The sequence below is a fragment of the Ursus americanus genome, chromosome 7 (genome assembly GCF_024610735.1).
Source record: "Ursus americanus isolate L20-20 chromosome 7, mUrsAme1.1.p, whole genome shotgun sequence".
Classification (NCBI taxonomy): Eukaryota; Metazoa; Chordata; class Mammalia; order Carnivora; family Ursidae; genus Ursus; species Ursus americanus.
In genome coordinates, this window is record NC_142133.1 from 15,090,607 (window position 1) to 16,176,690 (window position 1,086,084).

The window sequence follows — 1,086,084 nt, forward strand, 5'->3', positions numbered from 1 at the left end:
CTCATGTCTTCTCTATTTTATGTCATGTCTAGCAAAGAGATGCTTAATAGTCATTAGTAAATCTTTCCTCTGTGCATTTAGTGGGCAGTCCTTCCCCTAGGAATGCCCTTTCCCTTTTTCTCTGCCTCTGTTATTCTACAGCCATTCCATTTCCAATTTCCATCTCGCTCCCTTCTTGGGGGCTTCTCTTACCACTCCACGCCACAGTGATCTTTCCTTCCCTCAACGTTTACTGCACCTCGGGTCACAGTTTCATAGAGACAACTTTTGCATTAAATGTCTTAGCATTCTGCAGTGTAACTGTAAAATAATGAAGCATTTAAGAGATGGGCAAAAGACCAAGAAAAGGAGAGAAACCGGAAAGGAGAAGTCAAAGAAGGCAGGAAGAAAATTTTGGAGAGCTCATAGTCATGGAAACCAAGGGGAGAGAGCATTTCAAGGAGGGAGAGGAAAACAGCATCAGCTGGTGCCAAAAGTGTGGTTAAGTACACTGGGGACTCCACACACGGGCTTAGCAGGGTGGAGATGATGGGTCCCCTCAATGAGAGGTGTCTCGGTGAGCCCCAGCACCTGGACTCAGGCTTAGACGGGATGGAGAGTAAAAAAGGGAGATAGGGAGCGTGCATAACTCTTAAGGAGTTTACGGGGGAGAAGAGGTTTGAGACATGGCCAGAGAGAAATACGAGGTGAGGCAGGGTGTGAGATGTTTTTTAGGATGGGTGAGTCTGACTGATGGGAAGGAATGACAGAGAGGGGGAGGTTGAGGAAGAGGATGAGAGGCGGCCAACAGCAGAGTCCCTGACAAGTAGGGCTGGGTAACCGATCCAGGGCACAGGTGGGGGCCTGGGCTAGGTGGGGGCCTGGGCTGGGTGTACCCGCTTCCAGGACAACTAGTGGGATCAAGGAAGGACACTCATCCTTTCTTCCTTCCTAAGTGGTTGTGGAGTTAGGTGGCAGAAAGTTAAGTGAGCCCCGGGCTGATGGCTTCGGTGTTTTGTCAGAAAAGGAAACCGAGTGATCTGCTGGAATGAGAGGAGCAACCTCTAGGGGGAGCCCAATTCTCTACCACTCCCAATGTTCCCCATTCTGGGGGTGATGGTAGGGTTCCTCGACAATCTCTCACAGCCCTCACCTCAGCTTCAGGAGCTGACCTGTCGTCTGACATCAGGACAAAGTTGGGGTGGGTCCTTGGGGCCTGTCTGGAGATAACATTCCTTTACCTTCAAGTTCTAGCTTCTCTAAATCCTGGATTCCTTCTTCTTCATTGTTCTTCCTGGACCAGCTTAGATTTAACTGGCAAATGGACGGGCTATTGTTCTGATGCAGTGACAGGAACAGAATTCTTCATTTTGGGAAGCTTAATTGTTAAAAAAAATTTTTTTTTTAAGATTCAGCATAGTTTTTTTCATAAGGCACGTGCTCGCTGACTCCGTTTGTCCCCTGCTCATGATGGGCATGTGGATAAAGCCAGTGGTCCCATGCCACGTGGTCCGCGCCGGGACCTATCTCCACAGCTTTGTCAAGTAATCCTAGTGCTCCCAGCTTTTGGAGCCTGGCTGGGCGCGCTCGCGTCCACCAGAGGGCGCCGTCTGCTCGCAGAGCCGGCCGCGGTGGCCCTGGGCCTGGTGGTGCGGCCGCGATGCTTGCCCATTTGGCCAGTGACTCAATCACTTTATCACTTCATCCCCTGTTGTGGCGAGTGGAGCGAGCCAACCATCGCCAAGGCGCTCATCTGGGCAAGCAAGAGAGAGGCTAACAAGGTTTGTGACACTCTTCTTATTTCAAAGTGTCATCCTTGTGACAAGTATTTATAGAGCACAGGGTTGTACCTACTACCTCCAAGATCCTGGAGAGAAGTGTTGAGATGAGTCATACTGCATCTCCAGACTTAAAGACCTTTCAGGGAAGTGGCAGAATTAAGACAGGTCCCAAATAAAACACTGTAGTTCGGGCAGAGATCAGGGCTATGAGAAGTGAGGGGAGGTGGTGGGATGGTTCAGGGAGGAGGGTCTGTAGTTTCAGCTAGGAGATAAGGTCTGGGACGAGGAGGAGTTGGGCCTTAAAAGAGAGAAGAATTTGCCACCCTGCATCCTAGCTTGGTCTCATCGGAACCTGTGAATTTAACTAGTTCGGGTTGTACATCTGTTCAACCTACATGATTGTTCTTGGTGATGAAAAGGCAATATTCCCTGCCCTGGGGAACTAGCTCTTTAGTTTGGAAAGGTAAATTAGAAGTAGAAATGGATTGACCAAATAACCAGAATGGGTTAGAGATATATAACCTAATCTGAACAGTGAGGTCAAAAAACCCCCAAAATGAAAAGAAAAATGGGGGGGAGGGGCGCCTGGCTGGTTTGGTTGGTCGAGCATGTGATTCTTGATCTCAGGGTCGTGAGTTTGAGCCCCACGTTAAGCATTAAACCTACTTAAAATTTTAAAAAAAGTTTTCACTGAACAGTAGTATCAGTCCTGCTAATTGATAAATTAGCCACAGGAGCCCACAGACACAGCTGTTACACTTGGTACAGGTATCATAAAACCATAACCAAAGATACATCTAATTGGTGTTAGGAGATAAGGAGCAAAAATAGAGAAGTTAAGGAACAGTGAAGTCCTTTTGTTTAAGGACTTTGTTTACATGTATCCCCAAAACCTAAGGAAGAACTCTGTGAATATCATAGTCTCCCGAGAATTATTGCAGTCTATAATATCCTATTGCACTAAGGCCAGTTAAGTTTGGAAGCAATACATAAAAACAAACCTGGACTTTTGATTTACAGAAATTTTGTTTCCAACGTATTAAAGTGCAATTGAAGTTCTTATCATTAAATAGCATTGCATTGGTTCTAGTGTGACAATGTAGGAGAACCAGTGAACTCCAACTAGAAAGCATTAAGAGTTGATTTTAGATGTCTAATTAGTGCTTTCTTTGGTTATTGCTAAAAATTCTCTTGAGGGCACCTGGGTGGCTCAGTTGGTTAAGCTTCTGCCTTCAGCTCAGGTCATGATCCAGGAGTCCCAGGACTGAGCCCCTCATCGGGTGCCCTGCTCAGCGGGAAATCTGCCTCTCTCTCTGCCCCTCACCCTGCTTGTGCTCTCTTTCTCAAGTAAATAGATAAAATCTTAAAAAGAAGGAAAGAAAGAAAGAAAGAAAGAAAGAAAGAAAGAAAGAAAGAAAGAAAGAAAGAAAGAAAGAATAATACCCAAATGCCCACTTAGTGCTGACTTGGTTCTGAAGTCGCTTGAAGGACCTGTAGGTCCTGTGAGGTAAACATACTGAGGGAAGGGGACAGGGGCTTAGGTGGCTGCTAGTTCTGATACAGGTTGGACTCTGTGTCATCTGAAGTCTTCTGCACGCAGTGGCCAAGGGTCGTGGGGGATCAAACAGTTTTCGTCTGATTGTGGTTGTCATTACCTCTACATTCCTGTAGCCCTTTCCGACTGTGCCATTTATGTGTCATTTACCATGTGCTGCCTTGAGTCATCTTTCTGCAGCTGGTATTTGAGGGCAGGGTCTTCACTGTTCTTCACCAAACAGTCCAGACTCCTCACCCCTGCACATGGGGAACTTCCCAGGCCCCTGGTGGTTGGGGAGAGAGGCCACGTGACTGGTTCTAGCTAACAACTAGTGAGCAGAAGTGAGTGTCGTTTAGCACATCCAGTGGACTAGTGAGTTGCTGAGGAAGACCCTCTAGAGGTTCTTTTGCTTGCTGCCCATGACCAGCTAAGTTCCAGATAGTGACTTTTCTGTTGGCTTGGATGCAGGAGCGAGAATGATACTGAGGCAGAGCAGAGCTTCCTGCCAACCCGCCATGGACTTAGAGCAGCATGAGGAGAAACCTGTTACCTTAAGACCGTGGGATTTGGGGACTGTTTATTACAGCAGCATGACCTTGCCCATTCCAACTAATAAAGGGTCACTGTGTATCATCATCTTTGCTTCCCCAGTGCTCCATATGACATGGCACTCAATACCAACTGCTAAATAAGTGACTTCCTGTCTCCCTCACCAGAGTAGGAATCAGCCATATACCTATTTGTCCTCCCTAGAGCACCTGGCCCAGGATTATGAACATAGCAGGTGCTTAGCAAGACCCATGGATTAATTTATACACTTAAAAGTTCCAAGATGCAGGGTGCCTGGGTGGCTCAGTTGCTTAAGTGTTTGACTTCTGGTCAAGTTATGATCTCTGGGTCCTCAGACTGAGCCCCGCACCGGGCTCCCCGCTCAGCGGGGAGTCTGCTTGTCCCACTCACTCTGCCCTTTCCCCTGCTTGTGCTCGCTTGCACACGCTTTCTCTCAAATAAATAAATAAATAAATAAATAAGATCTTTAAGGAAAACAAGTCCTGAGATGCAGCTCAACATCACAGCTAAAGATGTGGTATGTGATGTTACTTTCCATACGGTGCTTGACAGAGTAGGATGCAGGGTCAAAGGAACTGAGGAAGGTGAGGCAGCAGGCCATCTCCTGCCTGCATCTGCCTTTAATAAGCTTTATGGGGTTACCTCTGATCCCTCCATCTCTTTGCAGGGTGTGAGTGAGGCTTGGTCTCTGGGTGACTGCAACAAAGTTCAAAGCAGAGTCAGTGCCAAAATAAGAAGACATGGCAGGCCAGACCTAGGCCAGCAAGGAGAGGGAGGAGATAGCATGGGGTTAGGAGTGGGGCAGGAATGCAGGTGGGGCTAGGCCAGGCAGGGCCAACAGAACTCCAGAAGGTTTTCTGTGTCAGAATATGCTGCTGTCTATTCCATCATATGGCCCAGGTGGTTGAATTCTGGTCTACGGAGCATGTGTGGAATGGATGACAGTTCCTGACCAGGCCGACCTTTGCAGAAGCCATTAACATTCTATAAATGGCAACCACTAGCACAGCAACAAGGACATGAATATTGATATGCTAGTCTAAGGCTCTGGCACGCCCCCCCTGCTTCCTTTAACCCATCACAACAATATCCACAGGCTGTATCTTTTTGATTAGAGTAAATCATCTTCAGAGGTGGATCTTCTATCTCTCTAACATCCTGTTTTGGGGTGAGTCTTCTCACCCCAAATAAATATTTATTTATTTATTTATTTGAGAGAAATTGCATAAGAGAAACCTATCCATCCCTGCAAAATTGCTTTTTTAAGGTATTAACTCTAGTTATGCTGTTCCCCACCTTAGAATGATCAGTGTCTCTCGAGGAAAAAATTCAAACTCATTTACAGGCTCCACAGAGTCTTAATGATCCCATCCAGCCTACTTCACCTCCCCTTCCTGCCTGCCAACATGCCAGGTCCACCTGATAGCTGACTCATCTCACACAGCCACGCTCTTACCTACTTGTGCTCTCTGCATACTCTGTTCCCATTGCCTCCAGTGCCCTTACCTTTCCTCTTTGCCTGTTGGAAAGTCTAGACCTGCTGGGTGATGCCTTCCCAGGCAAACCCAGGCAAGGGGTGAGCCTGCCTTCATGCTCTCACTCGCAGAGAGGCTGGGGCACCCCTACATCTGCTGCAGCACTTAATCATGTGGCCCTGGGTACTCTGGCTCAATCAGTCCTTTTTCCCCATGAGCTTAATTTTTAAAGTGCCCTCTTGGTCATCTTTGTTAAATTCTGAAATCATCATTCCTCCTTTCCCTCTCCCAAAGATCACAAAATAACTAGGCCATAGTTGGAATCCAAAGGGCATCTTACTCAATGTCAATGCCAATCTCTGTCCTATCTTTCAGTACTGCATACAGGGGCCAAGAGAAGGATAAAGTAGGCAAAAATTAGTGATTGGAATTTTACTTTCTAAACTTTCCCAACTGTAAGGGCTTGTTTTTCTTTTCACGTGAATCTGGAGCAAAGGGTTATTTTAGACACCCCCCCCTCCCCAATCCTCCCCTTTTTCTTTTCATGTGAATCTGGAGCAAAGGGATATTTTAGACACTCCCCTCCCCAATTGTGCCCTTCAGGTAAATATAAGGGTTTTCCCTAAACAGGCTTACATCCGGCATCTCCATGGTGATCCTGGAGAATACAGATTTTTGTTTGGCCAAGCTAGAGAGTGAGACGGTGAGAGATTTATTCAGAAATAAGGATGTAAATAAGAGCAGGAATTGCAGTGTAAAGTGTCAGCATTCTCCCTTTTTATTTAAATATTCATTCAGTACAACACAGGCAGTTTGTTTGGCAAGATCTTTTCATCACTCCACCCCTCACCCCTTTTTAGACTTGTAATTAAAAGGCGGGCACTTGTTGTGATGAGCACAGGGTGATGGGTGATGTACGGAAGTGTTGAATCACTATATTGTACACCTGAAACTAAGATTACACTGTGTGTTAACTAACTGGAATTTAAATAAAAACTTAAATAATGGTTAAAACCCACAAAAAAAGAAGGTGAGGTCACACTGGTGTTGGCTGCATCTGAGACTCGCAGCCTGATTATTCACGTGGTATAGCAAGTAGCCTGCTAAGAGGCAGACATACCCGGGTCACAAGGAAGTGGTATTGGAAGTTTATAGGTTATTGATTTTAAGAATGCCTAACCACTGAGATGGCAATAGACCCTATTTATTTATATGTATCTGGGAAGTCTTGTCTGGGGAGGGGTGGAATATGGTGTCATGCAGAAAGTTCAAGTTCAGCATGCCCTTAATTCTAAACTTATTTCTTGTGTAACACATTGAAGAGGAGGGATTTGGGCCAATGTTTTTCATTCCTGTGTACTTCTCTGTTTGCATGGTAATCTCACCCAGAGAAAGAGTACAAGAAGGTATGAAACACTTGTGGATCCCTAAATTTGTGAAATCCTTGCCTTTCTAGATTCCTCAACAGGGCTGGGGCTAGGGTGAGGCAAATGGAGCACTTATCTCAGGTACAGAATTCCAGGGGTGCCAATCAACTCGATAACATAAGTGATATTTTAATGCAACATTTAAAATTATTTAAATTTTGGATATGTTCACCCATTTTTACATTAATTTTGATTTTTTTAAAATATTGCATTAAAGGATTATTCGTTTTGATTACTGCGCTCATTGGTACCCCTTATCTTTGGCCTCTCTGTCAAGTATGTCAGCTCTATTACTGGCTCTGCTTCCCAAATGAATTTTCAGAAGCTCTGGCCCTATTTGCCATTGCCTTCCATCACATACCCCCTGAAGGGGGAAACAAGTTTAAGAAGAATAGAATGGTGGAAAAAATTCTGATGATCAGAGGCATTAAAAATTGAACTGCAGTGACATGTCCCACTTAACGCTTTGTCCAACTGACAGATTTTCAAACACACCTCCAGCGGGTCAGAGTGACCCTGTAAAGCATCACTTTCTACATATCCTGACTTTTTACACTTGAAAGAGCTCAGTTGCCCCCAGGACTGCATTTTAGCACTCTCTATCCAGCTGCCCCATTGAACAGGGCTGGCTGGGAGAAATGACAGTATCAGGGAGAGCAGCGACTGCAGGCCTTAGGAGGATCACCCGGGGACTTTCCGATCCTTTTTGCGACCTGTGTGCGGCGCTTGGTATCCAGTTGTTTCAGGGGATGGCCTCCTTTCCTCGCCTTTAATCCTTTTTAAGCCTTTAAGCCACAGGCAGTGATAACCTTTTCCACTGAGAAAATGTAATCGAGAGGTGGGTTTTAAATTTTGGTCTACACTAACCAAACCCGCCAGATAAATACTCCATTTATCACGATTCTTACAAAGTCCGCGACTTGGCTCGGCACACAGGGGAGGGCCGAGGTTTGCTTTTTCCATGTGCTCAATGTCTTGCTCTCAGGTTGCGGGAGATGACCTCTTCCCAGCCCAGTCTTTTGGCTGTAGCAGCCAGGGCCGCGCCCAGGGCCTCCGCGCTCTCCGCCCCGCCCTCCCAGGTTCGCGTCCCTCGGCTCGGGGCCGTCCCTCGCCGGGCCGCCTACCCCGTCCCCGGCTCCCCGCGGAGGAAATTCTTCCCCAGCAGCCCAAGGCTCGCCTCACGTGATCAGCCGCCGCGGCTTCCAGCGAGAGTTTAAAGGTTATGGAGGAAATTAGCACGGCCACAGTCACTCGCCCCCCAGAGGGAGCGCCCCGTTTCCCCGCAGCTCGGACGGCCGCTGTCAGCACGCTGATCAGAGCCATGTCCCCCAAAAGGGCACAGACGAGGTCCAGAATAAATACGAAGTCACTTTGTAAAAAATAAACAAAGACAAATAGAGCCGAGGTTCTACTAAGCTTTCACTTGTCAACAAGTTCTCGCGGCCCGAGAAGTCCAGGACATATCCCAACGGGGGAGAATGCCCCCAAAGCAAGTGAGGAGAGAATGAGTGTTTAAAAACTCACACACCGAGCCTCGCACGCCCCTCCCGTCCTCCCCTCCCCCACCGCGGCGGAGCAGCGCGTCTCCGGACGGAATGACAGACAGAAGGGCCAGTACTTCCCCAGGCTGCTCTCGCCGGCCTGGGTCCGAGTGGGAGTGGGGCTGGGGGAGGGTCCCGAGTCTCCTCCCGCAGGGCGACCCCCGCCACTCCCCCACCGCCCCGCTCTACGAGACGGTTTGGCCGTGGAGCCCCGGGGAGCTGCGCGGTCCGCCGGTCTCCCGGTGGAGACGAGAGACGAGGTGTCCACAGCCCGCAGCAAACGCACCACCGCCCGCAACGCCGCCACTCCCCGGGGTTCCGTGCCGGTCCCCGCTCGGCTCCCCCGCCCGCCGCCGCGACCCGGCAGGCTCGCCCTCTCTGCGTCGTCCTCTCCTCGGCTCACTTTTCCCGTATTGCTCCCCCAACAGGCAAAACTTTCTATTTCCCCAAACACAGGAGCGCGCGCGCGCGTGCACACACATACACACACGCACACACACATACACACACACACTGACGTCTTTTGCGCATTTCCTGCATTAGAGGGAGGGAGACTCGCTCGCACACCGACGGAGAGAGAAGAGACCGAGGGGCAGAGCGGGCGGGCGGGCGGCGAGCGAGCGGCAGCCGAGAGCGGGGACGCGGGGAGCGCGGCCGGCGGGCGCCGGCGCCCGGGAGGTGGGGCCGCGCCGAGTCGCACTCCCGGCCCCGCCGCCGCCGCGCTGCGCACCGCCCGGTGCCGGCCTGCGCCCCGAGCCCGAGTGGCGGCCACCCCGACTCCCGAGCCCGCGCGGATGTGAGCTTCTGGGCTCCTGGCGCCTCCCGATCGCCGACCGCCGCGCCGCGCGGCTTCGCCCAGGAGGAGGCGGCCGGGCTGGCTGTGTGGCTTGTGGATTTTTAAAAATTTGGCTCCGAGGAGGACCATTTCCTCTCGACATGCATCCCTCCGGATAGACTGAACATCCCTCGATCCATCCCCCGCCCCGCGCGGTCAGAGGCAGGAGCTGGGTGTGCGAAGAGGATCCGGGTTGAAATCTGCGCCCCCGGTTCTCGTCCCCGCCCCGTCCCACATCCCCCTCCCCCTCCCGGAGTCGAAATTTCCCGGGGATTATGTTTCGGAAAGGTAGGTAACCGCCGGGCGCGGCGACCGCGTCCCCGCAGCCCGGACCAGGAGAGCCAGCGAGGCGGCGACACAGCCCCCGCGGCTTGCAGCGAAGCCGACAGCTCGTCTTCTTTCTGGAGGTGCTGCTGGTGGTAGGGGGGGAGAGACTTGTTCCAAACACGGACTTCCCCCAGCTCTCCCCCCCTCCCTGTTTTCCGTTAGGAACCCGGCGAGGAAATACATGCACTCGCTGAGAATCGCCCGCGCCAGGGCGCAACGCTACAAGGTGTAGGGACAGTGTGGGGTGGGGTGAGAGGGGACCCAGGAGTCCCCGTGGCTCAGAGCGCCGGGGCGTCGGTTCTTCATTCCTGCCCTCGGGGCGGACGGAGTGACCCCGGCCCCCACTCCCCGCCCCGACCATGGTAGTGTTCAATGGCCTTCTTAAGATCAAAATCTGCGAGGCCGTGAGCTTGAAGCCCACAGCCTGGTCGCTGCGCCATGCGGTGGGACCCCGGCCGCAGACTTTCCTCCTGGACCCCTACATCGCCCTCAACGTGGACGACTCGCGCATCGGCCAAACGGCCACCAAGCAGAAGACCAACAGCCCGGCCTGGCACGATGAGTTCGTCACCGATGTGTGCAACGGGCGCAAGATCGAGCTGGCCGTCTTCCACGATGCCCCCATCGGCTACGACGACTTCGTGGCCAACTGCACCATCCAGTTTGAGGAGCTGCTGCAGAACGGGAGCCGGCACTTCGAGGACTGGGTGAGTCTGCCGCCTCCCGGTCCAGGAACCCAGCTGTGGGGTCCCGGGGAAGCACTCACGGCCTTGGCATTGGTCATGGGGCGCCGAGACTTATTGCCATCTGGGGTGTGTGTGTGTGTGTGTGTGTCTCAGTTGCCTAGGGGAAGCATACTCCATTTCGTAGTTGAGGAGAAGTAGGCACTGGGGCAACGAAGGAGGAAAGAGGGTAAGGCCCTCTGTCCCTCCGGACGAGGGGTGCGACAGGCAGCTCGGAAGCTGGGAGAGCCCCCAGCCACTGGTGCTGAAGGTTGGCAGAGAAGCCGGCGCCTCCCGCAGGCGCGTGGTGGGCTGGCTGTGTGTGATTGTGTGTGGGTGGGTTCCTCCGTCCTTGGAGAGGCACGTGGAGACCTAGACTGAAGGGTTCTTGCACGTCCTGGCTTTGTCCTGCGTAGCCAAGTGAGGAGCTGCTTTATTTTTCCCTCCGGGAGGAAGCTAGCCTGTTTCTATTCTGTTGCATGGTGGTTAGCTCATCTTCTGACACACGGGGAGAAAAATGTGTTCTCGACGATGTCTCCTCCAGGGTCCCAGAAACATAAGCCAAGCTTGTTTTGCCCCATGCAACGCCTGTGCGTCCAGAATGAGTGTTGAATCTTTAAAAATGGTTCTGCTTGCAAGAAATTGGAAGTCAGTGCTTTGAATCCTACATAAAGTTACATGATTTCCCTGTGTTGATTTTCAAGATACTGTGCAATGAGATACTATTGCTAAGTCTGACATAGAGTTAATTGATTACACTGTCAAAATATTAGGGACTTGGAAATAGGCCGTCCTTGTCCGGGTACTGTAAACCAAATGCATTCAACCTTGGCACCCAAAGAAGCAGGGAGAATGAACCTTCTTTAAGCTCGTTTTGGAAGGAAGGCGTTAAATTAGGAAATGGATTTCGGTGTTTTCTGATTAGCTACATGTTTCCACCAAGAGCAGGTGTGGCTCTGCGTGCATATGTTTTCAGGGTTCTTGGGTCGACACAAAAAGAGGTATCTCATGGAGAAACATAAAGGAATCCCCTTCTAATGATTGAAAACAGACCACTTCATGATTGTCCTTGGGTCAGGAGCTGTATATGAACCATCTTGGCATGTCACCTTACATATTTTTTTTAAAGGAGATGGAGTCTTAGACAAAAATAGGAAAAAGCCTTTTCTTTCTACGCTCATGCTGTGATGTAGTCTGCCCAAAACCATGGTTACGGGGCTTACAGGGAAGCTCCAACAAACCATTCCAGCTACAACCCTGGGAGATTCACGGCTTACACTTTGGGGACCAGGCAAACCTTTATGGAATTCCAGAGAACAGAGCACCGTTCCATTCTGTTTCATTCCCCGATGCCCCTTCCTTCTGCCTGCCTCCCACCACCAGAGTTCCCACTCACTCCTCATTTCCTTTCCACACATGGGTTCTTGGACTCAGGAAAATAGTGTATATCTGAGGGGGAGCTGAAGGGATAACTAATTTCAGGGTCAGACCTTAACACTAAAAACCTGTGGTTTTTGAAGTTGTTGTTTTAGAACAGGAAGAGGACCAAAAAAAATATGAGTATAGTCGTGAGGCCACGGGGCCTTTACTGTGTATGCAGATGAGGGAGGTAGGGTGAGGCAGAGAGCAGGTGGGATGAACAGTAAAGCTGCTTTAGCCACAGAACACATGGCAGTTGGAGGGAGAGATGTCCGAGTGTGTCTGGTGATGCTTTGCTGGGGCGGTTCCGAACCCTGGGTGCATCAGGGCGCCATCCCCACTTTTGAGCACTTTCAGTGAAGCATGCCCTGGGCACCAGCCTTGCCTGGTCATTATTCTCTAAGCTGCTCAAATTCATGTTGGACTTGGCCCTAGACCAGATCACCTAGTGCAGAGGCAGGTTTTAAAGGCAGAGAAGCCAAGTGGGTACCCAAGTTCACATGGCACACCCAGGGGGACTGGAAATAGGGCCCATACTTCCTATTGCCCACGGCTTGCCTGGTGGAGAACAGAGTCCCCCAGCCCTGCCAGTCTGACTCTCCCTGCAGATGCGTGTGCTGTGTTCCTGATGTTTTCACTGTACCCAATAATATAAAGTGCTTTCAAAATCATATCTTCTTTGTCTCATAGCAAGTGTGAATTAGGTACAACAGGTATTGGATAGATTACAACAAAACAAAACAACATCTTGAGCTACAGAAAGGCCAAAGTCACAAAATGAATTAAGTAGTGGAGCTGGTTCTGTTTGCTCACCTAGCATTGCTTTCACTGGAGGATGCTGTGGCCGCTCTGGCTCCTCCGGAAGGGCAGGCAGGTGGGGGTGCATCAGTGGAGGGGGCTGGCCCTTGGAAACAGAGAGGTTCACCTGGGCTGACTGAAGTCCCCATTCCTGTCAGTGAGAGGACACCCACAGAATCACACCTTTGGGCAGCATTTCCCAGGCTCCGGGGCTCTGTGCTCTTTACCTGGCAGTGATGAAGAGATACACCCTTTCTCGGGTGTGGCTGAGAAACCTGGCCTGAAGTCAGGAGATGTGGAGGGCATGGAACAGCTGCTTCCCTCATTGATGTGGCCAGTTTCATTCAACTGCGCGAATGTACTCCCCCAGTTCCTGTTTGTGCTCAGGCCCAACCAGGGAAGTTTAGCCCTCTAGGTAAACCAGAAGTAAAGGAGACTGTGGGTGACCCCCAGGGGGCTTCCATTTCACTAGGGAAGTGACACTAAATAGATATATGCAGATACTTAAGTAGCAGTTAGATTCTAAATGAGTGGGACCAGAAGTAGTTACACGACTTCAAAAAGGAAGTGTGCTGGGAGAGCTGGAAGAATCTGGATGGTTCCTCGAAGGAGGCATGGATTGGGCGTGAGGTGAAGGGTAACATTTAAAGAGGTATTTACAGGAGGAGACAGCGTTCCATGGATACAGACACTGTGGGAATAAAGGCAGAGAAGGCCTGTGGTTAGCAGTGAGGAAACAGAAGCATGGCCAAAAGTGAGGGTGCCTGTAAGCAAGGACCAGGCAGGATAACATTTCCCAAATTTAAAACTTTTATCTGAGCACCACTTCTGCTATTATTTACGTAAAATTTTTAAACATTGATTCTCTTCTTTTCCACGCAATCTCCGGTATGCATGAAGTCACCAGTTGGGATATTGTACTTAAAATTTTTCTTCTTTCACATTAAAATAGACATGTGTCCTCTAAAATAAAAAGGAAGGATGTTCATCTCAGGTGCCTCTTAAAACCATTAGTGATACGGGGGGCCACACTTTGGAAACACTGGAGTAGGAAAAAGTTTAGAAAACTGAGTGGATTCTAGAATGTTTAAAAGCCAGGCTGAGGTAATTATTCTCCAGATAATGAGAGACGTATCAGTTGTGATGACAAAGGGGGTTGTTTTAGAGAAAGCTCATTACGGGGAGATGGGAAGATCTCACTTATACTGAAAGCAGAATCCCATTAAACACTATTGCTGCCACTCGTTTTCCGGGAACAAGATATTAATGCTGCTCTGACTTGAGTGTGCATAAGAATCACTTGGGTGGGGTGTTAAAAATACAGATCTGTCCACCACCTTTTCATTCTGGAGTTTAGGACAAGCGCTAGGAATCCTTATGTGTAACAAGTGCTCCTTGAGAGAATTTGACCATGCTTCGAGAAACATTAGAGTAGAATAGAAATTGTGGGCAGGGGAGGGCTCCAGATTATTAATGTATGAAGACTTTGTACACAGGAATGTCCTGAGATTTTATAGTAGACCTTTGTAATTCCTCCAGCAAGATTTACAAGCCTAGCTGTGTAAAGGAGAGGTATTGGAGTTCATTAGAAGCGGACGCCCCATGAATGCTGGATGGAGCTGCTTTGCCTTTAGGACAGATGGTGGGAGCGTGGTAGATGGCAGGGAGGGTACATGGAGTCCACACGTGACAGCTGGCTGCTCCTGTTCACAGCCTGGAGTTTGCTGTGTGGTCACCTCACTAGCGTGTATGCTGAGCTCTGCTCTCCCCGGTTCCATGACCCCCGCCTCTGAAGACATCTTTGTGCCACTCCCATGCTCCACTCACAATGCAGCAGTCAGGACAAAAATGACATTTTCTGAGAGATGGTTCAGCCCAGAGCTTAAGGGCAGAGCTCTGAAGCCAGGCTCCTTGGGTTTGAATCCTGCCTCTGCCGCCAACCCCACTTGTGACCTTTACAGAGCTATTTAACCTGTGTTCCTGTTTCCTGTTTCTTTCTCTGTAAGAAGTGGGTGATAGTAACCGTATCTACCTCTAACAAAAGAGGTTGTTGAGGGGATGAAAGGACTCACTACGTGGAAAATGCACGGACCAAAACCTGCTCTCAGCGGGAGCTCGGTGAATGTTTAGCTACTACAGTTAGGATTACGTCCTCTAAACCAACCATGGGACTGGCCCTAGAGAGAGTTCTTTATTGACTTGATTATTATACAGGACCTAAAGAAGCCAAGTTTTTCATCATCCTTAAAGTGTTTATTTTCCGTTGGGTAGTCTCATTTGGCAAGGAATGGGATGCTAATGTTTCTGTTTCCTATTTCCCCAATAGCTCATTGACAGACTTTCTCAAAATTATCCCACCCTGCTGACTCTGTGAGATAGGCCTATACTGTTGTTGAAGAGGTAAGGCTCATGGACTGTTATTCTTTGTTGGCCCCAGAATCCCTTGGGGGAGATTGTTACAGGGTCGAGGCCAAGGCCAAGCCCGTGTTGGTTCAGATGCTGATGCTCTGGGAGGAGCCTGAGGCCACGTGCTGTGGTTAAACAGGCCCCTGCTGAGTCTCATCCTGAGGGTGGCTAGAGTACACCTTGATATACACTGCCTGAAGGCATAGGTCTGCCTGTAGGACTTCTGCAGGGAAATCTTAGAAGATCTCAGAAACCTTTTATTATCATTTAAATGGAGTGAGGTGGGAGGGGTCTAGAAAGGGATGTGGAAGGAAGGACTGGGAATGGCCATATCTCCCTTTGTGTGCACCTGTCCCTTGAATTTGTCCACCAGCAGCTGGGATTCCAGGATCTCTCCATACTCGACTCCCCACAGTCTCCAGTAATACTTACCATCTAATTAAATATGGCTCCCCTTGATACATGATTGGTTATTTAACAACTACCCCGAGGCTTAGTTCTTGTCCCAGTGCTATCACGGAAAGCCACTTGGCTCTGCAGTTAAAGAGCCTTGGGTCTCCTGAGCAGTCATACCTTGTCTATCTGTTCTGTTTCCCCTCTCTGTGTCTTTGACCAGCAGCAGATTTAGTGATTATTTGAGACTCTCAGTTCCCTACTTCTTCCAGTGGGCCCCTGTCTCTCAGATCTATGGGTTCTAACTGCATGATGCATCTACCACTCTCGAGGCAGGTGACCTAGGCTCTTGATGCCTGTTTCTTCATCTGTAAAATGGGAATATAATAGTTCTTATAATAGTTCGACAACCTCTTTCGGTTGTTGTGAGAAGTAAGGGAGTCTATGTAAAGTTCTTAGCAAAGGGCCGGGCTACTGTACATTCTAACAATTTTATTAATATTTGAAGAGTTATATGTGTGTATTCATAGTTTGAGAATCTTAAATCAGAACATATGGTCCAGTGATATTTTTCTCTTTGACTTGTGAATGTATTTATAAGAAAAGTCTCACAGTCTAAAAATAAAGTTAATTTAGTTACACTTAACAATTGCCTTTTTGAAAATATTAGAATCTCTTGACATGAGATTGTTTTGAAAAGTCTAGGAGTTGTGTGGCCACTACAGCCAAAGGTTAATTATTTATTGAAGCGTATGACCAATTGAAAATAGGGATATTTGGGAGCTGCTGTTTTGGTTTCACTGTACCAGTTTCATCTAGTTTCATGGATTTAAATGCATTCTCAAATGCTGTTGCCTCTAAATTCCTAATTCCAGCCCATATGGCTATTGCTTCAGAACTCATATATGTGACTGCCTCTGGTCATTGTCATTTGATGGTGCAAGGGCATCTCAAACTCTGTTATGTCAAAAACTGTATATCTTATGTCCCTCCTTCCCAATCTAAGCCTCCCATAGTCTTCCCTATCTCAAGAAATGGCAACTGCATCCTTCTGGTTGCCCAGGCCAGAAACCGTGAGAAGCCATTCTTGATGCCCATCATTCTCACACCCCCATATCCAGTCCAACAGCAGCATCTGTTGATTTCAGAATAATCCGAGATCTGATCATCTTTGCATATTTCTGCTGACATCACTCTGGTCCAAGACCTTATCATCTCATACCTGGATTATTTCAACAGCCTCCTAATTGGTTCCCAACTGCCTCAACTTCGTCAGCTTATGTCACTCAGTTCACATATCTCTTGGTGAAACCCACGTCCTTATAGTCTACAAGGCCAACATGGTCAGGCTCCTCTTATGACCTCTCTGACCCTACATCACCTGCTACTCTTCCCCTTCACTCCTTTCCCCGCCATATTGACCCACCTTCCCCCCTTAACATATTCACCGTGTTCCTACTTCAGTCTTTGCACTGGCCATTCCGTCTTTCTGGAATGCTCCTTTCCTAGATACTCTCATGGTTCAAGTCTTTACGTTCTCAGTAAGGCCTTCTCTGTCAAGCCTATTTAAAATTTCACCCTTGGGGTGCCTAAGTGGCTCAATTGGTTCAGCATCTGCCTTTGGCTCAGGTAATGACCCCAGAGTCCTGGGATCAAGCCCCTCATCGGGCTCCCTGCTGGGTGGAGAGCCTGCTTCTCCCTCTCCCTCTGTTGCTCTCCCTGCTTGTGCTCTCTCTCTCTCTTTGTCAAATAAATAAAATCTTTAAAAATAAACTAAAATAAACTTTCACCCTTTATCTTGATGCTTTATATACTTTCCTGCTTTAGTTTTACTCTTCTCTCTATCTTGTATATTTTTCTTCTTTATCTTTATTATCTGTCTTTAGCGCCAGAACAGAGTTTCTGTAAATGCATAGGTTTTTGTTCACTGTTCTGCTCTTGGCACCCCGAGACAGTTCCTGGTCCGTTGTTGAATGACTGAATGAATTTAAGTAAACAAGCGTGTATTCCCCTATCACCTACTGTGGTAAGACCAGAGTTGTGTGTGGTATCATTCCTGCCTCCAAGGAGTATGAAATCTAGCTGGGAAGACCAGTATGCTAAGCCGTTGAAGGAATTCCCTAACCAGTCTTTCTGTACAGTTGAAAGAAGTGACAAAAAGGCAGAAGAAAGTGGTATTTTATAAAAATCGACAGGATTCCTTGAAAATGTTCTTATGGGAGAATGCCTATTATTTCCGGGTGGCAATTTGCACTAAGCTGAAGCATTTCGGTCACGTCTGGGGTTTCTAAGAGTAGGAATTGTAAACGTTCTGGGTGCCCAGGGCCTGTGCAAGGTGCTGTGGGAAGGGGAGAAGAAAAAAGGCCCGCTTGTCCTCCCTTTGCAGGGCCTTAGATACAAAACCCTTGGTAATTGGCACCAAGGAGAAATGAAATTTTAAATTCCAGTGCCTGGACCGCAGTGCTGGAGCTTGTTGAAGCATATGCAGACAAAGCTTCCATGGCTTTACTTAGACTAAAAGAACTCCAGAGCAGGCCCGCAGTATTTTACATAAATAAAAGCTACACTTGGCAAAACATTATATTTCTCTCCAAGTTCCTCCGGGTATATACGCACTGGTTAAGTAATTACAATCTATTATAATGCTAATCAGCAGGATCGCACCTGTTTGAAATCTAGTTTTCTGGCGGAAACCATGGGAAGTGGCCAAAAGCCTGTACTGTGCTGGGATTGCAGAGGGGACAGGAACACTCTGTCGTCACGTCAGCTTGCCCGCCACTAAACAGAATGGAAACTCCAGAGGGAATATGATTGAGCCCCATAATATCATGCCTGGCAGGAAGGGGAGAAGCACAGTCTCTTACCGAATCCAGGCACAGAAATGAGAACCTCCCCTGCTCACGCCCTCCCCGTCCCCTCTACTTCACCTTGAAGTCTCAGAGAGGTAGTTTTTTAAGCTAGTGAAAAAGTCACCTTTATTTTCCAGCAAGGAGTAAACTCATTGAGCTAATGATCCCAGGAGGTAGATCAGATTCAAGATATGATCAAGTTCAAGAAGGGTTTAGGAAAATCATGGCAGGTGAACCCGTAATTAATTATTGAGGAAAAACATAGACTTTGATCTTGCCTATATGTCCTTCTTGAGTAGATTTGTTTGTTTTCAAACTCTAGGATCTCTTTTTTCTTTTAATATTTTTTTATTATATTATGTTAGTCACAGTACAGTACATCCCTGGTTTCTGATGTAAAGTTTGGTGATTCATTACTTGCATGTAACACCCAGTGCACCATGCAATACGTGCCCTCCTTACTACCCATCACAAGTCTATCCCATTCCCCCCCCTCCCCTCTGAAGCCCTCAGTTTGTATCCCAGAGTCCATAGTCTCTCATGCTTCATTCCCCCTTCTGATTACCCCCCCCTTTCTTTATCCCTTTCTTCCCCTACCTATCTTCCTAGTTCTTATGTTCTATAGATGAGAGAAATCATATGATAATTGTCTTTCTCTGCTTGACTTATTTCACTTAGCATTATCTCCTCCAGTGCCGTCCATGTTTCAGCAAATGTTGAGAACTCGTTCTTTCTGATAGCTGAGTAATATTCCCTTGTATATATGGACCACAACTTCTTAATCCAGTCATCTGTTGAAGGGCATCTCGGTTCCTTCCATGATTTAGCTATCGTGGACAATGCTGCTATGATCATTGGGGTGCATATGGCCCTTCTCTTCACTACGTCTGTATCTTTGGGGTAAATACCCAGTAGTGCAATGCCTGGGTCATAGGGTAGCTCAATTTTTAACTTTTTATGGGACCTCCACACTGTTTTCCAGAGTGGCTGTACCAACTTGCATTCCTACCCACAATGTAGGAGGCATCCCCTTTCTCCACATCCTCTCCAGCAATTGTTGTTTCTTGCCTTGTCAATTTTTGCCATTCTAACTGGCGTAAGGTGGTATCTTAGTGTGGTTTTGATTTGAATTTCCCTGATGGCTAATGATTTTGAACATTTTTTCATGTGTCTGTTAGCCATTTGTATGTCATCATTGGAAAAGTGTCTGTTCATATCTTCTGCTCATTTTATGATTTGTTTATTTGTTTCTCGCGTATTGAGTTTGAGAAGTTCTTTGTAGATCTTGGATTCCAGTCTTTTATCTGTAGCATCATTTGCAAATATATTCTCCCATTCCGTGGGCTGCTTCTTGTTTTTTTTGACTGTTTCCTTGGCTGTGCAGAAGCTTTTTATCTTGATGAAGTCCCATAAGTTCATTTTATCTTTTGTTTCTCTTGCCTTTGGAGATGTGTCATGAAAAAGGTTGCTTTGGCCGATGTCGTAGAGGTTGCTGCCTATGTTCTCCTCTAGGATTTTGATGGATTCCTGTCTCACATCAAGGTCTTTCATCCATTTGGAGTTTATCTTTGTGTATGGTGTGAGAGAGTGGTCAAGTTTCATTCTTTTGCATGTAGCTGTCCAATTTTCCCAGCACCATTTATTTAAGAGACTGTCTTTTTTCCACCGGAGCAATCAGACAACAAAAAAGGGATAAAAGGTATCCAAATTGGCAAAGAAGAAGTCAAAATGTCTCTCTTCGCAGATGACATGATACTCTATATGGAAAACCCAAAAGAATCCACGCCCAAACTATTAGAAGTTATAGAGCAATTCAGTAATGTGGCAGGATACAAAATCAATGCTCAGAAATCAGTTGCATTTCTATACACTAATAATGAGACTGAAGAAAGAGAAATTGGGGAATCCATCCCATTTACAATAGCACCAAAAACCATATGTTACCTTGGAATTAACTTAACCAGAGACGTAAAGGATCTATATTCTAGAAACTATAAATCACTCTTGAAAGGCATTGAGGAAGACACAAAAAGATGGAAAAATATTCCATGCTCATGGATCGGAAGAATTAACATAGTTAAAATGTCCATGCTACCCAGCAATCTACACTTTCAATGCTATCCCGATCAAAATAGCGAGGACATTTTTCAAAGAACTGGAACAAATAGTCCTTAAATTTGTATGGAACCAGAAAAGGCCCCGAATCGCCAAGGAACTGTTGAAAAGGAAAAACAAAGCTGGGGGCATCACGTTGCAGGATTTCGAGCTGTACTACAAAGCTGTGATCACAAAGACAGCATGGTACTGGCACAAAAACAGACACATAGACCAATGGAACAGAATAGAGAACCCAGAAACGGACCCTCGGCTCTTTGGGCAACTAATCATTGATAAAGCAGGAAAAAACATCCGGTGGAAAAAAAGACAGACTCTAGGATCTCTTAATGCCAGGGACATTGCCCCAGACAGATGTCTGCATCTTCTGAGGAGAAGTGTCTTCCTCCCAGTGGCTCACCAAGCGGAGAGTATGAGCCCTCAGGAAGTACGTGTACCAATCACTGATCTGTTGGTTGAATGAAAGTCTGCCTTTGGGATCTGTCTTGGAGAAGTTCACATAGGCAGCACTCTTTAATCAGACTAACTTAGATTCTGCTCTTCTTAGAAGTTCACCATCCCGGGACGCCTGGGTGGCTCAGTTGGTGAAGTGGCTGCCTTTGGCTCAGGTCATGATCCCAGTGTCCTAGGATCGAGCTGCTTCTCCCTCTGCTTGCTCTGCCGGCCGCTCCCCTGGCTTGTGGTCTCTCTTTCTCTGACAAATAATTAAATAAAATCTTTTTAAAAAAAGTTGACCATCCAGTACAGTGCTGAAAAGAAAGATGGTGGAACACACAAAAGATTCTAACCAGTGGACAAAATGGTTTGTTCATTCATTGCTCCAGCCATCCTTTCATCCATTTAGCAAACATTTATTGAATACCTTATATGCCAGGTGCCATGCCAGGAACTGTTCTCGTGGAGCAGATGATCTGGTAGGAGACACAATACTAATCAATAAGTAACATAAATATTCTGGTGTATAAAATTAATTAAGAAGGAGAGCTTGTTACAAGGCTTTCTGAGCCTGGGGACACCTTTTTAGAGTTGGACTGGGTAATCCTCCCCCCCACCCCGGGAAACTTATTGACTAGGGAGTCAGGAACCTCCTATTAATCAGTGGTGTTGGACCTTAGATTCCACATCTGTGAAAGCAGGAGAGGTAGCAGAGGTAGCATAAGATACCCTTAGGTAAGACCTCTGTTAACAATGATTCTGACTGCCTGGGCTGTCTGCATTTTGGGCCTTGACTTCGCTCGACCTAGCACTTGATGATATTTTATCTTTATTGTTTTCCATGAAGCTGAGTCTTGTATCTCTGAAAAGCTGTCAGCTTCTGCTTTTTTCCCTCCTTATCTTTCTTTATTACTGTGATCAAGATCACAAAGCCATTTTTGATAGCTTGCTTCTTTACCTAGTGTTCAAGGCCCACAGAAATACATTTATTTTTTATTTATTTATTTTTTTAGTGGGGGGAGAGGCGGCAGGAGAGGGAGAGAGAGAATTTTAAGCAGGCTTCACACTGGGTGTAGACACGGGGTGAATTCCCCAGTGAATTCCCAGTGTTGGTCTTGCACAGGGCTTGATCTCACAACCCTGAGATCATGACCTATGCTGAAATCAAGAGTCGGGCACTTAACTGACTGAGCCACCCAGGCACCCCTACATTTAGTTTTTAAATGGAGCCCTCTGTCTGTATCATTGAGCCACTCAAAGGATATTCTAGAAACAAACAAGCGAACAGAATTTCTGGAATGCAGAGCCTATGAACCCATCTCCCGACGTTTTAGATGAATGATTATCTAAACCATTTTGGGCAGCTGAGAGAATCATCAATCAGCCACAAAGGATGGAACATGTAATTGACCAGTATTTGCCAGAGTATCTTTCAAAGAGTAGGAGCCTTCTAATATTCTTAGGTTGCTGTGATCAAAGAGGTTGGGAAATATTATGGAGTCAAATGCAGATTGATATATTAAAGACTCCAAGATGGCTGGTAGCAAAGGGATTTGCACACCTGTGTGTGTGTAACCACAAATTTCCCAAACTGATTCATCATAGAATGCTTTTATTTGTGAAATATTATTAGCACCATAGAACTAGTGTTTTGTGGACATATTTTGAAAAACATTATAATTAGAAAAAAAAGGAATGGACCTTCCTCAAGTGGACCATTTGGGAATTTGAGATTAACACACTTTTATGAAATAGTGAAGTTGAAGAACGGTGGAAATTCACTGGAGAGGGAGATTAATGTGGATTCTACTAGTTGGCAAAGGCTTCTTCATAAGATTTTGAGCCAGGCCTTATAGAATATGGAATCTGAATAGACAGGGAAGGGAACCCTTCTAAGTTGGAAGAAGAGTGTAAAAAATGTCGGGCAAGTGGTTTTTAGCATTTTGGGTGATAAGAGCAGTCAGGAAACCAATGAGATTAAAGCAGGAATGCAATCCAAAAATAATTGCTTCATTAAAACACACACACGCATATACACCCCCCCCCAAAAAAAACCAACAAGCTATCCAAAGAAAGGGAAGAGTGGATAGAATGGACATTCAGTCATTAATCCATCCATCCATCTAGCCAGCCAGCCATTCAACAAATATATAATAAACACTTTCTGTGTTCTAGGAATTTTGCCTGGGGCAAGGTGTTAAACAGAATCACTATGATCTACTGAACTCTTTGTTATCAAGGGAATCTATCCTGAGGGCTAACCCCAATCTCCCATGCTTATTTCTAGCTAATTTTCTTCGTTTATTTCTTGATAGGCCTGATAGGAACGAAGAATAGCTTTGTAGCATCCTTTGTGTCACTGAGTGGTGGCTTGTCTGAAAGTAGTGTGGGCTTTGGAGTCAGTTCTGGGTTGAATTCTAGTTTTATCAATTGTGGCTACATGATGTTCTGGGGAAATTCTTTAACTCACCTATACCACTCCCTTCATCAGTAAAATGGGAATAATAGCTATCTTGTAGCGTTATTATAATGACCAATGAAATATGAAAAAGTGCCTGGCTTCTAGCAACTTCTCAGTAAATAGTAATTTATTATTGGTAATTATTTGCATTCAAGATTTTTTTATTTGATAGAGGTAAAATTGTGCTATTGTTGGAAGATTTCATTCAGTAATGGCCAACTGAGGAGTTTCAAGTGAAACCTTTTCCAATCCCTACTTCCCTCCCTCTCTGAAGTGAGCTAGCAACAGGACTTCCAGGTTTGCCAGAGTCCAGGTGTGCAGACCTAGAACCTCACCTTGGCCCGTCTCAGGTGGCCCCTGGGGTGGGAAGCACAGGGAACATAGATTACCTGCCGTGGGGCTGGCTGGCTTTGGTCTGGATGGATGGACCTACCTGATAAACTGCTCCCTCTAGAATTTTTAGAAAAGCAGACTCAGTGTTGCATTTTAACCTGAACATCACCTGCATTTGCTTGTGGGCCTAATGGGGGTAACTGAGGTTCAAGGATTTTTTTACCCTCCATTTTGCTGTGGTCCAGATGTACATCCCATTTCTCCAGGCCAAAGCATCTGATTTCGTTTTCCTACCGTGTGTCTCTTCTCTAAGCCCGCCCTCTAACGGAATGCACACCTATTGCTCTATTCTGGCCTGAGAGTTGGTAGTGCACAAAGGTACTCCACTGAGAGGGCAGGACTTTGCTTTTGACCAGGATATCAGAATTGCTCCGGAGTAACAGGAGTTGAAGGATAGCCAGCCTTGAAAAGATTACTCTATGCTTGTAAGGAATCATACATTCCTTTGTTAATTTTCTGTTAAGATCCTTGGTTTTTAAGCTCAGATTTCATTTTAGATACTTGACATTGAAGTCACAGAACCGCATGTAGCAGAGAGCCCCTCTGACCTTCCTGAGGGATCCGTTCTCAGAACCTGCCTGTTCTTCTCCTCTCCAACTATCTGAGTCCTTTTCTTCCTTCAAAACTTTCTTCAGAATTCACCCAAGAGCAGGGGGTCTGGTTCTTCTATTTTGTAGCTTTGTGACTTTGTGACAGTTCACTTAACCTCCTCAAACTTTTGTTTCGTTGTTTATGAAAAGGGTTAGGAAATGTCACCCTTCTTAGGTTGTAGGGTTGTTGGCAGGAATGAATAAGGTCCATGTAGGTGCAGGTTCTTGGGCTTGTAAGCATTAAGCATTAACTCTGTGTCCTGAGCGTCTGTTGAAGTAGGTACAAAAGTTTGTTGGGCACCCAAGCTCCTTAGTCTGTATCCTTTGCTCCCCCAGGACTCTGTCCTATTTCTGTTAGGTGCCCAGAGTTGCCAGATGAAGTACAGGATGCCCAGTTAAACTGAACTTCAGATAAACAACAAATGCTTTCCTGCTATAGGTATGTCCTAAATATTGCATGGGACATACTTAAACTTATACTTACGTACTTCCACTAACAAAGTATTCATTGTCTGAAATTCAGATTTAACTGGGCATCCTGTCTTTTCATTTGCTAAAGCTGGGCCTCTGTGTTCCCCCAGCCCCAGTGACAAAGCATGCCCAGGAAAGCATACGTTTGGCATTTCTTTGTCCCGCTGAAGGCAGAGGAGGGACATTTGCAATCACTTTAAAATGGAAGCCTTAGCCCCTTGTTAAAATAATTCCAACATTAGCCAGAAGTAGGGAACGTTTTTCTGATGAACAACCCCTTTCAAGAACCCGTAGACTCATGGAGGTGGCCTTCTGCCTTAACACTTGAAGTCTGGTCCACCCCACTGGCCTGTTATGTATGTCAGGACCCCACAGCTTCTCCTTTTCCCACATTGAATCAGAGAGCTCAGTTCACAGGAAGTTCAAGTCCCCGGCCAGGACCACCTGGCTGTTTTAAAAGTTGTTTTTTATTTTTATTTATTTTTTATTTTAGAAACGAATAGCTCACTTAAGTTTCAGGTGCCTGAGTACTAATTCATGATGATAGCTTTAGAGTTCATTTTCATAGCTTTATTAGCCTGGTTCTCTGGAAGCCAGGGGATTTATGTAAGCGTTGTGCAGTGGCCCTGAGTACCCTTTTGGGGTGCTCAGAACCAATTGTCTCCCCCACCCCCACTGACTTATAGGATGGAGTCTAGCCTCATCACCCCACCAGATATTCCGGCCCTGCGTGGCTTGCATACCTCCCCTTTGCCCTCCCCCATTTTTCTGCCATGTGGATCCTGCATCCTCCATGCTGGGAACCTCCTCCGTGGGAGCTTGTTTCTCTCATCCGTGTCCATTTTTTCTGGGTGCTCTAATCCCCGCATGTCCATATTCCTGGAACACTAGGAATACAAACCACCTCTTCAAGTCTCCCTCCTTCTTGGGCCTCTTTCCTAGAACTCTCCAGCCTACGGCTCTTTTGGCCTTTGGAATCCTGGTAACATTTACTATTTGTGTCCTCCATTTACAATTATTGATGTCTAGTGTTGATGGTCAGATACTCTCTGTTCTCTTACGGAGGCAGAAAAGGTCCCAGAGAGGAAGAACTCATGCCAGTTTGTGCTAACACTTGGCATATTGCCTCGCACATGACAGATGCCTGATTGGTTAAATAAATTTTAACATTAAATTATAATAGTATCTACCTAAATAGTAGGTGTTCTGTAGATATTTCTTCTGGACTAGTCTCCTTCCTTCCGTGACAGAGAAGAATGTATTATTTAAAAAATTACACACAGGGGCGCCTGAGTGGTTCAGTCAGTTAAGTGTTCAACTCTTGATTTCAGCTTAGGTCATGATCTCAGGGTCTTGGGATCAAGCCCTGTGTCGGGCTCTGTGCTGCCCATGGCGCCTGCTTGGGATTCTCTCTCTCCCTCTGCCCCTCCCCCTGCTCTCTCTCAAAAAAAAAAAAAATCACACACACATCTGTATGTTATTTTTAAACAGGAAAAGGCAAGGGAGGGTGCTGACATATGGCATGGACTTTTATCTTTTACCTTTATTTCAGCATTATTTAAAAAAATCAATAAACTTTGCTTTTTTTAGAGTAGTTTTGGGTTTATAAAAAATTGAGCAGAAAGTACAGAGAGTTCCCATATACCCCCTCATTCACACACACAGTTTCCCCATTATTGCAGTTGACCCGTGGACAATGAGAGGGGTTGGGGTGCTGACCCCTGTCCAGTTGAAAATCCGAGTATAACTTTTGACTCCCAAAAACTGTACTAGTAGCCTGTTGTTGACTGGAAGCTTTACCAAACACATAAACGTAGATTAAAACATATCTTGTATGTTACATATATATTATATACTGTATTCTTGCAATAAAGAAAGCTAGAGGAAAGAAAATGTTATGAAGAAAATCATGGGTAAGAGAAAATGCATTTATAGTACTGTATTTATCCAAAAAAATCTGTCTATAAGTGGACCTGCACAGTTGAAACCCGTGTCGTTAAAAGGTCAAGTGTATATATATATATTTGACTTTTAAGAAGAGGCGAAAAAGATGCAGCACCAGCTACTGCATATTGAAGCAGGTGGCATCACGGTTAATGCAAAGACTTTGCACTAGAGGGACGGGTTCTAATCCTGGTGGCACCACTGAACCAGCTGTGCCTCCTTTGACAAGTTGTGTAACCTCTCTGAGCCTTCATTTCACCATTTGTGAAACAAGATCAGTAATATCTCGCTAATTGTGTTGTTTGGAATACTTAGAAAAGTGTTTATCACATGATAAGCACACATAAAATGTTAGCTGTTATTATTATTAGAGTTCTATTGTAAAGAATAAATTGTAGATTATCTGGTTTGGGACTTACCGTGTTGTCAGAGTCCATTTGATTTGATTCTGTGTGTTGAGGGGTCGCTTGGGATTGAGGGTTGCTTTCCATCAAGGGATATGACTTGGAAAGACGGTAGTTCTGATTGTAATGAGTTACATAGGGAATCACTACGGTTTGCTAAGTTTTTATTTGCTGCCTGCTTTCAAGCCCTTATTGGCCAGTATACATTCACAAAGGGCTGCATTCACAGTGTGCTTGTTTATTCTTGATTAATTTAGCTCCACCCTGATGAGCTGTGTGACCTTGGGGAAGAAACTTAACCTCTCTGAACTTTAGTTCCCACAACTGTAAAATGCAAATAGTCATATTGGCTCTGCCTACCTCATTGGTTGGGAGACTCATTTAATATCCCTCTGCAAAATGAAACATGTGACACACATGTAAGTAGCAATGATGAATCACTTTCAAATTTGGGGAGGGGCATGGCATTTTTATCCGAAGTTTGCAGATGAGAAAACGGGGGATAGCAGTGTCTCCTGGTAGGGACTAGAATAGAACTTAAGTCTTATCTCCCCAAGTACCTGATAACACTGAACAGCATTTGGGTTTCTTAAGGAGTGTGCCTAGCTCTTTCACATTGTCAGGGCTAATGACTTAAAATTGATCTCTGGGCTTTGTTTCTAGGAAACTGGAGTCTTGGGAGCCCACCCCCATGCGCAAGAGAACACATCTCTTTCACTTTGCTTCCTTACTGTTCTTGGCTCTTTAAATTTTTTTTCTTTATCACTGCTTATCATATGACTGTGCACAGACAACCGTGAAGCCAACTATTTTAAGGGGAAAAGGGAGGAAGACAGATAAGACAGTGATTCAGAAACAAGCAGGAAAATGGAGTCATGTGGTTGTCCCCTTGTGGGTGGGATGTACAGCAGTTTTGTAGACTGAGAAAGCGTCCTGAGTCCCTGGAGAGTAAATGAGACCCATCAGGCGTGTGTTTGAAAGCCCTTTCCTGTGTTCAGAGAAGCTTTAGAGCCCAGCCGGCGCACCCTTCACTCGGTTCACATGTGCATGCCCTCGTTAGAGGCACGCTCCTCAGTGTTCTCCTGTCCCCGAGCTTCAAGCTGGGCTCTGTGCCCGGGGCTGGGCTAGGAGGCGCAGGGGCTCCAAAGGAGAGATCTCCTGCCTACATTCAGGAATATAAAAAGGAGAAATGCCCCCTTGAAAAGACTGATCGCATCAGTTTTAGAGAGGGAAGTGGATCCTGTCCTAACCTATTGGTGGAAGTGTGGTGACGCCCACACACCGAAGGCTGCGCTGTGCCTTCTCTAATGGGATTTGGATTTTAGGCAAGTGAGTGAGCATCATTTGGGGCCTCCCAAATTTAAATCGGTTAAGAACTTTTAGAATTTTTGTCTACTTCTTGTGGAAGATCCATTTTTTTTCCTTTTGGGGGGAGGAAAGAGAGTAAGGGCACATCATGAATAGTTTTTCACACTATGGGTCAGGACCCTTCAACTGAAGTCGTGAAATCTATTAAGTGTAGCTCAAACAGCAATTTTGTTTTGTTTTATTTTATTATTAAAAAATTTTTTAAAAAATTTATTTGACAGAGAGAGTGAGTACAAGCAGGGGGAGTGGCAGGCAGAGGGAGAAGCAGGCTCCCTGCTAAGCAGGGAGCCTGATATGGGGCTTGATCCCAGGACCCTGGGATCATGACCTGAGCTGAAGGCAGATGCTTAACCAACTGAGCCACCCAGGCGCCCCTCAAACAGCAATTTTAAATGTGGAAGTAGAATAGAACAGTATTGAAATTATCAGAAGGCATTGCATGTAGTAAGGGTAAATATGACTTTATAAAACTTGTTTCAGTTTTATTTATATGAGTATTATTTATATGATCTGTGGGTCCCAGTAAAAATTTAAAAAAAATTTTTTTAAGACACATTGGCCTAGAACACACATTTTAATATATCAGAACTTTAATTAGTACCAGTAAGATGGGGAGAAGAAAGTCAAGAAAACAGGGTTCCCTGCACTCAGTAAGCTTCCAGTTTCTTTACCCAAACAATTCCATAAAGGCAGATACGCTATGATCATCCAGGGGAAGATTGAGAAGGGCTTTGTGCAGGAGGTGGCTTTTGAAGGATAGGTAGGATAGACCGGCTCTGAAAAACCTGCCCAACTCCTCCTCCGTGAACAAGTCCGTAACAACATAGGATGCAGAAATGACCCGACGACTGGCATACTTTATGTTCTCCAGGAGCCCCCCCATCTCCTGACACCCCCTGCAAATGGCATTCAGGATCAGATAGTGGTGTCTCCAGGGTCTTGGGTTGAAGTGTCAGAAACTCCAGGTTGGAGAGTTCGGCTCGCGCCTGGTACTGCAAAGCAGGTTCCTACTTCCCTAGTGACGCTTCAGCCTGAACAGGGCAGTTTTGCACTTTTTGATCGGGAATGTGGGGTCTTTGGAAAATAATGTGTTTTGACCTTCACCCTTTATGCTAATATATTTATTCAGACATCTGTACTTGTTCTCTTGATTCTCCTGTCATACTTGTATGGTAGGAAATACATGTTCTCTCTCTTAACTTGACATCTCAGGACAGCAAGACCCAGGGAAGTTAAAGATGACTTGCCAGTTGGGGCAGATGAAGGAGCACCTGGGTTTCTTGGTTTTCAGGATGGGGCTATTTACTGCACATGCATGGAAATATAGTCTCCCAAACACATTGAGTCCAGGAGGCCCAGGACATGGCCCAGAAGCTATTGATATCAATACCATTACACATTTAATACCATTATGTATTTGTACATTTAAGCTCTGTTCAAAAGGCAGTCACCTGAATCAAAGTTCCTTCCTATCTTCGTCTTTCCTTCCCCTTTCTTTTCTTTCTCTTTTCCTCTTAGGGATGATCAAGTATCAGAAAGGTCTATGGAATGTATTCCCTCCAATTCAAAGAATGTAAAAACTGATACCTAGTAACAGAGATTCATTAAATCCTCACGTATAGATGGAAAAATAATAGAGCCTAGGACGTAAGTGATTTGATCAAAGTGAAAAAAATGCAGTAAAGACACAAAAAATATGAGCAAACAGGCTTCCTGATCCTGGCGCTAGCTCTGCCATACCAGACCCAGCCATCATCCACCTGCCACACTCCCATCGCCCACCACCATCCATCCCATCCGGTTTATCGGTCACAGATGAATGCCAATACCATGTGTCTGCAACTTTTAGTAAGGGAGGGTGATTTATTTATTTATGTTTTCAATTTGCTCTTCAGCTTTTGGCTGAGGTTGGAGCACTTTATCAGCCCCCCCCCCCCCCCCCCCCCCCCCCGCCGTTGGGCTGTCAGAAGTTGAAACTTGTCTGTTTGGTTGAGATAACCTTTCACCTGTCTCTTAGGGGTTGATCTTTACCTGTCAAAAGGATAGTAAAAACTGTGACTTGATTTCAGCTCAGGTCATGATCTCAGGGTTGTGAGATTGAGCCCTGCATGAAGTGCCGTTCTCAGCGGGGAGTCTGCTTGAGGATTTCTCTCCCTCTTCCTCTGCCCCTCATCTCTCAAATAAATAAATAAAAATCTTAAAAAATAAGAAATGCTGTAACCAAATGGATTTGGGAAACAAAAGATTAAATAAAGCTGAACATTTATTGCGGTACTTCTCGGAGCCTTTAGTATGCTAATTTCCATTAATCTTGAGGATGACAGTTGAGTGAGTAGTGTTCCCAGGCTCATTTGATCATGCAATACTGTTTTGGGGAGAGAGGCTGAAGTTGGACAGGCATTTTTATATGAATATAGGGTTGCAAATGGAGTCCTCATAAGCAGGATTTTCTAAATGATATTCTACTAGTTTGTCCTTGTTCTGTCTTTAGCCAGTGACATTTATGAAGTAGTAGCAAAGCTAATGTTACGGTTTCGAGATTGTTCATATGGAATTACAGCGACCCTAGCCAGAAGCCCCTGGTTTCTCTTCTTTCCTGAATCAGGTCAGGCTGAATATTATCCAAGTGCAGGTTAACTCTAGCTCCTCCTCCTCAGAAATTATCTGTTACTTGGTTGTTGCTACCACTCAACTCTATTGTGAAGGCCTATTTTACTATTTCATTTCCTTACGTTTATTAGAAAAGATGGTGAAAAAGCTACTTTCAGAGATCTGAGTATGATCACTGGGGCTGACTTGCAGCAAAAAATGTGAAGAAAGGAGGGAGACAAAGATCGATTTCATGTTTTCATGCCCTCGAGAGCCCCTCCTAGCCTGGGGCAAAGTCAAGGTTCCTGGGTTCCTCTTGCTGATAAACTCAAAGTCAAGGTTCCTGGGTTCCTCTTGCTGATAAACTCATTCACACTGATGTGTGAACACATGATAATGAATATTCCAGGCTGGCATTTTAGAAGGGTGTTGTAGAGGATGACATCTGGGTGACAGCCATACGTCTGGAATTTTTAGATGGCAGTGACAGGTGAAGATAAGTTTTTTGGTCAAGAGAAATCTTTCAAAACCAGGCACTCACTTGGACCCAGGCTGTTACTGAGACTATGCTCTATGTCAAGGGCTAGGGTCATCAGGTAAGCCTTCCACAGTGGGTCAGGACCCAGCTCACCTGGGCTGACTGGACATATTTCTAGAGTACCTCCTATTGGAAACACTTGTCTTTCCCTTCTGTGAGGGATGAGTGCTTTTCCACTTGAAAGGAAAAACAGGCCATCAATTACTGAGGAATTTTATGGGACTGTCCAAAGCACAGATTGGAAGCCAAGGAAAAATAAAACTCCAGCTTCTTTATGGAAAGTTGAATGGAAAAGAGAGATTGCTTCCTGAAAAGAGGGAGCCACTGCCTGAGGGAGTGGAGGGGGTGGGGAGACTCCAGTGAGTCTATAGAAACTCCTCTTCTGGTGCCCTTGATGAGTTTATGAGTATTCCGGGCCTCATCCTGATGAACCCGAGGACTCACTTGGCGTCAGTCTAGCAGGTGGTTGAATGGTTTGGGAAGTGGATGGGAAAAGGGATTGCTTTTGTAGCAAGATTTTTGTGTTTGGATTATGTTGCTTATGGATCCAATATCTTAATTGACATTTGCCCCAACAAGGCAAAGAATTCCCCGGGTCATGCATGTACCTGATTCCAGTTGGATACTGGTTAAATGTTGGAGAAGGGAAAGAAGAGATGGAGTGGGAGTTTCTGAGGCTGACTGACCAAGGGAGAAAGCAGACAAATCCTGGAGACTGGACTTCATCATAAATTACAAACAAACAGAACAGTCCAGAAGGTTGTATGTTGGAAAGCAAAATAGGACCAGCATAAGAAAGCACTCTGTAGACACGCGAAGCGGTCTCCTTTCCAGAAAATGTTTCCTCTGACCAGGAAGACCTAGCGAGTCCGTTGTCCTCATCTTAACCCAAGCTTTCAACTCTCCTTAGCTCTTTTCCTAAAGTGGATGAGCACAGAGCTGGTTTGAAGTCTTTGCTTGCGTGCTTTTATCCCACCTTTTGCTCAGGCGTGGTGGGGGTGGCACTGTGACCGGTTTGGGGAAAATAAATCCAGTCTCTGCCCTGTCATCTCTCATTTCGGAATTGGAGTGAATCTAAATGAATCATAACAGTTGCATTTAATAAATTCTTCTGGGTATTGGCTAATTTTAAACCGGTCTGACGAGTTTTAAGGTCCATGTGGTTTGGGGAAATGCAGTGGTGCATTTCCTGGTTTGGTCACCCCTTATTTCCCTCCACTCTGGCTCCTTTCAGCATGCTGGTCTACTGGCCTCCTTATCTTGCTTCATCTTAGGATGGGGTTGGGGGGGAGGAGGTGGGGCTGGGCCTGAGGTCAGGCAAGAAGCCGCCTGGCCTCTGCTTGTTAGTGCACACCGTGCAGAATTCCTAGGGGTCTTCAGGGAGCTGGCCTTCAGCCCACGGAGGGCCCAGGTGGAAGGCCACCATCCACCAGGAGGCTCCATCCCGCTGGCAGGAATGGGGTGAGGGCTGGGGAGGGGGCCAGTTCTGGTCATGGATAAGAAAGTGTTTCAGCATTGTGCTGCTTTTCCTGATGGTGCCTGTCTCCACGCCAGGCTCTGACACGAGAAGCTTTAGCCTGTCCACACTGATGTTCTTTCTGCCTTGATGCTATAGTCATGGTGGTTGATGGATGCCACTTGTTGTTATTTTTGAGAAGTTATTTACTACTGAAGTGGGGAGTTCTTCTGGGGCCTCAGGAACTTCAGGGAGCCCCAAGATGGCTTCACTTGAGGAGATCATTACCAGAATCATTTCCCATCTCAGGATGCCCCTCCCGCCCCTCCTCTGCTGGGTGCGCAGCCCTATGGACGCGCCCTAGCTCCCCTATGCAGGTTGGCCCAGCAGCTTGTGTTTTGATCATTGCCTCACAAGGCAAGCATTGTCATGATTGAAGTATTGCCGTGAAAGAGATTTTTAAAAACCAAAACAAGTACAACAGAACCATTTAAGATATTTTAATAATGTCTTAAATGGTACAGGGCCTTTTCCTCGCTTAACACATGCAGTTCAGAATGACATCAATGAGGGCTGTACTTTCACATGGAGAGGAAAACGAAGTTCAAGGCTGGAGTGTGGACAGAGAGGAGGAAGGTCGGCTTGAAATCAGTTCTGACCCACACACCAAAGCCAGGAAGTGGCGCCAGTGGGTGCAAATACCATGGCCTTCTGAACTCTTTGCAGGACACGCACATGGTTCCACTGTGTTGGAAGGTGGTTGTGATGAAGAGGGTTGTGAGGAGCTCAGCTCAGATTCTGAGGAGGGGTGAGTCAAGGCAGCACACGCCCCTCCTTCTGTGGTCAGTCATCGCTGCTCCTCCAAGGAGGCACGTATCAAGCATCTCCATCCTTTCCCGTTTTCTCCCTGTTTTCTAAGTCATTGATGCAGTGATGCAACAAATCATTAGGAAGCCCCTGCCACGTGCCAGGTGGGCATCAAGCGAGGCCCTCGGGCTATAACTAGGAACGTGATAGATATGGACCCCCACCTGAGAGAGCTTACACTCAAATTGGGGGGGGGCAGATAAGCAAAGAGGCAATTATTATATAGTATGAAAATCACTGTGATGTATGCCGTAGGGGGTACTTGGGAGGGGTGCCGGACTAGATATGTGGGGTTGGGGGAGGCTTTTGAGAAGTGACATTTAAGCAGAGACCTGAAATGGGAAACTGAAAAGAGTTTAGTGTGGCTCCATTGGGAAGTGGGGTGGTGAGTGGGGGTGACTAGGAAGTACGGGAAGAGTGAGATTTGTCAGCTGACTTCCTTTCTTCCTTCCTCCATTCCTTCCTCTCCTCCTTCCCATCTTCCCTCCTTCCCTCCTTCCTTCCTTCCTCCCTGTCTTCCTTCCTCATTTCCTCACTCTCTCTCTCCCTTCCTGTCTTTTAATATTTAATCCTGGAATCACGAGAGGCTGCTTTAAGTGCACTGCAGTTTGTGAGTTTGGGCTCTATTCTGAGGGTAACAGGGGAGCCAGTAAAAAATTGTCAAGCTGAGATACAGCCTGATCAGATTTGAATTTTATCTTCCTGGAGAATGGATCAGAGAGAGATTAAAAAATTAGGGACCTGTTGTTGTGAGCTAATTAGAGATGCTGGTGGCCTGAAGAGGGAAATTGGCAGGGCTGATGATAGAAGGTGGGGCTGGCAGTGGATTGAATGTGGGGCGGCTCTGGGAGCTGTTTACTGAGATGGGCAGTTTAGAGGAGTGGGTGTCTTTCTGGGTGCAAAGACCGCTTTGACCGCTGCTTTAGATCTGCTTTGGGGAATTTTGTTTCAGAATAAATAGGGCTGTGTAAAGTGGGGAGCGATGAGGATAATTGAAAGGTGAATTAAGTGATAGAAACTCTGAAGAGGAAGTAGGAACTGAGATGAGCATATTGGGAACTTTTCCTGCCCTTTTCTCTACTTCTTCCAATGTAAATATCAACCTTCTTTTATGAATCTGAGAAGTCTTTGAGGACCTAATCAGCCAGGCTGGTGGTTCATCCACTGATCTGGGGGAAAGCTTTGTGTTTTTGTTGGATCAAGGGAATTTCTACTCACTTGGCTCCCTCACCTATTTCTTTTTGGTTTTCTTGAGTTGTATGTGTATGTGAATACTTCATAGTGAAATTTGGGCTTTTTATTTTTTGTTTTTTTCTCTTAAAGATTTTATTTATTTATTTATTTATTTGAGAGAGAGCAAGAGTGAGAGAGAGAGAGAGAGCGTGAGTGGGGTGAAGGGCAGAGGGAGAAGCAGCAGGGAGCCCGATGTGGGGCTCAGTCCTGGGACTCCGGAATTATGACCTGAGCCTAAGGCAGACATTTAACCGACTGAGCCATACAGGCACCCCAGAAATTTGGGCTTTAAAAAAATTTTTTTTAATATTCCACCTATGTTCAAATGGGTTCAGAATATACAATATAGTTCTTTTGAATTATGTGTGGCACAATGTTCTTAAAATATTTTTCTTTTAAATTAAAAAAGAAAAACTGAAGTCAAGATTTTTATATTTATTTTGATGTTTGTTACTAGAGTGTTGTACAGTTTTGGTAACGAGTGAGGGATCAGATTTTAAAATGTCTACCATGTGGTTATATTCTGTAGGTTGCAAATGTTTTGCTACAGTTATTGCCAAATAAAAAATGCATGTGCTAGTGAAGGGGACTAGTCATTCTAAACTTCTTTCTGATTGTTAAGGGCACAGAATTGAACTTGAGTAAATCCGAGTGTTAAAACAAGTAACTGGTGAGGCAGTTTAATCAGTGAGAAGTTAGGAGGCAAACAAATCTATATAAAGGGAAATTTGGAGGGAACTCTTCTTTCAAAATAACTGAATTATTTACTGTCCAGAAATTTATCCTGGATTATCTGAAAACTTTTTTGTACCTCACAGCTGAACCTCAGCCTCAGTGGATGCTGAAATGTTACAAATACAATGTGTTTTTTAAATTTCAGAAGTCATGGGAGGTGGACTGCATGTGTAGGCATTTGTGAAATTTAATGCAAGTAAAATGAAGAGATACGTAGTTCAGTTGTTTCTGTTCTATTCTTATTGCACTATCTCATTATCAACAAGGTTCATCCTTGATGAGGCCTAGACAAGTGGAAAGTTTTTCATTTTGAAGTTTAGTTGTTTTTTAATTGGTCACGCAAAAGAAAGGCTTACATTGATTTTGAAAGACAAAACATGTCATTGTTTTTTTCACTAATGCCCAACTTCTACACGGCTGACTGGATATTGTTCAAATTTTCCAAAAGAAAAAAAGGAGAGAGAGAGAAAAAGAGAGAGAGGAGAAACACCCTTATTTTGGATCAGAAACCAGTCATGGAAAATTTCATCCCGAAAGGATAATTTTTCATAAATATGCAAGCAGCAAATGGCAGTGTGGCCACAATACAGTCTGCCCCTGGACTTCCACAGACGATCTCTTGCTGTAACAGTAAACTACAGGCCCACATCTTAGGTGCAAAAGAAAAACACAGCATTGGAAGCCTAATTAGGCATTTCTACTGGAATTGAGACTTTTTCCTCCCCATGCTGGGGAAGGCAGAAGCTCCTACTTCATCCTTATTCCACATGAACTCACATATTTTTACAGCATGTCTACTGTACAAAAGGTGGTTTTGCTAGGGAGAATTCTGCCCTCTGAGTTTGCAATTCAATTAGGAAAATAAAATGCACATATATTAAAATCTAAGTCTGTTTGTAATAAATGCCAAGTACATGATGCAGGCAGGAAGCACTGCAGATCGAAGAAGGTCAAGCTCGGGTGTACGGGCTGTGATAGTTGGGAAGTCCTGCTGGGAGAAGTGGACTGTGAGTGATGGGTTCAAAGATGGGGAGGGTTGGGGCTCATGCGGGATACTTAGAAGAAGGGGCGTGAGGGCTGGGGACTGCCAAGAGCTGGTGAACGTGGGCCCTGCTGTGGGTTTGTCGATTGACTTCTGTGGGCACTGTGACCTTCCTTTATCTGGGTGCCTGCCAGCTAGGACAGAGGGCTGGCTCGGCTCAGCTCTTCCAGGTTTGACCAGAGGACCATGCCACACAAAGGTGAAGTCCTCCTAGAGGGAAGGGTGGGAGAAGTCTGTTTTCCAAATCTAGGCTGTGCCTATTTCCCACACTTTTATTCCAAGCTGTTAGTTTGGGGAAGAAGTTTAGCATCTCTTTGCGTAACAGAGGATTTTGAGAGAGATTATAGTAACTATTGAGAGACAGAAAGAATCAAAGATTAACAGGAATGTGTTGGGATGGAGGGTGAGGGGACAGGTTTGAAGCTACCACTGACGGACTCAACGCTGGCTGTTCTAGAAACAAGAAAAGTCACTAGACAAATCATAAGGGAGTGGTTCGGTATTAGGGCTATAAAATTCTAGAGGTTGCCAACTTTATTGAGTTTGGATGGTGAGTGCTAGTAATCTTAGGAGGCCTAGCAGCATGATTTGTTCCATCCAAATTAGGAGATTCTGGTGTGTTCAGGCTTATGGGGTGGGCTCTGTGGGCCTCTCTCTCTCTGCTCCACCAGAAAGGAGAATGGAGAAGACCATGCTCCTAATATCTCGAATATGTGCTAATATATGGTAGGGATGCTGTTTCTTTGACTGATGGTTTTACGATGCCCAGAGTTAAACATTAAAATTGGGCTGTTGACATGCTCAGGACATGGAGAGCCAGATTGGGAAAGTGAAAGATAAAGGCAAGCCGATAAACACAGCCCACTTTTGCCATTAGACGGGAACTCAGTCACTCTGAGATATACGCATACACACATACCTAAGGCATCCTCCTGTTGAGTGATTTTCAGGAGAGAAGAAAAGCTTTTTAAGAAATGTACATATTACAGAGACTTTCCAACACCTTATATATTTTGACTTGTGAAAATAAATAAGAAGATGTGGTTGTCTTCAGGTGTTTATAATGGAAAGCAGGCTAATCCACATGAAACAGAGTGTTGTCTTAGACACTTTTGTTCTTCATGCAACGGATATTTATTGACTGGCTACTGTGTTTCAGGCACTGTGTTAAGAGGTTAGAAATTGTAACACTTTAGGAACTTAGGTATTCCAGTCTATAATGTTTTCTTCCTATACTTATTATAGACTCTCTTCATTTGTCTCCTGATAAGAACGAATTATGATTGAGTGTCTGGGGCCCTGTATTTCTCCTAAATTTTAGGCAGGTGGGTTTTAAATTGCTGTTTGGAAATGGGTCCTATTACATTTATCTATAAACCGAGTCATAAAGTTTTCAGAGTGCCCATGTAGGAATTTACACACCAAAATAGAGGCCAATCTAGTTTTGGTTTTAGTGTTTATACCTGTGATTAATGCCACCTTTGACTCCTTGGGCCATTTCTATTACTGTGTTCCAAAGTGTATCTAGTTCTTTTGGCTCTCCCTCCCGTGGCCTGTGGGCGAGGCCAGAGAGACCAGAAGCGAGGGTTATTTCTTGGCGGCACAACTGTGGTGCCCCTGCGAATGGACATGCGCGGGTGATGCCTTTGGGGCTGGGAGAGAGGCACATAGCCTGCATTCGCGACAGCGGAGTGGCTTGGTCCCCTGGAGCAAAATCAGCCAGCAGTCACAGCTCCTGGAGCATGTATTGTCTGAGTCAGTTAGTTGGCACCTGTTACATCCTGTGTTAGGTTATTAGTAACCTTTGCGTGTACTTGTTTCTAGTCCGCAGCTTTTACTGCCCCACGGTGTGGACACACGGTTTCCTTCCCATTCAGATCCTTTCCCAGTGGGTTTTACGGGAGCAAACTTGATTTGTGTTTTACATGGGGGTGCTTGAGTTATGAAAATACAAGTATTGTTTCTTCACACAATTATGAATGGACTACCTGCACTTTTTAAAAACCAGATTTAGGGAGGCATCATTGACATATAGTAAACGACATGTATGGAAAGTGTACAATTTGATAAATTTGGACTTGATAACTTGATTTCTTTTTTTTTTTTTAAACATTCAGTGAGCACTGATTTTATGTAAGTTGCCTTTGAGTGTAAGGTAGGAAGTTTGACAGTGACATGCGTGTGGTGGTCAGGGAGTAATTTGGCACCCAGATGACTTTCACATTGTAGCTGTCTGCCCGGGGAATTGAGCTGCTCCTGGCACGCAATAGGCATGTGATAAATCCTGGTCACTGAAGGTCGTGTGTGTGTGTGTGTGTGTGTGTGTGTGTGTGTGTGGTTGTCAAGTTATCATTTGTGTGCTCTTTAAAAAAGGAATGCTTTACATTTTTAGTTTATTTTTTGATGGATAGTTTTTTTACACGTAATTTTTTCCAGCTTTATTGAGGTATAATTGACAAAAACGTATATATTTAAAGTCCACAACATGATATGAGATATATATATATCTGTATATAGAGAGATACAGATATATATGTATACATACACACACATAGTGAAATGATCCCCACAATTAAATTCATTGACTGATCCATCACTTTATTATAAACTATAATGCCCTCGGCAACATCAGGCATTTTATCCTCTTGACAAATCCAGTAACAATTTTACTCCCTGGGTGGAGGGATGCTGGCTGGCTAAGTCTTGGTTAGAATCTCTGCAGAATCTCTTTCTCTCTGGATCCCTCTTTGATTTTCATAAGGGCTGAGGAAGTCCTGGAAGGTAATTCAGTGCCAGGGCAAGCCAGCTGGGGTTTAACTGATTCTAAGTAGCACCCCCATAGGCTGTGACAGCCCCCCCCCCCAAGCAGTCAGCCAAGTAGCATCAGGAAAGGTGAGACATCTTTCTTTGGCATCATCAAAAAGGAAAGACTATTTTCAGGCTCAGTCTCTGCAAGTCCTGCCTTTCTCAGAAATAGGGAGGAAGTGAGATAAGGAAGAGAAATACCTGAGGGGCAAAGTGCTGGGAAGTATTCCTTCTAAACCGGACTGCAGGCTTTGAGCAGCAGGAAGATGCTGAAGGTCTTTGCTCTCGAGTCCTTGCAGCTCTGGATGGACAGAGTGAGATGGTATGTAACCAAGCCTTCCTGTTTCACAGGAGCCGGGGAAATGTTTCTTGGGAGCAATATTTATGGCCATTTCAGAAGGCATCTTCTTACCTTGAACAAATCATTAGAGCTAGAACGGCGTACTGATGCCCAAAGAATAAAGTCTGAGAAAGCAAACAGCCCACAGACAGTCTTGAGTACTCCCTCCCCTCTAGCCACAGCAGGGACTCCATGTCTGTCTTCAGTGGTTAGTGGATGCTCCTGTTTTTTCCTGCCTTGCCTAGACATATGCTTTCCATTGATGGACAGCTAAATTTGCAGCCAATTCTCCATCATTTTCAGTGTTTGGGGGACAGAAATCATGTGGGAAGCTCCGTCCACAAATCGACCCATGTCCTTATGAGTCAGAAGTTTCAGTTGTCCCTGCTGTCCAACATCATAAATGATTTCAGAGTACAACTGGCTTGGTGTTGGGGAGGGGGGCAGGGGGTGAGGGAGTGAGAAATTATGCCAGAGCTGGACAAAGTGGTGAAGTTCAGTGAAGATAACGTCTTTTGCATCCTCTCCATTCAGTAAGGCGATGGTCTTTTCCCACCTTGTTGAAACTTGCTCTCAGGAACATCTGCAATCAGCCATTTGGACCCCAGTGTGACTTAAGTCAGGGGTTTCCCCTTTCCAGGAAATTTGGCTTTTGAATCTGGGTCTCCTTGGTGAGCTGAAAGGCCTGGTGAAGGACACACAAGGAGATGAATAGGCAAGTGTGATTCTGGAACTGTGCTCAAAAGAGCACCATGGGCCAGCTTCAGGCGGGGTTTTCAACGTCTAGAGTTGAAATTAGTTCAACTAGACCCCTGGTAGGAAATACATTCTGCCTTGTGACACAGGTACACACATGGGGAGTGATGGAGTAATGCTCACCTTACTACCTGAGAGGCACCTGATCCATTTTAGTACCCTGTTATTTAATTTAAAAAATGTTGATTGGACCTCCTCAACTGATTTTACCACTTTGAGCTAGAGGGCCAGGCCCAGCTGCTGTTCTGGGTTTCCAGGGGCCTGACGCCTAGTCAGGGGGCAAGTGGGGCTGAATCTTGGATCTCGTTTCTCTTGCAAAGCAGGCTTCCAGACTCGGGCTGGATCTGTCAGAGGAAGGGGTGCCTTTCAGAACATGCACATGGCGCAGTTCATGTGTCTAAGGCATGTATGCATGGGACTTGTGTGCCCCCACCCAACACCATCTGTAATTTACAAATAGGATCTGTGTGGCTGGCAGTGTCCTGTCAGTAGGCACCTTGTGGAAGAGAGAGAAGGAAGAAAGTCACAGGTGTGGAGAGTCTCGATCCAGAGAAAGGACAGCCACCATGGTACTGGTTAGTGTTTTGGTTTCTGGCTTTTTCCTCGTGCCCCCCCACCCTTTTAAATAGATTTTATTTATTTATTTGAGAGAGTGAGAGAGGGAGAGCATGAGCACAAGTTGAGGGAGGGGCAGAGGGAGACAGAAAGGGAGAAGCAGGCTCCTGGCTGAGCAGGGAGCCCGACTCAGGGCTTGATCCCAGGACCCCGGGATCATGACCCGAGGCGAAGGCAGTCACTTAACTGACTGAGCCATCTAGGCACCCCTTTTACGTCCCTTTTGTGGTCAGAAGATCAGGAAGGTGCTGAACCAAGGCAAGGGAGAAACGAGCCTGTCTCACCTGAACATTGGCCACTGCCTCTTAGAGAACCAAGGCTTGTCTGAAGAGAAGAGCTGATTTTTTTTTTTTTGTCTGTGTAGGAAAATTAGGAAAGAGAAATGAGGGGGGAAAATAAATGCAGTAAAAAATGAAAATAAATCATAAACTCAAAAAATATTTGTTGAGAACATTCTCTGGACTCGAGACTGAATCAGATGCTGCATTGTGTAAATGGCTTCATTTAGTCACCATGGATTATAATAAATTATCTAAAAAAAAAAGATATTTGCCCATCTGCATGAATGCCCTCATTTGAATTCTATGAATTTTCTTCACTTTTAGCTAGTCACTGAGCATAAATTTCCTGACCATAAAAGAGACTCAACTGTTATTCAAATAATGACCATTGTGCCAGGAGGGAGTGTCAGAGAATTAATTAAAGTTAACAAAACATTTGCCAGGTTTCCTAGGGTAAGAGAAAGTTTTCTTTTCCGCTTGTGTTCTTGATAACACCATGGAAAGCATAGACGTCTAACTGGCGTTTCTTTCATGTCAGAGTTCCTCACTCAGCAAATATTTACTGAATGTCTATTGTGTCCCCTGACACGGAGTAAGCACCTGACCTGAAGCAGAACTGAGAAGGACAGGGGCCCTCAGGGAGCAGGCTGGAGGGGAAGGTAAGGCTGACTCCTGATCAAGCATGAGAAAGTGCCCTGAGCCCCCCTGCAATGGTGATCAGTAAAAGTTCCACTTGGTCGGTATGTACCAGTTAGGATTAAGTGGGTCTGCATGTGACAGTGACTTAAAGACACAAAGTTTTATTTTCTCATGGACAAGAAATCTTGATCAGAGCTGATATGTATTTCACAAAGCTGGAAGCTGTAGGAGACCCAGGCTCCACCCAAATTTCTACTTTATCATTGCTAGAGTGTGGTCCTCCTTCGCCTGGTCCAGTATGGCTACCAGACCTCAGCCATCACATATTCATTCCAGAAGAAAGGGGAAGAGGGCATACTTTCTCCCTTTTAAGAAAGGTTGGGGAAATAGAGGCTTTTTTCTTGGCAGTCATGTGCACAGCTAAAATTCAGGAGGTTTGTTACTAAGAAAGAAGGGGAGAATGGGTATTGTGGTAGGCAACTAGATTTCCAAGGATTGGGTACAGTGGTGGAGGAAAGCTTTGTAAAGGGGGAGGGATGTGATTGAGGCTTTCATGGACTGGGCAGTATTTGGATTAGACTGGCTGACACCTGTATACTGGAGACCAGACTCCTCTGCTGTGGCAAATACACTAGAGCTTGTGAAGGTCCCGCTCTAGCAGTTTCGTTGCTCCCTATCCATTCATTGATCCCCGACTTCCCAGTAGCTCAAAGAGGCAAGTTATAGCTTAGTGGGTTTTAGTTATTACTGTTATTGAAAACTTTAAGTATGGGAAATTTTGTAGGTATAAGGTAGGAAATCACTCATGGAAGTTCTTAGGATGGGTATTAGTTCCTTGTTTTGTATTTGTCATCCACAAAACACCCACCTGGCCCTATAAAGTGTGGCACATAAAGGGGAGGGGGAGGCAAGCAGAATCCGGGGGCCCTAGCAGTGGGGGGTAGGGAGGAGCAGTGGGAGTGTCCTAGAGAAAAGCATTTCCTTCTTCATCACTTCCCTGCTTCTGTTTCACCCAGATCCCAGAGTAGAAACCACCAGTTTGATTTTCTCTTTTTTTTCGTTTCTTCTAAGGGTTTGAATACAGAGCTAGCAGGATTACATGGGTTGTTAGGGGTCATGCTGCCATCAAAGTGAAGATGTCCACTGCATTTATTAAATGCTGTTGTGTAGGCACTAGCTGATGCTCTTGGACAAGAGAAACAAAGAAGGAAAGGACACATGTAGAAAGCAAAAGGTGGAGTCCTTATGCACATATGATATGTGATAGCTGAATGGTACGCTATTTACTGTAAACAATGAGAGACTGGCTTGGCATGAAATTAATATAGAAAAATAGCTTTAGAGAAAAACATTCAGGTAGGAAATGGAATGGAAGCATAGGCTCTATTCATGGTAAGGATAAATGAGGATAATTAGGAGAAACTAGCCCTGCCAGATATTATCTGTTTTAAATGACATTATATATATGTAGTATGGTACTGACTCCTGAATAGAAGAAAGATCAATAGTACAGAATAGAATCTGGAATTGGGTGCTGATATATAGAGAAATTTTGTCATCAGATCAAGGTGGCATTTTGTATCAATAAGGAAATGATAGGTTATCCAATACATCGTTTGTGACAACTGGGTTGCCATCTGGGAAAACAAAAATTAGATCCGTACCCCACTTCTTACGGCAACATCAATGCCAAATGGATCAAAAATTTGAATATTAAAAGTAGTAGAAGAAAACAGAAGTTTTAAAAACCTGTGATAGCGCAGTCTTGCTAGGTATAACACAAACCCTAGGAACCATAAATAAAGAGATTAATATGTTGAATTTCAGAGAACTACCCCAGGCCTCATCTGTGACAGCTTCATGGACCATCATAAGTAAAGTAAAAAAACAGTGAACCCGGAATCACATATAAAACCCAAAAAACAATAGGTCCACAATGTGATGGAAAAATGGGGAAAGATAAGAACAGGTGATTGACAGAAAGAAGAAATAAAGTGAGTCTTAAATATATAAAAAGATATTCAACCTACAATAAGCTATTTTTTTAAGTACCAGAATGGTAAATATATTTTAAAAATTATCGAGGGTAGAGGGAAGCAGACATTCATGCATAATGGGAGCTTAAATTGGAATGACTTCCACAGTGGGTGTTTTGATCATCTTTATTCAAATGGGTATCATTAACTCAATAATTTCACCTCCAGAAATGTTATCCTTAGGAGATATTTATGTGTAAAGATATGTAGGAGAATATTCGTAGCAGTGTCTGGAGGTCTTCATTACCCTGGGTTTCATTTTGCTCAACCGTGAGGGAGAAATAATGATTCGAGTTTTCTGACACTTGAAATGGCTGGTATAAGGGTATCTCAGAAACAAGTGAAGCTGCCTGAGAGAAGAAGACAGGTATTTTCTAAATTTAGGATATTATTCTGGTGTTTCAGAAAAAGGAAGAGCCTTAATTATAAGGTAATTGCCCTTAGGTAATTGAAATGCTGGGGCAAAGTCATCCTAGTCATGCTAGGTTTCTGCTTGCTTCTCTACTCTGGCATCAAATGCTCAGGGGGAAAAAAAAAGATCAGGGAAGAACTGATGATTGGGAAGCACTTGGAAGGAATTTGGAGGCCAATGATGGGGGTGGCTGGTGGCCTTTTGGGCACTGGGCCCCAAGAGAGGAAGCCCCTGGTGGATGGGCCCCTCACCCCTCACCACGTGGGGGCACCCAGCCTGGTCTTCTGGCATGCCTCAGGGAGGAAGCTCCCCTGGGGCCATCTTCTTGGGTTCCAGAGCATGGGGAGCCCTCAGATTTGACATTACATTTGATACCAACAGTAATTTAACTCAGATAATGATGCAACCTGTTACACAGGCCATCAGCATCATCATAGGCAAGGAAATTGCTAAGGGAGGTCCCTGAGCAGTTGGAGGCCAGAAGGAAATATTTTCAAGTAATTAATGGATGGGCAGGTAAAAAAAAAATTAATATTAAAGAAAAAAACCCAAAATAGCCCTAGAATAAGACATCATAGCTACTATTTGTCCAGAAAACAGTATATAATAGAAGATTAGCTGAGATTCATGGAAGTTAAAGCTTTGGCTTTAAGCTCGTTTCTTTTTTAAAATGTCGTTATAAAAAACACCATGTTAGAGTTCCTTGTTTTTTTTTTTTTCCCTCAACCCCTAAATAAAGCCTAATAAAATAACCATTCTGGGAGTTTATAAACAGCAGTGGCTACAATTTAGCAAAATGAAGGGAATTTAACTTGGATGAATACATTATGCATAAGAAACAGAGCATCAGTCTGGGCTTTGTTAATGGCAAGAGCCTAAACCACCAAATGATTGTGTTGATTTTGTGGGTTTCTTGAAAGAGCCCAAGCATTGAGAATCTCCCTGACTTATGTAACATTTCAGCTTGCATTGGTTAAGTCAAGAAAAAAGGCATGGGGAACAAGATTTCAAATAAAGCTTCCTATCTGAGTTGGAGGAATGTACTCTGATTATTTGTTAGGCTAATTTTATACATTGCACCTATAGCAGATGTATCTTGGGCCTTGTGTCAAGTGCATTAGCTAAAGAGGCTGTCATATCAGAAGGCTTCTGAAGTGACTGTACGAGGCATAATTCATTAGTCGCACATCAACGATGTAAGAGAATCAGTGTCAACCTTTTGGGGAGCTCACGTTTCAAAGCAGACAGCACTGGTGTGGCAGAACATCAGAGCACGAGGAAAAATGGACAAAATATTGCAGGCAGGAATGAGCAGAGGTGTTCTCTGTTTACAGTAAATCCCATAAAACAAAAGCAGGGTTAAAGAAACCTAATAAGCTGGGGGATCATTTCTTTGATTTTCATGAAGGGAGTGATTTGAGCACAACTCTTGTAGCAAATTGAGAATAGAATTTGATTAAAAAAAATCTAGATCACGGATTCCTTGTTTTAAGCATGTAATATAAATGAAATGAATAACAGTGACGCATCATGGAACTGGGGAGTCAATTTCAGGTAACCTTGGGCAACCAGAACATGACCATGAATAAGGAGGCACTGTGGAAGGGCAGAAAGAACAGAACTGAAGGGCCAGAGGGCCAGAGGGCCAGTCTCCAGCCGCCCTCAGGTCATTCTTTGGACAGTGCTTTCCTCATTGGGAAAATGAGGGCATTAGACAGTTTCAAGGTCTTCTTGTTGAAAATTGAACATGTGTAATCTATGCTTTATTTGTGTTTATATGTTTATTTATAATATATTTTTTAAAAGATTGAATACATAGACCTTGAGAGGAATTCAAACAGTAAAAAGGCAGATGATGAAAGGTTAGCCTTCCTCTTACCCCAGACCCCCAGCTCCCTCCCCAGAGGCACCACTATATTAATTCCTTGAATATCCTTCCAGAAGTATTCTGTAGGCATATTATGTGGATATCTTTTGAAAACGAATGAGATAATCGGCATACACATCGTCCTACTTCTTGCTTCTTTTACTTAACAATTTTGGGAATTGTTATTATAGGCTCATACTGATCTACTTTCGTCTTCTGAAAGACTCTGCACTGTAGTAATCCACAGTTCAATAATTAGTTTAACCAGTGTCTTGATTAATAGTCACTTTATTTTCATAGACCTTCCATTCCCTGCAGCTCTGAATTTCTATGACTTTAACATCTTGGCTGATAAGATGTCTGAGCAGGGAAAAAAATCGTTGTTACAAATCACATGTGCTGCTCCTCGTGAGAGATAAAGATGCACCTGTTGTCAGCCCTTGACCGCAGTCATGCGTGGGTTGACGAAGGTGAGCGGTGAGCCGCCGGTCCTTCTGTCTGTGGAGGCAGGAGATGGGGTAGCACATCGATTCACTGCAGGGTTGGGCCTCTTGCACTGTCGTTTGTACCCTTGAGAACCACTGTTCCTGTTGATGGCTGGGTCACTGGTAAGAGGTTAAATCAGATTTGAGATAAAAAACCTCACTGCCTTTCAAAATGATAGATGCGGGGGCGCCTGAGTGGCTCAGTGGGTTAAGCCTCTGCCTTTGGCTCAAGTCATGATTTTGGGGGTCCTCCGATGGAGCCCGGGTGGGGCTCCCTGCTCAGCGGGGAGTCTGCTTCTCCCTCTGCCCCTCCCTAAGCTCCAAGTTCGTGCAGTCTGTATCTCAAATAAATAAATTTAAAAAATCTTAAAAAAGTAAAATGATAGCGACAAAAACTAATGAAATAAAATGCTAGATACATATGTATTAGAGATTTTTCATTTAAAAAATTTTTTAAAAACTGGGGCTGTAGAAGAACCCCTTAAACAGATGGTTAATCACATATATGGGAGCTGGCAGTAAGGGAGTTAAGAGAATCAGGGAGGTGAGGGCAGGAGTGATTTTCCCTCTGTGTGTAGTGATCAAGTGACAAGACTAACACACTCTCGGGGGTGTGGAGTGGGGATGAAGGACAGGCAATCATAGACCGCCCCCCCCCCTCCCAGAGCTCTCACCACTGAGGAACGACTGAGTAGCAGCATGGGCCATGCTCGGCCACCCGAGGCCGACGAAGCACCCGCAAAGCAGGGACCCTGCACATTTATTTTGGGAAGAATTTTATGTTTCTTATTTACCAAACAGCTTCAAAGTCATCCTCATGAACTTTATTAGACTTCTTTCCCTTATGGCTTAGTATTCATTTTATTTAAAATCACACACATAGACAGCACCAAGTTTTTAGGATTCCTCAATCCTAATCTAAAGGCTGGAATCAGGCCGGAGCCCGAGCCTCTGGAAACCAGTGAGCCGTGTCCGGCAGTGGCCAGACTACACAGTTCTCCTTTCCAACCCATTCAGGGAAGAACAGACCATTTGCATTTTTGTGGCAGGGATAGTAGTTTTGCTACCCCCAAGATGTGATTTCCTCACAGGAACGGGGCTAGGCGCACCTGCTTCTGCTCTGCTGTGTCTCCAGAGAGATGGTGGATTTTCACTGTGACTCACAAGTAGTATTTCTGGCCACCGTGCTGGTAGCGACAGACAGACTGAGTGACACAGGCTTGGAGAGTGTTTCCCCTCTTTCCATTCAGAGGTTTTTCTGGAATGCCCCCAATGTGTTGGTTTTCAGTGTCTGTTCAAGAAAAAGAAAAGAGAACAACTCGCTGTCTGGTTGATTTTGCCACCTTCCTCCTCCCCCCGCCCCCCGCCTGCCCTGTTCGTTCCTAAAAGGCGTTTGGTCTGAGTGTCCACTTGGTTGAATTGAAAGCATTTCGGTGTCAGCATTGACATCGTGATAATTATGCTCTGCTTCACTTTGCGTGTGAAGAGAGATACTGTCTTTATCAGCCTCTTCTCCCCACTCCCTTTTAGCGAATCTAATTTCTGCTGGCTGCTATTTGAGGTCATTAGCTTAGTGGAACAGAGCCCCGTGTTAATGAGTACAAGGTCACAGCTTTGCACAGAGGAAGGCCTCACTTTCCTGTGGAGGACACCTGCAGGCCTGGCCAGCTGCTTTGCCAATGTTTCCATGAGGTGTAGGGAGGCTGGGTGAAGAGGGTGCAGGTGGCTTACACTCAGCCCATCTCTTTCTCTTTCTGGATACAGAACGCACATCTGAGCTTCTAGTGATTATTGATCAGTACTCCTGTCTAGGGAAATGATGGTTTAAGTATGAATATACATTTAAGTCTAAGACATTTTTTGAAAGTCTGCACTCATGGTAAAAAGTTCCTTGGTGTGCATGGTTCGTTTTTGTTCATGGATTCACCAAGAAGTTAACGAGTTTCGAGAACTCAGCGAATACTGAGGGTCCACGAAGAGGAATCAAGACGTGATGCCCGTCTGTCTTAGTTTCCTAGGGCTGCCATGCAGAAGCACCACAGAGTTTATCCTCTCACAGTTCTGGAAGCTTCAAGTCCCAGATCAGGGTGTGGAGGGGAATCCTTCCTGGTCTCTTCCAGCTTCGGGTAGCCCCAGGCATTCCTTGGCTTGTGTCAGCAGAACTCTAGGCTCAGCTCTGTCTTTACATGGCTGTCTTCCCTCCCACTCTGTCTTCTCTCGTCTAAGGACAACCAGTCACTGGACTGGGGCCCACCCTGATTACCTCATCATAACTTGATTGTAGCCACAAAGGCCCTATTTCCAAATAAGGTCACATGCACAGGGATGTAGGACTTCGACACAGCACTTTGGGAACTGCAGTTCACTCCATAATCCCGCCTGTCCTCGGGAAGCTTCCAGTTCAGTGGGGGAAACTGATAGGAAAGGATGGTGAAATCAGTGCTAAAAGAGGCCTGAGTGCTGGGCTGTAAGAGTCTGGGAGAGGATACACACACATGCGCACACGTGCCCACATATATACATGCACACATACGTGCACACACATGCACATATACACATGTGCACACACATGCACACATACACCCCAGCCAACACCAAACACACATCTATAGTGTGATGCAGAATTGCTAAGTTGTAAAGGCTCTGTGCAGTATTCCCTGGTGTGTCCTTGAAGGACGGGTGGATTTTAGTTACAGAGAAGTGGGGAGTGAAGGGCATCTCAAGCTGAGTGTGAGCAAAGTTATGAAAGCCCACTCGGTCAGACCTGGGAAGAAAGATGCTTCTGGCAGAAACAGGGGGGAAGGATTAGAGGTCTGGAGATTGGAGACCAGTTGAGAGATTTCGTGTGATGCCAGGAGGGCCTGAACTTGGAAATGAGGGTGGGATGGGAAGTCAGGGAGAGATCATGAGGAGAGGTGTAGGGGTGGGGAATTGATGGAAGGTGGCAATGGATGGGTAGGGGGAGATGGTCAGAGGACTTCTGGTGGGGTGGGCTGGGAGGATGGTGATGCCTTTAGACAGGGCAGGGAAATAATACGTTTGCTTGTCAGTGTGTTGAGTTTGAGATAACTGTAGCTCCAGGTGCAGATGTTCGGCACAAATTTAGAACCTTGAGATTGGCATTCCGGAGGAGAGGTCCAGGTTGGAGGCAACAATGCCCATGTGATAGCTGAAACCATGGGAGCAGTTGAAGTGGACCTGAGAGTGGCCAGAGGCCACAGGGAGAAGCAAAGCAAGGCCCAAACCTTGGGGCAAGCCCAGGAGATGGACAGGGATAGGAGACAGGGTAGGCCGTAAAGATAGGGGGGAGAGAGTTGAGACAGTACACCCAGCAGGGCTGCGTCCTGTTTTGAGTTAGTGAGGAGAATGGAAAATAAGGAGACTGTCAGATCTGACAGTTGATGTTCCGTCTGAGAGGCTGATTGCAAAAAACCCTCTCTGAGAAACGACTGGGTGCAGAATCCAAATTGCAAGAGACGAAGGGGATGAGCAGGAACTGCGGAAGTAAGGCAGCAAAGAATAGTCTGTCACTCTTGAAAAGGGGACAAGGGTAGACTGTCACTTCTTGGCAGGGAGAAGAGAAATGGGGGGGGGTCACCTGGGAAAGCAGAGTATAAAAAGAAGGAATAGTTAGTCGGGAAGATAGAAAAGACAGGATAATTACTTGATACAGTAAGTTCTAGAAAAGGTGGCAGGCTGTGGATCGATCGCAGGGAGAGAAGAAATTTAACTGGAACTCTCCAGGGAATTTTGAGAAAAATACGAGTGAGTCATTGTGTGCAAGAAGTCTGAATCTTATGGAGATTTTTAATCTATGAGAATCACTCATGTGGTGGGGTCCACAGCCCTCCCTGAACTGGAGAATGAACTAGTTGACCGGTGGATGCAGAACTTTGTGATTATTGACCTCTGCTATACCCTACTGACATGGATATGCGAGGCTCCCACCCCAGCTCCAGTAGCTTCCCCATTGATCGTCCAGGTTTTTCATTTTATGGCTGTTCCCAAAGCTAAAGAATCACTTTTACATCCCAGATAGGCTTTCTCTGACCCAAGAACTAATGCCAAGTGAAATGTCTCATCTGAGAAACAAAAGTGCCGTAGGAGGCTGACCTGGAAATAACAACTATTTTCTCTCTGTCACCATCCAGAGAAACATCTCTGTTCCTCCCTTCATCCTTACCTCTGTCTAGATCTAAATTCTAGAGAACTGGATCTGGATCTAGAGAACGGGGCAGGAGAGTGAGGACGGGGTCAGGAAGCCTGGAGTGTGTGACCACAGCCCTTTGCCATACTCCTTAAGTACCAAAGGCATCAGTCAGTCTAGCTCCATGCTAAGTGCTAATAGATGCAAGAGGGACAGACTTCCTGCTTTCATGGGACTTACATGGGACTTAGAGCCTATTCCACACTAGTGGAGAACTAAGTTCCCTGGAAAAATGCATGTGTGCTAGTTTTGTGGTTCAGAAAGGCAAGGCAAGGGCAGTATTGGCTAGAGTGGTTGAGAAGGGCTTCATGGGACATAGGAGTGGGTCTCTGAATGATGGGTAGTTTACGTAATAGCTAAGAAATGTGGAAGCATCTCGGGTTGATGGCTAACATGTTGGCATCAATGTAGTGCATCCGTGAGACAATGAGAAGACTGGCCAAGTCTGGAGGGGGTTGTGTCTGGGAGTGGGCTGTGATCAGGTAGGATGAATCTGGACTGTGGAGGGCTTTGAGTATAAGACTGAAGAGTGTAGACTTTCTTTCTGAGAGAGACTGGGAGCTACTGGATATTATAGAAAAGGAGTCATACGAGGAAGCCAGTGTTTTGACAGGAGGGTGGCCTCTCCTTGCTACTTCAGCTTGGCTGTGAAGAGCTAACCGCCTCATGCAAGATGCAGTGGTCATGTTCCCTGCCCTTGCGGAGCTCACATACAGGGAGGGCGGCTCTTCCTTCCCGTTGTTCCTCTCTCTGTCAGGAAACTTCCCCCAGGAGCTTGAGTTTATTCCTCCAAAGCATGCAGAATGCAGATTATTGTACATCTTTGAGAGGAAAGACCTGTTTTTCAGTTTTTTTCTTCTTTTCCTTTTCCCTTGACATTGGTCTCTTCTCCTTAGCCTTGAAGGACCTTGATAATACTCCCCTTCAGATTTTCCCTAAATCCACAATGAGTTTTCTGAAACCATCACCACTCATGGAAGAGAACACAGTCCCAGCTGGAGGTTGAGAGGCTGAATGCCTTCCAGTCCTTCTCTCCTTTCCTGCAGGGAGATGGTGTACGTGTTAGATAAATGCACCGCCACTTAACAAAATAACTGCCCATCACAGAGTCCTTGAAGAAATCCTAAAATAACAATAACGGAACATGTGCCATACTTGTGGGAAGCAAGGGCTTTGTGGGGAAGCGGGTGGGGATCAGAGAAAAGAAACAGATTTTAATGTCAGGCTGACAAGAGTTTATTATACACATCAGTGGTTAAAATAATTACTTTTTTAAATTATGAAAAAGGCTTTCAGGGGCCCTGTTAAATATCAGCTACAGTTGCTCACAATAGATTTGCTGGGGCCACAAGAGACATACCTTGTCGTTGCAGATCCCTGTGGGAATTTTGGCAGGAGGCAGGGGAGCACATGCATGCCCTTCTTGCCCTCGCATTTTGAATTTCACTTGAGATGCTTTGTATGTCCTTGCTCTCCTTTTGGCTTCTCTGATTTCCCCATTTCATGTCTTGGGTGTGCTATTGTCCTTCCCACCGTGTTCTACCTTCTCACGGCTCATAGGGAGAGAAGCCGTGGGGCCACATGGCAGGTGAAGGCTCCACTTGGTATCATCTTGTCATTGTCTTTGAAAAATTGAGGGCTTCCTGAAATAAGCAAAAGGCCTGACTGGGAGCTGCCTAGACGGGGTGGGAGTGAGCAGAGATCTGAGAACCCGGACCTCAGTTTTTCCACCCAGCCAGAATCTTCTTACGGAAAGCTGAGACTGCTGTCAGATGGTTCCACACAGTGAAATCTGGACACCGTGTGGCCTTTTGTTCCAGCATCGAGCATTTTGGTGGATATCTAGGCTCATATCGGAGCTTGAAAAAGCTCTGGTACCCTTGACTGTGCAGGTGAGGACCAGGAAATGGTTGCTCAGGACACCGCTCGGGCCCGTGACCGATCATGTGACCACACCACCCTAAGTCACAGATCCCTTCTTGTTTTGCTGAGACCCCGAACCCTACTTCCTTTTTATTCTGCACCTCCGGTCTGCCTTGGCTTCTTTACCTGCCTAAAAGGGCTATGTTTGGTGCAGAGCTGAAGGCAAACCCTTTTATGACCACTCTTCCATTCATGCCCATGGTGATACCCGGGATGATCGTGAGATCACAGACGGGTTTTTGGTCTAATACTTAGGAAGATGCCTCCACATGAAGTGAGATGCTCTGATATAGCTGACAAGTGATTTCTCATTTCGAAGCCAGAGCCTGGGAGGTGACGAGGGGGTGCTCCTTTCTGGCCTCATCCTACCCTGCTGGCTGCCCACGTTCTGCTTGGCTCTCGTCCTGAAGGGTTTTATTTTGGAGCTCTGGAGAACTGGTCTGGCTGACATTACTGCCTTTGCCCCCCCCCCCCCCCCAATGGTGCTCTGATTCTGTATTGGTGTTGGCCAAAATATGGGTGAAAATCCATTTTCTTCATTATTTAACTAAGACAGATATGGCCTTTGACCATCAAAAATAAAGTAAAACAAAACCAGAGAAGAAGTGGCAAGCAGAACCTCCCAACAAAGCAAAGGAGTGACGGGCTGCTCTTAACTCGGTATGCCCTGGTTGGTACCAGCTCCAGCCCCTCTTTTTCATTCTAGACCTTGTTACCTTACACCTTTGGCGGCCTCCTACAGGGGCCAGCTTCACCTGGAGGCCCAAGGCCCTAACTGCTTACTGAAGTAGCTTGCCGATTCAGAGCCCCACCCTTCCTTTGGGGTCCAACTGAATGGTCAGAACAGCTCAGCTGACAACCCCAGTTCCTGGCAAGCTTTTTCAGATGAGCCAGCACCCAGATACTCCTACCGGTGAGTAGAATTTGTTCCCAGGTTCTTTAATTGTGTGTGCATTTGATTTCTACATTGAAAGAAATCAAGAACATTAAAACTCTTGGAGCACTTTATGCTCAGCCAGGGTGAGTGGAGTGCAGCCTTTTAACAGAAGAAAGAGCCCAGGTTCCAAAGACCTGTTGAGACCATGTCACCTTGTAGGCTTACTTTCATTTCCAGGCAGCGACGATGAGAGCGGACATCAGTCTGAGCCGGCTTTATTTCCCAATAAATGCTCCGCTGGGGGCCACAGGCAAATGTGATGTTTGGCTGCATGTCCATTTTGTGGGCAAGCTTCTGGACCAGTGGTTAGTAGAGGATTTTGTGTATGATTACCTACTGTATAGATTTACGTTCAACTGTCCAGATCACTGGTAGGTGAATTTGATGAAATCTTTTCCGACCAGAATCCTAGATCATATTTAGAATCTTATTGTAGTAGAGTTAATATAATCTGGCTTGATAGAAAACATAAATCTCCAGTGGGGGGAGTGAAAAGGAGGGGCAGTTTGGAGGGAGTGTCCCCAGTTACACGAGGGGCCGTGGTTCCCTGGGAGTGGGGGCGGGGGTGACAGGCTTGCTTTAGCTCAGCATCTCTGCTAATGATGTGGAGCTCAGTAAACAACAAGTTAATGGACTTCCCAGATACGTGAAGTTCTGCAGCTGTTGAGCACAGAAAAAAAAAAAAAAAAAGATTATAAAGGAAGAGAGAAAGGAAGAGGAGAGGAAGAAGAGGGGAGGGAGGTCGGCAATGTAAGCAGGAAACGGGGATGAGGTTCAGTTTTTCAAATCCAAATTCTTGTATCCGGGCATGATTGCAAATGCATGTATCCTAGGAGCCCATCAGAAAAGATAGCCAATCAGAGAGAGCCCCAAGGGTGACCGAGGGCAGGCATGTGGACACGAGTGAGTGGTCTGGGTTTCTTAGGGTCTGGTGTGTGTGTTTGGGGTGAACAGAGAAGGCATTACATAGGGATGTGTATGCACTTACACCCCCTTTGAGAGAATTCACATCCATGAACTGAAAAATTCACCATTAGTGTGAGGGCAAAACTGAACGTACCACCAAGGGAATGGTAACAAATTATGCCTTGTCAGCTCATTACAAGACCCTTTAAAAAGTGGCCCCTGGTTTTTATCTTTTTAGCTTCATCAATTTCTATTTTTACTGGACACCCTGCACCACAGGCAAATGGTGTGGTTTGCTGTTCCCATAACGTATTTTTCTTTTCTTCTGCTTGGGAGCCCTGCCTCATGCCCCGCACCTCTGCCCATCCTCCTCCCTGTCTTCCCAGACTTCACAGGCAGAGGAGGGGCTTTAGCCACTCCCCAGAGATGTCACTCCCCCTGCAGCCCATTTGTACTTACCTCTGCTGGGGCATTTACCCCGCTGCCTTCTCATTTGATTTCTTGGCTGTGTCTCTCTGGAGTTCAGATGCTGGAGTGTAGAAACAAGATGGGCCTCTTTCTTCCCGCTCTGTCAATTCCAGTGTCTTAGATTGTTCTGTTGTCAGTGTAAGAACTCAGTAAAGGTTGGCTAGATGAGGTGGTGAGTGAGTTATCATGAGTTGCAAGGTGAAGGAGTGGCCAGATGGCCTTCCTTGGTGGCGCCATCCAGAGCCCCTTGGTTGGAGGGGCTGCTGGTTTGGGGGTATGGGGTCAGTCCCCATGCTGGGTAGCTGTAGACGTGACTCTGCTGTCCTTATCTATCTGTCATCCTTATCTGTACACAGGCCAAACTTGCTTTAGCTGCAGTGACTGTTTAAAGCTGATCCCAAGGAAGCCTGCCCTGTTTTTTTTTGTGGTCCTGGAGGATTTCAGAAGCAGAGTGGGTGTGTTGTACAGGGTTTGGTAGGGTGTTAAGAATATGAAATTGACTCCTCAGGACATAGTGGCTTCAAGGAGGCTGTGTTGGTGCTGCCAGCTATCGAAGAAGGGGTGAAATGAAAACACCTCTTAGAACCCTGGAAAGCTCTAGTGCGAATGTTGCCTCTTGTGTCTGGTGGGAAGGGAGACACCTGTTTCCCACACTGAAGAGGGCTGGATGTGCGGTAGAGGGAGCAGCGGCAATTTAAGGGGGCACTGGGTGTTGGCTCTCTGGTTCTCAGAGTTGCCATCCACAGACTGGGCTGTAGGGGGACGCAGTGGCTGGGCCCAACCTAGGAAGGTGAAACGTATGGGTCCCAAGGTTAATGATTACACTTAACTAACCAGGATGCTTGGGGCTGAGCATAAAATGGTTACCTCAGTTTTCTTTCCAAGGAAGGAGCCCCACCTGAGAGCCAGGGGCTGTGCTAAGCATTGGGAATACAGCTGTGAGCAAAACAGAGAGGTCCTCGCCATCTGGGGTCTCTCAGGCTGGTGGCCCAGAGAGCCGTCTGTCAAATAATCCTGAAACAAATGGAAAATTTCAACGTTGATGAGGGCAACGAGGGAGAAGTAGATGGTGCAGAGATCCCGAAATGGATTGACCTGGGCTGAGAGCTCAGGGGAGGCTCCTTGGGGTCGGGATGCATGAGCCAAGATGTAAAGGAGGAGAAGGCGTAGTTGGGTAAAGAAGGGAGAGAAGAAGTCTGAAGCAGAGGGAACAGTAGGAAGAGGCATAGCACTGTCAACTTTGATGGGAGACAGTTCTTTAAGATATTCGAGCCGATGCTTGTGCTTGACTGAGAATAATCTAGGAAATGAAACCAAACTTTGCTTTGACCAAGACCTGGTAGGACCTTGAGGTCATCTCATAGGTGGGTGTTATGAGTTGAATTATGTACCCCCTCCCCCACTGTAAGGATGTGTTGCAGTCCTCATTCCCAGAATCTCAGACGATGACCTTATTTGGAAGTAAGGTCTTTGCAGATGTCATGGATTTATACTGAGGTCGTTAAGGGTGGGCTCCAATCCAGTACGATGGGTGTACTTACAAAAAGGGGAAATTTGGACTTGAAGATAGACACAGGGAGGAGGCCACATGAGGATGGAAGCAGGGATTGCAGTTACACAGCCACAAGCCAAGGATCACCTGGGGCTGCCAGAGCTGGGAGAGGCGAGGCAGGATCCTCTCAAAGCCTTTGAAGGAGGCACAGCACTGCTCACACCTTGATTTCAGACTCCCAGCCCCTGGAGCTGCAAAAGAATACGTTTCTGTTGTCTTAAGCCACCCTGTTTGTGGTTGGTTTTTCTGGCGGCCCGAGGGAACCAAGACAGTGAGGAAGGAAGGGTCGTGTTGAAGATTAAAGATGATATATTTACACCTAGAACACAGCCTGGAACATAATAAGTGCTCCACTGTGAATAGTGACTATTGTTAGCTTACAGGGGCAGACTCCATTTTGGTTTTGGGGTGTGTGTGTGTGTATGTGTGTGTGGTGTTTTTGTTTTTAGAAAAACTGGATGTAGTCAGAGGTTAAATTGGGCTGTCTGATATGTATATATAACATTGGTAGCCACGCTAGAGAATCTCTTATGCCCTCATGCTAGGAAAAAAATGCCCCCATCAGTCCACCTATGATGAGACCTCCAGCCCTTTATCAGAGGACAGCTTTAAAGTGCAGGTGCAGGGGTGCCTGAGTGGCTTAGTCGGTTAAGTGTCCAACTCTTGGTTTCGGCTCAGGTCGTGATCTCAGGGTCATGAGCATCGAGCCCTGTCTCAGGCTCCATGCCCTGGGTCAGGCTCCATGCTCAGCGTGGAGTCTGCCTAATTTTCTCTCTCCCTCTCCCTCAGCCCCCCACCCCCTTCTCAAATAAATAAATCTTAAATTAAAAAAAAAAATGCTGGTGTACTGAGAGGTGGGTCACAGTGACCTGCAGATTCATTAACAGGTAAATGACTGACCCCCAGATCTTTTTCAGGGATAGTTTTTATCTAGGGAGGGGAGAGAACAGAGCCTACCAGGGTAATAAAGGCCTGAAGTACAGAAGAGGGTATTCCAGAAGGGCTAAGGCAGTGAAGAAAGCAAGTTTTGCCCACCTAGTGGGTAACCCAGGTATGACCCCAGGTGAAGGCAGGATTTTTTCCTATTGGTCCAGGCTGCTTTCCATCCCCACTTAAATTCCAGGCTAATAAACAACATAAAATACCTATTACATTGGTGTTTTAAAGAAACATCTGGATTCTCAGAGACATTGATGAGTCTAGATTATTTCCTTCCTTTCTCCCTTAGAATTAGAAATTTAGGAATCACCTCGCAGATACAAAACCAGAAACCAAATACGAAGAGTGAACCTGAAATAGGGAGTTACACACCAAAGCAGGGAAGTGGAGAGCAGCCTGGTTCAGTAGCCTGCAAGGATCCTTTGGTGATGAGGGGGCTTTGGTGTTGTGGGCCTGGCATCCTAGTCCCAGCTGTTGGACAAATCCTTTGCCTTTTCTCAGTGTCAGTTTCCTCATCTGTTAACAGTGGGATATAGTGCCTGCCTCTTTAGTGGTGATCACATGAGATAGCTTCTGTGAGTTGCCCAGGCCGTTTGTTGGTTGCGTTTACCTTGAGCTGTGGGATTCATGCCTCCTGAAGGCTGATCTCTGAGATCTAGTTCATTTTTTTCCAGTTCTGTTGAGGTACAGTTGATGAGAAATATAGATATTTAACTGGACAATGTGATTTTTTTAAGGTGTGTGATGTAATGATTTAATATACGTAGACTTTGTGATTACAGTAAATTGATTGTGAGATGATTCCCATAATCAAGGTCATAAACACACCCATCACTTCACATGCTCACCTTTTTTTTTTTTCAGTGAAAACACTTAAGATCTACTCTCTTAGCAAACATCAAGTACAATATTAACTGTAATCACCATGCTGTACATTAGATTCCCAGAACTCATTCATCTTATAACTGGAGGTTTGTATACTTTGACCGACGTAATCCCATATCCCTCATGCCCCTGGTCGCCGTGGCTCTATTCTCTGGTTCTATGAGTGGACTTTTTTCGATTCCACATATGAGTGAGATCGTACAGTATTTGTCATTCTCTGTCTGGCTTAATGCAGTTAGCATAATTTTGCCAGGTTCCTCCAAGTCATCACAAATGGCAGGATTTAATGTTCTCTGTCTATAGACATTTTAAAAATCCACATCCTTTGACAGATACATAGGTTGTTTCCACATTTTGACTGTTTAAAGCATCTGGACTTGAAGGAGCTTTAGCCAATGTTCTACAACAGTGGTATCCAAATTGATAATATTTTTTAGTAGTAGAAAATCCCTTCCCCTTTTCATTGTACGGAAAGCTATAGGGGAAAGCTAGCACATAAAGTAAATCTAAGGAGCTCCTCTTGTTGAAGGCAGGGCAAGGCCTGCCTCTTCTGTCCCATTCCCTGTCCTCATTGCCCCTTGGATAATACTCTCAAAGGAGCTGTTCAAAAACCTTACACTGAGTGTAGAAGGAGCTAGAAGGGGCTTTTATTTTTTGCTTTTTAAAAAAAATTTTTTTTTAGGAAATTAGTCCTTATCTTTAACCAGAAATCTTACAATTTAGCTGCCCCTAATAAAGATGGAATGTGTTGGGCCTCAGCTTCTGCGTGATTATTTTTTCATTCCTGGTGACTGTTATGTACCCCCCCTACCTGAGTTTGAGACCACGGTGCTATGTCCTTTCCACTTAAGTTTTATTCGCTAGCTCAGAAATACACAACTCGATCAGAAGCTCCTGGAGGGCAGAGGCATTTTATTTGGAATCTCCACAGTACCTTCTACTAGAAGGACAGACAAAGGCCACCCATTCGTAGAACAGATTCCTTTTTGGATTTTCTTTTATCGTCCTAAGTAGAAAGCTCCATTTGTTCTTGTAAAAATTCTTTCCTCGAACATTTATTTTGCTTTGTTTTTAAAAAGACAATAATTGGGCTTCTGTCACATTTTGGGGGAAAACTCTCTTCAACTATGCAGTCTGTTCACTTGCAACAAAACATTCATATTCTTTCATGCATATGCTCACAGAAGATAAAGCTCAAATAGCTTATTTTATATTACAAGTATTAAAATGACAAATATGTCTCCAAATAGGAAATGATTGGAATAGTGCAGATTTGGATTCCATCTAGATTAGGAGGCATTATTACTGAAAACATTATTTTGTCTGTCCATTCATCCATCCATCCATCCATCCATCCATCCATCCATCCATCCATTCAACAATCCACCATTCACTGAGCATTTACTTGGTGCAGGCCCAGAGACCGCTGGGTGATACATACCTGCATAGAAAAAGTCCAGGGAGGTCATGGCAGGGAGCAGTGTATAGTGTTTGAGGTTATGAGCATTTTATCTCCACTTAATTTCTTTCATTGTTTTAGGATTAAACATAGGGGAAAAAAAAATCTCTATGTGCCTCCTCAGAGCAGGATATCTGAAGGTTACTACTGGCTTACTCTGTAGGGGCTGGTTTTCTGGCTCGTAGCTTCTTTACCACATCCCTTGAATAGTCCATTCAATAGTCCAATGTCCTTCCCTTTTCAGAGATGGGCCTTTGCAGAGGGACAGGAAAGGAGGGGTAAGCCTTTACTTTTGCTTTTTGTTAGAAAATCCTAGAATGACTTTCCTGTATAAAATGTGTTTTGCTGAGCCTGGCACTCTGGTGTGGTGACATGGCCTCTGCCAGCTGACCCACTTGATCCCCAGTACTAACCCTGCCAATCTGGGTCTCTCACCTCCCTTCTTGGAAGAAAGGGCATCACCAGAGCACTTCTGTAGCAGTTTTGTGAGAGTGCAGTGCCTGGTGTGGTGTCTGGCATGGGGATGCATGGCAAATGCCAGTGTCTTCCTCGTTCCTGGAATTTGTCAAGATAGCAAACAAGATAATGTTTTAAGAAGTTTTGATCACATAGTTCAGTGCTGTATTTTAAGATTCTGTTATAACTCCTTTTCTTACTATCAAAGACTATAAAATTTGGCCGAAGAAGACCAGCGGTCAGGAGGGTGGTCTTGACCTTACAAACTATCATATAATGTGACCTTAAGGTCTCCTTGGCCCCTCCTTTGCTCCCATTTACCATATGTCAGATGAGAGCATGGAAGGCCCCCTCCTATCCCCGTGGCAGCTATGAGGCACGGATGAGATGTGGGGGTCAAGTATTTTGAGAAGTCTGAAGCGGATAATTTCCTGTAACTCCCTATCATCACTATTTGGATAAAGCAAAATTAAATTTGAATTCCTCATTCAGTATCATTTTTGGAAGCATGACTTCTCATAGCACCCTTTCACGCAGATGTTGCCCCTGGATCTGTGGAGACTCTTTCTGTGGAATCCCAGGGGCCTGAACTATTGTTGTGCTCTTAGGGCATAATTTCATGTGGGGGGAAGCGGCAACCTTGATTTCACCTGCTTAAAACTCTAGTTGCAGAAAAATTTGGCTCAGACTTTCCAAAATAAACTCACCTTTGGGTCGAGTCCAGGAGTGGAAAATTTTAGCTGGAAGCAATGGCTTTCAGAAAACATGGAAGGGACTCCAAACCACAGCATATGTACCCATCAGAAAAGGCTGGGTGGGGCCCCAGCCATACCATCCCCTGCCCTCCTCCCACTATAGGTTATAGGCTCCACGGAAGGAGGGAGGCAGGGTAAATCTTAGGAATTGGCTGGGTTTTTTCCACTGTCACATCAACCTCAAGGCTTTGGCTTCTGGAGTGATTGGTGGGCTTGCTTTCATTTTGTGGGTTTGATAGCATTTGACTCTGTAATTATTCCTCTCAGCTGAATATCCCTGAATATCCTTTGACATGATGGTGGTATAGGTGGTTTTACCAGGCATAATTCCTATAATCCGTGGAGTGTCAAAAGAAGGTACTTATTTTCAGATCAAATGCTGCTGACCTGATTAAGCTTCTGTCTTGCCGTGGAGCTGAGGATAATGAGTTTGTCCGGTGCAGTGGCTGGTGGGACCGGGGAGCTTTTGGAAAATGGTTCTCAGGCTTGGTGCTGAGCAGGGCTTTAGAACACTCAGACATGTCAAGTTAGATGTAGGCTTTGGAGCTTGGTTCCTGGCTTTCTCTCCTCTGTTCACTCTGTCCCACAGGTCATTCTCGCAGATCAAGGGGTCTCTGGTCCTCCTCGAATTTTCCATCGTTCGTGGTCTAGACACTATTTCTCCCAGGGATTTCACCTGAACAGAAATGTGTCCAGGTGACAACTTAGGGGTTGGGTGGGAGGACAAGGAGCGAAGTGGGGAGGACTCTGAGTTGATGCTGGACTAGAAGCACCCCAAGGGCTGACGGGAAGGATAGTGCTTCACAGCTGCTGAGGTAGTTGGCAAGAAAAGGAGGCTGTGCAGTGAAATATTACATGGAGTTGCCCTAGACTGTCCATGGAAAACTTTTTTCCCCTTTCAACAGAGGAACTAAATTCACAGTAATGGTAATGAGAAAATGAGGCTCTGAAAGTGCCCTGTTTCTCGTCATTATTTTCTTTCCCTTCTTTTCTCTGAATCTTGCCTGCCCTGTTTCACTCCTCGTCCTGTGGTTCCGTCAGGTCAGTGGGACTTGAAGCAGGAGCTGCCAAAAAGTCTGCAAAGGTATTTGGAAACCTGGCCTCGGCCCTTGCAGGAGTCGGACTGGAATCCAGAATGATCTTTGCTCTTGCTTCTGCTTTGAATTAATCGTTTGCAGGTGTCGCAAGCTCTGCTGTCTCGTCCCGGCAGTGTCTTCTCTCCTGTTTATCCCACAGTAGAATTTTGTGTTGGCTGCAGGACAGGTTGGCCCCACCACATTGAATTAAATTCCCGCAGAAGGAAAATGGGAAACTCTGTCCTCTGTGTGTGAGAGAATCTGAGAATGCTGCAGGTGATCGATTCATGGGGAAGAAACTTGATCGTCGACAGCAATAAGTACCTTTCACTTGGGCTATGTCTTTTCGTTACCAGAGCCCTTTCCCATTCGGTAGTTCTCTGAGGAGGAAGATACCGGGGTACACGGTGGACAACTGATTTGCTGAAGGTCCCGAACCGAGTCAGTGAGGATAGACACGAACCTGTTTTGCCTTTCACAGGTCAAGTGGGAAACTGAGTTGGTTTTCCACTTTTACTTGGGAACCAGATCATTTCCTCCAAGGCCCGGGGTCCTGGCCAACTATAGAATTCTGTGATTTTTTTTTTTTAACTGTATTCCTCACAGTTCTAACAGATACCACATCTGATTCTGCAAGAGCCAGCTTCCGATGAATGTGGCATAAGTCCCTCGTGGATCACAGTTCTTTGTTTCACATGTAGATATTCCTTGATTAAAGCACGTGTCCCAGAACATACCCGGGCCATGTCTGGCCCAGGCTCGGGCCTTAGTCCCCGTCTCTTAAATGTGGAGGCCACTGCCTTGCTTCCATTCATCAAGACAGAGCCCTAGCCAAGACTGTAATTGTAATCAAACATCCAAATTTGCTGGAGAGGCAGCGGGGCGGGGGGGAGGGGTGCGGAGGGTGAATGGATAATAACACCTTACAGTCCCATGTAAAGTGTTGTACTTTCCAGAGCCATTTAAACATTGATTATCTCATTCGAACTTCAGAACAGCCTTTATTATCTCTATTTGACAGACGGGGGGAAAATAGAGATGCAGGATCTGTCACTTGCTCAAGGTCACAAAGCAAACTGATAGCTGTCCTTGCTTCTTGTTCTTTCCCCTGTCTGTCCCCTGAAGTCACGCGTATTCCCATGGCCACTTTCTTGGGGCTCCTGCTGTTGAGACTGCGTTGGGGGAGGGAGAGCATTTATCCTGTGGCTTCTCATGTCTGTGGGACAGAGTTCGTGATGAAGATGAAATAAAATGGAAACGGCTCCTGCTTTCTTCCCACACAGACAAGCTGAGAGTCTGCTTCTGACGTGGGAGCTGGGTGCAGAGCGGGAGATGGCTCTGGCTATTCCCTTCTCCTCGTGTCCCCTCATCCCCCCTGTAAAGTGGACCTGGGGATCCTAGGCGAGAGGCTCCATGGTGTTCCTGTGTCACGACTCACGCCTGGCACTCCTGCGGCATACTCCTCCCCTCCTCCTCACTCATCGGACAAGCATGGGGCCATTCTGTGCTGAGCCTGGCCGTGTGCAGGGAGCCCTGTGCAGTTCTTGCCCTCAGTGAGTTTCCGGTCTAGTACAATCTGGCCCTGTCACTCTTCCTTGCATGTCACAGCCTGGACACAGAGGGCCATCAGATTCCCTTAAAAATCACCTGGGCAGAGCAGGTTACTGGCTCAAGCTGTAGCTCCAGGCTGGGACCATTAGGGGCCACCCAGCAAAACTGTAAGGTGGATTGGAGCAGAGGGCTTAGGTGTCCACCAAATCCCATTCCAGTTTCTGGGCAAACAGCTAGACTATACCTCTCAGCTTCCTATATGGCCAGGTGTGGCCATGTGGCTAAATCTGGCCAGCGGAGGGTGGATAAAAGGGATAAGCCCATAAAAAGCTCTGGGGGTCATGCCCCATGTGCCTTCCCCTCTGTTGGCTTCAAGCAGCCAACTGTGGTATCTTGGGGGCTATGGGTTGAAGGTGGCAGAGTCACAAGGAGGAAGGAGCCTGGGTACCCAAATCGCTGCTTGGAGGAGAGCACTCCCGTGTGGATGGGAGCACATAGTTTGGACTTGGATTGCACTGAGCCATTGAGATTTGGGCATCTACCTGTTTCTCTAATATACCAGTTTCAGGGACTGTTGTTGGCTCGAGTCAGGAATCTGGACTCAGTCTGGATGAAACAAGAGACACTGTGGGACTTCTTGAGTAGCTTCTTCTGGGCTAGCTCCCCGGCCGGGAGCCACTTCAGGGCGGGAAAGCATAGGAGGTGAGGACCCCCATCCCTGCTTCTGAAAGAAGAAATTGGGCCTGAGGCTTCTAGGGACTGCCAGAGCCTGGTGGCAGGCGCTGGTCAGGAGCACCCTGGGCTGGAGCCAGCGTGGCTGCTGTCTCAACCAGGCGGAGACTGAGAAGGCTCGCCTGGGGGCTCCCAGCCTACCTCGGGTGGGACCGGAAGATGCCTCAGCTCCAACAGCTCTTGGCTCTTGTTCCGTTGCCCACACCGGCCAGCCCTGTGACCTTAGACAAGGCCCTTCTCTGGCCTCTCAGCATGACCCTTTTCCTGCTCAGTGTGTCCAGCGTGCACTACATGATTTCAGATATTTCTGAGTGTGAAGTGTGAAAGCTTTAGTACAGACCACAGTATAGGAGTTTCTAGAGTTCGTGGTCCACCCTGCCCCACCCTGGGTTGCAAGGCCCTGGCACTGCCATGCACAGCTGCTCTAACATGTTGCTGAATAGTCCTTCCACTCTCCCTGGGACCCTAAATCAATAGCTTCCAACTTTTAAAAAATCTAAACTCTTTTAGGGGCACCTGGGTGGCTTAGTTGGTTGAGCATCCAATTCTTGATTTCGGCTGAAGTCATATTTCGGGGTCCTGGGATCGAGCCCCATATCAGGCTCTGTGCTCAGTGGGGAGTCTGCTTAAGACTCTCTCTCTCCATCTCCCTCTGCCACTCACCCCCGCTCCCCAAAATAAATCAATAAATCTTTAAAAAATAAAAAAGTGTAAACTCTTTTTAAAGTAAGAGAAACATCTCATCCCCAGTCCCCACTTCCATGAACCTGGATATTATGGTATCTTATACCATGAGAGAGGAGACATCTCCTATTTCCCTCAGCCCGTTTATTTTATTTAATAAACACACATACAGCTTTCTATATATTGATTCATTTAATTCCTATAACAAGCTGATGAGGTGGGTGCCATCCTTGTCCTCATATGACAGGTGAGGAGGGATGAAAGAATATGCCCAAGGCTCTCACCTAGTCAGTGGTAAGGCTGGGATTTGAACCCAGGGAGTCTGGCTTCAAAGCCCATGCCCTTGACCACTGGGATATGCAGCCTGTCCTTACTGCTCCTTCCAGGTCCACACATCCCCCAGAACCTCTACTATGCCCTCCTGCTTCAGAATCACTGCCTTAGATGGTCTGGTCTCAGCCAAACCCTGGTGAAATCATTTTTTAGCTCTGTTTTCTTCTGTAAAATTTCCTGCATGTTTTCCTCCCTAGGAAGCTTGTCTATAGATGAATGATTCCATGACCAGGCCCCAGGCCAGGACTCCCGGTCCCGAGAGGTGGCAAAAGGCTCTAGACATTGCGGCTCCATCATGGCCCAGAGTGTGCCCAGGGCCTGGGGAGCTGCTGTCACAAGGAATCCCAGCTGTTGATAACTGACATCTTGTTTTTGCCAGGGCCCATCAGCGAAGCCTGGGCCCGACTGAGATACCATTGTTCGCCGTCCCCTGTTCTCAGCACCGAGGCCTGCAGACCCTCACCCCCAAGGGACTGGGGTGTTTTGTTGCCTGGCTGACAGGGCCTGGTTTGTCTGCCAGGCTGAGCAGGGGTGCTGGGATGAGGGTGCTGCTTGGTATTGGGTGGGACACTCTGGCCAGGCAAAAACCTATTCCGTGTGCTTGCCTGCTGCCCTTTGTGGCCGGCCTTCCTTCCAGGTTGCCCCACCCTGTCCCCTCTCCTTATTTCTCATCCTTTTATAAAGAAAAGAGAGGGGAGAGCCCTTAAGAGCCCAGACTTTGCAGTCACACAGACTAAGGTTCATTTGCAACTCCACTGCTTACTCGGTGTGTAACTGTGGGCAAAGTACTTGACCTTGTTGTGTCTCGGTTTCCTTATCTGCAAAACGAGCATCACACGTGCCTACCTCCTTGGACTATTGTGAGAACTCAAGTAACAAGCAATGGCTGTAAGGCTCTTACCACTGGAATAAACAAGAGCCCACAGATGTGAGCAAGGCGGGGACTGGGGCCAGACTTTCTGGATGCAAATCACAGCTCCATTACTTCCTGCCTGTGTGACCTGGTGTAAGTTACTTAACCTCTCTGTGCCTTGATTTCTTCATCTGGACAGTGGGGATAGTAAAAGCTCATAGGATTGCTCCAAGGATGAAATGGACTAGAGTTGGTTAAGTGCTTAGAGCAATGCCTGATACATAGCAAATGCTAAGTAATTGTTTGAGTATACAAGCACTCAGTACTTGTTGGCTATTATTTTTATTATCTTTCCATTATTATTGATAACTTTATCATAGTCCTGCAAAGGAGGTAGGATAAATACTGTTCATTTGCTCTGCGGGTGAAAGGTTAAGTGATGGGGACAGATCCCCTCTTTAGCCCCCACTGTCACTTGCCTTTCCAGTTGTATCTTCTCACTGGGCTCTGTGCTCCCAGGTGCTCCTGGTTACCTCTCACCAACTTGCTGCCTGTCCCGTCCTCCTGACACCCAAATCTGATCATGCTGTTCCTCTCTTTGATGCTCCATGATGGAGGCACATCCTGTTGGTGGCCTCCAGGAAAGTCTGTCCTCCTTGTTAAGGTCTATGAGGCTCTTGGCCAGTTGGCTCTGACTGATCCCACCTGACCTTTGCAGTCCCTTCATGATCTGTCACACCTCCAGGATCTGGGCATGCTGTTCCCTCTGCCTGGAGTGACCCATTTCTTCTCCATCCATCGAAGCCTTTCCTCCAGTTCTAGCTCAAACCATCCTCCAGTCCTTGCTCCTGCACATGGAGTCAGGCTGTCCTCCTCTGGGCTCCTAGCCGCTTGACTCTAGGGTTACCTCTTCTGATACTGATTTGTTTAAGAGAGAGTCAGCCCCTGCAGTACACGTCCCTTTCCTTGATGGGCAGGGACTGTGTGTCACTTACTTTTGTATTCATCCCCACATCTACCTCTTTGAGCCTGGAAGCACATGTGGCACACAGTAAATGCTCCAAGATTTTGAATGGATGAGTAATGATGAGAGCTACAACACTGTGGCCTTGCATCTCCAATGCACATCATGATTTCAGAGCTCTCATGCTTCTCCATTTTTATCCTCATCCTGATCGGGAGCTGACTTGTAGCATTGTCTTCAGTAAGCGAGTTCATCTCCCTGGGCCTCGGTTTGTCCACCTGTAAAAGATCTGCAGTCACAGGCATCCCAAGGATCTTGTAAAGGTGAAATGGATGCTTATTGAAGAATGTCTTGGGAATGGAGCTTTAGACATACAGAGGGCATTGTTGTTTTGCACATCTTGCCCTTGGACTCCAAGCCAATCACTTTGCCAGATGGGAACAGCCACGGGAGAGCGCAAGCCTGAGGGTGGCTGATAATGTGTATTTTTCTGTGCCCTACATAGTTGTACACTGCCTGGTGGAAATGGATAGCTGTAAAGACTCATTATGTCCTGGGTAGCAGCAGGAGTATGCGTCCTCCTCCTGCATTACTAAATCAGGAGGTCAGGCCTCCAGGGAGCCGTCCAGTGCACAGATGAACCCTGCTGTAAGAAAACTCAGTATAGGGACATCCAAACCAACAAAAACAGTGGGCGACTATTAATGAAAACAAAAATCGTACTTCACTTGAAGAAAGGATTCATTGGCATTTCCTCAGTTAGGAACCCATGAATGTTTATGGCTTGGAAAATTTAAACCTGGAACGCCTGGGTGGGTCAGTCGGCTAAGCATCCAACTCCTGATTTTGGCTCAGGTCATGATCTCAGGGTCTTGAGATCGAGCCCCACATTGGGCTCCATGCTCAGTGCAGAATCCCTCTCCCTCTGCTCCTCCCCCTCCATAAATAAATAAATAAAATCTAAAAAGAAGGAAAAGAAAAAAAAAATTTAAACCCACATAATAAAGAACTTGGTGAAGAAAGGGGAAGGCTGAAGAGCTGGAAGCCATGATATTAGTGTCCACTTTTGGTGGAGGACAAATGAAGATAAAACATCTCCAAAAAAGTGAGTCTCTCTGGCAAGATATCTAGATTTGTAGACATTCCATTTATAGGTACCTGTTTAAGGCACCTCTAAAAACCTCTGGTTTTTAACAGAGGGACCCCCCATAATATTCACAAAAGGACCTTTATTCTGAAAAGCATTGGTTTGCAAACTTTCACATTTCTTGAAACAGTAAAATGTTTCCTCTTCCCAGCACCCCCAAAAAGAGGAGGGCACCAAGGTAAAGTTAAGCTTAATGTTTCCAAGTAAGAATTTGAAGAATGAATTTACTACCGTAATGATTTCATAGACAGAGCATTTTAATTCAATGATTGAATAAGCATTTTATTGCAAGCCAGTATGCCCCAAACACTGTGTGAAGTACTGGCTGTTTAATGGCATGGGCTCTGCTCTAAGGGGACTTAGAGTGGGGGAGGGGGTTGGCACGAAATAAACTGACAGATAGGTGGGCTCTAAAGAAAAATGGGGCTGGGAATGAGGTGAGGAGAAGCAGCTTGCCTCCTCCAGTGGCAGATTCAGGAAAAGCCTGTCTGCAAAAGGGACAATTAAACTGAGAGACAGAGGGAAAGAAGGAGCCGGATGTGGAAAGGGAGGTAAGTATTTGAGGCAGAGGAGACTGCGTGCAAAGGCCCTGAGGTGGGCAAGGACCTGGTGCACTCAGGAGAGAAAATAGAAGAAGTAGTGTAGACATAACTCAGAATAAAGGATGGATCTTTAAATTAAACACATTCAGCTGTGTGAAAAACTCACCACAAGGTCTTTCTGTGTTCCTTCCTTCCTCCCTGCCTCCTTCTGCTGTGGCCTCGTGTATGGTTTTCTTGGCCCAGCACTGCTTAGCCTGCTCAAGAGGAAATGTCCTTTCTGTGCACGGAGGGCAGATCAGGTGGGGAGGAGCATGGGGAAGGGGGGGATCATGATTTGACTTAGTGGATGCCTTTCCAGGCGATGTGCCTTGAATCTGTTGAGCCTGTCCTGGAATCTCTTGGTGCTCTTGCAGTCTGATTTCTGTGTTTCTCAGAACCGAGGCCGACCTGAGGCACCGGCCGCTGGCCTGAGAGTATTAATGACTGTCACATATGTGAGTAAGCGGGTTGCAGCCTCGCGGTATGGGTGTTTGGGCCGAGCAGACAGCCACAAGGCGGCTCACCTCTTGGCTTCAGGGTTTCCAGCATTTGTAGGTCCCTCCCCAGGCTTCGTTGTTTTCCCTGGAACAGGCTGGAATTGTTCCCTGGCAGAAAAGGAGACTGAGCTTCGCAGAGCTCTTCCAAAGGCAAGCAACTCAAAAGATATGAATTTAATGAATAACTCATTCACTCACTTCACAAATATTTCTTGAGCACCGACTGTATGCTGGAGTGTGTGTGTGTGTGTGTGTGTGTGTGTGTGTGTGTGTCACCATCAGATGACCTTGGTGGGCACTTCGTCGTCTTTTGCCATGGGCAGTCCCCAGTGTATTGGTTTATGACCTCTGCCAGGCTTAGGCTCCCAGTGGGGGAAGCTTCTCTCCTCCTTAGGTTCTGACCCTCTCAACACCCAGTGCCCCTTGACACCCTCATTAGGTGCTAGTGAATCTTAAACTATTTCACCCGCTTTGGGAACCTTAGGGAAATCAAAGTCCTTAAAGGTACTGATTGGTTCTTTTCTCTGACCAATTTCAGCTCTCTCCCAGAGGGAATTGCTCTCCTCTTGCTTTCATCCATCCATTGTCCCTCATTGTCATAGAGCTTCTGACGAGCAAGGGAATCCTGCCATTGTTCCAAAAGACTTGGCTTCTTCTGGAATTTTCTACAATCGTCAGTCTACTGTTTCCATAGAAACAGACCAGTATATTCTAAGGAGTCAAATACCTTTCAGAAATAAAGTTTGCATGTGGTGAGGGGATAAAGAGGTGAGGGAGGGGAGGACCATGTATGGGTGAATTCTGAGAGCCTCCTGCCTCACGTGCACCACCCTGGGCCTCACGACCCAGGGAGAAAGGCATTGTTGTCACCATCTTGCAGAACAGGAAGCTGAGTCTTGGGAAGTAAATCACCTTGCCCAGGGTCAGTCAGCTTTTCGGTGGTAGAACCAGGTCTTGAGGCCAGGTCTCTTGGCCTCTGGAACCTGTGTGTGTCCCGCCACACCGTGGTGCCATGTTTTCTGTGCTGACCTAAGTGCTCTCACTTGTTTCTAGTGAATAATAATGTTGGGGGGGGGTGTGCTTTTTTCCTGCATGTGGCCCAGGTCCTCTTGTTTCTCCCACTTGGATCTCTTTACTGCTAGTTTGATTTTTTTTTTTTTCCTTCTTGCCCTCTTTCTTCACCACATAAACTGCCTTTCTCTGGTGACTCAGTTATTTCCTCTTCCTCCTATTTTTGGGGCAGGATGGGGTCCCATGGTTTGGGACAGTGTTAGCTGAAGGCAAACTAAAGTCCACGAAGTGTTGGTTGTCCTCTCCTTTCTGCACCTTGCCCTTGAAGCTTGTCACCTCAGAGCACCCCTGTACCCTCCCTTCTGGGTAGAGGCCCAAAGGTCTGTCCTCCCAGTGCCATGCCTCACCTCATATCTTAGCTGAGTGCCACCTGTCAAAATCCTGTTTTCACCTGGAAAGTGCCTTTTGAAGCCTGCAAACACTTGCTTCCCTTCCTTCTCTCTCTGTACTCCTCTCTTAATTCATCTTTCAGTTGTTACTAGGGGCCCAGGCAGAACTTGAATCCTTGGGAAGGGTCATTTCTCCAGCTTTCAAAGGTCAGGGCTAATGCCATGGAGATAGTCTGGCAGCCCCAACCTGTTCAAGGTCCTTGAGTGCACAGTGGGGCTCCCACTGTGTCTGCCGCCAGCAGAGGCCAGGCCCCAATGAGGGTGACGTAACTACCAGGAGGAAGGAGGAGCTTAAGCCTCTCATTTGCTCCCGGAGTGTGGCTTCTCCAGCTTGCAGATTGTTTGTGTGTCTGTCGCTGAAACTCTCCTAGGAAGGAGAGCTGGACTTGTGAGTTAAGGAGCAGCGCTTAGATACCAGCCACTTTGTAATCGCTCAGTCATCTGTGTGCCTATCCGTCATCCATCTGGTTTCCTCTATCTACACATGGGCACACGTACTTAAACAGAGATGTACAAATTTGGGAGAGTTTTGCTTGCACAAGGAAACCTACATCGGGCTCCCCCCTAAAGTATAATACATGGTTTGTGCGTATCTGCTGGTCCCAAGGAGTGGAATGTGTTCCCTCTGAGTTCTTTAATCTGTCTTCGCTTCAGGAGAGGATCCTGAGGCCTCTTTCCTCACGGTTTGTGTGGTTGGTCAATGGTGATGGTGATAGTCGGCCCACTGATATAGACTGTGGCTGACAGTCATACTCTTTGGCTTCTGCCCCTGTGGTGGGGCCTCCTAAGGGGAAGGGGCAACTGAGGAGACCAGGTGTCTACGAGCCCGGCTACTTCCACAAACTGATCACGAGTTTTTGAACAAATGAGAGTGAAACTGTAGCCAGGCCCCAAGCCACAGGTTGTATCTCAGGGACATTAAAGGAAGGTTCTTCGGTCGCCTGGGTGGCTCAGTCGGTTAAGCATCTGCCTACAGTTCAGGTCATGATCCCGGGGTCCTGGGATCAAGTCCCACGTTGGGCTCCTCGCTCAGCGGGGAGCCTGCTACTCCCTTTGCCTGCTGCTCCCCCTTCTTGTGCCCTCTCTCTCTCACAAATAAATAAATAAAATCTTTAAAAGAAATGCTCTTTTTGTACTTGTGAGCAAAGATGGGACCCCAGCAGAAACCCATGGCTATCCAACAGTCCTTTCCAGGAGGTATTCGTTGTTTTGATGAATTTACCAAGATTTTCAACCTTATAGACTGATACCATGAATTCAGAGGTTTTCCAGCCTCAGCACTACTGGCATTTAGGGCCAGATAAATCTGTGGCCAGGGGCTGTCCTGTGCATGATAGGATGCTTAGCGGCATCCTTGGCCCCTGATAGCCCCTCCTTCCCAGATTTATGACAACTAAAAATGTCTCCGGACATTACCAAACATCCCCTCCGAGGGCAAAATGCCCCTAGTTGAGAACCACTAGGTTACAGTGTGAGATGGGCTCCAGCTGTTTGGAGAGAGCTAACAGAAACCAGTTGCTTGCAACTGATGTATGAAGTCAGGGTTCCAGTTCTTGTGAAGTTACAAGGAGAATTGGGTGTTATGCCAACTGGGGTTCTGGCGTCAGTTCGCCCTTCTGATCTGTCTCTGGAGCAGAAGGCCTCACTCTAGTGCTGGAGTCAGAGACTGGAAAATGAGTTTTCAGTGATTGCATGGTTTAATCTGGGGTTCTAAGGAACACTAGGTCTGAGGACGATTAATGGTTATTCCATGAAGCAAGAGTTCTCTGGTCAAGTGAGTTTGGGAAATGAGTTAAAAAGTGAAATAGGGGGCGCCTGGGTGGCACAGCGGTTAAAGCGTCTGCCTTCGGCTCAGGGCATGATCCCGGCGTTATGGGATCGAGCCCCACATCAGGCTCCTCCGCTATGAGCCTGCTTCTTCCTCTCCCACTCCCCCTGCTTGTGTTCCCTCTCTCGCTGGCTGTCTCTAGCTCTATCTCTGTCGAATAAATAAATAAAATCTTTAAAAAAAAAGTGAAATAGGTTTCTTTATTTTAGAGCTTATCAGAACTTTCATATGCTAGTGTGGATTATAATTCTCCTAGAGAGTTGATATTCAGCTTTGCCCAAATTTATTAAAATTTGTGGACATTTGCAGACTATACTTTCAGTCTAAAGTTTAGAAAAATAGTTTGTTAGCAATAGGTAGAGAAGGCCTGAGGCATCCGTCCCCGCCATAGGCTACCCTTGCCTGTGGGCAGTGCTGGGCTGTGCAGTTCATTGTATGTTTTAGGACTTCCCTCTTTCTTGGCTCTCTTTGCTGGTTCCCCTAACCCCACCCCGCTCCAATCCCATTTCAATCTTTGATTTTTTTTTTTGAGATTATGTTCATGTATTTAATCTGAGGTCTAGTCTAAGTAATTGACTTTGCTTGTTTTTGCACTGATTCATTATTGTGTTCTTACAGTTCTATTCTCAGAGGGCAAACTATGTTTCTTATTTTGAAGTTTTTTCTTAAAAAGGATATCAGTGGAGGCCCTTTAGCTCGTATGCCCAGGGTGTCCTGTGGACCATGGGAAGGGCTGTTTGGGCATCTGCCTGTCTTCATTTCATCCAGCTCATTCCTACTCTCGGGAAAGCAGCAGTGGGCACCGGGCACTTGGGAAATGTGTACTGAGTGAGTGGGTGGATGAGCTGATGGTGGATCACATTTGAAAGACAGGGCCAGGCTATTATCTAACAAATATTCCAAGGTGTGGTCCATCTGAAACACATGTGCACAATGCATCATGTGTAGCTGTTAAATGCACACACCATGTGGATATGGCTTGGGAGAAATTTTCTCTCCCTCCTCTGCAATCTAGATCAAACAAAATTGTGACTCCCCAGAAAACAATGAAAATATTCAGATTGCCTGTCCTGAGGTCACACACACAGGGCTTGTTTGCTGGGGTCCCTTCCCAGGGATCACAGTCCAAGGCAGTGGAATCCACATTCACACAGAAAAAGCATTCTTGGCTGCTTCCTGTCTCTCTCTGATGGAGCTGTGGGCTCTCTGCCAGAGAGAGAGAGAGAGAGAGAGAGAGAGAGATCGAGCAAGGGAGAGGGGCTGGAGGGATAGAAGAACTGTGGGAAGGTGCTCTAGGTGAAGGAGATAAGCTCTCAAAGCTGAGAGCAGTCACTTTCCTACCCTTCTGGGGAGCTGAGATGTGGATGCTCTATCATTTCAACCTGTTAGTTACGAAGAGAACTGCCTACCTGCGAGGTTGGAGATGCTGACATCCCTCCTAGGGATTGGGGATACCCTTTGACCCCAGGAATGGCTGGGGAGAGACACTGGGGACCCTCTTCTATGAGCGAGAAGCTTATGATCCTGTGTACTCGATGAAGCCCCAGTATAGGGAGATGGCAAAGTTCGTGTCTGAGATAGAAATCTGTGACACTTGGGTGGGTGGAGACTTAGGTATGTCCCTGCCTCCTAAAGGTCAATAATCCCTGCTTGCTACAAGCCAGTAGCCCTCTGCCCACGCTCATTCCCCAGTGACCCCTTAGGAGGGTGTACTGTACCCTGATAAGACCCAAACTTAGGTATTGATTCTTGCATCACTCACTCACCTAGTGAGTGCATGGGATATTTAAGGTGACCTCTGTCTGTCATGCCAGCGTAGTGGGGAGACTGATCAGCCCCCTGCATGCCAGCACTGTGCTTGGTGCTCAAGATTCTCCTAGCAGTTTGTTCTCAGAAAAGTCCCCAGTTAGGCGATGTTGCAAAAGCAAGCGATTGCCTGTGGTTCACAGGAGTCTGCCTCCTCTGTGTTTTAGAAATAAGGAAACTGAGGCTTTGTAACTTGGCCAAGGTCAGCCTACTAGTCAAGAGGCAGAGCTGAGATTTGGACCCATTTTCGCAGTTCTACATTGCCTTGGGGAAGCAGGACACACCCACGGGAAAAGTTAAATCACAACAGGAGTTACATAACCCAGGAAAATAATGCCCTGGATGTCATAGGGCGGGATTCCATGCAGTGCTAGGTGGTGCAGAGAAACTAGTTGTCGGGGGAGATGAGGGGGCAGAATTTTCAGAGTGCAGGGGGATCAGGAAGATTTAGAGGACCCTGAAGGGTGGGTAGGGTCTGATGGGCAGAAAGGAGCAGAGCTGTTCAGATTTAGTTCCTTAAGAAACACAGATAGGATGCGAGCATCTTTCTTTTTTATGACCTAGTGGTTCTCAAACTTTTGGGTTTCCGGACCAAAATTTAAATTATTTGAATATCTTAAAATTATTGAAGACTGCAGAGAGTTTTTTGTTTATGTGGGCTATACTGATCAATAGTTAACATCTCAAAATTAAAACCAAGACATTTAAAAATGAACTGAAAATAAATTCCATTACATGTTACCATAAGAGCATATTTTTATGAAATATCACTGCACTTTCCAAGACAAAAACCTTAGAAGCATGGCATTGTTTTATAGTTTCACAAATCTCTTTCATGTCTGGCATAGTAGAAGTCAGCTGGATTCTTCTATCTCCTTTTGCTTTCAGTCTGTTGCCAGATCCCATGTAGTCATGTAGCCCCTGGAGACTCTACTGAACACTCCTGATAATATGAGAGTGAGAGACACAATAATGAACTAGTGTTATTATGAAAATGATTCTGACTTTGCAGCCCCACTGAAAAGTTCTCAGGGACCCCCAGGTGTTCTTGGCCTACACTTTGGGAACCACTGCTGCAAACCAGTAGGACTTAAACATAGGCAGAAGAGGGTGCTGAACTTGGGATGTTGGTCTTGGTGGGTCTCCCTCCCTTGGGAAGGGGGTCCTTCCCTTGGGAAGAAGGAAGGCGGATCAGACACTCTCCTCTCACTTCGGGAATGATTGTATCGTTCATCTCTTGAGTCCGAGTGTCCTAACCAGGGCTGATACAGTGGTGGTGACAGACTTGGCCTGTTGCCATTTGGAGATCTCATCTCTCCCTGTGTATGTAAGGAGGGCACCTCATGGCTCCCCTCATAGAAACCCAGGAATGTATTGTAGTAGGTTAGGGGATAATGGCATGGATTTCCCATTGCCTGACTGAGAAATAATAATAATAAGAGCAGCCCCTCTCCTCTCGGAGCACTCAGCCCACATGGCTTACACACGTGGCTGTTCGAGCCCTGGAGACCCTTGGTAGCAAATGCTGTGAATCCCCCTTGTTAAAACATGCAGTTGGGGAAGAGAGGCCCTGTGAGCCCAGGACTCGGTTCCATGCGTTTCCGAGGTAGTACTCGGAGGGTGCCTGCAGCAGAGCCCCGGGAATCTTCCTGCCTGAGGTTTAAATGTTAATTATCCACCCAGTAGTGCTTCTGGGCCTCTTCTGGGCTCCAGTTAAGTGTTTGCTGCTTGTTGCTGCTCACTGGGAAGGTACCATCTTTTCTCCTAACCAGTTGGCCCTGTTGATGGTCATGATTCCCCGTTCCCTTCTGCCCATTTTGGGTTTTCTGTTACTCAGGACAGCTCGCTGGTTTTGAGTGGAACATTCCAGCACAAGCTCTTTCAGATGTCTTCATGCCATGATGACATGGCCCATTCTTGCATTCTTTTAGGAGATCCTGCTTTTAATTCTGGTTTTCGAGTCTAGAATCTCTAGTTATACCCCTGTGTGGCTTTAGCTTCTGGACGGCACGCTGGCGTAGTTTTGATTCCCAGGATATATTTCTCTGAGACAAAATATTGCTAATTTAAGGAACCAGGTGTGTCGTGGGAGCCTTTGGCTTCTGATGGTATGTTCTCGTGCTTCAGCTCTCTGTTCTCTCAGGTGGCAGAAAGCACCTTTCAGGGAAGCTCTATTTGGTTTAAGATTTGGCCTTAGGGTTCTTATTAGGAGACCTGCCATTCACTGAGCAGGTTTTCTAGGTGAAGATGGATGCCTGATGTGTGCCAACACAGTCCCTTCTCTGCCCAAAGTGAAACTGATACTGTACGACTGGGAGTGGTTCATCTTTGTGGGCCAGTGGGGCCATCTACTCCTGAGAAGAAAATTATGTGTGCACTGAGATTGGTTTACTTACCTGTTTAGGGCACAGCTATTTATTCAGTGTGAGCCAAATGCAAGGTGATATGGGAGATACACTCTGGAAGTTCTTTCAGGAGAATGAGACGTGTATTGAGGACAGAAAACAGGCCACAGAATGTTCTGTATGCCCATTGAGTACGTGACAGTAAATGTGAGTGGATATCTCTGATGGGAGCCATCGGTAGGGGTGCAGTATTATCAGTGGGGGCTTCCAGAAGAAGAGGGGTTTGAACTCTGCCTTAAAGGATAAGAGGATTTGGACCGGGAGGGAAGGCATTCCCAGTAGCTTAGAGGATTTGACTAAGCTTTTGTGCAATATCTGTCATCCTGCCCAGATGTGCTGGCTATCATTTGAGCCACTGATGACTCTATTTTCTTGCCATGGTAGTGGTCTCCGCTTCTTGGCTCCACACTTGGGGCACGTGCTTTCACACTGCACCAGAACTCTGGGAAGAGAGGAAGGACACCGACAAAGCTAAAGCCTTGTTGGTCTAAACTAGGCTGAGGGAGGCCGTGTATTGTGTAAACACTGCCTCTCTGTGTAAGTGTATTTTTTAAAGTGTGACTTCACATCCTTTCCAAAAGCCTTTTGTAGCCCATCAAGAGACTAAGGTGATGACTGAGAAGCTATTCTTCATAAATTAAAGGTACGATCAGTTTTGACTTCAAAGGGCAGAGAATCAAGGTTAGAGCAAGGAGAAATCTCTCCCTCCTGATTATAGAGGAAACTTTAAAAATAAGACCCTCATCGCCTGCCTCGTGCCTCGGTGGCCAGAAACTTCTCTGGAGGCTGGTTTAGCAAACAAAAGAATAACAATATAAGCAACGACAGTTGTGGTTAACCACCCCCTTTCCCACCAGCACTCCTCCCCCAGCACTCCCACACCCTAACCCACTCACTCCCTCTTCACAGGAACCTGCTGTGCATGTAGCTTCCTTTGATGGTGGCGAATGTGCTATTGGGTGTCATTTTATATTACAGTTGTAATACCCACGTGACATTTTAGTCTTTAGCTCTAAGTCACAGACTTCTAGAATATCTGAGCTAGAAGGAACCTTAATGATAAGCCCTTCGTTTTCAAAATGGGGAACTGAGAACTCAGGTTGCCCGAGACTCGTCCAAGTTTCTCTTCACCATTTCATGCTTCTCTTCAGTATCAGAGAAAATAACGACATTGCCACTCACGGACACCCCCTGCTATGTGCTTTACAGGCATCACCTGCTTTATTTCTTGCAACAGCTGTAGGAAGGAGGTATGGTAATCCCCCCTCTTTTAAGGTCAGAGAGGTCGAGTGATGTGGTTCCAGTCAGCTGTTAGCAGGTAGCAGAGCAGAGATTTGCACTGAGAATGCAGGTGACTATAGAGCGCTGGGTCTTCACCGCTACTGTGTTTCCCAAGGGAGATTTTTCTCTCTGCTCTTACCTCTTCCCCCATCTCCACCCCTCTCCCCTTTCCCGTGTCCCACTGGGGACCTCCCTCTCTACTATGGCATGAAGGCAGGATTCTGACCCTGGCCACCATGATGACTCACAGCCTGGGCTCCTTCCTTTGCAGCCTTTTGGATGGTTCAGAATCCTTATCCTGGGGACTTAGAGGAGCTGAGATCATATCACTGACCAGGAGTGCTTGGCTTCTCAGTTTGGATAGTTAGGGCAGCAGAGGCCGTAATGCTGCCCCTTCTTAGGTTGGCTTACGAGACATTGATCAAGATAGAGTAGAGAGAAAGCAGATGGAAGGCTCTGTGAAACCCATTCCCAACTCAAGCAGGGGTCGGTTGCATCATCTTTATCGTCAAAGAGTATGTTCCCCAGTGGATGGCCTAGGATATGCCAGTGCAGATGTGCTGGCGAGCTAGCCGAGGGGCTCCTGCCTGCAGCCTCTGCCATCCGTGTCTGCATGTCTGCCTTTCGTTCTCTTTTCTTCCTACAGCAGTAACCGAGAGGACTGCTCAGGTCCCATAAGGCTCTGATCACTGACCTCTGGCTTATGTGAATTAGTACAAAGTATCTAAGGGGTCGGCAGACTCAAGAATACAGCTGTTTTTGAATCTGTCCTAAAGGTTCTGGGCCGTGCCAGAGGCTTCATCCTCCATGGAGGCTTATTTTCAAGTTTGAGCAGAAAATATTCCAAGGGACACTAGTAATCTAAGCGATCAGCCTGCAGGGCGACTCTGATGCAGGCCAGAGTGAGGGCCGAGGGATGCTCTGGGCCTTCTTTCCAAGGGAGAGACTGGTCCCTTCACCTCACCCTAAGGGGAGAGGACTTAGCAACAGCTTAGGCACCCACCAAATGAGAGGCAGGGTTCTAGACCCATCTGGGGTCTTGAGAAAGAAACAGATCACTATGGAGGAGATCTCTGGGTCATGAGCATATTTAGCATTTTTTTTTAAAGGATATAAGGTCATACGTTTATAGTTAACAGCACTGACAAGAATGGGTGCTTTTGAGTCCCTTCATTAGCCTTGCATTGAAAAAGAGGAAGAAAAATGGAAAACCTACACATCAGAAGAGCAGCACTGAGAGAACAGTCATGTTGCTGAGGACTCTGAACCTGAATTGTTATTTGGGTCTTAACGGAGCACAACATTTTTAACTGTCAGGAGTTTTCGTCACTACTAGGTTGGCTTTCTTTTCTTTGTCCTCTCCTCTCCTCTCCTCTCCTCTCCTCTCCTCTCCTCTCCTCTCCTCTCCTCTCCTCTCCCCTCCCCTCCCCTCCCCTCCCCTCCCCTCCCCTCCCTTCCTCTTCTCTTCTCTTCTCTTCTCTTCTCTTCTCTTCTCTTCTCTTCTCTTCTCTTCTCTTCTCTTCTCTTCTCTCTCTTAGGAGACACTTCTCCCAAGAAATAGTTCCCATTAAAAAAAGAAACCAACTTTATGTGCTCTCCAGCATATCATGGGAGACACTGAGCTATTATTTGTAAAATGTTTTAAAAATAAATTTAACATTCGTGGACTATGACAGTGATATTCCCCAGATTTACCTAAAAGGAAACCAAACCCCACTTGGCGTGAAACAACACGTGGAGGCTGTTAATAAACATTTCAAGGGGTAGGAAATAGAAGCATGGAAGACAGTGGAAGCTTGGGTGCTTTTGCACCAGAAAGGAGTCTTACGCAGAAGGTAGCTTCGGGGGACAGTCTGGGGCTGGGTAAGAAGGCGAGTTTTAGGGCCAGTTGATTACCATGATTAGTTAGCACTCTGCTTTTAGGGAAGAGGGTGGTTATTGCTGTGACTGTCAGGGGAGCAAGGTGTGACTTAACTGGGGGACACATGATCTTTGCCTGTGATTGATTGACACATGGTGTTCTGCTGTGGTTTAAGGATGGAGGCCACTTGCTGAAAACATGGCCTGCCTTTTCCAGCTTTCCCTCTTGGGCCCAGCATCTTCATTCACTTAGAGAAGACCCAGTCTCTGTGGTTTTTCAGCTGATATTTAAGGGCCATCAGTTCTATGTCTTATATGGGTTTGATGTAGAAATATGTGGCCTGGAAGCAATGCCCAAAGTGTTGTCTAAAAATGGACTATTTTTAGAGTAATAATCATCTGTCTGGAGATGTTTCATTTACTGAGTCCTTTCCCTTAAGTTTTTTTTTTTTTTTTAAATTATGGTACGAACACTTGACATGAGATCTGCCTGCTTAACAAGTTTTTTAAGTGCACAGTACAGTGTTGTTAACTATGGACACACAGTTGCACAGCGATCTCCTGAACTTATTCCTCTTGCATACTTGAAGCCCTATACCTGTTGAACAGCATCTCCCATCCCTCCCCCCAGCCCCTGGCATCCGCCATTCTGCTGTCTCTATGAGTTTGACTATTTTAGAGACCTCAAACCAATGGAACCATGCAGTATTGGTCCTTCTCTGTCTGGAATATTTCACTCGGTGTAATGATTTCATTCACCGGTTTCATCCATGCTGTCACATTTGGCAGAATTTGCTTCTTTTTAAAGGGCAGATAATAATCCCTTGTGTACGTCCCACTTTCTCTTTATCTGTTCATCTGTTGGTGGCCATGTAAGTTGATCCCACGTCTTGGCTGTTGGAATAATTCAGTTTTTTGGTTCACCTTCATTTTGTGGATGAGAGAAGGAATATACCACAGATCAGGGAGTAAGTGGGAGACTGAAGCCTAAAAACAGAGGGGTCTTCTGAACTGCATTTTTCTCCTGCATCTACAATGCAAACCAAGCATTCGGAATGATCTCCCATTCCACAGTAAGGCCTGTTCTGCCTTCCACCACAGTTCTTGACGTTCTACCTTTAGAAAGCCTTTCCTGTAACTTACACCTTTTTATGACTAGGTTAAAATACAGATGTCCCAGGGAAGGACCATACCGTCTTTTCAGTTATTTGAACATAAGTGTAAATGAAATTTGTAAGCTCTTTACCTGGGCAGACTGTCGTTGGAGGGGACGAGAGAATATAGACCCCTGCACATCCCAGGGCAGACAGGGGCCCCACACAGGGAGGTTGTGGACAGACATGTCTCAGGAATTCAGGTTTTTCCTGTAGGTGGCCCTGAATGCCATTGTAAGTACATTCCACCCAGACTAATAATGCTGAAATCTAGGATGTTTTGAGGTTCTTTGTGTGCTGATATCAATTCACAAAGCAGCTGTATGCTTCAGAGTACCTGCCATACAACCAGGAGATTGCTAAATAATCCGGTAATATTCTTGATCTTTACCCATGTTCTTCAGGCTCGTTGCATCCAGTGATATCTACTACTTTGATAAAAGCTTTCAAGTCAGGCTGTGTGGCTGTATGTTTTACAAATAGCTGATTTGGGGCACAACAATAACATTTCACATGTCGCTTCCTCCAGCAGTCCTTTATGGACCCTCCCGACCAGGCTACGTGCAGCTTTCTGTGTGCCCGCAGTATCTTGTTGCACTTCCCCCCATCAACAATTAACACACTATTTGATATCTTCCTGTCTGTTTGCTTATTTGTCTCTTTCACCATCTTTCTCAGATAGGATTCCTCTAACAGACTGCCGAACAAAAAATGAGATGAATGACTATTTTCTCAATTCTCCCAAGGATGGTACATAACTAGTACAATTGTGGACGAGCAGGAGAGATATTAATTCATTATAATTAATGGGTGCCCTAGATCAGGGGTTGGCAACTTTCTGCCCCAAAGGTCCAGATAGTAAATGTTTTTTTGGCTTTGTCAGCTGTGCAATTTCTGTCAAAACAACTCAACTCTGCTGTTGTAGCACACAAGCAACCAGAGACCATACAGATGAATAAATGAATACATAAATAAATGGCTGTGGTCCAATACAATTTTATTTACAAAAACAGGCAGTGGCTGGGATATGGTCCCAGGGGCTGTAGTTTGCACCCCCCCCCCATGGCTTAGGGCATTAGGGTTTGCTTCTCTTTCAGACCCTGTCTAAGGAAGTGATAGACTGACGGGGGGCTCGGTGAGGGCAGAGAGTCTGGCACACTCCCCACCGTTTCCCTGGTAGCTGGCCTATCTTGGTACATAGTAGGTGCTCAAGAAATGTTCGTGCTTTTCATTCATTCATTCGTCCATCATTCACTCATTCACTCATTCATTCATTCACCCAGTATTTATTAAGTGCCTGCTCTATTCCAGGCATTCTAGGAGCTTGATATGCATCTGTACAGAAAACAAAGATCCCTGTGCTCGTGGGGCTTCCATGTTGGCAAGGGAAGACAGATAATGAACAATGAACATAGTAAATACTAATGATGCGGTATGTGATAAGGTCAGACAGGCTATGGAAAAAGAAATAATAAACAGGGTGAGGGGCATTGGAATGCTCCCTGGTAGAATGGGGGTGGGCAGGTTGCCGTATGATTTAGTCAATACTTTAGATGATGAGTGTTGGCCTCTTTGAGACGGTGGGACTTGAGCTGAGTTGAAGCAAGTCATGGGCTTAGCCAAGTAGCTTCCTGGAATGGCCATTTGTCCTCCCTCTCACATCCCTGTGTGTCCTTCTCCTTTCTCCCCCAAGGCACCGTGGTAGGTGGAGCCTGGGGCTTGGGGGGTCCAGCATGACTGGTGGTCACCCTGTGATCTCTTCCCATTCTGCTGAGTAAGGAGCCACCCTGGGCCTGCCAGTCCCTGCCTTCTGAGAACTCTGATTTCACTTCGAGCCCTTGCCACGTGAGATCCAGCATGTAAAAGATTTATGGGGTGCCCTTAGCTTCTCAGGAAAGTCACCCTGAAGGCAGGGACCATCTCCTACTTTTTTTCTGGGTACCGTATGGCATGTGGCACAACGCGGGATGTGCCTTCGAGGCTAAGGAATTGGGAATTGGTTCAAAGGTGCACAGTTTAGGCTGTTCAGGTTGGAAGTCCTGCCCAGTGGAAATCGTGATACTCGGATATTCAGTTCTGTGTCCATGGTTGAATTCGTTTTGTGTACTGGTTGCATCTAGAAAGGCAGCACGTTCCTCTGTGCAAACATGTGATTGCCTGTATGGAACGGCCTGAGCATTGGATGTGAGCTAATGTCTGTAGGAGAAGACATTCATGGTGCTGCTCGCGAGTCAGGCAAGCCAGAGGGGACATGAGTTGCCCAGGTCTGTGGCAAGAGGACTCTTTGGTCTGGGACTCTAGCACGTCGAGATCATCCCTGAGCCTGGGTATCGTGGTGCATGGTGTGGAGCATGGACTGCCCCCTCCAGGCTTGAGGTGCTCATTCCCCCCAACTGCTGGGACTGTGGAGCCCAGACAGCTCCCAGTCACAGCTGTCACCTCCTGCCCAGCCTGCTGTGCTCAGCCGAAGAGAGCCTTCTTGCTCAAGGTCCCATGCCTCCTTGGGGGTAGCTGCATGGAAAGACTGGCTTATGGGGAGTAAAAGTCCCTGCCCCTCCCCCCAATTTGGGACAAGTCTGTAAGGCCATCCTCGCTGTAGAGGTTCCTGAGACCTTTAGGTCTGCGTGACAATCCACCCTCTCCCCTGCCCCACCCTGCTTCCCTCACTCCTCCCACAGGGGTTGATGCTGAGAGCAGTCCCCAGGAACCCAGCCTGTGACACTGGGCTGGGCCAGCCTCTGGTGAGAACAGTAGCTTGTGAGCTGCAGGGACAGATGTGAGTACATCACTGCGTGTGGCCCATCACCCCTTTGGGATGGTTTAGGTCTCTGGCGAGGCTGTCCACCGTATCTCTCATCACTAGAGATTTGTATCTTTGAGTTACATGTTGTCCTCCTTCCTGCGGGCTCTCCTTTGGCTCTCTGCATCCCTCGGGGACTATCACCTCAGTATGAACAAATATGTCAAAGCGATTTAGTCCTTAAGCGGAGCGATCTGAAGCAGGGGTGAGACGTGAGGCAGTACAGTTTGGGGCTGAGGGCATAAACTTTGGGTCCGGATTGCTGGGGTTTGCATTTCCGCTCCCTCACGTATTCGCTTTGGTGACCATGGGTGAATCACTTAACCTCCCTCCGTCGTCTGCAAAACGGTGCCCACCTCACAGGGTTGCTTTGCAGATGAAGTGAGGTAGTGCCTTCAGAGCAGTTCAGGGGTGCCTGGCGCATAGCTGGGTAAGCGCTGGCTCTTAGAAGATTCCTAAGAAGAGAAAGGAGCCCAGGAGAGATGGGAAGTGGCAGAAAAGTAAAGTGTTGGGGATGGGCACCAAAGAGAAAATAGCTCTTAGAACACGAACACTTTGTGCATTTTGGCCAAAGATGCACATGGGAATGAATAGGGAAGGCAGGCCAGACCCTTATGCTGAGGAGCACGCATGCAAGGACAAGAGATGCTACTCATAAAGGGCAGGGCTTGGATTGTAGAGTTGGGTGGGTGGGGGTGGGGAGGGAACTAACACTAATTGGCCACCTCCTGTGTGCCAGGTGCTGTGCCAAGTCCTACCCTATATCGTCCCATTCATCCTTACCATAGCCACTTGACATACACATTTTCATTCCTGTTTCATGGATGGGAAACTGAGGTTGTGAGAGATTAAGTTGCTCGTGCATGGCCAAAGAGCTGTTATGGGATAAGCAGAGTTGGAAGGTAGGTCTGTGTGTCAACAGGGCCCATATTCTTATGGCTAACTTACACTGCCTCAAGCATTTTGCTTTAGTGCTGTCACGTGCCAGGGCCGGAGGGGCATGGGAAGAAATCAGTTGCTTACAGACAAACCAGTCTATTAGGCAAATCAGACAGAGAAGCCACCTCCTTCAGGAAGCCTTCCCTGAGTTTCCTGGCCCTGGAGTCTGTCCCTTGCTCTGACTCTCTGGCGAAGCTCCTTTCACTTTTTACCAGCTGTCATGGATCCCAGTGGAGCTGTCCTCACTCCTGCTACAGTCGTTTCTAGGAAACAGAAAAGGCTGAACCTCTTCCCTTCCATAGCCCTGCATGTTGCCCTTCCCTGAGTATCGTCCAGTAGGTGTGCAGGAGGCTTTGTGGAAAGAATGAATGAATGGGAACACTAGACAGTGGTAATAAGTCACTAGATCCTGCAGCCTCAGGGACTTAAAAATCCTGTGCAGATAAGGTTCATTTGGTGAAGGGTGGTCAGGGGAGGCTTCACTGAGGAGGTGAGGCCCAAACCCAGATGGTGGAGAATGGGAGCAAAGGGAGGTCGGATAGGGCAGAGGGAAGAGGGGCACGATATGTAAGGGAGCTGATGCCTTCAGGGGGGGCGGACACACCATCGTCGGGTGTGTGTACCTCTCCTCCTGTGTGCTATCAGGCCAAAGCTGGTGGCCAATGTCTCTCTCGCAGCACAGGGGACGGGATGGCTCCCCCAAGGGAGTGTGGATGTGCCAGCCTTGCCAACTTGAGACCAAATGTTCTTCCTACACAGCTGTCTTCAAAATGAAATCCTTATGGGGGGCGGGTGAGCAGGCGAGCATGAATTACCCTTGGCCCACGCCTTGGCTCGCTTACAGGCTGCCTGCTTGCTTGAGCTTTCTCTCATTTTTTTAGATAAATCAGGAACTCCCCAACGCTCCCCATGGAACCATCCCCCCTCCCTGCCTTGCCTTGAGCCTGGAGGAATCAAGGCCTGCCGGGCCTGGAACCCTCCATGCTCTTCCTCGTACACACATTACCTGCCCACTCTTCACACGGGGGGCCAAGAGGCAGAGCACAAAGCAGTGTGTCCGTCCACATGGCTGAAGACTGAGGCCCAAAGCAGAGGCTATGTCATCGAGGCCCGTGACTCCTCCTCTCAGCTGCCCAACAGAGACATAGTGGCTGTCTGACCTCCCGGCTCCTTTTCTGCTTCTTTCCCAGGGTCTCTGCTTTCATCCCTGACATGTAGATGTTTCCCCGCCTTTGCCATTACTGGCCCCCTTTCTTCTCTGGAGCCAGAAAATGTAGAAAGTCAGGGCTGGAAGAGTCAAGTCCAGCCAGGCGCCCTCTTCGGATTCTGCTCACCGTCCTCTTCTGAAGACTGTCCACGCTCTGCTCTGAGACCCTGTCCGTCCCACTGTGCTCCCTCTCCTCACCCTGGGGCTTGAGACTCACCCCACCTGCTAAATTGTTTGTGTTTCCAAAGCTTCTTGGGCATCTCGACTTGGACATTACCCCAGCATCCTGTTTCAGCAGACCCAGGAGTGAACTTGCTATCCTTCCCTCAACCCCAGCTTCCCTTCTTGAAGGTGACCACACAGCTGTGCTTCTGGTCTCACTGGCTTGCATGCTGTGTGACACATTCCTTGCCCTTGTCCTCAGCACTTCCTTTCCAGTCCTGCCTGCTGTTCCCTGACAGCCTCTTGAACCAAGGTCCTGCCTTCCCTCCCTGAGCAGGTGCCTCTGACCGGCTTCCTCCCGACTGGCAGCCCCGAGACCAGTCTCTCTCACCTCCAGGCCCCAGCCTACATACTATTACCAGATGTATGGTTTTAATTATGTTAATGAAACTCATTTATTAACACAGTTTTAATTATGCTATGTTCCTGCTCAAATCTTTCAGGGTTTTCTCTTTGCTTTGAAATTAAATAATGACTTCTTGCATAACAATTAAAGTCTTCTAAGGCATTTACTCAGCCTTTCTGACTTCATTCCTTGACACCTGTAGATAAACTATAAATCAGCCCAAGGGCTGGTTTGCTGTTTTCTGCATAAGCTGAGATTTTCCTTCCTCTGTGCCTACTTCTGCTTCTGCCTTCCCGTCCCCTAAATGCCCATCCTTCTCTTCTCCATTGTTTGAAATCCCACTCATTCTCAAATAACATGTCTTCAAGGATCTTCTGATTTTCCCGGCCAGATGTGTTTTCTCTTTCCTTCGAATTGCCTTTAGTGCAGGCTATATATATCTTATTAACCCTTCTGTAACCACAGATCCTGGCCTTGCACCTTGTTCTCAGTAAGTGTTGGCTCAGCTGCACTGGATGTGAGTGTCTTCGGAAGAGCAAGCATGAGTCTCTAAGAAGACCTCACTGAGACTGCGCTGTCTTGGTGTGTTTGGCTGTCATGTGTGGCATAACAAATGCCTTGCCTTTGGCCTTAGGGTTAATTGCAGATTTAGATGTGCTAGCTCTTAAAGGCACAGGATTGGGAATAGTGTTTCCAGAGCCTGAAATAGATGCATTTGAACATCAGACATCTGTGTAGTTTACATGGCCCTGTCATGGGTGTTATTTTATGAGCCCTCCAACACCTCTGAGCAATGAGGTTGCTCATGTGTTATTTGTATTAAGCAAATAAAGGGACTGTATCGGTTCGTGTACCAGTCCAGGGATAGATGGAACTAAAGTTGGATCAACGTGCTCATGTGATATCATCGTGTTGCTATCTTTGTCCCTCCAGACTGATGTCTTCTGGCTGGTCATGTTCACAGATCCGTTCTTCCCATGCGGTGGTAGAATTGGCCACCAGCAGCTCCACGCTTGAATTCAACTACTAATATTTTAGGAACCCACAGAATCACAAGCAACGATATCTTTCCTGATAGCTTCAGCAGAAGTCACTGGGATGGTCTTTCCTCAAGTTCCTCACTGTGGCCAAGGAGGTGTGGTGTTCAGATTGGCCATGTCTGGGCTTCATTGGACAAAGAAGGAAGTTATGAGTCTCAGCAAGGCTAGGTGACTTACCCAAGGTCACACAGCAGAGTGAACTACATGTCTTCTGACCAAAGTTCATGTTGTTTGGATTACCCTAAGTTGTTCCTGGACAACCAGTGTCTTTTTAGGTCTCTGTGTGAGCCCTTTTTGGTTCAGGGCAACCCTTGGCCCACTTGCAAAGGTAGCAGATTGTATCTTTAGGGCTTCTATTTTCCTTTCTCTGGACCCTTTTGGGTCAGAGGATGCAGATAATGCCCAGTTCCTTTGAATTTTTTCCCCCATCCTTTTAAAAAACCTGATGCTGAGCTCAAAAGCATTATGCTAAGTAAATGAAACCAAACTCAAAAGGCTATATATCGTATGATACCATGTATGTGACATTCTGGAAAAGGCAAAACTGTAGGTTTAGAAAACGGATGCCTGGAATGAGGTAGGGGTAGAGGATCGACTACAAAGGGGCATTGGGGAATTTTTTGAGGCAATAGGTTGTTTTATATCTTGATTGTAATGGTGTTTACAAGACTGCATCTATTTGTCAAAACTCACAGAACAAGTCCACTAACACAGGTGAATTTTACAGGATGTCAGTTATACCTTAATAAAAACAGCAGCAAAAATCCCTGATCTGAGATCCTGTTCAGGCCCGAGTGACAACAGGACTTGTGTCTTCACAAGCATCACAACCTTTCGTTGTGATGGAACTAATCTAGCTTTGAGATCTCACCATAATCTGATACCGAGAATGAGAAATCACCAAGTATTGCTGTCATTCAAGAATAATTACTGTCTTTTCCTGGGAAGTGAACAAGCCCTCCCTGAGCCAAGTGAGTCACGCCCTCCTGCTGCTGTCGCCATCTGACTAGAGCAGTGTAGCTGTGCCCCAGCTGCCCTCCCTTGGGCTGAGTCGGGGTGGAGGCTTCTGGGATTGGTGCAGAGGGCCGAGGGCACGGCATGGGTGACAGAGGCTGATGCGTTGGGAAGACAGTGGGAGAGGAGGACTGCTCCCAGTGTTTAGCACTCATCCCTCTCACCCCCTTGCTCGGCCAGTCTTGCCACCCCATGTGTTCTTTAGGACCCCCTCGGGTGCGCACTGCCCCCTCCTCGCTGCACGTCCTCCTCATACAGCGCTCTCTGTCCTTGGCTCCCGGCGTCTCCATGGGACCATCCTTTCTGGCTTGTCATGCCCGTCTCTGGATTCCCTGTTCCTCCCCAGTCACATCTGGCCCATCCAATTACAATCTGGGCCTTTTGCTTTTTCATTCCTGTCTGATTATTCACGTCTGCACCCACAGATGCTTTGCTTTCACCCAGCCCCACCCTGATTCTACCTGGTCTCATCTCAGACCACAGTTGTTCAAAGGTACATCATGACAGCGAGATACTGTGTGGTAATATACAAATTACATAGCGGTTTCTGAAGTTTCAGCTGTCTTCTGCTCAAAGTCGCTGCTGACAGCGAAGTAATAAGTACTTTCAATTGTAGATATTGCCTTTACTGATTGAAAACATCTGATTACAAATCTACATTAGCTGCAAGAATTTTGATTTTTTTCTGAAATAACTCTTTTACCAAAAAAGAGAAGTTGCTTACCAATTACTAAAATGAGGGAAAGCTCTGGCAGTAGACTTGAGGCATTCGGAAGCTCGTCTCAGCAATCCCAAATGGGGTCTCATCTATCTGTGCCTATTAAGGGGTCACTGAATACGGAAGCATGCTTGTGCTAAGCTATAGTTAAGATCTGGGGTCAAGGTGGACCATTGTATGTTCAGCGACTAGAGGAGCTTTTCGAGGAGTTAGAAAATCAGATTGAACAACATGCCCCGGAAACAAGTGGGAGATGAGAGTCCATTTGTAATAAAGCTCTGGGGAAACATTTCCTGGTGGTTGTTTATACTTGGCCGTCAGCGTGCACAGGTCTGACACTTTCTGGCTTTAAATTGCACAGAAACACTCAATCAGTTGTGTGATCGGAGAGTGAGACAGGGTCTTGAGCCAGTTGGGGAGGAATATCAGGGTCTTGCTGGGGCAGAGAGGGCTTGGCTTTGGCAGAGAGAGAGAGCAAAGGCTCCTCTGGGGGAAGCCAGCACTGCCTGGTGGAATGTGGAACGAGGCCTGTTCTGCTCTGACACAGCCCCCAGCCAGGGGCCACCAATCAGGTTGGAGATCTTGCCAGCCCAGACCAGCAGATGGGCATGTGCACGTTCTGGGCCCATGCCCAGGCTGGACGGCATTGCTGACAGGCTGCGGGCTGTGGTCTCCAATGGCAGGTTCAGGAGGGAGCTCGGTGCTAATATGGCCTGAGCTGGATTACCTGGGCAGGCTGCCAGCCCGACCGCCACTGTGGCCAGAATACACCAGAGCTGTGCTGCTCCAGCACAGTGCTCTCAGTTGGGCTTCAGGGAGGCCAGGGACTCCAGGACCCTGAAGTTAGTCCCCTGTAATGCTCAGACTCTGACAGCACCAGAGTGTGTGCCCTGTAGTGATGGTGGAATGACAGGCTGTAGTCGAGCAGGGGAGGCCTCCTGGGGCCTGCTTCCAGGGGCTCTCTACCTGCTCTCGGGGTTGGGAACTGGCCTTATTCTTGACCAGGTGTGCCCTAAATTACCTATCAGAGCTATGCCACTGATGCACTTGGGCATGCCTCTGGACCTGCCTCCTTGAAGGGAGTATGGAGTCCGCAGCTTGAGGGGTCTGAGGGATGGAGGGGACTGCCAGCTGGCACCTGGGGACAGCCAACACTCTCCTGCTCTCAAAGAGGCAGCTTAAATGATCCATGCAAGGGAGCATGGGACAATAGCTTGAATATAGTTTTTTCCCTTCTTCTTCTTCTTCTTCTTCTTCTTCTTCTTCTTCTTCTTCTTCTTCTTCTTCTTCTTCTTCTTCTTCTTCTTCTTCACATTGGTCAGGTTAAAACTTCAAGAGCTAGGATAAAGAGTCAGCCAAGGGCGACTCGGTGGAGGCCTTTCTCCTCTCCTGCTGTTTCCTATCCTCACGGGCAAGTCCAGGAGCCTTCCAGGCCAGACTGAGGCTTTTCTGCCTTTGAAGCTGCTCCGGAGAAAGGAACCAGGAGAAGCTGATATCGGAAGTTAGCTCAACCCTTCCCACTGAGCCAACTCTGGTCGATCTTTCAGATCCCGCCCTGCCTGGCTACATCTGTGTACATTTACTTATTCCTCACATCCGTACTGTGGGCGTGGGTATTCCCCCTGCCCCCACTGCTGCTTTTCAAAAGCTCGCCCCAAGCACGAGGTTTCTTAGATTCTGTTCAGTCCAGATAGTTTGAGCCAACACACCCACATGAGCAGACGCTACAGAGAGCTTGATTCCGGCCCTGGTCCCTACAGATGTTCTCTCAGCCTCTGGGCCATCAAAATAGGAAGCTGGCCTGGCCAGGGAGGGCCCAAGCGCCAGAATGACCTCATCGCTGGGCCCTGGTGAAGAGTTCGGAGACCTGAATATACAGGAAGGAGCCTGACTCCTAGGAGCCAAGTTGGCTGTGGAGTTGGCTGTTGTTTTTCTTTAGATAGTGCATCTAATAAATGACGTAATGGAAAGAGGCAGATAGCTCTGGGTTCAAATCCTGAGCCACCACAAACTGAGTAACCTTAGGTAGCTTGCTTAATGTTTCTGGGCTTAGTTCCCTCATCCATAAAGTGGGGATGATAATACCAGCCGTATTGTTTGGTATGAGAAATAATAGAGACAGTATGTGTAAGTATACATCTCAGGATCCATAATGAGAGAGCTCTCAGTCAATGGTAGTGATTGTTAATTAGTCCTGTCTATCAAGGAGGGGGTCTGCAATTCTACTTTCCAAAAAATTTCCTCAAGTGGGCTGTTTTTCTCTCAATTCCGGGCACACATTAGAATCCTACGAAGTGGTTTAAAAAACACTTGCCTGATTTTTCAAGTCTGGCAATTCTGATTTGTGAATCTCATGTGGTGCCCTAGGTTCTGTATTTTTCAAAATTCTCCTGGTGATTCTGATGTGCCTTCCGCTTGAACCAGAAGGAATTTATTGCCCTGAGTAGCATTTTAAACGTTGCTGGGGCCGGGGTGGGGGGAGAGGGGGCTGGAGAGGAAAGGTTTACAGGCCAGGAGGGCTGCTTTCTGAGGCCTCTGAGATCCGTCACATCTTACAGTTGTCCTTTTCTGTTATTGGGGGTCCTGGAAACCACAGCATTCTTCCCTCAGTGGGGGACACAGGGAGCCCTGGTACACAGGTGCCCCAGTCTCACGGCGCTCCGACATGCCCACCACGCGTCTCCCTCCAGCAGCCATAGAACTTGTGCCTAGAATCATAGCCTTTGAGGCTTCTGTTCCCGTCTGCTCTGATGTGTCTACCTTTCTCACCCCTTCGCGGAATGCCCCTTCTTCCCCGCTGCCCTGTCTGCTTTGCACACTCTGCCCCCGGGGGTGGGGGATCTGACCTCTGGATTTCAGAGAAAGCTTTCTCAATTAAACCACAAGATGTGAAGGTTTTGCTTCCCTGTGTTTATGGTCTGCACAGATAACCGCCCCCAAATGGAAGTGGGTATGGCATTAAAAAAGTTCCAGCCTCACTTATAATCGCAGGCAGTTTTGTTTCTGGTGGTTAATGGGGTGTGTGGGGAGGACCGTGGGCTCTGATCGGCCTCTCAGCTCGTCTCCCCGGGAGAGCACGGAGGGGCACCATCCCCTTATAGCGTCCCCAGTGTCTGGACAGCGCTGAGCTGTGGAAACCAGAACAGCACCAGGGTTCTTTCTGAGAATCAGAGTTCTAGTTCCTGTATTTTGGTGTGTCCAGCATCTCAATGGTTTTCTGCCTTGTCTTAACTTGGTCCCGAGTCACTGCGTGAACTTCAGTGGGTGGCCTGAGAGGTCACTGTAGGTGAAGTCATGAGCTTATGGACTTTTACCAAACTGGATGGTCTTCTCTTTCCTAAATGCACATGTCGATTGTCGAGTGCCTGCCTGTGATAGAAAAAAGAAATCAGGCAATGGAACCAAAGGAAATTAGGCAGCAATCCTAAGTATGCCTATCTCTCCTCGCTGAGAATTTCTCTTTCCTTCCCCTCCCCTCCTCTCTTTCTTTAGTTCAGCTTTTATTTGTATTTGTAGGGAAAGCTAGCCATGCACCTAGTTCCACGGTTTCACACACTGCTATGTTGCTGCTTCTTAAATTGTTCCTGCCGCCCAAACCTCTCCTCTAAGACTTGTGTACCCACCTGCCTGGTTGTCCAGCAGGCTTCTCACCTTCCAGATGTGCAAACCTGAGCTCCTGGTTTTCGCGCTGAGCTCTGCTCCTTCTGTAGCCTTTCCCATCCTCAGCGTCGGGAAGAGGGAGCACCGGCACATAGTCGGTGCTCAATAAATACGTGTGGAACGAAGAATAAGAAAATGAAGGATTCACCCCTTTATGCTTTGAGTCAGGAGTGGGTGCAGCCCCAACTCTGAGACTACTGAGGTGTGTGTCGCCCCCCTACCTTGGTTTCTACCCCACTGAAATGGGGATGATGTTACTGAATCCTTGGCGGATGGCGCCAGGACATAAGGAGAGGATGGGGCGCTCTAGCTGCGAAAGGCTCTGTGTTGTGAACCTTCCCTGGAGTGTTCAGTGTCCCCCTTCGCCTGCAGCATCGTGTGGACATTTTATGTAGCTTTTATTCAGAACCGCTCTACACATCTCTGTCCTGTCTCAACATGCCCTTTTTCTCTAAGGAGACAGACTTGCTCGTTGTCTTGGGGCCACACACTGGCTCCAGGATCTCCTCTCCCGATCCCAGGCCTGCAGTGCTGTCCTCTATCTCCGCAGCCCTTCCAGACTCTTCCTATCTCTCAAGGCCTCAGTACCCCCGCCCCCAGAGTCCCCTTCGCCCCCTGCCACTCTGCGGCTGCTCTGGTTACTTGCTTTTCCCATTTCTCCTATACTCACTGGTACACTGCCTCCCTCTGCACGGGTTCGTCTCATTGCCTTGGAGATGGTAACCGCTCGAGGCTGGGACATTTGTTTCTCATTCTCTTTCAGCCCTGTAGTACATAGCATGAAACAACTCTGGTTTTCAAATTAAAAAATATTGTGGTGAAATGCACATAACATAAAAGTGACCGTCTTAACCATTTTTAAGTGTGGAGTTCAGGGGTATTAAATACATTCACACTGTTGTGCCGTCATCACCACTATCCGTCCACCTCCATAATTCCTTTCATCTTATGAAATTGAAACTTTGTACCCATCAAACAGTAACTCCCCTTTCTCCCCCACCCCAGCCCCTGGCAACCACCATTCTACTTTCTGTCTCTATGAATTTGACGACACTCGGTACCTCAGATAAAAGAAATCGTACAGTATTTGCCTGTGACTGGCTTCTTTCACTTAGCATAATGTCCTCAAGGTCCACGCATGTTGTCACCTGTGTCAGGCTTCCTTTTGAAGGCTGTTTTAATATTCCATTCTCAGTGTAGGTGTGTGTATATTATATTTAGTTCATCCGTTCCTCCATCGAAGGACACTTGGGCTTCTTCCACCTTTTGGCAATTGTGACTAATGCTGCTCTGAACATAGGTGTACAAATATTTCTTAGAGACCCTGCTTTCAGTTCTTTTGTGTATATTCCTGGAAGCAGAATTGCGGGATCATGTGGTCATTCTGTTGAACATTTTGAGGAACCGCCATCCTGTTTTCCAGAGTGGCTACACCATTTTCCCACCAGCATTGCACAGGGGTTCCAATTTCTCCCCATCTTTGCTACTACTTGCTTTTATTTTTGTTTTTATGTTAGTAGCCTCCATTTGCATTTCCCTAATGGCTGATGATACTGAACATCTTTTCATGCTTACTGGCCATTTGCATGTCTTCTTTGGAGAAATATTTGTTCAAATCCTTTGCCCATTTTTTAGTCAGATGATTTCTTTTTTCGTTGTTGTTGAGTTGTAAGAGTTCTTTGTATAGTCTGGATATTAACCCCTTATCAGATATATGATTTGCAATTACTGGATACTTTTGATAGGGAACTCCTTGCTAACCACTGCCTGGGTATTAGAGGAATCTGCACTTGAAGGTCCTGAAATGCCAGCTGGCAGGTAATCTGAAAGGTTTTCTTTGATCTATGCCTGGTATTTTCCATGCTTCATCTCATGCAAAACTTCCAACAATCCTGGAAGGTGTGAGGGATCGCTTCCATTTTACAGATGAAGAAACTGAGGCTCAGAGAAGTCCAAAAGTTTACTCAAGGTCCTCCAGCCTCAGAAGTGGCAGAACCAGGATGTGAAGCCAAGCCCGCCTGACTCCACTTGCCTCCTGCGCCTTCAGGCTGCGTGTGAGAGCGTGTGAGCAAGCTTCACACATGTGTTGCTCATCACTCGCGTTCTCTGGCTTTCATTAAAGAAACCCCTGTGACAGGCCAGCAGGCCACTGCCAGCACCCCTGACTCTGCAAAATGTGATCCCTTCCTACCTTTGGATCTTGGCGTGACTCAGATACCTGGTGTTTCTTTATCCAGCCTGTGTCGGGAGGGCAGATACTCTGGCTTTTCAAATCTGGCCATCTCTGCTGTCCTGCATCTAGCTTCGGACTCCTCAGAGCCCCTCAGATGCGTTAGTCAATTCGATTCAACAGGAAGTTTGTGCTGGGGTAGTCCCGCCCCGAGGTAGCAGACACTACGGGGGTTAGACCAGGCCACAAACACAACTCTAGAGCAAAGAGAGACATTGTGCCTTTGAAAACGGAGCCAAGGGTGTCGTGCAGGCTGGGAAGGCTGTCAGAACAGAGAGGGAACCGATTTTCCATGTTTCCTGACCCCCATGGATGTGTGCTTAGAAAAGCCCACCTGTTCAGTGTCAGGCTGAACCAGCCATACTCAGGAAGGAAATATGCTTTGAAACAAATGGTACAGTGTGGTCAAAGCTAGGAGATGCCATCTTTGGATTTCATGTTTTTTTCTAGCAGCCTAGCCTGGGTTTAGTTGGGATTGACTGTCTACCCCTGGGTGGTGTTGGCATGGGGCTTGCAGCACATGGGATGTCGTTCTGCTATGGGACACGGACCTGGATGAATGCGTGTCGTAGGTGAAGATAAGTGGTTACAAGAGGGCTGCACTGGCCTCAGAGAGGGAGTGTACAGTGCCAGGTAGAGAATGGTATTCATACGATGTGAATTGCATATTTTAGCACTTACAAAATTATAACCCACATAATGAGCACTTAAGTACTTTATGAATGCGCTCTCATTTATTTTTTGTAAAAATCCCGTGAAGCATAGGTACTATGATCAGTGAGGCAAAGTGAATGCTCCATCGTCTCACAACCGGCAGATGATGGATTCTGCTTTGTTTCTAGAATCTCTGCTTTCAGATGCTGCACTAAACCACTTTTCCCTCACAGACTGGAAGGTGGGACATTCGTTGAAAAAAAGAGGTCAATATAAATGCCTCTTACCCATTTCCACAGTGAGCATTTTTTCCAGAGATATTTGTAAGGGCCAAGAACCAGCTAAAAGGATGAGGACTTTTGGGGGAGAACATCTTTTCTGTACGAAAGGAGACCTTACTTATCTTGCAGCCCTGAATTCTTTCAGCATGGCTGATTTTCTAGACTCTTAAGTCCAAGTAGTGAATAATATGTCACCTTCAACAGTTCCCTTGTCCCCACACCCAAAGTGTTGTTTGGTCCTGTTAGGGTTTTTTTTTTTTTAATTGTGGTAAAATACACACAACATAAAATACACTTTTAGTGACATTTGGTACATTCATAGTTTTGTGCAGCCTTCACCACTGTCTAGCCCTAGAATATTTCCAGCACCCCGGAAGGAAGCCCTGTAGCCATTTGGCAGCTCCTCTCCATTCCTCCCCCTTCCGTCTCCACAGATTTGCCGACTTTGGATAGTTCACATAAACAGAAACAGACAATATATGGCCTTATGTGTGTCCTGTTAATTTTGCCACTCATGGTTTGCCCTTTCCATACGAATGTTCGCAGCCTCACTGCCCCAGTGGAGAGCTGTGTCCCAAGCTGGCTATGACTTTGGGAGCCCAGAGACCACTCTGGGGTAAGTGAGGTGGCCTCTCAGAGCCGGTCAAGGTTGTTAGAGGATTAAGTGAAAATAATATGAAGCTCCTTGTTCTGTTCTTGACCTTGGGCAAGTTGTTCGACATTTCTTTGCCTTGCTTGTCTTTCCCTGTAAAATGGGGATGTAATAGTTTCTCTATCATGGGGCTATCCTGAGGATTAAATGAGGTAATACACAGAACACGGGAATTGCTTTTGATGTGTTAGTAGCACATGCTTGGTTTGGTGGCATGACTTAAACCAGGCCCTACGTCATCCACTGGGATAACCTTAGAGGCCCCTCAGTGGCCCGTCTGCCCTCAGAGCCAGGCTGGGTGTCGTCACCAGGCCACTGCAGACCACGCCTCATCTCAGAAAACTGCCTTGACTCTCTGCTGCCTAGTGCAGAGAGTTCTGAGTTTTTAGCTTTGCATGTAAGGCCCTCTGCATCTCCCTTCTTAACTTTCTGGGTTCTCTCCCCATCCTGTTCTCCGTGAGCCTATTCCTTGCCACCACGCTGGACGACCCTCGGTTCTCAAAGTCGCCTGGGCTGGCCAGCCTCCCCACCTTTGCTCCTACTCTTCCCTCTGTTGGGAATGACCTCGCACTTTTCGTCATCTGGCAAAGCTCTGCTCATTTCTTTCCCTCAGTTTTTTCATCTATCATAGTAGTATGTACCTCACAGGGTTGTTCTGAGGATTATCTGACATAATACATGACTGAGATGATACATAGCACATAATCCTATTAACTGAGATAAAAAGCACGCGTGTGTGGGGGACATCTGGTAATTGTTCGGGATGTATCAGTGATCTTCATGTCACATCATTCTGTGAAAACTTTCTGTACACACCTGCTCTCCCAAGTAGACTGCAAATTCCTTTAGAATAGGGTTATATCTTGTAATGTTTGTATCCCCACTTGGGCCCGGATGGGGCCCTGCACATAGAGAGTTTCTATAGTTATTTATTAAATTGAATGAAAATGAGAGATTTTTTTGGTTATTCCCAGCCCCTGCTTCCATAAGGGAGAGACAGCCCTTGAACTCAGAGCCAGTTGGTGAAATCAGCTGACTTTGTTTCTCAGCCTTGTAGGGTCCCACACCGCTGCCCTGGAGCCAGGGCCCCCTTGTTGCCGCCTGGCGGCCTTCTCACGGGGCTGCCCTGGCCATGCCCCCTTTTGTGTGGTCGGCCTTTCTCCTCCTCCTCCCACACTTCACAACTTCCCCGCTCTGTGCCCCGTCATTCACCTAGGTCTGTGGTAGGTAAAGGTCTAATTAGGCTGACTGATGAATGCCAACGTGCCGAAGAGGGGCAGCAGTGCTGCAAACTAGCCGTGTGAACTTCAGCAAACGCCTTCATCATCCTGACCCCAAACTGCTTTCAGATGCTGTTCCCGGAGCTTGCCTGCCCCTTCCCGGGCCTCCCCACGCCTGTCTGGGCTTTGGTTTACTCCCTTCCAAGTGTGGAACACCTCTTCCGTGGGGACTTGTGGTCTGTTATCACCCTGCCTTTGACTCTATCCTCTTCACGACTGTACACACATGCATGCGCGTGTGCGCGCGCGCACACACACACACACACACACACACACACACACACGTGTCTAGATATACACACTCTTCCCTTAACGTCATGTACTGATTTGGTTCCTAAATAGTTTCCTGCTTTCTCTAATCAGATGAAAGAAGTCAGGTCCCTGAAGTAGGGCCTTTGGCCCCTTCCATCCTCTGAACCTCCACGGCATTTAGCGCCAGGTTGGGCAGGCAGAATAGGATTAATACGTACCTGATGTATTTCATTAACTTAAAAAAGATTACCCAAGCAGCATTAGAAATTTTTGAAAATGCAAACTTGAAAATGAAAATTTCTTGTAATCCTACCTCTGATGTTAGCACTACTAACATTAGAACCAGGTAATAGCATATGTAATCCCTGATATTTATTGATGCTCGTTATGTGCTAAGCCCTTTGCTAAATATCTATCTGATATAACTCATTTATTCCCACCATGATGCAGGTGTTATTAGTATCCCCATTTTATTTTATTGTATTTTAAGGTTTTATTTATTTATTTTGTTGGAGAGAGAGAGAGCACAAGCAGGGGGAGCAGCAGGCAGAGGGGGAAGCAGGCTCCCCTCTGAGGAAGGAGCCAGATGTGGGGCTAGATTCCAGGAGCTCGAGATCGTGACCTGAGCCGAAGGCAGACATATAACTGACTGAGCCACCCAGGCGTCCTAGTGTCCCCATTTTAGACTAGGAAACCAAGGCACAAAGAAGGTGCCTTATGCAAGACCATGAGGCTTGTAAATAGAGGAGATGAGTTTTAAACACAAGCAATCTGGCTTTAGGGTCTATACTTTTAACTCTGTGCTGAACTGCCTTCCCTCCTTCCCACACCCACTGATGTGCGCCTCCTCCTTCCTGCCTCATGTTTAATGGAACAAGTCAGCACTGGGACTCAGGGAAGCTGGATTTTCTTTCCCCTGTGCAGTCACTGGTTGTGAGATACTAGGACAATCACTTCACCTCTTTGAGCCTGGTTCCTTATCTATAAATCTGGGATTTGGTTTCTGCTATCTCTGTAATTCAGCTAGAACATTCTGTGAGTTTTATGAATTAAATACTGAAGCAGAGAGTCGCTCTTCTGCCATGTCCCCCCTTCCCCCCGCCCCACTCCTCATCCCCAGGCCTACAGGCGTATTACCTTCCACCTGCAGGCGAGCAGTCAGGTCACCCTGACCCAGGTACCTCCCTCCATGGACCTCAGTGTGCTTGGAAGAAGCTGCCGACCAGCCCGCCAGCCCGCCGCTGTCCCGCCGCTGTCAGTGGGGTTTGCTGAGCATTTGGGATTTAGTGGGTTATGTAATCCATTTACAATCCGTTTTAATAGAGTGTGCATCCTTTGAACTGCAGATGGGTGCCTGCTGTTTATGGGGTTTCCTGGAGCATGGACGTAGGGGGAGGGTCCTCAAGGTTTATGGGGCTTCTTACAGCGCATGCGTTGAAAAGGGGTGTGTGTGTGTGTGTGTGTGTGTGTGTGTGTGTGTGTGTGTGTGTCATTTTGATTCTTCCCCCTGCCAGCTTTCCGATCAGGGCAGTGGGCGGAGGGCAGGGTCTGAGCACCGTGCGTTTACACCCTTGTTAGAGCACAGCTTGCTGGGGGCGGAGGGGGGCACCCACCCCAGAGTTTCTTTCTTTTTTTTTTTTTTTTAAGATTTTATTTATTTATTTGACAGAGAGAGAGACAGCCAGCGAGAGAGGGAACACAGCAGGGGAGTGGGAGAGGAAGAAGCATGCTCATAGCGGAGGAGCCCAATGTGGGACTCGATCCTGGAACTCCAGGATCACGCCCTGAGCCGAAGGCAGACACTTAAGGACTGCGCTACCCAGGCACCCCCACCCCAGAGTTTCTGATTCAGGAGGTCTGGGGTGGTGCCTGACAATTTGCATTTCTGACAAGTTCCCAGGGGATGCTGAAGCTGCCTTTCCAGGGACCACGCTTTGACAACCACTGTACCAGAGAAATGAAACTTTCCATCCCTTTACAATGAAACTGAAACTAACCACTTTGGGCCATGTTTGTAGGTAAAAATGATTGACTTGTATTCAGGTATACTGCAGAAAGAATTGAATACCTTTTTTTGATATAGATAGTGGTAATTATAACTATTGATTATATTGGTTGGCTGTGATTGGGGGTCTCCGGGACCCCCTTGAGGTTGGCCCAGGCTGTTGGAGTTGTTCGTTTGTGTTTTACATTTTTCAACCCTTCCCTTGAGGTCAGGAGGTCAGCCTCATGCTGGCTGGTGTGCCTGTAGCTTGCTTTCCTGTCTGGAGCTTTTTAAAAAGCTTTCTTCTTAAAATGTTTGCACCTATAACCAGGGATGTACTGTATGGTGACTAACATAATATAATAAAAAATCATTATAAAAAAAATGTTTGCACCTATAAAAGCAGAGAGAGAATTCCCATATACCCATCATCTGGATTTTTAACATTTTTGCTTCATTTTTCTGGTAGAAGTATTCTAAAGCCAAGCCCAGACATCATAACATTCCACTCCCAAATATTTCCGACTGCATCTCTAAAAAATAAAGACATTTCTTGCATAACCACAGGAGCATTATCACAACTAACAAATCTGACAGTAATTCCTCAGTACCATCCAATATGGAAACTGTATTCAGATTTTTCCCCGGTTGTTCCAGAAAGTCTTTCTAGTTGAATCTGGATGCAAAAAAATTTATGTTCGCGTTGCCTTTGATTATTACGTACCTTACCTTCATATATGCTACTTTGGGGCCGGGGAATCTGCCATCCTTTGGGGAGAGGTGGTCACTGCTAGTTACCCAAAGCTGATGATTTGTGTGTTTAAAGTGGGGGTAAGTGGGTTTCGAGTGAGGATCTCTAAGGAGGGTGTAGGTCTGGTGCAGGGGCTTGGAGACATCGCTGTTGTCTGCACGGATATTCTTCTACTTTCTTCTGTTTTCTTTGATCGGCAGAGGCAAGGAGACCAGGCGTGTGACTTCTACATCAGTGAGCTGCTTTCGTGTGGGAGTACGTATCTGTGAGGATACATTTGGAAAGCAGCTTGGTTGCCCAGGGTTGGAAAAGGAGTTCTTGGCCCCGAGGACTCTTGGCTATGGGTGTTCTAGAGTGTCTGGGATGTGTGTTTTATTCTCCTTGCTCCCTCTGTTAACAATCCAACCTCCATCCAGGCTTCCCGGAGGGAGAATATTCCTTAGAGCTCCCAGCTCTGAGTGTTCGCGTGCGCACACCTAGTCCCCTTGGGTGGCCTGGTTTCCTGCCAGAAGTATGATAAATAAATATTGATGTGCTGTGCCCGGCCCCCTCACAGCCCTGCCTCCATGCTCATTCTTCATGTAGGTGTTTCAAACATGTTACAGACTTCTAATTTAGTTTCCCCGTCGAAATCAAAGGTCCCTTGCCTCAGTTTAAATGCCACAGTGTACCCGTGGCTGGGGCTGACGTGGATTGGAGAGCAAAGCTGTCCTGCGTCACGCAGCATCCGCTGTACCGCCATATGGCCCACGACGCGGTGCTAAGAGGGGCTGCCAACTTCAAGCTGGGCTGAGGATGGAATCGTGCGGCTGCCAAGAGGGGAAGACTTTCCTGAACAGGGACCTGATGGTCAGGGAGCTTCTGGGGGCTTTCCACCACTGGCTCAAGGTTGGGGAACAGCACCCTTGAATGACCCAGTGAGGAGGGCCTGGAAGAGAGGGGAGAGTGCTTGGCTCATAGCTACGTGTCAGTCCAGTATAGTCCCCTGGGCTTCTGCCCCAGCCCCCGTCAGCCCTCTCTGTGCATGCAGCTGCTGTGTTCCCGTCAAGGCAGCAACCCCCCTATCATCTTGTCCTTCTTCTCCTCTGTGCTGGAAGATCATCAGGGGCAATGAGGTTGACTCTCTTGCTTTTTGGTACACAGTGGCGCTCAGTAAAAGTGCAGTGAATATGTTACTGCAGCCCAGGAAATAGAGGGTAGGGACATGTCCTGGTGATGAATTAGGTTGAGCCACAGTATGGAAACAAATCAGGGATGGCCCTGAATGTCATAGTCCGCCTAACCTGCCCAGGATATGGGACTTCATCAGAATGTGCCCGCGGGTGGCTGCTGTTTTGCTGAGAAACCCTTGTCAGTGTCCCATTCCTCACCTTTTCTGCCTGGAAAATCCCCACTACATTGAGCTCAAATTTCTTACAGCCATAACCAGGCTGTTTAGAAATATTTCAGTGGTAACCATGTCTTATCCCTGATCTGGACTGTACCGTGTACCAGGGCAGCGTTTATGCATGGTTGCTCTTTCCATCCTCCTGAACCCTCGTACTGTGGTCTACGCATAATAACAGGGATTCAGATCTAGTTGCCCCATGAAACCCAAGGCTGCTGTGTTTTGTGAGTGCTAAAGAAGTGGCCGAGACAGTGCCTCTGTTTGAGTTTAGAGGAGGGAGAACTCCCTGGGCGCTGGAGTTGTCGGGAGTACCCTCCTACAGGAGGCTGGAACTGATCGGCCCAGTGGAGAGAATTGGAGAAGGTGGAGAGGAGGAGGAGAAAGAGGAGGAAGGACAGGTTCGGTGTTGGGAAGATCAGAAGAGACTTTGAATCAGCACTGCTGGCTTAATAAAGAGGTGTGGCTAATTAGTTTGGAACCACTGGCTTCTGGGTGTTTACTAGAGACGCTATGAACTGCCAAGAACTATACAGACTGACCACAGGGAAGGGTGGCTACAAAATTCTTAAAACATACGCTCACTCCAGTTCCTGGTGAGACTGATGGGGATGAGTCAGGTTAAGACAGAGATAAACATTTGCTTATCAGACAGAGATCCACCCTATTTTCTAGCTTCTTGGCCTTTGAAAAAACATGTCCCCAAACACCAGATAATAGGCCAGGAAGGAAGAAGAGGGTTAAGGGGCTCTTGCCTCCAGGCTCTGGCAGGTTAGCTAGCAAAGAAATACTGCCTTAGGTTGGAGAAGATGGAAATGTGCAAAGTTTCAGACCAAAAGAAGTGTCAGTGGTACAGTTGCCTTGGAAAATAGTTCAGCAGTTTCTTTCGAAGTTAAACATACACCCACCATGCGATCCAGCCATTCCACTCATAGGTATTTACCCAAGATAAATGAAAACATATGTCCATACAAAGTCTTGTACGGGAATGTTCACAGCAGCTTTTATCTGTAATAGCCCCAAACTGGAAACAACTCAGACGTCCATCAAGAGATGGGCAGATGAGCAAATTGTGGTGTATTCACACAATGAAATACTATTTGGCAATAAAGAGGAATGAAAGGATGACTCTCAAAATAATTATTCTGCATGAAAAAAGCCAGATTTAAAAAATATATACTATAAGATTCCATTCATATAAAATCCTTGAAAACGCAAACTCATTTATGAGCCAACTTTTGGAGCTGAAGGATGTCTCTTATCTCAATGATAGTGATGGTTTCACAGGTGTCTAAGTCAGAACTTACCAAGTTTACTCTTTAAGTGTGTTCAAATTATTGTCTGTAATTTGCACCTCAACAGATGTTAAAAACCTCAGATTCAGCGCAGTTCAATAGGACAAGCTATTATGGCAAACGTCTTACATTCCCATCCCTGATCTAGAGCGAATTTGTTTCAATGAAAAGGAGAGGAGAAAAAAATGGACAACCTCAGAGATCTTAGGAGGGCAAGGAAGGCCCACTATTTAAACCAAAGGCAGTTAAGGGAAGCCTCGATGGAAGCCAGTACTGGTGAGAAGAAAAGGTACTACCTTTGAGGACTGGCCAGGGAAAACTCCAGGTGAGTGTAGTGTTAGACATGGACTTCACTGAGTGGAGATGATGTGAAAAGCAGAGAGGTGCCAACTGAGCAAGGCCTAAAAAAGATGGAATCAACAAGCTGTGTTGAAGGACAAGAGGGGGGCAAGTGCAGGGAAACCTGAGGGTGAAGTTTGGGAAGGGCTGATATCGGGAACTAAGCCTGGATGCAGACTGGATCGAGACTGCCTGGCTGTGTGTTCTGTCTGTACCACTTAGAAACTAGGCAGCCTTTGGACAAATTACCCTAACATCTCTGTGCCTCAATTTTCTCATCCGTAGAATGGGAATAGTAATAGTCCATACCTCATAGGGTACACTGGACATTCAGTGAGTTAACATACAAAAAGTATTTAGAACCATGCCTGGTATATACTAAATGCTCAGCAAATGTTATTGCTGCCATCACTATCATCATCATCATCATCATCGTCTACTATTGGGCAGGAGGTTGAATGTCAGGATCATCAGGAAACAAGCAGTGAAAGGAAGATCTGCTTCTAGCTTGGCTCTACCACAGGGCATTTGCTCTTGCTGGGACAACTCTGCTTGGAACACTCTTCCTTGAGATGTCCACCTGGTTGCTCCTCTATACCTCTCGCATGTATCAGGTCTCTTCCCCCATCAGAGAGGTCTTCGCTGACCACCACTTTGAAAAATAGCAGTCCCCTCACCTCCTGCTACCTGACTTACATACATGTCTGTTTGCTTGTGCCCTGCCTGCCCCCGACCAGAGCGTAAGCTCCGTAAGCGCTGTGCTTTGTCTACCGCCGTATCCTCTGAGCCTGAACACTTCCTGGAATGTGGCAGATGTTCAGTAAATATTTGTTGGCCGGAGGACTTCTCAGGCTGTGTCCTGCAGTAAATCGTGTAGAATCTTCAGGCCTCAGGCTCCTCACCTGTGAACCTATCCAGTCCTCCCAGCCTGAAGGTGCTGTGCTTCTGGGGAGGGTTGGGTGTGGAGTCTCAGTGAGGGGTGATGTGATGAAGGGGCCACGGGAGAATGTTGGGGCTCACAAGTGAAGGGAGTAAGGAGAGAGGGCTTCCAGGAAGGAGGGCAGGAAGGACGTGGCCTTGGCCCACAAGGGCCACACTGATGTGGTGTAGAAATGTAAATTGCTTCCTTCTGCTTGTTAGTCCTCCATTGGGCAAGGATTTGTACTCAGGCCTGTGCTTGGTATTAGGGATTCTGAGAGGAGAGACTCCTTCCTGCCCACAAAGTACTAGTGGTCTAGGCCAGTGTTGCTTAACCCCTACCTTCACCTTTCTAGAATAGCTTCATTATGCCATACAATTCCCTCATTTAAAACATAAAGTTTGGTGGTTTTTAGTATATTCACAGAGTTGTGCAACCATCACCTCAATTTTTAGATCATTTGATCATCCCCAAAAGAAAGCCCATACCTACGGGGGAGCAATCTCTCCCCTCAGCCCCATGGCAACCACGAATCTACTTTCCTGTTTCTTTAGATTTGCTGATTCTGGATATTTCATGTAAATGGAATCATAAAATAGGTGGCCTTTTGCATCAGGCTTCCTTCCCATTGTGTTTTGTTTCTGAGGTTCATCCGTGTTGTAGTGCCTATCAAGAGAGCTCCGGTCCTTTGTATGGTTGAATAATATTCCATTGTATTGGCTGTGACACTTCTGTGTCTCAGTTCACCAGTCGATGGACGTTTGAGTTGTTTCCACTTCTGACCTATTATGAATCATGCTGCTATGAACATTTATATGGTTTTGTCCCTCTCCTTTAAAAAAAAAAAAAAAAAGACTACTTTATGAGACTTAAGTGTGTTCTGCCCCCAACGCCTTGTTTGAAATTACAGAGTGAATTCAGGGGCGCCTGGGTGGCTCAGTCAGTTAAGCGTCTGCCTTCAGCTCAGGTCATGATCTCAGGGTCCTGGAATCGAGCCCACATCAGGCTCCCTGCCCCAGGCGGAGCCTCCCTCTCCCTCTGCCCCTTCCCCTGCTTGTGTGCGTGCTCTCTCTCTCTCTCTCTCTCTCTGGCAAATAAATAAATAAATAAATAAATAAAATCTAAAAACAAACACACGAAAACAACAGAGTGAATTCAGTCCCTTAAGGTGATTTTGAATATGACGTTCCAGACTCTCTCCTCTCTCCGTTGGGTTCTGTGTTGTCTGTCTCCTGCCAGGGCCCTGCATCGGGCATGCTGCTTGAGAGACACACGGGGCACGAATATGCCAGAACAAGGCAGCGTCACTAAATGCCAGCTGAGTGGTACGTGGGGGTCATCATTTTCATGTCATGAGCTGTTCCATTTTGAAAAGGAGCCGACTGCAGGTTCGGTGCGTAAGGAGCGCATTAGGCTGAGGGGGCGTGGAGGCTGGGAGAGGAGCTGACACATGTGTCAGAAGGCGAGCCAGCCAGATGGCTCTGATTTATCCGGGTCAGCACGGGGCTGGGAAGGAGCGCAGGCCTGCGGGGCGCTGCCACGGGGCTTCCAGGCTGCTTGGCCCCCGGGAGGCTGGGCTTCTGCCCTCACACCTGAGCTCCTTGGGGCGGCAGGGACGACAGTGGCTGGGAGACGCCTGCCATTCCTCAAGTTCAGCAATTCCCATCATCTTTTGAAGGGCAGACCTCTTAGCTGTAATCTGAAATGTCACTTATTACACTCTTTCAATGTAAGTATAGAAGCACCTCGGTTATGCTCTCAGGAGTAAGACAGAAATAGCTAGTCCGTGTGGGTGAGTAATCTTCTGAAAGCATTCCCAGGGATCATCCTTGTGATGGCATTATGTACTGTTTCAAGTTGGAGTGAGTGCTCAGGCTACCCCGCATTTACAGTTGGGGGGAAGGGAGGCGAAGGCCTTAGGGAAACCCTGGGTAAAATTCCTCGCGGTCTCTGTCCCGGGTGACCCACCAAGCATCCGATATTCTTTGGTTCCCACTGTGTGACCGTCGTCAGACTTTACGGTGGTACTAAAAAGCTCAGGACACAGCCCTTGGGTCTTAGCTTAGGTGCCGGTTAGCAGCAATACCTCTGAGCAGGTTAAGGGGATGCATTTGAAAGGGCCACATGAAAGGGGCTGTAAGAGCTGCAGGAATCTGGGGTGTGTGTGGAGGGTGGGATCACTGTGGACTGGGGCAATCAGGGAAGGTTTCCTGGAGGAGGCAGCATGTGTTCAGGTAGAGATATTAGGGATGGAATGTTCGGCTTTTACTTGATTCTCAACCTGCCTTTGTCTACGAAGGATAGAAGCACCATATACAAGAAAGTTAACAAACATAAATAAAAAATCAGAGCCACAAAAAGAGAGAATTGGCTAACCTACTTGCTCTGACTGAGCACTACATTTGTTTTTGACCTTCTTGGCAGCCAGGGCATAGTGAAAACCAGGTTAATGACACAGCTCTCTTGATCAGAAAGGGGAGGCAAAATTCTCCCTGGCACATTTCTCTAAAATTATTTTCTCATGTAGGAGTTTATACAAAGGACACAGGGGCATAATGGGCATTGATCCAGCAGCAACAAAAGCTTCTATAAATGTGAAGGATTGAGCACCAAGGTGTGATGCGATGAAGGTAATTGGGCCAGTGGCTGAGCTGGCAGGATCCAGTTATATGTGGCTTTGGGGGGCTCTGGCTTGATGCAAAATGAACTTAGAATCATTGGCTAGAAGAGTAGGCAGAGGAGAAATCCCTGATGCAGCCTTTCTAGGGGAAATTCAGAGGGGAAATCTCCTTGGCCCCGCTGAGGTTATACCCAGGGAGAGGATGTGGATGCTGCCTCCCTCGGTCCCCACTCTCCATCATATAATTCAGCTGTCTGGGGATCAGATTTGGTGCTGAGTGTCCTGGTGGCCAGGGGCACAGAAGATTCCAGAGTCCAGAGCCGGTCTAGTCTCTGTCAGCAGTCCCCCTTGGTACTTTGTTCCTAGGTTTATGTTAATGGAGGCCTTGAAGCACAGGCTCTCTTGTGCCTGACAAGTTTCGAGCAGTTTGAAGTCTAGAGAGGGTAGTTTTATTTGAAAAAGTAAATCCCAGATAGGCCCAAGTACCGACGAGATGAATGCTAGTCGGTTGGCTTTGCAGCTATCAATAGCTGCGACGAGTGGAACATTACTCTGCCCTCAGCATTCTACCTGTAATGTCATCCTTACAGCTTCTAAAAGAATATGCTGTTATCCTCTCCATTTCCTTGGAGAGACTGGGGCTTATGGAGATTTAGATACACTCTGAAGCCTCCAGTCTAAGGAAGATTCCAGCTGGCCTCACCTTTGGGTCTGGTGGGGTGAGTCTTGGTTCCCTGTCTGTCGCTGGCCATGGATCTCTCCCTCTCCCTTCTCGCACCCCTTCTTTCTGGCTGTCTCAGGCTTGCCCTGGGCCTCTCACAAGACCCTGGCCTTCTGTATGAGATAGGCACTTGCCCATCTGATCTCAAAGGTTATTCTTCTGGGCCACACGCTGCCGTGTTCCATCCCCAGAATCACACCCTTCCTCACCCTTGCCAACTTGAGCCAGTTATGTCTGTGTCCCATCAGTCCCCTCCAAGGATCATAAAAACAGAGTCCAGGTCTCCTTGGTTTTAAAGCTTGTGTTCCCTTTAGGACCACCCAGCAAGTTCCATGGAGGGCACTGCAGGTCAGGGATTGACAAGGGTCCTTTCCATCCTCCCATCTGGGTTCCTCAGGCTGGCACTCCACTCAGCCACTCTCCAGGGGAGTGGCTGCCATGAGCCAAAATGCCATACCATTTTATCCCATCAAAAATATTTTAAAACTATGTCAAGATGATCACTCTCATCAGTGAAGGAGGAAGAAGGCATTTGTCAAGCTGACTTCTGAAGGATTTGGGATGCTTGCTACCTTTGGGCCCCAGGATCAGTGTGCATTTATTCCTGTGGGGAGAGATTGCATATCTGGGGAATGTTGCCAGATTGGTCCCTCTGTGTTGGGAAAGCTGGTGACCAGCTGAGTAACTCTTGGGTTTAGGCCGAAATTCCTGCCTTTGTCCCTGCTCTGTCTGTCTTTTGCTCCCATCTGACCTTTGTTGCTGGGAACAGGATGGGATGAGCTGGGTGGCCTCCGATGCATGTTTTCAGAGGCTCAGAGGGAAGCCCCTTCAAACACTAGGGCTCTTTTTTTATTCTTTGAAGCTTTTGAAGGATAGTATTTCCAATGGGATCAACTTGGCCCCTTGTGTTTGGCTCTCTCTGGAAGGGCTAGCCTGGGAAGGCAAAGAGGGTGATGTTTAAAAGGTACATTGTGGGCAGCTCTGCCTAGGGCGCACACAGGAAGGTGTGTGCTGAGAGCTTCATTTCTGCCATCAACATAAATCACTCCCATCTATCGAGTGGTCATTAAAAGCTGTAAGTGTATTACTTATTTAATCTACACAGCAACCTAGTAGATATCTATTAGCCCATTTTACAGATGAGAAAGTGGTAGGACCAGAATGGGAACCACTGTGCTGTGGGAGATCCTCAGGCTGTAAGGACCCAAGTGGCCAAAGAGCCCTGTGACGTAGTCCTCTCTTTGGCTTCTGGAGATTCTGGATGGGCTTGGGTTTGGGCCTGTGGATGGGAGAGGTGTTTCCCCTCAAGTAAAGAGACTTTGCAGTACAACACAGCAGAGACCTGGCTGGTGAGGATTGAGCCCAAGCTTATGCCAAAGGGCAGGGACTGAAATGGCTTCATATCATTCTTCTTCCCCATCATCTGAAGCCTGACCTAGTGCTGTACGGTCGGTCAAGTGCAGAAAATGTCACGGCTTCGGCCATGTTCCATCTAATCTCCCCTGATGTCCTCTTGAGGCGACCTTGGCCCTCTTTGATTTCTTCTCTTCTCTGAAAGTCTCAGTGCTTGGATTCCATAGTATCCAAATATGGCTCAATTCTCCAGTCTTCCTTTTCTTTCTCATGTTGCTTCAGGTGTTGGGGGTCTGGCTCTCATTCTCTTTTGCCACTGTCTTGCCCAGACTTGGTGAACCCTAGAGTCAGGAAGGGCCTAAGAGATCATGTGGTAAGAAATCATGTAGTTTAATATACTCACTTTATCAGTGAGGGAGAAAGACCAGCTTTACAGTCTCTTTCACAGTGGAGGGGAACGTTATACACCATTGTGGAAAGAATCTCAAGCTGAAGGGAACAGATTGGGAGCTTTGTGTATTGTTTTGGTGGATGCTTTCGTGCATGCCTGGGATTTCTCCACTTAGATCTGAAATCCTTTTACTTAATTAACCCCATCTCTCCCTGCCCCCCTCCCCCATCTTGCTTATGTTTCAGGCTGTTTCCGATTTTTAGGATCAAATCACAGAATCTCTATGTAAGATCGTATCAGCAAATAGCGACAGTTTTACTTCTTCCTTTCCAATTTGGATGCCTTTTATTTATTTGTCTTGCCTAAGGCTTCCAGTAATCTGTTGAATAGGAGTAGAGAGAGTGGGCATCCTTGTCTTGTTCCTGATCTTAGAGGAGATGCTTTTAATTTTTCTCCATTGAGTATAACGTTAGCTATGGGTCTGGCATATATGGTCTTTATTATGTTGAGGTATGTTCCTTCTATATCCAATCTGTTAAGGGTTTTTATCGTGAAAAAATGTATTTTGTCAAATGCTTTTTCTGCATCTATTGAGATGATCATGTGATTTTTATCTTTCATTTTACTGATGTGATTTGTTACATTCATTGATTTGCATATGTTGAACCATCCTTGCCATCCCAGGGATAAATCCCATTTGCTCATGGCATATGACCCTTTTAACATGTTCTCGAATTCGGTTTGCTAATATTTTGTTGAGAATTCTTACATCTATGTTCATCAGGGTTATTGGTCAATAATTTTCTTTTCTTGTGGTATCTTTATCTAGTTTGGTATCAAAGTAAACTGGCTTCATAGAGTGAACTTGGAAGTGTTCCTTTCTTTTTGATATTTTGGAAAGAACTAAAAGGAACTTCGGGGTCATGAAATGCTATTCCTTCAGAGCAAATACCTTAGATTGTCATTTAAATCATTCTCATTATTCTTCAGAAAGGCTTATGGGTGCCCACTATTGGACTGAGGTCAGTGCTCCAATTGCAATCCCCTAGGAGTTCTTATTATTGGTGACTCTTTGGAGGAATCAGGAGTCCTTCCACACCAAGAATAGTTGTCTTTAATTTATCTGTTTTTTTAAAATGCCTGATTCTCTTATTTTGAGTTTTTAAGGCAAAGCCCACTAGTAAGAGTGTTGATAGGTGAAACTATTGGCCTGTGTAAGTTACAGTTGCGGAATACAAGATGGGTGAATTTTTTTTAAAAGACTTTATTTATCAGAGAGAGAGAGCGAGAGCGAGAGCGCAAGTGCGAGCAGGGGGAGTGGCAGGCAGAGGGAGAAGCAGGCTCCCCGCTGAGCAAGGAGCCCATGCAAGACTCCATCCCCAGACCCTGGGACCATGACCTGAGCTGAAGGCAGATGCTTAACTGACTGAGCCACCCAGGCGTCCCAGATGGGTGAAATTCTAATTAACTTGAGGATTTCTAACACGTGTTTTACCAAAAGCCTGTAAATGAAGGCAAAAGATTTTCATTCAAAGAAAGAAGTGATTATGGTCAACAATAAAATCCAAAAGAAGATCCTTATTTAAGGAAATAATTAAATAACTAAATAATCTGCTAACTGGTGTCTCTTGCTACCGGGGTTCAGGCTCAGGCACAATCCATAGGCATAAGTGTGTGTGAAATCTAATTCTGCAGTGTAAATGCCTGTAGTGGGCCAGTCGTGGCCCTGAAACCCAACAAGGAAATCTGAGGCTGAACCATCTGAGATCTGAAGCTGAATGAAAGAGGTGGTTGATGGCAGGTCTCAACTCTCCAAATTTCTCTTTATCCATTTCCTGCACCCTGTGAAAGTTGAGAAAAATGCAGCTGTTCATTTAGGAAGGCCGATTAAAAGTGAATTCACGTGATTATTTCCATGCCAAAAGGTAAAGGTGAGGGTTTACGATGACTTTTGAAGTGGAAAGAAATTGTCATTTGTTGTGTTGGAGATGAATTAGACTGCATTAAAAAAAAAACATTAAAATCGTGATATATCAGTAGTATTTATCTTCCCTGCCTTTATTCTTTGAGATTTTGCTATTATATCTTGCAAAATGGTTTGACTTGGATGCCGTAGAGACAAAGGGAACTCCGGTATCTCTTGGAACTCTCTTTGCCATCAGCAGGAGACATGCTGGAGAATGGGGATCCCACTTGAGCTATAAGCCTTCCTCTCTATGGCCTTGGCCTAGGGCAGTTCTAAATGTCAGACTCTCAGAACCCACCCATTGACACGGAACTTGTTCCCAGCAAATGTTCAAGCCAGTGTAGAGGGGATGCTTTCCCCTCACTATGTGCTTACACCATGTGTAACTTTAAGAGCAGGTGAGCCCTGTGCTTCCAATTAATTTTTACTTAATTCCTCAGTGATTTTTTTTCCCCTTCAAATTTAAAAAAGAAGAGGTCACATGGTGAGGGAGGCTGGAGATTAAGCTTTCTGAAGGGGTTTTATTGACAACAAAAACAATATGTTTATTGAAAGGTGCAGCTAATGGCCAGAGCCTATTGAAGGGCTGGGTTGGGTTCTCAGGTGTGACCTGAACTCGCCGACGCATCAAAGCTGTAGCGTATTGAGCTCCAAACTGACCTCGTTCTCAAACTCGACTTCTTCCCTCCAGGGCTGCCGTGCTGTGTAGCAATACCTTTTGTGGTCTGCTTCCACGGTACCAAATATTTCTCTCCACGATACCAAATATTTGTCTCCACAGTATGGTCATCCGCTTCAACTTCTTTCTTTCTCCCTACCCCACTCTTCATTTTCATTTTGGGGGGGAAAGGGGTTATGAAAAGAGTTCAAGTATCATGGCTGAAGTTTTGATGGTGCTGGAAATAGAACTCTGGACCGTTGACCCCCACCCCCCAAAGATGAGACCACCCAGCAGGATCCTGGGCTGCCCCTAGAACTGCTTCCCAGAACTGAGCTCTTGGCAGAGTTCTTCTAGAACATAGAGCATCACTGCACGGAAGGGGATTTCCCCTTTCTTCTGCCACCCTCCCTGCTACCACTTCCAGCCAGAAGAGCCAGTATTGACCAAGTTTAGGAAAAGGGAATTACATTGGGTGAATGGGGGTGGCAGAAAGAACTAAGAACTTTATTGCGATGAACTTGGAAGTCCAGAAGTTGGTTCCAACCTGACCCCCTGGCCCTTCCCTCTGGGCAGCAGCTAAGAAACTTAAAAGGAATAGTGGAGATGGGAGAGATTCTTTAAGCATTCTGGCAAGCACAGCAAGCAGGTCCCTTGTGTGGCTGGCAGGTACCCAAGTTTATCTGTGTTTATGGGGATTTGCAGCATTGAGCTGTGGTGGGTGTAAGTGTGTAGGTCTGTGGACTCCATGGTCAGTTAAGTTTCCTGCTCATCCAAAAATGTTAGGCCAAAATAATCAACTGGGGGAAGGAAAAGAGGAGGTTGTTTATTAATCTGAAGGACTTAGACAATGTTCTATTCCCTTTTTGGTTCAGGGTGCTGTATAGATCTCGGTCTGTTCCGAAGGAAGAATTGAGAGAGAAACTAATCTAGCACTTTCTCACATTTGTGAGAGAGAGCCCTGTGGCTCAAACTCTCTTCTTTTTCTCCAGCTCACAGACCTTCTATTTTTACTTTGAATAAGATCAGAGAAAGTCCTGGAGGATTAATTGAGATACAGAGAGAGGTGGAGAAGAGCTAGTGAGAGAAGTTTGATAAACAAATCACAGTGAGACAAAACAAGAGCCTGTGGTGCACCTGTTAAAACCCCCAGTAGTAGGGGTGCCTGGGTGGCTCAGTCGTTAAGCATCTGCCTTGGGCCCAGGGCATGATCCTGGGGTCCTGGGATCGAGCCCCACATCGGGCTCCCTGCTCCACTGGGAGCCTGCTTCTTCCTTCTTTCCCACTCCCCGTTTGTGTTCCCTTTCTCTCTGGTTGTCTCTCTGTCAAATAAATAAAATCTAAAAAACAAAAAACAAAACCCAGTAGTAAATCTTAGTGGTGGGATTTTAGACCCTAGCATGGTCTAATGGATGGGGAGTCTTTTTTGGTTCGAGTGAATAGTATTGCCTGAGCCTCTTATGTCACATTTTCTAAGTGTTCCACTTACATCCGAGTTCCTAATGGTGGGACAAAAGAACGAGTCTGGCTTTCTTGAGTATGTCTGGGAAAATGGCATGGCCCTGTTCTACTTTGGTCTTTTTGTTTGCCTCCCACGGAGATGTGCTTTTTTTTTTTTCTTTGAAGGGATCTGCATAAATAATTCCCATAAAAACAAGATGGAGGCAACAGTTTTCTCAAATACTGTCCTCTGGAAAGAGGGTGGAGAGGAATTGCCCCTCTTCCTAACCCAAGACCTTGATGTTCTTTGTGATTGTTAAAAAAAAAAAAAAGAACAAGAAAATAAAAAGCCTACACAACGATGTCCCCTTTTAAACACCCCCCCAATAGGTGATTTCTAAACACTTTCAGAATTCAGCAGTGTTTATATCAGAAATTGGTATTATCTAGGCATCCTTGTGATGCTTACCTAAAAATCTTGGTCTTCTCATTCTAAGGGCATTTAGTTAGAAGGAGGGTGTGTCCTCAGCCAAGTTCAAACTGCAGAAAGCATTGTATAAATACTTCCTGTATAAGGAAGATTCTGGCATAGCCTTGGTAATACTGGAGGCTGAACATAGAGAATATTTTTATGATCCAGCACACTCAAGCTACCTTTTTCTCTAGTTATTGCCCTCAGTTTCTATTATGGATCAAAGAAACAGCCTTAGAGAAAAGGTGCCATCACTCTCAGCAGAACTCCTGTTGACTTGCTCTCTACCCTGGGATGGGTGCTGTCTGCCCTGTGTCCACTGGGCCAGATCCATGAGTTGGATTCCTTACTGGATGGTTTTGCTGGAGGAAGACTTAGGGCTTTATTTCAGGAGTTAAAGACATCTCTTATCCCACCCTTCCTGGTGTCACAGGTGTTGGCTTCCCACGTAGAGCTCGATGAACTAGAAACACTGAGGGATAGAAAACATTTGGGGCAATAGTGGATCCATGCAAAAATACCCAAAGAGCAAAAGTTAGTCTGATACCAAGCAGAGGAGTTCAAGCTCTGAGAGATGAGTCTCCAGAAGCTTTCTGGAGAGGGGCTGTTCCTTGGCAGTAGTGCCCATGCCCTGGTGAGAAGCAAAGCACTGGCCAGGCCTTGGGGATGGTTACCCAAACCCAGGAGACTGAGGTCATGGGGGAGGGACTTTGAGATGGCCCAGCTTTTCACACCTTTTTCACCCAGATGGTTTGCGATGAGTAGACATGACCCTTGAGGAAATTTGACAATTTTGTTGGTAGAAAAAAAAAAAATCAAAACAATGACAGAAACTCACAAAACAGTTCCATTGCTGCATGTACATTTTGGGAGTGCTTTTTCTCTTGGTCCTATCCCAGCCTGACTCTAATTATCTACAGAGACTCTGATTAACTCCAAATGACATGCTCCATGCACGAGTCCCAGGAGGATGGGTTTTGGAAGGAACAGTTGAGAACCATATCACATTTCATTAGTTGGGTCCCTTCCCTCATGGCACTATTCAATTTGATTGAGAAATGAAAACAGTTTAGTTTTTTCCTTCCCTCTCTTCCTTCCCCCAAAGCTTAAGTAAGTGATAGTTGGCTAGAGGGAGAGGAGGATAAGGGAGAGTTAGAAGGGATAGTCAGGGCTGAGAGAGAATACTAGATAGTTCTTTTTCTTCTTTCCTGGAGCCCCACCTGAATAATGGGCCAAAGAGATGGGCAAGAGAATGGATGTGGGCCATGATTGCTGTCTTTCCCTGTCTGTCTGTTCACATTCTGTGTGTCCTTCATGCACCAGGTGAAGGAGAACCCACCTCCACCTCTGATTGTCCTTTCTCCGAACATCTATAGCAATCACGATCTTTCCCACACAGTTTAACACAAATTACTCTTTGAACCACTCTTTCTTGCATTGCAGTGTGTGTCTGCTAAGCAGTAGGCTCCCAGTGGCTGGGAGCTGACTGGGTGTCTTTACACAGCGGCACAGGGCTTAGCCCCAGAGATTTATGGGTCATCTGCCAGGTCCGTCTCATCAAACCCCGCTTCCAGAGGTTGGCAGATCCGTGGCAATTTTGGCAGCAGAGCTGTGGGGCAAGATTTATGTTATTTGTTCCCATTTATTGGTGAACTAGGCACTCCATCCAAATTTAAAATTCTCTAATCAGATTAGCTCATTTTTAATCATCTGGAGTCTGGCCGGGTTTGTTCTGTGTGGGAGCCAGCGAGGCCCAACTGTTGGCCTGACTTCCTCTGTACACTCTTGACGAAGGTCTTTTCTACCCTCGCCCACCTTCGCGCCTTGAAAACTGTGAGTCAGGCTGCGCTTTCAGGAGTTCTCTCCTTCCTCCTCGCACGAACTTGGTAGTTGCTGCTTTATCTGCCTCCCCTTTTGTTCGGTTTTATGGCCTCACAGCTGTGCCGCCTCCCCTTTGGCAGGACTGGAAGAAGTGTGTGTACATCTGCATTTGTATATTTGGTTGCGTGTGTATCCATGCACGCATATGTATGTGTATATGCACACACACACACACACTCACACCCGTGCGTACACACACTCGTGTGGGTCTCTGTGTGTATTTGAGTATTGTGCGTGTGCACGGTCATGCACATTTGCCGGTCAGTAGCCCTAAGTGAGTGATAGAGTGTTGGAATAGGATCTAGGGCCCCAAGAAAGTGAAAAAACAACTTTTTTTTTGCATCCAGAGACTGTAGTTTATTTCTCACTGATGTTAAGTTTGTTTAATCTGTGATACGGAATTGTGGAGGAATTCTGTTTTCTGAGTTTGTAAGTTATTTTCTCTTCAGTGGGCCTTACCCAGTTCACTTTTAGCGTGCAGTTTATATTCTGTGCCCATGTAGTTTGGTGTGTGTGGCTATTTGGGGTCCTACCTAGGGTCGAGGATTGATTAACCTGTGGATATTGAGCCTTCACTGAGTGCATACTTGTTTCCAGACCCTGAAATTCCAGCATCTTGGAGAAGACTGTAGGAGGAGAGGGGAGGAACAGATAGAAGCACAGACACAGCCCCAGTCTCCATGGATCCTTGCTCTCTCCAGGGCGCAGTGGACACGTGCATACCCCATACCCAGTCACTGGGTCACACATATCCACAGCCCTGGATGCCCAGATGAGTGTTGCTGCACGACCACCACAAAGGATTTGCAGTTCTTCAAGTGGTAGGACTATAAAACACTCTCCTTCCCCTGTGCTCACGGGTCTCCCATCCTTTCTCCTGGGTGGTTCCTGTGCAGAGGATGCCAGGCATTGGCTTGGTAGTGAGCTCCAGTCCACTTTCAGGGTCCCAGTGGGCGATGTTCTGCTGCTGCCCTCCCCCTCCATGGAATTGCGTCTGTTCCCTGGGGTCAAGCCCCGAGCAGCCAGGCACGAGCTGGAATTACTACACAGATGCCGCAGGAAGGTGGAAATCCTGCTTCCTCTATCTGGAAAACACAACACTGGCTGTGGCTTTTTATTTTAGGACAATGATACCACTCTTCTGTTTCCAGAGTATGAGTATAACTCAAGCGTTTCACAGGCGCGTAGATTATGGTGTTGGAGTTGTATTCACGTTCACGGAGACTGTAGCATTCGAGATGTCTCCGGAGAGGTAGGATGTAGGGCATCCCTTCCGCAGTGCTGTTGGGGCTTGCCAGGGGGATGATGGACTGCCTTCCCCGCAGGAAGAAGCTCGCTTTAGCTTCCTACCTTCGCCGGAGGACCGGGCTGGCACAGCCATGGGCCCGCCCCCCCAAACCCACAAAAACACCCTGTGATTTAGGCAGGCGGTAGTTATGGTTATCTTTACTTCATAGGTGGATGATGAAACTGAGACAGCGCGAAGTCCAGGGGCCGAGGTACCAGCTCCCTAACCACACCCTCTCTCTGGAACTGGAGGGCATCGGGGCCGGCCCCTGCTCGGCACATTATTTCTTCCTTCCTAAAAATCCAGCCTGCTTCTTGCCATGCAGAGACAAGGAAATCCTCAACCAAGGGTGAAAAAGACCAACCAAATCAAAACAAACAAGGGCTTTTTTTTTTTTTTAACACTTTTCTTAGGAAGTCATTAAGGAATTATTGAGCTGATTAATGTGGGTGGAAAATATTTAAGTTTGGTCATTGTTTAGGCTGGCCAGTTTGGCTGCATTAGGAATTGACTTTTAGAAACCAGCATGCTGCTCTCTCCACGTGTCTTCCTAGCTCTGGAGTGCTCTGGGACTGGACCAGGCACCCCCAAATCCAGCGGTGATGAGGGGTGCCAGTGTTCTGGGAGTGGAGTTGGGGGGGAATCCCGCTGGTGAATAGGGAGTGAGGTGGGAGAGGTGGGTCACCTCACACTTGCCCAGGCTGACATGCTTTCTTGCCCTGTGTTGGCAAAGATGGAGGTGACCTCGGAGAATTGGAAGCTGAAGGGCAAACAAAGAGAAAGGCTCAGGAGGAAGGCACACGAAAAGGAACAAGTGGACCCTGTTTATGTAGGCTTGCATTAAACAGATCCTTTTCCTGGCAGATGCTGCTAGCGGCGGGCTGGGGAAGAGCCTCGCAGACGGCTAATGAGAGGTTCCTTCCCCAGCGAGCGCTGGACATGGGGAACCTGGCGGCCCCAGGTTGACCTCTCCCCACAGCTGCTGTCTCCTCCGAGGCACAGGCACAAAGCAGCGTGTGCTCTGGGGCCCAGGTTTTTCCTCCTCCTGAGAGCCGCCCTTTGTGACGTGGACTAAATCCTGGCCATCTTCCCCTTCCTCCTCCTTTGTCTTTTCTCAGAACTTCTGTTCCGGTTTTGCACTTGCCTAAGACACAGGGGAAGTGGAGTGGCTCTGTTGGGGTGATTCTGTAAGTGTGCGTGTGTTGGGGGGGGGGGAGAGCTGCCCACCCTCAGTGACCGCGGGCTGTGCCCCTTCCTCTCCAGAGGCCCCCAGCCCGTCCCTGCCTCTGCTGGAAACCTCTCTCTGGGCGCCCAGATCTTGCACAGGCTGCTGGGGCAGAGAGAGAGAGTGGAGCTAGAACCGCGTGTAACTCCAGGTCCTGGCTGGCACACTCAGTGATTGCCCTGAGGGCCAAACCAAGGCCCCCTCCCCTCCCAAAGTACACTGCAGAGGGGGGAAGGGGCTGGAAGGGAAGGGCCGCCCCTTGTCACATCATTTCATTCTCTCAGCAGTTCTTGGAATGGGATTGTTTCCATCGGACAGAAGGCGAAACTGAGGCCCAGAGGGATTGAGTGGCTTATTTAACCAAGTTGAGCAGGTAGTGTGATGATTAGAGTCAGAATTAGTGCCCAGACATGCTGATGGCTGGTTTCGCGCTTTTTCGTGAAGCCGGAGAGCAAAGGAAAAGTGAGGGAAGTAAAAGTAAGTGAAGGAGAAGGGGAAACAGAGGGCGGCCCAGGAAAGAGAGTGGGGAGGTGGGTGAACCAGGGGAGATTCAGGCCCTGGCGAGGGCCGTTCTCATATCTGTCTCCACGGGTCACTGCAAGAAGGAAATTCAGTAGCTCCTTCTCCAGTAAATGTGATCTGGCCAACTTGCCCTGTTATTTCTCCGTTGCTTTCAGTAGTCACTGGCTTTTTAAAGCTTGTTGGTCATCTTCTGGTCATGATGCCTGGTCTTGGGCCCTCTGGGGACACTTGAGATGGTGAGTGAAGGGCTCTTCCCTCAGTGAGGTTGCAGCCCATGCTGGACCAACACACTTGGGAGGGCTAAGTGAGGCAGCAGAAGGTTGACTGAAGAAAGGCGTGTTGAGCACCTGCTGTGGGCCCGGCACCATTGAGGGCCGAGCCGTGGTGGGGAAAGCAGTCAGGGAGGGTGTCTCAGAGAAAGAAGAGAGCGCTGGAGAGTGCGGGTCCCCCCACCCTGCTGTGGAAAGGCGCTGGAGACATGTGAAGTGAGCAGTGCTCTCTTGGCCACCTGTGACCCCCAGTGAGTGCCTTCTCGCTGGGTGTTTATAACCCAGCTCTAACAGTGAACTGTGGTGATGGCAGGTGGTGGGTGGGGTGACGCATCTGAGCTGGATATAACCTGAAAGCGGGGAGCATTGTTCCCAGGAAGGCCAGGGTCCCCCCAGTAACTTCCTCTGGCTCCTCTGGCTCTGCCCCTTTGGGTTTGCTTGGGCATTGCCTGCATAGCCCCTGCGAGGGGTTTTCTGAGCAGGAATGCCTTCAGGTTGGGACTTCCAAGGCCGAGTCCGAGAAGATCTGCCTTGGCTCCTACGATCTGCAGCCCGCCATCTCTGCCCTTTGGTGGGAGAGATGGGTGAGCCAGCAGGGAGGCCATGCCACTGCCACCAGAGCTGCCCCCAGGAGAAGGGTGCCCAGGCTGCAGGGGGCAGGGCAGAGAGGGCGTGGTGGGCGGAAGGAGACCTGGATTGTGTTTGCTCCTGGCCGGCTGTGCTCACCTCTCTGGCACCCATTGGTCCCATCCTCCCAGCAGCTTGTGAAGGAGGTGCTGTCGGTACAGCCCTCGTGCTGGTGACAGACCGGGAAGCTCTGGGGACACACGGGTGCTGGGAGGCAGAGCTGGGCTTTGAGTACCTCCTGGCACCCAAAATTTTGCGCTAATGATCAGGGCGCAGCACACCGTCTCCCCAATTACTACCCCTGGGCCTCTCATTTCTTGCCTGTAAGATTAGGACATGAATGCACTGAGTGCTCAGGCCCTTCTGCCACTGTTCCTTCTAGATGTTGAGAGAGGCGGTATCCCCAAGTGGGCAGACCTTGTTAATGGTGGCACTTCAGAAATGATGGGGAGGGGGAGATCCAGACTGCTGGGCCACTGCTTGTCACATGGCAACCTCGGGCCCACCCATCAGCTCCTTTCTCCCCTGGCCTCTTGGAGCACGCGTGCCCCTCTGGGAGCACACTGAGTGCCCCCTGTGGCTGCTGTACCCAGAGCTACCAGGCCCTGGAGAAGGCACGTTGGGTAGAATGCCTGAGCAGCAACCCCCTTTTGGGAGGCTGGGCCCTTAGCACCATCCCCGCCAAGCACAGCTCACTAGTAAGAACTGTCCATTGCTGTCGCCCTGCAGCTGCTGCTAATGGCCACATCAGGTTAGAAATAGAGATTCCCCGCTGGGCCCCAGAGCCCTTCCCCCCCCCCCCCCCGGCTGCCACTCATCTGGGGGACCCACCTGTGCGCCTTGTTGCTGGGGCCTCTGTCGGCCGGGCAGGGGGCTGGAGGAAGCCAAGGGCTTGTCAGCCTGGGAGTTCCAGGACGGCCCTGCTGGGGTGCATTGGGGGACCACCCCTGTGGTCCGGGCCTGTGGCTGGCTCTCAGGCTTCAAGGCCTCCTCTCTGTCAGCAGCTGCCTCACAAGCCCCCCTAAGGGGATTTGACACCGGCCTGGCGGGGAGGCTCCCTGTGCCATCTGTAGCTTCCAGCCTTCCGCTGCGGAGAGGCTCCCTAAATACGTGTTAAACTGAGCCGCACACACAGCATGCAGCAGAATGGAGGCAGGGGCCTGGAGAGTCAGCTTTGGCATTGCTTCAGCATTTGAGTGCTGCTGTTTCCTTCTTTGCACCGAATTCCCTTCCCTCCCCATCTCCCCTGTCTTATTTCCATTGTGCAAAAAACACGCTGGGCCCCCCACCCCCACGGTTGTCTGCCTTGGGGAGAGCTGGGTGCGAGGACTCAAGCGTGGATTGCTGTGACCCTACAGAGCAGGGCAAGGTGAGGAGGCGTTCCACCCCGGGGGGCAGGGTGGGGTTCTGAATGCCCAGGAAGACCCACAGGCCTTGGGCCTCTGGCCCCCATCTGACCTCCAGGCCTGCCTCCTGAGAGATGAAGCAAGCTGGGACACCTGGGCACCCTGACTCTGGCTCCCTCCCAGAGAGGGCCGCCCAGACTGCAGCCGCCTGGAGCCAGCGCCCCCTTTCCCGTGTGCCTCTGAGCACTGGCCCTGCCCCTCCCGTTCCTGAGGCGGGCTCCAAGTCCAGGGTATCACGCTGGCCAGAGGAAGCACAGTGAATTGGTCCCAGCAGGGTGTGGTGAAGGAAGTTGTTTTTCTTAATGGTAAACAGGATAGTAAAACAACAATAGCAGTGCAGACACTTCTCAGTTATTTACAAGTGGGTTCATCTGCATTCTGGATAATGCGCAGCTTTCTCCTCCCCGGGCGGGCGGGCGGGATGGGCTCCCAAGGGGGTTAGAGGTAAGGAAGGAACTGAGATTTATTGAGACTGTATTATATGCCAGACATTGTGACAGGGACCTTGCCCACATTTGTTCATGTCAGTGTCCCCCAAACCTCATCTGTCCATGTTTTTATCCCATTTGCTCATGAGGAACTAAGCCTCATGGTCACATGGTTAGAAAGGGTCCTAGCCAAGCTCCTGACAGGTCTGTGTGTCCTGCCAGGGATGGCTGTTTCTCTTCGTTCTTTCCCTACCCCCACCCCCGTGTGTGTGTGTGTGTGTGTGTGTGTGTGTGAGTGTGTGTGTGCATGTGCACAGGTATGTGAGGGCAGACACATGGACAGACTCCATACTGACCATCCATCCTCACGCTTCATGCAGTGCTCATGGCTTGGAGGCTTCTGAAATTCCTAACCAGCAAGAGTTTATTCATACTGCTATGAGGTTCTAGGGGCATTTTTTTTTTTTTTAAGAGAGAGAGGTGGGGCGTCAGAGAGGCAGAGGGAGAGGGAGAGAATCTCCAGGAGACTTCCCACTGAGCACGGAGCCCTATGGCGGCCAGTCTCACAGCCCATGAGATCGTGACCTGAGTCAAAATCAAGAGTCAGACACTCAACCAACTGAGCAACTCAGATGCCCCACTAGGGGCGTTGTAAATCAAAGTGGCCCCAAACAGTTCCGTATAGTTGTTGTTTCCCACTTCTTTTCCTACTAGCCTGGAATATGGAGGGGTGCAGACACTCTTACAGATTGGGAAATTGAGGGTCCAAGGAGGAAAAGAATCCCGAATCTGATGCCTCCTCTGCATTTCCGCCATCACGGTCTGAGCCTCTTGGTCTCCTCCTGGGGTGATTGCAGGGGCGTCCTGATTGCTCTCCCCGCCTCTGTCCTTGCTGTCTCCCTGCTGCCCGGGCCCACATGTTCTCCGGGTTGTGTTACTCCTCTGCTTACAGTCCCACCCATCGTGAGTGAAAACCAGACTCCTCACGGCAGCCAGCCAGGCCCTGCATGGTCTGCAACCTCACCCCACCTGTCCGATTTCATTTTGTATTTTTCTCTCCCATCTCATTTCGTTGGCCTTGCTGTTCCTAGGACAGACCAGGTGCTTTGGTTTGCACCGGCCATTCTCTCTGCTCGCATCACTTCTGAGAGTGGAAACTTTCCCTTCATGTCTTTGCTGTAATGACCCTGCAAGGAGGGATGCCCCGAATATCCTACCTGAAGCCCCCTCCTCTTCCCCGCCCTGACCCTCCTTACCCTGAGCTCCCTACGCTTTTGTCCAGAGTACTTGTCACATTCTGAAACATCATGTAATTTATTTACTGCCAGCCTGCAAGGACAGGCTCTGCAGGGATGGTGATTTTTTTCCCTCTTTGGCTCACTGACACATCACCTAGAACAGTGCCTGGCATGCAGTAGGCACCTCAGTAAATATTTGATGAATGAATCAAACCTCGTATCAGGTCAACCAGGGACTCATTACTAGAACCTGGTGTTTTACTCCCAAGCTGAAGGTTCCCTCTCACCAAGTGTTTTTGGTTAGAGGAAAACAATTTTGTGTTTGGAAAGAAATCAGAACGTAACATGGGCATAGAATGCCGAGCGCACCCACACGCACTGTGCACGAACTATATGCCAGGTGCTGTGTATGTGTGTGAACTACCCCATGCTGTCTGCACATCTTCTCCAAGAGGACGGTGGGACGCGGAGACGACAGAGAATGTGCCCTTGGCCCCAGCTACTCAGAGACTCAGCTGGGTTTAACCTCAGGAGTGCAAGGCCTCCCTGGAGGGAACAGCACTGATAACCTAGCTGTTTGGCCTTGACTTTCCTGCTGGCTGCGGGGAGACCCAGACCTGCTGCTGAGCTCACCTGGTCTGGGCCCCACTCCTCTCTCCCGTATCATGAGGGCTGGCCCCTGCCTCCTTCTCCTTTCCTGGGAGGCCTTGAGTGGACATGACTGCGTCCATATGGGCAATTGTGAGTCAGATCCTGGTTTGGCTTGCCCAGTTCCAGCCAAAGCAAGCCAGCAAGCTACTCATGGAAGGGCATGTTGGCTGCTGATTTCCAGGGCCGGGGCACCACTGGGGGCCTCCCCTCTCCAGCGAGCTTGGTCATTGGTCCTGTGAAGGGAGCCTTCAGGGGACCATGATCAAGACCCACTTGCTGTTCTCGACGTCCTGCAGGCTCCTCCCCAGTATGTCCTTCACGCTGGTGTTTCACGCTGTTGAGAACCAACCGGAAACCAGGTTGAAAGCCTCCCCCTATGAGCACATGCTCGTACATTTTAGAAGGACTCACTGTCCAGATCATGTTGGGGGCCAAGGAGATACATTGAAAGGTGAACTCATTCTTTTCACTCAAGGAGTTTCTGTTCTACTCAGATTAGATATACTATATAAAATTACTAATATTACAGATACACAAAGCAGGAACACAAATCCAATCCATGAGTCATGTGTTAGGGATGTCTCCTTCATTGTGAGTTGCAGAAGTGAAAGGCACTACCCATATAAGGTGTTCATAGAAATTCAGAGAGTAGTGTGGACAGTATGGTAAATAGGGTCGGTCTCCATGTAGGGCAAGGCGTACCACCTAACTGTAGGCTTTTGGGACTGGGAGTACCATCATCTTTGAATACAAAGGATCAGGATGCACCAAGCAAGGCCCTGGGTTATTATAGGTCACATTCAGTGGAAGGAGATATCCATTTTTGTCCAGATTTGCCAGAACAAGCCCTCCTGTTGGCTAATAAGAGGAGAATAATTAGGAACATTGAGCACACCTTTCAGAACATTGGGTTCCAATGAAGTGAAGATTTTGGGAGTTTCCATGGAGACAGGAAGGCTTCAGTTAGGCTTCCTGTAGTAATTTAAGGGCATTTCTCATCCCTGCCTGCTCTCAGGTACAAAGGGACCCAAGCTGCTTCACTTCTCTCAGCCTTGGGTCCTTGTGGGCTGTGGAGAAAGTTAAAAGGATTTTATAACGGAGCCCAGTTAGGATCGAACTGGTTCCTCTCGAAGCACTTGGATTGCATTTACCACAGGACTGTTATGGGGTTATCATTCCGCCCTCCAATTTATTTATTAGGCTGTAAATCCAGCACCTCACACAGGACGGAATAGTGAAGCTTCGGAGAAGAAACAGTCTGATGGGAACCCGCCCCCCCCCCCGCCCCAGGCCTACTTCCAACTCCCTACCCAACCCCTTCTCCCAGAAGATACTCTTTCTTGACCACCAGGCACACCATGCTAACTCGTTATTTTCTGAGCCGTTGCTTTGGCATTTTCCTTGAGGTCAGGGATCAGACATCATTTGAATCCCCTGCGAGCTTTGGCACTTGTACTCACACATGCTTAGTAATGGCCGCTTGGCTCAACAGGAACAGAAACTGCCGCTGCCCACTGAAGAGAACAAATAACCAGGAGCTTGCAGATTAAAGGACGAAGGATGGCTTTTCTCAGGGCATCCTAATAAATTGACCAGGCCTAGTATCTCAACCTCATACTCTTGCCAGCTTTTCCTCAGGGGACTTGAATCTTAACTCCTGCATCAAGCTCGGTATTTTTCAGTAGGTGGTCTGTTTGCAAACTTACTTGCTTTTACTCAAGGCCTGGCTGTGAGAACTGTTAATTCAGATGATCTAATCAAAACCACATACGAGGCTTTAATGATGCTCCTCTGCCCGCTGCTCCCCACCCATCATTGTACTCTGGTTCTGTTTAAAGAAGCCCAAGTATGGTTCCAGAGCCTTGGAGAAAGCAGCTGGATGAGGCCAGCCTCAGGCGGGTGGACATCCCCCCTCCCCTGCCCAGCCTTTTCTCACAGATGAGTCTGGTTCTTTTCTAGACCAGAACTCTCCAGGCAAGCTCCTCCCAAGAGCCCAGAATGCCAGCCCTTTCTGATGATTGAGTATCTTGTCAATGAGAAAGACCTCAGTCTTAATACGAACATTTGCATTTTATTAGACAGAACTAAGGAGCCTGGCCCAGCGAGAAGAATACTGGATCTCACGACTGCAGAGGGCACCAGGGGCTTGTGGCTGTCGCACGCTGACTCTTTCCCTTGATCTGGGCACTGGTCACAGAGTCGCCATCACTTTGTGCACTTTTCTGGAAACCTATCCCACTACAAAATTAAGAAGACCAGAAAATTAAGCAAGCAAATAATAAACACATATTCAGGGCGGTGCCTCCCCTGGGGGTGAGGGAAGGCGGGAAGATGGCATCAGTGGGAGACAAGGCCCTGGCCGCTTCAAGTTTTCCATTATAGTCTTTAGGTTAGATATTAGATTCATTAGAATTCTTCTTGTTACGCTTCATAATTCACATAAGTCACATATATATTATGTTCATTTATATGTGTCAAATATTAAATAATAAGCTATATAAGATAGATAGATAGATCGATCCTGCAGGTTCTGTGGTCAAATAGACAAGGGTTTGAATCTTGCCCTATTGCTTACTGGCTATATGGGTCGTGGATGAATAACATAAGCTCTCAGAACATCCATTTACTCATCTGGGGGCCGCAATTCACAATAATTGAGTTGACATTTGGGGTGTGTATTTCAAAGCAAAGTATATGGTCTTGTGAGAGCATAAAGCACTGGGCCTGAAGCTAGTTGAAGAGGGATGGGGTGGAGGTGGGGACGTCAGGGAAGACTTCCTTGAGAAGCTGATGTCTGAGCTGTGTGTGGACCGAAGGCTAGTTTTAAGTAGGTGAAGTCAGCACCTGGATTCATCTCCCCTCATACTCAGATCCTAGGTCTTGTGGGGAAGGGGAGAGGTGTGTTCCATAGAAGCATGGATTTTTCAGAGCCTCAGTGGACTTCAGAGAACATTAGATAACCCACTCTCTCCTACCTTCACTCCCCTTAGATTTTGCCAATGAAGAAGTGAAGCCCAAGGGATCATGTGACAGGCTCCTCAGGTGATAAGCAAAAGAACTGGGACTAGAACACATAGCCACATTTGCCCCTGTAGCAGCAGAGCCATGCCTAGTGCCTTACCTGCTTGATATTTAATCTTCACTAGCAACGCTATGCAGTAGGACTGTTATCATTCCTTGTTTACAGATGAGGCAGCTGAGGCCCAGAGAGGTTAAGTAACCCCCTTAAAGTCGCACAGCTCAGGGTCGAGTCAGGATTTGAACCTAGTCTGACTGCAGAGTCCCCACATTCTTAATTACTATTCTGTACTTCCTCCTACCACAACCTCAGTTTCCAGTATTTCTGCTGAACCATGATGTTTTCTCTGCCCTCATGGAGCTGTGGTCTTCCTGGAGAGAAAAGATAGTAATACAACATAACACAACAACAATGAGAAAACTCAGCCGAGCAGAGGTCCGGCTTTGGGAGTGAGTCAGTTCATCTTTTGGGCTTCCGATTCTTCACTGGCAACATGGAGGAAGTGTGAGGGTGGGTTACAGAATGTTCTCTGAAGTCTACTGAGTGGTAGGTGGGGTTCAGACCACTTGCTGATGACTCTGTCACAGGGTAGAATTCATACCTTGTCCCAACGTAGTGGGGCGCCAGTGGGAGGTTGTGGGTAGTAGGACATGAAGAAGAAAGTATTGCTTTAGGAAGGTAGAACCTGAGGCCTTTATCTGCCAACTGTGTTTCTCTGTTGACTGACTTCCTGAGAGGACATCCCTAGCCACTCAGATCCGCAGATTTTGTGCTCTCCAAGTCCCCCACAGGGGAACTTACCTTCCTTTTCAGATGAGGAAGGTTGAATCATGGTTTGGACTTCCAGGAAGTTCTCACTCCTGCCTGGAGTCCCCTCTTTGAAGTGGAACCTCCTCTTGCATCACCATCACCCCCGCTTTTTTCCCCATATCCCTGCCTGTCCCTCGGAGAGAGACAAGGGATCCTTGATGGGATCTCATCATCGGTATTACTGGATGCTCTTCTAAGTTGGTGCGTTATCGCAAGCCAACTTCTATTTCAGTAGTATGGGGAAATTAATATAGACATGTATCGGCCTTAAATGTTTTGTTTTCCTCTTCTGAGGGCCCTCCCCTCTATTTGCATAACGGCAAGAAAACAACACTGCCACCTAGTGGGAGTTCAGAGTGTGACCTTCAGAGCTCCTCCTCCTGACCCCAGTACATCACTTCTATTATAAATACATAAACTAATGAGCAGCTCTGAGTACAGTGTTCTTCTCAGTGTGTGGATCCAAGTGGATTGTAGGTTCTGTTTTCCATTCTCATAAAACTTGCAGTTGCAAGTGTCCCTGAAGCTCAGACAGAACCTTTGAGACAGGTGCGGGAACTCTACCTACTTTCCCTTGACTAATTCTGAGAGCAGTGCAATGAGGCAGGTACGTGTAGCCCCATTTACAAATGAGGAAATCAAGGCTCAGAAAGTTAAGCAACTTGACACTTTATTGAGCCCCTGGCATGCACTCAAGAGGCCTCCTAGGTAGTATGTGGATTATAGCCCGTTTTCCTCTGAGAGTGTGCTATCAAGACACAGTGGCAAAGCACTGTGAGGTCCTGGCTATCTTGCAGAGTGGGAAGATCCTGAGCCCTGAGGTAGACCAGCGGGACTACCTGGATAGAGGAGGTGGGTCTGGGATTTGGAAGGTTGCGTGGGAAGAGAAGAAGTGGTGGATGAAGGCACAGAGATGACACAGGAATGGGATGTCTGTGGGCCAGGAAAGGCTGCCAGTCCAGGGTCAAACCTGGTGTCATGGGTGGAGGTCCAGTATGCAGAGCCTTTGAGAGCTAGGTTGGGGGCTCCAGGGAGTCACCATGTCTTCTCCCATGCTACATTTGTAAGTTGAGAAGGAAGATGTGCTTGATAAAAGAAACTGAAACAATGTAGAAGTACATGAAGTAAAAAAATGAGTATCTTCCTTCCATCCTACCCTCCATCAGAAAAGAGAATTACAGGGCGCCTGGGTGGCTCAGTCGTTAAGTGTCTGCCTTCGACTCAGGGCGTGATCCCGGCGTTCTGGGATCGAGCCCCACGTCAGCCTCCTCCGTTGGAAGCCTGCTTCTTCCTCTCCCACTCCCCCTGCTTGTGTTCCCTCTCTTGCTGGCTGTCTCTATCTCTATCAAATAAATAAATAAAATCTTTAAAAAAAAGAGAAAGAATTAATAGTTAAAAGTTTGGTGTATATGCTTCCAGAAGATTTCCTATGCCTGTAAAATTACATAGACAAATACGTCATCCATTCATATATGCAGAAATACATGCATATATAGTATGAGTTATTTTAATTAGAATTATTTTAACTATACTTTTATAATTTCCTTGTTATAAAAAAACTCAAATATATTACAGCCAGCTTTTGAAACATCTTTTATTGTTACCATTTTAGATATATATTAAAATGGTCTAATAAATCCCTTCCCCCAGCTTCAACATTTGTCAATACATGTGGCCAATCTTGTTTCACCTCTGCCCCTCCCCATTGCTTCCTCCCAGCAGGATTTTCTAAAGAAAGTTCCAGACACCATACACTTTGTCTTAAATATGTCAAAAGAACACTTAAAGAAATACAACCACAATGCTGTTATCACATTAAAAAGCATGAATTCCTTCATATCATCAAGTATGTAGTCAGTGTTCAAATTTTTCCAGTCTTGTAACAGCTGATGTGTTTGAATCATGATTTCAATAAGGCCAATATATTGCATTTGCTTGATGCTTTTTAAAGTCTCTTTTCTTTCACAGATTTCTACACTCTCCTTTTCCTTTTTGTTTTTTTCCCATTCATTTGTTGAAGAAACTAGTCATTTGTCCTGTAAAGTTTTCCACATTCTGGATTTTGCTGATTGTATGGTGTCTTTTAACCTGTTCCTCTGTCCCTATATTTCTTGTAAGCAGGTGGTTAGTTCTAGGGGCTTGAGCAGAATCAGATTTGATTTCTTGGCCAAACGATTGGAGCCACGTAAGCAGGGGAATGAAATGACCAGGAGCAAGAGTGGTAGTGTCAGGAAAGAAAGAGACAATTTCTCTTTCTCAGCCTCCCCAAGCAATCCTTTGGGTTTGCTCTCTGTAGATGCAGGTGGGAGACAAAGGGGAGATTGTCCCCAAACCTCCATAGTGTTGGCTTCAGGGATGCTCAGTTGCTGGGCGGAGGGGTCTCACATTACCAGAACCTTCCATAGGCGCCATATAACTCTACCGACCAGCAAGTGGCTGTCTCACACAGGAGTCCATAGCTTTCTCCTCTCATGGTTTTGCACTGGCTTTCTTCCCTTCTTCCCACAAATCCTATATCTCCACTTACACACACACAAACACCCCATAAAAATGCTTTTCTCTCTCCTTCTCAGCCAGTTTCTCCAGATGACACTGCTGAGCCACCAAGGACAGCTTAACTGTCTCAACTCAGAGCTAGGAAAAACCTGGACAGTGTTTGCAGAAATTGCGAGTGCTCTTGAAATGCTTTATGTGTGGTATCACACACTTCTGCAGAAGAACCACTTAATTTCAAAATTAAATGACTAGCTCTGAATCTTACTTCCTACCCCATTCCTAGAAACTCATCTTCAGCCACATTTTTCTTAAATGATCATTCCCAGTTTTTCAGTAGCTTTGACTGGCTTTCCCTCCCCCAACCATGGGAATAAGTTGCATTTCTGAAAGATAATTTGATTGCTCTTTTCTATTAATCAGAGACCTGGTCCCAAAGCTGCTCATCACCAGCAGCAAATGCAAGGTCTATACACGAACATGATGTGAAAGCAGCTAACCTGATCATTTAACTTGCTGAGTAGACTTATCTCAGTGAAATGTATACTTTTCTTTTGGCCTTCCGAAATACTGAAAGTTGTTCCTTATCATCACTGTCCTGAGCTTCTAGGAGTCTGTGCTACCACGGGTTAACTTGTCGTAGTTGCTGGATTCATCAACCTTCTTGCCGGAGAGAACCACAGAAGATAACCTGGTTCAGGGTTCTGCCTGATCTCTCCCTCCCCAGTCCCTTCACTTAAATATATAATCTGAACCCTAGATGAGTTATATCATTTATCAGAATCAATTGGTAACAAATGGAAGTGAGCTTTGAGCCTAGTCTTTGGTTGCGTCTGTTTGAGCTTTGTCAAAATCATTGTATTTTTGATGATTTATCCACAGAGGTGAAGTCCAAAATAAGGGGCCTCTGTCATAGATGCAGTCTGTGAATCGGGGACCGTTCCTCCTTCAGTCTGCCACATAAATTCCTCTTCACTGAGTCAAGGGGGGAGTACTTCCCTGACTGAGCTACCAATGCTTCATCAAGTCTCTTCTTACTGTCCTTTTGTCCACATCCTTCTTCTGACTCTGGCCTGACAAGTACTCACCGGCTCAGCCGCCTACCTCCTGGGAATCTAGGTTGGTTTTGGAGACTGAATCTACGTCCTTTCATGGAGCCAGTGTAGTGCAGTTAAACAAACCCCAAGCACACACTTAGGTTCAAATCCCGAGTCCCTGCCTGGTAGCAGTGTGGTGTTTGGGCAAGTCACTTAGATAACAATCTTCAGTTTCTTTATCTTTAAAACAGGCCGACAATTCCTATCCCAGAGTCGATGTAGCCGTTCCAGACTGTACATCTCCAGCCTTTGGCGTACACCACATGCTTCATAAATGGTTGCCATTGTAACTGTGGAAAGGGAGAGTTGAATCCAGCCTCTAGGGAAGGGGGCATGAGAGAGATCGAAGATAGAAGGCCAGTGTTTTCAGGATAATGTATGCTTTTGTTTGACCTTCAGATTTGGGAAGGGTGGTTGTTTTTTATGAACTACCCACTTTTCTTCCTCACAAGCTTTAAACTGAGTGGAGATAATCAGTGCTCTGTCATATAATCTTTTGAGTGTTTTTTTGGTTGATTGATTATATATACATATATGCACACACACACACACACACACACACACACACAGCACGGGGTGGGGGAGCTCAGCAAACCTCTGCCCACATTTGGCAGAAGATTTCTGGCAAGTCAGCTGCCATGGTTTCTTCATATCTGAATCCCAAAAGCAAACTGAGTTGGAAGCAGTTCATGAGAAACATCCCCGCCATTGACCTACTCAGGTACTTGCTTCCTCTTGATTATTTCATTACTTTTTGTCCCGGCGAATTTGCTCTTACAGTTTCAAGATAATCAATTTATTTTCATGCGCCTTCCCCATCCAAATTGGATTACAAATATAAATAGCGATGTGCTGGCCCCAGCGGCCAGCGTGCGCTCCCAGGCTGGTGCTTGGCAGCCGGGGTCCTTGGGCAAGCTTGGGCTGTTTGTTTATTTTCAATTGAAGCTCTAAGTGCTGGAATGACTTCCACCTCTTCACACACAGCCATCTCAAAACCCCCTTTGTTCCCGGGTTGCAGAGGACAAATATTCAGGGTTTTCATTCGTTGTGGTAAGAATGCCAGTTCCCTCGGCTTCATCCTGCTGGTAGCTGTTCTGTGGTTAGCCTTTTCATTTATAATTTTTTCTAAATCACTAAGTGCATTTGTGCACACGTACACCCCCACTCACCTCAGGCTGCACCCCAAAGATTGACCTTACTCTTGATAGTTTCCTTCCAGGAATAGGAAAATACCACGATGTAACCTTATAAGGAAAATAGGACAAGGTCCCAGGTCGAGAACCATGGTCTCCTTTGCTGGAGTTCAGCTTTGCCCTCACTGAGAATCTCCACCTCTCTTCATTTTCTTTTTATCTCGCGTTCAGTTTTGGTTTGGAGACTGTGTGGAGGTGATTTTCGTGCCATTTAATCTCACCTCCAATGACAGATGTAGAATTAAGTGGAATACAAGTTAGGCTCCACATGCTGGCTGGGAACACCGTTTTCCTTGGCGTTCTAGATGCGGGGATTCATTATCCCACCTCACCTCTGTCCACAGGTGATGTTTCTCTTGGTGTGGTCCTTGAACCACCAGCATTAGAGCTTCCAGAAAGTGAGGACTCAGGTCGGAATGTATAATGCGAAGTGTTGGTCTGTGTACAAAATGCCATCTCTGAAGATACGACTGCGGCCCCCATTCATTTCTTCCTTTCTCTTCAAGGCTGACTCCGAACCTTGTCAGAATCCAACCTGCAGGCCACTGTCACTTCGGTTTGGTCATAAATACATTCATCCACACGTACCTCTCTATCTTCAATATCTTTTCGTCAATGCCGAGGTAATTCCGTGCTGACCTTCAAGGAGCTAAGGGTCTAGTTGAAGAGATAAGGTGTGCTCACGTTAAAAGATGAGTAACAGTGGAAGGCAAGGAAGGCTAAGTGCCAATGTGGGATGAAGGGTGTTGCCCTTGAGTGGGGTCCTGAGGAGGGACAGTGCAGGGTGGGAGATAGCAGGAGAGCATCTCTCAGAGGCAGCAGCATGGACAGCAGCTTGCAGTGGGAATGAGGGGCTCCTGTGGCTGAGGAGGGGAGGTGAACCGACCCAAGAAGAAGGAAGAATTGGGTTGGTTGTGAAGGAATGTGAGTCTAAGCTGCCTTTTGGGAAGCTTAAAAGATAATCAGATTAGTTGGGATTTCAGGGAGAAAATTTGGCAAATCAATGCTATAATCAGGATCATGTTAGGATTTGCAAAGTCAGAATCCAATTTCCTAATTTGGCGTCTTCCCCTTTCATTAGTTCAGGGTGCCCAAAATTGTAGATGTCATTCTGCTGGAGGGTCTGGAGAAAAACACAGGTGAAGAGTGGACAGGGTGTTCCAAAAAGGAAAAACAAAACAAATTTTTTTATTATGAAAATTTTCAAAAATATACAAAAGTATGACATTATCATAACTTTTCTTTAATCATGAAAAATCCATCCCCATGAGGCAACACCATGAAGTTCAAGATCAAAACAAAGCTAACCTATGAGGATAGAAATAAAAATGGTGGTTGCCTCCAGTGGGGGGTGAGGGGTTGACTAAGAGGGCAAGAGAGAAGTTTCTGGGATTATGATAAAGTTCTTTATTTTTCTGGGGGTATTGGTGACATAAGTGTGTATGTTTGTCAAACTCAGCAAACTGAGCAGAAATGAACACTTCATTGTATACAATCTACCTCAAAAAGTAAAGCTACTCCTCCCTTTTTGCCCCTAATTTTCTTTCAGTCCTTTTGATTATGCCAGGAAGAAACTGGCTGGAGCTAGTGTGTAATAACATCTAATACTTCTCTCCCTCCCTTTCTAAACAAAGCAGGTCTTAGAAGAATATTATTTTGCTTTCATTGCATTAAAAAATAATTATTTATGCCAGTTGATACTAGCTCTCCTAAAAAGTACTAAAATATTTTTTCTTCAAAAATAAAATTATCTAAGGGAAAGAGAAATAAGTGGCAAGCATGCCGAGTAGAAACTGTAAGGTGGTCTGTGGCTGGCAGACATTCAAGAAATACTAGCAAATGGGGAGTTACTACCTCAGGGTGCCTCCGTGAGACAGAGGAGAAGGGTCTTGCCGCAAAATGATCTGTTCTTATTCACTTAGATGTTACTCGTTGAGTTTGGCTCTGTTTTCTGAACTCATGGGGACAATGCCCCTCAGAGCCAGCAGCACTGAGAGGTGGCTGTCAGCATCCAGGCATCTGTGGTGGGCTGGAGACCAGTCCATCTGGGCCGTGGAAACAGCAGATGCGAGGAGTTCAACTGGAAACAAAACTCTGGCCCGCATCTCACAGCAGCACTGGGTAACTGAGAGGCCCGGCCATGCTGTCTGCTGGAGGAAGACAGAGACAGGCCCCAGAACTTGCCTTGAACCCTCTCCCTTACTCACCTGTTACTGTGACCCAGTGCCTTGTGGGTTCCTGCGGTGGGAACAGGTTACAGCCAGGTCCTGTGGGCCATCGTGGGCCCTCCAAGGACCCGTGGCCTTCCATAGATAACATGCCAAGGATCTTTGTTTGAAATAAATAATGTGTAGGAAACATCAGTGCAGCCCTCCAGGGCCGTGCACATGGCCTTGCTGCTCTGGGCCCTCTGGTGTCTAGGGAGTGTGTGTTGCTGTTCAACCACTCATCCACGGGTTTCCTAGAAAAGCATGCCCGCAGTGAAGTTGGTGTTCCTGACCACCTTCTGCTTCGGGACTCCAGCCTTTCCCCAAGCCCCGCTCTCTCGCTCGGGCTGCTCCTGGGACTTCCCTTCAGCCATTTTATCTTTCAGTTCCATCTGCACAGAACCTGATTTACTTGCAGTGAGACAAGGCAGACCCAGGGGGAGGGGGCGGCCTTCAGGGCACAGAGAGGGTCATCTCGGGTCCTGGAGGCTCAGTGGGGAAGGTGGAGTTTATTGTGTGAGAAGTCAGAGATGAGGGTGAGGTGGCAAGTGTCTGAGTGCAGTGTCAAACAGCAGCAAACCTTCTTAGGGGTTTACCACAGGCCGGTGGGCTCTCAGTGCCACCGAGTCCTCCAGGGACCCCGCAGGACAGCCGCTGTCCTAATCCCTGCTTTATAGATGTGGAACCTGTGGGCTCAGGCAGGCAGCTGAAGTCACTTGCATAAAATCACATGGGAATCAGAGAGACAGGATTCAAACCCAAGCAATCTCGTTCCAGAGCCTCACAGTTAACCCTGAAGCCAGTGGTTCTCAACCTCACCCGAGTATAGGAATCACTGGAGGCTTTGGTTCCTGTGTGGATTCCCCAGGTAGTTCCATCACAAACTAGAATCCCAGGGACCTGGGGGGCTCAGTCGGTTAAGCATCTGACTCCTGATTTCAGCTCAGGTCGTGCTCTCAGGGTCATGGGATCGAGCCCCGTGTTGAGCTCTATGCTCAGCAGGGAATCTGCTTGAGATACCCCCTCTCCCTCTGCCTCTGTTCCCCACCCCCACTCACATTCCCTCTCTCTAAAATAAGTAAATAAATCTTAAAAAAAAAATAGAAAGGAAAAGAAATTAGGATCCCATGGGTTTAGGAATCTGAACAATGAAAGAGATCCTAAGGGAATCTTACCTGCTGGTGGCTTTGGGAAGTTCTGCCCCAGGCCATTTGAAAGTGAGGTGCTGCCCCCCACCCCAGGTGGGAGAGCCCGGGCTCTGATTGCAGGCTTTGCTGGGAGCACCGCTGGCCATGGCTTCCTAACTCCAGCGTGTGTCAGCTGGAACATGGCCTTGACTTAGAAGCATGATCAAAATTGGGTTCCAGTTCAATTAGCAGACCTTGGTGGCTTTGGGGATGGGCTTGGGGATAGGAAAGACAGGTAGAATAAAATATAATGGAGGCAGGGTAGGCACTCATGTGAAGGAGGACAGCAGCTAGGGGCTCCACGCTAGTCATCTCCACTGGGTAACACTGGCCACAGAGTCACAGAGGGACCGAGCCTTTGGGTAGGTCTGGGGAGGAGGGGCAGGCATGTCCTTTCCACCTGTTCCAAAACAGGTGTTTTATGGAACTTTGATGGGACTCCAGCTATCAAGAGCCCTTCAACCAGGCGTGTCCCATTTTATTTGTATAATGTATTTGAGTTCCCTATAATATTTCATCGGGAGAAGGGAAAATTTTGAAAACAGCGGCTATACGGTATAAGCAAAGGAGACCTGACAAATTGTTTAAGTGTTCAGGGTTCAAGTATTATCCATCCCAGGGTTTTGCATTTAAAAGGTGTGTCCGGGGAGATTGCACCTGGGGGGCTCAGTCTGTTAAGCTTCCAACTTTTGATTTTGGCTCAGGTCGTGATCTCAGGATCGTGAGATGGAGCCTGGCGTTGGGCTTGTGCTCAGTGTGGAGACTGCTTCTGTCTGTCCCTCTGCCCCCATCCCTCTCTTGCTTTCCCTCTCTCTCTAAAAAAAAAAAGAAAAAGAAAGACATGTCCTGATGGTGGGATGTGCGGCCTCAAGGGATGATATTCTCAGCAAGGAGTTGGGCTTGGAGCCCCTGTGCAGTGGAGATACGTTTAAAAGGAGGCCCACCCAGAGCAATGAGATCCTACCAGCCCAGAGTGATTCCCTGGGGTCTTAGCTGTGCCTGATCCTAGGTTTTCCATGAAAACTCAGAGTACCCTGTCTGTGCCCTGGTACATAGAAACTCTGAGCATCAGGGCCATTCACGACCATTTGCCTCCTTCCAACCTGACCATCTTCTGCCCTTGACAGGGAGGGGGAATTCTTGTTGGTTAAGCTAAAGCTTTTCCCGCTTAAATGTCTCCTGCAGAAGTCTGTGGCTACCTGGGATCCTCAGGAAATGAGTCATTCTGGGTGGCTGCGATTTCCGAATAGCTAAAGATTCATCCTTTTAATAGCTCTTGCTTTTTATTATTACTATTTTTGGTGGAAGTCATCACATGTATTTCAGCTTCCATAACCAGGCTGTAATGAACATAACTTGTTTTAAGGGACCCTGGGCTTTTCTTAGATTATTGGTGATATCCTTGGTGTCCCCAGAGTCCTTTCATTAAAGGACCCTGACTTTGATTCTTGTTCGTGCAGTGCCCGTTCTCAGGTTTTCTGCCCGTTCCCTATTAGCACGCACTCACTGCTCACTGAATCAGGGGACCTGTTTCTGATAGTCTCCCTCCTTTCCACCTGGCCCTTCTATCACTTATAATTTGCTTCATCCTAATCTGCTGTTGCTTTAGAGACCAGATGAATGATCTTGTTTCAGTAGTGTATGAAATGAGGCAAGCGCGGCACGAGGACCCTAGGGATGCTCAGCCTGAAAGGGATGTCCACAGGCATCATGACATCAAATTTAATTGTTCATTCAGATGCCTTTTTTACTTACTTTTTTTTAAGGTAAGCAAAGTAGAGCTGTCCTTTGGATTTTAGAGCTGAAGAAATATACAAAGATAAACTCCCTGAATTCTCCATCTTCACATGTTTAAGGATAAGTCAGTCACAGAAGTGCGTCGACCTAGACCAGTGGTCCTCAACCCTGGCTGAATTTTCAAATAATATTCAAATACCAGGACTCAGTTTCATCCCAGACCACTTAAGTCAGAATCTCTAGGAGTGAGATCCAGGCGTTAATATTTTTAAAATATTCTTGGGATTCTAATACGGAGTTTTGGTTGAGAACCACTGATTAGATCCTTCCCAAAGCACCACGCTGAAAAACTGTGTTTCTTTCAGACAGCGGTTCTCAACCTTGGCTGCCCAGGAGAACTAGCTGGAAGATCGAGGAACAGTTTGAAAATGCCCCTGCCAGGTTTTCCTAATGAGCAACCAGGGTTGAGCACCACTGGTTTAAGATATTTGGGCTGTAATGTTTTTTATAAATCTGCATTTTCTGAGAGGCGTGGAAATCTTTTTTTAATGTATCTGTGTTTGTGGAGATAATGGCAACCTTTGTCTTTGGATGAGCTTTACAAATCTAACACCCACGTGGCAGCATTTGTTCATGTTGGTAAGCTAGGAGGGAAAGGAGAACTTCATCAGACATCTGGGACAACACAGATTTGTCTCTGATCATGAGAGTGGAAATCCCAAGAGCAACTATGGATTATAGATCCAGCAGGAGCTCACGAATGGCTTGTGGCAGGATCAGCTTTTGCGATGGCCGCCCGGATAGACAGCTGTCGTGTAACGAGCTCTTTGGTCCTGTCTGTGGTGAAAATTTATATCTGCAAAAATGGATGAGTACATCAATGAGAGTATCAGCCTTCAGCCTTCAGATTAAATGTGCAGCTGGATCAGGGCTGCTGAAGAGGTACATTAGTGCCACGAAATTCTCCAGTGTTGCATGCAAGCAGTGATTTAAATGAGTGTTGGGGTGGGGCGGGCGTGGGGGGAGCATGAGAATCTGTATCAAGGGGCCCGGAATCTGAGAAAACTTGAGGATGCGTGGAGAGAAACCCATGTGTGTTCCCATCTCTTGGTTTTAGATTCTGAAGTTCACTGTTAGGGACTGTGATATATTTAGCCTTGTCATCAGAGCATAGAGCAAGTTTTCAAGGCTTGTAGGATGTATCTATTAAAATAACCTATGTGGCTGAGTAGCTGCTCACCGTAACATTTTTGTTCCACTGAAGTACAATGAGAGGAAATGGGGCTCCAGGAAGTGGCCATTATATCAGGGGATCCAAAACGGCACAGGGCCACTCCAGTATTTACACACATTCTGGCCATTGTGCTTGCAACCTTGGGTAACCCTCCACTTTTTTCTGCTCCTGTTTAATCTTCTGCAGACTTCGAAGGCTACCACACTGAGGAGGGATGTCCTAAGCTCCAGCACTGGGGAAATTGATTTGTGGACACACTTTGTTTGTCTTTTGGTGCCTTCCTTGAAGGCTTTCAAGGTTGTTGATTCTCTAGCCAAGCATCCAACAGTATAACTTTGTCCTCTGGATGGCTGTGGTGGTGGTCGGAGGAGGGGGTGGGCAGCCACTGCTCTGGGAGACCCCAGGCCTGTACTTTATTCAAGGCCTCTATAAAGGTATCTTGACCTCCTGAAGAGGCCAGGCCAGCATTTCCAAACCTTTTGAATATGCTCCTCACCATCTCCAGACCTTCTGCATATACTCCCCACCAGCCCTAATTTTGTGCTTTGTAGCCCCCTCACTTTGGTGATGACGAGAAGGTTTCTAAATTGGCCTGCAGAGATGCCTGTCTCGTCATGGGGCTGGGGGAATAGGTCAAGGTGTCCTACATTCTGCTGACCCTCCCCCTCCCTATTCCCATCTATCAGCTCCCTGATAGATGGGAATCTATTTTAGATATTAGGCTTTCTGATAAAGAAAATCCTGCTACTGAAAGACTGAAATTTCCTGTTTAGAATAACAGCACACTAAAGCTGGAAAAGACCCCAGCTGCTGTGAGTCCAGCTCTTGGGTTTTTGATGGAGAAACGTCACCATTGGCCAGATGGTGGTCTCAGTCCTGAGCCCTTTGCCCAGTGGGACCCACATAGCAGCCCCTTCAGCCCGGTCCTATGCCCACGGGCTCTTGCTTCCTTCTTTCAGGCACCCCTCTGGGCCAATAGGATCCACATTACTCTGCCTTTTGGTAATTCCCTATTTTCTTCCCATGTCCTTTCTTTTATTTCTTTCTGGAAGAATGGATTGATTGATCTTGAGTAACCAAATAGAAGCCCAAATAAATACCTGCTGGATTAAATCCTAATAGCTTATGCCAAGCAGTTGCACTCTTCTTAAAGACAGCCTTTTCTTAATTTGGGGTACTGTGCTCATGTATGCCCTTGCTGACATTAACGCGGCACTGAAGCTCAGATTCTCAACCCCCAGCTGTAACTCCAGCAGAGCATTCTGGTTAGGAGCCCAGCCTCTGACCCCAGCCGTCTGGCTGGGAATCCTGGCTCTAGTGCATACACACCACAGGACCAATTCTGGATTTCGATTTTCTCATCTGTAAAATGAGGATAATGGTGCCTCTCCCAGAGGGCGTTGCAAATGACCACAGGCTTGCTGCTCCGTTGACACACAGTAAGAGCTCAGTGTGTGTTGAGTGTTATTGTCGCCAGCCACTTCCCCTCACTATCCTAAACACAGAGCTAGAGAAACCACCCCCTCATCTCTATTCAGCTGCTTCTGCTGGCTTTAAGACACAGGAGAGCGTGGTGGCAGAGGGTGGCTTCCATGCCAAACTGCCCAAGTTCATGTCCCACTCCTAACCGCTCACCAACCAAGTAAAGTTGGGGGATTTACTTAGCCTCTCTGTGTCTAGGCTTCTGCACTTGTAAAATGGGGGGCAATAATAATTTCTTCAGGGATTGTTTTTAGGATTAAATGAGCTAATGCTTATAAACATACCCATTCGGTAAACACTGATAAATGATAGGTGGTTATCATTTATTTACCCTTCCTTGTTCCAGAATAGATTTAAACAGGGCACAGAAGAGGTATTCAACACACAAAATGTACCGGAAAGTTCTTTGATGACCATGAGAGAGCAGTGAGAGAGTCTTCCTATTTGTTGAATCCTACCAGTTCTCCGTTGTTTCCTGGGCATCTGCTCTTCCCTCTGGCTTGTTCTCTTTCTTTTGTGAGCCTGTGTTCTTGTGTTTGGTCACACGGTCCGGGGAGGGGTGGGCAGGGGAGCAAGCTGAGAGAGGAAGGAAAAAGAAGAAATTACAGGTAGAGCTTCCCCAGCCCTGCTCCTTGGAGACCCTGGGTGCCCCTGACGTCCTGTCTCCTGTTTCTGTGCAGTGAGAATTACCCAGGAAGCCCGTTCAGGTTGCTTTCCTCCAGCAGTGGTGAGGTTTGTGTCAAAAAGCAGCTCTAACTGGAGGCCTGGGCTTCCTGATTTTCTCTGCGATGCTCTGGCGTTCACGTCTGCGTAAACATTTGCTGGGCACTTAGCCAGTGCCAGCTGTGGGGCTCAGTTTCCGTAGCCCTGATCAGCACCAACCGCTATGCTCAGTTAAGGCCATTGGGGACCATCCAGGACAGCAGTGATTGTTTAAATTTCCCCACAGATGTGTTTGGACCCAAGCTCCGGTCTCAGCCGAAACCTGCGCAGGTGCCTGTGAAGGAAGAGCACAGGTTCTCACACTGACTGGAGCACGGGCTTGTTAAATAGCCAGGGCAAAAAGGACGCTGAGTCATGACCGTGCAAATCATTGGCTTTTTGCTTATTTCAGATCGGTTCCAATTATTGTACATTAAGAGAAAGTAATAGATTTAGATAAAAATCTACAGGGATCTCACATCCCCATGACCAAATCCCAAAGAGCAAGAGATCGTGATCACCCCCAAAACACTGCCTCGTGATTGCAGGGCCGCGGCCCCGGGTCCCCAGCAGGCGACCCAGGGAGACGCAGGTGGTGCAGCTTGCTGCAAATGGGATTGTTGACCAGTCGATGCAGAACGCTTCCTCAGGAGTGTGGCGTCATTGATTTATGAATTATGGCGCTTTTAAACTCTCTGCTTGCCTCCTCAGATATCGATGTTTTAAAAAGTGATTTCTCATGTGGATCCTTTTCAGAAACACATACACACGGCCCGAGATTAGCTCTTATGCCAGAATAAATGGAGTAGAGCACTCTGGGCTGATGTTTCCTTCGAGTAATGAATTATTCAGGGGGAGATTTTTGTTTTTGAAAACGACAAGTGCATTGCCAGGACAGACAGGAAGAAATTGCACTCTGGGTTGGGTTTCTTCTTATCTTTTAGGAAGGGATTAACCCTCCTGAATGAAGCCAGAAGCAGCTTCTCCCCCGCTCGTGCCTTATTCTAGCGCTGAACGCAGTGTAAACCTTTTGTGTGGTTCTAAGTGCCCGAGAATGAAGCGGGAGCATTGCTGTTGCTGGAAATCTCAAGAAAAGCGTGAACAGCGCCCACCAGTGCTATCCCGGGAGGGAGATGTGTGACTGCTCTCCGACCACTCATTGCTCTGTGCTTTTCCTTCTGAGCGTCTGGGCTTCCTGTCTTCCTCACACAGTGCCAGCTTCGGATCGGCACAGGACTGTCTTTCTCTATTTCTCAGTTACTCTAAATATTAACCGTAACTGTAGCTGCCGTGTGTGGCTCACCTGCTATGTGCTTGGTCACTGTGTCCGGTGGTGTGATGTCTCATTCGGTTCTCTGAGAACTCTATACGGGAGCGACTATACTGCCCCTATTTTTTTTTAACAGAGGAAGAAACTGAACTTCAAAGAAAATAGAAATTTTAGGATCACGCAGGTAATGAGAGCAGAGTGATCCAGACTCAGTTTTTGTTGTTGGTTTATTGTTGTTTTCCAGACACTTCGCTTGAATCTCTGTGCCACCCACCCTTCCCTTTGGAGATCACTGCTGCCAGGTGGACTGCTGCCAGGTGGAGGGGCCAGTTTCCACCTTCCTCTTCCTCTCCTCCAGGTCCCATCCCATTGGGGTTTCCAGAGACTGTAGCACCCATGCCGATGAGCCAGCCTGGCCCTCCGGTCTCCTAGTTTCTGGTCCCCCTGGCACACTTCGTGTGTGTGTGTGTTTGCTTGCACCTGGAGTTTCTACTCTTGAGACACCTTGGCACATCCCCGCCACCCCCCCCAAAACCTCAAGCTTCTTACCTCTTGCCTTTGACCTCTTCCCCTCCTGAACATTCATGCTCTTCTCTCCCTCAGACCTTAAACACTCGAACATTTCTGGTGTGCCCAGCCTATTCTCTGCTGCTTGGTCACACTGGATTCCCTGCTTGGCCCAGATATCTCTGTCAGCTCTCTCAGGAGCACACAAACTGGCTCCCAGGCTCTCGTTTCCTCACTTGGGCTTGCTGGGGATCAGCCACTGTGTCTCTCGCTCTTGTCTCTTCATCGTCTGCCAGCCCCACCCAGGTGACCAGCAGCAGAGCAGAGCTGGACAGTGCCACAGGACCCTGTGCATTTGTCCACCTCAGATTCCTGGGGGTTTTGTTTGTTTGTTTTTGAATGACCCCCACTGAGGCACAACAGTGCTTTACAATTTTTTCTTATTACAGAAAATTTGAAGCATTCAGAAACGTTGAAAAGAATAGAGAAGTAAACACAGCTCATTTTCTCTAAGTAATTCTCCCATCCTCCCTCCCCCTTCCTTCTAGCCTTACCTGCGTGTCTTTGGATGGCAGTTATTCTCTACACCTCTGTGCCTTTGCCAGTGCTGTTCCCTTAGGATGGAATGCCCTTCCCTGCTCTACCTGCCTAACTCCAGCCAATTCTTTAATCTTCTGCAGCATCCCCATCCCAGTGTCTGGCTCGGGGTAGTTGTCCCTCTTCGCTGCACAAAATGTGCAGCATAGTTAGTGTGACGCTGTGGCCGATCGTACAGACACTGCAGCCAGGCCTCCTGGATTCAAATCCTCGTACTTACTTACCTACTGAGATCTCGGTCAGTTACTTCTCCCTCTATGCCTCAGTTTCCTCAAATGTTAACAGGTGATAATAATAACTTCTACCTCTTCAAGCATTAAATGAATTAACATATGTGATGCTCTGAGAACAGTGCCTGGGACTTAGTAAGTGTAGGGCTGGCTCTTGTTGATCTCTTCAGATAGCATTTGGTATTTGCCAAACGAAAGTCATCACTAAACTTGAACTTCTCGAGAGGAGGCACTGTCTTACCTTGACTTGGACAGTCTAATTCTAGCAAGGCAGCTTCGCCTTTCTGGCCTCAGTTTCTCCATCTGCTACCTGGGGTCACTACAATATCTTCACTGAGGGCGACAAAATCAGTAAACGGAGGCGAGGTGCTCAGGACAGTGCCTGGCATGTCATGGTCCGTAAGGGAGGGCCATCGTTGTTAGGTATTACATATTTTCCCCAGGGCTCAGGTCCAGAGTTGGAAAGCTAGAAAGGACTTCAGAGGTCATGAGACTTTTGAACTTTACAGGTAAAGACATCAAAGTAGTTAAAATATCATTCAAGGTCACCTAGCTCTCTCTGCTATTTATTTGCGATACAGGAGTACAGGAGGGTTGTGTCTAGAAGGGTGCAGCATGCTTCGGACAAGGCAGGCTTGGGAGGAGGGAGAGTATCCTGCTTTCTGTGTAGTGGGTGGTATTTTCAGACTGCCTGCTACCTGTGTGTGCAACCGGTCGGGTGGGTATTATTAGCCTCTCGTCCACGTGGCAAAATTGCACCCGAACCTATTTTAGCTGACATCACACAGCTAGCCCCTTGAGTTCAGGACCCAGGTCACCTTACTCCTGCTGCTGCATCACTCCATCTTCTTTGAGCCAAACCCATAGCAAAGACAGCTGGGTGGGTGGGGGAGAGGGAGCCATGAACCCCCCATTCCTTACTAGACTTGCCAAAGCGGCCATGTCCAGTTTTGCCCAGGACAGTCCCGGTTTGCACCTGTGCACCCAGGAAAATGATGTATACCACACCTGTTCATTCTCCTGAGTGTCCTTTCTGGAGTTTGGAGGCCACGTCTTATGCTTTCTTTTGTAACCTTCCAGTAGGCTTCTACTGGGCCGGAGGCTGAGGTCATTTATTTATTCACTGTGCAAACCAGTTGAGCCTGCTGGGACTCTGGGAGGAGGCGGAGCCCCTCAGAAAGACAGGGAGCCTTTACGGGTCCTTGCCCTGTCTCCTCAGAGGGTCTTCTGGTGTTTTGGGAAAAGATGGCTGCAGCTTCACATGCTCAGGAAGGACTGTGTTGCCCTTCGTCGTTTAATTTTGTTCTGAACTCCATCCTTTTGAGTTGAGACCACCTTGCCACCTTCAGTGTTTTGCTTTTAGCATCAATGCTGCTAGGCTCTGCCTCGGTAAAGGTTGAGGGTGTGGAGGCATTCTTATGGGGCTCTGGTATTTAGCTAGATTTTAGCTGGAAGGAGAATGCAAGTTACCAATACAGCAAAACCGTGCACTGGCCTTACTGAGCCCCTGGATTTGTAAAACCAGGAATGAAGGCTTGTTCCCATTTTTTCATTTTATATTCCCATGAAGAATTCCTTGGGATGCATAATGTCATAAACCCAGGAGCTGGCTCCTTGGTGTCCTGGGGGAAGGCCATCTTTAATGAGGTTCCCACGACCACATCTTTAGTGGACCTTCTCCCAGCTTGATCATAAGGAGTGTGGTGAAGTCATTTGTTCAAATGAAGCACCCAGCTGAAACCACAGTTCCCTTGGATAAGGCTATGAGATTGTAAAAGGCAGATGGGAAACGTAAAAAAATAAAGAATTATAGAATAAAACAGAGGAATATACCTTCGTGGAGCCTATAATATGGGCTAGATTTTACTCTGTCCATTTTATAGATGTGGAAACTGAGGCTCCCCAAAATTAAGTCATCTAGCCAGTAAGTAGCAAAGCTGTGATTTGAACTTGAAAGGTCAAGCTCTTACTACTGAAACACGCTGCTGTCTGTTTCGGCCCATACACATGCCTGCTCCAACATTTACGGGAGCGGGTGGAGGTGCTAATGAAGATCTGCATATGTGTCTCAATATTAAAAAGTTATAAGTCAAGCAACCAAGTGTTAAATAAAAGATGGTCTAGCATCCTAGTTTGACAAATAGATCTTCCGAATGATAAAATGAAAAAAAATGTGTGAAGGCAGTTTTAGATGATTGAAGGTCAGCAAAATGGCAAGTCCAGGTTGCACATTTGATGGCAATATTTTTCTTGCTAATTTTCATTGTTTTGATCAGTAATCAAATCTTGAATCTTTATTAAGTCAAGATTTTATAGCATTCTCTTTCAGAGAATAGGTAGGTCACACAGAAGTCTCTTTTCTTTCATTGTTTTTAGTTTTTAAAAATGTAAGCATTTTCAGGGGCGCCTAGGTGGCTCAGTTGATTAAGCATCTAACTCTTGATTTTGGCTCCATGATTTTGGCTCAGGTCATGATCTCAGGGTGGTGAGATCAAGCCCTGTGTCGGCCTCCAAACTCAGCAGGGAGTCTGCTTGAGACCCTCTCTCTCCCTCTCCTTCTGTCCCTCCTGTCCCCCTCTCTAAAAATAAATTAATTAATTTTTTAAAAATGTAAGCATTTTCCTTTGTTACTGATTTTCTTTTTTTTTAATACTTTTTTTTCTTTTCTGGGCTCCATTTTCTTTCCTATTTCTTTTTTTTAAAGATTTTATTTATTTCTTTATTTGAGAGAGAGAAAATGAGAGAGCATGAGCGGTGGGGAGGGGCAGAAGCAGAGGGAGAAGCAGGCTTCCCGCTGAGCAGGGAGCCCGATGTGGGGCTTGATCCCAGGACCCTGAGATCATGTCCTGAGCCAAAAGCAGACACTTGAACGACTGAGCCACCCAGGTGCCCCTCTTTTCTATTTCTATTGTGATCTCAACTTATATCCATTCTGTGATTTAAAGCATTACACAATAAAATGTAATTATATTTAAAGTATAGCAAAATTGAAAATAATTGTTATCAAATATGCAAATTGGGGCAAATCATGAAAATTAAGAAACTAAATGATGTTTTCAAAAAATTTATTTTTCTTTAAAAGTATTCAAAATTATCTCATGAAGCTAAAAGGCAAAGTGTTGATATAGTTAAGGAATATCAAATTTTAAATAAAAATCCTTTAAGTAAAGCCAAAACTTTAACTTTGGGAAAAATTAATGAAATCTTACTAAATGTTTCCATCAAAATAATTTTATTTTTATTTTTATTAAAAAATTTTTTTACTTTAAATTCTAGTTAGTTAACATACAGTGCAATATTGGTTTCTGGAGTAGAATTCAGTGATTCCTCAGTTACATACAATACCCAGGGCTCATCACAGCAAGTTCTCTCCTTAATCCCCATCACCCATCTAGCCCATCCCCCCTCCACTTCCCTCTATCAGCCCTCCGTTTGTTCTCTACGTTAAGAGTCTCTTATGGCTTATTTCCCTCTCTTCTTTCTTTTTCCCCCTTCACATATGTTCATCTGTCTTAAATTCCACATATGAGTGAGATCATATGGTATTTATCTTTCTCTGACTGACTTATTTCACTTAGTATAATACACTGTGCTCCATCCATGTCGTTGCAAATGGCAAGACTTCATTCATTTTGATGGCTGAGTAATATTCCGTTGTATATAGTCGCCGCACCTTCTTTAGCCATTTGTCAGTCGATGGACACTAAGTGTTTCAGACTAAAACGATTCCCAGTTTTAGGGTTCTAATCCATCTAGTTGCCAATATCCAGAATCACTGTCACCTTTCTCTTGCTATGTCTACACCTAAGTCTATACACATTTGAGAGTACTATGAATCGATATTGCAAAATGTTCCTCAGCTGCCAGGTGCATCCGCTGATTCGTGTGGACGAATTCATGGGTACCCCTGAACCATGAACCGAAATGCAAAGAGAAGAAAGAAAGTGGTTTCTTGGCACTGCTGAGAAATGTTCTTGATTATGCAAGACTCAATTGCATTTATGCATGTGATCTTTAAAGAATTGCTCAAGTCAATTAATTTGCTTCTCCTCTTACCTCGCTTCTTAAGCATTTAGATCCCTCAGATGTCCCCACACTCCAAAGCAGGGTCTGTCTCCACTGTCTGAAGCACCACAGCGCACACGTCTTCCTGGCATTTGGATGCTGTCATCTTTGGTTTTGAGGACCTCAGATGAGAGAGGTGGAGAAATGTGTCCCTGGGGGCTGAAATATGTTACTAGGACAGCAGATGTTTACGGTAATGGGTTGCCCTGGGTTGGTAGTGCACATTGGCTCCTTAGCAATAGAAGCACCATGTGTTTTTTCAAATAAATTAATCTATTTTGAATGTTGCGTTACACATGGCTCTCTTAGCATGGGCCCAAGGCAGGACTGCTCCAGCCCCGATCTGCCGGTACTGCTCAAGAATCAGTTTCTTCTTGCTGAGGTGGTGGAGGGATTAGTCATCAGAACAAGAGTGTGGTGCAGGGCCAGGGCAGTTCGGTGTAGGCAGGATCAGGAGTCAGAGTCCCGTCACCAGGCGGCAGCTTTGTGAGTTAAGCCCTTAGTGTTGGGATATATAGACTTCTCATCTGCAAGGCCAGAAGAGCCTAAGTTGGGTACTGTCCCCATGGTGTGTCCTGGGGAGGGGGAGGGCAGGTATGTGGGTAGTTCCCTCTAGGCTGGCCAAGCAGGGAGGGGGAGCTGTCTGGGTTGTATAAGGCTGAGTAGATGCAAATATAATTACAGTAGGGAGATGGGGGTGGTGCAGGAGAGGCACGCTGCCCAAGACTGGATGGTGTGTTACAGTAAGGGCAGGAGGCAGTGCTGTAAATCCCCATGGCCTGGCCACAGGCTGCTAGGTAAGGTGGGGGTCAGGTGTTTTCAAGAGACAGGAACAGAACAGACAGACAGGAGTGAATAGTTCCTTTGAGGACAGGGGGAGTCCCTGGCCTGAATCACAATGCACAGGCAGGAGGGCCTCCCTGAAGCCCCTCATTAGGTCACCTACTCCAAGAGCAGCCAGGTCATCTGTTCATCGGCTGTGGTCCCAGGCCAGGCCTGGCATGGCCGGAGTCCCAGCAAACCGCAGCACCTGGCAGGTACCAAGGGAGGTTTGAAGAGGCGGTTGGCTAGTGAGAACTCTGGCAGCAGACAGTGAGAACCTTGACTTGGACTCAGGTTCAAGGGCAGCATCCATTCCCCAGAAGGCCTAAGGACCAGAGAGAAGGACAAGAGACAGCCACAGTCTTGGCAGAATGAGGCTGCTGGTCAGGGGACCAAGTCCATGCCTTAAGCCTCATGGGGAGTTTCACATTATGGAGTTTGAGGCAGAAGAACAAAATAAAACTCCCATTATTAGAATTGGGGAAGAAGTTGGAGCAGAGCAGGTAAAGTTGATTCCCTTCTTCTTTCTACAAATATTCATGGATTGTCTCCCACACACCATGCACTGCGCGGGGCATTCACACACAAGTATGAAGGAGCTATGGTGTCAGCCCCTCCCCACCGGGTGATGAAAATCCACCACAGAGCAGAAGATCATTACAATACACTGAGACCAGGGCAGCCATAGAGAAGAAGACTGGCATCAGGGAAGACTCCTTGGCCAGTCTCAGAAGATGGGTAGAAATGAGCTGGTCAAGGGCATTCCAGGCGAGGGGAACAGTGTGAGCGAAAGCAGGGAGGTGAGCACTGGAGTGTTGTGGGGGTCCCCTGGCAGGAGAGATTAGGAGATGTGATGGGGGAGGGTGTGAGGAGGTACAGCCACACCTGTTTGCTGGGCCTGTTTGCTGGGCTCAGGCCTCCCCTTGGTCTCCTAGGCCAGGAAGGGAGGATCAGAAGCTGAAGAGTAGCCATTTTTAGTGCCTTGTTAGAGCCTGTGTTCTAAAATGAAATTTTCAGGGGTGTGTTTGGAGAGGAGAAGACCAGGAGGGGAACCAGCGAGAGGCGGAAGGTGGACGGAGCAGGAATTGGGACAGAGTTCGTTGGAATGGAGGGGGAGGATTGGAGAAATAATTGGGAGGCAGAGTCCACAGGACTTAGGCGTGAGTGTTGTGGGTGAGGGGGAAGGTGATGAGTTCAGTTCGGGAGCTGGTGGGGGAAGGGTCTGTGGAAGGCCGGTGGGGACACAGTGAGAGTGGAGGTCCCAGGGAGGATGTCCTTCGCTGGTGCCTCCTGACGGTCACCGAGGCAAGTTGCCCCGCCCGAGGGAGGGAGGCCACTCTGGGTCTGAGGGTGGCGACCTGAACTGGTCAGGGAGCTGAGTCAGGGTCCCCCCTCTGCTGCTTGTACTAGCTCTGTGACTGGGGCCGATCTGACTTCTCTGGTCCTTTTCTGCAAAGTACAGCTGATAACACCTCCCATCTAGGTGGAGCTTTAAAAGCAAGATAGTATGCGAGCGAGTCTAAGATGCACAGTTTTGTGCCTTTTAACATCTCCGAATTCCAGATCCTTCTTACGATGGTAGCCTCTTAGATACTTTAATTGGCAGCATTTTTTTTCCTTAGTGATAGATAAAATAATGGTCCGTCGTAAAAGTGATGGCGTCTTAGATTAGCTGAACTGTAATTAATGTATGTTTTGAAAATCTCAACAGAGGAAGACTATTATAAGTCCTTTGACAGCCTACCTCCCACTGAAGCTGAGTCTGTCTTCTGGCTTAATCTTCAAGACAACAAATAAATTAAAATGTATTAAGGCACAATTCTAAACAAATGAAGTAAACCCTCCAGGGAAGCTGCAGCAATTTAGAACTCCCCACGCAGCCCCCTCTCCTGGCAGCAATTTGATAGATCTCTAAAAGCCGAAAGGTCTGTGAATGCTGTACATGGGCTTACCTTTTGTTCTTTCCATAGGTATCCAGTTCAGTGGTTCTCAAACTTCAGTAGGAGTTAAGATCATGGGACACAGAAGCATAAATACACATAACCTATACACTCTATGGTATGGGTGATAGAAGATTCTCTAGGATAATTTTGACTATTGTATCAGCTTTTTTAGTTACTCACTTAAGAGCCCAACTAGCATCTGTACATGAATCTGTTATCATCACCTATTTCCCGAGGAAGGACTCAAGTGTTATGGGAACTATAACCAAAGGACAGTGAGACCAGTGGACTGATTTTATGATTGGTGTTATAAAATGTCACTATGTGGACAGAGGTATCTATTTTTTAAAGTAAAAGTATAAGCACTGGGTGTTATATGCAGCTAATGAATTGTTGAACACTACATCAAAAACTAATGATGTACTCTATGCTGGCTAATTGAACATAACAAGAAAAAAATTTGTAAAAGAAAAAAAAAAGTAAAGTAAAAGTAAAACATGGCTTGAAAGGTGGAACTTTCAAGGAAAAAAAAATAAAATTTAAAATGTCTTAGACAGTGGTTGACCTCAGAGGAATTGTATTAATAACCACGACAGGCCCTGGAGAGAAGGGGCTATGTTTGGGTACGAGAGAACAAGATTTGGTCTATGCCCAGGTGTTTCGACTGTACAAGACGATGTGATCAAATGACCCAATGTGATCAACTGGTCAGCTGTGACCATTTTCACTGCAAAATAAGACATTTGAAATGAAGTCCCAGGATGAGAATGTTGCACAGTGTTTTGGGGTGAGTGTGGAATTGGAGGAGCCCTGAATTGTCCAGTGTCCAGTGTGTCCCTTCCTGGGGCTTCGCCCCCTGGGCACTTTCAGCTGCCCTTGGGCATGGGTTGCCACTGGAAGGTAGCTTGTGACTGTACGCTTTCCCCACTGGCATCGCCAGTGATAGTGGGGATGGTTTGCTAGAATCCCTTTGGTCCTGCTTATCACATTTGACTTAAGAGAGTGGTCACTGAGAGGCTTTTAACTTTAATCCTTCTCTGCCCCCAGCTGTAAGCTGGTCTTTAATATTTGTCCATGGCTTGGGTCTGGATAGTCGTGGCTCGTTACCATCCTCAGTGGTAATGAACGCTGGCTCAGCCACTATGGGCTCTGCTCTATTTAGGCCAATGGAATAAATGTTTAGTAAATTGTTTCTGAAATGTTTTAGTAACAGAGTTCTTCCCCCCCCCAAACATTGTATACTCTGTAAATTTAGTTAATTTTAAACAATGTATTATGCTTTTTGGGGGGGGGGGTTAGTCCCATAAAATAGTCCATCTAAACTTGCAGTGTTTCTACAGAGAAAATGTTACTTAAATGGGCCAAGCTAGGGGTCAGGATTCTTGGGTCCTTATCCTAACCCCATTCTGGGAGACGGACCTTGGGTCACAATTTTGCGCCAAGCCTCACAGTCACTATCTTGTAGGAACACCTTTCTCCCTTACTGGATTGGGTTCTGATGCTACAACCAGTAGGAGCAAACTTAATGCAGTACAGCCAAAGCTGAGAGCTGTTAGGGAAAATAGTAGAACAGGTCTCAACCCTGACTAAGCATTAGCGTTATCTGGAGCAGCTTTACGAAGTGCAGATACTCAGGTCCCATCCCAGACCCAGTGACCCGAAACCCAAGCTGAGGACCTGCCACGTAGAGGTTAGCTGCAGGGAATTGAAATGGTCTTCCAGGGCTGAGAGCTCCTGGCCCAAGTTGGGCAAGGCAACTCTGGAAAGGCTTTGTCCTAAATAGGAATAACTTCTGCCCTGAGTTGCTGAAGGTTGTGGCTAGGGGAAGGACCAAGCTCTGGGCAAACCTCTGCAGGATATTCCAGAAAGCACTGTGGACTTTGGAGTTGGGCAGCTCCTTGCAGAGGCCAACCTCATGGGGAAAGAACATGGTTCCACTCCAGAAGAATTCAGCTGTCTCATTGAGAGAAGAGAGATGGCTCTTCTTCCTACCCTACCACCCGGGGAATATGGAGACCCAGGGACCTAACTCTCTAGCAGGAGGCTGTGCTGTGTTGACGTCTGGATGCCGGAAATCAGAGATTAGGGCACGTTAGCACAGGAAGGTTAACCAGGAATCAAATTTGATTGTCTCAAAAGGCTGCTCTGATTGTTTGCTTCTTTGGGACAGGATATTGTTTTAAGCCTTTTAAACACTCTGTACGGCTAAATTCATCAACTGCTTTTTGAGCACTTACTGTGTGTTCCCAGCTTTGCTGCCGAAATTCTAGAATGAGGTTAGGTATATGGAAGCAAAGGAGAAGAGAATATAAAAGACAAGTCAAAGACCCAGTAAGTTGAATAGTTAAGCCCTAAATATCTCTTTCTCCTTTTCAGGTACTGTTCTGAGCATTAATTTATCCAATCTTTATAGGAACCCTGTAAGTTAACCACTTTCTATGAGCCCTAGTTTACAAATGAGAAAATGGAGGCACAGAGAGGGTAACTTGCCCAAGATCACACAGCGGGATTCCAACCCCGTCTGACTGCATGGTTGTGTGATCTGAACCACTACACATAGGGCCTTTCAAGGGGTCCAGAGCCTGATGAGGGATAGTTATACAATTAGAGATGAATCCTGCCTTCTTTGCTGGGTTCGGGGTCCTCTCTCAGCACTCAGGGCCGCTCACACAGCATTCCTTGGTGGTGTTTATTTATGCCTGCTCCTTCCCTGTTTGCCTCCCTGGGCCATGACCTCTGGAGGACAGGAATGGGTCTTACAAGAACAGACCCTGGCAATTCAAGATCTCCAAAGAACTTCCACGAAGCATTTGCATGCATTACCTCATGTATCCTAGCACAGCTCTCCTGTTTTACCCAGAAAGGAATAATCTTTAGAGAGCCCAAGGGACTTGCCCAAGGTCACACAGCCGTCCAGTGCAACTTTGTTCATGCCCTTAAGCTCCCATGTTTAACTCAGTAAATGTTTGCTCAGTTGAGTTCAGGGGCTAGGGGTTGCAATGCAGGCTTTTAGCAGTAGGAGGTGAAACTGGGGCCCTCATCCCAAGCTTCAAGGGGAAAGTTATTTATTTATTTAGTTTTGGGAGGGGGAGGGGCAGAGGGACAGGGGGAGAGAGAATCCTAAGCAGGCTCCACACCCAGTGCAGACGTGGGGCTTGATCTCAGGACCCTAAAATCATGACCTGAGCTGAAATCAAGAGTCAAATGCTTCACTTACTGAGCCATCCAGGTGCCCCACAAGGGGAAAGTTCTTAACATGTACATCACTGAGAGAGTAAATTCTAGAAGGGTTTTGTTCTCGGGATCCCGGCAGGTACATCAGCCAGAGGAGCCAGTGTGTATGAGAAAGCTTGAGAACTGGAGATCGCCATAGACAGCATTAGTATTCCATGATTTGCATGTGAGAAGCAGACACCAGATACCCCCACTCAACCATTTCCATCCCTCCCTCTGCTCACGTTCACTTTCACTTCTGATTGTACCTCTGTGAGGCGATGCTGGGGACATAGGCTGGCTGGGACAGGCCCCGAGAGCCAGTTCTCTTCTCTCAATTGATTGACTCGTCACTCATTTATTCAATTAGAGTAGAATAGACATCGCATGTAATTTACCATCTTTATCGTATTAGCCGTTGTAAAGTGTATGGTTCAGCGGCAGCAGGTGCACTCACAACGCTGTGCAGCCATCACCACCATCGGTCTCCAGATTCTTTATCTTCCCCAGCCGAAACTCTGTGCCCTTCAGACACAACTCCCTATTCCCCTCTCCCTGCAGCCCCTGGCAGCCACTGTCCGACTTCACGTCTCTCTCTGACTGCTCTAGGGACCGCATGTAACTGGAACCAAACGGTAGTGTCCTTTTGTGACTGGCTTATTTTACTTTAGATCACTTGAGTCTTGCTCCTCAGTGGTTCTCAGGTTGTGTGCAGATGAGGAAGGACCTGAGGTGAGGAAGTGAGTGTGCCAGGAGAGACCATGTGTGTTTTGGGGCCTAAGGAGAGGAGGGTTGGGAAAGCTCCGAATCCCCAAGGGGCTGTGAATGAGGGGTGGGGCTTGCCACTCAAAACCTCTGCGGGGCTTGTTTAGACGCTGGGTCTCTGTGGACATTTTGCCTAGAGAGCAGCTGACAGTCCTCACGGAGGACAAAACCATGCGGAAGAAGCATCTGTGAGCTTTCTGCAGGACTGGGTGGATAGAGCTGCAGGACGCAGGCCTGGCGGGGGCTCAGGAGCAGGTAGACCTTGGTTTTGGATACTGGCTCTGCCTTTATTAGATGTGATCTTGAGCAAGCCATTGAGCAAGTCTCACCCTCAGTTTTTCATCTGTAAAATGAGGATGATAATCCCTACCTTGCAATGTTGTTCTAAAAATGTAACGTACACATAGTGTGAAATGCTGTGTCTACACACATAAGCATTCACAAATAGTACGAATGGAAGGATCCAAGATGGGTTTCTCATACTCACTTGGCATTTTTTTAAAGATTTTATTTGTTTATTTGAGAGAGAGAGAGCATGAGTGGGGGAAGGGGTAGAGGGAGAGGGAGAAGCAGACTCCCTGCTGAGCTGTGAGCCCAACGCGGGGTTCCATCCCAAGACTCTGGATCATGACCTGAGCCCAAGGCAGAGCTCACCTGGGCTGAGCCACCCAGGCGCCCCCTACTTCACATTTTTAAAGAAGATGAAATCTTCAACTGGACAGTGTTTCCTGGTCTTTGCCGTTGGACCTGAATCATGACTGCTAATTTCTCTTAAATGCTTTATGTTTCACACAGAAATGAAAAGTCGAGTATGGATAGAGGTGATTAGTGGTGGTTGATGTCCACTGATCCCATTTATACAGAAACAGAAAACAGTGACAGGCAGAAAAGCTCTTTGTAGAAATGGAAGAGACTATGGTACAAAATAAACAAAGCAAGAGCCCCATGCCCTCTCTTCCTCGGGGAAAGACCTCCTTGGGGAAAGCTCCCACTGCCCAGCGTTCATGACCCTCTGCAGTCTAGCCTAGTGGTTGCCAAAGTATGGTCCCTGGACCAGCAGCAGCAGCACCTGGGAGCTATTAGAAATGCAGAGTCTGAGGCCCCAGCCCAGACCTCCTGAACCAGAGACCCTGGGGGCAGGCTCTGGCACCGATGCTTTGACAAGCTGTCTGGTGCCCACTCAGGCTGGAGAACCACTGCTCCAGCCCCCACCATCATTTCTGCTTTCTCCGCCCCCCCCACTGTTTCACACAAACACTGCTCCAGCCAGATTGATCCCTCTCTTAAAGAGGCAAGGGACATTTCCACCCTCACTCCCTGCACTTGGAATCTTCTCTTCCTTACCTAATTGGGATCTTCTCCATCCTCCAAGGCCCTCGGAACTCAGCTTCCCCAGACCATTCCTGGTCATGCCAGCCCATAGTGGTTGCTTCCTCTCTAGCCATCTGTCACTCTCGGGATCCAGCCCACTCCCTGCTGCTTTTCTCATCAGTTAGCTTCTCTGGAGATTTGTCTTGTCCTCCAGGCTAGAGTTGCAGGTGCCTGGCTGGCAAGGAATGAGCCTTCCAGTTCTTCCTTTCCCGTTCAGCATTCAGTGTGTGTTTTACCATCATAAACACTGATGGTGGACACTCAAAATATACCTATCTGAGACAAAGAACTATAGAAAATGGTCCAGGGAATACTGCTTCTGTCATTTTTGATGGTCACAATCAACATTAACTACCACAAGAAAGTGTTATTCCCCATACGCCCGGCTTTTCACATCATTAGAGGAAACTCAACAGGTGTTGCTGGAGCGCTGATTAAACAATTATCACCCCTCTCTGGCTTCCTGTTTGTGTACAGTCTGGAGAACGCCTAATTCGCCAATCCTGCCAGCCCTTCCTCTACCACGGAGCTGTCTGCCAGGGAACCGCCGGATTGTAGCCCCCAGAGCCAGGGAGTCAGGGTAGGTGGGAAAATCACCCCTGCTCCTGGCCCGGCCGAGCTGAAGAGACTGTCAAGGCTGCCTAGACTGTATTTTGTTCCAGGTAAAAAGAAGTAGATAATTTTGGGCCTGGGAATCATCTAGTCCAGTCTTATTAGGTGGGGAGTCTGAGACCCAGGGAAGGAAAGCGCCTCACTTGGTCACATAGGTCATTAGGAGCAGAGCTAGAAGAGGTGCTGGCTTCCCTGAGTCTAGCCCAGTGCCTGCTCTCAGCTTTACCTGGGATGGGCAAGTGTACAACCAGAGTTTGGGGGTGTCTTCATATATCTTGCCCTTGACCCGCTTCCAGGCCAGTCTTCCCACGTCACTGCTGTAGTCCAACATAGACTGCCCAGAACCCAGCAGCAGGTCGTATTCATCTGTACAGGTGACTTGTCCCCTCTGTGAGTTCCGTGGGTGTGAGACTGTGAGTGAGCTCGTTGAAGGGAAGGACCTTTTGGTGGGTGTCAGGAAACTATGTGAAACTCCACAGGCCTTCACATAGGTCCCTGTCATGTGCTGATTGAAGTCTTCTCAGGAATAAGGTGGGGTATGTAAATCCGTAAGTTTGGGGTTAGAACCTGGGCGAGGGAGAAACTTGTGCTGATTTGTGATCCTAAAGCAGGAGGGCAGTTAAATGTCATTCATGACTCTTTTTGATACTAATGACCACTTAGAATGTGACCTTGAGAAGCATTTTGAGTAAGGGCTCTGGGGGAACGAAGCACCGTGATTGATTAGTGTTGTCCACCCAGAGGAGTTTGAGGGAGAGTGTGCAGCTGTGCAAAGATGAAATCACTACATATTCTATCAGCAATAATTTCTCTTGGAAGTTATTGCTCTGTTAGATTTGACTTTAATAGAAAACTCTCACTAACAGTGACTTACACAAGAGAGACGTGTTTTTCTTGCACATAAAAGTCTGGGGGAAGTCTCAGGTGGGTGTAGTGCCCTAGGGTCTCAGGGATCCGGGCTCCTTCCATCTAGGGTGGTCTCGATCTTACAGTCCAAAGTGGCCTCTTCCATGTCCCAGGCAGCAAGAATGGAAAGCAGGGTTCTTAAAGAATACTTTTTTGAAAAGATAAAAATCATGCCTGTCACACAAATGTTAAATAGACACCTTGGAAATAATGAGGGAACTTGTAAGATGTTACAGCTTGTTCAAATGAGAGCTAAACATACACACATAAAGGCCACCAAGTATACTGAAATGAACTAGAGTTAGAAAATTGATCAGTATTTGCTGCAAACTCAACTTTACCTCCACTGGACCAAGTTTGCACTCCCCCCCCCCAAGATTTTATTTATTTGAGAGAGGGAGAAAGCATGAGTAGGGGGAGGGGCAGGGGGAGAGGGAGAGAGAATCTCAAGCAGACTCCAAGATGAGCTCACAGCCCAATGCGGGGCTCAATTCCAATATCCTGGCATCGTGACCTGGGCTGAAACCAAAAGTCAGATGCTTAACTGACTGAGCCACCCAGGTGCCCCCAAGTTTGCATATTTATCACAGGGCTCATTTCCATCATGAGCAGTATTCTGCCACTCACAGGGTTGTAAGATAGCTCAAAGACAACCGAAGTCTGCTAGAACACAGAAGTGTGTCCTAGACAGGGTACCAGTAATTATTTTGGTCCATTTCACAATTTTTCCTAACAAGTTAAAGATGAAGCAAGTAGGGAGTACATCTGCTTTCTCTTAAGGAAAGTTCCTAGAAGTTGCCACATATGCATTTGCTTACATCCTATGACCAGAATTTAGTCCCATGGCCCCACCTCGTTGTAAGGAGGGTTGGGAAGTGCGGCCTTCATAAACCGCTCTTGTATGGGAGAAGGGGACCACAGGACAAGGAGGAGAACCAGCAGCCCCTGCCTCAGCTGTTACTTGTGGCGTTTGCAGCATTGTTCTCATAGCAAACAGAGGCAAGTAAGGGTCCATCGGATAATCGGTGCTACATCCACACATGGAATATTATATAGCTGTTAAAAGAAGGAGGCAGTCATGGGAGTCCTGACGTAGACATCTCCACGATTGTTCGTTTGGTGAGAAAACACAGGCAGAGGAGTGTGTATAACAGACCATCATTTGAGTTGGGAAAAACATATGAAGAGGCCCAAAGATACATAGATTCTCATTGAAAGGAGCAAGAGAAAGGAGTCAAAATTTCTGTGTGACAGGGGGCAGAAAGGGATGCTGGCTTTTCATTGCTATGATTGTGTTTTGGTACTTTGTGAATCTGTACTATATTCGTGTGTGATCTTTTGTCAATAAAATAAAATAAAAGTCACCATCATGCATGGCTCAAAGGAATACTGGAGTAGGTCTGAGGCTGGGGAGGGGGCAAGGTCTCTAAACTGTTAGCGCAGTTTTCCCAAGTAGCGAAGAAGTGGAAGGCTCCAAGAGGAAAACGATGAAAGCCTAGAATAAAAACACAGGATATTTACTGCGTGTCCTTTTGGGATTCTTGAATTTTGAACTGCTTGGATTTAATATTATTTAAAGCCTTAATACTATTTAGGAATATTACTTTTTTTTTACCTTTTGACCCCCATCAGTACTTATTATAATCAAAATATTAAATGAAAATTAAAATTATGATAGCTATTATGATTCACACCTCTGCACACTCCTACATACCTGTATCTCTCTATCTGTATCCATATCCGTGTCTGTGTCCATATCCGTATATGCCTGTCTGGAGAATTCCACTACAGAGCAAATCTCCTGGTACTATTTATAGTCATCTCTTCTTAAGTTGGGAAGGAAAGTGAACCAAGAGTTAAGAAGCCTGGGTTTTCGCCTCAGACCTGATAAGCTACGTGAATTTGGGTGTCACTCCACCTCTCTAAAAGAGGCTTACGTGCGCTGTTCTACTTACCTTACAGGAACATTGTCAGGATTCGTGATGGGTGGGGAGGCGATCTGTCAGCACCTGGGAAACTGTAAGGCATTATTCAAATGCGAAGGATTGTTATTACCCACTGAGAGAGAAAGCACAGATCTCAGATCTCTCCTATAGGAAATTCTATCCTGGGCAGCAGAAGGGCTGTTTGAAAGCTGCAGGCTGAACTGTGGTGCTGGCTGCCAGGAGAACCAATGTTCCCGGGGTGCCCAGGATGGCAGGGGGAGGCAGTGGAGTATGATGGTGAAGAACCCAAACTCCCTGACTGCTGGGTGACCTCAGGCTGCTGACCTAGCCTCTCTGTGCCTCGGTGACCTCTTCTGTCCTGGGGGAGGGGGTGGGATAATAATATTAGTAGCCATCTCATAGGCTTGTTTTGATGATTAAATGAGTTCACAGATGTAGAGGAGTTCTAAGGACAGTGCCTGGCGTGTGGTACGCGTGGTGATGTGATACCTCGGTAGGCGGTGATAATGAAAAGCAGTGTTGAATTGAGAGGCACCCGGGGCACAGGGCCAGGGGCTCCGGGAGGTGGCCTCACGGTGAGACTTGGGACGGGGGTGGGGGCAGAGGAGAAGCCGAGGTGCAGATCACCCTGTTGGCTGTTCTTTTGTCCTGCCCAGTCTCGTGGCGGAGGGGCAGCCGTGAATGTACACACACCAGCAACATAGTGATGGTATACCCGGTGAATATTTCAGCAATTGAGTGAGCTGATCGCAGTTCCAAAGCCTCGGCAGGTTAACACGTACCTTAAGGAGAGTCTTCAGCTTGGTTGCAAAAAACCACGGAAGGCCATGAGAAGAACACAGCTATTGGAAATTCCATTTCTGGGGTTTCCTGGCCCTGCGAGCAGCCCGGAGCGAGCCTTGTTTGGGATGGAGTTAATAAGCTTTTGGCATCGAGTCCCAGGCTGCAAAACTTCGGGGAATTTGGCATTATCTCATCCAGTGTGCTAATGACCAGCCGGGAAGCCATTGCGCCTTCCTGAGGCACTTATCTAAGGCCATTCGGGAGCCCAGCTGTCTCGTAGGTCCCAGGGCAGGCTCGCAGGCTCCTCCCCGCCTGCCCCTTGCCGGCCAGCCACGGGTCATTTTTTAAAAGAAGTCCTTAAAGTGACCCTTTGGCTGCATTAGCAGGAAGGGGCTCATGGGGTTAATGGCTGGGTGCAGATGGTGTGAAGCAGACGCAGGTGCTCATGACAAGTGGGGGAGGGGGTCTTTTTCCTAAATAGAGAGGAGAGGGAGGGGCAGGCTTGTCCTCCCTTTTCCTTCCAATTGTGTGGCCAGCTCCCTGCTGAACACATGTGAGGACATGAAGGGATCTCAAGAACCAGCCTTACACTTTCGCAAGTGAGAAAATTGGGGCTCAGGGAGGTGCCAGGAGGTCACCTGGAGACGTGGGCCCAGCCAGACCCAGCATTCAGGCCTTCTGAGTTCCAGTCCCGGGGCCACGCAGTACATTACAGGGGAAAAGCAGTAGAGCAGGGCCCAAATCGTACCCATCATGACTTTTCCCCTGTAAAATAAAAATAATCCTGTAGGGTGTATGTCAGGAATTGTTGAGATGACAGAAAGTACCTAATGGGGCCCGTGGAGCACATGTTCCAGAATGTCCGCCTTCGTTCTCCGCTGTTAGGTCATAAATATAGCTGAGCCTAGCTGGATGTTTGTGGAATCTAAACCTTCAGGAGCACGTACAGTAAACCCAAAAATGAGAATAGTCAATGTGAGTCTAACATGAATCATATAAATTGACCCTGATATCAGGGAACTGAGCCCCTAGGGTGGACGGGATGATCAGAAAAGTCTCCTTCACACTCCCTTGCCCCAGGAGATTGATTTTGAGAAAAAATTGAGATTAGGGGAGTTTAGAGTGGTGTCGAGGGTAACCGCCCCCCAGCCATGGTGATGAGGCTTGTGGTGGCTGGGGGCCTGAGCATGACTCCAGGGCTGGGTTGAGAAGAATCTGGAAGCTGAAGCTGGAGATTGGAAGTGGCAAACTTGATGGCTTTGAGCAAATATCACCCACCAGGAATGATGTGGAGCCATTTCCGCACAGGGACCACAGACCTGAGTAACTGTCCCCCAGCCCCGCAGCCGAGGCCTGTCTGATAACTCGCAGAAGTGCTCCCTGAGTGCAAGGCAGAGGTTTCCAGGCTGCAGATGGAGCTCAGAGCCCTGCCTCTGTGCAGATCTCTGCTTTCATTCTGTGCATTGCTGCTGGAGGCCAAGCTCACTCCTCCTCTGGTGGGATTGTAGGAATCTTTTATGCCAAAGACCCAGAAGGCAAATAAAACTCCTGGACAAAACATGGAGTAGTATGTGGAAAAGGAAGGCTGCAGAGTAGTATCCCAAGTCACCACCAGTTTGGAAGGAAAGGGGCAGACCCAGTTCTCCTGGGATCTGAGCTACTCGAGGGTGTGAGCCAGGCATCTTGATTCTTTCAGACTTTGGGCACATTTAGAAGGTGGCTTAGGCACCAAGAATATTTAGTGCAACAGAGTCACCAAAATGTCTTAGCCCTAGACAGTGTCTTACATGGCACGTTATACTCTCTGGAGGGGGCAGGGGGCTGAGCCGTGGGTTGTACTTGTCCGGATGGGCCCTTAGGAAGAGGAGAGATCCAGGAAGGGGTTTTGGGGGCTTGGAGGCTGTGGCAGTGTGACTTCTCCAAAAACGAACCAGCATGGTTTTGGGTTGGGTGCTAAGTTCCTTTCGGCTCTAAAGCTCCTTTGGGATGGCTCCGGCTGTACTTGTTTAGAGCAAGGGGTTAGAGGTCGGTGCTCCTACCCTGTTTCATATCATCAAGCATCCCCCAGCCCCATAGGAGCATTACCCGGTGGTATAATTTAGTTCCCAAGCCAGAACCTCATTACCATTAAGAAGGCACTAATCTCATAAGAGGATTATGCCGGAAATTTGATACAGCCATTTCCCCCCTCTTTCTTTGCTCTCTCTTTGATGGTTCAGGGTCCAGAATACGATCTTATTATTTATTTATTTATTTATTTATTTATTTATTTATTTATTTATCTATTTATCTATTTATTTATTTATTTATTTATTTATTTTACAATCCATAGCAAGAAGTGCATTTGGTGAAATGCTGGTTCTGGAGCCCAAGGAGAGCGGTGTGTTCGTTGAGCTGTGACCATAGCGGGCAGGCCAGAGTTCCGGGTGTTGGGAATCCTCCTTTCTCCGCAGTTCAGGCGGTGCTTTCCTTGACTGCTCCAGCAGATCCTCCCTCTCTCTTGACCCTGTCTTACCCTGTCCTCTGTTGACCCTTTCCAACCCTGGATACCGTGTCTTTTTCTTCCTGGGTTCCCTCCATTAGACCTCTGTAAGGCCTTAGCTGTGGTTAGTGACTTCTTCCTCACTCCCTTCAGGGGAGGTGACCACCTTAGTGAAAATCCCTCTGGTTTTTCTAAATAACCACATGGTTCAGCGGGAGTCCAGGCTCTCCCTGCCAGAGAGAGAGAGAATGTTCCAGCAACGATCTGTATCTTATTTATAAGAAAGAGTGAGGGGTTGTTGGTGAGCAATGGCATAGAGCTGGAGTAGAAATTACCACTACTGGTAGAGTCGCTGGTGTTGGAACTGGTGGGTTCTAGTTCTGCGTCTGCCACTTTCAGGTTAGATGCTCTTCGGTGAATCATCCTGAAGTCTCAATTTCTCATCTGAAAAATGGGAGTGATAGGATCCACCCCAGCAGTCCAGTGACGACGCCGGGAAGATGGGTGTGAATGCCAGCAAGTGGAACGAGCATGCTAGCAGAGCATTTATGAATCTGGCCATTAAAACAAGATACCTTCCAGGTGTACACAGGGCTTTCATCTAACCATTTCCTTTGGTCTGTGAGGAGTACGGGAAAGACACTTCTTGCTTCCTATCTGTCCACTTGTTATCCCAACTCCCAAAAATCCCTGCTACCATTGTTGCCCAGCACTGCGTATATGGAGGTTTGGTGTGTGGCCTTTCCCAGTGAGTGCACGATCTCAGCCCCACTTAGCTCTTCCCTGAGTCTTGGACTAACTTAAAAAAAAAAAAAATGCAAGGACAGTTTGTCCTAAAATAACCAGGCTGAGTGGTATGTGTTCATTATCCCCAGGGCTATACTGAGGTTTACACTTTTGGGGGTATCCTGGCCCTCTTGAACTAAAAAATTGATTAGTCATTTTTCTTGGGGATGAGACCAGGTGCACTTTCTCCGGGATGGAATACACAGGTGGATAACTTGGCACCTCATCATCCCCACCACCAAGGGGTGTACTTCCCTTTCTGTGTCAACTAGACAGAAGCAATCCAGGCTGGCCAGACTCTAAACTTCCTGTGAAACTCCTGGCTTTTGTTTGTTTTGTTTTGTTTTGTTTTGTTTTCAGTGAATCTTTCTTTTCTTATCCTTAAGTTCCTGCCATTTTATTATTATAATATTTTTCAAGTGCCAGGTCTTTGTTTTTGGAATCCTCTTGTTTTTCTTTCTGCCCTGACTTCCATAATCCTGCTTCTGTGCCCTGGTCCCTTGCCATGCCACACTGTGCCCTATACCCCCATACGTCAGATTGTCCCTCCCTGTGAGCTGATTGCCACTCTTACCTCCTTGGTCTTCCTCTTAACCCTCCACTTCCCTTTCCCTCATTGTTAGAGGGTGAACTGGCCCAAGGTATGAATGAGGGGTTAGGTTTAATTCCTTTTAAACGTGTTATGCTTTTAAACAGAATGTTTTTAAGAACTAAGGCCATCATACTACCTAGTGTTGATGAAGATAGAAGAATTTATTCATAGGTGCAAGTGGGGATGTACTGGATGAGATCTTTCTGGAGGGCAGTATGGCAAAAAATATCAAGAACACTAAAAATATGTGTCTTTCAGTGCATATGTCTTGACCCAGTGCTTCTATTTCTAGATGAGGATGATTGTAGATGTATTTTAGAGGATGTTCTTTTTAGTGTTGTTTAAAATATGGAAAAACTGCAAAATAGTTCAAATAGGGGTTTGTTGTAGCTACCCCAAAATAGTCATATTAAACAATTGATTAAAACTTAACTCATCGAGGGGCCCCTGGGTGGCTCAGTCGGTTAAGTATCCAACTCTTGATTTTAGCTCAGGTCATGATCTCAGGGTTGTGGGATGGAGCCCTGCATTGGGCTCCAAGCTGGGTGTGGGGCCTGCTTGAGATTCTCCCTCTCTCTCTTTCTCTCCCCCTCTTCCTCTACTTCTCCCCCACAAAGGAAAATTAATAAAAATAAAAAATAAAATAAAACGCTAAAAAAAAACCCTTAGCCCCTTAGCTCATCAATACTATGGAAGACTGTGCAGTTATGATAATAGAAAAACAAAGTCAATACAATGCGAAGATTTTCAATATATTGACAAAATTTGCAGGTCCTATTATGTTTGCTTTCATGTTGTAATGGTCTCCAGGCTTTGGCATTTTTAAGCTGTGTGACCTTGGACACGTTTCTTAACTTCTCTGTGTTTCAGTTTCCTTACCTGTAAAATGAAGAATGAATGGTATCTACTAAGGGGTTATTGATATGATTAAATGATTAAAAACATGTAAAGTGTTTACACTTGTACTTGGCACATAAAAATATTAAATATAATTAGTTACTATTTTTTAAAAAGATTTTATTTATTTATTTGGGGGGGAGAGCAGAGGGAGAGGAGCAAGCGGACTCCCCACTGAGAGGGGAGCCCTATGCAGGGCTCAATCTCACGACCCCGAGATCATGACCTGAGCAAATCAGGAGTCAGAGCCCAACTTACTGAGCCATCCAGGCACCCGTATAGTTAGCTACAGGTATTGTTAAAATTTATACACACACACAGATACAAAAAATTGGAAGGAATGTATTGTAACTTATCTCTGAATAGTAAGATAGTAAGATTGTGGTGGGTTTTTTGTTTTGTTTTGTTTTGTTTTGTTTTTTTTTTGCTATTTGGTTTCTCTTCTACAATTACTACTATGAACCTTTAAAATAATAGTATTACTAAAAATCCATGGGAGTATAGAAAGTGGTGGTGGTGGGAGATTATTTTAGGAGGAAATTACTCAAATGCCAGAATGTCTGCAGAGTGTCTGTGTGTGTGGTTTGGGGAGGTACCTGCCCCAGGGGGAGGCCCACACCTCTGTCTGGGACCCCTCTACACCACCAGCTGCAACTCCATCCTTTTCAATATGGCAGCGGCTAATTTCTTATGGGTATTGCAGTTTACATGTGATAGGACTTTGAAGTTTGCCAAGTACCATCTTTCAAATATCTTATCTTGTAAAGTCCTCAGGTAACCCTCAGATTCTGCCAACAATGAGGCCCAAGTAGGTTTAGTGTCCTGACAGCACCCTGGAGGCTTGTGTGCTACGGCCAGGGGAGTGCTCTCTTCCTGCCTGCAGAGAGCTGGGGGGGGCGGGTGGTCATCTCACCGCCTGCTCTCAGGGTTCTGGGCAAGCAAGAGGCAGGGTTTTATCCAGCTGTGCTAGGAACCAGACGACGCTCAGCCTCCCTGGAATTTCTCCTTTTTAAGCCTGGAGTCATTCAGGGTTTAAATCAGTTTGGTCTTGGGAGTATGACAGGAGAAAAGAAGGTGACACATTTATGATTCGGTGACCCGCTCCCTTTTGGGGCAGGAGGAATTTCACAATCATTTTGCGTAATCAATCAGCCCAGAAGGTACAATTTAGTATCTGTCACATAGAAATTTAAGTTCTGTTTTTCTTTTTTGGCATTCATAGGACATGTTTTTGTTACATCAAAGTGTTCGTTCCAAATATTTGGGATTAAAGGCGTAAACAAAAATCAATCCTGCGACTTGTAGATTTCTATCTCTTTGCCTTCAGAAGATGGATAGACTGGCTGCCCCAAACCCCCTTTTGGATTTGAAAGTTGACTTTCATCTGAGCCATAAGGATAACATTTATGAGATCGATACCTCACCGGAAGTTTTAGCAAAGAAAGAATAAACTACCCTGGGTCTCAGTCATCATAACAGATGTTTGCTTAGGAAGGACAGGACCCTGGTGGGCAAGTCTAGCCTCAGAAACTATGTTATTAAATGAGAACATCTAAAGGGTTCATCTTACACTCTGGGATTCAGCACTCTACCCTGCTTTCATCCTCAGTTTTTCCCATCTGCCTTATCTCCTTCCCAGGCCAGGCTCTTTGAGCTGACAGTTTGAATTCAGAAGAAGAGAAGACACAAGGAGCCTCTGACTTTGGTGGAGAATGACCACTGCGGTTTTACTGTGTGGAGGGGGAGACCTGTTTTTGATCCTTGCACTGTCTTGCTTTCCCTTTTGCCCTGTTTCAGCACTCACAGTGCTTGTTTCCAAAACATGTGCAGGGATGAAAACCTACATAAACATTCTTGAATTTGCCACCAAGCAGATACAGCAGCTTGCAAGAATCTGGGGTATTTGCTGAGGAGAGAAAGCAAGTGAGAACCATTCATTGTGATGCCCAAACGCTTGAATGGATATTTAACATTTGAGATGTTGGAGGCAAAGAGTATAGTCTTCTGTGACAGGAAGACCCGTGTTGAGGGTGAGGCATTTGCTCTCCTGTCTAAGCAAGACAAAGAGAGGAGGTAATAATAACTGTAATGATGATGATGGTTATAATACGTATTTACTCCGTCAGGCATAATTTCTATGCATTTTACATACATGAACAACAACCGGAGGAGGGAGGTATTGTTGTATCTGCAATTTTCAGGTTGAGACTGAGGCATGAAGGGAGCAGTTGACTTGCCCAGGGTCACATGGCTATGAAGTGGAGCTGGAGCCCAGGAAGCCTGGGTCCTAAGTCCACCCTGTGCACAATGAGGCTTTTCCTCTTGATTTAAGAACTCACCTGGCTCAGAACGGTGCCTTTCCTCTGGGGCAGTCAGGGAGAACACCGCTCTTATGAATCAAGGTCTGTAGTGTGGATCCAAGAGGACACGTTGTCCTCGCTTGTTAAGAGCCGTGGAGCTGAGTGGCTGTTCTCTTCCTCCAGGTCTGTGGTTTCAGGGGCGATTCTTTTCTTCCAGCTTGCTCTCTGCCAGGCTGGCTGGTTTGTTAGCATGTGGTTTTTTATGTTCCCGGGCTGGGGGCGAGAGTCCAGGTGATGGAAAGGCAGCACACACGTAGTCCAGATGGGACTTGGGGGGTTGGAAGATGGGGGCCAGATCTGGATGACACCGTCTGGCAGGCTGGTTCATGAAATTGTTCACCTCAGAGCCACGACAGCCACCAACTTAATGCTTTGAAACCCATGGTGGTGCATTGGGAAGTGTGGAATGTAATGCAAGTCATAATTCATTTTTCCAATAAAGCTTCAGACATTGCTCTCTGGGTAAATGAAGAACAATGGTGAGACTGCCGGGAAGCAGCAACACAAGGAAGTAATTGCATCAAGATGGGCCCGAACCATGCCACTGCGAAGCCCAGGGCATCCGTAATGTATGGATCAGGGCTGGCTGTTTCTTTGCAAAGTATTAGGGAGTTTAGCAGAGGTTGGAAGTGACCACTGGTCTGGAGAATGCCCACGGAACATGTATGCAGTGCTTTTACAGGACCAGGATGAGCTCAGCCAGCAAAAGGCTGGAGGATGTTTTAAGGGGTTTGGACTGAACGAGAGAATCTTCAATGGGATTTTCCAGCTGAATGTAATGGAAACATCATGGAACTCCAGTTTTTCTTGGTGTATTACATCATTTAACAAACAGGAGTCATCGAACTCTTCAAGTGCCCAGCAGTGCTCCAGGTGCTCCTGGTGGGGAAAGGGGCATGGAAAGCATACAGGGAGGTGGGTGCAGACCTGCCTTTGAGGGGTCCTGGTATTGAGAGGAGAGCAGATTCCAGATGGAGGTAGATCTGAAAGTTGACTTAGATTTTATTTGGGGTTTCAGGGTGTGGGGTTGGAAGGAACAGTCTGTGTTGAGGAAGGGAGGGTGGAGTGAGAAAGGCCTGTGGTGGGGCAGGGGAGAGGCGGCAGGGGGGCGGGGAGTGGGGGAGTATGGCTGAAGCGGAAGGGGTGGGAGAAGGAGTTGGGGCTGAGTTTTAAAGAATGTTAAATGCCAGCAAGAGAAGTTTTTTTTTTTTTTTAAGGTTTTATTTATTTATTTGACAGAGAGAGACAGCCAGTGAGAGAGGAAACACAAGCAGGGGGAGTGGGAGAGGAAGAAGCAGGCTTCCCAGCAGAGGAGCCAGATGTGGGGCTCGATCCCAGAACGTGGGGATCACGCCCTGAGCCAAAGGCAGACGCTTAACGACTGCACCACCCAGGCGCCCCCCAGCAAGAGAAGTTTTGACTTGTGGCAACAGCAGTGACCAGACTGCAGATTTTAACTTTGTTCTTCGGCAAATGAGGTACCTGGGGGACCTTTTGTCTTGAAGTCTTGATTCAGGACCCAAATGGCACTGAAGTTCTCAAGCTGAGAGCTTCCTTCTCTTCGTTTGTTGAGTTCTTGACTATTCTGAATGCTCTGCTTTATGCCTGAATGTTGTAGATCTCCACCCTGTCCGTGCGGGAGTTTACAGTGGGGGCGGCCGAGGCTCTGAGTGCTTGCCCTGGGTCCGGCAGGGTGACAGACCTGGCCTTCGAACTCTTCTTCCACAGGACAGCAAGCTGAAGTCCTCTGGCTCCCTCACTTCCAGAGAGCTTGTTTAGGTGTGGTGACGGACAGCTTACATGAGACGGCACCAAGCCAGCATGTCTGAGCCTCGAGGGTTGAGGGAGCCATGCTTGGGATGGTGTGGGGAGAGGCGTGGTGGGAGAGGGGCTCTGTGTTCAGGACTTCCAAGGCTATTCTGGGATCATTCATCCTTCCAAGCCCCCCATGCCCTCTGGCGATCTCATCTACTATAGGCACACTACCCTTTTTAGTAACTGGTTGATTGATGGAAAGAAGGTATAGCATTTCAAAAACATTGTTTATATCCAGAGTCACTTTGCTCAACACCGAACACTTGGAAGTGGAAGTAATTATATCCTGTAAGTTATAGATGCTAAAGGAAGAGATGGAGCATCAGAGCCTGGAACGGAAATGAGTAACAAATGTATTTTTTATTTTTTAAGTAGACTTCATGCCCATGCAGGGTTTGAACTCACAACTCTGAGCTCAAGAGTTGCGTGCTGCACTGACTAAGCCAGCCAGGCACCCCATAACAAGTATTTTTCAAACAGCTCCTATGCGTGGGGCCCTTTACTAGGGCCCAGGGGCTGAAGGACAGAGAAAAAGGAGACTATAGAGTGGGTCATGCCCTGAAAGCGACCTGTGGAGCCTACCCGTGCACCAGCTCAGCGCCAGAGAAGTGGCTCCATGGAGAAGCCTGGAGGCGGCGTGAGGGGTCAGACCGGGCCCCCAGTGCAGTGTGAGGCGCGCAGGTGTGGGAGAGCTCAGGCAGGATGGTGGCTCGGTCAGCCTGCCTGGAGCACTGGGCCTTTGCAGGGGAGAGGAACACAGGGAACCGAATGTCACAGATATTCGTGGACAGAAAGAGGGTTGGGGAAAGAGGCATCATGACAGCAGTGTTGTATGTCAGCCCGTTGGGTTTGCACATGGAGTGTGGAAGAATGCTGGGGAGAATAAGGGGAGTTCTGGGGCCCTGAGGCCCCATTCTGTGAGGGCCGGTGCTGGGGGTGCGAATGCAAAGAGTGGGCCCAGCAGCTTATGAAGAAGGTCCTGAGGGGCTCAGTGACTGACCAGCCGTGAAGGGCCAAGTGTGGGAGGACCCGGAGCTGGCCTTAGTGTCTCGCTCTGTCTTTCTGAATTCTTCATACATATGTTCTTCAGAAGTTCTGTGGAAAGTCAGTGTGTATCGGTCACGGTGTACGTCAGTGGTGTACAAACCACATACAGCGACGGGAAAGCTGTGTTCCCATTGTCTCCTGAGGGGAGAAAAGTAATTTTGTTGTTTGGGGGAGAGCCCGTGGCATTTTAAGAGCACTGCTTTCCAGAGAAGGAAGCCTGAGCCACCCCTGGGGAGTGGCGCTATGGCTCTTGGGAAAATTAGAAAGCAGCCAGAATTGTGCCCCCACTTGCTGCCCCAGGAGATACGGTTAGGGAGAATGTGCAGCGAAGGGTGACTGCCTGAGATCCCCTGTTCTGCAGGTGTTTGCTCCTTTTGCCCGGCTTTGGATGCCCGGGAAGGACTCTGGGCAGTAGAGTAGAAAGGGCCTGGTTCACTCAGGCAGCTTGGCCGTGGAGGTGGTGGAAGGGGAGCATTTGAGGATGCGAGGGGTGAGTCTATGTCACTCACTGAATGTGCTGCATAATCAAGGGTTAACTCCCTCCTAAAACTGACTTCTGTTTTCTCTCTTAGGCGGGTTTGCTTGTTAACCTCTCTCTGTGAGGAGAGTTGCTTCTTAGCTTTTTATTTTGGCAAAGATTCCCTTATGCAAAACATAAGCTCACATTAATAATTACCCTGATTCCTACAGGAGGTCCTATGATTGATATGTAATAGCCCAAACAAAATGTTACAGCAGAGACAGAAGTTTCTCATTAGTCTTCGCGTTGGGATAGTCACTCCCCTGTAACTGACACCTGTTACCCCACCCTCACCCCCATTGCCCATGCCATGCTAGGGTGCCATGCTAGGGTGCCATGCTAGGCCTGGGGAAACAAAGGTGAAGAAGAACCTGTTCTGGAAGCTCCCAGGCTCCCACTGAGTTTGTTCCCCGTTGTCAAGCCCCATGCCCCAGGAAACTTGGCGAAGAGGGAAGGGGGCTCAGCCAGAGCTTTGAGCCCTGGAGTGAATTCCCAGGGCTGTGATTCTGAAGGTTGAGAAGTTGGCCCAGACACCCACATCCTTCCCGCCTCCTCAAACAGCACACCTGGGCCTGCCAGGTTCTTCAACAGGAACTTTGATCCTCTGTTCTTTCTGGATAAAGAGAAATTGGAGTTTGTTGGAAATTATTTCACACGGGGGTTGAGCAATTGAATTCACTTTCTCAGACAGACGATTGCAAGATCTGGATCCCACTGAATGGGGAAGCCTGTCATTCACTGATAGGCTGAAGCAGGAAAGGATCAGAATCACTTGACTTCCGAGGAGAAGCGATGGTGGGTTTGCTCATGTTTGGCTGATGAGGTACCAGGGTCTGTGTCACACTCTAGCAGAATCACCCATAGACGTAAGGGTGTGGGGGCAGGGAGCAGAGAGGAAGCCAGGAGGGGGCCCTGGCAGTCACCCCTCTTCCCCCCTCCCTGCTTGGTTTGAGTGCCACCTGCAAGCTTTCAAGGAGGACACCTTCCATCTGTCTGTGACAGCTTCATGTTTTCCACACCTATTCCTTTGGCTGTGTTTTATTTCCTGGTTGTTCCCTGGGCCTAGTTCTACCTCTGGCAGCCACAGCGGCATCTGAGATGCGTGTGCCCGGGACAGATGCATTCTGTCCCTCGCCGGTGGAATACATGGCCGTTGCCAGCCAGAGGTCACGGCTCCCGGCCTGCGTGAGGGCAGGGTGTCTGGCCTGGCTAACGCAGACCAAGCTTTGCACGCCTGGAGAATGCTCGCCAGCTTGCTGGCTCTTCCTCAGCCCTGCTGGGAGGTTGGCAGCCTTGTTCACACTCTGGAGGCTGCCTCCAGCTCTGTCCTGCCTGGTGCCGACTCTGCACATCTGGCTTTGCACGGCGGCACAGCCAAGCACGGCGGTCGTGTGGAAGTTTACTGGGTTTGGTGGCGGTGAGGTAATCTCGAAGCAATCAAAGGGAATCAGGGATAATTTGCAGGCTTCAGCAGGACAGTCCTATTGTTAACTCAATTAGTTCCATTAATTCTCCCTAATCATCTAAGGTCAACAGACAGCCTTTGAAGTCAGGGAAAACATCTTTACGAAGAAACGAAAGCATGAAGTGATCAACTCATTTTTTTTTCTTCCAAAGCCCTTGGCACTGTGAGTCGTGAAGGAAACACGAAGAGCGGCAGCCGCCTACTGTAGCTGCGTGAGAGGGTCCGGGAAGGGCTCGGGGAGGCTCGCCAGAGGGGCCGTGATGAGGGCCCGGATGGACAGCCGTGGCTTGTGATTACTCGTCCCTTTGTCCCCAGCAAGGTATTGGGTTGAATTGGTTGGGACAGGAGGGGGAAGGGTTTGAGTTAAATTTGGCACCCTGCTCCCCATTGTGGTCTTTAGGCAAACCCAGGCTGAGCCATGGAATGTGGGGTAGTGCAGATGAGTACTTGCTCCCTCCCCCATCCCTCTTTTGCTCCCTTGTCCTTCTCCTGCCCTCGTCTTTTGTCTTATGGAGAATTTCAGACATGTACAGAAGTGGATAGAGTGGAATAATGGACCTATATCTGTCACCCAGTTTCAACACTTCTCTTGACCAATGACCGATTTTCCAGTTGTTGTGTGTTGCTCATCTGTTTTTGAATCAAGGAGCTCCCGGAATTTCTTTTTTTTTCCGTTTTTTTTTTTTTTTTTTAAGATTTATTTATTTATTTATTTATTTATTTATTTATTTATTTTGGGGGGGGAGAGAGAGGCAAGTGGGGGGGAGGGGCAGTGGGAGAGAATCTTTAAGCAGACTCCCCACTGAGCGCAGAGCCTGGCATGGGGCTGGGCTCGGTCTTACCACCCTGAGATCATGACCTGAGCTGAAACCAAAAGTCAGATGCTTAATCGACTGCGCCACCCAGGTGCCTCAACCTGGAATTTCTAATAGAGATTTCTTGTGTCTTCTTTCTTCGAAGTTAAATGGGCCAGCGATTTAGGCTGATACGGAGGTCTTCTGAGCCTAGGAATCCAGGTCATCCAGGTCAGGAGAAGGGGGGATGTTGGGTAGTGGGGCCTGGAAAGGCAGCAGAGCCTGGGTGCATTTGGGGGGCTAGATGGGTTCGTGAGTAAGAGTACTTTTTCATTTTTACTTGTAATTGTTTATAGGGCTACTTATCTTCAGCAAAGCTGCCCGCTCCAGAGCATGTTTACCCCCTGGAGTGGACAGAGGAATAATGGCGTGCCTAACAGCAGCCATGTCAGTGGCCTGGGTTCTAGATTCTCTCACCCCTTCTCTGTCTTGCCTTAGAACACAAGGCTGCGCCTGTGGGGGCCCTGTGGCTCTGCAGCCCCAGGGGGCATCTTGGATCGAGGCTGAGATACCCATCTCTCCCTGCACGGTTTTCCTGCCACAGGCCTGGGACTTGGGGAGCCCCACTGCACCCCCCTGCCCCTGCCTCCTGACAGAATTTTGGAGTTTGGGTGTTTAGTGGTAGAAGGAGGGACACTCAATCTGTTAGAGCAACAGCAGCAGGCAGACAGGCTTCCCAGAAACAGGAAATGCCTTGATCTAACTATAAGCTTTATTTCTGGTTTTCTACATTTTTTTCCCCTCATCACACAAACCCCACCTTACAACAAGTGCAGCGAGTAGTTCAGCAGTGCCTGAAGTCAGTGTTTAACAGGCTTGATAAAAACTGTGTGTGGAGAGGGGGAGAGGGAGGGAGATGTTTTTTTGCCATCTCTTTTGAAGACACAGAGAAAGCTATGAAAACCAAGGCTTTTATAAGCCACGTATCTGTGACGAGTGCTTGGTGTATGCTTGGTGGTGGTGGTTTGGAGGGAAGAAGGAGGGAAGTCAAAGTTGACTCCACCCAGGGTACTGGAGGTCAGACCTCGGCGGGAGGATCTTTTCAGATGTCTGGGCAGGTCCCTCTTCTTCCCAATTTCTCTGTGTTGGAGGGCCCCTGGGATCAATTCTCATCCCTCCAGTGTCATGGCTCAGCTACAGATCCACACCCCTTATCCAAAACTCTTAGGGCCAGATTTGTTTAGAAGTCACGTGTTTTTTTTAGATTCTAGAAGGTTCCTATAGTATATATACTATGTATTACCCAACACCCCCAGCAGACTCTAGGGCAGCCCTTCCTGATCAAACAAATACTTCTTGCACAAATGTATAAACATTCACACTAAATGGAGTAAATATAAACATAAATAGTCTTGTGTTAGCCTGGGTCAGGGTTTGTTAAATGATTTTGGCCCAAACCTCAGAAAAAGCCAAATTGTTGGAGCCTTTTGGATGTCAGGTTGTGGGTCAGGGGCCTGTGGATCTGTACCATCTACCTGCTAGTGACTACCAAATCCAGACCAGAAGCCTGGGCCTTTCCCTGCGTGTATCCAGTTGTCTTTGGCTGTCTCAGACGCGTCTCCCACCAAGCCTGTCCAAACCCTCCTTCCGGCACCCGACTCCCTGCTCCGCTCAGTCTCCCGCTCAGCTGGTGGCAGCTCCATGTTTGGCTCAGGCCAGATATCTCCACACTATCCTTGAGCCCTCTTTTTTCTCCCACCTGACATCCAATCCATCAGCAATCCTCTTGGCTCTATCGTCAGAATATCCCAGAATCTGGCCACTTTCATCACTATTGATACTATCCCTTCTGGCTACCGCTGTCTCCCACTTGGATGATGATGATAGCCCCCTAAGCCATCTTCATGCTTCCTTGTCTGTGCCTACGGTTTACTCTCCACACAGCAGCCAGAGTGACCCTCCCAAGGTGTAAGTCACAGTGTGTCACTGCTTTGCTCAGACTCTCCCCTGGCTCCGCATCTCACTGGGAGCCAAAGCCCATGTACTCAGGGCGCCCCACCTCTCTGACCTCACCTCCAGCTGCCCTGTGGCTCCTTGGAATATCAGGAAGGCCTTCCTCAATGAATTAACAGATACGTTAACATGAAGTCAACAAACCCTAACTTTGAAACAGCCTTTCTGTAACCAAGGCATGAAATGTTCTAAATGAAAACCAACGAAAGCTTCGACCCATTAGAAAGCATCTATTAACCGAAACTAGTTTCCAGTTACACCCACTCTGAGCAATAAACAAAGCATTGACTACTTTGAGGATAGAATTGGATGTTTTAAACTTTGTCTTTGATATCTTCGAAAGGCTGGGAGCTTTCTTTATGCTTGGGTAGTGGTTTATATCTTCTGTTTATTTCAAGGCCTACCCCATTAATTAATTAGTGATTGTAGATGGCCCGAGACTGTCCTTACAAAGTAGATTTGAGTTCATAAAATGTATCTCATCTGGTCTGTAGCATAATATACATGTGATATAACGCTCTTCTGAGGTTGTCCAAAATATATGGAAATCTAATATCCAGGATAGAAAACTGTGAATTAAGGAACTATTCTGACATTTAGAGCTTGAACAGACAATTTTCAGATCCCCTTTGCTGTGTGCTTTAGGAAATATCTTTCCTTCTAGTTCAGATGTTGATGTGGGCTTCAGTACGTGTGTCTAATTTGTGTGTCCAGCTGCATTAACTTGTTCATCTTATAAGGCCTGGGACTTCACTTATGTGTAGAAAATTAGAACAGAATACGCAAAGAGAGTCGTTCTTTTTCAGAGAGGAGATGTCCGTGCTTTCATACATAATTTGTAGGCATAAACTTATATATTCATTTATTTATAGAAAAAATCGAACTTAACATTCACGCACGCTCATTAGAGTACATGTTAAGGCAGGCTCTATCCCAGAAAACTGGAAATTATGCCAAACTTCTTACTTACGTCTTCTTCACCTTTTTGATACAAAATCTAGAAGTTTTAAAAATTCACTGTTTTCCTTCAAAATTCAGTAGAGTCAACTGATGTGTGTCCAATGGAGGGAAATTTTTGGCTGATTCTGACATGCCTAATAAATTCTATTTTTCTTTTTGCTTGATTTTTGTAGCAGCAGCATTATTTTATTTTATTTTATTTTATTTTATTTTATTTTATTTTATTTTATTTTATTTTATTTATTTCTGTTTCCTAGAATGTTGAAGACAAATGGGAGAATATATTCCAAAGAATTCCTGTAGAAACAAGATGGCAACACAACATAGCTAGGTGATAGGCACTGTATGAGCATTTTCTAGCAAAAATGTTTGCTTGTTACATGAATGACAAAGTCTGTGTTGTCATGAAAGTCCGTTATGTGAAAGGTAGTTTGAAGGCAACAGTGTGTAAAGTGTAAAAATGTAGGCCACATCACCCCCCAGAAACAGAGGAACACCATCACATAGAGAAGGAGGTTTGATCAAAGAAAAGGATTTTTAGTCTAGTGTGTTCCACTTGGTTGAGTTATGGAAGGTTTTCCTTAATATGTTCAAATTGTATCTAATTAAGAATATGCCTGGTTGGGGCGCCTGGGTGGCACAGCGGTTAAGCGTCTGCCTTCGGCTCAGGACGTGATCCCGGCGTTATGGGATCGAGTCCCACATCAGGCTCCTCCGCTATGAGCCTGCTTCTTCCTCTCCCACTCCCCCTGCTTGTGTTCCCTCTCTCGCCGGCTGTCTCTCTCTCTGTCAAATAAATAAATAAAATCTTAAAAAAAAAACCAAAACAATATGCCTGGTTGAGGGGCGCCTGGGTGGCTCAGTCGGTTGAGCATCTGACTCTTGATTTCAGCTCAGGTCATGATCTCAGGGTCTTGAGATGGAGCCCTGCATCAGGCTCCGTTCTGGGCATGGAGCCTGCTTGAGATTCTCTTTCTCCCTCTCCTCCGTCTCGCTCCCCTGGCTTGTTCTCTCTCTCTCCCCCCCCACCGAAAAAAAAAAAAAGAATATGCCTAATTGATTAAGATTAGGTAGTGCTATTACTATTTGACCAGAAAACTACACTTTAAAAAATATGTAAATTTAAAATAATGTGTCTCATTTTTAACTTGCACCTTAGCTCTAGACTGAAAATCAAGATAATTGAGTTTCTTTTCTCCCTTCCCTTCCCTTCCCTTCCCTTCCCTTCCCTTCCCTTCCCTTCCCTTCCCTTCCCTTCCCTTCCCTTCCTGTCCCTTCCCTTCCTCTCTTTTTTTGGCTGTGGGTAATTTACTCAGGTGCCTGAATAGATTGCTTAACCTCACTGTGCCTCAGTTTCCTTACCTGTAAATGAGGGGATTGAGCTACATAATGTTCTTTAAGCAGCAACAAATTTACTGTTTGATTTTTTTTTGTCATAAAAGTTATAGTAGGACATGGAAGGAAAATAAGATGCTTAGATAAGTATAGGTATGCACAAAGAAAAAAACTCACACATTATTCCACTCTCTCCTAGGGTTTTTTTTTTCCCCTTTGGGTATGTAACCCAGCCATACACATTTTGTTTTACAAAATTGTACCGTAGAATACATATTCCTTTGTCATCTCATTTTTCCTCTCACTTAATACCATATTTTGCATATCTTTTCATGTCATTAAATATAATTCAGCAAGATCTTTTTTCATGATGGCATGGTATCTAATGATTTGAATATGCCACAATTTATTTAAATAGTTTGCTATTGTTAAACAATTAGTTTCTAATTTTACACTCTTAAAAAATGCTGTAATGATCATCCTTGTTGTTAAATTGTTTTGCACATGTGTGATTTGGGATAAATTCCCAGAAGTGGAATTGCTAGGTCAAAGGATTTTTGTTATATAATTCCAGACCCCTCTCTACAAATTTTGTGCCAGTTTACACTTCCTCAGCAGTGTATAAGAATGTCTATTTCTCCTCTACTCTCACCAGCACTGGATTGTATCATTCAAGATGATATATTTTTTTTAGATTTTCCATTCAAGGTAGTCTTGAAGCAAGTATGTTTGTTTCTTTGCCTGCCCGAGACACTATCTAAATAATAGAAAAAGACAAAAGTGGAGGGATAAAATTCGATAACAACAAAGTAAGCAGAAAGAAGCTTCATCAAACCATTTCAGTGACTTTCTGGGGATGAAAATAGAGGGCAGGGCGGCAATAGATGGAACAGAATAGCGGTACCAAAGGGTCGCCTGGAGCAGATGCAGACGGTACTGGAGCCTCACCTGGTACCAGCTGTCCTGCAGGACCTGAAAGGGGCTCCCAGTCTGGAGACTGTAGTTACCCCAGGGAGAAGACGTGAGATGTGCAGCTGCAAACATGTGACCATCTAACGGTCTGTATGTGGAACTGGGTACTCCCTGCTCTCACTACAGAAGGACCTGGAGCCAGATTCTGATTCCCAGGGTAAAAAACTGGATGGTTCTTTTAAAAGCAAATGGTATAATGCTTTGGGAAGAACTGGCGAAGCTGATGTGGGGAATCCCCTGCTACAATGGCCAACTCCCACTGTCTAACCCTAGGACAGCTGGACTGGTATCCACAGAAATGTGTTGCATCCATAAACCCAACTGAGAAAATAAATCAAATTTTTAAAAAGGATGCTATGAGAAAGGAGAAAATAGGAAGGCATTTCTGGAAACACACCATATTATTGTCAGATATAAAAGTTCAGTGAAGAATTATAAGATAAAGCCAAGGAAATCTCCTAGAATATGGAGTAAGAAGATAAAAGAAAAGGAAATATGGATAACACGTAGAACGAGACATAGGGATCGATCCTACAGGTCTGACATCTGAATACTAGGTGTTTCATAGAGAAAATGAAGAGGCCAATAGCAAAGAACAAAACAGAAGAGCCTCTTCCACAAGTTGAGTTTCAGTGCAATAAATCAGAAAAGGACAGCCTGAGACCTATCATTGTGAGAGTTCACAGCACTAAGATAAAAAAGGCCCTAGAACTTCCAAAGAGTGAAAACAAAACAAAGATACCTACTAAACAACAGTTATCAGGCTGACATGAGATCCATTGGCAATATTTATGTTAGAAAAAGAAAGTTCTGATAATGATTTTTTTTCACCTAGAATTCTATATCCAGCCAAACTATCAATCATGTGTGAGGACAGGCATGTCTTAGCTGGCTTTCTAGGCACTCTTAATCAATATTTCAATCAGAACTTTATTTCAATGAGTACTTTATGATAAAAGCAAGGGAATAACCCAGAACAAAGAAGGTGATGGATTCCAGCGACAGCAGCTGTATCCAGTAGAGCAGTGAAAAGAAGTCACAGCACTACAGCTGTGCAGCAGACCAGAGCAGTCAATCCATTAGGAAGAAGGACAGTGGAAGTTTCTAGAAGGGAAAACCCCAAGAGAAAAGGACCCAGGGAAGAGTTGATCTGAAAAATGCAGTAGGCTATGTGAGGAAAAAAAAATCCATTTAAATTTGATATTAGGATAGTTTCCATTAAGTGGCACATGGGTTGTCACATTGGACCGATGGAAAAGGTAGTATATGTAATGCCATTTAAAAGTTAGAATAAATAAACACTATCAGTTTGTCTTCAGATTTCTGAAACAACATATATGGAAAACGTGGACCTCAATTACAATTAGAGAATGAAACGTCAGTGTTGTCAACATTGATGGTCTAACAGGAAAGACACAGAGGTGGGAATTGGGATGGATGGAAGAGGTGGTAAGAGGATATGGAGGGCTGGAAGCACTAAGGTCCTCTGGTCATAATGAAGAGGGTCAAGGAATATTGTCTATAGTCGATGAAACAAGAAATTGACATTTTGGATTGCTTTTTTGCAGTTGTAGAGCATAAAGGAGGAACTGAGAATTGCAATGTATATTTTGTGGAGGGGGAAAGTGTAGAGCAGTGGTGAGTGCACTAAATCCTCATTGATCATAGCAGCAAGGCAAAAGAGAATGTCTAAAATAAGAAATCAGGAAACTGAGGTACAAGCATTTTATTTAGGGACATGGCAGTGACCACCAGCAAAACCCAAATAGAAATTGTTAAAATTGACTCCCCCTGGGGAATAATGGGGCAGGGGACTGTCACTTCTCGTTATAAGTTCGCATATAGTTTTTTTTATTTTTAAAAACTGAGCATATCATGATACTTAATTTTGTTTATATTTTAATAAACAAATAACACAAAATATATAGCCCCAAAGCAACTTCGGTTCATTTGTCAGGGAAAAGAAATTTTTTAAAAATCTTACCCTTTAATTTGTATTTCTTTGCTTATTTTAACCAAGTGATTTCCAAGTAGACTATGACTCTTAAATTTCTTGCTTCTGGGATTGTTATAAAATGCAATGGGAGCATTGGGTCCAGAGTTGGAGAGCATGCTTTAATCCAGGTTTCTCCTCTTCATGCTGTGAGAATGTGGGCAGGTTTCTTAAATCCGTAAGCCTCAGTTTCTCATCCCTGAAACAGTTAAGAATAAGGATATTGCCTCTCTCACAAAGATAACATGTGAAAAGTGCTCAATGAAGGGTGTATATTAGGATTGTGATTATTATTATGAACAAAACAGTCTATCTTGAGGAGCTCAAAAGTGATGAATTAAAATTATACATCTTGGATTTTGAAGGGAGTCAAGAACTGAACATCTTTGCAAACAGCCATCCATCAGAGGTTCTTCTGGTTTGTCATGTTACAGAGACAGAGAAGTTTGAAGATGAGTTTTCTGGTTGCACCATCTTGAGCTCCTTACTCAGCTTGTCTTTGTTTTACATGGATCCATTCAGTTTCACTTGTAGCCTCTAGTGATTACCTGCCTTGTGCCCAGCCCTGGAGAAAGTACTGCAGAACCCCCCGAGAGGAACACTTGGCTCGCAGTCTGGGCAGGAAGCAACATACTGGCCTGACACCTTAGGTTTATAGGCTGCTAGCTGTGTGCCAGGCACAGCTCCAAGCACTACACTATGTCATTTGATCCTTTGCACACCATGAGGCAGGTGCCACTGAGGTTCTCAATTTATAGATGAGGAAATTGAAGCAAGGGCCACACAGTTTATAACAGGCAGAACTGGGATTTGAACCCGGGTGGGCTAGCTTTAGAGCCTTTTCTCTTAATCCCTATAATGTATTGGCTTAGTGTAACAGATGGGAAATGTGGGATACAACACATACATGTGAATACACCCAAAGAGAGAGGGCACTGCAAAGCAAAATGCAGAATGCAAAGTGCTGATTGGTGGTGGGAGATTTTTCACTTTAGAACACTGGGGGTAGGTGCCTACATTTCCTGCTATTTGCATGCACCATCTCCTCTTGGGATGCACAATCACACACTGCTGTTTCCTGAAGGAAGGTAGAAAATCTATACCGTTCCTGGACGAAGCTTGTAAACCACTCCACACTCCTGATATTAGGTTTGGCACTTTTGGATATTTTCTCAGTGCAGGAGAGCATTTGTGTACACATAGAGGTATTTGTTTTCAGCCACCTCTGTCTTCAGAGGGAGCCAGCTCTCTGGTTCTATTTCTGAGCCTGTTGAAAAGAGGAAGCAGGGGTGTCTGGGTGGCTCAGTCAGTTAAGTGTCTGCCTTCGGCTCAGGTCATGATCCTAGGGTCCTGCAGGGAGTCTGCTTCTCCCTCCCTCTCCCTCTGCCCCCCCCCCCCACATACTCACTCTCTTTCTATCTGTAATAAATAAATAAAATAAAAAGAGGAAGCAGGTACTAACTTGAGTTTACTCCATTTGTGGCCTTGGAGAGCTAGAACCTGTTGCATAAGCCTCCAGTCCAGTCAACAGGACTTCCACATGGAGGTGATGGCTGCTGCTGGGTTGGTCCCCATGACCTACAGGGGATGGGAAAGCAATCTGTTAGCCAGTTTCGAGGCATTTCTTTAAGATGCATCTGGTAACTGAAGCAAGCTGCTCTCTGGGGAATTGGAGGTTAGAAATAGCTAGAGAGGGGCGCCTGGGTGGCTCAGTCATTAAGCCTCTGCCTTCGGCCCAGGGCGTGATCCCAGGGTCCTGGGATCGAGCCCCAAATCGGGCTCCCTGCTGCCCTGGGAGCCTGCTTCTTCCTCTCCCACTCCCCCTGCTTGCTGTCTCTCTCTCTCTCTCAAAATAAATAAATAAATAAATAAATAAATAAATAAATAAATAAATAAATAAATCTTAAAAGAAAAAAAGAAATAGCTAGAGAAAAAGGTATTGACTTCAGCTTTGTAGCAAGTGAACCCAAGAACATGATTTAAAAAATCATAGGGTCCAAAGAGCTTAAGTGATGAATCAGCCTTTTCCCAATTCCTGGTCCCTATAGTTTCAATCCTATAGTTTCCATCTCTTGAGGCCACCCCTGTTTCCTGTTGATTAAAACTTCTTCTGAAGATAATCTGTGGCACAAGTGTGAGAGTGTGAGTGTGAGCCTGTGTCTGGGCGGGGGGTGTATTCACACAGTAGCCTAGCATAATAAACACATCGCACCTTGCTTCCACCCCCCCCCCACTTAATATATCCCAGGATCACTTCATATCTGTCAGTACATTTTGATCTTTCCATTCTTTTTTTAGGGCTTGCCTAGCAATCTACCACGTGATGTACCATATTTAATTTAAGGAGCTCCCTCTCTGCAGATATTTAGGTCCTTAAGGTCATTAAAAGCTCTTCCAGAGCATTTGGTCTAATTGTCTTGAGATACACGCACACACAGACAGATTTAAATCATTTTAAGAGTCAGCAGGCTCTTAAACCTACATTTTGGATGTGTTTTTCTTGCTATTATTGTATTTTGATCACAGAAGACAGAAGAAGGTGGCTGTGCCTGTGAGTGTGTTTTGCACGTGTGGGTGGATGTGTGAATGTGTGTGCCTACACAGGTAGGTGTACATTATGTTGTGTGACAGATGTACTCGAAAAACTCTGAATGAACCCTTTTATTTTTAAAACTGGAATGTGAAATTTTAAATGCCCCGAGGGTGGGAAGATGATTTGTTATTAAAGGAAACTTGTAGAGGAATCCTTCTGTGAAATGAAATGATGGCTTCTTTTTTTCCCTTTTAAAAAACTATTTCATTGAGGTACAATTTACATACAATAAAGTGCATTCATTTGAAGAGTTTGGCTTGATGCAATTTAACAAAGGTACCACTGCCTTTCAATCAAGATTCAGAAAACCTCCCCTAGGCCAGAAAGGGTTCTCCGTGCCTCTTTGCATTCACTTCCCACCTTCACCTCCAGGAGATCACCAGTATGCTTTTTGTCACTCTGGATTGGTTTTGCCTGTTCTAGAACATCACGCAAGTGGAATCACACAGTATATACTCTGTTATGTTTGGCTTCTTTCTCGTAGCATCCGTCTTGTTGCAGACATCAGTAGTTCATTCTTTATGGCCAAGCAACATTCCATCACGGGCAGGCAGCATGGTTTCCTTATTCGTTTACCTATTGTCGGGCATTTGGGTTGTTTCCAACATTTCACCGTTCTGAATGAAGCTTCTAGGAATATTTCTGTACAGGTTGCTGGCTTCCCAAGTGAATCATCTCCATAATTCAGTTGTGCAGGCTCAATTGAAAGCCAGGCCATTCATCCATTGAGCCAACATGTACAATATGTATTAAATCCCTCCCGTGTGCTGGTCAGGCAGGATTCTGCCCTGCGGGGATGTACTCTAAAGCCTGTGTCCTATCTTTGCACTGCCATGGAAAGTGTTTGAGAAAGAAACAATGCTTGTCTTTCCTTATTTTATGGAAAGTAACTGCTATATTTAATTACATGGGCGCCCTCTACTTTCAAACTGCGCCTACCAATAGGGCTAGTAGCAAACTCTTTCTCAAATGAAGTCTTTAATCAGCTGCTAGCTTCAGAATCAGCTTCGAGAGCAAGCAGCTGCTCGAGGCTTGGCCAGCATCGTGCCTCATCGTTCTGGGTTTTCCAAAGCAGGGGTGAGGAGGATGTCTGCTTTGTGAAGGTCTCCTGCTGTGTCTGGCATGCCTTGTCCATGCCTGGCGCCTCTGGGGACTGTAGTGTGACTGTGGTTTCTCCAGGGAACAATGGTCAGCAAAAAGGGGTGTACAGGACTTGAGAAGAGGGACCCCTGCTTTGGAAAGGAACTGTGGAGTTCCTCTCTTGATGATTCCCCTCCTCCTTCACCTTCCTCACTCCCCTCCCCTCCCCTCCTCCAGGTAAAAAAAACCCAGCCTATTATCTAGGGCTTAATTGGTGCAAGACAGGCCGTGCAAGCCTTTCTCCCTCCTCATCCTTTCTGGATTCGTCCTCTGACCTACTCCCTACCTCTAGCTTCTTTCTAGCCCCTAGGCCCCTGACAACAGAGGGAAAAGGAAGCGAAACTCAAATTGGGCATGGGTGACCTTTGCAGGCTGTTCCCAGGAAAGGTTTGCCTAGAGGTCTCTGGTGGAAGTTAAGCTATGGTTAGGAGGAAGCTCGACTGTGAGTTTCTTACCTCCTTTGCCTCGAACTCGATCACTCCCAACACACAGACGTGCAGACACCTTCGGGTCACAGTGACACAGCATCAGTGGGATTTCCCGCTGGACAGGTGAGGTGTGGGGGGAGGACTGTTGGAATGGGAGGCAGGAGTTGATGGTTCGAGCTCGGACTCCAGGCTGTCCGGCTCTAGGGCTCTCATTTCTCAGAGGCTCCCCTGCGAACGGCGCCCTCTGTTCTCCCAGGCTTGTGCTTAACCCCAGCTTTCTCACACAAACGGTGGCGCTCGTCATCCTTACTATCTAAGTAATTGTGAGGAATACGTGAAATGCTGTGTGCAAAGGGTTTGTGAAGTCAGGCACCACCCAAAGAAGTGCCCGTGATACTTTTGTGCTTTTCAGAGAGGGCTTTTTCGTGGGTTTCTCTATGGGTTGGGCTCGTTCCCCATTTCTGTGTTCCTCATTCAAATGAGTAGAGCTCTTGCTTCTGCCCAGGGCTTGTTTTCTGGGAGAGCTCTGGGGGCAGGGGGGCAGGAAAGTGCTGAAGGCATTGCTCTGCCTCAAGCCGGCCAGGGTGGGGAGCCAGTCTCTTGCACCTGAGAGGGAGCAGGAAGGCGCAGAGAGCCGGAGGCCTACAGGAAGGGGAGGCCTGGCATGGGATTGTCGCAGAAGGCTTCCCAAGCTGGGCAGGGCCTGAGACCAGAGCTCTGGCAGAATCATCTGTCCCATGTGACCCAGGGAGCCCTGGGTGGGAATCTGGCTTAAAGCTCTCAGAGCTCCAGTTTTTCCACCCGAAAAGTAGGGAGCATTGCTGGCCTCAGGGGGATGAAAGGAGCTGATGCCGACTAAGCACTGGGCGCAGCGTCTAGGCATAGCAGGCGCTCCATCACCCTGCGGCCACCCTCCCCCTCCCCTTCCCTCATGAGCGCCTCATGACCCTCCGATGACCAGGGCTGTAGCCTGTTTTGCCTGTGGGGAACCTAGGGCATGAAACCCTCAACACAGTGCTTTATTTGATATTGCTAACTCTGTAAAGTCATCAGATCTCCTGGAATAATGTGGAATAATGTGGAATAATAGCAACTTGGAGCAAGAAAACACCTTTTTTGTTGGGGAAAAGCTTGACAGAGTGGAAGGAACATCCGACTAAGTAGCACATTTGAAGACTTGGCTTTTTAAAAACAGTAGCACCAGCGGTTACTGAGGATTTTGTGCTGGGCACCATGCTGAGCTCTTGACATAGATTATCTCATTTAACTTCACCACAGCCCAAAAGTCACAGGGCCTGTTATTAGCTCCATTTCTCGGAGAAGCATTCTGAGGCTCAGAGGAGGTAGTCACTTGCTTCAGGCCACAGAGCCAGTAAGTTCACACATCACCACCATGTACTTATTGTCTCCTGAGTGCCAACTGCTTTGCATGGGAGTCTCATGGAATTTTTTTTAAAGATTTTATTTATTTATTTGACAGAGAGAGACAGCCAGCGAGAGAGGGAACACAAGCAGGGGGAGTGGGAGAGGAAGAAGCAGGTTCTTAGCAGAGGAGCCTGATGTGGGGCTCGATCCCAGAACACTGGGATCACGCCCTGAGCCGAAGGCAGACCCTTAACAACTTCGCCACCCAGGCGCCCCGTCTCATGGAATTTTTACAACAACCCATTTCACAGATGATGAGCCTGAGGCCAAAGCTCAGGGAAGGTAAATGATTGCCCCAGCCAGGATTCAGCCCCGGTCTGACTCCAAAGGCTGTGTTTGTCTTCCCCATTGTTCTGTTGGCTTGCTCCTGGCCTCAGCTGGAGGGGTAGCCAAAGGCACAAGAGGTCTAAAGAAAACATAGTCAGAGGTAATAGAGATAGTAGCTGGGAAGACTCATCAAGTGAAGGTATGAGTTTCAAGGAGATTTGGTAAATAGGGTCGCATCTGGGATAATTTGGAGGAACCCTGAGTGCAGGAGAAAGAGCTTCGACCCAACCCTGGGAATGGCTGGTTGGGGGGAGGAGGCCTGCTTTGATGTAGTGCCAGCTGCCTGGTGGTGATGGCAACGGACAGCTTGCAGGGGCTGTGCAGGGCTGGGCACCTACATTGCTTCCTTATCCGGGCCAGGTAATTGTGAGCCGAACTTGAGATTCAATTAATTTGACCATGAAGTTGCACCACACTCCACCACGTTTTGTGCCTGATAACCCTCCAGTCATCTGCGTTGAAGTCCGACCTCCCTACATGGATTCTCAGCGCCTCCTCCCTATGCCGGCTGGGGCTCCGCCAGCACTCTGTGGCCATCTGCCCAGGCTGCAAAACTCTTTGTTGCTTTTGGCATGTTTAAAAGCTTAATTTCTATTTTTCTGTTTGGAAGTGCAGTTCATCGGCATCGAGGCAGCAGTGGGTGCTAAAATGGTTTCTGATTGCTATCTTGAACGTTAATATCCTAATACATTTTATCGTCAATGACCTGTCCCCTCTTGCCACAAGTTCTCACTCCCCTTTTGCAAAGAGAGGCAGCCCGCTTGCCTTCAAATAGGCCTCCCAGCCCATCTCATGCCTTTGCTGTCTCCCTCCCCGCTTTTCACAGATAGCATTGTACTTTGCCAGTGAAGCCCGTAGTCGTGGGAAATCTCTGAGTTGGAGGATATGAGAAATTGTTTCATTTAGCCGGCGGGGTTTAATAGAGATGATCTAATCTCTAAAAGGCATACATTATTTAAATTCCATGCTCTCGGACAAGAGGACCCCTGATATTTGTGGCAGGGACAGGATTTTGGTTTGGCTGTTCAGTAGAGCTGACTGTTGGTTTTCCTGTTTGTAATTTAGTGCGGGGGCTGGGTTATGCTTGTGGCGGTGGGGGGAGGGATTCCTAGTGGTGAGGGGGCTGGAGAACATTTTCTTTAGACAGAAACCTAAAATCACAGATTCTTGGGGCGGAAAGGATGGGGAGAGTCATTGCATGGCATCACCAGTTTGCTTTTGGGTTCCCATCTGGGTCCCAAGCTCATGATTCCCAACTCAGGTGAGTGGCCCCTGTGGGGCAACCTGAGAACTTTCCCAAGGGCACCTGGGTGGCTCAGTCCATTAAGCAGCTAACTCTTGATTTCGATTCAGGTCATGATCTCAGGGTCGTGAGATCGAGCCCTGTGTCGGGCTCCATGCTGGGCGTGGAGCTTGCTTAGGATTCTCTCTCTCCCTCTTTCTCTGCCCCTCCCTCTCTCTCTGCCCCCCCCCCCAAAGAACTCTGCATTCCCTCACTTCCTGCCCTGACAGACTACCTGCAATATCACCAGGGACCTCCCCTGTGAGGCACTGAAGACCTCTGTTGACAGAACTAAAATTTTGAGAGAAACTTTAAACACTCTCAACCACTAGAGACCGGGTCTAGAAGTAAAGTGGGGCTCACAAATGTCTTGGCGAACCAGGACTGTGAGTGGCATGAGATGCTGGGGGTGCCAACTGGAGAATAGCAGTCCCAAGTGAGTTTTTTTACCTCAGAGGGGGTATGTGGTGATCCTGGGAGTGCCACCTCTTGTTCCCCTCCCTCCTCATTTGAATGTCACATTAGTATAGATCATGTGCCCACCTGCCTTCCTGGGGATGGGGCCTTGGAGGGGCAAGTGACCCCAGCATAGGCTTTCAGAGCTCCGAACATAAAGTCTTTTCTCCTCCCCGAAGGTTTATTGGGTGTCTCCTGACTAATAGACAGTGAGGTGAGCACTAGGTATACAAATGTGATTCTCCTCGTCTCTGCCCAGCAGAGGAGATAGACCTACGGACAACGTATTCCAGTGTAGTAGGAGCCGGGTTCAGATCGCACGGGTACCGTAGGAGCGTAGGAGGAGTGAAGGTGTAATAGTTCTGACTGGGAATATCTGGAACGGCTTCAGAGAAGAGATGACCAGTGACCTCAACTTTGAATGAGAAGGAGGTGTTCACCAGCCTGACCCTCAGTAGTGCTTGCTGAATGTGTGCCTGCTCTTTGCTGGGGCCAATGAAAAGGTTAAGGAGGGGTGGTGGTTCCGGCTCCCCCCCCCCCCAAGAAATTCACATCTTGCCGGGGAGACAAGCCTGGCACGTGTGAGCCAATTAAAGCTCTGCAGAGACAGATGGAACTGTGGAGGCGAGGATAGGCCGCCGGCGGTACTTGGTGATCCAGGGTTTCCAGAGTTACTACTCTCTCGCGGAGCACACAGTTTCTGTAAGGAGAGTTCAGACCTTCAGAGATGTCAAGTGTCAGAGGCCCAGCCATTCTGACTTTTCTGATCAGCCTGGTTGTGTACAGAAGTAGCTGGTTGGATTTGGAGGCGGGCTGGGAACAAGTGACGGTGGGAGGAGAAGGTTGATGGTAAGAATTTAGTGGTGTTGGCTCACTCTTTACAACCCCGGTAGGATCTGTGGTTTGCAAAACGTGCCAGCACACAACCTGAGTGCGGGCGCCCCTCAGTGTCCCACCAGCACCGCGCGCATTCCCAGACTTGGGGGATGTGCTGCTGCTTCCACCTCCACTGACTCCCCTTTCTTATCTTCATGAAGTCTTCCGAGACTGCTCTTCTGCACTGATTTCAAACTCACTGGATGCTTCATCAGTGATCTGCTGCGGCTCATGCTTAAGCTGGGTTCAGCTTTGTTCTCTGTTTTTTAACTTCCCCTTGAGATTGTAAACACCTTCTGAGTGTGAATAGCATCTTATGCTTTTCTTTCCACCCCTGTGAGCAATTTGTGTAGTCTGAGGAACACGGGTTTCTTTCGACAGTCTTAGCATTGAATCTCAGCATTGCCACTTACCCTAAAACTTGGAGCTTAGCTTCCTTATCGGTAACATGGCGTAACCAGGGGTTTCTCGACGTGGACACTGTTGGCATTCTAGGGCTGGATAATTCTTCATTGTGGAGACCGTCCTGTCCACTGTGGGATGCTTAGCAGAATCCCTAGCTTCCACCCATGAGATGCCAGTGGCAGCCCTCCCTTTCTGGTCATGACAATCAAAAACATCTCTAGATACTTTTGTGTCCCAAAGAGGTTCCCTGTGTCAGGCGTCCTCTGTGCCCGGTTTCCCTTGCTGTTGAGAACCACTGGGATGACACCATCTATTGGGTCTGTATCAGACCTCCTAGTGCTGTGTCCGGAACGTAGCAGACATTCCATAAACACCCATTCTCCTGCATTCCTGCTCCCCCCGGCACTGGACACACTACAGGGGGATGAACTGAACGGAGGAACCATGACTCTCGGTTTTAGCCCTTTGGGATGGAGAAGTCGTGGAACCCTTGGGCTGCCCCCACAATGCACTAACAGAGCCGTTGTCATTTTCTTAATTGCAGATTGATCTGGAACCAGAAGGAAGAGTGTATGTGATCATTGATCTGTCGGGGTCATCGGGTGAAGGTAGGAGAATGTGACCTCTCCTCATTGTTCTCTTTCACTGACCCTTTGTCTTCCAGTGTCTCCCTTCACTCCTTGGCTGGGACATATTACAGTGACATTTAATTAATTGGCACCCTTGAAAGGAAGAGGTTATTTTGAAGATGCTTACGCCTGTGTACCAAAAGGGACGAGCCATCTGTTAACTTTGGTGGAGCAGAGGGAAGATTTTTGACTTATCAAGCGAGGCCAATAAAGCAGGCGTTCCTGCCCGCTGGTGCGCAAGGCAGGCTTCAGTGGAACGGCAGCCTCTCCCCGGAGGCTCGCGTGGGGTGTGTGTGAGTGTCGTGGGAAGGAAGTAAAACCAGTTGGTCTAATGGTATTCAGAAATGAAACAAATAAGGTGTCCAATTTCAGAATCGTATTTTTTAGAGCTTTTATAGAAGTGTTACTTCTTTTTACAGTTCCCCACGCAGGCAAAAGCCCTGCTTTTAGAGAGAAATAATGGGGTGAGGGAATGTCTGCTCCCCACTGGCCTATGAGACAGGGTGTAAAATGTTGTCTGATGGTCGGATTGTCCTTCTTTCTTCTCCTTACGTCCTCCTCTCTCTCTTGATCCTGTCTTGGGCACATTTACTACCTTCAAAGGCTTGCCGGGTAGTGAGGACTGAGCAGTCAGGGTGGAAGGGAATTCTGCACAGTAAAAACCTTGTCCACGCAGAACAGGGAGATGGTGACAGACGTGGGCTCTAGGGAGGCTGGGAATTAGGACAGAGATTTAGTGGGGACCATCTTTCTTCTCCTCTCTCTGTGTGTGCAGGAGGAGAGAACAGTTGGCTTCAATGTCATGGCAGAAAGATAGGAAAACCAAGGCTGGTTCCTCTTGGCAATGAGAAAAAAATGGGACTTAGGGGCTGTGGCAGCCTTTAGGGAGAGACAGTCAGCTCCCTTAGCTCCTGGTTGGATGACTGGGGCCTTTTACAGCATCTCTTCAGAAGGCTAGAGATCACAAGGACAGAGTCACAACACCACGTGGATTCCCCTGTGTTAGCGATGAAGCTCTAGTTTGCAGCTCAGTAATGGGAGGAGAGATTATGTCCACAAATTCAGAGGAGTGGTCAAACCACGTGCTTGACTGGGTGCCCGATGATTTTCATTTGGCTAATTTATCACCCAATTTCAACAGGTGTTCAGAATAATTCAATAATTGTGTGTATAATGGGCTTATAATAGAATTCAGTTCTCTTTGAATAGATCTCAATTATTTGGCATAGGTTTAAAACTTTAAACATCCTTCCAAATTGGTCTCGTACATTTTCTTCTCTTTATTGCAATTACATTTTGGCGTTTCCAGCTTTCCTTCTCTACCCTCAGCTCTGAGCAGCCCAGAATAGAATCTGTTGTAGAAGATTTGGGGATTTAGCAATATTTAGTATGAAATATTTAAGATGTGCCAAAGGGCCTAAAGAATAATAAAATGAGCACCGGTATACCCACCACCCTGATTAAGAAATAAAGCAACCATTAAGGTGAAACTTTGCATTGCTTTTAAAACAGCATGCGATCCCAAATTCACCAGGCTTAGAAGTGTTACAGCGGCCTCCTGATTGTAGATATTGGTGAAACATTCAATGAGCAAAATCAGTCCCCCTTTTTCCTTACATAATCTATATGCAACAGGATAATTAATTGAATGTGCATTTCCTGTGCCAAGATGCTGGGCAACCAATAGGAGGCTTGGATGATTTTTTTTTCTTTGAAAAGATTAACAATTTGTGAAATTACAGAGGACATCCTTTTTTACATTAGAGAGAAAGGATGTGGACGAATGAATGAATAAATAAATCAGAAGCAATTGATTTTTTTCCTCCTTGCTTCTACGGCTTATTGCATGTGAATGGCCAAAGCAATTTTCACTGGGCTGAATTCTTAGGTTTTTTTTTTTTTTAATCTCTTTCATCTAAAGAAAATAGAGTTTACTTCAGAAATGCTGACACACGCCAGACTCTGTAAAGTGCTAGCATGTGTTGCTCTGAAGAAAAGGAGAACCTTTTCTGCCCTTTTTCTTTTGCTCTTCCTGTATTTGGGATTCTTTCTCTGGATGGTGAGAAAGACTGCCCAGCAATCTCTTCGTAGGAGCTGATCTTGTTGCGTTCCGTTTGCGTTCTGTACATCCGTTTGCCCCATCCTGCTAGTCAGACTTTGAGGGCTCCTGATCCTGAGGTTTTTGGAAGGGTTGGGAGGGCAAGGAGAGGAGCAGAGGATGAGTGGCCATGCCATTTGTTACCTAGACTGCACGAGAAGGATCGAGGTCAAAACCTGGTTATCCCAGCTAGACTGTGGACATTCACAGATTCTTATCTACGTCCCTTTCTCTAGTGAAAATACCTAACTCTGTATTCTGCAAAAGTGTGCAAAGAGAGTTGGAATGAGGCAGGGCTGATGTGTTCACTCCATTATTCTGCTGTCAGGCATCCCTGCAGCTCGCCTGTCTCAAATGCTCCAGTCCCATCAATGGAAAAAAAGTACATACATTCATAGAAATCGCACACACTTTGCAACACATGCAAACAGTGAGGAGCCCAGAGAAGGGTGCAGGGTAAGGATCTAATTCCAGGATGGGCCGAAGGTTTCTTTTTCTTGCTAACACACTGCAGAACGCCTTGGACGTTTGTGTCTGCTAGAGCTGGGGCTAATGTGATTTCTAGCTGTCTAATAAAATTCCACTGCTTGCTTGTCCTGTGCAGCTCACCATAATGGGATTTGACTGGTGTGTGCTTTAGCTAAACCAGGCAACCTAACCCCAGATGTAAGGGGTCAGGTTCGATGACAGCTAAGGCCGTTTCCGGTCACACAATTTTGATCTCTGGCCTAATTTGAATAGCAATCAGAGCTCAAGGCTGAGGGCTGGCTTATGTCTGTAGCAGGTGGAATGGGTTGAAAGAAAAGGGCTCTTTTGGACAGGTACCACGGCAGGCACCTTACCTACGTTATCTAGCAAACCTTCCCAGAATACTTGCGCGTGATCCTCCATTCTTGGGTGCCTCTTACTGTTTGCTATGATCGTAAGTAATAACCACACGGCTTCCTGGTAAACCTGGCATGACAGGCTCACCAGATACTTAAGTCAGAGCATAATTAGCCCAGGTGACAGACGCATAAACAGCGATGTAATTCTCAAGCGTGTCAACTATTATTTCCTGCTGTGCACATTAGCTAGCATTTCTTCCTTTGTTGTGACGCAACTTGTACATTATTTCTATTCTCTTTAATAACATGACAATGCACTGTTATTTGCAGGCTCCCAGAGGAGGGGCCACCAGGGTCTGACCCGGGGATTTCTAAGCTCTTCTTTTCTTGCCTTCCATCCGGATCTAGTGTTCACCCAGGAGAGTTTTTCAGAGTCTAAACAACACCAGAGAAAACTAGAAGTGGGTCTCACTGATAATGTTTGCATTGCCAAACTGTGTCTCCAATAAAATGCAGAAGCTACAAAGTAATTTGAAAGATTTTTTTTTTTCTTTTGCAACACAGATCATAAAAAATGCAGTGAAATTGGGGTTTGGAGTGATTTGCAGATAGATAAAGAGCAGGGAGCAGGGTCCACGCTGTCCCCTTCTTTCTGCAGCCACATGCTGCGGACACCGCACCATTCAGTCTCCTCCCCGGGCCCCCCCAGCAGATACGGTAGGAAGAGCACAGTCCCAGGAGTCCCTCAGGCCTGCCCTTAAATCCTGGCTCTAGAGCTTGCTAGTTCGGAACTTCCGATTTCTCCCCAGCGATGGGGGGGGGGGGTTGGGTAACTGCATCTCTGATAGGAACTATGGTCAGATTGCTATGAGAATGGTGCCCTCAAATTTAGGTTGATGCTCAGTAAATACCCTAAGGCCCTAGAGACCTGAGAGCAGGGAGGTGGGCAAACCTCTGACCCATTGCCCGTGAAGGAACAGCAGGCAGGGTATTCAGGGAAGCAGTTTGAGGGCAGGTTTCTGACTCTGGGGCATATTAAAAAGGTAGAAGAACAGAGCAAGGTGACGGAGAAGTGATTTATAGAATAATATCTACATCAGGCTGGGGCTATGAGATGGCTTTTTGCAGAGTTCACACCTTGCCATAGTTTTGCCCCATTTTCTGTCTTTCTCTTTCTTCCCCACTCTTCTCCCAATGAACTCTTTTCTAGAAGGACATTCTCTATCTTGTTTGTATCCTGTGGCCCTTAATGCCAGAAACTTCTCTTTCTGGGAGCCTGGGTGTGCTCTCTCTGCTCAGTGCAGACTGAGAACATGTGAGCCCCACACTCTCACTGGCCCTTGGCTAAAAGCCCCTCATATATTTGAAGACAGTTACTATATCTCTCCTTTTCAGGTTTGAATCATTCAAATCCTTTATCCTTTCTGAAGGGGTAGTTTAGAAATTTAACTCAATGTTGCAGCTCTTTTCTGGACTTTTTTTCCAAGTTGCACAGGCAGGCAGACAGACATGATCAAACCTGCTTGGCTTTGATCTGAAATGGTAACATGGGTGGACCAAGTGCCTGAGAGTATTACCTGCATGCGGGAGACAGTCACGTTGACAGGTCAAGTGACGTGCCCAAGGTCAAAAGGTTGATTACCTACCTTTTGAATCAGACCCTGTTGGGCCTAGACCCCCAGGCTGTGATCCAGTGCCCTGCTCTAAATCGTGGCCTCCATAGTGAGTTCGCCAACATGGCAAAGACTTTCCCACTTCTCTGTTTATTTTAGTTCTTTTCTTCAGACAGCTTGCTTTTTTTTTTTTTTAACAACAATATGGAGCTAGAGTTCTTAGTTTTGAATCCAAAAGTGACCCAGAGAGCCCCTTTCATAAACAAGCAGATTTCTTTTCCGCTGTCTTAGAAATGAGAACTCCCTTGGTCCCAGTTCAGGAACCATCAGCTCCCTCTCAGGCTCTCTGTCAGGCAGCTCCCTAAGTAAGTCTTGGTCTGCAACTAGACCTGATTCAGATCCCAGCAGGTTAGTAATCTTTCTTCCCTGTGTCCATGGCAAGCACTGGATTGCTGCCCTCGGTGTTGAAATAAAAGGGGAGGACTTCTGGAACTGCCTCAGCCAATGGCTGCTTTCTGTCTCTTAGATCCCAGTGCCCCACTGAAGCTCCAATTCCTGAGAAGTCTACGTTATTCAATCCAATGCCTTCGGTTACCACGTAGTTAAAAAGAACCATTTGTTCAAGGGAACAGTAGTCACCAGTGCACTTTAACAAATGTGCCCAGCTTAGTTCCGGGTTTGGGGAACGGGAAGTGGGGAGGCAAGCAGAATATGAGAGGTGACCTTCACAAGTACGCATGGCCCTGCCTTCAAGGGAGTATACAGTTCAATTAGGAATCTGAGACTCTCTTGTAGGACGAAAGCACTAGAGAAAAGTGCAAGGCAATATCACATTGAATGCTTAATTGGGTGTTACCAGGAGTTCTACAAATGGGACCAAATTGGGGCTGGAATAACCCAGGACAGCCTCAGGGAAGGGCAGGGCTTGGGCTGAAAAGGAAAAGATGGGTCGCCTGGATTGACAGTGGGGAGGCCGTTCTGAGCAGAGGGGGAACATGTCATCACTATCAAAGGCAGCTTTAAATCTCTTATTTTTAGGTAGGGCTGGATAGATACCATAAATTAAATAGATGCAAATTGTGTTCTCTAAGAGCTTCCAAACAAAGACAATTATCAGTATTATAGACAGAACTTTTCATGCCATGCAAACAAGAAAATGAAATACCTTCAATGATTAAACCGTGTTTGAAGGTAGAAGGCAGTTCTTTCTGGATGTGTCTTCATGGTCAAGGCCTCTTACCCATCTTGGACTCCAAGGAGGAGGAATGTTCTAGGTCAAGTTTGGTCAAGTCTGGGATGTTGAGTAGAGCACATTTTATAAGCATGGGGCTTAGGTGATTGGAAGGTCAAGTCCAGGTATAGCCATCCCTTTGTGTCTTTTCTGCCCTCTCTCTCTTCTCTCCCTCAGCAATCCCATGGAGTCCCCTGGTAAAAACTGTACCACCTCCAGCATCCTCCTCCTTGCCAGCCTATCTAGCTTGTGTCCCCACAACAAGCCCTGACACTCCCTCTTTCTCTTTGCAAGTTCTGCCCAGTCTCTAATAAGAAGCATTGCTTGAGAAGCTAAAGAGAACTCTCACTTTCCCAAACATGGGATTTCAAAGTCAGGCACAAGCTCCAAGATGCTGCAAGGTCTCCCTCCTAGGAGGTGCCTTAGGCAAGAGATCTGGTCTGGCTCACCCCACAGACTTCCCAGACATGCATAGACATGGTGGATTCTCTAGTAGCATACGGGGTACAGAGGCAGCCTCAGTGCTTGATAAGAGTGAAAATAAAATCCAGTTGTTCAAGAACATTGATCTTGCCATGTATACCCCACATCCCCACCCCCAGCATAACTACTTGCCACTGATACTCAGACCCAAGGAGTGGGCCCCTTAGTCTCCAGATTTTTGGCTCTATCTTCTGTCCCAATGGAATAAGTTCCTGTTCCTAGAAGTGACCATATGCACCAGATGAGATAGGGGGAGTCAGCAGTGGACCAAGGGGAGAAAGCGGTGAACTCCAAATCCCCATCAAGGGGTTTATAATATCTCAAAGAGACAGTGCTAAAATGCTTGATGAGAAATAAGCCAAGAAATCCTCATTTCCTTCCAAATAGGCCCTAGATGCCCAGCAGTTCCTATGAAATGAGTCATCCATGGTTAACAACACTAAATGCCAACCATTAGCAGATGAAAAACAGAATTGAATCCTGAGTGGTTAAAGAGCAGAGCTCTTTAGTATCACTACCAAAGCCTCCTTCCCCTGTGCTATTACGGAGCATAGATGTGTATTTCCTATTGACTTTTGTGCCTATTTTACTAATGAAGTAATTGAAGAAGGAACAGTCATGTTGAAGAAAGCAGCTTATAGAAAGGGCGGGTTTATAATAGATCCTTAGTCAAGAAGTGAGCCCTGCATTTCCTGGCATGGCCTCCAATTCCGTCTCTGTTGTCTTGCTATGTATCATTTCTGTGTTTTATAAAGAAGATTGTTTTGGGAAATTCATGTTTGCAGCTCAGATCATACTGGGTCAAAGTGGCCTATAATTTAATCATTTACAGTTGTTGATGTCCTCGTGATTTGGCTTAAAACGAAAGGGTATTTCCATTCATCTAACCTAATTTAGAGAGTTATCTTTCAGGATCAACTACTTTATTCTTTTATCCAGTTGAAATTGGCCACTGCTGACAGTTTTATTGATTTCCCTTATTACCTAGCTTTGTTGAAACATTCACAGTTTCACAGCCAAGTGCGGAATTCACCATCTTATTGGAGCTGCTAACGCAGGATCTTTTATCTTCCTCCTTTGTTATAAACCTTTGGTGTGAGCTATGGGGGCCTGTGAAGGTCTGTTTCTCCACATCCACACAGATGAGAATCAGTGTCTCCAAATCACCTATTCTGTCTCCCCTCGGTCCTCGGTTTCCTGCATTGGTTGGAAACATGGTGTATTTGTTTATCTAAGACGTAGCCTGGGAGTTAGAACTAATGACGTTGGCCCTTGATCTCAGGTGTCTGTACTCCCGCAGAAGGAGGCAGGCAAGACCAGTGGGCACAAAATGCATTTTAGCTGTCGAGGAGCTGCTGGTCAAACACGTGCAGTGGGACGGCTGAGGAGACTTCCTTCAACTGGAGGACTCTCCCTGGAGTAGGCGGCCCATGTATGACAACCACCAACTTGGGCACGGGCTCTCATCAGTGTGTCATGGCAAACCCGAAAGGCACGCTGTCCTCGGTGGAAGAAGTGGAGCCGCTGGCCACTGAAGATGCAGCCAATCAAAGATAAAATAAAGGCGGACGAAGACTTGATTTACCTGAATTTGAACTTTGCAGGAGTGCATCTGATTTATACATTTGTTCATTTGACAGAGAACTATTGGGCACCTATACCAGTTCCTCTTTTCAGTGCCAGGGGGACAGAAGTGAACAGTATAAATGATACAAAGCCTCATGGGCCTTACATTCTAGTGGATAGGCTTGTGTGTGTGTGTGTGTGTGTGTGTGTGTGTGTGTGTGAGTGTGTGTGTGTGTGTAGGCTGTCTCTGCAAAATCTCTGGGGAAGGGAAAGAGTGAATTTAGAAAGGAGGGAAACTTTCCTGTAATCTTGTTTTTCTTTCCCATGTATGTTTATTAACTATTAAGACAATTACTTAGAAATTAAAAAAATAATAATTAGGTGGAAATACAACCATTGCCATACACACAGAGACAGTGACTTGCCCATGGCCAGAGGCTAGGACAGGCTCCGAAAGACCCTGCAGAGAGGAATGGCCTTTCCTATCCACAGAATAATGTACTTAGGACAGGGACACCGAGGATAATGCCCTACTTCATGCTCTGCATTACTCCATAGACACCTTTGATTTATAATGGGATATGCTGAAATGTAGGCTATGTATGGATTTCCCTAGACTGTGCCTGTCATCAAGGACTGAGTGCCCCAACATGGCGAAGCAGGTGGGCCCCGTAGCTGAACTCCCTCCGAGTAGGTGATGAATGAGTGACGCGTGCAGACATTCACTCCATGGAGCCCCTGGCCTCCGGGCGCTTAGCCCTGCTGCTGCTGAGAGGCTCGCCCCTCCCTGGATGCACAATCCCGTAGTGCACCTTCACTAGCACCCCACAGCACTCTCCAGCGTTTAGGGTCAGCTGCTGCTTGTCCCAAGCTTGGTCATGTGCACAGACCAAGTGGCTTATCCAGCAGCAGTGCCTCCTGCCCAGCCACGTAGGGCCAGCTGGCTTCCAGTGGGTTATTCCCACTCTCCAGGCCCTCAGCTTTGCCTGTTTCCTGACATTGAAAATAACGGTCATGTTTAGTTCAAACAGAGATGTTCTCTGCAACAGGAACCCGTGGCCGCTATGATTAGCCAGGTGTGAACTCTTCTGAAATTGCCAGGAGGGGTGAACTCAGAGGAAGTTAAGCTCCCTTCCAGGTCTGTCCAGGTGTTATCGGGACTAGGCTTTCATAGACACCTGCATTTGGGTTCCTGCTGCATATTTAGTTAATTGCTTTACCACTTGATGGAACGGACATGTACTGAGAGCCTTTTGTGTGCCTTGTGCCGGGTAACATGCTGAGAGCTAGAAAAGCAAAGAGCAGAAAGACCAAGACCCTGCCCTGGAGGCGCTCTCAGGCTAGGGCTTGTCAACAGGAAGTCACGGGCTCTCCTTGGCCTCAGGGTCCCCTTGTAAGAGGAGGGTGTGAGGACTAAGGGCACCCTCTCATTCTGTAGTTTGAGTCAAAACTGAGAATTTACATGTAGCTAGGTACCGGAAAGGGGGCAAGTGGGAGAGTACACACTTTTAAGCCAAGTCTCTGTACAGAGATCATTTTATTTAAGCCTTAAATGGATCTGTCAGGTAGGTTTTATCATCCCTGTTTTACATATGAGAAAAATCAGGCTTAAGGAGTTTAAGACTGTTGAGTCACCTGGGAAATGCAGATCCTGACTCTGGGCCTCGGGTGGGGTCTGTGATGCTGCATTTCTCAGCAGCCCCTGGGGGGCGATGCCCTGGCTGCGCGTCCTCAGACGTCACTCTGAGAAGACATCACAAGAGCTCTGGGGTCACCTCTGAAGTGTGCGGAGAAGGCACTGGTTTCTATTTCACTGAAAATTCAGAGGGAACTCTACTGACTTCTCTCATTCCCAAGTCTCAAAGTCAGTCCTTTTGAACCCTTTTCCACCCCCTTCTCCTGTCTTCTGGGAAGGGGGCTGAGAAGGCCCTCGGTATTCTTAGGGAAGGTGGGCAGTTCCCCGGCCTGGGTATTGCAGCACTAGCTTTCATTGTCTACAGAAGGTCAGAATAGATGGCGTCAGTATTCCGCAGCTAGGGGAAAAAGGAACCAATTTATACCAGGAAAACCAAAAGTAACCAGTGAGGATATTGGAGTTTTTGTTTTTGTGTTTGCTTTTCTATAAATACCCTCAAGTCTTGAGTGGTGCTTCAATTTGATCCCACTGTGCTAATTTTCTCCCGGTTTCTGGGGCTTTAATTAAAATAGCTCACCCAGGGCCTTTGCTAGAACTTACCTCTGTGTGTTCCTCCTCTGAGGTGGGCAGGTTGTACCTACCTTTAATGGATGGGGAAACACAGAGGGAGTTCTGGATTAGATGTTGGGTACACAGTAGGGGCATAATTTTTATTTGTTGAATAAATGAATGCATGACTAAATGAAATAACAGGAAAAAGTGTCACTTTCAAAGGCAACTATTGAGATAAACAAGGTGTTGGGACTGGCTTTGCTTTAGATAATCAGTGTTTCATATTCCAGTGTGCAATCACTGGTGAGTTCACGGGTGAGCGTGGGCCTGCATGTTTAAGCTTTCTGTGCCTGGTACTTATTAGGGGCTTTCTGAAGCCACCTCAGCACCTCCATACACACCAGGTCCCTCTTACAATATCCTCTCCCCTCCCTGTTTATTCAACTACTTCTCCATTCTTTCAAAATTTGATTTCAAGTTTGCCTCCTCCCAGGGGCCTTCCCACGTCAGCCCGCCTACCCCCCACCCCGCTGGCTCACCGCACTGTATTCGTTCCCGCACTCCTCTGTGTCTTTCTGTACAACCATGCACTCATACATTTATATTGTATCTGTAACTAGAGTCCTGGCTGTGTCCTCCCACCTGAGGAAGCCACGAGCCATTTGAGGACAGAGGCTTCTGTAAAATGGGCCCAGAGCTAAGAGCCGGCCCGGCGCACATGAGGTTCCTGGGGGGCCTCATGATTTGGCAGCACTGAGCCTGGGGTACGTTTCTACCATTCGACTACACAAAGCTAGGCAGCTTGGGAAGCCAGGGCCATCTCTGTCCTTGGAACCTCTCGGTCCAGCGGGGAACCAGACCACCCAAACGCAGTGTGATACTGGATACCGGAGAGGCACAGACTAAATCCATGGGAGCCTTAATTATTGCTGGGCCTGGCTCATGCTGGGCACAAGACCCCTGACCAGTTACACTGAATTCAGCGTGAAGCAGCTTTGTGGTGACGTGTAGTGGGAGTAACCCCTTTACTGACATCAGAAGCTTGGACTCTGTTCCTGGTCCTACTCCTCACCATTCAATTAAAGGTGAACAAACCAGTGAGTGTTTCTGGCCCTTGACTCGATTGCATCGACAGCCTGAAGATGCTATGATTCAGTGAATGTGCAGGATTCCAGGTTGTCTGATCAGAGGCTTTCTGCATACAGGTATGAATCAGCGAGGTTTCATAATCCTTCTTTATACTTACCACTAGGAAGTCAGATGCCGTTATCCTGGGGGCAAATCATGGGCTCCTTAGCCGTGGGTGAGACATGGAAGAACTTAAAATGTGGCCAAGTAAAGAGGAGAGTTTCTCCTATAGCTCCTTAGGGCAGTTCTGAGACCAGAGGACTAGAGTTATAGGGAGACAGCTTCAAGCTTGGCTTAGTGTACAGAAAAAGCCTCTAGTAGAGGGAGCTCTCCGGGAGTTAACATACATTTGGCCAGTAAGTAGGGAGCTCTCCATCTCCGGAGATATTCAGATACTGAATGAGCATTTTAAAATATTATAGAAAAAAATCTTCTAATGGTCTTTGGTGAGATCTGAATATTTGTGACAGATAATTTCCATAAGTATATACAAAAGGGGAATAATAAGGCAACTTTATTTTATTTAAAAAACAATCTAAGGCCCACATTGTGAAAAGGTAGAGAAAAAGCGTATATGAAATAATGGGGAAAAGGAACAAGTTGAATCTTAGCATCTATTTACAGAATAGTTATGTTTCTTGAAAATTTAGGCAAAAATGGATATGTTAAAATGTGGATCTCGTTTCCAGAGAACTAGGAAAGGTCTCTATTTGAATGGACCCCAAACTATGTCTACCCCTATTGTGAAGACTTTTTGTGAGTGGAAAAATCTCTTATAACATCAGTATTCACTCCTTAGTTCTCTCTCATGTGATATGCGCACAGAGTTCACTTAAAGAGTGGTCCATTGGTGTGCAACTGTAAAGAGACCCACACAGGGGGAGAAGGATAGCAACGAAGATCCCTGATTTAAGGGAAACAACATTGGTCCACGCATGCTGTGAGGTAAGGATTTTCTCCTCAGACTTAGGAAGGTTTTGCATAGGAGCTACGGAAGTAGAAAGAATGGAATGAATTATTTGCCTTTGCCCTGAGAAATGGTTTGATTTTGAATAGACAGTTTCTCATTATGGTGGGTGATATATTGGTATAAAGATTGCAGTAAAGAGGGGCACCTGGGTGGCTCAGTTAGTTAAGTGTCTTACTCTTAATTTCGGGTCAGATCATGTTCTCAGTGTTGTGAGGTCGAGCCCTGCATCAGGCTCTGTGCTGGGTGTAAAGCCTGCTTAAGATTCCCTCTCTCTCTCTTTTTTTAAAAAAAAAATTGCCATAAAGAATTATTGCCTATATGAGGTGGGACACCAGGAAGGCAGTTGACCCATCTCCCTTTAACTTCGGCCTACCTTTTGCCTAATGCTTGAAATTTTACCTTCAGAGCTTTCATGTGTTTGGTGACTTAAACTCTTGATGTTCATTGAATATCTAACTCTTCCTTAAAAAAAAAAAAAAAGGAAAGAAAGAAAGAAAAAAGATTAATCCTTATAGAAAGATGAAATCCTAGGCATTTCTTGAATTTCCTCATGCACAAAGGACCAACAGCTAGGCTTTTAGGTGGGTCCCTAAATTTGCACACACTTCTAAAAAGGTGTCTGAAGGTCAAAGGAGTGAAAGTTTGAATTACTGAGTTAATGTTCTAATGGGAGATTACATTCCAGAGAACTAAAATATTTACAATTGCATCAAAAAGAATGAAATACTTAGGAATAAACTTAACCAAGGAAATGAAAGACCTGTACTCTGAAAACTATAAACACTGATGAAAGAAATTGAACATGACACAAGCAGATGGAAAGATAGTCCATGCTCATGGATTGGAAGAATGAATATTGTTGAAATGTCCATACTACCCAAAGCAATCTGCAGGTTCAGTGCAATCAAAATACCAACAGCATTTTTCACAGAACTAGAACAAATAATCCTAAAATTTGTATGGACCCACAAAAGACCCTGAATAGCCATAGCAATCTTGAGAAAGAACAACAAAGCTGGAGGCACCACAATCCCAGATTTCAAGATACACTACAAAACTGTAGTAATCAAAACAATATGGTACCAGCACAAAAATAGACACGTAGATCAAGGAACGGAATAGAGAGCCCAGAAAAAAACTCACGTTTTTATGGTTAGTTAATCTATGACAAAGGCAAAAACATACAGTGGGGGAAAGACAGTCTCTTCACTACGTGGTGCTGGGAAAACTGGACAGTTACATGGAAAAGAATGAAACTGGATCACTTTCTTACACCATACACAAACATAAACTCAAAATGGATTGAAGGTGTAAATATTGAGACCGAAAACCTTAAAACTCTTAGAAGAAAACATAGGCAGTAATTTTTTGGACATCAGCCCTAGTAACATTTTTCTGGATATGTCAGAGAACGAAAATATATTATAAAATGCTCTCAATGTGTCTCATTGTTTAGACACTGTCTTTGGTCATATTTCTAGCATTCTTCCCCACTTGGTCATGGGGGAAGCCTGTCAACCTGTTTACAGTCCGGGATGGTCCAGCTGAGGCTAAATAGGGGCCTTTGCAGGACCCCCGCCCCCAACCCAAGGACCCTTTGCTGATTTGCTATATTACTACTTTGCTACTCTATTCTCTGACGTAGAAAAGATGTATCTTACCATAGCATCCAATATTTTCATTTTTTCCCCTACTCATTATTATTTTTATTTAACAAAAAAGGGCAGGAAGCAATAAAATATTCAAATAATTGCAAAATCACTTTCTTTAGACTCTAAATTCAATGAAGGCAGAGACTGTGTGTATTTTGGTCTCTACCTTCACGGCCTCATACTGTGCTGAGATATGGCGGTACTTGGGCAATATTTGTTTCATGAATTACTGAGTGACTACCGTCCAGGTAAATATGGTTAAGGTGTGGAGGTGGCACAGTGGCTTGGCAGGCAGAGAGCAGCACTGTGAAATGTCATTGCCCATTGGTGGCCGAGCGTCCATGTGTGCTGTTGAAAGCTACATGTATGAAAGCCATGTGCTGCCTGTTATAGGTGGGTTTGGGGTCACCAGGGTTGTCGGCAGAGAAGCTGGAGTCTGGAAGACAGACTTCACCTGCCTAATTACAGATGTCTGTCTAGCCACTCGACCTCTCCCTGGCTGTAATTATGCCCTGTAGAGCCACTGTACTGCCAGGCCAACGAGAAACACCTAGCTTGGACTGCAGAAGGACCTAGTTTGCTTTTATTTTTAATTTTTTAGGACATAAATCAAACCAGGGTACTTTACATTTAGCATTCACTTTACATACTGCGTGAGGCCTTCACCAGGCTTTCTTGCCTTAGAAGACAAAAAATGACCATTTCTTTGTTTGGCTTGAGGAAAAAAATACCCTCTTATGATCTGTTTCCCTTGAATCAATCTGTCCTTTGAGATTAATTTAAGTCAGCCTTACTCTCTCTCCAGTATTTTTATTCTGAAATTATATTATATTATATATCATGGGTTATCTGTACCTATGCTCCAGATTAAGAAAAAAGAACATTTCCGGGGTGCCTTTGTAGCCCCCTGGGGCCCTTCGTTGATCTTGTGTTCACCCTTTTGTCCCCAAAGGGAACAACTGTCCTGAATTTTGTGTGATTTTCTCGCATTTCTTTATGATTTGACCACCTGTATGTGTGTGTCTTCTTAAGTAATATATTGTTTTGTTTTTACTTACTTTTTAAGGTTTATTTACATAGTATCATCCTATGAAAATTCTTCTGTGGTTCATGCAGTGTTATATTCCTGAGATTCATCCATATTGATGTGGGTGGCTGTAGTTCATTCATTTTTATTCCATTATAGTTATATGTCAAAATTCATTTATCTGTTCTCTTCACAGATATCTGGGTTGTTTTGAAGTTTTTTCCATTAGGGACAAGGCTGTGTTCTGGGGCATAGTAGCTTCTACAGTTTCTTTAGGTTATTTATTTAGGTGTGGAATTGATGGCTCCATACGTATATGTTCGACTTTACTAGATAATCAGTCTTTTCCAAAGTATTGTGCCAATACATGTTCCCACCAGACATGTCTGCAATTTCTAATTGCTCTATATCTTCATGAATACTTGGTATTTTCAGACTTTTAAATTTCTTCCAGTATGGTGTGTGATGTGTCATTAGTGTTTTAATTTGTATTTCTTTGATTACTAATCATATTGAGAATCTTTTCATGTATCTACAGGTTTCTGGTCACTTCTGAAAGGTATCTGTTCATCACTTTTTATGCATCTTTCTATTAGGCTTTTTTTCTATTTCTTATTGCTTCAGAGGCAGTTATATTTGTTGCAAATATCTTCCCCTAATGTTAGTATTAGGCTGATATTTACATTCTCTCTATGGTCATCAGATAAATAGGGCTCCGAAGAATGGAACTTGTGGATCTCGAGCAAGCCATTTCATATGTTTGGGCTTCTGTTTCTGCTCAATCAAGTGAGCATTCCCAACCTACTAACAGTGAGTGATAGCAAAAGGGGGTTTTGTGTATGGAAACACATTTTGAAAGTAAAGCACCACACACATATATGGAAAGTCTAATTTTTTTCTACATTATCATACTGCCTCCATTTTTATACCATAACATATTCCCTGGGAATCTTTTTTGTTGTTGAGCTTTTTAAAAAATTGCACTTGGTGCCTTTTGAAATTATTATTGACATTTTGTTCACTTATTATCTCTTTGTCTTTCTAGACTGTAAGCTCCAGAGGGCAAGAAATTTCTCTTACTGGTTTATCATTGCATTCCTAGCGACGTGGACTAATGCCTGGCACATAGTAGGTGCTCAAAAACATTTGTGCAATGAATGACGGAACCAGTGGTATTCATAGCAGTCATGATATCATTGCTGTGCAACTGTCCAAATGCCGTATTTAGGATTTGCTCCCTGTTCAGATAACTTTCAAACTCTTGTAGAGTATTGTTCAGTGTATCTCTGGCCTTTTCCTTTCCAGGGAGGGTGGGTGGAGCCAGAGGAAGGGAATTGCGCCCTTGGGAGCCGAGAGCTCAGTTTTTAGATTTGTAGCTCGGGCCCCTGGTGGGCTGGCACTCCTTTGAGGGCGGATTTCTAGGGTGAGACCAGAGTTTCCCAGGCTTTTTTTCCTCTGCCCTTCTGCATGGTTGCCATCAAGTTTGCTGCTTTTTCAAACCCGGTTGGCTTTTGCTTTGTTGCTATAGAAACCAGAGCTGGTAGTTTGGGGGAAATGTGTGTGCATGTGAATGCTGGGGGAGGGGTGTTGTGGCAGTGGTGGTGGAGCACCAGAGCTGGGTGAGGACGTGGAGGGAGGACACCACGGAAGTCTCTGTGAAGGCCCTGCCCACTTTGGAGGGTGCTCTCCTCAGCGTTTGATTTCGAATGGTGCACAATTGGGGAACAGGCGTCCCTTTGTAGGTCTGCAGGGCTCCCCTGGCACCGGTCCAGCCCTTCAGTGGAACATCTGGAAAGCTTTGGCCCCTCCTGGTGCCAAAGCCGCTGAGCCCTGGAGACAGAGATCAATGACCCCTTCTTGGCTGCTCCTTAACCCGTGTCCCAGACAAGTGCTTTTCTGGGAACCAGTGAGTAACTCGGATCTTTGATGCCAAGGCTTGTGTGCTGCTGCAGTGACTTTCACTTTTGATAAAAGGGTGGGGGCAGAGAAAGGGTCTGGGGAGGGAGAGCAGTGAGAATTTGGCTTTTCAGGAAATCAGAACCCAAGTGGAGAGCCCTGCTTCCTCCTCACTGGTTTTCTGGCTGGGAAAGCAGCAAGCTGAGCTATTGCCTGATGTTAATGCTCCTTCACGCTGGGGCTGGTATTAGGGGTGGGGATGGGTTTGAGGCTAGAGACGAATTTCGTTCTGACCCCCACAGGCAATCCTTGCAACCCCTAGGAGAGAATTCTAAAGAAGCTCAGGGTGATTTTTTTTTATGCACATAATTTATCACACACTGGGTTGTGCTGAAGACAGTGAAAAGAATTTATGATGTATACTAGATTGGGGTAAATATTCCATGTAATTACCTGTTCTACAGTAATGTTTTATAACTCACGTGTTAGATTGCACATTTAATATTTATCATAAAAATATATGTACAATAGAAAAAAATATATAAAGAGTTAAAATGCCCTTAATTCATTTCTCACTAAATGGCCTCTTCCTACTTGGTGTCAGGTGCTCATGGTCAGTTTACTTTCAGTGTCATTCAAATAAAAGGTGTTTTATTTCACCTCTTTCTCACACATAGTAGGTACTCAGTAAGTGCCATTGAACTGTTGGCGGAAATGTACCTGGAGTTTCCCTTGACCCAGAAATTCTCCTGCAGTTTTATCCCTCCGGCAAAGACAAATCGCTGGATTTGAAACAGGAAAATATTGGAAACAAGTGAAAATCCTATACCTAGAGGCCATTTCCTACCTCCCTATATTGGGATAAGCAACCATTACACGTTTTTAGGCTGATTTTTATATATTAACGGGGAAAGATGTTCAAAACAAATGGTTAAGTGAAATAAGTAAGTTGAAATAGATTATGGCATGATCCCATTCGTGCAAAAAGAAACACACACCCATATACAGGACAGTCTTGTGTATGCACACAAAATTTTACCTCTGAAAAGTTGGAGTGGAAGCAAAGGACTTTTGCTTTCCCCCGTTATCCTTTTAGCTCAGTGACGTTTTTGTCCTGAGCTTATATTTGTAATCTTCATCTGAATTCCTCATCATGTTGTCCCCTAGTATACATGACTACCTCCTCCCTCCCGTTTGCAGGTCTCACCCCTCCGTAGGGCCCTGGGACCCGAAGCAGGTGTGGCTTGTCCTCCCTTCTGAAGCCCCACAGGATTGCCTGGTTGTACAGCTAAGCAGTACATCTCTGCCTTGTTCATGGGATCGACTGCTCTTCAGCCAGACTGTCCGGAGGGAGGATGGCACTGTGTACGAGAAGGCATCAAGCTGCAGCCTGAAGGGCAAGGGTCTCTGTGCGTGGCCCCCTGGGCTGTCTGTGCCCCCGGAGCTGGCCTTGGAGTCACTGACCTCCACGGCACATTAGCAAGGGCTGCAGGGCTGGGAAACCTGATCGCCTCGTCGCCCTACAGGTGTTACGAATAAGGGCGCAATACCCAGGGCTTTGCGTGCTGCTAGGACGCAGGGCAGATAGCTGATTACTAACGTCGACTCATTTCCAGCCCCCTAGGCTGTACCCGTGGGTGCGTGCGCATGCGCACACTCGCATGCACGTGGGAGCACTCTCGCACGCACGCGTGCATTCATAATCACCTGGTGAGCGTACCCCTGGGTTCCAAGCTCTGCAGAAGCTACATCGGATGCTGGAAACGCAGGTACCCTCCTACCCCAGGTCAGAGCATTGTGGCTGAGAACAAAGAGTCTTCCTAGTTCTCTGTTCTACTCCCTGCTGCCTGTGGGCACCGCCGTCCCCGTCCCCGCTTGCTGGGGCTCTGCTGGACGAGAAGGGAGAAGTTGGGGACAGTATTGTTGTGGAAAAGGTCAGTCGGAACTTCAGTTTGTGTTGTTAATGTGTGTTTGGGGTTCCTGAAAGGTGTGCGGAATTCATTTCCTGATACCTCGTTAGCCTTAAGCCTAGACGCTGTGGCTACTTTGTTTGGAAGAACTTGATTGTTCAGGACAGTGGAGGGTCTCGGGGCCACCCGCTGTATATATAATGCCTATATAACCTGGGCCTTGGTACTTCCCACTTAAAGATAGGAAACGCCCCTGCGTCCTCAAGGGGCTTAACGTTCAGCCCTGGAGACCGGCTTGTCTGCAAACACCTACCAGGGCCAACAAACACTTGCAAAGGCCCGAAGGCTCCTCCACTGTAAATCTCTGCAGGGTGGAGTGGCGTCTGGCCTCCCTTCCTCCCCTGTGGAGTGCTCACTGGCCAGCTCTGGGGATGCAGTGATGAGTCACACGGCTCTACTCGCAAGGAGCTCATGCTTTTAGTTGTGGGAATAGGCATTACAACAGCGCGCTACGGATTCGTGATTTAAGATTGCTTGCTGTTCAGGATTCATTGAGACTTAAAGGATGGGCTGGCCAACCCTACCTGGCTTGGAATAGAGGCTTGCAAGCAGAGATGGGCCTTTCCTGGATGGGAGGGGACGGCAGTGGTCACGGATGGCAGGACTTGGCTGTGTAGGAGATGGGGTCTAAAGGGTGGGCAGTCAAGATGAGACCGGTGTGCCTGGCCATCCTGGAACTGTGGGAAAGGCCGCATTCTTGCATCCTAATGTGCAGTAGATGGGCCAATGGAACAGCTGGTGAGGTTTGAAGATTGGACCCTGTCACTGGCCCACCTGGCCTATTGCCTCACTTTCCCAAATACCCATTTGCCTACCTGTAGCACGGCAGCAGTAAATCTGGCCTTCCCACACCCACTTTTTCAGGGGAATATGAATCTCTGTTTGTCCTTTAGCTGGTGAGGGAGTAAGCCAGGATTAGGTATGGGGTCGGAATGATTCTCCCCCCGAGGGAGCTGCATTCTGCTCTGCCTGCTTTCTTGACCAGAATAGGCATCCTCAGCATCAGACCCATTGGCACAGGGGCCTTGACTCCTCTGACGCTGTGTGCAAAACTTTCTATGCATTCTGGATGTGCATTTTAAGGGCAGAAGGTCTTTGCTCCAGTTCTCAGAAGAATCCAGGACCTCAAAAAGCCTAGTGGCAACTGCTCTGGAGAACAGTGTTGGGTCCCACAATGCCACCTTGGAGGTGGCCTTTCTTCTTGTTCCCCTCCCCCACCTCCCCATTTTAGGAATGAAATACTTGACGCGATAGACTATTCTAAGCAATTATATTTGCTTAAAAGAATGTAAAATGCTGTAATAGAATCTCAAATGTAAACTTGGTTGCCTTCTCAAGGAGAATGTACAGAACACAACATGTTGAATGTCTTGGCTGTTCTGATGAACGTCCATCATTGGCCTGTGCTTATCTAAGGATCCCAGGTTGCTTTGTTTTTTAATTCCTCCCTACTACTCCTAGTTTTCCTATGTTATGAGTTATAAAGAGATACCTTAATTTATGTGTAATTGCGCGGGAGCCCAAGGATGGCTTCAGCTTTTCTTTTGAAGTCAGGTGCTGTTCTTATAATCATTACTTGTGGCTTGGGCAATACAGGGTCACGGTCTAGGCTCCAGAGCAGTGGGTCTTTCATCAGTATCACCAGGAGGGCTGGTGAAAGTACAAACACTGCTTGCTGGGCCTCACTGCCAGAGTTTCTGACTCTGTAGGTCTGGGATGAGGCCCCAGAATTTACATTCTTAAGTTCTCAGGCTGAGGCCCCTGATCAGGGGACCACGCTTCGAGAACCACTGTTTTTAGAGTAGTACTTTTCAAACTTCAGTGTGTGTGTAAGCCACCTGGGAAAGCTTGTTAAAATGAAAATTCTGATTTGGGAGGTCTGGGGCGGGCCCCGAGATTCTGCCTTTTTTACCAGCTTCCAGGTGATGGTGGTCTGTGGAATATGCTTTCTGTAGAAAGAATTTTAAGCAGTGCTTCTCAATTCAGACTGCACATTAGAATCACATGAGGAGCTTGTGGAAAAATGAGGAAGGAGCAAGAGGAAAAGAAAAGAGTTATCCATCGCCCCAGACCCAGAGCTCTGGGAGTGGAGTCTGGCCGTAGGTCTAGCTCCCCAGATGATTGGATATGCACTTGAGGCTGAGAACCTGGTTGTCAAGGTTTTTGAAGTTGTTGAAAGTCCGTCCTCAAATGGATTGTTATAGTTTTGAATATTTGATTGACTAGTGATTGGTCTCCAGCTGTGGTTTCACATTTGAATCATCTGGAAATCTTTAAAAGATATTGATACATGGATGAAATAATATGTCTGGGATTTGCTTTAAAATAACGCAGTATGTTAACTGGAACTTAAATAAAAATGTCAAAAAAACCAAATAACATGGTGGTTGGGAGAAATGTGTGAGGGTATTGATCTGGGCTGTCCAATATGTAGCCACCAGCCACCTGTGGCTTTTTGTTTTTGTTTTTTTGTTTTTTTTTTAAGATTTATTTATTTGAGAGAGAGAGCGAGAGTGTGCGCGCGCATGTGTGAGCACAAGCAAGGGGAGCTGCAGAGGCAGAGGGAGAAGCAGGCTCTGTGCTGAGCCGGGAACCCAATGTGGCACTTGATTCCAGGATCCCGGGATAATGACCTGAGCTGAAGACAGACCTTTAACCCACTGAACCACCCAGGTGCCCCTGCCTGTGGCTTTTTGAATCAAAATTAAAAATTTTTAAAAACTGAAAATGCAGTTCTTCCATGACACCAGCCACATTTTAAGCGCTCTTAGTCACACGTAGCTGGCAGCTCCCATATTGGACAGTGCAGATATGGAACATTCCATCACTGCAGGCCGTTCTGTTGGGCAGCAGTGGTATGCGAAATGTGATTGGCCATGAGCTGATAATTGTTGAGGCTGGGTAATTGGGTACCTGGGGTTCACTTTTTCTTGTTTACTTTATACATCCTTAATTTGTTTTCTGTTATGAAGTGTTTTTGAAAGATGCACAGGCATAAGGAGCGGGGCCCAAGCATTAGTGGGCTTTTGGCAGCTCCCCAGGTGATACCAAGTTTCATCCAGGGTGGGAACCCACGGGACTAATTGAACAGGTGGGCTTAGGAATGATGAGAGCCAGCTGTGTTTTTGCCCTGTATGGCCTTTGCTCCATTGCTCGGTGGATGTTTGTCCTCCCTCATCTGGTTAATGAGGGTGGAGATCGTTGTCCTGCTTTCCTCTCAGGTGTGTAGCAAATCCGGAGAGAGAAGAGTTGAAAAGGCTTTAAAAAAATGTCAAGCACTGAATACGCCTAAGAGATTTGCTGCTTTTCCTTGTTCCGCATCTCGCCACACTGAGGCCTTGGAATAGGGTTGCCAGATATCATAAGTACAGATAGAGGAGACCCAGTTAAATTTGAAATTTAGCTAAGCTACAAATAACTTTTTAATTTTTTAGTGTAAATATGTTCCATGCAATGTTCGGGACATACATATACTAAACACTTCTATTTTATGTGGCAACCCTGTTTGGCACCTCTTTCCCCACTGCAGCCCAAAGTGGGTGAAGGACCCGAGCTTTCCACGTATAGCTGCACATCCATGGGGCTACCATTGGTCTGGGGAATTTTTCTGTTAACCGTTGCTATGATTTGAGACCAGGATAACAGAGGGAGTTGGAGAGTTTGCTTTTAAAATTCAATGAAAGAATATCCATTTATTTAGATCTTTGATTTCTTTCATCAGAGGTTTATAATTTTCCTCCTGTAGATCATATACATATTTTGTTAGATTTAGGTCTATTTATACCTGAAGGTTTCTTTTTTTGGGGGTGGGGATGCTAATGTAATTTCAAATTCCAATGGTCCACGGCAAGTGTATTGGAAAGCAGTTGCTTGTATTATGCAACCTTGTTCTACTTGCTTATGAGTTCCAAAGTGTCTTGTCCACTATTTGGGATCAGCAGGCCTCTGAGGGTGGAGTTGGGTGTAGAGGGAGGGATGAACAGCTAGAGCACGGGGGATTTTTAGGGCGGTGAACTATTTTGTGTATAGTAATAATGGGCACGGGTCATTATATATTTGTCAAAACCCATAGAACATAGCAATACAGGGCGCGTGGGTGGCTCAGATGGGTAAAGCATCTGCCTTCAGCTCAGGTCACGATCTCAAGGTCCTGGGATGGAGCCCCATGTCAGGCTTCCAGCTCAGCGGGGAGTCTGCTTCTCCCTCTCCCTTTGCCTCTCCCCCGCTTGTGCATGTACGCGTGCACTCTCTCTCAAATCTTGAAAAAAGAACAAAATAATAGAGTGACTCCTAAAGGAAATGATGGATGCTAATGTATCAATATTGGTTTATCAGTTGTAACAAATGTACCACACTAATACAAGATGTAAATCATAGAGGAAACTGTGTTTCTGGGGGCAGGGGGTATTTCAGAGCTTTCTACTTGCTGTTCAGTTTTTCTGTAATCCTAAAACTGCTCTAAAATCTATTTTAAAAATGGCATAGGGCTTTGGTGAAATGAAGATGCCCAGGGTTGGCACGTTTTGAGTCTAGCCTCAGCTGAAAGGGTGACCTGCCTCATTATATGATCATGTGACAAACCTGGGTTTCTATGGTTTCTTTCTTGGTGTGTAGGCTAAACATGCCATGTTTTTTTGTTTTTTGTTTTTTTTCTCTCCCTCCCTTTCAGGACTTGAGTGGATTTATAAGGTGCTAGCCTGTGTTTCTAGAATAAGAATGAAAGAGATTCCCATAATGGTTACAGAATTCATAAAATACTACCTTAGAATCCATGTCACGAGGACAGTGGCTAGGAAGGGATAGGAGGAGTGGAAGCCTCCCTTTCCTCATCTGGAAATGGGGATGATAATTCTGTCTCTCCTCAGGCTGTGGTAGTTAAATGAGGTCAAGTGCGTCAAGTGCTAGGCACCATGTGAGCGCTCAGTGATTACAAAGACACTGAATCTTTGAAAAGCGTAAACCCAGAAGACCAAGGGCACTTAGGAGGAACAGGCTTCCCAGAAGATGGCAAGTGAATGCCCTTTCCCCAGATGTGTCCGGGCAAACAGTGGAGCCCGTTGTCGGGACATTGGGGAGGGGACTTCCTAGTAGGGTGCGCCTGGGCCTCCCAAATGCTTCTTGTCTTCAGAGATTCTGGGGTGTCCTTTTCCTCTCAGAGGGACCGTCATTGGATGTGGAATGAGAAAGCTGACCTCTCATGAACCACGGAGATGGGGAGAGACCGTCTCTGCCCCACTTCCTGCCCCTAGAGAGCATCTCATTTGCAAATGGCTCTGGCTTTGAGAGTATTTTATGCCCGCCCTGATGGGGACAAATGGAAGGCCCAGCAGGTTCACCTATAAGCCTGCAGCTGGGGCCCAGGATCTTTGTCTAAAGGTGCATTTAAATGGGTAAAACCCTTTAGCTGCTGGAGATTAAACCTGTGAGACCCGTGGTTAGATAATCCAGCACTAAGGAAAAAATATAAATAATTGCTCCGTTGCTGTGTACTTCTCTTGGTAGAAAATGAAGCTTGTTTTCTCAGTAGCAGGATGATTTTAAAAACATTTTCTGAGGAGTAGCTGGGATTTTCCCGAGTCCTTGAGAGCAGGTGATTTAGAGGCAACCCTGTAGGAGATTAAATGGAATTCAGGTAAACAGCTGAAGGGTTTACATCGGATTAAGCTTTTAAAAAAGCCATCCTAGGGGGTATTTTCCTTTGCAGAGAGGAGGGTGTGAAGCAGCAGCTTTGGAAGCTGGGTCAGTGGTGAGGAGTGGACTTCTCTGTAGTCCCCTCCCAAGACAGTGCCCCAAGGATGGGGACAGGCCTGTTTCATGCCTGCTGGCATCCTCCCCTTAGGCACTGAGATGTTCGCTGTCTGGGTCTGGTGATCAAGGGGAGAAGGGGCAGTGGGAGGAGGTTGGACCAGGGAGACCAGTGATCCACAGAACTCCGCAAATGCGTTCAGCACCTACCTGGTGCCCGGCACTGTAGTAGACACCGGGGCTATAATGTGGACAAAGCCTGAAAATCTCTGCCCTTGTGCTGCTTTCATACAAACACAATAAGTGGCAGTTTGTTACCTAATTATAACTGCTAAGGAGGGAAAAAAAAAAGTGAAGAAAGCGGAATAGGACTTTTAGGGGGTGGGAGGGACCCTGGGATGTTAGGGGACCAGGGAGACCTTTGGGTAGAGTTCTGAAGGAAGCAAGGGGATGACCTATGCAGGAATGGAAAAAGAACATTCTGGGCAGAGAGAGCAGCAAGTGAAAGGCCCCGTATGAAAGGAAGCCGGTATGCCTGGAGTGGAGAGAAGGAAAAGGCAAAGGTCACAGGGTCAGAGGCAGTGGGGGGCCAGCTTATACAGGGCTTTGCTCTGAAGTAAGTTGGGGGCCCCTGGAAGGTTCTGAGTGAGGAGAGGTGATCTGGGTTTTAACCTGGCTACCGTGTAATAGTGGACAGCGGAGGAGCCACTGCCGTGAGTCAGGCCAGCAGCAGGACGGTGGGGGCCTGGATCAGGGTGGTGGGGATGTAAGGAGTTGGATTTTGGATGCAATTGAGCAGGTGAGTTGAGAATTCCATTGATCTGTTGGAAGTTATGAGATCAAGGGAGAAATTAAGGATGATCCCAAGAGTTTTGGTCTGGGCAGCTACATGGATGGAGTTGCCGTTAACGGATACAGGAGGGACTGAGAGGGATGGGGGTATTTTGGAGCTCACTTTGGTCCCGTTTAATTTGGGCGGTCTGGGAGATGTTGAGGGTAGATGTCAAGTAGGCCGCAGGGTGTATGTATGGCTCTGGTGTTTGGGGGAGAGGTCCAGGCTGGAGATGTGAAATGGGGAGTCATGAGCAGGTGGGTAGTCTATAGAACTGTACGTCTGGCAGACAGCATGGCACCTGGGAGCTGGAAGGGTCCTTAGTGGCTGCCTGGTTCAAACCTATCCTCTTCTAAGGGGAAACTCCATGACCTAGAAGTAAGGGGTTATACCTTGAGTTAGTTGGAAAATCTGGATTAGAACCCAAGTCAGCTAAGACCTACCACATTGTCAGCCTTTCTGAATCTTAACCCTTCCCTCTGTATAAAACAGGGCAGCAGTCCCCTCGTCGTAGTTCTGTTGGAAGGACTGGGTAAAATAGTGGCGTGGGGTGCCTGGGAGAGGAGCTGGTGCTAAAGAGACTATCAACAAATGTTCTGTCAAATCACGCCGCCCTGTAGGGAGCCTCCTACTTGTGACTCCAGACTTGCCCCAGCCTTCCATCTTTCAAGCTCCTGCTTCTGGGTGGGACCTTTACGGTGGTTCCTTCTCTGTGGGTCTCCCTTCCCTGCCTTTTCTGGGGGTAGGATTATATCATCAAGGGGCTGGATTCCAGGTTGCTGGCTGGGCTACCCTATAGGGCTTTACCTAAGCTGCAGAGGGCTCCGTTCCTGCTGGTGATGAAAAGAGGAGCCTGTGGGGGCTTCTGTGATTACCTTGCCCTTGAACTTGTACCTGTCCTCCCACCTGCCACCCTGCTATCTTCAAGGCTGGATGAGGGAAGAGTCTTCTTGGCCTGCAGTGGGCTGCCGGCTCTCAAGTAGGCCCTCGCTACAGTTAGACAGAACCTCACAGAGCTGTTTATCCAGTGTGTCACTTGCCTCTGAGCCCATTGCCACCCTTTCTGCCCCTGCCCCCTGTCTTCTTACTCTCTGATATGGGTCCTCAGAAGAATCACATGGCCACGAGATGTGTCCACTATCTAGCTAAGGTGTCCACTTGTTTTATCAAAGTATCATTTAAGGAACCCCTGCCACTGGGTTCTAGATTCCTGGTGATGAAATGCAGCTGGTGGCTTGTCGTTCCAACAAGCCACATTCCACTGTGTACACAGAGAGAGGATTCCTGCTTTCTGCTCACTGCTGGCGCTGGACATCCTAGATTTCAGAATATGCCCCTGAACAGATGGCACCTGGGGATATGGGGGAATTAAGTGCCTCATCCTATCTGTCTGGTTCTGGCTTGTTTTAATTTGGGGTATAGCTTACGTCTGTTTGGCCTTGTTGCAAGCAGGTGAGAGTGTCCTGTATTTCTTATTTCGGTAGGAGGAAATATATACATACATAGATCTAGAAATTCGTTATGAAATATGTATGCGCATATGTGTGCGCCTATAAATATAGACTGAAAGCCCCAAACAGGTGCACCTGATCTCCACAGGTCCCCTCAGAAGCTGCAAGATTGAGCACTTGGGTGGTGTGGAAATGAGGGACTCGCGTGCACAGGGCCTTCAGGCAACTCTTCCAGCGGAGACCCAGTGCGGAAATGGTACAGCAGAGTCTGAGAGGAAAGAGCAACCGAATGCAGATTTTCTAGTCCATTCATAGAGAAAGGCATACATTTGAGGCCAACAGTATTTGTGGCAAAAATCTCTCAGTCCACCTAATCTCTCTTGGTTAGCTTCATCTGTCGCCTGGAATCGCGATGATTGAAAGCTTGCTAATTGAATGCTCACAACTGTATTGAAGACTCTTCAAGTTGGACACCAGTTCTGGGGTCACATGCCAAGGAGGATGTTGGCACATCACAGCCCAGCTTTGGAGGGAACCAGGAGAGGCGTCCAGAGGCTCTGAGGAAGGAAGCTTGAGGGAAGAGACACCTGGCATGTAGCAAGGCCTCGAGGCAGCCATCTTCAAGGGAAGGGTGGTCATATAGATGAGGGATTCATTCTGTTCTGCAGAGATTAGGAAAGTAAAGAGCAGTGGGGTTACAGTGCAAGCTCCAGGTGAGATTTGCCCACGGTTAACCTGGCTGCTTTGTGAAATAATGAGCTTGCATCCGCCTAAGTGTTCATATAAATGTCGGCTAACTTCCACCTACAAGGGGTCTAGCAGGGCCTGGGAGCTTGGACTTAATGAGTTTTCAAACTCCTGATGGACATTTTAGAAGTTGAGTGACATAATTTCTCTTCCTAGTTAAAAGTGTTGAGTCTTTTCTATTTCCCACCATGCTAGGCAGATACCCAGTCCTCAGAAAATGCTAAATAAACAACTATTAATTAATAGTCCGGTGGGCTGACTTTATCATTTCAAATTAAGCCAGTTTCCGGAGAGTTTGGTAACCGTGGTGGGAATAATCTCCTGTGGGAGCTTGAAAAGCCACTTTTGCTTTGTAGATTTTGGTTCCTTCATCTGGGGAATGGGAAATAAGCCATGCTTCTCTGTACACCACTGAGTATGAGGGGTGGTTTAAAAAAAAAAAAAAACACATCAGTGGCCCTGAAATCAACAGTGGTCTAACTGGTCTCCCTCCTTTCAATCCCTCTTATTTCATCTTTCACAGTCATGCCTGAATGGTTTTAAATGCATTGTTCATCAAATTACTCTCCAGCTTAAAATCCTTCAGCAGTCTCCTGTCACCTGCAATGTGCAAATCTGCATTCCTTTATCAGAATACAAACCCTCCACCATCCGGCCCCTGTGTTTCTTTACAGGTCACCGTCAGCTTATCCTCACCTCAGAATTCATACTCGAGCCTCATTATTTCCCAGAGGGACTAAGTTGCTCTTAGACACACTAGCTTTTTTATTATTTGTGCATAAGTCTATCTTATTGCAACTTGAGATCCTAGATTGTGTCTTCTGTGCTTCTTCCAATACTTTTCAACCATTTAGGATAAATTCTGTGATTCTTTTCTGGCCTGCCCCTGTGTGGTGTGGTCAGCCCTACCCCTTCAGGCTCAATTTAGGCCATATTTCCTTTTCATCTCTACACCTCACCTCACTGACCTTCTATCATTTCTGCTTTCCTACTGCTGGGCCTTTGCAGATGTCGTTATTTCTACCCAGAAAACTATTCTCTGTCAGGTCAACAGCTTCTGAGTCTTTGTGATACCTTGTCTCTTGTGACTAGCATCCTGCAGGATTTTTAAAAATCTAGTCTCACTATCCTTGTCTTTTAGAATATCTGTATCTACTTACATTTAATGTAATTGCTGATGTATTTGGGTTTAAACCTAACCTTTTATTCTTTCTTCATCTACCCTTGTCTGTGGTTCTTTTTCTCTCCTTTCTTGAATTAGTAATTTTTTATTATTATTTACCATTTTCTCCATTTACTAGTCTGGAACATGTCTGTTCTTTCTGTTCTTTTAGTGATTTACCGTGTAAATATATTGATGCCTACTTTTCAAATTTCAAATTTAATCAAAATTTTACCCTCTTTTCAGATAATACAAGGATCTTAGAATATTTACATTTATTTTCCCCATGCTCACCTTACATGCTGTTGCTGCTCAAAATTTTAATTAAAGGAAACTCTATAAAACATTACGGTTCTTGTTTTATGCACCCAATATTTTTGTTGATAGTGCCACATATTTACCACTTTCTTTGCCCTTTGTTCTTTCTTGTACTTCAAACCTACCATTTAAGATACTTCTGTCTAAATCACATCCTTTATAAATTCCCTTATAATTCACATTTCCGTATGCTGATGGCAAACAGTCTTAGTTTTGCTTAAAAATATTTTTCATCACCTTCATTCTTGAATGATTTTGTTGTGTTGGTATAGAATTCTAGGTAGGGAGTTATTTTCTTTCAGCACATTAAAGGTATCATTCCACTGTCTTGCATTGTTCTCATTGAGAAGTCACCTGTCAGTCAGTCTTTTGAAGGTAGTATGTTTTTTGGCTCTTTTTCAGGATCCCTTTAAGATTTGTCTCCTTATTGTTGGTGATCTACATTTTAATAGTGATGTGTCTAGGTTTGGCTTTTTATTTTTCCTTCTTAGAATCGAATTGGGTTTTAAATTTATATATTGATATCTTTAAAAAGCTCTGGAAAGTTATTTGCCTTTATCTCTTCAGATATTTCCTGTACCTCATTCCCTTTTCTTTTTCTGAAATCTTGATTACAGGACACCTCATTTTTTCTTTTTTCATCTACTGTCCTCTTTTCTGTGTTTTCCATCTTTTTTTTTTTTTTTTTTGTCTTTTCATGGTATACTCTGGATAATTTCATCTGATTTTTTTCAAGTTTTTCTTCAGCTATATCTAATTTGATATTAAACTCTCTATAAATTTTTGGTACTATATTAATTTCTAGAATTTTTGTTTGGTTCTTTTTAAAATCTTCTAGGTCACTAGTTTTCCTATACCTGGCACATATTTTCCAAGTGGTCTTTTTAAGATCTTTTCCCACTGTAAGCATAGTTTATAGTCTGACAGTTCCAGTACTCAAAGTTTTTGTACTTCTGTTCTTACTATGTTTTTTCAGCTAGTTCTTAACGGTGCCTTGTTTCCTTGTGGACTCAGTCATCTTTGGCTCATTGTGCTGATTTGTATTTGGGACCCCTTATGAAGGTACCTTCCTCTAGTGTTTGTTTCTGCTTATTGCCTGGCATCCAGAGCCAACTTAAGCCAAGTTTAGGGTTTGAGTCTCTTGTCTTATTCCATCCAGATCCAGGCTGCTATTTCTTAGTCTGTTTGGGCAGCTATAACAAAATACCATAGACTGAGTGGCTTATAAAAGATAGAGATTTTTGGAAATTGGCAAATACCCTCAGGGCCAAAGTGGCTCCCTGGGTTCCTATTTTTCTTCAGTTTCCCTAGTTCTTGGCTGCTATCTAATCTATACTTTGGTGCTTTAAAGAATAATTTTATCTGGCATTTTTTTATCTGGTTGTTATTTTTAGTGGTACAGTTGGCTCACATAACCTAGTAACCATTACCAGAAACTGGAGCTCTCACTTTGAATGTCACTTCTCCAGCAGAGAATTGGCGAAGTCTAGTCTTAATTAGGTCTCCTCCATATACACTTTCATAGCCCTGTTTTTATCTTTATGACCTTTATCTCCATTAATAATTTTATATTTATTTTTATGATTAAAACACCTGCCTGGATGGCTGTGTGAGGGCAGAGAGTGCATGTGGGTCCGTGACTAGCACAATGGCTGGTTCATAGCAGGCGCACCATAAGTACCTGGTCTCCAGAAAAATGACTGCAGTGGAGTATTCGTTGGTATGTAGGTACTGGCTAGATGCAAAGGACTGTGGTGGTTTGAATCCAGTTCTATCAGGATGCATAACTTGTCACATTTTCATAGATCAGTGAGAATTAGATATTAACAGCTCGGAACGGCTCTTCCAAGATTTCTGGGTGCATTTGCCTTCGGGGACTGCAGCTGGCATCTGAATGTGCCCACCTTGTCCTGCTCTACGCAGTGTCTGCAGAAGAAGCCAAACCACAGAATGAAGGCAACCTGTACGTAGAATATGCTGTGTTTTAGTTTCGTCCTGTGTGTGCTGAACAACAAAGGATGCGGTCCATGTGCAGTCTAGATGTACACATTTTAAATCGACCGAACTTCCAGGCCTCATTGCTCTCTTTTGATAATGTAACACTGATACACTTCTGGCTTGGGCACTTAACGGTTATGAATATAACTGTTATTACTGTAATTTAAGGTTTTGTATTCACAGTTCTTAGTGGGTCCTCAGTCAATGTGCATTAAGTAATTCTAGTCAATAACAGCTGACTCTTACGTAGCGTTTACTACATCCCATGATGGGGAGCCCAACGTGGGGCTCGATCTCACCACCCTGAGATCATGACCTGAACCAAAACCAAGAGTCAGACGTTTAACCGACTGAGCCACCCAGGCGCCCCTTAGGTGGCTTTTCTGAAGCTACCCAGGGCTGTGTGCTACTGTCTGTGCACGTTAGCCAGAGACTGAGAAGCTCGGCGGTAACTTGAGGACCTCTGAAACCCATGCATTATTATGCTGTAGCCTCCATAGAGGCCTTTTCCTGACTTCCATTGGATTTATGAGTTATTCCCCCCCCCAACCCCCCCCACCAAAAAACAACTAATTTGTCAGGTCTGGCTGGCTAAGGGTAAAGGCATTTCTGTGGAAAGAAAAAAAAAAACAAGTAAATTTTTTTTTTTTTTTTTTTTTTTTTTTAAGTTTAAAGATAAAAGTGCTATGTTAGAGCAGTTTCTCCTCTTTGGTGACTTGTCTCACCTACTTCCTCCCCATTTCATGGAGATGTAATTAACCATATATGGAGAGCAGGTGCCAGGTTTCAGGGTGGGGCTGTCCCGTTATACACCTCTGTGTAGAAGCTGTGAAGGGACAATCATGAGGGAATGCGACACCTTTGCCCTGATGGTCTCAGGCACACGGCCATCTGAGGCTGTGTGATGCTTGGCGGTTTCTTCACTGGGTGGGTTACTCTCTGGAGTTGGGTCCCCCTGCGGCTGCTGGGATTGAAGAATACAAAGATGGCTTTCAACAACTTGGGAAGAATGGTGTTTGGGAAATTCTCAGTGCAAGATAAAAAGGCATTGGTTGCCTCCTCCCACGTGCCTTTCCTCACCTTGCTATTTGGTGGGCATTTTGTTTTCCTGAATTACCCCAAAATTGGCCTTGTTCTCAGGGACTCCCTGACCCCTGGGGACCTGTCCCCAAATGGAGGAGCAGGATGAAGAGGCAAGTGAGTAGAAAGAGAAGAGCCTGCCTTGTGAGTTAGAATTCATGAGCCCACCTGCCCCTTTGGGTCTGCACTGAACTTTTCTTTTTCAGTCTTCATGTGGCCCCTCTAAGTTTGCTGCTTCTGGGGTCGCTCTGGCTTCTGTCATCCGCCCTGGCAGGACAGACCTGTGTGGAGGAAGGTGGGCTCCATTCAGCAGCACTTGGAAGTCATTCTTAATGCTGGCCACTACTCGGAAATATAAAGCTTGCCATGTGTTCATCTGGCAGAGCTGGACGGAAACCACATGCCACAGAGTGTGGGGCGATGACCAGTCACTGTGAAACTATTTGGCTATCTGGGCTTTAAATCTTAGGGGGTGGAAAAAAAATAATCCTAATCCTCACATATATTCATATTCATGTCTTAACCCTATATCAGGTATTGGCCCTCACCGCTGCAGCCAGCCCTGGTGCCTCTCATTGTGTTCCCTGCATTTCGACCCTGTCATTTGGGGGCTACCCTCAAAGATTGCTCATGAGTAGAGCCAAGTATGGATTTTGATTTTGTAGAGATTAACTGGACATTGAGTTTGCATCGATCAAAAGCTCCAGAGCAATTGCAGGCCGCTTCAGAGAGGACTCTGAGGGCCCTGTAGGGACGACTCTTGGCTGGCCCCAGGGTGTGGGGGCCTCAGGCCCGTGACCTGCTCCTAAGCTGTGGCCAGTGGCTAATGCACGGGGGGAGCCAGACCTCAAGCATGGAAGGCGCCTAGGGTGAGCTCCCTCTGTGTGAGGGTTGCCGGCAGGGCTAAGGCTGTGTGCATTTGCCTTTCTGGTTGGCTCCTCCCCCTGGCTCCTCTGTACGAGGTTTTGCTTTTCTTGGGCAGGAGGAGTTATGTTCATACTATATTTTTCATGCATTTAGAGCTCTTCTCCTGCATGGACTGCAAGTGAGCCCGTGCAACCGCGGAGCCTCTCTCCCACCCCTGCACGGATGGTGTCAGTCCGTACGTCAGGAAGGAGCAGTTCTCCCTCCCTGTCCTGCTGTGGGAAGGGCAGGCTGGGCTGGCATGTCCATTCCTGCACAGCCACAGTGGGCATGGAAGGTGGGGGCTTAGCACAGGCAGGGGAGTGGCTGGGAGACCGTCCCTTCTCCCTAACTTCTCCCGGAGAGATGCTCAGGCTCCCGCTTTGGGGAAAGGTCCTGGGAATCTCTCCTTGGACGTTGCTTCCCTAATTGTCAGTGTTCTGCAGAGCTGAGGTTTATTTTTTTCCTTCCCGCGGAGCAGCTTGGAATCTGCGAGCCTGTTCGAGGCCTTCTGGGGCACAGAGCCGGTTTTCGGCAAATACCTTGAGAGTGGTTGGCTCTGTGGATGGCTTATAGGCCCTTGTCTCTGCTGTGCACTTTCTAGGACACCTGTTTTTGCAAGTCAAGACTGTTGTGGATATCTGGGGGTCTGAAACCAGCCCAGTTTGGGTGGAGGGGGACAGCCTGGAGAGGTGCCTGGAATAGCAGCCAGGAAGTGGAATGAGAGGGTTTTTGGGTTCAAGTGCTGTCTGCCACTGGGCAAGTGACTTGACCTCTCTGAGTTCAGTTTTCTCTTCAGTAAAATCAGAAACTACTTAGTATTCATTTGTTGAAAGGATGCCTATGATGATGTTTCCATTTTATTAATGGGTGGCCCAAGACCCAGAAGTGACCTGCCTGATTTTCCCAGAGGGAAGACCGGATGGTGGTGAGGAAGGAGGACTGGGTTCAAGTCCAGGTTCCCCCAGTGTGGCCCTGTGGCTTTGGGCAGGACAGTTAGCTTTCAGAACCTCCATTTCTTTATAGGTAAAATAGGAGCAGTCACTGTCTCTGGAGTGTCTTGTCTTGATGCCTGTGGCAGTGTTACAGGAATAAAAGGAGGCCGTGTATGCCCTATAAACGGATGGAATGGTACAGCTGCAGAGCCTTGCACCTTTATGGCTTCTTGGTGACGGAGCAGGGCTGACACTGAGCCTTCCAGGGGTCCTGGCCTGTAGGCTCTTAAAGGGATTCTGAAACATGTGCTCATGGCTGATTTTTCTAATTATAAAGGCATACTCTGGGTAAAAATTCAGCTAGGGCAGAAAGGTATACAGTGGAGAGGGAAAGACACCCCTCCCCCAGTCTGCTCTGTTCTCCAGAGAGGACTTGCGTTTCCTCCTTCTGTAACGTTCCAGAAACTGGGCACATGGACACACACACACACACACACACACACACGAACTTGTGTAAGCTTATAAGCTGCATCTAATCTCTTATAGATGGGCTCTGATCTTTTTTTCACCAAGAGCCCAAATGATGAAAACCCTGGTCATTCCCAGTATTCTGGTTATTAGAAGCAATGCTATAATGAGCAGAGATCTTCTTCTATCTTGGTACCCCTAGATTTAAAAAAAAAATGCTGAAAGCAGTGCTTAGCAGCTCAACACTTTCAGAATTATCTCCTTTGCATTTGGCAGAAAGAATCTCTCCTCAAAGAGAATTATGTTGTTAATACTGTGGTTTTCCACTGCTCCACCCAGTTAAATTTAATCACACCATGTGACTTCCAAATAAAATGATGTGTGTGTCTGGAGGGAAGGACCTGACAAAGCTTCCCTTTTTTTAGATCCGAGAGAATACAGCAAAGCTCTCTTCAGGCAGCCCTGTTTTCAGAGCCCTTCTGCTCGGGACATTTATATTTGCAGCTAACTCTTCAGTGTCCTTGGAGGAAGCTGTTGCCATTCACTGGATTGTCGAAGGTGGCTGTGTGTATTTTAAAACATTGTCTTCCTACACACAAAACAAACCTGGCCAACTTCATTTTAAAAAGCAGTTCAGGGGCGCCTGGGTGGCACAGCGGTTAAAGCGTCTGCCTTTGGCTCAGGGCGTGATCCCGGCGTTATGGGATCGAGCCCCACGTCAGGCTCCTCCGCTATGAGCCTGCTTCTTCCTCTCCCACTCCCCCTGCTTGTGTTCCCTCTCTCGCTGGCTGTCTCTATCTCTGTCGAATAAATAAATAAAATCTTTAAAAAAAAAAAAAAAGGCAGTTCATCTACGAATTCCTTTATCCCTTTGATTGCATTTGGCCTGCGTGGCTCTTTGGCCAGTGCGCAATCATACCTTACCCAGATTTCTTTGCCTGTCATTGACCCAATATGGGGTTTAGCTCTCTGGTTCAAGCAAACACTTCAGACCTAAAGTGAATATTTTAGGGTTAGAGCAACTCCTATGATCTCATTTTGTAGTGTGAAATATTTTCTCCTATGGTTTAAAAAAAAAAAAAAACAACACAGATTTGCAGGGTTTTAGTGCTTTGATTTTGATGTTGATATTTTCCCTTAAGGTTATGTGTAAGACCATTTAAAAAGCTAAATCTTATTTCAAATGCACTAGAGAGCCTTAAAGGAATCCTGTTGAGGTAGGTGTTTTGTTTTGTTTTTTAATGAAGGCTTTTTGGTAATGTAAGTGCAAGAATCCGGTGTGGAGAGAATGCTGGGCCCATCCATCTTTAGGGCCTGAATCCTTTCCTCAGAGCTCTCTCCTCATTGACCTCCCCATCCTCCCCTGCCTCTCTTTCCAGAGGCCTGACTGGGCCTCTTGCTGCCGACCCAGCTCTTGCTGGCGGGTCTAACCCCTCCCTGCGCTGGCCCATGGCTTCTGGGCTCCACATGCTGGCTGACTTCTGTTCTGGGTCCTGGAATGCATGGCGAGTTGATTGCACTGTCCTTAGCCCAGGGCACTCCGGCTGCGTGATTCTCTGTCCCCTCCTGTCGCATGTCCCAGTTCCTGACCCGCTGCCCCTCTACATACTGAGAGCGCTGAGCTCCTTCGCCTTGGTCTGGCCGCTGCCTGGTGTCCTGCCTGTTAGACTGTTGCTTCCTGAGAACCCCTTGCCTGGCTTATGGCTGTGTATTATCTTAGAGCAGCACTTTGAGATTGTGTCAAGAGGATTTGCTGCGAGGGGTCATGGCATTTTAAGGTTAGTGAAACAAACCTGCCATATTGATTTCCTGTTGTGTCAAAACTAAAGAAACAGGAATGATGCTTGCTTAAAAACAAAAACAACAGTAGGCACAACAAAAACCCAGGACCATGAAGGTACAGGAAATATTGCAGCCATCTTGTGGGAGGGCACAAAAAGACAAGGGGCGTGGAAACAGTAACCCTGCAACGGGGTCTTGATAGTACTTTTGAAATGCGCTGATTTAAAACAAAAAACGAAAAACGAAAAACAAAAAAACCAAAAAACAAACAAAAACCTTACCAGGGCTGGCTATAATCTATAGGAAGCATTGTACTTCAGTGGTCTGTTTTTGTTTGTTTGTTTGTTTTTTATGAGGTTTATAAAACTTGGTCTCTAAATGCCAATGTGCTGAAAAGTTAGGAGTATTAAAGATTTAGCGAGTGTATTTAAAAGTATGGAAAAAAAGGTTCTTTTCTTGGTTATGATTTCTGGATCCTAATCCTAATATTAATTAGTAGTAATAAATGCCATCCTTTAATAAGAATACTCTGTCCCCACCCCTTGCCTAAAGACCTTTGAGGTCTGCTCTTCCTTCCTGTCTCCCTATGGGGTGGAGGATGCCCCCTGTCCCCACTGGGCAGAACAGGGGTCTGCAGCTCACTGAGTCTAAATGGCGTGGGTTGCAGTTAGGACCCAGATATATTGCTCCTTCCAATAAACTCTGCTGCCTGGGCTTTACGTGGTGGATCTAACATATAGCTGCTACTCCAAAAGGGGTTTTGGCGTCATTACTTGCTCGGGAGGCAGGCATCTGTGTTGACCTGACCCACGATGCGCGCTTGGTTGCAGAAGGCCAGCTTTGCAGGTTGTCAGCATTTTGCCTCCAGTCAGCCATATGGGAGCCTTCTACCTGGATGGAATGTAGACCGCGAGTATTTAGAATCCCACAGCCATGAAGGTGAGACTGAGAGGTTGGATCGTCCTTGCTGACAGGCAGACTGAGTTGGAGTGTTGATCAAGGTTCAGCTGCAGGAAGTAGAAGCCACTGTAGCAGGATTTATTGCAGGGAATGAAATGGCTAGAATAATGAAGAGTTCTGAAGACCCCGTTCTCTAGGTGGAAGGTTTAGGAATGAGTGTCCCAAAGCCAGGCTAAGGAGCTAGACCACCAAGGAAGCTGCTGCCTCTTCTCTGGTGATGAAGGAGCTTCTCCAGGGCCACAGTGGGGCTGCCATGCTTGAGAAGCTGGCTTCATCCAAACCAGGCCACACTGCTGTGATCTGCACCTGAGTGTGGGTGGGTCCTGCCTCCTTACACCCATAAAGCTGGCACCTGCGTTCTGGAACCTCAGCTAAAACCATTGTAGAAGAATCGAGTGCCTCCTGGACTTTGCTTGCTGAGGAAAGAGCAGCAACAGAGAAGTCTGTCTTCTCTCATTCCAGATTTCCCAAAAGTATGTCCGAATGGCCACAGTGAACTCACATCTGGAGCCTTAGCTGTAAGATATCTGGCAGATGTGGTTCTAGCTTTCCATCCTCTGCTGGACAGGTGGGCACACGAGGAGGAGGGTAGCATGTGAGTTGAAAACCAATCCTTTATATCCCCCATGCCTGATGATCAGTAGGAATGACCTTGATTTTCAGGGTCAGATGACAAGGACAGGACAGAGATTATGGCCATTGTGATCTGGATTATGGAATGGTCGTGACTCTTTCTGGGGTTGTGTGTTGATGACTCCAGATAACCGGCAGCAAAGAGTTAAAAGCGGCAAAGGCCACAAGTCTGTCCTCTAGCTTCTGCTCAGTTTCTTTGGGACCATGAAGCTGTGGCTGCAACATCCCAAGGGGGGTTCTAGAGAACTCTCATCTCCCTGGATGCGGTTAGGGGAGACAGTACATTACGGTCCTAATGGCATTCTTTACTCCTGTGTGTGCACACCTCTCTCCGATGACAATACAGAATGCAAGCGTTCTCCAAATGTGGTCACAGGAAAGCCCCACTTTTAAAAGATGTAGAAATAGTGTTTCCCCACATATGTGAGAAATACTATTTCAAAGAGGAAGCAAGGGAGTACCTTGGAGAAGAGGTTTATTTCCAAGGAGCTGACCTTTTCAGTAGCCTTGATCAGGAACATTTACCATCAAAATGATTTTCCTAAGGGGCGGATGGCCCTCTGCCCTTCACAGCCAGAAAGGAGACCTTCACCTTCTTGTGAAATGAGCCTGTGCGGACAGAGGGGGTTCTCTGAGGCACCCAGATGGCCTGAGAGTCCTCCCTAGGGTCGCCCCGTAATCGCTAGGAGAAGTCACAGTAACAACGCGTTCGTCAGTTGTACGCCTCATCTCCGGTGTGTTGCTCTGTTGCCGAAGCAGGTGGTGCAGGGAGGGAATTGCATTTAGCTCCAGGAAAGTAAGGGCAGCAGGTGAGGGAGCTCAGAGTCTCTGGTGAGTGTCCTGGGTAGAGGAAGGGGTGGTGGGGGTATGAGTGCAGGAGACCTCCGTGAGGGACAGCTGCAGCTGAGGGCAGGGCAAGGCAGCCCCTGCTTGGAAGAATGTGCAGCCCGGGTGGCACAGAGCCCAGAAATGGTGACGAGAATCAGACCAGCAGTAAACGTGATTGGTAAGCACCTTCTAAAAATCCGGTGATGTGGCAGAGGGTACAGTTCATCTTTCATTGGTTTTCATTTTCAGCCTTCACTTTCTCAAGCGAAGTCCTCTTTGAAGTTTCCGTTGAAGCCTTGAAACAGTGCAGCAGCTTTTTGCAATGTCTGAGTGTGCACCTCTGTTTCTGAGCACGAGGTGGGCTCCCATAGGAAGTCAGTCAGACATGCCTTAAGTAGATTTATATGCAGATTGCCCAGGAATGGGGAAATGGGATTTACAGGATTCACTTAGTTCGGTGGAAGGTGGAGTTATGTCTGTACAGTCGTGAGTATGTTTCTGACTCCTCATGTCTTTACGTGTTCTGATTTCTGAACCTGAGGTCATGGGGTGGATACCAGTCTCCTGTGTATACAGAGGAATATCCCAGGTGTCGGACGCTCCTCCGGTCCCCCCAAGGTGCGGAATGGGCCAGGGAGCCACACGAGCTGCACACAGGGGGTGTTATCGCCAGCCCTTCTCTGTTCCGGGCTCTTTGGGCTCAAAACCCTCTGTGCCGATTCCCTTCCTGAAGCACCGCACCCCACACCCCACCCCTGTGCGCTCTTTACTAAATGGAGGTTTTGTGTTTTCACTAAATCCAAGCTTTTTCTAAAAACATGGGGCTCACTGCTTACTATCTGTCCTGAACAGTTATCCCACAGTCACTGGAGATATCCATCCCCTCTCCATTCATGCTTAGTCCGTCAAGGACAGTCATTTAATTTTGGTACCATTTCATCTTTTGAAGTGTGTATTATGGAAAATTTCAGTATTTAAAGAGAAGAGTAGAATACACCCCCATGTGCCTGTTCCTAGCTTGAGTTCTCCACTCATGCATGGCCAGTCTTATCTATATTTGTACCCATTTCTTCTTTGCCCTAGATGATTTTGAAGCAAAAATCATCATTAATTATATTGTTGTTACTCTACTAGCCGCCTTCTTTCTCGACCTTCCCCCCCCCCTCATGTTTTTACAAGATTTTCTCAACATTGCAGCACTAAGGACTTTTAACTCCCATGAGAGGCTTTTCAGATTTTGCCCTGAATGAATAAATGATACTCCGGTCCCTCTGAAGGTATAGCCAGAGTGCCTGCCCTGCCCAGAGTGCTGTGCTAGTGTGGGGGTGTCAGGGTCGGCCGGACAGGGTGGAGGGAGGCAACACATGTGGGCTCTGTTCCAGCTGTGCCTGTAGCCCGGTCAGTCCATGGAACACTGGCTGACAGAAGTGAGTGGGGGGGGGCACCCAGGGAGCATCTGTGTTCACACAAGCTAGAGGGGTTCAGCAGGACAGGAGGCTGTGCTGTCTGGGTGTTTGGGGACTAGAGCTTTGAGAAGGGGCACAGAACATGGATCGGATTTGATATTTTTATCAGTGTGATTCTGACTAAAGGAATTTTTTTTGGGGGGGGGGGCATTGAGTAACTAAAGAATCTCCAGGCTGGAGCATGGCTGGAGAGCCACACTCTGCCAGACCACAGGGCACTCAGCCTGAGTGGAACCACAGGAGCTCTCGGGCTTGGTCACGGCCCCTGGATACTGGCTGTCGCTGCCGGATGCCTCCTCTGGGATTGAATCCTAATCTGTCCCTGTGTCCTTGTCACCCCCTCGAGTTTCAAAGTCCAGTTGAGACCATCTGGGGGAGGTCACGTATCTGAACAGCGGCTGCCAAGGGGAGGGGGAGAGGACAGTTGGGCTCCCGCAGTTTCTCTAGAAGATATGGGCTCTGCCTTCCATCAAGAAGCATGCAGTGGGCAGAGGTTCTTCTCCTGTACAAAAGGGTTTAGATGCTAAGTCTGCAAAAATTGAAGTGCCCATTCTGAACATCACTGTCTTCTTGGGCTGTTTTCTCTCCACTGTTCTCAGCACCATCACAATATCTTTGTTTTTCCTTAAGCCGTTTTCATTCAGTGCTCCTGTTTTTCTGTTCCCATGGCAACTGCCAGAACCCAGGTGCCCCTCACCGGCAGGTGCCTCAGAGTATCTCCCGTGCAGGTTGGTGCTTCTAGTGGCTCCCACCCACAGGCCTCATACCCAGTGCCGCCGCTGCTCCCATCCCCACAGAACAGCATGGGGGTTCGAAAAATCTTTAATCTCTTCCTGTTGCCTGGATGATTGAGACCAACTGCTTACCTCGGCCCTGCCTTCCACAGTTAACGCCTGGCCTCCATTTGCAGCCTTTTCCGTGATTCTGGAAACCCTCCTCCCTGGCAGAGCAGGCCCCCAGATATACCCTGTGCCTTGCTGGCTACATGCTTTGTTCAGTGATTGTTCTGTTGTCCAGGAGGCCTTCCGCACCGCTCCCTGCCCAACAAAATTCCTGTTCCACTCAGGCTCTGTGCACCTCCCCAGAGAGAGGCGACTGCTTGCGTCCAGCTCCTGTGGCCCACGTGTGCATTGCTCACAGGGCTTTCGTGTCTCCCATCTGTTCACGTAGACCGAGGAACTCGTTGGACCGCATGCTCTATGGGTCTTTGTATTTCTCTCACATGCCAGCACCATGCTGAGCACGTGGGAGCTCGCTAGATTTTTGGTGTTATTTTTTCAAAGAAGGAGTAAGACGGGAAACAATTAGAAACAGGGCAGGTCAAATATACAATGCAGAGGTAGAAATGCCTGGTCCTGAGTTGAGGTCGGGCAAGCTGGAATGGGAGGTGAGTGTGGGAAGGTGGGGTGGTTGGGTATTTGCTCTGGCTGTGGTGTACACTTTGGTTGGATACTCCCAAGGGTTCTTTGAGTGCCCACCTGGTGTAAAAAGCTGCTCCAGAGGTGGCCAAGAGTCCAGCAGCAAGGCTTTCTGGAGACTTAGGCATGTTTTTGTATAAATAGAGGCAAGAGTGGCATGTGCATAAGCGACATCGGCTGTTTAATGGCACGCGGATTTACCAGCACATGCTGATGGCAAAACAGTTGTCCTCACGGTTTGCACCAGCCGGGAACTTGGAGATCCATCCTTGTGCTCTCTGCAGCAGGAGAGCTCAGCAATGCCTAAATGTCGCTAATGCACCCTCTAACCCCCCCCCCCCCCCCAGGTGACAGATGACTTCTCAGGAGCAGCATCTCCAGGCATTCAGGAAATCACCATGACTCAGCCCGGGCCTCCTGCCCACTTTCCCATCAGCCTTGTTCAGCTGTTCAGAGAATTGTTGAAAGGGGCCCCCAGTTTGGGCTGACTGTTCGCATCCCTCACAGAACCCTGAGGGCCATGTCCAGAGCAAAGTTCAAGTAGGAGAGAGCGAGAAGAAGAGTTGGGGCACCAAAAGAGGGTTTGGTTGGGCAGTTGGTAGAAACAAAAAAAAGAAGCGACCTGTGCCTCCTGAGGCTTATGGAGAGTGGGCGATGGAAGGGAAGGCCCATGAGCATGACCGCTATCCGGTGGGGTCAATGTGCTGTGGACTCAGAGGAGAGGTCGTCCATCAGGATCAGCCTCTGTTTCCCTCATCACGGCCTGGCTCCTCTCTTTCTGCTCGGGATGTCGCCAAAAGCCCACCACTTCCTGCCCCAGGGGCCACTCCCGTTCGGACACTCATTCATCCCTCTGCAAACACTCACTTGAATTCTGAGTCCTCTTTGTGCTCAAAAGCCAGGCTGGAGCTCTGAGCTCCACGGGAACTGGTTTGTTGTGTGTATGCCCTCGGGCACTGAGCCCTGTGCCCCTCAGCCTGTGGGGGCCTACTGGCGGGGGCTTGGGCTCTAGGGCCACAGTCCTGCCTCCCTGCTTCCGAGCAAAGGACTTCTAACTTCAGTCTGTTCATTTATAGAGGATGCAAATGTATCTCCGATTAAAGAGGTAATGTGCGTGACGCCCCCTGCATACAGTAGGCCCTCAGCATACACCGTCCAAATGAGCACCTGCCCCTCCCATACCCTGCAGCCCAGACATGTTACCACACAGGATCGGTACACTGAGGAAAATAGTTCCGTAAATACGTGGCTGTTGATGGATAGTGACGCGAGTTTTCATGATGGCTGTTTTTGAAGGTTTCTTTTAGAGCTCTGACTTCAGCCTGTCAGCATTCAGATCTAGAACCGCTGGGGGGAGCCTGGAACTTGTCTTACTCAGAGGGATTAAGGAAGTAGGTTGTTTGATAAAGGAAGATTAAGGGAACTAATTACTTTGCTGAGCAATGAATATCTGGTTCATGCCAGGTAGAGACCTCTTAAGAGAGGAAGTTAAACATTGAGTAAAGGGAACAATAAAAATAATAGGGTAAACTTAAGAGGAAAAGACAGATGGAATGCCTGAGTGTTCTGTGGTAACACAGAGGGATCTTCTGAGGCGAGGCGGCCAGGCAGGGTGTCTGGGAGGCCGGCTCTTTGCACCTTCCTCCGTGTGTCAGCCCCTTTCCTTAACCTTGGGATGGGGTGATGCCAGTTCTGAGTACACGTGAGGACAGGATCTGTCCGTGTACGTGAGACATTCTCCAAGTTGCCTGGCTCACCGTGAGGTGATGTGACCACTTCCCTTAAAGGGGAAAAAACCTGACCATTTTCAAAGTGAGCTCAATCCTCTTGTCCTTGCTTCTGTCTCTGTCCCGGTAAACTTAGGAACTTAGGCATAAGGAGGTGCATGTTGAGGGCATTAAATGGTAAGGGTTTGGCCGCATGCAGAGAAGAATGTCTGCCAAGAAATTAAATTGTTGCAGGATCAGTGGCGGAGATTGGGGATCTTTTCACAAATTGATTTCTGTTCTGCTGTTTTCCCTCGCGGTCACGCTACAAGGTATAGGTGTGTCCCTCCGGAAGGCATACAGCTGCAGCAGCCATAGCTCCCCAATGGTGGGGAGCCTGATGCTGGCGATACTCACTTTGGGGAGTTTCTAGAAGAAAGTGGGACCTTCTCCTAGAGCTCCTACTATGCAGTGCAAGGAGGCCCGGCTGTCTCGGGGTGTTCTGATGGCATTCGACTGACCTCAGACTATGTGGGTAAATAGTGCGTGTGACCTGGAAAGACAGCCGTGTGGTGATTTTAAAAAGAATAACTGTAGGAAACGAGGAAAGCCGAATTCATTCTTTACTTCTCCAGTTGGGTTAGGGGAAGAATGCTTTTCTCAGTTTATGCAAAGTGATCATGTTTTATTCATCATTTGGTAGAAGTCACTCGTAAGGCACGCAGGGTGGATGATGTAAACTTTTCCACCTCAGCTGAGTCCGATCTTAGGGAGCCCGGGTGCTCTGTTAGGGGTTGGGGAACCCAAGTGGAGGAGGGCATGCTTACCGTCCCAGTGTGTGAGGAAACTAGAAGTTGTCTTGGCAAGATGAGAATCAGTACAGGGGTACAGAAGTGCTGTGGGGCACAGAGGACGGAGCCATTAAGATAGAAAAGTGGGGGCATGGGCAAGGGGTTCCAGAAGAGCTGGTATTTGGGCCATGGCTCATTGCATGAATGTGTGTCCACAAGGAAGGCCTCAGGTGTAGAAGAGCACTTGGCAGAGAGTCCCAGCACTTCCGGATGGCCATCCTGGACATAGCTGGGGCACTGCGCCATAAGGCACGGATGTTGCCCTTGTCCAGTGCCTGGCTCTGTTCCCTCAGCCACGTCACACTTGCCAGTTGGTTCAGTGGTTGTAGCAGTCCTCCCCACCCTACCTGTAGGTGGTCTGCATGGGCTGCAGGGGAAGGAATTTGAAATCCTGGGCTTTCTGCAGCTGAGAAGGGGCTCAAGAACTTCTCTGCTCCAGCCTGTCTCCTGAAGGGTCTCACCTCCCAGTCCTCCTTCAAGGATGGTGTGACCACCTAAATGTTTGTTTTTTCCCTTTACCTTCTTTTCTGTATTCCTTTTCCTTGGCTGTTGATATATTGGATTTACATATTTGAATCAAGAAATTGGCTTTTTAAAAATGGCGAACAGCATTGTGTATGTATCTTCCTTTTAAGAGGCAAATTTAAGTTGATAAACCCTTATCAAAGGACTGAAGTGCCCACATACATTTATTTGAACAGATTATAGAGAAAATATACACAGCTGGTAAATAATCCTGAGATATTATATACATGTATGTAAATGAGCAGAGGTGACCCACTGGATTGGTGGTATCATTAAATGTAATATTACGTCTTTTGAAATAGCTAAAATTAAACATACACTCAAATGACTTAGCGAACTCTTTAGTTCCATAACTAGTATAGGCATTACGGTCTGTTTTATCCATCCATCCACCCATCCATCTGTGCATTCATTCATCCGTGTACCGTGGGCCCAGACTCTCTCTCCTCCCTTTAGACCTCTTGTAGGACACGGATTGTCCACAGAACACAGCCTGGTAAGTGCTGGTCAAGGCAGTGTGTCCATGGCTCTGATGAACCCGCTCCTCCTTTTGGTCAGCCTGCCCATCTTGGTCCATGCCAACAGAAATAAGTTATTTGATGGTTTTTGTTTTAAATTTTTATTGTAAAAATCAGAGAAAAGTTTGTGTAGGTTAAAGGGTTGAAGGAATAGCTAGTGTGGTAGAATATCGTGCAGTTGAGGACCTTTAAGGAAAAAAGGTACTTTTTGCCCAAGATAACTGACACGTGTCTGGAGGGGCACAGAGATGGTGCCACATTTCCCACAGCTGCATTTGTGCCTTTCATGGCAGGGATTACCTCTTCCTCCTTCCCTGGTCTGTCTTGCCAAAGTAAGAGAAGTCGAGGGGAAGTTTGGAGGGACATAGACCAGAGGGAACATGGCAATGTAGTGTATGATTTGAGAGAAACCCTTTCTCGGCCACCCCGATATCTTTTTGTTGGTCTGCTAGAAATTTCATCACTAGAGATTCAATTCTTTGAGTTAAGAATTGACCTTTAATGACAATGAAAACCACTGCTGTTAGCCAGGGTGTGGTGAGAGGGACCCTCTGATAAACTGCTGGAAGTTTCTACATTTGCCCCATCTTTGATGTAATTGGCAATATGTATGATGACAATCATTTAAGGAAGTATGTGCCTTTTCTTATCCAGCAGTTGTACTTGTATCAATCAATACTAAGGACATAACTTGGGCAAGCACATAAAAGGCACATGGACAGTTGTCTACTGGTAATAACCTAAATCTCCTTAAAAAAAAAGTTAAATATATTTTGTATAGCTGTACAATAAAATACTATGCAACTATTCCACATATTGTAATTTTATCTTTTTTTTTTAAAGATTTGTTTATTAGAGAGCATACATGATGGTTGAGGGAGGAACAGAGGGAAAGGGACAAGTAGACACTGTGCTGAGCACAGATCCTAATGCAAGGTTCGATTTCCATACCCTGAGATCATGAACTAAGCCAAAAAGCAAGAGTCAGACGCTTAACTGACTGAGCCACCCAGGTGCCCTGTGATTTTATCTTTAGTGACTTGAAATAGCATTCAGTATTGTTAAACGATTAAAAAAAAAAAGTTTCCAAGTAATATGAGCTCATTTTTATAAGAAAAATACACACACAGTTAGAAAACATGAAACATTATACATAAAATAAAATTATCTTTGAAGGAGAATATGGGTAATTTTTTAAAATGTGTCTTTTTTCTCGTGTATAGTTAAAATTCTAATATAAGCATACATTAATGGTATAAATATAATTTTTCTTAAAGGCAACCTTTCTTGAAGTATAAATAGTCCTGAGGTGATAGAAAACTATATTAGGTATGTATTGCTGTACAACAAACTATCCCCAAACTTAGCTACTTTACCCAACAAACATTATCTCACAATTTCTGTGGGTCAGGAGTTCTCACTCGGACTCCCACAAAGTAGTCAGTCTTCTGGCTGGTATTGCAGTCATCGGGAGGCTTGGATGGGGCTGTTGGATTGACTTCAGAAAGACACTCTCAAGGCTGCTGGCAGTAGACCTCAGTCCCTTGCCATGTGAACCTGTCCATAGAGCTGCTTGAGTGTCCTCACAGCATGGCTGCTGGCTTCCTCCACTGAGAGTGAGCAAGGAGGAAGCCACAGGGGCGCTCTTATGACTTAGTCTTTGAAATCACACATCATCATTTCACTTTATTTATTCATTAGAGGCAAGTAACTAAGTCCATCCCCCACTCGAAGGGAGGGTAATATGCTCCACCTCTTGAAGAGAGGAGTGTGAAAGAATTTGTGGACATATTTGAAAACAACCACAAACATGTGAGCTCATTTGCCATCATTAGTTAGTATGGTTAGGATCTACCCACTTGGAGCCAGCTTTCCTCTCAGTGGGTAGTTGAGGGCAGTCCTAAAGGATGAGAGTTTGGGTTTTGAGATTAGTATGTGCTTGGGTAGTATTTAAGAACAGGAAGCCACTCACAGAAAAAGGACTGGATTTTTGGAGTCCAGAGACTCTGTTCTACCACATATTCCTCACATACTTTGGTAAATCAAGTTTCCCTTTGGTTTTCCTGTCAGGTTATGACGAGGGTCAAATAAACTAATGCAGTTGAAGGCCCTATGTAAACCATAAAGCAATAAAGGAAGCTGGCTGTTGTTATTATTATTACCACTATCGTCGTTGTTGTTGGAAAGGGGTACCACCGTGGGAGACGAAGGAGCAGGGCATAGAAATGGATCAGGAGTAGAGAGGGAATCGAAAACTATTCTAACCAGATTCCCGAGGGCTGGCTCCAAGGCAGGAATGGAGAAGGCCTGTCTCGACCATAAACTCACATGAGGCTGTGATAGTTATGGGGACTTCTGTGAGGACCGCTGTCTTCGGTCTTTACAGAACACGAAGGTCTAGTTCACGAGAAAGATAGCAGTCAGGGTAGGATGTGCTAAGAAGGCAACATTCTCTCACCTTTGGAACCAGGAAGTCCCTAATCTTCTTAGACTTGTCATCCATTCATTTATTGTTTCAGGAAATATATATTTATTCCCAGCTGGATGTCAAGCTCTGTGCTAAGGGATCGGGCAACACGGTTAGGTAGGCCACAGCCTTTTCTCTCCAGCAGGAAAGACTGATGTGCAATCATTTTGAGTGGAAGACAGAGCCTTGGCTGGCGGCCTCATTCCCCAAGCCTGGTTTTGAGTTTCAGGAAATAGTTTTCTCAGATGGCCATATTCTCTCAGAGGTCACATAGCTCTGAAAATTTTGTGTCTTTGGAAATTAAACCTTTTTCCCTCTGCTGATGTTTATAGGCTCTCAGAGTGTTGGGCAAAGATAAAGCCAGGCAATTGCATCCAGATGGCCATAATTTCCAGGCCTCCTTCCTTCCAAGTCTTGATGGCCAATACCACACAGTTTCCAGAGGCCCCTTTTCACTCTCTCCTGGAGGTGGCAGGCCTGAGGTTAGTGCTAAACCGAGCACTCCTGCCTGAGGTCCCAGTGTTGGTTGGGGCCGTCTGCAGAAAAGGCTGACCTTAGTATGGAGAGAAAGCTACCCAGCAGTTGGTTCTCTTTTCTTTTACTTGCTGATATTTGTAGTGTGAGTCCGCATATTCAGAAGTAATCCCGTGCTATTAGCTCAGGCCAAACTGTGAAAGTTAAATGATTTTTATTTAGCTACTTGTGACTGCTGACTACGCATTAGGTGGTAAACCAAGTCACATTCAAAGGGTTTTCTCATTAGATCCATTAATACACGGCAGATATAAGTGAGAACTGTTGCTTCAGATAAAATGTAATTAACAAAACCAACACAAAAAGCAAAACAAAAAAGCCCCGAGAAAATAACAGATGTTGATGAGGAAAAACCGGAAGTATGTGGAAGATACGGCGTTCCCTCAAAAAGTTAGACCGGGTGATCTCAGGGTCTTGGAATCGAGCCCTGCATTGGGCCCCATGCTGAGCATGGAGTCTGCTCGGGATTCTCTCCCTCCCCCTCCTCCTCTCCCCACTTGCCTGTTCTCCTTCTCTCTCATTCTCTCTCTCTCCCTCTCTCTCAAAAATAAATAGATAAAAGTCTTCAAAAAGTTAGACCTAGAACCCACCAAAAGCTTCAGCAGTTCTGCCGGGTATATGCCCCAGAGAACCTGAAAGCGGGAGATTAAATGGTTATCTGTACGGGAAAGTTCAGAGCAGCATTATTCACAGTAGCCCAAAGGTGAAAGCAATTCCAATGTCCACTGATAGATGAATGAGTTGAAGAGGTGTGTTATATACCTGCAATGAAATTCTCTTCAGCCTTCTAAAGGAAGGAAATTCTGACATGGGCTACCACATGGATGAACCTTGAGGACATTACGCTAAGGGAAAGAAGCCAGACACAGAAGGACAGATCTTCTATCATTCCACTTATATGAGGTAGCTAGAGTAGTCAGATTCATAGAGGTGGAAAGTAGAATGGTGTTTGCCAGGGGTTGGGGGAAGAAGGGAGTGGGAGTCAGTGTTTCAAGGGTACAGAGTTCAGTTGGGGAAGGTGAGAAAGTTCTGGAGATGGGTGGTCGTGATGCTTGCACAATAATGTGAATGTGCTTAATGCTTCTGAATTGGATACTTAAAATCGTTTAAAATAATACACCCTGTGTAATGTATGTTTTGCCACAATAAAATTAAACATTTTTTTTAACATAAGTGACTTACAAATTTATGCTGCTAGGCTCTGATCTCCGCACTGGGGACGCAGAATTGGACTAGGCAGAGGACTTGATTGCAAGATCTTTTAGATTATTTCCTGCTGATGGGAGGTGGGCAGTGTGGGTACTGTAAGGGCTTTGAGAAAGATGGAATCGGGTAATTGAGGTCGTGGAGAAGCACATCACCTGTGTGCATGGCCCAGGGCTGCTTTAGCCAGGGAGGCCTGGGAAGGACTCTGAAGGGTCTGCATTTTGGCTAAGTCCTGAATGATGCACAGCCATCTCATCCACTAAAACTTAATGTATTTGGACTCCATTTTACCTGAAATCTCATTGGTATTTCTGAGATACAGAAATTGCGACAGAATCCAGAACCTATTATGAATTGTGCTTGCAAAACCATGTCTGTGTCAAGTATTCCTAATTGATTGCTTGAGGATTGAGATGAGAACAAGCGAGGCATTCGTGGTTTAGAATACTAAAATATTTCTTACCGAATACCAAACATTCAGACCTGGTGATGTTTTCATCCAGGAAATAATATTAACTCATTCACATATTTTTCATTTACTGTTTTCAGGAACTAAATCCAGGGAAGTTTGCCATGGGCCTTCTTGGAAAGACTTTTAGGCTGTTTAGAAAATAATTGATTTTCAAATATCAGTGATTACTGATATGTTTATCACATTGTCATTCAAGAAGGAGATCAGTGTGTTTTTTTACCTTAGAAACCAAGGCTGTTTATTTAAAGCTTCAAGTGTGGAGTTTGAAGATTTCTTTTTTATAATTGACTCGAGATGGAAAGAAATAGGCTTCTAGGACAATGAAGTGTGTGCACAGTTGATTTGTACCATTATGTATTTTAGAGACTCGCCTGTTTTTCCTCAGATTTTTCTTTTTAAGTCAGAGTCTCCGGGTAGAAGATGAGAGTCCCCTGAGGACCACGGGAATGCAGTTGAATTTTCAGAAGTTTTCATTGCACGGGCCTCGATTCATGATGGAGCTCACAGCACAATGTCGATAAGACCCTGAAGTCCAGCCAGGCACATTAAAGAAAAGAGTACAGTGACTTCAGAGTTTGACACAGGTCATTTTGCAATCTGTGCTTTTTTTTTTTTTTATATGAGTACATGGCTGTCTTTGTATTAGCATAGTGCCGTGGTATTTCCCAGGACAGAAGAATTGGGCTGTGGAGCCCATAATTCTTGGGAATTTTGACTTATAAACTAACTGAGGAATTGTTCCAGCTTCATGAAAATCTCTGGCCCTCTCCAGTCTGTTTCGCCTCCAGGGGTTTGGGTCAGAGTCGGGGTGTCTGCCAGGGTGTAGTGACTGATGTAAGGAGTACATAGTGCGTGGCTCGGGAGACAGCTCTGAGATTCATCTTTGATCTTTCATGGTGCATGAGAGAAACCAGCTCATGACTCTTTTAGAAAAACTATCTCCCCCCCCCCCCCGCCCCTGAAATCTGCAACAATTAGAATACGGGTGCACAAGTAGACATAATTCTGTCAACAAATATTTACCAAAGGCTTAGTGGATGCCCAATCCATCTTGCACTAAGTGGCTATGGTTTAGCGGGAAGAGTCTTGCCCCCAGGTAGTTTCAATCTGGTCGAAGAGCCAAAATATATAGAAATGAAAGAACAGAAAGTAATAGCCGCAGAATAAATTCAGGGAATTTGGATCAGTGTCCTTAAGGCAAGGGATTTGTGCTGGGAGTCAGTGCTGAATGAAAGATAAGGAGGTGGTCCCTGTGGGCTGGAGAGGTATGAGGTCAGGGAGCCTGAGTGGAGCTTGGGGAAGGCCTTGACAGAAGGCCATGACTGAACAGGTCTGGGAGCAGGGCGAGGAAAGACTTCAGAAAAACCCAGAAGAACCCCAGATCCAAGTAGAGGATAGAAAGAGATATTAAAGGTTAGTTGCGTTGTGAAACATTCCTGTGTTTCTAATATCCAAAGTGTTATCTGTAGGATTAATAGGTATTAAATGGGGGACGTGAAGGCCAGCGGGTTCTGTGGTCAAGTAAGTTTGGATAGTGCTGGAATAAGCAGCTGAGGGTTTTCTTCCTGTAAGACTCCTCAGGCCTTTTATATGCTGATGCTCACAGCGGCTTTCCCAGGTGGGCATATATAACATGTAGTTTCCTGCTTATTCGACCACAGAACTATGTCTTTTCTCCGGGAGATTCCTGCAGGAATAGAGTTCCAAAGAGTATAATTGAGTTGGGGGAAGTGCTAGCCTAAATGATTTTATTTCGGTGTGTTTTTTAGTGCAAGTCGCTAGCAATAAAGTCATGTGTTCAGTGGTCTGAAAGCCCAGAGGGATTGATTGGAAGGAATTTAGAGGGACTTTATTTAAAGAAACCAGTGAATAAGTCGTCCTCCCAGGACGCCCAGCCTGGAGTGGAGTACCTACCATCTTAGTTCAGAAGTTACTCCCCAGCATATTAATAGGCCCGTAACATAAGCTTTACAAAATGTTGTTTTTGTTACTGTTATTCCCCTGATTCTCTTAAAACGTGGGGAGGGAGTTTGTATCAACAGCATGGCCTCGCTGGAAGGGCAGAGCCTTGGGTCCCAGCAGCTGGGGTTGTGCGTGAAGGTGAAGCTGAAGGAGCTGGCGTGATGGGGGTTCCAGATAAAGTATAGATGCCCGGTTACGTTAGCATTTCAGGTCAACTCTGCATACGTTTTCAGTATAATTATGTCCCAAATATTAAACAGGACCTTATAGCACACAAAAATTATTCCTTGTTATCTGAAACTGAAATTTAACTGGGCGTCTTGTGTTTTTATTTTCTGTATCTGGCACCCTCGCCCAAGATGCTTGGGGAGCCTAGCCACGCTGGGACCAGAAAGTGACTTAGAGTGTAAAGACAAGGTAAGGTGGCCATATCCCAAGTTCCCAAGAGCCAGGGCCCGCCCTCCTGTGAGGTGCGTGACTACAGCCTCAGGCTCTTCCCCACTGAGGTTCTCCTTGGTTTGGGAGAGTATATATGTGAGGGGTCATAGCCTTTATTTGGCTCATGCACTTTTACAAATAAATGTACGACCCAAAAGTTTACCCCCAAAAGCACAGACTGGAAAATGCAGAAAGCTTAAGAGTTTCATAGAAAGAAACTAGTTGTGTCTGAACCTAGGAGTCTGGAAACCAAAAGAAGTATAAATGGCGGTTGGGCAGGGAGGGCTGTCCTTGGTTGGGTTATGTAGGCTCTGTTGTTCCTTTCCCTGCGGAGAAGCAGAATGCCTCCGTTCCATGTTTAGTGGTGAGATGGTTGTTACTAAAAGGTCGGTCCTTATCCACGGGCTCTGCTCAGGGATATCATCAGGAGGAGAAAGAATCAAACCAGTGTCTCTGGGGGAAAGACCTACAGGTTGGTTGGACTGCCCACCACAGCCTGTACTCCTCTTCCTGATGACTTGCCCCCCACTCCTCTCTGCCCCAGGAGCCCACCTTTCCCCTGGCCTTGCCTGGGACATGCTCCTGACAGCAGGGACTTAGGAGGAGGTTGGGGGCAGCCCCTGTGCTGTGAATGTGTGTTGGTGGCCCTGGGTGAGGAGGCAGGGGATGCTGGAGCCGTATAGGAGGGTCAGGGCATGAAGCTTCTGCTGACCATTGTACAGACACTGGCAGGGACTCCACGTCGCCTCTGTGGGCATTGTGACACACTGGATCACTGGCTGCCACCAGTGTTAATCACACCACTGGCGCTTTCTGTATCCTATGGCAACAGCAGCTGCTTGTTAATTCAGTGAATCTGGGGGCAGGCAGTAGAACAGGCCACTTCACATGGGCTGGGGAAAACCCGGATCATGAGCATTCTTGACTTATGGCCAAGCCCCCGGAACCTCTTTGCTTGTTCTCCAACATCCTTGCTGCCCCCCCTCCCCCTGCACCAGTTTAGGAATTGGGTTAGTGAAAAGAGAGGGGAGCTCCGAAAAAATTTATTCCAGAAGTCAAACCGAATCCTACATAATGAGTCCATTAGATTCCACAATCAATACCCAGCTTCTAAACATTATGTGTATTGATGAGCTGATTGCTAGGAGACTAGTACTGAGGGAATTGGAATCCATTTTTACTCGGGCCAAATTGGTTGTTGATGGGCTGTAGTAGACTGTGACTTTATAATCAGCTAAAACATCCCACAGTCTAGTAAAACACAGCTTCTGCACATCGGAGTCCGTGTGTACTTTCCCGAAAGCCTGGCAGAGCAGGGTTTGCACTGAGCCCTGCATCACAGCCTTGGGAGCTCTTCCGAAGGGCCAGAGGGGCTGGCCAGGGCCCCAGCTGAGGCCTCTGCTGTTTTCTGGGGTGAACAGGAGACAGGGAGGGTGGAGGGCAGGGGACAAAACTCTGCAGTTGTGATGGGAAGGCGGAGCGTGTCCTGAAGGGACCATGGGGACTGGCTCTTGCCCCTTGCAGTCCAGAAGCACACATCCTCACCTGAACTGCTTCCGCAGCTCTGTTCTCTGGATCACAAGCTGGGTGAGACGTGGCTCCCACACTGGGAAATGGTTTCCTTTAAGGTCTTTATTCCGAGAATCTCAGTGGGAGGAGGGCATTTTGTGCACGGCATGATGTGCATGCGTGTGTCTGTGTGTGTGCACACGAGTGTGCATGTGTAGCGGGGAGTCTGGGGAGGGCTGCCTTCAGTGACCTGCTCCAGCCTTCCTCTTCCTCCCACCTGCCCGTCCCAGGTCTGGAGTGTGCCATGCTGTCTGGTAGCACGGTGGAATCTAGTATGGATTCTCCTAATTAGCTGGGCCATGGGTAATTGAAGAGTCTCAGCCTCCTGGACTCTTGGGCATCTCCTGCTCACCTGGGCCACTGCGAGGCACGGGGGTGCTGGGTCTGGGAGTCTAGCATGGTTCACGGTTTTGCCTGGGCCACGGCTGCCGGGCCAGGTCACTGCCAGTGTTCACAGAACAGGTTTCTGGAGGCAGGAAGTTGGAGGTAATTAGGTTAATTAAACCCCTTATATCTCTCCAGCTGCAAAATTGCTCTAAGATACTCTGAAGATTTAAAATCATGCATTTACTAAAACAAAGCCCAAACACCCACAATTAAACCAAGGCGAGCCCTTTCCACCTGTGGTGCTATGCACCACTTGGTTTAACTCAGGTGGGAAGGAGGGTGCGGGATGTCCCCTGTTCTCCCTGAATGTCTTTCACCTGGTTCTGAACACTGGCCTGGCTGGTGTGATCCTGGGGTCACCCCTCGATCTTACCCCCTTGCTGGGAAATGGGAGGCAGCAGCGGCTTCCTTGACAGGGTGATGTGCTCCTCCACATATCTGGTTCAGGGGCAGCAGAAGAAAGGCCATGATGCATTGCTGCTGGCTGACCATCTGTCAGGTGGTGGCTCTGGATGTTAGAGTTCCAGCGGCTTCCGAGGCACCTGGCTGAGCTAGCAAGCCCCTCAGAGGCCCCCGCCCGCACTGACTGAAACTCCTATTGGAGACTATCCCACCCTCCACTTGGCCAGGCCAGGGGTTTGCAGACCATCTGTCTGTTGTCCTCTCTGAGGGCTGCACCAGATTCTGCTTGTCCATCCAGAGCCAGAGAACCTGGTGGGGGGCCCCAGGTGAGTGCAGGGGGCACAGAGGGGGATCTCCCCCTTCAGGCACCATGTGGGGAGGTGTCCTGGGCTCCAGAACAAGCCAGGGGAAGTGTAAGTGTGGCAAGAGGTGGAAGAAAGCAGGCCATCAGGGGCGTCTGGTGCATGCAGTTGCTCAAGAGCAAAGGTTAAATGATGGACTGTAGAAGTGATCGGATCAGCAGTGGAGGAGAAAGCCCGAGAGAGAAGAAAATCAAGGCTTAAGTATCACGGGCTATCAGACTGGGAGTAAAAGGGTTTTAAGTGGATTGGCAGTTGGCGAAGGGAGAAATAAATCAACCCCCGATTGAGCAACTTTCAGGAATTAGAGGCAGACCAATTAGATGCTGAGGAAACATTTAAATGTACTGGATTGTGTTGGGTTCAGAGGTCAAGAACGTCTTTGGGGCCCTTCTGTGTTTTCTGAAAAGCTCCCGGGGATAACTCTCCTGTGGAATTACAAAAACACCAAACTCAACTGGATTTGTCCATGACCAGATGGTAGCCAGGGATGGAGCACATTTTTCTGGGGCTTCATGGTGGAGGTGGCCAAAGAGGGTGTGGCTGACCCAGTCATATACCTTGTGTGTTCCCAGAGAACCAGTCTTGACAACCTTTACTGTTCTGTGGGCTGTCCTACCCCTGGGGAGGCACTAGGGCAAGGTTGAGGGGGGCCCACACCTGCCGCACACCTCCTCTCTGACCCCCGGGGGGACCCAGCCCAGGAGCTCTGCCTGGAGTCACAGCACTCCTCTGCCACTCTCCACCACGGTGACCGTGAGCAAACCACTTAACTCTGGGTCTCCAGGCCCCTTAAAATGGGCATATAGTAGTGCCTGTTTGATGGCCCTGTTGTGCCGGCTCGAGGGTTAGTGTACGTGAGGTGCCGAGAACAGTGCCTGCCGCTTGTGTTAATGCATAAAATACCTTGTCCAAAATGATCTCTCCTGTTTGTCACAGTTGTCACTCCCTGTAATTCTCTTTCATCTTCTACAAACCTCTAAGGTAGGGAGGGATTCTTGCCCCATTTTGGAGACAGGGAAAGCACAAGGGAACTTTGGAGACCTTGCCAGAGTGCCAGTGGCTGGCTAGTGGACGGGCGAGGTGGAAACCAAGAACCCGAGCGCTTGACCATACCACCTTCAGAGGAGAAGGAGTTGTGTTCGAGTCTCTCCATTTCCCCTCAGTTTTCCCATCTTGTCATTGGCCCTAGGGACCCACTTCCCAGGCACAGGATGAAGACAGATGAGCAGATGATAAAACAAGTCCTCCGTGCTGGGAAGAACTATGTGGTGAAGAGGCAGCCAGGCCGCTGGCCACGGGAGGGGACAGTGCCGCATGCCGCACACTGCTCAGCCTGACCTGGGGAGGAGGGAAACAACCCCGGGGTCTGGGCTCCATGGCCCAGCGTGCAGCCTGCTCCCAAGTGCTAAGGAAGTGTGACTGGAAGTGACCACTCCAGCCTCTCAAGTTCTTTGGACAGAGGCCTAGTGAACTGGAAAGGCGAATTTCCCACAGCACTAAAGAGGCCGAGGTCACGGGTTGTCCTGGGTGGAGAGGGGAGGGAAGCAGCGCTGGCCGGTGGGCTTCCTGCTGAAGAGCGCACACCTTGGGGCGTGGTCCTGCTCCATACCAAGTGGTCAGGATCCAGCCAGGTGGGAGAAGTTGACCAGCCACCTGCCAAGGAGTCCTCACCCCACCCCTCACCTCTCGGGTACCAGAGCGGCGCTTCTCAAACCTTAATGGCGCAGGAGGAGCCTGGGCCCCCGTTACAAGGCAGGTTCTGACTCCGTGGTCCACGTGTGGCCACAGGTGCTGCCTGTCTCCCTGGCTGGCAGGCTTGCCGTCGCAGCTGTCTGTGGGCCTGGTCCGAGTGGTGTGCGGGTAGGGGCCACACTGGCACGACTGGATGTCCCTCCCCGTCACCGTGCACCACTTCTGTTTTTCTTCTCACGCTCACAGGTTTCTCAACACCAGCCAGATGGCAGCACGACTCCGTGAGGCTAATGAGGTCCCAGGGGGCAAAGCGGAGGCCCTCTCTGAGAGAGTGTTGCTCTGCTTTCCCTGAGAGGGAAGGGTTACCCTCCCGGGTGGGCGCCGCCCTGGGGAGAGGGGGGCAGGCTGGTTGTGCAGCTGGCAGATTGATACCTCCTTCTTCCTCTGAGCCCTGCGGTCCTCGGTGCAGGCAGCTTTCTACTTAGCACTCTGATTTCTGTGTCCAATCGATTGGCCACTCTTTGTGCCACATAAAAATGCGTGACTGAGTTTTGACCTTGAAGCCAGCCAGCCATGCAGGCTTCTGTCTTTCACTGTCTCTTTGAACTCAGAGAAAGGTTAGGGAGGAAAAACAGCAAGCCGTTTTACTAAAATAATGTTGTCATTAGTAATGGGACTTCTTTGCATTACATCCGGCATTTATTAATAATGCGATAATAGCACTCTCTTCCATTTGTGGATTATATTATGTTCTACGAAGCACTTTCATTGTCATTATCTTATTTGATATTACAGCGGCCATTATGAGATGAAAGGAGATTATCATGTTCAGGAAACTGAGGCTCGGATTGGTTTATGAGCTTGCCAGGATCACAGGGCACTGGGGAACAGAACTGGGATGTGGGTGCATATTCGTCTGTAGTGGAATTAGGTCAACAGCCTTGCTGATGCTCTGGGTCCTCATTCCCCCCCCCCCCCCACCGCATCACAAGGCCATGCCAGGGAAGGCACAGCATGGGCTGCCTGTAACTGGGTGTCAGGACTCTTCCTGACACGATCGTGGCCATATTGTTCGTCAAGTGCATAGCTGAGAATGCTCTGAAGTTTTAAAATGTAGTTAAAAAAAAAACAAATAAACAATTAGCAAAAACAAAACCATGGAGAAATAAGCTAGAAAATGTGTTTTAAGTTACTCGGTTGCGCCCTCACTTTCTCTCAAACTCACGTACACACACACACACACACACACACACACTTTGCCTCATTTTCCTTGCACGGTGTACGTTCCCCCAGCGAAGCTTCTAGAAGAGTCAGGCGGGGGTTACCTGTGTGGTGCTTGCTGGCCTTGTTCCTGAAACATTTCCTCCAGGTCACCATACCTCTCTTTTTCCTCTGGGCAGGCATTTCAAGCCACCGGCAGTGACAGAGGTGGGACAGACACATGGCCAGCCACAACTTAATTTTCCCCCAACCTTCTTTAGGCTCCTATTTCACAGGCTGCTTCCGGTTGCCATGGAGACAGTCTACTGCCTTCTCCCTCAAATAGAACTAGAATCACACTTGTGCTTATGTGCAAGGTAGAAGTGACAGAGCAGCATTTCTGTAAGCGGCCCTTTCCAGTAAACTCACCCCCAGCCGAGTGCCCAGAAATGTGTGAGCAGACCCCCGAAACTCACCCTGCAAGGCATGTACAGCAAAGCAAAGCACCTGAGAACAATCCGTTCTAGGTTCTCACTTGTAGGTAATGATTCCAGGAATGTAACTGCTAAACTGCTGTTTAAAAAAAAAAAATGTCACCGTGCACAAGTAGAGAGACTCGCCATGGAATGGTCTCTGAAGGCCACTGTCACTGGGACCCAGTTGTTCCGGAGTCCCTATGGCTGTGTGCACTGTTCCAGGTGTGTGTGTGGGGGCGGGGGGGGGCTGGGAATGAGACGATCTAGTGGCGGGGAATCCGGAGAGTCCTCAGACAGGGATCCTGTCCCGAAAGGCTTTGCCCTCTGGAGGAACACCGTCATGTACCCGGTATCTAGGGCTCCATCGGGGTTCCTGCTGTGCGGTGGAAAGGAACTTAGAGCGCCTCCCGGAGGCAGGCTGCCGTTCAAATCCGAATTCTTCCACTCATCAGCTCAGGGTCTTTGGGTGGCTTCTCTAGATCTCAGTGCCTCAACTTCTCAGTAAGGTTGCTAGGAGCGCTAGGTGAAGTGCGCGTTGAGGAGCCTAGCCTGGTGTCTTGTTGCATATAGCAGGCCTTCCCTGAATGCTAGTTCCATCCCTCTTTGTCTTCCCACCTATTAAAGGGGGGGGGGGGCGTGGTGGAGGCGGAGGAAGGGTATAAGGGTGGGCGAGAACCCGGCCAAGGTCAGGGGCCCGGCCCGCAGGTGTGGACAGGGAGTGGCCCGTGGTCCCGGAGAGAGGCCGGACAGGGACACACCCTGAATGCCACAGCACAGTGGCTGAGCAGGCAGTGGGGAGGCCCACGGCCAGTGTGTGCTTAGGGGAGCTGGTCAGGGGGTCGTGGATGTGCACAAGAGGCATGGGAAATCAGGCAGGAAGTGACGTCGGCCACAGAGTGGGTGACTGTTTTCCACGTTAGCTGCTCCGATTGCCCCCAGCAGTGCACTGTTGCTCAAAGCTAAGCAGAGGCCTGGGGGTTCTGCCTTCCCCTGAGAGATCCTGACCTCTGGCATTGTCCGCCCAAAGGGGCTTTCCTTACAAATTTCCTCTGACTGGAATCCAGGAAAAATGCTTATCAATCAACCTCAGGAAGTGATGGGTTCTTTTAAAACAAAAAAGCTGTCTTTTTTGCTGTAGGCACCTTCCCCAGCCCAAGGCTGCCTGACCCTTCCCCACCCTTCCCTGACTTTTCTCAAACAGCGAACCCCTGAGGGAACAGGCCGGAGGGTAGCTAGCGCCGGCACAGGGCTAGGTGATGGGTGTGGGGCCTGCTCCGAAGGGCTGCATTATGCATGCAGAGCCTGGCAGCCCCTGGGGACAATGGGTCACCAAATCCCAGATGTGGCTGGGAGCAGCTGTGACTCCATTTGCAGCGAGGCCGTGCTCCTGGAGTGTATGTGGTTTTGGTTCTCCTAAGCCCCGGAGACCAAACGGGAGATTGATTTTAAAGAGTATTCTTTGTAAGTCCAGCCCAAAGACAGAGGATGGCTTGATTAGGTGACCACTCGGCCTCTGTCTGTCCCTTTTCTGAGATTTTTAGGAATCTTTCAGGCCAAAAGACACCTGGTCTGCTAATGTTATCTGGTTTCAGGGACTGAAGGCAGTGTGGTGCAATGGTCACAGGCAGGCGCCCTGACAAAGAAACTAGAGCAAAATAGGGAATTTTTAGTTTGCTGAGGGAGCTGGGAGAATATTGCCTAAGCTTTTCGGTAAATGGATTTAAGGGAGAGCCCCTAGAGTGGCTTCTCACCAGTGGGGCATCCTGGGTGGTGGCAGTAAGACGAATACCGGTGATAAAAGCAAGCATTTTCCAACATACTCTTAATCTCCGTGGATCCTTACCACACTCTGAAAGACAGGCAGGGAAGGTGTTACCCTGTGTGATAGATGAGATGAGAGGGACTTGTTCTGCCTGAAGCCACACAGCTTGTCAGTGACAGATGGAGGCCCGGTGATCGGCGCCTCCCCAGCTGCAGGTCAGTGGCACTGCCCTCTGAGCGCGCGCCAGGTGCAAGGAAGGTCAGAGAGGAAGGAAATCACATGCAGCCATCACCTCCCACCACCTGGGTCTGCTCTGCCTTCAGTCGGTGGAGGAGGGTGCTTTGTCTCAGAGCCCTGGCTTCCTGCGAGGTGGGTGGGGGCCAGGTTCTGCCACACACAGCAGGGCTCTCTGACTGCAGAGGGTCGAGACTTAGAGCCTCGCCTTTGTCAGGGGAGAAGGCGTCTGACAGCTCCTGGCAGGGGTGATAATTCAGCAGGCTGGAAGGAGCCTCCCTGGGGACACTGAGAGACGCTTTGCAGGTGGCCTGGAGTGGCCTCAGAGATGAACCTTAGACACACATCTCTCCAGAAACCACCACTGGAGCAGCCAGGACCCATTCTTGGCCCCTGGCTTCAGCCATGTGGATGCTTCTAATAGTGCAGATTCCAACGGAAAAGCTTTGAAGAGAGTCTATGACGTGGAAGGTCTGGAAATGACAGAACAGACTGACTTAGCTCAGGTATCGGGAAAGGGGCCACCCGTACTTTTGTAGTCCGCTGCCCGGAAGCCGCCTGGGGGCCACCAGCCGACCCCCACCAGAGCCCAGAGTGAAAATCCTGATGACGTTCAAGCCCACGCCTCACAGGCCACTCGGGACACAGCAATAACATGGCAACGTTGCTCTAATGGGCACTCAGGAGCCACTTATCCTCTGTGTATCCCCTAAGCCCCGGATTTATGAGGAAAACAGAGCCCATGTTCACTTTGTATAAGGAGAAGCCATGGTCAGACACGAAGTGGAGCTCTGTGTTCTGCTATTTGTTGGATTGGGTGACTCTCCTCTGGAAGCCGTTTGAAGTCTGAGGCCTGGCCTCATCTCTCCAGCCCATTTTAAGGACTTGAGATGGAGAGACCTCCTTTGGCGGCAGTGGACCAGTTTTTTCTCTGCCTGTCCATCTACTCAGTCGGGCAGCTCTAATACGTTAAGCACAGCCCTGGCCTTCTGGGCTATCATCTGCACACCGCTCCCTGCCACCTACCGAGTATATGGCACATAGTCAGAGTGGGGGGAGCCAGCTGTAGAATCGACGTGTTCTGGCGCAGTAATACAGCGTGGACCTCATCCTGATCATTCTGCCACCAGCCAAAACTTGAGTATTTAGTTCTCAAGTCCTAGATAAACAAGGACCCCCCCCCCTTTTTAATTCTGAGATTTTATTTGTGACCTACAAACTTAACGGAGCCTACTACTTCTCTTCCTAGGTAGAAGCATTAATAAAGCCAAGAGCTGTTAGTGGATGCAGTTTTCTCTGCATGTGTAGCAAAGTGTACCTTCTGGTTTCTGAAATAACTTATTAGAAGTAGGAGTATGGTATAAGTGCTCTGAAGTCATCAAGGAGTTTACTACATAATTGTTAGGGAGATAGTAAATCCATACGTGAATTAAAAAAATAACGATACAGGCCAGGCATAGGGTAAATGCCACAGCCCCTCAGATAGCTAAGGTGGGTGGATGGTAGGTCCAGGGACTGAATATGGGGACAAGGGGGAAGTGGCAAGTTCTGTTTGGCTACGTGAAGTTGGATGTGTCTTGAGGCTGTAGAGCTGGTGACTCTCTGGGTCTGGAGCCTAGAGGAGTGTGCATGCTGTCGATCTAGATTTGGGAACTGCCAACATTTGGAGAATCCCAATGCCAGATGGTCAAGGGAGTATGTGTAGAACAATCTGTCAAAAAGCAAGAGACTGAGGAAACACCAGATGCGTGGAGGGGCAGAGGAAGAACTTACAAAACACCTGGAGGGGGACTGACCAGAGGAGCAGAAAGAAAAGCGGGAGGTGGGGGCTGCTCCCAAACCAAAGAGCCTCTGGAGACAAAGAGGTAGGTAGGTTCAGGTGTCCACGGGTGATCCGGATGCGAGCTGGGCAGCAGCACTTGTCAGAACCTGGTGGCCTTGACGAGAGCCATCTCAAAGGGAAATTGAGGGCAGAGACCAGTGTGCACTGAAGTCACTAGAAGGAGGGGCCAGGCAAGGAATGGGAAGGTGCAGGGAGAGCCCACTTTCAGGACTGCAAGGGGAGGAGAAAGTATGGGTGAGAGCTTTCAATATCCACGCCCCCTCGAGGTGGGGGTGGTTATTTTCTGATTACAGAGGAGACCAAGCTCAGAGAGGTGAACTACTTGGCCCCTTTTTACACTACTATTATAAACAGAAACCCCGCCCCATCCCCATAAAGGATATTCAGTATGGTTTCCAAAGGTATTGCAAACAAAGTGGCAGAGTATGGCTGCACACCCCAGTATGCCTGGCTCCAAAGTTTAGGACCTTGCTACTCAAAGTGTGGTGCGGGGACCCAGAATGTGGTCATCACCTGGGACCCGATGAGAAATGCGGATGCTCAGGCCCCAGCCCAGACTTACTCGGAATCTCCTTAACAAGCGTCAGGTGAGGCACACGCTTGAAGTGTGAGAAGCCCTGCTCCATGCTTTCCCCTGTATCACTTGTTAGTAATCCAAGTGTCGGGTAGCGAGGACCCAAATTTATCAGGTCAACATAAAAGAGAAACAGGTGGGAAAGGCATGCATTCCCCTTCCCTGAACAGCTTGAGAAGCGGCCGGGTCCCGTGTCCTCCGATGGCCTTGAAGAGCTCCCTTCCCTGGGAAGGGCATGCCCTGGTGCTCAGCCCTTCCACGGAGTGAGGGCCACACCGGCCTCCTCCAGCATAGGCTGATGCAGCACAAAAAAGCTCTGGGCAAGTTTTGCTACATTTTTTAATTAACAGCCATTTTCTTCAAATAATAATTCAGATGCAAAGACAGGAAACACCCTTTCAATTGCTAGTGTAATTAAGCTGCGTAGATTATCTGATCTTTGCTGCCTCTTCAAAGCTCTCCAAAGGAAGATAACTCGTGTGCATGAGGTTTGTTCAGATGTTTTGCTTCTGAAAGATTCAGGAACTGCCTACCTGTGAGGTTTTTGAATTATAGCAGCCTCCTCTTTGAGTACTGGTTTTCTCAATGAGTGTGCCCTTCAGGGTTCTGCGGCCTGTCCTCTCATCTCTACCTAAAGCAACCAGACCACATGCAAAAGGCCAAGAGACTCTAACCTCCTGGCTCCTTTTTTTTCTGTGAGCACTCTTTTTCTCACCTTTACTTTCTATTCCTTGCACCCTTGGCGGTTATGTAGTTCAGTATTTTCCAAAGTGAGCCATAGTTGGTTATGAAATAAATTTAGGGAGTCTCGATGAATTTAGAAGAATATATAGACATCATTGAAAATATCAGAGTATATCATATGCAGTGGGGGCAACAGTTTTGTGAAACTTTTCTCTCAGTTATATAAATATGTGTGTATGCCGAGTTTCTGTGCAACAATATTTTCCATACAGTGGGTCATGGTTGAAAAGGATGAGAGCCACTGACCCATTTCATTGGCTCCTTATTTATAGAATCATTGAAATCACAGAAATTTTTTTAAATAATCCTATTTCTAGGCCAATTTCCACCCATTAGTTTCAGTAATCTGTATTTGAAAGCATTCCCAGGGATTCCAGCCATCGGCCATGTTTAAGGTCTCCTGGTCTGGTTCCAACTCCCACCCAAAAGAGGATTCCCTTTTATATTTTTTTTGGCAAGTGATAACCACACCTCTGGGTGCTAGCATTCTCTCCCTGTTCACCACCAGGTGTATGTATGAAGAGCTTACCCTGTGAGCAGCTTCCCCACAGAGCAGCGTGCAGCCCTGTCCTTGGCGGGATGCACCTTCTTGTTAGAAACCTCTCCTGTGGGCTGATCTAAACCTGGCCGGCCTAAAGCTTTCACTCTTGCAGGCTTTTTGTCAATCCCCTGGAGCTCTACAGAGTAAATCTGTCCCGCTTCAAACGGACAGCCCTGCAGAGAATAAAAAAAAGGCAGCTTTTGTTTTCTCTGAAGCTTTCCTTTTGTCCAGTTAAGCAATTCAGGGTCTCGGTAGCAGGAGCCTTCCTGATCCTACCTTAGCATCTCTGAAATACTCTTTTGCCAAAAAGAGAACACACTTCACTAAATACAGCGCAAACGGTGCTCTGAGCATGGAGTCCTGCTTCTGCCTGAGCTGGTGATGTGACTGTGGGTGAGCCATCTCCTCTCTGGGCCTTGGTTTCCTCATCTGTCAAGTGAGGCTGCTTGGCTGAGTGACCCACTTTACGAAGTTCTGGTTTTAACATTAACTGGGAGGAGGGTACATGACTCTCAACAGCAAACACTACTCTCACTTTCATGTTAAAGGCAATGAGCCGTAATCAGATTAGGAATTTTTTTTAAGAGTCCATAGAGCCTTTCATTGATGGCAGATTAATCAGGTGTTGCTTTTATTGGCTTGGCACACATAGGAATGAATGAATTCCATGCGTAGCCGTCCAGGGGCACCTAGCTCTTGGGATTACACATTCAGACCCAGTAGAGAACCCTTTATTGGGCTTCCTTCCTCAGATTTCTCTTTTCGTGCATTATCAGCCACTGGGAAAAAAAGTAGCCTTTTGCTAGGATTTACCATACTGTATTTCAGACTGAAGAGATTTTTGTTCCTTCCCTACACCTGAAGTTTTGTGCAAAATGATTTAAAATAATGGAGTAGGGCATGCTGTTCTTTCAGCCCAATGAGTCTTTTTTTTTTTTTTAAGGAATAGATGTTTTTTAAAAGTTCAGCCAGTGCGTCCATCATTAGCATCTAAACACATTTCTAAGATCCATGATATGAATTAATAAGAAAAAAGGTTTTATTTTTTATTTTTATTTTTTTTAAGATTTTATTTATTTATTTGACAGAGATAGAGACAGCCAGCGAGAGAGGGAACACAAGCAGGGGGAGTGAGAGAGGAAGAAGCAGGCTCCCAGCGGAGGAGCCTGATGTGGGGCTCGATCCCATAATGCCGGGATCACGCCCTGAGCCGAAGGCAGACGCTTAACCGCTGTGCCACCCAGGCGCCCCAAGAAAAAAGGTTTTAAATATTAATAAGGAGAGTTGGCTGTTCTGTATGCATGTTCTAGAATTCACTAAAGCTCCAGTGGACCCTAAAGAACTCAGCCCCTCGTCATTAGAGAGTTAGGCTCCCCAGGAGCCTTTCTAGTAGCAAGTGCTTTCTGCCTGAAGTGTGAACAACCTAAGGGCAAATGAAAGGCATTATAGCCTCCTAGAGACGGATGTAGATTTTCAAGTCCCCCCGAAGTTTTACCAAGCCCACAGTGTTTTCTGCATTTGCCGGTTAGCCCAGCAGAGAATGGTGCTGACAGGGCCGTGTCATGGCCTTGTTTAGGTGTGACTGAGCCGTGGGTGCCCTTGGTCTCAAGGGGGAGGTCTCAAGAGATGTGGTCGGGCTGAAGCAACTTGAGAGAACCTGTCTGCCCCCCCTACCGCCCGTGTTGACTTCTGTAGTGTCTGCATCCTCTCAGAATTATTAGCCAGAAAAGGTAGGACTGTTTTCCTAGTCTAAGGGCACTCACCCATTACTGTGAAAAGATGTCAGAGCTTGGAGAGCTTGTGTTGGATCTGGGGCTCCCGTGAGGAGGGACCACCATGTTGAGAGGGAAGCGTAGACACAGAGAAGGACTGCCCTGGTATCTGGTGGGCTTGTGCTGGTCTTTTCCATCACGACTTACTTTTCCTTTAAAGTTTTCCAGGACGTAGTATTCTTCTGTCAGGAGAGAGTAGTAGGTTACTTCTGTTTGCACTGAGAAAATTTCTTACCTGACAGGCGCATCTGCGGTAATAACATTTTATGGGGGCAATTTCCACATCCTCTCACACTGAGTATTTGTTTAGCCGAATAGAGGATCTGTGATGGTCTGATCTCTCTAGGCTGTACTTTTAAAAGAGCATACTATCCCAACACCGCGAACTCCATAATGGCGTCTTGTCATTCGTCGGTTTCCTTACTGTTGCAGATGAAACCTCTCCCGCTAGCTGTGCAGGGGGCAGGTGGGCACTTCCTCCCTGACCTGCAGGGGGAGTTTGTAAGGAGGGCTCTAGCTTCATCTCTCAGGGTCTACTCTCTGAAAATGCTTCACTCTAACTTTTCTTCTGAATCCTAACTCCTTGGTTTTTAATGAAGCTCTGAGCATTGTACCAAACATGTTGTCAGCGACACACATTGGAGATGAAGCCTCTACTCTTCAGTGACCATTTTGCAAGGACCTTAGAGGATAGCATGACCGGGACCAAGAAGCATCCGGACTGGTTAAAGAGCGGAGGCAGAGGTAGCCGTTGTTCTACGAAACCCTGTGTGCACAGACACGCGTATTTGGATGACGACCTTGTAGACCATGCAGGATTAAGGACCAGAGAGAGGTTCAGACAATAGATGGAATTGCAGGAGGGAAAATCACCGTAGAAATCATTTTTAGGTTTCTATAGCTCCTTTAAAGCCAGATGATTCTAATTCAGCCCAAATCCCTGAAGCTTTCATGGTTGTGTATAGTAAACCAATCTGTCCACCAGCTGGAAAGTAAAGGCACATATAGGAATTATTTGTCATGGGCCAGGTTTATTGCCAGCTTGAGTCCTCTGTGGTGGGGCTGGCGAAGGCTGGGGGTGGGGTGGGGCATAGAGGAGCCTGTGAGGGGGCCGAGGTTGGCAAGGGGGCAATGGGGACAGGAAGAGAAAAGTGCAAGGCCTCAGAGTCCTCCGAGTTTGTCTGTGTTGTGCAGAAGCCCAGAGGACAGACTGTTATGCAGAACATTGTAAAGGTAGGACAGTCTCACAGCTCTTTTCAGGGCCCAAGTTATGTTACCCCCCCCCTTTTTTTTTAAGATTGATTGATTTATTTTAGAGCATGAGAGCCAGAGCTCGAGTGCAAGCAGGCAGAGGGGTGGGGGGAGGGACAGAGGGAGAGAATCTTCCAGCAGACTCCCTGCTCAGTGCAGAGCCCCAGGGGGCTCGATCCCACGACCCATGAGACCATGACCTGAGCCGAAACCAAGAGTCGAAGGCCCAACCAGCTGAGCCACTTAAGCACCCCTATGTTACCCTTCCTGTCGAACAGTCCTTGTCTTCAAAGAGCTTGCCTTTAAAGTAGGACTACAGGAAGGAAAGAACTGAAAAGCTAAACAAGGCAGGATCCTCGATGTGAACACAGACAAACACACACACACACACACACACACACACAGTTCTGAGAGGAAATACTTCAAAATACTAATGGTTTTGTGTTTGGATGGTGGAGTTTTGGATGGCTTTTCTTCCACACCTGTTTAATTTGCCAGATTTTCTTTAATACTTTGTGTAGTGTTTATGATGAAGATAAAAAGGTTGCTATTGGAGAGATGTCACAGGCAGATGAAAATGAATGCCAGAGGGGGTGGTGCGGACATGCGACAGTGACTGCGAGTGGGATGGGGTCACTGTGGGCCACAGCCCCAGAGAAGGCATCTGTGCATTGGCGACATGGACTGGAGAGGGGGGTTGGGGCTGCCTACGCGTGCGGAGGGAGGAGAGTGTAAGCTACCCCAGGGGCCTGGAGACGCTCACCCGGGAAGAGCTGGCAGGATGTGGCAGTGGCCAGGGTGTCCCAGCTGGGATGGACAGCCACCCAGAGAGTGTGTCAGAACAGTTAGGCCAGAAGCCAGCCCACTTGGGCTCGATAAGGCTTATGTAAATCAAGGTTGTTTTACAGAAACAGCTGGTTTCACTTTAGTTTAATTGAAAGCAGCACATCAGGGCGGGGAGGAGGAAGGGAGGTGGGTGGACAAGGGGCAGGAGGCCTGGCTTGAGCCGGCGGGGCTGATGCAGCGCTGAGAGCCCTTCGGGGGCGCGGAAGCAGAAGCAGGCAGACACTTGTCAGCCCCAGTGTCGCTTGGAAGACCAGGTGTGGGCAGACCAAGCTGGCTTGGCCTCAGAGATCCTCTTCCTTTCCAGAGCGTGCGACCTCCAAATTACTTGGCAGGGGAGGCCACAGCAAGGCCCGAGTGTGGGAAGGTGTTTGCCTTCTCCCCTGCAGTTGCGCTCGATTTGCTGCCTTTGCACTGAAGGGTGTGTCTAGCTCTGACGCTTGGCTGGAGTTTGGGGCCCCTCCTCCTGTGGGAGAGAGCCCACGCCTCTCTTCCTGCACCTCTTTCCCGTGGAGAGCCGGCACCCCCGGGTGCTCAGTGCTGTTGGGCTCACGCTTTGGAGAACACTGCGAAAACGTGGGCTGGGAAGGCTACCAGGAGACACAGGCCACGGGAAAGCCGAGGAAGGCAGCCCGAGAGATGGTCGTGAGGAGCTGCCTTTCTTTTTTTAAAGCCAGGCCTCCTGTAGGGTGGGGGCTGGAGAAGAGCACAGTAACCAATTACGGACGTTTGTCGCAGCACGCGCAGGGTCTGTCCTGAGAAACAGAAGAAGGAAATAGATGTAAGAACCTCTCCGAAAGAGGTAAACAGATGTGTGATGAGTCCTCACTGTTCGGGACGATGCTGGCGCCAGTGTGCCTCAGGCAGGGACAGGATTTGGTGCGTGAAGGAAAGACGCTGGTAAGGGGAAGAGGATGGGACCTGGGTACAAGAACTGGCTCGTCTCATCCTGACCCTGCCAGTCACCTAGTGCCCTCGGGCTGGCCAGCGGGTCTCCTCAGGCTTTGTTCCCACATGCCCGCATGGTGGCCCAACCACTGCCCTACACCCCGTCGTCTTAATCTCCTGCAGCCTCAGCAGCCCCACTGGAAGGTGAGGACACGGCTTTGCTCTTCGATGTTCAGGCAGGGTCCAGACAGTCTCACAATCCAGTTTCTTTCTTTGACAAGAGAACAACTTTGGTCCTAAGGTCTCACGGAGGAAGTAGAGTGACATTAGCGTGAGCGTAAAACTTTAGAAGGCGAAGGAGTGTACGCCAGGCTTTGGCTTTAGGCTTTCGAACTGGCCGTTCGATAATGAATCCGATATGGGACTGTAAGTGGTGCAGCTGCTTCGGAAATGGCCTATCAGTCCCTTGGATGTACACACAGACTTACCATATGACCCAGCGGTTCCACTCGTAGGGATGTTCCCAAGAGAAACGAAACCTTCTATGTCCACGCAGCACTAAAACTTCTAATGGTCATAGCGGCATTATTCGTAATAGCTGTAGGCGGAGACAGTGCAGACGTCCATGAGCTGTAGAACGGAAAAATAAAATGTGGCATATTCATACAAGGGAATATTATTGAGTGGTAGGAAGGAATACATGCTACAGCGTAGATGAACCTGAAAACATCCTCTAAGTAAGAGAAGCCATGCGTTGTAGGGTTCCACTCATGTGAAATCCAGAGTAGGAAAATCCATAGAGAGAGCAAGTGCATTAGTGGTTGCCTAGGCCGGGTGGGGGTGACAGTTTAAGAGGTTTCTCTTTGAGGTGATGAAGGTGCTCTAAAATTGACGGTTGCACAACTCGGTGAATATACTAAAAAACGACACTGAATTGTATAGTTTAAAGGGGTGACTTATGGTATGTGACGTGTATCTCAATAAAGTTGTTTTTTTTTTTTTTTAAATCAAATAATTGTCCCCAGCTCCCCCTCCTCCCCTCCCTGCATGCGCAGGCCTGTGGTTAGGCCTTTCCAACAACCAGCCAGGAGCTCACCCATCGCTGCTAAACTGAGTCCCGGAAATGAGAGGCTCGAACACTGTGGGATGGACATGGGACACGAGGAAGGTCTGCAGATGGCTTCTGCCCTAAAACATTTACCTCAAACTTTATCACGAAAAAAGGGAAAAAAATGATTAGAGGTCTTCAGTGAACCAAAGGAGATTGAAGAATATGGGCCAGATAGAGTTGTGTGTGTGTGGGGGGGGGGTGTATCAACATCGCAGAGCCCCTGCTAGACTCCCTGAAGTTTTTGTGAACAGGAGATCTGCTGTGTGGCATGGGAGCTGCTGAAATTCCTATGGCCTCTGAGAGAGACTGTGGCCAAGGGTGATAGAAACGAAAGACGAATTTGGTGCCGTTTCATGAAAAGAGTTAATGGGATCCTCTGAGGAAATGGGGGAAAGGGTGGTTGGTGGCCTTCATGGAGTGCTGACACTGTGCCAGGCACTGGTCTGTATGTATGTGTTTGTTCCTCACAGCAAACCAATGACTTGTTTGCTATTCTCATCCCGCTTTTCTAGACGAGGAAACACAAGTAGTGCAGTCACCTGCCCAAGGTCATGCAGCTGGCAAGTGACAGAGCTAGGGGAAATTGGTGGCCAGAGCCCCCAGGCCTCTTGTCTCCAGCGTGGGCAGTTTCATCCAGTTACCCATATGTGCTGATCAGACGCTGTCATTTCCACACATGCCATTCCATAGCAAAGGGGCAGCTGTATAACACCCCAGGCCCATAGCCCTTCTGTCTGACCTGGGAGGGCAGAGCCAGAGTTGGCTTCATTTTGGTGCCTGCTGGCTTATACAAAGGACTCGCTACACATTTATTGCTTTGGACTGATTTGAATGTATGATAAATAAAGGTGGTTAATGAATTTCTAGATGGTTTTGATATTTGGTTCAGTAGTGGGGATAGAGTTATAAGTAACATATATCCATTTGTGCCCTTATATAGGAAAAATGAACCTAAGATTCAAATGAGCTTACAGGTGGACAGGTGCTCTAAGATCTCAAAAGCGAACCTTTTCTGCATAGGGGGCCGTCTTCCCTTTTGGGACTTTATCTTCTTAAGGAAACCTGGTGGTGTGCGTGTGGGTGCTAATGAGCTGATGTTCCTCTGGGAGGTCATGCTGAAAGATCTGGGGTGGAGATGGCATGAGTGTCTCTCCATTGACATCAGCTTGTGGTTGTCTCTGACTCTGGGGGATTGCAGTCACCTGGATAATTAAAATCCATAGAATTGGTTCAGGACACAGACCAGTTAAGACCTACTTCAAAGGAGCTGTCCCCAAGGATCCCTCTGGATTAGTATAAATTGCTTTTCCTATACTTTTCATTGCCCAGCTCTTAGGCAAGCAGTTAGGAAACTGGGCAGTGGGAAGAAGAGACTCCCGTTTCTTGATTCCCTTTTCCTGCAGCTTTGCCAGGCCCCTGCTCACTAGTTCACGTTGTTTCATACGTTGGTCTCTCTCCAGCTGAGCACCTCTCCGGGCAGGTCTTTTGATCTGTCATAGTATTAATAGTAGAGCTCCACAGACAGGCAAAACTTCCTTCAGAAACCCATTTTCTCATTTGATCTTTCAAAACAATGCTGGGGTGAACGAGGCAAGTATTTATTATCCCTCTTTTTAGAGATGAGGCTTGGAAAGCTCTTTTTTCCCCGGTTCCAGAGTCTGATCTCCAGCCCAGGTATCCTAGGTCCCAAATCACAGCTTGCTTTCTGATCCTGTGTTCTTGTTTCCATCCCGCAGAGCATCTGGAAAAGCTTGAGCTCTATAGCAATCTGTTAAATAATGGTTTCATGAATCCCTGTTAGTTTTACAGTTGGGTTTAGGTGTGGTTCAGTGGAAAAGAGTTGGACTAGAGGTCCCAAAATTCTTTGTACTGGCTGAGCCACTAACTGACTCTTGAGACCTTGCTGAAACCAAGCACCCCCAACCCCACACCCTCAAAGGGTACAATGTCTGTGGAGGGAAACAGAGGAGTAAGAAGTGCAAGACAGTGCTTCAGAAACCCCCTGAGGGGGTTAACCGCCCTCTCTGGAACTGTAACCTGTGCCCCATTTGGAATTCCTCCTTTAATTTCTGGAAAGTCTGCTGCCCCTTCACTTCCCACTGACTCTCTTCACTAAACCCTGCCTCCTGGGCCGCCCTCACTTTGGGCCTGTGTGGCCCCGGCTCTGCCTGGCGGCCGGCTGGCCAGGGTACCTGCAGCGCAGACCGGTGCTTACCAAGAGGCAAGAACTGCTCTTTAATAGAGACACACGAGCTGATCCTCCAGCTTGTGTTGCTAAGCAGCTGGCTTTGGTTGCCTGGAGATTATCATGGAACTGAGGCCACACGGTGGAAATGTGGGTATCTCATCTGGTGCTGGGCTGTGCTTGAGCGCCTAAGAACCGCAAGACCTTTCTCTTGCAGGTCTGATTTTATGTTAAATCCCTGTAACTCGAGGGTACAGCCTTCACATATTAGTCACTGGAAATAATAAGTACATAAAAGATCATGTTCTGATATCTCCGGGTTTACAGGGATCGGGTATTCTTTCTTTAGGATATGGGAGGGAAGAAAATGCCACACACCTATAAAGCAGGATAAAGGAAAGAAACAGAAATTGAGTGTTGTGCTTATAAAGGAGGAGAGGGAAACGGTGCCTTTGAATTTTCCTCAGAGTGACATTTGTTATGGGGTGGGGAATAAGCCTCTTCAGTGGGGAGCATTTCAGGAAGGTCCTGTCAGGGAGAGAGTGGCGCTGAAAGTCTTAGAAAATGCAGACAGTTTAGGTCCCTGGACCACTGGGCTGATATTTGCCTCTCTTTGGGGTTTTGACGGCTTTCAGATCAGGAGATAGGAGTGCTGGATCATTTGGGAGGATTTAACCAGTCACTTAGCTCATAAGTGTGCTTGTGTGCCCGGAGCAGTGCCCCAGTGGGGAAGCTGTGAGCCCAGCTCCCTGAGGCTCACAGAGCAGGGCCTGGGGATCTGGGGAAGAGGTGCCAAGTGAGGGGGTTGGTAGGATCTGTGACTCTGACCTGCAAATTGCCATTTTGACGCTGTTTTAGACACTGCGGAAGGTACAGTAGTATAGGACGCTTGATTTCTATCCCTAGACTAGTTGGGAAGACACATGTGAAGCAATATATGATGGTGTATGATTAATTAAGTGCTGACTTACGTTAGCACGGACTTTGTGAGGTAGGAACCAGGGCAGGGAGCTCTCCCTCAGGCTTCGAGGGTTGGGAAGCCTCCACGGGGGAGATGGGCTGGAGCTGGCCTTGGAGGACAGGTTTCTGTGAGCAGAGGAAGGGGGGGGGGCAGGAAGAGCGTCATAGGCAAAGGCGAAGTGGTTGGAGTGAGCTTGGAATGTACTAGGAATGTATAGGAACCTCACCAGAGTTGAATGTTCTTAGGTACAATGGGCAATGTGGGGAGAGGGAGTTATCATGAGTTTTGAGAAGAGTGGCATGACTAAATCAGCATTTATTTAAACATGAGTTTGTTGTGTCTTAGGCCCCTTGGAGATAGTGAAAAAGAGGGAAGGAGGGAGAAGTCTGAACGTGAACTCTCCCTCCACAGGCCTTCATTCCCAACAAACAAATGGATCCAATTCACCGGACCATATTCTCTCTGGAGGGAGAATCTTCTTTCTCCTGTGACTTAAGTTTGTCAGCAACTTCCACGGAACCTTTCCTTCTGGGTGGGGACGGGCAGCGGTACTGACTGTTCATCTCTGGCCTGGCCGTTTAGTTGCTAAGGAATTTGTTTCTTGATCATTTTAACAAAGGGAAACAAATACACTTTCATTTGGGGAGAGGTAAAACCAATATGTCCACTGCCAGAAGAAAGAAATCCTTATGCCATTTTTAGTCTTTTTTTTTTTTTTTTTTTTTAAACCAGACAAGTTGGGTCTGAATAGGAAGATGAAGGACTGAAGGCAGAGGAAGCCTGAAGAAAACAGTGGTGGTTGGGGGTGGCTGAAAGGAAGCATGCTTCACTGCATACAGGTGCTGTGTGGAGACAGGAGACCAGAGAGGTTGGAAATACAGGCGCCTGCCCAGACTGGACCAGGCTCTGCCACTTCCCAGCGGGGGACGTTGGGCTAGTAATTTAATTCACAGGGAGGATGCTAATACCCCCACGCCCCCACCCCCATCCCGCCTCATGGCATTGTCCTAAATGCTGAAAGGGGAGAGAATGCATAACGGATTTGGAAGAGGGCTCACCAAATAGCATGTGCTCAGTCAATGTTAGAGATGCTCTTGTTTTATTATTGGCTGCAAACACAACGCTGAGAGCAACGAGTGTTTTCATCTGTACTGGTTCCAGGAAATTGAGGGGAGAATGCAGACCTTGGACTGAGGGCAGGTGTATATGGCAGAGGGCACAGGCTGGTTACCAAAGCCAGGCCTGGGCTATGCAGAAGCCAGCAGAGATCTGGAAGCCTCAGGGCTCATCAGCTGGCTGGGATGTGGACAGCTCTGAGAACAGTAGGACAGGGGCCCAGCTTGAGGTCCCATGGCAGCCAGGACTGAGCAGCCAGCGTTCATGGATAGGCTCAGTGAGGGGAAACTGAGGAAAATCAAAGAAGACCGGGGAAGGTGAGACTGGACAGAGTGTTTTACTTTTTTTATTTTATAATTTTTTTAAATAATTTTTTATTATGTTAGTCACCGTTCAGTATATCCTTAGTTTTTGATGTAGTGTTCCATGATTCATTATTTGCGTATAACACCCAGTGCTCCATGCAATAGGTGCCCTCCTTAATACCTGTCACCGGCCTATCCCAACCCCTACCCCCCTCCCCTCTGAAGCCCTCAGTCTGTTTCCCAGAGTCCATAGTCTCTCGTGGTTCATTCCCCTTTCTCTTTACCCCCCACTTCATTCTTCCTTTCTTTCTCCTACCGATCTCCCTGCTATTATGTTCCATATATGAGGGACAGAGTGTTTCAAAGGTATCCAACTCTGCCTCAAGACTTGCGAAAGTCTTTTTTTTTTTTTTTTGAAGTTTAATCACCTGGTGTTCATCACAAGTACGTTCCTTAATCCCTATCACCTTCACCCATCCCCCCCCACCCCCTCCCCTCTGGTAACCATCAGTTCTCTCTAGTTAAGAGTCTGATTCTTGGTTTGTCTCTCCCCCCTCTTTGCTCATTTGTTTCTTAAATTCCACATATGAGTGAAATCAAATGGTATTTGTCTTTCTCTGACTTATTTCACGTAGCATTATACTCTAGTTCCAGCCACGTTTTTGTAAATGGCAAGATTTCATCCTTTTTATGGCTGAGTAATATTCCATTGCATCTCTATACCACATCTTCTCTATCCATCTATTAATGGGCACTTGGGCTGCTTCTATATCCGGGCTATTGTAAAGAATGCTGCTATAAAACTTAGGGGTGCATGTATCCCTTTGAATTAGTGTTTTTGTGTTCTTAGGGTAAATACCCAGTAATGGGATTGCTGGATCATAGGGTAATTTTAACTTTTTGAGGAACCTCCATACTGTTTTCCACAGTGGCTGCACCAATTTGCATTCCCACCAGCAGTGCGTGAGGGTTCCTTCTTCTCCACATCCTCGCCAACGCCTGTTGTTTCTTATGTTGTTAATATTAGCCATTCTCATGGGTGTGAGGTGATATCTTATTGTAGTTTTGATTCGCATTTCCCTAATGTTAAGTGATGATGAGCATCTTTTCATGTGTCTCTTGGCCATCTGGATGTCTTCTTTGGAAAAATGTCTGTTCATGTCTTCTGCCCATTTCTCAATTGAATTGTTTTTTGGGTGTTGAGTTTTTTAAGTTCTTTATGTATTTTAGAAACTAACTCTTTATTGGATATGTCATTTTCAAATATCTTCTTCCATTCCATAGGTTGCCTTTCAGTTTTGTTAATTGTTTCCTTCGCTGTGCAGAAGCTTTTTATTTTGATTAAGTCCTGATAGGTTTTTTTTTTTTGCTTTTATTTCTCTTGCCTCCGGAGACATATCTAGAAAGAAGCTGTTTTTGCTGATGTCAGAGAAATTAGTGCCTGTGTTCTCTTCTAGGATTTTTATGGTTTCCTTTCTCACATTTAGGTCTTTAATCCTTCTTGAGTTTATTTTTGTGTATGGTATAAGGAAGTGGTCCAGTTTCATTCTTTTTCATGTAGCTATCCAGTTTTCCCAGCACCATTTATTGAAGAGACTTTTTTCCCCATTGGGTATTCTTTCCTGCTTTGTCAAAGATTGACCATATAGTTGTGGATTTCTGGGTTTTCTATCCTTTTCCATTGATCTATGTGTCTGGTTTTTTTTTTTTTTTTTTTTTTTTTTGCCAGTACCATATTTGCTTTTTCAAGATTGCTTTGTCTATTTGGGGTCTTTTGTAGTGCCATACAAATTTTAGGATTGTTTATTCTAGTTCTGTGAAAAATGCTGGTGGTATTTTGATAAGGATTGCGTTAAATGTGTGGATTGCTCTGGGTAGTGTAGACATTTTAATAGTATTTGTTCTTGTGATTCATGAGCAGTGGAATGTCTTTCCATTTCTTTGTATCCCCAATTTTTTCATCAGTCTTGTATAGTTTTCAGAGTACAAGCTTTCACCTCTTTGATTAGAGTTTCTTCTAGGTATCTTATTATTTTTGGTGCACTTGTAAATGGGATTGTTTTCTTAATTTCTCTTTCTGCTGCATTATTGGTGTATAGAAATGCAACAGATTTCTGCACATGTAGCCTGTGACTTTACTGAATTCACTTATCAGTTCTAGCAGGTTTTTGGTGGAGTCTTTCAGGTTTTATATATATATATATATATATATATATATATATATATTCTATATATGTTATGTCATCTGCAAATAGTGAAAGTTTTACTTTCTTACTGATTTGGATGCCTTTTCTTTTAAGATTGTATTTTTTTTTTAAGATTTTATTTATTTATTTGAGAGAGAGAGAGAGCATGAGCAGGGGCCGAGGGAGAAGCAGACTCCCCTACTGAGCAGGGAGCCCAATGTGAGACTTGACCTGAGATCATGACTTGAGCTGAAGGCAGATGCTTAACCAACTGAGCCACCCACATGCCCCAAGATTTTATTTATTTGAGCGAGAGAGCGAGAGCGTGCGTGAGCGTGAACATGAGCAGGGGGAGGGGCATAGGGAGAAGCAGGCTCCCTCCTTAGCAGGAAGCCTGATGCAGGGCTCAGTCCCAGAACCCTAGGATCATGACCTGAGCCAAAGGCACATGCTTAACCAGCTGAGCCACCCAGGCACCCTTACCTTTTATTTCTTTTTGTTGTCTGATTGCTATGGCTAGGACTTCCAGTAAAGAGAGAAATATCTGGAACCTGGTGATACCAGGCCACAAGGACTTGAGGACTATCCTTTAAGATGTCCAGTTCCTCCTTTCTGAGACTCATGACTTATACTGAAGGGTGAGGGTTTTCCCCTTTCCTTTTTTACAGGCCCTATAAGCTTGCAAATTGTCCTGATACTTATCTCACTGGACTTCTTAAGCACCCTGCATTTTTATCAATTCTTATCAGCAAGTGTTTACTGTGTACGTAAGATATATCCAGCTCTGCGGTGAGCCCAGTGGAGAATGCTGGAGCTTAAGCTCAGGGAGCTCACTGGCTGGTCAAGGATCACAGCTGAGATCTGTGACGTAGATGAGAGAAGGCTTTTTGTCAATCATTGTGGGGTGGAAAAACCTGGCCCTGGTTCCAGCAATGGGTGCAACTTGGGCAAGAACTTCAAGGTTTTCCATAAGTAGACAGAATGATGGGGTTGCCATTCTGGTCCTGATGCAGAGGTTCCCTGAGAGTGGGGTTCAGTGGGGGAATCACGGCTAATTTAGATTAGGAGAATTCAGTGGGACGGAATATTAGAAGCCTTAGTACCACCTACTTTTGGTTGGGAGTTTCTAGAAGAGCATTGTGCCAGTTTCTCTTACATCCCAGGAAACTGGGGACTTGAATCTCACAGACTTCTGCAGTATAAATAACTCAGAAATTTTGAGAAATGACAAGGTTAGCAGGCAGGAATTTTCAGTCTGCTGCTCAGCAGCTGACTGAGTTTGCTGGGGCTTGCAATGATATTCACAGAAACTTGGCTCACTAATTTTGAATTCTCCTTTCTCCAGCACCCTGGCTGAGGGTGTGTGGTGTAGAAGGGTTATCCATGCCTTGTGTTAGGGCAACTGCCATACATAACCACTTTCCTCAAGGAAAAGTCTAACAGAAATAAGTTTCTATTACACAGCAAGTCAGGAAGCAGCTAGCAAATTCAATGAGTTACATGAGTGCCCACTCCTAAGAACCCTTTTTGTGTTATGGTGATGATAGAGGTGGGGGTGATGGTGATGATGACGATGATGATGGTATATATGATAGTGGTAGTGATGATGGAAGTGGTGATGATGGAGGTGATGGTTGTGATGGTGGTGGTAATCATTATGGAGGTAGTGATCATGGTGATTATTAACAGTGGTGGTGGCCATGGCAATTATGATTATGGAGGTAGTGGTGATAGTGGCAGTAACGGTGATGGTGGTGGTAGAAATGGTGGTGATGGTGGTTAGGTAGAAATGGTGGTGATGATGGTGGTGGGTGATGATGGTGGTGGGTGATGATGGTGGTGGGTGATGATGGTGATGATAATTATGGAGATGGTGATGATAGACATCGAAGTGATGGTGGTAGTGATGGCAGTGGTGATGACAACAGTGGTGATGACGGTGGTGATAATTATGGAGATGGTAATGGTAGACATGGAAGATGGTGGTGGTGATAGTGGTGAAGACGGTGGTGATTATGGAGGTGGTAGTGATGGTGGTGGTAAACATGGTAATGGTAAACATGGTCGTGATGGTGGTGGTGATGACGGGTGGTGATTATGGAGGTGGTGATGATGATTATGGAGGTGGTGGTGACAGTGGTGCTAATGACGATGATGGAGGGGGTGGCAATGATGGTGGGGGTAGTCATGGTGATGAGGGAGGTGAAGAGGAGACCTTGTACTTGTGTAATACTGACAGATTGCCTCACTCTTCCATACAGGTAATCTTACTTGAGCCTAAAGCAAAACTGTGAGGTAGACAGAGAAGGTATTGTTATTTCCAGTTGAGAAATGGAGACTGAGATTCAGAGAATTTGTAAGTCAGGGCTGGTGTGTGTGTGTGTGTGTGTGTTTAAACACCACTGTGTTTCTTGTCTGTGAGTATCCAGTGAGTGGCACAGAAAGCTGTGGCTAGAAGTGTTCAGACAGAAAGGGGTTCCTGTGGACCAGAAGCACCAAAATGGTTACTGGAAATAGAATTTGAGCGTAGAAGTTTGGGCTGGAAAGTAGGACACAGGACAGTCAAAGGTGTGAGAATGTGTGTATGTGCATCTGTGAGTGTGTGTGTTGGGGGCAGAGGTGTTTTCAGAGAAGAGGGAGATTTAAAAGTAAAGACATAATTTGTGAACTCACAAATTTAATTGGATTTTCCTTGAATTGGAACCTAGAGAAGGGAAGGAAATTAATATTTGCTGATTCTTCTTAACATGCCAGGCCCTGTGCTTTTTATACAGACTTGACAAAAATGTGCACTTTTATATACTTCATCCAATTTCATCCTCAAAACCTCCTTTCTTTTCTTTTTTTTTTTTTTAAAGATTTTATTTATTTGAGAGAGTGAGAGAGCATGAGAGAGAGCATGAGCAGGTGGGGGTAGTGGGGAAGAGGCAGAGGGAGAAGCAGACTTCCCACTGAGCAGGGAGCCCAGCATGGGACTCGATCCCGGGACCCTGGGATCGTGACCTGAGCCGAAGGCAGACGCTTAACTGACTGAGCCACCCAGGTGCCCCAATCCTCACAACCTCCTTGTGAAGCAGGTACTGTCTTCATTTTACACAATTGGAAACAGATGCCTGAAAGGAATACATATCTCTCTCAAGGTCACCTAGGAGAGCCACATGAATCCAGACCAGTAAGACCCACAGGCCGTAGCTTTCTGCAGCACCCCAGTGCCTAGCCAGGACCCAGGCAAGCTCAGTGCCAGTCTGTAATGGCTAGTCCAGAGGTATGCAGCCTGGCATAGGTTACTGGAATCTACAGCTCGGGTGCGAGCGCGGGGTTAGTCAGAGAGGGGAATTCATCTCCAGAATTGTAAAGCGGCAGCAGGTCCCACCTAGCCCCTCTATGCTGGTCCCCTCTCCTGCAGTGGATTTGCATATTTGTCTTCCCATTAAACAGGTGAACATAGAATTGCCATCTGCTGGTGCATGCTAAAAAAAAAAAAAAAATACACCTTTATTCCTCTATAGCTCTGGAAAGACTTTCCTGCAGTGACTTTGAGTCATTGGTGACATCGAAGGCTTCACTCAAATGCGTTTCTTCTGTGGTAACTGCTGCCTGACGCATAACCTATAACTTGGGAGGGAGTGGGAGGTGGGCAGGCTGGATGGATCCCAGTGTAAGCGGACTCACCTTCCACGAGCCCAGGACCTGGGGAAGGGTCCTTGGCTTTTGTATGTTCTTTTGGGCTCTGAGGTAGTGCCCCAGCACTAATAAACTCCTTGACTTTTAGGTTTCCTCTCCACTTTCTCTCTAGGCTCTAGGTCTAGAGAACCTTACTCCATGTCGTGACCTCTGAGAGAGAGCTGGCTTGGCCCTGCCCCCCCCCCCCAAGTTTTACTTGGGGTGCGTCGTCGTGGATTACAGTTCAGACTCATAGCAGTAACGCTTTACATCTAAATGTAACTTTATCCCTTTCTGGACACATTCATTCTTTCTAGAATGAACCCTCTGTCTAGAAGCAACGGTAGATATTTTTTAACACAGAGATGCTAATGTTGAGAGAGGTGACGTGTCTGTTCTAGAACAACAGTAGTTGACGGCCATGGGGCTAGGGCCGGGTTTTCTCAATCCTCCTTGATGCTTTTTCTTGCCTTCCACTGACATATCCCGTGAGCATTTTCTTTTCCTAGAAAGGTCCGCAAGTCATACCTACTGCACACATATGACCAGAATTCCGTGATTCTGCAGCTGCCGGAGCTCCTGGAGCATTTTGTCCCCGAGGCCGCCATCCCGGTGCCTGGCTCCGGGGACGTCGGGGGGCCTGCCTGTGGGTGCTCAGCTCCACCTGCCCGCCTTGTGCTGCTTGTCCTCGTGTGCTTGGCGTAGGCGGAGCAGCTCTTCCTAACGTGTTGCAGTTCAGTTTGGAATGGTGCGTTCTTTCTGCCTTCCCCTTTTAGAAGAGATGGATTTAGCGCCGGCATGCCAAATACAAACCCTCACTTCATCTCGAGCGCTCTCTTCCCATCCACCCCTCCGCGGGCAGGCTATTTACAGACCTGTCATCCCACCACGCGGGTCAGTCCACCAGTGAAATGAAAGGAAGGAAAGGCCCCCAGCCAACGATTTTGGGCAGATGAGCCTTATATAACACGTGCTAAAAATATGCAGCTAATTGGAAGGGAAAAGCAAAAAAATGACGGTGTTTAAGCCTTCGTCTGAGACACCAACGAGAGATAGGGAAGCAGCTCCTCCCAGCGGAAGATGCTCATATATACATAATTTTACTCTTGTGCGCACTCTCCATTTTGTGGCTTTTTAACCATATGCAGTTCCCTCTCATCCCCCCCACAGAACTGAATTTGGGCAGCAGAAACCAAGGCTTGAGGGGGTAACAAAGAAAAGGTGCAGAGAGCTGCTTGCCCTCAAGGGCGGAAGGAGGCAGTGTCTAGAAGGGCGGCCAGATGTTACGGTGGTAAATAATGCTGCCACATCTGACATCTTCTGAAACCGAAGACTCACATTTTCAAAAGGTTCTTTCTGCCTTGGAAAGCGTTTGGCACTAGGGACTTTTCTGAAACCGAAGGGCATGCTGTTTTCTTCCAGCGCCATTCCCGTCTGCCACCTCTGACCCCCGGGTCCTCGCTCCATCTGTTTCTTCCTCCTGCATCTGTTGTCACCTCTCCCCTGGCGTCTGCCCCAACATGTGCAGCACTCCGCCCCCATGCCCTATTGTGCGATTAGTGTTTCAGGTCTGCGTTGCCCTCACAGAGCGTGAGCACCCTGAAGGCAGGGCCTTGGTCTAACCCAATGCCCAGCATGGTGGCTGGTCTAAGGTGAGCAACAAATACTTGTTGAATAAATGAATGATTCAGTGAATCACTGAATGGTCAAACCAAAGGGGGCGTGTATGGTTTCTGAAGAATAGAGGCCGAGAGACGAATCCTGCTCTCCTTGCTCAGGTCTGATGCTGGGCTCCTTTGGCAGTCAAATGGCACTGTCGTCCAGCTCACCAGTCACCTGATTACTGTTCCATGTGACACTCCCCAGTGAGGACTGGAGGCCTCCAAAGATAGCTGAACAAGATGTCCCGGGGTGAATTAGAAATCGGGGATGGCTAGCATCAGTGTTTGGAAGGCACAGGGGTTGATAAGAGATGTGGGGATGACCCGGTACGATCGATCAGTTTTAAAACGAGGAAATGAAGGTCTGGGATGCTCAGAAAATTTGACCGAAATGACATGGTTAGTGGATGGCAATTCCAAGACGATGGAAGGTAGGGGCTCATGTGGGATGCTCAGTAAGTCTTCCAAACAAACACAGGGCACATCTTCAGAGCCCAAGTTCAGAGCCCTCCCCAGACACCACCCTGCCCCTTGCTGGGAAGAAAGGGGGCATCTGTTGACCCCTTGACGCAGGGCAGCCGTCCCACACACACGGAGCTCTGAGGAAGCCTCCTGCTGCCTGTCTTCCCAGCGGAAGGCCAGTATTTGGTCTGCGGAGGGCAAGGCAGTTGCAGTTACCTATGCTGAGCTCTGGCTGCCCCGTGGTTGGGAACGCAGCACCGTCACTCATGATTGATTCCACCTACAGTCCACTTCGTGCAGCTGCTGTTTGTTTGCCTTTGTCTGACTCAAAAATTTGTGTCTGTCTAGAGCTGAGTCACGCTGACAGCTCCCTAACCTCCCATTGCTGGGGTGTCCTGAGCGACCCTGCTTCACTCTTTCTGGGGCTCAGGGCTTCCTCAGGGGTCAGTGAGAAGGTCCACAGTCTTCCCACTAAATTCTCCTTCATGCTGAAGCTGCCTCTTTTAGTCTGTGTTACTTGCAAATGAAAGAATTTGATCTGATCTCACGGCAGAGCAGGAAAGGAGCAGAGCATCCAGTCCTCACTTTTCAGATGTGACAACCGAAGTGCAGAGAGGAGAGGCCAGTGGGCCAGCATCTCACAGACAGAGGATGGACTGGCTGTTCATCCCTGGACCACCTCCCCCCCATTGTCCATAATGTCATTTCTGAGAATCAGAGCAGGGCTGTGAGATCCCAACACCTCCAACAATAAGAGGCTCTCGGTGGGTGTTGGACTGGGGACAGGAGAGGGATTCGATGGGAGAGGGGCTGGAGAAGAGGCTTGAAACGGGTAAGTGTGGCAGTGAAGTGCACACTTGTCCTTAGAAATTTGTAGTGCTTTTTAGACCCAACGCCTGCCCTGACCGAGATAATGAAGTTCTTCTTGAGTTGTGGAACTTAAGACTTGAACTGTGAGATTAATAAAGAAGAGGCATCTAGCTCATGAAAAGGAATGTGTGGCTGCAAAAGGGATTCCTGGTGCCAGAAAGCGTGGGTGCCTGATGTGCGATCCCCCCAGGAGCCAGCTTCAGGAAGATGTGAGGAGATGAAGGGTGCAGGAGTATCCAGATTCTTCTGCCTGTCCTTTCTGCTGAGCGTCAGACAGCTACCATGCTTGCCTGTGTGCTGCTGGGCACTTACCTGTGCCCCTGATCCCCCATTTCCTCAGGTTTTCTTCCTATAATTTATCTCCTCATCCTACCAACCCTACCTGTGTGGTCACTGCCACCTTCACTTGGAAGTTGTAAAGCCGAGGCCGAGGATGTTACAGAACTTGACCAAGATCTGCCATGCTTCAAAGCCAGACCTCTTTGCTTATTATAAAGTTGCCCCTGAATAGATATTCTAATATTTCTAAGTCCCTGCATTAGCTGATAACACATTTCATTTATTATGTTGTCACGTATTTTCCAATATTGCGGTTTAGCATTACCAAACAAGTGGCTTTGACTCTTACAATATGGCTGGCCCTGTGCTAGCTTCTGATTTATCCCAGGGAAATAACTGCCACACACTCTGCTTTCAGGGAGCTTATAGTTATGGAGAACATTCGTCAAACACTTAAATAACAAAACAAGGCACCATGTGATTAGATGCCAAGATGAAAGACCTAGGTGGCAAATGCTTTAACAACACCTTCTGGTGTCATCAGCTCATTGACCTAAATTTTCCCCACTCTTAAAGGACTCCCTGGTGGTGAATTACACTCTAGTGGGAGCTGCATGCCTTATCTCCTTTCACCAGTGCTCCATTATGGCTTACCTTCCCCACACTCTTGTGTCCTAAATATTCCATAACTGAATACTTCACTATATGCGGTGCCCCATGTGACTTTGTTTTTTTTGTCAACATTTTTATTAAAGTGACATCTACACACAGAAAAATGCATAGCTCGTAAGGTGTGCAGCACACTGTGTTTTCACGAAGCGATCACCATGTGATCAGCTTTCAGATGAAGAAACACAACATGACCCACCTCCTCCATGCCCCCTTCCTGTCACTATCCCTCTTCATCTGCTGTCCCAACCTCTAAGAGCATAGAATAGTTCTACTTGGTTTTGAATTTTATTTTATTTTTATTTATTTGAGAGAGAGGGAGGGGGAGGAGGGGCAGAGGAAGAGGGGGAGAGAGACTCTTAATCAGGCTCCCGACGTGGGGCTCGATCTCATGACCCTGAGATCATGATCTGAGGTGAAATCAAGAGTCAGACACTTAACCGACTGAGTCACCCAGGCGCCCCACTTGGTTTTGCATTTTGAATAAGTAGATTGGTATGATGTATACTCTTTTGTACCTGATTTTTTCATTCAGTATAACGTCTCTGCCATTCGTCCGTGCTACCGTGTATAGTTTGTTCATTTTCTTTGCTGTAGAATTGCGGGAATATATCCATCCTGTCGATGGACTGTGGTGGTTTCCAGTTTAGGGCTAGTGTAGGTAATGCTGCTGTGAACATTCTATAGTTTGTGGCTTTTGGTGAACAGATGCACACATTGGTGTTGTGTGCATACCTAGGACAGGATTGCTGAGTCATAAGGTAGCAGCTGCTCAGCTTTGGTAGACCCTGCCAGTGTTCCACACTCCCCCCAACAGCGTAGGAGCATTCCAGTTCCTCCACAGCACTGCCAGAACTTGGTATTAGCCATATCTTTCCCACTTTCAGCTCTTTTGGTAGGTGTGTTTCATTGTAATTATTTTTCTTATGGTAAGAAATACGTAACATTCAAATTTCCCACTTAAACTATTTTTAAGTGTACAATTAAGGGGCATTAAGTCCAACCACATTGTTGTGCAAATATCACCACCATCTATGCCCAGAACCTTTTTTTACTTTTCCAAACCATTGTACCTCGTGTCTATGAATTTGACTAGTCTACCTCAAGTAAGAACAGTATTTATCCTTTCATGACTGGCTTATTTCCCCTGCATAATATTTCCCGGGCTCATTCATGTTATAGCCTGAATCAGAATTTCCTTCCTTTTTTAAAGGTGCTACTATTCCATTGTATATACCACATTCTGTTTATCCATTCATCTTTCCATCTCATTCTGATTTTAATTTGCGTTTGAGAACTTTGGATTTCTCTTGAGCACCTTTTGTACGATTATTGGCTTTTTTGGCTGTCTTCTTACAGAAGTGTCCACTTAGGGGCGCCTGGGTGGCACAGTGGTTAAGCGTCTGCCTTCCGCTCAGGGAGTGGTCCCGGCGTTGTGGGATTGAGCCCCACATCAGGCTCCTCCGCTATGAGCCTGCTTCTTCCTCTCCCACTCCCCCTGCTGTGTTCCCTCTCTCGCTGGCTGTCTCTCTCTGTCAAATGAATAAATAAAATCTTTAAAAAAAAAAAAAGTGCTCACTTAAATCTTTTGCCCTTTTTTCTATTGGATTGTCTGCCTTTTTCTTACTGATTTATAGATCTATTCCAGATATGAGTCTTTGTTGAATATACTAACCGCAGCTACCTTCTTCCACTCTTGTCTTGCCTTTTCATTCCTTAAGAATATATTTGATGAATAGAAGTCCTCAACGAACGTAGTATCATTTTTCCTTTTTTTTCCCCCTTTATGATTAGCCCTCTTCTTGCGTTTCATTTCAGAAAGGGCTGCCTACGTGAAGGTCACGATATATTCACTTGTGTTCTTCCAAAAGCTTTATTGTTTTACCTTTCAACTAAGGTGTCTGCCATTTCAATCAGGAGTAGTTTTTAATCCCAGGGAGACGGGTATGCTTGCAGTGCAAACCTAGGATTTGGGCCACACCTTAGTGAAACCTGTGAACTCGGGCCAGTGGGGACCGGCCCGGTGACTGGGGGAGCAACCTGGGTGCAGGTGCTTCTTGCCTTAGGCGTTGTATTTGTTTTTCTCAGGACTTGCATATAAATTAGGGAATTTTGCCATATTATAAGTGCAGAGTGTGTGGCTTGGCAGATATTTCCACCAAAGTTTAGGAGAAGTTAGGTATCCTCTTAACCCACCTCTGCTTTGTCGACTTGTTAACTCAACTCTGCCTCCCGTTCCCTGTGACTGACAGACGCTCCAGGGTGCCCTCGAAGCCCTCAGCTACCGCGTGGCCGCTCGCTCTCTAGAATGTGTGCGCTTGTGTCCTGACTCTTCAGTTTAGAGTTATTGAGAGTCACTTATATTTGTCGTTCTTATAGTAATCACCGGATTTTGACTCCGTCTCCTTTAAACTAGTGAGAAAGGAGTGTGAAAACAAAAAGTTGGTGTGAAAACTAAGTTGAATGTGTCGGAAAGAGTGCATGGAGAGAGGTGGCTAATATTATGGCTGTTGAACTACGTGTGAGAGAGAAGACAGCAAAATGCTGGGGGTGGGGATATGAATATAATAAAGCTTTAATAAGATTCTGAATTCAGATTGCTTCATAAATATCTTGAAGTTTTTGTTCCACTCTAAAGAAACAAATTAGAAATCGCAGATGACCCATTATCTATGAGAGACTGTGCCAAACACAGAACAGGGACATACTTTTAAGAAAAGTCCTTGGCTTAATCTTACTGGCCAGTGGGTGGACATGTTTTCAGATAAATGTTTTAAGTTTGAATGTATGCTGTCAGGAAAAATATTTAAACCATAATATCTTATTTTTGCATGATTCTCTGCTTTAATGGATTCTTTTAAACCAAACATTGTTCTGTTCACGTAGGGAAGAGGGCAGAGAGGAATAAATCCTTCCTCTTTCCTGGCTGACCTCAAGCTAAGAACTTCTCGAAGTACTGTTTTGCCTTAACAACAACAACAATATTGATATTTCAAAATTTGCATTCTAACTCATGTTTAAAAACAAAAGCTTGGTGCTTTTTTGAACAAAAATCTTCAAAGAAAAACCACATATTCTGTGATAGGAATTCCGTGAGTTAGCTGAAGTCTTCTGTAATAGGAGTTTGCTGATTTAAATCCCCTTCTTCTCATTTATCTGCTGGGTCTGTGCCACTGGGACCTGCAGTGACCTTTCAGGCAGACCCACCTATTCCCAGGAGCCTGGAGCACAGGCTTGCCTCTGCCTTGCAGTGCCCGGCGATGCCAGGAGCTTGGGTCACTGGACTGTCCCTTTGGTGTGGTCATGTACATATGTGGTAGCGAAGAAGCTCCAGCCTGTGGGTGTGGGAGAGCCTCTGTTCCAGAAGCTCGGCACTGCCCTGTTTGGGAGCCAGCCTGCTGCCCTGCATCTCAGGCTGGATTCTTTACCCTCTGAGCAGAGCTGGCAGGCACCGAGGGTGAGCATGCCTTTCGTGCCAAGGACACCATGGTGACGACACTGAAGAACAGGCTATGGCTTCACACCCCCACCCCCAGCCTGCTGTCCGTCCTCCAAGGCACTTGGGGGGGGGGGGGGCTGTTCAGTTGCTTCCCAGGCGGCAGGTTAGGTGGTTTTCATTTGTAAACTCTGCTTCTTAGTTCAGCTCTCCTGCAGGCCACCCTCCCCTCCCCTGGCGTCATACAGTAACCAGTGCCCAGGCCGTGGTGCTGGGAAGGTGCTCAGAAAGTGAGGGGAGACCTTTTGGGCCGGCACCCACACGATTTTGAAACATCCCAAGGCAGAGCAGCCTGAGTCACTGGCCTGCTGGCAGTGGGCCAAGCAAGGAATCATCCCCAGTGATTCTCTGCTCCTCCAACAGCGGTCCTTTCTTCGTGGAGCAGAAGCCGGTGGGAGGCCCCAAGTCCAAAGCGTTGACTCGAGTGCCCCCGTGTGGCCACGGTGGACGCGTTTAGAAAATGCAGCCAGGTTTTCCTTACACGTGGGCTGGAGAATGCAGCCGGCACCTGCCAAGCCCGCACCCTCCTTGAAGCAGACATTTTACATAATCTTTGTTGCTATTTCCTTCTTAAAATTTTTATGTCTGTTGCTACTATTTCTTAACAAGTATGCATCCTAGGGCTTTTTTCAGCTTGAGTTGTGAAAGAGTGGTTTTGGGGGTGGGGGGGTCTGAATTTCGGGTAGATGTAAGTAGGGTATGCTCCCTCCCAGTTCTGGGAGACTTCCTCCAGCTCACAGCCTCTTACAGGTGCATGTTTTTATTCAAAGGGGCAGGAACAGAAGCTAGAGCTCTGCCTCCCCCCCCCCCCCCCCCGCCCCCGGCACACTTTCAGTCTATAATCAGTCACAGGCGTTTGCAAATACCCGCTAGGGCTCTGCTCTTCTATCTGTAGCATCAAGACCAGGGCTGGTTCCGACACAAGGCTTCCAGTACTTGTACTTTGAACTCCACAGGGAGTTTGGACCTTCTTTTATGGGTCCTCCCCACAGTGCTCCTGGGGGGTGGGGTGGGGAGATGTGGTCCCCAGGGAATGAGCAAGGTGATCCCCTTTGGAAAGAAAAGATTCCGCGTTCATTCATATTTATTTTTTTAACCTCCTTTAAAAATTTTTTCCTTTGTGTGTAGTTTTATAATTCAATAAAAATACCTGTTTTTTTGCGGGGTGGGGGGGGATCACAGCAGCTATTGTTGGTAGCCCAGCCATAGCTGTATCCCTTGGCGCACCACCAAGGTCACCCTTTTGACTTCCTGTTTCTTTCTGCCTGAAGGTGACCCTAAGCCGGGATGTTCTGGAGGGATTAAAATGTGATGGGCCCCACATTTTGGGTAGTTTGGTTTTAGGAAAATTACTCGTAGGTATATATCATCATTCCAGTAACCGCTACTGTAATTGAGTGCCTACTATGTGCCTGATACTTCATAATGATTATATTCTAAAGGTCACACGAACCCTGGATGGCAGATCTTATTATTCCTTATTTTAGAGATGGAGGAACTGAGGCTCAGCAAATAGTTGTGGGATCTGGGAGAAGAACTCAGGTCCTGCTGCACCCGGGTCCACTCACCCTCCTTGCTGGCTTCTCTGTTGTGAGCGTGTTTTCCGATTTGCCTGCCACTGACCTCCCTCAGAGGGCCCCAGCCCCCAGTCCCAGCTGTATCTCTCCCTTTCCACCTCTTCTCTTCCCTACCCCCATTCCTTGTACGTTCTCAGGAGCCAGTGCGGCCCCAGAAACGAAGGACTATGACCGCACACTAGCAGCATCTTTTCAAGAAGAGATGTGGTCCCCAGGGAGTGGGGACCCCAGGAGCTCTTCCGCCCCAGGGCAGGCTGATGGGGTGGTTTTGAGCCTCTTGGAGAGGTTGCGTAAGTACAGAAGGCAGTGTAGACAGCCTGGCTGAAGGGGGTGCTGTTTGAGGATTCAGTGCATCTTATGGGTTTTTGAGAACTAGGGTGACTGCACAGATGATTCTTCGAGAAAGAGCCCAGCTGACAGTCATTACTATTCATAATGACTCTGGGGAAACAAGCAAAATCTAGGACTCCCCCAGGCAAATCAGAACCTACATTCTCCCTACCCCTCTATCAGTCTCCCTATATTTCCCACCTTACTTCCATGATCCACCCTTTGCTGCCCTTTTAACATTTCTGTCCCCGCCCTCCTCACCCCACCAGTACTTGCAGCACTATCTATTCAGCACCCGTTTTTTGGCCTCCAGTTTGCTTTCTTTACTAATTTATGGGTCCCTTCTCTTTTGCCTGAACATTTCCTCGGTCCTGATTATTTGACCGTAAACTCATTGTGTCTTGCCTTATTCAGCAACTTTTGAAACAGAAGGAACAAATATATAAATTTGCTTAAACTGGGAAAGCATATACTTACAAAATTATGCCAGTTTTCTTTCTCGCTCATTTACATGTCTCAACAGCATTGGCCCACTGCCATCTTTGTGATGTATCCTCTTGTAAGGCCCCAAGGGCAGAAGCCGGTCTTCTCACCCAGTGAGCCATGGTGGGCACCTCATTAGGAACTCACTCTGGCTCTTTAGCTCTCTGCCCTCATGGAGTGCTGTGGCTGAGTCAACAGTCAGGAATCCAGCGCAGTAGGCTAATTCCCCACTGGCTCCGACCTCGTTCAACCCTGCCACCATCCCAGGGAGATCCAGCCCGGAGCCCTGTGCCAGGGTGGAGGTGTCTGGACTGTCGCTCTCGGACTTGTGGCTTCTCCTGGACCTCTCTCTACATGGTGCTCTTCTGAGCCTCATTCATATGGTCGCTGCAGAGTCTTCCATGCAATAATGGATATCTGCATGCTTTGGAAAAGTGAAATTTGATACAAGTGTGAAACATTTCTAAACATCTTTAGTTTATCTTGGTAGCCCTTCAGTAGTGACAGACGAGACAGGCTTGTGTAAGACCAGCACCACCAATTTCTTCAGCGTTCCCCATGTCAGCCCCTAACAAGCCTTACTGTCAGGTGGTTGGGCCTTTGAGCTGGCCTTTTTTTTGCTGCTTTTTTCCCATCATGTTATATCCTATTCTCCTGTGGGGTAGTATCTGGGCACTCTCTTTGGCTGGATTGCTAAGGCTTTCAGAGAGACATTTTCAACTCCAAATGAAATGCAATGTATTAAAAAAAATGTATTTTACTTAAGTGAGTCCAGCAGTAGTTAGCTAATGCACTTTTAGGCATGCTTGCTGTAAATTGTTTTGGGAATCTGCTGTCATTTCTGAGATGTGGGTATAACTCAGCCCCTCACCATGCTGGGCTGGTGGTGAACTGCCAGCAAGTACATGGAAAAACCAAAAAACCAAAACCATGAACACCCACCCCGCCCTGCTGCTCCCATATAACCTCAGAGATCTCCTTGCTTACTTGACTTCATGTTCTAGAAGTCATCTCTGCATCTTTCTGGCTTCCTCCTTTTGCCTCTCACTTATTGGCTTCTAGAAATTGGCATCAACAGTGCAAAGTGGAGGTTGTTCTTATGTGCAGAAGAACACAGACCCCAGGTCCAGTCCATCACTGGACATTTGCTTTAAGTGATCCAGCAGGGAGTGGGGTGTGTCTGTCCGTCCGTCCAGTAGTGGGGTGAGAAACCAGATTAGGGGCAGTTGTGGTTTGGAAGAGTGGCCTCCAAAGTGAAATTTGCATACAGCGCAGGCTAGGCAAGGTGAGCTACTGGCTAGGGGAAACAAACAATAGACCTTGCATTTGCATTTATTTTCTTACCTAAGAAACAAAATGATTGTACTTTAATATTTTGTAAATAGATTGCCAATAGTACATGTTTGTAACTTATGAGAAACATTCAGACCAAAAAGGTTTTGCTGGCATTTGCAGTCAAAACTATGGGGAGACCTCTGGCTTGGTGGATCCACGTAGGTCCAAGGAATGGTAGAAGCTGAGAGCATGCCAGTTGGAACAAGAGCAAAGGTGGCTACTTATGTCCAGGGGCTTGTCCATACACTTGTGCATGCACACTCATGCACTCACGCTATATATGGTATATATTTCTGTACTCATACATAAGCTCATGTGCTTGTACTGACAAATACGCCACATATGCCACACCCACATGCACATGATACCTACACACTCACCTCCACTCATACCCTCAAATGCTCAGTTACGTTCATTCAGAAACACCCCACACCCCTCCCCCACTCTCATGCTCACATACACACACACTCAGACACATACGTGCACCTTCAGCTTAATGACCTACAATGATTGCAAACTTAATAGACACCCATTCCCAAATAAACAAATCACTTGTGTGTTAGCCCAAAGCAGGAACACATGCTCCTGGGAGTGGAAGGGGAAGCAATAGAGCGGTTAGTGCCACTTGCTGACTGATGTAACCCATTCTGATGGCTGGGATCAGACCTGAGCGTCAGAAAATCAGCATATAGCGCGTGCACGCTGAACCTTAGCAGCCAAGGCATTTTTTAGAGATTCAGCAAGTATTGGGTGGATACCGTCAGTGTAGTCACCTACAGATTAGGCGGCAGGAGGACAAATGAGAGGAAAACATATGGTCTCCAGCCTTAAGAAATTTAGCATTTGAACTGGGAGATAATGCAGACCTGCATCAAACTGGGCGCTGACAGGTGTTTATAACACTCCAGACTGCGCAGTTCAGAGGAAGGAGTGTCAGTGGGAGAACTTTGAGGAGGAAGTAGGACTTCAGCTGGGCCTTGAAGGATAGATAGTTGAATTAAGAAGGGAGAGGGAAGGGAAGATTCAGCCAGCACAGTTCCATTTGTTGAGGGACCGAGGACCCACTGCACTAAAGTCACTTGTTCCAGAGTGAGCAGTGACGTGGTCATTGGGCAGTCCAAGCATACACTGGAAAAGCCTAGGGTGGATTTCAAGTGGTGGAAAGTTATTGCCCTAGATAATTGTGAAGGTCCGCTGCAGCCCTGCGGATTTATGATGACATGATTAGCCTTTCCCGGCTGGCTCTAGCTAGGAGGTGATAAACTCACTGATTATGAGGTTGGTCGTTGGGATCAAAGACCCTTGTTGCTAGAGAGGCTCACCTCTCCTACACTGATTAAAACAGGAGACCCAGGCAAGAGGCTGCTGCTGGTGCCTGGAGGTTTTGAGTGGCCTCTGCCTTTCCAAATAACTTTCAAAGCAAACTCTCGGAAACCGAACGTAATTGCTGTTCTGAATTTGCTCCTCCTCCTTGAGGCAAGACCCCTCTGGCATGGTCTGTGGGATGGTAGCACTGTTGCTTAGAGAAGTGTAGGACCCCAGTATTAAAAACAAATATATTTTCACTTCTTGTGTTCATCTGAGGCAGAACAAATAAGACACAGATTCTGTTTCTACCTGCTTAATGTTGACAGAATGAATTGTGTTCCAAAGACACCAATGAAAGAAACATTTCTGGCTAAAGACAGTGCTTATCTTTAGGATAAAAACATGATAACATTTGGTTGATGACTTCTAAATTGTGTAAGTGAGAAAAGAAAGTAACAATGTTAAGTAACATTGCCTTCCCAGAGTCCCTTCAAGGCCCTTGTACATTTCACACATGCAGCTGGCCTGGAGGGAGGGATACGCAGTCAGTCACTGTGATGTGAAAGGTCCTCCTACCTCTGGCGAGGAGAGCAGGGACTGGCACAGGGTGCGCACTGAGTAAATCACGTTGGCCTAATAATGGGCCCTCACGGGAAGGATTAGAACGTGAATGGAATACGAATTCCCCTCTTCCCTGTGCTTTGTTGCATAAGCATGCTGTTTTCTTGTTCTGCAATTAACTCTCAGGCAAGTCATTTAATCTCCTTGAGATTCAGGTTTTTTTTTCGATAATAAAATGCATTATAACGCATTGTATGTATTATAATACACATATAATTAAATGAGTGTGTCATTGTCAAAACTCTGTAAACTCTAGTTTCAATTAAACATGATTTTAAAAATAAAAACCACATATGCTTACAGGAAAACATTACAGAAGAGTGCTGTAAGGAGTAAAATCAAAGTTGTCCGACCTCCCGGACCTCCCATTCCCACTCCCCAGAAGTTAGCTGACTGCAGTTCCTTTCCTTATATACTTCAGAGGGCAGCACAAATATATGTAGTTCGTTTCATCATTAACTCAGATATCCTTTCACCTTGTGTAATGTTTTGTAAGTTGACAGTGTTAGCCAGAGAGATCGGTTGCATCTTGTGGACTAGGACACAGCACTGAAGATTTGGGAGGATTTAGGGGCTCATTTTAGGTAATTTTCTCCTTTTGGAGGTTGTAGGGTGCAAATTCCTCTGTCAGAGCACATTATTCACTTTACCTTAAACCTAACATTCTTTCCTCCATTTTAAAAAAGGATGTTGCAAAAAATTGTTTTAAAAATACATAAATAACATTTAAAAGAATGTTGCACTTACCAGGCACAAAACACTTACCCAGCCTGTGAAAGATTAAAGGGACTGTAACCATCTCATTCGGGAGGTGGGAGATGGACACGGGTAACTACAGTACTGGCGTACGTGTGTAAAGCGGAGTCCAGGTAGAAGCCACAGGAATCCTGCGTGGACCCCTCTGGCCAGGGACTTAGCGGAAGGGCTTCCCCGGGGGAGATAACATTTGAATTGGGACTCACAGATTCATCAGAATTCAGATCTACAAGGTGTAAACTAGTTTTCTTACAAAGACTAAAATCGTTGAGATTACATAGACCAGAATTTCTTCTTTCCAGATCCCCCTTTATTTTTCATAAATGTTCGGAAGTGCCACTGGCCCAAATGCCTTTGAGGAGGACACAGGAATATGAAGTTCTCGCCAGACACCAGGATATGAAAATTATGTCAGCCAAGTCCCACTGTCTTGGCATACACCAAGCCTCCACTCCTGCTTTTTTGTGTCCTCTTTACTGAGAGAGTCCCAGCTTTGCAGAAGGCACCAGACAGCCGTGGGGGTGGCTGTGTTGGTGTTAAGTAAATGAGGAAGAATTTGGGGTCACCATGCAGTGGCATCGTCCAGTCTAGATGTGCAAGTTGCTGCAGCCTGAAAAGATACAAAAGAATGTTCGGGGCACTCCCATTGTCTTCCACGTCTGGCAACCGAGGCACGGAGCTGTGATGTACTCAGAGCCAGATGGCAGGCGATGGCTGAGGCAGGTGTGGAAAGAATCCAGGTGTCACAAGTCAGTTGCAGGGCTCAGCCACCGTGGCCTTCCCTGAAGATTCCTGCCTGAACTCTCTGACCCCCACAGCTGGTGACTCGGTTCTTGGTGTCGCTCTGGTTCTGCTCGTCGCGGATTGCCTCAGGCACTGGCACTTGAGGGGAAGGTCTGTGTCTCTCCGGACATGTGTTTCTGACTCGCAAGCTTGGTGTGGAAGCCTTTGAACCAGTACCTAAGAGGCAGTTTGGGTTGGAGTAGCGGGTACACTGGGAATACATTTGTCGAAGCTCATTGTCAACTTGTACACTTAAGATTTATACATTGCACTTGGACATGAATTCTCAAAACCCCAAACAACCTTTAAATTCTTAAAAAAACAAAAACAAACCCCTCTCACTTGTAAATCCTTGGACATTTAGGTTGGTACATTCCACCCACCCCCAACACCATTTTGCTGTGGATGCGGGGGTTGCCTACAGGAGAGTGAAGACCCTTGCCTTCACACTCCCGGCCATCCTTCTCCGTGCTTTTCCTCTCCAATGATGAGTCTTCCATTTCGTGCACCTCTTCCAATCTCCCCCTTTCCAGAGCCTTCAGCTACCATGAGTTGCCCCCATTAGGCAAGAAAGTGACTGACATAAGCACCAAAGCGCTAAGAGTCGGGCACATGCCGGGCGGGTTTTGGTCTTCGAGGAGGACCTGGAGAGGCCCACACCACACGGCAACCACGGCTGCTCTTCCGTGGGCACCTGCTGTGTGCCGGGCACTGTGTGCCATGCTCTCCACGAGGCAAATACTATTATTACCCCTTTCCTGCAGATCTCTGAAAAGGAGGCAGCATAACTGCCCTGCTGGTAGTTGCTAGAATCCGAATCCAGGCGTGTGACCCCAAAGTCGGGGCTCATTGTCTCTATTTTAATATAGTCTCTGAAGACGAGAGAAGGACTTGCTAAGGGTAGAATGTCAGGCACTGGTGGGGAAGACTGGGGAAGGGCTTCTACATATCCTTCAGCGAGACCACACGAATAAGCCAGTTTTGCCTCAGTGTGAGGCCAGCCCCGGATGGCAGTGATGATGAGCCAAAAAATGGATTGGTTTCAGTGCTCTGCATGTACAAGTTGTTTTATGTTTATTAATGACTAGGGCTGCCATTAATCCCTCATCTGCAAGGCCAGGATTGTTTATGAACCTGACAGAGGCCCTCCCAGGGTTTAGGTTGCTGGCTGAATACCAACCAAGGTGACTGGAGTTTGCAGAACCACTCTGCCAAGGAGCCAGGAGAAACCGTGCATCTCTTAAATCCCTACCCACCACCAGGCGCCAAGCCCATGGGACCCTGGGTACCTGTGAGTCATACCCAATCAATCTGTGACTGACCGTGCAGTGAGGCCACTTGGCCTGTTTGCCTTCCCATGTGTTTTCTGGTCACTTCACCTGAATCTGTTTTCCATTTAAATTTTATGGAAATGAAATGGGTTATAAATGACCCAAGTCAGAGCCTTGGGACATGCTGGCTCAGCTCTTTCCAGGATTTGCAGGGAAAGCAGGTGCAGCTAAAACATCTGTCCATTTGGGGGGAGAGAAGGCCAGGGCCTGGAGGGCAGAGCTGTCCAGTCCCAAAGACATCAGCTCTCAAGTCCTCTTCAAAGAAGGTCAACCGTGGTGAGAGGTGGGAGAGTAACCCCTGAAAGCTTAATCTTCTTGAGATCCATGCTGGTGCCCCGGGAATTAGGCAGTTGTAAGAGGTCCTTGTGGGAGTGCCGTGGGGAGGGAGAAATCATTAAAGGCCAGTGGAAGCAGATTGTGATACAGGTGGCAACAGGTGGACTGTGTTAATCCTGCTCGGGTCGCTCGCCGGCCCACCTGCCTCGAGGCTTGTATGGAAACAAAGTCCAGATAAAGGTGGGTGTCAGCACACTCTTGATCTCTTCAGGATGCTGTTCCGCATAGCTTAGTTGTCACCACCCTGTGACATGCCTCACGCCCTATGCAGGGAATGGAAGGTGGCCTGTCTCCGCTTGCAGCGGCCAGGGGCCCTGAGGACTGCCGCCTGCTGGGGATCCGGCGAGCTGTCGCTGCCGTCCTCACAGCCCCAGACGCAGGCTTCTGAGTCAGACTCGGGTTCACACCTTCTATCGTATCATTGTCTCACCTCTTTAAGTTTTAATTTTCTGATCTGTAAAATTAGGATAACGATGATACCTTCCTCAGAGGTGGTGTGAGGATGAATGGGATAATATACGTTAAGCCGCCTATCACCATGTTTGGTGCACAGCAGATAACCAGTGGGGCCAGTGATGATGATGGTGGTGGTGGTGGTGGTGGTGGTGGCAGCGGTGGCGGCTTCCTTCTTCCCAGCCTTTTGAGTGGCAAGATTTCTGTAACCTTTACCTCCCACGAAAGCTCAGTCTATGGAACGCAGGGACTGTGTCCTCTCAGCCCTGCCACCCGTGGTCCTTTTCTGGCTTCGGACCCCTGGTTGAGTAGCCTGGCCAGGCTTCAGGACCTCACTAGGCTTTCTACAGTTGAGAGCTACTCCGCCCCATAGCAAGATCCACACCGTAGGCTTGTGTCGGTGTCCCTTGGTTTTTCATGCTCGGGGCTCGCTCTTGAGCCCAGGCCTGTGCTTGGGCCCGTGCTCCTGTGGCTGGACCTCCCTGGGCAGCTGGTCACATATAGGGACTTTTGCCTCTCTTATGTCCTGCACTCTCCTTCCCAACTCCCACCTCCTACTTGTGCTAGACAACCTCTCGTTTCCCTTTTTCTCTACCATACTTTTCATGCTCGGGGCCCGCTCTTGAGCCCAGGCCTGTGCTTGGGCCCCTGCTCCTGTGGCTGGACCTCCCTGGGCAGCTGGTCACCTATAAGGACTTTTGCCTCTCTTATGTCCTGCACTCTCCTTCCCAACTCCCACCTCCTACTTGTGCTAGACAACCTCTCGTTTCCCTTTTTCTCTACCATACTGCACCAATAGTCAGTTCAGCCCCTAGGGACTTCCGGTCCCCAGATCCCAGCCCCTTCTGTCTGACCTGTCCTACCCACCAGCCAAGTCTCAGTGATGACCCAGTAGACCTAGACCCTATGGATATTTGTAGCAGCCCTGAGATCACCTTTCAGCCACCAGAAGTAATCCATGTCAGAACAGATAGAACACTCTCTGAACCTCTCTCCATCACAGAGTGTATTTATTGTTACTCTAAGAATAGTACCACATAAATTGTGGTGTATCCAATCGATGGAATATTATTTGACAATACAAAGAAATGCAGTACTGACACTTACTACAATATGCATAGACCAGACCCAGATGGCCACATGTTATATGATTACATTTATATGAAATGTCTAGAATAGACAGAGCCATAGAGACAGTAAATTAGTGATTGCTAGGGCCCAGAGGGAGGCAAATGGGAGAGGCCAGCTAAAGGAGATGGGGGCTTCTTTTTGGGGTGATCAAATGCCCTAAAATTGACCATAGAGATGGTGTCACAACTCTGCATAGACTAAAGACCATTGAGGCTAGGGGTCATTTGTGTGTTATATGATTTATACCTCAATAAAACTGTTGGCAAAAAAGAATGTGTCATGAGAGACTATGGACTCTGGGGAAACAAACTGAGGGCTTCGGGGGTGGGGGTGGGGGAATGGGATAGGCTGGCGATGGGCAGTAAGGAGGGCACGTATTGCATGGTGCCCTGGGTGTTGTACGCAAGTAATGAATCGTCGAACTTTACATCAAAAACCAGGGATGTACTGTATGGTGACTAACATAATAAATAAAAATAAAAAAAATAAAAGAATGTATCAAAATGCTGAAGAAAAGATTAATGTTTATAATAATAAAATGCTGATGTAACTTTTAATGTTCACATGCCTTCTGATCTTCAGCTGCTGGGAGATACCTTTTCACAGAGGTATCGTCATGGTGCACTGTTCTCATTTTTCTTTTCAGCAAGCACTTCTTAATTCTGTTATATAGCCTTTATAGTCATCATTTATATTCTGTCAGTTTGATATTTTGCTTCGTTTCCCAGTTGGTAGGCATTCCGTTTTCCCGATTTGTTGCAGGGGTGGGTATCACTGTAGATGGCAGCTGTATGGAACTATAAAATTTCTTCCAAGTTGTGGTGTTGTTTTGTTTTGTTTTTTTGGAGTGGGACTCTCCGGTCAAATCTCTTGCAGTGAAGTTGATATTTCTTTTCTAGCCTACTTTACCCAACAAAGTTTGGAGGTGTAGAAATGGCTTAGAACTGAGAGGAGTCCGAGAACAATGCCTGTGTAAGGTCAGCAGTGTCCTCCTGGTATAGTAAAAAAACGCGCTGTCTGCCCCTACCCTAGACTGTGCTCCGGCGCTGCTCACGTGTAAGTTGTCTAAACATTCAACGCCAGCTGATAACGACGGCTGTGCGGAACACTCGGTAGTCTACAAAGCAGACTGCCAAACCCTGCTTCAACAGCATCGGTTGTAAAGCCCTGCGGTACAAGACAAGCACTTATGAGTGCTCACGGGCCCCATCTCCAAACTCAGTGCCCTGAAGTTGAGTCCTTGCTGTAGGTTAACGTGGCATATTCAAAACAAACGCTCTCTGGCATGTAGACACACAGAACCTTTAAAAATGTCAGGAATAGGGGCGCCTGGGTGGCTCAGCCGGTTAAGCATCTGCCTTCAGCTCAGGTCATGATCCCAGGGTCCTGGGATTGAGCCCCACATCAGGCTCCTTGCTAACCAGGGAGCCTGCTTCTCCCTCTGCCTGCTGCTCTCCCTGCTGTACTCTCTCCCTCTCTCTCTCTCTCTCTGACAAATAAGTAAATAAAATCTTAGAAAAAAAAATGTTGGGAATATTTTAAACAGGTGAAAAAGCAATAATACTTTAGTGGCAATCGAATTACACCTAGTTAGCAAATATAAAAATTTAACATTTGCTTCCAGTCTTTTTCATTGGCTTTGTTGAAGAAATAAAACGCAAATAGAGTTGAAGTCCCCTGAACGAGGGATTTCCACTCTTCCTCTCCCCGCAGAGGTGAGCACTGGGCTGAAGTTGGTATTTAGCTCATTCATAATGTTTTTATTGTTATTATTATTATTTACACATGTGTGTATCCCTAATGTTTTGTGAATTTGATTTTATCTAAACAGTATAATAGCCATATATATTTTTTTGTAACTTCTTTTAAGGGAGTGTTATGTTTTCACACTGTGTACGTGGTTCTGTAGGATGTCTGGTACATCTGTTTTAACGATTAAATGACCACCTTTTTATGACAGTATCACGGTTTTTATCCATTCACTTGGTGGGCCTTTAAGTTGGTGTCAGTTTTTTGCTGCCACAGACTATTTCTGCGAGCAACTCTGTGTGTGGCTCTCTGGTATATTACAGCAAACAGTATATGCAGTTGATGCAACAGCTACGTTGGAGGATTGCACGTCATCAGCTTAATTATAACTTACTTATATGTTCTTTAACATAGTTCTATTCGTCTACACCCCTGCTGGCAGGCTGTAAGAGTATTTACACTCTTACCAGGATCTAGTAATGCCAGATTTTAATTTCTGCCAACCAGCAAGTATAACGCGGCATGCCATTGTCATTTTAATCTGTATTTCTCTGAATAACTGGAAGGTGGAGGATCCTGCTAGGGTTACTGGCTGACTATGTCCCTGAGGAGAAACTATTCATGTCCTTGGCTTACTCTGCTTCTTGATAGTCGGTCTTCTTCTTATTAATGCTAGAGGTTTTTGATATAAAGTAGACTACCAAACCCGAGTCTGTTACGTGTTGCAAATATCTTCCCACAGTGTCTGAGGCTTGTCATTATAATTTATTTATGGTGTCTTCTGTGCAGTTTCACATTCTAATATGATTATATTTGGTGTGTGCTGTTTGCATTCTGCTTTAATAAATCCTTCCCTGTCTAAATGACAGAGATCGTTTCCTACTTATTTTTAAATGAAAGTTTCAGTGTTTTGCTTTTTACACTTGGGCCTAATTCTGTTTTTCCCCCAGCTTAACAACTTGTGGACTGAGGGTCGCGCTGTGATCAGTCCGTATCCTTACCTGTTGATCCTCCTTTTCCAGATCACTATTCTTTTGGGCCGTCTGTCCATTCCTGAGCCCGTATGCATCGTTCTCATTGTGTTAGCCGTGAAACGAATCTTGGTGTCTGATAGAGCACACTCTCGTTCTTTATTCTCGCTCGTTAACTTTGTTGTTGTGGCAGTTGCTATTTTTAGCCATTTTTCTTCTGTGAATTGTAGAATCAACTTCTCACATTCTGTGAAAAACCTACTGGGATTTAAATTGGAAATGCATTGTTTTTTTTTTTTTGAATTATTGATTTTTTTTCCAAGGTTATAGATCTGTTCAGGTTTTTAAATTTCTTCCTGAGTTAAAATTTATTTTGCCTAAAATAAATACTTAGAAAATTTGTCCCTAATTGGCATCCTGGGGAACAATAACAAAGGTTGTTTTCCACAAAATGAATTTTTGACCAAAGCCTAAAGCTGTCTTCAGCTTAGTTTTTTGTGGCTTTTTTTTTTCTTTCATAAAATCAATACATTTCCCAAAATGTAATGCTGACTTCTAATAGTAGGTGTGAAAACATACCACTGCTTTCTAGATCAGGTAATTTATTACCCAGTAATGGACATCAGCCAGTCTCTGGCCTTGAGATGCGTACATTTCATTTTCTTACTGAAAGCTTTATCTTGAAATTTGTGGGCAGAATTACAGTCACACAGAGTTCATCTTTTCTGTTTCTCACTCTCTGATTTTGAGGGTCGCTCATAAAGATGTCACGGCATATTTGCATGTGTAACTCTGGCTGGGTGAGGAGAAAATAAAGAGCTTTCAAGGTCATTACCAGGGTTCATTCCTGGCACTGTTCCAGTTTCCCCAGGGACTTCCAGATGCCTGGTTTGATGATGCCCCATGTCAAGTGTTGAATAAGAAACGCAGTAAAGAAGATCGCCAACAGGTCCACAGAGAGCAGAGAGAGATGGTACCGCGGGGTGGCTGCCCAGCCTCTGGGGTCATGCTCTTGGTGGCTTATGGGGAAAGGTGTTTCGGGGTGAGGAGTAGCTGTTGGCAGGCGATTGGGAGGACCCGTGTTCCTTGAGCACCTCTGAGATCTTGGCTTCCCAAAGTAAATGTCTTCAGACTTGCCAGCATCAGTCCTTTGGCCTATCTTTGCCCGCCGCGTGGTCCCAGATTTTCTGCCTGGGCCCACGTTCACTCGGCCACCCTGACAGAAGGCCCCACACAGTATCCTTCCATTTCCCCTGGCGTTGTCTCTCCCTGGTCAGGATTGTGATGTATATTCCAACCCTTCCCAGAGCTTACTCGTTACCCAGTGACAGGCGATCACTCCGAGCCAGAGTTCTTTGACATGGTAGTGCTGTTTGGTGCTGCATGGGCTGCCCCGGATTTCGCGGGGAGCGGGCCGAAATGGCAGATATTCCACCCTCCCTCCATAGGACTGGTCTGGTTCAGGGGTGTGTGGTTGCACCAGCTTCCCGGGTGACCGATCAGCAGCCAGGTGCGAGAACCACTGGTCATGGAGGGGACAGCTGCATGTAGAGTGTTAAGTAATGTTTCCACCCCCAGCCATCTCTCCAATACGCCCTTCTACCTTCCAAGTCTTTGGGCTTCCATAATTCCCCCTTAACCCCAACTTCCTCTCTGAAACTAGGTGATATTTATCTGTACCTGATCGCTACCCATGAGCCAAGCCTCCTCTGCGTCCTGAAGGATAACTCTCTTGTCATGGGACCACACTTTGATGTTAACCACAAGATTTGTGCTTTGTTGTCCTTAGGGTTAGAGGTCCTGCTGTCACCACGGCGAGATTGAACCATGCAGCATCTAACACATCAGGGGCCACAGCTGACCTAATGCAGCCCTGTGCTGGGGGCAGATATAGCAGATGTGGAATACTGTTGTGCAGTGCGCAACCTACACAGTCATACACGGTGGGCTTGGTTCTCCCACATCTCATTCTCCAAATTTATGTCAAGCTGGATCAAAGCACTAATAGAATGGTTGTAGGGCTGTAAAATTTGACAACCTCAGACCATCCAGACTCTCCAAGGAACCCTGAATCTTAGGATGCCAGAGCTAGAAAGAACTTCAGAAATCACCTAGTCCAATATTCCTGTCACCCAGATAAACTCGTTGAAGCCCAGAAAAGGAAAGGGACTTCCCCAAAGGCACACAATAAGGCAGTGGTAAGCAGAAGAACCTAGGCTCCCAACTCAGTGATTTTGCTCTTTTCATGACACCATGTGGCTCCTAGGCCTTGTGAAAGTTAACACTGTTCTGTGTATGTAAGTGGCTCAACCGCAGAAACACACTGAAGTTTAAACCAATAAAACACCCCTCCTCTTGCTGAAAGTATTCTAAAGGAGCATGAACTCTAGCAGAATTTGTTATAGCATACCCAGAACCCCTTGTTAAGTGTTCAAATTCAGGGAACAAAAAAAAAAAAAAAACCTATTTTACATTTAAATTGCTATGTTAAAATTTAGATTTACCAAACTTGAATTAAGGTATAATTATTAGCATTACCAAAAAATTTAGTCACTCTTCAAAAGCACTCACCACAGGGCTCCTTTGCACAGCATTTAATGTACATTTAAAATTGCGTTTGATTGATGAGAATTCAGTTGACATGCAGCTTTCCAGGAACACAACTTAATTCTCGGAAAAGTAAGAACACTGAGAGTGCTTTTAAATCATGCCACGCAACACCCAAGTTCTATTAGACACATAGTTTCTACTTTCAAGGAGCTTATAAACTAAACACAAAACACAGTAGCCAAATAAAACTGTAGGTTATAGTATAGGGTAGGCTGAGTTCCCCCCAAAAGCTAATTTCATGGACAGGAAGTTCAGCCAGCTACCTTTTTTGGCATTAGCCAGTGCTGGTTGAGATAACAAACTTCTCAAATAGTTGATAGCTCTGAAAGAACCCTTGACCAGTTGTTCTCAGACTTTAGCAGCTTCGTTAGATTACCTGGAAGAGACTCCACTCTGGGGGTCCTTCCTCTTCCCTGTTATCAGGGGGCCCAGGCTAATGTCCATGTAACACTCAGGTGACCTTGATGGAACATTCCTGGAGAATTTCAGGACCAGAAGGGACTTGCAGATTCATGGCCATCCATGTAATTTTGGGGAAGCTGAGACCAAGGCAAGCAAAAAGGCTTATGTAGGGGTCACATCTAATTAGTGTCAGAGCCAAGATTTTATCCTCTATTAGCGGATTCCCGCTCAAGGGCACTTTCCATACGCCTTTCAATTAGGATAGAACATTGTCTCCCTTCCACTTCCCTCCCTCCCTCCTTCCGACTCCCCAAATACCAATTCCCATTCCTTCTTCTCCCTTATCCTTGGACTACCTCCCCTGGAATACCCAAGGCTGAGTCATGCCCCCAAAACCCCAAAACGTGGAACCCAAACATTCGTTCAGTGTCACGGGCAGCTGCTGAGTCAGAAGCCACTGGCTTGGTCAATGCTGCTGTCCCTCCAGTGCCTCTCCTGGGTTTTCATTACACCGCCACCCACCCTTTCCACCAGTGCTTCTCATACTGGCTGCACATTAGAATCCCCTGGCGAGCTTTAAAGGAATAGCGTGCCAAGTGTTCCCCCCCAGAGACAGTGATTCAGTCTTCTGGGTGGGCCCCAAGCGCTGGCATATTTCAGTACTCTCCAAGTGAGTCTGATGTGCAGCCAGAGTTGAGAGCTCGGGTCATGCAGTATTCTAATTATTTTTGTACCTGCTAACCCTAATTTACCAGTTGATGTGGGTGAAGCACAGGGGGGGTTGAGCTTTCAGGGAGGTGGCTGGATTCACAAAAGCTGTTTTCCTAAGGCAGAGAAGCCATACTGCCTTCCCCTACAGTCTTACCAACTGCCTGTGCCTATTAACGAGAAATAAAGGAGACATATTTAAATGCCATTTTTTTATAGCTCCTTTGGTTTTTGAAATAAAACGAATCTCCTGGCTGTGGGAATGCCCTCATCACCAGTTGAAGGACAGGGAAAGTCAGAACACAGACCTCTTTGGGGCCCAGAGGTTCCCAATTTTGGCTCCAGGTTCAAAGCACCTGGAAAGCTTTAAAAACTTCCCCCAAGGGCATTCCGCCAGCCATTTATATGGGAACCTCTGAGGGTGGGGTTAGGCCTCAGTGTATTTTAAAGCTCCCTTTTTGTCTCAGGGAGAAAGGCCCTAGGATTTCTTACTGGGAGAAGATCTGAAGCAGCAAACCATAAACCAGAGCTTCTTGGCTTCCAAAGTGGTGACCCCAAATGCCCACAGGAGAAATGAGCTGCGGCGGGGAGGGTGAGATGTCCAGCCCCCAGTCCCTTCTCTGCAGCCAAGTGCCATCCGACAGTCCCCCTCCCAGAGCTGGGCTCATTTCTCACATAGCAGGTGCACGGGAGTGCCAGAGAATTTGAGGTTCTCCTGTTAAGAGGTGCTTTTCTCCGATCCCCCCACTGCCAGTCTCTTTCCCTATCACTCGTCCCCTGCTTACTGAGAGGCTCCTGGAAGCTGGTTTCTCAGACTTGAGATGCGGTTGCCCTGGCATGCTCAGGAGCAATGCCTCCGGGGTCTCCCTTCCTGGGACCCTGGGGGCTGCTTTAGGAGGGCGGTTTAGGTGCAGACACATGAAAGAAGTTTCTGTCGCTCTTCTGGGGCTATTTCCTGCCCCTCAGTGTGGAATTCTCCAGGAATTCTGGTGATCCGGGGGACCACGGATATCTGGGGCAGCCAGTGGTGCTTGGAGTGCATGCACTTGTTGGCCCAGGGACAGGAGCATCACCAGGAAATGCAGTCAGGCTCCACTCCAGGCCTCCGGGATGAGGTTGCCTGGGGCCCAGCCACCTGTGCTGGACCAAGCCTCCAGGGATTCTGAGTGGTTTTCTTTTATACTCACTGGTAGAGTGGCATTCTCACGGCTATTTTATTTTGTCTACCTGGAGATAATACTTAAAGTCACACCTGCGAGGTATACCTAGAAACGACTGACCTTTGGCAAAATTATTAGTTGGGACAAGTCCTCTTCAATTTCCAAGCCTTTTTAAGGCTCACCTCGCACTTCGAAGGGGGCCTTGGGCCTTGGGGTGTACAGTCTTTTATTGTGGTCCCCAGGATTCCCAAAACGGTTCCCAAACTCATTCATACACATGTCTCTTTGATGTTATTGGAGGGCGTCTGTGTATCCAAACCAAAGGAGGATTGATAGTTTCCTTATCACTGAAACTTCAACGGAGTCCAGAGTTTAAATACCGCTTAGAAAATTTCTGAAGGAACAATTTCCTTGGGATCAAATAATTCCTTATCACTATTGCACTTTGTATTTATACCTTACCATGGTGCAGCCAAAGAGCAAATAATGAAATGTAACATGCGACCCAGAAGATGATGGCAGTAACCCAGCATGATACTCATTCATTGCTGTTCTGCTGGATTAAAAGACTAATTAAATTGGCCTATCTAATTTAAACATAAGCATGCATGAAAATAGGAAACATCCATAGAGGGTGCATGTGAACTCAAGATGCTTAGTCAAGGACTTCTAAAGGAAAAAGAAATGTGTAGGACTTTTTTTTTTAAAGGAAAATAACCCAACCCTCATTTGCATGTGCTATCATGAAAAGAATCTAATACATGGAAATAATCACATATCAAAAGATGCATTTACTTGCTGCACAATTGTGGGTCCGTTAGGGATTGTGAAATTCTTTATAAACTGGGATGGATTTTATTTCGTGAAAAGACATTTTATTTTTTTTTATTTTTAAAGATTTTATTTGTTTATTTGACAGACAGGCAGTGAGAGAGGGAACACAAGCAGGGGGAGTGGGAGAGGAAGAAGCAGGCTCCTAGCAGAAGAGCCTGATGTGGGGCTCGATCCCAGAACACCAGGATCACGCCCTGAGCCGAAGGCAGACGCTTAACGACTGAGCCACCCAGGTGCCCCATGAAAAGACATTTTAATCACCTTGTACGTGAGGAAGAAATTGACAAATATTTTGTGCTATAAACAGACGAATTGCCATGTGTTTAACACCACATTCTCTCACTATTGTCAATGCTTTAGTATTTCATTCAATTAATGATGGTTGGAAATAAGCAATGGGCATGTTAGAGGTGAGGTTGAGGAAAAGGACACACAGGAAATTTTAAGGGCTTCTTCACTTCCTGAAGTAACCAGCCGAGGAGCTGAGGAGACAATTACGAACACCATGTCAAGCCCTCAGAAGGTGTATAATTAAATGTTTAGTGAATGGATAACAAATTGCATAGCTATGGTAGTTCAGAGGAGATCCCAGTGGACTGCTCCATTAAAGAAAGGTTTTATGAAGATTTAGATCTTAAAGGATGGGAAAGCTTTAGATTGGGAGAGGAGAGAAGGAACCCTGTCCTGGGAAGGAGGACTGACTTGATTGGAAGCTACCTCAGAGGGAGGAAAAACATGACTTCTGTAAAGGGCAGTCGGGATGGACCTTGTTAGGCTGGTGAGAGGAGGAGAAGAGCAGATCTTTCAGGTTCAAAGTGGAACCAGACAGTGAAGGGGACTTGCTTCGTGCCAGGTACCCCAGATCTCTCTAGACTAGAGTTTCCAACTTCTGCCCACCTGAGTTCTCAGTTGGCAAGCTTTTTAAAGTGCTTTAGGCAGATGTTCATTCTAAACTGTCCTCAGGGCAATTTCTCTAGTGACTCTTGACACAGGGCTGAGGATATGGTAGGTCCTCCCAAATTACTTGTTTCTCTTTTTTTAAAAAAAATTTTTAAGGTGATATTTAGAGCCCATAAAATTCACCCGTTTTAGCATACATTTCTGCCAATTTTGACAAATACATGCAGCCCCGTAACCACTACCATGGTCAAAATGTGGAATAGCTCCGTCACCCCCAAATTCTCACATTATCTTTCCCTTTCCTAGTGCACCATAGTAAAGGTGTATGACGCACAGGGCCGGGGCGGGGGGCTGTGGGGAGCAACCACTGACCCCTTTCCAATGCCTACGGCTTCATCTTTTCCAGCACATCACTTGGAGGGAATCATACAGTATATAGCCTTGTGAATTTGGCTTGTTTTGTTTTTTTCTTTTCATTTCACATGGTGCACCTGAGGGTCATCTGTGTTGCTGATTGTATCGGTGATATGTTCCCCCCTCAGTGCTGAGTAGAATTCCATTGTGTGGGTGTCCACCAATTTGTTTATCCCTCCCCCAGATGACGGACCTTTGGCTTGTGTCAAGTGTCTGACAATTACCAATAAAGTTGCTAGAGATATTCACATACAGATTTTTGCGTGTCTCACTTTTTATTTGAGTAAATACCTGGGAATGGGATTGCTAGATTGTGTGTGGTGAGTGTGTGTCTGATTTTGTAAGAAACCATGAACTGTTTCCCAAAGTGGTGAAACTATTTTGTTTTCCAACCAGCAGTGTACGAAAATTCTAGTTACTTTCCATCATCATTAGCACTTGGTGTGAACAAGTTTAGTTTATTACTTTATCGTTAGTCATTCTAACAGGCAGGTAGTGCTTTCAGTGTAGTTTTAATTTTCATCTTCCTAATGTTTGGCATCTTTTCATGTGTTCAGTTGCCATCTATATCTTATTTTGGTGTGGTGTCTTTCAAATCTTAGATTTTTTTTTTAATTGGACTGTTTCTTTATTATCAAGCTTTGAGAGTTCTTTACATATCCTAGCCCTAAGTGCTTTCCCATATATGCAATTTGCAATTATTTTTTTTCCAGATAGGGGACTTGCCTTTTTATTCTCTTAACAATGTTTTTTGAACAGCAGATGTTACTAATTTCGATGAAGTTCAATTTATCAGTCTTCGATGAATTGTGCTTTTGGTGTCCTATCTAATATTTACCTAACCCCAAGGTCTCAAAGATTTTTTCCTCTGGTTTCCTCCAGATATTTAATAATTTTTACATTTTTGCCTATCCTCTATGTGGGGTTTATTTTTGTCTAAGGTACAAGGTACAGATCTGTGTTTATTTTTGCATATGGATATCCAACTGTTCCAGCAGCATTGTTTGTTGAAAAAGACTACACTTTCTCCGTTGAACTGCCCTTCTACCTTTATTGAAAATAATTTGACCATATATGTGTGGACTCCTCTCTGGACTCGATTCTGTTCCCTTGTTTTGTCTAACTTTGGTTGCAATGGTGGGAGTGATGGTTTTTCTAGCTTTCTACATTCTCACCAGGGCCCTAACTACTTCTGAACAAATAAGTGTAGCACTTTTAGGTGATTCAGATAAGGTGGCTACTGTGGTCTAGACAGTTCTCAAAATGTGGTCTCAGCCCAGTGGCATTAGCATCACTTGTGAACTTGTTGGAAATGAAATTCTCAGGGCCTCCCCCACACCTTTTGAATTAGAAACTCTGGGGATGGCGTCTAGCAGTGTGTGTTTCAAGAAGCCCTTCAAAGAATTCTGATGCATGCTGACCTTTGAGAAACAGTTATTTTAGGGAGGTGAAGACCTCAGAATTTAGGTCATTTAGAGGAAAATGATGATGGGATTATGTTAGTGGGCCTGATCTAGGTTCTTCTGTGTTCTAATTCAGATTTGACTGGACACCATGGCCATTGCCTCTCTGAAAGAGATTCTTTTTTCCCCTTCCTTCTGGCCTTTGAAACATTTTTCTGAACTCCTGTGGCCATCACACTCCCAACAGGAAATGAGATTTCCCTTTAAGAAATGAGAGGGCATTTTCTGCTATCTAGAAAGGTTTGCAAGCCAGACGTCAGCTTCAGATAGAGCCAAGTCAGGGATCTAATGGGTGTACATTTCAGGTTAATAGGTTGACAAGGGGAAGTTCTGGTCAGTGAGTGTCAAGTTTCAGGTCTTCTCCATCCCGAAATCCACTGGGGTTTTCCTGACTGCAAATAAGGGGGGGAGAATATTGTGCAAGCTTTTAAAAGGCCTCAAACTTCCCGACTGCAAGAGGAAGATTGTTGCCCTGTTCTTCCCGTGTTCCGGCAGCAGATGCAGAAAGAGCTGTCCTTTCAACAGATGGTTTGGAGCCGGCTGCTCGCCAGGGAGGCCAGGGCAGCCTCAGAATAAAGCAAGGGTGCCTTCTTCAACACTGCAAGCTCCCCCCCACCCCGCCCCCCGCTTAGGAAAATGGTTTAAAAGAGCAAAGGATATAATGTCGTATCTTCATTGTAGTTCCCCTGCCTTAAACACACACACTGTTTTAACCTCTCACTTACGATTTTTCAGTAATAGATTTGAATTGAGCCTGTATTAACTGCTGTGTTTGGAGAGAAAGGATAATTTTTATTTAAACAAACAAAAAACTCCAAAAACCCCAGCAGAATTAAATTTCCATGTTTGTAGCCTCAAGATTGAGGAGGGGACCGCCCTGGGGAAGAGAATAGACTTTGACCAGGTGTTCCTGCTGGACACAAAATGGCTGGGGTCAGGTTTGGGGAACACTTTGAACTGACACTTTCTTCCTTGCTTGGTTTGAGCAAATATAAACCTTTTGTTCCAGAAGGTTGTTGCCTATGTGGTGATTATGTGTGTTCCTGCATCAGACCTCACATCACCTCCTGCTTTTCAAAATTCTGTATGACACAACTGAACTCAGTACAAATGGGCTGAAAGTGGGGCTCTGGTCTTTCTGTCACTCCTTTGTGCTCCCTGCCGTGTGTGTTGTGGTATGAAAGTGAGTTGTCTTTGTGCGTTTGCATTTTCTGTTACTTTGCAAGCAGTCTGGTTTCCAAAACAACGTTCAGAACTTCTCTTCAAATTCCATATTCACTGGAAAGAAATTGGCCTCTCCCTTTCCAGTCTGCTAATAATCTTTCACATAGTTTTTTTTCATTTACAGCATTTGGGAAGGAAAGTTCATTAAAAAAAACAAAAACAAAAAACAAAACTATGAACCACCTGTTAGAGAAAGATGAACAGCATGCTCGAATTGTGTTTTTCCTAGTTTCCATATGAGATGAAAAGCAGGGGTGGTGGTGGGAGATGTCCATTTCATGTTCTTTAACATGCATGGTATGGAGGGGGAACCATGAACTTTGGAGCCAGAGAGACCTGGGTACAAAATCAGGCTCTACCACTTAATAACTACATACCCTTGGGTGAGTTGCTTAGGTTTTCTTTTTTTTTCTTTCTTTTTTTTTTTTTTAAGATTTTATTTATTCGACAGAGATAGAGACAGCCAGCGAGAGAGGGAACACAGGCAGGGGGAGTGGGAGAGGAAGAAGCAGGCTCAGAACGCCGGGATCACTCCCTGAGCCGAAGGCAGACGCTTAACCACTGTGCCACACAGGCGCCCCAGTCGCTTAGGTTTTTTTAGCCCCTCATTTGTAGAGTGTAGAAAATAATACCAATCCTGTAGGATCCTTTTGAGAAGTTATTGTATGGTAAATGGTACCTATTATTATTTTATTTTTTAATTCAAGTATAATTATCATACAGTGTTAAATTAGTTTCAGGTGTGCAATATGATTCAACAATTGTATACATTACACAGTGCTCATCACTATGCTTAATTTTTTTTTTTTAAATAGAGCCCATATTTTGCTTTGGATATGCCAAGCACCCACCAGCCTTGGATGTACACTTTCCAAAATTTACCTCCTGCCGCCGCTCTTTGCAGGTCCTACCACTGTTTGTGCCCCACAATTTCCTACCTTCCCTGCTTGACATCTCCCAATAGGGTCAGAGATTCACATACTAAACTCGTGAGGCCCTCCCAGGGACCTGAGTTTTAATTGGGTTTAAAGCCTCAAGTTTGAAGGATAAAGCTTACACAGTACAGTTGAAAGCCACAAGGACCATTTTGGTTTTTAGGACAGCTAGTAATATCTCTGCATTCCTGGCTTCCCGGAGCCAGGTCCGAGAAACTCACTTCTACACAGACCCTGGGATCCATGTGTTGGTGATCTGATATAATCTGTCCTGTTATCATTTCTTCTTCTCTCTCTCTCTCTCTCTCTCCCCACCGGCAGGCTGAGTGTGTAACACAAAGTTTAGACACAATACCTAGTACCTAGGAGGCAATTGGTAAATACTGAGTGAACGAACAATTCTCATAGGTAAAAAGTATTCCTTCTAATGTTTACCCTACATCGCTCTTGCTTGGCTCATCCTTCCTCTTGATTATCTATTGATGTATAACAGATTACCACAGATTTAGCAGCTTAAGACAATAATGGACACATGTTATCTCATACAGTTTATAGGGGTCAGGGATTCAGGAGCAGCTCTAGCTTGGATGGTTCTGGCCCATGGTCTCTCATGAGGTTGTACAGAATGTTGGCCAGGGCTGTGTTCAGCTGAAGGCCCAACTGAGGCTTGGAGGATCCGCTTCCAACATGGCTGACACACATGGCTCCTATGGGCAGGAGGCCCCAGTTTCCCACCACATGGATCTGGCCATAGGATCTTTTGGATGTCCCATTAACATGGCAGCTGCCTTTCTCCAGAGTGAGTGATCCAAGAGAGAACAAGGTGGGAACTGCAATGTCTTTTATGACCTAGCCTCAGAAGGCACACTCTGCAAGATCTTTTCGGTTACACAAGTCAGCAGGTCGTCTCTGTTCATTGTAGAAGGGGGCTACACAACGGTGTGAATATCAGGAGGCAGGGATCACTGGGGTCCATCTTGGAGATTGCCTACAATACCTCTTATTCAGCCCTTTCTTATTTCTGCCAGAAACTGAAATTTCTTTTTACCTCTTTCTTCTAGATGCATTTCAGTTCTCTTCTGTTAGGCATCTCTTGACCTACTAAGGGATAGCCAGGCTCACGAGCTTCCAGAGATGTGTCAGAGATGTGCTTTGGCCAGGGGTAGTGCTAATCCATCACCAGGGGTTCTTGACTCTTAAAACTGTGATAGACCTTAACCTCAGTTTAACCCTTGCTGCAAGGTCTCAGCTCCTGCTAAGTCAGGACCCACTGTATGCAGGGCCCAGATTTCTGAATAAGGAAAGTGCCACCTTCCACAAGTAAAGATGCAGTTCTTGGGCTGCCCTGAGGTAGTGAGGGATAGGACGGGAGCTCCGTTTGTAGGAGAGGTTGGCTAACGTTGAGCCATAACCACTTCTTCCCCAGCACTCTGGTGACCAAGACTACATACCTGCAAGAAGTTGCTGAGACTCAAGGCAGGGCCTGTGGCCAATAGTATTTGCCTGTGGACACAGATAACTGACTGACTTGGAGAATTCGATCTTTACTTGTACTTCATTAGCACGAAGACCTAAGCTAACTGGACCTCCCATCAGCATCTGTGGCCTCAAAATATTTTCTTATGTTCAGTAAACTGGAAATAAAGAAGATCCCCCTTTCACTTTTCCTCTTGGCAGTTTTTGTTTTCTCTATATGGGAGTTTATAGATAGGAGGCCCAAACCTCAGTGAATGTCTCTGTTGTTTTGCAGAGTTATTAGAAAACCATTTTTTCCCCTCACAATAGTGACTGTTGTTTCCCCAGCATTCCCTTGTCACTAGGGGAGACAGCTCGGGGAGAGACAGGAGTTTCCAGGGCCCTTAAGAAGCAGGAACTGGGAATTTATTATATTTCCTGGACTATGGTGTCCCCTGGTTGGGGAGAGTGCCAGGAACTGGGAGGTGGGCTTGGGACACACTGTGTGTGCATGTGTGTGTGAGTGTGTGTGAGTGTATGTGTGGGAGAGAGAAGGTACGAGCACACACCTCGAAGGAACATGGGTTGGATTATGGGATATTTTCAGTTAATAAAAAGCATTATTGCTTGTGACCTGTTCATCCCTCTCTCTCCATGTGCAGAGGTTTGGTCACAGTGTCAGTGGAACATAAAACTTGTAAGAACAAGTTTAAGCAGGTTTTTATGAAGGCGGGGGAAAACGTCTAAGTTCTGCAAGAGCTAAGGCCATTCCAGCTGTTTCTGTAGAAAGACTTGGGGCTTGTTCACCTGTGTTAAGCTTCCTAAGGATGGTCCATACCCTCAGCATCACCCTGCCATGGGGACAGGGCCTGGCCTGGGCTCCTAGGAAGGACGGTGGAAGGAAGGTGTGAGCTCACTTCTTGGTCAGCATGATCCGAAGGACCGGGGAGGGTAGAAGCTACTAACTACAGATCCGTCTACTTCCTGGGAAGGCATGAGCTTAATTTAGCCCATTATCAGCCTAGACTTTGTGACTTCACAGGCGTCTTGCTTCTTTTTATCTTCTTGCTCCAGCTCCTTTGTCTTATCATTCTTTCACCGCCTTTTCTTGTCTTCTTTTCATCTTGTAGTTCCTGAAACTGTCCTTCTCTCGCAGGTAATGTAATAAGACACAACCCCCTGGCCAGCTTCATGGGAACCCTGTCCGGGACTCCAGATCGCTCTGGGATAGGACGTGGCTTCTCTTGTGAACTGGAACTTTATTAGTGAGCACTTAAAACTGCAGAAGCAGCTGAAGGAAAGCCGAGTTAGTTCATTGTGGTATTTTTGGAAACGCTGCAGGCACCTTTGAGAAGCTAGGCGCCGCTTGGGCACTAGAGCTTATGACTTGTAGCTCACTGTGCTTGAACCTTCCTGAGCTCTGCCTGCTACTGACTGGGTGACGTGGAAGGGCTCATATCAACAGCACTGGATGGGTGCTGGCTTTCCCACAAATGACCCCATAACATTTTTGGCTGGGGTCCCTGTGGCATTAGAAGGCTTGTTATATATTCGAAGGAGGGAATGCCAGCCTTCACTGGCACTGACTCTTCTCCGTCCTCCCCCATGACGACCAACAACCAACTAGCACGTGGGCATGGACAGAAGCCCTGTTGAGACTTCTGCCACTATTCTCCCACAGGCCTTTTTTTCATACAGGATCTTAGAAACATGACCAGTGGACAGCACCCAACCTCATGGACATGAGCTCTGTGAGGGCTCAGGTGCCCAGGAATGCAGCAACAGCTCCGTTTCCTGGGATCTGAATCACAGGACTGTCACTGGCCCCTGAGGGGACTCTCACCCCACCCTTGGTTGGTGACCCACTTGGCTGATTTCCCAGGCTAGGAATGTTCTTTGAGTTTTTAACAGGTCTGCCTGGAGGGTTTTGGTCTGTGGTTTCCTTCTGGCAAGTAGTGACTTTTCCTGGGTACCAGAGGCATGCAGTCAAGTTCCGGTGTAACTCCAATACGTAATTTCGAATGGATGGAGGAGGGAGAGAGGGAGGGAGTGAGTGAATGAATGAGTGAGTTAATTAATACAGGGGGGCAGGAGGCAAGCACATTGCCTGCTTCAGTGAAATCACAGTTGTCCAGTGGCTCTCTGTGTTCACATGTGTGCTTTGCCCCAGAACATGGGCTTGGGGGTTTGCCCTCCGTTTTCTCCCTGGGCCCCTCCCTCAGTGGTCATCCTCCCACCGTCTCCCATGTTCTCCCAACATCACCATATTGCCCCTCACTTCATACACTGCTGCCCTCCCTATCTTAACAGTGTGTGATTCTTTCATGTTTTCGTCCTACAAGGCACGAAGTAGCTTAAGTTTTATTTTTAATAAGTGAACAGAGCACTGGCTCTGCCACGAAGATGGAACAGCTCCTTCCAAAAGTGAAGAGTAAATTTCTAGTAAATTTGAGATGCTAATCTTGAAATGCCCCTCTGACTAGATTCCACACAGAATAAAACATGCAGACAACTGCAGGCCATCGCCCTCAGGCCCTCCTGTTCTCCTTGAGTGACTCTCTGGGAAGATGCAGATAGCACGGAGTAATCTCTCCTGGGGAATTAATTGCTGTTTCCTCTTTCCTGTTTTGAACAGAAGTTTTCTTTATTGTGGGAGTACTGCATGTAGAACATATTCTTTGGCATCACGTAAATATTTACCTCATATTTAAAACCCATGTCCTGAAGCATTTATTCCACTTGAAAATATTAGGGCCTATTTTCCTTATGGCAAGTCAAAATAAAAGGCATCGCTCCTTTGAGTTTCAGTACCTAGTTTTTGTGGGGGGGGGGTTGGTTTTATTTTTCCTTCCATTTATCTTGCATTTTTTTTCACCAGTAAGTCTATAAAGTCAAGCCAGAGAATTATTGAGAGGGAAAATTAACTCCTCAGAGATGGAGTGGCAGAGGTTCTCATCTAGCTTCTGTCAGGAGCTCCCCCCAAGCCATAACCACTGTTGTCTACAGTAGTGCGGTCATATTTCCTTTGTTGGAGGAGGCCTGTCCCGTCAAGGACCAGAGAACAATAATTGAGAGAGTGGCCATGGGCCATCCCTTGTGGTTTGGAGTCTTTGCCCAGAACGGTGCCTGGCATCCAGTATCTACAGAGTAAACATTTTTAGATGGACAGTGTATTTTATATCCTGCAGAAATTTTCATTGTGTATTCTTGCTCATCTGTTGTTTGAGTATATTTATCCTTTTCTCTTTCTCACTGTATATACATACTATACACGCGTTTCTTAGTTTTCCTATTTATCATCTCTTGGTGGACTTAGCATATCTACTTTTTTTTAAACCACAGCATCAAACTCTATTCTGTGGGTGTATCATGAACAAATCAGTCCCCTTTAGCTTCCTTTTCCAAGTCTCTGGATGAGAGCAGAGGTGGATGTGTGAAGAGGTGGGTGGGCAGCAGCAGGAGTTGACTTCCGTACAGTTGGGTCCAGGGGGGCCCAGGCTGTTCTGCCATCCTTGGGAGACAGGACCGGATGGGCCAGGGTGGGAGTTCCTGAATGACATTTACTGTTTGTTAGCTGTTTGACCTTCAACAAATTAGTTAATTTCTTGAAAGCTTGGTTTCTGTGTGAGTCGAGAATAACACCACTCCATGGTATCAGAGGACGTACGTAAGTGGCTTACATATCTCACGTGCATGTGATAATACCTCACGTATTTGAAATAGCACCTCATGGACACGTGATAGTATCTCACGTACATGTAATGGCTCCTCATGGATATGTAATGGTACCTCAGGTGTACGGAATAGTATTTCAGGGTTGGAAGGTGCTTAGAATGGTACCCAGCACGTGGCAGGCAGGGGCCCCAGAAGTTGTAGCTGTTACTTTTCAGCTTCTGAATACCTAAGGTTTGACAGTTTCTTAGACAAAAAATACCCAGGATGGTTGAATAGTTTTCTTTGTGTTGTGAAATTACCTGCCTTGGAGGACTGGATTCATTCTTTGCTTGGATTCTAAGAAAAGCCTTCTGAGAAGGTCCCCAGCCTTTTCTCAGATCAGTTATGTTTCTTACTGCTTTTGTTCTCAGACTGAATCAGTATTCCTTCCTTGCCCAGCCCAGTCTTCCTGGCAGCTTGCCAAGTCTGAAGATGGAGTCGTCTTTCTAAAGCCCCTAATGGATGGGGTGGGGAGAGATAATGCGGAGTCTCTTTTGCTCACAGTAGCAGGTATAGAACATCTGGAAGCAGCTGGGCTCCTGCAGGGTGGGGCAATGAAGGGGTGTTAAGTGCAGGTTTTGCAGGGCAGGGGATGAGGCTGTTTCCCCCCCTCAGTAAGGAGGTATTGTGTTGGCATCAGGAAGAAAGAGAAAGAAGCGTACCAGCCTGGGGTTTAGGCTGAGCCGTTACATTACCCTCTCTTGATAGATAGGAAAGCAGAAACCCAAAGACATTGACTGAATTGGTCTAGAACATAAAGCAGGTTTGGGGTAGAAGCAACCTTTGTCTCATTTCCTAGTGCCTAGTTCAACCATATTGGCAGAAAGAGGTCAAAAGAGGTCAGAAAAAATAAAGAAGACCCCACAGCATAGTTGCTTGTGGAAAAGACCCCTGTATGCCCTGGACATCAAGCGTAGGTGACTGTCCTGTGGTGAGGAATGACAGTGGTACTCAGGCTGCCGATCATGCATATTGGTTAGCCCGGTTCAGGCTTCTGGGTCAAGGGTCTTGGGCAGGGTGGATCCTTGGGTTTGGCTGTCCTTGCTACACATACCCTGACAGGAAGTGCTGGCATAGGTGGGAGTTCATAAGTCGGGCCTATTAGAAATTCCCTGCCAGATATTCTTAAACCTAAAGCTGTCCTGAGAGTGTGAAGGTGAAGGGTGTCTGTCGCCTCAGGTAGGGGATGGTGTTCAGTCCTGTCAGGTCAGCTCCGTTTTTGTGCAAGAGGAGGTGAGGTGGGTGAGGGAGGAAATGGCGGAGCAGGGAGACCTTCAGTGATCAGACTGGCCTGGGTTTGGTGCCAGGAGCTGCCTCTCCCTGTGTCTGCGGGAGTTCCTCTGGCTGAGATGGGGAGGTCTCAGCCCGAGGAAAAGGAGCCAGGTGAGGTTGCTTCAACAGGGTCCTAACTCCAAGGTGTGGGCTCTTTCTGCTGCTTCTGCCGCCTGCCTGCAACCTGGGGGTAGATTGTTCTGAGCATCAGGACTGTTAGATGCTCCTTGCATAAAAGCTCCCAGGAGTTTGAAGTTGATGGACTAATGGAACCACGCAGGAAGCGGCCTGGAATGTTGTTGGGGCTGAGGTAACAGAGTTGCTCCAGAGGACATCTCTGCTTCACTTTAGGCCTTGGTGAACTCCTGTCATTCTATCTGACAAATCTCCATTTCCACAGAAAGTTTCACAAAGGTTATCCAGCTTTTAGTGGGTCTCTCCCTGACTCGAGGTCACCCCTTCTGCATGGCAGATGCACCCATAAAACAAAGGATCTAGAAAGGGCCCGATGGGCTATCTGGGAGGAAAGCCAGCCTGAGTTTTGCCTCCAAGGCTGCTGCAAATGAAGGGTCACAGGATAAGAGCATTAGAGAACATTGTTTTCAGATACTACGGACGGTACATAAACCCATCATCCCGCAGAGCACAGTAATTCTTTTATGTCACCTTCCATCTGCAGGTATGTTGTACACAGGTTTCTGTTCTTGCACGTTCTGTTTTTACCGTATTATGTCACAGTTCCCCATGTGCCTACCTGGTCTTGACTCACCGTTTTTAACTTGCTATAGATGTAATATAATTCATTAGACCATTTTCTTAATGTTAGACGGTCCAGTTACTTCTGTTTGTGGGTCAAAATAGATAACAATGGGGGAACATCTGTAAGTTATACAGGAATTACAGAACCTTTGGGGAAGTTCGGTCAGACAATCAGACCCCACTTAAGGGGAGTTGTTCTTGGCTCTCTGTCTAACCTCCCAGAACCCTCCCCTCACCCCCCACAAGTGGTAAGCAGCTTCTCTCCTCTCCAGGTGTGAGTACACACGACCGAAAGGTCTTTAAAAGTCAGTTAAATTAATGGGTTGCTGTGTTAACATATTAAAGTAAATGGAGTTTAAGCCTTCGATCTGGTTGCTGGTCACTTCTGTAAAAAATTGAGAAATGAGGCCCTCAGGGGCACCTATAATGCCCCCCCCCCCAACCCCGTTCCAGCAGGGCTTACTTGAGAAAACTAGATAGGACTCCTTGGCAGTTTAACTGAAAATACAACTTCCCAGGATCAAATGACTAGTAAATTTGAGGGATTTGCAAAGCAAATTGCACCTTAAATGCAGGAGGGGGCTGACTTACTGTTTAATGTGACCCGTGGTGAATCCAGTAAAGGCAGTTAGTTGAGTGCCCGTCCTCTGGCCTGGGACTGGGGGTCTGCAGTTTTGTAGATCGGGTTTGTAGCAAGGAAGGCTACTGAGCAGATTTATTTTTTAAATTACCATATTTTTTTCTGCTTCTAAAAATGGTAGAATGTTCTGGATGTAGTGAAAAGTCGGCAGCAGAAATGAAAGTCACCTATTATTGCACAGTTAGGTGATGATGGCCAGATTTCTGTGTGTGTGTGTGTACATATCTCTGTATTAAAACAGCTGGGGGGCGCCTGGAGGGCTCAGTCATTAAGTGTCTGCCTTCGGCTCAGGGCGTGATCCCAGGGTCCTGGGATCGAGCCCCACATCGGGCTCCATGCTCTGCTGGGAGCCTGCTTCTTCCTCTCCACCTCCCCACCCCCGCCTGTGTTCCCTCTCTCGCTGGTGCTCTCTCTCTCTGTCAAATAAATAAATAAAATCTTTTAAAAAAAATAAAAATAAAACAGAGCTGGGACGTCCCCATGAGAATTTGGTCAGCTGGGCCTTGGTCCCTAGGTTGTGGCAGGCTCGGAGGTGGGATTTCCATATTCCATCTCTTTCCATGTCAGAGGCATTTTAAAATAATAAGCACCCATTCAAAAGTTGACCCAGGCAGGCTGGGGGCAGGGAAGCAGAGGGGTGGCAGGCAGACCCCCATCTGGGTCATCAGGGTCTGTGCTGGGGGATCAGCAGCTCTGCCTGTCTTCTTGGAGGTTGCTTCCCGCTAAAAGCCCCCACTAGGCATGTGCTCCCTCTTCTTGCCTTTCTCCTCCAGTTCTTTGTCCTTCCACCCCTACCCTGTCTGCACTGACAGACTGCCCTCGGATTCTACAGCTGTTGGGCTCACACAGGTGCCCTCCAGTGCAGGAAGCCTTATTTCCAAAGAGGTCCAGGAGGAACAGTGTTCCTCCCCACCCCAAGACTGACACTGTCATGGTGGCATGTCGGGTGTGGGGAATTTTTGGGGGGCCCAGAGCCTTCCCAGCGCATTTTAAGCTGTGCCATGCGGGTGACCTTGCAGGGCCTGCACTAGTGTTGGGAGCCAGGCAGGAGAGCCAGGGCCTGCCTCTCCTGTCCTCGGAGAAACCAGAGGCGGCTCGACTCTTGCATTATGAGAACCCCTCAGATGAGCACTTTGGGACCTTGCTGTCAGGAGATTGGGCGGTCCCCCAGAGTCGTGTGTGGACAGTGTTAACATTGGCTTCTCCCCTGCTCTCTGGGTTAGAATCTGGGCTCCACCACTTAGTAGCTGTGTTAACATAAACAGGTTATGTAAACGCTCTATTCCTCAGTTTGCACATCTGTGAAGTGGGGATACGATGAGTACCCTTCAAGAAGGGCGGTTGTAAGGATTCAGTGAGCACCTGCCGCAGTAAGCGTTAGGCATGATTCTCACTGTATTAGTCTACTTGGGCTGCCGTAACAAAATAGCATAGACAGGGTGGCTTCAACAGCGGAGACTGACTTCTCACAGCTCTGGAGGCTGAAAGTCAGATCAAGGCGCTGGCATGGTTAGGTGAGGGCCCCCTTCCTGCCTTGTAGACGCCCACCTTCTTGCTGTGCCCTCATAAGATAGTGAGCTCAGGTCACTTCCTCTTTTCATAAAAGCACTAACCCCATCCTGGGAACCCCACTGTCATTCATGACTGTGTCACATTGGCATGTAGAGAATCAGCATGTGAATGGGAGGGGGGGACACACACATTCAGACCATAACAGTCGTTATTATCATTTTTGTTGTCGTTTATTAGTGCCCTTGCAGGACTTTTGGAGGCTTGGGGCAACCTCTGATGTGGACTGAAGGAAGAAGTGAGGACAGTCCTTTTGTCTTCAGTGAGGTCTTAAAGTCTATGGTGGTGGGTCTTGAGTCTTCTAGAAAACTGGCTTTACGCAGTGTTAGGTTTCCCTCTCCTTTTGACCTTCCCGGTTGTCATAGTCTGGAAGAGGGGAAGGAAGAAAAGTCAGGTTTCCCTGAGCCAGGCAGCTGGGTGCAGACTCCACAGTGCCCTGCGGTGTCAGCACTGTTACCCCATTTCCAGAGGGCCAGGCCCTCAGAGGCTCCAGGCAAGGACACACCGGCTGGCTAAGGCCACACTGCTGAGAAGCTGCAATCAAATGTGAACCTTGAGCCTTTCGATCCCACACCCTTGCAACGTGCAGCCGGTACTGGGGGGAATGGGGCAGCCACACCGGGAGCAGGACTGGGATCGGGATGAATTTGGGGGGTGCTGCTGGTACGGGAAATGGCAGCGCAGTCTGGGCCTTCCTGCCTCGCATGGTGTGCCCTCACTGGGGTTGAGCGGTGAGGCTCAGACCCTGGAGTCCCTCAGCCAGTGGATGCTGCCCCCACGCCGCTCCCGCTCCGGGCACTGCAAGTGGGGTGGGCGGTCTCTTTCAAGATGTGCCAACTCACGCTGTGTTTTCTTCTCTGCTCTTGTCCTTCCCCAGCCCCTAAAGACAATGAAGAGCGCGTGTTCAGGGAGCGCATGCGGCCCAGGAAACGACAGGGGGCTGTCAGGCGCAGGGTCCACCAGGTCAACGGCCACAAGTTCATGGCCACCTACCTTCGGCAGCCCACCTACTGCTCCCACTGCAGAGATTTTATCTGGTAAGGCCCTCTCTCCCGGGAACCTCTAGTTAGGCCTTCCCTGAGGTGAGAAGTGGGGGAGGGGCTGTAGGAGAGTAGAAACTTTATTTTTAAAGTGCTGAGGTGCTTTATTTCTTCTTTATTTCATTGCAGAAGACTTTTCTGGAAGGCTAAGTGAGTGTTTAGTGCCTGGGGGGATAAATGGAAAGAATGGTGACTTTATACTTGGGATCATATCATATATCATATTTAATGAGTTAAGATTTTATAACCAATAGTGGTATATTGTGATGTATTTTTTAAAGAATCCTTATCTTTTAGAGACACAAGCTTAATTATTCAGAAATGAAATACTGTGATGTCTGGGATTTGTTTAAAAATGATCTGGAAGGAGGGTAGAAGGGCTAGGGGTAGAGATGAACTACAACCAGCTGTGTATTGATCATCGTTAGAGCTGGGTCATAGCTCCCTTACTTTTATTTCTTTATTTTTGTATACATCTGAATTTTTCCATGATAAAGCTTAAAAAATACTTGGTTGCCAATACCTGTATTTCAAAGCAACTCTTAATAACTGTTACAACAGTGGTGCTACTAGGATGCCCAGATTTCAGAGGAACGAGAGAGCAGCATTGGCTGCAGTGCTCAGGGAAGGCTTCCTGGAGGAGGTACCATTTCTCCTTTCATGAATACTAGGATTTTAATAGGCAAAACAGGTAGGTTGTAGGCCTTTTTTGGGAGGTGGAGAAGGATAAGGAGCACTGGCCTTGGGTATTGGAGGGGGAATTTTAATGAAGGCCTACCACATGCCAGGTTCTTCCTAAGGCACTGAAAATATCTAATTAAACCGTTCTACTGTCCTACAAGCTATGTATTATTAAAGCCATTCCACTAACACCAGTCTTGAGACTCAGAAAGGAAAAGACTAATGTGACATCCTCCAGCTAGGAAGTGTCAGAGACCCAGTTCCACCCCTGGTGAGCCCAACTGAAAGCTTTTCCTGACCTCCCACCAGCCTTTCTGGCAACCTCTCTGAGCTCTTTTTTTTTTTTTTTTTTTTTTTTTATTCGACAGAGATAGAGACAGCCAGTGAGAGAGGGAACACAAGCAGGGGGAGTGGGAGAGGAAGAAGCAGGCTCATAGCGGAGGAGCCTGATGTGGGGCTCGATCCCAGAACGCCGGGATCACGCCCTGAGCCGAAGGCAGACGCTTAACCGCTGTGCCACCCAGGCGCCCCTGAGCTCTTGAACTTTGCCCACACACTTGGATCCTGTGGGGGAGAATGAGTGAGGCCAATGTGCAGCACGAACCAAGCCAGGGAACATTTGAATTAGGGTTTGAATTCCCAAGGTGTCCAGGAGTGGCTTGTCTTGTCCTCGCAGTTTCTAAAGCTAGTCAGTGCCGCTCAGAGCACCCTCAACCTGACTGAAGCAGAAATAATGCCCCACTCCCACCACAGACATATCTCAGCCCCGGGGCTGCTTCTGCACTCTAACCTCCATTTTCTGTATTTCGGTCATGAGTTGTGTGTTTGGTGGCAGTAGGTTGTGAAGGCTGAGATTTATGGATTCGGGTCTCCTCTCAGCCCATGGCAAACATCACTGGGTTCTAGGCTTCCTGAGGCGCAGTCCCTGAGTGACATCTGGCTGCTCCTGCTGGGCTGGAAATTGCAGATTGCCCCCGGCCATTTACTGGTGATGCTAAGGACAGGGCCCCGGCCAGGTTGGTTGGATTGTTCTGTGTCCATGCCAACCCTAATCCTGCCCTAGGGGAGCTTACACCTGTCATGGAAGGAACCTCTAACATTGGCCTTAACCAAACAGTACATTGAACCCCTAGTCCTGGCCACAGACTGACCTAGAACCCTCGACTGCTTCTGGAATGCCTGCAGAATGTGCCTGTAGCTATAGCCCTCCTGCATGATGGCCCACATTCGACTAATCAAGACCTGCCTTGAGCGAGCAGAGTCTCTGTGGCTTTCCAGAACTCTAATGGCCCCAGTGGAATAGCTGTTTGTCTAGGAAACCAAGCCCTGACACTGACCAGAGCTTGTACCCATTCTGAGCACTGGGTCTACCCTCTGATGCCTCTGAAGGAGTCATTTTTTAAGATTTTATTTATTTACTTGAGAGAGAGAGAGCAAGCATGTGCACGTGCACAAGCAGGGGATAGGGCAGAGGGAGAGGGAGAAGCAGACTCTTGGCTGAGCAAGGAGCCTGATGTGGGGCTTGATCCCAGGACCGCAGGATCACGACCTGAGCCGAAGGCAGACGCTTAACCGACTAAGCCACCCAGGCACCCTGAAGAAGTCACTTTAAGGCACTCTGCAAGTGGGAGTGAAATCCCACTGCTAGCTGGATTCCAGTCTACTCGGTGCATCATGGCTGATAGCCAGAATGGGGTGGCTTTGTGTGGTTTTTGACCTAAAATGTATTAAAAGGTTGTATTCTTCTTTTCAGGGGTGTCATAGGAAAACAGGGATACCAATGTCAAGGTAAGAGGCATTGTATGAACTAAATGCTTGGGGGTCCACAGGTCCATCCAGATCAGCGACACTCCTAGGAAGTGTGTGCCGGGTTTGATGACATTTACAGGCTCTGTATGATTTGCACGCTCCTGTTCCCTCTCTGAGAAGCAAGACCCTGCTTTTCTTTGTCCCTGCCTGGACATGGCTCCTGTATCCATATATGGGGGTAAAGGTATGAGAGTACCTTGTGTGTACCTGTCTCCAGCTGTCCCGGGGGTCTCTGCACCTTTCCCAGTGAGATGCAACCATTCGAGACCCTTCGAAGGCCCCGCTCTGCACTGAGCCGGGCTCCATGTATCCTGTCAGCCCCCTCCCTCTCTCGCTCCCCGAAGAAGTTCCCTCACCTGCCTGGTTCACTCCTATCACTCAGTGGTCCTTGCTGATTCTCTCTCTCTTCCTTTTTTTTTTTTTTTGTCTCTACTGTGGAATCATTAGCTCTTCAACATTTAAGACTCACTTGAAATTATTGCAGTTTGTTTGTTTTCAGTTCTTTGGCTAAAATGCAAGGTCAGGTTGTCCGGGATTGGAGGGTGGATGTGTGCTGTGGTCCAGGTTTCTCTGTGGTTAGAGCTGGGAGACCATTCCATCTCCTCACCCAGCCACTGGTTAAGTGGGGGCTCACCCCTGGGGAACTGAGTAGGTTCTGTCGGACATTGCTATGTCCTTGAGGTAGCATGTGTGCAAATTGTCGCTTATCTCTCCCGCCACCACTGCCCACACTGCCCCGGGGACACTGGAGACAGGGCTGCAGGCCACAGTGAAATGAAACAAAAATGTTTGAGAACTCCTTTGCCGTAGTCTCCTGCTGCAGTGCTCGCCGTCAGGCCCACCAGCCCTGACACGATGTGGGCTGGGGCACAGGACTGAGGCGGTGCCTTTAATAGACCCGCTTCACAGAAGGGAAACTGCTCCCTGACCCTGGCGTCTAGAAGCAGAGAAATTGATCGGTCCTTCTAGAACTAGAGAAAACTGCTGATGCCCTCTGGTGTAAGTGGTGCGCTCTTCTCCAGAGCATTTAGGAAACCCTAATGGCTCTGATGGCACAGCGCTCTGAAATGACGAAGCAGGCCAGGCCCCAGCCAGGGTATTTCTTTAAGACTTGGGGACAGGAGGGGCGTGGCTCCCGGCATCCCTCCGCTGAGACCTGAATCTTGGGGTGGAAGCTTCCTACCCCCACTTGTCGCTCAGCCTTCCGGTTTTTGCCGTTTGCAGTTTGCACCTGCGTGGTCCACAAGCGATGCCATGAGCTCATAATTACGAAGTGTGCTGGATTAAAGAAACAAGAAACTCCCGATGAGGTAAATATTTATAACATTGAAATTCGGGGCTTTCTTCACTGCCACTCGCACCCTCCCCTGCCTCCTCCGTGGTTCCTGAGAAACTCCTTATCTCTCTGAGAGCCCCTTGCTTTCTCCGTTGTGTTGATCCAAGTTAAGGGAGCTGTCCCCAGCCTTCCAGCGGGCAGCGCAGTCTGCGGAACAACTGTGGTTCAGAGTCAGTGTCATGTCTGTGGCTATTAGGCCAAGGGCCATACGATCCCAGAGCTAAAGCCCTTGAGGAAGATGTGAATTGCTTTATGTCATTATCTCATTGGAACAGTGATGTCGCTAAGTGACATGTCACTGGCTCCACACCACTCATAAACAGGGAGAGGGACACCACACACAAGCAGGAACCGTGTCTTTATGAGGCGATGGGGGAACGGAGAGGGATTAGCAAACCCAAGACGCCCTTAGGAGGCGGGAATAACCATGCAATAATACCAGCCGACATTCATGGGGTACTTACCGTGTGCTGATTTAAGTACTTCATCATACAGTATTTAATCTCAAAACGGCCTTAACGAGAGCTATGCGATTATCATCTTCATTTTGCAGCCGAGAGAGTGGAAGCACAGAGAGGTCACGTTAGCTTGCCCCAGATCACACAGCTAGTGAAAGAACCACGTTCACACCCAGGTTCCATAGTCTGAGCCCTTGACCACTGGATTTCATTGTCTCTTATTCTTTCGACCTAGTATCGGATTGACTCTTAGGGAAGTCGCTAGGGGTAAGGAAGTGAGACAATTCACCAGTGAGGGTGGGTTTCTCCTAACTGTGTGATTGGGAGGAGAGTGTGAGTGTGAGGGTGGGTGTTATCTGTGTTCACAGTGGTGGATTTCAAAGCCTGCTTTTAATTCTTGGTGAAATAGATAAGTACTGTATAATTATAGGGCATTAGAATTGGGGGTCAGAGAGACGCTAGGTGGGTTTATAATCAGGTGAATTTATAGTTTGGCTTCCAAAAGGAGAAACTTACAGGGCCTCTGCTACTTAAAAATAATTCACCCAGGTGGCATCTTGGCATCTGAAGTATTTCTTATCTTTATCTCCTTTCGCTTTCACACAGTCTCTGGAAAGCACTGAGGGACATGGCCTGGATGGAACCTTCCGTGTCTCTGAGGGGCAGGCAGCCCAGGGCACCAAAGTTGTTTGCAGGGGTTTTGCTGTCCTTGTGGAAACTGCAGGGGCTCACCACCCGGGCCTCCTGGCTCCTGTGCCAGGGTCCAGAACCCAAGTACATTGTTACGCTTGTTACTTAGACAAATGAAGGAAGGGCAGGTGGCTGGCTTGCTATCTGTCTCCATTCCGTCCTGTGGACAATCTCTGAGCCCTTCCTCTGTGCCAGATACTGCCACGTCCCATGGAAACAAAGAGCAACACAGGATTCCTTCCTTCTAGAATCTCACAGGTTTCTTCCACTAGGAGCCCTTACAGGTTTCTAAAGCTCTGCCGTTTATCTCCTTGGAGGGAAAAGTCCCAAACGAGTCTGTGCTCCGCAGGTTAGAGGGTTGAGGTGGGAAATACCCCTAACAGCTGAGTCTGTGACCAACTGCTTTCTGATCGTCTTTCCTGGCCTGTTGGCAGCGAATAGAAGTTCCCAGTGAGGTGTGTGCCCAAACGTGGCATGTGTCCCTAGGGAGAGAAATTGCCAAGGGTTAGGGAACAGGGGCTGTCGGTTTCTCTGCCTTGTGAAGTAATTGCCTATCCCTGGGATTGCAGGGCCAGGCTCCCAGAGCATTGGTGTACCCTCGGGGGAGGGGGGGGGACGAACGAGCCCTCTGTGGGGTCCAGCACTGCTGGGGGGCATGCTTTCTTCCTGTAACTGCCTGCATGTGCACACACGTACGCACACCCCAAATACACAGAGCTCTAAGCACCAGGTGTCTAATGTCTTCCTGTTATAAGATGCTCTGGAGCTTTTGCGCCACGAACACCCAGCTGATGTTCTCTCCCTGCTTTGTGCTGGTGTGTTAGTGCTGAGGACACGTCTCTCCCCGCGCTTCCAAGTGTGGTGACCCCGGAAGGCTGTCCTCTGTGTCACCTTCCTTCCTTCTCTTCTTAACCTTCCAGTTCTGTCTTTTTGCTGTTTTCTTCCTTCCCGTGACCTCTGCACTGGTCTCCCTGGGCGAGTGAGCCCCTGTCGGCTTCGTGACAGAGTGGTGTGTGCACGTGTGTGCCTGCGAGCACACGGCCCCTGTGCTTGTTTTTACAGCCTCGGCTTCTGTGGCTCTTGTGTGTGCCCTGTCATCCTCCCACCATTCTCCCATACCTTGGAGCCCTTGGTGCTCCCAGCTGAGGGTCACACAGCTCTCCCTGCTCCCCGCCCTCCTCAGAGTTCCTGGACACTCCCCCACCTCTTCACCTTTGTCTGGCACCCACATCCCTGTGAGGCTCGTCCTGGGACCCCCAAGTCTGTTCACGGTGTGGGTCCTCCATGTCTTCAGAAATTGAGGGAAATAGGGGCTACGGTGATCCACACCCTTCAGGGTGAGCAAGCGGACATAGAGGAGGAGAGCCCAGGAAGGTGGACCATGCCAACGACCCCTTGCTTCCATGTGTCTCATCTTCCCCACAGCCCTGTGACGTTAGGTGGGATGGGGCTGCCATCTTTGTTTGCCAGATCAGGAATTCGAAGCCCCAAGAAGTAAGGAAACTTCCAAGACCGCACAGGTGGTTGGTGGCAGACCCAGGCCCGCAGATCAGAATACCCGGACTGCCCCCCTTGCCCCCGCTCCCTGGTCCTTCCCCATCCACCTTACTGCCTTCTCTTTACTCCTTTTAAATAATCCCTAAGAGGCAGCACGCTGGTTAAAAGGCCTGGCTCTGATTTCACGCTCGTGGGCTTCAAATTCTGACTCTGCTGCTTACCAGCTTACAGGCGTGCTTCTTAATCTCTTTGCGTCTTAATTTCCCCAGCTGTCAACTCCGGCCCGCAAGGGCACCTGCCCTGCCGGGTGCTGGTGAGGTTTAACTGCGATGGTGGGGCCTGGCCTGCGGGCAGTACCCATGCCTTCATGCCCTCAGTGCTCCCCCCTCTGGATTAGCAGTCTTCACCGCAGTTCTCGCCTGTGCGAACTGATGACCTGCCGTTTGCACAGCTGTGCTGGGTCTTCAGGGCATTTAGAGAATCCATCCGCCATCAAGCTGCCCAAAGAAAGCCTCAGTGCGGCCTCCAGGCACAAAGCAGTGTTGAGAACACGTGGTGACATCTCATGAACAGCCAAAATGTGAGGTGCAAATCGAGTGCCGTGTGCTATGAGAGCTGGAAGCCTGCAGTCCTGGAGGGACCGCACCAGGGAGCAGACCTGACCTCTCAAGGTCCAACAGAGAGGTGGAGAATGAGCTAAGGACATCCGGAGCAAAGGCCCTGGAAGGTTCTCTGCACCTGGTTTCTCAGGGCAGCTTTCAGAGCCAAGCTCCAGCCTGCCCCCTTCAGTGGCCAGGCCTTCTGAGAAAGCCAGCCTGTAGGAGTGCCAGCAGTAAGCAGGCCACGGTGTGAACGAGCTTGGCAGTGACCCTTTGTTTTGCTGTCCCTGCAGGTGGGCTCGCAGCGGTTCAGCGTCAACATGCCCCACAAGTTCGGTATCCACAACTACAAGGTCCCCACCTTCTGCGACCACTGTGGGTCCTTGCTCTGGGGCCTCTTACGGCAGGGGTTGCAGTGCAAAGGTAAGGCGCTCTGGGCCCTGCACTCGTGCCCCCATACTCCCATGACCCTTCCATCTCCTCTTTTTCGAAAACTCTTTGTTCCCAGAGCCTCCCAAGTAAGTTCTGGGTTTGGCCGGAGGACGGAGCCCGAGCCCTTGTTAAGCTCTGGTTAATGGGAGTGGATTTGTTCAGCAATCTCTGTGCAGAGAGTGACCAGGGAAACTCTGTAGAGGGAATGCCAAGAGGAAGGTGTGCTTCCTCTGTCTTTAAGACCATGAGCAAGCTGGAGGAGGGGGGACAAATTGAGTCTATAAAAATGGAGAAATAATTTAAGGGAAAGATACACTGGAGCAGAAGGGAAGGCATAATCCTGGAATGAGGCCCTGAAATAAGTAATGGATATCCTTCTGTCACAATCTGTGCTTCCGGGCTGACTCTGGGAAGGAGCCGTGCTAGGACGCTCTCACAGATGGTATCTTACTGAGCCTGCACAGACCTGTTATGGAGATGATGTTATGCCCATGACCCTGAGGCTCAGAGACCTAAGAGACTTGTTCGTGTCACAGCGCTTAGTAGCAGAAATAATGTTTGAACCTTGACTCTTGAGTCTGAAGTTCCTTCCTGTTTCCTGCTGTCCTGCTCATGAATTGTCTTCTGCTCAAATGAGACGGGTAACAGCACTTGATCATATGGGAAGGCGGGGACATGCTCTGGGGCCCTGAATGGGGTGCTTGGTTCCATGAGCTGGTCCAGCTGGCCCGCAGAGTTGGACGTCCGCAAACTGTTGGGGCAGAATATTTCATGGCTTTGTACTGAATATATGATTAATAAATTCCTATTATGGAAAAATTAGAGAGGTCAAGTATAGAAAGAAATACTGAGGCCACGAACAGATTGGTCATTGAAGGGATCCCAGTGCAAAATTACGACGATTAGAAATAAAGTTTGTAGCTGCAGAGGGAATAAAGAGGGAGAGTAAAGAGACATTGAGGAGTAGTTTATTGGATGTGTGACCAGATCCACCTGGGGGGACAGTGACACCATCCACTGAGAGAGGAGTTTCGAGAGGGAGTGCAGGTTGGAGGCAAAGGTGGTAGAGCTGAGTTAGGGCCATGCCAGCCCCGAGGTGCCCGGGTGAAATCTCCACGGAGCTGTCTGGCTATTGCGTGTTCTCACTGAAGCTCGGGGGGAGGTCTACACTGAGCATTCAGACTTGGGATTTGTCCATGTGGTAGTTAAAGGTATAGTAGGTAGTAGTTGAAGCTGTAAAGTCGATGTCCTCCCTGGAAGTGCCTCGAGTGTGAGGAGAGAAGGTAGCACCGTGGGGTTTGGGGGAGGAAGGTGACCGGCTTCCAAGGACGAGCCTGCACAGGCAGTGGGAGGACCTCAGAGGCGGAGAAAGAGTCTTGAGGGATGGCATCATGGGAGCCAAATGAATAGAGAGTATTTGAAAAAATGTTTAAAGGAAGTGATAAGTGGTGCCAGATGATTCCAAGAGGTCATTGAAGGCAAGAAGTGGAACATGGGGTTGGATTTAACTCTTAGGAGGTGACTAGCGACCTCGACAGGAGTGGTCTTGGTGGGATGGAAGCTGGCTGTGGAGGCTGAAGCCAGAAGGGAAGATGAAGTATTCTCTCAATGTTTTCTACGATGATAGAGAGAGATTAGTGAGCCAGGAGGGAGAGGGGTGGGCCTGGGGGAGAAAGATGGATACCCCTCCTCCTCGCAGCCAGAGGGAAAGCCCCAGGACCAGGCCTGGATGTGGATACGTTCCCTGGGTCAGGGACAGGAGGTGAGGGGACAAGAGGATCCTTTAAGTTCTCAATCTGTTGAGGGCATTGCAAGGAGAGTTCCCTGGTCTTCTGAACTGGGAGATCTCTTTCGGAGTTGAGGTAAGAAGTGGGTGTGGACGGCGTGAGAGGGGGGTGAAGGTTGGAAGTGGCTGTGCGGGGAGCTGAGGGCACCCTGACGTGGGGCAGGAGGAGGTGTCAGCTGGGGACACATCTGCCATCTTGGGCGAGCTGCCCAGACGTTCAGACCTCCCTGTCCGTGTTCTGGTGCAGGACCCTGACAAGAAGAAGCAGGGCCCACCCAAAATCCTTTTGGATGCTTGGCGACATTAAAACAATGGGAGAGGAGGAAATAAGTGGAGCAGGACTCTCGAGTGTTGTTAATGGAGGAGCGATGCATTAGGGGAAGGTTGAGTGGGGCTGCCGGGAAGCACAGAGCCCGCTTTGAATGGGACCCTGATGAGGCCATGTCTGGTTTTCAGTAACTATATTAATGATTGATCTATCTAGGGAATCTAAATGAAGATACTGTCCTCTCATGAATATTGACATTTTAAGAAAGCAGCGCAGACGCCCGGATGTTGCTGCCAGGGCCGTGGGGTCCCTGGATGACCCTGGAAGAAGGCAGGGCCCAGGGATGTATATTCAGCTGTTTTGGCAGGCAACACTCATGTCTGCTCAAGCAAAGGCAAGGAAGAATGAGGCTACCTGTTCCCAGGAGCCCAGGGCAGCGGGAGGGAGGCAGGCCACACAGACTGCGAGGCCAAGGCTGTTTAGAACGCAGGGTCGCCAGCACAGGTTCGCAGATCTCCCTCTCCTGTTCCTCTGTTACCATGATGTGCTCACTTGCCCTTGCTCCCTTCCTGCCCCTGCTACCTCCTCCCCACCCCTCAATTAACAGACTGTTTTTTTAGAGCAGCTTTAAGTCCTACAGCAAAAATGAGAGAAATGTGCAGACATTTCCCATCTACCGCCCATCCCCACGTGCACACAGCCTCCGCACCATGGCATGCCCCCCACCGAGCGGTACGTTTGTTACAGTTGCTGAATCTACATTGATATATCATCACCCAGTGTGCCTAGTGTACATTGGGGTTTACTCTTGGCTTTGGACATTCAGTGGGTTCGGACAGCAATATGATGACAGGAATCCACTCTCATCCTACAGAATGCTTCCCCTGCCCCAGATCCGCCACGTTTACTTCTCTCTTTTGATCCCTTCTCAACCTCAAGTCTTTTTGCCCCTGCAGCCCCTGTACCCTGTGGAGAGGCGGATATCAGAAGAGGCCAACAGGGGCCCCTCTTGCCTGGGTCTGAGTCTGCTTCTGCTGCTCTGATTGCTAAGGAACAGAACCCAAGAATTAGAGAGCTGCCCAGGGTCCTGAAGCATCATGTTCTTGTGAAGCTAGTGCAACTCCCCCCCCCACCCCCCCGACTCTGATCTGTGCTCCATGCCCTCTCCCACTCTAGAACCTTCCGTCAGGTTCCCACCTTTGCGGGGTCATGCTGCCTTGTTCCCCTAGGCTGGGGTCCCTGTCCCTTGGTCCATGGCTTCAGCTTTGTTGCCCAACCCACTCCTGGGAATAGAGTCACATATGGTCAGTGGAACAGTTTTCTTCAGAGCTTGGGTCTACGGGAAAGGATCCATGAGACTTTCTTGGTCACTCCCCCTTTGGCCTTAGCTTGCCTGAGCCTTCTGGGTTTGAAGGTTGTGCATGTACCCTCCTGAGCACAGTCCCTCTGTGGGCCGGGTAGAAGGTACATAATCACCCTGTTGTACTGGAGGGGGATGGAGAGCTGCAGAGACTGGACTGTGTGCACAGGGGCATTCAGCCGGGGACCTGTGGGGACCCACCTGTGTCCTCTGGGCTGCCACCTCCCTGCCCACAGCCCGGAGTTACCAGGCCCTAGGAGGATGCTCACAGACCATCGTTGCGTCACCGAGCTCCTTCATCAAGGGTAGAACTCTGGCACTAAGTGAGCAGACAAAATATATCGTTCCTGTCTTTTTTTGGGGGGGATTCAAGTGCTTGTAGAATCTGAGTCTCTCTCCAGACTCATTCGTGGGTCTGCCTGAGCACCCCAACCACTGTTAGACCAGAGACTGGCTTCAAACCTTCAGGTACCAGCATCCGTCACTAAGCCCCTGAAGCATTTGAATCCTTTCTGTTCTTCACTTTATTTTAACCTCGCCACTTCCCCAAACTGACCTCACCTGCACTGTGAACCTCTCTAGCCCTTTTGCACCTGTGTTTTATTTTTCCATTGACACATGGGGTCTCCCCCTGGGGGAAAGACACCCGAGACCTTATGATTTTTGTTTTATTCTCTAAAGAAGGTGAGCGGTTCTCACTTGCTTTGTAGCCCACCTCCCATTTCTCTTCCACCCACAATCCCACACTCACATCTCCAGCCCAGCTTCCCTGAAGTCCTCAGTACCGAGGGGCAAGTTAGCAGAAAGCCAGAGCTCTCTACACAGCTCACAGTGTGCCCTGTGGGGAGCTGCGGAAGCCCTGCTTTTTCTTGTCCCGTGTGAGGTGGGCCCCCTGCGCCTGCCTGTCTGCTCGGATTGCAGCTCTGTTCCCAGGCAGGGGTGAAGGTACACTGGAGAAAGATCTGGCCCAGAGGTTCCTGAAGAATCCCCTTCCCAGTCCCCTGCCTTTCTTTGAGAGCCCATCTCAGTAACTGCTAGGACCCAAGGCTGCTTTCACGGTCTAAGGGGCCACAGTGTCACTTGCTCTCCAAGAGGGGATGAGGAAGGGGTCATTTCGTTTGAGGACCAATGACTTAGGGAGTTGTGGCCCATCGAGATCACAGGGTAAGAGTCTGGGTAGCTTATCTGGTCCTGGTTGCATTATTGCCTGGCTGGGCAGTGGTAGAGAAGTCATTCTGGCTGGGTGACCCTGGGATTTCTTCTAACCTCCTGTCTTTGAGAACTGTAATGAAAATAATGAACTGAGTGATCTTAGCTGCATACTTCTTGCAGTGGATGTGGGAGGTCAGAAAGACAAGAGAAAGGCAGTCTTCCCTCCCACTTTCCCTCCCTCCCTCCCTTCCTGCCTTCTTCCTCCTCCCTCCCTCCCTTCCTGCCTTCTTCCTCCTCCCTCCCTCCCTTCCTCCTTTTTCCATGCTTCCCTTCTTCCTTCTCTTTCTCCCTTCCTCCCTCCTTCCCTTCCTTCCTCCCTCCCCTCCTTTCCTTTCCTTTCCTTTCCTTTCCTTTCCTTTCCTTTCCTTTCCTTTCCTCCTCCTTCCCACTTCCCTCTTTCCTTCCTCTCTTCCTACTTTCCTGACTTCCTCCTCTCTCCTTCCTCTCTCCTCCCTTCCTTCCTCCCTTCTCTTCCTCCTCCCTCACTCCTTCCTCTTTTCCTCCCTCCCTTCCTCCTCCTTTCCTCCCTTCTTCCTTCCTTCCTCTTTCCTTTCCTCTCCTCTCCTTTCTCTCCTACCCTCCCTTTCCCTCCCTCCCTCCCTCCCTCCTCTCTCTCTCTCTCTCTTTTAAAGTGTTTTGGATATTTAAAAAACCTTAAACACACAAAAAAGGATTTTTATTCTCATCATTTCTGAAAATGTTAGTCCTTTATTATTTTCCTAACAGCTAGGCTCCTTGTCATAACTTCAAGTTTTGTTTGTATTTTTTGAATGAAAAAAAAAAAGAACACAAATAATATGTAAATAATTCTCATCCTAAAGGATTCTAGCATGACCTAAATATCTACATATGAAAGACACTAAAGTCCTTCTTTTTGTTCTCTTTCGACTTCCATCTGTAGACTTAATTCTCAGGGTCCTTGCATAGCTGTCTTGTGTATGTTTGCTTCATGGGTCCCTGAACTCAGTCACTTGCTCATTCGCTCACTCACTTACTCTGGGTTAGGGATCTATTGCTGCATAACAAATTATTCCAAGATCTAGTGGCTTAAAATAACCAGTGCTGTATGAGTTTCTATCTAGATGCAGCCCAGCTGAGTGCTTCTGACTTGGGGTCTCTCCTGACCTTGTCAGCAGGCTGACAGCTGGGGCTCTGGTCTCGTCTGAAGGCCTGACTGGAATAGGATCCCTTCCAATCTTGCTCATGTGGCTGTTGGAGCCCCAGGTCCCTTTTGGCTGTTGGCCAGGCGATACATCTGGTCTTTGCCACATGGGCATCTGCATCGGGCACCTCACAATATGGCAGCTGGCTTCCTTCAGAGCAAGCAAGCAAGAAGTGAGTGAGGATGCCCAGAGCAGAAGCCACGGTCTTTTGTAGCCTAATGTCAAAAATGGCATCCCATCACTTTTGACATTTTCTATTCATGAGAACAGATGACTACATCTGGCACACACTCAGTGGGAAGGAATGACATAAGGCCATGGATGCCAGGAGATGGAGATCACTGGGAGCCATCTCAGAAGCTATCCATGCTCCCCTCGCCCCACACACCCATGCACCCCTACACACACACACACACACACACACACACACACACTCACTCACTCAGTCCCCTTCTGGGGGAGGGCTACTCTGACCACCCTTTTAAAAACTGAAGCTCTCATCTCTTACCTTCTGTCACCTTTGCTTTCTTTTTCTTTATTACGCTTATCACCTTCTAATATTGTAAATTACGTCTATATAAGTAATTTATTTCTCTCCACCCTTCAGAATATAAGGCAGAGAGTTGTTTTCCATCCATTTTGCTGTTTCCCCAGCATCTACAACAGTGCCTGACACATTGACTCTCAATAAATATTTGTTAATTAAATCCTCCATGCATCATTATGTAATTCGCTTTTCTGCCAATATGTCTTAGAGTGTTTCCACGTCAGTATGTATAAGTCTACTTTATTCTTTGTAATGGCTGCTTAATATTCCAATTGTGAATATTCCATTATTTAAACATTGCCCTTTTGAGGGACGCTTACTTGTTTCTGCGTCCTCACTATTTTATGCAGCTGCAAATACACATGCATCTTCCTGCTTATGTATGAATAGTTATGGAACAAAGACCCCAGAAGTCCTTCAATAACTTTAAGCCTTGGTCTTTCTGTGGTTGAATCACAGAAGGAGGTAATTACATAAGGGGACTTTCGTTTGTTTGTTTTTAAATAAACTCACGTTAACTGACTGCTTTCCCTTCTTTTGCCTTGGCACTGGATTTTACATGATTGGAAAATGCTTGCATAGGGAGTTTAGGATTTCAGACACCTTTTCCCTACTGGGGTCTGGTCTCAGAGGTGCCATCATGCTCCTACGCATTCTGCTACTCTCCTCAGAGTTAGTATTCATTTACAAGCTTGGCACCCTGCTTTGTGCAAGGCATGGAGGGCTTGGAGATAGAGCATTACCTCAACGTTTAGAAACTTCCACTTGGGTGGTAAACACGAACAAGTTAAATAATAGCCAGTAAGTCAAGCAGCCAATCAGAAATAAGTCTGAGCAATTCCTGGATAAGAGAGGCCCTCAGGACTCAGGTGGGCAGGCCAGGCTTTGGGAGAGAAGGGGCTTCAGCTACACTGTGAGGGAGGAGAAGGACGTAAACAGGAAGGAGGGCAAAAAGACATTTCAGGTAGGCAACCAGTTGTAAGTGGAGGGCATGGAAGGAGAAGCAGTTCGGTGCTAAGCACTGAACGCCACAGGAGTCTGCTTGGTTGACTTGGATTCCTTTGCAGGAACACCTGGCAGTGCCTGGGGCCATGCTCCCAAGGCTGGTGGAGGGTTTTGTCAGAGTTTTCATCCAAAGAATGCTCAGCAGCAGACAGTTGGCCAGTCTCTGGAAAGCTTTGAGTGACGGTTCCAGTGTAATCAGGACGTCCAGATCTCTGGTGACATTTGGTACCCACCGCGACCCCCAGGCAGTTCCCCTCTACCCTCCCTTCTTCCTCTTCTGCCTGGGACTCTACAGCCTGTCACTCCTGCCCTTGGCAACTTGTATTACCCAGTTACAGAGCTTCCTGTTGACACTTGTTTGTCCTCTGTCTCCCAGCATGGCTTGGCCCACTGGAACCTGTCGTGAAATCAAACCAGTGCCCTGGCTTACGCTCAAGGGCCAAATTGCCCTCGCCGGACACGCAGGCCTGCCTCTCTCCTTCGGCGTGGCTTTGTCATTGTTCTCAGAAGGTCATCTGCTCGATTGGAAAAAATTCCCAACAGCCTGACCCACCTCAGCGCAGTCCTCAATCTTTGCTAAAAGGGCGCAGACATGGCAATAAAATCTCTCCAAAGGCTGGTAGAATGGATGATGGGAAAGTAGGTCGTATCTGCAGTGCTACCCAGAACGGAGTAGGAGCTCCACAAACATGAGTAACTGGGTGCGAGTAGAATCATGATTCTCCTTTTAAAAGAGCCCCAGCAAGCCTGGGCCATTTCTTCCCAGCATGAATTACCTGGGTGAAACCACTGGAAATGAACATTCAGGGCAGCCTGGACAGGGAAGCCTTCAAGGGCCGGGATTGGCAGCCCAGGGCTAATGGCCCTTGGCCTTGGTGTTCACCAGCAGTGGTGGGGTGCGGAGGTGGGGAAGGACAGTTTGGGTGGTTAGTTTGGGCCCCATTAATGTGAGTGAACCTTCAGGGTTTTTTGGTTCCAGGCAGCACATCCACTTTCTTTTACTGGTCTACAGCCTCTGGGGGTCACCCCCGAGCCTCCAGGGGACCCATTAGAGCTGCTGAACTATCTCAAGTTCACCTTCCTCAGCCAGCTTTGTTCTCATGTTTCCAGACTTTTCAAAGCACTTTCAAAGTCACTCTTTTTTTTTTTAATTTAAATTCAATTAGCCAATATATAGTACATCATTAATTTCAGATGTAGTGTTCAGTGATTCATCAGTGTGTATAACACCCAGGGCCCGTCACATCACCCAGTTACCCCCTCTCCCCACCCACCTCCCTTTCCACAACCCTCAGTTTGTTTCCCAGAGTTAAGAGTCTCTCATGGTTTGTCTCCCTCTCTGATTTCTTCCCATTCAGTTTTCACTATGTCGTGGCATCTATTTGAACTGACACATCACTGGGATTTTTTTTTTTACATAATAAGAAAACTGTATGGCTCTCCCGGGGAAATAACAGAGTTTTTACAAATAGAAAGCAAAATTTGAGGAAAAAAACAGAGTTTTAAAAGTAAAAAGTGAAGATGTCCCCAAAGACCATTTCCCTTCTGACCATCAACCCACACTAATTGTTTTGTTAGGACAGACAGGTTTAGCATTTTAACAGCAGAGGGCGCCAGAGCCCAAATTATATAGCTCCATTGCCCTTGCTAAGAAATTCTGTTGATTTGGTTGCTTTGTTCTTGTCCTTTCTGTCACCTCGTGAAGAGGCAGAAGGCATTCATGGGGCTGGTGGGCAGGAGTAGGTAAGGTGAGCTGAGTGTCAAAGGGTAGCTGCTGCTACGGGGAGTGGGACCGGGAACTTAGAGCAGAGTGCTGGGAGTACATGATGGGCCTGGGGATTTCCAGGCATCACTAGCAATAATTCAGTGAATCAGGTGAGTGCCATGGCTAGGCTGTGGTGGAGCTTTCTTATATGTTTATATTGTCTGAGAAAGGCCCCTCCTATCCACACCCCTACCCTGCACCCACATCTTTGGTTCTATGGACGTTTTGAGCTCCGAAGCTCAACTGAGCTCCCACCAGAGCAGTACATTTATTACAGTCGGTGGACTTACACTGACCCATTGTTAATCAGTTTACGTTACGGTTTGCTCTTGAGGTTGTGCATTCCGTGAGTTTGGACAAACGTAAAATAAATACCCTGTATTCACCATTATAATATCACACAGAATAATTTCACTGCCCTAAAAATCCTCTGTGCTCCGCTGCTCCCCCCCCAACCACTGGCAACTACTGAGCCTTTTACAGTCTCCATAGTTTTTCTTTCCCAGATATCATATGGTTGGAATCATACAATATGGAGGCTTTCCCGATTGGCTTCTTTCACTTCGCAATATGCATTTAAGGTTCCTCCGTGTCTCTTCATAGTTCAATAGACCATTTCTGTTGAGTGCTGAATAAGATTCCATTGTCTGGGTGTACCACAGTTTATCCATTAACCTGATCGTCAGCATGGTTGTTTCCAAGTTTCAGTGATTATGAATAGAACTGCTGTAAATATCCATGTGCAGATTTTCATGTGAACGTAAGTTTTCAGCTCATTTGGGTAAATACCAGGAGTATGAGGGCTAGATTGTATGGTAGAGTATGTTTAGTTTTGGAAGAAACTGCCCAACTACCGTCTTCCAAAGTGACTGTACCATTTTGCATTCCCACCAGCAATGAATGAGACTTCCTGTTGCTTCATACATACCTTCACCAGCATTTGGTGTCAGTGTTTTGGATTTGGACCATTCTTAGAAGTTGTAGTGGTATCTTCATTGTTTTAATTTGTACTTCCCTCATGACATATGATGTTGAGCATCTCCTATGCTTGGATGCCATCTGGTAATCTTTGGTGAGGTTTCTGCTCAGGTCTTTTGCCCAATTTTGAATGGATGGTTCATTTTTTTATTGTTTAGTTTTAAGAATTCTTTGTGTATTTTGGATAACAGTCCTTTATCAGATGTGTCTTTTGCAAATATTTACTCCTAGTCTGTGGCTTATCTTCTTATTTCTTGATACTGTCTTTTACAGAGCAGAAGTCTTTAATTTTAATTAAATCCAGCATATCAATTCTTTTTTTCATCGATCATGCTTTTGGGTTGTATTTTTTTTTAAAGATTTTATTTATTTATATGACAGAGAGACAGCCAGCGAGAGAGGGAACTCAAGCAGGGGGAGTGGAAGAGGAAGAAGCAGGCTCATAGCGGAGGAGCCCGATGTGGGGCTCGATCCCAGAACTCTGGGATCATGCCCTGAGCTGAAGGCAGATGCTTAACGACTGAGCCACCCAGGCGCCCCTGGGGTTGTATTTTAAAAGTCATTACCATACCTAAGGTCACCTAGATTTTCTTCTACCTTCTAGGAGTTTCATAGTTTTGAATTTTATTTTTAGGTCTGTGATCCATTAATTTTTGTGAAGGGTGTGAGGTCTGTGTTCAGATTCATTTTTGTGTGTGTGGATGTTAGGTGTTCCAGCACCGTTTGTTGAAAAAAACTGTTTTTGCTCTATTGCCTTTGCTCTTCTGTCAAGGATCAGTTGTATAATTATGGGGATCTGGCTCTCTATTCTGTTCCAGTGATATGTTTGTCTACTCTTTCATGAATACACACTGTCTTAAGTATTATACCTTAAGAGTAAGTCTTGAAGTCAGGTAGTCTCAGTCCTCCAACTTTGCTCTTCTCAATATTGTGTTGGGTCTTCTGGGTCTTTGCCTCTCCATACAAACTTCAGACTCAGTTTATCAATATCCACAAAATAACTTTATGGGATTTTGACTGAGAATGCCTTGAGAAGAGCTGACATCCTAACAACACTGAGACTTCCTACCCATGAACATGAAATATCTCTCCATTTGTTTAGTTTTTTTTTTTTTATTTCTTTCATCACAGTTTCATAGTTTTACTCATATAGACTTTGTACATATTTTGTTAGATTCAGACCTAAGTATTTCAGTTTTTTAGGTGCTAATATAAATATTGTCATGTTTTTAATTTCAAATTCCACTTGATCATTGGTGGTATATATGAACATGATTGAGTTTTGTATATTAGCCTTGTATCCTGCATCCTTGCTATAATTGCTTATTAGTTTCAGAAGATTTTTGACAGTTCTTTGTTTTCTACATAGATAATCATGTCATCTGTGAATAAAGGCAGTTTTATTTCCTTTTATCTCCTTTTCTTGTCTTATTGCAATATCTAGTACTTGTAATACAGTATTGAAAAGGGATAGTGAGAGAGGAGACACCCTTGCCTTGTACTTAAAACAAGAAAGCTTCTAGTTTTTCATCAGTCAAGTATGATATTAGTTGTAGGTTTATTGTGTATTTCTTTATTAAGTTGAGGAAGTTCTTCTGTATTTTTTGGTTGCTAAGAGATTTGATCATGAGTGGGTGTTGGATTTTTGCCAAATGCATTTTCTGCATCTATAGGATTGTGTGATTTTTCTTCTTTAGCCTGTTGATGTAAAGGGTTGCATTAATTGATTTTCAAATGTTTAACTAGTTTTGTATACCTGAGATAAATTCTACTTGTTTATGGTTTATATTTCTTTTTATGCATGATGGATTCAATTTGCTGGTATGTTGTTGAGGATTTCTATGTTTATATTCATTAGAGATGTTGGGCTGCAGTTGTCTTTTCTTGTAATGTCCCTTCTGTTTTCATTTTCTAGAAGATACTATAGAGAATTGGTATAATTTCTAATTTAAATGCTTGGTAAAATTTACCAATCAACCCATCTGGGCCTGGTGCTGTTTGTTTTGGAAAGTTATTAATTATTGACTTGATTGCTTTAATAGATAATGACATTATCTGTTTCTTTTGTGAGTTTTGGTAGATTGTGTCTTTCAAGAATGGTTTTGCTGTATCCTGCTAATTATGAGAAGTTGTGTTTTTATTTTCAATCAGTTCAAAATATTTTAAATTTTCTTTTAGGATTTCTTCTTTTACCCATGTGTTATTTAGCAGTGTAGTATTTAATTTCCAAGCATTTGAGGATTTTCCAACCATTTTTCTGTTTTTGATTTCTGATTTAATTCCACCGTGGTCTGAGAGCAGACATTGTATGGTTTTTTGTTTGTTTAGTTTGTTTTGTTTGTTTGTTTTCTTTTAAATTTGGTAAGGTGTGTTTTATGGCTCAGGATGTGGTCTGTCTTGGTAAATGTTCCATGTGAGCTTGAGAAGTATGTGTCTTCTGCTGTCCTTGGATGAAGTAGTTGCTAGATATAGTAATCAATTTTATTCAGTTGATTGATGGTGCTGTTGACTTCAACTATGTCTTTACTGATTTTCTGCCTTCTGGATTGGTCCATTTCTGATAGAGGAGTGTTGAAGTCTCTAACCATAACAATGGATTCATCTATTTCTCCTTGCAGTTCTGTTTTTGCCTCACGTATTTTGATACTCTGTTGTCAGGTGCATGTACATTAAAGATTTAATGTCTTCTTTGAGAATTGACCCCTTTGGTATCCCTAATAACTTTCCTTACTCTGAAGTCTGCTCTGTCCATATTAATATAGCTACTCCTGCCGCCTTTTTATTAGTGTTGGCACAGTATATCTTTCATGCCTTTAATCTATAGGTGTCTTATATTTAAAGTATGTTTCTTATAGATTAAATGTAATTGAGTCCTGCTTTTTGATCCACTCTGACAATCTCTTTTAACTGGCATATAGTTGACCCTTGAACAACACAGGTTTGAACTGTGTGGGTCCACTTATATGTGGATTTTTTTTTTTTTTTTGCAGACTGTAAATGTGTTTTTCTTATTATTTTCTTCTTAACATTTTCTTCTCTCTAGCTTTGTTGAAAGAATATAGTATAGAGTACGTATTACATACTAAATATGTTTCATCAACTGTTTATATTATCTGTAAGACTTCCAGTCAACAGAAGGCTATTAGTAGTTAATGGGAGTAGTTTTGAGGGAGTCAAAAGTTATATTTGGATTTTCAGCAATGCAGGGGGCCAATAGCCCTAACTGCTGGTGTTGCTCAAGGCTCAACTGTATTTAGACCATCGACATTTAAAGTGATTACTGATATAGTTGGATTCATAACTACCATTTTTGTTCCTGTTTTCCGTTTGATGCCCTTGTTCTTTGTTCTTTTTATTTTCCACTTTTTTCTGCTTTTTTTTCCATGGAATATTTCATATGCTTCCATTTTCTCTCCTTTTTCTTTTTAGCATATCACTCTTTTTTATTTTATTTTATTTTATTTTATTTTTTTTTTACTTGTGTCTGTGGTTGCCCCGAGTTTGCAATCTACATTTACCACAAATCCAAGTCCGCTTTCGGCTAACATTCTCATGCTCCATGGGGAATGCAAGTACATTACAATAACGAAATCATTGTACTTTCTCCCTCCCACTCCTTGTATCAGTGCTGTCATTCATTTTGCTTACACATCCGCACACGTATCTATATACATAGAAGCATACATAATTGGATATATTGTTGCTATTATGGGAAACTTATTCATGAGATCAGGGAAGAATAAGGAAGATAAAAGTTTTTATTCCTTCTCCAATAGTCTTTCTTTCCTTATGTAGATCTGAGTTTCTGACTGATAGTTTTCCTTCTCCCTGAAGAGCTCCTTTTAACATTTCTTGCAAGATAAGTCTACTGTCAATGAATTTCCTCAATTTTTTTCTGCGGGAAGTCTTTATTTCTCCCTCACTTTTGAAGAATAATTTCACAGGGTACAGAATTCTGTGTTGGTGGGGGTTTTCTCAATAGTTTAAATATTTCACTCTTATCTTCTTGCTCGCCTCATTTCTGGGGATGAGTCAGACGCAGTTCTTATCTTTGCTTCTGTGTAGGTCAGGTGTCATTTCCTTCTGGCTTCCTTCAACATTATTTTCCTTTATCTTTAATTTTCTGAAGTTTGTATATGACAGGCCTTGGGTGAAGTTTGTTAATGTGTTTTGTTTTTGTCATGTAGCCTGCTTGGTATTCTCCACGCTTCCTGGATCTGTGGTTTGGTGTCTGACATTAATTTGAGGATATTTACAGTCACTTTTGCTTCAAATATTTCTTCTGCTTATCTCTCTCTGTCTTCTTCGTCTGGTGTTTACATTATACACATTATACCTTGTATGGTCCCGCAGTTCTTAGATAGTCTATTTCTTTTCTTCAGTCTTTTTTTCTCTTTGCTTCTGTTTTGGAAGTTTCTATGGACCTATCCTCAGACTCAGAGATTATTTCCTCACCTGTGTCATACTACCAGTGGGACCAGCCATGGCATTCTTGTTTTCTGTTACAATGTTTTTGATCTCTAGAATTCCCTTTTGATTCTTAGAATTTCCATCTCTTTGCTTCCATGGCCCGTTTGTTCTTACACGCTATCTACTTTATTGATGAGAGCCCGGAGTATATTAATCACAGCTGTTTTAAATTCCTGGACTGAGGGGCGCCTGGGTGGCTCAGTCAGTTGAGTATCTGACTCTTGGTTTCAGCTTAGATCATGATCTCAGGATTGTGAGATGGGGCCCCGCATCAGGCTCTGTGCTCAGGTCAGAGTCTGCCTGTCCCTCTCCCTCCCTCTACCCCCTCTGCTCACTCTCTTTCTCTCTCTAAAATAAATAAATACAATCTTTAAAAATAAATGGAAATAAAAAATAAATTCCTGGTCTGATAATTCCAACATTCCTGCCCTGCTGTGTGCTTGCCTTTTAGAATGCTTTGAACTTTTTCATGCTAGCTGGACATGATGTGCTGGGTAAAAGAAACTACAGTAAATAGGCCTTTAGTAAAGTGGTGGTGAGGGTGTGGGGGAGGGGAAACATTCTCTAGTCCTATGATTAGATCTCAGTCTTTCCATGAACCTGTGCCTCTGAACTATGAGCTTTGTCGGTGTCACTCAAGGGGCTCCCCCCCAACTTAGGTGGGACAGGATGGCTGGAGTGGGCTGGAGTTGGGTATTCTTCTTCTTCCACATGGAAGGCTAGAAGGAGCTGGGTTGGGTATTTCCCTTCTCCCACATGGGAAGCTAAACAGGCTAGAGTAGGGTATTTTCCTACCCCCACGTCAGGTAGGATCTGATAAAACTATAGTAGTTTAGGCTGTGGTAAAATAGTTTCTCCTAAAAGCAGGTCTTGTTAAGAACAGAGTATTCTAGTTTATTTCAAAATGGTTCCTTTTCCCCTTCCCCTGAGAGAAGCATAAGAGAATTTTTTCCCCAGTGTTCACTGTGAGGACCTGGTCAAACTCCTAGAAGCAAAACTGACAAAGGTGTGGGAGGCACCTAAGGACTGGCTCTGCCCGGAGTTTGGAGTCAGCCTCGTCCACTCTGAGACTCCAGCACTCTGGCAATTTCAGTTACCGTGGCCCCGCCCTGGTTCCCACAGAGGCTGCTGCTGGGGGGTTTCCGCCCAGTGAGTTGTGGTTCACAGTAGCTGCCTGTATGTCTCGTTCATTTTGGGGGCAGCAGTGTGCCCTGGAACCTTACTCCTCCAGTAGATCTGAGAAGAGTTGTTGATTTTTCAATTTGTTCAGCTTTGCACTGGTTAGGACCGAGTGACAGTGTCTCGGTGCCTTACGTGTTAGACTGGAAACAGAACAGTTGATGTTTTCACTTTTGATGTCCTACACTGACAACTAAATGATGTGGGCAAAAAAAGACTTTCAGGCATGGCTTTTGTTCCTTTGAAGTTGGATTTTAGATTTGAAGGAGCCTGGGAGGTCACCTCGGTCAATGTCCTCATGCTCCGATGAGCGTCTCGCTAGGCTCTACTGCGGGCACTTCCCTCTTGGTGATATTCCCACACTTCAGTGAAGTACTAGAGCGTGCTGTGTACATGCAACCCATTTGTGCTCAGAAGCCAAACGAATTTTCTCCAAATAAACCAGTTAGTTCTCTTATGGTCCGTGGTCTGCTTCCTAGAAGGAAATAGAATGTGCTTTTTATCCATAAACAGTGGTTATTCCTGTGTGGTGTTTTGATGGACGCTGTTTTAGTTCTGTGTGATGAGATGATGGGTGATTTTTATTTTTCTCTTTTTGTCTTTCTGCATTTTCCAAGTTCTATCAAATGTGAACATGTATTACTTTACAGTCAGAAAAAAAACAAGGTAATGTTTTAGGTCACGAACGTTGGAAGTCTCCTCTCTGTGTCTTCTTACAGTCTGCAAGATGAACGTTCACCGACGCTGTGAGACCAACGTGGCCCCCAACTGTGGAGTGGATGCCCGAGGGATTGCCAAAGTTCTGGCTGACCTAGGCGTCACTCCAGACAAAATCACCAACAGCGGCCAGAGGAGGAAAAAGGTAACTGGCTATTTGGGGGTGTTTCTGGAGCTCTTTGGAGGCCACCCTCTCTGTGCTGGCTTCCTGAGAGCATCCCCCCCAACCCCGGAGTGAGGTTCTAAGATCCGTGGGTTTGAGACGCAGCATATGCTGAAAGGAAAGAAAAAAAAAAGTGGTCGGACAGGTGACATTAAAGTCTCCTTCAGTTCCAGAAGTGGGGGAGAAATGAAGCAAGTCTCAAGTGTTCTGTTCCTCAGGGAAACCTAATCTTTGAGATGAGGACTTTGGAATTCCTTCTAGAAAAAGCACAATTCTAGACGAGGAGGTAGGCTTGTCTGCATCCCTGGTGTCACTGTAATGAGAATACACGGATGAAGAGCTGGGACCACGTTCTTCTCTAGGGAGCAGGCCAAGAATATTCGTGGTAGTGCTGCCTGAGGGGTATTGTTAATGCCCCGCCACGTGAAACATCTGGGCCTTTCTTTGGAGACCAAAGCCCCCTGTCTCTATCCAGGTGACATTCTGAATGTTAGTAGGAAGAGATCCATTTGCGAAGATGTTATTTATGTTATGGTAAGTCAGGGCCCACAGATGTAAATGGAGCTCAGGGCATCTCATAGCATTGCGTTCGAAGGTCCTTCTTGGCCTTGGCTTCCAGCCTAGAAAATGTAAAAGTCTTCAATAAATGAAGTTCTGAGAAAATCAGAGCCATGTTAACTGGGCAAGATATCCTGGTGGGGTTGGGGGTGGGGGACGGGGAGATCCTCATCGCCTGGTATCAGGCATTCTCAAGCACTTACCAGAAAAGCAAGTCTGTCTCCACTTGCTCTACAGTTTTGACTCCTTAATGTCCTCCCTAAATTGTGCCCTGAAATATCTTCTGAAGGGCTCTGTGTTTCCCTTCTCTAGAAACTGCCCACGCCTCTTTCCCTGGTGCCTCTCGCAAGAGCTCTTTCCCTCGAATGGGGAGGTTTGGATTGTTTCCATCTTCTTAAACTCCTCCCTCTCTGCCTTCCCAATAAGCAAAGCTGTTTTGCAAGGGTTGGACAAAAAGAATCCTTTTGTCCCTGGTTGGTTAGCTGTGAGATTTTGTGCTCCTGGTGGCTCTCAGCTCCATAAATTCCACTAGTGGAAACAGGACTTAGGTTATTGACCCAAGACATTGAAATTGCAACCAGAATATCAGCGTCCAAGAATGCTAGGCCCCCACCAAAGAGGCGGGTTAAGCAAACACCCTGTCATGACACTGTTGGACATACACGTTTATGAGCCCTAGGGAGCACCCTTCATGGGAGATATCGCTTTTTACCGTGCTAGAAGTAAACTGAGACAGAATCATTATTAACTGTCATCAAACATTTAAGAGAAAATGTAATACACACCTGCCCTCTCCCCACTATTTTCACGGGCCATAACGCCAATAACCAGGCATCATCTGTCTGAGATTTGGGGGAAGCTCATGGTGAGAAGCCAACATGGAGAAATTTCAGGAAGAGACAGAGTTAAAGACTAGAGGATTCTAATGTTTTTTTTTTTTTTTTTTTGCTGGATTGTTTCTGGTGCAAAAGCTAGAAAATGCCACGGGACCAAGTAGTAGCTCAATTTCATGTGAGAGAAAGGGAGAGAAGTACCCTTGGTCAGAAGCTAAAAGGGCTTCTTTGCAAGAGTGTCAGGCTTGCTGGAGCGCTGCCTGTCTTCACGTTGCCCCTGCAAGTAGTCCATTGTCCAGAGAGGACGTGTGCACCCAGCTGATAGTTTTGTTCTATTTTACTCTTCACCTACGAGTGACCACTTAGTCCAAACCTCTGACTTTAATGGGAACTTAACACGGGTGTGCCCACATCTCTGCCAGCAAATAGACTTCACTGGGGGGTGCTCTATTAAAATTTGCCAACCAATATCCACACATCTAAAAACCTTTATTGAGCTTCTGTTAAAGGTATCATTTTATGCAAGGCGCCAGAAGCAACACAAATACTGGATAGAGTCTTACCTTCCAAGAGCCTGTAGTCTACCTCAGTAGAGAGCCCACCACAACATCCACGTGCAGAGGCCATCGACTCAATACAGCTGAACAAGACGATGGATAAATGCCCAACAGGTGTTAGAGACGAACGTTGAGTGGCTTTGGGTGCGCTAACTTGCGTTGCTCCCATAGGCGAGGGACGTTTCGATGGACCTGGGACAGTTGTGCTTGGATAGAACGAAAATTGATTAATTGCAGTCTCTCTCTTAAGTTTTTATTTTGATTCCAGTTAGTCAATGTATAGTGTAATATTAGATTCCGGTATACAGTGGAGTGACTCAGCACTTCCGTACATGACCCGGTGCAGTCTCTTGCCTTCCCTTTCACTGTCGTCAAATGACACCTGAGTCTGCTTTGAGAATGTCCGTTCAGCAAGCGCTGCTGGGCGCCAGGGACTCCTGCAGGCCCCCTGCTCCGTACCTCGCCTCCATGCTTCCGACCTCGAGGCAGCTCCCACCCTCCCTTCTCACGTGCCCTTCTGTCTCTCCCTCTCTCTAGCTCATTGCTGGCGCTGAGTCCCCGCAGCCCACTTCTGGAAGCTCGCCGTCGGAGGAAGATCGATCGAAGTCAGCACCCACCTCCCCTTGTGACCAGGGTGAGGCCCTCAGATTTGCTTTGTTACCTCTGAGCAGTGTCACCGGAAGGACTGAGGAGCTTGGAGCCTCTGCACCCTGGTCCGACCCTTGTGAGCCGGACCGGGGGTGGCCCAGGAAGGGCTTCAGACGCCCACTCCCTACTGACTGCTTAGCCGCTCTTTCTCTCTGCAAGGCCGCCTTGAGGGACAGGCACTTGAACAGTTGTGCTTGCCTTAAACCCTGTTGAGGCCAGGGTGAGAGAGAGAGAGCAGGTGATGTTGTAGCTCTTTGTTTACCCCCGCCTCCTTCCAGGGTTCCGAGTATAGGCAAGTGCCCCGGGACCTGCTCCCAGACCTCCTGCCGTGGCCTGTGGATGGGCAGGGACAGGAGCACGGAGCCGGAGAACAGACCGAGAGAAGGGAGGAAGCCAGCTCTAGGCTTGACCCCTTCCTAAAGCTCACCTTTGAATGTTTCCTTCTTCCTCATGAGAATATGCTGAATGTAGTCAAAGTTTCTGAATTCTGCAGACATCCCAGAATGCTGAGGGGAGACTAACACATTTAAAACCTTCCCTTCTGGTGACCAGACATCCCTGGAAAGGGATGTATGCTTCTGCAGAACAAGAATAATCATCACCATTGAGTGCCTTGATTGTCTGTAACCTCTTTGTGTTCACTGTCTTAATCTTATGCTCACACCAACTCTGGGTGCTCATCCCTGTCCCCATGTCACAGGGTGGGTAGTGGAAGATCAGAGAGTCGAGAAGTTCTGTCCAGTGCTCTGGAACTAAGTTAGTAGTAAGGGCGAGACCATACCCCTCCTGATTTCGGGACCCCGGTCTCAGAATCTGTGCCAGCAAACCCTCCCTGAGGGTCATCGCTGTGACCCACGTCGGCTTACCCAGGCGGAAACAGAACAGTTGCAGGGTAATGTGTGCCAATCCTGAGGTCACAGAGCAAATTGGTGTGAGTCCTGCTTCTTGCTGCTCTGATTAGCTTTCCGCATCTTTGTACTCTGCTTCATGCCAAAAAAGATTTGACCCATTCATAAGTAATCCAGTGGTGTGCTGGGGCCTCCAAACTAGTCGGTATTATCCTGGAACCCACGTGGGTATTTTCACGTGTCCCTTTCGAGTGCCGAGACCTCCTTCAAGAGCTTCAGGGAGACTGTGTTACGTGGGAGACGCCTCCAGTAAGAGAGAGGTGGAGCGTAGTTTCTAGGCCAGTTTCTAGGCCTGGCCGCTGCCTGGTGTGCTGCCCAGACCTGGCAGGATATGTTGCCTGTGTTTGTCCCTGGTCAGTACAGTGGTGTGGGCACAAGTGGATGCAGGGACCCTCTTAGCACATAGTATTGCTACAGGACAGAGAGAACACACAGTTTCTCTTCCTTCCATTGTATGAAGACACAGAATGACATTTTCTTCAAGTGTTGGAATCCCCAAACACCCAAGTTCTGTTTTCCAAACTCCATTTAATAGCCTGCCTTGGAAACTGAGACGTTAAGCTGTTTGCTGAGACTAGAAGTTACACTTAGTAAGGAAAATTGCTAGGAAATGGCTGAATTGGCAAGGGAGAGCCTTAGACTCAGGAGCCGTCCCCACCCCCCCTCCCCTCCACCCCAGCAGATCTAAGAAAGGTCGGGATTTCTTGAGCAGGCTGTCATGGGCCCCCATCCTTCTGAAAAGAAGCTGAAGATCTCTTTCTGTCAGGCAGCACCTGGTCATGCCTCATTCTGATGCCCAAGTGCTCCCCTTCCATCATCCCAGGTATTCGTGAGCAGCTCTAAAATCGGGTTAGGCTTGTGGTGCCCAGTTCTGCTCTGAGAGGTGTGTGTGTCTAGGTGAATGAATAGCTAACAATAAAGCTTGCTCAAACAGGAAAGGCCAAGGGGTCATCCAGTGTTATCACCGCAGGGTAGTTCAGGTCATGTGCTCTGCAGGGGCACAAGACTGCCCCGTGGTTGTGAAATTGTACGAAGGAATCCCTGCCCCGTCTGAGATAAATTTGCAACATGTCACTCTTGGGCAGCAATTCTTTAGTTAATGAGAAGTGCGTGGCTCGTTTTGTTGAATAACCTTGTGGGAGGTGGGTATGGGAATAAACGCAACAATAAGGCCAGGTAAAGTCCTTTAGAAGTTAAAGGCTTCCCAGTCCTAGCTTCTGATACAGTTATTTTGATACCCGTGATTACCGTGATGACAATTCTCAGTTAGGCATTGTTCTAATTTTCAAAGGGAACTCGAAGGGACCTGTTGTCTTTGCGACTCCGCAGGGTTCCAGAGAAGTTCTTTTATTTGCACTACGCCTAGAGTAACGGGACAGGCCACAGGCCAGAGGGGCTTTCAGAGAGAGGGCCGGGGTTCGGTGTAATCTGAAGGTGTTGGCTGGGCGGAGCCGTGGCCTCCTTTTCTTGGCATCCCTAGACCCTGCTGTACGTTAGTGCCAATGAAAGCGTGGAGAGGAAAGGAAAGGAGGGATGCCGCGCTGGATCGGTTGCTATGAAGAATCTGAAGGCGGGCTGGGACCTCACAGTGGCGGGGGGTCAGGGATGCGGGGGTGCGGTCTGAGTGCTGAGTCCTGATGGGAAGGGATCCTGAGGTATGCACTAATGTGATGTCTTGTCACCCTTGGCCCTAGAAATAAAAGAACTTGAAAACAACATCCGGAAGGCCTTGTCTTTTGACAACCGCGGGGAGGAGCACCGGGCAGCAGGCGGCGACGGCCAGCTGGCAAGCCCCGGCGAGAACGGCGAAGTGCGGCAGGGCCAAGCCAAGCGCCTGGGTCTGGATGAGTTCACCTTCATCAAGGTGCTGGGCAAAGGCAGCTTTGGCAAGGTCTGTGGCGTGCGTGGGTACAACCGCTGACTTTTTCGGGTCCGTGGCGTTGCCTCATCTGTCTGATGTAAATAAGATTAGGCTGTGAACATTTCGGGCTGGTCTTGTTGCGTCTTCCTTCCTTGTTCCGTGGAAACGGCCTGTGGCCAAGCAGCTGGGAGCCCGGGATCTGTGGTTCATGAGCTATGGGACTTCCAGCTAGTCAGTTAACTTCCTTGGGACTCAGTTTTTCTCATTTGTCAAATGGGGACACAGGCATGAAGTGAGGTCGTGGGTAGGAAAAGCACTTGGGAACGTTTAAATCGCTCTACGTGTGCTTGGCATCCCCGTAATCAGTGATAGTAGCACCACATTTCTTCCCTCCTTCACAGAGCCATCTGAAATTCTGGCTGTAATTCATGACAGAGACTTTGAAAATGAACTCTGGAATCTCTGCCCTCCGTGAACTTCAGGCTCCGAGCAAATCTGATCATGTATTATTTGGAAAGTTCAATGCTATTTAACTGACTTTTCTGGCACTTACTAAGGGCTGTTTATCCTGCACATGTGGCAAGAGAAAGAGAATAATCATCTCCTGGCTTGGATCTTGCCCTCGGTGCCGTTCTCCCTGCCCTGCCCCATGCTGAGATGAGCAGAGCCTGGCGGGGGTGCGTGTGCCGAGTGTGCGCCGTGAAGCTTTCCTGGTGATCGGGCCCCATTCTGATGGCACAGTGATGCGGGGAAATAACCCCCGTTCATTTTAGGACGAAAACAGAAGGGCAGAGGGCCCAGGATGCTGGCTAACACTTCAGCTGAGATCCCTGATTATTCCCTTGCACTCTGCAAAGATGGGAGTCCCTGGGAGGTGCCTTTCCATGCCCGGCTGCTGGGCCCAGGCCCTGGGCTTGGTGGCTCCCGAGAGTCACATGCCCTCAGGTGTCCTGGGCTCTTGAAAGCAGCAGCCTAGGGATCAGCCAGCTTACTGAGCTGCAGGGAATGGCTCTGGAAGCCTCTAGGGCATGGGCCTACCTCCCAGCCCCTCACCTGCCCCATCACATCCTGAGATCCCTGTAGCAGGAAGGTAACCCGAGGAGAGTCCTTAAACGCAGATGCTGAGGCAATCACATTCTTCAGAGACTGAGTAAATAAGAAACTGGCCGCAGTGCGCCGGTCCAGGCGTAACTCAGGGATGTGAGCGGCTTTAATTTTGAACAAGAGTCAAGGGAAACGAGCAGGCTCAGAGTTTCCAGGTCTCCGCACTGCGTAGGCAGGATGGGAACTTGGATGACTCTGGAGCATTTAGGTTGTTTCTTAGGAAAAATCGCAGCCAACGTTTGAGCCAGTTTTAAAGATTTCGCGTTACGTGTGGGCGACGGAAGTTCCTCAGGTAGCTCCCTGAATTCCCTCTTGAAGCTTCTGAGTTACTGCTCTTGAGCCCTGGCCGCTCGCCCTGAAATATGGAGCTTAGGAGTTGGTTGTTTAAGAGGGAAAAGACTTGTCACATTGCGGAGAAATGAGTGCAAAAATATCAAAGGATAGGAAAACTTGAAGATCACAGAACTGTGAATTTGCTCTCTGGAGAAGAATCACATTCCCAGCGGTAACGCTATGGAAGAACCATGAAGGCAGACATGACAGATGAGCTACGTCAGGACAAGCGATGCTGTTTGCTAGCGAACAGAAAAGCATAAAACAGGCTTAGACAGACCTTTGCAGAGAGCAAAGTGTTAGTATCGTTATATACCAAACTCATACAAATTCGTAAGAAAATAATATAAGACAGTAGATGGAACTAGACAGTTATCTTGAATATAAAACTGACAGTTCACACAAATACAATTTAAAGGAAAAATTTTTTGAAGTTCCATTGCAAGTTAAAGCAGCCTTGAGGTTATGTTTCACACCTGTTACGTGAACAAAAACACTTTTTAAGTGAAAACACCCAATGTGGGTATATTGCCATGAAACTAAAACATCTCCACATTCCTAGTGGCAGATTATTTTGTACATCCTTTTTGAAACTCAAGAAATGTGCAAAATATTTAACCTTACAACCTATTTCTAAGACTTTCTACCTTAAGTTTATGGTCCCCCAAAAAGAAAAAAAATGACATGTATAAAAATACTCCATCCAATTTATTTCTATGATATTTAATAATTAGGTTTCACTTAAGTATCTAATATGCAGTAAATGGCTAAATAAATTGTAATATATTTCTTTCAATTGAGTATAAGCAACCCTGATAATGATAGTGACAGTGTAGATGATAAATCCTTATTAATGTCAGTTAAAAAATATTTGTGCAATACTATAATTGCAAGTATGGTGAATGTATATGTACATATGGATAATTATTTCACAGATGTGTGTTGAACTTCTTTTTTCTTTGCCTGGGCCCTATGCTAGAATGAAACATAAATAAATAATAGTAGCTATAATAGGATGAGTATTTTTTCTAAACATTTTTTAATGTTATAGTATTTAAAATGAAAGAAAAAAGTTAGTTTTTAAAGCCTTTGATATTGACTTGTGTTTTTTCTTTTGATTCCACGCATGTGTAGATTGACGGGAGTGGTTTGGGTTCATTGCAGGTCATGTTGGCAGAGCTGAAAGGCAAAGATGAAGTATATGCTGTGAAGGTCTTAAAGAAGGATGTCATCCTCCAGGATGATGACGTGGACTGCACGATGACAGAGAAGAGGATTTTGGCGCTGGCACGGAAACACCCGTACCTAACCCAACTCTATTGCTGCTTTCAGACCAAGGTATGGCTAAGAAGAAAATGGTGGCTGCCACCTTGGGGCAGTGCTGTATGATGGGATGGCATCTTGATGTCAGATTTAAAAAAAATCAATTGCCGACCCTCTACGTTCTTTTCTCATAGGCCTTGTAAAGTGGAACGAATGGAAAAGATCAGGGTGTATTTGAACAACATCCTCTTTTTTAAGGGCATGGAATTTTCCATTCAAGGTTCTTGTGGAGGGATGAGAGGGCAGTAGAACTCTTTGCAGAGGTAGCTGGACAAAGCCAAATGGCTAAATCCAGTGTTTGCTCCTTAGAAAAACCAACAGGTGTGGTTAGTCCTTGCTCCGCTCCTCTAACTTTCTATCACTAGCAAATCACTTAAGTTCCCTATTGCCTTCAGGTCAAATGAAAAGGAGCGAAGGCCACCCTAACCACTTTTGTGGTATAATGTCATAGTAGGCAAAGGCTGTGGACGAGTGCTTACAATGCCCTGGCGAAATACAAATGTAAGGTGACGTTTTAAATTTACCATGTAGGAGCCTGGGAACCAGAAGGTGGCAGTAAAGAAACAAAAATAATCTGTAACTGCATTATGGAGTTTGACCTATGAGTATCATAACTGATTTTTTAATTTATTCTTAGTAAAGAAGAGAAATGCCAATATTCTTCATGGAGCTCTTATTTTATTACCCCTTTTGGGGGGGGGGAGAAAGTTAAAGTCTTTGAGGATGCCTTATGGGTCTGTAGCCCTTAGCTTCTTGAGAAGGCACAGGCAACTTCTCCTGAAACTCCTCCCTGTGCCCATCTGGAGCCCAGACAGTGAAGGGCGCCATCTTGGAGAGATGATCCCTTGCCCCTTGGCATCCTCCCACCTCTACGTCACTGCGATGACAGTCTTCTACTTTGAATTCAACAGTTACTCATTTTGTCATTTGGCAAATTTTTATTTTATTATATTTGGTTGAATTCTTCCCATGTGCCAGATGTAAAGCTACAGTGGTAAGCAAGGCCCAATCCCTGATCTCAGGGACTTTACAGTCTCTTTGGTACACTGTTTCTCAAAGGGTATTTCTCTAAGCCTTCATCACTTGAGAAACTCTTAAGCATAAAGGACTCTGTAGCCCATGGTTTGGGAAATTGCAGTCTGAACTCTTTTAAAAGACCGTCTCAACATTCACTTGCTTATTAAAGTCCCTGAGGAGAACTGCAATGGGACAAAAAAAAAAAATCGTCTTTATTTAATCTAGTATTTCCCAATTATTTGTTCTTAAGCTCCACCCATACCACTACCTACCCCACACTGAGAAATGGTGATCTAATGGCATTTTTCTTATCCCTCTGATCTCTCAGGAATAAGAAATACCTTCTGAAAACCTGGAATCCCTTTTCCAAGCAAGTACAGGACCCATTGGCAATCCTTGTTTTGGACATGTTATATGTAATGCCTCATATTTGTAGGTCTATGCATGTATGTGCACATACGCAGAGCCCAACGTGAGAAAAGAGAAACAATCATATGATCGATGTTCTTCTTTTCTCTAGTTTTTGCACCAGTAAGAAAATCAGATTTCTGAGGAGAAGTCTTTTTCCCTTAAGACACTGTGTCTCGGCCAAGACGGACTTGGCATCTGGTCTCTGGAACTCCCAGTCCAGTGGACCTTGCCCTAATATCACCCTGATACTCTCTCTTGCCTGACCCAGCACAGTGTCCCCTCTGTGGGAGGCACTTTCCCTGTCTTTCCCTACCCCTGCTGGGTAGCCATCTCCTTCACTATCCGAGGTGGTTTCCTGGGTAAGGATTTGCACTGATGTTTTTTCTTTGGACACAATGCCAAGAGGTCCAATATCCTTGGGGAGCCACAGTGGAGGGTCAGCTTTCCTACGCCTCTTGGTGAACAACTGAGGGAATGACTATCTTCCATGTCAACAGTGTTCTCCTCTGTGTATTGTAGAACATCAAGGCTAAGGTTCCTCATTGTATGGCAGCTTTTGGAGCACAAAATGGTGTTGAGTAACACCATGGATTTTCTTTATGAAAGAACAATAACCAAACTGACATGGAGATTAGGATCTTGGTGGCTGGAGAGTGGGGTGGGGGAGAGAAGGGACTTTAGTAGTTCAGAGATTTGCTAAGTCTTTTTCTCAGGCCGATATCAGATAGCCACAGTTATAGGAGCGACTTTGCCCCGCCCCCCCTGCCATGCCACCATTGTTCGGGAGAACAATAGCATACCCCGCTGTACACAGCAGATGTATGTTCACCTAACTTGTCAAAAGGGAATTCTGTTTAACCTGAAGGACCTTAGCTTACTAATGAAAGCAATCTTATGAAGAATTGTTTTCTAAATCCCCAACTTCTTATGATAACCAGTAGTCATGGTTTTAAAGAATAGCTATTATTCATTCATCTGACTATGAGGTAGGTGCTGGCTCTGGGCTTATCAGCAAAAAGTTGAAGGGGTTCGATCCCTAAGCAATGCGGAGATTATATTCTTTCTGTAAGCAAATGGCAGCAAAGAGCATGGCGTGGGTTGTTCAAACCAGGAGGACTCAGAGGAGAGGTGCTCTTGGAGTTTGGAGTAGGGTGGGAGCTCAAGCCAGGCTTTGAGGAGGGAAGGATGGGCCACACTTGGGCCGTGGTCGGGGCTGGGAATGGGAGCCAGGCTCCGTCGCCATAGCTCCGTCCCGCTTTAGCTTTGCTTTTCCTGAAAAGAAAGCACAATTCCTCTGAGTTACCCTGAACCTGGTTTCAACTAAGACTCTAATACACAATTAAGGAATGTGAGATCTGATTGAAATCCTATTAGGATTTCTTTCACTCTTGTTTTATTCTGACACACAAAGCAGCAATAACGTTGAGTCATTTTTAGGTGAGCCTTTGTTTTTCTGTGTGTAGGAAGAAGGGGCCCCCATGGAAACAGGCTTTGAGAACTTCCTGATGGTTTGCACATAGCTTCAGGCCACGCGCTACACAGGTGGCCTGACAGGACTTAGGTGTGTGTGAGGTGCGGGTGCCTGTCCAGTGTGGTGACCCCTGGCGATGACTGTGTAAATCTCTTGGCGCCAGTCATGATGTCAAGTCATGAATTAGGTCTGGTCCCCACAGCCCGCTGTGGAGGTGCAGTTCAAGGGTGATTTGGCCTTTTCTGTGCCATGCCTACGTGCCATTGGTTCGTGTACTCTGATCGTTCTCCAAGGGATCTGGAAGGATGAAAAGCAAATGACACTGCCTGCACAAGGAAGGAGAGCAAGAGTGGAGGGTGTTTGGGAGACGACGAGCGAAATGCCTTAACCTGCGAGAGCAGATGATTGGTAGAGAGGGGATGGAAATACAGTTGACCCTGGACCCACATGGCTTCGAACTGGTCCACTTACATGTGGGTTGTTTTCGAGACAGTACAGGGCTGTAAACACATCTTCTCTGCTTCACGGTTTCCTTAATGGCATTTTCTTTTCTCTAGCTTACTCTATTGTAAGAACACAGTATATAATACATGGAGCCTACAAAATACGTTAACCGCCTGTTTATGTTCTCAGTAAGGCTTCTGCTCAACTGTGGGCTACTGGTAAAGGTTTGTGGGAGAGTCAGAAGTTATATGGGGATTTTTGACCATGCAGGGGCCTGGTGCCCCATCTACCGTGTTGCTCAGGGTCTGCCGTGCTGTGAACCTCCTTCGCTGGGCCGGGCACCTGCGCGGCTCTGCGGGTTATGGGCTTGGTCAAAGTCTGGTCTTAGGGTGAGGAGCGACTTCAGGAACTGCCTTTTCAGGCTTCTCCCGCACCCACAGAAAGCGAGGGATGGGCGAGCCACTGAGTGATGGGCTTGTTTTTGCTTTTGTTTTGTTTTTGTAGTTAAAGGAAATAAAATTCTCAGGCATTTTTAGATTCTGTGTCTGATCCCCATTGTGAAATCATCGCTTCTGACTGGATCCCATAAAACTTGTCTTGAGTAATTTCATCCATGATTTTTCCTCTTTAAAAATATTAATCTCTACCTCATCGTCCCCATCCCCCACCCTTTGGCATTTCCCGCCAGGCCTGGGAAGCTAGCTCCTGGAGGGTTCTGCCTCTCTCAGCTGCTACAAAGGAAACAGAGGGTGAACTCCTAGAGAATCTCCCTTGGCCAGCCTCCCTCGCTGCCCTGGGGGAAATGCAGAATGGAAAAATCCTTAAAAAGCAACTGGAGACATTTTTCAAATGAGTTTTAATAAGCTGTGTGAGTGTGGAGTGAGAACTACGGAGAAGGAGCGTTGCCAATGGTAGGGGAGAGGTAGTAGTTGCGAGGGACCCTGGTGCTTATTTTGATCATTAACTCTGTAGGACAGCAAACAGAAGAGCAAAAAACAAAGTAAAAAATTTGGCCACTGGTAGATTTTTTTTTTTGAAAGAGATGACTATGTCAGATTAAGTCAAAAAGAGCCAAGAAACCATTGAATCAAGTATGAAGCCGCCGGATGTGGAAGGGGCTGGAGGGGTTTTGACTGGGTCTGGTGTCTCACAAACGTAGATTGACACGTTCAGCACCATGAGTTGGTCTGTGGGTCAGGCGGCCACCTGGAAATCAAGATGCTATCAAATCAAACTAGTGGGGGGACGGTAAACTCTATGCTCTTGTGGAGGGATGGTCTGAGGCCTGTGGGGTGGGCTTGTGGGGATCAAGAGAGAGGGAGAGAGAGATAGCGAGAGAGGGAGGGAGAGAGAGAGAGAGAGAGAGAAAGAGTGTGTGTGTGTGTGTGTGTGTGTATGTGTATTTGGTAGGTTGTGTCTGTGTGTGGACAGGCCGGGCATGCCCCAGCCAGTCAGAGGAGATAAGAGTTTTCATAATCAAGCAAGGCTTCACAGTATCTGACTCAGGTCTTGAAGCATACCAGGATGCATTCTGCCTGACGAAACAAAAGGTTATAGAGTTAATTAACGTTCACATGCCCCCGGGACGGAGAGGTATGCGTGTTGGCTCTTAGTCTGCGATGCTACTGCCCCTTTGCCTCGAAGGAAACCTTGAATTTGATAGGACAGGACAGTTCCTTTTAAAAATACCTTCACTTTTATCAGCCATTGCACATGTTCCCAAACATCTCTGTGAGGCAAGTATGGTCACTGTCTTTTTCAGATGGGAAACTGAGGCCCTGCGAGGCCTTACCACTTGACTGTAATAGAATTCAGATTGGAATGGAGATTTCCCGACAGCCCTTGCTCACACATTATTCTGTCTGAGCTCCTTCCTGCTGTTCAGATTCTCTGCTTCAGATAGCCTCACCTCCAAATCCCTCTCCCCAGTCTCCATTTGCTGTCACACACAGGAGAAAGGGTCTGAGGATGATAGCTCTGTTTTACTTGAACTCAGCGAGATTGGAATTAAAAAAACAAAAATCAACAACAAAAAAACAATGCCCCTAAGCTGGCAAGTGTAGCAGGATCCATCAGACTCTTTCTGGAAATGTATCTGCTTTCTGGAAGTACAAGAGAGAAGGAAAGAGAAACAGGACATGGGCACAGGAATTACAGATCTTTCTCTACTTAATGGGGTAATATCCCGACATACCCATCATCAGTTGAATATATCCTACATCAAAAATGCATGGAATACACCTGTTCTACCGAACATGAGAGCTTAGCCCAGCCGACCTTTACACATGCTCAGAACACTTACGTGAGCCTGCAGTTGGGCAGAGTCATCTAATACAAAGCCTACTTTACAGTAAACCGGTGAAAATCTCCTGTGATTGACTAAATACTGAAGTGAGAAAACAGAATGGTTGTGTGGATTAAGATTGGTTGTAAGTGCATGGGTTGTTGGCCCTCGCGGTCACGTAACTGACTGGGAACTGGGTGGGGCTCACTGCCATTGCCCAGCTCAAAAGAGACTACTGCCTATCACTAGTGTGGGAAAAGGGCAAAATTTGAAGTACAGTTTCCAGTGAGTGTGTATGGCTTTCATATCATCATAAATTAAAAAAAAAAAATCCTAAATTGAACCATCAGAAGTCAGGGACCGTCTGTATATCCAAAACGGCCTGGAGTAGGATGAGGTCCTCACACTTGTCCACTAGGCCATCACTTTTTGAGCACCCACTGTGTACCACGCCGCGGGCGTCATGGTGCCTTGCTACCTGCCAAGGGAGCTCGTGGTGACCACATTTTGATGTATTTCCTGTTTATACATCTGTATTTATAAACTTGGTATCATGCTGTACACGATGAAGTTTCACCAGGAGATACAGTGTAACTATGCCTGCTGTCACTAAATATCCTTCAATCAAATGATTTCTCAGGTTTCTACATGTGTGAGGGCCTCTTGTAGAAAAACGCTGCGTTGGGGGTTTGCAGGTCGCCAGTCCGTGTTTGGCTTCTTGCGGAGTGAATGTCAGCGATAAGTGAACCGGAAGGCACTGCCCAGAGATGGCTTCTGCCTGTGTGCCACAGAACTGCCTCTTTATGTTTCTGTCTTTCTGTAACATCCACTTGAGTACAAACTGTCAGTCATCTATTTGACATTGACACATGGCAGGAGAGATTTACGGTCCTTTGACATTCTATGCATATGTATACATGTTCATCTAGCAAATACTCTTCACCACCAAGGAATATACTTAGGCATTCTCCTAAACTATTTGCATGTTGTTTTTTTTTTTAAGAGTGGGAGAGAGGGGGTACAGCAGAGGGAGAGAGAATCTTAAGCAGGCTCCACACCCAACAGGGAGCCCAAAGCAGGGCTTGATCTCACGACCCCAAGATTATGACCTGAGCCAAAATCCAGAGTCAGATGCTTAACCCACTGAGCCACCCAGGTGCCCCTATTTGCATATTCCTCTAAGCTGTAGGTTTCAAAGTTGGTTTTATGGAGGTGCTGTGTGTGTGTGTGTGTGTCTGTGTGTCTGTCTGTGGACACACAGACCCTGGGCAAGCTGTGGAAGAGGACCTTCACGCTTCTCCTCCTGCTCCATTGGGAACAGCCCCACTTTTAACTGCTTCACACAGTAGTATTCCAAGTAAGATATCATTTGAAGAAAGAATTTCACCTAAAAAAACCCCCGCGGTTTAAAACCACCGTAAGTTCTGAGAGTCTGGAGGAAATCTTGATGATTTTTACCTCCCTGTATATACTCTGATGTGTATAGACAGCAGCACTGCCTGAAGGCTTCCATTACAAATGGCCTTCCATTGTTACCACGGGCACATTCCTGAGATTTAGGTGGAGATGGAATTGTTGAAGCAGATTGTCTCTCGTATCCTCTGCAAGTGCTGTCTTCTAAATTGTTTGGGTGAGTAATAGACGTGCTTGGAGAAAACAATGCCTCGAAGCGTGTGTATAAACCACTGGCTCACTGAGGAAGGTTTCCCACCAGAGAGAAGGATTGAGAGAGAGAGAGAGAGAGAGGGCGATAGAGAGAGGGCAGTAGATAGAATATGAGGAGGTTATGACGCTGCTCTGATGACGAGGAAGTTGGCCAAGAGGGTCTGCTCTGTCTCAGCAGCATATCAGGTGCCATTGGCAGATAGCAGGCAGCCCAACCCCTCTGTTCAAGGAGAGGAGATCTGATAGACATCGGTCAGTAACTGAGAATAAAGACAGTATGTGAGGAGAAGGGGAGAGGCTTATACTTAATGAGCACCTACTACGTGGCAAGCCTCGTGCAAGAACTAACGTAATCTTAAGTTTCAGGGAGTGTGGTGCCGCTGCCACCTCTTCAGGCAGATGTGTAACAGGTCGGGGTGCTCAGCAGCTGGGCCAGGCTCACGCAGCTCGCTAAGTGCCGGAGCAGGGACTCAGACCAGCGGTCCCCAGCCTGGCCTCCCGTGGGCGAGAAGGGCCGCTGCGGAGGAAGGTGGACGGGCAGGTGCCCTGTGGGGAGTCGCTGAGTGGGGGGTGAGGAGCAGAGCGCAGGGAGCTGCAGGGAAGGAGCGGTTTGCAGGCACAGACCCCCAGTGTAGGGAGAGCAACGACTGTGCTGGAGCGGGAGGCCCGCAGTAGGAGTGCGTGAGAAAGACCCCTTCGTGAGGAGATTCGGGCTGCTCTGTGGAGTCCTTGCAATGCCAGGAAGGCGTTTGGGCTTATTCTGGAGGGAAAGGGTCCCTTGGAGGTCTTACAGGAAGTGAAGATCTGAAAGCACAGCGCGGCAGCTCCGTGGGCCATGGATGAAAGGGAGGAAGGGACAGCAGAGGTACCGGGAACGAGGCTGTTTCAGTAACCCCCATGCATCCAGAGGCAGTAGGAAAAAGCTTCTGAAGGAAGAGTCGCCACAGGCCATTTGATGTCCCCTGTGCGTCTAGAAAGGCCAGCCTGCTTGTGAGGAAAGTAGAGGGCTCCATTTGATACTCTAGAAAATATGGATGGGGTAACCCTGGCCTGATGAGAAACGTGGACTGAGATTGCTGCCAGTCAGGTTCAGTGACCTGCACCCTTCCCAGGTGTCCTTTGCTCACAGTCCGATGGGTACACGAGGATCAAGTTTAAATAAAAAGTTTCATTGGAAAATCTAACACAAGAGGTCCAAGCCCCCAAACCCATTGACCAAACAAAGCCAGTTTCCTCAATGGCTGACGTCAGACCTCCTGCCTCCGTCCAACACCATCTGTTGGGTTTCAGGATCTACTTTTTTATTTTTTTCAGTGTGTCTATTTTTAGATTCATATTGAATTTTGATAGTGGACTGATGTTGTTTTCCACACGGGGCGTTTTGTAGATGCCAATCTGTGGAGATTACTCAGCTTAAGCAATAGGCTTTCCTCACATAACCTGAACTTTTTGTTCCATGATCTCAGATGCTTCAGATGACCCGGCTTGGCCCTTAATGCTTTGACTTTGGGATATTGCCAAGTGGTGGGTATGTTCCATTCAGCTGTGTGTGTGTGTGTGTGTGTGCGCGCGCGCCCTGTTGACTTGTAGGGAAAATGGGATCCAGGAAAGAAGGCACTGTGAGTCTCTGGTTCTCACTGGGTTCTGCCCCTGAAGCTTACGCTGGGATAGTTCTCTGGGCATCGATTTCCTCACTCCTAGTAAAAGCCGGGGGAGGACACACAGATAGAGATAGACAACGTGATCTATAAGATTCTAAAGATCTCTGAAAATGTGACCGACAGGGAACCATATGCAGGACCCTTGCAGACTTGCTTGTTGCTCATGTGAATCAGAGAAAAACAAGGGTGAAATCAGTGAACAGGGCCTCTATTTAGTGTTTCTTTTTCAAAGCTCAATTCAGTAAATGCTTCCTTCTACCTGGATCAAAGCCTTTATGTTCTCAAGACTATCCTTCTACATTAGGGCTCCAAATTCAAACATACTTTCAATGACTAATGGTCACACATCAGACGAACTTCTAGAAGGTATTGTGGTTGTCCCTTTAAAGCATAGCACAGTTTCTAGCACACAGCAGACACAATAAATTTTAGCTTCTGTCTTACCCAGTTGTCAATTTCAATATCCTTTACAAAGACAGACCCGAAACTGGACAGAGAGCTTTGTTGTGCTTCACTTGCCTATAAGGATGACCTCTTCTGACTAGTTGGCCAACTGTTCATGAAACCGAGTTGAAAAACCATTGTTGGTAGATTTGACCCCTGGGCATACTAGCTAGCTACACAGAGAGAAAATGGGTATTCCCTATCCCCTAACCTGAGCCCAGATTGTCCTTGACTATAGCTATGACCCATTTTCTTAATTCATCTAGTCCTCTCACAAGTGCATCAGGAGGGAGGACATCAAGGAAGAGATGACTGAGAGCCATCCTTTTAGAAGTCTGTGCTTGACTAGAAGAGGAATGCTTTGTTTTATCCTTTTTCTTAATTATTAAGTCTTTTCTTTATGGTAAAATCTAATACATTTAGAAGTGTAACTAGTTAATGTGTGACAAACATGCCTTTGGTTGTGTGTCCCTGGGAGTTAGGTAGTTCATCCTTCTGACTGCCCAACCCATAGCTTGAACTGGGTCATCATGACGGTGGCTTCTGCGAATCTCCTCTAGATGCTTTGTTTCATCCACAAGATTCTAGGGAATTCTTGCTGGACCCTTTGTCTCCTTCCTGTCACTAAGGTGGTGGGCAGAGGGGGGCACATACTGGGGCTGGCTCCCCAGTGGGGGAGGAAGAGGTTACTGGTTCCAGTACGGAACATCTTGGACCCAACTGCCCTTCTGACGGTTTGTCTTTGGAGGCTGCTGTTGTGGTTTGAGAGAGGGGGGCGGGGGTCATTTAGGTAGGCTAGTCACCACCTTCCATTTCAGGGTTGTCCTTGGCTCAATAATGATAGTCATAGCAAAAATTTCTATAGGATTCATATTCCAGGTTCAATTTCAAACATTTTACATATATTAATTCATTTAATTTTCAAGTCAACCCTCTGAGGTAGGCCTGTTATCCCAAAGACAGGTCACACAGCTGGAAGTGGCAGAGCCTGAATTCAGACTCACTTGGCTTCTAGAAACTTCATTTTGTCTGAAGGCCCAGGGGGAGATTAGGCTTTTGAGGACGGATGAACACAAACCAAACTCCCAAAGACCCAGGTGTAAACAAGACAGCAGTTGGCTGATTTGTGGTGGGGCGACTGCTCATGTCTGTTGCCCCAGGCACCCTGGAACAACTCTTTGGGGGTAGTATTTTAGGCCATCTGAATTATATCGGGAGAGCAATGGAAGGAAAAACAGACCCTCTTCTTCCTGTTACGAGAACTTCTTTTGTGGAGGCAATAGGAAGTCGAAACATCCACTTGTGACTCATCAGGGCATTTTGTTCTCCCATGATGTTCCAGGGAGAATACTAGCAGGGATCACAGAATTCTCGGTCAACCGTGGTGTGGCAGCAGGTACAAATTTACTCCTTTGTTGGGTCAATATGATATTTATTTGTGATTCATCAGCAGTATGTAATCCACTTTATCGGGAACACTCACAGGTTGCTAGGGAACTGAGCTCATTACCTGGTCCCGGCTCTCAGAACGGAGCTGCGTGCTCTAAGGTTTGATTTGGGCCTGGCTGGCTGATAGTTACATGAGTGGTAATGGGCTTTGAGGCCTTCCCTGGTCCTCCAGAGGGAGCATGGAAGGTGCAGTATGGTAAGAGTCTGGGAAGGGAGTGGTTGGGGAAAATGATGACTTTGTTCTTAGCATTTCTTCCATGATTTTTGCAGCCCACACCCATTTTGTTTTGTTTTTCAGATCATAGGTTAAATCCTACCTCCTTTATCAAGTCCTGATTTATGAAGCTTTTCTAGATTCACAGTGAACACTAGAAACACACAAACGCAACCAAATGAAACATGTTGCTATTAGTGTGGCAATAATTCCCTAGTCTAATTCACTCTGACTTCTTTCCTTTGGAGGAATTTATTAGAGATACGAGGAGCATTTCTTTATGTGCATAGATTGGAAATGAACCACACAAAGAAGTATAAGCAAGTCCACTAGAAGAAAACTTGAAAATAAAATCTGACCCTTAAGAAAAATTATATATATATATATATTCAGGTGTGCACCTTACAAAAGCCAACTCCTTTTATTAAATGTCTACCAGCTGATTCACTAGCAAACACCTTGGGTTGACGAGATCCATTTGTTTTTTTGTTTTTTTTGTTTTGTTTTGTTTTGTTTTGTTTGTTTGTTTATAGAACTTTATTTTTTTTTTAATGATTTTTTATTATATTATGTTAGTCACCATACAGTACATCCCCGGTTTCCGATGTAAGGCTCGATGATTCATTAGTTGTGTATAACACCCAGTGCACCATGCAATACGTGCCCTCCTTACTACCCATCACCAGTCTATCCCATTCCCCCACCCCCCTCCCCTCTGAAGTCCTCAGTTTGTTTCTCATAGTCCATAGTCTCTCATGTTTCATTCCCCCTTCTAATTACCCCCCCTTTCTTTATCCCTTTCTTCCCCTACTGATCATCCTAGTTCTTATGTTCCATAGATGAGAGAAATCATATGATAGTTGTCTTTCTCTGCTTGACTTATTTCACTTAGCATTATCTCCTCCAGTGCTGTCCATGTTGTAGCAAATGTTGAGAACTAGTTCTTTCTGATAGCTGAGTAATATTCCATTGTATATATGGACCACAACTTCTTAATCCAGTCATCTGTAGAAGGGCATCTCGGCTCCTTCCACCATTTAGCTATTGTGGACATTGCTGCTATGAACATTGGGGTGCATATGGCCCTTCTCTTCACTACGTCTGTATCTTTGGGGTAAATACCCAGTAGTGCAATGGCTGGATCATAGGGTAGCTCAATTTTTAACTTTTTAAGGGACCTCCACACTGTTTTCCAGAGTGGCTGTACCAACTTGCATTCCCACCAACAATGTAGGAGGGATCCCCTTTCTCCACATCCTCTCCAACAAATGTTGTTTCTTGCCTTGTCTATTTTTGCCATTCTAACTGGCGTAAGGTGGTATCTCAGTGTGGTTTTGATTTGAATTTCCTTGATGGCTAATGATTTTGAACATTTTTTCATGTGTCTGTTAGCCATTTGTATGTCTTCATTGGAAAAGTGTCTGTTCATATCTTCTGCCCATTTTTTGATTTGTTTATTTGTTTCTCGTGTATTGAGTTTGAGAAGTTCTTTGTAGATCTTGGATACCAGTCCTTTATCTGTAGTGTCATTTGCAAATATATTCTCCCATTCCGTGGGCTGCCTCTTAGTTTTTCTGACTGTTTCCTTGGCTGTGCAGAAACTTTTAATCTTGATGAAGTCCCATAAATTCATTTTATCTTTTGTTTCTCTTGCCTTTGGGGATGTGTCATGAAAAAGGTTGCTTTGGCCGATGTCGTAGAGGTTGTTGCCTATGTTCTCCTCTAGAATTTTGATAGATTCCTGTCTCACATTGAGGTCTTTCATCCATTTGGAGTTTATTTTTGTGTATGGTGTGAGATAGTGGTCAAGTTTCATTCTTTTGCATGTAGCTGTCCAATTTTCCCAGCACCATTTATTGAAGAGACTGTCTTTTTCCCACCGGATGTTTTTTCCTGCTTTATCAAATATTAGTTGCCCAAAGAGCCGAGGGTCCATTTCTGGGCTCTCTATTCTGTTCCATTGGTCTATGTGTCTGTTTTTGTGCCAGTACCATGCTGTCTTTGTGATCACAGCTTTGTAGTACAGCTCGAAATCCGGCATTGTGATGCCCCCAGCTTTGTTTTTCCTTTTCAACAGTTCCTTGGAGATTCGGGGCCTTTTCTGTTTCCATACAAATTTAAGGACTGTTTGTTCCAGTTCTTTGAAAAATGTCCTTGGTATTTTGATCGGGATAGCATTGAAAGTGTAGATTGCTCTGGGTAGCATGGACATTTTAACTATGTTAATTCTTCCGATCCATGAGCATGGAATATCTTTCCATCTTTTTATGTCTTCCTCAATGTCTTTCAAGAGTGATTTATAGTTTCTAGAATATAGGTCCTTTACGTCTCTGGTTAAGTTAATTCCAAGGTAACGTATGGTTTTTGGTGCTATTGTAAATGGGATGGATTCCCTAATTTCTCTTTCTTCGGTCTCGTTATTCGTGTATAGAAATGCAACTGATTTCTGAGCATTTATTTTGTATCCTGCCACGTTACTGAATTGCTCTATAACTTCTAATAATTTGGGAGTGGCTTCTTTTGGGTTTTCCATATAGAGTATCATGTCATCTGCAAAGAGAGACATTTTGACTTCTTCTTTGCCAATTTGAATACCTTTGATCCCTTTTTGTCGTCTGATTGCTGTTGCAAGGACTTCTAGTACTATGTTGAATAATAGTGGCGAGAGTGGGCATCCTTGTCGAGTTCCTGATCTTAAGGGAAAGGCTTCCAGCTTTTCTCCATTGAGAATAATATTTGCAGTAGGCTTTTCATAGATGGCTTTTATGAGATTGAGAAATGTACCTTCTATTCCTACACTCTGAAGGGTTTTAATCAGGAAAGGATGCTGTATTTTGTCAAATGCTTTTTCGGCATCGATTGAGAGGATCATATGGTTCCTGAGTCTTTTCTTGTTGATATGATGTATCACGCTGATTGATTTGCGAATATTGAACCACGCTTGCATCCCAGGTATGAATCCCACTTGATCGTGATGGATAATCCTTTTAATGTACTGTTGGATTCTATTAGCAAGTATCTTGTTGAGGATTTTGGCGTCCATATTCATTAGGGAAATCGGTCTGTAATTCTCCTTTTTGAGGGGGTCTTTGCCTGGTTTGGGGATCAAGGTAATATTGGCCTCATAGAATGAGTTTGGTAGCTTTCCTTCTGTTTCTATTTTTTGAAATAGCTTTAGGAGAATAGGTATTATTTCTTCTTTGAATGTTTGGTAGAATTCCCCAGGAAAACCGTCCGGGCCTGGAGTTTTGTTATTTGGAAGGTTGTTTATCACTGACTCAATTTCTTCATAATTAATTGGCCTGTTTAAAGAATCAATTTCTTCCGGTTTCAATCTTGGTAGTTTATAGGTTTCCAGGAAGGATTCCATCTCTTCCAGATTGCTTAGTTTATTGGCATATAGCTGTTGATAAAAATTTCTAATAATCCTTCCAATTTCAATGGTGCTCGTCGTGACCTCTCCTTTTTCATTCATAATTTTAATAATCTGGGTCCTTTCTCTTTTCTTTTGGATAAGTCTTGCCAGTGGTCTGTCAATTTTATTGATTCTCTCAAAGAACCAGCTTCTAGTCCTGTTGATCTGCTCTACTGTACTTCTGGTTTCTGCTTGATTGATTTCAGCTCTAATTTTGGTCAACTGCTTCCTCGTGCGTGGATTAGGCCTGTCCCTCTGTTGCTGTTCCAGCTTCTTGAGGTGAGAATATAAAAACTGCATTTTAGATTTTTCTATTCTTTTGAGTGAGGCTTGGATGGCTATGTATTTCCTCCTTAGGACTGCCTTTGCAGTATCCCATAGGTTTTGAACTGTTGTATTTTCATTCTCATTGGTCTCCATAAATTGTTTAATTTGATTTTTGATTTCCTGGTTTATCGAGTCATTCCTGAGCAGGATGGTTCTTAGTCTCCAAGTGTTTGAGTTTCTTCCAAATTTTTCCTTGTGGTTGAGTTCCAATTTCAGAGCGTTGTGGTCTGAGAATATGCAGGGGATAATTTCAATCTTTTGGTATCGGTTGAGACCTGTTTTGTGTCCCAGAACATGGTCTATTCTTGAGAATGTTCCATGGGCATTAGAATAGAATGAGTATTCTTTGGTTCTGGGGTGTAGTGTTCTATATATATCTATGAGGTCCAACTCGTCGAGTATGGCATTCAAAGCCTTTGATTCTTTGCTTAGTTTTTGCCAGGGTGTTCTGTCTATTTCTGATAGTGGAGTGTTGAGGTCCCCTACTATTAATGTATTTTCATTTATATGTCTCTTTATTCTGGATAAGAGTTGGCTTGTGTATCTTGCTGCTCCCCTGTTGGGGGCATATATATTTATAATTGTCATATCCACTTGTTGAATACTTCCCTTAAGAATAATATAGTGCCCTTCTGCGTCTCTAACTATAGTCTGTAGTTTAAAATCCAATTTATCTGATATGAGAATTGCTACCCCAGCTTTCTTTTGAGGACCATTTGCGTGAAAGATGGTACTCCATTCCCTTATTCTCAGTCTGAATGCATCTTTGGGTTTGAAATGAGTCTCTTGTAGACAGCAAATGGATGGGTCATTTCTTTTTATCCAATCTGCAACCCTGTGGCGTTTTATGGGATGGTTCAAACCATTTACATTAAGACTGATTACTGATAGATATGATTTTAATGTTGCCATGTTGCCAGTAAAGTCTTTTTTTTGTATTGGCTGTGTCTTTCTGTTCTGTATCACTCTTGGGGCCTTTTTACTTTTATAGAACCCCCCGTAATATCTCCTGTAGGGCTGGTTTCGTAGTTACAAAATTAGTTAGTGACTGGCGATTCTGAAATGTCTTTATTTCTCCATCAATTCTGAATGACAGTCTTGCTGGATAAAGGATCCTTGGCTGCATGTTTTTCTCTGAAAGAGCTTTAAATATGCTCCCCCAACCCTTTCTCTCATTCCAGGTCTGTGTAGACAGGTCTGACGTAATTCTGATGCTTTTGCCTTGGTACGTGAGAAATTTCTTTGCCCTGGCCGCTTTCAATATTGTATCCTTGCATCTAATATTTGCGAAATGCACTATGACGTGACGTGGCGTAGGTTTGTCGTGGTTGAGCTTGGGAGGGGTCCTCTCTGCCTCTTGGACACGAATGTTTGTTTGCCTTGCTAGATTAGGGAAGTTTTCAGCTACAATTTGTTCAAATATCTCTTCTAGACCTCTGTTTTTCTCCACCCCCTCGGGGATGCCGATGATTCTAACATTGGATCGTTTCATTGAGTCAGTAATGTCCCGTAACCTACATTCGTGGGCGTGGATTTTTTTAAGACCATCTTCTATTTTCATTTTTTCCTCTATTAACCCATCCTCCAATTCACTAACCCGTTCCTCTGCTTCTGCGACCCTGGCTGTCAGAGCCTCTAGTTTTGCCTGCATTTGGCTCATAGAATTTTTAATTTCTGTCAGGTTCGCTCTCATTTCTGTCCTTAGGGATTCTATATTCTCAGTAACCTTTTCGTTTATACTTTTTTCAATTCTACTCATCATTTTGACCATCGTTACTCTGAATTCCATTTCTGATAATTTGGTTACATCCATATCCATTATTTCTGTGGCAGAGGCCACAGTCTCACTGTCTTTTCTTTGCTGAGGGGGGCTTCTCCTTCTTGTCATTCTGATGAAGAGAGGTTGCGGGGTTTCCAGAGCCCAAATTATTGACTGGGTCCCAGGCCGTGCCCCTTGTTTTATAGGGATCTTAGGGATGTGGGCTTCTTCTTTAAAGATTTTATTTATTTATTTATGTGGCAGCCAACCAGCGAGAGAGGGAACAGAAGCAGGGGAGTGGGAGAGGAAGAAGCAGGCTCCCAGCGGAGGAGCCCGATGAGGGACTCCTTTCCAGAACGCCGGGATCACGCCCTAAGCCGAAGACAGGCGCTCAATGACTGCGCCACCCAGGCGCCCGGGTTGTGGGCTTCTTGATTTTTCAGCCTGCCTTCTGTGTTCTGGGGGAGGGGCCTGCCGCGCCAATACTCAGGCAGCCCTGTTTGGGTAGAGTCTCCGTGTCCCCTGCGAGGGGGGATGGGGATGGGCACTCCCTGAGCCGGTATTTCCAGGCTTTTGTTCTCTGGCGGCTTTCCCTGGCGGTTTGCTGTGCCTCTTCTGAGAGTCAGAGCAGCAGCGGCCGAATTTCAGCCTCTGTCACAGAACAGAGGGATTGCAGCCCGTTCTCTACTAATGTTCTGGCCACTTTAACTCTGTTACTGTTGGTGCTGCTCAACCCTGCAGCGTCCCGGGATGTGCGCCCCACACCCGGAGTCCCAGCCCTCACTTCCAGGGCCGGCGCATCTCTGTCCTTTGTGTTTCTAACGCCGCCAGCCGCCAGCCGCCCCGCGCGCGCTCCCGGATCTCCCGGTCTCAGTCTGGATCCAGTGAGCGCGCCGGGATTCCGGGGTTCCGCGAGATGCCTGGTGGCGCGTGCACCCGGCTCCCGGTCTCAGTCTGCTGTTTTGCGGGTGCTGTCCGCGAGCCCCGCCCGCTCTCCCGTGCAAGTGGCTACCGCTTCCCGGCGCCCGAACACGGCGGCTCCCTCCCCCTTCCGTTTATCTTCCGATATCTGTGCACAGTTTCATGGCTCCCTGCTTCGTACCTCAATACTCAGCGCTGGAGATGTTCATTTGTAGAGATCCAGATGCGTCTTCCTGCGTCTCCGGCTGGTTCCGTGGTTGTTTAGGCTGGTCTGGTACCTATCCAGCTCGACTCGGGGGACCGGCTGAAAACGGTGTCTCCTACTCCTCCGCCATCTTAACTCCTCTCTTCTGACGAGATCCATTTGGATTTGCCAGATAGAGGGGCTGACGTGTAGAGTTATTAAAACCAGCAGCAGTGGAAGGGCAGTCAGTCTCAGGGAAGGTCAGACACACGGAACACATGCCATCAGCCAGAGAGGAAGTGTCCCGCTTTGGTATGACGGTAGACGACCAGTATCTCTTCAATGCCTGGCATGTCTTCAGCTTAGTAGTAGGTATGCTAGTGCTCTAAATAAAAATTAAAAATTAAAAAAAAAATTTAAAAATGCAATCCTTGTCCAAAGAATTTCTAGTCTGGCTAGGAGGTAAGACTAGCAAAATCTGCAAAAATGAATGGTGCAGAAGAAAGTCAGAGAAAGAAGAGGCATGAGCGGTCTGGGGCAGGAGGCACACTCCTGCACATGGGAGGGTCAGTCCTCTCACATGTGAAGGACTTTGTCATGGGAGGAAGAGCCCTGGGTCCCATTTCCGCCAGGAGTGCAGTGGTGAGGGCCCATCTGCGTCAATGGGATTGGCTCTGTGTGGTCGTGTCATTCTGTGACAACCTTGTCCGAGACCAGTCTGGATGTTGATGTCATTCAGGTCCTCCCGTCCAGCTGCCCACCCCCCCAGTGTTGCTCTCTGCGGGTTTAAACCACATTAATGGGAGGGGAGATCAGCCCCTCGTTGTGGGAACAGGGGGGAGCCCAGTGTGCTGGCACCAGGTCAGCACAGGAAGGCACTGTGTGTGTGTGCCACAGGCAGGAACAAACTGGCTCCTCCCCAAAACTTGAAACATGATAGATGCTTCTAGCTCAAAAACTGTGATTCCTGTGTATCTGTACAACCAGAAGGATAGATTCTGTTCAGCTCCTTGAGCTCCTGGTTAATTCCTGAATCCTGAAGGCACTAAGTTCAGCATAAAATACAGATGTTCTGATGCTCCTCCCTGCTCTGTAGAAAATGGTGTGAACAGTTTGCAGGATTATGTGAATAAAAAGCCCATTCAATCCAAATGGGCATTTTTGCAGGAGGAAAAAAATACAGTTAGAGGGCTTTGTGAAAACCTACACAAATTGTTCAAATGTTATAGGAAAGCCGTGAAACTGAAAATCCTATTCCATAAAAAGGGCCATTTAGACTTCATTGGTAAGGAAGGGCAAGATAAGAGCGTGAACAGTTGGACAAAACCGGAAAGAAACACAGAATGTGCAAAAATATTAAGAATTTGGTACTTGAGGGGAAAGCTTCCTTTTGGAAGAGGGTATATTTGGAAGGTCCAAATGTATTTCTTTGATCTTTAAATCTACCAAAAAATGTCATTTTGATGTAAGGAAATTGTATTTGAATTGAAGAGGTGAGGAACTGGCCACAGCTTATGCAAGTGTGGCAGACATATGCAAGAGAACAGGAATAGAATTAATCGATTGAGTTGCTGTGTCACTGATATTGTATGGAGAATGTTCGAGGGCTGCTTTATAAGGGTGCTTTTAAAAGACAAGAGTGAGCCGCCCTTAAGAATGGACACCCAAGCTAAAAGAGCTGGTGATAAAAAGAGGAGGGCATGCGGACCGAAGGTGCAGGTCCCAGAAAGACACATGTAGCATGCTGCATTTCCAGAAAGTCCCCAAACAGAAAAAGCCAAACAATATATTCTTCAGAGAGACACACACAGTGATGAGGCAGTGGTTACCCTTACCCCTGGAGGGGCGGGCTGCTGCCCGCGAGGTTGGAAGGGGCTGCTGAAGACTGGCGAACATTTTCTGTTTGTCAGGATGTGTCATGGCTAAAAGGGGGTTTGTTTTATTTGGCTGTTCTTTAAAATACATCTATTTTATATATCCTTCTGTAGGTGTATTTTATAATTAAAAGGGGGAAGGGTAGAACAAGATCATGAAAGTATCCAAAGTACCATAGATGTTAGCATTTTAAATGATGATGTCGCCTCCTCCCTCCCAGAAAAATTCTCCCTGTGGTAAGAACTGAGCTTGAGGACGATGTCTGCATATCATTATTTTGCCACCATAGTCTTGATTTTCCTGTTGTCTTTGGCAGGGAGGTCTGTCTCAAGGACAGGAAGTGTGGCAGCTGGTCACATGTCGGTTTAGCTGGAAGGACAAAGCACAGTCACTGTCTCCTTCCCAAGGCCAAGGCCAAGGTGGGGCTGGAACCTCGGGGTTATCCCAGGTGGAATGTGGCCCACCTTTAGCCCAGCCTGGGGATGCACAGGCCGAGAATTCTTAAGGGGTAACCTAGCCACGCCTTGCTCCTTCTGCATGCAGCTCCGATTAAGGGAGAAATCTCTCCTAGTTTCCACAACTTTGGTGTTTCTCAGCATTTTTTTGAAACCATGTTTTATAGCTAAGAAGATGTAGTCAAACATTTCATTTGGCACTTTATATTATGAAAACCAGAGACCTCTTTCCATTTTCCACCTACAAAATTTTGTGATAAATTCATTCTGCTTGGATGCTGTGGATACGCATGTTCTTTCTAGATTCTGACACATCTTCTATAGAGGACATGCCTCTTCCTGGGTCGCCCTCCCCTGTGCCTACCACAGGTTTTCAAGTAGCTTTCCTCACTGCCATCACCAGCAGCAAACATTGACAGAATGTTTTCTAGAAGCCACAAATAATAGCAGCTCACATTTTGACAGCGCTGACTGGGTACCTGTCGTTTTTTACAGCTCTTCACTTATAGCAGTTGGCAGTGCTTGCAGGGGACCTGTGAGGAGATCTCCTGAGATACAGAAAGACCTTTCCCCAATAGCATGCAGTCCAGACGTGGTAGAACTAGGATTTGAACCCAGGCAGTCCCACTGCTTTGTCTGTGTGCTCACCATTCCACCGTGCAGCCTCAGGTCATATGCTGACAACTTGATAGGTGTGATTTACTCTAACCACACCTCTGACAGCTTTCCCGTTTCCCCATTTTACAAATAGGCATACTGAGCTTCAGGATGTCACTTCATGCAGGATTGAACAGCAGAGGGAGCCACGAAAGTGGCTTGGAGATGGGACCTTGGAGGATCTTGTTTGTTCATTGTCCCCCCCATTCCTTCACCCCCCTACTGACACCCCTCTGCCCTCCACTCCTGGGGGAATGAGAGTCCTCCCCACCGCCCTCTCATCCCGGGGCTAGTGGCTCCTGTGACAGGAGGAAAGAGTGGATCCTGGAGCGAGGGCATGAGCAAGCCCGTTCATGTGTTGCTAATTGCTCGAACATCATGGAAAGGAGTTTGTCTTATTATGGGTTTTTTGTGGGAAAGCTTTTCATACAATGCTGGCTGACTCCTGAGCCTCAAAGTAAACAACTACATCATCCTGCACAGAGAGCATCAGGAAAAAGGAAACTGCAAGAAAATATCAGACTCCTGCGACTCACTCTCTTCTTTTTTTAAATATAAGTGGGAGAAATTATGTTTAGGGGGATTTGCTGGGGTCCTTGTCACAGAAGGCTTCCCGAATAATGACCCCCTTCCCAAGCTGCATATTTAAGTAAATGTTTCCCACGCGGTGAGTTCTTCCCAGCTCCCTGGCTGTGATGTCAGGAGGAAAGTCCACCCACAAAGCATGGCTAGGAGATTCTGTAAGCCCATTAGAAAGCAAAGTGCCTTCCCATCAGGGACTAGTGAAAAGTCCTCACTTGCAAAACCTCTGGGTGGTTGAGGGGGGTGACCAAGATGACCACTCTTTGTGGTCCTCGTATCCTGGGCGGGGGCGAGGGGAGGGAGGAAGAGAGGGAAACGGACATGTTCGCTTCTGTCTTCCGTCTAAGAATGTGGACCGTATTCTAGGTAGCCCCCATGTACTTGGAGAGGGTAAGGATGAACCCAAACACAGCCAGCTTGCCAAAAGACGACGACATTTTCTCACCAGTCCCTCCACCATAAATCTCCTGTGAGATGTATAAGGTCCACATCGTTTACACCCACCCCAGGACTCCCCGGAGGGCCTTTCTGGTTGCCTAATCAGACTTCAGCTTTTCCTGTCCTCCCAGAGCCCCTGAGGGACAGTGGTGTTGGGCAGTGGGGGTGGAGGGGGGGAACTAGAAGGTCAGAAGACACATTTGTCAAAATGCCCCATGGGCTTTTCCAGCCCTGTCTCCAACCCGGAGCTTCTCTCCCATTGGTGTTCCTTCTGAAAAGCAATGGTCTCTTCCAGAAGTGACTGGCAGATGTAACAAGATTTGGAGTCGCTGCTACCTTTAGGATCATTGAAGTTGGTGTCTGCTAGGGTTGCTGCTAGGGTGACACTTTCCTGCAGCAGACTGTAACTATGGCCCAGCACAAAGGAATCCTCTCCTGGAGTGACTGTGCCCGCTTCCTGCTTTCTTCTACTCCTGCGTCATGCGAGCTGGTTCCGCTGTAGGCTCCTTGCCATCTTTGTCATCCATGGAATCATTTCTTCTCCCTGAAAATAGTGTTCATTTTGCGTTTCTTCTTCCGATAGGTGGGAACCTCTCTGGGGTGTATATCTTGCATTCATTCTGCATCCATCACTCATTGCGTGTAGGGATGAGTATTTAATTTGGATGTCCCTAAATGCTATTTTGGTTAGTAACAGGAGCAACAGATTATAGTGGGATTAGCTGTTTTGATTTTAATTTGAAAGGAATCACTCATGGAAGGAGTTTGACAAATAGACCAAAGGAGCTTGCCCACTTTGCCAGGTTCTTCTGCGCCTGGCCTGCACAATACAGTGTCCCTCAGCGTGTCCCTCAGCGGCTCACAGCCCACCCTCGTCCAACTCACTGCCCGAGTTCTGAGCACTGCCATGAGATGTCCTGCCTTTCTGCCTGCTCTCTTTGCCTAGGAGGACACAGCCCACCTCTCATCCATATCTGCCTCTTCTGCGAGCCCTCCAATTCATCTGAACCTCATTAGCATTTATTAATTACTCATTGCCACCCAGCGTATACAGCATGACTAGCTAACAGATTTGTGTGCACGAGTGTCTTAGCTCCCCAGACCAACTATAAGCATCCAAAGGCCAACACACTTTTCTGCCTCTTCCTGCTTCTGTCTGTGTGTGTGTGTGTGTGTGTGTGTGTGTGTGTGTGTGTGTGTGTTTAGGAAAAGCCCGAGTAAGTGCTCAGTAAATGCTTCCTGTGGTTGCCACGGCCGTGGTGGTGGTGTGACTGCACCCAACCAGAATGATTTCGTGAACCAAAGCCCCTTGACCTGCCGCTGATGTGCAGCGAACCCGCCCTCCTCCCACTTTCAGCACACGTCTCTGGGCTCCTGAGCACAGCGTCCTGGCCCTCACAGCCCTGCAGACTGACTGCAGGTAGCATGGGAGGGAACCCAAGCTTTGCTTTTACCTCCCCTCTCCTTAGACAAGCCCATCTCACAGTACCTTATGCACAGGAGCCCTCATTTTGCACAGGCATTTAGTTTTCAGAGACCTATCATTTTGTCTGGTATTTACTTCCAGCCAAGCCCTGAGTCTTGGCTTTCTCCTCTGCAAAGTGGAAGTAACGGTGCTCCCCTCCGAGGGCTGCCACGAGAGTTGCTCGGGGACGCGTACGGCCTTTGGCACGGTGCCTGGCCTGTGCATGAGAGCAGCTCCCCAGCTGCTTTGCAGAGCCCTTTGTTGGCTAGGTCACCTCCGATTACCTTCCCCGAACCTCTGAGATAGGCAGGGCGGTGGCATGTTTTCCTTTGAGAGATAAGGAAACTGGCCCAAATCAGTGAGGGGGTCTTCTCAAGGGCTCATCGTTCACGCAGAGCTGGGACTGGAACGGAGATGTTTCCGTGCCCGCGCGCACAGTACTCCTCCTCCTGGCAACATGCATCTTGGGGGCGGTGGGGAGAGAGCGCAGCCTTCGCCTACAGAATGAGCCCCAGCACCTGGCTTCTGCCTGCCACTCTGCTCTTCAAATGGACATGAGTTTGCTGGCAAGACTTGCCCTCTTTATGGTTAAGCTGCCTCCTTACCCCCAGCCTTCTGGAAACTTCCCCTCTGCTGGCCTCCAGCAGTAGGATTCGTTCAAGGTTACCATGTATTTTTCTTGTATCCCAGTTATCCCAGAAAGTTCCAGGATGACTTGGGAGTTTTTATTGGCTGGGCTTGGAAAATACCCAGGCAGTGATGGTGTGTTGATGCTGGAGTCAGATTGGCTACACAGGCAGTGATTTATGAAAAGCCCCTTAACCCTAGAAGCTCCTAATAGGGAGGCCAAGGGCAAGGGATGAAGTGTCTTAATCCCTCTGTGTAATTTCCTCAGTAAGAGCAACTCTAATTAGTCTTGGGTAAAGTTTCTCTTCCAAGGTGTGTGCTTTTGGGAATATTAATGCAATTTCATGTTTTCCGGCTGTGACTTCCAAATCTGCAACCTGCCAGTGTTTTTGGCTGTGAGAAAGGAACTCTGCCAGGAATTCATCATGTACTGGAAACAGGAAAGTATGGAAAATGAAGTATCCTCAGCACTGCTTCTAAAGGTCAAGGTTTCATTTATAGAACTGGAGCCATCCAGCTGGAGGAGAAAGGCCCATTCTCCTCTGTGATCAGTGTGAACGGTGTTGAAGTGTGGATCGGATGGCCCCCACTCCTGAAGCAACAACAAGAAATCCACACGTAGTATTTACAAACGTCGGTCATTTCTGGGAGGGTCAGATAGCAGAAAAGGTGAACCGAACATTTGTGATGGACGCAGGCCTGTCGTTTTCATCTGCGGGCATGGCGCCATATCAGCACATCAACATTTGCGGGGCGAGAGGAGGGTCGGAGGCCACTGCTCTTCCTCTTTTTCACTAGGTGTGGTGGCGGGAGACCCACCTGGTCTCCAGGGCAGAGCCCTGGGATATGGATCTTGCCATCCAAGCTGTTTTTGTACCTCCCTTATGCAGGGTCCTTGAACACTGGCGTGATTGCATCTTCCAGGGAGCTCGTTAAATGGCAAATTATAGGTCCTATCCCTAGGGACTCAGATTCAGCAGGGCTAGGGATTCACATTTTTTTCTAATGCGATGTGGCCTCTGACAGCACTTCGAGAAACACCGCCAGAGTGGCACAGCCACCTACCGTTGGGGAGGGCTGGCCTTAACGTCAGTCGGCAAGGGACTGCCCTAGACACTGTCCGAGGCCCTGCTGGCGTTGGCAAGAGATTCATATGCCATAAGCCTTATTCTTGAGAGGCGTATGGAAGAGAGGGAGTGGGCAGGATTTGGCCGACTCAGATGCTGGACTGCCGCCGGAGGGGCTCCGAGAGGGCTGGAGAGTCAGGGCCTGCTGGGCAGGGGTGGGGGGCTCCAGCTGAGCTCAGAGGACAGCAGCCTCCATTTCTGATGAGGGGCCGCCACTGTGAGGACAGCCTCGAGCTTGATCCTGCACCAGACTGAAAGCACACATCTCGGTTTTGTGCAAGTCATGGGCTCAGTGGGCCACAGCCGAGGCTCCTTGAAATCTGGTGTCCGTGAACCTGAGACGGGCACCAGATTTGGGCAGGGTCATCAGCAGGCAAGGACGTCGCCCAGACCACGCTGCGGATGGCAAACACCACTCTGGGCTGTCAGAGTTGTGCTCTGACCTGAAGGATGTTGTGGGGCACCAGAAACAGTGGCCTCGGAGAATTCAGACCTCAGTATTGATACCTGACATTACATGTAAAGTATGTTCCAGGTTCTCAAAGCTCTCGCTTCTGTTTGATCTTTTGGTACAATTTAGGGGACTGTCACCTCCTTCATGGCACATTCTTGATATCCTCTCAGTGATATGGGGTCACATTGAGTCCCTTGCTTGCAGGGGTCCTCTGACCCCCAGCCGAGATTCTCCCTCTACCCTGAGGCCAGTTTGCATGTGAGGACCAAGGCTCTTGGAGTCATTTTAGGGCTCTGCTTGGAAAAAAAAAAAAAAAAAAAAAGGACAATCTCTGGTTGTCCTTTGAGATCCATCTAAAATGTCTCTCTCTCCAAGAATGCCTGTGTGACTGCACCATCCCCCACACCTCCCCCTCCCCGCCCTCCTAGACAAGGCTACTTTCTTCTTCCTTTTTCCTCTTTTCTTCCTTCCTTCTTCCTCTCTCCCTCCTTCCTTCTTCCTGACACTTGGTCACTCTGGGTACCATGCACCCTGTCCTTCTGTGTATGGTAGTTATGTCTGTGACAGTATTTCCCACCAAACGAGACTGAAAACCTGAAGGTGAGGAATTTGATAGTACTCGTATCTTTTGTCCTTTTTATCTGCTTTGGCTGTGAGGTAACAATACCTGTCTTGCATTTAGTAGCCCTTCAATGTGTACTTAACTAATTGAGTTCAGCCCACCTAATCACAAGAATTACAGTAGTCATGTTGATTGTTTCAGTTATCATGGCTACGCAACAGACCACCTCAAAACTTAGTGGCTTAAAGCAGCGATAAGTTGTTTCTCGGGAAATTTGGCTGGGTGGCTTTTTTCCTCCATGTGGCACTCGGTACGTTCAGCTGGTTGCTGGGCATGACTGGAAGTCACCAGGAGCCTTCACTCCTCCTTCTGGTAGCCTTCACATGGGGTCTCATCCGTTGGTGACCAAGCCTGAGCTTCTTTCCAACATGGTGGCTGACTGCCCCCAGAGAGCACAAAAACAGAAACTTCCAGATCTCTTAAAATTTGGTCCAGAACTGGCACAGTTCTGGTATCACTGCTGTGTATTCTATTACCCAAAGCAAGTCACAGGCCAGCCCAGGTTCAAGGGCATGGCAACAAACTTCACTTTCTGTGGGAGGAGCATACCCATCAGGGAAGGGAGAACTGATGGGGCCATCTTTGGAGACCATCTACCATCATGAAAGCAAGTAATACTGAACTTTCACTGTTGTCGGGTCCTAGTGCTAAGTGTTTCAATGCATTTTATGTTACGATCCTCATAACATAAATCCTCATAACAGCTTTGTGAGGGAAATGCCAGTGTCATTTCCATTTTATAAATGAGGAAGCCGAGGCATGGAAAAATGAAGTAATGCTTCCAAAGTTAATGGCCCTCCTTGGAGAGGAGTGGACTTGAGTCAGGGAAGTCCAGTTTAGAACCCCTTCTTGGGCAACAAGACAACCTTGGTGGAATTTATTGGCAAGCTTGGGGTTCTTTTCTGTGCATACCTTTGTGTTACTCGCTGTGGGGAATCAAAAAGTCTAAACCATGTCTGGGAGAAAAGGATGAAACACGCAAAATGAGTAGAGACACATATGGCAATAATGAGTTAAGCTGTATGCTCCAGCCAGTAAATGATAAAGGAATTTGGGGAAAGAAGGAATGAGGGTATCTTGAAGGAGTTAGGGAGTTGGGACTTTTGCTGGTCCTTGGCTTTCGTCCTTTGGATGATCTGCTGGTCCTTGGGGATGTTGGGTGGGTTTAGGGAGTAGCATGAACCGCAGCAGAGGGGCTGGAAGATGTTGTGCTTACAGATGAATCAGGCCGATGGAGAACAGGCAGGGTCCTAACTCCGGAGAGCTGGGAGAGCCTATGCAGGAGTCGAGACTCCCTGAGGCAGCCTCAGGGGGCTCCTTGAGGTGCAGCCTCTGATTTTATGGCTGGAAAGGATCCCTCCAGACTTCGAGTTCCTTGCCAGCGGAGACCATGACTTGTCTGCTTGTGCTTTCTCCTAGACAAGCTCAGTGCCAGGCAAAGAACTATACTCAGACCACGTGCAGCAAAAGAGTGACCTGAGAGGCCCTCTGTCTAACTTGCACTTTCATGGGTGAGCAGACCCAGACTGACGGACCAAGCGAGGTGGCGGGGCCACAACCACGGCAGAAATTCTCTGACCCCCAGGGTGTCGGGCAGCCTGGTGGAGGTTAGAAGTTTGGACTGTGGAGTCAGACTGCTCTGGTTCTTATGAACTAGAGAGCCTCAGGCAAATTTCTTAGTCTCTCCACAGCACAGTTTCTTCATCTGAAAAATGGGTACATCAGCACCTCCTCCATAGGGGCACCGTGAGGATTCAGTGAGGTAATTCGGGTGAGGCCCTGAGAGCAGCCCAGGCCCTCAGCAAGCATCCCGTAAGTGATGGCAGTTGCTGGGCTTGCCACGTCGCTCTCTGAAGTGGGAGAGGATGCATACTTGGTATCATGCTCTTCCTCGGTCAGAGGACCCTCCCTCCAAACTCAAAATGTAGTAGATTTCTGGCCACCAATCCATCACAATTCAAGAAAGAGCAGAATTGCTGCTTCCTTTGCACAGACCTCCCTTCCATACCCGGAGGGGTTCCGCAATAGCTCAGCCTCTGCAACCTCCCCCCCCACCCCCACCAACCCCTATGGCTTTGGGGGCACTCTGAGGCCATAGGCTGTGTGGGGCAGCCTGGCAGCCTGGACCAGGGATCCCAGGCTGGCTGTGCTGTGTAACCACAGCGGGTCCTTCGACAAGTGAGCCGATCTGACCTACCTCGGAGGGTGGTTGGGAAAATTATTCTAGCATCGTGCCAGGCACATATTGTAGTGTCGTGCCGGGACTAATAAATAGTAGCTTGGCTCGTTATTGACAACATGTTCTGAGATCTGCAACTTTGGGGACTACTTGCCCTTTGGCACGTGCTGCCTATCCATGGGACTGACCACACGATAGCCCCACTATGTGCAGATCTTGGTTCTGGGAAAGGGGCCATGTATCTGGATTTTACCCACAGAGTCCATTCGCAGAAGCAGCTCGTGATCACATGAGTTGTCCTGGAGCTGAAGGTCTTACCTGTCTCTTGCCTCGGACAGGGTCTCCTTTACTCCAGCTCAATAAAATCAGGATGACTCCTGATCTCGGGGCTTATTCACAGAGAATGTTCACAACCCCCATCAGCCACCCATCCCTCCATACACCAGCAGGCCTGTCCACAGCTCAGGCGACCAGACTTCAGGGCGTACTTGGTACTTCTGTGGAAATATCAGAAATAAAGCTGAGCTGAAAGCCCTGCAACCTCCCTGTGGTTGTAAGGATCTGAGCCCCCTTCTACAGAGGGAATGAGGTCCAAATCTCCTATGTGGGCAGCAAGCAGAGAAGGCGAAGGCTTTGTGTGACTAGCCTCTCCTTGAGGCTCCTTTCAGGCAGATGCAGGCTAACTTGACAAATTTCCCCTTGATTTCTCAGGGCCACCAGCCAGGAACTCAACACTGGAACCTAGATGTCAAATGAGCAACTCTTCTCTTGTGAGGATAGACCCAACCTGGCTGGAAGGATGTAATGTTGGTCATAGTGTTACAACGGGATACTTTGTCTGCCCCCCCACCCCGGCCCCTGCCTGTTCTATCCTACCTCACACCTCACCTCTTGAGACCAAGGGATACCCTCCTAACCTTGGGAGCATGGGAAATGAATAGACCAATAGGGGTCTGAGCCCAGAAACAGAGTAATATTGGCATGTATAACAAATATTTGTTGAGCATTTACCATACATGCTGTATACCATGTGTATATTTCTCATACGCATATGTGTATATGGCCTAGCACTGGCTAGGCAGAAGATGTATAATAACATAGAGATATTCCTTCCTTCAAAACCCATTTAACGTGTGTCTGTTACATGTAAGGCACTGTCCTTGGTGTTGCAGATCTAGCAGTGGACAAAACAGCAGGGGATCCCTACCCTCCTAGAGCTTACATTCAAGTAGAGGAAGAAGGGCAATAAACAGATTTAAAAGTCCATGATGATTCGGAGCCTTTTCTGGTTCCACACAAATTTAAGGGCTGTTTGTTCCAGTTCTTTGAAAAATGGCATCGGTATTTTGATCGGGATAGCATTGAAAGTGCAGATTGCTCTGGGTAGCATAGACGTTTGAACTATGTTTATTCTTCCGATCCATGAGCATGGGATGTTTTTCCATCTTTTTGTGTCTTCTTCAGTGTCTTTCAAGAGTGATTTGTAGTTTCTAGAATATAGATCCTTTACGTCTCTAGTTAATTCCAAGATAACATATAATTTTTGGTCCTATTGTAAACGGAATCGATTCCCTAATTTCTCTTTCTTCAGTCTCATTGTTCGTGTATAGAAATGCAGCTGATTTCTGAGCATTGATTTTGTATCCCACCACATTACTGAATTGCTCTATAAGTTCTAGTAGTTTGGGGGTGGAGTCTTTTGGGTTTTCCATATAGAGTATCATGTCATCTGCGAAGCGAGACAGTTTGACTTCTTCTTTGCCGATTTGGACACCTTTTATCCCTTTTTGTTGTCTGATTGCTGTTGCAAGGACTTCTAGTACTATGTTGAATAATAATGGTGAGAGTGGACATCCTTGTCGTGTTCCTGACCTTAAGGGAAAGACTTTCAGCTTTTCCCCATTGAGAATGATATTCGCTGTAGGCTTTTCATAGATGGTTTTAATGAGATTGAGGAATGTACCCTCTATCCCTGCACTCTGAAGTGTTTTAATCAGGAAATGATGCTGTATTTTGTCAAATGCTTTTTCTGCATCAATGGAGAGGATCATATGGTTCTTGACTCTTTTCTTGTTGATATGATCTATCACACTGATCGATTTGCGAGGGTTGAACCACCCTTGCATCCCAGGGATGAATTCCACTTGGTCATGATGGATAATCTTTTAATGTACTGTTGGATCCTATTAGCTAGGATCTTGTTGAGAATTGTGTGGAACCAGAAAAGGCCCCGAATCGCCAAGGAATTGTTGAAAAGGGAAAACAAAGCTGGGGGCATCACATTGCAGGATTTCAAGCTATACTACAAAGCTGTGATTACAAAGACAGCATGGTACTGGCACAAAAACAGACACATAGACCAATGGAACAGAATAGAGAACTCAGAAATGGACCCTCGGCTCTTTGGGCAACTAATCTTTGACAAAGCAGGAAAAAACATCCAGTGGAAAAAAGACAGTTTCTTCAATAAATGGTGCTGGGAAAATTGGACAGCTATATGAAAAAGAATGAAACTAGACCTCTCTCACAGCATACACAAAGATAAACTCCAAATGGATGAAAGACCTCAATGTGAGACAGGAATCCATCAAAATCATAGTGGACAACATAGGCTGCAACCTCTTTGACATTAGCCACAACAACTTTTTTCATGACACATCTCCAAAGGCAAGAGAAACAAAAGAAAAAATGAACTTGTGAGACTTCATCAAGATAAAAAGCTTCTGCACAGCCAAGGAAACAGTCAAAAAAACTAAGAGGCAGCCCATGGAATGGGAGAAGATATTTGCAAATGACACTACAGATAAAAGACTGGTATCCAAGATCTACAAAGAACTTCTCAAACTCAGTACACGAGAAACAAATAATCAAATCAAAAAATGGGCAGAAGATATGAACAGACACTTTTCCAATGAAGACACACAAATGGCTAACAGACACATGAAAAAATGTTCAGAATCATTAGCCATCAGGGAAATTCAAATCCAAACCACCTTGAGATACCACCTTATGCCAGTTAGAATGGCAAAAATGGGACAAGGCAGGAAACAACAAATGTTGGAGAGGATGTGGAGAAAGGGGATCCCTTTTACACTGTTGGTGGGAATGCAAGTTGGTACAGCCACTTTGGAAAACAGTGTGGAGGTCCGTTAAAAATAGAGCTACCCCATGATCCAGCAATTGCACTACTGGGTATTTACCCCAAAGATACAGACGTAGTGAAGAGAAGGGCCATATGCACCCCAATGTTCATAGCAGCATTGTCCATAATAGCTAAATTGTGGAAGGAGCCGAGATGCCCATCAACAGACGAATGGATAAAGAAGATGTGGTCCATATATACAATGGAATATTACTCAGCCATCAGAAAGAATGATTACCCAACATTTGCAGCAACATGGATGGGACTGAAGGAGATTATGCTAAGTGAAATAAGTCAAGAAGAGAAAGACAATTATCAAATGGTTTCACTCATTTATGGAACATAAGAAATAGCAGGAAGATCAGTAGGAGAAGGAAGGGAAGAATGAAGGGGGGGCAAACAGAAGGGGGGATGAACCACGAGAGACTATGGACTCTGGGAAACAAACTGAAGGCTTCAGAGGGGAGGGAGGTGGGGGACTGGGATAGGCCGGTGACGGGTATTAAGGAGGGCACATATTGCATGGTGCACTGCGTGTTATATGCAAATAATGAATCATGGAACACTACATCAAAAATTAAGGATATACTGTATGGTGACTAACATAACATAATAAAAAATTGTTATTTAAAATAAAGTCCATGATGAAGGGCACCTGGGTGGCCCAGTCGTTAAGCGTCTGCCTTTGGCTCAGGTCATGATCCCAGTGTTCTGGGATCGAGCCCCACATCGGGCTCCCTGCTCAGCGGGAAGGCTGCTTGTATTCCCTCTCTCACTGCCTCTCTCTGTCAAATAAATAAAATCTTTAAAAATAAAAATAAAAATCCATGATGAAAGAAACGATACCAACAAAGCAAGGAAAGGTGGAAGTAGAGTTCTGGGAAAGGGTATTTGTTTATTTGTTGCAATCTGGAGTAGTGACAGAAGCCTGATAAATTTTAATAACAGAGCAGAACCATTAAGGAAGGGAAGAGTGAGCCATTTACCTGGAGGAAGAGTGCTCCAGACCAAAGGAACAGCTGATGCAAAGGCCCTGGGGCAGGAGCGTGCCCAGCATTTCTGAGGAACAGTGAAGAGGCCAGCATGGCTGGAGCAGAGTGAGCCAAAAAGAGGGTTGGAGGAGCTGGAGTCATAGAGAGAGCAGGGACTCACCTGGCCGCCCTAGAAAAGAAAGAACGTAGTCACATAACAACTTAGGTGGCTGGGCAAAGCAGGATGTGGTAAGTACATGCAGAGGGACACAGACAGTTTTAAAACACTCAGAGGAGAGCACATCCTCTCTGGGCTAGGGAAGGCCTCCCACAGCAGGTAGGGCTTAAGCTGACAAGAGGAAGGACAGTGTGGCCAGGTCAGGGGCTGAGGATGTTCGTGGCAGAGAAACATGAAGGAAGCTAGCGGATGATAGAGCTGAACCCAGAAGTGGAGGCTGTGTTTAGAGGGCTTCAGATGGCAGATGAAAACGTTGTAAAAGTCCATGGAAACCTGGCTGTACCATGTTCTGTTCCCCCAAACCAGCAGCTTGGCCCAGGCTGGTGGAGATTCCGGCTCCCCAGAGCTTCTCAGACCCAGCCTTGGGTTCAACCCTGCTGTTGCTGACTCAGACTTTCCTGTATCCCTTCCAGTGATGACTATCTCTCTGCCAGGGGCACAAACCAGGTCCCCTTCCAGCCACAGACAGCCTCCCCAGACATAAATCTCTGAGGTCTGCAGGAATGCTCTTTTTGGCTTTCTGGAACCACTGGAATCCCACAGGAAGGGGGTGGGCAGCTATTCTTATGAAAAGTGCTGCTCGGTTTCTGGACTAAAAAGGCATGCGAGCACTAAAGATAAGGACCTCCAGCTCCAAGGCAGGCTCATCTGCCAGCAACCCTGAGACCAGCTCACCTCTTTTCTTCCATCAGCAATTAGCCACAGGTGAAAAATGCAGGGAGGCACTGTTGCCATATGACAGAGCCAAAAGGGATTACCCGCCAATGCCCTTTGGCTTAGAGACGCATTATTACATAAAACACTCGGGAGGAGTTGGAAGGCCCCCCCAGGCTAATGCTGACATCCTTAGGTTGGTAACACTATAGCTGAGTATTGTTTTACTTTGCCACTTTTCAAAAGAGAGAGAAAAATACCCACGCCCTTATTCAGCCTAGTAATACTCCTTTTCAAGGAAACGGCCACAACTTCCAAACCTTACTTCTGTGGGCGGGACGTCGTGGGGCCATTGTTCCTTTGTAGGCCACCCTTCAGCCTACAGAAACTGGTCTCGGTTATGATCAGATTACAGACAGGATTAAGAGGCCTTTGGGGGGTGGAAGGGAAAGTCTTCAACATGGCTGTCTCACTCTAGCAAAAAGGAAATGACCGCAGATGTCAAAGCCAGATGTTTCTGTGACCTCTGGTTTTGGTGCCGGTTGACTTTGGACAAATTACCGAAACTCTTCAAATCTTCATTTTCTCATCTTAAAAAAAAAAAAAATACATGGGAGCAGGTGTTAGCGAACACTATGGTGTCATCGTTCTGCAGCCCGCTAGTGCGTCAGCTCAACGGCCTGCGCACCTTCCACGTACGCAATGTTAGGTGTCAGTTACATCCCGGTAAAGCTGGCGGGAGATGGGGCTAGGGTGATGGTGACCACGTGCTAGAGCTGTTTCAGGGTTCGGGTGGGAAGATGTCCGTGAATGTGCCTAGCACACAATGCCAGTTTCCTTCTAGCGTCAGCTGGGGACTCAAGGGGAGCAGTTGGGTGTGGTACTGACTAGCTGGAGGACCTTCCTCTATATTTATCTTCTTTATAAGCCAATTATACTCTTGGTATAATTTGAGAAAAAAAATTCAAGAGGCTACATAGCATTTAAAATTCTTTTAAAGAAAAAGCCTACTGGTAGCAAATGCCAAATTATTGAAGTTCCCAGACAAGGGAGTGAATGTCGGGTCTTGGCAAAGTGGGGTGGGGAATTTCTGAGTGTGATATTTGAATAAAGAAATCTAAACTAGGGGGAAAAAAAAAAAGCTTCCCCAGATCTTATCATCGTACAGTGAAGAGTTGTATAAAAACTGTTTGTCCCTACCACATGTTTACTTACCAATGGGCAGGATATCTTGCCGGGCAAAAGTTCAAACTCCTGTTACCTCCCAAGTGATGTGTCAACTTAAAATGAACTGACTTCAGAAGAGGCTCGAAAAATGTTTTGACCCACAGATGCTCCTGCCTCCTCCAGTGTTCCCCAATACTTGCCACTGTCCTTGGTGATAGGGTAGAAATGTCTGGAAAGATGAAATGAGGGCATAGTGGTTAACAACCTCCCTCCCAAATACATACACTCTCACATACAAACACACTTTTTCCAGATATTTCCTTGTGAGTAATGTTCTTGTTCCATTACATCAACTTTCCAGGCTTAGCCATACTTTGTAATGATAAACAGAGCTGTTCTACCAACTCCACAAACAGCGAAAGGAGAAATACAATATTTTGATTTTTTTAAATGCTGATTTACTTTGAATTTTCATGCTTTTTGCTGTGGCAGCTATGAACATCTTCAAGTTGGCAACGAGATCTTACTCATGGACGTTTGAAGTGCCAGCACAGTTCCTGGCTTTGAGTGCATATTCAGAAATGACTTTGAGGTGCATTCTGTCCACTTCCTTAGGCGCCGTGTGCTGTTCAAGTGCAGTTTCACGTGGCGTCAGGTCATGACCTTGCCTAAATCCCACCTCTCTTTTAACTGGCTGTATGATTTTGGTCAACCTACTTAACTGCCTGTGCTTCAGTGTCTGATTCATCTGCAAAATGAAAAGAACAGTAACTAATAAGCCAGTTTTGAGGATTAAATGAGTGACTAGAATGTGAAGTCTGTCATGTTAATCTGCTACGATTTTTATGGCTGTTCTCTGCCAGTTTACCGCTTCATGCTGTCCCACCTCCTCCCCGGTCTCTCCGTGCCTCTCCCATTTCCCTTCTGTGAGAGCAGTAGAGCCAGGGAGCTTGGAAACCAGTTGACGGGTCTGCCACTCTGTTTCTTTTCATGTTGCATTTGACTCATCCGAGCTTCAGGTCCCCACACCGATGTTCCAAACAATTGCTGCCACGTAAGCCTCCACCTAGGCTGTCCCCTGGATCACTACTCACCATGTTTTTCTGGCTTCATTATTGGTTCATGTTATTAAAAAACAAGAAACCAGGGGTGGCCGTGTGGCTCTCTGGGTAGAGCACACACTGTTCATCTCGGGGTCGCGAGTTCATGCCCCATCATGGGCATAGAGCTTACTTCAGACAAACAAACAAAACAAAGAACAAAACAAAACAGTACCTTAAAGAGCAAAAAATAAAAACAGTTCTGTTCCCAGGGTCTACATTGGATCTTTGGATCAGCTTCGCCTTTGTCTTCCGGAAGCCTGTTCTAGCTAATATTCTTCAAAGTATCTTTACTGTTATTTATCGTTTGTTCAGGAGCTAGTGAAGGATGAGCGTATCGATGGAGACGAGGCCCTCTGAGACCTGAGGCTGTACTTGCTTGCTCCCTCTGTGGCTCACGTTTGCCGCTGAGCCAGGAGGAGGGTATTTGGGGTCTCACCACCAGCTACTCTCATTGGGTTCTTTACCGGTCTCCACGGCATCCTAGATTTATTCGTCCTCTACCTGAATTGATTGTGGTTATGTTTTGGGGCTGCCGTACCTACGGGCCTGTGCTGTTTCCAGAATTGCCATGTTTACCTCCTGAGCGTGGGACACTTGACTGGGGCTAGTATCTCAGAAAATGTCACTTCTCAGCCAGAGCATGAAGTCCCCCGAAGGCTAGTCCTGTGTCTCGTGTGTCTTTTTGTGTTCTCTGAGTCGACACAGGGTCTGGCTCCCAGTGTGTGGGTGCCCAGGGAGTCTTAACCGAAGGGGGCCTCGGAGGATGGCTAGGATGGTCCCTGGGAGAAGTGGAGAGCTGGGGGCATTCCAGAGAGAGGTTTCCAGGCGAAAGAGGAGCCCCGTAGCAAGCAGGAATTGTGAAGGGGGGGCAGCAGGCAGACTGTGGTTATAGACCGCAGTAAGTGGAGGACAGATGACAGTCGCCGGCCGTGTGTGGTGAGCTGCTCACAACACTGCCGTCTGCCCCGGCTCCCAGGTAGAATCACTTGGCCTACTTGAAAAACATCCCCGCTCCTGGCCTCACCTTACTTAGTTTTGTTAAAACTGAATCCCTGTGGGTGGGGCCTGGAGGGTTCTGGGGATGCAACCACGGACGGTCCAGGGACACTGCAGAATGGCAAGAGTCCCACCCCTGGAGGCTTTTTTTTTTTTTTCTACGTATTGGTAACAATCTTGGGGAAATGGCAGAATCCGCCTCCAAGTCTCCCAAGCTGGAGTTGAGAATTCTAGAGTGAACTCTAGAAAGAGATGGGTAAAAATCAATGTAAGAGATCTTGGCAAAGAATCCACAAGAAGGACTGCTAACAACTGGGGCGGGCAATGCTTTCCCTTAATTGTAACCCTTGCACTCTGAAAATTGCTGACTTCCTGGATGCTTGCAAACTGACTAATCTCAATTTTAAATGTAGTTCAGACTTTACCCTATATCTAGGTCACAGCAGAAGCTCCATATGTACCAGGAATGAGAAGTCTGCAAGCTAATTAGGGTACTGTTTATATTTCCAGTATTCAAAATAAATCATTCACTGTAACTGTCACATCCTGACTTTTTGAAAGTCGTTTCTGTTCATGAGTAAGGGAGACGAGGTATTTGTTTCATACATAGGGCTGCATTTCTCAGGTCTTCAGGTTCATAGTAAGGACTCCATCTTGAGCATTTCTCATATAGGTCCCAGTAATTATGCCATAAGACTTAATCTAACAAATAATTACCTAAGACATATAAGCTTTTCTGTGGTTGACTTTGAGTTTTCAAAATGTCTGACTTCTGTATCACAGGTTACAATGTAATTTAATGTGCAGCCTCCTTTCTAAGAATCTCACTTTTATTTTTGTTTCGTTTTTTTAAAAGATTGATTGATTGATTTTTGGAGAGCTAGAGCACAAGCGTGGGGGGGGGGCTGAGGGAGAGGAGCCTGACCCGGGGCTTGATCTCACGACCCTGAGATCATGACCTGAGCCGAAACCAAGAGTTGGACGCTTAACCAAATGTGAGACCCAGGCACCCCTGTGTTTCATTTTTTAATGTGAGTTATAGCTAAACTCCAAAAGCTGACTACTACAAATACCAGCCGGCTGAAAGAAGTACGTTAATGTGAAAAGGAGAAGTCAGAATTGGTGAATGAGCAGTGTAGTAAGGGCCCATATCTGCGGGTCTTCATAGCATGTGGACCTCATCGAACCCTCTGGCTCAGAGGGGCCATAGCTTCGGTGACTGACCCACATTCTTCTGTCTCTGTAGTTCCCCCTTCCTGTTCACATTTTCCCCCCAACATCCTGGTCCCAAAAGAATAAGATTGCCCCTTTTTAAAAGTTCTTATTAAGGGAAAGAAAACACTTTTTTTGATTGTTTACTGCCTAGATAAGTTGGGCTTTTTCAAAATGAACATTGGTAAGAAGGGAAAACAAACAGAAGTAAACAGGAGAGGTTAGAGTTTGAGATTCTGTTCCAGATCTAAATAAGGTCTAGCCACAGAGTGAAATGGCCAGCGGGGCTTATGAGGTACCCATGCCAGCCTGTAGTTCTTCTCCGTTTGCCTCTGGAGAACCAGGGCCAGAGCCTGCCACCCCCTTCTTCAAAGCCCAGATATCCCCCTCTTGGTCCTTCTATTTAATTCCAACCAGTGTCATGAGCGCCGAGCACTGCACTGTTAAATAACCCAGGAGAGAAGAAGTCTTCTTCTCCACGGGGGACTTCTGTTCATCTTAGACTATGCCAGAGGCAAGGGGTAGGGGTTCACTCCTGGAAGCCCAGCTGCAGAGACCCTCTCCTGCTTCTCCCAGATTAACCAGTGTGGTTACTCCGACCCGACCATGGGCCTCTCCGTGGACACACCTCCACGGATAGGTGTTGCCCTAGTCAACACTTTGATTTTCAGACATCCTATGCCGACACAGCTGTGTTGTGGGTAGCATTTTTAATAGAAGGAAAATGTGGTCATGTTTCAGAAACTGTATTGGCCTCTCTGAGAATCCTGCCTCTTCACCCCCTTCGAAAATTGTGATGGTTTCCTAAGAGACCCTGTTGGTTTTATGGCTTCATTCTAAACTCCCAAGGCAACTTTCCATCCAAATTAAACATGCGAAGTGGGAAAGCTTTGTGGGGACTTCGGAAACACAGTCTTTGAAAGGTGTTCTGTAAATAGGGGATTATTACTGCTCCCTGTGCCAAAATCATGTTAAATAAAACAGTTTCAGATCTGTACTTTTACTGACCCAGAGCCCTCTTTCATCACAATTATGTCCTTAATCTGTTCTAGGATCATTGCCATAATCTTATCACTCTAATTATAGCCCCCAAAAATGTGAAATATGTTATATAACTCAGAGCTTGTTTGGACTTCTTATAGGCATGCTTATATGGCAAGAAAAACAATTTTCAGTCCAACAGTGGAGGGTAAGAGTCATACACGTGGTAATTATTCCAATTTCCTTTTTTTTTTAAAGTAACATTAGAAATGCTCAGTTGATATCTTTTTTGAGATATTACATTTAAATTTTTTAACTCAAAGGGCAGTTACATAGTGCACCCCACTAAAGATATGTGGGTCTGAAAGTCATGGTTGCCTGTAAGGCATTATGCTAAATCATGGAAACATCTGCCAAACTTCAGACCTATCAGTAAGAAAAGAAGAGATCTGGTTGTGTGTATGGGTGCTGGGGATGGGACGTGGGTGGGGGGCACAGGGCAGGGCTCTAGGCAACTGTGATGGCCTATCCGGGAGAGTAAGGTGAAAGAGGGGTTCTGTTATTTCTGATTGTTCCCCTGCATCTTCATCATGGAACTCCAGATGGAAGGAATCAGAAAGGAATTTGTTTCTATGTCCATGAGTCATTACAGCTCTTATCAGTTCGTCTGAAAATGTGGGTGTTTTTACGAGTGAAATAGGAGCCCCTCCTTTATTCTTGCTGTGATCATCTCCTGACAGATGCAGAATTCCAAAGGGGGCAGACCCTCCTGGGTAGACAGGATCGTGAGTGTCTGGGCCCATTGGCTTGAGTGTCCTGAACACAGCAGCCAGGGGTGACATCAGGGCCTCTGTCCTCATTAGGACTTGATGCCAGCTACCTTAGACCTGAGGCCAGAATACACTTCTAAATCCTGGTCACCAGTTATGTGCAATAAATTCTGTCCCATGCAAGAAGTATATAGACTGGACGCTCTGCAAAACTCGGGTCTAGAGGCTAAGAATAGGAGAGAAGGGTAACGTGGTCCTTTGTGGTACGAATCTTCGGTACATCTTTGTTGACCGAATGAGGAAATCTGGGCTTGGTCCTTCAGGCACTGATATTCTTATTTAGCAAGGATGAATCAGCTACCTGAAATAATGAAAGGGCACTTTAAGTCCCAGTCACATAACACAGTTTGTTAGAGAAAGCAGATAGCGATGGAATCTGGCCTACGATAGTCAGGGAGGGTGTTCATCGAGGAGGCGAAATGGCAATGTTTGCATTGTGAGACGGGCACTGGGGAAATGCTACAGGCCAGGGGACCGGCACAAGTCAATGCTCGAAGGAAGATGTAAGCAGAGAGAGAGGACGGTGAGGTAGTTGCAGGGTTAGTGACGAGAGTGAGGATACTCTCCTGGCCAGAGAGTGGGGAAGGAAGGAGGGTTGGGGTCAGTAGGTTGGGACCAGATGACGGAGGGCAGTAGTTCCTGCGGTGAAAAAAGCCAGCCTCGGATGACATGGGGCAAAGCAGCTGCACTGGGCAGTCTTTCTCAGAGAGTGGCCCACAGAACCACCTGTTTCACGTCAAAGTCACCTGCTGAAGCAGAAGCTCCAGACTGAGTCCTGGGTGATTTTAACAAGCCTTCCAGGAGATTCTTCCCAATAAAGTCGGAGACTCTCCACTTTGGCTTTCTTTGATACACATGTCACACTGAAAGATGGAAAAAGTGAAGCACGTCGAGTGTATTCTTTTATAATTAAAAAATTTTAATTCAGCTTCATTTTGGGTTCTTCTTGGTCAGGGCTGTTGCATAGCTGGCTGGAAACTAAAACGAAGTGGTGGAGGGCCAATTGTTCATCTCCCGTGGCAACGGTAGAGCGCTGCCCTGGGGGCTACCCCTTGGCCAGGACCCCTTCGGGAATTCTTTCGAAAATACCATCTTATAAGCAACGACTTGGATGGGATTCAAAAGGTGTTCCACGTTCTCCGTTTATTTCAAGTAATAGGTGAACCTCGTTAGGAGAGTCCTGTTTCCAAGTGCAGATGCCAGCTAACAAGCAGCTCTCCAGAGCTCTCCGTGGGCCTGCCACTGAGCTTGCTGCCTCCTTCCTAGTTCAGCGAGGAAGGGCCATGCTCAGCCTCGTTCTCTGTACCTTCTCCTGAGGTGGATTCTTCCCAGGCAGGAGAGGTGTAGCTGATGTCCACGAACTATCTGAGGGAGAGATCGTGTGGCGTTTGTTTCTCCTGGAGACGCAGCCTTCCTGGCCATATTTACCCCTCGTTAGAGAAGCTTCGGCACAAGAGTTGGTTGAGCCAGATGAGCTGATGGCCAGGGGCTCTCACTTGAGCTGTGAGCTTGTCTGAGAACACTTTGCTGTACCGTTTTCTAAAAATTCATTAGAAAATGAGTACAGAATCTCCAGTTGGCTAAGGAAACCAGACACTTGAACTTGACAAGATTTTGTTAGGGGTTGATAAATACAACAGATATTCTGGTGACGCACGTGCTCTTTTATCAAGTGATGAAGATCCGTGGCTGGAACAAGAATAGGGCAAAACAGGTGTCGCGGAAGACATTTTGGGAGGTCACTGTGCCCTCTCCCCACCTACCAGGTTCCCGAGTTCACAGTGCCATGTAATCTGTGCAAGGTCAATGCAATGCACTTGGCACATCCTGGATAACTTGCTGAGTTAGAGGTCACCACAGAGCTCACGCCATCAAGCACATTTTAGATGTTAAATATTTGAGAAGCTGTACGTTTCAGAACACTGAAGTGGACCGGGTCACACTTGACAATGTTGGTTGTTTTGCTCATTCAGAGCTTTAAATCAAAGTGGTTCCCTTTCTCCCCCTCTTCTTTACTTCATTAACTCATTTATTTTTTAATGAAAGTGCTAAATGACTCAGAAGCAAAACATGGGGAAAAAAATCTTTGAGAAGCTATCTTGGCCCAAAAATCCCATCAAAGTGTTTCCACTTTGATTGCTGACCTTTGACCTGCATACAGAAAGTTTGCTGTCAAGTACCAAGCAAAGCCTGGAAAATTGAACTTGATTTCAAAATGCAATTCTCTCTCTTGGTTTCACCAAGACCAGCTGGGCAGCTCATTAAATGTAAAAAGTGCTTTGAAAATTGGAAGGCCAACATGCATTTTAACTATTATCAACAGTCATAAAACCAGTGACTTTTAATATAACTCCCACTTCTGCACAATGGGCAGGAACTCCACAGACCGACCCATCTGCCCACTGCAGTGAGGTTTAGTGTTTTGCTCAGGGGCACGTGGGAAAATCCAGGACAATTAAGTACGATTTTCTGTTCTTTCTCTGACTGGCTATGGGACTTCAGGGCAGCACCGTGATGATTCCTTTGAGCCTCATTTCCCTCATCTGTGAAATGGGGACATCATTCCTTACCTGCTTCATTCAGTCATTGTCTTCAGGCTTGTTTAAACAAAGTCCTAAGGGTGTTAGTAAGATGGAAAAGTCCCGCCATGTGTTCTTTTTGTATTTTGTATTCCCCCGTCAGTTTCCCACTTCCCGGGATTCCTCACCTCCAGCAGGGACCCACGTGGGATTCACTGCATTCAGCGTGAATCCCACTGCATTCACCAGCACCCCTCTGCCAGCACCTCCCACCAAACAGATGGCTTTCTGAGCAATGGCCTCAACCTCAGCACAGAGGTCGGGGGCGGGGGCAGGCTCACCTGGGGTCGCCATCTGCCTAGTTGTCCTTGACCCTTCTCTTCCCTCACCTTGACCTTTCTCCAGGGAGAGGCAGGTGACAGCTGCAAGTGATATGCTCTGCATGGCGGTTTTGGTGGTGGTGAAGGACCAGCATTGGACAGGGGGACCCTTCCCTTTGGGTAGGAAAAGCATTGGACTTTGAACACAAAAGGGCCTGGTCAGGGAACTCAGAGCCTTTTCCAACTGGGGAAATTGTGCTTCTCCTGCAAGACCCAACTCAAAGTGGCTCTTGCCTTCTTGCGTCTCCTTCCCAGAGAGAATGCACTTTCCCTTTCACACCTCCACAGGGCACAAGGCATAGAGGGTAGTAGTTGAGCCTGTGTCCTCTGACTCTCCAGTGATGCCTGATGTCTGACCTGTATAGGAGGAACACAGTTGAGGTTCTAAAAATGGGTTAGTTGGCTCTTCCTTGCAGTCTAGAGTCCCAAAGACCTTCCTTAGAGTCCCCTGATAGAGAGGACTTGCCTTTCACAGTCAGAGTTGGAAGGGCAGGAAGAGGGGACAAGGCCCTTCTGCACTGAGCTTGGTGCAGGAATGTCTGTCCAGGTCCATCCTTCCTGGGGACTTCTACTCACCCTGTCCCTTGCTCTATTTAGTGTCTCCAGGGGCCTCAGGGTTTCTGCAGAGAAGCTTTCCAACCAGTGACTAGTTGCAGAATGGACTTGGAGTATGATGGAACCGTGGGCCCCTGGTTTAGTGCCACCAGCCTTCTTTCCAGTCACCACAATGCACACAGCCCAGCCCTCACTGAGGCCTGCACAACTTCTAAGCTCTGTTGACTTAAAATGGTCTGAGGTAGGGCAAGATGGGGCAGCATGTACCAGATTGGTGCAAAGCCCTTTACACACACATTTTGCAATTAGAGCTCAGACCAGAGTCCAGGCCTTGAGGAGCCATGCTGGCTTAAGCCTGAACTGTTCCTGAGAAGTACGCTGGCGGTCAGAGCTGGACGGCCAGCTCGGAGGGGGAAGCACCTGCAAGTTTTATACCTGTTACAGGATACTTCTGGTTTGCTTGTAGCCGTGAGAAAGTACTCTCCCTTGATTCCATGTGGGTCACCAAGGGTTGAGGGACCTCACCTCCACTTTTCTGCTGTCAACTCTTCTAAGTCCCACCTGTTCTAGAAAGCCTATCTTGATCTCCCTCATTGGTTTCCCTCCGCCAATTGCTCAGGCTTTGCCTCAGCTTAGCTCTTGAGGACAGACCATTTCACGTTCTGCGATTCATTTCTTGTGATTCCCCCTTCATGACTCTAACGCCCCTGGGGCAAAGACCAGGCCCTTCAGCCCAGTGCTGACTGCGAGTGCCATCATCATGGCCAGTGAAGGCTGCAGGGCGAAACCAGGCCCCGTGACCGATGGGAAACTTGGAACCCCGTAGTCTTGGGAGCTTGGCATTTCCTGCGTTGGCCTCCTGCTGCTCCCTCAGCTGCCGTGTTCACGAGGGTGGTTTAGGTGAGCTCATAGCCTGGGACACACCCCCCCCCCAACTCTGTAAAGTCACTTTTCTTAAGTCGTGTTTACCTTTCACAAGAAAAGGGCTGAAGCAGGAAACCTTGAGAAGTACTGCCACCAAGGCTCTAGCTCTGGTAATTTCTGAGGAGCAGTTTTGTGATTGTTGAGTTTATGCAATTTAAGTCAACAGTCTTCCTTCTAATCCCCGAGCTGTGAGAAGCTGTCTGAGCGCTCCTTGCTGGGCGTCCCTGCATGCCTGTACTGGGGCACACCTACGCCCTGGGTCCTGCTCCTGAAACGGTGTCTCATTTCTGTAATCGCTCCAAGCTTAATGGCTCTCAGCCTTGTGGGTTGCAGTGGAGAGAAAGCATTATTTCTGGTCTTTTGGTCTCCTTTCCTGCCTTCCCGCCTCCTCTCTGTCCTCCCCACTCCCTTGTGAGCTGAATGGATTATAAAAGGCTAGGTGTGACCTTGGGGATTGGGAAGGCACCATTTTAGGGGTTGGTTTTCCCCTCCCTGCCCTCCTTCCCCAGCACTGGCCCCTGGGGGAGGTTCCAAACTGGGGGCAATTTCAGGACACTGCCACTGTGACCTAGAGAGAACATGACTTGGTAGATCTTTGGTGGTTTGTTGTTGTTGTTGTTTTTTAAAGACTTTATTTATTTGAGAGAGAGAGAGAGAGAGATGGAGCATGAGTAGGGGAGTGGGAGAGAGAGAGAAGGAGAAGCTGACTTCCCTGCTGAGCAGGGAGCCCAACGTGGGGCTCGATCCCAGGACCTTGGGATCATGGTCTGAGCTGAAGGCAGATGCTTAACTGACTGAATCACCGAGGCACCCCAGATCTTTGGTTGTTTTTTGTTTTGGTTTGGTTTGGTTTGGTTTTCCACCATGTCCCGGGAGTAATTTGGGGGTAAGCCGGGACATTTTGGATATGCCTTCTTCCATTTCTCTCTCTCTCTGTTTTTAATCAAAGCCTCACCCTTCTTCCTGGAAAAGAAAAACAAAACAAACGAAAACCAAAACAGTGATTTTTCTCAGTGCCCGCCATGGGTAGAAGCACTTCCTGTGCCGTCAACTGAGAAGTCCCCGAGAGGCCCTGATCCGTAATGGTCCTCTTCTCTGCTCACCTCTCTGCACTTCCGTCCTGTGCCGGATGGGAGAGGAAGGGGGGTGACCCATCTGTGTGTCATGTCAGGTTGGATGCTGCTTTCTTAGGCCAGCCCACAAATAAATCCTGGGATTTCATGTCTCTCCTGCAGACACGAAGCTGGTAACGAATTCTCTTTGCTATCACAATCCTCAAAACACCTCCAGCTCCTGTCCTTTGATGCTCAGATGTGACCTTCCCAGCCAGGGTACCAGGAGGGGTAGCAGGCAAGCCGGAACAGGATTCCTGTTCCCAGAGGCCAGGCCTGGGGCAGCCTGGAGTGGTGGGACCTGGGGCCGGTGGTTGCCGGCAGCAAGGAGCTGTCTGGACATCTCAGCGTCCCATACATGCTGTCACTTTCTCTCTGGGCCTCGGCGGTGGAGGTTGGGACGCTGTGAACAGGGCAAGTAGCTTTGTCTCGCTTTTACAGAGGAGGACGCTGAAGGTCAGTTGCGTAGCCCGAGGCTCGGCAGCACCCTGGCTGGTTTCTTCCCAGCTGCACGTTCGAAGGCATCTCTGTCTGCTCTCTTTTGGGGAACCTGGAAGCTGCTTCCTGGATCTGGTACCTGCTTTGAAGTCACACTGCATGTCATTTCTTAGGGACTGCGCCGTCTCTTTGGTGCTTTACCATTTGGCGAGTATTGTTTTATTTCTTTCTTTTTTTTAAGGCTTCACTGAAGTGAGCAACAAGTTCTCAGGGATGATTTCTGGTGCATGGAGGCGAGGAAAAAAGCTATGTAGTCGATGATTGTGTCTCTCCTTCCATGATCCCCTCATCGCTCTTGTAGTTGAGTATACGTAAGGGTTGAACCTCTTTCGAAAGTCACTGTGTATGATCCTGTATAGAGAAAACGTTGACAAATACACACACACATAAAGACCCTACTAGAACTAATGAAAGCATAGAGGAAGGACGCGGGATGCGAGATCTGTCTACAAAAATGAATTGGATCTCTCTGTACCAGGCATGAGGAACCCAAAAGTGAAGTTAGGAAAAACAGTTCCATTTACAATGGCATCTGAAAGAATTAAATGCTCAAGAATAAATTTAATAAAAGAAGCTGAAGACTTACAGACTAAAAAGTACAAAATATTGCTAAGAAAAATCGAGGAGCTAAATACATGAAAAAATAGACCCTGTTGATGGATTAGGAAACTCACTGTTACTAAAAGGGCATGTCTCCGCACGTCGGTCTACACAGTCAGGGCAATTCCTATCAAAATCCCAGCAGGCTTCTTTGCAGATGTCGATAATCGGATCTTTAAATTCTTATGGAAACTCAGAGGACTTGGAATAGCCAGAGGAATCTTGAAAGAAGAACAAAGTTGGAAGATGCACACCTCATGTCACAGCTTTCTGTGAGCTACGGTGAGCTAAACAGCATGGCGCCAGCAGACTGCTGGGCCTGCAGAAAGTGGAACACGGGTGAGTCCAGAAATAAACCCTCACTTTGACGGTGAATTGATTATCGACAAGACCACTCGGTGGGGGAAAGGATCATCTTTTCAGCAAATGGCGCCCGGACACTGGGAGGCTTCTCCCACACCATCCACTAGGATCCAGTCGAGGCGAATTACAGACCTACATGTCTGACCCGCAGCTTCCTGTGGCGTCAGTCAGAGGCTGGGGACAGTGGCCAAAGAGGCACAAGCAGAAACGGAAGGTTATCCTTTTGTTGAGAACTTCAGTGATTCCCCAGAAATCACTGGATGGGAGAGACAAATGGAGGGGAAAACCTGGTGAGAAGTCGTGCTCTGGGGAGGAAGCAGCACCCTCTCGCTGTTTGGACTCCATGGGTCATTTGCAGACTGAGAAATTCGGACCTAATAAGGAACCTTATTACAGTACAAGGAAGCTTCCTTTTTAATGTAAAATAGCTCCTCCTTATTTCAAATGCTTTTTCTGATTTCCTGTGTGTCACTCTTTCCTTTTCTCCCCCCACACTCATAGCCTTCTGGTGAGAGAAGAATGGAATTTCCATGATCTCCGTTTTAGCTAACGCTCACTTCATGCTTGCCTTGTGCCAGGCTCTGCCCGCGGCGCTCGACAGGTTACGAGCTCGCTGGATTCTCATGCCAGCCCGAGGAGGTGGGTGCTGTTCTCACGCCCATTCTACAGATGAGGAGATTGAGGCAGCTGTGGTTTTGTGACTGCAGCTGGGAAGGTGCGGAGCTGGGGTACAGAATCGGGCAGCATGACTACGGGACGGTGACTCCCCACCACGCCTGGCTCTGCCTCTTATCACTGGCACGTACCTGACGAGTCTGCAGTGCAGGGACAGACCGGAATTGGTCAAGGTCATACAGCAAGTTGCTGCCTCATGCACGCATGCAGCCCCTGCTCACCAGGAGCACACATCCCACATATATGGAAGGGAAGGGAAGGTAGAGAAGAATGACAGGAGAACAAAACAATCTTCGGTCCTCAGGGCACCCCCTGTCCAAATTCAGCATCTCTCCAGTTTCACCCATGCACAAAATCCCAGGGTTCAGAACTTCCCTTAGAAATCCCCAGGCTGGGTCTCTCCATCAGCACGAAAAATTTACCAAAAGCTCACACGCCACTTCCACTTATGCATTTTCTGCCCTGGGAAGCTCACTACCTTGTGACTGTTAGTTATTTAAATGATAGCCCTACTAGCTAGAACGTTCTCCTCCTTTTTGAGCCCCAGTTGGCGTTGGCCTTGTTGTGACTTCCATCCTCAGGCCTGAGTCTCTCACCGGGACGACGCTCAGTGAGCCCAGGTTTCGCATGCCTGTCCTATGTAGTTAAAGCAGGGCTCAGGAGTCCAGTTTCCTGGGTTGGAGGCCTGGCTGTGTCACACACAAGCTCTGTCACCTTTGGCCTTAGTTTCCTCATCTGTAAAATGGGAGCAAGGTGTCGGGATTTGTGCATCCGGTCAGCCACATCATTAGGCGCCGTAGAGCCGCCCGCTGTTACCGGATTGGGTAATTCTGTTCTAGCCTCCTCTTCTTCACAGCAGCGTCTCGGGTTCTTTACCCTGTTCTCCACTACCTCTTGCGGCTTGCAGACCCTTCCCTTTCAGATCTCTCTCTTCTAGGTGCGCTCGTCTGCAAATACCTGTCCCAAAAGGCAGATGCCAGAGCCCAGCTCTGTAACCCCAGGCCTGCTTGACCAGGCCCACCTGTGAGCTGAGCACACAGTAGCTTTCAGATGGGATTCATGCGTTGTTATACGGCCTCCTGATAGAGCTGTTCATTCCGTAGGTGTTACCTGGGGGGATCGAATGCTGCTGTCCCCAAACCCTCTCTTCATTGATTAAGATAGAAATTGGGGGGCGCCTGGGTGGCTCAGTCGTTAAGTGTCTGCCTTCAACTCAGGGCATGATCCCAGGGTTCTGGGATCAAGCCCCTCATCGGGCTCCCTGCTTCGCTGGGAGCCTGCTTCTTCCTCTGCCCCTCCCCCTGCTTGTGTTCCCTCTCTTGCTGGCTGTCTCTCTGTCAAATAAATAAATAAAATATTTTTTAAAAAAAAGATAGAAATTGGCACCAATGAGTACATTTAGGTGTTTCTAGATTTAGATTATTTCCTCTTGAATTGCTGTTCATCAAGAGCTTTTTTTTTTTTTAAGATTTTATTTATTTATTTGACAGAGAGAGAGACACCAGCGAGAGAGGGAACACAGGCAGAGGGAGTGGGAGAGGAAGAAGCAGGCTCCCAGCGGAGGAGCCTGATGTGGGGCTCGATCCCAGGACTCTGGGATCACGCCCTGAGCCAAAGGCAGACACTTAATGACTGAGCCACCCAGGCGCCCCCAAGAGCTTTTCACTATGTATTATACGTAACTATGTCCTTATTTAAAAATGATTATTGGAAACCAGACAAGCCTGGAGTTAGATTTTGTCCTCCTCACACCATCATTTCCGTGGGTGGCAGCAGAGCTGACATGACCTTTTCTCATTTCTAAAGATGGCTCTCAAGCCTTTTATGTTAGTGGTAGAATTCATGCTTCTGATGCTAATGAGAAAACCCAAATATATGAAGACACTTCCACTCTGACTGAAAGATGGGGCTTTGGTGCTGTTTTGATTACCCTTGCTGCCAAAGAGGTCACCTTGGCTTGGAGGCCCAGCTGGTTGGTTCTGGCTCAGGGCAGTGGGAGGCTGGTTACCCAAAGGGTTAGGGGGGCTGAAGCAGCTGGCAGCTGGCTAGCATCTCTCCCTCCTCATGGAGTCTCCCAGCCTCTCCGTGTGGTCTCCCTGCATGGATTGACTTGGGCTTCCTTACAGCATTGTGGCCCCAGGACAGGTGTGGCGGCTGAAGATTTCAAGAGAGAACATTTCAGTGAACAGTGTGGGAGCCGCATTGCCATCTATGATTAACCTCAGGAGTCACATTGCGTCCCTTCTGCCACAGAAGCCCACCCAGTTTCAAGGGACACATGGAATGAGAAATTGGCAGCAATCTAGAAAACACAGAACTCCTTACCACCCAACTTCTCCCGATGGAGGGCTCTTTAAAACATAGTTTATAATGTTGGACGGAGAGTGAGGCTGAGGATAAGAAAAGAAAGATTCTCTCTTCAAATTCTTTTTCAAATTGCTGAATGACTCAACTCTGTGACCTTGCGTTTTTGTTTTGTTTGTGTTTTTTACTCAAGCATTCAGAAGTTCAGTGTGTTCCTGCACAAAAATGGAGACTTGAATATAGCTTCCCTGCCTCCCTGGCCAAGCTGTTAGGAGGATCAGAAGAGCAACCACTTGTGAAAAGATCAGAATATAAAAATATCTCTGTTCAGATTATTCACAGTGACTTTTCTTTCACTTGCCGAAACACCGAAGAGGCAAAGGCCCCTTGCCAGCTGATTGACAGATGACATGCGGAAGTTCGATTCAGACCTCCAGAGTTACCTCTAACCCAGTTGCCTCTCCTCGGCCCCCTCTTCACCCTCACTTTTGGGATGAATCCATTTCCTTCTCAGCACTTTGCAGTTGGAGCTGGAGGGGACCTCGGAGACTGTGCAGTTGAATTCCCATGAGGGAAAGTGGCCTGTGACAGCTCACACAGATGTTAGACAAGGCTGGAGGGATGACCAGGGTCTGCAGCTTCTGCAGGGATCAGGTGACTTCAGCGTTCTGTCCTGACGGAGCACAAATGTCCTGGCCTAAGTGGCCTATGGCAGGTCAGGACAAGAGGAGGCCTGCTGGCCATCTCGTCCACCCAGCCTCTGGAAAACCGGAATAGGACTGGCCAGGATCCAAATGCCCATTGTGTGGAGATGGGATGAAATGTTTCCAAAGGAACTGGCTCATTGTTTAGGATGCTAAATATTTATTCGACCAAGCCAGACTTCAACTGAAGAAACCAAAGGGTCTGAATTTTAAATCCCACAAACCAGGCTTGGAGGGAACAGACAGTGGGGAAGGAAAGAGGAGAGTGGTTTTCAATCAGAAATTGTGATCGAGATGTTAATTGAGGACACAGTCTGCATGGAGAGGAAGGTCGGGCTCTCACTGAAGCGGGACAGACCCCAGGGCTTCTCGTTTTCTAGATGTTCCTAAAGGTTCACGAGATGCCACAGGTTAGGTCACATTGAATGACTATTCTGTTACTTTAAACTGACACTTTTAAGTAAAGTAAAATGTTATGAATGCCTGTCTGCCTGCACTTTAACTGTTTTCTTTGGCCAGTAATATTCTCTTCTGCAGCTCCTCGAGGACCGTGGCCACAGCCCATAGAGCACTGCATCGGCCAGGGTGCTCCTTGTCACTCAGACCCTTAAGTAACCAGCGCAGTTGTAGGTGATCCGTTAGTCCTTGCAGAGTGACTGACCCAGAATCTGACTCAGAAAAATTCATCTTGAAGACCATGGGGATTCATCTTGCTTTTGCAGGGATTGGTGGTTTTGCTAATGTTTCCGAGTAGGTGTGAGAGGCGCTCCATCCTTTGGGGTATTCCCTACCAGCCCTGTGCATGTTAACGTTCTCTGAACCCAGCGTCTGGCTTGGGCCATCTGCTCAGTACGTGTAATGTGCTCACTTAAGACAGTATCTGAATTAGTTTTCAAGTAAATGAAAATTCAAGAGATGTTTGAACGTTTCAGAGATGAGCCAACAAGAGTGTTTCTTTTTTTTTTTTTTTAAGATTTTTTATTTTTGTGAGAGAGAGCGCGCACCTGCACGCGCGATCATGAACAGGGAGGGGCACAGGGAACTGAGCAGGGAGCCGGATGCAGGACTCGATCGCAGGACCCTGGGATCATGACCTGAGCCGAAGGCAGACGCTTAACGACTGAGCCACCCAGGAGCCCCCAGCAAGAGTGTTTCGTATTGCTTATTTGACTTTTCCTAACTGCTCTATGTTCCAGGTCACGTGTGTGCGCTAATACCACATATATGGGGAAAATGGAAATCACACAAAAACTTAAAGGCCTAAAGAAAATAATAGGCATTGAGGCAACTGAATGTGAATTATTCTGTATTTTGTGAAAGAGCAGCAGAGCATATTGTTGGCTTTGCGTTGGACACTGTTAAATGTTGACAGTGGTTTTGCTGTATCTCTTCTCTAAGCATAACGTTTCAACTTAGGAATGCATGTTCTGCACCCCCAAAACTGAGGTTGAGAATATGAATGACTGAGGAAGCAAGTTCGCGTATGATCAGGTTCCCTTCCGTGAGCGCCACCTGGACATGGAGAGGAGGCCCTGGCTGAGGTTTCAGGAACCTGTTGTGAGTGAGACTTGGGGTGGGCGAAGCCGTGGAGCATGAAGCCCCAGAGCTCTGCCACTCCGTGGGCAGCCCACATGCACCCCAGGACTGAGCCAGCCTCGAGAGGGGAAGATAAGCAGTGTCCACTCGAGGCAGTAGCCACACGAGGCAGCCTTTCCTTCAGGGCCGCCGAGTTGCCGTGGGCAGCTGGGAGCAGGGCTCCGGAGCGTTCTGTATGCTTCTAGGATGTTCAGCCCTACTCACACTGAAGGCATCTGCGTCTGTGTGTCCATCCCAGTGACCCAAAGAACTCCGTCGAGTCCAATGTTAGAGTCAGGTTTTATTTTTTTTCTTTGTGTCCTAGTCATTGTAATTTTTTCTATAATTTATTTAGCATTGTTCTCTCTGGTTCAGAAAAGCAGTTCTCTTTGGTTCATTGTCATTCCGCTGAGACCGACGTCCTACGGCGGGTGCTTTCAGGCTGATTATAGTAATGGAAACCTTCCTTAAAATGAAACCTGCAGAACAGCTCACTCTATGAAATTATGAAAGGGGACCCCTTTTATTCAGGTGAGCTGGGGAACCTGGCTGGCTGGTGGCTGTCCCCCAAGGCTCCTCCTTGGCATCTGTGATTCCTGGAGTACAATTTTAAATCCCCTCTTTTAGTTGCTGGGGGGAATCAGGACTGGCAGTCAGAGTCCTCCGGAGATTAGCGTTGTGCTGGCTTTCCTGAGCACCTTTTCAGCTTGGTGCTGTCATTCATGCATAAACTATTATATTTCTTGCTCTCTTCCCAGGTTTAAAGCACTGTGTCAGATGCTGGTGACGTGGGAGTGAGTAAGATAGACGTGGCCCCTACCCTCTTGCTGAGGAGAGGGTTTTAGGCTTTCGGGAGCGAAATTCATCCCAGTGCATAGGCTAGTTTGCGGGTTCTGGGGACAGGTCATCCCTGTGGTCGCTCCCCGGGCGGATGTGTCTTACCCAATCTAGTCAGCCTCTTCATGCAAAGTGTTCCCCTTAGGAAGCCATGAGAAGCCCAGCATGCCAGGAAAGTCCCGCTGTGATTCTAAAACTATCCCTGGGAATCAGAGACTGGACACAAACTATGGGGACTGAGAGGAAAATAGGAGAGCTGGGCGGAATGACGGCTGAGGTTCCCCTCAACGTACTTTCTGTTTTATTTTGGATCTGCCCCTCCCCCTCCCCCCTTTACCACCCATATGCTTTTAACCAGGAGGTGAAGAATAAAACCTCAGCTTGCTCGTGTAGGTTTTCCTACATTTAAAACAATGGCGCACAAATATTCAAGCATGTCTCTCCTTTTGCTAAGTGTGTTCTTGGAAACCACAGCAGAAAGTGGAGTGGAGAAGAGCTCATCTTTTTCTGTTCTCTGAGCATCTTGCAGTTAACCGATTTTGCCACTAGAGGGCGATGGTTGTTGGAAAGAAGGGCTGACAGGGTGGCCGTTGAACCCGGGGACGCTAAGGAAATAGCAACTGGTTATTAGTTTGATTGATCCGGGGCCAGAAAGAGCAGACTGGCTTGCTGAAAGGCTTTAGGCTTAGCCAGGTGAGAGGACTGGTGACATTCTAGGAGAAGAAATTTTGGAATTATCCCAGTTTCCAGCAATGCAGTACACTTTTTTTTTTATGAGCAAGATCCTGAAGTTAAACAGGAAAAAAAAAATGGACAAAAAGTCAGGGGCAGAGCTGTGCTTTTCTTTTAAAAATAGATACATAGAAGCATGTGTTTGTTTGTTCCTACTTGGTGTTTTTGTTTTACTTCTAAAATGAGAACAGCTGAAATAATTTCTGAATTGTTCTGGACTTTGGAGCACAGACTCCCAGACGGTCTCTGTGGTCTGGGCCCTCAAAAACCCACCTGATGAGGGCTAAAGCCCATCCTTGGAAAAAGCTATTTGAGGCTGTGTGAAGCAGCCCAAGTTTGTTTTCCCCTGCGTTTGAAAATGAAGGCCTAGCATGCTCCCAGGACAGAGAACTCTGTAACTGTTACCATCTCAGGGCCCGAAGGGATTTGCAGCTTTTTTCAGACAAAGCCTCATCTCCATTCATTCTGCCGTGGTAGTCCTCACTGGCCACTCTTCTGCCTCAGTTAGAGCAGCAAGCATTTTCCGATCAAACTCATTGAAGGTGCAAATTATGAAATAACCCAGAGAGGGGGTGGAGGGTTCATTTCTGATGACCAGACAGAACCCTCCTTCCCCTCAGAGCCCCAGGCGTTGTTGACCACAAGGAGGTTGTGGTCCTCAAGTCTTTCATTTGCTAAGTTGTGCTACACAGAAGAGCAGTTGACTGCCCTTAACAGTAGTCTTCCTCCTCTGACACCCCCACATCATCTATCTGTAAATGGAGTTCACATGAATGCCAATTAATGATGTGTTTCTTAATACTGACTTCTGGGCAGCCCAGATCCAGGGAGACTTCCGTGCACGGAGGGCTCCTTCAGAAAACGGCAGTGGAGGATGATAGGAAGGACATCTTGGCCACAAAGGCTTCAACTGTAGCCTGAGGGATTTAGATTACCATCAGCAGCCTGCCCCAGAAGCGAAGTCTAACGAATGCTATCTCTCTTCTAGATTAGATAGAAAGAAGAATTGGGGAGATACCAGGAAACATTTTCTGCAGTCGGTTGTCCTGCGAGTTGGGGGACCTGCAGGCTGGGGGGAGGGGGTGTTGGGAAGTGCCTCACTGGCCTATAAAGGGGAACACGACCCATCACCGCAGGAGGCACACTTACAGCAACCTCATGTCCTTTCACTCTCTTAGGCTCTCTCTTCGGACTCCTTAGTGTTACAGGGTTTTTCTACTTCATGCTCACGTGTCTCTCTTCGCTTGTGGAAGTCCCAGGCTCGGGGAATTTATGTTCCTTTGCACAGGATTGAGGGGGCGGGAAAGGGGGGGTGCTGTTGTTGACAGTGAGCTTTAGCCTTCTACAGATGTTGCTCTTCATTTTTAACCAGAGTAGGAAGGAGAAAGTGTTGACTTTCTAACTGGCAAGACCATACTCTTAAGCTATTTGACCCTTGCACATTCTTAACCCTTCAGAATATTTTCCTTAAGTTGTTCCACCCTTCAGAGCTAGGATCGTAGAGTATAGGATAATAATTCTCCGGGCTTCTTTTATTCATAAAGGCAGGTAAAGGAGTTGGGGGGGAGGGTTGATGTAATTCCTGGCTTATTTAAACCTAAAAGCCTACTCTCAAGGGAAGAGAAGGGGGGACAGCAACTGCCCAAGACCTGCTCCTTGGCAGAATGCTATGCGTCCAGTATCCAGGGGGCAGGAAATTTGTCTGTGGATGAACTAAGCAAGGCCTCCCTGACTCTCAAGGAGAAACAGTGTTTGGGGTCTGTCATAGTTTCTAGCACACTCTTGAAATAGTTTCTCTCCCGACACGTGAATGCCGGCGTCACTCCTTGCAAAGACTTTTCTCTGATTCCACCAGTCAGTAGGCCTTCCATCTTACAATCTGTCCAGTGAAGCTTCACAGTCAGAAAAAGGACACAGCCATTTGGGGGAAATGACATCTTCTTGTTCTCATCTGAAGAGCCGAAAATTATTTGTGTGTGAGGACCCCAGTTCAGAGAAGATCTGTCGTAACTAAATTTGGAGAAATTACTTTGCAGATTTTAGCAGACTCCCTTTTACCTTCCGATTCTAGAATTGAGATACTTCTGACAGGTCTTTGCTTTATCTTAATGATCAAGATCTAATGTCACTAAGAGGTCAGAAGCATATGCAAAAAAAAAAGAACATTTAAATATTTTCCGTTTGGAAAATTACCCTGAAATACCTTTATTATATTTCCAAGCCATACATGATCACAGGTGCTTTGAGTCATGCTGCTGATTCCAGGAAGGTGTTTGCACAAGTTGAGAAAGCAGAAGGGGCCAGTCGACGCATGCTTTAGCAGATGGCATTGTCTCCTTGGAAGCTGAGGCCCCCTTGCCTTATGCATATGGGGCAACTGGAACGCCGCTCCCAAATTTGTCATAACTATCTCTTCTGAGACTGTATTGCTCCCCTCCCTGGCCCCAACCCTTTTGCAAAGACCCAACAGCAACCCTCCAGAAATTGCTGTTTCACAGACATTCCGAAGGGCTGCATGCGGAGAGCTCAGCCACCATTTTAACCTTGGCATTCCCCTTGAGAGACTAGAGGAGTAGCAGGCTGGGACCTAGAGGAAGGACATGGAAGTGGTAAGGGGCTTCAGGGGTCCTTGGGGAGATGAGCTAGGCCTGTACAAGATCGGGTGAGGGGGAAGCATCTATAAACTCCCTTTCCTGTGTTGTGTTCTTTCCCCTCTGTCTCTGCCTGCACGCCCATTTGAGTGCAGGCTTGGCTAAAGTCACCCCAAAGGAAATGTTGCAGTAATAAGTGTCACCTACCTTTATTTCGATCTCGATTTCCTTCTCTTCCTTTCTTTTCCCAAAAAATTTATGAATGGAAGTAGATTATCAGAGGTTGAATTGGCTAAGGCTGTCGGTTGCCTCTTGATCTTCCAGTCTCTGGGGGTAAGGGGGCAAAAGACTACCTACTCTAAATAGAAATCCTAGACCTGTATTCATTTAACAACTGTATATTAGTACATTGTGTTCGAATAAATTGTGAAAAGAAGTGATTGCTCGTGCTCGGGGCATTGTCTGTGAGCTGATCTGCCTGTGTCTCTCATAAATTTTCCATTTGGATGATCAGAGCAGGGCAGAAGTTTTTGGCTCCAGGCAACTGTTGTCACTGGCTGACCCTGGGTTGTGGGTATGTGGGAACTCTGTCCAGGGCTTCACGGTGTGGAGGAGAAGAGCGAGTTCTGTGGGTGAGGTCTGCCTGGGGTTGGTGGGAGCTCCTGTGAGTTCTGTCAGCGCTCTGTTTTAACCAAGTTGGCAGAGTTTTATCTTATCCAAACAGAGATACACAGCAAAAGAAAACTAATTTGGGCAATTAGAATTGGTGGTAAATCTGAATTATGTGGAGTATGTTCAGAAAAATGACATTATGTTGCATGCATGGAAAAGAATTAGAACTGCTAACACCTTGCTGCCAGGGCAGAACCTTCCATGATAAAAAGATAAGGGTAATTTTAATTAGAGCAGTTGCTAAATAAACCGGTGCTGTCGATGTGCTTAAAAATTTGTGCTCTTAAGTTACACATTTTTCGTGCATTCGAATTGGCCATTAATTGGCCAAGCAAGGCATTTCTTTTTAAAGATAAATGTTCAGTTTATTCCCATTCAAGATACTGCAGTGTCATATTTGAACAAATGCCAAATGGATGAAGCACATACTATAACGAGGCCTTCTCAAGCAAAATGATTTTGGTTCGAACAGTTCGGTCTCATGGAAAAGAATGGTATTCAAGCAGTGGTCTAGAGCCCTGAGGACCAGCCTGAGGTGGCTTCTGAGAGGCAGTTTGGTACCTGGGAGGCGGAGGTGAGGGGGGTACCTGGCAGCTTCAGGCGCAGTGCGTTTTGTGCCCTCTTGCGGTCTCGCTCAGCTCTGCTGCATGTTCAGTGCCCGTGCAGACTGAGGCCCAGCCCACACAGCACAAAATGGAACACTGAGTGTACTCCCAAAGATAGGCGTGTCTTGGAGGTCTCTGAGAACGGAGATGGAGAATGAGCAGTGTACGTGTTGGAGGCACACTGCCTTTGGGTTTCTACAAATGCCCAGAAAATATCTGCTGAAGATGGATTGGCATTTGTGATGTCAAGGTAGCGAACTTGGAGTTAGCCGGGCCCGAAGGCCCAAAGATGCAGGAGTGCCTACCCTTCTGAAGCCAGCGCTCTGAAGGGTAGTCACTAGTTTTCCTCGGGCGGGGCAAACCAAGAATCTGACGCAGAGTGGAAGAATCTGGAAATACACCTCTTTTCCAGGCATTTATTTAGAGTTTCCTGGCATTGGATTATTTGTAGGTCAGTATTGCAAGAGAATGCACATTTTTTACATAATACTGTGGTTGGAAGCAGTGTTTCCTTACCAGTTCACTGATTATTTCACTAAGTAAGGAATTAGTCAGAAGGCAATTGAAAAGTCTTTTGTTTTCATTGTTCATAAGAGACTTTGGTGGTTTGCCTGCACTTTACATCATTGGTGGGTAGACCTGCCTGTGGAATTCTTAAATGAAGTCTCACGAAAGTGTGTGAACTTCAGCTGGTCTGTAAAGAGTGAAGAGAAGTAATGCCCACTCTGCTAGGTCCAGTAAAGGATTCAGAGACCTTGAGAGCCACTCTACGAACCAAGACCATAAAACAGTGTTGAATTGGGTTGTCCAGAGTCATGGTGCTCACCCACCTAGTAATTCAGATCATCTTAGTTGAGCAGAACCAAAATTATATTAAATGCATTGACCAGTAAGTCTAATTAATCAGTCATGGTTTGTTGATGGACTGTTATAGGCAAGGTATAAGTCCTGCTCTCATGGACTGAAAAAGTCCAATTGAAGAATTCGGCTAGGAAAACAACCCTATATATGCCAGTGGTGGAAGTTATAACGCACAGGATATGATTAATCATCCCTTGGGAGGTTTAAGGACTGCCATGAGTTCACCAGAGAAAGAGTTCTCGAAATGCTGTCTTCATTGGAAAAGGCGTTGCCAAGGAGGCGGAGAGCAGGAAGTGTCTGGCACGTGGAGAGGAGGCATGGGAAGCAGAGTTGCCTGGATGGTTCAGGAGTGACCAAGAGCAAGGACTGGTTGTGAGATGAGGAGAAAGCAACTCCAGTAGGAGGCAGTGAGATAGATTGAAATTTAGATTACCACCAGACGGAGAGGCTCTTCCATGAACTCCTCAGAGCGCAGTGCCTAGACTAGCAGGACCGCAGCACATGGGAGCCTGTGAGAAATGCACAATCTCAGGTCCCAACCTGGACCCACAGACTCAGAATTTTGGGGTATGCGGTCCAGGAATCGGTGTTTTTACAAATGTGTCCGTTTGGTTCTTCTGCAGGTGAAAGTTTGAAAAGCACCACTAGGGATAGTTTGGACTTTGTTTCAAAGGACAGTGGAGACCCTTTGAAGGCTCTGGAGTAGAGAAGTGGCACGTTCTTTAGTGAGCTAGCAAACCAGGGCCTTGGGGAAGCGGTCTTCCACATGTAGACTTCATCAGTTCTCACCTCCCATTTTCACTCACCGGCCCGTCACCACCTGCGCAATGAAACCGCTCCAAATTGCCAGTCATGGAACTGTGGGAGCCGAAGTCACCTAACTGCTCTTTGAAGTGGCTTCCGAAGGCTGAGGGTAGGTCTTGTCTGGGTAGTGATGTGGTGTGCATCTATGGTATTTCTGTAAGTAGGGGCTTATTGTAATGTGTGTGCTTTGCAAAACGTGATTTAAATCAGTGACAAGAACAAACACCTACATGGTGCTTTGTAGTTTAAAACACAGTACGATGGACTGATTGGAAATGTGTCCATCACTGAGCCACATGCAGCCACCGAACGAAAGGAGGCTTGTGAATCAAAAATTAGAACTAGTATTGGGGTGCCTGGGTGGCACAGCGGTTAAGCACCTGCCTTTGGCTCAAGGCGTGATCCCGGCGTTATGGGATCGAGCCCCACATCAGGCTCCTCTGCTATGAGCCTGCTTCTTCCTCTCCTGCTCCCCCTGCTTGTGTTCCCTCTCTCGCTGGCTGTCTCTATCTCTGTCAAATAAATAAATAAAATCTTTAAAAAAAAATTAGAAATATTTTCCTAAGCAGTTTTGGTTTTTTTCTGGACCAAGCACCTGCAGTAAGGATAATCTATTTTAATTTTCTGTCAAGTGGCTACTATCGATCTCGATTCAGTAATTGGGGAAGCCGATGCCTGTGTTCGTCCAAGTTCACACAGCCAGGAAGCGGCTGAGCTAGGATTCGAACGCGAGCAGTCTGGGTCCAGAGGCCGAGCTGGGACCGCTATACCACGCAGGTGAGGGTGTGGGCAGAGAAAGCTACCAGAACGTTAAAACAACAACAACAACAACAACAACAACAAAAAACCACTCACTGACAAAGTACCACAAATAGGCCTTGACTTCAGTCAGGTCATGCCCCATTTCATTCGAGGTTCTCAAGCTCTCAAGTTTTTTTTTTTTCGTCCTCATTTGTGGCATTAATTAATCTGTTGAGATAATGGATTTCTACATTGTAAAGAAGCCAGCATCCTCTCCAAATCCAAATTGTTGGCCCTCAGCCCATGTCAGAGCTGCAGCCCATCCTGAAACTCCCCCCTTGCTTTGTCTGTACCGCCCCCTTTCCAGGTCATTAAGAACGAAAGGTTTGTGAACGGATTCAGCACAGGCGGTTTGTGTTCCGCTGTCTGAGCACCTGTGCCTGTTGCATGCGGGCGGCGTGGTGTCGGAGTCCGTGCCCCTAGATTTTTAGAAACAGCACATGCCGGAATGGAGCACGTTCTTACAATAGCATGGCCGTGCTTCGGCAGTTCCTTGGAGAGGACCGTGTGCTATTACACCAAATATTTATAAGTCTGTCTCACCACACTGCCTGGCATTCTGAGTAAACCTGGACAGAAGTATGGAGATCAAAGAATGTAATAATCAAACACCCTCCTTTCACGCTCTATCTGCCATCCAGTGAAAGTATTAGTGAAGTGGTATGGAAATCCTCTTTAGCGGGCCCACAGCCGTCGGCCGTGCCACTTAGGATTTAAAACAATGTGATGGAGTGTTCAGAATCCGCGGGATTGAGTTGTATGCGTACGTTAGTGTATTATTTCCAAGTTGCCAGTTTCCCCCAGATTAGCACATTTTCATTTCGGCTTTATTGAAGGAGTCAGGACGTGAAAGGGGATTTAGCGCAGTGGAGATGGCAAGCACGCTTCCTTGCTGTCGTGCAGCAGCAGCCATGCGTGTGATCCACCAACGTGACTGTGGGACCAGAAGTCAAGCCAAGTGGGATTGATAGAAAGGAAAAGACAGAAGTACAATGATGTAGTGAAACCACAGCTCTCCAGCCCCGGGTGGGAACTTCAGGCTCTTGATTTGATGTCGTATTGGCCCTACGGTTGCAAAAAACACAACGCAGCCGAGAATCAGTGCACAGTAAGTGCTTTCTCATGGTGCTCCTGCAGTGGCATGGATGAGCCCAGCGTGGTGTTAAACGTGGGAGGGACACAGCCAGATGCAGGAGACACAGCCCTGGTCACTCTAGGAGACACCTCCTGTCGTGGAAGGTCATGGTTTTCATGAGAGCACACTCGGCCCGTCAGAGTGCTGGGATGGAAGGAGGCTGGAGACCATTGGTCCAGGAATTTACGTTCTGTTCTAGAATCATTTTTACGTAGGATCAGCTCAGACTGCTACCCGGAGTGAGGAGGTCTGAGGGGAGAAGCTTTTCTTTTGTCCCATTTGGTGTAATCAACCTGAATATTTCCATCTAAGCAGGTTATGTGTTTTTCCCACAATCGAAGTGAAATATTGAGGTGCCTTCTCCACTCAAAGTCAGCTACCTGGTATTTGCTTATCTTTAAAACTGTCGCAAGAACTTTGCATAATCTTTGCAAAGAAAAGAAAGGTAAGAAAAGAGGTACTATGGTGATGTTGATAGCAGGTTGTAAAGTGAACAATTCAGTTTACTGGTGAGTTGTTTTGTATACCCAAGATTGAAGAAAGTTTCCTTGATTGCTTTTCGATGAATGAACTTGGTCACGTGACCACTAATGGGGGTACATTCTAATCCTCTGATTGGTGAGCAAGATTTCTGGCTGCATAGAATTAAGTAAGCAAAGAAACAAAAACGCAGCTAGAGAAACAGCAAACACGGACAACAGCAGCAATAACAAGGTTTGACCTAACCCAGGACCGCAGGCATTATTTACAGTGGTAGTAGGTGCCTGAGCCTCCTGGATATCAGACCTCAAGTATGACCTCTGTAGGTACTTCTTTTTGAGTTGGGTACAGGAAATACTACGATGACAGCTGGTTTCTGGAATCAGGGCAGCAGCTACCTGGGCTGCTTCAGTCCTGTGTGGGGTCCGTCTCTAGCATCTGAGCTGGAGACAGAGAGACTCAGTCCTTCTCCCTGAGCTGCACATGCACTGAGCCTAGACGAGATGGGGATACATAAGAAAGGGATGTCCTGACGGAGACAACCTAATGGAGACACAGGAAGGCTTGTGTGTGGGAAGCAATCCGAGTTTGATGCAGTTACACACTGGATTGGGAGGACCAGCCTGAGCTCATGGGAAGAGCATTGCTAAAGGACAAGATGACGATGTGGGCCTTGGCTGGGTTGGGGAAATGGAATTAGAACAAGAATACTTTTATTCCTATGCTTGAAAACACTTGGAACATTCCATAGGTCCTTAACACTGGCTTCAAACAGCTGACTACTGGTGACAGGAGGCTCCAATGAGCAGATGAAGTCTTCTTCCGATTTAGATTATCTCTTAGTATCGTCAAAGACGGATTTGGCCTGTGTCGCCATCTTGACCAAATTCTGGGTGGGCAACAGGCACAGCACAGAGCCTGAAACCTCTGCTGGGTGACCAGGCCACTAAGTTGGTCAGATGAGTGAGGGTCAGGGTTCCTGATGCCTGCTGCTTTCCTGGAGCCCAGGTCAACAGCCGGGAACAGAGGATGATAGCCAGACACCACACCCCAGGAGGGGCACTTGATAAAGAAAGCAGCTGGGGGGGGAAACCTGGAGGAAGCGGGGTACTGCAAGGTGACACTGAAGTCCCGGACGTTGACCTGCTGATGATGTGATGGACTAAAAGAAAGAGCCTCAGCCAAGCCACACCACTGTCCTTTTCTCTGGCCATGTTCCCCATCGAAACCCTCTTGATTCTGTCATTTTCAAAACGGGAACTAACGATAAGCTTTTACTCCCACTTGACTTCAGACACTGCCCTTGTTCAGGGCGGGTGGTCACTTGGGTGGTCAACATCGTTGACATGTAACCTGTTTGGGAGCTGTTCCTTCCATACTGTCATGTTGTATCAAAGAAACTTCTTCCTCAAAGATGTTGAGGACCCCTGTTAAAAGGAAAGTATCCTCTGATGCGTTGAAGGCCAACTCTTCCCCTCGCCCCTGCCTTTCCCACAGATGGTGGCGTGCGGGGCAGGTGGCTCTCTGAGCAAAGTGCAGTTCTAATCAGGGGCAGGAAATGTTTATTTGAGCTTTATTGGGTGAGTCAGTTTGCTACAGCTTCAGGTCCCTTTAAACCTGGGGCATCCTGTGTACGTCAAATAATCATAATTTTAAGCGATTGGAAACAAATATCAGATGTACATAAACGAAGTTTAGACCTTCCCAACCAGCAGAGTCTTGTGCAGAATTTTTACTGTTTGTTGACCAATTCTGATTAGGTGAAGGCTTTCCCACATGAAAAAGGGTGTCTCCCCTTTTGCCCAAAGCAGGGTGGACTCTACCCTCTATGGCTTCTTTTTTTTTTTTTTTAAGATTTTATTTATTTATTTGACACAGAGACAGCCAGTGAGGGAGACAGCCAGTGAGAGAGACACAAGCAGGCGGAGTGGGAGGGGAAGAAGCAGGCTCCCAGCGAAGGAGCCTGATGTGGGGCTCAATCCCAGAACGCCAGGATCACGCCCTGAGCCAAAGGCAGACACTTAACGACTGAGCCACCCAGGCGCCCCTACCCTCTGTGGCTTCTAGAAGATCATCATAAGACACAGCCCTGTGAAAACCCACTCTGTATTTTTCCGTACTACCATTGGTGTTGGTGGAATTGGTTATTGCTCTAGGAATTTGGCTGAGATAAATCTGAACTTGGGGAAACATCACAATAAGGTCATGACACTGGAGTAAGGCCTCTGAACGGTGGGAGGTGAAAGGAAGGGAAGGCCTATGAGAAGAAGGGCTGACGATGTGTGAAAATGATGTTTTTTAACAACATTATTCAGGTAATAATTGTTTTTTGTTACTGCTTGGGAAAACTTACCCTAATAGTCCTAGTTACTATCCATACAAGACTCTTCTTCTCTATGAACTGAGAGTTAAGTCTTCAGTAAGAAGAAGGATGTTTACTGTGATGAGGGCTTGCTTTCTTTGCGGGGAAATAAAAAGGTTTTGGTTAAGTTTCCCAGAGCGGTTGGATCTTGTCTTTGGTTCTACCAAGGAGGTGTAATAGAGAGGAGGGAGGGTTGCCTGTAGTTTGTTCTTTTTCAGAGTTAATGAAACACTGAAGAGAGTGGAAATAGGGAAGATATGGAATAACTTGAGGCTGCCTTCTTGCACTCCATCTTGAATTCTACTTCCAGGAGAGCTTTGCTTCAGGTCAGCTTTGATCCTGTCACTTTACAACTCAGGAAAATTTCTGGGGTTCTTTGCTTCCTACCTGTGTTTTTAGAAGCACCTCCTCCCTGCCCCCTTCACCCTGCCACCACCAATCTGTCTCCTTCCTACCTACATCCAGAATTTACAAGCTGTTTCCTAGATAGCAAGTTTTTTTCCCCTTCTCACTCCCGCCTTCCCCATCCCCACCCCATGGTGTTCCTTTCCACTTATCTCTTCCGTAAGGGCTGTTCCTTTAACTTGCCAGGACTTCTCTCTCACCCACCTCCTAACCCTAATTCAGATTTGTGTCAGCCAACATCCTATACACCAATGGCCAGTTCCACCAGGACCAGTTCTGTTACGGAAAATAAAATATAGAGAGGATTTTCCCATGACACTTTCCTATCATGATCTTCTGTAATTGCTAAGGCCCGGATGACGGACAATTATTCTCTATGGCAGCTCAGAAAGTAATGACCCAGATACCTAGGTTTCACAGTCTGAGTTGATATAGGAGGGTTTCGCACATAACCATAGGATGTTTTGTGTTGCTTTTTTGTGGTTTCCCGTGTTCAATTCCTACTTCTTAGAAACCAAAGCTCTGGCTTATGTCATCTTTCATATCCCCCAGGGACCCACCCCAGGGCTGGGCACCCAAGAAAGACCTGTTGAATTGATAGATTAAATAATGTGGAGGGGAGCAAGGAGATGTCACAGAGTGTGAAGTGAGGACCCATGATTCCCTTGGATGGCGCATTGGAGAAATTGTTCATCCTGTCACTGGCGCATCAAAGGTGGACCGTTCCAAGTCCCATCTTTTGTTGGGCACTCATGTGAAATTGATTCAAAAGCGATAGAATCTTTGCACATATAAACAGCCAGCAAATGATGGAGGATGTGCATCCGAACAAATCCAGCTGGCGGGACATGTCGTGCTGCTGAGAGGAAGCCTCTGGCTATCCAGCACACCTCGAAAGATGAACAGGGCAGGCCTAGTGTTCCCTTCAAAGGCAGGAAAGGTTAGCGCTCTGGGAAAACAGAGCCCAATGGGAATTTCAAATACACGGTGTGGCCCTTCCGGTTTGTAGGTCATGATTAACTATTCTTACCCTAAATGGCCGTGACATATAATCTCTTTCCTAATTTCATTATTTTACTTACTATCACAAGACCGTAACTTTTTAGACATTCAGGTGAGATTAAGGGAGGAGGAGGTGGAGTAAGGCTTTTAAAATCTTTGATTACCTCAGAAAACATATTTGCTTACTTTACCAGGAAGTTGGGTTTTTGTTTTGTTTTGTTTTCTACTGATGCCAAGAGGGGATTAATGAGTAGCTGCTGGGTCTGCCAGCTTTCTTTTGATTTCAGTTTATGTAATTAAGCAGTTCCCAGAATGACTTGAGGTTCTCACTCTGCATCAAAACATGCTTCTCAGATGTGTTAGGTGTGGAGGTCAGAAAGGATCCAAACTCCCCGAATGAAGGGAGGGGGAGCGAAAAACTGATCTTGCTTTGAACATGGGTCCCTCCTATTTCAAAAGGGTTGATTCTGCTTTGGGGCCGTGCACATTGAGGCATATTGAGTAGAAAGCAGGTTTCAATGGAAGTTCAAAAATGAGCTAACGTTAGAATAAACTCCAGGCGAGGTTAACAACAGGAATAACGCAGGGAAACCAATTCTGGCTCACTCAACTAGAGCTTCGTGCGTGGTGGATATTCAAGAACTCGTGCATTCGACAAAGACATACTGGCAGCCCGCTGTGTGCCAGGCTCAGGTCTAGTTGCTGGAGATCCAGTAAGAAATCCACCCGACAAGAATCCCTCCCTCGGGGCGCTCACACGGAGCGAATGTCGGATGAGCAGAGTTTTTATCGAGGGTCTCCTTAGTTACGGAGCTCAGAGCTAGTGGTGGTAGGGGTTGCTAGGAAGAATAAACTGTGTTCCTCAAGAAACTGACCATCGCACAAGGAGGTGAAGACACTGCCCACAGAAGAAAAGACCTGTTCAGAGCCGTAACTGAATACAGGGTGCTGATCCAGACAGACCCCTGTGGGGGCGGAGTGGTCATTGTGGGTGCTCGTCTCCAGATTCCACAGGCGGGAGGCTCTCTGCAGCAGGCTGACTTGTCTCTCGCTCCTTAAGCAGTAAGAATTTGCAGCTACAAAAATCAGAGAAAGGTTCCCTTACATCCCCCTAGCCTTCTTTCATTCTTCCACCCACACGGTGAATGTTGTTAAAGGGAATTATAGCAGCTTTTCCTTTGGGGTCGGGCTAATTCCCTTTACAAACTAATAGGGCAGAATTTCTAACAGTTCCTGCCCTCATGAAACAGACAGCTGGGGGGAGAAAGACCTGAGTCAGTTACACAAATAAAACCCCCTGAATGCTACAGGGAAGAACACAGCATATAATAAGGAGATTTGACCTTGTCAGAGAAGCTAGGACAGCTTCATAGAAGAAAAGATGGCTGTACTGGAATCTCAAGGATGAGGAGGGATTAGCCAGGGGAAGGGAGAGGGGAAACATGCCAAGCAGAGGGAACAGCATGAGCAAAGGTTCTGTGGCAAGAGGGAATTTGCTCTTGGGACAGAGGGAACCAGGGATGGCTGGAAGGGAGAGGACTCAGAAGAAGGTAGATGGGACAGGTCATAATGGGCCATCAGGCATATTAAGGAGATTCTTATTTATTCCAAGAGTAATAGGAAGCCCCTAAAAGAATAATCAGTAGGCAGAGAGGAGGGGGGGATGGGTTACACTCAGATTTGCATTTCGGCAGGTAACACAGTAGTATGACCCGCATTTGCTAGGGGACTGGTCATTGTGTGGAGCATTAGGAAGAAGGCACTCAGCAAGCATCTAGACAAGAGGCGATAATTACTTGGACCAGAATGGTGGCCATGAGCTAAGGCGGGCAGAGACAGAAAGAAGTAGACAAGCGTAGCAGGTATAACGGGGAGAAGCAGCAGGGCTTGGTGGTGCATGTAAGGGGTGAGGGAGAGGGAGGTACTCAGAGTGACTTTCAGGTCGCTGACTTGTCCACAGGCACCCTGGATGACGACCGGTTTGCTGGGGGGAAATGACTGAGTCCATTTTGAACCTGTTGGGTTGAGTGCTTTTGTGGCATCTGGAGGGAAATGTCAGAAACGCAGTTGGATAGGGGCACCTGGGTGGTTCAGTCTGTTGGGCGTCTGCCTTCAGCTCAGGTCACAATCCCAGGGTCCTGGGATCAAGCCCTACGTTGGCTCTCTGCTCGGCGGGGAGCCTGCTTCTCCCTCTCCCTTTTCCTGCTGCTCCACCTGCTTTTGCGCGCTCTCTCTCTCTCTCTCTCAAATAAATAAATAAATAAATAAAATCTTTGGGGGGGGGGAAGCAAAATGCGGTTGGATAAGTGGGTGCACAGCTTGGAGGGAAAATGTGGCACGGAGGTTGATGTTCATGGGTCCCCTATGCCGAGCGAGGGGCATTAGACATTGTGGGTGTGGATGAGACCGCCCAGTGAGGACAGAGGAAGGTGGGGGGCCTAGGGCCTGGCCTGAGGGCTCCAGCACCTGATGACTGGAGAGGGAAGCCCGCATGAGCAGGCCCGAGACCACCTGCCTGAGACATGGGGAGGAAACCAGCCTGAAAGCCAGGAGAGCCAAGTGTTGCTTGGAAGAGGAAGTGCTCCGAGGAAAATACTGCTTAAAAGGACAGGAAGTGAAGATTCAGTAATGGTTAGCAGTTCTGCTGCCATTGATGACGATCGGATTAGGCCGCCTTCAAAGAGCAGCCTTTGCGAGGCAGGCACTTAACATATAATTTCATCCCCGTAAGACGTCTGCAAGGCAGGTCCTCTATCAGCTGCTCTTTACAGATGAGAAAACCGAGCACAGGGATGAAGTCATTGGCCTGAGCTCACATAGCCAGTGAGTGATGGATTTCGGTGGGAGCTCTTCTTGGTCACTCCATGGACCCTGTTCGTCTTAAGTGCTGTGTGTCTAGGGCTGGCGGAATCAAAAGCAGCCAGGGAGCAGAGAGGGGTGTGGAGAAGCGAGGTTTTCTCCCCTTGAAAGCCTTGGATTCTTTCAAACAGAGCCGAGGAAATAACGGCCTTGTTGCTGAGGCCCAGGTGCGTGCTGGTGCCCACAGGAGGGCATCCCAGGGGTTGGGCAACGCTGCGGTCCGGCCAGATCAGGGCGGTGCTGGGTGCGCGATGCAGCTGTACTTGCCGTGGGCGAGGCCTGCCCCCAGCACTCTGGGGCCCTGGTTCTTAGACTGGGGTCTGCGGTCACCTGGACACTTGTGAGAGGTACAGATTCTCAGATTCACACACACCCCCCCCCGGTCTTCCTAATGGAAAACTCAGGGGTGAGGGGTGGAATCCATGTTCTCACAAGTCATCGTGTGATTCCGATGCACAAGCTTGAGAACCTGTGTTCTTGGGGATCCTTGAAAACAGAAGAAGGAGAATCCAATGACTTCCAATCTTTGTGTCTCTCAGATGCTAAACAGCTTGGCAGAGCCCAGATGGAAGCGTGGTGCTGAGCCCGGGCTGCACACCGCAGTCCCGTGGGGAGCTTTGTACACGACCCATGCCTGAGGCCCGCCCTCAGAAACTCTGGTCTCATGGGGCTGGGGTCCGCCTGAGCATTTGGCTTTTGTAATGAGGATTTGAATGGGGAATGGGTGATTGAGGGAATGGCTGGCACGGCGGCCTGGGTACTTTTGAGTCCAGAATTGTACTCTGGGGAGAAAACGAGGCAGGCCTTGAAGGGGAAGGAAGACAAATGGAAGAGAAGGTAACCCTTTGTGAGCACCAGCATAGCTTGAGTAAATCTGGAGACGGTTGGGACAGAAGTGGTCTGAATTGATAACAACTCTTAATGATGGACTTATTTTCAAAGCAGTGCCAATAATAAATTAAATGTGCTGTCAAAGCTGCTTCACGAGTAAAGAAGGATCATGGTCACCTCTTCCTGGCAGCTTCACGTAGACTCTGTCTAGAGGTTAAGAATGTGCTCGTCCCTCTGGCCTCCCCAGCATCACTGTTTTCCCTTTGCTCCATGAACCTTCCTTCCCCACTGGCCCACTCAGCCCCTGCCCTCCGCATTCTCACCCTGTCCCCAAATCCGGGGATTTGTTCCTGCCCTCCCCCCCCCCCCCCGCCTCCTTGTTGTCTCGGGCCCTAGCTCTGCCCAGAATCCTCCATGGGCTCCAGTTTAGAGAGCCCACCTTTCTCTTGCTCTTTCATCTTTAAGACACCCTGCTCCTGTTTAGTTTTCTTCATTCTGCCCATTTCCCCATCTCCACCCCTGCCTCCTAAGTTCCACAGAGACGGTGCTGGCTTGACATTCTTTCCCTCCCACCCAGCACAGCACCCCACACCTTACAGGCTTAGGGAATAGTAGCCAAGAAACTGCAAAAATTAATTTCCATCCGTCTGCTTCACACATTGTCATGGAGTGCAGATAAAGAAGGCCCCTCCTCTGATGAAGTATGAGCGTGGTTGGGTCATTCGGAGGCCACCTTGAGGAAGGAAGCCATAGGAAATGTGGCAAGATGGGAATCCCAGTAGGAACATCTTCCAGAGTGGAAAGTGACCTCAGAAGAGGCCACAGAAGGGGCACTCATAGCCTCGATAGCCCGTGAGACTTTGTAGTAGTTTCCCAAGGCTACCTTCACACATTACCACCAGTTGGGGGCTTAAAACAATCTGAATCTATTCTTTCAGAGTTCTAGAGACCAGAAGTCCGGACCCAGTGTCACTGGGCTGAAAACAACATGTCCACCAGGCCCTGCTCTCTCCCGAGGCCCTCGGGGAGAGTCCACACTTGCCTCTTCCAGCTTCTAGAGCCGCCATGTTCTTTGGCTTGTGGCCACATTACAGTCTCTGCCTCTGTGGCCACATTGCCTTCTCCCTGCTTCTCAAATCTCCCCCCTGCCTTTCTCTAACAAGGACACCTGTGATTGCATTGAGGGCCACCCTGGTGATCCAGAATAACTTCCCATCTCAAGACTCTTATCGTAGTCACATCTGCAAAGTCCTTTTTCTCTGTCTCAGGTAACAGTCGCACGTGAAGGGATTAGGACATGGATATCTTGTGGGGAGCCATTATCCAGCCTACCACACATATAAAGGTAACTGGAGCCTCCAAAGGGTCAGAGACTTGTCCAAGGACACACTTCAAGGTTGTCATGGAAATCAAAGACCCGGGTCTCCTTTCTGTAGGTTTTGGGCTTCTTCTGCTAAACTAACCTGATGTTCATAAAAGTAAAACAGAGAAAGATTTAAAATAACACCTCATACCTAATATGTGTGCTGCCTGGATTCCCTGTCTTCTGTCTTCCGTCTGGGTTGTGTGCTGCCAGGATTCAGCCACCCCTACGCCTTCTTCCCCCTTGAGTTTGGGCTCAGGGTATGCTCTCTGGCCTGTGTGGGCAGCGACAGTGGAATTACCTAAATGGCATTTTCTGCTCTCCTTTCAGGACCGCCTCTTTTTCGTGATGGAGTATGTAAATGGTGGCGACCTCATGTTCCAGATTCAGCGCTCCCGAAAATTCGACGAGCCTCGTTCCCGGTTCTATGCTGCAGAAGTTACGTCAGCCCTCATGTTCCTCCACCAACATGGAGTCATCTACAGGTAGCTCTTCCCTCCTTCTGCCTTCCCTGGAAGCGAAAAAATACAGAATTCTCCAGACACTTGAACTGACTTTGGCTCCTGCCCAGCTGGTCTCTTAGCAACCCGCTTTAGATTAGTTGTTTGTTCTAATTTGCTCGCAGAGGACTTTTTTGGGGGCTGTTTATCACTGTGAATGTTAATACTTGAATAGCCTCAGGAGATCTGACCCACTGTTTGTGCCAGTTTTGATGGAAAGCCCAAGCACAACATTTTAAAGGCTTGGTGCTGAGCGACCTTGGAGTGACCTTCATTTTTCTCTCTCCCCACCCTCTTCCTTCAACAGCAGGGCATTCTCTTTACTTTTTCCTTCTGTGCCATGAACTTCCTCCCCTTCCCAACCTCTTGCCACTTCCTGAGTTTGTTTGACTTAGCTGTCTCCAGCAGATAGAATCAGAGGACGAGGAGTTGCTTGGGGGTCTCTGGGTTATGATTCTAGAAGGAGGAGGGGAAGGGAGCTAGACAATATCCAACAGGAAGTTACTGCAGATCATCCAGTCCCTTACTGCCGCCCTGTCCCCCTTCCAAGAAAACATAGAAAACACACACACACACACACACACACACACACACACTAATTTTCCAGTAAAGGACCAGGACTATTTACGCAGGCTTTTCTGTGAGGTCAGGAATTCTGGGAGGACTAAATATTTATAATTAGCAACAAGGACACTAAAGTTCCTTAAGGTTTTCTCAATGACTGTCAATTTCTTGACTTGGTTCTTGCTCCCCCCACCTTTATTTCATTGGGTAGAAGAAAAGCTGGCCGGGTTCAACCCAGAACTTTGTCACTGGAACCTTCCTGACCCTCTGCTGGGAGCAGCGCTCTGACTAAATGCTCGTCGAGGGGTTCTGACCAACCCTCACCCCAGACTTCCTTTTTACTGACGGCTCTTAGTTTCCTAAAGTATGCGTCTCTCTGTTCAAAAATAGTTCGTGCCTCCCCCCAGCCTATATAATGAAGCCCGAACTTTTCAGCCTGCCAGTCATGGCCGTCCACATCATGCGTCCCTGTATTTGCTTCCTATTGCTGTGTGACAAAATACCACAGATTTCAGGGCTCCAGACAGCACCCATTTATTATGCCCCCATTTCCATGGTCCCGGAGTTCAGGCATAGTGGACGCTGGCCCTCGGCTTGGGATCTCTCTGCTGTGATCAGCGTGTCAGTCAGGCCACATGCTTGTCTGCAGTTTGGGGTCCTCTTGTAAGCTCACGTGCCGATAGGCAGAACTCAGTTCCTTGCAGCACGTGGCTTGCTTCTTCAAGGCCAGCCAGAGAGAGAGCCTTTCCTGCTTGGAGTCTCTAACTCCAGGGAAGCCTTGGACCCTCTTTTAACAGGATCACCTGATTAGATTAGGCCTACCCAGGATAATCTCCCTTTTGTTTAACTCAAATGATTAGCGAGCTTTATTATATCTGCACAATTCCTTTGCCCTATAATGTCACATTATCTGGGTAGCGACACGACATCGCCTTTTCCACATTCTTTTGGTTAGAGGAAGTCCCGGCTTCCACCATACTCAGGGAGGGATTATGGGATTATACCAGAGTGGGACTCACTGGGGCTCTGCTTAAGTTGTGTCTGCTACATCCCAGTACACCTTTCTCGCCACACTCCCCATAGCACCTTGTTTTGAACCCACCAAGGTTCTCCGCTTTTCTCAAACCCACCTACCAATCCCCAGCTTGCCTGTGCATATGCCCTCCTCAGCCCTCTCTGTCCAGCCCAGAGGCCTCACACAGTACTGCCTGCCTGCACAAAGCCTGGTCCCACCAGCCAGAGCAAGTTTCTCCACCACCCACGCTTCCATTCACAATTGGGAATGAATGGGATTTGAGACTTCGGTTGCCGGGCTTACCACTGTCCTCCTGTATTAGTGTTAGGCATCGCTGTGGATCCTTCACTAAGTTGCAGACTCCCTTAAGGACCATTTGTTGTTGTTGTTGTTGTTATTATTATTATTATTATTATTATTATTATTATTATTTTCTAAACCCCTCAATCATCTTACTCTACACATTCTTCTTGTCTTACACATAGTAAATAGTCCACATGTGACCATTGACTTCAATTAGTTTAAAACCTTAATCTCTGCCCCCAGAGCCGCTCACAAGCCCGTTCAAGATCCAGGTGTTAGGCGTAGGAAGAGCTCACCCATACTACCAGGCGGTGCATTGTTAGGTGCCCGTGACCGGAAGAAGAGCTACCATCCTTTGAGATGCCATCCCCATTCCATCCCTGTAGTAGTGGGTATAATCACCCAGTTGACTGGCAGGGATCCAGAGCCTTCCCTTTAAGTAGCTTACCCGAGGCCCTACTTGGTCAGTGGCAGACCTCGAAGCCTCAGTGACTGATCGGCAAGCTCGTGCTCTACACATGACACCTGTCACCCTGCCTTTTCAAGGCCAAGTCCAAACTCTTTGGCTGGTCATCCCAGGTACTCCAAAACTCACCTCTCCCTTACATGTCTACCTCTCCCCTTTCCACCTCCCTCTCCTCACACTGTGAACACTTTTGCTCTCTTGGCTTCTATGAGCTGCACTACCCGCCCCACCCCCCCCGACCTCAGTCTCTCAGCCTGGCTGCTGCTCCCCTCCAACCTCCATTTTCTAAATGCTGCTTTTCGCCAGGGCCTTCATCCCACCTTCCTCCCCCTCTAAATACTCTGCCTGAGCAAGTCCGATATGTGCATGCTTCCAAATGACTCCTGTGTGCCGGCGACCCTGTGTCACTACATCCAGCCCCCAGTTATCCCCAGAACGCAAACAAGCTCTCTCCCCCAAACCGCTCTCTCAACGCTTGACCTTGGGGCCTTCTGCCTTCTTCTGATGTGAGTTTGCAGTCGTTGACGGACTTGACTCATTCACTGTCCCTCAGGTCCCTGCACTCCTCTCTGTCTTCCCTGTCCACTGCTGCCCACCATTCTTTCAAAGCACGTGGGTGTCACACACTCCCTTTTTAGCCTCCTTCAGACAACCTCGTGCCCCAGGCCTGCCGCACACAGCTGTGTGGTCTGGGCACAATGCAAGAGCGAAGGGCACAGGCAGTGAGTGGTGGTGGCGTCTAGGCCGACTCTGACGGTGTAGCTGGCCTCAGCCCGGGGAAGGGGTGCTTTTTCTACCCAGAGGAGATGGCTTATTGTGTCTCTCACAAAGACGCCATCTGTGCTCACGGGGCACAGGGCTCACAGTGACCCCCAATGATCTTATGACCCTTAGCACTGCTCCCTCCCACCATACACCCCACCCGCTGGGTACTCCGGATTATCTGCCGTTCTGCCCCCAGTGCCGTTTCTTTTCATTTCTTGGAGCCTCTGTACCCCCGTCCCTGGAAATACCTTGCTCCTAATCTGTGTCTTGATCAGTGAGTGGTTCCCAGCTCACATCCATGTTCTGACTGCCTCAGAGTCCCTGGTTCAAAAGGTACAGAAATCCCATAATACTGGAGGAGGGGAAATAGATAAGGATATTAGTGAGAAAAAAAACAGCCCTGAGTTTATGATGGCGGAGGCTGCGTGATGCGCACATGGGGGGGTCGCTATCCTATCTACTGTTGTATGTGTTTGAAGTTTACCGTAATTATAATATCGTTTTTTAGAAGAATAGCAATTCCAGGGTGACTTTCTAGAGTTTTCGATTCAATAGATCTGGAGCGGGGCTCAGAAATTTATATTTTTTAAAGTGTTCCTCAGGGGGGCGCCTGGGTGGCGCAGTCGTTAAAGCGTCTGCCTTCGGCTCAGGGCGTGATCCTGGCGTACCGGGATCGAGTCCCACATCAGGCTCCTCCGCTATGAGCCTGCTTCTTCCTCTCCCACTCCCCCTGCTTGTGTTCCCTCTCTCGCTGGCTGTCTCTCTCTGTCAAATAAATAAATAAAATCTTTAAAAAAAAAAAAATAAATAAAGTGTTCCTCAGGTGACTTGGGGACCAGAGATGGAGAAAAATTCTGTTCTGCCTCTGGACTGTGTCAAGCGCCCCCCACTAATGTGAGGCTCTCCCTGACCACCAGTCTGCCCTGGGGATCATGCCTTCTCTCTCTACTGGGCATTTAGCAGGTTCGCTTTGCAGAGCTGATGTTTTTGTTTAAGATACCTGTTCTGTGATTGAGAACTCCCCACAGGAGTGCTCACCTGGTTGGCCTAGAACAATAGCCTGCTTATAGTAGGTGTTCACTGAATGGTTGTTCTTCTAGTCTCTAATGCTCCAGAGCCTTCCAATCCAGCGCGTTGCTCCCTCCTAGGTGTGTACTTCTTAAAAGTCTGTGTTGGAAGCATTCCTAACTCCTTGACCCTACAAGGCCCAAATTCCTTCCTCTCTCTCATTTTATGGGTTAATGAGGATGCTAGGATCTCTGTTTCCCATGTTGCTTTGTGTTAAGCTGCCGCAGCAGAGGAAAAGGGGCAGCGTGTGTGCAGCGGGCTGGGGAGGTGCTGAGTGTGTCTCCACCGATTTGCCTCTGGCTGTTCTGAAGCCCCGGCAGAGACCACGGTTTGGGTGATACAGCGGCTTATTTGGGAGATTGGCAAGGCCAGGTTTTGGAGGAGGAAGCTGATTGGAGTGGAAATGGAATTTTCGGCCTTCCTGCTGGAATTTATACACACACTAATTAGCAGCTAACTGGCCGGTGTTCAAGAATGAAGGAAAGAAGTCATTTCTCTGGCTGGTGGCTCACACTTCAAGGAGAGCCCACGCTGACGGGCACGGCCCCCTTTCTTCTGGTCCTTGTCTGATTCAGTTTCCAGCACCAGACGGCCCAGGGCAACGTGTCTCTGTCCCCCGTCCAGTGTTCCTGGGACTCCTCTGTGTGCTATGGCAGAAGCTGGTACTGTGTGTCCAGCCATGGCTTAAATAAAAAGACCTCTTTCCTCCTTTGTCCCTCCCCCACCACACACAGTGAGAGGCAGAGGTTTTGAAGGGTAGGCCTTCTTTAAGAGTGGGTTCAGAGAACTTTCTCTTCCTCTACATCAGGCTCGCTGCCCGTCCATTTTCGTCTGAGCGTTCAGTTGGAGCAGCTGAGTCTCCGAGAGCACCCCTGTCTCTGTGCAACGTGAGAGAGAGAGAGGGTGCAATCCACCTCGGAGAGGAGAGCGGGGCCCTTGGGAAGACAACCAGAGGCTTGGCAGTTAGGAATGTATCTTTGTAATCTTCCAGAGTTCAGAAGTCAGGACCCCTCTGGCGGAGGGTGGTGAGAACGTGGCCTCGGTCACACCGGCCAAGCATCCTAACACTCCATGCCTCAGTGTCCTCACTCGTAAGGTGGGAATGATAGGTGTACGTACCCATCTCATGAGGTTGTGGAGATTTCGTGATTTAAGTCCTAAATACTTTTGAACAGTGAATGCCACAGTAGGTCCTCAGTAAAGGTTAACTCTCTTATTATATCTTGATTTTTATTAAGATGGATTGAAAGAACACTGGAAAGCTTTTATCCAGCCCGAGCTCCAAAAGGGATTCCCAGGACCACATGAGAAGAATGAATTCCTTTTTTCCTTCTGATAAAATTTAGTTCCTTTTTTTTTATTATTATAAAAGTAGTAGTCCTAGGAAAAATAAAAATGTCAGCAGCAGAGAAAGGTATAAAGAGTCAGTTTTCCCTTCACCAACCTTAGAGCTACCCAGGGTAAAACAGTGGAACGGTTTCTAGAGAATCCTTCGAGAGCCCTTCTTGAGCAAGTTCCGGAACGTCTTTGTGACTGGCTTCCATTGACCCGGAGCTCAGACAATGCCTGCACTGTCTCCTGCATGCGGGAGCTGTGATCGCTCCACGTCAGACGGTCAGACCGAGGAGGGAGAGGTGAAGGATCTGAAAGCCAGTGGGGAATGACAAGGCATTTTACTCGTGGGAAGTCTCGTTAATGATTAGCATCTCGAGTGGAGCCCTAAAATTTGGTCTTTATCTAACACAGGGGAAGTTATGACTTCTCCCTTACTTCCTCAGAACTTTCCATCTTTGGTGAGTTCTCACCACCACTCCCCAGCAGCCATCCTGCGCTGAGAGCCTGTTGTGCCCCTGGTTGCCCGAACTGGGGGCAGCAGGGAGCCACGAGGAGAGAGGTGTCTCTGCTTTGGCCCACTCCAGATCACCCCGTACTCAAGAGGTGCTTAGGAAAGGCTCTCCTTGTTGATAATCATGTTTCTAAAAAATCAAATAAGAATGAAGAGAATGGAACAACGATTTAGGCAATACCTCTGAGAACCTAATAAACCTGAATCTTTTTTTTTTAAAGGATTTTATTTATTTATTTGACAGAGAGACAGCCAGCGAGAGAGGGAACACAGGCAGGGGGAGTGGGAGAGGGAGAAGCAGGCTCCCAGTGGGGGAGCCCGATGCGGGGCTCGATCCCAGAACGCCGGGATCACGCCCTGAGCCAAAGGCAGACGCTTAATGACTGAGCCACCCAGGTGCCCCTAAACCTGAATCTTAAATGCCTTGTCCTCAGTGGGACAGAAAGACAAAGTCAGGAAGGGGGGGCTTAGAAGAGGTCTCCCTGGACAGAGCGGGAGACATACTGAGGTCTGTAGCTATGCTCTGCAAGCCAGACGTCCCTGGAAAATGCACATGGAGTTGTGATATAAACTGCAGCCTTGTCTACCTGCTAGTCCAAGGGGGAACGTGTGTGCCTAGCTTGGGGAATGATAGCCTGCCTCGAACCCTGGGATCATCTCCTGCCATTGACACAATTCGGCATTTCCTGACTTGGGGAAGGGCTCTAGATAAAGCCCGTGCTAACAAATGGAAGGTCTAATAAATATTAGATTCCTGTCTTCTTTCCCTACATTCTAATTCATCTAATGCTAATAAAAACAGAGGAGGAGAAAGAGGAGGAGGAGGAAATAGGATGATTTCTTCCTTCTTTCTTCCTTCCCAATCTTCTATGACCTGCCTGCAGAAAATCACTCAGGACGCTCTGGGATCTTCTCCCCCACAGAGCGTTATCCTCCGCTGTCAGCATTCCTCCAGCCATTCTCGAAAATGATATTGTGATATAAACCTCCTGAGGATATGAGGGCTGAGTGTGTAATGGGAGGGTGTCGGGAGTCTCCAATGTTAGATCAAGGAGGGCTCCGAGAGATCTAAACCAACTCCGTTTTCTAGATGCGGAACTTGAAACCAAAACTGGGCAGGAACTCACCGAAGTTTACACAGTGAGGTACTATAAAGCTTAGATGTTATTTTAATCAAAGATATACATGGAGATAAAGAGTCAAACCATTCTACAAGGAGCTTAAACAAATAAAAAGCTGTTTTCTGCCCTCCTTCCCACTCCTGCCCAGTTTCCTCTTCCACTGAGACAACTATTTTCAGTTTTTTTCAGCTGATGCTTTTGGGACGGACCTCTGTATTTCTGAATAACATGCTTTTATTGTTACTTTTGTCAAACTTTATTTTAGGCACTATGTAGTGACTGTCCACTGTGGAAGTGAGAGTGTGCTTCTCTGCCCCGCTCCCTGCCTGCTCACTGCCCCACGACATCCGCACTCCCATCCCAACCTCCCATCCTCCCTTCCTCTTAGTAGACTTTACTGTAATTGTGGTTAAATGAATATACATTTGTATACATTATTATGACTGTGAAGTACTATTGGGGGGCGCCTGCGTGACTCAGTCAGTTAAGCATCTGCTTCCGGCTCAGGTCATGATCTCAGGGTCCTGGAAGGGAGCCCTGTGTTGGGCTCCCTGCTCAGCAGAGAGTCTGCTTCTCCCTCTCCCTCTGCGCCCCCCACCCTATCCACGCTCTCTCTCTCAAATAAATAAATAAAACCGTTAAAAAAAAAAAAAGAAAGAAAGACTATTTGGAACTTAGCCATGTGGTAAGCTATAATTACTTTTCCTGTACCTTTTTCTTTGTTTTCCCTGGAGATAATTATCTCTTTGCTTTCCACGTGGTTATTCAACACAAACCCTACAAATTGTCCACATCTCCCTGCAGGATGTTTCAGTGCAATGGGTACTCTGTCAACTTCATGTTCGTGGGTAGCTCTTTCCTGGAGCCCTCCAAACCACTCCAGTCTGAACAGTGCCCCCATGGCTGCTGCCTAGCCATCATCCTGGGCTGTCCCCGTACTGCTGTCCTCATGCTTCCTTTGGTCTCCCTCTTCCGTGAAAGCTCCTGTCTCTTGTACCTCACATCTCTTTCTCAGTATACTCCCTTGATGTAGTGAAGCAGCCCCAGCAGTTTTTTGAGGAGGACGGGCAATACGTTTTTGAGACCTTCCTTTTATATGTAAAATCATCTTTATCTCACTCTCAAACTTGATAAAGGCTTTGGCTGGGTGTAGAATTCTAGACTGAAATCCATTGTCACTCAGAATTTGACGGTATTGTTCCATTGCCCTCTAACTTCCAGTGTGGCTGTTAAGAAGTCTGAAGTTATTTCAATTCTCGATCCCGTTGTATGGATCTTTTTTTCTGGAAGCTTGTTCCTTACCTATTAAGGATGTGGTGTAGGCCATTTCTCATCCATTGCACCGGACTCCCGATAGACTTTTTCAACTTAGAAAAACGTTTCCTGGGGTGCCTGGGTGGCACAGCGGTTAAGCATCTGCCTTCGGCTCAGGGCGTGATCCCGGCGTTATGGGATCGAGCCCCACATCAGGCTCCTCCGCTATGAGCCTGCTTCTTCCTCTCCCACTCCCCCTGCTTGTGTTCCCTCTCTCACTGGCTGTCTCTATCTGTGTTAAATAAATAAATAAAATCTTAAAAAAAAAAAAAAAAGAAAAGAAAAACGTTTCCTTCAGTTCTGGAAAATCTTTCTTTAAGGATTCTTTCTGTTTTCTCTTTCTGGAACTGTCATTTGGGTATTGGATTAGTCTACTTGGCCTTTATTGTAGACTAATATGGCTAGCCACATAGTTGGGAAACTCCTGACTGTCGATACTTTTAGCACTTTCCTCTTCGAGTGTTCACATTACCCTGGGAAGACTCTTCCAGCATCCTACCCAAAGGGAAAAGGCTTAGCAGCCAGTACTGTAGGAGCTACGTGAGGAGGCAGACCTGCAGGGCCCCGCTCCCAGGACACGTTGTCCAGAGAACTTCTCCAGTCCCAGCTCTGTATCCTGGTGCCTGCCCTCTGCCCCATCTCACCCTGTGTCCAGAGACCCTTTGTTTCTCTTCTCCAGAGGGTAAACCTCTGGGAGCAGGGAAGGGGCTGTGCAGAGTAAAGAAGAGGATCTGAGTTTATAATTGCTTTTCAACCAACTGTTTTTCTCTCTCCCCACCTTCATCTCCAGAAGCAACTGGCACTACGAATTCCTGAGCTGTGGGTGGGACAGAGGATAGGAGATTCTAGAGTGTAAATGTAACCATTCTTGACTTTCCCCATTGTGGGTTCTTGATTCAGCGCTTTCTCAAGTCTACTTTTTTTTTTTTTTAAAGATTTTGTTTATTTATTTACTTAGAGTGTGCATGAGCAGTGGAAGGAGCAGAGGGAGAGGGAGAGAATTTCAAGCAGATTCCCCACTGAGTGTGGGGCCCTATGTGGGGCTTGATCTCATGACCCTGAGATCATGACATGAACTGAAATCAATAGTCAGGCACTCAACCAACTGAGCCACCCAGGCGCCCCTCTTTCTCGGGTCTGTTAAGTTATTTACCACTCATCCCTTTGCTTTCCAGCTTCCCAAATTGTGTTGCTGTTGTTTCTTCTCTCCTTCTCCCCATCTTTGTGTAGTTAGGTCTTTGTGTGTAATTTTGGGAAGGAGAGAAAAATAGTTGTGGCTATTCAAGCTACTCTCTTTATCCAGAAGTCAATAATAATAACAAAAACAAGAGCCACAGCACACCACAGCAGCAGTGGCAACAGCAACCGGGGATAATAAGACCCTTATTTAGCCTTTGTTATAAACCCAATTCTGTTCCGCACACTTCACACCTATGAACTCACTTAATCATCCCAGCAGCCCTCTGCAGGAGATTCTGCCATTATCCATTGGCTTCGTGATCTTTCTGAAGAAGGAGATCCTGCCAGATCCCACCCTCTGCCGCCACTGTCAGGTCTCCCTGTCCCATTGCTGCAAGCTGTGATTTCGGGTGGGAGACAAAGCTGTATATTGGGGACAGTGCTGAGTTTGGACTCGGGGAACTGCAGCCGTGTCCTGGCTCTGCCTCATCTTTGTTGTCTTCCTAGGCAGAATACTTAAACTGCCTGGAAGGTAGTTTCCTCATTCCCCCATGGAATTACCCGGGACTGTTTTGAGAATCACATGAGAAAGCGTTTACAGAAGTACTAAGTACAATCCTCGGCTCCTGGGAAGCTCCATACGTCTTGGTTAGATGAATGGGGAGTGGAGGGTTATGGGGTCAGAGGATGGTATGTGCTGAATTGTGTCCCCTCCAAATTTGTGTGTTGATCTCCTAATCCCCCATACCTTAGAATGTGGCTGTGTCTGGAGATAGGGCCTTCAAAGAGGTGAAAGGTAAAATGAGGTCACATGGGCGGGCCCTAATCTGATAGGACTGGTGTCCTTCTAAGAAGAGTTGACGAGGACACAGAAGTGCATAGAGGGGGCCATGTAAAGACACCAGGAGAAGACCCATTTACCAGCTGAAGAGGGAGGCCCCAGAAGAAGCCAGTCCCGCCAGTACCTTAATCTGGGACTTCCAGCCTGGGAGAAATAAATTTCCACTAAGTCATGCAGTCTGTAGTACTTTGTTATGGCAGCCCTAGCAAACCAATAGTGAAGTCCCAGGTTCAAGTCCCAGCATTGCCGCTTACTAACTGTGTCGCCGTGGGCGATGTCCTGATCTCCTTGAGCCCCAGTTTCCTCATCTATAAAATGGAACTGATAATAATAAGTAAAATGTGATGGCCAAGCCCGCAGTCTTGGCGTAAATTGAAAAACTTAAGTCAGCTAATGGACACAGAAAAACCTCTGGAAGTTATTTGGGGCCCAGCAAGTCTTACAGAGGTCCAGGCACACAGCGGCGATGATGGGGCCATAATGCCCTTTTTTGAGGGGCGCAGGGTGGTAGGTATGTGATGACGCATCCCCCCGTGCACGTTAAAGGGCCCACCTAGGGCAAGGCCAGATCTCGGGACCAGGTACTATTCCAGAGAAGGGAGTCTCTTCTTGGCAATATTTCAATACTGTGAGTACTCGGGGACCCTGGGATAGGACAAGCAAGCACATGACAATGACCAGCGGGCTGAAGAGACATGCTTGCGCTGGAAAGCTGCAAAGTCTGACTCTGGTGCCTAAGACTTCTTGCGGGGCTCCCTTTGTATCTGTCCATCTCCAGGAGTTCCTCGTGACACCCCCACCACCCAATCCCTTTCGGGACCTGCTTCAGCAAACACACTGACTTTAGCAATGAGCAGTTTGGTAACGAGAGTCATCCTGTCCCTGTACCATGTTGTGTAATTGAAGGGCTTGTCCTCCTGATGAAGGAATGGTAAATATCATCCAAGAGTTTTTCAGTAGTAGTTACTTTTCTGTGGGGCCGGGTTTACTTAAATGCAAGATCATCTTTACCCCAAACTGTTCCTGTGCAGTGTTACCTGCCAGTAACAGCACAGGGTGGTGTCACTGGAACATGATAAAGGGGAGAGACAAGGAGAGACAGAGACTGAGCTTGTTTGGGCTGAAAAGCCAAATTTACATTCCTCTGAGGAAGCCACATTATTGCTGACCTGATCAGAAGTAGAATTCTGACTCTCACTGACATCAGAGGCTCAGAGCAAACAGGAAGTTTGGAACCAAGGGGAAATTCCTGATTAAATTTGTTTGAGGGTTTCAGCTAATAGTATGTGTTCAAAAAAAAAAAAATCAGGGACCTTGTCATCTATTTTTATATTTCTCGTGACACCTCCCATAGAACTGAGAAGCCAGCATGATGGTAAAGGACTTCTGGGCTCAAACTGTCTTCACTGCTCATTAGGTTTATGATCTTGGGCAAGGAACTTACTTCTCTAACCTCAGTTTCTTAATCTGTGAAGTGGGGACGTCATCTTCCTCGGAGGGATATTGGGAGAAGCAATTACACATTGATACTGGTAAAGTAATTACGATCATGTCTGGTACAAGTAAGTACTCCTTAAGTGTTAGCTGCTGTCATTATTATCGTATTATTCTGTTTGACAAGTGGCTGAGTGAACAGTTGATAAGATTCACTTTGTCTGTCTTGAAAATTTCATGATGAACGTATCGTGGCAGCTGGCACACGCCTGGAAACACCTTGTCACGGTACAGCTTCCAAAGACGAGTCTGAGGAGGTGGGACTTGCCTTAGGAGGAGGCAATTGATAGCTGTTATTTTTATGACTATTATTATTTTATATTAGTATTTTATGACTGTAAAACATGCTCTAGAAAGAAGAAATCTCGGAGCATGTGTTACTGCAGTAGTCGGCTGTCAAGCCTGAATCCTTCCCAGGTGTACTCAGAGGGTTTTGTTTCTTCGGTGCCTTTGGCTAATGACTGAACTACTAAAAATGGGAATTCTTGTAGCAAACAATGGGTGGCTTTGCCCGATGGGAAGCAGAGTGTACGGGAACATCGGAGCTGGTCCTGTGGTCTCTGCGGGGCCCTGGCTGAATCCAGAATGGCTCAGCCTGGGCGGTGGGGGGCAGGGTGCTTCAGCACGTGGAGCCCACAGGGGTCATACTGAATTGTCTTTGCTTCTTTCTTTGGTCATGTGGTAACAGGCTGACCATTCCTGCAGATTAATTATCATAAAACAAGGAGTTGACGCAGTCTCTGGCTCAGAAGTCTGCAATCATGCTCTGTTATCAGGATAATGTCTAGACTACTTCTGCCTCTTACCCAAAGCCATCCCCAAGCTGACCCTCTTAACTAGCTTCATCTCTGAGATTTGCACACATTCTCTCTCTACCCCCCTCCCCCACCCCCCAGCTTCTCAAGTGTTTCCCCTGCCGAGTTCCTCCTTGAATGTTTTCCTGAGCCTGACAGGTATCCTCATCGACAACAGCCACGCACACTGTGCTTGCGGTGCCTAGATCCTGCGCATCGACGGTCACAACAGAACGCCTCCCTTTGCCTTTTCCTGGACTACCGTACCTTCCTTTTCACTTTCTATTTTGTTCTAACTCACATCCTTTGAGATTCAGCTTCAGCTCATCTCCCCTGGCCCTCTTCAAGGCAGTTAGTGCCCTCTTCCTCCTGTTAACATTGCATCTTGTTCCATTATATAATAGCATTTCTCACATTGTACTGTAACCGTTTCTCGGTCGAAAGGTTGTAGAGAGAGAGCTTCCCCCAGTTACGCTAAACTTATGGTTTTGCCCCATGGCCCTTGATTTCTTGGCCAACCCATTCAAATATATCAAGGAAGCACCTCCGGGAAGGTGGGGGAGTTTTCTAAACATATTTGGCCACAGAATGAATTTTCTAATGGACTTCTTGCTGGACCAACATTTCCCTGGGCCCTGTTTCTGTGTGCTGTGCCCCTTCCATGAGTCTTTTTATTCTTCAGTGTCTGGTTGATGGCCCACTGCAGTGGAAGGAACATGGGGCTGGGAATCAGGGCCCAGCACTCTCAGGAACTGGCCCAACCAAGTGGCCTAGGCAGATTCTCCTTTCTGGACCTCCGTTCCCTACATGTAGGCAGGATTGTTGATCTAGCCCTGTGACCCTAAGAGGTGGGTCTGGGAATGCCTTGAACAGAATCTGAAAATGAAACTCTGAAAAGCATCTCCAAAGGATCTCAGTGAGGCTCTGGAAGTAACTGAATCCAAGTAGCAAGAGTACCTGGTGCCCTTTGGAAGGGTTCAGAGGTGTGGCCGTCGATTCCCATGATCCCTTGGAACATGAGACGTCATCAGCAGGTGGTCCCATTTGCTGCTGAGTATCAAATCACCATATGTGAGTTCCCCTCCCTAATGTCTCCAAAGTCCTCCCTCTCTTCAAGGCTCTGATGTAGCCGAGTTAAATGTTTATCCCTGTAGTGAGCAGACTTCCCTTGAGGGCCTGAAACCCACCATGTGGGCAAGAAGTGGCTGAAGAACGGGGCTGCTTGCTTAGAAAGTTGTGGTCCCATTGGGACTGAGAATCTCATGCCCATGGGTCAAAAACCCTCTCAGAAGTGGGGCATCTGTCCGATGAAATTTGCCCCCTTGTTAGAAATCTGCTCATGTAAAAGCATTCATCCGAAGGGGATTTCTATTTGGGTTCGTACCATTTCTTGAGAAGCAACCAAAAAAAAAAACAAAAAACAAAAAGGCTCTTGTTTAGAGAGCACTGTGCTTAAGCAGATGCTCATTTATTCAGTCAATGATTGTCAAGTCCCCTTGGTATGTCAGGTGGAGGACTTCAGGGTGCCATGAAAAGGAAAACACACACATTCTCTGCCCTCTTGGCACTCAAGTTTGGGTGGGGATGCCAGATAATAAAATCAGCAGTAACAATAAAAACTGATAAGAATGATGATAGGGAAAGGCTAGGGTACTAGGGAGCCACATAGCAGAGATGCCTCAGCTACTTGGAGAAAGTCAAAGAAGACTTTCTGAGGGAAGTGACCTCTCCCCTAGAGGCCCAATGGGGTAAGTAGGAGTTGGCCAGAGTGAGAGCATGTGGGAGAGTGAGCCAAGGAGTGGGAATAGGATGTGCCAAGGCTTGGGGTGAGGGAATGCCAAATGGGCCTGTGGGTCTAAAGAATTTCTACATGCCCATATCTCAGACCACAAAGGGAGGCCTGGTGAGCAATGAGGCTTGAGGGAAGGCCAGGGTCACCATCCTAAGGGCCACAGATGAACTGTGAGAAGTAATGTCCCTGCACAGGGACGTGATCTTAGATTGTATGATAAGTGGGGGCTGTGGAAGAGGGGCCTACTATTTAATAGAATTTCAGAGGTGGAAGCAAACTGGGAGGTCAGCTCCCAGTTCCATCCTTCATAGATAAATAAACTGAAAGAGAGGTTGGGTGACTTGTCCAAGGACACTCTGTCTTTTGGCGACACAGGCAAAATTAGGAGTTGGGGTGTATTTTGATGGTGTGTGTTGATAAACTGGCTCCAAACAGAAATACCTAATTTGTAGCTAACTGCCGTGGCGTAAATATTCCCCATGTGGTCTATTTCAACCTACCCGTGTTTAACCATCAGCTCACAAAATTCTTGGAGATTGAGCAGTCTGGTTTGTGAGCCAGTACAAGCCAGCAACAGCGTACCAGAGGGAAAGCTGACTCTGTGCACCTCTTCCCTGCTCTGTGATCTGTGACACTTTGCTGGTGGTTTGAAATCAGCGGTGGAATTCAGCAAATGCTACAGATCAAGGTTTGTTCCCCTGGAGAGCTATTGTTAAACATTGACCAGCACACTGTTATAAAAGGAATCTGTAGTTTAAGTTGGGGAGTGCCGTTCAGGTCACCCACATCCTTACCGATTATCTGCCTGTTTGATCTATCACTGAAAGGGGCCATTTGTCCATTTCTCCCTTCAGTTACAATTATCTTTTTTCCTAACGATTTTTCTGAGATATGATTCACGCAGTGTACTATTCACCCACTGCAGGTATACAAATCAGTGGGTTTTTTTGGTTTGGTTTTGGTTTTTTTGGTGTCTTCACACATCGCTACAGTTGGCTTTAGCACATTTCCGTCACCCCAAAAAGAAGCTTCGTTCCTTCTAACCATCATTGCCTCAGCCTCCCACCCCTCACCCCCAGCCCTGGGCAACCACTTATCTACCTTCTTTCTCTTTAGATATTTCACATAAATGGAACCTTGCAAGACGTGGTTTCTCGTGACTGGCTCTCTGGATGTTTGCAAGGTCCATCCATGTTGTAGCATGCATCAATTCCTTGTTCCTTTTTATGGCTGCATAGCGTCTCTTTGTATGGAGATAGCACATTTTGTGCATTCATTCATCAGTTCGTGGACCCGTGGGTTACCTGCCTGCTGCTGTAAGTATTGCCGTACGCGTCTTCGAGAGGACGTACGTTGCCCTTTAGCGCAGCTGTGTGCCTAGAAGTGAAAGTGCCAGGCCCGGTGGCAACCGTGTTTAACTTTCTGTTTTCCAGAGCGGCTGCGCGCTCTCACCTTCCCACCAGCAGCATGTGGAGGTTCCAACTTCTCCACATCCTGGCCAGCACTTGTTATCGGCTGGCTTTTTGATGACACATCCGAGCGGATGTGATGTATATCCCATTGTGCGTTTGAGTCCTCTCAGTTTTTGCCTCTAGTTTGATCCTCTGTTGTTAGGTCTGTACCTGTTTGGATTTTAGGTCGTTTGGAAGAATTGACCCCCTTGTCATTATGTAATATGCCTTTTTATTCCTGATAATTTTCCATATTGTGAAGTCTGCATTGTCTGAAATTCATATTGGTAATCCAGCTTTCTTTTAGCTAGTGTGAGGACTAGATATTTCTTTATCCATCCCTTTCTGTTTGTTGTTTTTTGATCTCCTCCCACAATCTCTGTCCTTTGTTTGGTATATTCAGATTATCTTTCTTTGGTGTATTCAGAGTATTGATATAATTGAATTGATATCTACCACTTCTGTGACTGTTCATTACATTTGTTCTTTGTTCCCCTCCCCTTTTCTGTTGTCTTTTGACTGAAAAGAACAATTGTTAATTTTAATTCTAAGATGCATCATCAAAATTGTTAAAATGGGGGGAAATGTATGTTCCAGAACCTGTGAAACATGGTCATAATACCCACAAGGAGGTTGTGGGGCTTTATAGGACCATTTATCAAAGTACTTAGCACAGTATTTGGTTTGGCAGTGAGCACTAGATATTAACCATTACCATAATTACTGTGTTAGTACTAGCCAACGACTTTGTGGACCACAGCTGACTTCGACACCCCAGTTCCATGACTGCACCACAGTTGAAAATAATTTCCCTAAATACGTAGGAATATAGATTTGGACGGAGTTTTTTGGCTTTTTGTTTTGAAATCACTTACCGAGAATATGCTCTCTTGCCCTGCTCTGTAGTCCACAGTTAGAACTCTGAGGTCAGACAGCCCTGCGTTTGAATCCCACCAGATTTGTCACTTACAGATGTATGACCCTGGGGAATTTCTAAGCCGCTCTGAGCCTTAGTTTCCATATTTGTCAAATGCTTATATTAATGCTTTCCTCACAGAATGTGTACAGGACCCTCACATCATAGATATCATTGTTATCAGTTGTCATATCTCTTCCTCTAAACCAAATGCTCCCTGTGCCTCAGTCTCCCTTTTTGAGCTGGAAACTCTAGGCAGGACCTGAGGAAGGCAGAGGGTGCATAGAAGGATTTAAACATTAGCAGGAGAAATGCCCTGAACCATAGGGACGGATCTCTCCAGCTAGACGTGGCAGTGGGGAAAGGGAGTGGGGCTGCTTCCTGGCGTGCCTGGTGTAGGAGATTCCCTCTTAGCCCTGGACAGGGGTAGCTGTGGGGCAAGAAAAGATTGCCGGCTGATGCAGGCAACAGGGACGACGGGCCAGTAACCACCCTTCTCACACCCACCATAAAGCAGTGAATCTTGATAGAAGACCAGCTGTGTATTCATCTCAGTCCCGGCGATTGTGAGGATGGGTGATTGTGCTTCATCTCTGCAGTTTTCTCCTCAAGAATATTCTGGATACTTCTGGCTATTCATTTTTATTTTTTTACTTATTTGCTTTTCTTTTTTTTTTTTCTTTTTTTCTTTTCTCCCCTGAATCTGCGGTTTGGGTTTAATGGGAATGAATCACTGCCTCTCTCTTCCTTCCCCAGACACATTTTTAATGTCTGAACAACCAGCAGGCTGGCCTTTAGACCCAGATGAGCAGGGAGATGTACATTCACAGAAAAACCGTATAGTGCTTGGCTCTGTTTCTGCTTGGCCCGGCAGTGACGGGCATGTCAAACAGCATAGAACTAAACATATGCAGACCTAGGCCTGTCCAAGAGGAAATTTCTATGTCGGACCTAGTTTTCTGTGGTCAGGGGGCTTTGTTCAGGATTTTTTCTGAGTTAAGGCTGCAAACTTCTAGAAGCTGGGCATCACCTGGCCAACATAGCTGGAAACTATATTGCCCTTCCAGAGTCCAAGGCTTCTAGAAGAATCTAAAACTCTTTCCCTCAAGAGAGCCTCTTTACTGTTTTATGATTCAGTGAGAATTTTGTGGTATACTGACATGAATTTTAAAAATATAGTGAATTAAAGCAATTATTTGGAATTATATGGGCCTAGAAAAAGGCAGGATTTGAAGAAAAGGGATTTGAGGCATTAATAATGTATATTTAGGGATCCCTTTTCTCAAGATCGTGTGTTCTAGAGGATCCCAGGAAATCCCGTCCCATCGACCTGGGCTGCTGAGATGTAGGGACAGTTTCATGAAGCCTTCTAGCGTGTCCTGAGGGGACCTCCATGTGAGGCACCCTCTGGAGTTTCTCCATCTGTTGTCCCGCCTTGACCACAGTGGAGTGCAAGCCTCAGTCCTAGGCACTGGAAGGTTATACTGGGATAGAGTGGAAGGAAGTATTATTTCACACATTATCAACCGTCCAAAACAGAACAAAGGTTCCAAGCTCAGCTGGTCACTTTAGACTCTCACAGCCTGACCTTGCAAGCTCCCACAGAGAGGGCCTGTTCCCAGACCCTGCTCCCCCATCCTTTCCGTGACCCTGAGAGGTAGTGGAGGTGATTGTTATCAGTGAGAGCCTGAAAACCTAAGTTATTGTTGGCACAAAGAAATGCACATCTCATAAAACCCAAATCCCCAACAAACAACATCCACCCCATCCGTCTCGTCCAGAGTTGAGCCACTGAGCACGTGACTGGAAGAATGCGTGTAAAGAGGTATAAAGAACCCAGAAGCCCCGCTTTCCTGAAGATTCCACAGTATTCTCCAGTGGGCACCCTTTATAGTCTAGGGACACATTTGTGTGCATACAGTAGGTGTCTGGCCATTGACGAGGGACGTACCCTTGCATGCATGAAGCCAGATTTTGGAGCTATTTATATGTGTGTCAGTACTTGCTTCAAAGCTACCCAGTTCTCTGTGTGTGTGTGTGTCTGTCTGTCTGTCTGTCTGAATTATAAATCAGTGTTTTCGATGGAAATAAGATACAGAGCTACAATTAGAACCTGCTTGGAATCAACCACAGGCTCCTTTCTCTCTCTCTGTAATTAGCACCCTTGTCACAGAGGGTATCCTGGAGAGCACAGCTCAGAGTTCTCCCATCATTCGCCTTCTTTTCTGTTACCTTTGTATATGACTCTCTGTTTTTCTTTCCACTGTGAGACAGAATTCCTCACTATCAGGAATCAAAGGCCTCAAGTTACAGGAGGAAGGATCTTACTTCATAATGTTACAGGGGCAGGAGGATTGGGGTGAGATTTCCCCAAAAGGTGAATGAGCATTTGCCCAGTGGCCATGGGATTTCAGAGCGTGGGTAGGGATATAGTGCTTGCTCCGTCTCGACATGCTTCATTTTTGTTGTTTTTCCCAACTGAATTGTGAGCCCTTGGTCGGGGGCCATGACCTCTCCTCGTGCCTGGCCCTCCAAGGGGCCCCGCCTACAGCCGCATAGGAGGTAAGCCACCGACAGGGAGGATATCCCTGTTGACATGGGGGCCCACACCTACAGCTGGAGGAGGTCAAACGCAAGGTACCCTTTAGAACTTCTCACAGACCAGTGTGCACACGTGGGCATGAGCGGCTTTGCAACTACAGTCTGTAAGAGAAGTTTCAGGATTCTAACTTAAACCATCTCCCATCTCCGTGCTGGGTAACAAGCAGTTGGGTAACTGTGACCTAGGTGTTCCGAATAAAATAAGAGGATGAGGGAAAATGCAAAAGGAGATTGGAGAGCTTCTGAGGTAACCCGGTACGGTAACCCTGGACGGTGGACACCTCGGAACGATCGTGGGCTTAGAAGTCTGGGTTGTCCTGAGGACGAGTTCCTATCCCCTCCCCACCTTAACCAAAACCAAGTGGGCCATTTCACTGAGGGGATTTGCTCTGCGCTCTTAGCAGTGCTAAGCACACAGCCTCCGTGTTCTCACTGGCCCGGTGTACATTTGTCTGTCCCCGCTCTCCCCTGTGGTTGGCCGGAGACAGTAATGTAATAATCACAAATAATGCTTTTTCTGAGAAGAATGTCTATTAAAAAAAACACAAACAGGGGCGCCTGGGTGGCACAGAAGTTAAGCGTCTGCCTTCAGCTCAGGGCGTGATCCCGGCGTTCTGGGATCGAGCCCCGCATCAGGCTCCTCCGCTGTGAGCCTGCTTCTTCCTCTCCCGCTGCCCCTGCTTGTGTTCCCTCTCTCGCTGGCTGTCTCTATCTCTGTCGAATGAATAAATAAAATCTTTAAAAAAAAAAAACACAAATGAAAACTCCTTGAAATGCTGGCTAGAGAAACGTGAGGATTAAACACTCCCTGTACTGAAATCAGGGGAAGGAGAAGGTGGCAAAGGAGCGTGTGCTTCAGCGGGAAGGTTTGCAGAGGGGAAAACCGAAGCGTGGAGAGCAGAAACATATTTCACTTGGAGAAGCTGAAGAATTTTTTGGTGGTTTTCTTGCTATTGTCGAAAGGGAAGCCTGCAGTAAAGAAAATTGTGGGTCAAATTTCATATAAGAAGGAACATGAAACAAAGGATCTTATCTTTAATAGCTAAGAACCCAATTTAATGTTTGAAGGAACATGAGGAAAAAAAACACAGGTGACTATCAAACGTGCTATAAAATCCTGTCAGATTAGCTCTTTCAGAAAGCATGCGAGGGCATCGGGAGGCTGGGAGTTTCTCAATTCTGCCATAAGGAAATGGACTGATTTTTTTTTTTTTAGGCAAACATACCAGAGTGTATACATTTGTACAAATGAGTATTGTCATCCCCTTTGAGAGAGTCCTCCTGGATACTTTATTCTTGAGAGAGTCCTCCTGGATACTTTATTCTCAGGGGGAAATACTGCTTTTACTTTGAATATTTTTACACTCCCCTCTGGGTTTTTCTTTTGAATGGTGTCTTTTGCATCTCCTGGGTCCTCCTTTAGGAGTAAACTTGATTTCTGAAAAGCATTTTGCATCAAAAATAGTGTGTGCATATAATGGCAAAATCCTGATTACCTGAGGGGCTTTGAAATGATGCACTCTAAAATAAATTGCACATGAGGTCCGGAAATCGAGGAGGCAGAAGCTGCAGCCCCAGTGCTTTCCGCAGTAACTACCAGGGACCTGACATGCGTCAGCCTGGCTGGGCGGTCACACGCCTGTGAGCCAGACACCTGGACAGGCGGGATCCCGGCTCTGCATGCTAGCCTACTCTGTTCCTTTCTGACCTTCAATTTCCTCCTTTCAAACCTGGGATGGGAATAATACCTACCTCATGTGACTGTTAGGAATATATATATATTTTTAAGTTTAGTAGTAGTAGTAGTAGTGGTAATCTCTATACCCAGTACAGGGCTTGAACTCACCACCCGGAGATCAAGAGTCACATGCTCTTCTGGCTGAGCCAGCCAGGCACCCCCTGACCATTAGAAATATTAAATGAGGTAATGCTTGAAAAAGCCATAGGCAGGGCATAATGATTATGTTGTGCTGTTATTCTCCCCTCATAATATCTTAACTGTGGAACTGGGCACTTGGTAAGTGAACTCTAAAGAGCAGTGGATTTGTTGTGAGGGTGACTCTAAAGATGTCAGGCTTTGACCTGAAAGTATATCCGTAGCTGAAGAGTGGGTTCATCTGAGGTAATTGCAGAAGGGCTAGGAAAACCTGTCTAATCCTCAATCCTGTGAAGCTCTTTTAGAATGGTATTTATTTACCTCAGAGTTCCACCTCAGCTCGCCTAGTCTGGGAAGTTGACTATTACATCGAACAATGGAATTCATATGAACAATGAGAAAAAATGTTAAGTAGCATGGATAATTGAAGAATAAACTGTCAGAGAGTCAAGTAACCCTATATAGAGGAAAATGTCCTTGGGATAGTTTTGTCAACCAGAGAGACTCCTCTGTGGCCTCGTCATTCAAAATCAATGAGGTAATTTGTTTAACTTGAGTATGAGAGGCATCACCAAGAAGAAAACCTACCTCAAAGTCCACAAAGGAGAATGGGTCTGTGGGCAGTCATGGGACAGGGTAGGGAAAGAGAAACTGCCCAAGTTTGGCCAAAGATCTTGTCACCCTTTTATGATGACCTCAAATTGGTAAAGAAGTTTTTCATAGTTTTTCAGGTTCGAAAGGGAGAATAAGCACCACACGAACCGTGTTGACTGTGAAGCCCAGTGCGATGAGGTATATTATAAACCAGATATTAAAAATTAGGGAAAAAGGCAGAAACACAGCGGGGAACACTTTTCATGGGAAACCTTGAAGTAACAAAAAAGAAATAAAAGAGGTGAGGCTATTTGGTCAGCATGGCATCGTTGCTGGCTTCAATAAGGAGGTTTCTGACGCTGTCTTGTAAGCACGGAAGGTGACACGTAAGGATAAAGACCTTCTCGGGGATAAAACATAAGAACAAAGATCCCTCGTGATGGGCAAGAGTAACTATGGGACCTGGAGTCTTAGACGTTGACCTGTCCAAAGGTAGGCCTGGGACATGGACCCAGGGAGCCTGGTGTTTGACCCAAGACCCTTTCATCTGAACAACCAGATTGAATCTCAACCTGAAACACAAGGAGCAAAAGTTTGTTCTTGGAATGTGGAAACTAAGTGGGATGGGAGGTAGGGGGCGTTGAGGGCCTTGGCTCCTGGAGAAGGAGCCAATGGCTTATGAAGATTTTTCTTTCACTGGTTCCTGGGAACCATGGAGTCAACACAAATTAGCAGAGCTAAGTAGGCAGATTTGTGGGTTTGGAGGCATAATTAGTACTGTTTTTCTCTAGTCTTGACCTAACTGGAGTTCACTGGGTATGTAATGGAAAAAAAACAACCAGCTTGATATAAAAATACAGGAAATGCCTGCAATCACTGCTGATTACAGTAGCAGCTTTCCTTCTGTTATTTTTGTGAAGGAGAAAAAAAAAACAGCATTTGTTAGGTTTGTTCTTGTTTTGCTTTTTTCCCCCCTTTCCTAAATGGTAGAAACAACTTGGCCTGTTAGTTCTTTTTAGGGCATTCTTTACTCCAGCTAAATGATGTCACTTAATCTTTATAAATAAGGGGTAGGGCGGAGGCGAGAAGACATTCAAATTCTTATCATAAATAAAATTCCTTTAAGTACCAGATACATTCACGTGGTTCTAAATGTGGCTTATTAACCCTGGGGGCTCATGTTTTCTGAATTCCTCCAATTGTTAGTCCCTCTAGGCTGTTGAGGATGAACTTAGTTTTTAGCATAGTGCCTCATTTTGCAGTGTGGTTTACATTAGGGCTGGGAGAGGTAGTACCGGTTCCAGCAATTTCTTTTCCCAGAAACCATCACCTCCTAGCAAGTGAAGACACTCGTACAAAGAGGTCTTCTGAACCAGCGGGCTAAAAGACACGCGATGTTCAGACCCAGAGAGCCAGATTCTTACCAACCAGGAGCTAGCAAGAAACACCCACCCAGTCTGTTAATGACGTGCATCCAGCATATTTCACTTTTGGCTTGAGGATTCTTGATGCCTGTGGCTGGAATTGGGATAGAAGTTATGTTTATAATGTGTCTTTTAAAATGCCACCTGGGAACTGGTTGGATTCTCCTGGCTTTCGGTTGGTGGGTGCCGTGGGAGTTTGCAGATGGGTGGCCCCTTGGACACCACCCAGGGAGGCCAAGCTCTGCCTATATTGCTGTGAGGCTCTTTGTTCGTAAGGCTTCAGGAAGTGTTGTCATTCTGGACAATAGATTTGGGGAACTCAGCTCCCTAGCGTGGAGCTCAGGAAAAGAAAATAGAATTTGGTTCTCAAGCCACAGCACTGTTTAGGGGGAAAAGCACTGAACTCAGGTTCAGAAGCTATATTTGGCCATAGTTTCTTCAGCCCTGTGAGGAGATTGGACCAGGTGATTCTTGATGTTCCTCTGACGTGGTTCTCAGCTGGGGGTGATTCTGCCGCCAGGGCACAATGGACAATGCCTGGAGGTGTTTCTGCTGGTCACCTCTGGGAGGGGACGGAAGCCACACGTGACACCACACAGCCTGCAGCTCCGAGGACAGCCCCACCACGAACCATCCGGCCTCCACGCCGGTGGTGCCGAGGCCGGATCTCCCTGCCCTGCTCTAGAGTTCTCTGACGACGAAGCTCAGGTGGCGTGGAGAGGCGGTGAGTTAACAGGTCCCTCGCTGCAGCTAGTAAGGTTATGCAGCTGAGGGGGAGCGCAGCCAGAAGAGCAGGGTCCTCAGACCCTGAAGAAATCAGATCGAGACGCTGAAGGCTTTTTGAACCCTTCTGAAGATAAGGGGAAGGCATAAGGGAGACATTTCCATTTGTCATTTCATTTCCTTTTCTCCACTCTCCAAGATTCTATGACCGAACCTCAGAGATCATATTGAACTTTTTGTGAAAGAATTCCACCCATGTTTGAAAAAACCAGAAGAGCTTTTCTTCCCCCTATAAATGTTAAATGAAGAAAGATTTCGTCTACCCATACGATAAAAACTGGACAGGTCTAAGTATGACCCTCTCTTCTTATTCATGTATTAATATCAGTTTCTGCGCCCCAGGGGGCCCTCAGGTTTGGTTAAAATGAGCATGTGGCAGTATTCTTTGGAACTGCTGGCTCCATTCACAAACTAAAACCATGTCTCTCCAGATAAATTTTGCTTCAAACAAAACAAAACAAAATTTTTAAGTCCTTTTACCATCATAACTCGATCTAACTAGAGCACCTTAACATCACCCCACCCTTTAATCTTTTATGGGAAGGGTTATGCCAGTAATGGTTTGGTGTTCTTGGGATTAAAGCGATTAAGAATACACTGGTTGACAATTTTCATTTCCACCTCGGTGCACCCATCGTAAAGTAGACTTTGTATTGTTTATGGCGTCTTGGGACCAGACTGCCTTGAACATTTTATGGCCTGAGATCAGTCTGCAGAGGCTCCGCCCCAGTCCCCTGAGACAGGCTCCACCCTGCACCCTGAGAGCCCTATTGTCCCTGACTCCCGGGTGCCCAGTGCATTCACTGCCTGTCTTTGACACCCAGACTCAGTACTTGCGAATACCTGCCCAGTCTGCAGCACAGTGGGCTCTGAGATGGTAGAGGTGCCCACAGGGTAGTTACAGGACCTAGCATGGTACAGGGCTTATTAGAGGATGGCTAGGAAGTGTTGACCGTCTTGTTGACTGGAAATTCTGGGTTGGTAGTCAGGTTCACCAATTTCAGTATGTCAATAGGTGCATTTGTACTGAAAACAGACCAACAGGCCGTGTCTGAGCACATACTCCCGTGGCTCCGTACACCTAAATATATGCCCAAAATGACACTCGTGAATGTCTCTGTACAGTCAGCTCACTCACTGAGCAATCCCCTCCTGAAACTGGGTTCGTGGGTGATTTACATGGAGCAAGACGGACTAAGGGGAAAATGATTTGTGCCTGCTCCTTGTTTTTTTCTTTTTTTACCCCCTTCTTTCCTCCTCTTTGTCTCTCCCTCCCTCCCTCCCTTCCTCCTTCTTCTTTTTTCCTATTGAGGTCTTATAGGCCTTCAGTGAAGTACACAGTTCTTATACGTGAATAAATCTTTCCATAGCTAGACCGCCAAAAAATGCAGATTGAGGTACAGACTGTTTCTAGCACCCCAGCAGGCTCTCCTACAGCCCTGCAGTCAGTACCACCCCTTGAGAGGTAAGTGTCTTGGCCATGGGGAAGTTTTACATTTGGGTCTCTTTAAAGATGACCTTAGTGGTAAAATACCCTAAATAGCGCTCATTGTCTCCCTCTCACCTTGCCTGGGTCCAGGTTGATACGGGAAGCTCCTCACTTTGAAAATGGTTAATAATAGTTATTGAGGGGTTAAATTGCGCCTGGCAATAAGTGTTTTCCATATGTTCTCTCATTTAACCCTCGGGAACACAGCCTATGTGGTAGATAATACTGTCCTCATTTTACATATGAAGAAACCGAGACTTCAAGCTATAACTTCAAACAAAGAGATCCCATAGGCAGGAAGTGGGGGAGCCACGTGGGAACCTGGCCCCCAGCACCAGAGCCTGTTTTCTTTACCCCTGTGCCAACAGGTGTTTGCCTCCAGTATACGTAGAGGAGTCCGAGCAAAGCCAGATTATTTTTCATATAAAATTTAGTCCTTCCTACTGAAGCTTGAGGAAAGATTCTAGAAACCTTTTCCAGACCACCTTGCCATTGGTCATTGTTTACTGCCTATTGGTCATGTTTCTGAAACTTCTCTCTGGGGTGCTATGTTTAATCTATAAGAGGAAGGTTTACTCAAGTTCACTAGCAAAAATGTGCAAATACAAGGAAAGGAAGAGCCCTACAAAGGAAAATACTTGAGCCCCCACCCCCGCCTTTTTTTTTTTTTTTGTCTACACACTGCTAAGAGGAAACTCAGAGTAAAAAGATAAGCAAGTCACACATATTAATGTCTTAAGCTATTGCCTCCAATTGTAGGACAGTTATTGAGAAGTAGGAGACTGAAATAAGGTTCAGTGAGATCTTGAAGATAAAGGAATTTGGGAGAAGTGTCAAAAGCACTACCCCAAAACAATTACTTGGGGGGAGGGGAGGATGAATGATTTTACCTGTTTACTCTTAGAATCCTTAAGAACTCCATATCACATGGATCAAACGCAAATGTATTGGTTTTAAGGTCATACTGTATCTTGTTCCTCCTTCCACCCTCTTTGGTGTTGGGTGATAAGGTTTAGCACCTTCCCAAGCACAAAGAAATCAAGTGGCCAGCAGTGAATGAAGGAGAGGGGGTGTTAATGAGGCACATACTGATCTGAAGGGGAAGCAACCTCGAGGCACTGCCCAGTTCAAGCCGCTGACAGTGGTCAAGCAATTTCACCAAGTTTGAAAAGTGATTTTAAAATGTTTGCTTGTAAATGAAGGGATGTTAGTGTCAAACAGTGGACACTATTCTCATTTCTAATTATAATGGTGTTTTTCCCTCTTGAGACATTATAAAGAATATGAAGAGACAACCGTCTAGAGAGAATCTCCTTTTAAATACTAAGCTACTAAGCTGATGTTAATATAATCAAGTGTCTCTTCCTCGATGAACCTTACTTGATTGGTACCCTTGACACTGCCCTATGTTCCTTCACCAGTTGGAGAGTCCTGCTTATGTGAAAAATGGCCATAGAAATCCATGGCTCCGTGTTCATGTTAGAGCTTCTGGGTAGAGGAAAGAGATCATACTCTTTGTACCCGAAACATCACTCATTGATCTAATTTTGACATGCTACAAATTCTTTAAGGACTGGGAACCAGTCTTCCAGCTCTCTGATCTTCTGCATCTAGCAAAGATCTTTACACAGTGTCGTGAGTAATAAGGATGGTGTGTTGCACGTTTACATGTCAGGTGGCCCTAAACAATTAAAAATATTTCTCCACTAGCAACCCCCGCCTAATTGGTAAATATGGAGGGTCTTGAAAAGAACCATTTATACACATTCAAATCTTCTCTGAAAAATAAAATAAGGGATATCTCACTTGGACTATCTCACTGGGGCACAAATAAGACATTGTGGTAATTATTTGCAATGGTGTTTTGCCTGCTTCAGCCACTAAATTGCTCAGTGCTCTCTCTCTGTAGGAATTTCTCAAGTTCTTCCTCACTGCCATACTTTAGTCCTCTATTATGTATATAAACTTTAGAAAATTGGAATTTAGTTGATTTCTACTTACAGAAATTTAAATATTAGAATAAATGTCTTTGGAAGAATATTTGGGAAAATGAATTGATGGGCAGTGCCACGGTTCATCCATTCTGGAGAACTCAATAATCCAAATTGTATTAGGAAGGAAAAATAGGCATAGTCCCCATTATGTGGCTGACAAAGAGGATTGTTTGGTTTCTGATAGACTGTGCTCCTCTAGAAAGTTCTTTGAAACCAGGCAGTAAGTGACCACAGAATGACTTTGAGGGGACATTTTTGGTAACACTGAGTTTAAAATAAAAGTTTGAGTTTATGGGAATCAGTTTATCTGGAACAAAGGAATCTTTTCTGAAGTTGGCACATGAGACCTGAGCTTGGCTATTACCAGGCAGGGCTTAAAGGGGGGAAGGGAGAAGAAAAATCAATTTCCTACCTATGGTTAACTCTATATCGTTACAAGGGAAATGAATTAGTCACTGACTTCATCTAGCCAAATACAACTAACTGATGGATTTTTTCCACTTTTTTAGACACTTTTAGTGTCTCTGATAATTCCCTTCTCCTAAGTTCACACATGCTAATAATAAATGAGGACACACACACACACAACATTAACAGTGCAGGGACACTTAGTAGGTGTATAATAGTAGTTATATAATAAGTAGATATATAATAAGTAAGGATCCTTTGAGAAAAACAAATGTTCAGCCTAGGACAGTGAGTCATTCGTAATTCACATTAGGATTAAATAAGCGTGAAAATCAAAGTCCATTCCATACATGATTACCACCAGAACAAAATGGAGTGTGAATCCAAATCAAGTTGTACATGTCTTCATTGTGTCTAAGTGAAGTACCTGCTTAAAATGATTAGAAATTATTTCAGGAAGTTAATCTGTGCGACAGCATGGCAGATGGAAGCCACAGGGTTGAGGCTGCCAAGTGAGGGTACGAATAACCCAGCAGGTTGGTTCTTGTAGAGAGGGTTCAGGCCGTGTTGTTTGATCAGCTTGGCATCCGAGCTGTGACACAGGCAACACTAAGTTTCCAGAAGAAAAATTACTTAATGGATCTTTCTTTAGTAAATATTCCCAAGTGCCTGCTGTCTTGGAATCCGACCACCTTCAGCCCACAGAGATCTCTCCGAGTCTCTTCTGAGTACCTATGTTCATTCTTAGTCAACCCGCAGGTTTTTAACCGCCTGCCGCGTCTCAGGCACCATGCGAGGTCCTGTGGAGATAAAGCGGTGAACTCAGTGTGGGGCTTCATCCCTTCCTCGGGCCTAGTTTGGGAGATAGACAAATAAATAGGCCTTCAGATTGCGTTGTCATGAATACTATGCCAGGGGACATCCAGGTGCCTTGGGACCCCGTACGAGGGGCCCTGAGGCGAAATGGGGGAGCCCATGAGAGCTTCCTGCAGGAACTAAGTGATGAGAGTTGGCTAATAGAGAGTATGTGTTAGAGGCAGAGAGAACAGTTTCTGCAAAAGCCTTAATAGGTACACCTTTTATCTGACGTTTATCGGTAAATATATATTTTCCATTTTAATGCCAGCTTAAAAGCTTTTCCCCCCCCGTAGAAACTCACTTGGTGTGCTTGGGTCTCCCTACAGAACCTGGCATGTGGTAGGAGTTTGACAAATGTGAATTCCCTTTCCTCTTGTCCGCCGCACTCACTCCCAAAGGTAACGCCGCCGTAGCAGCCCTCCAGGATGCTGGCTGGCTGGCAGCAGTGAGGGCGGAGGCCAGCAGGCACGGGCCGGGGAGAGGGCCGCCCCGAGGAAGATGGGGCAAGAGGAGCAGAGGCTCCGGAGAATGAAGATGCCTCTCTGACTTACACTTTCCGTGAGGCCCAGCAGGGATGAGCTCCCTTGAAAAATGGCTAATATGTCTGAGCTTTAACAGCGAGCGGCAGCTTATGCAATTGTAGGCCTCCACACCCTTAGCCTGAGAGTTGAGGGCCAAGGTATGGAAAGAGCAGGGCTTGAGGGCCAGAAAGCCTGCAGACTTGGGCCTTCCCAGTTAGCTCTGTGCTTCAGCTTTGGTTCTTTCTAACAGCGTCCAGGTCCGTTCTGCTCAAAATCATTGACCCGTGCCCTTAAACGATTTGTCATTGATATTTCCTTCTCGCATTGCTAAAACCCTGGACTCTTAGAGTCCTCTTAATACATGTCCCTATAGCAGTGCTTCCTCCAGGTTTTAATAGCTGCTTAGTGTTTTCTCTTATTTTGAAGTTGGTGTAGAAACAGCTGTATAGGCTATTTAAAAAAAGAGCGAGAGATCGAGCCCTACACCAGCATTTTATCCTAACCTCCTGCTTCTGGATGTTCGTGGGTCATGTCAACATACATTATGTGGCTACTCTTCGTTCCAGGCTTCTCTTAGAGCGTGGAGACATACTACATGTCACATTGCTTATTCTGCTACCCCTGACTGCTTTTCACCATGTCGGTCTCTGTTCTCCATCAGTTCTGTGCACAGAGTAGCTGATCTACAAGTATTGTGAGTGTAAGAGGACCAGCACGGTCTCTCCACTCTCAGAGTACGCCGGTCTGGCTCCTGAGATAGTTCCAAGGTTGGAAGCCTTTGAGAGTGAGTGGCTGTCATCACGGGCAGCCTGCTACCGCTGATGAGTGAGGGATTTTTAGACTGGCCTGGGACCTGTGGCTTAGTCAGGGGCCTTAGTGCCAAGCAGAGCTCTGGCTGACTTGCACAGAAAAGGAATTTGCTGGACAGCAATGGGCACAGGTCACAGATACAATGGGCAAGCTAGAAAATCAGTGAGAAATGGGCAGGGACCAAGGAGGCTGGACCCAGCCATGCCTCATAGACACGACCGTGGGAAACCATAGCCTGGTCAGCTCAGTCCCTTTACCTACCTGCCTCTGCCTCAAAAGTCACAGGAGGACCAAACTGGCCAAGCCTTGGTGTCCCGTGTCCTTCCACAACTCACACACGGGGGTATCCCCCCCCCCACATGCCAAGTCAGCTATGGTGGGAAATCAAGTCTAGCAATGAGGGCACAGCCACTATTCTATAACTGCTAGTTCGATTTCTTCATTCTCGTTTCCCCTTCTGGTGGGTGTTTACCATCGTGCTGCTGCCTTCCAGTGTCGCTTGTAATGTGGTCAGTCTGAAAAAAAAGCAGCAAGCATTCAAATCTATTTATGGGGCAGACAGTCATTTTTTGTAGGTGAGGGAGGAGTAAGAAACTAGTGGTTTCAATGATCAAGTTTGGAAATTGCTCACGAAGGGGAATTGGAACTAATATTTGTCAAGCACCCACCCTGTGCCAGGAACTGGAATCAATTTTTACATATTATCTTATTTAAGCATCACAGTAAGCCTTTGAAATGAGTAATTGTTATCCCCATTTTACAGGTGAGACACCTGAGCCTCAGTGACATTAAGTCACTGTATTCACGTATGGTTAAGAAGTCAGAACCCGAGTCATCTCCAAACTCATGTCTGTGAGATGCCACAGTCCCCTGCTCAGTCTCAGGCAGTTTTGCCTTATTAACCTTTCAGGGGCACCATGGAGAGTCCCCGTTTTGGTAAATGTTTCCTAATCCTTATGCCCTTGACCTGTAACCAGTTTTCCAAGGGCCCCAAATCTAGATCTCTGATGGACCATTAAAAATAAGATTGACAGGTCAATGAAATGCAGTTATTGAGAAGTCAGGACTGGACCGCCACACCTTACAACCTTCTGGGCTGGATATTGGGGTGATCCTGAAGTGTGACCCCCAGAGAATGACCCAGCTGTCAATCTGTACTGACCTCCCCTGGTCCTGGAGCAGGCACTGAGGGACCTGGGGAGAATGCAGACAGTATAGCAGATGTGGGCCCTTCTTCAAGGAGCTTCCGGCTGCTTAGGAACTCCTCCTACCTCCGCTGGTCTCCACCACCGGTTTAGACCTACATGAGGGGTGTGGTTATAGGCTGCTCTGCAGGGTACAAATCTGGGGCCCCGCCCCCAAGCTAGCAGTGGGCTTCTGGGCAAGGCATTCACACTCTCCAGGCCTCAGTTTTGTCATCCATAAGATAGGAGTGTTGGCGGTACCCATTCCAGAGAGTTTGGGGGAGACTCAAATGAGATCTCAATGAGAGCTCAAATGCACATGAAGTACGCTAGTAAATACCAAATGCCATCCTTGAGCAGGTGGCTTATGGTTTGCTCCGGGTGTCACCTGCAGGTGACAGAAGCTACAGCTTAGAATTCTGCAGTCTCTTGCAAGTCATCTCACAAAGGCCAGGCATTTAGAAGGTGCTCAGTAAATACTCGTCACTTCAAGGAGGAGAGAGGAGGACGTGGGATAGAGGAGTTCATTCCAGCCTAAATGCTCTTAGCACTTTCATTCTTTAACATACTATTTATTATTATATTAACTGATGTCTCTTTCCACACTAGAGCATAGGCTCCATGAGCACAGGGACTTTGTTTCCTCCGTGCCAAGAACGGTACGTGCCACATAGTAGTTGCTCGGTCAATATCTGAAGACATGAATGAATTTTATATTTTTTCTAAGAAAGGAAAACAAGCTGGCCAGCAACCTGTGGCCAGCCTCTGCCCTGGGACCTCCTGAGCCCTGGGCTGATGATCCCACTGTCCCACAGACTCCAGCCCGCCTTGGGTTCTCACTAGGGGCCACCCACGGAAAGCTGCCCGTGCCTGTCCCTTGCCCCAGCTCCAGCCAGCTCACCTGCAGGGCCCAGGGCACAACTTTTCAGATCAGCAGCTGCTTAGTTGGATGTTGTAAAACTCACTGGGAATTGCTGCCATTTGGATTTATGATTTTAATTGTTTTATAGTTTATACTTGTGCCCTGCAGTGATTTTCCATTAAATCAGAACATTTATGTTTCGAAAAAGAGCAGGTATGGTTGTGGGTATAGATATATCTTAACAGCTAATCTCTGGCAATGAAAACTATTTAACAGTCATCAGCAGATTAGGAAATTAGCATTTGTTTAATTAACCTCCACGTGGGGCTGTTAATGCATGAAAATAGTGAGGTTTTTTTTTTTAGCCTCATAAGATGATGGATTTTGCATTTGCATATTCTTAAGGCTTCAAGAGTAATTGTTAGTATCCATCTCTGTTAGCATAAATGAGCAGGTAAGAAGAAATTGCAAAATTGGAAGGAGACCAACACCACTAAGAAGTCACTTCAACTTACTGATTTTATGTAAAACATACACTGTATACACATGTATTATACTATATATACATATATGAAGTACTTAAATATATATACAAATAATTATACTAAATATTTGTTACATATATTAATACTAGACACTTTATTGCATGTTACATATATGTTTTTGTTACATATCTATTTTGTGTATATATAGGCAATGTATAACTCTCCAAATCTCTCTATATAGCATGTGTATTAATCATACTGTATATTTATTACATATATAATTTATATATATATTATCTATACTGTATTATACACACAATAAAGTACCTAGTATGATTAATACATGAGAGAGAGAGTCACATGTTGCCTGGACTCATTCTCATAGCACGTTCCCTACTTTACTACATACATACTTCATTGTATATACACAGGCGATGCATAACTCCCAGCATCTCTGCATATATCTGTGTCTGTGGATATTGATTTGTCTCTGTGCTAACAGCACTGGATACTTTCCGTGTGTAATAAAGCACATAGATAATGGAGCGTGCGTCACAAAGTGTAGGGTACGATTACCACAGCATAGAGCTGTGGCTGTATAGGGAGATGATGAGAGCACATCCTCACAGCACGTGTTCATCACCTTTTCAGCTTCCTTTGAAGTTTAGTTTTTGCCACAGCACTTGCTAAAATAAATCCCAAGTCATGATTTATTTCCGAATAGGATATGTGGAGAGCTGAACCACCAGCAAGTTGCACATTTTTGTTTTGAATTCGTGCAGGCCACTTGCTTTCTGGCGGAGAACTATGCCTGTCGTAGACCTCCGCACTGTCTCTGGCCAGCTGGCTTCCACCGTGGACTGGCTTCCTTCAGAGCCAGATTAGACTCTGTAGTCTGCCCCGGTAGAAATTGCTACTTGCCATGCGCCCTCACGGTAGCTCCAGAATAGGAGAGCTGTGAGTGCTAAATCTGAGGGCCCTCTCTGCTCCGTGTGTATACTGCATGCCCTTAGTACCCTTCCGTGACCTTGATTATAATGAAAGAGACTGTTGGAAAGCTGGGTATCGTTTTCCCCAACCTTTATTAAGAACCTCCCTCCACTGGACATAACCTACTACTGTTTTCATCCACATCTGTGGCCAAACAGCCTGCTCTAGTGTGAGAATAAATGCAGCCGGTGACTGCCAGCAAAGTCAGGAAAGGAACGGCACGCTGAGTTTCAGCTGAATGACATCAAGAAAATCCAGTCCTGTTCCAGGAATGGTCCTAGGGTTAAGTAAAAGGCAGCGGATGACTCAGGCTGAACTCAGAGATGGAGTAAGCCGGTGACCACCAGAAGGGATGGAGGCCCCTCTAGCCAGGGTCTGAGAAGTGGTACTGAAGCTGTGCCCCCCCATCCCCCCCCCCAACTAACTGGCAGACCTCCCAGTGTCACTGCAGAGTTGTTGCTTTCTTTTCTTTTTTCCCTAAGCGGAATTCTGGAATTCCCTTCCCTTCTTCCTGTCGGTGGATTTGAAGTCTACAGTTCTTTTCTATACTAGAGCTGTTCACCGGCTCAACCCTGGCACATGATACCTCTACTGATCTGGCAAGTGTTTTCTTGAAAACTACAATTTATCATCACCGTCATTATTATTATTTCTAAATCAGAATATCGAAGCATAAAGAGAAAATACCCATAAATATACATAAGGGCAAGTGCCTTTATCTCGCTGAGCCTCAGGTGGACAGTTGGGCTTCCTTGGGCTTCCTGAGTTTCCTCTCTGGTTGTCCCATTAAACACTGGGCTTGCTCACAGACCAGTCTCAGCCCGCTTCTCTGCTCAGACTGTTTCAGCCACGCTCATTATTTCTCCAGCCCAAACCTTCATCTGTCACTACCCGGTTGGCACATCCACGTAGATGTCTCCAAGTCACCGCAGACTCAGCGTGTGCGAGCTGACATAACGGTAGACTCCTGCCCTCGCTCCACAGCCAGGACCTCCCTGGTGCATAGTCGCTGCCCAGGAAATATTCATCAGCTGGAGTGACAGAGGCTGCCTGTTCTACCAACTCCACCAGATTTTGTGCCCCCTGATGAAAAAAAAAAAAAATAGGATCTCCTTCACCTGCCTCCTCCTCGTGGACCTGTGTGTTCTCTTCCTCCGTTGGCTGCAGGCCTGCGCCCACGAGCAGCTGTGTGGGTGCGAGCACAACCCTATAGCTGTCCTTAGCGGCATGTGTGCACGCGCACGCGCATTCACGTTTCTGATTGGCTGAAGAGCACCACACAGTCTTAAAGCAAATACCTTCTATGGCCAAATTAAACAAATACAAATGTAAGCCTTCTTTTTTAAAGAATAATAAAATCTGTTTTCTGTCCCTTCAGAGGTCAGTGCATTTTCAGCTCCCTGGCCTCGCATGAGGCCTCTGATATCCTCCAAGTAACTTGGGTGACCCTCACTTTGCAGGAAGACGTGCTTTCCCTACATCCCCCTCAGCTTGCGGCGGGGCTACATTTGTGTTTCCTCAGCTCTTTATCTGGGCAGAGGTGACCTGCGAGGTGCTGACCACTCTTCTAGCACGCGGCTCCTTGTGCGGCTGGACGAGGAAGGCCTACGCTTACAAGTTCAGGCAGCTTCTCGCCCTGACCTTGAAGAGTGGTGTGCTGGCCTCCCTGTCTGGGAATTCGGGCATGAGGGGCTATAGTCCACTTCTGCAAGGCTCCAGGCACACCCCCAGAAAGGTTACTCTTGGGCCTTTAGCTGGAGTGGCCCTTTTTGCGATGACAGAATGCTGGCTAGATTTTGAGCTGCAAATCACTGGGGCCAAAAAGGCAAGACCGGCAGCTCTTGCCTTCTAAGGGCAGTGGCGGCGTCCTGTTTGTCCCTCCAGTGTAGAACTTATCATCCCAAGGGCTCTGGCCTCGGGTCCACCTCTCCCTCCAGACCCCTCCTTGAGGACAGGAACCATGTCTTCTCTCTCGGTGTCCTCAAGGCCCACCACAAAAAGCAGACCCTGAGCAGCAGCCATAAATATAGTGGAACGTTCCATACTAGGCCCAGCTAGGCAATGGAGGCATTAGGATTTGCAATCATGCCGTTCGCTAGACCATCACTGGAGTGGACTTAATACAGATCCATCTCCTCCGGACACTCAACCAACAGTGAGTGCAGGCACTTTGCAGGGCTCTGGGGACCGCGCTGGGAACACGAAGACGCAGTCCCTGTTCCCATGGAGCTCATGTGGGGGAAACCATATACTCAAGGAAATAAACAAGCAAGGTCCTTGCAGGTTGTGGTCATTGCTGCGAAGGGAATGACCGAGGTGACTGAGATTCAGGGAAGGGTCACTGGGGGGTGAGTGGCAGTGGGTTGCTTTAGACAGGGTGGCCAGTGAGGGGCCTCCCTGAGGAAGAGGGGTCGAGGCATAGACCTTAATGACAAAGGGTCTCTTCTCCAGGGAGAGGGAGCAGCCATGTGGCAAAGGTCTCAAGGCAGGAAAGTGCTCTTGGACACCCCTGACCCTGTGCTAGAAAGACAGGGAGGTGGTGGCAAAAGAAGGGGAGGAGGGCCAGCTCGAGAGCCAGAGCAAAGCTCTTGGGCTCCACTCTGACTGCCATGGAAGCTGCTGGGGTTAGCGGAGGGGTTCTTCCTGAGTGTGACAGAACGGACTGGAAGGTACAAGAGGATGCCAGATTCAGCTGCCTCTGATGGTTTGGCCTTGGTTTGAACAGTGTTCAATAATATGTCTTAATAGTTCCATATGGTGTCTGAAAGCATTTGTTTGGGTCGCCTGGCTGCCCGGGGCCATGATTCACCAACTCCCCTCCCCACCCCCTAGTTCTTTCATCCTGTGACCAGCATGCTAGGAAGGATCGGGCGCTGGGGGGCTTCCAGGCCCCACCTTCCTGGGGCGTCCATTGTGGAAGACAGATCCTCATAGCGGGGCCTGTGCCAGGACCTTGAGGCAGGAGACAGCCTCAGATGCTTGGGAAGCACCCAAGGCCCACAGGCCCAGGTTTGGATTAGGAGGGGGTGCGATGAGGGAGGAAGCTAACAGTCCAGGCTGGTGGAGACCCCAAAGCACCTCGCACACCACACCAGGAAGCATGTTTGTGGGGCGCCCCTGAAGAATGCAAGCAGGAGAGTATCGTCTGATTTACGTTTTGTGTGAAAACGCCTGCTGGCAGAGGCTTGCTGCAGAGCGGAAAGGGGAACATTGGGTGTGCAACAGCCAGCACGGCGAGTTCAGACTTCATGGGCTCCAGCTGCCTTCGCTTCCCAGGATCTCAGACGAGAGGGGTCCTTGGGGACTAGCTCATCCAGCCGTCTTTTCTCATATTTGAGGACAGTGAGCTCACAGAAGTGACTTGCTTGAGGTCATCGCTGTCCTTGGCCCAGTCTGTACACTGACCAGGCCCCAAATAGCCATTGCTAAGTGTAGGTTGATTGACGGCCTGGGGAGGAATGGGGGGCTCGGCATAAATGTCATGGTGGTCAGAGGGGCCCATCCCACTCGCTGGGGACACAAGTCAAGGCCTATTTCCTGTCAGTAGAGGTCAGGATATTATCTGTTATATCAAGCGTAAGAATTTGCTTTCACTACTGTGGATTAAAAAAAAAAAAGTAATTGGATACAACCTCGGTAGTCAGATAAATTATTCTGCAGGGATTCCAAGTCTTAATGTCCAGGTACAGCCCCAGGCTGTTTGTTTTGGCTGTGAAAGGGGTACTGTTTCACACCTGGCTTTCCAGCTGTCGGTGTGGTAGCTGAAGGTCTGCTCTCTCCAGGCCAGGGGTCATCAGTTTGGTCAAGACAGCATTGCCTAGCTTATCAGTTACATCTTCTATCCACCTTGCCATGAGTCCAAAACAGCCATCACCCCAACACCAACAGCTATGCTCTCAATCCCACAGAAGGGCAGGAGCGTAGATACAATCTCCCCCCCACCCCCCCGCCCGCCCCACAAGCAACATAGCAAAGTGATTCAGAGCATGGGAGTTGATGTCGGGCAAACCAACTCTGTCTTTCACCACCCGTGTATCCAGGGCCAGGGGCATAGCCCCTCAGGCCCTTCTTCCTCATCTTTAAAATGAAGGCGGTTAATAGTCCTACCACGTCCCTAGGCTGTTGGTGGGATTAAATGAGATAATGCGTTTAAAGACTTAGACTGAGCCAGCATACAAAAGCATTTGGAAAGAACCAAAATGGTAGTTAACTATTTTGTCCTAAACGATTCAGCTTTTCCCATGAAGACTCTGAGACTTCCCTGCGGACTGGCCCAGAGTGACATGTTGCCCCTGAGTCTCGGGTGTCAGCATAGCGATGGCGAATTGTGAAATCTGTACCTCGGCTCCGAAGCCAATGACGCTTTTCTGTTTGACAGAGGCAGGAGGTGCCCTGTCCTCGGCTTCGTGCTTGTGGCTCTGCCGGGCCCGGGTGGCACTGGAGTGATCTGGCGTTCCGTGGGGTGCTGGGGGGCAGCCACCACAGAGGGAGCCAGGAGGAAGGACAGCAGCCAGTCACCAGCATTTGCCCCAGTGGCAAGGGGAGCGTGCTACATTGAAGGGGAAAATTGTCTTTCTCGCGAACGTATGGTTCAATTTGTGAAGCATCTGCCCGAAGAGCCTGTATTCCCATCTGATTAACCACAATCATGTGCTCGTCTCCACTATTTGTCCAAAAACAAGCCGAGTTTCTTCATAACCTCCCCCGAGGGCCTGCTCTCTGGTGATCCAAATACTTGGCATCCTGAGAAGTAATCTTTCTAATCTCTTATCTTCAAGTAAATGGAAGAATGTGCTGTCGTTTGTGTGGCGTTCGGGCCTGAGCTTTGGGGAATCAGCATGCTAGAGGAATCTACCAGTGAGCGTACCAGGGAAATGAGGGCATTAAAAATGGAGAGCCTGGGTGAAGAAGACAGGGACAGACAGGTCTCTTCCTTTGGGGTGAGTTTTCAAGTCAAGCAAAAAAACTTTTTTCCATTTTTTCTTATGTGTGAAGGGTCTCTGGGGTGCCAACCCTTCGTTAAATGCTCGTGGTTTCCAGATGAGTTTTCTGGCCCTTATTCTTGGGGAAATCTATGAAATTGGGAAAATACAATTTTACAAGTAGGGGAGGAGGATTTTTTTGACCTAAGATGGCTGACGTGCGGTGGGAGGAGCCCAGGACTCCACCCAGCTTCTGCTGTTTGGGTCCCTGCTCACCTCAGGAGGCTTGGGGCACCCCCCCACCCAGTCTCACCCCCTAGTTCTTTACAAGTTGGGGATGATGATACCCCTCCTGCCCAGGGCTGGTGTTGGGAGACAGATAAGGTGTGTGATAGCACCCAGAGAGCCGCAAAGCACAGGGATTCCCGGTGCTGGGACAGCTGCTCCCTGGCTCTGCATACGGGCCTGGGAAGGTTGCTGAGGGTCTGGAAGCTGTCACATCAATTCTGATGGGTGACCCTGTGCTGCCCCACCCCTCCTCCTTAAACCACCCCACCCTTCTTTGCTTTCTCCCCTGGGGCACTGGTGTTCCCCTGGCTGCAAGGTATCATTCCCCAGGCCCAGGGGAAAGGAACCCATGATTTTCTCCCCGGCCTGGACTAGAAGTTTCAGTCTCAAGTATTCTTTGACACTTTTTCCCCTGTGTGATAGTTACATATGCTCCCTGTTCTTCATCCCACAGAGTCTGTCGTTTATACACACTAGGAAGCAGTAAGTGTTTCTCCAATATTAAAGAGTTTTTAGGGACCTACTGACCTGCCCCCACAGGGCATGTGCATTTTAAGAAATGACTGTCAGAGACCCTGGGAGACTGTTAGAGACCATTAGTTACTCGTGGAGTAACTACCATGTATCAGGAACTGATGCTAGAACTTTCACGTGGATTACACCATTCAATCATGGCAATATTATCCCCATTTTACAGATAAGGAAATTGAGTCTCAAACATATTTGGGATTTTCTTGACTATCTTTTGAGTTTCTGGAAGTGATCTGTGCTCCTACCTCAAGGGAGTCTTGGTTATCCCATCGTCCCCTAAATTATTCCTTCCCTGTCAGTGACTATGACCTTTGGGCCTCTATATTCCCCTTCTCACCATGAAGCCCGCCTTTTTTAAGGCAAAGGAATTTGTGTCCCATCAGCAGATAGCGATTTCGAGCTCATGGATCTTACATTTGCTCTGAAACGTGGTCATGGGCACTTGGGTGGAGTTAGCCCAGCACTGCCTCTTACCAGCCATGCAAGCATGGGCGAGCAACTTACCTTTCCTGAGCCTCGATTTCCTAAGATGTTTAAAAAGGGGGGTCGATGGTACCAAATACCAGCAGGGCTGGTGTCTCCCAAGATAAAATGGTAGACGACATTCCAGACAGATGTACCCTTTCCTGACAGCCTTGCTCTCAAATCCCTATTTGGCTTAATGATCTGGACCATCTTGCAGCCTTGATCGCTGTTTAAGACTTAGAAAAGTAGTTGTCCACCAGCGGTCCTGCAGGAGACATTTGACAATGTCTAGAGCCATTTTGGATTGTCACATCTGGGGAGTGGGGGTTGTTGATAATAGCATCTAGTGTATAGGTCACCATTGCTACTAAGCATCCTACAATACACAGCACAGCCCCCCACAACAAAGAATTAGCCAGCTGCAACTGTCAGTCGAGCTCCAAGGTAAAGAAACCCAGAACTAGAGGGGCACTGCATAGCCTGTTCCTTACCATCTTCCCCACTGCTCACTGGGACCTCTGGAAGCTGGGGAGAAAGGGAGTTTCCGTGGAAGTTCTCGTAAGTCCTCAGTCTAGTGGAGAATACACAGTAAGGTAGCCTTCAGTCAGGTTCCAAGTGGCAGGGGCTATGATAAAGGCATTTTGCCTGGGGAAATGCCCTTACCAAAATCAAAGACTACCAAACACAATCATCATTGTTATTTAGCATTGTTCTTAAGGTTCTAACCAACACAATCAGTCATAAATAAGTTAGAAATGTAAACAGTAAAAAAGGAAGTAAAAATGATCACCAGTTACAAATAATTTGGAAAATCCAGGAAAATCAACTGGAAAACTCCTTTACAAAAATAAAGAACATTCATATAGTAGCAGAGCATAAAATGATAAGTAGAAATCAATAACTAGTATATACATATGTAACCAGATAAAGGATATGATAGAAGAAAAGACCCATTTACAATAGGAATTTAAAATATAAAAATAACAATTTGGATTCCTCAGAAGTGGATTTAGCTGTGATTATCATATAAACCCCAGAGTGCTTTAAACAGCAGTGCTTTAAATAAGATGCAAGTTTATTTCTTTTTCATATGAGTATTATCTGGAGATGGGAAGTCCAGTGACCATTTCTGGGGTTTAGTCCTTTTCTTTATGGTTGAAGGTGGCTGTAGGCCTCCAGGCATTATGTCCTCATTCAGGATCTCTGGGAAGAAAATGAGAATGGGTATAGGGACATCCAGTAGGCTGCCATTAAATAACACAAGAAATGCACAAGATCTATAGGAGAGAACTTTAAAATGCCCCTAAAGGACACAGACAAGACTTTCATGAATAGAAAGACAAACAATGTTATTGGATAGGAAGACTCAACATCATAAAAATATCAATTCTCTCTGAGTTAATTTATAACTTTAGACATGTTCCCAATAAAAACATCACCAGGATTTTTTTAAAACAAGACAGATGATTCTAAAGTTCATATGGAAAAATAAACAAGCAAGAGTAGCCAGGAAATTTTGAAAAAGAGGAAGGGAACCAGCCCTACTGGGTATTAAAATGCATCATAAACCTACAGTAATTTCAAAAGTGTGGCATAGATCAGCATCATTGAATGAAGGGTGCAGAAGTAAGTCCAAACACTTACGGGGAGCTGGGACCAGTATTTGAAAAAGGTGATGTTTCAGTCAATGAGGAAAAGATGAACTATCCAACATATGGGGTTGGAAACACAGTTGAATCTCTACTTCACACCTTTTATCAGGCCGAATTCCAAATACATCAAAGCCTTGCATTTGTAAAATGAAGCATCAAAGTACAGGGAAGACCTTGGGAGAATGCTTTTATAACTTTGAAATGGGTAAAGCATTTCGAATTAAGACATATAATCCGAAAACCATAAAACAAACCACCGTAAGCAATGTCAAAAATTAAACTGGGACAAGAATTTGCAATTCTTCTACCACTCCAAGTTCATTTCCTGATACAGAAAAAGCTCTTTAAAAAACAGTAAGAAACAAACACACCGTAAGGGAAAAATGGCAGCAGTACACACACACACACACACCTTTCATATGAGAAAATGCTTAAACTAGAGAGAAACTTAAGAATATACCAAGATAGGGGCGCCTGGGTGGCTCGTCAGTTACGCCTCTGCCTTAGGCTCAGGTCATGATCTCAGGGTCCTGGGCTTGAGCCCCGCATGGGGCTACCGGCTCAGCGGGGAGTCCGCTTGTCCCTCTCCCTTTGCCACTCTGCCTGCTTGTGCTCTCTCATTCTCTCAAATGAATAAATAAAATCTTAAAAAAAAAATCTTAAAAAAAATATATGCATTCACTTTTCAGACTACCAGAAACTCGATAACGTACCATGCTGGCAAGAAGGCATCGTCACATACTGCTGATAGAAGTGTAAATCCTTCAGCTCTAAGGAGGGCAGTTTGCAGCAGCCATCAAAATCCACATTCCTGTCCTGTTGGATTCAGACATTTCTTTTCTAAAAAATCTGTACAATTACCTTCATCTATTTATAAGCTTATTCACAGTAGCGCTGTTCGTAATAGCACAATACTGGAGGCAAGTTAAATGTCCCCTAATAAATATGGCAGAGTGTTGTACAGCCATAAAAAAGAATTAGGAGCCTCTTTATATGCCAAAACAGAAAGATCTGCAATACATATTAAGCAGAAAAGGTAAGGTGCAAAAGATTGCAGGTAGTAAGCGCCCAATTAGTTAAAAGGGGGGACACGAAAAAATAGTCACACGTTCTTATTTATGCAGAAAGTGTGACCGAGACAATACACAAGGAGTGAATAAAATGCAGTTGCTTGTAGGGGGAGATGGTGGTATCTGGAGAAGAGATGCAGGAGGGACAATTTTTACTGTATGTCCTTTTACACTTTGAGTTTTAGAAACATGAAGGTATTACCTATTGAAAAAAATTGAATGAAACTATTAATTGAATAAGTAAAAACTAGTCCTATCTGACTCATATAGAGGGGAAAGGATTTTACTATATTTTTTTCTACTATTAAAAATATGACCCCATTCCTTTAAAAATGTTCCGGTCCTCAAAAGTACCCTGTCTTTGTATTTGAGGACTGATGGGGATTAACATCTAGGCTGAAGTCCCTCTTTGCAAAGCTGTCAGTGCACAGTTCAATGAGTACCTACTACATGAGCCCCGGGGGAGCGCCCAAGAAGGAGAAGAGCCCATACCCCCTGTCCTGCGGACTGGGCCTCGGACCTGGCAAGGCTGAGAAATAAGTGTCCCTGATCTTCCTGGGAGGCTTTAGAGACGACTTGTGAACAGGCAGCACTAAAAGCCAACAGGTGGGGAGATCCTGGGGCAGGAACGGGAAGTTGAAAGTCGGGGGTCCTGGGGCAGCAGTGCCGCTAAGGGAAGAGGGAGGGAAAACCAAGAGGGGCACCCTCAGCTAGCTGTGCAGCAAGCAGAATTTCAAGGACACCACCATCCTTCAGCCCTTGTCCCCTAACCCCCTTGGAGGGAAAGATAGGATGTCCTCTCTCTTTCCCTCTGCCCAAGCAAGCATGGCCCTGGGCGGCCTTGGCTCTCCCCTCCACTGAAACCCCCACTCAGGAGCTCACTGAGAGTCCAGCACCAGACTGGTTTGGTCCCAGCCATGGGGGTATTTTTCTTTTTAATGAGACTGAAGACTCCCAGAGGAATAAAGTTTTAATAATGGCATTTCTGGCCCCCAGGGTCTTTCCAGCTACACTCATCTTCCCCGTCACTGAGGAAAGGAGCATAAGTCACTGTCCCTTCCACGGGACTTGGTTTTGTGTGGGGAGGCTGGGCTTTAGAGAAATACAGACAGAGGGGAAATGGAGGAGGTGAGTAGGGGCAGGATTTCTGGCATCCTCGGCGGGACTGTGTGAAGATGTGCTTTGGCCTGGGGCCTCCCTTCCCACAGCAGAGGGGCAGCTGCCTGTGTGCTACTGGCAGAACATGCTCGGCCCTCATGGGCCCCCTGGACCCCCTGGGGTTTCAGTGGGTTGGGGGGGGGGGACAGCTGCTTCCCTCAGGGGAAGAGGGGGCAGGAAGCAGGGGGACAGTGTGCACCTGGGTCAGAGCAGGGGCAGGCAAAGAGCAGAAGATGGGGAGAAGGAAGACGTTCCACCTTCTCTTGCCCCGAGTGGGAATCCTGAGCAGAAGGAAATGCTGAGTTGAACTTTCAGAAGGGCAAGCCTCAGGCTGACTTGGAATCTTCCGAATCGACTCCATACAATGCAGAATGCGCCCTGACGACAAAGCTTTAAAAGAGACGGCTTTGAGAGGTAGCACGTCGGTCGTTTCTCGAATCAGGGTTGGTGGCCAACATTGGGAGAAGTCCACCAACTCAAAGGGAGGAAGGTGAAGGAGTGGGGTGAACGGAGGCAGGAACACCAGCCTTTTGGAGCAGGGGCCAGGGAGGGGAGAAGGACTTCAGGTCGCAGTGAAGTCAATGTCCTCGTCACCTTTCAGAAGTCACCTACCTGCTTCCGGCTTCCGTCTACTTACTGCTGCCACGGTCATAGCACAGCACACTCTTCTGAACCCTCGCTGTTGTTCAGAGCATGAATGCGGTTTGTAGACCACAGAGGTGCTTTCCACACATTTGTTATTGCTGTTCCTAGTACACGTGTTGCTATGGCAATCATCGTGCGTGCATGTGGGCAAGGCAGCCCTCGATCAGGGAGCATGAAAGGGCTGGAACTCAGCAGGGCACACAGGTTCGCCTCTCAATGACTCCCACGTTTGCAGGTGGGCAGACAGAACCCCCGGTTCCCTCTAGCTCCGTCCTCGTGGAGGATGTGGGTGTAACACTATAAAGGCCTGCTACTTCCACACTATCTCAACCCTTCAGACAAGCAGGGATGTGTCATCCCAATTTGATAGGTGACTTCACCTGGACAGTGCCACCCTAGGGATTAAAACCCAGGCCTCCCGTGCCCAAGTCCATGTTCTTCTCTCTTCCCTCCCACCCCGGCCGGAGCTGAGCCTTGACCACACACAGTGGCCGGCGGGGAGGTCGGGGAGCCCGGTCCCAGGGGCTCGGCTTGGTTGGGCTCACTGTTCTTTCTGTAGTTCACAAGCATCTGCTTAGAACAGCATATTTTATGAGCTTTCTCTTTTCTCAAGAAGTCCCAGCTGTAAGCGGAAACGGGGCCGCGGGTGCAAAGCAGGCAGGCCCTGAAGTGCTTCCTGCCCCACCTTTGCACTCAGGCCTGGATTCCTGATGGTGGCTGGAGCTCAAGTCCAGACGCCAGCAGGCCTGTGGGAAAGGCCCCTCTGGCTCTGTGTGCAGAGCAACGGGCCTTCTTTGCAAAGAACACCCCCCCCCCACCAGCCCAGCCCAGAGTGGCTGCTGAGGGAGGTCCAGGATGGGGACCTCCCTCTGACAATCTGGGTCCTTCTATGGGACAGGTGTGGGGTTTGCAGATTCGGTTGGTAGGGGGATTCTTACCCAGAGCTTCAAATTTTATGCAAGATCTTATGGGGAACCCCAAACTGTAAAGCAAGAGATCTGCTCTGGCTGAGGCCAGCATGGCCCCCCACCATCCCCCGTGGTGCTCACTCATTGTGCAGAACCTCCCGGGTTCTGTAGGGCCTGGTTGTTGCCGCCAGCCTTGTCTTCCCTGCTGTCCCCAGAGCCTTACCCCCTATGCCTGCTTGCCCTGAGAAGACTGATCTTGCACATAGTTCATGCTCCCGCAGGCAGGTCTCCCACTGCCCTCAGCATGAATTTCAAACTCCTCTTGCATTCTAGGCTTTTCAGGGTTGGTTTCAACATGCCTGTCTTGCCCCACCATTCACCAGGGCCCAATTCTCTGGTCCCGTCACTGCCTTTGGCACCCACCCCGTGGGCTTTCCCTTCCCTCCCATCTTTTTCCTTCATGCTCTCTCCAAACCTAACCATCTCTCCAGCTTCTCTTGAGAGTCACTTTGTCCTGATGCCCTCCCAGCCTGCACCAGCCAGAAGTGGCCTTCCCCATGACACGATAGCTCCCATAGTCAGTGTTCCGTAAAGTAGCGTCTGATGCTTACGTGGTTTCGGCCGAATCATTGATGTTAGTCTGCATGAGTCTTGTCCCTCCGCTGATCCCTGTGGTTAACTCAGGAAAGAAGGGGGATGAGTTGCTTCTTCCTCTCATGTCAAGGTCTAAATAATATGGATTTCAGCACACAGTAGGGCTTCAGTAAATAACTACTGATTTTATTAGACCGCAGCAGTCTTGAGATGCTCCTCCCTCACGTTGGGGAGAATGGAGGCACCTTTGGGGGTTGGTCAGTGTGGGCGAGAGCCCTGGACTGAGGTTGGTTGCCAGCAGGTCAAGCCTCCTCAAAGGCTTTCCTTCCTGTAGCAAATTTCCCCGAGATGTGCACATCTCTCCCAACTCAAGAAGACCCTGTTGGGATGGCTGAAGCATTAATCGTGTGGTTCTGGCCCATCTTGCAGGGATTTGAAACTGGACAACATCCTTCTGGATGCAGAAGGTCACTGCAAGCTGGCCGACTTTGGGATGTGCAAGGAAGGCATTCTGAATGGTGTCACAACCACCACATTCTGTGGAACTCCTGACTACATCGCGCCCGAGGTAAGACGGTGCGCGGAGGGCCGCCTTCTTCTGCCAGGGCTGAGGTCCCCTAGTGGTGCTGGGGGCAGACTCTAGAAAACCAGGAGAGATTCTAAGGGAGGAGGGAGAAGAGGAAAGGTAGAAGGCTTACTGATTTCTCCATAAGGCAGTGGCGGTGATGGAGGAGATAATGGGCCAGTTGTGAGCAACAGGTCATTCCCCACACCGGGCCAGAGCCTTGCTGGGCCTTACCCTTCCATCATAGTCCAGAACTACCAATGGACTAGGACCAAGAGAACTTTATAGACTTGTCTCATTGTCTTCGCTTCTTAATAACCAGAACACAGGAGCGCCGTCGATAAAGGCAGCAGGTAGCTTCAGCAGCTGTAATGTACCTGCGGTAAAACCGGGAATCCTCTGCCATTTCTAGCATGGTGGCGATTCTGCATGGCAGGTGCACAGGATCGAGCAGGAGGAGGAAGAGGAAAGCGGGCCTCGTTATAAATCTAGGTCAGAGATGTCCGTTGGGGGCCTGACCCACGGGGCTGCCTTTCGTGAGGTCGTTTGGATATTTTGTTCATCATAAAGTGCTTATCGGCGTCGCGTTTCTCAAGCCAATCTTGCCGAGGCTGAGACATACCTAGTGTGATATGATTCAGATTTAAGACAAAGTGTATCATAGATGCTGAATAAAAATGTCCTTGAGGGTTCTGACCGTGTAAGATGGGAAGGAGATAGCCCCCCATACGCACTGCCCGTGGCGCATAGGTGTTCGTTAGCACAGGACCATTGCATTTCCTTTCGGTGGGCATTGTTTGAGCCCCTGCTGGACACAAAGTGAGGATGAAGAATCGACTGAGCATTCCTCACTCTCCTAAAAGAGCTTCTGGGTATTAAGCAGAATAAATAGATACAAGAGACAAGGTGGTATCCTCAGGGATAACAGAAGGCTTCTTGGAACACCTGGTAGGCGACCAGGTTGTCGAGAATCAGCAGGACTAACTTTGGTGGTAGAGGGTGGGGTTAGGGAGCATTCCTGAAAACAACCAGGGGGATTGGGGTGGGGGCAGGACAGCACACGAGGTTCAGGATTCCTGGGCTCTGAACCCTTTAGGGCAGGGGCTGTGTTTCTGAGTTACTCCCAGGATCCAGCACACAGATCGGGCTCTTAGTAACGGTTTGTTGAATGAATACATGAATTTGAACTCGTGACACTCCAATGTGAGCAAAGATGAAGGGATGAGAATATTCTTGGCCTTCATTCAGGAAAGGGAAATAGTATAGCTAGAACGTAGAGTTCTTAATGCTCATAGTTATGAATAAAATTAGGAAAGAGGACCAAAGGAAGTGACCTTTATCCTAGAGGAGCTGTAGACCCACTAAGAGTTTTCTGGTGGAGGGTGTCCGGGTCTCTCAGACCTGTGCCGGGAAGAAGTTGGGCACCAGCAGTCTGGCCCAGAAGGCAGGGAGTGCAGGAAGCACAGTTCAGAGACTCTTCACAGACCAGACAAGACGTGGGGGGCCCGAGGAGAGGCGTGAGGACGGTAAGTAAAAAGTTGAATTCCATTTCGAACCTTTACCTTCTAAGAGATCTGAAAGCGAGATTTCAGTCAATCTTCCTTAGCAGGAACACTAGGAATTTAATCTTGGAGGAGAAATCAGCAAAAGCCAGGGCCCTCAGTTGGGACCTGCTTTTTTACTGTCTTCCTCATTCATTCCTTCTCAACAGAGTGCCTGGTTTCAGTCCTCTGTAAGCTGATGCCAGAGTCAAAGGGTTAACAGGCCAGCAGAGTAGTTAAGGACCCAGCCCAAGGCAAACAGTCACTTTATGACGAACAAAACATCCACACAGCTCTCACGACAGGCAGTCCGTTGACGCGAGTCACCGTGAACAGTGCCGATCACTCGGCTTATAAGGAGGCGCGGCCGCTCTTCCTTCGCCTTCCGTCCTCGGGCCCAGGATGCGGAGTCACCAGTACCTGCGGCGCGGCGAGCAGTCCTGGTCTTTCTGTGGGCGAATCACAGCTGATAAAATAGTGCTGCTTTCAGCAAGGGCTACTGGGGAGATGAAATGAAATTATGCCTCCAAAGCATTGAGCGCAGAGCCAGGCCCACACGAGCACTGCGTCGCTATCAGCACCGCTGGCTCATGCGGTGGGGTGGGAACAGCACCGTCCTGAGAGTTGAGATTCCAGGCTAGACTGGACCCCTGATGCCCCCATGTGACCTTGCTCAAGTCACAACAGTGTTTTAGACCTTCAGCTTCCTCACCTTTCAAATGGGAAGAGCACTTCCTGCCCTCCCTACCTCATCAAGCTGTTTTGAGAGTCTAATGAGATTAAAGCATGGAAATGCTTAAGAAACCATAAGCCTCTATTCAGCTAGGAGGGGCTGTGAGGCGCCTGGTGAACCCTGAAACCACAGACACCTAATGAAGCCCTAGCTCTTCCCTAATGCTGTTCTTCCCACCACGCACCCTTGGCTAGCCCCCACTGCACCCACTCTCCTTTCCACACACCCGGCGCCTGCTCCCCAGGAAATGGCAGCCAGCCCTGGGTGTGACTGGCACCATTAGGCCCGATGCTTGCCCTTCTAACTCAGCTCTGAGCCGCTCAAGGGGGTAGCCACCGCACCCGTGCCCTCCCATGGCGTGTGAAGCCTTGCCCTTCTCACGGCTCCAGTGCTGACAGGTCAGGTAAGAAGCAGAAGATTAGGGCCAAGCCCCAAAGGAATTTTATGAAAGAGGCCGCCCCAAATGGGAAGGCTCTGGAGTGGGCCTGGGGAAGGGTGGTCAGGGCCGCTCTGTGGTTTCTGCAGAGCCATCCTGTCTGAGCACACATAGGCCACCTGGAGGTCACCTCCCTGCCACCCTGTGGAGGCACGGGACCCAGATCTGCCACCTCCTGGAGGCTGGAGGGTAGCCACCCCAGCATTCCTAGCCCTCTCCACTCAGGAGAGAAGGGCGCGCACCCAGCGAGACACGCACAGTGGGCATAAGTGGCCACTAGTCTCCTGAGTGCTGGAATTGGCCTGGTCCCGGTGGGGGGCCGAGAAGCATGCTAGAGCCCCTACCTTTGCTGGCTCAGAGATGCCCAGGCAAAACAACTGACCATGAAAAAGTGACTAAAATCATGGTAGTATATGGAAAGGGCCTGTAGTCGTTAGGGACGGGAAAGGGTCTTAGGATGTGAGAAGATACGAGAAAAGCTGGGGAAATTCCGGAAAGACTTTCTGGAGCAGACGGTGGTAACCATGCCCTTGAAACGAGCAGTGCCGTGGTGAGCCAGGTGGGGCGCTAGATCTTTCATGATCGAAGGAGCCACTGACTTTGGCTTTGGCTCTGGAGCAGGGCAGCATTACTGGCTTCTCAGGACCGCAGAGCCTATAGCTCTGACCTTACAGATAGCATGTGCTGACCACTGGGCTAAGTAAGAGACCAGAGATTCTCACCAGATTGCCAGCCCCAGATAATTCAAAGTGGGCTGCGTTTGCTTACATTTCTTTTCATTCTAAATTCAAAGGATTCCTAAAACACGTGTGTTTTTACTGTTTTCAAAATGATTCCACTTAATCCCAAGCAGCCTGTAGTCTTAAGTCTCTAGAAGGGTGTTTTGAAGAGACCAGGGAAAGTCCTGGTACTTAGTTCGGTCTCCTCTTCCCTGGCCATCCTGGAGTCTGAGAACTGAGCTGGAGCCTCGTTCTAGACAGGTGATCTGAGAAGTTAGCTGCCTGGGGTAAGCTGGAGTGACCGTGTATGCCCTTTTGCCATTTGGGGGAAGTCCTGAATGGGCAGCCCTTTAGGACATGCACCCCAGCCATGCTGGTCCTCTATCGCCTTGACTTTTTGGAATTCTTCATAGAATTACAGAGCTGAGAGCAACCCAGAGAGGTCATCTCACCCATGTGTTTGTGGGCCTAATCTGGCTCTGATAAAAGGAGAAAATAATTACGGGATGGGGCCTCACTTCACAAGCCCTTCCTTAGCAGTGGAGCCAGTGTGGCATTTATTTCCACGCTGAGCCAAATACGTATCATTGACCTGCTGCCTACTCTCCATACGTGGAGACCAAAGCTAACAGAAGAAACCTTGGATTGCACACCAACTTCCAATTATCCAGAGTTTTGTATTTTGCAACATGCTTTTAAAATCTTCCACCTTAATTAATCTTAGGAGGTTAAGCTGAGAATCTGAGCTTCGAGTGATGAGAAAGTCAAACGAATGGCTCTAGATCACCCAGAAAATGTAGCCCCAAACTTGGAATGGAAGAGAAACACCCCAGTCAGTCTTCTGTCTCTTCCCTTGTAACACATGGCCAGTGCTCCAGAAAAATATAGGATTGGGGGCAATTACTTGCTTTTCAAAAGGTCCTGCAGCTTCTTTAGGGCACATTCCTCCCTGACATTGAAATTATGATTCAGTTTGTAAACCTGCGGTCCCCGCACATCATCGTGCAGGAAGCTGATGGCGCAGGGTATCCCACAGCCACGTGTCATGTGTGCACTTAACATAAATGAATTCAGCTCCGCCTTCGGTCAGAAGAAAGGAAGCGAGAGAGACTGAGAGTGTAGGTCAGAGAAGTGACCCGTGACAAAGACAAAGCACACTGGAGGATCGAGGAGATGATTTGATTGGGGCCGTTGCAGTAGGGAGAAGGTTCTGCTCCTTGGTGAGGAATGTCACAGATAAAGGGAAGGGGCCTGGGCCTTACGCAGGCAGGTATACAAGGGATTCATCAGCCAGTTTTGTGGGAGTCGCGAGGCACATTGGAGGTGGGTCTTTTCCCGGAATATCCAAAAGCATAGGCGTCTTTTGTGGTTAGAACACAAAAGGATGGGGAGATTTACTAAGTATAGTTTCGTTTCAAAAACATAGGGCTCAGGTGAATTCAGCATTGTCACAATTTAAAGAAGACTGAGATTCTGCTCAGTGTGAGATGGTCCTCGTTTGCTCTCAGTCACTTACAGCTTGCTCGTGTCTCTCTTAGCCTGCATCTTGCTCTTCTGACCCGGATTTTAGTGTCAAAAATACACACATATTTTTACGTGGTCCTAAGTGCAAGTCAGGAGCTTCATCTGCTCCGACAAAGAGACGGCGATCTATTCCCACAGGAGGACAGACTGTCAGTGTTGACTTTGGAGAGTTGAGAGTTAGGCCCCAGCATAGTGCCTCCCAAAGTCAGTTTTCCCTGAATTTGCTGATTTCCGAGCCTCAGTTATACGAGCCAGGGCTCCGCTGTGCAGAGGAGCAAGCCAGAAATGAAGGGGCAGTTCCCACGGCACCTGCGGCCTGGGGAGGAGGCTGTGGGCGGGCGTCCTGGGCGGGCCCTGACCTCACCCGCTTCCCCAACAGATCCTGCAGGAGTTGGAGTATGGCCCCTCGGTGGACTGGTGGGCCCTGGGGGTGCTGATGTACGAGATGATGGCTGGGCAGCCCCCCTTCGAGGCTGACAACGAGGACGACCTGTTCGAGTCCATCCTTCACGACGACGTGCTCTACCCGGTCTGGCTCAGCAAGGAGGCCGTCAGCATCCTGAAAGCTGTGAGTCCTCCCCCTCCCCACGCCGCTGCTCCCCTGAGCTCTCTCCCTCTCCTCCCTCTGTCCCCATCACTCCTTCCTGGTCCCTGAGGATGCCTCTCTCCTCCCACCTCTGCTGCAGCTGAACGAGAGGCGGGCAGTGCGGGGAGTTGAGGCATGAATTGCTTTCTTTGGGACTGGGACAAGCTCTGCACGTGTCTGTGTGCCCATGCGTTCCAGAGGGAGCACAACCAACCCAGACCGTGCTGGCATCACCTCTGCCACATACACGCCGCCTCCTCCCCTGCCACCCACGCCTGTCTTCTCCCGCTGGAGCCTCTGATGGGCAAAAGGGAGGCGGGCACCGTGCGCCTGTGCCCATGACTGCATCTCTGTGGCTGAAGGGCTGATCAGAGAAGAAGGGCCCGCTCAAGGCCTGCGCAGCTGTGCTGGATTCAGACACAATAGAGAGACGGTCCCCAGCCCTGCGGATAATCCCGCACGTGTGAAATGCTTAGTACTTGCTCAGAGCGGCTATTTCTGTAGCATAAGCCACTTGGACGAGGCCAAGTAAGTGAAGTGCCCTGTCCGCCTTAGAAAGCTGTGGAAGGCGGGATGCCGGGAAGGCAGGCAGAGCAGTTGACCCGCTGGGTGGAGGGGGGACGTAGATGACAGCCTGAGAACCTTGACTTCCAGTCCTGGCTTCTGTCACCCATCAGACTGCAGCAAAGTTCAGTACCTGGACGTTACATTCACCAGGTTTCCCGTATGCAAGTACCCTCTCAAGTGTGATTTATTTGTTCTTTCAATCATCTACCGATATTTCCCTAATTCCGTGTTTTTTAGCAAGAAATTTTGTATCGCTGTCATAAACGGGAAACCCGTATCATTTACCGTAGCTAAGTAACATAAATCATCGTAGGAAAATGGCAGAAAACCTCCAATCATTCTGTGGGTGTCTGGGAGCACACGTGCCACATTTTGGGAGGTGCCACATCAGAGCCTGCTATTCTCGCCTGCGGCTCTTGCTTTCTTCCCCTTCCTTCTTTCCCTCACCTCAGCCATTTCCCTTTGTCTTCCTCGCCCTCTCCCTCCCTGTCAGTAATGCAATGACCTACTGTCTGTTGAGTGTTTCCAGTGTGGGGGGCATCACGCCTCGTGCTAAGTGAGTATTGGTGAGTATAACAGCCATCGTCCAGCAGGCAGAGGTGGGCAATAAATAAAAAAATACATCCACACATAGTCACAACTGGGATGAGAACAGTGAAGGAAGCAAGTAGAGAATGTGTGTTCACTCATAGTGTATACCAGTGAGCGTCGGCTACGCGCCAGGTGCTGTGTCGGGTGCCGGCTCAGGAGAAGCCTGCGGGCAGCACCCGAAGGAGCCAGAACACCAGCCCAGCAGAGCTGCTCACTTGCCCAGGGCCCTGAACACCAGCCCGACAAACCGGTGGGACCCCTGCCCGCATCCCAGTGAGGCCCTTTCATTTTTGGATGACCCAGAGCAGTGTTTCTCAACAAGGTGTGACTTTACCCTCCCACCCCCACCCCAGGAGATATTTGGCAATGTCCGCAGACGTTTTCGCCATCACAACTTGGAGGGGGGCTGCTGCTGGCATCTCGTGGGTGGAGCCCAGAGACTTGCTAAACATCCTACAATGCACAGGACAATTCCCACAACAAAGACGTATCCCGTGCAAAACGTCATTAGCACAGAGGTTGAGAAACTTTGTCCTACAGAGATTCAGAAGCTAGAGGTTATGCCTGTGTCCGCTGGTGGGTGAGGGCAACGTCTCTGAGAGAAGGCATCTTCCCTGCAAGAAGAGCTTCTGACTCGGGAGCAGCTTCCCGAGATGTTAAAACCTGTGTGTTTATCAGTAGCCCTGACATTTCCTCCCCCAGAAGCGGAAGGGCAGGAAGAGCTAAGGAAGTGAGGAAGAGCTGAGGAAGTGAGGAAGAGTCTTCACTCCCTTGGCCTTGGAACACTTTACTTTCTCACATTGTCCCTTGACTCTGGGGCCAGGCCAGGTTTTCCATGACTCTGGCCACTGAGCTGTGTCTCTGAAGGCTGCTACCTACACATAAGTGGTGCAGAACTCTAGAGAAGACCATTTACATCATTGAGTTACACAGTGCACAACCTATGCAACAGTAAGTGCTGGTCCTAGTGCCTTCCTTCCTCAGCACTGTGCTCTGAGGCCCAGCATTCAGCCCCCTATTTAGTCATTTAAGTGTACTGAGTGCACAATAGAAGCCAGGCCCTGAACCAGGCGCTGGGAAGACAGGACTGATTCCTATCTGCTAGGGGGAAGAGATGTGTAGGCAAATAGTAATTTAAATAAGCAAGAAACATGAGGTCCCAGATACCTACAGAGGAGGGAATCTTGGGAGGCTTCACAGAGGAGGCAGCATTTTGACTGGTTCTTAGAGGATACATAGGGACTGGACAGGGGCATTCAGCCAGGGGAATAAAGGATACTAAAGGCCAGCCACGGTAGACTGGGTTCAGACTGAGAAGTTTCTGTGTGCCATAGTCTATGGACCTTATCCTGTGGGCGGTAGGAATTAAGAGTGCTGAAGCAGGGTAGCCTCTGGAGACTTTTAGATCAGGAAGGTGAAGTGTGTGTTGGTACCGTTCTACCTCGAATCTGCCCACCAGCCCTTCACTCTCTTATCTGTGTCTCTCCCAGCCGCGGGTCATTGCGCTTTGGCTTCAGGGGCACCAGACAGGAGTCAGCAGGAGACTCTCCCTGCCCAAGAAAACCCTTCTTGCTAATGAAGCCTGAAACCGTATCAGCCTAGATTTCTTCCTTTGGATTATGGAAGTAAATTCCTTTATTTGAATGCAGACGCTATGAAATGTAACTGTCTCTAGCGCATGCACATGCGCACACACATGCACGCACACACGCACATGCGCACGCACATGCACGTGCACGCGCGCGCACATATGCACACACACACGCGCGCGCACACACACCCCTAACTTTATTTGGGGGGGCTCTCAGAAATATTTCCACCTACCAGCACGGATTGTTTTCAAGGTTATGTGGTACACATCTACTCAGATTATTTGCCATCAGAACTGACTCACGTAATAGGAATAAGCTTACCTGGGTGTGTGGGGAAATATGAGGGCTGCGGATAAAAATACAGATTTTTACATCTCGAGAAGCTGCCTCCAAGCCAGAGGCTCTTCTCACAAGACGTCAGCCCACAAATATAAAACACATCGATGTGGTTTTTACCAACAAACGTTGAGAAGCCATAATCCTTTCCTTTTCTTGTTTTTTTTTTAATCAGTTGATCTACATGGGTATTGTATGCTGGAGATTACAAATTCAAATTTTAAAGAAAAAGTGAGGGGGCCCTGGGGCCAGGAAAAGGAGAAGTGGAGGAGCCTTTGATAATTTACCTTAGCATGAATAGCTGGTCCTCTTTTCTCACCTCAGCAAGGACTGTTGACCTCTCAGTGTAAGTGAGTGTATCAGACCTCCATCTCCCTGATGAGAAGACTCGAGAACCTGAGGAGAACCGGGGAGTTAGTAACAGCCTGAGTTCCTCCTCCCAGCGTGGTACCTCGTTGGCTGTTTGACGTTGGCCGGGTTAACCTCTCTGTGCCTCAACTACCTCACTTATAAAATAGGGACAATAATAGACCTCAGAGGCTCGCATTTGGACGAAATGAGTTAATAATGTATGCTACGTTGAGAGTGGCGGCTAGCACATAGTAAGTTCTAGACAAGAGTAAAATTGGACTCGGGGGGGGGGGGGGGTAGAGTCCCCCAGAAGTGCAGGAAACAGGCTTGGGAGAGGGTGCTAAAGACGTTGCCCTGGCTGACTTCCATCTTTCCCTCGCAGCCTGTCCCTGCCAGGCCTCTGTCACTAATGATGTCATGTCCTCCTCCCCACAGTTCATGACCAAGAACCCACACAAGCGCCTGGGCTGTGTGGCGGCCCAGAACGGCGAGGACGCCATCAAGCAGCACCCATTCTTCAAGGAGATCGACTGGGTGCTCCTGGAGCAGAAGAAGATCAAGCCACCCTTCAAACCTCGAATTGTAAGTAGGGCCCGGAGCTCATTCCACACTGTGGGTCGGGCCTGAGCGCGTAGAAAGAATGGTTCTGGGGCACTTTCACAGCCCAAACGACAAGCACAGGAAGTAGCCGACACTCTCCCTGAAGGTCTTCCAAGGAAGACTTCCTAAGAGTTTGCTGTCAAAAATATGTAACCTAGAGACATAACCAAGATGGGGATTCTCATGGGACACAGAAGAAGATGTTTTAATTTTAATCGAGATCCATCGATGGCTTTGGATCAAATGCTACGTACTGCATATGGTAAAGAGAGAAGGTTTCTTTAGAAATGAACCGGTTTGCTTTATAACTTAGTCAGTTTAAAGAAACACACTACATCAGAGCCACAGTCACAGTCGTGATGTGGACTTAGCGCAGAGTGCGAAGGTAAGGCCCAGGGCCCGACACCCGGGGGCGGGGGGGGGGGTGCTGCGCCAAGTCTAGGGGCCGAGCCTGTGAGAGGCTGTCTGTGGAGAGCTCCCGCACCTGCTCTCCCGCGCCGTCCCTGCCGAGCCCTCGCCAGCCCCAGCACACGCCTCCGTGCAGCTTCTCAGGCCCGCGGCGGTGATGCCTGTCCCAGGGGCAGCCGCACTGGGTATTGGAGCTCGGCGGCTGGAAAGAGGGATCAGAGAGTGGAGGCTGTGTCCCGGCGGTGACCTTCTGCTGGAGGGGAGACGGCCGGCAGTGCCGTCCTTACAGTGTGTGTGCATGCCTGTGCAGGGGGCGCATCTGAAGTCTCTTGGCGTGTCGCCCGATGAGGCAGTCATTCAGACTGAAAATTGGGATGGCCAGCTGGCTAGTTCACTGGGAGCACCGGGAATCTGTAACATGAGGAAATGGCAGGGTAGGAGCCCCAGAGCGGTGGGGCCGGGGTCCCGGGCGGGGAAAACCCGAAGAAGTCATCCAGTCAACCCTCAGCCACCCCGCGGCCCCTCCTCCCCCACTTACAAGTACAGGAAAGACCCTCCTGTGCTTTGTGAGTCATCCGGGAGGAATTCCATTCTATTCCAGGAGGTTTTCTGGGGAGCTATTACGGATAGTGCTGGGATTCTCAGAAATGTCCCAAGTTAGGAGGCAACTCTGAGCTGAAGGCGTGGTGCACGCCTCGGCCAGACTAGAACGTGGAAGGCTGACTGGCCCCGGACGCTCGGTCGGGTCACCGCTCCTCCTGTGCTTCCTCCTTTGGTTTTGATGAGTTTTGCTGGCCGGCACACAGCGTGCCACAGGCTAGATTTAGGCTCACCTTCTCTCTTTGGTAACATTACCTCCGCCCCTGCCCATCTGTCCCCACCTTGGCTCTGGGGCCTGCTGGGGCTCTGGGCAAGGCAGCTGCACATGCCAGCCTGCTCAGTGGCTGCCCCCACCCCCCCCCACACACCCAGAGGGGCTCTGTGAGTGGTCTGCAAGGACAAGTTTAACTGTGTCCCAAAAAAAGTGAGGGGAAGTAGGAAACCAGAGGTCAAGTGGAGAAGGAGGGGAAAACAAAAGACTCAGATCTGAGGGTACAATGTTAGTGTGGGTTTGGTCTACGGTAATCAACCCAGAGCAAAGTGGGAAGTAGCACTGAGCGATCCAGGCCTGACCAATGGGACCGACCAGCCAGTGGAGGTCTGCAGAATGACTCCCCCAGATCAAAGCTAGGCTTGCAGAGGGCCGGGCCGGGCTAGAGGGGCAGCCCCTCCTGGGGGTGTGGGGCCAGGGCACAGGGCAAGCCCGGGGGACTGTCAGCAGGGGGTGCGAAGGGAAGAGCAGGCCTGGGGTGCGGCAGAGGCAGGCACAGGAGCCTATCCTGAGAAGCCGCAGGAAAGCAGGGAATTAGGAAAGATCTTGACGATCAAAGACCCAGAGAAGTTTTCAAGTGTGGATTCATGGAGAAGAGTCTCCTTTGAGGGAACAGACGGCAGAACAGTGCTCAAATCCAGTGGGCGAGCGTGCTCTGAGATTTTGGAGGCCCCACGAAGCTCCCGTTTCCAGAAGCCCTTCCCCAAGGCCTAGCAATACCAGGGATTCCTCGCAGGGCTTCCACCCTCTGTCTGAACTCTGAGCCAATGAAAGGGCAAACCTAAGAGAAGTAACCCTCTGAGCTGTAGCTGGCTTCCCCCAGAGTGACGGAAGGGCATGAAGAACAGGTGTGAGGTTTCTGTGGGCCTGCGGGTTGAAGAAGGAACCAGACCCGGAGGAAGGGGTAAAGAGAGAAGAGGGACTCAGGAGGCCAGCCCATGACCCAGCCCACTGGAGGTGGGCAGGCCTCAGCTGCTCAGACAGGCAGGGGTGGCTGGCTGGGAGTGCGGGTGCTCCTGTGGGCCAGGGCGGGAGAGGGTCCCCGGGACCGGGCAGAAGCGCATCCCTGCATGAGGGGGTCAAGCTCACCTGGCGGTCAGGTGGGACTCTGTCTCCACCCAAAGCCACACAGGACCCATGCTTCCCTCCCTTGGGCATCTCATGAGCCCCCAACTGGGGACCAGGGGGCAGGACTCTGCTTGCTTGCTTTGTTCAGGGGCTCAAATAGGCTTCCTGGGCCACGAGCGTCCCCTGGGAGGATGGCAAAGAGTAAGGACAGGGGCCGTCCGGGAGCTCCCAGCGAAGTACACTGGAGTCTGCGTTCCCAAAGACTGATTCCATCCTTGCTTTGCACGTCACCTTCTGTCCAAGCTCCTCCTCCCCCTCACAGCCCTCCAGAGTTCCCCTGGACACGGTTGGGAGTTGGGGGAAGGGCATTTATCCGGCTGGTTTGAATTCCGTTCGGAAGAGAGAGAACATCTGAAGGAAGGCTGAGAAAGGAAACTTAGGTCGCGCAAGAGATGTTTCTGGTCACGTTTCGAGCCGAATACTGTTGATCCTCACAGAGTTCCAGCTACAGGTCTTTAAAGATGTGTTCAAGTCATTTAAGTATCTGACTGCGTTTATATTCTAGAGACTTCTCTCTGGAGAAGTATCAAAATGGGAAAGAAAAGAACAGTCTACATCTCATTAGCAAGTTGGAGAGGTGTCCCGAGTGTGTCCCTAAGCTGAAAGCTCTTTTCTGAAGAATGTTGAAGGCACCACCTGAGTCCTCCGTGGGCTTGTATACAGCAGAAACGAATCTTAAGTTGAATTAAAGCCCGCCACAGTGACAAACATAGCGAAAGCCTCACCGAGCCCATGTGGAACTCACACAATGTTTTTATAAACCACCACCCACCTCTTACTAACTCAGGATTAACCCTGGGGGTATGAGTACCCGCTGGCTCAGCTGCCAGCAGTGGGGAAGGCTGGGCTTCGTACGCAGGGCCAGGTACCCACAGGCAGAACAGACCCCACCCACGAGAGGTCCCTGGAGAGATGTGGGGGGCTGAAGTGTGTTTACAGGGCAGGGGTTCCATCACAAGACAGGCTGTCCTCGGGCTGAAGGTGTCCCGTAGCTTCAGGGCACATCCGCTTCCTTTTGAGGAGAGCTGGGAAGGAAAGGTTTTGACAGAGGGAGGAAGGAAAGTGGGTTTGGAGCCTGGCATTGGGAAGACGTGGACAGGATAGTGGGTTGTAAGCCTCCAGGGACGGGGTGAGGTTCTTGGGTCTTAGGGACAGACTCCTTGAGAAAGGAGAGGACAAGTATGTGAGCAACATCACCAGCCTTACAATTCGGTGGTGGCCTCTAGAAGATGCGGGGGTGTGCTTCAGAAGGCAGTGGAACCAGATGCCCAGACCCATCCCCCACCCCCTGCAATCTCCTCATGCCAAAACCGCCAGGGCATTCAGTCAACGACCTGGGGCCCTGAGGGAACTCTGGGGCTCCTTTGTCTGGGGCTAGCTCCATTTGCTCCCTACCCAATGTCCTGTTGACATCACACCAAAATGCCAGCACCCCCAGAAAACAGCTGGAGAGCGACTACCCCGCTGAATTAGCTGGACATACTGAATCCAAGGATCTTGGGCAGGGTCCTGCCTGTCTGGTAGGAGGAAGTTGGTTTTGTCTGGTGGGAGGCGCTGGAGGTGAGGCTGGGTGAAGTCATGTCCTCCAGCCCAGGGCTTAAGAAGAGCCAAGACATCGTGGTATTGTTTTCTGGAGCTCCTGACTCTTCCCACTCCCGCGGCACGGTGGGAGGGAAAGCCCACGCGCACACTGCACAGGCTGGCTCCACAGGGGCTGACCATACGGCAAGTTCCCGGGCCTGGTTTCCATCCTCTCTGCGGGAAGCCTCGCCCCTCTGAAGATCTCAGCAATGAGATTGTGCAGATTTGTAGTTAGCCTCTGGCCTCTGGCCTCTGGTCCGGTTCCCTGGCATACCTTGGGTGGCTGCTGTCCCCTCCAGGCCTTTACCTTCTTGAGATGTTTGCTAAGCTGAGACTTCTGCTCCCTGGCGCCTGAGCCTCCCCGTCTAGCCCCTGCCCTGACTCACCGCTGTCATTAGGCCGACGGGGTTGCCTGCCGTCAGGTTTACGTCCCTCTGCACTCACCCGCACCCCAGGGCATTTTGCAGTGGCCCCTGCTTCAGTGTGGAGATTCCCTGTCGTTCATCCCGCCAGCCTTCTTGTATACTCTCCCTCCGTCCCCTTCCCTTTTATGTTCCTCCTGTCCGCCCTCTTGCCACCCACGGATTCAGACTTTGCACAAGCGATGTGCCATCGACGCCAGACCAAACACTCTGTGCCATCGTGTCCTCACATCCATCTCTGGAGGTGGCCTGCTTCAGAGCAGCGGCCCACAGGGCAGGCAGCAGGCCCCCCACCAGCGGGCAGGTGTGGGGAATGGAGAAGCCAGTGAGGTGGGAGCCCAGGCCTCTGATGCTGGGAAAAATCTCCAAGCGTAGAATCATTCACCGGTCCCACTGGGGATTTCGTGCCAAGGTGGCAGCATCACCCAGCGGCCAGTAAAGTGGCACGGTCTGCTTTTGCGTTACTGGTGGGCTTGCCTTCTCAGGGGACTGTAGCGGGCAGAAGCGACGTGTTGGGTGCGGTCAGACGGCATCATCTGACTGTGCGGGTCTTGGAGGTATTTTCCCACTCCGGGCTTCTCTCCTGTGTGTTCCTCCTTTGCCCAAAAAGCATTAGGCTCTGAGATGATGGCTGCCAGGGCCCCAGCGCTGGAATTGGGGGCAGCCAGCGGAAGGGGGAGCACTCTGCCTCCCCAGAAACCTAGCTCTCCTCAGTGAAAGCCAAGGGCAATGAGGGAAATGCCGGCCAAGTAAACTTCTCTTTGTGTACGTGTTCTCTCTTTTCAAGTTTGCTTCAGTGTGAATGTCCCTCTTTAAGGTAAGGCCTCCAGAATGGGGAGTCTGTCCAGGTAGGTGAGCCCTCAGGCCCGGTGACATGGAGGCCCTTCCAACCTCATGATCCGTTTCCATCCAGCCATCCACACTGCATGACGGGACCCTCAAGGGAGGCCCTTCCTGCATGCTCCTGCATGAGCGGGCTGTGCTGAGAGAAAACTGGGAAGTGGGCTTGAGAACCTCACAACCTCACCAACTTCGCAGCCTGAGGGAGGAGCCCTGCCGAACAGGCAACCCCTTCCCCTAAAGCTCGCCCCCCTGTCCAAGGGACCACCTGATAGTGTGCACCATGAAAAGAGAGCCCCGGGTGCCCGTTAAAGTCTGTCCTCCTCCACCCGTCAGAGCAGGAGCGGGGCCCGGGCAGTTCCTACAGACGGCAGTTAGGACATCCCCCTGGACTGTGTCCGTGCCAGAGTGCCAGGCCTTAGCTTCCAAGAAGCTGCAAGGTCCCACAAAGAGCCAGGACACTGGTCCGGGCCCGGAGGGCATGGGAAATGTCCAGGAACCTGTTTCTGGCCGTTGCCCAGGTAGCGACATGGCACAGTGCACCAGTGCCAGCTCTGACCGCGGAGAGGCTTGGGTTAAAATGAAAGTGCTGTTGCAGGATAGCCATGGAAGCCCGGGAATTCACCCCCAGACCTCTGGCCTCCTTGAGCTCCAGCTCCTTATCCATAACGTGGGGATTAAAAATAGCCACTCATAAAATTATGCACAGGATTTGACAAAGCTGTGGATGTCTGGGAGTTTTTCAGCACCCCCAACCAGCCTGATCAAGGCCCCCTTCTCCCTCCCATCCCAGGAACCAAGAGCTAAGGCTCGCAGGAGGTGGTGCGGTGTGTGAGGGCCAGGCTGTTTAATCAGGTGTAGCCAGGTCCCCGTTGGGGCTGCAGGATCTTGGGAGAGTCGTCTCATCTCTCTGAGCCTCAGGCCGCTGACCCAGAGCTTGGGGATAGTACTGTCCGCTAGGCTGAAGGGCAAGGAGGAGTGCAAAGCAAATTGTGTGACGTGATCAGCACAGTCCTTGGGATGCAGCAAGTGCCGGGACAGTGCTGAGCTGATAGTACTGGAGACCCTGGGGGTCTAAGCCAAGCGGGCCGGACCTGGCACCGTGCCTGGAGAGGCCAGGGGTTCACGTGAGGGATGACACCATGTGGTCAGGGAAGCTGCCATCGCAGAGCAGAAGGGCATCTGAGGCCTGGCAGAGAGCTTCTGGGGTTTAATTCTGGCCCTGCCCCTGGTCTGGGATGGGGGTGGAGAACAGAGAGCCAGGAGCTAGGGCAAGGCAGAGACTCACCCCAGCCATTCTAATGCCCTTTGGGGAATCCCGAGTTTCCCCACAGGGTCTGGCCGCCTTTGACTGTGTGAGCCGGCCAGCACCTTTACTCCCCCTGCCTTCTTTCTCAGCGGGGTTGCTGCCCACACAGCCGTGCCACGCAGCCCTAAAGCGGTGGCAGTCTTTCAAGACCCCGTGGCCGTGGCCCTGTGAGCACAGCACTTTCCCAAGGATTTCTAAGCTAAACAGCCTTGGCGGGGCATCTTCGGACTGAGGGATCTCTCAGTCCCAGAATTGTGTTTGCAAGAGCATTCCTGGCCCTTGAGCTGCACATCACTTTGGTGCCCCCACGCATCACCCCAGGGGAGGAATTCGAGCCCTGGGCTGGGCCCCGGGTTGGGCATTTCTATAAGCTCCCAAGTTTTGGTTTATGACTCTACAGCTGTTAGGTTGGGATTTGCCTTCATGGGTTCATCCCACTAGCCTATATTGAATTTAATCTCGTCACCGTTCCACTAGCTCTGGAGGTAACACACAGACTACCGGGAGCGTGGGACCTACAGGGCTATGTCTGACTAGAGGGGAGAAGGTTCTCCAGAGGAGCTGGATCTTGCCTGAGAAAGCCATTAGGGAAAGACAGCTGCCACCAGGGAAGAGGCATGGGGGGAAGGGAGGGAAAGGCAGGCTTCAAATCTGCAATTTTCAGCAGGAATTTGGTGAGCATGTATCTTGTGCCATCTGTGAAGCCACAGAGGGGAAGGTTGGTTGACATAGGAGAAAAAGAATGCCCACCATCACCTTAATTACCATCTTTAGGAGTTCGGAGAGCAGGAGCAGTCTCTAACATGAGGTCCTTGGGGGAAGACAAGCATAGTGTCAAATCCAGGACTTGACTTGCGGAGGGAGTTTTGGGGTTTGCCCCTTGAGGTTAGAGGACAGGGAGGAGAGATGGTGTGCAAAAAAGAGGGCCCCGCAGACAGCCAGCGGGCAGGGCCTCTGTGGGCCGCGGAAGCCACTTCCCACCTGCGGTCTCATAGAAGGCCCTGCCCAGGCAGGGCCACGTGGCTGCATGAGCAGTGCCCTCCTGCCCCTCTCTTGCAGAGGAGGGTAACGGGTGGTCTGACGGCCCAGAGTGGAGGGCCAGTGGTCAGAGGCTGGATACTGGGCATTGAAGTAAAAGGGGAGAGAACCTCAAACCTTCCCCGTGGAGGGGCTCAGGCCTCCAGGCCTCCAGACAGCATTTACTCCTTGAAGGGTACAGTCACCAAGGGAAACCGTGCAAATGAACAGTGTTCCCCACCCACACCAGTGTCCAAGTCCAGGACCTTGAATCCCCAGGGGCCCAGCTAGCTGTCATGGAGAAAAGAAGCTCTTTGAAACCCAGCTCGGCCTCAGGGAAATTGGTGCCCTGTTTACTCCCCACTGTTTGTGCTGGGGTAGCGGATGGTAATGGAATTGGATTTGGCCTAAACTTGACACTCACACATTATTCTAGAATTCTGGAATTTGACAGACACACATTAGGGATGTGGCATATCAGTATGGTTCCACATCCACGTCAGTCTTTTCAGAGTGAGGAGGCCTTCAGCACTCCGACCCTCCGTGTGATTCTGGCTTCTTTCTGGGACCTCCTCCACCCCCAAAGGGGGTTTCTTAGAGCTCAGAGCTTGAATGTCAGTGGAATATTTCAGGTGTGCGAGCCCTGCTAGCTGTGGAAGAAGGCCGAGAAAGGCTGGGGCAGTGAGATCACGATACTTGCCTGAAGTAGGGAGATGGGAAGATAAGCCTGTGGTGGGGCTTATCATCTGTGAGGACTCGGGAAATAAAGCAGACCTTGACTTGGGGCTTCGGCCAGACTCCCTCCTCCTCCCCTCCTCCCGGCATCTCAGCTGGTATTTGGAAACCACAGGACTGGTCATCCCCCTGTGGGTGGACAGGGCAGATTCAGGCTACAGGTACCTGGGCACCTGGGATGTGGGTGTTTCACTAAATGATTCAGGATACAGTCCCCTCAAAACGTGAGATTCCAGAATTGAGCCCCCACTGTTTACCAGAGGCAGTGAGCTGGGCAGGACTGGCTGCTGGTCCCCGATATTTGTATCTGTGAGACTCGGGGCAAGTCACGGAATTTCTCTGCTCCCTTCTGGTAACATGAAGGACTTCTGTAATCTACCTAAAATGTCTTCCAGTCGCATGAGGGCTGGAATAAATCAACTTCATTGTAATAAAATTTACATAGACTACAATTTACCATGTAAAGCGTGCACTTGGGTGCATTTCCACAAGTAGGTGACCCATGTTGCCGCCAGCACGGTGAATATATAGAACATCTCTACCCCAGACAGTTCCCAGGTGCCCTTTGCCCCAGGCAGTCCCTGATCTGCTTTCTGTCACCGGAGAGTAGATTTGGCTTTTCTGGAGTTTCATGCGCAGATGGAGCCATGTAGTATGGGCTCTTCTGTGTCTGCCGTCTTTCACTCAGCATCATGTGTTTGAGCTTTGAGAATTATAGTTTTAACCTTTTCCCATGGAAAATTTCAAACACGTACAGAAGTAGAGAGAATCCCTATGTGTCCATCACCCAACACCAACAATTAGCACTGGCTAATTTGTTAGGGGAGGGATTTTTGTCTGTTTCGTGCATAGCTGTATCCTCAGCATAACTCCTGGCACAGGGGAGGTATTCAGTGTATATGCGTGGGGTGAATGAATGAATGAATTCTGTCGACCTACTGTGTTTTTCCAGAGAATATGTCTCTCTTAGCTCCAACTCCACATTCTTTTCTCACCTTTTATGGCCCAAGAGCTATTCCCGTTCATGCCTGGGAATTTGGGGTGATAAGATCCTGCATTAGGAAACCTGAAATTGTTGAATGGTAAGAGAGGTGGGTGACCTCATCTTGACTTGAGAGGCATGTATTAGAGTGTTTACAGTCCCCGTTTCAAAGCCAGCAGGCAGAGCAATAATAAATCCCGGCCAAGAGAACTGATTTCTATCTCGAACATTCTCATAAATAAGGAGGGGTGGTGGGATTGGTAAGTGGAGGAACAGGGCTCATGCCAGGACCAGATAGGATAGATTCTTTGGGCACCCAAAAGGTATCCCTCGGATTGGCTAAACCCAACAGCTGTCAGCAGTGACCCTGCTTTGAGAAGCAGATGCTCTGTGAGAAGGGGCCCCATGGTGAGAAGCGGAGTGGGGCCAGCTTTGCCGCTGTGGGCCTGCCTGCTTTGCGCTGGAGGCGCAGTCCTGCTGCTGCACGTCCCGCCGCGTGGGGCCGGCTCGCTGCAGAGCTCGGGCGCTCAGGCCTCGGGCGAGCCACGGCACGCATGGCGCTGTCTCCTACGGCTGTTCATTCCTGGATATCCACACTGCGCTTCCTATGCGTCGTCAGTACCTCGCCCCCATTCTGGGCGCCCCGTTACCCTACTTCAGGGTCTCCCCAGCGGTGGGTTGTAAAAATCCATGTAATGAGTCAGGTGAAGAAAAAAAAATTAACGAAGAACAGGATGGGGTAGGGTGGGGTCAGGTCGGGTCAGGTGGAACAGAACGGAACAGAACAAGGAGAAAGATCTGGCTAGAGCACAGAACGCAGTGCAGGTGAAGTCTAGCTTGCTGAACCTTTTCTGGGGCTGGTGGGATGAAAGCACGTGTGCTGGCTTATATACAAAATGTATTTCTTACTGGGCATAATGAAACATTTCGAAGGGCTCTGCCCCTCTTCACTTCTAATGTCTAAAAAGTGACCCCAGAAAGTATAGTGGGGATGGTGATCTCGTGGACTGTGAGGGATACAGGGAAGAATGCAGGTGGTGGCTGGTTGGTTGGTTACTTGGTTGGTAACGGAACAGGGCTATTGGTGAAAGCCGCTGAACTGGGTGCCTGTGCTGGGCTTCAGGCCGCAGCCCTTTGCACCCACAAACACACTGATGCAGCAGGAGGCAGGATGGCACATGTCTGGGACGTGGGCCTGGAGGCCAGAACCCCTGAATTCAGTCCTGGCTGTGCCTTGGGCTCGCTGTTCGATGATCTCTCTAGTGGGAGCCGTGGCATGGTGTGCCAAGCACTGCGCCAATGCTAGGAATACAAGACAGACGCCCGGTGCGTCCTGAGTTAGCCCTAATTCTGAGAAGTCCCGGGAAAGAGGCCCCGGGGCAGCCCAGGCGTATGAGGGGTCCAGCCTAGGTTAAGGATAGTTCCCCTGGAAGGGGTGTTTCCTTCCCCCACGTAGTAGCACCCAACCCTCTCTTTAGTAGCAGCATGGAGGCCTTGTGGCCTCAGGAACAGTTTCAGAAGTCCTTTACAGCATTCGAGGGGGAATGGGCCCCCTTTACTCTGATCTCTGGTCTGAGAGGGTGGCGGGCTCACCGTCCGAGCAGAGCTCTTGAGCCTTGCAGTCCTCGGAGGACTCGGCAGGGCCCATGTAGTTAACCGGAAGGTGGCAAGTTCAGTCCTGAGCCAGGCACTGCTCGTGCAAGAGGCTGCTGCCTGCCTCCCTGGGGAGCCAAGAGTCACGGGGCGCTGGGAGGCACCTCCAGGCCGTTTATAACCTCCACACTGAGTGTCCTCGAGCACCCGTGGGCACCGCGCTGATGATGAGGACTTAGCCTGAGCACAAAAGGACTCTTGGCTGCGATGTATGCAGTATGCATTTGTGACCCAATTTGCGAGTCGAATAGTCACAGCCAAAGGGGTGCATACGTGTGGAGCTCGGCAGGCCGGGAGGGTGTCGGGCTGGGAGGGTTTGCCCCGATAGAAGCACCCACCCTTCAGAGCTGCACAGAAACACTCCCTTCCCTAAAAGGAGTAAAGAAATGCTGTCTGTGGAGGTAAAGCTTTGATACAGATGGCTTCACCTGGTCTTAAAAGAACCTTCTTGGAAAGAGTTTCAGATACATAGTCTGAGTCCAGGGGACTTCTCGCACTCATTTTCATAGGGTCACTTCAGCCTTCCCGCCGAGCGCTGAATATGCCAGTGGGGACATCCTGTGCTGGGGACCCCCATGGTGCAAGGAACTGAAGCCAAAGGGGACATTTCAGGTCCTGAGAATGCCTCTCAGGGCTTCCTTCCCATGTGGATTCCTTGGAGTTATCATGCCTTGGAGAGACCCAGGCTTTGTACAAGGGGAAGCTTGGAAATCTGTGGTTCTTAGCAGTCAAGAATCCAAGCCCTTCAAGAATCTGATACAGTAAACTCCAGGAAAATGTTTCCATATGCACAGCAGCCTGTACTGTATTTTATGAGGTTCACGGAGGCCCTGAAGTCTGTTCCCTCATGGAGGGCTTGGTGAACTGGCCAACAGGCAAAATCCAGCCCACTGCCTCTTTCTGTACAGCCCTTGAACTAAGTAAGAATGGTTTTTACATTGTTCTTCATATGGCTGAAGAAGAACATTTCATGGCACATGAACATTTTATGAAGTTCAAGTGTCAGTGTGCATGCATAAAGTTTTACTGGAGCACAGCCATATTGGTGCAATTGTGTCTTGTCCAAAGCTGCTTTTGAGCCACTGAACCAGAGTGGAGTGCTGGTAACAGAGACCCTAGGGACCTCAAAATCTAAATATTTACTATATGGCCCTTTGGAACAAACTTGCCACTCCTGCTTTGGCAGTAAGAACCCAGGGCAAGAGGCTTGCTTGAAATACTTCACTTAAACTAATTGAGCTGTAACTGGGTGATGGACATGAAGGAGGGCACGTGATGTAGTGAGCACTGGGTGTTATATAAGACTGATGAGTCACTGACCTCTTCCTCTGAAACCAATAATACATTGTATGTTAATTAATTAAATTTAAATTTTAAAAATTCTAAAAAGTAATCAAGCTGTAGAATTTAGAGGTAGAGCAACTTTGAAAACCACCTTGACAAGTTTCCCCACTTGACCATGTTAAGCAGGGGATGCCGGGTAGTTGTGTCTTGGGTTCTACTTTCAAAGTTCTGGGGGGTTCTCGTTGGCACTGCCTTCCAAATGACCCCAACTTTCGGGTAGTTGCTATGAAGTTTTGTTTAAAAAGCATCGTAACAAGTGTACGAAGTTTGGTAACAACTTCGTAGTAGGGATACTCGCCCTTCCCTGTAATGGACCTCCAGAGAGCCAGGTCTGTGGACCCCTTCTGGACCGCTATTTCACAAACAAATTGTAACTGGCTGAATTTCCTGGATCATTGAAGTATTTGCTGGGCGTGAGGGAGGTGGTTGGTGTTAGCTAGTAAGCGTTTCCAAAGTAACTCTTCAAACGGAATTTGTGAAAATGTGTATTTTTTATAGTCTAGCAAACAATAATGAGGGGACAAGGAGAGAGTGGAAATTGCTGGATTGCGTCAGACAGCTGATTTGACAGAACTCAGCTGTGGTGGTTCATTCAGAATGCCTGGTACTCTGAGGGACTTGGTCCTTTTAAAAAATATATGTATACAGACTTCCTCAGGAGTAAAGCAACTTTCCCTCAGAAGTGGTTTAGACAAAAGGCAGTTGACCACATTTTGGGAAGGAGGCATTCGAGGCCGCCACCTGAGGCTTGGGTGGCTCCTCAGCTCTGCAGGCCAGTGACAGAGGCCACCATGCGCCCATGACCCTCTCCTTTGGACCAGTGAACGGCCGGGAACCAAATGACTCCCCATTTTTAAATCCCCTGAAGTGAATCACTTGGGCTTAAAAAGCAAATGGGTGTTGATGTTCTTTTCCCGTAAAAGATGGAAGCAACTTTACTAGAGTAGAGGTTACCAACTGGAGATTGTGTGACCCTTTCAGCCAAGCTACCATTTTTTTTTTAATTGAATTAGTTGGCAACACTTAAAAATTAGGAGACTTAATGTGAAAATGTATCTGGAGGACATTCAGAAGACCTGGAAACCCTGGGTCTTCTTCCTGAAGGCAGTATCAGCGGGTGAGGCATGCGACGCCCACTGCGCCCCATTCTCTAGTAGCTCCCCATGTTCCCCAGGCCCCCCCTGCACACCCACACACCCTGCTCATTACAGAGGAGCTGTGATGTCACAACCAGCAGCACTAAACGTAAAATGTGTCTTCTTTTTGTTTTTTTTTTTTAATCTTGCTTTATTCTAGAAAGTTTAAAGATGGCCCACCAGGATATACAAAGTACGTATTCTAAATATAATATCCTGGAAAATAGGAAAGAAAAACAGGGGCAGGAAGAAAAAAAAAATCAGGAACGTTCTTTGGGGGGTGTCGTGTCACACATCTGGCTCTTGGCTTTTGAGAGCAGACTGTTCGTTCTAGACTCCGGAGCACATAGGACAAGAAAGCACGCAGGGTGCCCCGATGAAACAGTGACTGTTCTGTGAACTGAGATGAAGTAGAACTCTCTCTCAAGGACCATCCGAAGACAATGCCGTTTGTTCTACTTGTGATAAATGTTGATGAGAAAGCCGAGGCTAATAATTTACTTTTATTTTATGCCATGTGCTATTCTCTCGACTTAAAAGTATTCTTTCATGTATTCCTCATAACCAGTGTATGGGGAGGACTACTAGCACCGCCATGTCACAGATGATGAAACTGTGGCACAGAGAGACTGCATGATTTGCCCAACGCTGCAAAGCTGGGCAGAAGCAGGCGTGGAATGCAGGCAGGTGGCCACAGAGCACACGCGCTAACCCGCCGAGCTACCCTGCCTCTCAGGGGTGGCACCTGGAGAAACCAGTGTGGTGCCCGGTGAGCTCTTGGATGTCCCAAAGTATAAAGGCTAATATCGAATAAGGAAAGGAGGGCATGACATTGAGAAGGAAGGCCAATATGTAGCGTGAACTTGAGAGGAAGCCAAATCCAGAACAACCCAACCATAGGCCCCTAAATAGGCTTTTAAACCACAAAAAGGCCTTTTGAACCTGCTAAGGAAACGAAGGAGGAAAGGGATCCCCTGCGCCTTTACACAGAGAGACTCAACCAGGCTGCTTGTCAGAATCACTTACGAAGCTTTAAAAAAATACAGAGGTCTGGGCCTCACCCCTGGAGGGTCCAGTTCATGAGGTGTGGGGCAAGGCCCAGGTGTCCATGTGGTTGCACTTTGGGGTTTTTATTGTTATTGTTTTTGTTTTTTAAGTTTTTATTTTACTCAACTGGCGCTCATCATGGTATGCGCGCTCCTTAATCCCCATCCGCCGTCCCCACGCCCACCTCCCCTCTGGTAACCATCAGTTTGTTCTCTGTCGTTAAGAGTCTGTGTCTTGATTTCAATCTCTCTCTCTCTCTATTTGCCCTTTGCTTGTTTGTTTTGTTTCCGAAATTCCACATATTAGTGAAATCATATGGTTTTTGTCTTTCTCTGACCCGACTTACTTCACTTAGCATGATACTCCGCAGCTCCATCCACATTGTCGCAAATGGCAAGATGGCATTCTTTTTCATGTCTGGCTAATATTCCATCATAGATATGCACCACTCCTTCCCTATCCATTCGTCAGTCGATAGATACTTGGGCTGCTTCCATATCTTGGACATTGTAGATAACGCTGCTGTAAACATCGGGGTGCACGTATCCCTTAGAATTAGTGTTTTTGTCTTCTTTCAGTAAATTCCTCGTAGTGCGATTGCTGGATCGTAGGGTAGCTCTGTTTCTAGCTTCTTGAGGAGGCTCCATACCGTTCTCCACAGTGGCTGCACCCGTGCGTGTTCCCACCCACGGTGCACGAGGTTTCCTTTTCCAGCTGCACTTTGTTTGCGATGCATAGACAGGACGGAGAACCACTGTGTTAACCAGTGACAAAAAGCAAGGCTGTTATTTTGTCTCTAACTTTTCCCCAAAGGGGAATCTCTTGGAAGTACAAAGATTAGGGCAAAACCCACTAAGAGTGAACTGAAATCCAAGGGAGGTACATTAATGAATCACATTTCATAGAGCTCCCCAGGGGGGCGGGGGCACGCCCGGGGCCAGGTCCCCGAGCAATGGCATTGCGTCTCCGACGTGGGGCCAGCCTCACTGTTCCGTAAGGCTCCTGGTGATCCAGCGTGCAGCCCCCGCTCTAGGCTCAGGTGAAGTACAGGTCGGCTTCCTGAGGACTCTGCTCCGCCCACTACGTGGTAATTTGGATTTGATGGAATAGAGCGGTGATACCAAATGCCGGGAGATAGGCTAACAGCCTCCCTGTATGCAAAAATGCAGAGAATGTGGATTTGGGGTACTTGGAGTTAGATGCCGTAAGAGTGAGATCTGGAAGTTTTTATAAGAAGGTAGCTTGTGGACGCTTGAGGGGCAAATGGTAATCACTTGGAGCCAGTTACGTTCATTTCTAGATCAGCAGACCAGAGAAATGAGGCAGGCATTTTGTGTCCTTGTTCCAGCAAATTAATCGGAAGTCTCTGATATCCTCCTCCTGAACAAGATGGAAAAAGTGACCATGGCTGGTCCGTTCACAGTGGATTTACCAGCAGTGCCCCCCCGAAGTGTGCTGGTGGACCTGTCAGCTCTGCAAGAGGGCTCTGTAGAGGGGAAGGCAGAGGGCTCCGAGCCTGAGCCTCCCTCACGCGGCATCTTCATATGTGTCTTAATGGAGTAACGGGAGGCATGCAGTCATGTTTTAGGATGACACAGAGCCGAAGGATAGAGCAGAGAAGACGGGTGATAGAATTAACGTTATATTCCCATAGTACTTTACGGTTTACATGAGCTTTACTGACATGCTCTTCTAGAACCCTCGGCAAGCGAGGTCTATGTATCGTCCCTCCTTTCTTGGTCACAGACTGAGATCAGAGAAGTAAATTACAGAATCGTTATTTATGGGGCTCTCCAGAAGCCAGAAATAAGTACCAAAATAAGAAGAAATCGAAGTTAAGGGTAAAGGATTACATTTGGATTCAAAGAATCAATTTCAGAAGATTGACATTTGTATTTGTTTCCTGGGGCTCCAGTGACAAAGTACCACCACCCGGGTGCCTTAGAACAGACACCTGTTCTCTCACAGTCGTGGAGATGAGAAGTCTTTAATCAAGCTGTCAGTAGGGCCATGCTCCCTCCATAACCAAGGCTGTGGGGGGTGGGGGGGTCCTTCCTTGCCCCATCAGGTTCTGGTGGTTCCAGACGTTCCTTGCTTGTGGTGGCATCTCCGCTTTCCCAGTGGCGTGCCCCCTATGTCTCTGCACTGGGCTTCCCTCTGTGTAAGTCTGTCTCTGTAGTCAAACTTCCCCTTCGTCTAAGGACACCAGGCACATTGGGTGAGGGCCCACCCTCAGGACTTCATCTCAGTTTGATGACATCTGCACAGATCTTATGTCCAAATAAGGTCACAGTCTGAGGTACTAGAGGTTAGGAATTCAGCATATCTTTTTGGGGAGACATGGTTCAACCATAACGGGGTTCTGTTGGATTGAGAACACTAAAAGCATCAGTGATTCATCACAGCTACTTGAGAAATGATAATACATCGATGCGATCTAAGCGTCAGTTTAACTTGAGGGTTCCCACCAAGTGGAAGGTCATGCCACAGCACTTGGCATGCGCATTGCTCAGACCAGAGTCAGGAGTCGAGAGGTCGGCTGTGGCCACTACTTGCTAACGAGGAGGTAGATTTTAAAAAGGCAGGGAACCACCGAGGGCTCAGAGCAGGGTAGGTGCTAGAAAAGGTCTGTGGACCGCCCAGTGCCAGGTGAACTCTGTACATCTTGCCCTGATTTCTATAAAGAAGATTCAAAAGTCTGACCAGTGCTTGGTTAACAAAATTAAGAGGGGGAGAAAGGGATGGAGGGTTATGTTTGGAGAAATTTCTAGGTAAATGATCATTAGCTTGAAATTCTGTTCCAACCCTCATTTTTGCCAAGCAAGACACTACGCAGTTATACATTCTTTATTTCATCTAACTTCACATGTAGGCATGCGTGTATAAACGTAGACACGTGGACTCTGTTATTTAGAATGTGTGGTCTAATGAATATACGTATGTGTATGCAGCTTTGGTTCATTGATAATGAGCAAGCATTCTAATTATTTAAATTCTTGCTTTTCAAGCTTTTAAAAGAGCAAAGTGGAGCTTAGACAAGACTATTGACATTTCAAAGCTAGGAGGAATTTGGGGTTTGACTGTTACGGTGAATGAAATTCATTCAAGCCAATGGATATTACGTTCTGCTGTGTCCCCTGCTTCGCGGTCGGTACCTTCTGGGATCTGAGAGGAGACTGTGACACACAGGACATATTAGAAAGGGCTGGCCGTATGCGGGACACAGGAAGTGCCGTGGGGGCTGGGAGGGGGTGAGACTGGGTGAAGCTGCTGTCAGAGGGAGTTGGAACCTGACATGGGACCTGGACAAAAAAAGCTGGCCCTTTGGAGACCGTGTGGAGAGAGCCTACCCCTCCCCCACCCTCCCCCTTCTGGTCGCAAGGGGATCACAGTGACCGCTACCTACAGTCCTGTCATGCCAGGCAGAGGTAAAGAGCGCGGCAGGGACCAGCGAAGTGGCCACATGAAAGCCAGCCCCACGCCCCAGCCTGTGAGATTAGGGAGTTTTCTCTGTGCTTGAGAACAAAGCCATCTGTTGATCTCCTCGTAATCAGATGAAGACAGAAGCAGAAGTCGCTGGCTCCTCTGGAAGCTCATGTTTATGACTTCAGTACAGTGAGTGAAGGAGGCGCACCAGCCAGACAGGAAGCCAGCATTCAGGCCGCCTGCCCACGTCCATGCCGACGTCCAAGCGCTACCACAGCCCGCTGAGCCCCAAGCCCTCGGCCGCCTCTGGTGCTTTAGAAGGCAGGCCCAGCGGCTCTGCTTCTCAGATGCAGTTTCTCAGAAGGTTCTGGAGCTACCTGTAACTATTTCCATAAGCTGCCTCACTCCCCCCTCATTGCAGATACCAGAGACATGCCCTTCCCCCACAGTTGGCCCCAGGCCTCTCAACTCCCAGACCTTATCTCTGAAGGGATGCCAGCGGGAATGGGAGTGTCCTTTTCCTCTAACAGCAGCCACAAGGGGTAGTGACATAAACTCCCCTCAGTCCATCCGTCTTGATGGAATTTTCCCAAACCCTGGTTGGACCTGTTTGTGTTTGTCTCCTTCCAGCCGTCAGGGAACCCCAGGGCCCTGAGCTGACCACTGCTCAGAGAGGAAACCCCACGAACTGGGCCTAAGGCTATGTGTTTCTCTGGGCTGCCCCGCTCTAGGCCCCTCATGAGTCAGACGTCAGCCGTCATGCCGTGTCGCCTGCGCCCCCCCAGACGAAGAGCCCCTCTGGAACCACAGCCGCCAGTGGTCCTGAGTCCAGTGCACTTTACTAGCTGTAGATAGCGTAGCAGCAAGAGAAGTACATTCACTCCTTTTTCAGCAGATATCTACTGAGCGCTGACTGTGCGGGGCAAGGCACTAGTCTGGGGACGGAATGTGCGTTCAACCCAGTCCTTGTCCCCAAAGCTCACAGATGAGTCGAAAGGAGGAGGATACATGCGATCCGTGCTGTGCTAAGTTAGGAGAGGTGATGCACCCATAAGAGGCATGGAAGGCCAGGAAGGCTGCTTGAAGGAAGGGCATCTCAGTTGGGAAGGGCAAGGTAAGAAATAGCTGGGTGATGAGGACGTGGGGGCAGAAGGAGGGAACAGGAAGAGGGGGTTCCAGGCCGAGGATTAGCTGTGCAAAGGCTTGGAGTCGAGGGAAGCCAGTGAATCCAGAGAACCTCATGGCACAGCAGGGCCCAGAAGAAGTGGGCAACTAGGTGGGGATGAGATCCTGAAGGGTCTTAGAAGTAGAGGACTATAAGACCCTGGGGCTTTTCCCAAGAGCGTCAGGTGCCATTGGAAGAATCTCAGTCTCTGGAAAAAGCCCTGGGATGTTCGGGCAGACCCTGGCTCTGCACTAGCTCAGCATTTGGAGGCATACAGAGACGCGTAAGGCTCAGTCCCTTCACGAGGCGTGTGGCATCAACAGGCAGATCACACAGACTGTGTTGGGTAACGGCCAAGCTGTACGTGACGTGCCCACGGCACACAGTTGCCAAGACTTGGAGGGCACATTTATTGGGTGCCCATTCTATGTTGGGGTCTGCACTAAGGCACCTAACATCTGACATCTCATTGAGTCCCCAAAGCAACCTATGGAGTGCCTGTTACTACTTCCATTTTACAGATGAAAAGACTAAGTCTCAAAGAGTGGCTTCACACAGTATCATATAATCAGGAAGGGCCAGGCCCAGGACAAGAGGTCAGCTGGTGCTCGCTCTCCTACTCCATAGTTGCCCCCGTGAGTGTGGGACAAGGATGTGGTAAGGGCTTCATGGAGGAGATAAGGTCTGAAGAGGTCCCAGAGTCACCTCTCAGGCTCCACAGTGTGGGCTAAGAGTCTGACATTTAGATTTCAGGGGAGGCGTATGGGATGACCAAGGATCTAGGTAAACAGGAGCGTCTCTGGGGGTTTGCGCATCTGAAACTTGGACTTGAGTCTTGTGCTTGCTGAGAGGAAGGCAGCAGCTTTGCGAAGAGTAAAATCATGAGTCTTATAGGCTATAATCCCCAGTCCTCTTCAAACTGGAGACTCCATGCATGCTGTCTCCATCTATTAATAGGGGTGGTGTTTCCCAGAGATCCCTGCTTTGGAAAACTCCTCAAGCGTCTAAGGTTAACAGGCATTGCACGTAGTGGGGATGTTGGCTTTTGAATTGGAGATGAGTAACTGACATGCACCTAAAATGCTTCCAAGGATTTGGAAGGGCCAGGGCCAGGTTGCATAAGGGGGTGGGTGAGGCAAGTGTATTTTTCTAGAGAGCACTTGAAGAATGGCACAGTCACTCACATGCTACCGAGGATTCTGTGACCCCCTGGAAAGCCAAGAGGTGGGCCAAATGGCTCCCCAGACTAGCATGAAATGGAGCTAGAGATCCTCTGGGAAGGACATGCCTAGTTGTGCTGACTGACCCTGGATCCCTGGTACACAGCGGGTGACAATGCTCAGACATCCTGTGGAATCTCGCTCTGCCACCGTGCTCGGCTGACCTCGGGAACTGAAACCAGTTTCCATGACTAGTGGCCACTCAGGACTGACAGAAGCGCACAAGCAGTAGGTACACAGGGAGAGCCCATGTCAGAGCACTTCCAGCTTGCCCCGGCTTCTCTATACACAGGCTCCCCTCATGCATGCCCGGTGAGGGGGAGCCGGGAAAGAGGGGTCCCTGCTTCCGTAGGTACTGGAGACCCAGGCACGGCCCACCCTTGGCCATGTCACAAAATGAGTTTTCCTCCCACCCTCTTCCTTGCTTCTCTTCTTCACCCCTCTTCTACCACCCCTTCTGCTGCTTTCCAGCTCCTCCTGCCGCCCACCGGGGAGCTCTCTTGGTCACCTCCTGGGATGATGCTCAGTGCTTCCCAAGTCACTCCTCCCCACCCCATTTCTCCTTCTAGACTCATTTTACCCGGCGCAGCAGGCCCATACTCGGCAACCCCTTCCTCCGTCCAAGTGAATCCATCCCTCCTTGGACAGAGATGTTCAGAAGAGGCATCGTGACCCCCTTCCCTCCAGCGCCGGCCCTCTCATGTCACTGTGGGGCTTGGTATTCCTCTCGCGAGTCCCTGTCCTCGCAGGGCCCCCCTTTCCTTTCCTCTTGCGGTGTACATACTGGAGGTGGAGACAGATCGTCGTCCTGGCTAGGAGCCAGCCCTCCTGGTAGACGTGACTAAGCCACCTCTTGGCTTCCCCATCTCAAGGGCAACATGCATGTCCTTCAGCTGCAGGTTCTCTTTCCATCCTTTGGGTTTTCTCTGTCTCCCTTCTGCCTCCCCTCCAAGGTCTCCGGAACCTACTGAGCTATGCGGCTCAAGGCCAGAGAAAAGACACCAAGCAGGACTGATGGGTGCTGAAAGCTTCACTCATCCCTGTTCCATGCCGTCCACCTGATTCTGATCTCAGCCTGGGGTGATCTGCAAACATGCTCCCCCGCCAAGCTCACCCAGAGCAGGTCACCCACTCTTGCCCCAACCACAGCCTCTCCTGCCACGCGTGCCCACTGGCGAGCTCTCCTGCCTCCTCTGTAGCCTAACAGCCTGGCCTAAATGTCTCCTGGTGGGCTCCGATCCTTGCCTTGTCTTTCCATTTCTGCAGGGCGCAGCTCTCCAGACGCTTCACGCACGCAGCATCATGCAGAGACCTGGATTTGACTCTGACTCTGCTCTTAACTAGTCAGGTGACCCTGGTCGAGTCACCAGATCTCTTTGAGCCACACTTTCTTCATCTGTAAAATCAGGATAACAATACCTGCCTGTTCCGAGGATCAAATAAGGAAATGAATGGAAAGGTGCTTCCTAAACTGTAAAGCCGCCCTTCCCAGACCGTGTCCTGCAGAACTCTGCTCCTGAGGGAGGTGTCGAGAAGCTATTCAGGAAGAATAAAAGTTTCATGTCAAGTTTGAGGAAGGCTGCCCTAAACACAGTGAACCCGGTTTCTTGACTCAGGACGTCTCAGAGCCTTTATCCGCCAGTGTACGTGACAAACCTCCAAGAGCCGGGTGCAAAAATAGCTTTGTCGCAAAGCCACTTTCTGCACAGACCACTTATGAACGTCTTTCAGGTCACTAGTTTCCACAGAACAAAGCATATATTAATATTATTCCTCCTACAAATAATAATGCGACTCTTTCCACAAGATCCATTCCATCATCCAGGTCGCTAATCCTGGGTTAACACCAGTCAGTCAGCACCTGGAAGAGTATGGCAGGAGCTCCTTCGAGCCCCTGGCATCCTGCCATGTACTGTGGGGGCGGGGGGCTGGCACTGAAGGCCCCTGCAGTTGGACTCATCCTCCATCCCCAGGCTGGACTCTACCCCAGGCGGCTTGGTGAACCCATCGTCGTGTTCTCCATCTTCCGTGTTCCTGCCCCACCCCCCACCTTTGCCCCCTCTCTCCCCCTGCCAAGGTGACTTCTTCCCATCTCTACCAACACGATTGTAACTCATTCTTCCAGTCCCAGCCAAGTCCCGACTTCTCCATGGAAGGTGTTCTAACTCTTGCAGTGTGTGTTCGAGATGGGAATACTGGCTCCCAAATCAACCGGAAGTCCCAAAAGGCAGAGGGTGTGATTTACACTTCCAGATTTTCTCCCCAAACTAGGATTTGTCTGATTGCTGCCCCCCACCCCCCGACAGACCATAAGCCCTACCTTGGGAACTTGAGCCTCCCAGCCAGGTATGGGTCCTTCTGAGCTGGGGAGTCAGGGGTGACTTTTTTCCCATGTTCATTCATTCAGTATATGCTCCCTGTGGGGAACCCAAAGCTGAAGAAGACAAGGCCCCTGCCTTTAAGGACCTCTTGGTCAAGACAAACACACACAACTCATTGCAAGTCAGCATGTTGAGTGTAGTCATAGAAACAGCGTAGGAGCACAGAGTAGGGTTCTTAGTGGGTACGTGTAGGGATGGAGGCAGGCTTCCCAGAAGACGGTTCCCCCCCACCCTGCGGCCCCCCATTCATTCTCCTATTTAGAGGATGTCCTATGGAGCAGACCTGGCAAGGTTAGGGAGGTCTACCTCTAGAGAAGAAAGACCACTGGAGACTCTGTGGGAGGGAGATTCGAGTGTGTTCCCTGGGTCACAGGGATGGAGGTCTCGATGGAGCCAGAGGGGTAGACTAGGAGGGGAAGTGTGAGGTGAGAACTCTGTATCCCACTCTCCCAAACACACACACTGCACCCCCACACAACAGTCTGTGGGAATCCCACTTCCCTGCTTTTCCATCATCCCCACTCACCCCTTCTTCCCTCTCACCTGGACTCATTCTTCCTCTCTAAGTCCTCTGCCACCTCCTGGTCCTGGGGCCATCCATCGTGACCTCATCGGAGCAGCCCTGGGTCTGCTCGCAGTAGCGAGCGGCCTGCTTTGGTGAGAGGCTGGTCGGTGTGATGCCCACTCTCCGTGGGGGGCCCTGGGGAGCAAGGTCAGCCTGGAGTCAGTGCTTTCTCTTTTCTTCTCGCAGAAAACCAAAAGAGACGTCAATAACTTTGACCAAGACTTTACCCGGGAAGAGCCAGTCCTCACGCTCGTGGACGAAGCAATTGTGAAGCAGATCAACCAGGAGGAGTTCAAAGGCTTCTCCTACTTTGGTGAAGACCTGATGCCCTGAGAAGCTGCTCCAGGGGAGTTTGGTGATGCTGCAGGAAGGGTGCCGAGAAGAGTCCTGTTTCTGGAGGCTCAGAAGGCCTTGAACTGCTTCTCCTGTTCTCCAGAGCCCCAGTCCCTCGTCTGCCCTCTATTTATTGCGTTCCCTTACCCCAGGCCGGCTCCTCCCTCTTCTTCCTGGGGACCAGAAGGCACTCTCGGTCCTTGTCTCACCAGTCGTGCGGTGAGCGGGCAGCTGGACGCACTGAGCGTTCGGTCTGTCAGCAAGCCTGTCTCCCCTCCTCGGGGGCTCCCGGCAGTGACGCAACTTCAGTTCTTTTCCTTCAAAGAGCAACAAGAAAAGCAAACAAGAAGACCCTGGCTCTGCTGTTGGACAGAGGGTCCTGACAACTGTCGCCTCTCTTCCCCCCTCTTCCCCTCACCTGCCACCCTCTGCCCTTCTGTCCTGGAGAGTCGGGTGCTTCTCAGGCCTGGGGGTGGGCGCCCTGGGGGCATGCCGTGAAGGAGACAGCGGGCGAGCTGCACGGGTGGGCTCCCTGTGTCGGTTTGCTCTGGAATGGCTCACTGCCGCTTGCTTTGGTGTTAGCTTTGGGGCATGCCAACGTTGCGAGAGCATGTGTCTCGTGGAAGAAATCCCTCTTTGTAGAAAAAGAAATTTGATTTTTGAACTCGATTAACATTTGAAAAATATATTAGCAAATTGGCTTTCTGATTGGCCAAAAGATATAAATTCCAATATTAATGCAGGTAGCTACTGAAGGGCTAATAGACAATGAGAAACCAGCCGTCCGAGGTCGATGCTGTTCTCGCTTTCGTGGCGCGTGGGGGCTGGACGAATCGAGAGAGAAGGAAACGAGTAGCGCTCCTCAGTCTTCAAGTTCTGCCGGAACACAGAGGCCACCGCGGCCATGGCCCAGACCCTGAGGTTCTAGTCAAGCTCGCTCCCAGATTCTCTTTCCGGTTTCGTTCTAAGTGCCCAGCACACTATTTATTTCCTGCAACCCACGTGTTCTTTTTGCGCACTTCTGCGAAAATGGTAGTACTACTATGTCGTGGTCTTTAGACATTACGCGTGTAAAGTGAAATACGAACTCTCTGCTCTCGAGCCGAGCAGAGGGAGGCTAAGCAGGGGTTATGTGGAGGGTATCCAGAGACGGACGAGCGACTTGTTTGCAAACTGACAACGTGGCCGGCTGTACTTGGAGTTGTTTCTGTGTGCCATGCCGGGGCAACTCGTGCGGACACGATTTCCTGGATGTGATGTTACCTCTGTAGATATTGCTAACGGTGTTCCATTCTTCGATTTCCAAGGGTTCTCTGTGGCTTTGTGTATATGTTTCCCGGAGGTCATTTGATTATCTATTTTACTGAACTGGTTTAGCAGGGAATGGAATCCATTCCAGCTGTTGCACGTGGATTTCCCAGCTGCTCCTAAATATATATACTTGTGAGTGGCAAAGTGGCACTAATGAAGCTTTTTGCCTTTTGTACATTTGAGATTTTTGTATATAGTGTTTGCTGCAAGGCCTGTGGAATTGATTCATTGAATTTAGAGGCATCAACTGCTGCATGTTCAGGCATATTATAAAACTTTAGTCTATGAAAGAATAATTATAATAATGTCCAGGTGCAATACTCTGTAAGCGCATTGGTTCAAGTTACCGAGAGATAAGGTGTGTTTCTTTCTCGAGGGCAGGGAGGAGCCCTTTGTATCGTTTATTTCATTTTGGTTTATTTCAAAAGATGTCAACATATATTAAGCTATATTAAGTCTCTCATATAGTTCTCCTGTGCTCTGTTACGCCCTGATAGAGATGGGGAAGGGAAAGGAATGTTTCCGATGGTGGTTTCAAAGCTTGGCCGGTGACTAGCTCGAGCCCCTAGGCAGTTGGTGTCCATATTTGCATCTGGCCCGTCATAGCCTTTGTTACTAACGATGACCTTCAGTTCTCTTTCGTTTTTAATTTTTAAAAACTCAGGTGTAATTATTATCTGTTCTTACGATAATTTCAAATATTATGCTCTATCAATTTGTGTGTTTGGCGTACCAGTGAAGTGATGAGAAACAGTAGATTAACTTAATTTATCTTCGGTAACTTGACCTACTGGGGAGAGACTGTCTTCTGGAGTTGAGTACAAGCACAGAAACATCTTCATGGTGGCATCATCTCATTTTTTAAGAAGACATGACAATACTGCCCATCCTACCCTTGCGTCACTACTGCTCTGTCTTTCCTCTGCTTCCTTCACCACGATGAACTTGGAACGACCAAGCAAGCTCTAATGCCAAACGGCCTGCACCAGGGCCTCGGTGGTGTTCCCTTCTCAGCAGGGCTTGGGCCCTTCCCACGGGACAACTGGCATTTTTGCTGGAAGGTCAAACAATACATTCCACCTGGCATCTCCAGGCAGTCATTCGCGGGGTGCCTGGCCCAGAGGCGCCCCTTGCAGCACCAGAGCTGGGCTGGCTGGGACGCCCCCTGCTTGGGGCCGGAGCTGACCAAGTTCTCACCGGGCAGGTTCAAATCCCACGTCGTCTATAGAAAAAAAAACTTGTGTGTTCCTTGAGCATTCTTTGTTTCCTTTCAGTTTTCACGAAGCTTAGGAAGCGGACACACGGTTACATTTCTTTCTAATCTATCCAGCTCTTGAGTGCAAAAAAAAAAATGCCAAAAAAAATATCTGAAGGATAGCTGTTCTCCTGTGTTCTCTCATTATGGACTTTGTGAAGTGGAAACATCATTTTTTTTCCTCCAAAGGTGAAAAAAAATGCATTCTTGCTTTAAAAAAAAAGGCTAAAAAATTACCTCTTTTTAAATTATGTGCAAAATAATTCTGGCTAAATATAAAATGTATTCAATTTTAGGGTTTTTTTTGTATTGTGATGCTTTATTTGTACATTTTTTTTCCTTTCTGGATGTAATTTTAATCTCTTGCCATTCATTAGTGTTATTTCATTGTAAACATTGTGCCAAATGTACTGTATTCAAAAGGATGTGAATGTGTATTGTTTCAGAACCTAATAAATACAATGGCGTTAAATCTTATTTCTGGGCTCCAATGAGCATTTTTACCTCCTGTGTGAGGGGCAGGGTGGCACCAATGAAGCTTTGTGCCCTTTGCACGTTAGAGATTCCAAATTCCGAAACCTAGACGTGGTTTCCGCTTTCGCCTTGCCCTTTGGAGGTGCATGAAGGATGCACATGGCCATATTGGCTCACCCCTTGCCTCTAAGCTTCTGGAACTACCACCGTAGGCGTGGAGAGGGCTTGAGTAGATCAGACGTGGCTCTGGACTGGCTGGGCGTGGAGTGAAACTGCCCAGTCTGTTTGGGAGTGCTGGAAGATGGGTGAGCAAAGCAGGCAGCACCCACGTCTTTGTCTTTCTAGAGAAGCAAACGCTGAACCTCTGTGAAGCCAACGTCCATTCAAGCCTCGTCAGGACTCAGGTTCCAACTGGCCATTCAGAGCTTCGGGTCTTTGGAGTCCAGGAAACTCCGCATAGACTGGGAGCCCCTTGCAGGCTGGGCCTGGAGCACGACTGACCGCTGGGGCTCTGAGCGTTAGCCCATGACCGCCTCCGCTGCATGGCCATCATGGTGGCTCCTGGGCTCCCCGATTCCTCCTTCGTTCTGGGCCTCCTTTCTGTCACACTGCTGGTTCTGCAAGGCTCCCCCTCTTCTTTCTCCCACACAGATTTTTCAAGAATATTTGAAACTCAGAAGTACGCCTTTGAGTATACCAGAAATTTCAATTAGCCAAAACTCTGTCTCCCTTAAGAGTTGTGGGGATGATTGCAGTTTTATTATTTGTCATCCTCAGGTGAAGGGATGGTCAGCCCATCACCCTTTCAGCCCTCAAAAGCACTTCCTCATAAGCCCGCCAATGACTGTGGTAGGTCATCCCGAACGTACTCTCCGTCTCCCCCCGGTAACGTCTCGTGCCTGCCTGGAGATGTAGCGTGGACCTCCAGACCCCCTCAGCGGGAAAGCTGTATGTAGCACCTAGTTTCCTCCCTGATTCAGGCAAGTGTCTAGGTAAGTGACCAAGGAAAAGCAAACATCTCACCAGCTTTTCTGTCTGATTAATTTAAATAAAAGAAGAAATAAAAGGACCTGTTTGAGGAAGGTCAGAAGACATCTCCAAGCATTTCACTGAATGAAATCTGCAGCCTACACCTCCATGCCTGGTGGCCCAGAAGGGAGAGCTCCAAAGTCCGGGAGATGAGGGAACTCATCCTCCCAAATCTATGTACTCCACAAATCCCATGGAAGCGATAAGGAAGGTCAGCACCCCTGGTGTGGAACCTCTCTCCCCACCCGCAGCCACGGTCCAGGAGAGAAAGCCAGGCACTGATCGATCTGCCCCAGGAAGCCATGGACAGTGGTTCCTGGCGAGGCTTAGATGGCTCCAGAGCTGCTTCGGGGGAGGCTGTTTGGGTGGCTGTGCCCTTGACTTGAGAACCTGCCAGCCTAACAGATTCCTCGTGGAATGGATGTGCACATTGCCCCTTCTCCATCCCCTTACACCTGAATAGAGTCCAGCGCTTGGGCTAGCAGCCTAAAGATCCCTGTGTGATAAGATGACCGAGCCACCTGACATGTGTTGTCCTAACACTTGCAGTGGCACAGGTGGAGTGGAAAGAAGGCTAGACGCCCCGTGATGAAATCTGTTTCTTACATGAGAGTACTTTAGCCTCGGCGATGATACTAAGGGTACGTCGGTTGTAAGCAATACTTGAAGGATGGAGCAGCTGTGCCAGTCTGGAGTATCTCCTCCAGGGATGGACAGCTGATCGAATAGTGTTTGTTTTTTCCAGAAGCCTGCCACAAGTGCTGCTGCTCCCTCTTATCTCCCATCAACACCTGGAGGTTTTGTCACTAGCATAAAGGATTCCAGGAAAATATTTTCTCAAGGAAAATGGTGGCTTGTTAACCAGCATAAAGAATGTTAGAAAGGTGACGTTGGTGATATTTGAGATAATAGATGGTCAAAGATACTTAAAGACAAATCTCCACATTTAAAAGCAAAAAACAATGGAAGAACTAGCCTTCTACTTCCCTAGTACTCGGGGCAGTGCAAATGTGAATCAGTGCGATCCCACTTCACACCTGCCAGAATGACTACATAAAAAGGCACACATTAAAAAGGAAAAAAAAAGGCAGACATTATCAAGTTTTATTAGGGATGTGGAACAGATGGAACTTCTGCATTTCTGCTTTGAGTATAAAATGCTACAACCACTTTGAAAAAGTTTTGCTACTGAAAAGACGACTAAAAGTCTAACGCCGAACACGAATACCCTTGACTCCACAGAACACTCTATCACCCATAGACTAAGAAATGCATCGTGGCGTATTTGCGGAATAGAACACTGGAGAGCCTCGGGTGATGTACAGCTACGAGCAGCAACATAGCGGAATCTCAACGTACCGTCGAGTTTAAGAAGCCAGGCGCAAAGGAGGGCAGACTGTGTGATTCCATCTGTGTCGAGTCGCAGAACAGATCATCGGTGCTGCTAGAAGTCAGGCTAGCAGTTGCCCTTGTGGGGAGGGGACGTCGTGACTAAGAGGGCCCCCAAAAGCATCTGGGATGTGCGTGAGTGTTGTTTTCTGAGCTGGGAGCTGCGAACAGCTATGTTCTCTGTGTGATCATTCACTGAGCTGTGCCCTTGTGTGGTGGACTTCTGTCTGTGTGTATTGTTTGTCAATAAAAATTGTCACACACACACACAGACAACCCCTAGGATGACTTTTGTCCTTCACCCCTGAGGATGGCACAGGTGGGTCCCGTAAGCTGCCCATGTCCCTCTGCTGTCCTGGTGGAGCCTTGGTTCCCAAACTCCCACAGCAGCCTCGTCTGTGGCTGGCACGGGGTCACATTTGACCTGGATGGACCTTTCCTTCAAGGCACTATTGGAAACACCCAGACTGACAGAGCTGGAACTTAATGGAACTTGTTTAACAGCCACAAGACTCTTCCGTGCCTGCTTGCTGATAAAATGTCCGTGTGTCTCAGAACGTGGCCTGTGAGGTCCTCAGGGAGCAGCTAAGCCTCCCCCTCTGGCAGCCACTGAGATCACCAAAAAGAACCCAGGGAAATGCATCACAAAAATTGGTTCAGGGAGAGTCCGCGACGAGAGGTTTGGCTTTCGCGTTTTCCGCTCAGACAAGCAGCTGTGTCTTTCTCAACCATGTTTCCACATTCATTGAATGGTGATAACAAGACCTACTACCTCCAAGTCCTCTTGTGGAAGGTCAGTGAGATAAAAGGTTCCAAAGCACCGCTTCTAGACTGTGGCCGTTCTTTCTCTTCCCCAAGGCACTCTGTCCCTGACCCGCGCCCGGCCTGCATCGCAGGCAGCGTGGCCTGGTCTACTGATGACTGCTTTGCTCTCCTGTCCTTGCTCTGCTTTCTTTCCCCTCATCCTCCAGACGCCCTGCCCCTCAGCTCTCCGGGGGCATCTACACAGCCCACCCCACCTGTGAAGGAGCCTCTTTGGGGCAGGAAGGGAACACAAGTGTAGACAAGGTCTTGGCACTCAGGGAACTTACAACCAGCAGATGTGACAGGCCCAGGCAGGGGAGCAGCAGAAGGCAGACCAGAGAGACAGAGATAAGCCCTGTACATGATGCCGGCGAAGTCCAGAGGAAAGGGGGTTAGGTGTGTGTGATCCTGGCAGGCTTCCTGGAAGAGGCTGTGGTGAGTGGGCACTGAAGGAGGTCGAGGCTGCGGAGAGGGCAAAGGGCAGGGAAGGGCCTTCCGGGTGGCCGCTCGGCTGGGTCAGGTAGTTTGGCAGTAAGCAACCTTGCCACGAGCCTCTGCACCCCTAACTAGCCGTAAGGCGATTTTGCTGTCAAATGTAAAAATCACGAAAAATAGAAGAGAGACTTCATTGAAAGGGACATAATAAAACATGAGAAATGAATGGCAACCTTAAGAAGGCTTTATTGTGAAATTCAAAATGTTGGGATACGTTCAAACTGTATGGTGCAGGGTGGCCACGCTGCTCGAACAACTGAGTTTGTTCCATGGATTATAGAAAAGCACTTGTCTTCAAAGCCTTTCCATCCTCGAATTACACTCCGTGTGTGTGTGTGTGTGTGTGTGTGTGTGTGCGCTCGTTGAGTTGTCTCCTCATTTGGCATCTCTATTTTTCTTTCTTCGCTGTGATTTCTCCCTCTGTCCACTGAGGGGGGATGTGCTCCCCAGGACGAGGCCGCGTCTTTGCAGCCGAGCTCTGTGTCGCGCGGGGAGGGCTTCCGCTGCGGCGTGTTCCTGGCGCGTGGTCACGTGCCTGTTGCAGAAGCGCCGAGGCTCAGAGGGAAGCGTGGGCTCAACACCCCGAGCTGCTGCGTAACCATCATGAGGGCGAAGATGTACAGAATATAGAAGTGGGCGGATATAAAAATGGGCACACGGTCTCAGTGGAGAAGCAGAACCAAGCCGTCGGTCCGTTTGGGTTGTGTTTTTATCTTTCGGAGCGGAACTGTCTCCCCGCCGGCTAGTGCTGAGCAGAAGCGTCTGCGGCGAGGGCGTCCGTGGCGAGGGTGCTTAGCGCAGTAGCACCAGACCGCGCTCAGCTCGGGGTGGCGCCGGGGGGCTGGGGTGGGGGACCCGACGTCCAGGGCAATGCTGCGACTTCGTCTCTCGACGTGACATTGTCAGGGTCACACGAATCCTGCAGAGTGGCCTGACGGCCTCTGCAGCTGGGACAGTCTCTAGAGAGCCCGGCCCGGCCCTCAGCAGAGCGCTGTCCTTGTGGATGACAGGACAGGCAGGTCTCACGGCCCACTCTGCTTCGGATGGGATCCCGTAGTTGGCTGCCCGAGGACTGAGATCAGGTCAGCGTCAGTTCTAGAACCCAAACGCCAAGTAAACTGTCATAAACCTTACTGCTTCTCAGGCCTTCTGCCCGTGGGAGCAGGCGGCCGTCCACGGCTCTCGAGGCTCCGAGGGGGCCCCTTGCTGGGCACTAACTGCAGAATCTCACCATTATGTTTCCTTCTTCTTTTTTTAACTTTTTTTTTAAGACGTTTATTTATTTGAGAGAGAGACAGAGAAAGCCTGAGTGGGGAAGAGAGGCAGAAGCAGATTCCCCAATGAGCAGGGAGCCCGATGCAGGGCTCGATCCCATCATGACCTGCACCGAAGGCAGACACTTAATGGCTGAGCCACCCAGGTGTCCCTGTGCTTCCTTCTTCGGGCCATTAATTATTTAAGTTTCACCCGTATTATCCTTCTTTGTTTCAGACATTGTGTTAGGCACTTAACCTAAGTAATCCATTTAAGCCTCACAAAAATCACATGATTCAGGTCGTTGGTAGTTTCTATGGTAGTTAATACTCCATTTATCCCTTTTATAGATAAGGAAACCGAAGGTCAGAAATTACATAACTCACTTAGTCCTTACGACTCCGTGAAACTGTTGTGTTCTTAAGCCCATTCTACAGATGGTTGCCCAAATTGTCAGACCCAGTGACAGGTGATGTGTGCTCAGACAGGACAAAGTATTTACACATGGGACAGACAATGCAGAACTCCCGTTCTCTCATTTATCCCACAAATGTTCATAGAGTTCCTGCCATGTGCCAGCCACTCATTGAGACATCAGTAAGCAAAACAGATGAAAATCGGTGTCCTTACAGAACTTCTGTGGGGTTAGGGTCTTGACAGACAATAAACAATAAATATGACCAGTAAGGGAATCATATAATGTGTAAGAAGATCAAGACCACCCCAAACATTGGAAGCAGGAGTGCAAATGGAGGTCCAGATTGTAGGGCTAAACTTTGTTTTTTTTAAATTGTAAGTCAAGGTACCATTAAAGATGTGCTAGCCCGGTCCCTTGACAAAGACACCTGCGTAAGCCCCAGTGACTCCGTGCTTATCACCTCCGGGGATTCTAGCTGCTCTAAGGGGATCCGTTCCTGAGGGCCGCTTCTAGTGGGTTCTGTTCACTAAGAGGTGGCAGTGGTGACACAAGGACGGCAGATGAAATCAGAGCAGGGGCCACTGGATGACCCTTCCCCACCTTCCCTTGCCGCCCTCCCGCTGAGCGAAGGCCGCGCATCCTCTGGAGCTCGGGCCCATGGTGGGGGTCGAATCAGACTTGTCCTGGCCAGCACCTCCTGAAAAGTCGTGGTCCCTGCTGATGTGCTTGCTGAACTGGCCCTGTCTTCCACCGCACCCATCCCGGGTGTGCGTGGGGGTGTGCAATCTGTATCCTGTGCGGACGCTGGGGTGGAGTGGGGGTCCTGGGTGATCCTTGGCAGGGAAAGAGTCTAACCTGGGGAGACTAAATGCAGCCAAAGGCAGGGTGGAAAGTCTGTCCTCCCAAATCATCCCCCCTGCCCCGCCCACTGAGGCAATGAAGAGATCCAGGAGCGGCGTGGGGAGCTGGCAGACCAAGGTGTGCCTGCGGGTGTGGAGAGGAGGGGCCGGGGGCCGGGGGGCATCTGGGAAGGGTCAGCAGCAGCAGCCGGGAGCATTTTGGCTGCAGGGGAGCAAACTGGATTGCTGTGGGAACACACGTGCCTCGTCCTCTTGCCCAAGTACCCCTCTCGCTGCTGTGCTCAGTTGGAGAGAAGGAGGCTGGCTTCCGGTGTGCCTGCCGTGGGCCGGGCGGACACTGTGCCACCGAGGAGATGGTGATTAGGTCCCCAGCTTGAGAAATGAGGGCTCTGAGGCTCAGCGAGGTCAGGAAGTTGTCCAAGCCACACAACCGGCCGCCTGCAGATGCGGGACTCAAGCCTGCCATTTGAATCTGCGTCTAGTTGGGGCCAAAGACCCGGCTGTACCCGTGGGGCTCCTGGTCCCTGCCCTCACACAGGTCCTGCATCCTTTTTGCTTTTCTTTCCCAGAGAAATGTCACGTCCGTGTGAAAAGACACAATTGTTAGATGGAATTAGACTTGCGTCGCTCTCTGGGAGAGCGGTGAATGTGAACGCCGAGGCACAGCCAGGAAACAGGGCAGAGGCCTCTGGGAATTCTTTCTGTCCTGCCCCACCCCTCGCCCCGTGCCACCGCCTCCCAGCAGGGCCCCGAGAGCCGGTCCCTGAGCCCAGCAGAGCCTGCATCCTCACCCGCAGACACCCCTCCCAGCACCAGAAAAAGAACCCCTCCCTATGGACTATTCTAAGCAGGAAGCCAGTTTGCAGTTCACTGGAAAACAGGAAATGCCTCCGAGGGTCTGAAGTCTCTTTAGTCACTGCGCGCCCTTCGCGCAGGGTCTGCGTCCCAGGCCAGCTGCCGAGCACAGCCCCGGACGCAAGGCCACCCCAGCCCCCAGCCTGGACAGCGGGAGCCTCTCGGTGCCACTCCCAAGCGCCTCTGCGCCCGGCGCCAGAGCTAACGTCTCCACCCCCAGCTCAGGACGCGGGTCGTTCCGGACGAGGCCAGAGCCCTCGGGACGCCACGGATGCCACGTGAGGCACCAGAGCGGCTCGTGAGCCTCTCGCCAGAGACGGAGCCCTCACCCCCGCCTCAGGCTCACCTCTCGCCCACCCCCACCCGACGGACTTCTAAACCCCGGCAGAGATTGGTTGGCCCCCAACAAAGCCTGACTTCCTCGTCCTTTCCTATGGTTCTCTTCCTCATCCTGGCTACACACTCACCCTCTAAACTTGACCTTGTCAGGAACTAACCTTTAGTACTAACCACGGCTTCGCTTCCTCGCCCTGGCCACAGACCCAACTCGAATGCTCGCCGGCCTCCTTATCCACTGAGACATTTATTGAGCTTCTACTGAGTGCTAAGTACCGTAAGCCCAGCACGGCCTGCAGAGACCCTACAGCGGGGGGGGGGGGGGGGGAGGCGGTGAGGTAGGCCTCACACATGAAGCTCTAATCAGATTGGGGGTGAGGGGCGGAAGGCAGGGGGAGGGGAGTGGGAGCCTTGTCTGAAACTCCAGTGCTGTCTCCAACTTGCCGGGTGACCTTGGGTTGGTCACATCACCTCCTGGGCCAGGGTCTCCGTGGGTTCCTCTGCAGTGGGACGGAATGCACAGATGGTCCGTGAGATCCCCATCCTCCATGGTGCATGCCCACGGGGAAAGCCTGAGGCGGTCTAGGACAGGAGGCGTCGTCATCATCGGTGTCAGGAGGGTGCAAGAGATCTGGCACTTCTAGTTCCATGTGGTAGATGAGGGTTCAAGGAATCCCTCCTCCATTTGAACCTTGGTTTTTTGGTTCCACCGTAGATGGTGGGTCCCTGATTAGGTACAACTAATATTTCTTCCTGCCTCAGCTTTTCCATCTGTGAAAAGAGCTGTGGTGCCAGCAGTTCAGGACTCTGGCTGTCTGTGTTGACCCCAATGGTAAAGGAAACAGGGTGATTTGGGATGAAGACCACCCAGGGCCCCTCACAGGAGCTTCAAGCTCACAGTTTGATTTCCCAGAGGGCACGGGGATGGCAGTGGGTAGAGTGTAGACTGGCTGTGAGGGGAACAAACCACTCTTTAGAAACTGGCTCCCATTCTCCCATCATTAACTGAATTAAGAAGCTCATCCCTTATTAACTGCACGGTGCCCAGGAGTCCACCATCAGGGAGCAGCAACCTCACATACAGGCAATGCCCTGCACCTCCCTGCACGTTACCTGTCCCTAGGCCCCCACACAGGCCTGCTTCCTTGACCAGCCCTCTTCCCCATATCCGCTGAGAGCAGGACACTGAAGGAAGAGCAGATACTGAAAATCCACTAGGACAGGTGAAGATAGATGGGTCTAGAGGAGGTGAGGTCTGAGGACTCCTGGGGTCTCCAAGATCTTTTCATGAGGTGTAATCTCTGAGTAATCTATTGCTGTGTACTCAGACACCTCAGAACTCAGCTTAAAAACAGACATTACCTCATAGTAACTCACAGAAAGTCAGAAACACGGGCGTGGCTTAGCTAGAAACCTCTCCTCAGGGTCTTCCACCAGCTTCAGTCAAGGTGGCAGCTGGGGCTGCAGTCTCATGTGACGGCTCAACTAGGGGAGGGTCTGCTTCTAACTCACTGCTGTGGTTGTGGGCAGGCCTGCGTTCATCACTCAGGATATCGGCCAGAGGCCCTCTTCAGTTCCTTGCTGGGCAGGCCTCCCCACAGCGCAACTTACATCATGGCAGCTCACTTCCTCCAGAGCGAAAGCAAGAGAGGGCACTCAAGGTGGAAGCCACCATCTTTGTGACGTCATCTTCAAAGTGACATCCCATCGCTTTTGCTTTATGTATTCCTTAGAAGCAAATCGCCAGGTCCATCCCACATGCAAGTGGAGGGGATTCCACAAGGGCATGGAGATCAGGGGGTGGGGGTCATTGGGAGACATGTCAGATGCTGCCTAAGAGGGGATCCATGAGGCTCTCTCTTTTCCGACCTATCTCTGTGATACTGGATTTTCTTCATGTATTTCACCCAAAAGAGACTTCATGCGGAAGCATGTGTGAGAATCCAGCTGTCCTCCATAAAGCTGCACATGAAAGAGATTTCTAGAAACGGAAAAAAATGCCACTACATTAAGAGATGTAACCCACGTTAATAAAAGCTCATTGGGGTCCTCCTAATTTTCAAGAGCATAGAAGGATCTTGAGATCAAGAAGCTTGAGAATGACAGGTCTTGAAGGCTAGAGCTAGGAGACGGTCCAAGGAGGGTTGCCCTGGGGGATGGGGGGTCATGCCAGTGAGAAACCTCTCAGGCCCCAAACACCTCAGAAGCCTGGGTGCCTGCGAGAGAAGTGGCCGAACACAGCAAGTGAGACCAAGAGCCTAGTCTTTCACTTTCTTTCCAGCTTTGCACACTAAGCGTCTCTGAGTGCCTGTCGTTCTGCATCTGGTGCATGAGTAGGTCCACCGTGCACATGCAGTCGTTGGCGTGGGCATATGTGTGCGTGAGCCTGCACCGGCAGATCTGGGCGAGCACGTGGACAAGTTGTCGTGCGTACGCAGATCTGCGTGTATGCGTGCCCGATTAAGGAGCCCCTGGGAGGGGGCAGGGCCCGGCCAGCGGGTCCAGGGGCATCTTGCTGAAGGCCGGGGTGGCACGGACCACCACCTCCACGGCCGTGCGTCCCTGCCATCCCCTCTGCCCTCAGCCTCTGCACTCAGCATGACTCTCAAATATTTTCATCTTCTCTGGGAACTTCCTGTTCAGCTTCCTGTTGTTCTTGGACTTTTCTTTTTCAGAGAGTGTGTGTCTGTGTGTGTGTGTGTGTGTGTGTGTGTGTGTGTGTGTGTGTGTGTATTTAAGGTTGTAATTCTTTAATCTGCCTTTTTATTTTGCCCAGAGGGCACTGTGGTCCCCAGCCACCTCTGAGAGGAAGAAGAGCAGGCCAGGTCCTTGGCTGGAGTTAAAGGCTCTCGGGATTGAACACAGGGAATAACTCCTTCCATCCAGATGGACTGAGACTTAAGAAACCCCGCTTTATTCTGTAGAAATTGTTCCGTGCAAGAGGCAGCGGGAGGGCAAAGAGACCTGACGGGAGCAGAATTTGCCACCCCGAAATATGCTCTCTGGCATAAGGCTCATTCTGAGCTGCCTCTTCTGAGAAGCCACAGAGGAGAAGCTCTGAAAACACCATAGAATTTCCTTACCCTCTCGTAGGGTAAAGGAAAGCACGATTTGTCACCGTGTCTCCCTCTCAGTGCGAAGAAGGGAACCTCTACCAGAGATAAGTTCTTCACTGGAAGATTTATCTGCAAAGCTGGGCAAGCTTCCTTTCCTCACACTTCCTCCTCTGCCCTTCCCCGGAGTTGCCTCCTTCCCCTCCAGAAGCCCCAGGTCCCTGTCCCTTGCTTACTCATGAGGGTATATAAGCCGCAACTGACTGGTCACCTTTTGAGTCGCCTATGTCTGTGGGGCTCCTGACTGTACACACCTATGTAATGAAAACTGGTCTTTTCCTCCTGTTCATCTGATGTCAATTAAATGTATAGACCAGCCACAGACTCTGGAAGAGTAGGAGGGACCATTTTTCCCTGGAGGCTTCAAGGCGGGTTTCTCAGGGTGGGGGGCAGGGGTTGGGGGGGTGGGCAGGGAAGGCCTGGCTAAAGCAGTACCCCAGGTTTGCGGGCTCAGTGACTGTATCAGTCCTGCCCTCCGCCCGCCTCTCCCACTGCTGCTACAGCCGTGGAAGGGAGCACAGCTAACAACGGAGGCGGACTGCAGCCAGAGCCCAGCCCCGGCTTGGCCCAGCAAGCTCCCGGCCTCAGCCCCTGGCCAGCCCCTTCCCCCACATGGAGGGTCCTCCGCACAGACTGGTACCTGAGCCCTCGGCTGTCCCTCTGTGTGTGGCTTTCATTTCCCAGCCACCTTCCACCGGCCCGGATTCTTCCTTCACATTGACATCGAAACTCCTCCCGGAAGCCTTCTCTGGCACTCCTAGGCCAAGGGGAGAGCTTTGTCCAGGATGCCCCCTCCCCAGAGCCACCTCCCCAGGTCTCCCTCCTGGGACTCCCACCTCCTGCCCCTGCAGCTGGTCTAGTGGTGCAGCCGTCCTTGAGCGGCCTGTCCCCCCCCCCCGCCTCAGGCAGAGTCAGCGGCAAGTCACCAAAGCTAGACCAGTCCACTTCTCTGGGCTGCCTAGAAGGGAAACCTGTCTCCTCCGGCTGTTGGTGGCCCACGAGGGCCCCACACAAATGAGAACTAGAATTGTCATTTCTGAATATTTTTCAAGTACAAATGGGGACTCTTGGACTCCACCCCTCAGCTTATGAAGTCAGATCTGAGGGCGGGGGATTTCGGAAGTGATCTGGAACACAACCCGGGCCGTGAAACGATCCTCCTGTGTCTAGGTGTCCTGGGTTTCTCGCTGCCATGGTTGATGCCCCATAAGTACAAGAAGAACCAAATGGGAGACAGGGATGCCATGCGAGGAGCACAGGTTCTGAGGTCTCAAGGATCTGCCCCTTGCTAGGGGACACTGAGCAAGCTGCTTGCACTGGCAACGTAGAGATCCTCACCCCTACCTCGCAGGGTTGTTTGGGTGGGGCAAAGATGCCAACCGTGCCCAGGGTAGCTCCTTATGGGGTTTAGGGTGGTACCCTAGAAGGGTGTGGAAGGAAAAGCTTCTCAGCCCATCTTCAGGACCTGGGGGAGGGCTAGCACCCACCATTGTTTAGGGCCTTCACACCCCAGCCTTGGCCTGAGGGAGCTCCTTGAGACTAGTGTTCATGGGGCCCACCAGGATGGTTCCTCTGAGCCCAGCCCAAGAAAGCAGAACTCCTGAAACCTGTTGTTTATGAGCAGGAGTAAAGGGACAAACACTGCTTCCTGGTTAAACCATCTCCTGTAGATGTCATCTCTGCCCAGATACTCTTGCCCCCTGAGGCTGCGGCTCTCTGAAGCCACTACAGTCTGAAGAGGTGCAGTTTGAGTTGAGCCTGTGACCCACACTCACCTCCAGGGAGTTGTCCTGCCCCCACTGCTGCCTCTTTCTGGAAACTTCCCTCAGGACCCCCTGAGGGAACCTCCCTCAAAACCAGCTCAACTTCCACCATCTGCCTTCATTTGAACTGATAAGGCCCGCTCACCCCAGACCCCCAAACTGCCAACCAAGGATTCAAGATAGTCGTTTAAAATGTCTTCTCTTCTCCCAGCTTTCCCCGGGACACGAGCTAATCCCCATTTACTTCAGCCATCACACATGTCCCCAAAGGTCTTCCTGCTCTCATCACTCTTGGGCCCAGCTTTGTCCAATCCCCTGCTGTTCTTTCCTTCTCAAGCCTTCCCATTGGGCTTTCATCACCTCAGACCCACCCCTGCAACCTCCACTACATCCTTAGCCTGTGTGCCTTAGCCACCCCCCCACCCCCACCCAAGAAGTCTGCCTGTCCCTGTAGCTGTCCCGGGTGCAGGCAGCTTTCCACCAGTCCAGAGTTCAGGTAGCTATTTTCCTTGCCCTCCACTGACATCCCCAAGCCTTCTTATACCTTCCTTCCAAATCCCAGCTCCTGTAACACTGACCCCAACTCACCATAAGGTCTGCACCCACTACCCCTCTTGCATTGAAGATTCCAATTATTGGCTCATGTTTCCCAATGCATGACCTCATTCTAAGAGACTAACATCCATGGAGCCCCCACCTCTAACTCCCTGCTCTCCCAGTTCCCTGCCCTCCCTGCCTCCAACTCCAACTTTCTTCCACCCCCAATCAGCCATCCCCATCCCGATGGTCACCCCATTCCTGTTCAGCCCCAGTAACTGCAGCATCTCTGAAACTCAACCACAAGCCTCAGACTGTCTCACCACAACCTTCTAGTCTTAGCCAACAGCGCACTGAGGTTTCATGTCCCCTCAAGGGAACTGCAACTTCATTGAGACTTACGATCCGTTGAGCCCACCACCTCTTCACCATCTGTCAGCGGGCTTTTGTCTTCGTAGTCCTCTTCACCTGGCTGAGGTCACATCAGCATTATAATGACTGTCTTTCAGACACTCTTAGCTTCCTTGGGGCTTAGCGTTACTTGTCTGGCAAAAATCCTTAACTTGGTTAAATCCAGCAATTTCACTGTGCCTACCCCCGAGCAGCTAAATATTGGTGGAGAAAAATCACAAACCTTAGCTTGAAGGTTCCCCCTTACCTTCATGACCACAAAACACAGTGGCCATTTAGCTGTTCCTGGCAATCCTTGGATGGTTCCCAAATAAGTTTGCTCTCCCATTCTAGATGATTAGCTAATACCTTCCCTTTTGCTGAACTTCTGACAACTTCTTCCCGTCCCATACATTCAGCTGATGACTTTGCCTTATGCTTCATGGGGGAAATAAAAGCCACCAGTCAAAGAATTCCTCATCCTTCCACCTCCAAATCTACTGGGGTGAGGACCACAAGGACAATTTGAATAGAGTCCATTATAGCCAACACTCTTGATTTGCTCTTGGTTTTAACAAGAAGTCTATAGCTTCAACATTGAGTATAATGATTGCTAGAGGTTTGTTCTTTGGGTTTTTGTTTTTTGTTTTCTTTTGCTTTGTTTTTCACACAGTTTTGTAATCTATACTCTTGCTATCGGTTTTTGAAAGCCATCCCTTTTCATGTTATTTTCTAATGTCAGTTTGCTATGAGATCTGGTTTGTTTGTTTTATCATGATTGAGTGTTGGATTTTATTAAATATATTTTCTATATTGACTAACATAATTATATGGCGCACAGTGATCCATAGACAAATGAGCTAGAAATAATTGATGTTTTAAATCATTGAGTTTTAAGGTGTTATTTGTTACATGGTGTTCTCACGGCAAAACCTGACTAATGTACTTTATAAAATAAGCTGGATAGCTTTTCTTCTCTTTCTATTATCTGAAACAATTGGTATGTTTTTCTATTCTCTGAAATGAAGCTTCCCTGTAAAACCACTGGTGCCTGGTATCTCTTGAGAGTAGGAAGCTTTGGTTACTGATTCACCTTCTTTTAGTCTCGTTGGTTGATTTACTTATTTTTAAAATTCTCCACATGAGCCAATTATTATCATTTATGTTGTTCCAGAAATGTATTCATTTCGTTCAAGTTTTCTATTTTTTCCAATATATGCATTTATTACTATACATTATTCTGTAAGCAACACTTTCACTGCATCCTACAAATGTTGCTAGTTATGTTCTCATTTTCATTTAGTTCAAAATATTTTTAAATTTCTTGAGATTTTATTTTTACTTTGTTATTTAGAAGAGTAATGTTTAATCTCTATTTTTGGTGGTAATCTTTTTTTTATCAATTTCTAGTTTAATTCCCTTGTGGTCTGAGAGCATACATGGTATGATTTCTACCCTACCCTTTTAAATGTGTGAAAGTGTGTTTTCTGGTGCAGAACATGGTCTATCCTGGTGAATGTTCCATGCGAGCTTGAGAAGAGTGTGTATTCTGCCATTGGATGAAGTGGTCTATAAATGTCCATTATACTCAGTTGATTGATGGTGTTGTTGAGTTCAACTATGCCCTTGCTGATTTTCTGCCGCTGACTCAGTTCATTTCTGATAGAGGGGTGGCAAAATTTCCAACTATGCTAGTGGATTCCTCCATTTCTCTTTACATTCCTATTAATTTTTGCCTTTCATATTCAATGGTTTGTTGTTAGTTGCATACACATTAAGGATAAAGAAAGACATTACCCCCTTATCATTATGTAATGTACTTCTTTATCCCTGATAACTTTCCTTGAAGTCTGCTCTGTCTGAACTTAATATAGCTATTCCTGCTTTCTTTTGGTTAGTGTTAGCACGGTATGTTTTTCTCCATTCACTTATTTTTAGTCTATATGTATCTTTGCATTTAAATGGGTTTCTTGTAAACAGCATATGCTTGGGTCTTGTTTTTTGATCCACTCTGACAATCTCTGTCTTTTAATTGGTGCATTTAGATCACTGATGTTCAAAGTAGCTATTGATATAGTTGGACTAATATCTATCATATTTGTTACCATTCTTCTATTTGTTGTTTTTGTTCCTTGTCTCCCTTTTTGTCTTCCACTCGCTTTCTGCCTTTTATAGTCTTAACTGAGCATTTTATATCATTGCATTTTGTCTCCTTTCTTAGCATATTTTTTGCCTTTTTTAGCAACTGCCCTAGAGTTTGCAATATATATTTACAACTAATCTAAGTCCACTTTTATTTTTTTTAAAGATTTTATTTATTTATTTGACAGAGAGAGACAGCCAGCGAGAGAGGGAACACAAGCAGGGGGAGTGGGAGAGGAAGAAGCAGGCTCCCAGTGGCAGAGCCTGACATGGGGCTCGATCCCAGAACACCGGGATCACGCCCTGAGCCAAAGGCAGACGCTTAATGACTGAGCCACCCAGGCGCCCCTAAGTCCACTTTTAAATACCAGTCTACTGCTCACAAGCAGTATGAGAAGATATTATAATAAAATAGCCCTATTTCCTCCTTCCTGTTCTTTGTATTATTGCTGTTATTCATTTCACTTACACATAAGCATACACAAGTCTTCTTTCTTCAATAGGTGCAGAAAAATGTTTATAAAAAAATAAACATCCAATTACAGTAAAAACATTTAACAAGTGAGGCAGGAAAGAGGCAGATACTGTTCTGCAAAGAAACAGAGCTCCTTTTTTTTTTTAACAAAAAAAATGTATTGGTTCAAGTAACTGGGAGTTTTGAGGGGTGATATTAACGGTGGTGACGGCTAGATTCCGCCCCTCCAGCAGAGCCTCTCTGCTGGCTCTGCTTTATTCTGTTGACTTCATTCTCAGGAAGGCTCTCTTCACATAGTTTGGGATGACCACCAGCCACTCCAGACTTCTATCTTCTGTGAACGGAATAATAATTCACTATGTGTTGGTTCTAAAAAAGTCCTGTGAGGAGTCTCATTGATCAGGTCTGGCTCATCTTTTGAACTGGGGTCAGGGGAAGGCAAAAGCCCCATCCAACCCACACAGATGATTCCCCAGAGAAGAAGATATATTATTTCACCAGAAGAAGAAACGCTGAACAAGCAAAACAACAGATATCTAGTACTGAGAACCTTCTCAAGCTTTTCTCTCATGAATGAGGATTACATAGTTTATGCAGCCATGAGTTCAGGAGTAATTTAGCTGAATGGTTCTGGCTCTGGGTTTTTCATGAAGTTCAACCAGACGTTGGCCAAGGCTGCAGTTTTCCAAAGGCTTGCCTATAGCTGGAGAATCTGCTTCCATGATGGCTCACCCATACGACTATCAACTTTGTTCTCTTTGTTGGTGGAAGATCTTTGTTTCTAATCATGTGAACCTCTTCACAAGGTGGCTTGAGTGTCTCCTTGAGATGACAGTTGGCTTTCCCCAGAAAGTGATCCAAGAGACCAAGGAAAAGGCTGAAATGTGTCTAATGACTAGCTTTAAATAATACCTATCATCACTACTACAATATATAACTGAACAGAAGGTCTTCCCTTTCAGTGTTGGAGGGGACTGCACAAGCATGGTCACCAGGAGATGAGGGTCACTGGGAAGGGGCGAAGCCAATCAAAGAAATAATAGAAGAAAATGCCCTAGATGAGAAGCTGTTTAGATTCTCGATTAAAAGGCTCTTCAGGTTTCTAGCACAATGGATTAAAATAGACCCTCCCGAACGCATATCATGAAATTTTGGAACACCGAAAGTCAAAGGGAAGATCTCACAAGATTCTGGGAAAGAAAAAAGGATGTCACATACAAACATTTAGAATCAGATTGACTTCATAATTCTCAAAGGCAAGTGTGTAAGACAATGTAATGAAGCAGTATTTTTTTAAATTCTGATGAAAGAAATCACTTTAGATAAAGAATTTTATACCCAAGACAAACCATCAATCAAGTTTTGGTGTAGAATAGAGTCACTTTAGATATTCAAGTTTACAAAAATGTCTCCCACCCACCCTTTCTCAGAAACTTTGGGAAAACAGACGATACAGGAAACAAGAGATTCAATACAAGGAAGAGAAGAAGGAAATCCCCAAAATGATGGAGAAAAAAATTCCAAAGACAGCAGCTATGTGCCAAGTGCAGAGAGCAAAGAGGACAGACACGAACACGTCAGAAGACTCAGAAGATTTTTTCATGAGAAGATTACATTGATAGAACACCTAACATGTTGGAACACAGTGACGGATTTACACAACTGAGAGATTGGAGTTGAACTAGTGATGAGTTTGTCAAAAAGTAAGATAATGAGAACATAAAACAAATATTTATTCCAGAGAAAACAAAACATAGTGGGGAAAGGAAAAACAATCAGAGTTTACTCTACGTCTCAACGGGGACTGTCATTTACAAAGTCATGAAAGATACAAACACAGAATAGCAGTCTAACGAAATTATGATGTAACTGTACTGGAAAGACAGAGGAACGAAGAGCGTGCATAAATGAAATGTGATGGGGCAGGCCGAGGTTAAAAGAGAGCTAAAGCCTTGCTTTCCACAGCAGGAAATCACTAGATCATATCTAGAACCAAAAAAAATCAATAAATAGCAGTATCAGCATGTTACTTAGAGATGTGGCAGTAAATACCAAATGAATGGACTAAGTGGGTGGAACTGACTGACTCTGGGGAGCAATAATTAATGGAGGGTATGAGGGCAGATGTGCCAATATTCATAATAAACCTCATATAGCTACTATAATCTCCCAACTATGTTCATGTGATTTTAATCAAAATAAAGCCAAAGAGAGGATTCCAAGAAGGTGGAAAGTAGGCAACACCAGGAACCGGGAATCCCCACCAGGTGCCTCCCCACCTAGACAACCATTGCATTGGCAGACTCTGTCTCATGTAACTGTTCGGGAACTCTGGAGTCTATGGAAGGCTTGCCACTTCAGGGGAAGGCTTGAACAGCGCATTGCTATTCACGTCAGTCAAGGGCAGCTCTTAGCACTATTGCAACCACCCATCCCCGCTCCAGCCCCATGGCAGGCAGCTGAGCACACATTCCGGGAGTAGCTGGCATGAAGCATGTGGGAGCCAGGGTAGGCAAAAGGGACTGCCCTCTCTCAGGGATCTGTGCTCCACAGCTCACTGTTGCTTCTTTTCACAGAGGTGCAAAGAGGTGTGTGGCCATTGTTGCTGCATCTCCTCCCATTGTTGGGAACCTCTCCCCCTCCAGCTGAAGTCACTTCTGGTGTGTTTGGGGGCGGGGGGATTTAAAGGGCTAACACCCCTTTTTTCCCTCCCTTTTAATTTTCTTTTTCCACTCTTGGGAGCCAGGCATTAAAAATAAAACAAAAACAAAAACAAAAAAACCCAGGGTATTGAAAAGCAGTTACATATGTAAGCAAAGTCAGAAAGTGACTACACGTGCCTGGAGAAAGGTGCAAGTTCAGAAAAGACCCGAGGAGACCTTGGGTTTACACCTCAGGCGGATCCATGGCACAGAGATAGCCTACAGTAATTAATAAACAGGGGCGCCTGGGTGGCTCAGTCGTTAAGCGTCTGCCTTTGGCTCAGGGCCTGATCCCAGGGTCCTGGGATCAAGCCCCGCATTGGGCTCCCTGCTCCGCTGGGAGCCTGCTTCTTCCTCGCACCCTCCCCCTGCTCGTGTTCCCTCTCTCGCTGGCTGTCTCTCTCTGTGTCCAATAAGTAAATAAAATCTTTAAAAATAATAATAATAATTAATAAACAAACAAAATAATAAAAAACAGCAAACCCCAGGGAAGTGGGGAAAATTTGATTTCCAGAGTTATCACATTATTAGATTCAAATGTCCAGTTTTTTTAAAGAAAAATCACAGGACACACAAAAAATAGGAAAGTATGGCCCTTTCAAAGGAAAAAAATTAACAGAAACTGTTTCTGGGAAGGATCTGATGGCAGATCTACCAGACAAAGACTTTAAAACAACCGACTTAAAGATACTTGAAAATCCGAAGGAATATGTGAAGAGAGTCGAGAAAACAGTGTGTGAACAGAATGGAAATATCAGTAAAGAGAAGACCTAAAAAGGGTTTTTTTGTTGGTTTTGGTTGCGACTTAGGTGCTGGTCCCAGATGGGCCTCAGGGCTACTGTGAGGTTACAAGAGGCTTAGAACACTGCTGCTGGGGCAGGGCATCAGTTTCCTCTCGGGGTCTGGGGAGCTTGCCCTATGAGAGGTCTTGGAAGGCTGGTCCTGAGGTACCTGGCCCTGCAGCCCCTCCCATAAAGCTGCCCACACAGGTTCTGGAAGATAGGTTGCAGGTACACGAAGTTGCAGAAACCACCAGGGATGGGTTTCCCCATCTCACGTGGCCAACAGCGTGAGTCCTGGAAGCCGGCGACAGGAGACCGCGTGGCATGCACAGCCGGCCTGTTGAGGCAACAGTTACGGGGGCAGCCGCTGCCCACTCTGCCTCTTCATTGTGCTGGGACTTGATACAGACATTGCCTGTAGGTGGTCCCTTGGGTTTTGTCTAAACTCCTTCGGCTTTTGTTTGTCTGGCTGTGTCTTCATTTTACTTTTGAAGGACAGTTTTGCCAGATCAAAAATTCTTGGTTGATACTGGGGGTGGAAACCCCCTTCATAGATTCCAAGAGATAAATAAATCAGAAAGGGAGAAAAGAGAAAACCAAGAGGAAATGGGCAAGGAATATGGATAGACATTACCCCCAAAAAAAAGGAAAAAAAAGAAAAAGAAATACAATCCCCAGGAGGCACATGAATCAATTCTTCATGTCACTCATAATTCAAGACATGCAAATTAGGTGAGGTCATGCCAAGTTTTTGTAGCACATTGGCACAGAAAAGAGAATTTTATACTCCTCGCTAGCAAAGGTGAGGGCGGATTAACAGGTAGGTAAGGGCTCCGACTGAGGCAGTCTTGGCTGAAGGCCAACCGGGAACAGCTATGATACTGTACGAGGCACCTGCTCCTTGCCTGAAGGGCTCCTCCGCTGGGCTTTCTCCTCTGGGCACGGTCCGCGAGCAGGCCCTCTGTGTTCAAAGGTGCGCATTGGAAAAACCACCCGTGTCTCTCAGGACAGGACTAGCCGAACGAAGAGTGATAACATCCTTTCCATGGGATCTCAGTCTACCCGGGCTGCTGTAACAGTGTGCTGTGGACGGGGTACCATATAGACGACCGAAACGGATTTTCGCAGATCTTAGAGGCAGGAAGTCGAGCAGATTCCGTGCGGGGAGGACCTGCTTCCCGCATCGCAGGTGGTGGCCTTTCGTCTGGGTCCGCCCGTGGCAGAAGGTGTGAGGAAGCTCTCTGCGGTCTGCTTTCTGAGTGCTCATCCCATTCATGGAGGTTCCAGGTTTACGGTCGGTCCAGTCACCTCACAAAGGGCCCACCTCCAAATACCATCGCACTGGGGACTAGGTTTCAGCATATGCATTTGGCAGGGACACAAACACCCAGGCCTTAGCACGCGGAAAACTGCGCCATTAAGAAGAGAAGGCTGATCCATGGGGCGCCTGGGTGGCACAGCGGTTAAGCGTCTGCCTTCGGCTCAGGGCGTGATCCCTGCGTTATGGGATCGAGCCCCACATCAGGCTCCTCCGCTATGAGCCTGCTTCTTCCTCTCCCACTCCCCCTGCTTGTGTTCCCTCTCTCGCTGGCTGTCTCTATCTCTGTCAAGTAAATAAAAACAAAATCTTAAAAAAAAAAAAAAGAAGGCTGATCCATGTGTATTCACATCAAAGAGAGGACAACCTATATTAAGTTTAAAAAAAAAAAGCTTCTAGCAATGTTTATAGCATGAGTCCATTTGTGTGACAAATGGAGAAAAGTGATATTTGTAAATGACCTGGCACCTCCTCGACGGTCATTAGAAAGCACTTAGCTACTTTCTCTAACGTAAGCTGTGAAACTAAACAACAATGATGATTCGAAACAAAATACAGAAATTCAGTTGACAGGCTCACCTGGCTGCGAGGTCAGGAGGAATCTTTACGTGTTTGTGTGATTTACGGCAGCTTTCTTATTCTCGTCTAGCAGCTCAATGCGGATAAAAGTAACACCCTCGAACGTATGAAAGAAATGTACATAACATTCTGCTTTTAGATGTTTTGTAAGTTTTAGTTATGGGGCTTTTTTTTTTTTAATAAGCTTTCTTTAAAAAGTATATAATGCTTTAGCTTCAAGAAGAAAAAGAAAAAAAAAAAAACCCTAGAAACTAATATCCCATCTTTCTTTCTTCGGCTGGCCTGGAGTTTCTTGACCCAGTCAGACCTCAGCGGATTCGTCCTGGACTAGAATTCAGGAGGCCTGGCTGCCAGTCCCGGCTCCACTCTTTGCTGCCGATGACCTTGAGTAAAACCTTTCTCCTCCCTCAGCTCTTTTTCTCAGCCGGCCTGTGGGGGCAGCACCTTTCCTCTCTACCCCATGGGACCACTTTTAGGAGCAAATGAGACCTATCAACTAGTAATCTGCACAGGCTATGCAAACGGAAGGGCTTTTATTCTGGTAACAAGGGGGATCTTCTCAGAGGTTAAACATTTCTGTGTTCTGGTTTCCCCAGAAGGCAGGCAAGCCTGGGTATTTATTTAATAAACCCTGAGTGCCTTTCTGAACCAGGCACTTCGCCAGGGGCTGGTGATCCAGAGTCGAACACGACACAGTGCTTGCTCTCAAAGAATTCAGTTTGGTAGGGGAGGCAACTCACAATTGCAGTAAAATGGAAGAAATGCAATAGAACAGTTATAGACAGAATGACGGGACCCAGAGAAGGAACTCTGGTTGGGAAGGTGTCCCTGAAAAGGTGGCATTCGGGTTGAGTCTTAAAAGACCTGTTGGAATTTGCTGGGGGGGTGGGGAGGTGGAGATTGAGTGGTTTCCTGGTTGAAGCCTGGCAGTGTCCAGGCTTGGATCAACTTCTCACCTGTCTTTGTCAGATTTTACCTGGTCTGTATTAGAGCAAGCCTTCGGAACCTTGCTCTCAGCTGCCTGTCCTATTGGAAAATATTTGTGAAAATGTGTTAACAACAGGTTAGGAGTGTTTCCCTCCCAGGAATATATGCGTTTGGGTCCAAAAAGTAAGATGGGTCCCTACACACAAAGGAATCATAATAATGTTTTGGTTTTACAGCTGATGCTAGAGAAAGTACCTAAGTACCTTCTACTGGCCGCCGACTGGGGCTAGATGATTACAAATAATTACTCCTCTTCATTGTCACAGCAACTTATTTCCGGTGCGATTATCGGCGAGGAAACGAAAGGCCCAATTCACCAGGCTAGTTAGTTGCAGGGCCAGATGCAAAAGCAGGCCGTGAGCTTGCACACCCATTGTTAGCTCGGTTCTCACAGCAACCCTGGGAAATGCAGGAAATGCACATGATCCCCCGGGAGAGCTCTGCGGAGGGACCCCCAGCTAGCGTCCTGACTCCTGGCTGGGCTGAGGCTGCTAACTTGAGGTGGAGGTCAAGGCCCTGACAGGCAATGGGGGCAATATTTTGGGATAAGCCTGTCTCCCTGGCACTTCTCAAATCTGATCTCCAGAAGCATCTGCCCACTGAGCCCAGCGTCAGGCCTAGCATGGCTGGGCCTAGGACCCTGATATTCTGGAAAGCTGTTTGGAAGGAGATATCTCTACTTCTCTGATTGTCCTCACCACGAGGTGGGCTGTCTACCAGGGACCACTCCAGGTTGACCCTTTTCCTGCCCTTGTTCAAGGAAATGATGGGGATGTGGAAGAGGACTGTGTCTCCTTGGCTTGAGGCAACATTTGAGGTCGTAGAGAATAACTTCTTTCATGGATTGCTTGGGTTAGTGCATTGAGAATGGCCTCTCTGTGGGCTCGCAGAGCGGGGTGCGCAGTTGAAAAGCTTGAACGATGGTTAACCAGGAAGAAGTCACATCTGAGCACACATCACCTCACGGCCTCTGCTATGCATTCCTCCAAACCCACTGAATCTTTTCTGTCTCTGTCCATCTGTCTCTCCTCCTCTATCTTTCTCCCGTAGGCCCCCTGGTGTATCTGTACCTTCTTTCTCTTCCCTCTTCCCCCTTCTATCTCTCTCCCTCTGCCGCTCTCCCTCTCCCTTTTGTCCTTTCTGTCCTCTGTCCCTATGGCTCCACCCCTTTGCCAGCCCCAGGGCAGACCTACACACATTTAAGATGCAGTGTTTTTACTGAAGAGATTCTGTAATCACTTCTGTTAAAAAGTAGGCAAGTTGCACTTTTTATGTGCCAAGAAAAAAACCAAGTCATCTTAATTTAACTTTTCTTTTCAGCCATTGGCCTGTGGCTGGAGCAAAAATAGGTCTCCCTGCTTCTGGCACTCATGCCGCCCTTCCCAAGCTGCAAGCCAGCCCAGTTGGCGGATCTGCTGCTGGGGCCAGAATCCCGTTACCCAACTCAGGGCCGCTGCCAGAGCTCTGAGCCCAGCCAGGCCTCTCAGCCAAGGCCTCCCAGCCAAGGCCCTGGATTGCCTGGAGGCCTGGGGGGCAGGGGGAGGCAGACTGGCCAAGGCTCCTACCCACCTGGCCCTGGGGCTGGGGCTGCTCACCTGCCTTCTCCCCTTCCCCGGTGAGGCTGCAGGAGGGAGGGGTCAGCTGGAGCCCAGCCCCTCTCTCTGCCTGTCAGTATTCCCGGTGACAGCCAGCAGCCCGAGCCAAGCCATCGGGTTAGTGCCCAGCCCAGTACTGTTAAATTTATGGGACTAACATTTGAATGGGAATTTAGAGTTACATAATGTTCTTACCTCATAACAAGCTTGGAGGCAGTTTGCCTGAGCCCTGATAGTGACCAGACTGAGGCCCATGGAGGTTAAGTTATTCAGCCAGGGAGGGAGCTGGTACTTAAGACTCTGGAATTCTTTGCCTGATTGTCCTCAAACCAGGTTGCAGAGTCTGCACAGGCCACTTCTCCAGGCCTGTTGTCCTTAGGCAGACTGTACCATGTGTACACATCGTCTCTGGGCTCAAGGGTAGCCACAGGACAGAAGTGGGCTGGACGTAGATGGACCTTGGACATGTAGGCTGGCCTATCCCCACTCAAGCGTGCAGTTTCTGCAGAGAGAGATGTTGGGGGGGGGGGTGTCCGCTCTATCAGAACTACCACTTTCGGGCATGGAACTCCCAGGAATCCAAAACTTCTAAGCTCGAACCTGGCCTGCCAGTCCCTTGTGAGTGTGTACTTGCGGCATTAGGAGGGTAGAATATGTTTTACTTAATAGTTAACTCAATTTATCACTTAAATTTTAAGACTTATGTTCATTGGGATATCACTAGACTTATGGGTTCTGGGGCCATAAATGTGAGAAGGGGGCCTATTGAACACTTGTTCGCGTGTTTACTGGCAGTTTGGACGCCCAAATCCCGTGCCCATTTTCTATTGGGTCATCTCAATCGAGTTTGGATGTCTTTGTGCCTCGACCCTTTGGAATCTCCTTGCCTGGACCCAGGAGGAGGGGCAGAGTTCTCGAGTATCCCTTACCACCTATGGCTTCATCTTGGCCCACCTGAGAAGTCGGTCATACTTTGTGGTTGAAAACTTTCTTGTCATACCTGGCATTTTTCTATGTCCTGACCCAGATCTCCCTCCTGGGCTCAGTGTCTTAGAAGGTCCTCCACGTCAACCCATTTCCCCTCGCAACTGTTCTTCCTCGTGGCTTCTGCACTCACTCCCAATTCCCCACCTACCTGTCACCAGGTCTGATCTGTTTTACCTCCTTGGGGTCTCGGAAGACCATCCATGTGGCTCTGTGCCACAACGACTCCCCAGTTCCATTCAGAGCCTCGCTGCGGGAGCTGGGGAGAGTCTCCTGACGGCCGTCCCTTCCTCCAGTCTTGCTCTTCTCTACCCCACGCTCCACACTGCTGCCAGAGGGTCTTCCCAAACAGCTCAGAAATCTGCCAAGTGCCCCACTGCCCCTAAACCAGAACTCCAGCTCCTCAGCCCGTCCTTCCAGGCACTTGTTTCTTCATGACGTCAGTTGAAAAGATCAGGTTTCCCCCTGGAGCACGTGTGGGGAGTGGGAGACAAGCAGGGCGCACAGGGAAATCAGGCAACGGCAAACTTGAAACATGCGGATAAGCCTTCTGGCAAAAGCCAAGAAACGCCACCGAGAAAGACCAAGGTGGACAGCAGGCTCAGAGTTCCTGAGCTCAGAGCCTGGGCCACCTCATTACGTCTCAGCTCTTGAGCCCCGCTCGCTGCAGAAAGATGTGCCCTCTTTCCCTTCCCTCTCTGCCTTTTTCCTCCTACCCTCACCACCAGCCAGCGGCCTTGTTTTTCCTATCTCTACTTCAACCCTCACAGCGAGAGAATCTCTCGACCCAATTCGTCCCGATCTTCCTTGAGTGGAGAGTTCTCGCCAGACCACCTCAGGGACAGGACTTGGAGCAGGCACCTGGCCTGCTCTAGTCAACTGAGAGCAGGGAGGGGGTTCATAAGGTGACCAGGTGGACTGACCAGGCCCCCACTGACCATCTCCAGAGGTTTAGCGATTTGGGAACCTGCGGTGCTCTTCCCACCTTCCTCATATGTGCTAATGCTGTTCCCTGCACCAGGTACACTCCATCTTTATGGTTCAGACCCATGCTGCCCGCCGCCGTGCTCCCCTCCCAGGAAGCCTCCTTTGACCCCCTCCGGCCAGGATGAACACTCATGCTGGGCCCCTACTGCCAGTTGCACTGATGTCCTGCTTTGTGATTGTGAGTTCTTACCTGTCCGTTCTCCCCAGTTGGGTTGTAAACACTATGAAAGCAGAGACTCTACTATCCATCTTTTTTTTTTGTTTTTAAAGATTTTATTTATTTATTTATTTATTTATTTATTTATTTATTTATTCATTTGGGCAGGGGGGGTGGAGAAGGCCAGAGTGGGAGGGAGAGGAGAAGTGGACTCTTCACTGAGCACAGAGCCTGGTGTGGGGCTTGATCTCACGACCCTGAAATCATGACCTGAACAGAAATCAAGAGTCGGACACTTCACCGACTGCGCCACCCAGACGCCCCAATACTCTCCATCTTAGTATATAGTCCAAGTGTCTCTTACAGAGCTCTGTGCATAGAATAAGCTTCCAGGCAGATACTTTGGGGGATAAGTAAATGAATACATGGTCTGGATAACCTAGCATAGCAGGTGATCTCAAAACTATTTCTGTTCTCTTAGATGCACCATATAAATATTTTTCAACACGAGGAACCGATTCTAAAACCCTGAGAGCTCAAAGACCCCCTCTATCTCACCCTGAACCAACTCCTCCTCAGCCAGATCCGGGGTCCTTCCCTCAGTCCCGGGACACAGCCTGTGATGGGGGTGGTGAGGGCCACATGGGAACTGTGGGGTCGCGGGCTCCGCGTGGAGGGCCTGCAGGGGCAGCCCGGGATGGGCCTGGGCACTGTGGGAGGCGTGGGCAGCTCCGGCGTGCTCTCCCTCACGTCCTTGAAGCTTCCCCTGTCCTCTGACTCAGCTCCAGCATCTCAATTCGTGGATGAATGCCCTGGGCCCAGACAGAGAGTCAATTCAGCCCAGCAGGGTTTCTGGAGGGCTCCCAGGAGGGGGAGGCCCGGAAAATGGCCAGGGGGCAGTAAATTTGGGGCGATGGCCAGTTCACTCCAGCTGCAGCTCAGGGCACATTCTTCTCTGTCCCCACCCCCACCCCCACCCCACATTCTTCTGGTGCCCTCAACAGTGCCCAGCTCTACTGGGCAAACAGGAGACTGGAACCTACCTTGGGAACGCAACTGCTAGTGTCCTACGCTCCCCTGGACTGTGCCCGTCATTTTCCCCACATCTGAGGTTGAGCGTGAACATGTGTGCGTTCGTGTGCGCAAGGGCGTGCACCCCTGACAGCAGATGCAGGTGAAGCCCTCCCCGGGGGTCCCTGCGCTGCCCAGAGCTGCCACAGAGAGCTGAGAGGGAGTTAAGTCCCTTCCTGAGCTCAAAGAGCCCCCGAAGGCAGGCTCAGACTTCTTTTTTTATATAATTTATATAATTATACCTAAACTCGATATCATTTGATAAATTAGCATACCAGAAAATGTACATATCAGTTTGACCACTTTTTACAATTTGGGTGCAGCTGCCATCCGAGTTCTAGAATATTCCCATTTCCCCCAGAAAGTTCCCTCAGGCTCCTTTCCACTGAGCCCCCTCTCCTTTCAACCTCTGTCTGACTTAGATCACCGTAGATCAGCATTTAGGTTTAAAAACGTGTAAATCCGCATCAAAGGAGACATCATCAGACTCTGTGGTGTGTGAGCATCTGGAGACTGCCAGGCAATCCCCGGTTCCGAAGCTAAGGGGCCCCCGCCTCCTCCCCTTCCTCCCGGGTCCCCACTCCGGGCTCCAGACGGGCTGCATGACAGCACAGCGGGTCAACAAACAGTCCAGGGAAGGAGCACAGCACTGGGGGGCCCGAAGGCCTGGGCAAGGGGCTGGGCTCTCCGATGGGAGTAGGGCGAGGCACTTGACCTTTTGGGTCTCAGGTTCCTTAGCTGTACAGTGGGGACAGAGACGGTCGCCCCCCAGGGCTGCAGGGAGGATGAAAGCCAATTTTGCTGTCACCGTTACAGGTAGAGGCAGGGCACCCATCAACTGATGAGTTAATGTAAAGAGCTATTATTTACTGAACTGTCTTGGGTGCCAGAGGTCGCACTAAGAACTTCCCTTAACCTTCAAGTCAGGGGGTGGGTACTCTTACCCCCATTCGACACGTAAGAAAGCTGGGGCTCAGAGCAGTTAAAAGACTGGCCCAAACCAACCAGAATATACTGGAATCTGACTTTGGCAGCCACTCTAGTCTCCCACTCTTGACCCACTACACGCTTCTTCCTCCCAGATGAATATATTCATTGACAAAAATGAACTATAGCTGACGGCAGTTTGTAAACAAAGCTGAGTAATGCCAGTAAGACTTACTGTCAAGTCCATCAACAGGTCTGAGAGCCAGAGAATCAGATGACCTCCCCCACAGGCCTCACCCCCTAAGTTGGTCTATCCTAACAAATTTCAGAATCATGACTGCTGCCTCTTCTCCTTGGGCCTATAGACTATTGCTTTTCAGCTTCAGAGACAGAAAGTCCTTCTTCATATCTAACTTCAGTCTTGCTTGCTGTAGTATAGCCAACTTCCAGCTCACCACCGGCCCTAGGCAAACCATGAAGGTACTAATGAGCATTCTGCCCTACAGGGCACCCCAAAGTGCTGAGGCCTGAGCCGGGGCTGGTCTTCACAGTCCCCACCCACTCCTAAGCGTGTAAGTTCTAGGGCTTCTCTAGGGATAGAAAAATAGGTAGGCAGGATGAAAAGGGTCAAAAAAGTGTGTCTGAGCTGCCTCATCTGTTCTCAGCTTCCACAGTGACCCCTGTGTCTGGCTCCTTCCTCTGGGACTCCTCCACCCACCACAGATGTCACTCCCATGTCCTTGTGACATTTCTGCAAGGCTTGTCAAGGGAGGGTTTGGGGAGACAGGAGGGCAAAGGGTCTGGCAGAGTCTTCTGGAAGAAATGCATTGCTTTAGTGCGGTGAGACAGGCCTGCTAGCTCACCGCTTGACCTTGGTTGGGCCAGGTCCTGGCTTCCTCCCCGGGCCAGTGGAGATAATGTCACTGCTTCTCGGGAGTGCTTAGAGGCTCAGATGATACCAAGGTAGGGCAACGACTTGGCAAAGCGGAAGCTGAAGTTCAGCCCAGGGGATAATTTGAGGCACACTATGATGCAGAGAAGGTCTCAGGCTCACCTAAGGGAGCTCAGGTCCCACGGCCTGGCTTGCTGACCACTGGTGTAAGCTTCCCGTGGATCCCTCTGCGACAAAGTGTGAGATGGAAGGACAGTCAGCTCGCCTGAACCAAAGGGCCTGGCTGGGCTGCATGCGTTGGTCTGTGGGCCTCTGTGCCCACACACGTGTGGCTGTCTGTGCCACGGTGTGCAGGTGGGAGTCTCCCGTGATGGCAGTCCCCTGCAATCCACGGCCTGCTTCTCCGGGGATCTCTGTGCGCATGTCCCACTGCGTGGGCTCTTGTGGATCTCGGTGTCTGTGGATATGCCCATGTTGTGGAGCACCTGTTTTTTATAAAGTGGTCTAGGATTTATTGTGTCCATTAAATGAGAACAGGGTGCCTGAGTCCCTAGGCGTCTCGAGGCACAATGATTGTGTTGGGGAGTGCAGGTGGGTATTTGCAGGCTTCAAAACCACCTGTGGCTCCCCATTCCTCAATGTGAGTGTCTTACCCTAGCGTTCAAGGTCCTCCGTGCCTGGCACACATAGACCCCTCCGGCACGATCGTCACTCTTGCTGGACACAGATAGGAGAGGCTGCCACTTCCTAGTCGTGCAACTCTGGACTTGTCCCTTCCTCTGAGTCTCATTCTCTCAAATGTAAAGGGAGCTGGGGAAGTCCTTTGCAAACCAGAAAGCGTGACACTCAAACAAGAGGGATTTCTCCTGCAGCCTCCCGGACTTTGGGTTCAGAACCCCTCAGTGCCTTTCCTCCTGCTATTCCTACATCCCCACTCCCTGAATGCGCTCCCCTTCTCTGAACAGTCAAACTCAGGCTGGCCCTGGCTTCCCCACCAAGCTCCCCTCTGTCTGCAACCACACCCGCTTCTATGAGGATCCTTGTGTGTATGTCTGTATGTGTGGTGTGTGTGCCTCTGCACAGGCACTCGGGTCTGCCCTCTCAGTGGTCCTTCAATTCACTTCACTAATACTTGTTGAGCACGTACGACGTGCCAGGCCTCGTGCTAGGTGCTGGGGAGCCAGCCAGGAGCAAGGCCATCACTACAAGCCCCCTGGGCAGAGAAGAAAATGTGTCCCATCAGGTGGATGCCAGCTCATGGGTACAGGGCGTGGTCGATAAATTATACCTTTGCACAAAGGAAAAGGAGCCTTTTCCTCCTGGAAGACACAGCCCCAAATTCAGGTCTATAGCTTGGAAAGTGGAGGTGGGGGCTGGGCTGCAGCCCCACTTTCCTACGTTGGCTAAGCCAGGCACCCTTGTGCACTGAACAACACACGCACCTCAAGACAGCAGCCCACAAAGCTCTGACCTCCCTTGAACGGAGCCCTTGAGCTCTGGGTCTGTCTGTGCGTCTCCGCACTGCTTGTGTCCACCCAGCCTGTGTGAGCGTGTGACGTCATCGCGCACCCTGGTGCACGTGTCCCTGCCTCCGGTAGATCTCTCCATACCCTCGTCGGGGAGAGGGGGGCGGACCTCTGCAGGGCCATCATCTTGAACGTGTGTACCCACAGCGCTGACCCCACTTGCTTGCCAGCCTGCACCCTCTGGCCTGGCTTTCTCTGCCTCCTTAATTGTTCATGGTCCCCAACTGGACGGCACGCTCTCTGAGGCTTCCCGCAGCCCGGCAGGGCAGAGCCGAGCCACAGGAGGGAGTGAGCAGTGTGACGCTGGGCCCAGCCTCCTCCTCACCAGCTTCTGCGTTTTTCCTCTCTGAGCCCCTCTGGCAACAGCATGGGACAGGGAAAAGCACGGCCGTGACACAGAGAATCTGGGCTCCCCCTGCTTGGCAATCTCTGGGAGACCGCGGCCAGGTCCCTAGACCATCCGGAAATCTCACGCATGTGGGACACGATGAGCTTGTTTGCCCAGTCTCACTTCTGCACCTTTGCTCGGGCTGCTACTCTCATGGCCTCCGTCAAGACTGAGGGCTGCCGGGAACCGCAGCAGTGGCAGCCACCTGCTAGGGAGTGCTCCCTGAGCACCAGCGTGCCCGAGCCACTGGCCGCACACACCGTCGACCTTGGTGTTTACGTGCAGGCTGTACACGCGGCTCCCACCCCAGGCTCATGGTAAAGTCGTGAAAGAGGCATTGTTCGCAGCACGGTTTTCGAGACGAGGAAACCAAGGTCCAGAAATGTCCAAGACCCCTCACAGGGTCCCACTGCCATAGTCGCCGACTAACACCATTAGGATTAGGCCCCCACGCTCATAACCTCTGGTCATTGTCACCCCCCTGCTCCAAGCTCCTGGCACCCTAGTGAGTGCAGCAGCCGTCTGGACTTATGCCCCCAGCTGTCGTCTTAAAAATATATCCTTTTCAACATCGCACCTCCCTCCTGACTAGACTGTCTGTTTCTGAGGGTAGGGACGGTCTCGTGTCCCTATCTCCGTGTACTTGCAAGATAGTGATGATCGTGACCCCTGCCTGCAACTCTCAGCCGGTCTCTTGGGCAGAAGGTCACAGTGGTGGCTTTGTGTGGTCTCAGAAACACTGTGAGCTGGAAGAACAGTGTCCTTTGTAGGGGAGTATTTGGGTTTGGGAAGAGGAGCCCTGGGCAGACATGGCCCTCTGACCTGGTTGTCCCAGAGCGCTTCCGCAGCCCTGAGGACAGAGGAAGAGAGAGCAGGTCCCTCCCTCCCCCTGGAGCCGGCATCCTGGCCGACCCTCCGCCTCTGAGCCCGCAGGCACAGGGCTCTGTAGGCCTGGGTGGGGAGGACCTGGGGAGGACGTGGGGAGGAGGGCCCCCCCACCTCTGCAGCTGTGACACAAAACTATGCGGTCCTTCCAGTATGTTCAGAAGTCCATTCCCACAGAGGCTGGGACCAGGTGGAGCCGACCCCCTGAGGGCAGCCTGGCCTGATGGTTTGGGTCCGGGAGCCACACTGGAAGTTCCTGACAGGAGCCCCAGGGTCCGGGCTGGGACACCTCAGCTCACCTGAAATCACAGTCCTCACATCTGAGAGGCCCGGAGGCCAGAGCCCTGCGCTCGGCACCGTATGGAAATCTCTGAGATGCATTTCCTGCCCCGTGGATAGAGGACCTAGGTGCGGCCAGTCTGCTCACACAGGAAATGGGTAATAAATTCCGAACGCAGCGCTGGATCCCAGCAGTGCTGTGTTATGCTCAGGAGGGAAGAGCACGGTGGGTCAGAGGGTCTGGGAAGGCGACGGGGACAGAGGAAGTGGGTTTGGCAGTTCACCAAGGAGAGGCTCCGAGGATCGGGAAGGTTATCTTGGGCAGGGAGGAACAACGCGGCCGGGGTGATGGCCATGCACATGCTGTTCCCAGCTCCTGGGTCTGACCTCCCTCAACAGGAGAGGGAGGAGGCACCCTGGTACGGACTTTTTGTGAGCACACCAGCACCCGCTCAAGACAGACCTGACAGCCAGGAGTGACGCTGCCACTTTCCAGACAAGCACACTTGGGATCGTTGTTTCACTTCCCCGAGGCTCCATTTCTTCATCTGTAAAACAGAGAGGAAAACCCTTCCCTATGAAGGTCGTTGGCTTTTGGTGTTATTATTCTTTGGAGTGAGACAGGACTCCCAAGAGAAATGCTACTCTTTCCCCTAATTGAAATGAGGTGGAGAATGGTACTGTTTGGATTCCCTGACCTGTATCTACCAAAAAGTGTTTATTCCCATGAGCTTTGCTGGGGAGTGGCCTTTGGAATCCGTAGGCCTCCCTGGAAGCACAAAGATTGGCTCTGGGGAGATGAGATCGTGCCTTGATACAGTGCAGGGCCGTGTGCACTAAATGCATGGACACGGTATGGCGGGGGTGGGGGAGGGTTCAGCAAGTCATAAAAGGGGAGGCCCAGGAGAGGTCTAGACTGGCTGCAGGCACTCACTATAGAAGCTGACATTTGAATGAAACTTTTGACTTGGTTAGGATGTCCGATCATGTTTCATATGGGTAATTTTTCTGCCTGTCGTTTGACTTTTATGTTAGTATATTAGTTATTGCTTCCTAAAAAACCATGGCCAAACATAGTGGCTTGAAACAATAAGCATTGATTTTCACGACGTTACTCTGGGCTGGGAATTCCGGAATGGCTGAGCTGGGTGGTTCGGGCCTTGGGTCTCTCATGAAGTCACAGTCAGAATTTTGGCTGGGCTGCACTGTAATCTGAAGGCTTGACTGGGCTGGAGGACTCACTTCTACATTCACTGCCATGACTATTGGCAGGAGGACTCAGTTCTGAGCTGGCGGTTAGCCTGAGGCCTCGGTTCCTTGCCATGAGTGCTGCTTGAGTACTCTCACGACAAGGTACTTGGCTGCCCCCAGAGTGAGCCATCCAAGAAGAAAAGAGCAAGGAGGAAGCTGCACCATCGTTTATGACCTAGTTTCTGACATCATGCGCCATTGCTCCCAGTTTCTGTGCATTAGAAATCGGTCCCCAGGTGGAGCACACACACTTAAGGGGGAGGGGGAGGACTTCACCTATGGAACGGAGGAGGATCAAAGAATTTGTGAAAGTATTTTAAAACCATCACCATTGTGGACATTTTTTCCTTTTTAACAGGCAAAATTTCAAACATATGCAAAAGCAGAGAGAATAGTATAATGAACCCTCATATACCCATCATCTAGTTTCCAATGATGAACACAGGCCAGTATCTTTATCTAAGGGATAAACAACACATGATAAATCCCATACATTTCAAGTGGACAATTCATTAAGCTTTGAATATGCTTACACCCATGGAACCATCCCCACAATCGAGGTACTGAGGATATCCATGGCCACCAAAATTGTCTTTGTACCCCTCTGTAATTGATTCCTACCTCCCCGCCCAGCCCACCCCCATCCTCAGGCAACCACTGATCCGTTTCCTATCACTGTAACAGAGTTTACACTAACTACAATATTATATAAATGAAATCGTGTAGTACGTACCCTTTTTTTTGTTGGATTCTGTCACTCGGCCTCATTATTTTGGAATGCGTCTATGTTGTTGTGTGTATCGATAGCCCATTCCTTTTTATTGCCGAGTAGTATTCCGCTGGAGGGATATACTGTGATTTGCTTATCCATCCACCTGTTGATGGATGTCTGCATTGTTTCCAGTTTGGTGCTATGACAAATAATGCTGCCGCGAACATCCACGTACAGGTGTTTACGTGTACGTCTGACTTCATTTCCCTCGGGCAAATACCTAGCAGTGGAATGACTGAGTTATATGGTAGGGTACGTTTAACCTTTTAGGAAACTGTCCAACTCGCTTGCAAAGTGGTTGTACAATTTTACCTTCCCACCAGCAGTAGCCGAGAGTCAGTTGTTCCACATCATCACTGATACTTGATATGATCAGTCTTTTTAATTTTAGGCCTCCTAAAATTAGTAGCGGCATTTCATTGTGGTTTTAATTTGCATTTCACTAAGGACTAATGAAGTTTGACATCTTTTCATGTGCTTGTTTCCCATTTACATATTGTCTTTGGTAAAATGTCAGTTGAAATTTTTTGCCCATTTTTTGTTGGGTTGTTTGTTTACTTCTTACAGATTTGTGAGAGTTCTGCACAGATCCTGGCTAAAAGTTCTGTTTTGGAAATGTGATTTGGAAATATTTTCTGCCGGTCTGTGGCTTGTCTTTTCGTGCTCTCACATGTCTTTTAAAGAGAAGTTCCTGATTTTAATGAGGTCCAATTTATCCGTTTGCCTTTAAAAAAAAAAATCCCTTTTTGTATAAAAGAAATCATGCTTTTGGTGTTGCATCTAAAAAATCTTTGCCTAATTCAAGGTTATAAAGATTTTCTCCTGTGTTTTCTTCTAGAACTTTTATAATAATTTCAGAGTCTGCATTGAGATTACCTAAATTGAGGTAATCCATTTAGAGTTAAATTTTTTATATGGTTCAAGGTAGGGTCAAAGCTCTTTTCTTTTCCTTTTTTTTTTTTTTTTGTGTGTACATATATCCAGTTTCTCAAGCACCATTTATCGTTTGTTGAAAAGACTGTCCCTTCTCCACTTCTGTTGAAGATCAATTGACCACATACCTGTGGATTTATTTCTGGACTCCGCAGTGTTCCATTGATGGATTGTTTATTTTTAAACCGATACACACTGTATTAATTACTGTAGTTTTATAATAAGATTTTTGGGGTTTTTTGGTTGAGTTATAATTCATAGATAATATTCGCTTTTAAAGTATACAATTCAGTGGATTTCGTATATTCGGCAAGTTGTGCAACTATCACCATTATCTAATTCCAGAACATTTTCATCACCCCAAAAAGAAACTCTGCACATATTAGCAGTCCCACTCCGACCCCCGTCAGGCCAGTAACAACAACTGATCTACTTCTGTCTCCATGAATTTACATCTAATGATTTGGTCACTCCTCACCACTAACCTCTCCTCCCTGCCCCTCACATCACATAATAATCCTGAATCCCACATTCCTTGTTTCCTTGTCCTCCTTTTTAAGAGTCGTGCTGTATGTATTTAATTCCTAAAATGTTATTTTTAAAATTTTACCTATCTGTACCTTTATAAAAACGATGTCATGCTATGTGGAAAGGTTGGGGGGGGCTTATTTTTTTCACTTGATATTGATTTGCTGAGTTTTACTCATATTGTTGTGTATTTATTTTAACTCACCCTCGAGAATACACCACACTGTAATTGTTCAGTCTGTCTAGATGGACACTTGGACTGTGTCCAGGTTTTGCTGTTGTGAGCAGTGCTACCCTGAGTACTCTTGCTCATGTTTCCTGAGTACATGTGAGTGAGTGAAAATCTGGGGCATAGGTTGTGTCGGAAACCTAAGGAAATAACGCAAATCTATTTTTTCAAAATCATTCCACCGACGTATACACCCACGGGCAATGTACAAGAGGTCATGTGGCTGTGGGTGTACACACTCCAAAACTGCGTACCGTCAGCCTTTTAAAAATTGTTTGCTACTTGAATGGGTGTGAAATGGTGTTCCAAAATGACCTTGATTTGTGTTTTCCCGATCGCCAGTTATGTTGCACATCTCTTTACATGACTATTGGCCGTACGTGCTTCCTTTCTGTGCAATCCCTGTTCATGTCCACCTTTCTGTTGGCTTTATTGGACCTATCTTATTTAAAATGTTTGTTGTTAGGGGCACCTGGGGAGCTCAGTTGGTTGAGCAACTGACTCTTGACTTCGGCTGGCTCATGGTCTGGGGGTCCTGGGATTCAGCCCTGCCTGGGGCTCCAGGATCAGCAGGGAGTCGGCTTCGGGATTCCCTCTCCCTCTCCCTCTGCCCCTCCTCCCGCTCTCTCTCTCTAGTATAAATGAATAAATCTTAAAAAAATATATGAATATATTCTGATACTAATCCCAGTCAGTTGTGTATATTGCAAATATCTTCTCCTGGTGCATAAATTGTTTTTCAAACCCTGTTCAGGTTGTCTCTTGAAAAACGAAAACTCTTTTATTTTTAATAGAGTCAAATTTGTTCATTTTTTATATTTTAGCCAATGCTTTTTGTGTATTGAGGCATCCTTCTCTACCCCAAGGTATGAAAGATATTCACATATATTTTTTACTAAGCATACTAAAGTTTTGTTTTTGACATTTTAAGTCTTTAATCCACAGTCAGGAAGAAGGGATCTGATTTAACCTAGTCCCTTTGGGTAATCATTTCTTCCAGTTTCATGTAGGAACCAATCCTCTTTCCCCATTGGTTGAATGTATGCTATTTATCATGTGCCCACGTCCCACACTGTATAACTCTGCTTCTGAGCTCTCTGTTGTATTGCATTGGTCAGCCTGTCCATCCCTGAACTGTGTGGTAGCCTGAACCACGAGAGCCTGAACCACGATAGCCACAAAATAAGTCCTAACATCTGTAAGATAATTCTCCTTACTGATCATCTTCTTCAGAAGTGCTCTGGCTATTCTTGGCCCTATACTTTCCCAAATAAATTTTAGAATTATTTTCCCAAGTTCCTAAATAAATAATCTCCTAATGGATTTTCAGTGGAATTACATTTACTTTATAGAAGGGTTTAGAAAGATTTGATATCTCTATGATAATCAGCTCTCCTGGCTGTAAGTATAGTATTTTTTCTATTATTTGTGTTTTAAAAATATCTCTTAATACCATTCCTCCGGTTTTTACTATCTTTTGTTACATTTATTCATGAGTATTTTCTATTCTTTAATGCTGTTGCCTGTGTTACCTTCTCTTCGATTGTATTTTCTCATTATTTGCACTGGTATAGAGAAATGCAATGGACTTTTGAGTATTGATTTCATATACACGCACCTTAATGAACTTTGTAGGTTTCGAGAATTTTTGTCTTTTCTGCAGGTAGGTGCGAGCCTTTCCATGTTCTTCCTCTTCGATACTCTAGAGGTCCTCTCGATCTGAGGCTGTTCAGTTCTCGTTTATTCTTTAATTTCAGGAAACACATCTCTGCTATTTCATAAGATGTTTACTCTTCTCCCTTTTTATTTCTGCCTCTTTGTGGTAACGTCTAATCCAGATACTAGCATTCCTACCTATAAAACCCATATCTCCTTAACTTTCTTTGCCTGGTTCCATTTCTTTCCCTTTTCTATTGGAGAGTTTTTTCCATTTCATCTTTGGGTTTATGAATTCACTTCTCAGTTGTGACCATCTGGCTGTTTAACCATCTCTTGTGTACTTTGTTTGAAACATATGTGTTCATAACTAATATTTCTACTTGGTTCCTTTTTAATGAGCTCTTCAGGTGGCCAGCTATTTTGGCTGGGGGCTAGTTTTCTCCTATGTGTATTAGCTACTGTGTTAGGCAATAATTATGGGGGCTGGGCCAGGAAGATTCCAACAACTCAAGGGATGGCCAGTGAATAAACCTTGAGGTGGAGCCTCAGGCAGCAGAAAACCAGTTCTCTATCCATCTGCCCCAGCAGCATGGTGCCTGGGGTCCATGATTCTTTCAAGGACCCATAAAAAAAATGTGTGATTTCTAATTCATTTTAACATAAGAAGAAAAAAAATGAACATAATAACAACGTATATATAGTAGTGAATCCAGCCTGGATTATATTAATCTTCATATTAACACAGTCATAAAATACAATTTTTAATATATTTTCAAAAGGAAGGTTCCCCAGATCCTTTAAGATGAGCACTGTTCACCCCCCCCCCCAATAAAACATCACTGTGCACTCTCTAAAACAACGCTCAGGTCAGGTCTGGTCCTCACCCCCCCCCCCCACGCCCCCACACAGAAGTGCTTTAGGAGGAAGCGCTCCTTAGAATGTAATTCACCATCCCTGGGGGTTGGAAGGAGACGGGAGAAGCAAAGAAGTCAGTTGGTCCCCACCTGGTTTTGTCAGTTCCTCTTAAGCCCACGGCTCCGGCATTGCCCTAATTTCGCCTCTGAGGCACCGTAAATATGGAGTTTGACTCCCGGAACTGCTGGCGGAGAAGCAATGGCGGATCGCCAACGGCTCTTTCTATTTGATCCTCCCAAGGAGAGCTAGAAGCTGGGGTGCTTGCAGCCCCAGGCCAAAGTCAGCGCCCCCACACAACAAATCAAAATAGCTCCTGTCATCCCTGGGGGTTCCCACGGTTTTCTATCTCACAGATCCTCTGGCTGGATCTTGGAGGAAGAAAGGCAGCACTCGTGTTCCTTAAAGGTGCAAATCTTACTCTGTCACTGGCCTGGCTGAAGAACACTCAGGGGTTTCCCACTGGGCTTCCAGATTCTTAGCTGGACCCCTTTAGGAAAAAGGAGAATTCATGATCACCTCCACTCTTACCCTCTTCCTAGCTCTCCTCCAAGGAGAGTTACTAACTGGAGTGTTCTACGTTGAGAATTGCTGATTTGGCTCCAAAGAGAGGTGGGCGGAAATGCTGTGCACGAACGGGTCACATGCATTCACTTCTCTTTCCCATCCGGCTAGATAGGCAGGTTGACTTAGGAAATTAGGCTGTGTCTGACTCTACAAACCTGGCCCTACGACTCCTGTCTCTCCTTGACTTCCTCCGTATGGCCCAGACAGAAATTGGTGAGCTCACAAACTTTGGAAGTGGGCCTGGGAGGAAGTAGGAAGTCTTATTCAGTTTACAGTCTAAGCTTCGTGCTTCAGCCCGGCTTTTGTTCAAGATCTCTGTGTGTGCCCCATATAAGTATAATTTTGATTCCCTTTTGGCGCCTGCTCCTTCCAATGGGAACTTTCTGGGGCTGAGAGGAAGAGAGAAGAAATGATTCTGGGCAGGATTCTGCCTTTCCAGGATTCCTGACCATGAAGTCAAAAACCAATAGCTCCTCTTTGTTCTGGATGGGAAAGGTTAAGCAGCCCCTATGTTCCTGCCCTATCATGACAGTCTTCTTGCCATTTCACCTCAGCCTGTGGTTTTTCTGACATACTGGTCCTTACTGAGTGTTCCTAACATTTGGCATGGGGCCTGGCACTTGGCGCGCGTGCGTGTGTGTGTGTGTGTGTGTGTGTGTGTGTGTGTGTGTGTGAAACGGTTAAAGTTTAAGTATTGTTCCTCCATTTCCTGGCTATAGCTCAGAGAAGCTAAGTCATTTACCCAGAGTTACACAGATCTGGGGTTGACAACAGATTGGTCTGATTCCCAGCACTTTCTCCTCTCCACAGGGCCAGGCAGAGAGCCGCTTCCCTGGCACGTCGCCATTTGCATCAGGAGAGAGAAATTTGGGCTCATGGAGATTACATGCCCCAGAGCTGACAGCTTGCTCTTCTTGTCCACTTATCTGCTGTCTATCTTCCTTACTAGCCGAGATACTGTGGGCATAGTTCTTATTAAATTAAGCGTGAGATGAAATCATTTATTTAAAGCCTTTTACCTGTCCATTTCCCCAGGGCAGTTCTTTATTAAGTGATTTCTCACATTTTCCAAGTGACTCAGTTTGTTTGATGGGTGGTATGCCAGGGGAAGATCGGGAGAGGAGAGAGACTGGGAGACGGAGAATGCTATAACGAAGGCTGCCTGGCTAGCTGGAAAGAAGGCATGGGGCTAGAGAGAATACCTAAAGCCTCTGCGGCGAAAGGCCTCAGCCCCCAAGAGCCCTTGGAGTTCATAAAGTCTGCCCTTTCTGAGCCATTCCCTTTAAAGTGCTGATTTCCCCCAAAAGAAGAAACACCTGCTCTTTAAAAGGGCAGCAGGAAGGCCTCAGGGCAGAAGGTGGGTCCTATGTTTCCAGAGGCCTGCGAGGAATTTGGAAGGGTCTAGAAACACAGGGAGGTTGGAGGTCATGCCAAAGGCCACACTTCATCCAGAACAGAGTGTGGAGAAGCCTGGGCCCCTGTGAAGGAGAAAGCCTCCCTCAATGGGATTCAAGGCCTGACATAGTGACAGAGTCCAAACAACCTAAAAATGGCGAACGTCTTATCACCACTACTATGAAGACTTTGGGAAACTCCAAAGTATGCGTGGGGAGAATTTCTGAAAAGGAGAAGCAATTGGACTGGGAACTAAGACGCTGAGATGGCTGGCTGTCACTCTGCTCTCCGGACTCGAAGTTCCTTTTATCCAGTGGACGTATTAATCTAATGGCTCTCTCAGGTTCTTTAAGCAAGGTAGTGTCTTCTGCCTGGGTTGAAGCTTCCTGATGATGCTTTCTGGACCGTGACTATCAACTTGACCCCTACAGGCATCCGTCACACCACCGCGAATGGATCACATACAGGGTCCTTGAGCCTCGCACTCTGCCCTGAATCTCAGTGTTTGCAAAACATTTTCTGACATACCTCAGAGCTTAGAGCAGGCTGGCCCCCAGGCAGCCTGATACAATCAAGATCATTGACCTAAGATCAGGACACCTGGACCTTAAGACCGGGTTCCTGTAGGAACAAGGTTCCTAATATCAGGTTCTTAGTCAAGTCTCTGATGTTTCTGGGATTCAACTGTAAATGAGAAAAATAATACCTATCCTTCTGTCCCATGGGGTTGAGCGATCTGAATGGCATGACCATGTAGGCGCTTAGAAGACTACCAAGTTCTCCTACAGGGCACATGGTGTGACCAATACCGACATTGCTATACAACCGTGAAGAGGAGACTCTTCAGAAAAACAAACCCTTAATTGTATGAATGAAAAAGTGCTTTCCTGGGGTTAATTTGAAAAATATATGATTTCCCTTAAAGGAAGGGATCATTCCAAATTGGCCATACAAGGTGCTAGTCAGAAACGCTGTCCCCTACTGGGAAGTCTGGGTGCTGCTATGACTCCCCCTGAGAGAGTCTTGTCTACACGGTCATCCGGCTTGGCGCCCTATGACACCCCTTTTGGGACAAGAGCGAGCAACCCTAGGCAGGCTAGATCGCAGGTAGGAAATCTCCCCCCCTCCACCCGGGAGTGTGCTCCACCGGGTGCTGATGGAGCAATCCACAACGTACGGAGGTCCATCCCCCATCCTCCACACCTTCCTGCCACCCCACAACCTTGTGTGGCCAGGGCCTCATTCTTTTGCTCCACGGTGTTTCACAATTCCTCCAGAGAGTTGTCTACGCTTGCTGTCTCCTGCAAGGAGGAGTTCTTTACCTCGCCTTATTTTTTAAATTCATTCTGGTTGGACTTCTTTTCCCCGAGCCTTCCAGTCTTGAAGGAGCCATCCATGGCCTTCGACTTGCAAAGCTGTTGGCCAATTCTCAGTCCTCATCTCCCTCTACATCTCAGCAGTGCTTTACACGGTTGCTCACTCTTCTCTTCGTTGAGGTGTCTCTTCTTTTGATGTCCAAGGCCACTGCCTCTTGGTTCTCCTCCCCCCGTCGCCAGCAGCTCCTTCTTGGTCTCTTTTGCAGGATCCACTTCATTTTCTTGCTTTGTGAGCACTGAGGGAATGCAGGGCTCAATCCTCTCAGCTCTCGTCTTCACCATCTGCGCTTACCTCTAGTTGAGCTCATGCAGTCCCGGGTTCAACCACGGAATGCAGCCGATGCCAAATGTACACTTCAGTCCAGACCTTTCCTTTAAGTACCACTCGTATATTCCACTCCTATCCAAAATGTCCACTTGGATCTCAAACTAAATGTGTTCAGAACCAAAGTCCGGACACTTCCCAGCCCCCTCCACCCACCCCCAGTGTTTTCCTAGCTCAGCAATGTTATTTTCCACCTACTCAAGCTATCAAGTCATCCTTGACGCTCCCCACTCTCCTTCCGTCTGGCCACTCTGTGCCACCACCCTGGCCCGCGTCACCGTCGCCTCGGTGAGAGAGCTGCCACAGGCTCCCCCCTGCTCCCCCTGCTCCATCACTGTCCCCAGTCCCTATGCTCCACGCATAGCCCCCAGGGTGATCCTTTTATAACACAGAAGTCGGTCCTGTTACACATGTCAAAACCCGAGGATATGCACCAGGAAGGGTGAGCCCTTCCATGACTTATGGACTCTAGTTAATAATGATGTGTCAGTACCAGCTTAGCAATTATAACAGATGTGCCACACTAATGTAAGATGCAAATAATAGAGGAAGCTTGAGGGGAGGAGGTGCGTCGGAACTCTGTCCGGTGCAATCGATTTTTCTATAAACCAAGACTTCTCTAAAGAAAAGCATCTATTAATGTGGGGAGAAAGGTAGATGGCATCACATCTCTATACGCTCCAGGGCTTCCACCTCGCTTTGGGAGAAGGGGAAAGGCCCCATGATGATCCACGAGACCACCTGGTAAGGGGCCTCCCACCTCTTCTCCCAGCCTCTCTTTCCCCCCTTACCGTGTTCCAGCCACAGTGGCCTCTGGCTCTTCCTTCAACACAGCAAGCAAGCTTCTCCGCCTCCCCACTGCCTGAGAAGCTCTTCCCCCGCTGTCTCCTTAGTTCCCCTCCTTGCTGTGTTCAGATCCCACCTTGCAGTTCACCTCTCTGGAAGTCCCCCTTCCCGCTCCGTGAAACCCAGCACCTCCTCTCGCTCCGTCCTCCTTCAGGACGCTCTCTCCGTCTCTGCCTGTGGCACCATCTGGCATTTGACGTGGACGTGTGTGTAACTTTTTCTTGTCTTCCTTCACTAAAATGTAAACATCGTGATCATTACTAAAGATCATTACATTACTAAATGTAAACATCTCCCTGAGATTGGGCTGCTTAGTACATTTAATGTTGTTTCCTGTTAGGTTTTTTGAAAAGCCTAAGCATGCGTGAGGAGGATATAACTCACACAGAGAGTATGGAACCAGCGCCACACTATGCCTAAAAATTCAGTATGATGTTTCAAAGTATTTACCTGCTTATTTTCTCGATCAACCTCAACTTACATCAGGTTTCAGGGAATCAAAAACCACAGGCGATAATACTGTCTCAGAATTTCTGATGTTACAAGTGATATCTTTTTAAATAAGTCTTTCTTTACATCTCAGATCATTTTTCTTTTTTTTCTCTTCCAACTGGCAGAACGATTGAGTCTAGAGCCATGAATCCTGATACGCCCGAGTGTAAGATAAGGTTATCTTTTTTTTCCCCATCCTAGGTTATTCATCAGAAGAGAGGGAATCATTCAGTGTCAGGTGTTATGAATGCTTTTCTTAGCAGCACTCCTTAAATTACGTTATTTTTAACAGCAAAGAACTGTTGGAAGAAAAAGATACATAAACCCAGTGCCTCTAAACGCTGGCTGGAGTCTTAAGGGGATTTAAGAAAATCCTGACTGGGTCCCACCTGAGACTAGTCACATCAGGATCTCTGGGGCTGGTGCTGGGCATTGGTCTTTTTTAAAAGCTTTCCAGCTGTTTCTGTGTGCAGCTAGGGCTGAGAGTCCATGCCCTGAAATGACCTCAATCTTTGTTCATTTTGTATATTTATAAAAGTCACTTCTCAGAGTCAGTATTCAAAGAGCTAAAGAAATTTAACTTGGATTTTGTCATTATTCTTGCGGGTGTAACTTCCCTCCCTTCTTATCAATCCAGGCTCAGGAAACTAACAAGCTCAGTCACACTGAGGTGTCAATGACTGATAACGGTCATGTGTTAGTTAGCCTTTTGATAGGACACCCCTTGCCCTGAATATGAGGAGCCATTGTGGTCTTCTGTATCCACGCCCCTCTAGCCTCCATCTGGGGGGTGAGTGACTGCGTCCCATAGGGCTCATCTGGATTCCCAAGAGGTACTCTTAGGTTCCACCCATAAAAAAATAGGGCATTCCAAGGCCCATAATCAGCTCTGGGCCTGTAAGCAGGGCAGTGTCCCTTTAATTTGCTGCTGGAATTGGGCAGTATCTGAGATCAAGACCTTTTGAAATATTTATCTGCGTGTTATTTATCTGGGCAGGGTGCAGAGGAGAAGAGAGGTCCTGGGAACTATGCCCAGAGCCAGAGAGAGTACAGGGAAAACTTTGCTAAATTTGTTTTAATAACTTTTACTGTATTTTTTATTATAAAAGTAATAACTGCTTACTGGAGAAAACTTGGAGTATGCAAAAGTATAGAGAAGAAAACAGTCACCCGTAATCCCACAAACCAGGGACATCCGATGTTAACAGTCTGGCATATTTCCACATAGACCTTTTTTTTTAAGCACGCACACAAGCACTGTATACAATTATACATAGTGTTGCATCCTGTTCCTTTTCTTTTAACATTATACCATGAACACATTGCTATGAAATTGAAAGTTTGGTTTTTTTTGGATGTGTGGTTTTTTTAGCGTAATTTGGAATGGCTCCATAACGTTCCCTCATTGGCTATCTCGCCGTTTATTTCACTGATTTCCTATTGTTGGATATTTAGGTTATTTCCAAGGTTTCGTTTTCATGAAGAATAATGAGACTGGCATCCATCTGCAGATCTGCTCACATCTGATTCATTTTTAGTGTAATCTGTGACCAGAAGTTGACATGGTATCAAGAAAAAAAAAAAAGAAACTTATTTTTTTCTTCTTACTTTTTTTTTAATCATTGAGGTAAAGTTTATGTAACATAAAATTCACCATTTTAATCCTTTTTAAGTATGTAATTCGGTGGCTTTTAGTATATGTGCAATGTTATGCAATCATTGCTAAGGTCTAAATCCGGAACGTTTTCAAAACCCCAAGAAGAAACCCTGTACCCATTATGCTCTCACTCCCCATTCCCCCCCCTCATCACCCCCTGCAACCACTAATCTGCTTTTCGCCTCTGTGGATTACAGCACACTGTTCTTGTCCTCAGGAATACCGCAATTCAAGTCCTGATTCGCCTACTGGCTAGGCTTGCGACTACAGAAAGTTTACTTAGCCTTCTGCAGCCTCAGAATCTTAGGTAAACAAACGGAGTTCTTGGCAACTTAAATGAGATACAATATGGGGAAACTCATGACACATAGTAGATGCTCGATCATTTCAAAAACAAAAATATGACAGCGGAGGGGCGCCTGAGTGATTCAGTCGGTTTAGCGACCAACTCTTGGTGTTGACCCAAGTCACGATCTCAGGGTTGTGAGATCGAGTTCTGCGCTGAGCGTGGAGCTTGCTTAAGATTCTCTCTCTCCCCCTCTGCCCCTTCCCCTGTGCTCTTTCCCTCTCTAAAAAATAAATAAAAATTAAAAATTAAAAAAATTAAAATATTACAGCTGAGATGGACTTCTGAAAATAATGTAATATAATCTACCGACGAGGAAAGTGAGAGCCTATGGGAGAAAGTAGCTGGGGTACTCCCCACATTGTGCTCGAGCTTCTGCCTACACTAGTTTGCACGTGTATTTTGGGCTGACAATGCTCCACTTTTTGTGAAAAATACAGTCCTCACTTCCAATGGTTGCCCACGGCCCTCGGACCCAGAAGTCAGTGGCTGGTAGAGGCTCCTGGGGTTCCAGGGCAGCTGGCCTCAGATTAGTGTTTAGGAATGCAGATGTCCGGTTGCTGCTGTGCCACTGTCCCCTTTCGTGTTCCCACACACCTGCAAAGGTGTGAAATAAACCACAGGCGACAGTCGCAAAATATCACTCCATAGATGACTTCCTAGTTACAGAGGGGGGAAGGCAGCTCTGCAATGGAGACATGTCCCGGAAACCATTGTAGCTACATGGCGAAGCTTAGCATCACCACTAATGGGACAAGCTGACCTCATGTCCTACGGACACAACATCACCTAGGTAGTATTCTTGCCAAAAATGTTTGTCCTTCCACTCCTGAGGATCCAGAGACAAATCCAGAGACAGTCTCCAAATGACTGGCCTGGGGCTCTTCTAAACTGTCAGTGCCGTGAAAAGCAAAGAAGACAGAGGACCCAGTGAGGAGTAAAGGACGCTGCAGATGTGTGTACATCTGGATTCGGTTGCTGATTGAGGGGAAAAAAAAAGAGTCAGAAAGGAAATTGTTATGATAATTGGGGAAGTTTGAATAGGGACTATGTATGAGATGATATTGTATCATGTTTAGTATGTTTCTTTCTCTTTTTGTTTTATTGATTTATATTTGACATCTAACACTATATTAGTTTCAGGTATATAACATAATAATTCAGTATTTGTATATATTGTGAAATGATCACAATATACCCAGTCAACATTCAGCACCCTACATAGTGACAAAAACTTTTCTTTCTTGTGATGAGGACCTGTTTAGTTTCTTCGACGTGATGATCATACTAGGTTAGGCAGAAATAGATCCCATTCTTAGGAGATACATGCTGAAGTGTTTAGGGGGAAAGGATCACGGTGTATACAACTTATTCTCAAACATTTGGCCAAAAAGAAAGTGTGCGTGTGTGTAACGAGAGAGAAAAAACAAATGTGGTAAAATGCTAACAGCAGGTGGGTTTAGGTGAAGTGGGGACAGAGGGGTTCCTCTTACTCTTCTTTCAACTTTCCTGGATTTGAAGTTTTTCCACATAATAAAGGTAGGGAAAATAAAAATAAAAAATAATGGAATCTTGTCCAAAGAAATATATTACTTGAATAGAAGTTCGAGCATTTAACAAATTTTAAGCCAATATTTAAACATTGAGGAGTTTCACTTAAAAATCTAATTTCCAATTCTTTTTTTTTTAGAAAACAATCTAATTTGGCCACACTAAACCCATATTTTCAACTACCAGCATTGCTGAGTGGTCTCTTTCTCGTTTAAAAGGTTGGCCCCATGCCAAGGATGCATGCTTAGGCTCTTATACTCACTGGCATTGGCCAGGAAAACCTTGATGATGAAAAATTTGCACACTTAAATTTAAATGGGGAAGGAGAGAGTTCTGGACCAGAAGCACTCAGAAACCTACCGAGCAGGTCGGGTTGCCAACAGAGACCACCAAGCCAGGAGGCCCCTAAGAGCATAACCATGGCGCTCCTCCCAGCCAGATGGGAAGTTCACCGAGCCTCACCCAGGATGGGGGCTGAGCCTACTTCACCTGGGGCACCTCAAGGGCCCCATCCTCCCCAAATAAGGGGCTCCTGTGAGAGCAGAGACCTGTAGGCTTCTGCCTTTATGTTCATGCCAGAGAAAGGTGCTTGCTGGGGCACACAGCTTTGACAGCAGGCAACCAACTAACATTTTAGGAATCTCAACCACACCAACATGTACAATGACTACTCCTAACAAAATATTTTTCTTGGAAGCCTGCGAATTTGTTGGTGGCTAACCTGTCACCATGGTGCCCATCATCTTGGCCAACCAATCACAGATCAAAGCAGGCTGGGGCAAGAGCAACAGTTCATGTCCTCACAGAAGATTATGCCACTTAATTGACTAAAATGAATCTAATTAGGAGACACATATACATGCCTCACATGACGTCATCATAATAGCATAATGTCCTTCACACTGGTAGAGGAGAGAGAAAATCCCAATTCTGGTCTCAGCTTCACCACTGACTCACTCTCCAATCTTGGGTGAGGCATTTAACCCATCTGAACCCTGATGCCTCATCAATCAATTGGAGATAATTGTCCCTGCCTTGCCTGCTTCATAGGGATGTTGTCATGGAGAATAAGATAATACATAGGAAGGTTTTAAAAAATATTAAGGACTGAGATGTTATCACTTTACTATCTGGGGAATGTATTGTAATTTTTTCCCCTCAAGACATCTTCCCCACTCCAAATTCATCTAGCTCCCCCCCCCCCCTTAACTCTCCTTACTCCAAACTTTCCTTTACCCTATCCTGGAGTTGCGAAAACTTTCAGGAATGGCTTCCCTTAAAAACTCTGGCCGCAAAACACACACAGACGAGGCATGGATACTTGAGCCTCAAGACTTTTGCAGGAGCAGGGATGGGCCTTACCTGTATTCTGTAGCCCATGACTCTACCCTGGACCTGTCACCAAGTAGAAAGACAGGTCATGTTTGTTGATTGAATGAGTGAGTGCCTCAGAGATGTGGGTGGGCGCTGCCTGAGTTGGGGAAGGAAAGGGGCAGGATGGGAACCAGCAGCCAAATTCTGTACAGCAGGATGATGCCGGAGGGAGAGAGGAAGTGTCTGGGTTTGTGGCCAAAGGAGAGAAAGGTCTTCCACTCTGTGGCATGCAGCCTCCCTCTCTCACACCTTGGGACCCGGGAGTCAGCTGGGCATGTAGAATGGGTTCATAAGGGGCTGTAGTTAGGAAGGGCTGAGAAACCCCACACCTCACCTGAGGCCTGATAGGAAGCCCCCCCAAAGTCACCACTTCGATTCACTAGATGGCATGAAAAAAGCTTCAAAGTAAAGCAGCCCAATTTTCCTCTTTGGGTTTGTTTAAATTTCTTTGGGGTGGGAAGGATGTGGACAGGAAAAGACTCCCAAGCTGTCAAAGCACTCCAATGACAAGAAAAGAGGCAAGAAATGGTTGAGGAAAAATATGGTCAGTGTGGGGCTAAGGGCACGCAGAGGAGGCACTGTGGCCCAGTCCCCACGGGCACGTGGAAGCTTCCAGAGCCAGGAAATGGGGAGAAGAGCATTAGATAATGGTTGTTTGAAATAAGCCTTTTTAAAGGAGCCACATTTTGCTTGTGTATAAGCACACACATGCAATGAGAGCAGTTTACTTTCTTTTTTTTTTAAGTTTATATTTATTTATTTGTTTGAGAGAGCATGAGAGTGAGAGCGCACAAAGCAGGGGGAGAGGCAGACAGAGGGTCAGAGGTAGAGGGAGAAGCAGACTTCCTGCTAAGCAGGGAGCCTGACGTGGGACTCGATCCCAGGAACCCAGGATCATGACCTGAGCCAAAGGCAGATGCTTAACCCACTGAGCCACCCAGGTGCCCCGAGAGCAGTTTACTTTCATGTGGTTACTTCTAAATCCTAATCTGAAATGCTTCAAAACAAGCAAAGAGATGGAAAGATACAGTTGAAAAACGCAAGCTGTGTAAGTACGCATGCAGAATTACCAAATAAGTCCCTTGCTCCTCAAATAATTACAGTTCTCGTCCTCCATCGGACTCCCTCCGATATGGTCACTGCTCTTAGGCAATCCTCTGGCGCCCATTCTGCTCATCCCTTGTGGCATGAATCCCTTTCTTCTTGTGCTGGTTATTCCTTTCACTCAACAAGGGTTCGGTTTTTGAGGACCTGCTACGTGCCGGACCACTGTTCTAGGGGCTGGAGTACATTAGGAACGAAACAGGTAGCCATTGATGTGTCCGAGGGCTTATCTTCTCGTGGGAACAGATGGACGCGTAAATCAAGAAATAAAACATCCTGTATGTATAACAAATGCCAGACAGCGACAGGTACTGTGGAGCAGCAGAAAGCAGGAAAGGGGAGCAGGGAATGTGTGTGTGTGGAGGATGGGGGTGTGGGTCCGGAGCCTCCCTGGGCATGGGTTTGAGAAAGCCCTGGGGAGATTGCGGAGTGAGCCACGTGACAATCTGGAGGAAGCGTGGTCCAGGCAAAGGCAAGTGCGAGTGCAAAGCCCGTGAAGCAAGAGGGTAGGAGCGAGAGCAGCAGGGGCCAGTGTGGCTGGAGTGTCGTGGGGGTTGTGAGTGGAGATGAGGTCAAAGGGCCGCAGGGAACCACATCGTACAGGCCCTCAGGGGCCAATGTAAGAACTTGGTCTTTTGTTTTTTCATAGAGGAAGGACATGATCTGATGCCATTTTAACAGGATCCCTTGTATTGAAGAGAGATTGTAGGGGACACTGGGTGGTGGGGGGGGGGGTTGACAGCAGTTTGGACCAAAGTGGTTTTGTCGTAGCTGGTGAGACGTGGTCAGCTTCTGGATCTGTTCTGAGGTAGAGCCCAGTCTTGCTGATGAATTGAAGGTGAATATAAAAGAAAGCATGAAGTGAAGGATGACTCCAAGAACTTAGGACTGGGCAACTGAAGAGTGGAGTCACCCTTGAGTGAGGGGAAAGGTGAGAAGGGCTAGTGGGGGTTGGGGAAGAGCGGGAGTCTGGCTTTCAACATTTTGAGTTTGAGTTGTCTGTTGGAAAGCCAAGTGGAGATGTCGGGTATGCAGTTGAATATGAGAGCACAATTTGGGGAAGTGGTCCAAGCCAAAGACAGAAGTTTAAGAATTATCAAATGTATATTATTTGTGTTCAGGTAGGTCCGTTGGGACAAAAACTATTTCTTATTCATTGAATCCCCACCTAACTTAGGAGTGATTTGCCTACCCATAGTAGAGACTCACTAAATACTTACAAAATATCTGGATACATCTGTCTGTGAAAATAAAGCCAAGATTAATTGAGATGTGAAAACAGTGGCACCCCCCTTCCATCATACACAGATAAGGGCAAAAGCCCAAGATCTAGAATGAGCTGATCCAGACACGAGTCCTGGTTCTGCTGCTTCTAACAAGGTAGTCTTGGCCAAGTTACTTAACATCTCCAAACCAGGTTCCTCACGTGTAGCATGGGAGCAATTTCAATAGCTACATCAAGACGGCTTGTGAAGATTTAAAGTGTCCATGAGTGTGAAATGTATAAGCACCTTACAGATGGGAATTAGTTAGGAGAACCAGGCAGGGATTGGTAAAGACACACTTCTGCTCCTCTGGCTTATCTCTACCTTCTTGTTCACCTGAAGGACTTTGAGTAGAAACCCCAGAAGCTGGGATTCAGAATGCAGCAGGGTGGTCCCTCCCTGGCTACATACTCCTCACCCCTAAAGGGCCAGTTTAACACCATGACCCCCATCCCACTCCAGCCCACATACTCACTGCCCAGGTAATTTCCTGGACCACCTCAGGCCAGGCTGAGCTCTCCCTCCTTAACTCCTATCACAATGGCCTCCAAAGTACCAGCAATTTATCTCCTACTAGGGTAAAGCTAGAAAATACTGGAGCTTTTATTCAGATTTATTTTTTTACCTAAAAGAATGAATAAATAAAAGATCATCAACATTAGTCATTAAGGAATGCAAATTGAAACCGTGACGAGATACCACCGCACACACACTGGAATAAAAACAAAACAAAACAAAAAACATAAATCCCCGTGACCCTGCTAATACCAAGTGCAGGTAAGGATTTGGAGCAACCAGAAGTCTGATATGCTGCTGGCGGGAATGCAGATGGCACAGACATTTGGAAGATAGTTGGGCCGTCCCATATAAAGTGAAATATACACCCACCATGTGATCCAGCAATCCTTCTTCTTGGAATTTACCGAAGAGAAGCAAAAACTCACGTTCACACAAACACCTGTATGCAAACGCTTATAGTGGCTTTATTCATAATCGTCCTAGACTGAAAGCAACCCAGATGGCCTTCAGCTCGTGAATGAACAAACGATGGTACATCCGTAAAATGGATGGAAAACTGCTTAGCAATAAAAAGGAGCAAAGAATTGATTCAAACAACATGAACGAATCTTAAATATATTCTATAAGTGAGACAAGCCAGAGCCAAGAGGCTCCATATTGTGTGATTCTGTTTACATGACATTCCAGAAGGGCAGAGAATAGATGAGCGGTGGCTAGAGGTTGGGAGGAGTTGGTGACAGAGAGCCAGCATAAAGGGAGTTGGGAGGGAGGGGACGTTCTGCATCACATGTCTGTCACGGTGGTTACACTACTCTATGCATTTTCGAAAACCCGTGGAAGTGAACATAATCAAAACTGAATTTTACAATATGTAAATTAAGAAAAAACCAACCAGGAAATGGGATGAACTCCAAATAGAATACAAATTGTAATAAAAGAACTTCAGTGTATTATAAATGGATAACGTCACTACACTGAAGGGGGTGGAGAAGAAAAGACCTAACCTATGTAATTCTGGAAACCGGTATTTTGGCTGGATGTTGTCAGGCTAAGGGAAAAATAGACTGGCCCCAAATAATGTGGTTCGTAGTTCGTTCCTCACAGGCGTATGCATTAGCAACTCTGAGAATGGATGTACTTATATTGGGCAAAGAAGGAAATATATTATAGATAAGGACAACCCAATTTCTCACGGTCAGAGCAAGAAGTTACAAATAAGGAAAAGCGGAAGGCCAGAATGAACTCTGGTGTTGGGTCGGACTCAGAGGCATCAGCATGAACTCGTGTTTCTTGTCTGTGCAGCACATTATATGTAATATTTCCCATTTTGACCATGTGTAAGTATAAAACTCATTGCCATTAAGTACAACCATTTCTACTATTCATTTCCAGAACTTTTTTCTTCCAAACAGAAACCCTGTAGGCATGAACTAATAATTCTTCATTCCTCTATCCCTCCGGTCCTGTTAAGCTCTGTTGCATTATCTGTCTCTGTAGATATGTCTATTAGAGATACCTCATGTAAGTGGAATCATGCAATACTTGTTCTTCTGTGTCTCGCTTATTTCACTTAGGGTACATACTACTTTCTAGATTCATCCGTATGGTAGCATGTATCAGAATTCCATCCCTTCTTAAGGCTGAATGATACTCCACCATAGACCATAATGTCTACGCCATGTTTTACTTAGCCATTCATTTGTGGATGGACACTCATGATTTTTTAAACTTATATTTACATACAGGTAGAGAGCTACAGAAATAAATACGGAGACACGAATGTCTATGTATTAGTAGACAGACATACTTTCCTGTCTCTCTTCCTGAAAGGGCCAAGATGCAACTCTTCTCCAGCGGTAATGAGCACACCTAGCACCCAAATCTTGGCTTATGAATACCATTCTTCAGTAAAAGGAACCAGAGCTCTTTGGAGAAGTTGGTTGCAGGCCTAGGGCAGGGAAAATGGGAGGTGAGTCTGAAGCATCTCGTGAACCCAGAGAATTAGGAGATAATTTTAAAAGGTCATGAGCGTATAAAAAGGCACAAGAGCCAACGTGAAGGAGCTCCCGGGAGCCAAAGCCAGAACAATTGAAGGAATGAAATAAATAATAACCTTAGATTATAACCACATCCATGAATTCATACCGATATAAATAATTGAATAAATAAATAAATGGAAGTGAAAGAACAACTCCTCCTTTCAGAAGAATTTCAACTAATAAATGTAGAAAGAGTATAGAAATGTGGAAGGAATGAAGGAAATGGGAAAACCACCATTAGAACACCACAATAATCATTGTTACAGGCTAATCCACGCAGATGCTAAGATTAGTGGGCAAAAGTCTGAGGAGAAAGTAGATATTTGCATAATCTCAAAGCACCTCTCCCAAGATATTTCTCATTTACACAGGGCCACACTGTAGCTCGACAGTGGGGAAACCCAGCAGACACCCTCTCAAGTAAGGCTCCAAGTAGACATGACCAGTAGTCTGCAAACGGACATCTTGGAGCCCCTGAGGTGATACGCTGGAAAGAGCACGTGAGCTCTGTGGTATTCTTGCCGAAAATGTAGAACCACAATTTAAGCATCAGAAAACATCAGACAAATCCAGATTGAGGAAAATTCTACAAAATGTCCAAGTCAGGAGAGACATTGAAAGGCAGAAGCTATCACAGAATGGACCAGGGGACGAAGGCAACATGACAAATACATGCAGTGTGGGATTCTGGACTAGCTCCCGGAACAGAAAATGTATATTAGTGGGAAAATTAGTGAAAATCCAAATAAAGTCTGTAGTTTGGTTAATAGTATTGTACCCATGTTACTATCTTTGTTTTGATAATTGTCCGATGATTATGTAAGACATTAACATTGGGAGAAACGGGAGAAGGGTGTGTGGGAACTCTCTGTGCTATTTTTGCAACTTTTCTGGAAGTCTAAACTTGTGTAACTAGTGGGAGTTCACGGTCCAAAAGATCTGGAGACCACTGCCTTTCAGCCTGAGCAGAAAGTCCTGCAGATACCGAGAGAAGTCAAACTCACAGAGACAGAAAGTAGAAGAAGGTGGTTGCCAGGGGCTGGGGGGAGGGGGGAAGAGATGGGGAGTTAGCGTTTAATGGGTACAGTTTCACTTTTGCAAGATAAAAAAGTTCAGAGGTGGACGGTGGTGCGGGCTGCACAGCAGTGTGAATGTTCTTAATGCCACTGAACCGTTCGCTTAAAAATAGTTCTGCTGGTAAATTTTACAGTATGTGTATTTCACCACATTTAAAAACAAAACAAGGACTGCAGGGTTTATGGTTGGCCTTACACTATCTTGCTTCTGCATCTTTCTCACGGGTTAGACGTGTCTTCCCAACAAGGCTGCACGAGAGCTGGGTCTGGAAGCCCACCTGTTCTTCAAGCCCGAGTATCCGTCCAGGCTTAATTCACAGATAGGACTCGACAGGAGATGGGGAGGCTTAGAGAGCGGAAAGGCAAATTCTCGTGGGGGGAGCTAGGAAAAGGTTCCATTGAAGGTTATCTTAATCTCCCAGAGACAAGATGAGCCTTCCCTCAGATCTCGGAGTCCTGGAGACTCGAGGCTCCAGGGGGACCTGGGAAATGCTGCCCGCCTTCTGTCCTCCTTCTCCGCCTCCCCGAGGAGGTGGTGTGTTCCTTGGCTCTGTGGGATCTCCCTTCGGGACTGAAGCACGCTCCATGTGCGTTTACGCACCAGCCCGTCTGTATAGGCAAGGTTCTGTCGTGGTAATAAACAGTCCTCAACCAGGGTTTGGAAACATCAGTTCGTTTCTTGCTCATTCTGCACACCCACCACAGGGTGGCCGGGGCTCTTCTCTGTGTCATGCTCCCTCTGGGCTCCAGGATGATGCCATAGCCATTATCGGGAACACAGTGGTAACTGGGGGTGCTGGCTCCAGCCTTTGCCTGGAAATGACCCCGGTCACTTCTGCTCCCACTGCGTTATTTAAAACATGTCATATGGCCCAGCACGACTTAAAATAGGTGGGAAATGACAATCCACCTGCAGGGAGCTCGCTGACTGTTGGGGGACAGTGGGACAGTGCACTGCACTGACCCAGCTCCCTAGTACCGCCCTCACCCCTGTGGGAAGAGATCTGGGACTGGGGAGAGCGCCATTCCCACCCTACCCACACCCCACACACTCCGCCCCACTGAAAGAAATCTTAAGGCCTCTACCTCCTGCAGTTGAGGACTCAAAGCCCAGTTAGGGGGGTCTGTTGGGCCCCTCCGTGTCTGTTCATTTCCCCTCCCATTCCCGCACTGCAGGCTGGGTCCGCCCAAATGGCCGCGAGGGTCCCACCCTGCTCCTTGTGAGAGAAGATTCCTGGTCATTCTTGAGGAGCACATATGGTCTGCTCACAGGGGCCACTGTGTGACTCATCTTGGTTCCCAGAAGCTAAGCAACCAACTGCTGGTTACTGAGGCACCAGCCTGTTCCCCCTCTGCTCCTACTGGGAATCAGCGACTGCAATCCCGGAAGATTAGGAGAATCCTATCACTTATCTACATTTTTAAGAGCCATGGTGCTAGTGAGTCTCTTCTCTTTTCTCTCTTTGATAATATAATATAATGTAATCTTGATAGAAGATTGGTCCCTTAGCAACAGATAAGGAGGGTGCAGTGAGTGTGTCTCTGTGTGTGTGATTTAGTCAGATTTCACCTTACGCTGATTCAACAAATTACTCACTTTCTATACAAACTCACAGCGTTCTTAAAATAGCCAGTTCCCATTGTGCATTTAAAATACTAAATTGTTTTCACAAAACTCTGATTTGCACCCAACTTTTCGGGAGCATTGTTCCTTTATAAAGCAAAGCCTTTGCTGATGTTTCTCAGCAAATTCCTAGAACTATAGACAATATGGAAATGGAAGGTCCTGGATACAACAATTGTAATATTTGTGACTCACCCAAAACTTGCTTCCCTTTTGGGATGGGGGATTTCTGGCAGGGAGGAAACAGATTTATTCACTTGTTCAACAAATATTTGTTTTGCTGAGTGGCTTCTAAGAGCTGAATGCTCTGATAAGTAGTGCAGAAGATGCGAGAAAAGATTAGCACCCATTACACCCTGCTTAGAGTTCACAGTGTGGCTGTGTGATTGTGTTTCATTTGCATGCCATCCTCCAGATGGGGAAACTGACCCCTGGATTGGTCAGACCTCCGGCCCCATCCCACACAGCCCCTGGCTGAGACCTCCACCCTGCCCTTCTCTCCCTGGCACACATCCCCTCAGTAGTCGTTCTTGGCACACACCACTCCCTCCCCCAACCCGGTGGCCTCCAGGACCCTGCACTGGCCCCAAGGAAGGCAAATCTGACACCCGGAGCTCCACATCTGGGCTTCTCTTTTTGCTTAAGTTAATTCTGGGTTATTGCTGGGCATTAACTTCTTGTTGCGTCAGGGCCGAGCGTGGTTGGCCTGTAGGTGTCGGTCCAGCTAAGGGCTTCTCGGAATGGAGCAGAAGCTGTGTGGGCTCAGAAGCCAGCACCCAGGTTTGCGTGGGGCCGGTGGGGTGGCGCGGCACCTCCGAGCTCTTCCTGTTCGCCAGGACCTGGGAAACCTGGTCGGTCACACCATCAGGCAGATGGGCCTGTGTGACGGAGACAGGCCTCTGGAAAGGGTTGGTCCCTTCTCCAGGGTGAAAGCACTCGTTGCCCCAAAAGGGCAGGTAATTCTAATATTCATGGTGCGGAGGGACACTACTACATTGAGAAACTTCTCCTGACCAGCCGTTCGGTTGCAAGGCCTCAGATGTGGAACAGTGTTCCAAAGGGGTGAGAAAGAAGACCTAGGCTCCCCGGAGGCTGACCTGAGTGAGGCCCCCCAAGCTTCTGTTGACACTTGGAGAGAAGGAGTTCCCAGAAAGCCAGTGAGAGCAGGGCAGGGCAGGGAGCAGCCCTGCAGAGACCCCTGGGGCCCACGCAGAGGCATTGCCTAAAGCAGATGGGCTGACCCAGGGCTGCTGTGGGACTGTTGGTTCTCTCCCAGGGGCGCTGCAACCACAAACTCTCCTGCCTTTAGTACGGTGGGGATTTTCAGAGGTGATCTGACTAGCACCATCTTCTGCCTCTGGACAGGATGTCATTTAAGCTTCCTTCGAGGCTTCCATGCCTTTCCCCTCCTCAGGGCCACCCTCAATCTGCTCACCTTCTTCAGAACGTGCCCCTGTAGGAAATACCAGTCAAAACCGCCATGACATACCGCCTCACACCAGTCAGAAGGGCTAAAGTTAACAACAGGAAACCACAGATGCTGGCGAGGATGCGTGGAAAGGGGAACCCTCCTGCACTGTTGGTGGGAATGCAAGGGGCAGCCAGTCTGGGAAACAGTATGGAGGTTCCTCAGGAAGTTAAAAAGAGAGCTACCCTACGACCCAGCCATTGTGCTACTAGGGATTTACCCCAAAGATACAAATGTAGTGATCCGAAGGGGCACCTGCACCCCAAAGTTTACAGCAGCAATGTCCACAATAGCTACAATAGCCAAACTATGGAAAGAGCCCAGCTGTCCATGGACAGAGGTGGATAAAGAAGATGTGGTTCATATATACAAGGGAATATTACTCGGACATCAGAAAGGATGAATACTTACCATTTACAGTGACGTGGATGGAACTGGAGGGTATTATGCTAAGCAAAACAAATCAATCAGAGAAAGACAATTACCATACAGTTTCACTCATAGGCGGAACATAAGAAACAGTGCAGAGGATCATAGGGGAAGGGAGGAAAAACTGAATGGGAAGAAATCAGAGAGGGACACAAAGCATGAGAGACTCAACTATAGGAAGCAAACTGAGGGTTGCTGGAGGGGAGATGGGTGGGGGTGGGGTAACAGGTGATGGGCTTTAAGGAGCGTATGTGCTGTGATGAGCACTGGGTGTTGTATGCAACTGATGAAGTACTGACCTCTACCTCTGAAAACAACGACGTACTAGATGTTGGCTAATTGGATTAAAAAAAAAAAAAAGAATGTACCCCTGCAGAAACATTGTTTCCCCCTCTTTCTGTCCCATACCGCAGAGTGGGACCCGGCTGTAGGGGGCGATGTAGAAGGCAGGAAGCTGCCATTTTCGGCGTGGGGCCAGACGCGGGCGTCGCAAGTGGACGCTCCCAGTGTTGTGGAATTGAGCTGAAGCCTTCATCCATACTCCACCCAAGAGACTTACTCGCCTCCCTCAGTGACTCCTTTCCAATTTTCCCTGCCAATTCCCAACCAAAATTCTTTACCCCCATCTCAAAATTTTTTCTTTGGAAATAAATTACTAGATAGGAGTTGGCTTCTTCCCCGTCTTGTGGTTTTTATAGGAAGGAATTCTCTGTACCCTCCTGGCCTCCTGCTCCACCCAAGACCCCTCCCCACAGAGGAGAGCGGGTTAACTGAGTGAACAGTTAGGGAGGGGAGCAGTGTCCTGCCAGGAAACAGAGCTGACATTTTTACTTCTATCTTCTGTTTCTGTATTTTGGAAATTTTGTGGGGAAAACATGGGTGTTATATATTGACCTCCTCAAGCCCCAGCAGGCCCAGAAAAAACCACAGAGACATTTTCGAGAGCTGGATTGTGCCGCAGAGGCATATGGTAAGCTGGGTGCCCAAGGCCTGGCACCCCGTGTTACCACGTACCTGTTTGTGTCTCTAAACCCGTTCAATGTTGCTCTATCTCCCTGGAGCCTCCTGACATGAACGGATGCCTGGCTGGGTCCCAGGAGCTGCAGAGTGTTGAATTAGACACTGTGCCCAGCCCTGTGTAATTATCCAGAGTCAAAATGAGTCAGCAGGCAACCCAGATTAAAAACTGTGGCTCCTGACTCAGGGCCACACTCCCAGTGCCCACAGTCGGCTAAAGGAAATCTCTGAAGGAAATCGGGGGGCGGGGGGGTAATGAGGAGCCACGAGGGAGCTAGACTAGATTCTGGGTGAGGCAGGAAGGATGATGAAGTGTCTCAGGAAGGAAGTCAGGACCCTGTAGCACCCATTCTTCCTTTGTAATTGGAACTCTCCACCTCCCCACCCTGCACCCCACTCCCCACAGCTCTCTGCTCCAGCCTGATTCCCTGGAGATCAGAATAACTGGCCAGTACCTCCTGTTCACAAGAAGCATTTGCTGTAGCTAAATTCTGTGCCCAACCCCTGAAATGGTGACATATGGAGGGCCATGTGAACCTAGATAAAACATGTTTTTTAAAGGATTTTAGGCTAAACTACACCATCTAATTTTCTGAATTAACTGTGGAGGATTCCCCAGCCTTCTGTTGCCCTCAGGAGTTGACACTCGACAACTTCCATAGAGCAGTAATTGGATGAATATTCCTGTAAAGAAGTCTTGAAATTTCTGAGCCCAGTGTGAGCCCAAATTAAACACTTTAGAAGACCACTCTATCTTTGGCCAACTCTATGACCCAGCCGACCCGGAAGTAAACAGCTCTGGGTGATTTGATAGCGTGGTGAATCCCAAGCTGTCATGTCCATGGCTAGTAGATTGATCACTTTTCAATCTTCAGGGATTTTCAAGTACTCTTGGGAGCATCACTGACATTGCACAGACCTATTCAATCAGAGAGTAGGCGACCTATGGTTGGAGCCAGGGCATTTAGCCTAAAGAAAGGAATACTCAGTCTACTAATATGGGAAGGGTGCCTTGTGGATACGGGCCAGGCACGTTTAGTACGGCCCAGAGAACAGAACTGTTTTCAGTGGATGGAGGTAGTAAGTTTTCTGACACTGGGGAAGTTAAAGGGAGACTGCACACGCATCAGTCGGAGGGGCTGTTTATGGCACCCATCAGGGCTGGCCCCCAAGATGCTTCCCACCTGTTATGGACTGAATGTTTGTGTCCCCCAAAATTCATCTATTGAAGCCCTAACCCCCAATGTAGTGGTATTAGGAGGTGGGGCCTTTGAGGGTAATTAGATTTAGATGAATCATGAGGGTGGAGCCCCCATGATAGGATTAGTGCCCTTAAAAGAAGAGGAACAGACCCCAGAGCTTCTTCTCTCTGCCATGAAGGGAGAAGGTACTTGTCTACAAGTCAGAAAGCAGGCCCTCACCAACAACTGAATCAGCAAGCACCTTGGTCTTAGACTTCCCAGCCTCTAGAACTGTAAGCCACCCAGTCTATGGTATTGAACATAGCAGCCCAAGCTAAGACACCCACAGAGTCATTGACTTCATGGAAATTCAGGGATGAGGTTGAGTCTACACCAACCTTATTAGAAGCCCAGAACATTGTAAAAAGAAGGAAAGAAAGAAAGAAAGAGAGAGAGAGAGAGAAAGAAAGAAAGAAAGAAAGAAAGAAAGAAAGAAAGAAAGAAAGAAAGAAAGAAAGAAAGAAAGAAAGAGGAGAAAGAAAGAAAGAGAAAGAAAAGATTTCTCCCTTGTTCCCTCACATAAGCAGAAAAAAACCTATGTTTTGTACTTTCACTGGATTGCGGATAAACAGGAATCTGCGAAACTTCCATGTGTGTTCCTGGGACCTGGAGGGTGTTATTTAAAGGTGCTGGGTCTCATTGTATGTATGTCCACGCGCATCCTTATAAATCCCCCACTCACTTGCAGATTGCAATGATAGATACAGACCTGGGTTACCTGGAAGTGACAGAGGCTGGACCCCTCTTGCCAGAGACTACCTCTCAGGTGCCCTTTTCTGTCCTTACACCTCTCCTACCCTCTCATTCATTCAGTGACTATGGAGGTCTAGCTCAGAAGTGGAAAATAAAACTTGCAGGAAACCGAGGAATTAGGATGCTCTTTATGTGGGAAGAGCAGGTGAGACTTGAGAGACCCTTAGAGAGTGTCTCTGCCTCCCACCCCCCTCCCTTCCACACCCGGACACCACCACCCCCACCCCCACCCCCACCCCCCGCAAATCCCTTCTGCCCACAAAACTGTCCTGGCGCCTTGGTCCCCAGAAGGATGAAACAGCAGCGCCAAGGCAGAAATCCAGGACGTTCACTAACAGCCAATCTCCAAGTAGTCATCATGGAAAAGAAAATAGGAATCTGGTTGCTCTTCCTCAAGCTGATTTTATTTTAAATCTTGACGTATTTTAAAGTTACAGAAGAGCAGAAAGAATGATCTAACCAGCACCTGGAGTTTCACCAGCTTAAACTTCAGCTAAGCTTTGTTTCCCCTTTGCTTTCAATCATTAAACATTTGAGGTCGAGCGGAGTGCCCTTGTATTCATGCCCCATCCTCGTCTTACATTTGTTTGCGGAGCTTTCTGTTTATTTAAACAAAAATAATGTAATTCTAAAATTACAAATGGGGACCGGGCCCCCTGATATTTTCCGCGCTGGGGGCCCTGCTCAGGGAATCTCGGGGGGCCGGCCGACCCCAGGTTGGTTCTCTCGGCCCCTCCTCCGGGCGGGCGGGAGCTACCGGCGAGGGGGCTGCTTCCTAGAAAAGCCAGCCCAGGCTTCCGCGGCCTTGGCCTTCCCGCGGCGAGCCATTGTGCGCGCGCCTGGGGACCGCGCCGCCGGCCGGGGGAGGCGTTTCCGGGACGCGCGGCCGGGCAGCCTGGCAGGGCGGCCCCGCCGAGGAAGCGCTCGATTCTCCGAGTGGCACGTTCGCCTCGGGCCCTGCCAGATGCCCCGCTGGGCGGAGGTGAGGGGCGGCGCCACGCTGGGGTCCAAACCGGGCCCTGGGGGTTGCACGGGCAGCCGGGTGCGCTCACTTCTTGGCCGGTCGTTCCTTCCTTCCTTCCCCTAATCGTTATAGCACTTGGTACTGCCAAGCTCTGTATTGGCTGCTGGCATTACAAAGCCACGCTTCTGCTTCATTCATTCATTCGCTCGTGCGTTCGTTCCAGGGGTCCTTACTGAGCTCTGCGTGGGCCAGGCAGTGTTCTAGGCTCTGAGGATACAGTCAGGGTCCTACAGTCAGGGTCCTTGACCCTGAAGCTTTCGTTCTAGCAGACAGACCACCACCAACAGATGTAATAAGTACATATACCATACTGCCCATCGTAAGTGCTGTGGAAGGAAAGAAAGAGGAGGGGGTGGGGAAACCAATAATGGGAGTGGGGGACCTAGTTGCCAAACAGTTCTCCAGAGGAAGAACATTCTAGGTAGAGGAAACAAGCGGTGGAAAGCTCTGAAGTGGGAGCTTGCTGGCAGAGTGTGACTGATACAGAGAGAGCTTTTCCCCTCAGCCACTTGTGCCTCACCTGGACTCCCAGAGCTCGGCTGAAGGAAAAATCTCCCCGAGACAGGGCCCACGGTGAGTGGCCACATCTGTTCCGTGGCTCCCTCGCTTGCTCTGCAGAATCACTCGTATTCACCTCTGGATGCCCAGAGGTATCCTCATTATCTGGGCTTTCTTTCTGTCTCCAGTCCCGTGTCTGACCCCTCTCAATTTGCCACGTGCCCTGCAGCTTGGCCAGTGACTCGTGCTTCCCCAGGGGCACCATGCTGCCTCAGGCCTTGGCACACAGCGTCTCCTGGAATGCCGTGTACATTCCTGAACCCGTGTTCACCTGACAAGCCCTTACTCACCCTTCAAGAGTCTGTTCAACATCACATCCTCCTTGAAGCCTCTTTTTGCTTTCCCTTGAACGTTCCAGACTGTCCTCTGCTTATGTGATGCCTGGCACAGACCTCGACAGGCAAGTGTCTGGCCACCTGGCAGTTATGTGTTGACTTGTCGGTGGCCCCAGTGGGCCACGGCCCTCCTTCCCTTACCTCTGTGACCTCAGCACCCAGCACCTGCCCGGCACGGAGCAGATGCTCAGCAAACGCAACTCGACTGAGTGCGTGAACACTCCTTGGCTGCGTTGGTTCCCTAAGCACTCTGGGGCTGAACCAACCAGTCCATGGCTTGCTCTTGGATATTTAACAGACCGTATTCACAGCTGTGGACTCCCAGGTCACGGATTTCCTGTGGGTGAGGGACTGGTCTGGGGGAGACAAAGGTCTTCAGTTTAACCACAGAAAATGACTGGCTCAAGGGGCATTGTTGTCCGAGAGAATAGGAGAGGTTGCCCCCTCTCCCTGACTCCACCCTAGCCCTGGGTGCCAGTCTGTGGCTGGCCACACAACTCCTGGAAACCCTGGTCAGGAATGGGCTTCCTCTCCCTCCCACCAGGACTCTGAGCCCTCCTAGGGCAGCGGCACTCACAAAGAGTGAAAGTCACTGTCCTTTTCTTCCTATTCTGACATCCACAGTCCTAATCCATCCCCCTGTCCTCACACGTGGATGGCCCAGAAGGTTTTCTGGCTCACCGCCTTGTCTCCCTCCCCTTTCAGTTCCTACCTTCTCCTTCCAATGTCAGAATCATCTTCAGGCATTTCTGTTTTCCAAGTCTCCGAGCAGAGAGGTGACTCTTAGTGTCAAAAGTCAAGTCTGGACACTCAAACCTGGTGTCCTGGGTCCTCTAAAAATTGAACCTTAACTCCCCCCATGTGCACTTTTTGTTTTTACCCTTCCCTGTCACCAACCTCCTTGCGACGGTCTGCCTTACAGCCCCTCAAGTGCTGTCCCAGCTCTGCCCTTCACCTGTCCTGGATGCCTTCCCGGTGCCTCCCACCTACCCAGTCCTTCCAAATGCTTCTGCATGCAAGCCTGTCCAGACAGCCCTGCATCACTCGTCTTGAGCCCTGGATCACATATGTTACTACCTATGACAGTCATTTAATACCTAGACAGTTGACCTTGAGAGCTTTTAAGGTCCCTTCAGTCCTGCAGTTCTATTCTGACCAGGTGTTTTTGCTGTCATTTTTTACAAGTTTACATCTCCATTCACAGAGTAAGAGTCTGAAGGACCAGACCTTGCCTTTGTCAGGGGGCACGTTCTGTGCTATAGCAACGCCCGGTACACGGTGGCAGACTCAGCGTGGCTTTGCTGATGCAAGGTTTCCAGACCCCAGCCCCAGCTATTCCTGTCTTCAGTAGTTCCCTGCTCAGCCGTTATATGCTGCGGACTGCCCCACGCATGCTTCTGAAGGGGAGCTGAGAAATACACGCTGATGGAGAGATCGGAGATTTCATACCCGCGTCCTCCAAAGGGAATCTGCATTGGCCGAGTTACCTGGGAAGCGCATAAGGGAACCACCACTGAGCTTTAACGGTGGGATGCCAGGTATCAGCAAGGGAGGAATGGTTGGCATGGGAACCTTTCTTGGAGCCATTCAGTCATATCCTGCTTTCCCTGACTGCTTTGCCTGGGTGTGCTGCTGGTTCTAGACAGGGCACGGGGGCGGCGGGGTGGTGAGGAACGGGGTAGAAAGAGGAGAACGGAGCTATCCATTTACAAGGAAACACCTCTCACTCCTTTACTCCATGGAAGCCTTACTTGCCTAGATGTCACCACGAGAAGAAACGTTATGGCTGGGTTGTCTGGGAGGAGGGGAACAAGTGGCATTCCCCCCTCCTCTGTCCCCGATCAGCAAGGCTGCCCAGAGCTCCTGCCGGCACCTTGCCCTTTGGAAGAGCTGTGGGAAGGAGCTGACTCAGTCCTCTTGGACCCGCAGACCCGCTGGGGAGATAAGGTTCAGGATGGGAAAAGTGGGTGTGGGGATGCAGAGGGAAGGAGGGATGAGCTGCATTTATTGAGCACCTATGGTGTGCCAGGCACTGCGCTAATCACATTTACATCTGTTACCTCCTCTAATCTTCCCCCAGATCTTGTGAGATAATTGTCATTAGCCGCATTCCCCAACACAGTTTATTTCCTCTCACACCCTTTCTCCATTGTTCTTTTTCCTGTTTTTTTTGTCTTTTCTGATCATAAAGTAGTGTTCATTATAGACATAGTATATGAAAATAATATGAAAGTGCAAGGAAGAGAAGGAAAGTCATCTATAAACTCACAACGAAGATAGAACCATTATTAGCACCTAAATGTGTGTATTCCAGTTTTTTAAACTCATTTTAAATATATGTGATATTACCTTGTACACTACAATTTTCTATTCTTCTTTTTTTTACTGACCTTTATACCAAAAATATTTTCATGGCATTAAAAATTCTAAAACGGCATCTGTAGCATCTTTGCAGGGCCTCATTCTGTGGATACACAACTAATTTTCCTGTTTCCCAACTGCCCGGCATCTGGTTTTCTATCATTTGAAATTTTAAATAACGGTTCAGTAACATCTTGGTACTGACATCTTTCTATGAATTTCTTTTTTTTTTTTTTCTTTTTTTTTTTTTTTTTTTTTGTCTTTTAAGATTTGAAGAACCGTTAGGGGTCAGTGTCATTGTGATTTTAAATGGTAGTTTTATTTTCTAACTTCAAAAGTGAGAGTTGTTTAATGTGAAAAATTTGGAACACTTAAAAAAGAAAACAACATTCCTAACTTTTCAAGTGGCTATTATTAACATTTTGGGGTGTTTATTTCTCAGTTCTTTTTCCTATGACATACAATATGTAAGTATAAATAAATAAAGCTGCAAAAAATGGGTTGACATGGTATAATCCTTACTACAACCTGCTTATCAGCAAGCACTGTATTGTGATCATTATATTATTAATTATCTTTGACAATATTACTTTTAATAGCTGCATAATTCCACTTTAAGGATACACCACACAAGTTAAAGCATTCTTTTACTAGTGGCCATTTAGAGTTTTGTTTCCAAAACTTTCCTATTAGTCACTCTGTTATGAATATCTGAAAATCTTGAACATCTCTGAATATTAATCTCTGACCTCATCTCTGATCATATCCCTTCATACACACTCCTAGAAGTGAAGTTACTAGGTCAAAGTGTACGAGTGTTGTCAGAGCTGTTGGTACATATTGCTTAATTGTGTTCCAAAAAGCATCCTTATAACCAGAGACGGTCTGTCTTACCATTGCAAAACTGATTATTATTCATTTCTTTAATATTCGCTTTTACTATTAATGATCGTGTTTTGAAATGTTCACCAGCTATGTGTACTTCGTTTTTCGGAATGTTCTTGACTCCTCTTCGCCTTACTGTTTTTGTCTTTAGTATATTTCTTGATGTTCTAGATGAGATCTTTATATTTTAAAGATATTAGCCCTATGCTTATCACACTCATTCTTGAAGAATTTTCCAAGTAAAGAAGAAAAGTTCTCCATTTTTATAGAGGACTAAACCGAGACTCCGTGAGGAAGTGAGTTATCCAAGGTCGCCCACCTGGCAAATGGTCTAGCTGGGATTTGAACCCAGGTCCTACTGGCCATAGAACGCTTGATCAGAAAAAAAGAAGAGGAGAGGAAATAAGAGGAGCTGTGGAAGGCTCCGTGGTAAACCGTGAGCCTGCGCTGTAGGATGAGTAGAAGTCAGCAGCTGGAAGGGTGGGGATGTTTATGGAGGAGGAGGAGAGACACAGGGCTGGGGGCTGGGAAGCCAGGAAGGGGCCTGGCCTGGTGCCAGCTGCGCGTCTTTCTGGTCATTGCCCCCGCGCTCAGGGACACGCTTCTGGCAGCCCTGGTACCTTCATGACCCTTCAGAGGACTGCCTCCAGCAATCACCCACATCCTCTCCGAATCTGTGCGCCGCCCCACAACCTTTGGCTTGTCCTCACCTGTATGTTCCCGAGGCTTTGAGAGGCCCCTTGTTACCTCTTGTGCTGACATCCAGGGGTGGGAGAAGCCCAGGAGGCCACACCCTCAGCAGGGTCCACATTCAGAGGTCTTCTTTGATCGTCTTTTCTTACCCAGTTACATTTCTTCTAACCCTCATTTCTATGGACACTTGCTAATTGCCAAGGAAAGAAAGAGGAATAAGGCAGAAGATTGGATTGTTGATTTCCTTAGGTTGGGTGTGCAGGGTCCTAGCTTGGAAGCTCCTTGACATCCCTGCAGCCCTCTCCACCTCCTCCGCCCTTCTTGCCCCTAGCACAGGGCCTGCCCTGGGACTGGGCTCAGTAAATGCCTGCGAATGACTGACAGGGTGGGGGGGGGGCAGGCAGCCTACCCTGGAAAGGCTGTCGGCTGGCTCTCCTCCCTCCTCCAGGAAGGACCGGATGCAAAAACAGCAAATAAATGTAGCAGTTTGATTTTTCATTCTGGGGTCAGGCAGATGCCTTTTAGAGAGAGGGCAGAGGCAGGGAAGGGGGTGGTGGCGTTGGAAGGGGAAAGGGGGGCGGCGCCATGTTACTTGCCCTCTTCTCTTCATGGCTCCAGCTGGACCCATCCTCAGGGAGTTTGGAAATGCCTAACATTTTATCTTGGCAGTTAAGTGCACTCTGGGATTTGGATGGGAACTTGCAGATTTGGAAGCAGGGATGGAAGGAAGAGAGGATACAGTGTCCGTGGAGGTGGGAAGAGAATTGCCATTTTCTGCAGGTTGAAGGGAAATAATAGCACATGGAAGCCTGATCTACAGAGAAGAATAAGGAGCATCAGAAATGGTCATTATATGGGTGACTCGAAGAGAACAATCTCTCCATTCTTAATTTCTTTAAAAGGCGATGGTCTATAGCAATAACAACAACGTGTCCTGGGGCTTATATTCAAGGAATAACATATGTGACAACGGAAAACAGGATGGGGGTGGTGGTAAAGGGTCTAAGTTCTCATATGCAAATTCCAGGTCGACTGTGCTCAATCGAGGGTGCATATTGTAATCCTTAGAACAAAAAGTTAAAAAATCGAACAAAGAGGTTTAGCTGCAAATCCCAGAGAGGAGGTGAAATGGAATACTAAATTATAGTCCACGACTGATCTGAAAGAGCACCAGAAAAATGAGCAGAGAACCAACGAGAAACCAAACAGAAAATAAATGATAGCACCTATTAATTATAATATCACCCATGAAGGGAAGAAATGAGATGATCTCTAAGGTCTTTTCCAGCTTTCGGTGTCTCTGATTTCGGTTCACACCCCGTGTGTTTACTAGTGGCTCGGAGGCCATGTTTGTGAACACGAGGTACGGCAGACTGGGAGGAGAATGGGTCTGCTCGTTCCGGGGTCCATGGTTAGCCCCTTGAGACTGTGACTATGGGTCTGCTGTTGCCATTAGTGTAGCAAGTTGAGGTGATGATTCGGGGCAGGGTTGGAGTCAGAGAAGCTGTCAGTGCTACCCGTCAGGCCCAGGGTGAAGGCCCGAGTTAGAGTCCGTCTGCTTGAAGTTTCCTGCTGGATTTGGCTCACTGGCCAGCTCTGTGGGCTGAAAAGAGCCAGACTCAGGAAGGCAAGGTTGGGTGGGGCCGGGCTGACCCAGCAGAGCTCCTGCGGCCTCTCACAGCAGCTGCTCGAGGAAGGTAGGCATGTGTTTCCCATCGTTAATAACCTCTCTCCCCCAGGACTTTTTCTCTTTCTCTTAACAATGCAGTGCAATAGCCATTCGGTCAGAAACCTTTACTGATGACCTGACGTTACCCGAGTCCCCACCAGGTGCTACTGTAGGTATGGCTGATGCAGCTCGAGCGAGCCAAGGGCGCTGAGCCCCCCCCCCCCCCCGGTGGGAGACAGAAGCAAATGTGTGATTCAGGGGAGCAAAACCAGGTCGGTGGGTGGAAATGGAGAAGACCCTGTGCCTGCTGAGGGCGGTGAAGGGCCAGTGGGGGAGCAGGGGTAGCGCGTGCAGGAGGCCTGGAGCCGGGAAGGTGAGGGCAGCAGGGTGGCCTGGGAAGGGGGGGGCAGGACCGGAGCTCAGAGAAGGAGCTGCCTTTGTGCCAGGAAGGGACTGTCCTCCACTTTGGAGAGAAGCCACGTGAGGCTGTAAGGAAGGGAGTGATATGGTCTCATCTGAGATTTAAAGATGACTCCAGTCACTCTGTGGAGAATAGCCTAGAGCAAAACCAGAGAAAACCGAACAAAAGAGAACAATGGGCAACGAGATAGCAGTCCTGGAACCTGCAGTGTGTTGTGTGTGATCTTGGGTGCGTCACTTAGCCTCTCTCCCGTGTTATCTGTCCGTCAAATGCCAAGAGTAGGATCTAGGCTATTTACGTCACAGAGACATGGTAGCCATCCGTCATTTAAACAGTACCTTTAAAGGACAAAGGGCTGTACAAAACAGGCGGTGGCATCATCTTGCCCCTCGGGATACTGGGCACGCTAAATTCAAGCGATGAAATGGGGTCTGTGTAATAATAACTCGAGTTCCTTTCCTCCATGAACATCATGGCGGCACCTGAGCCTTCCCTCGCACAGGGGCTGGTTAGCTCCTTTGGTTAATGAGGCCAAACTCAACTCCAGTGCCAGCCAGATTCTTTTCCTCCATTCCCAGGCCACAGCCTCATCAGACAGTTCTTAACTGGATGTCACCGGGCACACCGGCCCCACCGAACCAGTGGCTGCCCCACCACCACCACTGAGGCAGCCCCCATGCAAGGGAATGAGCCCACCACCACCCCCTGGGGCTGAAGATCAGCCTCGAACCAGCCCCACTGCTGAGCTGCTTCGCTCCGGCCGAGGCGATGGCCTCTTCAGAATGGGGAGCCTCGTCCGGCCTTCTCACAGGGGCCTGTGGGATCCACAGAAACCCTTGGGGAGGGGCTGGCGTGTTAGCCATGTTGTTGCTGCTGCCAAGGGAACTACCTCTGTTGTCACTGGATTGGGAAAGAAAGCCTGTGACACATCAAGAAAGATTTCTGTGTTCCTCCAGCCCTGCAGGCTGGATTCCAGCGGAAGGCCATTTTGTGAAACACGTGAACCAAGCAAAAAACAAACAAAAAAACCGCAAGAAGCCAGACTCTAGGCACACATACTCTTTGGGGAACATGGAGGTGATTCTTGGACCTCCGCACTGTGCGTGCATTAAAGCTCACTTGGCCCTCCCGGCATCCCTCCGAGTAGATATCATCATCCTCATTTTACAGACTGGGAAACTGGTATTCAGGGAAAGTAATGGATTTGTCCAAGGCTATCAGATGGGCTGCAGAGCTGGGAGTCAGCCCGGGTCAGCCTGATTCCAAAGCCGCGTGCAGCCCAGGCCTTAGGCTTACGGCCCTAGAGCATTCAGAGCACCTCTCCATTGTTCTTTCCGGGAAGGCCAACACTCCAGACATGCTGGGAACCTCTCAGGCCAGAGATGATTGAGGACAAAGTCAGACCCCTTGGGGCTGGTTTGTCATATTACTCCATCAAAAGACAAATACTCAATCAGCCAGCAAAATATCAATTAGAGGGCTGGGCGAGAGGTCTGGCAGGCAGGCAGGCAGGAGGTGTGCAGACCCAAGAACAATTTTGAGAGCAAGATGCAGCCATGTCTATGCCCAGAGGAGAGGCTGTGCTGGCCACGGAGGAAGGAGCTGACCAAGGGCTAGCAGGGAGTCAGGGTCAATGAAATGCAGACAGGTGCAAAAAGCTGATGCTATGGGCTCAGCCTCCACCATGGAAAAGCCAGACCGCCAGACTGCTTCCGTTTCCGGGGCCTAGGACTTGGGTCCTGGATCTCTCTGGAGCACAGCAGGCCAGCCCAGGGCCACTGGGAGTGCCCAGCACAGACTACATGTTCACCCCGGGCTAGCCCCGGTGCCCCAGGCACAGACCCTGGCCCCACCGTCCATTTTCCCTACAGAGCCGTCCTCTCAGCACTTGCCAGCAACTAGCTGATGACTGGCCGAGTGGTTGAGGCTGCGCAGAGCCTGGACGCAGGAACTGAGCTAGGAAAAGGGACTTCTTCCTATGTTGAGGGGAAGCCGCTGGGGAGAAGGGAAAAATCAGTGAGAAAGTCTGTGTGGGGCCAGTGTAGTGCCCTCTAATGTATGCGATTGGGCCCACAGCTCCTCTGGGGTGACAAGGTGACAGGGTGTGGGGCTCAGCTGCTTGGCCTGCTTCAGGACCTCAGGCAAGGAGAGAGGGCAGAAAAACCTGCCCTTCCTGCCATGTGGGCCTCCCTGCCTGCCTCCCTTCCTCCCTCTCTCTCAACACTATTTTAAAAATGTAACTAGAGGCTTACCTGGTCCCCACCCATCTGCTCAGGGAGAAGGGGAGGGAGTTCAGCTAGATAGCTCTACGCTAGTGGGTGGGGAGGGAGAAAAGTAGGTCCTTCCTTCCAGAAGTAGGCTCATTTAGCAATGGCAAAGAGCAGTAGAGAGGGGTCTTTACTAACTCTTAATCTTAAAACAAATTGATTTAAAATTATATGAAATACTAAGCTTTAAACGTATGGAATTTATATTAGCGTGCAAGGTTTAGGGGTTTTTTTTTTTGTCTGTTCTGAGACTATTCCAACTTGCTAATGCTTTCCTTTGGAAACCCATAACAGTATAAGAAACCATGACGTTGATAGGACATTAATCATCACATTTGTATCAGGGTTTCTAAGGTGCTTCTGGGCACAGTGACCCTGTCCCTAAGTCTGTGAAGTAGGAGCCACTAGTAACCCCATCTTGCAGATGAGGGTGCTGGGACTCAGAGATGTTGAATACGTCCGTGACCACCTAAGAAGTGGAGACCAGAATGCGGGCTCAGGCTTGAGACTCCAGGCCCACCAGTGGGCTCTCAGCACCTTCCTGTGCCCAGCCTCTGGGCCCGAAGGAGAAAAGGGCAATGGTGAACCTGCCTGCTCTTTTAGCTCCGCCCCCGCCCAGGGCACGGAGCTCACGCAGACCCGGTTCAGTCAGGTTGGGTCCTCACACTTTATAGGGCTTTAGACTTTCCCCATTCTGCAGCTCATTCATGTTTTCACCTTTCTCTTCACTTGGAAGAAAAATAAATGTAGGAACAAATGGAAATGGGATGTGTTTGTTCCTCGTGCTTTCTCTTGAGCTCTCTGGGCCAAACCTCTCCAGCATGTGTCGTCCGCATGCCCAGCCCAGTGCTGGCTTCCTCAGCACCGGGCTGAACAGTCCAGCGGGCCTGCAGAGAGGGGCCACCTCACCTCTGCTCTCTCTTATGCAGATACTAATGGAAGTGGCCTCCTTATCTCTGTGATCATCATGGCTGGGTGTGGTCATTGAAAGCCTCAAACTCAGTGGAAACTTCTGGAGAAAAAAGGTATATTCACTGGGAGAGAGGACTGGGGAAAGAGAAAGGAAGAAGTGTGGAGAAGAAGAGAAGCAGTAGGCACAGGGAGCAGGTAGGGGGGGCGATTGCCCAGGGCAAGACACACAGTAGAACCTTGCAGGGCCTGGGTCCCTCTGGGTCCACTCGTCACAGCTCTGGGCTTCCTCCATGCTGCTTACACCTAAATATCCCCTGAGCTACGCTGTGGGGAGAGTTTGAGTGGCCTTTGAACCTACTTAACACCCCAAGATGCTAAGGTCTCCACAGCCACCTGTCTGTACTCCCAGGGCCATGCATATAGACCAGTGTCCCCTCAAACTTCAGGGCTGTAATAATTGGCTCCTTGCTGAGAGTGGATGTACCCCAGGAGATTCTAGAACCCACGGAAATTTTGCTCTGATGTTAATAGCTATTATGCAAAAGTCGAGTATAAATTGAGCATGAAGGTTTTCTAAAAACTGGGAGGAACAAGAAAGATAAACTGTTCTTATGAAGGGCTGGGGAAAGCTACCTGGTAACCTGAGCCAAGGGCTGCCCGGGTCAAGGACATCCATGCTCCATTCCACATATGCTCCCAGAGTTTGCAGAGAAATCCTCACCACTGTATAGTGGTGTCGTTCCTGCCACAATGGCCACGTAATTATTGGGGGCAAATTCATGGTGGGAAAGCTAGAATGTCACGGCTAAAAGATGAGAGTCACATTCCATTTCTCATCAGCACAGGGGTCACAGTCATCCTCCAAAGGCCCCATCAGGCATTAGTAATACAGGTGTTCTAAGTGGTCTAGAGCCAGTAAAAGCTGATAATCTCAGATGATGATAATAACTAAACCTCCTCGAAGGGTCTTTGTGCCGCTTCTGTATGCCCTGCCCTTTGCTTCGAGAGTGGTAAGAGAGGATTCAGCCCTTACTCCCAGACCAAAATGCTCTTCAGCCACTTCTCTGACTAGCAAACTCCGGCTCATTCTTCAAGACCCAGCCAAAACGGCACCTTTTCTGCAGACTTTCCCAGACATCCCCCACCCCCAGCCAGCCTGGCAGAATCATTCTCCTTTCTGAACTCCCAGAAAAACAGGGTTTTAAACTTCTTACGTGCAGTATTTTGTCTGTTTGCAAGTTTGTCTGCAATAGTAGACGGTGAGTTTAGAGGGGAGGGCTGTGTCTTATTCATCTTTCTAAGCTGAATTTCAACCCCATTGATGAGTAAGAGCTGGACACTTGATAAATGCTTAAGAGGGGAAGGACGAATGAATAAAATTAATTAAGTAAACAAAGATCAGAATACATACAAAGGGAACGAGGCCTCAAATGCAATGAAATTTGGAGAGATAATTTGGAAAGGTACATTTTTATTTTAATTTTTTTAAGATTTTATTTATTTGGCAGAGAGCGAGCGAGCGAGCGCACAAGCAGGCGGAACAGCAGGCAGAGGGAGAAGCAGGGTCCCCGCTGAGCAGGGAGCCCAACATGGGACCCGATCCCAGGACCCTGGGATCATGACCCGAGCTGAAGGCAGCCGCTTAACCCCCTGAGCCACCCAGGCACCCCAGAAATGTACGTTTTTAAATGCTGTTGTTTTATTACTATTAAAATGTGTTTTCTATTCTTTTTTTTTTTTTAAGATTTTGTATTTATTCATTTGAGAAAGAGACAGAGTGAGTGTAAGCATGAGTGGGGGCAGGGGCACAGAGGGAGAGGAAGAAGCGGACTCCCTGCTGAGCAGGGAGCCCCACTCGGGGCTTGATCGCAGGACCCTGAGATCATGACCTGAGCCGAAGACAGCCACTTAACCAACCGAAACACCCAGACGCCCCTGTGCTTTCTAGTCTTAACAGGTAAAGTTACTGTGGAGTTGTCTGTGGGTCTTTCCAGTGCTCTCCTAAGTGTGGCCTTCCTTATGAACCTTGGGCATTACGAGCTTCACTCTCATACACAGTGAACCCCGGGCTCCCTGCCTTGGCTTTGCCACTGGCATGTTTTTATGTCACAAGGCATCTCTCTACCATAAATTACTGTCTGATGAAGGCCCACTTTAATTTAGCCTAAAATAGAACAATTAGGAGGGCAAATCTGCTATAATGTAAAATGAACGATTAAGGTAAGGCATTGTCTAAAGGCTTCGAAATGTCTGTGCCTCCACTTCCCCTGGGGTAGGTCATTGAGCACACTGGTCCCAGGCGGGCTTGCGACCCCAGCATCCATGCACCACAGACTGCAATCCTGAGACAGACCAAGAGAAAAGCCTCAGAGTTTAAAATCTTAAGTATTTACAGGCACATTCTCAGCATTGCATCCCTGGTTTTCTTCAAAGGGCAAAGACAGAGGTATGCACTCAGAGAAAAATGAAGCATTTTAAATGGGATTTGTGCGGGACCGTATTTCTGGGCTTGGCACCTGGGGAGCTCCATGTGCGTGTATATGTGTGAGCGCCCAGGTGCATTTGGGGCCGTGTTAGCATGTGCCCTGACTCGATGTTTGTATGTGCTCTCCCCTCTAATCTCAGCGCTCCAAAAGGACCCAGCTGTAGTCCCAGAATGACACAGACAGGAAAAGCCTTTACATGGCCATGGAAATCATAAAGGGGCAATGTTCCCTCATTCCTTGTATATTAGTAAGTTTCAAAACCAATTCCTGTAGTATCCAGACACCCTAAATGTCCTGTAACCGTCCTTCTCACTTAACATAGATCCGAAGTCTCAATGGTCTCTTGCTATCTCTGACCATTTCTTGAATCTGCAGGCACTTTGCTGGGGGACAGGACAATGAGTTGCGGGGCAAACCATTTCTGCGGTTGTGAGGCTTTTTCCTCCCATTTTCCTTTGTGCTTCTATCAGCCTAAATCTGAAGTTTAAACCCCGAGAGTGGGCCAGACAACACCGAACTTCTCTCAGCAGCCAAGCTCCCTCGAAGACATTGCTGGATGCTCTGTGGTCTGCCCCAGGGGTGGTTTCAGGATGGCAGGAGAACTGCTCGGAATGAGATCAAGAGAAAGTGAGGTGAGAAGGTGCTGGAAACCAGCTCCTGCCGAGTCAAACTTTAGTCAAGCGCCTGCCTAGATCAGATGCCCAGAGTGATTCGTTTTCCATGTAGGAAATGGAGGTCGTAAGGACGCAGTCATGTCCTGACCCAAGTATTCCACAGATGGCCTCACGTGTCTGCCAGCTGAGGCTTCTGGGGCAAAGACCACCACTTAATTCAGTGATGCATAGCCAATCCAAACATCAGAGCCTAAAGGCTCTAAAGAGCCAGCCCTCTCACTTTAAAGAAAAGGAAACCGAGAGCCAATGATAGAAATTTAGCCAAGGACTTTTTTTTTTTTTTTTTTTTTTTTTTTTTAGAGAGACAGAGAGAGTTGGGGAAGTGAGAGAGCATGAGAAGGGGGAGGGTCAGAGAGAGAAGCAGATTCCTTGCTGAGCAGGGAGCCCGATGCGGGACTGGATCCCGGGACTCTGGGATCATAACCTGAACTGAAGGCAGTTGCTTAGCTGACTGAGCCACCCAGGCGCCCTGTCAAGGACTTCTTATCTGACTGGAAGTGCCTTGAGGAATGGTGCATGTCTCACTGATCTTGGTAGCACCAGTGCCCAGCAGGAGAGCTGGCATATAGGGAGCGCTCACCGGATGCTATTCAAGTAAATAGTGCCTACAAATGAATGAGTGAATGAATGAATGAATATACCAGCCAAGATTCTTAGCCGCAAGTAACAGAAATTATCTCCAGCAATTTGAGAAGAACTGATTTATTAAAAAGGTTCTGGTTATCTCACAACGTCTCTGGGAGGGGGGGTAACTGGAGAGCCAGGCGCAGAGGTTAGGGCAGCCGGGAATTAAGGCCCACACTGGAAGCCCGCTGTAGGTGACTGTAGTTCACATGGCCAAGCCACCAGCTCACTACTCGGGATGCTAGAACTGCTGGCACCAAGATGCTGTCAGTGGGGTGGCAACCGCTTTGCAAGGTGCCTGCTTCCCCGAGACTCAACGAGATTCAAAGTCTGGGTAGATGTGAGTGATTCAAAGAACCCGAGTCACATGTCCACACCAAGCGTTCAAGAGAAGCTGAGATTATCTGGCATTTTTACTTTCTTTAGTGAAAGCCTTTTCTTTAGTGAAGCCGTGCTGCTTAAGGTGAGCGAGGAACTCCCCAAACATCGAAAGGTGCTCAGGTTCGGATGCTGAGGAACTGAGGAGAAAGAAGATGTCCGATGTCACAAGTAAATTAAGGCAGCGGAGGTGCACGATGTAAACACATTGTGCATTTGGCTGACTCTTGCCTCTCTTTGCCCCATTTGGCTGACTCTTGCCTCTCTTTGCCCCATTTGGCTGACTCTTGCTGCAGGATGTCCCTCCCCCTTGCTCCCCAGTCTCCCCATAACTTATTTGTGGGAGTCCCTGGAGCATTTTTCACAAGTTCTGTCTGTAGCTGCCATTTTTTCCCCTAGCCAGCTACAGCACTTCCTGTCATTTCCATAGTTAAGGCCCTCTCCAAAATTAGGTCAGGACATTTGCCACTGCCTCCTGGGCCCAATTTTTTTTTTCTGGTCACTTCTTGAAGACCTTCTAATGCATCGCCAGCACTGTGGCTTCTGACATCAGCCACATGCACAGCCCTGAAAGGGGCCTCAAGACCCTGAGAGAGTTATGTCAAACAAATGGGATTCGTATGATACAATCAGAAGGCAACATTATTATTTTCTTCCATTAAACTTTTAAGTGGTCCATTTGATGGATTATTTAGTTCCCACTTGGAATAAAATCTCAGTGAAGTCCCAAGACTTTTAAAGTCACTCTTGAGTAGTAAAAGTAGAAATTCCTTTGCCCATACTACATAAACGTCTTGCGTCCGGTAGGTAATGAAAATTCTCAGCTTCGCCCCAGCTTAGAGCTCTGTCCTCCCTAACTTAGACTTGCTTCAACCTGGAAGCCTGAGCGGACAGGAGGGAAGATGCTATCTGTTGCTTGCACCCTAAGATCTTGGCTGATACATTAATTTGTTCATTTATATGTCTGCATATTTGTTTGGTCAGCATTTACTGAGTGCCCCAGTTATGGTAGATGCCCTGTTAGGCATTGAGGAGCCTAAGATATTTCCCTACCTAGCACCTCTGTACTTAACCCCTCTACTGGCCTACATTGGCCCCTCGAGGCTAGGAGAGGGGAAAAATAGGATAGGGAAGGTCGTCTTCTTCTTCTTTCTCATCTTCTTCCACTTCTTCTTCTCCTTCTTTTTACTAGCATGGGTGTAATTTCTCTTTGGTTTTCCCTGGCCATGGCAGCTATTTGCCTCTTTGGTATCTTTGTGGATTCCTCGGGTGGTCTCCTCCAACTGCATCCCCTTATGGTTCCAGAAGGGCCCTCCTCCAGCAGGTCACTTGTGGTCTTCCTCAGCTTCTGCCTCTGGTGGTCCCTCCATCTCTTTCTGTTGAGACCTTTTTGAAGAGGTACGCATGGCAGGATCCTCTTAAAAATCTTCAGTGGATATTCCTCCTGTGAATTCCACATCTGGTCTGTAAACATCATGGTCTGTATTGGACCTTCTTGTCATTGCCCAGATACCCTTCAGGAATGAAGGCCTGTTTTCCCCCCCGGGGTGCTGTTGCCTAAGGCCACAGCCTTTGACTGATCAGGGCAGAGGTAGAAAGGCCTGACCTCTTTACTCCACTTTGGGACAACTCTGAAGAGCCATTCCAGCTTCAGACACCCTGAGGGGTTGGATGAGACCCTTGTGGAGGCTCCACTTTGCCCCCTGCCCAGTCCCACTTCTGTCCCTTCTTTCCCACAGGTGCTGATCCCAAGGGCTCTCCCTCATAAACCTGCTGAATGCTAACCTCCCCCTCCTGCTGGCTTCCCCGGGGAATCCGACCTGCAAAATACACCACTGCCGTGACCAGGTGAGTAGGAGTAAGCCTCGAACCCAGCCCTCCACCTGGCTCCAACAGCCGCTCCAGCCAGCCTCTCACCTGGGGGCGCTCTCCTGAGGCCCTCAAGCTGCAGGGGATGAGCCTCAGCCTCTCACATGGTCTCGGGTAAGTCACTGGACTCGGAGATAGCTGAAAGGCAAGCATTAGTCCATGGTGCAGGGAGGGGAAATTCCATGATGTTGACAGCTCCATCCTAGAAATGCCACTTCTAGTCCTTGACTGTATCAGTGCGTTCACTCCCTTGAGGTGGGCATTGACTAAAGCATGCAAAACTTTTCGAAAGCTCTTTTGCTAGTTCTGTATTTCTGTGTTTTGAAACTGAGCTAGAGAAAGTCCCCTTTTAACACCCCATTACAGGCCGAAGCCACGCTATGGGACCAAGGAGGGTGTCTCTGACCCCTACTTTGTGTCATTCTTAGTTACCAGACTTCAGAGCAGTGCTACTTGAGGCCTGATGTCATCATTTCTATTGATAGTAGCACCTTCATTTCTGCTTGTGCCCTTTCTACTCTAAGGTGGGGCTGGCACATCCTTCCTATAGGCCATTCCTCCCACAGAGATTGCAGCCACCAGCCTAGCAGACGGGCCAGTCTGGGCGAGGTGTCTCTAACTCCTAGCAGTGACGATGGCTGGGACTCTAGCTTTATCTTCCTTCTTATTCACTCTCTCCACCCTCCCACCCACCACCACCAAATCCTTACAACACCTATTGTTTAGAGCATGTGATTTCGCTCTCAACTTTTATATTTAAAACGTTTTAAGAATATATAAATTATATATTAATTGAAAAGTAGTTTGGAAGAGGAAGAAAGGAATCATTACTTATTGACACTCACTGATTTCAAAAGCCTTAAAAAGTAAGTCAATGTGCATGTCATAATCTGGGAAATGCAGTGGGTGCACAACTGGATTGGCTTCTCCTGGAGGGAAGGGAACCACTGGCTTTCTCTCCCTCCAGATTGATTCCTTCCATTCTCCCTAAACCAGCATAACACAATGGCCATGAACCAATGACTCCTTCACTATTTGTTGAATGACCAAATGATAAACACATAAGACCTTTCCTGGGCAGACATTAGTCTCTAAGTCACGGATAATCCAGATGTGGGGGTGGGGTGGGGAAACTGTGGTTCTTTAAACCTGGATCCTTCTCAGTAAGCACTAAGAATTCAAGTAGAAAAAATGTTCGACTCTTGCCTCAATAAGAATCCCAGAACTCTTTTAGAAAGATGGCAAAAGCTGAATTTGTAGAATCAAAAGTCATGTTTAACCGTAGATATAGCATACGTTCAGGCTTTGGCCTGAAGCCAAACACAGGAGGTATGGTTTTCTGGTCATGGGATTCATTGATGAGCGTGAGGACAGCCTCCTACAGTCACAATTTAAGAGCTGGTTTTGTTTGGAGAACTAACAGGCAAATGTGAGGGAAGGGGTGACTTCCCTTCCAACCCAATAAATGGTGGGACTGGGGCCCGAAGGGTATTACATGAGATAACACATGTGCAAGACCAGGGCTAGTACCACCCGAGAGTGAATGCCCCCTGAAATTTTGCACCCCAACCCTGACATGTGACAATACATTGAAAGTTGTGAAATGCTAAAGAAATAGCCCAGCCTTCCAAGATCTCCTCTCCTGTTAGATCCCACCCATCCCAACCTAATTTCCAACCACATCCTGGGCCATACTGTTACTTTAACAGGTTTACCGAGGCCCTCTGTCTTCCACCTGCCCACCTTAGCCCAGGTGCCTCCTCTTTACCAAGTCTGTAAGTTAACTTCTGGTCTCCATCTATCCCAACGTCCTAAGGGTATGTGTGCTCTACAGAGGAGAGAAGAGGCTAGAGACCCAATCTTGTTCCACATTAAAACAAGTCAGTATTCTTCTGGGGTCATAGACTTTGCTACAAGCTGTCCAGTCTAGAGTTGGGGGACAGGTAGGGAGATTTGCTGGGAGATGGGCAGTTGCTCCCATTTTAAGCAGCTTGGGAGTTTTGCCTGGTGATGCCCTCTGCTGCCCTCTGTGGCCAAAAGATCATTGTCTCTAGAGACACTCCTCTAAATTCTGGAATCCATCTCTTTCCGCCATCATCTTTTGAAGGTTTTCTCCTGTAGAGCTCCGTGGGAGTTAAAAAGTAAAATGAGACACTCTAGCCACAGGCCTGGGTTGGGTTTATACTCTTAGCTCCTTCCTGCAGAGGTTGTTGAACTGAATCCTGGAAAAAACCTTAAGTGGTCATTGAGCTGCTTAGCTCTGCTCGAAGCAAGGCTGGGTCCAATTCTTCTATATACAGCTTTTGGTGAATCTCTCAGACACTGCCAAAATCCCAGACTCTTAGTTACTCACTGGGATTTTCATAATACCCATCCAGTTGCTTATCAGAGCTTGGGGACCTTTCACTTAGATGGCAAAATCCCAATTAGAAAAATGGGCAGGCTGGCCATGGGGAAGAAGCACTATTACTATGGTAGATTTGTTGAGTGACCCTTTCTTTACCTTTCCTCTTCTTTTTTTAAAAGATACCAAAAAATCTAATTTCATAAGCTCAGCACTGCTGAAATGTTCTGTGTAGTTTGGAGATGTTGTTCTGTGACTTACAAGCATAGCCCAGACTCAAGAATTTTCTGCTTCCTCGAGCAGTGAACCACCTGAGCACCTGGAAGCCACCAAAGCACCTGTTTCTTCTCTCACTCCGGCACCAAGTGGGATAAGTAAGCTTATTGTTGATTAAGGGAGCACTGTGTCTTACCAATATCGTTATTAAGATAAATAAATGTGTCCACTAGGACTGGGGGGCTGGAGAAGCCCAGTAGGAAATCACTCCATTTCTGAAATCCACCAGCCCCAAGAAATGGCTCCCTAGAGAGATTTGCAATCTTTGTTTGAATCCCTTGACTGTCAGGCGTGATGTTTGATTTCAAAGTCTGTGTACACAGTGCCCATGGCTCTAGGAAAATGAGAAAATGTGCCTGGTTCCCCAGTTCTCGGCAAGTTATCTCCTCTCCCTATTCTGCTTTCCAGTGCTTTCCAAAGGCCCCTGAAAAGTAGCCCCACCCCTCCTGGTGTGCAAGGGAAAAATATGTTTACTTTGTATTTTGGTGATAACACAAACCTAAACGAAAAAAAGTTCCGTTTATGATTATTTTTTTCTTGATATTTATTTTTGCATTGCAGTTAAAAAAAAAAAGCTAGCCTTAAATTTACCACCCTAACCACTTTTAAGTGTACAGTGCAATAGAGTTAAATATATTCACATTTCGTACAACAGATTCTAGAATTTTTTTGTCTTGCAGAAGCAAAACTGTATACCCATTGCGCACTAATTCCCATCCCATCCCCCCACCACCTTTCTACTTTGTTCCTATGAATTGCATTCCTTCAGATACATCATAATAGCGGAATCATAAAGTATTTGTCCTTTTGTTGACTGGCTGTTCTCACTTTGCATAAAGTCCTGGACTTCCATTATGTAGATTATTTAATATAAAACATGACCAGGCTTATGGGGAAAACGTACAGCAAGGCTGTCAGTGCGAGGGCTACCACTCCCGTGGCCCTTGCTTTGTCTTCTCTTCTACTCACACCTATGAAGCTTTTCTCAAAGCTTGGAAGACTGAGCCTCCCCTGTCCCATCCTGAGAACTGGATCAACATAATGTTAGTAAATGGGGTGGGATTCTTGGAAGAGCACATAGATCGGGTCGATCAGGTCAGGCCAGAGGCACCTGGCGCATAGATGCCCGGGCCAGCATGGGTTGAAGGCGGCGTTGAAAGCGCAGCTGGAAAATCCCTGCGCTCTAATGGCCTGCCCCTTAGATCTCTGATCTCTCCACACTCAACACCTGCAGACTTCATGTTCCTAGGGCTTCGATAAAACACTGGAGACACATAGGGCAGGTCCGAGATCCTGTGATTTGATGACACGCTGTCAATTCTTATCCCCAAATCACACTAGGAAGCCAGACTGACTTGTCCAATTCTGAATTGGCCCAGGTCCGCGCGGTGGTGGTCGGGTGTTGGGAGCAGGGTGCAGCAGGCCCTCGCTCGAAGCGTGGGCCCTCCTCTCCCGCATCCTCACCAAAGCCACACAGTCCACCACCACCCTGCAAGCAAACAGGTGTACCAGTTGAGGGAAAGGAAGAGCAGGCGAAGCCCTGGCTCTATTTCACTACACCGTTTTCCCCAGACCCTACAGGAGCGGTGATTGCTCTCCCTGCCTCTCCTTTCAGACGGCAAAGTCAGCGGCACTCTGCCGGGAAAAGCGCAACGCCTCGGTTCGGAGCGCCGCGGCTGGGCCCTCGGAATTATCCCCCAGAGGGCCCGGGGGCCAGGCGGCAGAGCGAGGGACGCTGCAGCGGCACTGCGGAGCGGCTGTGCGTGGCGTGGCAGAGCGCGGGACCCTGGGTGCTCGCGGTCTTGCCCTGCTCCCAGAGGTACGGAGGAGGTGAAAGCGCACCGCTGCAAAGGGGCACTCCTGCTGTCCGCGGCACTCCCGGAGTCCCACTTCTCGCTGCCGGTTAGCCCCACTTAGGTCGCGCTTGCCCGGTGCGGAGTCCCACCTTACCACAAGCCACCCCGCCGACCTCATAAACAACTTCTGGAACTGCTGGGGGAGGAGGCGGGGCGGGCGGGCCGCGGCGGAGCAGAGCGCGGGGGCAGGGGGCGGGCCGGGGTCAGGGCAGAGGCTGCGGCCGCGCCTCCCCATTGGCCGGGACGCAGTGGGCTGCCCGGGCGCGCGCCGCGCCGCGGGCGGGGTGGGCGGGGGCGGGGCCTGCCGGCGCACGCCCGCCCCCGCCCCCTGCGCCCGCGCCCCCTGCGCCCTCCCCCGCCCAGCCGCAGGAGTTTTTAAAGTGGGCTGGCGGCCCCGGGAGCCGGACATTTGAGAGCGGTCCGCGGCGCAGCCCCTGCGCCCAACACAGCGCTGTCCTGAGGCGGCTGTACAATCCTCGGCAGTGTCCTGAGACTGTATGGTCATCTCCGCGGTCGTGCCCGCCCGGCCTTGGACTCTTTCAACTCCAGTCGTTGCAGCCACTTCTTTTTTTTTTTTTTGAAAACCCAGAAAGTGACTCCTCTTCGCGGGAAAAAGGAACTAAGGTCCCGCTCTCGCGGCCCTCTTTTTGGGTTTGACAGCCTCCTCCCACTCCTTTCCCCGACCCCGCCTCCCCGTGCAGGTTCCTCCCCGGCACCTTTCTCCACCCTCCTCCCCGCACCTAGCCAGCAGCACTCAAACTTCCACCTGACTGTGCGGGGCGCTCGGGACCTGCGAGCACCTAGGACCTTTAACACCTGCCTGGGCCACAAGGAGTAGGCAAGGGCCAGAGCGAAGGCGGCGACAGCAATCCCCACCGGCAGGGGAGCTCAGGTGTCTGGCGTCTCAGAGCGGCACGGCGACAATGACAGCTGACAAGGAGAAGAAAAGGTAAGCGGGCGTCTGAGTTGGCCAGGGAGCTGGTCTGAGGAGGATGGCCACGCCGCACGGGGTCGGCGCCACCGAGAGCGGCTAGGAGAGGAGTCCGCAGGGGTCCTTGAGGCTTGAGGATCGGTGTGGAGGGCTTTGAGGGGGGAGAGCAGGTGCCCTGTCTGCGGACGCGGCGCTTCGGCTTCGCAGCGGAGGGTTCTGTGGCCCGAAGAAGTCGCGAATCTGCGCGCGCGATGAGGCCAGGAGGCCCAGGGAGATGACCCTGGAGGTCGGAGGGGCTGTGGCGCGCGGAACCTTCCCAGATCGCCACCGCTCCAGCCCCCCGCACTAAACTCATGTGGCCAGCATGTTGAAATATTTCTGGGTTGGCTTGACCCAAGTCAACTTTCAACTTTCTCAGGTTTCGCATGTGGGGCATCATCCACTAGTCTCTTTTCCTTGGGACCCCACGGGTCCTTCCAAATGAGCTGCTGTGCTCGCACTGCGCCCCAAACTGGCCAGGGGCTGGAGGCGGAGCGGCCAGGACGCAGCAAAGGGCCCTACTCAGGGTTTGCAGACCCCACTGAAGCTTGGAGAAACCCCCTTCCTGATCCCGCACCTTGACTCGGGAGGAGAGTTGTGTGGTGGGCCGGTTGCCTCGCGAGGGCAGATGCGTTGGTGTGCGGGGAGGGAATGGAGACACTGGATGCCCCCGGCAGGTCCCAGTGTCTCTCTCTCAAGAGGACAGAGAAGGGCAGCCACGATCTGCCCGTCTGCCCTCGCGGGCCTCGCGGCACTGGGTGAGAGGCAACTCCGGCCAACTCTCACTGCCTTCCCGCCCCCTCCCGGCCGCTCCCCGCCCGGCCCTCTCCCGGCGCGGGTGTGAACACACCGCGCGGGCACGCAAGAGTGGGTACGTCCTCGCCTCCCGCGATCGTGCGAGGCTTCCCGACTGGCCCCCTACTCCCCTGGTCTCCGCTGGGGCTGCCCCTGTGGGCTGGAATTTTCAGCCCCGCCCTCGGCGGCGGCTTGGCGGGGCTGGGTTTCGGGGGGAATGGAATTGAACGTGCGGCCTGAGCCGCGGAGGATCAGCAGGGCTGCGGGGCGGTCGTGCGGGATGGGGGACCGAGCCGCGAAGGGAGGGGGTCACTGGCCCCGAGAGCTCAGTGCCTGGGTTGATTTGCTCTTGTTCTGACTTCCACTGTGGGACCTTCGCCAGAAACCGTGTATCTTCTGGTGGAAAGCGGCGGTTCCCACCTCGGGGCGCCGATAAGGATTTGATAAACCCGAGCGAATCGCGAGCGTTCTGGCCAGGCGCCGGGGCCCTCGCTCCTGGGTCTCTGGGGGACCCGGCTACCCCTTCCCGGCCGCAGCTATCCTTCCCGCGTCACTGTGGCGCCCCCCGGCCAGAGACCGGTGAGGGAGCGTGGGCCCCCGGGGCCTCGGAGCTCCCCCGGGGGCCTGTGTCTTTTGAGGGTGGCAAAGCAAGAAAGAGACCTTAAGATCCCAACACATTTTATAAAACCAACATAGCCTGCATCATGATGCCAATAATAATGACTGAACAACCAAAAAACAAAATTAGAGTCAGCTCTTCTGAGCGCGCTTTGGGCTCTGGAGCCGGCGAGGGAACTTAGGGTGCATTATACAACTGTGATGCCTATCGGTGACTGTCGCAATCGCGGAGGTGGGGCCTGATGGCAATCTTAACAGTTGTGTGAAGTGTTAGCTTCTCCCCGCGGCTCCGCGCCGGGTCCTTGTGTTATGTATATTAATCGTCGCCAGAAACTTGGGAGCGGGGGAAATAATTACTTCGAAGTGCTGTAATGCCTCCTTCGTGAGGGAGGGAGATGGAATAGGAGAAGGAAAGAAATTGGGTAATCAGAGTCTGAATTACTCTCAAGAGCGGCGGGTTTAAGAACCGCCGCGGGGACGGCCGGGTGAGCCGCCTGGAAGGCCGCTGCGGGGCTGCGGCGCAGAGCTGGTGGTCGCGCCAAGCGTGTCCCCTCGCCGACGTGCTTGGCTGTTTGTGTTGCAGACTGGCGGGACAGACAGTGTGCCCCTCGCCTTTCAGAGTCCCGTGAAGGGTTGTCCAGTTCCTGTTGGGCTGTTTTGAAATCTATATTTACTTTTCGCGTCTGGCTATTTGTTCGCTGCAGGCTCCTTGCGGGACCAAGGTGTAATTAGCATGTGAACCGATACATTCAAAGTTAGCGTGTCATCTAAGTGTCTGTCCTTAGCTTTCCAGAAGCTCCTCACAAGGGCAGTGTGATGCCTGCTGGAGGGGCTCTTGTGATGGTGATTCTGCACATTGGTTCTTCAGATTTGTCATTCTACTGGTTCGGCAGAGCCGTTTCTTTCCCCAAAGTCAAGATGCACAGAACATTTGCAGTGTTCCTTCTAACAACAGCCCTCAAGAAGTGGGTAGGATTATTCTAAAACGTTCATGCCTCGATGGATATGTTAATGTTTAATAATAAAGAGTTTGCTTTCTAAGTGTTGGCTGGCTGGCTGGCCTCCACGGTGGGTATCAAAGTGCATTTTGGTGGTAGTGGGCATTCCCATGATCTCAGAGATGCTCAGAAACGGAAGCTTGCTAAGGGTACTGCACACACTTACCTTTCTGTATCCGTCTGTCAGGTGGAAGTGGGGGTTTCATTAATTAAGGTTCCTGATTCCGTGAAGAGCTAGAAAGTGTCTGGTGTGCCTGGTTGGCTCAGTTGGTTAAGCATCCGACTCTTGATTTCAGCTCAGATCTTGATCTCGGGGTCGTGAGTTCAAGCTTAAGCTCGGCAGGCCATTGGGCTCCATGCTGGGTGTGGAGTCTACCTAAAAAGAGCTGGAAAGTGTCTCACTTCCTGATAAAATAATTTCTGAGTTCTTTCCCTGGGAGAGAAGAGTTTGGAAGTCCTTAGGTGTGTGGGGAATGGAGAGTGGTTCAGGTGAATGTAAATGAGATCTTTGGATAATCCAGGAGCAAAGTCCTCTCCAAAACCAGACCCAGCTCAGAGCACCTTTCTGGAATGCTTAGGTCACTTAATGCAGGGCCAGCAGTGGAAGGGGAATTGGAGACATCTGGACCAGTAGTTTTCAAACTACTCTCGCTCCTCCTCCCCTTGCAAACTGGACTTAGTTGTTCCTCTGCTAAAATAAAATCAAAGCCCATCTTTTCCCAATTCTAATGGGAAAACTATTGCTAGGCAGTTTTTCTCAATTTAAATGTATTTTCTATAAATATTCCTTTATCATTTGATATCTCTGTCCACTGCATCACCAGAAATCATCAGAACGCAGGGATGATAAGGCATTGGTTTAACACATTCTAGGTTCAGGCATTTCTCATTTAATTCACACAGCTTTCACAAAGTTCAAAATGAATGCTGTGGTCTCAGGTTTTTATCCGTGTTGCTGATGGGGAGCTTAACAATCATTTTATAAGGGATCATGGAAATCATCTAGTTTGAGGCCCAGAGAGGTTCAGTGACTTTTCCAGGCACAAGGAAAGTTAGTGCTGGTAAGAATCAGAACCCCGGTTCATTGCTTGCAATTAATTATGTATTTCCCAATTGTTGACAAAATAGTATCCTCAGCCCTGAAATGCCTCTAAACAGTGGGAATGATTTCCAAAGGATTACAGTGCCCTCTCCCCCACCCCTGCCAAATCACTGAACCTTGTAGAAAGGAGATTTGCTCTTCTAGATAATTATAAAAGACTTCAAGCTGTAGCAGCACTGGTTCTGTTTGCTTCTTTGCAAAATAGGAAGCAGAATTGGCACAGGTTCCATTGCCTACAAACTTTGGGAAGTTTGAATTGTCTTAGTGCTCTCCCTTTATTTCACTTAGAAAAAAAAGTTTTACTTCTATGTGGACCTCATTAAACAAAACCAACGCAAGGGCTGTGGCACAGCAGAGCAGATTGCTTTCTGCAGTAGAGAACCCCTGTCAGCAGAGACATTCAAGCAGCTGCGAGATTGATTCCTGTGCCGAGTAAGTTGGCATTTTCTCTAGGAGTGAAAACTGTGAGACTCAAACTATTTAATTCACTTTGAATGTAAATCAGCCTGTGTGCGTGCGTGCGTGCGTGTGTGTGTGTGTGTGTGTTTGTATAAGTGTGTGTAGGGTGACCCTCAACTCTCTAGGAATTTATTGTATAAAATGTTTACAGATAGAAGGAACCAATTAGATAATTCTCAGCGCTCCAGGATTTCAGCCCCATACGTTTGAAAATACTTGCTGTCATGACTTATCTCAAGACTTAGGTTTTTCTCCTTTTCAAGAAATCTATCCAGTAGTATTTGCTTTTTATGTACTTTTCATTTTAACCTGATGAAGCTTCCCTTTTGCCTCTGGTAGCGCCCCTCACTGATAGTTCACCACTGATAGTCCACCTGGTAGGGCTTTTGCCAATATTGTGAAGTTAGCAGTGTTGGCTCACAGAGCCCCCAGTCCCATGATGTCCGTTTTCGTGATGAACACCAGCTCTGCTGTTCACACCCTGATGTAAATTAGTAAGACAACAGATGTGTGTTGAACACTTGCTCCTACTCTGGATAAAATGCTAAAGAAGAGACTAAGAAATAGGAGATACGGGGCTTTCAGTTGCTTAGTTTGACTGGTGGGGGGAGGAGGACACGTAAGAAAGCTTACCTAAATATATAGCTAGGTAGCAGCTTACATGTAACTTTTTTGTTGCGATCGAATCTTTTGAAGCTAAAGATGGGAAGCTCTTCGTAGCACGTCAGGCAGTAACCACACATACAAGCACACAGTTTTGAAAAGTATTGTGTGGGTTTGTGGGTGGGAGAGTTGATCCATAGTTTTCCCTGGAATCCGACAGGGCAGACGCTGACCACCAGCATGGAGACTGGCTCTGGTAGGGTCAAATGGGGGTAGTCAGGGTTGGGGGTAATGAGAGCAAAGAAAGGGTGGGGGGCTCAGGAGTGTTCCCTGTTGTGTACTTCCTTATTATGGACAGAAAGGCCCCAAAGATGAATGTTTGCTGTTCTTTAGAACTTTTGGGTGAGGGGCATGGGAGGAAGTGTCCAGTACAATTCAGGGAGTGATAGGGATAGAGGTTGTGGTCCCTCTGAGGAGAACAGTGCAGACAGCTATGACTTCAAGAAGGCCAAGAAGAGAGAGGGAGCTGCTTAACCTGGGCTTTGTGAATAGGCTTCAGGGGGTGGTCTGTGAGCCTCTGAAATTGGGTGCAAAATATTATGTATATAAGCCTTTTTTTTTTCCCTGAGGGAAATCTGCGCAGCTCTCAATAGTCTTTCAAAGGTTCTATGATCTGAAAAAGACAAGTCCTTAAGCGTCTGCCTTCGGCTCAGAGCGTGATCCCGGCGTTATGGGATCGAGCCCCACATCAGGCTCCTCTGCTGGGAGCCTGCTTCTTCTTCTCCCACTCCCCCTGCTTGTGTTCCCTCTCTCGCTGGCTGTCTCTATCTCTGTCAACTAAATAAATCTTAAAAAAAAAAAAAAAAAAAGAGACCTTGTTCTTCAATGTCTGATTTGGTGACTGTCTTACATTTCAAGACGTTTCTGTTCAGGTCCCAGACAGTTCCCACATTTCACTGCCAGTGTCTCTCCCTGTCTTGAGATGGGGGAGGGTTTGGTGTGTGTGTATCTAGGAAAGATTATGTGGTGCACCTTAAGCTTACCTGTACCTGGCTGGCCTGTCTACCCACCTACATGGCTGCCTTCGGGAATAGAAGGAAGGGGAGTGGGTGCAAAGCACAGGGTTAGCGCTGGTGTGATTCATTTCCTTTTTCTTTCTTTCTTTTTTTTTTTTTTTCAGGGGGGAAGGGGCAGAAAGAGAATCTTAAGCAGGCTCCACACCCAGCACGAGCCTGATGTTGGGCTCCATCCCACACCCCACAGATCATGACCCAAGCTGAAATCAAGAGTCAGATGCTTAACCGACTGAGCCCCCAGGCGCCCCATGGTGTGATTCATTTTCTTAATGCTTCTTAAAACAGCCATGAAAATTTGTCCTCACATTTTCCATCATCCTCACACAGTTATTTGGAGGCCCTTTTATGTACTAGGAATGTGTCCTTAAGAGAATCATATATGCAGTAGGACAAAACCATAAAACCTGAACATTTTAGTCTCCTTTGTGCAGGCTCTGCTCTCAGAATTTACCTGGATTAACTCAATTCTCCTAGCAACCTTGTGGCATAAGCCCTGTTATTATCCCCATTTCAGTGACAGGAAAGCTGAAGTATATAGAAAGGTAACTGCCAAAGGTCAGCTCGGTGGGAGTGGGATTTGAATTGGGCAAAGTGTCTCTAGAGTCTGTACATTTACCCGGAGGTCCATTCCCCCTTACGTTTTCTAAGCTGTCTGTGACGTATTTAATGCCATGCCTGACCATGGTAAGTACTCTATAAATGATAACCGCGTCTGCTGTTGTAGTTGTAATTATAGTAATTACTTTTTTGTGACTCATCACTGTATTGAACCTCACACACAGACAGGAGTAGAAGATCTGAAGGGTGGACTTGGCAGTCCTGGAAATTCATCTTTTTCGTGGGTTTCCCTCAACTCTGACAGGAGGCGATTCTCTGCTGCCCCCAAGAAGTTCAAAGCTTTCCACCTCCCACCCTGCACTGGTGGCAAGACTTCAATAATTACTTTAGCCTTCAGACTCCATTGTGCAGAAGGACCTGTTAGAAGTCTTCCTCTGTGGCTTCTGAAGAACCATCTCCAAATCAAGATGCACAAGACTTCCTCTGGCTCTTTTGATCTTTTGAAATTGCAAGGACAGGAAGGAAAGAATGGATGGGGGAATAAAGAATAGCTAAGACTGTGGCAATAATAATATGTCGCATTTTTACGGAGCCCTCTCTCTGAGGGCTCTCTACAGCCATCACAACACTGGCTTCTGCACCGTGAGCCTAGAAGGGTTTTCTGAGTTTTCCCCGTGCTGTAAAACTTAGGTGCACCAACACGTATCATAACCGAGAGAGAAGCAAGTCCTGTTGGCAGTTGCATGTCACCATATGTGTGGAAGTCGTGCATGGGTATGTGCCCCTCACAGCCTCTGTCATTTCCAAGCAGAGTTTGGGTGCAATTTGTTGCCAGTTGTCTGGTCCTGCTCATTGAAAGCCACAGGCTGGCCTGCAAGTATGAAGTCAGAAGAGTGGTGGGGCCCTCTGAGACCTCTGGAGCCAAGGAGACAGGTGCAGAATGGGTTAGAATGTTATCTATTTGTAGGTGGCCTTTTGTTTTCCTAGTTTCTCTAGAAATACTGGTTTGCTCGACGGCCTCAGGCTGTTTCTCGGTGCCACTTGTACATCAGCAAAACTTTTCCAGTATGGCATGACCACCAGAAGTTTCACATGTTCCCAGGAGGCACACGCCTCCCCCTTAATTTGGAAAAAGTCGTCAGTTTTAACGTTATAAGTAACTTCTGTGCAAGATAATGACTCTGGGAATCAGTTTCTTTTCTCACATGGGAAGATATTTCAGAAAGGGTGGTTCGTTAGTAAGGAGAATGACCCATTAAAAAACAGTGTATTTATCTGTCACACACCCAGCTGGCATTTTCCCAATTCTACAAAGCCTTGGAAGTGGATTGTTAGAACTCTCTTCTTATATGCCTCCGGCGACTTCCTGTATCCCCTTTCCATGGCACCCTCCAATAAAAATAAATAACTAAAAATCAAACCTAAGAGGTTAGTTCTAGGAATCTTAGCAGATTAGTGATTTTACTGGGTTAGGCTGTGTAATAAAACCCATGAGTGGGAAAATGACTCCATTATGCCAGACTCATGATGGTGCTGCTGGAAGGTAGCCCCCATCGCTGTGCTGGCTTCTTGCAAATGCTAGGGTACAGCCAATATTCTGGTTTTTGTAGAAGTTAATCAACTCTGTGACTTTAGTTGTTTGGTTGTGACTTTAGTTGACTCTGTCAATCTCATTTTCAGTCTGAGCTCCCTGCTCTTATGGGGTGTCAGTGGTTTGCTCTGAATAAGAGATATGTGGCCTCAATCTGAGACCAATCAGAAGCATTCTATAAATCCTTTAAAATACATCCGTTAAAGTAGATGGATATTGTTGGTGGTAATCTTTTAAGTCACTGTGCTGTGTGTCTAGCCACACAGTGCTCTTTCTCTGTGTCTCGACATTGTATTAACAGATACATGTGTTGTACTCTTGATACAACATTTTCAAAACAAATTTTTTCATATTTTGTCATCACTGTGTATAATATTTGTCCTGACTGCCCCTGGGTTGGGGGCAGGGGGAAGGAAGGGCAAAACATTATCCTAATTTTATACTTGGGAAATTGAGCTGCTGACAGAAGCAAACCACACTGTCTGCAGTGAAACCTACCACTGGACCCAGGTGTCCTTGGTGAGGTTAGGACCCTAGGTATCCCCTGGGGTTCCTGTTACAAGGTAATAAAGAACCAAGAGCACAAAAGGGGTGACTCAAACTTCAGTGGTAACTATTCTCATTACTAATGAGTAATTACAGCAAATATTTACAGGCCTCCTTCCCACCTTTACAACTTCCTGTTGCTGAAGCACTTTGGAGTATTGAGAAAGACTGTCCTGGAAAAAGACGTCATACGGGGTTGCAGGAAAGAGTGGTTTTAAGCACACACCAAAAAATCGGTTGCTTTGCTCTGTTTATGAATTCCACATGGAAACAACAGAAAATTATGCTTGTGAGGGACTGTTGGTGATCCATTCCTAGGAACTTTAAAACAAATTTTAAAAAATCAATTCTGGATGATCGAGTATCTGGGAAAAGGGGACCCAAGATGTTTTTACAGATTATTCTAGAAATAAAAAGACTGCAAAGTAAAATTTTGGAGTTCAAGCACAGGTCGTTTGGTAAACACTCTTTTATGGACATGATCTCTACAATATTTTTCTGAATGAAGACAGTCGTTCATAATAGAGTAAACCAGGATGTATAAAATGTGCCATGTGGGCACTGCAGGGAGCTAGACGACTATCATTCACTTAACAAAGATTCCAGAGTAAATCCTGATAATGCTTATTTCCTATACACTCAGTTTAAAGAGCACTCCAGTGAAACTGCTTTCTTCAGTATCTGAACCACTGCACACTTGTATTTCTCTCCTGGGTTTCCAAGAGTCCTCAGATGCTATTTTCGAATGGCAGTATTCACTCCAGTACTGGCTAAGGTTGAGGAAGCTAATTTTGGTGCCTGGGGTAAAGGGAGAGAGAAGTCCTCTGCAAAGCCAGAAGGGCTTTCTGGTGCCTGGGGTTGGAGCAGCGCGGTGTTAGCAGACACACCACGTTTCACCTTTAGAACCTTTATTTGTGTGCTTGCACAACAAATGTTTACCCAGATATTAAGATAAGAAAAGTATGAAGGTCACATTTCGCTGGTGAGAGGGGAGCTTCTATAAATGTGACCATATCACTATGCAGCAGGAGTCTGTCTTTTATTCTATACCAGGGACTTAGGGGAATTAATGGTGGGTGGGGCATGGGAACCAGGCCCTTCTCAGTCTTTTGGCTTTCTTGCCTGCACCCTGCAGGTCCTGGCTCCGCTGACGTGCCCATCCCATTAGGCGAGGCCCTTTGGGGTAGTCAAGAAGTCAGAGGAAATTGTAGTCCACTGCGTGGCCCCACTCTCTGGAGTCCTGTGGCGCTCCATGGACATTGGTGCCCTGCACTTCCCTGCTATCTGACTGGCTGGGAAGCAGGCTGGCTACTAAAATAGCTTTCCTACCCTCTCCGAAGAGGTTTGCATGGGGCTGATACTGCCCCTATTTTAGGCAGGGTTGTCATGTCCTCAGAGCACAGAGAGTCTTCAGGGTGGGAAAAGGGTTTCTTTTGTTGTGGATTTGAGTGTTTCCCCTAAAGGTCTCCAAGGGTTAGCTTTGCTCAGAGCCTGAACGAAGACATGGATCCTTGGCCCAATTTACTTCCCAAGGGCAGCCTGCATGGCAGGGCAAGTTCCTCACTCTAACAGTAAGGGACCCACCCCAGCTCTCTCCCCACATCCACACTCACCGGACATGCTTCTGAACTCCAGCTATGCAGGCCCCCTCCCTCTGCCCTAACAGCTTGTTTCCCCCCCAGGTCACAGGACTCCTTCCCACCCGGATTCCCTCAACCTAGTCCTTCCAGCTTGGATGCTCCTCTCCTCTCTTTCTTTTTTTTTTTTTTTTAAAGATTTTATTTATCTATTTGACAGAGAGAGAGACAGCCAGTGAGAGAGGGAACACAAGCAGGGGGAGTGGGAGAGGAAGAAGCAGGCTCATAGCAGAGGAGCCTGATGTGGGGCTCGATCCCATAACGCCGGGATCACGCCCTGAGCCGAAGGCAGGCGCTTAACCGCTGTGCCACCCAGGCGCCCCCTCTCCTCTCTTTCTACTCAAATATCTCCCACTTTCCAAGGCGAGTCCAAGTGCTCCCACTCTAGCAAAGCCTTCCACAGTAATTCCCATGCTGGTACATCCCCTCCACCCCTTCGTGGCTCTTCGTTAGGTTTGCCAAAGAGCCTGCCTGATTCTGTTTCCTTGGTATCTAACGACATTTTACCTGTTCTTGTCTTTCCAACTAGATTGCGTATTGCTTAAGGGCTAGGATACCTCATTTTCTGCTGTGCTCCTGTCATACTTTCCATATTTCGAGTCCCTAAAATCATACATCATTTTTAAAAATCATAGAATTGCTTTTTTGCTATCCCTTGGGTTGCTTGGAGAGCCTGCCTCTTGGGTTCTGCTTTTCTCATTCATGTAGATTTGAGCCCTTTACTCATTTTCCTTTAAAAAGAAAGGAAAAGGAAAAGAAAAACTTGGGGGAACCAGTGGCAGGTCTTGTTGATACATGATTTTACATAAAATGCAAACATTAGGCTAGTATTATGTTAAAGCTTGACTTCAGGAATGCCCAACACACCAGGGCGAGTGCCAGCCCAAACAACGAAGTAGTCCAGCTTTAGTCTCAAAGTTTAGAAGGCCAGATGGGAAAGTGTGCAGGGAGTACACAGCTCTCAGCTCAGAAGTCACCTTCCCTGGGGACCCTTCCCTGATCACGCTGGTTACCCCTTATTTACATAGTCTTCAGTCTGTATTTTATTATTTGTATGATGCTTTTATAAATTGCTTTTGAGTGTGTGTGTGTGTGTGTGTGTGTGTCTGTGTCTGTCCCTGAAAATATTTAGGTAGTAAGGCCTTCATGAGCCATGAGCCTGGACCAGTCATCTTTTTCTTTTCTTTTTTCATATTAAACTTATAGTTTTATTCAGCTTTGATTTTAACACATGTTTAACAAAAGAAAGCCCACAGGAAAGGGTGGAGCCCATGGGGGCAGGGCCTCACAGATGCCTCAGGAGAAGACAGGTCTCCTCCCCTCCCCTCTCCTCCTCTTCCCTCCCCAGCTGAAGGGATTTGAGGAGAGACAGAGGCAGGGGAGGGGGCTGGTCCCCAGTCTGTGGGGTGGTGCTTGGGGGTAGAGGGCCATGGGGAACAAGGGACAGTCCTCTTTTTCTGTTCTTTCTTCCCATATACGGCACCCAGAATACAGGCCCACATTTGGGTGTGTAGTAGTTCTCTGTAGACTCAGTAATTATTTTGGGGTGCTTAGTACAGAGGGTTAGAGGCACAGGCAGAAACCTTTGCTCAGATCAGCTTATTCTCCTTGATCACCCAACTCGCCTGTAGTGAGGTCTGTGTGTAAACGTTTATAGGTTACCTGCCACATTCATGTGTCATGCATGCAATGAAGTTACAAAGAACCATTAGATGGATGCTGCCCTCAGGGATTATAGTCTCGTTTTGAGTTAAAGAATTCCTAAAATTGTTTAAAACATTGCGAGATGGTTATGTTGATGGGGACCCTAGGCCCCTCTTTAAGATGCTACCATCTTGTTGGGTAGTTGAAACTAGCTCAGATAAAAGATGGAGCAAACAGAGGCATATTAGTAATCAAGGGAGTGTGAATGAGGGGAAATAGATCTATTGTGTTGCGAATAGTTAGAAAGGGAAGCGGTCAGCATTGATTAGAGGGCCCTTTAACAGAGGAGCTTTAAAGTCTAGGTCCTGAACATTGGGTAGAACTTAGATAGGCATACGGGTATGGGGCATTCCAGTTGGGGTGAACAGCTTAAGTCAAATGAAGAGGCAGGAATAAACAGGTTGGGCATGCCAGGACTGGTGAGCTGGCTCCTTCCACAGCTGAGTCCAGAGCACTGTCAACGGGCAGGAGGTGAGGACCAGGCCTGGGCTGGTATGGGGGAAATAGGAATACTCCTTCTTGAGTCATATTGTGATGGAATCTCCGGACTGCTTTGGGGCAGGGGCCCCGAAAGGAGCAGTGTCTGCCTCTCTTGAGAATCAGACATGGGAGAGCTGCTCAGGACACCTCTGTTACCTGCCAACCAGCAGCCTGGCTCTCGTGTGAACACCACAGGGTGCCTGGAGGAGGCTGTGATCGTTTTTCCATCAGAATGACCTCAAAGACTAGAAATGCCCCCCCCCCCATATTGCTTAGGAAATCAGTCATTGCCAATGTGCTTGAATCACTCTGGAATGTATATATAGATTTATTTGGACTGTACCATCCCTCAGGGCAATAAATGCCTCCCTGTGCATAAAACCTGAGCTGGAAGGGGAAGCTTACCATATGCTAAAATGCCTTCCTTCAGGCTCTGAGGAGGGACGCAATGACCCTTATCTGGCATTCTCATTTTGATGGTAAAGTCTCTAGCCCCTTAATAATTTGATAAACCTGGGATTCTATCCCTGCTTGCTCTTTCTCATTGCAGATTCTAGGGCTTTGAGTCTGATCACTGTAGAAAGATAGAGAAGTCCCTTCCACACACCACTATTTACAGGAAGATAGCCACATCCAAGTCAGTCCACCCCTTTTGCCAGTCTCTACCAATAACTGCTAATAGCATTCCTCGTGCAGAGAGAGCGCGGCAGCCGAGCCGTTCCTTGACCTCTCCTTTCCTGTTATGTGGCAACACCATTCCCTGAAGCCTGGGCTCTGATATTCTTGGGCAGATGCTGGCAAAAGAGAAGGAAAAGGAGTTGTCTTTGTGGAGTCACCTGGCTCCGGCAGCTGGAGCATTTTCCCTCCCCCAGCGGTATAACCTCTCCCCCAGAGGTATTCAGAAGCGTGTGAGGCCACGGATGGACCCTTGTGAGCAGGGCCTTGGCCAGCAATCCCGAATTGCTGGGGAGGACCTTACACCGGGGACCAGCAGAGTCCCTTCAGTGCGTGCTGTCCGATGGTATTTTGAGGGAGGTCATAGCTCCTAAATGTGCTTGGCTTGCGGTTTAACCCCATCGTGCGCGTGCATGTCTCCACCTCTTGTTCCTTTTCCATCCCCTCAGTCATCAGTAAGTGCTTGTTGAACCTGCGAAACTGCTGCCCAGCGCTGGCATGATAGCTTTATTCAGTGATGTGCTCAGTCATCATGTAAATACCTACTCCGTGCAGGCCGCCGAACACTGGGCCTGAACCCAGGGAAGGGCCTCTGGAGGCAGCTGGAAGGAGCCTTCCCTATGTGGGACTGCAGGGGACCGACAGCTGCAGAGCCCAGGGCAGCCCAGACATAGGGCTGTCTGGGCCTTGAGCAATCCCCAGGAAGCGGCCTTAGGGACATCCTAAGAAACCCCATTGGCCAGAAAGTGGTGTTTACTCAAATCTGGCCAGAGCTAGAAGTTTGAGTTTGGCATCTACCTAACCACAGCTCCAGGTAGGCCTCAGGAAGGAAAAGACAGGTGTCCTGACCTGTCATCTGTGCCTACACCATTGGGGTCTGGAGTCTGTGAATATACCATATCTATTCCTTTGTGTTTTTTCCCTTCCCTTCCAAAGTAAAAATTCCTTTGAAAGATTTCGATGTTGCCTCTGCTGAACTCCCAGCAAACTGTTCTCCCCACTTAGGTCAGTGAGGGGAGGGGACTCGGGCACCTTTGGTGGTGGTGTGTCACCATAGCCTCTGGCCAGCTCCGGGCCTTGGGAAATCCTGGTGCCCAGAGAATGCAGGCGGAAAGGAGTCTGAGCCGACTGTGAACGTCGATCCCTTCTTTCCTGAGCCCTTCGTTTGAACACACTTGAAACTATTTGCCACAGTCAGATTAACATAAGCCTTGTGATTCTGCACCACCTGTAGCCCCTTACGTGGATTCAGATATTACAGGGTTAATGACGACAGCTGTAGTTCTCAAGTTAGATATTCTGGGCCACAGCAGGGCACGTGTTTATATTGGAAAGGGACAAATGTTCACCCACCTGAATTTCTTTGCCTCCAAAATTAGTGTCAAAGGATGACCACAAGAGTTCCATATTTCTTAGCCTTTGTTTTGCCAATTGTAAATGCTCCAGGGTACTTATTTGCCAAACAGATTGTAAATCTTCACTTGTTTTGTGTCCCTGGCAAAGCTCGCCTCCACGTGAAGGTCAGAGGAACTCTCAGAAGTCTCTAGGAGTCTGAAAGACTGTTCTAGATCCCTTTCTGACTTGTGTGACCTCACACAGGTAATTTAACCTCTCTGCGTGTTTCACATTCCAAAAGGGGGACTAGACACACTAACTGCTTTCTAAGAGTGCTGTCATGAGGTCGAAATGAGCTGGAGTTTCAGTAAAACCATGCATTTAAAAAGCATATTACACTTTAAAAGTCCTTTTTCCAACCATTATCTCACTACAAAGACCTTTGAAAGGATAAAGTGCAGTCTGTTAAGGCATCATTATTAACAGGCACAGCAGTATAATCGTTCGGCACATCGTTACCTGTTGGAGTGATTGGGCTGTAGTTGGAAGGGAGTCTCAGGAGAAGCTGAAGGGAGATGCTTTTCAGGATTATGCGCTTTTACCAACAGTGATTTCGGGTTATGAGTTATATTTTTCCCATGCTCTGAGACTAGAGGAAATCTGATAACACCAAGAGACCAAGGAAACTTCCAAGACTCCTGAAAAATGGTCTGACTTGGGACATGTCCCTTTCCGTGCCTGGCCTGCTCTCCCCTCCCTGTGGAGATAGAGGGTCCATGCCAGCCGCCATCTTGTTGTAAGTGGGAATTTCCCTTTGACTTAGCACTCCCAGATCTCTTGACCTAAAGGGCTGTATCCACACCACATCTGCTCATGTCCCACCTGCTGCTTTGCATCTTATGAGTAAGACCTAATTGTGGACTCATGAAGGGACAGAGTGCCTGGCCCAAGGTCTTTAAAATAAAGGTCAGGTAACTTACGGCAAGATCCAGAAGTGGGGGGTGTACCAGTGCCATGACAATAACCTGGGCCTCCTGGTGTTACTGGAAGTGAGAAGAGGCTTTGGGTGTGAGGACCCTGGCTCTGCCACACAGGGACCGTGATACTTGGCCTCAGCTCTGCAGCATCCCTGCTGCCTCTTGTACCTGAACCGCCCTTCACATCCCCATGCCCAGGCCAGCCAGCAGACCTGAGCCTGAGCTCTCAGCTTCAGCATCACCTCCTTGGGAAGCCTTTCCCGACCCACTCAGTTAACTTCCATCCCTCCATCCCTGTTCTCCTATTTATTTTTTTAACAAGACTTCCCACATGCTGCTGCTGCTGCTGTTGTTGTTGTTGTTATTATTATTATTATTATTATTATTATTTTGGTCTGCTTATTATCTGTTGCTCCCCTCTAGTTTTAAGATCCTGGAGGGCAGGGACTATGCTGACTTGTTCACCACCACCATATCCATAGTGTTTCGGGAGTGCCAGGCACATATTAGATGCTCCTGAAATAATTGCTAAGTGAAATAATTAATCGAGGATTGCTGGGTCTTTGTCCTCAATTCTGCACTTTTATTTCTTACATTTGTTTGGTGTTTAATTTTTTTCCCCCAAAGCTGATGATGTAGATTAAAGTAGTTGTCATTCTCATCACATAGGTGAAACCAGGGTGACATAACAATGTGATCACAAAGCCAGAAAGTGGTGGAGCCTGTGTTAAAACCCCCCAGGCCCAGCCTCTTTCTACTGTCACCCTGGGCACCTGAGTTTTGTGCTGTGGCGATGTTATTGTTTGTCCTGTTTGGCAATGTTTACACCGGAGGAGTAGGGGCCATTGTGTGTTGGTGGCGTCTGGAAATACACAGCAGAGTCCCAGGAGAACACCACTGTTGGTTCTTACCACAATTAGCAATTGTCAGGCCAGGGGCAGTGACTGGGTGGGTGTCACTCGCTATGTGGCTGGTTCTGCCTGCTCCTGACAGAAGCAAAGGGGAGTGGGAGTCCTCAGACCACAGCCCCATTTCTGTCTGGTCCTGTCTATCCCACCACTCACATCTAGTCCCTTTCTGTAGGGGAATGTCCTGTTCGGGCATCTAGTGGAATTTCTGTGGTCTGGTGGAAAGGAAAGACGAGTGCTAACTGGCTCAGTGACCTCTGAGCCTCAGTTTCTCCACCTTTAAAATGGGCCAGTAGGTGGGAACCAGACACTGAGATCCCTTTTAGGGTTCTAATTCCATTGCGAAGTGAAGTCCAAGTGGAGCCTGGTTTCCAGTGCTTCCTTAGGGAAGGAGGATGAGCTGTTAAAGGTGGTCAGTGGGAGCCTAGAGGAAGCCTCTCCAATTTCCCTGAAACCCACTCCTGCCCCCCACCCCAAGAGGAGGTTCTGTTAAAGTGGACAGGGGCAGAGACATGGCAGTCACTCTGGGGCATGGAGTGATGCCGCAGAGAAGAGCAGCAGGGCCACCCTTAAGAAGGAAGGGGGTTGCAGTGTGACAGAATGCGCACTGCCCAGTGGTTTCTACAAAGGGAACCGCTGTGTTATAAGGAGCAGCAGGGGCTCATCTCCTAATGCCAGAGGAGAGGGAGGCGGGCTGCAGGGGTGAGTGAGAGCACCCTTCACCTGCCACAACCGTGCTGCAGTCCGTCGCGGACTCGCTCCGAGTCCGTGCTGCTGTTACCCCTGCCTGCCGATTCGATTGGGCTGGGAAAATAGAAATTGCTGCTAGAGGTGGCTTATTACTGCCACGACTCATCTATGCAGGAATAGATACTTACATATGTGTGTGTGTGTGTGTGTGTATAAATGAACATATCTGGAGTGCTCAGGCTTGATGCGGACATGAGACGATGGACACGAGCCACCTGGCCTGAGGCAGTGAGCAGCAAGCCTGAGTTAGGCAGCCGGGGCCTTGAGAGGGGCAGGCGCAAACATTACTGAATGGACTCCTGTCATACCAGGGGGAGGGGAGCGCCCTGTGGGACAGAGGTGAGTCACTGTGCATGAGTGTTGGGGAGTCACCTTGAACTTGGGCCAAAAAAAGTGGAAATATTGGGATTTGGGTTTATCTGCCTTTAATCAGGTACATCAAGTTCTGGATGGCCGCCCACTGGCCAGAGACCTGAGGTGGACGGCTCTGCCTTGCTGCCCTGGGAAGGCTTTCTGCTGGCTTCAGCCCCGCTGAGCAAAGTCCGCTTGTTCACTGGAGTTCACACAGACTCCTTGCCAGGCCTGCCCAGAATCCTGTCTCCTCTGACTTCCTGTGCTCTTGCATAATATTTCCTTGCTTCTTGAATGGCTGCCCCAGCGCGGGGGCAGCTCACTGACTGACGTTGCTGGCTGGAGAGCAGGATGTGGAGGGAGGATGGGCACGTGTAAACGTCACCCAGGGGTGCTCTGGGCCCTGTGGGTCGAGGGCAGGAGGGACGGTGCTCCCCATAGTGGTTAGTGGAAGATTTTATCATAAGGGTAGTTAGGGAGACTGTTCAGCTATGTACACACACACATACACACACATACACACACACACACACACACACACCAGTGCCCACACATGTCTCTCCTGTAAAATTATTTTTAAAGTAGCTAAGTTTTTTTATTATTATTATAAAAAGTATACATATTCCCTGTAAAAAGTCCTGGTACAAGAGGGTATCAAGATTAAAAATCAGCAAAATTTTACCACCCAGAGGTAACCACTGTTAACATTTCCTTGAACATACTTCTACATAATAAATATGGATGTGTAATCCAGAATGCTATCATATTATATCTTGTGAAAAATGCATTTTCTATACAGCAATATATCAGAATTATCTCTTAGCTCTCACGGTTCGTGGACTTACTAAATAGCTGTATTAAGTTCCACTTACAGATGGATCATAATGCAACCCCTATTCACTGACGTGTCTAGGCTCAGAAAACAAGCTATAACCAGCCCACAGATTATTCTCAAACCTGAAAAGCAGCATCTCTCCCATATTCCTGACCAGTGTGTGAGCTCTGGTATCCCAGAAATAACTACAAATTAAAAGGGTATTTTTGTTTCTGTTTTTGTTTTTAACCCCATGTAGGGTTGTCTCTGGGCTTAGAATAATTCACATGGTTGTCTTGATGAGACAGGGACCAGAGGGCTGTCAGGGCTGGGCTGGGTCTCACTTTGGATAAGATGATCTCCTGGTGTGGCCCATATATCTGCTTTGAGCAAGGAGCCACTGGCTGGGAGAACAAGTTTTTCTTCAGTGGTGTTCCTGTGCCCAAGACTTCAAATAAGCTCCATCTAAAATTTTAATTGGTTTTGCCCTTCTGAAGTTTTGTGACACAATCCATATCTTGTAAAAGGCACCCTTTCTTCTTTACACAGTAGTGTATTCGTGATATGGGAAACGTTAATATGTATACAGTATCATTCAGATTTGTTACAGTTAGAAGATTTTTAAAAATCAGCTAAAATAAATGGTATCAATACAATGTTTCTATGTCAGCCCTGAAAGCTGAATATTTTCAAGGGTTGTGATGAGCTCTTTCTCTTCCACTGCTGATGGAGGTTGCAAGAGTGGCACTGACTTTAGTTCACTTCAATGTAAAGATGAAAGATGATTCCTATTCTTTTGAGGGCCAGGTATCTACAGCATTTGCTTAATTTTCTTTGTATCATTTTTAAACTGGATTGGATATTTCTTTAATTTAATCGGGAGTTTAAATACGAGGCTGGAGTTCATTGCTTGTGGTTGGAAATTGCATGTTAGGTCTACTCTTGAGTCAAGACAAATTGTTTACTAGAGCTTTCTGTTTCAGACTTTTCTTCTAAATCTAAACCTTCTAAAGCACAATAATGCTAGTCAATTTAAACACATTTATTTAAAATGTCTCAGGCATCATTTAAAAAAATCTTGCAGTCAAAATTAGCACCGATAGAATTCAAGTATCTTACCCCATTTTGTTTATAGTTGCCTGCTGTCTGGGCAATAATCTATTACAACAAATTTGCCTAATTATAGTCTCTCCTTCGATTTATTCATCCTGGACTCCCTTTTCTAGAACTGCTGGTGAGACTGTTATTACATCAAATTCCCTGACTGTACTCCTGAGGAATTAGGAGGGGGGTAAGAGTGAGAGGAAATAATATGTTGCTTGCTCTACAGCGTTTCCAGTATGTAGACATCTAGCAAGTTAATTTTGTCATTGCTTCCTTTCCTGGTCCTTACCTGATTTTGGTGGGGTCTTTGCCATGTGTGCACATTTGGGAAAGGGGGAGGGACGACAAGACTGAATCAGTCCTCAGAACTCTGAAGCAGGACTTTGTTGAAATTGATACCTCTGTACAATGCACATGGAGCCGCTGTTGGCATGGCAACCCCTACGTGGAAAAGTGCACGCTGCTTGCAGATGACTTTTGCAGTACTCAGTGTTAATCTGATAAATGGCTTTTTTAATAGTAGTTTGTGGGCTAATGGAAAGGTCGAAGCAAACCCTCATTAACGGGAAGAAGGATGGGGATTTTGAAGCCACCGAGTGAACACGCTGGAAAGCCACAGCCAAGTCTCCATTTTCAGCTAAATGTCTCTTTTTTACCTCAGATGCGCTTAGAGCTTGGCAAACGGAAGTCAATTGGGAGGACTGTTTGTCTCGAAAAGGTGTAGCTGTCATTATCATTTTAGATTTCAAACATGGAGATGTTTTGAAGTCCTTTTTACTCAAGACATTTACTTTGAGACTGAAGGACTACTGCAGAGTTGACATTGTGGTGGGTGTCTTTTTCCTTTGGTTGTGGTCGTGGGCTGAAGGTGGTTAATGCCTCTTTTTTTGTTTTGTTTTGTTTTGTTTTTTACTGTGGTAAAAAAAAATAGGACATAAAATTTATCATTTAAACCATTTTTAAGTGTACATGTCATTGGCATTAAATACATTCACACTGTTGTGCAGCACTCAGCACCATCCCTCTGGGGCACTTTTTCATCTTTCCAAATTGGAAAGTCCATTAAACAATAACTTCCCATTCCTCCCTCCTCCAAGTCCCCAGTAACCACTCTCCTACCTTCTCTGTGAGTGTGACTACTCCAGGTGCCTCACGTGAGTGGAATCATACAATATTTGTCCTTTTGTGTCTGGCTGATTTCACTTAGCAGAATGTGTTCAAGTTTCATGCATGTTGTAGCACATGTCAGAATTTCATTCCTTTTAAAGGCTGAATAATATTCCATTGTTGCATATACTGCATTCTGTTTGTTCTTCCCTAAATGGGCATTTGGGTTGTGTCCACCTTTGGCTGTTGTGAATAATGCAGCCAGGAACATGGGTGTACAGATATCTGTGTGAGTTCCTGCTTTCAGTTCTTTGGGGCATAAACCTAGGAGTGGATTTGCTGGATCGATGTTTAAATTTTCCCAGTGTGGGCTTTGAATTCCACAACCCCGAGATCAAGACCTGAGCTTAGATCAAGAGTCAGACGCTCAACCAGCTGAGCCACCCAGGCGCCCCCTGTGTTTTTGTTTGTTTCTTTGTTTTTAGACTTTACTTATTCATTTGAGGAACAGAGAGAGCACCACACAAGCAGGGGGAGTGGCAGAGGGAGAGGGAGAAGCAGACTCCCCAATGAGCAGGGAGCCCGATGCGGGACTCTATCAAAGGACCCTGGGATCATGACCTGAGCCGAAGGCAGACGTGTAACAGACTGAGCCACCCAGGCACCCCAGGTGTTTAGATTTTCGAGGAACCACCAAGTCTTTTCCGTAACCTCTGCACGCACCATTGTACCTTCCCGCCAACAGTGCACAAGGATTCCAATTTCCCCACATCCTCACCAACACTTGTTGTTTCCTGTTTTTTTGTTTTTGTTTTTAAAAGCCATCCTAGTGGATGGGAAGTGGTATTTCATGTGGTTCTAATTTGCATTTCCCTAACAATGAACGGTTTATTTGTCCTAATGTATATATTGCCCCATACACGAGGGCCTGTGTGGGAGTGGAAATCGTGCCCCATGGTTTATCCCTGTGAAGCAACTGGGACCTCGGTGCAGTGAGATGTGTTGGCCTAAGAGGTGAAAGGGAGGGAGGCGCGGGCACGTCAGTAGACTCCCTGTTCTCAAAGTTCGTACTGTGGAGCAGGTGAAACTCTGTGAGACTGGAGACCTTTGGGACTGAAATAACGGCTGTTCTTTGGATGAGATTTACCAAAGGCAAGCCCTCTGTGGGCTGGACCTATGGTCTGTAACCCTTCCTGCTTTAGCAGCATGTGTGGGCGTAAGTGTCTCTCTTCCCTGAGAATAAGCACTGTTGGCACTGGATACAGAAGCCTGGGCCCATCTCCTTCCCTCTCCTCGGGGAGGAAATCCCCGAGACATCTGGCCAGGGGGTAGTCGAGGTCTTTGAACCGCTCCGCTATCTAATTTTTCCACCTGGAACTGTATACACACCCCCCTCCTCGTACCCACCCCCTAAGTTCTTGCGTGGGCAGCTTGTGTTTTGGCAGGAAAGGAAAAGAAGTTGGAATGGAGCACCCGGGGTAAGCCTGGCACTTTGCTGGTCACTTTGCAGCAGATGGAAAACATGACTTCTGTCCTTAAAACCAGTACTATAGGACTTATAACTTAATATACAACTCTTTATAACAGGGGTTCCAAACTTTAGCATGCATCAGAACCAGAAGTCACAATCCTGGGCCTCATCCCCAGGGTTTCTAATTCAGGAGGTCCAGGGTGGGGCCCGAGAATTTATCTAACAAGGTCCCAGGTAGACGCTGCTGCTGCTGGTCCCGGGACCACACTTTGAGAACCACTACTTTATATCAACCCTGTGAAGTATATCTTATTTCCATTTATAGATGAGGAGCTGAGTTGTAGAGAGGCAAAATGACTTGCCCCAGGTCATCCAGCCCCAATTTGAAGCTGGGGCCCTCATTCCAAAGCCTCTGTTGTTACCATTGTATCTGGAGTACAGATACACAGCCCTTGACCATCCCTCATGCAATCCACCCCCGGGACAGGCAGTATGAACCAAGCACAGCACCTTTGAGCACACAGGTGGCCTTGGACTCTTTCACACACTGCTCCCAACAACCATACCTACCCAGCAGTGGGGGCTGAAATTAGTTATACCCGTACCAATGGATTTAGCCTCCCTACAATAGAGACATTACCAAAAGCAATCTGTTAACATCTGGAAGGAACCCTAGCCTGAGTGGCAGTCTCCACTGCTTCGGAGGAAAGGGGTTGGTGGGTTTGGAGCTATGAGAAACACAGCCACCCCAAACTGTGCTGGGACCTCATGGGTCACCAACGAGCATCTTCATTCAGCACCCAGGCAAAGGCAAGATCCTTGGCTAGGGGCCCGTACCCTTAAAAAGTTTAAAGCTTAGATGACATTAATAAGGAGATTTTTAAAGGCCACCATAATTTATTTAATTCATTTCTGCTATATTTTACTCAAAAATTAGTTATTCCATTATTTGGCACTGAGTTCACTAAGTTCAGTGACGGCTAGAAAATAGTGCTCGATAAACACTTGGTAAGACTGGTCAAGGTACAAGTAGGTGCCAGAGGCAGTCGTGTCCACACTTGATGAGGTCTTTTAACAAACGGACAGAAGGAATACATGTACTTAAACAGTGATGACACTTTGAATTTACGTAGCATCTCTGAATCCCAAAGCCATCCACAGATTTCTCTCTTGCGCTCTTGTGAAACGAGAGACTGATAGAAAATTGATCTCACTGATAAATCAGGGAGAATAATTGAGAATAATTCATTTTTTTCTCTGAAAATTGTGACTTGTATGAGGCATTGCCACTCTTCTCTTCCTCGGACACTTGCTTAAATGTTTCCCAAAGGGAGTAAATGGAAATAAAAGCAGAGTTTTACAGAGGTCAGGAGTGTTCTAAACTATATTTGTAGATGACCAAGGTACACTGATTGTATCAGGTGTGATTCTCCTGGCTTCTAAAATAACCCACCACCACCTTTTGCACATTTCCGCCAGCCCACACAATGTGTGGCCCTCACCGCCACCACCACCAAGTATTTAATCTTGCTATTACGTGTATAGGGAGATCTCTTGTTTCATTGGCTGTTTGTACTCAGCCTAAAAGGAAGGGCAGGAGGAATTATGACTTTATGTCTCATGTGCCCCATAGTATTTAGTAAGGCTTTCTGTAGTAGATACTCCATAAAAATTCATTATCTGAAAAATACAGACCTTTTTAAATTTGGGGAAAAGAATGTAATTTCCATAAGGATACATGTAAGATAGGCAGATCTGTACGCATCTGCCTCGTATCTCTGACACGAGAGGGCATAAGCATCTGTGGTGTGTTTGCGTGGATGTATTCTTTTCAAGTGATGGGTGACGTTGTATTTCAGATCTGAACTGGACATGTGATGGGGTTGAGGGGAAGATTGGAGTGAGGTCACAAGGACAGGGTTGAAAAGAACATCACTAGGGAAGGTGTATGTGTGTCGGAGGTGGGGAAAATAACCCTGAGAACAGACTGGTGCAGGCCTGTCTGTGGCCAAACCAGGAAGCTGTTACAGGGAGCATTTATATTTTTACCTTCAAGGGCCTTCCTGGGTTCTGCCTTCTGGGTTGTTTTGAGAAGAAAGACTTTCTGGTACTTGACCATCTCCACCTTGGAGATCTCCTTCATAGAGGAAAAAGAAAACTCACATTTCTCTGCACATTTCTAATGCCCATGTTTTATCCGAACATGCTTGCAATCATGCTTTTTTTTTTTTTCTTTTTTAATAAGACCTCCTTTGTAACCTAACCGGCAAAAGGAGAAAGAAAACTTCACCCAATAATATGTCTGGAGACAAGAAAGCTTTCCAAGATGCTGAATGGGTCTTCAATGAAACCAAAGGGGACTGGAAGTCAATTTCATGTAAATAAAGAACGGTGACCACGTTGGCCATTGAAAGCCACTGGGTATGGCCATCTATTTCACAAATGAAATAGATCAACAAGAACAGATCATTTAATGGTTAAAAACTTGAACATCGACCCCAAAGGGGAAAAAAAAAAGAGGTTCCTTCACAACATCGCCTGTCCTGGCTAAATAGTATACGTACTTTGAGCAGTCCATCTTGGTTTGGGAATAGCATGTAGATGTCGGGAGCACAAGAAAAGGAAAGACATCATCTCTGCCCATTTTGGCTGTGATGACGCCCCTTGGTGGGCAAGACTGGAGCTGGTTAGAATGAAAACTGGTCATCTTTGGGCAACTCCTGGATGCCAAGACAGTAAGGTTTAAAGCCATGTATTAAAAGCAGCTATGTAAGTGGGAAGCTGACTGCACCTTATAAAAGGCTTAACAGGAGAGGCAGAGTCCTCTGTTTGGAGCCTGTTTCATTAAATGTCAAGGGTAGGGAAATTCAAAACCAGTGAATGTTCCTGCTCTGCACTGAAAATGGATTTGGCTGGAGCCAGTCTCACAGCCGGCACGAGCCATACTTCTGTCCTGTTCAGTGTGGCTACAGACTTCAGCTATGGTACTGGGCTGGGAAGTTCCCAATCAACAGCGATTGTTTAATATTTAGGTATGGTCTATAGCTCGTTTAACATTGAAAGAGAGGAAAACAGGTCTAGTTTATCTTTTGTGGACCTGAACTTCCCAGGTGGAGCAGAAAAGTCCCCTAAGGACAGGCTCCTGGGAAGAGCCCCCCTCCCTACTCAAGTGCTGAGAAGAAGGCTCCCTGAGGTCTGATGGCCCATTGCTCTCCAGTGGGCAGTGGTTCAGGATGCGTGAGGTCAGAGTCTTGGATGAGAAAAGGTTTTAAAAGGCATTATTGTTATATAAGAATATTTGTGTCTTTTTAAATTTTTCACATAGTTATTTTTTGGAGGGAAAGCAATTTTGCTCCATCCACTGGAGATGGGAGAGGAGCATGAACTCTGCTAATGTGGGTGTTTCCTTGGGGCTGAGAGACTGGGGGAGACACCAGAGGTGTGAACCTTCATGGGAAAACCCCTAGTACTTTCAGTGTAAGAATGACCAGGAAGCCGGTGAAGGGGACCCAGTCTGTGGCAACCTCCTGGCAGTTCAACTGAGAATCGAGGCACATTGGGTCAGTAGAGGTTACTTGTAGGGTAGGTGCCGAGCCTTCACGTTGCTCGGCAGGAGCACGCTGGCCAGTGGGCCAGTGCTATCAGGCAAGCGAGGGAGGCCACATTCACCCCCATTTTCTCTGCGCCTGCCACCGGCTGCAGGCAAACTCCACTGGGATGTGCACCTTCACTTCCAGTAGGTTTTATGTGCATTCATCCATGGCTGCTGCATAGCTGAGAAATTTGGTGAAAAACTTGAAATTCCATTGCCATGATGGTTTGTGGAATTCGTGTTAGGGTTTTTTGCTTTTGGAAACAAGGATACAAAATATAGAAGCAATAGAAAGCTATAAATATGAGGGTAGTGAACACCCCTCACTCCTGCCCCATTTACATTCTGAACAGAGAAAATAACACTGAGCTGTAGTGCTTACTTCCTGCAAAGAAAACTGTAATTATGGGGCCCAGTTAGTCTTCCTAAGCGGCAGCCTCAGAGTGAAGCATGGACGCTGTTTTGAATATTTGAGAAAAAGAGTGGCGTTCGCTGTGAAAGGGAATGACCCTATGCTGCTGGGATTGGGGCAGTTCTCTCCAGCCTCAGTTGCCCCAGGGATAGCCCTGTGCCCTCTCCTGTGTGGGTGTGGGAAACCTCCAAATCCAGCATCAGTACCCACTCTCCCTCCAGTAGGGGACCAATTTATGCTCCTGGAAGACACTTTCACTTAAGCCTCCAGTCTTAGCTGCCTACTTAATATTAAGGGAAATAAGACATCTTGGAGTAGCAAGTAGCTTAAGGATGTGGGCCAGCATGAAGTCTTCTGCACAGAGTGAAAGAATAGGGGAATGAAAACCACGAATAAGCTGCAGAAAGGAGCGGCTGGATCACCTGCCTGGAGGGCGAACCTCCCATAGGACTTCATGGTTGTGCAAGACTTGTGCAATGTTTGGCCAGGGTGGAGAGGCCTTGGCAAAGGCATTTGCACTCCTGATAGATGCCTAGATCCTCCGTGGGGAGAACAAGTATGAGAAGTTCTGCACGGCATTCTAGGAGGAAGAAATTGATCACCTTATCTAGCCTAGCACACTTTATCTGTATTTTGTTGGAGGTTTTTTGGTTTTGGGTTTTTTTCCCCCCATAAACATCCTCTGTAGGGTAAGCAGTGGCCTAGAGACCCTGGAGGGTTAGAGAGGAGACACCTTTGTTCCTGCCCACTCAAGCTCCAGTCCAGTGCAGGTGGTCACAGTCAAGGCAGGAAATGGTAAATGCCATGCTGGGGAGGTAGGGGGAGTGGCTCTAGGACTTCTGGACGGTTCTGGAGTGGCAGTCACGCTTAGGCCCTGGAGCCAGATAGCCTGCGCTTGCGTCCTGGCTTGGCTGCTTATTAGCAAAGGCATCTTGGCTAAGTTGCTTAAGCGCTCCCTACCTCTGTTTCCTCATCGGCAAGATGGGGGTCATTCTAGTAGTACCTGTGTCAGAGGGTGTGTCTTAGTGGCTCATAAAGTTGGTCTTAGCTCCAGTAGGGGTTGTGCCCCTTGAGTCAGTGAATGATGCCCTCCAGGCCTCAATTTCCCCATCTGTACATTGAAGGGACCGGATCGGACTGGATAAATGCTAACTTTGTGTATACTCTAAAATGCTATTGTTCTGTGACTGAGCATATATTCAGTGCCTGCTGTGTGTGATTCCCAGTACGGTGCTGAGTGAGGTGGCAAAGAGCAAAAGTAGAATCTTTGGCCCCGGCCCTCAAGGAGCTATCATCTCAGTGAGGCGAGGACACTAAGATTCAGGAGACTATTAGAGAGTGAGAGAACATTAGAAATTTAAATTTTGGTGCTATGGGCGTTAAGAAAATAGGAGCAGGGAGTATAGAGGGGACCAGAGCAGTCAGGAGATTTGTAGCAGCCATAAATCCAACAGAGAGGACCACAGAAGCTGTAGACAGGAGCTCCGGCTTGTTTACTGAACCCCAGCAGTCTTCAGCTTGGAACATGGCATTCATATTTAAAGCAGAACAGCAGCAAAACCACAGTTCCGGTTCGTATTTAGGATGGAGACGGGACAAAGTCTATAAAACTCCTCGTGCAAAGCACCAGGAGGGACGGAAACTCTATGGAGGCTCACCCTGGTTTTCCAGGTCTTCTTGGACAATCATTCCAGTAGAACGTAGCGCCTGGCCCAAAGCAGGCACAGAACAACCATGTGGGAAAGCCCAGTGCTCTGGCCTCCGCGGCTCAGAGCAGCTCGGGCGTCGTCGTGGTGGTATTCTCAGCCCCTCCACTAGAGGGCGGTGCACAGGGGCTGCCCCGCAGAGCCCTCCAGCCACAGCTTTGCCAGAGCTCAGGGTTGCCTCGGGCCTCCTGAGCCATGCTTATCAGAGATGAGGCTTCCTGGTCCCTGAGAGTTTGCCACCTCAGGGGCTACCTGTCCTCTCTCCCCAGCAGCGTTGGAACTTAGGTTTTGAGAAGACTCGGCAACAGCCTCAAATTTCTCCTGCAGCCTGACTATCCCACAGTTCCTCAAGGTAGAAACACAGATGGGGCCATAAGTGACCCTGGCCTAACACAGGTCACAAGAGACTTAACAATACTTGGCAGAGACTGCCACGTGACAAAAGAGCAGTGTAGACAGTAAGCGAGGTCACCTCGGCCAGGGAATGGGGGACACCTCCTGGAAGGGGTGAGCTGAGGGCTTGATTGGGCCTTGAAGGATGTGTGGAGAGAGACCAGCGGATAAGATGGGTAGAGGCATCGGGTATTTGTATTCCTCCCTCCTCATACCCCCACACTTCCTCCTCACTAACCAAACACGGGAGGTGGCAGGGCCTCCTATGGCAGGTAGCGTTTCATCCTGGGGCCGGGATATGAGTGGAAATTACAGATGAGCTGTAAGGACGAACTCCCTGGCCTCAACCAGTCTCGGAGAATTCCTGCTTATCCCCCAAGTAGTCAGTGATGGCGTGGCTTGATAGGGCAGTTCGTGACATCCTGGCTTCAGAAGAGCAGACCACAAACCCTCACACAGCTTTCTGCTGAATTTCCTTCACAGTAAAAACCCAGAAATCTTGGTAATAACTGTCAGTACAATTTATTTACGTAGCATCCTCTGTGAAGGCACAAGCAGGGGTCATATTTGCCATCAGAACACATGTCCACACAAGCACCCGCAAAGGTAGGGAGGACAGATGGGGTCACGGAGGTTCAGAAGAGGGAAAGGTACAGTGACCTGGCCTTATAACCTTTCAGAGAAAATCAGAGATGAAAAATGTTCAGAACTTGAGCCTGCCCCCCAGGCCCATATGCTAAGCACCTTTCTTCTCTCCCAAATTTTACCCTTGGCTCATCTGCTCCCCCACTTCCTTTCATAAAAAAAAAGTTCTCTTTTCCCAAATAAGCAAAATGGAATCAAACTTTGCAACCCCAAATGTATGAAGTAAACATTATTCCTAATGAGCCTCTGGGAAAGTGCTCACCTTTGAACTTGGCCAAAGATTATGGAGGAAAGAAAAAGTCTTAAGAGCTTGATAGAGTGTTAGAGCTTCCTGGATTTTTTAAGTTAAGTCACATAGTACATTTCTTTTCCTTAATAAGGGCAGCTCCAGAAATCCTTCCTGGATGATTAGACCATGTCCAAAAGTGGAGACCTCTGGTTGGTCCCTAATGCTGGTTTGGGGATCGTCATCTGGGTACTAGGCAACAACAGGACAGGAGGTGCTCTTTCTAGAATGCTCCTACTTTCTGACTCAGCCCCGACTCTCTGGATCCTTGCAAGGCAGGAGAGGAACATGTAGGCTAGCCTGAAGACCAGGAAGATGCTCAAGGGAAGCTGGGACCTCAAAGGCAGTAGGACTGAGGAGCCCTCCCTCTGTGGCAAGCTCCCCCCTCCCTGGAGGTTTGCATGTTGATTGGCCTGTGCTCATCTCTATTTCTATCTCTAAGAAATAGAATAGTAAGATTTTCATTAAAAACAAAAACAAAAACCTTTCCTAAAGATAAAAGCACCACTGGCTATCTGTATAGTCTCTGCCTGCCTTCTGTGGACTGTTACACATTTTGATTTCTCCAACCATCCCCGCCCCCAGCCGAGAAGTTTACGTACAGGCATCAAGATGAATCCTACGCAGAATGACTTAAATCCAACTAAGAATCTGTAACTGCTGACCGTTTTGGTTGAGGTCCCAGGATATGTGTGATGCCCCGTGTTTGTTGTAACACATAGAAAAAGCAGGAATATGTTCCTTGTTTCTGTTTCCTTGAACCTGTTGGTTCAAGTTTGCATCTTAATGCTTTTGCTCGTGAGAGAGTCAGACAAGCTCTGTGCTCCACACTCCTTTGATGTGAACTGCACTGGGCGCTCCCATTCCCACAGAAATCTGGGGTGAGATGCTTCGTGGAATCCAGAAGTGTGGATGGCCATTTCCTGAGCGGTGACTGCCTCGAATCCCCCACACACAAAGCTAGGCCCACAGAGATGTTTAGCGTGCCGCCCTGAACCGACCGGGTCCCACGCACAGGCTGTCTCCTCTCCAACACCTGTGTAGGGCAGCTTGCTTTTTAAATGAGCCGTCCCGCAAAGAGCAGTTCCCTGGTGGCCTTGGGGTTTGTCGGAGGTTCTCTGGAATTGGCAACTTAGCTGTGACCTCAGAAGTCTTGGCTCCGGCAAGGCAAAGTCTTTGCACTAAAACAGGCTCAGTGCCCATGGAGATAATCACCTCTTGTAATATCCACACAATCATCTCATTGTCAAAGCACAAGGAATGCAAAAAATAGAAGAAATGCCACAACAGGGTTGCCCCATGGTCCAGCTAACCCAGGATTCTGCTCTGGCTGAGGGCACCTTGGGACACCTTGGGAGGGACAGTCCCAGCCATCGTTCTCGAAGGCCTGTGCTCCTAAACCTGAGCCAAGTCCCTCTTTATTAGACCCCACCATGCCTAATTCTGCCCCATCTTCTCGGGGCATCTTCTCACCGCTTCTTTGTCGTGGTTAACTCCTGTTTGTCCTTCCAGTCTCCCTGAGAAGGCCCCCCGTAAGGCTCCCTTCTCCCTGCAGAGCACTCGCTGCGGACTTGCGCAGCAAAAGCTTCAGGACCGCCCAGCGCACAGCGTGTGTCAGACACGGTTCTAAGCTACATGGATGTGTGTTAGTCTGCACAAGAGCTCAAGGAGGCTGTGACTTTTAGAGCAACTGTTTGCTGGGACCTGAGGTTTAGAGAAACCTGAGGAGCTCTTGCTGGGTCACAGAGGGGGTGTCTGAGCCCCACAGCCCAGCCAGTCCATCTGGCCCCGCGCCCTGGTTTGCTTGTCTGTCTCCCGCACTAGCCTGTCCAGCTTGTTGAGAGACCTGTCTTTCCTTCTGAATCCCTGGTGCCTGACACAGAGTGGACACTCCGTAAATGTTCAATCAATGAAAGCTAAAGCTCGCCAGATATAAACAGTAGATTACATTTGGAATTTAAATTCCAAAGAGCCACACTTCTTTCAAAAATGCTAAAATGCAAAGGAGCACTTGCCCTTTTAGCTAAGTCCTCTGGTTGCTTTAGAACCTTCTTCTAGGTGCTACAGGGTTGTGGGGTGTGACCGACAGCAGTGGGTATAGGACTAATGGGTTTGTCACAATCTCTAAGGCAATCAGAAGTCACTCCAAGAAAGCAAAGCTGCATCTGGTACTTAAAAAAATAATGAAGAGAAACAAGGAAGCAGGAGGACAGAAAAGAGCATCTCTTGATTCTGGAGAAAGGGGCCTTTTCCTTCTACACACTGGCAGCCCAGTTGAGAGTGTCCCAGGCGTGGCTGGGAGACACTCGTGAGAGCCACTGAGGTCACAAACCTCCACTTGGGTCTCCCCTTACTAGGGCTAATCTTCTAAAGCGTTTAATCGAACACTGTAGGCCTCTGAGGTTCAGGGACTCTAGGGCTGTTTTTTTCCCTGGGCTTAAAGTCTTTCTCTGCTGCTGACTCATATGTTAATTATCGCTTTCCACAAAGTAGAATTAACAGTGCTACCGCACTCGCCCGCCTGGGTGTTATACAACCATTGTATCTGCCCCAGTGGAACGGAGTCTGCAGGACAGCTGCGGTGTGGCCAACGGGCCCTTCTTGAGCATTCAGGGCAACAGGCATCAGAAACACAGAAGGCAGCCTTGGCTTTTTAGAGTCACTGCGGAAGAGGCTGCTGGGGGCTCTGCTCCACCCAGGAAACAGGGGGTTAACTGCCCAGTCTTTTGCCCGAAAGTGTGGCCAAGAGTTTCAGTTCGCTGTCACCTGTCAGCGTTAATGGACAGAACTGGTGTTTCACAGAAAAAATATCAAATTGTTTTCTCTTTGACTGCTGGGCTGGATAATGAAGTACAAATGACATTATCTCTAATAAAAGTGATCTGCAGAAATCACTGATAAAATATCAGTAGCAGAGATTTGCCATTAGCAGGTTAGCCAGATAAGGGAAGCAGCTGGATTCTATTAACCCCCTCCTGGTCTGGTGTGTGTGTGTTGAGGGGGTGGGATTGAGGTTTGGAGACTAGATTTTTAAACACTGAAATTCAGGCTAATGGAGAGTGTTTATTCCAAAGTGTGGGTCATTCTCGAACCCTACTTGCTGACCTTTAGGGTTGTCATTGGGTTTGTAATTTGGTGTTTATCTCTTAGGATTTTTGCCTTTAGAAACTTTGGGGGGGGGGTGCCTGGCCCATTTTCTACTTCCATGTTCTATGACTGAACGGGTGGAACCCTGGCCAAGCCCTGGCATCTTCCTTGTTGGAAATCTGACTCCAAGAAGGGCGTCTGTCCATGTGACATGAAGGCTTTGGGTGATGGGTGGTGCTGGGCAGCAGAGTGCTCTGTTGTGTCAAGGAGCTGGGATCAGAGGCAGAAACCCCGCCAAGTCTCATCTGGTGGGGAGAAGAGGGGGCCACCCCTGTCTGGGCTTGTACACCGTCAGTGAAAGCTGAGCGGCTTCTGGCTCACTGAACACCCCCTGTGATGGGGACCGCAGGCTCAGCCAGCACTTCTGTATGAAAACATCCCTAGGGTATGAGAACCTGTTTCCTGGGACTGAGGAGTCATCGAATGTTAGGTAACCCAGTGAGGAGGACAGCCACGGTCACTCCTCTTGATTAACCTGCTTTCTACTCAGCACCAAATCATCCTAACTCCACAGTCCTAATCCTATAGCTGGAGGACCCAGCTGCTTTGGCCTTCACTCCTGCTCGCCATGCTGTATCTGAAAGAGATGAAACTGTTATTTGGGGGGTAAGGTCCAGTGCCAGGCTCTGTGGACGGAAGAACTTGGACATTTGCCTCTGCCCTCAGAGAAGACCCATACGATAAGGCACAGTAAGCTGATGCTACCTCACGGGTAAGTGGTGTTGATCAGTTCTCCAGGTGTCCCTCCAGGACAGGGCGGGGGATCAGTGTGCACTGTGCAGAGAGATCAGAAAAACCTCTGTGGAAGTGGTGGCTCTGAAAGGACAGGGTTTGGAGCATAGGAGAGGAAAGATCACATTTCAGGTGGAAGAAGCTAACTGGGTGGCAGAGAGGGGGCTGGGTTATGGGGTCGGTGTGAAGTGTGGTCTGGCTGGAGCAGGTAGGGTGCTGCTGGCTTTTGGGAATGAAGAGGCCTTGAGGGACATCTAAAGCTTGGGCTTCATCATGAGGGCAAGAGGGAGCCACTCCCGTTTTTTTTAGGGCAGTGACATGCTGAAATGGTCTGGGGGCAAGAGGGGTGGATTGGTGAGCTGTTCCTTTCCCTGAGGTCTGGCTGGAATTGTAGGCTTCTTGATCAGGGAGCAAGGGGACACAGCTAGAAGATGGGGGCTAAAGTCTGTGAAGATAAACAAGACACCACTGGAGCCAGAGGAGGCGTGTGCCCTTGCTGAAGTTTGCTTTTCGTCCCATGGGGTAGCGTTTATGAGTTACTGTTCAGCGAGAATGCCAAGGCTCCAGCCCGTGGTGGCCCACGAGTTGCTGCCATATTTAGAGCTCCTCATAAAGGGACTCGTTTCCCCTGGCATAACTGCCCAGAAAGACGGGTTCTCATACTTGCTGTCCAGTGCGGCAAAAGCACAGCCAGCAGAAGAGGGATCCAGGCTGGGCTCTGCACTGCCCATCCCCTGGCTCCTCGGACACGAGCTCGTCAGTGGGGTAGGCAGCTATGCCATCATCTTACTTTAGTTACCAGTCCTTTTGTTGTTGAAAGCCCTCCTCTGTGCTTGGCACCTTGTGGATGCTTGACAGTGTGGAATGAATGCATCCCCACCACTCTGACTTTTCCAGCCTTGTGACCTGCTCCAGCCTGTCTCCTGACTCCTGGCCACCAGCCCCCCCCCCCATTTCTTGAGCAGTATCTTTGTCCTTGTCTCTCCTCCTGCCCCCCGATTGCCCACACACACACCCCCGCCCCATACCTGAGCCTCCTTCACACCCCACCTCCAGCACCCAGCTCTCCCTGAATTGTTCAGCCCTGTGGACTTTCTCCTGGCACACTCGCACCGCAGCGGCTGACTGCCAGGCCAGCCCTGCTGCACTTGACTCTGCCCTTAGCCGCAAGCTCCCCAAGGCCAGGAGTCGTCATTCCAATCTGCATGCTACTGCTCCCAGCCTGAGCGCACAGAGAGGGGTTCAGGAATACTTGCTGAGTGAGTGGAGAGGAAAGGCTGTTGCTGGGGAGAACAACCCCATTTCCCAAATTGCTCAAGATCATCATTTGAGAGCTTGATAGTAACTTGGGGAAGACTTTGGCATTTCCCGTGGCTTTTGATGACTTCTCTACAAAGGAATGGAATGTAGCTTCCACAATGTGCAGGAACGTTTCCCTTCTCATCATAGTATGACTAGGACAGGCAGAATGGGAGAAAGCAAGGCCTGGCACTTGGCCATGAATCAGATCCCACAGCTCTGGACACGTGACCATGTAACCGACTGAAAATCGGAGGAAGCCTAGGACAGAAAGGGTCTCTGAGATTTTCTTTGGGTTCCCCTCCCTCTCCTTCCCCTCCCCTTGTCTTTGCTTGCTTTCTTTTAAGTAGGGAAGAGAGAAGGGGTTATGGGTTGGGGGGGGAGAAAGTGAGAGATTCTGTCTCCCCACCATCTCCCCTTGCTGTTTTGAAATACTTTAAATACCAGGCACCAGAAGTCTTGGGTCAAATTGGGATTAGTCCTGGGTCTTTTACTGTTAGCATACGATCAAGCATCAATCCCTATTCAAAGACTAAACAGATGTTCTTTGCTTTGAAATTAATGTGCCTGGAATAAAGAGGAGAGAACTGACCCTTAAAATCCTATTCTATAGATGAAAAGAGTTTGCGATGACGACCATCTCCTCCAGTTAGGGCTTTCTAAATGTTTTCACCCAGTGTGTGTGACGTCACTGCCAGGGGAATTTCTGCCCCCTCCTTCCTGAAGCTACCCAGCGCTGGCCCTGGAGGCGGCCCCGTTCTGTGTTCTCATGACACAGGAATTATTTTTGGCATCGCACGTATTTTCTCTAACGTTCTTGCCCGCCCCCTCCCCTCGGTTGCCTTTTGAGGAGCAGTTGTTTGGGCAATGCCATGCAGATCGGGGGTTAACTTCATTCAGCGTGGCGAAGAGGGGGGAGTGGGAGAGAGGACTGCTGCCTTTGCCTCCTCTGCGGCCCCCAGCCCCTCTCCCTGGCTCATGAAAGAGCCTGCTTTGACTAGGCTCTGTGCTCACCATTCATCCCCTTTGCAGCGAGCTGAGGGGATATCTAGAGGTGACGCTGGGGGCTGCACCTCGGGGATGGCATCTTAATGACTCGATTTGGCGGGCATTAGAACAGTCCCATTCAGAGTGAGTTCACTCCCTGTGCAGTTGGCTCTCTCAGCCCCTGTCCATAGATGTTCTCTTGTTCACACTGCATGAGGAAATGGAGGTTTCCAAGTGGGAAGCAGGCTTCCCGGCGCTTTAACTCTTCAGTGAAGGGAAGAGGAGCTGCCGAGCACTAACTAAAATCTCAGCAGGCCCAGCTGCAGCTCCTAGGAGAGGCAAGGCCCTGGGGCTGGGGGTGGAGGCCAGGGCAGCTGGGATCACTTTTGCTTTTGGCCCCGAGACGGAAAGGAGAGAGGAGTAAAGGGCATGCCTGAATTGTCCTTACAATCAGTTAGCAAATATTTACCCAGTTTGTCTGCCCTGGGCCAAGGTCCCGCGAAGGATGCACAGAAGTCAATGTTGTGTCTGTGCCCCCCTCCCTGCAAAACACCAAGGTACTTATGGTCCAGTTATAGCAGCGGGACGTTGGCTTAGAAAAGCCAGCAAGACAGGGAGGCCTTTAATGAGGGCCAGTGAGTAATGTGGGCAGGAAGTGAGGGTTGCTGGGGAAGCATCTGTGGGTAGCAGGGCTTGGACCGGCCCCGAGGGAAGGAGTTTTAAGAAATAAGAGGGGGTGAGATGATGCGGGTAGGGAGGGCCCAAAGGAGGACAGGGACATCCACATGGGACTAAGTGGAAGAAACCATAAGGAAATAGAAAAAGAGAGGAAGATTCCTCCTGGCAGAAGAGAAGATCTGGCCTGTTAGACTTCAGATAGCTTTGGCTAAGGATGGCATCAGGGTAGCACTGACCCTGTCACCGATGAACTCTCCATTGTGTTCCGGGGTGCAGCCACAGACCGGCGGAATCAGCATCATCTGGGAGGTTATTAGAAATGCAGATTCTCAGGCCCCAGCCCACATCTACCGACTCAGAAACTGTAATCGGATCTTAGCGTGATTTGTGTGCAAAGTCAAGTTTGAGAAGTGCTGGTCTGTGCAGCTCTAGTTCAGACCCCAGATTTCAAAGAGTGGGAAACACGCATACACACACACATACATACACATATCTTTGAGTGTCTCTCTGTGCTATGGCTCTTCCTGGATGGAAACCTTCTATTCTGACTGAGAATTGGATTTGAATTCTTATCAAAGACCTAGAACAGTGAGAGACTTTGAGGAATTCACAGAACAGAAACCATTTAAGTGGTTTTTATCCAATGTCTCCCATCTGTGCCACTTGGAACTATTTATGCTTTGAAGGACACCAAAGAACAGTTAATGGGTCCTTTCCCTCGGGAATGTGTGCTCTCGTCGGGGAGACAAATGCTCCGGAAGGGAAATAAGTAGAGAATAACTAACTGGGCTGGCTCATACAGTGTGGAAATGCTGAAGCAGGATGTGCAGAAGTCTGCAGAAGTGAGGCCTTCCTGGAGAAAAGGGGCTGCGGGAGGCCCTGAAGGATGGGGATCTGTTAGCCAGGCCCGGTGAATGGAGGGCATGGGCTTCAGGTGGGACATGGGATGTGGGAGACCAAGGGCTTTAGAGGCCGGGGGCAGGTAGGCGGAGGCGGCTGGGGTAGGCTGCTCCTACCTTCCTTTCTCTGGATTCGCTGCATGCTGGCGAATCTCTACATCTCGTCTCAAGCACTTTTCTCTTGGTTTTTCTGCTGAGGAATTTCTCCCGTTTTCCTAGCTGAGCAGTGGGACAGGATCAGGGCGGCTGCACGTGCCAAGTGGCTTGAGCCCATACCACAGATCGTGCTGTTGGAGGCCTGCGGGATCCCGGGGGAAGAAGGCTGCAGATGGATAGGAGCTTTAGAGAAAAGCCCTCGAGTGTGGGGAAAGAGCCCCAGACCCAGAGAAGTGGCGGCAAGGAAAATAGCGTGGGAAGCAGACATGTTGTGGTGTATGCAAATAATCATTGTGTGTGTAGAAACAGATATCATTTATATGGTATACCACATTAAAAATTTTTTAATTAAAAAAAATTGGCCTAGTGAGAATGAAACACTTTACCTGTGGCATCGCAGACTCTGAAAGCAAAGGAAGAACTTTTTTTTTTTTTTTTTTTAGACAAACATCTCCAAGCAGAGAAAATCTATCCCACTGGGCCTGTTTCATCAATGGAAGGGCTGACCTAGGGCAAGAGGGTGACCAGGATGTCCCCTTTGCTGCTTCCCAGAGCAAGGATTCATCCAATTAAGTATCCTTAGAGGGATTCACCCCCAATACACCCAGCTCAGCTAAACCTTTTGAACTTACAAGAGGGATCTACTCATGGGCATTTCCCAGAAGGCTGCAGTGTAATCAAGGGTAGAGGACTTATGGTCCAATGACAGGTTTGAGTGCTGGCTCCATCCCTGGGTGATACTGGGCATGTCACTTGACAACCTCGGGCTCTGTTTCCTTCTGTGCAGAATGCCTGCTTTACAGGATTGTTTCAGGATGAAATCGGAGGTCGGATGATGAGAGTCCTGTACAGCGGCAGGTACCATGTGTGGCCCTTTCCTCGCTGTGGCAGCGGGATGTCAGCTTGCTGAGGTCAGTTAGTCTCTTGGCTGGAGTCTGCATGGTGGAAGGGGTCGGGCAGGAGCAGGCATCAGAGGCCAGAGAGAGCAGTGGAGGGCCAGGCAGGTGCTCCCTGCAGCTGCTTGCTTTCCTCCCCTTTTCAGGGGTGCAGATGCCACCAAGCCTTCTCTGTCCCTGCACTGGATGTAGTAAGATTGAAGGAGATGGGTACTTTACTTTCATGGTGGGGAAAGAGTCTTGCTCACCAACAAGGGCCGCTGTCTTTACAGACCTGCAATTTCCAATTCCACCATCTCTCTTTGGGTGTGTTAATATGGATATGGCATGAGGGAAAGAGGAAGCCTAGGAGAACCTAGGTGACTGAGCAGGAAGAGAGGGAAAGTTGCTGAGAAGGTGTGCACATCCTGCTTTCTTTCCCTGCCCATCCCTCCACCCCGTACCTCCCTCTGCAGCCCTGCTCTGTAGTGGTGGTCGTCGACCGTGGTCCTGGAAACATTGTTCAATCCTCAGCTTTCAAGGGGCAGTCAGTGGGAGGCAGCTGTGGGGAGCTGGAAGCCAGCAGCGTCCATGTCATCTTTTATCATAAAAAAAAAATTAGCAACACCTGCCGCACAGACTATAGTGTTGTTTATAACACCTAGGAACCATGAGTGAACAATAGTACACTGGGTTGTGATATGCCCACACGATAGGATATGGCTGGCTGTCGTGAAAATGTTAAAGAATTCTTGAAAATGTGATAAAATATTAAGCCATAAATCCAATGAAATATCAATTTGTTTTATTTATACCTTTCTGTACTTTTAAAATTGCCTACACTAAATGTGTATTACCCTTATCTTCACCAAAGCATTTTTTAAAAAGGAAATGATTTAAGATAAGCAGGGTTTTAGGAGGGTAATGAATAACGAAGATCTGTTTGCAACTGTGTGACATGTCTGGTGCTGGTTGGCAGTGGGCTCTCCGTTCACGGGTCCTTGAAAACGAGCTCGGGGCTTTTGTCCCAGCTCCACACATTCCCATTGCCTTTCTGAGCTTCAGTTTTCCTCATCTCTAAAATGGGGATGATGGTACCTGCTCTTTCCTATCCTGCTGGGTGAGATTTACAGACTGGCTCCTAAGTGCTGTGTCAGCTGTAGTGCTTGGTACAGGTGCAGAGTGGTGTCACTCCAAGAAAGAAAACCCTGCTAAGGCTTGGGCTCGGCGTGGTACCCGTTCCTCACAGTCACTCCTCTCCTCTCCTGGCTTTTCCCAGCGGGGCTGGGGACTGCACCTGTCCTCGGATTATATGAGGAGCTGGGTCATCTGGAGGCCCATGCGGGCTGTACCAGTGGGGCTGCTTGGTAATTAGGTGTGCTGCTCTTCTCTGAGGCTGCCTGGAGCCCAGAAGCCCACTAGATAAGCATCTCCAGTGGGCCCCAAGCAGAACTGACCATTAGAGAGCCATGTCGGGTGGGCCCCAGACATCACTGTCAGTTCTGAATGCAGTCCAGGCCCACTCTCCAGGGGCACAGACCATCCTCATGGGTCAGGGAGGCAGGGGCTCGGTCCCAGTGGAGGGGAGGTGGGGAGGTTGAGGTATGAGACGCTTTCCAGGATTCCTCCTTCCAGGAAGGGATGAGTGGAGACATTCACTCCTATTGTAGCCCTCACCCCTTATTTGTAAGCCCTTGTAAGCCCTTCTTTTAGGATTTTTGATGTATTAGTCTGTAGTATGTCTTATATCCCAGTGGGGCTTAGTCTGCTTCAGAGCAGAGCCCGTGCCCCTCACCAGAGATGTACATGTTGAATCAGATGGATGCTTTTTTCCCCCTCGTGAAGGTCTGTCTGATCTGCCCAGTTCCTCCTGAATTTCTTTTGTGTTGACTGGTTGACGTGGATGCCTTTACTCCCTCTGTAATAGATTCATGTGCTAATCACTACTGCCTTTGGACAAACGTCAGAATTCACCCAGAAAGCTAGCCGCCAGAGTACCACCCGGTTCTACGCATTTTTGCCACTCCTTTGGAATTGCCTGTAGAGCCGAAGACCATTCTTTGGAGTACCTTCAATTGTGGCAAGGCCTTATCTCGGAGGGCACATTTCATTCTTTCAAACAACTAACATCCATCCCCAGCCAAGTCTGGTGACTAAAGGAGGTGGGCAAACACGATAATATTGTTTGGGGTTGAAAACGAAGTGTGTTCTACAGAGTGTTATGACTGATTTTCTTGTGTGGCTCTGAAATTAAGTCTACGAGCCCTCCCAAAATACTTGGAGCAACGGTTAGTTTCAGAAATAGACCTGAGTGTCAGTCCTCTGAAGACATGTGATCCCAGGCATGGAAGCCCGTGGTTTAGAAGCCCTCCAGGTGATTCTGCTGGAGGCCAGAGTTGAGAATCACTGCTCTGCAAAAACAGGACCAATACCGCCAGAGGTTAATTGAGGATCCGATGAGATGGTCCGGGAAATGCACCTCGCTCCAGGGCTACATAAATACCAGTTTCTTTTTCCTTCCACCAAAAACAAAAAAAACAGGAAACAAACCTTTTAACTTTAAGCTGACTGCAGTAGTGGTTCCCAGCCCTGGGTGCACATGGGAATCACATGGCAAGCTTTAAGATCCCCGATGCCCCGGCTGCACCCCAGCCCTATTAAATCAGACTCTGGGGGTAGGGGTACCAGCCAGGTGTCAGTCTGTAGGGTTCCTCTGGTGACTCAAGTGAGCAGCCAGGATTGAGACTCACCCGTGCTAGCTCTGCTCTGATAGCGTCCAGGCAGCTATCAATCCCTGGGTGTGGGGGCCCAGCCGTTCCTCCTGTTCTCTGGGACCCGATGCTGGTGGGTTCCCTCCCTTCGGGCAGCCCTTGTGCAGCGGCCATACAGCCTCACGGAAGAGTCACGAGACCCCCCTCCCGGTGACATTTGACGTTCATTTCCTCTACTCACACCCTCCTGTGAATTGGCACCAGCTTAGAATTTCACCACCAACCCGTAGACTGGTTCAGGCTGGCTTCATTTGCTTCAGTCTCCCCCTGCCTGCTGAAATCCATTCTGCTTGTAGGCCAGTTAACCTTATAGGGTTAACAGGGCTAGTGTCACGGTACCCTGGTGGCCCACAGGCATTAGGCACGGAGTCCCGCTCCTGCTGAAGGTCAGGAGAGAATAGTTAATTAAGGAACCAGCCCCACTGGTGCAGCCAGAGACATCCTGGGGGCCCACACCAGGCTGTGTTCACCTGGAAGTCAGCAACCAGGATCGTCTTGACCAAGAGCTCACAATGGTTTGATTATTGACTTAAGCCAAGCCTGGAGCCATGACCCAGAAGAGAAGGAGACATTTGTAAGATAACAAAGCTCTGGACACAGAGGTCTTTGCTGGCTGAGTTGTGGCCTATACCCACTGGAGTTTGAGATCAGTTTTGCTTTCTCTTCTGACTAGCTGCCTGGTACTTAAGGGGTTGCTTCCCCTTAGTCAGGATCAAATGTTTCAGAGTGTGAGTTTCCACCTTGGGGAGGGTAAGTATAAACTTATAGATATTAACACGTCAAAGAAAAGGACAGAATTGTGTTCCCCACCTGCAGTGTGGAGAGGAACATTCCTACAGGCGGGACCTGCAGCCTTCAGGGAGTCACCTCGAGCACACCCCCTCTCTCCACACCGCAGCCCCACAGTGATGGAGGCTGCTTCCCTCTCAGGCCCGCAGCACTGACCCCTGCTTCCTCCCGCACCCCATGCAAACTCCCATAGTGCCTCTTTATCCTACTGCTGAGTTTCCAGGTCTTTTTCCAAGCTGAGTGGGTACTCACTTAAGGACAGAGAATCTTTATATCGCTGTGGCCTTTTCAAATGTTAACCCTCCCCTTCTCCCCATAGTGTCCGTGAGCATCCCATTCGTGGGCAAGTATCTATCACGGCCTACAGCATGTCAAAGGTGTGCAATGAACAGCAGTTTCCTTGCTGCCAATGGGAAGATCTTTGATCTTGGACCCGGAAGAAGTCAGTTTGAGAAAATGCCCTTGATCAAGTTACTGAATCTCTCTAAATCTCTGCCTCCTCATCTATTAAGTGGGGATAATAGTTCCTATCCCTCGGGGTTGTTACAAGAAACAAATGAGTTAGCACATACAGGGGGGAAACGTGGATTCTGACCCTCAAGCGATGGAAGGGCGTTCTGTGTCCTTCTGGGATCAGCTGAAATCCTGCCTCCCTGGGTAGCTTTCCGTGACCTTGCTCAGACTGACTCGTTTCTTATCTTAACCATGTAGGCTGTTTATTGCCCAAACGTATTTCCGTGGTTAAAGGAGGTGTTTCAGGTTGTTGGCTCTCTATCAAGACTGCATAGCCCTCACAAGCAGGGTGCACTGTATCCGCTGTGCAGTTGCGCGAGGCCCAGCAGGGAGTTCGGTCAATGCTTCTGGGTCTGCAGGAGGACACCGTTAGCCAGGGCCACACTGATGTTGTGTGTTCCATACAAATACTGTGCGGGACCACCCTGTGGTTGCAGGAGAGCCACCAAGAAAGACAGGAGTAGGCATTCTGTAGAAAGAGCAATTTGGAGTAAGAAATAAATTTGAGTCTTCTTCTGATGATTTGGAAAACTTAAACCCCTGTTTTACGAGAAACCAGAGAATTCTAATGTGCCGTGCCTGGAATCGTCATTGAAAAAAATTGCTGGTCTATTGCAGGTAGTTCTAAGACCTATCCAGGGAAAGAAAATCAAGTGCAGGTATTTTAGGAAATGAAGCCTTACTGGCCTAAGAAGGTTCAGCAATTTAACGCAAACTCGTCAAGATAGGCCTGACCCCCAGTTACACCTCCAGTCCTGGGACAGCGTTGATTTGACGATGAGGAACAGCTGTTATGGCCAAACTCTGAGTGTGACTGACATTCAGATTTGCCAGATGTCATGATTGTTTTCATCTGTGGAGAGCTTTCCAGTACGTCCAACCCTTGCACACTCATCTCCTTTGATCCTGACAAATAAGACATGGGTCTCTCCCATTTTACACACCAGGATATCGGGGCACTGAGAATGTATTTTCTTGCCCAAATCAGAAGGTTAGATAGCCCTGTGGCCAGTGTATCAAGCACACCAGTCCTCCTGACTTCTAGCCTCCTTTTCTACTTGCTAAGAGGCCCAACCTGTGGTAAACTGCGTGAGGACGTAGGCTGTGTATGCAGCAATTAGGAAGGTCTTACCTTCACACTTGGCGTTAATTATGCTGCTTCTTCAGTGTTGCTAATTAAATGAGAGCAGTGTTACACATTTTTGTTCTTCCAGGAGTCAACATTAGACAGATATCTCTGGGCTGTGTCAAGGTTAACTAGATAATCTAATTAAAGTCATGCTAGCCCCAGAGTGCAACTGTAAAAACAAGGTAGCTAAAATGGAGCTCATGGCTTTTAAAACAAGAGGCTGCATGAGATTCTCAGTCTTTTTCTAAATGTTAAGATGTTGTGGTTTATTTCTTGCTAACACCGCTATCTCCTGGGGCTAAGCAGTGGAAAAAGTATTGGCCTAGGAAGAAATGGGTTCTAGCCCTCACTCTGCCCCTGATTAGCTGGATTGCCCTAGGTGAGTAACGTCGCCTTGGCTGGCCTCAGTTTCCAGATCTGTGAAATGGGGGCAAGAGCAATGCCTGTCTTGCCCATCCACATGCAGGTTGTGAAGATGGACTTGGACACAGAGCACCCATGTGTCTCAGAACTTCTAAGTGTCTGCTCACTGACTGCATGCTCTCCAAGGCAAGCAGGCATTGACTTTGTGACCTGCGGCAAGTTACACATCACATTTGAGCCTCTGTTTCCACATGTGTAAATTGTGCCCTCAGCACCTGCCATATTGTCATTAGGATTATAATGTCATATATGTAAGGTCCTTGGTGTAGTGTTGAAGCACAAAGGCAGGTGGGAACAAACGTCTGCATGGTGGAGGGAACACAGTAGGACCCAAGTCTCAAACGCCGTTGCCAGACAGAGTATCAACTCCAGACTGCGTTCCCCACCCGCCCTGGCTCTTCCTCTCTGCCTTGTCTGTTCTTGCACTCCAAGGAAGGGGCAGTAGCAAAGGGAAACTGTGTGCCTGTAGACGTTGGCATTCATGTCACAGCCTGTGCTGGGGATCCTTTCTGCCCAGGATCACTTCTCTAGATGCCCTGATGACTAGTCATGTGCTGATGATGCTTTTGTCGGGGAGCACGAGTTGGTGCTAGAGAAAGAATCCAGCATCTCGGGGACGCTGGCTTTCCCTTACCTGCTGTCATGACAGACAGGCATGAAGTGTACAGTTTTAGTGTCCTGTCCCCTCCCAGCCTCCTTTCCTGTGCCAGGACGTCTGCAAGCCTTGAACAACTGTTTTCACTCCCTCCAGGGTCAGAGGTCAAGATTCAAATGCAAATAGGGGGGACTCCTATACAAACTACTGTTAAAGCCTGGGATGTGGGAGCAAGCTGGTCCCTAAGGGCTGACTCTGAGACAGAGTGCAGATGGTGGGGTACAGTTGGTATGGGCCAGGGTTCAGAGAATGGACGTGGGGGGAGCAGAGGAAACAGGAGTTCGGGAAAGGGAACAGCAAAGGAGAGGGGACAGGAGAAAACAGTTTTACCCATTTCACAGGTTTTCTGAAGGTTCTCTCTGCCCATCAACAGCCGCTGGATGTTCTCCCCACAGTCTGAGTGTATGACGTGCAGTCCATCCAGGGAGCTGGACGGTCTGTTCTTTAAACATGTTGTAAAGTGAAGCAGTGCCTCTGCCCCAAATCTTGAGGGGTTCGAGAGGCGCATCAACATTCCGTGAATCCCCAAATACCAATCTTCTGGCCAGATAATAGGCTGCAAAACCAAACAGAAGGGGAAGTCGTGGCTGGCTTTGGAAATCTCAAAAGGGAGGACAGAGAGAGCAAGCTGGAGCTGGTTGGAGGAGGCCTTGAGAGCCGTGAATGGCATTGGACGGTTTATTAAAAAATATATTTAAAAAAAAAACACAAAACTTGTTTATTAAACAAGAAATACAGGTTATTTATAGAAACACAAGAAAATACGACAAGTACTTAAAAAAAAAAAAAGAGTAATAATCCCCCCAGCCTCAGTGATGGATAAAAGCCTGGATTCTGGAACCCACCCGCCTGGTGTAAAGCCACTTCCCCACTAACCTGCGCGAGGGCTGCAGGTGAATTACCTCGCCTCTGTGCGTCTGTTTCTTCATCTGTCAATCAGGGATAACAATAATAGTACTTCCAGGGGCAGTTGTGAGAATTCCAGAAGCTAATGTAGTAGCTCCTGGAATACAGTAAGCACTATGTGTGTGACAGCTGGAAGAATGGTAGTTATTTTTATCTTACTCTATTTCTAGACTTTTTCCTATGTAGTCTATAAGAAGTATTGTGTAGAACACCTATGTTTCTATGAAAATAGGTTACTTTATACTCTTCAGTAACGTTTTTACTCTCATCATTTTTTTCATGGGCAGATTTGTTATTAGTATTAGCTAACATTGATTGCTTACAGTTGGGTAAACCCATGGTCAGGAGTTTACATAAATTATCCTATCCAATCCTCATACTCACTCTGTGGGATGAGTAACTATTATTACCATTCTACAGATGAGAAAACAGAGTCTGTGCAGTTTAAATAGTTGACGTGTACATAGCTGGCAAGCGGAGAAGTTAGAATTTCAATCCAGGCAGGCTGGCTTTTGAACTTGCCTGTGTTAGGACTTAACATAGCCTTTATGAGAAGATTTAGGATTTCTTTAAGATGTCCTGCAAGAGGCAGGTTTGGGTGTGCGTCATCTTTCCTTCTGTCCCGCAGAGAAGAGGAAAATGAGAGTGAGACAGGCTGCTAACTGACGCCAGGACGAGAGAGAAAACGTGTTCGCGCTCGTTCCTTTTTAACCCTTGCTGGCTGGGCTCTGTGGGACACCAGACTGACAGATGTCTGGCTGACTGTTTCTTCTTGGGCTTGGGCTCTAATGGCATTTCCAGTTTTTACTGTGGCGATCACTGTCTGATACAAAATGGGACCTAAAGTCCAGTCCTGGGCTCCATGTTTTCTAAGGGCATTTCATCCAAAAAGAGAGCCTTGAAGCAGTTTTTCAGTGTGTTTTCGAGGGCCTTTGACACAGCCACCCGCGCAAGTGGTCACAGCCTCCTCCCACTTCCCTCGCCGTCCCGGGGTCCCCACCCCAGTCCTCAGATAACCCGGGACCAAGTCCAGGCATTGCCAGTTGGTTCGTCGGCAAGTGTGCTCCAAACCCCCGCATGCGAAGCCCTGGTCTGGGCAGCACAGGAGTGCGAGAGGAGGCAGGCAGTCAGAAGCACAAACACACGCGAACGCAGGGCTGCCGGCGTACAGCAGAGCTGCGTGTGCTCGGACGACAGGTGTGAGCCGCATCAGCTCAGCGGGAGGGTCTGGCTGCACCAAGGGTTGGGGCCCTGGGGATGTCTTGACTAGGGGCATGAGAGGATGACAGTGACATTTCAGGGACTAACCCCTCCTCTCTGAATTCAGGAGTAGCTCGGAGAGGAGGAAGGAGAAGTCCCGGGATGCCGCCAGGTGCCGGCGGAGCAAGGAGACGGAGGTCTTCTACGAGCTGGCCCATGAGCTGCCCCTGCCGCACAGCGTGAGCTCCCACCTGGACAAAGCGTCCATCATGCGGCTGGCCATCAGCTTCCTGCGCACGCACAAGCTCCTGTCCTCAGGTGAGGCCGGCAGTCCCCCCGACCAGCGCGTGCTTACCCACGGGAGGCTCCCGGCAGTGCGGGAGCGGGGAGGCCCCCGGGAAGGCCTCTGCAGAACCTCTGTCTCCACGGAGGCCACCACTGGGGCTTCGTTCCTTCGTACGGAACCCCTCCTTTCCAGCGATGACCTTTACAATGACTACGGCCACAGGGTGGAGAGCAGGGACGGGACCGAGGGAGCGCATGGGCACCCAGAAGCTGAGGAGGGCAGCAAGGGCCGGGGGAGCAGGGGGCGCTTTCGCCAGCTCCCACTTGCCCAGCCGGCCTCCAGATCTGCACTCCCCTCCAGAGCGTATCTTTAGGAAGCACTTTCGTGCTTATCTGCCAGCTACCTTCTCCAGAAGGACAGCAGTGTGCCCGTGCACTCTTTTCCCTCTTTACTAGCCAGCGTGCCAGACACATCGTGTGGTGTCTCTGCTCTTGGTTTCCTCGCCTGTAAAAAGGGGTTAAAAGCACTTACCACACAGGGCATCTGTGAGAAGGAGAGGAGGTGAAGTCTACCGCACGTGACCTGGCCACACTCCTTCACACGGCAGAGTCCTTGAGGGATCACGGCCTCCCCACAGAACCAGTTAATTCTCACCCTCCCTGGTATCACTGCAACTCTCAAGTTCACAAAACTTTTTTTTTTTTTTTCACCTCAGAGTTCACTATCTTCAAAAAACCATTTCCTGTTACTCTTGACCAGAAAGAGGCAGCCTGGGGAGTTTTCCAGTTTCAGATCCTATGTGACAGTCCCGTCTGGTGTGTCAGTTTCACAAGGAAACTGGGCGGCAGGCAGTGCCTCTCCCCACGCGGCCGAGGCACTGCGGGTGGCAGCGTCCCAGTCGGGGAGCCCGAGGGAAGCAGGCAGGCAGGGGAAGGTCCTTTTGTGCTTGGTTCTCAGTTTTCCTGAGTGAGCCTGGTGCCTTGGAGCTGGTTGACTCTGCCATCCTGTTATGAAGCGGCTATTCTGGGAAAGAAAGCCGGAGTGGGGGGAATCCAGTGCGAGGCGGGGAGGTCGGACCAGCGTGTGCTATTCTGGGCCCTGGAGCACAGGAAGGATATGGGGAAAGAAAGACCTTCAGAAAATAGGATGACAGCTCTGGGTCCAAGACTTGGAGGGCTTACCCTGTACTGCAAATCCAAAGACTCTCAGAAAAGAGCAGGCAGGAGGGAGAGAACCAAGGGCAAAGACACACTCTATAAATACGTTCAAAGACACAATGCCAGGGAATGGCAGATTTGTCATAGATGCGACTGAAGGAGGGAACAGTGGCCTGCAGACACCATCAGAGGGCACATGTGTACCTCTTTCCTTAAAGAGGCTTCTCTTTCTGGACAGGTGAGGGCAGTGTCTGGTGGTGTTGGAATCCTCTTTACATGTACAAAGAGCTTGCAGTGGAGGACTGAAGGAATAGACAGAGACCCTCTCCCCACACTCAGAAGGATCTCTTCAACTTCCTTGTTGATACTTGAAATTCTACTCTTAGACATGAATGCCTTTGGGTACATCATTCTTCCTTCCAGCACAAGCCCCATTCCTCCACCAACAGAGATCCCAAAAGGAGTAATTTATGTGTCCTGAGACACCTCTCTGGTTGAATTTGGACTTGTAGAACATTGGAAAATGATGAAAAGTGAGGTACAAAAATGTTAAGGTTGCTCAAAATCGCACACTTAGCACATGGCAAATTTGCACCTGGAATGCAAGTCCTTTTGGATCTGCCTTTGTGAGAAAGACAGGCATGGGAGGGCAGGAGCATTCTGCAGACCCAGTCAGGCAAAAATGTTGATGAGGGCTCAGTGTGGGGGGGAAGTGGGGGTTCTTCCTTGGCAAGAGAATCAAAGTTGAGCAGAGGCACCTGGGGGCCAGCCTGGAGCAGTCGGGTGCAGAGATGTCCTCACACGTTTAGTGGGTTGTCTCTATCCTTTCTCTTGGAGCACGGCATTCATTTCCATGCTCTCTCCCACATAATCATCCTTCTCAGTGGTTCAGAGGCTGGCTTGGAGAGGCCTGTGAATCAGAGGCTGGGTCCCCTGCGCATGTCTGCCTGCCTGTGCCCGCGTGAGCCTCCCCCCCCCCCCCCCCCCGTGCTAGCCCCACCCCGGGAGATAGGACTACAGCGAGACAGCACACATCCCCGCTCGGGAGCTGTTGCAAGTTGCGGGCACAAGCTGCCTGCCCTCTGGCTGGGCTTGGCCCCAGCCTGACCAGAGCCTCAGCATGTCCGCTCTGGTTCTCTCTGTCCGGAAAGAAATGACAGAAAAGGATAAGAAGTACCTATATTTGGCCCTCTGGTTCTGATGTCCTTGACAGAGCCGTTCTCATAAAACGCGCATTATCCAGGGACGAGGAGGAGGTGGACGGCTTCTCAGTGCCCCCTTTCTCTGCCTTCTCTTCCGGTCCTCCGGCATGTTCTTTAGACCAACTGTGGAAATCATTTTCAGGAATTGCATGTGAGGTGGAGTCCTTTTATTTTTTTTTTCTTCAATCACATTTTGCTTTTTCAAAACACGCAATCCAGTGGAAAGGAGTACAGGATTTGTGCGCAGATAGGCCCACACTGGAACCTCAGCTGGACGGCCTTCTTTACAAGTTTGTGAGAATCTCTTCACTACCTTTGAGCTCTACTTTCTCGTCCACACAAGAGCGATACCAGTACTACCCTTGCAGTGCTATTTGAAGTTGGAGAGAAGTGGCTAGAAAAGCCCTTATCCTCTTGCCTGCCACATCTGAGGCTCTCCGTAAGTGAGAGCTTAGAAATAAAAGTTATGATGAACAAGCAAATTGATTTATACTAAGCATAGGCTTCTGGAGAAATGATGTCAGCGGGAACCCAGTGAAAACACACTCTCGCACTGTCTTCTTACCCACCTTTCAGCAGTGCCTATCAAAATGCAGAGTAGCCAAGTTTTTCCAAGTCAAAACAAACCACAGATTCATCACTGAAGCATTTCTAACAAAGGTGAGCACCAGGGTTGGCTGACTTTAAAATAGGAAATAGCTGGTTGCATACCTCAGAGTTCAAAAGGCTAAAAAAGACCAGGTTTTGCTTTAGAAAAGTTTCTTCTTTACTTAGTAACATGCTTGCCTTTGATTTTCACAGTAGGCTGTTCTGTGTGGGAACGTTGGAGAGGAAATCTCAGCGCTGAGAAATTCAGGCTGGGAGTCGGGGCAGCCGATTGAGATTCGTATCACAGGAAGCAAACTGAAACAATAGCTTTATGATATTAGCTTCCACGCTGGGCCGAGAACAGAACACACTCTGACGGGAACATCAGTGGAAATACCGCTTGATTGTCTTAAATCCTCTTTCAAGATGAGCCGCACAAACCCTGACCAAATGAGGGTCACTTCTGCATTCAGAGGGCATTAGGCAGCAGTAAATACGCAAAATTAGTTTTTCACTACAAAATTGATTTTTGGTTTCCCCACACTCAGAGGCGGTGAAATCAAATTGATTTTACACGATTGTTAGAGGTCATTGTGTAGCAAGTTCTCAAAAGAGAAGTGTCAGGTTTATTATTGATGCATTGGCATGAATGAATCGATTCATTCATGCTTTGTCCCACTCACCTTCCAAATCAAGGCCTTTTTTGGTCCTGTTTGGAGAAGAGAAGCAGATTCATGCTAGGATGTTAATGGCTGGAAGCAGCTAATTTACAGTCTCTTCCAGAGATACTGACCTTGTTCAGATCACTTCCTTAACTTAAACCAAAAACGTCTGGTCAGTCAGCAGGTGTTTGCTGACCCCAGCCCTGTGCTTCATCTTATGAAGGGTATACAAAGAGGTAACATAGGATAATAGGTTATGTAAAGAACCAAGGAATGAATCTCTAATGGTGGACTTTCCAGGCCCTATGGGAGGCCAGCAAGATCAGATGAAACACACTGTCTTCTGCCAAAGATGGGAGGGTAGCCCAAGCCTACTGCCAGGTAATGGTAGTGGGGGTCTATGGGCCTCGGAAAGCTGGAGTGAGGAATCGGTTTTCAAAAGAAAGCCTCTGTCACGATGCCTAAATCGTGACTGAACCAGGAAGATCACATCCACGTGGTTTTAAGAATTGTCAGAGCAGTCCTGGAACTTGTCAGAGGGGGAAACAAAGAGGGAAGGTGACCCTCTGCTGGAATAAAGACGGATCCTGACCAGCAGGGCCTTCTCACCGTCTGGTCTCAGAAACCTGGTCTGGAGCGTCTCCCCTGCCACCCTGCCACCCTGCCTGCTCACCCCAGACTCCCGGCTCCCGCTGCCCTTGGGGTCCCGCCCCACATGGGTGGTGCTGCCTGAAGGAAATGAGCGGTGCTCCGGAAAAAGTGCTCCGAAACCTCAGCCCGCGCATATCCTGGCTGTGGGGAGTCGTCATCAAAGCCTGTTTACTGGGGCTATTTTTAGCATTAAAGAATCTTGTTGTGCTCCCCAGGCTGAGCACGCTTGGTCTTAGCACAGTGCCTCTGATTCCGATGGCCCGCCCCTCTTCCGGGGGGTTGGACTCTGAAGGGTCCTGGGAAACAAGTAACTGAGACCTAGAGCCCACGGAGATTTAGGGACCCCACAGGGGGCTTCTCGAGCACCTGCTGTGGGCTCCTCTTTATTTAGCACCAAGGGTTTCTTCTGACTTGCTGTGTAATCTTATTGTGGTCTATCTTTGTCTTCCCCACTGGTCTGTAGATTCCTTGAGTGAAAAGATGGCTCTTACACCCTTCAGTATCCCTGATTCTCCCTAGGACGGGATTGAGCACACAGGGACAGTTGTTGACAGATGGCCTGACTGATTTCCTGCCTTGTGCCCAGCGCAGGGCAGACACACAGTAGGCGTAGCGAATAGGTGACTTTTCTATGTGCCCGACACTGAGTCAGCGATTGATGATGCCGTAGGGAAGACCTGATGCTCTCAAGAAAGAGCAGGAGAAGAGGCAGACCAGCTTTCAGCAGAGGGTGACAGGCATGCGCCCCGGCCCCTAGGGTGAGGGTCTGCCTCCGGCCCTGCCCTTTTCACCCGCAGCCCCAAGCTGACAGCGAGCTGGCCAGGTTCCTTCAGAATTCCCCAGGAGGAAAAGCAGGTGTTGCAGGAGCAAAAGTTCCATAGAGGAAAGAGGCCAGGTTGTCCCAGGGGTCCCTTGGGGCCAGCCCGCTGGCTTCCTGGTCCTCCAGCCATTGGGACTTCAGTTCCAAGATGTTCTGTTTCCATTCATGACCCCTGAGCGCCCCTCTCCCTTCCTCCCACAGGCCGGCTGGCCAGCTGCTCTTGCCAATTCGCCACCTCCTGGAAGCAAGTGTACTGGGCACGAATGGAAACCAGTTTGGCTGGGTTGGAACTGTTAAAAACAGGAAATTTTAAGCAGAACTATTTCCTCTGGGCCTAGTTAACCCAAATAGGGTTGTCTTGGGATTACACCAGATTTTGATGTCAGTGTTGCCACTGAGATCAAAGAAATTGAAGAGAAAAAAAAAATCTTCTCAGTAGGCCAGAGCTCACAGGGCTTTGCTGTCTAGAGAAGGTGGCCACCTATCTGGTGTGATTTAATGGCGCTGGAAACCTCTCCTCACCCATCCCCACAATATGTCACCACCTGCCTAAACAGTTGGATTTTCCCAGCATTAAGGGTCACTCGTAGGACCTTGAGTTATGGCAGTGGTTCTCAACCTGTAGTCCTAGCACCATCCGCATCACCTGGGCACTTGTCAGAAAAGCAGATTCTCGGCCCTCATCTGGAACCTACTGCATCAGGGACTCTGGGGAAGGGCTCGTCCAAGGCCAGCTTCCCGAGCCTGTGACCTATGCAGTCCCACAGGGCTCCGTGCTCAGAGGGGCCCTGGACATGGTTAAAGTTTTCAACAAGAGGTCCCACGTGTCCCACCGGGGCCCACGAGTTATGTAGTAGCCCCCGGCCTCGAAATCCTTGCTTTAGCAAGCCCGGCAGGGGATGCTGGTACACGCTCAACTGTGAAATCACTGAGTCACATCATCATCTCTCCTAAAGCCCCTATTTAAATACGGCCGTTAGCTCGAGCACCAACGTTGGCAGTGGCCACACCCCCACCTAGAACTCGGACTCGTCATCGTCAGTTCAGCTGACTAGTTAGTTGGCAGAAACCCTAAGCAGGAATCAGGTGTGGGTACGTGTGTGGTATAAGGCCATCCCCTGATGGTCTGCCTTCCCAGAAGCTAGCTAGGGTGTGAAGAGGAAAGAATCTCCCTCCTTTGTTCTACCATTTTAGCAAAACAGAAGGGAAGTCACCAGGATACCACTCTCTGTAGCCCAACTCTCGGTTCTAAAGGAGAGCCCATCCCTGGATGGGCCTGCTGTGTTCCTCTGTGACTCCGGCACATTTGCTGATCCGGTGTCCCGAAGGTGGCTGGTCCCCAGTGGTGCCACTGAAGCCCCTTGGTAGAAACATCTCCTAATTTGGATTTGTTCTTCTGGAGGAATAGCAGCAGATAGCCCAGAGCTTAAATTTAGGGGCTCGAGGGAAAAGAGAACCAAATAAACCTGGCGCCCTCGCAGAGAGGCCCTTGGACCTCATCTCACAGTATCCGTGTGCTCTTTGCCAAGTGGCCCAAAGATCTAACTGCGTTTTACATTCCCTAGAACAGTCTCAAGTTGGAAGACGCAGTTTAGTTCAGTAAGTATTAACTTTTATAAAGGACAGATTACTCTCTGATCCCCTTGTTCTATAAATTAAATGAGGTCTACTTGGCGTGACGTTTGTACTGGATGAATGCAAATTTTTGTAAGTAAAGGTATGTTTGGAGTTAAATAATACAGTAGGAAAAGCAGGGCCAAAATAAAGTCTGTAGCCTGGGGACAACAGCCGAGGGCCTGGGGCCTGAGAACTTTGGGACGAGAGCTGAGTCTACATTTTGTCTGCTACTCTGCAGCTAGCAGAAGTGTACTTGAAAGACCAGGGCTACTCACAGTGGTTGGCTGGGGGGGTTGCTTCCCCAGGTTGCCCCCAGCAGCTGCTTCTCCAGCCTGCCATGAGTGCAGGGGTGTCCTCATGCGGTTCTTGCCCCTCTGGTCTTCACTGTCTCTCTCCAAACCATCCGCATGCCATTGCCATGTGATTCTCCCAAAAGCAGTGCTCTGAGATGCCGTTGCTCCAGGACGCCGCACCCACCTCAACGGCCCAATGACTAAGTCTGGGAAATGGAGCCTCCTCTTTGGCCAGATGGGTATCTTCTTAGTTCCCAGGGAGGGAGCTTGCTCCAGGCTCTACCACCTCCATATTTGCCCAGTGTCTGCCCAACCCAACCTGGTCCAGAAAGTTCTTTTGCTTTATAGAATGAGTGCCTGTTTTTCATGAACCTCTTCAAATGCCCTTTTTGTGGAACAGATGTCTCTGACCACCTCAAAGTGACCCCGTCTTCCTCTGAACCCATGAGCACTTACTGTCTACACTCCTCTTTGGTCACCCAGCTCTGTTGCCACTGAGCTTTTACTTAGATTTGCGTCTCTGTGTGCTGCACGTCCCCTGTCTAGACTTTGAGCAACTTTAGGGCAGTAGTAGTATCCTAGAGGGAGCAGAAGGGAAGAAAAAGCACAGTGACTGGTGGTGCTTTTGGGCATTTTAAATGTTTATCTAATCCTTATGACTCAAAAAAATGGAAATTTTTATTTCCATTGGGCTGATGTGGAAACTGATGTTCAAAGAGGTCATTAGCCAAAGTCATAGTCTAATAAGAGGAATAGAACCTATGTCTGTTTGACTCCTAAGCCCATAAATGGTTAGGAGTGTAGCTGTGGATTCAGCTGCCTGAGCCTGCTAATCAGTCTTTACAGCCTCTGGCAAATGACCGACTGCGTCTCTCTAAGCCTCATCTATAAGATGAGACAAAAATAGTACCTACCTCACAGGCATTGTAGATGTTATACGGTACGTTCAGTGCGGTACCTCATGTGCAGTCATTGCTCCATGTACGTTAGCAGTGAAGGTTATGGTTCCTAGTGCTACTGTGACTGCCGTCACATCCATGACACCTGCTGTCACCATTATCCCTAGGCCCAGAAGTATGCTGCCACGACAGCCTCACCACCTGCAGAGCCCCATCAGGGTGTCGTCTGCATAGTGGTGCTAACCAAACACCAGCTGCTTGGGCATGTGGTAGACCCTTAGATGGTTGGCAGTGTGCATTTCCAGAAAAGTCCACATAATGCCCTTGAGGCATCTCTGGCAGATGTTCATCTGAGCCAGTCACTTCTGCCTTAGTACCACATTCGTGTAGGCCATCCGACCCCCCTCTCTTTCCAGTTTGCTCTGAAAATGAGTCTGAAGCCGAAGCTAATCAACAGATGGACAACTTGTACCTGAAAGCATTGGAGGGCTTCATTGCCGTGGTGACCCAAGATGGCGACATGATCTTTCTGTCGGAAAACATCAGCAAGTTCATGGGACTCACACAGGTGACATTCTCGTCTGGCTTTTTGCAAAAGGGGAAAATATTTCCATTTAGGGGTAGAAATGAGTGGAGGGTTCTGGTCACACTTCTCCTGACCTCTCCCTGCCTGTGCCCACCCCGCTCCTTCTGACCTCAGGCTACAAGCCTCAGGAACACAATCCCGGCCCCTGGTGTTGGGGTAGGCCTTGCTGGTGGGCAGCTCTGTTGGCTGATTAACAGACCAAGCCTTGGGAATCGAGTCTCTGCCATCAGTGGCAGTCCTTTGTTACGTCCGCATGTCTGTGGGCAGCACTGCATTGGGATGCAAAGGACCTCCTTCAGTGTGCTCCCCATCCCAGCCTGGAAGGTGACTCAGCTGCCTCTTGGAGCCTTCTTCAGCAGCAGGAATAAAGAAGCCCAACCTTGTTTTTGAAACAGGTGGAGCTAACAGGACACAGTATCTTTGACTTCACTCATCCCTGTGACCATGAGGAGATTCGTGAGAACCTGAGTCTCAAAAGTGGTAAAGTATTCTTCACTGTGTGTTTCCTTCCTTCTTACACCCTGAGAGGGGCTCTGCATTCCCTTTGTCTACAAATGTGGGGGTGATGGATCGGGGTCATCATGATCCAGGAAAAAACTGGCATCCATAAAAGATCCCTCAGAGTTTGCAGCATGAGATGGAGGGCACTGGAAGGACTTGCTACTCAGAACTGTCTCCAGCTGGCCCTTCAGGGTGCCTGATGCCATGCTAGGCAGGCAGTCCTCTGACTTAGGACACTGTCTCCAGCAGGTCTCACCGCCTGAGAGGCCAGCGTCTCTGCCAAATGGCACCACCCAAACCAGTACTCGCCTATGCCCGAATGTTCACGAAACCGATCTCTCTTGTCTACCATTATGGAACAAACCACCCAAAACATGGTGGCTTAAGTGACCATTTTATTACCCATCATGATTCTGTGGGTTTCGTGGGCTCTTCTCTTGCTCCCTGTGCTATCAGCTGGGCTGCTGTCGTCTGGGGGCCGTACTAAGTGGAATGACTAGGATGGCTCCCCCGCACCTCTTGGACCTTATGGCCAGTAGCTGGGAGCTCAGTGGGTGGCAGGGCTGATCGCTCTCTCACTCCATGGAATCCCAGAGCCCCTCCCTCTCCAGACCTCTGACACGTCCGCTCAGGGTTCCCAAAGTGCAGAAGTAGAAGCTGCCAGACTTTCTGAAGGCTGAGTCCGGACACTGGCCCAGTGTCACTCTGCCCATTTCTGTTGTTAGAGGGAGTTACAAGTCAGCCCCTGCTCAGCATGGGAGGCAAGTACACAAGGCCATGCATATCAGAAGGCACGCATGACTCATTGGGGCCACCTTTGGAGCCCAGATACCCTGGGAGCCAAGGAATGAATCTGGTCCCCTGATAATAAGACCCACAGGTCATTTTTGATGGAGAAGAGATGGAGAAGATCTCATATACTGTGCCCTACCTGTGGGGGTATATCCCCCAGATGCCTGTGGTTGGAAGAGCCCACATAAGCAGAAAGCACTTTGCAATGACTGTCAGAGCTCCTTCTTCCATCTCTTGTCACTGGGGCCCTTCAGGCAAAGGCTTGGATGAGGGTATTGTCAAGAGGACTGAAGCTTTGAGAGGCAGCAAGTCTCCGTGACTTTCACAGTCCCTTCTGAACCAGAGATTCCAGCACCATCCTGGGCAGATTGTGCCCATGTCTGTCCATCTCCTTTTACATCTCTCACCTGTCACTACCGTGGGTCGCGTGCTTGTCCAGCCTGAATGACTGAGGCCGAGGCACCAAGCCTGCAAGGCTGGGCTCTTGTTACTGCACACGCAGATGAAGCAGGTGCTCGGCAGGCCTGCTTCCATCCTGGGGACAGACTGAGCCCACGGAGTGCGGCATTACAGCCCCCTCCCCACCCGGAGCTCGCACCCAGCCCCTCTGCTCTCCCACCTCGAGGCCGCAGGCCACCTGGCTCCTAGAGTTCACAGGCTGGAGAGCGTTCCACAGGGCTGGTCAGTGTCTTCCATGTGCTGCTAAGAAATCTCGTCTGCTGCTATGAGGCAGGGGCCATCAGACTTTCTGAATCTCTTTCTAAAGCACATGCTAGAAACCTTCCAAAATCAAAAAGCCTCTTCTTCTCTACTCAGAAACTCTTCGGCCCTTCGGTTCTCAGTCTAAGTTCAGCCACTGACCTGGTCTCAGTCCAACCATGAGACCTGAACCAGGTCACTGCGTTGCCTTGTTCCTCAGAACCTCTCCTTTTAGATGAATGGTATTGGACCAGGCAAAGTCTAGGACCTTACAGCTCTCAAGTACCATGATTCATAGCATGATTCTACTCTATTTATCTGAGTAGAACATTAGGTCTCTTGGTCCATATGTCAAGGACTCGGGATCAAACTCTATGAATCAGCCAATCCTCATTGAAGGCACTGGCCTGAGTGGACTCATGATCTAGAAGCAAAGGGTTAGTGTGAATGCCGAGAGGAAGATAAGACCATGAGGCAGATTGTGGAAGGCTTTGAAGGCCGGGTGGAGGGCCTCGAACTTTATCCTATAGACAGAGAGGAGCTTTTGAAAATTTTTTGAGCCAGAGTGAGATAATCTGACTGGAGCTATGTTTAGAAAGATTAATCAAATGGCAGAATGGGGAGAATCTTGAGGTTGGCAAGTTAGGCCACAACAGTAACCCATGCCATAGCCACAAACGAGTCTCTCCAGCCCACTTACTCCCAGCACCTGAACTGGTCCTGAGGGTAGGTCCAGACCCTGGGATACAAAAATATCTCCTGATATGTAAACCCCACCTGTGAAAATTAAAATTGGAAGGAACATCATTAAGTTTTGGAGAGATGGTTTTATCATCATGATGGAGAAATGTTCTTTCTTAAAAAAAAAAAAAAAGATTCACTTTCTCACTTTCATTCTCTTATTCAGCAGGCTCTCCTCTCGAGATGTTTATGATAGGTTCAGAGATGCCAAAAGTCATTTGACACAGCTTTTTGGGGATACATCTTTCAAATAAATCGTGGCCGTCTAGAGGTTTATGGAGGGGTGTGACGATTTGAAAAAAAAGTCTCTGGCTTGTTCTGTGATGCTGGCCAGGGGGCAGGAGTGTACCTGGGAAGGTCCAGGCTGGAGATGGTGGTGGTGGAGGCAGAATTCGGGTATGGACGAGGGGTCTCCCCCGGCACTTACTGCATTCGTCACTGTTTTTTGGAACGTGGGAAAAGCTCTGCGGGAGCGGGCATCTGGAGACCGTGAGGAAGGAGGCTGTGTCATTCGTCTTGGTGATTTATTTAATTCTGGCTGAGAAAGGATCTCAGCCATGTTGAGTTCATCCTCAAAGCGAACTTGTGCAGCAAACCCAGGAGGCTTGGGCCAGCGGTCTGTCGTGAGCCTTGACACAGGTCACTTTAGGGAGAGAGCGGATGGTGCGGTGTCCCGAGTGCAACTGTGGTGGGTTGAAAATAAGGTTCACGTTCGTGAGGGACAGGACTGCAGACAAAACAGGGGTGTCCGAGAGACCTTTCTAATCTGAGAGGTTTATCCCCTTGAGGAGACGGTGGTCTCAGCCACACTGTCCCTGGGACTTCCTGCTAGGGAACACGGGCCTGCCCCAGGAGAGACGTGCCCGATTACAGCTTCCAGTCCCTCGTTGCCTCGCCACCGCGAAGTGAGCACTGACTATATGCTAGATGCAGGGGAAACAAAACAGGGGAACAGCCCTCAGGACCTTAGACTCCAGCTGGGGAGACAAGCCGGAGATGAGAAAACGTTAGTCCGCAGGCCGAGGTGACGCTCAGCTTTCGTGGCAGGCCGCGGAGCTCAGGGAGCAGATCCTCGGCAAATACACACAACACGTGACCCAGAAAAATGGCACCGGGGCGCCTCTTCTGAACGTAAACGTAAAACCGCAGTCCAGCGGTGCGCTCTACTCTTCCCTGTCCAGGCTCTGGTTTCGGGAAGAAAAGCAAAGACCTGTCCACAGAGCGGGACTTCTTCATGAGGATGAAGTGCACGGTCACCAACAGAGGCCGGACCGTCAACCTCAAGTCAGCCACCTGGAAGGTAGGATGACATCGGGCCTGGGTTGGAGTCCCCTCCCCCGAGACCATGTTCTTTGGCCCCGTGCCTGACCCTCCATGGCTGGTCTCCAGGTCCTGCACTGCACTGGCCAGGTGAAGGTGTACAACAACTGCCCCCCTCACAGTGGCCTCTGCAGCTACAAGGAGCCCTTGCTGTCCTGCCTCATCATCATGTGCGAGCCCATCCAGCACCCGTCACACATGGACATCCCCCTGGACAGCAAGACCTTCCTCAGCCGCCACAGCATGGACATGAAGTTCACCTACTGTGACGACAGGTGGGGGCCCGGGAGTGTGTGTGCCGTAGCTGGGCTGTCTCACGTGTGTGTGTGTGTGTGTGCGGTTGTGCCTATGGGAAAGGTATGGGTCTGGGGCATGGGTATTGCATTGCTGGGTACACGTTTGTGGACGTGTGTCACTGCGTCATCCCATCAGTGTGTCTGAGGGGCTCCTGGTACCATATTTGGTGGTTCCCTGTTGAGGCAGCGTCAGCGGCTGACGGCAGAGCTGTTCTGCTGTGTAGCTCATTACTGATTGCGGTGGTGTGTACCCAGCCCTCCACATATGTGTCAGGCTCCTGAAGAAATTTCCAGGCCAGTCTCCATTCCCAGGAGACCGGAGTCTAGCAATCCGCCTCAGCACTCGCAATTCAGAGGCCAGCTGGGAGCTTCGGGGTCTGGCCTGGAAATGGCCCCACGGCTGCCTGGCTTCCACTGTTCCCTTCCGTGCGTGAGCTCTTCCCTCAGCCTTCGCTCCTTCTCTGTCACCTCCACTCCAGCCACCGCTCAGCCTAATTTTGAAGTCTTTTTGATAAAGGAAGCTAAGCTAGATTCTGACCCCCAAAACCACAATTCTCCTGTGGGAGAGTGATGTGGTTCAAAGTATCAACTCTGGTGAGATGGCCTAAGTTCAAGTTCAATAGGAAATGTTTGGTATGAGTGGTTATTCTCACTACAAGTTGTTGATTATAAAGTTGTAGAAAGAGTACGTAAGAGTGCATATGCCCCTTCTTAGAATTGGCCTCCGCTCGAGGCAAAGTCAAAGGACTTTGGTGAAAGGATCCTTGAGTCATTCCTGTCCCCCCATTTGACCACCATGATGCCAGGACCCAGGCTCTTAGAGGCAGCAGGTCATTCTCTAAGTAGAAAGAAGTGCTCTAACTTCATAGGGAGAAAATGTCACATATGAAGACTTTTGTCCTGGAACTCTCACACAGCATTGATTACAGGGCTTGATAGTGGTGTTACTGGGATCAGGATGAAGACTGGAGATAAAGATTGTCCCAAAGGCAGGCACTGGAGAAATCCACGCTGTGTGGAAGGTCGTTTCTCAGATGGAGGCTTTGTGTTCAAATGAACACTGTGGGCAGAAGACACACTTCTGTAATGTGCGCCCCTCTCTAGGCTCTCGAGATGGCACGGGAAATGCCACTGTGCAGCCCACGGGTGCTGCTCGAGGATGGGGCGCCGCTGTGGATGCCCTCGCCACCCAGCCCGGAGCACCGGCTGAAGTGCGGGGGACGGTGTGAGCCCCCCTGAGTGAAGCCCATCCCTCACTTGACCCCACAAGCACTGGGAAGACCCTGCCGTCCAAGGAAAGAACTCACCATCTCTAGCTCATAGTAGGGATTTTTTTTTTTAAGCTTAACACGTTGATCCTTGTTAAATTTAGGGAAGAAAATAATTCTCTGGGAAGAGTAATCTGAGGTTGTCCTCCATTCGTTACCTTGCTTTGAATGAGTTTCAGGTCATTTCCTGAAAGCAACGCTGCTTGGGATAGAAGAGGGGACAAAACCAGGAGGAATTGTCCCACCAGTGGCAGAAGAGGAAGCGGCCGCAGAACAGGGAGACCCCCGCGCGGACTGCTTGTGTCCTCTGGCTCAGAGCTGGTTGGCAGAGTCGATACTGGCTTGGAGGAACCTGTGATTTAGGGCTTTGTGACTCAGAGTGTGGAGGGCGATACTGCGTCTCAGTGCTGCTGGACACATTGCATTTTCAGCAAAATCTTGCCTTTCAAGAAACCTAATTACATGGCCCGAACTCGGAGTTCAGTGGCGCTGGAGGGGTGAGTGTACAGGCGCTGAAACACGCAGAATGCTGTGCCTCACGGAAGTTGTGTTTAATCGGTTAGCAGATTAGCTAACAAGGGCACGGACATGGCTTAGACAGTTTATAAAGTGACTATTTTAAGGCCTTAAGCCCTAAGTGCTATTTCTCTATTGCTTTGATGAAGACTGGGATTTTTTTGGTTTTGGTAGCTTGTTTTGTTTTCACTCTTTCATTAGAACGGGGCAAGGTGTGCACGCACACCCATGCACGCATGCGCCCTCTCTTTCTCTCTCTCTCCCCCGCCCCCCCCGTCTCTCTGTCTCCTTAATACCCTTCCAAGACCAATGCTTCAAAAACCAACACTACATACGATAGCTAATGGGGAGGGAGTGCTTTCCATTTTCCGTTAAACCTAGGAATTCACTCGATTTGATGACATGTAACACACATTGCAGGATGATGGTTTCCCACAAGAGGATAATTCTCCCATAAGGAAAACTGAAAGAATCTGATGAAAATAGAAGGCAATTGGAATCCACAAAATCATTTTAAAGCCAGTTTAGGACTTTTTCTTTGATATATGAAGACCACAGACAGAATTAAAAAAAGGGAGGGGTGAAAGAGAAAAGGGAAGGGAGACTGGAGAGAGAAGAGGGAAATAAAACAGAAGAGAGGAAAGCAGGCTGTGACCCTGCATTTGAACTCTTGGGTTCTCAGAGTCACTGGAAGCTGGAACAACAGGTCTGAAGCATCTGGGGATAAGGAATGGCACACGGATGGCTCAGAGTGCATTTGTCCCACTCCTCGTAATAAAGGGTCAGAGGACGGCCTCGGAGTAATTATCTAAAACATAGTAAACATCTTAAAAGTTAAATTCTATGACACTTCACGTCTGTCACATTTACGTGGATGTGGTTGACGGCTCTTAACGAGGGGAGCAATGCGGGGCAAGGCTAAAGGAGGATGTCCTGCTTACCACTGTGATCGATGGTGAGCTGTCTCCATTTATGACTCACACAGAGCCCTTCTACTCCCTTTCCTAAAGTACTGAGCAGCCCGTGAACAAACGTATTTACTGAGCACGTGCTACGTACCTCGTTAATCCTGTGCCAGAGACTATTCTATCAAAGACGTAAAAGAGCTTTTTCCTGATCTCCAAGAGTTTAGATAGTGATACACCTGCCACTTAAGGAACCACAGTGAATGGTACAAAATAGAGCATTCCTTTCCCTGGAAGGGGGGAAAGAGGTTATTCCCAAATCGTTTAACTCTAAAATGAGGTGGTTCTTAAATTCATGTGGAGGTGCCACCTAGTGGCGAAAGAGAGTCACTGTGAAGGGAGCCAGGCATGGGGAGGACGGGGCGGCTGTGTGATTCACGTAATCCCACTGTGATTTTGTCATTTGTAGGAGTCTTCATGTATCTGAGAAAAAAATTATCCAAGCAGATTGTATAGATAGGATCAGTACCAATAGGGAGAAAACAGTATCACCGTTCACAGTGAAAATTTCAGATTAACAAAGAGGGTCGTGTAATCTTTACAGTTAAAGAAGCTGAAGGCAACCCTGTTTCGCCATTGGATTAAGGCCACATAGGGCACGCTCATACCAGAGGTTTAATAAATTGGATAGTTAAGATGCCTGCATTTCAAATTCTGTGGTTCAGATTTATGATGAATTCTTATATAAAGAAGTCGGGAAGAGTACAGATAATAATGAGAGAAGAGGGGGATCATAAAGAGAAGGTCACTGAAGAAAATTAGAGCCATGAGTTATAAGATACATACAATCAAAACACCTGGAAGGCAAGAGTTTTGAAATCTGGGAAGAAGATAGGCTAACTTCAGGCAAATTAGTAGTAAAAGATTATATAATCTCATTGCATAACGAGATACATTTAATAAATTATTTTTATTGTACTTTTTTTTAGAGGACGGGTGGTATTTTAAAATTTGGAGTGATATTTCAGATTAATACATTACATGTACTTTTTAGTTTCCCATATAGGATATCCTAAATATTTTTGCAGACCTACACTTTATTAGCTTTTCTGCACACATCTTATATGAGAGGGTAGAGCGAATTTCTCTAAATCCCTGAGTTAGAAGAAACTCTAAGTGCTCTCCTTGTGCGTCTGTGTCTCCTCCAAAGACAGTGTTCCGAAATCAACCCAGAGTTTGAGCACATATATAAGAAATGCTTAAATATTGTCCTGTCTAGTCTGTTCCAAATACTCCTGGAAGAGGCAGCTCTACAAATTCTCTTTGCAATTTAATCCACCTCATAATTCAAAAATCATTCCTTCTACGTGATCTGTTCCTCTCTTGCTACAATTCAAGGCAAGCTTCTTCTTCCTGCATGTGGGTCTCAAGGTGATACAAGGCCGCTGTGGCATTTGGTGGCACTCAGAGCAGGGTCAGTCCAGGATTGAGCCAGGGCAGCCTTCCTAGGTATAAAGTACCTGCAACACCTGTAACACGCCTGTAACACGTCACCCTGACAAGATGAAAATGGATTGTCCCTACAGAGCTGGTCGTATAGATTTCACATACCCACATAGCATCTGAGGAAAACCCAGGGCTTAAGTACTGCTGTTTAAAGCAAGCCAGCTCTGCGTAAGATTTCATTAAAGCAAAAGGCATCGCAAGCTGAGCGAGTGAGTAGTCTGGATCTGATTAAGGAGGTGCCGTGCCCAGGCTTATTAGCACCTATAGAAACCAAAATGAGCTGAACCAGGTGGTTGCCCGGGAGAGGCCATCGCCAGAAGGGTGGAAGGAAAAGAAAGCGGACTTTAATATAAGCACCGTTTATCAGCAAATGCGTTCTTTGAAAAACAAATAGGTGGCTACAAAGTCCTTAAAACTTTTATCCTCTTAAATAGTTTAAAACACTCTCTAGCCATCTTGTTTACGTGCTTAATTGACTTAGCAAGTCCTTCACGGGTGTTGGGAGCAGGGGTGACAACGAAGCCAGACCTCCTTTGACTGCAGGCAACGGCGTCGGCAGTCAGCGAGCTCGCGGCCAGGTCCCGCGTGCACCTGCGCTTTGGCAGTCTCCTGGGAAGAGGGGCGCACTGTCTTAGCTGGGCCTTTGCTGGACTCCCTCGGCCCCTTGAGGCAAGGGCACGGACACTGTAGCCGAGAGAACCGTTTCCTTCCTGGCACTGGGGCACAGGGAGGCCATGCTGAAAAGAGCCTCTTAAGCACTAAGGGTAAAGGACAGTTGGCGGACGATGAGTAACGTTATGAAGACATCTCTAATTCTGAAGTCCAAAGCCCGGTGGTCGGACCCGCATATTTACTCGGTGTGACGCTTCAGAATATAATGACCTTTTTCCTCTATATTTTCTGTTCTCTTCCTCTTCCGTCTCTCTCTGCCTCCTACAGCCGACCTGTCTACATCTCTCTCCTCACCTCGTCCTTGATCTCTTTCTTCTTCTACTTCACTGTTACAGAGTGACCTCTATTCTCGCTTCTGAAATCTGGTAAATGAAGCCCTTTTACATTTCTCACTTCTCAGAAACAGAACAGCCCTACTGAGTTGACTTTAAATTTATGGGTGACCCCAGACTGATTTTTTTTTTCCAGTGAGTCAGGGCTCTTAATTAGAAAGAAAGAAAAAAAATTCCCTGCCCCTGATGGAGAGAGCAGATGAAACTGTGTTATCACTGCCCAGCTCCGCAGGCTTCTCTGGGACCCGGGGAGATTAGCAGGGAAGGCCCTTCTGTGCTGTGGGAACTGACCCTATAAGCAAGCTGGGTTCATTGCCTCCCCACTGGCGTCTGCGTGCCTGCGGATGGAGGCGAATGACCATTAGCTTCAAGTTGGGGTTTCCTGGCTTTGTGAAGTTTGACAACTCAAACGTTCTTCAATTGTGTTCGGGGTATGTGTATTTCCCAGTTTTTATAGTGGTCTGTTTAAAGGAATGGAGAAGGAGCCATTAAATATTTATTTTAGTTGACAAGATAAATGGAGGCCACTCCTGGGAAGCGAGCTGGCGATTCTGAAATCTAGGCTTGTTTGTCCACTTCCAAAACATGCCCATTGTGTGCCTTTGAATGCATGGTGCAGTAATTAGATTTTAAAGATGTTTTATTATGAGGCTGATTATAATAAACATTTACTTTGAACATTTTAAAGATTCTAATCTTGAAGCAAAAGTTCATTTCTTCAGGGAGTGGTACCGTATCTTGTCCAGAATAGCCTCACTTTGGACGGTCTCTAGAAAATTCTAGCCCTACCCAGGAACAGAAGCAATATATCTGGCAAATCAGCAAGCCTGGTAACAGCCAGCCCGCTGGTTCAATTCCTATTCCCAGGCTTAAGCTCGAAAGGCACTGGACCTGACAGGAAAATTATTTGGTTGTAGGGAAGGAAGGGCCAGGACTGTTCTACTGTCTCCTTGCTCTGCTCCAGTCTCGGCCATTGGGCACCAGCCCTGGGATCAGGCTGCCAAGGAACATATCTGTTGCCGACGAGTTCAGAGACCTCTCTGCTCTGGGCCAAGTGAGGGGACAGGTCTTCCTGGTCTGAGATCAGCAGGCTGGAACAAGTGAACTCCTGGAATCTCGCTGGAAATCTCCACCAGGCTGAATCAGCTAGGCCTCAGCTGCTCAGCCCCTTTGGGCTACCCCTTGTTTGACAAAAGCTTTCACCCCTAAATCTCACTGAGGCAGAGAATTTTTCTCTTCGCTGACCATGCCAACACCAGGCATAGCTTCCAAGATGAAGGAAGGATGGACTAAATATCTGAACATCACGAGGGGTCCTGCTGAGAGCTGTGTGCGTGCATGTGTGTGTGTGTGTGTGTGTGTGCACGCGCACACGCACGCACTCATGCACTGACATGCATTGGCACAGTTAATCACGTTCTGGGAGAGAAAGTAAAGCTTTATTGCCCAGATCCCTTAGCCGTGCTGGGGGAGGCAGGGCTCTGGTTGTACCTTGGGTCCCTAAGAGAGAATCAACCCACCGGTCAGCCACTCAAGTATTTACTGGGTACCTATTAGAGGGAAGGCCAAAGGAGAAAGTGGTCCCTGAATTTAGGGGTTGGCAGCCTAGGATGTGGGTAATTCTCTGTTATATGGGTTTGCCTATTAGGGCTTCATGAGAGGGAGACACCGCTGAGGGCTGGGGGAATGACAGAGGGCTCCGTGGGCCAGGCTGTGAGCTAGCCTTGCAGTCATCAGAGCTTGGAGAAGAGGGGCGAAGAGAAGACATCAAGGCTCTGTAGCAAGAATGGGTTTGCCGGGTGTGGGGAACTTTGAGGGGAGTGGTCTGCCAGGTTGCAGGATGTAAGACATGCTGCAGGATAGCCAAAATCACATTGCGTGGAAGCTGGAGACCAGATTCCGGAGGGTCCTGGAAGTTAGGCAGACTGTATTTACTCTGGGTCGTGGTAACGATAGTGGTCGATAGTGGTTGATAATAGGGAAAGCTGTAGATGCTTCAGAGGGGCAGGGCAAGAAGGAAGTAGGATTTCCATCCTATTTTAGGATGATTTATGCTGGCAGACATATGCAGAGGCCCTTTGGCCCTTTGGAGCAGGGAGAGAATAGAGACAGGAAACCAAGGAGCCCCTGCTCCTGCTCTCTGCTTTTGCTTTCCCCTCTGTGTTGTTAATTTCCAGCATGGATAAGGGACGAGGCTGGACTCAGAAGTCATGCATTCTGAAATAGAGCTCATAATCGTAAGAGTATAGCATCACTTCTGACTTGTGGTAGTCCAAGTAAACAAGACAATGAGCCCATTAGAAAAACTGCCAGAGACAGTCAAGCTTACCAGAAATGATATTTAGGTGTGATGTGGGAAAGTGACTAAACTGGTGGTTCTTGGGTGGGGCTTCTTTATTTTAATGATTCTGGTACAGAGCAAAGAGTCCTGAGTGTTCAGTGATCCTTCATGGTTCTCCACATTTGTCTGTTTTCTGCCCACTTCCCATGAAACCCAGACACGTTACAGGATGAAGAAAGGGACACTTGGGACAGCCGAGCCCTGTCGTTTCAGAGCTGCCCATTTATCAGAGTGTAATGACGAGGCACATTTCTAATACCTTGATTTTATATTTCTTCCTCTCAGCACTTCCTGCACATCCCCCTTTCCTTGAAATGGGGAGGAGCAGGTAAAGTACTATGGAAGGCAAGCCCCATGTCCAAGAAGTACCTGGGGTCACCAGGCAGGACCTGAGGAAAAGTACTCAGAGGAATGAAGATCAAACACAGGGCGGGCTCTCCTGCCTGCGTTCCTCCCCACTTGCTGCCTACCACACAGAGGCCGACTCCACACTCCTCCCCGCAGAGGCCACACCCTTTTCACTTTTCATTTATATCACCCAGGAGTAACATAAGCTCGATCTGGTAATCCGGAGCCCTGGCTTTCATTCTTGTTCCGTCCCCGGACACTCGTGTGGACAGCAACTGGACTGACTGCTCTCCCTGGATCTCCCTCTTTGGCAAAAACCGGGAGGTGGAGGGTGTGAGAGCCCCTTCCAGGGGTTGTTGGGAGACTGGGTGTATGTGTATATTGGAGGTGGGGGATAGGGAATCCCCTGACTCTCCAAACGTGATTTCAGGAAGTGCAGGAAGAGCGGAGGTTGGGTGGAGCCATAACTGCAGATTGGCCACCATGTTTTTTTAACTTGGATGAATGGGATGAGCAGGAAGCCTGGAGTGTTTTCATCTGAACGTGTGCATTTGATTTACCTTCTGAATTTAGCTCCTTGAGCCCCTGCCCACGTTCATATAGTCTCTCTTCCCACATGGTTTTTTTGTTTTGTTTTGTTTTTTTTTTAATTCAGAATCACAGAACTGGTTGGTTACCACCCCGAAGAGCTGCTTGGCCGCTCAGCCTATGAGTTCTACCATGCACTGGACTCGGAGAACATGACCAAAAGTCACCAGAACCGTAAGTTCCTGGAGTGCCGTGTGTGGCTCCCTTGTATCTGTGGAATATGACCTTGAGTGAGGTGTGACCAGAGAAGACCTGCTTTCCTCCTTCACAGAGCCACCACCTTATGTGGCAGACAAGACCTGTGCCCTCAGGATGGTTAGAGATCCGAGGCTGCCACCCACCCAGATGACAATGTCACGTAAATTAGGAAGAGGGCCCCTTCCTCCAGGGTGGGGGGGGGGGACACACCCATGCCACGACCCACAGCTTAGAGAGTAGAAGGTGGGCTGAATGTCAGTCCCCTCATTCCATCTCCACCCAGCGCCCCAGGCAGCCAGCAGTTGGCACAACCCTGTGGGACAGCCCTGTAGAGAGCAACACAAGAGGACACATAGTCAGCTGGGTTGGGGGCTATAGAGACAGGTACACCCGAGAACAGGAGGCCTGGGAGAGTTCAGGAAAGGAGTGGACAGAGCCCTTGAGTTGGACCTTGAAGGATGGGGGAGGACGGGGCTCAACAGGTGAAGGTAGGGGGGCAGCAACTTCACAGAAGTGTCGCAGTCGGCCTCAGTTCTCCAGCAGCTCACTTGCTGGGTCAGAGAACTCAGTCAGAGTCTGTCCAGGCAAACCAGTACTGGCACATGGACACCGTGCTTTGCAGTTTGAAAGAAAACCTGAGTTATGAAAGGATCCTGGAACAGCACTGTCCAATAGAACTTTCTGTAAGGGAGATGTCCTGTATCTGCATGGTCCACATGAAATGTCTAGTGCACCTGAGGAACTGAATTTTTAAAATTTTAATTTTACTTAAATTTAAATCGCCACCCTTGGCTAGTGGCTACTCCATGGGACAGGGCAGCTCTAGAGCCTTCACTCGGCCATATTCCCTATGCAGCCTTCTGCCTGCAGACGATCCAGGACAGTCTCCTTGAATGCATGCAGCCCGTCGATATACAAGGAATCTGGGTCGATACCCCTATACCTGGCCCGCTGGGGGACATAGAAATTTATAGGATTGCTCCCCAGTGGAAGGAAAAGGAGGGCTGTGGGCTCTATGGGAGCACGTGGCTCATCTCTTTAGCCTCAGTATCTAGCATAGTGTTTGATAAAATGTAGGCACTGAATCAGCGATAAACCTAAAGGCAACACACATATTTGGGAAAGAATGCTTCAAAAGAGGGCTGACAGTGGTGCAGACAGAGGTGCCGAGAGGATTCTAGGAGGACTAAAAATGGGTAAGGTAAGTCTAACAAGCTTGCCCGTGGCCCTGCTGGTCTTTGGCCCCCGGGATTAGCTGTGGCTTGGGGTGGCAGTGGAGAAAATGGAGATGCTGTTATTTGTCCATTGTTTCTAAATCCATCCTTAAACAGCTGGGCCCAGAGCAGCCAACAGATAAGCAACCCCACAAACTGTGAGTGCAGTTAATATCCTCTGATGGGTGAGATCCTGTCTTTCTAATTGGTCTCTGCTTTGTCCTCGTGACTTTGGGGTTTGAGCTGGCAGTACAACAGGGCTCCTTATGATATCTCAGAGAAGTTTTCACTATGCTGTCTGGCAAAAAACCAACCAACCAGCCTAGATTCAGCCCCATTCAGGGACCCAGAGAATGGGGGAGGGAGGCGAAGGTACCTTCGTGTGCCCGTGGATGTGACCCTAGCCTGCCCCAGCCGTGAAGCTGTAGGATGTGGTTCCAGTCTCCGTGCTGGGATTCCCCATGCTTTTCTGTTACACGGTGGTCCTTGCTCCCAAAGTCATCCCAATGCTGCAACTCCAGGACCTGGGTTCTGGCCCAGCTGACCCACGGATTCCCCAGGGCCTGGCTTTCTGGGCCTTTCCTCCTGTACGTGTAAAATTGGGGAAATGTCCAGCTTTTTTCCTCAGCCAAGGGTGAAGTCAAAGCAGGGGACAGTAGTAAAGGTTTCTGGGACTTCCCGGAAGACATTATTGTACTTTGTCTTCTGGAGTAGAAGAACTGAGGAAACTGCTATCAAAAGGGACAAAAACGATGACTTCTCACTAGGCATAGAAAAAGGATTTTCTCCTTCTTAAAAATCTTTGACCCTTAAGACAGAGCTGGGATAAACCTTTGTCTTATCAGTTTCCTGCTGACTCCAGGGGAAACATGGTGCTTTTTAATGAATCCATATATTGAAGCATTAGGCCCACTTAAAGGTGACTCACAACCCAAAGAGAAATCACAGGCTCCTGTCTTCCCCTGGTGGGGCCAAGTAAAGCTCCCCTGAGTTCAGCGGCCTCGTACCCAGCCAGCAAACCCAAATCCAGCAAAGGGAAGTCTGTGTGCGTTGGAAATTGGGTTAATGCCAGCTAAAACAGAAGCATCTATTTCTGTCTCTCCGTCTGTGTGTGTGTGTCATTGGGTTTGTGCAAATAAAGTTATACCACAGACTCGCACTAATGCGGCAGGGTAATTGGAGGCCCAACTTGGAGGCTGGTCCAGGTTTATACACCAGCATCCTGAGTTTCCACGTGAATGTGTGTCTTAGCCTGTGAACGTTTACTGTCGAAATGATTGGGGAAGCTCTGTCCTCAAACCAGATTTAGATAATTGAAAGCCATCATTTCCAAATGGATTAGTAATTTATACATCGTTACTCTCGGGGGTAGGGGTTGGGGAGAGTTGGGGGGGCGGTTTCTCTTTGTTGTGTGAGGACATTATGTGCTCTTAGGAAAACAAGATTAAAGGCCATAAACGGCCTATCTACTAAGGAGCAGGCCCCTCACCCAGGCTGGCGTTAATGAACAGATGGTTAGAAAGCGGGCGTAATTATATTCTACGGCCAGAGCAGGCCCTCGCCTGCAATCACTAGAAATGCAGTTAAGACCTTTGCTTACTGTACTACTTAATCAAAAACAATACGAGCCCTGAACTTTGTCTGCATTAAGATCCGTCTAAATAAGTTAACTCCAGGCACTTGAAATTGTGCAAGAATCGTTTCTCTGCAGCCAGGGGAGCCTTAGTGGGGCACCTGAGGGGCCCCAGCGAGGACAGCAGTGATTTCTGGGGCCCAGGAGCCCGTGACGATGCAGGACCACAGCCGCAGCAAGTCGAGGCTTCCCAGTGAATGGCGGCATGGGGGTCGTAGTCAGAGAGTGCGGGGCTGGGAGTGCTGTTGTCCCGCTCAGACCGCGTCGCTCTTGTGTTGCGTCGTGTTAAGCAGGTGACAGTCTGGCCTTAGTTCCTTCATGTCCAAAGCAGGTGATAGCTATCCTCTCTGCGGCCCAAGATGGTGTTCAGAGAGACTAGACCAGGGTGAGAGGCCACTTTGGAAAAGAACATGGCAGCTGCTTACAAAGGAAGCATGTACTTAGCCGGTGACCTGGCCACCGCCCCCCTAGCTGCACCCACAATGTGTGTCCATACCAAGATGTGTACACCAATGTTTATAGCAGCGCTATTCATAATAACCACAAACACTGAAAACAACTTAAACATCCATCTACAGGTGAATGGATAAAGCAATTATGGTACCTCCATACAATGGAATACAACTCAGCAATAAAAAGGAACCCCAAAAACCTGCACCACCCTGAGGCACCTGGAAAGCATGCTGAGTGGAAAGGAGCCAGACGCTAGAGCGTACATACTCTTGTATGAGTCCACTCACATGCACATGGAGAGAAGAGCGACATGTAGAGACAGAAAACAGAGCAGGGGGAGCCTGGGACCAGGGGTGGCCCTGGGGATGAACTGGCAGGGGGCCTAAGGACTTCGGAGGCGGTGGGCTGCTGGGGCAGTTGTTTGCCTTTGATGGTGGTGATAGTTGCACGTGCATTTGTCCACACTGCACTCCTGGGACTGTATACTTAAGGCAGGTGCATTTTTAAATTGAAGGTTAACTAAACCTCACTGACGTCGATTTTAAAAATGAAACCCAGACCACGACAGCTTAGATTGGGAGTGTTAGATTTAGACTGTGATCCTGTCTGCTGTTTCCACTGAGGGGCCCTTTCAGCAAATCACCCAGGAGTTCTCAGCCTCAGTTTCTTCGGATGTAAACCAGGAATCACGATGGACACCTCGCGGTGTCGTTGCGTATTCCACAAGCCGAGGGTAACGCTAATCCTTATGGGCGACTTACGTGCCAGGCAGTTCTAATTGGCTTTGCAGCAATGAGTTCCTTGAGACAGCTTTGAACACTGCAAAGCACTGCACCCAAGTAAGTTACTACTTCCTGCACCTCGGAGGTAGGTGCTTGGTCAGTTTTTGAAGTGGGTAAAATGTGCCCAGAAACACATACAGCTAAAGGACCACAAGCGGCACTAGTAGGAACCAAGCTGCTCTCCTTAGCCTCGCAAGGGTGGTGAATGGGGAGGTGGCTCCCAACTACCAGGAGAATGGAGTGCAATTCTCCGCGTTTACCGAGAATCTGGATATTCTCCCGTGGGGCCGCTCATGGTGTTCCCTACAGACCCGGGGAAGAGGGGGCTTTTCCTCTATAGCATTGTCCGGGAGGTTCGGTCAACATCTGCACCTGTCAGCCGGGCAGGCAGATACGGTCCTCAGTATGAACAGCTGTGGTATGCCGGCTAGCTAGTAACCATCATTACCATCATTACTGTTATTTTTATCAGTGCCTCATTTCGCAGATGAGGAAACCAAAACTAAGAGGCAAAGTTCTTTTCCCAGAGTCCCCATGCCAGCCAGCTCCTAATGCTTCCATCATGCCTCTTCCAATTCTCTCTGATTTGAAGAGTTTGGAGCTAGGATTCTGAAGAATGAATTCCCAAGGAATGAAAGTAGATGGACAGTTTGGAAAACTACCAGAAATTCTAACATTAGGAGACTTTAAAGAGATTTATTGATTCCTTTTTAATGAGAGCAGATGAAGCCTTCTGGACTAGGGAATGTGAGACACCTTCCCAGTGCTTTCCTACAGTAAAAGAAATGTTAAATGAGCATTTAGAATAATCTGGAAGAGGAAAGAAGTCATGAGGAGGTCCTTGCTATCCTGGTGCCCGGTCTTGTCTGTTTCCCCAGAGACCGCCCTCCCCGTGAGGTCTCGCTCCCCAACCTCCCTGACCTGGGGCTCCGTTTCTCCTCCCCTAGTGTGCACCAAAGGGCAGGTGGTGAGCGGCCAGTACCGGATGCTTGCTAAGCACGGGGGCTACGTGTGGCTGGAGACCCAGGGGACAGTCATCTACAACCCTCGCAACCTGCAGCCCCAGTGCATCATGTGTGTGAACTACGTCCTGAGGTAAGCCTGGGACGGCCGCAGGGCTGGGTGTGTAGGATGCCTGAGCTCCCCGGACCAAGGGCAGCGGGCCGAGGGCACGCAGACCTGCCTGAACCCAGGCACTGCCTCTGCCAGCTCTTGGTGCCAATCTTCCGGGCCCCGAGGATGTTCATGGCTGTCTTGGGAGCGATAGGACGCCTGGGGTTGCCCCTTCCCGTGACTTTTTTTTTCTGTGTCTTTCCCCATCTGTCATCTGTGTCATGCCTCTGACCCACGTGGGGGGGGTAGGTATCATAGTTGTCACTTAATGAGTATTATCCAAACGGGGAACGAGGAAAGAGAAATTGCTCGAGCTTTCCAGGAGAAGATGTAACAGCTCCACTCCATAGTGCCTGGGGAGGAAGTTGGAGATGGTCACACCCATGTACGCCATGTAGTGCACGTGCAGTAATAAAACAGCATCCCAGAGACACCCCATCCCAGAGCACACTCGGGGCTGCTGCCTCCCTTCACCGTGTGGCTCTTTACATGATGCTGGCACGGCGTCCATACCCGTGTTGTCGGCTGGGAGGGTTAGCTGTCTGGTTTTCCATATGTCCCGGGGTATAAAGGATTTTGCTAGAAAATGTGGAAGGTCTGGAGCACTTCTTGTCCCATCAGTGAGATCGAGAAGAACGACGTGGTGTTCTCCATGGACCAGACGGAATCCCTGTTCAAGCCCCACTTGATGGCCATGAACAGCATCTTCGACAACAGTGGTGAGGTGGCCGCGCCTGACAAGAATAACTACCTGTTCACCAAGCTGAAGGAGGAGCCCGAGGAGCTGGCCCAGCTGGCGCCCACTGCAGGAGATGTCATTGTCTCTCTGGATTTCGGTGGGTGCTGCTTAGCCGGGCAGGGGCCCGCTGAGCCCTGTCTGGGTGGGAGGAGGTTCTTACTGGAACAGGCCTCCCTGGCTTCAGCATTTCCTCAACCCCTGCCCCTTCCCTGGTCCTGTGAGTCCCTGTGGGTGGCCAGACCCTGTGCCGAGCGCCAGAGCACAACGTGCCTCCCCGGGGGGGAATAAGAGGGTCCCACCTCGGACTTTGCGAAGTGCTGGATGGGCGGGGCTGTGGGTTCTCTCTGCCGAGGAGTCAGCGGACTCTCCATCAGGGGCCGAGGGAGAGTCCGACGTGAGGGAGGGGCAGCAAGAGAGATGCTCTGAGGCTGCTGCCGTGTTTTCACAGAGAGGGCAGCTCTCCCTCTGGGCCTTGAAGGACAGATTGCTCATTTAGGTACAGGGCCAGGCTGAAAGAGTAAGAGAAATAATTCCAGAAATGCGGGTGGAGAAAAGACACTGGCCCAGGAGGAAGCCCTCATATGCACTGTTTCTTTAAAATGCTGGCCTGGCCACGGGCCACCTGGGCGGCTCAGTCGGTGAAGCATCTGACTCTTGATTTCCGCTCAGGTCATGATCTCAGGGTCGTGAGATCGAGCCCCATGTTGGGCTCTGTGCTGGATGTGGAGCCTGCTGGAGATTCTCTCTCCTTCTGCCCCTCCCCCCACCCTGTGCATGCACTCTAAAAAAAAATTTAAATGTTGGCATGTCCAGCTGTGTGTCCCGTGGCCCCAGGCAGAGTTTTCGCCCCTTGTCCCCCTTCTATGCTGGAAACACCTTCAGTGTGTACCTGGGAAGCCCCTTGCTTCCCATCACCCTCTCCAGCCTCGTGTGCCTGCCCCAGGGCCAGCAGCACCTCCCCCTGCTCCCCCCACACCGGCTTGGCCCCTTTAGAAGGGCTCTGGAGAGGCCGCGTGGGGATTGCAGCTGCCCCGGGACGAGAAGTCTCACAGCGGCCCTGTGTTGTGGCAGTACTGAGACAAACTGCCCTGTTTTATACCCTCCTCCTCATGGACCCCTTGTCAAGGAAGCGGATCCTAGTACCTGTAGTCTCTGACAAGGAAATGCTCCAGGAGGGTGCTTCCTTCCAAGGGAGGCAGCTCGGGCCTCCAGTCCCGGTTAGGGGCCTGTAGTTGCAGCCGAGCCTCGGAGGCTGAGGGCCTAGCCCCAGGCAGGCTTGCAGACCCTCCTAGGACCTTCCTGCATTCTCCGGGCTTTCTCTGCCCAGCGGGTGTGGGTGGTAACCAGCCAGGCCCTTGTCTCCACAGGGAGCCAGAGCTTCGAGGAGCCCTCCTCCTACAGCAACACCCTCCTGCCCCCAAGCCAGCCGTGGCCCAGAGAGCCGAGGAGCCACAGCACCCAGAGCGAGGCCGGGAGCCTGCCCGCCTTCACCGTGCCCCAAGCGGCGTCCGGGAGCGCCACGCCAAGTGCCACCAGCAGCAGCAGCAGCTGCTCCACGGTGAGCACCCCGCCTTGGGGTGAGGACATGGAAAGGCCGGGCTGCCCCCTTTGGCCGCTGTAGGACAGCTGAGTAGACAGCCCAGATAGGAATACTGCCCTCATGCCCCTTGAGTTATCCCGGAGTCCCCTAGGGCGCTGTTCCAGCTGGGTGCTGTTACTCTGTGTGTACCCCCATCTCAATGCTAAGTTCCTTGAAGAGGGGGGCTGAGTGGCATACAGCTTTGAGCCCGTAGCTCAGTCCCTGGGCAGGGCAGTCACCGTCCTGCTCAGGGCAGAGAGCTGTACGGTTTCCAGAGCCCCACCGGCCTCGGCCTCCTTGTAAGGAGTGGTCCCTCTACACATGCTTGTTCCGTGGACTGGAGTTGAATGAATCTGTGAGTCCAGAAATGTACTGCTTTCACCTCGGACTTCTGGGGAGACCAGTGCCCTACTCTTGACTTAGTCACTCTCCTTCCTGGCCCCCAGCCTAGCAGCCCCGGAGACTATTACACATCCCTGAATGATGATCTGAGGATTGAAGTGATCGAGAAGCTCTTCACCATGGATACAGAGGCAAAGGACCAGGGCAGCACCCAGGTACATGGGCCATGCCTGCCTGCTGGTGGGCGGCGAAGGCTCACGCCCATTCTTGCAGCCCTGTCCCTTCATCGCAGACACTAGTGGGGGCGCTTGGCCAAGGCCCTGGTCTTAAATGGGAAATAGAGCCTGTGGTGGTCCCCTTCTCCCACCTCTGCCCTCTGCTTTGCATGCCCAATCCAGCTCGTGCAAACTACCCCCGAACCTTCTTTAAAGAAGCCCTATGTATATCCAGAATTGTGAGAGGTTCATAAAACAATTACTCTCCTCACAAACACATTCATCGTAGGATTCTGAAGTGACTTTTAACTGCATCTTAAAAGGACATCTGACAGGTTTTCACTTACAGCTTCTCAGGAATGCACCTAGGCAGTGTTCTTGAAAGGGACTGGTGTCCCTGAAAACTTATACAAACAGGGACGAGGTGGGTGGATGTGTCACACAGCTCCAAGGGAAAGTGTTAAGCCCCCTTCATCTCAGGTCCGGTTATCCTAGCGCCTGACCCTTCCCGCCCTCTGCCCTGAAGTCCTGAGGGTTGTTGCTCAGGACTCGATTCTGTGTGCTTCTGTCCTCCCCGGTGTCCTACAGTGAATAGTCACTAAGCTGCACGCCCCACCCCCAGCAGCGAGGGCAGCATTGTCTGCGTGGGCTCGGGGTATGCCCTGGAGTGCCCATCAGGACACTGGGAACTTAAGTACTTGCCGGGTGACAGTCTGTCCGCCAGCAGGCCACAGACGAAGCCCGGTCATGCACGTGGTGCTTGGGTCTGTGCAGGGGCATAGAAGGGAGAGGAGGAACTGTCCCTGGCTCCCCGGGAGCCACTGTGTGCCCCACGGGCCTCAGGAGCAATCTCACTGGGCCCCAGGAGAGAAGGCAGATGGGAGAGAGGAGGGTGTAGCAGGTGGGGTGAGGCAGGGTCACCGTGGGAACGTGCAGGCACAACCGAGTAGAGCGTGGAGATTTGGGGCACAGGCTGAAGAGGGCACGAACCCGGGGAAAGGCCAGCGTCACAGGCCAGGAGCCCCACACAGCAGGCAGACAAATCTGAGTTTTCTTTTGGTGGGCCACAGGGATCAAAGACTGTGCTAGAGCATGGGGGGACGGGGAGAGACCCTGCTGCAGGGAAGGGGTGGTCGGGGGCTGGAACAGCATTCTCAAGGTGATGCCCCCCTCACCGCACCTTGGCCTCTGCTCTGTCCTCAGACGGACTTCAGTGAACTGGACTTGGAGACCCTGGCCCCCTACATCCCCATGGACGGTGAAGACTTCCAGCTTAGTCCCATCTGCCCCGAGGAGAGGCTCCTACCGGAGAAGCCGCAGTCCACCCCCCAGCACTGCTTCAGCACCATGACGAACATCTTCCAGCCGCTGGCCTCCCACGGTCCCTTCCTCCTGGACAAGTATCAGCAGCATCTGGGAAGCAAGAAGATAGAGCCTGAGCACCAGCCCATGTCCTCCATCTTCTTTGATGGCGGGAGTAAGGTGTCCCTGCCTCCGTGCTGTGGCCAAACCAGCACCCCTCTCTCCTCCATGGGAGGCAGATCCAATACCCAGTGGCCCCCCGATCCGCCATTACATTTCGGGCCCACGAAGTGGCCTGCTGCAGATCAGCACACGGAGTCCTTGGGGCCATCGCCGCTGGGCGCCCCCATCACCTCACCCCATCTCTCCATGTTCAAGAAAAAGTGAGTGACAGAGACCCTGGGCTGCATCGGCAGGGGCGGGGTGGATCTGGGGGGCCCCAGACAGGCTCGCTGCTCCTCCCCTGCCACAGCCTTCCCTGTGCTCTGAGAGGGGAGGCCTTGGGGGAATCACCCCGAGGTAGGGGAGGCCTCGAGCAGGATGCATTTCTATCAGGGCCGAGGCGAAGAGAAGGGGCCTGCGGAGGCCCTCGAACACCACCGCCTCTCCCTTCAGAGCGGGCTCCTCCTCCGAGTCACAGAATGCACACAAGTGTTTGAAGGACGCTTCTCTTAGTTCTCTGCTGGAATCCTGGTTGAGGAAAGCATAAAAGATGCCCTTGCTTCTCCCCTGCCATAGCCTCTCCGGGCTCCCCACATCTCCCCAACGAGGCCCGTGTCAGCCAGCCGGCCGCTCACTGGGCTGAGTCACGGGGGTTGACCTGTGACCTCTCGCTCCCAGGGCCCACGGTTCTGCTTCCCTGGGGCACTTGCCCATCCTCACTGGGCCTCACTGGGGAGCGGTGCAGGGGAGAGACAGGGCAGAAGACTGAGGTCTTCAAGACCAAGGTCACTCACTGTGCAGCCACAAAGGAGGCCTGAAGGCTGTCCAGATACGGCTGGGCTGACAGGCACATGTGGGGGGTACAAGTAACTTGAACCATTTCTCAGCATCTCAAGTCCATTGCCCCTCCCCTGGGACACTGCCCTTTGGGTCCTAGAGCCAGCACAGGCAAGTATTCATTCTGGAAGGGTCCTCTGCAGGCGCTGAGAACGGGGGCTGTGGGGCTCCCAAGTCCTTCATGGCTCCCTCTCTTGGCGTTGGCAGGTCTGCAAAGGGCTTTGGGCCTCAAGGCGCAGATGTGCTGAGCCCCGCCATGGTGGCCCTGTCCAACAAGCTGAGGCTGAAGCGACAGCGAGAGCATGAGGAGCGAGCCTTCCAAGCCATGAGCGGGGTGAGCCGCCTGCCTACGGTTGTCTGGGTGCCCTCCACAGCCCATGGGGGCACGCGACTGGGTGTGGAGACAGGGCTGAGGGCGGAGGTCCAGCCTGGCCAAACGCTCACAGTGGCTGTGAGGGCTCAGAGAGCCTGCTAGGGGCAGCGGGAGGGCTGTGGATGTGGCCTTTCAGAGAGCGCACACTGGCCCCCGTCCAGGCCCACCCTACCCCCTGCCTCAGGTTGAGGACCTGGTTCTCTGGCCTTCTCCCTTCTACATCCAGGGGGATCCCTCAGGCAGCAGTACTTCACATCAGGTGTGGAAAAGGATGAAGAGCCTCAGGGGCAACGGGAACTGCCCTCTGATGCCCGACAAACTGCTGAGTGCAAGCCTCCCCAATGGTAAGCAGCAGGCCCAGGCCTCCTGGGGTGCTGGGTTCCTCCACGGTCTCAGCACCTGTCTCTCTGAGCCTTGGCAGAACAGGATGGTGTCCTGTGCCCCCCACTCCTGCACACACCCACCTCCCCTTTCCACTGGGCTCAGATGATACAGTCAGAAAGTTCTGGGCGCTGATGCCACAGGAGCTGGCTCTAGTTCTAAGCACCTTTGGTAAAGGAAGGAGGCTTCTGGGGGCTTCACAGTCTCTCCCCTGCCTTGGCCTGGCACTGCCCTTATTTGCTGGCATTGGTCTTTCAGACGAGTTCACCCAAAATCCCATGAGGGGCCTAGGACAGCCCCTGAGACACCTGCCACCGCCTGCCATGAGCCCTGGAGAGAACGCCAAGAGTGGGTTCCCCCCGCAGTGTTACGTCCCTCCGTACCAGGACTACAGCCTGCCATCGGCTCCCAAGGTGTCAGGTGAGTGCGTTCGGGACCTGCAACCCCTGGCAGCAGGGCTCAGCCCCAGAGGGCAGCTACCTTTCCCAGAAGATGCCATCTTCCCCCAGGGTTTCAGAAGGGACATCCAGGGCTAAGAGTCCCCCAGCCTGTGTCTTCTGCTCAGGGTTTCATGGCGCCGTATTGCCTACTGCCTCGTTCACATAGCGGGGACACCACTCTGCCTTCGGGCAGGAACGGAGCTGAGGACATGCCCAGAGAACGCACTGCCTCGGGGCGGCCTGGAGAGCTCTGGGAGGGGTCACCCCACCAGATCCATTCTCTGGGAGCCCCCGGACACCCACCTTCTACCCCGGGCTGCCTGAGTCTGTTCCCATCTTACAGATCCTTGATACCATCCCCAAAGGGTTGCTATTTGGCGTGAATATAATTGGTGGCTTGGGGGAAACCTACCAGAAGCCCTCTTATGGAAGAGAGGTTTTTTGGAACATTTGCGAGCTTTAAAAACACGGTACCCACCGTTCTTTCAGGCATGGTGAGTCGGCTGCTTGGGCCCTCCTTCGAGCCCTACCTGCTGCCCGAATTGACCAGATATGACTGTGAGGTGAATGTTCCTGTGCCGGGAAGCTCCACGCTCCTGCAAGGAGGGGACCTCCTCAGAGCCCTGGATCAGGCCACCTGAGCCGGGGCCCCCCGGGCGGACCCCCCCTGCCAGCTTCACTGTCTAGGTGTACTTCCGCAACTAGGTATTTCTAACACCGACACACTTGTTACGAGGTGTACCTACCCGGCGAACTTGCCCACGGCACCACGTAGTGGCCTTTTTCTAAAGACGCTCACTTTAGTAGCTGTGTTTTAAGATACACCGTTGTTTCACCTGCCGCGTTTTATTCTGTCAATGAACATGTTCTTAAATTTTGTAAGATTTTTCTTTCCCCAACTTCGATTACTTCTAATTTATGTTATTCATGGGTCCCTCTGTCTTGCTCTCTCACACACACAGTATCCATACTAACGAGTTTTGTGTTACGTCTGTTCTCTTGTCGGGAAAGCTTGGGCTTCGATGAACTAAGAAAAGTTGTTGTTGTTGCCAAAGAGAAACAAAGTAACTTCGCTATCCGAGCTGGGTTTTCGGGGCCCGTTCCTCGCAAAGCCCTTCTGCTTTCTTTCCTAAAACTAATCCCCCTATGGTAAATTCCCATCTTTTTTCTCTCCTTAAGCCAACTGTTAGCTCTAGTTTTGACATAAATTTTGGGGAAAAAAGAGAAATGTGAAGGGTGAACCCTAGCGTAGGTGGTTTTCTGTGAAGGTTGTGCAATGGGGCTTTTCCCTCACTCTTCGGGGTTTTTCTCCCGCATTTGGCGGATTTGTTAATTATTATTCAAAAACGTAACTGAGTTTTTTAAAGAAAACTTATATCTGGGTTAATGTGTTTATCATATATATGGGTACTTTGTAATATCTAAAAACTTAGAAACGGAAATGGAATCCTGCTCACGAAATCACTTCAGATCTTTTTCATAAGGTGTTGGTCTTCTCTCTCCTGGTGTTGCCGACACTGCCGGGGTTCGGCACTCCCCTGGGCCTGTCCTAGCTCTGCTCGAGGTCTCTCGCTGTTGGCTTTTTGCTTTGGGGATATGCCATGGGCGTGACAAAAATCCAAGACATGGAATCATGAAGTGTGGGAGCATTGCGAGCTGTCTTGTCATGTTCTGTATGTATTATGTATGTATGTATGTATGTATATTATTGCTGCCAGGAGGGTCTGCTGGCATGTTATGGGGTGAGGGTGGGCCGAATCTAAGGGGAAGTGCTTTAATTTTTCTTCAGATTTTGTTGCTAGCCCTTCAAGTGCACTGAGCTATGGGACTCTAAAGGTCTTTCACATGGCACATTGGGATATTTCCAGAATTACCATGAGATGGTTTCAGTGGGAATTCAGGAAAGAAAGTGAGGATTCAGAAATGGTGCAGTGATCCAGCCCACCGTCCTCCCAGCTTACCAGCCCGGAGCACATGAAGCTGGCCTGAGAGAGGGTGTGGGAAGTGGGGGTGGCTGGGCCTGACCAGGCCAGCACCCCTTCCTCAGCCTGCTGTCAGGTGGCCCTGCCAGGAGCAGCAGGCAGACTTCCTGGTTGGCCCCTAGCCTCAGGCCTGCCCCAAGGTCTGACTGTCACCTGAAGTGACTTATACAGGTAGGAAGCACTGAAAATCAAGTGTTCTCAGAGCACTTTAGAACTCACTGGTTGAGAGGGACAATACCTTTTGGTTTTTAAATACCAATCACACGGAGCTCTTCTACCCTGGGTATGATGAGGAAGTTTCTAGAAACACACATAAAGCACAGCAGGCCAAGAATTTGGTAAAGCTGGATGGACTCAATGCCAAAAACACAACAAAAGAAATCTAGGAGAAAAATGACCTGGCCGCTGCCTTGACCAAATCACACCGTAGCAGCACCGCTTGGCCCCACGCACGGCGGCAGAACTTGAAGGGTTACTGACATGTAAACGCTGGTGTTTGATTTCCTGTGTGTGTTGCCTCAGCATTAAGGGCATTCTACCCTTGCAGTTTTACTAAAACACTCTGAAAAATATTCCAAGCTTCATATTAACCTTACCTGTCAACGTAACGAGTTCATGAACATTACTGTATTGTCAAACTCCTACTGACAACATTACTATAGGGGAGCTTAACTTTATAAGGAAATGTATTTTGACACTGATATCTTATTAAAGTGTTCTGATCCTACCATTGCTGGTGGCTCTTGTTTCGTGTAGATTTGTCATGGGCTACACGGATATAAAGCAAAGCCTCTATTAAATAGTTTACGGACAACGAACGTGGACCCTGATCTCTGTGAGGCAATGGACGTCAGCCGACAGAAAGAGCCACATGAACACTTGGGAACTGCTCAAGCCTGGGCTCCATGTCGCATCAGCCATATTTTCACCTATTTTTCTGCCTGCCACTGGGCTCTTTCTCGTATCCTAGGGGGGCACCCAAGGACAGAAGTCACGGTCCTGCTTTCAGAAGACTACATGAAGCAGCATGGGAGCTGTGCTGGTCTCCATGTCACACTCTGCACTTTGATGGCTCGAAGGGGCAGCGTGGGTATTAGCGGTCAGGGAGGACCTCAATTTGGAAGTGCCAGGGCTCCAGTGGGGCCTTCCCAGGGAGAATGTAAAGATAGGAGGGGAAGGGCCAAGACCAATTCAGGTGGAGACAGGGCATGGCAAAAGCCCTGAATTAGACATGGCCTGATAGGTTCCCAAATTCAAATTTTACTTTTCTAAATCATGCCCTGCTTATGATCAGGCGGCTGTCTCTATAGGGTCATGCAGGGGCGGGGGAGAGAGCCAGCAGCAGCCTCTGCTCACAACTGTCTGTCCTAGAACCAGTCATTCCAACTCCCTGGTCCCGGCGGGAACTGCGTGGCCCCTCGGTGGCCTTTGCAAAATCAAAATCAATCCCTTCTCTTCCAGGACACCCAGGCAGGATCAGGAGAAAAGACTTTTAAAGTTATAATGCTACCCCCCCCCCACACACACACACAGAGTTTTTTTAAATGATACTCGTTTGGTGAAGTCATGGTCTCTCCAAGAGCTTACCAGCGAAGAGCGGAAACAAAAGCAATTCTGAGTCATTCCCCTGTATGAGCTGGTGTACAATGAAAGAGGCCCAGGGCCCACGTTTTTTTCAGGTAGTCCCTGTCTCAAATACTGGACTCCGGTGTCCCCAAGTGCACTTGTACTTGGGCCAAGGACCCCTGTCTTGGGTTCAGAAAGCACAAAACTAATAGATGCAAATGAACCCTCAGTTGCTTTTGGGTGGAATCCAGGTCCTGTGGGAGTTCAGAGGCGGCCAGGAAAGATCAGCCTGGGCCTCCACAGTGGAGAAACCCCCACGGGACTGGAAGGGAAAGAGGTTGGTAAGGCGGGGGTGGCAGGGAGGTCATTTCAAGAGCGGGCGAGGAGGACAAAGCCATAAGGCCAGAATGGACAGCACATGCAGGAGACGCTGGGGAGCAGGCAGGACACTGGGACTGGGCCTGGCCACTCACAGCACAGGCGTGGAGTCAGACAGGCCCAGGCCCAGACTCTGCTGCTGCTAGCTGTGTAACCTTGGGGAAGCCCCTGAATGCCTGAGAGCCGGTGTCTCCCTCCCCATGAACCAGGCATGATAACGGTTCCTACCTCATAGGTGAAGGCTGGAGATATAAATTTAGGAATCAACAGCAGATCAGTTGTACTTAACTCCACAAGACTGGATTAAATTACCCAGCAGATAAGAGCAGAGGCAGAGAGTAGAGTGCTAAGGTAGAGCCCTGGGCCGGGTAAGTGCTGGTCCAAGTCAGAGGAGCCAGCAAAGAGGCTGAGTGGAAGCAGCAAGTAGAAAAAGCCCGGGAGTGTTGCATCCCAAAAGCCAAGAGAAGAGGGTGTTCCAGGAAGCAGGAACAGTTAACTGCGCCACACTCTAGACCGAAAGATCAGGTAAGAGAAGGAGGCAAAGTTGGCTCTGGAGCTTGGCAACATGGAGATCATCAGGGACCTTGCACAATGCGGTTTGGGTAGAGAGCAAAGCACAGCAGCTTGATGGGAGTGGACTGGGTATCGAGCTGGCTGGGACAGAGAGGGAACAGAGACCGTAGCAACTCTTTCAGGAAGTTTCCCTATGAAGGGAAGCAGGGAAATGGAGTAAAGCTGGAAGAAGAGGCAGTTTTGCTTTTTAATATTTAATGAACTTCTATCTTAGAATAATTTTAGATTTGCAGACAAGTTGCAAGAATATTATAGAGAGTTCATGCACCCAGTTCCCGTTATTGCTAACATTACTGTGGTACGTATGTCACAACTAAGGAACCAATATTGATACATTCTTATTATCTAAAATTTCTACTTGATTTAAATTTCCTTAGTTTTTGTCTAATGGATTTCTTTTCTGTTCCCAGATCCTATCGAAGATACCACATTGCGTGTAATTGCCAGGTTGTTCCCTAGGCTTCTCTGGACTGTGATAGTTTTTATGGTCCATCATAAGAGCACTCAGACTTCCCCTGTTGTTGACGACCTTGACAGTCTTGAGGAGTGCTGTTCAGATATTCTAATGTAACAGCAGCCTTCAATTTGGATTTGTCGCGTGTTATTGTCATGGTTAGAGATTATGGGTTTTGGGGAGGAAGACCACAGACGTAAAGACCCGGTCTCATCCCATCATATCAAGGGCACATACTGTCAGTGGGACTTCTCACTGCTGACGTTACCCTTCATCAGTTGGCTGAGGTGGAATTTGTTGGGTTTCTCCCCATGAAGTTTCAGATTTTTCTCAGGGAAGTTATATTGCAAGATGAACTATCGATATTGAGTGTTTATATGGTGATGGCAGAGGGAGAAATTGATTAAGGTGGGCGAGAGAAGGCATCGTTGCAGAAATAATGGCACTGGGAACGTAGGAAGGGCACAGATGGGCTCTAGTGCAGCATGGATAGAAACATTCGTCAGCTCATCATTTTGCAGGAGGGAAGGCAACAAGTAGAATAAGGCTGCAGCCTGGTGGGTGGGATTGGTGAGGGGAAGATGGTGAGCAACCTCCAATCTAACCGTTTCCATCTCCGCAGCGATGGAGAAGGCAAGACCGTTAGCGGAGAGAGGGGAGAGGCTGTCAGAGTTCTGAGGAGACAAGTGTGGAATCGTCATTTTAGGAAGCCACACTGTTGCTTAGTATCAGATGCTCAAATGAGATTTTGGTCACAAATGGACCCATTAGCACAGTTGCATGTTCTTCTCTGACCACACCGTTCCACCCTAATGCAGGCAGAATGGGTGGTTAGTTGAGGTTGCCAGGTTGGGGGGTGGGGAGCGGAACAGCATGCGAGAAGAAGCTAGGAATGTTTCCAAGAGAAGGACTATTATGACGGACCATGAAAACTAAGTTGTGTGAGAAGGAAAAAAGATGAAGGGGAAGATGACCAATGAAAGATCAGTAGGCTCCATGAACAAGGGGTGCTGATGAGGCCAGAGAGAGGTCAGAGAGAGGTGTGGAGAAAGGTGAACCATGCAGAGAGTCACTGTCAGAAGAGAGGAAACTGAAAATTGAAATTTCACTTATACTCCATGACCCAGCAACACCACAAATAAATAGGTATTTATCTTAAGTGCAAACTTTAGATTTATATAACATCTGCCCACAAACATTTATGAATAATGCTGCTATGATTATCGAGAACTAGAAACAACCCAAATGTCCTTCAACAGGGTATGGATTTAAAAAAACAAAACCAAAAACAAAACCCTGTAATCCATCCCTACAATGGAATACCACTCAGCTATCTAGGCTCGCTAACTCGATTCACACAGCATCATGGAGGAAGGGCAAAGGTATCACACTGAGTGCAAGAAGCCAGCATCGAACAGGACAGTCTATATAATTCTATGTATATGACATTCTGGAAAAGGCAAAAAATGCAGGAACAGACAGCAGATCATTGTTTGCCTGGGGTTAGGGGGTGGGAGAAGTTTGAATCAAGGGGCTGCATGGGAGAGTTCTTTGGAGTATTAGAGTTATTCTATATCCTGGTGCTGGTGGTGGTGATGAAAATCCGTGCATGCGCAAAATCATAGAACTGTACATCAGAAAGAATTTTACTCTATGCAAATTTAAAACTGTTAAAAATAAAAGCAAGTTTTGAGGTTTCAGAGGTGGCTGAAATGGAGAAGGTGTGAGAAACAGGGGTGACAGGTTGACACGCAGGTGTCATGATGATGCGGAGTAGAGAGGAACAGGAGAGGTATGAGCTCCAGACCCAAATCCCTGAAGGGGGAGTAACTAGAAGCCAAGGTTGACAGCCGTGAGGAGAAAGAAGAGAGCTAGGACATGACGGGAAAGGAAATGGCATCGCCAAGCTAGGAGGATCCCCTCCACCTCTAGGCCCCGCCTGATACCTGCCTGTATGAGAGAAACCGGCCCCTCCCTGACGGCTGCAGGGAGCAGGGCCCTCAGCAGAGAGCCAGGCTCTAGTTCAAGAGGAAGGTAAAGTCACATGCAGAGAAGACGGGAGGATCTAGAAGGTGGCTGATGTCAGACGGAGTTCCAGAGAGTGTGGTGGAAGGATCTAGAAGGTGGCTGATGTCAGACGGAGTTCCAGAGAGTGTGGTGGAAGGATCTAGAAGGTGGCTGATATCGGACGGAGTTCCAGAGAGTGTGGTGGAAGGATCTAGAAGGTGGCTGATGTCGGACAGAGTTCCAGAGAGCGTGGTGGAAAGGTGTGGAGGGTGGGAGAGGTGGCAGATGGGAGAGAATGACGGATGTGCAGAACCGTCTGGGGCCAGGGGCCGGGTGGAGACCGATGACCTGGAAGCCTTGGTCTGCTCCTGGTGACTGAGGCAACGAGAGGGAAGAGATGGTGTATCTCTTAGTGGCTCAAGCCAACAGGTGGGGAGCTGAGCCCTCCTGCAGCCTGCAGGGGCTTGGAATAGCAGGGAGGGACACCAGCTTCTCCACCACGCCTACAGAGCTTTCTGGGTCCTTCTTAGATCCTGCAGCAGCCAGGGACCATCATAAGAGTGTACTCACTGGACGTGAAGTGGGTGGTTGCTTTCCAAGGCAGGTGTAAGAGTCGGCAGGGGCCCCCCCCGCCTCTCTGTCTGTTGGGACCTGGGTTTGACCCTCTGTGGGTGGGCCCAGCACTTGTAGAAACAAAGGAAGACGGCTGTAGTTGGAGCACCCAGTGGCCTGAAACGAGGGGACGTTCTCCTGTCCTCGTGAGCCTGGTGGAGGCGAGGGCAGCTGAGCGTGAACACTGACGTCATTCGGGGCTTCGCTTCAAAGCCAAGGCAGAGCTCCGACTGAAGATGCAAATCTGGATGAGACAGAGGACTCAGGCTGGGGGAATCGGCGCCGATGGGTGGGGGAAACGTGGAGCGCGTACACCCACTCCTGCTGTGGCTTGAAACAGGCCTACCAGGGTGGCCTGGGCCGTGAAGGCCGGTTCTGCCCAGCAGCCCACATAGCAAGGCCCGTCTGGTTAGGCACCAGCTCGGAGCCCTGCCAGGCTGGGCTCGGGCCCTGGGAGCTTACGGTTCCACGAAACCACAGGCTAGGCTGCAGCCCCGATGTATTATGTCCCTCTCTGGCACCACACCTTAATAGAAATATAAACAGGAATTTGTTCAAGGAGGACGACTAAAATGTCGACAGGGCTCACAGCCACATCCCCGCAGTTGACTGGAGTAGTTGAGACAGTTTGTCCCGGAGGAAAGAAGATTTGGGGGCACTCAAAAGCCCACCTTAAAAAATCTGGAGAAGCATAGTGTGTAGTGTTTCCAGATGGCCCCACATAATGGAACCAGGCCTGTAGGTTCAGATGGAGTTCAGCTCAATGCAAATATACTCAGGAGTAAACCTCCCTTCTCCACTAATACGTCAGTGTTTGCCTTCGCAGTATAATAGGGAAATGATGTCTTTACGCAGGTCGCCAAAGAAAGTTAGAGAGTGATGCCACCTAAGGATATCTGGTCAAGGTAAGCAAAACAAAACAAAAAAACACCTGATTTCAAAGCTTTGCTCAGATCTCGGCCTGGCCATCGGACATGGATGGCCCCATGGAGCCCGGGACAAGCAGAGGGAAGCTCTCTCTTAAGTGTTCATCTCCTGTCTGGGCAGAAGAAAGTGCAAATTTTGTTGAATTTAGAATTTTAAAATGGTTTTCTTCGTATGGATGTATACTGCATGGTCTCTAAGAAATCTGTAAACTTGAGGAATTATCACAGCCAAGGGGAGCCTAAGGAGACATGACAGTTAAATATAATGTGGTTTCTTGGAAGGGAAGAATGAACATTAGGTAAAAAAGAAGGAAATTTGAATAGAGGATATACTTTAGCTAATACTAGTTGTATTAGTTGGTTCATTGATTGTAGGAAATATTCTGATGTAAGATAGCAACGGGGGAAAGCGCCCGCAGGGAAGTGGTGACCCTCTGTACTGCTTTTGCAATTTTTCCTAAGTCTGAAACTATTCTTTGAAGAAAAAAAAAAAAGTATTGAATAAAAAAAGGATGCCAGATAAAAACAAAGAAATGCAGGTGGAAATAGAGCACGAAGAAAAGGATAGGTAAATGAGTAAAGCTAAGTGAAGAGTGACTGTTAAAGCAGTAATAATGAAAACATATTGTGCGGTTTTAAATAATGGAAATTAACGTATACGCAAACAGCAGCATAACAGGTGGGAAGAGGTAAATGGAGTCAGTGACTTCCAATCTTTGCGATGTCTGGAAGTGGCAGGTGCACTAACTTGTATGAGACTTTAATAGGTCAAGGATGCGTGTTGTAATCACGAGGGCAATCACTAGAAGAATCGTTAAGATCGTGTGTAACTTACAAGCTGATAAAGCAGGGCAATGGACTCTTTGAAAAACACATGATTATTCCAAAAGAGGACCAAAAAGGAAGGGAAAAATGAACATCAGGGGGACAAACTGAAAACAAATAAGATGCTAGATTTAAATCTAAATATTTCAGTAATTAGATAAAATACAATAGGTTATATATTTCACTTAAATGAAAAATGTCAGACTGGGTTTAAAAAATAAATATAAGCTACTTACAGGATAGATGATGTCTAAATAAGAATACAGGCAGAATTTTAAAAGGACAAAAAAAGATATACAAACGCAAAAAAGCTGGTGTAGTGTACTAATGTCAGACCGTAGACTTTAAGGAAGAAGCATTACTAGAACGGAGAGACATCTCAGAATAATAAAATGTGTCAATGCAACAGAAAGATATTATAAGTCTATGTGTGCACCTAATAAGCTTTAGAAATAGATACTACTATAAGGAAAAATCAAAAATCTATAATCACAGCGGGCGATTTTAACACATGTCTCTCAGTGACTGATGGGATACGCAGAAAAGAGTAAACAAGAATCAAGGAAGTGAAAGGCGACTCACAAAATGGGAGAAAATATTTTCAGAATCATATATGATTAGGACTACTATCCAGAGTATATAAAGGACACTTAAAACTCAACAATGAAAAGACCAAAAATGCAATTTAAAATGGGCAAAACATTTTAGACATTTTTCCACAGGAGATAGTCAACTGGCCAACGATCATATAAAAAGATGCTCCGTGTCTAGACATGAGGGAAACGGAGATGAACACCACAATCAGCTACCACTTCACAGCCAAAGGACGGTGAGCAGCTCGAAGATAAACAGTAAGGAGTGTTGGTGGGAATGTACAATGGTACAGCTTTTTGGATCGCTGTCTGGCAGTTCCTCAAAAAGTTAAACATAGAATTACCATATGACCCTGAAATTCCGCTCTTACACACACACACACACACACACACACACACACACACACACACACCCCCAAGGGAACTGAAAACCTATGTTCACACAAAGATTTATGCACAAATGTTTAAAGCAGCATTATTCATAATGGCCAAAAGGGAGAAACAACCTACGTGCCCATCGAGTGAGGAAAGCGTCAACGAGGTGTGACTGCACGATGGGACGGTACTCAGCCGTATAACGTATTGAAGTACGGATACAGGCTACGACATAGACGGACCCCGGAAACCTTACGTGGAACAAAAGGTGCCACACACAAAAGGCCACATATTACATGATTCCACTTATACGAAATGTCCTGAATAATTAAATACATAGATACAGAAAATATATTAGTGGTTGCCAAGGAATGGAGAAGGGAGACATGGTTTCCTTTTGGGGTGATGAAATGTCCTGAAATTACTGGCGATGGTTGCACAATTTTGTTAACGTACTAAAAACTACTGAATTGTATACTTCAAAGGGTATTTTTTTTAATGTTTTTTATTATATTATGTTAGTCACCACACAGTACATCCCTGGTTTCTGATGCAAAGTTCGATGATTCATTAGTTGCGTATAACACCCAGTGCACCATGCAATGCGTGCCCTCCTTATTACCCATCACCGGTCTATCCCATTCCCCCACCCCCCTAACCTCTGAAGCCCTCAGTTTGTTTCTCATAGTCCATAGTCTCTCATGTTTCATTCCCCCTTCTGATTACCCCCCCTTTTCAAAGGGTGAGTATTACAGTATGTGAATTATAGCTTAATAAAAAATAGCCAACAGTATAAAAGATTGAAGTACAAAATTAAGAAACAGACCTAATGGCGTATGTACAACCTTGTGCCCACTAACTACAAAAGAGACATTCTTGTAAGTGCGGATGGGGAATTACTAAAATTGGCCATGTACTAAGCCATAGTATTAGTACCAAGCAAATATTAATACATTTCAAAGGTTTAAAATGATGCAGAGCATACTCCCTGACCACAGTGAAATTAAACCAGAAGTCCAAAACCAAATGGAGGTTGAAGAATCACAAAGTCTGGAATGTAGAGAATATACAGTACTTCTGAACTGCTCGTGGTTCACAAAAGATCCCATTGGAAATTAGAACATACGTTAAGTCTTAATGAAAACAGCGTATCAAAACTTCTGGGATTCAGTTAAAGCCATGCTTAAAGGGAAATGTATAGCCTCAAATGGATATACTAGAAAAAAAAAAGGGGGATGAAATCCAGTGATACAAGTATTTATATCAGGAAATTAGAAAAGAAATAGCAAAGTAAACCTAACAAAAAACAGAAATAATAGAGGAAAACAATGAAATAGAAAACAAATGTAAAATAGAGAAAAATCAACAAAGCTGAAGTTAGTTATTTGAAAAGAATTAAATTGATAAACACCTAGCAAAATGTATCAGGAGATAGTATACAAATTATTAATATCCAAAAATAAAAGATTATAAAATAATATTAGAAACAACTTTATGCCATTAAACTAGATGAAATAAACTAACTTCTTGGAAAACCAAACTAAGACACAAGAATAGAAAATATGAATAATTCCATATTAATGAAAGAAAATGAATCCTTAAATAAAACTTTCCCACTAAGAAAACTTCAGTTTATGAAGAATAAATGAACAAATTAACAAGAATAAATTCTTCTTAATGAAGAATAGCTTCATTATTAAATTCTCCCACTTGGGCTCCCTGCACAGCAGGGGAGTCTGCTTCTCCCTCTCCCCCTCCTCCCACTCATGTGTGCTGTCTCCCACTCTCTCTCTCTCACATAAATAAAATCTTATAAATAAATTAATTCTCCCAAATGTTTGAGGACAATCACTCTTTCTCAAACACATTTCGCCAGCAGAAAAAGAGGGAACACTTTGAACTCATTTATGAGGCCAACATATCCTTGATGCCAAACCCTGACAAGCATTTAATAAGAAAACTTACAGGAGGCCCATCTCTTTCACACGTCAGTTTCAGTATCTTCAACAAAATATTACCCAATCAAACCCAGGAACATATGGAAAGGAAAATGCCACTGTGAGCAAACTGGGTTTATAAAAGGAAAACAAAGCTAATTTAACACTGAAAAATTGATGTAACTTGCCATATTAACAGAATAAAGAAAAAATCAATATAGAAGAGATATTTGATAAAATTTGAAATGCATTATTAGGAAAAAAAAACTCTAAGTACACTTGGAATAGAGAATAACTCCCTCAATCTGACAAAGGATATTTATTAAAAACCTAAACAAACATCATACCTACTGGTGAAATTAATACTAACACTAAAAGCTTTCCCCCTGAGAGAAATAAGATAAAGATGCCAACTATCATTACTTCTATTCAATACAGAACCTAGCCAGTGCAATAAAACAAGAAAAATAAAAGGTATGAGGATTAGAAAGGAAAAAAAGCCTGTCATTATTTATAGACTACGTGATTGTGTATATAGAAAATGCAAAAGGATCTTCAGATTACTAAATTTAAATATATAAATATCAACTGTATTTTTATATACTAACAATTAAAAATAACATTTTTAAATATGTATTCAACCAATCAAAATATAATACCCAGGAATAGACCTAAAAGATGTAGAAGAGTGCTAAATATAAAACCTTGAAAAATATTGAGAAAAATTAAATACCAAAATACGTGAAGGGCTATCCCATGGGTTGGAAAAATCAATATGTCTAAGAAGTCAGTTCTCCCCAAATTATGTATCAAATGCAATCCCAATCAGAATTCTAGAGCTTTCGTGTTTGTAGTCTGAAAAATATATTCTGAACTTTATGTAGAAATGCTGAGCCAGAAGTATCCAAAACAATATTAAAGAAGAACAAAGTTGGAACTCTTGTACTACTGGATACCAAAACTTATTTTAAAATCACAAAAATTGGGGCACCTGGGTGGCTCAGTCAGTTAAGCATCTGCCTTCGGCTCAGGTCATGATCTCAGAGTCCTGGGATCCAGCCCCACATCAGGCTCCCTGCTCAGCGGGGAGTCTGCTTCTCCTTCTTCCTCTGCCCCTTCCCCTGCTTGTGCTCAGTCTCTCTCTCTCTCTCAAATAAATATCTTTAAAAAAATAAAATCACAAAAATTGTGACAGCATATTGTGTAAAAATAGACAAATAGACCAATAAAACGGAAAAGACTGTCCAGAAATCAACCCATTCATACATGAACACTCATTCTATGACAAAGGTAATACCAGCAGAGCAGTGAGGAAAGGATGGTCTTTTCAACAAATATACCCAGTCAATAGGATATCCATAGCGGGAAAAATTATTCTTAACTCCTACTTTGCATCTAACTTAAGATTTCCAGATGGAATAGAGATCTAAATATAAAAGACATATAAAGCCCCTTGGGGCAACTGAGTGGCTCAGTTGGTTAAGCCTCGGACTTTTTTTTTTTTTTTAAGATTTTATTTATTTATTCGACAGAGATAGAGACAGCCAGTGAGAGAGGGAACACAAGCAGGGGGAGTGGGAGAGGAAGAAGCAGGCTCATAGCGGAGAAGCCCGATGTGGGGCTCGATCCCATAACGCTGGGATCACGCCCTGAGCCAAAGGCAGACGCTTAACCGCTGTGCCACCCAGGCGCCCCAAGCCTCGGACTTCTGATCTCAGCTCAGGTCTTGAAAAAAAGACCTACAAAGCCTCTGGAAAATAACATAGGAGACCATCTCTATGACCTCAAAGTAGGCAAGACTTCTTGAACATGAAAAGATAATTTACAGAATGGGAGACAATATTTGCAATATTTACATCGGACAAGAAACTCAGGTCCAGGATGTATAAAGAACTCCTCGAATCGATTAAAAAAAATAGAAAAATAACAGAAGACTTGAAGAGATATTCACAAAAGTTTTTATGACCAAAAACATATAAAATAGAGCTCAAATGTAGTCATCAGGAGAATGAAAACTAAAACCACGGTGAGAAACCACTTCCACCCCCACAGAATGGCTCAAGTTGAAAACCTCTGTCAACACCAAGTTCTGGAGAGGACGCGAAGCAGCTAGAGCTCTCAATTCGACCTACAGCGCCGGAGAGCTAAACATAAGCCCGCTCCCTTCGCCCCAGCTGTCCTACTCCCAGAAACACCCGAGAAATGAGTCCAGCTGTCCTACCCGACAGGTGTAAGAACGTACATAGCAGCTTTATTCCCAACGGCCCCAGACTAAAAATCACCCCAATGCCTGTTACCAGCAGAATGGACAAAGAGGTCGTCCCATATTTTTAAAAATGGAATAAGCAGCCGTAATGAAAATGGGGGAGCGGCAGCCACACACAAGAACGTGGATGAGGTTCCTAAATGCTGAGCCTGAGAAACCGGAAGCAATCGATTACGAGCGATATAATTGCACGTAACAGTCTAGGACCGGCAAAACTACCGTGTGGTATTAAGGGTCGGGTGTTCACTACCCTCGGGCAGAACAGTGAGTAGCGGCAACAAGCATCTGGGATGCCGGGATGCTGTTCATATGCCACTTCTGACCTAGAAGGTCGTCATGTACGTACGTCCCCCTTGGGAAAACTCATCTACTCTATGATTTGATAAGTATTATTGGTGCAGGTTTGTGGGGAGACGGACACTCTATTGCGGGTGGAAGCATCAACTGCAAGTATCATTGAAAGGCAGTTGGTCATATCTGTACAAATTCCAGTGCCGTACGTCTTTTGGACCAGCAATTCGACTTCTAGGAGTTGTAGTTATATTTGTACGTCTGCTCAGACATACATAGACAAGGCTATGCATTGCAGCGTTATTTTTAAGCCTAATATCCTGGGGTAGGGGAGGGGGTTGAATAAATGACGGGGCATCTACCAGTGTCAAAAACCACCAAACAAGGGTTGACCCAACCCGGCCCAAGCCCGCAAGCTTCCTTCTCGGTTTGCATACGCTGGAATGTCCCTGGAAGGACACAGGAGGAGCCAGCAGTGGCGGTCACCTCAATGGCCGGGCACGAGAAGGCGGAACCGCTGTTGGACCTTTTGAATTGTGCACCACACCAGCCCGCAAACACATCAGTCCGAACAGGAACAACCGTGTCCAGGAGTGACAGCACCATAGGATGCCAGGGAAGGCCGCTGTCAGAAGCCACCAGGTGCAACCCCTCAGTATGCCCTTGAGACCGCAGCACCCACCGTCCGCACTCCTCCAGAAGGGAAAACACGTTCTCCGGGAGTTAAACACACCCGCGCGCCATCCCCCTTCCGCTGTGTGCAGACGAAGCTGAGAGAGCAGCTAAGGCCCCAGGAAATGTGTGCAGGAAAAGCAGGTGCTGGGACTGGTGTGCAGGTGACAGGGTGGTGGGGAGGCCGACGCCAAGGGTCCTGCATGGCGTCCTGGGCAGACCACACGTGGGGAAGCAGGAGGGAACCAGTGACAAGGTTCTGCGGGTCCAAGCAGGCCTGATAGAGCAGAGCCGGTTGCCAGTCCAGGGGCTTCTCTTGACTGGATCTCCGCTTCCACACCCGTCTATTCCTTCACTAACTCCTCCGTCTTTACGCATGCCTGCCAGGCGCCAGGCTCGGCCGAGGAACAGCACCGCGCTGGTGCTGGGGCCCCGGTGGGACTCGTGGGGACAGCACGCTGGGCCCAGCTCACAGACGCACGGATGGTCTGGGGAGACCACCTCGTGAGAACCCACAAAGCCGCCTTTTTGAATGTTCTGCTGTGGTTGAATGAAATGTAAATGGAGCATTAAAGCATATTTTGGTCCTTTGTGCCCTCTGAAATCTCTTTTTACTTTTCTCCCCAAATGGACTGTGGTATAACTGAAGTGCACGTATTCAAAGTACGTGGACCGATCGGTCCTGACTACACCTGCCAAAGCACCACCACAAAACGGGGACTGTCCCCCCGCACACCCGCCTGAGTCTCCTGGTGCCCCTTACATCCCCTCCCTCCTTCCAGCCCCACCCCCAGCAGCCACTGTTCTCCAGAAAGTCTTTCAGGAAATCAAGTCTGCCATTCCTCTGCTGTGTTCCAGGTCAACGCGGTGGGGACAGGGGTGAGGCTGAGCGTGGAGCGCTCGGGCCGGAGGACTCAGGACACTGAAGGGCAAGCAGCTGCAAGGACACACTGGTACTCCAGCCGCACAGCAAACTCACAGCTAAGGCACATTCGTTGCTCTTTATGGACGAGGATAGGAGCCCCAGAGCAGTTACGGGGCTGATCCACGGTCACCTGGGTGGTGAGGGCCAAAGCTGGAGCTCAGTCGGCCTGGGTCCAAACCCTACACTGGCCCAGCCAAGTGCCCTCGCTCCAGGCCCTGTGGCCACCACCAGGATCAGCTAAACTCACTATGGCCCCCACCTGAGCCCCAGGGGTGGCCTGCCCTGTGTGCACCATGCCCCGCCCGGGGTCTTGCAGGATTCTTAGCACCCTCCCATCATCAAGAAGGGAGCCAGCAGGGCCCAGGGGTAGGGAACTCGGACTTTCCAGCCAAACTGTGGCCCAGCCGATCTGAGGCTGCTGTGACCAGGGAGCCCCACCCTCTGGGGGGGTACCTCCCAGGGAAATCCCCAAGTTTCAACAATTTGGAAGAGGGCCCACGCTGGGGACATTTTAATGCCACCTAAAACACAGCCACATGCACACGCAATAAACATGTTGCTTTTGAAAACATTACAGGGTATGTGCAACTGCTTTATTCTCTCCCTGCCCTCCTCCCACCTGAGATCACCTGAGATCTGAGGGTCAAGCAGGGGCTGAGGAAGGTGAGAAAGTCAGGGATGGGGTATGGGCACTGAGGTGGAGGCTATGACTAAGGGACAGCTGTGGGACATATCTGTCGGGGACTTCAAAACTAACCAGTGATTTTACATTTAGACAGGGCCATTATGATACATCCACACCAAAATGGCTCTCTCTAGGTGGCAGAGAGAATGTTCCAAGCCCTCTCTGGGCTTCAGCTTCCTCAGGAAGTGTGGGGTAGGGCTGCAGGAAGCACCTGGAAACAACACACATTTAAAGAGGGGAGGCTTCCTGGAGGAAGGAGCCCACGAGGCCGAAGCCCAAGACCTCAGTTCCTTCCGGGAGCTGGGGGACAGGCTGGGTGGTGCGTCCCACTCGATGGGACAGACTGAAGGGAAGAGACACATCCAAATCTCGAGTGACTGGCCTTAGAGAATTTGGGGGTGGGCAACCTGGTTCCTGACTCAGTTTCCTTTCTCCACAAAGGGCAGGACCCCCCGCTCCTAGAGTCTCAGTGAGGACTGTGTGGGGGTGGCCAGCCCAGTGCCTGGCACATAGAACCCGTTCAGTGGTGGTCCTGCTGCCCCACCGCTACCCGTCAGTGCCCCTGAAACACAGGCTGCTAGACTGAGGGAAGTTTCTGGGGTCTGTGGGAACTTTGAATTAGCCTCAAAAGGCTCTGCCTGACCCGACTCTCAGTTTTGGTTTCAGAATGACTACTACGAGAAAGACACTTCCTTTATTCTGTAAGATTCCTTGGTTATAGGCGCACAGGGCAGGGTGGCTCTTGCTTCTACATTTGGATTCCCTGTTACCCAGTCATCTGAGTTGGGGTGGCTGTGGCGACAGAGGGACATCCTAACAGAACCCACTATCGGTCTGTCTCTGGCCTGCAGCCCCACACCCTTCTTCACGCTGCTGTCCTATTAGCTGGGCGTGATGTGACCCAAAGCCTCCCAGCTTCCTCTTCCCAGACCGAAGAGAAATCAGAGCATTCCCCGAGGCTGCTGTTTGCCGGTGGCCCCTCCGCAGTCCGCAGACCTAATCAAGAGCAGACCAGACACACGGTCTTCTTGGAGGAGGCGAGTCCCAGACAAGACTTGGGAAAGGAGGGCCGAAGGTTGGTGGAAACAAGAAGGCATCCCTGCAGATGCCCCTTCACTCATCAGCTCTTTCGTTGTTCTGTAATAGAGATGGGGGGGGGGGCACTGGCCAGGGCCAAGGACCATGGGCAGCGGGCACGCAGAGATAAACGGAATAGGATCTTCTCTGTCCAGAGGCTCACAGGAGAGAGCAATGGGACCAAGGCTGTGACAAAGGTACAGCAGTCCTCAGCCTGGAAGATGGAGCACAAAGGAGGCCCGGAGAGGCTGGGGGCTTCCCCGGGAGGCGGTGCCCGCGAGGGTCTTGCAGCACACTGCCCTGGCCAGGCACACACTCTAGAGTTGGCTACGTCACTCTGCACCGGGCTCTGCCAGTTCCTACTTCTAGGAGCTCAGTCAACTTATTGGCCTCTCTCTGCCTCAGTTTCCTCATTCTGTGGATGGTACCTACCTCACAAGGTCGTTGAAAAGACTCGGGGAGTTCATACAGCTTAAGCATTTAGAACAATGTCAGCTGTTAGATTTGGTAAATATATTTATCACTGTCGTTGCCTTAGAGGAAAAGCAGGCATTTGGCAGATACGGAAGGGTGTAGGGAAGGTGTTCCAGGAAGAAGGAACCGCATCGATGGGGTGGGGGGGTGGAAGCATGGGCTGTGGTCTGGCACGGCTCCTCCTAGGAGCATGTGCTGACACACAGCCAGAAAGGCAGGCCAAGGCCAGACGTTGGCAGGCAAAGGCCGGACGTTGGCTGCCGTGTGCACCTGGGGGGCTGGGCTCGGTCCTGTAGCTGCCAGACAGCGACCGGAGGGCTCTTGGGGGTGATCGGATTTGGTGGTTGCGCTGGGCTGGAAGAAGTGAGATGGGAGGTGAGGAGCCCAGTTGGCAGCTCGAGCCAGAGAAAAGAGAGAAATAAAGGGTCCTACGTTAACACAGTGGCACCAAGAATGGAGAGGTGGGGAGTCCCTGGGGCCTGGAGGCGACCGGATGCTGGGGACGCAGAGGCACCGCCCAGGAAGACTGGGTCACCACCGAGCCATTCATCAGCACTGGGAAGACATGCCGGGTCAGGCTGGAGGAGAAGGAAGGTAAAGAAGAGAAAATACTAGGTGCTGGGCATGGCTCTAGGAGCTTTCCATGAATTATTTCATTTAAACTCACACTGACCCTTTGAGAAGGGTGCTGTTAACCATCCCCATCTCCAGCTGAGAAAGGAGGCAGAGTGGTTGAAAATTAACATTCAGAGCCATGATGTGGTTTTCAGAGCCGTATCCTTGTCCTTATCCCCCCTCCCCCACACTGACCCTGAAACACCCGAGAGGATGTGGTGTGTCTAGAGCCCAGCAGAGAGGTCTGGGCTGGAAGCTAGGTATACTGGGGGCCATGGGGCAATGAGCTCCTCTGAGAATGTGTGAGAATAGGAAGGAGAAGGGCAGGGCCAGATGTGGAGAGGGGCTCTGGCATGCAGGGGGCTGGGGGAAGGTGTCCAGCCAGCCAGGAAGCTCTCCAGGAGGATCCAGCAGGCGCCCCCTGCCCCTTCCCTGCCCAGAGAGAACATGGGCCGGCCTGGCCCTCTTCTGGGACCTGGAACCAGTTGCATAACCTCGCTAAGCCTAAGGACGCAAGGATAGCATTACCTTCCTCCCCTGGAGGCATCGAGAGGCCAGGGCTAAAAGGATTAGGCTCAGCGTTTGGAGACAAAACTAAGTACTCCAGGTGGAAAAATGCCAGCCCTCCCTGGGCTATTGTGAGGCCCGATTATGTCTCCCAGTCCACACGCGGACAGGGCTTAGGCTCTGTTGACAAAGGGTCTCAAGGTGTTTACCTCAATCCCAACAGTGGCTGGCCTCTGGCCCAGGTCGTGGTAGGCTGTGTCATTGGCTCAGATGCAAGGACACACACACACACACACACACACACACACACACACACACCACTCCCTCCCCAGGAGCCAGCTCCCTGAGTCACCACAATCCCAGCCAAATTCACCTGAAGGCCTGGCATTTCCCTGGACACCCCAGGTCACCCGAGCTCTTATCTAACTAAGAGCTGTCCCGAGAGAAGAGCCCTGCCTAGTTCACCAGTTCGCATAATGAGCTTCAGAAATCGCTGAAGGATATTGCAGTTGCGAGCTTTCTGCAGTACTTTCAACCCTGGAGAAAGGGAGAGGATGGGAAAAGAAGGAGAGTGAGAGCCAGGAGAGGCAGGAGCTGCTCCCCACCCTTCATCCACCCCCTCAGTCTGTGTCCAGTCACATAGGGCACCAACGTTTGGCCCCTAAAGCGGGGACAGAAAAGAAAGAAAAAACACCAAGAAGTGGGAAATCATAGAACATAGAATGTGTGTCCTCAAAGGACCTTACAGATCGTTCATCAGCCTAACCCTCTTGTTTACAGAGGAGGAAACTATTTGTCCAATGGCGAACTAGGGACCGAATCCAAGGTCTTCCGTGTGCATGCAGAGCTCTCGTCCCTACATCACACAACTCCAGACAAGGACTGGAAGAGGCTAAGCTGCCTGGGAGCCTCACCCTACCTCTATTCCTGGAGACACCCCACAGCACATGCCCTCACTCCTCCTCAAAGCTCTGCAGTCTGCACAGCACCGCCTCTGACCTAGTTTCCTGCCTCTCCAAGTTTTAGGAGCTCCATGGGCCTCACATGTCGCCATCAGGCAGCATCTGTCGCAGAGAACTGGAAAGATCTGGACTGGCCCAGGTGGCTGGAGCCAGCTGGGCACTGGGAATGATGCTAGCGCAATGTCTAGACAGGGTGGGCCCTGCCCCTGCCCTTGCAAGGCCCCCCCCCCCAACCTGTGGATGTCCTGGGAGCACCTGCTGTGTACCCAGCCCTGGCAGACCAAGGAATCACACATTTGGGCAGCTAGTTCTCCAAGTTCTTTCCTCTAAGCACAAGAGTGAATAGCCCAAAGAGGGCAGTAAGAAATAAACCCAAGCGTTCTCATGCTCCTGATTCAAAACATAAAAATTTTTAAAAATATGCTCACTGTGCAAATAGCAAATAGACCAAACCTTACTCCCCAGCCAAATATTGATATTTCCTTTCAATCTGGGCTAAAATATCCAGACTTGGGAAGGGAAAGACTTGTGGTTATTGGCCAAAGGCTGTGCTAAGTCATATACAGCCATTAAAATTACAATTCTCAAACAAAAGTTACAGATTTAGAGTGCTTGCCGAGTCCAAAAGTTATTTTGACATTTCATAAAATAAATCATCAGACCAACACCACGTCACATTATGTTGACAATAGTGTCCAAAATAGTTCTACTATCCTTAGTATGTTTTATTTTAATTGAGCTATAACTATGTGATTTATATATAATTTACAATCAAATAGTGTTTAATTATTTCTGTCTTTAGATTTAGGATTTTGAAACAGCCAGTATAAACCCAGAACGGACCGGTTGTAGTAATGTACACGGCAGACGGTACGGAAGGTGCCCTTTCCTGGAATTCTCCTTCACTGAATACTGATTGGATTGGTCTCCCAAGAAGCTGTGGTCCAAATCAGGTAGACCAAGCAAAATAAAGCACAGCACAGGAGCCATAGCTTTAAAGTAGTCAGTTGAGGGGCGCCTGGGTGGCTCGGTCGTTAAGCGTCTGCCTTCGGCTCAGAGCGTGATCCCGGAGTTCTGGGATCAAGCCCCACATCAGGCTCCTCCACTAGGAGCCTGCTTCTTCCTCTCCCACTCCCCCTGCTTGTGTTCCCTCTCTCACTGGCTGTCTCTCTCTGTCAAATAAATAAAAATAAAATCCTTTTTAAAAAAAATTTAAAAAAAATTAAGTAGTCGGTTGAATAATTCAAGTGGTATCTTTCTTCCATCACGGACAGCAGCTCAGCCTAACATAACTGACTTCTGTCCAGAATCAAACGCCAAGGACCCCATTTTCAATACTCTTGACCTGATTTAGCCCAAGGTGTGGCAATGGCTGTCACACATGAAAGGGCTGTGCCTGGAGCCTGCCTGCACCTCCTGGAAAACACTGGCCCAAGACGCCCCAGCTAACGATTCGTTGCACAAAAACCAGCATTTGTTTTAGAAGGAATACTCACTCAGCTCACTTAATACTTGAAGGGGGTAGAGAGTTGCCTTTCCCAAAAGGGAACAAGATGGCACCAGGAAGGACTCCCTGTAGAGACCCTAAAGGCAAGGAGGGATTGATCCCAACGTTCTGAGCAGCTCTTAAGTGGCTTTGGAGAAGCTGCTGGAACTTTCTCCAGGTCAGAGGGGCTGGCGAACACCATGGTTATGTTTCCCCTGCACCCTAGTAGCACAGACGGGAATCGGGTCTGGATGCTGTAACCAGCCAGCCACCTTAGTGAGCCCCAGGCCTCTAGCCCACCCAGCCCCAGTGATGCCACCTTAGCGAGCCCCGGTGTGGCACACACTGGGACACCCCTGCTCAGCACTCACTGCAGCACCGGCATCTCACCGAGGTGACACAGGTGCAAAACGCAGCAGGATACTGCAGGCCTGCACCCCTGTGTCTCCAGACGGCTTGTTGGGGCCCCACAGCAGCTCATACCCACCTCCGCTTTAGCCACAGCACCAGGCCACCACCTGTGGAGAGGGCCACATGAAGCCTTGGCCCACGCCTGCCTGGTTTCAGCCACCCCACCAGGGCAACCCCTGCACTGGAACCTTAGGACCCCCTGGCCCACACCCCATCTTGACTCCAGCCAGCCCACCAGGGTGTGCCCTGTGCCTCAGCACCCCGGGACCACCCAGCTTGCACCCGCTTCAGCTTCAGCCATCCTTCCAGAGTGCCCTACAAAAAGAGAGCCATGGGCCCACCCCAGCCCATGCCCACTTCAGCTCTAGCTACCCTACCAGGACACCCCCTGCATGCAGCACCCCAGGACCCCTAGAGCCTGTGCCCCAACTCAGCCCCAGCTGCCGAACACTGTACCCCTGACACAGATCTCCCCCACCTTCTTATGCCGCAGTCAGCTCCAGCTGCCCCACTAGGTTGTCCCCTCTGCAGAGAGCCCCAGGATATCCCGGCTTGTACCCACTTCAGGTTCAGCTGTCCTGCCCAGGCACCCTCCGTGCGGATATGTGCCTGATAAAGAGCTTATGGCAATGACCATTAAGACGTTCACCGTACCGAACAGGAGAGTGGAAGAACTCAGGGGGAATTTAACAAAGAGATGGAAAATGTAAGAAAGCCCTCATCGGAGTTGAAGAATACAGAGAATGAGATGGAAACACACCAGAGGGAATCGACAGGTTAGCAGGTGCAGAGGAATGCAGCGACATGGGACACAGGGTAATGGAAAGCACCCAGGCTAAACATCAAAAAGAAAAAAGAATTTTTAAAAACTGGGAATAAGTTAAGGGATCTCTTGGAAAACATAAAGTGAACAAATGTGCACATTATAGGGGTCCCAGAAAGAGAAGAGAAAAAGGGACAGAAATCATATTTAAAGAAATAGCAGCTGGGGCGCCTGGGTGGCACAGTGGTTAAGCGTCTGCCTTCGGCTCAGGGCGTGATCCCAGCGTTATGGGATCAAGCCCCACATCAGGCTCCTCCGCTATGAGCCTGCTTCTTCCTCTCCCACTCCCCCTGCTTGTGTTCTCTCTCTCGCTGGCTGTCTCTATCTCTGTCGAATAAATAAATAAAATCTTTAAAAAAAATAAAAATAAAAAAATAAAGAAATAGCAGCTGAAAATGTCCCCATCTTGGGGAGGGAAACAGACATCCAGGTTCAGGAAGCACAGAGTTCCAAACAAGATGAACCCCAAGAGCTCCGCGGCACAACACGTGATGATTAAAGTGTCAAAAATTAAAGATAGAGAATTTGAAATGCAGCAAGAGAGAAGCAAATAGTTGGGTATAAGGGAAACTCCATAAGGCTATCAATTAATTTTTTAGCAGAAACTTTGCAGGCCAGAAGAGAGTGACATGATATAGTCAAAATGCAGAAAGGAGAAAAATCTACAACCAAGAATATTCTATCCAGCAAGATTATCATTCAGAATAAAGGAGAGATAAAGAGTCTCCAAGACAAACAAAAGTTAAAGAAGTCCACCACTAAACTGGCCTTATGGGAAATGTTAAAGGGACTTCTTTAAGTGGAAAAGAAAAGGCCATAAGTAGGAAACATATGAATAAAAATATGTGGCATGTGATGTCATACACATAAAACGTGGAGGGGGAGAATTAAAAGGTTCTCTTAGAATGTGTTTGAACTCAAGTGCCCATCAACTTAATACAGACTGCTATGTACTTAGGATGCTATGTATGAACCTCATGGTAACCACAAATACAAAACTGTAGTAGATACACACACACACACACACACACACGCGCACGCACACACATGCACACGCACACATGCACGCACACACACAGAGAGAGAGAAGAAAAAGGAAAGCCAAGCATGATACCAATCACAAGAAAAAAAAAAAAAAGCAAGAGAAGAAACAGAACTACGAAACAACCAGAAAACAAGTAACAAAATGGCAATAAGTACATATCTATTAATGATTATGTGTAAATGGTCTGAATGCTCCAATGATCAGAGATAGGATAGCAGAATGGATTAAAAAAAAAAAAAGACCCATCTATATGCTGCCTACAAGGGATTCACTTCAGGCTTAAAGACATAAACAGAGTGAAAGTGAAAGGATGGAAAATGATATCCCGTGCAAATGGAAGTGGAAAAAAATAAAAACAGTTTAGCAATTCTTCTATCAGACAAAACAGACTTTAAAACAAACCTTGAAATAAGAGGCAAAGAGAGGCATTACATAATGATCGAGGGATCAGTCCAATAAGAGGATCTAATAATTGTAAATATCTATGCACCCAACATTAGAGTACTTAAATACATAAAGCAAATATTAAGAGACACAAAGAAGAAATTGACAGTAATACAATAATGAGACTTCAACACTTCATTTACACCAATAGATTATCCAGACAGAAAATCAATAAGGAAACTGTTTTTAAATGACACATTAAACAAAATGGACTTAGTAGGTAAATACAGAACATTCCATGCACAAACAGAACACACATTCTTTCCAACTGCATATAGAACATTTTGTAGGATAGGTCCCATGTTAGGCCACAAAACAAGTCTCAATAAATTTAAGAAGACTAAAATAATATAATGTATATTTTCCAGCCACAATGGTATGAAACTAAAAATCAGAAAAAAAAAAAACTGGAAGCACATGGATGTTAAACAGCACGCTACTAAACAACTGATGGGTCGATGAAGAAATCAAAGAGAAATAAAAAAATACCTTGAGACAAATGAATGTGAAAGCAAAATAGTCCAAAATCTTTGGAACATAGCAAAAGCAATTCTAAGAGGGAAATTTATACCAATGCAGACCTACCTCAAGAAACAAGAAAAAGTTCAAATAAATAATCTAACTTTACACCTAAAGGAACTAGAAAAAAAACAAAGTCCAAGATTAGTAGAAGGAAGGAAATAATAAAGATCAGAGCAGAAGTAAATGACATAGAGACTAAGAAAACAATAGATCAATAAAACCAAAAGCTGGTTCTTTGGAAGGTAAACAAAATTGATAGACCTGTATCCAGACTTGTCCAGGAAAAAAGAGACCCCAGATAAATAAAATCAGAAATGAAAGAGGAGAAGTAGCAACCACCACCACAGAAATACAATGGATTATAAGGGACTATTATGGACAACATATGCCAACAAATTGGACAACCTAAAAGAAGAAAGAGATTTCTAGAAACATACAATCTTTCTAAACTGAATCAGGAACAGAGAATCCGAACAGACCAATTACTAATAACACCATTGAAGCAGTAATCAAAAAATTCCCAACAAGCAGAAGTCCAGGACCAGATGGCTTTGCAGGTGAATTCCACCAAAGATTTAAAGAAGAATGAACATCTATCCTTCTCAAACTGCTTCAAAACACTGAAAAGGAAAGAATGCTTACAAGCTCATTTTATGAGGCCAGCATTGCCCTGATACTAAAACCAGACAAAGACACTACGAAAAAGAGAAAACTCCAGGTAAATATCCCTGATGAACATAGATGTAAAAATCCTCAACCAAATATTAGCAAGCCAAATTTAACAGTACATTAAAGGAATCATTCACCATAATCAAGTGGGGTTTACTCCAGGGATGAAAGGATGTTTCAATATCCGCAAATTGAACAGACACACCACATTAAAAAATGAAGGATAAAAATCATATTGTCTCAATAGATGCAGAGAGAGCACTTGACAAAATTCAACATCCACTCACTGTAAAAACTCTCAACAAGATGGTTCTAGAGGGAATGTAATAAACGTTATATATGACAAACCCACAGCTTACACTGTACTCAATGGTGAAAAACTGAGAGCTTCTTCTCTAAGACCAGGAAAAAGACAGGCTGTCTACTCTCATCACTTTTATTCAACGCAGTAGTGGCAGTCCTAGCCACAGTAATCAGAGAAGAAAAAGAAATAGACATTCAAATTGATAAGGAAGAAGTTAGACTGTCACTGTTTACAGATGACATGATACTACCATACACAGAAAACCCTAGAGATTCCACCAAAAAAAAAAAAAAAAAAAAAGATTGGAAGTAATGAATTCAGTCAAGTCGCAAGATACACAGTTAATATACAGAAATCTGTCGTGTTTCTATTTGCTAATAACAAACTCTCAGAAAGAGAAAAATAAGAAACCAATCCCATTTACAATTGAACCAAAAAGAATAAAATACCTAGGAATAAACTTAACTATGGGGGTGAGAGAACTATTCTCTGCAAACTATGAAACATGGATGAAAGAAATTGAAGACCACACAAAGGGAAAGATATTCCATGCTCATGGACTGGAAAAATTAACGTTGCTAAAATATCCATACTATCCAAAGCAATGTAACCCCTATCAAAATACCAGTAGCATTTTTCACAGAACTAGAATACTAAAATCTGTATGAAATCACAAAAGACCCTGAAGAACCAAAGCAATCTTAAGAACAAAGCTCAAGGTATCACCATTCCAGATTTCAAGATATACTAAAAAGCTGTATTATCAAAATAGTATGTTACTGGCGCAAAAATAGATACGTAATGAATGGAACAGACTAGAAAGCCTAGAAACAAACCCAAGCTTATATGGTCATTTAATCTATGACAAAGGAGGCAAGAATATACAATGGGGAAAAGACAAGTCTTCAAACAAATGGTATTGGAAAAATTGGATAGCTACATGCAAAAGAATGAAACAGTACTACTTCCTTATACCATACACAAAAATAAACTTAAAATGGATAAAAGATCTAAATATAAGATCTGAAATCATAAAACCCCTAGAAAACATAGGCAGTAATCTCTTTTTTTTTTTTTTTTTAGGATTTTTAAAATTTCTTTATTTGACAGAGAGAGAGACAGCCAGAATGAGAGGGAACACAAGCAGGGGGAGTGGGAGAGGAAGAAGCAGGCTCCCAGCAGAGCAGGGAGCCCGATACGGGGCTCGATCCCAGGACTCTGAGATCACTCCCTGAGCCAAAGGCAGACGCTTAACGACCAAGCCACCCAGGTGCCCTGACAGTAATCCCTTTAACATCAGCCTTAACAATATATTTATGGCTACATCTCCTCAAGTGAGGGAAACCAAAGCAAAAATAAATACTGAGAATAATAATATAATGTAATATAATATATAAAATATAATATATAAATAAATGAAATAAAATAAAAAGGTTTCACACAGTAAAGGAGACCATCAACAAAACAAAAAGACAATCTACTGAATGCGAGAAGATATTGCAAATGATATATTCAACAAGGGGTTGATATCCAAAATATATGAAGAACTGAGGCAACTCAACACCAAAAAAATAAATAATCCAACTAAAAAATTGGCAGAGGAACTTAATAGACATTTTTTTCAAAGAAGACGTCCAGATGGCTAACAGACACACGAAAAGATGCTCACTCATCACTCATCATCAGGGAAATGCAAATGCAAATCAAAACTACAAAGAGATATCACTTCACACCAATCAGAATGGCTAGAATCAAAAAGACAGGAAAGAACAAGTATTGATGAGGATGTAGAGAAAACGGAACCCTCATGCACTGTCGATAGGAATGTCAATTGATGTTGTCAGTGTGGAAAACAGTATGGAGTTTCCTCAAATAAAATAGAAATAGCATATGATCCAGTAATTCCCCTAGTAGGTATTTGCCCAAAGAACACAACAACACTAATTTGGAAAGATATATGCACCCCTATGTTTATTGCAGTATTATTTACAATAGTCAAGATACAAAAGCAGTCCAAGTGTCCATCAGTATATGAATGGATGAATGGATGAGGATTTGGGGTGTGTGTGTGTGCGCAGATATATGTAATGGAATATTACTCAGCCATGAAAAAGGATGAGATCTGTCCATGGATGGACATCAAGGGTATTATGCTAAATAAGTCAGAACAAGACAAATACCATATGACTTCATTTTTATGCAGAATCTAAAAGATGAAACAAACAAAAGCTGAAAGAGACCCATAGTACGGAGAACAAACTGATAGTTGCCAAAGAGGATGTGGGTGTGGATACAGGAAAGATGAGTAAATAGATGTGGGAGATACGGACTTCCAGTTATGGAATGATTAAGTCACAGGGATGAAAGATACAGCACACGGAATATAGTCAATGGTATTATAATAGCGTTGTATGGTGACAGATGGTCGCTAACACTTGTGGTGAGCCTAGCACAATGTAGAGGCTTGTCAAGTCACTGCGTCATACATGTGAAACCAATGTAATCTTGTATGTCAACTACAATAGAAAAAGAAGTCTGTCGTGTTTCCGTACACTAATAACAAACTAGCAGAAAGAGAAATTAGGAAAATAATCCTGTTTACAATTACATCGAAAAAAATACAAAACCTAGGAATAAATTTAAGTAAGCTAGGAGGTTAAACACCAGTATTCTGAAAACTGTAAGACATTGATGAAAGAAACTGAAGATGATATAAATAAATGGAAAGATATTCCATGGTCATGGATTGGAAGAATATTGCCAAAATGTCCATATACCCAAAGCAATCTACAGATTTAATGCGATCCCTATCAAAATATCAACAGCACTTTCCACAGAACTATAACAAATAATCCTAAAATTTTTCTGGAACCACAAAAGCCCCAAATAGCCAAAGTAAGCTTAAGAAAGAAGAACACAGCTGGAAGTATCATGGCCCCTGATTTTAAACTATACTCAAAACTATAGTAATCCAAATAGTATGATGCAGACCCAAAAATAGAAAAGTAGATCAATGGAACAGAATAGAAAGCCCAGAAATAAACCCACGCTTACATGGTTAATTACTCCAGGATAAAGGAGGCAAGAGTATACAATGGGGAAAAGACCATCTCTTCAATAAATGGTGTTGGAAAAACTGGGCAGGTACGTGCAAAAGAATGGACCAGGACAACTTTCTTATACCATATTTAAAATAAACCCGAAATGGACTAAAGAACTAAATGTTAGATCTGAAACCATAAAATTAGAAGAAAAGAGGCAGTAAACTCTTGGATGTCGATCTTAGCAATAATTTTTTGGATCTATCTCCTCAGGCAAGGGCAAAAGCAAAAAATAAACAAATGTAACTATATCAAACTAAAAAGCTTTATGTACAATGAAGGAAACCATCGACAAAGTGAAAAAGGCAACCTACAGAACGGAAGAAGATATTTGCAAATGATACATCCAATAAGGGGTTAATATACAAAATATATAATGAACTCACAGGATTCAACACCAAAAAAAAAAAAAAAAAAAAAAAACCCACAAATTTTTAAAATGGGCCGAGAACCTAAACAGACATTATTCCAAAGAAGACATAGAGATGACAAACAAACACAAGATGATGTTCGACACCATTAATCATCAGGGAAATGCAAATCAAACCCACAGTGAGATCGCCCTGTCCACTGCCAGTATGGCTATTGTCAAAAAGACAAAAAAACAGCAGGTGTGGGTGAGGATGAGGAGTAAAGGGAACCTTTGTGCTCTGTTGGTGGGAATGTGAATTGGTGCAGCCGCTATGGAAAACAGTATGGCTCTTCCTTAAAAAATTAAAAATAAAACTACCCTATGATCCAGTAGTTCCACTCCGAGGTGTTCATCCAAAGTGAAAACGCCCATTTGAAAAGATACAGGCGCGCCTATGTTCACTGCAGCATTATTACAATAGCCAAGACATGGAAGTGACTTCAGTTGTCCCTCAACAGATGAATGGGTAAAGATTTGCTGCATAGATACACACAAATATTACTCAGCCATAAAAAAATAAAATAAAATAAAATCTTGCCATCTGCAACAACACGGATGGACAGCAAGGGTATTATGCTAAGTGAAAAAGTCCAAGAAAGACAAATACCATGTGATTTCACTTACATGGGGGATCTAAAAAAACAAATGAGCAAAACAGAAACAGACTCATACGGATAACACACTGGTGGTTGCCAGAGGGGAGCGTGGGAGGGGGATGGGCAAAGTAGGTGAAAGGAATTAACAGGTACAAATGTCCAGTTATAAAATACGTGAGTCACGGGGATGTAAAGTACAACATAGGAAATACAGTCAATATACTGTAGTAAGTATGTATGGTGGCGGATGGTAACTAGGTATCTTTCATAATGTATCTAAATGTTGAATCACTAGGTTATACACCTGAAACTAACATAATATTGTACGTCAATTATACTTCAACTTAAAAAAGTAAAACATGAGACAAGTTTTCACACTATCACTATTTCTATTCATTACACCAGAGGTACTAAGCAAGTACGTAAGTCAGCAAGGACGGGAAAGCAAGAAACCAGTACTATTTGCAGGTGATATAACAGTGTACATGCAAAAATCCAGAGGCATCTACAGATATATTATCACAGCTAATAAGTGAATTAGGCAAGATTCCTGCCCCAGGGTTAACAAACAAGTTTCAGCTATAGTTCTCTATATAAGCAAGGAACAGAAGCTAAAAGTTTTAAAATACCACTAACAGTAGCAAGAAAAAATACGAAATATCTAGGACTTAACAAAAGTTCTGTAAGAGCTCCACAAAGTATAAAATAGTGAGAAAAATTAAAGATGAAAACAAACGAAAGCTTTTACCATGTTCATGGATTTGAAGACAGTATTTCAAAGGCATTTCCCCCCATATTGGTCTATAGATTCAATGCAATCTCGATCAAAATCCCCACAGTCCTGTAGTGAGTGCAGACAATATTTTCTAGAAGTTTGGTTGTATAGTGGGGGGGGGGGGTAAAAATAGGGTGATAGCTAGAATAGGTCAGGGAATCAAGGAAGGATTTTTCTTTAAGATAGGAGAAAATTTAAAATGCTTACAAAAATGATTTGTACAGGCGTAAGATCCCAGCAAAGTGGAATGGATGGTTTTAGAAGGAAAAGAGAATTTATAAGAACAGAAAGACAGGAAGAAGGGGTGGGTGTAAATACAGGCTGGATTGTAGGTCTGGTGTGGGAGTTAAAGCGAGTTCCCAACTGGTGACTCCCATTTTCTTAGCAATATAAGAGATGCTGAAGAATGAAACAGAATTTGGCAAAAATAAAGAATTTTAAAGTAGTCCTTGTGGGGTGTGAGAAAATGAGTTGACAAGAGAAACAGAGTACGGTTGCTGAGCAGTCCCAAGAGTCTATTTGAGATTGGAAAGTGTGAAAGTATAAAGGCAGCGGACAGGAAAACATGCAGGCGGGGTGTTAGGACACTGGCCAGAGTGGTCCCGAAACAACAGGTGGCAGTGTCTAAGCTGGATAAACAGGACATGAGGGGTGGGGGCGCTGCTGAGCTGGGAGGTAGGAAAGGGATCCGTGGATGTCCCAAGGAAAATCGTGTCTTTTCATCTTTCTCATTTAATTCTGTACCCTTTTATCACTTATCTCCCTCAGAGACGACGGGAGCCCAGAGGAGAGATGATGAAGCCTCCCAGGGACACAGCCAGGAGTAGAAAGGTCACCTCAGAAACACTGGTCCTAGCAGTGAGGACACCTTCAGCTGCAAGCAACAAGAAAGCTTAAGGAACCATGCCTTAAAATAAGAAGATCCGGACATGGAGCAAACTGCAATGTTGGCTTATTCAGAATAAGCCCGAGGACCACTGAGGACTCAGGCTCCCTCCATGTCTCCACTACCTTGTTCTCAGACGGCCTCCCTTGTGGTTCCAAGGGATCACATCTTGGTCAACTCGGGATTCGCAGTGCCTGACACGTAGCAGGTTCTCCAAGCGTTTTTGTGGCATGAATGAATAAATGGGTTTATTTCGTGGTTTTTCATAGACTTAGAAGTTCGATCAGCCTGACAAAAGGAAGGATTTTAACACCAGACTTGGGTCATATCCTCAGAAACCCCTGGACACTAAGATGATGGATTTCCTCGGAGAGCTGTCTAAATCCGGGCAAACCACTGTTCTGTGGCCGGGGTCACATGGGGCTTTGGAAAGAGCCAGATTAGTTGCTTTAAGTAGACGTCCTCCACCCCTTGAGCTCCTTCCCGTTAGGAATACCCCTTGTGCACCAGCCCCAGCCCTTGGCTGCCTGGGTGGCCCCTCCTCCCATGTCCTGGAGCAGAGCTGTGATTATGTATGCATCATCTGTTCACCCCAGCCTGCCCCCCTGGACCAAAGGTCTCCAGGGCACAGGAGCTGCGGCTCGTACCTCACTTCTTATTTTACGCACCTTATTAACCTCTGCGCTTGAGTTTGGACTCCATGATTACCTCCCTGGTGACCTTAAGCAAAGCCTCTCTGAGGTTGAGGCTCGTAATTTATAAAGTGTTCCCTAGGGTCTCATCCAGCCCACAACTCTCTGGTTCTTTTCGACTGGTTTTTGTGGCCCTTTTAAAGATAGGATGAAAAACAGAAAGCATGATCGCCAGACAGCATAGCAGCCGTTGTCGATGGAAGATATTACAGGAAAAGCTCAAGCAGAATCCAATGAGGGACTGATGGTGAGGAAGGGAAGAAGTACCAGAGGTGGGGGGAGGGGGCGTCAAACCAAGGTAATAAAGGTCCTTAGCCTGGCAACTCCACAGATGTTGTCTGCAGAAACCAGAAACCTGTGAGGGCCACCAAACATTCCCAGCACCCAAACTCCAAGTACAGGGCTGTGAAATTGGGGGGCCGGTAGGGGTGCACCCTGGACAGCACGACGTGACCTGCTCTTTCAACTCCTTAGCAGGCCAACAGAAACTTAATCTGACCCCACGTAATTTAAAGTCTGCTAATAAGCACATTACAAAAAGGAAAATGAAACAGGTGAGATTAATTTTCACATTTTAGTTAACTCAATTTATCAAAAATATTGAAGACTTGTTACATGTTGAAATGATAAACTATTATCAAGGTACTTTACATTTTTTTATACTAAGTCTTTAACATTTAGTGTGTATTTTACGTTTACTCGCTATTCGAACTAGCCACATATCAAGTGCTCAGTAGCCATGTGGATAACCCATGTCTAAATGACGTGGAATTCGAGATGCAAGAGTTCAGTCATATATTAAATGCCAGGCACGATTATAGACTGAGCTTATCCTTTTCTCACGAAATTGACATTCCTGTATGAGACACAGGACATGAACAGATTTCCTTTTAAGTTTACTTCAGATGGTGACAGGTACTATGAAAAAAAACAGGAAAAAGGGTGACTTGACAGAAAGCAAGTAAAGAGGAAAAGGTAGAAACGACTTCAGATAAAACAGGCCAAGGCTCAGAAGGTGAAATTTGAGCACGGATCTGAGAAGCAAGAAGAAGCCAGTGGAGTGAAGACCTGAGGGTGAGGCGTTCCAAGCCCAAGAGTCAGAGAAAATGCCCTGGGGTCAGGATAAGCTTGTCTGGACTTCCACAGCAGAAAGAAGGCCAACGTGGCAAGAGTGTGAGAATGGAGGGGACAGTGATAAGGGAGAAGTCAGAAAAGCAGGCAGCTAGCTACCAGACCATGTAGGGCAGTAGCTCTCAATTTTGGCTGCAACAGAGAACCAACTCTACGGCTTCTAGAAAATATTCATGCCCATTGGGCTCCTGGGTGGCTCAGTCAGTTGAGCATCCAGCTCTTGGTTCGGGCTCAGGTCATGATCTCATGGGTTGCAGAATCTAGCCCTGTGTCAGTTCTGAAATCAATGGGGAGTCTGCGGGAAGATTCGCTCCCTCTGCCCCTCCTCCCCAGTGCATGTGCGCTCTAAAATAAATAAATCTTTAAAAAAAAAAAAAAAAATCTCCTGCCCAGCCTCCCATCTCCTCACTGAGATTCTGACTCCGCTCTGTGGAAAGCCAAGCACCAGTATTTTTAAAAACCATTCCAGGCGATTCAAAAGTGTAAGGCAGGGTTAAGAGCCACATAAGTAAGGAGTTGCACAACCCAAGAGTTTGCGTTTATTTCAAATGCAATGGAAAGGCATGGACAGGTTTAGGGAAAGGTGTGACATGATCTGATTGGCCTTTTAAGAGCTGATGCTTTGTGGAGAAAGGACTCTAGAGAGGTGACAACAGAAACAATGCTAGTTAGGACCTACTGGGGAGAGAATACAGGGAATCAGGATGTATATTGGGCATAGGGCTTGGGGGGAGGAGGAGGTGGTCCTCAGAAAGGTGGCATTTACTTTGAACTTTTGTATCAAATTTGCAAGGAGGACTTTGTTTGGTGAGATCTTTTCTATTCTCCCTTGGAAATCGGATCTGTGCATGCCCCAGAGTTGACCTTCTGCTGCCATTGCCGGCTCGATCGGTTTCCCCCATTCCCTGAAGGCTCTTTTGACCCTATCCCTGCTGCATTTGAATGACCCAGGAGTGGGCAGTTGATCAGCGCTGGGCCAATAAGGGCACGCTGTCATAAAGACCGAGAAATCTGGGAGGCCGCGTGCACCCTGGAATTATCCGCTGCCACATTTCCTCCATGAGGAGTACGCATGACACAGACACACCAAAAGCAAGAGGGAAGCCTCCCAGAGGCCTTGGAAGCCCTGCTTCCAGACGTTACTGAGGACCAGCCCTGTGCCTGCCCTTCCTGAGGCTGTGAGTTGACTCTTAATGAGGTGAAATTCACATGGCGTGAAAGTAACCACTTTAAAGTGTACAATTTCATGGCATTTAGTACATTCACCATGTTGTGCAAGCGTACTGCTAATTCCAAAAGCACTTTCATCATCCCAAAAGAAAACCCCAGACCATTAAGCAGTCGATCCCCATCCTTCCTGCCCATCCCGAGCAACCACGATTCTAATTTCTGTCTCTAGGGAATCGACCTATTCTGGATATTTCCTATAAATAGACCTACCCCCTGACCTTTGTCTCTGGCTTCTTCAGTTAGCATAAGGTCTTCAAGGTTCATCCGTGTTTTAGTATGTATCAGAATTCCTTTTTGTGGCTGGATCGCATTCCATTATACGCATACGCCACAGTTTGTGGGTCCACTCACCCACTGATGGACACTGGCGTTGCTTTTTGGCTACATGAACAGTGCTGTGAGGCGCATCCATGTAGAAGTTTTGGTCTGGTCTCTATTTTCATTTTGGGGGGTATATACTTAGGAGTAGAATTGCTGGGTCATAAGTGATTTTTTTTTTTTTTTTAAGATTTTAACAGAGAGAGAAAGCACAGCAGAGGGAGCGGGAGAGGGAGAAGCAGGCTCCCCGCTGAGCAAGGAGCTGGGTGCGCAGGGCTGATCTGGGGATCATGACCTGAGCCTGAGCCAAAGGCAGATGCTTAACCGACTGAGCCACCCAGGCGCCCTTCATATAGGAATTCATTTCAATTTTTTGAGGAACCACCAATAGCAGTATTTTCTTTTTGCTTGAAGTGGAACATACCATATTTCTGTTAGTTTCATCAAGAAGAGTCCTGGTGTTATGGGCTCAAACCAGCTTTCTGGTCCATTCAGCAAGTCCTTTGAAAATACCTGGTCCAGCACACCCCAACAGCAGCAGCAGGACAGGATGCCCGGCCGGTACCACAGCCTTGTCCCGACTCTCTCTGAGCTCCCCACTCCCTACCTGCCCTCCTTTACCGCCCCCTCCTGCTGGCTCCCCCGTGGGGACACAGGGCTCCTGGCACTTCTGGGCTTCTACCTGTCCCCTTGACGCAACCATCACCGCCCTCCAAGTGTTCTCCTCTTCCTCCACAGCGTACGGCTTACCTGCAGCCCATCTCAGGTCCCCATAAAGCCTTCCACCTCTGCCCCACGACGCCTCGTACTGCCATCGTCCTGTGCACACCCACGGCCCTCACGACAGGCTTCTGCCCCAGTCAGCCCTCAGTTCTGCTGTTTCTGCCTACGGCTCTTATAATTTCAGGCGTCAGCCAGCGATGCCCACCACCCCTGTCTCTGCTGGCCCCCACAGGGCAGGCACCCAGGGCAGCACGTACAGACGGTGGGCACGAAGCCATAAATGCAGGAGATAAGCCCCCGCCCCCTCCAAGGCGAGCACAGATCTCCTGTTTGCTCATAAAGGCCCCGTGGCAGCCTTTACAGAACAGAACAGAGATTTTTCAGTGCCTACTCCTAGCCAGAGGTATTGTGACCATCCACCACAATAAAGGACCAGGACAGCTAACAATTGTTCTTGAGCAGGACCCGGCAAGGCAGGGATTCATCTATCCATTGCACGAATGAGGCCATTGCGGCCGAAAGATTAAGAAACTACCTGAGGTCAACTTGCTATGAGCGCTAAAGCTGGGTTTAGGTCCAGACCAGTCTGACGCCCAATTCTAGAGTCCTTTTACCACATGAAGCTGAAATTGCCACATATTGGACGACACACCGGCAAGATGGCAGGGAGAGAATTACACTTACTGTTTAATATTGTACCTCATACTGGAACGTACATCCTGGTGGACACATTTTGAAAAGCAACTTGGCAATAAGTATCGAGCCCGTAAAAGTGTTCTTACAACTTGATCTTGATGAATTTATTTTCAGGAAATCAATTTTATTATAGAAAAAGGGATATGTCCAGGGCATACCTTTTTGCATTATTTATAACAGCAATTAGCAGGGAATAATCTCAATGTCCAAATATAGGAAACTAGTTAAGAAGATTATGGTATCAAGGCAAAGGAATATTGTACAACAGTGGTTCTCAAGTAGAAACAATGTTTCTCTGCCAAGAAACATTTGGCAGTGTCTGAAGACATTTGTGGTTGTCCCAATGGGGGAGAGGGAAAAGGAGGATTTCTATGGGCATCTAAGCAAGAAAGGCCAGAGGGGCTGTTAAACATGCCACGATGCATAGGACAGGCCCCCGAATGTCAATAGTGCAGAGGGTGAGAAACTTTTCTTTTTTTTTTAAGATTTTATTTATTTGACAGAGAGAGAGACAGCCAGTGAGAGAGGGAACACAAGCAGGGGGAGTGGGAGAGGAAGAAGCAGGCTCCCAGCAGAGGAGCCTGATGTGGGGCTCGATCCCAGGACCCTGGGATCACTCCCTGAGCCAAAGGCAGATGCTTAACATCTGAGCCACCTGGGTGCCCCGAGGAACTCTTTTATAGAAACTATTAATATGAAGGCTGTATTTTATGTTGAGAGAACAAATAGAAATCAAAGTTTGGGGTACACCATAATTTTCACCATGGAAAACTATCTTGCACAGGAGGGAACATTACATGAAAAAAGATGGTAAGCAGAAAAAATACTCTAGTGGAAACAAATCTGACTCTCTGAAAGGTTCTCTTGAACCATGTTTTTTTTGTTTTGTTTTGTTTTTTGGTTTTGTTTTGTTTTTGCTGGTTTTTTTTAGAAAAAGGGGAGGGGGAGAGGGAGTGGGAGAATCTTAAACAGGTTCCATGCCCAGTGTGGAGCCAGACGTGGGACTCGAACTCACAATCCTGAGATCATGACTGTGACAGTTCACCAACTGAGCCACCCAGGCGCCCCATGTCATGTTAGTTTTTGCACTAAACAAAAATTGGGGGGAAAAAAAGTCGAAGCACAACTTGCTACATATAGGAGTAGCAGTTGTTACTATCTAGACTTAACATTGTGTCTAGCACACTTTCTATGCTTAAATAGTTTGGAAAGAAGGATTTTTAACAAAAGCTATGTGAACAGATTGGATCAAAAGTGGTATTTTTAGAAAATCATCCAAATGTCATGATCTACCATGTTGATCCAGACTCCTTCTGATGCAAGGGACAGAACCAAACTGAAACTAGTTAATACACAAAAAATATGTTGATACACGTGACCTGGAAAAAAGAGATCTGGCATGAGGTCAAGTGGACCCAAGAGCTTACACCATGGTCTCTTCAACCTTGGATGCTCTGTGATTTCTTGGTCTTTCACTCTCAAACTAGTATCACATACTCAGTTTCTGAACCTGGCCCTCATTCCCAACTGCATACAGCCTCCTCCTGCCGATGGAGGATAGGAAGAGGCACAAAAGGCTCTGAGCTTAACAGCATTTTAAGTATCCATCCATGAGTCCAGAAAAAGAGAAAACTATCTGCTTCATCAGAGAAAAATCTAAAAGGTTTCTGACTGGTTTTGTTTGGGTCACACACTTACCCATTGGTCTAACTGCCATGGTTGAATGCTGGTAATAGAAAGTAGGAGGAGAATTGACAGGAAAGGGGGTTAGACAAAAACAACAAATGTCCACCATCCGCATGAACTGACGAACATTTGGATACTTGAAAATATCTGGGGACACAGGCATAGGAGTGAGGTAGGAGGACAGAGTCCAAAAGACAGAAAATATTTGGGGTGTCATATTATCAAAGAATAATGAAATATCTTGGTGGCTTGCTTTTTTCTGCAACAAAAGAGGTAGGATGGTGGAATCATAGAGCTGAAACCTCTTTGTTCCTGTAGACATAAGGTAACATAACAAACACATCTTTTTTGGAAGCCTGCGGCATCCTAGTCCTAGGTTAGGTTCTGAATACCTTGGAGAGAGGCAGAAGCCATGCTTGTCAGCCAGGTTGGCCTTCCAGGTGAGATGGAACAGTAAAGGTGGACCTTGGCCTTGAAGGGTATTCATTGAACTGAATTTCAGAAAGGAAAGACCCAGTGAATTAACTGAAAAAGATATTGAGTAGAGCAATGGCTTTCAAAGCTTTTTTGATGTAAACTCAACAACAACAAAAAAACACATTTTACATTGCAATTCTGTATACATATGGCACATACACATGTAACTCGGACAGAAGTGTGATGAAACTACACCTGATGCAGTCTGATACTCTTCACCCATTCTGCTTTATTGCATTTTTATTTATTTGAGAGAGAGTGTGCATGTGTGTACATGAGTATGGGGAGGGGCAGAGGGAGAGGCAGACCCCCCACTGAGCAGGGAGCCCGACATGGGGCTCGATCCCAGGACGCTGAGATCATGACCTGAGCTGAAGGCAGTTGCTCAACCGACTGAACCGCCCATACACCCTAGTTCATTTTTTTAAAATACATCTTTAATGACCCACAAAACTGATTTCAAGTCAAGACCCACTAATGGGGGCGCCTGGGTGGCTCAGTCGTTGAGCGTCTGCCTTCGGCTCGGGGTGTGATCCCCGAGTCCTGGGATCGAGCCCCACATCAGGCTCCTCTGCTGGGAGTCTGCTTCTTCCTCTCCCACCCCCTGCTTGTGTTCCCCTCTCTCACTGGCCATCTCTCTCTCTCTCTCCGTCAAATAAATAAATAAATCTTAAAAAAAAAAAAAAAAAAAGACCCACTAATGGTTTGAGACCAGCAATTTGGAACGTCTATTAAGAGAGGAAAAGTTGGCAGAAGACATGAATAGACATTTTTCCAAAGAAGACATCCAGATGGCCCACAGACACATGAAAATATGGTCAACATCACTGATCATCAGGGAAACGCAAATCAAAACCACAATAAGATATCGTTTCACGCCTATCAGAATGGCTAAAATCAACAACACAAGAAACAACAGGTGTTGGTGAGGATGTGGAGAAAGGGGAACCCTCTTGCCCTATTGATGGGAATGCAAACTGGTGCAGCCACTGTGGAAAACAGCATGAAGTTTCCTCGAAAAGTCAAAAATAGAACTACCCCACAATCCAGCAATTGTACTACTAGGTACTTAGCCAAAGGATAGAAAAACACTAATTCAAAGGGATACATGCACCCTGATGTTAACAGCAGAGTTATCTACAACAGCCAACTTATTTGAGAGAGAGAGAGAGAGAATAAGTGGGAGGGGGAGAGACAAGAGGGAGAGGGAGAAGCAGACTCCCCACTGAGCAGGAACCCTGACGTGGGGCTTGACCCCGGGACCCTGGGATCATGACCTGAGCCGAAGGCAGATGCTTAACCAACTGAGCAACCCAGGTGCCACTCAAGTTTCCTGGTTTCTAACAGGAAAAAAAAAAAAATAGGTGCCTAGATGAAGCACGACTTATACCATCACTGAAACCAGCGAGGATTTCCTCCCTGCCCCAAGGGAGTTGGTTGGAATGAATTCCACCTTCAGTAGGGATCCCCAGTGAAAACAACAGCAGGGTTCAAGGGTCAGTACAGACAAATGGCACATGCTTCAGTACAGACTAGTGGCACAGGTCAAAGTTCAACTCATCAACATGAATTATTTGAAAGACCAAGACAACACAGTCCAAGTCTGCAGCCACCTGATGGATAACCTTTGACCCAAAGATAATATTCAAGAATATAGAGAAAGAGATGAATGGCTTATCCTTCAAGCAATCCTCCATAAACATTGTTTCTTTAAAATGAGCTTCTGATAAGAATAGAGCTGCAGAGTTTGAAGTTATACTATCAGGCAAAAGCTTTATTTTTCCTATTAAAGGAAGGCTGAACATGCTTTGGCCATCAGCCAAGTGGAGGGTTGAGCCAATGTCCTCCTTTGCCAAGTTAAGGAGCCTAATCAGGATGGGAGCCAGCATGAAAATTCACTGAACCTCCACCCAGAACAGGGCCAAGACGAGCAGCAAAGTTTCCCACAGGAATTAGTTCTGCATCTATTTCAACGTGGGGGCAAGGTCCCCAAAGCTGTAGGTCATAGAGATCAGCCACTAGCACGTTAGCGTAGGGAAGGTTCCAAGCGGCCAGTACCAATTGCTCATTAAGACCACAGAACACTTAACAAAGTGCCCAGGACACTTAGAACCTTAATACCAAGTCATGGATTAAAGAGAAACAGTGCAGAATCTAACCAAAATGAACTACATAGTTATCTTTACAAGTCATAAAAGAGAGAGAGAGAGAGCGTGAGAAAGAAGGGGGAAGAGTATATACCAAGGCTAAGAAGAAAAAAAGGCTTGGACATCACTATGAATTATGGTCTATGAAAATAGATACTTGTCACCACAAAGTCTTCTGGTGATGTGAAAAGAAAGTTCTAAGGAATTCTCATTTGTCCCTCCCCCTCCCTTGCCCAACTGTCCACAGCTCACTCAACTCAAACACCCTAAGGGTCTGTTTCACTTTTTCCTTCCCACAGAAGCATCACACCACAATCTGCCCTTTCCAAACCGCCACTGGCAATTTCAACTAAACCGATCACATGTCAATTAATTCTAGGAGGCTAGTCCTGATGCCAAGAAACTATGGCACTGTCCCCATCAGAAATCACAACCCTCGGGGCGCCTGGGTGGCGCAGTTGTTAAGCGTCTGCCTTTGGCTCAGGGCGTGATCCCGGCGTTCTGGGATCAAGCCCCACATCAGGCTCCTCGGCCGGGAGCCTGCTTCTTCCTCTCCCACTCCCCCTGCTTGTGTTCCCTCTCTCGCTGGCTGTCTCTCTGTCAAATAAATAAATACAATCTTTAAAAAAAAAAAAAAAGAAAGAAAGAAATCACGACCCTCATCTACCAAGCTGGCCTCATCCCACAGGCAAGTGAAAGACCTAAGGTCCTCCTCTTATTCAACTGAAGCGACATATTGGAGACAAATTTTAATTTAATTCAAATTAGCCTGAAGTGGGAAATTAATACATGTTTGATTCCCCATGACACCTAGGATTGTGTACCCTGTAGGAGCTCAATAATTGCTAACTTGGTGAATACTTTATTCCAGGTGCTGTTAAAGCTTTACATAATTTATTTCACACTTACATTTTGTCATTCATTCTGGCGATATACTATCCCCATTTTAAAGATGGGGAAACAGAGGCTCTGGCAAATCCATTGACTCATCCAAGACAATACAGCTAGTAAGCAGCGCAGTGGATCCCGAGACTACCCAATGCTGGAGCCTAAGCTCTTTGCACTCCCCCAGGCCTTTTCCTAAAAACACTTCATGAAAGCTGCAAACTCCTCCAGTGACTGCTGAGCCAATGACAGAAATCATAGGCGGGCAAAACTCAGCTCAACACCACGTAAACTTTCTAACTGTTACAAAGCCCAGCAACAGAACTGACCATGAGGTAGTGAATGCTTCATCCTAGGAATGACTTTTTTGAGTTCACATAGACAGGGATCGCTGCTTTGCTTGACATGCTCAACTAGATGGTCTCAATACCAGAAATCACAAAAACCAAGACTGAAAGATTCTGAGAAATGAAGCCGGAGTGCAGTCCCAGGATCCTTTCCTCAACACCTGGAGCAGGAGACGCTGTGCTTCAGGAGGCATGGAGATGAAAAGACACAACTCCCGGTACAATTTGAGCTGGACATTGAAGAAAAATGGGATTTCAGAAAATGGGAGTGGAAAAGAGTTGAATGTTATGCCTGGTTCCAAATGCAGGGAACGGAATATTCAACACAGGATGGTGAAAGCATAGAAAATGGATAGGGAAGGAGAGGATATATCACAGAGAGTAGTAGGAGAAAAGCATTGATGGGTAATATGAGGCCAGATTATAGAGGGCTCCAACAATGTGTCACAAGAATTATACACCATGACCCAGCGGAATTTATCCCGGGAATGCAAGACTGGTTCAACAGTCAAAAAATCGACGTTAGCTCACAAACTCACCAGGCTAAAGAAGAAAAATCGTAAAATCGTATTAATTGATTCAGAAAAGGCATTTAACAGAATTCAACACCCATTTGTGGTTAAAAAAAAAATCCTCAGCAAACTAGGAATAGAGAAGAACTTCATCGATCTGATACGGAATATCTACAAAAATCCTACAGCTAACATCCCATTTAATGTGAGAAATGGGTTACTTTCCCCCTAAGTTCAGGAACAAGGCAGAGAAGTCCACGCTCACTGTTCCTCTTCACAGCCACACTAGAAGTCCTAGCTACTGCAGTAAGACAAGAAAAGGAAATAAAAAATATACAGATGGGGGAGAAAAAGAAACAATTTTCATTAACAGTTAGCAAGACTGCCTATATAAACAGATCAGTCTGGCACCTGGTATAGGAAGGGCTCTTACTAATTTGATAACATAGTTTTGAATTAAGAAGATGAAATTCATTTCTCAAGTTCATGCTAGAGACCAACCAGAGCCCATGTAAAAAAAAGTATAAAACTCAGGCACCTGGGTGGTGCAGTTGGTTAAGCATCCGAATCATGGTTTTGGCTCAGGTCACGATCCCAGGGTGGTGAGATCGAGCCCTGCATCAGGCTCCATGCTGTGGAGTCTGCTTAAGATTGTTTCCCCTCCCTCCCCCTGTGCTCCTCCCCTCTCTTGCACTCTGTCTCTAAAATAAATAGATAAAATCTTCAAAAAAAAAAAAAAAGACAAAAAAAAAACACCCAATAAGCAAACAAAACCAAACCCCCAATTGAACTAGCAAACTTGAACTGAGTTGATATGGATGTTAACACACTTAACTGAGAAGTGAAAGATTTCACTAGATCTCAGATATCAAGTCATCTGTTCTGTTTAGGCTGACTCAATTGCCCTCTTCTTCTCCTCCTCTACCAGAGAAATCGAATTCTGTTTTGGAGGGCAGGGCATAATGTGATAGCTGTGTACTAACAAGTTGCTTTATAACGGCCATGTATGCATTTCATCCTCTGCTAGGCTTAGCCCAAACAATTAGGATAACACTAGAAACAAAAGTGGCCACAAGACAATCCAACATTTCCATATTTCTGTGACGGTTTCCAAGTGAATAGGTCCTTCTATAACTATCAAACTAGGGTAGAAAACCATCAGAACAATTCAATCAGTGGGAATGGAGTCCAGTACACATTGCTCACGCATTGACAGGAAAAAAAAAAAAAAAGGAAATCTAAGACGAGTAGAGTGTGAATGAATTCCTTTTACTATATTCATGCAAGGGAATATCGTTAAGCTGTGAAAACGAGCAAGCCGCAGCCATACACATGATCGTGGAAAAATATTTCCACGTTGAGCAAAAAAAGCAAGGCCAAAAAGAATACATGTAGTTTAATTTCATTTAAATAAAGTTCAGAAACAACTAAACTCATTTTTTATCTAGGCTCACATACACAACAAGTCAGGCTAATGCGGGGGGGATGGGAGTGGGTGAAATAGATTAGAAAAGGATACACAGAGGTGTCTGGGGTGTTGGCTATTTGGAAACAGAGATTCACGTTGTAACAACTAAACTGTATACAGATGCATTTTATGCACTTCTTTCAGTGTATGTTTCACAATAAAGGTATTTAAAACATATTCTTTAAAAAGACTAATATAGTGTGATTAATTAAAAAGAAAAAGTAGAAGATTCAGCCAGACCGAGTTTTGAGTCTTGCACCATTATTTCCAGCCACGGGACAAGCAGTTTTCTCCATCTCTCTGAGCCCTCCGTATTCTCACTTTTACAGGGAGAATCATACTAATATCTACCTAATATCTAGCAATTAAATGTGAAGATACACATAAATTTGATTGGCTGTCAGTGGCTAAACAAACGTTTGATTTGTTCCTCCAGTTGGTAAGGCCAAGCCTACCCACGAAAGCATTATTTTCCAAAGCAGAGGAGGGTATAGGGAGTACCGAGAGCAGAGGGAGAGTCCGGAGGGCTGGAGTGGACAACAGAGGCATTCCAGAAGGGCATGGGGTTCCAGGTGAATCTTAAAGGATTTGCTTGAAATAACTATTGGATGAGCAAATGAATGAAAAGCACGGAGAAACAAAATTGAAAGGTGTCAGATATATTCCAGAGGCAGTGAGTAGACCACAGATAACATTAAAGATGGCCCCAGACTCTGCAGAAATTTTGTCTAAATGAGTTTTCTCCCTGTGGGTGCCCACGCGAACATTCAGGCATTTTCTAGAGATGGGCATTTCTGTTCCCCTGGCCCTAGGGAAGCCGTGTGTCTATGGAAACCACACTGTGGCTGGTTTGACCCCCTGGTACGATGCTATCTCTCTGACCTATCTGTGACCCGAATATTTGGGTGTATTCATTTCCCGTAGCCCCAGTGGGACAAGACAGCTCTTGCACCTGCTGACATATTTAGACACATACATTATCTCAACGGCCACTGTTCTCTCTCGATAACCACCACGTCACCTAGATTGCTAAAGTCAGCTTCCTCCACAAACCACAGTGCAAAAGATTCTCATGGGAAAAAAAAAAAAAAGGTGCCAAGGCATCTTCTGACTTTGGTGCTTGGGTTTTCAAAATGAAGTTTTCAGATAAGAATACTGGTCAGAGGGACCAAGAGGTTTTGGGGCTGCGGGGTTGCCCACAAAGATAGAGTGGGAGAGCGGGTAGAGGAGAGACTTAGAGGCAGCAGAAACTGATGGAAAGTACCCTAGAGATCCAAGCTCTAGCTTGGGGCCTGACATTCGATCTCTCAGTAACCTTGGATGGATCATTTAACCTCGCCAGCATCGGTTTTGTTACGTGGACATCAGGAGGCTGGTGGATGTGACCTCTAAGAATCTGGCAGCTCTTCCATTCTAGGACCACAAATGCAAGAGACCCTACTTTCTGGGCTGGGAAGAAACAGGTCAAGCCCCCTCTTCTTTTCTGATATGCCTTTGTCCATTCTCCCCCTCATGACCTCTAGGTAACTCAGTAAGTGGACCCATCATTAAAGAGCCAATGAATAAATTTGGATGGAATCGGTAGGTCTGTTTTTCCTATTTACCACCTTCAGTGTCCCACAAAGAAGAAGAAAAAAAATCACTGCAGGATGGTTTCCTCTGCCCAATGAGGCTTGAAGTGGGATTACTCAAGTCCAGATCCCAGAAGCCTCATATGGGTACCACGCCTTTGCGAGACATGGACAGGCTGGCCTTTGCCTGGAAGAGACAGGCCAGAATGGCAAGGGTCTGGGAACCTTGTCTGCTGAGGAGAAGTAGGACTGAGGGCACTGAGACTGGACAGGAGCAGTCTCCAGAGCCACAGAATGATGGCCACAAGCAGCTGGAAGGCGGACAGAGAGGATAGGTTTGTTCGATGTTGCTCCAAGGGCCACCAAAGGAAGCTCCTAGGAAAGCAGGAGACTTCGCCACAGGAGGAAGAGCTTGCCTGCAATTCGAGCATCCAAGAATATCTCACAGCGGTGGTGACCTCCCTGCCCCAGAAAATGTTCTCGCTCCAAAGGCTCCATGCCCATCTGCAAGGAGACCTCCCAGAGGGGCACCTGGGTGGCTCAGTCTGTTGGGCATCTGCCTTTGGTCATGATCCCAGGGTCCTGGGATTGAGCCCCACATCAGGCTCCTTGCTCATCAGGGAGCCTGCTTCTCCCTGTTTGCCGCTCCCCTGCTTATGCTCTCTGACAATTAAAATCTTGAGAGAGAGACAGACAGACAGACAGACTTTAGAGAGCATACATTCAGCAGGCAAGGGGTCAAGTGTCCTTTACAAGGCTGAGATCCTAGGATTCTACCAGAGTGGACCCTGGAGTTTAGCAAACGTTCACCTTCCTTTCTAGCTGTATTTTTTTTAAAACGTGTCTGAATTCTTCCATACAGAATTCTGTGCTATAGGGTTGTACTTAACCACTTTTCCATCAATCTTTAAGGGGAGAGAGTTTTGAGGTTAAAGTCCCCCTAATTTCCATTTCCTTTCCCAGTCAGAAGTCCCACCAATGTGATCAGGAATGAAACATTTTATTATTTTTTAAAGATTTTATTCATTCATTTCAGAGAGACAAAAGCAAGAGAGATCACAGAGGGAGAGGGAGAAGACCACTTGCCGCTGAGCAGGGAGCCCAACGTGGGGCTCGATCCTAGGACCCTGAGATCATGACGTGAGCCGAAGGCAGCTGCTTAAATGACAGAGCCACCCAGGCGCCCCAGGAATAAAACATCTTAGGTGCAGCAGGGAGCATTAGTTACAGGTTTTGAAATGCCAATTATCCCTATGCAAAGTGAAAAATGTAAGTTTGGATTTTTCGGATCAAACTGTTAGAGAGAGAGAGACCCACCCTTTCCCTGCTGAGATGAAGAAAACACAGTCCCTTTTACACAGCAGCTCAGTGGCCGTCACACAGGGCAGTGGCAGGCATTCAGAACGCACTCCACCACATTCAGGGGAAAGAAAACCTCGAGCGTCATCCAGGGAGGTGACCGGCTATGGCCCACTCAGGCCGGTTTGAAGTTTCCTTCCCCACCTCTGGGGTTCTTCGCTTAGTTTTCCTTCTGTAACCTGTCCCCTAATTTGCACCCAAGACATTCCTCTTCCAGAAATCACCATCACCAGTGTCGCCACGTCAAATTGAAAGAGAGACAACCTAGCTTTCCAATGAGAGAGGACAATTTTTTTCATCTCTGAACTGCCCATGTACAGCCCTGAGCAAGAATCATTTCAAATCCACGGAGCTACATGTAAAGATGCCGCAGCGAGGTAGGAAACGCTATACATACCGTCGGCTCACACCCTAGCAAATACGTATGTCCATGTGCAATGGTGTAAAAACGACTTGGGACAAATAGTTGAAATGATCTCGGGGAGACTTATCTGAAGGAAAGGTTCTCCTTCTACCCACTCCCTTCATAGGCCTGTATTTTAAATTTTCAGTAATATCTTGAAATTGTTTACACGGCAAGTAATGACTTAAATAATCATTACCTTTTTTTTTTTAAGATTCTATTTACTTGTCAGAGAGAGAGCACAAGCAGGGGGAACGGCAGGCAGAGGGAGAGGGAGAAGGAGGCCCCCTGCTGAGCAGGGAACGCGACGCGGGGCTCAGTCCCAGGACGCTGGGATCATGACCTGAGCCGAAGGCAGACACTTAACCGACTGAGCCACCCAGGCGTCCCTCTAGTACTACCTTTTGAAGGCCAGCTTCCTTCCCTCAAGACACACTCATGTATAAACTGGGGCCGACCTGGTTAACCTGACTTTTTTTTGAAGTTGCCACAGCCTGTCTACTCTAAGCGGGACGTGGAGGGGAGAAGCTTCATAAAATGGCAATAAGCTTCAAGCTTCACTTTCTTAGCCAGGAAAGGTTTGCTCATGGAATGGTCACAATAAGCCTCTGGAAGTAGGGATCATTTTGAGTCCAGGTTTTAAGAGTAAGTTTCACAGCCAGGACATAGTAGAGCTGGGCCTCTCCGTCCAGAGTCTCTGTGCTCCACCAGGAGGCCCTGGGCAGAGTGCTCCCTCTGTGTTTTGTTTGTCTTGGTTTCCAAAGAGTATTCCAGCAACATCATGGAGGATGGGTCTGCAGGAAGACCGTCTGGAGGCCAGCCGGGAAATGGCTGCCCCACCAATGTGACAGGTGCCAAGGACAGCAGTTAAGACTAGATCAAGGGAGTTGAAGAAAAGAGGACAGACGTTAGAGGGAAGTTGGCAGAGGACAACTTGGAAAGTCACCATTGGACAGGCTGAGAGAGAAAGGGGACGCTAGGTCTCCGCTGGGGGAGGAGGGCAGCGGACAGAGTGGAGAAGGGGAAGGTGGAGGAGGAGGGAAGGACGGACTCTGAAGAGCCTGTGGAAAGCTCTCCCTAAAGCACTGGACGCATGGGTCAGAAGGGTAAAACGAAGATGGGGTGAAAAAATTGGGAAGGCACAACATTTGGGGGCACTCATCGGGATATGAAAAGAATACTGTTAATCCAGTTCAGCTCCTAAATAGTTTATGGCTAAAGCTAGCTTTTGCTCCGTTGATTTTCACAGATCTAAATCTCTAAGGGCTAACGTAGAATCAAGATGAGAACTAACCCGACCTTTGACAACCACCACATGAGGGAAAACGACGTAGCCAACTGTAGCAAAACACAAAACAGCAAGTCTTCCTTATTCAGGGGAGCAAAACAGAGCATTCCCAAACCAGCTATGGCCAAGCCGTGTGCCACGCGCAGAATACCAGAGTGTGAGACCCGGTACCTGCATTCAGGGGCTACCAGCATCCCTCCGTCCCTGGCATCAAATACCTGCTATCAACCCACGGGCTAAATGGGTCAGTCCGACGTGTCCTAATGAGTCCTGAAGTATCTTTCACAATTTAGGATCTGGTCTTGCCTTGAAGTGGCCAGGTTCTAGAAACTCTGTTATGTCTTCTTTTATTCACTTGGACCATCAAAGGGCTGGGATACATAATCATTTTTCCATTGTTTGAGCAGACCCCATTACAGCTGCTGAGAAGTGATAATTGAGTTTACCAAACGTAATTACCTCTGCTCAACCGACCTCCTCTTCAGTGCGCCCTTCTCCATCAGGAGGAACGAACGCCACCTTGCACAAAGGACCCTTGCATATTTGAATGGCTTCCCAGGAGTCTTTGAGTGGCATATAATTACACTTAATTTAATTTTTTTGTCATTAGTCCCAGAGGCTTTGATCCAAGGTCTGCATTATTCTGATATAAGGAAAATAAAGCTCCACCTCAAATTAAATATTTGCCTTTGTATACAGTTCGCTGTTCACTGTACAGCTCTTCTTCTGCTGGAGTCTCTGCTTTCCAGCGGCCACTTCTCCATTTGGCTGCTTGTCCACTTCCTTGTGTTTCCCGCCACGTGTCAGATCACCGGGAGCCCAAGCACACTCAGGTTTCCGGGTCGCTTCCAGACCCCAAGGTCCCACGAGGTGACACACATGGGAATCTAACATTTCTGGTATTTTCCAGGTGAGGCCAGCCATTCTCAGACCTTGAACTTGGGGGATAGGGTCTTCTCACTAAAAACACAAACTGGGGGTCAGGGGTGGCCCTGTCGATTGAGCGTCCGATTGTTGGTTTGGGCTCAGGTCATGATCTCGGGGTGCTGAGATCAAGCCCCATGTTGAGCCCAGTGTGGGGCTCCATCCTCAGCAGAGCCTACTTGAAATTATTTCCCTCTGCCACTTCCCCCCCTCCCCGTTCTACTTGTGCTCCTTCTCTTTTTCTCAAATAAATAAATCTTAAAAAATAAATAAATAAATCTTAAAGGGGGAAGAAAACACGAATTGTTGGAGAAAAAATCCAGCTCTCACCCATTTGTTTCAGGTAATGTACCCAGCACAAGTCCCCATCTGGCCAACTTTCCATTTTTAAAGCAACATTTATTAAGTACCTTCAATGTGAGAGTACCTTATACCTGTTCCCAAGGACCTAACAATATTGTGAAACAGACACTGAGAGAGGTCAGTAATAGCAGGAGGCTACATGAAACATAGCCTAGAAGTGCAAAAAAAAAAAAAAAAAAAAGCAAAGGCATTTCAAAAAGAGGAACAAACTTACTAGGCCATTCCCCTTCAGCTTTTGGGCACCCCCCCCTCCCTGGCACTAAGCCAAGCATTGCACTGATCCCCAACTCTCCATTATCATGATTCTTTAGGGACCACCTGAACTCTCCCCAGCTTAGATTGAGAAGTTTATCATCTTGACCCACTGATTTCCTTTTCATTCCAATTCCCAGCGTCTTCTCAGGAGAATTTTGGATCTGTGTGAATGATATCTAACGTCCCCATTTCCAGGACCTTAACACTCTCAGCTCCATTGACCTTCACCTCCTGTCTCTGTTGGGCTGCCCATCCACCAGAGGATCCACCTTCTAGATTACAACCACTGAGAACCACTACATCTTTGAAGCCCTAACCTCAACGCTCCACTCCCAGGTCACAGTCTGATTCCTCTAGCTCTCACTCAGGCCCTCGCACCACACCTACTCTCCAACCTCACCTTGACCTCTGAGCTCCTGACTCTCCCTGGTTCTCCATATCTATCAGCATCTCCTGACTTCACTCCCTCCCCCATCTAGCCAAGACCCTACAGAGTTTCACTTCAATTGTTCTCTTGACAGCCACCTCAGCTCAATTATCTACTTATCTTTCTAGCGCTTCTACTCCATAAAATCCTAAACCAAGATTATCCACGTTCTATACCGGGGTTTCTTTTAGGACTGCTGGAGAAAATCTCACCACAAGGAAGAATAGCGTCCCACACATTTATAGCATCAGCTACACCCTCATCCCTCTCAGCAATCCCTCCTCAACTTCTCCCATTCCCCTCAGGATCTTTTCTGCCTTTCACGTTTTTCCCCAAGTTCCCTTTTCTCTTGGTTGAGCCTAATTCTTACTTGGCAGAAACACAAAGTCTCTCAACTTCCTGCCCCTCCATTGCCACTCCCTTGAAACCTATCTACATCTGTGCTCCACATTACCCCTCCTCAGAAGAAAAGGCATTCCGGATGTTCAGATGTACCCATTATCACTGACTTAAGGACTTGGTGCCATCAGGAAAAATTTCTCTTCTAGGATTGTCAGCCTAGGGGTTCTCACTGGATTCTTCACTTCTTCTACGGACACACTTGCACCTCTTCTTTTAAAAAGATTCTTGGGGCGCCTGGGTGGCACAGCGGTTAAGCGTCTGCCTTCGGCTCAGGGTGTGATCCCAGCGTTATGGGATCGAGCCCCACATCAGGCTCTTCCACTATGAGCCTGCTTCTTCCTCTCCCACTCACCCTGCTTGTGTTCCCTCTCTCGCTGGCTGTCTCTATCTCTGTCAAATAAATAAATAAAATCTTTAAAAATAATAATAATAAATAAATAAAAATAAAAAGATTCTTCAACCCAACCCTCCCCTCACTTTCACACACAGTACCCTTCTCTCCCACAGCTGGGCTTCTAGGACATACCATCTACATTTCAGTCTCCACTTTCTCACCTCCAATCCACTCCCCGATCCACACTCTGGCTTTCCCCTCTCCCACAACACACCACTGAGAATGTCTACTCAACAACAATACTTGGATGTCTAATGAATAGTGCAAACTCAAGATGCCCCAAACTAAACTTCTGATCTTTGAACCCAAACCTCCTTCACCTACAATTCCCACCACCTCAGTCAAGGGAAACAGCATGAGCAACTGAAAAGATGACGAGAAACTTGAAGTGGTCCTTTTGTCTCATACCCCACAGCCCAATCCATCAGGAATTCTGTTGGCGCTACCTTCAGAACATATCCAGAATTTGACCCTTCTGACCACTGCCAGTTCCACCACCCTGACTCAGGATACCATCATTTCTTGCCCGGATCACTGCAACAGGTCTCCCTGCTGCTACCCTCCCCTCCCCACAGTCTACTATCAATGCAGTAGCCAGAATAAGCTTTTTAAAAGTGTAAGTTAGACCATGTCATTCCTTGGCTCAAAAGTCTCCAATGGCTCCCCAAAGTCAAAGCCCTTCCCATGGTCTACCAAGCCCCCCACCCTCCACCTTACCTCCTTGATGGGATCTCCCACTATTTTCCCCTTACTCACTGCCCCCTCCAGCCACACTGGCTTCTTTGCTATTCCTGGAACATGCCAGGCACATTCCACCTTAAGGCCTTTTCACTGGCTATGCCTTTTATCCGAAACACTTTTGCCCCAGATAGTTACACGGTCAACGTCTCACTACTTTCAAAGTCTTTGCTTCCATATAACTTTCTGACCACCATATTGAAAATTGGCAACCTCTGCCCAGCATTCCTGATTTGCCCCTTATATGGTCAACCTTTTTCCCTTTATAGCACTTACCACCTTCTCGCATGCTATAAAAATAGCTGTTATGTTCATTCTCTTTTGCTGTCTCTGCTCACAAGAATGAGATTATTTACTGATATATCCCAAACTCTAAGAACAGTGCCTGCCATATAGTAAGCATTCAGTAAGTATTGGTTAAAAATGAATTTCCAAGGTCACCAGCGAACTTCTGCCAGACCCAAAGAGAACTTTCTAGTCCTCAGCGTTTTGGATCTCTCTGCAATTGTGACGCTGTTGACCACTGCATCTTCCTTCAGTTTCTCTTCATCTCTGGCCACTCATCCTTGCCGATTTACAGGTTTCTTTTCCATTAAATATCAGTGATCCCCCCAGCTCTATCTTCAATCCTCCCTCCTCCCTATAGTCCTCTCATGCTCCTTAAACAAGGTCATCCATTCAAGGTTTTCACCACCACCTGAACATCGACTCATCTAAAATTTGTACCTTCAGACAGACATCTCTCCAAGTTTCAGACCTAGGTAACTAGCTGGTTACTGGATAATCTCAAATTTGGTATGTCCAAATCTGCTCCTCTTCCAGAGTTCCCTCTTTCCGTGAGCACTGTCTGCCCAAGTCAGAAACTGGGAGGAACCCACGTCACTCCCTCTGTCTCTCATGCCCCCACATCAGATCGTTCACCAGTCCCCTTGCTTCCACCCCTGCTGGTCTCACCCCTCCAGCCCATCCCAGCGTGGTCACACAGTGAGGTAGTTCCCCTGCTTCTCAGCCATCTACAGGGTAAATTGAAACCCTTTTCAGGCAGGAATGCCAAGCCATTCATATAAGCCCTCCACACCTGCCTCATCTCCTGTCCCTCCCATTCTCCACTCCAACAGTCCACACCTCACATTCACAGACTCCCCTGAATGTGTCCCCCAGCCTTTGCACATGCTCTTCCCTCTGCTGGGAAAGTCCTACCCCTGCCTATATGTCTTTAGACATCTCATTCTTCAAGGTTCACTCAGGCACCCTGTCCTCCTCAAGCCTTGTCTGATTGCCCCAAGCCACCAGAGTCATTCCACCCATTCTCTAGCCACATTCTGTCCATGCCTCTGCCACGGCAATTACCTTGTGGTTTGGTAATTCTAACAACATTGCCTGCTGACCTCCCACGGTGGTTGTGAGGGTCAACTGATAACAGGGGGAAGGCCTGCTAAGCTGTGAAACCTCAGATGTTAGTCACGAAAGGGGACAGGAGCCCCGTAACGAGGGATGCGGGGATACGATTACAATACAGTGAGATCACTGCTATCACGGAGCTATGGACGTGGAAACTGAGGCTCAGAGACCCTTCAAGCTTCACTGAGGGGCAAGGAGCAGGACAACTGGATCCCAGCATGACCCAGTGACTGAGCGGTTTCTGTCAAAGATCAAGAACAGGAAACAGAATCCACTCTTGCTCACTTGTTCAATGAAAGCAGCGTAACATAAGTAGTTTGTGCTTACAGAATGGATCGTGGAAAGAGCAGGAAGAAGGGGCTCTAGGCTGGGCTGTCAAGCCCAGGACGAGCAGAATCCTGCCAAGTCACTTGCCTGCCAAGTGGGCCACCACCTCTGCCATGATCAGGATGACAGAGAACCAAAGCCCATCACACAGAAGCGTTGAGATCAAGAACACCCCACCGACTCTCCAGTCCCAGGATGGGGGAGACACCGCCACCCACCCATGTGCCAAGACACCCATGGAGCTCATGGCTGGACATCAAGTCCCGATGGCAGAGACAGCCACACCCCAAACTGCACTGGCCGCCAGCAAGAGCCCTGCATGGCGTGAAGACACCCGCCTCCCTCCCATTCCAGCTCCAGACATTTTGTGAGTCCATCTCATGACAGACGCGACTTTAAATCCAGAACCCTCGGAGCAGGGGGTCAGGAAATGCCATTTTTAGCTGTCCAGCCTCTCGGGTACGGGAAGGCACATGGAAGGAGTCAGAAATCGATGCCAAGTGCTAGTCCACCACACAGCACAGAGAGGGAAACGCACGAAATGATACACGTCTTATTATGGCCAAGTTCCTCTCGGGGGAGACAGCGTGATTGTTTGCTTGTCGGTTGTTTGTTTTAGAACAAAGAACTAAAGGACATTTTAGTTCCTGGGGAAAAGATAAAGCTTTTCCTACTACGAACTGCTGAAAGACCTCGCTCACGTGGAGGCATTCCTTAGTGGATGCTGTGTCCTCAATGGAAGCTTGAGAGCAGATCCCACGGAACGTTCATCGCTGCCTCTTAAAGTGGTTTTTGCTAAAATGCGAAGGTAGAACGTGGACGTGGATTGGGACCTCGCTTGTCCCTGTATCTGTCATGAGATCGTCCAGCCCCCAGGTCAGCTTGTGGGTTTAAAGACGACTCGAAGTCCTTTCCACCAGAACAGAGTTGTTACCCACATAAAATTCTCTTTGAAAAAAAAAAAAAAAAGCATTTAATTGCTTTTTAAGATGTTAGAAAATGAGTCTTCGGCCATGTCTCATAAAAACTATTTCTTACAACCTGCTTGTGGTAGGAGCCACATAGTGGGCAATGTGAGATTTGCCACCGGCTCACAAGACCGGAGTTCTGTTCAGCTGATCAAGGCTGATTCGAAAGCATTTGAGGGGCTGGAGATGGCCAATGTTGATGCAGTCTTTGCAGATAGTAAAGTCAGTGCATTTTTCTCCAGCATCACTCCCAGAGCCCAGGCAGGCCCAGGCTGGGACTGCGACACAAAATACATGACAATATCAAGGTACGAAAGGGGCAGGAGATCCTCCAGCCTGGTACCGTCACTTGACAGATGAGAAGACTGAGGTCTTGGGGGTGGGGGGGCTAGTCAGCCACGGAGCTGGGCCCTCCCTCCCCCACCAGACTCCTTGTGGGCGCTCACACCTATCCCCTCTCGCCACTTCTGCAGCTCATCAATGTCCTGCCTGGTCTGCGACTCTGAGAATCGGAATGCATACCTCACCACGCTAGCAGCGCTCTCCCGCGGGGTGCCGAGCATTTACTAGAAATTAGTGATTCCAAGAAAACTGCTGCAAATAAATGTCTCCATCCATCATATGAGCAGTTGTTTGAAAGGGCCTCAACTGCAGAAACAAAATAGCCCCGGATGCCTTTTGCTTTTTCCCCACAAAATGATCTACCAACCTTGTTGTTTCTCTCCTTCTTTGGCAGAACTCCTAGCCTCTACTTCCCATAGAGACCTTGCCAAATGTGACTAGACTTTCCACCAACCCAGCAAAAAGAGCTGAGGCTTGGCTTTGCAGGGAGAGGAGCACCAGCTCCTAGAGATGAAAAGCCCAGCCATTGTCAGGGATCTTTCCACTAGGCCAAGGTCAGATCTCAGCAGAAAGCCAGGCCAGTTGGCCCAGTTTCTCAAACTGATTGGTAGCTAGAGGCCGAGTCCCGATGCAGGGTCAGGGTGGAGAGCACCTTCTGAAAGGACAAGGAGCCCGGAGCGGTGGAGAGAGCTTGTTGGAAGAGACCCGTCCATCGGGAGCTTCGGCTCTCCTTCTCACCTGTTGCTGCTTATATTTGGCCAAATGAACCCATCACCTCAGGTGGAAAACTTTAAAGCTAACTTTCTCCCCACGCCAGGCTTTCGTCCAGGGCCTTGCCAGTTTCTGCCACGATACCACCATCCACTTGTCTCAGGCCTGAACTCAGCCAAGTCCTATTGATCTTTGTGCATAATGGCTTTTCTAGGGGTCCCTTGGGTGCCATCTTGGTCTCACACACCCTCCTCTCTGTCCCAGAACTTACAACAGTCCCTTAAATGGCTATCCTTGGTCTCTCCAACTCTCTCTCATACACAGATGGCCACATCGATCTTCCTCACATGGCTTTGCATGTGATCCTTGCTCATAAACTTGCAATATTCCCCAAAGTAATGAGCTGGGACTTCAAGGCCTTCCATAATTAGACCTAATACCAAGTTTCCCGACTTGCCTCCCCATTATGGGCATACTTGCATGAGTGGACACACACACACACACACACACACTTCTGATTAAGCCAGAATGATATACTCACTGTTCCTAGGAAACATTCCATGGGTTCCTGCCACTGGGCCCTTGTTCTCACCATTTCCCCATGTGGCACACCCTCCCCCATAATGTGCATGGGCCTAAATCCTCTCATCCTTCCTACCCTCCCTCCCTCTTCCACCTTGGTCCTCCTTCCAGGCCCATAAAGAGTCCTGTCCGTCCTGAATGTGTACCCCATTTGTCATCGGCACCATCTATACGAATGTGGCCTCCAGCCAACTGGCAAGTTCGAGCATGTGTCGTTCTGCCCATTTTTCGAAGCGGAAGTTGTGCCCGAAGAGGTAAAAGACCTGTCTCCTCAAGTCTGTGTAGCAAGGGGTCGTTTCAGCAGAACTAGTCCTGGTCTCCAGCCCAGCCCTCCCCCGCTACCCCTCCAATGCCAGAGGCAGAAGAGCGAGGGTGCGGGGCGGGGGGGGGGGCACTCACGCTCCAAAGACCCAGAGAAGAAGCAGTGAGTAACGGTTGGCTCCCCAGTCAGCCAGAAAAAATAGGGCACGCTCAGCTGCAGGAGGCCTCCCGCCCAGCGCCTGCCCATGGGAGCAGCCACACCTGGGCCAGAGGAGTGAGTGGCTTCATGTAGCAGCCCCACTGCCCTGCGGTAGAGACACGAGGGGGCAGTGTTTCTGGCTTCCTGGGAGGTCGCACTGACTCAGGCAACGGCCGTCCTTGCTGATTTCTGTTATCACGCTAACTTGGGGGAGTTCCGCACCGTTTGTCAGACTGTGCAGGAAAACAGTAGCCAGGCCTACAAAACAGGGCGCCTTTGTCCACAGCTGACACCCTGGCCCAGAGCCCAGCTCGGCTTCAGGGGAGGATTTAGGTCAGAAGGAAAATGGGGGTGGGGTGGCTGCAGCCTTAAAATCTGTTGTAGCGCAAGATTAGGGAGCTATTTCCCTCTTCCCACGGGCACACCCGCGTCCCCGGGAGCAGGGAGCAGGGGAGGCCTGGCCTTACCTTAGTCCTTACGACTGACTCTGAGGAGAAAACATGGGTAGGCCTGATTAACCCTGCAAAAAAAAAGCTGTTTGGCAAATTCGCATCGTGCTAGCCAGGCCCCAGGCCGTTTTGCGAGGCTCGAGTCGGAACGTTACTTACCATTTTGAGTGCGCAGACCCCTGCAGAGACGGGACCTGAGAGGCGCTTCTAGACACCCGGAGAGGTGGTCACAGGGCTGGGAAGGATTTCCAAAGAAATGAGCTCCACGAGGCACAAAAGATGTTGTCCTGAGTCATTTAGAGTTTGAGGGCTGTGTCTGCTTTATATTAAGTTCATTTTCCATGGCGCTTGGAGAAACTCTCCTCAAACAGGACTTATGAGGAGTAGCCGCTAACGACCTGCTGTCATAGTTTCCCTTTGAAGACATTTTCCTAAAAGCTCCTTTTCACAGAGATCGGCCAAAGAACCGAAAGCCAGAGCTTATCGCCCATGCGCATTTATAGGGTCAGCAAATAGGTTTCAGGTTCCTGCATCTTTTACAAAAGGGGTCAACTACTCGGGCCTGGCTTCCATGGCCGCAGGCTTTTCTGCGGCCTCGCCCGCCATCTTCTGGACAGAAGTGGTATTGCCTCCAGGGAGAGGCCTCTTCTTTGGGCAGAGGCTTCTGGAACAAACTTCAAAATCAACCAGGGGAGGGCCATGAAGAAAATCACTTTTAACTGCCAAGAAAGCACCAATTGATTTCACGTGCTACAGCAAAGCTGCATCGAACGATAGACTTTTGTTGTTGTGCTTTAGCCATTTCCATTGTGTCTTGCCTTCCTCATCGCTCCATAAGCACGAAGTTGAATACCTACTATGTGTCAGGTGCCATGCTAGGTGCTGGGGGAGAGATGAGTCAAACAGTCTCTGTTCTAAAAACAAAAACAACACACACGCACACAAAAAACCCTAAAGTCTTTTTCTATGACCCTAAAATGTCTCTTAAAAATTTTAAATTAAAAAAAAAAAGCCTGAGGTTAGAAAGTCCAGAAACATGTGAGAGTCATTAGTAACATTTCAAAGTGATTAGTGTCACGAGGGAGATGTACCACGTGCCACAAGACCCCCAAGAGAGAAAATCTGCTTGGGGCAGAGAGGGGAAATGGTCCCACCGAACAGAGAAGGTGACATTTGGGGTGAAGCAGCAAAAAGGGAGGGCTGAGAAGGCTCAAGTAAGTCTTGCTGAGTCCCACCTCTGCCTTCACTCCCCGTCGTGGTCAGCAACACTTCACTGGGAACCTGGTGGGGGTCTAGAGAAGGGGAGAGAATGAGGGTCATGGGATCTGGTTGAAGACGTCCTGTGGGGGGCTGTAGGGCCCCTGGCTCGGCCCCCAGGTGTGGGACAGCGGGTTCGCTGTGGCCAAGAGGGAGTAAGACAGCAGACGGGGTTTGGATCTCAGGTTGCCACTTCACAGCTGTGACATGGGCAAATCATTTAACTTCTGCGAGCCACCGTTTCTTCCCGCACACATAGGGGTGACGATAATCCCTCCGGAGGGAAGTTACGTGCAGCAATGCACACGGAGCCCAGCGCAGGCCTAACACACCCAGGGCTTCGTAATGGCTGGCGGTGCTGGTGCCAAGGTCCTAGTGTGGTTCTGCACGGCTCTGTGTTCACCCACTCCCAGAGGCACTCCCACCTCCAGGGTATTTGCTTATGATGTATTCCTCCCCACCTTCATCTCCTCCCTGGAACACAGATGTCCACACAGCCAGGGCTAAAGATTTGGGTTGCCACCAGGCATTCTCTGGATCTGGAACCCTTCCAAGGGTCTTGTGGGTCAGCTTTCCTGGGTGACCTTCTGATAATTCTGCAAATGGTCAGGATTAGGAATCTTTGACAAACTCCTGGGCTGAATGCCTCCCAGTGAGGACAAGCTGGACCACCAGGGGGCAGTATTGGCCAACAGCTGCTTCACAGACTTGGTTCCCCTCCTGTTGCTGGGGGAAGAGGAGGATGCCACAGCATGAAGGTGAGGAGAGGAAAGCTCTTTCCTAGAATACGTTTATTTTATGGTAACTCCCATGAAATGAAAGAAGAGGGTCAGATGAAACATTCAAGGGGGCTTTCTTTGAGGGCAACATCAACGGTGGCCGGGGAGACCTTCCATTACCTCCTCCAGCACACTCCAAAAGGCCGGCGGGGGCAGCTCTAGGAGCCTTGGAGAACGAAACCACCTGCGGTCAAGTGGAAACAGCCATAGCAGACCTCTACGAGGCAGGGCAGGCTTAAGTGCCCCGGCTTTACACACAGCAGCTGCGCCTTGGGAGGGTTTCGGTGACTTGCCAAGGTCTTGGCTTAGCTAGTGGCACAGCTGGGGCCAGAACCCCAGGACCCCTATCAGCAGTGCAGAACGTCCTCAGCGGCACTCCGCTCGTCCCCTTCTCTGAGCCCAAATGAATGAATCAGGAGTTGTTACTGAGAACCCCTGGGGCCCCAGCTGTAGAGTCTCGGCAGCCCCTTTCAGCTCTGAACGATGAAAATCCAGAATCTCAGCCTTAGGAAGGCTCTCCATGGGAATATTCCCCCCATCAAGAGCTCCAGCCTGGTGAGAGCATAAGGGCGCCTATATTCTGGCTTCTCCGAGGTCGCCACAGGTGGACTCCGCTTGAACAAGCCCAGGATATGAATGGCCTTTGGATTTGCATTCATTATAGATGGCAAGAAAGAAGCTTTGTGAAATTTTGCACAAAATTCCTTTAAATAGCAAAGTTCCCACACCCATCACCCTACTTCCCAAGCATTTAAAAGAGAGCCACACATATAAGAGTTTACTTTACACCCAGCCGTATGGGAATTCATCGGCTGCTAATTCACCCACATCAGAGTAGAGGGATCAAACAAGGAAAGTGGGTAGGAAGTGAGGCCTCTGGTTCCGCTGGGTGTGTAAAGACAAAGAGGAGAAGGCATAGCTCCTCGGCCCTCTGGCCTGCCTGCCTATGGGACACTCACTAGCCAGAAGGGAGCTGCGGCCTGTCCGGGGCCATTGGCTAAGCCAGCCCCTTCCTGGCACCCACTGTGAGCAAGGCAGTGTGCCCTGCCCCACCCAGCCTCTCATCTAGCGGGAGAGATGACACAAGCATCACAACATTTTAACACCAAGCAGCCAGAGACACAAAGCTCAAAGTGTCACAGGTGACAGGAGCCGGGATGGACCCCAAAGGTTGGAGGGGACTTTCATAGTTGGAGATAAAGGAGAGAAGGTTTTGTGGGCTAAGGAAATTGCCAGCCAAAAGCCCGGAAGACAGGCAGGCCAGGGTGAATTTCGGGAACATCCAGAAGCGCTCCTTCTCTCTCCATCCTGATTATGTATTCCACCAAGAGTTGCATCTGACCATCCGTGGTGTCCCATCCGTACCTAACACAGGGTCAAGAACCTGGAAGCCGTGCATTGTTGTCTCGGGTGAACTTCTCAAAAGGCAGGACATTCCTCCAGGGCACTGGGGCAGGTACGTTGAAAGGGAACTGAATTCCTGGTATACACACACTGTGCCAGTTATCAATTTACTGCCTCTCGGCTGCAAATCTAGCCTTCATTGCGCTGGTCCCGGTGCTGAAGTCCAGAGCCCAGAAACATTCCTCCGCCAGCGCGCGATGTTACGCCTTGTCAGTAGAGGGCGCCAGAGAGACATGGCAGGAGGAACGTGCGCCCTCCGCTTTGCTTACTCCCTCCAAGAGGCAATACTTGGCGGGGACATCCGGTGACACTAAGCGTCTGAGAGTCTATGGGGCCACTTAGGGGCAGCTTCACAACACGCTGGGGTTCTCTCCAGTGACTTCCTGCTGAGTTCAACACCAAATCCTAGGCAGCTGCCTGGTGAGTTTTGTTGGCACCCCATTGGGTAGTTTTGCCAGCCTGGATCTGCTTGACCTTTGGCCTTAGTAAACTTCCACACTGTTCAGTGGCTCCAGCCAAACCCTCTCCAGTGAGACCTGAATTGCAGCTTCAGAGGGGCATCTCTCCCCACTCTGTCCCTTTCCGTATTTTTCGGAGTTGCTTTGTCCCTGAGTAGTCGTTCTGCTGTCACCAGTTGAAATTCCTTACCCGCTGCCTTCCCTGGTGGTATTACCTTGTGGTTTCCGTCTCCCGGTTAGGCCCTGACTGAGAAAACATCCCTGCACACGCCTTCACACACATCCCCATGTGCTCTTTGGAGGCGCCCCTCAAGCAGCTCCTGGCTCCCTCAAGTAGATTTCCCCCCAAAATCCCCTGAGCATCTTGAGGTGCCCCCCCATCCCAGTGTCAACCAGGGTTCAGTCAGGAAACCAGGAACCATTCCAAGTATTTCAAGCAGGAAGGAATTTAACACAGGGACTTTCGTGCTTAACAGGCACGCCCATTCCTCACGGTCACTGTGGGCAGGTGACCCGCCTTTCTGAAACTCAGTTACCCCTTCTAGAGAGATCGAGATCATAACAGCACCTAACTCACGTGGCACCTCTGAAAAAGGACATCAAATAGTCCGTGGAAAGTTCTCTGTGCCGGTACATGGTGAGTGCCCAAGAAATGCAAGCTCTACTGGTGTTAGATTATAATCCTCTAAAAGCACCAGCGTGCCTGAGCTGAAGGGGCCCCACGCCCAACACTGGACCGGAGGCAGCCAGGAAGGGAAGAAGACATTCAGCAGGAAGACGTCCATCCCGGACCGAAGTAAAGCCTATCGCAGACTGGGGAGGGGGCCAGAAAGGGGGGGATGATGTGCAGGGTGGATACAACCCAGTGGCTCCAAGATCCCCTGCCTGTCCTCAATTAGAACAAATTATGCACCCTAAACGTCCTTCAGGCACACTGAGCAAAGTGCTCTCGTCCAGATTCATTTTAAAAATTTTAATTGAAAATGTAATATAGGCACACGATTTTTTTTAAAACGTCAGACTACAAAACGCTATACCATTAAGAATGTCTCCCTCCCTCCCCAAAGCCCCAATCCCTCAGCTCTCCCGCCTCAGAGACAGCCACCATGAACCAATTTACTATGTGTTTTGCCAGACATATTTTAGGCATACCCAAGTATAATGTGTTTTCATCTTTGAATACATATGGGAGCCCTGTTTTTGCTTTTCCACTGAATAATGTATCTTGGAAAGCATTCCATATTTGCACTGATGCCTCTCCCTTATTCCTTTTTTTCTGAAGTCTTATTCTTTTTTAAATATGCATAGTATTCTTTTTTTTTTAAGATTATTGATTTGAGAGAGAGAGAGAACATGAGCACCGGGGAGAGGCAGAGGTAGAGGGGGAAGCAGGCTCCCCACTCAGGGAGCTCAATGCGGGGCTCGATCCCAGGACCCCGGGATCACGACCTGAGCCAAAGGCAGATGCCTAACTGACTGAGCCCCCCAGGCGTCCCCAAATGTGCACAGTGTTCTTGACATAGGTACAGCACTTATTATTTAAACAGAGCTCGTCCTACCATAATGTCATCATAAAAATCTATTGTGCGGACCGACTTCTTTATTTTCACGAAGTAAAAAAAATCATCTCACCTCTTAGAGTTGGAGCCCCAACGACTGTCCTTATGATCTAATATAAAAACACCGGGAAGGAGATGGGAAACCCGCATTCCAGTCCTGTCTCAGCCAACAATGTCCTTGGCACTCAGACACCAATCTCTTCACCTCCCTGTGTGACTCAGGTCCCTTGCTTGTCAGGCAATAATTGTACCTGCTTTAAAATTGCCTCACCAGGGCATTCTGAGAATCAAATGAGACAACGTACACGAAAGCTTTGAGTGCTGTGCTAATACCCAACTCTCTCATCTGGTCACTGGCCAAACCTCGAATTGATTCGTTGCTCTATGAATGTGCCCATAAATAACACGGTGCCTGCCGCCCCCAGCGCCCCTTCTAGAGGAAACCCATCCCCCGCTCCCCACCCCACAGCTCCTGCTGCCGGACAGGGACAGCCCGAGGCTGCCTGCCGTGTGCTGCACTGTAAACCCTGCCTTCTCCGACCTTCCACTTCTCCACCTCGGCGCTGGACCTGGCAGAGCGCGCTGGGAGCGCCGTAAACTTCCCAGGGGCTACAGTGAGGAGCTCTGCCCAAATAGAGACAAACCGAGTCATGCTGACTCTTGCTTTTGGCACAGTCTACTAGGAAGTCACAAGTGACTACGATAGTTAGGACAAGCGTAAGATGGAAGACGCAGAGAGAGGCCATGCAGTCAGGGCCCCGATGGGCCATTCCACGCTGCAGTTAGCAGTCAGCTGAAATTGAGAGAGGAAGCAGAAACCCCAAATACACTGAAGCGATGACATAGAGAAAAAGTGGCGGATGCTGGTGAGAAGTGAAAGGACACAGAGACGCAAAACCACCAGAAGCAGCACGTGAGAGCAGCGACAGGACAGGTGCAGCTGTCCCAGCTCAGCTGCTGAACCCAGCACGGAACGGCCCTGGGGAGGCCCAGTCCTCCAGGTCCCTGTTGGGCTCCCAGGTGACCCCGTCTCCTTCACTCCCTCACGTGGCTTTACTCTAACCTGCTTTTCCCTGGGCCTGCTGGAGGAGGGGAGACCCTTTTCATGCCACCAGGAGTGCCAAACCAACCCAAGGCTCGTGAGACCCCCGTGCCCAGCTTCCTGTAGGGTCCCCTAAAGGATGGGTGTGTGAGGATCTTACCTTGGGGCAGGAGAAATGAGAGTCCTAGACTCTGTTTTGCTTCGGAACATGCAGCTTTGCTTAATGAATTACTGCGGTTTCACAGAGGTCAGCTTCCTGGGAAAAGGTCAGAGTGGAGAGGGGCAGAGAGCAGAAGTGGAGAGGAAGATGGATAGGACTGAGCAGCTGAGATTTCGCTCATGCGGATCCTTCCCTCTTGCTCAAATTCCATGTACCTTCATGCTACTTCTTCCACTAAACCCTTCCCAGCTGCTTCAGCCGTAGCAGCCCTGGTCTTCTTAACTACAGTGACTGACTGCATTGCCTGATGGGCCCCAACATTTCATCATCCTGCCCTGGAGCCATACCATTTACCCTACGGCTTTCCAGTTCTTTCTACTAAAAAGGCAGAATACGTTTCTCCATCCTTCGACGTTGGGTTTGGCTATGTGGCCACCTTATATTATTGGCCAAAGCCAACAGAATCAGATCGAGGCGATGGTGTACCAATTCCAAGGCCTCTTGTGCTCCTTCCATTGCCATGAAAAGAGCGCGCCCGGGCTAATCTTCTGTTGCCAAGAAGAGGATGAGGGACGTGTGGAACGAAGTGGCCTGGGACAAGACCGTAGTCGAGCCCAGCCTAGATCAGCCAAGTCTTAGGTGCCTGGCTACATAAATGTGTATTGCTTTATGCCACTGACTTTCTGTGGTTGCTTGATAGACAGCTGATACACCTACCCATAGCACTTATGCTTTTTAGTGCTTGATGATTTTTAACGACAGTTCATTATTTGGTCATACATCGTTGTTTCTTTGGGTAGGTCTCTCCTAGTTAACACCAGATTCAGCAAATAAAAATACAGGGTCCCCACTTAAATTTGAATTTCAGAAAAACAAGGAATAATTTTATAAGGGCATCCCATGCAATTTTTAGGAAATATTTATACAAAAGATTATTTACTTAAAATCCAAATGCAACAGGGTATCCCTGTGTTTATCTAGCAATCTACTTCCAGTGCTTGAGGCAACACCAACATCTGACTCAGCAACTGTGAGACATCGTGTGTTCATCATTATAATGCTGGGAGACAAAAGCCATGGTTTTCTCACTTTCTTTTCTCCTGTGACAAACCCACCCCTTACAGTGATGACGATGATGATGATGGTGACAATGACGATGATGGTTTACTTAGCCCTGTATAGGCAGGTAGCGGGCAAATACACTGTCTTGTTTTCACATCAGTGCTACAGTGCAGTGAAACGGCAAATCTTACCCCCGTTTATAAATGAGGACACTGAGCCCCAGATGGGCAAAATAACTTTCCCTTGGACACACAGCTAGTGAAAGTGGCAAAGCTAAAACTCAAATACAGTCCTTTCACTTTCCATAATGCAATTTCGTCTCCAACTACTGAAAAGGTTTTCTGTCATTTTCACAAAAGATGGCAAAGCATATTCCCCAGCCTCCCAGTTTCTTTCTTGGTCCCCCTCAGTCCATTCTCCGAGTGAGGGGAGTTGTGTTAGCGTGCTAGGGCTTCCACAACAAAGTACAAAGCACCACAGACTGGGGAGCTTAAACCACAGAAATGTATTTTCTCACAGTTCTGGAGCTGGAAAGTCCGATATCTGGAGGCTGGGGTTTGTTCTGTCCAAAGGCTCTGAGGGAAGGGTCCGTTCCAGCCCTGCAGTGGTTAATTTTGGCTCAACCTGACTGGGCCATGGGGTGCCCAAACTACTTCTCAGTGTGTGTGTGTGTGTGTGTGAGGCTATTTCTGGAAGAGATTAGCATTTGAATTGGTGGGCTGAGTAAATCAGGTGGCCCCACCCATTACGAATGGGCATCATCTAATCCTTTGAGGGACTGAATAGAATAAAACTGTGGGAGAGGGGCACCTGGGTGGCTCAGTCAGTTAAGCATCGGATTCTTTTGATTTCAGCTCAGGTCATGGTCTCGCAGTCGTGGGATCGAGCCCCAAGTTGGGCTCAGCACTCAGTATAGAGTCTGCTTCAGATTCTCTCTCCCTCTCCTCTCCTTTCCTCTCTGCCCCTTCCACTCCCACTCTCTCTGCCCGACTGCTTGAGCTGAGCTATCGGTCTTCTCCTGGCCGTGGACTGGGACTTACATCCGTAGCACTCCTGCCTATTAGACCTTTGGATCAGGACTGGAATTTACACCACCAGCTTTCCTGGGACTCCCGCTCACAGACAGCAGATCATGCCACTTCTGCTCAGCCTTTACAATCACATGAGCCAATTCCTTGTAATAAGTCATATATGATATGATATATATAGATGTATATATATTCTGTTTCTCTGGAGAACACTGACTGATCATACAAGGCCTCTCTCTTTGGTTTGTAGAGGTCATCTTTTCCCTTATGTTCACACCATCTTCCTTCTGTGCATGTCCGTACCTGAATTTCCTCTTCTTCTTTTTTTTTTTTAATGTTTTATTTATTTGAGAAAGAGAAAGTACACAGAAGGAGAGGGTGAAGGAGAAGCAGACTCCCTGCTGAGCAGGGAGCCTGACGCGGGGCTCGATCCTGGGACCCTGGGATCGTGACCTGAGCCCAAGGCAGACGCTTAACCGACTGAGCCACCCAGGTGCCCCCAGATTTCCTTTTCTTATAAGCACATCTGTCATATTGGATTAGAACCTACCCTAATGAGCTCATTTTAACTTAATCACTTCTAGAAAGGCCCCAGCTCTAAGTAAGGTCACACTCTAAGGTACTGGGGTTAGGACTGCAACATGTGAATTTGGGGGGAGACACGATTCAGCCTATAACATGGTTTGTGGGGCTAACTGTAACTCACCCCAATACAGTCTGTCCTTAAAAGAGGGACCCAAGGGAGGAGATTTCAAAGGATGGAACTCTGGATTCAAGTGGTGGAATTCTAGTGTCTAAAGCAGTCCCTGGGGTGGTGAAGGCCCATCCTACAGTTCCTAATAATGGGCCTCAAAGGCGTGTCACACCCTCTGCCAGAGGGGCCCTAGCAACGAGTAGAATGTGGGTTATTATGAGGACAGGGGATTGTGATGGTGGCCCGGCTGTGGAATCTGGTGAGACCAAATGTTAGTACCTTAAAAGATGTCCTTTGGCCCCAGTTGGCAGCACTGTGGTTTTCTGGATGGCAGCAGAGGACAGAGAAATGATGGAAGCCCGGGGAGCAGGAGAAATGCCCATGCCCCCATGCCCAACCTTCCCCAAGGCGGTGCCTGATGACCCCATGTCTGAAGGGAAATCAAGGGCTTCTTTGGTAAGGTGAGGGGGGTGCCTTGTTTCACTGCCCCGCCTGTCCCTACGTGGGGAGGAGAGTATCACTGGAACACATGATAGGAGCTGAGTGCTAGGAGATCCCAGAGAGCTGCTAAGAAGAGCAAGTCATGTGCACCCCACCCCCACAGCTGGCCCCCAGCTGTCACCAGGGACCAGGTAGCCCTTAATGAGATTGTGAAGTCATCTGAGGCTGGCTTTGGTCTCTCCCACCTACGTCCCCATTCAGGGCCCTGTCCTCTCTCTGTGAATGGGACCTGGCTCCCCCATAGCCCTTGTGTTGGTCCCCTACATTTAGGCTCCTCCCTCTGTAGGCCCAGGAGGACCGGGTGTCTCATTGTCTCAAAGTTAGAGTGGGGGTGGGAAAGTTACCAGGAAGACAGACTTCTGCCTCAGCTCCTCAAGCCTCCCCCTTGCAACTTGAGGGCACCCTTCCTTCGTGTCAGTGCGCCCTCCGCTTCCCTGTAACTCCAGGTGAGTGCACCTGTGGTTAGAACTCGGTCTAGATCCTTACAGGTCACAGCCCTCTCTCACACGTCCCACCCAGTCCACTGTGGCACGGAGGTGCCCGGGGTGGCGTGGGCGCAGCCCCAGGCCCACTCTGCACTGCCCCCTGACTCGCCCCTTCACTGCGCCAGGAGGCAGAGTCCCCGAAGCCAGACTCTTCCTACAACCAGCTGGAGGAGATGGAAGCTTGCGAGGACGGAGGCTGCCCAGGGCCACCCAAGTCACCGTCCTCCAAGGCCAGCTCCGCCGCCAAGGGCCAGGCGGGCGACGGACCTGAACTCGGGGAGCTGCCCCCCACGCCGGCCGCCCCCGAGACCCCGGCCACCGAGCGCAACACAGAGATGGAGCTGGAGAAGGTGCGCATGGAGTTCGAGCTCACGCGGCTTAAGTACCTGCACGAGGAGAACGAGCGCCAGCGGCAGCACGAGGAGGTGATGGAGCAGCTTCAGCAGCAGGTGACGCCCCGCCTGGTAGGTGACAGAGAAGGAGGGGCGCTGGCGAGAGGCCCGCAGGTCCCTCCCGGAGGGCTGGGGCCGTTCCTGAGGGTCGGGGGAGCCCACCTGACCTGCTTCCCCCTGCCCTGGCCCAGAGACGGGCTGCCGGCTGCATTAGAGCTTCCCTGCTAAGCTGAGATCAACTCTTTCAGGAGAGTTGACCCTGCGAGGGGCCCCACAACCACCTGTCCACCTGTCCACCTGTCCACCCGCCTGCCGACAGCTTTCCTTCTCGGGGACTGCATTTCCACCACTCCCTGGTCCTCTGCAACTCGTGTAAGAGAGGGGAACCCAACTGCAGTCCGCCCAGGGCGTTTTGATAAAGCCATCACCTCCCCTCACCAGAGCTGCATTTGTTCTGTTGCATAGCTTTGCCTTGTTGCCAACTAAAACTTCGACATCTTTAGCCAGGAAATGGACCACTCTCCCCTAATCTGTTTTAAATGGGGGATAAGAAAGCCTGCTTTTGGTCCAATGCGATGGGAAGGGGTAAGCACTGTGAGACTGGGCTGTTAAGTCCTAAATAATGAGAAGAAGCCTTTGTTGAAAACGTGTTGCCTGGGCTTTGAGATCAGTCCTGGGTTAAAACTCTGGCTCTATCGTGTATAATCCGCATGACATTGGGCAAGTTACGAATCCTCCTTGGACCTTGGTTTGCTCATCTGGAAAGTAGTCCCTGCCTCATAGGGTCATAATGAGGAGTAAAGAGCAGGCACGCATGCGAGGCACTTTGCGATGAGCCTGGCACATTAGGTAAGCACTCAATAAATGTTAGCTATTACCATTTTATGTACTCATGCAATTCACTTCTTGACCCAAATGCAACAACTTACATTCATCACTTTTCAGTTTTATTGGGATGTAACGTATTAGCTGTGCTTCCCAGCTCTGAGTCATCCTCACTTCTGAGAAACTTCCCTTCTGTCTTTATCCAAGTCATTGCTATAATTGTTGAGGAGGATATGACCTAAAGTAAATACCACTGTAAGATCTCCCTACAGGTTAGCAATGTTCCATTAATCAGCACCCTTGGGTTACATTTTATCCAGCTCACATTTCTCTACCTTGTCCAAAAAACTATCTTGAGACACACTGTCAAATGGTTTCCCAGAATTAAGATATTATACGACCTACAGCATTTCCCTAATTGACTGGTCCATTCTTTTTTTAAGAAAAGGAGATTGGTTTTGCATGATTTGTTTTCAATGAACACATGCTGGGTTTTAACAACTATCGTTGGTTTTTTTTTTTTTTTTGGGGTTTTTTTTACTGCTCGCAAAATACCTGCTTAATTATACACTGAATGGTTTTGCTGAGCCAAGTCAAGCCTATTGAACTGGGATCACCAGAATCCATCTTTTTTCCTCTCTTTTTAAAAATCTAGAAAGCATTTGCTTGTCTCTAAGATTCTGGCACATTTCCTGAGATTTTTTTTTTTTTTTCCTCACTAGTAAGTTCCATTTCCAAGCCTGGGGTTTTGTTCTCAGTATCGTGGGATAAAATGTGTCACGAGTTGGGGCCTGAAACTCCTTAAAGCCCCTGTGGTTACAGGACTATGCGTTTGCTCTATGCCTGCTTCTAACCATACTTGTTTTCCCTTTTTTAGTTTGAAAATCTTACTCTTGCTGGATGAGCTGGAAACCCTTGTGTAAAGTCTTATCTGCTGTCTGTCTTCTGCTCAAAAGATAGACCATTGAAAGTGTTGTGAAAAGCCTAAAAGGTCTCACAAATCCACGTTTGTTTGTCAAAATCACAATTATCACCCATGAGCATTTCAGACTGAAAACACATGCTGGCTGCTTCTGGCGGCAGAAGTCCACGGACCCGGAGCCGTAGCGGGTCTGCAGACCACCTGCGCAGCGCCCCCTCCCGCTAGAATGCTGGGTTTCTTCCTCTGGTCTTCAACCTGCCTTGCTATTCACTTTAGAAATGGCATCACTGGAGTCATTTTCTGCCTGCTCCGGTTTATTGATTTGCCCTCACATTTTCCGTAGTTGTCCAAACAATGGTGTGTCCACAACCCCGGTCTTTGGTAATCGTTTACAGAAGTGTTTTATGTTTTGTGCATTTACTGGCAGGTGGAAAGCTGACTTGATGTTTAAGCCCCCTCCCCACTCCCTCTTTTTCTGGATGAATGGGTAGGTAGATAGATTCATTGTATTGAAAACTATCTCTGTGAGTATGTTTCTAGCTAGCTTAGGGCATCCCGGTCCCTGCCATCTGCCTGCTTACAAAAAAGCATGGCATGATTTTAAAAGATATTTTAAAGAATAAACCATGGGTGATGCCTTCTTAACTACGGATCAAAATAGTTATGTCAGCTTTCGCTATACTTATATGTTGAAGCTTTCTACAGTTAAAATAGGGGCTTGTTGGACCTCAATTATATAGATTCCAGAAATGAGCAGTACGCAGGCAGAATCAGCCAGACGACTCAAGAGGCTTTTCCCAGGCTCCATATTGGAAGGGTTCAGGGAGACCCTATCTCCTGTCTCTGACCACCCGTCCCCCAGGGAGATCCAAACTCTGGCCGAGAGACCACAGACTGACCCCGTGAGACATTTGCCAGGACAAGAGAGTCAGAAACAGGCACTTATGCCCAAGGGACACCCTCCCATTGTGCCACTGTGCAGAGAACAAGGCTGAGTGTCAGGGCAAGCCGTCCAGAGAACATTCCCGAGACCCGGCGTGCACATCTGGGGACCTCAGAGTCAGAGAGAGTCTGCCACCCACATGACTCGGAGGCAGCAGAGAACCCGGAGAAAGGACGGTGTCGCCTGGCACCTGACTCAGGAGGGCTAAGGACAGACTGAAGAAGTGAAAACCCATGAGGTCCCTCTCCGTACCTATGACCTTGCTGGGAATGTTTCTGTTCTTGGCCCACTCTTCCTCCCATAGTCTGTGAGGGGGGCACAGTGACCTTTCCCTCAGGTGAGGAAGATGACCTGCTCAAAGTCACATTCCGGAAGGGACAGGAGCAGGACAGACACCCAGACCTGCCTGGCCGCTGAGCAGCACGGTTGGGCCAGCGGCACTCTCTTCTTTCCCCACAGTTCTCGGGAGGCCTCCAGGACCTCCTGCTTCCCCAGAACCAGTTTGCCATGTTCCTGTACTGCTTCGTCTTTATACACATAATCTATGTCACCAAGGAGATGATCTTCTTTCTCTTCTCCAAGCACTACCTGTTCTGCATTGCGGCCATTTTGCTCTGTTTGATTAAAACGTTATGGTCATACTTCTAGGTGCTTTTGCTCCCTCCATCACTGGCAAGCCCCATGCTAGTGGGTTACCAGGACATGATCCAAGTAAGCCCCTGCCCCCCTCCCTCCTCCTTCCCTCACGCGAGCCTCCCTCCAATCAGAACTTGCTGTTAGGAAAGGCTCTGCTGTCAACCATTTACACTTTAGTGTGAAGAAACGTGTTCAGGCCTTGTACGAAGCCTGAGTTCTCAGTGTGGATGAAGATGCTTTGTACACTGAGGGGGCATCTAGGGAGATATCTAGAGGGAGAAGGGGTTTGGGGTTTCTAGAATCACAGAAATCGTACCATGACCAGGTTGGTTTGGGATCCACCATGTCTACTCACTTGCATAGATCTTCTCTGAGGTGTGGGGTGCTAGGGTAAGCTTGGGGATAAGCCCCCCAAAAATGTGCATGTCCCAATCCCCAGAATCTGTGAATATGTTACCTTACATAGCAAAAGAGACTTAGAGAGGTGATTAAATGAAAGACCTTACAATGGGGAGATGAGCCTGGATTATTCTACAGGCCCAACGGTCATCACAAGGGTTTTTATAAGAGGGAGGCAGGAGGGCGAGAGTCAGAGAAGCAAGGGGATGTGACCACGGAAGCAGAAGTTGGGACGAGCCAAGGAGTCCAGGCAGCCTTTAGAGAAGGCACAGAAACGAATTTTCTCCTAGAGCCTCCAGAAAGAATGTAGCTCAGCCAACCCATTTTAGACATGTGACCACGAGAACCATAAGAGAATAAATCAGAGTTGCTTTAAGCCACTAAGTGTGTAGTACCGTGTGACAGCAGTACCAGGAGACTCATGCAGGAGCCCAGCCTCCCCAGGCTCTTCCCAGCTCTGGAAACATGTCAGGATAGCAGCACCAGGCCATGGAGAAGAGTCCATGTAGCCCTGGGCCTGAGCGGGACTGTCTAGTCAGTCATGTAGGCTAGGAGCCTGCCCTCAGGCAACAGGCAATTCAGAGAGAGTCCTGAAGCTCCCAGGAGCCCAGGACAGGCCTATCAGAGTCTCACGGGCAAAGGCTATCCCTACCACTGAGCAGTGCGTGCCCGGGCGAGGCGGCGGGGCAAACCCCAGCCTGCTCCCAGGGGGCTGGGGAAGGAGGGCTCAAATGCCTGAGTAGGACCAGAACAAGACAGCAGTGCTGTATGAGTGGAAAGTAGGAGAAGAAAAAAAATCAGGCCACATAGCCCAACCCTCAAATCCCAAACGCATGCACACATGTGCACACGTGCACACACACACTCAGGTGCATGGCAAATAAACAGTCATCCACAGCAGAGAGGTACACAACCCACCACCCCAAATAAACAGGCAGCAGCAGTGAAAAAGAACAGACTTCGAACACTCGAGTGTTGAGCGTAGGCACAAAACGAGGCGCCTGGTATGTGTGTAATGAAGAGCTCAACTCCGCCATCACCAACGCCCCGACCCCTCCTCTCACACACACCCCACTGCTAGCGGGCCATCAGCTGCTCTGACCCCCTGCGCCCGCCCACGAAGAAGGACTGGCCCCTGGCTCCCACGCAGGGGGCCCTGGGGATAATGAAGCAAACCAAAGGAGGGTGGACACCATTGTGTAATCAGTCAAGTCTGTAATGACTCCCCTCCTTCTCTGGGGCATAGAGCTGGGCCTTAAGAGGGACGAAAGAACAAGCTTCTATCTCATTGGGCTCTGCGAGTGAGACTCCGTGAACACACATGAAAAGAAGATCGACCTGGGATGTGACGTCAGGACACACTATCGTGCCACAGAAGGCTATGGTGACCTCTCGTTTTCTACCCAATTCAGCGCATCCACCCCCATTTATAGGCGCACACGACCGATATTTACCTGAAAGTAACAAAGCTGTCATTTCTCATTAAACTTTGAACGATAAGAGTTTTTGCATGGGTCATTTCTCACAGCCATATCAGACCTGGGTTCCTGGGGTGGGATCGAGGTAAGAGGAGGAGGAAATCAGGATATCAAAAAGATTAAGGCCCAGGTATTTGACGTGTTACAGCAGATGGATGCAGGAGTTTGTAAAAAAAAAATACCAAGTGCTATAAAGCTGTTTATTTCAGCGCCCTGTTGCCAGGTAAACTGGACTTAGATACATGCATTTTCCTTACAAATCTTCAGAGAAAGACTTAAATCCCTTGAACAGTTAAGCGAACATCACATCCTTAGCAATGGGCATGAAATCTCGCTCCTAGTCTTTCTACTGTGACTGAAGACTGAAGCCAGTAGCCTAAGATATGCCCTCTGGGAAAATGAGAACAGCTCATGGTCACTCCCCAAACTTGGCACAGTTCTCCTGGTTCAAATTCAGGGCAGAAAATCAGAAGGGAGAGAGACCAAGGTGGAGAGGAAGGATAGGAAGAGGGCATAGCCGAGGGGTTACAGCAGACATCAAGTCAACATCCAGGCACTTCTTGAGCGTCTCCAACGTGCCAGGCACTTTCCCAAATCTTTATGGAGACGATCTTCACCAAAAACCAAGACATGCATATTATCTGCATGTCACAGATGAGGATACTGAGGCTCAGAGAGGTTAAATGACTTACCCAAGATCATCTTGGATCTTAAGTCTGACTTCCAAGCACATGACCTTGCTACACAACCATGCTCCCAAGATCCTGCCTTGAAGGATTTCACAGCCTTGCTGGCAAGATGACGTTAGCATACACGAAAATGTAAAGACGCTATCAGCATACGGACCTCACTGATGAAGGGAACCAAAGAAGGAGAGGTCCCTGGAGCCCAGGGTGATAGAAGACTTCTCAGAAGAGCAACCCACCGAGCAGGTAAGCCTGGGACAGGTAGAAAGAAAGAGAGGGAGCTCACACAAACTAAGATCAAGGTGGGAGTGTATACAGAGGATGCAGGAGAACAAGAAGAATCGTCCCGGCTCCAATAAATGGTGTAAAGGGTAATGGGCCTGGAAAATTGACATGGGGCCAAATTTTATCATCTTGAATGTTGGTCTGAGGAATATGAACTTAATCCTTTGGGAAACGGAACCCCCGAAGATCATAGAGTGAGATAATAACTCACTCCAAAAAAAGGAAAAATATACCTCCTTCCCTCCTCTCTCCTGGGGAACCTTGTTTTTGCCTTGACCACCTCTTTCCATTTTCAATCTGGGAACATTCTAAGGTCATGAGTGTGAGGGCTGCATTCAGTGGTAAAAGAAACCCAATCACAGCAGCTTAACCAGATAGAAGTTCATGTTTCTCCATACTAAGAAATCCCAGGTAAGGCAGTCCGTGACTGGTGAAATTGCTCTGGGAAATCAGAGAGGACGAGGCTGCTTTTTGCTCCACCATCCTTAGCCCTCACCTTTTATCTTCCTCACCCATGGCCTTCAGCCTCATGATCTTAAAATGGCTGCTGTAGCTCCAGGTATCAAATCCACAACTCCAGGTCAGAAAAGAGAGGGAAAACAAGGGCTGCTTTTAAAAGCTTTCTAGAAAGACTCACTTAGAGACTTCAGCTTACGTCTTGTTGGTCCGATTGGGTCATGGGGCTGCTCCTAGCTACAGGGCATCTGAGGTGGTAAGGTTTTCACCTGGGTGCTGTTGCAGCCTTGAACAAACTTAGGACTCTGACAGTGTGGGGAGAGGAAGGGAGGGATGCTGAAAAAGCAAATAACTATGTCTACCACGGTAGACTTAGACCTAGCTCGCACTCCGCCAGCCCTGCGCCAGCCTTGGTGGGGGTGAGACATGGGGTGGGGCACACGGGTGTAGCCAATCCAGGCCTGGCCCACTGCGGCACTACTGCCCTAAAGCTTCATTTACCGCAGCAGGAAGGCCATGGTTTTCCCTGGACACGTGACTGGAACAGCTCTGCCTTGATCCTGCTGACCTCTGCCTGAGGCCCCAGGAACTTACACATCGGGCAGCAGCCCGGCCTCAGGACTAGAAGGGCACAGCCCTCCGTGCTGAGTGCCCTCACAAAGCTGCAAGAGGCAAGTTTGCTCCTGGAGTCCCTCCCCATCCTGAGTCCCAGGGTCCACAGAACTGAGCCCAGTGCACCCCCCACCCCCATCTCTCTGGTCAGCCCACGCACACCAAGCTGCTAAAGGTTGAGGGTGTAACAGATCCTGTGCGTTACAAAGATCCACTCAGCCTTAGGCCCAACAATCAAACACTAATAGTAAAGTTTCAGGCAGGCTTAGGGAGGGAAAGACGGAAGACTCTCTCCTGCTCCCCAGATGGACTCACACAGGTTGTAACCCCAACAATACTAGAGTCCTAGAGACTTCTGGACTCTGCAGGAGAGAAGAAGGGACAGGCTTGGTTCCAAAGGCCACTTCCCAGCCCTGTTTCTCATCCCACCTTAGCTGGGGACTGCCAGCAAGTTGGTTAAGGTTTCCAGGCTTCAGTTGGATAACCTGTAAATGACCTAAACTCTAGCTCAGTGGGGGGGAAAAGGACCAAAGCCTAGGGTCTGACTTCAGAAATTCTAATTTAATTGATCCGATCTGTGGTTCAGTCGCTTCAAAAGTGCCTGAGCTGATTGCAAAGTGCAGCTGCATTACAAAACCTAAATCCTCCTCGCTCTGATCTGCAGACGGGCATGCTCCGCATGGCCTGGGGCCTCTTACAAATGCAACACCCCAGGCCCCGCCAGCCCCGACCCACTGTTACAGCCACATGTGACAACATCCCCGGTGACTCTTACGAGAAGCGCTACTCTGGGCAATGGGATTCAATTTGACCTGTCCTCTGTTGCGAAGATACCGCTCTTGGCCCGGAGGAGCTTCCAGAGGGGGCTGCGGAGGCCAGATGGGAAGGAGAGAGAGGACATCTGAGTCTGGAGCCCCCCCCAACATCTGGCACAGCCCAGGGAGGCCTGGCGTCTGCCCTCCTCCCTCTATGCCTTCAGGAGCCCTTGCTCTGGGCTCCTGAGGAACCAAATGATTTCTCCCAGCACGCAGGGATGTACCAGAAACTTCCGGAATCCCCCCAGGCCTGTCTCTGCCTCTGTCCCTTTTTTGATCTCGCAACTATGTGTGTGTAGCTTGGGAGAATCTTGCTAATATGCATTCATTCATTATTTAAAGGTTGCTGCTGTTCCTTCAGGAAGGTTAAGCATGATTAAAAGATGGGATTTTTCCACAGGGCACAGCAGAAAAGCTCGGGCTCCCGCATTTTTAAGCTGTTTTGGCCAAGCCTTGTTGCATAATTTAAAGTCTGTGACTTATTTAGATTTAATTAGCCAAAGGAGCAGCAGCTGAGGTTGACTAGTCCGTATTTATTAAGCACCCTCAAAGGGTTTGGGAGCTCTTTAGAGCGAAGAGCAGGATCAGCCTTGGACTTGCAAATTCCCCACACTTAAGCGGGAGGGGTTACAGATCCTGCCAGCAGGTAGCATTTTTGTTCCTCGAGGAGAACAAAGGGGCGGCATCAAGGGGCCTGCAGTCACAGGACAGATGCTGCAGAAGCCTTCTCCTCAGCGCTGAGCCGGTGGGGCGAGCCCCCTCACAGGGCTGTAGTGACAGGTAAGTACAAGTGAGGGGTGCTAGTGAAGAGGGGATCCGGGAATGTGTAGTGATCGCCACCTGACCTCGAGAGCCAGCGGAAGTGGAGGGGACGGGCTCCCGATTTGTGGGGCCCAGCGTGAAAGGACAATGCCAGGTCCCATGTTCAAACCTATTAAGAATTTCAAGGCTGCGACAGTGGAGCCTGAAATCAAATGTACCTTCCACCCCCACGATGGCCGGGGTGCCCCTGAGCGCAGCCAGGGCCATGGCCCTGGTGTTTGGCCCATGAGGCCAGCCCTGGAGGCAGATGGAGCCGGGTATGGGGCTTTTGTGGTGTGTCTCAATCCCACCCTGAGAGAGGATATATGTCCCTGGCTACCCTCTCAGCCAGAGGGAGGGCAGTGGGCTCCATGCCCTTTGAAAAGGTGTGGGGACCCCTGGAGCCAACCCAGGGGTGGAGGAGGCTGCGTCTAGTGATCTGTGGGGAGGACAGGCCTTCTCCCAGGCCAAGTGGGCTCCTTGTCCATCCGCCAGCTATAGAAGCAGAGTCAGACATAGCAGCAGCTCCAGGCTCGCAGGCCCTGCTCCAGGCTCGCAGCTGCAAGTCACAGGGCTAAGGAAACCTCAGGCTTCCCAACTCTGACTCTAGGGCATTACCCGTCTTGGCCTCTGTCCCCAGCCCTAGTTCAGCTCATCATTTTTCTCTGGACTAGAAAATCCCAAAATAAGAGAATAAAATTACCCTTTTTACCCCTATGAGCCTCTCTTGTATCAAATGACACAGTCACTTTCCCTCAAACTTCTCATCAAAGGAGCCTTTGTAGGGTCCCGGGGCAGAGAGCAGGCCTTGGAAGACGGCCACCGGGAAGCCGTGCAGAAAGTGCTGAGCGAGGCAACCCCGAGTTGAGAAGGGGGTGCTTGGGAGGGCGTTCAGAAGCTGCTCCCCACCCCGGGAAGGGCCAGAGCGGGACCTCCAAAGGCGGAGCAGCTCTTCTCCCCAGCACCCCACCCAAGATGCCGGAGCGGGCATACAGTGTGGCTGCGGGGCCCACCCCAACAAATAAATGAGCAATCCAGTGAGGGAAAGGAAGGAGGCAGGCAACCTGAGAAAGGCTCCCGGAGCTGAAGCATTCTGTGAAGGCTTCCGGGAGAGGGGAGGGCGCCCACACTTACTCAGTACCCCCTGGGGATTCTGCCCTGTCCTGTGCACTTTGTGTCCTCGAATTTCATCGGGAGGCCACTCCCCCGGGAGCACTCTTACTATCCCCACTTTGCATCTGGGAAAACCCGCTCAGAGGGGTTCAGGAGTTCCCAGAGTTAACTCCGGCAGAAGGTGGCAGAGGCCACGTGTGGCAAGAGGAGGGAGCTGAAAGTTGGTGTGAACAAGAGCACACCTACGTCCTGTGTACTTGGGTTTGTGGGTGAAGACGCAGAGCTGCTTGGATAACCTACCGGAAGAATGCTGTTCTCGTATTTCAGGTGGTATGGTGCGGACCCACTGGACCCACTGGGTCTCTCCAAGAATGTATATCTAGGGGCAGCAGCTTCAAAGGTATGGGCTTAAAAAGCTACCTTTTAATTCTACCCAGGCTCCCATTTCCTCCCACCAAAGGCTGTGGAGGGAAATGTCTTTGCCATGCATACGCACCATTTTCTTGAGAGGTGAGTGGGAGATCCACGCTCAAGGCCCTGGAGGGCTTCCTCTGGACCCCACCCAACATCTACTGGGTCCCCCAAGTCAGGAGGGGGAGTCTGCAGCTGGCCTGGGGGGTCTTCTCTCTTCACTCAGCCATGCCTGGCTCTGTGAAGACCAGGGTACGATGGCAGGTGTATAAAAGAAGAGGGAGGTGGTCAGACCCAGAGAGAAATCTTAGAGTTCACTCTCACTGACGTTCACTTCTGAGTTATTTCTGTGTCTTCACAAACACAAGCACCCCCCTCAACTCCTCCAACCAGCCCCTATCAGAACTTGACTGAGTGGGTCCCTAGAAAATGACGAGCTTCGACTGGAAGACTCTGGAAGCATAACAAAGTATAGAAAGCTCACCTGCTTTCAGCTATCAGGCTACCTTCAGAGAACTCCAGGTAACTGCCCCAAGCAAACCACACAGTGCAGGACAATCCTGATTCTCCAAACAGAGCAGCTAGGGCAGGAGTCAAAACTGGGATGCCCGGGGAGGGGGGGGCACGTGGGGCAGGTAAAGCAGGGAAGCTGGCCAGATGTGGCTAACCGGAAATGATGAGCCAGCGCGAAGGAGCCAGCCCCTCCTCCCCTCCCTCCCACCCATTTTCACCATGTCAGGATACTGACCCTGTGCCCAGTTCAAGGACAGCCAGGAATCCGGTCTTTTTATGTGATACCTGCTGATAGTGAACTGAGTTGGTTCCTTTTTTTTTTTTTTTAATTTTTAAATTGTTTTAGCCATACTATGGACCTAACAAAAGTCCGCGGGCCCACTGGCTCACAATCTCTGAACTTGTGATGCGATTTCCTTTATGATAGAGGCTCCGTTTCACTCAGAGACCGGCTAGGGGATTTCTTTAAACAGAAAGCTCTCCTAGTACAAAAATAGAACGTGATTCACTCCAGCAGTGTTTAAGCACGGAAGCAGCAGCGAGGGATCCTTCTGCCTCCACGACTGTCTCGCCTTGAGGTGTTTCAGGAGACAGATCTCTTAATGCATTTCAAATTCGGTTAGAGTGGCAAAAATCTAATTTCCATACAACTTCTTGAGGAAGATGGGAATTTGGCTCAAGCCTGGATCAAGACTAAAGCAGGGGCAATGCAGGGGGCCTGGAAGCAGGGAAATGGGGCAGGAGAGTGTGTGAGGGGTGGAGGGCGAGGCTGGGTTGACAGGCTGAGTAAGGAGGAGGGAGGCGGGCAACAGCTCTGTGAGGTTGGTCAGACAGAGTGGTGGGGCCTGGGGACCAGAGCCAGCCAGAGAGGGGAAGGGGGGAGGGAGCATCATTAGTTGCCATGGCAACCAAGGAACTCAGGAAAGGGGGAGAAAGAGTGAGGGGGTCTCAGAGAAGAGCTATGTTGGGCTGTTACCTACAACCACCTCTTTGCTCTCCACCCGGGCCCCTTGTCTATGACTCCTCGTCTTCGGCTCCCCTCTGATACCTCCGCCACCTGATTCTGCTCAGCCCTGGCACAGAGTAGTTACTATGAAATTACCTCGAGGACATTTAGATCCCAAACATGGGCAGGATGGATGGGTACCTACTTACTGTGCCCCTGGGCCTCCAAAAGTCCTCTTGAATTGAAAATATGTTCTCCGCCGTCCTGCCCTAAAGCCTATACTTCCACCATCAGGGCAAAATTTCTTGGATAAGGGTTTGTTCGTGTTCCATTAAAAACCCTCCTTAGGAAGGCTAACATCCTGGATACTAATTTCTAGACTCTCCGAAGGAATGAATTTATCACACGGAGCAGGGATCTCCACTTCAGCCTAGGCATGTCGACCAGTAGGGTTGCCGATCAAGGGTTGCCCCAAGACCCAGACCAGCCAATCAGAACATTCTCTCTCCTGCTTGGAATGATTTGTTTCTGTGTGGTCACGTGACCCAAGCCTGACCAGTGAGTCTCAAACCTGGGACTTTTACTAGAGCTCCTGGGAAGATAAGCTGTGAACGAGTAGACTGTATATCCACAGTGGCTGGTGGCCATCTTGTTCTAGGGGAAAGCTTGCCTGAGAATAAAGCCTACAAAGGAAAAAGCAGAGCCAAAAAGAGATAAGAAGACACTGACAGGGAAAGACGGGTGGGAAGGAGAAGGAAAGAAAAAGTGAGTCCTTGTTGGCGTGATTCGAGCCCCTGGATCTACTGGAAAGAAGAGACATCCCTAAAGCTTTTCAGTTGCTGTCAACGTGGATTTGAATTGGGTATTTGTCACTTGGAGCCAAGCGTTCTGAATCACCCAAGGGCTCTCCCATTTGGCTAAAGAAAAGAGGATTATATGAGTTGGAACCTGGGATCAGCAACAGCTAATGGAGGAGATATCATGGCGTCTGCTCCCAGCCTGTCTGTGGAGAAAGATGTGGAGATGAACCTAAACCGGGGAGTCTGGGAGTCGTGGCAAGAGGTGGAGTTCTCACGTGCACAACCTCAGCAGGAAAGGGAGTCATCCCCTCTTCTTGAGGGAAACAGCTCTGCTCTGGCACCATGACGGGTTGGGGCATCCTGTCCAGAGTTTCTCTTAGCACTGCGGACATTTCGAGCCAGATAATTCTTTGCTTGAGGGGGAGCACGGGGGAAGGGGTTGTCTTGTGCATCGTAGGACATGTAGCAGCGTCACTGGCCTCTACCCGCTAGATGCCAGTAACCAGCTCTCTGGTTTGGTGGTGACAATACTACATGTCTCCAGACATGGCCAAACCTTCCCCTGGGGGTCAAAATTACCCCCAGTTGAGAACCACTGCTCTAGTGTCAACTCTGCCCCATCATCTCCAGTATGATTAACGTCCACAGACTGAAGCCACGACAGGAAGCCAGAGAGAGGAGGGAGACAGGAGAGATGACGATGGGACAGAGCCTGGTTCTGGAAGGAGGAGGTGACATCTGACCTGGGCCACAAAGGATGGGTAGGATTTGGCTAATTTAGCTAGAAGGACAATGCTCCAAATAGGGGAAACAGTGTGCTCAAAGGCAAGGGCGTACCCCATGTGGTCATGCAGGTGCGCATGCCCAAGTGCCCAGCTGAGGGGACAAGCGGGAGCTGAAATGCAGCCCACCCTCCCCTGGCCAAGCCATGACCCTGGGCGCTGGGCTGTGTCAGTCCAGAGGAACGGGAGCTTTTTTTCTGAGTACAAGGGTATCTTGTGTATCCCCCACCTCATGGGCTCACGGTACCATATCTGTCCAGAGGGGGCCTTTTTCTAATGACACACAAGGGCCACAGAGGCCAGCCAAGGCCCCACAAATGAGCACACCCTGGGATGGAGAGGAAAGGCAAGCCAGCAAAGTAGCCAGAACTCTGTCAGGGGCTCTAGCTTTCTCTGGCCCTGGTTGGCCCCACGTACTCCTCTCCACTCTGACTGGTCTGTGGGGACCCCGCGCTGCCCTGCAGAGGCCCTCATGGAGGAATGAGAAGGAAGTTCTTTCAAGAGCTCAAAGTAGGCTGAACCAAAAGGAGAAGGAAACTCAGAGAAGAGCCTGGACCTGGACACGGACCACAACCAGTGTGCATGGGTTCGGATCACTGCTGCTGCTGCCTCTCCCCAGAAAGGCCCTGCAGATAGACGACCACCCTTCAGGGAGGACCCTCTGCCCAAAGCCCCCACCCCCTCCTGCATAGAGACATCCAGACCCTGCAGGAACCCCTTGCCCCATCACTCCCTTTCTTTGCCCATCCAGCCAGCCGTGGGCCGGTACAAACCAGGGTGCAGGAGGCCCTGGGGATGCGTGAAGATCGTCACAGGACGCGTATTTGGGTGTGGGTCCTAAGAGCCTCACAGGACAAGCCCTCAAATTCCACACGGGCTTTCCCCTGCAAGTGTCCTGCCTGAGCTCCCGCAGGTCGGAGGTCGGAGGTCACGGTCCAGGAAAGCTGCTGGTCCCTCTCCTACTTCCCATTTCACCATCACCCTTCTCCCACCTCTCAAAAGAAAGGCACAGCCCTCACCCTTCCCAAATCTTACCATGGTGCATTGACTTGGGGGAAAAATGTATGGCACGACGAAGCTACACTCTGAGTCCTGGTACCCCTGTTGAGGAAAAGAATGCCCAATGACTGGGCAGATTCGAGAGCTTCCGATTCTCTGCTCTCATTCAAACTGAAGGATCTCTTCTAGTTGTCAGCGGATAGATTGTTAATGACCCACCGATACGATCTTTGGCATATAACTCAAAAGGAATTTATAAAATTGATTGACAAACTCCTTATATTCCTTTGTACTTGGGTGAAAAGGCTTCTGAGCTCAGCTCTCGCATCTATGAAAACACACACGATGGAATTAATGCTGAACCCTGACCTCTTCTAGCAAATGAGTAATAGTCGTCCATGGATATAGGAACTAATTGGGGCAGGAAAAAAAGCTTCATCTCATTAAGAAATGTATTTCCAGTTAAGCTTTCTTTTTTATGTTTCCTTAATATCTATTAAAATTCCTAATAGCATTTGTTTTGATTAATTGTATGCTCGTTGTCATGGTGCAAATCCAGACAAAATATTCTCTAACATCTCTAGAATCTGTGGTCACAGGAAATTTTTTTTAAAAAATGAATTCATTTTATATACATAGCTTTTGGAGAGAAATGGGATAAGGTGATACATAAAAGTCATTCAATCATAAAAATATGTGAGGGTAAATTTCTGTAGGGAAAGTAGAATGAAAATATAAACTGGAGGAGAAAAAAGAAAGATGACATTGTTCCTGCTGTTATGAAATTCACGTGTTTTTTAAAAGGATAGCAGTGGGTATCCAATGCTATAGTATTTCATTTGGAAATGTTTTTCAGAGTTCTAAAACAGCTTTATTTTTCAATGTCAATATTTGCACACACCAGAGAGCACACGACACCCTATGTAACTATACTATAAAAAAAAATTGAATGTTTGCTCCTACAAATGTGCAAGGGGGGTAGCTAGATTTTCATGATTCTTTTAGGAGTCTACAAGAAAAACTGTAGACCCCCTCCGCCCGGGGCCCCCAAGCCTGGCTCTTGCCTGCAAGGAAGGGGTGCCTAGAATGAATGGGAAACCAAGAACTTTAAATATGCCCCTAAATCTTGGGAGACCTGACGGCATTTTCAAAGCTGGGGGGCTCTCCCTAGCTCTGGGTTGGTGGGAAATGGGCCAAGGAGACCTCCCTTCATCCAATCAGTACTTTCCTCCCATCTTTTTTGTTTTCTCGTTCTATTTTAAGCATTCCTCTCAAATGCCATCTCTCCACTCCAGATGCCCTATCAGGTTGGTGTGAGCCCGGGGTTGGTTTGCCCCTGCTGCCTCCACCGCTGGATTTCTCCCGGAGCCCCTGCTGCCAGCGCCACCCGACCCCCACGCCCACTCTGCCTGGGCACCCTTTGCGCGCGTGCACCCCCCACCCCACCCCCGCCGCTTCCTTCCTTCTGTGGCTCTGGGCCCGTCCTCACTCCCAGTATGGCCGTGAGTTCTCTCATCTGGGTCTCCAGTAAGATGGGGATAATAAGTAAGCCAGATGAAATGGGTACAGCGCCTGGCACCGAGCCTGGCCTGCAGCCGGAACTGGGCACCCAGTAGCATCCAACAAATACTAGCTAAACGTGCGGTGAAGTCTGGGCTTCCTAGCGTCCCCCTTCTCGGAGCCCAGCGAACCAAGGAGCTTCCCAAATCCCCAGGGCTCCTTTAGGTAACCTGCCAGCTAGAGGCGCTAACGATGCCCTCAGCCTCTTGCCACCGCGGGTCCGCTCCGGTTTGGGCGGGGAGTGGGGGGAAGCCGGGAGCTATGAGGTCATGCTCAGGTCACTGTGAGGGTCCTGCATCTGTCACTGGGGTACACTTACTAAGACAGCGGGGCGTGTGACTTTCAAACCAGTTTTCTCTCCCTCCTCCCTCTCCTGGTAAGCTGGCCCCTTTTACACCAAGGGACCGTGTCAAAAGTCTAGGACCGTGAAGGGTATGGATTTAAGGGCTGGGAAAGAAAGGAAGGGAGTGGGAAAAAAGAATCAGAGATTGAAAACCATGCTTAAGTCCCGTTCTTTGAACTCTTTTCTGCCACAGCAATTTGGCACAGGTATTAAAGAGTCGTTTAAAAGTCGTCATACTCTTAACCCCTTAATTCCAGTTCTAGGATGCTTGCCTATGGAAATCATCTGAACTGGGGCGAAGGTTTAGCTACGCAAAAATCACTGCCTTGTTATAGAAACTAAAAAATACATATGATGAACTTGAATAGATTAGGGTATAAAATAACAATAATCAGGCAGGCGTTTAAAATGGTGATTTTCAAGAATTTGTCATGGCATGGAAAATGCATGAAAAAAAATGACCATAGGGAATATTTGTTGAGCGCTTACCATGTGCCAGATGTTCTGCGAAATGGTTTATATGGATTGATTCCCACACCCCTAGGAGACAGATTCTATCACTATCCCTCTTCTAAAAACTGTGGCCTGGAGGAGGAACTTGCCTAAGGTTGACTAGCAAATAAAGTGTGAACACTGAGGTGTAAAGTTTATCCAAAGGGCTTAACTGAGGAAGTGGCAGAAACAGGATTTAAACCCAGGGACTCTGAACCCGGCCTCCAGCCTCTTACCTCCCATGCTCTTAACTACCTGCCACAGCAGAAAGGAATCAGGCCCAACTCTGCATGCAGCAATAGGCCAGTAACGTGTATGCACACACGTGCCCCCCCCCAATATATGCACGGAAAAATAATGGAAGGACAGGCTCTACGTTTTCACAGTGGTATCTCTCAGTGGGACAATTACCTGTGATTTAAATTTACTTCATACTACTCCGGATCTTTAAATTTCTCAACAACGTGTATGTATTCATTTAAGAAGTAGACAAAATGCTATATACAGATTGATTCCACTAAAAAGCTATGTGCTAATTGCAGCCCTGTTTATTATAATAAAAACGTGAAAATAACTCAAATCTCAATTACTGTTTGAACAGTTAAAATCAATTATAAAATATATTAGGTGCAATCATTTGTATAAAGACCAAACAATTCCATATATGAGGAGCAAAATGGCAGGCATATCATGCAAAATTATTTGAGTATCACTGTGAAATACGAAAAAAGAAAATAACTGTATCAGGATGGTAAAATTATGTGATTTATAAAAATTTTTGACTTCTATTTTTCTATTTCTTGTATAATAAAAATTTTTCACTCAGTTAAGGTTCAGTCATCACAAGTAGCATGGAACACATGGGCATTTCTTTTGCCTTTCTGTTTTATTTCAGTTCATTGCCAAAACACCCCTACGAGAATAGGCATTTTCTCTCCCATTTTACTGATTGGAAAAGTAAGGCATAGAAAAGGTGAGTTACTTTGCTAACCTAGCTAATGAATGGCAACCCTGGAAATAGAACCCAGGCCAGCAATCTCCCATCCCAGGGCTCTGGGCTCTGGCCTAGAAACAACACGGATTCCCTTATGGAAAGACAGGATGGTGCTGCGTAGAGAACAGAAACCACTGTTATCATTAAGACTGCAAACTAAGATCCAAGTCTGGATTGTCTCCGGTGGACAAGAAGAGCCTGAAGATAGGAAGCATGCCTTGTTGATGCTCTCTGTGTCCCAAGTGGTGCTTTCTCCCACCACTCTCCAAACCCCTCCACCCACACCCACACCACACCCACCCAGCCTGGTCTGCAAATGCAGGCTCCCTAGAAACATGCCTTGCCCTTGGTTGGAGAGAGACCAGTAGATCTGCAGTTTAGCCTCTCCTGTGCCCTTTAGGGTACAGCTCTGCCCATGGCCCGTAAGAGGGGTAGGGACCCCAGAGGCTGGCATGTGTGGTGCCAGGTAGGCAAGAGAAGGAAGCCTGGAAAGAGATCAGAGGAGATCAAGGGTCAGCAATAGTGGGTGAAGCCAGCAGTGGGAAGATAGGGGGCCAAGAGGTCCCAGGGAACTTGGTCATGAGGCCCTGGCTCTTCACTTAACAGATGGAGATGGCCAGGGTCACACAACAACCAGAGAGAATAGGAGTGAGTCCAAATAAAGCCCAAGGGAATCAGTGGAAGACCAGGCTTCATCCATTCAAGGTATACCCAGCGCCATCCCAGCTTACCAGATCTTTCCGTTCTTATAGGGCCAGAGTCTGTACCTTATCCCCAATTTCACCCCCCTTGGGGGTCAGTGACCCTCACGGCTCAAGGTGGGAAAAACCTGGCAAGTCACAAGAGAGGGGGCAGCTCCATTTCCAGGAAAACAAACCCAACCTCCAAAATACATGAAACGAAACAAAGGGGTAAGAGTCCAAGCATCTGCCCAAGTCCAAGGATTCCAGAGCCTAGTGGGCAAAGGTTCCAAAAGGCAGGACGAGTCAGGAAGAGGCAGGGTTTGAGTGGTCTAGAAAGAGGGACATGCTGTAAAGAGCCAAGAGAAAACCAGAAGATTCAGTAAGTATGGTAACAGCACAAAGTGCTAAGAAGTGGGCCTAAGCCCAGGTTTCGCAGTCCCAGTGGCGGGGAAGCATCCCTGATAAGGAGAAAGGGAGGCAGGAGTCTGGATAGGGCGATTTGCGCAAACAATACGTTTAAGTTCTGGCTAGTGAAGACAAAGGGGACATTAACAGTACTGTCTATAAGGAATGGGGATGTCATTGGCCCCGAATGCTACAGGGGGGCTTTTCAGGGGGGAAAAAAAAGGTGTAGCCTAGAAAGAGACCTGTCCAGCTGTCTGAGCTGGCTGATGACTGGGTATTTGCTCTCCTATTTCTGTGGGGTGCGAGCAGTTTCTTTGGAACAAAGAAGGGGAGGGGCAAGTGCTGTCCTAGAGACTTAACGGAAAAGCTGGTACATTTTACACAGTAAAATGAGCTCATGTCCCACTTCCGCCGTTCCTGGCGCTGCTTGTGGGCTCCTTCACTGCAAACCTAGTCCCCCTTTTGTGAAGCAGCAGCCGAGGAGACCCCACGCTCCCCATGGCCGAGGAAAAGCCCCAGGAAGGAGTCAAGACTGAGAATCACCATCACATTAATTTGAGGGTAGCCAGCAAGAGCGTTCCATAGTGCACTGTAAGAGTGAGAGGCACACAGCACTCAGCAAACCAAGGAAAGCCTATCGCCAACGACAAGGCTTGTCAATGAGGGAGATCAGATTCTGATTTGATGGGCGGCCAATTAAGGAAACAGACAAGCCTGCTGGGTTGGAAGAAGATACACTGGCTGTGTCCCAGCAGCAGACGGGAGGTGTCGACTAAAAAGGGAAGCTGCTGCTTTACTCCAGAACTCTGATTCTCCGGGCCAAGAAGACGTTCGCAATTACAAACTGCGATTTGGGTCCATCACATCCTGACTCCTGCAGTATAGCTTTCTCTAGTCTTCCATTTCCCCTCCCCGTTTCTTGCTTGTACATCAAGTGTATACGTACACAAGCATAGTGCTTTTTTTTTTTTCTTTAACTAGATGGCCAGTGGTATGTTTTAATCGACAGCAAATAGAGATGAGAAGGGGAAAAATACCGATTCTATGAAAACAGCCCCCTTTTTCATTAGGGGTATACTCATTCAGCTCTTACTTTTATATCCCAATAAGTTAGTTCTCATTATTGGACAAAGAACAACATGGAAATTCTTACATACTTTCTTCGACTGGAGAACTTTAATGTTTTTCATTTATCATTGTACAACCAAGGACAATTTTATAAATTTTATAAATTACAATTTTTAATAATTTTTTGCATGTCGCTATTACCTGTGGGGCAACCTGTCTTTAAGTAGGGATAAATTATTCTAAAGGAACTAAATCTTAGATAGTTTCCTTTCAAGTCAAGTGTCTTGATGTTTAAATAAACTTGTTAAAAAAAAAAAATGGAGGTCATGTGCCTTCTATGCTTGCAAGCCCTGAATGACCTCCCATTGTACTTAGAATAAATTCAAATTCCTCAAACATCATCCACAAGACCCAGTATGACCTGACACTGACCCTTCTCTCTCCCCCTCGCTCACTTAGTGAAGCCCCACTGGCCTCCTCTCTACTCCTCAAACCAGGAGAGCTTTTTCTGCCTGGTGCCTTATACTTGTGGCTCCCTCTGCTCAGAATGCCCTTCCCTTCTGCCCACCCTTCCTCTCTGCTGTAGGCTGGGCTGGCCCCTTCTCATGCTATAGGTGCCCAGGGCCCTACCTGAGCAGAGGTCACAGAAGGCCTCACTGTCCAAAACCCTTGACTTCCTTATGGCACTTAGATCACCTGGAAATCACCAGTTGTCTGCCCATTTGGTATCCCCTCCCAAGCCCTGACGCCTCCCACTTGTGGATCGACCATCCACACTTAAATGTTCTAGAATGTTCCTTTGTAAAAGCTGGGACAGTAACTGTAAGGGATGTAGTGCCTGGCAGAGCGCCTGACATTTGGTAGCCATTCGGTAAATATTTGTGGAATGACGGACTGACTGACTGAATGAATGAATAAGAGGTCCCCTGATTTGAATTTGACTGAAAGGAAACCCGGGACTGAAAATCCAAATCTTCCCTGTTGTTCCCCCTTTTCCAGTTGAGCGCCAGTGCATCTTGCTTCTACTTTTTCCTCTCCTCCCTCCTCCCTCTCTCTCTCCCCTCCTTGATTCCACAGAAGTCCATTAACAACTGCTCTGTGCCAGGTCTGGGCTAGGTGCTGCATGATGGACCCACCTTCCCCCCCACTCTGATCCCCAGCATGCCCTCCCAGAGCCCCAGTCTTTCCCTGGGCCCCCTCATGGTACAATGCTTTGTGCAGTCACCCACTGGCACCCCTTCTCTGTGGGCCTTCCCTGTGACTGAGCCCTGGGGTCAGAACACCCTAGGGAGGAGAAAGGAAGGGTTCTCCCAGGAAGTAGCTGTGGCCCTGCATTTGCTAACATGTTTGTCCTAGTGGGAGTCAAAGTTCTGGAGTCTCTATACAGCAAGGTTTTCATAAAATGAATGACAACAACCCTGTCTTTTCAGGTGTTTTCTTTGCAGTCCCAGGAGTCTTATTAGCCGATTATGACCCCGGACTGCTTCCCCCGAGTTTCAGATGCAAATGTGCATCTGGCTCTCTCGATGCCTTTGCCTTCTAAACCTTCTGTAAGCACCAGGACTTGAATCCATGAGTCAAACATCACCCTCTACGGACTCATCTCCCAGTGACAAAGGAATGTGCTCAGTTCCATCATTCCAGGCTGTGTGGGAGGGTGTGGTGAGCTGCGCTAAGGGTCTGCCAGGACAGTCTCTGGGAGCTGGGATCCCTCTTGCTGTGTCTGTAGGGAGAAGTGCAGTAAGCAGCCTGCCTCCCAGGGAAAGGGATGCTGTCCTGCAGAAAAGGCCACCAGGGGAGCTGTGGGATTGTACGGGAGCATGGGGGGCGCTCTGACAGTAAGGGTCTATCATGCTTTGGGATCGAGTTTAGGGAGGTAGGGGTGGGAGGAGAGACTCAAACCTCTCCCAGTGCTGTCAATAACAGGCATGATTTCAGAGATGAGATAATAGATGGAGAGGGTACAGGGAAGGACACACCGGAGTGCAGAGGAAGGGGGCAAAGCCTTGAGTAATTTCCCAGGGGAGCTCAGCGAAGGGCTGCACTTGCTCCCCAGAGGCGTGGGGAGTTGTGGTTGGCCCAGAATAGATCTGCTGACCCGCTTCCGGGGGTCCTGGGACCCTAGAAACAAAGAGGAAGCCCTGCAGCATTTTCTAATCTGCTGGTCTGCTTTCCCTGCCTCCTCCTGAGGTTCTAGCACGTGCTCAAACATCCCCTCCATTTCTGTCTCTCCAGGCAACTCAGGATTGGAATTAAACATAGGCTCTCCGTCCACCAAGTGACCCCTGGCAACAGGATTCCCGGGTCCCTGGGCAGAGGCCTCAGTGTGGGGCAGCGCCTGGCTCTCATGGTCATGCAGATTCCCCCAGCCCTCCCCCAGCCCGGAAGGAGCTTGCAGGAGCAGCCTCCCCCCATAGCACAGCCTCTGTCTGCAGCCGCAGCCAACAGCTTCCCTTGCACCTCGGGAGGAAGTGTTAATGAGGGGAGCGGTAGGGAAGGGCTGCGCCTGCCTGCGGTTGTAACAGTTTGCTCCTTCTGGCTCGCAGGGACCCAGGAGCTTACAGGACAGTTAACGCTAACGAAGAATGTGTGTACATTTGGTTTTGGTTTTATCTTTTTTAAGATTTTATTTTATTTTTTAAGGAATCTCTACACCCAACGTGGGACTCAAACTCAACCCCGAGATGGAGAGTCGCAGGCTCCACTGACCAAGCCAGCCAGGCGCCCCTGTTTGTACCAGTCCACTAACCAGAAGTGCCCCGTGCAAACATTTGTAAAGCAAAGAGCCCTGCACGAGTGCAGCTGTCAGAATGGTGACAAGCAGCCTACCCACAGTCAGGGCTAGCGCTGCAGGCTAAGGTTTGCCTCTCCCATGGCTGAGGCCCCTAAAGAGGACCCAGCCCCTCCACAGCCCCTACCTTTGCACTCAGGTCCAAAGCAAAGCCCCTCCCATTTGTTTCCCAGGGAGGGAAGCGAAGCAACAAACCCTCAGGTCCCTAGTGAGGCAGCGGGACAGGCCTGCTTGAGCTCAGGCTCCACCCATCTTGCAGGATTTCTTGTCAAGCACCATCCCTGGGTTACCTTCCCTTGGCCCCCATCCCACAAGTATACTTGCCTCTTGCCATGGCACGATCTGTGGGTCGAAGAGGAGAGAGACTCTGGAGGCCTCCATGTAGAAACCAGAGGCAGGTCGGGAAAGAATGTAACGACTGTAGATGTCTGCTCAGAACCTACTATGTGTGCACGCCCCAGGTCAGCACCAAAATAACATGGCAGCAGAAAATGCTAGAAGGAAGGACCAGAACACTGTCCCTCCACAAGGAGCTATGTCTAAAAAGATGGGCTGAGTAGAAAAAGCAGCTAACAGTAAATAAAGGTGCTGCATGAAAAGTCCTCACCGGAACTGTAGTGTCCTTGCAGCCAGGGACTGTGGGAGGGCAGGGCTCCGTTAGCCACCAGCTTTTGTTTTGCTGAGGGGACATTATGACGGAGGAGACTGGAGCCCAGGCATTGAGAGGCTGAGGAGGAGAAGTTTGAAGAGAAAGAGAACGTATCTGGCAGCACTGGGCAAGAGAAAAGTTTGGAAAAACAGAGAGCTGTTTAAATGGAACTTAGGGAGGGAGGCCTGGGTGGCTCGGTGGGCTAAGCGTCTGCCTTCGGCTCAGGTCATGATCCCAGGGTCCGGTGATGGAGCCCCACAGGGCTCTTTGCTCATGGGGAGCCTGCTTCTCCCTCCCCCTCTCCCCTCCCCACAACTTGTGCTCGCTCTCTCAAATAAATAAATAAGATCTTAAAAAAATAAATAAAATGAAGTAAATGGGGCTTAGGGTAATTGGGCCCCACAGGCACTCTGTAAAGCTCTCCTCAACTTCCCATAAAACCTTCACAAAATCTACCTGTCAGTTGTTTTGGAGATGAATTAATGTCAGGGGCCCCAATAATGAATTGAAGGCAGCTCAGGAGGCCAGAACTGCCAACGGGGTTCAGATACTCCTGGATTACAGCAGGAAGTGGGGTCTGGGTTCCCAGGAAGGGAGGCAGCCGAGGGCTCAGGTAGCTGTGAAGGGAATGCTTTCCTGGGCCTGGAATGAGAGTAAGGGGAAGGCTCTGAGGGGAAGAACACTCTTATAAGAAAAACTGTAAAATGATGCAAAACTGACAGAAAGCCTCAAGCCTGGACAAGGGAAAAGATTTTCTGGGGGACAGGGCAGGGGAGGGGTGTAAGACATAAGTCACTAATTCTTCTCTTCCAGCCTATGTATCGATGAATTTGACCTATGTCACAAAACAGCTGCATCGATCATTTATCATCTCTCACTTGGGCTGGTAAGTCACTCCTGCTTCCAGCCTCTCCGACCCTTCAATGTGTTTTCCACACACAGTGACACTAGCATAATCTTTTAAAAGTCCAGCTCTCACGGTTTCGCTCCTATTGGAAGTCCTTCAAGGGACCCTCATCACCCATGCAGCAGAACTAGCCTAACCCCGGAGCAAGGCCCACTGCACCTCACAATCGGGCTCTGTCCATCTTTGCAGCTTCGTCGGTGGTCTCGTCCCCTGCATCCCTCACACTCCATCACACTGAACTATGCGCGGTTCCTCTAACACAGCTTGCTTTTTCACACCTCAGGGCCTTTGCATATGCTTCCCCCGCCCTCCTTTGCCTAAAGTGCTTTCTTTGGCTCAACTGCCAGCACCCAGAAGTCTTCTGTGACCTTCTCTTCCTGTACCGTGTGCTCACAGTACCCCTTTCACAGCTCTAGACGGGCACTCGCACCTCGTATCCTTACCACGATCCACATCTGTTTATGTGTCAGTAACTAAAGGATGGGACCAGACTGTATTCCTTGCAGCCCAGCAGCTAGCAAAGGGCCTAGCTCATTGCTGGCCTTCAGAAAATGTTCAGTAAATGACTGAACGCACAACTCAAAAAGACCCACACAATAGACACCCTTTGCAGAGATTGTCTAGATGACGAAGACCCCCTTTTCTCTGAGAAGTGCCCCCAGATGTCAGCTGGCCCAAAGGTGGACATCTGACCTGAGCTGGGCCAAATGGATTCCTTCTCAGGAAAGTGGCATTGTAAGAGAAGAAGTTTGTTTCTGGAACTACACCATGTAAACTTTAGAATGCAAACTTTCTGAAGCACGTATACTCGACCGTTAAAACTGTGCAGTAGAGAAAGTCACTCCTACAAGAAAGATGAAGCAGCCAGATAGAGGATTTCAGATGGCTTTCTGACAGGTCCAGTCCTCTCCTGAGATCGTAAGAGATTCCTATCCCCAGGCTTTGTAAGACACCCTGATTTTTTTTTTTAAGATTTTATTGATTTATTGGACAGAGAGAGACACAGCAAGAGAGGGAACACAAGCAGGGGGAGTGGGAAAGGGAGAAGCAGACTCCCCACTGAGCAGAGAGCCCAGCCCGATGTGGGGCTCGATCCCAGGACCCCGAGATTATGACCTGAGCCGATGGCAGACACTTAACGACTGAGCCACGCAGGCGCCCCGAGACACCCTGATTTCTAATAACCTGTCCCCTACTTTGTGTTTGGGCTTCACAACGTTTCTGTTCCTGACCACGTAAGCTAAACTTTGTCCTTGGCAGAGTGGCTTGGGGATTCTTTTCTTCAAAAAACCTTTATTTTAATACATACACCACACTTGGGCATAGATTAGACTGTAAATCAACATACATATGCAGAACTAGTAACATCATTTATGGGGCCCAATGCAAAAAGAAAACGTGAGAATCCTTTGTTCAAAAAGTACAGTGGAAAGTCCTAAAAGATAAAGCTTTTTCCTTTCCTCTGCAGTCTCTCTTTTGACTTGTCATGGTATTTATTAGCTATGTAATGGCTAAGTAAATAACAATTAAAATTGTAAATCATTAACATGAATTTTATCATATATCTTTATATTGTGGAAAAATCACCGAAATTATACAATCTGTATTTCTTGGCTTCTCTTGGAAGATGTCTCAAACTGGCCAAGGAGATGAGATTATGTCCCCCTAGGCACTGAGCTGTCTGATGGACTGGGATACTTTCCAGAGCAAGTACAGACCTTCATAAGGTCCTGAAGTTCCCAACCTGACACTCAGGCCCAGCAAGCTTGACAACTGCTGGGTCCTCCTTCCCACCAGCCCCCAGATCTATGTGCTATGCCCTGGCTGGGGTCAGGGAAATCAAGCCAAACAGCTCCCATTCCAGTAACTGGCTGACCCCACCCATAGCAGACAGGTGAATCTCAGGGTCTCTAAACCTCCACACCAGGGTGGGCTCAGTATGTGGTGGGCAAGAGACTCACCCTCACCAAGTCACTTGCTGAATGTGCTATGGAGCTGCCATTCTGGGACAGCAATGGCCGCCATTATGCCCAGCTCTAAGACTCTGCGGAGCACGCACACGTCCCCAACCCTCCCTGCACGCACACCCAGGCCTCAGCAAAGGCAGAAAGCAGCAATGTTGACTGGGTGAGGGAGGGGAAGGCTGGGTCTCAGGGCACCAGCAAGCTGGGAAGTGAGTGGCCAAGAACCCATCCCAGAGAGGAGGGTAGGCTTTGGTAGTTGGTACCATGCATGAGGCTCTAAGCACTGGCACATTCTTCAAAGTCCCATCAGTCTTCACTTATAAAACACATTTTCAAGATCAAAATAAGAATTTCAAGTCATTGGCCACACAGCATTAAACCCCAAGTGCTGGGCTCTTTTGCGCACGGAACCCTATGTGACTATTCTGGTCCCACACCCATGAAATTGGCCCTACACACACAAACAAGATCTTTAAACTTCATTAAATAACGTAAGTACAGAAAGCTGAAGCAAAAGAAGGGAAACACACTTCAGATAATATTAAAGAGTTTTAGAGCACTCAGACCTGCAAACCATTAGTATCATTCAGATCTCAACTGAAGGACAAGCTAAAGAGCAGACGTCCTTACTCCCTTCAACCGAGACTATTGAACTGACCAGAGATGCAGTATGTATGGATAAACCAGAATTAGACTGCTAAGCATTTTCAGGTTTTATTCCAAAATATAATGCCTTTAGCTATTCGAAGGATATCTCATGAAAGAAGATAGACTCCTATCAAAGCAACAGAGAAAAGGAAACATGACCAGTTTCCTTTGCCCTAATAACGTAAGCTTTTAATGGCTAAGCAATTCAACTTGAGCTTCCCTTGGCAGAGGCTTATATAAAAAACTTTCTGTTGGCATTGGCTCCAAACAAGGCCTTTCGTATTTCAGGCATCTTTTGTCGGGCTAAGAGATCCAGTCGACTTTCTAGGGTATTGGAAACCTTTATTCTCTGATCGCCACTGTAGACTTCCACACCTCCAGCTGCACTCGTAGCCAGGTGCACGTCTTGATCAACTTGGACTTCCACACATTTTTGGGAGACTATCATGTACTCGGGGACGGCTTTTTGCACTGCAGCCTCCACCAGGAGGATGTCCTGTGGCCTGCAGCGTATGATTACCATGGGCTCCAGCAGTCGGAGCAGACCCTGAAGCACTAATTTATCCAGAAGCCCCTGGTAGACTTCCGGGTCGGCCACAATCCTGCCAAGTCTCAGCTTGGCATCATTCAGCAACTCGGAGATGAGGTCATCTCGGGCTCTCAGGACTTTCAGCCTTGCCTGATTCCTCATGGTGGACATCTGGATTTTCTTCTGCTGTTCTATCTGCTTCTCCTTCTTCTCATAATACTCCATAATCTTCAGGCGTTGGGTTTGCACAAGGCGTCCTTTCTCGATGTTGAACTCTTCCTCAGACTTGGCATCTATTTCTTCTGCCTTCTCATTGGCTTCCTGCTCAATGAAAGCCATCATGTGCTTAATCTGCTTCTGCACATCGACATCACTCAGGGCCATGGTTGCTCCTGGAAAGGCGGGGGGGGGGGGGGGGAACTTGCAAGCCCTCTGGTTCCTTTGATTTAGGGCAGAGTTTCAGGAATGACTTCAGAGTTCCACTTCCTCAGCTATGAAGTGCAGAAGAGAAGGAAGGAGAGAGTCAGAGTCTATAAGGATGGATCATGGAGACCATCTATTCACTGCTCATTTCACAGATGAGGAAACTGAGGCCCAGAAAGGAAAAACAGCCTCTCCGAGGTCACACCCTATAAGAACAGAGATGTGAACCCGGGTTCCCAGAGGTCTACCTCTACTACACTCACCACTTTTCTGTCATTAAATAATCCAAAAAATTAGGGTAGACTTAGTCCAGAAGCTTTTTAGACAGTGATGGCTTAAGACTCATATAGCAAATTAAAGGGATGAAATGCCAAATTAATACAGAAATGGGAAGTATAGGCCCATAGGTTGGAGAAGTCAGGGGAGAAGTCTAAGAAACTCATGGTCAGACAAGATTCAATGGAGGAAGGCTGCCTGGAGGCAGAAGGGTTTCAAGATCCCTCAAATAATACAGAGGCAGAATCCCGGTAGACAGATGGTGGCATCTTGGAGGGAAGTGGGAAATGGGAGGGATTGAAGGTAGTCTTTTCATTGGAAGTGTTTTCCAAACCTAGATGTACATCTGAATCACCTAGGGAAACTTACAGAAATACAGATTTCTAGGCCCTACTACAGACTACTGAATCAGAATCTCTGCCAATAGGGTCTGAGAATCCATATGTTAAAAAGCCTTCCTGGGATGCTTAATGAGCTCAGGAAAATGATACATGAACAAAACAAGACTAGCAACAGCAGAGAGAGAAAATATTTTAAAAAGAGCCAAACAAAGTTTGGAGCTAAAGAATATAACTGTATTGAAAAATTCACTACAGGAGTTCAACAAGCTTAATTTGGAGAAGAATGAACCAGCAAATTCAAAGACACATCATTTGAAATTATCCAGCCAGAGATACACACTAAAAAAAAAAAAAAGTTAAGAAAGCCTAAGGGACATATGGGATATCATGAAGTGAATCAATATACGCAATACGCGCATTCCAGTGACAGAAAGCTTATTTGAAGAAATAAAGGCCAAACACTCCCCAAGTCTGAGGAAGGAAATGGACATCCAGGTTCACAAGGAAAATAAGACAAGAATCAAGTCATGTCACTAAGACCAGTCAACAAAATACAAAGTAAGACAGCAAGAGATGAAGAGGGGCAAAAAAGCTACAAGACATACAGAAAACAATTAACAAAATGGCAATAGCACGTTCTTCCCTATCACTAATTACTTTAAATGTAAATGGATTAAACTCCCTAGAGTGGCTGAATACATACACTTTTTTAAAAAGACTCAAATATATGCTGTCTACAAGATACTCACTTTAGATTTAAGGACACACATAGGCTGAAAGTGAAAGAATGGAAAAAGATACTCTGTGCAAATGGTAACCGAAAGGGAGCAGGAGTTGCCATACTTATGTCATTCAAAGTAGACATTAAGTCAAAAACTGTCACAAGGGAAAAGACATAATGATGAAAGGCCAATTCACCAGGAAGATATAATAATTATAAATATATATATATGCACCCAATATCAGAGCACCCAAATATATGAAGCAAACATCAGAAGTGAAGGGAGAATAGACAGCAATGCAATAATATTAGGAGATTTTAATATCCCATTTCAATAATGGATAGAATATCCAGACAGAAGATCAATGAGGAAACATAGCTGCTTGAACAAAAATATAGACCAAATGGACCTAACAGACATATAGACATATCCAGAACAGTCCACCCAACAGCAGCAGAATACACATTCTTCTCAAACCCACATGGAACATTTTCCAGCAGTGGTCACATTAGGTCATAAAACAAGTCTTAACAAATTTAAGAAGATTGAAATCATACCAAGTATCTTTTCTGACCACAATGGAATGAAACTGGAAATCAATAGCAGAAGGAAAACTGGAAAATTTACAAATATGTGGAAATTAAACAACACCCTATTGAATAACCAATGGGACAAAGAAGAAATCAAAAGAGAAATTAGAAAATATCTTGGGCCAAACAAAAATGAAAATACAACATATCAAAATTTATAGTATGCAGCGGGGCGCCTGGGTGGCACAGCGGTTAAAGCGTCTGCCTTTGGCTCAGGGCGTGATCTTGGCGTTATGGGATCGAGCCCCACATCAGGCTCCTCCGCTATGAGCCTGCTTCTTCCTCTCCCACTCCCCCTGCTTGTGTTCCCTCTCTCGCTGGCTGTCTCTCTCTGTCGAATAAATAAATAAACTCTAGAAAAAAAAAAAACTTATAGTATGCAGCAAAAGCAGTACTAAGAGGGAAGTTTATAGCAGCCAATGCCTACATTAAAAAAGGAAGAAAGATCTCAAACAATCTAACTCTATACCTCAAATGATCTAGAAAAAGAAGAGCAAACTAAGACCAGAATTAGCAAAATAAAGGAAATAATAAAGATTGGGGGACGCCTGGGTGGCTCAGTCAGATGAGTGTCTGACTCTTGATTTCGGCTTGGGTCATGATCTCTGAGATGTGGGATTGAGCCCTGAATCAGACTCTACACTGGGCATGGAGCCTGCTTGGGATTCTCTCTCTCCCTCTTCCTCTCCCCCTCCCCCACTCACTCGATCTAAACAAACAAACAAAAAATTTTAAAAATAAAGATTAGAGCAGAAATAAATGAAACAACGGGGGAAAAAGCAATAAAACAAAAAGTTGGTTTTTGAAAAGAAAAAAAATAGGCAAACCTTTAGCTAGACAAAAAAAAAAAGACTCAAAATCAATGAAAAATGAGTACTACTACAGCCACAAAAATAAAAAAAAAGGATTATAAAAGACTACCATAAACAGTTACACACTAACAAATTGAACAATCCAGAAGAAATAAATTCCTAGAAACATACAACCCACCAACACTGAATTACAAAGAAACTGAAATTCTGAACATATCTATAACTAGTGAGGAGATCAAATCAGTAATCAAAAGCTTCTCAACAGACAAAAGCCCAGGACCAGATGGCTTCATTAGAGAATTCTACCAAAAATTTAAAGATTAATGCTAATCTTTCAAAAATGCTTCCAAAAAATTGAAGAATGAGAAACACTTCCAAAGTCATTTCATGAGGTTGGCATTACCCTGATACCAAAGTCAAAGACACTGCAAGAAAAGGTGACCACAGGCCAATATTTCTAATGAACATAGGTGTAAAATCCTCAACAAATACTAGCAGACCCAATTCAACAGCAGCGCATAGAAAGATTCATACACCATAACCAAGTGGTATTTATGCCTGTGATGCAAGGATGGTTCAACATACAAAAATCAATCAGTGTGATACACCATATTAACAGAACGAAGGATCAAATCATATGGTCATTTCAATATATGCAGAAAAGCCTTTAACAGAATTCAACATCCTTTCATGATAAAAACACTAGGAAGAGAAGGAAATTACCTCAATATAAGACAGGCCATATATGAAGAGTCCACAGCTAACATCATACTCAACAGTGAAAAACCTGAAAGATCTAAGTCTTTCCTCTAAGATCAGGAACAAAACAATGATGCCCACTCTTGCCACTTTTATTCAACATATTATTGGAAGTCTTAGCTATAGCAGTTAGGTAAGAGAAAGAAATAAAAGGTTTCCAAATCAGAAAAAAGAAGTAAAATTATCTCACATCTTACATCTTATATCTAGAAAACCCTAATGACTCTACAAAAAAAAAAAAAAAAAAAAAAAAAACCCAATTGGAACTAACTAAAAAATTCAGCAAGTTTGCAAGATATGAAATCAACATACAAAAATCAATTGTGGGGCGCCTGGGTGGCACAGCGGTTAAGCGTCTGCCTTCGGCTCAGGGGGTGATCCCGGCGTTATGGGATCGAGCCCCACGTCAGGCTCTTCCGCTATGAGCCTGCTTCTTCCTCTCCCACTCCCCCTGCTTGTGTTCCCTCTCTCGCTGTCTCTATCTCTGTCGAATAAATAAATAAAAAAATCTTAAAAAAAAAATCAATTGTGTTTCTGACTAACAATGAGTAATGCAAAAAGGAAATTAAGGAAACAATCTTATTCGATATAATACTAAGTGAAATAAGTCAGTCAGAGAAAGACAAATACCATATATTTCATTCATATGTAGACTTTAAGAAAAAAACAATAAACAAAGATAAAAAGAGACCAAAACAAAAAACAAACAAAAAAAACCCAGACTCTTAAATTCAGAGAACAAAGTGGTTGTTGTTAGAGGAGAGGTTGGTGGGGGGGATGGGTGAAATAGATAAAGGGGATTGAGAGTAATGAGCACTGAGAAATGTATAGAATTGTTGAATCATTATATTGTACACCTGAAATTAATATAACACTGTGTTAATTATACTTGAAGAAAAAAATTGAGTTCATAATGTACGTAAAGTGCTTAGAACAATGCCTTGGCACATGGTAAGCGCTGTTATTATTTGTATTACTAAGAAAAGAAAAGAAAGAAAAGAAAATCTCATTTATAATATCATCAAAAAGAACAAAATACTAGGAATAAACTTAAACAAGGATACTAAATGCTTATACACTACAAACTACAAAACACTGCTGCAGGAGACTAAATAAGATGCAAATAAATGGAAAGACATCCTATGTTCATAGATTAGAAGACTTAATGTCGAGATATTCGTACTAACCAATGCGATCTAAAAATTCAATGCAATCTCTATCAAAGTCCCAACGGCATTTTTTGAAGAAATAGAAAAACCAATTCTAAAATTCATATGGAACCACAAAGGACCCTGAATAGCCAAAATAACCTTGAAAGAGAACAAAGCCAAAGGCCTCGCACTCATGACTTCAAAACATATTACAAACCTACGGTAATTAAAATAGTACGGTACTGGCATAAAGACAGAAATATAGACCAATGGAGCAGAATAGAGCTAGAAATAAACCCACACATATGTCATAACGTGATCTTTGACAAAGGGGCCAAGACTACACAATGGGGAAAGGACAGTCTTTTCAACAAATAGTGCTGGAGAAACTGGATATCTGCAAGCAAAAGAATAAAATTGGATCTTTATCTTACACCATACACAAAAATCAACTCAAAATGGATTAAAGGCTTACACATAAGACCTGAAACCCATAAAACTCCCAGAATAAAACATAGGGTAAAATCTTCATAATATTGGTCTTGGCAATGATTTCTTGGCATGACACCAAGCCCAGGCAATAAAAGCAAAATAGACAAACGGGGCCACATACAGACTCAAAATCTGCACTACAAAGAAAACAATACAGTGCTGAAGCAACCTACAGAATGGGGAGAAAATATTTGCAAACCATATATCTGATAAGGGGTTAATGTCTAAAATACACAAGAAACTCCTCTAACTCAACAGCAAAGAAAAAAAAAATTTACTGGGCAAAAGATTAGACATTTCTCCAAGGAAGACATACAAATGCCCGGAGAGTATGTGAAAAAATGCTTAACATCACTAACATGAGGGACCTGCAAATAAAAGCCAAAATGAGATATTACCTTACACCTATTAGGATGGCCATTGTCAAAAAACAAAAAACAACGACGACAACAACAACAAAAAACAAGGGTTGGCAAGGATGTGGAGAGATTGCTGGGAATGTAAAATGGTGTCGCAGCTATGGAAAATAGCACAGATTCCTCAAACAATTAAAAATAGGACTACTTAATGATCCAGCTATCCCACCTCCGGGTATTTATCCAGAAGAATTAAAATCAGGATCTTGAAGCGATATTAGCACTTTCATGTTCACCATAACACTATTCACAATAGCCAAGATATGGAAACAATCTTAATATGCTTCCATCGCTAATGAATGGATAAAGAACATGTGGTATATACATAGAATGGAATATTATTCAACCTTTAAAAAAAAAAAGAAAATCCTATGGTATATTGCAACATGGATGAATCTTGAGGATATTATGCTAAATGAAATAAGTCATTCGCAGAAAGACAAATACTGCGTAATTCTATTTGCATGAGGTGTCTGAAGTAGTCAAACTCAGAAGCAGAAAGTAGAATGGTGGTTGTCCCAGCCTGGGGATGGGGAAAATGCACAATTGCTGTTTAATGGGTATAGAGTTTCAGTCATGCACATCTAGAGATCGGTCCTGTAACAATGCGGAAACAGTTAACAATATTGTACTATACATTTAAAAATTTGTTAAGAGGGTAGATCTCGTGTTACATATTTTTTTTAAGCACAATTAAAAAAAAAAAAGATAGAATGCCCAGAAAGATGCACTACTCACCAAATTTGGTGGTAAAACAACCCAGCATTTGTGATAAAGACCAAGATTTGGGGTTTGAAGTCTTACAAAGTGTCCCATTGTTTTAGGATGTAATTTTTTTTAAAAAAACTGTAATTTTATAAACAGAGCCCAACATTCTCTGCTCCTAAATAAGACAATTAAATGGGTTGGGGTTTTGGGGGGTTTTTTTGTTTTGTTTTTTAAGTCTTCCTGGGTAACCCTGCTTGGTCACCCGCTTGGGAGCCACTACGAACGGAAGTCACGGAAGTCGAGAGAGTGGGAGATACAGGAAGCCCCAGGTTATGTTGCAGAGGAAGAAATGTACCCGACGAACCCTTACCCAGTGTCCTGCCAAGGGTCAGCCTTCGCTCTGGCGCCGGGAGTCTGCGCACGGAATGTGGAACTTGGAACACACACCGGAGCCTGGCACTGTGGCCGCCTTCTCTGCAGAGCACCCTCGCCGTCTGACCGGGCGACTCAAATCCACAGAGCCAGGCTGTCACTGGGGAAGGCTGGCCAAGCCTGCCAAAAGGAGGCCAAGAGGGATTTCCTTGGCACACAGGCCAGGCTGGGGGCTACCCTTGCATACTCGGAATCTCAATGGAGTTGGCACAAGGCGGGCTTCAGCTCTGGGGTGGGCTCCCTTTCTCCAAGCTCTCAGAAACAGATCTGTGTGTGAACCCAGGCAGCCAGCTTGTTAATTGACTAATGAAAAATACAGCTGTCATGTTGGCAGATCATGACCTTCTCTCCGTGTATGTGGGTCGCTCGGGAAGCCAAATTCAAAGGTTGTTTCATAAGAAACCAGAGCAAGCGAAATTTGCCAGATGCTCTTGAAGAGGGCCACGCCCACCACAGGGGCCGCTGGGCTCTGGTCTGGTTGGTGAGGAAGAGCCTGCTTCCCAAGACCAGACAGGGCTTACGTGGGCATCACCGGCTTCCACGGCATGGGTGCTGGGGTCGGACTTCTGGAATTCAGATCCTACTTCTGCATTGGCCATCTCCATGACTTTGGGAAAGCAGCTCACACCTCCAAGCCTCAGCGCTCTTGTCTGGTAGAAATACCAATAGCACCCACATGGTAGGATCACCGGGAGGATCAGATGGAAGCGGCGAAGGCTCAGCACCGTGCCAGCTGCAGCGTGGTTCTCGTTCGTACTGCTATTATTACCAGCTCTTCTCTGCCTTAGGCTTCATGCCCGTCACAGTTACTCTTTGTGTGTAGAGAGTACTTATGACTGATTGGATTTCCAGTCCCAAAGTAAGTGGAAACACACCCGAGCCTTGCCTCCTGGTATGAAGCCTGCCTGGAGCTTGGGAGCTTCCCAACACTCTGTTGGCCCCCTTACCCACGGTCTCAGGGCACTAGCCACATCCTTGGCGATGGTGGGCGAAGTCCGGAATTCCAGGGCGCTTGGGCAGGGGGTGGGGTGTGAAGTCATCTCAGACTGGCCCCCAGGACCGTCCTGGAACCTGCTCCCCTGTGTTCCCACCTCCTCCTGCGCTCCCACCTCGAAACAGCTCGTCAGCGCTGGCCTGACAGCAGCTGCAGGGTGGGGCCGGGCCGAAAGTCTGGGATTGAGCAAGTGTGTCTGCAGGAATACGGTGCCGTGTAACGCGTCTGGCAGATAGAACTTCCAGTCTGTCTGGGATGGGGATTATGAGCCCACATGGGCCTGTGGCTTGAGCAAAAGAACAAAACAAACCAAGCACTGTTAACCGTACGTGCCTGCCCTCGTGAAGGACACAGACCCCTCCTCGCCCATGAGGCAGGCTCACACTGGAATGGCCTGCACCTGGCCCACCCTTGGGGCTGGAGGCTGCATCCCGGGCTCTCTAAGCCAGGCCTGAGCTCTCGAACTATCTAGCACCAAGGCCTCTTCATTGTCCGCCCCACCCCCACCCCAACACATCAGGCTCAGTCCACCTAACAGCTTTTTTGGATCAGGGCATTCTCTTGGCTAAAAAGCCCTCCTCTCCTTATCTCCGTTTAACGAAATCCCACCTGTATCTTCAAGGCCCAGTTTGAGCCCCACCACCTCCTTGACCTCTGGACTCCTCAAAATAATGCCAGCATGGCCTATTTTCCAGATAGAATTCTAGAGCTGGACTCAGTGTCTTTTGTTGCCCCAGTTATTTTGTTTCCTCTAGGAAATTCCTTGAGGACAAGACGCTCCTTCTGTGGCAGGGGTTGCGTGGAGGTAGGAACTTGTTAAACATGCATTGATTGGATTAAGGGCTTAGGAATGGAGCCAGCAGCTGGAGGGGGGAGAATTTCCTTCTTTTTTTTTTTCTTTTGTCTTTTTTATTGTGAAATGTAACACACATTCAAAAAAGCATATCAAATGTAAATGGATGGCTTAATGAATTCTTAAGAGGCAAATATCCTGTAACCATCACCCAGGTCAAGCCATAGAACCTTGCTCACACCCCAGAAATCCCTCCTCATGACCTTGGGGAAGGAAACATTTTCAAACTGCTGACTTGGCATCCATGGGCATAGGAGGGGTCCTTAGAGGAAGTGTGCGCTTGGAAATCTCCCTTCTCTGGCCTTCACCTCTGTTGGCCCGTGTGTTACCCTGTGAAGTGCAGTGTCCCCAGCACCATGACGGGGGGGGGGGGGGGGGTCTCTGGTGGGCAAACCGTGTCTGTCAGGCTGGAGCCGTGCCCAGACCCTGGAGCAACTGTTCTTCATTCCAGCTGGGGTTTGTAAGCAAGTCTGAGGGCAGACATGTTTGGGTGTGGGCTCCCTACCCCAGCCAAAACAGAGGAAGTGCCAAACGTGGGCCTCCAGACACGCAGAGATGACAGAGTGAGGGAGGAAAGGGGCTTTCCAGAGCTTGGAGCACAGGGTAACTTGCAGAGCCCAGGAAGTGGGTGAGGAAATTAAGAAGAATAATGACTCCTTTGGGGGAATTTCAAATACTAAATATGTGGGAAGGGTGCATCCCCTTTTTTTTCTTTCAGCAAATATGTGTTGAACACTTATTATGTGCCAGGTGCTGGAGATCGAGAACAAGGCAGACGCCAGCCTTGTCTCCCAAGCCCACGATGTAATGGGGAAAAGGAACGGGTAAGCAGGTCCTCACATTACAGTCTGGTGTGTTAGGAACCAGCAGTTGCCAGGAAATTAAGTGAATGAAGGGATGTAATCCCTAAGCCCCCTTCCAAGCTCATGGTACACTCTCTATAATGTATCACCCTTCAGACAGGTAAACTGGGTGGTGGGTGGTTTGAGACATACCATCAGTGACAACAGACACCTCACTGTGGAGGCAGGTGCCCTGGAAAAGGTAGCGGGTTAGTAGTATTCATTAAGGCGAATTTATCCATATAGTCAAAAATTGCTCAAGTCTGCATGGACATCCAATTCTAAGCAATGCCTTCGAGTTTCCAGAGAGGATCTGGCTCAGAAAAGTAGAGAGGTGCCTGGCACCCAAATGGGTTGGGATGTCAGCCAGGAAAGGACACAGGCTGCAGGCTTCAGCCGAAGGAGCAGTCCGGAGAGCAAGGGCTCATCCAGGAGGGAGGGGTCAAGACGGGCACCAAGGTGGACCGTTTCAATGGGCAGGAAGAGTGAGATGGTCCAGAGAGGCACAATGCTGTGGGCAAAGGCACGATGGTGAGGATGTGCAGGAAGACTGGTTTGGGCAGCAGCAGACAGGCCCACAGTGGCAGTGGGAGCGAGCGATGTCCGGAAAGAAGGTGCGAATTCAGCTGGGGGTGGTTTGAAATGTCCACGACTGAGAGCTGGAGCTCCGGGTAAAGGAGACTCATCAAAGGCTTCCGAGCAGGGCTGCAACTTGGCCAAACCTAGATTTAGGAAGCTTCGCCTTGTGGTGGCAGAGGCAGGACAGTCTAGCTGTAAGCCAAACACCGGGTTGAGACTGCACGGGTGAGTACCTAGACAAGAACACAGGAAGGGAGGTTTGGGATGGAAGGACACGTGGTCGAAGAGCCGGCAGCTTTGATGACGCAGGGGCTGGCCCTGGTGGCACCTGCTACAGCTCTGTGCATGGGGCCCAGCCGCTCAGCTCGGGATGAAGATGTGGGAAAGCGGCCCTTCTGCCTGCTGCTCCCTCTGAAGCAAGCTGGGGGGAAAGAAAGCAATAGCCAGAGAGTTCATTTCATCCAAAAATAAAAGGAGACACCCAGAGGGAAAATCAGAAGAGGCCGTAAAGCTTTATCTCTGCTTCAGTGGCTAAGGAGTGATGGGCCACATGCAGTTTTATGCCAGGAACTCCATCCCAGTGGCAAAGCAGGTTTTGGTTGGGGCCAGAGAAAGCGAATGCCAACAGGAACCAGGCAGGTAATATGAACGCGAGAACCGGGCAGGGTCAGAAACGTTCCTCCCCAAATACTTTCCATTATGAATTCACAGCTTAATTCCTCCTTTTCAAACATCTGCAGGAAGCCTTCTTCAAAGCAGCCAGCTTCTCCAAGAGTAATCTGCTTCAAAGCTGCATAGCTAAAAGATTTTCAGCGAGGGCTTCCCCCCAAAAGAGAGGCCCTTCCATTCCATCCCTGACTAAAGGGTCCCGGTCATCCTTCCTTCCTAGAACCGCACTCCTTGAGCTGCCTGTGGGGAGATTTGCACAGGACAGCAGTGTTTGCCCCAGAAAGTCTCCCGAGGGCCTGGGGGTGAGTATGAGGTTAGCAGGAAGCCCATGGGCACAAGCACTTGGAGGGAGCTAGCTGGCCAAGTCTCCAGTCTGTGAGCTATGGTCAGGGACAGTCTCGAGAGAGTGCAGGAGCTCTGCTTGCTCAGAAACACACAGGAACAATGTTTGCTACCAGTCCTCAGCTCAGGGGACACATTCAGACAGCAAGCGCTGCTTCAATATTGATTTAAGTCTCACTGTCACAGGTCCTGCCTGGCCTCAGCTCAGCTGTGAGACATAGCTCAAGCCCTGACCCAGGGAGGCTGTGGCTCGCAAGGAGGAGAATGTATCCATGCAACTCTGTCCCTCACCATGCACAGAGACTTCCACGATGACCCTGTTGGAGAAAGTACTATTTCTGGTCACCTCCCCCCCCATACTCGTCTTACCCCTTCCCACAGAGTCCAGTACACAGCAGTAGATTGGCAATAATTATTTGTTGGACCCATAGATGAATGATGGGTGATGAGGACATTGTCTCCCCCAGAGATTGTCACAACCACAGGATTTGCAACCGTCTTTCAGACAAAAGAGAGAGGCATGTGGAGTTGGGAAGAGGGTCTGCAGTGGCCTGCCCCAGATGGACACCTCCTTGTGTCCTGTCCACATTCCTGGAACAGAAAAGCTCAATAAGAACTTTTAAAATGTAATTGTTTAAATGAGTTTGCCCAGGGTCCTCTGGTTGAGTTTATTCTACTCAGATTGGTGACTGGAAGGCCCAGGCAGGCTCCCACAATCCTAACCCATCCTCTCATCAGAGATGACACTCAGTATAATTAAGACCAACCAGAATGATCCTGCCTCAGTTGGAACAGGATCTTGAAAGACCTCTGCTCTGCCAGACATGAACTCTTTAGATGTTGAATCAGGAGGTCAGAAGAAGCCAGGAAAAGGCCTGGAGTGACGGGGGTGGGGGGAGCATTTACCAACCAACATGCATTATTTCAGGATTTTACAACCTGTTGGGCCAACAGGGTGGAAGGTGAGTCCTGCCCCTGTGGAATCTACTGGAAATTCCCACCCTTCACTGAAGGGCTCAGGAGCCCATAATTTAGGACACAGCTACTGTGTTGCATGTTCTGTTTCATTTCCTCAGTTTTTTAGTCTCTGTGCTTCTGTCTGCATCATTTCTAGTGCTGTGTCTTCAGTGTGACAGGTACTTTCCTCTACAATGTCCCATCTGCTGTAAGCCCAGCTGGTGAAATTTTCATTTCAGGTATTGTACTCTTCAACTCTAGAAGCTCAATTTGGTTCTCTCTCTATCTTCCGTTCCTTTCCTCCCCATGTTCACATTTTCCTTTAAGTCCTTGTATATAATAATGCCTCTTTAAGTCCTCATCTGCTAATTTCACCCTTTCTGTCATTTCTAGGTTTGTTTTTATTGACTCATTAGTTTCCTGATTACATTTCCCTAGTCTTTTACATGTCTGGTAATTCTTGACATTCTGAATTTTGTGTTGTTGAATGTCTGTATTTTGTTATTGTCCTTTAAAGAGTCAAGAAATTTGTTTCAGCCAACAGTCATGGTCACAGTGGGTGAACTTAGTTTTTATGAGGCTTATTTATAAACTTTGTTGAGGGGACATCGAGACGTACTTTTATTCTCGGGCTAATTTAGCCCTTCTACTCATAGATAACTTTTCTGAAGTTTCTCTGAATTTTCTGGACATTCAACAAGGTCTCTCCACGTTGGCTGGTTGAAAGTCAAACACGTCCCAGCCATGTATGAGTCCAGGAAACTGGCCCTTGCTCCCTGGCAGTCCCTTTGCTAACATTGAGGGGTTTCACTGTATGTGTGTGAGTATTAGCAACACTCTCAGGAGGATAGTTCTGGAGTCTTTGTTGCTGTCCTAGTCTCTCCTCTCTGATACTCTGCCTTGAAAAGTCTTCTCAGTTATCTCCTCAACTCAGGAAGACTGCTATGGTCTTTAGCTTCCCCCTCACTGGCTGCAGTTCAAAAAGTGCTTCCACCAGGAAAGGCTGTAGGGTGACACAGAGCTTGTCCCATTGGCTCGTTTCCTTCAGGAATCACATTCCTGTGCTACATGCTGTCCAATATCTGAAAACAGTGATATCATGTATTTTGTGCAATTTTCCAGGGGCTTATATTCAGAAGGTATTACAGGCAGAATGTGTCCCCTCACCTCCAATGCCTAAGTGATGGTGTTAAGAGGTGGGGCTTTAGGAAGTGACTAGTCATGAGGGCTCTGCCTCATGAATGGGATTAGAGCCCTTATAAAAGAGGCCCAGCAGAGCTCCCTTGCCCCTTCCTCCCTGTGAGGATGCAATAAGAAGTCCGCAACCCAGAAGAGGGCCCTCACCCAACCGTGCTGGTAAACGGATCCCAAACTCCCAGCCCCTAGAACTGTGAGAATTAAGTTTCTGTTGCTAACAACCCACTCGGTCCATGGTGTTCTGATAGAACAGCCTGAACAGACTAAGACAAAAGGCAGTCTGGTACCAGTGACTCGGGTCTGGTAGAAACGGGAATCTCCACTCCCTCCACATGAAGCGCGTTCCATACCATGATGTGCTCTTCCAGCCCCTTCTCAAGAGGCTGGTTTGCAAGGAACAGAAGCTGTCTGTGGCTGACTGAACAGACAAGAAAGCTCAAAGGATCATGGTAGCTCACAGGATCGCGGAAGGGCCAGAGAAGCTGCTCAAGACTGACTTCATAGGAACCATGCCTGACACACGCCTCAGAAACTGTTCTGATGAGAAAACCACTCCTGGTACCATTGCTGCCACCGAACTCTGACAATCAGTGTGTACAGCTGTCACTTCTACACCAGGAACTTAAATATACCACAGGCACCACCACTCCGCCTACCCTTAGCTGCCACTTCCTGTCAGGAACTCGACTGTGTGCCCACCGCTAAAGCTGCAATCCCCACACAGAGTGTGCCCTGTATTTAACTCTCATTGCACCAGCTCTAGAGTCTGACAAGGAAAGCAAGAGTCTGTAATTTTCAGCCTCCATAAGGGATGATCTTTTCTTCCCACCAAGACTCATGAAGTGGAAGATTCCCCCCAATTCAAAATGTCACCGTGATGTGGAGGGGCTAAACCATCCACTGTGGAGGAACTACCCTTAGTGAGTCTCGGATGGCTTTCTGGCACTCTTAGCACTGAAGCATGGAATAAAATCACTGATTTCGTTTCTGGAAGAGAGATCTGTCATCCAGTCACCTTTGGAGCTTATGAGAGGAGGTCACTCCCAGATCATATGCATATTCCATACCAACAACCTCCAGGGAAGCATCCTTTTCTATAGTTCAGCAATTGGTAGCAACACCATCAGCTATAATGACTGGTCCTCTGACCTCAGGTGCAGAAGAAGACAAGAATTAAGATGGCAAAATATTATTAATGGTTCTTGAGCCAAAAATTCTGAGAGGCTGGGACATACTTCTGAGTTTTTGGTGTGTAATGAACTGGAAAAAAGGAATCTAGCTGTATTCTAGAAGTATAACGAGAAATGAAAACCAAGTGAGCCAATCTTATTGGATTTCTTTATTGTTCTGATCATTAAGGACCATTGACCTTTAACAAATGCTGCAAAATTTGATCCATTACTAACACCTTAGCTAAAAAAAAAAAAACTGTGCAAGTTACATCATGTTGGAGTCCTAAGAAAAAAGGATGCTGACAGGAGGTTTTAGGGGTGGAAAGGAAAAGAGGAATGGGTATAGCATATGGCATGATTCTATGAAGGTGGGCCAGGTGGAGTCTGGGAAGCAGGAGAGCCCTAGAGAGAGAAGAGGCTCTAGTCTGAAAATAGGGGACATGTGTGGAGGAAAGAAGCACAACAGAAGACAAGAACGGCCCAGGTAAAATGATGATAACCATTCTACCTCCTTACCAATAATTCTAAGAAAGAGTTTCAGAGGGTGGAGAAGAGTACTTAACTAAAGTCCAAGAATTATGGGCTCAGAGTGAGCACAGATTTATGTACTGACAAACCAACTCACTGAAATTTGGAACAAATCATGGATTTGACTTGGATCCTTCTCACTTCCGCCTTCCCTTGAATTTTGCTTCTCCTAAAGTTCTTTATTTCTAGTACAGCTTGGGGAGACCTAGGAACCTTGGCGTGTAATAATCCTGATAGAATGGAATTGCCAGTTGCCCCCTCAGCGCACATCCCCCGCATACCTGCCACTCACTGTGGGGGAGCCCACAGAATCTGAATGGGAGCAAAACTTGGGACTTGGGTTGGCCCCAATAGGCCCGATCAGGGGAGTCCCAACCGCTTGTCACAGCGATGGTTCCAGGGATGGGCCATAGCCCCGGTGTAAGGCAACAACCATCTGACATCCTGCTGGCCACCATGACTGGTTCAGGGATGAACTAAGCTGATCTGATCAGAAGAAATCCAAACTTTTGTGCAACGAGTGAGTCAACAGATGCTCTCTCTCCTCCTGGGCAGTGTGGTGTAAAAATAGAGCCAGAGTTTTGATCAAGCCGCGCCTGAAGCTCGAGTGACTTCTGGATGTTTCGACTTAAAAAGTCCATATGCTTCCTTTGCTGGTGAAGCCGTTTGGGTTGACTTTTCCATTTCTTGCAACCCAGACCATCCTAGCCTAGAAACCAAATGATCTATTGGAATCCATTTTTCCATTTCTGGGGTAGGTGGGAGGGGACACAAACAAAATGACTAAAAAATGAATATATTGTAGAGCCTTACTGTCCTTCTGGAGTTCTAAGCTTGGTTTAGGCAGTTGGTTGCATGGTTAGGAATAGGAGCTGGGAAAGGCTTGACGAGTGAGCCAGAAGCTCAATGAAGGGAGAGAGAACATAAAAACAGGAGATTAAAGAGCAAAACAGAGGGAGAAGGTCAAGGCAAACATAACACAGAAGCCTCAGAGTTAGCCTCCCCTTCCTCATGCTGTGTTCCCAAGCCCAGTGGATCCTGTCATCCACATAGCCCTGATCCCCAGGGCCTCCTCTTCACTTCCACAGCGATGCTCGGTTCAGACCTTCATGACCTCTCTCCTTCTCATGCTCTCTGCATTCACTCTCATGCCCTCCAAATTTATCTTCTACACCACCACCAGAGTGATCTTCTCAAAGGAGAGCTCTAAACTTGTCATTTTCCTGTTGAAAAACTTTTGATGCCTCCCTCCTGTGGAACGTGGGAAATAGCTGAGCTTTGAAGACAGATCATTTTGAAATCTATCTCTGCCACTTACCAGCTGTGTGACTTTGGGCAAATTTCTTCATTTCTCTGCACATCACCGATCTCAACTATAGGCAAGGTTCCTTTGGTTACCAGTGACAGAAAACAACCCCGTGCTCATTAGGCAAAAGGGGAAGAGAAACTCTTTAACTCCAGTGACCAACTGAAGAACAATAGTACAACGGAGTCCCAGGGAAAACTAGAAGCAGAACTCACAAATAGCCTGTATTGTCTCTGCCCTTTTTTGGGGGTGGGGGTGGTGAGGGAGGCTTGTATTTCCATTTTTGCTTCTGTCTGCATTTCACCTTTATTTTCTTGGATTGGTTATTTCATGAATCGCTGAAACATGAAACATGAACGACCAACAGCTTCCAGGCTCACATCTTCTAGTTTAGTTAGCAAAACAGGGGAGACTCCTGTTTTGAATCCCAAATTCAAACCTTTCAGAAGGGTTCTGACTGTCCTGTCTTGGATCAGGCATCCACCCAGGGCTAATGAGCGGGGGTCGGGGCAGGATGTGTAAGAAGATAGCCCCTTCTGTTTAAACCACATGATCACAGAGAATGAATGAGAGAGAACATTTAGCAGAAGCAAATGGTCTGTTCTGGATGGACAGACAACCCAATAGATGTTCTCTACAAATTTTATCTTGTGTGGTTGTTTTGGGGGCCAAAGAAGATGACCCACATAGATGACTGCCAAGTACCCACACCATATCTGGTCACAGTACACAGATCTGCAAATTCTCAGTTAAGTTCGCAATTTAATACAAATCAGTTTCCCTGCACCACTAATCCTGTATTCCGTCCACCCTAGATGGCTCACCAATCCCAGAAAAGTGTGTGCTGTGTCTTCCTACCCTGTGCAGGGCTGTCTAGCAATTCTGATCTTACTCCTATTAGCCTCTTAAATCCTAGGTCAGTGATCCCCTTCCACAAATCTTTCCTCAGCAAGTACCTAGCTCTAGGTACTAGCAGCCTTCTCTGCACTTCCGGAGGCCTGTTCCTTAGCCTCCGGTACGACACGGACCACATTACATAGTAATTACCTGTTTGCTCGTCACCTTGTTTCCGCCGCCCCTCCACCGATTGTGCCTTTCCAGCTCTTCGTGCCGCGTCCAGGAATAAAGCCTGGTATCTAGCAGACCTCAGTAAACCCTTGTGAAATGAAACGCTGGATGAATCAATGAAACGGAGGAAGCAGAGGGAAAAGAGGAGAAGGCTAAGGATAGATTTCACTGTTCTCACACAGACCTGTGTGTGTTCTGACATTTGCAGTCACAAAGGGAGAAAAGTAAGCACAGAGTCTATGGGACGCTTGGAAACAAAGTTGCTTCCTGTCCCTCCAGTGCCGAAATTGGAAAACTGTTTTGTTTTCTTTAAGATTTTATTTGTTTGACAGAGACATTGAGAGAGGGAACACAAGCAGGGGGAGTGGGAGAGGGAGAAGCAGTCTTCTCACCGAGCAGGGAGCTCCATGCGGGGCTCCATGCGGGGCTCGATCCCAGGACCCTGAGATCATAACCTGAGCCAAAGGCAGATGCTTAATGACTGAGCCACCCAGGTGCCCCTGCTTTTTGGTGTTTTGTTTTGTTTGTGCTTTTTTGGTTTGTTTGTTTCTGTTTTAACCACTTGAGGCATTATCTTCTTTGCTCCTAGGAAAGCAGGCTTTCTGTTGAGATCTGTTTGGTCCTTCCAGCTAACCCATCTGTGGGCTGAGCTGGGGCATCCAGGATAAATCCCCCCTCCCCCAATACATTCCACATACACACTGGTGGATCAGCCCAGAGCTCTAAGTATTCCTGGCAGTCAGTTTTGGTTTTTCTATGGGCCAAAGGGGTGAGGTCATCATCGCCAGTGAAATCACCACTGCATGATTCATCCGACATTGGTTCCCCACTTGGGGGCTCTGACGTTCCCCGAGCTTCTCCCAGAGCATCCAGAACCTGGAGTCCCTGCCATTTTTCAAGGTTCTGGAACCGATCCTCCAGCTCCCTGGATCCCTAGTAAGTATCTGCCCTTTTGAGAAGTACTGGAAAAACTGAGAGGAGGGAGTCCTGGACGGGGGAAGCCTCTGAGAAGCCTCTCTCCTCCAGTCCCAGGACAGATCTCGTCATCCCTCATAAAGGCCTCCCCATGTCTGCAGCAACTGCTTCTCCCCTTGTCCCAAAGCTCTTGCCAGGATCTGTCGGGACACATTCTGAATGGCTCCAGGGTTCTCAGGGGCGAGACCTGATTCCACCCTTATGAATGAGCTCACATTTATAGATGAGAAAGCTGAGGCCAGGAGAAGAGGAGCGACGTGCTCAAGGTAACACTGTTAACTAGTGTCAGAGCTGGGACCCAATGCACTTTCCCCGCTGGGGGTCCTCTGGATCTCCTTAACCTCTTCTGATAGACCTTCATTTTAGAACACTAGTCTCTGTACATGCTGCCTGAAGAAATGGTCTTGTCGGCAAAGAGGACAAGTCCTCCTTTCTTCCCCTCTCATAGAAAGTGGCAGAGACCGGCCTTGAACCAAGACCTGACTTCAAGGCACTGTACTGCCGTCCTTAACGAGTCGTTCAGTACACACAAACTATCTTCCAGATTGACGGCCTCACCTAAAGCACTAGGGCAATGGCAATATCCACACTTAGACCCAAATGCAGGGGTCTCGTGCGATGTTCAGTGTGACCCCACAAGGACCTTCCAATAATCTAGGAAGTCTTTCTGGGACAGTGGAAATCAGATTAGGGGTTTGAGAGTTGAGGCCTGGAAGTGAGGCATGGGGACATTCCCCAAAGTGTGCTCCATTTTGATTGCCGGAGTTAGTGGGAAGCCTTTGGGATAACCACTTTGCCTCTCTAGGTCTGTTTGCCCATGGTCCAGTTGACTTGGCACGGCCTCTCAACATAGCATTTTCCAATCTTGTGAATCAATGAAAGCGATTTTTCCATGTGAGCAGGGGGCGGGGGGGGGGGAGGGATTGTGGTGCAGTGTGGAGTGTATCCACTCTCCCCTGCCCTCTGCCTGGTGCCTAATGGTCAAAGCAACACGAGAGGCCAGTGAACAGGACCTGGCCGAGCTTTTCCCAGGCAGAGGTCAGGCGTTTCCTCCTGGATCAGTGGCCAAGTCTTAGAGCAAGAGTATCACTCCTCAGGGATCACAACCTAACACCTTCGAAGGACACTCGGGACTGCAAGGGGACCTCTGAGAATGCTGCCTCCAGAGGAAGCACGGGTACATTTGCCGCATCCGAAGCCCGCAGGGTCTCCCTTTGCTAGCTGATTGGGGATTGCTTCAGACATTCAAGATGCTGTAACTCCCTTAGTCACCAGTTTCAAAGTACATGATTCAAGCTCCGTGCGGTGAATAGCCTGGGGTGGTGGTGGTGGTGTGGAGAACCAAGCAATAAGCCAGAGTCCCTATTCTCCAGCTGTGGGACCACCACCACCCCTCCCCCACCACCCCACGCACCTTGAAACAAATTTTTTTTTAACCTTCTTGGCCTTTCTTCCTTCCCTGATTTCTAGTTCTGTTGTGCACGTAGAGGCCGATAGGATGGATCCTGCCTTCCGGGTGGAGTTTAAATATATATGTATAATTTCGCATGACTATTGCGTCATCGTTGAAGTCGTCGTGGTTCCCCAAGAGGCCTCCTAGGCTCCTTCCAGCACCCGGGCCTTTGGACGCTTCCGGGCGCTGCGGGCACTTGCGCGAGGAGCCCTCAGCTCCTCCGGAGCGCTTCCCTCTCGGTCCCCTCCCCCAGCCTCACCTTCCCCCCCGCCCCCCCGCCCGCCTCGCAGCTCCGCGGCTCCTCCCCCTCGCCCCCTCTCCACCTCTCCAGGGGAGTCAAGCTAGGGTGAGCCGGCAGGGCCGAGCGGTGGCAGCGGGCGGGGCGCCGGGCGCGGGGCGCGGGGCGCGGGGCGCGGAGCCGGCGGGCGGGGGCGCGGGGCGGGCGGTCGGCTCTCGGGGAGGCGCCTGGGCCCGCCCTCCTCCGGGGCCCAGCCGGGAGGGGGCCCGGGCCGGCGCGGGGCGGGGAGAGCCGCCTGGCCCCTCCCCTCCGCTGCCCTCCCCAAAGTTGCTGTCTCCCCCGGGGCCGGCCAGTCTTATGATCCAGCGGATCCTCCTGGGGAGGCCGGGCCGGGGAGAGGGCGCGGGCGCCGAGCGGCGGGGGCAGCGGGCGGGCGCGGCGACCGGGGCCCGGGCGGGGATCCGGGCAGCGACCGAGGCGGCGGCAGCGCCCCGGGCCCGCCGCCCCCTCCCCTCGGGCGGGGGGAGCCGCTGCATGGGGCCGGGGGGGCGGCCCTGCTGCGCGGAGCGGCGGCGGCGGCGGCGGACCCCCCAGGCGGGCTGGGGCTGAGCCCAGGGCCGGGGCGGGGGCTCCGGGGGGACCATGCCCGGAGGCCGGCCGGCCGCAGCATGGCTCACGGGCCCGGCGCGCTGATGCTCAAGTGCGTGGTGGTCGGCGACGGGGCGGTGGGCAAGACGTGCCTACTCATGAGCTATGCCAACGACGCCTTCCCGGAGGAGTACGTGCCCACCGTCTTCGACCACTACGCAGGTAAGCCTCGGAACTGCTGACTAAGGGGCCGCTCCCCGGGCCGGGAACTTTGGAGCAACTTTGGCAGAGCCCCCTCGCCGCCTCCCCCGAGCGCGCTCCCCACCCTCCCCCCCGCCTGGCCCTACGCGGGGCTCCCGGTCCCACTCCCAGGCCTCCCCTCTGGCCCTCCTTGTCGCCGGCAGAGGAGACCCCTCTTCCTACCCCGCCCCACCCCCGGCCCAGTCCCGGCTCCCCGCACTTCCCAGTCCCGGGACGCCCTGGGCCGACCTCCTTGACCTTCCCACGGCCTCCTCCCTTCTGCCCCAAACCCCGGGGGAAACACTTGGGGCACTGGGTGAGACGTGGCTACGGGACTTGGGAGAAGGGAGTGGGCAAGAGGGGCCACATCACACCCCGGCCTCACTGCCACTTAACAGCCCGGCACAAGGGAAAAGGGGTGACATCTCCCGGGGAGCGCTCGCATGCCTCCAGTGGGTTGGCATAAGCGGGTCCTGATGGGCAGCGAGATTGCCCCAGACCCTAGATAATCGAGCTTCTCTCCCCGCCCCCACTTCTGCCCTTGCAGTCAGCGTCACCGTAGGGGGCAAGCAGTACCTCCTGGGACTCTATGACACGGCCGGACAGGTGAGTGTCTTGGCCCCTGGCCGACACCCCCTTGCATTTCCTCAGTTCAGGGTGGCTGTACATTTCCTTTGGAAACTGAGATGTCTAGGACGGAGGGTGTGTCTTCGAGGGGCCCCTGTGGATCAAGTCTATATTTCTTTTTTCAAGTCAACAAATTAGGAGAAGGAAAAAAAAAACCCAACCCAACAACAAACCATCCCAACCCACCCCATGTAAACCCCTGGGCTATGAAAGTTTTTGCCTGTGTGTGCTTTCTGTATGGTGCCTGGTGTGTGGGTCCCAACTCCTGTTGCAAACTGGCAGCGGCCAATCATGAAGCGCCCTTATTTTTAGTTGCAGATGACCAGGTCTCCCCCTCACAGCCTCTGTCTGGTCCCTCATTGGTGAGTGGTCTGCCTGCCCGAGGAGCCTGATTGGTGCGAAATGGCATCATCTAATATGATGGGAAGGCATTTGGTCCTGGTTATGTTTATTACAACATCATTGCACTCTGGGACTCTAGTCCCTGCAAACGTAATTTGTGGTGTTACCAGAGGACCACAGGGAAAAAAAGAAAAGAAACAACAACCATCCAGCCACTCCCTGGGGTAGGGAGGAGGAGGAAGGGTTAGGAGTTCAGTATGAATCTTGGAGGAAGAGCTTTTTTAAAAAAAAAAAATTTTTTTTTATTTTTCCTTCCCTAGGAAGGCCAGGTGACTTTGTCTGGGTTTTCTTTGGGAGAGATTATTGTGCAGAAAGAAAATGCACAGTCCTCCTGGCAGCCTCTGGCTGTTAGCAAATCAGAGGTGGCTCTCTTCTCTGTCTCTGTCCCTCTTCCCAGACCCACTTTTGCTGTGGGGCTGGGATGATTGCGTGTAATGAAGTTTTGCAGACTCCAGGCCTGTGATTAGACATGAAGCCTTGGGCAGAAGTTTCCACGTGTCATGCAGACTTGAGTGTTTAAGGACATGTGAACAGCTGAGGGGCTTAGAGAGTGCTCTGGCGGATGTCCGGTAGGACAGTTTCCTTATTTATACGATGGGTGTCAGAAAATTCCCTGTTCGTGTATTATATGCCAGACGCTTAGCACTGAGTCTGGCACAGTCAGGTAGGTACCCAATAAAGGGGAGCTATTCTTTGTAGCTTTTCTAGATTTGAATTTCAGAATTGTGGTACCAGGTTGGATTCTGAAAATTGTCTTATGGAGGGTGTGTTGATTTGGCTTCTGGTTTCTAAACGGTTAGGTTAGAGGAGCATCTGAGGATAGAGAAACTGTTGGCAGTGCAAGGTGCCAGAGGCTGTCCCCTTTCACCAAACCGACCCAAGTCAGTACAACCAGTCCTTAGCTTGCCAGGGCCCCTTTTGGGGTGCCCACCTTGTAGCTTTTACTTCTGTCAGAACATATGGAAGGCAAGAGGCAGAACACAGTCCCTTAAGTAAAACCAACTTTTGAGACGTATGGTTAATAAATAATAGGTTGAAATCGTTGGTTGAAAAGGAGATCGGTTTTTAAATCTCGTCTCTAATTTTAACTTCTCTCACTACCACCTCTTCCCTTTTCTCCTCTAACTTGTCACCATGACCATTCATTTGACCGCGAGCCCTATTCAACAGGATGTGTGTATGTCAGACCTGTTCTGTGCACATTCAAACGCAGCTAACATTTACTGAGTTCCTTCTGCGTATCAGGCGTGGGGCGGCCACTGCAAATAGTCTTTTTTCCACAAAACAACCCATGAGCTAAATGATATTCTGTCTCTGCAGATGGGGAAACTGGGGCTCAGAGAAGCTAGGTAGCTGACCTCAGGTCACACAGCTCCTGACAGGTATTGCTGGGATTAGGACATAGGTCTGAATTTGCCCCAGTTTTGAAGTGGTTATACACTCAGGAAGCCACGGGAGAGGCCGAGATGCCACCTGGGTTGATTGGATTCCTTGCGGGTCTGTAGACATGGTACCAGGAATCTGGACAGCCATTCTCTGAATGGGGGTCGTGTGCTACCGCTACAGAGGAGAGAACCCAGATCCAAATATTACCTGAAGTTGGACCCACTTACAAAACCAGGGCTTCCCATAAGTCCTCATGATTGCTGTGTCCAGTGGAGATTGTAAGATACATACGAAATGGGATCAAGCTATTCGGAAGATTCAGATAATACTGTTTTTACTCACTGGTGGGACACCTACTCTGTTGGCCACAATGTGTTTTAGGGCCCCTTGGGGGTCTGGAACTTTTCCTTTTATTTTAATATTTCTAAAGATTTTATTTATTTATTATGTCGGAGAGAGCAAGAGACAGCACACACACAAGCAGGGGGAGTAGCAGGCAGAGGGAGAGGCAGGCTCCCGGCTGAGCAAGGAGCCCGATGCAGGACTTGATCCCAGGACCTTGGGATCATGACCTGAGGTGAAGGCAGATGCTTAACCGACTGAGCCACCCACGCGTCCCTGGAACTTTTCCTTTTAGATCAAAGTTAGTGATAATTCATCTTTCGGCGTTTAGGGGTTTATTATTAATAAGCAATCTTAGCAATGTAATCATCAACGAGATTATATGAGGAGTGCCCAGTGTATACCTAGCACTGTGCCAAGCACCTGGGGATTACAAAAGAATAAATTTGAGGTAGGGATCCGCCATGATAGCATAGATAGAAGTATCTGAACCAGGTATCTGTTCGTGTGTGTTAAATAGGAGATTCCTGGGTTGTTCTTGGTCATTAAGATCTCAGGCCTCGATGGCTCAGCATCAGATTAATCTTACGATAACAAAAATGATCAATAAATGATCAATAAACACATAGACACGCATACACATACACATACGTATAGAGAGACATTTTTAAGGCTCACGGACAGCAGAGAGAAGCCCGCGGGCTTTGGAACCAAAGAGGCAGGGGCTCAGATCTCCACCGTGCCGTACTAGTCATGTGATTCTGGCTATGGTTAACGTTCATTGTGATCTAGTAAAAACGTGGATAATTCGAAACTATGCTACAGTGTTGTAGACTGGCTTCAGCTGTTCAATGTGTGTAAAAGCAGCTGACAGTGTTCTTCGCTCATAGTAGATGGGTATAAATATTACAAGAAATTATTGTACTGCACTCTGGGCAGTTTTGTTGGGGGAAGGGGGTCACCAGCAGAAGAGAATAGCGTATTATGTCTGGAGTTGATAGAAATTCCACTAGATGCCAGATGCTAGAACCTTCTCACCCAGAAGTATGGAGCCAGCTTGTGCTTCAGGGTTTCCACAGTCCCGGTCACTGGACCCATGGACACAGTCCAGTGCTCCCTGCTCTAAATGCCCTGTGGTATCAGATGGTGGCCTTTCTCCATCAGAGCCTGCGTGCCCAGTGACATGAGAGAACCTTAGAAAAACTAGGAGTTCAGTGTACACTTTGAGAAGCAAGTGGGGTATGTATGTTTCAGTTGATTCTACTTTGGGAGGTAAGAAGCACACATAATCTTCCCTCGGAATGTTCACTCACTGTATTTGAATAACCGAAATAGTGCCTCCCTTCCGTGGGAACTTCTGGTCTGTGTGCTTACTCTTGGTCTCCTCTTCGACCCCAATCAAGTTCAAAGCTATAGGTAACATTAGTCCAATTTACACATTAGAGAACATAAAAGATGACTGTAGTAGATGACCTTTTGCCTTCCAGAGGATGTCGCTTCCCCCTTGGCCTCTGTTGTTGTTGGCAGAGGGAGAGAGGGAGAGAATGAATGAATAGGAACATGAGTGTGTTGGGCAGCTTTCGTCCCCATCACGTGCTCTGCCTGGGCACATCCCTCAACATCCCCAACACGCTTGGCCGAACGGAAGCCCGCCTCTCTTGGCCAAGCCCCTGGGTGGCCCAGGAATGGTCCTGACATTTTGACTGCCCAGCATCTCAAAGTGGAAGCTGAGGACAGTAGTGACTTCCTCCCGGGGCCTTGTGGAAGGTCTGGCTTCCGGCCTGGGCCTCTGTGGAGCTTCTCCTTTCTTGTCTGCCTCGCAGGATTTCAGCGTAGGCTCTGCAGCGGCAGCACCGTTGTCCACTCAGGGCGGGACGGGACAGGCCCTATTTTCCCTCCTGCCTCCGTGCTGTGTGGGGCTCAGGGGAGGTGGGGAGAGGTCTTGCTGGCTGTGCGGATGAGCGGGTGGGGAGCTGCCAGGCGAGCTGCTCCTGAGCTGTGGGCTCCATGCTGATCTCTTAATCCTTGGCAGGAAGGCAGAACTTGATACCTTAAAGGGGGAAGGACTGGCGCCCAGTTTATCCCAGGTCCCAGAATACCCACACTCAGGGGTGTGTGTGTGTTGGGGGTGCGTTTGGGTTCCCTAAAGTTCCAGATTTAGCCACTGCCTCAGGGTGTGGAAGTCCATATGTATGCTTCTGGGCGTGGTGTTGCTGTCTGTTGACTTAATCACACACGAGTTCAAGGATGCATACATGAGAGCTATAAATAGCTTTAACTCAGGTGTCCCTGGGGTTGGCTTTTCAGTGACAAGCGAGATCTGTTTCTTACTTGACATAGCCCAGCAGCTGTGGCTGCCCTCCAAGCCCTCTGGGGAACCAGGGAAGTACTTTCCCTCCAGAAGGGAATCTCCAGGGGACGCAGCCTTGGAATGGCCCCACCTTCTGTGTTTCATGGGGCAGCACCCAAGGGCCTGGTAGAATGGGAAGGGGCCGGGGGAGGGCCAGGGTTGGCCACTCATCAGGCTCCTCCCACCTTCAGGCGGGCGTCCTCACGGTACCTATGGAGGTAGACTTTTGCCAGATGAGGAAATTGCAAGTGAGTAGGCTTATGGAAACTAGACAGAGAGGTAATTAGGAAAAAGGTTTACCTTCCTTTGGAGGGGGACTGCAGGGCACATCGGTAGGGCTTAGGACGCACCCACTCGCGTGATGCAGGCTCCAGGGGCCAGCAGCCCCACACTGCATCCCCGAAGAGACCAGAGAGCAGAGTTCAGGAGGAGCCACGGAGTTCCTCCCCAGCACAGCTTCAACAGGTGAGCCGCTGGCACTAAGCATCCTGGTTTCCCTTAGTAACCTACTGTAGATTCATCGGCTGTGCATTTTCCCTAACCTTTTTAGAAGCTATTTATATCTGCAGCCTGCAGCACATTACACGGAGTGCTGTTCCTCCTGTGCGTGGGGAAGGTGCATGGCCTTTGTTGGCTCCAAAGCCTCTGCAGTGACCGAATGCCCTATGCTCCCCTCATTGTCACTCTGATGTGGGTTTGGGATATGTCAGCTCAGACCGTGGTCCTGCAGGCAGGAGCCCCGGGGTGGGGGCAGTCTGCGTCAGCTCTCATTGGTTTCTGTTTGTGTGCACCTGGGCCCCATCCCCTCCCTCTGATCTGGCTGGCTCTTCCACATCTGTCATGATTTTCTTGAGGTTTACTGACATGCTCTGGGAACCAATGCTTCCCAGCAGGTATATCAGAAGCGGGTGTTGGAGGTGTGCTCAGATCCTATCGTCTCAGCTCTGGGGTGTGTGTGGGGGGAGAGCTGTGTGCAGCCTCAAGAGGCCTGGACATATGTTGTCATTTCTGTGTGTGCCAGGGTATGAAAAGGGTGGGAAGCATTATTTTACAGCTCACGGGTCAGAGGCCTTTATGGGGAACTGGGTGTTTGCGGTTTTGTTGTGGAATTTGGGGTTTCAGGAGATGAGACCTAGTGGTATTAAAACGAGACAGAACAAAGCAGCGTTGCCTGGGGGTATCAGTTTCTAGCAAGGACACGTGTTGGCAGCAGTGGGCACTACCAAGAGGCCTCAGATACAGAATAGCAAGCTGCAGGGAGGAGGGAAGAGAAGAAGATACAAAGAAATAAAACCCAAGACCACACATGTCTTTAAAAACTGAAATCCGTGAGTGTCAGCTGGGTTTCCTTTTGCTCGGAGGGGCTTAGTTTTGCCCTAATTTGGCAAGCGTGGATCAAGGAGCAGCTTTCTTTGCCCTCAGCAGTTTGCTCTTCCTCTTTTAGTTTCTGGCAGGCAGCTGCTTGCAGGAGGAGGCGAGGAGGCGCGGGAAGGCCGGCCAGGGAGGCTGCGCGGGTGGCCGTGGCCGGTTCATGGGAGCTCTCCCGGGGCGCCCTGAGTAGAGTTCTCCCAGATCCACTGCCTGCCAGGCCCTCTGGGAGCCAGTTCGTGCTCTCTCTGAGCTCTGCGAGGACTGACTGTCTTTTTCTCCTCCACGATTCCCGCACTTAGTCTGGTGCCTGGGGCATGGAAGGCATATAACAAATAATTCTCAGACGGAGTTGATTCTCCTTTGGCTGTCAGCTCATTTCTGCTAAAAGGTTAACCCAAGACTAAGGTGATAGCCTTTAGATGATAGCTTCAGGCACAACCCGTTGCTTGGGAAAAAAGCTTTAATAAAATAGAAGTCTCCAAGGGTCAGAGGAATCACGGGCACTGAGGTATGCAGCGGGGGGGGGGGGTGGGGGAGAGAAGGTCACCCATGGGCCTGTCCCCCAGTACTGTCTCAGGCTCAGGCCTCTGCGCCTTTCCTTTTTTTTTTTTTTAAGATTTTATTTATCTATTTGACAGAGAGAGAGAGAGCCAGCGAGAGAGGGAACACAGGCAGGGGGAGTGGGAGAGGAAGAAGCAGGCTCCCAGTGGAGGAGCCTGATGTGGGGCTCGATCCCAGAACGCCGGGATCACGCCCTGAGCCGAAGGCAGACGCTTAAGGACTGAGCCACCCAGGTGCCCCCTCTGCAGCTTTCCTGAGGCCTCTCACGCCTAGGTTTCCTGAGGAGGAGGCAGCTGGGCCATGGAAGTGTGGGATTTGGGTTCCCCAGACCAGCTCTGAATCCCGGCTGCTCTTCTCTGTGGCCGTAAGGCTGTGGGCCAGCCGGCTCCTCCCTCCCTGCACCCCGGGGAGATAATGTCTGCCTCCCAGGGTCACCGCAAGGATTAGAAATGGTGTCTTAGTCACCCCTCATGGTGGCTGGGAGTGAGGGTCCCGGCCAGCGTTGGGGGCCCACAGCAGTCCCGCTCCGGGGGTGTTGCTGCTGTGTCTGCACCGTGTTCTGTGGGAGCGGACGGGAGGGGTCAGAGGGCCTACACGGCTGGGAAAGCTCGTCCTGTGGAACGGAGCGCTGCAGGGGCCCCCCCAGAAGAGGGGGCCGGGCTGAGCTTTGTGGAAGACGTGGGCTTGCGGGAAGAGGTGGGAGAGAGTAGAGTATACTGGTGGCCACTGTGTGTCCCCACACTGCCCTGCCAGGGCCCACTTCCCAGCAACGGTCGTCACTCGTGGAAATTCCGTTTTCTCAGCTGTCAAATGGGGATCGTAGATGTACGGCCTTGAGGGTCATCGGATCAGGCCAGAGCTTCCCAGCCCTCGGGCTCAAGGCAGCAGGGTAGGGCCTGGGACAGGAACCCGGGCTTGGGCTGTCCCTTCCAGCGGGAGCCGTCCCACCTCAGTCACTTCACTGCGGGCCCCTCCATGCCGTGTGCAGAACTCATGATCTCTTCTCCGTCCCGTGAAGTGAGACGGGGGAGCGTCGGATCAAAGGAGGTCACACAGGCAGAGGGTCACAGGGAGCTCATAGTCTGGGTGGGGAGGAAGAGCATGGGGAGCACAGGCTTAGGGGGGTGCCCCAAGTGTATCTGTATGGAGCCCAGATCCTGGTATCAGTGTCGACGTGTGGAGCAGGGCCGATCATTAAATTAGGGAGTGTGTCACCCCGTAACTGACAACTTAGTAATTAGAAAGATATTAATCTGGTGCTGTTGCTTGTTGATTTTAATAGAAAGAATAGAAGGGGGGGAGGGACTTTATTGTTGTCACTGTCTTCTTTTCAAGTGACTGGTGGGAGTAGAGAAGCAGCCGCCTCTCTCCCAATCCCCAGACTTGCCAGCTCTGCCCAGACTCAGGGTAGAATCTGGGGTTTAATAATGACACAGTCCCCACTGAGTGGCATTTTTTACAAACTGCAAAGCATGCTGCGTTTGGTACTTCCCAGAGGCCTCTCACCTGCTCTGTGAGGAAAGGAAGCAAGTGGTGTTTGCCTCCATTTGCGGGGTCAGGGAGGTTAAGTGACACACCGGTTCCAGGCCCCGGAGCTGGGGAGAGGCGGCAGCAAGCTGTCCCTCTCCAAGCCCTGGGTTCTTTATGTTAAACTACTCGCGCTAATCAGCTCGATGGTGTTCAATGTCTCTTTTACATCGCATGTATTCCACGGTTGAATGTTTCCTGCAAGAAGTACCTCCCATCGCTTTTCTAGACTGAAGAGCTGGTGGAATGGTGCCTATAGGTGGCTCAGTAGGGGCTGCTGCTAACATGTCCCCTCGAAACGCCGCCCCCCAGAAGTTAAGGGTGTTTTGTCAGTGTGTTCGTTAACCTACACTCCTGCTTAAATAGAGACCTTCCCCTGGGTGGTACGGGTGCCTGTGTTGCCGGTGAGGGTGTGGAAGCAGTGCGGTGCTGTTTGGGTACAGGGAAGGGGGGGGACCGAGAAAGTTCTATGTTGACTTCAGCTGACTGTCCTCCAGTGAAGGAGGCAGGACTCCCTCCCCAGCCCTTTGCGTCTTTGCCCTTGTTTTCAGCCTGCTAGCCTTGACTTGACATGAGCTTGCTATCTGGGGGCTGCCAGGCCGGCCAGCTTTGACCTGCCAAGGTGCCTTCTCTGTCCCCCTAGGGGCTGCCCTAGGCCTCTCTTTCCTCCAAGAGTTCTTATTTAGATGAAAACTGCTTCCAAGTGAAACATTGCCAATCTGTCCCACTTACAACCAAATATGCCCTGTTTACAGCCCAAGACTGCCTCTCCCACCCCTGCTCATTTTGCTCGCCTTCCTGAGCTGCCCACGGACACCAGGTCTGCAGGGACCCCCCTTCCTCCTGCCCCTGCAGTAGCCCCCATGGCTGTCAGGACTAGACGAAAACATTCATGCAGTCCATCAGCAAACCGTCCCCGAGGACCGCATCTGGTTGGGGACCCAGCTAGGGGCAGGGCTTCCCAGAGGACCAGGCACAGGCCCTGCCCCCAGGAGCTCCCAGTTCAGCGAAGCGGTAGGGCCCACCCCGAGGGACTGGAGGGGCGGGAGGGGAGCCGGTGCCTGTTCACGGGGGCCCAGAGGCTGCTCCTGAGAGCTCAGCTCGGTGGGGCTTCTCCAGGTTGATTTGTAGGCGGAGAAAGTGCTCATATTGGATTCTTCCATGTCCTCGCCGCTCAGCAAAAGTTTGAATTACTGCCCCGGTTCTCAGATATGCTCCTCAAACCGAAACCTGTCTCCCGGGAACTTGTTAGAAATGCAGTTTCTTCAGAAACTTGGGGACATCTCTGTACAACAGACCCTCCAGGTGATTCTGATGCGGGCTGACACGTCCGAGGCACCGAGTTCATGAATCTTTGTGTACTTACCGTCTCCTCATAGCAAGCCGCGTCCCCTCCGCTCCTCCCCTGCCCCCCACACCGCGTATATACCACACACACGCACGCCACACACACACATACACACACCACATTCATGCCTCACATACCACGTATACACCGCATAGACACATACCCCCCACACCACACACATACACACACACCACATATACACCCCCTCACACACAGACACATACCCCCCCACCACACACACACCTCACACACCACACATACCACACACACCACACACATGCACACCACACACATCCTACACACACCACTTATACACCACACACACACACAACACACACACACACACACTATATACATACACATTGCACACACACATGCCGTACACACAACACATAACACACCATACACACACACACACACCACATTCATGCCTCACATACCACGTATACACCACATAGACACATACCCCCCCCACACCACACACATACACACACACACCACATATACACCCCCTCACACACAGACACATACCCCCCACCACACACACACACCTCACACACCACACACATACCACACACATGCGCACCACACACATCCTATGCACACCACTTATACACCACACATGTACACATCACACACACACACACTATATACATACACGTTGCACACACACACATGCCGTACACACAACACATAACACACCACACACACACACACACCACATTCATGCCTCACATACCACGTATACACCACATAGACACATACCCCCCCACACCACACACATACACACACACACCACATATACACCCCCTCACACACAGACACATACCCCCTCATACACCACACACACACCTCACACATACACACACACACATCCTACACACACCACTTATACACCACACACGTACACATCACATACACATACACACTATATACATACACATTGCACACACACACGCCGTACACACAACACATAACACACCACACACACATACACAGCACATATACACACACATACTGTATGCATACACATTGTGCACATATGCTGCACACATAACACATACACACACATATACATATATACACACACCTATACCACACACACCCCCTTACACATACACACCATACACACACATGCTGCACACGCACATGCCGTACATACAACACACACACACACATCACACACGTGCACGCCCACCTTATGCACTGTACCCTGAATGCAGGGAACATATTCACTTTTTAACCTCCACCCCACAAATACACCTCCACACACCCTGTTTCTAGTTCTTTACACATGACTGGGACTTTCCAGATTTGTTGGAATGAATCGAAGCTACCTGCTTAGCTCGTCTGGCGCAGATGGGGCCAAGGGCACTATCAGAAGAAATTTGAAACAGAACTTCCTAAGCTGCCCTTGGCTCCGTTGATGTGCTGTCTGGCCCAGGGCTGTGCACATAGTAGGCTCCACTGGTATTCCTTGATGAGGTCTAAGTGCCAAGGCATTTTTGCTCCTGTGTGTTAAATAGCTAGATAGATCGGGGCCTGGGCCCTGCTCTGTTCACTGTAGCCGGGGTTAGCACTCTGGGTGGTGACAGACCTGCCCCTGAGGACTAGGCCAGTTTGGTTCATGCTAAATTAGTTCCAAAGCAACAGATGGGCTATGACGTCCTTTCGTATTAAAACTCCCCAGGCAGGTCACCAGGAGCCGTTGGAGGAAGGGCTGTTACTCAAACATGCGTCTCGGCAGTAATTACTCTGGCTGACCGAGGCTTTCTGTGTAAGTGTCCTCTTCCCTTCTCCTGGCCGGCTGCCCTTCCTTCCTTCCTTCCTTCCTTCCTTCCTTCCTTCCTTCCTTCCTTCCTTCCTTCCTTCCTCCTTTCCTCCCTGCCCCCTCTCTCCCTCCCTTTCTCTCTCTCTTTCCTTCCCCATCCCCCACTCTCTTTTTTTTTTTGCAAACTTGGTTCAGTATAGAAAAACCGTCCTCTTTCACATGGCATGGTTGGGATTATAAATGTGTTGGCTCAAAGTATGCCCCCTCTAAGAGCTGCCAGTGAGAGAGAACATTTACTCCTCATTGTCCAGTTCAATTAAAATTCCATTTACCCCAGCTTACTTTTCAAAGGGCTGTCCTCCCCAGTGAGCTGCCTCAGGGCTCACATTTATTACCTTAAGGTGTTTCTAGTGAGCTCTGGCTCTGGAGGGATGGGGAAGGAGCTGGCTGTGAGGAGCAAGAGGCGGGAGGTGGCAGGGTCCCTGCTTCCTTCAGACCGGGGGTGTGTGTAAAGGCTGAAACCTTCGTCCAGGTCTTTGCCCAGCTTGTGGAAAGTGAGAAGGTCTTCCTGAGGTTAAGGCACCCTGTGACCTCCTTCCTTCTCTGTGACTCCAGCCGTCTTGCTCTTGAACCCCTTCTTTGAATTTCCATGGAGAAATTGCCTACAGGCCACAGTCTAGCATTTGGTCTCATTCGTGTAGAACTCTTTCGCAGCACCCAGATTATAAGCCCCCAGAGGGGCCCCGCCTGTGGTACACAGCACTTAGCACGAGGTTGGGGGACCCTCGCAGGAGCTAGGTGAGCGTGGGATTTAGGGGACTCTGTTGGAAAGATTATTATGGAAAGAACCTTTCCAATGAGAGCAGCTCATTTTAGAGGGGATTCTGATCTGTCTGGACATTACTGAAGGTCTTTAAAATCAGATTGTAAGTGGTCATTCTAAAGCATTGCCCATTGAAGCGTAATAGAACTCATTTCTTAACTCATAGGGCCTATTAGCAGGAAGGCTGCCAGGTCTATTTGGATAAAATATTGACCAGGATGCGAACTGTTCCCCAGCAAGTCTGGATCTAGGGGAGTCCTGCCGTGTGTTTTATGTCAGGCGTTCCTCCACAGTGTCCTGTCGCACGCTGTGAAAGGCGGCGGTGGGGGGGAGGTGAGTGGGCTGACCTGTTCAGCTCGGCCTGGAGAGGAGGGGAGACATCAGTGCTGCCCGCTCCTCTGCCGGGGGCTGTGACATCCTGCTGCCCCAGCTCCCAGAGCCGTGTGGAAGCATCACAGTCTGGGCAAGCGGGTGTCATAAAGGAAGTGATTCCTCCGAAATTCCCCGTGGACCAAACCATTGGGTGTGTAAGTTTTACTTCTCTTTCCTTTTCCAAAATTGAGATAGCATTCACCTTCAGTGGATTTTATATATTTACAGAGTTGCACAACCATCACCACTATTTAATTCCAGAACATTCTCATCATCCCCCAAAGAAACCCTATACCTATTAGCAGTCACTGTCCATTCTTCTGTCCCTGCAGCCCCTGGCAACCACTAAACTACTTTCTGTCTCTGCGGACTTGCCTATTCCAGACATTTCATAGAAATGGAATCATGCGATATGCAACCTTTTCTGTCAGCCTTCTTGCACTTGGTGTAATGTTTGCAAAGTTCATCCACATTATAGAATGTGTCGGTAGTCCATTCCTTTTTATGGCTGAATAATCCTTGTCTTCCTTTTTATTCCTTTTTGCCAGCCTTCATTACATGGACACCCTGGGAACCAGTGTTTGGGTGCCGAGGCAGAAAGCTCTGTTGCGCGTGCACCCCTGCCTCAGAGACGGGTGGAGCTGGTCTCCGTCTCCCCTTCCAGGGTCTGGTTCAATCTGTACCTCTCTGTCCGTAGTCCCCCGACCCCCACCCACACCTTTGTATCTTTATTCAACAGATCTAGGAGTATCTGTTAAACACAGTGAGGTGAGGAATAAAGACCCATCAGATAGGAACTTAGAGTCCAGTAGGAAGAGAAGATGTATACAGATGACCAAAGTGCAAGTAGAAATGTGATGTGCTGGAAGGAAGGAAGGAAAGGTAGGAGAGAAAGTGTGATATGCCGTGAGAAGGTGAAAATGGTAGAACGTGAGGGGTGACATAAAGGTGTCTCACTGCTTGGCCACTTGCCCAGAGCCTCGCAGGTAGTGGGGCCATCGAGATTCAGAAACATGATCCAGGCACTCACGGATCATTGGGTCCATGGACCTGATCTGTGTTAACTCATAAGAGATCCTGATATAAATAAGGTTGCCAAAGGATTAATTCACCATGTGGTCTCAGGGGAAAAATAAACCCAAGACATAACCAAAAGCTCACAAAAGAAGAAGAGCATACAGTAGTTCCCCCCCACCCCCACCATCCGCAGTTTTGCTTCCCGCAGTTTCAGTTACCCGTAGTCAGCTGCATCCGGAGGCATCCTCCCCTAACATGTGGTCAGAAGGGAGGTAGTAGCCTAACGCTACGTCACGGTGCTTACGTCATCACCTCGCTGTGTCTCATCCCACGGTCATTTTAGCATCTCGCAGCATCACAAGAAGAAGGGCAAGTACAGTGCAGTAAGGTATTTTCAGAGAGAGAGAGAGAGACCGCTTCACATAAGTTTCATTATAGTATATTGTTTTATTATTATTGTTGTTAATTTCTTACTCTACCTAATTTATAAATAAACTTTCTCAGAGGTATGTGTGTACAGGTCTAGTATAGGGGTCAGTCCTATCTGCAGTTTCCGGCATCCACTGGGGGTCTTGGACTGTATTCCCGTGGATAAATGGGGACTACTATAGCCAGTGAACATACAATATGCAGAGATAGGCCAATAAAACCTTTTTATTGTACCTATCAAGTTGGGCAAGATGGAAAAAATTCATACCCAGGAGTTCGCGAAGCTCCGTGCACCACCATTGGGAGCAAAAACGGACGCAAACTCTTGAGGGTTAATTTGGCAAAGATCATTTCAGTGATCCATTTCTACGAATTTACACCAAGGAACCAGAGTACACAGAGATTTACATAAAACTATTTTTTTCACAACGATTTTTAAAATAGTGATATATTGTAAACACATCAATGCATAGTAAAAAGGGATTTGTTAAATGATAGCATGGTGTGTATTAGGATAATCACAGACATTAAAAACTGCTTTCAAGGGGCGCCTGGGTGGCTCAGTCAGTTAAGCATCCGACTCTCGGTTTTGGTTCAGGTCATGATCTTGCGATCGTGGAATCAAGCCCTGCATCAGGCTCCGTGCTCGGGGAGGGGAGTCTGCTTCAGGTTCTCCCTCTCCCTCTCCCTCCTTCTCACTCTCTCTCTCTCTCAAATAAATAAATTTTTTTTTAAAAATCCTGCTTTCAACAAATATTTAAAGATAGAGAAAAGGCTAATGATGTGTTGTGTGTAAAAGCAGGGATCAAAACTATATATGTACATATATGGCAGGATTACAACTTTGAAAAATACCCATATATGTCCTATGTGAAGAAACAAATTGTAACAAAACTGTCAGAATGTTCGTGTTGGCTCTAGGTGGTAGTATTGAATATATTTAGAAATTTACTTCTTTTTACTTTATTCTGTTTCCCTCCAATTTTTAAAAAGTCGTTTCATTTTTATTAAAGTTATCTAGGCCCACAGCAGTTCTGTGAGAACCTATTATGGAGAAACAAAAGATCCTTCTCCACTTCCCCTACAGAAAAGCCATTTCCGGCTCTGATTTAAACCCTTAGCTGTTTATTTTGGTAAAAAAATACCCTCTTTTGACTTCACGCCATGAATGATGAGACTTCAGCTCTTGCATATGTGCCTTCCACTTCCCATCCACCCTTTCACAGTGGCTAGACGGTAATTTCTGTTCGATCACTGATCGATGTTTACGTTTTTGTCACTACGGCAGCGCAGTCGAGCCATGTGGTGTACTATAAGGACTCTTCCCTTTTGTACCACTCTTTGTTCCCTGGAATTCGTTATATTGCCTCTCCTCTTGCTTTTTTCACTGCGTGTTTCACTGTTCCACCCCAAACTTGCCTTTCATGCAATCAGACATACCCGATATTCTACCATTTCTTCTCGGAGGCCTCCCTGCTGAGTCTTCTGATGTGCTCCAGTGTGGGCTGGTCGCCCCCCGCCTGCTGCACAGGTCGGGATTTCCCCTCATCATTATGGGATTCCCGTGGGCTCTGTCTCTTGGATTAGACCCCTGTTTTTATTTCTCATGTCTTCTTGGTTTATTCCCTCATTCTGCAGGAGCACATGTTTCATTAGTTTCCTGAGAAAAGGTGCATTGTAGGCACAACTTTGGACACCTGGTATTTTTGAAAATGTTTTCGTTTCCTTCAGACCTAATTGACACTTTGAAAATTGATTGGAAACCTTTTTTCCCCTCTTAGCGTTTTGAAGGCAGCATTGTCTTCTAGCTTCAATATATGCTGTTGAAAAGTCTGATACCAATCTGATCCTTGATTTCCTGTCAAGAACTTGGATTTCGTCTCTGGAAATGTTTAGGATCTGCCATTTACCCTCCTGAAATCTCACAATCATGGGTTTGGGGTAGGGTCTAGCTGGCTATCGTGGACCCTTTCAATGTGGAAACTCATGTCCTTAAGTTCTGAGAAATTTTCCTGGTTTATTTCTTTGATCTCTTCATTTCCAGTTAATCTTTTCTGTTACACTAGAACTCCCAGTATTTAAACGTTGGAGTTCTTGGGCTGGTCGTCTAATTTTTTTTTTTTTTTAAATATTTGTTCCCTCTCTGTTTTTGCTCTATTTTGGGGAGAGTTCCTCAGTTTTGTCATCCACCCCTTCTATTATTTCTTTAAATGTGATTCTCTTTTTAATTTTTAAGAGTCTTTTCCTGTTCTTTAGGCGTTCCTCCCCTCCCCCTTTGGCATCTTCTAAGTCTGGTTTGTTTTGCTTTTTTGATTGACTGTCTTCTCTGATTTCTCTGAGGATATTAATGACAGTTATTCCAAGCTTTTGCCTCCCTGCATAGTATCACATTTTGGTCTGTCTTTCATGGTCATTCCTCAGAGCTCCACTCATTTTTATGAGGGTGGCACTGGCGCCTGTGGGAAGCTCTGGATGAGTGAAGCTGGCTGACTCGGGTCCTTACTGAAGGTCAGGATTTCCCCACCTCAGCACTCTCGATATTTTGGGCTGGAAAATTCTTTGTCGTGGGGAGCTGTCCTGGGTATCATAGGATGTTTAGTAGCACCCCTGGCCTCTTCCCACTAGGTGGGTGCCTGTAGCACCCCAAGTCCCGTCACGACAATCAAAAATGGCCCTAGACTTTACCAAATGTTCCCCTGGGGCAACATCACCCCTCACTACCCCTGGCACCCCCAGTTGAGAACCATTGCTAGAGGTGGTCTGTCAGGGCCTTTTCATTGGGGAATCTGTAACATCAGACTTTGGCCTCTCCCCTTGGGCTACTCATATTCCTTAGAAAAGACTCTTCCACCCTCCTGTCCGAGGGGTTCATGCACGGCTGCCACTGTTCCAGGAGGTGAGTGCAGGGAGCAGAGGAGGGGTCTTAATTTTTTAGCACGTGTCCTGACCTCGTGTCCTCCCATCCAGGGAACCCTCTGTGTTCTACCCTTCCCAGACACTAACTACCCCTGCCTTTTGTCAGGGTTGGGAGAATGCTGACCGGGGTAGAGCATGCAATCTGAGATTTAACTGCTGCGTAAGCAGACTCACTTTATCCCCTTGTTTGGGGCTCCAGCTTCAGTCCACCTGCAGAGAATAGGCCGCTGAGTTCCCACACCTTCGGGGGTTCTGTCTGTACATGGGGTGCTTCCTACTTTCCCCTCATTGCTGCCCCCCTGCGTCTGCTACGCCAATTCCCACTCATTCTTCTACCTCCCAGCTTCTAGAATTGTTTTGCTCTTGTCTCCTTTCCTGTTTGCTTTGTCTCTGTGGTTTTATGCCTTTTTTTAAAAAATTACCATAATGTTAGAGGATTTTGGAGCAGTCAGAGATAAATGCACGTGTTCAGTTGGCTGGGATTTAACTAAAGTCATCCTGGTTTTTTAATATAACTAGAAAACGTAAAAATGAAGAACCAGGTTATAGTGATGGATAGTCTCTGCGGTGCCTGCTCTCCAGTGTCGCTTTCCTTCGCATCAAGGGACTTGGGAAGATGAATTCAGAAGAGCTTGCTTGGGATGGAGGCTTTGGAGCACCCAGAATTAGAAATCTGAGAGGGACTTTATATTTTATCTGGGTCCTGGAACCCTGTGATGAGCTTTTCCTTCCACACGAGACCGTGGCCTTCTCGTGACTGTGATGTCTGTGCCCACCACGGCCAGGGGCTTACCGTCGGCAGGGCAGGTGGACACTGATATTCTAATTATGCGTTTTCTCCTCTGCTAGACTCTGTGCAGAGTCTGTACAGACCACGGCTTTTCAGCGAACCTCTTTTTCAGCCGGGCCAAAACATACTGTGTTAGGTTACAGGTTTCCTTAGTTACATTCCAGTCCCCTTGATTAGATTTGGGTGTTCTCCAGTGTGACCCACATTGCAGATGACTAACGACAGTTACGGTTTGATTTTCATTAATCTAATTCTCACGATGTAGCCTCATGTCCGATTATTGGGGTGTCCTACCATAGTTTCCCTTGATCTATTCACTGCATCTACAGGTATAAATGACGGTGGGAAGCGGGCAGGAGCACTTCCAGCCCTGGGGACGGGCAGTTTTCTTAGGGGAGAAGATGGCACATGTGAATGGGTTTGGGGTGAGGAGGGGACACAGGTAGGACAAGGTATCCCAGGCCAAGAGAAAACACAGAAGGAGACGCACGGGAGAGAAGCAGACTGCCTCCATTGGGTGGTCACCAGGGAAGCTGCTAGACATGAGTTAGGGAGGGAATTTGATGTCAGCTGTGGCTAGCCTCCAACACCAGGCTAAAGGGCTTGACTTTTGAAGGGGTGCCGTGGGGGGCCAGGGAAGCCTTCTGAAGGTCTATGCCACAGTGGGAGACTAATAGAGAAATATTAGGTCATGTGGATTTTTCCATGCAGTCTTTTCTAGTCCTCAAGGGCGGACGAATCGTCTCCCCTCTGAATTCTGTGCCACTTAGCACATGCGTCTCCTGTCATTAATTTTGTGCCTACATTCGAGGCCTTCTTTGCACTTGTCGACCCCATTCAGCCATAACAATGACCTTAGGTGGTAGGTGATACTACCCTACTGTCCCGCCTTTGTTTTCTTTAATGGATGAGAAAACAGACCCAGAAACCCTGAGCTCCTACACGATACACTCACGGCCCCTGAGCGGCGACGCTGGACCTCAGACCAGGCGCTGTGGCTGCACGTCTGTAATTCAGTCTTCCAGGGCATTCCCCCTGCCCGCTGCCAGTGTCTTACTAGACCGCCTGAGTCAGCTGGTGCCTCCCTGAAGGGAGAGGTGTGCTGTGTGATTTTCCAGGCAGCACAGGACACACACAGTGAAGGGGTTGACCAGCCGGACGGGGGGCTCCGACAGGACTCACCTTAGTGGGGAGCACCGGGTGGGCTCGGAGCGGGGCACCTCGCAGGCCCCTGTGCAATCTGGCCAGACCGTAGGGCCCACATCTCTAAGACTGAGAACCGCACCCCCCCCGCCCCCGCCGGCCCCACCACTTCACCTCGTGCCCTGGGCGGTGCTGCTGTCCGCAGTGCCAGGGAGGGCGGGGTCACAGTACCTGTCCCCCCTGCTGCCTCCAAGGGTCCCGTGAGGATACATGAAAGAGAATGGACACCTGAAACCACAGGAATGACCACGTATCTGGTGCTTTTCTCCCCGAATTTCGTTGTTGCCAGCTTCCCGGTCGCCCTGGAGTGCTCCGTCTCTTTGATTTCGCTTCCCCGGCTCTCCGTTTGGTTCCGCACATGTCCCAGCTCCCCAGCCAGGTTCTGTACAGTGGGAGCGTCTGCTTCTGGATTGGCTGAGCCTCTCGGAACACGCGGGATTGCTGGTGCAAACGTGTGTCCAGTTACCATTTCGTAGCCAGCCACTGAAAACTGCCCACGGCTGCGAGGCCACGGCCGCTGTGCCACAGTCCACGTGCAATACAATTTCGGTAAAATGCCTGACTTCAGTCCTTGCCTGCCACAAACATAGGCATTTATGAAACCAGCAACAGTTCTCAGTGTGCTTTTCGCAAAGTCGATTCACCCTCAGGCCTCCTTTGCCACCTGTTTATTCCTCTGCCCCAAACTGGCTGAAACTGAGCGGAGAAGGAGCCCCACGGGCATGGTCATAAGCCAGCAGCCCCCATTTCCGCCAAGAGCCTTTCCTACTGTGTGTAGCTCATTCTCATTCAGTCTTCCCAAAGCTTGGTCCGTTTTGTAGAGAAAGGGAAGAAGTGGGAAGTGACTTGCCCAAGGCCACACAGCTAGTAAGCCTGTGATTCAGAGATTGAGAAAGTCTGTGTCCAAAGCCTCTGCTCTACAGCCTGGTCAAAACAAAGGGGCCAGGTGGGGCCTAAAGCCCTTGTCAGGCTGGCATTCCTGCCTCACTTCCGCCCCACCCTCCCGGGCCTCGGGACGCGGGATAAGCTTCTCTGAGCCTCGGCTTCCTCCTCTGTGAAGTGGGAGCTGCCCTATCTCAGAGACTAACGGTGCAGGGTCAGTGGGAGAGCTGGAGTTGGCGTGAAAGCGGGAGCAAGCTGCTCTTCTTGGGGCTGGGAAGTGAAATAAGGCTGGAGTCAGGCGGTGCAGTTCTGTGCCACGGGCCTGGGCCTGGAAGAGCTCTGTTGGGAGCCTTGTGTAGTCCAGAGCTGGAGGGGGACAGATGAAGGAAGGGATGCAGGACAGTGGAGGGGGGGGGGAGCCGTGCTGCACACGGTGGAGGAGTGTAGTGGGGATCTAACTCAGGTCCCGAGCGGTTGATGCCTCGGGTGTTTCTGTCCTGTGCAGCACCTCCCTGACTTTCAGAGAAATCTCTGTGAGAGTGTGTGTGTGTGTGCGTGTGCGGTTTTGCACACTTGTGGACCTGTGTGTGTATTTCTGAAATTGCGGTGAAATTGACACACATAAATGTAATCTTAAAGTGTACAATCCAGTGGCATTTAGTACATTCACGGTGTTGTGCAAGCCGCACCTCGATCTAGTGGCAAAACTGCTCATCGCCCCAACATAAACCGTATGTGTTGTTTAAAGGGTCTGTACCGTGAACGTGTATTTGTGAACCACATTAGGTTGTCCTGACTTTCACTGCCCGCCCAGAAGCGATCCTCGTCTCAGATGGCAGATTGCGCTGTATGTTTGGCCAAGGAGTGTGGTTCAAGTACTCAGATTCCAAGTTAGTCATGGTTTCACTCCTCCGTGAAGTTTGGCTGCCTCATTCTGGGCATGGAGAAAACCAGCACTTCAGGCTTCATCAGAGTGTGGTACCTGGGGTCTTCCCTTGCTGCTCGGCTGCTTGTCTTCCGAGTACATTAAATGCCCCGGAGTAAGTATTTATGTCAGTGAGTGTCTTCACGCTTCATAAGTGTCTTCAAAGGCAGAGAAAGGCAGGTGTTAGTCCACAGCCGAGGAAGCTGGTGTTTCCCCTGGGTTTGGCTCGTCGGTAACTCCCAGCTCTGTGTGGGCTATCTGTGCTTCACGTGCGGTCCCCCCAGCCCCCGCTGTTGAGGGCTGCCCCCCCGCCCCCGCAGTGCCCGTCCTGGTACTCACACATGCCTCCCTCTGTGTGGCTAGGGCTGGGGTAGCGCTACTCCCCTGTGATTCCGGGGCCACAGCACTGGCTGATGCAGAGGGGAATCCGCACACAGTCTCCGGGAGCTGCAGAGATGGGGCCAGTGGGTGGCAAATCCTTATATACTGATGGGGGTGGATGGGAGGAGGGAAGGAAAGAGAAGAGGAGCAGCAGGAGAAGACGGAGGAGGGGGTAGCTACCTTGGATAATCTAGAGAATACTCCATTCTCATCGGACTTCTTAGGTCCCGCACCCATCCAAGCACCAATGACTATGACCCTGGGGGCGGGGAATGAGCCCCTCGGAAAATCCAGGGGCTACTTCATTCTGAATGGACAGCCTAGGTCACGTGCCCACCCAGGAACCAATGGGTTTGAGCAGACAGTGGCGAATGAAACTCCATGACTGGCTTAGTCTAACCGGGAATTCTTTTAGCTAAGTACAGACTCAGAGTCCCTGGAGGCCCACGTCAGGGGTGGAGGAGAGATGGGCCTGAACGAAATCAGTTTCGGAAGGGAGCAAGTAGGAGGTTGCTGGGTAGACAGTCAACACTCTCCCCCTTACCCGGGTGACACAAATGTCCAGACGACGAAGGAAAGGCGGTGGAGAGCAGTAGCAGGAGCTAAACATGCTGAAAGTGCCTCAGTCTGGCTCGACTACTTCAGAGCCCCCGTGGTTCGTGCAGGTGGTTGGACCCCTCGGTGCATCGCAGGAAAATCACCCTGATCGCGGGAGGTGGTTTGATTCTTGGGCGAAGGCGGTGACGGCAATGTGAGCAATTAGCCCGTCGCGGGAGAAATCGGACCCGTGATCCCCCTTCCCCAGCTTTGTGGCCAGCCCAGTGCAAGCGGCGATCTTCACCTTCCCACCTTCCCACTCACCGCCCTCGTTCATTCGGCGAGGATTTGATAAGCAGCTACTGTAAGCCAGCCTTCGAACTGTCCCCTGCCCTCAAGGGATCTGTGGAGGCTAGAGAGAAGAAGAGATGCAGTCCAGTTCCAGCACAGCGTGAGATAGGAGATGGCGGGAGGGGCCCCGGCTACCGAGGAAGCCAGGGGCGGTGGGGGCTTCATCAGAATTTCGGGTTCAGAGAAGGTTTGTTGGATGCAGAGATTTTGAGACCAAAGCCTGGAAGTTGAGTAGAAGCCGCCCGGGTAAAGAAGTCTGGGAGGGAAGGACAGTGAGGGGCTGGGCAAGGGGCTGTCTGGCTGGGTATCAGGGACATCTTGGGGTCTGGCTCAGGCCTGGCGGGGTGCTGATATCTTTTACCAATATGGCGGACACAGGAGTTGCACATTTGAGGGAGAAGAAATGATTGTAGTGCAGAATGTCAAATTTGGGATGCTTCTAAATCAGCCAAATGGAAGCATCTAGAGCTGGGTCTGGCGCTCAGGAGGCCAGAGAGCCCCTCCACATACACTTTTCTGACCGGGTACTTGACATCGCAAGCTTAACACGTCCAACACTGGCCTCTTGAGTTTTCTCCCTCGTGCGCTTCTCCACCCACAGGCTTCGTTGTCCCTGTCCAAGACATTATCCATCCATCTGGCAGCACAGGCTGAACCCTGGATTCTTCCAGAGACCTCCCTGACCTTCAGCCCCACATCCAGCCCTTCGCCCAAGCCTGAGTCCACTTCCAGGGTAGATCTAGAATCCCCCATTTCTCTAGCTGTTGGCCACTACCGCTTGGTCCACGCTACCATCTTCTCTCACCCGAATTGCTGTAATGGCCTTTCTCCAGCTCTCCTGTCCACCTCTAATTCATTCTCCACAAAGCAACCTGAGTTGCCTTTTTAAGAAATCAAATTACATGACTTTTTTCCTCCCTGAATCTTTCCATAACTTTCCATTGCAGTAGCTCTGATGAGCCAGGATGGCTCCCTCTCCAACTCTGTCTTGTCTGTCACTCTGGCCTTTTCCCAGGACCTCAGTTGTCTGTCAGGGTGTTTCTGCCTCAGGCCTTTTGCACATTACTGTCCTGAATCTGGCTCCTTAAACTGCCCCCCCTCGCCACCAGATCTCAGGTTCGATGTGTCTCCCTCCAAGCGGTCTTTCCTGACCCCCTCCCCCCAGCCTGAATCTGGCCTCCCTGGTTGTTCTCTCTCCTAGTACCTGGCTCTTGTGCCTCAGAGCAACTATCCCAATTTGCATTTCTCGTCAGTTGGGTCTCATTTTGTTAAATGCCTGGCTCAGTGCCTCAACTGAATCAGACCCGTCTCCCCTTTTTATAACAAACGCGTCTCCGTTCCTCATCCTCAAATGAAATCTACAGACGGCGTGTTCTGTACACACCATTTGAAATCAGTGTAACATCTTACGCTATGAAGGAGAATAAAAAGGAAAGTGATTCACAATAAAACTATTTATTTCGGTATTAAATTCGTAAGTTCCCAGGGCTAAGTGCTCCACAGATCACAATAAGTAGTCAGAGGCCGACACCTACAGGGGAATGACCGTGACCGCCCCGCTATCCAGGTTGACGAGCGTAATTGCGGTTTACTGGCGGTTGCACGTGAAGAGTGATATTGCCAGCGGTGTGCCGTTTTCTACAATGGTCAGCAACTCCTATAATGTTTTGAACAAAATATAGTACAAGTCTACCTTTCTTCTACAGTTTGCACTGAAATCACCTTCCTAGGAAATTCATGAAAACCGTGCAACAAATACTTTGTGCTTTTATCTACAACAGAGTTAGGCCCTAGATTCGGGTAATTCTGAAAGGGTCTTTCACGTTCATCAACGCCTGGCAGCACACTCGCCAGTCCTGCGGGACCTGGGACCCTTTTTCATTACGCAGGTTATAGAGCACGCTGGCTCCCATCCCTAAAGGCCCGTCGAGGTCCCCCATTCATGTTGACAATAGCAACACCCCCACATCAAAAGCTCCCCCGACCCGACGTGGAGCAGTAGTGCCCGAGCTGAGAGGCACCTGCCTTCCCTCCGTTATCCTGCGAGCTCATGAGGCCCGAGTCCGTGTCTGTTTTTCGCCGTAGGCTACCCAGTGCCCAGCGCCTCGCCGCTGGATACTTGGTGGGGCAAATGAATGAGCAAGTATCCCACCTCCATGCAATTTGGGCGGAGGAAACCCGAAAAGGAGTATCCTGCATGGAAGTGTGCCCCGACCTTTACCTTCTTTCTGCACGCCTGAGGCCAGCCGACCTCCGTCTCCGGGAAAGAGACGTGTAATCATAGCTGCAGACAATGTAGAATTTCGGCTCTAAATCCTTTACAACAAGGGAAGTCATCTCACTGCACAAAAGAAATCGCACCCGCTCTGAAGTTGTGGGGTGTCTTTTTTTGGAAAGCCAGGCGTGTGTGCTGAAGAGCTCAAAACACTTGACCGGCTCGCTCATTTATCTTCCCATGTGTAGGCTATATTTATTCTCCCGTCACAGATGGGGAAATGAAGCTCGCCGAAGGGCCATATTTAGCTAAGTCTTGATCCTCTGCCTCGTGGGGTCAGTGCAGATAAAACAGAATCCTGAAGCTCGATTTTTAGCCAGCAGTGGAAACCTCCTCCCACATTACATCTGTGACTGGGGCTGCCCCCAAGGGCGAGAAGCGTTGGGCTGAGTATCCTGAACCGTGGGATGTGGCCATCCAGTGCAGGCCTCTCCCTCGGGAGGGGAGGAAGTGTTGGTTCGCAAGGACGCGGTCAGACAGAGTGCTGTCTTCCCGCTACCCCACGCCTCATTTTCTCTCCTCTTTCTCCAGCCCATCTGAACAGGACTTAGGATCAGTCAGGCGGTCAAAAGGGAGATAGGGATGGAACACAGAACAGAGATCCGGTTCACTAGCTCTCAAATAATCGTGAAATTAATTGGAAGACTGACTTATTATGAACCAAAATACACGAAGATGACAGGTGTCAAAAGTTAGAAGCCAACCCCTCAACTTCAAGGATTTTTTACTAACAGCTTCTCAGGCCAGTGATCTGTAAATACCACTTCACGACCGAACTAAAGATCAAAAAATACTACTACTATTAAAGCCAAATACTTGGAGACCTTTTGAAAACATTGACCTCTCGGGAATTTATAGCCCTTTAACAAAATTCTTTCTCCTCCCCCAGTGCTCTTTAGTTTCAGGAGAGGGTGGGCAAATCCAGTAAACTCATCAGCGATGCTTGTTGAACCAATTTAACAAAACGCTCCCCAAAGGGACCCAACCCAGCTTCCTTGAAAAACAGAGTTATTTTTAAGGGGCAGGGTTGGGGGGGACTGAAAAAGTGGTGTTTTCATTTCATAGAGTTAAATGCAAAAGGAACTCAAAAGGTGACCCAAAAACTACACAAAGGAGACGGGGCTTCACAGACTAGTATTATGGAGAATTACCGCAGAAGTGGTTGTAAGTTGGATTTTTGACAAAACACTTTTCATCTTCAGAAGCTAGCTGCCGTGCACGTGGCCTCTTGGCTTCGGGAGAGCGCCCTTTGCGGGGTGGAGCGTTCCCAGAGCCATGCCTGATACCTATTTTGGGCTTCTTACTAGAAACAGATGTTCGGCTAGAGATTGCTACTGTGCACTTTGGAAGTGACAGAGTGGCCCCTTCCCGTTCCACAAGCCACCAGTCGCAAGGGCCATTCTTACTTGGTCGTCTTAACGTTTCATCTATCTCCTAAAGGAGTCAGAAGCTGTTCTAGACTTCGGACACCTGGGGCTTGTCTGTTAAAGAATTATTTTGCTGTGGTCCCACTTTTTCTCACGATAGGTTGTGACAGAGGAAGACTCTTGTAGGTGTTGATAAGTGACTGTTTCCTAAATCGAACTAACATCCTGGATGCTTTGGCAGTGTAATACATTCTTAGAGCCCTTGAGAGCCTTCAGAGCATTTGTCCCTGACATTCTCCCAGTGTGTGCACAGAGACACTAAGCCTCTAAGAGAGAAGTGAGTTGACCAAAGCCACGTGGCTGGCGGGTCGTGTCTGTGCCAGTCCTTTGCATTTGGTAAGGCACGACTCGAAGCTGCCTCTCCTGAGTCTTGTCTTAGCATCGCCTCGTTTCCGTAACTCTTAGTATTTACCCCGTTCTGACTTGGGATGAAGTGTCCGCCCACGTTTGTCTCCCTTACCGTGAACCCCCTCTGAGCAGAGACTGTTAGAAATGTTTGTGTCGGGGCGCCTGGGTGGCACAGCGGTTAAGCGTCTGCCTTCGGCTCAGGGCGTGATCCCGGCGTTCTGGGATCGAGCCCCACATCAGGCTCCTCCACTAGGAGCCTGCTTCTTCCTCTCCCACTCCCCCTGCTTGTGTTCCCTCTCTCGCTGGCTGTCTCTATCTCTGTCGAATAAATAAATAAAATCTTAAAAAAAAAAAAAAAGAAATGTTTGTGTCTCTCTCCACCTATCAGATTCTTCCTCTTCGGTGCTGGACTTCTGCGTGTGGCACCCCGGTGTCGTCTTCTAGGCTGTGGCCTTGAGGTCCACAGAGCCCCGGTGAGGCCCACAGGCCCGTCGTGCACACCACTGCCCATGGGAGCTTGTTGCCTTTTTTTTGACATACAGCTATGAGAGAGCTTTGCACATGCAATAGGGTGTTTTACAAATCAGATATGATCTGAATCTTGTCTTCATTGCCCTGATGATTGCACTGAGCACCATTCTGGGCACACAGTAGGTGCTTATTAATGTTTCTTGGTTGAAGCATTTACATATTCCATCTGCTCTAGTTTATCCGTTTCTTTCTTAATCGTATATGACTATCTTTTTTTTTTTTTAAGATTTTATTTTTAAGTAATCTCTACCCCCAACGTGGGGCTCGAACTCACAACCCTGAGATCAAGTGTCGCATGCTCCACTGACTGAGCCCGCCGGGCGCCCTATGACTATCGTTTTCTATGTATACATCCTGAATTCCCAACAGAGCTCCAAGCTCCAGAGGGGACCGTCATTTCCTTTCTGCGTGGGTGTCCTTGGAACATCTCCCATGCGCTCTGGGCTCCGTGCATCTTGGCTGATTGAGTGAAGGGATCAGCGTGTGGTAGCCTGCCAGCTAATGAGCACGGCCGGGCCCACCCCGTCCACTGTGGGTGGTTTTGCTTCAGCTGTATGTTTTGGGGAGGTATTTTAAATAGGCACACACTTGCTAAAAACATGGATTTTACACAGAATTCACAAAAGGAGGAGGGAGCTCCCAGGTCCACAGGAAGGGGTCCGAGGTGGTGCGGAAGTAGGGGCGGTCACAGGCACAGGTGCCCGAGCTGTCTGTGAAGAGGGGTCTCCCGACCGATGGGCGTTTGCTGCAGTTCCCGGTTTCCTGTCAGGGCCCGTTTCTTCAGGCCCTTCTTGTTGGCGGACTCTGGCCAGGTTGTAAGAGTGTGATGGTTTCCAGGGGTTAAAGTTGCCGTCATCACAGATCAAAGACTCTTAACAAGAATGGAGAAGCTCTCAGAACACAGTTTTGAAAAATTGGTAGCTCTGGGGCACCTGGGTGGCTCAGTCTTCAGGTTAAGCCTCTGCCTTCAGCTCAGGTCATGATGCCAGGGTCCTGGGATCGAGTCCTGCATCGGGCTCCTTGCTCAGCGAGGAGCCTGCTTCTCCCTGTCTGCCACTCCCCTGCTTGTGCTCTCTCTCTCTCTGACAAATCTTTAAAAATAATTGGTAGCTCTGGTACTTCGCCAGTTGGGTAAAGAAGTTAAAGTTGTTACTAAGCCGGCCAGCAATCGTGTTGACCCAGCTTACCATAGATTTCATGGTTTTGATGTTAAGATAGTTGTCTTTAATACACTTTTCTCTACTCCTGAGAAGTTTCCACTGACCATGCAGAAATATTTAAATATCTACCTTTTTAAAACATTTGAACTAAAACATAATGGATTAGGTCATTTAGGAGGATGCTAGAAGCGGCTCGGAGGCGTTCTGACTTCGGTTAAGTGGCTACTTAAAAGCAAGGGCTGTTGCTCCACATTCACCTCCCTTTGTGTCACCAAATGTCAGGTGTAAAGCTGGAGATGAAAGGCGCTGTTCGCTTCGGCCTGTGTCTCCCCCAAATGCAGATCTTCACTGCACGTGAAGTTCACCCAGGGTCCTGCGCGGTGGGCATAAACAGTGGCACACCGTGGTACAGGGTGCAGCATGCTCAGGGGATAATTGCCTTTTTTTAATTTGCTATCTATTATTGGACTTCTAATTACTCAGGCTGAATAGAGGCAGAAAGGTCTCCTTCTTACAATACCTGCCAGTTATTTAGCCACAGATAAGAGGCAGACGTTCATTTTTAATAGTTCCGACATAAGAAGTAACACAGCCTTCCAAGGAGTTGTAAACATACTTGTCTTTTTTCGGGTTTTTTTTATAACCTCAGGCCATCACAGTGTAATTACTCCGACAAAATCTGCAATTTAACAAGTGTCTAGAAATGATTAGTCTTATTTCCTTCTTATGTGCCCACATGTCTCTCTTTGGGGAAAGTCTATATTAGTTATGGTTATGAAAGGGATCTGTACAACAGGCTTACGTTCTATGGAATGGAATATTTGTGTTACTGTTATTAAGCATTTCTAGAGGACTTTGCATTCATTTACTCTTCATTTCTTGTAATCCCTTTCTAGAGAAAGAGTGCACATTCCATTTCCCCAATGAGGTAATTTGCTTGAAAAGTAAAATTTTCATTAAAAAATTTAATTTGATTTTCTTTCTCTCTCTCTGTTTTTTGGTTACATTTTAAATAGTCTTCAGGCTCTTGAGTTCCAAAGTGACTAATTAGCACCGTGGTAATATAGCATTCTCTTTCATTGATCTGAAAATTATACTGTCCTCAAGAGACCTCAGTTTGATTTGTGTATTTTGGTGCCAGTGGAGAAAATGTTATTTCTTACAAAAGAGTTTCTTCTCTGCGGCGCGAGAGAGCTGCGAAGCCAGCCCTGGTGTGAGACAGAGGGGACCGTGCGTGGATTTGCAGAGGAAAAGGAGAATTGGTTTCCCCTGGGATGAAGGATTTATGTTAAAGCGCCGGGAGAATTCTTTGCATGTGCCTGGCACGAAGCCGAGTGCCTTTGTTGCATGATTTCATTATTCCTCAGGATCCTATGAGATAGTATCCTCGTTTCTCATCCTCTGAAAATGGGCTATCTAAATATGGAAGAGGAGAGATTTCTAACCAGAGCACCCACCCATTCACTGCCTGGCCACGCGGAGCACACGTGTGCTCGGGAGCCTAGGGTTGCCGGTAGAACGCGCAGATCGCCGCCGCCCGTGCTTCCCCTCGTGGCCATGCGGTTGGAAATAGGCAGCAGAGTAGAAAGTTTATTTATTCCCTGCACCCATCCTACTGCGGAACACTCAAACGAAATTGTAAAAACGTGTTACATTTTTTTTCATAGTAGCCCTCGTAAAGTCACTGGCTGGGGTACAATGTGTTCCACACCCACGCGACCTGATTTCTTCATTCATGAACACCATTCATGAACGCCAGAGCACTGCTTTCTTCAAAACCAGTTAGAGGGCCCCTGTTTTAAAAATAAAGGGTAAAGAAAACTGGGGACGGCATTTCCCCTCTTGTCCTGTAATATTGCCAGCACCTGAGAATCCAGACTGGAGTTTGCTTTTTGGAAGCATCACGGGAAAACAGAAGGGTTAACTCCCAAGTCAAGAGTTTGAGACTTGAATACACTTGGGTTGAACATTCTCTTAAGAAAAATGTCAGGGGGCACCTGGGTGGCTCAGTCGGTTAAGTGGTTAAACGTCTGCCTGCGGCTCAGGTCATGATCTCAGGGTCCTGGGATCGAGCCCCGTGTGGTGCTCCCTGCTCAGTGGGGAGTCTGCTTCTCCCTCTCCCTCTGCTGCTCAGCTTGCTCGTGCTCTCTCTCTCCCTCTTAAATAAATAAAATCTTTTTTTAAAGGAAAGGAAAAATGTCGGAAGATGATATGAAAGGAAAATTGTCCCTCGAGAGAAATGCTACGGCTGAGCGGTGAGCGGAAGGTGTCTTTAATACCCCTTCAGTTCTGCATTCATGCAGTTTTAGCCGTGAAGGGGTGGTGGCCAAGGTGAAGAATAAAGCTTCTCTGAAACCAGAGGAGAATCCAACCGCGACAAAAATGGAGCCCTGACTGTTCACTCACCAGAATGGAAATAAGCAGAATATTGGTGTCATAGAAAGTAGTCTAAGCAAAATAGAATCTTTTGCCTTTTGTGATGGAGAGATCCTGAAACAGCCACTGATAGGACAGCCCTTCTGTGGAATTCAAAGCAGCAGTTTAAAATTATATGGTAATCGAGGGGCGCCTGGGTGGCTCAGTCGGTGAAGCGTCTGACTCTTGGTTTCAGCTCAGGTCGTGATCTCAGGGTTGTGAGATCGAACCCCGTGTCGGGCTCTGTGCTCAGGGGGGAGTCTGCTTCTGTCTCCCTTTGCCCCTCCCCCCACTGTCTCTCCCTCTCTAAAAGGAATAAATAAACCTTTAAAAAAAATAAAATTAGATAGTAGTCTAACGTGTTCTCGTTTGGAAAGCGCTCCAGGAGATACTGCGGGATGCAGAACAACACGGATCGCTTGATCTCTTCTGTGTACAGGTGTTTGCCTCTGTACAGTTGTAGGTTTATACATGCAGAGAAAAAGCACTGGAAAGGTACACCTGAAAAGACCTACCTTTGGGGGAAGGAAGTGGAAACTGAAGTGGAGAGGGGTATTTTTGTGCATTTACTCTTTCTGTTTCTATCTTTAAACTTGCACGCATGCGTAATTAAGAAAACAGTATCGACAGGGAAAGCAGCGATTTAAGGTCTCCGTGAAACGTATAGCGGTTAAGGGGTAGGTTCTGGAGTAAAACTGTCAGGGTTCGGATCCCGTCCCCTTTCCCCTGGTGGTACAGCCCACAGGCTATTTAACTTCTGTGCCTCCTTTTCCTCGAGCGGAAAACAGGGATAATGGTACTCACGTCATGTGGCTGTTCCGCGGACAAGCTAAGGAATGCAGGGGAGCGGTCTGGCTCACGACCCGGCGCGCAGCACACAGTCAGCATCTGTCAGTCATTACAAACTAGGAGTCAGACAACTGCCAGCTTTAATCAATTCGTTGTGCAAATGTCTCAGTTCAAAATGTTTCTAGGGCAGCTTTAGTAATCACGATGTATTTTCTCCAAGTTTCCTTGTGGCTGTGAATGATACGGTCATATTCTCCCGCCGGTAACCTCAGAAGGAAGAATAAGGGGCACAAATGGAATGATCTCGTTTCCTGTAGAGGGCCGCGCCTTCTGCTTGTGGAATCTTCCTGACTTTGCTTTTTCGACCCTGTAACCCTCACACACCTGTTATTTGTCAACGGAAGAGATGGGACTAACGAGGTTTTTCTCTCTTCCTTAGGAAGATTATGATCGTCTGAGGCCTTTATCTTATCCAATGACTGATGTCTTCCTTATATGCTTCTCTGTGGTAAATCCAGCCTCATTTCAAAATGTGAAAGAGGAGTGGGTACCGGAACTGAAGGAATACGCACCAAATGTACCCTTTTTGTTAATAGGAACTCAGGTACGTCTGCTTTGATTTTACCCATTTACGAAGTCTCTTTGGCCCATCTCGTGGCGTCGCTTTCAGACAGATCGTTCTAAGGTTTAGCAAATGATATGCATGTTTAATCTCAATTGCAAGTTATAGTACATTTTATTTATTATGAAAAGTAAGAATTTGGGAAAAGTAGTGCCAAAGGAAAGCAATCACACCAGTTGGTTTTTTAAAGTGAAGTTCATCTGTTTAATCGTTTCTTTGGTATGTGGGATTAAATGGGGCTATGTGCTTTGATTTATCTTTCAAGACTTGTAACATTACGGGACATTCTTGACCTTTCTTGATTAGATCGATCTCCGAGATGACCCCAAAACTTTAGCAAGACTGAATGATATGAAAGAAAAACCCATTTGTGTGGAACAAGGACAGAAACTAGCAAAAGAGGTAACGGAACCTTTACAGAATGTAAAAATAAGTGTAAGCTTGGGTGATGATAGAAGCTAACATTTTCTGTGCGTTTACTGTATGCCAGGCACTGTGCTGAGTGCTGTACATGCATTCTCTCATTTAATCCTCGCACCAACTCGGGTGCGTCTGACTTGACAAACGGGGCCTTGGCGATGTCAGGTTAACGTGTCAGGTCCCGTAGGTGATAGACGGCAGGGGTTGCAGGGAAGGCCTGACCGCAGAGCCCAGGCACTCACACCTGCATGCCGCCGCCAATAATATCTTCCTCGTAAGTTACCCGTAGAAAGAGGCATTAGAAAAGGCCCTTTTAAATCTCTTAAACGTTTCTCCTGTGCCAAAGCACGGAGTAGGTGGTGGAATGGTTTATGGGTTTCAATCTGCAGTTAAAACCAAAAAATGATAGCTAGGTTTGAAAAGAAATGTGTTGAATTTTCTTCCAATCCTTTTATGAAAGAGAAAATATTAGCATTCTAAAAAATATACCACTGTGACATGTACAAAACTTTTAACTTCTGTTCTCCCTTGGGCTGAAGCTAGGCTTACTTTTCTCTCACTTTGGCCCTAACATGATTGGATTCTGTTTTTTTACATGTGACTTTAATAGGACTTTTGTGGAAACAGAATCTAATATTAGGTCTTTTTAAATGTACTATCAGGAGGCAGAAGAAAGCGAGAAAACTTTTTGGAGGACAGTTTTTCCTAAAACAAAAGACAAATAGCTTCGCTAACAAATAGTGTTAGAAATTCCTTGTGTTCAATTTCATAATCTCAGGGAGCAAAGGAATTTCTAAAATGTCATAGAGGTAAAATTGGTAAATAAAAATATTGGTGATTTAACTACGTAAAAGTCTGATACATCAAATGCCAGAGATACAATTGAAAGTCACAAAACAAACTTGACACGTATGGCTGAAAATAACACGTATGGGTTAATATACTCAGAATACAGGAGTTCCTTGCATATAAATTAATCAGAAAAGACATCTATACCCCAATAGAAAAATGGGCTAAGAACATCAATGGAAAATTGGCCAAAAAATACAGATTGCCATTGAATATAGGAAATATGTCCCAAGTCCTTAGTAGTCAAATGTAAGTTCAGTTTCCGCATATAAAATTGGCAAAAAAAAGAGAGAAATTAATTATAATAGCCACTGTTCCAGGGGTGCAAAGAAATGGGTACTCTCTTGTATTGTTGGTCATTGAGTAAAAGCTACCTTGATAATATGCAAAAGCCTTAAAGTCATGCCTTTTGATCAGGCAATTCCATTTGTAGGAATTTATCTTTAAAATAGGATTACAGATGTGCTTAAAGAGACAGCTACAAAGTTGCTGCATTGTTAGCAACAGAAAAAAAGCCCCTGCATCTATTAAAAATTTATACTAACACAGCTATTGAGATGTTTATGTTTATTATGTAGTTTAAGGGGGGAAAAGTGGTTGCAAAACACTAGGCTCCCACTTGTAGGCCTGTTGGCAGCATTTGGGGTGGCAGGTTCCTACTTAAAATCCTTTCACCTGGCCACCTTGCTTGCCCTCTCCTCCATGTCTCAAGTCCCTGTGTCTGCGTGCTGGATGCCCAAGGTTCAGCACGCAGCTTCTGGAACCTTTCTTCTTCTGTAGCCACCCTCACTAGGTTTGAAAAGTCTGCCACTGAAGATCCCCAAATTTCTATCTCCAGCCTGACTGCTTCCCTAAACTCTGTTCCCCCAACAAGTCCATCTGGGTGCCTAAGCATCTAAAACTTAACATGTCCAAAACAGAATTCCTCATTTTACCCTCCGTGCCCGTCCTCCCAGTTACTCAGTGCAAACACCTTGAAATCACACTCGACTTTGCTCTCGCTCTCCTCCTGTGCAGGCAACCCTGCAGCAAAACCTCTTGTCCTACCTTCAGAACCTATCCAGCATCCCCCCGCTCCTCCCCGTCCGCTCCTCTCAGTCCGGTCAGGCTCCCCCATCTCCAGCCTGGATTACCAGAACAGCTCTGACCCACCTTTCTGCTTCTGTCTGTGACCCCATGGCAGTCTGTTCTCAACACAGCAGCCTGACTGAGTCTTTAAAAATACAAGCTCGATCAGCTCGCTGCTCTGCTCAGAATCTTCCAGTGGCTCCCCAGCTAGTCCCAGAGGCCAGAGCCCTTACTCTGAGGCCTATAGACCCCTCACTGATTGTAGTCTAGGACCTCGCCTCCTTGCTGTGTCCCCGAAGATTCGTACCTTGGGGGCTTTGTACTTCTGCCCCTCCCTCTGCCTGGAGTGTTCTTCCCTATAGAATATTATTTTCTCACTCCTTCCAGGTCTCTGCTCAGATGTCACTTTCTCAGTGAGCCTGATCTGTCCCCACTCCCTATCTTCCTTCCCCAGTTGTCTCCACACCACATATTTCTTCTGACAGTCTACCTTTGGCAGCTCATGGTCTTCTGCCTCTAAAATGTAAGCTTCTAGAGAGTCGGGGAGACTTCGTTTTGTTCCGTGCTGTATCCTCTCATGTGGCGAACAAGAATGGTCAGTGAATTTCCAGTGAATGGATGAATGGAGCCTCTCCTAGGGTAGAAGCCAAAGTTCTTACCCCCGCCTCAGGGCTGCCTCACCAGCGGGCCTCAGCACTTGCCGTTCCCTGCTGCTCCCTCTCTCCTGCCGTTCTGGCTTCCTTACCATTCCCTGAACACCCCACTCGTGCTCCCGCATCAGTGTCTTCCCATCTATGGCCCGTCTGCCTGGAAACTCTTCCCCTCGGTAGCCCCCACTGCTCACACCCCTTTGTTGAGAAGCTTCCCGCCTGTGTCCTGTGCACTCCCCCTCTCCCCGCTCTTGTGCTCTGAAGTGCACACCACCATCTGCTGTTCCCTTGGCGGGCCCCTCCCCCAGTACGATTTAAGGAAATGTAAGCATCACGCAGCAGGGCCTTTGGTTTTTTGCTCAGTTCTTTGACATTATCTCCAGCACCTAAAACAGTGCTTGGCATAGGGCAGGTAACCAGTGACTGATGAATGACATCAATTTTCATAGAGTAAGTATGGAAGGATACACACTTACTTTTTAGCTGGCTGTCTCTGGGTTTTATGAAGATGGATGACGATTTCACTCCTTCTGCATAGCTGTATTTTCTCATTTTCCTTATAATGGTGTGTTGTGTCATACCAGTTGTGTAAAAAAGATTTTATATGTTTATGATTTCTTTTTCTCCCTCCCAGATAGGAGCATGCTGCTATGTGGAATGTTCGGCTTTAACCCAGAAGGGATTGAAGACTGTTTTTGATGAGGCTATCATAGCCATTTTAACTCCAAAGAAACACACAGTAAAAAAAAGAATAGGATCAAGATGTATAAACTGTTGTTTGATTACGTGAGAAACATCTTCAGTGGCCAAGGAAACTGTCCATTTCTCTCAAAAAGCATCTGAAATGCTACAGCTATACCCAGACCTCTTATAAATAATGAAGCAGTTTAAAACTTGAAAGAAAACAAAAAAATCCTGTCCTCAGAATTCTATAAAATTCATTCAGAATGTTTCTTAAAGGTCCAAGAAGCGGCAAAGAGCATCTGAAGCCACAATCTATTATAAATACTTTATTTCAACTAGAAGGTAAAATCTCTCAGGGGTTTCATAGTTTAAAAAGCTACAATCACACCATGTTGTAACTACATAAAAACCAGTGCTGTAAATGGGACTGCCTGGCTTAGACCATACACATTTCCACACAGGCTTTATGGAATCTGCACAAAGAAATATCTTCTCCCTTTGCTCCAATTAATTGTTCTTGTATGTAAGTTGCTTTCTATTCCAGTATATCCAGAGTGGTGAAATCACAAGGCCAGCCACGTAGCCAAAGGTCGCTCCAAGCGTACAGGAGATGGGCCATACCTGAGGAGAGAATGTATGAGATCAAAAAAAGAGTAACTGTTTTATTATTACTTGAGCACAAGTTAAGTGTAACCTAACTATTTCTATATTAAAGCTTAATGTGCTTTCTTAAAGAATGCCGAAAGCGTAATAAGGTCATAACTGCGTTTATCATGAACACTAAACGTGTACACATCCTAGCTAATGTACATTCGACTGTAACAAGGCTTCTGGCAACTGTAGACTTAGTTTGATGCTCCCCAAACTGCATGAGATACACCCTAAAATTACAAATTAAAATTCTGGGTCAGACTTTGTCATAATCCTGGACTCGATACAGCTGTCTAAAGTAGTTGGCAATTTTGTCTTTTAATTTCCACCTTGGCTTATATATCAGATGACTTGAGACGTGTGTATGCTGACCAAACTACGAGAAACTTCAAGTAGTGCTAAAGAGAACAGACCTAGAATTTGAGCATGTTACATGGAATTTATAACAAAGCAACTGCTTCCCTAATAATATACTGATGTTACCTTTCAGACACAGGTATTGGAACCATAGCAGAAGTTCTAGAACTACAACTTATGTAAACACCTAGAGTGTCAGTTTAATGAAACACTGGCTTCTAAATACCCGTTTTCTCCGGCCATATTACATTTTGCAATATGACATCAAGCAAGCCAGAAGTAAATAATGTTGATCTTTCATGCAAAGCAGTGCATGCTAGTGCCTAGGTGAAAGGGACTGCTTTAAAAAAAAAAAAGATTATGTTCATCTGTGAAGCTTATTTGGTATTCCGGAGCCTTTTCTAAACTTTCTCTGGGGGATCAGGCCACAGAACTGTGCTAGAGGTGAACCATCTTAATTACTAGTTCTGTAACCTAATTCAGCTTCCTTGTTTGGTCTGCTATGGATCTGCCTTGTTCCAAATGCCATGCAACAGACAATAGTGTTAGAGTTTCAATGTGAACAAATTAATGCAGTTCAGAGAAGCATAATCTAACCCATAAATTTTTCTCCAGCCTTTCCTACATTTAAACTTGCTGTTGACTAAATTATGATTTATTTATGTCTTTGGTGAGCTTCTGTTAATTTCCATGACTTGAGCTAATAGCTGTGTCTCTTGCACAGATCGGGTAATGGAACACTAAACTTTTATACTTGAAAATGACAGCCTTAAATGCTCATATCAGTCACAAATCTAGGATGTACTGTCTTGTATGTGAGCTTTGTAGAGATTTTTTAAAATATAAGCATCATCTTCCCCATTGAAGAGTGGAGAGTCTACTGAATAGTCAGGATCTTTCTCTCTGGACTGGACAGTGGATATCTTCCTTCTCCCAAAAAGTGATGGTTCGTATTAAGTACCATGGCCTTATGTGTGTGCAAATGGAATCTTTGTGTAACTTTCTCATTTAATTTGGGTCGATTAATTATTAGCTATTTTTAGATACAACTGAAAGGAATTGCATAAATCAATTAGTATATTAACTAAGTTGTCCAACACATGGTATAAAAGAATTAAGACAGTAAAGTATTATACATTAACAACTCGCCTTTGGGGATATGACAGGGATTTTTTTTTTCCTTCAAATTCACCTCTGAAACTTTTCATACTTGGTTTACTAGCCAATGAAAGTTAAAGTGTAGAATTTGATCTGCCCGACGAGAAATGGACTAGGAATCTGGAAACGCAAACTCTGGTGTCAGTGTTTCCTGCCTGGGCCTCAGTTTCTTCATCTATTAAACATGGGAGGTAGAAGGAGAGGACCTCCAGCGTCTCTCCCATTTATCAACTGTTATGATTCTCTTCTTTCTTATTCACAATATTCATTGTTGGACATTACCTTTTCAGCTGCGCATTCTTAAGATGGTAAAAATCCTGTACATAGATTATTAGAACTCTAAGCAAAGATGATTGTCTCATCGGAACCCGAGGTGCCTTAGGTACTCTACTGACCTTGATGGGGTTTGCAGTTTGCCCTTGCCTAGTAACAGCCTCTTCATCGCTTTGATTCCTTAGTATTTCTTTTTGCACTCAATTCTTCCTGCCACCCTAACTAAAAACCAAAGATTTGTTTTCTATTCATGAGCAGATTGTAGAAAAAATGCCTTATTTTCAGAAGCACGTCTTCATTAAAGACTTTAGTTTCAGCAGAAATTGAGACTAATCACTGGAACAACTAGTTCAAAGTAGTCAAGTATCTGGGAAATAGAATACTTCAAAAATATCTTCCTGACATGAATTTTGCTAGTCAATGCAAACACATTGCTTCAAATAAGGTCATGTATGAATGAACTTAAAAGAAATGTACAGTTATATATTTTTTTGCATATAATCCGTTCTGAAGTTCTTAAAAGTAATTTTAGGGGCTCCCTGAAATCTTATTCCTAATACTTTGCTAACTTGTACCCTTATTCTGTCTCTACAGTACATTTTAGGTTAGCCCATGTTGAATGATCTTATTTCCAATAAGGAGAGCCTGATTTAATGGTTTTTATTGTGAATTAGTTACTTTAGGCATTTCTTCCATTTGATTTTTAATTATTACTCTTAAGTACCAAATTAAATACTGGTTTGTTGGTTGTTGTTTTTTAAGTGATTGTTACTTTAACAGTGTCCCATCTTAACACATGGGGTTATAAATAAAATAATATGCATAGTTTACTATCTATGTAAAGCACTGAACTTCTTACCTTAGTAGTTTTTACTTAACACCCTATGTAAACATTTGGGATAATACTCATTCCTCTGTTTCTCATGCTGTGAGTCTGATCACCGGCCAACTGTGCGCACCTGCACTTTGTTAAAAGCGCATTGTCTGAGTGCAGCGAGAGTAATAATCCCTCATGCATCATAGGCAAATTCCAATTTGGGTCACTAAATTCTACTTGAATCACTTTGTAGTTTCAGTATGGCTCTTTGTTTCCCAACACACACACACACACACACACACACACACACACACACACACACACACACAGTCACAGGCACGCTCTTTGAACTGTTGCCATACTGCACCTCCCTCCAGTGGAAGACCAAGATGAGCTATTAGTTTAAACGTTGTGTCTAATAAGGGGTTAAGGCTTAGAACACTTGCTACTTATTCAGTTCGTAAGAAATCCATGCCATCAGCAAGCTAAAATGTTGGACTGGCTTTGAAGACTATTTGCTAGTGATGAATCAGGCTTTCCTGACTGACTTTCGTGGAATAAGGAGCCCTTAACGGTGACACATTTTTTTAAAGGAGAATTTCTTCATGTAAGGGCAACCTTTCTGATTTTTTATTCCCAGGATAGGGAATGGCAAAAGGAGCAGCCGAAGGGAGTTGGGGGAGGCTGCCCTCTGAATTTCCTTTCATTTAAGGTTCTCATGTTGAATTTCCTACTAACCTTCTTAAAACTGCTTTAAAACATTTAAAACTACACATAATGGCAACAGATCTATTGGCTTTCTGAACCATCCTAGCTTCATCCTGCATTTTCATGATGAGATCTTGGGGTTTTTCCATTTAAAACTAGGTACTTGTCTTACACATAGAGATGTTTCTATTTAATATTCTTCATGCCACAAACAGGCTTAAAACAAAACCAACTGTGGTATCATCTACTGAAGACAATCCAACTGCAACGCCACAGACATTTCTCCCAATTACTGTCATCGGAGACGGCTATGTCTGGTCATCTTGTTTTACCGTCATCTGAGACGGCTACGTCTGGTCATCTTGTTTTGTTTAAGGCAAATAGAAAACTCAAAGACATTCATGTAAAGGAAGTCTTTCACAAGTGCTGACCACCAAAATGACCGTCTTCTTTTTATCCAGTTTTCTATAAATTTTTTTAACCACTAAATGGAAGGAAAAAAACCCCTGTTGTATGACAAAAGATAATTTACCATGCAAGTGGGGAAAATCATTACAATTACTGTTAAAAAACCTATTTTAAAAAACAAATGGCTACATCACATGAACAAAGTGTCTTGCTTAGAGTGCTACCATTATCCTTTCTCTAAACCAAATGACTCCTTACACTGTTTTTTCATCACTTAAACCAAAAAAGGTCAGTGTTCTCTTCAAATACTCAGCATTAAGAAAGGCCTAATATTATAGGGTCTGGGTACCTGGTACCAGCAATAAGTTGTGTTTCTCTCAGAAATAAAACAATTTCACCCTATTAAGCTAAAAACCAATTTCTCAATAAATAATATATAGATTTAACTTTGTATGTTTTCTCTGTTAAACAAATTCATGGTATTGCTGGTTGAAAAACATTTCAGTTTATACAAGCTTATTTTCCACCCGAAGACCACACCGCTCTCTTCCGATCAGGCATTACTGATGTATCTATGTAGTGCTGGGACTTTTCAAAGCATGTTCTAAGTAGTACAGAATAATGATTTAAGAATACTAATTTTTGTATTAGACTGGATTTGAGTCTCGGCTCTGCCATTTATTAAATACGTGACTGCGCACAAGTCACCTAACCTCTCTGTACCTTGGTTTCTCATCTGTGAAATGAGGAGCATCGTAAAACCCGCCTGACGGGGCTGCTGCAATGATTAAATGAGATAATACACTACGCAGCTCTTCGAACCATATCTATAATGGTATCTGGCACATAGTACCTGTGAGCTATAAATTGGTAATAATCTTTTAGTCCCTATTCCTAACAGACACATATAAGTTGTCATTAGAATCTAGACCACCACCATTCCCCAAACAGACCATCTCTAAAGCTGCTCCTATTAAAAAATTCCTCCCCAAATTTTAAGTTGTGGTTTAAAAAACTACATCTAGGGGCGCTTGGGTGGCTCAGTCACTTAAGCGTCCAACTCTTGATTTCGGCTAAGGTCATGATCTCAGGGTCGTGAGATCGACCCCCATGTCAGGCTCTGTGCCGAGGGTGGAGCCTGCTTAAGATTCTCTGTCTCCCTCTCCCTCTGCCCTATCTCCCCTTCTAAAAATAAATAAAAATAGATAAAAAGTAAAAATAAAAACTCCATCTAACAGGATTCATGTTTCCTTCTTGTCAAACGTGATCCATAGATTTTATACGTATTTATCATACCATTTCAGGCGCTCAAAGACCCCCATCTATAGACTCCTGGTTAAGAATCCCTGTATTCTTTATCACTCAACCCTAACAAGTATTTTTATTAACTGTTCTGATTGGTCAGAGTAATACAGTGACCCTCTACATTTTGGTTCAGAATTTTAAGGATCAATTTCAGTAATGTAGACGGCATTTATTATGTGATTTGAGAGTAAACAGCTTAAATCCATTGTAATTATAATCTGCACAGTATTACTTGGGTTCCTTTACTATATATTAAATGTGAGTGGATTTTGAATCTTGTACCGTCACGGAAATGATATCCCCGGGTTTCTGACACGACCATGTAACAGCCAGTTGGGCAGGTCAGTGAGTATGGCGGTTTATGAGCTACTGCGGGTTTCCTCAAATGAGGATGAGGTATTTGAAATCAGACGATGATTTCTCCTAAAGTTAGTTTCAGATAGTCAACGAAAGTTTTAAAATAATTGTACAAAAACATTAGGCTACTTTTAAAAACACTTCCTATTTCACTTACAAGCTTTACTTGGCTTTTCTGGGAAGTTGCACCGTCAGTGGAGACAATGAGCTGAGCTGCGGAGCCGGGTCAGCCACTTACTGGCTGTGTGGCCTTGGCCAGATCACTCACCATCTGAGCCTCAGTTCCCCAATGTGCAAAACAGGGGTAATAGGACCTCTTGTACTTGAAATGTGGGGCCATTGTATTACCCTAAAATTCATCACGAAAGCGGTGAAGTACCATGCATCAGAATATTTTGTATAGGTGTTAGCCTGAAAAAACTAAACTGAGGTGATCACCGATGTATTTCTTAGGTAACTGACACTACTAGGTAACAATTAGAAGTGGAGGTTTAGAACAAATAAACTAGTTCATGAGCAGTGTTCTATTGTGCTGTAGAACGAATCCCTTGCCCTGGTCATCCTCTTTAACACGTGCCATTCTTCACATGAGATGTCTGGGGAGTATAAAGCTTATGCGAAAACTCTCAAAAGCCACACAACACACTGCATTATATTAACCGTATGTAGCCTCGCCTCAGAAATAGAAGGGCAATTCGGGCTCCTTGCTGTCATTTTTCAATAAATTTTAGGAAGCGTAAGTACAAAAACTGATTTTAAGCCAACCACTTGGTAGACATTTCTGTCATTTTTAATAGTCTCATATGAATGACTCCATTCATTCAAAACTATTGAGCCCCTACTATAAACTAAGCAGTTAAACTGAAACTACGATTATTTGATTTTGGGCATCTAATTTTAACAACAAATTCTTAAATAGTAAGTGCTGCGATATAATTTTTGGAAAGGTACCTGACGTCACAGATACCATAGGGAGACTGATCTGTCTGCAGATCAGAAAAGCTAGAAACAGGGGCGCCTGGGTGGCACAGCGGTTAAGCGTCTGCCTTCGGCTCAGGGCGTGATCCCGGCGTTGTGGGATCGAGTCCCACATCAGGCTCCTCCGCTAGGAGCCTGCTTCTTCCTCTCCCACTCCCCCTGCTTGTGTTCCCTCTCTCGCTGGCTGTCTATCTCTGTCAAATAAATAAATAAAAAATCTTAAAAAAAAAAAAAAAAGAAAACCTAGAAACAGAACCACTCACAATCATTAGGATTACTGGCTCTTTCAGATAAAAAAAAGGAAGCTAGTTAGGCAGCTAGTTCTGAAGTTCTCACAAGCTACCTGTTTAATGTCTGTGGTGCTTCTCACAAATGTGTGTTTGCATGACAGAAAGAATTCATCTTGCAAAGTCTGCTGACACTTCCACTGGCTTTAAATGATGATTTATATTTTCCTCTGTATTTGGTTATAACTGAGGTGTTTTTCTCGATCTTCTTGAAGCAAATGCTATTGTCTGATGTAGGAATACATTATAGGCGAATCTCCTCATCTGGACACATTTCTCTGGTTGTAAGTCTGCACCCATCCAGCTATACTCCACCACTCTCCCATGACCGAGAGCGCGGATTTAGGAAGAGCTATTTGCAGAGAGGTGTGTGGTCTCCAATCTGGAACTTTTGTGAAAGCGACGATATATGGTCAAGGTCGTACAAATAAATTAACCTGGCTGGCACTATTCTTTCTCACATGAAAGTCCTGCCAGCAGACCATTATCAGCATGATTACCAAAAAATGACCCACCTTTTAAATACAAAACCATTTTCTGTCATTTAAGTATTACAGGTTTTTTTCAATACTTGAAACATAAATCATATACATATAAATTAATATTTTATTTTGGTCTGTCTATAACACTGTATAATACTTTTGATAAAAGAAACACCAATTAACCTGAAAACATGCCACTTTTCAATAATTAAATCCATGATTTTAGTTTTATCCCTCACTCTAGCAGTATTTCCAGTAATCCTTATGATCTCTAGCTTCAATTTATGAAAGAATTATCTGTAGCATCTGTGGCTTTAGAAAATGCATATACAATTTTCACAAATAATGAATCTGTAACCTGATAAAACCAGAGAAAACAAAAAGATTTTAACATGTAACGATGCCTTAATTATCTGTTATGGGAACAAGTACAAATATTTTTAAACAATTTTAAATTGCTTTAAAAAAATCTCAAATCAATTTTGCTTTTTAACTTTGTAGAAAACAAGTACACTGAGAAGAGATGTGATTATCTGGTTCAATTCCATTTTAGAGATAGCAGCACTCATGTCCAGAGTTTAAAGGCAGTTGTGGGTTTTCTAGGCACAAAAGCTTTGGATATTAACTTGAAATTCTCCTACAAACGTATTAAACTTTATGTTCTAAAAATACATACACCACAGTGGTCATGGCATTTGTATGAAATTCTTACGTGTGGGAAGAAATGCAATACAATAACTACTTTAGCTTTTCCAAAGAGATCTAAACTATGGCCTTTAAAAAAAAAAGAAGAGAAAGAGGGAAGGAAGGAAGGAAGGAAGGAAGGAAGGAAGGAAGGAAGGAAGGAAGGAAGGAAGGACGGAAAGGAAAGGAAGAAAGGAGAGAAGGAAGGGAGGAAAAGGGAAAGGAAGAAGAAAAGTTATGTTTCTGGTCCCCAGCAAGGAAGAGAATCAGGTTTGGATCCTAAGGCTTCCTTTTATCAGCCCAGCAGTGTTGAGCAAGATGTGTACTCCGCTCCCCACACTTTGACATTCTTATGTGTAAAAAAAGGGAAAGAAACCCACCTTGCACTACCCTTGTTAGGATTAAGTTACCTGTGGACGGTGCCAAGCCCCATGCCCGGTACACACATAAAGAGATCTACACATTTTATATTTTCTTCCCACTGCCATCTGAAATGTCACACAGAATTGAAAATTACGTGAAACCCAAATACCCTAAATACCAAAGAACAAAAAGATGAATGAAACAATCCACTCCACCAACCGAAGGACTGCTGGGCAGAATAAATAACACAAGGAGGCAATCAATGCGCTCTAACACTTTGAGAACCCAAACGATGGAATTTGCATTTTTTTGTAATGCTAAAAATACAGTCATTAAACAACAACTTTTAATAGGTCACAAATGCCTGTAACATTAATTAAGCAGTAACTATGTGTCAAGTCCTGAACTAAGTCCTTTAGAAGGATTATATTATTTAATCCTCACTAGTTAATGGCAGAGGCAGGATTTGAACCTAGTAATCTGATGCCAGAGCTCTTAATCATCACGTTATCTGTCTACCAAGTAATAAAACAAGTGGGTTTAAAATCTTTATGGCATATTTCCTTTGCTGCAAATAACCAACATTTCTTAACCTTCCATTAATTTTTTTTTATCAACATGAAATACTGGCCTACTTCTGATAAAGGAAAGAACTAAGACATTTTTCCAGATGAAAAGCTCATAACCATTCTATAAAATATTTAGAGCATATTAAATCTGAATCTAAATTATTGTTATCAAATAATTAAATTCCAGTCTTGTGTAATATTTAAATACCTTTTACACTTACATAGAATGTATGCTTTGTACACAGTAAGAACTTAAATACTTACTAATTAGCTATTTAGTTACAGCAAGTAATTATAATGTACAGAGGTTTTCCAGAGTCAAAATGTTTGTCAGTAACTATAAAACCATAAGCATTTTCTGGGAGTGAAGAAGGCTGTCTGGATTATGGGCAATGTAAATGTTTATTTTCTTGCTGATATTTAAGGCAAACAATTAAGGTAGGGAAGAGAAGATGTCTTGCAAATATTTTTTTAAAAGACAACGAAAATGACCAACGAGGGTAGGGGTAGCCGCCCTGCCATATTCTCTTTCAGCAAATCCTCTTGCTGCCCCCTACAAAGGGAAGGCTTCCTCCAACCATAAAGACGCCTGCTATCTTCTGTCACTTGTCACTACTCAGAATTATTTAAAATTCCTATCAGTAAATGAAAACACTTTTTTTTTTCACTGAGATTACATATCTACAATGGGCCTTTCCAGTCATGGGGATGAAATGATATAAAAAATATAAATAAGCTTGAAACTGCTTAATACAGAACTCACGTCATTATAAGTTTATGTTTGGCCTCTGGAACTTTAAACAAAGTCAGATTTGAGTTCAAGTAGAGAAAACTGAACTAACACAGGTAAAAGTGTTTGTGGGGTTGTGTGTGTGTGTGTGTGTGTGTGTGTGTTTTTAAGAAGAAATCCTTGCTTAACTGGATACTCTTGTTTCTCTGACTAGAATATAAATAAAACCAGATCACAATCCAGAAAAGCTTGCTTTATCATAAACGTATCATACCTGTATTGGGCTACAAGGAACAGAGAACTAAAATCTCTTCTTTATACATGTTATAGTTTAGATAATATTAAGTGTATACAGTAGTCTCTTCTCATGAAATTTTGGTCTAGCAAAATCTCCATTTTGAGGTAATGCCATATTCCTTTCTCAGCTTTATTGCTACTTTGGCAGGTTCTGTCAGTACCGTGAACCACACTGAGTACTGAGTCTAGGTAGTTACTTATGAAGAACAGAGCAAAACAAAACACCTTGTTCGCTGAAATTAAAAGTAAAAGAAAACAATGAAGGCTCATCATTTCCCTGGTTTAGCAGTAAATAACTGCTGAAACAGAGGGGGGCAGGTTATTATATGAATAAAGATGATTAACTGTACATTCTATCGTGCCACCAACAGCATGTATCCTAATTTTTAAAAGATAATAGTGAATAAGTGGGTCATTAACTAGGAACACTCTGAAAACAACCCAACGGTAAAAACAATTAAAGCACCAGTAATAGTCCAGTCGAATCAAACATTCTTAATGAAGACCAACACCTGTTACATAAATTAGCTAGCTAGAATATCTTTTTTAAAAAGGCAGTAATTCAAATGGAAACTTCACATTAATTTAAAAAAAGTGAACCCATCAATTCGGATCCAGCTTACCTCCTACTGTAAACAAGCACTGAGGTAGAAAAATACAAGTCAGTAGCTAGAAGCCTGAACGATCCAAAATAGATAAATGGACTATAAATCATTTACACATTAGCACATTAACACATATTTTCTATGCAAACCTAAACCCAGATTTGGGCACATCTACTCCCCATAATTCAGTTTCTACTTCTACATAGTCTTATAAACTTAGCATTTAGCCAAGTGTAAAATATCATTTACACTCTAAAATATTCCATCTATATGCAAACTGACATGTTAATCATACATTACCTTCCCAACTCACTAAAGCCGTAGCCCATGTGCTTTATGTACCAATACTTTGTATTTAGACTTAATTGCATCTATCTGAAAGTAATGAATCGAATGCAGGTTAAAACACAATTTTCTATATATACTTTGTAATGATTCTGATTATCTTGCGCCAATTTAGAAATCATTGACACTATTGAATGAAATTAAGTTCCGTAAGATAGTAACTTGAGTACAAACAGATCCCCACCTCCCAGTATACAAGATAACTTTATCAGTACTAAAACCTTGAGAAGGGTATCAGTGATACCCCAAACCTCCAGGGATTTCTGTAATATGCAACAGATGCAAATTACAGGGAAAGGCAAACCCACCAGACTTACTGAAGGTCGAAGAACAACTTGTCTAAGGAGACATGACATCTAACAGAACAAAGAGCGGACTTAAAAGTAGGCATTTAGGTGTAAGACATATAATCCAAAGCCCTTAAAAGCCTTTGAAAATTGAGATGCATACCAAAGATTTAACCCAGCTATCATCTAGGAATTCTACTAGAGAAAACTGGACAAATATGCAAAGATGTATGTTTAAAAATGAAAATCACCATAGCTAAAAACAATAAATCAATAATTGTGAAACTATAAACAACCTAAGTGTTCATTGATAAGAAACTGACATACGATTTTACTCAAATAATGGAACATTACTTATATGTAAATTTTCACTGACCAGGAATGAGCTCCGTAACATACTGCTGATGGAAAAAAAAGATTAAAAATGACACACATACATCACTCGTCATCAGGGAAATGCAAACCGAAGCTCAACCGAGGTGAGATATCACCTCACACCTGTCACAATAGCTAAAATCAACAACACAGGAAATAACAGGGGTCAGTGAGGATGTGGAGAAAAAGGAGCCCTTGTGCAGTGTGGGTGGGAATGCAAACTGGTGCAGCCAATGGAAAACAGTACGGAGTTTAAAATTAAATTTAATTTTAAAATTAAAATTAAAATAGCACTACCCTATGATCCAGGAATCACACTACTGGGTATTCATCCAAAAATACAAAAACACTAATTCAAAGGGATACATGCACCCCTATGTTTATAGCCGCATTATTTACAATAGTCACATTACGGAAGCAGCCCAAGTGTCCATCAACAGATGAATAAAGAAGATGCGGTACACAGCTACAATGGAATATTATTCAGTCATATAAAGAATGAAATCTCGTCAGCTGCAACAACACGGACAGAGCTAGAGAGTATAATCCTGAGTGAAATAAGTCAGAGAAAGACAAATACCATATGATTTCACTCAGATGTGGAATTTAAGAAACGAAACAAAAAAGGAGAAAAAAAGAAAGACAAACCAAGAAACAGACTCTTAACTACAGAGAACGAACTGATGGTTACCATAGGGGAGGGAGCTGGGGGGGTCAGGGAAATAGGGGATGGGGATTAAAGAGTATACTTATCGTGATGAAAAAAAAATAAAATGATTTAAAAATGCATATCCAGCAATTCTACTTTAAGAATTTATCTTAAGGAAATGATAGTACTATTTTCCAAAGACAACAACACAATTTCTAAGTCTTATAAATAAGAATGGCAATTATAATTTAAGATAATAGCTACCATTTCTTACAAATGATCTCATTTAATCCTCACAACTACTACTACCTTCATTTTACAGTTAACTTGCTCAAATCACATAGTAAATAGAAGAGCTGGGATCTGAATAACATGTACTACACACCTAAGTAGAAACAAGATCACAGAGGCCCTCATAAGTTATGCCAGAGGACTCCGGCTTAAAGCAGTGAGGAAGCCTTTGGAAGATTTTCAGCAGGAGACATGACAGGATCAGGTGTGTATTTTGCTATGTAAAGAGTGGTTAGTAGGGAGGACATAAACGAGATGAGAGACACTTGTACAAGTTAGAGAAGTAAATGTAAATGGAGAGAAGACAGATCCAAGAGATGTTTAAAAAATTAATTAATTAATTAAAATCAAAAGGGCCAGTGACCAGTTTGACCTGAGCTGTTAAGGGGAAGGCAGTATCAAGGATGACTGTGGACAGGGTGGTTAAAAAAAAAAAAATGACACATATATTATAGTTACACACACAGAGAAAGAACTGTACAAATTATCACCAAAATACAAATGAAATGAGGGTTGCCTCTGGGTGGTTAGATACTTGATAATTTTTATTTTCTTCTTTTTAATTACTATTGCTTAAATTTTCTAAATAAATGCGTACTATAAATACTATTCTCTTTGTGTTGAAAAAAGAAAGTATATTTAGTTTTTAATACTACAATTCCATTTGGGAGAAATTACCTTGAGAAAATCATTGGAAAACGCATGAAAATATAGATTCAAAGGTGTTTACCCCAGCACTACCTGTAATAGTGAAATACTGGCAATAACCTAAATGATCAGTAGTGAATCTGTTAAATAAATTTGGGGGTAACTATATAACAGCATTCTACAGAAGCCACTAAAAACGAAGACAAAGATATATTCATTACTAGCTCAGTGACCTTGGATATATTATATATCCTCTAGGAATCCGTTTCCTCATCCGTAACATGGGAATAAAAAGAACACTTACCTCATTGTGCTTTACCTAGCTTATTGGCTATATCCAATTGTGATTGGAAACAAAACACCTGATGGTCATGAGCTTCCTCCAATATCACATAACCCTATTTCAAAACTGACTTTGCTATACGCTTTTAAAAAATATTTCAAAATCAACATTCAACTTGGCCATAAATCAAATTACAAAGATACGAATCTAAGACCACAAAGGCAATGAGTATCAAAGTTGAAAACAGGACATTCCTGCAACTTCTACCCTATTTTTTAAAGACTCCTATAAATATTCACAAACTAAGCTTATTTGTTCACCTATACATGTAGAAAACATAGTGCCAGGAGGACAGAACCGGGCTGATCCGGATGCCTACAGGCCCTGGGGCCAATAAGAAATCACCGAGGTTCCGGTGACAGAGGGAACTGGAAACCCTACTTAACTGAACAACAACACAGTTTATACAGACACACTGGTTCGCTTCATCGGATTTACCATCACTGTCCATTTGCTTTGTTACTTTAAGCAGCTGAAACCAACCTGCCATGGTCTTTCCCAATCGAGTGGAATAGGAAAGGCTCCGAGCCATGTTCCTATAAAGCTAGAAATTGTAGTGATCTGAAGACTGTTCTCCCAAATGGATGTAACTCTGTAAAACACAAATACGGAAATCACCGGTGGTATCTATCTTAGCTGCCAGAGAATCACAGGAGTGCCAACAACACTACACATATGTGCTCTGCTCATTTAACCATCTCGAATTGACATCTATTTACCCTGAACTATCAACAACTAATTAGTAAGATGATGTGTTTGTCAGTCGGACAGGTAATATGTGCACAACGGTAAGAGTCAAACAATTGGAAAGAGCATTTGCAATGAAAGCTAAGTCTTCCTCCCACCTTATCAACTCTGGTTCCTCTCCCCAGCAGCAGCTGCTACTACCAACAGAGTACATATCCTTCCAGAAATATTTTATGCATGTACAAATATGTTTGGAATGATATATGCACAGATGTATATATCCTTTATCAAAACTCAAATGCATCATGTTATAAACCCAGTTTTGCCTTGTTAACAGCTATACTAGTATTCCACTGCATGGAAGGGACCATCACTTACTCAACTAGCCCTTCCTATGGCACATTTCATGTAAACAAATCAACTCTATTTATTTGGTGGGTGAGGAGTAGAGAATAAGAACAAAAGATTTCAAAAGATACAGCAATTTCTCCTACCATTCTTATTTATTAAGTGTGTATCTTAGAGCATAAAGGTGAAAAGACATAATTCTGCCATTCTCTGAGTGGATCTTGCTTTCAGCCTGCCACTCAGAGTGTGACCACTCAGCCGTGCGCAGCGTGAGTCTGCTAAAACCCCACCACAAAGCAGTAAGTAGGATTCCAAATATTCAGTTGTTTAAAATGCAAGGTTGACTTATTATAAAGTTTATGAAAAGCAGTTTCTTCCAGCCGGTGTGGGAATAACTGAAGACATCTGTTTTGTTAGAGGATTTCTTTCATTAGAAACAGGCCATACGCACAAAATATACACTAAATTAAAGTAGCCCCAAATGACAAGTCAGTTCATAAGCCAATCCCTCTGTCACGGGTCCTTCTCATTATTGCCCCTCCCCCACCCTACACAAGATAAGAGCCGTAGCTCTTGAAATCGATTGAAAATCGGGACTGGTTCATGAACCACGAGAGACTATGGACTCTGGGAAACAAACTGAGGGTTTAAGTGGGGGGGGGGGGGATTGGGATAGGCCAGTGATGGGTATTAAGGAGGGCACGTATTGCATGGAGCACTGGGTGTTATACACGAACAATGAATCATGGAACACTACATCAAAAACTAATGCTGTACTGTATGGTGACTAACATATCATAATAAAAAATTTTTTAAAAATCGGGACTGGAAGAAGGTTAGAGCCAATCGCCATAGATCCAAATTCGTTTTATTTTCTAGGCAACCGTTATTTTTTTTAATTTTATATAACACCTAAAAATGCAAGTCAATTTCTTTAGCTAGCATTCAACAAGACAGAGATCTGTCCTAATCTTGGAGGGAAAAAAAACTGGGGAGTTTAATGTAAAGAGGTAACTACCCTGTTCAGGCAATTTAAAGGATTTTCTAGGGTTAATTTTTGACTATCTGTGGCTGTCAAATGTTGGCTAGTTTTCACTTAACACTTAACTCCTATACGTTGCAATATATAAAGTGATGTATCTAGAGACATAAAGTCTGGGAGAGGTTGAAAGCCAGGTTTACTTTCTGCTGGGAGGGGTTTACTTCTTCCATTTTATGGATGAGGAAGTTCCGCCAGAACTAGAAGAATGGGTGGCACCTGGGCTTGATGAACTGGAGAAAGACCTGCATTGCGGGTAGAAGGAACGCAAGTAAAATTGGTTGAGGCCGAAAGGGAGAATGGGAAATAAGGCTGGAAAAGTAGGTTAGAGTTAGGATTTTTAAAAATAACACCTTCGTTGAGGACAGCGAAAACCTGCCCCAGATAACCCTTTCCCAGTCATACAATTCACTCATCTAAAGTGCACAACCCAATGTTTCTTAGTACATTTAGAGTTGTGCAACCTTCATCCCAAAATGACACCCTTTTTCCTGTTAGCAGTCACTCCCCATTTCCCCTTCCCTCCAGCCCTAGGCAACCATTAATCTACTTTCTGTCTCTATGGATTAGCGTATTCCAAACATTTCATATACGTGGAATCATACAATGCGTGTTCGGACTTTTGTGACTGGCTTCTTTCCCTTAGCGCAATGTTTTCAAGATCCATCCATTTTGTAGCGTACGTCTTTTTTTATCGTCAAACAATATTTTGTGTATGGATATATCACATGTATTTTTCCCATGCATCAGTTCCTGGGACGTTAGAGTTGTTTTGACTTTTTGGCTACTATGCATACTGCTCCTCTAAACAGTCATGGACAAGCTTTGTGTGGACATATGTTCTCCTTTTTCTTGGGGATATAGTAAGAAATGGAATTGCTGGGTCCTGTGAGAACTACGTTTAACCTTTTAAAGGAACTGCCAGACTGTTTTCCAAAGCAGCTGAGCCATCTCACATTGCGACTCACATGTGTGACAATTCCGATTTCTCCCCATCCTTGCTGGTACTTGTTACTACTGATCCCAGCATCTTAGTGGGTGTGAAGCAGTATCTCATTGCGGGAGATTTAAGGTTAGGATTTTAGAAAAACCTGAAGTCACACTAAGGAAGCCACTGAAGGTTTGAAATCAAGGCAGATATGATCAGAGCTCTGTTTCAACAACGGTTATGTACGTGGCTTATCTAACCTCTCAGCTCCAAGTTCCCTGGGCTAAGGGGCGAGATCCATATCTGCACATTTTTCATTTTTATAGCACACCGAGGCCATCGGTTACAAAATGTGCAAACTCCGCCAGAGGTTGTCCTCTATTTTGTTTGATGTATCCAAAGGCGTTTATGATCTTACACATAATAAATACAGAAAAAAATGGAACTAGGATCTAGTTTTAAAAACAGAAAACCGCTGTAGCCTATCTTTGTAAAATTAAAATATTCATCAAAATCATAATATATATCAATACCTTCAAGGTCCCAGATCACAATTAGAGGATGACGCCTACTACCAATCCCTCCCTGCAACCCTCCCCACTTCCGATTTCTGCTCCCAAGGCAGACACTGAAAGCTCTTCAGGTCCTTCTGCCTACCTCAAAATTTAAAGAGCATACATTAGGTATAGACTTTTCAAGATGTAGTTACTCCCTGCTTTCTACACTGGAAGAAGAGGACTTAGTACCCTTTTCCCACAAGTCTCCCATCGCCACATACTTATTTCTCCCTGACTCACCATCCTCTCCTCTCGGCTGAATCAATAGCACAGTATCTACATCATTATGATTATGAAAATGGTCATCACAGCCGAACCACACAGTAAACCGCAGTCACATTTCCTCTTATAGTGAATTTTTCATGTTCTTTGGATGTTAAGAACTGCCTCATTTTATCCTCCATTTCCTTGCGTACCTGTCACTAAACCATCCTCAAATATTGCAAAGAAACTGAATATCCCCTCTAAATACTGGTTTGTGCTCTCTGCTCTCCTTCTGTCTTTCTTTTTGAAGGCACCTCACCTGCCCCAAGCTGGACTGGTTGCTTTCTAAGCCTGAGGCTGCTGTCCTGTCAGTTCCCTATACCATCACCCCGGGAATTCCCTTTGCCTCTCTCGATGATTTTGGGTCTCCTGCTTCCTGGATTCCAAGCCTTTCTCATACTTTTTCTTCCTTCCTTCCCTCCTTTTTTTTTCTTTTCTTTTTTTTAAAGTACCTCCTTCAGTAGATTACTGAGAACGGGTAAAACAGATTTTAAAGATTGTTTGAAGTCTGAAAAGGACTTTACTGGAACTGTTGGAAATCATTTTGCCTCAGAATTTTGAAGGCATCGCTCCATTTTCTGTTTCCCACCTGAAAAGTTCAGATGTTCTGACTCCCAGTCCTCTCTAGGTAAGATGCTCCCCTCACCACTGCCCTCTCTGGTAGCCTTTGGAATCTTCTCTTTACTCTTGGTTATCTAAAATTTCAAAATCCTTTGTCTTGAAGTGGGTGTCTTTTCAGCCATGACGCTGGAAATCCATGGGTCTTCTTAACCTAAAATCAAGTCTTTGGTTCTTGGCATTTTCTTTTTAAAGACTTATAAAGACTTGTTTTTTCTCTCCAGATCCCTTAAGATTTTCTTTTTCTTACTCTTTTGCTGGGAATACTACCATTGGGAATTAACCCTCTGATTTTTTTACCCTTTTAACCCATTTTCCATACTTTGGCCTTTTCTGTTTGACTAAGGGAACTTTTTAACTTTGTCTCTACCTCTGTTGAGTTTTTTTCTCTCATTTTTTTTTAATTTCCAAGAGCTTTCTTGTTCTCTGAACATTCCTTTTGACTGTCGCCTGTTGGTGTTTTATGGATATAAAACAACAGAAATTTTTTAAAGGTATCTTCTGATTTTCATATTGCCTTCGTTTCCACTGAGTTTTTTTTGTTTTGTTTGATTTCTGCGTTTCACTTTAGAGGTGTTCCTGAAAGGCCCAGTGACTGTTCATTTCTCATTCTACTTAAAAGTAAAATACTTCATATGAAATGTTCAGAACAGGCAAATCTAGGGAGACAGCAAGTATTTTAGTGGTTGCCTGGGAAGGGGATGAGGGGGTGTGCAAGAGTGGGTAGCAGGGGGACTGTTAATGGGCAGAGTTTCTTTTTGGCATGGTAAGATGTTCTAAAATTAGATTGTGGTGATGGTTACAAAGTTGTGTCTATACTTAAAAACCACTGAATTGTACACTTGAAATGGTGGGTTTTAGGGTATGAAGTTGTATTTCAATAAAGGTATGTTTTAAAAAACCAACGAAAAAGTGACACACTACACAGATGACTAGATGTTCACTGTGCATGGGGAGCACGACGCACATGGTGGGCTTCACCGAACCAGGGAGTGAAGAGGAACCCTGCCTTTTAGAGAACCCCCAAATGTCAGTATCTGTAGGTTTTTCTTTTGTGCCATTTTTTCCCTGAAAGAAATATTTCTATACCCTGCCTAGATGGTATAAGCCTGGCTGTCACTATTCTGGGACAAGTGAACGAAGAGGACTAGGCAGAAGGTGAGGATTCATCATTTAATACACAGAATTTCATTTAATCCTTATTCCCTGAAGAGACTGTACCAAACAGGATCTGGGGACAGCCAGAGTATCTGAGGGTACAGTTGTATTTACTCACCTTCCCTTCCCCTGCTGTATAACTTCTATTGCTTATATTATCTTTATAGTGTTTGTATTCTGTTCGCTGTAACCCTAATTTGCAACTACTTTTTTTTTTTTTTAAGATTTTACTTATTTATTTGACAGGAGAGAGAGACAGCCAGCGAGAGAGGGAACACAAGCAGGGGGAGTGGGAGAGGAAGAAGCAGGCTCATAGCAGAGGAGCCTGATGTGGGGCTTGATCCCAGAACGCCGGGATCACGCCCTGAGCCGAAGGCAGACGCTTAACGACTGAGCCACTCAGGCGTTCCGTGCAACTACTTTTTTAATGTAGCGAGACCCCTTAATGTGCAAACTGCACGATTCCTTCATTTGGGAAACTGTTTTCCATCATATTTTGAATTACTTTCTGTTTTGTTATTTTAGGGACACCAGCTGGTCTTAAGCTCACCTCCTTTGTTCTCTACGTTTATCATTTCTTTTCTAACTGCTTTACTCTGCCCTACCGCTCATTCATTCTGATTGGCTCAAACCTTTCTTCCAAGCTAGAACTTGATTTCCTAACTGGTCTATGTTTCTAATTTATGACCTATGGTGGTGTGGTTTGGATTCTCATTTTATTTCATTAATTCTGCAATCTCCTTCTCCACCTCATTTTTTTTCATCATCTTATCTTTGAGCTTTTATTGAATTTATGCTCTTAATAACATTTTTCTACGATAAACTGTGTAGAGTTTGTTTTTGCTCCTTGGGTAGTACTTTCTTCCTGCCTGGATTCTTTTGTCTTCCACATGCCTTTTTCTTCTTATTATTCTATAATGTGTTTTTAGGGTTGCCATGCCATTTCTTTTCATCTTGCTCACACTTCGCACAGGCAGACGGCCCACACTATGTATTTTCTCAGGTACAATGAGGGCATTATCTTTAAAACTATCTTCCCATCTTAACTAGCACCAATTTTTCCTGTCTTGAAGCTGCATTTTGAGGACTAGATGTTATTTTCTAACCAGTTTTCTGTAACCTGAGGCAGAAGAAAAGAAGGGAGGCAGGGTAAGGGAAATGTTATCCCTGCAATTTAATCAATAATATTCTGCTGAAATTTAATAAATGGTTTGACAGATCAAACTTTCAAAAACTTCTGACCAGGGCTTATGCATCCCATTAGAAATCAGAGGAAGCTACGGTGGTAGCAGTCTGCCTCCCGGGCTCGGCCAAGGAGCAGCCCTCATAAATGGATAAAAAGTACACGGCCCTGGGGCGCCTGGGTGGCACAGCGGTTGGGCGTCTGCCTTCGGCTCGGGGCGTGATCCCAGCGTTCTGGGATCGAGCCCCACATCAGGCTCCTCCGCTATGAGCCTGCTTCTTCCTCTCCCACTCCCCCTGCTTGTGTTCCCTCTCTCGCTGGCTGTCTCTATCTCTGTCAAATAAATAAAATCTTTAAAAAAAAAAAAAAAGTACACGGCCCTGACTGGGATTTAGGGAAACGGCATTCTATTGATAGGTAAGTTCATATTCTTCAAATCAGAACTTTAGCTGGGCAGTCTCTGTCAACTTCTTTTCATCTAGGAATTCTACCCCAGGAATCTAGTCTACAGAAACTGTTGTACAAGTATATAAAATTATATGGTACAGAAATGTCATAACAATATTATTTATAAACCTGAAAACTTGAAAATAATCTTCGGTAGGAAATTAAATGAACCATGGCACGTGGAATGCTTGGCCAACATTCATCTCATCCCTGATGATCAGACTAATTAAATCATGGTAATCCCATTCTCTCTCCCAGTGATTAGCTTAGGGAGACTCAAAGGATAGGCTTTGCTGTCATCTCACTAACAGCCTGAGGCTAAGAACCAGGAGAATCAGTGAGGAGCACAGCTGCACCGTAACTATCTATCTGTATCTAGAACCATACAATCTCTGCTATGTCAGATAATCAGCTCCCCGATTGTTCAAACCAATGTAAACGCAAGTATTCTTACTTAAGGATAAAGATATACTAAGGACATTATGCAAGAAGCAGTACATTATACACATGTACTGTTAAAGATGTTCCTAATAAGTTAAAAAAAAGTTACAAAGCAGTGATAGTACAACCATTTTTGCTTTTACACTGCAAATATGTGATACACATGGACAAACTTAGACTAAAATCTGCCAGTGATAGCTGCTTCTTTGATAGGATTACTAGGACCTTTAATTTTCTATATTTTTCTATTATGTGAGTTTTTACAATATATATTCCTTTGTAATAGACAAGATAAAAAATAAATTCTTTTCTATTAACTAATTTATAGCAGCACTGACATTGGTTTATTCCCCTTTTGTAAGTTTCCATAATAAAGTCATCTGATTTCTATGGTTTGGGGTTAATTTTTTCATAGTTAAGGAATGTATACATACAGTCAAGAGGCCTGAGAACAGAATGGCTCACCACTCTACGGACAAACTTAAAAAGTAACTAAAACAATATTACAATCTTCATGAAAATGAGCTCCAAGTAACAGTCCATATTATTTGCCTCCACTGAATGTCATCATATGGAACATTAATTGAAATAAACAGACCATGTTGAATGCTCCCTCTGTGCCTGGGGCGGCTAACAGTGGGCACTGTGGCTTAGATAGGCGGTCATCAAAACAACGCTTCTGTAAATGGAGCTGATCTTTTAAACTATTCAGCTCTTCATCTAAAAAGGAGACCCCACACAACTGCTCCTGGGGGCTAAAGATATTTTACAGAATTTCACTCCCCTACTGAACGAATATTAAAACCAGTGCCTCTTTGCCACTAAATTACTGTACCCTTATCAAGGCTAAATTATCTATTCTTTACAATGTATAAAGTTTTGGTCATTCACTATCTTTTTACTCTTAAATGTCCAGGGTGGTTTTTCCAATATAAAATCAATTTCCATACAAAGATGACCAAAAATACCTGCTGTCTTTGTCCACACAACCACAAATTCAGGAACCGAAGTTTTTCAGTTCACCAAAAGTGGTCAGATCCTGATTTAAAACATGCAAATAACAGCATAAAAGAACAGATAAATCAAAAAGCAAACTTCGATGAAAAATGTAGGTTTAAGGTAACTGGAATATTTTTTTTTAAAGATTTTATTTATTTATTTGACAGAGAGAGACAGCCAGTGAGAAAGAAGGGAAGGGAAGAGAAGAAGGGAACACAAGCAGGGGGAGTGGGAGAGGAAGAAGCAGGCTCCCAGCAAAGGAGCCTGATGCGGGGCTTGATCCCAGGACTCTGGGATCACGCCCTGAGCTGAAGGCAGACTCTTAACGACTGAGCCACCCAGGCGCCCTGGAATATTATACTTTCTTTTATAAGAAAGTCTACAAAAGAAAAAAAACCCACAATAATTATAACAGCAAGACAACAACCTGAATTATACTAGTACACATTGAGTATGCTCAGTAATAAATACCAAATAGAAGTTAGTAGAAGTTAAGAAACCAAATTATTTTTCTACCTTCAAGTTTCTTTAAAATAGCGTTCCTTTGTATTTTTTTAATCTAGTGTAACTTCACATTTACTTTAAGGAAAAGTCTTGTTAGAATAGTATTTATGCCATTTAGTTAAGTATTAAATCTCAATAGTTACAGAATTGGTCCTTTACTCTTGGGATATAATTCCTACACAGTTCTCATGATCAAAGCTTTTATGTTTCTCAGTCTTCATCTGGTTATCATCTACTCAATATTAGACATGCAAATAAATACATTACCAATTTGGATATAGTACTTATTTTGCATAGAGTAGTACAAAACATTTATACTGATTCCATACTGAGCAAGATGTCAGCCCCATTCAAAACTGCCCTGTTTGTTCTGAACATTTTAGTCATATTTCAATAATACTAAAACAAAACAAAGAACTCTTCTGTATTTTAAAGCTAAGACACAGGATAAATGATAAAATTATTTAAAGCTTTAAAATCTTCAATCAAGAAAGTATTTTATGTACTTTTAATGAATTAGAACTACAGCATAAGAACTTCGAATCAGAACCTTCATTTCTGTTGTAAATAATTATTGGGTAGAAAGACAAACGTATTATTCATGTTAGAATAACCTCCCTAAATAATAATGGAATTCTCTGAAACCAAAGTTGTGACTCCAAGTAAATAATGCTAACTGTATATTGGGACAATTCTGAAACAACATACAAGTTGTTTTTGTGGGTATTTCATATTATCACTGCAGAACCACCAGATCTTCGCATTTTAAAAATATTTTTGTCTAGGGGCGCCTGGGTGGCACAGCGGTTAAGCGTCTGCCTTCAGCTCAGGGCGTGATCCCGGCGTTCTGGGATCGAGCCCCACATCAGGCTCCTACACTGTGAGCCTGCTTCTTCCTCTCCTACTCCCCCTTCTTGTGTTCCCTCTCTCGCTGGCTGTCTCTATCTCTGTCAAATAAATAAATAAAATCTTTAAAAATATATATATATATTTTTGTCTATGGGGCGCCTGGGTGGCACAGCGGTTAAGCGTCTGCCTTCGGCTCAGGGCGTGATCCCCGTGTTATGGGATCGAGCCCCACATCAGGCTCCTCCGCTATGAGCCTGCCTCTTCCTCTCCCACTCCCCCTGCTGTGTTCCCTCTCTCGCTGGCTGTCTCTATCTCTGTCGAATGAATAAATAAAATCTTTCAAAAAAAAATTTAAAAAATAAAAAAAAATAAAAATAAAAATATTTTTGTCTAACAGTGAATATTTAAGAAGGCCACTCTAACATTAAACAAGTTACTCTATCAAATTAAGTATTCCCTTAACTCATTCATAATTTGACATGCTTTTTATGCTAAATTCTTAAAGGGTGGTAAAAATGTTAGGGAAGAAACTGAACTATCGCTAAGGGATGATGGAAACATGAAGACTTAAGTTGCCCTCTCATGACAAAGCTCAAATTAATTTTACATTAAACCAACTGAAAAACTTCCTCCTCTCCATGGCTGTCCATGCCGCGCACTCCCTGGTCTGCTACCTAAACCAGGAAGAGGTACTAAGACAAACAGCAGCCAGGATTAGAAGTATGAAATATAAAAATGCTCCCTGACATTTGTTAATCCATTTGACAAATATTTCTTAGGCATTTGCTACTTGATTTCACTTATCTCACTCAGTTCTGATAATAACCCCGCAAAGTGCATATTAGTATTGTTCTAACAGTATTACACATGAGGATCTCTGAAGTTAAACAGCTTGTCTAAGATCACTTGGCCACTAAGTAGAGAAGAGAGGTTCTAAAACCTTCTGTCCTATCAGATGTTCTGCATTCAAGTCCCAGCTCTACTGCTTATGGCTATTTGAGGGCTTGGGCAAACCACTTAACCTGTCAGCTTTCTAGTATCTTCACCTAGAGAACCGTGAAAACAGGAGTATCTCACGAGACTGCTATGAGAATTAAATGCTGTAAGACACATGAACATGCTTTAAAAATTGTTACTTTTGCATATTACTATTTCATGCCCTGCCCTGTGCAATGTTAACCGTTTCATATTACAGATTGATTATTTTTAGCTATAGACCGCCAGCAACTGAGCAATTCTCTTGCTGTATGTTAGAAATTTTCGAAGGATATTTTTGCAGTCTACTGAAGTTTAGATGGCATGAGAGAAATCTAAAAACTTCCCGACACAGGCCTAACTTTCTATAACCCCCAAATAAGTTTGATATTGGCAAAACCTAACCCATTATAATTTTCATCTGGACAGGTAGTATATTAATATGGTTTAAATTTCAAAAGACACCAAAGGGTAGTTAATTGGTGCAAAGTATTCTGAGCTGGTCCCCTAGCTTCTCAGACCCCCTCCCCAGAGACAAGCAATATTTTTATCAGTTTCTCATGTCTTCTTCCAAAGACACATAGGCATATCTGTTCTCTCCTACCCACTTTTTACATAAATGGTAGCATCCTACATATATTTCTTCACTTTGCTTTTTTCCACTTAACAGCATATCAGTAAAAAAAGAAGTGGTTGGGTGGTTGTTGTTGTTTTTTAGTTGCATTAAATTTAACTTAATCCACCCCTTATTAAAGGCCATTTAAGCTGTTTTCAAAACTACAATGAATAATCTTACACATTCAATATTTTGTAGGTATGAAAATATATCTAGTGCATTAAATCCTAGAAGTGGAACTGCTAGGTCAAAGATGGGTATTTTTAATTTTTATAGATATTACTGAACTGCCCTTCACAGAGCTTGAACCAATTTATATTCCCACTGGCACTTGCTCCCCAAACCTTTAACACGGTGTATTATGAAACTTATAGACCTTTGTCAGTCCGCTAGCTGGAGAATGGTATTCCCCCTCCTATAATTTTTAGTTTTATTTTGTTATAGATCCTTCTGAGAAGGGATAAAGTGCTGATAGGTACAGAAACAAGGTGACAACAAGTTAACTCTGCGAATCTCAAAATATTCAAAAGTCAAATTCTATAATAAATTTTTAAAAAGCTCTTTTTAACCCGGCAGAAAATAATAGGCATGCTGCGAGGTATAGTTCAGGCTAAATGTATAAATAGGGTTAAAGCAGAATCAGAAAATATATACATATTAAATTTATGGTAAGTTACTAAGAGAAATTAAGGATAATCTCTCTGTTTCCCTTGAGTTTTGAAATTTGATTTTTTTTCAATTTTAAAATATTTGGAACTTATAAATATAGTCAGTTCTGCTATAATGCTTATTTTGAACATGCAATTTGTTCCAATTTGATATATTAGAGAACAATATGAGCAATTTCATCTGAGAAACACTAAGTGAACACATAAAAACTGGCACCAAGCAGTGTTTGAATACACAAACGTGCACAACCCCCAAATATCTATCAAATAATCAAAACAGTGGGGTATTGACATAAGGACAAACATATAGGTCAATGGAAAAACAACTAAAGATCATGTATTTATGACTGATTTTTGACAAGGGTGCCAAAATCGCCCAAAGGGGGAAAGTAGCCTTTTCAAGAAAAGGTGCTGGGACAACTGGAGAGCCGCAAGCAAAAGAATGAAGGAAGACCCTTACCTTACACTATGTACAAAAACTAATACAAAATGGACCAAAGGCCCAAATGTAAAACCTAAAATTATAAAACTCTTGGAAGAAAACATAGGAGTAAATCTTTATGACCTTGGATTTGGCAATGGATTCTTAAATATGACCCTAATAAATGCACAAGCAACAAAAGACAAAAATTGATGAATTAGATTTCATCAAAATTAAAATCTTTTGTGCTTCAAAGGACACAATGAAGAAAGTGAAAAGACAACCCACAGAAAGAAAGAATGTGCAAATCATGTACACAATAAAGGATTTGTATTTAAAATACATAAACAGGGGCGCCTGGGTGGCACAGCGGTTAAGCGTCTGCCTTAGGCTCAGGGCGTGATCCCGGCGTTGTGGGATCGAGCCCCACATCGGGCTCTTCCGCTATGAGCCTGCTTCTTCCTCTCCCACTTCCCCTGCTTGTGTTCCCTCTCTCACTGGCTGTCTCTATCTCTGTCAAATAAATAAATAAAATCTTTTAAAAAAAAATAAAAAAATAAAATAAAATACATAAACAACTCTTACAATTTAATAGTAAAAAAGACAACCCAATTCAAAAATGACCAAAGGATCTGAAGAGATATTTCTCCAAGGAAAATATATAATTGCTAATAGGCACATGAAAAGATGCTTGACATCATTAGCCAAGAGGGAAATGCAAATAAAAAACACAAGGAGATAACAATTCGCACCCACTAGGATGGTGACAATCACAAAGGCAGATAATAACAACCGTTGGCAAGGATGCAGGAGAACTGGAGCCTTCCTACCCTGCTGTGAGAATGTAAAATGATGCAGCCACCTTGGAAAACAGTCTGGCAGTTCCTCAAACAATTAAACAAGTTACCATAAGACCCAGCAATTCCACTCCTAGGCATATACGCCCCCCCCCAAAAAAAACTGTGTCCACACTAAAACCTGAATACAAAAGCTTACTAAGCTGCTTTAGTCATTAACAGCAAAAAGTAGAAACAAGCAGATGTCCATCAGCTGATGAGCAGATAAGCAAGATGGGGTGTACAGCCGCACAATGGAATGTTATTCACCCATAAAAAGGAATGAACTACTGCATAGATGAACCTTGAAAATATTATTATGGGTAAGTGAAAGAAGCCAAGCACAAAAGATCGTATTTGATATGATAACGTTTTTATGAAATGTCCAGAACAGGCAAATCTATAGGAACAGTAAAGAGATTGGTGGTTGCTTAGGGCCGGGGGAGAGGGGATAAGGAAGTGATACCTAAACAGTATGGAGTTTCTTTTTTGAGGTGATGAAAATGTTCTAAACTTGACTGTGATGATGGCTGCACAACTCTCGTGAATATACCAAAACCACTGAATCGCACACTTTAAATAGGCGAAGTGTATGGTATTTGAATTCTATCTCAATACTACTTAAAAAAACCCATCTCCCTGGGTTGCTGGAGGGGAGGTGGGTGGGAGGGATGGGCTAATGGGTGATGGGCATTAAGGAGGGCGCTTGCTGCGATGAGCACCGGGTGCTGTATGTTAAGTGATGAATCACTAAAACTAATATTACACTATATGTTAACTAACTGGAATCTACATAAAAATTTGAAACATAAAACAACAAAACAAAATCAAACAAAACCAACCCCAGCTCCCAGCTCTGTTAGTTTCCCTCATGTGTATGAATCACACCTTCCATATCTGGTCCTTAACGTCCCATCGAATTTCCAACAACCCTCCTTTACCACTTCGTAATAACTTACGAGTGGCAACTCTCCCCACACTACTTTCAAAAAGCAAATTTCAGGGTTTTTTTTTTTTCCAAGGAAAAGGACCATATTCATTATAACATTTATCAATTTCTTAACTATGTAACATGTATAAAACTGTACCACCATTTTTATTAAGTTCCTATCTTTATGTGTTATCGTCAGAGTTTTTGAGTGTTATGCCTCAATCCTGCCTTCCCCATAAGCTCTGTGCTTTTTGGTGCCCAGTTTTGCATAGTGAAGGGATTTCTAGGAATGCATACGCCATACTATGGCTGAACTAACTGCAGAATCCGATGACAACGTCTCCCCCAAATATACCGTTGTCAGAAACGGTTCAAAGGTGGATAAATCACCGATCCAAACCTATCATGTTTCAACTGTTTTTCACTGCTTAAAAATTTCAAACTAAAATGCTGAAAGAAATGAATACCATTAGGGATACTATGGTAACAATGTGGGAAAGAGTTTTCAATGATTACATTTTTGTTTCCTAGAGATCTTATCAACACCTGAAGATGGTTCTGAAGGGAAACAACATTCATTTCAAAAGGAAAACGTCAGTAATTTATGGAGCCTAGCTACTAGCCAGCATGCATTCTCTGTATTATTTGGGCTGTTCCCTTCCAAATCACAAAAACACCACTTCCACTTCAGTTTCTATGGCTTCATTCATGACCCTAACACGGCTGTCTTTTCCTTTCCCCTTCCTCTCACCAAATCTCACACTCCCGATCCAAATCCTTTACAGATCATTCCCCGTTCCAGCTCATTCTTCAGTGGTTTCCTACCCCTCTGGGTTCCAATAGCACTTACTATCTGATTTACACAATTTTAATCTCATATTGTTTGTTCATTTTATTCTTGTCCCTTGACTATACAACTTTTCAGGGACAGAACCATGGCTAATACTTCAGAATCCACAAAAAGCTTGCACAGCATGGAGCACAGAGTAAGAACACAAGAAATTTTGGCTACTGGGTGATAAATAGGACAAAATCATGGGCACCAAATAACCTCACGGCTTTCTTACTTACAATTTGACCATTTCTGATACGAACCATTCCAATGCCTTCGAAGAAGCTAAAATTTTAACTTAGCTGTGCTGAATTTATATATGGCTACTAAGGAAATAAAATCCTATAAAACTTGCTCTCAGAAGTCTTACCACAAAAGAGGCTAAACAAGAAGTTACAGTTGTTACACTAAACATTTTTAGATTTTGGACCCCAATTCTACATTATAGTATGAAAACAATATTACTGTAGCAATTCTATCACAGTGACAAATCATCCCTGAGGAGCGGTTTTCAAAGCCTTCTTTTGGTAGCGGAAACCTTTTTCCAAACCAAAGGCGAAGTGGAACCCTCCCATGCAGAAGAAAAGCAGAGCTGATCTTGCTAAAGCGGAAGGAGGAACCTATGGTTCTACCCGCTTGAGTCTCCCTCTAACGTATTCAACCCCTTCCCTATTCCCAGTCCCCAACCGCCGTGGGCCCTTAAGGCATCCCTGAGAACCAACCACACAGTCTTGAAAAACAGACTAGAATAATCAGAAAGTTACCATGAATAGAAAAATTCTACATTAATTTTTTAAAATTTCAAATATCATTAAAATATTAAAATTAACACTTACCCATTTCTACTGAAAACTCTTAGCCATGCTTTGAGGTTTGGTCCTAACAAACACAAACAAGGTACAGTAGTAAAGGTAGACAAAATAACTGCAAATAAAAATGTTTCCAACACCAACCTAGAAAAAAAAAACCTTATTAGTTTTTTTAAAGGCATTAAAGGTGCATGTACACTACATAATCTTGGTTACATAAATAGATTTAACCTAAAAACCTTTTCTTGGGGCGCCTGGGTGGCACAGCGGTTAAGTGTCTGCCTTCGGCTCAGGGTGTGACCCCGGCATTATGGGATCGAGCCCCACATCAGGCTCCTCCACTATGAGTCTGCTTCTTCCTCTCCCACTCCCCCTGCTTGTGTTCCCTCTCTCGCTGGCTGTCTCTATCCTGTCGAATAAATAAATAAAATCTTAAAAAATAAATAAATAAATAAATAAATAAATAAATACCTTTTCTTACAATTTTCGTTGAAAGGTAACACGAGTCCTACCAAAACGATAACTATAAAAAATGTTACTACTGAAATACAAGCTATAAAAAACAATCTAGCAAATATCTGGCTTCATTTTTTTTTTTAAAGATTTTATTTATTTGTCAGAGAGAGAGTGCGAGTGCACAAGCAGGGGGAGGGCAGGCAGAGGGAGAAGCAGGCTCCCCGCCGAGCAAGGAGCCCGATGTGGGACTCAATCCCAGAATCCTGGGATCATGACCTGAGCCAAAGGCAGAGACACTCAACTGACGGAGCCACCCAAGCATCCCACATATCTGGCTTTAATGACAGAGTTCAGAAGTGTTAAGTACTCTCTGATCCATAGGAGACTCTCCACTGCAAGAAACCCCATTTTTAGATAATTAACTTTATTCCTGAATAGCCTCTGGAACTTTTTCTGCAAACACTGGTTCGACTCTAGTTTATACTGGAGTCACTTGGAAAATGAGATAAACTAAAGACAGGGGGGCTGCACCGCTAGAGTTTCCGAGGCCCGAGAATTTGCTTTTGATAAAATGCTGATGCTTCTGGTTTTAGAACCACCGCTCAAGACATTCACTCCACTCTACAACGGATTAATAGAAACTACCATTTCCCATTACAAAGGTCTGGTTCTCTCCTCTCTTGAAAAGAACGACCTGTTCATTTAGTGTGTGTATATATACAACTATGTGTAAATATATATAAAACGACATACGTAGCTATGCGTGTGTGTCACAACTTGTTTCACTGTGATCATTAATCACTGCTAAATAAAGTTCCCCAATCTATGATGAACATTATATAAGAAATATTCATGAATTTCGTTTTTTTAAAAACTGGTCAGCTTTGAAAAAGCGTTGAGTTAAATTTTGCCTTTAAACTATCAACACGAGGTTATTAAATAATTAAATGCAGGAATCTATTGACTTAAGAAAAACTTTCAAGCACTTCAGAATCATATTTACTAACAACTGATATGCTAATTGTAACCAATTTATATATATCATTATAGTAAGTTCCCTTAGAGGTTCTAAGGGCCACACATTTATTGGTATAGTTTCTCATCTACTTCCCCACTTCCCACATGCAATGGGGTAATAGAAGGCTAGGTAATAGGAGCATTTAATGAATTAAGTTATTCTTATTGCGAAGTAATATTAAAAGAATATCATTACTAAGAAAGGGCAATGATGTCAGTATCCTTCTGTGATCTGGCAATTAAACACACCATGGTTTTTCATTCGTCACCAACAGAATTAGTGCTTTGTCTAGTAAACAAGCGTTTTACAATATAATTGCCTTAAGGTAAAAATTTCAAACTTACTCTATGAGTGGTGCTCCATATAGAACAAAAATTACATGAAAGAAGAAACATGACATAAGAAAGTAGATACAGCATTTCAAAAACCTGGTTACCTAAAAAAGAAATGAGAACGATTTGAAGACTCGAGACAATGCCTAGAGGACAGCAAATGCTTCCACTTTACCTGCCAATACAACTCATTCTCCTACGTGTGCAACAGCTGAATGCTCTTTACTTTGGGTAGCCTGAAGTCAGAGTCCATCTCCTGCGCACAGTCAGGCGCACAGTCCTCCAGACAGCCCCGCAAAACAGCCTACAAGTCACAAATCACCACCCATATTCCACCCACCCAATCGGCACTAGAATCAAAACGCACTTCTGTTCCTACGGTATGCATTGAGCTATGTTACTTACCAGTATTTATAAAATATTTACCAACAACAGAACGCTATGATACCAAAAAAACACACAGTCCTTATTATGTGATACATGAAATCTTTGCAGAAAATAAGGACTACAGGTTTTTTTTCCCATTTAAAAACAAAATTCCCAGGAAAATTGTACCAAAAAAGCACAATACTAAATAATTCCCCAAATCATATTCATGTGATTATATAATGCATATGAGAAAAGACCTGCATGTCTGCAAATCAATGTGGGACCTGCTTGATTTGGAGCTTAAGAAAATCTAATTATAGGGGCGCCTGGGTGGCACAGCGGTTAAGCGTCTGCCTTCGGCTCAGGGCGTGACCCCGGTGTTATGGGATCGAGCCCCACATCAGGCTCCTCTGCTATGAGCCTGCTTCTTCCTCTCCCACTCCCCCTGCTGTGTTCCCTCTCTCGCTGGCTGTCTCTATCTCTGTCGAATAAATAAATAAAAATCTTAAAAAAAAAAAAAAAAAAGAAAATCTAATTATAACACACACAAGGAGTTTTTTAATTGTAGGGCAGTAAATGTGTTTTAAGTTATCTAAGACAGCTACACACGGTATTGCGTAATATTAAGGGAGGACTTTATTAATTCAAAGTAATAGTCAAGTGTTATACGATAGTGAATATTCCAGAAAATAGATTCTGATACCTGAAAACTTTAACACTGTTTAGTCGAGGAAGGCCATGTTTAAAACAAACCTACCACAGAGGCTTATTTTGTAATTTCTGAAAAACCCATTAAGTTTCTCTTAGAAATTGAAAAAAATAAATGAAAATAAACTAAAATGTCTTATAAAGTTTAAAGATATGACTGCTACGTCATGTATTTATCTTTAATGGTGACTTAAAACATGACTATCTCGGTTCACAATGCTGTAATGTCCACTGAAGACAACGTAATCCCACAACTGATGCGTGGCAAGGACCTACTGAAAATTGTGGGCAGCCTTCCAGCAGTAATAGGCTACTGATCTGAAAAAAAAATTTTAAAAATCAGGTTCTCCTTACTCAGTGTAAATAACCCCATGAGTACTTGACTAATACTTTATTCTTTCATTAAAAGAAACACGACCTCTATCTAAAAATCAGTCATCAAGAAATAAGCCTTACCTTGTATGACAATGAACTTCTTTTAGAGGATGCATTTGGTTTCACTACTAAATATAATACTAGATTGACGGCAGTTACAAAAACAGAACAGATGCACAACCATGTCAAGTGTGTTTCCAATATTGAGAAGTTCTCCAAGAAGAATGATGGAATGAAGATGCTTAGGATAATTGAAAATATGCATAAAAGATGGGTATACAGTAGTCTCTTGATATCAGTATTTTTCATGGTGTTTTCTTGAGTGGCTATCTAATGAAAAACAAATTAAGAAAAGAGTATATCGATAATGATTTTTTCCATTGTCTAAATGCTCCAAAGCCTAAAATTAAGCATGAACAAGTCAATTTTCTATGCACAATAATGTATTAGTTTCAGAATATGGGAAGATGCATATGTATAAATGTACATGTAGATTAATATGGCTCAAGAAGGTCTCAGAGCCTAAAAAAGACAAATTTACTAATTTCTTAAATATTTGTAACTGGTTTCTGTCAAAGGGTCATGTACTAGGACCAATTAAGGGATTCATTTACTTTTCTTTTTCTTTCTCTTTTTTGCCAAAATCACAGAGGTGAAAACAACATGCACAGACTAATGATTTGCTCTTGTTGGAAATATAACCCATGCATTATAGGAACTCCCCAAATACATTTGGCCAAACTCTTGGCATTTTTTTTTTAACCATTGTGGATCCTTGTCTAACATCACAGTAGTTCACATCTTCTGGCAAATGGCAAGTGACACCAAGTGCACACTTGAATACTCAAATGGTGGCCACTGTAATCAAGAAAGTTCAAAGAACATTATGCTAAACTAAGGGATCCCAATGCTCCAGAAATACCAAAATGACAATGTTTGTTACAGGCGCTAAGTTCCAATCAAAAGTAGAGAATAAATAGGAGAAAAAAGTCTTTCTCTCTTTGTCTCTATAGAATACACACTGCGTGTATAATATATGTTTATTTATAAATTATCTAACACAATACATAGTGTATTGTGATTAACTTACTTAGTAATGTTAATATTAATGTTAAGTACAATACTTAATGTTAAGTAGGACCTTATTAAAGTAACAATCCACATTTAACACTCTGGTGAGTATTACAGAAAAAAAGGTCAAGTCCAGGCCTTATCCTAACGGCCCTGATAGAATTCTATAATTTTCCAAGGCAAATAGTCTACTGATAAGGAAACAGGCTAAGACACGTTAGGAGAAATGTCTAAAGTCCCAAGCTCCCAAGCACTAAAGCCACGTCAAAGCCTCGCCTCTTCGATATAAAGATAAACACTAGCGGTTAGAAGAAAATGAACAGCAAGAAGGGAGAAAGGAAAAGTTTCTCGCAGGTCCCATCCTCTGCTGGCCGAGGGGCGGGGCGGAGGATCCAGAATACACTGTCTCAACAGATACCTCTTCGGATATTTTTCTGGGCCCCTCTCAGAGTCCCAAATGACATGAGCAGATCTGGATCTAATACAGTGAGCAGTACCCAAACTCAAATGCTTACTGAATGAATGAAAGAACGAAGGAAAGAGGGCGGGTCCTGCGAAAGCAGCCCAGCGGTGGGCCCCGGCTAGCACACGAGGACGCCCCTCCGGCTGCCACGGCCCTGGCCTCCGCGGTCTGACCTAACCCGGGTTCGCAGATACTGAGGCTGGAGAGGCCTTTCTGAGCGGCTCGCACGGGAGCCTCCGCGGAAATCGCAGGACCTGTCTCTGCAGCCCCACCCCAAACTCGGTCGCTCGGGACTCTGCCCAACCTTCACCCAGGGAGAGTGTGAGCAGCGGGGGACGCGCTGAGAGGCATAATCAAAGAGCGCGGGCGCGGAGACCAGGAGAAACGGAAGGCCACACACAGAATGACGGATCCGAAAGAGGGCCGGGTCCATCAGGGCAGCCCCTGGGTCACGCCGGAAGGGTGGCGCTCGGACGGACGGCGGGCGCGGGAGGGCTGGGGGCACAGACGCTCTCGGTCACATGGACAGTTGGTGGGAGCTGCTTGCACCCCCGGGAAGCTCGCGTGCCGGGAGGGTTCGGCTGGGCTTACCTAACTCTCCCGCCAGCGGAAGAGAAGCTGGGGGTTACTACCTCCCACCATCAGGTACGACTCGCCGCCCTAGCCATCGCGCAGGCGCAGGCCTGTGGGGCGGAGACCCAAGACCGCACAGCCAATTGCAGAAGCGGAGGGGCGGGCAATGGGAGCAGCCCCGCCTCCCAGCTCGCGTTTAATTCCTCCCGCTGCTTTTCAGGTGTGGGATGGGCGGGGCGGAGGGCGGAGGGGCCGGAAGTGGGTTGTCGTAACCCGGAAGGGGAATCCTTCCCTGGCTGTTGTGTTGATATTTTCAAGCTGTTTCTGTTTCTGCAGCCAAGGGAACCGTCGGGGAAGGATGGTGTGCGAAAAATGTGAGTTAAGGGGTCACATCTTTGGGAGAAGTAGGATGGTGAAGCTAACTGGAGTTCTTTGGGTACTTTGGCTTTTTTATTTTGGCCACAGGTCTCCGATTACAGTCTTTATCTTTCTACCCCTTTGACGATTAAAATTCCTTCCCTCCCCAACGACCGTATAGTCGTTTTGCATTCAGAGTGGTCTCAGTTTTGCACTCATTTGTTTATTTCCTTTGCTTCCCCCACCCCCAACCCGGGTTTTCATCCCACACAATTCTTGACTGGCTCCTTCGCCCCACAGACCCTCAAGGTTGGAATGGGTCTTAAAAGTAACTTGTACAACATCTAGAGTTTCCAGATTTAGCAGACATTTTAAAAAAATGAATACTTTTTATTAGGAGAACTATGTCCCATGCAATATTTGAGACTTGTCTTTGCTTGCTGCTCCTTACTACTGAAAGTGCTTTGGACATAACTTTTAGGACGTGACAGTACTAAAACACCATTAATTGTTTGAAATTTAAATTTAACCGGGCATCCTATATTTTAACTAGCAACCCTAAGTTAGCAGCCTATCCAGTGGCCTAAATGTTCTGTGCATGAATACCTGTGGTATTGAGGCAGGGTTCAGAAAGTCTCACCACCTTCAAAGCATTCTGTATCGATGTCACTGGCTTTTAGAAAAGTCCTTCCTCCCTATAGTTGCCATCAGTGATTCTAATGTAAGCCCTTGAAGTTCCTAGAAAATATGACTTTTTGATGTCACGGAATATTTGCTTTAAAACAGCTGTCATATCCCGAAGTCTCTTTCCTCAGGCTAGACATTTCTGGTTCTTCTGAGACAAGGTTTCAGGTCCTCTTATCTGGATTAACGTTAACATAATCCATTTTGTTTATTACCCCCCCACAGTAGATAAACCTTTGAACACAGGCACCCATGAGTTTGAATCACAGTTTTTACATTCGGTGAAAGAATAACCATGAGCGAGTTATCTAATATTTCTTGGCCCCAGTTTTCTCATCTGAAGAATGAGAAGAATACGTAATTTATGGGTTTTGTGAGAATTAGATAATGTAGGTAAAACCTGATATAGAAGTGCCTTAGTGTATACTCAAAAACTGGTTATTTCTTTCCTAACCCCCAATATGTGGCACTCAGAATTAAACTCTGCTCCATTTTACTAATATTTCCATTTTTTCTATGCTTTATGTCGTTATCTCATATTAAGCTTTTAAAAAATAATTGCAATGTAATTGACATAGGTACAAGTCACCCATTTAAAATGTACCATTCTGTTATTTTCAGTATATTCAGAGTTGTGCAACCATCACCACAGTCAATTTTAGAGTATTTTCATCACTCCAAAAAGTACATTAAGCTTTTTGACATTGACATCCTTTAACGCTACTCCATCTGGTACTTAAGTTTTTTGGTTTTGCCTGTTTGAGTAAATATGACATATATTTAGGTTATGCACCTTCCTTGATGTCTCCTCTCTTATGTAGTATAGTTCCTAAACGTGTAAATTTAGCCTTCTATCTAATCTGTGTTAATTCTCTATATTTTAACTTCAAAGGACCGGTATTCTGCCTGGTTTAACTTGTTTTGTGTGATGTTCTTTACACCATAAATACTTTTTCTCAGGGAAATTGAGGATACTGGGCAAATTGTGAGAGTTAATTTCCTAAGGTACATAAAAGTTTTGAGAACCCAAGATCTAATGTGGTATTAAAATAAATACACATAGTTGGTTCTGGGACGTGATATGCGTCCTAAAAGGTCATTTGCTTTTTACTTCTCTGCACTTCTGAAAGTCTGTGTATTATTTCTTTGCTCTGATACCTTTCTACCTTCTATAGCATCTTATTCCCCAAATAAAAATAGACTCTTAATGCAAAGACCTTTCTTTCAGTCTTTTCTACTCTGTAATTTTGAAACTTGGTCTCTATTCTCTTTGCATATACTTCTCCTTGTGCTTCCTTACCATTATAATCTCCAAAGTTTTCTTATTCTCCTTCTCCCTTAAAGTAGATGTGTCCCAAGGATCTGTATCTGACCTTCTTTTGTCTCTTTGTTTTGGAAATATCTGGCTTCAAGTAGCATATCCGTGCCAGTGAATGTCTAATCCACATCTCCAGCCGACTTCTCTCTGAACTAAGACCAATAGAAGAATTTTCTCCAGACAATACTGGGAACCTCTAACTGGTTGTCACGTAGTAGTTTAGTACTGCCAAGCCTGAATTTGTCATCCTACTTCACAAACCTGTACCTTCTCTTCCATCATTTAATGGCATGGCAGTCCTCCCAGTCACCCATTCACAAAGCCTTATCTCTCATGCATTCCCTCATCCCTTTGTGAACCTGCATCCAGACACTTGCATGTCCTCATGTTTTTACTTCCATTCAATAGCTCATATTTTCCCTAACCTCTCAAATACCCTAGCTGAGGTCCCCATCACTCAAGTTAGACTAATGTGATCCCCTCCCAGCCCCTTTCCCTTCAAACTGTGTTCTCCCTGCCTTTGGCTCTTCTCTCCCTAAACTGTCCTGCATGCATGTGAAGGCCACTGGGGAAGACTGCACAAGTGAACCAGTTGGTACCACTAAAAGTGAACAATTCCTAATCTCCAAGATCTTTAATACTATTTGTCAATTTTTTTTACTTATCTTTAGTCAGTCCCCTTTCCCTTTGTTGCTAGAGGCTATTCCAAGCTTTCCAGTCCCTTAAACTGAAACCTCATCCTCTGTTGACAAATACCTCCTTATAGGTATAAGAAAAGCAAGGTAATTAAATGGGAACGTTCTCAGCTTCTTTGACTATACCCATAAATAGATCTGCATCCATGCTCATTTACTTCTCTCCCTTTCTTCAAGGAAAATTCTACTCATGTCCTTGTTGCCATCCCTCCCTACCTCTTTGTCTCTATATCCTTTGGAATCTTTAATCAGCTCCTCTTCCATATAAAAATGCTCAGTTAGGCCCTGACTCCACCTTTCATTCTTGCATTTTGTCACCTTTTCTTTTCATTCATGCAACAAGTATTATATTCCTACCAAATGCTAGACAGTAGAACCCAAGGGTAAAGATTTTGTCTTACTATCCTTCATCATTATGCCAGGACATGGTTTAGAGTAATCATCACAGATATTTGCATTGAACCTAAATATAAGTGCACTCTATTGATTCCTGGATTTAAAACCTTCAATACATTCTCAATGTGCAGAGAATAATTTTAGGTTTCTGTATTTAGAGCCTGGCATTCAGGATGACCCTCCACAATGAGGGCCCAGCTTATCTTTACAATTTTCTTTTCAGTTACTCTTACCTTCATTCTTTGGCCAAAGCAAGCTACTTCGCATGCTCCTGTGTACCCTGAGCTTTCCACGCCTTTCTTCAGGATATGTGCTTTCTCTGGTTTGCCTTCATCTTCTCTCCTCCTCTTCCTTTACAATCCCACTGCCAGATCCAGACCCTCTTCCTGCCTTCTCCACAGGCTCTCCTGGATTTCGCCAGCTAAGGCTATTTCTTTCTCCATTGAATTTCTCCTAGTACTTTAGCTGTCTACGGCTTTTTATTTTCTAGTTTATATTTTGGTTCAAATGGTTCTTTTTCAGAGGTCTCTGACCCCTTTGAAAAATCTGATGAAAGCTATGGCCTCTTACAAGAAAAAAATGGCTATACAGTAGTTTGGTGTACAACTTCATCTTGTTCACTTGTCTTCTGAGGTATACCCATGAGACCCAGGTTAAGGACCACTGTAGGAGAAAATAGTGTGTTGTACATTCCTTGATACCTAGAGCTTTATCTGATTTATCATTTTATTTCTCTCTGAACTTTGTATAGTGGTTTATATATCATATGTGCTTAGTAAATACTTATGGGATAAATAGGTGTATCAGATTTGTTTAGATTGATCAGATTTGTTTAAAGTATACATGTACAGGGAAAGCCTATCATCAGCCGTCATACTGTACAGATTTTACTCAGAGTCAGTTACCCCTGGCCCACAGTTATTATCGTCAGTCTCAGTTCACAGCCCCTACCCTGGCATGAAAAGGCTCCTACTTTAAGACAATGGTTGATACCACTGTGAGTTTTAAGTGCCGTGTAGTGTATTTATTAGATAGTAAATCCGAATTCCCCTTACTTTTACTATCTCGTTATAACAGGTGAAAAGAAACTTGGTACTGTTATCACTCCAGACACATGGAAAGACGGTGCAAGGAACACCACAGGTATTTTTCCATTTGGAAAAGAGAAGTCGAATCCCGTACTTCCTGAATGTTTTAGCTCTACATTATTTGTAAAAAGAAAACTTTCGTGTGCAAAGTATTTCATCTCTTAAATATTAAAGCATTCCAGATCCCCCAACAATTTAATATCTTCTTTTATTTAATTCTCTGGGTTACATGTTAAGGGTTCCTCATCTGTCAGGCAAAAGACAGCAAAATCATTAAATGATTTTCAGCCAATGAGTAGATCATAATAACTGATTTGATTCCACTTAATTAAAGTCTGTATTTAACTCCCCCTCTCTTCACCTGACTTTTATATTCTTGAACAAATCATTTACACATTTACATTTTTACCTTCCTATCAATATATACAGTTGAGGTGTTTCCAAAGGGAAGGAAGAGAAATACTTGTACTGTATTCAGGGTCTGTGGCACCACAATAGTGGCTTTAAGATTTTACACTAGATAAAGTGCAGACCCATCCCTCAAGTCCTCTTTTGGGTCTGAGAAATGAAATGACTATCCACAATTTTATTGCCTCATAATAAATGTTTCCTTTTTAAGTAGTGTCTTAAAAACCTGGCTATTAACTGGGGATTTTTGAAAAATTTTGATACAGTCTAGTCTATTGGTAGGAGGCCAAAGAATGAACTTTTTAACTAATTGTTAAATGTTAAATGGATATGTTATAGTGAAATGTGCAGAAATAACCTGCTAAAATACATGTATATTTTGATTTAGAAAGTGGCGGAAGAAAGCTGAATGAAAATAAAGCTTTGACTTCAAAAAAAGCAAGGTAGGTATAGGAGCAGCCAGTCCGCGGGCATGTAACTTTCCAGTGTCTTTGTCTTAAGCAGACCGGAGTGAATTTGGTGCGCGTCATTCTGTCACGATGAGACAGAGTTCAGCAGTTCCTAGCATGCAAAGCCAAGCCGTCTGTTACAACCTGGTTTCATCCTGCTCCTCCTCAGTGTATCAATACATGAAGATATTAGTGCTATTTTTTTAATACATATAAATTCACCAGAAAACATGACTTTTATTTTATCTCGTTCTTTTTTTTTTCTTTTGAAAACTATGATTTCTTTTTTTTTTAATAATATTTTTTTATTATATTATGTTAGTCACCATACAGTACATCCCTGGTTTCTGATGTAAAGTTCGATGATTCATTAGTTGCGTATAACACCCAGTGCACCATGCAATACGTGCCCTCCTTACCACCCATCGCCAGTCTATCCCATTCCCTCACCCCCCTCCCCTCTGAGGCCCTCAGTTTGTTTCTCAGAGTCCATAGTCTCTCACGCTTTCTTATCCCTAAAACTACTTGCAGTTTCATTCAGGTGCTTCACTGTGGTATGTTTTATAGGACTAGTTTTAGAATAATACTGCCTGGTTTGGGTTTATTCTAGGTTATTTTACCTGGTTCTTAATTATCGTACAAATCGGAGGTAATAGAGAGATGTGGAGAGATCAGAAGCTCTGGAGTCAGCCCTAAATTTGAATTTGGACTCTGTTCCTGTCTAGCTTTGGGACCTTAAGGAAATTAAGCCAGTTTCTTGACTTTTCTGAACTTTACTTTTTCATCTAAGGATGGAGATAAAAGTGTTTCCCACTCTAAAAACTACTTTTTGACACCATGCTTTATTATTTCCAGTCTTAAAAATTCCATGAGCCCTTCCAGCTGCCACCCCATTTCCTTGCTTCCCTTCACAGCAAAAGTTTTTGAAAACCTTATTCAGATGCTTTCTCAGTGTCTGTAATTCCATTCATGACTTCAGCCACTCCAGTCGGGCCATCAGCCCCACCAAACCGCTGCAGCTGCTCTCGGCAGGATCATACCTGATGGACTTCTCTAGTCTTATCTTTCTTAACCTTTTAACCACTCTCATTTTTGCAGCCTTCTGTTCTCTCTTTTTTTTAAAGTAAGCTCTACGCTCAATGTGGGGCCTGAACTCACAGATCAAGAGTCACATGCTTCACTGACTGAGCCAAACTGATGCCTCTGCAAGCTTCTATTCTCTTGGCTCTTGGGTACCATACTCTTTTTCCCTCCCTACTCACTGTTCCTTCTCAGTCAAGCCTCTGGACTCAATCCTAGACCTTGCTCTTTTTTTTCTATTTATAAATGTGTGATCTCTCCTCAAGTGACTTTAGTCCAATGGCTTTAAATTCAAACTGTATGTTAATGACTCCCAGATTTATATCTCCTGTCCTTACTTCTCTGAGCTCCAAAGATATATCCAGCTGCCTATCTGACTTACCAATTTGGTGTCCTAACAGTCTTTTGTTCCTGCAGTCTCCTAATCAGAGTCTCATCATCGTACCACTGCAGTCCAGCCATGCGAGTCTAAGAGCTAGAATACCACACCAGTCCCTCCCTTTTCCTCACTTCCCTTTCATCAGCAAGTTCTTTAGCTCTGCCACCAGCATATAACCCGAATCCACCTGCTTCTGTCCATTTCACTATTACTCTCTTCCAAACCACTGGTATTTCTTACTTAGATGCCATAATAATTTTCCATCTCTCTGCTTCCTCTGTAATTCTTTATGGTTCAGTCTCATAGTAGCCAGAGTGGTCCTTTAAATGGCACATAAGTGCTTTTCTCAGAACCCTGCATTGGTTTTCTTTTCACATAGAGTATAATCTAACCCCCCTTCCACCTTCTTACAAGGTTTTCCATGATCTGGCCCTTCCCACCTCTCTGACTTCCTGTTGCACCAACCCCTGCATCAGATAGACCAAGCCCACTCCCATTGGAAGAGGTTTGTGCTTGCTGTGCCTTCCTTCTAGAGCTCGTCCCGCAGTGCTTACAAAGATGGCTCCTTCTTGTTACTAGGATCTCAGCTGAAATGTCATCTCCTCAGAGTGGGTGACATTTGAATTAATGTCTTCCAGCATTTAAATTAATGTCTTCCCTCCTTCCCCTCATGTCTGCCACAATATCCTGTTTGAATTTTCTCTACAACCTGTATCACTATCTGAAAAGCATGTTTGTTCATTTACTTACTGTCTGTCCTTTGCCTGTTGTCTTACTAGAATGTCAGCTTGAGGAGGGCAGAGGCTTAGTCTGTCAAGTTCATCTTTGGTACGTAAAACAGTGACAGGCACATAGTAGGCACTCACTATGTATTTGCTGAGTGAATCAATACGTTTCATGACATTATCCCAAGGATTAGAAATAAAATAATAATAATAATAATAATAATAATAATAATAATAATAAAGCTTTTACTACCTGTAGTGCCTGGCTACCGTAAGTACATAATGGTACTTATTAAATAATGGATATAAAACAGCGTAATAGACTTGATCTTCAGTGAAGCGTCACATTAAGTATTGCTTTGACTTATTAATGTCTTCTAAGACCGTTCAGTTATTATTAACTAAGTTGTAACTTTTCCACGTTGTACAGTTTTAGATACTTCCAGTTCCGTTATGCTCCCAACCTCATTCCGATATCATTAATAAGTAGCTATTACTTCGGATACTCTAAATGTCTCACATTGGAAGGCGTACTGTTGTATTGCATTGAATCTAAGATACCAACATGTAGATGTATCATTGCTTTAAGAAAGAAAAAGCTCTGCCAATTAATTGTAAGATTTCAGACATACTAAAATGTGTATCTTAGGATAAAATATGGTTTGAAGCAAAAGTAAGCATCCATAAGGATCCACACAAATTGAGCTTATTAATAAGAGGAATAGTGTCTATCTTCCCTTGTGCAGAGTAAAGTGACATTCTTTTGGGTTTGGAGAAATTAACCTTTGAAAATGAGCTGCTGTATTGTACTACCCCAAGAGAAGACAGGTCTAGGACAGTGTTGGTATTCGGTATACGAGTATTGTTACAAAAGTTATGGCCAATTTAGGGGGAATTATTTTCTACTCCAGTGACTCTGAGGTGGCATTTTTATGTAGTAGAAACTCTTTTATGCAAAGGGATTGGATTAATTAATGGAAAATGTCAGCTAAAGGAGGCAATTATTAAAACATACACATACCTTCTTGTAAGTCACAGCACATAACAGCACATGCATTCATCAGTCATTTGGCACCGAGACAGGCTTTTTGAGTATGAGTCTACCGATAAAAGTTCTTCATCATTTTCCTCACATAAATCATAACCAGAATGCACGTTTCCGGTATCTTTAAAGTGGAGCCAGAACTGACAGACTTGCAAAGTGCCAAGTCCTTCCACTTGCAGTCTTGCCCCTATTTGAAGCTGTCTCACCGAATTCAGTGGCGGGTCAGTGATTCACACTGACCCAGCCATCCTGAAGCATTCTCATAGTTTTTAATAGAATTGGTCAGTCTATTTGCACCCACCTTACATCAGTTTCTGTAATATTTAACTGTACCACACACACACAGATTGGCAAATACAACTCGTAGAAACGGTTTGGGATTAAGGAACTGACTCTTCACCAGCATACAAGTCACATGGAAGGGGCAGGGGTGTGCAGGCGAGGGGAGAGAGGAGCCAGCTGCAAGCATGCCATGCCTGTCGGTTGGAGAGTGGCAGAGGGAACGGAGAGCGTGGACTAATCCCATTTGCTGCTTCAGGGAGGTCATTTAAATGTTTCTATACTATTTTACGTTTTTTTTTTTCTTTTTAAAAAAACAACTCTAGATTCGATCCATATGGAAAGAATAAGTTCTCCACTTGCAGAATTTGTAAAAGTTCTGTGCACCAACCGGGTTCTCATTACTGTCAGGGCTGTGCCTACAAAAAGGGTAAGTTTCTTTCGATACTGGTTTTCTGTGCATATCAGGCCTACTCTTGGTACTGACTTAGATAACACAGGAAAGGAGTAGCCTTTCATAGCTGCTGTTTGTCAAGTGCTCTTTTTTTCTAAGGCAAGATAAAACTTAGAACTTGTTCATAGTTACAGGTCTTTGCTTTCTTTTTCTCTTTTCTCATGCTGTTAACTTATGTTTTAAGCCTCAGGACTGACTTAAATAAAGACAACTGTTGGTATTTGGTATTTGATTGGTATTATTAGTTGGTATTATGATTTGATGGCTTACATGTTTTGTTTGTTTGTTTTAGGCATCTGTGCAATGTGTGGAAAAAAGGTTTTGGATACCAAAAACTACAAGCAAACATCGGTGTAGATGTATTGATGACGTTTCCGGCTTTCAACGTGATTTTACTTTTTGCTGTGAATTTTCGAGGCATAACAAAGGTGTTCAAGTTCCAAAATAACACATTTTAAGACAATATAAAACCGAGGAAGTTGAGTGGTATTCATTTTTTTGCTGTTAAAAAGTTCTAAACGACAACGTAACTAGTTTCCTGCCTTAGTTCTTTTCCGCACAAGCATCTTATTGAACCAGAGTAAGTGGCAAATTTAATGAAAAATATTTTCCCATTTCTGTGGATGCTTTTTATTTATCATTATTCATGTAATTCTTATTCTCACTCTCTCCTTTATTTATAGATATCACAAAAGTGAGGAGATGAGTGATTGATATTTTGCTCTGAACTTTGCGTCAGACTTATAACTAACTCTTACTTCATTCCCTTGTTGGTGCATAGTTCTTAGAATCGGCAGTCTCTTTATTAATTATAGGTTCACAGGGCATTGAAATATCCGATACCGTGGTAGCTGGTTAGTTCCTTAGTCATTAGCCCAGGCCCAAATCACAAGTTGTATTTATGATACTTTTTATTTGTTCTTGAAGCCAAAGTGCCAATACCTTTTGAGAACACAAGGGTCACCCCATGTGTGTCCAAACCAGTACACTGAATTTCAGAAAAATACATTTTATGCACATTACCTCGAATTCGAACTGTCATGAAAGCCAAGAAAACAGTGTTCATCCATGGGAATGTGTAATGAATGAGTTACTATTTAGGAAAACTCCTCGAAGCAAAAACCAAACTTTTTTTTTTTACCTGCCCTCCCCACCCACCAAAAATAAATAGAACAAAGCCAACATTTTGACTCTTCTTTTATATCTGACACAGACTGCTAAAAGACGATTTCAAGGTTCAAATTAAGATTTTTCTTATGCTGCCTTTAGCGGTTTAGGACTTCTGCTTTTAAAGCTTGCAGCCTACTATGGGAAATCAGAAACATACTTCCTGTTGCCAAGGTCAGTATGTATAAATACATACCACTGTAAAATATGTCGGATAGATGACACGATGATAGACACGGTACAGATACTACATTTCTATTTGTTTTAAAATTATTATGGAAAGTATTTAAAGTTTTAACTGTTTAATTTATCTGTAAGGTTTTTAAAACAGTATTTCTCTAGGATACATTATTATTCTTACCCAGAAAGATCATAAGGATGATGCAAAATATAACAAAAATAGCTCTGAGGGCAGCAAGTATCTCCTCACACTTTAATCAATTAGGGATTTTCATTAAAATCAACACAAGGAACCCATAATAGCATCCAGTTAGAGAGTGGCCCAGATCTGTTAAAAGTTGGGTTGGCTGACTTTGGGAAAGTACATTTCTCAGGTATCAGCTGGGATCTAGACTTCCACAACTCATATTTCATATTCATACCTTGCATAACTTCCTTCCAGAAATGATCTACTGGCCAGACTCAAGTTCTTCCATGAAGATTTTCGTTAGTAGTATACTCAGGATAGACTCTAAGTGTTATAAATCTTCATATTATTCAAATAATAATATGGTATAAATTGAATAAAAGTTGTTAAATGAGAAGGAAAATCCCCAAACAAAACATGAACATAAAATATTTTTTAAAAGGAAGGCATAAAAACACACCATAAGGTACGCCTGAGTGGCTCAGTCGTTTAAGCGTCTGACTCTTGGTTTTGGCTCAGGTCATGATCTCAGGGTCATGAGATCGAGCTCCGGGACAAGCTCTGTGCTGGGAGTGGAGCCTGCTTAAGATTCTCTCTCTCCTTCTCCCTCTGCCCCTCCCCCATCTCTCTCTCTCTCCCTCTATCACTCTCCCCGCCCCTAAAAAAACAAAAACTATAGCAGAATTAAGGCCAAACAGCTTTTATCAAAGTAAATGTAAATATGATGAAATAACATATTTTTTTTAAATCTTTGTATTTAAAATATACATATTAGAAACAAATACCAATAGAAGACTTTTAAGTACATCCATTCATAAACTATGCAGCCATCAAAATGATGTAAGAATTACACACGTGCAAAAGCTTGTGTGCACATATAAAAATCCTCTGTTTTCTCTGTGGAGTGGAACTGATGGTTGAGAAAAGAGACACTTAACTGTTTTGCCCTCATGCCAACCACCTCAAACATTTTAGTTCCTATTTCCCTTACATGGGGGAGCAAGAGACTACTAATTATAGTGTCCTAGACATAGATATATTTACGCACACATATATGTATATGTTCTGAGAATTTTAAGTAGAAGAAACCTACATTGTTCTGCATTTTGACTTCTTTTTTAATGTTTCTCATGTTTGGTTTACCATCTTCTATCTCTTCTTACATAGTTTTTTCTTGACCCATCTGAGAGTACGTCGTAGACTTACCTTTTCACCTTTAATGTTAGAGATGTACTTCATGAAAACAGGCCCACTAAGTACAGCTGTCCAATTCAGGCATTTAACAGTGATAGAATACTTTCATCCACAGCCCCTGTTCCAATCTCAGTTGTTGTTCCACTGGTAATTGTTTTTTTTCAGCTACAGAATCTAGTCCAGGATCGTATGTTGGATTCTCATGACTCTGTCATCTAGAACGGTCCTTAAGCCTTTGTCTTTGTGGTATTGATGGATCGAAGAGTACAGGACAGCTAAAATACAGATTTTCCTTCAGTGTGAATTTTTGTGATGTTTCCTTGTGGTTAGATTTGGCTTACGCAGTGTGAGCTAAAATGCTGGGAGTGACATGGCCTCCCAGTGTCACATCCAGACTCCACAGTATCCCTTTGCCCCATATCGATGTCCATTTTGCTCAGTTGGGTAAGATGTCATCCAATTTCTCCACTGGATAGTTACTATTTTTCTTTTTGCAATTAGTAGGTAATTTGTGAGGAGAAACTTTCGAGACCTTGTTGATATTCTATTCCTCATATACCTGCCCCTTGTAGATTTAGCCTCCTTTGATGATTCTTACCTGAAAATGTTTTTACAGTGATGTTTACAAAACTGTGATTTTCTAACTACATCATTCTTTCTGTATGACCTAGTTGTCATCTGACACTAAGGGAGAGAGTTCCCTTTATCAGCATAGGTACCTGTATAGAATAAATGCTTTTTTTCTGACCATTGGAGTGTTAGTTACAGATACGATGCCCTTTTACCACAAATACTTAGTTGTATATTGTAAGAACCAGGATATTTTCTTACATAACCAAGCACAATTATCAAAATTAACATCAATACAATATTATCACCTAATCTTTTCCATATTTCACTAGTTGTCCCAGTAATGGCCTTTGTTAAAAAAAAAAAAATAATAAGTCCAGGGTCCAAATCAGGATAACACAGTACATTTAGTTGCCATGTCTCTAGTCTCCCTTTAGTCTAGAACAATTCTTCAATCAGTCTTTCACAAATGTCAAGGTCATGAAACACATAGGTCAATTATTTTACAAATTCTCCCTTAACCTGAGTATTTCTGATATTTCTTCACAATTAGTTTGAGTTCGCGCATTGTTGGCGGGAATATCACAGAAGAGATGCTACATCCTTTTCAGCGCATCTTATCATGGTGTCAGTTGTCCCATTACCAGGAGTTAATTTCAATCACTGGTTTTAGGTGGTGTCTGCTAGATTTCTCCACTATAAATATTTTTTTCCATTAAGCATTTTGTAGGGAGAAACTTCGAGACCGTATATATTGTTTCTCAGCAAACTTTCACACACTAATTTTAGCATCCAGTGATGTTTCTTGGCTGAATTAATTGTTACCCTGAGAGTTGCCAAATGGCTTTCCAACTCTCTCATTCCTTTTACATTTATTAGTTGGCATTCTGCTGTGAGGAAAAGCTTCCTCTTTCCAACTTAGCATGAATTCATGGATTGCTATTTTACTCAGGTCTGTTACTCTCATTTGTTTTGATGTCAAGTTGTCCCAGATTTGGCCAGTGGGACCTTTCAAGGTGGCTCCTGGGTCTTTCAGACACGTTCTCATCCTTTCTTGAAGAATTCCTTACTTTGTAGCACAGAGGTTTCAAGTTTATCCTATATTTTTTTCCTACCCAGCCCTGGAGGCAGCCATTTCTCCAACAATCCCTAGTTTCTCTTAGTGTTTGGATACTAAGGTCTGGTCCCTGCTGGATTGCCATTGGGTCTAGGCCCCTTCAACAGAAAGAGCTAAGAAACACAGATACTAGAAACGGTAAGTTTTACTAAAACCTCCAACTCCAATTCAGCCCCACCGGTTCTTCCTTGTCTTCACCCATTCTGTACTTGTATCTTCTTCCTCAGTGAGAAACCCTGTCTCCCAACGTCATCCATAGAGTCACTCATTTGCAGAACTCTGAATCTTTTTTTATATTGGCCATGTATTTTGCAATTAAAAATAATTTTTTAGGTAAGCCCACAGAAAAATTACACATGAAGTTTCATCAGTCTGGTATTACAGAAGAAAAAAAAGGGTTGGAAACATGTGCCTACGCTGCCTCCCAGATAAATTTGGCAAATGAGCAAATGGTACTAAATAAATTTTTTTCAATTCAGCTAACATTTATCGAGCCTCTACTCTGTCCTCTCTGTTTGTCCCTAGTCAGACTGCTGTTACTCGTTCCAAAATGTTTTCTCATAAGCGAGAACTTGATAAGCGACCCATCAAATTAATGTGAAATTGTAAGGTGTTAACAATAGGAACAAGGAAAATATTGACAGAACAGTGACTAAAGAGGGGGGCTGGTTCAAAAGCAACAATCCTAGCAAAGTAGAAAGTAGACTAAGGTGTAGGTACCAGGAGAATGGAAGTGAAGGGACAGATGAGAAAGACCTAATGAAGATTTTGCAGGACTCCGCTAAATGGGGGAGTGAGGAGGTGAGTCACAGCAGGTCTCATTTAGATGTAGTAACAGTAGGTCTCTCCACCAGATGGCAATAGTGTTCTTGGTTTTTAATTTTCCGTCATGCTAATAGATTTGTAGTTTTAGCAACTTAAAGATCAAACATATGGATTTGAGTTTCCAACAACGTTGTAAAGAATTAATACAGTATGGTACCAGCACAAAGACCGAAACAAAGAGACCAGGAGTAGATGAATCCCTGTATGGGAAGTTGGCATTGTAAATCAGTGGGGAAATGCTTCAGTAAATTCAAACTGGATCCCTACACCCAGAAGTCAAATCCAGAAAAAGTACGCTTATCATGATGAGCACTGAGTACAGAATTGTTGAATCACTGTATTACACACCTGAAACTAACATAACACTGTTAACTATACTCGAATTAAAATAAAAAACTTAATTTAAAAAAAAAAAGTCAAATCCAGAACTTAGATGTAAAAGGAAGTCCTGAGCTGCCTGTTATCCAATATTGGAAAATAGTTTCTAAATTTTGTCCAGTCTTCTAGTTGTTTAGAGCAGGAAGGTAAATCTGGTCCCCACTAATCATGGTCATAAGTGGAAGTCAAATATAGTTTTTTAGAGTTTTCTTCTTCCTACAGAGTTTCTTTTTCCAGTTGCTTTTGTTGTTTGCTTTAAGTAGGCTCTATAGAGCCCAATGAGGGGCTTGAACTCACAACCCTGACATCAAGACCTGAGCTGAGATCAAGAGTCAGACACAACCAACTGAGCCACCCAGGCACCCCTTTATCCAGTTGCTTTTACCTGTTTGTTTACATCCCCATCTTCCTTATTAGAAGTCCTCCTCGGTTGTCTGGCCATTGTTTTTGTTTTCTGCTCTTGTGATAGAGTAGGAAACTTTTGGAAGCATTGCTTGTGTTGATGGGCAAGTTTCATGTAGGGCATGAATTTCATGAATTTCATGTAGGACAGAGTTTATCAACAGTGACACCACTGACATTTTGCACTGGGTAATTCTTTGTTGTGGGAGGCTTTATTGGGCGCTGTAGGGTACTTAGCAACATCCCTGATAGCACCCCCGCCATCACGTTTGGGACAAAACTATTTCCAGACATTTCCATGTGTCTCTAGTTGAGAATCACAAATGTAGGATGACCTAGTTAGGTTGTTTGTGAGGGGACTCTTAAAGTCAGTATCTGTAGATATTTCCTCTTGAGATGGTCGTATTCTCCACAGAATTGTCCTTCAATTTCTCTGGCCTGAAGGATAAAGTGGAGGAAGACAGCAGGGAGGCTTCAGTACACATGCATTCACTTATTCTCCTGTTTGAAACACTTCACACCCACCCTCAGCGGTGCCTGGTGCTCCTTCATTTAGAAACCATCTGTTTTCCCTCTCTGGAACCTAAACCTTGAGACTTTGGCCAGCGTGTGGGAGGAGCAATCAGCCAGTGATATGGAGCGGGGGAAGGGGGGGGGGTTCTGAGACTCGTCCTGATCCTCAGCCTTCATTCAACCAGTCTTCCTTAATTCAACATGCCAAGTCACACCCCTTTCACAGGTGCCATTGATCCTTACGTCTTTTGAGGATTCTGGAGTGTATATTGAATTTCCTCTTACCTTTACTTAATGCCAGTTGACAGTTTGGTCCTTCAAGTCTGCCATTTGTCTGCTTTCATTACCATTTGTCTGCTTTCTACCTTCTAAAATTTAATTCCTTTGGTATCCTCTTTCACTCTTTATCCTTGGGATTTATGCCACCCCCCAAAATACCATTAATGTAGTTTTACATGGGAAGGTTGAAACGATAAAAATTAGATGTGTGTTTCATTCTGTCATCCTCATCCAAAAGCTTCAATTCCATATACTTCTGATAGTTTTGTCATGTTTCTAATGGTCACCAGATGTTAACCATTACTTTGGAATGTGGCTGTCAGGTGGAAGGGGACAGATGCAGCCTCATTTCCTTCCCACCCCTTCTCTTTCTTACAGATTATATTAGATTTCTATTTTTTAGAGATAATATAATTAGATTTTGATACAGGGAGGAGATATTCTAATTAATAGGGGAAGTGGTGGGGACAAAAATAAGCAAAGTCATACAAGTGGGAATGAAGAGTGAGATTGACGGAGGATGTGGGAGATTAACCTGGCTGAAATTGAAGTTGAAGGGTATGAGATATACGGATATAATGAAGAGATCAAGTGGGACCAGATTATGAAGCCTAAAATACTGGTTTGAAGAGATCAGACCAGATCCAGAAGGCAGTAAGGAAGCACTTTAGACTCTTCATCTGAGACGTGATTGATGAAAATAGGTTTGTAAAAATTAATCTAACAGCTCTGACAACAGATGGACAAGAACAGGGAATGAATAGAGGCAAAAGAGCTTTCTAGGAGACGGGCTGAAGTCCAGATAGCAGTGATAAGTACGAGGCCATACTGGAGGGATGGGAATGGAAAGGACAGATTGAAAAGTCGTTGATAAGGAGAATTTGACTGTATTTTTTACTGGCAGCTGGTATAGAAGTTAAATAGATCACAGTCGAACCTGCAGGCTCTTACATTCATGGATGGCAGCCCTAAAATGTGTTAAATACAGCTTTAGTCGTGGCAGGAAACGTGCCTCCTAGAGCACTGTGTGCTTTGGTTACAGAGAAAAGATCCAGTGAACACAACTCAAGAAAATGGGAAGGGAGGCGATTATAAATCCAGGGTGGCCTCACTGGCATAGAAGGATTCCCGATGAACAGACAGCCCTCGTGGATCACAGAACTGGAAAGAAGCTGAACCCCTTTCTCTACCCTGTACGAAGCCCACGTGGGGCCCTTCCAGCCCCTGACCCCCATATAACCTTTCTGGCTACATCTCTGCCACCAAGGGCATCTTCCTCTGCTCTCAGTTCAAAGGCATGAAAGAGAATTAGGACCCAGCTCCCCCTTTCAAGTCAGGGCCCAAGTTGCACATACCTGAGCCGCCAGCTGTGAGAGAGGCTGGGCTGGGGACAGTGGTGACGCGGTGATGTTCGTTCAGCAGCAATGAGGAATATGGCAGGAGAGCTGACCTGCCCAAATGAAACAATTGTTTTAATGAATCTGCATTGGAAGGGAAGCTGGAACTTTGGGTGTCTAACCTTACCTTCTGAAGGTGCGGTCAGATCCAGAATCCGCTTGCCCCCTCGCAGAGCGGCCGCGGGAGGCAGAAGTGTGAAGCCTGTGGGGTTGGCGGAGCTTGCTCCGTCTGTGTGAGTGGTTTGCGCCTCAGACTAGCAGCTCTTCCCGAATCCAGCCCCAGGGCTGCTGCCTACGAGTCATCTGGCCTTTCTGACGGCACCAGACAGTCCTCCTCCAGGCCTCCTTATGTCGTGTTTATCGGTAAAGGGCACAGTTGGCCGGCCTCACCCCACATCCCCACAGGAATCGGTCTGCTGTGCAGCTCCACGGAACTCCTGGTTTCCCAAATGAACTCACCATTTTCCGACATCTCTGCGTTGTTCAAGATGAAAGGTCAGCAAACCGTGGCCCACTGGCCGGTCACCTATTTTTGCATAGAAAGTTTGATTGGAACACAGCCATAGCCGTTCACTAACAGATTGTCTGTGGTCGCTTTTATGCACAATGGCAGAGTGGGAAGCCTAAAATATTTACTGTCTGTCCCTTTAAGGAAAAGTCGGCTGACCCCTGTTCTAGATAGCTCTAGAAATGATGAGCATTTTTTTGGAAAACCTCGGGTTGATGTAAAAGATTAGTGGCTACACAGTAATCAGACCATGCTTTCCCAGGCCATTTCTACTGTTTCTTAATTCTATATAATCGCTTTGTGGACTACATTTCGGGCCCGAAGTCAGACATCTCTAAAGATTATCTTACTGGCATAAGCAAAAGCACACATTACTGCACATTTATGAACTAAACAATTAAGTAATTTGATCTAGATCATTGTTTAGAGTTTGACACACACGCCTTTAGCCTGTTCTGGTTATTTACCCAAGGATTATATTTTCTTGCAACATTCACTCAGAAGTAATGCTATGTAATTCTTTCCCGTGTGATCTGGAATGTCGGGGTCTTTCTCCAAAGGCAGTCTTTTCATCTGTTACCATAACATGGAGTTAGCCTTTCCATGACGTGTGGTTGAGGTTCCTCACACAGGATATTAATTTTCCCTCTTCACAGCTGGAGAAACAGACTGCTATTTCATGAGTTAGTGGGCCAGAGAGCCTCCTACCTTCTCACACTGTCCTCCTTTTGTAAATTAAATGTTCACCTGGTATCTTTATGAATCATTCGCAACAAAGCTGCGTGTTCAAGGAGCCGGCTCTGAGCGTACTTCGCTCAGCAGCCCCCTCGGAACAAGCGAGCTCCCGCCAGGCGGTCAGGGGAAAAACGCGCCGCTGCAAAGGCGCCCATGGTCACTCTGGTGCCTCCTCCATGGTTTGCCAACGAACTCTCCTCGGCCTGAAATAGGGGATCGTTGGAGTCCGCGGCCACGCTCTCTCCCAGAGGAGAGGCGGGGAGCGTTTGCTGCTTTCGCACCGGGAAGGCACCGCCGCCAGCCCCCCGTGCTCCTCCCCGAGGCTCCTGATTCAAACAGCGCAGTTGAGAAACAGGGAAACAGAATCTTCCTGCCTACTCATGCAGCAGTGAGCTCTTTTGGATGCGAAAAATGTGTGTTCATAATTATGAAATTTGAAATGTATAGCCATCACTGCTTCCAGAAATTTGGGGCTGTGTCTGAGCCAGATCAGTGGCTCCCCTGGCTGCCTCGGGTGTAGGCGAGGAAGCGGCATCCAGCCCCCCACCCCCGGCCCAGCCCGACCTGTCACAGCTCACCCTGCCCCCAGAGCCCTGGGGCTCCTCTCGAGTTCTATCTTGCCGCCCTACGCAGAAGCCTCCTCTGACACCTCAGCAAGAGACCACCCCTTCGCCCCTTGGCTTGTCTTTCCCTGGGCAACTTCCTCCTCCAACTAAACTATGAGATCCTAAAGTTTGGAGGCTAGGTCTTTTTTTGTTCAATAAGAGACTTAGATAAATTCACCAAGACCAAAATAGGATGACTTGTTCCCCAGCATGCAGCTCAGCGTAGGAAGTCAATGGTATTGAGTGAATGAAGGGACTTCAGATCTGCCTGGAGCAGGAGCACTGGAGTTAGAGGCAGCTGCTTTTCCAACAGCTCCAGAGGCAGGAAAGTTCTAGATAGGGCTGAATGAGAGAGCCCCAAGGCGTGCAGCTGCTGCTCCTTTCTTCCTAGCCTACCCTTCCTCTCCCAAAATCCCAGTCTGACTGGCCGAAAGGCCTCCATGTGCCACTGTGGAGCTCATCATTCACCCCATCTTTAAAGGAGAGCCCTTTATATTTTCAGTGCCATGTCTAAAAATCACTTAGTTCTGGGTGCCACACTGCAGAAAATGTGAAGAGCCTATAGAAAAACTGCTTTGGTGCTGGAGGTCTTATTTTAATTTTTCTCTCAAAGTTCACTTTTTGCTCAGTATCTGATTTCATTTGGGGCTGACTTCCTCTCTTGCAGGTCCTGGACCCATGAAAGTTATATTAATTTATTTATGTGGCAGCATAATATCAGCGGATCCCTTTCCCCTGCGTTTACTCTCCTTCCTTCCTCTCCTTCAGACCGCTGGCCTAGTTCAAGGTTCTTATCTCAGAGGGGGGATGTGACAGCAAGAGGCAGAGAAAGAAGAGTGTCTTACTGGCTTTTGGTTCCAGAAACTGCCCTTAGGAGAAAGTAGAAGAAAAAAACCTAGCAGCATAGACAAAATATTTGGAAGAAAAGCTATCAAGAATAGAAAAGCATTCCCTGTGCCGGGGCGGGGGAGGGATGAGGTAAATTCCTGGGCAAATACCATGAGCAAAGACGTCAATGCTCGGTCCTGCGTGTTACTCCACAGGCTCACCTAGGGAAAGTGGCGCAATCCCAGATGTTTTTATGGGGTCTGGGAATAGAGAGGACATGTTCCTTGTATCCTCAGCAGAGCCTCAGGAAGGTTGCAAGACTTCAGAAAAGATGGGATGCCCAGGTGGCTCAGTCGGTTAAGCGTCCGCCTTCAACTCAGGTCATGATCCCAGGGTCCTGGTTTCGAGTCCCACATCGGGCTCCTTGCTCAGCGAGGAGCCTGCTTCTGCCCGTCTGCCACTCCCCTGCTTGTGCTCTCTCTCTCCTGACGAACAAATAAATAAAATCTTAAAAAAAAAAAACACTTCAGAAAAGAAATGGTTATGTGGTGGGTGCCCACTGAAGGAGCCCTTCACAGGCTTGCAAAGTCTTCAAGGCCACAAGGAAGCACGTCTCCTCGTGCCCAAGAGGACACTGGAGAATGGAGGGTGCTCTCGGACCTGAAGAGGTCATGAAACAGTATGGTTCAACAGATACTGTGTGGAAGGACCCGGTTCCTTACTCCCTCCACTGCCCCCTCTCCCCAACACCACTGCATACCTTGGCACTTCATAAGGCCCTCCCAGAAACTAGACACAATCCCAGGAAAAGAAGAGATGAAAATCTACAAACTCACTCAGATTAAATTTCTGATAATGCAAAGAGATGGCAGCTAGAAATAAAAATTAGCTTATATTTCTTATTATAAATTTGTGGTCTAAGAAATGTACCCACCGTTTATACCTTATACTCCCAGATGACATTTCTCAGAGAGAAGCAGTGCTCAACTAACCATTTAAATGTCTTCCTAACAGGTTTTAAGGTTTTAGAAACCAAACTGAGAATATATTGTCCACATATGCCTTGAAAGTGAAGTCAATAACTGGAGGAAAGGGTCTCTCCTACTGGTAAGGTGTCCATATTCTCTGAACCAGGATTGAGTCAAGTGATCTGCCGAGTGTGAAGGCTGTATTTCAACACGAAGAAAAATTTTTTTCTTAAAGTTAAACGTGAAACTAATGCTCATTTTAGTGTCAGTTGATTAAGGAACTACATAACAAAAGGCTAAGGTCTATTTAGTAACATTGTAAGTTAATTTCTTCTATTCATTACAACACTGATGCATGTTTGAGACACAATCCATGTGGAGGAGCACATTTCTCATTCAGTCTCCGGCAGGAACATGCGCACGGGTGTGTCCAGCCCTCAAGATAGGCCCACAGCTTCCAGGGGTCTGAGGGCCACAGGTTGGGACCTGCTGAGCCAATGAATTTGAAACCGGTCTTTTTTGGAAAACCCAATATGTATGATGGCAGTGTCTTGCAGAAATACCTCTTTGAGTATTCCAGTCTGTGGGCTCTGGCAGAAATAATAGTTTGCTGCAAAACACATCACTCTTTTTTATTTGCAAAGTCTTCGTACCGGCTGAGTCACAGCTTGCTTTTCACTTCTCGTAACACCTTGCAACATCGCAAAATATTTGCTGGCGTTTGTGAAGGGCGGCTGCAGAATTAGTAAACTGAAAGGAGGCCTGCCTTTCCTCCCACCCTGTCAGCACCTTCTGTTCTAGCAGACCGAAAGGCAGCTTGAGAACTCTGATTGCTTCTCCAGATTAGGACAACTCTTGGCACCATAGCCCAGAGCAAGAATGGAAGCAAGGGAAACATTAGGGAATTTGCAGGTGCCAGTACATAGGATTGTCGCTTTACAGAATCGAACTTATAAAATGATTCTGTGAAGGTGAACTGCTATGGTAACCAGCCTTCTCAACTTTTATATCTGTAAATAAAGACAGCGTGGGCCATTTCTATCTGGGGGTATATAATCTGAGTTTAATGAATAACTACCCATGCTCTAACTCCTAGTTAACTAGGCTCGTATCATGCTGAACCAGGAAGGAATCTTAGCAACTACCTGGTTCCATCTCCCAGGTTTATAGATGGGGCAGAGAGACCTAGAGACGTGGCACCACACAGCTCACGTAGGTCAGAGCAGAGCCCGTGTGGTCTCACCTAGCTGTCTCGTGCTCTTTTCTGTATACCAGGCTGCCTTTCTGAATGGACTCATCCAACTTCCACAAGTGAAGAAGAGAAATGGGGCCACAATTAAACACGGGGCATCATCACTTCTTATTGAGATGGTGAATCAAGTACTGTCGCTATGCTAGTGCGGAAGTGTCTAACTTTATCACGGTTATCACAGATTCTACATTCTGATGACTTTTTGACCCAGAATGATAGGTGGAAGGGCAGAGGGGCGGAGGGATAGGGAGTGACCTGACAAGACTTGATCCAGTATTATGGGTCCATCATATGCCATACACAGTGTAGTAATCTGCAAAGAACTAGAATGTACCAAAATTGCATTGAACATAAGGTAAACTTCCTTTAGTGATTTTATTCAAAAAATACCTTTTAGGATTTTCCAAGGATTTGAGTAATTCTCATTGCACAAATATTTGCAAAGGTGCTTTGGGTAAGAACTTTCCTTCCAGTTAGTAAACCACCAGGCTACAGAAAATCTAGCTATCAGGAATCTCCACAGTTCTTGCAGAGAGGAACGGCAGAAGTTTAAGAATATTTAGTACCATTCTTTTAAGAGCAAATCAAAGCCCCAAACTGAAACTAAACAGTGAAATTACAGAGTGTTTTAGTTAGAGTATTACTTCATTTTAAAGGGACACATAAATACAAATACTTAGTCCCCCGAAGTCTTGAATGTGTGTGAATCACCTGGAAAGCTTGCAAAAATGCAGATTCTGGTTCATGAGGTCTGAAGCCAGACTGGAGATTCTGCATTTCCAACAAGCTCTCGGGTGGTGTCAAACCTGCTGGTCCATGGCCCACACGTTCTGTAGAAAGAGACCAGTTTACTTGCCCCCTATCTCCCTAAATGCATTTCCTGTGAAGGACAAGCCTGACTTTGAGATCTGTGACCACCCCAGTCACAGGAAGCCTTCTGGCCTCTGAGAGCCTTCCTGCACATATCTCCACAAGGCACTTGCATATGGCAGTGTATTACGTCGCACGCGTGCATGTCTCATATGCCAACCAGATCGTAACCCTGTATGTGTGCAGCACAGGTGCTGAATGAAGAACTATTGATGACTGACTGATAAATTGAAGGTCATTTCCTCCTTCCTCAGAGCACTACACCTAACCCATCCATGAGTTCAAGACTTAAATCGAACGTCTGGTTTCAGAAACATTGAGTCTATTCTGCCTGTCATCTCCCCTCCCTGTAAGCTGACCTTTTAGAAACCAAAGGTGGATAGTTCTGGTTGGACATGGGACAAAGCCACCAGCTGTGAGGACAAAAGGGCGGAAGGGTGGATACCTATCACAGTGGGAAGGCTATTCATTGATTGTGTCACACTGCTGGAGGGGAAGCAGTGGGGTATACTGAAAAGAACACAGGCTTGGCGGCCAAACACATCAGGGCCTTCTTCTGTCACCCACAAGCTGAGCATCTTTAGAAAAGTTACTTAAAATTACTGGGAATTTATTTCTTCATGGGTGAAATGAAATACTCTCTCCTGTGGTCGTTGTCAGAACTGTAGAAAATGTATTGTAAAATTTCCTGCCATGATGCTCAGTAAAAGACAGATGTTACAATCCAGCATAACCAAGTCCAGTTCAAAATGGAAATTGAGTCCGCCACCCATACTCGGTGCGAGAAAGCCCGCTGGATAATTTACACGCAGGGTACCAGCGCCATCTGGTGGCACTTTGCTGCTTAACCGTCCTTGTGGAATTCGGTCTTCCCCTAGTACCTTTGATGGTCATTTGATTCGTTCCTTCATTTCATTGAACATGCATTTATCGAACACCCACTGTGCGTCGGGCTCTGATTTGGCTGCTGAATCTACAACAGTGAACAAGATAGACATGGTCCCTGCCTTTAGGGAGTTTGTAGTCAGGTGGGGTAGACAGAAATTAAATTTTGAATTCAGATTGTAAAAAGCAGTACGAAGGAGTACAGGATCGTGCGACTTTGTAATATGGCTTCGCTGGGGAATTGCCATTGACGGTAAAAATAAGAAGCTGATGAAGTCGTCCAGCAGCATCTCTCTGGGTGCCTAACTCGGACTTAGGACCAGGATCCTGCCAGTCCACAGGGAGCTTCAGTCTGGAGCATCTTTCATCAGCCGTTCAGCATCCATCATCCTACTCCCTGCGAATCACTCTGCAGACGTCATCGCTGATCTTCTCATGTGATCCTTTTACAGATGATATTCAGGGGGGTCAAGTAACTTGCACAAAGACATAAAATGACATGTCAGAGACAGTATCCACATCCAGTCTTTCTGCCTCCAAAGCCCACGTACTTTCTTCTACTCATACAGTCTCCCTAATGCCAAGCCCAGGTCTCTTTATTCTGCTGCTTGCTTTGGGCTGAAAGGAAATCACTAGAAGAAGTGTTTGGGGAGAATGAAAACACAGAGGGAAAATAAAATAATAGCTTGTTGGGTCAAATGTGAAGGGCTGAGAGGAAACTGCTGGCTTATGTTCCATCAGTGTTTCTTAGGAAAGTAAACCTGAGAGATCCCCACCGTCCGGAAAACAAGATTCCCTCTATACCTTGTGCTCTTTTGATTTAAAATGTGACATCGCTGTTGCTAAATTAAGACACTTTGAGGGACCATTTGAAGATGAGAGGTTATTCTCTGGAGAGCTATAGGAAGTTGCACGGATTACCAAGCACCAAGAGCAAAGCTTCACTGGGTCAGAGAGTGGCTGCAGGCTTGTGCAGTGTGCAGGGTGACCAACCATCCTGGTTTGCCCAGGACTGAAAGGTTTTTCATAACACAGGACTTTCATCTTTAAAACTGGGACATTCTTGGGCAAACTGTGACTGCTGGTCACCTGAGAAATGGACCATACTGGAAGGGTCTGATATACCCATGGAAGGTAGGCCAGGGCAGTTATTGAAACCTGGGGTCCAGTGTAAGGCTTGGTCATAGTCCAAGGCAGAAAAGGTGGGACAAGGGGTGGTGTAGGTCCCTCAGCAGGATACCTTTGTGCTGAGTGCCTGGATTACTGGCTGAGAACTCCTGCTCCAGGACCTGGGAGCAGAATTGGTTGGTCTCAGGTAGAGGACAGATGGGACAGTAGGCTGGTCTGTGCCTTAGTTTCCTCATCTATAAAATGGGATGGATAACAGTACCTACCTCCTAAGACTATACATGAAGTACAAGACCTAATATGTGTAAAGTGCTCAGAGCAGTGCCTGGCCTATGAGAATACATGATCTGTCACCATGGAATTCTCTGGAAGAGAAGCTCACATGTAGCCCTGAACTTCCATAGCTCAGTTTCCCTGTCTTTGTAAAGTGGAAACCAAAAGCCCTGCCAAACCTTTTAGAAGAAATAGAACCGGACACAATCAACAAGAACATGGATAGTGGTTAGGAATGTGTGCTCTGAAATCAAATCACCTGGGTTACATCCAGCTCTGCCATTTAGATGTTAATTTGTTATTTAACAAACATGTGTGGGTCAGGCACTGTTCTAGGCACTTTATATGTAACAGTGCAGTTAATTCTCACAGCAGTCCTTTCAGGTAGGAACTGATAGTCATCCCATTTTACAGATGAGGGGACTGAGGCACAGAGAGGTTGTGATTTGCTCAACTCACACAAGGAGCCAGAACCCTGGGCTAGTTTTATTGATATCACTGTTCACTTTGTCCCCCCAGAAATGTGGGGCTAAAAAATGATGATACCTACTTCATAGGGTTGTTACATAGATTTGATGTAATCAGCTATATAAAGCACCTAGCAAAGGGTCTAGAACATAATAAGCACTCCATACTTAAAAAGTACCTTACTACTTAATTGGAGGGACAACACCTATATTACATGCCATAATTATCAAAAATATAACTGGCAGTTTAAGAAAATGGTCAAATGGTCAAATAGTAAAAGTTTGAGGTGGGACAAGGAACATCCAATATCCTGAACTTAGGAACAGGAGAGAAGCCTAAAGATCCTATTTGCATGACAGACCTCATAGCCTCTGTGGAAAAGGACATTAAGGATTGATGATTGGTCTCCTAACTCCAGGCTTGACTTTCCTGAACTAAGACGGACACTAACCAAGTTCTCGCCTCTGGGAAGAAGTTCCAGAAGGCCCAGATAGGAAAGCTGAGGTAACTAGAGAGCCCCACACCTGGGCCTGAGGCTTGGATGGCCAGGGAGGCCTATATATGCAGACTTGTCTTGCCTCCCGCTGTGGAAAGCCTGGGCAGGGTCATGGCTCCAGCCCATGTTCCAAATTTCTCTCATGACCATACCCCTGCTTGCCAGCCTGAAACCACTGTTGCCCTGGAATTACCTCCCTGGCTTCCTTCTTCACAAGCCTCATCTTTGGCTCACAGAACCCAGCCCTCTCCCTTCACCTGCTCTGTTTTTGATTTGCTCCCCTGATTGCAGGGAAGACACATGCCCATCTGCCCCAAGCAGGGGGACCCTGAGGGCAAAGAGGATGGGCCTGGGATGGGCGAGGCGAGGAGCAGTATGTCTGATAAGAGATGTGGTGATGTTATTCACAAATAGCTCTAGACTCCTGGCAAAGTCCTTGGAACTCACCCAAGTTCTTCATGAGAGGGGGTGTTAAATTTCATTTTGGAAACCTAGTAAGAGTTGGATGTAGCATCAGTGAGAGAACAAGAACTGCCATCCAAGGTGAGTGCCAAGGGCAGTAGACACTGAACGGACACAGGCTGTCCAGCCAAGTCACATTCATCTCTCCTCCCACCTCTTAAAAAGTGGTTGGAGTGGGTGCTCTTGGGCTCAGGGAGTTCTTCCCAGCTGTGCTGCTTTGCCCCCAGATGGATCCTCTGTCTCTCCTGAGCTCTTTCACATAGATGGCTGGATTGGATGGTACCAGCTTTGCATTTCCATCTGTCCTCTGAACGCTGCCCTCCTCAAATCGGCAACCAGAATTGGCAAAGTCCGTCTCTTGCCTTTGGGTGGATGCTAACCCCTGCCCTGTGCTGGCACCTGGTACCTCGAGGCCCCTGGGGGCGGGGGGGAGATTCCGGGTGATGGCTGTGCAACCTTGGTGCCTGGCGTTTCAACTCTGGCTTCTGGGGTCTTGGGTTGTGGGTAGGAAGCTGCAGAGTGGAGCCACCCTGTGGCAGAGAGGAGCACAACAACAGGGAGACTACCCAGGGATGATCCGTGGAAGGGAAGGAACATCTGGGGACCCTGCTGGTCCAAGGAGTTGGCATTCTCTCCCACAAACTGATGGCGCCTGGGGAGACTTAGCTAAAGTCACCACGTGGCTTTCCACTAGGACAGCTTCCAAGACTGGAATTGGGCTCTAATGGGGCTTGAGGGGTGGGCCACCCACATTGTGCATTCGAGTCTGCATTCAGTGGTCCCTGATCCAATTTTGCATAACAGTAACACGTTCTTTTTCCACGAATGTTCTGTTTTGTTCTACAGATCCTACAGGAGATAGCATGATGATGAAACCTCTGTGCTTCCCACTGCTGCCACAAAAAGACCAGATTAAAATTTTATGACACTTTTGTTTTTGTTTTTTATGTATGGTGTCTGTGAAAATATCTATTACGCAAATCAAGTAGTCTGCTTCCCATTGCCAAGCATCTCTGGCACAGGAGCTGTAAGAAGAAGTGTAATGAACATAAAACAGTTTTTAGAATCCCTAATTTAGTGGCGGTATATGAAGCTGGCAAGCCCCTCTCTGCCAAAGCCGCCAAACACTGCCTGGGTTGGGCACATCCTTCCTCAGCTCACGATGCTGCGGAGGATGGGCGGAGGCGTCTCTCCTTGGCCTTCATCCCCAGGCAGCCCCCACCTTTCTGACACTCCCATTCCTGCCCTTGGGCACTGCCTTGCCCTGCTTGCTGCCCTCCTGGGATCTGTGGGCTGCTCAGTCGTCACTGGCCTCCTTACTTAATCCAGTGCCCACAGATGGCGTTCTAGCCCTCTCGGGAGAAAAGCATCTTACTCTTCTCTTGTGGTCACTGTCATCTCCCTGACGCCTCTCCTCCTTTAGCACGTTTCTTCTTTTAGCTGGGAAGAGAGTCTTTTTTGACCTTCCATCTGGAGGCCTTTCTCCTCAGTAAATCTACTCTTCCCCGCCCCCCCCCCCCCGCCCCACCTCAGCCTCTGCTCTCAGGTCCTTCCCAGGATGCCATTCATAATGCCACTGACGTATCTGGGCTGCCTGGGACGTTTCTGTTGACATTGCCTTACCATATGGATTTGAGCTAAGCCTGTCCATGAAGGTGTGAACTTCTTTTATTTTTGTTTACGAGGATTTTAAAGGGCAGGAAGGAAAAAAAAAAAAGAATACTGAGAGAAGGAAAAGGGAACTAGCATTTATTGAGCCCTGAAAGAGCTTGAGATCGATTCCAAACACACGCCAATTTATTCTTCCTTTCAATGGTCTTGAAAGGTGTTATTTATCCCATTTTACAGAGGAGGACATGGAAAGTAAATAACTTGCACAAAGTACCAGAGCTAGTAAACAGAGAAACCAGTTGCTAATTTGCTTTTCGTTTAGTGTAAAAATTAATGAAAATTTTCTGACTGATTCAGTCCTTTAAAAAAAAGACTTCTACAAAAAATCATAAGAGCATATTATGAAAATCTATTTACCAACAAATTGGACAACCTGGAAGAAATGGATTAACTCCTAGAAACATAAACTACCCAAAACTGAAACAGGGAGAAGTAGAACATTTTTAGAGACCAATAACCAGCAAAGAAATTGAGTCAGTAGTCAAAAAACTCCCAAAAGCCAAAAGTCCAGGACCAGATGGATTTTCAGGCAAATTCTACCAAATACTTAAAGAAAAATTAATACTTACTCTTCTTAAACTATTCTAAAAAAGAGAAAAGGAAGGAAAACTTCAAAATTCATTCTCTAAGGCCAGCATTACCCTGATACCAAAGCCAGATAAAGACTCCACTAAAAAGGAGAACTACAGGCCAATATCCCCGATGAACAAAAATTCTCAAGAAAATATTTGCAAACCGAATTCAACAATATATTTAAAAAAATCATTCAACATGATCAAGTGGGATTTATTCCTGGTTTGCAAGGGTGGTTCAATATTTGCACATCAATCAATGTCATACATCACGAAAATAAGAGAAAGGATGAGAACCACATGATCATTTCAATAGATGAAGAAAAAGCATTTGACAAAGTACAACATCGATTCATGATAAAAACCCTCAACAAAGTAGGTTTAGAGGGAACACACCTCAACATATAAAGGCCACTTATGAAAAACTCACAGCTAACATCATCCTTTATGGGGAAATACTGAGAGCTTTTCCCCTAAGGTCAGGAACAAGACCAGGATGTCCACTCTCACCACTTTTATTCAGTGCTGGAAGTCCTAACCACAGCAATCAGACAATAAAAAGAAATAAAAGGAATCCATATCAGTAAGGAAGAAGAAAAATTTTGCTATTTGCAGACAAAATGCTATTCTACGTAGAAAACCCAAAAGACCACCAAAAAACTAAAACCGATAAACGAGTTCAGTAAAGTCACAGGATATAGGGGTGCCTGGGTGGCTCAGTTGGTTAAGCGGCCAACTCTTGGTTTTAGCTCAGGTCATGATCACATGCTCTTGAGATCAGGCCCTGTGTCCAGTTCCACACTCAGCAGGAAGTCTGCTTGAAGATTCTCTCCCTCTGACCCTCCCCCCCAAACACACACTCTCTCTCCTTCTCTTTCTCTCTCTCTCTCTCAAATAAACAAATCTTTAAAAAAAAAAAGTCACAGGATACAAAATCAATGTACAGAAATCTCTTGCATTTCTATCCAATAATGAAGCAGCAGGAAGAGAAATTAAGAAAATAATGCCATTTACAATTGCACCAAAAATAAAAAGATACCTAGGAAAAAACCTAACCAAAAGAGCCTGTACTCTGAAAACTATACAACACTGATTAAAGAAATTGAAGACAACACAAAGAAATGGAAAGGCATTCCATGCTCATGGATTGGAAGAACAAATATTGTTAAAATGTCTATACTACCCAAAGCAATCCACACATTTAATTCAACCCCTATCAAAATACCACCAGCATTTTTCACAGAACTAGACAGAACAATCTTAAAACTTGTATGGAACCACAAAAGACCCCAAATAGTCAAAGCAATCTTGAAAAAGAAAAGCAAAGCTGCAGGCATCACAATTCTGGGCTTCAAGTATATTACAAAGCTATCATCATCAAGACAGTATGATACTGGCATAAAAATAAACACATAGATCAATAGAACAGAATAGAAAAATCCAGAAATAAACCCACAATTATATGGTCAATTAATCAACAAGGCAGGAAAGGATATCCAATGGGAAAAAGACAGTCTCTTCAACAAATGGTGTTGGGAAAACTGGACGGCTACATACAAAAGAATGAAACTGGACCACTTTCTTACACCATATACAAAAATCAATTCAAAATGGATTTAAGACCTAAATGTGAGACAGGAAACCATAAAAATCCTAGAAGAGAGCACAGGTAGTAATTTCTTTGACATCAGCTGTAGCAACTTCTTTCTAGATATGTCTCTTGAGGCAAGGGAAACAAAAGCAAAAATGAACTGTTGGGACTTCATCAAAATAAAAAGCTTCTGCACAGCAAAGGAAACATTCAACAAAAGGAAAAGGCAACCTACAGAATGGGAGAAAATATTTGCAAATGATACATCTGATAAAGGGTTAGTGTCCAACATCTATAAAAAACTTATAAAACTCAACACCCAAAAAACAAATAATCCAGTTAAGAAATGGGCAGAAGACACGAATAGAAATTTTTCCAAAGAAAACTTCCAGGTGGCCAAGAGACACATGAAAAAATGCTCACCATCACTTATCATCAGGGAAATGCAAATCAAAACCACAATGAGATATCACCTCACACCTGTCAGAATAGCTAATATAACACAAGAAACAACAAGTGCTGGTGAGTATGTGGAGAAGAAGGAATCCTCTTGCACTGTCGGTGGGAATGCAAACTGGTGCAGCCACTGTGGAAAACGTATGGACGTCCCTCAAAAAGTTAAAAATAGAACTACCTTATGACCCAGCAATTGTACTACTAGGTATTTACCCAAAGAATACAAAAACACTAATTCAAAGGGATACGTGCACCCTGATGTTTACAGCAGCATTACCTACAATATCCAATTTATGGAAGCAGCCCAAGTGCCCATTGATTGATGGATGGATAAAGAAGATGTGAGATATATATAATGGAATATTATTCAGCCATAAAAAGAATGAAATTTTGCCATTTGAAACAACATAGATGGAGCTAGAGAGTATAACGCTTAGTGAGATAAGTCAGAGAAAGACAAATACCATATGCTTGCACTCATATGTGGAATTTAAGAAACAACAAAGGGAAAAAAATAAGAGAGAAAGAAAGCAAGAAACAGACTCTTAATCATAGAGAACAAATTGATGGTTCTCAGAGGGGATGGGAGTGAGGGGAGGGGTTAAGTAGGTGATAGGGATTAAGGAGGGCACTTGTCATAATGAGCACAAGGTGATGTATGAAAGTGTTGAATACTGTATTGTACACCTGAAACTAATATAACACTGTGAGTTAATTAACTGGATTTAAAATAAAAGCTTTTTTAAAAAGTCTTCATGATATGTACCATCAGATGAGCTGTGTGACCTGGAGCAAATTAGCAAACCTCTCTGGGCTACCGTTTGAACATCTATAAAATTGGGAGGCTGTTCTAGAGGGATCTGAGCTTCTTCTTCTTCTTCTTTTTTTTTTAAGATTTTACTTGTTTATTTGACAGAGATAGAGACAGCCAGCGAGAGAGGGAACACAAGCAGGGGGAGTGGGAGAGGAAGAGGCAGGCTCATAGCGGAGGAGCCCGATGTGGGGCTGGATCCCATAACGCGGGGATCACGCCCTGAGCCGAAGGCATACGCCCAACCGCTGTGTCACCCAGGCGCCCCGGGATCTGAGCTTCTGACCCAGGCTTTAATTTTCCTTGTTCTCAAAGAAGGTCTTCCTCCTGCCCAGCCCAAATCTCTCAAGAACCTGAATTATACTAACAGGAAATAAATTAGTACTCGTGGAGTATTAATCAGGAGTACTTCAGGAATTTCCATCCTTTCTCCTGTCAGGCAGCAGTTGTGCAGCCATGCTCCAGCTCTCCTAAACCAGGATGTCTGAGTGGGCAGGAGGATGAGAAAACACAGCGCTAAAGGGTTTCTACCTCACCACTCCCCCTCCCTCCCACTCCAGCTGCTGCAGTTGCCGGGCCTGGACCCTGCCATCTCTCCCCGTGCAGTTGCATGTTCCCCCACAGCTGGCTGCCAGCACCCCGGGAAGGGCCAGGGAAGGGCCAGTACCGGCCCTGCTTTATCCCTCAGCAGGCCCGGCCAAAACAAACAGGCCGGACTTGCATGGCCTCCCCTGCAAACCCTGGGAGAGCACTGCCCATGTGCGGGAAACAAGATAATATTTATGAGAAACAATAAAATCGACAGCAGCATGTGCACCTTGAAATTCTAGGAGCCATGAACTGGAAGGGCACTTCCTGACGCCCCGTGCAATCTGTACTTCCCTGGCCTAGGTCAGGGAAAGATCACGTACGAGGGCACACACAAACACACACACACATATACACATGCATGTACACACACATATGCACACACACATACACATGTATATTGACTGTCTCCTTGGCACTTGCTAAGCTCTCACACGAAGCATCCACAGCCCTAGGAAACTGTACTTATGAACTCTAATTCCTCTGGAGCTTGCCAGTATTCCAGGGTCAAGTGCAGACTTTTAAATAGCTGTAAACTAGATTCTGACCTCAGAGCACAGACTGGACAGAGAAGGGCCCAGAGATGCCGGGGAAGCTGAGCTGAGGAGGGAAGCCAAAGTCTGCTCCTCACTATCCGTGTCCTCCTCAACTCCCCAGCCTCCCCAATCCACCCGCCAACACACACACACCAGAAGAGCGTTAAGTTCCAGAGCGAGCCGTCAGGTAAAAGAGACAGACACTGTGTGAAGCTTTGTGTGTGTGCATGTAGCTGTGCCCAGTACTTGATCTGGGGATGACCACAAGAGGCAGTGTGAGAATTTAAGTCAAGTTTTCTTTGGCACCCGCCTGCATCTTACAGCTTATCCTCTTTGTTCCCATCCCAACCCTCGTCGGGCATCCTTCCAAGTAGCTCTGTGCAGTTCAACTGAATTTATAGGACACTCCTCCGCTCAGCACTGTGCTGAGAAACACAAAGTCATTCTGGTACCAGGTCTGCTGCAAGGCTTGTGACCTTGGGCTTCTCAAGTGACTGTGTTCTTGCTCCACTTTGGAGAAACTGGAACGATGCAAGAAAGATGATGAGGAACTCAGGCCCAAATGAAAAGCCTAGCCTCCCCATCAAAAGACTGGCAAATGAACCCATATTTGTATGTTTTAAGTTAAAATAAGATGTTTAAGGCTGGAGTATTTCATTGTCTTATTTGCTCTAACCCATTTTTTCAAGTAATTGATCAATAATAGTCCCAACTGAATTTGATGAAAGCTTCTGTGTGTAAGGGACTAGGGAGACACTGTACTGGGGTCAAAGGGAGGATGTCCTAGAGGGGCGGGTGGGACTTCAGCCAGGCACACTGACCCCTGTGAGATCCATCCATACTCGTGTGTAGCTATTGTTCATTTTCACCGCTGTATAGTAGTATGCTGAATGAACATAATGAAACTTACATGTTCACTTAATGTTGGTGGGTATTTGGGTTGGTTATTCTGAATGTGTGGCATGAAACATTCTTGTATAATGTCTCCAGGTATAGAGACATCAATGTGGATATGACACAGATATGGGGAAAGAGAGAAGGAGAGAGAGAGGGAGACTGACCGACTCTAGCGTATATACCTGGGTGTAGAATTGCTGGGTTTTCGGATGTGCTTGCCTTGCCCCTTACCAGGAAATGCCCAATTGTTTTGCTATACTAGGACCAATTTATACTCACCCTGATAAGATATGAATTCTGGTTGTTTCACATTCCTTCCAGCATTTGTTATTGTTGGACTTTGTAACTTTTGCCTATCTGGTGGATATGAATCAGGTAGATTTGATTTGCATTTTGTCAATCGAAGGTTGAGCATCTTTTCACCTGCTCATTGCCCATTTGTGAATGCCTGTTTATGCCTTTTGTCTCTTTTACTATTGAGGTGTTTCTCTTTCTTCTTGATCTATTTGTGTCCTTCATTTATTCTAGACACTAATCCTCTGCTAGTTAACATATGTTGCAAATATTTTTTCCCAGACTATGGCTTGCCTTCTCACTCTTGTTAAGGTGAATTCTGATGAACAGAAGTTTAAAATTTTTAATGTAGAAATTTGCATTAAAATTTCCTGTATGGTTTCTGCCTATTGTGGCTTATATGAGATACTCTTTCTTATTCTGAGTTCATAAACTTACCCCGTAGTTTCCTCTAAAAGATTTTTTAGATTGTGCCTCCTACATTTAAATTTTTATTCTATCAGAAATTCATCCTTGGGGTGCCTGGGTGGCTCAGTCGGTTAAGCGTCCATCTTTGGCTCCAGTCGTGTTCTCAAGGTCCTGGGAACGCAGGCAATCAGGCTCCCTGCTCAGCGGGGAGTCTGCTTCTTCCTCTCCTTCTGCTCCTCCCCCACCTCGTGCACACACATGCGCATTCTTTCTCTCTCTCAAATAAATAATCTTACAAAATTCATCTTTGTTTGTAGTCCATTTTCTTTTTTTCCCCCATATTAATGGACACCAATTTTTCAGTACCATTTATGGAAGGGACCACCATCACCCTTGCCTATCTGTCGTATCTTCTCTGTCACATTTGTATATGCATGCGGGTCTGTTTCTAGAGTCTTTCTTCTGTTCTACTGGTATATTTTTATATCCTTGCACCAATCACACAGTTCTAATTTCTATCACTTAATAATAAGTCTTGATCTCTGGTAGGGTATCTTTGCTTTCTTAGAAATGTCTTATCTATTCTTTGCTCTTGTCTCTTCCCTCTAGAAAAATTTCAGTGGTTTGTCAAGTTCCAGAAAGAACCCTAGTAGGCAGTGTCATGGATAAATGGAAGGAGCAGGGAGGAATGTCTGCATGCAGAGCACTGAGGGCCACTTGGGGTAGAGCAGGGTCTAAACCACACAAGCTGGTGCCAGTGATCACACCGTACCTGAAATCCAGGGGCCAATGCCTCCAGGGCCCCAAGCCAGACCACCTCGTATGGGGAAACTCACCAATGTCAAAAAATGATGTGAGGCTGTCCGTACTTAGTTTTTTTTTCTTTAAGATTTTATTTCTTTATTTGAGAGAGAAAGCATGAGCAAGGGGAAAGGGCAGAGGGAGAGGGAGAAGCAGACTCCCCGTTGAGCTGGAAGCTCAGATCCCAGGACCTTGAGATCATGACCTGAGCCGAAGGCAGATGCTTAACCAGCTGAGCCACCCAGGCGACCTTGTCCCTACTTGTTTTTATCAGTCCAGTGGCCCAGGGACATTGTATACACAGTAAATCTCTCTTGTAAATCTCCTTTGAGGGTTTTTTTTAAGGAACTGGAATTATTTATTATGAAAAAACAAAACAAAACAAAACTAGGAGTGACTCAGGTGTTGAGTACTATTCCAGGCTAAGGAGATAAGGGAAAGTGGAAAAAGAGGCCAGAATTGGGAACTCAGAATCACAGGGATCAATTAGTGCCACAAAGAAATAAACCTAGTTGCAACCATAGCCCTGGCCCGTTTTCTCCCAAAGAGGATGTAGATGGATGGTTCCAGTACAAATCTGTATCAATTACTGGGTTGACTGGTTGGTTTTTAAAGTAACACTTACTGAGTATTTACCATGCGCCTGGCTCTCTTCTAGGCCATTTATCAGTTGTTAGCTGACTTAAATCCTCCCCCCTGCCCTGACCCAAATCAACTCAGAGTAAGTAGCTAACCGATGATCGATCAGTTGGCACATTCCTACAAAGAACAGACCCCTGAGGGAAGCTGAAGGGTTCCCTGCGTGTTCAGAATTTTGAGAACCACTCCTCAAACTGATTTTTTGAACATTTCCTAGTGGATCTTGTTTACTGGACCTAACTGGGAAAATGCAAAGCCGGGAGTCAGGTTATGCAGTTTAAAAAACAAAAAGGAACAGGATCATGGTGAGGCAGATGGAAGGACAGGATGAGCAGGAAGAGGGTATTCTAGAACACACTGCTTAGAGTAGCCATTATACCCTCCACAGAGGCTGTGTGAACAAGACTTGGCCCCCTGCGTGAGCTCAGAAAAGTCCACAGCATCAGACGCCAAGAATTGGCATCAAGGGTTTTCCAACAAGAAGGCAGTGCCTCAAATCCTTTGTGGAGCAAGAAAGGTTATAAATAGATCTATAAATTTTTTTTTAACTAGAAGGCAACAGGCTTAGCACAGCTATTCTTCCCTTTTGGTTCTCCTCCCTGCACCGCTTTGCCTATTAAATCCCTGCTACCAGGCAGAGCCACCTGCCTCCTAGCCAATCCGCTGCAGCAGCCTCAGGAGAGCCAGGATGGAAACTGGCTTCTATTTCCACTTCAGGTTGTGACCTTGCTTGTGGAAAAGAGTAAATCTTCCTATCTTATCTCCAGCTAATTGGGCAGGAGGTAGAGGAGACAAGAATTTATTGTACAATTTGCCACCTGCTGACTAGAACTGTAATGTATCCATTGTAGAGGCAGGCTCCGATTTTAGTGACAGGCTAATGAGAGAGAGGATGTGGGCTGGGTTTCTGGAACATGGAGTGCAGACCTGCTCACAGAGCTTTTAACTACCACATCAGAAGACTGGTATTTTACTGGCCAAGTTATATGTGGCTTGTACTGTGTGTGTGTGTGTGTGTGTGTGTGTGTGTGTGTGTGTGTGTGTGTGTAAGAGAGAGAGAGAGGGGAGGGGAGAGGGAGAGAGACAGAGACAGAGACATTGATTTCATCTATCCTAACAGATCCGAAGGCATATGAGCATGCAGGGACTTAGAAATTATTTAGCCTAGTGCGTCTCAAACTTTATGGTACATCAGAATCATCTGGAGGCTGGGATGCCTGGGTGGCTCACCCATTAAGCGTCTGCCTTCGGCTCAGGTCATGATCCCGGGGTCCTGGGATCGCGCCCCGCGTCGAGCTCCCTGCTCAGCGGGAAGCCTGCTTCTCCTTCTCCCACTCCCCCTGCTTGTGTTCCCTCTCTCGCTGTCTCTGTCAAATAAATAAATAAATCTTAAAAAAAAAAATCATCTGGAGGCTTGCTAAAGCTCAGATTGCTAGGTTCCCCTGGCAGAGTTTCTGACTCAATCATTCCGGGGTGGGGCCTGAGAATTTGCATTTCGTATAAGCTACTAGGTGATGCTCATGCCGCCAGTCAGAGGACTAGGCTCTAAGAATCACTGATTTAACCCCATCTCCTAATGTCACAGACGAGGAAACTGAAGCCCAACAGTTACTGAAAATAAATGTCCAAGGCCCCACAACTGGTTATTGACTAGAACCAGCCCAGAACAGACTATTTGACTCCCAATCTGGTGCTTTCCCCACCTCGTCAAGCTGGTACATGGCCAGAGTGTCAGGGAGGTGATGTTCTAATAATAAGCATGTTCTCCTTTATGGTTGAGGATGACCAGTCTCCTTGTTGCTTCCCTTCCTCTGCCTTCCCCAGCCCAACCTCCCTGGCCCTGCTGGCTCAGCACATAAATAACCACTTACCCTATCATTCCCACAGCCAGGTGCCCATCCTACAGCCATGGTGCCTATTTTACTCCCCTTGTATCTTTGCTGGTCAATATGCCACAGATCTGAGGCCTCTGTGGCAGCCACTGGTCATGCATACTGGCTCTGAGTTATAGCTCTTCCTATATCCTCCATGCTCACCAGAGCTTTGACTGTGGTGTCCAATATGTAACCCCCTTTATCCTGTTTAGTGCTTAAGTCCCCTTCTGAGGCTGGAGCTCCACTCTGACTGACCATCCAATGGTGGGGGACTATGCGTCCATTGATCCCCTTCCTGGACTGGAGTGTTGGCCTATACCCAAACCTGGTTGCTGGAGATTCTTCAGATCTCCTCCATGGTATCTGCCCCTCCAGAGGTCTTCTGAATACTGACTGCCTCTTCAATTCCCTGAGGCTGTGCTCTGTCTGCCAAATTGGAAATCCCAGGCTTGAGTTGGTATGAAATCAAAGCTGAGATTTTCATGGCCTTGGGATGCTTGCCTACCTATCACTGGCATTCCCAGGGCCAGCTTCGGCACTGAGTTAGTTCCCCAGCCCCATCTCACCCAAGCCACATTTCTTCATCTGTCCTATGAGATTCAGCACAAAGATGTCCTAAAGAGGGAAAGTGCTTCAAGTGGCTTTCCCTCAGCATGGGGAAGGGATACAGTGACCCATCCACCATAGTACCTTGAAGCCTCTTTTCATTTGGAAGTGATGCTCCAAAGGCATTGTCTGTAAGGAGACAAGACTTGGCTAAATGATTCTGCATAAAAAATTGGTAGCTACTGGAGGAGAGGGAGCAAATACAAAAGAAGACGCTGGAGAAGGCTGGTGTAGATTGAGTGACCCAGCAGAAAGCTAGAACCTAGGGGAAAGTAGCCAATTAGAGGTTCTCTATGTGGAGTGGCCAGAGGACTTCTGCTATTCAACTCTAATTTGCTGTGGGTCAGTAAGACCTCCTCTTTGCTCCAAATGTTGATACGGCTATGCAGCCTTTGTGGGGATGACCCAGGGAGAGTGGGAAAATAATATCCAGAAGTGTGGCCTGCTCCACCCACTTCTGCTGAGACTCCTGTGTCGATGGCAGCATTCCATCTTGATTCCAGGTTGAAATCTGCTGGTTCCAGGTGGCCAACACCAGAGGGGTGAGCAGAGACTAAAAGCAGGGCTGGAAGAAGCAGGGATGAGTCCTAGACACCGAAACAACTGCCAGGTGGACAACTTAGGCAGGAACGTGAAATATACCCCGTTGCCAAACATACTGGAGGCTTCAAAGGCAACTCTTGGGTGGGGTTGCTGGGTTATTCTGGGATTCGCTGCCACTACACTCTAACCATTTGGGAGAACTAGCTTGATTTGAGACATACTAGATTCTGTTAAATTTGGATCCAATTAACTTGGAATCTGTGCTCCCATGGTCAGGGATGTGAGGGGAATTCTCTTTTTCTTGTCTATGAAGAAACAAATCAGAAGTAGAGAAAAAAATGGTAAGAAGGATGTTTAGCCTTTGTAAAGGAACAATTTAGTCTTGCATTCTAACAAAATATTTATTGCTCTAGGAAAAAATAATTAGCAATGAATGCATTGATAGCTTGTAGGGGTTTATGGTTTCAGAGAAAAAAAAAATTTAAACCCTCAATCCTTTTCCTACAGTTTGGTTTGAGGATAGTTCCAAAGCTCTTTCTAACCACTCCCTCCCCTGTAGAGTTTACCCCTTCCTTTCTCTCAGACTTTACATGGTGAAGAGATGCCAGGTTGTCCTTTTTAAAGGCTCCCCAAAGCATCCAGGAATGGACAAATTTTCTTTCTCCTCTGCAAATAAGTGTCAATCATCAGAGCTGGAGTGGATGGTCAGGATATGGCAGTGGGAACAGAAGAGGTGGAAAGGGAAAGGCTCTTGCTGAAAACATTCCTTTTCCTTTATTTGTTCTTGGTCCAAGAGCTGCTGGAAAGTGTCTCTCAGAGCACACCTTGGTCCTTTTCCTGAGTCAGCCGAACTTGGAAGTGGCTAGAGCGCCTAATTGTGCCTCTGTGGGATCCAAATTCTGGAAGGAGACAGAGAGGTCTGGAGGCCTCAGACTGGAGAGCCTGATGGATTAAATCCAAGCCTCGAGCAGTCCCAAAAAGCTGTCAGGGTGCCTGGGCAGTGTGGAGCCGATCTGGACGATGCATTCCAGATGGTTTGCCTTCCTTCCTTGGGTTTGGGGCCAGTTGGAGCTGCCGGGCGGTCTCCCAAGGTAGACCCCCTGGGAGCTCAGGGCAACTGTCCAGCTGGGAGGGACCAGGCTCAGGATGACTGTGGCAGGCTCACAATTAGAGGGAAGGGCCCCTCTTTTGTGTGGAGCATCTGGATATCATTTTTCAGGCCATTAAAAACACTAACTCTACTCTGCTAAATGCAGCCAATTCACGAAATAAGAAGAAAGAAAGAAAGAAAGAAAGAAAGAAAGAAAGAAAGAAAGAAAGAAAGAAAGAAAGAAAGAAAGGAAAGGAAAGGAAGAACGGACTTGGAGGACAATTCCAGGCCAAGCAGTTGCCCCAAAATGGATCCAAATAATTTGGGGCTATATGATGTGGTGAAGCTCAGAGAAGGGGTTCCAAAACTCTGTAATAGCCATCTAACAACCACCCCCACTCCACTTCCCAACTTCACCAGCTCACAAGCAATGACACCACCACTGCAAAGACTCAAGGGCAATGCCAGGGCTTTGCAGGATATTTTACCTTTCGGGTTTGTTTTTTATTTTAGCTTGTGCAAAAATATAGGCAGATGCAGAAGATTTTCTTGCATGTACAAGGCTTTCAGACTGGGGTACAGAAAATTAGCGTGAGACAAAGAGAAGGGAAGGAATCGGAAAGGGAGAGCACATGAGAATGGAAAGAAGGAGCAGACTCTGCCAGCCACCTGAGAATTCTCAGAAATTCCCAGACTCCGCGGTCTGTGAATCAGCTGTGGCCATGATTGCAAGTTTTACTGTGAAGAGGAGGCCTCTTTGCCCGTGGTCCTGTTGCAGCCACGTGGTTGGACAGCAACCTGAGGTCAAGGGCCAATGCAAAGGCCCTGGGGAGGAGACAGGAGGTGAGGCACATGCTTCTGCCCCATGAGTATGCAAGACTGGATGGGAGAGAACCAGGCCCTGCTCTGGGGAAATCCTGGCTAACGGCAGAGCAGGTCCCAGAGCTAGGGAGCTTCTGGCTTACTAGACAAGAATTATCACAGAGCAGCATGCAGTAAACAATTCCAAGGGAAGGAGTCCATAAATATTGAGGGGACACAGTGAAGGAGTGAGCACGTATTGCATAGTGCACTGGGTGTTGTACGCAAGTAATGAATCATGGAACTTTACATCAAAAACTAGGGATGTACTGTATGGTGACTAACATAATATAATAAAAAATATTATTATGAAAAAAAAAGGAGTGAGCAGAACAGGTTGGGGTTACTCTACTTCTTGAGGAAAGATGCTTAAAGAGAATACCCTTCAACTGTACTCGAATAAAAAAATTTAAAGACAAAAGAAAGCAAACCCTTTCTAGTGCCATAGTCACACACAGAGGAAGCCCAGGTGCAGATCTCCAGCCATTCCAATGTCCACTCTGCTGCTTTTGGAACTGTGCTTTAGTGAAACTATTTTGGACACACTTCCAGAAGGTGGGTATCAATGAATGAAAATCTTACACGCCCAATGAATCTCCCAAAGCCGCCTTGTTTGAGGAGTGGAAACATCTTCTACATGTATGTCCCAACTCTGTGAACTACCTATGATGGTAAAGATAGGTTTCCTAAAATTTTTAGCAGAGTCCAAGTTGGGAGAGACTAATGACATTCAGTGCATCAATGTCTATTGTAAATATATGTCATGAATAATCAGAAACACAAATCTAGACGCTGCAGACTTGCAGCGACACACCCCTACCCGGCATATCCACATGTTCCTAATGGCTCACTCTTGCCATGTCCTCAGGACTCAGGCGAGAGGATGGTTAACCCCATGAATCAGAGACCTCATCTGACCCTGGTCCTCCTGGATGGCTCAGCATGCAAATCGAAAACCTTGAGGCTCAGACCCTCGCCTGTCTTGACAGGGCTTTTCTGGGCTGCCAAGCAAGTCCCCAATGTATGCCAAGGTGTAATTAGTTAAGGCCGATCTTGCTCACGGCAGCTCTGCTGTGAAATGCCAGTCTTGTTCATAGCTCGCCACCGGGCTCTGTGCTTGTCTTCCTGGAGTCGTACCTCAGGTCTAACCTTCGTCTTCCTTTACGGTACTAGGACGCTGACAGACTCTCAAATGCCATAAACAGTACTTTTCTGACACCCATCCACCTCATGGTAGTGGAGACATGTCACATGCACCAGCCAATCCTTCTGAAATAATATTGGTGTAAGGGCAGGCACACAAAGAAATGACAGGCACTTTTATCTCCAGATTCAAATGGAAGTGTTTCGATATCATTTCCCAGACCAGGAGATTTACATGGTGGAGAACTTCCCCAGACTGAATGTGTCTTGCTCATTTGAATTTGAAGAGGAACTTTCTCAAAGGATCCAGACAAGTGTTGCTCTAATTCTCTACATGGGGCGATGTTAGTTTTTCTTGTCTTGTCCCTATCTGGTGATTGGTGACATTGCTCTTTGGCACACATAGGTTCTTTTCCCCTATGCTTGCACCTCTCCTCTGGGACCCCTGCTTCCCTGTGGCATGGCTCCAGCTGAATGAGGGAGCCTAGCATTCTCCCAATCAGAGACACCTGATACTGGCCCCAAATCAGCTTGCCTAGAGAACAGACTATATAGGTGCAGTGCATCTCAGCACAGCCCCGGACTCATGCTCCCCAGGCCTCACTTCCCTTCCTGGAACTGCCCATGAGCGCTCCTTGAGATGGCGGCTCCAGTGTTTGCTTAGGAAGAAGATGCCTGTGGAAATACACCATGATGAAAACTGGAGCCCTTGAGGCTCTGCTTCATAGGGGTTTGGTCTAGATTTTCTAGGATAACTCACCGCACTGGGGGAAATGAGCTCATCTGGTCACTGACCTGACAGATGGCAATGACTCTGGTCAAGGGAGCCAAGGAAAACTCCCCAGAAGACAGCCACTCCTTTGCGGCTTTGGTGGCAGTGCCACATGGAGGGTCTGTCCGCCAGTAACCTTCTCATATCCACAGAGTGTAAACATCAAAAAAAGCCCCACTCCCTGGGATCTGCATAGGGGATGTCTCCATGGGCGTCTTGACCTGCTGTGAGTCAAGAATCTGTTAAACCAAATCCCATTTGAGAAATGGGTGGCTGTTCTTAGAGTCTGACCTGGTAGAGAATCCATCCTGGAACCTCAGAGCTAAGGAAAGCGCGCTGAAAACAGCAAGACTCATCCGAGAAGCTGTGATGGAGGCACACCCATCCTGGCCTGGTGGCTGCCTGCCAAAGTAGACTGGCTCCAGGTGAGTCACTGGCAAAGAGCACTTCTTCCTGTTCTGCATCAGCAACCTGTGCATGGGTCATGAGCGGCTGGAGCAAGGTCAGGGTGTAGAATTGGAAGGACACCAGGAGGCTTTTGCAATCTGATGATATTCCTGGGCTCAATGAATTCTTCCATCCAGTCTCCTACTTCCAGGAGGTTTGCTCCCCTGGCTTCTCTCCAGGTGCCACGATGGGCCTCTCGTTTGATGCCGAGCAGCTATCTCCACACTGCCTCTGTCCACGCCTCTGTCCAGAAGCCTTTGCTGTATGTATTGCTAGCTGACCCAAATGATCACAGTCTGAGCTCCCCCTCCCCCCACTCACACAGTTTCTTTCACTTGCAAATAAGCAGTGAGATTATCCTGAAAAGTACTCTAGCAAGAAAGTACACATATTTGTTGTTACCAGGAGTATCTAAATTTACCTTATCTGTAACAATTCATGTTAAGGGGAAAAGTAGTTTTCCTTTTCCAAGAGTTTTCTTTCCGATTTTTCATTTCACCCTGGTAACCCTTAGGACCACGTAGGGACTAGCCTAATTACCTCCATTTGATAGCTGAGGACAACACAGCCCCAAAGTGATTCGTTTGAAGGACTCTAGAAAACTGGTGACAAAGCTGACGTCTGCTCTCCTGCCTTTCATTCTGGGGTTTTTTTCTACCAACCTTCCTTAATTTATTTATTCAGTGTAGCAACTAAAATGAAAAAGCTCCTAGCACATGCCATGGAAGAAACAGGTTTCTAGTCTTCTCTCCCACGGCCCACCCACACAAACCATCTGTCTAGCCACACCAAAACAGCGTCGTGCTTTCTGCCTCGGCACCTTTGCTCCTGCCCTGTCACTTGCTTGAACGGCCCTCCCCCAATTCTGTGTTTAGTGAAACGTAAGCATCCTTTCAGTCCAAGCTCAACTGTCCTCTATTCTATATTGTCCTCCTGATTATTGCAGCAGGAAATAATTGCTCTTGCTGGGGATGCTGTTAATTTTAAAAAATGCAACTTCGAGGCTATCATATACTGCTTTGGATTATAATTTTTTGCAAGTGAATTTTATCTCCCCAAGTAAACTATGGGCCCAGAAGAGGCAGAAACTGTGTTCCCCACAGTGTCTTGCGTATAATAGCAGCTCAGTATTTACTGAATGAGTAAGCGAGACATGGGGAGGTTAAATGGCTTCTCCAAGGTTTCACAGTATTGGGACTTGAATTCAGAACTCCAGAATCTGGTCCTCATGTTCTTTCTACCACGTCACGCTGAAAGCAACACAGTTGTCACCGTGATGAGTTATTCTACAGGTCAAAAATGGTTGAAAACCAGCTATTGATACAATTCAATCTAGCACAAAGCATACTGAGCTGCTCAGAAATCACAGAATAGTTTAAGTGGTTGGGCTTGAAAAACTGAACTTCCTGTGCTATTTCTAGCATGAAATGAGTAGCCCTCTCCCGAAGATGCCTCCTCCTTTCATGAACTTGAATTCATTCTCACCTGGAGTCAATGTGAGAATAAAGTAAGGTGGTCCTTAAGGAGCACCCATGGACCACAGGAAGCAGAGGGTGAGAGGGTGACCCAGCATTGTCATCTTTCTGTCATCCATGTGCCATTCTCCATCAGCATTGACTAAGCACACTCTGTCTGCCCACGCTGTGCTGGATGACATGGGTACAGAAATAACACAAACTCTCTACCCTCATAGGATGCCAACCTAGTAACCGTCTATGGCTACTGTAAATAATTTAAGTAAAAATCTTAAATTTACTAGACAATGTTTCTCACTCTTCCTTTTGTTTTATCTGAAGAGTTGAATTAAGGGTAGAATTCCAGGCATCATTCTGTAAATGACATGTAAACTCAATCTGTATGCCAAAATGTAATGAAATAGAGACAATTATGCTTACTCAGAACATCTCAGGAAGCTGCTTGGGGTGGGAGATTTCCAAGGCACTGCTGAGGCTCCCAAGGGGGCTTCTCAAAGAACAACAGAAGTTCACTCACCTGCCATCAAAGAGGATTGGGGTGGAGTTAATGGCGGAGCTCTTCTGTTGAGTACAGGGTACAAGTTTGGGTCAGAACTAAATTATTCAAGCCAATAGAAAAGAGACTAATCCTATCCTCTTTCACCTGTGGTTGTCAGGCTGCCTTCAAGTAAACATGACGCACATCTGTAAAGAATCTGGGTTTGAAGTAATACCGGATTGGCCCACTAAGGCAGCTATCTGCCTCAGTCTAGTCTTGTTTATCTGTGTCATTTTACTTATCCGGGGGAATGGACCACTCCTTGGACAGTAGCAGAAACCACAATGGAACCCGGTCTTTCATCCTATGCATTAACATCCCATTGCTAATAGCAATTCATACCATTTGTTTATTTATTAATGACAATTATCTGCATTGCTCAAATGACTTCCACATCCAAATTAAATATTAGGATATTAGATAAACAAGATCAGTTCAGTTTTCTGAAGGCCATACATCTTTGAAGTACAAAAGAGATTCAGCAAGTCAAGCAAAGACCAACAGCCTACTTTGTATCAGGCACTGTGCTAGGTACTGGATGTCCCTGTTGGTAAGGCCAAGCATCGTTCATTCAGAAGACTACTCTGATAGACGAGATGAGAGATGTTTTTGTGGAAAGATAAAACTGATCTTCAGGACATTATCTTTACAAAATTAGAGACATATCGTAAATAGCTCTACCTCCCTTTAAAGAACTCACGATGAGTTGTTTCTCCGTGCAGTTGCCTAAATTCCTATTGCATTCATTTTGTTCATGTCTGTATCACTTATTGGTATGACCGATTTATAACTCAAAGGGTAAAGTACAATTTCCTCTTACATGTTCTAAAATTACATCTTTCAAAGTTCAAGGGCTCCTTCTCCCCCTAGTTTTAGTGTTGGATAATCTGGTGAATCATTCTTGATTACACAGTATATGAACTTCATATTTTCATAAAATTTAATCATGTTCCCATTCAGTCTTCTTTCCAAAGTGATTTACCCCAGGCAGTAGGTCGCTAGTCCTCATGTCATTTCTGAGGCCTTTCTGGAACTTTTCTAGTTCTTCGTATTTGTATTGATGTGGATGGTTTCCAGGAGTAGGCAATAAGCGGGTGAGGTGTAGGCTACTGTGGTTCTATATATATCCAGGTTGATGCCTACATAATTCTTTAATAATAAACAAGCCAGTATCTCACACAACCATTTGTCATCAATCCATGTTTCCTATCCAGACATTGCCTCGCTGTCTGAACTTCCTTACTGCAAAAACAAATAAACAAAACCACCCTACTGCAGCAAACACCTGTCTAGAATGTTCCTTTAAAACTCCTTGTCTGCTGCTGCATTCTCTTCTCTGATTTTGGTTTTCTACCTACACTTAAGTACTCATCTGTGTACTCAAAGCAAACAAACAAGCAAGACAAAACAAAAACCAACATATCCCTCCTGCCCTCCTGCAAAATAGCAAACAACAAACCCTCTCTTTATTCCCCATGCATCTCCATATTCTCTTTAACATATTTCTACTCCCTCACTAAACTTCATTTTCTCTTCTGTTCTGTTGTGGTTCTTTCTCACCTTTTTTTCACAGCATATATGTTAAAAACACAACAAAGAGAAAAGACTTCTCATTCTCCGGCTAATGTGTAGCCAGTGCAGTGAGGACAAAATAGGTCTCTCAAGCCAAATAAATTTTAGCAATTAACAGTGTCTTCTGCGCATGGAACTTAAAAATATAGCTTTTGACATTTAATACTTCACAAATGTCAGTTGTGAAAGTTGCATTTAGGTAATTAACTGCTTTAAAACTAGACTCTACAATGTTGGGTATGATTTAGCATGGCGCCTTGCGTGTAGGAAATGTATGATAAATAATTGATGAGGCTTTACTCTAATAACTACATGAGAAATATTGCACTATCTTGCAGGTTATACTTCTTAATGCAGTGGTCTGGTGGAAGTTTAGTTAACGCTGTGAATGTTTTTGATGGATGAATGGAAATCATGTGGTGGACTGATGAGAAATAGATAGACTGTATGGGTTTCAAGTTTTTAGGAGGTAATATTCCCTTTGGGACCATCTAGATAGCCTGTGGTCTAGTATTCTGTAGAATGAATACAAATATGACAGCAGCATACATTTAAAAAAATTAATTAGTTCTAGAAACTAATGTTTTTAAGTGTTTCTTTAGTGGATCTTCAAAAAAGGCAGCATTGTACCCATGCACTCAGGAAAAGCTTTAATAAAAAAGCAGATGAAAATCAGTAGTACAGGTGCTCCAGGGTTTCTTCAATCTTTCACTGAACTCTTGTCAACTCTAAATACTTTCTGTCTAGTTTAGAGAACCATAACTGGCCTTGAAAATCACCAGAGAAAGCCTCTACTGGGTTTTCATCTTGAGTTTTCTAGTGACAGGTTCAATGCCAGTTGGGCTGCATGGAGATATAGGTGGGATCTTTGCCCTTACATGATCAGGCCACTAAGCAGGTGGTCTCATATTTCACTAAATTGGGAGTGAACACAAAATTCACAGGCACAAATGTTGACTCAAGCACAAGGAAGAAGATTGCCAAGTCTAATATTCTAAAATATGGAATTAGTCAATGGCTAGGAACTCATCCACACATCAGTCTGGAAAGATAAGTCAAATGCAGAATGTTTTCTTTTTCTACCTTAAATATCTGCACTAGCTGACTAGACAGTACCATGCCAGCTGCTAATTTTAGAGGCCTTGGACTCATTTTTACAGTATAGACATAAACTAAATATGAGGTCCAAAAAAGCTAGTTTTTTTAGAACATAACTAAAAGTCCCTGTCAGAAGCTGCCTGTTGTTAATGAGAAGACTGTTGGAATAGAAGAATATAATAAAAACCAACTGTCCTTCCCAGCTGACTTAATTTTTGAAGAGTCCTGAAAAAACACAGACATGTGACCTGTGGCTTGAGAGAAGCCCAAATGAATTCCTCCAACATATTTATATTCAGCTTGACCCTGCAAAGATCTTCATTTTCCACTCTGAGGATGCTACGGCATATGAACCCCCCTCCTGACTGGGCCTCTGAAGGGCAGTACGTCCTCCAGGGGCACTGATCAACTCAGAGCAGTCCATACAGGTTCTGTAAATTTACAGAATTTAAGATCCCTCCAGCTCTTATTTACAAAGCTCTTTGATACCTATTTGCAGACATATGGTTCAGAATGAAGATGCTTAGGATGTATAGCCTCCCAGAATGTTCATTGTTTTCTTTTTTGCTGCTTAGAAATAGGAAGCTTATTAATTTTTTTAAAGATTTTATTTATTTAATTAATTATTTGAGAGAGAGAAAGAGAGAGCACAAGCAGGGGGAGCAGCAGAAGGAGGGGGAGTAGCAGACCCCCACTGAGCAGGGAGCCTGATGTGGGGCTTGATCCCAGGACCCTAGGGTCATGACCTGAGCCGAAGGCAGATGCTTAACCAACTGAGCCACCCGGGGGCCCTGGAAGCTTATCAATTTAAAGCAAATGTTCACAGAACGTACATCATCCTTCAAGTAATTTGGTAATACCTACCAAATTTTAGAGTGGGGTGAGAATTTGGGGAAGATTAAACAGGTAGCAGCATAGCTTTGAATGTCCCCAGGTCCCTTCACAAAAACAGAATAACTAGACAGCAAAAACAAAACCCTTTGAAAATATTCATAGGAAAGCTAGGTGACAAAGTATCCCCATGAATTTCAAAACATAAGCAGAAGGGGATAGTCACAAGACCTGCAAATTATCAGCACCTATGTAAGAAGAAGCAAAGGGAAGGCACTGTGTATCCAGAAGCTCTGAGAGCAGGGAAGCTCAAGAATAACCAACAGGTATCACTGGAAAACATGGTAGGTCAATCTGATAAAAACCGCTAAATCTAGAATTTTGTGCTTCATAGTGGGTGACTGCATGGAGCTCGCAGTAAGAAGGACTGAAGGGGTTGAAGTTGTGTCAACCCTATGAACCCTTTAGACTGACCAGCCAGGGCATCTTTCCAAGAGGGCCCGTACTGAGGAGGAACTTGTGGGAGCAGAACCAAATTGAGCTGGATTAGGACAAGAGAGACAAAGGAAGAGAAATTTCAGATAAAAATGGGGAGAAGAACACAGCCAGCCACCTTCTTTTTGAACACTTCACAAAAACTAGAAGGACCTCCATGAAGTCAGTTTTCCTGATTCTCAGTCATGCCTTTAACAAAACCATGCCTCTTTCTAAAAGTTCAGGAAATCTAATTTTACATAGAAATGAACAACAGAAAAGGATGAGGTTCAAATTTCATAAAAACATTATTAGAAAAAATAAATGAAGGGGCAAAATGATATTCCTACAGACAATAAAATCACTTCAGAAAGGCAAGTTCTTAAACAGGATCCAAACAGTAACCTACCATTTCAAAATGAAGTTAAAGACATTGGGAAAGTTATATAGGAAGGGATAACATAAATCAAAATTAGGAAAAAAATCAGAAGTGAGGAAACAGAACTCAGAAGAGAATTAGAAATAAAAGAAAAATTTATTTCAGAAGTAAAAATGAGTTCAATCCTCTCTCCCATTTACAATTGCACCAAAAGCCATAAGATACCTAGGAATAAACTTAGCCAAAGAGGTAAAAGATCTATACTCTGAAAACTATAAAACACTTGTGAAAGAAATTGAAGAGGACACAAAGTAATGGAAAAACATTCCATGCTCATGGAAGAACAAATATTGTTAAAATATCTGTACTACCCAAAGCAATCCACACATTTAATTCAACCCCTATCAAAAAAACACCAGTACTTTTCACAGAACTAGAACAAACAATCCTAAAATCGGTGTGGAACCACAAGAGACACCGAATAGCCAAAGCAATCTTGAAAAAGAAAAGAAAAGCTGGAGGCATCATGATTTCAGACTTCAAGTATTATTATAAAGCCATAGTCATCAAGACGGGATGGTACTGGCACAAAAACAGACACATAGATCAATGGAACAGAAGAGAAAATCCAGAGATGGACGCACAACTATATGGTCAACTAATCTTTGACAAAACAGGAAAGAATATCCAATGGAAAAAAGACAGTCTCTTCAACAAACGCTGTTGGGAAAACTGGACAGCAACATGCAGAAGAATGAAACTGGACCACTTTCTTACACCATACACAAAAATAAATTCAAAATGGATGAAAGACTTAAATGTAAGACAGGAAACCATCAAAATTCTAGAGGAGAACACAGGCAGCAACCTCTTTGACATTGGCCATAGAAACTTCTTACTAGACAAGTCTCTGGAGGCAAGGGAAACAAAAGCAAAAGTGAACTATTGGGACTTAATCAAGATAAAAAACACAGTGAAGGAAACAATCAACAAAATGAAAAGGCAACCTATGGAATGGGAGAAGACATTTGCAAATGACATATCTGATAAAGGGGTAGTATCCAAAATCAATAAAGAACTTAGGAAACTCAACACCCAAAAAAACCAAATAATCCAGTTAAGAAATGGGCAGAAGATATGAATAGGCATTTTTCCAAAGAAGACATATAGATGACTAACATACATGAAAAGATGTTCAACGTCACTCATCATCAGCGAAATACAAATCAAAACTACAATGAAGATACCACCTCACACCTGTCGGAATGGCTAAAATTAACAACACAAGAAACAAGAAATGCTGGTGAGGATGCAGAGAAAGGGGAACCCTCTTACACTGTTGGTGGGAATGCAAACTGGTGCAGCCACTCTGGGAAACAGTATGGAGGTTCCTCAGAAAGTTAAAAATAGAACTACCTTACAACCCAGCAATTGCACTACTAGGTATTTATCCAAAAAATACTGATTGGAAGGGGCACATGTACCCCAATGTTTACAACAGCATTATCAACAATTGCTGAATTATGGAAAGAAACCAAATGTTCATTGACTGATGAGTGGATAAAGAACTGGTGTATATATATATATATATATATATATATATATATATATATATATATACATACATATATAGTGGAATATTTCTCAGCCATCAAAAATAATGAAATCTTGCCATTTGCAAAGACATAGATGGAGCTAGAATATATAATGCTTAGCAAAAAAGGTCAGAAAAAGACAAATACCATATGATGTCACTTACATGTGGAATTTAGGAAACAAAACAGATGAATATAGGTGAAAGGAAAAAAAAAGAGTGAGGCAAACCATAAGAGACTCTTAACTACAGAGAACAAACTGAGGGTTGCTGGAGGGGAAGTGGGTAGGGGATCAGCTAGATGGGTGATGGGCATTAAGGATGGCACTTATGATGAGCACTGGGTGTTATATGTAAGTGATGAATCACTAAATTCTATTCTGGAAACTAATATTACACTATATGTTAACTAACTAGAATTTAAATAAAAACTTGAAATTAAAAAAAAGAAGTAAAAATGAAATTACAATGAACACAATAGCAAATAAATACAACAAATATTACCTTAAAATGAGTTTAAGCTAAAAATGAGGGGAAAATCTTTAAAATCCGTATGAAATGAAGAAAGAAAGAAAAAGGTTCAAGAGAAAGTGACCAATATTGACAGTAGGCAAAGAAGACCCAACATACAATAATGGGAGTCTCTGCAGAAGAGACCCAAAGAACAAATATTTCTTTTGAAATATTCAAGAAACTTTCCTGAAATGAAAAAAGAAAAAAAATATGTAGACCTACATATAGAAAAGGTATACAGTGTACGTGAGCATATTGATTCAGAATGATGAACCAAGACATATTCTAATAAAGTTACTGAATTTTAAAGAGAAAAAGCTCTTTGGACATATAGTTTTTCAAAGACAATGACTTACAAGGGAAAAAAATTAGGTTAAAATCAGATGTTCCAACAATACTATGTCCAAAGAAAATGGAGTAATATATTTAAGATTCAAAATTAAATGTGAGCTGATGATTTTATATCTAGAAAAACTGACTTTCAGGTACAAAGGACATAAAGTGTTATGGCCATGTAAGAACCCAGGAGATCTTGCTCCTGTGAACACTTCCTGTGTATCTACTAGAAAACAAGCCCCAGACTGACTGGAGATGCATCAATACCAAGAGTAGTAGTGAGTGTTAAATACATAGCTACTTGAAGAATCACTATTAAGTGAGGGGTAAAGGGGAGTGAGTATTGTATGCAATGACTATATACTCTGACAAGGTAGATATACAATAGAGGCAAAAGCGAAGAGCGAATGAAAAAATGTAACTTTGGGGACTCCTGGCTGGCTCAGCCAGTGGAGCAGCTCTTGATCTCAGGGTCCTGAGTTTAAGCCCCACGTTGGGAGTAGAGCTTACTTAAAATAAATAAATAAATAAATAAATAAATAAATAAACAAACAAACAAACAAACAAACAAACAAAAAGACTGGCATATTTTTTTAAATGTAACTTTTAGCAATCATATTGGTGTTGGTAGTACTAGTACTATTGTTCTGAGCCTCTTATATTCATAAAAACCTATGGTACTAAATTCAAATTGGAATTATCTAAATGAGCTCATGAAGTATTTTATCTTTAAAAACATACAGCTATTTGGGTGCGTAGGTGGCTCAGTAGGTTGAGTGTCTTGACTTTTAATTTTGGCTCAGGCCATGATCTCAGGATTGTGGGATCAAGCCCCACGTTGGGCTCTGCACTGAGCAGGGAGTCTGCTTGAGAGTCTCTCTCCCTCTGCACCTCCCCCAACTCTGAAATAAATAAATCTTAAACAACAACAACTAAGAACCATACAGCTATTTCCTAGCTCTGTCCACTGAAAAATCTTAGAAACTGGGACCAACACAGTAATGATGAACACAATTTGTGCCTAGACCATGCTTTTGAAAAACCATTTCCTGCTTTAAAAACAAAAACAAAAAACAAAAAACCAGGGCTTGTTGGAGAAACTGCAGATTCCAAATCTGGAGCAATAAACATACAGAATGAGGCTAGAGTATCTTATCATATCAGACAGCAAGGAAGCTATCAAAGACCACTAGGGCCATGTCAAAAGGATTCAGGTACCAATGGAAGAGGCTCTCACCGGCCAAAGATGGAAAAAATTGAGCTGCAGTAAAGATAATGATTGCAATGACTTGAAACCCATAAGATGAGCTGAATATATGTATGAATACATGAATTCATGACAACTAAAATAAAGTCACCTTTGTAGGGTAATGGTAGAGAACATTCACTATCTTGGAAACTGGTAAGTAAAGGGAAAGAACTAAGCATTTACTTTGCTTTTCCTATCTGAATTGTACCACTAGGTTTAAGCAAATAATAAAAGAGAGGAAATGTCTTCCATAAATACTCCAACTAATGAGGGGAAAAGAACATAATTAGAATATTCTGTAGCCCACAATAAATGAATGGATCTAAGCACTGAACATCAGTAACTGCTAAAGTCACAAAGAGAGACAACTAGCCATTATATAGCTCCTGATGTACCACTCGTCATCTTGCCAAAGGAATCAAACCTGAGTCTCATCAAGCCTCCAAATCCAGCCATCAGTTTGCAGGAAATTGGAGGACAGGGGAACATGCTAAACTCCATCAAGAGTACATAGTTGGCAACATTCAGACTGTAGGAAACTCCACTGGTCAAATGCTTTGTTCAATACAGAAATTGCATGGAAAAGAAAAGTTTGGAGGGGAAAACTGTAAATTTAAAGAGGTATAAAAGACAGATCAGGATTTTTTTTTTAAGTAGGCAAAACTAAAGTATCGTGTTTATGGATGCCACTTGGTAGTAAAGCCATAAAAAAAAAAATAGAAGAAAGTGATTTCTATAGAAGTCAGTACTAAGATTAGTTTCAGAGAAAAAGGCAGTTGTGATCACAGACCACTTGGAGGGCTCCTGACTGGGTGACAGTCTGTTTCTTGACCTGGGTGATGGTTAAAAGGGTACTTGTCTTATAACAATCCATTAAGCTCTATAACTGGTTTGGTTTTCTGTATTTGTGTTTTCTTTTATAATAAAAAGAGGCTTTTTTAAAATCTCTAAAATCTTTTAAAAATATTTTAAATGCACATATCCTTTGGCTTAGCAATTCCACTGTTAGGAGTTTGTCTTTAAGATAAACTCACCGAACTATGCAAAGATATATGTATAGATGTGTCCATTGCAGCGCTGATTCTAGTAGGTAAAAAGTTTGGGTGGTGGTGGAAATGAGTATCTATTAGGTAGGGACTCATTGAATAAATTATGGCACATCTCTACAGTGGAATATTATGCAGCCAAGAAAAAAAATTAAAATAGGTCTATATAGGCTCCCAGACATATCACTAAGTGAAAAAAAGGCAAGGTGTAGAATGATCATGATGATCTCATATTTATATGCACACACATACACACAGTGTATATGTGTTGAAAATACTTGTAATAACATTTAAGAAATAGTTAAACTCCTTACCTTTGAAGTTGAGGTGGGGCTAGGGATGGAATCAAAGGGTAAGAATTTGTCATTTTATATGCTTTTATATATTTTTAAAGTATGTGCATATTTTATTTTCATGATTTTTTTAAAACCTAGTTTAAGTTTTTTTAATATTGGTCCTTTATAGTCATCTCAAATAATGAGTGATAGGTCACAAGTAAGATGTGTTAATGGAGAAAATGCCACATCCTCCCTTTATGAGAAAATGGAGTGGGCCTTTCTTTCAGTAGACTCTCTGAATTGTGAACAAAGATGGTCACTGACTGGGGCTGCTTTTGGAAATCCAAAGTGATAAAAATCTCTTCTTTCTACTCTTGAGTACAAATGCAAGTATTTCTGATGCTCAGTTTCTAAAGAAGTAAAGTCAAGTGCCTGACATATCATAACAGATCTGCAGTAAATATAGTTGAAGCCGTTCATTCAGCAACTATTTGTTGAAAACTATATGGTAAGCCCTATGATATGCGCTGGAGATACAATAGAGAACAAGACAGATAAAATCCCTGCCCTCATAGAGCTTACATCCCAATGTAAATGAATATTTCCTTCACTTATTCAAATAGTTTGCCTATTGGCTAAGATGATTTGGGCTACTCATTGCCATATAGATGATATAAACAAATAAAGCCACTCACTGATGAATAAAAGAGACCATGGACATATAGATTTCTGGAGCACTTTTCTCCAAAGAATGTATTTTTGGTCTTATTTCCACACTATAAAATGACAGCCTCTTATTTCCATGCTATAAAATTAAGGGAAGAATAAAATAAGTTGAAGTGGTTGACAGCTCTTAAGCTGGCTCCCAATGATACTGCTTCCTGGTATTCCTCTCCCCTTGAGTGTGAGCTGGGCTTAGTGACTTGATTCTAATAAATAAGATACTCCAAAAGTCAGTTCTGAGACTAGATTACAAAAGACTGACTACCATCTTCCTTGCACATTCTCTTGGCGTTCTCTCGCACACTGGCTGTGAGAGAAGCCAGCTGCATTGGGAGCCATAGAGAGGGTCACGTAGCACAGGGCACTAAACTGAGAGTCTCTGGCCAACACACAGTGAGGAACTGATGTCCTCGACTAACAGCGCTGAGTGAGCTGGGAGATGGATCCTCAGCCCCTCTGGCAGAGACCTTGATTGCAGTCTTGTAAGAGACAGAGGCCCTTAGCAGGAGAACCCAGCTAAGCTACTCCTGGATTCCTGACAGAAAGAAACTGCGAGATAACAATTGTCGTTCTGAGCTCTAAGTTTTGGGATATTTGTTACACAGCAATAAGTAACTAATACAGTTGACTAAACCCCATCTCCCTTTGGAAGTAGACCACATAAAGCCAAGACATTTGCCTTTGAGAACACTGTCTGTCACACAGGGTGGACAGAGGAAAGCCATGATAGTTTTTAGTAAATGCACTTCTCTGTGCTGCTTTGCTTTGTTTCAACTCTTCTCCGGTGAGCTGACCTTGTCTCTGAAGGCTCTTAGCTCAAAATAGGCTTTTTTTACACATCAATTTTGTCACCTTTTCTGGAAATGAATTTTTTCAATATCATATTTTATTTGAAAACTGCAATTTGCAAGTATTTTAGTAAAGAATCATCCCAGACTCCGATTTATTCCTTTATACACTTATTAATTATTTTCTGCACTTCTCTGCTTTTCTCCACTGTCTGCATTCCTCTACCCTTCTTTAGAGCTTTTGTTAATTCTTCCAGCTTTTGGTTGAAACATAAGAATCTACTTAAGTAAGACCTCATTTTGCTCCCATATTTCAACATCCTTTTCTTTTCTGTTTTGGCTGGAACTACATTTCTTATATTATAGTCATTGTTCTGAAAGCTTGCGCATGACTTCCTTTTATTTCTCATTCAATTAAGATGGAAGGAAAAAAATTCAACTGTAAGAGATAGACCATATGACTACTTTTAGTAGTTTCTATTGGGAGAAGAATGTTTGCATTATTGTTTCTAGAATTTTCAAAATACTTAGTTCTTAGAATGGCATAGGTAATCTGGATTTAAGAGGCTTTAAATTAGAGGGAGGCTTCCTCCCTCAGCCCCTAGAATGGTAATTCTTTGGTTATATCAGAGGATTTATAAAGATAAAAGGGAAGGGAACATTTGGGGTACCAGTTTACTTTGTTTTCCAAGTTCTGAGAAAGACTATTTGGAGTGAAATATGAAGTGACTCAAAGACCATTTTGACTGAATCAAGAATACAGACTCTCTAGACTATGGACTATGAGAAACAAACTGAGGACTTCAGAGGGGAGGGGGGTGGGGGAATGGGATAGACCGGTGATGGGTAGTAAGGAGGGCACGTATTGCATGGTGCACTGGGTGTTATACACAACTAATGAATCATCGAGCCTTACATCGGAAACCGGGGATGTACTGTATGGTGACTAACATAATATAATAAAAAATCATTAAAAAAAAAAAGAATATAGACTCTCTAAACTACAAATCATCATCATCATCATCACCACCACCACCACAAAACAAACAGAAAATACATTACTTTTCCTCCAAAAATATTTAAAGAGAAAAGCAAGCCATAGCAGAAAAATGGCCTTAGAAGAACATGGCAATTTACATCTGCTACCAAGACAAACACACATGAGATTATGTCCCATAAGTGCTTTCAGAGATCCCAAAAGCTGGCAGCCTTTCCTGGAAGGTTTTCACTTGCACTGATATTTTGCCCCCTTCTAAATATGGCACAGCCCTGAAGCAATAAACGTACTCTTCACCCAACAGCAGCAGTAACAACAAAGACAATTGCATAAAAGATCTTTAAATTTTTACTTGTTTTGTTTGTTTTATTAACAACTTCAAGAAGGCACATGTTCCCCAGAGAAGCTGACCAAAGACTTGGTCCTCTAGCTATGTGGTATTACTTGGAGTTGCTTCTCAGGGCAACACAGACAACAGATATGTATACTTAGGGATGAAAGACACTCCTTTCCAACTTTAAAGAAAATATGCAGGGATTTGGGAGAAGGCACATGATGTTTTTCAAGGTGCCACCAGCCTTTCTCAGTCAAACATCCTAAATGAGAAAACACGGAGGCCAGCAAGGGCAGGTGCAGGAAAGGCAATAAGGAGGGCTGGCAAAAGTAAACCCTCAGGGAATTCAGCCCCAAGAAAGTGCATTTCCTACGGTGTGTAAGACTTGTTTAGGCTTCGTTTTAATAAATGATAAAGAGACACAAATTAAACTAATGGCCATCTTACCACTGATGATTCCTTAAAGTCTTTAGAGTATGTAATTCTATTTAAACTTGGAGCCCCTGTGCTGTAGGGCGGACAGGAAATCCACCTCGGGTAGGTGTGAAGTATCTGTTACACACTCGCTGAGGGCTCTGGCAGAGACCAAGCATCTCAAGAGGCACCAGGACCTCTGGAGGCCCTTGCCGTCATTACTCCACATGAGTAAGTCCCAAAGTGCATTTCTAGAAATGCTCTTAGCAAAGATGCACCTTCCCAAGTCAAACATAGCAAGGGTACTGCCAAGAAGCAGAATGACATCCTTACTGCTTCTGGGAGAACAGATCTCTTTAGTCTGGAAAATACAAGTTACCTCAAACTCTCCTCTCCTCGTGGGTTTATCTGGAACGAAAGCTTGGAAGTCCAACCCCCAAGTCTCTCCTGAAGTAAAGACACATAAGCCAGACATAATGGGAGAGGGAAAGGGAAAAATACAGAGAGAGAACATAAATTGACATTTCTCAAAAGTTTCTCTCACCAAATTCCTTTCATCTTAGTGTCTATTTTGGAGTTGAGGAACCTGACACATGGGCATAATGACTGAGGGCGTAGGACCAGTTACCGCCAGAGCTGGCTTCTTCTGCTATGTCCCGTGCCTCTTTGTTTTTCTAATTTCCAACCTCTCTTCTATTCGAAATTGCCCTTGTTAATTGGCACTTGTGTTTCTGCACCTAGAGTTTTAGACATATTTGGAAACTTCTTTTAAACATGTTGATCCACTCAGGGCTGAATTATTTGTGACAGCAAGAATAACTCACCCTGGGGCACATCCAGCAGGATGAGGGATTCGGGGATAAATCATGTAGTGTTCCATTTTTCCTGGCTCTCGATATTTTCACACAGGAGAAATCAGCTTCCCAGGAGCACAAAGGCCTCAAAAGGCCATTCTAAGGGTGTTTGTGGAGGGAGGAAGTCAAAGTCCACAGACACTCTTAGGGTGACCTTGGGGAACCCGATTTCTCCTGTGGCGATGATTTACGTGGAGTGGGTGATTTGGGAGGGGCTGGTTAACGAGTTATTTTTATGTAATTAAGTCTTGGATCCTCAGCATCAGCTGGCAAGGCCATGTCCTCCCACCTCCTCTGAGAGTCACTGTTCAGCTGCATCTAGGCAAGGAGGGGATGAGACAGTGGTATTGCATCTAATTTTGAGAGTAATCATGACTATATCAGTGTGCAAAGGACCTGTTCCAATGGGCAGTGCAGGAGTGTTCATGACTGTCCAGCTATCTCGGATGATACAAGCATGGTCTAATACTTTCTCATATTCTTTCTTCTAAGAATGAGCTGCAGAGAACGAGATGTACTGTTGTGCTTTATAATTCAGACAGACAATACAGGTATTGGCTAACGTGGTTTGACATGAACAATTGCCTTTTTTTTTTTTTTAAAGCCAATCTGGCAGAAAAGCACTAGACTATTGTGGGAGTTGTACTGACCCTTCCAACAGTCCATTAATCAGCAGCAAGATAGCCAAGGGACCATGTTACTTCGCTGTAGCACAAAAAGGTCGTGGTTGTGAGTGGGCTTGAGTGGGAACAAAGTTAGATCATTCCAGTACTGATTGATTCATGCTGAAGTCACTGCTAAGTAATGATTACCAGCCCCAGGCTCCACAAATCATTCACTGGGTGAAGAAGGACTCAGTGAAACAAACTTGGGCCAGTCAACACAGACTTTTCTTGCAGCAGGGGTGGGGTGGCCAGGGGTGGGCAGAGGTGTGGAGATGGGAAGGGGGAAGAAAACTGGATCTGATTGAATAAGCAAAAAGAACTGCAGCTGGGGTTCTCATGGTCCCTTGGGCACCTCGCTTCCTCACGCTGTGGCCTTCTCCAAGCCTCTGCACTGCTGTCTCTCCATTGTCAGATTAACTCTGAATGCTACCATCATGAGTACAGTCTTCTAGCACCCTTGGCCCCCTCCCTTCAGATTCCCACAGCTCGCCAGATGGAGTTATTACCAACTCCAATGACTTAACCCGCCCTTCTCTAAGGCTTTCCTACCCAAATTCCCCAACTCCCCCTAATTCCTCCCCATTACTTGTTTCCAGCAAAATACATTCCATAGTGTTCCTCTTGTCCTTTTCTCCCCGTATCTCTTTGTCATGGCTCGCATGTCCAAGTATGCTCATGCATGGAAAGATAACATTCTTCTACTTCGGTTAGATGACCTTTTCAAGAATGTTTGGTGTATTTCCACTAATCCTGGACATCGAGTAGGTAGGAGATTAGAGTCACAAGAATGTTTTGGCTAATATCAAGTTTAAATCTTGCTTTTCTGTGTGTAGTTCTTTGAGACATATCCAAGCAACTAATGGGGAAACAACATTTTAAGTTTTGAGTGAGCTCTGGTTGCTTTGGTGTCAGCAACCTCTAATGCTGCATCTTGCCAGCTTTCCGCTTGGTAGAAGGTGCTTCCTCAAGATGCACTTTCGTGAAGTCAGAACTAGCATAGACTGAGCCAAATCCTGATTAAAATTCTTGCTGGCTGCTCCTTATGCCAGTACAGTCCTGTGTCTCCACTTGTTGGAAATATATCTGCCTGTCAATGTAAGAGAACGCCAGTACCTTTTCGATATTACAAACTCACAGTGTTCCTCTTCAAGAATGCCAGCATTCATCATTTTTAAGCCTCAAACTTTCAAGAAATGGAAGCAATCGAATTTCTCTGCATTTTAAAGTAGAAATGGTAATATTACATAGCTAGAAATTTCTATAAAGTATAGATTGGCAATAACATTATTTATGCTTTCAAAAATGGGTTCCTTCTAAATTTATGCCTGTATCTCAGTCACAAGCTATGTTTCTAATACATTCTTTAACGTCAACCTACTTTTTTTTCTTATCCCAGAAATCCTAAATGATTGCTGTGCTGCAGAAATTCACAGAAGTTTGAATTGAAATGAAATGCTTCAAAACTCAGGTAGACTTAAATGATAATGTATCACTGTGAAGAAAACACTCTCAGTTGTAACATCTCTTATAGGAACAGTTTTTAGACTTTCTAGATATGACAAAGATTTATGAGGTATAATTTCACAAGGAGAAAAAGCATTTTAGTGGGAATTCTTTTTTTTTTTTGTAGGTAAAATAGGAAATCACAAGAGTTAAATAGAGAAACTTCTGTGGAAATCATCTGTTAACTTAATTGAACAAATGAAATCCATTAAACTCTAGAAAACCAAACGCACGTTTGTTATTTAGTTTCTAGTAATTTTTATATTTTTTTCCTACAGAGTTGTTGTGAGATCTATTATTTTGAAAACATGCTGTTTTAACAATGGGTTGTCAACAACTTGATCCTAGTAATATGGTAGAAAGGGCGATCAGATACCAGATGGCTTGAGTTTCCTTCTCATGCTGCTACTCACCAGGTTTGTGACAATGGCCATTTCTCTTCAATACTTTGGGCCTCCATCTTCTCATCTGTTCAACAAGAATAAGAAATACCTGAACCTCTTACCTCTTAACACTGTTGTGAGGATCAAACAAGGTCCTAGTTGTTAAATCATTTTGCAACTATGAAGTGCTATGCAATATGAGGCATTCTACTCATTATCACCTCAGAACTCCTCTCAGATTATATTGCCTCAAATGCATTATTTAGGAAAAGTACAAACTTGAATGCCATATGGAGTCCTTGTTGACACTGCAGATGTTGGTTAATTTTAGATTCTAAAAGAACAAAAGAACAGAAGCACTACCAAGCAAATTAGCCTCTCTTTAGCTTTTTCTTCGAAATCTCCTATTATACAAACACCAAACTAAAAATGGCAGGCTAAATATTATAGAAAATTACATCATTTGAGGCATTGAAATTCTGTATATCCAAGCCCTTTTGCAGAACACAAATTTATTCCCTCCAAAGCACATTGCCAATGAATTTAATGTTATAAGATAAATTACGGTTATTTCTTCAAGGACCAAGTAGGAGAATTTTAATCTTTAACTTTAAATAACACAATGCCAGGGAAAATGTAAAAGTCTTAGAAGAGTCATAAAAAGGTATGGAATCCATTTTGGTGGTCATAGTCTCTGTCAAACTAATGGAAAACTAAGCTAAGCTCAGCCAGCCTTGGGCTCTGATTTTGAAGACCATATTTACAAGTGGGAATTTCTCTGTAGAACAGGTGTGACAGACGTGCACATGACAACTGCTTTTACAGCTCCATTAGTTCGGGAAGACCTATCCTGATGGGCCTCATGTATACCATCTGTAAGACATCTCTTTGCACCTTGTCAAATCCAACGTCCTCCTTAAACATGCATAAGCAAGCGGTGTTTTCATAAAGTATATGGATGGCATCTGTCATTCTTTCTGTTTGCATACAACCCACCAACAAAAAATAGTTTGGAACAAGCTGAGCATTTTGTGTCTTGAAATTTTACTTATTAATTTGTATTTATTACCTATAAATATATATGTATTTATAATGGAAGCAATGAAACAAACAATGCTTCCTATCAGAATATATGCGTTAGATGACCTGAAGCAATGTAAAAATGGTCCTGTGAATGTTCTGAGCCTACATTTTTTTAAATTGAAGTATAGTTGACACACAATGTTACATTAGTTTCAGGGGTGCAACACAGTGATTTAACAAGTCTATACATTATGCTATGCTCCCCACAAGTGTAGCTATCACCTGTCACCACACAATGCTATTACAATACCACTGACAACATTCCCTATGCTGAGCCTAGATCCTCAATACATTTTTCCAGAAAACTGCTAAGTTTTAGCACCTTAAGATACTGACATAATGTCACACTAATTAGAAATAATTTTCAAACAGAGACCATAAATGTTTCACCTATAAAATATGTGTTCCTCTAAAGGAAGCAAAGTTTTCAAAAAATGTTTCAACCTGTATTTTAATAATTTGGTCAATACTATGTGATATGATATTTCAAAGTGTGCTCTGATGTGGGCTGGAAATATTAAAAGCAAATCCAAGGAGTAGATTTTATAACACTGCTTATTATGGAGGCCATCTAGGCTGATTATTTTAGTATTAAGTATACTATTAATCGCCTCCCTGTCCTGCCCATATGCTACCTCTTTTAGCACAGAAGGCCTAATAAGACAGGTGCAACTTGATTCCACGTTATATAGTTTTTTCAAACTGGAACAAACATTAACCCCCCCCCCAAATAATTTTCCCTTGTGAAGAACTTTGGATTACTGCAGATGATTACAGACCTGAACCAGAAATGGATTCAAACAACTTTCATTCACTGCTGAAACTGAACGGGAACTGACCCCCAAAATAAATTAGCTTAATTCCCTGTAAGAGCAACATGAATCAGGTTGCCATCTGTTCCCTTCCTTCTTTAACTTCACCAGTGGGCTGGGTTTAAGCACAGAACTGGAGGAGTCCTTGGGGGAAGGGGAGGAGGACTCTGGCTTGGTATTTAGACGGGTGTGCTGCAACGGTAGAGTCACTCCAAGTGCAAGAAGAGAGGAGTCTGGGAATTAGCTGGGGAAATCATGTAATTTGTCAAACCATGGGAACAACATGAGTTTAATTTGCCTAATTTTGTTAGAGGATATTGCATCAACTAAAAGTCTTTTGCATGCCAAAGATGAAAAATGTAATCCAAACTAACTTAATTAAAAAGGTAAATTTATTGGTTCATGTAACTGAATTATTTAGACGATCTGGTTCAGGTGAAGTTTGATCTAGGGCTTAAACAGGGTGACCTAGGACTTGATCTCTGTCTCTTCATTTCTAAATTCAGCATCTTCAATATTGGCTCCATTCTTAGGCAACGTCTGTCTTCACGTACCCAATATGGATGCGAGACACTCCACTGAGTACTTGCCTCTAGGTTCAAATTCAGAACCAACTTTCTAGTAGGTCTAGAATGGATTACTGTGGCCAGAGGAATAGGATATACTAGATGACCTAGACTAAGGTCATACATTTCACCCCTGAAGCAGGGGGGTGTAGACATCAGTCTTTTCCCCAAGTCCAGGGACTGACAGTAAGGGAAGACCATAGTTCCCAGAACGAAATGAGAGTATGGTCAGCAAAATGGATGTTCTCCACAGATACTCAGGGATTGGATGAACAAATAATTTCAGCAAGTATTATTTTTCACTTAAAAAGGAATTCTGCTGATACAAAAAGAACAAAAATATGAATAAGATTTACAATTACTTACAGATGATACAATTGTCTACCTAGAAAGCCCAGTGCCAACCAAAATCCAAAGAGAAGTTTTTAAAAATTGACAATTGTTCTAACTCTCTTATGGAAGAATAAATGTGCGAAGAAGGAGGAGGGGAAGGGAGAGAGGGAGGGGAAGGAGGGGAAGGAAGGGGAGGGAGGAATAATTCTGGCTATATCCTAAAGAGAGAGTCCAAGTCTTACCAGCTTAGGGGAAGAAAAAAAAAAAGTAATGGCCAAAGAAAGACTGTAGAATCTTTATGTGAGACAATTAAAAAAATGTAGGCTAGGGGCACCTGGGTGGCTCAATCGGTTAAGCATCTGCCTTTGGCTTTGGCTCTGGTCATGATCTTGGGGTTCTGGGATCGAGCCCTGCATTGGGCTCCTTCTCCCTCTCCCTCTACCTGCTGCCCCCTCTGCTTGTGTTCTCCGTCTCTCTGTCAAATAAATAAATAATTTTTTTAATTTTAAAAAATTAATAAAAAATGTAAGATAATTTCAGCTAGAGCTGGGACTAGACACTCTTTACAGAGATTAGACAGTTCTACAATTTGTAGTTTTTGTCGTTCCCGAGGAAGAGAGCTTTAGAGCTAAGAAAAGCTTTCTTTTTTTTTTTTAATAATGATTTTTTATTATATTATGTTAGTCACCATACAGTACATCCCCGGTTTTAAGAAAAGCTTTCTGAATGGCTATTTGCTGTACCTTGTCAACTTCATGGTTTATTTTTAACACTTTCTCTCATGCTATAATTATAAAAAACCAAAATAAAACAAAACAAAACACCTCTCCTACATGGAGCCAAACTAAAGAGAAGTACTATGTGGAAAGATAATTTTATTTTCTGATAATGACAGTAATATGGCTGGGCTAGCTTCTTCAGATATAGATAGATATAGATACAGATGTGTGTTTTTTTAAATGGCAGCTCTCACTGCCACATCACTTGTGCATATTTCTGCATCTGTAAATGTTCTCCCAACAATCTCATGTAAATTAAATACCCTAGAATTTTTCCATCCTGGTCTCATATACCTGGAATCTAATAAAAAAGAAAAAGTCTTTGGAGGGGGCTAGTATAAAAATAGCATACTTACTTTACATGGCCTAGTTCTAAAGCACATTTACCAAAGCCTACCTGTTTCACCAAAACTATAAACCTGCTTTCCAGAAGCAACTATGGGAAAATGAAGACTTACTGAGAGAAATGAAAAGAGATGCTAAGGAAAATGGCCAAGGAGTATTTGGCCCTGAGGCTGGGGTAGCACTAAGAGCTGGCTGTACACCCTGTAGGGTACACCCTACAGTCCTCACCTTCTAACCCATCATCCCTATCTGAGACTTCACTCTAGAGATGCTTGTATGTGTTGAGTGAAGAAAAACCGAGTATTTTCTAGAGCTTGCAATTCACTAACTGGAACATGCTTCCACTGCATTTTAGTCTATTTTTTCTTCTTTTTTAAAACAGCATGCCAACTCTGGTTGGTTGCAGGAGAGGCAGATTAAATATTTTTTAAATTCCTTATTGGAAAAAATATAAAGGCATAATGGACAGGCTGAAAAATGAAGAACTACTCTTGATGCAATGTGAAAGTTAATGCCTGGAAAGCCGAGGTTCTAATTTGGAAACCTAGTCACACTATCTCAGAACATTCTCTTAGAAGATTTTATTAAAGTATTTGTAAGACTCCCGAGGATTTATCCTAAGGCTATACCTGTAGACATATGTGTTGGGTTATACACTATAGGATTGTTTGTAATAAGTAGCAAACACTGGACACAGCCCAAGGATTCATCAATAGAGGAATAGTTAAATGAACTATGGCAGATCCTGCAGTGTAACGCTATCAGCTGTTTAAAAGAATAAGGAAGCTCTCCTAGTACTGATAGGAAAGATCTACATTGTTAGAGGGAAAAACAAGATCCAGATCAGGGGATAAAGTAGGCCACCTCTTGTGTAAGAAGCGGGAAGAGAAGAAATATAAGAACTGCTCGTATCTGTGTGAAGAAACACTAGAAGGATACATAGAAAAAAATCAGTATAATTATCTCTACTTATCTGGGTGGGTGAGGTAGAGAACTGGGTGAAGGAGCAGGAAAAGATAAGACTTTTTATTATATCCTTTCTTATTTGGATTTTTGAAATGTGAATATATCAGCTGATCAAACAGAAGTTATTAAATAAATATCAAAAAGAAACAAAGCTTGAGAGAAGTCATTCAGGAGTCATATGGTAATTTCATAAAAGTTGCAGCTGCAGTTAAAGTGAATCAAAACAAAACACCCTGAATCCATCCTCAACCAAGGGCACACTGTTGGTAGGTTTTGAGCAGAGGGCTGCAGCGGAAGCCCAGACCTTACTGACTTCCATTTGTATTAGCTGAGCACCTCGCCTCTGTGTCCATCCTGACTCTTTCTCCATAGCTTTCTTTCCTCTCCTCTTATTTTTTTTGAAAGATTTTTTTTATTTGACAGACAGAGAGTGCACAAGAAAGGGGAGCGGTGGCAGAGGGAAAGGGATGTGGGAATCGATCCCAGGACCCTGGGATCATGACCTGAGAAGAAGGCAGACGCTTATCCGACTGAGCTACCCAGGTGACCCTTTCCTCTCAAAAGAAGTAACAAATCAGAGACCCTGGAAGATGCTGCTGGCAGCTATTATACTTTATTTATAAAGAGTTAAGTTAAACTAGAGTGTGGATTACTGCACCCATTTCACAGGTGTTGAGAAAGTCTCCTAGTTATCTTCCTAAGAAGGCAAGACTCCTGGTTTGTTTGGCTAGACTGGGCTAGGGAATCCTTCTTGATGCTCTCATAACCCATACGTAGCTCTGTAATTGTGCTTAAAACCTCCTACAGCAGGGGCGCCTGGCTGGCTCAGTTGGTTAAGTGTCCAACTCTTGATTTCTGCTCAGGTCATGATCTCAGGGTCCTGAGATGGAGCCCCGCATTGGGCTTTGCGCTCAGCGTGGGGTCTGCTTGAGATTTTCCCTCTCCCTTCCCACCACCACCCCCTCACTCTCTAAATAAATAAATTAATTAATTTTTAAAAAAAACCCAAAAAACAAAAACCTCCTACAGAAGTCACCAGGGTAGGAGGCAGTCCTGCCCACTTGACTGTGAGCTTTTGAGGCCAAGGACTCAAAGACTCAGTCATATTCAATGACCTTCGTATTCTCAGAGCCTAGCACAAAGCCTTCACAGGTACTGTGTGAACTCAGTAAACTGAACTTTTATCCACGTAATGGCTTAGACCATAATCCTGAGCCCTCTTTAATGTCTTTCCCTCACTGTCATTAAATCTATCAGTCAGTCCCTGTTAGTCCTACTGCCAAACACATTCCAAACCTACTACTCTTTACCGTCCTTGGCACCACCCTAATTCAGACCACCAACATCTCTGGTCTTGCCCAAAACAACCAGTCTTACCTTCTAATCTGCTCTCCTACTGCCCCCAGAATATATTCTCCGTATGCAGTTAGAATGATCTTTTAAAAACCAAATCAGGGACACCTGGGTGGCTCAGTCGGTTAAGTGTCTGCTTTCAGCTCAGGTCATGATCCCAGGGTCCTGGGACTGAGTCCCACATGGGGCTCCTTGCTAGGCAGGGTGCCTGCTTCTCCCTCTGCCCGCTACTCCCTCTGCTTGGGTGCTTTCTCCCTCTCTCTCTCTCTCTCTCACAGATAAATAAAATCTTAAAAAAAAAAAAAAGAACCCAAATCAAATTATATCACACTCCTGCTTAAAACCCTTCAGTGGTTTCCTATTACAATTAGAATAAACATCGAACTTTTTACCTGACCTTCCAAGCCCTACAAGATCTGCCCCTGTCTGCTTCTTTGACTTAGCCTCATACCACTGCCCTTCACTTCCTCCACTCCACACAGACCACCTTTCAGTTCTTTGTATCCACTCGGTCTGCTCCTGTCTCGGGGTCTCCGTCTGTGATCTTCCTTCTGCCCACAAGGCTACCCCGCCTTCTTGTGTGCTTGCCTCGCGTCATCACTGACGCTCTACAGCGCTTTCTGAGAGGCTGCCCCTGACCACTCCAGTTACATCCGCCCCGCCCTCCATGTTGCTCTATTTGTAGCACCTTTAACTGTATAGATGAACATTTTTACTTGCTGCTTTGTGCTTACTGCCCCCACAATAACGTAAGTTCTGTGAAGTTTCTTGTTTGCCACTGTATGGCCAGGGCTTAGAACAGGGCTGGGCACATAATGGCTCTAAAAAGGTTTTGTCAAATAAATGAAGGTGCTTAAAATTAATCATGGATAGAGTATTTATTTCCTTATATATAGTATTTCCTTAGAGACATTTTAATGTAGCTATTTAATTGAAAAGGCAATAAGCAATTATAAAAAGAAGTGAGGATGTCATGATTGGCTTTTGAAGAAACATAATAGAAAATAGTATTAAGAGAGTTAATTGAGAGAAGATGATCCTACCAAAAATGATAACTTCTGTCATAAACCAATCTAGGCAAGGAGTAGGCCCAGGCACTGTGTCCGGTGGATGGCCAGATGTTGGTTTTGCACTCAAGAAGCTCAAAATCTATCAGAAGATACAGCTTTGTAATTATAACATCTAATATCTGTATACTGCGGACTGTGTTCACATTTATAATTACTTGTTCGATCACCACAAGAGTCCTATGAGGTAGGGTAGTATTATAGCTATTGTTAGTACCATCTCATAGATTAAAGAACTGAGGCTCAGAGAAGTTATGTCATTTGCTTTGGCTAACACAGCAAGCGATGAATGAGATTTTTAAGTTAGACTCAGATCTTCTGACTCAGCTCTCCTGTTCCATTTCACCACTATGTCTATTCAGTGTGATAACTGTATGTGCAACATGGTATGGGCAGAGAGAGCAGAGCGTAGCGGAGAGAGACTGTGTATCTGGAGAGGGCTGGGAAGGCTTCATGAAGAAAAGTCTTACAAATGGGGCTGTGAAACGGCAGGAAGAGTTTTCAGGTGAAGTAGGAGGCACATTTCAGATCGATATCTGATGAAAAGCACAGAGGGATGAAAATGGATAGTCTGCTCTACATGGCAGGGAGCAGAGGAGTCCAGATGGGGAGGTTGGGCCATACCATGAAAGATTTTCAGTGCCATTTTTAAGCAGTTGGGCAGTCTCTGAAAGCAAAGGATTGAAAGAGTCAGATCTGGGTTTTCAAAAGAAAATTAAAGTGGCAGATTGGTGGATGAATTGGAGCATGAAGAAACAAGTTAGGAGCTTTTTTTTGGTTTTGTTTTTTTGGTGATCGTGCAAGCAAGGTAAGTGTCTGAATGAGGATACTGGAAATGCAAAGGGCTCATTTAAAAATGTTTGTGTGAGGAAGACTCACTTCTGGGGAGGTGTAAGAGAGGGAGAAGCAAAGATTATTTTTAAAAATTTCTAGCTTATATGACTTGGTAGATGATGATTATCTCAACCAAATTGAAGAATACAGAAACGTGATTTCAGAAGGGAATTGGAGGCAGGGGTTTTCTTGTAGCAAAGATAAAGCACCGTCTGCTTCACCTTTCAGTCATGCTTGGTTTGAGGTGTCTGTTTGCAGCACCCAGGTGGGTATGTCAAGCAGGTAGCTGAAAATATGGGCCCAGACTTTGAAAGCAAGGTTGACTGGAGATCTAAATTTTGGAGTCATTAAAATAAATTTGTATTAAAATTCCTATGCAAAAGGGGCACAAAGGAACTTTTTTCGGGGTGACGGAAATTTCTATTTCACAATTATGTTAGTGGTTACGAGGGCATACATGTCTCAAAACAGATCAGACTGTACACTTAAAATGAGTGCATTTTGTTGAATCTTAAATCCCTTAAAAAAACCACTAAAAATAAAAGCGAACTGCCTTGTACAACGTAGTAAGTTCTAAACAAATTGTCTTTAAAATTGTTCATCAGAGGCGCCTGGGTGGCTCAGCCAGTTAAGCATCTGCCTTCGGCTCAGGTCATGATCTTAGGGTCCTGTGACTGAGCCCAGCATTGGGCTCCCTACTAAGTGGGGAGTCTGCTTTGTCTGCTTCTCCCTCTCCTTCTGCCTCTGTCCCCACCTCGTGCTCTCTCTCTCTCAAATAAATAAATATTTTTAAAAAATTGTTAATCAATTGTTTTAGAAAAAAAGAAGAGAATGGAAAATTGTTCTACACATATCAGTTAAAAACAAGTGACTGGCAGCAGGGAAAGCTGCCATGGTTTTGGCTGTTTCAGAAGCCAGTGCTAGATGTGCCAGTTTACGGGCCATTTGGGAGTTCTCCATTCAAAACCATATTCCCTCCCTAAATCACCCTCCTCCATCATCAGCCCACCCTGTACCACCTGGGGTGACTTCTGCATTGGAGTAGCTGAGACAATAAAGGTACTTGAAGAATATAATATGACATTGCTGAACAAGAAATCTGTCCTTATTGATTGGTTTTAGGCTTATAGCCAATTTGGCTTCCTCATTTGGCACCATTCTCTCAGCATCACTTCTGAATTGTCCTTTCAGTGCTCAGCTTAAAATCTACTTTGTACAAAATACCCATTTTTAATTCAGTAGAAAGAGGTGAAGTCTGACACCTACATTCATCTGCCAGTGTGGACACATCCATCATGAGCATACAACCACCAAATCTGTATATTTATGTTGGAATCTCAGTTCTGTTATCTACCAAGTCTTGAGACCTTGAAGAAAATGAGGATAATAAAATCCACTTTGTGAGGTGGTAGGAATTAAGTCAGATAGCATATGTGAAAGTACTGAGTATGGTGTTGAATAGGTGCTCAATAAAAGGCAGATGTCTTGTCAGGTCTGACTATACTTTCTGAATTAGTTAGTCCATATCATAAATTTCTTGACAGTAAAAGTTTTCTGCTCTCTATATCCCACCCTAACTAATACATCCTCAGTAGACCTTGGGGAATGATGTTTAGGAAGCTGACAGGTCAAAGATAAAGTTGAAAAAGATTTACACAATAAATCATAGATGAGACCATTCTGGTGAGATGGGAAGAAAGGAATTTGATTCAGAGGTGGTGGCAAAGGTCCTTCTTCACATTTCCTCTTTCCATTCATTTAAATTTTTATCTTGCCAAAAAGAGGGGACAGAAGGTCTCATCTTGATGAGTGGAGCTGCAAGACTATGTGCCAATACACCTGGTCTTGATTCTTGCCAGCTGGGAGAGGAGCTTGGCTTCTCAGTGTTTTACTACTGTGGTTTCCTGGGCTGGGCAGCTGGGTGCCTAATAATGATAAAAACCATAATAATACTTCATAATTACGCACTGCCCTTTGCCAGAACTTGGATTTAATTACAATGACTATGACAGAACTGGCAATATCTCGCTCCCTGTTGGGGTGCAATACCCAAGGGCCTGGAAATACAAAGTGAAGTGGCAACTGCAACCTTCTCCTGCAGGGCCTATCCTGGCAATTTACCCAGAATGCTCTGGGTTTAAAGCTCGTCATCAGAAACAAAGAGTACTTTTAAACTGCCTACATGCACTTGGCACTGTCAAATAAAATAGTGTTTATGAAGCAAATACTGCCACTCACCGGGCACAGCATCGTGGAAGCCCAGGCCTGAAAGGGACCTAAGGGAGTGACCTCATTCATAACCCCAGCCCTGCTGTGAGGTACTACTATCACTACACTCTAGTAGCTAAGTTCACTGACCTTCCCATTCTGATTGCGCTGGAGATGCTTTTGTGGCAGCCCGATTCAGGTGTCAGGGAATTCACCATTTAACACTCATTTTGTGAGTACCTATTCTGAGCCAAGGCACTGTGGAGGCACAAAGACGTGTAAGGCACGATCCCTGCCCTCAAAGTAGCTTATCTTCTAGTTGAGGGATGCATATTCAGGCAGCCGTAATATAGAGGGAAGTCATGGCAGATGAAAGGGAATGAAATTAAGAGTCCAGGTGAAAGGCTCAGGGCATTCCCTCTTCAAGAATAAAAAGAAGAATGAGAAGATATGGGGTGAGAGTGGGGAGGACTTGAGGTGAAGAGATAGGCAACAATTTAGAAGGTTTTTACAGGTTTCCCTGTTTTGTTTTTGTTTTTGTTTTTTGTTTTGGCTTCAGAGCACTTATTACCTCCTAAATTATCTTGTTCATTTATTAGTTTGCCCATACACTGTTTATCTCACTGCATTCAGGAACCTTGTCACTTTGGTTCACCAGTATATTCTGAGCTCTCAAACAATGCCTGGAACATAATAAAGTGTTCAATGACTTAATGAATAAGTGACCCAGGTGAGGCAGTGGATGTAGAAATGGAGAGGAAAGGGCACCTAGTAAATATAAACAACATGACAAAGTTAGAAAGGGTAAGGGTGGTATTTACAGCAGTGAAGGAGAAGCATGGAGGATTAGACCCAGGTTCCTGGTTCTGGATTTGGGTGAGTGGATGGTGATATTATCAAAGAAGATAAGGAGCAGAGGAGAAAGAGCAAGTTTTGCAGCCTTTTGAGCTATTTGAGTTCTGATTTGGATAGGTTATAATGAGGTTCAAATGGAGATGTCCAAAACCACTTACATATGCAGATCTGAACCTCATTAAAGGTACCCTAAGCCACCAAAGTGGTTAGATCACCTAGTGTGCAGAATGACTATGTACCTACTGAGGAGAAGACTGGGTATCAGTCCTTGGAACTCTCTTTATGAGCCAATAGATAACAGATTTATTAAGATTAACAATCTCATTGTTTCTAGTCTCAGGGAAACTGGGGTGAGGAGTGCCCTGGGGAGGAGAAAAAGCTTAAAGAGGGATGTAGTCCATAGAGTTTACTGCACTAGAGATCAAATAAGAACTAAAAAGTGACCCTTGAACTTGGTCACATGGATGTCACCGGTAGCCTTAAGAGGAGCACTTTCAGTTAAAAGGGAATATAATTTAGCCTGAATTGAAATAAAGATGAGCACTAGGCAGGGGCTTACGGGCAAGTTGTTTTTGTTTTGTTTTGTTTTTGTTTAGTTTGGAGGCGTTGGAACACGAGAATGGTATGTCCAACACAGAAGTGGCCAGGAAATTTGTGAATGACGACACAGTTTCTAAAACGCGAGATGTAAAGAGTCCTGCTGGCGTCACAATGCCTCAACTATGCTTCTACCCTCTCAGCCATTTCTAGGGCGGGGGCCCTTCCACATAAAGTGCAGGCAGAAAGTGGAGGACAATCACCCCTCCAACAGATCTGTGAGTCATGTTTGTGACAGCAGTGCCCAGTTTCCCGTGCATCTTGGAATTTAGTGACTGGGTGGCTCCATGCTGGAAGGAGCTAGGGAGACTCATTCACATTTTCCGACCCGGCACTCACACCCTCCATTCATCATTTTTCCTTTCCTTTTCCCTGGAAGAGTTGAAACCAGGGACAAAGCTATCTTCCTTCTCCCACCTCAAGTTGACCTTCCGCCCCCAAGCCCACTGCTGGCCCTTCTCCCACCACGTGACGCCCCGCAGCCCCCGTGACTAGCCGCCTCCGACCCCTCCCCTCCGGCTACAGCCCGTTTTACCCCGCCCCTCCATCCCACGTGACAGCCTCTTTCCTACCTGACTGGCTCCTCCCTTTCCCCCGGGCCGGACCCGGCCGCCGTCTCAGCTGCCCGACTCCAAAATGGCAGCCGCGCACAGCGCGCACCCGAGCGGCCGGACCTCCCTGACTCCCCGGCCGCCCCCCTCTCACTCCCTGCCTCCCTACTTCGGCCTTCACCTACACGCCTCCGGATTGGCCGCTAAGAATCCCGCCCCTCCAGAGCCCCGCCTGCTATTGGTCACGGTAGGCTGCCCTTCAGAGAGGCGTGCCCCCGCCGCCCCCCGCCCCGGGAGGTATTTTCCATTCCGGTGGGGGTTGGGGGGAGGGGGGAGGGGAAAGGGTGAAGGGGGGAGGCGGCCGGGGAAGGGGGTGGGGGCCTGGCGGGGGCATCCGGCAGAGCTGGGGTCCCCGGGCTCCGTCCAGAGGAAACGAGACTGCGCTCGATCGGGCAGTCGGAGGGGACGGGACGGGACCGGCGGGCGAGCGGGCGGACTCGCCCTCTCGGTGACTGCGCCGTCCGGGCCCGTCCGCCTGGCCGCAGGTGCCCCTGGATGAGGCCGCCCCGCGCGCCCCGACCGGTGAGTGTCCCCGCGGCCCGCGCCCGGCCCAGCCAGCGCCCGTTCCCGGGCCCCCGCACAGCCGTTAGCGGCCGCCTGCCGGTCCTCCGGTGCCCGCGCCCGGCGCACTCCGCCTCCGGCCGTCGCCTCCACACCCCGGGCAGAGGCAGCGCCGGCCCTCCGGCCGGGAGGAGACGGCGGGCGGGGGTCGGCGAGTCCGGGCCGCGAGCCCTGTGCAGACTGCTCTGCGCGTAGTGGGGGCTTGCGCTTAGTAGGCTGTCAGTGCATTTCTGAGGAATTATTTTTCTGGTTGGAGGGACGTGGGGCTCCTAAAGGGAAGGGGGTCTCCTAAAGGGAAGGGGGTCGTTCAGAGCCAGTAGGAGGGCGTTCGTGATAGGGGTCGGAGGGAGGCCACCGGAGACCGTGGGGACAGTTAACGCGCGCTGCGGGGAAGGGGCCAACCGGCTAAGTCACTTGGGCTCTGAAGCTTGATCCGGGGGTCTTCAAGGTCGACAAGAAGCGGTCTACAGGGAGATGTGAGAACCGGGGAGCTTGGATGGGGAAGTGACCGGGGCACCTCCGGAGGTTTAACCCGAGGTGGAAAGGGATGCGCAGGCGTCCGCTGGAAGACCCTTCTGTAACTACTTGGACTCCTAGAATTCTTTGGTGCTGGGATTTGGGCATTCAAGTAGCCAAACGAACTGACTTTCTGGAGAGGGAGTTGCATTCAAAGAAGGATGCTAAGAAGCAGTTTAAGTACTCATGTCGGTTTGGTTCCGAACTTTGAAAGACTGGGGGATTGGATTCTCGATGTGATTTTTGACATTTTATTTTGGCATTCCAACCAAGACGAGGCTTGCTGCTGGAACTTGTCAGTTATCCTTTATTTTAAAATGTATGTACATGTTTGATGGTGTTTTACCAGTTACTAGTTTTGCTGGAAATGCTCCTAACTGTACCTTGAAATTCTTGTAGCCGCCTCTACATCTGCTAAATAGCCAGCCTTTCTTCAGTTCTCTCAATCTATAGCTGCGGCTGTCTTACTTCTTCCTGATTTAACATTTAGAGTGGACTGACTGGTATTAGAATTTGCTACTTACTTTTGTTTTACAAGATTATTAGGTAATTCGCATGCTTTCTTTCCCTTGCTTTTAATTGTTTCTTTACAAGATCAACTTTAAGTCTCGTATTGGGAAGATGCTGGTAAGGTAGCAGCTCTAGAAAGTAGTTGAGCTTTCTAACAGTTGAATGTTAATGTCAGATGCTTAGTTTAATTTTAATAATCTTGTATTTGCATAACTTTTGAGAATGGGTTAGGAACTCAGAAATGCATACCGGGGTCAGGCTGTTGCAGTCCACAAATTCTACCTCTGGCACCCCTTTAAGGTTCTTCATGTCACTGAGAAGAGGAAGCTAAGAATTGCACAGCAAGATCTTTTCATCTTTTAAATATTTTCTTAATCATATATCTGTTACCTTACTAATTCCTCACAATTTAAAAAAGGGAAGCCTTTTTTTTTTTTTAAGGGCGTACTTAACCATATTTGAGAAAATTTGTAGAGGATATGTTGCCCTGTAATGTAATTCATCAGAGAAAAATGTTCTGCAAAAAAGTACTAATATTTTCATTTGGCACCTTTCTAGTTTTTCAGTAACTGATGGATAATTACATTTTTTTCCTCCCTATTGTCCTTGAATTTTACTATTTGTCCTTAGGGAGAATGTACTGGCACACAAAACAGTAGCCTAAAATATTGAAACCTAACACCTTTTAGCATTATAATAGCTTCTACATTATTCGCCTTGAGACTCATCTATGGTAAACTAGTGGTCCTGAAGGCTTTCCCTTATCACCTTAGTTAAGAATGGGCTGTTTTCTCCTTTTGTAGAACCGAGGAAAAATAATGTTTAATGCCTGCAAAGTAATGATAATAACTAAATAGAATGAGAATGGAAAGCTTGGAAAAAAGATGTATGTCCAAGAGTCACATTTGTGTTAGAGCTGGGAGAGTAGGCCATGGAGATGATTATTTTGCATCAGGAAACCGAGCACCAGAGCAGTGGAAGGGACTAAATTGCTAGTTAGTGACAGAGCCAGGATCGGTGGGCAGGTCTCTGGACTCTAGTCCAGGGTTTTTCTACATTATCACGTTCACGTTGTTTATTTCTAAAGGGTTGCAGTGCCAATTATAAATGGTTTTTGGAGTATTTGTGGTGATGTTCTCTTCTAAGGATTGGGAAGTTTGAGTTGACTACGTTTATACATGAAATGATGCAAAACTGGATGAGCTTTTATTGAAAAGTTTTAAACAATATACTTCATTGTTAGTGAAAGTGCTGATATTTCTCTGTCATTGGAAAGAGACAAACTGTCATGCCATCTAGATTAAAATATTAGATGAGCTTAAAGCAGGCTAGTGTTCTGTCATTTTTATGCTAAAAATTAATTGCTTACAAGACCTTCAGAATCCAAAGGCTTCTGTATTTTCAAAGTAAATTATATGAAAATTATTATTCTCAGTAAGTGTGTGAGTTTTGTTATGTTAAAATGGGTTTGGAACCTTTAAAAATAAGCAGTAGTAGAATTACATGATAATTATGAAAACATAATTTCTATCATAGTTGTAACAGAACGACTGACTTCATATCTCAGCCACTTAATAACATTATGATGTCTGGCAAGTGATTTAACTACTGTGTACTTAGGTTTCCTCATCTGTAGAGTGAGGGTGATAAAAGTACCTATCTCATAGGAGAGTGGTGAGGATTCAAAGTGTTTCTTTCCTTAGCACACAGTAAATGTGCAACAGATATTGGACCCTATTCTCTATGGCTCATTAGTTGTGTACAGACACTTGTGTGTCCATTTGTTTCTTTGCTATTAATGAAGTCACTTTGAGGCTACAACAAATTCCTACATAAATACATGATCACATAATAGCCTGTCTTATTACAAGGCTCTTAGTGCAGATGATGCCCTCATGTTTGTTTTCTGCTTTCTCTGTTCATCTTGGGCCTTCAATTAGGTGTGCATATCAAGTTAGAGTGAGTGCATCTGTTTTTATGAATGTCATCTGGAGACCCTTGTTGCAATGACATTATTCTAGAATCAAAATGTCAGTAATTGATTTGCAGGTATTCGAGTGAAAATGCAGTGAGTTCCAAAGGCTTACTGGGTAAGCTTAGGTGAGGAAATCAGGAATTTGTAAGATGTTATTCATTACAATCCCTTTCTGTTGGTGAAGCCATGAGAAAATCCTTGAACCTTGTTTTTTATTAAGTGATTGTTTTGATGACTGCATTCATTATACTGTTAGGGTTTATTGATAAAATTTGTGTAATTCCAATTTTGTAACATTTTGTTCTTTTTACTTTGCTGTAACCCAGGTCTAATTAGTGTATGAACATGTGGTTTAGCAGATGTTTTTTAAATAACAGTGGTGGACTTTTCCTACGTGTTCTTTGGTTCTGCCTTATCAGTTTCTTCTGTTGCTTTTATAATAGCTCTTCTGCCTTAACTTTGGTTCTCATGCACCTTTACCTACTGTCACAACATGTAACTTCTTACTGTCATACAACTGTAATTTTTTATGCTCTTTTTAAACATTAATTTCAATGATTTAAAAAATGTGTATCACATATTTTTAATTACCCTTATTTTTAGAGTTTCATTGAATTGAGTCTGTTTTACAGGTTAGAAAGTAAAATCAGAAACAAGTGTAGCTCAAAAGCATTTTTATGTTAGTTATAGATTCGTGCTATTTTGTTTTAGATCTCAGGCAGGCATTCTCTTTGTAGGTACTTCAGGTGATAAATACATGGATCATCCCTTTAATCTGAAGTAAGCATTACACGGAGCTATCAGAAGCTTTCAGGATCATATTTTTCTTTCACTGATACAGAATTTTAATGTTTGAGAGTGACCAACTCTTATTCTTCTTTTGATTAACTATTATAACAAAGATTACGAAACTATTACAATTTAAAATTGGTCATTTTTGGAATCATGAAATGCTTATAAGAATTTTGTAGAACTTAGACATGCAGATCTTTTCTTTCAATCATTACATAATCTAATTATGCGAATAAAATATTTAAGTATGGTTTCAAGAGTCTTTAGAAATACCATGTTATAATAAAATATAACCAATTATTGCTCAATTTTTCATTAAGTTGCAGTTTTTTAATAGGTTTAAAAATAATTATGACATTGTGAATTGCCAGTTATTCATATTGAAAATTAATGGTTACAAGGACTGAGTAGGTATGGACCATGAAAACTACTTTCTTAGCTTCAATGTAGATGTTAGAGAATGCCCAAAGGAAAATACGAATCATTTTCCTTACTCAATAAATTCTTTTTCTGAGTTAGCCAACTGTCTTACTTTTTAGGGGGTAATAGAGAGAGGGCTTTTGAATCTGGTTAGAGCAGAAGTAATCTTGAAGGGTAACGGGTTGGAATGTTGATTCATGTTAATGTTGGGTAAATTTACATCTGAGTAGTTTAATTGAGAATTAGTTACCTGCCTTTAGGTGAAAAATCCTAAGGAATAACTTGAGAGAGACCATAATCGTAATGACACTTATTGCCAAGTACAGTAGAGTAAGAATATATTTCCACAGTTTCTCTAAGCCTTTTGCTTATGTGATGTTTAACACCAAAATTAGATTTACCTTTGCTTTGATGAGATGTCATACAATAATCTATCGAAGCTAATAATAAACAGTGAGGGAGATAATTTTGAAAAAAAATATTTTTGAAATAGGCTTATTGTTCTGGGATTGTCTGCAAATACGACTTCTTTATTTTATTTGACGACTCCTATACCAGGAATAATATCCAGTCTTTCTCTTCCGGGCAAGATTCTACAGTTCGAGGTGGTAATCAAGTATTGATATACTGTATTTCAAGCAATTAAAAAGGATAGAAGCTTACTTAAATAATGTATATGTACTTAAAATGGAACATGAAAGGTAGAATGATGGCACAGGAATGATTTGGGAACTGAACTTCAAGCCTTCATATATAGTGGGTAGTCAGAGGAAGGGGAGTTAAGAATTTGAGGTCGGAAAGAGAGAAATTTGGAGGAAAACCAGGATTTTGTAGGAGTTTAGCCCTAATGTAGACCCTGGGTTCTGCAGATTAGTGTGTCTTTGTATAAGGAAAACAGGTGAAATATTCCAAAGCTGAAGAATAAACTTACTAAAACATTAAATAAAATCTATTGGGGGGAAGGGGTTAAAATATTCAGATAGCCAAAGGGGAGCTTATTTATCTAATTACTTAGTCTTTGACTTTGGTTATTAACATGAGAAAATAGTCCAGCCTAATTACCCTTCAGGTGATCAGTGCTGGGACCAATTTTACTTAACCTTTTTTTTTTTCTTTTTTTATAAATGATTTAAAAGACAGACTGGCAGTGAAAGTTGCCAGATTTGCAGCTGACTCTGTGTGCTGTTCCAGGTAGTTGACAGCCAGGCCAACAAGGAGAAGCTACAGGAGCATCTTTTGATGAGTTTCCGTGTGGCAGAGAACAAGATAATGCATTTAGGAGAAGACACTCCAAATTATATTTACAGGACCTGAGTTGTGACCCAGGAAGGGGATCCAGAAGTCATGGAGATAGCTTCTTCGAGGGCATTTATTGTAGTCGTTCCTGGGCCACAGAGTCCTGGAATGTGTTGAGGGTTCTTGGGCATAGTTCTGAAGACAAAAATGATGTACATGGAAATAATTATAAAAGAGATTACCTTTTTCTTTCTTTTTTTTTTTTTTTTTTACTTTATTGTGTTCTAGGCTAAGTGATTTGCAGTCATTTTTTTTTTCATTGAATTCTCTGAACAATTCTGAAAGGTAAGTGGCATTGTCCAACTTTCTCAAAAATGGAAATTTGACTCAGGGAGGTTAAGCGACTTTCCCAAGTTACCCAATATGTGATGGAGTAGGGACTAAGGCCCCCATCTTTTGATTGTTAATCCTAAATGTTTCCCAAGACATTAACAGGCATCTTTTAAAACTTATAATGATTTAATTTAGGGTTTATGAAATGCCGTTTTTCTTCTTTGTTGTGGCAGCTTTGGATGCCATTACCAGGAGAGATCATATCTATATATTTTGAGAGGATTTGGAGCTATTCCTTAAATTCCTGATTTTTAAGGAAAGGTAAGGGATCTTTTGGTGTACAGTTTTACCCTAGAGATTGGAAAATAGCACAGGCCATCCATATAATGTTTCTCCTCTTCACTATAAAATGTTGGATCATTAATGGGCATTAATAAGGTAACAGTCAATAAGAAAAATCTTGTTTGGTAAAAACAACACTAGAGTTAAGAGTCCAGATACTGGGGGCGTGTGGATGGCACAGCGGTTAAGCGTCTGCCTTCGGCTCAGGGCATGATCCCTGCGTTATGGGATCGAGCCCCACATCAGGCTCCTCCGCCATGAGCCTCCTTCTCCCTCTCCCACTCCCCCTACTTGTGTTCCCTCTCTCGCTGGCTGTCTCTATCTCTGTCAAATAAATAAATATAATCTTTAAAAAAAAAAAAAAGAGTCCAGATACTGGATTCTTCCAGTGGTATGAAATAAGTGGTGTGAAAAACATTAGGATAGCATTGAAATAGGTGTAATACACTTGCTCTGGGAGTAGCGGAAGGCTTGAGATGTCTCTTGAGAGATGAGCAGGTGAAGAGGGATTGTGGAGTTCTAGGCAGAGGTAATAGCAGTATGTTAGATGAATAATAACTTTTTTGAACTGCAGTTTCCTCAAACAAGTTAAAATATAAGAAAGTATCTTAAATTTTACTTAGATGAGCAGCATCTGCTGTATATTGTTAACCTTAGAAATGAAACTGCTAGCTATTTTACCAGCAAAAAATGGGTTTACCTGGAAATAGAGAATTGCAATTCCAAACAAGCAAGCTGTGGCAAAACCACAAGCAAGTCTAGAGAACAAAGGAGAGGACCTCTCTCTCACAGAGGAAAGGGGGAAAATGGGAGGGCTGTTATAAACAAAAAGTTCATTGGGTTAAACTAGCAGTTGGAAGTATAGTGGCTTTCATTGGCTGAGTTGTGACAGTCGCATTGGCTGGGCTGTTGCCCTTCCTGCTGGGATAGTAAAGTAGTAGCTAAAGGAGTAGTGACTTGCAAGGTACTTTTCTTCGTGTTGGGTCTGCAATTGACAAAAGTGATAGAGTGTGAGAGCTCCCCCTGCTGGCCTCCTGGCTCCATTCTAAATGAGGTTTCTTTGTTTCCTTTTAACACCACACACACACACACACACACACACACACACACACACACCCTTGATATTTGTTGATGAGGTTGCAAGAATCAAGTGAGTAAGTATATGTGAAAGTACTTCATAAGATTTTAGGTGCTCTCCCAAGAATTATAGAGGAATACTGATGTTCTTGTAAAGGATGGACAAAGAGGGTACTAGGAAGACTTAAGTAGCAGGGGGAGGAAAGTACAAGAGGAGAAACAACAGAAATGGGAAAGGGAGGTGTAAAAGATGAAGGAAAAGGGTAGATGTGAAGAAATTTGAATTATAGTTCTCTTTGTGTCTGTCAATCAAAAGGAGGATAATAAATCTGCAACTGAAGACTTTTAACATTAATTTACGGTAAGGAAGAAGCTCAGCAAGCAGTTGAAATATTTTACTCACTTTTCCATTTAGTCTACGCTGACCAGGTTAATAAGAATATGACAGTAAGCTAATTGAGAGTTGACTGTATCTTCTGATGGTTCGTTTGCTCATTACTTCTGTACAGGTTTAGCTAATGGCTTTAAATAGTATAAGGGTGACCATAAAAATAAAGCAGGCTGGACTGAGTTTCTATTTATTCTAGATTATTAAAAATGAAAGGGTATAGTGTGTTTAAGGAGAAGGATGAAATTTGATCTGTCAAAAGAGTACAAAAGAAAATTAGGAAATCAGACTAGAATCAAGGTAGAATGGGAACAAGTTGTTAATGGTCTCATATGCCATACAAGGAGTTTGGGTTTTTATTTTGTTTTGTAGATGTGGAAGTGACACAGTTTGCTGTTGTAGAAAGCTGGTTATAGCAGTAGTAAAGAGAATAGTCTGGAGGAATAGAGTTTGGAGATATTTATTCACCAAGTAATACATATGGCAGGGTAAGTGAATGAGGCATTTTCTCTGGCCTCCAATATATTGGTAGATCACATGCAGGGATGCATTTAAGGCTCTGTGTAGTTAGTGTTTGGAGGTGATAGAAGCTGAGGATGAATCTAAGGTTTCTGATTTGGCAGTTGAATAATATGTGCAAGTTTGAGAGAGGGGGAATAATGGGTTTTCAGGTAAGTAGTATGCTTTTTAGATAAATAATAACGTGACCAAAACATCAGCTGGAAATATGGGTCTAGCTCAGAAGTGTGGCCAGGTTTATAGATAGGATTTGGAAGGCAAAAGGTTTAGAGTTGAAACTTGTGAAATTAAGTGAGTAATGACCATAATTCCTAAATAATAATGTATGCAGAACAAAACGTAACCGCCAGTACTGGTACTTAGTCCAAGAGTGTAGACATTTTTTTAATATTTACCTTTTGCCCCCCTCAACTCAACCTCCCCGCACCATCTAACCCTACAAAGCATATGTAGAAACATTTACTGCCAGAAATATTTAAGAGTCCTTGGAACAGTGTACCATGGTACACTGGTCTTCCAGTACAACAGTGGGAATTTGTAACAAATGCACTTTCTTATTCCTCACTGAAACTCTCTTTGGAATCCCGTTTGCTTCCTGGGCTGGTGAGGTAGTCTGAACAGATAATGAAGCCTGAAGGCTTTTTTCGCCTTCTTTAAAACCTAGTCCAGAGCCATCCTAATCAACCATCTCTTTGCCTCTCTTTCTCTCCTACCCTTTAGCATTATAGAGCTTAAGGCTCCGGCAAATAGAATGCATTCCAAGAGGGAAAAGTAAAAACATCGCAAGAGAAAGAACCTCGAAGAGAACTGTAATCTTTTCAATTCTCTTCCAAAGATTCTACTCTCTAAACCAGGGGACGGAGTTGGTGAGTCATTAAGAGGAGGTGTCCAAACTTAGTAAAAATAAATAGTCCATCTATTAGGAGCAAGATCTTCAAGTGCTGAAAGAATTTGGAAAAAATCTGAGGTGGTTTAGCACTTAGTGGAAAAGATGAGTTTTTGGTTCAGTTTTAAAGGAGGTAGAACGTCAAGGCTGTGCAGGAAACAGTAAGAATACCACTATTAAGGGGTTGAGAAAACTGTACGAAAAAAAAGCAAAGGAACTGATCGACAGAATTCCTTATCTAAAATGCATAGTTTACGTTGGAATTAATGAGAAATTAGGGTAGTTAGAGGATCAAAGACTATAATTTGGAACTGGAAGTCCCTAAAGGGCCTAAGTAGAAATGTGAACACACAGGACTATTGTAACCATAATTGAAATAGCAATTAAGCATCTATGGAAAATGACAGCTGATCAATTTATGATGTATGTTGCACTGATTAATTTATAGACTACCTAAATCTTTTATATTTTCCCTTTTGTTATTATGTGTGTGCTTCTGTAACAGTGGTTCTCAAACTTGCCTGGGCATAAAATTTGTATGAAGCTCTTGTTTAAAATATAGATTCATCCATGTTACATGTAACAATAGTTAGTTCCTTTTAGTTGCTGAGTAGCATTTGGTTGTATGGATATACTATAATTTATCGGTTTTTACTGTGGAAAAGGGTTGTTTCCGGTCTTTAACTGCTAGGACTAATGCTCCTATGAACATTCTTATACGAGGCTTTCGTGACATGAATATTCCTTACATGTGGGTGACTACCTAGAAGTCGACTTGCTGGGTTATAGGATGTGTGTACGTTTAACATTATGAGAAACTGGCAGAACAATTTCTAAGGTGGGTTTACCATTTTATACTCCCGCTAACAATGTCCCCTCTTCATTTGTTTTACAGAAGAGTTTGGGTACAGTTGATTTTCTTCCTTAAATGTTTGATAGAATTCACCAATGAAGCTATCTGGGCCTGGAGGGTCGTGTTTGTTTGTTTGTTTGTTTGTTTGTTTGTTTGTTTGTTGTGGAAGGGTTCTTAATTAAGGATTCAATTTTTAAATGAAGAGATGTAAGTCTATTCTATTTCTTTTTATTCCTGTTTCAGTAATTTGTGCTTGAGGCATTTGTCCATTTTACCTTTCCTCTCATGATTAGTCTAGCTAGGGCTTATCAATTTTCTCTGTCCTTTAAAAAATCAGCTTTTGGTTTTGTTGGTTTTCTCTGTGGTTTATTTTATAGTTCGAGTTGAGCTCTTTCATTAATTCCTTACCTCCTCCTTACTTTGAGTTAATTTGTTATACTTTTTCTGGCTTTTAAGGTAAAAGTTTAGATCATTGAATTAAGAATTAATTTTAAAAAATTATCAACTTTTAAAGCCATAAATTTTCATTATCATTTCAATTCAAAATCTTTTTTTTTTTTTTACTTGTAATTTTTTCTTTGACCTATGGATTGTTCTGAAGTGTTGTCTAAATAATTTCCAAATATTTGGGATTTTCCAGGTATTTTGTTACTGTGTTTTCATTTAATGCCATTTTGGTCAGAGAACATAGTCTTAATAATTTCAATCCATTTAAGCTTTTTGATTGGTTTATGTCCCAACATATGGTGTATCTTGGTTAATGTTCAGTGTGTACTTGAGAAGACTGTATCTTCTCCTATCGGGTGCTGTGTTCCATAGAGTCAGTGAAGTTAGGTTGGTCTTTGTATATCTTCTTATATTTTTACCAATTTGCTACTTACTTGTTCTATCAAGAAAGGAGTTGAAGTTTTCACCTACGGGTTTAGATTTGTCTGTTTCTCCTTTCTGTTCCTTCAGATTTGTTTCATGTGCTGAGCACTATTACATGTGTTGCAGCACATTTGGGATTAAGTCTTGTTGATGAATTGACCCCTCTGTCGTCATGAAATACCCTTTATATTGCTGGTAATTTCTCTTAAATTCTGAAATCTCTGTGTCTGAAACTAAAAATTCTTTTGATTAATGTTTGCATGATATATCTTTTTCCATCCACTTACTTTTAACTTATTTATGTCATTTATATTTAAAGTGTTTTTTTGGTACACAGCATATAGTTGGGTCTTGCTTTTTTATCCAATCTGACATCGTTATAAGCTTGGTATGTTTAGACTGTGAGTTGGCAGAACTATGGCTGGCAGACTGTTTATGTGAGTGTTTTATTGGGACACAGTCATGCCCATTCACTTACATATTATCTATGGCTGCTTTTATGCTATGATGTCAAGCTTTAATAGTTGGGATAGAGACCATATAGTCCTTAAAGCCTAAAATATTTTCTGGTTCTTTACAGAAAAAGTTTGCCAACCATTAGTTTAGACCATTTACATTTAATGTATTTCTTGATAGGGTTGGATTAAAATGTACTATCTTATTGTATACTGTTTTTTCTTTTTTCCTTGATTTTCTGTCTGCTTTTGGTGGTTATTTTTAATAACAGTCTGCCCTCAAATAATATGCCACTTCATGTATAATGCAAAAATCTTACATCATAATGCTATACTCCCATTTCCTCCCATCTTTTGGGCTTTTTTTTTTTTTTTCTGTCATACATCTTGATTTTATGTGGGTTTAAACCCCATTGCTGGTTTTGCTTTTGTTAGGCACTTACCTTTTAGAGCAATTAAAAATGAGAAAAATGGGGACACGTGCGTGGCTCAGTTGTTTAAGCGTCTGCCAGGGTCCTGGGATAGAGCCCCAAGTTGGCGGAGTCCCTCCTCAGCAGGGAGCCTGCTTCTCTGGCTCTCTCTGTCTCTCCCCCCCACCGCTTGTACATGTACACCCTCTCTCTCTCCATCTCTCTTTCTCAAATAAATAAAATCTTCTTAAAAATGAGAAAAATGTCTTTAATATTTCCTTCATTTTAACCATTTCTTTAGATGTTTATTTGTATAGATCCAAGCTTGTGTCAGGTATCCTATTCCTTTTGTTTAAAAACTTCCCTTTACATTTCTTATAGTGCAGCCTCCCCCCACCCCCTTATTTTGCCTTCAATTTTGAAAGCTATTGTTAATGGATATAGAATTCTAGGTTTTCGGGGCTTTTTTCCTCTCCTTTTAGCACTTTAAAGATTTTTTTTTTTTAACTATTTTAGTTGCATAGTTTCTGACAAGAATTCTATGGTGATTCTTATATTTGTTTTCCTATATGTAATATGCCTTTGGTTGCTCCTAAGATTTTTCTCTCTTTGACTGGGTTTCAACAACTTTAATATGATACTCCTTGGTGTGGTTTCATTTGTGTTTATCCTTGGGGCTTATTGACCTTCTTAGATCTGTGGGTGTATTGTTTTCATCATATTTGTGAAATTTTTAGCCATCTCTCTTCAAAATTTTAAATTCCCAAGTGTTTCTTTTCAGACTTAAGTCCTACATGTGTTTTTTTGGCAGGTCACTGAATCTCTGTCCATTTTTCTTCGAATCTTTTTTTCTTTTCCTTCAGTTTGAAAAGTCTTTTTCCCTGTCTTCAAGTACACAGATTTTGTTTTAAGTCTCCTTTGTCTAATGTGCTGTTATTTCCATCCAGTTAATTTTTTATGTCAGATATACTTTTTTATAGTTCTAGAATTACCACTGTTTTTCTAAAAAATAATTTCCATTTCTCTGTTGAAATCTTTTCTTCATTATGTTCATGTTTTTGTTTAAGCCTCTAAATACTGTTTTAAAGTCCTTCATAGTTCTCGGGGCACCTGGGTGGCTCAGTTGGTTAGACGTCCGACTCTTGATTTTGGCTCAGGTCATGGTCTCTGGGTCATGGGATCGAGCCCTGCATTAGGCTCCACACTCAATAAAGAGTCTGCCTGAGATTCTCTCTCTTTCCTTCCTCCTACTCATGCACACACATTCTCTTCCCCCCATATATAAATCTTTAAAAAAATAAAAAGTAAAGCCTTTATATCAAAAGTTCTCCTAATCCCTGCCACTTCTAGATCCTGATTATAAGTTACCATTTCTTATTTTTTCCTATGTCTGGTAATTTTTTATGAAGTTATGTTGAGTGTCTTGATTTTTTTTTTCTTTCTTGACTATTAAGTTTCGCTCTGGCAGGCAGTTAATTTATTTGTGGATCAGCTTGATCTTTTGAGTTTTGTTTTCAGGGTTTTGGGGTTTGGGTTTTGGCAGTTCTAGAATAGCTTTTAGCGTAGGCCTAGTTTGGGCCCACTACTGAATCTTGCCCCTTCTTGTGTCTCCCTTGATTGCCTAATGTCTTCATCAGGGTTTATTCACCTTGGGTTGATGGAAACTGAATGGGCCTGCCCCCATGTGAACTACGGGAGTTGTTTGGATTAGGGATCCGCAGCATTTATTATTTTTTTAGAAGTTGTTTTTTGTTTAGCCTCATAGATTTTCATACAACACATATGCAGATTGGTATTTAGCCAGAAATTTAAGGACACCCTTTTTGCAGGTTTTTGGAGCATTTATATTTAGCTTCTTCCTTTGTGATAATATGCCCTACAAATTCTAGTTTTCTCAGACTTCACAAATTCCAAGCTCTGTCACCTCAACTCAGTGAGACTATTGCCTCTACTTGAGTTCCCTTTGCATGTGCTGTAGTTCCACACAGAAAGCTGGGACAGTCTTTGGGCTCACCTCATTTGTTTCCCTTCTTTCAAGCATTGTGTGTCCATATGGCCTGTTGTCTGCTATCTGGACAGTTGTTTCATATTTTGACTAGTTTTCTACTTATTTATGGTAGAAGGATAATTCTGGATCTTGTTTTATTCTCTTTTGCATTCAGTTTTGAAGGATATTTATGTTGGATATAGAATTTTAAGTCGATAGCATTTTTTCCCCTTGTAGCACTTTAAAGTCATCATTTAAATATCTTCTAGCTTAACTTTTTCTGATAAGAATTTAGTGATTATTTTTACCATTGTTCTTTTGGTGTAATATGTCTTTTTTTGCTCTTCTGGCTGCTTTAAAGATTCTTTTTATCTTTGGTTTCAACATTTTATTTATTCCAGGACTAGCTTAGCCCTGATACAGAGGTATAGCCTTTCTGGGGTATCTATCAAATGCATATGATGTTCGGTGAGGTCTCTCCACTCTAACTGCCCGAATTTGAATGTCTCCCAGACCTTTGCAAGCTCAAATAGTTGTTCACCTCACACTCTGTAGTTGTTTTTCCTGCAGATTTTATTCTTTGGTCTCATTGGAGTCTTGCCTTGTGCTTATGCAGGTTGGTTTCCAGGCAAAGAATTAGGAGATCTCTCTGCAGATTTCTGAAACTTTTTCTCTCCACAACTCCCTTCTTTCTTGTATTCTGACGCTTAAATTCCAGTGACTTCTATTAGCTTCATACTTCAAGTTCTTTTTCCTCAACTCAATGAGATCTCTGTGCTCTTTTTGGGTTTCCCTTTCCTGTGGCACAAGCAGAAAGTCAGGGCATTCAAGAATTTTTGTTTCCCTTCACTCAGGAATGACAGACCTGCACTGCCCAATATCTGCAAATAATATTTTATGTATATTGCTCAGTTTTATGGTCATTTACAGCAGGAGGTCTAGACCAGTACCAGTTACTCCATCATAACTGTAATAGATATGTAGGATTTTAATTTTTCTTTTTTTGAAAAACTTTATAATTTTTGATATATCATACTTTTTAGAGTATGGCTTCATTATAAAGAATGTTAGCTCGTATTTTAATTTTTAAGCCATACCAGAGAGAGAGAAAGAAGAAGGATTTTTAAAAAAAGAAAATATTTTTGAAAATTTTTTAATTTTGAAAACTAAAAATAAAAAATTTAAAATCACATAGAAAGAAAGAAAGAGAACTCAGTATCTCAAAACCCAGAGTTTACCATGGTCATCTTCATTATTTTAGACATCTTTTATTGCAAATATACACATAGAAGAATAACCTTAATTTTTAAATGAATTTATGCAATTCATACCATTTCAGTTAACTAATTTAATTAACAGAGATAAATTTGTTTGAAAAACAACGCTGGAAAAATTGCTTACCCGCAGGTAAAAAAATTTTACTACAAAATATTTTCCTCTAAGCTTATGAAATAAACTTATGGAAAAAGTCTCAGAGGTTAGAATCAGTATGTCATAGGTTGTGTGCTTTAATAGGTCTGTCATATTAAAAGAATCAAGTGTTGGCAAATTCCTGCTTTTGGTAGGAGCATAAATTGATACAACTTTCTAAATGGCTACCTTAGCTCAGGCTGCTAGAACAAAATACCATAAACTTATGGTATTATAAACAACAGGGGGCTTATAAACAGAATTTATTTCTCACAGTTCGGAGGCTAGAAGTCCTAGGTAGTGCTGCACTCTAGTGAACCCTTTTTTAGGGTTGTAGACTGCAGATTTCTTGTTTCCTTACATGGTACAAAGAGAGCTAGATAGCTCTCTGCCTTCTTTTTTTTTTTAAGATTTTATTTATTTATTTCACAGAGAATGAAACAGCCAGCGAGAGAGGGAACACAAGCAGGGGGAGTGGGAGAGGAAGAAGCAGGCTTCCAGCACAGGAGCCCGATGTGGGACTCGATCCCAGAACGCCAGGATCACGCCCTGAGCCGAAGGCAGATGCCTAACAACTGAGCCACCCAGGCGCCCCTCTGGCTTCTTTTAAAGTGCACTAATCCCATACATGAGGGCTCCACCCTCATGATCTAATTACCTCCCAAAGGTCCCATTTTCAAATACTGTCACATCAGGGATTAATTAGATTTCAACATGTGGATTTGGGGGTACACAAACATTCAGTCTATTACAGTAGTAATTTGGTAATATTCAGAATCCTTAAAATTGTTCAGACCCTTTGCCCCGAAATTCCATCTTTAGGAATTTATTATAAGGAAATAAGAGATTCATATAAATGTATGTGTAGGTGTATATTTCTTATTCATTACAATGCCATTTATAATGTTAAAAAATGGGAAGCCTCTGAAATGGTTAGATTATGCTACTATATGACCAAGTACTATAAAACCATTATCAATCATGTTCTTTAAAATTTTCAGTATACTAAGAATGATTGACAAGTGATAAAAATCATGAGCTTTAGGATGTTTAAGGGTGTAAGGTATAAGAAAATGTTCAAATGCAGTAAACAAAAAAGTAGAGTGATACTTCTGAGTTTTTTAAAAAGGAAATCTTTATTTAAAAGTTAGGATATAAAATATGCTAACTGTGAGTAGTTAGATTATGGGTTATTTTTCAGTCATCTCATACACTATTTAATGTTTTCCGCATTTTCTACAATAAGCATGTACTGTGATGTTAATAATCATCCTAAAAACAACTTGCTTTCGTTTTAAAATTGTGTGAGAATTAATGATTGGGAGGATGAGGGAACAAGGATTTAAGTGATTTTTTTTTTTTTGGTAAAGATTTTATTTATTTATCTGACAGAGAGAGAGACAGCCAGCGAGAGAGGGAACACAAGCAGGGGGAGTGGGAGAGGAAGAAGCAGGCTCCCAGCGAAGGAGCCTGATATGGGGCTCGATCCCAGAACGCCGGGATCACGCCGTGAGCCGAAGGCAGACGCTTAACGACTGAGCCACCCAGGTGCCCCTAAGTGATTTTTAGTTCTTCTCTTGATCATGCCTCTATTCCATTTTTGCAGATTCTGTAGCTTGAGCTTTATCAGTATAAATCTAGTGAAAGAGACATTTATTCTCACATTAGATGAGTATTATGTATTCTAAACTTTTTTCTAAACTTAGACAATCTCCCATGTTTTATAGTTTAAAATTATGGGTTTCTATCAAGCACTTCTTTGTGCACTTGAAGAGATTGAATATTGCTTGCTTTCTTTCCTTTTTTCTGTTTCCCAGAACTTTTTGTTTTTTAAAGAAGTTTTGTCTTACTGTTACTGCCTACCTCCTTGTGGATGTAGATGTCCTTATGTTAAGAGAGAAGTCACAGGGGCGCCTGGGTGGCTCAGTCGTTAAGCGTCTGCCTTCGGCTCGCGGCATGATCCCGGCGTTCTGGGATCGAGCCCCACATCAGGCTCCTCCGCTAGGAGCCTGCTTCTTCCTCTCCCACTCCCCCTGCTTTTGTTCCCTCTCTCGCTGGCTGTCTCTCTCTGTCAAATAAATAAATAAAATATTAAAAAAAAAAAGAGAGAAGTCACAGTCTTAAGTTTTCTCAATAAAATATTATATTTGCTGTTTCTCTTCCTGGCATCGTGAGCATATGGACCTAGTGCTCTTCAGGAACTCACTGTAGTGACTCAGCTTCACATTTTTTGCTATATATAGAACATGTTAGAAATCCAGCAGAGAAAGTTAATATTCAGAAGAAGAGACAAAGGAATGTTGTGGTTAATGAAAAAAAGAAATAGACACGTCCTCCGGGGAGGTGCTATTCATACCAGACCTCAGAGAATGACCTTAACTTGAGTAGTCTGATGTCTGTTCCTCAGCAGTTGTAGGTCCAGAAACTCATTTTGGTCAGGGAGGTGATTTCATGCTAAGCAAATTTACTGAAGACTCATTTGGAAAACAACATTAATTTCTTAATTTACATTAAATAATATCAAGCCATGATTGTTTGATGGCCCACATCACCCACATCATCATAGTAGGGCCACGTCTACTAAAGAGATGTGAACAGTTGGGTCTGCTGCTCTGAGTGTTTCCCTGAACACACTTGGGACAGTGGTACATTCTTCTTTGATCACCGCGCTTAAGCTTTGTCAAGGGCTCTGTAGCTCTAGGCAAATTTCTTAACCTCCTGAATCTCAATTTTCTCATCATTAGAATGGTAATAACTAGCTACCTCATAGGATTATTGCAGGAACTAAATAAGGTAATCTACATAAAGTGACCAGCACAATGCCTAGCTCCTAGTTGCCGTTCAGTAATTGTTAAGACTTGCTTTCTTTTTTTTTTTTTTTTAAGATTTTATTTATTTATTCGACAGAGATAGAGACAGCCAGCGAGAGAAGGAACACAAGCAGGGGGAGTGGGAGAGGAAGAAGCAGGCTCATAGCGGAGGAGCCTGATGTGGGGCTCGATCCCATAACGCCGGGATCACGCCCTGAGCTAAAGGCAGACGCTTAACCGCTATGCCACCCAGGAGCCCCTAGACTTGCTTTCTTCTACTTCTGAATTTGAGTCCTGGCAGTTAAGAAAGGTAATCTTTTCTTGTTCCCTGCAGACATTGTTGGGAACTCTGATGTGCTTGGTGTTATAAAGGTACAAACATTACTTGATTTATAAGAATATTGTTTTGAGTGGTAGAATTTAATTCAATCTAGTGAAGAACTGTAATGAGTTTGCACGTAGCATAGGTTATGTTCTACTGTGAGATCTAACCGTTTTGGTATCTTGAGACTAAGGTAAGAATCATTCTTTTAAGGACTTCCGTAGTGTTTGCTTTTCTGATTTGGCATTTCTAAAACAGCTTGATATTTCTCGTAAAACAAAGTCCAGATAACAGATTTAATAAGCTGTTTTTACTCATAGCTGACAACTTAGTAAGCTTTATGCTCTATGATTCATATTTCTAATTTATTATATTCATAGATCGTGATGTTATAAAGGACTTGATCCAATTCCTTCTCTTTGAGATGAGCCGACTGAGACCCAGGGAACCAGACTGAAACTAAGCCAGACAGCTGATGTATCATAGGGGGTTCCTGGGACTGTGAGGTGCCAGTGCAGCTGGGCCCAGGACAGTAAGACCCTTGGTATAAGAGTTTCTGCTCTGGAGGAGACCAGGAGAGCAGCCAGCTCCTTCTTTTGGTGTCAGCATCCTTTCTTCACATGGTTGTGAAAAGGCAGTATTGAATTCATGCAGTGAGTTTGCCGTAGCCCTGAATTGCAGATATCCTGAGTGAGTTTCTTCTAGAAGAAGCCCCTGGCCTGTGTTTCCTTCCATGCTTAGCCATATCCAAATCAGAGGCGAATGAGCAAATGTCCTTTGTGTGTGTGTCAAGTACCATGTTTGCTCACTAGGCACCATGGAGCAGTTGGGACTTAGCCAGGAGTTTTTCATGGCAGAGCTGAGGCAGGCCTCTGGCCCCAGCAAACTCTTCTCTTCACTGGATTCCAGGGCCTCCCTACATCAGCCAAATTTGTTTTCTCTTCTGAATTACCACTTGACTTGTATGGGAGACTTACTAAAGAATGTTTTGACATCTATTTAGATGTTATCTCTAATTGTTCTATATAGTACTTTCTTATTTACAGTTGTGGTGTCTAATTATCTCATGGGTCTGTATTGTCTGCTCAGCTAAGTCCTTGAGGACCTATACCATTGTGATCTCTTTTTGTATTACTCCGAGGAATTGAAATATTTTAAGCATTCTGTAATTAACTTGTCAATCAAAGGGTAAATATTTGTTGTCAGTTTTTTAATTGCACCAAACTGCATTTTAACATCCTTTCAGCTCTTGTAAGAACACATTCATTTAAGTTGCCATTCCCCTATAAGCAATGCATCCCTTTATTTTTTTGGCTACTTTCAAATTTTTTCACTGTTTTTAGTTTTTATCACTTTGACTATGATGTGTCTAAGCATGGATTTCTCAGGGGTTTATTCTCTTTAGGTTCTCTGAGCTTCTCAAATGTGTACATACATTGTGTCTTTTACCAAGTTTGTAAAGTTTTCAGCCTTTATTTTCTCAAATATTTTTCTGTACTACACTGTCACTCTCCTTTTAGGATGCCAGTGATGCTAATGTTAGGCCTTTTGGTATCCTAAAGGTCCTTGGTGCTCTGTTCATTTTTTTGGTTTGTTTTGTTGTGCAGACTAAATATTTTTTATCAGTCTGTCTTCAAGTTCACTGGCTTTCTTTTGTCATCTCTGTTTTACTTATTAAGCCCATCCAGTGAATTATTTCAGTTATTCTATTTTTCAGTTCTAAAATTTCTATTTAAATTCAGTTTTTTTGCTGAGAACTTTTATTCATTTCAAGAGTGTTCTCCCTTCTTGGAGCATTTTTATATTAATGTTTTAAAGTCTTTGTCAGATAATTCCAACATTTGGTGTCATCTCAATATCAGTGTCTGTTTATTGTCCCATGCAAGTTGAGATGTTCCTACGTAATTTTGGATTGCATTCTTCAGTATTATAAGGCCGTGGGTCTCGTTTAAATTCTATGTTCATTTTTGTTTTTTAGTATGCAGTCACCCTTCTTGGGTTCGGCATACAAGTTGCAGCCAGCTTTCTGTGGGTTGTGATTTCAGTGTTAGTTCCGTTTTCAAAGCCTACAGTGATTTGCTGTTTGGATCTGTTCTGTGCATACTGCCCATTGGCCAGTTGGAGATAGGTGACTTTCTATCTCTGTTCAGTTCTCAAAGGTTCTGGTTTGTGTTTAGGATGAGATCCATGCCATGTTCTGCTCTGGAGTGAGCCCGGGAGGTCATAATCAACCTTATGGAGTTGGTTTTCTGAGTTCCACGCATTAAGCAATTTCCCTTATACTTCCTACTTCCCTGGGGGCTCCCCTCTTTGGTCCTCTAGCCAGAAAGCTTTGTCCACTCTGCTAACTTCTTGCATTTGCACCCACATCCAGGGACAAGTGGTGGGAGCACAGGTTGGGGGGTTGGGGAGGGAGGTTTGCAACACCCTCTTGAAACCACAGCTTCTGGGATAGGAGACTTTCCTCAGACTTTTAGGGTACGAATGGGCCCCCTGCTGTTACTGCCAGGAGATCCCTTTCCCTGCTCAGCCAGAAATAGAGGGTTTTTCCTGGAACACTGCCTATGTTGATGCCACTTCCAGGTTTCCCCCAGTCTAGGCAACAGGAGTGGGGGGGCGGTGCGGGGGCAGTAAACCCACACTGCTTCTATGATGCTTTGGATTCTGGTCTTCTTCCTCAGTCTGGCTGCTATGATTTATTTTTCACATTCTTTATATAGCTGCTCCATTCATTGTATTTTGATTTTATAGCTGTATTCTTAGGAGAGACAGGGTGTGATGTGTTTTTTCTCCATCTTAGCCAGCACTTGCAAGTGTGTACTATTAAGTATGGCATTCATTTATTCAGCCAACATAGGTAGTTATCATTTGAGTCCTCACCATATGCTGGGCACTTTAAATATATTATTTGCTTAATTTTCTGGTAATTCTCTGCCTTTTAAACATGGGAAAATTGAGGGGTAAAACTTTTAAACTATGTCCAGAGAACAAAGATACTAAGTGACAGGCTGGGATTTGAACACAGGCACTCTGACCCCAAGGTGTGGTCCCAGTACCAACAGCATCAGGATCGCTTGAGAAGTTTTTAGAAATGCAAAATCTCTAACCCCACCTCAGACCTACTGAATCAGAATTCTAAGAGTGGAGCCCAGTAGCTTGTTTTGATACGCCTGGGTTGTCCTGGTGCATGCTAAATGTGAGCACTAGTTCTCTGTGCTGTCGGACTCACAGGCACTGAGTATGTTCCAGTTTCATAGCCAAACTTGAGTATACGAAGCTGATGTAACTTTTCACCATTGTTTGAGACATACAGTAGTATGCTGAAAAAGAACAAATTTTAGTTTTTTACTAAAATCACCAATATATAGCTTCGAGATTATACTTTTCTATATTATCAAGGAAGCAGTAGTTAAAAAGTAAGTACTATGAATTTTAAGATTTTAAACGTATGTGTGTACATGTGTGTGCATGTGTATGTAAAGAAATCAGCTTAGATGGGGTTTTGGCCAATAAACCACTGGTAATTACTATGCTATATAGTATTCTATATTTTAAATTTTAGTATATAGTACTGCTGTTTGTCCTAAATTTCAAGGTAACTTTTGATATGGGCTTAGATTAAGATTGGATTAGATAAAATGGCCCGTATTTGGAGGATAGGCCCTATTTTGTGTAATTTTATCTTTTTCACAAGAGAGATTAAATATGTAACTAAGTTAAATTTACATACTCTTGTAAGACATCTTTTTTTTAAAGATTTTATTTATTTATTTGACAGAGAAGGAGCACACAAGCAGGGGGAGCGGCAGGGAGAGGGAGAGAGAAAAGCAGACTCCCCGCTTGCAGGGAGCCCTGCGGGGCTGGATCCCAGGGCCCTGGGATCATGACCTGAGCTGAAGGCAGATGCTTAACCGACTGAACCACCCAGGCGCCCCTCTTGTAAATCTTATATAAATTTATCAGTCACCAAAAAAATCCATAAGACCACATCTCCAGAATCTGTTTTTTAAATTAATCGATAATCTACATGTAGATTAGTTGGTTGGTTATGAAGCATTGTCTTTGCAATAAACTTTTGAGTTAGAAACACTGTTTGAATCCCATCTCTCCACTTACTAATAGGGTGGCTGGGGTTTGGAGCAGAGCAGATATTACTTTTCCATCGTAGAAAGTTAGCATTATTTATATTAGATCTTAAGTCTTGTTACCCTATGGTGTCTACATTAGGAGGACACCTAGTAACAGCTGGGTACTATTTAGGGAATGTTGGTATTAAGGTGAAGAGGGCCCTATTGAAAGCTTACTGTCTTTAAACAGGAAAACATTTGTTATGCGAAACAATGATTGCTATGATAAAGACTTGTACAGACTCTGGGTGTGTTGTGTTGGAGCCAAACTGGACATGAGAGCCCAGCTGTTAGTATTTGGAATCATCTGTGGTGGTGCTCCATATGCAGTCAGTCCTGCTAGCATGGGACACGTGCATTCCTAAAAATCACCAAGCTTAGGGGAAAATGGAGCATAACACTCAAAAACTTCTCAGTAACACATTTCTTTTAAAACAAAGTGGGAACTGAATAAAAAGGACAGCAGAGTTTTACATGTTAAAATGATTGAGAAAAACATAATAATAAATATTGTGCTTTACTGTGAAAAAGACTTGAAGTCTGCCTTTGGAAGTGGGCATAGGAAAGTTTGCCTCTTGTGAGTTATTGTGAATTGGTAGAAATAGGTGTCTGAAGTCTGAGGGCAGGTTACCACCAGATGTGGACAGGGACGGCCCGGGCACAGGAGGCCGCCTGAGGCAGCTGGGAGATGTGGGAGGTGCGTGGGCAGGGCTGGGTGCAGCTGGGTGCAGTGCTCTGCATTCATCTAGCATTTCGTGGCACACAGCAAATGGGATTCATGTTGTGCTTATGTTGTTCCCTAATGTAACAAGCACACAGACACGAATTTGAGTGTTCAAAGCAAATGTTATAGCAGAAGTGACTGTATCAGGGCTTTTTTCCCCTTCTGAGAGCTAGTTTATCAGTACCAGGGAGAAGGAGCTCTTCGGGTCACCTGGAGGAGTCTTGGAGGACTTGATGAGAAGATGTCCGTTGAACTGAGACCTGAGGAATGAGTGTAGTGGTTTACCAGGTGTAGTAAAAGTAGGGAGAGGGCATTCCAGGCAAGGGGAATAGCAACATGAAAAAGCGTGCAAATGGAAGCCTGATGTGTTCAGGAAACTCAAACATAGTTCAGTATTAAAAGTGGGTTAGAACTTGGAATGGAGAGGAAAAGGAAACACTATTATTAAAATGTAGTATCTAAAAGGTAGGGGCCAGATTCTCAGTGGCCCCATACTTCCCTTGAAAGAATTTGCATTTTATCCCTCAGTAGGGTAGAGAACACTGAAACATTTTGGACAGAGAATTGTATTTTCTGAGACTGCTTTATATGGCATTCCCTGGTGAGTGTGGAGGGCAGATTGAAGGACACCCAGCTGGAGTCCGGGACTCTAGTGAGGTGAGGAGGAGCCAGAGTGGATCTTTCATGGAGCTTGACTCCTTTAAGAATATTACAAAAGCTGTAGGTGCTTACTAACAACTGTGCCCTTTGTGTGTTCCTAGAAGTCACTATTACTATACTCCCATTTCTTGAGTTTAAGGACTAGGTCCATAGAGTCTTCTCTGTGGTAATGAATCAGGTGACTGTATAACCAGCTTTCACAATAACTAGTTTCACTATTAGCCTTATTTTTCCAATGTTTAAAAATGGTGTGGTGTCTCATCATTGGAGAAGCTTTTTTATTGTAATGTGCTTTCATTGAGAAATAATTACTTGGGTCAAAGATCTCTCTTTGCCCACTGGATTCCTATTTTTGCCCCAATTATTTTATCATATAGAATAATCATTTTAAGGGATGAATAAATATCACGAGAAATTCAGGGGTTAATAAGTGCTATAACTGCATTCTTTCAAGCAAAAGTTAGACATAAATGATACGAATTATAAGTCTTAATTGAGAAAGCCATCTCCCCCACCTTTAAAAAATTAAATCCTTTTTCTTAATGTTCCTTAGCAAGTGTTTTGATGCCTGTTATCAGAGTAGGATTTTGATAAAACTCATAATCTGATTGAAGGTAGCAAAGACCCTTTGTATAACAAATTGAAAACAAGAATATCAGGATAAGACATTAAAAAAAAACATGTCCTACACTTGTCTAGTTAATAAACTCTGGTATCCCACACAGTCTTGTATGATCCGCATACAGTAAATATTTGTTAAAAGGCTAAAATGCAGTACATAAATATAGGGAGAGCTAAAGACAAAAATAATGGAAACATTGTAAGACCTTTTCTTTTTTTTAGAATTTTCTGATCTTTGAAACTTGGAGAATATAACTAATATAATTAATGGATTTTGGAATCACCTGATACTTCTATGAGGTAATAGTTGCTGTATTTAATTTTTTTTGATGAAGCATTGGTGGTTGTTTTTTAAATTATAAAACTAAAAATTTAGAACAATAATACATGATTTTTGCAGAAATGTAGAATACTACTTGGTTGAATAAAAATTCAAATTCTTAATAACCTTAAAGAGCGCTGATTTTTTTTTCTCCCTCATATTTATAACTCTTCTTTGATAGGAAAAGGTATGTGATCATCAAATAACCAAATTCCTTCCATAGACTAGTGCTCTTTGGCTGTTACTAATTATGATAGCCACTTGTGAAAGGAAACCATGGGTATATGATATAATAAAAATAAAATATTATTATCAGATGCTCATAGTAACAGTATAATTCATTGACCTCAGTTCACTGAGGTGGAGGTGGGTATTCTTATCTTTACGTGGTCCACGCATTGCCAAATTATATATTTGTTCCCTCTTTTCTATATTGTCCATAAATTCTTCTCCCTACACTCTCTCAGGAGTCCTAATCTTTTCCTTGTGCCAGGTATTAATTTTTTCTAGTCCTCAACATTTACAGAAATACCGGTGTGCCTTTCTCTTACAGAAATAAGATTTTCTTTTTCTGCCTAACCCCTGTCCTCACCATACTGTTATCCATACAGTTGTGATTGTTTTTTGACTGAGCCGTTTGGCTCTTCCAGAATATGCAGAGAATCGTCTATGAAGTCATAGTCATTTAATGTGGCCAAGTACAGGAATAAAAGTACTTTTTTTAGCATGGCATGTAATACCCTTTAAATTCTATTTTTTCCCAGCTTTTCAGGTTGCTTGTTCTTTTCCTTCATTCCACCTGCCTTATACTTTAGCGTCTGAACCACTCCTCTTCCTCTGGAAGGCTAGACCTTTTCCTGCGTCTGTGCCTTTGCATGATCTGTGCTTGGAATGTCTTTCTCCACTTGGGTAGGTGACGTCATTCTTCAAAACCTACTCAAAGTCACCTCCTCTGCCAGGCCTTCCCTGATCCCCTGCATTAGCTGGGATTAGGCACAGTGGCGAGTAACAGAACCTCCAAAATAACAGGCCTAAAAACAGGAGAGAATTTCTTTCCTATAACAGTTTAGAATTTGCAGGGTAGGGCTGAAATGACTGCTCTTCTCCACAAAGTCATTAAGGAAGCAATTTCCAGCTCAGGGCTTCAGTCTTTCAGGTTTGACCCTTGTCCTCATGGTCCAAAATTGAGGGATCTGTTTTAAGCAGCCTGACATAGGGAGGAACAAAAAGGGACTAAGGGTGTATGTGAGCTATCTCTTAAAAGTTTCCATGGGTCTCACACACTGTGTATCTGCTTGTACTTCTTTGACACAAAGGAGGGCTGACAAATATAGTCTTTATTCTTGTTGGCTTTTATTCTGGAAGAAGGGGAGAACCAGTATGGGGTACAACTAGCAGTGTGCCACACTTCCCCAGCTAGCAGTGGTTGCTTTGTGTTCCCAGCAGCACTGATGAGAATTAATTAGAATTTAGGTTGTGTTGTAATTTGTTTGTCTTCTCCACCAGATTGTGGACTTCTCAGATTGAGTGTTTATCCTTCTCTTTCTGTCTCTCTCTCTCTCTCTCTCTCAATCTCAATCGCCAGCACTTTACATAAAGTTTAGCACATAGCCCACCTTCATAAAGTGTTGAATGAATGGGTAGACATTCGGGAAGATTACAGCAGAATTATCAGAGATGTAGCAGCCAGTGATATTTAAATACCCATGTGAACAGGGAAATTGCCTATGTAGACCTTAATTTCTTAGACTTAATTTTTTTTTTCCATTTTCTCCATTACATGGAGAGAAGGACACTGCCAATAGTAGAGGGCATGGCTTCTCTTTTTCAGTAGTGCCTCTGAACTGACTGACCACACAGAACACAAAGTGACTTAAAAGGGTGTATATCCTTCTCTGTGTTATACAGGTTTTTTAAACTGTGGTAAAATATACAATGAAAGCTAACCGTTTTTAGATACACAATTCTGTAGCACTAAGTACATCCACATTGTCGTGCAGCCATCATCATCTGTCACCCAAACTTCTCTATCTTCCCCAACTGAAACTGTCCCCATGAAACACTGACTCCATGTTTTCCTCTCTGTCCAGCCCTGGCAGCCACCCTTCTGCTTGCTGTCTCTGTGAAGTTGACTCCTCTGGGAACCTCAGATATGTGGGGTCATTTAACATTCATCCATCGTGACTGGCTTCTTTCACTTAGCAGAATGTCTTCAAGGTTCATCTATGTTGAAACCTGTGTCAGAATTTCTTTATAAGGCTGAATATATTTCATCTATATGTACCACCTTTTATTTATCTTTTCATTTGTTGATGGATGCTTGGGTTGCTGTCTTACACTTTTTTTGTGAGAGTATAACTTGTGAGTCCGTATCATTTTTAAATATGGAGACTTTAGGGGTACCTGGCTGGCTCAGTCAGAGAAGCATGCAACTCTTGATCTCAGGGTCATGAGTTTGAGCCCAACATTGAGTGTAGAGATTATTTAAAATAAATTAATTAATTTTAAAAATAAAATATGGGGGGCGCACCTGAGTGGCTCAGTTGGTTAAGTGTCCGACTCTGATTGCAGCTCTGGTCTGATCTCAGGATTGTGAGATGGAGTCCCACACTGGACTCTGCGTTGGGTGTGAAGCCTGCCTAAGATTCTCTTTCCCTTTCCCTCTTCCTCCCGCAAATTAAAATAAAATATGGAGATTTTACTGTCATTGGACAATGAGAAAGAAATTATAAATTATGCTGTAGCTTCGTGGTTTTGCTTTTATGAAATTCTCTAGCATTGAGGAGGAAAGGGTAATGAGTGGGTAGACTAAGGAAAATTAGCTCCATTCCTATCACCTGACCCCCTTTGTTAGTAGGTGGAAATTTAGTTTAGTGACAATAATGATTGGATATTTGATTGCCAATAGTATGACTGATGTCTAGAAAATTCTGGGTTTTGGCCTCTATTCCACTGGGCACATAGTCCAAATTAGCAATCTAGTTCTTTTACTAAAATTCTCAGATCAAGCTTTCAAATAATGTAAGTAGAGTACATGTCCAGTGGTTTAAACAGAATCTCACACACTTTCCTGTTGCTGCTGATTATTGGGTCAGTTTGGCAAAATGGTGAGTCAGACTTGACTAGCCAACTCACAGGCCAGCGGTTGATTTTCCTCAATTACTTGAGCCAAGACCCAAGCACCAAAATAGAACAGAGCACCTTGGTTCTGATACCTTTCTGTCTTTTCCAAAAACATCTGGCTGTTACTTCCCATGCCTCCCGTAAGTGTTTTGAGTGACAAGAAGCAGCACAAGATGTCCTTGTTTTTAAATCTTATGGTACCATTGTAGAGACGAGATTAACCTGCCTGCAATCATCTGAGCAGGAAAGAACACATTGTGATGGTAGCAGTAAACCCTTTTTGAGAAATTAGAGCTTGGTTTAGACATTAAACATGGGATTGAATGGTGAAGGACAGGGTAGTGAAGCGGTTTCAGAGGAAGGAGACTTCAGTGGGGGTAAAACGGGGCCTAATGATGGATGGCAGTGAGTGAAAATCAGGTATGAGGTGCTGCATGTGACTGCTGATTATTCCTGAAAGGAAAGGAGTCTGGCAGTGTTCTGAATCTAGGAAGAGAAGAGAGACTGAGGTGTTGTCAAACTCTAAAGTATAGTAGAAATCTGGACAGGGTTCCTGGCAGTGAAAGAGAAAAGGGAAATCTGAGAGCCGTTCTGGAAAAAGAAACTGTTGAGTTGGGTAATGTTAAATATAAGGGTTAATATAAACCCCCATTAAATATAAGGATGTTTTCTGTAGAAAACAGGTACTGATATCCCAATTTGGGGAGAAATCTTAAGGTCAATTTAGATACAGTAAATCTGAGGTATGATTGGGAATAGCCAAATTGAGACAGACTTCTTAAGCTATTAGGATTGAAAAGTGGGTGGAGTGTGTGGCCTGAAGTATGCTCCCCACACAGCCAGCTATGCTTGAGGAGGAAAGAATCAGTCCTGGAAATACCTATCACTGTAAAGGCAAGAGCATATGTTCTCATAGCTTCTACATAGATGTAAAAACTCTTAAAATCAAATACAGTTTTTTCCCATTAGCTTAATTTCAACCAAAGGGACTAAGTTAAGTTAGTTCAGCAGATGACTTTCATAAATTACATCCGGGAAACTGAAGTTCTCCCACACTGTTAAATAAGAAAGCGGAATCCAGATTGCTTACACGGCTAGTGAAATGCAGAACAGGGGCAAGAACTTCGATTCTTTCATAAAGAACAACATCTTAGAATAAATAGATATACCAAGGAGAGTTATGTTCTAAATATTTTAAGTTATTGAATTAACATTTAACATGTAGTTTAACTTCATAACATTGGAAGTAATCTGCCAGTATGGAATTGAATGTTTCATGTTTTTCTTTAGTGGAACATTTTGTTGGATCTGCTGTGCCAAATGTTTATGGCTTTCTCTCTCAGAATGGCTCTTTGTGTATATAGCAAAACATATATAACCATATGGAGTCAAGTCAGAAAAAACTTGGCAAAGGAGTGTTTCTCTTATAATTAGATTAGAAATTGTCTTAAAATGTATGTTATAGTACCGATAAAGGTAATCCAATCAGGGAAATGATCAGTATAGAGGAGGACTCTTATTTGGGTTTCACAATAAATTCCTGAGGTGATTGTTGGTAACACTTTGCTAGTTGCCTGCAACAAATATTGCTTTCTGCTTTCTTTGTTTTCTCTTGTGTATGCTTCCTTTTTGCTCTTTATTTTCCCTTTTTATGGTGAAATGTAACATACACATATATTGAACAATGAATGAAATATAAAGGTGCAGTTTAATGAGTAATTATAAAGCACACCACCCAGATTAAGAAACCGAACACTACCAGTATACCAGAAGCCTGCTGTGTGCCCCAATCAAACCCCAGCTGTCTCTACCCCATCCCATCCCCACAAGTTACCAGATTCTTACTTTGGTGATAATCATTTTTTCTTTCTCTTTAAAGTTTACCGCCTATGTGTACATCTCTAAATGATGTCGTTTACTTTTGCCTTTTTCTACACATATATGCAGACATATGTATATATGTCAATATGTAGTCTTTTTTTGTCTGACTTAATTCTTGTGCCATTCGTCCATGTGTTATATATATGACATTTTTATTTCTCTAATCCGTTGTACCCATTCTGTTCCACCACATGAATATGCCATGCAAACCCCTGTCTGGGGTGGACAGACTTGTTAGGAACCTATATCCTGGATATCCTACCCACCGGGCCTTTTTTCTCTTGCTTCTCTCTGGGCTAAAACCTTCCCTACAGTCCCCTGGGGGGTGGAATTAGAGCTTAGGTTTTGTTACAGTTTACCTTTACCTGAGGTGGTCTTTGTGGTCCCAGTTGAATGTGGGAAAGAGTTCCTTGTACTCTCCATCTTTTGAGGAATTTTTGCATTGACATTTGTTCCCCTCAGTGAGGCCATTGAAACCAAAGACCTAATTTGCATGTTTGTTGTTGTTGTTGTTTCTTTTTTTGGATTTTACTTATTTATTTGAGAGAGAGAGTGAGTGAGCACAAGGGGGGGGGGGGAGGGGCCGAGGGAAAAGCAGATTCCCTGATGATCAGGGAGCCCGATGAGGTACTCGATCCCAGGACCCCAGTATCATAACCTGAGCTGAAGGCAGAAACTTAACTGACTGAGCCATCCATGTGCCCTAATTTGCTGTGTTCTATCTGCAAGTGACCTCAGGGCCAATGTCTTCGGGAGTGGGGGGCTCCTGTTACCTCTCTGGGGTCCCAGTTGACCATAGAATTTGTCTGGCAGTTTCCCACCATGTTGTCTACTTTCTGTTTTAAGATGTTTTTGTTTTTTTGTGTTTTTTTTTTGTGTGTGTGTGTGTGTGTATCTAGGAATTTTTAATTGTTTTCAGCAGGAGGGTTTGTCAGAAAAATCTTAGTCTGTCATTACTAGTTATGGTATCCTCTTGATTTTTTTTTTCCTACGTAGCCTCCTATTTCCTCTTTTTTCTTCGGCCTCCATGTTAATGACTTTCACAAAGATTCATATATTAAGTATCTAATACATACCAAGCATGACACAAAGGAAAGTCCCTGCTTTCTTGAAACTAATGTTGTAGTGGATCCTGGATTGTGAGCAAAGTTGCAGCGCTATAGGACAGCATTTTCCAAACTGATCCACAGATTACTAGTGTCTGTGAAATCTTAATAAGGTTGCCTTGTCAAGTAAGTCTGGGTAGTAATGCCCATGAGGGTCTCTTCTCTCAGAGGGCTTAGGCATTACCTTATTTAACTGCAACCTTATCTGTAGAATACCTCTAAGTATTTTGTAGCATATAAATATTCCAGGGAACATGATGTATGAAACTCTGGAGTAGGATTCTGGAGTAGTAGTAAACATCTCCATATTATTATGTGTTGTCATAGAGCAATTTCAGCTCCTGCTATTCCCCCAGTCATGTCTAAAGGGAACATATGCAGAGGGAGTAAACTGAGGCAGCTATGCTTTACATTATAAACGACCTTCGCTTACTCGGCTGTAGGTGCTTGGACCGGTGCAGGTGTCAAATCAAAGGCGCCAGTCATAGGTCATAGGTCAGCCACTGGCCGACCAGGTGCACTAGCACAGAGTACTGGCCAGATAGGAACAAGCAGAACCAGCCGGGTTCCCACAGGTCTCGTTGGCCGGTTAAAGAGATCTAGCTCTTGCTGCTTTTGATTTTCTGTCTGCATATACTCAGGATAGACAAGTAGCGGGAGTGGTGGTTACGTAAGGATACACATGATGATGTGGATCACAGAACTTACAAAAAGTCACAGATTTTGCAGTTAAGCAGTGAAAGGGAGCAGAGTTTGAAAAATCAAGAGGAGGAGATAGGAGGGACCTGTGATGCACCAAGAATTAGCCAAAGGTATGACCAAGTGACAGCTTTGGGGTTAAAAAAAATTAGAGTATAGGAGCACAGAGACCAGCTGGTGGCTGGAGGCAAAGCAAATACCAGAAGCCTGGTACCCGGGGACTTGCTGAATCACAGCAATGGCAGGAGTGCTAGAACAAGGACCCACAAACTCCCGGTGCACGGTCCCCTAGGGCAACCTTGGGACCAGGCCACATTCTCCGTTCCGGTGTCTTTGAGGCCTACTCAACTTGTGTTACTGATTTTGTTCTTGGATTTCTTTGAGAAGTCCGATTTCCCTTATCCTCAGATTCATGCTTAGAACCAGTCATTGTCCCCACCCTTGCCCAACTCCTTTTGCCAGCCTGAGTGAATGTCAGTACTCTGCAACCAGAAGAGACTGATACATAAGGAAAGAGGTGAATTCATAGCAGAATGCTACTTTTTTGATTAACAACTAGAAAATGTTTTTATGGCAACAGAATATGCACCCTTCCTACCACTGCTTATTCCCGTCTTTTGATTACATTTTGGAAACTCAGCTTCAAAGCTCAGCTGTGCTAAAAGTGGTACTTTACATGGCATCACATAATCTATTTCTGTTGGTTATCCAAAAATAGTATCTTCATATAAAAAAAAATGCACATTACTTATTATCAGTACTCCTTTGGAAAGGGTATTTTATATTTCCCAATCCAGTGTTACTTACTACTGATCCCTACTACTGTTTGAGAAAATCAGACTGCCTTTGTGGAGATCTCTGTATTATATTCCTTTCTTCATTGATTTGGTTCACCCACCCCTCTCACCCCACTGTGTCTTTGTGTGCCTTTTTCCTTCCTCACTCTTACCCTACCTTTTCTTTAAAAGTGAGTTTTTAATACTTCGTTATTTATTTCTTCTACATTTTACACATAATTTTGGGTTTATAATATGAAATCAGATTGGTCTTTTTCAAGATCTATTTCCTTTTTGAATAGCACTTTTTTCCAACTAGGAAATTAATACATTTGAATGTAATGTTTTAGAAAATGTAGAAAAAGGAAAAAAATGAAATTATAATAATCAAAAACCACCCATGATAACCACAGTAGTATCTCCTATCCATAATCTTTTTATTAAATATGTTTATATGTGTATGTGTATGTTGAGGTCAATTTAGATGTAGTTTTATATCCATATTCATTTAATATCATGAACATTTACAGAATATTAAATATTCCAGAGACATCGTTTTTAATGTCTGTTATTTCAGCATATGAAAGTATCACAATTCTGTTAACTAAAAAATACAGTTATTGCCAGTTTTTTACTAAGATAATACTATGAGGACTATCTCATATATAAATCTCTGTCCTTATCTGACTATTTTCTTGGAATACATTTCTAATTGTGAAAACTTTGGTCTAAAGGTACAGTATATCATTTGTCCTTTAATTTTGTTTATGGCATATTTTTTGACATCCAGAGTTTAAAGTTTTATGTCATTAATTTTTTTTTTTATTTCCTTTTGGTTTCTTTCTTCAGCGTTTTGTTTAAATAGGCTTTCCCGTCTCCTCTTTGAGAGGTCATATGGTTCCTTTTATTTACTACTTTTTTTTTATGGTGGGCTTATCTATTTTTACAATCCATTGAAATTCTTACCCATTTCTCTTACAGGAACGTTTGAGATTACTAAATTTTAGACCCAGAGGTATAGTTTTCAAGTTTTAGAAAATTTGTTAACTGTATTTTTATTCCTATCTACTTCCAAACAGAAAAAAAAAAAGATGTTTAGCATGGGTGCCTGGTTGGCTCAGTTGGTTAAGCGTCTGCCTTCACCTTGGGTCATGGTCCTGAGTCCTGGGATCAAGCCCCACATCGGGCTCACTGCTCAGTAGGGAGTCTGCTTCTCCTTCTCCCTCTCTCTCTCCCTCTGCTGCTCCCCCTGCTTGTGCTCTCTCTCTGTCTCTCTCTGTGTCAAATAAATAAATAAAATCTTTTTTAAAAAGATGATTAGCAATAAACCTATACTTGGACATTTAGTATAATGATACTTGATCTAGACTTACATAAGGGAGTGGGACAGGGATCTCCAAGTCTATCACAGATTTATAAACAAAGGTCTTCCATTTGGGTTTCCTGTTGGTAATAGCAGAAAACACGAGGAGCACTATGACTTATGTTTTTCAATGTCTGCTTAAAGGAAGCATATTGATTTTTTTAAAGAGAGAAATCTTGGCAGTAAATCCAAAAAGGAGTTTTTTGTGTGGGTCTTTATGTAAGAGATGATATCTATGATACCATTTTTTAGAACATGAAATAATACAGGCCATTTATTTATAAATTTTTTTTTAAGTTTATTTTTTTTAGTAATCTCTACACCCATCGTGGGGCTCAAACTCACAACCCCAAGATCAAGAATCACACGCTCTTCTGACTGAGTCAGTCAGGCGCTCCATTTTATAAATTCTTAATAAAAGTTGAGGGCATAATATTAAGCTGTCATTCCAGTAAAGTATATCTGTAGGGAGTCAGAGTAATGCAGACCACGTATCTGAAGTAATTTGATCAGGCACAGAGCATAGAAAATCTTTGTGGATGGTTAGATATTCCTTAAACTAGCTCTCTTAACATAATAATCAAGATTTCTAAAAATCAGATTTTGATTTACGTGTATTTACAATTAGCAGTTGGAAATAGCAGTTGTGGAATGGTTCATCTACTATAGATCCAAGTATTTAACTGGCAAGTTTGACGTTTTATTGGGGAAATTAGAGTCTATTATTATTTGACAAGGTGGAGAATTCTCTCATATAAGTGGGTTTTCAGGATTACTTGCAAGCAATAACAGACTATTTTTACCTGCCATACCTCAAACAATTACAATGTGAACTATTTAAGTAAATAGTAAATCTTAATCCATTTCAAATCTGACAGTGTCTAAGAAAGTTTTGAGTTTTCATGAAGTAGTTTTTCCTTCGTTATCAAAGAATATGAGAATTACCTATTTTAAACTGCTCGGTTCATCTTTGAAACTATTTAAGCTTACTTTTCTCTATTTGTAAAAAGAACCCCCATTTTAAGCTATGTTTGTGGGAAGTAACCGTTCCTTAAGCTGTGTAGGAAGGTTTTTATAGGCGGAGACCAGGCTTGTGTGTGGGGAGGGGGGTGTTGTATTGACAGAACAGTATGCCTTTTATTAGGTATTTTTGCAGCTGGCACTGACTCGTATTTAAACTGAGTATTAAATCAGCACCTGACTGGAGCACGACTTAGCTGTAGAGTATGAGACTATTTAGATAACCCAGTATGTTGGATGTTAGGGTTCTACTTTAACTGGACAGTAGTGTGACCAGGAGTCAGAACTGTAACTGCTGTACTACTGCTAGGTCTTAAATAACGTGACTCTGTTTGTGGAATGCTATGCTTATTTTTTTTACATTCTAACACTAAAAAAAAGAAAAAAAAATCACAGCGCCTTGAGGTTAGTTCAATTGCTTGTAGAGGAAAGACTACCTGGGCTGGCCAGAGACAGAGGGTTGCTTATCCTCCTTAACATCGCCCATGAAAGACTCCTCACAAATCTCTTCTGGTGGTTTATTTACATTTTTAACTATTTGCAATATTAATTTTTTTCCCTAAGAGTTTCTAAGGAATTCTCCTTTTTTAGAGAAAGATTCTTTATACACATAAAAGCAACCATTTGGTCACCTTTTTTCTCCAAGTGATATAATTTCAGGTATGTAAGTTACCGTTATATTCCTAAGTTATGATACTGAGAACCATTGTTTTGTTGCTCCTTTTGTGCATAGTTTTTAAAGCGTGGAGGAAGTAGCCAGGCATCGAGTCCCTTGACTTTTTTCTTAGCTGCTTGCAATCATGGGTTCAATATTATGGAAGATGTTCCAGAGGGCAGTGAGTGGAGGAAGGTAGGCTATGCTCGGCAGCTGTTACAACTCAGACATGCAAATGATGCTGAAGCCTGAACATGGGAGGGGAGTGGAGATAGAAGGCATGGACCTGGTGCGGCTATGGGCTGGACTGTAGACCTCATTCTTCTAGTTCACCGCTCCCTAGGGGAAATACACAGGCAGGACGTCCAGCATAATTTCCTCCTTCCATTTTCATCTCATCCTTTTGAAGCATATAGAAGTTAGAACTTTGGCTAAAGGAATTATTTCACAGAAATATCAATCAGTCTGTTTTCTTGACCTTTAAGGTCATTTTCTTTGTTGCAAGACATTTAATTTCAGTTTCCAGTGTTTGTGGTTAGTATATAGATCTGTGATTTGATTTGTGTATTGATCTTGTGTCCTGTGACCCTGCTGAGAACGTGTGTTAGTTCTAGGGTGTTCCATTTTTCCTTCCTTCCTTCCTTCCTTCTTCCTTCCTTCCTTCCTTCCTTCCTTCCTTCCTTCCTTCCTTCCTTCCTTCCTTCCTTCCTTCCTTCCTCTTTTAAGATTCCTTAGTGTTTTCTATATGGGCAATCATGGTCCTTTGAGAATGGACAGTTTTACTTCTTCCTTTCCAATTAGTATGCATTTATTTCTTCTTCTTGCTTTATTATGCTGGCCGTTGCTTCTCCTTTGACCCTGAGCTCTCGCTCTGGCCACCAGTGATTAGAAATCACAGTTGCTAGACAGGCTGACTTCTGCCTGGAATCCTTGCCTGGGTTGGTGCTTTCCTGTGCAAAGATTTTTAATTACAGATTCCAAGTTTTTAAGAGTTATGGGCTATTAATTTTTTAATTTCTCTTTGAGTCAGTTTAGGAAATTTATATTTTTCAAAAAATCTAGCCATTTCTTTTAAGTTTTTTAATTTATTGGCTTAAAGTTGTTCATATCTTTTAAATCTTTATTTTATATCTCTATTTTTTCCCTTTTTTGTGTCTTACAATATATATCCCTGTAGTTTGTGACCCTAGAGTATTGTGCTTTCTCAGGGTTTTGGTCTTCTCTTGGTCTGGTCAGTATGCAGGCACACAGGACCTCTCTTCTCTCGAACCCCAGCCCCATTTCTAACTTGCAGTTTCTATGCTGCCGTGCATTTGGTGTCCAGAGACTATATTGTTTGTTTAAACTGTGGGTTGGCTTAGAGTAAATATGGGTAGAGCAAGGGCTTTAAGTATTCTTATCTGAGAACTTGAACTTTATTATGATGTCTTCCACATGTGGTATCAGTAAATGTTAAAATGAGTATTTTTTTTTATCATTTTTCAGCTTACTCATTTCTGAGCTCTTGATAGGTGAGGTTTTATTTCAATTCTGTTAATGAGCTAAAGGTTTTTTAATTGTCCTATTTTTTAAGATAAAATTGTATGTCACGTGGTAAAACATAGCACAAAACTGGGGTATATTACTTGGAGTTCCTAGTCTATAATTTTGGTCAAAATGTTCCTTTTGACGTTAGTTTTCTTACATGGTTAAAAGGTATCCTCATTTGCCTTTACTTATCCCAAGACCCCTCCCAAATACCTTTCTAAAAAATAGACTAATTTCAAAATGTTTAAATTTTCTTTTTTTTTTTTTAAGCTGGTAGAGAATCTAGATCAAAAACACTGAGGCTATCCTCATTATGTTTGTTTTCTCTCTTTCTTTCTTAGATTCATTACGAGCTCTCAAATTATTTGAAGACCCTTCGTTTTCTACAGGCCTAAAATTTGGCATAGAAGAGAATAGTGCCCTTTAAGTTTATACAAGGAGGATAAATGTATTCTGAGTGGTTTTAGATTAAAAAAAATGAAAGGATAAAAGTAAAGTGTGTTTTCCAAAAAATCATATTTTAGTCCTTAGAGTCTTTTAATTTCTGATGAGACTAAACTGCAGGGTTTGTAAAAACGGTTGCCCCTCCTAGAGAAGGAAGTGGCCCAGATTACAATTGCTCACTTACCATTAGTAACTAATATTCTTTGTAAATTATTAGCGGGATCACACTGAGCTCATTGTTAAGCACTTCCGCAGATCAGAGATACTTTTCAGGGTTAGGGCTAGCTGGTGTAGTCTCTTGCTCCACTCAGTTCCTCAGCTGAGAGTTGTTTTGCTTTGTCGGTTTTTGTCTGTAGCTACCTTTTGACGTTAAGGGCGTTGCGGAGCAGCAGCGTTGATGCCCTTCTGTAGAGGGGCATTTGCAGTGCTAATCACACACGGTTATAGTGCTTAGGGAAGGTGCCCGGTTTGCCTTGAAAGGAGAGAGATAAAGGCAAGACTAACTCACCAATCATCTCTCCCTAGACATAAAAAACAGCTTTGCTTTTTGCTACTATCACCAACATGTACCTTCTCCTGCCTTGGATTAGTTGTAAAACAGAAGCTACCATTTTTGAGCCCCTATGATATACTCGGCTGTACTTACCTTATATCATGTTATCCTCTTAGAAACCCTTGTAAGAGAAGGTAATTGTTCCTATTTTTAGCTGGAAATGCTGAGACTTAGATTTCACACAGCTAGCAGAGTGCTTGAATTTGATTTTCAGGCTCTCTGAAGCTAAAGCATATGTTCCTTGTGCTCCACCACAGTCTGCCAATAATGCTAGCCAGATATGAAACGTTTCAGTGAATGGTATATTTGTTAGTTTATTACATAAGATACTTTCTCCATAGAAAATAAAGTATAACTTATTAGGATTTTATGCTTCTCTAGTGTACAGTATCTATATGGTAAAATTTAAATTGTGGCATTCTTTGTAGACTAAAAAGGAATTTTGGAGCAAAAAAAAAAAAAAAAAAGAATGAGGCCTGTGTTCCTGGGCCTTGCCCAGCACTATACAGATTAACTATGCTTCGTTGAGGCTGTAGATGAACTTCAGCTTCAGCTGCTACGGAACATTGAAATCCCTGTAGTGTTTCCTAGGAAATCATACAGAAGTTTAAATGGTTAATAGAATTTGCATTCTGACAGATATTACACATCAGAAGATACTGACATTTTGTCATGACCCAGAACTGAATGGGATAATTATTTTTTAAAAGAAAGAACAGCTAAAGCTTTTGCTAGATACTACTGGTAACATTTTTGAAGCCTCCTGTCTTTTGAGTGTGTCCTATGCCAAAGGCTTTAATAGATGCAGTTTCGAATCCTCATGTCCAACCCAAGAGGTGGGTGTTGTTATCCTCGTCTTACCAAGAGGGAAATTTGGTTCAGAAATTCATCCAAATATGAATACGTCCAAGTTCACAGCGTTGTGAAGTGGTAAAGGTGGAAAGGAACCTCCTGTCCTCCCCCATTCCCCCTTAGACTATCTCATGCCTGTGCCCTTGCCAGTGGAAGCAAAAGGCAGGCAGTGTCTCTGCAAGTGGTTTGGTTTAAGAATCGATTTTGACAGCCTGGAGTGCCCTCCTACCCTGGAAGTTAGAATTGTGTGAGTAAAATTTGAGAAACAGAGATGCAAATTTTATTTACTAGTTTCTTGTTAGTAGAAATAGCCCTTAAATTATCTTTTGGGGGAAGGTAATGATGCAGTCTAACGCTGTGACTGGGTTCTTAATTTGATGTCCCCTTTTTCTTTTTTTAAATGAACTATTGTATTTCTCTTAATATGCAGAAAAAAGTATAAGAACTTCTTAAGCTTCATCCCTTGAAATTAGACATGTGGTTTCAAACACATTCTTTTTTTTTTTTTTAAGATTTTGTTTATCCATTTATTTGAGATAGAGAGAACCCAAGGTGGGGGGAAGGGCAGAGGGAGAGGAAGGAGCAGGCTCCCTGCTGAGCAGGGAGCCCCACGTGGGACTCAATCCCAGAGCCCCTGGGATCATGACCAAAGCTGAAGGCAGATGCTTCACCGACTAAGCCACCCAGGTGCCCCCAAACACATTCTTAACTGACCTTTACTAATATTCTCATTAAGAACTAGAACTTATTTACCTAGATCCATTAGTTTTAATAATGTCAGAACATTTCGGAGTAGCATACAAGCCTACACAAAGGGTTAGGACTCTCATAGTAGATAGGCATAGGATAGACAGCAGAACATTTCACAGCAAGCAGGTGAATATGGCTTTTACTGTACATTCTTTTGGTCAGAGTATTGTTTCACTCGTTACAACTGAAATGGAACAGCTAGTAATTTTCTTTTGAGTATGTATGTGCTAGCTTTGTCAACTTTTAGTATCAGTTCCATCCTTTTCTTGCTCTATAATAGTTATAAAAATATAGAAATGATGTATTCCTTGAGGTTTTAAAAGAGCTTTGTAATGACACTTCTTGGACTTAAAGCTATTAGTACACAGTTGTAAGCTGTATTCCACAAGAGAGAGAAAACCTGAACAGTCTGATAATAATGGAAGGAACTCCACCTCCAGGATATTACTAATCTGTCAGTTGTATTAATTTCTACATCTATAAAATTGAGAGCATATTTACTCACGGGGTTGTCGGGAGAAGTAAAATTTTTGTATCAGTGCCCAGCACGTGGTTAGCATTCAATAATGGAAATCGTATCCTCAGCCGTCAGTGTCATCATCATTATTATTATTTTCAGCTTTCTAGATGTTTGCCTGTTGTTGGTTTTGGTGTGTATGGGTGTTTTTTTAATGTTTGTTTTATTGCTTACTTCAAAGACTCTTGGATTTGTCAGTTTAAAAAACGTAGCTGCCAGACATTTTTCTCTTTTACTTGTCTGATCCTATCTCTGACATAGCTAATTTTTAAAAAATACATTTTTGAAGAAATGAGAAGAGATATAGCCACAAACACGGAGAATATTTTTTTAATTGTAAAATAATCTTATGTACAGCTTCTTGCATAAAAGAAAACACATACTAGGGCACCTGGGTGGCTCAGTCCGTTAAGTGTCTTCTGCATTTGGCTCAGGTCATGATCCCAGGGCCCTGGGATCAAGTCCCACATCGGACTCTTACTCAGTGGGGAGTCTGATTCTCCCTCTCCCTCTGCCCTTCCCCACTGTTCGTGCGCTTTTGCTCTGTCTCTCAGATAAATAAAATCTTAAAAAAACAAGAGAGAGAGAACACATACTAACAGAGGTAACAGTGGTTATCTCTGGGGGGTGGAACTTCAGGTGAGGTTAGACTTTTTTCAGTAGTTTATGTAGTGTTTTAATTCTTCTGTATGTATGTTTCATTTTTACAAGAAATAGTTTGTACTTTTTTCACTGTAATTCTCTAGGAACCATCCATATACCTTTATCATTACATACTTAAGATGATCTTCTTAGATTGTTGTTTCCCTAAATTGTTCCATGGAATGAATGACTATTAGTTTAGTAAATATAATATCAAAAGTGTTACAATGTATTGTATCAGAAGTTGGCAAACAATGACCTAGGGGCCAGATCTGGCTTGCCACTTGTTTTTGTACAGCCCATGAGGTAAGGATGAATTTTACATTTTTAAATGATTGAAAAAAAAAATCAGAAGAAAGAAATTTTGTAACAAGTGAAAATTGCATGAAATTTGAATTTCACTAACCACAAATAAAGTTTTATTGACAAGCAGTCATACTTACTCGTGTACTTATTTTCTGTGGCTGTGTGTTCAGGCCATAATGGCAGAGTTCAGTAGTTGCCATAGAGAACAAATGGCCTGGAAAGCCTAAAACACTTAACTTGTTATATGTCCCTTCTCTGAAAAAGATTGCTGACCCCTGTACTACATTGGAGAAATCTGTTTAAAATTTTGTTCTGTTGTTGGGTTTTCGTGTTGTTGTTATTGTTGTTGTTTTAACTTTGCCTGCTTTGGGGTAGCCATCTAGTCTAGAATATGTAATTGCCAAATTAAGAGCATTTTGATAAATATCACCAAATTGACATGCAGAAAAAAATCCCCAATATATGAATGTGCTGTTTTCTAAATGGCCTATACTTTTCAATTTTGGATCCCTCTTTTACTTAAGAGTTACAAGCTTTATATTTTCCTAGTGGTTGTTTTGTTTACTTTTGGTTATTAATTCCCATTGTGGTCAAAATGTAGCCAGCATAATTTAGATTTTTCTTATTATGCAATGTATCATGCACAGGAAAGAATGAATAAAATGTAAGTGTAGTCTAAAGAACAGTTAATAGGTAAAGCCATGTACCCATCACCCAGGCTAGAAATAGAAAATTACTAGTGTTTTATTTTTTTATTTTTATTTATTCTTTTTTTTTAAGTAGGCTCCATGCCCAACACAGGATTTTGAACTCACGACCCTGAGATCAAGAGTTGCATGCTCTACCTACTGAGGCAGCCAGGTGCACTACACCCTCAGTGTTTTAGAAGCTTCCCGAGTGCCTCTTCCTAATTCTGTATCCTTCCCCTCAATAGGAAGCCATTTCCTTGGTTTTTACATTTTTTTGTCTTTTTTTAAATTATGTTATCTTGGTTACCATGCAGTACTTCATTAGTTTTTGATACAGTGTTCCATGCTTCATTGTTTGCATATAACACCCAAATTTTAATTATATATCCATGTATGCCTAAATACAGGGGTTTGCCTGATTAAAAGGTAAATTGATTCAGGGGTGCCTGGGTGGCTCAGTCAGTTAAGCATCTGACTCCATTCAGGTCATGATCTCAGGGTCATGGAATCGAGCCCCGCATGGGGCTTCCTGCTCAGTGAGGGGGTCTGCTTCTCTCTCTCCTCCTCTGCCTCTCCCCCTGCTCGTGCTCTCTTTCTCGAAAATAAATAAAATTCTTTTTTTTTTAAAGGTAAATTGATTCATAATGTAGGTATCGTCTGTATCATTTCTTTCTCTAAGCATTTTGTTTTTGAGATTCACATATAGATGCAAACAGCTGTAGTTGATCATATCTACTATATAGTAATCCATTATATGAATCTACACTGATGGACCAATGAGGCTTCACTTAGATATCTCAATGATAGTCTCAACTGCAGCGTTTCCTAAGCTGAAATAATTACTCTCTCCAGTCCCTCACTTTGCAGACTGCTCTGTCTGTTGTGTTTCCTGTTTCTGAAATAGCATTTCCCCAAGCCAGACACTTGGGAGGGTTTTTTGTTTTTTTTTTTTTTTTTGACACCTGTCTCTTCTTCATTCCCCATTTCCAGTCAATCATTAATCCTGTTGATTTGACTTCTTAACATTCCATATCCATCTTTACTTTCACTATCCAGTTGAGCTCTTACATATACGCTGCAATAGTCCTCAGTGCAGCGTTAACATTCTGTCCTGTTCTCTGATCATGGATTCCAAAGCTTACCTCTTTAGCCTCCCCTATGCACTGTTCCATTCACTTGCTAGTCTCTGCGCATTTAGCCATTATTCAGGCCATGCGCACTCCTGCTTTGGGACGTTTGCAAATGCTGTCTCCTCTGCCTGTAGAACACAGTCCTAATTCATCCTTCAGGACAGAATTCTGAAATATCACCTCCTCAGAGAGAGGTCATCTTTGCTCACCATCCCTTAAACTAGGTCATATCTCCGTACGTTTAGGACTTTGTACTACACCCTGCTGGCACTACTATAAATTTTAATTAAATGGTTAATGAAGAAGACCTCTTATCTGATTCAGTCAAGACCAGTAGTCTGCAAAGTCTAGTAAAGCAAGAAGACATAAAAAGGGATATAAACCTTAAATATTTTACGCTAATTTCAAGAAAAAGACTGCTTGTTCGTTTGTCAGATTTTTTAATGAAGAAGGCAAGATCTTTTCTTTAAGAGTAGGTTCACTAGTTGCAGTTCCATATTGCTTTCCTTGTAGAAACCATACCCACAATATATCATCTAAGATTTCCATTTTGGGTTCTTTCAGTAGAACAAAAATTCAGACTCTTATGATGCATTCTGACTTTAGAATTCCTTGTACTATTCCTTGCAATATTCTAATTTTTTTTTTTTACTATTTTCTTGCTTATACCTAATTCAACAATGGTATCTCCCCTTTTTTTCCTCATATTTTACTTTAGTTTTTATTAACGTATGCTGTTTCAGAGTCATTCAACTCAGTCTTCATACTCCTCCACGTTTCATTAGGTTGATTAACAAATCACATAATTATGATAATATAAATAACGTGAACTGTTTGGCAGCTAACATAACTAACTCAGTAGAAGTATAACTCAACCGTGGGAACAGGAATGTCTGGGTTTAGTAGATCATAGGGCCTCACATTTTTTGAGTTCACATGTACATGGTCTACTGTATTAATATGTTATGTGTGTTGTAAAAATATAAACCAGATGAGGTTGGATTATATGACCATTTATTACCCACAAGACAGTGATTTTATACAGTTGAACATAATATTAAATAGCAGTATAAAGGGTAAATAGGCATCCAGTTAGATAATATAGACCATGTCACAATAGAGTGTATAAGTACAGTTAAAAAATAACATTTTGGGGGCACCTGGGTGGTTCAGTCAATTAAGTGTTCAACTCTTGATTTCAGCTCAGGTCATGTTCTCAGGGTTGTGAGATCAAGCTCCGTGTCGGGCTCCGAGCTACATGTGGAGCCTTCTTGAGATTCTCTCTGTCCCTCTGCCCCTCCCCTCCCTTCTGTCTCCCTCCCCCACACCCCAAGTTAATTAATTGATTTAATTAACATTTTAAAAAGCCCAAATGATTCTCAGATTCTTTAAGGGACTATAGCTATGACAGCTATGCATGCCTGGATTTCTGGTTCACTCTTAATATTAAACATTGTATTATCTCTTTCGAAAAATTATTGAAAGTGCCACCAAAATATCAATCAAAACTTGTATCTCCTAAACTGCCTGTCATACCTGAAGTTGGCACAGAAATACTTTAATCAGTGCATGTGTCTCTGTGACTGAAAGACTTTTCACTGGGCAGGTATTACCATGACTAAGTAGTCTAGATGGACTCGGCGGGAGAGGGGGGTGTGGGTTGGGTTATACTCCTTTTCACCACTGTGGCAGGCCATATAGTCTTAAAACTTGTTGAATTTAATCTATTTCTAATAAAGTATGGATTAAGTCCCATTGAAATGAACCCCAGGAACCATTTCAATTATTTTGTTTTGTGGAAATTTTGTAACAGATACTACTTGGCATGAAGAGGGCCATTGCCTATAGTCCGTATTTTTTTACATATGTAAATTTTTGTAGTAATGGAATTTGACCTCTGATTTTCCATAATTTTGATTTATAGCTTATCCTGTTAGGTATCATTTTTCAACAAAAACTCTTCAACTTACAACAGTTATAAAACCAGTTTTAAATTATGATAGTCTTTGGAGGAAGGAATGACTTTTTAGAAATTTGCTTTGGATAGTTTTAAGGATAGCTCTGCAGGTGTAGAAATGTGAAAGCTTGTAATGGATGATGCTCTCATATTCTAGAATCAGTACATTTGAAATTTAGCACTTTTTTTGCCCTGCGTGACTTCATATAAAATCCTAAAGTAATAGACTTGTAAGTTAGGTCTCAAAAGGTTTCAGCTAAATACATTTCCAAAAATTTAATAACAAACCAAACCAAAGAACCTCAAAACTGACACTGTAAATATTAAGATAGTCGAAGTGCCTTCCTGATTCTTCTCACATGGGCTCTTTTATGAATCACTATCAGTGTTTTCTTCTTTGCGGTATTACAGCCACCCACACAGCATTCCCCATGTCAAGAAAAGTCCACTTTCTATCCCCAAGGGATATGGAAGCCTAATAGTCTTTCTTTAAAATTAGAATATTTTGTCATGATGCAGTCTGGCAACAGTCGCCAGATGAGGACTGGAGAATACACAAAATTTCATGCTCTGTGAAACTGGTCCACAGGTTCAGAGTTAGAAACTGCCTTCTGTAACCTGGCACGTACACGTGTTTTCTGCAGGTCCCACTTGTTTATACAACTTCTACAGAACTGTATAAGGAAGATAAGTGGTTTAATTTGGGTTGCTCTCTAAAATGGGCAGTCATCTTTCAGGTATAATTTGCTTGTCAAAGAAATATCTGTAGATCGCTGTAGAATTTATCTTATAAACATGAAGAGAGACTTTGGGACTTCTTGAATGTTGCTCTTCTGGTATCTACAGTGGTATTGTTTGTAATCTTATGTACCCTAGACCAGGGTCAGCAAACTTTCTGTGAAGAGACCAGATAGAAAATATTTTAGGCTTTGCAGACTACACGTGGTCTCTGTTGAATGTTCTCTGTGAGTTGCTTGGTTTTGTTTTTTTATCCCTTTAAAAATGTGAAAATCATTCTTAGCTAGGGCCCATACAGAAACAGGCCATAAGACAGATTTGTCCACTTGGGCTGTGGTTTGCTGACCCCTGCTCTACATCAGTACTGTCCAGTAGAAATACAATTTGAACCATACATGTAATTTTTAATCTTTCAGTAGCCACATTTAAAAAGTAAAAAGCAGATGAAATTAATTTTAATAATATATTTAGCCAATTATATGCAAACTATTAGTCATTTCAGTATGTGGCACAAGCCATATTTCAGGGGCTCAATGACCACTTGTATTGGACAGAATGCTCCAGATGGGAGCTACTCAGAATAAGGGGCATGAACTTGTACAGTTTGTTACCAGTCTCTGACAAATGAAGTATAGGAATTAAAAGTAAGCATTTAAAATATTTTATAGCTATTTGGTAGCTCTTTTATGTCTATTCAATCTAATAAGAAAATTGGCACTTGTATTTCATATGTCTTTTTTTACATTTCATTTTTCCTAATAATTTGTTCTTGTCTTACAAAAGAATCAGTCTGCAAAATTGAACAACCTGCCTCTCTTCATTCTGGATGGTTGAAGAGGCACTGCTGTAGACAGTTTCCTAAGACTCCACAGGCCTCTGTGTACGTGGCATAAATAAAGCCAAGAGAAATAGTGTTGAGATTTGGTAGGTAGTTTATTTAGAACTACTCACATCCTGCCAGCCGCCCCAGAGCAGTGCCCTTTTTACTTATCTCTTTCAGAGCTACCATTGGAGCTCATGGCTGGAGTACCCTTGGTCAGTGGTTTTCCTTCTCTACTGTAGAATCACCCAGAGAGCTTATTTAAAAAACCCAGCAGTGTCGAGGCCCATCTCCAGACCAATGAAATGATAATCTCTTGGGAGGGGGCCTGTGTATCATGTAGTTTCAAAAGCTTTCCAGGTGATTATATTATGTAGCCAGTGTTTATTGTGTGGATCTCTCACCCCGGGGTGGGGAATTGCTATTTCTCCATTTGGAAAGAATCACTCATCTGGGCAGGGGGTTCTCTGTATGGTATACCATTTGCTCTCTTTAACAGTGAAAAGGGGACTTACCAGTTAAATATGTCAGATTGAACATTGGCATTTTAACTGTACTCATTCCTGGAACCCCACTAAAAGGAATAAAAAAAGTATGAGGCATAAACCCACAAGAAAAGTCCACAAGAAGTAAGCCTGATTGGTTAGCTAGTTTTTGGTAGAAGCAAGTAGCTAGAAATGAACAGAATGGAGAAGATGATATAAATGCCTGCGAATGTGGATGTTAAGAAGAAGCAAAGCAGTTTATACTGCTGGCTCGAAATTAGAGGAGCCAGTTCAGAAGGTAAGGGTGAAGTATAAAGGTAAACACTGGAATGGTTGAAAGTCTGTATTGCTCAGGAGACTGTTGCTCTTTGACCTTGGATAAAACTAACTAGAGGTTTGGGGCACCTGGGTAGCGCAGTCGTTAAGCATCTGCCTTCGGCTCAGGGCGTGATCCCGGCGTTCCGGGATCGAGTCCCATATCGGGCTCCTCCGCTGGGAGCCTGCTTCTTCCTCTCCCACTCCCCCTGCTTGTGTTCCCTCTCTCGCTGGCTGTCTCTCTGTCAAATAAATAAAATCTTAAAAAAAAAAAAAAAACAACTAGAGGTTAGAGCTTGGAGAAATTTATCTAAGAGGGTCAATCAGAGCTTGAAGTGGGGTATCTTTTGAAAATAAGGACACCTTTTGAAAAGTAGAAACTAAGCAAAAGTCTGAAATGTTGTGTTTAAAACCCTGCCATTCCCCTTGCCCTGTTCTCAGAACATGGCAGTCATGGAAATGGGAATATTTCTCTCTGGGATAAACAGCCAGGAGAGGGGCACCTGGGTGGCTCAGTCAGTTAAGAGTCTGCCTTGGGCTCAAGTCATGATCCCAGGGTTCTCCCTGCATAGTGGGGAGCCTGCTTCTCCCTTTGCCTCTGCCTCTCTCTCTCTGTCTCTCATGAATAAATAAATAAAATTAAAAAAAAAAAAAAACACCGAGGAGTCAAGACTTACAGATCCTGACTTTCATGGATTTCCTAATAAAAAAGCACCTCACTGCCTCTCATCACCTTGTGGGAAAGCCAGCCAGTTGACAAGTACCTTACCAACCGCCTGCACCACCATGCACACAGAGCTTCTGATCAGCATGGTAGTGGCCACATCAGCTGTGATGGACAGCTGGGGCTCATCAGACCCTTGTGGAAAGCCTTTAAAATAAAAAAACAAGAGACCTAAAGATTTAAGGAGAAAAAAAGGAAGAAACATAAAAAATATTTAAAATTAAAAAAAAAAAGAAAACGTGAAAAATTTGTATCCTCTGAGAAATGTGATATTCATCCAAGAAACCAGAATAGGATGTTATTAAAAAGAACATTCAAAGAATAAGAAAACAGTGTTAGGAATTACAGCTGTGATAGGAAACACTCTAACTGCAGTTGAAGTGTTGCGAAGTGATACCAAGAAATCTTCCAGACAGTAGAAAAGGAAAAGAAATGCAATATTGAAAAGAAAATCTGTACAATCAGAGGATGAATCTGAGAGGTCTACTGTCTAACAAAAGGACTCTCAGGAGGGAGGGATGGGGGCAGTTGGAAGGACATGGAAAGGACACATGAATGTAAAAAAGGCCCAGGCTAAGGATAAAGAGAAGCAGCTACAACTTCTCACAAAATAAAAACAAGTCACATGACAGGAGACTGGGAATTGCTGGGATACTGGACTTATTTTCCTTGATTCCCTGGGAGTAGAATCAAAGATGGAGAGGAGTGGCAGGCAGTGCTACTGTTGTTACAAGCCTTGTACTTGGAGACGACAGCCATGCTTCGTTTTACTGCACTTCCCTTTATCGCGCCTCACAGATACAGCGTATTTTCGTTTGGAAGTCTGAGGCAGCCCTCTGTCAAGCATGTCTGTCGGTGCTGTCTTTCCAACAGCGTTTGCCCACTTCATGTCGCTGTGCCCTATTTTTGTAATTCTTATAATATTTCAAGCTTTTTCATTATTATATTTGTTATGGTGATCGGTGATTATAACTTACTGAAAACTGGTTAGCATTTTTTAGCAATAAAGCATTTTTTAATAAGGTATGTGCGTTGTGTTTTTTAGACCTTCTGCTGTTGCACACTTAATAGACTACTGTGTGGTGTAAACAGAACTATTCTGTGCACTGGGAAGCCAGAAAAGTCATTTGACTTGCTTTATTTCAATACTCACCTTATTGCACAGTTTGGAACCGAACCTATAATGTATCTCCAAGGTGGGTCTGTACACATGTATGAGTTAGGTAAAGATAATCATTTTATGATTTCATAGACATAATATGTTGGCATTATCATTAGTCCAAGAGCCCTTTCCGTAAGAAACTAAAACAAAGATACATAAGGTTTATTTTTTATTGTTGTCTTAACCCTAGTCGGTGTCTTGAAAATCCAAGTATTTATCACAAAGAGCATTAGTCACAGTGATGGGAAGATCACCTCTAATGCTTCTCATCGCTGTAAGATAAAAGACTCAGTTTTCCATTACTGACTCTAAACTCTGAGAAGTAGTACTTGATCAAATAATAAACATGAACAAAAAATTCCGGGGAAAAAGTGCCGTACTCATTAAATGGCAAAATAGAAAGACCTTTTTTAAAAAGTTTCTGCTGTCCTGTTGTGACAAAAAACCAGCTGAATTTTAAGTTTACATTTTTCCATTTCTTCTAATGTTGACTTTTAGGTTATTGAATGAGGTCTGTGTTAGAGTCATAAAATAATTTATTTGCAAAGTGCAATAATCCGCTTTCGAATTTTTTTTTTTAAGGAGCAAAAATAAAGATGCCAAATTGCTTATTTTTCGTTTTTATTTTGTTAATTACTTCAGTATCATAGCTTCTTCTGTTACTCTATTATTTCCAGGCTCTTCCAGGGTGAAGAATTGGGAAGCTGAAAGACACCTTTCCATTTAAATTTAAATCTAAATATTTTCTTTCTTTTCTCCTAATTTGCCTTTCTACTCAAACTGCTTCTTTAAAATCACAGAAAAAATTCGATATATTACAGAGTAGGGAGGGAAGATACTGAATTTTCACAAGTGATTGATCTGTAAGCTTTAGATTGCCGGATGAGTGGAATATCACAGTTGGTAAATGAAATTGGAAAGATCACTACTTAAAGATTTTTGAACTAAATTTTAATGTGTTAAACAAATGTCCTGATTTCAACTTTGGAGCAGTTGAATACAGATATGTTTCAGCAATACAGAACATATTTTCCCTTGGTAATACTTGAGGTGGTGCCTAAGGAGACAGAAATCAGTGTCATAATGAAATTAGGTTGATGCGTGGGAAAAAGAACCCAGAGTTTAATTGAGAGGGTTTGTTTCCTTTCCCATGAGATCTGAGTATTCCATCTGAAAGGAAATGGGGAGTGAGGACTGACCTGACTAATGGTGCCCCAAGTGCTGAGAGGCCAGAGGGCCGGTGACCTTAGGACTACCAGCAGCTACCAGGAGTGTCTGCCTCCTGGCTTCAGCAGGGCAGTGGGGGGTGGGTTCCTGATCAGCATCACCCTAATTTCCAGTGGGGCGGGTGGGGGGTACTGCCCGTTTCGTTTTGCACACACCACCTTAACTTCAGTTTCTCCTCTTCCTATTTTGTCTTTAGATCTTATAATCAATGGATAAAGTGGGGAAGATGTGGAATAACTTCAAATACAGGTGTCAGAATCTCTTCGGTCACGAGGGAGGGAGCCGTAGTGACAATGTGGACATGAACTCCAACAGATGTTTGTCTGTGAAAGAGAGAAACATCAGTATAGGAGACTCAGCTCCTCAGCAACAAAGCAGTCCCTTAAGAGAAAACGTTGCCTTACAACTGGGACTAAGCCCTTCCAAGAATTCTTCAAGGAGAAACCAAAACTGTGCCACTGAAATTCCTCAGATTGTTGAAATAAGCATTGAAAAGGATCACGATTCGTGTGTCACCCCAGGAGCGAGACTTGCAAGAAGAGATTCCTACTCTCGGCATGCTCCGTGGGGTGGGAAGAAAAAACATTCCTGTTCTACAAAGACACAGAGTTCACTGGATACTGATAAGAAGTTTGGTAGAACGCGGAGCGGACCTCAAAGGAGAGAGAGGCGGTATGGCGTTAGCTCCGCGCACGATATGGACAGTGTGTCCAGCAGAACTGTGGGGAGCCGCTCTCTCAGACAGAGGCTGCAGGACACTGTGGGCTTGTGCTTTCCCATGAGAACTTACAGCAAGCAGTCAAAACCCCTCTTTTCTAATAAAAGGAAAATACACCTTTCTGAATTAATGCTTGAGAAATGCCCTTTCCCTGCTGGCTCAGATTTAGCCCAAAAATGGCATTTGATTAAACAGCATACAGCCCCTGTGAGCCCACACTCGACATTTTTTGATACGTTTGATCCATCCTTGGTTTCTACAGAAGATGAAGAAGATAGGCTTCGAGAGAGAAGGCGGCTCAGTATTGAAGAGGGGGTTGACCCTCCTCCCAATGCACAAATACATACATTTGAAGCCACCGCACAGGTTAATCCGTTATATAAACTGGGACCAAAGTTAGCTCCTGGAATGACTGAAGTAAGTGGGGACAATACTGCAATTCCGCAAGCTAATTGTGACTCCGAAGAGGACACTACCACCCTGTGTCTGCAGTCACGTAGGCAGAAGCAGCGTCAGGCATCTGGAGACAGCCATGCCCACGTTAGCAGACAGGGAGCTTGGAAAGTCCATACGCAGATTGATTACATACACTGCCTCGTGCCCGACTTGCTTCAGATCACAGGGAATCCCTGTTACTGGGGAGTAATGGACCGTTACGAAGCAGAAGCCCTCCTTGAAGGGAAACCTGAAGGCACATTCTTGCTCAGGGACTCTGCGCAAGAGGACTACCTCTTCTCTGTGAGCTTCCGTCGCTACAACAGATCCCTGCATGCCCGAATTGAGCAGTGGAATCACAACTTTAGTTTTGACGCCCACGACCCATGTGTATTTCACTCCTCCACTGTCACGGGACTTCTGGAACATTATAAAGATCCCAGTTCTTGCATGTTTTTTGAACCATTGCTTACTATATCACTAAACAGGACTTTCCCTTTTAGCCTGCAGTATATCTGCCGTGCAGTGATCTGTAGATGCACTACATATGATGGAATCGATGGGCTCCCTTTACCGTCAATGTTGCAGGATTTTTTGAAAGAGTATCACTATAAACAAAAAGTTAGAGTTCGCTGGTTAGAACGAGAACCAGTCAAGGCAAAGTAAACTCTCCTGCCCCCAGCGGGCATTAACTAGATCTGCTTTTATGTGCATCAGACAGTACACCTATAGCAAGCACACGTATCAGTGTTCGGTTTATTTCAGTGCAGTATGTAGGCTTAGTGTTAGTATCTGTCAGATGCGATCTGCTGTTACTTACTCAGATAAACGTGGTGCCTATTGAGACAACAGAGGACAGAGCTACAGGTGGTCAGTAAGGCTGCAAAAGCATTTTGTCGATTGAGTGAACGGTTTGGTTTTTAATGACTGTTGTAATTGAGTGAAACAACTCTGGGGCATTTGCTATGAAGAATTCTATTTCTTACTGAAGAACAAATTATTAATATTGGATGAGTATTTCAACAGTGTGACTAATGTTTGAAATTGTTATTTTTTCTAAGAATTTTTCTATAACCTTCCAAAAGTAGCGATGTTTGTAGTTACTATAAATCAAGCTTTGGAAGTCCAAAAAATAAAGACTGCCTTCCTTGGAGAAAAAAGAAAAATGCAATTTTCTGGCCACAAGGGCAGAGTGCAGTTCACTTAAGTGTTGATATAGTTTATAGTCAGTCTCCTGTCTCTTCTGCAAAAGGTACTGTTAAGCCAACCAGGTTTTCTAAATAGTTGCTCTTAAAAGTTCAGGCTTATAAAGTTGGTAGTAGAATTTTATTTCAAGGCCTTAGGTATTAATTTTTTTGAATGAGTGCTTTAACTTAAAACACATTGGGAAGAGCTGCAATGTAGTCTGTGTGTGATTTTTTAAGTTAGTACGTGCAGTCTACTCGTCGATTAGTTAACGTTGGATCTTTTCCTGTGCCCGTGATCTGTTTGTGAACCAAGAAGAAAGTGAGACTAGAAGATGCCCAAACAAGTCTGATGATAGCAGCAGTGGTTGCTGATGTTGAGATTGTTGTTAAACTGCAGTGAACAATTTGGATGGCAGTATTTAGCTCTTCGTTGTAAACGCTCATAGCTGAATTGCTTAAGTACAGTTTATAGAATTTCAGTGCAGTTAATTTCTAATGGAAAATCTGAAACCCTAATTGCAGATTTAAAAGGTACTGTACAACCGTTGTATCTGTAAATAACTTTACTTAGCACCTTTTTGTCACTTAGTATAGTATGCAATACTACTTGAGTGAGCTATTTTGGAAGTAATACCAAGTCCTAGTGTTTGCTTCTTAGTATTGAACTGAATTTACAGTTCCGTCCTAGACATTTTGCACTAGTCAAATCCATTCTTGTGTCTTTTTGTTAATGTGCTCTGTACCACTGGTGAGTGCTCCTTGGTTTCCTTACCTGCTGCTACAGAAAGTTCTTTTACATCCTGATGGCTTTTGCCAAGGCTACAAAAAAAGAAAAGCTATATTTGTATGCAACACTAACCCTTTGACTGCTAATGTACGTTTCTGCTTGCTGTGCCTTGTTATGGCTGCTTTTTTGTGCTAATAAAGTATGTTTGGTGTTCTCCTTGTATATCTGCTGTTTTATACATTTGCAACAATTTCTCTTATAAATGGAATGGTATGGGGTTTTTAAGCATTACCTGACAACCTTACTATAGTTAATGCAGAATTACTGTACAGTCTAATATTGACTTATTCTCAGTAAGCTAACTCTAAATTTAATGCTACTCACCTTTCCAATCGTAATCACGCATACTGTGGAACAGTATCTCTAGTTACTGCAAATTACTGTACAGTTGAGATTGTAACACAGAACGAACAGAGAAATATTGACTAACCTATTGATTTCTCTGCTTGTAAATGGAAGATTGAAACTATCAATGATGTGTTATAATAAATGAATATCTTTAGCCTTCCACTTCATCAGAAACAAGTTAAATGAAGTCTTGTGAACTGATCATACATCAGCGCCATTTATTGGTTTGGGGACCATTTTTATTAATCATGAATGCCCAAAATGTAGAACTTCAACCAAAGACTTGTCCATTTTTAAAGCAAAATGGGGATTGAAGGGACTTACAATTCCTCTTATTTCTAATAGAAGTCCCTGAAGAACATATACCAAAGTGTTCGAGAACGTCATCCAAACCTACTTTAAAGCATTATGTGCAATTAAGTTGTTATGACATAATTATATTGCGTAATTGTTGGGTCCGTTTTCTTGAGCTTATAATGTATCTGGAAAATAATCTCTTGGGGAAAAAAAGTCCTTAATGATTATTGGAGAAAGATTATATATGCAAGCAAGATCTTGTTTTAAAGAGGAAACTTGAAACTCCAAGAAAGCACTTGATGTTTTATATGCTTGTAGCAAGTTGATGTTCTAATTGTAGTTTTATAGAAAATATTAATGCTTTTATGTATTTCAGAACTTTCATATGTTAAATGGAAATTGTTTTAAATGTGTAAATATTTGAGTTTTATGTAAGCATGTATACACTGTGCTAAAAGTCACATGTTTCAGTTTGTGTGTAATATTAATATGCAACCTTTGGTTCAAAATTTTTTTCTTAAAAGATTAGTGGCTTACATTTTAAAAAGGAAAAATCACCAGCATGAAATTGCACCTTAGTCTATATTCACTGTGTCTTTTTCTGAATCCCATTGTAGCCTGTCAACTAAATATTTGTTTTCATGGTCTTTTTGAAGTGCATTTTAATACAAACCAGGAAATTCTTTAGAAGTTTCTACACATCTTCATAGTAAAGTAATTAACCCAAGGAAAGGTTGGTCTGATTCCTATCCATTCTCATTCTTTCTTGCATTCATTCATTCATCATTCATTCATTCTTCCTCTCTCTTTGTGTATATCTGTATACACGTGCACACACGTATATATACATGTATATACATTTATCATGTTACTATTACTTTAAACAATATTGCTGTCTGATTTAAAATCATTTAAGAGGCCTTTTATATATATACATATATATATATACATATATATATGTATATATATACATACGTATATATATATACTAGTACCATTCAAGTTTGATTATCCACACCTAAAGTTTAGTTTCGCTGATATAGTCTCATTTGTAATATAGTCACCTTGTAACAGGAAAGCATGCATTGGTATTTTCTGGCTAAACAGTAAAAAATTTTTGAGGAAGAAACAGCTTGGTTTAAATAGTTATTAAGAGTCATTGTTAAATGTCTATTTCTTTGACAAAAATTGAGCCCAAATAATCATACTCCACAAACTGCTCTCTGTTCTTATGGTCCATTGTAAGGTTTAGATAAGATTTATAATGGCTTGAGCCGTAAAAATTGAAACTTGAATCTCGTGCTTCACTTTGACAAAATTCAGAGTTTATGAGCTTGACGTTTTGATTTTTTTTTTTTTTTATGTTTTGATCTGGTTGCTATTCATTTTTATCTCAAGTTTCTTTTGCTACCTGGCACTAGACACTAGTTTGGTCAGTTTTATTGAGATTGGTCTTAGTAGGCTAATCCTTTATTTTTGTAGCAAAGAAAGCTATAAAGCTGCTTTTTGGTAGAGGCACAGAAGCTATGAGTGAGTCAGCACTCTCATAGGAGAGATGGCAGAGCCGTCTCTGGGAGTGTGAACACAGGGAAACTCACACCAGTTCCTGCACTTACTCTGTAGCCCAGCACACGCACACAAAGGGCTGACTTCAAGGTGAAAAGTCTCCAAAGGGGACAGTACTGCTTGGTGTGTATATACATAAACACTACATATCTATGAGGCTCAGGCTTTGTTTCATATTTTTGCAACAGCTGATACAGAACGTAGACTTTAAAAATGTGGTATGTTCTAAGAAGATTTGGGGTTGGAGTTTTTGTAGGAGGTACTTGGTTGTTGGGGGGTTTTTGAGGAGGGTGGAGTGGAGGAGTTGCCATTGCAAAAAGTATGGATCATTCGGAACAACTGTTTTCATGCCCAGGAAGCTTGATTGACTATTTAGATTCTTTTCAACCACTCATTCACAAATATTTATTGAAGACCCACGTGCCGGTCACCATTTTAGGTGATGGTTATACATTGGGGTACAAGACAAAGTTATAGGGTCATTGGGGAATAATGACCTTGAATGATGAGAAGAAAATCACCAAGATCAAAGAAAAGACCATTTGGATGAAAGGAAAAAGAAAACGAAAAGTCTCAAAGCAGGAATGAGCTTATATGACGAGAGAGAATGCTGTAAGACCGGAGTCCCGTGAGTGGTGGGGAACGGCAGGTGGTAAGGTAGAGTGGCAAGGGCTGTGAGCCCCTAGGAAGGAGTTTAGATTTTATTCTGAATGTGATGGGAAACCATTGGAGGATTTTAAGCAGCCTTGTAGATGGAGAACAGGCTATAGTGGGATAAAAGAAGGGAGACTATTGCAGTCATCTAGGTGAGAGATGGTGAGAGCCTGGACTGGGGCGGTACTTGTAGGGAGAAGTCAGATTCAGGATACCTGTTTTGGTGGTGACACTGACAATTTGGTGATGGATTAGATGGGAAGAAAGAAAGAAACAATGACTCTGATTTTGAGCAAAGGTGGTGAAGCCATTGAGATTTAAGAAAACCAGTGGAGGAGCAAATTGGAGGGTGTAAATTGAATTCTGCCTTGGATATGTTGAGTTTTGAGATTCCCGTTAATTACCTCAACAGAGACATTGAGCAGGCAGTTGGATATATGAATGTAGAATTAGGGGGGAAAGGGGAGTCACTATATGGATAGTATTTCAAGCCAGAGGACAGGATGGCAACAGCTAGGAATTTTGCATGGGTTTAAGTATTTCTTTGGGGAGAGAATTATGGCAACATTTATCTTAGTTTGTCAATTCAAGATTCTGTATCATTAGGTTATTTTTGACAGTCTAAAGGATTTGGTAGAGGTAGAGGATTTTGCCTTTCAGAAAGTTTTTAAATACTGAAATCATAAACCTTGCCCTCAGTTTTAAAATTTTATCCATGCCAAATTTGATTGTCATGCTTCTCATGTCAAAGTAGCTTGTGTATCTTTCTTAGTGTAGCTTTTTATATGAGAAATGCAAGTTCGTGATGGAATATTTAGGAAGTACTGAAGATTAGAAAGAATCCGTGCCAAAAAAATGTAAGAAAGAGCCCATTTTCTCTATCATTTCCCATCCCCAACCCTGCTGTTCCTAACTTGCATTTTTGTAATCTTCCAAGAGGTAACTGCCATTAACATCTATTATGTTCCTTTCCACTGTTTTTTAATGAGTTTTTACAGCCAAAGGTTTGAAAGTTTATAAGATATAAAGATAGATGATAACATGAAGAAAAAGGAAGAGAGTTGTAGGCCTCAGATTACTTTGAGGGGCTATACAGAGGTGCTCCCGATTCTACTCCTTACCTGATTCAGCAGGGACCTAGGCTGCTTACGTGCGTTCAACTCTTGAGGCAGATCGGTCAGTGGTTAGAGTAACTGACAGTGCAAAGGCCCAATCACTGATGGTTTCTTGAAATAAAATTTCAGTAGGCGATCCCTTGCCTCATGGATCTTGTAAACTAGGGGGGACACAGACAAATACAGAAATGTGTAATGATGAGAATATATTGGAAATAGACCAAGCAAAAAGTAGACAAAACCAGCTTCCATGCTTGATAAGGAAAAACAGAGAAATGACCCAAGTGGAGGCAGGGTGATTTGGTGTCAGGTCTGTTTGATCACAAGAATGTCTAATAATTGGACTTAGCAGAGGGTGGTGGAGAAGACAGGTGTGGAAGTGTAGTGGTCACTAGAAACCGATGAGGGGCAGGATTGAGGTAGAGGAATCTGGCATTTGAATGTGCCAGACTGAAGAGTCTGAACTTAGGTTCTTAAGCAAGGTAGTATTAGAAATTATGCCAGCAGCTGTAAAATGCATTATAACCGGGAGAGATTGGAGGCAGGAAGCCCTGTGAAATTCGCCTCGATCAGATTGCTAGCACTGGAATTAAACTGAGGAGTACATCTGAAAGCAGTTGCAAGAGGAAAAAAAAAAATAGCACAGTTTGGGGTAAAGAAAGGCAAGCAATTTGCTTGCCTAGGAGATTTTGAGTTAAATTTGTCATAGTTTCTCCAAATTCAAGAGAATCATAAGCTAAGCTAGTATCTCCCATTTAATATAATCTGCATCCTGTTTTTAAATAAAGCAAAATATGGAGAGTGTATTTTTGAAAGGCACATTTTTAATGCAAAAAAATGAATAAATATTTGATCAAATAAGGAAAACGTCATCACTCCTAGATGCACTTTCACAGAGAAAATGGGAAAATTAAGTAAAATCTAAAGGAATATTTAAAAATTTTTTCGTATCTGACAAAAACGCTGAAAGGATAGCTAGGTAAGATTAAAGAGGGAGCTAGTGAATCTAACGCCCCACATGCTACTGTGACCGATGTAGGTTTTCGTCATTAATTTTAGTAGTGAAAGCTGCATTGGATGTTTATTTAGTAGTCAAGATTTCATTTAGAAATGTATATTACCACCAGACATTTCTTTCTCTGGGTGTTTACTAAGCATCCCCCCCTTTTTTTTTTTATTAAGATTTTATTTATTTATTCGACAGAGATAGAGACAGCCAGCGAGAGAGGGAACACAAGCAGGGGGAGTGGGAGAGGAAGAAGCAGGCTCATAGCGGAGGAGCCTGATGTGGGGCTCGATCCCATAACGCCGGGATCACGCCCTGAGCCAAAGGCAGACGCTTAACCGCTGTGCCACCCAGGCGCCCCACTAAGCATCCCTTTTTAACTGGAAAACCAAGATTTTAGAGTATTTTTTAACCTCAAGTAAATTTATCATTACACTAAATGGTTTAATCTTTTCTCATCTGTTTTAAAATACATACAATTAGGCACTTACTCCTACCTTTTGTTGCTCCTATTTTTAGGATGAATTATTTGAAATTTATAGGGCCTTTCTTAAACCCCTTAAGATACTTTTAAAATTGAACTGTAATAATTACTGAAAACTTCGTCATCTAATTCTATAAATATTTTGTAGGTGCCCTTCGGTACAGTTGAGACAGTATTGAATTTTACCTTCATTACAGGAATAGAGAAATATCTTGGTATAGTAGTTCCAACATTGTGGATGATATAAATTTGCAAATCCTGTCTTTAAAACATTGTCGTAACTCACAGCAATTTCTAACTGAATGATGATGATAATAAGATTAGAAGGCCAGAATTAATTTCTAAAATTTGGCTATGCTGAATTTCTTATCCTTCCAACAGCCAGATAGTCTGAGAGGCAGTATAGTTTATTGGTGACATGAACAAAACAAATGTAAGGGTCCACGTTTGATCCATGAACACTTATGTCAAAGGCTGGGTGATGTACCTAATACTAGAGGGAAAGCTGCCAGAATAGCTTCGGGACCTGGCAAACCATTTATAACCTCGTGCAGCAGATGGATTATTCTGTAGTACGTAAGATTGACCCGAGCTGCCTGTGTCTAATGCTCTACGTGTCTTTGATACCTGACCTAGAGGGGTTAAGTAACTTGTCCAGGGTCACAGAGTGAATGTCAGAGCTGTATTTAAACACAGGTCTGAGGCCAGAGCCTAAGCCCTTAGCTGCTATACTTTTTGGATGCTAATTTGGTCAGCCAAATTGATGTTTCTTCAAACACTCATTTTTTATTGACATCTCAAGAGGACAGATTTCCATCTGATAAAAATAGATTTTAAACCATTGTAAAGGTGTTGAAAGAACAGGCCGCTAGAATCTCCTTATTCCTATTCTCCAGTTCATCATCTGGGGAGTGCCGTGCCTGTTTCTCCACCTTTTTCTAGCGCTACTTTGCCACTTGCTCACTGCTCTCCTGGCACACTGGCCTTTCAATGGCTCAAACACTCCAGTCTCTTTCCCTCCTCGGGCCTTCGCGCACGTTGCTCCCTCCTGAAATTCTCATCTCCCCGTTCTTCCACGTAGCAAGATAGCTTAATGTCACCTCCTCAAAGGGACCTGATGATGCCATTTAAAGGAGATTTCCCTCATACTCTTCTCTAGCTCTGCCCTGCTTTTGTTTCCTTCGTAGTCTTTATTACAAGAACTTGCATAGATTTTGAGGTTTTGGGTTCTGCCTCTCCCTTTTGAGAAACTCTGAGAACAGAGACCATGTCTATTTTGTTTGCTCTTTTATCCTCGTGCCTAGCAGAGTGCTTAACACAGAGTAGATACTTAATATTTAAGTGAGTGAATGAATTAACAGTGCACTTGTATTTCTCCACTTTACTGACAGAAATATCATGAAAACCTTATTGCATGTCCTTCTAAAATCTAGATTGCTCTACCTGTTTACACAGTCTATTATTTTGTAATATGAGAGAAGGTAAGGGTGATCTGACATGAATTGTTCTTGGTGAGCCCATGCAGGTTCCTGGAGATTACCCCTTTCCTTTCTAAATTCTCACGGGCCCTACGTTTAATAATCCATCCCAGAACGTTGCCCAGGATTATGTCACATGCGTTGGTCTGCAGTTTGTGGGACCACCTGTGCGCCTTCCGTTTTCCTCTACACCTCTGATGACTCAGCCTTCAGAGACCGTATTTGGAGACTCTTAGTTCTCTGGGAAAGAAAATTAACCTAGGCCAGGCTATTTGAACATATTTATAGCAGCTGCGTTTTTTCTAGAATCTCTTCACCCATTTGGACCATGGATGCCTTCTTGCCAGCATTTGTTCTGCCTTTTTCAGAAGAGGCAAAGCGTTACTAGGAGTCGGATAACTGAGCTTTCACATCATCCGTTAACATACTACTGACTCTTCATTTATCATCTACTTCTCTCATATGTAACTAAAACTGTGTGTGTGTGTGTTTAAATCAAAATACTTTCCTCGTAGTAGGTTGGATATCTTTTCCAGTGCATTTGGATCGTCTTTAAGTATGCCATAGCTGTGTAGCAAAAACAGGCACCCCTAAAACGGTTCCTCTTGAAAAGCTTGCCTTTAAGATGAAGTCCAGCACTGTAGTAATGCTAAAAGTACGACTAGATATTTAAAGGAAGGTGGAGTAAGATCTTTCATTAAAAGGAGAAAATTGGAAATACACCAAATCTGAAACTATAAAAAGTTGTTTCCGAGCAGAATACAAATAGTATAGATACAAAAAAATGTAGATTGTGTTTTCTGCCTGAATATTCAGAATATAGGACCCTGTGAGTAATAAAACCAAATAGACGCATCTCTACTTCCCCCCCTTCATTCGATTCCCTAACCTTGTTTTCATACTTAGTGTTCAAATCATCTTCCTCCTGCATGTTGAGATTTTTTTAAGCATGCATGGTTTGTTTGTTTTTTCCCGTTTTGGGGGTAGCTTCTAGTGTATAGTAATACAAAGAAGGTGTATACATAAAGTAAGTACCAAAAAAAAGTGTTTTTATACTAACACCTTAAAGCTATTTAGAACTTCGGTAAAGCCACAAAAGAATGCTGCTTTGGAAATGGAGAAACATTCCAAGTATAGTGTGATGTTTTCAAGTGGATTGTGGTTATAGTCCCAGTTCACTGAACCAAACCTCTAATGGACTGATGCAGGATCACTAGTCCTTCAGTCCTTATGAACTGAGTGAAGAGATTCAAGGGGACTCAGAAGTTCATGTTTGAATGGAAGAAATGCAGAGACAGTTCTCTTGTGGTTTGAGCACAAAGCTGTCCATCCAGGCAGCTGTAAAAAAGAGACAAGAAAATAAGTAACCTGATGGCCTTGCTGTGGTGAATGGGGAAAGCCATGAATAAGACCCAGGACAGATGGAAACACGAAGGCAGCAATTGTGGAATCGGAGGTAACTCTGTGTGAGAATACAGACCCTGGTTTCGTGGTGCTGAAAGTCATTTAAAAAAGAAAAAGGTAGGGACACCCGGGTGGCTCCGTCGGTTAAGCGTCTGCCTTCAGCTCAGGTCATGATCCCAGGGTCCTGGGATCCAGTCCCACATTGAGCTCCCGGCTCAGTGGGGAGCCTGCTCCCTCTGCCCCTCCCCCCTCCCTGCTTGTGCGCACTCTCTCTCTCTTTCTCTCGCTCTCTCTCAAATTGAAGAAGAAGGGAAACAATGCCCTTGCAACATTGCATGAGATTTGATGAGATTGTAGGGAGCTGGCGTTGGTGGGATTGGAAAGACGGGAGTTCAGGTCCAGGAGCCGCCACTCGCATCATCTCGGCCAGCCCAGTTTCTCTTGGCCTTGGCTGCTTCTTGTCATGAACAAAACACTGTGGCCTTCTCGAAAGAAGTCCTTTAGATAGTGTTTTTCTTCTCAAGAATTCACATTTATTTCATAGCTCCGTAGCTGTTGTCGGATCACTGGGAGTGCGCCTCCGCTCAGCTATGGACTACTACACAGGTAAGCGTCTTGACCTCTCCGGCGTGGCTTTTTCATCTGCCTTCTCCACCTACCTTATTGTCCTGGGCAAATACCATGTTGAATGGTCCCTGAGAGGTGCACAGCATAGTGCCTGGTATGTAGTAAGTGCTCAATAAATGTGATTGTTTTCTTTATCCTTACATCCATCATTGTTATTCCATTAGTAGAAATACAGAACTGAAATCTAGAGCGCCTTAGCAAAATTGGTCTGCCTTTTTCCTGCTGAAGGCTTGGCTAAAGTGTAAATTCAGCCAGTAGTTCTCCTATATACTGTTGGTTTAATGTGGGGTTTTATTGAAGGACATAGTCAAATGTTGAAACATGATCTCTAAATCTTCATGGAGAAGAAAATCTATAAAACTTCTTGCATGGAAAATTACTGGGAAGCCAATAGAATAAAGCCAACCATAATTCTATTCAGATTTTATTTCGATGCTCATAAGATGTTCCAGTCTCCCATAAAGGAAAAGAATTTATCCTTGGGTTTAATAGAAGTATAGTTATTATAAATTTAGTTCATGTTTTTACATCCTGGTAGAAATGTGGCAGTATACATAGTAAAGTTTCATTAAATCTTTTTCTCCAAATGCGCCATTCCGTGTTATAATCTTGGCTGTGACTGTAGGACCCGGACACACACACACACACACACACACACACACACACACACGCACACATGTCATGGGGCGTGACTGCAGTATGCCCTAAGACATGTTGTAACCATCTTGTACCACCAATAGAAATGATCACAACTGTGTCAGCCTGTGGGAAATCCACATTGTTATCAATTGCTGCCTGGGACTTTGAAAACGAATGAGGCTCCTTTCGTGATTGAGATTTCTGGAAAAATTCCCTAGCGTCCCCTTTCATCTAATTAGTTTGGCACCTCCCCATTTTACACATGGAATCATTGCTAGCTGTTACTGTGGCCTTCTTGAGGGCAAAGACCTTACCATTATGTTTCCCAGCTGTATGCCCAGTGCCCGATTCACTACTTGGCTCGTGGTAGACACTCAGTAAATATTTGTTGAAAGAATGAATTAATTTTCAAAAATAATTAAGTATCTATTGTGCAGATATTTTAAAAGTATAAAACATGGTCTTTTGCCCTGAAATTTTATTCTCTTCAATTTGAAAGAATTGAAGAACAAGATGGCACTGTGTAACTCCTAGTTTTACCTTGCCTTGTGTCAAAAACATTAATAAAGAGCCAATGTGCTTTATTCTAACCTTATGACTTAATTAGCTGACTGCCTTATAGTAAAAAGTCTCTGATTTTGTCAACTTTGAAATTGAGACTCAACCTTTTTAGGCCTTATTGCATCATTCTGTTGATTATATGCTGCCCCCTTTAAAACATAAAGAGACTAAGGCACCCAGGTGGCCCAGTCAGTTAAGCATCTGACTCTTGGTTTCAGCTCAAGTCATGATTTCAGGATCTTAAGATCGAGCCCCGTGTTGGGCTCTGCACTCAGCACGGAATCTGCTTGAGACTCTCTCTCTCCCTCTGCCCCTCCTCTGCCCCCCCAAATGAACAAGTAAATCTTAAAAAAGCATAAAGAGACTTCACATCTTCTGATTCTCAAAATGCTAGAAGTTTAGAAGCTGCCGCTTTTGCTTTGAAGTTGAAGTGCCCACCATTGGTTGAGAGGTGGGGCTCATATGACCCGTAGTGTATCCTTAAAAGGAAGGAAGTGCTTCTACCTCATTACCTAAGTTTCCTAAAAAAGAGACTGGAGACAGTGGGACATGTTTCTAGGTATACCTGATAGCCATCCAGAGTGGTGCTTTCATTCTCTTAAGGCAAGATGCTTAGCATCTTGTCCTTGGGCCCCACACTGGAGCAGTTTCTAATGGAATGTTCTGCAAACTATATTACACTTTTGAGGAATGTCTCTGAGCATGAAAGAAAGTAGTATTTTGACTTGGTCTGTGACTTCCAGTGTCCGTCTTGTCCTTGCATCCTGGCCTGGGAAGCAGTGTGTGTGCTCTTCAGAGCAGGGGCATGGGAAGGAAGGTCAAGGTGAATGGAGGGTATTCCAAAACAAACTACTTGGACCGTAATTCTTAGAATCAAAGCTCAAATCTACCTTAAATCATTGGATACTTCTTTGAGTGCAAGAAGACTAATACCACATTTTTTTTTTATAAAATCAAACCAGAAAAATTCTGAAGACAGAATAGTCCCCATCTCTTGGGTGATTCCAGTTCTTTTAGTTTAAAAAACTTTATACTATTTGATCCTAATAATTTTATTTTGTGATTGAATGAAAGGATAACATTGAGTGACCCAAGATATACTTAATTTGAATTTTTTGGTTAAATATATTAAGTGACTAAAAACAGAAAACTTGGGAAAAGAATATCTGTCTACTTAGGAGGTCTCTCTGTCCAAAAAAATGACTCCTTCAAGAAAGGATATGGCCCAACCCTTACAAGAGCTCTGCTCTAGTCCCCATCAGACATTCAGGCATGGCAATTCTGCGGCTTTTATCTGTGCTACATTTCTTTACTTTCTGGAATTAATTAGAACCACCTCCCTCCTCTAACTATGCCTGTCTCAGGTCACTTGAGCTCATTTGCCTAAGATCCTAGGTTCCTGTCAGTTTAGGGCAGTAGCTCCCAAACTTTTTAGTCTCGAGATTCCATTACACTCTATAAAAGTATTGATGACTGCCCCAAACCTTCTATTTGTCGATTTATCAATACTTACTATTTTAGAAATTAAAGCAAATTAAAATACATTTGTTATTTAAAAAAATAATAAATCCATCATATATCAACACAAATAACATTTTTTGGAAAAATAAATCTGTTTTGTAGAAATTTAGTGAGAAGAGCAGCATTGTTGTAAGTTTTTAAAGTCTCTTCAATATCTGGCTTAATAGAAGACAGCCGGCTACTCTTCTCTGCCTCTGCATTCAATCTGTTGCAATGTTTTGCTTTGGTTAAAACATATGAAGAAAATCTGGCCTCACGTAGATATGTAGTTAGAGAAGGAGAGGAGGGATTTAATAGCCTTCTCAAATAATTGTGGATATTCTTCAGTTTCATTTTCTTCTGTATCTCTGGACATAGATGCTGCAGAGCTGGCTTGAAAGAGTGAGTCTTCTGGTCTGTGTTCAAGCCACTGATCCATCCTTAAAGATAATAAAAATAACCTCTGAATTTTTTTTATCTTTGCATAAAATAAGGAAGTCTAAAGAAACTTTTTAGATACAATTTTTAAAATTTGAGAAGTTTCTGAAAAAAATTTAAATTATTGCAAAAATAACAATAAAGTGTACTCATTTCTTGCTGAGTTTCCAGAGAGATGCAAGGAAGACTTTAGGATTTCAGAACAATGCACTGGACAATAATGAGGTTATAGAAATTATAGCAGCTATAAGGGAAGATGGTAAGAGCGTAGTCCAAGTATTGCAAACAAGCTGGGTTAATGTCTGAAAATATTTGTACCCTCAACCTACCACCTTAGAAGTTCTAGAAAACACAAAACACGCATTCCATTAGTGCCAGAGCAATGTCATTATACACCACGTGTCCGCTGGAAAACTCCACTCTATACTGATGAGAGAAAGAACGTGAAAAGAGCAAATAACATCCTAATATTATTATGAAATAGCTTTGACCCCACAGACCCCCTGAAAAGGTCTTCGAGCCCCTAGGAACCCCCACATTACACTCTAACGAGCCAACAGTTTTGAATGAGTTTAAATTATCTTAAATATGCCAAGTGGGGTGGGGGGTGGGGAGTATGCTACTTTTCCCTCGTTTGGTGCACCTGTAGAGCCTAAAATGGGATCACAGAAGTTGCCAATGCTTTGATTGAAATGACTGGTGGCTCCCCAGGTGGGAGCGGTGGATTCTAACTTGGATCCAGTAACTCCTTCCACCTGCATTGTGACTCCGGGAGCCCATTCAGTAGCTAGAAATCGCTGTTCTGCTGCTTGGTACGCGAATGAACTTAAATTCTTACATGTCACTCCTCCAGATCCCTCCACAAGCACTAATTTTCCTTCAGATACTTTCCTTCAGAAGTGTCTGTATGTGGCTGGAATTTAACCGCTTTACATTTTGAAAAAACACACCTTTTAAAGGAAGTTTCCTTTGGTTCAATACAAATACAGGAGTACATACCAAGCACCCAATACTATCTAGGCACTTCAGGGAATAAAAAAGGTACATATCCGTACTCCTCAAATATTAATTTTTGCAAAGACTTGTGTATGCAACAAAGGATTTAAGAAAATGTTTAGTTAAATGTTGCCTCAAATGTAGGTTATGAGCAGTGAGAATAGGGATTTGGGGGTTTGCAAAAAAGGTGATAAATAGAGGCAGTGTGGAGGGCCTATTTCAGGGGATTCGTGATTTGGACAAAGACACAGAAGCTGGAAGCTAAAGCCAACCCTGAGGGATTGGAGGTCAGTGGGACTATAAATATTTGCACACAGCCACATCCAGCCCTGGAGAGGCGAAGGGAAAGGGCTGGAATTTCTTCTTCACCTTCCTACCCTCAAACTGCCTTTAGTTGAGCAAGGAGGATAGAAAGGGAATTGAGAGAAACAGGGGAGGCTGTACAGGGAGGTGGGAAGGAAACTCCAGAGTGAGTTACAGTGAGCCAAAAAAGATAGTCGAAATGAAATGACCGAGAACACAAGGGTACCGTGGTCTGTGGTAGACGAGATGCACCAGCTACATTCCAGAAGGAACCTGCTGCCCAGCTAGGGGCAGCACCGACAGTAGCCGGCTTCCCGGGGCCAGCACCTTCGGGTCGGCCTCAGCTGCAAGGAGCTGCCATTCTCGAGGCCACGTCCTTCCAATTAGTAACTGAGAGGCAGGAATGTAAAGTCACAGGCAGCTATTTTATTTTTAAGTATTTCTTTAAGTAAACCAAAAAAAATTGGGGGCATCTGGCCGGCTCAGTCGGTGGAGCCTGCAACTTTTGATCTCAGGGTCATGAGTTCAAGCCCCACGTTGGGTGTAGAGTTTACTTAAAAAAAAAAGGCAGAGCTATTTTAGACAACTCTGTGGGAGGGTACTTGCTTCAGAGCTCCCTGCTGATTGGCCAAGGCCTCACTGCCCTGCATCTTCTCCCTTCGTCCCATACTTTCTCTGTCTTCCCGTCACAGGTATGGATCCCTGAGAATATCTTGCACCCCAAGTCCTCCCTCAGTATCTGATTCTAGGAAGTCCAACCTGTGACATTCTCTCATCCAGAGCTGAATACCTGTAGGTGCATGTGTGTATGTGTGTTTATGGATATGGAGATATGCTTGTGGATACATATAATATGTATTAATCACTTTCCCCCAGTAGTACACCGTCCACCAATTATCAGCAAATTGTATTTTCAACCTGCTGGCTTATTTATTCTAAATATAGCTATTATTTTCCTGTAACAAAAATCTTTGTTACCAAAGAAAAATTTATAATGGTAAAGTTTTTTCCCCCCCCATTCATCCCATAGTCATTTTTGCCCATTTTTGAGGTATTAAGATCCTTAATACACATCATTTGTTCAGATCACCAGGGCAATCAACTAACTCACTGATCACTGTGGACATTAGCCACCCCTCGCGCATGACACAACCGCGAACGCTGGCTCCAGGCTCTCCAAACCTGATAGGGAGGTGGGATGCTGCTTGCTTAAAACGGGACCCACAGGACGTACTCGGCTTCAGATCCCTGCTCCCAGCAGCATTGTTTTGGCCTCAGTAGCGTTAATCATAAATATGAGTAGTTCTTGGTAAGAATGGAAAACATTCCCTTCGAAACTTCAAAACTATAGCATGTGGAAGGTCGAAAGCCCCTTTCTCAATAGACAAGCTCTGTGCTTCCACGTCGTGCGCAGATGACCGGTTGGATTGCGCTGGATCTGTTTGTAGGGAACTCGGGCCAGGTCAGGCCTTTTCTGAAAGCCATTAAATCAGAAGTTGGATGAGAGGGTCCCTAAGCCTATGCTGTGTTGCCGCATAGGTTATTTTGGGTCCTGAAAAGTAGAACAAAATGGTGATTTTTGTGCTTTATTTTAGACAAGGCTTTTTGTATAAAACAACAAGCAAATGTAACACCCCTAAAATTCATCCTGAGAAACAAACATTACCTTTCATGGAGCCTCAGGTTGGGGGACAGCCCTGGGCTTGATTGTGAGGTGGGCAGAGGCCACGGCCAATGCCCTTCCCGCCTCTCCTGTCCTTGCCCTGGCCTGGATACTCGGGCCTGCCTTTTCCCCAGCCTGCCCTCTCACCTCAGCTCCCAGGTATCACTGCCACAGACCACTGCTTCCCTGACTCCCCAGGGCCACGAAATGCAGTCCAGATCCTTTAAGCTGACACACCACGGCCTCTGTGGTCTGACCACTGACCACCTTCCCACACCACCAGCCCTGGCCACTCTTTCCCACAACGCCCTTGGCCACTCTGGGATTCTCACAGCCCTGAACAGCCACTCACTCCCTCAGCCCTGCCTCCTCGCCTACTGTTCTTTGTCCTTAACCTGCCCTGCCCTCTGTCCGCTCAGCCCCATCTGCCTGGCAAAGCACTGCTCAGCCCCAGGCCCCATTACCCCCTCTGTTGTTTTCTCTGACGCCTCCCACCCCCTCTGAGTTCCCTTTGTATTCTGGTTATTCCTCCATTGTAACAGATTTTTGCATTAGAGCCCATTGATTTTTCATTCCGGACACTTCTGAGGGTTGTGAATGCCTGAAGAACAAGAACAGTATCGAGTTCTCCTTTGTGTCACCAGTGCCGTCTCAGGGCCTCAGTGCGTGCTGCTTTTAGAAAGTGGAATAAATGGCTTCCCTGCCTCACCCCCCCAACACAGGCTCCAACCCTACTGAAAGAACTTGGTTGTGTCCTGTTTTGTGTACTTATTTTGATGTCTTTCCTTCTGGCCAAAGCGTCTCCAACAAATGGGAGAATTCCAAAGAGTGATTTCCAGGCAAATCATATGCCAGCCACAACGCTCAGCATCTGTAAGCGAGTAGTACGACTTCACTGAAACAAGGAATAGAGCCCCTACTAACAGGCAATACTCGGCCTTTCCTTTCTGGCCCGTTAGCAGCAATTTCAGGAGAGCCAGAAGAGATATGGGGGAGGGAGAAGGGGGTCTCTCAATGCCCTCAGATCACAGCATGTGGGGAGGGGGCAGTCTAAATGTTGGTACCCCCCCTCCCCCCGTTCCTGTGTTGAAATCGAATGGGCAAAGGGTGATGGTATTCCGAGGTGGGGCCTTTAGGAGGAGCTCAAGTCATGAGGCTGGAGTCCTCATACATGGGATTGGTGCCTTGTAAAAGAGGCTCCAGAGAGCCTCCTAGCATCTTCCGTCATGTGGGGATACACCACATGCGACCCAGAGGAGGGCCCTCACCCAGCCGTGCTGGCACCCTGATCTGACCTCCAGCCTCAGACAGTGAGCAATAATGTCTGCTGTTTGTAAGTCACCCAGTCTGTGCTATGTTGTTACATCAGCCTGAATGGACCAAATCAGGGGGCCACCTGCTCATAGACCTGGCTAAGTATGACTTCCAGAGGGTAAAAAAGGGATGACTTCAGCTCTTCGCCCAGCTAAAGCTATTTGAGGGTATCCATATAGGACACTGAAGGATAGTAGGAAACCCTGGGAAGGCAGGGTCGAGTGCTGGTACAAGCTGAAGTTGGTAGTTTCCCTCACCTGCAGGTTTCACAGCTATGACTGGTGTCTGACTACTGTCCAGAGGGGCTGCAGGGTGGGCCCAAGAGGAGGCCTTCCACTAGGACTAGGAAACACGAGAGGTGCGAGAAAATGTGTCTGAGAAGCTCGTCTGGCGCAAATGTATTTGCTGCCAGCCAGTGAAATTGTTAAATTCATACTGCACGCGCCCGTTATTGAAAACCTCATGGTGGAATTGCCTGCCGGAGCAGAAAAAGGAGCCCTTTGATTTTTGCACAGCTCGCGAGGAAGACCATGTACTCATGTGTGAGTCCCTGCCACCCCCTCTCCTTAGCATGTAGCATCTGTTTCCTGAGGCCCAGCGCCACTATGCTCTGCCCCCTGGGTTTCAACTAGGGCGTGATCTCCTTGACAGCAAGGTCTTCACTCTCACCTCCATCTCTTGTGCTGGGCACATAGTCGTTGCTCATCAGACGAGCATCTAGGTGGATGGGGAGACTGAAGCTGACTCCCCCCCCCCATGCGGCAGCATGGAGAATCCAGCAAGAGCTGCCCTTTATCGCTCTGCACCAGACATACACGTTCTCTCTTCTTATCCTCAACACAACCCTCTAGGGTGAGTGCTGTTATTATTCCAGTTTACAGATATGCAAACTGAGGCTTGGGGGAAATTAAGCAGCTAGTCTGAGGTCACAAAGCTAGAAATCGGTGACCCTGAGCTGAACTGGATGTAGAATTTAGCAGATGAGGACTTTAAAGCAGTTATCATCATAACTATCCTCAATGAAGTAAAAGAAAATATGTTCACAATGAATCAGGACTGGAAATTTCAGCAAGTAAATAGAAACAAAAATAGATACTCCTCAATCTACTACACTTAGAAAATCTACTGGATAAATTTAACAGCAGAGCGGAGACAGAGGGAGAAGTAAGAGAACCTGAAGATAGATCAGTAGAAATTATCCAATAGGAAACACAGAGATTTTTTTCTTTTTTTAAGTTTGGCAACATAAACAGAGCCTCAGAGATCTCTCAGATAATATCAGCCTAAATACGTGTCGTTGAAATTCCAAAAGGAGGGGAGAGAGAAAATAGGGCAGAAAAAAAAAAAAACTTGAAGAAATGATGACTGGAAATTTCCCAAATCTGATGAAACTATAAATTTATAGCTTCCAAGTATTCAGAGAACACCAAGCAGGCCGTGCTAAAGCATATTATGGTCAAACTATTAGAAGCCAAGCATAAAGGACAACCCTTGCAGAGGTAGCAAGAAAAGAACAACATCTTACATACAGGGAGTAACGCTTCAATAAAGAGCTCACTTCCCGTTAGAAACTATGAAGGCCTGGAGAGAGGAAAACAAAGAGTTTTGAAGAATTAAAAGGAAATCTGTCTGCCCAAAACTTTATAGCGGGCAAAAATAACCCTCATGAATGAAGGCAACATAAGGACATTTTTGATGAAAGAAAACTCAGAGATTTTGACACCAGCACAAAGAAATGCTAAAGGCAGTTTTTTTTCAGACAGAAGGAAATGATATCAGAATGAAACTCAAATCACCAGAAAGGAATGAAGCAGAAAGAGTAGCTAGGCGGCCCGAGAGCCTGTTTCCTCTGGGGGCCCAAACTGGCCTCAGAAGTCAGCGACAAGACTGCCAGCTTTCCAAACGGCCAACGTCTATCTGTTAAAACGAAATGCCACTTACAATAGAATAAAAAAACCATCAGGTACCTAGGAATAAATCTAACCAAAACTGCTCAAGGAAAACTGACACCACTGCTAGGGAGAGGAAACGAGAGGAGCGGATGAGGCCACTGGAGCAAGTCTGGAGGACCCCCTGGGCAGACCCTGCATGGGCTCTGTGCCCCAGGGTCGGGTCGAGGACGGAGTAGAAAATGTTGGCCCCTCCTTCCACTCTCCAGTTTAAGTTACCCATCCAGCCACCTAGAGACCGTCCAACTGCTCTCTTGCTACGTTCATATTCTAAATTTCTAGCTGGTCAGGGGCGCCTGGGTGTCTCAGTCAGTTAAGCGTCTGCCTTCCCCTCAGGTCATGATCCCAGGGTCCTGGGATCAAGTCCCATGCCAGTCTCTCCGCTCAGTGGGGAGCTTGCTTCTCCCTGTCCCTCTGCCCCTCACCCTGCTTGTGTTCTCTCTGTCTCTCTCTCTCTCTCACTCATACTATCTCTGTCTCTAATAAATAAATAAAATCCTTTAAAAATTTTTAAAATAAAAAATAAATAAATTTGTAGACGCTTAGTCCACCCCTGAAACAAGGTGACCCAACTATAGGTGGCAGAACCCTACTAGAGTGGGTGGGGGGCTCCCCCAGAGCCCGGCATGTGGCTTCACTCCCTCCTATGGCATGCTGGAACCAGGGAGGTCTGCAGGACCCTGAGGGTGTGGCCCCTCAGCTGGGGCCAGTCTGAACTATTACAACAGTGGACAGTGCTCTCCCACCAGGGGCAGAGATCAAGCACCAAGATGCAACCATCTGAGGCCCGAGGCTGTCCTGCCCACCCTGATTCCACAGCCCCCACCCTCCCAGCCCCTCACTGCAGCTGGCTGGATTTCTACTGTCAAGCTCTCTTTACCAAGCCGATTTCCAAATCCAAGTTCTTACAAGTGGTTCTGGAGACGGTGACGTTTGGATAGAACATTGGGACTTGGCTGGTAGGACAACCACAGTGTCTGGCCTTGCTGTGGCAGGACAACCTGGTGATGTGGGGCTGAGTTCAGGATCAAGTGCGACAAGTCTCAAGGCAATTTGAACCTCTTAAAGCTAGGACCAAGTGGCCAGCTCTGTAGGTTTTGTGTTTTTCTAGCCTTCTACAGCTTCCAAATATGTGATTTAGGATGTTGAAAACACTTGTTATTCCTGTGTTGATATGATGAAAGCAGCAGTAAGAAAGTGTGGTCACTTGGAGGCTGTGTTGAGCAGGGCTGGGCTTCCTGCTTTCCCGACCCCGGGTTCGGTGGGCTGCTCTAGGGCCATGTCAACTTCGACTCTGGCAGAGTTCTGTGACCCTTCCAGCAGTTCTGATGCCCTGGCTCAGAGCTGGTAGCCTGTTGCTTCCCAGGAGTGGTCCCAGGCCAGGGAGCAGCTCCAAGCCATCCTGGCAGGGCTGTCTGTGGAGCTGGAAGCAGGGGCCCTGCCCCAACTCTGCGACTCCAGATCCCTCCGGGCCCAGCCCTGCTGCTCAGCCCCCACGTGGAGCAGGGCTGGCCTTATGGATGGGAGAACTCAGTCCCAGAGGTGGCCTGGGGTCTCCTAATTGGAGTGGGGAGGTTGATCAATGTTCTTTCTACTCGAAAACCTGCCAGTTTGTGATGTCCAACACCTGCAGGGAATTGCAACCTGTCTTGACCAGCATTTCACTCTAACCTTCTGTTCCCTTGTAGGAAAGTGAGGATTTAGCCGAGGAAATTATGAAACTCTTCTGCTGGAATCAGACGTAAAGGAGGATTTTTAATGAGAGCGTCTATTATGGATGCTATGACCTTATGCCCAGTTCTCCAAAAGGGCAAGGAGGACAATGAGAACTAATGTTCTTTTAGCTCCTTTTCAGGCCTTCAAGGTCTGAGTCTGGCTATTGCCACATAGAAACTTTTTTTCTGTGAATTCTATAATATAAGGCCAATCTTGTTCACTCTCCAATAACCCACTCCCATGAGAATCTGCCCTTCCTCCCACTTCAGGTACAACTACCTACCAGCATGGGCCTCTGACCTGAGGTTACCTCTCCTGAGCTGTGGCCTGATAAAAAAGATGATCCAGGCCACTCTAACATTTCAGGACATAAGTATGGGACACTGAGAGGCTACTGACATTTGGAAATGGGAGCCAAAGCAGAAGTTGTGGTGCAGAAAGGGGATAGAAGCGCATGCTTACCATGATGGTCACATATGGGCTGAGGGCCTGAAAGAGCCAGGGGAGCAGACACTCGGGCAACAACCGCTAGAGGCCCCAGTTTCCAGAAGAATGGGGAGTATGGCCTTAGCTCAGGTTAGTTTGCCCATCTCAGGTCCCAGCTCCCATGAGAGCCAGTTGAGTCAAGGCTCCTATTCTAGTGGTTACCATCCCTTCCACATAGATGCTTGCACTAAACACCCTTTCCTGAGCCACCTCGAGGGGGAGGGAGTATGCTTCTGAAACCTATCTGCTCAAGGGAAAGAGTTTAGATCATTTACATTTAATGTAATTATTGATGAAGTCAGGTTTATCTCTACTGTCTTGCTACTTATTTTCTATTTGTCCCATCTGTTCTTTGTTCCCTTTGTCTTCTTTTTGTCTTCTTTTACATTAATTGTGCATTTCTTAGTATTCCATTTTATCTCCACTATTGACTTGCTAACTATATCACTTTGTTTTATTTTTTTCGTGGTTTCTCTAGGGCTTAAAATAAATATATCACAACCTACCTTCAAATAATATTATACTACTTCACATATAATATCAGAACCTCCCATACTTCCATTTTCCCTCTACTTTGTGCTATTGTCATCATACATTTGCTGCTGCATGTGTTATTAACACCACAATACATTCTTTTGCTTTAAATCATTATTTTTTTGCAAGAATTTTAAATGAGGGGGGAAAAGGTCTTTTATTTTTATCCACATATTTACCATTTCCTGGTCATTCCAGTCCTTTGTATTGATCCAAGTTTCCATCTGGCACCATTTTATTACTGCCTGAAGAACTGCAATATTTTTTAAGTTCAGGCCTACTGGCAACAAATGCCCTCATCTTTTCATCTGTCTGAAAAAGTCATCATTTCACCTTCATTTTTGAATTATATTTTTGCTAGATTTAAAATTCTGGGTTGACATTTTTTTTCTTTCAACACTTTAAGATGCATTCCACTGTCTTCTGGAGTGCATAGTTTCTAATAATAAGTCTGTGATTAATTTTCTCTGTTCCTTTGTACAAAATGTGTCTTTTTTCTCTGGATGCTTTAAAGATGTTCTCTTTGTCATTATTTTTCAGAAACTCAATCATATTGTGTAACACATTTGGATTTGTATGTTTATATTCTCATCAAATTTGGAGGAAAAATATGGCCATAATTTCTTCATTTTTTTTTTCTGTTTCTTCCTCTCTTCTATCTTTCTGGAATTCCAATTTCATGGACGCAAAACTGCTTGATATTATTACACAGGTCACTGAGGCTATGCTGTACTCTTAAAATGCGTGCATTTTTCTTACATGTAAATTAAAACTAAATATAATTGACTTAAGTAAGTGAGCTAATACATACAAACCCCCCAGCACAGTTGGTGGCGCACAATCAGTGCTTAATACTTATTATTCCCTATCTCCCCAGTCCTGCCTCTTTAATCCCATTCTGTGCTGCTGCCCTTTTACACACTCTCAGCTTCTTACACTTTTCACAACCTTCTCCCTCTCCAAATTCCTCCTGCCCTTCAAGCTGCGGCTTAAATCCCTGCACCCAGAATGTTTCCCATGTTACTCCAGGTCACAGTTCAGAGCTCCGAAAGCACTCACTTTAAGTGCTTCCCCAAAAGCAGAGTGAAGCATGGTTGTGTATTGAATGCGCCATTCCCAACTTAGCGATGTGTCTTGTGTCTTGCCTCACTGTTGGCTTTGAATTCCTCAGGGCTGACTACTACATTTTGCCCCCTGTGTCCTTATCACTGCCTGCCCCAACACTGCCAGGTGGTATTTCCCATTGTCTGTTTCCTGGAATGGAGCCTCCCCAGCTTGCTGGAGCCCTGCAGGTCTCCCACCCCTTGCCAGTGCACTCCTGGGAGCGAGAGACTGGTCTAGAGAGATGATGTGATAGTCTAAGGAAAATGGACTTTGGAGTCCACTTGTCCTGCTGTGAATCTTAGCCCTGCCTGCTGCCTACCTGTGTGACTCTGGCCAAGTTACTGAGCCAGACTGACCTGCATTTTCCTCATCAGTTTTGTGGTTGTGTGTGTTGGATTGAGATGAGAGAAAACTGTGTCAGGCACCTGGCTATTATCCACCATCACTGAGACCTGGGTGGATGGATGCAGGACCAGGCCCCTGCCTGGCCAGGGGTACATGAAGCTGGTACTCATTTGGAGAGCACCTAGACCTGTGTATTTTTTGCCAGTCATGAACTCATTTCCCCAGACATGAGACGAGAGAAACAGGCCACGTCTAAGGACTCTGCATACCTCACAAAAGTTTGCTCTGTTTCTTCAGCCCCATCCACACATCTGGTTGTACTTACTGATCTAAAAATGTATCCATCCTGCTTGCCATGTTCACATTTCAGAGCATGGTGTGGCCCCAGGGGGAAAAAAAACTCATAAATACCATGCATTAAAAAAATTAATGCCATGCCTTTATGTCCTTCCAAAAGATGAAGGTCTAGGACAAGGAGCATAGGCACTGCAAGCAGCAGGCACCCAGACAGCTCTGCACACCAGGGGCTGACCCACGAGGGTCCCCAGGCCTTAAGCCTAGAGGTCCTGTGCAAGGAAAAGCCCTCCAAAGCATGGAGGAGGACTTCCCAGGCAAGGAATGCAAGAAATCAAAGGCCTTATGACTGTCTGGTAAAAGTTCCCTTCCAAAGATGGGGGAAATAGCAAGGAGAGGCCAAGAGTCAGGACACCTGGTTCTTCCTTTAGACATCCTAAGTGACCAAGAGCATGCCTCTCAGTGTCTTTGGGCCTCTCTCACTCATCTGTACTGATTACTTACATCTCTATTGCAGCTGTGATTGTGTGAATGTCTTTGAAATGGATGAGGCAGGGATCTTTGTCTGTGTTTGTATTTGCCCATGTTCTCAATGCCTACAACAGTGCCTGGCATGTAGTAGATACTCCACAAATGTTTTTTTAATACATGAATATTATAAGGTTGAAATCATAAGCCTTTATGTAGAGCTGAGCTTTGCCCTTGACTACTGTGACATCAGGCAAGTGACTTCATCTCTGAGGCTCTAGTTTCCTTATTTGTAGGATAGCTAATGAGGCCTCCATGTGATACTCAAATGGGATGGTTGTAAAGTCCATGAAAGGTGCTTATTACAGAGGGAATGCTCAGTAAACGGTAGTGACCAATTATTGCAGCAACTACCAGTCCTCTTGTTTTGAAATGGCTGTAGGAATTTCCCCCCTTCTTTTGTTTCTTTTCCACAGCCATCCCACTCCCAGTATAATGGTGCAGAGCCTGGAGTTTCTCCCTCAATGGGCAGTCTCTGAAGATCAGACCAAAAGAACTGGCTTATAAAAGTAGTAGGAGAATTCAGGTTAGAGCTGAATAAGGGATAATCAAACCTTGAGAAAAGTTATGAAAAGAAACAAGGAACATTTCCCCCAAGAAATCTGTTGGAATACAATAGATGTTTTCATCAGTGACTGTCTCCTGTGTTGGCCCATGAGGAGCAATGTGGGACTATATGACTTTTCATGTTTTGGCCTCTATAGGGCGTGAACAACAGCTCAAAGACATTTTGATAAGGCCAGTGGGCTCAGCCAGAGATGCCTGTGATCTGCTCCACAGCAAACCTAAGGTCTTTGAGGTTAAAGAGTTGCTAAAATGCATTAGTGTTGCTCGAAGACAGAACGAAAGAATGTAGGGCCCTGCCTACATCCCAACCAGACCTGATGCCTGGCTCTGAACAAAGGAATAGAGAAGGGTCCCACCAAACCTGCTTTCCCATGCAATTCACATGTACTGGGTCTTTCAGGAGCCTTCTTATAACCTTTAAAGCCAACCTAGGGACACTCTGGAGCCTCACTAGGGTTCCAGCACCCCTCAGTGTCAGGTTAGGTGAGGTCATTGGTGGCGTCATTGTAAGCCAATGACCTTCTGTCCTCCTTCCCATTTCACCATGGGCTCCATTTGCACGGGGAGAAAAGGAGTCACACTCTCAGCTGGACTGTGTCCTCCAGGAGCTTTCCCATAATGCCAGCCATCCCCCAGGTCCCACATTCATGAAAGGAGCTGGCTCTTGCTTCTTATTAGGAGAGCCTGGGAGGGGAGAAGGGAGGGATAAAGGGGCATGATGTGTCATGATTGAGGTTGGGACAGAAAAGAGAAAGAAATTTTCTCTATTTGTGTGTCCTACGTGACCAGTGTTGTCTGTGGCAGTTGAAGATAGGAAGTGCTGACCTATGACTGGCAGGTAATGTGAAGAGAGAGGTGAAACTGAGCTGGGCTGAGTTGAGCTGAGCTGAGTTGAGTGGAGTTGAGTTGAATTGAGTGTAGCTGAGTTGAGTGGAGTTGAGCTGAGCTGAGTTGACCTGAGTTGAGCTGAATTGAGCTGGGTGGAGCTGAGTTGAGCTGAGTGGAGCTGAGCTGAGTTGAGCTGAGTAGAATTAGAAGATAGAATCTACCCTCTTAGAATCCCCTAAGACAAGACATCTATTTTGTGCAGAGATTGAGTTAGTTTTCCTTAAAACTGCTTCTGGCAACTGAAGCAGAGAAATGCTTGTGGAAAGGACATCCAGGAAGACCATCTCAAGATGCTCTCCTGGTTCCCAGAAGCAACACTCCCACAGGTGTCCCCATGAAGCTGCTCACTCCAGCCAGTCTCTGGGCTGCCCCCTTTTCCACTGTGCCTTTCTGTCCCTGCTCTTCATTTCCACTCTTCCTCTCCACTCTCACTCCCCACATCCCGTGGGAATGACCTCCTAGAGCATTCTCCAAGGGCCTTTCTGGAGTAACCTGGTTCCATCCAGAGCTTCTGTACCTACCTGTGTGTCGCCTTATACTGACTCCCATCCTCCATTTGTTGTGTCACTCTGGGTCCTTTCCCCTGAATAATTGTAAATGCTGTGAAGGAGAGACTTGTAATTCCTCGGTGTCTCCCAGAGTACAGAGCTCAGTATACAATAGGTGCTCAATAAATGCTTCTTGCATGAATGCCTGAGAGGCTGTATTAGCTCATATCTTAAGATGCACTTTTAAAAAGTTTGTCTCATAACTGGTCTGAGCTGTGTACATTCAACCAATATTTCGATGTTTATTATAAGAAATTTTCGGTTTCTCTGGCTCCAGGCTTTGGGTGCTCTGAGGCTGCTGAAGAGCTCTGACTAGGGGTTAGGACTTTAGGCCTGGGTCCCAGCCCTGCCACCAATTTGTGTGTGATCTGGAGTAAGTTAGATAACTTCTCTCTGCCCCACCTGTGCTGTGAGTCATCACCTGCTCTTACAGAGTGTTGTGAGCAGAAAACGGGACGGAGTTTTGGAAGAGCTCTGGTAAATGCAGCATAAATGAAGGAGGCCATGATTCTCAGGGGCTCATGGGGGATTCATTCAACAAGCCTTTATTGATAATTTCCTCTGCATCAGGTACTAGGAAAGAAAATATAAAAGTTGTTGCTTCAGGGGCGCCTGGGTGGCACAGCGGTTAAGCGTCTGCCTTCAGCTCAGGGCGTGATCCCGGCGTTATGGGATCGAGCCCCACATCAGGCTCTTCCGCTATGAGCCTGCTTCTTCCTCTCCCACTCCCCCTGCTTGTGTTCCCTCTCTCACTGGTTGTCTCTATCTCTGTCAAATAAATAAATAAAATCTTTAAAAAAAAAAGTTGTTGCTTCAGACCTTGTCCTTGGGAAGCTGAGGAGAGAGACTCAAACATTAGCAATGGGTGTTATAGTGAAGTGCCAAGAACATAGGGGGAGGAGGGAGGAAGGCATCTGGGGGTGTGGAAGGGAGTGGCATTTGAAGAGACCTTGAAGAAATGATCAGATGTCTCTGGGGGGAAAGGCCCATAGGCAGTAGCGCCCTCCTGGCAGCGCGCTGAAGGCCGAAGGTTTGGACAGGAGCAGCGAGTGGTGCTCTGTGGCTACAGCAAAAGCGAAGCAGGGTGATGAGGCTGTAGGGGAGGGATTAGAGACTCAGGAAGGCAGCAGGGCTGGTGAGCTGGCTGCCGCGGTGGGCCAGGCCGGGACACAAGCTGTGTTGGGGAGGGGAGGTTTCACATCTCCTCTGGGCCTCTGGCCAGGTGCAAGCAAGACAATGCCTGGACCCACAGGGTGAGCAGGGAGGCCGGCTCAGTCTCCCCTGCCCCCGTGCTCTGGTGCTCTGCGGGAATGACAAAAGCACAGGGTCTGGTCCTTCCCACTCTTGAGGAGCTCAGAGGACAGAGATGAGGAGACCCAGTGTCTTAAGGGTAGGGCACGGGAAGGAGCCCCTGACATATTCGAATATGTCAGGCTCTGATTCTGCGCCTGCTTTCCTCTGTGAGCAACATTGTTCCTGCCTCTTCATCCTCCGGGTCCCAGCTTCCACATCACTCCCCAGGGGCTCTCCTTGCCCAGAGATCCTTCTCACTATTCTTTCTCTATATGGTCCCATTTATTTCTTTTACAGCACTGACCCCAGTTGCCCTTATTGGATTTTCTGCTCTGTCTCTCCCCACTGAAGTGTCAGTCCCATGAGAATAGGGACTTCGTCTCTCACGCCAAGCAAGCGCTGATGCCGGGCATCCAGTGTCTGGTACGCAGTAGGTGCTGACTAACTGAATCATGGTCTGGCTGTGCCGCGTGACTTGAAGAGCATTGAATTGCAACATGCGGTGTCATCCTGGGTTAAAGTAGGGATCGACAACCCCCATAGTGGGAATCAAGAAACCCAGGGCTCTTTGTTAGTCTTAAGGTTGTTCCATTAAATTTCACAGTAAGGGACCAGGAGAGTCAGCAACAAAGCCCTAAGGCCGAAATTCTGGCTCTGCATGCCCCTCCCCCAACTCAAGTACAGAGCATCATGTCCTAGATCGTGAATCTTAAATCCAGCCTGGTCAGACGCAGGCTTGCACAAGAGGGTCTCCCATGGGGCCACAGCCGGCCACGGAGAATGGAAAGAACAGGCTTCAATGGGCAAAAGCTGCCATCACCTTACTTAGCAATACATGTGTTTTTTTAAATAACAGATTTAAATAAGTAATGCAAACTGTGAAAATCCGTGGTTAAGAATGAAAGGGGAGGGGTGGGAATAAAGAATCTAACAGATGGTTGCCAGGCCTCCCTCGTTGACAGGTGGGATAGAATCATCTGCAGGACCACATCTCTGAAGGGCTTCTTTTTATTGGCTCGTTTATTGGTCATACTGCAGCGGGAGCCCACCCAGAGCAGCCCTGGGAAGGAGGCCCTCTGGCTTGGCTGTGCCTCACCTGTGGCCTTACAAAAAGGAGGAAAAGGAGAAAGAAAATTTTACATTCCTTGTCAAAAGCATGGAGATCAGCCAAAGCCCTTGGGGTAGCCAAGTCAGATCTCTCTCTCTCTCTCACACACACACACACACACACACACACACACACACACACACTTCTTGCAGCCCCTTGACCTTCTCCCTCTCTGCTCTGGTCACACCCGCTCTCTGACTCCAGGACTTGTGGGGTGCTGGGGAAATCCTGCCTGGTCCACCAATTGGTTTGTGTGGGAGAGCCATGTGCCTGCAGCCAGACCATGCCCCCTTGGAGGTAGGAACCAGCCAGTGTCCTCCAGCACCCCCGTGGCCCGTCACAGGCCACCCATGTCTGGGGTGTTCCCACCGGTCCGGCGTAGTCATCCCCATTTCCCAATATGGTCATAGGTTTGGGGCCAGTCTCCACGGGCAGGGCCGCTCATCGTCAGTCTTTTGCCTCTCTGTGGTCCCACTTCGAGTTGTAGGCTGGGCTGTGCGAGCGTGGCCCGCTGGTCTCTGGACACTGGTGCTGAGTGAGCCGGAGTCCGCAGGGGGTCCACAAAGCCTGATGGGTTGGTGGGAGCTCTCCTAGGAAGCGAATCGCAGTTTTGGGGATGCCTGCCATTCACCGAGCACTTGGGCCAGGCACTGTGCTAACCCCCTTTTGTGTGGAATTACACGGAACTGTCTCAGCCACGCTATGAGCTGTGCCGCCACCACCATCATTGATCTTCGTTTAATGTACAAGGAACCGGAGACACAAAAAGGTCGAGGAACTTGCCCAAGGCCACAGGGTCAGCAGGGTGAACCAGGATGTGGTCCCTCTCCGCACTTTCTGCTCTAAACCCTCTGGGCCCCAGGGGGTAGCACACAGCCCACCTGGACCTCACCTGTCCCACAGTCCCGCAGGCACCTGTGCAGAGGCCCCGGATGCGTGCAGGCTCAGGCGGGAGGCCGCGTCTTGGTGGCCTGACTCTGGCTCAAGTCACTGGTCCTCTCTGGCTTCTCATCAGTAATGTGGGGTTTGCAATAGAAGCTACCTCACAAAGTGATTGGGAAGACGACGTGTGCTAATATGTGTAAAAGGCTTAGAAGGGTGCCTGGCAGTGGATGCATTCAGGAAATGGAGACTTGGTCACTATTATTAAGAACATGACGGTTCCAACTGGAACGTTCTAGGTACCTGTCTGACCCCCAGTCTCTTCTCTGAGAGATTTGTGTATTGACTTCCAATATCCACTCTCTTTTTAACTTGTCCCTCCACATCTCATTCTTCCACCTTCTTTTCTCTCCTCCCAGCCCCGATATGCCACTGAATCCATTTAATTCATTCTAATGCTCGGAGCCCCAGATCCCCGAATGTGACAGATTGGGGGTGGGGTGGAGGTGGAGGCGGAGAATGGAGGAGCTTGTGTAATAAGACATAAATAAACTTTCACATGCCTCGCCTTTTTTTTTAATTGCAGATTTTATCCCATCACGGGGCAAATTTTGCCTTGTCTTCTCTTGAATCAGTGGGAAGACATTGTATTCGCGTCTCTCCCAGCATGCAGTCGGTGCTCGGTGTGTGGTGGTGCGTCGGGGTCTGTTGGGCCCACACTTATGCCGGTGCTGCTTGTGAAGGCCGCATGCGCGCTCACTCCTTGCATGTGCGGAGACCATCTGACAGGCTGCGCGTAGGGAGAGGGAAAGCACTCAAATGTCTAGCTTGTGAAGGAAATGTGTTCAGTCCTCTTGGTGGACACAACACTTGAACCCCCCAGCTTGATCTCCGTGGCTCAGTCCTGTTCGCCCTTCCTTCTGGCATCACCGGCCTCTAACATTCAGGAAGGGGGTTTCAACACAAACTTTCAACTTGGTGAACGGCAGGGCACAGGTGACAGTGATGAAGCTTAGCACACACCTAGGGGGACTAAGATGTTTGATTTGAGCAGCATGAAGACATCCTCGCGAAGCATCTACAAACATCTCCCCCACCACCGGAAGGGTGTTCTTCGGGTTACCTCCCCTAGTAGTCCCCTGTAAAAACTGCAGATCATGGAGGCTTAACCCATCACGCCATGTCATGGTCAGAGAGGCCAGGGTTCAAATCCCTGTCCCAGCATTTGTTGAGTGAATTCCTTACATTCTGAGCCGCGGCTTCCTCGCTGACAGAGCAGGGCTAGAATGCCACCCCAGCGGGCTGTGAGAGACCACCCGGCTCAGTGGTGTGTCATCCAGTGCGTGCCTTCCTCACTCTCACGGCCTGCTGAGCTCAGGCCACTAAGGAAAGAAGAATTTGGGGGGAGGGAGAAGAGGAAAAAGAAAGGGAGGAAGGTTGCTTTTGGATTATGTCAAGGCCTGAGTGGGACAGGGTTGTGGGTGGAGGCCGGGAAGGGAGAGAGCCATTTACCGGCACAGTCAACAAACAAGGATTGAGGATATAAAGCAAGGCATTGTGCTAAGTGCTGAGGAAGTAAAAAGGAATTTTTATTTATAAGTTATGCCCCCCTACTTCCAAAGAGAATTTGAAGGTGACTCACAATGAAAACCACATATGCAGCAAGATCACTAACATAGAAAATCAAGTCCGTGGAAATGAAGAAAAGAAACCAATGTTATCACTATGCACCAAGGTCTTGCGTGCATTCCTTCATGTAATCCAGCAACCCCATTTTACAGATGAGAAAGACAAGAACAAAGAGGCATGCCCAGGGCAAGTGCGGGCACAACGGGCGCAGCGGCGGGAGCCCATGATACTTTTAGGAGCCCATGAAAAATATTTTAAAGTTTCTTATAAAATCAGAAGAAGAAGAAGAAAGCTTAGATTGAAGAAAATGTTTTAATATGTAATATTAATATATTCTTTATACCAACATCAGTTTTTACTTTTTTAATGGAGGAAGGGGCCCACAAATGTAAAAGTGCCAAGGACCCCCAAAAGTAATGCAGCCCTGGGCCACTCCAGCCTGCCCGACTGCAAACCTGTGCTCTTTCCAAGCTTAATTGAGAATATTTGCTGTCTTTGCGTATAACATGCAACTCAGCTCTAAAACCAGAAAGAGACCATGAGGAGATAAATAATTCCCAGTTTCATAAAAAAGATATGTAGTGAGACACATGCACTCACTTTACAATGTGATCGTAGGGGGTAAAATGTAGTTTTCTTATTTTCTTTAGAACTAATCCATGCTTTCTTATCAGTTCCACTAGGGATCTGGCCCAGGCATGGGGGTGGGGAGGTAGAAACTAAACTTTGTCTAAATTGGTAAACTTCCAATCTGACTCAGTAACTAAAACGGTCTTTTTTAAGTAACTTGGATGACTCGGGTGAATCTCAACCTTTGGGAGATGGCTCATTCTGCTCCCTGAACCCAGTGTGGCAAATATTTCTGACCAGACCCTCGTGGCAGCCTGGAGAGGGTCCTGGAGTCCCTGCGGCATACCCCAGATCCTCCCTGCTCTCCTCCACGAGAGGCTGGACTAGCCTGCTCCCTGCACTGATGACCACCGCAGTGGGACGGACCCCATCTGGCTCTCTGGGGTGCTATGCCGGGAGGCAACCCTGGAACCCATGGTCCCAGTGGGCAGCCCAGCCGGTTGCCCGAGTGACCACTTGGTCCTGTCGCCAGACCTGTCCCGTGCCACTCTGCTGGCTCTCTTGGCACCTGCTCTGGCGCCATCTCAGGCTTCCCTACCTACCACTTCCTGCCATCACATGGCTGCTTCTCCTGGACTTGTGCTCTTCCGCCACATGCATGGACAAGGGCACCCCTGGCCCAGACACTAACTGTCTCCTTCATACTTTTCTGGATGCTTCGGAAACTCCCAGAGTGCCAGGTTGTGTATGGGGAAGGTGGTGGAGGCAAGAATGGTAGCAACAGAGAAAAGCCTTGGTTCCTGATATGCTTGTTCTCTCTCTACCCCTTGTCTTTCCCACAGTCTCTCATAGTAGGAGGAGCAGGTGTCCCCTCTTCATTTCCTCGGAACTAGTCAGGCAGACCCAACTCTTAAATGAGAGTTAAAGGAATTTAGAAAGCCCTTTCTCTTAATGATGACCGCATTCCATCTAAGAATCTTGCTATAGATGCAGACAGAAGTCTCATCTGAACGAGTCGAGATGGTATTTTATAGGCCTCCCTCTCACCTCGTGCCCCAAACATTGCTTCAGTGGACAAGAAACCCCAGAACAACAAGATTTACAGGATATGAAAATTCATCTAAAAGTGTTTACCCCATTGCAGAAACATAACAGTTCAGCAGGAGAAACCAACTATGCTGATATTAAATTTCAAAAGAAATGCAGAGTTGACCCTCAAACAACAGGGGTTTGAACTGCATGGGTCCACTTATGTGTGGACTTTTTACAATACAGTACTGTAAATGTATTTTCTCTTATGATTCTTTTAAAAATCTTATTTATTCATTTGAGAGAGAGAACAAGCACGAGCAAGGGGAGAGGCAGAGGGAGCAGCAGACTCCCCGCTGAGCAGGGAGCCCCATGCAGGGCTCGATCCCAGGACCCCAGGATCCTGACCCTAGCCAACAGCAGACACCTAACCAACTGAGCCACCCACGTGCCCCATCTTATGATTTTCTTAATAACATTTTCTTTTCTCTAGCTTACTTTATTGTAAGAATTCAGTGCAGATTACATATAACATACAAAATATGTGTTAAGTGGCTGTTTATGTTACCAGAAAGGCTGACATTCCGTGGTAGGCTATTGGTAGTTAAGTTTTGGGTCGTCAAAAGTTGTTTGTGAATTTTTGACTACATGGGGGTTGGCCCTCCTAACCCCTACATTGTGCAAAGGTCCACTGTATTCTGTGTCTCCTTCCTGTACAAGGGAGATTGAACAGCATGGTGAACACAAGCCTCAATGCTTTTGCAAGCCTTCTTCCAATAGCTGTTTTATCACCTTCATAAAAGTAGAATATTAGGCATTTCTGGTGAAAGAGGGCTAATAGGTGAGTCCATTGTGCTGTACCTGCTGTTCTTACCACTGGATGCAGCTTAGACACCCAGAGAAGATAGCACAGCATAGCATGACTGGTCTTTCAGGCAGGGTTTAGACTGGGGAACAAAGTCACTATCCTCCTCTCCCCCCCTTGAAGGAGAACAGAGAGAGTTTTAAAAAAGGAAGAACGCACAGCCAACCTCTCATCCATAACGGTTTTTTTTTTTTTTAAATATTAGTCATGATTCAAAATGTGAACCAGAAATGGTTTGAGACTTTGGGGAGGAACTGACTTTTGGGAGGAAATGATTTCAATAAGCATGACATGTTGAAGAATAAGAGATGAAACTCTAGGATCTTCTGGATTCAGGCTGGACATACGCAACTATTAAAGGTATGGATACAAATCATGACTCTTACTCTGGACAAGGAGAAAAACTCCAGAAGGCGGAGCAGCTGCCTTAACCAGGAAGAAGGTGAGGAAAATCGTCTTTATGAGGAAGTCTTCTTTATGAGTAAGATCAAGATCTTTGGGTTGAAAGGTATTCAAGAGATCTTCTTGTCCAACCACTGCCTTTGAGATGGAAGACAAGACAAGGATAGTCACTGTCACCACTTCTACCAACATTGTACTGGAAGTCCTACCCATCTCAATAAAGGAAAAAAAAGGGCTAAGATTGAGAAAAGAGAAACAGAACTTTAAATTTTACAAAAAACAGTACGTGAATATAAATCCAAAGGTCTACTAATATTATTAGACTAGTAAGAGAGTTTTGCAAGATTGCTGGGTATAAAATTAACATACCTACAATGAGGTTTTTTTAATACATGGACAATAAGCAAGAGAAAATGAAATTGTAAAAAAGTGATTATTTACATTTGCAAAAATGAGGTATTTATGAATGAGTCTAACAAAATGTTAAGACTTTTTTTTTTCAGAAAATGATGAATTAAGCAGAAATTTTATTTCCAAACTCATCAAAGATTATTACAAACACAGGGGCGCCTGGGTGGCACGGCAGTTGAGCGTGTGCCTTCGGCTCAGGGCGTGATCCCGGCGTTCTGGGATCGAGCCCCACATCAGGCTCCTCCGCTGTGAGCCTGCTTCTTCCTCTCCCACTCCCCCTGCTTGTGTTCCCTCTCTCGCTGGCTGTCTCTCTCTGTCCAATAAATAAATAAAACCTTTAAAAAAAAAAGATTATTACAAACACAAATAAAGTATCCTTTAAAAGTGTCCCGAATTAAATCAAAGGCATATCATCAAAGTAAAACACTTGTGACACTAGGAATTCATTCAGGTTGCAGCATTTTCCATTATTTTGTTTTTAATCGTTTACAATGTTCTGAAGATCACATTTAAACATCTTTTTTAAAGAAGACTTGAAATAAAAACAAAAACCCAAAAAACTACATTGAGTACAACCACTATAAAGTAGGGGAACTTAAGAAGACAAAGACCAAAGCTGCTTCATACGCAGGATGGAACAGTCTAATACACAGCACAACATGAATCTTTCCAAACAGGTTTGCTAAGAAACAGCTCCCATGCTTAGTGTTACAAATAAAACAATCTCCTCATTTAGAAGAATCAGGACATCATTTGATTAATAAAGCCTATTCTTCCCCCAGTTTTATACTTGCTTGTTTTCATTTAGAAATTGTTAAATTCATAAGAAAAGAACAAGTTTTGTTATGGGATAAAAATCTTAGGAACAACAAATTAATGAAATACTCAATTTTTTAATAAAGATGTGTTTATTTGAGAGAGAAAGAGAGCACAATTGGGGGGAGGAGCAGAGAGAGAGGGACAAGCAGACTCCCCGCTGAGCATAGAGCCTGTCTTGGAGCTGGATCCCAGGACCATGAGATCATGACCTGAGCCAAAATCAAGTCAGACACTTAACCGACTGTGCCACCCAGGTGCCCCCAAATACTCGATTTTTTAACAAACAAAAATGTTTCCCTTCCCAAAATGTAAGCATCCAGTAAATAAAACAAACATAATACTCCAGGTATAGAAACACTAGTAATTTGCTTATGAAAGAGGTGTATGTATTTGGTGGTAACATTTTTGTTGGTCTTAAATATAAAACCAAAGAATCAGGCCATTATTTAAAGTATCCTCCTTCACCCAGTTTCCTTATCCGAATAGAAACTCATCAATTTCTGTAGGATTTTGGCTATTGGACCAGGCCACAGGAAAGGTCTGAAATATCTAAAAGTCATTTGGCTGGAGAAGTGTTTTCTTGAGACTTGGAGGCAGTCATTCATCACTTTACACGTAAAAGCATTCCTCAGCGAACTTCTTCCCAGCCTTTAGGACAAAGCACAGCATCTGGGCCCCTGGAAGGTGTTGCAGGCATTCTGCATACAGTACTGTTGAAGCTCTGCCTATGCTGGCAAGACCTTGATCCTCTCCGTGCGCCTCCAGCTGGAACGGCTCCATCAGGCGCTGCAGGGCATTCACGTTGGCCCCAGAAGACATGGCAGTGGCATGGGCCTCCAAGGGCCTATGTGCTAGACTTCTATAAAAAATTACTAAACTTTATTGAAAGACATTAAAGGATGCTCTAAGAAATGCAGAGGTGTACTATATTCATGAATGGATGAGTCACATTGTAAAGATGTCATTTTCCACAGATTTATATGTGGATTCAATGCATTCTGATCAAAATCCCAACACATTACTGCATGTAGGATTTGATAAGCTTATTGTAAAACTCATATGAGTGTGCAGTAAGAAGAAAAACAAAGTGAAGGAATTGCCCTGCCAGGGATTATGACTTACTGTAAAGTCATAGTAATTCAGACAGTGTGTCATTATCACAGGCATAGAGAAATAGATCAGTGAAACAGAAGAAAGGCGCATGAACAGATCCACGTGTATAGGGATACTCGATATAGATAGAGGTTGGATTACAGAGCAGTGGGGAAAAAAGAGACTTTAAAAACATGATGTTGGAAAAAAAAGAGTGGTGGGGGGAGTGCCTAGGTGGCTCAGATGGTTAAGCATCTGCCTTCGGCTCAGGTCATGAGTCCAGGGTCCATGGATCAAGTCCCACATCAGGCTCCTTTCTCAGCAGGGACCCTGCTTCTCCCTCTCCCTCTGCCTACCGCTCCCCCACTTGTGCTCTCTGTCAAATAAATAAATAAAATCTTTTAAAAAATAAAATAAAAAGTTTAACAAGAATGGGTCATTTAAAAAAAACCCAGTGAGTTTAAAAAAAAAAAAAGAGTGGTGGGGCAATGTGTTATGAAGGAGGAGTAAGGCCCTTGTGGAATCTTCACGGATCACTCCAACATGGGCATGGACACTGCACCTGGAGAACATGGGCATGGACACTGCACCTGGAGAGGCATATGAAATGAAAGGATTTATTATGCTCGCATCCTGGAAGAGGGCAGCACGGCGAACCACACAAAGTCAATTATATCTCAGTTAAAAAAAAAAAAGAATGCATACAGTAACTACTTATTTACCAAGCCTAAAGATCAACTAAACAACTAGCTTAAACTGTATGAAATTGCTATTATCCAACCATTTTGTCTCCTACATTTTACCCTAATATTTTCAGGGTGTGTACACAGAGGGGACAACCATTAAGGAAAGCAAGGTAGCGATGACCAGAAAAGTCAGGATCGTGTCACCTCTGTGGAGAAGGGAGGGAGATTCTATTGGGGGAGTTGGGGGCACTTCACAGGTACTGGAGATGTTCTAGTCTATTTCTTGATGTCATGGGTGGTTACAGAGATATTTGATTTATAGAAACTCTTTAAACTACGAATAAGTTTTATGCATTTAAAAAACAACATATTCTTGGGGCGTCTGGGTGGCACAGCGGTTAAGCGTCTGCCTTTGGCTCAGGGCGTGATCCCGGCGTTAGGGGATCGAGCCCCACATCAGGCTCTTCTGCTATGAGCCTGCTTCTTCCTCTCAGACTCCCCCTGCTTGTGTTCCCTCTCTCGCTGGCTATCTCTATCTCTGTCAAATAAATAAATAAAGTCTTTAAAAAACATAATAAAAAACAAAAAACAATATATTCTTTAGCTAGCCAAACAACTCATCCATCTCTGAGTGGGGCAGGGGGCAGAGTGCAGGGCGCCTCCTGCTGGAAGCCGGGGGCCGCATTACAGACTGATGACCTGTAACAATTGCCCGGCACCGTTGATTTATCTTGTTTTGTTTTTCCTTGATAACAATTGGTAACATTCTTATTCCATTTATGATGATATATTCTAATATATTATATGTAATATTCTAATATATCCTAATAAATTATTTATGTGTGTTTACCCAACAGAAAGTGTACCCCTTGAGGGCAAGGCCTGAGTTTTTATGGTTGACCCCGTAGAGCAGAGTGCCCGGCACACTGTAGATACTCAATTAAAAGTCCCTTGAAAGGGCAGACTCGAGGTGAATGGACAGATGGATAGATGGACAGGGAGAGCTCTTAATGGTTGCAGTCTTGGAGGGGATTTTATTTTCAGAACGAGTGAAGAGATTTTTAAAGCCAAACATGGGGAATAGAGTGGGTTTATCCCTGCAAATGCGCGAGTGTGGCAAAAACAGACGGAAGCGTACTTAGTGATGTCGTGAGTGGGACAGTGCGTGCTGTATTGGAACCCTCAGTTGTATGCCCATCTAGTGATGCCGCTAGGACTTGCTTCTGGGACTTACCAGCCACACAGGGCCTGCTACTTCTTTGCATGGCTCTGGGCAATTACTCACTTTGTGTTTGGGGTAAATAGGACTCCCAGAGTGGTGCAATGAGGAAGCTCAGAACTGGCCTTTGCTGGGGAGGCCGTGGAGGGACGGGCACAGCAAGGCCCCAAGAAGGGGATGGTGGGAAAGTTGCCCCGCAAGGGGCTGGTTCCTCAGCGTGCCTGCCCTGCCCCCTCAGTCTTAGAGGGTGGGCACTCAGATGACACGGTTTGGGGAATATTTTCCTTTCTCATTCTCTTCCCTTCCTTTTTCCTTCCTTCTTGCCTGCTTTCCTCCCTCCTTCCCTCTCTCTTTTCTTTCTCTTTCCCCTCTTTCTCTCTTGTCCCCTCCCCTCTCCGGCTGTCCCTCTCCCTCCCAACCCCTTTGCTGGGCAATCTTTCCAGTCCTCCTCTATCTCCCTCGGTCAGGCAGATGGACCCAGTGGTGCAGAAACCCAAACACGTTCACTATTCTCCCCTCTTCTGCCCAAGAGACCAGCTCAGACTGCAGCTCTTAGGAGGCTGAATTCCCTTCGGGCCCTTTGCCCTGTGTACTCTCCGCCCCACTCCCCTGCAGGCCACGGACCCCTCTGGGTGGCCTGGAATCTGCTCCACCAGGCAACCACGAAGCCCCCTGGGGCTGGCCCAGGACCCCTTCCCAAAGCCACAGCCAGAGCAGGGGCCATCTCTTAAATTCTAAGTGTATCCACCCTTAGCTCCAAGAGCGAATGCCCCCCCTTTCTGGACCCCATAATAGAAACACAGATTTTGGCTGCCCTTCTTTTCACCCCAAAGAAGGGCCGCTTTTGCAATAAGGGCATTAGAAGATTGTCGTCTGCCAGGAATGCATAGATGTTTTTTCTCCAGTGCCTGCTCTGGGCTGATCTGGTCTGATTGACAGGAGAGGTAGACATGACGGGGCAACGGGAGGAGGAGAGCAGGAAGGGGCTGGAGAGGTGGAGTCTGGGAGGGTAGAGGGAAGCAGAGGGAGAAGGAAAGATCAAGTTCCAGCATGTTAGAACTGGAGGAAGAGATAGAAGACCCTCCAGCAGGCTGCCCCAACACACACACCACCCATTTTTCAGAGGAGGAAACTGAGGCCTCAGAGACAAGAAGCGATTTGCTCCTGTCCTGCGTTGATCATTGGCAGGGGCCAGACCAACAGGCAGTCTCTTGACTCGCATCCCAGCCCAGCACCACCCCTCCGCCTGACTCAAGGCAGAGAAAATTGACTGTCTTGGCAGCAAAATGAAACCTTTTGATTTACGAGGCATTCTGAGATATCCTGCAGTTGGCAGTCTTTGGAGAATTGCACAAGCCCACACTTTTGTGGGGGCAGCATTTAATGAAATGAACACATGACTTATTCGTTTTTCATTAAGGATGACATGCAGAGAGGCCATATCTAAGGAGGAAAAACAGGTTCTGTCCTGGGGCCCCACAGTCCCAGGTCCCAGGGAGCACTTGTCTCAAGACACAGGGAAGAGCAGGAGGTGGTGGGGTAAACCCCCTTCCAGGCACTGTCATGTTCGTTGTCTTGTGTAATTCTCACGGGGACCCAGCACTACGCACCGCTGCGCCAGCCTTGCGGATGAGAAAACTGCAGCTCAGAGGGAGCGAGTAACAAGCCCAGCGTCACCCAGCTGGTGAGCACCGGAGCCAAAATTAAAATCCCAGCCTGCTTTGGCTCAGCTTCAGCAAGCTGTCCGTGCAGGAATGGGAAGCCAGCTGTGCAGCCTAGGGTCCAATTGTGCAGACACTCGCTTTGAATGGATGCTGCAAGGACAGAGGTGCCCTGAGGCCTGGCAAGGGCAACCCTGGGCTTTGGTGGTCAGCCAGGCCCAGCTGAATGGTGGCCGAGCCTATGAGGTCTAGGGAGCGGTTGGGCCATGACAGTGATGCCCGGCAGGCTTTGGTCTTGTTGCTTTCCAGCTTCCAAGCCTCAGAGCAACCTCATCAGGAAACCCAGTCGGCCCCCAGCTTAGACGCGGGCGTGACAGGTGTGGGCCTTGGAGCCAGGCAGACCTGAGCTTGACTCCTGCGCTTGCCCGCATTAACCGTCAGGACCCGAAATAGGGCCTCGATCCCTCTTAAGCTTCAGTTTCCATGCTTAGAATAGTTAAGTACAGCACTTACCTCTCGGCATTGTCATGTAGTTTGAAAATAGTGTTAATAATGCTATTATGATTACTCATAGCAACTATTTAATAGTAATGACAACTAACATATTGAGGGCATTTTATGAGCCATGCATGGTGCTAACTAAAAGTGAATCTTCAATACAATGCTCTAAAGTGTACCGTTGTGAGCTCCATTTTACCTATGAAGAAACAAGCTCCGAGAAGTTGTTTCCTTGCCCAAACCACACAGTTAGCAAAATGACAGGGTCAGAATTTGAACCCAGTTCTGTGTGTACCCCTCGCCCATGAACATGACTATCTTTATAAGCAAAATAAGGAGCACATAGGGAACATTCAACAAATGGGAGTTCCAGTCCCTTCTTTTTCCCCTAAAAGCCCAGATTCCCACAGTGCCTACCAGTGTTTGCTTTAGGGCTTGCCTGCATGGAGTTTTCTGGAAGTCAAGAGAAAGCTGGGGAGGTGGGTGGGAAGGGGGCTTCTCTCATTCCAGGCTCCCCTCCCTTCCCTGGCTTCCTTATAGGGTCTGGCAAAAGCTGCTTCACTGAGGCCTCTCGTGTTGCTGGAAACAACGCACGTTTATTTTGGCACTGCGAAGAGGGCCCAAGTCCGCCCCCTGGACGCCTCTGTGGGAAGAGGACCTAGAGAATGTGGCCCAGGCCCTATCAGGGCCTGCTGGCCTCCCAGCACATCCTGGGCACATCCCATCCCGTGTAGCTCAGAGAAGGAAATGAGGTCCGAGCTTTCTTCCCTGCTCCCTGCAGAGCCCCCTCCAGAAGGATGGCAATCCGAGGACCAGGTGCTGTGGTACCTGCCGGCCCTTAGCAGATCCCCTCGCAGCCCTGCGGGCACCTGGCGGCTTCTGCACCTGGGTCGCTGGGCGCCTGTGGCCAGTGTGCGGACTAAAGTCGTAGATACACACAGTTGCAGGGGCTCCTCACCGGCCCGCGGGGCCAGCCGCCACTGGCTTAAGTCCACAGTCAGCCAGCATTTTTTGAAAGCCAGCCCGGGGCCAAGCAAGGAGCGCTTTCGCATCTGTTAGCTTCTATTTCCAAATCTTCACCCCACCCTAAGGAAGGCCTCACTTCCCTGTTTCACAAATGCAGGGCCTGAGGCTCAGGGGGACCGGGAGGCAGTTGCTTCAAGCTCGTGAAGCGAGGAGGTCAGGGCGTGTGGCCTTCCAGCTCTGACACCACTGGGTCTGTCCCAGCCCGGGAGGTGTCCCTTCTGCGGCACTCTCAATAGAAGTTTCGTCCAGGCATTGTCTGAGCTCCACTGGTATTCCCTGTGAAAGCCTTGTCGATAGGCTTTCTGGGGTTGAGCTAGAAACTGCTTCCCTGTCACCCTCTCCCACAGGCCCCAGAAGTCCTCAGTCTGACTCCAGGCAAAGGGAGGAAATCCAGATCTCCACCCTGGGCCATACCTGTTCTTCAGAGATGGGAAGATGGCCCCAGATGACCCTTGATCATCCCTATTCTTGCCTAGGACTGGTGTGGCTGTGAGTAGGATATGGGTGCCCTCCCAAGGATCCTGGCAGCCAGAACCTTGGCCCTGTGAGGCTTCTCTTGCCCTCTCTTGTGACTGCTGCGTTCGGCTCCAGGTGGAAATTAGGGGAGACTGAGGGTGAAAGATGCAGCCCCGTGAGCCTGCCAGGCAGGCCCCAGGCAAGGGGGCGGTGGATGGGGACTGCTACATTGGCCCAAAGAACTCGAAAGGCCCAGCAACTATGAGGAAGACACCAAGGCACTGAGCCGGTGGTGCCCTGTGGGTGGGAAGAGCCCTTGGGCCATAGGGGCAAACGGAGGTTCCCTCTCCGCACCCAATATCTACATCCCACACCCCCCACTTGGCAGCCCAGGGCCAGCCGAGGGGCAAGGGCTCTGATTCAGCAGCAGTATGGGCCCAGACGACAGTTTTCAGGGCTCCTTCTCCACATGAGCCCCCTGATCCCACAACAACCCCTAGAAGGAGGCGGGGTGTGTGCAATCTTCATCTTAGGTTACAGAGGAGGAAGCAGACTCCGTGAGCTCAGGGGCAGAGGGAGGCCTGAACGCAGGCACCTGGCTCCCAAGCACAGTGGAGCTGTCTGCTCAGCCGTGCCCTCCTCTTCCTGCGACAGTGGGAAGGTGGGTCTGTGGACAGCTGCGAGGCACAGATGGCAGTAAGCAAGCCCAGTCAAAGGGCAGGGAGGAAAGTCACTGATGGGTTGCTTGACCGAATCACCAAGACTTCGTCTCCCAGAGCCCCCATCAGGCTCTTCTTGGATCTCTCTGCTGGAATAGTAAACCCCTCAGCCCAGCTCAGCCTGCCTTCCCCCGTGGCCTCCCCTCCTCCCGGATCCCTCTGAATAGGAGAGCTCACAGTTCCTGCCTGGGGCAAGGCTGAAACACTCACGTTCCTATTTAAAGCCACACCTCGTTCATCACTTCAGCACCAGCCAACAATTAAGCCTGATTCAATCAAGCATCGAAAACAAATTTAAACCAGGCCTCACAAATGGGCTTGTCACTGGCTATTTAAAACCCTCTCCAGGCCTCTGGGGCTCTTCGGAACCAGGCCTGTTCGTGCTGCAGAGAGCAGAGATCCGCGTGCTGGGGCGGGGAGTCAGATTCATGTCGTGCACAGGGCCCAGTCTTGGGCTCCTGGGTTGGAACCATCACCACCACCTTGCTCTGGCCTTGGCTGGCTCCCTGGGGGTGCTGAGGGTCGACTTCTGGGAGGGATGCCAGGAGGAGGGAGCAGGAGGAAGCAAAGAAAAAGCAAAAGCTCAATCAAGAGGTCATTTGAGCCCCGAAAGCACACCCTTCTGGTGCTTGGTTTGGCTTTATTCAGGCCCTGAGCAACTGTGGTGCCTAGGGAGTGTAGAAAGCATTAGAACTCAGGTTCTGGAATTCTGGCGTTTGGCTGGAGGGGAAGCCGAAGAGCTAGCAGCAAGCTTCCATAGTGATTTCCCATTTAATCCTCCCAAGCACCCCGATTTTCTAGGATGAGGATGCTGAGAGTTTAAGTGACTGGGCACTGAGAGATTAAGGCAACCAGATCCTAGCTTGGACCTCCTGACACCAGCTGCTCCCACTTTGCCCCACACTGCCCCCTACCTCTCCACAGAGCAGAGGATACTGGGGTGGGAAGGCAGAAAGGCTCTTCCCTCTGGGATTCCTCTGCGTATCCTCCTCAAAGGCAAAAAAGTACAAAAGACACGGTTTGAAGGCAAAGAGCTTATGGGAGAAATTGGGGAGGGGGTGCTGTATCAGGAGGGGCTGAGGAGCATGGGGTACTGAGAGCCGCCCCTCCCTGCACTGCAGGGAACTGGGGCTGCCCTAACGGGGAGAGGGGGCTTGCGGGTCTCCAAGTTCTCGTGTGTGGGAGGAAACAATAGTCTCTTTCCTGGGGCCTCCAGGGGTGAGAAGGAGTGAGATCATGTCTGGGGAGGGAGGGAGGGGGCAAGGACACAGGATATGAGTGTGCTCCCAGGGGAGCACGGGGGAGCTGAGGAATAGGGCCTTAAGAATGGCTGCTTCCCTCGCCGAAGTCCCCCATGGCCTCTGCCCCACAAACCCTTCCTCCCTTGGCCGTAAGTCAGGACCGTCTGACTCTTCTTGGATTCTTCAGGGGTCTCACCGCCCCCACTGGACTGCAGGCCCCTCCAGGGCAGTCCACGGCATCAAACGGAAGTTAAGAGCTCAGAGCCGAGAGTAGGGCAGCCTTGAGGCAACCCCCAGACCTGCCACTTACTAGCTGCACGATTTTAAGCCTGTCCCTTAACCTACTTGAGATTCTCCTGTGCAATGAAAGTAAAAATAGGACCTCTCCCATGTGGTTGTCGTGAAAATTAAATGAGTTAATCAGAGTAAGCGCTTCCAAAAATATCTTCATTTGGCATCCCCAGAGCAAAGTCCCCATCTCGGCATGTAGCAGGGGCTTGGCAATTAGTTGATGGCAAGCTCAGGACAGCGGCTAGAGCAGCGGGACTGGGCTTGGGTTGGAGGGAAGGCTCTCCATGATGGCAAATGAAGGGCAGATGCTTAGCTGGGCAATTTCCTTCCTGGGATGCCTCGGGAACATGGCAGCCCCCTGTGTCAGCCCACCCGGAGGGAATGCCCCCCTCTCCTGCGGAAACTGGGGAGTCCCCGGACTCTCTGGGGGGTCTTCCTCGGGAGTCTGCGCCCTGCCCCGTGGCTGGCGTGGGACGGGAGATCGGCAGCAGCCGAAGCTTACCTGGGATGGGAGCTAGCTCACTGCAGGGGACAAAGGCAGGAGAAAGGACCCCCTAAGTCAAGCCCCTGCAGAGGCTGTTTGAGGATTAAAGAGGATACCATGTATTGGTCTCGAACGAGTGCATCAAGCTTTCTCTGAAGGACCAATTCTGTAAACATTCAATCGGCCACAGACTGATGCTTTTGTAATACACAGCTAGAAGGAATTACTAGAACACATGATGGCACACTTGGATACTGTGGCAACATCAGATTGCCCTAAAAACTTGTGTGTATTCTCCATCTCTAGGCTTTTCTCATCAGCAACCAGTGATAGCTTGCACAGGCGACAACCACACTGCCCTTGGGGCAGACGCTCTGTAAAGGCCAACTGCCCTCGTTTCCTTCCTACGGTCTCCCCTCCGCCTCGACTGGATGGGAAGCAGGGTCCTGACGGCCCCTCACCGGGTGTGTAGGATTCTCCCCGTCACCCCAAGCCTTCCCAGGTCTCCTGTGGCCGTATGCGTCCGTCTTTCTGGGACAGTCCGGAGCATACATAACCTCGTTCCGGGCAGTGTGTTCTGCCATGTTTTTAATGGCTGCCGTACCGTACAGGTGCCTCTGAGAAGGCGGGCACGAATCTGTGATGCAAAGAGCAGGGTTCCCGGGCGGCGAAGCCCTTCCCGGGGGCGGGTGTAGACAGAGGGTCGGTCTGCAGGGGAACCGCGTAACAGCAGCTGCTGTTCTTGAGCACCAACCATGTGCCGGACCCGAGCTCTGAGAGCAGGATCTGTGTTCTTCCCGACAATTCCACAAGGCGGACATCACTGTGTCTGCTGGGAAGCGAGGCCTCTCCACTCGGTGAGGTCCTAGGAGCCCCGCAGGTGCGGTGCCGCCCCCAGGGCTTTCCAGCGGCTGAGCGGCTGCCGGGCACCCGCGGGGGCTCGTGAAACGCGCGGGGTCTCCAGCCTCACGTGCTAGGTTCTGACCGCAGGTGACTGTGACGCTCAGCTGGCCTGGGCACCACTTTCCTCAAAGGTGCTGAGGCCTGGAGTCCGCAGACGCACCACGTGGGAGAGGCCCCTGCAAACGAAGACTTTTAACAAGGGATCAGGCTTCTGTTGTATCAACGGTACAAAGCAGATACAACTTATATTTAGTCTTACCTCAGCTATGTACCCAGAAAAACTACATGTTTAAAAAAAAGACTGCAAGGAAACACGCACAATGTTGATGATCTCCTGTGAAGGGATTCTGTGCGGTCTCTCTTCTTTATACTTTTCTACATCGAGCACGCATTACCTTTATAAATAGAAAAGCAATAAGCACTGTTTTTAAAAGAAAACTCCCATCAGCTCTGCTACCCGAAACATGAGTCAACTTTTGCCATTCTGGGGCTAGGCAGAAATTACTGGGGTTTTGTTTTCTTCTCTGGGAGGGCAGGAAGTCATTATTTCCCACTGGGTTTCCTGCTGGCGTTGGAGGCTGAGAAAAATTCTGGCTGAAGAGTCAAGAAAGGTGTAAAAATTTAAGACATGCAAGGTCCTTTGTGAGTGGCGTCTGCTTATCTCTACAGCCCCCTCCTCCTCCACCACCTGCTCTGGGAGGCGCTTCTGGAAAATACCATCGTTCCTCTCACCTTTGCCCCCACTGTCCCCTCACCCTGGAAAGCTCATCCCTATCCCCACGCGCGCCACTCACTTTAACATCTTCGGGCATCATCTTAGGTGTCATGTTTCATGAAGAGCTTCCTTGACCCCCAAAACTGAGCGAGGGCCCCATGAGCATCCAGACACCCTAACCTCCCCTATCAGCATACGCGTCATATTTGATCGTGATCATGGTGTACTTCCGTGCTTCCCCACCTGCCTCTAAAAGCCCCACGTGCGGGCACCTGGGTGGCTCTGACGGTTAAGCGTCTACTTTCGGCTCAGGTCATGGTCCTGGAGTCCTGGGATTGAGCCCCACGTTGGGCTCCCTGCTCAGTGGGGAGCCTGCTCCGCCCTATTTCTCTGCTCTTCCTCCCCACTCGTGCTTTCTCAAATAAATATAAATCTTCTAAAAGTAAAGTGCCATGTGGGTTGGGATTCTATATCCCCAGCCTGGCACAGAGTAGGCACTCAATAAATGCTTCCAGGTAAATGAAGGGACTCTGCCTCTAGTCCTAATGACTCGGGGGTCCCTCCAGGCAGCTCTAGGTACCTGCCTCTCCCAGAGCCCCTTGGAGGATAATGGCCACAAATAGTTCTTTCTGCACGAAGTTCAGCAAAACCACTTCCTCAACCCGCTGCACAGACTGGACCAGGGGTTGGGACCACAGCCCGGGCTGGTGTGGGGGAGGCTGGCCTCTGCTCTGATGGCTCACCCAGAGATTCCACCCAATCCGGGGACCCAGTCCAGGGACTCGATACAGGATGGTGGCTAGCGGGCCAATCACATAGCTTTTGGGGAAGAGGGTCCTAAAGGCTGCTGAGTCTCACGTAGGCTTCCCGGGAAGATGGCTCTCCAGCCCAGTCTGGAAGCCATTGGCAGCAGAGCCCCTGCCACCTTCCCACGCCTCAGGACAGAGGGCATCCCGATCCGTCTCTTCTGAGCAAACTGAAGAGCTGTGTCATGGGAGAGGGCAGCCATCCATGTTGTCTCTCTCCTCCGGCTGCTCCCGGGCCACCCTCTGGCCACTCCGCTGGGGGGCCCTCCCTCTCGAGTGGGGGCGCGTGTGGCTCCCTGGCCCCCACCTGGCCCAGCTGGGCATGGGCAGGAGACCACCTGCCTCGGCGGGACCAAACCCAGAGGGCACATTTGCAGTTGGTTGATGAGTTCGGAGCCCTGGTGTCCTGTCTCCCCAGCCTCCCCCTGCCTGGGGCGTGGGGGACCAGGAAAATGTGAGTGCCCCTCTGCACACCCTCTCTTGACAGAGAGGGGAAGCATTTGGCACACAGGCTCACTCTGGTGGGGTGCAAGGAGCTGCACCGGGGAGACTGGGAAAACACAGAAACACGCTGATGCTGCAGGAAACGTGCTGGGAGCAGGGGTCTCAAGGGGGGGCTGCTCCCAGGGTCTAGAGGGACCGACCCATGCTTGTCCGCAGGCAGCGTCCTTCCCAGGCCCACACTTAGCAGGTCGGAGTTGTGCGAGGTCAGTCCGGTCCTACCCCCACCCCCCTACCCTTTGGACACTTTCTCCTCATTTCCCTTCCCCCTCTTCAGAGAACCGCTGCCCTCGGGCTTCTGGGAACCACATGTTCCCATCTCTGAAGGAGAACTCAGATTTAAAATATTCCCATCCCACATCAAACCATGTGTCACGGTGCTGTGGCTGCCCCAAAGCCTCCGACCCAGCACAGTGGCCAACACAGGACCCACGCTGAGCAACCGAGGCGGCTCGGGCAGAGGACCAGGAGGGGGGCATAGATTTAAAAGAGTAGCCCCAGGAAAACAAGGCTTCACCAAACAAACCAATCCCGTAGACTGGGCTGGACCAGTCTGGTCAGGGCTACAGAATGAGAGCTCCACTCAAGGGACCGCCTCCTCTGCCACAACAGGATGGGCTTGCTTGGGCAGGAGGGTGGGGGAGATGGCCTAGCAGTCAGCATGGAGCAGGGCTGCCCCCCTTGTTGCAGCCCAGGTCTCTCTCAGTTCTAGCCTCAGCCCCTCCTGGGACGAGCCCTGTGGCAACTCACCCACAGGACGTCAGGTTCCCTACTAGTAAAATGGGAATAATCCTACTTACATCACAGAGCTGTTGTTAGCCCCGCTGAGATAAGACGTGAAAGATGCAGGCAAGTTAGATGCAGGACGCTGGAAGGGTCGTGAACAGAACATCAAAACATGGCTAAAGAAAATATGGTACAGGGGCTCCTGGGTGACTCAGCTGGTTAAGCATCTGACACTTGGTTTCGGCTAGGTCACAATCTCAGGCTTGTGAGATGGAGCCCGAGTTGGGCTCCATGCTGGGCGTGGAGTCTGCTTAAGATTCTCTATCTCCCTCTGCCTCTCTCTCTCTCTCTCTCTCAAAAAAAAAAAAAAAAATGGAATATGTATACAATCAAATGTTAGCCATTAAAAAAGAATGAAATTTCGCCATTCGTGACAATATGAATGGACCTAGAGGGTATTATGCTAAGTGAAGTCAGAGAAAGACCGATACATATGATCTCACTTATATGTGGAATCCAAAAAACCAAACAAGCAAACCAAAACCAGACTCCTAAATACAGAGAACCAACTGGTGCTTGCCTGAGAGGATGGGGGTGAGGAATAGGCGAAGGAGGTGAAGGAGATTAAGAAGCACAAACTTCCAGGGGCGTCTGGCTGGCTCAGTCGGTAGAGCACACGACTCTTGATCTCAGGGTCATGAGTTCAAGCCCCACGTTGGGCATGAAACTACTTTAAAAAAAAAAAAAGTATTTACTTCCAGTTATAAAATAAATAAGTCATGGGATGAAAAGTATAACATAGGGAATGTACAATAACGTAATGGTGCATGGTGACCACGAGGGGTAAGTAGGCTGTTGAATCACGACGTTGTACGCCCGAAGCTAATAGGATGTTGCACGTCAGCTGTACGTCAGTAACAAATAAGCAGCCACAGGAACACGACGGTCCGGCGCACGGCCTTGGGCAAGTTCCCCCGCCTCCCGTGGCCTGAGGGGGGCACCAGGCAATCTCTTGCAGTTCGAGTCTCTCTCATCGCCCAGTTTTTGAAGAATGACACTGCTGTCGTCGCCCTTCTTAGGGATCCTTTCGGAGGAGGTGCTGTCAGCTGCCTCTACATTGTTCCTCTTGACAACTCAGAGCCCCTGCCAAGGGCCTTTGTCTGACACTGACATTTCTGAGGATGTGTGGGGAGCCCTGGGCAGAGGCAACGAGGCGGGTCCTGCCCTTCTGTACCCCCCTCCCCAGGCCTCAGAGGGCTCTGTTGCTTCCCCTCCTGCCACACCCCGTCCCCAGGTGGGTTTTCCTGCCCTGGTCTCAGATCCCTGATAGCCAGTTCCTCATACACACACACACACACACACACACACACACACACGCAGGCTGTCCCCTGCCCTGCTGGCCACTCTGGCCGAGCCTGGTCTTGGGTCCTGAACCAAACTCCTAGGGTCTGGAGCTCCCCCATGGGTGCCGGGAGAGGCTCATGGAATTCTTTTCTAGGAAATCTGCCTCCTCACTTCCTGCCAGGGTCAGACGGGGCCCTAGCTTGCTGGGATTTGCTCTCAGGGAAAGGTCTGGCCGTGCTTTGGGGATGGGCATGATTCACAACCATCTGGTTCTGGAAGGCCACACTCTCCGGAAGAGAAGACAACTTGTAGCTAACGATCTGAATGTGTGACGTTCTTTCTCCCCTTGCCTCCCCTTCAGCCCTGGATTTTGATTTCCTCTCCCTCCCAGCACCGCCACAGCCTGCTGCTATCCAGTGGGCCCTGAGTCTACGAGAGGGCCCTGGAGGGCACCATCCCCACCCTCAGCCCCTGCCCACACTGGACCCATCTGATGACACACACACCCCCCCGGTCACTCGGTCCCCTAGGCCCTGATCCCCAATCTGGAGGTGAGGGGTTGGACCAGAGAGAAGGCAGCCAGGCCAGACCGAGGGGAGACCCTGGTGCACAGTGAGCCACATAGTGCAGAGTGGGGTTCGCCTGGCTCCCCTTTCTCCCTCTCCTGGCTTGGGGTGGGGAAGGGCCCTCTATGCCTCCCCTCCCTTGGGGCTTCTTCCCTGTCCCCAGCTGCCCCCTGGTCTTCTGCATCTTCTAACACACCCCATCTCCCACTCGTCTCTCAGGATTTTGGCCGCTTGGTCCTCTGATTTCTCTCTTGCTCTGGCTCCCTCTCCTCCTGTGTCCTTCTTTGCCTGTCTCCATCTCCATGTCTTCGCACCCTCCCCTCCCCTCTCTCCCCTCTGTGTCTCTGACCTGGTTGGTGCCTCTCCCTGGCCATCTCTCCGACTCTCCTTCCCCTCCAGTCCTGCCCTCTGCATTCATCACTACGGGCTTTGTAACCCACTTTGCAGAAATCTTATGAAGGAGAAAGAAAGGGAGGGATTGAAGGAGAGACAGAGAAAGGAGAAAAGAGAGACAGAAGGAAAGAAAGGAAAGGCAGAGTTTGGTTTTCATCCGTGTAATGAAACCCTGGTGGCCAGGAATGTGGCTGCAGGCCTGCCCAGCTCCCTGCTGCGGCCTCCCTCCCTCCAGGACCTCTGTGCTGGCTGGCCCTCCCTGCACATCAGCATGAAGCAGCAGCTCCCGAGCTCCCACCTGACTCCTCCATCAGGCCAGACAGAAACACGCTGGGCCTGATGCGTGCCCCGGAGGCACAGCCGAGCGTGAGGGCAGAGCACGACCCCCAGGGCCCAGGGCATGGTTCCAACAGCAGTTAGGTGTTTATTATGGATTCGTTTGTGCTCCTTCTTATACGGGCACCCTAACCCCCCATACACCAGGATTTGGAGGTGGGGCCTTTGGGAGGTTATTAGGTTCGGGTGAGGTCATGTGTTCTTGTAAGAAGAGGAAGAGAGACCCGAGCTCTCTGTCTTTGCCATGTGAGGACACGGCAAGTAGGTGCCGTCTGTAAGCCAGGAGGAGGCTCTCACCGAGCTCGAATCAGCCACCATCTAGATCTTAGGCTTCCGCACCCCCAGGGCTATGAGAAATCAGTGTCTTGTTCAAGCCGCCCAGTCTAGGGGCTTCTGTGATGGCAGGCCTGGCTGACGAAGACGCTGTTCCGTCGGGTGGCCCCTGTAGAGAGGCAGCGGCCTGGTCAGACCTGCAGGCCCAGCTGGACCAAGGCAGCCCCCCCCACCCCCGGCGCTCTCCACCCCCACCTTCAGCTTCGGTGGCCTCTGGCTTCTGCCACAGGGGCTCCCACAGGATGTGAGGGAGGCTACCCGCCCCCACGGCTGGCCTCCCGGAGAGCTGGCCCCCAACCCGGGAGCACTGACCCGCTGTGCTCCCTGATGGGGGAGAGCGGGGCAACAGCACCAGGACAGTCCGGGCCTGCTCTCCCTGCCGCCTCCCGCCCACTGTCTCGCATCCCAGGAGCCTCTGTGTGCCCCTCTCCGCCCACTAAAGGCTCCTGTCCACCTGGCTGCCTGTGTGCCCTCCACTCTCCAGTCTCACACCTGCACGGGGGGGGGGGGGCACTGCGAGTGGGGAGCTGCCCAGGGAAGGGGGCGTGGAGTGCAAATCCCTCCTCAGTTCCTAGGCTGAACCCATGTCATCATGGCAGTGGCTGGTGTCTTGTGGGTTAGTTTTGTGTTTTTTTTTGTTTTTTTTTTTTTAAGATTTTATTTGTCAGAGAGAGACCAGAAGCAGGGGGAGCGGCAGGCGGAGGGAGAAGCAGGCTCCCCATCGAACAAGGAGCCCAATGCGGGACTTGATTCCAGGACCCCGGGATCATGCCCTGAGCCGAAGGCAGACGCTTAACCGACTGAGCCCCCCAGGCGTCCCAATGGCTATTGTTTCTGAACATCTAAAGTGTGTAGGAGCTTACAGTTTGCAAAGCGCTTCCTCCTACCGCATGTCTTTGAATCCTCACAACAGGATGGTCTCTGTGTGTGTTTTACAGAGGAGGACACCAAGGCTCTGCGGCTTGTTACGGTCAGGACAGCACTGGCCCCCTGCTCGGGGGCTGTGAACCAGGAGCCAGCCTCCCAACACGTGGCCCCTGCTAACCCACAGGAACACCTTGGGCCTTCCTGCCTTTGAGCCCTTGTGTGGCCATTTTCCTGCTAGCAATGCCCTTACCCAACCTTTCTGCTCATTTAAATCCTCCTGGTCGTTCGCAGTCCGGCTCGTGCCCCTCCGCCCCCTGAAAGCCTTCCAGCACCAGGAGAGAACAAGCCTAACTACCGTGTTGTACGCGGAAGAACACCACGGAGCTCCACAGCTGTGGCAGAGCCCGCTATTTGTCCCTCAACATTCTGCCCTTCCTCCTCAGGAATGGAACCCCTGAATTTTAGTGGGGTACGTGGCTGCCTAGACAAAAGCCTGTTTCCCAGGCTCCATGTGGTTAGAGGTAGTCAAGTTTTAGCCGACGGAGTATAAGCAGAGTGGCATTTATGACTCTGGGCAAGTATTGCTATTTGTTTTTCTGATCTCCTTTCCTACTTCCTGCCAGCTGGAATGTGAACACGATGTCTGGAGCTCGAGCAGCCTTCTTAGACCTTAAAGGTGGATACCACACGTAAGGATGGCACGGCATCATGACCAAAGTAATTCGAGAACCTGATGGTCCTTGTGCTGCATCACCATCCCTGCGCTTAACTTCCACGCTTCATTTACCTGAAGCAGGTATCAGTTTCCATCTTGTTTAGGCCATTGCTGTTTGGGATGTCATACCACCATCGCCAGACACAGTCCTGCCTGGTACCAAAACCACCACCACCTGAGTGCTTCTGAACACTCACTTTGTGCCAAGCGCAGGACAAGTCAGGATTTTTTAAGCTGGCTTTTCCACCTAGTTTTCACAGCCACCTTGAAGCTGGGTGCTAATACTAATTAATTAATTTGAGCTTCAGCTCCCAAATGAGTTTTGTTCATTCCACATCGTTTCTTGGTTCCTGCTACATGGTAGACACTGGGCAAGGCCTTGAGGATTCAGCAGTAAGATGAACTCCTTGTCTTCCAAACCTTGACAGTCTAGTGGGGAAAACAAGCAAATGGAAATAACAGTGCGACGTGATGGTAATAATACTGTATCATCATTTTAAGATGCCATCAATTGTAAGATACACTGTTTTTTATGTACCATCAAGAAAAATAATACTGCCGTGAAACTGAGACATACTGTCTTAATAATAGTCCCATGTGCCACATGAACCAGTCACACCAACCTCTCATTACTTTGAAATTGTTTATTATCTACCCTAAGGGATTTCACGATTTCTCCAGGCTCCAGTTGCCTTGCTTTCTATGTGACAGTCCATCTTCTAGACATATCTCGGTAATAAACTATAGCCCAGCTTGAGCCACTGGTAGCTTCCTTTCCTCCCCCCTAAAGCACTTGGCTGTGGCTTTGGAGGGAGCACGACTGTGGTCATTCGTCTGATGATGAATATTTGCTTCATTAATACCAAATTTATGCCCTGCCGCTCTGTTTCTTATCGTTCTTCCTACTCAACAACTTTTTCATTCCTCTGTTGAATCACAGCATCCTTGAAGGCAGTTTGGATAGCAGTTAAACCTAACAAATAAAATACCCAAGAACGCACAAAACTCTACCATAGAGCTACGGCCAAGTTTATGCTCATGCATATGGGACCGCCATGGGACTGCCACCTGAGAAGCAGTGATCATAAGACCCTTGTCTGTAAGCACAGCTGGTGTCAGGGATGTGAAGACGTGAAGGGAAAAAGAAGAAAAATAACGTATGTCTTGCGGGGCCTGGAGGAGAGAGGAGTGGGGAATGACTGCTCAGTGTGCGTGGGGCTTCCTTCCGGGGTGATGAAGATGTTCCAGCACTCGATGATGCGGACGGCTGCACACACTGTGGGCGCATTAAACCCGCTGGATTGTACGCTTGAAAATGATTAAAGTGGTAAATCTTATTTTGTGTGTTTTACCATAATTTTTTAAAAGTATGTCTTAGGGACACCTGGGTGGCTCCATCGGTTAAGTGTCTGCCTTCAGTTCGGGTCATGATCCCAGGGTCCTGGGATTGAGTCCCGCATCGGGCTCCTTGCTCAGTGGGGAGCCTGCTTCTCTCTCTGCCTGCTGCTCCCCCTGCTTGTGCTCTCTCTTGCACGCATGCTCTCTCTCTAACAAAATCTTTAAAAAATAATAAAAGATAAAGTAAAATAAAGGTATTCTTGGATTTGATGGAAATGCTAGCAGCCTTACTCAAAACTAAGTTTCAAGCCCTGTTCTGAGTGCATGACCTCCAGGATCCATTGCGATCTCAGCCCCAGCCTCTACCACAGCTAATCACGATCGCTACCATCTATTGACCGTGGACCCGTCAGTGGCCCCGTGAAGACTCTACAGGCCCCTGTCCGCTCGCCCCTCGTAACAGCCCCATCATTCGGGCTGCTCTGCCTTCACGCTCGTTCTGAAGATACGCCCGTGTTTCCCGCACGACTGTGATGCAGGTGTCACTTGCTCACGTGTTCCGTCCATGAGCAAACCCAGGTCCAGGGCTCTGGCCGGCGCCAGCTTGTGCACGTGGAGCGTCGCCGGCCGCAAGGACCCCGGCTCGTGGGGTCTGGGGCTGCTTCCACACCGCGGCGGCAGAGCTGGGTCGCCGCAGCAGAGGCTGTGCGGCTCTGCAAAGCTGAAAGCGTTATCTGGCCTTTTAAGAAAAAGTTTGCCGAGCCCTGTGTTGTGTGAGGCCAGAGAACTGTACCCCGCTGAGCTAAGCTGTGCAGACAAAGCACGCCGCTCTCCCGGACGGGGGATGGTCAGTAACCAGACAGCTATGATGCAGAGTGAGAGAGGGGACAGCTGGGCACAGAGTCCCCAGGAGGGCCGATGGGATCAGGAACGGCTTCCCCAGGGTGCAGAGCCCCCTCACTGCCGGGCTCCTCAGTTAGGCAAGAGGACAGAGGCCCAGAGGCAGGGCGAGCCCCCAGAGTCCATTCCTTGCCACCTGTGCCCACCTGGGGCTGCATTTTCCTGTGGCTCTGTCCCTGATTCAGGGGCACCAGCCATCACTTCTGGGTCCTGGGACACGATTCAACCCACAACAGACCCTTTCTACTCTGTTCCGTGGGCTACATCCATGCATCCTTTCTTCCAGAAGATTCAGGAACTTCAGGCTGATCTCAGCACAGCAACCTCTCCTTTGGTTCGTCCACTGAGCAGCTGGCCAACCATCTCTAGCCTTTTGGGTGTCTCAAGTGGGAGTCAAGCACCAGTCCAGCACCCCATAGTGCCAGGGATCCCATCCTCGCCTCCCTGAGAAGCTCCGACGAAGCCTCTCTCGGTCTTGAGGTGAGAGGCAGGCACCTTCCTCTCCTCGTCCTCACAGAGGAGGAACCTCACATTCAATAAATAAGCCCTTTCCTCAGATTCCCCAACAAACTGATGCTCAACCCAAAAAGGGCTGTAAGATTTGTAAAACAAGTTTAAAAATGTTTCCTTTTAAAATTGGCCTTTTACTTCCAGTGACTCTGGGAACCAATACCTATCATCTTAAGATCTCAGCAGAAACTTCTATCCTGTTTCACTGCCTCCTCAGACCCGAAGCTGGAGACCAAACAGCCCTTCCCAGATGGCCTCCCCGACTGCCCAGTCAGAGAGAGGTCTCCAGGAGAAAGACGCCTCCCGGCGTGGCCCCCAACAAGGTCCTGCCTGCTCTGGGGACACGTCTACTGTCAGCAGAAACCTGTGTGGTGGGGAAGGAAGCTCACCGGGCCCGGTGTAGTGCCAGTTCCTTGATCTGTGTGACCCGCCACAAACCGGGCTGAGCCTCATTTTCATCATGAAATGGAGACAGAAAATAACACAGTCCCAATTTCCCAGAGTCATTGTCGGAATCCAGTGTGTGGGGTATAACCCAAGTGGGTCCAATGACTTCATTCAGCTCCTGGACCACAAGTTTTAATTGAAGGCTCCTGGGCGACCCAGGGCTTCTGGGAAGGGAAAGGATGGGAGTCTTGCCCTCAGAGGGTTTACCAGCTCGTTGGGCAGAGAATATACACACGGCTGAAAACAGAAATAACCACCCATGTCCAGTAAAGCCACAGGGAAGATTCGCACGTTGGCCGCGGGCCCCTAGTCGAATCGGTCACAGTATAACTCAGTAGAAGAAGGAGACTCTTGGTTTGGGATGGGAGGTGGGCCCAGAGCAGGGCCCCAACAGTACGATTGAGCTGGGGCGTGGGTGAAATGTCTCCCAGTGGTGTTCCTGAGAAGGCCCGGACAAGTGTGCATGGTGAACAGAATTACACACTTGCCCCACGTGTTTGTGTATTTAGATTCACAAACCAGATGGCAATGGAATGCAGGGACTGCTGCTCCTCTGAGCAACCTCGGTGGCTCATGGGAATTACCTGAGCGGCGTTAAGAACTACTGAGGCCTGGGTCCTCCCCCAAGAGACTCCCATATGCTTGATTTGGGATTTGATCTGGGCACTGGGATTTTGAAAGCACCTCGGGGAGTCTAATATGCAGCCAGGGTTCAGGACCATTGCTAGCCTCAACCTGCAATGGGAGCAGTCCGGCTTCTGTTTAAATAAAAAAGTGCTGAAAGAGAAAGCAACTTTATTTTTAAATGTCAAAATGCCAGGATGGGGTGGTGGTGGCAAATTTGCGCACTACCTTTGCCTGCCTCCAGCCACTGCCCCCACATTCTTCCAGCTGTTTCAATAAATTCAAGCTCCTGCTCAAAATGCTTCTTTCCCTTACTGGAAAATTCTATTCCCAGGAAACTCCCTCCCAGCTGTGGAGGCATCTTGTTCTTAGTGCTTTGCTACGCTTGTCAAAGCGCTCTGATCCTCCAACATCATGCAGTTTTGTTCAAATGTCATCAAATTGCAAAGAATTTTCCAGGAGGGCCAGAGGAGCCCTTCCCAAGGAGGCCACCACAGCAGCAGAGGCCAAGTGGAAAGTGCACTGGACTTGGGAGCCAGGATCCCCCCCGGCCCAAGTTCTGACATGACCACTAACTGGCTGCCCCTGTGAGCCCGAGCTTCCACATCTGTGGAATAGGGGAGGCCTGGTTGACCCCAGGTTCCTCCTCACCCTGGCTCTCTGAGACTTCAGAAGCTGCTCCAAGCTGAACACAGCAGGGTCTGAGGGCAGCTCACCTCCAGGCTCTGCTTCCTGGGGCTTCCGCCAAGCCCTGGGCCTCTTGCCCAGCGAGCAGCGGGCACAAGGGGCCTTCACAGAGTGTCTGCGTGGTTCTCCTCGGAGCAGGGGCGGGGAGGCGGGAGTCTCACAGACCTAACACAAGGCCTCGTCTGTGTCCAGGCGGAGGGAGGAGTGGACCGAGCCGCCCATGGGGATGCTTCCTTGCCTCTGGATTTTTCCGTGGTCTTTTTCAGAGCCTTTCATTTGATCATCCAGTAACCCCTCAGCAGTGGAGACCGATGAGGACAATTAGCTCCATTTCACGTTGAGGACGCCGAGGAGCTGAGGCACGACGAGGCAAAGTGGGGCTGCAGGATGCCGTGTGTCAGAGCAGTCGAGAGCATCTGCTGTTCTGACATTTAACTGCCTTTTTAAAAAAAAATGGAACACTTCACGAATTTGCGTGTCATCCCTGCACAGGGGCCATGCTAACTTTCTCTGTATGGTTCCAATTTTAGTCTGTGTGCTGCCGAAGCAAGCACGCCATTTAAACTTTCTAAACCCTCAATTTTCTCACCTAAAAAAGTAAAAACTCTTAACTGCTCTGGTAGGCCTGCCCACGCTCTGTGGTGAGGGAGGCTCAGGGACACCTTTGGGCATGAGGTGGGACCCAGGAGTCAAGTCAACGCAAAGGCAGGGCCCTGAGACATCCCTGACAGGCAAAGTGGTGTTCTAGAACTTTCTGTATTTCATTTCCTATCACCCTCACAACAGCCCTGTCTGTCAGGCACTCTTGGCCCCGATTTGCAGAGGGAGAATGAGAGACTGAGAGTCCACACACATGAGCCAAACTCAGTTCTGAGTCCTGTTCTTCCACTACCCTGTGCTGCCCCTTGGATGTGGGTGTAGCTCACGAGGCAAGTTTTCAGTCTGTTATCCTCTCCGTCCAGACACATAGATAGACAGACAGCCTGCAGGACGTGGTCAGGCTCGGCCCCAGGTACCATCGCAAGCAAACAAACCAGGGAAGGAAACTGCTGAATTTGAGAAATATCTCATACTTTGAAATCATCCCCTTCCTCGGACCAGAGGGAGTCTTTACAAAGAAATTTTCTAGGGATTAAAGAGTTCCATACTTTTTAATAACCTAGGAAAACCAGAAGAAGAGAGACTTAAACATTCATCAAATCTCCAGAGGGAGAATGTCTTTTATTAAACTTGGAAATCACTGATAAAATCACGAAGGAGAGATTAGCGGGTTTGACTACAGAAAAATGTAAATTTTCTGCATTAAAAAAAATGAAAAGGGACAAGTGGGGAGAAATATTGGCAGCAAATAAGGGAGATAAAAGGTTACTATCTGTTTTTATGTATTTATACTCTGCCTCCTTCCTAAACAGTTCTGAGGAGGGCATGTTACACAAAGAGCGCATATAAACTGAAGGTGTAAACACCAACACAGAGCCTTACAGATAAATAGGGGCGCGAAGAAGCCGTTTACATAAAACATTTTAACCAGTAAACGGATTTACAGAAAAATGTCCAACCTAGCTCATCACCAAAGAAGGGCAACGTCAAACAGAAAAAGCATTGCAGTGGGCACCCAGGGGGCACATCCGAGTGTGAGCGCAATTACACCCCACCATTCTTGAGGACAATCGTATGGTGGTGGTACCGAGAACTACAAAAATATTTCTTCTCTTCAGCAGAGTAATCTTACCACGGGGGAATTTTGCTGAAGATTCTAAAATGGGGAAAGCGTGAGATGCACGAAGAGGCTCACCGCAGCTTTAGGAAACAGGCTACACACTGAAAATGGCTTAACCGCCCTAAAGCAGAGAAATGGTTAACTGAAGTTTGCCCCATCCACCTAAGGAAATCCGACGCAGCTTTTACAAAAGAAGTTCACAGAGACTTATGGGGACTAAAAATGCCTACAACAAAATGTTAAGTTTAACAAGCTGGTAAAAAAAAAAATACATAAATAAAATAAAAAGCAGGATAAATACTTGGAATATTCGTAATATATAATTCATACTATGAATATAGCTCTGTGAAAAAATAACAACCATGCAAAGATGAGAAAGGCACCTGTGCTCCCAACACGTGCAGACCCCAGGATGGGGGTAGAGATAGAGACCACACACCAAATGCCTAAATACTAAAGAAATAATTATTTATGAAATAGTTATGAAGTTAATTTAATAACTAATAATTTGCATTAATATATATTGAATGTAAATATGAAATATTTAAATTAGATCATTGATTAAATACTAAATTATTGACTAATTCAAGCTAACAAATGTCACATAAAATGTCAAATATCCTCTTACCTTGTGGTAAGTTAAGATGCCTATTGTCCCTAGAACAACCACTAAGAAAATAACACAGTTGAAAAACCAACAAAGAAATTAAAATGGTAGCTATTTAACACAAAAGAAGTCAGTAAAGGAGAAACAGGAACAAAACAGACATGAGACGTATCAAAAAGGTAGATATAAATCCAGTCATATCAGTAATTACTGGTATGGGCTGAATGCTTGTGTCCCCCCCAAATCTATATATTGAAGCCCTCCCTCCCGATGTGATGGTATTTGGAGGTGGCGCCTTTGGGAGGCAATCGGGTTTAGATGAGGTCACGAGGGTGGGGCCTCCATGATGGGATTAGTGTCTTCATCAGTAGAGAGAACCCAAATCCCTCCCTCTGCCACATGAGGAGGGAGAGAAGAGGCAGCCATCTACCAGCCAGGAAGAGGACGTGAATGGGCCAGCACCTAGATCTTGGACTGCCAGCCTCCAGAACTGTGACAAATAACTGTTGTTTAAGCCACACCCCTCCCCCCCAACCCCTGGCAGACTATGGTGTTTCGTTAGAGCTGCCGAACTACTGAGACAATGACATCGAATCAGAGCGGCTCTATTCCTAATAGCACCAAACTAGAAATAACTCAAATGTCTATCAGCCAGTGAATAGATACACAATGGAATACTAGTCAGCAATCAAAAAGAAGCAAACTACTGACATGCTATAACGCAGATAAACCTCAAAAACATTATGCTGAGAGACAGAAGCCGGAAGTGAAAGACGACATGTTGTAGGATTCCATCTATGGGATGTGTCCCAAACATCCAGAGTGGCTGGCTGGGGCTGACAGTGTAACAGGAGTGGACTGCAAATGGCCACAATAGTTCTTTGGCGGGGGGGTGATGGAAATGTTCTAACACTAGATTACGAAGATGGTTATGGTGAGGCACAACTCTGTACATGCACTAAAAAATCGTTGAATGCAGCATTTCAAATGCGTGAAATTTATGGTACACAAATTATACCTCAGTAAAGCGGGGTTTTTTTAATATGCTAAAACTGTAAAAATTTGTGCCATAAATGATACCATCAAGGTGAAAAGACAACACACTGAATGGAACAAAATATTTTTTGCAAATCATCTATCTGATCAGGGACCTGGATCCAGAATATATAAAGAACACTTATAATTCAATAAAAAGATAACCCAATATGAAAACGAGCAAAAGAGCAAAGCAGACATTTCTCCAAAGAAGATCTGGAAATGGCCAAGGCACACACGAGAAGATGTTCAGCACAGCTATGAACAGGACAATGTTGCTGTCTTCCTGGAGCAGGTGGGAGGAGACAGAACAAACAAATACATTACAGAAAGCATGCCTGTCTGTCTCAAGCACTGAAACACGCCTGGCTTCTTCTCCTTCTAAGGCTTCCTCTGCCTTGTACAGGGAGGCACCTATAGACCATGAATAGACTCGGAGTTTTAATGGATCACTCCTTGAAGAAATCCACCCAAACACCACTGTGAGATTTGACTCCACAAGGAGCATTCCTGCAGTAGGAGGGGACAGACTTTAAGTCATACTCACTCATGCATTCATTCATTCATTCATTCATCCACTCAACAGGTTGTTTGAGCCTCCTGTATTAGTTAAACCATCTTTGTCTGCCAGTAATAGGAACCTAATTTAAACTGGCTTAAGCATAAAAGGGAATTTGTTGGCTAAAGTAACTGAAAATGGACAAGGGTGGCTTGATCCAGGTGTACAAACAGCATCGTCAAGAATTTCCCCCTCAGACCAGTCTTTCTCTGGTTGGCTCCATTCTTGAGGGAGTGCTCCCTTAGTGGATGGCCCCAGAATCTCATCTTCCAGTTCAACACCCCATGGACAGTGAGCTTTTCCTCCACAGACCCAACTCTCTCTTCCAAGGCTCCTTCTGCCCCTTTCACCCCAAAGTCCTGCCTGGGTTCTTACTGGATTGATGAGTCCTGACTTAGCCTTGACTCATGACTGAGGTGGGGGTCAGCCCTGTCCAGAGCTCAAGGATTGAGAGCAGGGGAAGTGGTGGCTCCCAGAGGAAAACTGAGGTTCTGGAGCAGAAGCAGGAGACCAGATGCCACATAAGCAAACCAAAATAACCCATGTCCCTACATCCTTTGGTACCAGGCCCATCAATCACTATCTTATCTTACATATGTGATGCATATAGAATATGACAGAGAAAATATTGTGGAAATTCAGAAGGGAGGGATTATCTTTCCATAGAGGGAATCAAGGACCAACTAATGGAGGAAGTAGCTTGTGAACTTGACTTTGAAGGATGAGTGAAATTTTTTGTATGTATCCATGAGAAGGGGGCACTCCAGGCTGACCCAAGGGGTGAAGGCAGCAGACTATAAATGGGGAAACTTAATGGGTCAGTGTGGCCAGAAAAGAGGCCTGGGAAGAGGAGCTGTGGCCTGTGTGGGAGGGAGGAGGGTGGGCATCGGACCTCAGATGCCAGGATAAAGAGCTTAGACTGACATCGAGAAAGCAGGAAAGCACTGAAGGTTTTGATCAGGGCAGTGCTATCATCTGGGACATTAATCTGGTTGGATTTAATGTAATTTAAAAAGGTGGGGGTGGGGACTGGAGAGCAGCCAATTAAGAGACTCCAGAAGCGGTCTATGCAAAAAGCATCGAGCACCTGAATGTCCCAATGGCACCTCCAACCCAGCACGTCCAAGACGGAAGCCAGCGGGCTTCACCTTCCCCATCCCACTTCTCTGCCTGTGTCCCTGGTCCTAGCAGATGGCATCTGCGTCCCCACAAAGTCAGCCTGGAATCCTCCCTCTTCCATATCCCCCACAACAGACTTATCTACAAATCTGGCTTGTTTTTCCTCCTAAATGTTTCTGAATGTATTTGTGTTGTTCCTCGGCACCACCTTTCTCCTCAGGCCCCCATCATCTGTTGCTTGGATGGCTTCTACAGCCTCCTAACTGGCCTCCTTGCCTCCACCTGGTCCCCTTTCAATGCTCTACATGGCAGCCAGAGTCCTCTATTTAAGTTACAGCCAGCCGGGGACTCTCCACTGACCAACCCCTTTCAGGACATGGTCTCAGCCTCACATCTTCCTGCCCTCCCCATGTCCCCCCACTCCCCTCCCCCCACCATTCCAAGCTGCTTCCAGTGCACCAAATGTAGTAGGACCTCTTTCCCCTCTGGACCTTTGCACATGCTGCTTCCTCTGCTCTCCCCCTGTTCTCTCTGTTCTTGCTGTAGAGCTGGAGGGAACGTGCTGAGGAGGCTGGGGGACAAGAGACAGGGTTGGGAGAGAGCTGAGAGCCTCTTGTGGTGGACACACTCCTGTCTACCGAGTCCTTGCCTTCACAGCAGCCCCCCTTTTGTGGAACCACCCCCCACACTCAGCTGTGTGAGGCAACAGGAGCCACCATCTTACGAGGTCCTGCCTCCCTGCCACAGCTGTCCACCCTCCTGGCCCCAGCTCTGCATTCCAGCCTGCAGGAAGGGGGGACGGAGGAAGTGTAGGGCAAGCACATTCCTTTTAAAGAAGTAACACAGAAGTTGCACGCATCCCTTTCACTCCATTCTATCAGTAAAAATGTCATCGTACTTCGCTGCAAAATAGTCTCTGGTTAGTTGGACTTGTGCCGTTACTAAAAAGCTCCATTCCTGAAAAGAAAAAGGGGGAGGATGGCTCATGGGGGATCACAGCTTCTGCCACATACCCCTGAGAGCCACCAGAGTGTCCAGGGCCTGACTCTATATTTGGGGGGTTGGAGGCTTGCCTACGTGGGGACTGTAGGGGTTATAGTAGCAAACCGCCCCCAAAATCTAGTGGCTCAAAACTGCAGCCACTTTCTCGGCTCACAATTTTGTAGGTCCGCGATTTGGCGGGGCTCAGTCAGTGGTTCTTCCGCCGGTCTTGCCTGGGGTCAGGCATGGGGCCGCAGTCACCTGGTGGTTTGATTAGGGCTGGACAGCCTAGCACGTTCTCGCTCATGTGTCCAGCAGTCGGCAAGCTTTAGGCCGACATACCTCCGTTCTCCGCGTGGCCTCTTCAGCAGCCGGCTCAGGCCCATCCCCATCATGCTCTCTGCCTTCCAACCGTGGCCGAAGAGAGGGCAACCCTCATGCACGAGTGGGATTCAAGCCTCTGCCGACATTTGCTAAGGTCCCATTGGCCAAAGTAAGTCACATTGCCAAGCTCGGATTCAAGGGAGGAGAGACAACTTCACCTCTCGATGGGAAGGGCGGTAGAGTGACATGGCTCAGTCACATGGGAGGGGTTATTCATAACATCTGCACCAAGAGTCTTCGGAGGTGACCTCAGGCTCCACCCATAGAACCAGGAATGTGTTTCTTTGTTCGTTCAGGCTCTCGTGGTGTCCCACAAAAGGCTCTCCAGAGCCTCAGGGAACGGGTTCCTTTTTTCTCAGAGTACATATGACCTCGCCTTGTGTCTGAAGAGCTGCCAGGAACCAAGGCAGTCCCTGGGAGCAGGAGCTCTTGGCCTGTCTCTGGTGAGCTGCAAGGTCTCCCCCGTGGCCCCTCCTTCCCCTCTGCGCCTGCTCCATTTTCCTCTCTGTGGATTGCTCTAGTCCTGTCTGCCTCCAGCAGCGGCTCCCTCGCAATCTCTGCTCACCCTGGGCGTCAACCCCCAGCACCCTCTCCCCTTCCGGCCCTGCTACTCGCTGGCTCCGGCTCCCCCTGTTTCCCAATTCCAGAAAGTAGCCATACCATTGGCCAGCTCGATCATCAGTCCACCGCAGGGTGGGTGGCAGGCCAGCCTACGGATTGGAGCGGAGCCTGTGTCTGGAGCTCAGGTGCCCACAGCTCATCCAGTCACCTGGGGAGGGAGGGGGAGGGGGCAGAGAGAGAGCGCCTTAGTGGGTGGCATAGTGTCCACACCCCACCCCTGCAGAGATCTGTCCATATCCTGATCCTTGGAACCTGTGAATGGGACCTTCTATGGAAAAAGGGGCTCTGCCAGTGTGACTGAGGATCTTGAAATGAAATCCTCCTGGACTATTCAGGTGGGCCCTAAATCCGATCACCGGTGTCCTTATGAGAAACATATGGAGGAGAAGACAGACACAGAGGGAAGCCAGTGAAGATGGAGGCGAGGTTGGAATTCTGCAGCCGCAAGGCACGAATCCCTGGGAGCCACCAGAAGCTGGAGGACACGAGGACGGATTCTCCCCTAGAGTCTCTGGAGGGAGTGTGGCCCTGACAACACCTTAAAGTCTAGCCTCCAAAACTGCGAGAGAATTAATTTCTGTTATTTTAGGTCACCAACTTGGTGGTTAATTTGTCACAGCAGCTCTAGGAAATGAAAAGAGGCTCATTGCTCAAAACGCAGCCACCCAGGAGCTGAACCTGGAGTAAGGCAATGTCCCTGCGAACGCCGCGCAACCATAGAGGACGGACCTCCTTCCCCACCAGGGAGTGGACCCTCTGCTCTTCCCTCCAAGGCCTGAGAGGTGCAAGGCAAACGGCCTGCACCCCAGCATACTACCCCTACATTCACGCTCAAAAGCTTTCGAGAGGCCTTAGGAGTAAAAGGAAGGAGCATAGGATCCTGGGAAGTGTCCTGCTTGGTTGTCTGTGTCTGAGGGAGCAGAGACCTGAGCGGCCTTTCACAGGCTGGGGGAAGGATCCAGGGACGGAGAGGAGGCATGGAGAGTCCCATCCTTCATGCCAAGCACACCAGACTTCAGTTCACACAAATCAGAGAGTCATGGGAGATTGGGACCAGAAGGGACCTTGGTGTTCAGTCCCTAACTTTGTGACAAAGAGGCAGAGGGCAGAGGGAGGAGTGACTTACGAGCGTCCCCCACAGGGGTCTGCTCACCACATCCAACCCCGTCCCCTTCCCATGCGTTGGGTACTCCCCGGCATGCCCTGGGCAGAGACAAATATTTTGCCTTTATTCACATCTCAACATGTGGCAAAATGTCTCTTCTATTTCTCAGTTCCCATGCCTCTTCCCTTCTTCCTGGGATACCGTGGCTTCTGAACCCCTTGTTCCCACCAAGCACAGCTGAGGAAGTAGGGGCAGCCGCTCTGCTGAGCGCACGGGAAGGATGACCCGAGGGACGCTGGTCCTCCAGCCTGGTGGGAAAACTCTGGGAAGCCTCGGCCTCCGGGGTGCATGGGAGGCCCCCTGGCAGCGTGGTTCTAAGTTCCATTCGGCAGGGAAACCAGAAGCCATAGGCAGAAAAGAGCAGTCCATCTGAATATGGTCATTCTGTTTTATAAGAGCAAGGAAAAAAAATTGAATTACCTGATTTTTATTAAGGATGGGAACAAATGTTAAGTATAATCTTTTAAGATGAATTTCAGCTGATATTTTGGATAAATAATGCTGCCTCTGATCGACACTTTTCTCTGTCCAGACTGAAGTTTTGTATATATATCCTACTTAATCTTTTTTTTTTTTTAAGAGTTTATTTAAATCTTAAAGCACAAGCAGAGGGAGCAGCAGAGGGAGAAGCGGACTCCCCACTGAGCAGGGAGCGCAACGTGGCACTTGATCCCAGGGCCCTGATATCAAAGCTGAAGGGCAGCCACTTAACCGACCGAGCCACCCAGGGGCCCCGTCCTACTTCATCTCGCCAGCAACGTCGTGGTTAGGTTATCGTTAACCCTGCCCACCCCCCCATTTTGTAGAAGCCTGAGGCTCAAAGGCCAAAGCTGCCTGACCCCCCCAGGCCATTCTCTTTCCACGACATCATTGGGCTCCTCTGGCTAGAAAGAAGGAAGTTAGAACAAGAGGGAATGAGAAAAGCCGCGGAGGAGAACATGAGAGACCAAGCAAGAAGTGGGGAGAGACACGCGCAGGTAGAAAGTGGGGAGAGGGAGAGAACCTGCAAGGGTTCTGTGAAGCTGCAGAAACTCTCCTCTCCCTCACCTCTATGGAGACCGTGCTTGTGAACGGGACCCCTGCCCTTGGCCATACCCGTTAGCCTGCCAACCACTGTTCGCAGCTCTTCGACGGCTCCTCACCCTCCGCCTTCTGAGACTCCACTGTGAATGGAAGAAGCCACAACAATCCACTGGGTAAAGACCTCTTTGGGCAGCCGCATCCAGGCTCAGACTATGTTACACTGGAAAAGAGATGGAATCAAGCGGAGGGGCAACTCCCGCCCCCGGGCTGATGCACATGGGCTTGCAGTTTGCCCTAGTGCCACAAGGCAGCTGGTGAAGGCTGTCTTGGATACTCGTCTGCCTCTCCTTCCAGACTCTTCCCTAAGCACTCCCAATCCCACCCTGGTATCCTACACCTCCCCCTATCCCTGGGATAATGGTAGTCTCGATACCCCTGGCTCTGCGTCTTGTGAGAAAGCATCTAGATCGATGAAGCAGGGCAGACGCAGGTCCCACTCTGTACATGGAAGGCCAGGCAAGGGCTGGGAAGACCACAGGGGGCCCGTCCACATGAGAGCCAGTCCACGTCTGATGCTATCTGGGACCCCCAGAGCATAGGCAGGGCCCTCCCAGGTCCTGTAAGCCAATCCCTTCGTTTAAATGAGGAAACTGAGGGTCAGAAAGGTGAGGGCAGGAACCCGAGGTCCCGCTGTCTGCACACTTGCCCGGAGCGGGGAGCCTGGAGCCCAGCGCTCAGCCCAGGCCCTCCCTGCTGGCAGCCGTGCTCTCCCCGGGCCCCCCGCACCCAGCGAGCCAGCGGGCGCCTCACATGTGATTATAATTACTGTTGGCTTGGCCTGAGCCCAGCCATACCGCGAGCACATCCAGGCCTGGTCGCTGGCCAAGTTTCCATCTGGGTAGAAAAATGAAAAGGTTCAAGGGATGCATGTTAATCCCAAACACCCAAGCAGGAAGGACTGGGGAGAGGGCTGGCCAGGATCTCTCCAGGCGATGTCAGCCCACCAAGAGCTCCCGAGACAAGCCCAGGAGGCAGAATGTCCCCAGCCAGCAGAGACTCGGCTGTGTGCCCACGAGGGGGCCAGGACTGCCCGCCTGTCGAGCACTGTGGTTCAAGAGCCATCTCAAGATCGCTTGTGGTTATAAAGCCTGCTGGCTCCCAGCCCCAAGATGGAACTCATCTAGCAAGATGTGGCCGGAGGGCCCCACGACAGTCACCCCTCCTCACTTGGCTCCTTCCTTGTACAAGCATTTCCCAGGGGAACCTTCACATCCCCATCCTTTCTTTCAGTATCACCATCCCCTACCACAGATGGGGAAACTGAGGCACAGAGCTGCAGGGACTGGCCTGAGGCAGGTAGCCATTGAGGAGCCAGGATGGGTAGAAGATAGGCCTGTGGCAGCCAGCCTGGCTGGCAGCCTCCCTCCTAATGCTCTTGAGCTTCCAGGACAGCCTGGGCTGTATCTAGGACTCCCCTGCTTTCTCCTGGAGCCCACCACCACGTCTAGGGCCTGAAGATTTACTTCATGAGCTGTTTAGCTTCATCTGCCCCACATCCGCTGCATGGCCCTGGTGGGGTCCCAAATTCTGCCTGTTGGCCATCTTGTGCCTCTCTAATGTTGACATCCCATGTCCGTGAGGCTTCCAGACTGTTTCCCAGTTCTTCCACCCTTGAGAGAAAGGGTCCTTCTTTTCTCCCAGACTTGAAACAATCCTGAGCAACGCTCCCCTCGCAGCCTGCCTCAACTCCCAGGAACTATCATCTACAAGCTGTACTTGGTTCAGGCCTCAGGGAATTTCTGACCTATGATATATGTGCGACTCTCCCTTTGGGGGCTTATAACAGGTTATATAGGTATTAAGAGAGCCACCACTCTCTGCCTCAGAAGCAAAGGAGTTAATATTTAGCTGAAATTTTACTAATACCATGTGATGTGCTAAAAACCCTATGAAGGACAGCAGCCATCAATTAAATATCAACTGTCATGTGGGGAAGAGCTATGGCTCCCAAAGGGAACAATGAACTTTTTGATTGCTGATGCCCCTGAGGGGATACAATTCCTCAGAAAAATGAGGTCTACCTCAGGTAAATGTGCTTATTTACACCAGCTTCTAGACTGGCTGAGGACAGTCCAGGGCCTGCAGCCAGGCATCTGAGCAAAGAGGCAAGCTCCAGAGTGCACTTTCTTGCCTACTTGGGGAATTTACGGGCTTCCTGGACAGGCCAAGCAGCCTCGGTTTCAAGGCCAGCAGCTGGGCCAGAAGGTTGGCCAAGGCTTTTTTCAGTGGCTTTGCAAGCAGTTGGGCCCTTGGGGAAAATGGCTTTGAAACACTGGGTTGTTATCTGGTCTTCCATCTCCCCTAGAGTCAAAGCCACAGAGGGGCATTTTCTTCACCGAGGCAGGGGCAGGAGCCATGGGGGAGAGACCGGGAGGCAGAACGAGGAAATGAAGCATTATTCTTAAAAGGTCATCTCTTTATTTTTTCTACTTTCAAAAGGCCCCAATGATCACTTTGTGTTTAAGCCAATCTTGCTTTTTCAAAGGAACAAGAAAGGAAAAGATGTTTTTCCAGGTCTAGTTATAAAAGCCGTAAGGCTGGAAAGATCTGGAGAAAACATCTGTCTCCTGGTTGTGCCTCCACTAGGTGTACACCGAAGCCCATGGGGAGGGACTGCTCTGTGAATAACCTGCCAGGGGCAGCTCTATCAGCAGTCTGGGGGCCCCCCAATCTCAAGACGCCCCCCCACATCCCCATTGTCCATTTCTTCTTTTCGGTCCTCAGGGGAACTGGAAAATGGCCAAGAGACTAGGAGCGCTAGTGACTGGAGTCCTTATAATCTGAAGGAAGGCAGGTTGGGGGCTCTGAGTCCATAAAGCTGGCACTGCCAGCGTGAAAGGGCAAGGCCCAGAGGTGTCTTGCTGTCCCCCAATCCCAGCAGGACTGCCGTCTGCACATGGCCGCTGGAAGGGCTTCTTCCTAAGCACGTGGGGTTGGTCTTCTGGTCTTGTGCTGACCAAGAAAAAGAGAGTGGGTGTCCCTGGATTTCCTGTTTAAAAAGTGCTGGTGGGGGAAGTTGGGGTCTAGAGAAACCATCTCATTCTCTCCCCCATCTGTCAAAACTACAAATCTCAACCTTCCCAAGGTGAGGCAGAGGTGGGCTGGTGGGGCCAGGGAGTGCGTGTCTGGCTCTGACAAGCTCTGCGCGCCAAAACCAGGCCCCGGGGGACCCCCATCACCCTGCAGCAAATCTCTCCTTGCTCTCACAGTGGCTCACAGCCCTGGCCACTCAGGATGACGTTTTCTAAACACTGGAAATAGTGATAAGAGGCAGGCAGGAGGAGAGGCCTGAGAGCTGGAGCCAGGCCCAGGGAGGGAAGCAGGCTCCCTCCTGTTGAGAGAGCTGGAGGCACCCAGGCCCTGCCGGAGCTCGCCCTCGCTTTGATACTGTGCCGAGGCCGGGTGCTTGGCCCGGCCAGCCGTTCACCGGTCAGAAGCCGTGCTCGCCTGAGTGGCCTGAGCACAGGTACTGCCTCCAGGCCCAGGGAACTCCTGCAGAGCTGCCCAGAAAGCGGATGGGAGAGCTAATCCAACCACCCAGTGCCTGGAAGAGCTGGGGCACGTGGCCTGATGGCGCTCGGTAAGTATCTGTAGCAAGAATGACCTGCTGTATTACTGCTCCTGTTTGAGCTGTGACCAATGCCCCAGGGACGGGATCTCAGAGGCAGAGAGGACAACCAGGCATCCCTCAAAGCAAACATGGAGGGGCTTGGTTAGGTGCAGGTGGCCTGCATGGTAAAAATAGGGTGACCTGAGCTCTTGACCTGTCTGAGTGTTTCTAGGAAAGTCATTAAAAAAAAAACAAAACAAAACATAATAATAATTATACTGGGCACTACAGTGTGGAGGGGGGGGGTTGTCTCTTCTGACAGAGGCTCTAAACAGTAGTTTCAAGGCCACCTCTGGGATCCCTTGGAAACCTTAGAGATCACCAGAACAGTCCAGCCTGCTTCCCTGCAACTCAAGAACCCCCCAAAAGTGTGGGCTGTTTCGAGGGGCTGGGTCAGACCCTCTTTGAATCCCGGCCCGTTGAGCTCCCACCTCTAAAGACAATCCCACAGCCCCCACTAGGATGGCACGCTTAGAGGGAGCTCTTCATCCCTCACACATTCCCCGGATGATCTTTGGTCCCTCTCTCGGCCCGGACGAACAGAATGAAACACGGCACCCGGCCACTACCCCGTCCAGCCGCGCTGCTCTCTGGGGGCAGGAACCTTGAGAGGAATTCCAGCTCCGGCCAAGGAAAACACGACTCCAGGCTGGCTAAGCCAGGTGGCTTCTCCCCCCACCTTCTGTTCCCCTGCCCCCACCCTCTGGAGCCAACGAGTTGTTTGGGTAACCCTGAGACCACCCCCTACTGCCTGCAGCCAGCGCGGGCTTCCTTCTGCGTTTCTGTATCTTCATGGGGCTGAGGGCTCCCCCTAACCCAATAAAATCTCATTTCAACATAACGATGTCTGCAAAACCCTATTTCCAAAGAAAGTCACCCCGAGAATTTCCAGGTGGACTGAATTTCAGGGGGACACCACTGAACCCAGTACACCAATGTCGAATTCAACTGTATCCGGTCAGTATAGTCCATGACCCCTCACCCATCCGATTTTGGCTTCCACGATTCTGCGGCTGTTGTCTGTTCTTCTATTGTCTTTGTCCCTTTATTTTCATTTTGGAGGTGCCTGAGGCAGGACCTAAGGCAAAAAGAAACCGGAGAGATGAATCTTAATAACACTTTCTTTAATCCAATATATCTAAAATATTATTTCTACATGTTATCAACATAGAAAATTATTTTTTAAAAAGATTTTATATTTAAATCCTCTCTATACCCACCATGGGGCTCAAACTCACAACCCCGAGATCAAGAGTTGCATGCTCTACTGACTGAGCTGGCTAGGCGCCCCAAGAAAATTTGAGACCTTTTACATCCGTTTTTCACACTAAGTCTTCAAAATCCGTATGTATTTGTCCCCTAGGGTAGGCTCTTCCGCAGCCACAGGAGGCTAGTGGCTACGTCACTGAACAGCACAGCTCAGGAGGAAGAGAAGGGGGTGAGGCACTGGGGACCCTCCTGGGGGGGCCAGCAGGTTCCATTTACCGATGACTTCCCCACCTTCAGGGGCTCTCCTGATGATCTTTCACCCGTATCTCGGTGACAGCGGGAAGGAGTCACGTGGGGCAAGCTCGCAGGACTGTCCTGTCAACCTGGAAGGGGGATTTGTTCATCGTCAGGAAGACGATCACTGCCTGGTCGCTCTCTGTCTGTACATGTAATGCCACCCCCTTCCCACGGCACACTTCTTGGAGAGCCAGTCCTGGGGAGCCTGGACTCAAAACCAGGGCCAGTCCTTACCGGGTATAGACTGGAAATCTCAGGCAGCACCAGGGTGAGGCCTCCGCCCCCACCCCCACCCCCCACCCCCAGCAGGCGTCACTGTGAGGATGCAGCCAGACTGCCTGTCCCTCTGTGAGGCAGTGGGAGCCAGCTGTGTCCACGTTCTGAGGCCTGGCTCCTTTTGACACCCCCACGGGAGACCTGGCCCCTTCAGACAGGCAGATTTCCCTTTACACCGAAACCGGTCTTGCTGGCCAGGGCCTGTTCTCTCTTTTCAGAATGACTTTGCGTCCGTCTGTTCCCTGTGTGTCAATTTTATGGTCAAATTCTCAAAGAGCAACCTTATTCCCGAAGGAATGGCCTCCCTTATGTTGTTCCTTGAAGTGCCTGCAATTCTTTTTTCTCCTGGATTCTGCTCCACAGCCTCTGTGTTTTTCTGAGAAATCCAGAAATAAAGGACCCAGACCCAGAACGGGGCCCAGACCTGTCTTATCCACCGCTTGAGCTGTGGGGCCTGCACATAGTAGGGGTGCAGCCCCCACCCAGGATGAGCAGAACAGAGGCATCCCACCCACACCGGCCTCCCTGTCCTGGGGATCCAGGGACAGCCGTGCCTGAGCCCAAGTAGCTGCATCATGGGATCTGCACTCCTGCGCTCTGGAGCAAAAAGTCACTTCTATGAAGAGGCAAAATTTGGATGGAAAATGAAGTACAGGGAATGGAGAACAAGTGTAGGGGATGAGGAATCTCTGAAGTTATTCCGAGTTACCAGCAGTGTCTGAAAGCTACAAATGACAAGGCTCTTTTGCTCTCTGGCTCACTTTCTCTCTCTCTTGCTTTCTCTGTTTCTCTCTCTCTCTCTCTCTCTCTCTCACACACACACACACACACACATCTTGAGAGCCTTCCAATTTTTTTCTGCTATGCGCGGACTTCATAAAAATTGACTCAACCTTACATAAGAATCTGAGGGGCCCAGGAGCACAGTGACTCACTGCCCTGACATTTTCAGTGGGTTACACATGCCTTCTTAGATGATTTTTTAAAGTTTTATCTTTAATGGTTGTCAAAAAAAAATTTGGCTTGATTGGGGTGGGGATCCTGCTCCAGGGTAGGAAAGAGTAGTTCCGAGGGACAGAAAGAGACAGGCGCTAAGGACAGGGCCCTCTTGGTGTCAGGCCTCAGGTGGTTCCACTGAGAATCGGGAATTCTCCTCTCAGGACTTCAGGGCATTTCAAGAAATTTAGTGTTACAGTCACCCTAGCAAGAGTCGCCCCCGGGTGTCCAGACAGGACTTTGATTTGAGGAGGCCCATGGCTTCAGTGTCACTGCTGACTAAAAAGCCTCCCTATGCAGCAGGGCAGTGGTCCCCAGCTCTGGTCACACACTAGAATCCTCTGGGGAGCTCTAAAATCCTGACGCCCAGGTCACACCCCAGACCAACTAAATCAGAACCTCTGGAGCCCACAGACCGGTATTGTTTTAGGGTTCCCAGGTGATCCCAATGTGCAGCCAATGAGGAGACCCTGCTGGTTGGAGGGTCCCGCGCCATTTTACACCAGGCAGACAATTTCAGTCGTGGATGCCTCCCTGATGCTCAGAGGGTTGTCAGCCATTCCCTCCAATTCTGAGTTCAATCAGATATGGTTCTCCAGGGAGCCTGAGAATTTCCTCCTCTCAGTCGGGTTGCAAAAAGCCCTAAAGACAGCAATTCCCTAAAGGGAAGATTGGTGGCTCCAAAGAGCTGAGGGGTAGGCCTGTCAGAGGACAGGGCAGAAGGCTCTCCTACAGGCAGCCCTGGGGAAGCTCAGATGCCCCCACACCAAGCCCCTCTCCCATCCCATCAGAGGCTGCACCAGCGCCCCTCTGCCAGCTCAGTCCGGCCCAAACCACTGATGGCTCCCTCAGCCACAGGAGAAAGTCACAGGCCTCATGCTGGCACTGAGTCATGCCCGACCTCCCCCCAGCTTTTCCTCCCTCTCCCTGATGCACACAGACCCTGCCCCACTGGCCTGCCTCCACCCGCCCACATGCCCTGCCCACGCCTACATCCAGACCCGAGCTCACACCCAAACATCCCCTGACCCACAACACGTACAAGGTCTTCACATCTCCCAGGGGATGCATATGTTCCTGCAAGGAAGCCCCCCTGTCATCCCACCGCTCGGTGGGTATCCGCTGACCTGCACCTTTGCAGGGGCAGAGAGCAGGTCCTTGGCCCCAGATGGGGCAACAGGACAGAAAGCACCCTGGTCACATTTATCCCCTCAGCCTCAGCCACAGAGTCCCAGAGCCTGGCATTCTGCATGCGGCCTCTTGACACATAGCCCTGCTGTACCATCACCGCCTCACCTCCACAGGCACAATGTGCCCTCCTCACCTTCGTGTCAGACTTAGTGTCCCCTCCAAGAGCAAGAAATGTAGTTGACCAGTCTGGGTCTCTCCCTGTCCGAGTTCAGGTTCATACTGCATGTCCAAAGGCATGGCACCTCACCTTTTGGAGCCTCCTTTGCTTCCTCTGTAAAATGGGCTGATACAAGCACTAGCCACGTAGAATTGTTGCAAAAACTGCAAGAGGTGAGTCAGGTAAAGAGTGCAATGCTTGGTACCTGGCAGTGTTTCCTGAGAGAGCTTGCTATGATCACAGTGTGATTTTGTCTTCGGAAGCTCAGCTCGATTCCACATTGGACCGGAAATGCCATGAGGGCAGGGACCTTGTCTACTTCCATTCTGGGTGCCTAGCAGGTGCTGGCACCTAGGAGGGACTCTGTGAATACCAGCTAAATGAATAAGGCATGAACTATTATCATATCTGTTGTTGCTATTGTCCTCATTGTCGTGTAGTGTTCTCATTCTTGCCGTCAATATTATTGTTCTTACGGGGTTCTTTCCATACCACCATCAGCTCTGAGGGTACTGCACTCCTGTCCCTGCCCCTCCCCATAAGCCACGTGGTCTTGGCAACCCTCTGCCTTGGGGCCACTGCTCTTCTGTCTCTCACTGGGGAGCATGGACCAGAGACAGCCGCATATCCCCGCAACTCCCTGCACCCAAGTGGACAGCTTTGCAGGGAACCCCAAATGCACACAGTCAGCCCGTCGGATGAGAAGCCCACTAGGTAACTTAAAAGCCTGTCCCTAGCATCCGCTGCCAGGCAGCTTTTCCATCCAAGGACAGAACTGTCCCTGCAGTGGGAAGCCGGCTGGGAAGGGCCCCCTTTGTGCTCTGCCCAGCTGGGTCTGGCTGGAAATGAAGAAGCGGGTGCCCAGGCCAGCCACACAACGAATGACCTTTTGGACCCTTTCTCTTTGTGTAGTAGATCTCGCCTACTCCTCCCCCTTTTCTCTCCATGTCTCTGGGGCAGTTTTGTCCCTCTGGGCAACCAGACAACACCTCGCTGCTCCAGGCCAGGGTTTGTGGAGAACTCAGTGGCTCCTGGGCCCGCACCCCCAGCAGTGTCTCTCCCTCCTGGGCTCCATGCTGATCTTGGGGGGAGGCTGGGCTGCCTTAGGGCATGGGGTTGAGGGGAGGTAAGGTCACAGTTGATGGCTTCTCGAGACCCTAGGAAAACCAGCTCAGGCAAGACTAAATGGCACGAAAATGGCAGAGTTAGGACCCACCCCACTTCACAGGCCTTTTTCTACAGAGGATGGAAAGGTGCGCCTGAGCCCAGACACCCGCCCTCCAGCCGTCCCTGCACTGCCTAAACATGACCACGCCAGGTTGCTGGGAAGTCTAAGAACAGAGCCCTCATCTCCCAGCTCAGAGACCAGTCTTCAAAGACAGTAGTTAAGAACAATTAGGGAAAGAGTAGGAGTTTTGCTGATTTTTTTTCAAAAGATTCACAATATATTCTAAATAGCCCTAACTTCTTATGTTTGTGATAACGCTCCCTATGACTCCAGACCTTACCCAAACCATCCTTGAACTAATTCGGACTTTCTTCCGGGCTACTCAATATACCCAGGACTGCCACCGGGTACCCTGACTGAAGGACGTCCTCGCCCCCCACTCCAGTTAGCTGTCACGTTTGTATCCGCAATTTTCACAGGATTATAAAGCTGACCACCTTTGATGATTCTACCTTTTCTCTTTATTCAGAGGAGCCTTGCAGGCAATGTTTCTTTGGGCAATGTTTCCTAAAGTCTATTCCATGAACCTCAAGTTTTGTGAGATGTTAAATGGTGTTATGTAAAAAAAAAAAAAAAAAAAAAGTCTAATAACTTTGGGAATTAATGGGTTTTAAAACTGAATGTTTTTTTTTTTTTAAAGATTTTATTTATTCATTCGACAGAGAGAGACAGCCAGCGAGAGAGGGAACACAAGCAGGGCGAGCAGGAGAGGAAGAAGCAGGCTCCCAGCGGAAGAGCCTGACCTGGGGCTCAATCCCAGAACGCCAGGATCACGCCCTGAGCCAGAGGCAGACGCTTAACGACTGCGCCACCCAGGCGCCCCTAAAACTGAATGTGTTTTTTATTATTGCCTGATTCTGAGACTTAACTAAATACGTGAGAAGTGGAGAGAGTGTTCTCTAAACCTTCTTAACCACTCAACATTCTTCTTTTCTCAGAGGATGCCATGTGGCTGGTGTTCCATGGCCTACACTTGGGGAAATTCTGCAATCGTTAGGCTCAACATAAAAAGCAACTGCTCTCATTGGCTCGCTACACAGGTGGTAGGATAGGAACGGAAAGTTCTGTAGAGCCAGTAGCAGCTATTAACATGTTTGGTGGCAAAGCTCTTCCTGTCATAATTCCTTCAACGCAGGCCCTACATTCACTAGGCTTGCCGAATGTTCCCTTTCGGATGAGCTCCAAGGTCCACAGCTTTTCTGGTCTTTGTGAGTCCCTCTCAGGGGTGGGTCCTGAGAACCTCAGACCCAGAATAAGCACCATCAACAATCACCAGCCAGATAACTCAGGGGAAGTCCAAGCTTTCTGTGCGGCGAGGTGATGAAAACACGGTCGTAGACCACTTCCACACCCCTGCAATGGGGACAATGAAGACGCAAGGAGCTGGGTCTATAGAGTTGTTTAATGAAGTATAAATGCCAGAACAGTCAGGTAAATGGAGGCACGCCACCTCTTTGGAACAACACGAGTGTGCAGAACACATGGAAAGATTGTCATGCTCTGGTATTAAGTGGAAAGAGGCTGTAAATGCAGAAGAGGAAATTGTTAGTTTACAAATGGTGGCAGAGTCTTCACGGAACACCTATAGTTGGCCCAGTACCAGCCGGCCGCTTTGGGTGTGAAATGTGGAGCCCCTAGGGAACGGCCTGGATGGGCTGGAAGTGTGGAGGGGGGTCCACTGAACTGGATAATACAAAAGAAATAACAGTAATTTTAGAGTTGGGGCTGGCAGCTGGGGGAAAGAGAGGGGCTGCCAAGTGGAACATTCAGACATTCAATGCATATCTGTGTGAAGGAAGGGCCGCGAGGATTCCTCAGGGCAGGGAGTCTTGGGGGGTGTGTAACATTCTCTGTAAGGCATTTGCTCTATTGCCACATGAGGTCATCTCCCCCCCTCCCCTCTTGTCTCTAATACGTGACCACGGCAGCATATCCCAACGCCAAGGGAAGACGGTAAGCAAGCGAGCCGAAGCTGGGTGGCACCCCCAGAAATCCTCAAAGCTGCTGGGATCCCTGTTGGGTCTGCCACCATCGCCGGTATAACCAGCAGGGGCCCAGCAGGAGACAGATGGCATGCTCAACGAGGCTAACGGGAGAGAGTGGAATAAAAGGACCATTTCCAAACTTGCAGGCAGAGTGTGTGCCTGTGGACACCCCAAGGGCTGGTAACAGCCCCACACTATTAACTCGACTAGGCCTGAGGGGGAATGGAGAGAAGCAGCTGGGGGCTGTCTGACAAGACGGACAAGAGCTGTGACCTTCTGTGGAGGGTGCAGTCAGGCCCCAGTAACCCCACAGGGAGGGAGCAGGGGGAATGACATTGTGGGCTGAATTGTGGGTCCCCCAAACCATGTTTGAGCCCGAACGCCCAGTACCTCCGAATGTGACTATGTTGGGGGACAGGGCCTTTACAGAGGTGATTTAGAGGGAACTGAAATTTAAATACACAGAGAGACACCAGGGGCGCCCCCCCACCAGGGCCAGAGCAGGCTGGGGAAGGTGGAGAACAGACCTAGAGGGGCAGACAGACAGAGGGAACCCACATACCTGGAAGGAGCGTTGAGCCGATTTAACGTATCATAAGAATGGGCAACTGAGGATTCTGATGCCAGGTTTACAACTAGGACACAGGATGGTGGGGTGAAAACAGGCCAGCACTTGGGCCAAGTTTGGAAAAAAAACAGGAAAAATAATAATGTTTGGCAGTCATATGGCTGCTTTTTCTTTTAAACTTTTTGATCTGGTCAGGTTGTTTTCAGAGTAAAAGGAGACAGTCTAGAGGAAGACTTCTCAGAAGAAACAGCTTAATCTAGCTTGGGGAATAGCTGTAGGGGAACGGGAGGGATGCCACAGGGGCAGAAGTGTGGTGGATGAAGGCAGGCAGCCCCCTGGAAATATTTCTTATGTTACGTAGGTTCTACGTTCAGTGTGGAGCCCAACATGGGGCTTGAACTCACAACCCTGAGATCAAGACCTGAGCTGAGATCAAGAACTGGACACTTAAACCGACTGAGCCACCCAGGCACCTCTCCTTGAAATATTTTAAATGCCACCAGAAGAGAAGTGTCCAGGTCTCTTGTGCACATCAGCCCCCTACTTGAGTATGACAGGTCATTCCCTCAGCCCTGGACTCCATCTCAACAGGGGACACACTCAAACACAGCTCAGAGAGGAGCGAAAACATTTAGGGGAGCTGCCCTGAATGCCCCTCAACCCCCCACTTCTGCCACAAAGTCCTGGGGAGCCGTCATTCATGGCTTTGCCCAGGGTTCTACCTGAGGTCCGTGAGCACCATGGGTGGCCTCCAGACCACCAGCCGCCCACCTCAGCCCTTCCCCCTTCCATGACCAGAGCCCTCAAGCCAGTGTGCCAGGATCGCCTCCCAGCCGGCCCTCCCTGCTGGCCCTTCTCTGACTCAGCTGCAGGTCCTCTAACCCTTGGTTTTCTAGATTAGGAGGGCTGATTGTCCTCCTCATGACTCTTCATGGAGACCTCCAGTGGCCTAGATGGAGGGGCTCTGAAAACCTACCTGTCCCCCTTACACATGCGGACACATGCTCAGCTGATCCCAGAGCTCCCTTACCTTCTGGTCATTGATCAAATGGAACCAATAAGACAGGACCCACCTCGCTCACAGGGCCAACATGTGGGCTGAATGAGAATCGGGACTATGTTCAGAACCGTGGCGTACAAGCACGTCTGACAAACGGGGGGATTACAATTAGATAACTAAGAACTCTGGGAGAGAACCCAGCTGGACGCTTCACTTACCGGATGACTGAGGTCATGAGAGCAGCTCTTGTCTTTTAGACACCTACCATGTGCTTGATCTGAATGCTCTCCACGTGCCAGTTCTCTCGTAACAGGCCTGACCTCTCCGAGAGGGATGCTGTGCTTCTCCCCACTCTGTGGATGAGGACAGCAGGACACAGTGGTCACGAAACTAGCACACGGTCATACAAGCAGTAATGGCACAGCCGGGATTTGAACCCAGGGAGACTCTAAGGCTGTGTTAGGAGTCACTGGTCTCAGTTTCCTCCTAACTGAAGGTAGCAGGGAAGGCACTCACTGCCTCCAAGAGAACAAGCTCCATTTCCACGAGCAAGGAGAAGCCCCGGGACAATAGGACAGAGCACATGAAGTCCGAAGGAGCTCCCTGCCTTCTCTTGGCTGAGGTCTACCTCTGTCCCCAGGCTGATGAGGTTGTCCCTGGACTCAGCTGGGCTCAGGACTCCTGCCACCCTGCCCTCCCCCAAGGATCCACTCACGGATTCAACCTGGGCCTTACAGAGCCCCACAGCAGGGATGAACTGTGAGTAAGAGCGGGAACAGTCCATGTCCAATCTCCCTAGTCCTCCCTGGGCTTGTTTGACTTGAGCACTTGACTCCCGGGATATTAAGCAGAGGCCTACTTGGGTAGGGTGCGTTAGGCAAATATGGGACGCAGGCCGGGAGTCTTCTCTAGCAGAAATGGACCCCTCCCTGACCACTGCCTGGCCCCCTAGCATCTTTGAAAGGGACAAGCATCTCAATGGTCCTAGCTGTCTGGCTTGGAGGTGTGGGGAAGAGGGGGAATGTAGGCCTTTAATCTTTCTCTCTTGATGGAGAGAATGGACAGTCCCACATTAATAAGCTCCTCCCCCAGGCTAAGAACTGAGGTGAGAGACTCCCAGATGGACTAGATCCACCAGGATCCCTTATTAGAAAGCCAGAGATCTCCAGCAGGCATCATGGAGTTTCTAGTCCCCAACCTGCATACATTCAGGGAGTACAGACATTCGGAGGCAAAACTAGACAGTCGGTGCTTAATAATTCACCACATTGTGTGTAAAATATCTCATTCCAATCAAGAGCATATACTGATGCAAGGTGCCCACAGTGAGGGACATTTGTTGGACAGGTACGTTCTAAGATCATTTTACATCTGCCTGAGAGAACACACCTGCCCTAATGAGAGCTATCCAGAAAAATGGCCTGAATGTTGGAGGGTCAAAGTGGTTGTTATTTGAACCCACCTTAGGGATGTGTTTGCATCTGAGGTGGTGACTGGTTATCTGAAAAGCTAAAAGAGAATGACACCACTGGGACCAAGCAACCCACCTCTGGACACTTTAACTTGGGGAAAAGAACATAATTCTAGAACCTACCCATTTTTCGGTGAAGCAAGAAGTGGTAGGGACACTTAATTGCTATTAACAGAAAACGCAACTCAAAATGGCTTAGACAACAACAGGAAACCACAAGGTAGGCTGGCCCCAGCAATGGTTAACATAGCAGCTTGAGGCCCCAGGTTCCTTCCACCTCTCTGCTCGGCTATCCTCGTCACTGTTGCCAGCCTCTGGGAGCTAGACGCTCCCAGTGGCTGTGGGCACAATATCCGGAAGAGTAAGAGATCATCTCCTCCTAGGAGTACGAGGTGAGAAACCTTCCCCTGGAGCATGCCCAACAGACTTCCTCTTACATCTCCTTAGCCAGGATTGGGTTACATATCCATGCCTAAACCCATCACAAGCCAAAGGAATGGGACCACCACGATTGGCTGGAGCCAATCAGGACCCACCTTCTGAAGCTAAGGATGGGCCCAACCTGGGCTGAAGCAGGAGGGTGGGGGGGGGGAAGGGGGGAGGGAGGAGGGGGAGCAGGGAGCAGATGCTTGAATTAAATCAGGTGTCTTAGTGAGGAAGAAGCTACATTCCAGTGAGGAGGCCAACCCCAGGAGCTGGCATATGGCAGGCACCAGCTGCATACAGTCCTTTACTTTTAAGGGGCTTGCCAAAGGGCACAGGGCTCTAAGTGGCAGAGCCTGAACTCGAAACCCACAAAGAGGCAAGCAAGAGCGCTAAAGGTACACCGGGCCTTTTCAGGTATCCGCCAGAACAGCGCCCATGAGGAAGGGCCCTACTTCTCTGGGAAGGGGCGATCCTGAAAGTGAGGGCCATTGCAATAGCTTTCTGGGTCCGGGGACCCCCCACACCCCACTCTGCAAGTCCCACCTCTGCCAACATCCAGCCAGCCCAGCTCTCACACCACAGCTGTGTTTTTCCACCTCTTCTGTACAAAATAACTACAAAAAGTCTGACGGTTTTTCCTCTGTCCACGTTTGATTTACGGCTACAATCACAAGCTTTCCTTCACTCTGTCCGAATGCCAACAGATATCTTTTGCAAGTCAGCAGTGCTGCCATCCCAGCTCCTCTCTCAAATCCGCACATTCCGAGATACGAGGCCCTGCCCACCACTCCCCGAGTGCCCCCCACCCCCACACCCGCCCACAACTGGCTGGGTCTGGGCTGCCTGGGACGCATCAGAGCTGGGTGAGAAGCTGAATGAGCTCTTTCAACAGGGACTCTGAAAGATAGGGGAGGCTACTCTCTCTACCCAGCATCCACGTGGGATGGCTCAGGAAGCCCTGTCTGCAGCCAAGGAGTGGGGGGACTACCTCCCCAATGAGATCTTTACCAAATGCTTCACAGGGTTCCCATCTTTAACAACAGACAAACCTCTGGGCCATGACTGATAACGTACCCAGCTTCACTTCTGCCCCTTTTTGCTGCCCCTTCGTAAAATAACCACTCTGGAGTCAGGGTGTCTGGGTTTGAATCCTGACTCTACTTCTTGAACAAGTTACTTGCCTCTCTGTGTCCTGGGTTCCTTCTGTAAAATGGGGCTCACTAGCCCCCACCCTACAGAGCTATTCTGGGATTGAATAGGATTAGATTTAAATCCTTGGTTGAGTGTCTGACATATAGTTAAGTGTTCTCTACCTGTCAGTCTTTATTATCACTATTATTTGCATTTCTTTTCTAATCTAGAGTAACTGTTACATCTGCTGCGGGGGCAGAACCCAGGTTGTCCCCACAGGGCATCACAGTGATTCTCACAGCCACCGGAGGACAACGCCCCTGTCTTGCAAATGAGCAAACCCAGGCCCAAGTTGCTAGGAACTTGTCCAAGCTCTCCATAGCCAGGAAGTGAGAAAACAGAGATTACAGCCCAGAGCTGCCACTTTTCCACGACACCAACTGCCTTGCAACTCCATTTTATCTGAGTAATATACATATATATTTGGGGGGGGTGAATTTGGAGAAACTGGAGAAATCTGAGATGTGGGAAAAGAACATCATTCACTTAGGATACAATGCCACAGTTCCAGAGGTCACCAGGCATCCTGGACCTCCTCTAAGAAGGCAGGCAATGCAGAACCCTCTAGACCTTCCCCATCTGTCACCTGAGTCTCCATAATGAGCCTAGACAACTTGGTAAAAAGAAAATGGCCTCCAGGGCCTTCATGGAAGCAGTCTGCCAGACAAAAAAACAATAATAAAACAAGCAAAAGGAAGGGAGGGAGGGAAGGAAGGAAGGAAAGAAGGAATGAAGAAGTCAGACGGGCATGTTAGGGCTGGGGGGAGGTATGGGTGTGGCCGTTGGCCCTGGGGAGGGAAACAGTTCTCTCTGTCCATTCCCACAGCCCTCCTGGGCCAATTCAAGGATGTCCTTTGGGCCACTGTGTTAGTGGGTTGACATCACTCTGTCTCTTTAAAAGACCTAGTGCCGGGCGCCTGGGTAGTTCAGTTGGTTGAGTGTCTGCCTTTGGCTTGGGTTTTGATCCCAGGGTCCTGGGATCGAGTCCCGCATTAGGCTCCTAGCTAAGTGGGGAGCCTGCTTATCCCTCTGCCTGCTTCTCCCTCTATCTGCTTGTGTTCTCTCTCTCTCTGTCAAATGAATAAATAAAATTGTAAATAAATAAATAAATAAAAGACCTAGTGCCCTAATGCCTGGCCCCTTGCAGGCCAAGTCAGAGCAGTGCTGAGCTGGGGGCTCAGCCCAAAGAGGAAAGGCCCATGGATAGCTCCCCCTTCAAACAGATGTTTCTCTGTATGTGCCCTCACCTGGCTTGTCGCAAGTAGCCCTAGACAGCTCTTTCTCCCACCCCCTTCTTCCCTCAGCCCCACCTGCTCCATTTGGACAAGGTGAGCCCGCACCTGTTCCAGGAAGGCCCACCCCCTGGGGTCCCCACTGCTTCTGTGCTGGCCTCTGCTCACCTGAGATGCGGGTGTGGCCTTAGGGGGAAAGGGCTCTTGGGTGCAAGGCTCTGGGGCCTAACTACCTAAGGAAAAGGTCATTTGGTGTTGCTGCCTAAGTCTGGGGTCAAAGCTCCAGCCAGCAACACAGTATGCTATTACTTCCCTTTACCTTTTTCTGTGAGGGGCTGGAAGGTTGGGAACGATTTGGGTACTTCCGGGTCATCTGATCTAACACCCATCTTATGGCCATCTCCAACTCGCCATGTCATCTAGAGTGGGTCTTGGTAGCTATACTGCAAAAAGAAAAAAAAGAAAGAGAAAAGGGAGGGTCGGCTGTGTCCTTCATTCTCTGAGATAAAAAGGTTGTATCTTTGGCCCTTGGGAGTTTGCAGCTAAAAAGCCCAAGCATGTCCCGACACGTGGCCCCCAACCCCAACAGCACTTAACTCAGTAGGGAGACAAGGCCAAGAGAACTGGAGGCTGGAGGACAGAGGATGGGGCAGGGGAGGGGGGAGCTGCTGTAGTGGAGAGGTGGAGGGGGAGAGTGTGTCTTGTGCCCTGTGGAGCTAACATGCACCTGGACTTAGATCAGACCCTTTCCTGTCCTAGAACACCAGCTCTCACGGCAACAAGGCCGCTCTGACAAACCTCCTAGGTGTCACCCAGAAGACCAGAGCATGACTTTAGACCTTTGGTCTTTGGGATGAGGATGTGACAGCCAAGGTCAAGGTCCAGTGGGCCAGTGGGAATGGGTCCCAGGAAGGAGGTTGTGGCTGGGGACACAGAACTGGAAGCAGAGGCTAGCCCTGCAGTAATGGGGCCTGCGTGGAGGGGCGTGGGGGTGGACAGGGCTCTGGAGAGAGGAGGGGAGTTCTCAGGGAACACAGTGTTCTCAGGAAACCGCAGTTCCTGTTATAAAAACTGGCTCCTTGCCTCCGAGAAACTTCCTTATTCTGAGCTGCATGGCCTCGGTGCTGGCACCTTCCCTGTGCAGAGCATGAGGGGGGCCTCGCCTCTGTGAAGATCTGCCGCTGGCACGGTGGCATGGTGCCGCAGGACGCCCACCCTGACTCCCCTGTGGGGGCAGAGGCCATGTTCTCCTTGTGGAGGTGAGGGACAGAGGCCGAGTCCGGGGTGCCAACTCAGAGGGGTTGGCTTGCTTTTCAAGTGGCACAGTCCCCAAACTGGGATTGCAGGGACCTGTCTTCTTGACCCACCTGAGTCACTCACTACCTGGATGTGTGGGGGGGGGGGGAGGGTGTACTTCTTGGGACCTCAGTTTCCTTGCATGTAAACAAGAATACTGGATCTCAGGGCCCCTTTCAACTTCAAGTTTCTAGAATTCCACTTGGGAACCAGTTGGCGCCACATTAATACTTGATGTGTACTCCTACACTGGTTCGTATTTGGATGTCCTACGAGCTCCCATGGTAAGAAAGGGCAGCCTTTTTCCCTCAGCAAGTCAGACCTTCCTGAGGAAAGGCCAGTGTCTTCCTAATGGGAGCTAAATCTCCTTCTGTCTCTGAATTAAATTCAACTCAGTAAACATCTTCTGGGCCATGCCATGTGCTTGGCTCTGTGCTGAGCATGACCGAGCTCAAGGAACTTCCCTCCAGGAATTCTTAGTCTAGTAGGGGAGACAGACAACAAAACCTCACTGAGATAAGGCTAAGAGAGCAGGTCAGGGAAGAAAACATTTTCCTGGGTCAAGGAGGTCAAGGAGAGTTTCACAGAGGGGATGGCTCTACACTGGGTTTTGAAGGATGAAGAGGAGTTGAAGAGGCAAACCGAAAGACACACACACAAAAAAAACAAAAAACGTTCAGGCAGAGGGGACAGAATAGGCAACGGTACAGAGGTATGGTACAGGGAAACCTGCAGGGTTTGAAATGGAATGAATATAAAGTGAAGAGGGACACCAGGCATGAGGCTGAGGCTAAGTGAGGGCAAAGCATGAAGGCCTAGGGGGCAGCCTAAGGAGCTCGTGCTTGATCCCAAGAGCTGTAGGGAGCTACTGACGGGTGTTAGGCAGGAGAATGTGATAAGATCATTTGCTTCTCAGAAAAAAACCCTGCAGCGTGGAGGACAGATCAGGGGAAGGCATCGACGGGGAGAGACTGGGGGCAGGGAGAGCTACTGGGAGGTATTGCAATGACCCAAGTAAGAAGCAAGGAGGCCTGGACAACAGTATGATGGTAGGAATGGAGAGGAAGGTGTGGAATCAACAGCCATCCAGGAGAGAGAGGCAGCAGGAGTGGAAACCACCAGAAGTGGTATCCTGGCCCCCCTCCCTGGCCTCTTGAGCCAAGCTTGTTGTGTGCCTAGAATAGCATTCCAGAAGACCCCCTGAGGCCTCTCTGAAGGCAGCACCTCCCTGAGTTTGAGGGGCTCCTGCCCTTCCTCTCTGAGCGTCCCCCATTCCAGTATGGTAGGTGAATTTCTTTCTTCTTTGGAACTTACACCGTGTTCAGATTGTCTCTGACATCGTGGGCCACAAGGGCCCAACTAGGAGTCTGTCAGGAGCAGCCCAGAACCCACCCTCCCCTGGCCTGGCTCAGAGTGTTTCAGTAACTTATTCAAAACACAAAAATCCAAAGCAGGGCTGTCTCCAGGACATGGCCTCTGTCCACTGAGGCTTACTTTTATGTGCTTATATGCCAAATGGGGCCTGCATTTGCTGTCAGTGTCACCTGGCCCCCCACTCCCAGCTCCTCCCTCCCTCTCACACCCCGACCCCCACCCTTGGACCCATGCCCTGTCCACCCCTTGGATCCCCGCGACCCCTCTACCCGGCTGGCCTCTCCCCTCCTGTGCCAGGAGCCCTCACAGCACCTGCCCCTGCTGGGAGTTAAGGACTTGTCAGCTACAAGGGAAAAGCTCCAGGAGACCAGTTCCTACTGGGGCTGGAGCACAGGCCCGAGAGAGCTGGACAGTCAGGCTGGGAATCCAGCTGCCCCCTCCTGCCCAAGTACCACCACCTGTCCGTGCCTGTCTTCCCATCCAGGGACTGGGGGTGGTAACGGCAGGACTGTGGTGAGGCCTTCCAGCTGCAGAGTCCCCAGAGCAGAGGCCAGCACTAGATGACAGTGAGTAGCTATCATTATCATTGGGTGCATTAGGGCTTCTTTATGAAGCCTGGGCAGGCAGTCCCGCCCTTGGGCCCACTAGGGGGTCTGTGCAGGGGGTGAAGACCATCCCCCTTCCCTGCAGAGGCAAAGCCAGCCTCCCCTACTCACGGCCCAGGGTGCGTCTAACAGTGACTGGACGAGATAAGGTAGGCGACAGTTTTGCGGGCATAGGCACCACTCTGAGGAAGAGTCAAATAGTTCTTTGCTGTAAACGTACAGTTTCAGGGGCAGGGGTGGGGTTGCCAACGCCTGGCCCTTGTGTCTGGTCTGCTGCCCAATCCCTGGAGCCTGGTCTCTGTTCCCCAAGCCAACCCCTCTCTTGCCCCAACCCTACCTTCGCCACCATCACACACGCAGCCCCTCAGGGCAGAGGGGCGGGGGCACCCCTGGTCTGAGGCTGAGGAGACCAGCCTTCTGCTCCGGCCACCATGTTCTCCATTATTTCCCCTCTGCTGTCTCTGTTCGCTGCAAGTTCAGTCTCCTGCCATATAGGATTTCTACCACCAATATCCTAACTTTGTTCTCTTGCTTCCCACCCCAGGACACAGTACTGAGCCCCTTCCATCAGCTTCGCTCCAGGAGGTGCTGTGCCCTATTCCTCTTTCCCAGTTCCCAGGGCCCCTGTCCATCCCCACCCTGCCCACCCTTCCTCGGCACAGGGGTCGGCTACCTTTCCTTTATTCCTCACTCCTCGGAAGCTGGCCCTGCAGGAGAATACCTGCTCCCAGAGTATTGGCCCTGGGTGACCATGCCTAGGGGAAGGAGATGTCCAGTCTTTAGACTACTCCTGGGGTCTTGACATCAAGCAAAGAAGCTGTAGTAGGCCCTGGTTTTTAAATTATCTATAATTAATGTTGTTCATATGATTTAGCACTTTTTCATCAAAGAGCTCATCTATTCCTTGCAACAACCTGGCAGTTAGAGATAGGCCAGGCTGAAGGCTTTTCTTGTGAGTGCCCCGCTTGGGAGTCAAATGAAGTCCCAGACTTCTCTGCCCACCTAGGTTTCCTGTTGCCAACGTTAATTAACTGCTATGAACGATGGGAAACAGGATGGAACGTCCCCCATTTCAGACAAGAGATGCCCCGAAGGCATTGCCTGTGGCTGTCTCAGAGGTAAGGGCCACACCTCCTCCAGACTGGAACAGCTCCCAGCAAGGCCCTGTCTTCCCTTCTCCAGATGCTTCATGCTGCTCCCCACAGAATTATACGACTGCCCCTCAGCCACTGCTTCTTCTGGCTGACTGACGGGTGGAGCCGCCTAGGACTCAGTTCCCCCTCTGTCTCTTTCTCTCAAATAAGGTCCTTTATTTGGTTCTAGGGGTGACTGGGGCCCATAGCCTGGAGGAGTCACGGAGGGACAGATAGCATAGCCACAAATCGGGCCAGATCCCCTCTCTGAACAGGCACCTCCTCGTGCCCAGAGATGCGCATGGCTGTAGCAGGCTCACACGGTGCCGGGTGCCCGGCCTGCAGCGAAGCACAAGACGAGAGGGGCCTCTGCCCTGTCTCCTCTCCTCATCTGGTCAGCAACCACCAGACTTTTCATCTCTCCTTGACCCCAGCCCAGCCTCTTCTTTTGTTCCTCTTCCCCATGAGTCCTAAAGCTTGGAGACACCAGGGTCAGAAGGAGATATGAGTACAAGACCCATACGGCCAGCAGATGGGGTCTCCTTCCAAATCTCCTCTTTCAGGCTGCTCCCTCTGATCTCCTCCTCCTCATGTCTAGATCAGTAGGTCTGAAAGATAGGCTGTCCTTCAAAGCTAACCTCGGATCTCAACTCCTCCAGGAAGACTGCCCTGATTCCTGCCATGGTGCTCCGCCCCCCTCAGAATTCCGGGGCAAATAGAATCTGTACCAGAAACCTGCTGCAAGCCATGCCCTCTGGTTGTGTGTGGAAGTCACTGGGGCTGTTCTCGAATGCTCTGGCTCTCTCTCCTTCCGGACACTTGGAAAGGGTGCACCTCCCCAGCCACCTGAATCCGGGTGGAGTTGTGTGACGTGCCGTGTGAGTGGAAATGACAGGTGTCACTTCCAGCAAGACACTTTTAGAGGTGGTATGTGTTTGTCCATGACAACTGTCAAAGTGCCCAATTATGGCTGCCCCAGTCCCTGACCGACAGCAGACCGAGCCCTTACAAACCCGTGATGACATTATTGTGAGCAAAAAATAAACTGTGTTGTTTACTTGTTGTTTTAAACCACTGAGAGTTTTAGAGCTGTTCGCTACTGTAGCATAATCTAGCCCATCTTCACTGGTACATTGGCTGAACAACCACTTGACCAACTCGAGATACAGAGTAAGTGCATGGTTTCTTATAGTTTTCATTCAGATTATAAAAACTTTTGATCCTTAAATCTGCTGGTGGCTGTGCTCACCAAAGCTACTGGCTGGGCTGTGGGTCCTCAAGGAACATAGGGGACCTTCTCCAGAGTCACTGTAGGCCATGGGGTTCATGCCAGGCTGGACTTGAACTCCTGGTTCCGAAATCCTTTCATTATATAGACATCAGGCCAGAGCACGCTCGTCCCTCTTGGTCAAGTGGGCAAGCACATTACTTCTGTCTCCTTTTATCTTACAATGACGTCGATGTCAGAGATACCTTAGTGCTTCCACGCTGCTGGCCGCAGTCCCAGGACTATCTGGTATACCTGATTTGTTTCAGTAACTTAAACCCTCAGAGGGAAGGGCTCAAGAGCAGATCTTCAGTCTCCTAAAAGGGCCACAGGCTTAGGATGCACAGTTAGCCACTGCTGCCCTGCCGACCACAGCCACCACCACTTCATCAAGCAACTGCCAAGCTCCTTATCTCTCTGGCCACGGGAGAAGGTGACACAGCTCAGCTCCATGTGCCCACAGGGCTGGACCCCGGCCCAGATGGATCAAAATACCCAGCCACACCTTCTCCCAGAACCACGGGTGACGACTGGCCTCACACTTGGGTATCTGGCTGTCCAGAACTGGGCGAGCCTGGTCTAGAATACAGCAACATCTTTTCTAAATGGAAGCATGCCCCCCGAATGGCAGCCTTTCCCTGCACCTCCACCCCAGGATAAGAACGTAAAGCCCTCCTTCCCGAGGCACTCTACGTGGGACTCTTGGCTCCTGGCTAAACAGCCAGCCTGTGGCATGTCCCCATCACCCTTGAACATCACAGGCCCACAGTGAACGTAGGAGAGACCCTGATGGCAGGGAAGGAATCTGACCCCCTGGAGCCCGGCTCTGAGGCACAGCTGAAGAGACTCAGGCTGCCAGCAAGGACGAGGGCAGCTTCTCCCCAAGTCTCCACAGCTGTGAGCCGGGGGCCAGGTGAGGAGGAAGGTGAGGTAGGGCAGAGGGGAAGGGGAGCTGGCAGAGGCCAGCAATGCTACCGTGCCCAAGATGGCGGTAGGATGTGGCCCCAACAGTTCAGGACCCTCTCTGGCCCTTTCTTTCAGCTGGAAATTTCTGTGGCTCTACCCTCCCCCACCAAGATACTCCTCCCCACCCCACCCTACCCCCAACACACCAACTTCACTTTGCACAACCAGCAGATTCCTGAAAGGATGCCAGGAAATTGGGTTTTTGGGAAATCATACCCTGTTCTGAATGCCTAGTGGGGAATGCTGTGTTGAAATACATCTTCTGTAAATCCTTTCATAAAGTAACACCCCTGCCGCCACCCCCACAGCACAGGTCAGGAGAGTGTCCCTAGGGTGCTCTTCTACTTCCTAAATTAATGAGCTGCTTCCCGCCAGGCTCACCTGGGATGGAGGTTCAGGCCAGGCTGGGGGGATCCTCCAACTCAGAGAACATAAAGGACAAATAATGAGCCGTTTGCCCTTTGCCGGCAGGACCTTAGGCCCCGCAGCGCTGTGAGTCACAGGCGATGAGTCACCGCGCATTGTTTGTGCTGACGATCCTGGGAGGAAGCAGTCAGACTGCAGAAGTTGACTTTTCTCCTCTCGCTCTGGGTCTGTGAGGTTCCGTGTGTGCGTGCCTGTGTGGACGTAGGCTCGACCCCCATGAGTGCATGTACAGCAGCACGTACCTGGAAAACTGCGATTTCCCAACACATTTGGGGTAAGAATGCCCTTCGATCACAAGCTCGTGTCTTAAAGCTAGCAGGGCCCTGGGCTCTTCAGGCATCAGCCTCTGGAACCACCTTTTAGTAGTACAGGGAGCTCTCAGCACTGCACCCACCCTCTTTCTGGGAACTGCCCTCTGCCCAGTGCGTGTCAACCTTGTCCATACAGTTGTCCCCTGCTCCTGCCCCCCGATGCAATTCACAAAGCTGGGAGTGGGCACAGGACTCGGGAAATGAGCATGGAGACTAAGATCCCAGCTTCGGTCCCACGGTCTCCCTTCGCAGAAGCCTAGCTGGGGCCTGGAGGCTGGAAAGCAGAGAAAGCGGCTGCTGGAGAGTAGGAAGCAGAGGCCAGAGGAGCCAAGAGGGGGAGGCTTTCTGAGACCCACAGGCTTTCAGTGCCTCTGCCCCACACGTGCTGCTTCCCCAGTCCAATGCCTGGTGCCTACCCACACCGTGTCTTCACCCTACAAGCGCAGCTCAGAATCACCTCCTCAGCGAGGCCTTTCCCAAGTCCCCCAAGCAGGGCACCCCCTTCCTTCTCAGGGACACCCCTTCTCTTCCTACCAGTTGTTTTGTCCTCCCTACCCCAACTGCACTCCTTAAGGGCAAGAACTGTGGCTCACTTATCTCTGTACACCCCGCTCACTTGCATTGCACATAATAGGAGCTCCACAAATACTCTGGGGCCGATGTCCCAAGGTCAGAGTTGACCTTGACTCTCTCAGTTCCCACGAGTGAGTGAAAAGAGTGGGGTTTAACCGTGGTGCCTTCTGCCCTCAGAAAGCCTGAGTTCTCCTTGGCCTACAGGGTTGGGAGCGGCCGGTCTCCTTCAGATGCTTCCCCCCGCCCTACCCTGGGGAAACCGAGGCAGGAAGGCATCTGTTTCCTGATCCCAGGAGCATTCTGAAGAACATGAACCCTGTAAGCTGATGAGCTTGTTTCTGAATTGGTCCTGTGGCTTTTGGCTGTCAGTAACTAACGCCCTGAAGCTAGCCTCAGGGGACTTCGTTTAAGGAATCAATGGTGTCCGTTTTTACTTTTTTTTTTTTTTTTTTTTTTTGAGAGAGAGTGCAGAGGGTCAGAGGGAGAGAGAAGCTTAAGCAGATTCTACGCCCAGCTTAGAGCCCAACACCGGGCTTGATCTCATGACCCTGAGATCATGACCTGAGCCAAAATCAAGAGTCTGACGCTTAACCAACTGAGCCACCCCAGCGCCCCAGGAATCAATGGTGTCTTAAACCAGGGATGAGGGTCTTAGAAATCTCTCCCAACATTTTCTACACACATATGGGTACCTAATTTTTACAAATACGATCCACTCTTTTGTAACCTGTTATTTTCATTCAACAATATACTGCAAACATTTTTTCATGCTAATAAACCTAGATCTAAACTTCATCCATCGTTGGTAGTTTTTCCCATCCGAAGGATGCGTCAGCATTAGAAGCCTGTTGGACATTGGCTTATCTGCCATTTTGACACTGAAAACAACACTATGAATGAATACTGTTGTACATGCATCCTGACTGATAATCTCCACCAGGGAAGTTATTTACAACAGCATTGCCGCACTAAAGGGTAGGCATTTTCTGTTGCATAACACCCAGCTGCTCTCCAGGAAAATGTACCAATGAAACTCCTCCCTCTCCAGCAGTCTGTAAGAGCGATATTCCCTCACACCTTACCACTTCCATGACTCTACAAATAGTTTTCAGTCAATCAGTCAGAAGAAATCAATTTTTCCCTTCCCTGCTTAAAATATGGCCTCACAGCAATCAATCATAAGAAATAAATTCTTCCTGGGGTGCCTGGGTAGCTCAGTCAGTTGGGTGTCTGACTCTTGATTTCAGCTCAGGTCATGACCTCAGGGTCATGAGATTAAGCCCCATGTTGGCCTCTGCGTTCAGCGGGGACTCTGCTTTAGATTCTCTCTCTCCCTCTCCCTCTGCCCCTCCCTCTGCTCACGCACACAGACACACACACTCTAAAATACATAACATCTTTTTTTAAAAAAAGAAAGAAATTCTTCCCTTTCCTGCTTAAAATATAGCTTCACAGGAGAAGATCCAAACTCACTGGAGAGGGCCTGACACCTATCCAACAGCTTCTACCACGTGCCAGTCATGAGACAGGATCATTCTCCTTTAATCCCACAAAGTAGGTACTACTGTTCCCATTTGATAAATGAGCAAGTGAAAGTTCAGAGAAGTTGGGTGACTTGCCTAAGATCATGCCAGGAAGTGGCCAGAGTTGGGCTCTGACCCTAGGTTTGAGGACAAGGCCCATGACCTCCCTCCTCATGGCTCCTGAAGACACAGAACAACATGGGCCTGACCCAGACCTTCCAGCCTCATCCCATCCTTGCCCTGGTCAAGCCCCCATGCTTTAGCCACACCAGTCCCCTCCAAAGGGTGTACACCCTATGTTAGCATGGACACTACAAGATGATGGAATCAGGGATGATTTTTTATGTTTATCTGTACTTTCTACTGCAGCAATATTTTACTCATTTAATAAAGAAACAAGTTTTCTAAAATTAAAACAAAGTTCATTGTCAAGATTCTCTTGAAGTAACGAGTCCCCTCTAATGTCCCCAAACGCACACACGCACACACACGCAAGCACACATGCTCACACATTTGCACACTGACAACTTGGGGTTGGTGGGCCATGGGCTGTTGGTGGGAGGGAGCACAGCATCTCCAAAGCATTCTGTGACCTTCCAAGGGGAGGCTGGGGCCATGCTCACCCACAGTCAAGTCTCCCACAAGAGGACACTGGCCTTTGAGGACATCCCAGAGCTACTGCTGGCCTTTCTCTCCCCTAGAGACCTGACCTCCCCCAACTCAGGCCAGCTGTCTCTGGCACAGACCCTCAACCAGCCAAGGACCCAAATGACTCTAGCTGCTGCAGCAATGGCCAGGCCTTCCAAAATAAGCAAAGGGAAGCTGGGGGAGCCAAGACTGCCAGCATCAACGAGGGAGTCAGTTGAGGGCAGCAAGTGGGGGACAGGGCCTGGGAACATGTTGCTCAGGGGGAGCCAGGAAAAAGAGCCACAGGGGCTGGTCTAAGAAAAGAGTAGAAACAGGGAGTTCCCCCACTATACCCACATCCACACACGTATACCAGGACACACTCTTTCTGGGACTCGTGCAATATAGTTAAGGCTTATAGAGGAAATGGTGGGTGGGTGGGTGGATGGATGGAGGGATGGATGGATGGCTGGACCAGTGGACAGACAGATAGATGGAGGGATGGATGGAGGGAGGGATGGATGGATGGACGGACAGATGGATAGATGGAGGGATGGGTGGATGGATGGCTAAACAAAGCAATGAATGCATATAATGATGGATAATGAGTGAATATGTCTGGCTCCTTTGGAGGTCAATAATACCAAAGCAAATCAGGATCATAAAGATGTTCATACTCATCTAGTCCTTAATCCAACTGTTGAGAATTTGCTCTAAGAAAATAATTCAGAGGAAGAGAATTGCTCTAACCCCAAAAGGCTGCAGCAGCATTGCTTCTAAAACAGCAAGCCAGAATGGCCTAAGTGAGTGATGACCCGAAGCTGAGGAGTAAATTAATGGTAATATGTTATATTATGCAGCTATTCAAATGATAACCAGAACGACAGTGTAAAGAAAGGTAACCATATTCCTGAAATAGTATTAAGTAAGAGAAGAATTTAAAATATATAGATTTACAGAGCCATATTAGAAGTCAGGAGGAGGGTACCTGGGTGGCTCAGTCAGTTAAGTGGCCAACTCTTGATTTCGGCTCAGGTCATGATCTCAGGGTCCTGGGATCGAGCCCTGTGTTGGGCTCTGCACTCAGCTGGGAGTCTGCTCAGGGATTCTCTCCCTCCCCCTCTGCCCCTACCCCACTCTCTCTTTCTCTCTCAAATAAATAAATAAATCTTTTAAAAAAGAGTCAGGAGTAAAGGTATTTTGGTGGATAGAACAGCACAGGCTGGGACATTAGATTTGTATTCCAGCCCACTTGCATCTCAGGCAGGTCATTTAATGTCTTTAGCTCCACTTTCCACGTCCCTGAAGTGGGAACAACAAGCAAACCCCATCTTCTGATGGGAGGACTGCATTCACTCTTATATGTGAGGGTGCTTTGTAAACTGTAAAGCTCATCGCATGCTAGCAAAATTAGGTATGTCTCTGGGTCGAGAGTAGAAGGAAAACAAAATAGAGTGGTGGGGTTAGAACTGGAACAAACGTAAATTAAAACAAAAATAATACAATTTTTCACCCAGATCAAATATACAAAGAGCACACACAAAATGTCCTTGACACCTGATGAGATTAAACCTGAACCCTATCTTTGTTGCCCACCTTGATGAGGCAGAGCTGGGCCAGGGACATAGTGGAACTGGGGGAGGGGCATCCGGAGACACGGGCTGTACAGTCCCGTGCTCCCTGGACGAGGACCGAGAAATCCAGAATCTAAATTCCCGGAGCACGCAGCAGCGGCGAGCCAGGGCAGCTTCGTGGACGTTAGGATGACAGCGGCCCTCGGGCTGGCCTGGCTGCTCAAAGAGATAAGGGCTTCCTGGCAGGTAAAGGGGATGGGCCTACATTCCCCCAACAATGTCAGCCTCGGCCCCAACTCCCAGTCGCGTGGAATTCAGCTCACGGGACCTACTTGGCTCCTGCTGCAGATAAAACTGAGTTTGTGTGAGCCTGTGGGGCCTGGTGGGGAAGGACGGACAGTGGAACCAAAAGCAGCAGGCAGGTGGCTCAAATGAACCCCCATCCAGTGGGCTCCCCGTTTTCATATTCATGACCCCCGAGAAGTAAATGCAGTCGCCTCCTTTCACAGACAGAGGAAGCAGAGCCATTCCCAACTTCTCCTTCGATGCTGGCCTGCTGGGCACAGTCTGGGGGAAGCGTGGGCCGGGGGCGGGAGGAGCAGTTCTCCAGGGACCCAGGTCCTGGCTGACTCACTGGGCCTGGGGGTCCACTTCGCAGCCTCTGTTACTCACTGCCGGAGACTATGACTTAATTCCCCGTGGGCGATGCCACCAGGCACACGAGGAGATGGGAGAGGACTGTGACACAGAAGCTGAAAGCCTCAATTACCCTTCATGACAGGAACCTAGGACATTTTTATGAAGAGAGAAAATTTTGCCTCGTAAATCTCAGCCTGAGCTGCTGTGACCATGGTTACATCCGGAGGCACAGACAGACGCAGCCTCGCAGAGGCGGGGGCTCACCCCGAGCCTCTCACCTGCTCGTTAAGCCCCAGGACAGTGTTCTGCGGGAGCGCTTAGGGGTCAGCCAGGATTCGGCCAGGGCAGGTAGCAGGAAGGGCCAGGGTTCCGGTACATCTCTGGCTCCCGGCCTCAGCTTCTGGTGGGGAAAGGAGGGGAAGCTTTAAAAGGTCCTGCTGCCCGGGTCCAGCCCCAGAGATTCTGATGTAATTGGTCTGGGTGGAGCCTGGACGCTGGGAGCTTCAAAACCCTCTAGGTGATTCTGATGTACAGCCAAGGCTGAGAGCCAAATAGACTTTGCCCTGCCCTGCCAATCAATGAATCCAAAGGCAAGCTTTCAGCAAGCGCACGCTGGTGAGGGCAACCAGAAACAGAACACGGTCTCTGCCCAGGCTCATTTACATGAAGCTGTATTGCTGACCTTCCACCCCATGGGCAACAGATACCCCAGGAGAGGCCCAGTGCGGGGTAGGGTACCTTGGGGCTGACCCCTTTGGGGGCTCCCACCAATGCACACAACCACTGCCCTTCCACACTGTCGTCATGCATGCACGCATGCATCCTCGTGGTCTGCTTTCTTGCTCCTCTGCCCTTCACCGCGAGTCGCTAGTGCAGCAGACCCAGCTGCCCACAGCTCCCCTTTCATCCTCCTTACAAACACTTGCTGGCCACCTCAGGCCTAGAATGGGCACCAGGGCCGCGCGGGGCAGTGGGCCACTAGGAAGCAGGGACAGAGGAGTCAAGAAGGCTCCCTGAAGGACACAGCGGTACTTAGCACCTAACAAGTGGAATCCATGCGTTTGACCAGCTACCTCAGGAGGGTGTGAGCAGAGGCTCAGAAGAGCCCTAGCAACTCATGTTCTTCCGACAAAATCACAGGCAGATTCCACAGCTTTCTATTTACTCGTGACTGTTAATAAATAACCCCATATTCTGTAATAAAAAGTCTAGTTTAATTGAATATCAAAACCCCTAACTCTCACCCAATTTAGACGTCCTCCCCTCTGCCGGTCAGCTCAGCCCTGAGGTGGCTCAGGGTTCTCAGGGGTGTCTGCTATTCAACACTGACTCTCAGGGAAAATTCCATGCTTGGAGAAACTCCCCAGGGCTGGGGGTCCCTGGAACTGACAATGTCTCCATCTAAAGATTTTATTTATTTATTTGGCAAAGAGAGAGGGAGCACAAGTAGACAGAGAGGCAGGGAGAAGGAGAGCCTGACACGGGGCTCGATCCCAGGACTCCGGATCATGACCTGAGCCGAAGGCAGATGTTTACCTACTGAGCCACCCAGGTGCCTCACAATGTCTCCTAAAATGACACAACAGCATAAGCCCTGTTCAACATTTGGCTTCTTACTCAATGTTCAAATCTCTGTGGGTTCTTAATGTTGTTTGTTTTAAGGATATGAATTTTCATCAGAGTACAACTTATTTTTTTACATTAACATTTATTGCTTTCCCTACCCTTCAATAATGATTAAAGTAATATACGCTCGGGGTGCCTGGGTGGCTCAGTGGGCGGAGTGTCTGACTCCGGGTTTCGGTTCAGGTCATGATCTCAGGGGTAGTGACAATGAGCCCTACTTAAGATTCTCTCTCTCCCTCTCCTTCGGTCCCTCCTCCCGCTCATGCTCTCTCTCTAAATAAATAAAATCTTGAAGAAAAAAGTAATATACACTCGTTCAACAACTCATACAACCCAGAAAAGCATTCATTAATTCATTCAACAAATATTCATCCTTCTGCATATCTGCCATGGTTCTTGGCACTGTATGTCCATCAAGAAACACATTACACACAGACCCTGCACTCAGAGAGCTTACCATTCACCAGGGTGTCAGATAGAAACTAATAATTATGATGTCACGTGACACAGAAAGATAAAACACACAAGTCACCCACCACATCAAAGCCTAGAGATTTCCATGGTTCCCGTTTTAGTACATGACTTTCTGGTAGCAGCATATTATTAATATACCTAGCATTACGTTGTGAATATTTTCCCATATCAATGAGCATTTTTCAGCCAAATGATTTTAGTATTTCAAAATGTGAATGAATCGCAAGTATCTTAGTCATCGAATCTTTAAAGCTGCAAGAGTCTGTAACAGGCTCCTATTCTGTGGGTGTGTGAAATGGGTATAAAAATCAGGAAATGGTAGAAATGATGAATTGTAGAGGCACAGCCCTTCAGATGGCTTGCACATTGTGGGAAGGGAATGGAAGAGGGGAGGGGAGGGGAGGAGAGGGGAGGGGAGGGGAGGGAAAGGGGACTCAAAACCCTGTGCTGCCTAGGTACATCTGTGCAAGAGTCAGCCACAGCTTTCCATGTGAAAAGCCACCACCCCCCACCCCCGCCACCGCACTGACGGATGAGAGCTCAGAGACCCAGAGGGCTTGTGTGCCCAGGTGGCCGGTGGATGATGTGATCAGATTGGCTGATCATGACCTTCATGCCACACCATCTCCAGAAACCAGTGGCCAGGTCTCCCCTGCTCCCTCTGGATTCCTGAATTATTTGAATAATTGCTTCTATCTTCTCAGCAAAACCCAACATTGAGGGAATCAACTTTGGAAGCTAACTTTTTCCTTTTTTTAAGGAAAGATATTGTACTCCTTGGAGCTGCAAGGCTGGACCTTTTAACACCTTCTTAATTCGAAGGCTGAATTTGGCTCAAACCCCCTTCTCTCAACTGCAGCCAAACTGCTGCTGAATTTCAACTTTATTTAAACTTTGGAAAAGTCTGGTGCGTGTCTTTAGTTGGGAGAGGGTTTTTTTTTCCCTTCCTTTTAATCAGCTCGTAGGTCAATAAGCAGCATGGGCAATAAAGTTCATACTTGGAGAAACCAAAGACTAAATCACCATCTGCATTCACACCCAGGGTGGACGGTCTCAGCTTTCAAGAATTTACTGTTTGTCTTGGAGAAAGCCGTGAGCCTTGCTGCAGCCAAGGGAAAGAGAAAGAAAGGCCACCTCAGCCCTGAGCTCTGCTTCCCCTGCACACTCAGGAAGGACGGGAGAGGAATCATAATGCAGTCAAGAAACACAGTCGGGGGAATCATCTGTGTGGTTTTGCTAGTTTGAAGGTTCGGAGCCCAGCATCGCCGTCCCTGTGTTTGTGTAAGGGAACTCACGAGCCCATCTGCTGACGGCACCTTCGGTGACTTTGCTTGGTCATCACTCCCAAGTGATTCCCTTGAGGACATTTAAGGTTTCCAAATAAACTTTCAGGTTTGGGCAGGAAACCTGTGGGGCTTGGGGGTTGGGTCTGTTTCAATCCCACCCACCCAGAGCTCGTCACAATAGGCTCCACTGTGATGAGAAGAAGGGAGAAAAAGGACATCAAAAGTTGTGGTTCCTGCCTCACTTATAAGCCACAGACATGGAGCAAGTCACTTAGCTTCTCTGAGTCTTGGTTTCCCCATCTAAAAAATGGGGATAGCAGTGTCTGCCTCGTGAGGTTATGCCACATTAAATACAGTTTGTTAAACTGTAGAGGATTATATAAAGTTATTTATCACTATCCTTACTGTTCGATGCTAATTATCCACGTGGAGACTTGAATTGTATCACGAAGAATGTTCATTTCGTTTCATTCTCTTCCTGGCAAGGTCCCAAACAGAAAACATTATAGGACACTTCTGGAGCAAAAGAATAAACTGCAAATTGATAGAGCGTAGCACTGGGCTAGATGCTTTCTCATGGAGAATCATTCATTCCACCGCAATGCTGTGAGGTGAGAAATACCATCGTCCCCTCTCAGATGGGAGGACAGAGGCTCAGAATGACTTTCAGTGATATCCTTCCTCAAGGTCACCCAGCTAAGGAGAAGCCACACTGGTGTGCTGGTAAACTGACTCTCTGAAGGAAAAAAAAAGGAGACTTGACGGGTAGGGCTTGCCGATGACTGTGGTGTAGACACTGCCGCCATGACTGATTTCACAGAAAACCTGTACTAGCCAGCTTCAGCACACTACCTGAACCATAGCACCCGGAAGCAAACTGAGGGCTTCTGGTTTCAGGTAAGGATCATTGCCTGTACCCGTGACGGACACGCTGCCCATAAGCAGAGAATCTCCTGGCACCAGGGAGGAACCAGGGCTGGCTGAGCCAGCTGGGGCTCCACTCCCACACCCACCCAACCAGACCCTCTGGGGCAGGGCCTGAAAACCTGAGTCCTAAACATGGACCTGTATGTGCCCTGGAGTTTGGAGACAGCCCATCCCTCAGCTGCCAGGAAGGTGATCAGTTCAGTCATCCCAAAGGCCCCCTCCCATGCCTGCCTCCCAAAGCGGGAGCCCACATATCTGAGAAGAGAGAGGAGGGCATCCCTGTGACCTGGACTAGGATTCTGGCCTGGGTGTCCGTGTAGGGGCTGGATCATGGTGGTGAGCTCATGGCTCTGTCTTTATGATTATCTGTTTTCACCAAATCTAAGATTCCACTGATTGCAAGTCACACCATTATTTCCTTTACCACCGAGAAAGAAAAAGTGTTGCCAAATTATTTTAAAATATGAAAAAATACATTTAAAAATTTTATTTATTTACTTATTTGAGAGAGAGCAAGAGGGCACAAGCAGGGGGGGTGAAACAAAGGCAGAGAGGGAGAAGCAGTCCCCCCGCTGATCAGGGAGCTAGATGTGGGGGTCGATTCCAGGACCCTGGGATCATGACCTGAGCTGAAGGCAGACGCTTAACCGACGGAGCCACCCAGGGGCCCCGAAAAAGTACATTTTAGAATCAATGAACTATGATCTATGTGGTGTCCGTATATTCACACACACATTCCACTTCCCAAGAGTTCATTCAATAGTCTGTTCTTTGACAGTGAGGTCAGGTCTCACTCATCTTTATTTTCGTCCTCCGTGATCCATCAGGCTTGGCCAAATGAATACATGCCTAGCAGCATATCATTAGCCACAATTTATTGATCAGTTACCAACAGATGCCCCACGCTCTGCACCAAGCATGTTACATTTAATCTCCACAATGATCCTTTGAAATAGGCACCAGGTTATTCCCACCTTACAGACGAGGTCACTGAGTGAGAAGACACATAACTTCTAAGAATCCCGCCCGCCAACTGAAACCCCAGGTCTGAGACTCAGACCTGGCTCCATTCACAATACCGGCTCCTCAAAGATGCTCAAAAATATTCACCAAGGGGTGCCTGGGGGACTCGGTTAGTTAAGCGTCCGACTCTTGATTTCGGCTCAGGTCATGATCTCAGGGTTGTAAGATCGAGTCCCATGTCCGGGGCGCGCGTGCACGCTCTCTCTCTCAAAAAAAGAAGAAAAAAAAAAGTTCACTGAACTAAAGAGTAGAGCCTTCCTACCTTAGTCTGTTCCTCAACGTTTGACAATAAATAAACCAATCTGATTTCTCTTTGGTGCTTATGCTGCAAAAGGACAGATAACATTTTTAAAAGCAAAGTTTTCTCACTTCTGTTGAGGTTTCAGCTTTCTTAGACTTTTTGAAGAGAAACGGGCAGGCGGATTTTCTGAGCTTTGGTAACATCTGGAGGGCTTGCTGGAATCAAACCTTTAGGATTAATGTGAGGATGAAAACTCCAGGATGAAAGGCACTGACAGAGCTCCCCCCCCACCCCTCCCTTGGGGTTTGGTTCTTTCAATCCACCCTGTTTTCCAAACCCAGTTGTGTCTCCTCAGCTCCCCTGCCTCTCCACCCCGGCCCCCACCCCCACCCCGCGCTGCTACCACCTCGGCTGGCATCCCTGGAGAGCCATCCTAACTCGAGCGTGGGAAGATCCCTGCACTCCTCCGCTCAGCGCTCAGCGCAACCAGGTGGGGAGCTTTCGGAAGGCATTTGTAGTAGGAGAAGAACGCAGGGGAGCACAGAAGTTGAAAAAGCTAGATTGCTTCTCCAAGGCGTAGGCACACACGGCCTTGGCCGGGTCCCAGTTTACTGGGTCCACAGGGCCACCACGGCCCCTCCTCTTCCTGGGCATCACTTCCATAATTTGGGGCCAGCTTAATCATGCCTTTCCCCAAAGTAGTTCAGTCTACACCAGTTTCATCCTTTTCAGGCTCTGGCTTCTTTTGAGCAGCTTTGTCGTTGTTTAGATAGTGTGGGCACACGTGTGTTTTTGTCATTGTTGTAGGTGAGTGCTCTGTGGGGGTCTTCTGGTGGCCATTTGATACTGGGAGATTTGAAGAAGAGCCAGCCCACCTCTGCCCAGGTGAAGGATCCCGTGGAAGGGAAGGAAGGCGCCATCCGATTAAAGAGACCCTGTGATTCGGCTCTGCCGCTCTGATGTCAGTCAGCCTGCCTCTTGAGTTTGAAGATTAAAAGACTGTTTTTCCACCCTGAAGCACAGTGGTCGACTCCACACGGAAGCCCTGTGTGTTCCCACCAATTTCAGCCACCCAAACGAGACCTACTATAAGCTCTCACCAAACTGGTGTGTCTGAGAGCACAGGCAATACGTTTTAGGGCTAGCTTAAGGTCTACTTCTTATTAGCATTATTAATTTTATGTTTCTTAGTGTTTCTATTTGAAAATTACATAGCAGCAATATGACACAGGAGTCTGTAGAAAGAACATTTCCCACAGAGCATTATTCTTTAATGGCACCCCAACTTCTGATTTCATGTTTGTGTGTCGCCTTTGGGTTTCATCTGCATACAAATTTTAGCTTCACTGCGATCACCGAGTCTGTTGTAACTTAAATGTTCCAGGTGGAGTGAACAGCTCAGTGAGAGCATTACTGCTCACACCAGCAATGCTTCTCTGTCGCGGCCCTAAACTTTTCCATTCCCCCAGAAGACCCAGCTGCTCTTTCCCTCCATTCTCAGTAGTGCTCACGCACCTGTGACAGGGACAGTGTATCCATGTAAGTGAAGTGTAGCATTAGGTCTGACACGTGGTAGGTGCTCTGTAAATGCTAGGAGGGATCGGATTTCCCATGCAGACCAGTCAGATCATTTTTGTACGTGAATTTGAACGGTCTACATAACTACCCACGCTCTTCCACATCCTCCTTACTGGAGGAACAAAATAATACAGTCATAATTCTGTCTGGGAAATCCTTGGCGGTAGGGGGAAGCGGGAAGGGGAGTGAGCTTGAATTTTCCAGGACTGAAAACCAACGGAGCCTTTACAAAATAAACAGCCCCTGGAGGCGAGACTAAGGGCTGGAAAGGAAATTTGTGGAACACTGCTGCCATCTAGTGGTTTATGTAGAACTGACAAATTTTGTATTAAGAGGCCCGAGGGTTTGTTTCAACAGGATAATAAAAATCTCAAATCTTCCAATATGAGCATTCAAAGAGTCATCACAGACAGAGTCAACACAGGCTGATCGAGTGGTCCTTCTGGGCCCAGCCCCTGCAGTACACTGGAGTGGGGCTGGTAGTACAGGGGACAAGAGAAGATAGATTCTGGTCCACCGCCAAAACAACATCCTGCAGCAGAGGAACAGACTCTGGTGGAGGGCAGGGGACTGGAATCTCACTTCGTATACATCTATCTCGCTTGTGTTTTTAAAAACACTTCTTACTTCCATGGTTACAATGAATGTATTGCATATTACTCACCACATACTCCCTAGGGCAAGGACTCTTAACCTCAGGTCCACTGACCCTTCCCAGATACACTTCAGGGGATCCGTGAACTTGAGTGGGAAAAACATTACAGCTTTATTTTCATGAACCTTGAACTGACATTTACCATTTTCTTCTATTATGAATCAAGCAACAAACTGAGGGTTATTAGCAGAAACTGAATAATTTCATTATTCATAGAAATTATAAAATATTTTCCTATCACAGTACAATTGTTGCAGATATCTCAAATTATTCATCACTACTTGAAATTACGGTGACTATTAGACCTACTGCTGGCTCTTAATTAAAAAGCATATAATTACTAAATCTCTCACCTTTTAAACTATTTTGGTATTTGTATTTCAATATACCGGTTTCTTCAAAATGCTTTGTTTTTTCACTGATGAAAGAAACTAAAGACAACACAAAGAAATGGAAAGACTTATCCCATGCTCATGGATTGGAAGAACAGATACTGTTCAAATGCCTATACTACGCAAAGCGACCTATACGTTATTGCAATCTCTATCAAAATACCAACAGCATTTTCCACAAGACTAGAAAGAATAATCTTAAAATTTGTATGGAACCACAAAAGACCCCAAATAGCCAAAAGCAATCTTGAGAAAGAAAAGCAAAGCTGGAGGCATCACAATTCTGGGCTTCAAGTTATATTACAAAGCTGTAGTGATCAAGACAGGATGGTAACAGCACAAAAATAGACACATAGATCAATGGAACAGAATAGAAAATCCGGAAATAAACCTTTTATTACATGGTCAACTCATCTTCGACAAGGCAGGAAAGAATATCCAATGGGAAAAGACAGTCTCTTCAATAAATGGTACTGGGAAAACTGGACAGCTCCATGCAAAAGAGTGAAACTGGACCACTTTCTTACACCATACACAAGAATTCAAAACGGATGAAAGACCTAAATATGAGACCTGAAACCATAAAAATCCTAGAAGAGAGCACAGGCAGTAATTTCTCTGACATTGGTCATAGCAACTTTTTTTCTAGCTATGTCAAGCAAAGAAACAAACAAAAAAAAAACCCAAACAAAAAACTATTTGGGACTACGTCAAAATAAAAAGCTTCTGCACAGTGAAGGAAATCATCAACAAAACTAAAAGGCAACCTACAGAATGGGAGAAGAGATTTGCAAATGACATATCTGATAAAGGCTTAGTATCCAAAATATATGAAGAACTTATAAAACTCAACACCCAAAAAATCAATAATCCATTAAAAATGGGCAGAAGACATGAATAGACATTTTTCCAAAGAAGACATCCAGATGGTGCACAGACACATGAAAAGATGTTTGTTCAACATCACTCATCACAGGGAGATGTCAAAACTACAATGAGCTATCACCTCACACCTGTCAGAATGACTAAAATCAACAACGCAAGAAACAACAGGTGTTGGTGAGGATGTGGAGAAGAAGGAACCCTCTTACACTTGTTGGGTAGAATGCAAACTGGTGCAACCACTGTGGAAAACAGTATGGAGGGTCCTCAAAAAGTTAAAAACAGAACTACCCTACAATCCAGCAACCCCACTACTAGGTATTTACCCAAAGAATACAAGAACACTAATTCAAAAGGATACATGCACCCCTATGTTTATAGCAGCATTATTTACAATAGTCAAATTACGGAAGCAGCCCAAGTGTCCATTGATAGATGAATGGATAAAGGAGATGTGGTATATATTATACAATGGAATATTACTCAGCTGTAAAGAAGAATGAAATCTAGCCATTTGCAACAACATGGACAGAGCTAGAGAGTATAATGCTGAGTGAAGTAAGTCAAAGAAAGAAAAATACCATATGATTTCACTCATATGTGGAATTTAAGAAACAAAACAGATAAGCAAAGGTAAAAAAGAGAAAAATTAAGAAACAGACTCTTAACTATAGAGAACAAAGCAAGGATTACCAGAAGGGAGGTGGGTGAGGGGACGGGTGAAATAGGAGATGGGGATTAAGAAGGGCACTTGTTGTTATGAACCCCGGGTGATTAAAATATAAACTTAAGGGGGGCCTGGGCAGCTCAGTCAGTTAAATGTCTGCCTTTGGCTCAGGTCATGATCCTGGGGTCCCGGGATCGAGCCCTTCCTCGGGCTCCCTGCTCAGTGGGGAGCCTGCTTCTTCCTCTTCTTCTCCCCATCCCCCCCACTTGTGCGCGCTCTCTCATGAACAGATAAAATCTCTAAAAAATAAAATAAAATATAAACTTTTTAAAAATGCTTTGTTTTTTAATCTTATGCATATGAAAATATTATGCTGTAAAGGAGTCCATGGCACACGAAAGGTCAAGGACCACTGCAGTGAGGCTCAGAAAAGGGGCAGGTGACCACGAGCTGGACTAGCCAGAAAGGGCTTCCTAGAGGAGAAGGGATGGATGTGTTCTTCGCATTTTACTAAATGGAGCCCCACAGGGAAATGGCAATACTCACCCTATCTAGGGAAACAGAGCCAAAGTGTAAACATGGGAAGGTTTCTATGACTTCTATGTTCAGCCCAGCAAATGGTCCCTTTGGAAAGAATCTGAGAAAATCCTTGGTACTAAAATATAAGTGACTGAAAATATTTTCCTTTCGGAGGATTTTCATTTAAGAAGACTCAAAGCATCCACAAACACAGAGGACTGACCCTGTGTTGACAGAATTCAGTTGGCAAGGCAACTGGCTGATCCTTTGGGTGGGGTCAGCTTGCCACTGAGTCACACTGTCCCCCCCCCCCCCGCTTGCCCCTATGCATTAGTAAGATTCTCTTGGTTATAAACGACATAGAGACCAAGTTGGCCAGACTTAGAAAAAGGCAATTCAACGGGAGGCTACTGGAATCCCAAAAAGAGAGAAGCCACCCTTCTCAGAGCAGCAGGAACTGGGCAGCTCAGGCCTCTTGGCAATAGGTGTCTGGAACCCTCTCTCCAGAGCAGTGCTTCTCCAAGTTGAATGAGCACACAGTTCACTGGGGTTCTATTAAAGAGCAAGTTCTGACTCAGCTGATCTGGGGGAGAGGCCCGCAGTTGGGCATTTATACTCCCCTTCCCCAGGTGTTGTTGCTGGTCCAGGGACGACACACTGTACTCACGCATACAGCATGTCACTCACATGCCTCCACCACCATGCCTCCCTGCTGCTGTGTCCCTTGGTCCCAGATCCTTGGGAGAGAGAATGTGTGGACCCGACTTGAGACCTAGCTTCGAAACTATGGTTAGTAAGGTAGGGCTTTATAGTGTGGGCATGTCTGCCTTCTTGGAGGAGAAGGAGTATTGTAAGAACAGTCAACAGGGAGGCACATGTGTGACCAAACTGTAGGGTGGTGGCCCCACCTTAAGGCAAAGGTTAACTGTGGCCCTATGATTTCACTATCTGCCTCTGCTCCTTGCTCTGTCCCATTGATGCCATCTTCTTCCCACCCAGAGACATGCTCCAACAACCCAAGACTGGTTTTGATGAGGTTGTTATTGATGGGGTCCTAGGATCCCATTAACCCCTAAGCCACCAGAATGGGCACTGGCAAAACCCTTCCAACCAAGTCCAGGGAACCTGGGTTAGCACTCGTGTCCCTTCAGGTATGGTCACCTTATTCCCATCTCCTGCCCCACAGAGCCCACAGAACTTGGCAATGGATACCAAAGCCTGCCTCCTAGAGAAGTCCTCCCTAATTCCTGCGTTCTGATTCTCTAATATCCATGAAGTTCAAGGCTTCTCCCCAAGATCTCAGTTTGGACACCCTGCAGGATCTCTTCTCTCAGATTCACAAGTATGGCCACACGTCCCCTCGCTCTGCTGTCTTTGGCTGTAACCACAGCCAGGGACAAGGGCGCACAGCCTGGTTCAGTCCTCCAGCCTCCACTAAGGCCAGCCCCCCTACCGCACTCCCCCAGGGCACAAGGACCTCTTCACACTTTCTCACCCCTCTCTGGGCAGCAGCGCCTTTTGGCCTTGGCAGGCATGACCTGCTCGTCCTTCCCCAGCAGCCCAGTGGGAAGGCAATGAGAAATTCATGGACAGAGGAGGCCCGGTGCAATGTTTCCTTTCAACTCTGGCAGAGCAAAGCAAATTCTCTGAAAGCTGCCGAAAGAAGACTATAATCGTGAGCACTGCCAATACAGCCCCAGGGCTCAGACACTAAGCAACAGGCCTGTTCTGACACTGTCCCAGGGGCCCCAAGTTCAAAATGGCCACTGTGGTATTGAGAAGACCGTGTCTTTCAATACTATTTCTTTAAGCTTTTATCTTGAGATAATTGTAGATAATTCATGTGCAGTTGTAAAAAATAAGAGTGATCCTCTGCACCCCTGATCCAGGTCCCCCCCGCCAATGGTAGCATCATCCCAAACCATAATACAATATCTGAACCAGGATATCAACACTGATTTAGTCAAGATACAGATCATTTCACCACAAGGATGCCTCCTGTTGCCCTGTTACAGCCATGCCGGCTTCTCACCTGCTCCCACCCCTCCTTAATCCCTTCCTATGATTTTTGTCACTTCAGGAATCCTCACTCGGCATAATTCTCTGCAGAGTCTTCCAAGTGGTTGCTCATTATCAACAGTTTGGTCCTTTGGATTGCTGAGTAGGACGCCCGTGGGATGGACGTACCAGAGCTTGTTCAACTGTTCGCCTGTCGAAGTCTATTTGGGTTGTTTCTGATTTTCGGCTATTATAAATAAACCCCGGTGTACAGGGATTTGTGCAAACATAAATGCCCAGGAATGCAACTGCTGAGTCGTATGGTAGTTACATGCTTCTTTTTTTAAGAACTGCCAAACTGTTTTCCAGTGTGGCTGTCCCATTTTAGAGTTTACCAGTTCAGGTGAAGTAGAGAAAATTTGCTTTTCTTTCTATTATTCTTACCCTCCTCCATTTGCAATATAAGTATCCTAAATATCTCCTCGACATACATTTTGAACCACATCAGACTGTGCTGTAATTTTTGCTTTGACTATTAAGCATAATTTACAAAATTTGAGAGAAGTCTATTGTGTGTATCCATATTCTTGTTTTCCATGATCTTTCTTCCTCCCTGATGTTCTAAGTTTCCTTCTTTCACTGTGTCCTTTCTGTTTGAAAAACTTCCATTAGCTATTCTATTAGGGCAGGCCTGCTGATGACAAATGTTCTTTGTTTTCTTTTGTCTGAGAATTATCTCGATTTCCCCCCTCATTCTTTTTTCCCCCTAAGATTTTATCTATTTGAGAGCGAGAGAGAGAGAGAGAGAGAGAGATATGGAGGAGAGGGAGAGAGAATCTGAAGCAGACTCTGTGCCGAGCATAGAGCCCAATGTGGGGCTCGATCTCACCACCCTGAGTTCATGACCTGAGCTGAAACCAAGAGTTGGCCACTTAACTGACTGAGCCACCCAGGCGCCCCTCCCTTTCACTCTTAAAGGATATTTTCACCAGATCTAGAATACTGAATGGAGAGTTCTTTCCTTTTGATACTTGAAAATTATTGCGCGTCTTCTTTCTGGCTCCCATGGGTTCTGATGAGAAATATGCCATCATTCGAGTTGTTTTCCCTTATAGGTAAGCTGTTGTTTCTCTCTCGCTACTTTTGAGTTTTTTGTTGTTTTTGTTGTTGTTGTTGTTGTTTTTTTGTCTTTAGTTTTCAGAAGTCCGACTATGGTGAGTCTCAGTAAGTTTCTTTGGGCTTATTCTCTTCAGGGTTCGCTCAGCTCATACATCTCTAGATTCGTGTCTTTTGTCAAATCTATAAAGTTTTCAGCCATTATATCTCTGAGAACTTCTTCAGCTCCAACCTCTTTCCTCTTCTGGGGCTGATGACAGGAAGAACATAAGGTCTTTTGTTACAGTCCCACAGGTCCCTGAAGTCCATGCAATTTTTTTTTTTTATCTGTTCTCTCTGGGTTGGTCAGATTGGGTAACACAGATTGTTCTATATTCCAGTCCACTGGTTCTTTCTTCTATGCCTCCATTCTGCTGTTGAAGTACTTATTGTGGTTGTCGTATTTTTTAATTCCCAAATTTCCATTTGGCTACCCTTTATATCTTCTATTTCTGTGCTGAGACTTGGTGTTTGTTTTTTTTTATTATTGGTTTCATGTTCCTAATTGTTTAAGTATTTTTATCATGGCTGCTTTAAAACCCTCACCAGATAATTCTAACACCTGCTTTGAGTGCTGGCATCTTTTCTCCTTTGGTTCGAGATCTTCCTGGTTCTTGGTATGATGAGTGATTTTTGATTGACACCTGGACATTTTTGTATTATATGATGAGACTGGATCTTATTTAAACCTGTTTTAACTGGTTTTCCATGACACCAATGTGGCAGGGGAAGGGCAGGCGTTGCCTCCTTCATGACATGTGAAGGGAGAAGTCGACTCCCCACTCAGCCTCCATCAAAACCCAAGGCCAGCAGCTTCTCCTTACTGCTGGGCGCGGGGTTGGGAGTTTGGATTCCCCACAGGGTCTCTACGAACACGGAGGTAGAGGTGGTGTTGTTATCACTGGGTGGTAAAAGTCCTGACCCTCCACCAGGCCTCCTCAGACACACCCAGCAGGAAGGGGGAGGGGAGTCTTAGTTCAGCCAGCTGGGGGTGGAACTCCAGGACCAGGCTCCCCGCATGTTCTCCACTGACCCTGTGGGTAGGAGAGGGGCCTTGTTACTGCCCAGGGAGTGGGAGGAATGAAAGTCCCAGCTCCCTACCTGGCCTCCTCTGGCATCACCTCAGATGCAAGGAGGACAACACCTCATTACAGCCTGGCAAGGATGGAAGCCCAGGCTCCCCGCTTGGCCTTTGCTGGCAGGGCCACCGTCTCCCCTGTAGTGTTTGGCTGGAATACAGCAGTTATTGTCTGAAAGTTTTCCGTCTTGTGAGATTGCCCTTTTCTTCATTCCCTGGCTAGAGAGAGCATATTTTTGTTGGGGCTTTTTTATGTGTGCTCCTTTTGGAATTTCTGGGTTGCCAGCTTCCTCAGCTCTAAGTCTGGGATATAT

At 46.8% G+C, this 1,086,084-nt stretch overlaps 8 protein-coding genes, 4 long non-coding RNA genes, 1 other non-coding gene and 1 pseudogene across 29 annotated transcripts; 8 read left to right on the forward strand and 6 right to left on the reverse strand.

Annotated features, from left to right (window-relative positions):
* Nucleotides 1–9,377: 9,377 nt before the first annotated feature.
* Nucleotides 9,378–579,973, forward strand: PRKCE (protein kinase C epsilon). Of its 2 annotated transcripts, XR_015725163.1 has the most exons (19): nucleotides 9,378–10,179; nucleotides 190,457–190,520; nucleotides 312,200–312,359; nucleotides 314,797–314,831; nucleotides 316,077–316,162; nucleotides 319,726–319,855; nucleotides 336,317–336,459; nucleotides 338,963–339,059; nucleotides 341,676–341,872; nucleotides 344,444–344,617; nucleotides 414,923–415,077; nucleotides 461,563–461,701; nucleotides 467,031–467,219; nucleotides 471,110–471,256; nucleotides 569,687–569,782; nucleotides 571,178–571,345; nucleotides 575,571–575,679; nucleotides 578,348–578,418; nucleotides 579,936–579,973. XR_015725163.1 is itself a non-coding variant. In XM_045787917.2 (15 exons), the coding sequence occupies exons 1-15, from the start codon at nucleotides 9,832–9,834 to the stop codon at nucleotides 494,835–494,837; spliced, it is 2,211 nt and encodes a 736-aa protein (XP_045643873.1). In that variant the 5' UTR covers nucleotides 9,378–9,831; the 3' UTR covers nucleotides 494,838–497,880. The 2 variants fall into 2 exon arrangements, 1 of the variants encoding a protein (XP_045643873.1); XM_045787917.2 differs by lacking the exons at nucleotides 569,687–569,782; nucleotides 571,178–571,345; nucleotides 575,571–575,679; nucleotides 578,348–578,418; nucleotides 579,936–579,973 and adding an exon at nucleotides 494,691–497,880.
* Nucleotides 579,974–580,567: 594 nt separating this feature from the next.
* On the forward strand, nucleotides 580,568–663,056 carry EPAS1 (endothelial PAS domain protein 1). Its single transcript, XM_045787918.2, has 16 exons — nucleotides 580,568–581,125; nucleotides 627,126–627,316; nucleotides 635,590–635,741; nucleotides 636,155–636,239; nucleotides 639,674–639,792; nucleotides 639,882–640,087; nucleotides 648,652–648,758; nucleotides 653,812–653,959; nucleotides 654,599–654,813; nucleotides 656,084–656,274; nucleotides 656,742–656,852; nucleotides 658,056–658,537; nucleotides 659,361–659,487; nucleotides 659,753–659,870; nucleotides 660,166–660,327; nucleotides 660,837–663,056. The coding sequence occupies exons 1-16, from the start codon at nucleotides 581,100–581,102 to the stop codon at nucleotides 660,986–660,988; spliced, it is 2,592 nt and encodes an 863-aa protein (XP_045643874.1). The 5' UTR covers nucleotides 580,568–581,099; the 3' UTR covers nucleotides 660,989–663,056.
* On the reverse strand, nucleotides 622,871–628,306 carry LOC148109631 (uncharacterized). The gene is made up of 3 exons (XR_015725164.1): nucleotides 627,816–628,306; nucleotides 625,223–625,448; nucleotides 622,871–623,154 (listed from the first exon to the last, which is right to left on the reverse strand). It is a non-coding gene; the product is annotated as an uncharacterized LOC148109631 (long non-coding RNA).
* A 64,913-nt stretch (nucleotides 663,057–727,969) lies between the features above and the next one.
* TMEM247 (transmembrane protein 247) lies at nucleotides 727,970–732,358 on the forward strand. The gene is made up of 4 exons (XM_087863906.1): nucleotides 727,970–728,098; nucleotides 728,704–728,709; nucleotides 728,754–729,092; nucleotides 732,170–732,358. Exons 1-4 carry the CDS (start codon nucleotides 727,970–727,972, stop codon nucleotides 732,356–732,358), a joined length of 663 nt encoding a protein of 220 aa, XP_087720032.1.
* Nucleotides 732,359–748,417: 16,059 nt separating this feature from the next.
* LOC123786139 (small ubiquitin-related modifier 2 pseudogene) lies at nucleotides 748,418–748,695 on the forward strand (annotated as a pseudogene).
* A 7,483-nt stretch (nucleotides 748,696–756,178) lies between these two features.
* ATP6V1E2 (ATPase H+ transporting V1 subunit E2) lies at nucleotides 756,179–756,859 on the reverse strand. The gene has a single exon (XM_045788385.2). It carries the CDS (start codon nucleotides 756,857–756,859, stop codon nucleotides 756,179–756,181), a length of 681 nt encoding a protein of 226 aa, XP_045644341.2.
* A 20,207-nt stretch (nucleotides 756,860–777,066) lies between these two features.
* On the forward strand, nucleotides 777,067–820,401 carry RHOQ (ras homolog family member Q). Its single transcript, XM_045787921.2, has 5 exons — nucleotides 777,067–777,580; nucleotides 778,146–778,204; nucleotides 809,294–809,458; nucleotides 809,783–809,878; nucleotides 813,098–820,401. Exons 1-5 carry the CDS (start codon nucleotides 777,439–777,441, stop codon nucleotides 813,251–813,253), a joined length of 618 nt encoding a protein of 205 aa, XP_045643877.1. The 5' UTR covers nucleotides 777,067–777,438; the 3' UTR covers nucleotides 813,254–820,401.
* On the reverse strand, nucleotides 813,459–848,693 carry PIGF (phosphatidylinositol glycan anchor biosynthesis class F). Its single transcript, XM_045787919.2, has 6 exons — nucleotides 848,608–848,693; nucleotides 846,564–846,812; nucleotides 845,043–845,134; nucleotides 843,252–843,368; nucleotides 827,598–827,706; nucleotides 813,459–813,768 (listed from the first exon to the last, which is right to left on the reverse strand). The coding sequence occupies exons 2-6, from the start codon at nucleotides 846,789–846,791 to the stop codon at nucleotides 813,655–813,657; spliced, it is 660 nt and encodes a 219-aa protein (XP_045643875.1). The 5' UTR covers nucleotides 846,792–846,812; nucleotides 848,608–848,693; the 3' UTR covers nucleotides 813,459–813,654.
* A 153-nt stretch (nucleotides 848,694–848,846) lies between these two features.
* Nucleotides 848,847–859,128, forward strand: CRIPT (CXXC repeat containing interactor of PDZ3 domain). The gene is made up of 5 exons (XM_045787922.2): nucleotides 848,847–848,963; nucleotides 853,117–853,182; nucleotides 853,924–853,978; nucleotides 857,819–857,922; nucleotides 858,239–859,128. Exons 1-5 carry the CDS (start codon nucleotides 848,948–848,950, stop codon nucleotides 858,301–858,303), a joined length of 306 nt encoding a protein of 101 aa, XP_045643878.1. The 5' UTR covers nucleotides 848,847–848,947; the 3' UTR covers nucleotides 858,304–859,128.
* A 140-nt stretch (nucleotides 859,129–859,268) lies between these two features.
* On the reverse strand, nucleotides 859,269–922,790 carry LOC123785903 (uncharacterized). Of its 4 annotated transcripts, none has more exons than XR_006777814.2 (6): nucleotides 922,648–922,790; nucleotides 910,308–910,362; nucleotides 894,129–894,225; nucleotides 867,131–869,316; nucleotides 866,114–866,681; nucleotides 859,269–864,404 (listed from the first exon to the last, which is right to left on the reverse strand). It is a non-coding gene; the product is annotated as an uncharacterized LOC123785903 (long non-coding RNA). The 4 variants fall into 4 exon arrangements; XR_006777813.2 differs by having other exon boundaries at nucleotides 866,114–866,208; nucleotides 866,283–869,316; XR_006777815.2 differs by having other exon boundaries at nucleotides 869,053–869,316; nucleotides 922,648–922,783.
* Nucleotides 922,735–1,029,675, forward strand: SOCS5 (suppressor of cytokine signaling 5). Of its 13 annotated transcripts, none has more exons than XR_015725165.1 (4): nucleotides 922,929–923,208; nucleotides 985,297–985,358; nucleotides 1,028,247–1,028,419; nucleotides 1,029,279–1,029,675. XR_015725165.1 is itself a non-coding variant. In XM_045787925.2 (4 exons), the coding sequence occupies exon 4, from the start codon at nucleotides 973,482–973,484 to the stop codon at nucleotides 975,090–975,092; it is 1,611 nt and encodes a 536-aa protein (XP_045643881.1). In that variant the 5' UTR covers nucleotides 922,941–923,208; nucleotides 929,263–929,350; nucleotides 932,076–932,221; nucleotides 973,470–973,481; the 3' UTR covers nucleotides 975,093–978,174. The 13 variants fall into 13 exon arrangements, 8 of the variants coding, with proteins under 8 accessions (XP_045643882.1, XP_045643881.1, XP_087719494.1 ...); XR_015725166.1 differs by lacking the exons at nucleotides 985,297–985,358; nucleotides 1,028,247–1,028,419; nucleotides 1,029,279–1,029,675 and adding exons at nucleotides 929,263–929,350; nucleotides 932,076–932,221; nucleotides 960,304–960,937; XR_015725167.1 differs by lacking the exons at nucleotides 985,297–985,358; nucleotides 1,028,247–1,028,419; nucleotides 1,029,279–1,029,675 and adding exons at nucleotides 929,263–929,350; nucleotides 947,713–947,790; nucleotides 960,304–960,937.
* A 3,616-nt stretch (nucleotides 1,029,676–1,033,291) lies between these two features.
* On the reverse strand, nucleotides 1,033,292–1,033,398 carry LOC123786169 (U6 spliceosomal RNA). The gene has a single exon (XR_006777900.2). It is a non-coding gene; the product is annotated as a U6 spliceosomal RNA (small nuclear RNA).
* A 637-nt stretch (nucleotides 1,033,399–1,034,035) lies between these two features.
* LOC123785906 (uncharacterized) lies at nucleotides 1,034,036–1,069,180 on the reverse strand. Its single transcript, XR_006777816.2, has 6 exons — nucleotides 1,065,978–1,069,180; nucleotides 1,059,275–1,059,398; nucleotides 1,054,901–1,054,988; nucleotides 1,047,214–1,047,320; nucleotides 1,042,131–1,046,806; nucleotides 1,034,036–1,040,018 (listed from the first exon to the last, which is right to left on the reverse strand). It is a non-coding gene; the product is annotated as an uncharacterized LOC123785906 (long non-coding RNA).
* LOC148109632 (uncharacterized) lies at nucleotides 1,045,595–1,051,970 on the forward strand. Its single transcript, XR_015725170.1, has 2 exons — nucleotides 1,045,595–1,045,698; nucleotides 1,051,745–1,051,970. It is a non-coding gene; the product is annotated as an uncharacterized LOC148109632 (long non-coding RNA).
* Nucleotides 1,069,181–1,086,084: the final 16,904 nt, after the last annotated feature.

Bases quoted from the DNA above. Each gene is read 5' to 3' on its own strand.
- PRKCE (XM_045787917.2), top strand. From the start codon at position 9,832: ATGGTAGTGTTCAATGGCCTTCTTAAGATCAAAATCTGCGAGGCCGTG. The intron at 314,832-316,076 runs GTAAGAGGCATT...TGCCGTTTGCAG, and splicing joins ACAGGGATACCAATGTCAAG to TTTGCACCTGCGTGGTCCAC. The intron at 415,078-461,562 runs GTAGCTCTTCCC...CCCATCTTGCAG, and splicing joins CAACATGGAGTCATCTACAG to GGATTTGAAACTGGACAACA.
- EPAS1 (XM_045787918.2), top strand. From the start codon at position 581,100: ATGACAGCTGACAAGGAGAAGAAAAG. The intron at 648,759-653,811 runs GTAAGTTCCTGG...CTCCTCCCCTAG, and splicing joins GACCAAAAGTCACCAGAACC to TGTGCACCAAAGGGCAGGTG. The intron at 656,275-656,741 runs GTGAGCACCCCG...CCTGGCCCCCAG, and splicing joins GCAGCAGCAGCTGCTCCACG to CCTAGCAGCCCCGGAGACTA.
- TMEM247 (XM_087863906.1), top strand. From the start codon at position 727,970: ATGGCAGCAGAGGACAGAGAAATGATGGAAGCCCGGGGAGCAGGAGAA. The intron at 729,093-732,169 runs GTAGGTGACAGA...CTTTCCCCACAG, and splicing joins AGCAGGTGACGCCCCGCCTG to TTCTCGGGAGGCCTCCAGGA.
- ATP6V1E2 (XM_045788385.2), bottom strand. From the start codon at position 756,859: ATGGCCCTGAGTGATGTCGATGTGCAGAAGCAGATTAAGCACATGATG.
- RHOQ (XM_045787921.2), top strand. From the start codon at position 777,439: ATGGCTCACGGGCCCGGCGCGCTGATGCTCAAGTGCGTGGTGGTCGGC. The intron at 778,205-809,293 runs GTGAGTGTCTTG...TCTCTTCCTTAG, and splicing joins TCTATGACACGGCCGGACAG to GAAGATTATGATCGTCTGAG. The intron at 809,879-813,097 runs GTAACGGAACCT...TCTCCCTCCCAG, and splicing joins GACAGAAACTAGCAAAAGAG to ATAGGAGCATGCTGCTATGT.
- PIGF (XM_045787919.2), bottom strand. From the start codon at position 846,791: ATGAAAAATACTGATATCAAGAGACTACTGTATACCCATCTTTTATGC. The intron at 845,135-846,563 runs GTAAGGCTTATT...TTTCTTTTTTAG, and splicing joins GAAGTTCATTGTCATACAAG to GTAACCAGGTTTTTGAAATG. The intron at 843,369-845,042 runs GTAAGTTTGAAA...TTTTTTTTCTAG, and splicing joins TATGGAGCACCACTCATAGA to GTTGGTGTTGGAAACATTTT.
- CRIPT (XM_045787922.2), top strand. The intron at 853,183-853,923 runs GTATTTTTCCAT...ATTTTGATTTAG, and splicing joins CGGTGCAAGGAACACCACAG to AAAGTGGCGGAAGAAAGCTG. The intron at 857,923-858,238 runs GTAAGTTTCTTT...TGTTTGTTTTAG, and splicing joins GGGCTGTGCCTACAAAAAGG to GCATCTGTGCAATGTGTGGA.
- SOCS5 (XM_045787926.2), top strand. From the start codon at position 973,482: ATGGATAAAGTGGGGAAGATGTGGAATAACTTCAAATACAGGTGTCAG.